This window comes from Sturnus vulgaris, chromosome 2, assembly GCF_052056855.1.
Source record: "Sturnus vulgaris isolate bStuVul1 chromosome 2, bStuVul1.hap1, whole genome shotgun sequence".
Taxonomy (NCBI): domain Eukaryota; kingdom Metazoa; phylum Chordata; class Aves; order Passeriformes; family Sturnidae; genus Sturnus; species Sturnus vulgaris.
This window is the reverse complement of record NC_142244.1, coordinates 11,542,885-12,696,317: the sequence shown is the minus strand read 5'-3', so window position 1 is coordinate 12,696,317 and position 1,153,433 is coordinate 11,542,885. Positions and strand designations below refer to the sequence as shown.

General features: G+C 37.6%; 1 protein-coding gene and 1 long non-coding RNA gene across 10 annotated transcripts; both read right to left on the bottom strand.

Moving 5' to 3' along the window:
* Positions 1–78,765: 78,765 nt before the first annotated feature.
* Positions 78,766–92,749, bottom strand: LOC148224624 (uncharacterized). The gene is made up of 3 exons (XR_015801926.1): positions 92,639–92,749; positions 90,261–90,320; positions 78,766–81,518 (listed from the first exon to the last, which is right to left on the bottom strand). It is a non-coding gene; the product is annotated as an uncharacterized LOC148224624 (long non-coding RNA).
* Positions 92,750–215,329: 122,580 nt separating this feature from the next.
* On the bottom strand, positions 215,330–1,074,415 carry ROBO2 (roundabout guidance receptor 2). Of its 9 annotated transcripts, none has more exons than XM_088157800.1 (29): positions 1,073,680–1,074,415; positions 607,034–607,360; positions 364,363–364,520; positions 362,674–362,794; positions 352,867–353,005; positions 338,476–338,603; positions 321,272–321,396; positions 316,850–317,021; positions 310,693–310,898; positions 306,558–306,639; positions 305,754–305,919; positions 303,931–304,097; positions 299,938–300,059; positions 293,200–293,431; positions 287,408–287,532; positions 284,523–284,694; positions 278,791–278,973; positions 276,772–276,798; positions 269,685–269,727; positions 268,026–268,153; positions 263,491–263,772; positions 262,996–263,121; positions 258,530–258,686; positions 252,394–252,654; positions 248,834–249,048; positions 234,629–234,799; positions 227,738–228,001; positions 223,227–223,328; positions 215,330–222,125 (listed from the first exon to the last, which is right to left on the bottom strand). In XM_088157800.1, exons 1-29 carry the CDS (start codon positions 1,073,801–1,073,803, stop codon positions 222,121–222,123), a joined length of 4,530 nt encoding a protein of 1,509 aa, XP_088013926.1. In that variant the 5' UTR covers positions 1,073,804–1,074,415; the 3' UTR covers positions 215,330–222,120. The 9 variants fall into 9 exon arrangements, with proteins under 9 accessions (XP_088013926.1, XP_088013928.1, XP_088013931.1 ...); XM_088157802.1 differs by lacking the exon at positions 1,073,680–1,074,415 and adding an exon at positions 650,978–651,860; XM_088157805.1 differs by lacking the exon at positions 227,738–228,001 and having other exon boundaries at positions 1,073,680–1,074,414.
* Between the last annotated feature and the right edge of the window lie 79,018 nt (positions 1,074,416–1,153,433).

Genomic DNA, 1,153,433 nt, shown 5'->3' with positions numbered 1-1,153,433 from the left:
ACCAAAACTTAAAAGAAAAATAACAGGTTTTGAGAAGAGACAGGAGAAGGCAAGCTGCTCAGAGTCAGGATTACATTTCCTAATTAAAGCAATTATGAACACTTAACGTTGCATTGAATGAATAATTCTCCATTTCTTACGAATCTTTCCATGCTGGCAGACAGCTTTCACAGCCACAGTGGTGCCAACCCTTGGGCAGGCTCCCACCTTACTGGAGCAGTTTGCAGGAAGGGAATCTCAGGTTCCTGTGGGAACCAGGAGTATATTTGAGGTACCTGAGGAGGTGAAAACCAGGTCACACTCACTAGGGGACAGCCAGTGTGTGTGCTGGTGTCATACAAAGCCAAGCCTGTATGCCTGGGCTGCTTGGTGTTCCATCCACCCTTCCTTCCCTTCTTCCACCCTCCTTTCTGTGCTCCTACCACTGGCTGACTTGTATGGTCCAAGAGAAAAAAAAAATTCAGGCCTTGGTTTTTAAAATGCATATATCACTTAAAATTGTAATTTTTTTTCTATGAATTTTTACAGTAGTATCAAAAAGGCAACTCATCTTCTTGAATTTGAGAAAAAGTTTGTGTTCCTAAATGGTTCAGGATTATAGTCCTCATAATGTAAACCTGATCATGAAGGAAAATTCCTAGTATCTTGAGGAATGATAATTACTAGAATGCAAATAATTCATAGTTATGAGAGCTCAAGAAAATGAAGACAGAAACAGATGAAGTCTTTTGGAAATTACCTTCCAAGTTCCTTGATGAGAGCACAGCACTAGAAACTTGCAAACATAATGTCATTAGTCTGAGATAGGTCTGTGACATCAATTATGGAAAAATATTAGCAAAAATGTGTAGGGTCAGTGATGGAGCATGCTGTGGTACTTAATTTCTTTAGAGACAAGTAACATAAATTTATGAGAGTTTGATATGGCTTAATTCAATTGTAATTTCCCCCCCCCCTTTCTTTTACTATGTAGTCTTGTCTTCATTCAGTATAGACAGAATTGGCATGATTTTACTTTTTAATGTATACCATTTTCACCTTGACAGTGATTAATTTCACACAGGAACTATCTTGGTGAGGAAAGCAAAGGTATTCTTACCCTTTTCCTTTGAACACTGAGCATGTTCTCGTTTGATGAGGTGAGGCTTCCAGATGCATGAGGTGAGGCAGGCTGTCCCCCTGCAGCCCATGGGGACTAACACTTAGAGACTGCAATTACTGTGGCAGGAACCCCTTGTTGCAGCCAGGCTGGGAAAAAGAGAAAGAGTTCATTGCAATATATAACACTTGGCCCTAAAGGACCAGGTGTGGAGACTGTGATGGGTCAGCCTTTGGAATGTGATAACTCTTGGTTTGATTTGAACGTTACGGGAATTGCTGTAGGAGGAGCCTTGTTTCCTACAGTGGAGAACAATCCTAAAGCAGTGCAAGGGCAGCAGTGACCACACCTGAGCTGGTTTGGGTGCCCAGGAACTCCATGTAACACACACCTCTCTTGTGGTGGTCCTGAGGGGCCACCAGAACAAAGGGAGCCCAAAGTCACAGACTAAATTACCCCTATGGATATTTTTTGGACACTTTTGAAGTCCATAGACTAAGGGAATGGCACGTATGATACAAAAGGATGGGAAGTGGGGAGGTGGTTAATGAGATTGTATTGAAAAGTGTAAGACCTGAGTGTGATGTAAGTGGTACAGAATAAGGGGGTGGATAATGTGCTGCTTTTGGCTGGAGTCATTTTTCTCTAGCTTGAGCCCCACCCAGTAACATCCCTGGGTACTGCTAGTATGGACTAGCTCTTCTTCCATGTGACTGATGAATACTGGCCAGTTCCAATGCTGGTTCTATTCTAGCACAGTTTACTACTGGTAGCAAATCCATAAACAAAGCAAGTTTTAAGGAATAGTTAGCAATAGGATCAAAAGATATCATGTTACTGGTCCAAACAGGTGAAAACATAATCTAATTTATCTAGTTGGAACACCAGAAATATTCTTTTTAATTATCAGCATATTTGTCTTCAGAAAACAAAAAAAAAAAGTGGTGAATATGGTGAATATGGCCTTGATATCCCCTTTTGCCCTCAGTTTCTGAAGCTGCCCCAAGTAGGTTAAAGTGCTCTCATGTGTGAGAGGAAATGGATGACAAATAATAACAGCTATAGGAAACTGAAGACAAAAGAGGCAAAAAAAAGGAGTTTTATTGTCCAACAGTCCTTGAATTTCTGACTCTATGTAATGGCACTGGAAAAGATAAGCAAGCTATAGAGGCATCTGCATCAGGATACTGGAATTAAAATGCTATTGTTTGGAATACAAGCTCCTGGCCAGGCTTCAGTTTGCTCACCTTATTTGGTTTTAGTGACTTTTTCTAGCAAAGAGTAGTGCCCTGCTGAAAGTACAGAGCACGACATCGAGTATAATTCAAAGTGATGGGAAGAAGATGTTCTTTATGGGATATAATAAATAACAGGACTATGCCTGGCTGTATCGTGGATAGTTATATTTATAATCCAGTAGATGTCCCTGACATGTATCTTTGTGGGGTATTTTTTTATGGAGGAAACAATTCTTTACCTAAATGGAAATTATTCTTACTGGAAAAGACTGAAGGGAAAATATAAATGAAGTTTCCTTTCTTATTCTTCATTAGATAAAACATATTTAGGTGATTATTTCTAAGCTCAAAAGGAGATTCATAAGATTTTAAGCTCCCGAGGAAAGTCGTTAAGTACATTGTTTAACATGAAGCGTGTGAGTTGCATTTTGAATTCTCTAGGTTTACCTGAAGTTGTATATTTATTTAAGTGCATGTCTGGACTGGGACCAAAGCTCTGTGGAGAAGGATTTGTAACTTTCTGTTGTTGCTTTTACTGCAATGCAAACAGTAAGTAGTAGTCATTATTGTGCTGTTTCACAGTCATTATCAAAATTATACTTTATGTAACTTGTTGACTGCTTTGGGTAAAAAAGCATCTTTTTGGTGCTTTAGATTATATAGATTTGTCTTGTTCTTTCAAGGTTCTGAAGCAACGTTAATAAACCATTTCCTTGCATTTTTTTCTCTTTTGGTCTTAATAAGCATCTTGGAAGTAGCAATTAGCAGGACAACTAAAAGGGCAGAGATCAAGCAGTGGAAATTAGCAATGGCAAATACAAACAAAGGGACTTAAAAATAACTGTTAACCTCAAAATTTAAGATCTGATAAGGATTGGGCTTTCCTCCATCCCTGTAAATGGCATTGCCTCACATAACACATCTGATTTATACAGTGCTGTATGGTAGCATGAAATGTCCAACTAAAGTTTGTTATCCAATGCTTGAAATTAAAAAAACAACAACAAAAAAGTCTATTAAGTAAGAAGCTCTGATTTTTGTCTCAGTTTTCTAACACAGAAAGTGTGTTTGCCTAGCATGACACATTAGCAGTATTTCACATGTCCAGGACTGATTAGCCATGCAGTACCTGCTCCATAGGATTGATCCAACACAGACAGACTAACCTACAAGAGGTTCACTCCAGGACCCCCTAATCAAATCTAGGGCTCATATTCATGCAGTCTGCATCAGCTCTGAGCTGCACTCACAGTGGGACTTCTGCATTTCAGAGCCAGTTCACACACCTATGATGCCTAGGATCCAGTGTGAGCTACCATCTTTCAAAGAAATTGATTTTAAAATGATTAGCCGAAGGGGCTAATTTACCATTGAATAACAATACCAACAAGTTAACTCCCAGTGTTTCCATAGTAAACCCACTACAGCCCTGTCCCACAATTACTTACCAACAGCTCAGTGCTTATTCTGTTTCCCTAGGGAAAGTCTTGGTGTAAAAAGGAGCAATATATTTGACAATAACTAATTATTGTCAATTAATAAAACAATTGGCAATTAAAACTAACATGGTAACAATTTTGCATGGCTGATCCTTCATAAGCAAGTGTGGTGCAAGAAGGCATTCCATCTTATGTGCCCCCATGGGTGAGAGACGCAATTATAGCAGCAGATATTTTTTGGAAAGGGGAAATTTCATTTGATTGGATGAAAATTTGGAGTATGTACTTGTCTAAATAAAGCACAAAGGAAGGCACTCCAACTAGCTTGAATATGGAAGAGAAGCAAGTTTTTGCCTGGACTGTGTACCTCGAAAAAATACGGAGGTGAGAACCACGGGATAAAATTGTGAGCTGCTGACAGCCTTAAAAATTGCCCTAATTGAGAATGAGACTGTGAGGCACATCTAACTCTTGCTAGGACCTTGAAAGGACTGATACTCAATCTTCTAATTCCATATTATGGAGAAAACCTGCAGTGTTTGTGACCTTGCAAAATCAGTTTGAGCCCAGCTGACTTTTAAAGCCTTAAATCAAGATCCTGCCAGAATGAGATGATTCTTGTAAGAATGATAACCCACAGATACAGCAAAATGAAATCTAGTTGGCTCTCAAAATGACTTGGACAAACTCTGGCAATGGAAATGTCAATCACATGGCCTCCTGCCAAGGTTAAATCTCAACTTCCCTGTGATTCAACAGTCTGGACACTTTGGCAATTGTTTCCAGCAGAAATACTATAGAAAAGCAAGAAATTTCTGTTAACAGCTGGTGCGAGATGACTTTAAATAGGCTTTTAAGCTTTACTTGGGAAGTATTAGAGAAAGGGGAGAAAGTTGTTGTTTTGGACAGCAACTGATCTCCAGACATATGGGCCCAAAATGCTTCTCTGTTTGCTTATGTATTTGAAATGTAGAGCCAAGTCAGATGCAGTCTAGCTGCATCTCCCAGCTAGAGCTGGGAGACAAACACTTTAAAGTGAATCTGTTCCTTCAGAATTCCAGGTAAATTCTCTTTTTCAAATTCTTATCACAAATTCCAAATATCACCTTTTGCTCACTGTCATTTTATTCCATAATTCCTCATTGCTCATAAATTAGACATGCCAATTTTCAAAATGTGAAAACACGAGAACTTGTAGTGAATTGCAAGGAGAGTATTTCCATTGCTGCTGACCCCAAGTCACAGAACCACAGAATGGGTCAGGTTGGAAGGGACAACAGTGGGTCAAGGGGTCCAACCTCCCTTGCTCAAGCAGGTGTCCTTGTGACATCACTTCTAAGTGTCAATCAATTATATGCTTCCTTCCTCGTCTTCCTGGCCATAGCTGGAAAGCTATAACTAGAAGCACCTCTCACTTAAATTAAATGAAATTACAGCACAGAAAAAGTTTTTGGCTGGACTCCAAACTTAATTTTATTGTAACATGAATTTGTCTTTGTTACACATAAAAGCAGCGAGGAACATAGGACTCATTTCCAGTCCTTGGCACCTAGTTTTAAATCACTTATTTATCTTTATGAAATGTGAAGGGTGGGTAAGAGAAGTAAGAAATATGTTTACTGGGAACTTTGGAGTTCCAATTTCAGAGGTGGATTTGGTACTAGATATGTTTCAACACTTAGTCGGGAATAAATTTCCCATGGTGAGAAAAACTGTCAACACAGGTGGTCCAGGCTGATGTTCTCTTCCCTAGCAGATCTTCACAGAGCTAGTCACATTTACCTTAATATCCTGTAATTCCTAAGTGCAGAGAGGTTCATTAGCTCCTAACAAGGGTTTTTGCTTTCACCAGCTGGGCTCCTCTCACCACTACAGATCCAGGTTCCCCACCATGTCCCACTCTTTGTCTCTTCCCTGCCACCTCTACTTCTGTACCATACACCCTTTAATCTTTACAGTACTCATACAAATGGAGTGCTTAAATTATTTGAGCCTTTCTTTGGTAAAGACTGGCCAGTGTGAGCCTTTATTGTCCCCTCCCACACCTCAGCCATGAGTGTCATAGAGGCAACACCTTCCTAAAAATGTTCTTCTCTCCCATTTCCTTCCTCCCCTGTAATTTCATGCTGCTGCCCTGTAGAGTGTATTTCCCAGGGAATGCTTTTAAACCTTTCACTGTTTCCCTTAAACTTCTTTCTAAATCTGTTCTAAGCAGATCAAATCTGATAGATAGCTGATGTTACAGAAAGAACTCTGCTGGAGTTTTCTGAGAGGCAGAATGTAGTACAGATCTGTACAAAAATAGAAAATTCTGTAAGGCAGTTCCACTGGGTTCAGAATAATATTTTCTGTAAAGTCTTTATGAGTATCTGTACAAAGAATTCAGGTGGGCCATTTGATCTGGGATAAGAAGTAACAGGGACTGTATGGATCAGTGAATTTTTTTCCTTTAGGAATGCTTGATTGAGATCTTTCCTCGAAACACTGTGTTTTGTTTCTCTGGGTACCTATACACAGTTGTGTTTGATGTTTTCCTGTAATCACAGAAAAGATGGCTTTTAAATTTGTTTTCCAGGATTTGGAATATGTGCTGTGTGTTCTGGGATAAAGAACAAGTGCATAAAGTTATTGATATGCCTCAAAACCGAGCCTTTCTGTTTTGAGGAGCATACTTCCACCACTCTTATGGAATCAGAGTTATATCTGCTTTCTCAGGCTAATTCTTTGTTTGACAAGATTCATGCAAACCCTTGTTCTGGTTGGGTTATGTTTGAAAAAGCTACCAAACGTGTAAAAAGTGAAGAGGAAGAAAATAAAAAAATAAAAATACCCCCATGTTCAAGAGTACATTACAGATAGGAAAAAACAAACAAAGTCCTCTTTGGGTGAATCCTAGAAAAAAGATTGTGTATCCATCCTAGATTAAAAAATCCTAGAAAAAAACCCCACTAGGTTTTATTATATATATATGTGTATATATATGTATGTCCCCTCTGGTTCTAAAGAGCAAAGAAAGCTAACACAGTTCCTCCACCTACCATCAGAACTCCTCTCTTTACAGGGGAGAGCATTTTCATCATTAAAACAGAGAATTTAGTAATTCTTCTGTATCTAAAGATAATTAAACTGATCATAATATGAGGATGTATTAACATATTGCCAAAAGTCTTCATAGAAATTACACAAGGTTGGAAAGCACCTCAACCAGCTTTTATGGAGGAAAAAAACAGGTTTCAAAGCAGTGTTTGCTTCCTTATCTGTTGTCAGACATTCTGTACAATATACAAATTAAACTGAATTATTTGAGCTATTATTATTTATATTCTGTACAATATGCATGCTAAATTATGCTGGTTGTGTTATTCCCTGCTTTAGGTGCCAGTGGGGAGTTAAGTCAGGATGGCCAACTTGGAACTTTAGAGTTTTTTTAGTTGTTCTTAGTAAGGATTTCACATGGCTAAAAATGATTGCCTGTCTCAGACTGGGTTATAAATTGTGTCTCTTTTTAAGGAGAACAAGTACACAGAAACCCTTTCCTCTTTGCCTTGCACAACATTGTGAGACAGGAACATGATGGCTGTCATTGTACATTGTCTCTGCCTCTCCCTTCAGGGAATAAAATATTGAGAGCAGGATAGGAGATGCAAAGAGCAGACATGATCTCCAAAGCATTGCTTAACTTCATTCCAAATGTAGGTGCTCTACATTTTCATATGTGTTGGGTTTTCTGGTTGAAAAATACACTTTTAAAACTATGGAATCAAAATCTTACTATTAAATTTTGGCTGGCAATTTTCTGTGCCCTTTCTGAATTAACTCTGATGTGCTTAATGAAAATATGATTGCAACAGTTACTGAAACATATAATTTTTCAAACACTAGCTATTTCAGTAAATTAAAAATATTGATCATACGTCAGTTTCAAAAAAGAGGAACAAAAACCAAAAGTGAACATGACTTTAATTTCAAATGCTTTGAAATAAAAAAAAAAAATTGTATTTTTTTTTTAGCACCAGTTCTAAATACTCAAAGCAGTGAAACACTTATTAACACCCCCGGGAATATTCCCTGTAGTTGAATCAATCTTATTCTCAAGTGCTTTCCTGAGATTCAGTGCAAATTATCTTTATTTAAATATCTTTCCATACCTCCCACATGTCTTTAATGTGCTTTTGAAGTGTTTGTCATGAAGCTTTAGATACAACCATTACTAGGTCTCTTTTCCAATGATAGAAAACATCTTCCATCTAAATCCAATCATCCATTAGACCGTGCCTAATGTTGGATCTGTTTGCTTTGGAGTAGACTTTAAAAGGAAAATATGGATTGAGTGAGTGGAAACAATGAGTGAAATTCTGTACAAAAAATATATTCCTTATTTTTTGTTCGTGAAAATTTGGAGAGAAATTTTTTTGTATGCTCCTGGGTCAGTGCTTTCAGATAAAGCTCCAGCTGGGGATGATGATAAAGTACTGTGAACACCTATCAATTACATAAACTGTTTTATTAAAAGCCAGGTAAATCTCTGTTTTGATGGAGTCTTAAATCTAAGTAATGTTTAAAGCTTGAAGTACTTTATATCCAGGCTGGAACTAATCCAATATAATGATGAAGAATTCTTTATCTTGGAGTGTTGAGAACACTTTAAAAAACAGTCTGATAGAGTTGCAAATTCAGGAAGCTAAGTTACTGTCTGTGCCAATGAAAATGAGCTCCTAGATGAAATTGTAACCAAAAATTTTTTTTTTTAGAGCAGAAATATGGGGAACAGATGAGGATTATGATTATTTTCTCACTGAGAATGAACATTTCTGGAATGATCAAATCTACAGTCCACTCCTGAAGGAAACAGTTAAATTCTGGAAAAGTTAAAAAAATAATTAAAAAGAAGTTAAATAAAGTGGATTGTTCTGAGATATTCTGCATGGTCCATTTAGTTTAGACATTTAATCTCATCTCCATTTTTTAGTGGGATTTGTTAAAAAAAAAAGATCCCAAGACTGAAAGCTATAAAAAGAACCAACTGGACATTGAATTTGACTGTGGATGTAATTTTTTTCACTTGGAATACCACCTGTTGTTTGAGATTTCCTAATAATTTACATCCTAAATTTAAGGGACATAACACTGTTCTCACTCCCTATTCAGGTGAAAGTAGAAATTTATGCAGTTCTCTGTATTGATTCACAGTTAGGTGTGATCCCAGATCTTTAATTAGAAAGCTTTAGAGATGTAATACTGTGGAGAGCCAACATAATACTAAACAAAGTTTTTGTGTTTGCCATATTTTAAAATAACAGAAAAGTGGAAAATAGAATGGAAAACAGAAGCTCAGTGTTCTTCCCTATCCAGCTTTATTTAATATGACATTTGTCACAGCAGGGCAATTTTTTACCCTTCAACTTTCCATAGGAGTGGGTTGTGGTATTTTTCAAACTTTCTCTCTCTCTGTCTCTATCCATCCCCCTCTTCCTTTTATTCTCTTATTAATGATTCACTACTTATTTGTGCTCCATACTCTCAGCAGAAAAATGTGCCTTTAGCATTTTCAGAATGGTTGCAACAAAAGTGTTCAAAGGGATGTGAGTAAATAATAGTTCACAGCCACAAGTGAGGCTACATTTAAGATTCAAACACTGGAGTGTATCATTCTGATATCAAAGATATGGAGAAATATTTATATATATACATATAAAGAGATATACTGTGATGCACTTACAGCTTGTTTTCAGATGTACATCAGCTACTTTAGGAAATCAAAATGTAGTGGCTGCTCAAAAGAAGAGTGAAAAGTCTCCATACCATTCATATTACATATGAAGCAAACGCCATTATGAAAAGTTCATTAATATGTAAATTACAACATTTTGATTAGCACTTGCAGACCCCTTTTGTTAAGAAAAGAGATGGAAGGAGCTAACCAGATTGCAATAATTTACATAATAACTCAGTGGTGGCAATGCCACCAAGAAGAGAACCTGAGGAAGGCTATTATGACTTTTTTCACAGCTTAACACAGTATTAAAACCAATTATACAAAAGAAGGACAATATTTTTCTTTAAACTGAAAAACTCTTTCATAGAGTAGTGAGATATATTAGTCTGGAGTTTATTTTTAAATAATAGGGTATGCATTTGCTAAACAAGGGAATACAAAAATTTTGTGTCATTGTACAGTGGTCTGTAGCCAAAATAGCTTTTGTAACTTGTTCCCCTACAGTTGTTTTTACTGTGTGTTAGATCCTAGTTAGCTTTATCTTTTATCATTTTGGAAAACAATAGGAATTTTTCCATAGACTTCAAAAGCCTTCAAAAGGATTTATTTCTGTACTCTCAGTTTTCAACCTGGAATATATCAGCAGGACATGTGAATCTCACTCAGATTATCAAATCAAAGCATCATAACTGTACAATATGGCATTTGAATTTCTAAATTCAGATAATGCATCCAAAGATGCCTTTCTCTGTCAACACCTATGGGTGGGTTTTATAGGTCCACTAAACTATGAGTTCCTTAAGCAATATAAGGAATCTAATACATTATAGCTTTGCTTATTCCCTATACTTTAAATATTCAGAGCAGTAAGTTAATGAAGCCTCTATTTAAGTACAATATTGTGTTTTTTCTATTGTTGGTCTTTTGAAGGATGTTTCTATATTTGGACACCTTAAGGGGAGCTCAGTAGCAGTTGTGTTTGCTCAGCTCTTTGGGTCACTGATTGTCAAGAGACGGTGGAGCACTTACAGCTGGCTTACAACAACGTGGCTTTTTTCAGTGGTAACCCAGAAAATGGTGTGTAACAGAAAGAAGAGAGAGAAAATCATGGGGATTCTGAGGACTTTCATATACTTGCCAAAGTTCAGAGACCTCAGGGCAAAACAGGAAAAAGAAAAGAAAAGAAGAGAGTTGAAAAGCAAAGTTCAACAGCTCTGTTTGGTGCTACTTGAAAGTGTATTACAGGCATCATACTAGATTTGTCAGGAAAAATAACTGTGATCTTTCAAAATTAGTGAGCTAGGTGTCACATACTGTTTGTCACAGGTCCATAAGGACTTTTTTTTGTCCCAGCTGACTTCTACAGAAAGGGTTTCATTATGATGTAACCAAAGCAAATATTGGTCCAAGAGTTAAGACTAACAATACAGCTTTTTGCATTAAAAGGATATTCGGTTACATTGGGAAAAGAGTTCCTATGAAGCAGGGTGCCCACAGAGAACTTCAGAATAGGAACAGATCAACCTGCAGAGATTTTTTTTTTATTATTTGGCTTTGTTAAAACTTTAAAACATTTATAGAGATTTTTAATGTTTTAGAATCCATTGTAAAAAGCACGAAACTTTGTCAAACATTGTAAAGGTATTATTCAGGATACAGTTAAAAAAAATTACCCAGCATAACTGGTCATGCTTATATGAAGGACTGGGCTTTCAGCTGGTGATAATCAGCCTTGTCACATTGAATTCAGTAACCTTACACTAGTGTTGTAGGCATCAGCAGGAAGAAGTTTATCATGGAAGCACAAACGTAGTTCCAACTAATCGCAGATTTTTTTTAATTGATGGGAGAAGACTAATTTAAAACAGATAAATATATTAACAAGTATCTATATAAGGCATATAGAATGCATGTGAGACAGTACACATGAAACAATGACCTAAAAAAATTCCTAAATGCAATTACTAGGTATTATTGACCCTTTAAGGCCAGTAAATTTTGACTTGTTTTTTGAATCATTACTGTTTATGACATGAACTCCTAACCAGATTAATCTTTTGCATGGATAACACTATGGCCTTTCGATTTTTAAATACATTAACAAGCATCTATTATTTTGGGGGCATTTTTAGCCCCCTTAAGAGATATGAGCTCTTGTATAATAAGCAAGTCTTAATAATTGGCCTTAGATCATTTTGTTCACAGAAAAACCAGCAGCAAATCCCCTTTTGTGCCTCCTTGAAAACAAGAGTTCCTAAGCAGATGAACAGCAGAGGGCAAGCAGTGGTTGGTGACATGACAAGCTTGGTACCCTGCCTTGCTTTCCTAGGTTGGAGGTGACCAGACTCTTTAAATGTCTGGCCCAGGTTCTCTGGTTTGCCTGAACTGTGCATTGTGCAGGCTCAGAAGGGAAAATTTGACATTTCTGTTATCTTTCTGCTTCTTCTTTTGGGACTTGCCAGTTAAATCTTTGCCACAAAATATTTAACCTCAAGCTTGTCTGTTTCACAACCAACACCCCATAGCTGCTGAGGCCATTCCAGTATCAAGAGACCAGGAGCTCCAGCATGCAGGAGACCAAACAACATCCTTTTTTCAGCTGCATTTTCATGTTGGCAGAGTGGATGCTTTAGGAGTTATTGTGCTATTGTACATGCAAAAAAGGTAAGACTCTAATGAGGTTGTGAGATGAATCAGACTTGCTGTCCATATTGCCAGAGTTGCTGCTTCATGATAGCATAAACAGCTCCCCCAGACATTTTTGGTCAAAATCCTCTTCCTCTTTTAACTGCTTCCTCTTTACTTGTTGAAGTCTGTGTTCAATCACTGTTTTAAAGAATTGTAGCTTCTTCCCACTCACCAAGAGCAGGAAATGGCAGCACACCTCCCTGTATCCTCATGGAAGTCTCAGAAACATGCTATTCCAGTGACACTGATAGCCTGTATCCTAAAGGGCCAAACCTTTTCCTGATGGAAGAATAGCACATTTCATTGCTAATCTGAGCAATCCACCCACCTTATGACTGCAGTCACGAACACAATGACTAGTAAAGTGATATGTCACATTCAAGAAGATGAAGTCCATTTGATTGAAGATGTGTCACAAGTGTGTCTCTTTATTAATATTTTAGAGAAACCTGGCTAGTCCTGAAGGATGGCACATGGAATGATCCCAGACTCACACCTATGACACAGATTTCTGTATCTCACTCATAGGCTCCCCTGGCCTGTCATATAATCTGTGTATAAAACTTACCTGTTCCGTCCTTTTCTTATATCCATGCTAATTCTCAGGATGTACCTTCACATGGGATGCCTGTGGTATTTCAGATTCCAGCGGCACTGTTCTAAAATTCTCTGCAATAAGCTGAGCTGATACATCCTCCCCTGAGTGACCACTAGCACTCTTGCATTTATGAATGCCTCCTCCACCACCAGTTCTGGGGTGTTTTGAAGCAGGAGTTTCATAACCCTGCAAAGCATTCTCTGATCCTGAGGTGTTTTTGCTGTTTCAAAGAATTTTTATAGTTGATACATCCTGAAGTGAGCTAGAGATGACAACCTTGGCATTTGTGTTCTGATAAGGTGACACTTCAGGTTGTGCCTGTGGCAGGATGTGCCAAGAGAATTTGTGAGGATACAGGACTTGTTAGAGGCATAGGACAGCTCTCTGCAAGAACACAAAAACCTGGTGCACACCTGTCTGTATGTCTGAGCAGTGCCTGGGCTGATCCAGCCATGGATCAGCCATGCCTGGGTTTTATCTGGTGAGAGGAATTTACCTGTTTTTCTCCAGAAGGGATCCGGCAGGCATGAAAGTGGTTGATCAGAGCAAGAAGGCACTGAAATAAAACAAAGAGTCATCTGAATTAAGAGTCACAATTCCACTGATGTATGCACTAGATGTGATCCAGGGGGATTTATTAGGGACATGAAGATGGTACAAATGCAGTGAGAATGAGTAAGGTAAATGTGCTTAGCCATCTCTTAATCTCTAATTTCATGAACTCTATATAATTATTTTCACTAAAAAAATACATTGTAATCTCAGCAATGAAAGTCCTGAATTTCAGACAACTTTATTTTCCATTACTGACACATTCCACTGTTTCCCCTTTGCCTCTTCACCCCCCAGTACTGATACGGCAAACAAGATATAGTGAGAGGGTCTTAAATATTTCTCTGTCCGTGTAGGAAATTAACTTTGGTCCTCTACTTCTATTGTGAAACTTGAAAAAGCCTATCTATATTAATTGTATGGTTGTTCCATATACAAATATAATGCTGATTATGCTATTGCAGTGTTATTTTCAAGATCTCAGCCATTGTACCATTCACTGTTTTCAAATATAGAGTGGTGCTCATGAGAAAAAAAATTGTGGTGAACAACACTCAAAAATACATTCATGTGTGTGAAGAAACTTAAGGTAATAACTGTGGCCTTGGACACACAGGCAATCATTCACATAGACTACAAAGCAATCATTTTGTCCAAGAAGAGAGAAAAATAGGTTGGAGCAACATTTTGTTCCTAAAAATCCTGCAATCAGTTAATCAATTTGCAGTAACTATCTGATTTATTTGTATAATAACATGACTGACAATTTACAGTCTTTCTCAATAAATTTCAAAGCCATGATTTGCTGCAGCCATAAGCCATTTATTTTATAAAGATGACCTTTAATCTCTTTGATGATTGATTAATCAGTATATCATAAGCAGAGTTGTGAGAGGTGAAGAAAGATTTGCTTGATGATGACCAATCCTAAAGAAGTCTGCAGGTATATCCAGCACACAGGGAGCTTCATTAAAGACAGCAGAGGAGCACAAAGAAAACAACAATATTTCTTAATATTAGTTCATTAGAAAAACACAATGATAAAAATAATCCTCCACTTGTAAAGAGTTAGCCTGTTGTTTTACAACACACCCTAAATAAGAGGAAGGTAGGTAATTAACCCCTGAGCAGAGGAGAGAATGGACTGTAGCTGTGACTTCAACACTCTCTTAACCTTCCCCACCCTGGGGTGCTGAGTAAGGGCTTTATCCTATTTGGTAAACATTGTTTTCAGCTCTTCTACCTAAGGACTAGAGAGAGAGGGAGACTACCAGAGCTTCTCCCACTTTCTTTTCCTCCTCTTCTGCTTCCTAGCTATGCATTGGGAAGAGTGAATAACAGGTAAGTGTTGTTTATCCTCCTGACTGTTTAGCCAAGTCTACAGGATTATCCCCCTGTCTCTGGAGATGTGTTTTCATGACATGGCTTCAGCTGATGTAATTGGCTGTGCGCTCTGAAAAGGAGTTCCTCCCTTCCTTGTGTCCATCTCTTCCCTGTCAGGCTCATGCTCCTGCTGTTTCTCTTTAGCACGTTTGGGATTCAGGTGAACTAGCAATAACTCTTTCCTAAAGGAGAGGGGAATACTCAACAGCTCTTGTATCTCAAGATTGAGTGAATGTCAGATCCAGTCCAAGGGAGGTGTGTGGTGTGGGTGGGTATTAAAAGTCCTTTCCATGGAGGTAAGCATTCAGGTGGTTCTGTGGCAGGTCTGAAACTAAGCCTACAGAGCCTCTAAACTGCTGTTACTGTGGGTCCTTTCCTCCTTGGTTGTAGTCCCCTTGTCTCTTTTGTGCCTGTGGTCACACAATCAGCTGTGTCAGCATGGTGACATGGGTGCCCATGGCTAACTCTTGTCCTAATACAGAGAACAAGACAGGAAGAAGCAAAAGACGCTGGAGAGGTGTGTGTTTATTTTACAGATTTAAACTTTAATTTTTAAAAAAAGTGTGGTTTGGGTTGTTTTGGTCAAAACTCAGTTGCTTACTTCCAAACAGTGTATTATAGGTTTGTTCATAAAGCACTGCTAAAAATTAAATAAAAATACCTACCCCTGGGTTATCAAGTGATTTGTAGAGCTGCATATGACTGTACCAGAAGAGATAAATGAGGAACCAGGACCATAGCTATTAAAGTGAGTGATAGCTGAGGACAGGATGGCAATAGATGGGGAGTAGGTCTATGAAGTTATTCCAGGCACTCTCCCATTCCTGGCTTGCATTTTTTTTAATCTTATGAATCATGCAAGTGGCAGATTTGATAATTCTTCCACCCCTTAGCACTGTCTGTGCAGGCATAGTCTCTTAGAAACAGCAGAGTAGTAAGTCATCCTAGAAAGGAGGGAGAAGGAGTGCAAGCTGCTGAGCTAGGAAAGGGACAGCTGGAGTAAGGGCTCATTCCCTGAGGGAAAGCTGGGCACAGAGGGCTAGTGAAACCCAAAACTTGACCTGCCCCATGCTCTCCTCTCCTTCAAAAAGCCCAGCAGGCCATTTAAATCTCTGCAATACCAGCAGTAAGTCTGTAGGCTGGCTGACCATTTTTCTTTCCAATCTTATTTTTTGATATTCAGCCTTCATATAGGTTGTGTTAATATTGCTGACACAATCTTCTCAGATCCTTCTGCATTTTCAGAGACCTATTTAGTAGTATTTGAGTCTTTGGTAAATGGCTCTCTGCAGCTTTGTGCAAGCATGTCCCAGTGAGCAGTTCTACTGAGTGATTCACTGGATTCTCTGTTAGAAGCTAAATGAAGTGACAGTGTCCTTTTTTTTCTCATGATTTTCACTTAGACGTTTCAAATCTGATTATTTCACTAGTATATATTGCCCAGGGGAATCATAAGTATCTCTTACAGGGTTTTGGATTAAAAGGGAATGCAAAACTTTGGTTAAAAGTCACAGATGGTATGATTGTTATGAATAGTAATGTTGTTTTATTTATTTTCCAAAAACATCCTCTACAATAGATGTGTGCTATTTTGCAATTTACATGTGCTAGAAGACTGAATTGGATCTGGAAAAAAACTGAATCTCAAGTTTTGGGTTGACAAAGTTCAATATCTGAAATCCAGAATACAAGCAGGGCTGGCCTGAAATACAGTGATTTTTGCAACTCCACCTCCTCTCCAGCAGAGTGTATGTTTCCAACATATAATTAACTCTGGATTTTGCCTCGTTAAGCCTTTATTTTTAGTGGAAAGAAATAATATTATTGTCAGTCCCATCAAACAGACACTACCATAGGCTCAACAATGCCATGGAGCAAAGCATTAAGAGACGAAACTATTGCTTTATTTTGGGTCTTAGGAGGAGGAGGAGGAGGAGGAAAGTCATTGGGATTTTTTTTTGCATATATTAAGTTGACTGGAAGAACATTTCAACAGGAATGCCAAGCCAGCCAAAAGGCCTAGCCTATAACCTCTAATCTTACAGAGCTGAACTCTATTATTTGCCATAAAAATTAGATGTTACCGAGTTCTAACAGATGTCTTCAGCAGACGGGTTTTTATTATTGCAGAAGTTTAGGTAAATGGAAACTGAGCCCCAAATTTTATTTTTTGGATTATGGGACTACTGTGCTTTGTGGCTGAGGCTGGCATTTTAAACATGAGTTATAAAAGCTTTTAGACACCACACTAATTGATGTCTCAGCAGTTCTACTGAATCACAATAAGAGCATAGGCAGCCATGACAAAAAAAAAAAAAAAAAAATGTTGCAATAACCAGTTACCCAGCAAACAGGCTCATTTTTTGCACAATGACTGACACTAGTTAGTGGGTCCATGTTGTGCATCTCCATGGAAGTATTTTAATTAACTGTTCTGAGGAAGCAAGGAAGGGGGTTAGAGGAAAATCTTCCTGAAGATCTGTAATAAAAACCATCTGGAAGATGCATGATGGGATATGAAACAGCTTTATGAATATGCCCTAGTACAGGTGTTCGAATAAAAACAAGAGGGATTAAGACAATCTCTATATTTGTGTTTTTCTTCAACTGAATAAAGGTCAGAAACCAGAAGAAACCTTGTTTTGACAAAGCCATTTAAGCTAGGATATTGCATTAGCATGAAACCGCCGTCTTCAGCTTGAAATGTCTAATATAAATCTGAATATATCTATCTTCTGCAGCATGTGAGTACAGTTCCCTGTGCCTCTAGCACTGGATTAGAGACCCTGGCTTCAACAGTGCAGTGATATTCTTTTTCCAATTTAACAATACTATTCAAAGGCACTAGACAGTAAAATGAACTTAATAATTTCAATAATATTCCCCTCTCCCTGAAGGTACAAGGGGAATAGAGTCTTAGATATATGGATCGTGTTTGCTTTATGAACTTTTCAGGAAAGAGTTTGCTGTTTCTTCCTACTTTGCCTTAGGGCGTGCTATTTCTATGATGGGAGAGGTAAAGGCATAATTAAAGAAAGGAGGGTCTTTTTGGTGTTCTGCTTTCCGAGTGTGCTCCAGTGTGACAGCAGTGGGAGCAAGATGTCTGGACTTTGTGAGCTCTGAGTGGTACTGTGAATGTTGTTGAAAATCAGCTTTTCATTATTTTAGAATTATTTCTGCTACATTCATAAGCAATTTTAAATTGCAAGACAGATTGTAAAATATGATGCTTTATATAGCACGTACTTCCCTCAGTAGTGTTTGAAAATAGAATAAAATAATAAAATAATTCCATTAAAAAAATCTTGGTTTTACTTTCAAAAACCTGCTACTATGGAGGTCAATAAAGCAAGTTACTGAGGTTATTTTTGAAGTAAATCAACACGAATGAGGTAGAGACATTGCCCTAGGGAAGCAATCCTATCTTTTCCTCTGTAGTAGACCAATCAAGGGTGTAGTCACTGCTTGTGAACCTCTTATGTTACTCTGGTAGTGTAATTAAAATCATCATTTTGCACCTTGACACAATTAATTGTTGTTTTTAATTGCTATGGTAGATAGAACAGAAAAATAATGTATTTTCCATCCTCAATTATCTTCACTAAGCGAGCACTTTATGCAGAAGGATATACCACTTCTGTACTGCTTTAGGAAAGTGTACCTCCTACTTTTAAATTGAAAAGCATTTCTGACTTGGAAGAGGTTGTAAAGGATGTGTTTATCAGAGACCATATTTCAGTGTGCTTAAAATGGCTTTAGGAAATATTTATTCTCTGAGCAGTTTATGAGCGATGGCTTTGTAAATACGTAGTAGATGCAATCTGCCTTATTTCTATGTGCCTTGTACCTGGTACCATACACTCACTGCTGGTGCTTTTTTAAATAGACTTGACCCATAAATCCATGACCTGAAGAAACCATGGTATGAAAAATGTACTCCTGAAGACTTCCATGTTTTTGGATTTTTCTCCCCAGCTTTATTTGTTATCCTCATGAAAGATTTTTTCCTGTCCTTTTGAAATAACCCATTCATTAAAGGATGTGATTTGATTTATGTGAGCATTGTATTATTTTTTTTCCCAAAGAGGAAAGAATTTTGCAAAACTGTGGCATGTTTGCAGAGTACACACATTTCATGGCAGGGTAGAAAGTGGGGCAAGGCAAATGCATTTTGTTAACTTTGGGATACAAGGGGAAACACAGATTGTGTCTTGCCTTTGCCATCTGGAGCATGACAGAAGGAACCAGGAACATTGCTACTCTTGTGGAGAGCATCAGTATTTAGAAACTTGCATTTTCTTGACTATAAACTTCCTGATTGCACAGGGAGCTGTCCACTGACGAGTGCAGAAGGAAGTCGAAGTTGGCTCACAGTGAATGAAGGAGATCTGTGTCAAAGCCTTTGGCTATGAGCAATTGATGATTTCTGAAAAAAAGGGTTCATCAGCTCCAGGATGTGTCGCCCTGTTGACAGTCAAAATCTTTGCCCTGTTTTTTCTGAATGTGTTATCTAAAGGAGACAATGGAAAGGAGACATATCAGCTCAGCTCCATCCAGAGGGAGCACTCTGCTGCCACGCCTTCCCATTTTATTTCGGTGGGAATGATGAACAATGAGCAGGGCAGAGAATGAAAGGTAACACAAAGGTTTCGAGGTGCTGCTGAGCACTGCAGTTAGAGCATTTTGGTGTCCAAAGAGCTGAACTGTGGTCACAGACAGTGGGGAAACTGAGGCAGTAAAAGAGAGCAGGTAGGTGACTACAGCAAGGAGCTTGGGGGTGCTAGAGGCTTCAAGGGCTGTGGGGGAGGATACACAAATACTGGTGGACAAGCACTGTATTCAATGACATATTTTAAACCCTTGTTTTGATTAATCATTTAAAATTAAGTAACAGCAGTCCTTTAGCCATCAGCTGAAGTATGGTTTTTACATACAATTATTTCTGCAGTCATATAATTAGTAGTTCAACAGTGCAGATATACAAAGAGGAAGAGTGAAAGTTGAACATGCAGCCCTGAATTTGTCATTTTCTGACTTTTCAGTCCTTGACTTAGTAACCTGAATGCTTATCTTTTAAGGTGAGTTTCACTGGGAATATGCTTAAATTTTCTGTTTCATGACCTAATTCCTTTGTTCTGAAGATTCAGTGCTGAGGTAAACTGTCAGAGCCCTGACAGCTGGCACCACAACAGAAATACTGGTGTTTTTTTAAGCTTCTCTCATAGATTAACTCCTCAAAGAGCTTGCACACTTGAGTGGCAGACCCTTCCAGATTCCACTTCATCATAGTCAACACTTTGACTTTTGCTGAGGAGAGACTGCTCAGGATTCATTTGTTCTCTGCTGCGTTTCTAATGCATAAAGCTGATTTTCTAGCCAATTCTTTCTGGAAATTGAAAGTATTGTACCCTGTCCAGTGTGGCTCCCGGGGTAGGAATAGGAGCAAGGCAGCTGAAGATTTTGGTAGCTCTGAAGCCTGTTTTTGTAAGTTTAACATAAATTGCTTTAAGATGATTGATGAACTGCTTTTTCCATACCAGGGCTAGTGGGAGGGAAGAAAAATTTTAGCTGTGCAGTATTTGTATGTATGTACTTATGAAGTATATAACACACTCTCAACTACTGCATGTTGTCCTATGGCAGCTTTCCTACCTGCCTCTCAAACTGAGCATTTTGGGTGTGAATAGGTGCAAAAATGCATGATGAACAATGTAATCCCAAAAACTGAACAATGTAATCCTAAAAAATGAACGATAGGAGTTCCCACCTCAGAAAATGTGGGGTACCATGGTAAATGTGCATTTCAGTGTAACACACTGGTAGTAATAAGTTTGAGCCATATAAGATACCTTATTACTGCACTAGAGAAATAGCTCTTTGATCTTTTTACTTCTAAATTTTCCCTTTGTCCACAAGCTTTTTTCTCACCCTTTCAACCCAGCTAATGCTCTAACCAGGAATGAATACATTACTCTGCTGAAATTTGAACAGAAGGCTAATTCCTAATCAAAATAGGCACTAATTTCTTTCAGTGCAAATTACCATCATTCATTGCAAATTTGCTCTCCTTGAACTATGCCAACATGTTGTACAAATTTCAGCACTTGGAGCCAGCTTCTTATATACATCAAATCAAATAATATACTATTGGCTTTTTATTATTTCTGTTACATACTTGCATGAAAAAGAAATAGTGTCAAAGACAATGAATAAATATTGTTACTGCTACTGGTATGATGAAAAGAAATATTTAAACTTTAGTTGGGTTTTTATACCAATAGCAGATTTTTCTTTTTCTTTTCTTTTATTTTCTTTTTTTTTTTTTTTTTTTTTTTTTAAGGAAATCCACCTGAAAATGCTGAGAAACTGAATAGCGTGACACATTGTTTATCTCTTTGTTGCTGAAACAGATAATCCATTGGGAATACAGAGCTTTCAGGAAAAAGATACTGCTGAGGTACCAGTGGAGATCTTTATTCCAAAACCCAGTGGGTATTATTTTACAAGCATTGCAAAGATGGCATTTGATATTTTGAAAAAAGACACAGTGATCAGCCATACTGGGAAACTGGGCCTCCCAGTTGGTGTACTTATCTGTTTTAAATAGCTTTTGTGGTCTTTTAGGTGTCATCACATGTATGCCTACACATACACTACATCTTCAAACACCTCTTCCCAGATACAATAGTATTTTATAGCACCATCTGTCCAAAGCATGGATTTAATAGATTTATAATAATGCCATCAGGCAAATAGCTCTGCAAATTGTGAATAGGGTTAAAATATACACAAAAGATACAAACATTAAACACAGCAATTATGGTTTTCCTTTTGGTCTTGAAATGTGTCTGGATACAACTCCTTTCCTCCAGTGCTGAGTTATAATGCATATCTCTATGCAAACAGGATTTGGAACATTTTGTTAATAATTGCTTTTGTTCTTTCGTTTGCTGTTTTTTTCTTTCAAGATAAAAATCTCTAGTCTAATATACTGTTCCTTACATGTGAAAAACATTGATTATAGTGTAAATGAAATAATTGAAAATACAAAATGTGTGAAATCTAATTACCTGCTGCTGAAATGTCTGCTCCAAATAGTCTAGCACTGGGGCTGTTTTATTCATGGGACTTACTTTTTAGGAGGAAGAAACTGCAAAAAGTGAGGAACAATATATTCCAGAAATTAAAGAAATCTTGGAATGAGATACCTAAAACTGAACTTCTGCTCTGCTTATTTTCCAGTGTCTTAAAATTAGTAAAATATTTTCCAGTAAGAAGTTCATGCAAGGCCTTTGATTTGTTTGCTTTTTAGTCTTGGCTTCGGAAAGCTCCCAAAGAAATTATGTAACATGTACACAGTTACCTGAAAATGTGGGAGATGGTCCTTATTGTAAAAGAAGAAGGTGGTGGGATATTTCCTAAATCCTAGGCAAATCACGAAAAGGCAAGACTGTATTTCACTTGACAATAAGATGATCTTAAATGCTATAATTAAAAACAAGAGAGTTACTTTCATTAAATAGTGAACCCCCATTGTGCCGATTATCCTCATGTTTTGCATAATGCCTGCGAATCTATAATGCTTAAAGATACAAGATGAAACACACTGTAAAGACAGTGTGGAAAAAAATACCACCTACCCCATAACCATTAATTGAGGGGGTTTTTTTTTACTGTGTTATAAGCTTTCTAGGTAACTGATAGGAAACTTCTGTTCACCTATACTAAGGGTGAATATTTACGTTAAGAGAACAAAAGGTTTTCACAAGCAATTTTCTTAGCCACAGAAAAAGATTTTGCAGGGGGGAGGAATTAGATTTATTATATTTATTTTTTCTGGTTTGGTAATACCTTTTTGTTGTTGAGGTGGTTTTTTTTGAGGTTGGGTTGTTTGGGTTTTTTTCCCAGTATGGGCCAGCCACACTGTCACAACCTCGTTGTGTAAACACAGAGCAACAATGAGAGATGGGGGAGGTACCAGCAGAGGTGGGCTCTTGGCAATGTGCAGTGGTTTCACTGGTGTGGCAGTGCCTGAAGGGGCCCAGAGATGTCTCATCTGTGTCTCATCTGATGTGTTGTGCTGCAACTTGCTCAGCCCTAAACAGCCCAGGGATGATTACAGCTGGAACTTGCTCAGGAAACAGCCAGCAAGGAAAGGAGTCTTCAGGTCAGGCAAGAGGAGCAATAGTGCAGAAATGTATTTAGATAGTATTTTAGGTGCTGAAGCCATTTCCAGCAGTGCCTGCTGTAACAAACACCACGGCAGCATCCTTCCCTGTGCACCCAGGGAGCTGCAGATTTCCCTCCCATCCCAAAGGAGAGGCAGAGTGGAGGCTCTGGGGCCGGAGAGGGGAAGCTGTGACCTGGCTCCCAGCTGTCACGTTTGTGTCCTGCGCTGCCAGCACGCTGTCTGCTCTCATGTCTGATAAGATGTGCTCCCTTCCCTTGGCTTCTGCTGCTCGTAGGCCCGTGGCCAGCTTGTCTTCCAGTAAATTGTGGGATAAATCTTCCCATCATCCCTGCCGTTGCCTCGCACTCTCCAGTCATTTCTTATTTTTAGGCATATGTGCTTTTGGCTAATCTGTGCTGCCTGAGGCACGAGCCTTTTGTGTTCCTTTTCACTGTAATCAAAAAGAGCCTGAGCAGAGAAGATGCCAAAAGACATCAGTTTCCCTTGTAGGCAGTGTAAGCTGAGTGTGTTCATTGACTCTAAAGATGTTTAACACACTCCTAAAATGAAGCCCTGAATACCTATTTATCCAAACTCAGTGCCTGCAGTGCAAAGGGCTGCATTTCATTTTTATAGAGGATTAATACTATATTTTAAAATTAATTTCCTCCAGCAGCAGTGAATTTTGAGGCTGTAAGGAATGCACTATGTCCTAGAATCAAGATCACTATGTTGACTGATCAAGACGAGCTCCATAGAACTGCAGGCAGCCTAAAGCAGTCCTATCAACAGAATTAATTCCTTAAGAAAACTTCAGGAAACAATTGTAGGAGCCTTTTTGTTTTCACTCCTGGATTTTATTATTTGGGGGTTTTCTTAATAGTGTCTTTCACACATCCTTTCCTCCTTCTTTGCTTCTTACTGGACAGCATCAGTAGTGCTAACCCGGGGTTGTCAATGTTTTGGGGCATACCAATATTTAAATTCATTTTAGAGGAAAGGAAGGTAATGAAATAGTTTCCATTTAGTGGCTACAGTCTGTGTACAGAGCTATGAGAGCAGAGGGGTGTTTGCCTGTGTGCATCTGTATATGTGTGCATGAGAAAGCTCATAAATAATAGCAACTTCTTGTACAGAATGTTTTGCATGTGAGTATGTTGTTGGAAATTTCTGTATGTATTTCTCATTGTAATGTGATAATAAGAGCTTTAGAATAGTAGCAATGCAACTTCTGGGTACTAGAATACAGTACCATGCTGCAACTACACAACAGCAGTGTTGCAGTATATGCCAAAATATCTTCCTCAAGGAATCTCATTTTAGTTCTCTGAGTATCTAAATAAATTATGAAAAATATAAAATACAATTCATGAAGTACATAAGAGAAGTGCCTACAAAGCATGGCAGATCTCAAGGAAATGTTGATGTTTTTAGTTCTGTCATCCATCACCATAATGAGTGCCAAAACTCTTTTGAAAATTAGCTGTCTGTGATTAGGCAGGTTTCAGAGTGCAGGTTGTTTCTGTATCTGATTCTGAAATATATTAATATGAATGTTATGCTAATTTGTCTACTTTTGACCTCGAGCTTATCTCAAAGATTCAAGAGGATATTGCCTCATTAAGTATCTCACTCGCAAAGTGAAGCTACCTTCACCTTCTCACTTCATTAGACGGAATCGTTACTTTTTTCTTTTGGGGAAGAGTGAATAAACAAGAGTCCTTCAAGATGTATTGCTTATTTCTACCTCAAGTATAGTTATCTTGTGCATACATAATAGAGGTATTAAAATTAGTATTCAGCTCTAATTCTCTCCAGTCTAGCTGATAGTGTTTTGATGAGTTTTGGAGTTTCTGCTCTGTCTGGGAATTTTAGTGATGAGGTAAGGGAGACAGACAGCAGCTTGGTTTTCATAAGCTGAGTTGACCTTGCAGGACATAGAGGCATGAAATGTTTATTGTGAAACGGAATAAATGTTCCTAATAGGCAATGAGTATGCATAAAGGAAAACAAAAACACAGACACCTTTATAAATATACCAGACTGACCAGGAATTCATATTATTGCATTTCTCTAGGACAAAATCATCCCTCTCAAAATGTATGAGTCACATTTATTTTTAATATTGTAATTTTGATTTCTGCCTTTTCCTGACATTGCAGCATTGCAGAGAGGATATTCCCCTTCCCTCACTCCTACCCAATCAGTGGGACAGTTTAGCTAGATTGTCCTCCCTCCCTAAAATCTTCCCTCCCTCTTCTTACCTGCCCTCACCTACAACTTGGATAGGGTTGAAAAGTGGAATTTGCATCCATACAATGATCTAAATTGCATAAAATTAGAGTGCCTTGAAACCAGTCATTCGACTTTGAACCTTCCAATATTTTTTTTATTTAAAACCTAGAAAATGCTAGAGTAATACAAAATATTTTACATATCCTCACTGTCTTTTTTTAACTCTTCTCTGAGTCTTATATTTGTTTGTAAATTTAATTTAAAAAAAAATAGGCCAGAAAGCTCTTTCATCATTTTACCACTATCACTAAAAATAAAGTGTACAAGCAACCTCTCTAATTACTTCTTTGTCTTTTCAGCCCCATTGTAGGTCTGTTCAACTATTGCAGAAGCAGACTGACTCCTCTCTTTGACTTCCAATATCCTAAATGATCCCTCAGTCTTTCTCAAGGAAACTCTCTCTAGCACTGGGGATGCCCCCTAATTTTGATTTACTTCTGGCAACCGCAGAAATCCAGAGACTGAAAGTGCAGCCCTGTTCCCTAAACTCTGTAATGATTGCTTATATCATTTGATTTAGCCCACTGAAGGGCCCAAAGAAGATTAAAATGCTTCCTTCTGCCGAGCTGAGATATACTGCTTTGCTGAAATATGTCCCTGACCTCTTCTGCTGATCTGTAATATGGAGGCTAATAGCCCTTACAAGTGTTATCCTACTTAGGGGGACTGCAAAGGCTGTACTTTTTCCTATGTTCCAAGCGTTTTGGTGTGTCTTTTTTTTTCTTTCCCCTTCCTTTTAATCTCAGTAAAACACCTTCATGCAGTCTCCTGAGGGAGACACATCCCTCTGTTCAAATCCCAGCATGTATGGCTTCATCTTTCCCTTCTTCCAGAAGTGCAGCTGGCATTTCTGTAGGAATGACTCACAGACCTGCCTTCAGCCAGGTGATGTCCTCAGCTTACAGAAATGTCCTGCTGCTACTCAAGGAGAGGTGAGACCTTCCTGAAAGCCAACTTGTCCTTCTGGGGCAGTTCCAGAGATCTTCAGGAGCAAAACACTGCCCAAGGGTTTAAAATTCACTTGGATATGTCCATATATTCATTTGAACCAGACTGAATACTTGCTGTTTCCAGTCCTGTACTGCTCAAACGTCTTGGGGGTGTGCGCCTCATTCCCAGAGTAACACAGATTTCCAATCAGTACTTAAAATATTGTATTTAGTCCTGTAATTACTAAAGAAAAATTCAGTCACTGGGTGATCTGTGTGAACCACAGTGAAAGTGTGTTGCCCTGCTTTACAAGGCTGTAAAGCTACTATAGAGAAAAGCTAATATTTTCTAATTCTGTAAAACTTGGCCTTTATTCTAGGAAGGAACCGAGGTAGTGTAGCAAAGTAAATGGTTGAAGGTCATTGAATAAATGATAAATATCATGCCATATAGAGAGCAGCATAACCCCCTGATGGAACTGGAGCAGTGCTTATCTATGCACACTGCAGTGATGCTGTTTATTTTTGGGATAAAAACCAAATTACTTGTATATCCTCTTGGCTATCCCTTCCTTCATACCCTCCCATATTTCTCATGGCTTTTATTGCACAGGACAACAATGATGAGAGATAAGAGTATACAAATCTTATTTGGGCCACTGGAAAGTATTTGCATGCTTTATTTTTTCCTTAGTTACTATGTGTTGAGATAATGTAGAGCAGAAATGCAAATATTTTCTCAAATTATTAATTTTCGAAGAAAAATAACCAAGCATCAAACAAAACCAGAACAAAACACAGTAAGTAGCAGTATAAAAGCCAAGGCTCAGTCCTGGCTTGGCAGCAGTCAGTTAGTGTTTCAGTCTCAGATATTCCAGTGGAATCTGCCTGTGCAGCCAGGGGTGATATTTGCTAAGAAGTCAGTCAGATGTCAGCTTCAGCTTCTTAAAATTGCTCCATGTGCTGCTGAGAATGATGGCAAAATCCTATTCTCTGTTCTATTATTTACAGTTCACAAATATTTCTGCTGTCTTAATGATCTGTCCTCTATATAATATTTGTGTTGTCATATTCTGGAATTCAAATTTTTGAACGATGCATCAATTAATTAGATGCTAATTTCAGGGGATTGAGAGGGGCAGAGGTGGTGATTGATGGAGGGAGTCACTAGTGTTTCTCTTAAAAAAGTAACAATGCCTGGTACTTGTTACCCTCCTATTTCCTATTGATGCTTTGCAATATGTTCTTAGGAGCAGACGTTATTTACTATAGAAACTTAAATGTCTTTATTGACAAATAGCAGGAGACAGACCCTCAGGAAGAGCAGCTTCATTAGTATGCAGCTTATACTATTTTTCAAGAATATGTTTGAGCCTTTACACTTTTTTTTTGAACACTAAAATGCTGATAGTAAATGACAGTGGGAATAAGTGCAGCTGGCAGGATAAAACCAATGGTTTAAAAAGCCTCAATCTGTTTTCCTGATCTGTTTTCACCATGTGTGACACAGTCTTAAAAGCTATACATTTTTTAAATCATGGATGCAGTATTTATAGTTGTGATTTTTATATTTCCTTTTGCCAAGGAAGGGCAAAGAACTTAATTTTATATCACACAATTTACAAGCAAGGTATCACAAAGTTCTTTTCCAAAGAGCTGCTACTGGGTGAGGACAGAAGCTGTGGGAACGTGACTGTAATAGTAACTGCTTCATTTTAAACCCCCAGCTTCTTTTTTAAGAGCCTCATTTTGTGTAGACATTTTATTGACACAAAATGTCAGAAGGGAAAGAGAATGCAAAGAGTGCCTGAAGGGTTTTCTTCCACCTGTGTGAGCAGTTACCACTCCTGTGCTCAGCAAGGAGCAGGAATTCCTTCCCCTTTCTCCTTTGGGAGAATTCCCACTGGCCAAGGACAGCAGAGGTGTTCCCAGGGAGCCCTGCACAGTTCCCTGTGGCACACTCTGCTTTTCCCAGGTGGAATTCCCCCTTCCTCAGAGTGCTGATGAGGTTACAGCTCACAGCCCATGGCTAACTTTGCATCACTGCATTCACCTATCCAACACAGCATTTATTTTCCCTCTTCAAATTCTTGAGAACCTCCTGGCCTCTGTCTCCCCTATGAAGGAGATGATGAATAAGGACAAGTTGCTGTTAGGGCTCTTTCTGGCTGTGTAAAATCACAGAGAAATGAAAAAAATCAGGTTATTAGGAATTAATAATTCTCCATTAATGGGGCCAGTGGGCTACTCTCCCTGAGCAGCTACTTTAACATCTTTCAGACCAGTTCCTGTTCCTCTGGCTGGCAGCCAAATGAAAGCAAAGTCTTGCTTGCAGTCTCTTCTCATGGATTTGTAGTAAATGAGAGAAGATATCACCCCAGCACATGGAAACAAATCACCTTGTCTCTCCTTATTAATTCCCAAAGTAGTTTACTTCTTTCTGGAGGCTACTTAGTACCCTCTCACTCCTTCTTTCCTGATGTTCTCAGAGCTGCTTGCCTTCCTCTCCTGCATCTGTAACTCTCCTAAATGCATTACAATAACAGCCATTTACATCAAAATTGGCATCTAATCCCTGTGATAATCCAAGAATTAAGCAGTGCAAAGAGACGAAAAACAGGTAACATTGGCGTAATTTTGGAACACTATTACGTATTTATTTCTAAAAGACACATATGATGCATGAGCCTATCTACACATGGGGGAAAGGTTTTTAGCATACAAGATCATGTAGTAGCTTTGTCCAGTGCCTTAGCTTGAATAGATGATCATAAAACAGAAAAACACAAGACTGCTGTTCCAAAACTAAAGTAAAATAGTAAAAAACCCCAGGATCCTATTTAGTTATTTTATATTTATAGGTTATGAGATAAAAATGTTTTCATATATAGTGTTTATATCACCAAAGGTCTGACATACTACCTGTTAAAATTAATGACAGATTGGCCACTGAGCTTTGGGCTATCTATTAAGCCTGTGGGAATTGTGCCATTACTGCTAATATCAAAGTTGACAATTTTGAAAGCAAGTAACATGATATTTTAGCATAATTTATTAAAATTATGGTGAACTATATGACAAGACCTGTAAATACATCTACAGTAAAAAAAAAATCAAGACTGCTTGGCATGCAACTTTAGTATGGAATTAAATAGATGGTATTAAAGTCTGTAGCATTTATTTATTTATCTTTTCTTCTTTTAAATTTTTTTTTCACTGACTGGGAGAAGTCAGTGAATTATGAGAAGGTTTCAGTTCAAACATAGGTTTATATTTACAAGAGAGAGGATGGTCACAGTCCTGGTTTGGTCACTGATATTTTATCAATCTGATATATTGAAGTTGGAACACAGTCACTTATGGATGTAACAGTAAGATGTATCAGCTATATTAATATATTTAGGTTCACATTTACTCTTATTGATATTATGTCAGCATAATCTAATAATCTAATGACAGAAAAAGCAATTGTGTCTTAATTTTGCGATTTTCACCGGACAATCATTCTGTTTGATCTTAAACTGATACCTGGGCTTTGAAATGTTTTTATAAATTTATACAGAATTTAACATTGTGACCATCTGGGAGAAATACAAAACTGTATTGAAATGTCCCTCTTTCTATGTGAAGATAAACAAACTCCTTTGTTTTGGCACATAGTTTGTCCACTTCCATGTGAACATATTTGTCTTTTCTTTGATAATGACAAAAATTTCGTGACCCAAAACAGTGCTTCCTCAAAACAACAGCAACAATGAATGAGAACTTATGGAAAAGCAATAACACAAATTCGTGTCTGGTTTCAAACTAATGTTTTTTCCTCCTTCTCTGATAATGGCTAAATATGTTCCTCTACCTTTACTGCAATGTCACTTCTGGCTGTGTATACATTTGTGTCAGGTAGGCACAAATGGTATTTCTGACTCATTTAGATCTTCACATGGCAGACAGATAGATGACAGAATTTCCTAGAGCAAACTGATACAATATAAATGAGTTCATTTAGGAGTTACCATCCTCTTCTGTTACTGATTTGTGATGTTCCATCTGCTAATAATGTATTTGTTTAGAGCAAGTTTTTCCATTCATCTTTAGCCTATTAGTGGGTTTGGAGAATTTTTGGCATGTGGTCAGTTATTCCAGAGGTCTCATGGCAACAGCTGGAACACGGGAAAATCTGTGCAGCCTAGAGATGGTTTCCAGACATTTTGTTTCTGTCTCATATATTGAAGTGGAAAATATCTTTCTTTGTGGTCAGTCATGAGAATGTTTTTGACATCCACTACTTTGTGAGTATGAAAGGACACAATAATCTGGGTAATGATGAATACCAAGTGTTTTTCAAAGACTGGCACTCTGCCTCAACAACACATCTACCAAGACCAGGCTTTTTAATATTAAGAAAATAACAGTCTATTTATAGGGTACAGAGATCTTGGGCTTTCTGAGGGTAAATCTTGCCATTCTAAGATGAATGAACACAAATGAACAGGGAGCCCTACAAACACAGAACTGTTGTGGGTACATTACATCTTCGATGCTCATGGCATTTGATGTAGCTACTCAAATCAGTGCAAATGGGAGAAGAACTCTGTGTTGGGAGTTTTACTTCGTCCTTAGGGCTAGAATCCTACATTTTTTCTTTCACTTTTTGGCTAAGAGGAGTTCTGAACTTCCTACATTCAGTCATCAGTGCAGCTCAGATGACTCTGCTATCCAAAAGTCTGTATTTTTGAAATAGAAAACCATAGTTTATTAATCTCCGCTTAAATTGAATTGACTCATGATCACCGCATTCAAGGTTATTTTCTGCAATCAACTTTCCTTTTCTATCCTTGCCACTTACCAAAACCTCATCTAAAAATAGCACAGAATCATTTCTTGCTGACTCAGGAGCTATTTGGTGGTCTGTTTACTACTACATCCTGAAATACCTGCACTTTATAATTGTACTTAGCATTAATTAGTCAGTCCATACTACTTGCTCTATTTCTTTTACTTCCACATTTTACTTTCTAGGGCATATAAACTTTGACATTTGTATTACAATTAAGCTATTCAGGATTAAATTTTGTATTTTTTTCTTTTAAATTATGTGTAAAACCAAGGTTTGATGGCTGATGCTTATTAGTGACTGTAATTTCTGGACAGATTTAGAGACTCAGAACTTTCTCTCTAGAAGTCTAAACTTGATGCTGTATTGTCCAGAAATTATAATCATGAAAAAGATATCCTCAGAAACCGTCAAGCCCAGCAAAAATCCAATGTTGGCTAATGTTAACCAGTTAAAACCAAATCCTAGAGAGCTTGATTGTAGTTCTGTTTCTTTAGTATCTGCTTTTCCATCTCAAAATGATATTTCATTTCTCTGTTTCATTTACACCATGCACAAACAGCTCAGATGTTTCCCACTGTCCAACCAACTTCTGTCCTCCTGCTCACTGATACTCCCATCTCCATTGCTGAAAATCTGTTTACCTGTTATTTCTCTTTTGTGTAATAAACCCAGATGGAGATTTACCTGGCTTTTCTTCCTGACCTTCTCTCACTACTACTTTGTTTCTTTTTTGTCATTTAAACCTCATTAAATGCTATTTAGAGGGCTAATCTCTTTTTTTATTTGTCACTCGGCATTTGTGCCAAGGTGTGTTTGTTGGCATTTCAGATGGAGAGCTGGACTCTTGGGACACACATTTTTTAATGAGCAGCCTGCTTGATTAGATGGTAAACACATAGTGAAAATCAATCACTTAAATGCATTTATAGATCAATCTTATTAAGATTATTTTTTATTTGCTCCAGGCATGTTCACTTTTTATTTCCGCTTCCAACCAATTCCAATCAGTTCAATCCAGTTCTAATGAGCTCTCCCTGGCTCAAACCAGATAAAACCAGTTTAAACAGGATCAAACTGGATCAGAGAGGATATAACCAGATCCCACCAGTTCAAACCTGATCCAAGCAATTCCAAACTGGTTAAAACTGAATCCAATCCCAATCAAACCAGATCAAACCGATCAAACCAGTTCCAACCAGTTCAAACTGAATTTGACTGGTTCATCTTGTTCAAACTGAATCCAACCGGTTTAAAGGCTGAAATCCTGATTTTTAGAATACAAATTGGGATGTGGGGGGAAAATGGGGTGAATTTGAGGGGATTGGGACAAATTTTAGTGACTTTAGGGTATTTGAGTGGCTTTTCATGGGATTTGGAGATATTTGGGGGACATTTGGGGAGTGGGTTGTAATATTCATGATTTAGGTAAATTATGTGTAGATTTGTTGTGAATTTGAGGGCATCTTAGGTGAACCTGGGGAGAAATTTGGGAAATTTTCACATATTTTTAATCATTTTTGGGATATTTTTGGTGGATCTGGGTAAATTTTGCATTACTCCTGTTGATTTTAGGCGGATTTGCTGGTATTTTGAGTGGATTTTGATGGAATTCAGGATTTTGTAGGAAGTTGGAGTGAGTTGGGGGGTTTTTATTTGAATTTGGGGGTATTTAAGATTGATTTAGGGGAAATTGTGTGATTCTTCAAGCACTTTGTCTACATTTGGGGTGATTTTGGGGCATTTTGGTAGGAATTTTATGGGATTCTTGGGATATTTTGGGATATTTTTGCGAGAGTTTATGTGAATTCACATGGATGTTGGAAGATTTTCGATGTATTTTTTGCCTATGTGGGTGCATTTTGGTGGGACTTTAGAGTATTTTGGAGGAATTTTGTTATGTTTGATGGAATGTTGGGGAAATTTGGGGATATTTTAGTGTGGATTTGCATGGATTTGGTGGCTTTTCGGATATTTTGATGGGATTTTGAGGACTTTTCGGCTATTTTTATGTGATTTTGGGACCATTCCGATGGAACTTTAGGCTATTTTGATGGAATTTTCTGGAATTTTGTGAACTGTAGCCCCCATTGATGCATACCTGGCCCATACCATTGCAGCTGCTGCTCTGATTTTTCACCTTACCTCTAATTTACAGCAGAAAATGGGTAAAGCTGCAATTAGAAAGTGAAGCGAGTTGTGCTTTTCTCAGGTTGAGTTGGGGTTTTCAGCAGATGTTTCCCCATTCTATTGGAACTGAAGAGCAATAAAGCCCTGCAGTGGTTCCTGTTCACCACCTTTAAAAACCCCAGCCTTTCACCCAGGCTGAGGTTACAAACACAAGGAACGCCAAAGGATGTTTTACTCCCAGAGCTGTCAGCCACAGCATCCTGCCTTATCCATTCTCCTGCCATAGTTACAGTCCTGGTTTGTGTCCAGTGGGAGGAAATGTAGTCAAATCCAAATCCTTGTTAGCAGTATAGAAAGATCACCCAGGTAGACCTGCTGGCTGGAGAGCCAGCTCTCCAGACACTGAGCATATGCTGCTCAGAGATGTATCCCACACTGGGAAGAGGGAGTAGGTTTGGAAATGTGAGAAGAGCAAATCTGTCTTTACAGATCCCACAGCAAGCCATGCTGGAATGCTGAGCTGACCTTTTCAAACCTGATTTTTTTTCCCCCATCTCCTGCTTTCCAAGCCCAGCTACATCCAGAGAGGGACATTCATCATCCTTGACCATCAATACTGCAGGAGGGGAAGCAGAAAGCACTCCTGGTCTCATCTCCACTTCCATTTGTCATGACAGAAATGATAGGAAAGCAGAGCTGTCCATAACAATCCAGCTTCTTCCTAAAGGTGTACATCACTAGCAGTGATTTTACAGCTGCTGGATCAAAGGCAAGAGAGCATGACTGCTGCTTTCCTGAGATTCCTGAGGAAATGTCAGGTAAACTTATGGATGGGACATGCCCCAGAGCATCCTCACCCTGCAGCACAGAGCCCACCATGGCACCCTTGGAGAGGGATCCCCTCAGGAACCTCGCTGGGGGCTGCTGGAGAGTGCAGCAATGTTCCCCAGGATGAGGGAGGTTAATTACTGCGATCAAAAATATCCAGAGGGGAAAACGTTACACCAGACATTACCAATTAACCCATGAATCTAAACATGACAATTGCTGCAATTAATACAATCCTACACTTGCACTAATTACCAGTCTGTGTGAGGAGGCTGGAAGGGAGGGAGAAGGCAGCTTGCAGTCCTGCTGGAGCAGCAGATCCCAGTCCCAGCTGGGGTTGCAACGGGGGGTCCCACCCAGAGCTGTGCCAACATGAGAGTGTCAGAGGTGACCAGAGGGTTGAGGGGGTCTCTTGCATTCAAACCACACCAGGATGTTCAGGTCCTTCCACAAAACTTGTTAAATCTTCAAATCTTCAAATCTTTCAGTAAACCAAACCTGCTCACGGTGGCATTGTGGTGTGTCCCCAGCTAGGTGTGAATAAACTGCTCTGCAGCACTGCCATCACACAGATTGAGACTGGGAGAGGAGCTGATCCCATCCCCAGCCTCATCCCCCTCATTCAGGGGGCTGCAGAGCCCACTGTAACCATGCCAAGGGAGTTGGGGGAAGATATAAAGAGAAAAATGACAGAGGAATTTAAATCACAAAGGTTTGTTGGTAGTTGTAACTGAGCTTGGTCAAAGCACTATAGTCAGATGTAGCATGTGAGCAATGTGTCCAGACAGAACATTCAAACAACAAGGCTGAATATTTACTTTGTGCTCAGTGTTAAGGATAAATGTGTTCTCTGCTGTCAGCCTGTCTTGTGTTGTGAAATCAAATCAGTGCCCAGTATTCCCAACATGCCTAAATACAGAATGATTTTCAAACACTCTCACACACAGAGATTTAATTCTTTACTTTTCTGCTTCTGTGGATTATCTTATTTGTCTGGGACAGGAGATTGCATACCAGTAATGGGACATACAGCCTAGTAAAAATGGGCTTAATCCATAAACAGACCTTTGTCCTGGAGCTCCTGATTTAAAGGTATGTATGTGTATGTATTCTTCCTGTAGGTAAGGAAGGCTCATGTGACTTCATTCCATATGTCTGTAAATATGAATATAACTATGTAAAAATCTTTTCTCCTCTGATTTCCTTCTACAGCAGGGTGGCCCACTTAGTGGATGATGGGAAGGTGGTGGATATTGTCTAGCTGGACCTTTGTAAAGTCTTTGACATTGTTTCCCACAGATTTTTCCTGTTCACTCACCTATGCACAACTTTACCATAACTTTTTCTTTTGGGAGATGACACCATGCTTCTAGTCCTGGGAAATTAGGCCCGGGATATTTTACCAGCTCTCATGGATAAAAAGCCCCAAACTAGCCAACCAACAAACAAACAAAATCCCAGAAAAAGCACCATAGAGATACAGACTGAATTTCAGATTTTTTCCTGTGTCAACCTGTTTGCTTCCTTCACCTTAAATTCTGGAGAATCTTTCCAAAACAGTTTTGTGAACCCATATGTTTGATAAAGACTGTCACACCAGCTCAACTGCCTTATCAGACACCAGATTCTACACTGGAAGTGTGAATGCCCCACTGAAAAGAAAAAAACCTGACAGATTGGGGAAGATTCAGAAATAAAACAAGAAGACACAGGAAGGTGAGCTTCTTAAATTTTACTACTTATTTTTCTTGCTTGCAGATTTAAAGACATATGACTGAGCTATCACAGTGGCATGGAGGAGATATAATGAACCATGAATTGTGCTGTCTGACTCAGCTCTCCAGTGCTTCCAAGCAACAAAAGCCTCCAAACAAAACAAGTTGCTTTTGTTCTTTTGGTTATGATTTAACTCAGGGAATGTGACTTCACATTCATCTGTACCGAAAAGAAACAAGGGACAGTGGACTCCTCTGTTTTAAAACTTCAAAATATGCTTATGAAATGAGACTGGCCCATAGTATTATTCTAAATACAAGAATATTTTAAGTCACGCTGTATTTGTTTTGGAGCTGTGTCTTCTACACCCCTCTTGAAACAGGTTGATTTGGTCCCCAGGTAGAAAATCTCCAGAGATTCCATTTAATGATACTTTGGCAAGGTATTCTTCCAGTATGTGGTGGGACTTCCAAAACCAGTTAATTTTTTTCTGTATTTAATACCCTTCAACCACTGTGTCTTATAATAATTTATTCACTTTTCCTTTGAATTCAGCTGAACCTTAAGCACCCATAGCACCCTGGAAAAAGCTGCTGCAATGCTTGCCCACATTGTATGAGCACCATGTCCCTTTACACTGCTTTGAATCTGTTACCTCCCAAGTTTCTTTGTTGTCTCCCCATCCTTGTACTACAAGGGACAGTAAGAAATCAATCTTTATTAATCCAGTCCATGGAACCACTGTGGTAATGCTCTCTTCCTACTGGCTTTTCAAATATAATTTCATCCTGCTTTGTAACATGTACCACTGTTCATGCTAATATACTGATTTTTCTTCTCTCTCTCCACCTCCACTAGTAAGCCCTGCTCTGAGCAAGGGTATATGACACAGAAAAATGGGTGGGCTTCAAAACTCTTTTGGTGCTCTATTTTGGGTGGCAATTCACTTTTTCTATGTCAAAGATAACCATATTTTATCATGTGTCGCTATTAGATGCATTCTTGCATGTATATACACATATTTAAAACATTTCTGTGGGGACTGTGTCCACAAGAGTTTAAATAGATTGTCTCCCCATTAGGATTTTTGGGGGATTGTAACAGCAGTGTTGTTTTAAAGCAAGTACTGATTGTCTCCTTATGCTGCATTTTGGTCCACATTTCAGAAAGTTTTCATAAATCATTTTATAAGCATTTAATCAAGTTTCTTGGTTATTTTGGTTTTTTAAGTAATATGAATTTTTTTACTGCTTATTTGAAACTATAATATAGTCTTACTTATATAGATAGTGACAGAGTAAGTTTCCATTGTCTGTTTTGTTTCAAATGTCATTTCTCCCAGTTGTAGAACACTGTAGTTTCACTGCTTTGGTGATTATTAGGTTAGTTTGTAGAAAACAAAATCTGTTTTAGAAAAAAGAATTACTACAGGAAGCTAAATTCATGGATTATAATGTTATCAGTGAAAAAATATTAACAACCTCTAACTGTAATACATAGAAATCTCAGAGGGATAAATGATACACCTTTTATTGATTCTTTTACTGTATCTCTTTATTTCTGAAAGTATAAATGGCTAACCATTTAAAGATAAAGTATGAATTTGAGATAAGGGCACTGAAGGGAAGGATATATACATGGAGCTTAGTTATAAAGACAAAATTCCACATTGTCATCTCGCTAATCATGCTTTGTCAAAACATTGTTTTGCCAGTGAATAGTGCCTTAGGTCCCTGACTTGTTCTTACAAGTGATCATTGCTGTGATAATGCACAAGTACATAACCTATTTATTGCTGAAATCGCTGGCTTGAAGTGTTACAAGGCTCCACAGAAATGTCTGCACAAGTTTGTCATTACTGATGGCCATGTTCCTTCCTTACAGATGGACTTGGTGTGACTTTTGGTCATGAGGATTGTTGGTTTGGCAGAGGAGTTCTCCAAGTCCCTTTGGAAGCTGTTTCCTTGTGTTCTGCTGTTTTGCACATCTCCCTCATTTCCAAGTATGCTCAAGATACAATGTAGGTTCAAGGACTGCTCGTTCATTAACCTCTGCTTAGAGTTTCAGGAGATAAATTCATGTGGATTCTTCTGGAGCCAATGACAGATTTCTGCTGATGTTTTTGTTTACAATAATTCTGAGGCTAACTGCAGATAAGGAGAATAATGACTGTATTGCAGTTTTAAAAAATAACGAAATGAAAAAAATTAAAAACCACAAACTTTTGAGGGTTTTGTAAAATAAGTTCAATTTCCTGTGGGTTTCCAGGTTGGAGATTCATCTAAACTGTATGTATTGATATATAATACACAGTTCCCACTATGGGAAATAAGCAGAAAAATATTACGACTTCTGGGTTTTTTTAAACCTTTTTTTTCCAGTAACAATTTAAAATTCTAGCACTTGCACTATTTAATTCCTTTCTTCTGTGCTTAAAATTTTATCTCCCTCGTATTTTCAGCTATTCCTGATTTTGTATAAGCACAACATAAATCAATGTGCTTATATAGAAAAATAAATAATAGCATTTTATCCTAAATGAAAGGAAAGGAAAACACAAAGCAACAATAGCTGAAGATGCATGTTCTTTCAACACATTCTTTGTTGCAACTTCATTAAATGCAGTCAAGTATCAAAAGGAAAATAGCATGAACTTTTTATCAAGAGCTTTAACAAAATCCTCAGAAGACATGAAACAACAAATGATGGAACTGAAATCCAATAAGTGAGCATTTGACTTTTGAATTAGTTATTCCAAGATGAAAGGCTAAACACATTAAGTAAAAACTACGCTGGTCAGGAATAGAAAATACCAAAAGGAGTCTTAAGCATCCATAACAGTTTAGACTATGAGCCATAAATCTTTATAAGTCTTTGCATTCACAGCATATACAAACTCTAGGCCCAGAGCCTGTTCCCTCTTCTCTCTGTGCTCTTGGGGAGTGAGGTTACCAGAACTTTTGGTGAAATTCACAGTGATTTTTTAAGGACTCTCTTTACCACTCCCAACATGTGCACTCACACACTTTTCCATGGATTCTCCCAGCCTCCCACACCTGCCCTTCTGCTTTTAGGCCAGCACCTTGCCCACTTGCAGAAAAGCATGATGGAGCATGCCAGGAAAGAATGGAAGGCAAAGCTTTTTCTATTTTATAATGCATGTTTCAGCTGCTGCCATCACTAGTAGTTTGCTGGCACATTTTGTTTTAGCTGTAAGGTTCAGTTCAAAACTGAGCTTAGGTAGTTCCAAAAATGTGACTCATTTCCCTTCCAAGACCAGCCAAGAACAAAGATGTGGAAGATGAATACAAATATAGAAGGAGTGGGGAGAGAGAAAGAGGAAATCAGAGGTTTGTATAGGAGGGGGAAGATGAGTGGATGTAACCTCCTGTTTCAGTAAACACTCTGGCTCTGCCCTGGGGTTGAATTTGAGAATGAGGTTTAAAATTTAGCATCTGTTAAAGCATTTTAAAGCAAATGAATGAGTGAGATCGAATTTATAACCCATCTTTTCTACTGGAATAAGTTTATGCATTTTTGATTTCTTGCAGATGAAGAAGAAAGTCCTAAGGGTAAAAATTTAAGCTTCAGAAATATGCAGGGTTTAATACTTGCAATAATAAGCCTTTTTCCTGAAGGATCTGAAATAGATGCATTTAACTTACTAGAAAGTAATTGCAGGCTTCAATAATATAACAAACACCCTTTTTATTTAGCTCATGCAGTATTTTTGCTTGACTTTTTCAGTATTAATAGTTACACAGTGGAAAGGATTTGTAGAAAATGCAGTTTGTTTTTGAAAACTTGACTAATAGCAAACAATCTCTTATTGGAGCAAATTCTCCTATGCTGAAAACATAGGAAAAATATCAAAACTATTTACTAGCAGAAGAAAGTCTTCTCTTTTTACAAGATTTTTAGCTTTCTCTTCGAAGATCAGGCTTCTCTACTAAATACTTTGGCTTTCTTTGAGAAGGGTGGAAAAGTTTATTATATGTTTGCTGTCTCCTGCTCTTCTGTTTGCAATAAAGCTTCACTAATGAGCAACCATGTTCTCCATCCAGTGCTGCTAATGAGTCTTTCGATGTGCAGTGACTGAAAGTCCCTCCTTCAGAAGCACAGCCCATAAAGTGTCACTTGGAGCAAGACTATACCCAAAGGGAGAGTAAATAAGGGTCTGTGTTTTATCTTCAGCCTCAAAACATAGCCGTGTTTGATTAATGCATGTGGTAAAACTGAGACTGAAACTAAGGGAATGGCTGGTGTCAATATTAAAACAAAAGCGTGGTTTTATGGATTGAAGGCATTACTCCAAGCTACCAGGAGTTTTGTAGCAGAGTAAGTTGGCTTGCAAAAAAATGAGAAAGGATAATTGGGGTTATATTTCTAGTCTCTGCACCTGGATAATTTAATCTTCTAATACCCTTATTTTCAGTGCAAAAGTATCTACTGATTTTAAAAAGTATTATCACCTTTTCTTTGTCACCTGACAAAAATATTTGGGCTTAATTATGATCTAGGGAATTTAAACAAACAGAATACTTGGCTATTTTTATTTTTGTTTATGGCCCTATAGGCTGTATATACAGTGAATAAATCAAAAGCTCTGCAACTAAACTACAAATTTTAAAGTGAGATTTAGTATACTATCTTTTTTAAAAAGTCATGCTACTTAATTGGGTAGTTCTGTATGTCCTGTGGTTCTTAAAAAGGGAGATTAATCAGATTGTTTCCTGTGTTAAATATGTCCTTAACTGGTTGCTATGACAATTGTCTTCCATTTTCTTCCTTCCTTGTAGGTTTATCTCTTTTTGATTTTGTAAAGGGAGTTTGCCAAGGTAACAATTAAGAAGTTCCTCCTTTTTTTCCCCTACTTCAAGGACTTTGTATTTTGAAAAAGAACATTAAAATATTATATTCAAAGCCTTACATTTCCAGTGTGTCGATTCTCATTCTGCCATTTCAGCTTTAATGAAATAGACAGGATTTTAGTTTTTACGATGACATATGCAATAGTTCTTCCCTTAAGATAAACTAAATGTTTTTGTTGTCATCAATTAAACCTCTAATGACTATAAAAATATTTTTAATAGGAATTTACTGTGGAAAATACCACATATACAGAGCCTACAGTGCCTGTGCTGGATAGTTTAAGTGACAGCTGCCCAGTAGGATTTTCAGTGATGTGATTATGCAGAGAATCTTTGAGAAATCTATTTTAAAAAGTGTTTCACAAAAAGAATGCTGTAAGGAAGGAAGAATAAAGCTTGGCTTTGCTAAGCCAGATTTACTTGTTTCTTGTTCTCAGATGTTCGAAGTGTGTATATATTAAGAGTTGAAGTTTTAATTTGATTTCTCTGAAAGTTATTGAACCAATTTACCTAAATAATTTTGTAGGCATCTTTTTGAAGCTTTTAAGAGAAGGGTAAAAGCAAGAAGAGGTTTAGTCTGTGTCCTTTCTTGTGTAAGTAGTGTCAGATTCACAATTCTGAAGAATGATAAAAAAATAGTTTTTAACAATTCCTTCACCCTTTCTGTTTATAAATCTCAGCTGCGCATTTGTATCATTCTGCTATTCTTTTCTTTTTATATTTCACATAGTCTTTTAAACTCTGAATAGCTGTTCTTTGTTCTGGAAATCTTTACTGTTTTTCTTTGTGATCTTTATCTGACCTTCCTTAGTATCTTCACCTTCATATTCAACTTCTGGCAGACAGCTAAGAACTATCGAAAAAAGAAGTAAATAAATGTCATTAAACATCCAATACAAATTAATTGGGAAATATGTCTTGAACATTAAAATATTCTTACATTTATGTTACAAGTTTCACTTCAGCTCTGTAGTGTCTGGTTAATTTGCTACATTTTCTTGGATTCATTTCCTCATTTGCCTGAGAAATACTTAGGATAAGGACATAAGAATAGTCATACTGTGTAATACTTCAGTTCAATGAGGTAACATTTGACACTGGACATTACATGTGAATTGAAGGGTGTAGTAATTACATTATATGCAGAATTTCTTCTCAAACTCTGAAAGTTTGTGGCTGAAGTACTACCTGTCTCAGAGGCTATTTCTTTTCATATAAGGTGAGAGAATTTCTTTCTCTCAAGAATTTAACCTGTAGGAGGCATCTGAATTTTCAACATTCACATCATCCTGTAAGTCCCATGTCTTAATGGGGATTATTTGTTTTGCCTTTTGCACGTAGTATCTACTTTCCTAGTTCTTATGTAGGAAGATATAATGCTTTCTTCAGAATTCTATTAATGCCACTCATGATTTTATTGATTGCATCTTATATTGTTTTTAATTTTTCAAATTAAATTCCTTTCACATCCCTTTTTTGCTCCTACCTGAATCTCCATCACGTTACTCTTTCCAGGCTACAGATGATCAGACCTTTACATAATTTCTAATGGTGTCTGTATTACAGACTTACACAGTTATGCTGTCTTTTCTATTTGTTTGGGGTTTTTTTACCACACACTGGCAAGCATTCAGTTAAGAATTGCTATCCCTCCAAGTTCCCATTCCCAAATCGTAATAGGCATCTTAGAACTGAACATTTCATATATCAAATTAGAATTATTTTTGTGCAACACTTTGCATTTACCTGTCTGGAATATCAACTGCCATTATTATTGGCTGCTTTCTCATTTGGTTCACTCAGTCTTGATCTGTCTGACCATCCTTAACAATTTGGTATCATCAGCAAATTTTTCTCATGGCCTTTTCCCAGATCACCTATGAATATGCTGGAAAGCAAAAGAATAGAACCCTGTGGACTTTTCCTATGCTATGAAAACTTCCCATTTTCTTACCATATTCCTTTCTTTTGAACAATTCATTATTTATGGAAGAGCTTTTTCTCTTATTTCGTGATTGTATATTTTCCTTTAGAGCCAATGGTGAGAGCTTTTCTGAGAGCCATGAAGACTAGCATTAACAAGACCTCTTTTATCCATATGCTTTTCACTCCTTCAAAAAATCCAACAATCTGTGAGTCTGGACTTCCCCTTCAGAGGGTGTGTTGATTTTTCTTTCCTGTTTGTGCAGCAGTCCATCTGTTCCTTGATAATGCTTCTACTCCTTTTCCTGGTGGATTTATCGACTTGAAGTTTCATAGATGTCAGATCCTCAAATCCTTTTGATATTTGGCCACATCCCAGTAACCCAATGGGGATGCAAAGAAATTATACAATACTATTAGTAGCAAGGATATTTTATTCTTAAAATTCCACCTAAAATGCTGCCTAAGTATCATAAGAACCTGACAATTTGCTGCTGTTCATTTAGTGTATTTAGCCCACAAGCTATTCTGTCTGCACTTTGATTGGATTCAGAGCTTCTACTGAGAAAGACTAGAGTGAGATCCAAATTCCAAAATTTATAATAAAAAAACAAAATTCAGGGAAAAAAAAAATCTTTCTGCTCCTACCTTATATTTTGCCAGTTCTGGCCCCCAGACATTCTCCACAGATTTCTGATATGATATGTTTTAGGCAAGGATCTAATGTTTTTGTGATGATATGAAGGCACTGATGATCTAGGTGCTGTTAAAGTAGCATCAATTTAATCTAATATCTCTCTCATTATAAGAGATAATATAACATCTTTATAAGAGATAATTAATATAATATCTTTTTCATTATAAAAAGTCTTTTACTAGCAGTTTGTCTGACATAAAAAAAAGATAAGGCTTTCAGATTTTTGTGAGATCATACACATTAGTGCAAAACAAAAAAAAGGAATGCTTCTCTGTGTTCATATTCTAGTAGTTAATCTGTTGATGAATGGAGTGTCAACAATGCTGTGGGTCTCTTTCTCAGATATGCAGGGGAAAGTTGCATCGCAGTTACTCATTTTGTGTTCATATTGTTCTTCATTGTGTTTTTCTGCCCAGGCAGTTGTTCCCAAACCTTTGGTAAACCCAAGAGAAACTTGGATTCCCCCCTCTCAGTGAAGAAGAATACATTAAGTTTATTTTCAGCATGTTTTGGCACACCTTTTGAGTTACACATCCTACAAGTCCTGAAACGGTGTCTTGCCAATTTTCCCACATAACCATGACCTGCAGAGGCTCTCTGGATTTTACAATTTGCTACCATGGTGGGTGGTTCTTATCCTACCTTCCTAGGCTGGGTGAGCCCCATGAGGGAGCTCCTGTTTGGAACCAGAGCAAAATAACACCAATGGACCAATGAGTTGTACATTTTTCCATGAATACAGGTAATTTTGCCACGCTGGAAACTGCAACACAGATTTACAAAATCATGACTTAGGTTCAAAAAGAGTTTTAAAGATTATCTAGTCCAACCTGCTCTCTTGAGAGGTCAAGTTAAGAAAGAATAGATTTGATTCTTTTATTGATACTTTAATATATAAGCAAAGAATATATTTTAGGAATACAGTGTCTTGCCTATATCATACAATTGTCTTATTTTTCTGCTTCTAAGAAAGGCTAGATTTTCTCACAGCTGCTTTTTGTAATTGTAAGGCACAGACTTTAGAGAACTGTTTTATTTTTCCTTTGCTGCAGTTAAATTACTCAAATTGACACCTTTCAGAATCTATTTCTCCTATTTGAGTGTCCTATGGTAGTTCTTTGTTTCGTGTGTGAGCATTAGCCCAGATTTACTGTAGACATTTTAACAAAGAGTAGGCAGCTGTAGCTGTGCCTTTCTAATGCCAAACAATCTCTGTCAGCATGCCTGTTCTTCCTGTATAGATTATTTTAGTTTGTGTTTGGTTTTCTGTGGAGCCACAAGGGATATAACACTGCCCCACCTGCAACGTCTAAACCCTTACATAGTCGAGTTTCTCAATGTGCCTGTAGAAAACCAAAACATGCAAATCCCATATTGGAAGACTAGCACAAATAAGGCTGGTTTCCACAGCAGAGCTTTGAACAATTCTAAGTATTCCTGTCATGTTGCATTTTACATAACATTGCCATTATACACGGAATTCATTTAGACATCTCAGAGGTGAACATAATGGATGTCATGATGAGGAATTAGAAACCATTAGGAATGCTTGCTGGCCCTAGTGAGATCAGAAATACAAAGAATCAATTAATAGCTCTGCCAGTCAGTCTATCGTGCAGAACTCAGTAAGGGAGATAAAGCATTTTTGTCCAGGTAACAATCACATCTCCGGGATGGCCTGATAAGAATTCTGTTTACAAGTTTCTTCTTAAATGAACTGTATGTTTCACATGCTTGCTTTCTCATTACTTTACTAATTCAATTAAAAAACAAACAAACAAGCAAAAAAAAAAAAATCTCAAACCAAAACAAAAAAAAAGAAACTACTAAAAAAAAAATCAAAACCACACATAACCCTCTCCTCAAAAATTCAAATTTTCTTCTGAAGCTAGGTTTCCCCAGTCTGCATATGGCTTCTGGTGAGTTGGTGGGTTTTTGCTTTTGCTGAGGCTCAGGCTTCTCTTGGGACCTGAGGCCATGTGGGAAGAAGGAGCAGGACTTCTGATTTTCTATAATTTGCTCTGCTAAATCTGGAGTTCTCACGATTTGTGAATCACAGCTCTGTAAATAGATGGAAATTTTGCTTGCAGGAGAGGTAGCAGCTCCTGCCCCTGCTCTGCTTGAAGGCAAGTGGGATCACAGAGCTGGGAAATAACTTCCTGCAGAGCCAAGTCAGCAGCCAGAAGGTACCAGGAGCCTGCTTTTCTGGGGAAAATAGGATTCTAGCCCCTGCAGGGAGCAGGATGTTTAGCTGAGTGCTGAGGTCAGCAGGAGCTGAAAAACAGAAGCAGGTCCTTTTTAGAGAGATGAGAGGCTGCAATCACAGCTGACTCCCAGGAGAGGCCCTTCCAAAGCACCTGTATGATGGCACCTACAGCCCCATTCCCCAAATGAGTGGTGGCACTGTGAAGTAAAAAAACTCCAATTCAAATCCTAGAAAAGGTAGTATCCACATAATGGCTTCCTAAAAATACCTTGTGCTCTGTATTCTGCTTCACACCCTGCTGCTTGTTTAAAATGAAAGGCAAGTTAATGATAAACCATGAAAAGGAAGTTAAGTGGTGTGAGAGATTTACATTTCCAAAGTAAATGGTGACTTTTTTATACACCTAGGAACCTCCTCAAAGTATTCCATACAGCATTTAAAAGGAGTTAGGTCTGCACGTAGATATTAAAATGGCTGTGCTACCCTCTCTCCCTTCCTTTGGCCATGCATAAGTATTTGCACAGTTGAAAAGCATCTTGAATTGATATCCAGAAGCTTGACATCTGTGATGGTCTCTGGTTTAGGTAGATTGTCCTTCCAAATCAGTTTCTCAGAAGGGCAAGATGCATCTGCAAATCTTGCCATGGTATTGAAAGCTGTCAGTACAAAAAGCTGAGCTGTGAAGCAGAGACTGTTCACAGGATGGATTTTTTTTTTTTTTTTGTTGGTTTGTTTGTTTGTTTAATTTGATATATTGAATTGAATAGAGCTCAGAATGGTGCCCTTATAAATCATGCCAAGGGACCAGTTCCCCCAGCTGCTGGCAGGTGACCCCTAATGCTGGTGCAGTGGGTAAGCTGGTCCATTCCTGATGCTGCAGAAACTCTGCCCACTGATGTGAACATCACTGGTAAGTCATTTTGTATAATAGAATGTAATTTTGGAATTAATCAGGAAGGTAAATTTAGCTTTAAGATGGAAAAAAACATATTGCCTTAAATGTATAGATTTTTTTTAGAGTGGGATATAAAAAATGTAGGCCAGTATGCCTTGCAAATATTGGTACAATTCCTCTATAGAACCTTTCATAGCAGTCTTTATTAAGGAACTTTATCAATTTTTTTACATTGGATGGAAATTTTCATCATTATCACTTAGAAGAATTCATAAACATTCATAGCAATCAATAGGAAAACTCATTTCAATTCCCATTCTTTGGTAAATGGTCACTTGCTAGTGCAGAAAAGGGAAATATTTATTTTAATCTTGTTTGTTGGCTTTCAAATAATCACCCTGGTAATATCTGAAGGTGACTCTCAAATCTTTATATAATATTAGCAGTGGATTTTGTATGTTCTTTTGGTGGTTAATCTTGAGGATCTATATGAAAGCACCAATAGCTATTCTCCAGCCTTTTACTGAAAACTTTTTTCCTCCTTTTTACTGTAGGTATGAAAGATTGACCTAAATAACTCCTTCATGGGAGACTGTAGAATGTGGGACATGCAGTGCCCATTGCAGCATTTCTTAGGTATTTTGAGCTGAATCAAATAAACCTCAAAGACCAGAATAATCAGAGATGCTCTCAGCCCAAATAACAAAATGGAAATGAACTCTAGCAACATGATCAAATGTCTTGCCAAAACCATTATAATAAGAAATACTTTTGCTTTGAATGACATATTTCATTCTAAAATACTTTCACTTAGAATATTCCAGCTCTGAGTATCCTAGATTCCACCTTAAAGCTTTCGTTTTATCTCTCTCTATGTAGGTTAGAGAGTGAACAGCACTTGGATCAGAAGTCTCATTGTGCATATTAATCTGAGGGGGATATTTTCACTGCTCATACATGAGTTTTGAGGCAATGATTTGAAAAGGCATGGGATTTTTCTTGTGTCCTCTATGGGCAGTTAGTATAATTGTCATGAATTTGGCCAGGTGTAGCTAAATAATGTCTCAGGCAAAGAACTAAGAGCAAAGCTTTTTACACAATAATTTCCTGGGTGAGGTTCAACAAAATGAAAACTCATCAGAAACCCTGCTGGGATTCCATCAGCAAGCATTTATTTGCAGTTGCTGGTACACCTGCTTACACAGTAATAATACACCAGTGAGTTAAGTCACTATGCCAATGCAAATTAGCTTTATTTTGGATCAAACACTAGATTTTAAAACATACAATGATATAAAAGAAAAACATCTTCTGTAATGCCACTAGATGCATGCAGGAGACTGGTGGGACTCAAGAAACCATCCCTGCCCGCCCCCCTCCCCCAAACCTGTACATTTATTCTGGCCTTTTCTATTGCTGCTGTTTTGAATACTGATATATCCCATAAGAGTACCTAGTCTATTTATAGGATGTATCTGGAACATATGTTTTCCTCCTCTGCTATAACTAGATTTTCTTTAGCCAGAGCCTTGCCATCTGTGATATTTTTTTTTCAAAGTTAGACCTGTATTTCAGTCTGGGGAGAAATTGTTCAAAGTGGCCTTCTCTATTTATTTAATAGTATCTCTCCTTACCCTCAGATGGACTGTGATTTTCACATGAGCAGTATGTCCTGGGTGTGCTTGTGTGTTTGGTGATGCAATTGTTAATCTTAGAAAGGGATCTGACCTCAACAATAATTTCTGATTTCTGGTGTTTGAACCCTAACTACTTTAAAAAATCCTCAGAACAAAATAGGACCTAATTAAAACATAATAAAAACTTATTTTGTGTACTGGAATTATCAAGGTATCATGGGAGATTCAGCTGCCAAAATCTCACTGAAATTCATCCTCCCTTCCAGTCCTTTGAAAATCTCAACCCGTGCCAACAAGCACTCAGAGATCACAATGAGGTGAGGGATTTTGAACCTGAATAGAATAGCAAGAATTCAGATGTCAAGCTATGTAACAACAATAGAGATCTAAATTTTATCCTGTATTTCAGTCTTCAGCACGTTTCAAATTTATTCAAACATTCTTTTCCCTTAAGTGCTTTTCCTTTGTTTCCAGGAACTAAGCACAGATCTACCCTGGATTCTGCCAGCACAGCTATTTCAGTCAGGAGTGTGAAGGCAAAGCTGTGGTGACAGAAGAGCAAGCAAGACACTTGTTCTGGCACTGAGGCCCCTGGCATCTTGTGTGAGCACACACGGAGGGTAACAAATGCTCAGGAAGCATCCAGCTCACACAGAGCTCAGTCAGGGTGAGAAAAGCCCTTTTTGCAGAGGGAGGTGGGTGCCCGTGCATTAGGACCCTGTCGTGCATCCCCACGAGTCTGTGGGGTAAAATCATGGAACTCTGTCATCACCCCCAGATTTTGAAGCCCATGTTTTCTGCTCCACAGACACCAGCTCGTTCCAGAATTGCTCTTGAAGGAATCCAGGTTTGTTCTGGTGACATGTTGAATCACTCTTTGTGAGCACTTCTTTGCTGGATAATACAGATGAGGCTGTCAGGTTTTACCCTTCTCAAGCTCCAGTACCATCCTTGCAGACTCTAAGCTCAGGTATTTCATTTTTTTCTCATGAAAGTATTGTGCATTACTTGTTAAAAAAAAACAACAAAAAACCCAAACCAAACCAAACCAGAACAAAAAAACACCAAAAAATCCCTAAGACAATGAAAAATCCCAACTTGACCTTGCTTTAGCAGGGGTTTAATTAGCTGATTTCAAGAGGTCCCTTCCATTCCCAACTGTTCTTCAATTCTATGCCAATCTCTCCCTACCCATGTATAAAGGTGTATAACAGGACAATAAAACTGCTCTTCTATCCACTCTGGAATGCTTTTTCTATTGATGGCAGGACTAGTGTAGGGTTAGGCACAGTATGGATTTGAAGGCAATATAAGCATTGGATGCAGAGTGATACTGGCTCTCTGACTTCAGGAGAAGTGCAGAGACATTCACCTCCCATTTTCCCTTGTGGTGCTCCTCAAGCTGTGACAGCTTGTCACTATTCATTTCTACTTTGTAAAGGTAAAGCTTTCAGAGGCTGAGGATGTTGTTTGTGTACTGCTTTTACTAGGAAACTACAATTGGCCTCAGTGCTGATTACTCTCATCAAAGAATGTCAGATCTGGACCTTAATTTATAGTCAAAATCTGCCCACAGAAAAATAAGTTGTCCGTAGCTAAATAAATAGAAGGGTTTGCAGTGTATGTGCAGACAGATTTTTTTTTTTTTTTTTTTTTTTGTGGCACAGGGCTGCCTGTGTCATCAGGAAACCAAGTGAACCACAGGCCAATTTGTGCTTTGAGCCAGTTTCATTTTATGCTGTTGTCAGAGAGTTCTTGATTCCATGGTAAAACCATTATCATTGCCTCATGGCAATGATGCACTGTAATAATTTCTTCTTGCTGGGGCTTTAAGCTTCCCTTATTTGGCAGATTGTGGTACAGTTTTCCCACTGCACACCAAGATATCAAATACCAAGTACTGACCCAGGGTAGGATCACTTGCAGTCAGCAGGTTGGACCCCGTGTTAAATCTGGCAAGCCAAAATAATCATTTTGAAGAAACTGGAAATCCTTTGGTTGGGTCAAATTCTTCAAGGAAGCAGCTGCTTGGCTTTCATCCTGCCTTTCCCCTGAGAGCATTACTCAAGCAACAGGAATATTTTTAGCTTAGGAGACACACGTTCATAAACACTTTGACAATAAGAAGCAAACATTGTTCCAAAATGTCTTTGACTGTATTGGTGGTCTCCAGATTAATTTTTCTGGGCTTTTTTGTTTCCCATGGAAGGCATGAATGACCCATAGAGAAAGTATCCATAAAAGGTGAGCTTCTGAGGATGATTGTGGCTCCTTTGTGCTGTCTCATTAAACCTGTTTGGCAAAACTCCTGCATGATCTGTTTCTTTGTTCTTGCTTTTTATTGTACACATTTTCAATATTCACTAAAACCTTATTGCCATAACTGATAAATAGCTGGTTTAAGTTAAACATTTGTATTCGACTCATTAAATAAATTAGTAAACATAGTAAATTCATTAGATTTCATTGTATTTGGAGATGTTAGCTATAGAAAAACATCAGCACTCACATGCTGCTTTTCCATTAATGAAGGGACCTAAGGATGAGTTGGTGAGATTGGCAGCTGGGTCTAAGCTTTTTGGCGGTGGTCACCAACTGTTATAAAATAGCCAGCTTGGTGAAAATAAAAAAAAATCTTTTTCATGCTCATTGTTCAAATATGAGTGGAACAGTTCATCCCAGCATTGTTTGCAAAGAGTAGGAGTGACAGAAAAATTACTGCCACAGCTGGAAAGCCAAAGGCAGAATGGACAAAGGGTGAGTGAGTCCCTCCCAAGTAAGAAGCAAAGAGAAAATCTGCTTGGAAATCCTACATCTCCACTGACTAGAGACATACTTTGCTGTAGATGATAAGCTGAGCTGAATTTGTTTACAGTTACATCCTTTACACAAATCTGATAATGTTAACAAGGAATTTTTACAGGTATGTTTAGGTTAATATTGGTTATATTTACAATAGCTGTGCTTGCCATCAAATAAGTGAGGTCCCTGTCTTAATGTAAAACACTTGGCTAGAACCAAGGCTTGACAAACCAAACTAAACAGTGGCAAAAAAAAAAAAAAAAAAAAAAAAAAGATAAACCAACAAAACAACAACCCCCCTGCTGCAACTACTCCCCCAGAAATACCAGATAGAGCTACCTGTGGGTGTGTCTGGGTTTTTTCATACATTGTTATGCCTGTATGGTCAGAATTTAAGATGCAGGGTAAAATCAAGCCAGGATCATTGTCATCTGGATGAATGGAACAAAACTCTTCTCTCACTGAACCCCTACACTGATCTCAGTGTGAAGATTTGTTGACTGACAGATTGCCAGATCCAAAAATGAGACTTATGTGAAGGATCACAATTGTAGGTTCGTGAGGTGAAGTACTTAAGGAGTCAGAGAGCAGCAACCAATGTAAACTCATGTTTTAAAACTACAGGGAAATTAGAAATCAGATCATCTTGATCTCAAAATCAGGCACACTTTGCTAATAGGATCTGTAGGGTTGTGACCACATTAAGGAGCCAGACACAAAATATCTTTAATCCAAAAGAAATATTTTCATGCTTCTGATCCAGATCTTGGCAATATGATTTGCAGAATAGGATTTAGCTTTAGATTTGAACTAAAAAGCTCTGTATATTTGAAATACTAAGTGAGGTTTTGTTATGTTTTCTCTATTTAATCTGCTTTCTGCTCAGCAAATTGCTTGTCTGAAAGAGAATCCAAGGTGTGTGGATTTTAATGTGTTGATGAACAGAACATATAAAAGTCTATCATAGCCACCTGAAAAGAAATGTGCATCAAGTACAGTAACATTGAATGTGTTAAATAGGACATGAGCTAGATGATGCTAATAGCTAATTTTTAGAATCTTATAGGCAATGAAATAGTAAAAAACAAACAAACCAACTCAAACTATCATACAGTTCTACTGCACATGTTCTGCTGATAAATGACCTTTGCATATAATACTTCCAAATTATTTCATGATAATACCATTCCTCCTATGTTTTACCCTTCTGAAAAAGTTTTCTTTCCTTCACAAAAGATTATTTAGCATTAGACAAGAAAGAAACAATTGAAATAATTCATTCGTTCATGTGTGTGAAAGTGCAACAGTAAAAGTGGCAAATTATCCACAGGATGACACAAAATAGATGACATTCAAACATTTTTTTTCTGAGATGTTGCATTGTCTTCAAAGCAGAAATATTGAAAACATATATTTAGAGTGAATAAATTTCAGAATGCTATCCAGAGAGAAATAACCCCTAGGTGATCTGATTTTTATAAAATACATAAATAGTTTCTGAGAATTAGTTGTAGAAACAATATGTCTTATTCCTCTGTTTCCCTTATGTAATAACCTTGTGGTCCTGAGGGATGACAAGAAAAAATAGTTTCATTTACTAGGGCTTGAATTTTAGTGGTTTTAAATCTATAATTTTGTGACTATTTTCTATTTGTAATTTTTGTCAGAGACAGCAAGAAAATGTCTAGTGATGTAGTTGGTTCTATACATCTTTCCATGGTTGTTTGTGTTTTGCTATTCATTCTCAATATTTCCTTCCATAAATAATTGATATTGTAATATTTACATATTGAAATCTGTAGTAATTTTTTCCTGAGCAAGTGATCAAGTCTATGCTTAGGAATAAAAAATGCTTAGGAATAAAAAACTCTGGATATATATGTTGACAGTGGCTATAGATACAAGTCTCATCATCCCTTACAAAGACTATAAAACAACTAACCTTGTATACAGACCTTACAAGAAAGGCATTTTCTGCAAGAATTCTGGTGATTTAATTCTTATTTTCTTCAAAAATGCAAGATCAGGTTCTGGGAAGCAATAATTTAAACATTCACTACTATTTCTGCATATACCTATTGTTCATCCAAATCCAATGTTTAGATGTTGCAGAACATTTTTAATGTATTAGTGTTGTTAATCTAATTTCATAAGCCACAGAAGTATTTAGCCTGGAAGGAAGGGAAAGGTGGTTTAAATCTATTTGCTCAACATATGATGCTTGATGGATGTTAGCTTGTACTTACTGAGGAAACTGCATCTACAAAGGGAAGTGATGCCATGCTTGGGAACTTGGAAATAGCAATAAGAACAGGGGATTTAGATCTTTGTAAACTAGGAATAGAAATTTAAATTAACTATTCTGCAACTGAATAAATTACAATTTTTGAATTTCCCATTGTATTTTACTGTTTAACAATCCTTTTTTGTAATACACTACTCAGACACAGAAGAGTATTTTAAAGAAATTTTAATAATATGTAGCTCATATTCCTTTTTTTTTTTCTTTTTTTTTTTTTTTTGGTGTCAAATAACCAGATATCATTTTTTCAGTGCTTTAGTAAGCATTCAACATATCCCTGTGTGGAGAATATTTTATTGTTTAGAGCTATAATGCTATTAGATTTTAGTGAAATATTAGCTACGAGTAAGGAGTGGAGGGAACCTCATTTAATATATATATCCCAGGAATCACTTTTTATGGTTTTATATATAAAGAATCCAAGAGAACCTCAGCATAACCTCCACAAAGAAAACTCTTATTGTTATGTTTCATCATTGAGAAATGTTTATGGGTCCCATAAGATTTAACTCACATGTTTAAATAATTTGTGTAACCTTTTGGCCATGTAATTTATTTGATTTATCTGAAATGATTGTAGACAAGAAATTTCACCAGCTCTGCTTTGTTTGAGAGTCTTTTCATAAAGCAGTGGAAAGAAAATAGTTATCAAATTATATTAGGCTTGAAACTATTGTAGCAGCCCCCACAAAAGCTAGGCAAATTATGGTGTTTTCTCCTAATTTCATCCATATTATGTGTTAGGCCTAAATGCTTGTTATAATTTGATATGAAGAGACTGAGAGAGGATTTGCCAGCAAAAAAAAAAAAAAAAAAAAAAAAAGCACATATTTTCTTTGAGTGAAGGAAATTTGCAACAGCACCTGCATGAATCCACAAGGAGATCCCAGCAAAACTCCTTTGGGAGCCCCCATGTCACGGACAGGCACAGATGCATCCATGTGCTCTCTCAAGTTTGGGGACTGCAGTCTATTTCTCAACATGTTTTTTTTTTTTGCACAAATTGATCCAGGTAAGGCTTTTTTCCCTTTATGTTTAAATTAAATGCTTCGGCATTAATATCCAGCCCTGTTACAGTTTGATTAATATCAGTAGTGCCCTATACATGTACTAATCAAGCATGAATGTAGTTAGCAAGCTCTTGTATGCACCTCTGAATATAGTCTGAAAAGTTCCCTTTCTCTGTGCTGTCACTTGAGGTGCCTGGGTATATTTTGGGTAAGGCATTGGCTGCAGTACCTCCTGTAGGAACATTTTTTTTTCTCTTCAGGTGCATATGCACAAAACAGCAGAGCAGAGGAATTATGTAGCAAGTAACTGCAGAGCCAGCAAAATCTGACTGTCTCTGTCCTCAACCAGCTCCTTGGAGTTTTTTACTGACATGAGAGTACAGAAGGCACTGATTAAAGGATTGCCTAGCATTAATGAAATGTCTTAAACAAGCTGGAGAGACATCTTCCAAAAAGCAGCCCTAAATTCTGACCCTTCTTGTCATGCCATCGAGGGAGTTTGCACAGTGAAGAAATTAACTTTTCTGTTCAAAGGAGCACACACAAACCAAGGGTGGTCCCAGTCACAGTTCCTTTAGGATTTCCTAAAAAGTGTAAGAAAAGTGAGGACATTGTTGAAACAAAAGAATTTGGATATGATTGTTTTCAAAACCTGGTACAAAGCAGAAGCAATCTCAGCGAAGTCAGAGGAGTTATTTTGATATTAAATAAGTGTGAAGAGGACTGAAGGCAGAGCTGTCAAATTAGTTCTCTTTAGTCTCATAGTGATAAAAGCTCACGACTACTCATTATGCTTTGAAGAAAGACATTCCTAGTGAATTTATTAGTGTAAAGCAGGTGCTTCAATCTGTGATCTTTCCTCAGCAAACATTTTTTGCTAAAATTCCTGGAGGACTCACAATGGAAAGATTTCATCCTGGTAATAATGTACTTATGTACCTGGCAACAATGGTTATTTTGGATTGTTAAGAGTTTATGAGGATTAACAGGACAAATGCTTCCAAAGAAGCCAGCATAGTTCAGCCATGGCAAATCAAATTCTTTTGCCTCTTTTAAGATGAATTATCACAAATAGGAGAATATTAGGTGGTGGTACTAAACTTGGATGCTACTTTTGATTTTCTTTTACCCATAAGCACATTTTTTGCCTTGAAAACGTATCCAACTGTGTGCTCTAGTACTGCTTACATTTCCTCCCCATCTTTTAGCACAGTCTTTCTTTGGTGGCTCTGCACATAATAGAGAGTTCCTACTCTGATGTAGGGCACAGAAGCAGTGAAAACTCTCCTACGTACAGGACATTTAAATTCTGCAGTGATGCTGTAGGAGAGAATAACTCATGGGGCTGTGAACAGTTAGTAAAAATAGAGCAAATCTTGATATCCTCTCCTTTTGATTGGCAAAATACCACAGAGTTTCAGTATACAGGAGAGGAAGTAAACTTTACTTCAGCTGAACTTAGAGGACAGCAGATTTCTGTTCCTTGGTCTGCTCAGCTTTACCTTCTTATCTGAATTGTGTCTACACAGATCTACATAGATCTGTTGAAAGTGAAGCTTGGTAACTAAACCATGAGTTCAAACTTGATTCGTCTTTGGTGCATCTGTTTCGTGGTAAGTGTTTTGATGAGTGGGAATGGGAAATGTTAACACCTTGTAAGATGATTTGCTATGTGAGAAAACTGCACTTCACAGCAAGATAAATAGCAACCCATCCAACTTTGCAACTGCCAGAGAAGTCTCCCAATAGCCTGGAGAGCAGAGAGGGTAGGTTGAACTCCAGTGTGCCTAAAAATAAGGCAGGAGAGCTGACGATTTGTCACAATGCCTGTGGATTACCAAAAGTTTCATTCATGGCCAAAAAGCCTTCGGGACCGAAGTGGTTATAGTTCTCTCTTAGAAGTACCTGTCAAAGACACTGAAGTCTATTTATCTTTTACTACAGTGTAGGAACATCTTGAATTGTCATATTCCACCTGTTCTCACAACCACAATGTTTCCCACTAATCAAAAACCATCAGATTTGTAGCCTCGAGGCACGATCAAGGTGTCAAATAGAATTTGATTTTTACCACTTTATATTCCTCTGAAGTGCAGATGACTCTGACTTGGCAGCAATATTCCATACAGAGGCAAATTCTCAGGACTCCCAGGTACAATAAGTGGTCCTCATCAGAGAGTTCATGCAATACATCTGGAGGAACATTGAGGCAGTAAGCCCAGAAAGATTGCAATCACAATATGTATTTGATGTGAGAAGACAAGGAGATACAAAGCATATTTAAGATAACAAAGGGCAGTTACATTCAGGATAAAATAGCCTTTATTAATGTTGTTGTGTTTTGATAATCAAATATGTCCTTTAAAGTAGTACAGGCTCTTGTTCAGCTGTCTGTAAATTTTATTTTGAAAATTCAGTAAAGCCTCAAGCTCAGTCAACTCAATAAGCCACCTGACAAAGATCCAAGAGTTTTGTGGCTTTGACTGTTGAAAGAGAGAGGGGATCTCTTCTGACAATCTGCAGAAAACACCTAGGCTGTGATACAGGACACAGTCTTTAACTCCTAGGAGTCTTCAAAAACCAAAGACGAGGTGTTGCCTCCAAATTCATTGACTGCAGCTATTTCAAAGTAATTAGACATTCACAAAATTCTCTTTTAAGGTTTTTGACAACTTTAATTATTAAAGCAAATTTTGATGAAAATTACTGTTGTTGAATCTTTTGTGCTTTCCACCTACTTCATAGCTCTCATAAAACCTGCAATTTGAAATTTTGAAAATCCCCTGCAGTTCCCTGTCGATCACCAGTATGTTTGCAAAAAATAATTTCTGATAATAATGTATTTACTGTAGTTGATCTTACTACTGCCTGTATTCCAATTCATTAATTATTCCTTTTTCTTGACACCTAATTTCTGGTGGTTAAAATTTCATAGGAAGTGTTATTATCAGCATATTGCATTTGTTCTCTTGTTTGATATTTGTTGGTGCCATTTTCTGCCTCTTTCACGAGAATACCCGAGGTGGTATTTTGCTTCAGTTACTTGTTCATTTTTGAGCGACCTAAATGTTTAATCTTTACAGAAGAAAAAGAAATGTCTTCAAACAGCTTAATTGATAGTATAAGTGTATCTCAATAACCCTTATTCCTGTCCCTAGCATTTTGCCTGAATGTGTATTTTTGGCTATGTGCAGCAATTGAATTCCTGCTTTCATCAGAGTTTTCCAGTACGAAGTGTCTAGATGTTAATGATAGAGCACTACAGGAATCTTTCTTCCAGAAGGTATAGCCCTCAAACAGCTTTGAATCATACATTTTAATCTTTCTGGGTTCAGGTGGTCAGCAGGCTATCTATTTCAGCCCCCATGCTTCATTATCTGAACATTAGAGTAGTGCTGGAAAAAGGTAGACCCCCAATGAATCTTATGAAAATATTGTGGTGTTCAAATGCATTATACTATTGGTATTAATAAGATAAAAAATTAGACAGTACAAAGCATGCAATGACATTTTTCAATTCACAAAAAAAGAAGCTTTCTTCAGAATATATCTAAAGGAAAATATGACAGCAGGGAAATAGATCTAAAGAGAGGTTTTTTTAAGCTTGTGAACCAAAGAATGATGGTAAAGAATGTAGAGTCTAGGTTAAAATACATAGGTGAAATAGCTGCATATTTCACATAAACAGAAGAAAAGTCTGCATCAAGGTTGCCAAATTGTTATGGTTTTAAATGGAGATGGTCTTCTAAATGAAATTCCAGCATGTTATAGAAGTGCAAAAGAATCAAAGAATAATTGAAGTATTTCTATTTATGAAAGTACATAGCATTTCACCCTCTTTAAAAAAGGCTGAAACCCTCTTTACTGGGAGGGATCATATTGCAACAAAGAAAAAAATGGTCAGAGAACTCAAGTCAGAAAATGGGACTACACACTATAAGAAGAAATTGATTCTGTTTAGCACAGTGCATATAATGCAAAAGAGAGGAAAATATGCATGGTTAATATAGTTTAAATAATGAGTTTCTGGATATTTGTGTTAGCTAGCAGTACTAGGCAGGGTGGTGTATAATTTCTTTTTTCTGTTGAAGGCAGAGTGGCCCTGCCCCCCTGTACTGGGAACAGGGTCACTGCTGAAACTGAGACCTTCCCCATCCAGGCAAAAAGGCCAGTTCTTTAGTGTGTGTTTTGACTTGTAAATCCTACTGTTAAAGGCAAGTCATGGAACACAAAGGCAAAATCTTTAGCATATTAGCAAACAGACACTGTTTCGATGGCAGTAGGCAATAGCACCAAGATCTGTGTCACCAGATTTCTTGTATTCTTCTGTAAGACCAAGGGTGATGAAAATGTTTTCTTATGGATTGCTCTAACACAGGAAGGTCTGTGCTTTGATCACTAAAACTTGTATTTCTTCACAATGCCTCTCTAACATTGAAAGCCTGCCTATTGAAGCCACTGGGGCATTCTTTGAGAAACGTGTAAGCAATATTAAGAGAAGTTGATTGCTGTCAACAAGAGTTGTGAAAGCAGCATAAGGTTCTTTTTGGTTATCTATAACAGTAAATCATGCCTGACTTCAAGCAATGAGGAGACTTCACCTAACCAGCATTTGTCCTTATACCAAATATCTATTAAGAGTTTTTCAAAACACTTAAATCACTTTGGAGGCAAAAACATATATGTAAATTTCAAAGCAGTTGAGGCATATTTATAAATAATATATTTTCAGCGATATGATTTGGTATTAAAACTCTGCTGTTTTTATCTGAAAAAGACACCAGCACTGCAGAAAAGCCAATACTCTCCAATTATACATGAGGATAATATTTTACGTATTGCAATTCTCATTTCAATCTCTTGCTTGTCTTTTCTGATCCATATCCTAGGAGAAAAGACAAACAGCACAGAAAAAGACAAAGAGCACAGAAGTTACCAGAAAGAACCTTAAACAAACCTCAGGCCCCTAATTTTACTGTTCATATGTAGGTACTCTTTACTTGAATGGTGCAGTGAAGAAAATAATTCATGTGATAAAGTAGGGGAATATTTTATGATGTGCTAATAGGACTGATTCAGACAAAAAATTGTACCAAATGGTACAGTTGCTCATATTTTAATATCCTTGGGGAGAGTTTTACCAAAACATCTTAGTCCACTGTGTTACTACAAAATCTGACTAGCACGGTGAGGCCCTGCAAATAAGTTATCACAACTCCTTTCCACTTCAGAGTCTACAACAAGTACACAGACTTCTACATATCACCCACTCACTGGGCTAGAGACTGGACAAAAAATCACTATTGGCATTAGAAATTGATTTTTTTTTCTGGGTATTTGTTGAGTGGTAACATGGGAATAGCTGCTAATCCCGCTGCTGTGCTGAGTTGGGAGTAAAACAGGAATGGCCTTGATCAACATAAGTAATATTTTGCTGTACTTAGTACATTACAATACAGAAGTAGAGAGTCAGAAGACAGGGATATAAGGGAGATAAATCTGTCCTATTCGTGGGTCATAGAAAAGAAAATTCTCATGTAAAAAAGATGGTTATTATTACTGTAGTTGGAGAAAGAGAGCTGTTCTCTAACTTAGAAGCTGTTAAGAAACAGCCTTAGAAATGGTTAGTACGGAAACTGATTGTTTTCCTTCTTGCCATCTAGTTCTGGGGAAATAATTATTTTTCTGAATTTTCTTTTTATAATGGCTAAACTAAATACTTTTCACCTAAGAAACAACTAGCTGTCATTATATGTAATTCTTCTCAGCAGTTAAGCTGCAGTGTCACAAACCTTTTTTTAAATTGGAATATGTTGTTAAAGCATGGCTTAACAAAGTTCAGTGGTGATATTGCCATTACTGTACTGCACAATTGTTTGAACAAGACAAAAACCAAAATTAGACTAAGACAAAATCATAGTGCACTACAATACAAGGTTACTAATTATATTGGTCACTTACCAAAGTTTTGCTGTTGGTAAAAGGTCTCTCTCCTCAAGGAGAGCCTTGAGAGGTGTCCAAGCTCAAGGGGAGATCACTGGTGCAGCCAGGCACTATGAGAGGGCACTAGCAGGGAGAACTCGAAGCAGGCTTGCTTAGACTGTCATAATTATGGAATAAAGTGCTTGGCTAGTAGTCAGATTACATGGGGTGGAAAAGGTATGAGCGAGACTCCTTGTATCCACAAGTTTCTTTGTTCCTTGATCAATGAGCCTGGGAAAAGCCGCCCGCTGTTTGTGTGCTAATCGCGTGATCCCGTTCCAAGCTCATCTGCACTGATGCTCCCTGTGTCACTCTGCTCCTCAGAGGGTTTTCAGACAACAGATTGGAGCTGGAGAAGTTCTTGGCCTGCTTACAGCTCAGCCCTGTGCCTCCTTTGGAGCTTGTACCAAGCTGCTCCTAGTTTGGTTGAGGAGTTGAGTGTATCCACCACAGGGGATAATATTTAACTGGTTGAGCCAAAGGACAGAAGCATCAGTAGGATGGGACATAATTTATCCTTCTGGATTGCATATTCAGACCCAAAAGGTATGGCATGAAATATTATAAACACAAAGAAAGCTGGTCATAAGTTAGAACACATTGGGTTTTGTTGCCCCTTCTCAAGTGTGGTAACAGAAGGAAGGGATAAAAGAGTTTTAACACTGATATTATATAAAATAAATGCTCTATATGTCAAGTATGAAGTTGTAACAAAAAATGTTTAGATTTCGGTGACTTGGTAAAAAAACTTTATTTTGATTTACTCCCAGACAGCTTTCAATCTGTCTGTGAACAATGAACCCATAGTATTAATAGGACACTACACAATGTGTTTTCCTCTTTATAACAGTGTGAAAGAATACAGAAGCATTTGGGGGAAAAAAATGAACTTAAGTTTTGAGTGCTTTATCTGGCTGCACTCCAAAACAAATGGAGCACATGGAGGGCAGTTACTCTGGGGTGCTGAGAATATCTGTCAGGCTTGGAGTACTGAATGGTCTTTGTTCACCTCTTAGAAGAAATAGTGCAGAGAGATTACATAGGGTATGTAGGATATATTACTATGTTATGTGTGCATGTTCACTGCTGGTTGTTCCAGGAGCACATTAAAAAGTGAGAAAAGCAGAAGGTGACATTATCTTATTTTCCACTGAATGTTTCTAAATTAAGTCAGCATTTCCTGGGGTACAAATTGGTGGTCATACATTTTTGAAGTTCCCACCTGTTCCAATTCTGTCTGAAGCTGATTGTGAAGCTGATGCATACAAAAACATGAAGTAACATCTGGGACTTCCACGGTGGAAGAAGAAAAATTAATATATTAGCCCAATATTCATGTTTTCCATATCACTAAAGTTAAAATTTCAGTGTTACGGATTCTGAGGCTGGAAAAGGTTAGTGGGCTTTAAATGAAAATTTTCTACAAAGAGAATGAGACATTGTTCCTGACACCTCTATGACTTTTAGTCATTTTTCTAGTTGACTGCAGAGATCCCACAATGAGTCCTACTGCTGGTCTTCTGCTGTGGGCCCGAGTCTTACACTTTTTTTGTTTTTCTCTTCCTTGATTTTTGTTTTTCACCTCAGTGTTAGCCAAGGGTGATAGGCTGAAGCCAGTAAAATGGGGTTGTGCCAGTGTAGCAGCCCGTGTGTCATATATTGCTGTTCCTGCTCAATAAAATGTATGTGCTTTGCTCTCTCTTTTAATGGCTTGTCCATTAGAATGGCTTTAATATTCTTCAGGGGTCTTATTTGAGACAGTTTTAAAAATCCAAATACGAGAAAATGTATTCCCTCCTTGATCTGCTTTAATGGAAGTTGTGCCTAGGGATGAGAGGACAATAGATCTTCCTGTGTCTGAGTGAGATTGCTTCTTTGGAGATTCAGAAAGGTGATTTGTCTTTAAAATGATGTTGTTTAAAACTGCTTTGTTTATTTCTTAGATGCAGCAAACCAGAGCTTCCGGCTACATAAAAGTAACCAGAATCTCACAAAAATACTCAGGTACTTGGAAATTATTTCTAGGAATCTTGGAATATGGGATTTGCAGGTTTATGGTATGTGCAAAAAGAAAATCTTAGAGGTGTAAAGTAAGCCAGGCACAAAGATCTTCTGTCTACTTTCAAGTGTTTATTTCCTGTGTCCTTGTGTCCTTCTAACATCTGGCAACGAAATAAATTCTTAAGATTGAAATGCAGCACCAGGGCTTAATTTTCCAGAGTGAATGTAGTTTAAGTGAGTTGCTGTAAATGCACTGGAATGAACAGCAAGAAAACATAAAAATTAAGTAACTACTTACTAGGATGGATATGCTCCCATGCTCTCTTTGCAATAAAGTATCAAGCTTAGAAACCATCTTTTACTGCGGTAGCTTATGTATTCCTAGGAGGACTTGTTGTGTTTCGTTGTTTGGGATTTTTTAATGTCTGGAGTATTCAGAGGTGTTCAAGCCTCCCTTTTTGTTGTTTATTCTTTGCTCATTTGCTCCCCTGTACTGGGCACTGGTAAGGCAGCACCTTGAATCCCTTGTTTTATTCTGGGCTCCTCAGGAAAAACTTTGAAGTGAGGGATGACATGGAGATCCAGAGGAGGGGAATGGAGCAGGAGAAGGGTCTGGAGCACAAATCCTGCGAGGGGCATCTTGAGCCTGGAGAAAAGGAAGCTCAAGGGAAAATTTACTGTTCTCTACAACCCCCTGAAAGGAGGATGGAACCAGGTGGGGATTGGTCTCTTCTCCCAGTCATAGGACAAGAGGGAATCGCCTCAGGTTGTGCCAGGGGAGATTTAGGTCAGATTCAATGGAAAATTGCTTCATAGAAAGGGTTGTCAAGCACTGGAAGAGTCTGGCCAGGGAAGTGGTGGAGTCACCGTCCTTGGAGGTATCCAGAAGAGGTGTAGATGTGGCATGGGGACATGGTTTAGTGTTGGACTTGGCACTGTTACACTTATGCTGGACTCGATGATCTTACAGGTCTTTTCCAACCTAAATGATTCTATGATTCCATACTTAACAAACATTCATTTTTCCGAGGAGTGCCTGATTGATTCCCTGAATATTGAACATTGTATCCTGTCAGGGGTACTCAAAGGGGACTGTAAGATTTCTCAAATAGTGATTCAGTTAAAATACTGATTCTTAAACTCTCAGTTGTTATTGCTTCCTGCTCTGAGAAGGAAATAACTTTTTCTAGTAGTAGGAATGCAATTGGCTACAGCTCCCAGTATCATGGGGTACACACCAGTAACTGCCCTGAATAAGATGTGGTGCAGATGCATCAAAGAGTAAGCAGAACAAATGATACTGTTAAATAGATAAAATATTTCCTATGGTGAAAGAACCAGTTCCATGTCAGTAAAACACTGGTATATACCAGCTTTGGTGGCCTTCCTTATAAGATATTCTGTATTAAACAAGTAATTTTTTTAATCAAAGAGAATGTAAAAAACAAAATTGAAAACTATTTACTTCACCAGCCACCTGCTTCCAAGAAATGTATTCACTATAATAGTTTAGTGTAGTTCCCTCACAATACAGGATTGTTGCACACATTTTTTTCTACCTAAAATGTTAAGTTCCAATTTCAGTTCTGTTGGCCTCTCCAATTTTCAATGCTTACTTTTTTATATATTATTGTTATTCTATAACCTCTAGGGTGCAGTTAGTTTTATTCTCCAGATACCTTATCTCTAGTCATTCCCCAGCCTAACCATTGTACATAAAACTTTTTTTTCAGACCACTTCCCCCGAGATGTAAAAATATTGTTTATAAAAAGAGCAGGGGGAGAACATAAGGTCTATCATTGTATAAATAATTTCAGCCATGACATGGAAAATATTTTTAAAAGGAAGACATACCAATAACTGAATATATTAGGGGGAAAAAAGGTCTTTCCAATAGGAAGCTTTTAAAACTGAAGTTGAGGGGGCAATGCTCCTGCAGCCCCTTTTAGTAGCTAGTATAGAATATCCCATTTCACATGCATGAAATCTACTGTTCATTGACCACATAATGGCTTTCATGATGGAAAAGTCAGGATGCAGATTCCAGCCTCCCTGAAACGAGAATCACAGAGCCCTCTCTGTGTCTTTTCTCCATAAACTGGTGCAGGCAGGGCTTGCATAGCTGCAAACTGAGACGTCAGATGGAAGCTGACATTTCCCTCTCACACAAGTCTGTGCAAATGCTAAGGCCCATGGCACAGTGCTTCCCAAGCAGGTGGTACAAGGATGCCAGTAGGAGCACATCCCAAAGGCATTTCTGCAGCATGGAATAACTCACTCAACCTGCTGGAGGTTTCTAAATGAAAGATGAAGACATTCTGTTTTGGACAGCTGTTGCCACAGATTCCTATTTTGGGGTTTGTTCCATTCCATTTTAACCATTTATCAATATGGTCTGTATCATTTACATAGCTGATGGCTTTGGGAAAAAAAAAAAAGAAAAACCCAAACTAAATTCTTCCAGTCAGCATCATTTTTCTACTAAAAAAGAATGCTCAGAGAATGATAAATTGCACCTCTTTTTCTTCTACTTCTTGGTTTCCTTTGAGAACAGCAAGTGATTACTATATAACAGAATTCTAGCTTTAAAGTCACAGTTTCAAAGCGTTTCTGCTAACTCACATCTTTTTCTCCTGCTATATTATTTCAGGTCTGTAGGTAGCTCTGTTTACTAAGTGCAGTGCAGTCCAGTGAAACATTATGCTGTACTAAACTAAACTTTTCTTGTCAAAAGCCAATTTATTCATAACACTTCACTATGAACTGCATTTACAGCTGAGTATTGTAAGCCATTTTCCAAGCAATAACAAAAATTTACTACCACTTTTTTTCTTTTTTTTTTAAGCCATATTTTTTCCACCTTAATACTGGTACCCTTTTTCCTGAAGGATACTTAATAGCTTTAATTATGCCTATTGTTTACTGAGGAAACAGCAGCATGACACTTAAAAAGCCCCTTTGCCTTATAGTTAAAGGACAAAGTTCATGCAGTTGATGAAGGAGTCTCTGCATGCAGGTGTGAAACTTCAGTGCAGCTATTACTCTGTTTTTACAGCTGTTGATCTTTCACACCTCTCAAGCAGACCATGCTGTGCAGGAATTGATATGTAGAAAATAACTGGGCACCATGATCAAGTATCACTACCCTCATAATTCTTCTACAGCATTTCAGGATGGTGTTTATGTTTTCTTTCCACTTGTTTTAGATTAGGTACAAAAGGAATGAAATTCAGGTGAAAAAGAGTTTTAGTGCCTGCTTTATATACAGTTATGGTTTGGTTGTTATTTTTGTTGCTTGGGGTTTTTTTCTCTTTTTAATTTTGCTTATTATTATTCCAGTTGTGTAATTTTTGTTTCTAAGAAGATGACATTCAGGTAATGATATAAGAATATTTTACTCAAACCTTGATGAAGACACTTGAAAATTCCAGAAGAGAAACCTCTTTGATATAATTAATTCGAAATCTTTACATAGGCCTGATGAACATTGTGACAATTCTAAGAATGAGATATTAGCAGCTCTGTTGCCTATTTGATAGAGACTTTTCTCATTTAAATGGTTCATTGCATCATTTTGGGGTGCTGCTAAGGCCAAATATAGAATCTTCAAGGCACCAAAGGACATTTCCATCAGAAATAGGGATGTCTGATGAGTCAAAAGGGACTAGAAAAAAAACAAATGTGGAACCAGATAATTTTTAAATATGACATTGGAAAGGAAAAAGAGCCGTGAGCAGGTTTCCAAACCAGACAAAGAGGTACTGAAAGAAGGGGAGGGTGGCCCAAAAGTGACTGTGAAGCTCCCAGCCTCTGCAGTCTCTGGGGGACAACAGGCCAGCAGCTGGCACAGACCCTGTGAGGTGACTTCCATGACCTGGGTTAAAAACTGACATGAATCTTAGTCCTGGAATTAAAGCTGTTTCTCCAGAAGCTGAGGCTCCTTTCTCATGGCTCGAGCCATTCAAAAGTCACTGCAGAAATGAGGACAGTGTTTATTTTCTGTAATATATTACCAATAATAAGCTGCAGTTCATAAGAAGGCATAGTAGCATCTCTGGTGTAAATGATTATCAGGCAATTGGGTGCATTCTAAAATTAGGCCCTAATGCTGCCAGATCTGATCTCTCTCTCTGGCTTTGGGATGTTATAAACATAATTCATAGATGTTGTAATTTTCACAGAGGGAAATAGGACACAGCTGTACATCATCACCCTGAACTCTCAGAACACTTAAGTATATACATGCCATTAAAAACACATTTTTCAGCAAATCACAAGGAAAATATTCCCTGAACCTACTTTTCTCTTATAAAATTGAATCAAATTAATAATGTAAGTAGTTCAATTTTTGTATTATTACTTGTCCATTTTATTTTAAATGAAGAATTAATTTTTCTTAGGGTACCCTTAAAGAAAGAAAGTTATTATCATAGATAAAATGGAATTTGCCTGCTCTTTCCAACAACAAGAAGTCTGGGTTTGATAATTTCATTGTTATTCGTGCCATAATATTTTATGTGGCTTTCTAAACTATGCAATCTTGGATATGGAAGTATCTCTACCCTAGGGGTGGTGGGCTGGTAGCAGAGGTTGAAATAAAACTTAAATCTTTTTCTCTTTCTGTAATGCACACTATTCATGCTTCATGAAACTGTGCTGTTTGACACTTCTCCAGATAAATGCAGCATCCTGATGATGTGTCATGCTTCATTATGTTAGCAAGTTCTGTTCCTTAGAGTTAATCCAAAGGCCAGTGGAATTTTCTCACGTCTTTTTATGCAAGTTTCTTTGCTGAAGGAATATCTTTTATATCCCTCTGAAATTGCTTCTAAGAGCAATTCTGTAAGTGATGAAGAGCATGATAAGGTCAGAGCTGTGGGATGCAGCAAGAAGGTGGCCTGGTTCCCCAGTTGTTTACACAGGTGCTCTGTTAATGTGATCCTGTTGTCCTTGGGGGCCTGGTGTCCCCCTTGGGACGAGCCTGGTTTTCAGTTGTGCCACCAAAGGAGAACTCCCCAGCTGGTCTCTGCAACTGTGAGCCGTGTAGAAGGATTGCATGGATGCAGCTCCAGAGTAGAAGCAGCAACGCAGCAGAAAAAAAGGATAAAGTAGTACAATTATGCATGTTCTGGTACAGGAATATTATTTTATAGCTTTAGGACCATAAGAATGTATTCAAACATCGAGCTGGTTGTTACTTTGGGGCTTTAGAACATTGCAAGTTCCCAGTAAGGAAGTTGGGGTTGTATATGTCACTGATGTTCATGCATGTACTTTCCTTATTCCACTTAGTATTTACAGCGCATGTTTTCCCTTGAGCTATTGCTGGAACCAAAATCCATCTTTAATCAGATATAAAAAAACCTACCAATACAATTTTTATGTGAGAAAGGCTAGCTTCTGTTCTTCTGAAAGTTAAGAGGTGTTTCATTCTGTATAAATCAAATCTATGTCATCTCAGAAGTCCCATTGGACTTCTGATCTCTTCTCATATTTTAGCAAAAAGCCAAATGAGGTCACCCTCTACTCTGACATCACTCTTTCCTCTTCCTGCAGAAACTACAGCAGAAGTACAATTGCTGTGTGAGAGGAATTATCCCTCAATATACCTGTGGATGCTGTGAAGGACAAAAAAATCTTTCTTTGCACCAAAGCCAGAACACCACAGAATGATAGAATGACTTGTGTTGGCAGGGACCCTAAAGACCATTTAGTTCCAACCCCACTGCCATGGACTAAACCAGGCTATCCAGGCCCCCATCTTGAACATCTTGGTCTTGAACACTTCAACCTATCTCAGAATCATTTGTTTTTTCCTGTAAACCTAACGAGTACAAATTTCCTTTTTTATGAAAGCACTATTTTATTTCTTTTATCTTTAAAATTCTTTTTAATAAGAAGTCTTTTCTATTTACATCCTCTGATCATCTGAGTTAAATCCTCAATTCTACTTGGCTAATAAGACTAGGTGAGGCCTAATAAATCATTAGCTTAGACTGAGACTGAAAATCTGAATAGCAACAAGTATTTGGAGAGAATTGCCAATTTAATTTGCCATTCAGTCTCACAGCCTTGCCCCAAGCATTGGCCAGGAGGGGATTTTTCCAAGGTTCCCTGCAGTTCAACAAACATTGGAAATTATTTTTCTATCAATCTCAAAAAGGGAAATGGACTTTTCTTCTAAAAGGGAACTAAAATACATATTGCCTTTCTAGTTCACTTGTTTAATGACGACAAAACTAGCTACATAAAAAAAAAAAACATGCTGAATGTTGGAATTTGTTATTTCTGAATTTTGTCAAATATTAGAGCTCTGGATATAGCAGCTACCTGCTGCTCCAGAACAGCAGAGGGAGCACAAAACACTTTGTTTTCTTTTAATTTCTTGGTGTTGGTGAGATTAACTTAAAAATGACAGTCACAAAGGTTGTTAGAAATCATAGGTCTTCATCAAGTTATATATTTTTCTAATTGTCTGATCAGAACTGTTGCTGATGGTATCTCTCATCTCCCAGAAAATCACACACAACTTGCAAGTAATGCTTGTTTTCATCAGGAAATCTGTCTAATCTCTTTATATTGGGCTTGACTTTTATTTTTCAGCTGAACTTTAGATACCACTTCTTTTCATCACTACCCAAAGGTCCAAATAAGTGGCAAAATAGTCCGAATTATGTTCAATTTTATACTTCAGAATAGACTACCTTGGCTGATGTAATTCAGGGGCAAGTTAGCATCACAATCTTGTCAATTCCATTTTTATATCTTTTCTGTGCTATGCAGCTATGTGTGTGTTCTGAAGCTCTTGAAATATCTTCTTCCAGCTTCACTGCCTGAGGCCACAAGTGTGCAGAGCAGTTCTGTCTCCCAAAGAATGTCAAACATAATGAAAAAATGAACTTGCAAAAGAGCTGATTTTTGTATGCCTTCCTGCTAGTTTCTTCTGCCTGCTCTTTTTGCTTTCCCCTTGTTCCCCTAGGTTTTATTTTCTGCTTTTGGAACTGTATCCAAAGCTTCCTCAGAATGAATTGCTTTTAAAAAGCTTCCTCATAATGAGGCTTGTCACACAAATGAATGGAGCATTGCTGAACGCCCACAATGTGGCACAGGCTGACTCAACCTTTCGATGCTCGCTCTCAGAATTAGCATTCTTGCCCAACAATGGTTTTCATCCCTTCTCTTTCTGCTGCTGAAGATTGTGACCTGATATATTCAAGAAATCACACTCACAGAAATAAATGGAAAGTATGAGGATTAAAGTGAAGGTTAACCTCACAGAACAGGAGAACTTTAAAGTCAGGCTATCTTCCTCAGCCATTGGACCTAAGTATTTTAGGGAGAGAAGCAGAGAGTGAGTGATCTCGAATTCAGTGCCAAAGGTGAAGGCAGCTTTCCTCACAATGGGCAAAGCCTGTGTGCTTTAAGGGTAACTTCAATCAAACTGCTCCATGGCTGAGGCAAACAGGGTTGGGCCACAGCTGCACACCCTTCTGCTTCACCACGGAGGGCAGGAGTGCTCAGCATCACCTGAACTACTTTAGACCTCTGAGCACCCAAATCCTGAAGGAGAAACAGAGGTGAAATACCTGCTTTGAGCTGGTGGATGCTGGGAGAGCATAGGCTGGGCTTGAAAGACTTTCTGTCAATTCATTGAAGACATTAGAAGTAAATAGAATAAAAGAGAGCAGCCTCACTGCTGGAGTCCTGAGAGCTGAACAGTTCTTGCTGGAGCTCACACCCAAATTACTGGTGCTGAGCAGCCCTAGGTGCTCTGTGTGCCCTGGAGTGCAGTGAATCTTACAGGCTCTGGACAGTTTTTGAGGGCAGTCTTCTTTACAAAGGGGACACAGTGAAGAAGAATAAAGAGTGAAAATTTATCTGAAATCCTGAATTTCCATTTTGCATGTAATCTTAACCTTCTAAAGAAAGGAAAGAGACAAAGGGAGGAGGGGAACGGAAAGGGAAAATTATCAAGACTCCAGCTCAGCATTGCTACTGAAATGGAATGGAAATTTAGAATTTTTTTTTTTTTTTTAATTATCACAATAACTTTTCTATTTAAACCATTAGACCTTGTATGTTACTCCCCATCCTGATCTGGCAAACTTGCTCTTAGGCTTTCAGCCAGCTATCACAAGTGCTAGGAGAGGAGTTGTAGCCCCATCTCAACTAGGAGTCTCTGACTAATTATATGGGATGTATGACATCCTCTGTCATTGCTACACAAGATCTTTTCATGTTTTGGCTTCTTCTTAATATTTTGCAAAAGCAAGCAGTCTAGAGGCAGCTGTATATGGCAGACAACATCACATTTCTTCCATGAAGTTTTAGTCCCAGTTTGCACTGGTGACCTTGCACAATCTTTGAAAACCTCCACTGCCTCACTGATTAAGCTGATGGACTGATGGTTTTCTGCTTTCTATGCAAAAAATGCATAACACCTTGCTTGATTAGAGATACAATTGCACAGAATTATTAGCATCATGGAGTAGAAATTATGAAAGTGCAATTTATGATCATCTGGCTCCCAGACTACTGCACTTTATTAAAACAAGAGAATATTTTGGGGAAGAAAAATAGGATGCAGGAGCAGGGTAGCTGATGATCTCATATTCAATTCCACTTTAGGCAAAAACAAAGCATGCAAAATTTAGCCCAGAATGATTAACATTCCTGGGGTTATAAACTATACTGAAAACCAAATGCTATGAAGGAAATTATTAGACTACCTTAATTAAAAACATCACTACCAGCTCTCCACATAATAAATGCACTTGATCTGAGTGAAAGAAAATGAAGTTAATGGTGAATAAACATTTGAAATAAAAGGAAGATTTTACAACCTAATGCTGGGGGAGGTCTTCATTCCTCTCTGTAGCCCCTGCAGCCCCATTTTGGCCAGTGATGGTGGATAATCAAGAAACCACTGACTTTGGGAAAGATATATATATATATATATATGCACCCACCCTGTTACACAGAGGAAGAAGTAAAGCAGAAATTCCCATTATCTCTAAGTTAGATGAGGAAGGAGAGGGACAGAAGGGGCAGAAAGGCTGGACTCCCTGCCAGCTGGAGGAGGCAGATGAGAGGCTGGGCAGGGAAGGGAGCTGACCTGGCACCTGTGTTTGGGAAGGAGCCAAGCCTGGCTGCAGCAGTGAGCAGGAGCCCAACAGGGAGCACCAGGCAGGTGTAGCCTTAGACAGGTCCAGGCTGGCTGAAGCAGAGGTCAGGCTGAACAAATTTGATTACCTTCTTCTGAGAAGGGACAATGACAGCTGACAGGAGTGCCACAGCAGACATAATCTCCTTGGACTTCAAGAAGCCTTTTGCAGTGTCGTGGTTTTGAAGGCTGGGTTTTAAAACTGGTATTGCTGGCCAGATTTTACTAGTTAAATCAGCATCAGAGTGAAGCAGGGATGTTGAAAGCTCATGTAGATTTCATGCTAATCACCTTGGCAGTGACCCTTTAAAATCAAGAATAGTTTTAAAATAGATTTTATACTGCTTGCAGCTGTAAGTTACCTTACTTAAGCAGAGGAGGTTGACTTTATTCAGAGAGATGAGCTTGATAGCTTTAATTAATTCTTAATAAAAGAAAAATAAAACAGATGAAAGCAGCCAGCTCAAGAATTTAGAAGCAAGCCAAGAATTTCATACTTAGGGTCTGGGTCTTGTAAGCACAAGCATCAGAGTAAATTTATTTCCATATGTGAAAATCAATGATCTTTGTCATTGTAATTAAAACTGTACTTAAAAGTGTGACTATTTTCATTGTGGGATGTTTTGCCTGCCTGTTTCAGCAAGAGTTATACCACCACTGGTAGACACTGGGAAAGTCTCAGGCTGCACATAGATTATAAAGGGACAGTGGCTTTGTTCTCTTATCAAGGTTTGGACTGCCCAAGCACATCCTGTGTCAGGACAGCATCTGGCAGCTGTTTCCATAGAATCATCAAATCACCAACACCACTGGAAAGGGAGCATTGAAGGTCTTTTAGTCAAAATCCCAGCACAAGACCATTGTGGGATGAGGTCAGTTCTGTCTTAGTCCAGTCTTTAGTACAAGGGCTGTGAAAAACTAATTTGCAGATTTGACAGCCTCCCTGTGCAATGTGTTTCCATGCTGCACTACCCTCACAGCTTTGCTGTTATTGCTTTGGTTTGAGTTTGATTTTTTTTTTATTATTATTATTTACCTATAGTACTTGTTGTCCAGGGATCCCTGAAAATTAATTCAAAGGAGGGAAACCTTTACAAAAAAACAAGACCCATCTTCTATTGTTCTCCACCTCAGAAGTATGTTAAGGCTGGATTGTCAGCACTGAATAGAAGTTGTTGCCTTTTGTTGATTTCATCCAGCCTATTAATATTGTTGGTGGGCTTTTCTTGGTTGGGTTGGTTTTTTATGTTGTTCCTACTTAATTAGTACAGTGCATTGTCTTGGGGCTATTTGAGGATGAAAAACAAGACTTTAATGATAAAATACAGGAAAAAAAGACAGGCTACTCTTGTCAGTGTCAGCAAATAAATAGCATTAATCTGTCTTCATTACTGCCATGCATGGTGTAACACAAGAGCCCAGCAGGTGGGAAGACGTATAATATCTTTTAACTACTCCATGAGTGCTAAGAATTGAGCTGAAACTTAAACTGTAAATTTTTCTTTGATCAGCAAAGAATTATGACAGCCATTTTGTCTCCAGAAGCCTTCTGAAATCTTTCCATTAGGATACCGAGGGAGTGCAGAATGCCTGACCTGACCTGTTGTCACCAGTTCTCAATGGGAGGTTACTGCCATTTGTGCCTTTGGAAACTCTGCCCTGTCTGCACTGTGGAGTGGGATGCTCATTCCAGCTGGAGTTACATCTCTTCCCTGCTATACTATTTAAAAATATGATGTTTTAATTAGCAAGTAGTTATGTTTTAGAGTGCTTCTGAACGTGTCATATCCTTAAAGGTTTTCAGCAAATGGATGTTTGGTTCCCCCCTTCCCCACCTAAAAAATGAGTTACCCAAGTAATCTGTGCCAAGTGTTTTTGAGAATAAAGGTTGAACACACACAAATAGATTATGTGGAAGTGTAAATCAGAACTGTGCAATTCACTTCAGTGACTAACATTATCTGAAGATCCGGACTATTAATTATTGGAAGCCTACCTTTTTAAAAGCAGTTTTTTAGTCACTGTGACATCTAACCATCTGGCTCCAGTTTCCCTCAGTACATACTTTCAGGCATGAATACTGGGAAGCTTTGTTAAATATGCAGATTACCCAGGCAATATGCAAGGGGTGGTGATAGACAAAGCTTTGTTTGCACAGCTCATTTCTTTGCAAAGTTGTCTTAGTTAAACTTTATATACCAATCAGTAATGGATTTGATTTGCTGGTGTCTTTACCATGGCTTTTGCTACAGTTGAAGATTTTAACTGATGGGACAAGGGAAAGAATATCCTGGCTGTTGTGATCATCTGCCAGTCTCACTCTAGAGGAAACAGGAGAGATTGTTTTTGGAGTGCTTAACAGCTTGACCCCTTTTGACAGTTTATTGCTCTGGCACATCTCTGTAACACATAGGTGTGATCTGTTTTGGAAAGAATAATGGCTATTAAAGCACTAACCCAACAAAGTGTACATCATGGCCTATTTGGAAGTCTCTTGTTGCAGAGTGCACGTGTTGGCGTGGCCTCTCTCAGGCTGTGTGTGCTCACAGATCACAGCTCTGGCACCGCTGGGCATCTCATTCCCTGAGCAGATGCTTTGGCCCCCACAGCTGCCATTGCTCCACCTCATAAGGAGGTTGAATCAGCATCCTCACCCTGCAGAGCTGATATTCCAGAGTATCATCACCAAGGCAAAAGCAGAAGCTCTGGACCCACAGAGATCTCAGTTACCTCTAACAGGCTGCTTGCCAGGGTCAGCAGAGCTCCTCAGCCCCAGCCTGAGATTCATAACATGCTCTTTCAAAGAGCTCCTACACAGGGACTGTAATTTTCTTTGCTGCCACAGAACTGCCTCGTTTATAAAATAAGATCTAGTGTTTGAACACAGAGTTCCATTCTCCCGAGGATATGATTTTACCCAGCACAATATTTCCTGAGGCAACAAAGTTATTGACTGCAATACTTTACGTTGCTGCAGAAAGGAAGCCTCTGTAAAATAACCTTTAATTGTCACCCTGCTTTGTCTTTTTTGTGTCTTCGGGTATGCATTTAGAAGGGGCTACAGGATACAGAAGAACCTCGAGGAGCTTTGCAACCAGTCCACTACTTTTTCCTTTGTTCCTGCAGAGATTTTTCCTTTCATCAGGTGTGGAGACAATCTGTGGTCCTGGAAAAGGATATGTGCTTCTCCATCTCTACAGTCCCAAGACACTGTCTTCCCTCCCCCAAAGCAGGGCTCTTGCCATCTGACATCCCTGTAGCAGAAAATGCCCTAAAGTTTCTCTGCTATCTCAGCTGTGAGGATGTCACCACTCTCGTTGATAAAGCCTGAAGTCAACTCGCTTAGCATGATTAAGAGTTAAAGGGGTTGATTTTTAAATGTTGCTAATTAAAAATAAAAAGAAGGTATCTGCAAAGCTTTTCCTATAACCTCAGTTTTGTAATGTCTGTGATATCCAGTTAGTCTTAACTACCTCATTGAGGCTGACAGTATAAAAAGGGCTAATTTTAAACTCTTTAAGACTGTTAGAAAAAGCATTTCCTATTGCCATTGTGATTTTTCTCTCACCCCCATGTAAAACAGTTATTGAGTTTCTGTAGCTTATATTCTTACCTATGTATTATTAATTCAGTGAAAGAGAGGTAGCTTAGAGTGAAGAGAAATACCTCACATCCTGTTAAGACCCTCTTCACCCCAAAACCTGTGACACTGTTGAAAAATCTCTTGATGTGTGCAGCTGAATTCCCAACTCAGCATGTGCACCTAACAAAACCCATCATCAGCCAATTGGAAGTCTGATTTTTTGAGGACCATTGAACACTGAACATTTCAGGGAGCTGCAATTACAGAAACAATTGTGTTAAATAACTTTGGACTGATGGTGTGTGAACATCAGCCCTCCCAACTTCCCCTTTCTTGTTTTGGTTGGAATCTGACAGTACACAGGGTCATGATAGGAATACTTTAGGGAGTGTTGATATGCTTCAGGAACTCTGTCATTTCTTCATCTATCTGTGATTTATGCCCGTGTTTTATGACTCCATAGGTTGAATAGCCTCATATTTGCAGTTCTATTTGATGTTGAGAAGAAAAAGGGCAGGGTGCGTTTTAATGGAGGTGAAGCATCTTAAACTCCCCTCACATAATTCCAATTCCACTTTCAGTCATAGCAGTACAAGTCAGGAGGCACAGCATGTTTCACATTTCTGTAGTGCTGGACATATGCCAAATAAGAAGCAGTTTACCTAAGACAAATAGCAGACTGTATTAGAAATTCTGCATTTGTTTATTAGCTATGTGAATTGTTTATTTTGCATTTTTATTTGGTACAGTGGAAAGTGATAATGTTTGTATTATAGGGAGACCAGAGTTTTCTATTGCTCCTTAGGAGTCCCATAAAACATGTGAACAACATTCAGTTTTTGTTGTGAACCTGGTCAGCTGATGACTGATGCCAGTGCACGGGTTGTGTTCTCATGGGTTGTGCTGACCACTGTCACAGGAGTGCTCAAGGCCACCTCACCCAGTTTTTTGGAGTCTTCCAAAACCTGGGCTAGTGGAAGGTGTCCCTGTCCATGGCAGGTGGGCTGGAATGAGATGGTTTTTACTGTCCTCTGCAACCTAAAATATTCCATGATTCTATGATATTTTATGCATGTCTTGTTCTTGTCTCTTCCGCACTCTGGATCAATTTCTACACGTGATCCTGGTGTACGTTTTTAACATATGATGGCTCTTCAAATGCCTGTACTCAGGCATTAAGGGGACTCAGCTGTCACACTTAAATTCACAGATGAGCCTCTACATGGTACAGCTGAGCACACTTGAGTGAGGCCAAAAAGCTGCCAGTGGCTTGGTTGCCTTGCCATGCTTACAGGTAGCTCATCCCAGTTGTCTACCCAAGTGAAAATATAATGCAAACATTGCCTAAACCCTGCAAGCAGCCAGGTGATCCCTGATTTAGAACTGCAAACTTGCTACCTGCAGTGAGCACAGAACAGGCTTGAAATATTTGATATGTAATAGAAATATTAACTGTAATGATTAAAACAAGCTATGTAAGAATAAGGTAATGCAGTAGCTTAACAGGCACTTCTCCAATCCTGCCCAAGTACAGGTGGAAATGCAGACTAAATTGTGCAAACCAAACTTCCACAAAATAATACATAAATGGTGATGTATTGTGACAAGGTAATTAACAAAGTAGAAAGACGAACACCTGTCTCCTGCATATGGATTGGCAGGTACAACCAAGACTTGGAGTGCATGAGGGTTTATGGAGAAGTTTGCAGAATATTCTCTGCATAAAACCTCTCCCCAGTCCTATTTCTAAAACTGGACCTTTTCCCACTGCTGTTCTAAAAAGATGAAGGATGAACTGATTGAGGAGAACAAGGTAGTTTCTTGTATGCCTATTTGGCAGAGCAGAGAATTTATATGCTGATCACAGAGTGGAAATTATTATGATTTAAAGTTAAGATGTCTAGAAGTGAGAATTGGAAGGCCCACAGGGAAAACAGTGAAGGAATGTGAAAAGAGAGGCTGTCATTCTAACAAGAAATACATAGCTAATAAATATATAAATAAATAAATAATAACATCTATTACATTTGGATATGTTCTATTGTCAATTGTTAGAAGACCTAAAACCAACACGTGATAGAAGAGATATTCTATGTTGGTTTGGTTTTATTTTTCCATCTTTGATACTGCAGAGATAAATGCTTATTTAAAAGACAGAGATTTTAAGAAATTGCTGTCAAATTTGTTTGTAATTATATCCAGACATTTGAATAGAAAACAGAAAACATCTTTCTCCCTTTTTGACAATGGCAATATGTCTTTCATATGTGCAGAGAGTAGAAGTGAACTAGTGGTGAATCAAAGATTAAATTTTAAAATTAACAGTAGCACTTGTAAGGCCTTTGGAAGAAATAGCATAATAGAACAGTAATTTCTTGGGCTGAACTTCTCATGCTTGAATGTTATTGCATCCTTTGAAAAACTCAAATGAGAAAGATCTGAAATTATAGAACTTTTAAAGCCTGGCAAATAATTTAAATAGTGTCCAAATAATTTAAATAGTGTCCACAACAGATAATAACTTTGTCACACTTCTGCTGATCCTTTTCTCTTAAGTTCTCAGGTGCAACATGAGAGAAGGGAGGAGATTTTCTCAGGAACATCAGAAAATTCTCTCTGGCAATACCAGCACTCCTGCTTTAGTTCATCTTCAGTTCACACTTGAACAACACCAAGGTGAGCTTGGGAGAAAACTTTCTATCTCTGCTCACTATAAATAAGGTTTCAAAGGTTTATTGTTCTTAAAGGGATGGGATCAAGTGGTTGAGTGCACTGGTAACAAAATGGAAAACTTTTCTAAATGTAAGCAGTTTAAGCTGTGAAATTCATCATCCGTTTAAATCCTTCCTTTCTTCTCCCCCATACAGAACTAGATGCGTGGCCAACTGAGCTGCATGTGGCTGTGCACAGGATTTCCAGTGCTGGGCTATAGGTCCAGCCACATGCATATTGCTGCTTGGTATAACCACTGGAATATTTCCAGAGTAGGATTAACCCTGACTCTCAGTGAAAATAGATGCCTGCAAAGAACACAAAGAACAATGGGGCATTGGGCAGTACAAACCTATTTGTTTTCAAGTAGGTCATAGATAGATTTTTTATTTTCATGGTAGAAGAGCACAGGAATATGGACCATCTAGGTGCTAGTTGCTACGGTAACCATAAAATCACATCCTCCAAAACCTTTCTATTTAATTATATACATCACTGACTAGCTAGTGGAGTAAATGTCTTTTTTTTTTTTCTCTTCAAAACTCCAGATTGAAAAGGAAAAAAGGCATGCTCATTGCAGTTAACCTTTTCTTTGTCACTGATATTTTTGGGAAGAGAATTTTTTCCTTCTTACAAGGCATTTTTAGCTGATGTTCCATCCAGTTTTATTGACATCATAAATTGTTGTATTGGACTGTAGTGCTACACAGTTAAGGGTTAGAGGTTTGTCATTGTTTCTGTGTATTTATAGCCTAATTCTCCAGACTTCTCCTTGATATACATGATTTGTTTCCAACCTCATGCTATTGGGGCTATATTTCACCTGTGGAAATACCTGCATTTGGTTGAAATCCATATCTGCTTGAAGACTACATGAAAAACATCCCCTGTGTACAGAAAACTTTACATTTTGCCAAACAAAACAAAGCCAAGATATTGAAATAAAAACTAAGATTGTGCAATGTCTTAGATGGACTTTCTGAACTGCTTTTGTGCACCAGGATGAATGGGCATTAAAAGCCTGTAAACAAGTAATTCAGATGCTTCTTCTATTCCTAGGGTACCTTCTTTATAAAACAGCAATAACTATAGGTAACTTTAATACCTAGGGGAAAAAAAAGAGAAATATTTTATTCCATTTCCTTGCTTCTGTAGATTTTATGACATATCCCTTTAAATGTTAGCAGAAGAGATACATATTTCGCTATCCTGGAAACAGAAATAATAATTTTCCTACTCTTTTAAAAATATATGCAATGTGTAGATTTAATTTTTCTTTTCCCTTTTTCAGTATTTTTTCTTGACAATATGTTGATTAAAAAAAGTAATGAGGAATACTCTCCACATACGTATTAGACAGTCATGTTTAATTCATACAATTCTTTGTTCATTCTTCTGATACTGCATTGCCACACCTTACCAAAAGGAATATTTTTATATAAATATGAATATTTCCATCAGTAAAAAAAAAATCAGGTCCCACACAAATTTGTTTCATGAAGTCACGCTACACCTAATTTTGGGGGTTTTCCAGGCAAGAGGTCACATGCTAATAATTAAGTTTATTAGCTACACTGGTTTCACAAGGCAATCAAAATTGCACATTGCAAGTCATTATTACCATTTTGATAAGTCAGCAATAGAACTGGAAGGCTTGTTAGGATGATTCAAAAAGGCAAACTCTGAAATCAACACACAGAATCCCTAAACAACAGTAACCTTTAGCCAGGTAATGAATAAATACACTGAGCTCACTGTGTGAGCTTTACAGAGAGGTTTACACCCAAAATGAATAATATGTTTAAGTCCAATTAATAATATTCTTTCTATTGGAAAAATTAATTCCGTATAAGTATAATTAAAAAAATAATCAAGTCAGAAAGTTTAAAGCTCCAGTGTTAGTAATATAACAAGAGAAATTTATCAAAATTAATACCAATGAGTTTATTTACTGCCAGAAATTAGCCAGTTGCTATGATTAACTGTTTCTCTTTCTAATGATTAAATAAATTATATTTAAAAATGATAAGTGTTCTGAAATGTCTGCTTTTAGAATTTGATGAGCATTTTATGAATATATGAATTTGTGGCAGACAGATGGATGGTTCTAAGCACTTCTCAGTCCAGCATCATGTTTTGAGCTGCAGATGCCAATGGCAACAGTTGTACATCTATTATGAAATTTGGACAACCTTCAATTTTGGTTTTCTTTATTATCCTACTTCAAAACCAAGGGAAATTCTTGAATAATTTGGGAAGATACCTCCTCTATATGTATGGAATTAAAATTATTTTAATCTTCTATAATGGCTTAACAACTTGGTGGAGATATGTCTTTTCCCCTTTTTGAAACACCTGTCATTAGTCCGCGTACAACTGATTGACACTCGTGGATCAAATTGCATTTAAGGCTGATATACATAAACAGTCTATCCATGTTTCTCTGGAATTACTGTCATCCTTCCACCGTGTTTCTGGGTCCTAAGGTTCAGGCATTGGTTCAGGGCAAGAGAGAAGGATTACAGAGAGAATCAGCATCACAATCCTGTTTTTGGGAGGAATGTCGGTGTAGGTTTCCTTCCTCCTCACATTTGTGTCTGGCTGGGGAAATTTTATGTGTTTTATGTGATCTTTGCCCTGTTAAATCTTCAGTGGTTCACATTTCCACATTGCTGTGTGTAGTACATTTAGCTTTTATGTTGGAGACATGGTCATTATCTTCTTTGTTATCCTTAAAGCTATCTTTACCCTGCTCCCATGGTGGCATTCCTTTAATTAGGGTTAACTGACCATTGGTGACATGTTTATAGCCCTGTGGCCCCTGGTGTCATCCTGTGCCCATGGTTTCAACACCCCTGCAATCACTCCCTGTCAGTATTCCTTTTTTTTTTGTTTTGTTTTATTCTAAAGTCGTAATCAGCTCATTCTGCACTGAGTACCTGCTCGATATTACCCCATGCAGCTGCTCACAAGCTGAAACAAAGTAGGTAATACTGATAATATGATCACATAATTATTGTTCCTGCTAGGCAAGACTAACATGGCTCCAGCTAGGCCAAAAGAAGTCCAGACAGAGCCTGATGGGTGCTGAGTTGTGTCATTGTCCTAGCACAAATCCTATTACAAACAGCACGGTACAGGACAACAAGGCTACAGACTGCCCTAACCCCAAAGCCCTCACTTCAAGGATCCATGCAAGTCTGAATGAAGTGCCTACTTGTTAGTTAGCAGGGAAACATCTATAATACAGAGCACAGAGTCAAGTATCCTGTTTACTTTCTGCTCTGAAGTGTGGAATACAGTTATAAAGAAGTAGGGCAACAAAAGACATTGCTCTGGCCACATTTACCAAGATTTATCTTAAACACTCCAGTTTCTCATGCTCCTTTGTTAGTTTCTCTCAGTTGTCCCTAGTCTGGCACACTAGAGAGAGCTCTTAGATCTGAATGTTTTCTACTTGAACAGCTAATGGTTAGGAGGCCATTTGGAACAGTTTTTTCTTTGGCCCACAATCAAAGGACCTGTTTTTTTTTTTTCTCTCTTATTTACCTACTCATCATTTTCCTGTGTGAGAGCAGTGAGACATTACACGGTGCCAAGAGGATTATGTAATCGCTTTCCCCCATCCTCCCTAACTTTACTTGATTAACATTTTTATTGCATATCTTAATTAGTAGATTCCTAGCTTTAGGCTTCAGGCTGCTTTCCTCTCCTGACAGCCTCCGTCGCATGCATTGATTTAATTTTAAAACTTCTGTAACATGAGAAATTTTAATGGTTTTAAATATTTGGTTTGTTACAAGCTTGCATATAGAGTGCTATAATAACACATTGAAAATTATTTGAGAATTTGCTTCTGAGAAGGAACAGCTTCTTCCTTTACATTCTATTAGATTTCAGGCAACTCATTTATATGAGAAAAAATTAGAATAAAAATTGGATAGTCTTAATGTGAAGGGTTTAGAAACAGCTTTTTTCATTGAGACATTAGAGACACATTCTTGTAAAGATAAAAGGAAACGGAGGGTAAGATTGATCCCAGTTGTAAATGTAGATGCTTCTTTGTGTGGGCCACTTGAGGAATTGATCCAGTAAGCAGTGTCCGAACAATTCAAAATCTGCAGAAAGCAGAAAGCAAAGCTGAGATGAGCATAGTTTCATCTTTTTACCCATCACTTCACTGATTATAGAACTTACTTGTAAAATTATATTGCAGTTGCTTCGGCTCATTTTTTCTACACTGGATGGTGTTTTCTGATCACCATATTGCAATATATTCTGATTCAATATATTCTTGCAATCTGTCTTGCTGAATCCTTTGAACATTTTATAAAAAACTTAACTATCTTTGATGGGACAGAAATTTGAATTGTACCATGACAACAATTCTATTAATATATTAGCTTTCATTCTTGCATTGTCTCCTTTTTGTCTCTCAATATTTCATGACTTGGAGGACAGAACAACTTCAAAAGGATTGTATTTCCTATTTCCTTTTTAAATGTACAGAAAATGTACAGAATTCTTCACACTTGTACTGTTTAGTGAACTTAAAAGTTTATTTTCATGTGTTTTCCCTTTCTAAAGATAGTTGAGGAAGCATCATTTGCTTCCTACAAAGGCATAGAGCAAAATTACATTCTGTGATCTGTAGGTGTGTGTGAGAGAAACCCCTTGTGTCTCCTGTTCCTTTCTATGCTACAAATCAGTCAGCCATAAATATATTTATCCCCAAATCACTTTGAGTAACTTCTTATATTCATAGGCCTTTAAAGAATTCTGGGACTCTGCATATCTTTGATCCTAGAGACAACTTCTCCTTTGCAAAGTTTTCTGGCTTGTTTTACATGTAAATTATCCCACAGGATGGAATGAGACCAAATACTGCATTGACCAAAATATGAGGTGATGAGTATAATTGGGGCTTTATTTATTATGTGACTTGGCAGGAAGATATGTGAATCATCTACACAGGCCTATAAAACCATGCAAGAAAATGAGCCTTCTAGCTGGATTTTGTGCCTGAATTTAATTGTCCATGTATTGATTCTCCTGTCCTGTCCTGTCCTCTCCTCTCCTCTCCTCTCCTCTCCTCCTCTCCTGGTGTACAGATGTTTGTAGGTGATTGAAGGGAGGAAGACCTGGGGGCACTTGCATGTAAGCATTTTTCAGTCCATCCATCCATCTATCCATCCATCCATCCACCCACCCATCCATTCATCATCCATCCATCCATCCATCCATCCATCCATCCACCCCCTCTGTGCATGGAAGCTTGTAACACCAACACATTTCTCCAGAGCCCAGTTCCTGTGTTATGCAGCAGAATGGCAAGGAATGGGCTTGCAAATCACTGAAGGTTCCATTTTCCATTTGTATTTCTGGATCTATCTGGTAAAGGCTAGCAGTCTTACTTTCCCCTTTGGGACATGCTTGTGCTGAGCCCAGTTGCATATCAGGTCATTTGGTCTGTGGATTTATTGTGCTAGGATGTCAGAATTAGGATTTTGGTCCCTTGGTTCACATTTTGAATTGAACTGTTTCCATTTCTTTGGATTCATCCTTGCTGGCCTGTCTAGATACCTTCAGCATGTGGCAAGGGAAATATAATTCTATGTAGAACCAGAGGGAAGAATGTAGTGATTGCAAATAATTACAAAAGAACCATTTCCATAAATTGCAATTTACTTAGTCAGCTAATTCCACATATCATGATAGCTTCAGGAGAGGAAGTATCTGCAGTCTCTTGTTCGTGGATGACAGGGAATCAAAAACACTGCTTTTTATACTGATTTTGGATCATGAAAAGTGCAAAATTCCTTTGTGTATGTATTTTTTGTATGAGCTCAGAAACACAAATTCAATAGATTCTGCAGAAACATTATGTTGGAAAATAATGTATTCACGGGATTAGTAATATCAAATATTAGTTCTGTGTAAAAAAAAACCTGCAATAAATTATTCAATGAAATCTCTTTTCTCTGCATGTAGTTTATGACAACACTGACTTGCAAAAACTGTTTGGCTATTCAGAGTAAATCTATCTTTTCAGTGTGCTTAAATATTCTGTATTCACCTGTATCTGCTACTTCTTCTGAATTCCTTGATTTAACAAATGTCATTTGTGAACCTTCTTTGTAATAATAATATTGTACACACTATAACTGATATAACTATACTGGTAAAAGTAGTGATACAGTTACAATTCTATGAAAATGCCATGTTTTTCTATTAAATCACAAAACGTGTATTAAAATGTAACAGACCTCTTAGGTTTACTAAATTAGAAAGGAAACAACTGAAAATCTAGCCCAACTTAAACACAGATTTTATTGCAGACTCTACACACAGCACTTGAGGCTGAGAGAAGATTTCTAATGCACTGCACAATTTTAGTCCCAACAGAGAGTCTAAAAATAAAACTGTCGAAATATCTTAGTGCCTCCCACAAAGAGCTGCAGATATTTTAGTAGCAGGGCTCAGAGTAAAGGCATTCAGGCCTGATCCCTAACCCAGTGATGACAATTAGATTTAACATGTTACTTTGATTGCACTTTGTGCTTGAAAGTATGTGGAAATACCAGTACAGCTCATCAGTATTTCTACTGGGAAAGGACAAAGAAGATAGAGAAGGAAGTGAGGTAGGGAGGGAGAACTACAATTATTGTCTTTGCACAAAGAATTCTGAAACTGCCTGTAAAAAAATCATTGCTGGGAGATTGAGTAAAATTATGAATTTTGAAAGCAGAGAACAGTGACTATATTTTATCTTCTCTTATTTCAGAAGGATAAAATATAAAGCAGAAAAGTCCATTCAAAGTCATGTGAAATTGAACCAACTATGATATTTCACATTTTTATTATTGAAATTATATAGAAAGAGACACCACTCTGCAGTACCCTGAACTCCAAGAAATCTGGATAAGAGGTTTTTAGACACTGATCAGTGAGAACTGGGAAGTCACTTCTCCTACAACAATATACAATGGAATTATTTGGCAAAAGAAGTGAGGTTGTTTTGAACCTTCACAGTAAAAAAAAAGGGAGTGAAGGAAAAAAAATTGAATTTGATATCCAGATTAATAATATAAATATTTAGTGCACAATTTCATGAGGTGTACTGAGGTCTGATCAGCTCGTGGTTATTTGATGAGAACTGGATCCAATAAAATGTTTATATACCTTAAAGTTCAGGAAGAAAGGCAGAACACTTCCTCCTTTTTATTTTAAATCTGTTCTTGCATAAGTGAAAAATTCTTAGATCAAGAGAAAGAATAGAAAACAACTCTTGGTTTACTAGAGCAAACAAAGAGCAAGAGGAACTTTCTCTTAACAGCTTTCATGAGGATAAAAGGGATCATCCCCTTTCTTTGTCCTTTAGCCCAGCAGGATTATCCATTGAGCAGTATGTGACCACCTGTCCATAGGTATATCTAAGAACACTTCCAGAAATCCATTCCATCAGGTCTGGAAAAGAAAATAAATGACTGACAGAATTACAAAGGCTGATAATACTTCACACTTTGAGTGGCACACTTAAAAGTAAATTGTCTTCTTAACATTTGAAAATAGTGGTAGATTATTAGGTGCTACTTCATCTGATGGAAAGCATCACAGTATGTCTCCAGTCCTTAGTGAGACATATTAGAAAAAGAGCCATGGTAAGAACCTCAGAAATTAGAACATGTCTGTTCCTACAAACATAATTTTCCTTAAGGCAGACTGGCAAACGTCTCTGGATTCACTGATCTTGCCAGTTAAAAAATTACAGTAATAGTCTGAATGTCTGTATCCCAGCTTTTAAATTTGTTATTAATTAAACATTTTCCAAGTATTTTGCTCATATAAGCCAGTAATTTTTCCACTTTCAAACTTAAACTGAAAGAGAAAGCTCTCCACATAAATTACATCATCTGGAATCTGTCTTCTAATATTCAGCCTTTGCTTCTATATTTCCCTGAAAAGGGTTGTCACCTACACTGTAAATCCTTTTTAAGCCAAATCACTAAGTTCACTGAATGCACATAACTGCAATTAACTGCAGCCTGCTGGCTCAAAAGCAATTTGGTCTTTCATTAATTACTCAGGTAAACATAGAAAATGCTCTTTTAGCTTGCCTGAATTCACAGAACAAACAACCTCCCTCACCCCAACTTTGATGATCCAACACAATCTTGTCTTTTGATGCTTATCACTTGGTTGTTCAATAAAATGTAATTAAAAACAAAAGCAACATCTCCCTATCACCAACCCTGAGTTGCAGTTAATTGTCAGGCTTTCCAACTTACTCTCACAGTGCAAAGCTTATTGCACTTTAGGTCACAAGACTATTTGTCTAATCTCTTTCCTTGTGGATTGACTCTCCAGAGTCTCACAATGGGATTTCTGCAGGTGAAACTCAGCTACAGCTGCCAGGAAGTTTTTTTCCTCTTGGTCTTATACTGAACATATGCAAAATTGAAAAGATTATGCATGTTTTTATTCAAAGGCTTAAAGAAAACCTTCTAGAAATCCAGTATAATTTATGATGCTTAGCAAGCCATTTGGTTGATTCATTCTGCCCTTCAAGGAAAAAAAAAAAAAGGAAAAACTTAAATTATTACTTTTTATCTTAATTTAAGGTTATTTAAATTTCCTGTAGAAGAAGAAGAGGGGTGGAGGATTATCAAGTATAAATATATAAAAATCCACTAACCAGTGGATGATAACTCAAGCATCCAGTGTGATCCTGCCAAGAAGCCAATCTCAAGCTACCAAGGGCTTCGAAAACTAAATTGAGCAATGATATGGGCATGCAAGAAGTAATTATAAAAATTAATGGACTGTTATTCATCTAGGTTTTTTTTTTAATGTTAATGAACAAATTAGTCTTGCATGTGAGTGTAGCACATCTGTTTGTGCCTACATACAGAGAAACACATCCACATGTCACACAAGCTGGCTCGACTGCACTTTGCAGGACATATTTGTATACATTTTATCACCGTTTCTGTAAACAGCAGCTTCTTTCAGTATGTTCCATGCTCTCTGCCTAGGTCTTAATGGAAGTGTTAATTAGGAGCCCAGTAGGGAAACAATTTATGCTTCTAAACATGTCTTGTGTATGGAGTTTGAGTAATGAGAAAAAACAGGCTGGAACATTCGTATGAACAGATACTAATTATGGTTTCTGAGTGTAACATGCTCACTGCTTTTGCCAATTCTGAGCACAGCACAGAATTATGAAAAAGACCAATGACAAGAGATTTTAAATAATTAAATAATCAAAAAAGGAGCCACAATTTTTCATGAAAGTAGTTTTGTACGTTTAGCTGAAAGAATGATGGTTTGCTATCATGAAACCTCATTCTGCAATGTCTTTGATTTGCTTCGTGTTCAGGATCTACTGACGTCTCTCTAGACTCACCCTGATGAAACTCTGAGGTACCTGTGCCAGGATTTTACCTGATCACATTATGCCTCATATGTAGTTTGCATGTAGCCAAAAGCATCCTTCCACTGCCAAAAATCAGGTTCAGAAGTTCTCAGCAAAAATTCCTGCTCTGTCCTGGAAATAACTGAGAATCTATCTGGTCGACAGGATAGATTTTCATATGATTCGCTATAGAACACACATTGACGTGTTTGTAGTGATGGATAATTAACTTTGTAAACGAAAGCAAAACAAATTTGGTGAATAATAATGTCAGAATCCCAGAAGGGAGAGAAAAAAGGAACAGTACGGAAAATATAAGGGGAAATATTAGTAATACAAATGACATAAAGGACAGTAGAAAATAAAAGGCACTAACATGTGGCTTCTTATTGCTTTCAAAAGGACAGAATAAATACCAAGGCTAATGTAGAGTATAGCTTGATTATTTACCACCTGGTTTCATTTCTTTTTTTACTGGAGCTCACTGTATTTCATATATCACACACAGCTGGAGTGGAACAGTAAGTATATAATTTTCTTCTGCTTAAGTGCAGTGTTCACTATAAATTGAAAACTTTCATCTTGCCTTAACTTTCCATACAGCCAGGCAAAGTGATCAACTGTTCAATCATCCAGGAGTACAGTGAGTTCCTTCAGAATTATATTTTCTTTTTAGATGTCTAGTGCCTGTAAACTGCTTTTATGGAGTGGGGTGATACATGTTTTTCCCTCTTTCCTCAGACCTGTAGTCAAATACATGATTATTTACAACTAGAAATAACACAGATTACCTTTAATTTTTGCTATGATTCTTTATTTTTGTAGGGTATAGTTGGCACCATCAGAAACCTCTAGCTAAAAATGAAATGAAATTTAAGATATAGATGCAGTATTTGGATATTTAAATGCATACAAACATATGCATATATAATGAATGAACACTATAGTATTGTAAATTACACGATACACTATTCTGCTTAGGTACAGCAGTTATATTTTTCTAATTTGCTCACTGTCCTGTTAATATGGATGCCAACAGTGAAACCATTGGTCAGATTTAGACATAGATAAAAATTATTCTAAGGCCCATTAAGGAGTTTTTTGTCTTGCTTGGAAGGAAGCTGGATGAGTTTAAAACTTAAAATATTGCATATGGAACTCCCAGGAGGCCCTTGAAGGGCAAGACACAAATAAAATGAGGTTAGGGTTCCTGGAATACTTGATTTCAATACGTCAAAGGGAGGTCCAGAAAATAAATTTTAAAATGGAGGGCAATGAAAGTAGAATTTCAGAGTTAAAGCCCGAAAAAACAGCAATCCTTGCTTGGAGCCACATCTAATGTAATTTCCTACTGAGGGTACCGTTTGCCAGTTTGGGAGAATTCCCATATCCTACTATGCATAAGTGCTCATGGTCTTTAAAGTATTCCCTTTCCTTTTCCAACGGTGATGAAAGACAGCCAGCAGATGACAGAAGCAGGTGGACACTGTCAACAGTAGATACTAAAGCTGTGTGGTTTGAAGAAAAAGAGAGGCAGAAGATGGATGGATAAAACAGAAAGATATGGGCATTAAATGAAAGAAAAGATAAAACCCCAGGACAAACACAGGAAAAGAAGTAGATCATAAAATGTTGAATGCCACAGAAGCAAAAAGAATTAATATCTTCTCCATTGGTCCATCTTTCCAGCTTCTGGACTTAGAGCTGTCACATCTAAAATTTTAATTTTTTGTGAATGATTAAAATACAGAAATTCATCTCACCCACTGTTGACATTGATAAGGTAGAAGGCTACATCAGCAGTAGTCACCTGTTTCCCTGCTAGTGAAGAGAAATGTGCATTTTTAAGGCATTATTCATCTGAACTATTTTAGGCATTTACATCAGCAGGAGACAAATTGTGGCATGGAATTGCCTGCTTTTCTCCATTGCCTGCACCTTTCTCACATTACTGCTTCATGCACAAGCAGCTACAACAGATCAGATTACTTAGCTCTTTAGTACTTTTGCATTTAAAATGCTTGGTGGCTTGTAATAGTTGATTGTGAGTAGCTGAGGGTTTTGGCTCTCTGTCAGCATTTCTCAAAGTTGTTTTAGTCACAGGCTATTTTTTGTTCTTCCATTCTCTGGGCAAAATGAAGCACTAACAATAAAGGTATGTTTCAGGTACACCAAAGCATTTTACACACTCTGAAGAAAACTCTTTGGTTTTATCAACTCTTTAAAATATTATTATGGCACCTCTAAAATATTTTAAAAATCGAAGCTTTTTAAAATTGAGACATTCTACTGTCTTTTGAAACGTCTTCTTTGTTCTTTGAAACTGTATGGCAAATTTGACTTAATTTTGGCTGGACTTAAAAAGTATTTTTGGCTAGTGAAAGATCCGTGGAGAAAAAAAAAAAAAGATGACCAGCTCTAATAGCCAGATTAATCACGCCTTTTTTTTTTTTTTTTTTTCCCAAGCTTGATCTCTTTTTTTGCAAAGCTCTCGGTTGTAAGTCTGTGAAATGACTGCTTGCCCTTGCTGTGAGTCGTGGCCAAGTGCTGTGCACCAATTTGCCTGTGCAGGGGCTGGCAGCCAGGCTGGCTGCAGAATGTCTGTGTGCAGGAGCCCAGAGCCCTGCTAGGCAGGGTGCTAATTGCAGGCTGGCAGAGGCCAGGAGGACTGGGACGAGGATGGGGGTGTTCAGTGCTGGCAAAAAAGCAGATTTAGGGAGTTAATTAGAAGTAGCAATGAGCCATCCCCTCGTCTCCTGTACTTGCAGTACAGTTTGGACTGTTGCTGGGATGTGTGATGCCTGTAGTTTGCAGGTGGTTGGAAGGAAAGCCTGAACTTAGAAGGGAGCAAATACTGTGCTGGGGCAATGGCAGTGGGGTGGGGAACAGGAGGAACCTGTGGGAGTGCAGTGGGAATCCCAGACTGGGGTCCAGGCACACAGCAAGGAGGAAACGCACTCAGTGTTAACCCAGGCAGAAAGACACTCCAGTAGGACAGAATTTAGACAAAGATAAATACATAGAAGTGACTTGTCTCCACTAGCAGCTGACTGCTCTGAAAAACTAAGCATCTTTATTAAGAGATACAGTACTGAGTATTTCTTTCTATTTATTCTAATGCAATTATTCTTTGGGAAGTCACTTCTATTTCTATTCCTTTGCAAACAGGGCTGAGATGCCATTCTTTTGCCCATATTTTTGCCTCTAACTGTCTGCCAGGTAAATTCCATAATGACTCATTCTTTGTGTTGAGTCTTGGGTTTCCCCAGTTTTGCTGGCACTCAGGTGTTATTAGCATAATGTATTTTTAGTGAGCTCTGTCAGCAGAGCACTGTATGGCTAATCAAGCACTCATTGGGGATAAATGGTAGACTTAATATTCTTATCAGGCTACTGGGGCTTGGAAGTTACCGACCCTTGTTCCACTTATATCAAAGCCACTTACAATGTTACCAGCTTGTAGCAAATTCATTTTCTGTTCGTGTCTGGTTGCTTATGATGGTGCCTAGGAACAGAAAACAGAAAATGGGAAAAGGAAAGGAATGAAGGCCCCTGTTGCCCGAGGCTTTAATGCGATTGCAAGATATTGATCACATGGGATATTTCAGCCTAATCCTCACAGTTTCATAGGCTTTGCAAAAATTGTTTCTCATAAGCACATTCTCAATTACATTTCATTCTTACTGATTCAGAAACACTATTCTTTAAGAGGATCTATTTAATAACAGTAGTAGCTGCCAATTAAACTAGGGATTTTATTAATTTTCTCTAGTGTTTAATCTTGTCTGCTGTTTTTGTGAAAGCTGGATAGTCGAGGTCAAGGTAATGCCATGGATCAAACCCAGGAGCTGCTTCCCTCTGGTGCTCTGCCTTTTTCCTAGGAAACATCAAGACTGATTGAAAGGGCAGTGAGATCTGTTCAAGCACTGAAATTGACTGTGTGCTGCCCACTGTGTCCTGCTACATTTTCCCATTTATGTGAGTTTCCCCAGACCTGACATGGTTTCCCCATTTCTGCCATTTCTGCTTCACCTCTGGCTGGGCTCCTGGAGCACAGCAGAAGGGCTCCTGAAACCCTGCCTGCACCTGCAAAGGAAAGGTGGTGTCACTAGCCAAATCACCTTTACTGGTCTGTGTGTTGGGCACTAGATTTGGCATCAGATTTCTTTTTTCTCTGATAAGAGAAATCACATCCAAAGGCAAAGCAAGTAACTTTTTTTCATGCTAAAATGAAGAATACTAAAGGAAGGAATTACGCAGGCTGACACATACACAAAGATCACTGAAAAAGAAAATTCACTTGGGACAGCTACTAGAAATAGTATAAAATGGGAAAAACAAGTGCATCACTTATTCTATAACTTTGATTTTATTTCTTTGGACAAAAGGAACCATAATTTTCAACTCTTTTGAGATCTTAGGCCAACTAGATGTTTAGAATTCTTCTGTGGCAGATCCAGAACGTTTGCTGCCTTTCTGGATGGGATAAGTGTTTGTGCATCTGTGTGCATGAGTCTCTGTGCATTTCTGGTCGTTCACATGTGTGCATGTGTGTGTTCCTTCATCTATGACTCTGCATGTCTGCCCAGGTTTGTGCATGTATCTCTCTGTGTTTTCCACATCTTGGGCTCCCTCCCTGCAGCTACTTGTGCTGGATACCAGCAGCACACATCGACAATCTCTGCTAATGTCTTGCCACCTACCTGCCACAATATGATTTTGCTGTTTTCCAAAGTCAATCTTTAAGTTTTTCTGAGCTCTAGTGAAATTTAAACCAGTACATTTTGCAGAGAAAATGGTAATAGGAACAAATATTTCAGATGTGTCGTGATGAGGATTTTTTTGTGATACCTTTCTAAAATGAGTTAATTGATCACCAGGTGACTTCAGGTAGTTAACACGACAACCTGCTTAAAGGCTAGAGGACAAGACACACATTTCTGCTGCAGACTCTAGGTGTTTCTGCTTTGTCCTAAGCAAATCTAATATTAAAAAACTGGCAAAGTTACAAATATTGATTGTGTTTCTGGTGAATGTAAGTTTGACTCTCCTAAAGAGAAGTCGTTCCTTTGAAGGATGGGGGAAGCACAGCAGTTATTGTCCAGTTAGCTTTTATCCAGCACTATTTGCTACTGTTAGTTATACAGTAATCAAATAAATGTCCTAGTGCTTTAAAGATAAGGATATTTCAGGAGAAATCCTAAAGATTTCTGAGAGTTAAAGAGACAAAAATTACATACTTGTAAAATATTCTGTCTTAGAAGCATTACTTCATTTGATCTTTGTCTCAGTTTATGTTAGTGAAACAATTTCTATATCACTTTAAATCTGATTTTATCTTGGAAGCAAACAAAACTAAATGAAACTCAGTTAAAATTAATATTTTAAGTTAGCAGTAAATACTTGATGAGATATATCAAAGCCACAGTAAAGTTATTTAATTTCTTTAGATCAATCTTTTTGAAAGATCTCCACCAGACAAACTAGCAAAACTGTTCTAAACTACTCTGAGCAAGTTACCACAGGATAAACAAGTTACAGATTCAGTGACTTTGAAATAACTGTGCATGCTACTATCCAAAGCAAATAAATCAGGTAACTTACCCCTCAGATTTTTTTGTAGGGTAAATATTTGCAAACAGAAAACTAGAGAAATTTCAATGGAGTAGCTAGCACATCATAAACGCCTAGTCTAGCTTACTGCACAGTAACTAGTATCTTGAACTAATCAGAAAATTTCATTTTTTATTTTAACACTCATTGGTTTTCCCAGTACTGCAGTCAGTATAGAATGTTTTGTTTTGATACAAGGAGTGAACTGACCTCACCTCTTCTCTTCTCTTCTCTTCTCTTCTCTTCTCTTCTCTTCTCTTCTCTTCTCTTCTCTTCTCTTCTCTCTTCTCTCTTCTCTCTTCTCTTCCCTTTGAGTCTGTGCTGCTGATATACATATAGGAAGAGAGATTCATAGTATAGGTTCAAGAATCATGATCTCAGGAAGTTAAAAATATTTAGAATAGTTATGGTGTTGTTTGGCTATTCTCTTTCGTCAGTGTTGATCTTTTAGAAGCAGTAATATTTCTCAGAAACAGGAACACTTTTCCTTTATTGATTATGTGACATTTGGGGAACAAAGAAAATATATTCTTACAATTGTATCATGCCTTCCATCCAAATGATTCCTTGTTTTTTCACCAGTATTTTACTGCGTGACGGTACAAACATATACAGAAGCAGTTGCCTAAGGTAAAGGCCAGAAATAAACTCAGACATTTATACCTCCTTTTCAATAGACTGCAGCTTTGCATTTGTTGTTGAAGCCCCTGTGGCTCCTGTTGACCACACAGGCAGCAGCTGCCCCTCTGGGCTTATAAAACCACTGCTCTCCACTCCTGACTGTAATCCTGTGGCTGCTTGCAGAATCGTGGAGGACTCATCAAACATATTGAAAAAAATAAAATGCTTTAGTATGCTGGAAAAGTGGGTGTTGGCTGCCAGTTGCCCTTGCATGAGATTGCTGGCCTCTGCCTATAGAGGGGAATTCCATCCCAGAGCCTGGTACCAGCAGGACCAGCCTCCACCCTCTTGCACACCTTGGCACAAGACATTATTCCCCCTCCACATCCTGGGCTGCCAGTCCCCCCCAGGGATCAACTGTACCTGCAGCTATGATGGGATTTCTTATCTTCAAAGCACTGCAACATCCTAAATTTATTTGTAGAGGTAGACGCTTTAGTTGACTTAGTCACATCAAGTATATTTGCCAGAGGTTTATTGTTCCTGTTCATGGCAGGTGAAGCATTCAGAACCTAGCTAAAAGTAATTATCTTTCATCTTTCAAGCATTCATTATAAGTCTGTTTCTAAATCATTCTTACCTTTCTTCCTAAAGTGTGTTGCATTAAATTTTTTACCCAGTCTTTCCCCTAAGATAGTATTAAAAGCAAATGAAAGATACTTCCTGATATTTAAAATGCAAAACATATAAAATGTGAAACAACTGGGTTTAGCTTATAATTTTTGGTATACGACAATTTTTCTACAAAGACTGCATATGATGATTTAAGACTGCAGATTGGGTAAATAGCTGCTTGGGCTAGAGCCTTTCTTCATTTTCAGGGAGTTCCATTTATTTCTCATTTGCATATATCACTTCAGGAAGATATCCTGAAATTCCCATGCAAGGAGAAACATGTTATTTTTTCATAAGCATGCGAAAATGGAACAACAAGGCCACCTGAACACATGCATTAGGTCTTTCCCTGTCATCCCCTAAACAGTAGTTTTCAGGAAAATGATGCTATTTTACAGGTTGCACACAAAGAAATATCTTCCAGAATGGTTGTCATCTTCTATTTTCAACAATACAAGTGATGTTACCAACTTGTTTTCTGGAGGGTATTTTACAAGGACAGGCAATTTTGCTATTTTCCTTAAACGACTGGGAGATAGCCTTTGTGATAATCTCCTGGAGAAGAGATTATACAACCACTCCTGCTATTTTTAGCTATTAAAAATGATGGTGAAATATTATTGTTTCAATAAGGGTCACACTGCACGAAGATAGAAGGATTTGGGTTGAAATATTTTCCAGTGAGGTAATGTGACTATTGAAAGCAGAAGGTTTGGGCATATGTGTGCTCAAACATGTATATGCTTGCAGAGTGGAAGGAACATGGAGAAAACAATGAGAAGATTAAAGCAGTCAAGAAAAAAAGAAAAAAAAAGGCAAGATTTGGGAATTTATATTTGTTCATAGACTCCACCTCTGGAAAAGGGGTTGGGTTTTTTGGTGTTTTTTAATAGGGCCACTTTAGCATTTTTTATTTTTAACATTACATTTTATGTATAATAAAACAACAAAAGCACTGCAAGCTTGCTCTGTAATTTGAGCCATGTTAAATCGTTGGTGTAGAATGTGTGACAATTTTTGGTTCAGAGAATAGATTTTAATGAACTCTTCTACCTGCAAATCATCTAACAAAAAATATTCTTCATTCAAAATGAGTGGAAAGTTGATAGGAGAGAGTTTGTATGTCTTGTGTATGATAAAAGGATTGAATTCCAACTTTAGCTTGAACATAAAGCTTCAACTGGCACCTCCACAATGCATGTCCTAAATTCTGTTTGATGTGTATATCAATGTCCTTCAAATACCACAAGTTAAGAAAACCACTGCAAGCTGCCAGGTTTTAAAATTGCCTAGTGCTGGCTGACTGATTAAAGCTACCTTGTCTCTCTGCTGCAATCATTTATGCTATTTAAAACTTAGTCCCTTTTTCACTCCCTGTTTTCAGTGCTATTGTCCATCTATCCTGTTTGACTGGGAAATAATCAACATGAGAAATTCCTTTCATGGCGGATAGGTGGGTTTTTTCCAACTATTGCTGTGAGTATCAAGAAGATTTGGCAGTGGATTTTTTTTGTGCTTGAAAAGACAACGTATACAGCTCTATTAATATATTTTATAGGTGTCAATTCTTGTTGCTGTTAGCCAGACTTTATGTTCGGTAATTGGAATATTTAAATAGAAGCAAAACATTTAAACAGTAAACAAAGGATTATAAAGAACCAAGTTGTAATCAAATGGAATATTAGGCAGAATGTAGGGCCAGTTGTACAACTGTAACTGATGAAAAATATTATTTCCTATATGGAAATAAAAGGTTGTAAATAAACATTTATGCATATATATATATACATATATATAAGTATAAACCAGGACAATATTGCATATGAACATTTTCATTTAATAGGCAGTTTGAGATTTTGACACTTATGTGGGAGGTTGAAAAGTGCATTGTCACAAATATTGCCCCCTTCTCAAACACCAGACTAGGCGTCAAATGTGGCCACATCTTGCATCTCTTAGGAGCCATCCCTCCAATTACAGCCTTGCTGACTTAATAAAACATGTAGCTTTATAATTGGCCTAAGGAAATGCTTCTAAGCTTTTCATATTATGCTATTGGCTAGAAAGTTGTCAAAAGACTTTGTAAAATAGAGAAGTTCATCTGCTGTGCTAGCAGCTGAAGCTGTTCCATCTCCCTTGCCTGGTTCTGTAAAATGAGACTGATGATTGTGGTAAAATAAAGCTTTGAGTCAGCTGCTCCAGCATTCACATCCTATTGTTTGTGTACATAAATATATGTAAATATAAAATTTTAAAAAATCCAAAAAAACCCCCAATAGTTGGGTTTTTTTATTTATTTGGTTTTATAAAGTCACCATTAATAATATATAAACCCCAGATCTTCCAGTCTTAGGAAAAAAATGTGTGTTTAACCTTACTTACATGAAGTATTACATATCAAAACCGATGATAAAGATCATTATGAAATAACAATGAGCCTCCAAAGACGTGCAGGAGATTAATTGCAATCTCCACAACAACTCCTCGATGAAGGAAGTTCATTTTAAACTTACCTTCTGCGAACTTTTCGTGTACTCAAACACATGAACTTCGAGGGAAAAGGCGTGAGATGAGGTTAACAAGTGAGGGAGTGAAAGTGGCCCATGAATGAATGGGCCTGTATGTTAGGAGAAGGTTACTCACAATACAGAAAATGTTAAAAAGCTGTCTGAAGTCCAAAGAAATGTTTCTTTGGCTCTTTGCAACTGATGAAAAAGACACGAAAGCCACAAACTTGATATGCAGCAACAGTAGAATGCATCTCTAAATATATGAAAGGCACTGGGCTGAAACTGGACAAAGCCTTTCAAAAGTCTCACCTTTCAGTTTATTCCCAAGGGGATTGCTGTTTCAGAAACTGAAAGATACTTTTCCATATTAAAAAGCCTTTTTTTAACTAGCGTCTTAGTTTATTGTTGACTCATTCATGTGGCACCCAATAGAGCAACTGAATTTTATTTGGAAAACCACTTAGGGCTTAACAGTTTTGGCAGTATAACTTTCCTCTGGCTTTGGGAGATTTTTCTACAGCTTTTTGCCATGTAAATGTGCCCACTGAGTGATTCAGTGAGAAATTTCCATGAGAATGCACCCTGACAGCAAGAGCCACAGCTATGTCCCAGCATACACTTTCACACAGGATGGGCTGAAAAGCTTTCTGGGAATCACTAAGCAAATGCACTATGCAAAATGATTATTTAAACCTTTTCCTTTCTGCATTCCATTTTCAAGGTGAGCATTTGTTTCTAAGTATACCTTGTCAGTTTTAGCCACCAGTGGTTTGGAGCCATTTTCCCACTGATCCCGTCTTGATTGATACACACTTAGGGCTTTTCCCACATCGAACTTCAATGACATTTTCTCTACTGCTCATGATTGTCATACTTTGTTCTTAAACAGTAGGAAGTCTGTGATTTTATTTCCTCCAAGATAGCAGCCTTTCTATCATTTATGTCTAGGTCTGAAAAGTTTCTTTCACACTGTCTGGTACTTAATAGAGACCTATTTCTTCTACTTGATTAATTTTGCCATGCTTTAAAGAAGCTAAATGCTGTTCAAATCTTATGTATTTTGAGAGTATATGTATTTTTAGAGTTAGTTTCAGTTTCGCTTTCTTCTTGATGCCTGGTGTTCTAGTTTTATCTCACTGAATAGAAATACTTACATGAGTAACGTTTTCATAGGTGGGAGTTTTGGATGCTGACTCTTTTGGGAACAGGTGGCCTTGGATATAATTGTGTGAGGAGGAGCTGGAAGAACTGACAGACTGACCTGGCTGAGAATTACTGCATGCTGGAGAGAGAACCGAATATTTTATTTAGGGTCAGAATGGATTGTCTGGAATGGGATAGAGAATTTTTTTTTAATCAACTGATTAAGACAAAGTGGTTTTGTTAAGAATCCTTTGAATAGTAAATTTGGGGTTTGGGCTAGCAGAGTTTGGAGGTGAATGACAGCTTTATTTTGCATTCCATGATTAGGAGGAAATAAGTGGCATTGACTGGGCAACAATTTGTTGGCTATGGCACATAAAGTTATGATGAAACAAAATTTGTTTGTTTTGCATGGGAATGGTTTGCTAGATGGAAACAATCATTATAAACTCAAAAGCCAGGTATTTCAGGGGGTTTTCAGGTAAAGATAAATAAGGCAAACAAATCTGGTTTTTTTTTCTGACTGCAGAATAGTTCATATTGCTATTTGTTCTTCTAGAAAACTGTACTTTTTCTGCCATTCCTGATGGTTTTCCTGCTGTTTTTTTCACTGTCAGAACTACTTAGTCAAACCTGTACAAAGGTTTGGCCTGTATTTTATGTAACATGGCTACTGATGTAATTCTACACTTGTATATGTGTTAAAATACATCAAATGCAAACAATATGTTAAAAACACATGCCTAACCTACTTAAGACTGAGAAGTTAACAGTAACACTTTGGAATGCCAGAGAACATTCTGCAGTATGAGAAGGAGAGAACCTTCTCCAGCTTTATAATATTCCTTTCAATATCATTCAGGCATAAGCCAAAGGTGCCTGTCTATTCTCAGATCAGGATTGAGATAGATTTGGTTCAAGTGTTTCTCTATTCAACCATTTTTACACATCATTCATGTAAATCTTAAAATGTTTTCAGCCAAGCATGAATGTTCTCTTTGTTATTGTTGCTGAAATCACTGCAGCAATGTTCAATAAAGTAATGCCTGCCTGAAAGTCACTTGAAGTGTTTTCACTTAACCTTGTAGGAGCCACAGCTTAAATCCCATATGTATGAATTTCAAATTTGAACTCCAGGGTCTGAGAATACTCACTTTGAATGCTTCTTCAGTCCTTTATAGAAGTGGAGTTAGCATTTGGACTCAAGTGCAGAAATTAAACTCCATGTGCAGTTCAGGCATATTTAGATCCTTTGTTTTTTTTATTTGGTTAATATCCACTTCTCACCACACTAACTTACAATTCTAATTTGTCACCTAATTTGATTTCGAGAAATTGTTTCCACAAACGTAATTATTAGTCGAGTGACACATTTACACTGATCAAAGTATCTGTCAAAATGTGTTGTTGTGATGACAGTAAGGCCAGAGAGCTTTGTGAGACAAAATTAGATATTTTATGGTGTTTTTGAGAGTGGTCACAAAGGCACCCTGTGACATTGTATATTTGTTTTGTGGGTTTTGGTTTTGGTTGGTTGGTTTGGTTTTTGGGTTGGATTTTTTGTTTGTTTGTTTTAGTTTTCTTTGGGTTTTTGTTTAGGGGTTTTGGGTTTTTTGTTGTTGTTTGTTTTTTTTGTTTTTTGGTTTTTTTTAAAATTTGTTCTTTTTGGTTTTTTGGGGTTTTTTTTGAGAGGAAATAAAACCACCCTGTGCTGCCAGGCATAAAACACATAACACAGACTGGTGGAAACTTTGTCTAAAGCAAATCATTCTGCTGCTGAGCTTTAAGTCTCAGAAAGTGGCCACTGTTAGAGAGGGGTTCCCTGGGACCCCAGAGGGGCCACTGATATGTCAGTTAATTTCTTATTCTGAGTATTAGTTGTACAGTTAAGGAGAAAGACCCTGATTTATGTTTGCTTCAAATATTAAAAAAAAAAATAGAGACTATCTGATACTTTGTTCTGAAGAACTTTTTTCCAATAGTTGTTGCCAAACCACACAACTAATAAATAACAAAGGAAAAGAAACATTTTGTTAATGAAAAGCTGTGCTGCAAAATGTCACTAAAATGATGCCTCAGCAATGATAGATTTTGTAGTACCATGTCCAAGGACATAAATTTTGCTTTCAGCATTTGCAGATGATTTGGAAGCTCTCATTTCCATTGTGAGTTTAGTATTCTGACTGTTGTCACTTCTGTTTGATTGTTGCTGTTTTGTTATTTAAAAGAAGTCTTTAAAATTAGCTTTATTTCAGCTGTGTTTTGCTGTAAGTGAAATATTCTTCTCTTGTGAGCATACTGACAATGGACCATTTTTGGGTTTTTTTAATAACAGAATCTGGATTTCTGTGTATTGTCAGAGCAGTGGGATGCTGAGAGCACTACTAGGACAGAACAGATTCAAAAGAATTTAATGAAACTTTAAACGGAAAAAAAATTTGCCAGTTGGATTTTGAAGTTTGGTTCTTCTACCCTTCCTGGATTTTTCAATCATTTTCTTTGCAACATTTATTTTGTTTAATACTGTCCCTAGGTGGTAAATCAGCTTGTCTTCCTGCCCTCTGCATTCTCTTCCAGTGAACATTTGGCTTCAAACCAATCCTCATCTCCAGTAGTAAATTACCCAATTTCGTCAATTTGCCTATGGGCACCCTTTATTTTTTTTTTCTTTTCCTTTTGTCTAATGAGTCCCAAATAAAAAAATTTAGTTCCTTCTGTAACTGATGCCTGTGGCAGCACATTCCTACCCCTGTGATTTTCAGCCCAGTAAATGAAGCCTAGTTTGATGATTTTCTTCATAAAACCAAATTTTTTAGCAGAAACTGATATTTCTGATTTTCTGTTGCTCCAACCAGAGGTATTTGCATAATCAAAATTTACTTCGGTTAGCTCTTACAATAATAAATTCAAAATGTATTTTTTTCCTAATTGGAAGGGGCAATAAATTTCTAATATCACATGGAATGTTTAAGAGGAATAACAGTGCACATTTTAAGAGACAATTTTTTAATGACTATTAAATTCATAGTTACTCAATGGTTTGTGAGATTGTATAGACCAGTCATAAATTCATTAAGTAAATCTACTAGGTTAATAAGTCATAAACCTAAGTGTAGTTCTTAGAGGTATTTCATTGTGCTGCTGTCTCAGGATCACAGAGTGGGTCAGGTTGGAAGGGATCACAATTGGTCATTGGGTTCCACTCCCTGCTCAGGCAGGATCATCCCAGAGCACGTGGCACAGGATTGTGTCCAGATGTTCTGGAATATTTCCAATGAGGGAGACTCCAGACCCTCTCTGAGTGATCTGTTCCAGTGCTCAGCCACTGCACAGTGAATTTCTTCCTCATGGGCAGGTGGAATTTCCTGTGTATCCACTTCTGCCCATTGCCTCTTTTCTTATTAATTGGTACATATAGTCTTCCTCTATGAAAAAAAATTACTCCAATTAAATCTCTGCTGAGACTATTTTGTGAAACCTTAACATGTTAAAGAATACTGGATGTTCTTTATTTTGCAGCTTGAGTACTGTTTCCTGAGTATGGTGGATGTGCCATGGGAAATTCACTGTACTAAAGGGTAGAAAAGGAAGAAGGTGAGGGTAGCTTGGTATGTACGTGAATGGAGTTTTTTACAGCTAAGGATCAAATCCACAAAAGAGCTCAGGGAGAGGTTTATAGTGGGGAAGAAAACAATGAGAACATTTGAAAGAGAGCAGAGTTATTATGTTCAGATCCCTCAGACCATATCCCTCTCCAGGGAAGTAGCAGGTGGACCTTCTCACCTATTTTGTGTCTACCCTTTCCATCCTTTATGTCGTTTCTGCTTCAATAGTATCTGGAGACCTTCGGATTAAGTTGCAGTCACACTCTGCTGGCTTTAGATGAGCCACTGAAGAACTTTTTCCTCGTAAACCTTGGCCTTGTAAAGCAGAGTGTTTGCCCAGACTCCTTGGAGGTGCAGATCTCAGTGATTTTAATGGAGCTGCTAGCCTAGAGAAACGGGCTTCAGGCACTGTACAGGGGATCTGAAAGGTGGAGAGAAAGGACTGGGAGAAGTACAGCAGAAAAAAAAGCAAAACAACTTTATATAATGCAGGGTATGTCTTTGTAACTGTCTAAAAATAACAGCAGAAGTAATTACAAAAGTAACAGCAACTTATAGAGACAAACCTGAAAAATCTTCAGGCTAGAAATCTCGGAAGTGATAACTTTGTTTCCCTCGCATTCCTTTAAAATAAGAACAAGGCAGCACTTCTTGGCTATTCATACTGGGAGATCTTGTACCATCTGATGGCTATTATATAATTCAAACAACATTGCATTGTATGGGAGAGTAAGAGATCATTGTATATATTCGAGTTTAACTTTATATGACTCAAACAGCTTTCAGCAAAAGGAGCAGAATCTGTAAAGACAGATTCCATGCCAGAAAGAGAGTAAGCAAATAAACCAGTACCAGAACACAATGATTCATATAACCATGTTGCATCTTCACCCAAACTAAAAGAGCTACAGAGGAAAAAAGCCGAGGAAAGACAACCCTCATAAAAAATAAGAGCAGCAATATGAAAACAGGCTGAAAAAAATGAAGCATTCTTTAAAATTAACTGCAGCACAGATATGTATACAAAGGGTAGAAGAGATGTGACACATGGGCTTTTAAGAAATAGACAAGGAGTAACAAATGTGCAGTGTTTTGCCCTCAACAAATTAATTTGTCAGGAGCTTGAAGAGTTCTTGTTTGATGGGGGTTTTTTTGTTGCTTTTGTTTTTTTCTTTTGGAAAGAAGGTTGTTTTCACAGAATATACTATGTGTTCATAACAAGCCATTTAAATCAATGTTAGACATTGTCTTTAGGCAATTATTTTCTCTGCTATTTGTCAAAGGTAAGAAGTAAATTCCAAGCAGTTTTGAACTGCTATTTTGTTGTAATTATCTTTCCCTTTTAAAAAGATGCTGTGATTTATGATGCAAAATGAGTGCTTCAGGGTTACTTTCTGGCATTCATTATGTCAAAGAAAGAAACAATTAAAACCCAGGTATATAATAGAGTGGTGGATGCAAGAGTGTGTAGCACAGCCTGAAATTAATTTGAAAACTGAAGATTTATTAAATGCACTTTGTGTACTTGATGGCAGCATTAGATCTATTGGCTTCCATCTGAGCCCAATGTCTGCCTCTGCTAAAAAATTTAAACTTTGCCCACACTGTTTGAACAGTCTTGTAAGAGAGTGTGTGCCTGTGAGCAGAGTCTCTGTGCACACGTGCAGGTATGTGTGCTCTGCAAGCAAGGGATCAGGTTCCCAGGATTCAGGAAAGTTAATGGTGCTCCACTAAATGTGGCTCAGGGGGAACAACATTAATATTGTTGTCCAGATATGTGCAAAAATGCGTAGCAACAAGAGATATCTTAAAGGTAGTAATTGAATCTGCTCTTAGGGTTATGTTTTCTGAGTTTCTCTGTTTGGAAGGAACCAGCTGTGTGACTTCCATTAATATCCCATAAGAGTTTTCACAGCTTCTTTCTACTGCTACCATAAATCCCACTGGAAACACTTTAACTGTACCTGTCATCAGCATCTTAGCCTATAATATCCATACTAGTTTGTTTTCCCACTTGACATATCTTCTCTGGAATTCCTGGTACATGGAACCACTGTACAGTGCAGTCTTACAAAAAATTAAGGAGGCCATAAATTTACTTTAATTGCCTTTACTTGAATATTAGAATATTCACCAATTTGGATCTTGAGGGCATGAAATTAGTAATGAAATTAGTTTATTTAAAAGAAAAGTTTTATTTTAAAATAAGGTTTGTTGTGGAATTTTGTTTGTTAGTTTTGTTAAGAGATGAGAACAATGAATAGCTTGAAAACTACCTTCTTCTGAAATATTCTACATGTTAGGAGCATGAGGAACATTCACAAAGATTAGCTTTAGTCATTAAGGGACTAAACTCTAATTTGCAATAGACCTTCTAGAGACAGGTGGGAATAAATAAAAGCAAACCCTGTTTTGACTGAAGGAGAGGATTATCTCTCTCTTTTGCACTCTCACTCTCTTTTTCCTGCCATACAGAATACAGAGTTATCTTAGGAAGATCTTGTCTCCAAAAACGTAATCAATTATTTATGGAAGATGACTTTGCCTCAAGAGGTAGAGCAATGACTTCTGAATCTGACTGTGTCATTTTATTATTCTGTTTTGATCTAACATCACTGAGAGTATGGGTTGTGATGATCTGTTGATGATGGTCTACATTCTGTACTGTAGCTTAACCTTCTAAATTTCTGTGATTTAGGAGAGAAACTTATAGTTTAAATGTGCCAGTCAAAAATAGCACAATACTTTTCTGCTGGCAAATATCCTGAAGATGTTTTGGATATTTTGGAAAGCAGTCAAAAGAAAGTACACATGCATTTCAAACATCATCATGATTTCCTTCTCCAACAAGTCATCACTCAACTAATTTTGTGCACTTCTGTACATCTTATCATTAATTTTTGATGGGTACAGTTGGTAGCCTGCATATTTCTGTACACTTGAATCCGTTCCTAATCAGTATAAATTCACTGATTATACAAGCTGCATTTCACAAACTCCAGGACAGCTTGGGGAGCTGATGACATCAAAATGAAGCAAAGCATTTCCTTTTGATGTCAGCTGTCCTGCTACAGCTTGTTGGGGTGGTGTTCTGTGCTTGTCTAAGCTGGACTCCTTTCTGTCCAAGTTCTAGTGTTCTCTGATTTTCCTTGTTTAAAAGAGTAGCAGCAGTAGAGTGATCCCAGAAGTCACACTGGTGCACAGTGCACTCCATATTCTAAGCTCAAGTAAGGATATTACTTTTTTAATTCTAATAAATTTGGGTGAGATTTTTGTCTTACCTTGTCAGCATGTTTGATACAAGAAAAGGACTGCTAAATTCAATTATATCAGACTTCCATATTGGTAATATATTGGAGTTTGTATCTGCTTTTAAAGCACTGAGTGCAGGCAAAATAACTCACATCCCTTTCCTCAATTAATATTTGATGGAATGATTTCCTTATTTTGATCTTTGGTTAAGGGATACTATATTTCATGTAGATAGAATTGCATAGTGAAGAGATTCTTTTCATTGTAATTCAGGTCAGTAATGTGTTGGAGGTTTTTTTTACATTGTGTGACCAAGAATCTGAAGAGAGGAAGCTGCCATTCATCAGGCAGCACAGCTTTTCTTTCTATTGTTGGAACTCACCAAGCACAATTTATGTGTTTGAAATTAATGTTTGTACTAGATATCAACCAAAAGGTAGAAGGCAATAAACCAGGAAAAAGCATTTTGACATTATACAAATTCTAAATATTTTTCTCTTCCTGTGCTATTTAAGCTTAAAAGACCAAGCTCCCTTTATAAACATTTTGTTGAGCACATTCTGTATGAGAATATCAGCCATATAGCTGGAGGATATACAAATGGTTAGTGAGCCCTATTGCTCTATTCCCTGTTCTTGTAATTTTCTTGGTTTTTTGTCCACATTTCAGCGATCTTCCAATATTTGCAGTCCCTATGGAATGTGTCGAGGTGAGTGTATTAATTCTACTTTTGTTCATACCCCTCTCTTGCCTCTACTCTTCTTTGAGTAACAGAGCACCAATTCAAGCAGCCCTTCATCCTTGTGCATATCCGTCTGTGACTCAGCCAGCACTTCAAAAACCCTTTAACTTTCCATTTTTTTTCTAGCTAAAGATAGATTTTGCTCTATGTTGCTCCACCTTGCTCTTTTCATAGCCTATTACACTTAGACTTCAGCTTGAGGGTTTGTCTTTCTCGTGTTTTGTGCCACAGATCATAAATGCCCAAATTGATACAGACACCAGATCCTGGTTGAGAATGGCTTCCTACAGATTTGAATCTCTTTTTTCAATGTATTGGTCAAGAAAACAATTTGAACAAATAAACTTAATTCTATTTTGTTTTGTAAGACATGAACCTCTTCTTTCGTGAAAATAATTGTATCTAAACTTTACCATCTCACACCACTAGAAAATTTCATAGGAAGATAGTCTCTGGGGTTCCCTCTTACTAAAAATTTCTTCCAAATAGAGACTTATGAGTCAAATTTTAGAAAATATGAAAGTATGGAAGCCCTTAGCACAGAAAGTTTGTTTTTTATTTATTTGGAAATAATTTTAATGTTTATGGTTGGAGATATAGATGATAATTCAAGTTGAAAATGGAAGTTGAAATCTATCCATGTTTATGCAACAATGAAAACTAAGCTTGGGTGTTATTTTCCAGTGGTGGAACCTTTCTACACAAATGAGATTTCCCTCTGAGGTTGTATCTGTATGAGTCTTAAATGAACATCCTTCCCTCACTTTTCTTAACAGATAAGTAGTACTAGTTCAGACTGGTAACATTTTATTGCATATCACAAATGGGAACTGGGAAAAAAAAAGGTGAATGCTATTCACTGAAATAATATTTACTTTGTCAGTTTGAATAACATCTGCACTTGCTGCTTCAATCTTTCTTCCAGTATTTGACCTCCATTTCCTCTCCTATCTCTACTGATTATGAGTTATTATTTAAGCTTTAAACACAAAAGTCTATTACTGGTTTTGACCTTGGTCATTCGTGTATCTTCTATATCAAGGTCTCGGACTTACCTGTCCTCTCATAAATTAAACTGGATTTCATATTTATCAGGCAGTCAGAAATACAGCTACAGCACAACTGGCTCTTGACTTTTGACAGACATTAAATAATCCATGATGAAAAAGGCAAAGTATTTACAGAAAAGACAACATAAAATATGTTCAATTATAGGAGGTTTCTGGTTTTCCACATTTACCTTCTGGATACCTTCCTAAGGATTTGATGCAGGCTCTCTTGAACCACAAGAATATGTCACTTTTACAGAAGCAAAATTCTAGTGAAAATACACAAACAGCCAGCTAATCCTCAAAATTCAGGATCAGCTCTGTGCTATTGGAAGTAGACTTTGCTGATGTTGATATTTCTGGACTTGGAAGTGCATTGCCAGAAAGCAGGCATCAGCCTTGGAGTTAAGGTAAAAACTGTAATTATTGTATCAACTGGATTGGTCATGGAGCTACATGGCCCGAGGGCACACGGAAAAAGGGAATGGGCCTGAGAAGTTGTCTAAAAATGTTTTCCTTGATATATGACAGAAGTTTGTAGAGTTGGTAGCTTCTCAGGACAGCAGATAGCTGTTCTGCTCTGCTTGCAATGTGCAAATAATGTACTCATTAAGGCTTATCCTGAAAAATCACCTATCTTTTTTTTTTGAAGTTTCCTACAACGGGCTTGTAATGTTCGTATGAATGATTGAAAGTCATCTTTTGAGCATGCTAATGTGGTTTCATACATTAAATTGTCTCTTAATAGCAGTAAAACCGTGTTTTCTCTCATTCAGGGTTTATACATTTACTTTAATAATTATAAGAGCAGGCCATTTCCTAGATAATTGCAAACATTCACAATTCACATTCAAGTTTATGCATAAGGATGTTATAGGTACTGTAAATTTCATGCTTTATGAAAGGTTCAGTCTGATAGATATCTTTTATGCACAGCCATTGATTGATGTGCCAGAGACTAATAAATTTTGTCTGAAGACTTTCACTGCAATCTAATTCCCATTCATTTGCATAAAACTTCATTTTCTGAGCAGTGTGAGAGTGCAAGCATTTCTCAGTAGCATTAAACTGACCTAAATCTGATATGGAGAGATTCCTCCTGGAAGATGACAGGGCAGAGCTATATAAGCACCACTGATAGTACTGAGAAGACTCAGGCAACTGATTTTGTAGGTAACACAACACCACCCACAGAGTGAGGTATAACTTGTCTATACTAAAATTAGAGAATTCTTCTATTCTTAATCTCTGAATTCTGATGCTATTTCCAGCTGTAAAGGTGTGTTGTGGTATTGTTTATGAAGTAATTGGATGCTAAGCTAATGATCAGATCTGAAAAACTACAATGAAGCAGTTAACATTTCTGATTTCCAAAAAGGATTTGTCAGAGTACAGTAAATAAATCCTAGAGACAGGTATTGGGCAGTAATGATAAAAGAGATCTTGAATAATTGCTCATTATGTGAATGCTGTGACAAACAGAACTCATCGAGGAAAAAGGAAAATTTGGCCATACAATTTAGACTGTGCCATATAATTTATGTCAAAATATCAGAAATATTCACCAGAATTTTTTATTAATTATTACTTTCTAGGCTTTAAATGCTTCATACTAAGACCTTAATAATGCGTTAAAACTGTTTTTATTGCAATTGCTCATGGAGGGGGGGAATTGAAAAAAGTATCTTTCAGAAACCTAGTTTTAGGTCAGTTTGACTAGGCTGAGTCCTGCAATCAACAAAAAGATAGAATTAACAAATGAGAGAATCCTCTAAAAGTTATTTCACCACATTTTTATTAGGCTTAGGATACTTTAGCAGGTAAAATCTCATGTGACTCTACTGAATGTGCTCAGAGAGTACATGTAGAGAGATTATTAATTTTATTAGATTTTTTTCTTCTCTGGAAACAACCCAGCAACATCTACCATGGTCCAAAATACTTATTAATACAGAAAACCTCCAGAGAGAATAGCAAGAATCATATAAGAACTCAATATTTATGATTATAATAGTATGCAAATTATTATCTGAGTTATTAGAAGTTAAAAGTTGGTATAAAAAGTGATGGAAACTAAATTACTTTAAAAGGAAGATGCTTATAACTTACTTATGACTCATTCTGCAAATAGTACCTTTGATAAATATATGAACAACGAATGGTTAAATTGTCATTGAAATACAAGCATTCTTTAGGGTAGGCCCATATCTTGGCAGAGAAGCTACTGTCTAAATACTGGCAAATATCTATTTCTTACTTTCATTTGTTGAGGTTTTATTCTTTCTTTTTTCTCCCAATCCTTGCATATAACATTCTTATAATTTGAATATTTAAGTTGTCAAATTAAGGAAGAAAGTTAAAAAATAAGGCCTCTGCTTATGTTTATGGAATGTTATCAGGCTACAACTGGGCAGGTTTTGGGCAACTACTGTAATTTCAGTGTGAGGATCAATTCACCTTTGTCCATTGTCATGATGAACAGGACTTTAGTTAATCTTAATGTAGTAGTTTTATTAAAGGAAACTATCTTAAATTATCTGAAATAATCATTCATGTTCATCCCACTGCAGTTTAATTTGTAACTTCACTTGGTTCTGTTCATACAATGGCTGAAGCTTTAGCTCATTTTCTTTGCTGGTGTGATTTTTATCTGTAACAAGCAGCCACCTCTCACCTTTCTAGACTGCACTGATTTATGTATATTCCTGCCCCTCTAGTTCTGAATGAGAGCTAGTTTCCTAGTAAAGAAGATTGTCTCTGCCTTGTCCTTCCTAAAAACATTTTGGCTAGTATTCTGGGGGGATTTTTTTCCCATTACAACCATACAACCCTTCTCACTGGCTTTCAGCATAGCAAGTTAGAACAGGTCACCTCTCTACAAGGAGAATTTCCAGTTCTTTGTGCTTATTACCTTGATGTTTAGAACCAACAAATAAGTAATTAATTTCCTTGTTCTTTTCCACCTCTATATAACCCCCATGTATCACCTTGAGTCTGACACATATTTGTCTCCCCTCCCCCACCATAGTTAGCAGGTGATGTTTAAGAATAAAAATAGGAAATGTAGGACTGAAACCATCATACAAAGCATAACTTGTGGCAGGAATGGACCATGTGATTACTGCAATGAATTTGAAGGATAAACCCATGAGAATAAATCCTTTTTCTGTGCTTTTTTTTTTTTTTTGCCAGGCCCACATTTTCCTTGCAGGCTGAAGAATAGGGAAGAAAAATGGTGGTGGTCTATTCACCAGTTTCACCAGAGGAAATATTACAGCTCTGGTTCCTCGGGCTCTCAGGTGCCCTGAGCACCAGTGATACATGAGCAGTGACACTGTGGTCACTATAAATGCCCTACACAGTCACTCTCATGGTGAAATCTGGCCCAGGGTTCAGACACCACTGAGATATTCTGTTCTTTGTTGGAGGAATATGTTATGGGCACGATTTCACGTCATTTGTTTAGAGTCTGACCCTGTTTTCCTGCATTGGAAAGTAATTGTGAATACGGTAAAGAAATAGGCAAGGTGGCAGCACCTCCTCTGGTGCCAGGTGAAAAAGGACCTGGAGATCCAAAGGAAACATCAGAAATATATGGAGGAGCTCAAAATAAAAAAAAAAAAAACCAAACCCAAACAAAAAAAACAAAACAAAACAAAACAAACAAACAAACAAAAAAACCAAAAACAAAACAAAACAAAAAAAACAAAGAAGAAACCCACCTGGTATCATTTTCTAGAGAAAAAAAGGCTCCATTTAACACACTGCTTATAAACAGAACATTACTTTATAACAAAAATACCTGCTTGAAAGCTGAGTAGGAAAGTGCTGTCTCCAATCTACACCTAGGACAGGGAAAGGTGACAATAGTTGTAAGAGATCACAGTGTGTGTGACAGGAGGAGTCTTGCTTTCCTTTGATAGACTATCCTAAGCTATTAAAAAAAGGAGCCCCAGGAATTCAGTCATCTGATGGAAAAGGATACCAGAAATCCTTACTTTAAACCAGATAACACAGCTCAAATGTCACATGTGGAAGCCTTGCAGTGAAGTGCTCTGAAATGAGATGAAGGCCAGGATAGTTAATAGGAACTATTCAACAAGTGTATTTATGAGAATCATAAATAACTCACAAACAGGGAGGAGGGAGTGAAATTAACCCAATCAGCAACTCATTATGAATTATTTGCTCACTCTTAAAGGAGAATAACAAGCACCAGGGTCTCCTCCAGTCTCAACAGCAAGGTGAGGTGCAGTCAATCACATAGACAGCCTGGGGAACAGGAGCTGTAACAAGAGCAGGCTCTGTCACAGACCTATTGCAGCCTGGGTTCCTTCTGTGGGACATAAATACCCTGAAAAAGGGGGGAGAAAGGAAGCAAAAAAGGAAAGGGGAAACAAACAAACTAGTAAGTAAAATTCAAAGTCAGACCAAAGTGCCCATGGAATTATTTTCAAATATTAAGGAGTTTTCTTTAATGAATTTCCCCCTGATATTCTAGTTCAGTGTCCTTTAACTTCATGAGTTCCATAAGGGAATGCTCAGTCTAAATGCCATTTTGCCTCTTGCTTTTTGGACAGCTGGGGTCAAATTCTTCCAAAATAAATTTTCGGTAGGAAGGTGTTATTTGCTGCATATCATATGACAAGTTCTATAAATGTGGTGACAAACTTTTGTTGATATCCAGTTCTGTAGAAATCATTGTCTTGCCCAGTTTATTCAGTAGAGCTAAAATCAAGTCTATAGTCAGTTGATTTGGAAGTTAACCCTCAGCATTGTCTATTCACTAGAGGCCAATGATACTGACACTCAAGAAAGCTACTAAGCTGATTTTTAAAAAATCCAACAAATGAAAATATTGGAAGTTGATGAGGACCTTATTTTTTTCTATTTTTCTCCTTACATTAACATAATTAAAAATATTTTCTTCAGTTAGAGGCAGCTTCTGAAGGAAATTCCAGTCTTGATATAAAATCAGCAGGAGGTAGAGTGTTCTCCACTTTCACTGCTAATTTTCATTAATTTTTACCTTTCCAGCTAAAAATATATATCGTATTTTTTTATTTTCAGTTTCAGCTTTCAGTCATCAATTCCTTCTACATTTCTTTTTTTTTTTTCCTGCAGTAGATTAAAGAATCCTTTGTTCCCTGGTGTTTTTTCCCTATGCATATGGTTATAAACCATTATCAAATCACCTTTCAATCTTTCTTTTTATAAGCTTAACAAAATGAGTGCTTTAAATTTCTCACTGTAAGTCATTACATCTCCAGCCATTAAATACTTTTTATGGCTCTTTTTAACACCTCCACCAACATCCTTTTAAAGTACAGAGGCCAGAGCAGCACAGAGCATTGCAATAACAAGCAGACAGGGGTTAGCTCACCTCCCTCTCCTCCTGTGTTTATACACCCATGGATGGCATTAACCCTTTTCCCACAGCTGTGCAAAAACCCTTTTGGAGTCATATATCTACTGTGACCCCTAAATTCCTTTCAGAGTCACTGTTTTCTGAGGCAAACTGCTCCATTCTCTAGGTTTCACTTGTACTTCTCAGTCTGTTATCTGACATTTGGTGAGACAGAATGAAACACGTTTTGATTGAAGGGTACCCATTTGCCAAGTAAAGTAGCTCCTGCAGTCTTTTTTTTTTTTTTTTTTACCATGCCATCAGCCCTCACCTCTTCTACAAGATTATCAAAAGCGATTTTTTTTTATGCACTTCCATAAAAGTTGCGGCAAATGTTTTCAAAGTTTCCTGCTAAGTTTCTTCTTAAATCTCAGGCAATTCAAGCAGGGAGAGATTGGCACCACAGGCTGAGAGTGAGCTTTGTTTCAGTCCTATGCAAGTTATCTACTTACAAATGCCTCCCAACACATCCCCTGTGCATCTCTGCTTTCCACACAGCTAAATGAAGGAAGAAAGAACAATGCTGGTAGAGAAAAAGAGGTGTGGAGAAGTCAGTGGGCTTGCTCACAATTCTGCTCAAAATTGAGGAATGGAATTCCCATTTCTGTGTCTTATTATTTGTACTTCTTTGCTAACCAGCCATAACCTGTCTAGAATTTTTGCCTTTTTCTCTGTGTTTTCCCTTCTCCTCAGACATGAGAAAAAAAAATAAAAGAAAGAAAATAAATTTGCTTCAGTTTGCTCCATCTGTCTGGCTTTCTAAAGAGAATATGTTACCTGAGTAAGAATTTACAGTAAGTAGTAGTTATATGCTTAAATTCTGGAAGTTGCTTTGAGTAGACTATAGTTACTCCTTCTGCCTTTAAAGGACATATTTTTGTGTTGCCTTTAAGGAGAATTTGGATGCATTTGCTACTGGTCATTTTTTGATAGATTTTTGTGTGTTTTGAGTTTTCTGGTCCACAGAAAAATAGACTGGGTTGAACATGAAGCCATCAGGAGTTGTATGGCTATCCAATTGTTGCCTGTTCCAGCACCAGCAGTGTTCTCAAAAATAAAGACAATGAGTGCAAAGTTTGTGAGATGGAACATCTGACTTGGAGCCAGGTCTGCTCCAGGGAGATTTATGGACAAAAAGTAGAAAAATTCCTGGGGAGGATGAATCATTCAAGGCCAGGAAAGAGGTAGGTCAACCTCTGAGAGGAGGTCTTAGGGGAAGAAAGGCAGATCTGTCTAAATGATGGTGCAGATATCCCAATGGGATTAGAGTGCCAGGCTCAGAAACAAAGAGGCTAAGATTAGATTTGGTGCTTATGGTCTCCCCTCCAGTATCGAGTTCATTAAAGCTGCAGGAACTGATTCAGTGTGTGGAGGTTTCCTGACCTCGAGGTCACACAATAAGCTTGTTTCATAAGGCATACACACTTTCCAGCTCTGCTTTCTCATTCACTTTCCCTCTTGCTCTCCCCTTCCCCACGCTCTTTGTAGCCTCCAGTCTCAGACTTTCCCTCTGGGACCTTGATCACATCTCACTGTGCTCACGTCTCAGGTTTTGTCCCATCAGCAGCAGCCTTGCAGGCCCACACTCTTCTCCCCTTGCTCCCTTTAAATCACAGCTCTTTCCACACAGGACTGCCATTTCCATCACTGTCTCTCCCTGTTTGACCCTGGCATCCTTCCTCTCCTCCTACTGCTAGACTTTATCTTCCCTGTATTTGGATCTGGGAGGTTTCCTTGAGTCCTTACCAGGATGTCACAGAGATCACCAGAACAGACTCTCAGATTTCAGACATCTGCTGCACCAGGGATGACTGAAGTGTCTGAGAGGACAATCCAAAGACATTCTTACCCCCAGCAGGAGCACTGCCAGTGTAGATGGTAATTTTGGGAATATGTAACTGTTAAAGCATTTTAAAAATCCCTGCCAAGAAGGCACAGTGATTTCCCAAAGAAGTATCAGGTTTGAATATACTTTTACAGGTAAGGGAAATCTCTGATAAAGGCCACTTGATCTTTCTATCTAGCTTCTAATTCCAAATGATGAGAATGCTAGGGTTTTAAAAACAATCTATTTTCTTTTTATAAAAAATTCCCCAACCTGTAGCTTTAGAGCATCTTTGCTTTTCTTTGTGCAGAAAAGGTACGAAAAAGTTTTCTTAAAGGAGTGATAAGATCAGTTTGCCTAACTTGATTTGACTTTAAAGTAACAATTTTGAAACAAGGCAAAAAATAAAGTCAATATGTCAGGATAAAATGAGTCACATCTTTTATTCTATATAGCCTCCAATGTTACTAGCTGTTCGAAATTTTGCAGGAAACCAGAATTAACACATTGGGCTGCTGAAGAAAAAAGAAACCCAGCACACAAATCAATGGTATTTTCAATAGCATCTGCGAATGCTGAGAAATCACAGCTCCATGGCATCCTCCCTAACCCTGTGGTGTGACTTTTTTCTAGTGGTGTCTCAGAGGGTCAGTGACTCAAATTTCCTGCAGCAAATGGACTTTTCTTAGTGCTCCTCTACCTAAACATTGACAGGTCCAAGGCCTGTTCGGTTATTGATACATTATTTTAACTTCCAAATCTTTATCTATCTCATGTAGCAATTCCCCATTTAATGGAGCCTGGTTTTTGTCCTCCTGGATTTATCATTGTTCTGTAACAGTGTTTTAACTGCATTTCTAATAAGTTAAATCATATCTTGCAAATACAATTTATATTGATCTAGAATTCAATTTTTCTTAATTTGTTTTCTGATAGTATTGTATGAAAACATTTGCAGAAGCAATTTACTATGTATTACAAAAGGATGTGGTATCAAGTCTGATATTTCTTTTGTTGAATAGATAAATATCTATTTTATTCTCTTAAATTATCCTAACAATAAAAAAAATCTATATTACAAAGGAGCTTTAAAGAATTAGTTGTGGATATCATTCTTTCTGTAGTTATGACAATCCTTCTCAATCTAGTTATTTATTGATAGATAAGCATTAGTTTTAAATATTTAGAGGCTTGATTTCCCTGTTCTGATTTTTTACTCGGATTGCTTAAGAAATTATGCCTAAACTTCATTGTATAGCAAGTGATACAACATATAAACCCTATGAAATCTCAATCCTAAATCTTTGCATCAGGCTAGCCATGGAACAAGCAGTAAATTCATAATAAATATATTGATTTCAAAGTGTGTGTTTTGGGCTGGAAACATGGAAAAACATTGTTTGGCCTATTGATTTCTGCCAATTATTTGAATATGCCTATGTGTGATCATTACACAAAACTTGTAGTTCAACATAAAGTTTGTCAAGGTTGAGTCCACAGCTGCTATAAAGCATTAGAGTCTAGGAGTCTCCCAAGCACTAAGTGTACTTTAAAGTCACCATTTAAGAAATGCTAGAGAGGGAAATGAGGAAAATCAGGTGTATTTTCTAAAGTTCACTTAGATAATCAAACAGCCTAAGAGCAAATGGAAACATCACAGGTGTAGCTTGGTCTATGGTATAATCTGCCAGAGATCTATGGTAGACCATTAATCTAAATTTATTAAATTGTGTCCATGGATGTGAACCAAGAGATTGTGAGGGTAAAGAATATCCCCAACTTGTCACCTTGGAGGGCAGTTTGAAAACTGAGGCACTTCCTATGTTGTTTGCCAAAACAAAATTTAAGTCAATAATAAGCCTATAAATACCATCGATTTTTCTCTTATCACTAACAAATACTTAAATTGATATATTTTCTGTAGCCAAATCTACCTCTGAACAGTCAGTAAGTAGAATATATGCAGACTACATAAAAGTATTTTTTCAAAATTCTGTGACATAGTTGTTCTGAGAGTCCAAATTCTCAGTATTCAGTTACAATTTTGATTTCCCTTCAACTGCAGCATATATGCAACATAGCCCTCACTATTTTATTTTGATGAGCACAAATACAATGCCATGTGTAGGACCAGAAAGGTCTTTTGTGAATTAAAATTTGGAAAGTAATGAAAAAGTATTCTGAAAAAGGAGTACCGATTACTGTATCTTCTAATCAAACTTCTGTAGTCCAGAATTTCAGAGGTTTATTCCAGTAAACCAGCAAAGGTGTCTAAAATTTGTTTCTCCTGCGATTTAACTGCATCACATTTCCTCTATGGCTAGAGAAGTCTGACGGCCAGCAGATTTTTCAACACTCTTACAAATACCAGAAACTGAGGCTGTCAAATCTTGTGAGTCAATATCTTCTACCAGTGTTTCCTGACAAATCCTAAAATGCACCTGGCTGCCCCTGGCCCATGGGAGCATTCCAGCTTTTAGGGATCGTTGGAACAACACAAGTTCCTTGTGCTCATAACATCATCTTGGGGTTTTTCAGTGAAATATTAAGGGCCAGAATTCTCACCATTTCTATGGCAACTTAGGACATCCTTAGACAAAATTAACTGCCAGGTTTCCTGTCAAGTTTGACTCTTCAGCAACTGTGCAGCTGGGGTGGTGAGAAGTTGCCAGATTGCAGGAAATAATTATAGTAAAATTTCACAAAAATGCAAATATGTAAACCAAAGCTAATTAAAATAGAGACACGATCATAGTAATTGACCTTTACAGTACTCGTACAGTATGGACTTCAAAATGGGAAAATAAGTGCAACCAGGTGATGGTGATGAAACAGCAAATATAATTCCATGGTAACCCTCCCTTTTTCTTCATCTCATTTTTGTTCTGTCTAAACATATAACAGACTTTGTGCTTCAAGGGTCCTTACAGAGAATTAAAGCACAAATTCCTCATTGTAGGTCTTTTTGCCATCTGGGGGTTTTTTGTGGGTTTTTTTGGTGAGATGTTGTTTGAGTTTTCTGGAGGGGGGGGAAGAGAGGCGGTTTTCATTTTTTAAATAGTTGTTGGGGTTTTTTTTAGCAGATTAAAGAGAAAATTAGCACCTAAATTCTTCCACAAACAATTGTAAAAGCTGTGATCTTGCTTCAACTCCAGTTTTTTCTTTCACCTATCCATTAAACAATCCTGTCCAGGCTGCTGTGCTTCCTTCCTTGCAGGAGCTCAGTAAGGCAGCTGAAATCAATCTGCATCCTGTTGTGGTTATTTAGAGAGTTAAAGTGACTCACACAGTGGTCTGTAAATGGCAAAAGTTGACTGGCAGGACTGTACAGCCTCAGGGGGTGGTGGAGAAGGACCTGGCAGCAAACCACGAGATCACATCTGCTCAATCACCAGGGTTTGCACAAAGAGCCTTTTTTGACAAAGTGACTGCAGAAAGAACTCCACAGCCAGCACCTTTGCTTTTCAGCTAAAAGTTGTGTGGTCTTTTTTAGGAAGAATGTAGCAGTGCTCCAGAAACAATCGGGGCTTAACAAAGGAGCTCCTACCCAGGTTTTGACCCCTGGAGATCCCTGTATTGTGTCCTGAAAATTAAGTGGGTCATGTAAGAATTTGCAATGCTTAACAGCAAAGTGGTCCTGCTCATCCTACAGTGGGGGTAGAAAAAGAGCAAAATATTAAGTTCCAGGATGTGACACTTCAAGACAAGATGACTGTCCCTCACATTTCTCCTCTTAATGCACGAGGGTAGTGGAAAGAGTTTGCTGTGAAGAACTTCTCCAGTAAAGGAGTGAAAGGTTTCAGTGAGAAAAAAATGCTGTCTTGAAAGAGGAATGCTCTAAATACCTTAATAATGGGTGATAAAATCTCAGAATGAAATGATACATTCTCTAGCTAGCAGTGTTATTTAGTAAGGATCAAAAAAAAGGAAGAAAAGCAGAACCAAAAAAAAAAAAAAAAAAAAAAATAAGTATTGTGACTTGTCCAGAAAACCATACTGAATGAACTTTTTTATTAGTTCATCTGTCTTTTCAAGTGATATTTGGTAGTTAAGTGAATGGTGGGAGACACAAGGTCTACAAGGAAAGACTTAGAAAACAATGAAAGGAGGAACAAAGCTGCTAAAACACCCCTTAGTTACAGATTAAGATTCATTTCCAGTCGCAGGGTCTGCCTTAAGCAATGCTTCCAAAATATGGCCACAAAACATAAAACCTTAAATGAGCTAACAGGTGGGGAAGGAGTATATCTTTTATTATTACTTTAATGTGTGGGCAATAAATTCATATCTTTAAATTTTAGCATTGCATAGCTTAGTCAATGCCTTTGGAATGACCTGCATTGTAAAGCTCCTGTGGATTAACAGTGCTCAGGAGTCTAAAGTATAATTTCTGAAGTACTGGCTGGATTCACATATCTTTCTTTAAAGTCATAATCAGGTAAATTTGGTCTGAATCATCTGTTTACACATGTAGTCTCTGGACTCCTGGCTTTTGTATGAAAAAACCCACCATAATTTTAAATAAACACCATCTCTGTTTTTTTCCTCCTTGCACAGAGGATTAGACTAATAGAAAGTTTATCTTATTTAAATCAACAAGCTTTTGTACATTATTTTAATCAGAATAGTCATCAAAGCACTACCATAAGTTTCTGCAGCCTGATTTCTGACACGTAGATATTAAGAATTCATGTTTATTTAATTGCAGAGAAAAGAATGTTTTGCCATTTTTCTCTAGGAAAGCAAGAACCAACACTGAAATGCTACAGGCTGTAAATTTGATAAGATGTCTTGTACTGCAATTTTTTATTTATCCTCGTGGGACTCTTTGAGCTTTCCCAGATCTACCTTTTACCACAGAATTGCCTGATGTTCTTCATCAGCTTTTAAAACTAGAATTGTTACAAATGAGAGCTTACAGTGGCAGCCCTGGTTTATTTTATGTGATGCTGCCACATAATAATTGTATTACATAAGTTTGGCAGCATTTCACAGCTGCACTAAGTCATGTTAATGGGAGGTATCCAGTTCCTAATGTTGAAAACTGCTTCTACACAGAAGCTGATTGAATAGGTTTGCTCTCTAGCAAAGGCTCACTCATTTATTTCAGTTTTTAAAGGGAGGCCTGACATTATCCAATTTGTATGTCTGATGAAAAGTTTCATTAAATGGTGGATAAAGTGGTGTGGGATGAAATCTGACTGTTCACAAAGGAAAAAAAACAAATGGAATTTTCTTTATACATTATTTTTTCTAACCAAGAGACCAGAAAGAAGAGCCTTCTTAAGTTACAAATTTAAAGTACTTTCAGGTTTATTTGATACCTCTGAGACTCCACCAAATTTTCTTAATCACACAAGCTTGTCTCCAAGCAGTTATGTAAAGCTCAGATGAAGCCAGAATGGTTAAGCTGAGGTTTTAATGAAGAGCTCAGACACTTGAGGATGGAGGTTGTGCAGTTTGTAGTGTCCAGGGTGGTGCAGCTTGCAGCTGGGGCCAAGTGTGCCCGTGGGATTGGGCACATCCTTCCTGCTGCTGCCTGCAGAGCAGCCCCTGCCTCACCTCTCTGCCAGCACCTTTTCTTCCTTTCATTCCCACAAAGATGCTGATCCTTCCCCAGTTCACAGAAACACAGGCACCTACCTGCTCCTCCTGGCCCCCTGTACTCCTTCAAGCACCTTTCCATCCATCCATCCATCCATCCATCCATCCATCCATCCATCCATCCATCCATCCCTCCCTGTCCCTGCACCATGGTGGCAAGCTGCCTCACCCCTCTTCCATCAGCCACTCTCTGTTTTGCTTGTCCTTGTGCCAGCAGATGCTCCTGCTGCCCAGCTGCGCCCAGCATGGATCCTGCCTGTGTGTGCATCCGGAGGGAGCACAGGGAAAGCTCTGCACCTGCTCTTCTTCCTGCCTCACAGAAGGCAGTGGCCACGTGGAGCAACTTGTAGACCATTTTTGACCTCTGGGTGTCATTTTATTCTTCAGTGGAGGGTGGGGATGACACCATCACCATTTCAAACCCTAAGTGACTCAGTTTGTGATGTGCTGAGCTCCAGAGGCAAACCTGGAGGAAACACAGTGTTACTGCTCAGTCCTGCCTGGGCTCACCACATAGCTCCAGTGAGTCACAGGTGTCTGCATTTCTGCATGAAGACAAGGGAATCTCAGGTTTTGATTCACTCTCAAGCTTATAAAAAACCATAAACTATGCATGTGGATGGCTCTGGGAAGATGTGGCAGACACAGACTTGAGAACTTGATTAAACATACTGAGTGCAAACCTCATCATAATGATTAATTCATTTCATGGGACCAGATCACCTGGTACTGGTAGAAGGGAAAAATAACAGATCTCAGACAACCTTAAGTATTTAAAATAATAATAAAGAAAATTAATTCAAAGTTATTAATCTATTACAAACCCAGTAATGCAAGTGCTTACTTTGTTTTCACTTTCCCAAAGCTGTGCCTTTCTTAAACTGAAAGAGTCAGCAAGCCTCTGCTGCATTCCCAGGTCTGGAGCCCACATACATTCCAGAGCATCCTCCAGGGTAGATTATAGACAAGTCTGAGGGGGCCTCACTTGTGACACAGAAATTTTGCCAGCTTTCATGGTTTTGTGTCAAACACAGTTCAGGGGCTGTGGGACAGGCAGGAGGAGAACAGTAGGCACAGCACTCCTTCCTGAAAAAGCTTCTCCTTGCTCCTTAGGGAGCATGAGTCTTCAGCCAAGGGATCAGGGCACTGAAAGATGAAACACAGGGTACAGTCTTTGCCTGAAGCAGTAACAATGAATGTTATTAGATAAAATACGTCCTTGGAATAGGAATGGAAATCCAAGCCTTCACTCTTTCCATGAAAATATTTAAACTTTCATGATGGATTGGACTTTAAAACAATCCTTGAACTCAGTGACCACTTCCTAGCATACCCTGCTTTAGCACACTGTATTTTGTAGCTCCTATTTTAAGAAGAAAAGTAATTTTCCTGAGAACTTCCTTTGAAACACTTGGCTTTATGTTGCCATAGATTCTTTGCAAAACTGCCTGTAGTGGTAACAAGGCTATGCAAGGTCCCATGCATCAGTCAGTCTTAGAGCATTTTATTAACAGTGCAGGAGAGACACAAGTGTCATTTCAAAAGGCATTTCCTGTTCTAGTAAAACAAAATATCCAAGTATGGAAAGTGCTATATGAAGCAGACAACATCTTACAGCTACACAGAAAAATGAAAATGAAATCTGTGTAACTATGATCAAAGAGAAAAATGCTTGCTAGGTTATGGCCCTCAGTCCAGGATCAGGTTGAGAAAGGGAAGCTCATATGTCCAATACCTTTTTATAAGAAATAAAGATTACACAAATATAACAACTTTTAACACACCAGAATATTCTCAAGGTTGAATTAAAATGTAGTTCACCTTTCAGCATTGTAGAAAAGACACTGTTAAAATAAGTGGTGCTAATTTAGTGCAAGGGGGAGATGACCTGATTGACAGCAATGGGGAATATTGTTCAGAAAACAGTACTAGAAAGGCAAATTTGCCTACGTTGTCATCATCAATTCACCTTACCTAGAAAGAGCTATCACGGAGGTAATTACTGCGTCAAACCTCCTCGTATTTTTTATCTTTTTTTGGTCACATGGCTTCTGCCTCACTGAGTTTTAGATTGATATTGTCGGGCTCGTTACATCTAGTCCAGCAGGCAGGCATCGAATCACACTGGCCAGAATACTCTGGGGAGCTGACAGATCCCAGAGCAAATCCTGGCGTGTTTCTTGCTCTCAGAAGAGTGAGACTCATCAGTGCATGGCCAGAGGTGCAGCACAGCAGCAAAGCAGTTGGTGAGGACAGACATGCCGTGCCTGTGCCATGCCCATATCCATGCCCATGTCCATGGCTGTGTCCATGCTCATGCCCTGCCTGCATCCTGCTCATGCATGCAGCTGTTCAGGCCAGCTCAGCCCTGCTCCAGAGCAGGATTGGGGACTGCCTTGGTTTGAAAGACAGGTGTCTGTTACCCCTTTGGGTAGAGGAGTGCAATTTTCCTCCAAAGGTACAATAATGATGTGGAAAGATCCAGTTTTCCTCTGGAATCCAGTGGAAAAAGGCTGCCCTGATGTTCCAAATCTCAGATTTAATCTAGGTAGGAAATGCCTGGCTCCCTCCCCTGGCTAGAGCATCTCCCAATGGGATGATGTAATTTTATCAGTCATGCAGTGGGACTCAAAGTCCCAATAACAGAAGATATCTTCCTGGAGAAAGGATGAGTTATGGAAAAGACAAAGAACACTGCCCCACCTGGTTTCAACAGATGGTGATAGAATACATACTTTTGGTCACATCCTGTATTGCAACCTGAGACAGGTGCTCTGAGCCCGCAAAGGAACCTGGATTGGGTACTCTGAGCCAATGCCACCATGTGATCCATGGCACACTACATTGGGGTGATCCCTAAATTTGGTCCCTAAAAGGCATGCTCCTGCTGCAAGCTGGAAGGCTGGCTGTCCTGGCTCCTCCTCACTCCTTCAGCTACAGGTTCCCTTGGCTGGAATCAACTGCAGGTGCAAAAACACCACAGGAGCCAAATCCAGAAAAACCAGCTTAGCTGTAAGGTTTGATTTAAATATTTCCTTTGAATTTGTGCTGGGTGCAGGTGTCAAGGAGGGGTCTCTGTGACCCTGGGCTGGAGCTGCTCCATGCCCAACACAGCTGATTCCAGACAACTCCAACTGAGCCAGTGTGGCAGCCACGTATAGGAGAAGGGGCTGAAATGCCAAATGGAGACAGATAACTGAAAGGGTCAGAAACAGAAGAGGTGAGGCCAGAGGAGCAGCAGGAGGAGGAAGAGGAGGAGAAGGTTCTACCTGATCCCAGACAAGTCACCCACTTCCACCCATGCAGATGGCCATTCCCAAGGGAGCTGCCACCCTGGAGAACCCATGCTGGAGCAGGGAAAGATGTGAGAAGGAGAAAACCCCGGAGAGAAACAGCTGATTTTGGACTGTGACCCCCCTGGCCTACCTGCACTGCTCAGGTGGTGGAGTCTGGGGATAACATATGAAGCTGACCCTGGGAAAAGGAGGGGAAGTGTGGTTTTCAAATTTGTATATATATAATTTTTGTTTACTAGTACCTGCATCAGCAATTAAATACTTATTTTAATTGGCAATAAATTCTGTGATTTGTGTCTCTCCACAAAGGTAATTGATGTTCCTGTCTTTATCTGAACACAAGAACTATCTTATTCTATTTTTTCCCCTATTTTCTTCCCCTCATCCCACTGAGTGAGGTGAGTAACTGAGCAGCTGGATGGGATTTTGGCTGTCAGCCAAAGCTAACCCACCACAGATATATTTTATTTTAAACAAAAATTACGCTAAAATACCTATTTTCTTTTTTTTTTTTTTGGGGGGGGCATTTGCAAATATTCAAATAGTTCCAGCTAAAAGAAGACTACACTTACTTTGGGATATTTTGCATTTGAATAAAAGCATTCCCAAAATGTTGACCCTGATGGATAAAAGAGAAAGTACTTCAAAGACATCAAGTGAAATTAAGTTACTGAAAATGTTTTGTTAAGCTTTGGATGAGCCCCTTGGGGAAATTTCTAAGCAGAGTTTCTGATGCCTCCATGTTCTCTACAGGTTAAAAGAAAATTTAGAATTGAATTTAATGCTCTTTGAACCTAAAATCAATACAAACGCAGAATAACACAGCGGTGAAAAAGTGATTTTAATTTAAAACAGAAAGCAGAATGCATCCCTGGTCATTTTAGATTTAGAAAAATTAATTAACTTTGACACAAGTACAAGTGAGCTGGCTCATTGCATGTCTTCCGAAGTCCAAGACAATCTTCTTAACAATCTGCTTAGTATAATTGGAGTAAATGGAGAAATACATTTGAAAATGTCAGAATTGCAATCGATATAATTGACCAGAAAGGGGTAACAGCTTTGTTACTCCCTTATGCAGCCAATGAAATGCTCTATTTTAATGAGACTATCCCAGAGAGGTTTAAATTTAAAATTATAAGGAATATGTTCAGCAGCCTGCAGAAGGTGAGATGGAATCCCATTCAATTTCTGGAGTTCTTACTGCAGACAGAAGTTTTGATGATAGACTTTGAAAAAAATAAGGTTCTTGTCCCAGTGAGACATTAACTGATCTCAATTACTTTAGAGCTAATCAGTGTTAAGGATGCTGAAAGTTAATAGTTTTTGCTGGAGTACCATGGCTTATCTACATTTCCTTGATACTTGAAAAAAAATTTTTGCATGTTCTTTGTACTGAAGATTAACCTTGTAAATATTCATGCTTAGATGAGGAATGGAAATACAGGATGAAGACACATGAAGAGCTCTGACAGTCATGTAGTGAGTTTGAATATAGATTAGAAGAACACTGTCTCAAAGTGAAAACTAAAGTTTAAAAATCCACCATTCCATCATATTTTTTTCTTTTTTTTTAATCAGATCTTGCTTTTATTTTGAATAGCTCTCATTAATAATTTCAGTTTCAGAAGCAACCCTTATGCTCCAAGTAAAATTTCAATTGTTAACTATTAAGGTGGTCTTCTTAAGCCATATTTGTCATGAACTGTATTGGTTTCTTCAACTGAAAATGTGCTACCTTTTGACAATGAACGAGCTAAAAACTCAAAATGAAAATAAAATTGTCCAGTACCACAAAAACAAAAAAGTCTGTCATATGAATATCCTTTGGTTCTTTACATATAAGCTGTTTGTCAGTGTTTGGTGTTCTTCTAGTTGTTGCTGTTCCTGTTAGAAGGTAATAGTATTACAATAATCATGATTATTTTACAAAAACACAGTAATCCCCAGTCTCACCAGAGCTGACATTGTTTGTCCTTGTTAGGTTGGCTATTTTAGGGGTTCTTTAGCAGTAGGTTTTCAACAGCACAGTATCCAGAAAGATTTTTGTTTTCATTACAGCAAGTGATGCTCACCTGTTGTAGCTGTCTGCATCTGCTGTGTCTGTGCACTCCGAGATTATCACTGGAAAGAGAACTGCTTCATGTGTGTGTCACAGCTGGAGGACAGTCCATGTGTTCACAACCTCAGCAAGATTTTATCAGACTGACAGAGAAGTGAAATAAAACTTCACTGAGAAGTGAAATAAAACTAATTTCAATGCCTATTTTGCCTATGTGGAGAATGTGATTAAGCACAAACATAATTCTCCCCAAAAGCCCAGATATTAATGAAATTAGGACACAGTTTATGACTAAAGATAATGAAATAGGTATACTGATCTGATACTGAGGCATTTGAGTGTTTTCCCTCTATAATATATATGGGGACAAATTTTGAAGGCTTTATTCAGTGCTTAGATGAAACGATGAAAGCTAGAAACTGCTTCTCTGGAAAGGAAGTAAAGCAAAACCCACAAAAACCTCTACATAAGGGTGTCCCTTCATGCCAGGTGTGTGCAGAAGCAAAATGATGGGTGGGTAGAGAACAATTTTGTGGAGACATTACAGCTTGCATTGAAATGTCTTAGAACTGAAAACAAAATGCCTTAATTTGCTCCTCCTCCTGCCTTGTTATATTTCCATAGCTACCTTCACACTGAAAAATATGTGGGATCCCTTCCCTTCCCTTCCCTTCCCTTCCCTTCCCTTCCCTTCCCTTCCCTTCCCTTCCCTTCCCTTCCCTTCCCTTCCCTTCCCTTCCCTTCCCTTCCCTTCCCTTCCCTTCCCTTCCCTTCCCTTCCCTTCCCTTCCCTTCCCATTTAAAAAACTTCTAAAAACTTTTCGGAATTTTGTAACATTTTCAGTTTCGATATCATCCACCTCTTCTTTGATCCCACAAGATCACTTTATCAGTCTCACTGTTTAATCCTTCTCCCCAAGTCTGCTTCAGTATCAGAGACTTTCCTGAACTTTGTACAAATTTAGAAAGCTCTTGAAGACTGTAAAGGTAGGAAAAACTATAAAGGTATGGGTACAAGGAATTAAAGCTTAAAATAGGATTTCTGAAGTGGAGGTCTGCTAAATTAGTGATCTTTGATCAGTTATTAGCTTGAGTTCAGGAAGGAAATTCATAAAGTTTTGAAATACTGGGTACAAGAAATGGATGTTTGAAATATATGTAGCTGTTGAAACTTTTAAAAGTATAATCCACAGATTAATTTAGAGCATGCCCAATGTCCCTAGTGGCAGTGATGACATTTTAATCTTTGGCAAAATTAAAGAAGTATGCAGGCAAACTTTTGAGATATTTGACTGACTACCCGGCAGCTATTAATCTAACATTTCACAATGCCAGCTGAAATTGAATGAAATAACACTGTCTTTTTCCCCCAGAAAATTTTACAGAAATAGACATAAAAATAACAGAAAACTCCAAAGAAGTTCACCATTTGTATTGCAAAATTTCTTTGCATGCAGCCCAACATTCTGTGGGAAAGTTATCTGATGAGCTGAGGTGGAGCCTCCTTATTCTAAGCCAGGAAAATCACCAAAGTGTGATTTCCTTTTGTAAATCTGTTTCCTCACGTACCTTACCCCACAGCTGAACCTGCTATAGACTTCTATTTGTGATCACTTATACATTTTACCAGACTTTTTCCCACTGGTTGTAGGATATAAATTACTGTCTGCCTCTGGGTTCAGAATAAGTAAAATATCATGTGTGAACAGCAATTCTTAATGATGACCAGATGTCAGGATCTTAAACTCTGACATCTTTCTTAAGACAATCTTTGTATACTGACTGACTCAAACATCATTTCCCTCCATAACTTTGGTCAAACCACTTGTGGCAAGAACCCCACCATAAAACCCAAACAAACAAAACTCCCCTATGCATTAATTTTATCTGCAGATAAAATTAGGCAATCTAGAGTTTGAATTTCCAAAACTTCTTAAGTCCTCATGGAAGCTAGAGGAAAAAGTAAACCTTCTGTGCTTTTTATAATCATGCCATAAATACTTGAATTTGGTAACTGACCATCTTAGGTGGAAAAATGGATTGTTGAAGAGAAGTACAGGAAGACAGCCAGGTAGTATCCAAAGAACCAAAGAAACAATCCATATTTTATGCTGATTCTGTCCCCTTCTTACAGAAAAACCTCCAAAAAGCCAGAAGGGAACTGGGCAGAAGGGAGCTGGGCATATGAGTAAAGAGACCATATTTCTGCAAGATAAAGATTGTTTAGATGGACAGACTACAAAACTGTTCACTTCTACAAGCAAACACAGAGTTGTTCACCTGAAGGAATCAGGCAGACTTGAGAGGAAATTCTTTTCTGTAACCTGTTTGAAGTGATTCTCTTTGGAAATAGTTCCCAGGATGATGCCTTAACTTTCAGCTTTCATATTTTTCCAGATTCTGCACTGCATTAGTATGTATCTCTGAACTTCATATAAATTGTTAGCAAGTTCTCTTCACAGTTTAGTTGGACAAAAGAATCCTTTTCCAGCCTGAGAACCAAGGACACTGGGGCAGCTTCAGGCCCAAAAAGAGCAAACAACAGCAAACTGAGGAGAGCAATCTGGGAGGATGGGACTGCATAACCTGAGGCTGTAATGGGACAATTAACCCCAATAGGTAAATGGACTAAAACTTATAAAAGTGTGAAAACTCGTGACTTGGAGTCCATCTTGGGTGTAGCCTCAGCTGGGCTCTTGTACTGCCTAAGGTGTATCCTTTGAAGGCCTTTTAATAAACACCTACTTTATTTCTTTAACACTGTCTAGCCTCTGTTCTAGGCAGCTTCTTAAGGCATCAAGGAAAAGAAAACAGTTCATCCATCTAGAAAAAAAATTGCCCCAAAAGAAGGGACGACCCCTCAGTTTTCAAGCAAAAAGTGTATTTGGGTTGCACAGAGAGAACTAGATAAGATAATCTGACCACTGTGCCTGCTTCAAGATAGACATTTCACAAAAGAAAGCTGGTCAGCCCTAGGGCCTGAGCCAGGCTGTCCTGCAGAGAGAGGTAACAAAGTGCATTCAGGTGTGACTCTGTGTGCTAGATGTTCATGGTTAAGCATGGTGGATAGTGTGTGCCACTAAACCCAATATGGTATTTCCATGACTTCTATTCCTTTCCTTTCAGCCCTGCATTTTTATTGAAGACAAGCATCTCTGAAGGCATAGGTGAACTTAAAATTGTTTGCCACATAACAAAAGATCCGTGAAAACTCCTGAGCCTGCCCCTCTGATCTTGATTCCAAGAAATAAGTGGCATCATTATTATGTACTGTCACTCATCATAAACAGAGAATGCTTTTAGATGAAAATAGATGCCTTTTTTGCATAGTGAAGGACCAGCAGTATTTCTTATTGGTTTTGTATTGATTTACACATACAAAGTTCTATATCCTTAATAGAAGCAATTATATCCTATTAAGGTATTTTACTCCTGGAACCAAAATGTTACCAGTTCAAATCCTGCTTAACATTTATACTCAATGTTATATAACTGCTCTGAAGCTTTTTATTTTCGTGTAGGAGTCTAATTTTATCCTTCTCAATATATGTGTTGACACTATTATTTATAGCTAAACTAAAATTCCTAATAATAAAAGCCAGTGATCATAGCAAAGCTTGTGGTTAATAGTTGCCCAGCCTGCTAGAACTGTGGTCTGTTATGTTCATCATGCAATGGAATAATGTCATCAATAGGAAGCTCTTTCCCATATAAAAAATTAATTATTTAAGCACTATGGAATTGTTATTGAAGATCTTTTATAGTGCCATGTGTAACATAAAGATACTCTTTTGAAAATAATTTAAGTAAAAAGTAACTCTCACCCTGAAACAAATTGTTCAAGAGGATTTAGTAAATAAAAGATTATTCATGAAAAAAAGGTCCATTTCAAATTGCTCAGGTTTGGCTATTTTCTTGAAACACGGAGTCTTGTTTGGAAAGGCTTATATATTTATCTTCAGACAGTGAAATCTATAACAAAGAAACTAAGAAAAATCAATAAAACAAAAATACAAATTCTTGCAAATAAGCCATCCAATTTCCAGTCACAGAAGATTTAGAAAGTCAAGCTGTTGTCCTCTCAGGTGTCTGAAACATGGTATTTGTTGCAAGGTGTTAAACATCCTCTGCATTAAAAGCCATTGGAAAGGATCTTCAAAACTGCAAGGAAGATGCCACCACTAGAAAAGTAGAGGTTTGAAGGACTGATAATTCCAGAACAATGTCTATGGTTTCCTCTGCTGAAAGAAGCAACTCCTATTTGCAGAATATCATGAAGTTATATACCATTCAGTTAAAGCTGTATAGGAAGTACCAAAATATGTGATAAAATACCTAACAAGGGAGGTAATCATCAGAACACAATCAACCCTGAAACCTCCAGTGTTGCACTTCCATAGTGCTTTCGATCCCACAAGTATCAGATGTGCATCATGAATGACCCAACAGAAAGGATGGGACTTGAATTCCACCATGAGCTTGAGGAAAAAATGATGGAAAGTTGTGTAAGCAGTGGCTGGAGAGTCAACTTTTTGACTGGGAGATTCTGGTCAAGAATAGTCTAATCAAGAACCTGATTAACACTGCTGTTAATTAAGAAAGCTAAATTAATCATCTTTATCATCTTTCGATTTTTTATTCCAATATCCTCTTCATATAGAAAACGTGAATAGATTTTGGGGGAAACATAATACAACTGCATTTGTGCCAAAGGACATGACAGACACTAAATGGATTCCTTTGGGTTGAGACTTCAAAGTAGCTCCTGAAAGAAATGTAGTCCAGCTAAGTCTAAATATAGAATTGTAGCTCTGACCTTTAGATGTGAATTTCTATGCTTTTATTTTAGACTTAACATTCTTGCAAGGGTAGAGCAGGTTGGATTTGTTTCAGGGGTCAAAAATCAGCAAAAAAGTTAATATCTGGCAATCAAAAAGAGAAGCCAATCAACCCGACACAAAATTAAAAAATAAATAATGGTGACCAGAAAACATCTAGGATTATAGACAAGGGATATGTGTGCATGAGATCAGAGAACTGTAGGTAGCCCAGGATAATAGGTTTATGTCTTGTCAGCAAGTTGCTTTCAGGTTATATGAAATTCCCATATGATTCTGATGGAAGCATTGTTCCACCTGATTTACAATCCTGGATGAGATAAAGGTAAAACTATACTCTGTGGAGAAGGAATAAAAATCTGATAATCATTGTTCACTGTGATTTTTACCATGCTGGTGTTTTCTCTCAAGCAGGAGAAGCTAAAATTAGGGTTATTCATATTAAGGTCATATACTTCTCTTCCGTTACAGGCCTTATAATAATAGCAACTCATGGACAAAAAAAATCCCAATTTCATGGGAAATTGAATAATTGTAATCACTTAGTTTTTTTGAAAGAGTTCTTAATATCATTTATATAGGAACTCTGCATAGAGCCCCTATTTTGTAAATGGCTCTATGCAAAGGAATGCACATTCAGCTGATCAGGGAGGAGATGCAAAGATTAATTTATTTAAATTTCAGAACTGGGGGGGAAAAGCTCCTATTTCTCACATCTGCACCGCTGCCTCTTCTGCACTATTTTTAAAGGTAAGTTGAAATAGGGTTACAAGAACTGTTTCTAGGAAGCCAAACAAAAAGCTACCAGGGTTTCATCCAGTGTGGAGACTTCATGACCACAATTTAAAAAAACCAAACTAGCAGTTTTAAACATATCAAGTGATTACTTGTTTTAGTAGAGGCTTTACAGACTTCACAGAAGGTGCAGATTTGTTATAGTGCTGTTTTTTCTTTCAGAGTGAAGGAATTTCAGACTAATCTCTTAATATAGAAACTCTCTAGAAATTGCTTTATATCAGTTATGTTCCCTTTGTCTGTTAAGTGCAAACAAATACCCAGATCTATTATTCTCCTGTGATTTCAGTTGTGTTCTTTGAAATGACATGCCAACAGTGTGAGTGACATATCCATCCTCTGGTAATTTGTCATTGATAGATTATTCTTTAATTAAAGTTTCAAATGGATTTTCTTGTACTTGGGAAAAGCAGCTTTACAGTTTTATCTGGAGGGATAAGGTAAAAGTGTGGCTCTATAAATAAATGTCATTTCACAGAAAGATATATAAATACATATTTTTAATATATTGCAGTCATATAAATATTTGTAATACCTTCATCTTTCTTAAATACATAGAGAGTAATTTTAACCCCAAAATTTAAACAGTTTCCTAGACTAAAAATACTGATGCAAATCAATATATGTTTCAGTAGACTGGTGTTGGTGCATGTCTGTTCAACATACTGCTATCAGATCCCATGACTTGTAATGTTAATAACAAAATCAATCAAATGCCACAAAAGTGAATTGAAAGACTCCTATGGCCAAATTTGAAAATAGAATTAAGAACCACAAAACTGATTAGCACTGCATAACCTTGAGACCACTTGAACTCCACCAAGGCTGTAATTTTTTATTTAGAGAGAGACTCATCAAAGTATTTTTAGACTATGACAGGGTCAAACTCATCACAAAACAAAGTGGAAGACACACTTGTTTAAAAGATGGAGGCAGTAAGAGGTATAAGGCCATGATTTACATCTCCCTAACATAATAGAATTTGAACTCATCTCTCTCAAAACAAATGAGCAAACAAACAATTCTCCAAAACTCTCAAAGAAAGAAATAAAAAACAGTAGAACAAAGGGAGGGATACAGGTATTTTTCAAAATAAGGGGCTGGGTGACCTAAGAACCAAGACCATGTTGACTTTTTTGAGCTCTGCATTTTCCCAGACATCCCAGCCAAGCACTTCTTAACAAAGGAACATTTTTCCAGTGAATTCATTTTAAGTAGCAGCTAGTTTTCTTTCTGGCTTTTTTTTTCCTTGCCTGTCGCAAGGTGATGAGTTGGGAGTGAAAGAACTGGCAGATTTTCTCTTCACAGACAGGTGTGATTTAGGGGTATTATTTCTATTTTCAGTATACTGTGAATCACACAGATTTGGAGTGCAAGGTTTGCACAAAATGTAATAAGTCAAAGTCTTAATAAATATTTACATCTCTAGTGCAAAACTAAATAAACTCTAGGTCCAGAGTACTGTACCCTTTCATTAAAAAAATGTAAACTAGCCCCCACAGGACATGTCAGCTTCTCATACATCATATGAAACCCAACACAAACATTCAGGAGCAGTAGTATGCTTTGCAATATTTATTAAACTTGTTCCTTTATCCTCCCTCCTTATGATTCTTCTAATAATGTATTATATGGCAAAAGATTATATGGGTTTGTGTTGGCTTTTTTAATGAAAAGGTTACAAAATATATGCCATGGAGACATGAGAAAATTACAGTTTTTAGGAGAGGGTATGGAACCTATAATGCAACACAACATAATTGGGGTGCAAGTAACCTTTCTTACTGATTTCTGTCAAAATCCTAATTCCTATCTTGTTTCTTTCCAGCTTCCTTAGGCAATTTTGTTCTGCACAGAAAGTGTTACATTTGTCAAAGGTTAATAAATAAATAGTGGTTAATAAATAACTATAGCATACTTGTAGTTATCAATAAGTTATTCAACATTTAATAATGAAATATTTATTAAAACATATGTTCATCTTCTCCTAACATTTTAATTAAAGTCTGATTTAGAAATAATCCCCAAGAAATTACCTATTCCCATTTATGAGGTAGTCTTAACTCTCTAAGGTGTTTATGATTTCCAGAATTCTGCAACCATGCTCACTCTGTTTAGGATATCAAAAACATATTAAACCCATATTCTTTTGTATTTTTTTCCTGGTTTCATTTGTCTGCTCACACTTCTCCTTTTCACCATCCTTTTCTGAACATTCATTGTGCTTCTTCAGCCAAAGACCCCACTTTAATTTATACTCACTGCCTTATCCACAAGTCATTCCATTCTGGTGAGACTATATCTTTTTTGCTGCAGACAGAAAAAAAAAAAACATTAAAAGGCGGGGGGGGGGTGGTGGGGGGTGGTAAAGGAAGAAAATTAAAAATGTGTTTTATATTATTGGACTGTTGCCAGCAGCACAAAATAGCTTATAACCTGGCCTGGTAGCAGTCTGAAAAGGGTAAGTTAGCTTCAAGCACAGTCTTCACATTAGAAATAGGTATGAAGACAAATTTATATTCATAAAACACACAAGATCATGCTCAAGATGTTTTAAATCTTTTTCTTTAACCAGGGAGCAGCAATGCTTAAGTTACCCTTTTCTTCACGAAATGTGTAATGGTGCTCTTTTAAGACATGCTGCATTGTAATTACTGCTTTGCTACTGCAGTGTACTTCAGGGAATTGTAACTCACTGAACAAAGGTATCTTGCTTTTAGTTGCTGAACAGGCAATTAGCTTTCCCCAAAATGGCATTTTCATATCCCAGCAGCCCCATGAAGCAAGAAAAAAAGTCTATACATCATATCTTGAGCTCTCTCCTGTTTCATAGACTCCGAGGTTCCTTTCACACATGCTGCTGATCTGCGTTTGTCAGTGAAAAATCAGAATAACAAAGCAACATTCCACTCCCTCTTGTCACTTGTCATATCATTCCACCAAAGGAAATTTGTGCTGATCAGCTGTAGCAATTTGGGAGTATTCAGCCTATGTGCCTCCTCTTCCCTATCTTTTACAAGGAGGTTGTGTGTGCTTGGGGAGAATTGATCCTGAGTCCTAGCATTGGATCCTGTAGGTCCCCAAACTTTCATAATTTTGAGGGAAGCTTCCCTCATGAGCATTGCTCCTACAAGGGTTTCCTGTAACATCAGTGGAGTTTCACCCCCAAGAAAAAAGAACATTATAGATTTGTCATCCCTGAATAAAGCTGAAACTCAGAAAGAAGATTTATTCTGACAAAGTAATGGTTAAATCCAAGGGAAAATATTACAAAACCAAAAATAGTGCAAAAACATTCTCAAACCTTGTCACCTCTCCCTGCTGTCTCCTAAGATTTCTTGATGGTATGTTTTGGGAGGGAAAAAAGTCCTCCACACCTGACTCCTACCTTTTAAAACTGACCTTTAAAATGAACATAGGAAGCTGGTGGCATAGCTTTCTTCAGCCCATCTGCTTTGCTTCAGGGAGCATCTATGTATTCTTTTCCTTTTATCTACCATAAAATTTCCCCTCCTAGCCTTCCTTTCTCAGCATCCTTTGCTTCATTTTTTTCATGAAAAATGGATCTAAAAATGTAAAAGTACTAATCCTCCTTCCTTGTTCTTCAGGATTGGTATCCAAGACACGAAATGCAGTTCTAGCGAAGAGGATCCTTTATTTTTGTGAAGGGTTTACAGTCCCCTAGCTTTCCTCAGTCTCACATTCTTCATATTTATAGTGACTTTCATACTGAGTTCAGTCTTTTCCAGAACTCTCACTAAGGAAGGAATAGGATCATCTCCTATATAAGTATCCTCAGGATTGTCTTGACTTGCCCACACCATGGACTAGGAATTTAGGGTCAGCTTTGGCTCATTGACCTTAAGCAGAGCCTAGGCCACAGCTGTGCCCATGGAGCCTTCTGATAGAAAAAGAAAAAAAAGCAAAGCTTTGTACTGTGGAATATTTCAGAGTTCTTAAATAAGTATTCTCCTTGTTGTAAGGGAGAATTTTGTTAGTGAGAATTATCAGTCACTCCCTAGGGATGTGGTGGACTACCCATGGCTGGAGGTCTTCAAGGTGTGACTGGACAGGACTTGATAATCTGATTTGGGCTCCTTTTCCTATGAGAGATTGGACAAGAAGATCTTTCAAGGTCCCTCCCAGCCCTCCCTCTTCTATGATTCCATGATTCCATAGGAGTCTGTGAGTAGCAGGTCTCTATGAGCTTGCAAAGGGAGAGGCTTTAAGGATTTTGCTTCCCAGTTTGGAACATCTACAGTTGTGCAGTAGAAGAGGAAATATATAACAGCTATCATATTACCTAAATTGTCCAAACTAAATATTAAAGTGTTCATCCTCACAAAATAGACATCTTGACCATATTTATATCCAAAAATAAATTGTTTAGTCCCTCAGCTAACCTTTTTCAGTTCAACAGGTGAGCTAGTTCCCTTTTATTATACTAATGCCATTTAACTTTGTTTTTCACTCTTTTTGATCTTTAATATTCTCTATGGGACATTCTTGCACACATGCCTCTATTTTAAGTTCAATGTAATCCATTAGGTTTCATATTTATTCAGTTAGTTTTCAACTTGCTACATCAGAATACCCGTTATTCTCACTCCCTACAAAGCCAGATGTGTATGACAGATCATTCCCTATCAGTGACACAGACCCAACTGAAGCAATTCCTACAATTTCCCCACAAATTCATACCAGTATAATTACTCAAGGCAAGTAAAGAAGCATTATTTGAGATCAGCTTCCTGAATTAAGAGGAAAATAATTTTTTTAAAAATAGGAATTATTCCAAGGAATATTTCAAGGGAAAATTGTGATCCTGTCTAACAAAACTAATTGTGCCACACTGACAGAAATTTATTGTGTGTAGCTATTCCAGTGTGCTGCCACAGATTTCTGGGAGGCTTGGACAACAGCAGGCAATTGCCATCAAGAAAGCAGCAGCTCCTCTTAGGCTCTCTGCAAAGTGCTGATGTGTCCACAGACTTGGTGAACAAAAAACTTGCTTTCTGTACAACTGAAGCAAGCTGTGTCAACAAGACAGAGTTTGAATTATTACATGCTGCTGTTACATCCATAGAAGCAGAAGAAGGGAGTAGATGATTATGGCACAGAGCTTGTGGTTAGGGAGGGAGTAATAGTAGCTCTTCAGCATTAGTTGTTGATGGAAAACATCTGCTTCCTTTCCCACCCCCATGAAACAGGCACTTGGGAAATGTTCCCGGATGGTATCTCTCTGATCTGGGTCATTCCTCTACTTGGAATTCTTATGCAACATTTGGATCCACTGAGAAATCATTAAATATCAGACTGGAGAGCAGATAAGGGATCTGCTGCCTGCATTCCTGCATGGTGTCTGACGTGTGGCACATGGCCTCTAAGTGTATGGAAAGTGATGCCAGCCCCTGCTGCTGCAGCAGGGGCACAAGAGGCCCTTTATACTTCCCTGGGGCAGGAGTGGGGAAAATCCAAATTCCCAGACTGGTTCCATCAAAACCCAGCCCAAGCTGATAATATTAATCTTCAGCTGCAGCCCACTGAGCTCAGAGGTTAACTAGCCCTACATCATGAGAGGAGGGACAGGAATGTCACACATGGTTCTGGGCAGGGGCTTTATTTTCTACTGATTACAAATATCCCTTTTTTTTTTTCTTTCCCAGGCACATGCTTTCTTTTCAGGACTAAAGCTTTTCCATGCTCTTCAAGATAAACCACAAAGTATCATCATGCAAAAAATGTAAGGAATGTGATGCAAAGGAGTGGTGGTTTTGCTTAGCCACCATGTTTTCAAAGTTTGTTACCAGCACATTTAATCCACCATAAAATAAAAAAAAATAATCATCCAGGTTGTGAAATAGTGACTGAAAGAAAATAAGGATATTAGAGGCAAGGCAATTTTTCATTTTGAATCAAAATTTAACCAAAAGGGTGGCAGGATTGATTTCATGGTCTCATGAAGCAGTGCCTGCATAGGAAGAAATGAGGGCTTTCCATCTAAAGAATTTCTGATTTCAGAAAGTGTGAATACAGAACGGTTCCCTAGTCAGTATATTAATCATTCAGAGTCTGAAGGGAGCTGTATTTGTATATATAAACTATATATGAACATACACATATAGAGAGAGTATATACTCTTACAGATAGGAACATTACTGAGTCTTACAGATAAGCATGAAGGAAGATAACAAGCCTTTCTTTTATATTCCTTAATGATAGACATACAGGATTTTTTTTTATTGTGTGAGTTTATATGTAATTAGTAGATAAGTGAGGTGAGGGAGATAAGAGTTTTATTTCAAGGTGCCTTTATTTTATGTGTGTAGAATGTATCAGTGTTAAAACGTCTGTATATAATTGAGCATTTTGTTCACATTGTGTGTATGTCAGATTGGTTACTGTAATTGTGTTCAAGTCTCAAAGCAACTTGGTTTAAAACCTATAAGGACTGTAGTAAAATAAAGCAGGAAAGCAAGTCTTAAAAGTTTCCCCACACATTTCTGGACTATGATAAAGCATCTCTTCATAGCTAAAGCATCCAACCATTATGCTTCATAAATCCAAATCTGTATTACTCACATTTATTTACAATATTTTGGGAGAAACCTGGCACCGTACCAGAAATACAGTTTAAAAAGCAATAAATGTCAGAGAAAAAAATCCCTTCTGTCATCAAGTGATAAAAGAAGAGTTTGCTAAATATATGGTGATGAATTAAAATATTACTAGTAAGACAGAGCCTATACATAATCTTGGAAGAGAAATTCTGGAGATGAAGAGATACTGTAGCACAAGCTAGCTGTTCTGTTAATAACAAAATAAAACACTACAATGAGCGATCTGCTTGCTCTAAATGGAGAAAATTGGAAATTCTCATACTGTATTTATTTACTTTAAAAGGACATGATTTCTTTCATTTATCTTTAAGCATTTAGGAATATTAATTAAAATGTCTAAAGAAGGCATCGGGGGAGATGGATTTGAAGTAGCAGGTTCTGAGTCTTATTCTGCTCCTTGGTCTGTGACAAATCAGTTTAAAAACCCTGATTTGGCTTCCCTGATACACAGAATGGGATAACAAAGCCAAGAAATTGTTCCCCTAAATACAAGCTCATCTCTCTTGATTCAGTGGGACTGTTGCTCACTTCTGTTGTTCACTAAGGTCTAAAACCACAACAGCCTTCTGGGGGAAAACCCCAAGAAAACGACAAAGCTCAAAGATGGGATTCCAAAAACTCCTAAACCCTATTCCTGAAGTGTTGGTAGTGGAAAAGCAACGAAGAGCAAAACTGCATTGAGTGCTTGTGTCCCACCATAACAAGGTTTGCTGATGTGTGGCAGAAAACGCTTTTGCCCAACAGCATAGCAACAGAACCTTTATCCATGATCCTGGACACTTGGATTAAAAGTTCTCCACCCACTTATTTGAATACTTTCCTACCATTTAAATATGTTTTTCATCAGCGGCACAAAGGTGTCAGCATGCCATTACTACTGTTATACTGACCCATTATTTTAGAATACATAAACCCCAGGCCCTGTACTTTGTCTTTGAAAGCTTAGGGGAAAAATCAGAAAAATGTGGATAAATACACTCAACAGCCAGCCACAGGACCTCCTCCTGAACATGCTGGCAACCTCAAGTAAGAATGCTGTCAGATTTTACAAGCCCTGTTTTGATGTGACCTGGCTCAGGAGATCACATGTGAGGCAGTGCCCCTGCTGAAATTGTTTCAGTGTGCATGAAATAATTGAATCCTCACAAGACAGAATAAGAGATCATTTAAAAAGTGCAGAGAGATGATAAAGAAGTAGTCAAGACTGGTGTTCCAATGTGTACTAAAACAGAGTGGCTAGCAAACACTTGCAGGAATGTTTTATGGCCCAATAGGTTAGATACACATTTGATGGTGCTAAAACATGTGTTCCTGTATTCCCTTAATTTAGAACAAATGCTTTTATTTTTAGGTTGACAAGGAAAGCCATCTCTTCATCTGTGTTTTATCAGGAAGAGTTGGATTTAAACACTCAGTATTTAGGCCACCAATGAACATTTCAGTCTCTAAGGTTCACCCCTGTGCCATCTACAAGTTAAATGAACAAATTATGCAGGACAAAAGAATTGTTAGTTTGTTAGCCTAAGATGGCAGGAGTATGAACTCCTACAGGACCATGCCTGATATTATTGATTCCAATGAATAAAAGGACTTACTGCCATAAGTACCTACAAATCAGGAAGGTTTTCCAATTCTTTTCTTATGTAAACAGTTTCTGCTGCTGTCACAAAGATATTATTGGTGGACAAAAGGAAAAAAATCTGTGTGGTAATGAATGTCAAGCTGGTTTTCATAAGCTATCACACTCCATTAAGATGAAGGATAGGCTGAAAAAATATACACCCCCACAAGGTAATATAAATGCCCATAGCCAACAGGATCAAAAATTTGGCAGCTTTTACACTGACATTTCTGATATCATAGAGAAGGCTGCTTTGACAGGCATTGCCAAAGCCCTGTCTTATGGCAAGAGCAATAGGACAAGGAACTTGGACTTTTTTCAGACACGAAAAAGCCATTTCTTTTTCCTAGAGGTGTTACAGAAAGCTGTTAGAGAACATTTGTTACTTTAGCACAATGAAGACCTGAAGGATAATCCAAAAAGCAGACAGGGGTTTGGAAAAATATCCTAGATTGCATAATTTCATCAAGGTAACCATCAGAGAGCTACTTAAAAAGTCAAAATGGAAAATTATGGCTTTTACCTTATGAAGTGATTCAACACCTCTAGTGTTCATAGGAACAGGGTTGGGTGGACAGAGGAAGTTATAAAAGTCAAACCTAAATTATATATGTAAATCTTTAAAAGAAAATATTATATACAATTTTGGGGGGAAAAACATTACTGTTAGAGATTTTTTTTTTCCAGCACCTAAATGCTGAAAAAAAATGTAGCCTTTTTAAACAAGGAAGTAACATTCAAACAGTAAAAAAAAAAAAAAGGATTTATGACTGTTGATGTTTATTCTTCTTTTCTTCTAACAGATCATTAACTCATAACACATTTCTGAGTCTGCCTTGGTCTACAAAGATACAAAGACCATGGGAATATTTGAAAAGACCTCCTTCAAACTCTGATGGACTCTTGTCTTTTCTTACCTAATTTCCTTAAATTCTCCAAAATACTGTGGCATTATTCCCCCTTTTTTCCCAGCAGTGTAAGGGAGAGTCCAACCACAAGTGAATGTGAGGGAAAGGGCTTGTGACATCAATTTCAGTGAATTTCTACACCTTCGAATGAGAGCATCACACAGTTGGGTATCAGAGCACTCTGAATATTAAATTAGCACTACTGAAAGACAGCTACACACTGCAAGGATGTCTTTAAAGAGAAAAGCACTTTTCTGATCTTTCCTTTTTCATCTGTATAGCAAAACTTCCATTAGAAAGGATTCTTTCATTTTATTGGCTTCACTATGCAATGTTTGAATACAAAAAGTTTTTATGGGTTTATAAAAAACCTTGAGGTTATACAAAACAAACAAACAAACAAACAAACAAACAAACAAAACAATCCCCTCACACACACCTCTCTTTAAAGTACATAAATATAGATACATATAGGTGCTTGTGTATCCTGAAGGCCTTCCAGTCAGAGAAGTGTAGCTGAGATTATTTCTTTAACTCCATTTACTTGGCATCAGTTATGTATACTTTCAATGTTGTCTTCAGAGAGGAAGATTTGGTTTTGTTTGCCTCTTTAAATTGAAAAATCCATTTCTATTTTCCTTCTGGGAAAGATGGCTGGAGAGCATTAATCTTTGAGCAGAGATAAATTATAGGAGAAGTAATAAAAACAAACAAAATAGTAAATTGTGTAGAGTATACATCAAGACTTCTTTTCACCTTTTCTCCTTACATAGAGAAGGCACAGCTAGTGAAAATGGAATTGAAATAGTGAAATTATTGCTTTGGTTAGAAAAGGTGACTAAGCCTTGTTCCTATACAACTTCCTATTGCAAGTTTTTTTAATCCATTCTCTGAAGCAATTGTTTCTGGACACTTTTCCATACAGGACATCAGGCTCCATAAACCTGTTGGTTTGCACCAACTTTTGATTTTTGTTGGTCTTTTCTAAACCAGCTGATGTAGGTTTTGTTCCTATGAGGTCATGCACACAACATTTTCTCCTTAATCTACCTAAATTTCCCTCTGCTGCCCTTGAGCAGACTTACATTCTTCTAGGCAAGTTCTATGGCACAGTTAATGCCATACATTAAGATAATTTTAAGTGTTTGGATAGAGTCGCACTTACCTATTATCAGAGACTCATTGCATTTTATCAGATCTTTGGCAGAACTTGAAAAAAATGCTAAATTACTACGAGAAAGCTTTTGCTTCTTGTGATCTGAAGATCGATAGCAAATTAAAAAAAAAAAGGCTATGCCTGTGCTGGAGTTGTAATTTAATGTATTGCTAACATCTGCTTCCTTTGCATGACTAGGCACACTCACATTTTTATTTGTTCTGTATTACCAAAATGTTCAGTTCTTTGTATGAACAATGTGTTACTGTCACATTTAATATAGAAATCTTGCATGAAAGAGCTGTCACATACGTAGGTTTAATGCTTCCAGCTTCCATTCCTTCCTCTGAAGGGCTATGAACCCACTCCTCATGCCTTGCAGGTGAAGGTTTGAATCAGTAAATGACAGACATATGTGAGAGCAGATGCTCTCATGCCCTCTTCTTGTGATTGTTCCATTTTAATGTTAAATATAATATTAATATTCCATATTCAGTAGAGCAGAAGGAGGTGAACAAGCACCTGAACAGAAATGTGACCCATGTTCACTCCTAGGGTACTTGCCTAGAAAAAAAGGACGTGCTCTTGCTCTTCCTGCTACAATCCATACTTAAAATGCTTAAATTTGTGCTGGCATTTCAAGAGGAGCCCAGACTTCTTAGCAAACACTCTCATAACAAGGCACAAGCTGTGCTTCATCTCTAGTCCACACCACACAGAACTGTTTCAGCAGGAAGGATGAGGACTGAAGAGTACAATAAAGACCAGGGTTTAAAGTCTTATGTGGAATAATTAATTAAACATATCCAAGAAGAAAGGAAAGATTCAAACATCTAAACCTTTTACTAGTGGAAGCATATACTAATGGCTAATCCACAGAGGAAATGAGGTTCAGAAGAGGAAGAGATTTATTTTTTTCTTGCTTTGCACAAACACAGTATAAAAGTATCTTCTAAGGATGAGCCTCAGCTGGTGAGGGAAGTGAGGACAACTCAGTGTTTCAATTCCACTGGGCATTAAATCAGGGTAAGAAGTCAGATAGATTACATGTCTCAAGAGTCCTTGAGTAGAGCTCCATGAAAATTAGTGACCTCCTGATGCTAAGGATGCAGCTGAGTGGGGGTCATTTGACTATCTAAACTTTACTTTAGGTAATGATAGTTTTAGGCACTTAAGATGAGCAAGGGCCTGCTGACAAAGGGCAGAGCCATGTTTATGTCACCATGCTTCAAGCTGGGCCAGCACAATGCTCTGGGCTCTCAGCTCCAGCCCTGCCCCAGGCTGCTCCCACTGCCCACAGGGTGCTTTAGTGCCAGATGTTTTCCAACAGCATGGATATGCAATTCCCAGCTTGGTGTCAGCTCCAGCTCCATCTCAGCAGACATCAGAGAGCCTGAGAGGTTTTATGGATCTGGTCCAAGTCACAAGAGCATAGAGATTGGTCATGATACTTCAGCCTGATATTGCAGGTGACAAAAAAAAGCAACTTAGCCATCCCAAAAGCTTAAAAGTTGTTGAAAATATGAACAGAAGCTGTAATTATGAGTTCAAACCTCAAAAAATAATTGCATAAAATAAAAAAGACACAAACTCTGTGTTTTCCCCCATTTGCTCTGTTTGTCAGCTTGTGACTGAGCTCTCCAGCACCAAAAATGTGGGCATTACCCTGCAGATGAGTCAGTTGATCTGGAGGTCAACATAAAGTCAAACATGCCTTTCAAAGGCTCCTTCACTAACCTCTCTAGACTGCCTACAGCCTTAACTTGTGTACAAAACAAGTGATCAGCACAGCAACAAATCCTTAAAGTAAATGGAGGAGTAGCACTGTACATTTAATATATGTCTAGACAATAGCCATAGTGTTAGTTTCTGAATTACAGCATAACAAACAGGGGCATATTCAGGTTAATTAGTAATAAAGTTGAACTATTAAAGCGGATCTCAGTTAATTCATTGGTTTTCAAAGTATTTTAGGCTAGATGGATTCTAGCCAAGGCTCCAAGCTTATGAAACAGTGATTCATGGCTAATAAGGGCAAATGCCCTAGAGATACGAATATTTGTTACCCCAACATGCTGACCTTTTCCCAAAGAGGCAGAAATTTAATTATCTCCTTTGAAAAGCACAATTATAGAAAAAGTCAAAACCTGATTTATATTCAGTTTCTGCATTTTTCACAGATAAATAAGTAGTGAAAAAGAAAAACTGAAAGAACATTTGAAAAGAGCCAGAACCAAAAGTAATATATGTGTGCTAGTGTATTTTAGGGGACTGAAGAAGACTTCTTCTGCTGCTAGCTTTGTCAGCTCTTTCAATTTTGGCTCACTTTAGGTCATAACCCATATGACAGAAACCTTTTTTTACAACAAAGTCAAAACTCAGAAAACTGCCTCTCTCTGTGTCTCAGCTCTGGTTGGGTTTATTCACTCCACTGGCAAAGTAAATAACTGGTCAGAGGGGTCGGTGACAGATCCCCAGTGGCAGAGACCAGAATGTAGCTGCCAGCCCCAGTTTCACCACCAGAAGCTTCCAGCACATTCCTGCATTGGCATGCCTTTCATGGGCTGCTGCTTCAACTCTGAGTGCAAATGCCACATGAAAAGGGGCTGTGGTCAAAAAATTAAATTCTGAGAAGGTTTACTCAAGGATGTATTTGTCATCTGCTTTATTGTATGGGGAATTTTCTGCATTAATTTTCTTTCTTGTACCAAGATTCCCCCAACAGCTAAAATCATGACACTGTGTAAATGTACAGATTAAGTCAGCAGTTGTCCACGGTTAAGCCATCTACATTAAAACATAAACAAAAAAGCCTTCTTAATGATAAATGGCAAAAAAGCTGAATGCAGATTAGCTGACACACTTTCATCAAGTATTATTCTTTTACAGTGATCTCAGCTCTGATCTACTGTACTCATGCAGGATCCCTGGGGAATCTATCTCCTGTAAGATCGTATCCTAATTTGCTCAGGTAATATTTTTAGCAATTTGATGTCTTCCTGCCCCCTTTCCCACCAGTAAAATAAATCATATTGTGGTCATTAAGCAAACCCATTCATCCAGTTCCATTTGCTATAATTCTGCCTGCTACTGTGTAGCCTGGGGCTATTGATCAAGCATAGCATTCCCATCCAAGAGTGTGTATGTGAGCATGTGTTTAATTAGAAACTTAATTTATTGCAATGACAGCATGGAAACTTTTAAACACAGGAATTTGCAGCCCTATTTTCAGCTCTTAAAAACATACACGCCTTGTTTGATTGCAGACCGCTTATTTCATTTATACCAAAAAATATTTCCATGACTAAAATTAAATACGAAAATGTTTCATTCATCTACTTTTCATACATTCCCTTTAAGAGTTTATAAGCCTTCCAAAGGTAGAAACAAACGTTTTTTGAAAAAGTGTATGTCTTTGCTACATTACAGAACCACAGAACCACTGTGGGACTGGGAGGCACCTCCAAAATCCTGCTCAGAGCAAGATCACCCATAGAGGTTGCTGAGGACCATGTCTAGTTGGCTTCTTATTATCTCCAAGGATGGAGATTCCATAGCCTCTGTGGCAACCTGTGACACAGCCCAGCCACCACCCTCACAAAATAAAATGTTTTCTGCTGGCTACGTGTGATTTGTTGTATTTCAGTTAATGCCTGTTGCCTCCTGACCTGTTAGTAGGAGACACTGAGAAGAGTCTGACTCTGCCTTCTTTATTTCCCCAACTAGGTTTTTATATACATTTTATATAAATATATATATATATAAAATCAATATAAATTGGTAAAACCCCTGCTGAAGTCAAGATAAACAGCACCCATCACTTCATTATGAAAGGCTCTCAGGTTGGTAAGTCATGGTTCCCCTCCATGAATCCATGCTGGCTACTCCAAATCACCTTGTTTGGAAGTGATTTCTGAAAGACTGAAGTGAGGCTGAGTGGCTTGTTGTTCCCTGAACCCTCCTTCTTGAAGATAGAGGTGACATTTGCTTTCTTCCAGGTCTCAGAAGTCTTATTAATTAGCACAGCCTTTCACAGCTGATGGAGGGAGAACTGGCAGTGACATGGGACAGCTCCCTCCTGGCTGTATCCCATCAGGTTCCAGGGATTTGTGTATGTCCAGGTTGATTAGATGTTCCCTTATCAGGAACCTCCAACAAGGGTAAGTCTGCCTTGCTCCAGACTTTTCCTCAGGTCTCAGGAGCCTGGATTCCAGTAATCAAAACTTGTCAGTGAAGATCAAGGTGAAGAAGGCACTGAGAACCTCACTATCTTACATGTGTCTTGTCAGCAGGTCCCCTGTGCAGTTTTAGCAACAGATCCACATTTTTCGTGGTCTTTCTTTTAATGTTGAATTGCCTGTAGACACCCTTTCTGTGGCCATTCAGATCAGATCCAACTCCTGGTGAGCTCCAGCTGTCCCAGCCCTGTCTCTGCACACCTGGTGTCTCTATATTCACCTCAGGTCACCTGCCTCACACACCTTTTATGTTTGAGTTATGTCAGGATCTTGTCTGCTATCCAGGATTCTTGCCACTTTTGCAAGGCATGAAGGGGTCCAAAGGAGGGGTGTGCCCTGCTGACAGCACCATTTCAGAGCAGCAGCATGTTGCCATTTTCTGCCTGAGGCACTGAAGGCTGTCACAACCATTTATTTGGGGCACTATAAGCCACATAACTATTATTTTCCCCCATAGGAATCCACCTCCTGGTGACTGTGAAGCCAGAGCCTGCTGTGGGGACCTCTCCTGTGAGGACACAGAGGCTCCCAGCTCTGTGATGGAGGTCACCATCCCTCCCTGGTGGCCACAGCCCCGCTGGCTGTGCTGCAGGGAAGGCTCCAGCCTGGGAGGGGGATGCAGCCAGGGCAGGCTCAGGTCACTGCCTGCTGATCACCTGCAGCACACACATGAGCTGAATGACAGAGTGAGCAAAAGCACCAGTGAAGCAGACAAATGTGATAAAAGATGCTGTGAGGGCAGCTTGAATGATTCTGTGAAGAGCACTGGCTTGTCATCAGGGTACTAAAACCCTGGAAAATTCACATTAGAGGGTGCAGTATTTTCCTCATTTCTTGGTCGTAACGTAGCAATCCCAAGGTCTATTGCACAGCTAAAACTTAGATTACAATAGGGAAATTGAGCTTTCATAATTTTCATCTGGAACATCAGAATAAAACACCTCCCTCACGACTTTTCAAATGAGAACTTTCTCTGTCTCTCTCTCATTCCTTCCAATTGTAAAGACCTTACCCATTGCCTGTATTTCCTACCTATTTCCTTCTAAATTTACAATTTTCCCTAATTTTTTGATATTCAATATGAACGTGCCTACAGCTCACTCCTCTCTTACAAGGCTGCAGCTAAAGTTCTTCTAGTAAGATTAAAGGAAAATCCCTCCTAGGTATGATTTGATTTGAGCATTAGCAAGATGTCTGCCAAGATATTAGAGATAATTACAATATCCAATATAGTACACACTCTTCTAATATACTATTTTATTTATTTATTTATTTCCAATATAGACCGTGTTTCATTAGCTAATACTTCATTTCCAGCAACCATAAGGGGCTTTCAATGAAGTTGGCTAAGAAAAAAAGTAGAGATAACCTCAAGATCCATTGTCTTCTCAAGTAGAACACTCCTGGTCACAGAAGCTGGAGAAGAGGGAGGAAGAGCTTGTGCTCCTATCAGGAATACCTTTCAACTCTATTTTGGAAATAAATAGGAATTGTACTACTTCCTCCATATCCCACATTTTGTCTCTGGACACATTCTGCAGGATGCTTGAAAAGAGAAAAAAAAAATCAAGAAAGAGGCTGACAGAAAATTTTTCTGTTCTGTTCCACTTTATGTTCAGTACCAGTAAAGAAACTTAGATGTGGCAAAGAAATGAGAAGGGCCTGTGTTCTCTGCTACAGTTTGACAATTTTATTTGTCATCTTCCCTGTAAAATCCATATTTTTAGATGTTTAACGTGTTTTTTTTAATCACAGGAAGGAGACAAAAAGACTCATGCAAAACTGTCAAGCACTAAAGAGATTATGCTCAATGTCCTTCCAGTAGTTTGATATTACATTCCAAGTGCTGAGTGGGGTTGAGAATTTTTAAGAACATATTAGAAAATACATAGACCTCTAATGTTTCCTCTCTTGTGTTCCCAGCAATAATTGGATCAACTTCTCCCTTTTTGGGGGGGAGAAAGCTATCTTTCTCACCTGAAACACTGTTTCCCAGTTTTCATCTCCAGATGTGTAAGAAGCCCAATTCTCAGAGTTGCCCAGAGGTGCACATCCCTGCCTGGGACAGGCACAGTGGGGCTGCAATGCTTTAAAGAATCAGTCCTTCCCTATGGTGGTTTGTGGTTTTATAAGGAAGAGAGAGACTCAAAAGTAATGTTGTAACCAAGGACTCTAGCTTATGGAAAAGGTTAAATTTATCGTGCATTTTTCTATTTTATTATTCATTTTACTTCTTTTTCTTGCCTCATCCTCCACTCACTGAAGGCAGCTATATCAAATGGATTTTTCACCCCCTGGTTGTCCCTCCAGAGCAGGCAGCAGAACCTAATTTTTCTATCTCGTTCTTAAAATACTCTTTTACACACTTCCTCTGTTTCTTCTCACAACATTAGAGCTGTACCAAAGTTTTTGATTCCGTGAGGTTTTTACTTCTCTGTTGTTACTTGCAATTAACTTAACAACTTATCACTCATCCACAGAGGCTTTAAATAATTTATATTTTAGGTTTTGCTTTGCAGTATTTCCTCCCAATCCTTTTGCAAATTATTCCCTTTTTTTGTCCTCAAGAGTTCTTTGCTCATAAACACTGCCAATCTATTTTACTTAATACATTTCTGATTGTATTAAATTGGAACATTTACATGTTAATACACCTGTATTTGTATCCAAAATCCACCCCTAATGATCATGGTACTTACCATATCCATTTTACTTAATAAAATTCAGTCTGAAGTTTTTCCTTGCTGAGTTGCCTGTAACACATACTGATATAAAAATGAGTTCTACATGAAACTCTAGTCCTCCTTATTAATGATTGAATAAATTATACAAATTAAAATTCCCTAGATATCACTGCAGTCACTAATCTAATGCTCTCAGCCATTTCTGAGTGTGCTTCCCTACCCTGAACCACAGGTGGTAAACACTTTTTCCTTCCCCCTCAATACTCCAATTTAAACTGAGTCCAAATTTCCACATTCCCCTTCATTTTTAATAATCCTTATCACAAGCTGAAAGGAGTTATTAACTCACAGTGCCACCTTTCCCAATTTTCCTTACAAAATATTCTGATTACAAAATTACAAAAAATTTTGATGCAGAGGGTGTCCTCTGAATTCCTAATCTAGTCATGACAGCACACACTACACAAATAAGAATTGACATAGCATTACCCTAAGTTCTGTAAATAGTATTAATAAAAGTAAAAGAAATATTTACAACTGTTGTCAATAGAAAGACTACTGAGACCTTTTACAGAATTTATGTGCCCATATGTTTTTTCTATGAACTGATTTAAAGTTAATATTTTAAAGTTCTTGTTGTTTTAATAAAAAATATGACAACCAAACTTGTCTTTCTCCAGAACCAACAGGGCAAAGATCTTAGGCTTCAGAAGAGGAGCTTCTTCTAAAATTTTATTTAAGACTCCTAATCTCTGTAGCAGATTCATTTATATATACACAATAAAGGGACTATAAAATGGAATAAAAACGCTGGCAAGCTGCTGCCATGCTGGAGACTCATTCCCTTTGTATCTTCACACTGTCATGAAAATTGCTTTTGCTGCTTCTCCTCTCTCTTCCTTGCCCCTCTGTTTTTCCCATATCCTTGTGAGGGTGGACTGGGTGAATGAGAAACAACACTTTGCTGATTGCTTGTTCATGCACAGCTATGGACAGACGAGTTATTCAAAGTTTCCCTGGGTTAGGAGTATTAGTACTTACTTATCTCAGTATCTCTCACCCAACAGTTGTCTTGTAGAACATGAACTTGTAGAACTGAAAAAAAACTTGGAAAAGCTCTGTCTTTCCATCTAGTTAAAACTGACCCATGGGTTCAGATGTTAATGGGAAACAGAAGGAGCAGAGACACAGGACAGCATGCAAAAATAAACTTCCTTTTTTAGCAGCCCAGGCTAAAAACTAGGAAAGTGAATTATGTCTGTCCAATCTACATTTCAAAGGGTGCTTTAAAGGGTACACCACGCCCAGGAAGCCAGTTTTTCACATTCCTGCTCTAAATTTAGTAGTGTCAAAGAAAATCATGGGTGTGTTCTTATTACTTGGCTGCCAGAGAGAAGGACTTCCTTACTGCTTCTCTCATATACCATAGTCCAGAAATCTCTATTTCTTTGTGCTATATATTGAACAATATGACCACTGCTCATGCATCAGTACTCGTGGAGCTTAAAAGATAGATTAAAAATAAGTATCAAAATCAGGCATTTCTTCTCCTCATTCATGAAAAGTGAATTTCATTTCCTTGGAAAATATCATAACACTAGTCTGGACAGTGGATTTTAAAAAGAAGTTTTCTGCCTGTTCGAGGATGACTTGAAATTTCAGGGTGCACAAATGAGAAATCAGTATCTGGAGAGCATCACTTCTCAGATCTATGCCTTACATCAGTAAGCAAGGCACTTGGAAGCCTGGGAAAAAACCACAAGTTTGCCTCAGTCTAATATTGCACTGAGTGGCATAAGAATGTGATTCTTCCTCTCAGCCTCCCCTTCCTCTCTTATTCTACTAAAGGGGAAAATGCACAGAGTAAAGGTACCTTGCATTTTTTTCCCAGAACAAATTAAAACAGTTCTTTATTATCTTTCCTGTGCCAGAGTAGATATTTGACAAGAGGCCTCTCAACTAATATTTCTTCCTTTACTACATGCTATTTCACCTTTTCTTTCAAGGCTTTATTTGGGACATTAGTAAGTCTTCTACTTTATTTTAAGGATGGGAAAGTCCAGAAATATGATTAGAGAAATGGTCTGGGACAAGAATACACACAGTTTCTGTACCCTGTGCTCATTATCAGGCCCTGGTTGCCATCCATTTTTTCTATGTCCTCTCCTCTTCAGCATCTTTTCAGATTTGCTTTCTTCTGGCTCCTCTTTTTCCATTGACTTAAAGTACACCAGTGTTTTATAATGATAAATCAAATTATCTTTTCTCTCTTTTCCCCGCTAAGATTCATTTGACTGATGTACACTCATAACTTTATATATATTTCTTTTTTCTCATTCATTTTTAAGCCAGAAGGATTTTATTCTGAAGTGTTTTCTGTAGCTGCAGGACTTAAAACTCTTTTTTCTCTGTAAAATAAATGCTGACATTTTATCACAGTCATAGGCCTTCAGCTAATTAGAACTTTAAGAGAAACAAAACTGTTGCAAAACTTGTGGTAAAATCAAGTTAGCAGCATGACAGTTCCTGGTGTCCATGTGCTAAAAGGGAGACAAGGAAAAAAGAAAACCACATCAGAAAAATACAGAAATGGGCCAAGTAAGTCCCATTCTCTTGGACTGGTGTGTTAGCAGCATCCCTCCTGTGAACAGCTCTCTAACATGCACATGGTTCTTGGCTGACAGCACATTTTCCTGCTCAGAGACGATGAATTTGTATTAATATATTCATTGTATATTTTTGTCTCAGAAAAAATACACACCCACATATTTACGTGCTATCATTTTTTCATTGGGCAAAAAAACATATTGTTTGAACTTACAGGAATGACCAGTGGTAATAAATCATAGCATGAAATACATTTGATATGTCACTTTTGTCAGTAAGCCATGGGGGAAAGGGAAAAAAAATTACCTCATGCATATGTTTTAGGGACATTTTGTTCCTGTTTCTCATTGTCTCACTTTTCCTGATTCCAGTCAGAAACTCAGCAAACAAGGACTGACTTGTTTAGCACCTTCCAAATGTGCTGAAATGAGTTTAGGCACAGCCCACACAGAATGCTATTTCTGTTTACTGAAGTCCAAATCTCCTCTACGACTGAGGATCGTGGATCAAAGATCAGCCAGCAGGCAACAGATATTTCATTTCCAAATCTTGTATGCAGAAGAAGACCAAAAAAATTTGTCATTTTACCAGGCTTTCCACAAAATAAGTGTAAGCAGGTGGGTTTTATATAAAACACATATAAGGATCATAAAATGGGCTCAATCGAACAGCAGAATATATTAATCAATAAACTGTGACAACAGATTTTGACAGCAAGGTGACTATCCACTTTTCATAAGGCTTATTTTGTAGAATATTGTTTCAATTCAGGTCCACATTAACTGTTTTCTCTTAGATTACACCATTAAAAATACTATTTCCCTTTAATAGGTTATCTAAAATGCTTTTAAGATGTGTTTATGGCATATCTGATGATATAATGAAGTTCATTTAGCTCCTATAAATATTCTTAAAGGGGTGTTTTCAGCAGGTCATTCTTCTTCCACACCAGGCCATGCAGTGATATATGATGCCATTAGTAGGCCATCCTCAGCCCAGTTTCTCCAGCAGACGTATATATTTTTAATTATTCTTTCTTTGTCACAGAGAGGGACATTTTACTGGTTGCTGTACTGAAAGTGGCAGGCAGTTGATGAAGTGCTCCGTGGACCTGTCTTTCCACTCATCAATTCCTTGCAGGTGTACAATTTTGCTTTTAAACACTATAATTCTATGTCAGAGAAGATGTATACAAGCTTAGGGGGTCTATTCAATAAGCCATAAATTCTGAGGGGAATTCTTTATATTACTCAAAGTTGGGGTGCCTTTGCTGTTTTCAGCTCAACATAGTTCTTGTTTTCACATTCATCTAGAAGCTCATAGTCAAAATTAAAAAAAAAGGAAAGGAAAGGAAAGGAAAGGAAAGGAAAGGAAAGGAAAGGAAAGGAAAGGAAAGGAAAGGAAAGGAAAGGAAAGGAAAGGAAAGGAAAGGAAAGGAAAGGAAAGGAAAGGAAAGGAAAGGAAAGGAAAGGAAAGGAAAGGAAAGGAAAGGAAAGGAAAGGAAAGGAAAGGAAAGGAAAGGAAAGGAAAGGAAAGGAAAGGAAAGGAAAGGAAAGGAAACTCAGAGTCAGAACTCCAGGCTTTATTTATTTCTTTGTAATAAAATTTATATTCTCTCCAATTCTGCACATGCACAATTCTTACCTAGGATGGCAACCTTTGTGCCCCATTTGCTTTCTGTCTCTTTATCCTAGTAGGGTCAGAATAAATGTTATATTACTTTGTGAATGCCAGAGAGGAAAGTATTCTTGAGGCAAAAATTATGCATATGCAAAGGAGAATTAAGAAAATAAAGACCAAGTGGAGTTTTCCTGGATCCTAGGGAACTCACCCAAATTGACAACAGACAGGCTTGAAACTCCTAAGTTCTTAAAAAAAAAAAAAGGTACAAGCTCAGTATCAGGTACTAGTTAAGATTTTTTGTGATTTATGCTTCCTCTTTATGCACCTGATACTAAAAGGATGTGATCAGCTGGAAGGTGCTAAGGACTCTTGTCTGGGAACAGCAAGAAATGTACACACCCATTTCAAATTCAGCTCCCTGTCTTGACAGATGATTTCATATATTTGCTCTTTAGGCTGAATTCTCTCTCAAAGATATGACTATGGCTCAAAATTAGTTTCATTGTTGGTTTGGATCCATTTCTATACTGCCCAACAGACAGTGAAACAAGCTGTAACAGAGGTGGTAGAGCCATGTTAATGCAGAGCTCTGCTAAGGTGAGTGCCTCTAAGCCAAGTTCTTCCATAAAGACTAGCATAAAGACAACAGAAATGGAAAATATTTATGCATGGGATTTATTACATATATTAACCACTTTTTCATCAAAATTCTGTGACTCTCAGGTTAATCCCTGCAACTATAGCTTGCTCATATGGCTCTTTTTTCTTTTCCATTTTACCTATTACAGAGCAGTTAGTGCCTAGGCATTTTTCCACTGGAAGAGATTATCAATATAATCACAGTAATCTCTCAAACTCTTTTCCCACAAATTAAAGTTGTGTTCTATAGTGTCTCTCCTAAAATACACAGCATTTTTTACTCCGTGCTTGGCTTTATTTTCTCTCTTTTCTCTGTGTCTTCTCTAGCTTTATAATATCTTGCCCCTGTTAGATCAAACCTATGGTAGATAACCAAGCTAATATTTTTTCAGAGATAAGGCTCAGTCCTCCAAGTCAATATTTCAGCACTCTCAAATACCTCTCAAAAACATTGAGGTGAAATAAAAATCTTTTTAATTGATCTAATCCACTGATTTATTTTGTGTAAATTTCCTCTATCAGTAAAACATGTTAATACATGCAATAGGCATTTAAAGTGGCAAGGCAAATTTTAAAAAGAGAGGACAGACTAGACTCTCTGAACAAACCTAGTGATTTATAGGTCCTGATATTTTTCAGTAATGTCACTGCTAAAATGTTTTGAGGTTAAAACTGAATTATATCAGGTAAAACCTTAATGAAATTTTAGTGTAGGAGCTGAGTTTTACACTAGCCCAAATTCTGGAAATGTGTCTTCAAGTAGGAAACTAAAGCACCTAAACTAGGAGGGTCCTTGTTCCGTTCACAGAGAAACAGAAAATCAGCCCACCTAAAATCCCAGTTTGCACCTGGCATCTCCTAAACTTAAAAGTGGGTAAATTTATATCATGGAAAGCAAAATATCATGCAAAATTCTTGGTCCCCATTCACAAAGACTGACTACCCCTGGCTACCCAAGATGGACCACGTTTCTCTTGGCTAAAAGGTTAATGTCCACACTGAATGTTGGAGCATCCTCTGTGCTTTAAAACTAAATCGAACCCCAAACCACCAAAACAATAACAAAAAAAACCCTAGTAACAAACCAGAACCAAAGTAAACCAACAGCTCCTTTCATTCCCCCTGCACCAAAAAGTAAAACCAAACCCGAAAAACACAAAAAGGATTAAAGAGCAAACATGAACACCTGTACTCTGATCTCTCCATGCTTCATACTTTTCTCGCTCCCTTAGTTTGCTTTAACCCTCACTAACAAACAGCCCAGATCACACCATATTCTTGATTACTTTAGACTGTTACTTTCAGACATAGGGCTTGATCTCTGGTCCTTCTTTAAAATTTAGCAGGTTACTTTTACTTGATTTAGTCTGGGTGAATTCATACCTATGGATTGAATATTGATAATAAAATGGCTTCAGTTCTTCAAGTGATATTTACTATAGACCACAGGTTCACACACCAAAAAAATCTGCTTTCTTTTGTTGTACAAATGTCTACAGTGAAGCAGCAATTAATGAAAAAACAGTAAAATTGTTCTGTTTAATTATTTTATAAAGCAAGTATTTTGCATTTACAACTACAGTTTATGACTACATTATTTGTAAACTTTCTCATTGGGTGTGATGTCTCAGAAAAGCAACGAAACCTTATAATATAAGCCCATTGTTATCTCAAAATACAGGTAAAAGTATATATACACACTTTTTTCTTTGACATAAAATGTCAAAGAGGTCTTGCTGCCAGTAAAGAGCAATTTATTGCAGTATGTGGGTAAACATATTGCAATCAAATATTTATCAGTGAAGAATTTACTTTTCCTTAGCTTAGTCCTGATATGTCAAATGCCATACTGGGAGAGAAAGGTAAAATATAACCCACACATATTTTAACTAGCTTAAAATACCTCTGCTTGTTTTTTCCCTCAGAAAAAGTAGAGAGCCACAACTGGGCATGGCAGAAACATGAACTCTGTGGAGACTAGTCTCTCTATTAACTTTCAAAAATCAGTTGAAATAGAACAGTTTAACATAACTAAAGGATTTTTCAGGCAGACAACTAAGCTGCAGTGAAAGCCATTGAAGTTCAAGCTTCTAAAAGCCTTAAACATTTTTTTTAAGTTACCTTATGCTCTTAAAAATCACAGAGTAATTTTGGAAATTACAGCCAAAAGAAATATTCTCATCTTCTATTATGTTTTTTCAGAAAGTGCAGCAGGAGATACCAGCATATTCTTTGTGATATGTTACAAAATAAGAATTAGCAAAGTAAAGATACAAGCCATAGCCATATCTATTGAAATGCACGTAAAGTATGAAATATCTATACAGTGTGGTGAGATACTTGTATTACCTGTTTAATTGTTTAACACAGCAATACACTGCACCCATTAAACACAGAAATTGTGTGCTAATAATCCAGTAGGGAGAGCTAGAGTGTAATACTTTTGCCAAGCACTTAATGCCAAGGATTCAGACTGCATAATCAATTTGAGAAGACATTCTATTATGATATACATTTCTGAAGGACCTCTCCAAAATGCCTAAACTCTCTTATTTACATTTTGACTTGTGTTGGTTGCCTCAAGGAAAGAAACTAATATTTCCTCCCTCCAATATGAGGGAGATTTGCAGCTTTTCAGAGAAACACAAATGTGTCCTTCCACAGCCTGTTGTCCCTCCTCTATTGAAATAATCTGCCACAACCCAAAGGCTATGACACCCTGGATTCAATATCATCTCCAGAACAATGACAACAGTAACTGTCAGCTAAGTCAGTTCCCCAGTACCCCTTGGTATGTAGTCCTATTTGTCTAGCATTGAACTTCACAATAAAAACTGAATTTGGTCCAACCACTGTGCATCTATTGCTTGGCTATTATTGTAAATCAGTCTTAATCATTATGTTCCTACAGGGGTTTATGTCAGGAGACTTGTACAGATTTGTACTCTCCAATAAATAGAATGTTATCTGAAATTTGATGAAACCAAGATATATTGTATAAAAACATACTAGTTCATGACTTGTCCTTATTTGGATGAGTTTTGTGTCCCTCTGTATTTAATACAGCTATAAAGATCACAATTCTGCATGACATAGAGAGATAGATAGATAGATAGATAGATAGATAGATAGATAGATATACCTGTACAAAGAATAAGAATGTACAGGCCAGGATTCTCCAGCCTAGGGCAGTGTTATTCCCCTTCCTGCTTTCTCCCCTCTCCATGTGATTGAACACCATATGGCTGCAGCGTGTTAGCACATCTCCCAAATCTTTTCAGCTCTTCTTGCACACTTATTTAAGAAATATGGCTCAGTTATAGCTAGAAGACCTGCTTCATGAAGCAAACTATTTTCCCTGAGTTCTTGGAAATGCCAGTTGGACCCAGTTATGGTGTAAAGCAGAAATGCATGTGCAGAACTGCATTACTCAGAGTGCTGAGAGGCAGGACACAGACACTACACAAAGGAAATGTCCTACAAATGTCTTGGCTCCAAGTGATTGCTGAGCAGCCTGCACTCGTAACAGCAGGAAAATTACTGAGTAGAGAGTGAAACAATTAAAAGCTGTACTGGGTTTGGCATATTCCTGAGACACAGAGGGCAACCAAACAAATCCAATAATGCTGCACTCTACATTTGTCAACACTAAAAATATCTACTCACAAAAGTTATTTCTGTTCAATATTAGTCAGTCCTAAGGCACACAGTTATTATCAGATTTTTTACAGAAAAAATCGTTGTATAGCCATTTGGCCAGTTATGAACATCATGTAGTAGTTGCTCAGAAGGTAGAGTGATGTTTATCCAGAAAGTGTATTTATCTAGGAAGATATCCAGAAGGTAAAGAAAGAACACATGGGTCTGCTAACATTTGTAAAAAATGATCAATAGTCAGAGATCAAATCTTGCAAAGCTGAGTTGTGTTTGACAAGTGTTATAATGTGATGGAAGGAAAACATTAAAGGGTAATTTGAAAAATGAGGATTATAATTAAACATGCCTTCTATCTGAAATATTTTGACAGTAAAAAACTACACTGTCCACAGGTACCACCAGTCTTTCTGCCATATCATTTTCTGTCTACAAAAAATATAAACAAACCCTCCTTTAACTTAAAAAAAAAAATAAAAAAATCTGAAAGCCAAGTAAAAACAAAATTTTGAAAAATGATTTGCATTAAGGATGCGGTTTTTCCAGGCAGAAATAGTTGCAATGTATGGTGATGTACAGATGGCTCTGAGCACCACTACTATTGATTCCAGGGTAGAAATGGTGTTCGAGTAACAAAGCACTTGTCGAATAGAATATACACATGAAATTGGACACAAGTTTATATTTTTCACTGGAAAGTAACAAGACAGAGCCAGTGTAACAGTCAGTGTCCCCTGCTAAACCCCTTGCCCAAGAGAAATCAGAGAAAAGCACGACTGCCCTGTTAGAAAATGATGCCAGAGTGATTCAGGGCTGACTGAAACAGCAGAGATGAAACACCCTCTTTAATCCATGACTCTGAGAGCTGCTATTGCTTGGGGAAGGCTGAGCTGCCTGTGCAGTGGGGAGAGATGGCAACTGCAGCTGTGCTGTCATAACAAGGTTAACCCGCAGTCAGGGGAAGTTGTCAATCTAAATGGAGACATATTGTGGAGGGACCAGGCTGGGCTTTCCCAGCCTCCCCCAGGGAGGGATACCACGGGAGCTGAGTCATTCCTGCCCAAGGAGGCCTTAGTGAGACAATTGCCTCCTTGGCTGAGCCAACTGGAGGGGCTCGTGTCCATTTGGGCTGATAAAATTGCAACTAATGGGTTTATCCTTTCGCGGCAGCAGCAGCAGCGCTGCTGAAATTTTGGAGGATAGCAACAGATTATCACAAGAGGATTATGCTTGTTAATTGATATTTCTGGTACATTTGACTGGAAAATGAAGGCATCAGGATGTGGATGCTGAGCTGTCTCTGTAAAGAGATGGTTGAAATTGGGGCTTTTGCTATGGCACAGCCGCTCATGGGTGAGAAGTTTCTCAGCCTCATGTAAAACAAACTACTTGGGGGTGAAGAACACCAAAACTGCCAAAGTTCCTTGGTACCCTGAGGACTGTGACTGTGAAGGGGTTTGGTAGCCCCCATCTGTCTCCTACCCCTTCCTCCACACCTCCAGTCCTGTTGGTAACACCCAAGTGCAAGTAAAGGTAATAAACATCCCTCTCTCTCTTTCCCTCTCTGTAATATTTGCCTTAGCACCTTTCATCCAAAATGAATAATATACCTTTGCTGATGTTTCTTTGGAAATTATGTAGCTTCAAGAGATCACATAGGAAATCAGACCAGCTTTAACCTGTAATGAAACCTGGTTAAAATTTATGCTGTTCTTCACTTTTATTATTTATTACATCCTTGCCAGAGTATATTGATTTTGTGCCAACCTCTGTTCTTGTCACAGTTTTTGTCACACAAATGAGCTTCCAGAAATATAATGCCTATATTTTATGAAATACAGTCCTATGCCATTTCAGGATGACCTTTTCAGTATTCTGCATTCTGGTGGGTTGGCTGTTTGTGAGGCAGGTGCGTATTTCCATCTACACCTTACCCCCTGAACGCTTATGTTTTAAAAGTAATTTAAAGAGAGGTTGCTATATCAATTTCTTTTGTTTGTATTGGCATGCAGAATTGATAAACTCCTTTCTGAAAAAGTGGTGAACTCTGGACAGCTGACTTTTCATTGTACATGCCTCCATGCAGTCTCCACGTAGGAATAAAGTTTTAACTATAGCATTAATTTTAGTATTAGGATATGTGAAACCCATGGGACTGTTTTGCTTTTGCTTCCAAGCCATGCTAAACGTACATTTGAAACAGCATTATGAAGCACACTAATGAGACAGCAGTTTATCCAAAGAAGTGTCCCTCAGCTATAAGTGACTGACCAAGAAGGAGCAGAGGCCCCACAAACAGACACACAGATTTACAGAGCCATCACAGTGTCACCCAGAGAATGGTGGAGCATACACAAGATGCAGAGAGGAATCTAGATGTTTTGCCCTACAGAACAGGGCAGGATGAGTCCTTTTAGTGTCTGCATCTGTAGGAAGAAGGGAAATCATAAATAGCAGTTTATGGTCATTCCTTGTTGACTTTTCTGACAGTAGCATAAGAAACAGGCACAAAAAAAATCCCCATTTTATTTAAAAAGCATACCTGGTTCTCAGCTCTTTCCCCTTTTTTTTTCAGCATGATAATAGTTCCTTGCAGGATTCACAAATGCATCTGCTCCAGTTGATCACTGCTATTCCACAGATCATGGGAGCTGCTGACTCTTGATTTCTCTTATGAGAAAGCATAAGGGAATGTGGTATTTTAGTATGTGGTATTTTCCCCAGTACACAATAATTTACTTTTGCACTGAATATTTTAGAACACACAACAAAAGGGCTGTGAAATTATGTATCTTCACAAGACAATCCAGTGGGTAAGCTATTTAATCAGAATTCAGGAAGCTGAGAATTTTTGCTAGTCCCTGTTATGTCTCTGGTAGTCCTCTGAGCCCATGCTCTGAGCCTCTGCTGCCATAGCAGCTCTTTCCATCCATCTATCCTGGCCAGCAGTTCCCAGAAGCACAAGCTCAGAGGGAGCTGACAGCCAGCCAGACCCCAACACAGCAGTGTAAGGGTAGTGACAATGGCTCATCTGTGAGACATCATCTAGTTCCTGTGTGCCATGGAGAGAGTTTGTGCATGCACAGGAAATTCAGGACATCTCTGCCTTGCTGCACACGCTTTTGTCACCTGTGTAGAGTGTGCTGAAGTCCTGACACATCCTGAGCACTTCAGATTCCCAGTGCTCACGCACTTTTTGTGTGCATTTGTTTCTGCCTGGAAAATGTATGAGCTGGGAGAATCTCAAGGATGTGCAGTGGAAAAGCAATCCTAACAGAATTTTGCCAGCTTAAGTCTCTGCTGTGTGTATGCACAGAGGGTGGGCAACTTGGGCATAGTGGGGCATTGCTTCAAAACATAGGGACTCCTGAAAGCACAAAAATAAACCTTTTATCTGGGGGAAGGAGTGGGAATAAAGAAGTGGTGTTTTTCCTATCAGGTTCAGAAGGAAAGCTGAGCAGGGCTATAATATAATAATAGTGATATAGCTGCTAATATAGAGCACCTGTGGAGCTGCATCACCCACCAGCAGCTACAAATCATCACAGCACTCTTCACTGCTCAGGTGGGTGCCCTTTGTGCAGCACCATGCCATACCACCACTGCTTTGTGCTGAACATCAGAATCCTGCTGCTTCTCCTGGGGACTCTCTGCCTCTCATTAAGGCAAGCAGAGACCCCCACAGAAATAATCCAGGCACTGCAGAACAGGACAGCTTGAGCTGATCTGCACTACCTTGCTGGAACTAGAAGTTTCTCTTGGTTGTGAGTTCATCTCATTGCACCTTTTACAGAGCAGGGTGTTGCAGATCAGCCTATTCATAGTTTTCAGGGAAAAAAATTGCTTTTGATAACTTATTTGGGATATAAAACAGCAGATAGAGCAGCCAAACTAATGAGGCATTTACACCTCATGTATTCTCATGCTGAAATTATTAAAGAGCCTAAACTGCAGTGCAGTCAGGGAAAGGCCTTCCTACCCTGCCCGCACAGCTACTTGAAAGAATTAAGTCAGAAAAAAACAGTCTTCTCCAGCAAACAAGCAAAATTTTAAATAACATGTACTTTGGTCCCTGAATATGTAGTTAAACCTCTGAGCAGTTAGTTATCTTCACATAGTTCAAAGCCATTACTGTGAAAAATTCAAGGAAACATGAGCAAAAAAAGGAAAATGTAAATACATGTGAGGCAAAACCTTTCCTGCAGAGAACGAGAACCCAGAAAAGCTTAAGATCAAACAGTTTAAGGAAATATATTACCATTTCAGATTTGTAAGGGTTTTCTTAGGAGGATTAAACACCTCCTTTAGAAAAAGTTCATCTTAAAAGCTGTCACTTCTCATTCACATTGCCCTAGAGGTTTACTAGAGGTCCAGACAGCATTGCAAGTCAGAATTTTATTCAGCATTTCCAAGTCAGTCTAATAAAATTCAGGCAAGCCTAAATGAATGTTTGGGAAAGACAAGTTTTGTTGAAAAACATTCCCAAGCTGTATAAACAAGGACAGCCAAGCAGCAGGAGCAGGGTGTGGGATGTGGAAATGCTGTAATAAATGTAAGCAAGGCACTGTGAGTAACAAGGCACAGCTATGCTGCAATCACCAGCATGGGTACTACCTAGAGGAAACATTTCCAAAATGTTGTAGCTATGTTAAAGCAGTAACATTTCACTGATGTAAACACATCAGGGCTGATCTATCCCAGCTGAGCACCTGGCTCTTGAGCCCTCTTCAGATCTGCCACTGGAGGCAAAACAACAGCCAGGCAGAACTGGACATCACACCAGGCACAAGCAAATAGAAATTACAGTCTGCAAACTGCACAACACGCTGCGACTACACGAGCCAATTGAGCACTTACTCTTTCCCAGTGAGGACAATGAGCCATGGCCCTGGAAACATGGAAAGGCTTCACCTGGAAAAGCCGAGCTCAGCTGCAGCCCCGAGGGGTCCCAGGGCCACCAGCCAATACACCAGAGTCCTGGTGCCCACTTCAGCTGGGGAAGTGGAAGCTGTGGCACCGTCCAGAGGGTGAGAGGAGCTGGGTCAGGCCGAGCTCACCAAAGCTCTGGTGGGTGTGTGAAACAAAGGGTGCCACACAGCCAACATTTCCAAACACGGGCGTGCAGTGAATTGGCTGATGGCACCCCGTCCCAGTTGTTTTCTCGTGCCAAATTGCATTAAAAAGAGCTAAAAGACATTAAACAGATCCTAATATGAAGCTGCCTTGAAACAATGGCTGGAGTTGTCCCAGAGATGCTGTGTGAATATGGGAATCACTCCATGTGATCCTGATCCATCCACAAAACAATATCCTTAGTAAACTGTTCAAGCCAGCTGTGTGAAAGGCAAAAGAGGCAATGCTTAAGCCAGTAAAATGACTCTGGGTTCCTCCAGGGGTCTTCCCTAGTCCCACCTCAGTGGCACAGCAGCAAGACTCAGGGTCTGAGCCCCTCTCCTCCCTGCATGTTCCCCTCTTCATCCCAGATCAGCTTTCCCTTTTATCCAGAAGCCCAGTGCCTATCTTTGACTGCTAAGAAAAGTCAGTTTCTGCTCACTCTTGAGAATTTTTTAGGAGTTGTAAACTAGTGCTGAAATTGTTGCTATTCATATTGAAGACAGTTGCTGGATGGAAAGAGGCAGACCAAAGGTGTGTCCCCAGTGCTATAACATTCATTTGTTCTGTTTGTATTCAAGCTAAAATAATCTAAGCTGTATTTTTCCCTCTAGGCTGTTCTTTTTGTTCCTGGGAATCAAGGATGTTAAAATCTAACCTCAGCTCCCCATATTTAAAATGGCTAAATAAGGGCCATCCTTGCTGGGGGAAGGGGCAGTGAAATGGAGACATTAAAGATGGAGCCAGAAGCTATATCAGAAAACCCAGTGGAGTTTCTGTCAGCAGCATAGATCAAAAGAAATATCTGCATGCTCTAAACACACCTATATGTTTTAGGAGAGGGGAAAAAAACCATGAAAAACATCTACTGTTATATTCTCCCTGTCTAGACATTAAGTATAACAGAGAAGCACAATGTGTTCATTTACCTGAACACTTCCTCATAAAAGCAGTTCTACTCTCACTTCTTCCAGCTGAGCATTATCAGAGTGCTTTCTTTCTATTTATGGCTCAAAATGTTGATTTTATTCTGTATTCAGAAAAAAAGACTCAAACAAGAAATTCCAGTCAATACTTAAATACTTCTGTCACAAAGGAGTCCTGTCAGAATTTCATATAAGCAAATATGAAAATTTGAATCAGTGGCAGATCTAAAATAATAATAAATAATATTTAACATATATAACAAATGTTCCTCCTTTTTTCTTTTTTCACGCACTGGCAAGATTGTCCCTTTACTTGGCATCCCATTGGCCCAAATTCCAGACAGGGGATGTGAAGACAATGTAGTTACTCACACCGTCTTTTTAGATGTGGATAAAAACATTATTTTCCTGAATTCTTGCAGGAACTTCCAGCTAAGACAACAGAAGTTCACGCAAGAGGGCACCCCAAGTTCCCCAGTCCTCCTCTGTGTTTTTGGCCACACCTGCAATCAGAAGTGGCATAACAACCCCTTTATTTTGGTACTGAAGATGATGGTGACAATTTCTACCACACAGCCATTCCCGGGCAAAAGAGACATACCATAGATGACAAGAGAGATGCCAGGTTTAAAAAATTTTAAGGTATTCATAGCTCCCCAGATTATGGCTTATGGGTCCTAAACTCTGCATTGAGTTCTAGTCTTGGGAGGATGAAAGTTCACAATTTTAAAGTTTTTCAGAACAGTCTGGGAGAGCTGGTAAAGTTGCTTTAAAAAAAAAAAAAAGACAGAGAAATAAGGAAAAAGAAGTAAAAAAATGTTTTGCATGTTTCAAAGAGTAACCTGACCCCAGGGGTTGACACTGTAAGAGGAAAATGAGTGTCACAGGACAACTTAGGGTAAAGCATGTAAGAACATAGAGACCATAAATCCAATCCAAAAAGAGCAATAATTGAGTACTGAGTATGGAGCTGGAACATTGAGGGAAATCTCTGAAAACAAAGAAATAAAGCTAAAGAGCTCTTGTTTCCCCCAATCCTTTTGTTCACCCAAGCAAAATTATTTCCAGAAGAAAAAGACTAACTATGATGATGTTCCCTCTGTTTTGAAAGTGATTATTCTATAGGGATCAGTATCTTACTTTTCCTTATTTTTGTCAAAACTTTTTCCTTCTTCATGTGGATTTCAAATGAAGCACATTAGAATTGCTAATAACATTTCTTACTTAGCTAAAGAATATGTCAGGTCAATTCAGCAACAGAATGAGTCCAAGAACAGCAGAGCTGGAACAGAAATAGATGTAATTATTCTGTTTTCAGCAAAAAGTATATTTGCAAGATCCTGCAAAGAAATGAATATTCAAAACAAACACATTGTAGGGGGAAAAAAAAACCCAAGAAACAAAACAAAACCAAAGAAACAAACAAAAACCAAACTACCTTTATTAAGAAAGAAAGGAAATACAGAGCCAGTAATTACTGTAAAACAACAAATTTCTTTTCTGACATCAAGGAACAAGGTTAGAAAATGGAAGTATCAGCCTCTGACACTGAAAGGGAAATGTGATGAGTGACATGAACTGTGTTTCATGGCACCTTATACCACCAAATCCACCCCAAAACACCATGAAAACAGTCTGGTGACTGTTCAGTGGGGAGTGAGAAATTACTTCAGGGATTTCTGTCTGGAAATTGCACCCATGAAGTCACCTTAACAAAATAAGTTCTAAATAATTTGGTTTAAATATTTTTTGCTTAATATGAGAAATTAGTTGATGGCATATAATTTGGTCTACCATATACAGGTGGGTGATTAATACACACTGATGGCCAGTGTGTGAAATTCTCCATCATTTTGCATTCTAACCCCACAAGCACCTGCCATGTCTCCAATGGTAGGCATCATAGTGCATCTATCCTAGAACCTCCACAGGTAGGAGAGGCACTGTCTCATTTTACCAGCTTCTCTTTCAGTAGTCAGCAACAGGCATGACACTCATCACAAAAGCAGATGCACTTGATTTTATTCAGTGGGGCAATACTCTATCCCTATACATGGCCCTGGAGCTATAAACCACAGAGGTACCAGGTCACATTCTGTGGGTCTGAGTATATCTATAACATTCCTTGGCTGGAGCAAATATGGTGAATTTTATTCTATCAACCAGAGGGAATTTGAGTAGAGGTGTAAAATATGACAGCTGGAAAAAAAGGTTTTACTCACCTAAAGATCTTAATCTTATAGCAGAATTTTACAAACCCTCTACTTCATACACATAGTTTTTACTGATATTCTAGCAAAGAAGAAACTATCCCATTTTATATGGCATAACTACACCAAAGAAGAACTATGTTCATTTTATAAGCTGTACAAAGCCCCAGAGAGCTTTACTTCCTTCTACAAAGAAGAAAGTAAATTCTCAGGTAAATATGCCAGCACTTGGTGTGCACAGATGCACAGATGATTCCTCCCACATTACACCAAAGCTTCAGCAGAGGTGTGATTGAGTCATGGCCACCAGGACCCAGTTCCTCAGCCTCATCCTCCAGCAAAACAGACCTTAAGGAGCAAAGAAAGTGATTTTTGATCAAGTCTTTGCCAGATGGATCTAAGGTTAAATCACCTCTGATAGAGGCAAGCCCCCTGTACTGTCTCCCTCAAAAAGGTTAGCTGAAAGCTGATGGACTTACAATACAGTTCTCTGAGCATATTTTGAAATGGATATTCTAACTAAGTTTACCAAATGCAGAGCAAATTCGTTTTACTTTGAAACACTAAAAAGGATATTTCATTGTTCTCTGAATCAATGGTGGCATTAAGACTCATTGGTAATTGTCAAAGAGATCATAGGAGCATCTTTGACTGTTTCATTAACTAAACCAACAAAGCTTGCTCAAATTTATTTTTACACAATTTCTATGACAAGAATATGAAAAACAAAGTGTTTCTGTTATTAAATTGCAGTTTCATTATTCCTTTGTTCTATAATTTCAGACATGCACTGAACATCAAGAAACAATCTGAGGAGTAACTGGGATATCAAACCTAGTGTGGCCTTGCTAGAAGTAAAAGTCCTCACCTTAATACCCAAATCTTACAGTGCTCTTTGTAGCTCTGTCCCTTGGATCCTCATAAGCAATTTAATTGGGATAAACTTAATTCAAATTGAAAAAAATCCCTTTAAGGCATTGAAAAATTTTGAAGGGTAAGAAGTACTTTTCACTTCTCCTGCCAGGGAGATGACAAGGTAGAGAGAGGGGTGTGAAGCCAGAAGTTTGGAGTGAAAGGGCAGGGATATTGTAAGGCTCCAGAAGGAAGAGACATTCGGGAATACTCAGGAATAGAAGTGAAAATCATCTCCTAATCATCTCCTTTGTTTTCAGCGGTCCTATTTAAACAGGATACACTGCTGAGATTTTGGGCTCTGGTTTAGTTTATGAGTTAAATTTAAGACTTAATTTTAAGTGCCAAGATATGACCTAGATTGAGGGCAAAGTTTCATGTTTTAATAATTTGTAGTCTTTAAAATTAAAACCAAGAGCCTCTCTTGGATTTTATTTTATCTGAATGGGAAGAAGATCATGCTTGTAACAGTAAATTGGACTTAACACCTATACAGCATTATTTTATGGTTTACTGGACATTTATTTCAGTGAAGTCTGCATCTGCATTACATTAAAGTTGAAAAGAAAGACACAAACAAAACTCAAATTCAGACCCAAGCAACAGTCGAGTCAGCTATGGAGTTGCTATAACTGCATTTGTATTGATTAAATTTACATTCTGGAAATAATGAAACTACTTCTGCTGCATTTACCTTATCATGATCCTAAGCAAGGCAGAATCATTATGCAAAAGGAAACAGGAATACAAAAAAAGCAGGTTCAGGGAGAGAAAATAAACAAACACACAGCCCAAACACACAAAAAAACTCTTGCTCTTTTCCTCTCTCCCTCCCCAAAGCTACATAATTTACTCCCAGTCCATAAGGTCCTTAGTTCCAGTGATTGGGATGATGGATGGCTCTACTTCAGCTGCAGCAAGAGAAGATACAGCAATGCATCACTCTGCAGGAAAAAACAATAGAGCAAACAAAGCAGCAGGACAATGTGGTGGGCAGGAAAGCCAGGGGAATTCTCTGCTGGTGGAAAAACAGACAGCCCTGCACTGCAGAGTGTAAAGCACGGCGTGGGGGGGTTGCACTCCTTGTGGCCATGCTTGTTGAAACCTGATTAAGTGGGCTGACCAACAGGAGGGAAAGATCTTTTCTGCTTGAGTTCTGCTGTTTTTACAGGAGTAAAGGCTATAGTAGTTGTGCCACAGCCTAATTTCTGCCAGTGTTTGCAGTTTAAAATATTTGAAAGTGAGTTGGGTCAGTTCACAGCTAATCTCTATGAAAGTTAGGTAACTCTGAAATTTACCTGTGAAATTCTAGAGCAATTGATTAAAACATTTATGTTTTAATCTAAGTCAGTGTTCAAACTCAAATCCAATAAATCAACAATGCTGTGCTAAAGCTATCATAGTTCCTAACATAAAACTCAGGAACTAATGTAGTAAAAAAAAAGAAATGCTACTATTAAATATTACATATTTTTGGCAAGAAGCAAAAGCACAAGTGGAGGCCTGAGGAAATTCTGAAAGCTTAGGTGAAATGCTTAAAACAATAAGACACATCCAAAAAATATTCATTATTTATGTATGTTTTCAGCACATAATGCAGTAATAGTGAATTAATTACAGCTTGTAATTTAGATGATTCAGACAGAATAGAAGGAGATAAATATAACCATAAACAAATAAATTTACATAATACACAGCACAAAATTTCAAGGGCACTTTCTAATGCCTGAAGGGGGTAGAAAATACTGAATTTCTTTGTTTGAATGAAATACTGCAATAGGACATTTCTACACTTCTTATGGGAAATCAAGTTCATCATCCAGAGAAACTCAGGGAATTCTAATGATTTTTCATTGCTAAGCATGTTAATACTGCTCACTGCTCGAGATTTCTCTCATTTTCCATGGTAAAACCTATTGAATAGCATGTAATTTTGCTGAACTTTAAACAATGAAATGGAGTTTTTCCCATTCTAGTTGGGAAAACTCTCCACCTCTACCATTTCTACAGCAAGATAGGCAATATTTCACCCACCTGAAAAACTCAGTGAACATTCTTTGAACAGCAATGATACCTGCAGTTTTTTAGAACAGTTTTATGACAGCTAGAATGGGGTCTACTGATTACTGGATTTCTCTGTTTACTGGATTTCTCTTTTGTTTTTCTTCTGCAATTCAAAAGCAATTTACACAAATAAATAACTTTTGTAAACACAAGTATGACTTGAGTTAACTAAAATACCTTGAAAGTTGAGCCTTGCAGAGCAGAAACAAAGCTCTCATAGGACAGTTCCTGTTCTGGGAATGCATCACCCACTTCCCTGTAAACCCTGTGCAAGGGAGATAGAGAGAATTTCATGTTCAGGGTGGAGAGGAATGCTCTGCCCAGGATGTGCATGCCCTGCCTGTACATGCTCTGGGCAAGATGTGGGACCTTGTTCAGCCAGACGCTTCTTCTTGGAGATGGAACTGATTGAGAAAAATGTTTGAGCCCTACAGTTGCAACTGAATCAATGTTTTTCTTGATTTAACATCCAAAATAGCATTAAGTACTCTAAAAAGCCAGTCATACATGTGAAGTTGAACCCCAAAGTGCATGTACACTCTCTGTGAGCCAGCTCCCAACATCCCTCAGTGGCTGCCCAGGCAAGATACATTCATTAATGTCTCTAAAACACTTAAACATTAGATTGGGGATAAGAGAGAGAAAAACCCATCAGGAATTAATAATTTTTGCTTTGGAGCAGAGTTTTAATGGACTGCAGTTAAGTAAAGCCTATGACCTTGTATTGACCATGTAAGATGAAAGAAAATATTGAATCAGTAAGGGAGTGCTGTTAATTTTGTACTCTGAATAAAGAAAGGATCCTATGGACATAATCTACATGTTCAAATAATTACAGATTAGTATATTACTAACTACATAGCAGAGGGACCAAGTCACAATCTTGGCTTTTTTTGTTTCCTGACTTCTGAACAATGAATCTGACAAGGTTTTTATGCTTTTGCATGTATTCAAGATGAACATCAACATGAATAGTCAGAATTCCAGAGAAATTAAAGTTCTGTAGAATTGAAATTCGTCTTCCAGTTGGAACCTACTCATCTTGCATTTTTTAAATCCCCAAATCAGAATATTTATTTGCTGAATTGATCTGAAATAGTGCTTTTAAAATCTGATCATTAAGCCTCCTATTACACTTCTCTTCTGGTGAATTATCACATTTTGAAAAAGTCAAAACCTCGTCTCTGTAACGATGAAAATAGATGTTAGAACATTATTACTAGGGTTGTAAAATCAAGCAATCATAACAAAAAAATTAAAGGATTTGTCTTCAGCTGATGCCTCATCCCCTCCCCCTATCATCTATTTGCCATAATCAAATCAGGATAATTGATCCATTCTCTGCAATAGATTGGACTATCTGTAAAATGACAATTCTTCTAGCAAAGACTGTCCATGTTCTGACTGCCATGTGCAAGCCTGGTCATGCCATTCCAAAGTTTACATTTTAGTGAAAGGCAAAGCACTGGGAAGGAGCAGAAAGAATGACTGTCATGCTTTCTTTTCCATAGGGGAACTGAGGTCAGCTATAACTTCACAGTTTAAAAATTAGATAAATGAAAGAACATGCATGAGATAATAAAATATAAACCAAAACAACTATAATACAGTAATAAAATATAATCAAACAACCACCACAAAATCATGAATGGCTTGGAGAAAGTAAAGAAGTAAACATTAATGTTTGTAATATAAGACTGAGAAGGAAGTCAGTGCAAGAAAGTACTACTCATGCTATAATTAGATGATGTTACTCATGGCAGTAACATTTTTCAAATCTGCTTAGAATATGAATGAGTAAAGAAGAAATGAGATAAAATGAAGGAAATCTCCATGAGTATCTATGAAACACAGTGATCTAACTGAACTTCTGGTTCATCAAATCACAAACTACAGTTTACTTGCAAATGAATGACCAATTCCAGACTTTGGAGACTATAATGGAGAAGAAATTACCCTATGTTTTCTATTTCTTAAGATCTCAAAGATCTCATCATTTGACCCTGTCAGAGGCCAGATACTGGGTTGAAAACACCTTTAGTCTGCTCCTAACTGCTATACTTACTATGCCATAATCCTGGAGAAAAGTTTTAATTTTAATATGCTATCAGCTGAACTGGTTCCTGAATGAGACAAAGAATGCATTCACTTGAATGTTATAACAACATTTTCCCTAACTAAGAAAAAATATCTGCTGTATTCATTAATACCGTGAGGGTTTTTTTAATTGGTTGCATGGTTGTTGTTGGTTTTTTAATTTCAATATGCAGTATTTCCGTTTCATGCATGAAAGGCAGTAGTTTTTTTTCTTCATGGCCAAAAAAATCTCATGTTACTTGTGATATGAAAGGTCTAGCAGATACAGGGTGGAATGAAACTCTTTGAATACGAGTCATGCCTACTTTACTAGGGGATTGAAGGAGGTCAGCTTGGCTCCATCCTTCCTTTCTTTTACTTTCCAATCCGTTTATGGGTTTTCAGGGGATAGTTTTGATGACGAGCTGTGGAACCAAGTGTGGTCAGAGATGTCTCAGAGTCAGAAGTGCAGGCTGCTGCTCTCCCCTGCTCCCCTTCCTCCCAGCACCTGCCTCACCTGGCGGCTGTGCGCCGTCACCGAGCTCAGCATCCCTCTGTCCTGCTCTGGCTTTTATTTTAATTCCTCCAAAGAGCTAATTCCAGCTCTGCCAGAGAGCTCTGACACTGGGCAGCACTCTGCACGCTCTCGAATCCCACATTAGGCTTAATGTGCTCTGAGAGGTGTTGGGCACCTGACACAGCTCCGGGAGAGGAGGGAAGGAAAGAGCGAATCGAGTCATTAGCAGGATTCTGAACCCAGCAGAAACTAAAGCCTCACACACTCCAGCTGTTCTCTGCTGTCACTGTGATTATTAACTTCATGATAACAATAAGTTTGTAAGCAAATTTGTGACTCAGCTGGGGAAAAGATTGGAACAGACTACATTTTTATTCTCTCTCATTAAACACTTCAAATACAACTGAGAGGAATTTTAATATTTAAAAAGTGAGATTCTAAAGCTATTTACTTCTGGGCAGCTTATCCTAAAACCATCTCAGCTTGGTTTTGCTCCCATGCCTCTCTAATAAGCAAATATATGCTCACAGTTAACTCTATAAATCTTTGCTATTTAGTGAATATGGAAATAATTTAAGCTTCTGAAGTATTTCCATTTAAAGCTTCTCTCCTCTACTCCACCCTGGCCTTGTTCTTCTTCCCACTGCATTATTTTTAAGATAAGCAGAAGTCCTTTCTTGATATTCATCATAAAAATACAGGTTTTCTCCTTTTCCAGAAGATATGCCACTACTAATTTGGCCAAAAACCATCACCATGTGTCAGGCTATTCAAGTCAAGAGAACCCTACTGCGGCTGCAGGTCATGTTGTTGTTTTACTGTGCATGGCTTTTGTTTTGTTTCAGCTCCACCACAGAAATCCTCCTTTTTTTTATTTTTTTTTTTTCTTCCCAGCACAAGCAGCCAGCTTTGTGAGCTGGGACAGGACAAGAAAGCAGGAAGAAGCACTTCTTCAAGAAGGGATCTGTTCCCTGGTCTGTGGAAGGACACTGGAGGAAGGTAGCAGTGAGACTAAAAGGTTGATGTAAGCAAGAAAAAAGAGTTCAGGGGGTAGAGGTTCCTGGAATTAACAAAACCCCTCAGTATCTTGAGGCAACATACGCAGTGAGGTGGTGAAAAGATACAAATATGTCACAATAACAAAACTATTAATATAAGTCTATTGCTAGTTTTTGATTGAATAGCTTTGTTTCACCAGTGAAATTATTTTATTTATTAAGGATAAAAGTATTTCCAGTAAAGCCTCATTGAGCTTACTAAGCATATTTTTGTTTATTTTGCTTCTTTCAACACAACAAGTTAGGGAAAAGAAGAAACATTCTCACTACCTTTATTAAGGCTGAGATTATATTGAGAATAATCCCTTAATTATCCTCACCTAGTATAGTCACTATTTAAAAATCCCATTGAATAGTTAAAGAAGAAATCTCTTTACAGTTGCTAATTAAACACTAATAGCAGATAAAGCTTACTGGAAGAGTACAACACTGTTTTCAACTGTATTTCCTCTTTGAATATCATACATATTTTCTCCAACATTTGGCTAGGCAGGTGGCCAGCAGGCACTGTCAAGATAATTTATGTCTCTTGTTTATTTGAATAATTAAAGTAACAACAGCACTGGAACCCTGCAATTTTTGCAAAACCCCAGCTTGCACAACAATTTCCCATTCCTTCTACTCTTGTCCTCTTCTCCACAAAAGAAATCCCGTGCAGGAAAAGAAGGCTCCTAATGAATCAGTAAGATCCGAGAAAGCAGATCTTTGTGAAAGGAGCAGATTTCTGTGCAGTTTACCAACAAGAGAAGAAAACTCCAGTAGCAACTTATGAACCTCCTGCCCCGTGGGTCAAACCTCGCACTCCCACCTCAGTCCCCTCTTTCTCCAGGGAGCTCCAAGGACATCCAGCTTCTCCCAGCCCTGCTGCTCGTGTGCTGCAGGCACCATTTGGTGACTGACCAGCACTGCATGCTTGGTGTGTGTGAGCAGCTCCAGCTCTCCTGTTTCTGAAGGACACAGGAGCTAATGCAAAGACTGTAACCTCGAATTTTCACCAAGAAATGGAAACCAGAACCAAGGGGCTCTGAATCTCACTTCAACTCTCATCCCATCATCACAGCTTCTCTGTGGCTGCACTTGCTCACCTGGAAGTGAAGGAGCAGAGAGAGATCTGGATTGATTCCTGTGACCAGCTAAATCTGAAGTATGCCACTAATTTTGGTCAAAAAATTTGGTTAGGTTAAGAAGCCTGACATCACTGACCACAGGACTACACTCTTGATAAGTCTCTACACATTTTCGTTGTTGTTACCTTTCTTGTCTAAAGAGCCCACATTTCCCCCAGTTTCAGGATATTTTTGTGAGATTCCTGTGGTATGTGGATATCTCGTTGTGCTGCAGCAATGTGGCTGGCCTTGCAATGCAACACAGCTGCATTTGATGGGTGTTTTTATAGCCCTCTTTTACCTTTTCAAAACTGTCAGGTGATTGTAAAAGATGAGAAAACAAAGTGATCTCACTGAAAGCCTTTTTTTTTTTTTTTTAATGTCTGTGAAATAATTAGGAGCCCCAAGTCCTGTACTCCCAAGCCAGGGGCAAAGTCTGAAGAAACATAAATTATATAAATTGCTTTGCAGATCAGCACATTAGCTAAAAGAGAACTGTTTTTTCCTGCTAGGCAGAATTATTTTGCACCAGTATGGGGGAACCAAACCTTTGCCACACTAATCCTCAATAGTGGTGGGTGGCATTATAATCCTGGTATTATTGTTTATGTTCTCTGATGAGTAATGTCCAGGACTCTGAGCTTTAGAGCAGCGAGTTCCTTTAGTTAGTAAAAGATTTTAGATTGTCGTGTTCACAGAGTTTCTCCTGGTATGTTTTTTACCTCCATACACATATCTTCCTATGAGTTTAAAAAAAAAAAATCAGAAAAACAGCTAATCAACAGATAGTAGTTAATGTGATACTTCTAACATGACCACTCATTCACTTTCTCCAATAAAAAAATAAAGGATATGCAGAGAAGGGCTCCCATCTATGGAGTAATGCTAGTTAGTCACTCCATTTCAAGAGAGAGAATATTCTGCCTGTGTTACCTGCTGATTCATCACATGACTGAATATTTTTCTCTTTTTAAAAGGCAATATTTTGAGACCATACATCTATTTCTTTGGGGAAGTCCAAAGCAAAATCAGATGTCAGACATACATAAATGAGATGCTAAACTATGGTAAGCATATCTGACAGTTCAAAATACATTATTTCTTTGCTGTCTGTCTCAGTGAATTTCTGAAAGAGAAAATAATATTACCTCCTTTATTGCAAATTGTATTATGAGACGGAATAGCTTTGTTCTATAGCCCTGGTAATCTTCTTGTATTTCTACTACTAGAAAAATTGCTTTTAGTCTGGGACATTTATTGACTTGAATTCTACTTCTTTCAACATATCAGTCCAGTAACAAAAAGCTTTTATTTTGGTCGGCTTCTGTTTTTGGAAGAGTGTTTGCAGCCACGTTGCAAACCCTGCCACCATGTCTCTAAGTTTACAACTGAGTGTAACAGTCTTGGTCCTAAAATGACCTTTGCTTTAAGAAAATGTATTCATTAAACTTCTCAGCTAGATTTTTCTTCTTAAAAAAATAAACAAAATTTAAAAACAACCAAAACAACAACTCACCAAATAAAAAAATGAAAGGATTGAAAAGCATGCTGTTCAGACAATTGGAATGACATTTCTGCAACTATTTCTGGTTTTAGTATTCTGCTTATTTTCTTATTGAGCTTCTTATTCTTCTGCTTTCTTATTCTTATTCTATTTTTTCTTAGGTTTTGGTATTTATCTTATGGCTCTAGAAAACCTATCGTTTACAAAGTGCTGTTCATTATCAACTATTATTTCGAAAAAATTACAAGGCCACTTATTCCTTACAGAGCTGCTGCAATTCAAAGTTGTTTGCATACATGTTGAATGTTCATGCTCATATTTATTGATAAATATATATAAATTCATAGAGGCAAAAAGTCTCCAGTGTACAAGAGGAATTTAAAAATACATATGATTACAAAAAAAAACCCCTTAAAATTAATTTTTAAAGGAAATAAATTCCTTTAAACTGAGGTTCTGGCATGGTAATCTATTTGATTCAAATAAGGAATTTATCTCAAATGTGAGCCATTCTCTAGTTTGGTTAGAGGCAGGCCAAGCACCCCGTGTGAGTTCAGGACCCCGTGTGCTGATTTCCTCTTAGCAAGCAGCAATTACAAGGATTAGGGGCTGAGGCTCAGCTCGGTGGAGATGAGAGGTGTTTAGCCATTTCCCTGGCACTGCTTTGGGGCACACAGACAGGTTCCCATGGGCCCTGAGCAGTGGAGCCTCTTCCACCAGCAGGCACCAGAGCAGCTCCTTTTGCTGCAGCTCCAAATGTCACATACCACAGGTGATGCTCATTACGGCAGCTACCGGCATATAAAGGGGAGCACGGATTATTGCTGATGGGGGAGTGCCAAAGGTTAGTGAAAAGCTGGATTGTCTGCTGGACCAGGGTAGATAAGAACACAAAAGGGCACAGAAATGGATTTGAATACAGCCACTTATCAGTGTGCCTTTTAAACTACATTATGCTCTGTATAATGGTGTGCTGTTAGCACTAAAATTGGGAGTCTCCTTTTATGAGCGTACTAATTTATTAACATCAATTTGTGTCACCATTTTAGCATCTCCTCTACTTCCCTGAGCCAAGGAGTAAGACACCAAGTCAGCTAAATTCAGACAGAATTCAAGTGGCTCTAGTTCTTTTCAAACAACTATTGCTTTCTGCTGATGTAGCTCTCTGTTGGCTGCTGTATTGTTTTCTCCACAATAAAAGCAAAGAAGCACACATAAAACAAAGATGTTTATGATTTGGAATAAATTGTAGCTTTACTATTCTTTATTACTGGAGACCATCCAATTATTATGCAAAAGAATAAAACAAAAGGGATCATTTATATACCATACTGTTAAATTTTATATTGAGTGATATGATAAAATAGCCAACTGGGACAATGGGTGGGGAATGGGAGGAATGCCAGATTTTATTTATGTTGTGTTTATGGTTAGCTATGTTTATCCTTTTTTGTCAGTTAAAGGAACATTAAATAGAATTATCTGGGATTTATGGTAAGTAATAAAGCAGACTTTTTTTTTTTCCATGAATGCTCAATTAGATTAAAGTATACAGTCACAAGAGCAAATATGCACCTATTTATGATTCCTTTCCTGAGGCCATCCTCATGTTCCTCTCCCAAGACTGCAAGAATCTGAAAGACTTTGGACAAAACACTGCATGTGTTTACTGCAGCACATATGTAAGCATAATGCAAGACTAATAGGACTGAAACATGGAATTCAGGGATCATGAATGAGAATGGAAAGGATACCAAAAAAATGTTAGAAAAACTCTTAAAGAAAAAAAGCACCAAGTGAAAATTTCTGGAGAAAACCATCACTCTGGTATATACTGACATTTTGCTCAGAAAGGGATCTGTCATCTAAAATCAGGGGGAAGATTTACATCTGTTTTCCTGGAACATGATATCCCTCAAAACTCTTTTAGAATGTGAAGATGCCATTTCAAACCACACCTGGTGTCCTTTTTTCTTACCTTAGGGTTTTGTCCTATTTAAGACAACACCTTTGTGAAACAAGGGAAAAGTAAGCAGGGTCAAGCTTCATGTTTTTCAACAAGGTTAAACCTGCAGTTCAAGTTTGGGGATTTAGTATTTGCTGTTGTATATGCTTGTATACGAGATAAATAAAAAAAAGACCAGTTGTTTGAATCAATTCATCTCAAAACATTCTGTGAGGCTTAAATTCTGGCTCAGTCTATTGATTGCCATTTTTTGATTAGCTGATAAAGTCTGGCTATTGCTGTCAAAAAAAGAAAAAAAAATCCAATCCATTAAGATAATTTTGTGCTGCCTTACGTGCTGTCTTTCAACATAATTTTTCACTGATCTGAACTTATTGCACAAGGACTTTGCCACACATCAGGCAGGTAGAACAGTGATGCTTCTCAGCTCCAACCCTCCAAAAGGAGTTATAGCTGGGAAAATGCCAGACCTCCTGGGACCTAAGCAAGACAGGTAACTGATGGTGCCAAGGCCAGCAGCTCTGAAACCTGCTGTTTCTCCTCTCTTTAATCCACAGCAGAACATCATTCCTGCTGTACTAATAGCAAGGACTATATTATCAACATGCTGTACTTCCAAACAGACTCTTCTCAGTCACAAAAAATGCAGACTTTTAGGATTCTGCTTCAATTTCATACCACAACAAATTATAAAGGTGCAAACCTCTCTGCTGTTTAATTCCTTAATTTTCCATGGCTTTTTTTCTCCATCCTATATGTCTTAACAGGGATGTGCAATCAAGGAGCTATTGTTCAAAATTTTATTATTCATACGTGAAATAGCTGAAACAATAAGGTGGGTTTTAAAAATCATCTTGTTCGCTCACTTTGTTGAAACTTATCTGGCAATCCCTATTGCTTCAGATTTTCTCAGTTTGTATTTATTAGTGAAACGTTCTTTTATGATGGCCTAGGATGTAAGTCATTGCAAGAAAAGAATTTTTATTTACCTAGCACAGAAAGGAAATATTTATTACATACATACACAAGTGCTACACATTTCTATTACTCATTAGTGACATAACCCTATGTGCTTTCATTTTTTATCAGTGCAGAAATACCTTTGATGTTTGTGAGACAAGGAGGGCTGTGGCCTTCCCATTCCATCCAGAGCCAAGGTGACTGACAGAAATCTGCATGCAGAGTGGTCAAGTGCAAAATTCTCAGACAAATCCAGCACCAGAAACTGGTCTGTGATCCACAGCAATCACTTGTTCCAACAGCTTTTCTATGTTGAAGGTACATAAACCTCCAGTGTCTTCCCTCAGCTGTACACACAGAATCACAGAATCATTTTGTTGGAAAAGAATTCCAAGATGATTGAGTCTGACCTTTAATCACCACATTGTCAACCAGGCTAAGGCACTGAGTGCCCCATCCAGTCATTTCTTGAACACCTTTGGAGATGGTGACTCCACCACCTCCTTCAGGAGCCTGTTCCACTGCTTTTCAACCCTTTCTTGAAGAAATTTTTCCTGATGTCTGATCTGAACCTCTCCTGGCACAACTTGAGGCCATTTCCTCATCCTGTGGTTTGTTACCTGGTAGAAGAGGCTGAATCCCCCCTGACAGAAGGGTGGAGCCAGGGGGGATTCAGCCTCTTCTGCCAGGCAATAGGGGTCCCCTTGAGCCTCATTTTCTCCAGAATAAACACCCCCAGCTCCCTCAGCTGCTCCTTACCAGACTTGTGTTCCACACCCTTCAACAGCTCTGTTCTCTTCTCTGGACACATTTTTCTGGCAGTGAGGAGTCCAAAACTCCAGCACAGGGGACAGTCACTGCCCTGGTCCTGCTGCCACACCATGGCTGATACAGGCCAGGTGCCATTGGCCCTCTTGGCCACCTGGGCACAGCTGGGCTCATGTTCAGCTGCTGTGATCAGCACCTCCAGCTCCTTTTCCACTGGGCAGTTTTCCAGCCACTCTTCCCTAAGTCTGTAATGCTGCCTGGGGTTGTTGTAATTCCAGTGCAGGACCCAGCATTTATCCATGTTGAACCTTATACCATTGGCCTTAGTCCATCAATGCAGCATGTCCAGATCCCTCTGTAGAGCTGTCCTACCCTCCAGCAGAACAACATTCCCACTCAGTGCTGCCTCTGAACTTTGTGAAGGGTAAACTCAATCCCCTCATCCCTATCATCAATAAAGGCATTGAACACGCCTGGCCCTGACACTGTCACCCTTGGGGAACCTTAGTTTATCCCACAAACTACTCAAAAAGAAACAGAAAATACCAGATAAAATTTAAGCAGTAACTACCCAACATCCCTTTGCATCTGAAGTATGCACCTCTGCTCTGAGTGCTGCCTCAGCAAACAGCACCAGGGCTGTCACCCCAGCAGGACTGTGTCCCTCCCTGCCAGGATGCAGAGCTGTGCCATTCAGGATGCAGAGGGATTCCATTAGGGGGGCAGAGAGATTCCTGCTGGAGCAGCCACCTTTGCTACAGGGCTCCTGCACAGCACAGCACTCTCCTGTTCAAAGCATCTCCACGGGACCTTCCCTGCTGCTCCTCTGAACCAGCAGCTGTGATGCTGGGGCTCACACCAGGCTCTTTCAGGCACCTGTATTGTTTGGCTGAGAGACAGACACCTCTCCAATGGTGACAATAAATAAAACACAGAGCAAACACGTTGTTTCCTGACCCTGATGATTCCTGTGAATCGTGTAAAGCATGTGCCTCAAATAGCTTCATTCCTGGTGCAAAATGCCCTCCTTCCCCAGACTGAAAGTACTTGATGGCTTCCCAGATCTTACTTGTTTGGCCACTGAGGAAAAAAAACCAACAAAAAAAACAAGATAAACAGTGAGAAAAAGGTGGAAAATTGGTCAGCAAAGAGTATTATGGGCAGTCAGTAAACTAACCCTCTCTCCCTCAGCAGTGATTAGTCTGTCTGCTACAAATCCTTACAGTAACGGTGCTTTAGCTAAAGAACAATAACCTGCACAAAACTTATTTGTAGCTTAGGCAGTTTAACTAGAAGTTTAAGCCATCAGTAAAGCCTCTTTTAAGTTTTAATTTAATTTAATCTTCTCCTCGGGGCATGGTGTATGCACAGGAAGAAACTGTTATTATATTTTTCATGAGGGGGAAAAAATAAATAAAATTTGGTGAGACTGATGGGATGTGGAGCAGTGCTGAGGTGGGGGCTGGGGGCAGCTGAGTAGTTCAGATGCCTTCAGGTGAACCCTGGAGAGAAAGTGACTTTTCAGCTGATGGCACCAGAGATTGTGGATGAATGGAGGCTGATCATGAAAGCCAGATATCAAAAGAGAGATCAGAGCAAGCTATTAAAATGTACATTTATATTGCTAAATATTTTTAGGGCTGCTGAGTTGAGACAGCTAGCAAACAGCACATCATGGAGAACATTGATTGAAAAGCTCACTGGGTTGGGAAAGAATTTTTCATTTCATAACTCATTTGCTGTAACCATTCCAAAAAGTCAGCAGATTTTTAAAATTAATGAGAGTCATTCTGTGATGAAGTCTGGCTTGATGGCCACTTCCTTCCCTGGGTTTTCTCGGGAGAACTGAACCTCATCCTTTTGTGCCATTAAAATTTTTCGGTCAGTAATGCTAATTTGTTTGGCATGTATACAGCATGAGAAATTATCCTGTTTATAGAATCCCATACAGATATGATGCTTTCCAGAGATTTTAAGTCCAACTCGAAAGAGCTTTTTCTAAACAGCTGATACAATGTATTGAGTAAACAGTGGAGCAGAAGGATTGTCATTATAAATTGCAACTACATTTTTTTCAATTGTGGAGACTTGGAAGTCTAGTGTTTTCTAAATTAATACAGTGTTACTTATTTAATTATGTCCTGGTAGCTATTTAAGTTTTCAAACAAAGGATAAAAAATCCCTTGCCATATTCCACTTCTAGTGTGGAAAACAGACACTAGATTAAAAAAAATCAACATGTCTGTTACTCAGAATGGGCATTTTCATTGCTCTCCATTGATCACTCTCCAGCACCAATTTTAATTTCTCAATAAGATACCTCAGCATACATAATAGTGAAGCTAAAGCTACTATAATAAATACCTGCCATCTTTTTGACCTACTATAAACCAAAAAATCCCATTTTCTTAGTGTATAACCAATCATTAATTGATATTAGAAAATTTTAGTACTCTAGATAAGTTTTTTCTTCTATAAATTGCAGGCATTTGTTTCAAAATGAAAACTAGCAGGACTTATTCTCAGTAGTGACTTGCTCATTGCAGATAGAAATGTCACATGAGTATAGGCCTTCTGCCCATTGAAAGTTTGCCTTATAGTAAGATCCAGAAAAAACCTCCAGGACATTACATATAAGGCTGTGAAAGTCTAACAAATACAAATTAACACCTAAAATTTGCCAGTTTGTTGGAAATAATCTAGTTGCTAATATTCTACAGAGAACCAGCAAGGGCTGTGAGGACCAGCCTGCCATGTGCAGCCTGAGCTGTTGTCCTGTAGAAGTTATTTTCTCTCTGTTGCCTGTAAGAAAAGCCCAGATGACAACACTGCAGATGATATAAGTCAGGTGAAATAAATACCATCCCTAGCTGCTTGTGCATCAGATGCAATCTCAGCTATACACTGCATTGTCACTGAAATTGCTGCTGTCCATAACCCCACGAGGGCTGGAGATGTCATTTTCCTTGTGTTTATTACATTTATTACATTATGTTAACAATAATAATGTATATTATGTCATCCTGCTACTGTTTGTCTTGCCTTTCTCTTCTTGCACTTCAAACACCAGGAAAAATAGTGTGCTGATCTGATCAACTAATTTGCATATGCATTTTACTTTGGAAATTATCTCACTATTCCAGAGCTTTAACCAGTCTGGACCACTATCCTATAGCAGTCACAGCAACTGTGTTGTTTTGTCAAATGAAAGAGCTTTTTTTCAACTTTTATGTTTGTGTCTCTTACTGAAACAAATGTAATTATGAAGAAAATAAATTTCCATGGCCATCATTCAGAGTTGTAGTTTAATTCCTAATGGTTTAATATAAGTTTTATTTCCCAATATTTATTCTGAGTGAAATGTAAATGTAAACAAAAATAGAAGCTTTTAAGACAATTTAATCCACAAACTTTCTGTTCACAAAAATGAAGTCTTTCCAATCCTCTTTGTCAACAGCCTCTTTTATATTTACATATTGCACAATCAGGAATCTGAAATTTAAAATCTTTTCTTTAGAAAGAAAACTTAAAAGAGGATATACCCAAGGGCAATCGACTAAGGCCAAAATCAGCAAACCTTTTTAATGTATTTCTATTTACCTCTGCCTCATATGGTTTTCTTTTTGAAGAATCAGAAAAAATTATATATCAAGGAGAATCAGAAAAATATGGTTATGGAAATACAAGGAAAGACAACAGAAGGGTGGGAGTGAGAATCTGGTAAGCCCAGAGACAAAGAACTTGCAGATTTGGGCCAAACAGGATCCTTGGGGTGGGCAGGAGAAACAGCTGCATAAAGCTGATTGTAAGATTGCTGGCACGTGTATTTTTCTGTCATAGTGTATTTTCTGTATTTTTCTTGTCACAGTGCAGGTGCTCCTCTTACCTCAGCTCAGCCTCCCTCTGTCCCACTTTCCCTGTGCTGCCAGAGTGTCCAGGCTATTCTCATTCCTCAGAAAAGAGGTGCAGGACAGGAAAAGCTAGAGAGAGAAAAAAAACCCTCAAAAACTGTATGAAGGCAGCAAGAAAATGCTACTGCACTCCTTCCACAAGTCCCTGATGCTCTTCTGGTGCCAAGCATGGACTGATATTTCCCTTTATCTCAGAGCCCTCTGCTACTCCACAGTGCCTGTGGCTCACCCTCGCTCCTGGTTGTTGTATCATCTGCTGCCATTTCAACACCATTTGATTATTTAATTGTCATCTTTAATGGGGGAATTCTGCCTGCAGATCTCACTGCAAAGTTGCTTGGATGGGAACACAGCAAATTTTTCTCGGTTTGCAAACACATGAGCCGTTCTGATTAGGATCCAGATCAGATCCAGTTCACTTCATCTCTTTGGGATCCAGTTCTCCTCATTCCAGGTGCTATCCAGTTTCCTCCCTATGACACGAGGGACTCTGAGTGCTTGTGACCTTCCCCTGCTGCCCTGCATCTGTTCTCTGGGAGTGAGCACTGTATTTTTAGGCAGTGAGGACACTCCCCACAAACACCACCTCATGCTGAAACCTGCAGCGTTCAGGAGCATCCATGAGAGTTCTGTGGCTCCTCCTGACTCTTCTCTTCTGCTCATGGCCTTGTGTCTGCCTCTGCTCCCACTCCAGGTCACCTCACTGTCCCCCAGCCAGTCTCTGCCAGACACGCTCCCCCTGGACCCCCCTCTCCTCTCCAGACTGCCTTTTTTATGGAAAGTGGCTTCCCCACACATTGCTCCCAAAGTTGCTGCTCATTCTTCTCCCTACCAGCCTGTCTCCAGACAGAGCCTAATCCCCCACGCTTTGTCTGCACATGGGCTGCAAACTCTTCATATATGGTGCTGCTGCTGCTGTCACGTATTTGCTCAGGCCTATAAGCCATTGCTTTATAAAGGACCAAAATCATTGCCCTGCCTTCAGAACTATTAGTCTATTCAGGTACCAATTCAGATGCTATTTAAATGACAATTAGGTTCACAGAATATGGCTTCCAAGTATTTTAATTTGATTAAGAATCAATCCTTCTTAATTACTTTTACAAATAATTCCCATTTTCCAGCTGGAAACAGAGATAAGCTTGTGTGTATATATATTTTGCTCTGAGATTGAAAAAAAAATGAAGGTTCTATAATTATGTATCTGATAAACTGGACAAAAGAGAGATGACAACTTTTAAAGAATTTAAAAGCAGATCTGATTCCAGTAATAATCCCTAAAAAAACCCCACTAATCACTTCAGCAGAAAATAATCTGTGAAGAGTAAAGCAAATTAAGTGCACGTCAGAGCAAGGGAGAAGTTGTATAATCTGGGGAATAGATAAGTGATTACCCAGTGAGATGACTGGGTTAAAAAAAATCAGAAAAGGCTCTAAATTCACAGCAGGTGTCAAAACCCAAAGACGACCTTATGATAAGTTTTATTGTTTTACAATAAAGATATACACATGGTTAGTTTAATGGTATTGGTGAGAGAGTCCCTAACATGCTAAAACCAGGAAACTGAAATCAATTTTATTTTAAAATCTTTATACTAATTAAAAGACAGTAATTTAAAAAATTACAAGAAACATTAAAGTATTATAGTGCATGTTCAAGTTTTTGCCCTTCACACTCCCAAATGTGATATTAAATAATTTTGTGGAGGAGCTATATAAGGAACAACAGATAAAAATGTATTAAATTTTAACCATGGACAAAAACTAAGCCAAGTATTGCTGATTTTTCCAGGTCTCTGGTAGAAATAGCTGGAGCAGCTACAGTGTCACACAAAGAACAGCTGTGGTACTGTACAAAAGAAAGAATAGGACAGGGAGTGACTGCAACCAAATGTATCATAGAAAAATTATATCTCTGAGGGTCTCTTTTCCTATTGACTAAAAATGATAAACAATTCTTTAAAGAAATCATAAGCTATAAAAAAAATATATGTGAGACACGTTTCTTTCTAGTTTGATCACTCTGAAGTATAAATAGAGCACATCTTGTAGCTGTGTATAAACATATTTCTTGCTTATATTTTTTTTTTTTTATTTGATGAAATTTCTCCTGGAATTACAGGCAACATATTCCCATGCCTCATGCACAATAACCTGGTATACCTAGGAATAGAGATGGAGTCCAGGTCTCACCTGGCTCTAAGGTGGAGATCTTTTGGCAGACAAAACACACAGCTAAATAATCTCCATTAAAAACCAAGTACCTGCTGCAACTCTCTGCTTAAATGCATCATGAACAAATCTCTGAAAAAAGACACTAGCTAAAGCTCATGACCTTCTGGCTCCCAGAAAGAAGAAATGCCACGGGCTCCTGGCTGTTTCCACACCTTCCATCCTGTACATCTCACTTCACTGCCAGTCTCTTCTCTGGCTCCCTCAGGGTGGTGCCAGTGCTTGACTGGTCAAGACAGAGGCAGAATTAAATAAGCCATGTTTGTGGAGAAGAGAGAATCAAGATGCCATATCTGTATTTGCTCTGTGACCAAGCAAGCACAGAGAATCTTACCACAAAGCTCTGAACTGTGGATCCCTTCCACACTTACTATTACAACAAGCCAGACTTCTGAGATCTTTACTTTTCCTTTACTTCGGCTGGGATTGGATATTGTAAGTTTTGCTAGGATTTAAATTGTCTGCAAGTATTTAAAATTCAGTGTCAAATTTGGCAGCTAAAATAAAAATCAGAATAAATAAAAGTTAACATTTGTACTGACAATGCAAACACACATTTTCTTTTTAACAGTTCAACCATACAGCCTATGTAGCAAAACACTTCCTAAATCTCATTGGGATGAACAGGGCTTAAGTATATGCACCTAAAGTGTATATATATATATATTTGTTGGTTAATATTAACCTAGACTGAGGTAAGTATTGGGTTTTAACCAATAACTCGGCATCAAACATACACAAGGCACAAAATGAATCTTGAGTTCTTTAACAATTCAGCATCCAGCCCAAGTGATGTAAAAACTTCAAGATCTTTCCAAATGTGTACACCATCCAGTTCCAGAGGCAGTCAGAATAAGATCCAGGTGAACTAAGATACCCCTCTTCATGCTAATTTTGACTAGAGGTGCATTCTGGACAGACAAACTGGAAGGCACATCTCACAGCCCAGCACTCCCTAAAGCACCTGCCCCAAGAATTACAGAATCACAGAATGGTTTGGGTTGGAAGAGACCTTAAATATCACCTCGTTCCAGCCCCTCAATTAGATTCAGTTGTAGACACCCATTGTACATGCACAGCCCTGTCTGTCTCCACTGGTGACAGATAACAACTTCTATCACAACACTTGTGGATGATGCATCTCCTCTGCTGGGTGGAAGAAGAGATTTTCAACGTTTCTGAAAAGGAAAAAAAAAATATTTGGAGATCTTAAAGAGCTCAGAAACAGGTATATCCTAATTTTTAAAATGGAAACGACAACATATTGAATAAAACATCTCTGTATAATTTATGATTATTTAAAGGGACATAGGAGCCAAATTTGAACTGTTTTGGTTGGGTTTTTTTTCCCTAAACAAGTCCTGACAGTGCACAAAAACTGAAGTTAAGACACATGACCATACACATGTACATATGTACACAACACTCAGTACTTAAAATATAAAAATATTTTCAGACATATTTGCATGTTGGTCATTTTGCTATATGGTAGATATGTTTGCTTACAGATTCTGCACTATTCACTAAGGCAACAAAAGCAAAAAATTAGTTCGTCAAGTCAGTCACTGAATGAAAGTGTGAGCATATAATTTCATTTTTTTCTCTTTTCTCCAGCTGGTTTCAGCACACTGAGAGAGTTTCACGTGTTCCTTGGACTCCTAAAATGGCTTCAATATAACCTGACACAGACAATTTCAGTCTAACAATAAAGGAAATCAAAATACATAATGCAGAATCATTCAGAGCTGCTGGGATTTTAAATCCCATGCCCTTTGAGGAACTTTCAAAATAAATGAAATGTTTTATTAATTCTAACAGCTTAATATACAGAACTAATAGAGGTGTAGTCCATTCATCATAAAAATCTTTGTCTTCTCCCATAATGCATTAATTTCTTTATACAGACAGATTGCATGGCTATGTTTGTATGACACTTTTTCCCACTCAGATCAATTCTAAGACCTCTGAACTAAAGAAAATCATCTTTCTAAATGGAATACTAATTTTAGCTAAGCTGCTTTTGAAGATGATGCTCTTTTAAAAAAAGCCAAAGCTCCATACAAAAGGTAGGGAGAAGAGGGAGAGTGTAGCTGATGAAATGCAAATGAGGCTTTTCTCAGACAGCTGGCTGCTTTGGGATGACATGTGTGATGAATGGCTCTTAAAACATGAGCAGGCATCAAGCTCCAATTCAGTGTCAGACTGGCAAAAACAGCAGCATTACTGGATGCTTCCTTTAATTAATGCAACACTTCTGCATTAGTCCGGACACTGCCGATAAACGGGGAAGAACTGATATCAGTGGTAATATCAGGAATCTTTCAACCTTGAAGCTGGGATGCATTAGCCAAAAGCTGCGGTATCGTCAAAGGTTTAATTGTATTTGTAATGTACCAGTGCACCATGACAAAAACGGGAGATAGTGTAGGCAGGACAGAGTAAGCCAGTGATAAATGAGTGTGAGTGAGCGATTATAAAGCAGGGAGGAGTGTGGAAACAAGACAATAGACAGCGGAGAGGAAGGGGCAGGAATGGGGGCTTATGATAGCAACAGCTACTCTAATGTGAAAAGCAGGTAACGAGAGAAACCTGGTTACAGTTTTGAGAAGGGCTACAAGCACAAAGCAGTTTAACATCAATCTTTCCTCCTAAATAGGTTTCATTGACGAAAATGAGATTTACCACTGCACCTACTTCTGGCAGGACTTCATGGAGAAGGCTTCGTGAGCCAGTTATCTACTGCAAAGCATCACAGCTCACTAAATCAAACACACAGCACAAAGTTTTCTACTAATTGCATACCAAAGTAATAGGACACACACACTGTTCATCCATTGTGCTGAATTTTATGTTTTCTGCCACAGCATACCATAAAACTCCCATGCAATTTTTATTCTGTCACGTAGTCAGCAAGTGTATGTAATAATAGCAATAACAGCTTTCTCGAGATTATTTGAAAATAAAGACTGATCTTCCACTGAAAGTACCAGAGCACACAACAAGGCCACACAGCATTCATATGCAAGGTGTTCCTGTTTTGTGATTGCCATCAGCTGCAAACATTTCTGAAGGCACCATCTCCCTAGCAAGTAGGCTAAGGCACATAATTAAGATTAACAACAAGTTCTGGTGACGTTCTTGAAAATGGTCTATGCTTAGTGCTTCTGAGAAAGGTGAAGTATTCCCGTAATGTGCTCAAAGTGATTTGCTGTTTCTTGATGACACCTTTATTCATGTGGTGGCCTTTTGAAACCATTCCAGTTGTTCTCTCCTATTTTCCTACACACAAGAGAGGTATTTATTGTGTGTGCCAGGTGTTTATTCTGTAGTTTCAAAACTGGTTTTTTTTTTCCTTTTCATCAAACTTTGTTTTACGAAGCCAAAAAAGAAAAAAAAAGGATCTGTTGCTTTTAAAATGAACACCAAGATGAATTATTGTCAATGTGTAATTTCAAGCATTAGGAGAGAGTAAGGGAAGAGAGAGACATTGGAGAAAGAAAAATTTTCAGGCATCAAGAACAGATGTTAAAAATATATAATACGACATAGAGAGGGCTTCTTTGACCACAATATAGAAAAAAATTAAATAGTGTTTTAATGTATGCTTTCCTTATTCTATTAGATCACAGGTGAGAGAGAGTTTATCAATTAAGAAACTATGAATATAAATATATTCTTCCTTGAACTGAGGCTGAAGACATTTAAAAATCCTTATAAATTATTTTTCAAGTATACCACCCTTTCTCAAATATAAAGGAACTGTAGAAAAAAAATGCAATATAAATATTTAAGTGGTTCTCTTCACTCAACTTCTAAATTGTTTTTTTTTATTAAAATATTTCTGAATTGTTATGCACAGGTATGTTTTAATAGTTATAGAATGTCAGAATGGAAGGTAAACTAGCCAGTGTTGTGGCATGAAAGTTCTACCCAGGAGAGAAGGGCATTATAATGTTTTATAAGTGGTTTTGTTTCTTCCTTTTTTGTTAAATCTTTTAAGTCTGGTTTTAAATTCTGTGTCCTACGTACCACCACAGGTACCATGGTTTCAAAATACCTCTTTAGCTCCAGAAAGTTAATTGGAAACCAGTTTAGTACTGATTAGAAGGGGAGTTAAACAGAGAAAATGGTTAAAGGCATTGGGATCAAAGCAATTTTTTTTGCTAAGAAATTCCTAAATAAGTTTAAGAATACAAAAAGCCAAAACCCAATGAACCATACAAAAAGAACCCCAAAATCCCAAACCCACAGGTTTCATAAATTGCCAGATTTTACAGAGATGGACCTTACTATCCATATTTTCAGACTAATAACCTCTCATAGAAATAGAACTGAAAATGGTGGTATCAGTTTCCCTTGTGCCTGTTTATTTCCAAGGCCCAGTACCTATCCCAACAGGCTTATAATCCTGGATATAAAGAGCCCTGTCACATCAGAAATTCCCCCTTGACGTAAGCAAGGCATCAGTCTACTTGTTTTCACAATTTTGCAGGAGAAAACTCCATTATAATACATTGAATGAACTCCAGTGTTCCTGGAATCTTTCACCTAGTCATGAAACGGTGAAAGTACAAAGGCAGTCATGACCTAGCTTGTCTCAAAATTGACAGTCAGTGCTTACTGTAATGTGCATCTATTCAGGAGGTCCATTTTCATTCTTAACTCCTCAATTTCCTGTAGTATACTTTAGCTCCTATATTATTTACGAAGTACTTTACCACAGGATAGAAAGGCTGTGATCCAACCATTTTCTTCATCTTACCACGGGGAAGACCATTTACTGTCCCTTTTCCTCCCTCCCTCACCTCATATTTAATGTACAGGACGAAGCATTCATTTGTACTAAATGAGAGATGCCATCAGATGTGAAGGGTGCATGTTCAGCCAGGATTGGATAATGATATGCTTACTCATGCTTACTACATTAGGAAGTTTTAATAGGGCTACACGAGGATCAGGTGCTAATCGCTGGAACAGCATCAGATTGCAGTCCATAATTTGGCTCACTCCTTCTGCAGAGCAGCTATTCAGTGCTGATGGCTGAATTGTATCCTTCTCTGAAAATCCAGGAAGGCAAAATAAGAATAGGAAGGGAATTTAAAAGGTCCCTGACAGTATGGTTGCATGTCCAGAGCAAGGCCATCAGGTAATTGTGCCTGCACTCAGCAGTGGCTGGGGTGCTGGCTGTGCACATAGCTCCTAACAAAGCCCCATTGTCCTCCCCTCCCATAGGATTTTATTTGGACAGCATTTTCCACTAATGGATGCTGGTCATGAACAAACAGCTATAAATCACTTTGGCCAAGTTAACCCAAAGACATGTGCCAAATTCTAGTGTCAAACTGTCTAACACGCATTTCCTAATAAATAGAAATGTTTTTTTTAACAGAAAGAAAACAACCAGCAACATGGGTTGGGGATGGAATCATCCAAGTGCCAGGACAGACCCAGATGGCTCTGGATTTCCTGGTGCAGCCAACCCCAAGCAGTATGGAGGGACACATGCCTTTGCTGTTCTGCTAAAACAAGAAGTGAGATCAAGCACAAAAACTTTGATGAAAGAGAAATATCCTAAAGATGGAGTGTTTATAGCAAAGATTCTGATGTAGTGATTACAGGCAGAAAAAAACAGACCTATATGTATAAAATATGTGTTTTATATAATAAATACTTTTAGGACTGTGCTTTCATTTTTGCCCAATCCCCTAGTTCCCTGAGATCTAATGATAGGATGTAAAGGTCTTCTTTATAATCCAGTTATATGACCAATAATATTGAATACTGACAAGAGGCCAGGAGTCTAGCTTAAGTAAGTTTGTAAGAATGTATAAATCTTATAATTGTGGGCTGAAATCATTTTGGGGCAGAAGTTTTGTGGAAAAGTTTCCAAGATTATTTAATAGCAGATGCTTGAAAACACAGACCTTCCTGTATATTTAAGAATTGTAAGCCAGGCACCAAATCAAAAAGCTGGCCCTGTTTTCCTTGCACTACTGCCTAACACAAGATAAAATGCAAAAGGAATGTAGTGGTTTTTTAGTTCACAACAGTTACAACTTTTATACATTTTATGTTTCAGACACTGCAGATTTTGGAATCATTATAAATGGAGCCTGCACCTGGGTGGGTGATGACACTTAGATCAAGTCACATTTCAGTTGGACGTTCATCATGAAAGTTTTTCATTAAAAACTTTCATGAAAGCTATAAAGCTTTTCAACAGAAAGGAGACAGAGAGAAGTATAACTGTATAGTTTAAACTGCTTTAAAAAGAAATATAGTAATTGATAAATCTTTTGGAGCAGATGGTCTTCTAGCTGATTTAAGAGGTACGGGGTCCCTGGGAGCAATTGCTCCTGGAACATCAACAACTAATTCACATTTTTCACATGTTCCAAATTCTGCATTCTCCGGAATGCTGCTAATTGTTTTACTTCAGCTCTGTTCTCAAGAGAAACCTAAATAATTTCATTTCACTCAGAAGTTTATTCATAATCACTGGAACAACTGAATTTGGTATCTGAAACTACATTTTCTATGGTCTGCTTATTGACCATTTTACATGCTTGGGTAATCACATCGAAATTATTTTGAGGGAAATCAGAGAAATGAGCCACGGTTGAATCGCTTGTGTAATGCACAGATGATTTCATGCTACCCCTGCCTCCCCAGAAGAAATTAGTCCGAGCAGATATGAGGTGTGTGCTGCAAAAGGTGCCGTGAGTCAGAGTACACACATGGAAATCAAAAACCCTGGGAGTTGGCCTATGGCTAGGCATTGCATGCTTTATTGACATTTTTATTTAGATAATAAGCTCTTTTTAGACAGTGCCATGTGTTCATACTGTGCTTTCCACAGTGTCGTCTTTAAATCAGATCTCTGGATGCAAAGTATGTGCAAATACAAAAGATCATAAAAAGTACAAATATAAAAGACACACAACATTAGTGATATTGTTATAAAAATTAATTGCAATTTTTGCTTTCTTCATGGCTTGAGAATATCCTGCACTAAGATTTGGGCCTAAAATCCATTTACATTTTTGTGATAGGAGAGTACCAAAAAATCACTTTTTTTTACTACAGGAGCAGATTAATCAAACTAAAAGAGATGTGGAAATCAAGACTCAAATAGACATTTCCTTTGTTTTGAGCACTTAGTCTAATCTCTCCTTGGCAAAGAAGGGGCATGACCCAAGAGCAATCCAATAGAAAATAGGCAGTCTACTTGGTTTAGTCAATGAACTACCTTTACCCTTCTAAGAGAATACTTATTGCCAAGATTGCTGTTGTTATTTTCATTTTACAAATCTATTTTGACAAGACATTACCTGACAGACACAGCACTTGAAAAAAAAAGTAATAAATTCATAAGTCATCTTTATCATGATAGTTTCATAACTTGCTTGGTATAAAAAACCCATGGTGTTCTCACAGTACTACTCCATCAATTTTAAGACTAATCCATCTGCATTGTACATCACTGCATTATATGCATCATTACACTGTAACTGGAAAAAGGAAGATTAAGGTGTGATAAGGCCTAAACATCTTCATAACAATTTCAGGTTTGTGGATATTTAAGATGCAACTGTCAATTGCAACACATATTCACTTTAAATAATAGTGATGCGCAATGCACAATGACTCACCCAAAAAACAAAATGTTTAAATTTTGGTCAACTTTTAGCAAATGTCTTCCTCATTGCATGACTGAAATAAATTCTTTTTTCCCATCAATTAAGAGAGAAGCACCATTCCAAAGAGAAATTGCCTTTGCTTCCAAATAATCAATTGTTCAGGAAAAGTTGGACAGGGGTATTTTTTGTGGTACGGTATCTGACAACTGGCTTAGACTGGGAAAATCCTGGTCAAGATGTTCACTCAGTCTTTCAGTAACCTTCAAAAGCTCCAAAACATTTGTCCTCAACTATTCCTTCATTTTCCCTTGCTCAGGGTGAAGCTGTACTGCTGGGGTACATCCACCTTAATTAACTACTTAGCTCAGTTATTGTGACCATCTAGTAAGATGGATGAATGTTATACATCACCTTACAATCATCAGTTGTTCACCCCATTAGAGAAGAGCAGAAGAATTTAGACAAATGATTTATTAATTAAAAACAAAAACAAAAACAAAACAAAACTATATAATCCACACAAAAAAACCCCAAAACAAAACAGGTTCAGCTGACCTGAAAAATAGTGGCAAAACTGGGCCAAATCCATAAAAATGTTTCTACTGGATTTCTTTCTCTCACACACAGATACACATTCACATTCCCTATGAAAGCCAGAAGGCCTGGGACTCAGTTTTATCAGTGCTGTGGCTGGGACAATTGTGGAGGAGCTGGAAGGCACCAAAGTTTATTTTGCTCTTCTGCTTAGACCCATATGTGTTGCTCTTGGTAGGTCCAGGCCACCAGGCTCCATCATCTCTCAAAATATCCCCTGCTTACAGCTTTCCTACATGGTGTGGGGTGATAACCTATTTACTGGGGCCCAATGAATTTGGATGTCCTACCTTTTAATAACCTCAGTTCTAGGCTGATCAAACTTCCTGCAGCTTTGTCACTGCACCTGTAGCCATGTCTTTACCTCTGCTTGTTAACATTAATTAAAGATTCCCCAAAGAGGACCAATATATTTGCTCTGAGGAAGGATTTGGTTGATCCAGAAAATGTTAAGGGAGAGAGTTCTAAGAGAAAAATGTTCCCACTGATGAGAGAAAAACACTTTTTCTGTTCAAAATCTTCACATCTCAGGTCAGGGGATAAAACAGTATGTCACTGTGCTTTCCTGTGCCTTACTGACTTGTTCTAGTGAGCAAAAATGCAGGTGATCCCTGGCAGAGCACCACTGAGAACACTTCCCATGCATGCTATTCCCTTGAACGACAGGTAGATTGGATTCTGATTCAAACTAATTTGTTCACTGGTAATGAGCTGTGATATCATCACCTAAATATAGAAATAGGTATTCAGTGAAGGCTTTAATAAATGCAGGAGTGGAAAAGAGTGTCTCTTTCCTAGCCATAGTCCTTTTGAGAAACTAGAAGTCTAATAATGGGAGTTGTTTCTTCTAATGCTTATAATGAGATAATATTAATAGCTTTCAATCAAATTACCTGCCAGATGCTGAATACCCACTAACTTGCATCCCATACTCATTTTTATTCATTCTTTTTTTCAGTAAGAAATTTTGCAAATTGGTATTTAAGGACTGTGTTCCTGAAATAAAACTAGCAGATCCTATTTAGACTGTCATCGCTAAAAAGCAGCAAATTCTCAGATGTTGTTCATGGGACAAGAAAGAACTTCAGTTATTTTGACAAAGAATTAAAACTCTACAAAATGCTGTTCTATTGGGGGATCATAACAGAATCTTCCAGTAATTTCCCAGAAGTATGAACATTGTTCTCTGTGCTATAAAAATAACTGTAAATGTTCACTGTCTTCCTTTCACTGTCTGTGAACCTTTTTTTTTTTTTTTTTGCAAAATGTTTGTAAAGCTCTACAGTATCATTTGACAAGCTTGGGCAGGTCTGACTGCATAGGCTATTAGGGACTGGAAGTGAGACATAAGAAGTTATGTTGATGGTGCTGGACTATTGGCAACGAAGAATGACAAAAATAAATTAATTGTCTTTCATGGCACATCTTTTTTTCTTCAGCTGTGTCCCAAATAATCCCAAATGCCCTTACCACCAAAGGCCAGTATTTGAAGCATACATGGATTTCACGGAATTATGAAAGTTACAAAAATGTTGTCAGGTACTTATATGGTTTCCTTGGTAAGAATGGACACAAGCATGTAGCCTAGTCTTTGGAAACACTTTCTGAAGTTGTCTAAATCTTTAAACTGACTTGTCATTCTGTCTCTTACAGTTCCACAACTTAGAAGAAACAGACTTACTGACCAAACAACTCACTTCTTCTTCTATCAGAAGATCTTTGCCCTATAAGACCTATAAACATTTTTTAGTCACACTTTCTCCTTTTCATTTTGATGTTGCTTACTAATTTAACAAGAATCACAGATTAAGTAACTTTTATGTGGTTTTATTTAGAAAATGTAGAGGAGTTCCTATCATTGATAGGAGCTGCTCTCCCAAAATATCACGGTTTATGGTATGTTTAAGAGAAAACAAGGAGATAAAAAGAGTCCAACTGTAATAACAATGTTGACCATGCAGCTGCCTCAGAGTCCCAATTTGGTCAGCTTGTTATTCACCAAATCCTATTCCCTCCACTTTCCAAATATTTCCTTCACATGTCCTTCATCATCCCTGCTTTATGAAGGGACAAAGAAACAAACAAAACCCAACCAAACATCTGGGCAGTTTTCTATGTACATTTAAAAATTGAGGCATTTTCTAATTCCCCAATAAAACTGGGTAAACCACACTGAGCAAAACTTGACATTTGTGGTGAATAATGACTCTTTGATCAAAATGAAAAGGTGATAACAAAAAAAAACCACCTAAGGGCTTTATATCATTTCCACTCAAGGGACTGAAGTCCAGAATATATGAATGTGAAAAACACTGTTATTCGTTTTTGCATAAAACCTTCATATTTACAATCTCAGGATTCCCTTTTATTCTTCATGTTTGCTATAGACTTAATTTTGTAAGTCAAATTCTGGCATAATTGAATTGGTTTTGAGAGGAGAAAATTCCTCAGCAAGATTCCTTCCCTAATTTTTAGCACACAATAAGACTTTTCCCTGGATGAAGAGACTTTATATTGGAAGAGAAAAAAGCTTTGCACAGTCTTCAAGCCTTATACACTGTCACCTAGACTGTGGCACTGCATTCTGTTCTTACACTCCCTGTGTACCAACAGAGCCTGTTGTGTAATATTGTACAAGTTTGTATTTCCATATATATAGGCACTCAGATCCATTTGGACAAAAGCCCTTTGTCTGTGGAGAATACTCATGATTTCGAAGTATGGCCATCTGTTCTGAGATTTTAAAACTAAGGCTGCGTGACAATAAGTGGTTTTTCTCACAATAGAAATGCTATACAATGCTTATTGCTTATTGTACGTTGGCTACTGTAGAAGTTGTGGCTGAATTGTGGTTTTATTTCGTAGGAAAGTTGTGGGGGAAGATGCCTGTTACACAGTCAGTGTAAGAACAAATGATGCAGGTATTTGGGGAGTGTAAATGCTCCTCCAAACCAAGAAACCACTGATGACATTCTGGCTGTGCAGTAGTTGCCTACCCAGCAGAAGCCTACATAGATGTCAAAAGGTTTGCTTTATTTCTTGTCAAAACAATTATCATTACTCCCCTCCTCCCTTCCATATACATACCCATATGCCTTTTTGCTGGGTTGGCTTTTTTCTGGACAGCTGCATGGTGAATTAACACAGACCTGGTGTATGGACACCATGCCACTCTAGTGTTCCATAATCTCCTTCTCCCAGGTGGTATTAATCATTAGCCAGTTGCATTGAATAACAAAGGAAAATCCATAAAGGATTAATCACAGAATTTAAGTTTGGGGTTGATTTCTGAGTAAGTTGTAATCTACAGCGAAAATGCTTCATCCAAAGAAAATTGGCAATGTCTTTTTTTTTCTTTTTTTTTTCTTTTTTTAATTAAATGTGGAAGTAAAAGGCCATGAAGAATAAGAATATTTCCTAGCTTCATCACCAAATCATTCTTTTCTGGTCAGGATGAAATCTTTTATCTGTCAAGCTCTCTGAAGCTCCAGTTTGCATCTGTCTGCACTCTGTGCATTGCACTAAAAGAAAAAAGGAAGCTTGCACATGTAAGGTATTTGTCATTATCTCCATTTAACTTTATCTTGTAGTTGTACTAAATGAGCAAGGGTTGGAAAATGAACTAACATAGCTTATTTCTTAACAGAAAAATATGCCAAATTTTGCATCTACAAACACTTCCTTTTTCATACCAAATAAAAACAAGGATTTAGCTCATCATTTGTAGAAGCTGCTACTATAGTCAGAGGATCAGACTTGATGTAAGAAAAAAAACGGCATTTTTCTCCACATTATTTTCAGCTGACTGAGCAATGGAGTCTCTTGGCCCAGCACATGCAGAGAGAAACCATTTTGAAGCACATTATGTGAGATTTCACAAACCATCTAAGTCACAGAGGCAAAGGTAGGAATTATCATGCCTCACTTTTAAGTGCTATCATTCAGCAGAAAAGTTCTTCACAAATTATTACTAAAATTATGTAATGATTAATTAATTATTTTTTCAAATTTCAAAACCAGCCACTGTGGTGGGTGCATCAGTAGAATAAATTTTTGTCATCTGATTAGTCCATTCTAATCAAAAAAGCACTTTAGTATAAGGCTGATAGGAAGGCTTTGCTCACCTCAACTAGAAGAAGTAGCACATATATCATGCATAAAGTGAAGGAACATGGACTTAAACACAGACAGGCCTCAGTAGCATAAAATCTCACTGATCCAAATCAGGTTTTCCATGTCACAAAATCAGATCACAAAATTAGAGCTTGATTTTGTAAGTGGACAAAAATGTGCCATTTTATGCAAGCTTTTAGATTGTAAAAAAACTCACCCAAACCAACAAAGCAACCAAAAACCCCCAAACAAAGCACAAAAGACATTGACCCTGTGTGCTTCATGCAGGTACACATGTATTTTTAAATATTGCATATAAATGCAATCAGTATTACATCTACTGGCAGAAATGTGTCTATTAAAGCCATCCACCAACAGAACTTCAGCAAAGTTGGATGATGAATTGCAAGCAGCTGCATCTGTACTGCACAGTCAGGATTTTATAATAAGCCTGTAAGTAATGTTTCTCTGCATAATTTTCTTACTCAGCTGAAAAAGAAGGTCTTTCTTGGGAAAACCTCAAGATTATGCTCCACAGGGAATTAAAAGAGATTTGGGCATCTAAAGTTATCAATTAGATGCCTGATCTATATCCTCAAAAACTATCCCAAGCCCTAATGACACTCTACAGCCATGCAACCCAAACTTTCCAGCAGAACAATCCCCTACATAGCTTGATACGAGGCAGCAGCCTCACATCACACCTTGGCCATATGGCCTGGTGGTCAGGACATGTACAGGTGCTTAAACGTAAATTCAGTAAACACAGAATCTGACAGACGTCAGAGCAGCTCCAACAAAAGGTAATGAGTGTGGAACCCCAGCCTAGCCCACAGAGTGCTAATTAGGGCACTCCCCTGGGAGGTTTCAGCTCAAATCCTCTCAGATAAACGATGCTGAACAGCATCCTGAGTGTCCTTATCAGCCAGGGACCATACAAAAAGAGCACCCACACCAGTGTTTCACAATCCTAATTCCTCACTGTTTTTGTTTTTTTTCCACCCAACCTCTGTGGGATGTTTCAAGGGGAGAAGGGGAAGAAAAGGCTGTGCATTAATTATGTCCTACCCAAGAGCAGTATTTCCCATTAAATTCTGTAGGTGACTGACTCACTGTCCTGCATTTTTACAGCACACAAAGCTCCTCATGAGCAATATATGAAGTCTATGCACTGCTTTGATATTCTGCAAGACTCTTCCATATTTAACTATGATAACATTCTAATTCTCTTTTAATAGCTTATTTTTCCCCCAAATATGTCTCAGTTGTTCATTTGGCCATATTTCAGGCAAACTGAATATATCCAGAGAGTCATCAGAGTATCACAGTATTTTAGACTGTTTAAACACTTTGAAATGTACATTACAAAATAATTGTTCAGGGCAATATTAACACTAAAATTATGTAAAGAGAGAGTTTTTATTTTCTATGTGATATTTATGTGAAAAAGTTAAGTGTCAGGGAGAAAATAAAAAGCAAGTGAAACATACTAAGACATTCACTATCCCAGGTGCTCTTTTGGCAGGAGAATTTGTGCAGCTCCAAGTAAGCCACAAATGTTCTTTCTCTATGCTTTGCAGTAGGTATTGCTCCACGACAAACTCTGCAGTCATCATTCCTGGGTGAGGATCTGATGGACAGAAGAAACCTGAAAGTGTCCCTCATGTCCACTTTTGTTTCAGAAGGAAACATTAATTTGTTCCAATTGCTAATGCTGCTTATTTGATTTGTAAGAGAGGTCTGATCTAGCATTTCTTCTGGATACACTGCACTGTGGAGTGTCCTTTCATCATTCAGTCACTATTTCCACCTTGGTTTATGGGTCTATTTGCACATGTGGCTGTGCAGTCTCACCAGAACTGAGACTAGGAGCACAAAGCCATTTTCTATACTGACTAGAGGGGAAACTTGCTATGCAAGCAGCATCCAGAGCAATCCATTAGTCATTGAGGTACACCTGCAACCCAATTAAGGGTACAATGTTCTGTGTTCCAGGAGGTTTCTGTGTTATTATAGCTGCTTTATATTTTCGGCTTCCCTATTAATCCTAAATGGTATAAGTCTGTTTTTCAACTGGGAAACTGATAAATTATTTTAAATAATGCTTTGCCCAGGTTCTAAAGGTTCTACCTGTGGTTTTAGACTTAAATTCTTTGGCTGGTAAAATAAAGCAGATATGCAAGTCACAGAGGTAGCTATGAAAATTCACTGCTGCATTAATTGCTAAATAGTCACAGAAAACTAACAGCACTTGAGCTCCTCTTTCTGAAAGTCACCCTGAACAGAAATTCTGTTATTCTGTTTATTGGTTTCACACGAGTGCAGCATCCCACCACACACCAGTGCCCCTGTCTATTTCTGAAATGAAACCCCCCCTGATAAAATACCTTTGGGTACCAGGAACAACACTCTTCTCTTTATTACTGCCACAGCCACCTCTGTCTTGCCCAGTGGCTGAAATCACTGAGTGCCCTTCCAGAAGGGTGGGCCAGCACTGCCACTGGCAGAGCAGTTCTCCACACATGCCCAGACAGGAGGGATGCCTCTTCCAGGCAGCCAAGCAGAGCTGCTTCATGGTTGTGATGCTGAAGAAGTGCCCAATGGAACATACCAGACTGTGCATACATAACAGAATGCACTTGGTTTGCAAATCAGCAACAGATTTTGCAGATATCGAGGTCTGAGTTTACAACAACAAATAGCTCTCATTTAAACTTTTTCTCCTCAGAGACATTTGTGGATATAAATAACACCAATCTCACCTGCCACCTGCCACACCACTGCATTTTACCTCTGTGAACTCAGCTAAATATCACACACCTGATGTGGTAGCCACACTGGTTGCCACCAGTCTCGTCTTTCAGAGCCCTCCTCCAGCAAACAGCAGCATGAGGAATCTGCAGTGCAGCCACTCCAGAGGAATGGACCCATGGGTAAGATTTGACTCTTACATAGCCTTTCACTACACTTTTATTAATCAAGTTGCATAAGGGAAAATTCCTGTTGCCAGGAAGTCAACAAAAGTTGTATCAGATGCAAAAGACTGGAAGAAATGCATTGCATGTTTTCATATTTTAAGATGTCTGGATATTCTAATTTTTTCACTTTCATGTCACTGCTTATCTTTGCAGTCAAACTAAAGAAGAGTATTTTGCTGACAAAACGGTTTCAAAGACTGTGATAACAGCCTAAGCTCTTCTCTCCTTCTCTTCCAGGTGGTTGCCCTGGTTTCATGTGGTGCACTGTGCTGCTGTTGTATTTGTCCAGCAGGGCAGCTTCAAATGCTTAATGCTTTCAGTGTGTTAGTCAATTCTTTCTTTGTTTCACTACACACATAGATACAATGCCAGGGAAATGGAAATTTAAACTAGTCACAGGATTTCTGAAAAATAGATGACATAAAAGTCACTCACCATAGTAAATCATATCCTGACATCTTAATGTCTTGCAGTAATGAGAAAATTCAAAGTTATTTCTAGTGACAATTGATCATACTACTACAGTTTTCATGGGAAACATTAGATAAAATGGGAAAGTGTCATGTCTATCTGCTGAGAAAATACCTCTAAAGCAAGTTTAGCAGAAGACACTCTAAGTCAATTGATTTAACCTTTTAATGAGATAAAATTAAGTCAGTTTTGATCCTAAAATTGCACTGTTTATGTTCCTTGGACTTCTGAAAACATTTAGCTTAAAACCAAAACCTTACAGTCTATGATGGCCACTGTGGACAGCTATAACAGGACCAGGCCAGCCAGGGAATCTGTGGGGTAAATATAGAGAGAGATGGGAACAGTGGAGTTGCCAAAAAACAAAGAACTTTTAATGTAAAAAGAACAAATGCAGAAGCCACATGGTACAAGTATAACAAACTGGTTAACATGTTAGTTCCCATGAGAACTAAACTCTTCTTTCTATTTTCTGATGTAAAGGATGTCCTTTCTTCTAGCTGGGTATCTCCCAGAGTTTGAAGCTGAAGCTCTCTGCATCTGCAAGTGAAGCCAGCCCCCTGTCCGCCTTAGTTTCCACAGTCTATTTTCCTCCTTTATTTGCAGTTTTCCTTTACCTGGGTATGCCAACATGAAAGAAAAATGGTACAGAAAGCAGCCACAAACAAAGGAAAACTTCACACTGCAGTGCTCTTGCTGCTGAGGACAAAAGAAAGATGTCATGAACAAAGAAAGGAATCAGCACCCTGAATTGTTTTTCATATACTTTTCATGCAGCTTATACTTTTCATCTGAAAAGCTCAGTGGTGTCTTTAACAGTGTTGTTAACATCTTTCATGAAATTAAGATTTTCAGACTGACAGTGCTCTTTCCTAAGGCACATCAACTGGAGAAGACGAGCAGCACAAAAGGAGGTAGAACTGTGCCAGAATCTGAAGGCAGGGTGTCAAGAGTATGGAGCCAGGCTCTGCTTGGTGCCAGGCAAGGGGCAGGAACTGGTGCCCAGGAAGTTCCACCTGAACATAAGGAAGAACTTCTTTCCTGTGCAGCGACCAAGCACTGGAACAGGTTGTCCAGAAATGGAGTCTCCCTCACTGGAAATATTCAAGAACCATTGGTCACAATCCTGTGCAATGAGCTCTAGGACAATCCTGCTTGAGCAGGGAAGTTGGACAGGGCTCCCTTCCAGCCTCGCCCATTCTGGGATTGAGTGGAGTCAGTGAATATTGTACTTCCTGCTGTGGGGCAGTGAGGAAGAAGACAAACCCATGAGGTTTGGTCAGACAGTGTGTCTGTGGTCTGTGGCTGGAGTAACTGCAAAGCAAACCCATGGAGGCAGCACCACTGCCAGCCACCCATGCCCCCTCCCCAGCCACCATCCACTCTCAAGCACTTCTGTGGCTCTTGCCAAGACTTTAGTTTCTACTCCCTCCTGGCAGCTCTCATTCTGGCATTCCCATTGCAGTGCTACAGCAGGGAGAGAGAGACTAATGAAGGGTTTCATGGGGGATTGAATGCATAGCTGAAATTTATTACTGTTATCATATTTTCCTATGGCAGTCACCAGACAGGGCCTGGGGCCACTGTGATATAATCTGAACAGGCATAAAGGAAAAGTTGGCCAGGGACCCCCTGTGGAAAATACAGTTTTGATTAAGAGTGTTTAATACTTAAATCATATTTAGAGGCAGGAAAATTAGGTTTAAATCAGAAAGTCTTGAACATACTGAAGCAAAGTTAAAAGCAGAATTCCCACTGCAAAATTGAAATCTCATGTGAGATGGATTTCAGATGTCAGACAAGACAGTAGAGCAGAAAAGCATATCTTTAAAAACATTTTGAGAGAAAAAAAAAGTATTTTTGTAAAGCAGGTTAGATAAAGAGCAAACCTGAAGACCTGTATTAATTTATCTGTAGGACTCAATGCAAAATCTTAAACCCCTTGATTCAGTAAATCATATTGAATCATATTAAATTGAAACTTTCATTGTTTTTTTAAATTTTATTAACACTCACTACATGTATCTGTGCTTTGTTCTTCACAATCTATGATCTTGCTTTTGCTGAAACTACAGGAAAATAAAATTCCAAACTTGTGCTTTGTGGCACTCACTTTGATAAGTATAAAAATGTCCGTGCCATAAGAAATGTATCACTATTATGACTTCGCCAAGAGAAAAAAACATTTTAATGGGAAAGCCTTTCATCTAGAGCCACCCTGAAACTGTGATATTTGCATCACAATCTTGAACCACAGCCTAGTTTCTGTAAACATTGTGACTAACTACGTCAGGCACCAATTCTAACAGAGTTTACGAGACACTTGTGTGTTTCTGGGTATATTTGTGGGCAGAGCCACTTAAATCCCAGAGAGCCTTCTCTTTACTGAGCTTTAGAGGGTGACACACCCCACCAGATAGAGCACTTATGGTTTGAGAACAAAGAAACCAGGCTGCTGCTGTGGGCTCAGGGCATCATAAATGCTCAGAAGGTCATCAGGTTGTGCTTGGATGGTTAGGCCATGCTGAAGGCCATCCTATTGTTTCTATCCCCTCTGCAGCCAGCATGTCTGCCCTTCTGACTGCAGACCTTACAGTAGCTCTTCCATCTGGCAATCCACAAAAACAGAATATGGTTTGTCAGGCCCGGATTCACTGGAGCAATTTTCACTCTTGCAGATCTTCCCACTCAAACCATCAGAGCTATTCTTGTGACTGAAGGTCACACTAAGAGATTGAGGCAACAGAATTCTTTTAATATCTGACTTTTAGAAGGCACTCAGAACACTCTGAGGTCACTGCTAAAATAATGTTTGCAAGGCAGCTATTGCATGTAGGAGGGATTAACAAAAACAGTGGAGGAAATAAACACACAGAAGGGAAGACAAAAGTAAGCTTTTCCTAAGGCACAACTAGAACTACACAAAGGCAATGCCTTGAACTTGAATCCTTGTTAATTAAGTGCATTCTAAGTGATATAATTGGCTGGCTGCTAATCAGAAAAGAGTAAATGGTAGTTGCCAAGGTTTGTTGTTTTAATGGAAAAAGACTGTAAAGAGATTTCAAATGGTGGCACACTACACAGTCTCTTTGTACAGAGTTGCTTTGTGAACATCTTGTAAACGATAGCAACACATTTCATCTTTGAGTCAGAACACTGGGAGAAATGCCAGGCTAGCCCAAACTGATATGGGTACCTACACCACTTTCAGCAGATGTCTTCAGAGTGTAGATGCTGTTAAGATGCCTATAAGGAATGGGATGTGATGAGAATACGCGTTAGTGAACAGGAAAATGGCCCATTCCATGCATATACACATAAAACTACATAAAAAAGAATTGTTCAAAGGACTTTACTAGGATTGCTAACTGTATAAATTAACAGCCTTCCTTTTTAAATCTAGTTCAGTGCTCTCTTCCAAGCATCATTTGCTTTGTCTCCTCCCTCCCCTTGGAGGCTTACAAAACCTGGAGCTGATTCCTGTAACCCCACACTCTGTAAATCCTTTCTTCTGGTGCTTCTCCCACTCTTTGGCTTCCTCCTCCCACTTCTCTGCCCACTCATGGACATCTCAAATGCAATTTCCTTTTTTCTGCTATTGTTCTGTCAGTAGTTCCTCCTTTTGGAAAATCCAGCACTCTGTCTTTCTTCAGAAACATGTTTAGCTTGTCCCTGCTGACAGTAGCTGAGGCATCCAGCACACCCATCACCTCAGGAAGAACAAGGGGGTGGTTCTGGTCCCTCTGTCCCTGCCAGACTCTGTGGCATCTAACTTGTTGATGTTGCCTTGAGGGACTTAAGAGAAGACCAGGTGTGCCTCTACTGTGTGCAGTATTTTCAAAAATGTAGAAGATATGTGCTACAAACCTCTCTAGAGAAAGTTTGGATGTTTTTTGAGGAGGTTGAAAAAAGCAGCATTGATGACAAAATATCACCCTTACTGTCACATGCATAGTGACCCTCATACTTTTGGAGGTAGAGGTGATGAGATTTCCTTTTTTTTTGCAGTAGAGAGAAACCCACTTTTTCTGTGCCCTCTTTTCTTGAAACAGCACAAGACTTTTGCTGTACTCCCACCATCTATCATCACTTGTAGCATGCTATGACCTCCCAGCACAGATCACTCTCACCTGTACTGCAGGATCAAGTGCCTTAGCTGGAAAAGCAGCTGCCACTCTGGCCTGTGAGAAAGGCAAACACTGGAACTGCTGAGAATAACTGTGAGGAGCCAGGAGCAGTTAAATTCAGCTGTAATTATTCCTCACCTCCAAAAGACTGTGGCAATTCTTTCCAGGAGACTCCCGTGAAGGGCCATGAGGAAGGTCTGCAGTGGGAAAGATGCTCTCCTTCCCCCCATCCTTATTAAGGCTTTGGTACCTCTCAGGGATAAGCAAGGCTGCTGCAAGTCTCCTGGTGAGGCAGCAGGACTGGCTCTGTAGATGTCTCCTTCTCAGTTACTTGGCAGGTTGAAATTTCCCTAAGGAGTCCAAGAAAAATAAGTTGAAATGAAGTGCTATAAATGTGAAACAGCGTGGAGTTTTCTCAGGTAAAGACAGGGCATTATGTATAGCCAGGGGGCTTTCTTCCTCCCAGATTTCAAAGGTCTCCTGTGCACAAAAGCAGTAGCAAACTGCTGAAAGAAAGGTTACATGCATTTAAAATGTAGGCTTAGGGAACTTTGCTATAGGAATTATTCCTGGCTCCCACTAAGATTCTAAATATACTATTCTTTGTGTGTGAATTTTACATATGTTCTTGTTAAAAGAAAGGTCACACTGTGAGTTTGTTATATTTTTACATTTCTGGATGTAGTGGATTCCAGAGATGTAAATTTTCTCTTCAAAATACTACCAACTATCACCATTTTTTGCCTGAAGAAACAGCATCTTTGGCTGTTTCCAGCTGATAGCTACAGATCAGTGCTGTTTGAACATCATTTAATCTACTGAGAGAGCTCTAAGTGAGCAGAGTTGATGGTTTTGTGGAGTTCTAGTTGTCTGCTCCAGCTGAAAGCTAGTTGTCTGCTTCACTGGAGATATAAGCTGAAACAGCTGATCAAGAATGAGATCTTATTTGAATAGTTAAACACTGGCTTCATCTGAGCATTAACTAATTTGCATGGCAAAATTCCAATTTACCATCTATCACTTAAATGACAGCTTGTGAAACAGTAGTTCAGTGTACTTCACTTGCAGTGTTAGATTTCTATTCAAATCAGGAGAGGAAACATATGTGGAGTGTGTGTGTTGGGGCAGTCATTGTGAAACACACACACAACGCATACTTAACACCAAAAGCTTCAGATAGGAAATGCAGAATATAAATATGGAAACTATTCCATTAAAAAAACTCCAAGAAACAACACAACAAACAACTAACTGTTTGAGTTTAACAGGAAAAAAAAGTTTAAACCTTCTCTTAATCCATAGGACCAGAGGCATTTGGAAAATATAAATTCGTTTCCATGAGCATAATAGCAGCATTCCTCTGACTTGCTCCTTAGAAACTACGAATGTGCCATACACATACACAAAAAAAAAGGGAGGTCTACCCATTTTTTATGGAAAAAAAGCCCTGTGCTTGTTCGTTGGTTTGGGGTAGCTAAAGCACCCAGGAACAGAAGAAGTTATTAGGGGTAATCCAAAATCTGCTGTTATGTCTTGTCACGCTGCTGTCACCCAGGTGCTTTGGGCTCAGAAACTGGATGAGATCTCCTGTCTGAAAACATTATCTGCTTGGGGAGTATATGTATCCATTACAAAGCCAGCATGGTTTAAGTCTGTAAATTGACAGCTTAAAATAGGAGCAATTTTGGGGAACGGGAGCAACAGTGACCAAAGCACTGTTGCATTCAGACTATTATTGCAGAGCCAGACACCCCTCTGAGGTTACTCAGAGCCTTATTACTGCAGAGCCTGGACACCCTTGGGGGCCTCCTCACAGCCAGGAGGGTAAAACAACCTCCCATCTGTCACTAGAAATTCAGAAAAAAGATGCATTTTGACTTCGGGGAGGTTTAAAATTGCTGGTTTTTTGCTGTGGGGATAATCTAAATATATTGCTACTCTGTTCCGTATCAGGGTCAAGCAATATAAACAAAATTCCCTCTGAAACAAGCACACTTTCTCACCAGAGTCCCAAGTGCTTCTGCTGCCCTGCAGGTCCCATGGCTCCCATGAAGCACCTCAGTTCTGGGCTATGAAGACATCCATGGAACAGCATGATTCTCATTGCATTTCAGACACTGTAAACTCAAGGAGAAACCTGCAGAAAATAACCAGGTTTCAGCACTGTGGAGAGAAGCACGGGAAGCTGAGTGGAGTGGTCAGTGGGAGGCTGGTGCAGAGCAGCACAAATACAACCCTGCTGCATCATTGGCCCTGAGGACAGGGAATTGCTGCTCCTGGATTCAGTTCCCAGTGATGACGTGCCCAGTGCAGATGCTCAGCACAAGCCACTTTTACACCAAGGTAGCATATCCCCTCTTTTGTATGCAAGTCACAAGCATGAGCCTCCCAAGAGCCTTTTCTGGGTAGAAATAAATGCAGCCTTTCCCTAAACCAGATCCCAAGCATTACAGCAATTCTTCTTTGGTTACCCTTGTAGAGGTGATTCTACAGCACCAGCAGATGCTCAGAATCCTATAGGAAGTGGAAGAAAACCCACTTTTTTTCTTGAAAAGCCAAACAAGGTTGAAACTCTGGCTCAGATTTCTATGTAAGAAACCAGAGAGCTTCTGCTCTGAGAAGAACCACAGGTTTTTTACAAACACACTGTGTGGGACCCATGCTCATGGGGGAACTTGCCCTCACACTCACTCTTGGCCTGAGCAGAGCAACCCAGCAGTCCCTGCCCCAGGATGATGGGTTAGCCAGGGCAGGATAAACCAGCTCCTCCTGCCTGTGGGAAACAGAAATGTATAGAACTCTCAGAAAACGGTGTGGAAGCAAATCTCAGGATGGAGAAATACAAGAATGCTGAAGATGCAAGGACAAGAAACAATAGGGCTATGAGCAGTATAGAGATAAGCCTCAGGAAATTATGTTAAGCAAGACAGTAGAAATATATAAGCTTAATAATGAAGCTTTATCCATTGTTTTAAGCTATTACAAGCGAGCATTGTTCAAAGCAAGATCTACATGTAGCTTTATAATTGGCCTAAGCAAATGCTTGTCATCTTTCAATACTATGCTATTGGCTAGAAAGTTGTTAAAAGACTTTGTAACAAAGAGAACTTAGTCTGCTGTTGTTAGCAGCTGAAGCTGTTCCATCTCCCTTGCCTGGTTCTTTAAAATGAGACTGATGATTGTGATAAAATAAAGTTTTGAGACAGCTGCCCCAGCAGTCCTGTCCTGTTGTTTGTGTATATATGTGTACATATTAGGAAAAAAAGTTACAGATACTCCAACACCTGCCCTACAATCCTTAGAGGTGGTGAACTGCTCTTGCTGCTGCTTCTATTCCACTCTGGCCCAATGGCCATGGCTGTGAAAAAACCCTGTGCCATTGGCTTCCTCAGGGGCTGCAGGAATTACAGGGCAGTGGGACTCCTTCCCCTGGTGTTCAGCTTCCTGAGGGAGCTAGTCTTTAAGCTCTCAAGTGTGTGTGTTGTTTTTTTGGTTTTTTTTAATGGTACCAGGCATAAATAACAGATGATGGGTGCAAGCAATGCCTTTAATTTCATGGGGTCTAAATGCCTGTGACATACACTGGTGAAACAGGGCTCTTTGTATTCCATATGGGAGAATTCCAGGAACTTGTTGCCATGTTTATACATTCTATGGTGCCACTGATCTTTTTAAGGCTTTGGATCAAAAAGCCTTTTAGCTGTTTTCATCAAACACTTAAAAACTTACTTCTGCACAAAAACCTAACCTGGAATTACAGATGCAAGTAACAATCCAAGTTATGTGTTGCCAGAAAACACACGATGATCACCTTTTTCCCATTTCAAAGAATCACAGAAGGGTTTGGGTTGGAAGGGACCTTAAAGACCATCCAGTTCCAATTCCCCTGCCATGGTCAAGGCACTTTCCACCAGACCAGGTCACTCAGAGCCCCATCCAACCTGGCCTTGAGCACTTCCAGCAATGGAGCATCCACAACTCCTATGGGCAACCCCTTCCTGTGACTCCCAGTAGAGAAATTTTTCCTAATATTACATATTTCATACTCAAAATGCTGAATTTGGCATAATGTTTTGGTTTTTTTTAATGTGTGAATCCTCCTTACCCCATTCACTCAGGCAGATCATTATGAGGAGCTGTGCAAGTGTCTTGTGCCAGAACCACTGCAGTAGGAAAATTCTGCCCTCTGTGTGTGTGTGTGTGTGTGTTTGTGCTGGAATGTGTCTGGTTCCAGTAAGGCATATATTAAAAAAATTAAAAACATGTGGGCGAAAAGTCAGTTCTTAAAGTCTGTGGTCACATTTCAATCTTTTCATTCTTGCGAGACACATTTGGAAGAGGAAATTAAGAAACCAAAACCAAATACACAGAGATGAGGGAAAAATGAGCTTAGATGTAAACACATGACCCTCAAAGAGCAGATGGAAAAAACGCAGCAGCCCTGTATTTGCCTCTGAATTTAACCATCACTTATGATTAAACAGGTAATCACAAAACCACACAAAAAGTGTGCCCTGTTGACACTCTCTTAATGCACCAGGAAGACGCTGGTGTTCTGTGGGCTGTTTGCTTACAAAGAGGAGCTGCTGGCTCTCTCCTCTTTTCCCAGAGGAGATGGGCATCTTGCCAGTGTTTCATTTGCAAGTGCCATTGTTCACCTAGGGCTTTAGCAAAAAAGCTTTTGCTTATTTATTACTAATCCTAGCCTAAGTAATGATCTCTTTAAATCCTTTTACATTTTAAAACAGATTTATCAGACTATGACACCAAACATAATGTTTCCCCAAACCCCTGGCATTTATTTTTTCATTTAATAGGTAATTCTGTAATTCACACATCCATGGATCGCTTTAGTGGTTCATGAAACCTGCTTCAAGGAGCATTATTTTGTCAAAATATAAATTTTACTCAGTTTGTGTGAGGGCTCTTTTCAACCTGTTTTTGTTAGTTATAATCTTGACAGCAGAGCAACAGAGAGCAACAATTTTTGTTGCATACTTTATCTGTGAATCTTTGTAAAATGCTAGTGTATTCATATATAATACTGTTCAGATTTCTATTAGATAGAATGCATGTTTTTGATAAGTAATAAAGTATTTTTAGTAATATAATACTCCTTTATCTTCATGATTTGGTATAAATTCATGGTATAACCTTGACCAAAATCAGTTTGAGGTATCCAGTTTAACCTGATCCCATCCATTATTGGTAAATGATGCTGTGACTATCAGCTGGCTACTTCTGTAACTCTGCCAGATTTCCATATAGTGCTGCCAGTCTGTAATCTACTCTGTGAAACAATTCACCTGCCTTTTCACTAGTTTGGTGTCAATAGAAAACACTTGCCCAGCAATTTGAAATACACACATTTGAAATACTGGACTTTTCAGAAGGGTTGGAATAAGGCAATTGATGTAACAACAAATACCAGCAACAAATCCATCCAATCTTCAAGTTCAGCAGTGCAGCTCTCAAGAAAACAAACGGTCAAAAAAATCCCATTATCTACTTATATAAAAAGTTTTAGCAGATTATTTAAATTACTCATGGAAATTAAGATTTACTTGTGAAATCTCTGTGTTCCCAGCCAGCAGTGCCAGAGGACAAGAGCACCTCAGAAACTGTCAATGCAATTTTGTGGTTCCAGTCTATACAGAAACCATTATCTCATGCTAAGAAAGGGAAAATGACAACACAGCATCTCTATACTGTGATTGATTTTGTTTATCTTTTTACCAATGAGGCTTACTTTTCAGCATCCAAGCAGCAAAAATCAGAAGATGAAACATTTCCATAACTTACACCAATTGGCACAAACCCCACAGGATCTGGAAGGGGAGGCAGTGGGAGTGGAGAAGAAATATCTGGCACATTGGACAAAGTGAAGGAGATCCAGCTTCCTTGTTTCCAACACCATGATAGCCTCTCACTCCCCCCTAAAACCAATAGACTGAACCATACTGGTAAAGTATATTATCTTAGCAAAAATTCACTTCCTTTTCAATTACATTTAATTTCCACTTCATCTCTCCCTTATATTTATTCCACAAACAAGCCATTGTGTTATTAATGATTCAGAGTTCCCCAAATCCATAGGTTTTATGGATTTTATGTCAAAGTGGACTCATAATATTTTAATGAGGAAAAAGAATACTATTTTACTGTACTCACGTCTTACACTGCCCAGCCAATAGACCTGTAAGCAATTCTAAATCTTTCTGTAACAGCACCATGGAGATTGCAAAAAAGAAATAGGCATTACCAGCATGCTCTGCCCCTCAGCCCTCAAAAAGATTGATGTTTTCCTGCAAGACCCTTTCTAAGAACTGGTATGTTTGTAGCAAATTGTTAATTCTTATGGTTGTATATTTACATACAAGGTGTAAGAAAATCCTTTAAGGTTTTGTAGCAAGCAGAAATCAGGTAGATGATAAAACAGGGCTATCAGTCACATTAGCAGTTAAGTGAATTTGATTCTCCTCATTTTTCTGAAGACATCTAGTTTCTCTGTGCATGCTCGGAGATTTAGCTATTCACATATTAGAATGACATATTTAAAGTAGTGGATTTCACATTAGCAATGCAGATGGAGGAATGAATAATCTTGGAATATTAGATGGTGGGAAGGCTGGTGTTGGAGAGTAGGATGAGAGTTGGAAATCCTAGATAAAGCAGAGAAGAAGGTTAGTAGAGGGCAGGCAGAATGGTAAAAGCAAAACCATAAAATTAGAAAAAGAAGGCAAAACTGCCATAGAAGAGAAGACTGGAAGATGTAATAAAGAGTCTGGGGGAAAGCTAAAGTGAATAGATAGAGATTGGCAGCTGGCAGAAACATTAAAATGTTCAGAAAGCAGCATTTCAGTGACACTAATTAATAAGAAGTGTGTTATTATGGACAAAGTTGATGCCATTTTCTCACAGAATAGCTTGCTGGGGCTGTGGGCCCCAGCCCTCCAGTTGTGCCAATCACTTGCTGGTAGATTAAGATACCAAAATGCCTCCTTGTACCATTCAGGTTAAGCTCTATTGTACACACACAGGCACGTGAACAGAAAAGTGCTGCAATGGCTGCTTGGGAGATAAGGAATTTGTATAAAGGAAAGGGTAAGACTGGTAAGGGGGACAGAAGGGATAAAGAAAAAATCTCGGGAAAAAAAGAGAAGACGTTCAAGAGACATCAGTCTTGAAATTAGCAGCTCATTAATTCTCATCTTATTTTCAGTCTCCGTGGAGATTTACCATATGTGACAGCTACTCAGTCTCAGAGTCCGATTAGAAGAGTTTTCCAACCACCAGCAGCCTGAAGTGCCACCCAAAAGCCTCACAATTTTCAGCAGTTTGATGAGCTGGTTCCCCTTTACCAGCCACGTCTGGCACACTCAGTTACAACTGGCCTGCGTTTTTCTCATATCAGTGCTGACAGATGAGCCTGATTATCAGCTGAGATCCACCTTGCTCCTGCTCCTTTGGACAACAAAGATAGCAACTGAACTGAAAGAAAATTCCAGGAAAAGTAATTGAAGAGAAGTTAAAAATTTAAATAGATTTTCCTGGAAATTTGCCTACAAAGCCTGTTGTTTACATATCCCCCTCCATACAGAAGTTTGAGAGCATATCCCAGGCTGCCTGCTGCTAATGTGTGAGCCCCTGCCCTGGCCAGGTTTCTCACAAAGCTCCTGGATGCTCTAGGCCAAGATCAATTTGTCAGTGCCAGGTTGTATGATGATTTATGACTACAGCCGAGTGAGGATGCTGGCCATGTTCTGTCTCTCCCTAACTAGCTGTGTTGAACTCAAGCCATCCCAAATCCCTTACGGGCTATGGGGATGAATGCTCAGAGAGGCTGAAGCTGTTTGTTGAATTTCCAGGTATAACTTTTGTACTTGAAGGAAAATTTTGGAAGAGAAAATGTGAAACTGTTGAAAGCTGCATTGCACTTTGTAAATACAATATATCACAAAGGGAGATAGGCTTGTCTAGGAGATGTGAAAAAGCTTCTCAAAAATCAGAATTTTTCACATCATACAAGTTACCCAAGGAAGGAGCATCTGAACATGTATACCAGACATACCTGTAAAAGTGGCAACAGGTATCTTAACAGGTACATAGGTGCAGGCAACCTGTAAATTAGTCTTCTGTGGGTGAACATTAGTCTCTGATCTTCCTTAAGCAAACAGCAAAGGAGTAGAGGGGGATCAAAGAACAAAATCATATCTTAAAAAAAGGAAAACTGAGGATAAGAAAATTAAGAATACTGAAGCCAGAATACGTTAAAGTGCTACAGTCCAGAGTGTAAGAAATAATAAATTTAAGAACAGTGGTGTGAAAAATGAATTACATGAGGAAGGAATGTCCAGGTGCCTTGTATGAGCAGGATGAGATAGACATTGCACTCTGAGCAAACCTCACTTATTGTTTGGGACTGTTGTAGGTAAAATGCTGCTAAAAGTGTATAAAAGGATAAGGATCAGATCCTTCCTGGCAGTGAATTAATGCCTGGCTCAAATTATTTTTCTGAAGGAAAACTGTATTTGTTTTTCTGAATAAGAAATTCCATTCTGAAGAGATGTGAAAATTGACAAAAATTCAAGTTCTATAAAGAGAACCATAACAGCTTCTTAATAGCAGCACTGGCCAATCGTTATTGTTTTTGGTTTCCTTTTTCAGTGCAGCCATCCAGGAGTGCTTTATCAGCAGGATTGTGCTGATAATTGGCTATACCTCAAGTAAGATCAACTTGAGTCTATTGCAGGGAAGTAGAAGACAAAATAAAGAGGAACAGAAGAAAAAAACTTATTAACATTTCCTCAATAACACAGAATCCACTAGCAGGTCAAAGTTGTAACAATTCCATTTCAGAATAAAAAAAAATCAATGCTAAAGAAGGATGAAACAACAGCTACCATGGCTGCTTCAGGTGTTATGATACCATTATAGCACAATAACCTTATTATTCATGGTAGTTGTTCTTTGCTTGTCTTGAGCACCTTTGACAAGTGTTCCTGAATCTTTGCACAGACCAAACCTCAAATTAAATCTGATAAATACAGAAAGTGTCTTGGGCTAACTTGACCTTCCTTTGCAGTTGTATATTATGGAACTGTTCATTACCTACTCTTTTTTGTGCCCAACATGACTCATGTTCCCTGTAGATTGTGTTTATTGAGAGCTGATAGTTACAAGTGCTGATATTTGGCAGGTTTTATGTACTTGGAAATGAAAATAAAAAGAATCTGACAAAGACATTTTAAATAACATGAGAGAACCTCCCTAAACCTGTACACTGTATAAATGCAGAGGGTAATTTAGTTGCTCTATTTTCAGGGGCTCTCTGTGGTGCTCAATTCCCATTGTATGAGTGCTACTAGATGTGCAAGCACATAGCTGCAGATATAATGTCAAAGTCATCCACATTACAACAAGGTTTCAGATGCTCCATAATGAAGGCTTCATCAGAGAGTGAAAATTATTGGCTCCCCTGTTGATGACTTCTACAAAAATCGTAAAAGTAGAAAGTTTGCCAGCTGGATCCATCTTCCTGTGCACAGTCATTTATGAAGCTTTGAAATTTTTAACCATTGGCAACAATGCTATATAGTTGAATAAACTCCAAGAATATCTGTTCGATGACAAACAATGGTCTGCTAAATAGAGACACGCTGTCCTGACAGCCCCAGCTTCAGCTATATGGCATGATAAGTGCCAGCAAAAGCAGAGAAGACATTCTGTAGCATCATAAAACTGCTTCCAAAAATGAGCACCCTGCAGCTATTAGAAACTGCGTGAGAACCACCAAATGTCAGCCTCATGCTCAACAACATTCAGTTTAATAAACAGATTTAAGAAAGTGAACAGCATAAGATGCTTCAAAACACCCTTAAGACTACAATGAAAATATTGAGTAGTAGAGGGAAAAAAGCATCTATTTGCCATTAAAAAAAAAAAAAAAGAGAGAGAATTTTGTGTCTCTTTTTTGTTCCCTGGGACCAATTAAGAGCATTCTGTCATTATTATTGTCAGCACTAGGAACAGTTTACAAACAATAATCAATTCACTGACACATCCTAATATTGATAGTCAGAGGCCTTCACTGAGAAGAGACCCATATTGTTTTGGTTTTTAACATAAGGGTTTTTCTTCTGAAATTTTCTTTTCTGAGCAAATATTTAAATTCATCTAAATCTAAAGAAAGAGAATGGCCTGTAGGCAAAAGAAGAATTTCTGTGTACTAGATCCATAAAGTGCTAAAGAACTGTCTAGGAAAATAAAAAAGAATTTTTTTTTTCCTGAAAACTGTTGTTGAAATACTGCACGTCGTTTTGTTCTCCTTTCAATTTCCTTTTCTTCTCCTTGCCCTCCTCTCCCATGGCTGCTCTAGCTCTGAGTGTCACCAGTGAGGTGCAAGGGCAGGCACAAAAACATTCCTGCCAAATAAATATTTTCTGTTTTACGACATGTGTTCACTAAAGGGCACTGAGTTTACCTGGATTTTGATTTTTGGGTTTTTTTGGTTTGTTTTTTTTTTCTCCCAATAGTGCTGCTACTGCGAGAAAGTTTCTTCACCCAGAAAACTCTACCAGAAATATTATCAAATACTGTAATTCTGTGATCCAATTAATTAAGAAAAAAGTAGTTGTACAAGTCCTGAAAGGTTTCACTTTCAGCTAGAGTACAAGGGTACTTACCAGATTTCAGAAGTCTAGTACTTTTACTGTTAAGTTTCAATTAACTAATTACCATCAGTTTCTATAAAAATCACGCCTCCTAAATCCTTCCACGAAATCAGAAATATATCAGCAAACAAAAGCTGAAATTCATGTCTGTTCTCTTTTATGGGTCTGGAGGAGACTGCAAAGTATATGAAAATATGGAAAGGGTTATTCTTTTAATATTCTTAATGATAAGTGTTTGTGAAAACACTTGGGTTATAGGTAACCCTCAAAAGGTCTAAAGGAACCTATGAACTATGACAGAAAGGAATTCAAAGCCCAATGTTTGGAAACTGATTTTTAATATACCCAAACATTAATGTAGAGAAAATCAGAATGAGTTTGAATGTCCCAGGGCTGCAAAGTGCACAGAGGAGTCCTTTGATGGGCAAAAATCTGCTCATACATGACAGAAACTAATCCTTCATCTCGATTAGAGGAAAGACTAAAATTTTCCCACAGATTGCACCAGAGCCATGATATTCTTGCAGGTCATCAGCGTTCAGAGTGACTTACAGTTCCAGCCGTTTCAAGGTGCATTTCTGTGTTCGTGCTGACGCAGGGAATCACGCGTGGCACAGCAGACACGGGATGCCACACACGGCCAAAATCCTTCTGCAACTGTGATCATTCCCCTGGATTTCTCAGGCTCTGAATGCAGGGCTGAGCCGCTCAAATCACGACTCATCAGTCAGTGGCTCTCCCTTAGTTACAAATGCTCTAAAGGCACCCAGTGACCTAGTTTAAACTTAAACCTCATATTCCACATAGAGTGAACTTTTATACATCCCTGAGTGTGATGTGGCTAAGACAGCTTTCTGGGCAAAGGAGGACAAAAATAGAAAAGCCTCATTATATGCCTAACAACAAGGTAGAAAATATGCAGATGAAGTTTATGCCTGGTGGGAAAAGAGAAGTAAGAAGGGGGTGGGTAGACTGAAGGTAGTTTGAAGCCTGTGACACCAGAGTAAATACAAACTATTTATTTATCAGTGTCTGCAATTCAATGGGAGATTTGAGGGACTGGGAAAGGAATGGCAGAGGTTTATTTTAAATACAAACTGGATTGGGTGACTGTCATTTTAAGACTGGGAGCAGGGGAGACAGGTCTGTAGTAGCTTGGGAGACGAAAACGTTTCAGGCAATTGGTGATTAATTGTAAGCTGCTATGCCACATCTCTTTCTATTAAACCTTAGATAGCCAAATCTGTTTCCTAATTGTTTTTGTGTTTCTCAGTCCTTTGTCTTGCATAGGAGTAGGCAATTTCTGTGCCATCAATATCTCATTAAAGTGCCTTGGATGTGAAATGCCTTGTTTTGTTTTTAATTTTGTTTTCCAGGCTTTTTTCTACATTTTATGACACGGCATTTTTTGTTTGCTCGTTGCGGTCCATTTATTTTCTGGCATTCTCTTTCCCCAGGTTATAGCTTTATTTGTTTCTCTGCCTGTTGGCACTCGAGGTGTATGTAAATTATTGTTACATGCTTCACCATCACCACCTATTGCTCTTCATTTCCCCTAATGACAGTCCCCATCTGAATGCTGGTGCCTGCTCAGGTTGTACATGTGTAGAAAATAACTTCAACTCATCCGTGAGGTCCTTTTTTAATTTTTCTTATTTTTCTTTTCACCCTCTTTCCTGTTGCTCTTTGCCTCAGACTTGTATTCATGAGGTGAGGAGTAGAGCTGCATGCTTTGTGCCTAGGGCAAAATCCTTCTGCCACTCATGCAAGTAGAAGCTTAGAGGAAAAAGGAAGGGCATTCACACAAATAGCTAATCAAAGGGTTTTTAATGATACTCATTAGGAAAGAAATTCATTAACAAGCCAGCACAGAACATTCCCTGAAGGGAGAGTGATGTCACTGGTCACATCAAAGTCCCCACCTGACTAACACCTTTATTGCTGTTCATAGTAAGGCCAAGTTAGCAGCAAAATCAGTCGCATTCAGTTCCTGCCAAGCAAAAAGTCATCAAAGCATGGTCATGGAAACTGGATCAATTCTGGTTTACTAATAAAAATGGCTTTTCAACTTTTCACAGCATGTACAGTTTAGCACTCACCACTGATGCTTTTGAATTCATACAGTTTTTCATTTCCTACCCTCCATTCTTTCTCCTGCTCCTTCTCTCTCTGTTATTTGGGTACCTCTGACCATGCCCACAGTGTTGCCCATGGCAGTGGTGTAGTCCTGCAGCACCACAAACCTCAGCTGGATGGATGCCAGTGCCCCTTTTCCAACAGAAGTCTGCCGAAGGCAACCTCATGGCAAGGTTCAGTGGGGAGCCTCACTGAACTGTGGGCAGATCCTTCACCCAGACAAAGCACCAGTGCAGGCCTGCCAGAGCTTCCCCCACTGCCCAGGGTAGATGCAACCTCTGAGCATCAGGGCTATTTCCAACCAGCAGGCGTAAAACTGCCTTTTATTTTTATGCTCACACCATTACTTACCTATAAAAGGGACTCTATTTTTCTGCCAACTCATTCCTAGAGATTAGTATCGGTATCTTGGGATGCTCATTTGCTCTGTAAAAATTAGGTTTTTAAATAGACTGGAGCAGAAATCTCACTTTTATTGTGCTGCCCTGATACAGTAGAGCTCAGTTATTAGAACAAATTGTAGCAAGCAGCTTCCTGGTTGTTATACTCACATAATTACTACGGGCTGCTACATGAAACCCTGCTTCACTCTTATGCTTAGAGGCAAGATCTCCATTTTGCAAGGACAGAGCAAGTTCTATTATGCATTTTACTGCCAAAGGAGGTCAATTAACTTTAATTGGTTCTAATTAGCACTTGCTCAAGCTGTTATATTCTTTACCTGCATCCGAGTGGCTCTCCAAGTGCTGCACAATGGATTCCTGCTTTTGAACACAAAGGAGAATTACTAATGGCATCCTTGAAGGCAAAAGATGCACTGATCAGCATAAATGGGGAACAAATATCAGCACAAATAGTAGCAGGCCTTTTTAGAGAAAAGAACCCACAAACATTTTGTGCCCATCTGGCTTTGATCAATTGAACTGAATGCAACTGTGCACCTTGTTGCTTAAAGTCAGAACAATGTAAGTACACAAATGTCATTATTCTCTACCATAACTTCTTTACAGATGAAAGATAAGTACTGGAAAATGCAGGGGGTGGGGTGTGCAGGGACAGTGTTGCAGCTCTGAAAAAAACCAAATGGATCATTTCGATGGTAGCCAAAACAAAGTACCAAGAAAAAGAAAAAAAAAAAAAGTCAAACATACATCTGAAATGCTGTTTTCTAGGATTTTTGAGCATTGTTTTAAAAGTTTTGTGTTCAAGTGAAAGGTTTCAGTTTTAGCGGTTTTTTTATTTTTGTTTGGTTGTTTTTTTTCCGTTCTGCTAAAGCAAGAGGGACAACCTCACTTGCCTAGATGTCAGCATAAGCCATGTGAGTCCTCAGGATGTGGTGAGAATTCAGCAGTGAACTCAGGACTGCCTACCACAGACTGAGTAAGGAGCCATATACCAGAAGAGATGCTGCAATGCTGAGCTCTGCTCTAGCAACTTGTTTTCTGCTCAGGTCTTCCTGGGTGTAGCCACACAGTTAAAGTCCTGCTAAAGAGGAATCCAGTTCTCACACTAGCTGTGGAATTCAGAGCTACTTCTCCCCAAATAACCAGTCCACTGTGCACGAAGGCACGACCCTACATCTCCTGTGGGTTCCACGAGGTATCTGTGAGTTGTACTTGTTAATTTGGGTGGAGGAGTGTTGGCAGGAAAGAGCTCAGTACTCCAGAGAAGTGGGGAACAAGCTAGACACAGCAGAGCAGATGTTTGGTGCCACTGCTCTCCTGTGCCCCTGGTCCCCCTGAACTAATAAAGCATTTATCCACATATTCAGCCATTCAGTGCATGCACAGCACCTCCATGGCTCTTCTGCTCTTGCAGCCCCCAGTGCCAGACACCCCAGATCCAGGGACCAGCATCAGCACTGAGTGCACAGACCACAACAGGAGAGCATTGAGAAACAACTGGGGAGGGCAGTCCCAAAATGTGAGACGTGCCTGAATAAGTGAGCTCAAGTGGTGCCACAGGCACTGAACACCTTCCCTGCCCTGAAAACTCCATCCTTGGAGAAAGTGACCTTCCTCTTCATGCTGCCTGGGGCCCACTGAAACCCACTGAGCCTAAAGCCATAAGGGTTTCCCTGCTGGAGACTTCCTGGGCTCTGAGCAGCCAGGGATGGGGTCTCGTACAACCCCGAGCATTCTCCACTCCCACCAGCTTGGATTAACCACATATTTAAAACAAAGCACCAGATTTAGTGTCCCGAGGATCTAGGCCTCCTATTGACTTTGGGTAATTTGTTTTGGTATGAAACCCAAAAGCAATGAAGTTCGTACATATTATTGTACTGTTCAAAATTGCATGTGAAACTGTGGCGGACTTGGCTATTTCTAAACCAGTATGCATTCCTTATTTTAGTATTACTTTTTCCCTTTTTCCTACTACTTGAATGTGCCTCCTAAATGAATTGTCCTCTGCCCACATGGTTTTCAAAAACAATTTATATTTTAGTTAACGTGTTCCAGATAGATGGAACACAAAACATATGTTAAAAAATTAAAAATTAAATTAAAAAATCCTCCCTCAGTAAACAAGTACCCCCCAATCTTTACAAAAGAAAGCCAACTTTTTTCTTTCTAGTTCCCCTGCTAAAACTTCACAAGGCCATTAACCATAAAAAACCCCCAAGCTGCATAAATTGTAGACAAGCCAAAGGAGCTGCCTGTAATTTTTTCTTTTTTAAATAAAAGTTCCTGCCAAAATCTCCCCCAACCCTATTCCCTTTCCTCTTTCAGTTGTGAGGACTCTTTCTCAGCCTCACTACACACCTCTTCTCATGGCTGGCAATGCATGGGCTGAGGCAAGCATAAACCAGCATATAATTATTTCAAACAGTCATGTCTTCCTTTTGCACTGGTGTGCAGTTGCATTAATATGCTTAAAAACATTTCATGCACCTTATCTTTAGTACTTTTCCCAGGGAATGGTTTTTTTGTTGCATTTCAGGTGACAACCAAAAGGTATTCTAAAGGTTTGCTGACTTGGATATGTACTTGAGAAATAAAAAAATTAAAAAATAAAAAAAAAAAAAGAAAGAGAAATATCAGAAAAAAGGAAATGCCTGTTCCTTGCATCACTGAAAAGGCTGCCCATACAGCAATACACCACTGAAGCACATGGAACAATTCATTATTTGGTCCTCCTGCATTTAAAATTGAGCATGTATTCAGTGCAAAGATCGAGCAAGATTGACCTAGCACCTATCACACATTTTGGGGTGTTCTGTACTGGGTTGGCAGTAGCTCCACCAGTACCACACCCCAGGTCTGAGGCTTCAGACCAGCTTTTACCCATCCACTGCTCTGTGGGCTTCGGGCAGAGCCAGCTGTGCCCCTGCAATGCTTCCCCCACGCTGAGAGAACACAGCTACGAGCAGAATATTCACTGGAATAGCTGTATCAGTGTAATTACAGTGGTACAACTGCTCCAGTGGAGACAGGACATTAAACAGAAACCCCTAGGACAGGAAATGTTTACCACTGGCTCGTAGCTTAGTTCAAAAAACAGTGTATAAAATGTTCCTTGTCACCTGTAAGTGGACAGTGATGATTATAGCTCAGTCTATGTTATTATTGCCTGGTTTTCCCTGTGAGTTTTCACATATTGACTCCTTACTCAAGGTCTTTTAACATAGATTTGAAATGTGAATATGTTTTATTTTTTCCCCAGTAAATATACAATACACACTTCAACAGTACTATTAACCAACTTCTTATGCCAATTAAACTTTGCTGCACTAACAATACCAATGAAACACATTAAGAGGTCATACTTTTTCGTGAACAAACTGTAGCCAATAAACAGTTTTTTAAAAAAAACAAATTAAAAAACAATTCTAAGTGCTGCCACAACATCCCTTTTCTTTAAACACATTATTCACAATAAATGTTTTCATTTTTTTAAAAAAAGAAGAATACTTCTTTTAAAATAGTAAATTAAATGGCATTTTAAAAAATATGTACTGTGGTTCATTGGAAGTACACTGTATAGAAAAGAGAGAGAGAAAAAAAAGAAGAGACATCACCTGTAAGATAATGGAGACACTTTGCCATACACAACAACACCTTATGTAATATTGTAAGCAAATTATTAATGAACAAAAATGTACAGAAGCAGATGGACAAGTTAGTGAATATCATGGTACTGAACAGCTTTAATACTGACACACATTTACTTTCCAGTGGAAGAGATAAAACACATATTTGAAAGTAATTGGAATGGCTTTATCAACCTCTAATGATACTGAATTTTGAATAGAACAGAGTGAGTAAGGTGTTCCACCAAAGCTCAGCACAAGCTTTTCAATTAAACAGGGAAAAAACAACTATTGGTGACGGAGTTAAACATTTTCCAGAGAATTAAATTTGAATTGTACTCTGAATAGTCTTCTCTTCATATGGTAATACCAAAATAAAAACCATGCATATGTAATTATGCTGCATTCTTAATCTTGCTTGAACATTTTTGCACATTTTTAAGTTATGTTTTTAACTATAGTGTTTTAACAAGCAGGAAAATGGCATATACTCATTACACATATGTCAATAATTTCATACTTTTTCCCTCAACTTTTTTTTTGCTTTTAACTTGCTAAATAACACATCTTGACCTTAAGGGAATTAACTAGTATTTTCCAATATTCAATAGTGCTGAGTTATAGTTGATGGCTGTAGTGTTTTATCTTATCATGGAACAAGTTAATGAAATGAAAAGCAACACAGATTTAGCATCGTAATTTACTTTTCTAAAATTCTGCCATGACAAAAAGTGTTCTTAATACTGGTGAGCTCCAAGGCAAAATATAAAACAACATAGACTGGTTATATGAAAAGGGTATTCAATGGAAACTTGTGCTCATGGTCAGATAACTAACAGAAATAAGCTGTAAGATGCAATATTTAAATTAAGCATCAAAGTAATGGGTGGGTTAGCCACACACGATATTCTAAGAAAAGCTTGAGAATTTACTCTTTGAAATTTGAAAGGTAAAGAAGACTTGGACAAAGTCATGGAAATTAATGAAGAGACAGGATGCTGTCATTAATGTCCACTTACAGAGTCTGGTTTATTCAAAAAGTGTAAAAATGTGTTGTTATTTCCTCATCATAGTGGAGTTTGAAGCCACTCACTAAAACACAGGTCAAATATTTTCTTTGCTTATATCCGATTTTTTTGCATGTATTGTATTGCCAGAAATATACTTAATGCAAACCAAAAATAATTTGACCATTGCTTTCCTTCCAAACACTAAATATTTTACTACAAATTTAGTGGATCCAACTTCAGGTATGGCTCAGAAAGGGTTGTGTAGACTGCATCAAAACAAATAATGTCATGAATTTCAGTGGTGCAGCTTTATCCTCTATCATACTGTACATGTATTAGAAAGATGAAATAAGATACTTTGACATTTCAATTTTTTGGAAGCAGCCTGTATATGTCTTAATAATAAATTGCATTCTTATCTTCTTGCTAGGTATTCCTTGTGTTTATATGGTTTGTTTCTCCTGGAAAATCTCTGTCCTATATTTTGGGCTGGAGAAATTAACGGTAATAATTCTTTTAAAACTGCAAAATAAAAACAGCTTTAGTGAAACACCTTAAGTTCTTTTGTTTGTAGCAAGGTTTGCTTTTCTTCCCCTTAACTTAGTGGCATGGGATGGCTAAAAGCAGATACTAAGGGTATCATTCTAGTGAAAGGGTCTAGGCCATCTCATGCTACTTTTAGTTTTCATTTTCATTCTTTAATCTCACTTCCAACTTCTGACCCCTTCTTATATAGGAAGAGCAACTATGTTGCTTGCTTTTAAAAGGTTTAAATCTGTCTCTAATGTCTTCACTGACATCAGTTTTGCCTGTCACTTTCCCATTTCTACACCCCAATGGAAAACCACCTAACATACTCCTTTACATCCAGCGTTATCCAAAGTAGTTTACAGGACGTAAACCGTCTTCACACATTCAGTCTCTTTTTTCTTCATGTCATGAGGAGTAGAGTTTTGTGCTTATCACCAAATAAAATTGCAGTGCAAACTTTAAACATAAAAGTTACACAATTAAAAGTTAATATATGGCACCACAGCCTATTAATTCACATATAGTACAACAGACCAGTAAAAACAGACATGAATATGAACATAGCTAAAAAGAAGGTGAGCTTGCATAGCAATGCAACAAAAGAAATTATATACAGAAGGAAATCCTTTTAATCTTGGAGGGTGATTTTTTTTTTCTTTCTTTTTTTATATACTCCTGACAAGGAATAGTTTAAGGTGGATGGTGTATTAAAGAGAAGAACACAAGTAAAGTATCTGTGGGATATGTGTGGCTGTGTGTCTTTACATTGCATTTACAGTTCTTTTAATAGTACATAAATAAAGAAAATGTTCATTGCACTGTTTAGTGTCATCACTTCCATGAGTTCAGACCTGATGGTCCATCAGAGCAGCTTGCAATGTGTCTTCTCAACTACTCTATAGAGAGAAACAAAAGAAAGAGAAAGAGGTTGTAATAAGGAGAAAAAACACACAAAATAAAGCCTATGGCAATATTACTGCAGCACAGGATGAATATTCAATAGATTGTGAGAACGGGGTTAATTGCTTCTAAGATGAAAAGCGAGGGATGCTAAAATTTAGCACTTACCAACACCATATTTGAGACTGCACGTTTCAGGGCCCGTGGGTCACCATTAGCTCTCTTACAGCTACAGGGCACTAAGTGCCAGGAGGTGCTGAGGGTTTGGCTGCAGCAGGAAGATGCAGACATGCCAACAGCTCCACTGCTATTATTACCATTAATAAGTTTATTAAACACACCAGTATGCCCGAGCATGCTGGGGTTTTGATGTACTTTCCCAAACAACAGAGTCAAGCCTTTGGGCAGCTGGTACAGCCAGCACATACATAGCATCAACACGGTTTTATACAAAGTTTAACAGATATTGTGCGATAACAGAAAACAAATTTGGAAAGCAATTTCCCTGTCCTGGGATGCTGAGGAAAAAAGTGGAGATATAAAACTGAAAAACTGGGCTATACAATCAAAAAAAGAGGACCTCCATCTAAGAGAATACTTCTCATCAAGCAACAGGAAATTAAGGAGAAGGGTGAGGAAATCTGTTATCAGCATTTCCAAGAGAAGCACTTTACACTTTGCCAAAAAAATTCTAAGTTGCTAGAATTCCTTCTCAATTTTCCCCATGCCTCACTAGCATTACACACTGAGAGATGCACCACATAGATAACTTTGGCATGGCTTACACAGATTTGAACTGGTCCAAAGCAAGGAACAGAAGGACGACATTTGTTTGCCATCACAAGCAAAACACCTCAGAAGGCAAAAGGATCTGGATAAAGCTTAACCTTATTATCACACACAACTTCCTACTCCCTTCACAACAGATTTAGAATTTTTTTTTTCTTAAAAGAAACCCTCTATTTGAGAGTTTTAGCTGGAGCTAGGGGTAAACTTACATAATTCACCAGTAAACTGTCCTTGACTGTTTGCTCCCACATAGCCTATCTCAAGGAGGTCACTGGCATTGTGTTGGTGACCTCCTCGCAAGACTTCACCTTTTCTAGGTCCAGTTGATCCTTTTGAAGAAGATGTTCCTGAAGAGCTGTGGCCACCAGGGGATGGGAAGTTGGGTTTACTATATGGTACGAGTGCCTCTTCTAGAAAAGCAAAACAGAGCAAAATAAATACCAATAAAGTCCTAGAAGTAGGAATAAACAAGCAATTCATTTATGCACATCATATTCATTCATGCCTGTCTTTCGTCTTGCTTTATAGCATAACAATTTTACCTAAGAAAATACACAACTGAGAGTTGTATCTCAAGGACAGAGAAGCCAGTATGAATTTAAATCTTGCTTCCTTGTGAACTCCTAAGTCAGTTTGTATTAATTATAAAAAATCTAGATTCATTATGAATAAGAGATCATGAATCATAGATACTTTAATAAAAATAGGCGAACACACAATTTCCAAAACAATGAAGCTATGATTAGATTTTTGCTTCAAGCCTACATAAATGTGGTTTTTCCTTTTCTTTAGCTTAAATTATGTCAACATCACCTCAATGAGTTTAGATAAAGAACTACAATATCAACTAATTGAATTAGCTTCCAGCAACTCAGTAATTTCTAATGGTGCAAAGTACACTGACAATTTTTTTTAACTGGTATTGAATAACATTGGAAAATATTATATTATACATTGCACTTGTAATATTTGGGGTGGATAAATAATCCTGTGGCTTGTTTCATGTTCCATTATGAGCAAAAGGCTTACTTTTGCTCACTTGGATTCTATTTCTGTGAAGACCTCTAGTATTGAACTGCTTTCAAGAGCAGGATTAATGGCAATAAGGCATAAGACTGTATGTCTTCATATAGCATGAAGTAAAACAAGGCATCACTTCTGATTAGAGTTTCCTGGAGATATTGTTGCAATAATCCAAATCTAAGAAGCATAACAGAAGCACTGATTTAACACTGAAATAGAAGCACTCTTTTATTTCTTTGCTGTGTATGATCCACTTTTGCCAGCTCAGAAGCTGAAGAAAGAGATCTTGCTAAATATAGATTTATTCAAGACAGAATATTAGTATACATGCCCAACCTCAAACACAACTTTGTCCCTTCCGAAATCAGTGGGATTTCTACTGCTTGAATCTTGCTTTTTTTCAAAGTGAATTTAGGCCAAAAGGGTTCTCTTTATTTTGGTTTTCCAATTGTCTTCACTCTTAAACAACCTTTCGAGGAGAAATGGACTTCCTTTGATGGAGGGCAGGAACACAGAAGGAAAAGTAGGTGGGGATGGTTGGAAAGAAAGAGGACAAAGAAAGCTTGAAGCCTTTGCAAAGACTGGAGCAGAGGCATAATTAACTCAGACAAGTGCTAAACGAGAACAAATTTGTGGAAGAAGCTCAGGATTTCAGGATTTTATTATTTGCCACAAGACAGTAGGATGTGGGGACTCCCCACATGAGATGCTGTTGAACTGAGCCTTTTTTTAAGGTAAATCTGTTGCAGAAGAGGGCAGGCAGCTGACTTCTTTCCCTGCCAAAGTATTTCCCTCTGGTCCTGCCCTAGGGACCAGAATATTTGTGCTGTAGGAAGTAAGGCATTATCAGTGTTTTGTGCTATGACTGTGTGCTGTCCTTGCTGAAATAAAAAGAAATGCTTGAAAGAAACAGTCTCTCCTAAATTATGTTACTTGTTTTTTGAATATCAAGACCTAATAATAGAGTCAGATGCAAACCCGGTTTCCAAAAGCTGGCTAAAACATGGAACAGTTTGCATTAAGGCAGTAATAAAGCAAGTGGCATAAATCACTTTAGCAGAAAGCTGGATATATTTTTAAAGGAAGAAAACAAAAGTCACTAGCATTGCAAAAGAGTTGGAAGATGATATATATAGTCAATTGATTTGTTTTTCTAGCTTGTGGACTCAGGATAAGGCCTCCTTCGGGTTCAATGAAATATTGAGGAAAAACTACCATGAATAAATATGAAGTGCATTATCATTATAGAGCATATGGTATGTTAAATTATCTGTTGTGGCCTCAGAAATAAACATAATCCATAAAATAAAGAATTGTGACATAAAATAAAAGCTAGGTTTTACACAACATTCTAGCACATGAGAAGTAGGCAAAAGTCTCCAGTCCGGAGAATGGGCTCACATTTATTAAACTCTCCAAACAATGCCCCATGTCCAGACCTGCAAAGAATACAGGGAGGCTTTGCTGGTGCCTTTCTGTTTGAAATATGGAGCCATTAATTTGAAGATATAATTCTAGCCCCTGTGAAATCAGGATATGTGTGTGTAACAATGTTTCTATACCTCAGAAAGTAACCAAAAGGCTTTTCCTGTTATCAAAACTATTGTAACCTGATCTAGCATCACTTTCATCAGAGGGGGAGCTGAGAATGTCATGTTTGATGTGCTTTAACTCCAGTTCTACAAAGAAGCCACTGCCAGGAACTCAGTGATCTTGTTTATACTGAAAGCAACCAGTGGAAACAGAGATCCCAGACTTAGGTATTTTTATTCTATTCAACTTCAAACTAAAGGTATTCCTTTCAAAATTTCACTCACAGCTTGGTAACATCTGAATGAAACCTCCTAAGTTGCAAATTATCTATTTTCTGGAAGCTGATAGCTAATAATAGCTCTTTTTTGGAAATGTATTGAAAACTGGGACAGAATGGATTTCCAAAGACCTATACCATTAATAAAGGGCAAGGGAAGAAGCACAGTTAATATTATTAAACCACCCAAATTTAGTGATATAAACCAGCATCACACACAGGAGTAGCCTTTTTCAAATCTACCAGAGACAAGAATGCAGAACAAGAAAGTTGCAGTACAAGAGTCTGGAATGACAATGCAGACAGAGAGATATGAAGCCCTGGCCCATCTTGTGCACAAACTTTATGAACTCCTCACACCAGGATAAACTCATAACATCTCCTAGAGGCATTCTTTTTTTATGCATAAAGGATATGCACTTGCTCTTGGCATCCTGAATTTGACAAGAACAGGATACCTGTAACCACTTCAGTGTAGGGCACTGGAAGTGTCAAGATCAAGTTCTCTTTATGTGTGGCCAGATAAATGCATGCCCTGCAGGATGGGAATTTTACTACTGTATAAGCTCTGCATCACAGAATAAATGACAAATTCTATTTGTACACCTGTGAGGCAGAGGAAAAAGAAGGGACTTCTTTCTAAGCAGGTCAGAGAAGTATCCTTAATAATAATTTCCAATGGACTGAGAAGTGCAGGTTGCATTTGGGCTATTTTCTATGTTTGTACATCTTCTAAATTGCAATTAAAATTGCCATTTCACCAAGCAGCATGAATTTCACACGCTATTTTTAAACTGTGACTTCACATTGTGATTTCAGAACATGAACAGCCACTCACTTGTTTATGCAGCCAACATATTAGAGGGTTTTAACAGTACCATTATTGTTATATTCTAAAATATGGATTGTATTTAAAATATTTACATTTTAAATACAGGTAGCAGTATTTTCCCTAGGAGGACTTTATTCAGTAAATCCCGTCCCCATGACATATTTGTCTGCACACTACTATTCTTTTTTTAATATTAGCGTGTTAGATTAATACAGAACTTTAAGAGTGAATAAAATCAAGAAAAAAATGGATTTTAAGAGTACCTCTAGTGTGACTGTGGGAGCTACATACACCTAAGTGAAGAAATAGTGTAACCCTACAAAAGACTTCACACACAGTATTATTTTTTGTTTAAATCTTATTTGTCCTCTTGTATCACTCTAATCAGCACTGCACTGGGGTGAGGTGATTATTGGGTTAAAGAAAACACTCTAGGATGAAACAGAAGCTTTTACTTGAGGTCAGGCTGCAAGAGGGTAAGGCCATGAATATTGTAGAAACACAACTCCAGCCCAGCATCGCCTCCTGTGCACATTTGTGCAGACCTGAAATCCATTTAGGTGCTAAAGTCAACTTGGGGCAAGGTGCAGGTCCTGTATGAAGGTGAAAACCTGCGTTGTCATCTTGCTGGGCTTAAGAGATGAATGCTACTTTGTCATATCCTTGAATAAAGAGAAGAAAGGGTTTTTAATACAGCTGAAAGGAATGTCAGTAGCTCAGAAGGATCAGGATCAGCCTTCTTGCAGATATGTGAAAACTGCTGCCAACTTGGAAGCAGGTTGAAAGAACTGGAAAATACGACCCTATATGTATAAATAAATACATACATCTAACAAAAGATATTGTAGAAATCTCTCTCCTTCCCTGCTAGCCTGAAACTGTTCCTATTTTCTCCATCCCTATGCTTGAGAACATTATTAATTTCCAAAACACTGCAAAGAGCGCACCGAGTCAGGTGCTAATGAGATTTCATTGCTGCAGGAGGGAAGACAGCTGGATCACAAGCCCTCGTTTCATTTTCCTTATTCTCCAGCCTGAGCCTCTCCAGTGCTCCCCCAGAGAGGTGTGAGGTGACCCTAGAGCCCTGCCAGGCACAGAACCCCTCAGCAGAGGGGTGCAGCAGCCTCGCCTCGGCCGGTGCAGCGCGCACACACCTGATCCGAAGGCTTGTTTGTGTTGGGCTTTCCTGAAATCCTCTTGGCGGTCTGTAGAGCTTATCCACTCCTGGGCTTGCCGCTGCCACTCTAGTGATGTCCTAGCGGGCCGGTCCAGGGAGCTCTTTGTGTCATCTACGTTGGCTGCTGCGTGCTGCCTCTCCAGAGAGCTCCCCTTCCTCTCGGCAGAGCCTCCGCGCTGGCCGGGCACTATGGGCTGCCTTAAACCCTGACCAGGGGGTGGGTCGGGTGGTGGTGGAAGATCTAAAAAACGTGAATAACATTCAGGTGAACTGGGTTTTTTATCTTTTTTTTTTGTTGTTGTTGGTTTTTTTAATTGAAACAGAAGGTCTGTTTTCGATGCTGAAAGAAATGTACCTTGCAAATGGTACGAGCAGCTAAACAGTTCGATTTTAAAAGGAGGAAATTTCATGTTAATCAGAAAAGGGTTTTGACTTCCACTAGCTCTTTATTCTGGTTGCTCTGTTTCTACCTCTTTCTAACTTCCATAAAAATCCCTAGACTCTGATCCCTAACTTACACTTCCAGCCATAGGACTTATTTTCTGTGGAGTGTACTCCAGCTGTTTTTCTTACTAAAAGCAAGGAATTAAGAAACGCTCTGGAAAACTGACCTTTGTCAGTTGACAATTTCCCTCCACCATACTGGGGCTTGCTTCATCCTGTTTTTGGGCTACACTTTCAGCTCGAGGTGTAAATTCAAAATCTAATATAGAACTTCATCAAAGTGAATAAAATGCCCCAAATATTGGGAAAAATTATGAAACCTACTGTCATTGGAAAAGCATCAGTACATCTCTGACCAATGTGTTTAAATGGAACCACCAAACAATGGCTGAGCATTTTAGTCAACGAAATGAAGAGCTAGACTATTCAGAGACTAGAGGATGACCATTGTTAAGTTTAGCAGTCTTTCAAATATAACCAATTAAATCACAATTTCAGATAACAGAGAGACACTTGCCTAGTCTCTAACAACTTCTGTCCTTTTTTTGACTTCTGTCCTTTTTTTGACTTGTCCAAGTTTTTGACTTGGACTACTAAGATGCTTGTAGAATTGAAGGTCAACCTTCTAAACACATTTGTGGGGGCAAAAGCTCACTTTTTTATTAGTCCAGGACCCAAGGTAATTATAGACTCAGGATAATTCTAATTCTAAATGCAACTTTTTCATGTTAACTATATGATAGACTCACAATAGTCCAGATTATTTAAAAGAAAAAAAATCAGAAAATGAAAGCACCTTTACTATCATAAAGAAAATTCTTCCATATCATATACCCATTTTAGACAAGGAACACTTCTTGGTAATTCTATTTTGGGGTAATGGATAGCCCAAATAAATCTCTGCAGCCACATCAACTTCACAAAAACCTATGTTAGCTTATGATAGATTTCAGTCTGACCTGTTTTCTAGTCCTTTCTATGTTACTGTGTTGGGAAGGTTTATCAAGGAATTGAACTTGGCTCAGAGTAACAGGGATGGAAAAGTAAACTTCTGTTTTGCCTGCAGGGAAGTCAGATGTTTATAACTCCAGTGCAACTGAAATTCATTTTATAAATTGGTCAGGAGGCCTTTGGAGGGAGTTTATTTCAAAGTCTCTAATCCAGCTTTATATAATGCTTTATATAATGCTACAGAGAATTTTTTCATGTCCTTGCTGTTAGAGGTGATACTTATACCTCACATATGGAGCAGAAATGCTTCCAAAGTCACTGAGATGTCATTCCAGTTAATACTGTCTTGTACAGATAAATGAGGATGTGCAGGCTATTTGTGTTTGCAAGAGAAAAAAAGTTGTATCCAGTGATGCTCCTGCCCCTTTGCTCACAGCTGAAGTGCTATGCCCCAGATTAAGATAAGCACCCTCTGGCAAGAGCAGCCTTTTAATAATCTGTCAGTGAGCCTGGTGCCTGCTTTATGTTCAGCACTAATTTATTTGAGAAATTTTTCGTTATGAATATAGATGCGACCTTTCATGACAATGACTACACTTGAGTTACTGGAGGTGGAAGCAGGAGGGTATGGGAGCTTGCCAATGTTAAAATTGCTTTATAGTGCTGGCTTCCAAAATGGCATTTCTTATAATTGATTTTATTGCGATCATAACCAGTTAATGTACAGAACCACAACACTGGCATCTGCTTATGCAATCTGAAATAGAGATTACTGAAGTTGTGATTTACAAGCACTTTGTGGAGATGCATTGAATCCAATAAACACAGGCATAACATGACATTGGACTATGCAATTTCCCAGATACAATATTTACCATTCAATATAAGCAAAATTTTCAAGTGGTAGCATAGAAAAAAAATTAGTTAAAATTATTGCAGTATTAAACTTTAAACAGACTACCCTACTTCAGAAATTGCTGTCTAATAGTTGTTATTAATTAGATACTTAAAAGGAAAGAAGGCTTGTACTTAAACTATACTGCATGTTCTAGAGCTGGCTGCAACTCCTGGAATTACTGTAGAGTTATGGCGTTGATCTACTTTTAACCTGATTATTGCTTTTATCCATCCACAAAACAAGCATAAAGACTGACTTATGCATAGAAGTGAAATGAAACACCATGTTCACAAATTTCCCTGGGTGCTTTCAACCTATGGATGAGTTGAAGAGAAAAATAAAATTTATCTTGTAATGAAGCTTCACAGAATTCTAGAAGAACTACAGGTACTTCGGAATTAACATCAACTGGCTCTGGCCTGAGTACAAATTTACTGAACTGTGTTACATGTGTCAGAGAAGATCTGTAAGAACAGTTACTAATTGTAGCCAAACAGCACCTGACTAAACTGTTTGTTTTTTCACCTCCTTACTCAGGTTGACAGCCACAGCAACACCTACCTGTCCTTTTTAATAAAAGATGCTGGAAAAGAGCTTCATTTGGAAATGTGGCTTTTGATTTGCCCTACAATTTACAACCTGCATTGTAAATCTTGTGCCTTAGTAAATAACTAAATATTTTCTGCTCTCTTGCCTGGGTTGATAGAAAGAACCCATGTATCTGGTGGAGTCATGAATTTCTTCCTCCAACACCACTGAGATTAGTCTGGCCTTGCCTTGGCTTTCCTACCCCTGCTAAAGGGACAACAGATGTCAGCTGAGTTAGAAGTCTCAGATCCTCACAGGAAGACTTATTACCACATAAAGGCAATTATGTCAATCATTCCATCATGTCAATCCCTTCAGAGAAGTTCTGAATTTAGAAATGTAGGGACTTCAGTGGGATTTTCAGTGAGGATACACAGAGTGGTAACACTGATTCACACTACTTCCATCTAAATCCCATTTATTGTCCAGGTGGTAGGGAAAATACCTGAAAGCCTGCACTGAGCTAGGAACTTTCTAGGTCAGTAGGATGTCACCAGACTTTCATTTTGAAGCCTTTAATGGCAGGATTATCAAACCTGCAAGGCAATTCATAAGTGCATTGGTGGGGAGGTGATGGTCTTATTGATTTAGTAATGGAGAGATTGTGATTGAGGAGCTGTAGGACATCAGAGTGCCTGATAAGGGGGAGATGGATATTCAGTCTGGGATTACTCCAGCCCTTCTTTAGAAGACAGAGCATTAGCTAAATGATTCAAGCACCAGCCAAGGTTTGGCACAGCCTCTAATTATTAACTGGAAAAAGCAGCAAGTTAAGGAACCTACAACTACAGGGACACACCTTTCTACCTGTGTCAGTGATTTCTTCTCCTAGGGGTGATAATTAATGTGACATTTAATAAGCCTCTGAAACACTTTCTAGCATCATAAGGTAAGTATTTTCTCGACATTAAAAGTTATTTTTAATACATAGTATCAAAGTAGGAAGTTAGTAGCAAGGCATGGTAACAAGTCCTCCAATTCTCCTTTTCAAACATTAAGCATATTTCCTTTCTACCTCCTTTTTGGCTTTTTTTTGCATGTTGTGCTAAGCTCAGGAAGGGCTTTTAACTTCAGTCACAGAGTTACCATGCTGCAAACTATATGACAGAATCCACTGTTTTGCAATTCATGACTACATTGTTTCTAGGAAAACAAATTATTCCTTGAGTACTAACACTAAATCCCTCCTGTTTGTTTTTTTTTTTTTTTTTGGTTTTTTTTTGTGTGTGTGTGTTTTTTTTTTTTGTTGTTGTTGTTGGTTTTGTTGGTTTTTTGTTTGTTTTGTTTTTTGGTTTTTTGGGTTTTTTTGTTTGTTTGTTTTGGTTTTTTTTGTTGTTTTTTTAAATGGTGGACTGTGAGCTCGGAATGAAAGTTTTGGCCATCTGAGGGATTCATAACATATTCTTCCTCTGTGGATTAGCTGATGTCTCCACAGTCTTTCAGGATGTGGAAGTGAAAAAAAAGGTTGTACAGCAAGACAAATATGAAAACTCCATCTAGAGTCTGTCTCTAGAGGCTTCTGACCTGCAGCTGAAGGAAATGAAGAAGCAGGGTTTTAGGGGATTTGTGTGGATTGCTGTCAAAACTAAGCATGAAGTTGAACCCTCAAATGCTTACACGGTCTGAGATGTGTGTGCTATGTGTTAAATATTACAGTTTCTTAGGTCTTTTGCACTGTCCCACATGGTTACAGTTAACAAGGAGGAAGCATTCAGGATGTGTATGGGAATGGGCAGAGAAAGCTGGAGCTTTCTTGGTCAATGAAAATTGAAAATGACAGACATCCGGTATGTGATGAGACAAACACAGGATACCAGGACTCATCCAACTGGGGAATTTGAAAACAACTGGCAAACCGAGTCTATTCTCACAAGACAAATCCAAGAGGAAGCAGTTATAAGGGAATGGACTGGAGACATCAGAAAAACCGGAGAAAATGTACAGTGATGCTTTTCACAGAAATCGGGATGGCCCAGGGCTGAATGGACTGGCCTGGATTAGGGCTTGGAATCGCTAGACTTATCTGAGGCTCTCCTACTAGCTCTTTCTAGCTATAGCTTAAGCATGGTGGTATTTATTGTCTGTCTTTGTAAAGCTCACTGCAATATTCCACAGAAAGCACCTAGTTAGCATGTTTAATTTCTGCAGACCAGAGATTCCTAAATTCAATTGTTTACATACATGCAGGTGGCAGCAGCAACTTTTATCTTCCTTAATTGACAAATGATCTTTAGCAAATTTAACTATGACTCAGACTTGACATTACACTTTAATGACTCATATTCAGTAGGAGTTGAAGCGGAAAACTGTACCATTTGTGTTTGTTTATTTGTTCCTGTGTTAATACAGGATGGGAACTGTTCCTCTATTGCTCCAGGACATTATAAATTTTTTGCAACATATAGCAAGGACTTTAACTAGGTTTATAAAAGACAAATATTAATCTAATGGCATCCGAAAGCTGTTATGGTTATTGCCTATGTCTGAGAGGTTGAAGGAAATAGTATATCACTGGTATTCTGATTTAAATATATGAAAGAAACTCCAGTGAGTTTAGTGTTTTATAAAGGATAAATAAAAGGCCAGAAAGAGTTTTCTCCTTCAAAGTGAATCTTAAAATTGGATCTCTTTCACTAATTTAGAGCAATGCTAAATTTTATGATGGAGTCACTCTGTGAGGAGCCCCACTTCCATCTGTCTCATGGCCTGAACTGGATCCCCATTAATTTTCTGGCACCCACACTATTGTAAAACACTTCTGTAGCACAAGGAAAACAATTCTGTAGCAGCACTTCTGTCTGCAATTCTGTGCAGAAGCAGAAGGATTAGTGTCCACCATACTGAGTGCACTATAAACTCACATGGACACAGAATTTGTGGCCTAAGATGCTCACAGTTCAGAGTGACAGGATATGGCACTCAGAAGAGTTAACAAAACATGTTCAGCAAGAGTATGGCCAGCACTACAAGTGCCATCCATAATTTTCCAGTTACTGTTCTCATAGACAAATCTATTCCATGGCTCTGTGTAATAAGAGAGGCCTCTGTAATATATCCACAAGGGGAGGGAATTAATGTTTAAAGGAACTAGGATCCATAGGAGCGGAATGTAAGCTACTTCAAGCTGTTTCTACAAATAATATCACAGTGAGAATGAGACAGAATGAGCCATAGAGCAGGAGATGTAACAATAACCCCTTTGGTGAACACTGATCATTTCAACACCTACAGATTCAAGGCCAGGGGTCAGAAGAAACGAGGGGAAGATAGTCAGCTGGCCACCTTCCTATCCAGTCTTCCTCAAAAACTAACAGGCACTAACTGTGTCTTTTGCCAGACTCAAGAAGGGTAGACAAGGTAAATGGAAGACAGAGCTGATCTTAATTATTAGAAGAGCAGAACAGACATTCGAACTGAACTGAAATTTCCAGATGGGAAGTAGTTGTAAGAGAGAAGTGGAGATGTAAAAGAGGGAGACACAGTCACTGAGGTCAGTGGATGTCAGGACTGAAGCAGCACAGACAAGAGGTGAGGCAGAATCATGGGAAAACATGGCACATGTTGCTGTAGCTGTTGGGTGTCTGTCAAAGCCAGCACAAACCAAACAAGTCCTGCGGGAGCAGCTCTCTGCTTTTCCTTAGGAATTCATGACGTAGAGCTACTGCTAGTGGTGGCTACTTTCATAAAATGTAAACTCACTCACAGGCCATTTTTCAATGTCAACTCATATGCAACACAGTTATTTTGGGGTAAGATTTATATCGAGATCTGAGAAACCCTAAGAGATGATGATATATTCAGAGCAGAAAAGGGGAAAGGCTCCTCAAACATCCACCCGAGCCCCACAACACTGCTCACCCGGCAACCTGGGCACCCCAGCTCCACCAGAGCAGTGACTGACTGTAACCTACACTCCTGAAGAGATGGCTCTGCCTTCTGCTGCTGTGCACACCTGCCTGCTGCAGGCTGTGCTCCCCCAGCACTCACCGTCCGTGATTCCCTCCCGGCGATGAGGCAAAGGGGGCTGCTCCAAACGTCCGCCCTTGTGTTTCTTCGTGGGCCTCGGCCTCTGACCCTGGTTGGCAGCTGCACTGGTGTTGCTGTCAGTGGAAAAAGGACTGCCTGGCCGAGGTCTCTGAGAGGAAGAATATGCTTTGCCTAAAGAAGAAGAAAAAAAAAAAACCCAAAACAAAACAGAGAGAGAAACCAGATGAAAAAATGTTATCGCTCTATTAATGTCTGCTCCAAAACAATAAATCAGGTCTAATTCTCAGAGGCAGGCAAGTGTCCCCTCAAAGTACCAATAACAACTGCTTTAAGACACACCACAAAAAGAGAAACTTGGCATTCTTTTGCCTTTAACTTTTATAATTAAAATTATTCCATCTGTTGTGATAAAACTACTGTATGTCATGCAACTCCTACCTGCTCTGTGTACTGAACAGATGTGTCATAACAACTCCTCAGCCTTGAACAGGGAAGGAAAACAGTTCTGCAATCATATCAAATTTATCTCCTCCTGCCTTCCACTTTCATGTTTTCTGAGCCAGATTCTCATTTTAGGGGCTCCCATATGCACTGTATATCTGGAGTAACTCCAGCGAGATAAACATAACTGATTTTGCAAGCTATGTAGCATTGTAGCACTGCATATTTAAGGGCTCTCTTTTCTCAAGAAATAAAAAATGGGGTTATATTTAAATGCTAAAATTTTCCAGTTAATTTTTAGCACTTTTATTTGTTAAAAAGTATATATTCTGACCTCAGATTTATTGATTTATTTATATATTTTTTTAATATCTGTTGTGTATATATATATATACACACTATTCAAGCTATATGATTTCTCTTAAAGAAATATCTTTGATGCTGTTCTATAGAGCAGATGATTAAAAGCCTTGGAATTTAAAGAGCACAGTTCATTTACTACATTCACTTCCTCTTATTATGATATTTTTATTCTGTTAACTAGACTTAATATTTAATGATAACTGATGAGAACTAAAAATCACCATCTTTGACTTTCTTTTGTTCATGTATATGTCGTTTCTGCAAAATTTTGGAGATGTTAACATCTTAATTCAGAATTGGTAATTAAAGTTCTTACATATTTTAATGCTATCTGCAGTGAAAAAATGCATAAGCCAGTCCAAAATTCTGCTCTTTCAGTGCTGCTCTAGGCCCAAATAATGTAAGATATTATAGAAAGTGGCAAAATGGATTATTACAATTTTTCTGGTCAACTGGACCCATGATAGGAAGGAGGTCTTTTTATCCTCTGGTTAACTTAAGCCATGGTCTGCCCTGCAATGAGTTATGTTTTCTAGTAAAACCTTTTAACAGGTGTGCTTACTTCCACCATGCTGTCACATACAACCTGATCTAGAAAAGCCTAATGGGGAGTAATATGCAGCTCAGCATCCTGTTGGAAACATTCTCAGTGCTAAGAGGGCAAAGGGAAAAAGTAACCATAATCTCTCTAACATGTTACTTCACATTAATACATACATGTTAGGGTAATATTTCACTATTTGACTTCAGAGATTTCGTGACTGTCTCTGGCTTGATCTTCTGCCTTCTGATTGTTGTGCACCCTGGGGAGGGCACTGCTCTCAGGCAGGCTTGTCCTCAGCTGCACATCTCTGCCAGCTATCAGACATTCCCTAACCCTCCTCTACAAAAACATAAACAAAAAAGCAAAAAAAAAACCCCAAAAAACCAAAAAGAAAAACCCCAAAAAACCAGCAACAACCAACCAACCAAACAAAATAGCCCAATTTAATTTATATGGTCTGAAAACAATGCCTTTGCTAACCTAGCTCATTTTTAACTGAAATTGGGTTACAGAGCACCTACCCAAGTAGCTAATTCTGGAGCTGGGAGAAAGCAAGGACTAAGCATTGGGGACATTAACCTCTATAGCTGGCACACCTGCAGCCAGACAAAGACAAGTGATCAAGCCCTTGTTTCGTGGATAAGGATAACACAGCAGATGAACACAGGCAAAATATTAAAATTTCATTTAAAAATAAAAATAAGAAAAAGACTCCTAATACAAAGAAATTCGGATGTGAGTCTGAAATTCCATCCCAGCTCACGGCACGCTGCACAGATGTTTTGCAAAAATAAACTCACAACATGCAAGTGCAACTAGTGAGTGCAGGATGCAGATTCTTCACACTTATTCTTTTGACTAAAGAAATATGATTATTCATTCAGAATGCTGGTTTAAAAAGAAATAGAACCAAACATTCTCTTTTATCGCTTTACGAAAATGAGGGAAAATAAATAGCACTGACCTAAATCATACATGGGGCAATCACAAATGATGTGCAGACTCCCACAGCACATTTTTCAATGCACTTAACAACTGATTACACCATCTTGTATTTGTATGCAGCCCTTCCAGTAAGTACTGCTGAGCAGTGTCAGACTTTCTGCAGCAGATTTAGTGTGTTTAAGTGGAGACAAGGATGAATCCACTAATTCTTGATTTAATTTCCCAAGAGTGTTAAAAAGGAAAGCTGTTTGAACTTCATGGCAAATCACATGATGGCTTCTGGAAACTGGAATCAAAGTGTCTGGCAGGGAGAGACACATTGCATCTGGATTCACCAGTGCCTCTCACGCTTGGCAATCAAACATTCCCACATGAGGCTATCAAGCTGGACATCTCCTTTAGTATCTACTGCTGAGAGCATTTCACAGCTGCTCTAAATGGGTGAAAATAACTGTCCAGACTGCAGATGAATACAGAGTCAGGACCATCAGGCTCCCTCCAGAGCAATGAGCAGGGTAACACTGCTGTTTCTGCACTGCCAGACACCGTGCTGCACTCTGGGGGCTGCAGGGCTGTAACGGGGATGTCTGACCACGCCACCCTGCCCTGCCAGGTGACACATCCTAATGGCACTGCAGCGAGCAGGGGCAGCGCTTCCATTCGCTGAGGTTTCTGTGAGGAAAAGAAGGGAGGGCTGTTTGTTTGCATGTGGGCTTTCATTTTATTTCCATTTTGCCTGTTGGGTCATTAAGAGAGTAAGAGGGTAATAATCATAAAGTCTCTACCACAACTGCTGGATCCTTTTTTGTACCCTATGTTCTAATGGTCTGTCTGAGGAATTACACACATCCTCACTTTAAGTGCATTTGTGACCTAATCAAGATAGGAAAATACTGACAAGAGGGCTCTCATCCTTTTCTTGTAGTTTCCATTCGCATAGCTACAATAAAAAAAAATCATATTTATTCTAAGGTTATTTACTTCTGTTAGGAGCGTGTTTGTGGTGGAAATTGCACTTCTCAAAGGTTTGATGTAAGTGACCGTAATTTTGCATTAACTTTAACTGGAGCAAACACCACCAGAAAAAAAAAAAAAAGGAAAATATTTGCTCCTTTCATTCAGAACCTGTGAGACTCTTCAGTATATTTTAAGTTATAACTTGCCCAGATGTATCCATACTAGATAAATTAAGGCCATACTAGGTAAGTTAAGGTGTACATGAGTTTTCTTGTTTTGCTTTGCTTTCTTTTTTTTCCTTTTTTTTTTTTAGTGATAAGACACATTTACTCTGCTTTCCATTAATAGAAGGAAACAACTGAGGGCTTCAGCTGTGGTGAAAAAATCTTTGAAGGATGACTCTGTCTGACCAAAGCCAGTGGTAAAAGTCACAGTGATCTGAAAAAAGCTGGATTTTAGGACTTTGCCACCAACTCTTTCCTTTATTCCTAATGTTCCTAAAAGGCAGTCCTTGCCATGAAGTGATTGCATGCAGAAAGCCTACAGTTTTCATCCCCAACATGTGAGATTTTTTATTAAATGCATACATTGTACTAAAGGAGAGACTTCATACCAGACTAATAGTCTAAAAAATTTAAATGATAAGAATATTATGGGAGGGACCTGTTATCCAGAATTAGCTGAGGAGGCATAACAAAAAATATGACCCAAGTTCATACTCTGCTATTAGATTCGTGGACTTAAATAATTAGTTATTGTTGCTATTTTGACAAGACTAAGGAAATGCAAATGTATCGTTTTTTTACAAGAATAAAGATAATATTTTTTTATATTTTTAATATAAATAAAACATATGGAGCTTTAAAAATAAGAACTAAAGTATATTTAGTTTTGATTAATTAATTTCAGAAGATTGGCTGTTTTCAAATATATCCACTTTACCTGTGTTACATTTTACTTGGCAGATTCAGTTGGCATAACCAAAATTAAATGTTATCAAAATATATTAACTTTTGAATTAAGGATTTTTAAAATCAGCTATTAATTAAGCTTTAAACAGTTTGTATTGTTAACAATCAAAGCACACCAATTCACCCCATGCTCAGCAAAACTCCACAGAAAAACACACTTTTGCAAGATGAAATGCAACAGAAGAGCAGGGATGGAGATAATAGTTTAAAAGTGATGTTCATCACTGGAAAAGTGAATGATTGTGAGGAGAATTTTCAGAAACAGAAATCATCAAAGGCTGCAAGGCAGAATTAGTAATCTCTTCAGTTAAATATTAAATGAGGATATCCAGAGCAGAGTCAGCACTGAGGGGAACCGCAGCAGACCAAAGGTGCATATTAAAAGCTTGTGCTATTCACTACTTCAAATCGCTAAAAATGAAACATAATGTGAGGTTTCATCTAAAAAACACCGATAAAAGCATCTCCATCCACCTTACCCCATGCACGTTAGACAAGTGTGAGACACAGTTTCGCTGAGAGAACGATAGGCAGAGACACCCTTCATGCAGAGAGCATCAACTTTGAGTCTACAAACCTGTTCTTGTCAGGCTGGTTCCATCCAGCCTAAACCCAGCTTTATCTGCTGCTGCAACCAGTGCTTGTGCAAAAGTGCCGCTGGTAAAGATGGAGTCATCTGAGGAGCTACCTACACTAGATCTATGACTAGAAAAGTTACGGTCCTCATCAGACGCAGAACCCCATCCATTTACCATTGAACCTAAAAACAAATGTAGGGGGCTAGTGAGTGGTGCACGTTTGATACTCTTTGTCCACCTAAAGTTTAAAGACCCGCTTAATACGTCCTTTCTCAACAGGAAAACCAAAATTCATTTGAAAGAGCTTGGCACAAAAGAGCAATATTAATCTAAAGCTTAAAGACCCACTAATTGTGTCCTTTCACAACACAAACCCCAAAATTTATCTGACAGTTTGGTACAACAGAACACTATCAGAGCTAGTTAGGATCTCATTTGTGGCTTGCCCCATGAAGCTTTGCTCCTGTAAACAAAATAATACATATTCTCTACAAATGCAAAGGCTCCACAGTAAATTCTTTTGAAAACTAATGTTTGGTTTTTTTCCTGTGATTGAATTGATTGTGGCTGGTTTTGGTGTTTTTGTTTTACTTGACTTGTTGCAAATCAGTGTCTAGTTTGATATTTGCCAAACCAAGTCTTAATTTTGGACTGCATATATGTAAGTCTCAGTAGATATGGCTAAAGTCAGACCTGGGCTTCAAGAGCTGTTCAGAACAAGACTGGCACCATGTAATTTTGTCAATTAAAACCTTAAAATAAATCAGCAGTTGTAATGGCCTAAAAATAGCTGATGTAAAGTAATTCACTCTAGTAGATTAAAGTAAGGGCTTTAAAAGGTTAGAAATATTTAAGATTCAAGAGCAGAGCTAACATATACTCAGATTTAACACTGAGTCAGTTGCTAGACCAGTGTTGGCCCAATGGTACCTTCTAACTATGGATTAGCACTACTACAGAAGAAGAAGGTGATAACAACATAATAAAAATGCAGTCAGAAAACCAGATACTAGAAAAACCACATGAAAGAAATATAGAAATCTTGACATAACTAAAATATAAAGAGCAAATTAGAGAAGGAAGGATAAATCTTATTTGCTTTTTTGCTTATATTTTCTTTTATTTTTTCTGAAGCATGAATCAAGCATCAATCAGCTACCCATCAATTTCAAAAGCTATTGCTCAGGTCAATTTTTTTTTTCAAAGTACTGCAATTCTGTTTCTTTCAAGGTTTCAGATGGAGATGGTGGCTTTCTGTACTTCTAAAATGTCCCAGGGTCATTCTGCATGGTGCAATGGAGCAGGAGGCAAAGGGAAGACCCAGCAGCAAATATTTTACTTCAGGAGCAGGGCAATCCTGCTAAATGAGCTACCAAACCCAGGTGAGGTGCAGAGCTACCAGAGTGCTTTTGGGACCTGAGCTGCTGCATGGCATTGCATGGTGCTGTGTGGACAGCATTGATATAGTAGAGGCACCATACCCACCTCAAAATACCTGAAATGTGCTTTTAACCAACAGGTATATGTTAAAAAAAGCCCAGTGAACCTGTGAGAATGGCCCTGACTTTACTCAGTTAGCAAAGCTGAATTTCTGTAAATTCACATAAAATGTGTAGCACTACGGTAGCCTTTTTAAAATCCATGTCCAAGAAAGCATTGCTGTGTTTAAAATTGTTAAGTAGTAAATCAATAGTGACCTGCCTATTGGTTAATTGATAGGCTAATTAACTAATGGTGGTGTCAAATATTAAAAATGTCCTGCAAAAATAGGTCATGAGTACAATAAATGAATCCTGGAATTCAGGAGCATGCTGCACCACAAAGCCCAAGAACAATGGATTATTTTGTGATGCTGCAGTGACCAAACCTTTTAATGTCAGAGAAGTGGCAGGCTATAATAACAAAAACCCATGCACCCCTCAGATACAAGAAAAGAAACCAAAGAGGTCTGTGGAGGTCTGACAGGCAGAAAGTGTGTTAAGTGCAACAGAGAGTGACAGAGTTTGATTCTACTTGCCAAAAGCACACACAAAACTGTTATTTTCCAAACAGACTCGACCTGATGCAGACAGATGTGAGGGAGCCCAGATAACAGCAAGGGAAGACTAAAACTGAATTTCCTCTGAGAAGATATTTTCTGAACTAACAATCAAAGAGTGATAGGACATCATAGAGAGTGGAGAGCAAAGAGGCTTAGCAGCAGTTACTGATGATGTATGAAAAGAGATACTACAGATAAAACACTTAATGAAGATGTAAGAAAATGAAATTGAGGACATTTTCAAACAATCACTTATAGACACATTCCACAAAATATGTGAGCACAAGCTGAAGTATAAAATGTAACTAGAGCTACACATATCAAAGGATGATACTTAAATGCTAAAAATTTAACACGTGTGCCACTAATTTCAGGGCCCAAGGGTTTTGTGTCATATATTCTATCATCTATGTAGAGACATACAAAACCATATACAGAGCATTTTTTGTTTTCAGTGTCATGGTCCATGAGACTATGGATGTTTTAAAAGTACTTTTAATTTCTATTTGCTCACATTGTTTTGTCCATTTGCTAACCACAGCTGTTACAAAACATACAATACACATGTTAATTTGAGTGAGACACTTTCAGGGTATATGTAGTAGCTGTTTTTCATTTACTTTGTTAATCAGTCAAAAAAATATCTCATTTTAGGTATGAAATATACTGAAAATCTGCAAAAGGACATTGTGTGTGAATACAGCTATTGTTCTACATACTCATAGACATGCCAGTTTTTCTATTAGCATTAGTATTAGCAAGTACTAGCAAGGATAGGAATAGTGTGCTCTGGCTATGGGTCACTCCTCCAGCAACTGTTCTAGGAGGGACCTGTCATTCTGGAAGCATAGCTCTGTTCCTGCAGGGACATGGGTTTTACTGAGATGTCATGACCCCACCTGGAGTTCTGCATCGATTTCTGGGCTCCCTGGCACAAGGCAGACACGGACCTGTTCAAGTCTGTCCAAAGAAGAGCCACAACAATAATTAGTGTTGGAACCCCTCTCTGTGAAGCCAGGATGGGACAGCTGGGATTGTTCTCTGCAGCCTGGAGAAGAGAGGGCTCCGAGGGGATCCTCCTGCAGCATTTCAATATCTAAAGTGGAGTCATTACAAAGATAGAAAGAGGCTTTCTGGTAAGGCCTGCAGTGACAGGACAAGAAGCAATATTTTCAAACTGAGCGAAGTTTTAGATTATATATAAAGAAGGAATTCTTTATCATGAGGGTGGTAAGGCACTGGCACAGGTTGCCCAGAAAAGCTGTGGATGTCCCAATGCTGGAAGTGCTCAAGGCCAGGCTGGATGGGGCTTTGAGCAACCTGGTCTTGCAGAAAAGTGTCCCTGTCCATGGTAGTGGGTTTGGAACAAGATGACCTTTAAAAGTCCCTCCTAGTCCAAACCACTCTATGTTACTTCTGGTTGCTGAAAGCAACTTTTTATACAGAAACTTCTTCTAGGTGCTGAAGTCAGCAAAACATGCTGAAACCTACAGCTGTGTGTCACCAGGAGCTAAAGGCAAAATCTCTACATTATTTCTACTGATTCCTGAGCTATTCAGTTTCCCTGCATAAAAAATTTCTTTTCCCCAGCAAAAGCTGCAGCAGGAAATCCCGTTTTGCTCTGACCTGCAGAGGTGTAGACATTGCCCAGTAGGCATGGGAGTGCTGGAGCCCAGCCTGGGCACCTCAGGCCACCCCGCAGCTGTGTGAACACAGCACACGTGGTGACTGCTTGTTTAAAGCGGTCTTGCTTTCCAAATCAGATGCACATTTGCTTTTCTCTGAATAAAGGCAGAATAAGAGATGCTGACGTTCCTTTCAGATCAACTGTGCATTTTGAAATGGGATGAAACAGGCTTTTAGTGTCTCCTTTACATGCAGCTCACTATGTGTTTTCCAAGAGCACATTTGAGTTTTTACGCTTTCTGGCAACTGTAAATTTTACTCTTGCTGACAGCAGCAGTAAATGCTTTATGCAGAACAAAATCAGCCCTGTGAAAAGTTGAACTCTGTTTCCTTGTTCCATAAAATATCTCTTGGTGCTAATGCAAACAGAAAGCTTCTTTGCTATCATGGAAAGGTGAGGGAAACAGAGGTGCCAGTTTCCAGTAGACTGCATGCTACTGCTTTTAAGGGCATTTTGCTGGCAATAAAAATGCTATTTTTCTTTGTAAAGTGTACTGTTGCTTTTCTTAAAAATACTAATAAAAAAAGTCTAATGCACCTGTGAAATAAAGCTGCTCACAACAAACCTGGTACTTCTGAGAATTCCATTAGATACTTTTCTGCATCTACCAACCTCTAAGTGCTTACTTCTTGTGTTTTCCTTTACAAGACCATCCAGCACATATTCATATTAAACCCCTGCTCCTCTGCAGTTTTTTAATGGAACAGGGATAGACTGCCTAGGTTTCTGAAGTGTGGGTGACATCCTTGGGGACTGACGCTGCTTCAGCTGAAATCAGTTACAGAATTCTTTTAGCCTTTGTCCAGGAGAAAGATATTATCCTCTCTTGGATATGTCTGACCACTGTCATGATTACACAGCAAGAATGCCCACTGATTTTGGTGGAAGTGACACAATAGAAAGGGCAATAGTCATTGTACCATCAAAATAAGGAAGAGTAATATAAGTGTTTGAATGCAGAATCTAAATATGATCACACTTCCAGAAACTAGACTTTGTTTTTTACTTTCCTGCACCATAAATGCCCATATATTTAAATGTATACACCTGGAATAAACTTGTAAGTTGTAAATGTTTTATTTTTGGGCAGAAAACACTAAAAAAAGGGAGGAAGAAAAAACCATAGGTAGATATTCAGCACTTCACAGGTCTGATGATAATTAATGACCTTCATAAACATCTAATGAAAAATGAATTTATGTCACTTAGCCAAATTTATTTCTGTTTGCATTCTATCCTTCTAGATTTTTTGGTTTCCATATTGCTGAAAGGCACAAAAAAATCTCAAATTTATTCAAGCTGTTAGAAAAGAAATGCACATAGAACATTAAGTAGTTGCTCAAATGTTGCTGAGCAGTAAAACACTATGATAAAGTGGCAACTTGCTGTGTCTCTATTACTTCTTCAGCACTAAAATTAATTTATGATCAGTCATCAATTCATTTACATGTCATTTTATGCTAAATCTATCGTTGCTGATGAATGCATATCCCTAGATCCATTAAGCTAGAGTAAAGTCTGTGCTTTATAATATGACCCTGCTAATTGTTGCATTACCATTTTTATGAGATACAAAAAGTAGCAGTTTCCTATTTTCTGAGCACATATTTAATCCATGAATCACATTCTTCCTATTAAATGCAATCTGTCTATCTGCTTATAAAATAGAATCCTTTGCAATAGGTATCCCTAAGCAAATCAATACAAATATTGAGCCCTGCCATGGTAAAATATGGTTCATGAAAATGATATTGTGCAGTTTTTGAGAATTATTCCATTTGTGTTCAGACACAGTGAAGGAACATCTTTTTTCCATATAGACAGTGATTAGTGAGTCTTTTAATCAAGACCAAAACATGTCAAATAAGGGATATTCTTCCTTGCTGAGCTACACAATCTACAAAGATTTTTATAATTTAGATCTATATAACTCTATTGAAAAAAAAATTGCTACCCATTTGTTGAGGCACTGTTTACAAGAATATCTCGCTGTTTATATCAGTTTCTATCAGTTAGGTAGCTCTAATTTCTATGCTAGTTAATGAGTCAAAGTCTTCCCTCAGTCAAAATGCACCAGGACTGAAGATACAACAGCTCTCACTACCAACTTCACTGGTGCTGCAGGAGGAGGAGGAGATAAGGAGAGGGCAAAGAAAACCCCCAAACCATAACAATTTGACCTGAAAAAACCTAGGCTTGCTCTTAGTGATTTCAGTGAGAAGCAAATTACTTTCTTCTACAGTCATCATATGCAATTAATTAAGTCTATTAAAGTAGAATAATGCAACGGACTCTTTGTGGCCATTCATGTCATAACTCTGCACAGCAATTCATTATAAAGGCAAACATTAAACATAAGAGAAAGAAAAAAGCATATTTCAATGTGTCTCTGAAAGCAAAAAATAACCCTAAATGAATTAAAAGTCAAATGAGAAAAAAAATTTTACCAGTGTTTTTAGACTCCTTCTTTCTATTTTTTTAAGCAGATTCAGTAACTCAATATCCTAACAAACCATACTGGGAATAAAGCAAAACCTTGTCTTTAATTTCATATTTCTTCCCACAAATGTGCTAATCTAAACCTTCCTCTTTGAGTTCTCTTTGTGATATCTGGAGAATGTTAAAATACAGTTCCTGTGCACTCCTCCTTTCTTTTCACTTTATTATACACATCAACATTATGTCTCTGCCACCTGCAAAGAGAAAAGCTTAATAGTGCAGATTAAATCCTTGTCTGAATCTTCAGTTAGCTGTGACTAAAACTCAAGGGCCTGGAAGACAACTTGACTTTTAAACAGTTTAAAGGAGCAGCACTGTGGTGTCAGAGGGATTCAGTAGTTTGTGCTTTGGCTCACGCAGTGCCAGTACTTCCCCTGGGAGAATCCCACATTTGGCACTGCAAGAAATCCTTGTTCTCAGCTCAGCCATGAAGAACAAAGCCCCATTTCAGTCCAGGAGTGGGTATCTCTGAGGCATTGCTGAGACTTGCTAACACTACAGGGTGAGGAACCTCGCCCTGCTCCCTCCACAGCAACTCTGTTTGCAGGAACTCTGGACCAAGGGATGTCAATTTAGATTTCTCACAAGCACTGAACTCCTAGGGCACTTCAGAATGAACAGAAATATTGCTTCATCTGGGTCAGCTGTTCTCATTTGCCTCCATTTCTAAATATGTTTAGAGAAGTGAAAACATGGTCTATAAATTCCTAGAAAGATGCTGGCTGAAGCCACCGAGGGCTCTGCAAAGAAGCAGCTTATATATTCTCAGCACAAGAAAGAACAATTTAGTTGTTCTACAGTATTTTAAAAGCAATCAGATTGAAGAATGAGAAACAGCTTGGGAACAACTGAAGCAATTTGCTGTACACTCCTTAACACCATAAAACACAGCCTAGAAGAGTTAACAGAAACAGATGAACAAAAATTAAAATTCTCTTCTGAAAAACAAAATTTGCTCAAGTATAATAGGCAATTTCTTTCCACCCTTAGGAAAAAACTAAGCTAAATACAAACTATTCAAAAATCAAGGTTTTACCCATATATTGACTGAGGAAAACAGAAATAGTTTAATTGTTTGGAGATTTTGCCATCTTACAGACCTTTTTGGCTAACACTCTGGGTGTACTTCTGTCAGACTATCATTCCTTAATTAAGTCAGTCTAAATGTTGGCTAGGTGCTATAGGGGCAGTTTATAATTTTGTTTCCCTTCTAGCTACACATTCCCTTCCTGCAGTGCCAGCACACATCTTGCCATGCAGTGAACCAGAGCAAGGAACAGATACAGCTAGTAATTAAACAAGTAAAAGCAAAAGAAAATCCTTAATTTTCAGCTGCATGAGGCCACATGAAGTTAGTGGTGCTGATGAGAGGAAGTGTATTTAGATCACCTTAAGTATACTCCCAGTCTACAATATCAAATTCTGCCCAATTTCTTTCAAAAATATCAAGAAGTCTTTAACACTTCAGCAATTAGACATTTAACACTCCAAAAATTAAACAAGATTTTAAAATATTATAAAAAGTTTGAAGGTTATTCATAAAAGTATAGATTTTAATAAGCACTAAAATTTCAACTTGGAGAAGGAATATAATTCCTTATTTGCTTTAGGGAGGGTAGTTCAAACTTTACCAAGAGGTGAAGATGCAAATGTGGAAACATTCATTTTCTGATTTACAGATACATAAGCATTGCCATATTAATATATACCAAATGAAAAATGTATACCAACCTATTTTTAAAAAAATTTATTTCTTGCTGTTCTACCAGTGCAAAACTCTTAGTGAATTGCTAACAGTAAGGCTTCTGAGCCATTCGTGAGATATGCAAAAATATGCAGAATTATAGCCTGAAGGAGATTACACTAGAAATTCAAGCAAAGTGAGTTAACATACTCATGCACTAAAAAGTTAACCTCCTCAATTCAAGGATTTTAACTCTATGGCCTTCAGTTGCATCTGGATTTCAACTGCAGCAGCAGAGATACAATTCTTAAATCTTAATTAGATTGGCAAGCAGTCTGGCTCTAGGGTGAAGGAAAACCTGGAAGGTGGGATTAAGCTACACACTATTTCATTCAATGAGGGCAAGGAAGAAAATGATAGTGTTGATGCTCCATCACTGGCATATTCCTGCAGTGTTTTCAGAATAGCAATCTTTAAGTATGAGTGCAAAGGCCTTGGAATTGCAGAGGTGCAGACAAAGAAAGAATTCAGTGGTGCTATGGTAGGAAGTTGTTCTGAACAAGTCTCCCTTAAGGTAAAACCAGCAATCAGAGTTTGCCTGCTGAGATCAAAATCTGAAGCAGCACCCACTGTGACATTGGGGATATTTGGGTCTCCAGCACACCTTCATGTGATGGACACAGTACATTATATAGAGGCCCTGGTTCAACCTAAAGAGAACTACATCGATGCTTACAAAAAGTACATGACAACCATATAAAATCTGTGTTTTTAAACAACAAAGTCTTTCACTGCCTACATTTCACCAACAGCAATTTAATTCATTCAGATTCTGTGCATTAGTTTATTGCCACAGGCCTTTCTATGTCCCCTTTGATGATGATGTAGCTTTCCAAGGCATGCAAAGGACAGGAAGAAGTGAGGGAAGGAGGGTCAGAATTATTAAACAGATTTTTCTAAAAGGAAACAATTACTAAATTCAGCAATACAAAGTATGTTCTAAATACACATTTTCCTACATAAATGTTGCATTTACTCTAGAAATAAATGTTGTGGTGATCTAGCTACACTTACTCTGAAGTCTTTAACTTCCTTGTGTTCATCTGGGAAACCATTTGCCCAGCAGAATATCTAAAAGTGCTTTAAGATAGCATTTTTATGCTGCTCCTGATTTATGAAATATATATTGCTAAGCTGAGGTCTTCCCCCTCCTTTTTATGCAACTGCCTTGCTTCTCTAGTAGAATGAACCTTTCATGAAAGCTAGGATATAACTGAATTTTCTTTCAAGTCTTTAAAGCTTTTTAAAATTCATGAATTTCCTTATCATTTTGCAGCAAAGCAAAGTATTTCCAAATCCTTCTTAAACTTTAGTGTTTAGTATTAACATTTTAAATGTTACAGAAACCGAGTGGAATAAATTTTCATTTAGCAAGTGTCCAAATGGTGATGTATCTTACTGGTAGTAACAAGCTGGTGTCACTGTGTTTGGTTACCTGTCACAGAGCTGTCTAGATTGTCCATACTGGAGCCTGGAGTATGCTCTAGACCTCTTAGTGGCCTACTGATTTCTACAGTTTCTTCTTCAAGATCATCCTCATCATCATCGTCATCTGGAACATCTGTTTCCAAATCTGAAATAAGGTTTCCAGATACGTATCCTAGGGGAGGAACTGGAGCCTGAGGAGGTTGTGTATTGCTTTGGATGTGCCTACACAAACAAACAGGAAAAGTTATCAGAATGGATGAGACTCTGCAGCCCCAGGTCAATAAAACACAAGCCTTTCAACAAGTCCTGAAGTAGATTTACAAAATGTGCTCGGTTAGGCCAAAATCAGGAAAAGTCAGTCCAGTTATTCACCACAGCTTCTAATACCAAAGTGCCTGCACACTTTCCAGTCTTAAATAAAAAGGATAAAGATGAAATCCTCTAGGATGGGGAAGGTCAGGGTTGTCTTCCCACAGACTAAGAACAATAGATACAGAGGCTACATAAATCAGGTAGGAAAGCCGTGGAAAAACACAATTCTGAATCCCAGCCTAGCATGTAAGTATCTCACCCAATATTCCCCCTTGCAAATCACACACTGAACCAAAGTTAAATCTCACTCTTTCCGCTTAAACAGATGCAGTGCCTGAAGCAAAAATCACCCTAAAGAGGAGGAAATGGCCAGTAGGACAGAAGAAATTTTCAAGTCCAATTAACGCATCATCAGCGAGGCTTTTTCATTTTGCTTTATTCCAAGAAGTTTAATTGATTTAATTGCAGCAGCATTAGGGCATGCATGTGTGAAATTACTGCATGCAGCAATCACATAAAAAGAAAAAAAAAAAGAAAAAAGAAGACAAAAAGCCACCCACAGGATAGCTAAATGGCCAAAGGCAAGCATGGGATTCAGAGTTTGATTTGCCTGGTCTCTGAGAGAAAAGAACACCATCAGCTTTCAGAGCAGCATTCCTCACAGCACAACAGGTACACAGCAAGCTGTGCCAGGGGAGCCAGGCACGACTAGCCTTGGCACAAGAGCATGTACCATGCTTGAAACTGCTAACTTGGGAATCCTTGGGTGTCTCTACATGAGGTGCCATGACCTGATTTGAATCGGCAGCACTCTGGATGGGATCCAGGATTCTGCTGGTCTCTTGCTTGGACATCAGTAAAACTGAAGAAATTACAATTGTCACCTGTTTGGCTCCCAGCTATAATACATTTTCAGTGGAAATTTTGTGCTGAATTATTGCCCACATCCTACATGAATGAATTCTCTTTATTCAATGAGTTGTTTTGTTTTTTTCAATAATTCATAATGTAAATCTATCAGATATGAGAAAGTCATGGTAAATGTTATATACCACTTTCTCCACCTCATTGTAGGTTTTAACTTATTGCTTATTCTGAATCTAATTTCCAGAACAAGTGCTTCCTTTCTGACACACAACCCCCTTCTGATTAACAGTTATTGAACACTTTTCTGCCTGGACACCAGGTTTTTAATGTTCTACGCAGTGTTCAAAACACTGGGGCACTAAAGGGCACCACCATCCAACTAACCCTCAATAAACAGTGTGATTAGCTCCTAATCAAGCAAAATGCTTAAGTATATGTTTAATGTTAAGCTTGTGATAGAACAATTGAAGTCAATTTCTCATGTACTCATAGTTAAGCATATACTTAAGTGATTTGCTGGATCAAGGCCATAATGATTATGTACTTTTCCAGTAATCTCTAATGGGCTCTTTCTTAAATTCCTAGTTGGCTGATCTCTGTATTTCTCAGTTGCTACTCCCACAGTAACCTAAATGACAAGCCTCATTTTGCTGTTCAGTTTTCCCGTCTCTACAATGGACAGGTTAACTCTGTGAAAAGAAGACTAATAAATACTCCTTCCCAGTCAAAACAAGGAGGGCTTTCTACTACCTTTGATTAGCATGATACAAATCCCGCCAAACAACAAAAGTATGTTAAAAAATTCCATTAAAATAATTTAAAATTATTTTATAAAAATAAATTTTTTAAAAAATTATTTGTCTGCAAAAATCTCCCTCAGCATTTAGCTCAATACCCAAAAGGTATGAAGAAAGGTTATGTCCTTGTTTGTTTTGTTTTGTTTTTTCAGTTTCAGGCTCAATTACTGTGACCTTACACAAGAGCGACATTAAAATCTGTATAATCCTAAGCACATTATGAAAGTTCCCAATCAATTTTCATTTCTCCAAAAAGGGATCAAGACCTTTCCTGCCAGCTGCACGAGGCTTTGGTGCAGCGTCCTGCTCCATTTACCCATGCCTGGACTGGTCAGGAGGTTTGGAGGGCGTAGGAAGGGTAACAGCTGCACGGTGCAGCAGCCACTGCCTGTGCTGGCAGGGTGTGCATCTGTGTGCTGGCTCAGAAGCCAGTACCTTCAACAGGCCAGGTCTAGCTGCTGCCTGGGATTTGGGGCTGTCCCACAGGCAGGCTGGGCTCGGTGCTTGGCAGTGTGTTGCTGCAGAGGGACCGAGGTACCCTGTTGATTGAGTGCAGATTGCAGACAAGCCCCGAGGCTTTCACGGCGTCCAGGGAAAACAGCTGGCTTTGGTTTGGCATTGCCTGCCTACCTGCCTGATGTATTTATGGGAGCTCAAGCTGAATAACTTGGTGGCTTTATTTAGCAGGGAAGAAAGGCTGCTCCTCTGCTGGCAGCGTGCCATTCAGTAACCAGCTCCGCTCTGCTCCGCCGAGAGTCGCGGGCTTTGTCTGGGTAGCAGAGTTTGAAAGGACAACTGCTGCTCAGGGAGCATCCAGGAAGCAACTGACCTTCACCACATCCCCAGCCTGGTGTGGCTGACAAGTTCTTTTTCAGTCCCTGAAGATACTGCTTCTGTTTGTTATGCAGGGGAAATGTTACTGTGGTATTTGCTTGCTCTTCCTTTAAATAGGCATAAAGCACTCTGAAACACTAGATACATCCTGTAAATACTAACAACTTGCTTTCTGCTGTTTTTGGGTTTTTCCTATGAGTCATAAATTCTCATAGTAGGTCAAAGTACAAGAGATGCAAATACTTCAGTCTCATGTGACTCAGTGTAAAAGCTGCTACATTGCTATTTCAATTATAATATTATAATTATATTATATTCAATTATAATTATGTTTAATCAGGAATTCAGAATCTTTATTATTTTTGAAAATCCTAAAAAATTCCTGTCTTCTGCTGGCTTGAAAAGAGAGGACTCTCACTGTATAAATGCTGCCAAGAGGTGGGTATTAACTACTTAGCTGAACATGTGCAAAATTTTGGAGAAATACTGTTTTTACATGTTTTTAGACAAAATTTAGCATATTACCAGGTATTATGATTTAAAAAGCACATAAGGATGGGTAAGACCTTCCAACTGTGTTGGAAGTAGTTCTGCTACTATTTCCAATAGAGTTCTGCTATTTCTTCTTCCATTTTACTTCTTTGGAAACATAATGGAAATGCTGCTGAACACAGTTATTATTTATGTCAAAAAGAAATTATCATTATTTCTTTTTTTTTTTTCCCCCTGATCAGAGGTGGCCCCTTCAAACATTTACCATGTCTGCTTTGCTATATCAAACTGGTAAGCCCTTGTTAACTCATCAAGGTGAGCTTGAAGCATTGGCTGCATCTCCTCTCGTGGGGAAGGCGTGAGGGTTGCAGTCGACTGTTGCCCAAAGGAGATGGCAGGAGATGAAGCTACTCCCCGGACAGGAGGTGTGGGGACACGATCATCATCTTCTTCAAGCTCATCCTCCATGCCCTGATGCAGGTAGGTCTGAACCGGCAAAGGTGGACACCAACCATCACTGTCATATCTAAAATAAAAACCAAATAAACTTAGTGTATGTCAAAACTTATCTCTGCTGCACAATAGGGGGTTAGAGGGTATACAAGATTTCTGCTACAGTTGGAAACCTTTCACACAGTGTGAGTTCTAAAATTTAATGAAAATAGGGTAATAATTGCTTAGATTGTCCTTACTGAGTCAGTTTAATTTTTCCCACAACAGCTAAGCAACTTGAACAAGATATGCAACAGAAAAATTACTGGCCCATTATCACATTCGTTAATGGTGATTAGATAATGTTACACCACAATCAACAACAAAAATGAACTAGCTCACTTCCAAGATCATTAATGTAGGAGAATGAATATTGACCTGGACATGAAAATAGCAGCATTCTTAAAAGGTAGAGCAAGTTTTATGTAGTAGCACTTACGCACTTATTTCACAGAATCCCAGAGAAAGCTGAGTTGAAAGGGATCCACAAAGATTACCAAGACCTGCACAGCACCATCCCCAAGAGTCACACTATGAACCCAAGAGCATTATCCATTTACTTCTATAAATTTACCATTTGTTTCTGGTTTGGAGCTTAAATAAAAAGCCACATTTTCCTCATAAATTCTGGTCTTCCCAGCCTGCACATGGGCATCTCCTGTGATGTGCAATATATCCATGTCACAGCAGCACTGACCCCAAGCATATGCTGTGTCACAGCACCAGCTGATAAGGTACATTAGCACAAATGTTGACAGCTCTGCCAGCACCCCACCTCCTAACCAATCTGTACTGGGACTTACCTAGACAGCATTACATTTCTGAACACTTTCAACACACCTGCCCAAAGTAAATGGAAAGATTAAACCACTAGGAGCATTCTTGAATACCAAATTCTTCTCTCTTCAGACATAAGAGGTGTCCTGGTAGAGTTTGTGGTTTTTGTTGCCTTATATCAAAGGTGTAAGGGGTGGTGCTAGAAACAAAAGCTTTGTATTTTATTACCACTTCTTATGCAAGTTTTTCCAGCAAGTCATTTCTTTTCAGTCTCTGTACTCATCAGAGGACCTTTGAATTCAGTGTTGTATTATAGTATCATCCTGGGATGCTGTCCCTAAGAGACTCTGGCATCATTCCAGGTGGATAGGCATTAGTGACTGTGGTCATTCCCTGTGCATTATCTCCCCAGAGTAATTCCCTAATCTGAACAGAACTTCAGTTGTATGCAGCTTTGCTGACAATCACACCACTCAAATCTCAGCTGTCTACTTTTCCATCTTCAAAACAACCAGTCAGGCATCAGTCCCTTGAGCATCAGCACACATTTCTTCTTAACTCCTGGTGTATTCCAAAACAACTCAGGATACACAGCTGGTTTGTTTTTTTCGGGCTTTTTTTCTTCCCTTTTCTTTTTAAAAAGCAACCAGACAACCACAAGCACAGCTCCTTCACTGTCAAACCATCACACACTCTAAAGGCCATTTCCCAAGCATCATCCAAGTCACTTTATCTTCTTTCCACCTTCAAGGACTGCTGACAAGGTCCTTTTTTCTGCAATGCAGGCAGGCAATGCATTGTGCTATACAGTTAATTTTTCAAACCAGCTTAAAAATACTCCTTTAAAGCTTCTGATTTGGAAGGAAGGATTTACCAATTTCCCAGAGAAAAATGAATTACTGTCAATTTTCTCAAGTGTGAAGCCAGGTCATAAAAAGGCTGGGAACACTGAGATAGAGAAGTTGCAAAACCTGTATTATGAACAGAACATTTACTTTCAGCAAAAAACAAAGCTTCCTTAAATTAACTAAACTACTGTTTCCTTATTCAGAAGTCTGCAGTCTGTATTTAAATGCACAGATTCAGGACAGCTAAAGCAATCTGACTTAATCATCCAAAAGTCCATGGAAGATATATCTGGTAATTAATACTAGTATAAATTTAAATCTCTATATATGTAGATAAAACCATAAATAGAGACACAAACACACATGAGCACAGAAGTGAAAAAACAGGCTGCTTCTCAACATCTGGCCTCTATGAGAGGTTGAGTGATTGATCATTACCATTTTCATAACACAGAGATTTAAGAAAATGCTACATGATGCAGACTGATCCTTAGCAAACAATTAAGATATGGCCAGCTGTAATTTGTCTTTCCAAACAATCTTTACTCAGGATATTTGCAACTAAGGCTGAAGGGACCATCCTAAATCATGCTGCTAAAAATGTGCAGTGCAACAGTTCTCTCGCTTCCTTTTGCTCTCTCAACCTCATGCTTTGCTATAATGGGTTCTTCTTTAAAAGGGACAGGGGAAAAAGACACTCCCTGGTGACTTTTCAGTGATGAATAAAAGTGCTTTGGATGTGCTCGCCTTCTGACCCTGCTCTCTTCAAATCCCCAAATGTTCAGCTTCATAGCAGAAAGGTATTTTAGTAAAGAGGTTTCTTGGTGAAAAGTTTCTGCACAAGTACCGTATATTAACCCAAATTTTGTTTGAAATGGAAAGCAGCCTAAGCCTGAAATTCAGGACATTGACATTCAAGATTTCAGGTACAAGAACCTTTGTCTTCTTAATGTAAGGCGGCTGAAAAGCTATAAGCCCTAACCTTTATTTTAGCGAAAACCAAAATAAAACAAAATTCCCCCAAATCTACCAGACTATACAGTAATTAAATGTCACATAAGTGATACAGTTATAGAAACATCTGGTACCAACACAGTGACTGTTGGCCACATCCATGTCCTTTTTCATTTTCTGAGTAAATACAATGTGGTGAAAATACAACTTTTTTCAAGTACACTTATTGAAATCTAAGTGCCTTAACTTCATTAGCGACCTCTGACTGTAATTTCATTATAATCAAGACCCTAATAAGTTCTGGTTAACAAACATGAGCCTTTATTTTTCTAGTAAGTTTTATTGCATTGTCAGCACTTCTAGAGTAATCTTTTAGTATTAAAAAGCCTGATTCATTTCACTAATAGGTTTGTTCCTTCAAAATATAAAATAAAGGTGATAGATATAGGGTACATTCTGTAGAAACTGGAGCTCACCAGAAAGGACTTTGGAAGTAAAAGGTACTATTTCCTTTACTTTTCCTAAAGACAGACAACAAGTATCAAATATATTGACATTCAGCAGCTAATATTCCATTCTGAGGTATAATCGATAGCAAGAAATAGAAATAACTAAATAACAATATGCTGCCTTTACTGGGTTGGCTCAAGATCATGCATATTATTGGTAAAAAATCAAAATAAAAGATAATGAGTAAGAAACAAGCATTTCTTTACTGTCAAGTTTACATAAAATCAAGCAAAATCATTTTCTCTGCAAAGGGTGGGAAAGGGAGCAGGTCAGCTACTATAGGAAAAGAGAAACTTAATTGGCACAAACAGGCTCTTTGCTGAGGTTAAACAGGAATCTAAAAGATCCCCAAAGCTACCATATTATATACCAGGGCTAGTTGGAGCAAGATATTCACTTTTCCTTCTGCAGTTTATGGAAAAATGGAGGCACACACCGACCCTAGTGCCTCTGGGAAGAAGATGGTACAGAAAACTGAGTGTATTTTTTCTGTGACAGGTTAAGTCAGGTGTTTTGGGTTTTTCTAATATCACTTGCTATTGTGGATTATCTTTTGCAACTTAGAAGTCTACTAGCGCTTATAAGGCCACTAGTACTAATCTCTAGTAAGCAAAATTAGGCGACAATTTTTATGAGTTTTTTGGTGATAATCATGCCAATGAATCTCACATTTGAATTTAATTGTTATAAGAAGACACACAGAAAAACAAGTTTCTGTTTAGACGCCGGCCTCCTTGTTTTATTGCTCTAAACATTTATATTTTGTATCATATTGTGAGAATTTCATTAAAGTGTTCAGTTTTTCTGACTGAAAGCTCATTTTTCAGTTGTAATTCATAATATAATTACATTTGCATGTAACTAATTCTAAAATTAAAACACTCTGAACTTGTCACAGGTAGAGTCAATCAAAACAAACGAAGAAGAAGAGAGTTTTAAAAATGTGGCACTTTTTTAACCCAGTATGTCCATGTTAAAGGCAACATTAAGGACTGTAGTCTATGATTCTTTCCCTTTTAGCGTGTTGAAAACCATAGAAACAAGATCAACCCCTAAATACAGAAGGACCATTAGTACTGGAAGCATCCTGAGAAAGTATGGGCATGGCAGATTCAGTCTTCATCAAAGGTGGTTGCAAATTACTGGAGCTCCAGACTGAGACTCTAAGTCCAACCTTCACATTTTTTCTGTGTTTGGTAAAATACATATCACAAGGTCTTGCTACCACCACTAATGAGACATTACAAAAACCAGAGAAGAGTAATTCAAAACATAATCAGAGGAAAAGCTAAGTCTGAATGGTTGTGAACCTGGAGGCTGGTGATTACCTTCTCCTTAAATAACCAATGTTGTCTTGGTGACCAACATCATTCCTTCCAGCTAAATCACAGATGCTTTATGCAACTGAGGAGTCAAGCCCTGTGTCACAAGGGATTCTCTAGAAGGTATTTCCATTTACCTTTAATGCTATTTCATTGTTCTGAAGAAAATCCAAGTGGTTTGCCTTCTATTGTATAATTGTTTTAGTGAAATGGCTGCACATGTGTTTTAAGGATATAAACTGATAAAGACAAAATTATTATATGGTGAAACAATTTTAAATTTATTTTAGCTTCTTATAACAGAATACAGAAGACAATAATTATATGAACTTTTTGCCTTGAGATTTAAACAACACTCACAATCAGTAAGGTTATTCATTTTCCATCACTTTGAAATTCTAACTCTAATACAGCCTGAATGGGCCTTAATTTTAAAAAGAACTTCACTGACTAACACAGTAATTTATTGCTCATTTTAAGAGTCAAAGGAGTTGGTATAAACTGAAATAATATGGAATTTTTCTAACTTTAATTATGAAAGTAGTAATGATCAATTCACATTTACAATTGAGATAACAATTGGAATATTTTTATTCAGTAAAGCTATTACAATGTATTCTTAAAAATGTTTCATCCTTAGGAAATATTGATTAATCCATGTATTGAAACAAACAGAAATTTGTCCCTGATAGAACAATTATTCTCAAAGGCTCCAACAGAGCTACCCACAGTAAATTATGTTTTCATATACTCTGATTTACCGCTAGAGTTTGATAACCTGGTATATCACATAATAACACTTTATAAAAAGCATTTCATAATTGTTGTCTGTGTAGGAAATGTCTCTTTCCTCTCATTTAGTGCTTCTTGTGTGATTTTGTGTCCTTGAGAACAAGTTTGAGCTATGCAAAATTATGTGGAAGGTTCCAGAAACTTGAAAGTTGTTTGAGTAATAACAAAAAAAGCCTATAATTAGCATGCCTTCCTCAAGTGTGAAATTTCTTCTAAAAGCCGATGAGAAGATTATTATCCATTGGTAGATCTTCAAAAATTAATCCAATTTGGTGGGGATTTTTTTTTGTCCTGTGGGCTCTAATATTTTTAAACATCAAAGCAGAGAAAAAATACACAGAGCCAGATTATGTCATCCTTACTCATTGTGAGTCCCATCAGCTGCATGCAATCCCAGAATTCAATTAAGCTACCTGTGAAGTGAGATACTTCTCAGCATGAGAAAGCATTGAAGCCCTACATGATGATGAAGCAAGGTCACTTTTGTTTCCATCTTCAGTCACTATCCAGAGGAGCTGTTCAAATATTCCTCCTCCATAGCCTCGAATAAGTCTACAGGATAAGGTGTTCTCTCTTTCTTTTTTTTTTCAAACAAAACAGAATAATATTTTCACTTAGCAAAATTAACAAAAAAAAAAAATAGAAAAGGACTCATTTCTGCAAATCACAGATTTTTCTTCAAAAGAAAAAGAAAAAAAAAATTTACCCTGCTTCTTGCTGATCCACCCCATAGTGCTCCAGCTCTGTGCCTGGAAGTGGCTGCACAGGAGGGGGTGGGAGAGGGACACTGGCCCAGGTTGAACCATTGTTTTTCTGGGGCTTGGCAGTGTTTTTGTTTTTCTTCTTTTTCCCTCCTTTGCCACCTGCAAATAAAAAAAAAAAATTAGAGCTATAATGTGGAAAAAAAAAGCCAGCTATTTACATTTCTTTGACAGAGTTCTGATTCCAGAGCATATGCCACAAAAAATAAGACTTATTTATATCTCAGCAGAATCAGCATCAACGTGCTAATGATGTGAACGAGGTTATAAGTAATAATAGAATGGTATGGGAAAATATTCCCAATATTTACTGAAAATCACTTCTTTTTAAACCTCTGTACCACAGTAGTGCATAAACAAGGAAAGACAGGTTTTCAGGTTTTCCTGTATAAGAAACATGTTTCCTGATTTATTCATGTGCACTTTATAACTTCTTGAATTCTGTCTTAGATAAAATTATCATAAAACAGCAAATTATTTCAAATGTCGGAATCCAGCATGGTTATAACACAGTTTTGTATAATCACTTTCTGTGGAAAGAAGTTAAGGGTACCATGCAAAAACATTGTCATTGAAGTCAAGAACTTTCAAGACAAGAGTAAATCGTCAAAACAAAAGAAACAGGGTTTTGCTGATAGGAATTTCCTAATTTCTGGGGGTTTTTTTTAAAGAGTAGGAAGTCATGTGCAACGTTTTAGGACTGACTGTTTCACAGGATTCATATATCTTGTGTCACTATGGAGAAGAGGTTCTATTTCTGATCTACAGCTCTAATGGATGAGGTAGAAATGAAGTGAGTAACAGATTTTGGTTAAACCCTCTGCTCTTCTCTTATTGTCCTTGCATCCACTTCTCCAGCTGAGACACTTCTATTTGTGGGAGAGTGATCTTACAGAGAAAGCTCTCATCCCACTTGCTTTGCTTCTTTCATTTAGCCCTGACTTCTTTTTCCTGTCAGGAATTAATTCAGAGGAAGAATAGCACAACATTTTGAATCCCTTGACTGCTTGGGGACCCATCTATTTTTTGGGGTTTCATTGTGGCTTTCAAACTCTTTGTTGGGTGGAAAAATAGTTTGTCAGATGCCTTTTCAGTGGGGTACCCTGAGTGGGAGTGCTCTCACTCATCCCTGGCCTGCTGTAGAAAGCACAGTCTAATCAATCTCGTCCACTGACATCTCTTGATGATTTATAAAGATCAGCCAAAAAACTTCACATGTAAAAATGAATCAATGAATCAAGAAAACCACAACTGACTGGCCAGGGAGGGTGGCACAATGTGCACTGGCTAGGACTGCCCTCTTTGCCATGGCTCTAACTTCAGGCAGAGAGAAACAAGGAAAGAGGTGCAATTCTAGCAATAGAGACAAGCTCCTATCATGGGATTTTTTTTTGTCTGTGAGATGGTGGCTTTCTTCTGTTACCTCCAAACGTCAGCTGGATGAAAACAGGAATAAATAGAGAAGGAAGAAAAAGGTGATTCTATGACTCAGAAGTAGCCAAGACTTCTCTTTTTACCTCCTGTTGTGCCTGCTAGAGACAGGCAACAGGCCCAGTAATGTTTCTAATTGACCTGGCTGGAAGCACTTTGCTTTCCACTACTGAATTCCAGACCAGAGCTCTTCCTTCCTTGCTTTGGAGTATTTATGGTAAGTCCAGCCAAGATCCTGCCATTCCCTATGTGTGAACTGAGCTGATATTACTTCTATTAGGATGGAAAACGGGCTCTTCCTTCCATTTGTAGCCTAGCAGAGAGGGCAGCTTTCTTGAAAAGGGAAAGAACATTTCCACCAGTGAAAAGAAACCCTAGTGACAATGGAGGTAGAGGAACAAATACATGAACCTTCTGGAGGGAAAATGAAGCTTTCAAAACACAGGTAAGGCAAAAAGAGTGGAGTTAGAAATAGGATCACTGAACAGTGCAAAGGTAGTACGTTAATTTTAATTTGGACATGGGGAAATTTTTTAAAAGTCAGCAGGGGTAGGAGTCAACAAGAACTAAGGCAGGAGGAACTGCTTTAGGAGAAAAGCACATGCATGTGTTTTTGTGTTGCAGGAGGATTTAAACGAGGAATACACAGAGAAAGGAAATGCAAAGAACAACTTCACCTTAGAGATTAGTTGAGGTGGAGAGGAAGATTTTGGAAGTAGCATCTTGATAATCTTAGGAGACTGGTAAAATGTGGGCTGGACATGTGGGGTGCTAGTATGGGAGTCACTTGAATTTCGGGAGCTCCCAAGAGAGAAATTAGAGATAGTGGAGATATTAGAAGGAGTGAAGCAGAGAGACAAGGGACTTGTTTAGATGAAGAAATGAGAGACAAGAACTCCAAGGTTATTGCTGGTAGGGAAAGCAGCCTACGCAGTACAGTTGGGCAGGAAATTTCTGTCCCCATGGGCAGAGTTACTCCAGTGTCAGACTGGTGAGACAGACACTGAACACATAAAGCCTGATTTGTGTTTGAAAACTGATGCACTAAAGCCTTGTTTCCCCATAGCAACGATGCTTGATGCTTCAATGTCTCCTCACACTGAAATTCAATTATATTGTTTAAATCTCTAGGTGAATCGGGTGCTGGAGAAAGGATTTGCCAGTTGGGCTGCTGATCCTAGTACAGACATAATCTGTGCAAACTATAGCTACAAAATTTCCCTGCCTCATAAAGCAGTTGAGGTTTTAGCTGTTTTCCATTCCACAGTGGGATAGGAATTCTCATGACATTCATGTAAGAGAGACAGAAACTTATTCAGAATAATAAGTAGTACTTAAAGTACTAACCAAGGAAGTCAGAGAACAAATCCCTGCTCACCCTGACGGGGACTACGTAATCAAAGCTGGTCTCTGACTCCAATGATGCTCTAATTATCTGACTATTTGAAGGTCTCCCCCAATTTCTTGTGTATTACAGACATAATTACCCTGTATCACAGGCATAATTAGTGGGCAAGGGAGAGCAAAATACTGACTCTGCAGTCCAATAATCTGACACTCATGTGAGCACTGAGGTGTCCAGTTGTGAGCTGCCTTAGTCACAACAAGAGTGTCCTGATCATAGAAAGATGGACTATATTCAAAAGTTTCCTAGTGTCATCAGAAAAATCACTTCTGACTGAGAAACAGAATATGTTGCATTTGAAATATGTGATCAAAGCCCAGCTTTTGATCAACGGGCATTTTCCCGTGACGCTTCCTATTTTCTGAGAAAATTCTTAGGCAGCCTTAGCTGTCAACATATCTAAAGTGTGATACAGCCCTCTGATACCTGACATATATGTACCTCAGCACATCAATTTCTGCATTTTCATGCAGCCTGGGGAGCAAGCTGATTTCCAAAGGTAGTTGTCAATATATCTCACATGTAAGGAACAAGAACCTTTCTTGAAGTATTTAATGAACTCAGCTTCCAGATACCTCTCTGACAATGCCATAAGCCTATTTTTTAGTCTCAGCCAAATCAGCTGGTGTTCCCCCTTGAGAACACAAGACTTGCAAACACATTTGGGTATTTGAGTCATGGGTCAATGATTATAGGCTTCTTATCTCTAGATTCAGTTTGAATAATCATTTAAATTGACATCAAGAAGCCTTTTCTAAGTTTGGTCTGTTACTGGGAGGACTGCTCCAGCTTAAACTGGAAACTCAAAAGGCTGTGGAAATATTCTGAGTATCAAAAGTTCTGTCAGTGCTCTCATATTTCAGCTAGGTGAAATCACAGATTTTCATCTTAATTGCTGCCTTTTCAGTTTTTGTCTTGACAAAAAAAAAAAAAAGCTATACATAACACAAGCAACAAGTAAGCAAAATTTAAAAAAAAAGGTGTGTTCAGGTATAATACACAACCACATATACTATGATCATTTTCATCTGATGAAAATGCATCATGTTTCCAACAGAACATGCAGCACACACATAAAATTTACATCCTGTTTGTATGCAGATTTGGCACAATTTGTTGAAACTCCAGTCATCTTTCAGGGCCCTACAACTATTTCCAAGCTGCTTCACTGAGGAACAGCATTTAGAAACAGCTCATGGGAGTGGGGGATGTGTTAACAACTCAGTAAAAAAAATTATGTCCTCATGAAGTTCAGTGTGGGGAGACCTATAAACTGAGGGTGGATGCAGAAATACATTTGCTCCATTGTTGGTGCCTGGGAAAGGATGTGACAAGGCGAGGCTGGCAGCTGTGCTGACAAGCACCACGTGGAAGGACTCTCCAGTTATCTCCAAGTAGGTCCTGCAAAAGGCTTTTTTGTTTCAGTAGAGTCTCCCAGGTGGCATTGTTTGCTGATGGGCAGGAACTCTCATGGTTATCCTCAAGTGGTGCCTGGGAGGTCTTCTGCCTCCCTGGCGAGCCGCTCGCCAACACCCCTCCGTCCCTCGCTCCCCTACGCACGGCGATGGAACCAACCTGAGAGGCTGCCACTCCTTTCGGAGCTGTTGTGGGAGCTGGTGGTGCTGAAATCCTGTGACTGGTTGTGTGGCAATCTATTAGCCAGTCCCTCAGCCACCCGGTAGTCAGGGATGTAAAGCAAGGCTAAGGGTTAAACGGCAGAGGTCACAGTGGCATCGTGGGATTAGTCGACAGCACAAGCACATGCGACACATGCAGTTAGCAAGTCAAGGGCAGATGGGGTGGGGTGGCAGGTTTTAACTTGGTTATTTTTAAAGGTACACCTACCCTAGCCTAATGGAAGGTGGATGGCTTGGTGAGTAGCACAGGACAAAGAGCATTAAAAGCACAGTGCAATGTATTTTGTGATCAGGTGAGGTTCAGCATGCATGCAAGCATTAGTTCAGGTCAACACGAACAGTGTCTCACAGAGCTAAAAAGAATTTTCTAATTCATGCACAGATGATACAGTACACAAAGCCAAGGGCTCTGGAAAATAAGAGCTGTAATTACCATTGTTGCCTTTGCCTTGGTCTGGGAGAGAGTAACCAAATCCCATGAGGTCATTTTTTTGCTGAATTGAGCTTTTCCACTGCGGATCTGGTAAATCGACAGCCAGCTCGTGGATGCTGTTGGAATGCAGGATCTGAGTGGTGGCATATGGCGTAGCCTGAGTTATTTGGCTGGAGCTGTTGTAGCTGGTTTTGGTGGTGAAGTCAATGCTGCTGTAAATGGCTCCATCAGAAAGCATGGTAGCAGTTTTATCTCCTTGCCCTGGCACTGGTGGCAGCACATCTGTGGAACGAAACAAATCATTGATTCACGGGAAGCCTGGAAGTACCAAGGTTTAAGCTGAGAAATAAACGTGTCATTTTGCACGTTTGCATTTCAGCTGAGACAGGCCCATGAGCCAACGGAGGGAAGATGATGTACAACCATCGCCAAGCTATCAGCAGCTGTGACAGGCCTACCACTTGTCCTTCACGTCTCGCTGCCTAAAACCATCTTATTTTTTTTTTCCTCATACCTTCAACTGTGAAAGTGAAGTTTGGAATATTTCTCTACTGAAGAATGTTTTCAATTGTTCACTCTATGTCAGAACCAATGAAACTGTCTGGGCTTCAGGGAAATGATGGAAGGAGAGAATTTACAAGTAACAGAGGGAACTTGCCCAGCAAATATGTAGAAAAACTCTCAAAGTAATTTTTTAAGGGCATCACCTTGATTTCCTTGAAACTTTTTGCATCAGCTTATCTAATTTTCCTTTTGACATTAGCCAGTACATTTCTTCTTTTCAACAAAAGTAAAACCTGACAAAAACAAGCTGTTCCTGATACATGAAAGAAAATCTGATATTCTGAAGGGATTTAGGTGATCAGTCCCTCAAAATGTCGAAGTGATGTTGATAATGGAGAACAACTTGTTCAAAAACTCCAGTACGTTTACCTGAAAACCATTACAGCATATTTAACTAAGTATCTGCTGAATTTCCTCCATATTTTGAATCCTATCCCATACTGCAATTTGTATCTTTAATCAGTTAGATTGGCAGTCTCTCTCCTTACTAAACATTGAAGTGACCTTTGCTGGTGGAATACTAGATCTAGAAACTGAGACTAGTGAAGTGTGAAGAATCTAATGATGACTGGCATGATGTCTCAAGGAGAACCACAGCTCAGCAGATAACCCTCCTTCCTGCTCTCTCAGAGGTCAATATATCAAATGGTATTATTTTTACAATTTATTTAGAGTCTAAAAATTTGAATCAACTCCAGAATACACTTCTTTAAAAATCCTTCATTTAATATGCCATTTTCTTTCTACAGCCAGATGGCAGATACAGGTTCCAACTGATAGATCATACTTGAGATAATGCATACTCCTATAAGTGAGGATGTTCAGATCCCATTCCAGGGACCACAGCCATTTTTACGTACCTTAAGCCCCAGAAAAAAAAATATTCTTGCACCTAGTCAAGGGTTTGAGATAATTCCAAACTCAGATGTGGGTTTTGTGCAACCTCAGGAAATACATTTGTTCTCTCATTGTCTCAAATACTTATCCAGCAATGAGATGTGACACCATGGTCTCCTCACACTGATTCGGTATTTTTTGCTTGTATTGTTTTTTTTGAGGTTTAGTTTTTTTTCCCCCTGGGATTAACATTTAGATCACAGAACTATTTTCTTTTGCATTCAGGTGTGCTACAGTGAACATTTTGACATGGACCCTAAGAACATCTTCAGTCTCAGGGCAGCAAGATAGTATTAACAATAAATATGGCAATAGCAAATGCTCAGCAGAGACACTGCAGAAAGAGAGATTAAATTTGGGTCTATCAGCATGATCTGGTTTTGCATACAGCAGTGAAATGGGCACAATCAAGTATTCAAAAAATCTTAATTGTATTAACTTATATCTGCAGATAAATTGCAAGTGCAAAAAAATTACAATTAATGCAAACTACAGCCTATATTTCAAAATTATGTTGTTACTATGTGCACATATGCAATGTGCTTTCCAGGGGCAGTACACAAACAAAAATGCATCTATGTGCAAATAGAGCATGAGATGTGAGAGACAAGTGCAGTCTTATCTTTCTTGCATTTCATCCACAATATGAACATTTCTCCTTTCCACAATTGGTGTCGTCAAAGTATAATGGCTTGAAGCTTAGTAAACAAATTCTGTTGTTGATGTATAAAGTGAAGTAAATCCAGCTCAACCTGTCTGTGTTGGATTTGAAGACTCAAGGAAGTAAAAACTAGCAAAATGCTCATCTCTGAAGTACTCAGACATACATCTGCCTTTTAGAGCATATTTCTGGCAACTGAAGAGGTATCATCTCTGTACAGTCATTTTAAAATTAAGAACTATTCATGTGCACACACTTGAAAGGGAAGTTGCATAGCTGCCCACCAGCCAAGGACTTTCAGTCCTTCTTACTGATAAGCTGAGGCTCTCCAGACATTCTGGAAATTTTCAGTACAAGCACGAATTACTTTTTTGACCTCAGTGAGATGTATACATTTAAGCATCAAAAAGCTATTAAGCAGAGATTTTACAAAGTGCCACAGTCACCTAGTAAAAGTCAAGTATGATTTTCCCAGCAAGTTGTCATAGCAAAGACACCACACTGTACATTTCAGACCAAACATGAAGACGCATTTCCCACTGGAGACTTTCCCCAAAACTCTCCAAAATCCAACTTTCATTTGTAACTCTTGAGGATGATGAAATAGTGCAGAAATACTTGTGCAGGGAAGCTCTTCCTTGCTGCCTTGGAGATGCAATGCCATTTTGTGGCCTTACATGACTCCAAGCCCAACCAGTGCTTCCCACTCCAAGCCTTGCTCTCAAATGCCTATCTAGGACAGTGGATCTCATTCCTAAGGGAAATTTTAGGACTGCCTGCCTCAGCTTCTGTGTTTCCAGGGTGACTGATGCCACCTTACTCTTTTTAAAATTCTTACAGAACTTTTATGTTATCACAGACCTTTTAACCAGTAAAAGAGGCCCAAGTTCTATCTATATATTTAATATTTCATCTCTACATGTTAAAATACTCCTAATCCATCTTTAATGCAGAAAAATCTAATCTCAGCTGCTGAAACACATAGGGATAAGTGATCCCAAAACACCCAGAATAAAAGTTTTAGCTCAATCATAAAGATCACGGGTGGAATTAAGCTGCTGAATTTCAAAACTTAACTATTGTATCTCTTGCATGAATTTGGACTTACGCCTCATACACATCGAGGCCAAAAATTTTTAAAAATGCTTCCAATTCCAGTCGTGTAGAGCCAAAAGAAAATGGTAATTTTTCTGTATTATGTGAGCTTAAGAAAAGATGGAAAAGTACTGAAGGGTTTTATTTTCCAGATACTCACAACAAAGAAGCTGGCAGAAATTCAGTTGTCTTGTAAATATTATCAAAAGTTTTGCTTACTTTTAAATATTTTTGACAAGAACTTTACAACATTTTTATACAGAATATAAATCTAGTGTGTTTTGTTGTAATTTTAAGTCACAGTACTTAAACCACAGGCAAGAGGTTTTTATGGGGATGTATAACAGGATGTATATAGCAGGAGGGATGGTCTTCAGAAGCAGATTCTGGTAGAATCCAAAACAGAATTCTTTTCATATTTACCAGTTTGATGGTTTTATAGATTTTTCTTGCATTTTAATGCATCTTTGATGTATAGGTTATCTGGATTTTTATCTATGTCTTAAAAATATTTATATACTCATTTACATTGGCAAGTCTTCTGACCAGCATGTAGAACTAGCTCTGTTATCACAGAAAACAAGGGAGTAACAGAGAGATGTGAATATTACTATGACTTTTAAAAATCCCAATCTTACATGTTAAAATTCCTATTTGATTTAAATATTTGAAAGGAAATAATCCCTCCAAAGATTCGTCATTGTAACAATACACCTTTACCTCATTTCTCCCAAAGGTGCTCTCAATTCAAAATGGAAACAAACTCCTAAAAGATTGAAATAGTTCTCTTTTATGTATCTTTTCCCCTAATGAAAAAGAAAGTTGCTTAAGACGTTTGAGGTTTTCTTCACAGATTATTGTTGAGACTGAGAGCAGGCCCTCAGCAGGAAGAGGATAGGTAAGGTGACAGCAACAAAGTTCTCTTGTCCTGCTGAAGGAGCATCTTTCCTGCATCTCCAGAGCTCTCCTCTGCTCTTATGGACATCCTCCATCCCTGGCTATACTGCTCTGCATGGCACATTGCTCATCTCCACACAAAAGGGAATGAGGTTGAGACACAAATACATTTCTCTTGATATCAAAAGCAGGCCCTGTCTCACCACTGCAGGGCAAATTACAAACTAGACTTACGTTTTAAAGAAGTAAAAAGAGATAAACTGAAAAAAAAAAATTAAAGTCAATTTTCAATCAAATATAGAAAGAAAGAAACACACAGAAAGAACTATAATGATAAAAATATTAAACAGTATTCATCATAGATGCTAACTAATGGAAGCCTATTTTACAATATCAGGTGACTTAATAAAATAAAACCTACCTCCACGACCAAAATTCCCAAGATCATTGGGTCCACTAGTGCTGTTATTTACTGGCAGACTTGTGGCAGGCCAAGAGTCTGCAAGCCAAGGATAACTGGGGTCACTGGCATTCAACAGACCTGGTCGACTGAAGCAGAATAAGAAAAAGAGATATACACACAAATATATATATATATATAAAATCACAGTATCTGTGAGATAAGTATTGATGGAAGAGGGCATATTACTGTTTAGGAGACTTTAATTTATTTCAAATTACATTTGTATACCCTTTGAAGATTTAAAGACCTTGAGCAGTTAATTAAGGTTATATACAAATCAACTTTGTCAGTAGAACTGGGACTAGGCATCCGTAGTGACTCTGCCAGAATCCAAATGAACTCTGTTGTCTGTGTGAAACAGGAGTCAGGCAGCACCATCACGGGATCCTACGCCAGGGCTGAATGATAAATTACCACCTCAAGGGAGCCATCACTCAAACTGATTGCTCCATATCAGCCATTTCCAGGACTTTGGGCTACTATTTCTTCCTTCCCTTGCATCCCAAATGCACGCCTGTCATCTGCAGGCTGGTAACTCTTTCTTTGAGCACTCTTGGATGGTTTAGAGGCAAACAGGTTTGAGGAGGATTAATGGAAAGTCCACAGCTATCTGTGTATGCCACTACTGCATGGCTTTTATAGCCCTGTAACTCCCAGCTTTGAGAGCAGCCTTAAAAGGGAGCATGGGGAAAGAGAAGGCACACTCAGGCCTTAAGGCACCGTGTGTCTCTCTCATCCCAGGATCAACAGAAATTTAGCAAAGCACGTGGATTGTTTGTATTTGTGTTCAGCAGAGGAAACAAATCATTTGCTGCAGACACCCTTTTCCCCTGAATGAAAACAAAAAGCTGTCTGCAGTTCTGTGGCTTTCCTGGGTTATTAAAGCACTCATGAAGTTGGAGCAACATCTCCCATCATTGAACATTACAGACCCCTGCCTGGAAGAGTCCCTAAGAGGAACATGGGTTTCCATGGAAACAGCAATAAGACGATCCAGCCGCATTCTTGCCACATCCACTTGCTCTCATTAGGCCTAATCTCTTTTTGCTAAAATATTGATTAAACAGGAGATTGGAAGTTATTACCAGGGCCTAATTACAATCTCCATATTGGCAAAGGGAAAATAGATGAGGATATATGGGCCCGTTATCAGCTTTTATCAATTTCAATTGAGTAGCCAAAGTTGTGGAATCCAGTCCTATCAATCTACAGCCTATTCATCATCCATGAATCATTTATTTTGTGATCGATTAAGTGTAATTGTTCACTCACAGCAATTTAGGGGGAGCCAATAAGGAGTCTTAAACAACAGCAACTTCATTTGCTAATGTCTAATTAATGCAATAAACATCCCAGTAACAAATGAACACATTCTTTGTGATATTTACTACTCATTTCTTCCAGGACATCTGGGAGATATGAAACATCTGGGCTTGCTTCTTGCAAAGTGCACAGAAGATAGGTCATTAAACCTTGTGGTAAGCTACTTAACTCCTCCTAGGGCTATCAGTCTTCCCAACGATGGGCTACGACCCAAGTACATCACCTATAGCATATTTCAGATCCCTTATTTTAAAAATAAACACAGTGGAAAGACCTTTATACAAAGAAACATACCTTCCATTGCTCATTAGTCCTCCATCTCCTCTTTGGAAGGTGACTGTGTTTTGGTTGGAAAAAACAAAACAAACGTACACACACACGCACACACATATAAGACAGGGAAAAATCAATTAGTAATAATTAGAAGTAACAATTTAAACTGCTCAGTGTCCAAGGTCAGAGGTCTCTTGGCATCATCCCATAATAAAGTACAGAAATGACAAGTAGAGGCTCAAGCACATTGGGACTACAGTTCATTTAGGATTTCACTGCACATTACTGATTGACACCATGTTACTGATTGCTCTGTATCTTGCAAGGCAAAGCAGCCACCTGGTCAAAAGGCCTGAATTCACCACAGGCCCCTTCATATGACTTTGCATTGCAAGTCTGAGCCATGTGATGAAATTGTTTTCTTGGCATGCTTCTGCTTCAGTACATAATGACATTGCACCAGTGAGTTAATAACATCATGTCGTAATGCAGTAATATAATGTCACCACACAAATATGTCATTTCCCAGGACAAACACAAAGAGGTGGCAGCTCTATTACAGCTGAAGGGATGGAAAAAAAGCATCCAGCTGCACCTTTTCCATTAGAAGTACAGTTTAAGAACTAGCACTCACACATTAATGCACACATGCCAGTGTCACCAGGAAGAGAAAGTGTTTCCAGTCTTCCATCCACGGGGGATGCCAAGGACATAATCAGAGGGAGACAATCGTTTTTATGTCTCCATTCATGGATGTTTGACAAAAAACAGCCCCTCCCTTATCTATCTTATTAACAGGATTACATTTCAGGGCAATATATGCAAACCCACACAACTGGTGAGATGCTAATTGACAACATTTGATCTTTCTGAAACACTGAAAAAATATTTTGAATCAAGGCCAACAGACTACTCTGGTTCTCAGTGGCAATATCCCATTATTTATTGTCAGGCATAGATAAGGCAGACTATTAAATTATACCAATGTCCTGGACACCTGCACCCTTACAGGCCCCTGACTGGATGAGAGTTTGAATTTCAGTGAGGAATGGAAGAGTTTGTGACCAGTTTAATATAAAATAAAATAGTATTTCTTTCAGAAATACTATTTACCTTTGTAAGACAGGTGCTCCCATCATTAAATAATAGCTCCCAGAGCATTTGCAAGATTTTCCAAGTATTAGTCCAAACTACACTAACTCAGGATTAGGATTTCTATTATACACTACTCTAATCAGACAAAATTACTACTGCCCATAGAAATTCTATGTTCATTAAAAAAATAAGCAATTACATAAAGCCACTGGGAAAACTCTTCGAGTACCTTATAGAATCCTTGTTTCTTTATTAACTCCTAGGGTAATTTCACAGTGTACATTCAGCAAAGGGGACAAAACTGGCCCCTCTGGAAGCTCTGCTGGAAGAATAGTAGGGTGATTAATTACCCTTCACTGCACAGCAGACTAATACCAATATCAGAAAATCACTGCAGTCATATGTCACATCAAAATGGTTAATAGCTGAATTTTGAAAGGGTGTAATCAAACCAATTAATGAAAAGAAAATCAAAATGCAAGTATGGAAAGTACTAAATAAAGGTCTGCTTTGAAAAACAAGACGTGGTAAAACATTGTGGGTAATTAATTTTAGAGGCAATGCTACTTTCATTCACGTGGTATCTAACAGGCTGTCAAATGACTACCACTCATTGCTTAAAAGTGAATAATCTGAAGTGCTGTGCATATCATATGTCATTATGCAAAGTGTGGGTACTGCCTGGCTTTGTTTCCAAGTATCTTGGTCAATAGGACATTAGATGCTGTTTCCTTTCTCCTCCTCTCCTCCAAATTTAATACTTGATTTCTCCAACTTTCTACATTTATCAAAGTGACAAGAAATAAGGAAAACAAGAAACAAAGGCTCGTTTGATAACAACCTTTGTAAATAAAGTTTATAGATCTAAGGGAATTGCAGTAAAACATATTTTCTGAAAACTGCTTGGATTAATGCTCTTGTTTAGACTGTCATCTACCAGAAATTATTTTGAAGTAATTTTGTTGCCACTCGTATAGCATGTACAGGTGTGTGAGTTTTTAAATGTCTATGTGATACAAATTTTAAAAAACCCCAACCATATTTGTTGCCTACCAAATGTTTATATTCCTGTGTACCTTTATAAAGCAAAGCTGAAACTGAGGAGCTAGCAGGAGATTTCAGTAATGTTTGCCTGACACATTTTGTTTTCTGTGTAGGCAGGTAGGGGAAAACTCCCAGGCATGCCATGAGAACTGCATTAAGAAGACACAGAAACCTCTTTGCTAGAGCCATTAATTGCTGCAGGTTGGCTGTGGCATAGGAGATTGTTGAGAAAAAAACAAGGATCAGAGAATCTTCTCCTATTTCTTCCGTGTTTCCTGGTGGTAGGAACTGTTTTCCGTTTTGGTTTTTTTTAAATTTCCTGTGTTCAATCATCTTACACCCCCCCAATATGTGCATCATCTTTAGAAGAAAGGTTCAGTTTGCAGTGACATTGATTTTCCTAGGGAAGACTGAGTCTGGTTCATGTGATGTGTATGGAGCGAGGAAGGAAAACAAGTTAGTTTTTTTTACCCTTCACTCTGTATACTAATGTATGCATGGTTATAATCTCAATGAGAAAATAAACTAGAAAACATTTTATTTATTTAACGTGCTTGGTGTAAAAGGCTTTGGAATATCAACTAAGCATGCCAAAATTCCTCTTGAAGTGTGGCCATGTCACTGGAATGCTACAGAACGCCCTTCATATTCCTGATGCCATCCATAACTGGGCTACCTGAGGCTGGATAGAGAAGGTGCCTTTCTTTTAGCATCAGTGTTGTGAAAGGCAAGACAGCTAACAACAGAAGATATGGTCAGGCTGCCAGAAAAAGCACTATGTTTATCATTCCTGCCATACATTTTGTCAGCATTTTTTCCTGCAGTTTGATTTCTGCAATTACAAAACAAGTCTAAACGCCTGAATAGGAGCGTACTTAATGCAATGCAGGCTTGTAGATGTCACTGTAAAAATAAAACACACAGACAGCTGGCTTTATTCATCCTGTCTCCACTTCAAAAAGAAGCAGAGCAATTTCAAGGGGCAATGTAAGAGGAGGAAGGGAAGGATGTCCCTATCACTGACCCACGCATCTTCCTTGCTTTTTATCACCAAGGAAGCAAAAAAGCTCTTTCAGCAGTCTTTGCATCTGATACATGTTCTTAGAAAGGCTGAAGACCTGCAGGGATGAGATTGGTTTTCAAAAGAAGATGAAAAAATAGCCTCTGCATAGAGAGATTTTGAAGGAATCCCCACCAGCTCATACTTCAAGGACTGCAAAAATGCAGAAATATAATCCAAAGTGCATTTTAAATGCATAAATATTTCAGAAAATTATATTGTATATATTTGTATTAAAAACAGCATATGTTAAGGAGCTTTTCACATGCTTTTTATTCAATATATAAGGAGGTACCAAAACCATTTACTAATATTATCTGACAAGGTTAAACTTAATCTTCATGCCTGCTAGAACTGGAAAAATATGAATGTATAGTAAGTCGACATTCTGAGGCAAGGAAGCTTTAGAAAGCTTTAGAAAGCTTTCTGTATGCCTATCTCTAGTAGGCCACATTTTTCTACTGCAAATGAAAACTTTAATGTTGCCAGCCAAGTCTCATTCCTTTTACTGATAAGCTGTTCCTCAAATATGAATGTAGATTAATCCTCTTTTAATAAGCATTAACTCAGAACAGATAATCAGCACATAAAAATTCCATCAAATCTTCTGTCTACCTTTGGATGATTCTGTCATATAGTTTATCCTCATTTAACAGTTTCAGGAGTTGCACATAAAATGTGTAATGTTCCATGATTCCCTATCTATTTTTAATTTGTTTTCTATTTACTGAGTTTCATAAAATCTTTAATCCCAAGGAGCACTAGTCACTAAATAAGCTTATCTACTCATAAATTAAAATACATATTTGCTTTTTTTGCATGACTGATGACATGAAAACTAGACACTTGAAAACACCTGAATATTCTGGTGAGTGGGTACTGGCACAACAAGTTTGAGGGCACAGGAAAGGTAAGTAGATAAATGAAATTTCTCTTTTTTCCCTACAACCATGTCTTTTCACAGAAATCTGAAAAAAGAATTACAACTTCCAGTATAAAATAAACAGATTCTGTTCTGTTACTGCAATGCAGTATTGAAATAATCCATCTCTTACACAATCAGTGGTCAGATATCTCTTTTGTGCCATGTATCTTTGTATCATGGAAGCCTATGGTGCATGTTTATATCCAGGCAACCTGAGTAGAGGGTAAACATAAATAAAACCCCCAAAACAAACAAACAAAAACCCAACCAAAAAACACCAAACAAACCTCAAACAGTGCAGCACTACTTCGGCTTTCACACAAACTCACAAAAGTGAGACCAATCCATCCTTTACATCCCAGGAGAGATCGTTGAAAAGGGACAGCAGGTGTGCTTAGTGTCCCTGTGCCAGATTTGGTTTTGCTGAGAGTATGTCATGGTCACAAAAATGCAAAGTCCTTGTACAGCTGCAGATGATGACACTACTACTACTTACCAACAGTAATCTAACAAACATATTAGCTAAATTTTATGTTTTGTGGCACTGACATTACTGAGAATCAAGGCCTGGCAAGTCATGGTGGAAAGGGAAGTGGAAGAACATTGATGTACAGAATTGTGGCTCAGTAACTACTGGAGTCAGTACAACTGAAAATAACTAAAAAGATTGATCTGTGATTATCAATGTCACTTTATGCCCATCTGAGCCATTGATCAGTACTTACAAAAATGTGCACAAAGACAGAAATCTAAAAGTATTTAACTCGATCAGTTATTCTTCCCTGACACAAATCATTACAAACTGCCTGACATTTGCTGTATGCTCTTCTCCCACCTATGTAACAGTGGTTTAGTCACAAAGAAGAAATTGTACATCTTTGGAGCCTAATAACAGAATACAAATAACAAGTGGTCCAAGTGAATGACCCATAATCTGCAAATGACCCAAAAGAACATTTTTAGCAAGTACTTATAAAACTGCATGGATTTGGAATTTTAAACAACTATTTTTAGTGTTCTGTGTTCTACACACAGGAAAATACAGATGAAGAAATATAAAACAAAAATTAAATCAAAATATATTCACATCAGAAATAACAGGATTTTTTTCTGAGTGTGAAATAAAGTAAGTAGATGATTGTTATACTAATAGATTCAATTCTCTACCACACAGCTAAACCTGTATGTTCTGCAACTCTCTGAAGGAAGAATTTAAAGCAGATGTCAGAACAAAAACTGTGTACCTTCTAAAATCTGAGTATATTAGGATAAATTAATCTTTAGTAAAACTTCGTTGACAGCTGTCTCTGAGGAGAAGCTGAAAGCTACATACCACTGTCTAAATAATTGTATCTAAACCCAAACTGTTTATGAATTGCAACTTTGAAGGGAACAACATACAGTTGTGAGTGTCAAACCTCCACAAGCATAGCTATGTATTTCTAAATGATATTATCAAGGGCAAATATTAGACAATTAACAAAATTTGTTTTGGAACTCTGGGTCTAATGGTAAGAATGCACTATGTTCTGTCATAAGGAAAATACTTTTTTAAATTAAAAAAAAATTTTTGGACTCAACTATTGGAGGACTTAGGTTCTCAATTCCTCTTAAAGTTATTATAAGCCAGGAAATAGAATAGTTCCACAAAGTCCACAAGATGTCAAAACTGCTTTTAAAAAAGAACATTTTTGGCAGTACTTCTGATATATCCCAATTGCCCAGCACATGTGGATCAACAGCAAGAAATCATGCTCAGACCCTGAGGCTCCAGCACAATCCTGTGTCATGCCAATGCATGCTACAAACACAACAGTGAAAATGCACCACAGTTCAAGACAGCTGGCAGTGGCATAGTCATAGGAACCATATGCAAAGATGTATTATTAAATTTTGGAAAAAGCCCTATGTTGTGTCTCAAAGAAAAGGCAATAAAGTATTTAGGGTGGGATGTGTTGTGCCATAACTTACAGTAACCTGACCAAATGTGCCTGGAAGCTAAGGGAGCAATCCTGAGTCCCCAGAGCTTGTCCACAAGGACATTTCTCCTCTTTCCTGCAAAGGTGAACACAAGCTGTGGCTGAAGAACAAGCAATAGAGAGAAAGCAGCTACTGAGTATGACAGGGCAGCTCTGGTAAAGGCAAAGGGGGCCAAATTACACCCAAAAAACTCGACAGACTTCTGCTGGAAAATGTCGAGATTTATCAGGTTTTAACACTTTAACACACAACAATTTTATTTGATTTCTACATCTCGAGATTAAGTAGGAGAGCAGAAGCTAATTGTTTGTATTAATTATTACTATTTATTGTATACTCTATTTACTGACTATCCACATGTTGAAGAAAGTGCTTGCAACCTGATGTTTCAGCCACTCTTTGTTTATCCTTCACATATTTTTACGATAATAGCCTACTGTATGCTTTTTAAAGGTAAGAAAAATAGGACACCAGCTCTGAGCTGGATAGTAAGAAAAAAAACCTAAATGTGTCAATTTCAAAACCTTGTAAAGTCAATGAATGCATCAGTTAGTGACTGGACTGCGTGAAGGTCTGAACACCTCATGGTAAGTCAAACATATACTTAAATGAGAGTTAAAGTAGAAGAAAGTTCCATTTCTCCACTTAGATCTGCTAAACTGATCTTTAAAATCAAAATTCAGTTACATATGAATAATGCTTGTTTATGTTACGTTAGTTCAAGCATTTGGTCCTGAAAATTACTTTCAAAACTGCATTTCAGAGAGTTGGATGAGTTAAGTATGCAGATTTATACTGTCAGAGACATTAATGGTGGTAGATTTTACTTTTCCCTGGAATCAGGAGAAGAATGAATGCTACATTTTTATCACAGATAGGCAGCCAGAGTATTTCTCCTTGTACTTGGTTTTCATTCTTCATATCTCACATGTTCATAGACACTTTGATAGCTAATGCTTGAAATTATGTGTTGGTGAGGTAAGAGACAGACTAATGGACAGTACCTGCAGGGGTGAAGGTGAAGGACTGAACTGCAAAACAAGAAAGCAAACACATTGTGAGTTACACACCCTGACAACAAGCACTAATTGCAGGGCACGAGTTTCCTCTGGAAATCACTCAGTTGGGGTTGAATACCATAAGCAGGACATAACAGCTGAGCTTAAAGCACCAACCAGCCAGCAGCCAATGAGAAATGATGGTTGGAAAGACGAGCAGTGAATTGTGACGGTCACATTTGAAGACTCTGTGCAGACATGCTGTTCTCCAAGTTGTAAACATTAGGATGAACTTTGAAGCATGATCTGTTATCTACTTTCCTTGCTGAAAGCATACACAGTTTCATGATGCAATCAATGTTCACATCACACTTAGATGCAGCAAACGCCATGAGAAGGAATGAGTTGCACGAGACACGCTGTTTACAATTGTTTACAGCTATTTCAAGTTATAACAGACTGCTCTCAATTGTCCCTCACCCCAGTATGCCAACTCACTCACGACTAATAGTTCTCCTTTTTAAAAAAATTCTAGTCTCAGCTTGTGTCCAAAGCTTTAGGTAGGACTACTTCCTAAGAGAAATAACAGCACAGCTGTCCCTAGTATGAAAAACTCTTGGGATCTAGAATGATATTTCATGTCAGCACATGTATAAGTGTGTGAGATATATATTAATTTCTCAGTTAAAACCACCCCACCTCTCAGGGAGTGAAAGTTAATGTTATTAAAGGAAAGGAAAAAGAACACCTTGGCACAAAGCACAACCCATGAATGAGAGAGATCATGTGGTGACACAAAGTGAGGTTCCACCAAAACCAAGAAGGTCCAAAAGCCACGGGTCTCACCTTCCTCTCTTTCCACTGCTCATCTGATGTCTTCTTGTCCTTTCACTAAGCCAGTACAAAACAAATCCAGCAGGAAGGATTGGAAACCAACACAGAATAGTTTCCTGGTGGTTTAGTGAGCCCAGTCAGGACACTGAGTAGTCTGACTATGGCTGAGCTAAATTGGGAACGGTTTGGATGTGGCTGTAGGTTTTTGGCAAGTTGTTGCTCAGCCATTTAGGGAACCTGAGTCCTTTGTTTCCCACTTTATAACTTCTAAGTAGAAGGACACTTGTGTAACTTTAATGTGATATAATATCAAGATTAAATATGTTCTGTCCTCAACTGGGCAAATGTTTTCTCCTTTTAAGTGTTAATAAGAACTACAAGAGAACCTACTGCAATATTTGAAGAATTGTTTTTTTTGTGTGCTAAATTAGGCTTCAGAGTAACCCATTTTATGACAGTTCACCTGATTTCCCAAAAATTCATAAGAATCTTGAAAACAGAATAATACATAAAACAAAGTTTGGGGAAAGATGAAAATATTTTCATTTAGCAAGTGTATTTAATTTTCCAAATGCAGTTTTCAAAAACTAATTTATAACTGGAACAAACAACTAAAGAGAACATTCGAAGATGTTCTGCCTCCAAGGCAAAACTATTTATGGCATCTGCCTTAGGTAAATTTTGACCACACTCCTCTGTCTAATACATCACTCTTCCAGCTGCAGGTATGAAGTCACTGATTAGGTACCTTCATTTATTTGCCATGCACATGGCTTCAGAGACATGGAAATGCACAGCAATGAAGAAGAAGACAAAAACTTTTTAACTTTCCTTGGAAAGGTCTAATTTAACTCATATTTGAACATATAAGCAATGCTGCACTGCCAACAGAGTGCCTTCTGAGCAAGGGGCAAGAGAAACAGTTAATCCTCTTTTTACTTTTTTAATGCTAGATGTGCTGGAGATGCAAAAATACTGCTTTATGATAATGATGGAATGTGGTACTGAGCGATGCATTTAAAGCTTCTCATACACCAGCAATTTCACAGCATTCAGAATTTAAAACAAGCATACAGAAGTCACCCAGGACGCTTCTGCTGTAAGTTCAATGTGGTTTCTAGGTAGGTTTAGCAGCCCCTGTTCTTTTTATGATAGCACCTGCTGAGATGGCACTAAGGTCACTGCTCTTACCAGCATAATTGCTGAGCCCCTTCCTCTTCTTTCTTCGCCAGTACAGCCAGATGCTGAAACCCATGAGAATGACCCAACATGCACCACCAATGCCAGCTATGAAGGCAGGCTGCTTGACCACATCAGTGATTTGCTCAGTTATGCTGTTGTTATTTTCGGTGATGACAACTTCGTTACGACCTCCTGCACAAGAGAAATTGAACAGAATGTGGTTATTGTGGATTCCGTAACACACAGGGGAACCAGCACTACAAATTAAAAGTTTTCAAAAAATAGTAATGGATCTCAAAAGAATTACCACATTAGAAGAACTTTAAGAAATAGCAATGCACACCACAATCTCAGTGTTTCTAGAGTAAATCCATGGCCATTTGACAGATATAGATTTGCAAAGACAGACCTACAGCAAACTCCCAAGTAATCTAACAGATGCCAACCAAAAGCTTTTTTATTTAACTATATACATATTTGTTAGTCTGTTTTTCCATAATTGTAGACAGAATACAATAATGAGAAAATGGATCACAGGAAACTAATGAAAAAATAAATCAAGAAATAGCTTTTTCCAAACAAGTAATCCAAATAAAATTATGCTACAAGATCAGCAGAAGGCCAAAAATTCTTAACTCAACTCAACCTTGAATGCTAGCTTACAAATTTGAAATAAATAATAAAATAAATGCACTTTCCATTAGGCAAGGATGCATTTTCCAGCAATTACTTCAAGGGGAAAACAGTTCATAAAAATTCTAAGTGTAGCATCTTTGACACAAAGCAGAAAATCACACAGTTAACTGTAAACACTAAACAATCACAGCAACAGATGCTATTTTTTTCAACTAGAATATGCATACAAATTCTTAACATCAACCTGCAAGACATAATTATTACTCGGAATACCGATTAAAGTGACATGCATCAAAAAATTAATATATAGGATCTTAAATTGCATATTACAGTAGAAAACGGTAAATTCCAGTAGATGCTCCCATTACTTTTTATCCCTCTTTCTCTAAAAAGGAACTTTTCTAAAAGTAAAAGCTTGGCATTTAGCTTAAAAACAAATGCTCATAAAAATCTGAATGGAAATCTAGGAAATGCTAAAGCATATAGTTCTAGGGCCAGCACTTTCAAATTGTCAAAAATAGTTTTAAAATTAGGAAATGCAGAACATATTTTTCTAAAAAAACCCCCAAATTTTATTCTATATAAATTTTATATAAACTGTCCACATCTGCAGTTTTGAAATTTGTGAAAGATTATCCATCATTTCTGGAAAAAACATTTGTATAGCTCAATCCTTGAAATGTTTATGCAATATTACCAGATGCCTGTATGCACGCTGAAAAGCTGCAAGACTAGCTACTCTATTGTGACAAAGAAGATGCAAACAATATGATTCTCAATTATGAGAGTCTATCTCACACATAAAGGTAGTTGAGCATTGCAATAAAACACTGAAATGGTCACTCAGAGGAAATTATTTAAAGTATTGTATCATTACGCCATGCTGTGAAAATGTACATGTTCCTTTTCTGTAATTCAGCAATGGTTAGATTTATTTATTCCAATAGAGGAGCTTGCTGGTTCCAGCCTAAAGCCAGCACTCAGGGTCTCTGGCTGAAGCAGATCTGAGAAGTCTGACACTTCCAGTCCCATTTCCATGGACACCTCTTTGCAGGTGACCCAGAGTTCACACAGCCACGTCTCATAAAAGGAGATCTTTGAGCAGGTCCCTCTGGGATTGCCCTTGCCCAAGATGCAGCTTCAGGCCCTCAGAGGTGCTCAGAGCTGGGCTGGGTTAATCAGGAAGAAATGCAGTGCCCTGCATGCCATTGCCATCACACTGCTGATGACCCCGGTGAGTTTACTGGGCTTCCTCTCTTTCAGCACCACGTCAATATTTTGTACTGATGACTGCCTGCTTTGCAATCAGACTGTGGAAGCTGAGCTAGAGCTTGGCTTGCTTTCAGTCCTTCTGGGCAAGGAACAAAACAGGCTCCCACCAAAGATGCTGCCAGATGCACAAAAAGTGCACCAGTCTATACATGCCATGCTGGGAAGCTTTACTGGGATCAGGCTCTGGGAGCTGCAGCTGTCCTTTGCCATAGTTGCATCTTTTGTCTTGCCACTGACAAAGGCCCAATGGCTTCCAAGCCTGATTCAGTATGTGAGAATGAAACTGAGTGAGCAGCTGTGGCAAGGAAAGAAAGCAGGCAGTAGTGGCTGCTTTATCTGATTTTCCATGTTTTTTTCTGCCCATGAACTAATCCATAGGTGCACCCCAGTGCTGAAAGAGGAAGGGTTGACAGTAAAACTAATAGAAAGGGGCTCTCTGTGGCATGCTCTTCCAGACACAAAATCGATTTCCTAGTAGAAATCAGCATGGGAGTTGGAGTTGCTCTAATTACCATTAACTTGCAGTTAATTTCTGTGCCCTTTGGAGGAGAGGCCAAAGCAGCAGGACAGTGAGGAAACAGGTAGTCTTGGCACTGCTTCAGACACAGCCATGCTACCAAGGAGAAGAGCAGGCAGGGAAGTGTTTTGGAGAGACCAGCTTTGGGAGTGGATACTCCTGGATTCAAGAATGAATTCTTTTCACTAAAGCCTCCAAAAACATCTGAGGATCCTGTCTTCTCTAAGACCAGAAAACAGTCTTTTAAAAATGGAGGACGTGAGAGCAAACTGCAAAGAACCTGGGGAAAGGTTTCAGTAGACTGTACGCTCTGCCTGTCTTCTAGCAGAAGATACACTCTGTCTCCAAATTACCTTCTAAAGTTTGCAAGTCTGGCTGTTTGCTCTTACCCTTCTGTGCCTAGCAATTACAACTGCAAAAGTAATAATTCATTTAAATGTCAAAATAACATATGCTTTGTGAATTTGGTGATGGAAAAATAAATGGAGACAGATGAATGTTACTCACTGACTTTTGATAGAATTAATATAATTGTTGGGGGTTGGGGAAACAAACAGCATTAGTCTTGTACTTCTTTATATAATATTTAAGCAGAAGCAATAAATATGTCATCCAAGGTACCAGTGTACTATTTCATATACTGCAGGTGGTTTTGTAACAATGCTGTCAGTTCAACTAATTAGAACATAGACAAGGGAAGTGTGCGACCTGTAACGCTCCATTGTTCCTGAAGACAAAAACATAATGAAATATAATGTCTTCCTCCCATTGGAGAGTAATGAAGAACAAAACTAATTTGTCGGACCAAAAATTAATTAGACACATCAGATTCGATTGTACCTATTACTGTGAAAGTTTGCAGCTGTTCCTCATATTATTATGCCAATGATGGAATGTAAGAGGGACCAGGCCAACTGATGAAGAGAAATAATAGCTACAGCATTAACCAGCATTGCCCTTATCTCCAATTTTACTTCTGGTTTTCCCAGTGAATGTTTTTTAGAATATCATTAGTGAACATAAAATTTTTATTCTTGATTGTCTTTGAGTCTTTCATAAAATTTTTCAACATCCTGCTTCAAGTATGGGCACAAGATTCCTGTAACAGTAAGACAATTTCTAACTAAAGGAATAATAGATTTCCTACTGCTTCCTATTCTCCTGGTTTTGCTTTCTGGATTGTCACAGTCTGTTATCTAAAATTACTCTGGGAGGTCAGTAGTCGATTAACCACCATGAAAACCAGTTATTTTCAGAAACTCCTCCGAAATATTTTTAGAAGAATGAATCCTGTATTTAAAAATAATATCTCTTTTTATGCACTCTACTTTGTATTTCATGACTATTAAAAGTTTTTACTGCTTAGAACCACATTTTAACTCTCCTGCACCACTGAAATGTTTTCTCCATAATTCAGTATTTCTGGAGTTGTTCATTCTGTTTGTGAGTTGTTAAATGGTATAGATAAACACCAGACCATATAGAACTCAATTATAATATAATAATAATGCTTTCTCATTCATTATGATGTTTTGAAGTTTATTCATTAGCTCATTTTAAATCCATGTCGTTAGTTTTTTTTAAATTTACTTAAATTATTTTCATATTTTATGATTTTGATTCCTGTTCAAACATTGAATGATGCCAACTCAAGTTTTTCAGGAATGCTATTCACTTAAACACTGTTATATTTATCAAGCCAATTTATAGTCTGAGAAATAACTGCTAGCAATTCATAATCAAAAGCAAAATTGGATCTAAAGAAAAGGGAGATACACACCAATATAACACAATAAACAAATATATAACCAATAAACATCCAGTTTAGGCTCCCAAAAAAGAAACAGAAATTACAACAGAAACAAACGCAAACAGAAACTACTCTCCATTACTTTTCATACAAATGACTCTCAAATGTGCAAAGGTGTCACCAGATAAACTTGTAGAAGCAGACATTCTGGGATAATTTAAGGATTACAGACAAATAGCACTAAGAACTCTAGGAATCATCCAGCAAAGATCTTTGGTGCAAGTATAAGTGACAACACATTAAGTGACACAAGGCTACCCACGTACTTAAAATGCTTATTGTGCTTTGCTGGAGTAAGTGCAGTATATTTCCTGCCTAGTTAGATGGCCCCCTTAGGTAAGTAAGGCAAAAAAAAAAAAGTTTATTGCATTTTCAAAAATCAATTTTTTGTTTTCACTTCTAGATATCTTTTTTTCCCCCTCTCTTCCTTGGTGTTTCCATGCCTGCCTTTTCTAAACCAAGTGCTACCTTCACTTTCACATTTGTATTTCTGTCTCCAGTGAGACTTCAAAGCTGAAGTAGCCTAGCTTCTGTTTTGATGAATGGGGAACCTGAATATCAGCAAACATTTAAGCAATGCTTATGGGATGTCCTTTTCTAAGGGTCTACAAATAATAGACTAGTCCATGTTTGGGACAGTGTATTGACAACATTTTCTAGAAAGAAAGTATTTAGTAACAATGGAAGTCCCCTCAAAAAACAAACAAACAAAAGTCCATTTAAGTAATAACTAAGTTATTAGTTATACAGATAAAGGCAACAAAATTCCTGTATTGTGCACTCAAAAGAGGTGCTGCTTTGCCCAGCTCATTTCAGGTTTGCTAAACATAACTACTTGTAGTCTTCCATATTTTTCCTGGCTTTATATTTTATACTCGGGAAAAATTTCAGAAGAGACAAAACCTGTGTTTCCCTCAGGTCAGGAAATTAATTCTGCATGGAGGCCACTACCAAGAAATAAGTATTTCAAAGGCTGGCATGATAATGCTACCTTTGCTGTCTAATTGGTCTAGAGACCACTTTTTCTTTAACAGAGGAGACTTGTCTTGGGATACCTGAGAAAAACTGACTTCAGACATTCACAAAACAATACCAGTGGAAACTTTAGGCACCAGTGGAATGAGTAAGGCAATATTCCAGCCATCTTAACAAGGGACATCAGACTGTTTGTCCCACACATCTGTCAACCTGCAGAAGTGGTAAATTCATTTCAAAAACCCCTAAAACATTAAATCACTTTCACTAGGCCATCTGCATTTTCTCATATGTCTTGGGAATATACTTCCCTTCTTTGTCTCCAAGAACTCTGCAGTAAAAGAAGACAAAACATCATCAGGCAGCAGGATGTAAAAACTAACTAACCAGCTCTAGTCAAATCCCAACTTTTGTTCCACAGATTTTTATGCTTCCAGTAATGATGTATGAGAGCATTTCTGAGAGTAAAACAAACAAACAAACAAACAAAAACCAGGCAAAACAAAGCAACAGAACAGACAAATAACTTACCAATTATTATGGGTTGTGGGTCACTTTTTACTCCCACACCTGCACTGGTGCTTGCAGCAACTTCCACACGGTACTGGATACCTGGATATAGGCCACCTATTACTACAGACCGAATGGCTGCATCTACTGTTTTGTTGATATGAAATCGAGTCTCATTACCTAGGCACCAGATCTGGGACAAAAGTTGATGTGTTAAAATAGATGCAATTCTTCACACTCACACAGTCGTGTACAGATATGACATATCATGGAATTTCATGGCAATCACTTAATTAGGACTTCCTGACAACCTTATTGTCCAGGAATAGCTGAAATTGGGATGATTTAGCTCAGCAAGGTATCCCAGATTAGCACAGGACCAAACCAACTGCAAAGACTGCTTGTAAATACCTCTCTGGACTCTGACTCTCCATGGAGTGCAGATTCTGTGCTTACACTTTTTAGAAGCACAGACCAGATCATCCAAGTAGAAAAGAGGTGTTATACCTTAATTAAATCTTGTTTATCAAACCTTTTGCTAAAAAAACCCACATTTTTCCTTCTAAATTTCCTGCTGAATAGCAAAAGTATACCAAATAATATGAGCAGAGGTTGAAATACTTAAAGCACTAATGAGTAAACAATTGTCAAAATTCTTTTCAACTTCCTTTCATTGCACAAGAGGGGTATTTAAAAATTTCTGTAATGGAATAAGCACAGACTCACATTTACCACTGTCTTTGTGATTATTTACATTGTTTAGGAATTCAGACATCAGTTTCTCACTCAAATATTATCTAATAAAACAGAAAATCCACCCTATAATCATAACTGGCATTTTGTGATGAGAAGAGTCTATGAGTTCAGAGTGTTATGTCTCCCTATTGCAATTTTTATAGGATTCCCCAAAGAGGTTTCAAAACTAACTTCTAGGTTTCCTCAATTAATGCTACCTGCAAATACTAAAGAAAGCATTTACTACCAAACAAGAAAATCAATGCATAAATATTCCACATGTACACTTACATGACAATAACAGCAGAAGAAAACATTATTGGTGGAACCACTATCAATGACAAACTAATGCATCTAAGCAATAACAATATCTTTACACTTACTTTTGACCCTGCTCAGTGTTTTACCACTCCTTATCTTTTTTTTCTGTGAAATGCTAAGAAAGATTTGAAGAGGAAAAAAATTCTCTTGCTTTCCTAAACCTAAGGCGATCCTATTTGCCTGCCAGAATGCATTAAGGTGAGTAACTATTGCATTCATTTCTTCACACCTGTCTGTCCTGGTCTTAGATTACAACAGCTAGGAGATACCCCTAATTAAAAGCACTTAATTCGTGAATGAATATACAGGCATTCTGATGCTTGAAGTGGAATCAACAGATCTGCTTTCAATTTGTTAGAAAATGCACTGTGGAACTTCAGCAATTATTTTATACTCAAGTTAATATCAGACTCTGCACCATTCACTGTAGCCAGTTCACCACTCAGGCAGCCACCTAATTTAACACAGGAGGGCTGTTATAGGTAGTGACTCCAGCTGGTTTTATACACGGCCCAGAGGCCTGAGCACTCACCTGGAACATGGCTTTTATTAGCCATCAGCCCACTTTGTTTCATATCTACAAGTTTTGTGGTTTAGGAGCATGCTTTACTCGTTTGCCTATAGGCCCTGGATGGTTTATATTGATTTATACTGGAGTCAGGATCAAGATTAATTAAGCCAAGGGATAATTATTAATTGATATGAAAATTAGATCAATAAAATACTGGGATTAATAAATCTTGATATTGACTAAAAGCAAAACAAAAGAAGTGCTATGCTAAACATAAACATTGTGAGCATTTACTGCATCCCTCTGACCAAGTGAAAAGCTGGAAAGGTTGAACCATTATCTGATTTAGAAGCCAAGTGCTTTCTCCCTTCATGCTGTGTTCCCTCAAGATACAGCAGGAGAAAAAAAATCCTTTTATGTGAAATAAGTGGCAGTCACCACCCATTCTTTTTGGGACTGTCAAGAAAGCTGTCCTGATCCATTTCAATTAATCATTTCACACTTGGTGTATATAGGCCAGCCACAGCAAGGTTAATTTACCAAACTGTGCTCCATGCTGTGACAAGGCTAAACCTCACCCAGTCATTTTCTCCACCTGAATAACAGACTGCATTTATTTTAATGTTGTGAAAATATCCTTGTGCAAAAGAGATCTTAGTATGAAATTACAGAGTACACCAACATTTAATGTATAAGGAGTGGATATTTTGAGCCATCATAGTGACAAAAAGGAAGAAAATACAACCAATGCAAGTAACTCTCACATAGCAAACTTTGGATATACTAGCTGTGTTCAACCTGTTTTTCAGAGCAAACAACCTGGCACTTTAAGTTGTAAAGCTTGACAGATATAGTACTTGGAAGAAGTCTTAAATTCTCCCAGAGCCACAGTCCTTGACTTTGACCTTGGAGTGTGAGGATTAGCATTTTTGCAGAGGAAATAAGAAGCAACTTTCCTGCCACCTTTGCTGCCAGATTGAAGGTACTCCAAGACAGGAACTTCCTGTCTTTAGAGTGCAAAAGACCCTTACAAAAAATAGAAAGATACTCCCTCTTCTCCCATAGCAGGGAAAAGCTAGAAGGATAAGAACTGTAAACTGGCTAGAAATTACAGCTCTCTTTCATATCAATCTCATGGTGTTTTTGCTTTTTAATATAACAGTAGTAGTAATAATAATAATAACGAAATCCATAAGCAGTCAGTCCTCTTTTGCCAAATAATTATATGGGCAGCTGTAAATGCTGTCAGAATCTAAATCCATAAACAGTGCTATTGTTCTGTAATTCAAGCAGGCTGTTTCCCTAAACACACAGCCCTCCCATCAGACACCGTGTGTACCTTGTACTCCTGGATGACTCCATTTTGGTGATCTGGAGGGGGAGGATCCCAGGAGATGCTGATGCTTGTGCTGTTGTGACTTCCAACTGTCAGGACAGTGACAGACTGAGGAGGAGCACTTGGAGCTACACCAAGGAGAGGGAGCAAACAGAAGCAAGGCATTAATCCATTTGCTACAGTGAGGATTTTGCTGAAGCAGTACAAGAGCAAGCAGACAGTATAGAAAACTCACACTCCCTGCAGGCCTAGGGATGCATTTTTGTCAGGCACTGAAAATGTTGAAAAATGCCTTTCTGAAGAGATGCATAGGGCTGAATGACAATGTGGAATTTGTGGCAATGGAGAATCAATACAAATCACTCCTCATTTATTTATATTTAGCATTTCTTAATTTTGCACTGGAACTGTTCTCACGTTTGCCTTTGCTTTCCATAATATGCATGAATAACTATGGATATATTAACTAAATCACATGTGAGGCTGTTTCACCTGGCCTGTAAACTGTTTTGGTTCTTCTATTTTTACATGGTCTAATAATGATGTGAGTAGCCAACATTCAATGGCACTTTTTTGTTTCCTCTCCAGGAAGACAATACCAGGTTTAAACACTTGCAACTCCGAACTGGAAAAGGGTTAAAATGTTCATGGCTTTACATCAAATACCAGTGAATAGAGCAGGTGCTAAGTTAGGTCACATATATACTTATGGCCTTTTCTGCCCCTAGGCAAATTGCTTTCTTTTCAGAGCCCTGTTCAGTTCAACCATTCACAGCTGTTTGGCTGGTCACTGCACACCAAGGCCAATTCTACAAGACAACTGCTTGCCAGCCACACTTGTTGTCTAGAAGCATGAAATAAAAACGAAAATAAAATCATAGCTATTAGTGACCAGAGCTATGCTGACAAAGCCCCTCTTGCAGCTACACAAGCAGCAAGGTGCTTCTCTTGGCTCAGAACACGCTGCTTGAGAAGTGGTGCAGGAACTCTGCTATGGAAAAGTCTCCTCTATGAGCATCTGCTATATCCATGGTGGGCTCTCCCAGTATGGCTGTGGCTGCTGTGGCAGAGGACTCTCAATACGGCTCTGCTCAGCCACCTAAAACTTCTTGGAGCCCCCCCTCATCCTTCCCTTGCTCCCAGGCAAGTGTTGAAACTACACCACAGTGGTGAGCTAGGCCACCGAGGTCGACTGTATTTTATTAAGGTATAGTCCCTGGAGGGAAAAGCTGATGGATAGCAGCTGCTTGGAACTGGTCCTAGAATTTATTTATTCCATCTCTCCCAGTCCATCTACCCAGTCTTCAACAAAACTAATAGAAAGAGGCCAAAAAAGTGTGAACTAATAAAGCAAGCATAAAGTGATACCTCTCCAGGACAATTTTCCAGTTCACAGGAGCCTGTTGATTAGACATCTTCTGTTCTAGGGAGGTGTCCTTGTGTTTAACAAATACTTATGGAATTTTTCTTCCTCATATTTTTCATCACTTTTAATCTGATTTTAAAACATTTCATATGAAATACGAAAGCTGATTTTGAAAACTTATGGTAGAGACATCATACGAGAACCTAAAATATTTATCACTCTGCTGCCCCAACTTCAAACCTAGATAACAACGTGGTTTGGGGCATCTCACATCATGTGTCAAGGCTCCCTGACTCTAGCCCCCTGGTCAGAGTGACTTCTTCACTGCTAAACGTTATGGCAACAGAACTATAGTCTTATCTTTAATAGATATCCCTGAGTCCATGCCCATCCTTGGACCATGATTCTCAGAAAAGCCAAGAGCCCCTGGCATCTTTATATTGAGGTCTGGCAGGTTTAAACAAATAAGCACAGCTACAGATACCAGCAGTGTTCAAGTCTCCTCAGCCAATTCAGATATTCCTGTTGTTCTCCACAGCCTCTTTGAGGCTGGCTGTGTTCCCACGTCAGAAGCTCCTCAGCACTTGACTTGGCACAGGCTCATGGAGCCGAGCTCAAATCTTTACCCTGATAAACCTGAAAAATTGGAGTGCTCTGCTGCAAGTATCCCACAACTTCAAACTAGGGTATCAGAGGTGAGGACAAGGAAACATATGAGATGACAGCAGAAAAAAAATATTTTAGACAAAAAATGAACCACATATTACAGTCCTGGGAGTCTTCACATTTCGACAACTACATTTTCAGATGCAAAGCTAACAGTGCTTGGTAGAGTCCTTGTGACCTTGCCTGATGCAGAGAAACAGTGAACTGGAGGGGAGAAATGGAGCTGTATTGTGGACAATCTGACTCTTAGCCAGCTCGAGTGAAGCATGGAAAGGTAGCCTTGGGCTACTCCTTGCAAACGTGCAAAGCATAAAATTGGTGAAATAAATAGTTGCATTGTGTGTTTTATGGCAAGTGAAATAATTTGCCACACAGTGAAAAAATTAGCATTTTAAAAGTCTTCAAGTTATTCCGTAACAACAAAACCATGAATAAATATATGTGTGTGATATTAATTAGAATATTTTATGTGAAAATAATAATCATAAAAATGGCAAAGCTTAACACTGCATAACTCACTTTTGGCTTTAAGTACAATGGAAAAACTTGCTCAAACATATTTACTTTCATTACTGAAACAAAAAGGGCATTCAGAAATATAATGTCTTATATAAACATACCTGGAGGGATAGGGGAGTGTGAATGCAAAAGAAATGTAAAATGAATACCACACTCTAAAATTAAAAAAAAAACCCATACTGCATTCGTCTTTTCACTTAAATGGCACGACTTTTTGAGTTAATATTCTACCAGCGTGTGTTGGTGTTTTTGAGGTTTTTTGAGGACATAGGATAAATTTGAAGCAAAATTAAAATTGCAGCTAATGAATGCAGCTGTGGAAATATCATTTTAAGATCTGCACTAAAGTGAGAAGAAACAGAGAGCAGCTGATAAAAGCTACGGAAGACTTCTCTTCCTGTCATATTTTTGTGGTGACAAACAAGACGCGGGACAAGTACTACTCCACAATGTTATTCCAAAGGAGATTTAACAGTGGATGTAACTGAAAAAAAAAATCTGTCTCTAGAGAAAGTATGAAAGAAATACTGAAAATTATAAAATTAAATCTTTGATTTAGCTCCCATTGTATACGTGTACATATATTTGTATTTACCACTTCAGCTTCCTCTCTCTGATGATATCACTCTGTGAGTTGGCACCGTGATATAAATTAAGCCACTTGTCTGACACTGCTGCAGTTATTAAATAGATCACATTGAAAAATAACATTTTTAAAACCGTTTTCTCATTTCCCTTGCTGCTGGCTTGTGGAGAACACCTTGCCTGCTTCTTGACAGGTCAATTATTCCAGTGCTCAGCTTCTTCTTACAGATATGAAAGAACCCAAATCGCTGCTCATCTTTTCCAGACGCAGCCAAACAGAATTCCATTTGTTACCTTCACAAGGCCAAAGAGGCAGGAGATGGATGGATACTGAACTGTGACAAATGTCTGATCTAGAGGAAAAGCCTAACAGCAGCAGAATTGATTTTTAGAAGTAGGCCTTAGAAGTAACATTGCATGTAAAATCCAATCCAGCAGAAATTTGCCACTACCTTTTAGCTGTACTTTGCCTTTACCAGGATATTTCCTTTGATGTCATAAAAATACTTCCAACACTCGTATCACTTTTCCAAATTATTTTCTAAAAATAGTATAGCTGACATTTTTTAAAAGTCAAGTCTAAAAAAGGCTCATTTTCAAAATGGAATCACAGGCAACACAGCACCTTTAAATAGACTGCCATCTTTCTTCAGTGGAAGAGGAACAAACCACTGTCATTAAACATTTAGTTGATACTATTTTTAAAATACATGAACACCAATATAATTACAAAGATAATATGAGGAATTAAAGGAAGTATCTGTAGAACTGCATCTACTAAATGTCTTAATTTTCTCATGGAAGTACCTAATTTTATCACCCAAGGAAGAGGATGAATTTTTTTACAGGAGCTGACATTTTTCTGGTGATAATATTATGGGTCCTATGCTGACATTTTTTGGGAGAATATATTGTAAACAGACTCCTTGAAAGTTATATTAATCTACAAAGCATATCCTAGGCTGTGAGTTATACATATCTGCAGGCAGGATTTTTTTTTTTTTTTAAATCTTCGCTATTTGGAAAGCTATTCCACATGAACAAAGTGTCCTTTAAGGTAGGAAATTACCTGACATGCTGGGAGCTAAGGTTTATAAAAGAGAATATCATTCCTCAAGTATTTTATAGAAACAGACAGGAGGTCTAAGTCCTTCTCTCTTTTTCAGTAGTTCTTAATTTACCTTTAGCAAGAGACAGTTTAGATGCACTAAACAAACATCAAAGATCAACTGAAATTGAAAAAGAGGAAAATCTGCCAGTGAGAGGACAAAATCGCACATTTTAAACCCAGAGAAGAAAATTCACCTGTATAAATCTTATTAAAACTTTCTTTTCTATTAAAAAAAATCTTTGTTCAGAGTGCTGCAAACATATTCTTCACCAACTGATTTAGGCTTTATAGTTTGAAAAATAGTTTGGTTTTATGGGAACCATAAAATCCCATATTAAATCAGACTTGGAAAAACAGCCTTCCTGCACACTCTTCCTCATGTTGCAGGACAGTGAGTTTCCTCATCGATAAAGTGCAAAGTATGACCAAGTTATCTCCAGTTTTACTTACATGTTTGGTAATAATCATAACAAATCAAAGAGAAAAGTGAGTAATAAGCAAGTCAGTTCTAGAATTAAAGAGTACTTGGCAATCAGCACTAAATTAAACCTCAGGAGACTACTGTAAATGATTAAGATGCACTTCCAATAGGAAGGAAAGAGTGCACTCAAAACTCATTGAAACGATATGAACATTTTAAAATTTCACCAGTGTTTCTTTCTCTTGCTAAAAAAAAAAAATTAAAATTTAAAAACATCAGTGACACAGAGGGAAGATGAACCCTCACTGTTAGGACCATCTTACTCATAGAGGAGAGATTCTCCAGGCAAACACTGCATTACATAGGTAGAAAGGTGGGTTTCTAACAGCAAATTATTAACATTACTTACATCTCACCCCAGTGTCTTTACTTTTCAACAAAAACCCAGCAGCCCTGGAGTGCACATGCTTTAGCACAACTATATACAAGGCTATATGCTATAGAAATAAAAGCTCGAGCATTTCAGAAGTATAAACTGTTCATTCTGTCTGAATCCTGACTGTTTCAGAGAGGCTTGAAAGGTGCTCAGGGGAATCCTCTGCAGTACTGAACAGGGCAGTTTCATGAACACTGTGCTAACAGAAACTGTGAAGTGGTGTGCCCTTGAGACTGGAGTTTCTCCAGACTAGTTAAATATATGTCCTTCACTACTCCTCGTTTCGCAGCCAACTATCCATCTACATTATTACCCATTCAGAAAGATGTGCTTAGTATCAAACACTCACCTGTGAGAGCTTGCATTTATTTTGTTTCAAAATGCAGACCAAAGTCTTTTATTGCAGCAGCAGTGATTACTGCTGAAAGACTGCAGTGCACGTTTTTGGAATGTCCAAAAGGACACCTGTACCTTAGAAGGATGTATCAGCTGGAAGGATGTAAGACCAGTACAGTGCTTTCTCAGGGGATATTTACAGCACAAAGCTGACTATTATATCACATTCTAATGTCATCTCAGTGGGTAACAAACAGAAATCATGTGGAGGAAATGGAGATGAACACATGCATACACAGAATAACCTCCACTGTCAGCTGTGAAAGCTCATTGCTTTTCTGCCCCTTTCACCAACCTTCCTCCGTGGTGCGAGCAGACTTGGATTCACTGTCCATCCCTTGGAATTCATTGAAATAAGGGCGAACCTTAATTTCATAAGTGACGCCCTTTTTCAGGCTGACCAGGACGGCGCTGCGCTCCGTGGGGACTTTGACCTCCAGGTTCTGCCACACAGCTGGGGCAGGCAGGCCAGAGGTTTGGCGATACAGGACTCGGTAGCCCTGGATAAACTGGGACTGGCGGTCCACCTAGAAATGACAATAAATAATAAATACGTCAATAAACACAGTAAACACACAAAAACCCCAACTGTGCAAAAACAAAACTGTCTGCCTTCATCAAAAAGAGAAAATCCAGTTATGATGCTGAATTTAAAAATCTAACTGCCTTCTCTTAAGTCACTGTTTATTAATTGTCTACAAAGAGTATTTGTCTCACATTACTGGTTATAGAATATTTTTTTCTGATTTGCTTTCTCCAGCTCTATATATCATGACAAATACCACCTTAAATCATAAAAAAGGCCCCCATCCCTGCAATAAATAATGAAAAGAAAACTTTGGCATAAGGCTTGCTGCATGTAAACTTACTAAGCACATCTTGGCTACTGATGTGCTGAAATAGGAGAAGAAAAGAAAAACAAATTCTTTTCAGAAAAGGACAAGTCTTTGAAGCTACCCTACTTGCTTACAATTAGTCCATTACTTGGCTCACAGCTCATGAAATGCACAGCAAATTAAAATAAACATAAGACAGATGCAGAGAAAACAACTTCCAAAGACATGTGCTGTTTCTTGTGTTCACAGCCTGAGCAGCCCCTTTGCATCCTGGGGTTGTGATGCTCTCAGGCCATCAGATGGAGATGGAATGTTGGTTTTGGTTTATATTTTACTTTTTGCTAGGCAAGCAGAATTCAAGATTGGACCATGGAAATTTTTAAGTTCCATGGAAAGACCAAGGAATAATTTTATCCTACAAATAGGATTTTTATTTGAAGAAAAACTTTATATGTGTTTTATCTCGGAGAGGTTGCATGCATCTATTTATCTTCAAAAAAAAAAACCCAAAAACCAAGGCATCATAATTCTTGCACAAATTTTTCCTGGAAAAAAACACCAAAAAACCAAATCTGATTTGATTGCTAAAAGTAAACCAAGCCCAGCTGCTTCTCTAGCTGCCAAATAAGGAGCAAAGAAAGTGAAGCACAAATAACAAGACTATACAGCTGGCTGTTTGGTAATTCTGTGTTCTAACTAAGATTCAACAAGTGGGATATTTCTTATGTTCTTGTCAATTTGCCTGCTCAAAGATATTCTAGAATTAGAGAAACATTTGTTTGACTTCTCTTAAGAATAAATGAATTTAAGGCTGAAAACACAAACCATGCTCTATTACGCTCCACCTATAATCTTGTTACAGTTTATTGAGGCATTCAGAGGGGACACAGATTCTTAGACATTAAAAAGCAAGGCAAGCAAGAAGAAAGCTTTATTTATGAAAGCAAGGCAGAAATGTCTTTCATCAAAACTGTCACTGTTAAAAACCTTGCAACATATGTTACAACAACATTAAGCTTGCATTTTATAAACTTCTCTGCATTCACTTTAAGTGAATTTATGCACTGAAAGAGGGATATAACTCACAATAATAGCTTGTTAATACCGAAAGAATCAAGCTGTGTTTTTAAGAAGAACATTAAGCAGCTGTTTCCAGATGAAGGGAGTCTGTAAATCAGAGTAAACTGTTTTTATCCATGTTTGACTTTGATTAACTAAATGTTTTATGGATATAAAGACTTTATAAACCTCACGTTTACTACAATATTCAGCAAAAATAATGCTTTCATCCACTTTGTAATACACACTTTTAACCTAAATTACAATATAAGGTTATGATGTTTAATAATCAAACACTGAGTTTGATTCTTGTCTTACTGCTGAGTTAAGACACTACACTGAAAGATGACCTAACTTTGTCAGAACTTTCCATTTTGTCTTTGCTCTATTTCTATTTTCTACTGACTGCTGCCTAGTGGAGAAAACTGAAAATTCAGAATTGACTTGACTAAACAGTAGCATTGTGTTGCTACAACACCGTATGGAAAGTATATTCTACAGCATGGCACAAACATAAACCCACCCCCCAACTCACTGAGAAGAGCTGGATAATATCTAAAGAATACCAATTTTCAGTTCATCATACTTTTGTATCTACTGCCACACACATCTTTTCCTCCCCGACTTCTAAAATCTTAACTTGAAAGACTAAACAATAGAAGGAATATGAAAGCAGAATGCAGTAGTACCACAAGGCTGTCACATTTATGGGTGCTATAAACTACCTTGATTTGGGGCTCGCTTGAGTTTCACAGAGTTTTCAATTAGTAGCTTGATTACAGCAGGGCAGAGTGATCTGCCCAAATACCAGATTACTGACAGTGATTTCATCATTCAGAGTCTGGGAGGGTACTGACAAAAGAAAATATTATGCATTTTTAATGTTTTCTATAAACATCCAGTCACATTCAGTATCAAGGAGAGGATACAAAGCTATCTCTCATGCCCAATTTAAGCTAGTCTGAATGAACAGGGCCTTCTGTTGGGAAACTACTTGGAGGGCACTTTATTTACTGAGAAAAGTGGATTTTTTTGTTTTGTTCAGAGTTTTAAATCTAATAAAAAATTACTCTTGGATAATTACATGGATTAACAAGAAATATTTGTGAGGGGTAGGACAGGTATATTTCACATGTACATACACACACATGTGCATGCATATGTGTATGTCTATCTATAGTTGTACACATGGTCATATATAACACAAAGTGACTGTGACTTTACAATTTTCTCCGTTTCTGTGGTAGTGATGTATCACGCCACGAGCAGACTACTAAAAATATCCTTATATGCTTAGCATTAAGGACATTAATTCAGCTATGCAACTCCAAGTTTGGCACACATTCACACATAGGCAGAGCTGCAGAAACATGCACTCTGGCTTGATGAAAGGATAAAGAATGTAAATGGTTGCCACTTCCTTACACAAATTACTCAGCGTTACTTCAGCAACTGCAGGAATTCTCTGTGTTGAATATTGGCATCAGAGAATATTTCTAGTCGGTCATATCAACTCCAAAGATCTGCAACAGTTGCTGATATAAAGACACACTTGCTCCCTCAAAGGACAAGGCAGAACACACAGATGCTCCTTTAAGACTGCAGGAGAGGGCAGTTCCTGGGGAGCTGGTGCTCAGCACTGACCTAATGCAACCTACAAGCAGAATTGGTCCTGTGTGCTCCTGCTCACCCCCTTTTATGCTGAGTCCATGGTGCAGGAGTCATCTACAAAACCATTTCTGCAGAACAGGAAGCTCATTTTCCCTGCACATGCCACAGCTGAACACCAGACGGGTTCAATGGCTGTTAGGTTGTTAAAATGATGGCAAGAAACTCATAATGCAGCTTATGCTGCAGAAATAAGCTCCTTTCAGGCAAACCTGCTAATCTGCACCCTAAATACATTTTGCAATATGCTCTGTAGCATGCAAGTTTCTATCCCAAAATATCCTAAGAAATCCTCTGCTCCCCCAGCAATACCCACAGCAATTCTCCAGCTGGGCAGAGTAGCTTGCACGCTATCCTGAGCTCCCTGGCATGGACTCACAGGAGTCTCTGGAAATTCAAACTGCACTAGCATTTATGTGTCCTACAGGAACAAGGGAAATGGAGATGAGAATCTGGAAGACTCTCCAAAGGACTTGACTCCTGAAGCTTCCAGTGAAGTACATTCATTTAAAATCTACATCAAATTAAAGAGCACAGGTAAACAAATTATCCTACTGCCTGGTAGTCTCCTAGAAAGCAGTGAGGACTTCAAAGCAGCAATTCTTTTGCCATGCTGAAGAACTGATTTTTTTATTTCTTCTTGTGCCACAGGGCTTCTTTATAATGCCGGGGAACATTTCATATTTGGTCACTAATGAAACTTTCAGTTTAATGCCCACTGAGCCTAGAAGTGCTGATCCATAGCTGAGGTCAGCTAAAAAAAGCTCTTGGAGTACAGAATATGCTCTTTCAATGTGAAATGTTTTAATAAAAGTAAAAATAAATCATGTCCAGGGCTTAAAATTAGCTATTTGATAACAGTGGGTGTATCTGCCTCCGTAAGTCTCATCAGCAATAACTACCTCTGCACCTCACCTCTCTATGTGTAAAGTTAGGATAATGACACATTTTTATCATTGTGATGTTAAATTCAGTATTATTTGTGAAGCACATGAATGTTACGGTTGAGAGCATGACAGATAAGCAAGCATGTGAGACAAAATAATAATTTTTTATTCAATGCAAGGTTTCAATGGTATGAATTTAATAAGACCTGGCACCACACAGAGAATAAAGAAGATAAAAAGAAATGTTTAATAGCTCCATGAAGAAGAGATCCTCTATGTGACCAGATAATTACAGCTATATTTTAATATCTATACAGAAGAGGAATAAATTTAAGTGGCAATGAAAACCTAACTTTTGACATTCCTCTTCTTATTTTTTAACACTGACATTGTAAGTCTGACCTTCCTTTCAAAATATGTGTGTATATGTATGTGCATATTTTAAAATTTCAACACAGTCACAGGGAACTATTTCTGAAAATTTAAACTAAAATTTGAAAAAAAATAAAGAGAAAACAAAACCAAAACAATCTCATAAAGGAGAGAAGAAAGTGGTGTTAATTTGCTGTGAGTCAGGATTCCAGAAAGTCAGTAACCAAGGACATTCCTTTGCTTTCACCCTTGGAACTGCATAAAGCCAACACAAAGAGTCTTATGATTCTCATGGCACTTTTGTCCTTTTGTATGATAGCTACACTATCTATCCATTTCATGTTAATAGTGTGGACTTTATTCTCTGGATAGAGTGGGTTTTTTTCCTGGAGACTATGGTTAATTAATTGGTTTTGTTCTGGTTGCTGGATAGTTTCTAATTAGCTGCTTCAGAGATCTTTCTTTGTGTCTTTCTTCCCCTGGGCAATTCCAAAATGCCTCTACAGAGGTCTCTGTGCTTGTCAGGTGGCACAGGGTCACTGCTTTGAGGGATCTTCCCAATAAGCTGGTATCCATAGCATTTCCAACAATTTGTCTTTACATTACCATTTCTTCACTTATTGTTCAGTAGGGGCGCCAGGAAATTCTTTTAGAGGAATTTATATCACACACATGCATATGCACACACAAATGAATATACATATATATATAAATAAATAAATGAAATTTAATTACATTGGTTGCATGGTATAAACTGAATTCTGTTTGTACTGGAGCTTCCTTTTGCAGTATATGCTAAAGCAAGAGCCAGCTTATGAATCTGTATTTCTGATAGATGTCATACCCAAAAGAAGACATGGATATGATCCAGGTTTACAATTATTCTCTGGTAGCATCCAAAGTTTCTACATCTGATCCATCTGCTTGGACAAAAGGGTTTCCCACAAAGGTTAGTCAGCCTGTTCTGGAGGAATTGTAGCTGAAACATGCAGCATTTTAAGAAAGCCAAGCTGCATGTTGACATCATTGATGGCAAAATGCAGTGACACATACTGTAAATAATCTTCCATGAAAGACAAATTTGTGGGTTTCTCTATTTATTCTAATCTGTACACTGACCACTGAAATATGAGTTGTGCAAAAACAACAAGTAATCCTTATAATACACAATCTATCACCACACTTCTTATCTCCTCTTGTGTAATCCTCTGCACAGATTAAGCTCTTAGCAATATTACACATAGAAGAAAAACCCTGAGTTTCGTGAATGCCCCCTTAGCAGAATTCTTCCTACAGAACACAACTGTTTTGATGTTATGCAGGGCAGTTTTTCTCTCACTCTTCCACTCATGGCTCTCCTTCCTCTGGGCAGATGCCCCAAGAACAAAGCACCCTTTTCTGGTGTGCAGCACCCTGGGAATTCTCTCCTACTCTTACAAATCCTTCCCATCAAGCCTCAGGAAGGGAAACAGGGCAATTTGAAAGCCAAGTACTATATTAGAAATTCTACCCAGTAGTTTGACCCCTCAAATAGAAATGTTGTTAAGCACTGCCCAAAAGACTCTGGTCTTCTCTAATGAAAGGATATCCACTCATTGTGGGTAAGGCTTGTGCTGGAAAACCAGATCATACACAGTGTGTCAGGCACTAGAACCCCGTGCTTCTGACTTAACTAAAAGTGCTCTGTAGGAAAGATATTTTTGATTTCTGGGTCACTAAATAATAGGGTATTGTCAGAGGTCACTACGACTTAAAGCAGAATGTACTTTTTCACACAGCAATTTCTTGTTGATATTTAACTTTGATTATTTCTTGAAATGTAGTGTAATGAATCCACAGATCCATTATCCTTCAAGCACACTCATTTTTATAATGTTTTTCTAGTCAGATAGCTAACTTGCTTCATGCAGAAGACTGAAGACATTGAATCTGCTTGACTTGAAAAGGACTATTTCATTGCCACACATATCTATATATATATCCATATCTATCAATATCTATATGCCTATCTATATCTACACCTACATCTAGATCTAGGTATAGATATATACATATATATACACACACAAACATTACTGTATGTTGGATTGCCAGAGCACTCACATTGGGGTCAGGACTGGATCTTTTCTGAGTGGTAAAACACTGAAGGGATAAACAGGCAAAATAGGCAGAGTGAAAGTACTGTTAAGGTAACAACAGCAGAAGCTTTACCGTCCAGGTGACTTGCACAGTCGTGGGTGTCAGCACAACAGGATTGTGCAGCCGTACAATGACATCTCCCAGCTCTTTCTGGACTTGCCTGTGATCCACACCTTGTGCTGGGGGGCTGATATCTGCCAGGCACACATATGAAAGTGTTACTTTAACGAGAAGAGCTATGTATGGCATCAATAAAATTTACTGAGTAGCCTAATGACCTGATTTTGAACATCTTTTACAGCGTGGTTTTTTAAAAAATACAGCACTAAGGGTGAAACACAAACAAATATCAAATAATGCAAAGAAACCATCCACCTCTAGCCACTTAGGAAATCATGGAATATAAATATGTTCAAAGGAGTATTCTGACTAGATGGCAAAGTTTTCTCAGCTCTGGTAAATGATGAGAGAGATGCAATGTTCTCTAGTTCCAAAGTACTCAGATAATAATAATGCTGCACAGATGTCTGGAACCAAATTTGTTAGTATAATTGAAGAAAATGAACAGTGTTTTTTTATTTTGCTAGAGCACACATGACATTAAGTCATTATATGTTTCCAAACTTTCACTAAGCTTCCTCTCCCCACATGCCATGCACACAAGAAACCAAATACTAAAAATAGCATTTTCCCCTGCAAAGCAAATTTTCTCTTAACAGACATAGCTAATGAAATCTAGTGCAAACATGAAAAAAAGAAGATTTAATTTAGGAAGCCAAACTGATTCTCATCTAGTAAAAGGCCAACAAAAACAATCTACCACAAAAATTTTCTCTTCAAGATTATGTGCCCTTCAAAGTGTGTGGGTAAATTGCTTCTTCTAGTTAAAATCTGATTATAGAGATATTAAAAAAAGGACTGATAAACGATGGTCATGCCTGTCTAGGCATCTCTGAATTCTGCTTGATTTTCCCTTAGGATTCAATAGTCAATGACAGTTCCTCATTTTTTGGATCAACATCATGTCCTTGTGAAAAAGATACATACATAAGAGATTTTTTTCCTTTCTGATGGACTCAGATATGGGAATAGGCATAATATGTTTTCTTTTTATCTTCTAAATGCTATTTGAAAGAAATAACAGTTGTCTTAAGAATGAAACCTTTAAATATAACAACTTTAATCATATATCCCCAGATATTGAAAGAAAGTAGTTTCTGATGATCAGTAATTCACATTCATAATTCTGGATTGTTATGGGTTCTGAGTTAGCAGTAAACAGTATTGACACAGGCTTCTATTGATATCCAAGTTAAAATGACTCCATGGATCTCCAAAGGGAATATAATCCAAATATGAACATCAGTGAAGGTGGTTGTCTAGCAAATAATGTTTATTTGAAGCAGCCAAGAAACAGAGATATCATAAAATAAAACTGCAATTCAGACTGGTCTAGAGGATGATCATTTATGCTTCTATCCACAAAAAGCCATGATTGTTGGTACAATAAACCTGCAGTTATCCATGGCTACATTTTAGGTTACGTTATGCTGTGGTATACAGTCAACAAAGTACCTGTGTATTCTCTCAGAGGAAAAGACATTTCCACAAAGTAATTTGTGTGAACAACATTTCATCATTTTAATGGCACATATGTCCAGAAGTAACAGAATAACATGGACTAATAACAGTAAGAAGTGAATGTCAAGATGTACATGTGGAATTCAGTTTTCTGGTATGTACACTTGAAAACATGTGTAATGCTCCCAGTGAAAAGTCTAGGAAGCTCCTGGTGGAAAAGCAGCTGATCTGCCTCTAAGGGTATGATTAAATATTGGAATAATGGAATCATGATTCAAACAAAACTGGTGCAAGAAGCTACATCCTGACCACAACTAAATTGGTTAGATATTTTCTCTAATGCCTCTTTTATCAGTTTTCAGTGAATTTATTATTATTTGTTATTATTTAGATATCAGGGATAGGAATATATATAGTTTTTTGGAAGATTTTTTTTAGTAAATGGTTTCATCTATTAATAATCCAACAAGAAATCAACTCCTTCATTAGAGTAGTTACTGATTTGTCTGTCCTTTTTTCACATAATGCATATAAGGTAAACCTTTTGAAAGCACCTGAATATCTATTTGCAGTTCACTGGTAAAAATGTTCTTGAAATCTTATTACTTGTATTTGCTATAGTGAACACCAGGACATTAAATGTACAGCTATTAAAGTTACCAAAGACACCTGTTGCAAATTATTATTATACAGCAGTGCTATAGCCGCTTTGTTATTTCTCCATGGCCACTGTGAATAGGCTTTCCACCGTGTGTCAGCTTCTTCTGTGAGCCTGAATTAAATTCAGGCATAATTAGAAATCACATCAAAACATTATGTTAATTTTCAATTGATTTTATGATTTAATTCTATTAAACTGCAGGCTTGCAAAGAAGCTATAAATCCTGTACATGTCTCAGTGTGCTTGAGTGCTAAACAGCTTCTGGAAATGGAAGCAGCAACACATGCTGGAGCTAATTAAAAGACATGTTTTTACTGAAATCAAATTGCTTGTCACTATGTCAGATAAAAAGTCTATACTTGACACTCAAATGCCAAACAAAGTTGGGGTTTTTTTTTACCTAGGTGATAAGCTATGCAGACTAAAATGCTGTTGCGATGAAAAGCATGAGTCACCCTATAATAATGGGAAAATAAGAAAGAAGGAAGCTTGTGATACTCCATGGATAGTCAGGCCATGAAAGCCCTGCAGAACTCACTCTTCAGCTTTTGAGAAGGCAGTTCTGTTTTCCCTCTTCCAGCCATAATTACTATTTTGAGGGTGCAACTATTCAGGACAGATTTATCCAGGACTAGTCTGAGATGAGGGAGGCTAGATGCTTATGTGATAAAGAAATACCACCCTACTCTTGTTTATCTCTTTCCATCCAGTAAAGGACCCAAACAACTTACAACACACATCCTAGAGATTGACTCAGGATGTGCTCTCCATGGGCACCTTCAGCTCTTCAGAGACAGAAGTCTCTGAATAACAATAAACAGAGAGAGAGGATTTAATTTTAAATTAACTGTGACAGGAGCTATTACTTTGGATTTGAAAAAATATGATTCCAAAGGATTTCTGTATTATGACGTGTTTAATGCAGAACTGCACTCTTGAATTAAGTATTCAAGCAATGTCTTGTCAAAGCCAAAAAAAAAAAAAAAATCCATGCTGTGAAGGGAAATCTGTTTGTGGTAATTATATTCAGTTAGAGCTTGATGCAAAGTGAACAGACTTCAGTAGCAATGGAGCATCACAGCTACCAATCCTACCACCACCTTACAAATGAGGGATTCCACTTCAGCCCTCTCTCTTAGTTTATGCAATGGATTAATACAAAGAATTCAAAAATGTAGGTATATATATATAGAAGGCCCATAATTTTCTCAGAATAACTTCTATATATTCTTAGCATGCAGATGCCTTAATTTACATGAATTCTTAGCCTAAACATTGGCTCAACACATGTTGTGTACTTCTTTTGAGTAAAACTAATTCTAAAAACAGTGTCCTGCCTGTTATAAACACTTGTTAGTATAGTAGGGATAAATATATAGTAGTATATACTACTAATACTATATACTATACTTCTAGTATAATAAGTATATACAAGTATATTTGTTAGTATAGTAGGGATAGTATATCCCTACTGATGGAGAGGAAGAAAAGACATGGAGAGGAAAGAGGAGAGGAGGGTACTCAGAGTGCTTTTCAGAAAAGCTTGGGTAACTCACATTGCTTTCAATAGAAACCAGGGACAATTCAAGTCTAAGTGAACTGCAAACCAAAAGCTCTGCACTGTACAAAGGATTAAGGATGCAACCTTTCTCTCCCAAGCCCCACACTGACACAGCAAACATTGGGCTACTTTCATCTTTATTGGCTAAGCTCAAGTCAGGATTCCTTCAGTGAGTGTGTAAAGCAGAACGGCCAGACTGACCTATGGCCAATGCACAGCTCCTTCTTCCCATTTCAGCTCCAGCCTTGGAAGTGGCCCTTACCTTGGGTCCGGACAGGGTCTGACATGGGGCTGGGGTCGCTCAGGCCCTGTGAGTTGATGGCTCTGACCATGAACAGGTAGATGGTGTTGGGGCGCAGGCCCCTCACGGTGTACAGGGTGCTCTTCACGTGGTTGGCCACTGTCTGCCAGCTGTTGCTCACAGACTGACTGCAACGAGAACAGTGTGGAAGGTTATAAACTAATATAGGAGAAAAATAAAGATGTGAAAGGACATATTTTGTAACCTTGGATCCATTCTAAGTGCAGAAAAAAGTAGTAAAAACGGGGTGAAATTAAAAATATTTGTTTCAGTTAGCTCATTGAGATGGGCTAAAAACCTTAATGCAGCTGTCAAAGGTATTTCTCTTTGCAATAAAAGTAAAACTTTTTGCTGTTTTTCTAAAATACCTGCAAAAGGAAAGAGTAGAAAGCTGTAAAGTAAATTTGAATGATAAGCAGGCTACTCTTGAACAAAAGCCTTAGAAAGGAAAGTTCTCTCTTGAAAGAATAATTTTCTACACTGCTAAGTAAACTACGTCAATAAACTGTCATTGGAAGAAAAGTATTCTTGAACTAAATTCACACTCAAAGTTAAAGAAAGAAGAAAAAATGCTTTGAAATGGAGGAAAGTATATGAATATTTTTTCTGTCACTGCATTTTCAATTCACCATTATTATAATTAGATTACAATCCACCATACGAAAAGATTTCAAATATGATTGTTAAAATAGCTTTTAATGAAAATGTCTGGCTTTTTAAAAAGTTATTTATGGGATCCCATTAAAGCTTATCTAGGGTGAAACATCTGAGTTTAAAGAGAAAATTTTATTTTACTATGCTTTGCTGTATTGCATTGATAAAAAAAATCTTTAAATATATTAAAAGGAAAAAGTAAATGGAATGTTAACAGGTTTATGTTGTTTGAATTGCTTTATTCATACAGTGCATAAAGAGTAAATTCTAGAAAAGAGTAAGTTCTAGAATAAAACCAACAAACTGCAAATATCGTACTGCCCTTTACACATATTACATTTGAGATAAAATTTGCATGCATATGATTATGAAAAATCCTTGCATTAATTTTAACTTAGAGATGAACTGAAGTATTTGTCCTTTTTTTAATATCTGGAACACATTTAGGAAGGTGCAGATTTTTAAGCTGAAATGTGTTCTAGAGATCTGTGTCAGAGTATGGCCCGTGCTCAAACAGATTTGCTGAATTGTAGCCCAGGATGTCTTTCATACCACACATTAATTTCTGCTGTGTGGAGGGGAGCACCTGGATTCTTTACAGCTTCAGGCTGCAGCATAAAATCCTGAATTATCAATACTGGTCTTTTCAGTTAGAAGTTTTCATCTATCTAAAACACTAAAATATAGAAATTTAAAGCACTTTGACTCCTTAATAGTTACTGCTTGAACAAGAGCAGGAATTAAAGTTTGCAGAGAAGCTTCAGGATTACTCATTTTTTTTCCATATTATCTGTACTATGATAGCCAAGAACCTGCAGCATTCCCATAGGAGACTCTCACCAATCATCAATGTAAAGGGAAAAGTGACAAATAATTACTGTATTGTTCTGTTATATTTCTGTTGACATGAAGAAATACTTAGATGTCCTTCAATTAATCACTTAGACAAAAGTGATAAATTACAAAAAAATCAATGTAAAGAATATGAATCAATGCCTTCTATGCAGTTGAGTCATTTAATGAGCTTCTAATGATATATGCAGAGTCCAAAAGAACACCACAAAACCCTGCTACCAGGGTTTAAGCAAAATTAGAAAGAAAGGAGCTTAGAAGTGGTATAATTCACATACCTAAAAGCCTCAATGATATATGCACTAGCTGGTAGGCTTCCAGGGGTCCCTGGCTGCCAGGACAGGGTGACACTGTTCTTGGTAACATCAGTGACCTGAGGTTTGGATGGTGGCCCAGGGAGGTCATTTATATCATAATTTTTACTGACTGTTGCTCCACCGGATTCTGTGAAGGGCAAATACAAAACAATTAGTTTTTATCCTTGGTTATATAATTTGATCAAAGCAGAAGATTAAAATGAGAAACATGGCAAACATCTGCAAAATCAGCATAATGGATGTTCTTAATCTAAAAAGAACTAAGTCAACAATTGCATTACTACCATGTGTTTTTGGATGAAGAGCTATCAGTCTTTAAGAAATAAAATGCAAAACTCAAAAGTTTATATATAAATATATTTTTAAAAAAGAAAAGAAAGAATAAGAAAAAAGCCCAGCTTGCTGAAATGTACATAAAATACTAAAAAACTCCACTGCTGAGAAAGTTCCTGTATCCAAATCAACTGCTTGTGCAGAGCACTATGAGCTTTCTTGCCTAAGACAATTACTGGATAAATCCATATTTTATTAATACTCCTGTTAGAAGAATTAAAGCAAACTGCAGTCACTGACACAAATATGAACATGGTTGTGATGTCAATGGGCATTACAAGACAACAGCAATGAAACGCAAGGTGTGTGAAGGAACACAAAACTCCTCCATGTCAAGCCCAGAAGTTCTAGAATTATTTGACTCAGACTGCTTGTCATAAGGTCTACACTTTGCTGGTGTGACAAGTGGAACACATCCCTGGCATCTCTTACCTGTCACCTCCAGCACTGCACTCCAGGATGTCTCCCCACTGGAACTTGTAGCAACGCAAGTGTAAGTCCCAGTATCAGACAGCTGGACATAAAAGGGGCATAAGGGCAGAGTTAACAACCTTTTAGAATCAGCTGAGTTTACTCTTATTTTCTTTTTCTAAATGCTCCTTGCTAAGAAGGACTTAGCCTACATTTCACACCAGACTAGAAGGCACCAGACATTTTCAAACAATCATTTAATGGTGGCTTGCCCTTAGAGAACTATAATAAGATTACTTGCTTCTAATACTTGACTAATTCAAATTTTCGTATTGTTAATGGTACGAGTACTGTAAATGCTCCAGAATGAAGCACTGACAGTGTAGCGTTTGTATTGGTTATAACAAATGCTGGTGAAATCAGGTAACAATATAACAACAATTAACCTCTTAGACAGTAAAATCACAGCATTCATTATCCCATGAGGACCCAGAGGTCCTGTTTCCAGTGCCAGGAAGGACGTTGCATCACCTTAGACTCTTGTGACAGATGAAGTAATTTCAAAACACCCCACATACAAATGCTGCTGAAGCTTAAGAGCGGCTCTCTCTACATAGACATTCCTTCAAGCAATTTCAAAACAGCAGCATTAAATTAGATCCTACACCATGCTTACCTTTCTTCCATTTCAGATGGGATTTTATTTCAGGTTTGCAAGGCCCTTTGGTAGCAAAAAAAATTGCATTTGTATAAAACTATTGTGATTCCCTTGTCAGTTCAAATATTTTAAATTTATTTGGGGAAACTGCTTTGAATTAGAATGCCAATATTAATTTCATCACTGTATAAACTGTTTTCCTAGAAAATTTGCCAAGGGTTTTCCTATTTCCTGCTTAAATTTAAAATACAGATTTCTGAGGCAGGAACAAGTGAAGACTACAGGGATGGAAGAAAAATGGTAACTTTACAAAGCACAAAATATGCCTCTCCTTCCATGAAGCATAAAGCATGGTAATCTGGAGCTGGAAGGAGAAAAGGGAGAGTGCTGACTCTAGTGGTTAAGAATAATTTTATTCACCATCACATGAGTTGATGTAAAAAGAACTGCATCCAAGAAGGTTTATTGGACTTTAAGGAATTGTAATGGGTTTTCTGTTAAATGCAGATTGGCACGGCAGCATATGTCCTTACATGTCACTCTTCAGGACGAATGTCATGGCAAAAAAGTGAGATGTTCTTTAGATTACCTGTAAATATATACTTTAATTGATTTTTAGCTTTGTCAAGTAGGAATTTTGTTGCTATTTTCCTTCAGACACACTGAGACTCCAGTGTACCATTCTTAGGGGAGGAAGCAACTCATTAATGCCAGCTCAATTTTCTGAATGAGCATAACTTGCATTTCAGGAGATGGTTATTTGTGTGAAATACAAGCAATAATGAAAACCCCTCTGACAATGGCTCAAAGACTCAAAATAAAGCTGCTACTGAAATGAGAAAGACTCTTAAAAGGAGAGATTTTCCAGAGGAGAGAGCCTTATAACATTCCGAAGCAGTGTTTTATTTCGCTTCCTCGGAGATTTTATTAAATATATAATTCTTCATTATGTGATAATGGGGAATATTTCTCAAGGCTATGGTTCTCAACTTCATTTGTGTACTACTGTGACAGATGGTGCACGGCATACTCAATGAGGTATGTGGAGAACAAAACAGAGTAACTTGCAGAAGGCAAACAACATACAAAGCAAGCTGGAGGTACACTGCTTCTTGCAAGCTATGGCAAATTATCTAACTTCCAGGTTGCAGATGGATTAGATACAGATTTAGTGTGCTGGTAATTCAATTATTTATACTTTTTTTTGTACTATGGGAAAAAAAACCCAACAAAACAACAGGAGAGGTGAATAGAAAAATCTTCACTATTCAATAAAATAAAGTTTTGTTCCTTAATTAATGCAGGTGTCTAATTCTGGTGTGGCACATTTCTACAAAAGAAGGAGTTTTCCATCAGTGTCAGCCTGTCTGAAGGGGTGTTGAATGAGTGACACATGTGAGTTTTCAGTTGTCTTCCTCAGAGCAACTGGGAGATTGGCTGATAGAAAAATCTCTATGTTCACGTTATGACTGTGGCCCATGCGACTGTTGCAGCTCATGAATCATTTGATTGTGCTGTCACAGAAATAGCAGAAAAGGATCAGAGAATGGTTTGTGCTGGAAGGGACCTTAAGGATCCTCTCATTCCAACCTCCCCTGCCATGGTTGCTCAAAGTTCCATCCAACTAAACCAGATTTCTCAGAGTCCCATCCAACCTGGCCTTGAACAGGGATGGGGTATTCACAAATTCTCTGGGAAACCTGTTCCACTGCCTCACCACCCTCACAGAGAAGATTTCTTCCTGATACCTAATCTAAATCTATCCTCAGCCAGAAGGCTGAGGACATGTGAGTGGCAATTATTAATTTATTTTGGACTTGGGGATGGAAATAAACTTGGACATTTTTGAGGTCCTTATTTTCTTTAGCAAGTGGTGCTAGTCCTTGTTTAGGTAAACCTGAGAGAAAAGTTAAACATTCCTCATTTAAATCCATGTTTAATTCATAAAATTTGCTAGGCACAGTTGTGTTTATGGTTCTGTGGTTTTGTTCTTAGTGAAACAAGCAGGGCACATTACTGCTGTAGAGGCGTTTCTAAAAATTACCTTTCTGAGCCTTTAAGGAAAATTGGTTACTAGCGAATAAGCCACTTAAGGATCAATAAAAGCCTCATGTCTTTCAGAACCATACTCACTACTAATTCTGTTTTCTTCTCCTCTTGCAAGCAATTTTATTTTCCTTTAGTTTACAGCCACAGCCTCTAACAGTGAGATTAATGCGCTGGCACGATTCAGAACCAATTTCATTGTTTGCATAGCAGCATGCAGACAGGTATCCCAAGAGCTTCTGCCTCGTGGACACTCCACAGAAGCCCATCATCAATGCCTGAAAGTTTGTTTGAAATCACTAAGCTTCCACCTTTAATTGCTGCTTTCTAACACGACTGGGGAATCTTGACTATTCAAGCGCACTCTTTAATCCAGCTCAACAGGAAAAATGCATTAACCTTCATGGCCTAAACCTGCCTTCAGCCCAGGGAGGAACGACAAATTGTTTACTCAAGGCAAGCTAGCATAAATTTTTTAATAAATTCTATTTTCTTCCAAGGAAGTTCACAATTCATCTGTGTTCACTATGATGAGACAGTATCAGAAAACAAAACTGCTCTTTATTTCTTGCCTTTAGTACTATGTTTATTGACATTTTTTTGGATGGCAAAATTAAGTGCAGACATTTCTGTTGACTAAATTAAATGGCTTCTGAAATTATCTTCAAGTTCTTGACAAGTAAGTATATTTATTATTTTTCCATACGCATGCTTGTCCAAATACACACAAACACACGTGTTTATCTTTGAACAGGGAAAAATTAAAAGCCAAAAAACAGATTAGTGATGCAATACTTACCAAAAACATATGACATCATTCTATTTGAAGTATTATAGAATATTGTATTATCTCATGTGCAAAAATGTAAATATTAAAATAGGTATTTAATTTTTAATAGAAATCCCTCTGCTTATGACTGCATGTATGCTACAGTATTAGCTGTCTTTTCCCATTTGCAGTCTGGTGGAACATTTCCAGGAAGCATAACACTGGAATAAATCAGCCAGCTTGGGACTGACGAGTTGTTGATGGAGAAAGCACATGGTCAAACCCTGATGAGCTCCAGATCACGTGCTAGCACAAGTACTTGGAAAATTATGGTCAGGTGTTGCCAAGGAACTGCTCTAAGTTTTGACAGAGAGGCCAATGGCTTCAGGGTAAGACCAGCTGAAAAGATAAGGAAGGACTGTTCTTTTATATTTCTACCTACCCCCAACTCACGTGTTCTATTGCAACATACATACAATTTTAAATATCAATTCTGTTTTTAGGGAATTCTCATGGAAATAGCTGAAGTCAGTTCTGCTCCTCTTCCCTACACAACGGCAAAGAATGGATAACGACTTGGTGAGAACTGCACAGTAGAAAAGACAAGTTAATTTTGAAGAGAACTGGAATGTGGCAGGAGCTCCAGAGGGGCCGTGCAGAACCCGTGTGCCTCGCTTACTCACCCGCAGAGCTTTGATCTGCAGCGTGCCCTGGTCCTGGATGGATGTGCGAGGGTCCCGGCCCAGGAAGGTGAACCCTTCCTTGAGCCAGCTGATGACGGGGAGGGGGTCACCGGTGGCCTTGCACTTGAGCAGAGCTGTGCCATCCACGGCCAGGGTCTGGTTGACGGGGCCCTGGAGGATGATGGGCGGAGGCCGATCTGTCAAGACTAAAAGAGTGGCACAGGCATTGGCATCCACACCTCTAACCATGCTCTGCGGCTGCTGTGAGCCCTGCTCCACTATGCAGGGTAAGTTTTAAGAAGCTGCTTGAAGTCAGCATCTAAGAGGCTAAAAACATTATTTTTGGAGGAGCCACAGATAGAGGTTATCACTTAGTTGGCATATTTGAAAAGCGTTTCAGTAAGAGTTTTATTTCCCCACTGCAAGATAACACGTAGATAGAAAAATATCTGTTATCAAAGATCATCAGGCTCATTTGGTTAACATAGGATGAAAATGAAGACCTCGATTCAGAGAATTGAAGGGCATCACTCTTTTCTTCCAATTTAGGAAAGCACTTAAAACACACTTTTGATGTCACGTCAAAACATGTTTAACTGCTTACCCAATTTATGGTCTAAAAAAGAAAATCTCTTAAGAGTGAAATACTACAGCTCTTCTAGCCTGGGTACCAGGTACATCCCCCATTCCTACCCTATTCACAAGTTTTCACCAGCAAAAATATCTAACAATTATACAAAACATTTTCATAATCTGAGGGATCTGACTGTACTGCTCTTTCCAGCAGAGAAAAGCTCAAACTTAATCACATCGTTTAACAGCTAACTTATCAAATCATTTCTTCACCTATTAAAGCCATGAACTCCTATTTTTTTCCCTGATAATTTACATCTACATGCATCCAATACTGAATAAAGGACCCTGCAACCAGTGAGAGAGTGCATGGCTGCATATAAGCCTCATTCTGTGACCAGTGGGATATCTTGAAGATGAGGTAAAATGCTGATGTTCATTTTTCTTGAAAGATTTTATCCCAAATAATTCTGTTGCTGAGCCATCTGTTAAACAACAAAATATAACCTTTGTTTCTGAAGAATGTGTTTATACAAACTGAATGTGAAATATGTGAATATATAATAGAACTGAAAATTATTTTTCCTTTTAATGTACTTTTATATATTGACTAGCCACAGTGCTGCTGTCTTAAATTTTGAACAACTGAATAATTATGTGTTTGGTATTAAATATTGTAGCAGGCAGGATTAATTTCTAAACTGGTGTAAGTTAGCCTGCCTCTGCTGATGTCAATTGAGTTTGAATCATTTATTCTAGCTGAAAATCTGTTTATTATAGTCCATACACAATACCTGACTCTAACAATGAAGTGAAAACAAATTATTATGAAGCACTATGGCTTCAGTTGTATTTGAGCACTTGGAGATGCTAACCTCTGGAACCTTTAACAGATCAAAGTGCTGTCATCATGTTATTTAATAAATAAAACATATCAGGGATATGTTAGTGGCACATTTTATGCCTAAAATAATTGTTTCTGAAATTTTAATGTTGCAAAAATACTACCTACCTTTTTTTGCTTAACAAGATTCACAAGGATCAGAATCATTACTATTGTAAGAATCACACCTTAGAGTGTGAGCTCATCACATTCATTGAAATTGAAACTGAAAATAGAGAGCCAATACCTATTTTGAACTGAAAAGGGAAGGCCAATGCAGATTATTTCTTAACACCAGAATGTGAAAGCTATTTTGGAAATTCTGCAATATCACCCAATGAACTTAAGAGATAGGACAGGAAACCCCATATAACAAGAAAAATGTAATGCATTTTCTTCTTGATACAAAACATTTAATCTCATGAAGGTTCCTTATTACTACATAGTCCAGCCACTTGGCAAAATAAAAGTTGGTCTCAGCTCACATATACTATCAGGTAACTGCAGCATGAGTATGTTGAAATTTAAACTTTGTTGTGCAAGTTATCCTTTAGATTTAATGTAAACCAGCAAATCTCATTATTTTAGGCAGTTAAAAATTAAGGAAGAGCAACTGTTTAAGTTGCTAGCTATTCCACTGCAGTTATTTGCTTCATCTAAGTGTTTTTCATATGTGTAGCAATGTAGGTATCTTCAAAACCTACTGCATTACAGATATTGTTCTTTGGCATGTAATTAGATTTTTTTTACAGCCCAAATGAGGAGCTCTTAATCCTTTAAATAGCTCTGATCAATAGTGTAATTGAAAGCCTCTTGGCCAGAAGGAATCTTCATTTTCAAGGGTGTTATGGGTGAAAGACCACTACAGGTTTCCATGACACTAAGGGCTAAAGGTTAAATGAACACTTAAGAGTTTCCACTGATCTGTGAACGGCTGTATTGTCTTCACAACTATGACTTGTAAATCTCCTCTAAAACATGTGTATGCTTGCATTCCTACTACTTAGGTCCTCATTAGTAAGAATCCAAAACTTGGTTAGAGTTTAAAATGATATATATATGAGAAGCATTATTAAGAACAGAGGGCTAGTGAAAAATAGCCACAAAATGGTGTGGGGCTTGTTAGTTGCTTTTAAAACATTTTAATTACTTTGTTTCTTTTTATTTATATAATTTTCTCCTAGCTGGAAACTTCTATATCTGTTTCACAAAAACATTCTGTGTGCCTACAAACATATTTGCAAGGCAAAACAGAAGTTGATTTCAAAATTACTTGAATTTTAAAAATGGTTTTGAAACTGTTTGCCAATATCTATACATCTGCATATTCTGGTAACTGAAAAAAATTCCTTTTGTGTTAAAATGCATCTTAATTTTTGAAGAGGTTATAGGAAAAGAACAAATTATATTTGTTAATGAACAGTTTATTCACCACAAATGCAGTTTGGATCAACTGAAACCATATTTAAATTTGGGGGATATGTGGTCAAATTACAATGGAAATTAAAATACGAGAAAGATGAAATGAAGTCTTCACTTTGGCACTTCCAGGATCAAAATTTAAAAAAAATTTCTTGGTGTAATAACGGGTAAAATCAGACTTAAGTAAGGAAATTCACATGATGAGCACTCATGATAGGGCAGGGTTCTCTGAAAAGTGGACAAACAGAGACCAATCCCTTGTCTGTCTTTTTTTTTCACAGAAGAGCTTCACAGGAGCTGTGAAGCTGTTCTGAGTTTCTCCTGTTTGAAACTGTCACACTTGCTATAAAATATGTAATATACTTTGGATGAGGGCTAAGAATCATGGTGGTCAGATTTGTAGACAAATAAACTGTAAGAACATTTATTAATCAATTTCAATAGCTATTGAGGTGAAATTAAGATCTCCAAACTATTCTGTGCATGATCGACAAATGCTAACAAAATACAAATTGGAAACTATTCCTTTTACGTTGAGCATAAATAGAGATGGAAGCACTTGGTTTATTTGCATGATCTGTCATTTTAAGATTGTGAACTGCATATTCATTTCTTGGGTTTGAAAGGATTGCTAAGATTCTTCAACTTTTAAAATGATTTTGCCTTTCCAGATGTGCATTAGACAGTGAATTACATGATAGCCTTTCAAGAAAATACAAGATTTGAATTTCAAATATGCTGAAGGCTCTTAGCACAGTCCATAATCAGCAAAATTATCACTCAACTCAGCACATTTCATCACAGCTAGTAATCTCTTCTCATGTGAACACTTGAGTTAAAAATATTTCCAGTAAAGACTTGTAAGTGCAAAAATGTAACAACTGAAACACTGCTATATATGGTATAATTAAGCACTTGTTTTTCTGCACATGACATGTTTTCATTCTGTATTGGAACTTCAATTGGATCTAAATTACTCTGGATCAAACAAAAATGTGTTCAAAATGAAAAAGATGGCTCGCCACTATTATTAAATCATTAACCAAACAGAAAAATTCTGGGCTAGGAAGTAAAACTGAAATAACCAGCCAAAAACTAGAACACTAATGCTTAAGCATAAAGCTAGCATGCACAGTATTTATCTTTTATTATATTCTTAAAACTATTAAATTAGATTTCCCTACTGATAAAAGTCATTAGCTCTCATAACTTCTGCTCAGCATCAACCAAAACAGATTATTTTGACATTTATGGCTAACTTCCTAACTAAAAGCAATTAAAAAAATATCTGTGATCTAATGCTACATTTATTCACATAATCTCAGCTTCACAATGTTGTTTTGGCACTTTTCTTCTGACCTCACCTGCCCTTTGACTCCAGGATGAAATGGTATTTCTATAAAGCAATCTTGTATTATTTCATAATGATCATGCTGACAGTGGGTTCTGGAAAGCATTTGAGGAAGGCAGGCCCTGCACTCCTTAACCAGCAGAGCCACCAGCTGATGCTCTCTGGAGCTATGTGGAATGCATGCTGCCTTTAATCAGAATTAACTGGAGATGAGCTGGTGTTTCAGCTGGGACACTTCCCCTTGGCTTGCTAAACAAACTAATGAAAATTCCAAAGAGATCAATTAGGATTTATTTTTTTCCCCACACAAGAAATAGATAAAGGTGGACCAAAGCCCTTGGCTGTCAAAAGGAAGAATTTCTCATCACTAGCATCCTTGAACCTGATTTGATCCACTCAGCGCCTGTTGCTGTAAATCTGTGCAGCATCAGCAGGTGTGACCATTTAATAGCTCAATGTCCTCACAGTCAATGTTTGTGTGTTCTTTTTATTCCAATCACAGTCATGGCCCTGAATCAGGCAGCACTATGGACAGATATTAAAAAATATTGCCTTTCCTTTCCTTTTAAATGACCTTTTAATCTACATTTAAATTTGAATTGAATGAAAATGCATCATTTTGTCATAGACCATGACAGAAAGGACTTAAAGAGATTGCATAGCAAAGCCAAGTGTTTAGTCTCCAGAAACTGCAGAAAAGCAATGTGCTTGAAGACATGCAAGGATAAGGCAGAAATTATTTCCTCTTGTCATAAAAATATAGGCAGCTTTTGGAAAACAAAGAAGAGGCATCAAATTAATGCTCAAACCTTTATAACACGAGCCTGAACCTCTCTAACTGTCACTTGTGATGAATAAGCTCTTGTGAAAAGGCAGATTATTCAAAATTAGACATCTTTTCAAACTTTCATGGTGCAGGCAGGTCTCTAAGGGAACAGTAAAAGTAGACCTCTGCATATAACAACAGTTTTAATGGCAAAAATTCATCAAAGTCTGTCAGGAGATATTTAATGTGTCAGTTAAGATAAGGAATAATGATGCTGGGGAATGCCACTGTCCCTGAGTATAAGAGGGATTCTCTTGTTTTCTTCACTAACATTAAAGGATGCAAACTGCCTTCTAACCACAATAGGATGAAGAGGGATATCAACAGGATTCCTGATATATGAAGAGGATTCATGTTTGTAGACGGGAAACCTCAAAGCAGGATGAATTTCAAACCCAATAATTTGAAATGAAAAGCACCAAGACAGACCATGTAATTATTTTCCGTTCCTGAAAACTCTTCTCTACCTATGGATTTCCATTACTTTTTTCACACCTACGCCTACTGAGGCATTCTTAGAACACAGGTAGGTGCTTGAGGTAGGTGCCTCATTCATAGAGGGACTAATGGGCTACATGTTGTAGGCATTCTAAACCTACAGTACTCCACCACTTTCAGAGCAACTGTGTTGATTTAACTGTGCTAAGAACACATCTGAGCTAAGAACACATCTGAGCCATCTACTTGTCTAAGATAGGACTGAAGACTGGTGGGAATAGAGATACATTTTTTTGCACCCCAGTTCACTGCTTTAATCACAAACCTATTAATTCTCCACAGTTTCTTTTTTTTATTTTTTTTTTTGTAGTCCTATCTTAGCTTTAGCAAACCAAACAGCTTCATTTCTCACCAAACCTATTCTAAGCCAGTTTGTCCCTTTTTTCCATTGTTAACAAACCTCCAGAAAGCAAGCAAGAGGCAAACTAGACTTTGATACCTTTTTTACTCCATAAACACATACAGAGATATTTTCTCACTTTATCTCCTATAGAAAATTGTCCATTCACTTGTACGATTTATGTGATCTCATATGCCTTTATTTACACTGCTTTTAAAGTACTTTTGACAGGAGAAAAAACAATAGGAATTTCTAGCAGCTCACCATCAGTAACCTCCAGCTGAGCCTTTGCTAAAATGCTTCCAGCAACCGTCAGTGCTTGACAAATGTAGTAGCCTGCATCAGACCTCTGGATGTTGGTAATGGTGAGGTCCCCAGTTGGTGACACGGAGTATCTGCTGTTGGGCTGCAGAGGCTGGTTTGGGAAGAGTAGGTTCTGCAAAGACAATTCATCTCACATCAATTCAAAGCACAAAAGCACCACTTTTCCTTCAGCTACAGAGACAATGATTTTTCCTTAAAAGTACTATAAATAATCGAGGAGAAAAAGTAAGTGCAGTTCTGACTTTATGAACACATAGAGCTGCTTTCCCTGCCTTGGGCAACTCACAGTCTAAATTAGAAACAGCCTTTTGACAGCTCACAGTGATGTGTTCTGACTGGGGTGTAGGCGAGGAGACATTTTCCAACAATCACACTCGAGCGATTTATATTTGTGACACATTCGTCTTCATCCTGAATGCAATTGTAATAATATACTCAGCTATCAAACCAGAAGGACATAACACTACAGCAAACACTAGAAAACTAGCACTGAATCCTGGAGACTTAGATCAGAGCACTGTTGTTTGGCTGTGAAAATGTTCTGAGAAAAGAAGAAAGTAAGCACTTAAGTAAAACTGGGAGGAAGACAGGAGCATGTCATAAAGTAGGAGAAGCTGGCAGATCATGAGAGTTTAAAGGAGAAGTAAAAGGAAATTAAAACTGTGATAAAGGAGAAATGCAGCATAGAGCCTGGAGGGTGAAGAGAAGGGGTATTAATCTGATGTGGAAATCATCAGAGAGAAAAAAATAATTTCATGTAGGATAAGATATCAGTTAGCACAAAACAGAGAGATTAGTTTTTGCCTTTGGGCTGGATTGGAGAAAAGAGAGACGTCAATAATAATAACTGGAATGGCTCTAGTAGTCATTGCATATGATGAGGGACTGAATGAATCAATACTACAGAGTCGAAAAGGTTTTAGTGGTGAGAGCTGTGTTTTCAAGGAAAAAGTTGTACCCTCTGGCATAGCTTTTGTGAATAAATAAGAACAGGAAAAGGAAGGCAACGTGAAGAGAAAGGTCAGCAGCATTGCCCAATGAGACAGAAAAGTGAACAGCTTAAACAATAATTAAACAACTGTAATTCCAGTAAAATAGGGTCTGGATTTTATGTCAACTCAACAAGACTCTATGAAAAATACAGTTGTTTGCATCAGGAATACCCCAAAACACTGCTACCATGCTGTGACAAGCTTTCTGTCATTACTGCAGCTCTTTCTAGATCTGCTATGCTTTCTAATGATGACTCTAAAAAGAAAAAAGAAAAAAAAAAAAAAAAAGAAAAAAAAGAAGAAAAATCTAAAAAAAAAAAAAAAAAAAAGAAAAAGAGAAAGAAAAATAAAATTTGAAAGTGCCGAGAAGGGTATTAAACAAATTTTCTGCAGATCTGTTTCTTCTGAAATAGGCCTTGATGGTTTACAAAAATTATTTGGAACTGATAAGCAACAAACTGCTTAAGAAACAAGTAAGAATTCAAATAAGAAACAAATTATATTTTTAAGCGAAACTCATGCCTTTATCTCTATGGTTTTGGCAGCAAAAGGAAAGAGATATGCTTTAAATAAGATCCAACATGCCAAGAATCCTTATAATTGTATTAACCTACTGGGTTACTCATCACACTAGGCTTTTCTTTTACTGCCTTTCAATAGCAATGTTTAAGAAATTTATAACAGCAAATTTTTCCTCAAAAATCAATATTCACCCAGTAAACATGCCAGATAACAGCAAAAAAAAAGAGCATTAAAATTCTGAAACAATTTCAGAACACGGAACTAAACAGGTCTCAATTAATTGCCCTGTTTTCTGAACTGTCCTGAAACTTACAGAATAACTTCTGCCTGGCACAAGATACCTGGATGAGGGTATTAAAACTTAAGTAAATATTACGAGAAAGAGGAGAAATTTGACATGGCTGATCTTGATTTATCATATGTAAAGTGTAAAAAGTAGCTGAATGTAAAAGACAGTGCAAGGATTAAGCTCCTAATTCTTAAGAGAAAGAGTCCAGAATCCTCTTTATCACTTCATTAGAAAGGGGAATCAGTCCTTGCTTTTATCTTCAGTATGGGCTTCGCTGTTCTAGAAAGGTACCATGTCCCAGTGAATATTCCACACATCACCAGTCTCATAACTCCTCCCTTCAAAGACCAGATAACTATGAACTGTAACTTTTCCTAACTTACAGTACCACTCCTTTTTAAACGCTTTTCACAATTTCACAGGTTTTAATTAGCTGTGGGGTTGCTCATCTGGGCACAATGGTGGCATGCTGGGTTGCAAACAGAGGGACCAGAGCCATCCCTGATACAGTACCACTGAATTTATCTCAAGGAAGAATTTAATCCACGGAGTCAAAAGGTTAAACTCGCCCTGCCCTCGCACATGTCATCGGCGAGCGGCTGTTGGTCTCTGGGGAAAAGGCTACCAAGCACAAAGGACCAGCTGTTTATACACAAGCTGGCACAAAAAATTAGTCAGGAGGGAACAGCTCCCCTCCCTTCCAGCTGGTTGTGCTCAAAAACGCAGGATTGAGAAATGGATTCACAACCAGAAATGCCCTGCAATTACTGGAGTGGGATAACATGACTATATAACATTACATTGAACACTGCAAGTGGTGCTGCATACAGTTCCCCTAAAAGCAAAAACAGCTTTGTAGAGACAAGCAACAATTTATAGCTGGGAGGCAAAGGTGAAAAGTCCTGTAATTTGGCAGAAATTCCACTCTCCGCTGCTATGATGATATACATTATGTGGAAACTCACTCTGTGGCATCTCACTGCAAAATCTGCCAAGTTATACATTGAGATGGCAACCCCAACCTGTGTTACTTCATTGATGATCAATTAAGATTAACATGAGAATGCTGTAAACCACACTGAGCTATGTTTCAAGGTTTGATTATAAACCATGCAAGTATCAATTTTTATGTTGCATTTATTTGCCAAAAAAGACTATTCTAACCCTCAGGGATCTGATTCTCAATATGGTAATTAATTTTCCAGGTTTGTAATTAAGCAGCTTCAACATAGTACAATCAGTAGGTAATAACTTTCAATTAAAGACACAAGATGCATTTTCACCTTAAAATGTTTTTACCCTTGAAGTGATACCAATGGAAGAGGATAAAATAGAGTATTAACACTTTTCAATTACGCTAAATGACTTTAATCCTGAAAATGATGTCCTACTTTAATTAGAAGCTCTTCTCTTTATTACAGCATGATGGATGTCCACTTTATTAGATTCAAGTGTGACACTATAAGCTCACTTTACATAAACATTACCATGTTATTAAAATGCTCTACAAGGAAGGGGTTTGAAATGTTTGCTAGCACATCAGTACTTCCTACTTGAATTTCAGTATGCTATTCTACCTTCCCCTTGGAAAAACTGTAACCTTAGTGAGACACAATACCGTGTTTTTCCAGGATGTGATCCTTGGAGGCTAGATCTAAATTTCTCTAAATATTACACTGAGATACACACTGAAGGTTAAGCTTGCACTCAGACAATAAAATAATCACACCCATAAAGTAATAATGTTATGTCTTTGTAAGCCACCAAGACAGCAGAGCACAAAATGCTGTCAGCCTGGTCCTGTCATTCTGAACTCAGTTTTCTGATCTCCTCAGAAGATGAAGCAGAAGCAGGTGGGGCAGAGCAGGAGATCTGTGGTTCAGCTCTTATTTCATGTTTTACCTGAGCTGGTACACACAATGTCTCCAGTAAAGAAATGTTCTGGCATCACATTCACATAAGCTATAGAAGTTAGTGTGGACTGATGGCAGTGCCAATTGCTGCCTCACAAATTTTGCCTTCAAAGATGATCAGGTAAATATTTCCAAAGACAAATCTGGAAATTTCTTGAGACAATTTTACTGAAGAAAGCATCTGTGTGTTCAAAACCTGTATCTGTATGCCCTATGAGAAAATGCCAATGCAAATCAGCTTGCTGGATGCATTCTGCTTGATCATGTCTAGACAGGTTGTGAACTGTAATTACTGGCTCTGATTAGTTCAAAATTGAGTCATACCTTTTTTTTTTAATCTACTGTGCCTGTCTCAACCACCTGTTTGTTGGGGGCTTCAGAACAAAAAGCCTTTAACATATATACTGTTTCTTTCTACTCATCTATACAGTGCTTAGCACAGGTTTCAGTAACTGAAATGGCCCTTGTGTTCTTCAAAATATTAAAAAACAAGTGACACAAATTTCAGTAGGGAATAATGATAGCTATAAAAGACGAATTTCTATGAAAGATGAAAACTGTGAAAGATAATGTAAATAATTTTCCCTAAAATTTAACAATATAACTAAGAAAGACTTGAAAGACTTACAGGGTGCTTGCAACTTACCTGACTTCCTTCTTTTTGCCAGAAAACAGCTGGCTGGGGATTTCCTTTAGTTTCACAAGGAAAAGTCACAGTTCGACCCTGGGCTACAATCTGGTCTCGTGGTCTCACCACAAACTGTGGGGGAGCTACAAGGTAAGGAAAACCATGGTGTAAGTTCAGGATATTTTGCAAGGGAGAGAAAGGGAATATTGAAGGAAAAAGACAACATTATGGAGATTTGTTTTATGTCAGAGGACATGACACCAGAAACATTCATTAGTATAGACAGAATTAATATATAAACAGAAACAACAACAGCGACAAAGAGAGCAGCAATATATGTATGTGACATCCCCAGTTATAAAAAAAAAATTAAAAAAGGAAAGAAACATTACAACCATACATGCTAGAGTCAATTCTGATGACATTAAATGCTAAAGAGCAGGAGTCAGGTGTTTATATTGCTGACTCTGGATGTATTCTACCTTTGCTCTGGAAAGGTACCAGCACCCTCAGATCCTCTCACACTTCACAGAGCTATCAGGCATTGATTGCAAGGTACGAATTAGGATAAACAGACTGCCTTTCTCAATCTGCCCCTCTGGACTTTTAAAAATGATTGAGAAAGGAGAGAAAGGTCTGGATGACAGCAAAAGAACCCAAGTTCAAGAGCTCCCTCACTCTGCTTACAAGAGGCATGGTAAAGAATGGTGAGGGGAGGAGGACTCACTCTAGAAAGAATGGTTGCTAAAAGAACACAAACTTGGTAATACCAGGTAAATTCAGGTTTCAGCTAGTTTAAAGAGAAGAGAGAAGCAAAAGTTGAAGAACTGATGGAGAGAGATGAGTGGTGAGTAAGAAGGAATAGGTATTTCAGGAGGTAAGGAAGACACAAGGTAAAGAAAAAAGGAGACTGGGGTTAAAACAAGAAAGAAGAAACAGGCCTGGCTATGTTTTCAATGTTTTCAAGTAACTGGCATTAACAGTGTTCAGTCATAGGGGACCAGGAAGTGGAGTCCGAAGTGAACAATTTCTAAGAGAGGGCTTAGTTTGACTTCTCTGTAGGGTAATGGTGGAGAATAGAGTCAATGACTGGGAATGTGAAGGCAGAGAAAAGAAGCTAATGAATAGAGAGTGGGGAAGAAGTGTTAGAGGATTTGAGATAAAAAACTTGAAATCAGTAACCATGTTGAGCATGATGAAGAAGTAAAGCAAATGATTTTTCTATGCGGGACATGCAAACCCTCCACTCTTGGTTCATCACTGGAATTCACTCAAAGGGGATTTGTACTCTTCTGCATATTTAAAAAATGCAAGCAGCATCTCCAAATATTCTTATGAAAGGACTTGCTAACTTTTGGGGCAAACTAAAGAAGGGAAAAAAAAGTAAAAAAGAAACTCAAACTGCTCACCCCACCCTTGTTTTCTTCTATTCCACTATTGGTTTTGTGGGAGTGCAAAGGGATGGTTTAGGAACACTAAGCTTTCAGGTAAACAGAATTTAAGTGTTTTAGAAAACCGTATTTTCAGCATTATAATTACAAACTATTTAATTAGGCACGAAGAGCAATCAAGACCCAGCTTCCGATTACACCTGCTGACAGCAGACACAAACCTGCTAACTGCATAGAAATGTGAGCAGACCCGATTCTCTTGAAACACACTTTGCAGCTATCTCATGAGGTACTTCCCAAGGCTTTACAGATCAGCAGGAGTCTAAAGAGTATCAGTTGAGTAGTGTGGGCACTCTTAAAACAGGAACTGCAAAGCACTTAATAAACATTCATCAGTTTAGAAAGTAGAGGGTATTTTCCTCTGCCTCACTCTCCTAAAGAGAGGTTTGGGCCTTTCTGGAGAGAAATGTTCACCTCTTCCTCCACCTTAGGAGGTGTTAATCTTATGACCAGGAAGGACTTAATCTTATGACCACGGTGAGGTGTCCTCTTGCTGCCTACGGCCACGTGTTTTGAGGTTTCTATAATGTGGTGCTAAACATACTCTAGGAACTGAACTCATGCTATACCACTCCTCAAGTCTTGCAGTGAGCTACTTGGCTTTCCCTCACCTTTTTACACCCAGCATATCCACCTGCAACCCCCACATTGCCAGGAAATGACAGTGTAGTAATCAGTACAGTGCTGTGGGTGGCCTCAGACCGCAATCTTCCTATATGGTGCCTAAAAACCTGATGCCAGGAGACCATCCCAGAGATCTATCCGAAGCAGGATGGATGGCTAAATTAATTTCTCAGGCTTGCCTACTGCCCTGGGGGGTTCACAGACTGCTCTCAGACAGCTCAACAGAAGCAAGAAGGGCATGGTATATCCATGAGCCTGTCCTTCAAAACATGTAACTGAGTAAATGCAAGGTAGGCAAGGTTAAAGGTTCATCTGGAACACTCTCACACACACAGGTCTCTGCTGTAGATCAGTAATTCAGAGCACTAAGCAGATAAAACACAACTGAATTTGTCACTGTAGCAGACCTTCTAAGGATCAAATTAAGGTAATTACCAGACCTTCCAAGGATAAAATTAAGATAATTTGGTAGTCCAGGAACAATGAGAAATACACACCCTGGTTTCTACCTAGTTTCCAGTTTTTGACCAGTCCCTAATTTTCAATATCTCTCACTTTCCTAAAAGCAGAAAAAAGTTCTTCTTTTTTTTTTTTTTTTCCCCAATAGGATCAGAAAAATAAATCTGTAGCTCTGACATGGATTGACCCTGTTGCTCTATCTTCTCCCTGCCACACACCAAGTCCTCTCCACCATTTGACCATACTATATGAGTAGGTATCTGGCCTCACAGTTACTAGGTCAGGCTTTCTAAAGACTCCAGCAAACAATCATGTATAGTTATACAACAATTTATTTTCTAGCTTTGCTCTGCAGCCTTAATTACTAGAAATTCACTATAAAAATAAATGAATCAGAGCTTTTACTCACATTAAACTGAGCACAAAACCAGTTTCTTCAGCCAAACTTTAGCACCATAATTTTAAAGGACATGAAAAACATAATTTTTGAAAAATAAAACTTTGCAGGCATTTTTTAAAAAATTATTCAAAGATGGAGTTATACAATGAAGGAAATCTTCATTTTGTCATAGTTTGTTGCTCTATTCAGCTATAGCTCTGTTCACAGACAGCCTCTGATAAAAATACCCCTTTTTACTGCATTTAAACAATGTTTTCACAGTATTATTTTATCTGTCAATTTCTAGTTGAACTTGAAAACTGAAAGTAACAGTCAATAATTGCAGGAGCAATTCTTGGTCAAATGTAACTACCCAAACACTGTGGCTGTCATTACCCTCAGAGAATGCAGCATGACCCTGCTCAGAGACAGTAAGGCTTCTTTGACAGAACAAGCACTTGGGTTCTTCAATTTTCTTAAAAGAGAGCTCATTATGTTCACATATGGATGCTGTTTATAAAGACAGACAAATATTATTACTTCCATTCTGCAGAAGGGTTAAGTGAGATCATGACTTGCTCAAAGTGCAGCTTCAGTGGAACACTGGGCAAAATTTACTCAAGCCATTATTGCTGCTCTCAAAGTAGGTGAATTTCTAAAACATTCTGAAAAATGTACAGTTAGAGAAGTAACAGCAGGCTTGATATGCTTCAGCTGTTAAAGTTACGTGGTACTTTAATGCTTAATTCAAGTTAAACATTAAGACCATTAAAAGAATCTGTTGAAAAAAACAGCAGCAAACTGAGTGTTGTACCTATCAGATTATTACTTTCTGCTATTTCAGATGTAACACAAACTGGATTGGAAGAAGCAGAGTGGAAAACCCCTTGCTTAACTGACATCTGAAAGTCAAAGACAGTGGCTCTGAAATGAAATATATTGCTTGGATTCCGGTAGACTAGCCAAAAATATGGGGAAAAAAAAGAATAATAAAGATTACAGACCTAATATACTTCTACTGAAACGTCTTTTTTTTTTTTTTTAAAGAAATTTAAATAGTACACAGTAAATTAGATTTGATTTTTGGCAAATTATGCTTTGATACTGCATTCAGCAAGCACTGGCTTCAATCAATGTCACACTAGAGCTCTGTTATGCTAATAGATGATATGGAAATCAGATGGTTGAACATGAATAGAAAGCACAGGCCATGTACGAGGGGGCTTTGAGATGAGGGGATGGGGGGACCCTAAGGTTAATCACATCATGTTCAGAACTGTTTTTACAGCACAGAACAGTATGTGACTGCAGGAATTAAAATGGAGATAGAAAAGCATGAGCAGTAGTGAGCATTAGTTATGTTGTTCAAAATGGGAAGAGTGCATTCTGTTGCACTCTTTTAGGATGTTGGTTGTTTATGCATGACTGAATGGATCTCTTATGCTGTTAATAAATATATATAAAGGTAGCCCCTGCTCCATTGTTAAAGAGCTTTTAAAAATACAAAAAACAACAAAACAAAAACCCCAACATAAAAAAAATAAAAAAAACCCAAAAAAATCCTGAATATAATTTCAAAGGGATTTCTCAGCTCTACTCCAATCTTCATAGTTAGCAGAATCTCTAATCTGATAGGATGGATTTCATGCATTTCTTCTTAGTACTGCTGATGAATACTAAAGGTTACACTGAGTAAACAGGAGCTGATAAAGGTGCTGATGCAGAGAAGCTTGACTGAGACAGAGTTCACCCCTTGTAGGTGAACTCTGGTCATCTGATAAGAAATGTGGCAGAAGACTCAGAAGGGGAGGGGAAATTTAATACATAAAAACGTGAATTCATAGCAAAAAAGTAGATTGATCCTTCATCAAGTACCAGCAACATTTTTTTCCAGTTTTCTCAGCTGATCTTGTGATTTGAAGTTGACATGGAATTCAATGACACTACGGGAATTTCATTATCACAACTCGCTCACGGTACCTTCCCCAGACCAGATGTCCTTGGGTCCATACATTATATTGGTGATTTTAATTAAAAATAGATTTGTAGCAAGATTTTTTGTAGATTTTTTCCCAAGATTTCTACTGCAACAGTCAGGATCAATGAATTACAGCAAACTGTATGAAGTTCAACAAGGCCAAGTGCTTGGTCCTGTACTTGAGTCACAACCACCCCAGGCAGTGCCACAGGCTTGGGGAAGAGTGGCTGGAAATCTTCCCATCGTGAAAGGACCTGGGGGTGCTGGTCAGCAGTGGCTGAACATGAGCCAGCTGTGCCCAGGTGGCCAAGAATGGCAGTGGCACCTGGCCTGTATCAGCAGTGGTGTGGCAGCAGGACCAGGACAGTGACTGTCCCCTGCACTCAGCACTGCTGAGGCCACACCTCAAGTCCTGTGTTCAGATTTGGGCTCCTCACTGCCAGAAGGACATTGAAGTGCTGGAGGATGTAGACTGGGTTTTAGAAAAAAAATTTCTTCACCAAAAAGACTGTCAAGCATCGGAGCAGCCTGTCCAGGGAGGTGGTGGAATCACTATCCCTGGAAGTATTTAAAAGATCTTAAAGGTCTTTTCAAACTGATTCTATGATTCTACCAGGGAATATGAGAATTTATTCAAACCTTAATAAAGCTGGTAGAAATTCTCCTATTGGCTTATGTGGACTTTGGATCAAATCCATTTAAAAAAAAAAAAGTATTACAGGAAATGAGTGACAGCAACAGATTTCAAGGGCTTAAATTACAGATTTGACAACCTTTAATTACAACTAATTTCAGTTGATAGTGAACTGCACATGAAATTCATCATGGAGATTACTTAGGCAAGGTAAAGTGATAAAGATGAGGGCTTCATTTTAAACTGGAATTGTTTATCATCCACCAATATATTTCTATGACTGGTTCAAAGTGAGCAAGGGGAAAGATACTGACTGATAAATATTTTAAGCAAAATTCAGATAATGGTAGGGGAAAAGGCTCTGAGGAACAAGTAGAAACACACTGTCTGGTAAAATAGCAAGACTGTAATACTCAGTTCTGCTTCCAGCAGGGAAGAGACAGCAAGAAAACCTAAGATTTCCACCCACAGTCTTTTTCAGCATTGTACATCTGCAGAAATCAATTAATTTCATTTGAACAATCCAGGTTACACCCAGTACAATACTCAGTAGCTCTCTCCGGAGCTAAGAGAGTGAGCTGGGTGACAAGATAACGTTGCCTTCCTCAAATTGCTTTTTTGACTTTGGAATACCCATCAAATCTTCTTTTGCAAAGACTTGGAGCTAGTATCTCAGTGCTCCTCTCAAATCCTCACTGCAGTGACAATATTCATGTGGCACCCTCAGCTGCCTTTGATGCACATGGATATTTTAAGAGATCAAACTCAATTCCACACTTACAAGTACAAATCAAGACTTGCCTCTAAGACATTTACACAGAGGAAAGGAGAAGCCTGCAGAGCTCCATGTAAAGTAATAGGTATTTTCAAAAAGGAGGTAACCCTTGACACCATCTATGGGATAGAACTACTTATCTGTAGGATTGCTTTGCTGGTTCCTGATACCAGCTTAGATGACAATTGAAGGCAGAAGAGGAACTCTTTAAAGAAAAAAAATTATCCTCTACCTTTCTGTGTCATTAGTTAAATTTGTCTGGCAGATACTGGAATTTTAGATGATTTTGTGATACAAATGCAAAATAACACTGTAAGATCCTATTTACACACCTTGTAATGATGTTTAGCATGAGCTGCCAAGAAGTGCAGATATGAAAGTCCAGAAATTTTGAAAGATCTTTTGTAAGGCTACTATTGCTGATGGAGTAAATAGAGGAAAGCAAAATAGGTGCAGCCTCAAACTCCAGAAACTTATGTTGATTCAGCAGTTCTTCCCTCAACATTTCAGATTTCTTAATGGGTATTGAAAGTGATGTGTGGTTGTTAGGACACAAAGTTATTAGTGCATTATTAGCTGTGACTAATGATAAATCAAGGGTGTAGCCTCTGACACAGGAGCTATTACAGAAGATGGAGAGGATGACTGCTTAGGCCTATTACTAATTCAGATCTTTCTTATCAGAGATAAACTAATGGAAGCTAAGGATAATAATTCTCTTTAAAGAGAAAAGACATCTCAATCTTATGGTGTGCTCCAATGATTAGGTGTGCTCACACACAGGGAAGGCAGTAACTTTTTAGCACTTGAGTTACAACTGAGTTACCTGGAAAATTAGTTTCCTCTCTTATTCTGCCATTTCCTAGGCTGTATGAGTGCAACAGCCTTTGAAACAAATGCATAAATCTCATCTGGTAGATGAGTTTTGTTTTGGTGTGGTTTTTTTTAACTATGTACTCTTGCTTGTCCATTTAGAGTGTTCTCTGTCTTTCATGATTTCTTCTTCAGGTGAATAGCTGTGCCACAAAAATGAAGAATGGGTTGTGGGGATAACAAGTAATTTATGAAGTGCTTCACTACAACCATTATATTATTTAAAAATCACATGTGTGGAGGGGGTAAAGAAGGTGCTTGGTTTGGAACCTCCTGGAAAGCAGCTTCCCATAACCTAGGGAAGCAAGGATAATTCATAGCTTGGATACCACCTTTAACATTGACGCTGCTTCAAAATCAGTTCTCACATGTCCTGAAACAACTGGTCAAATACACAAAAGCAGAAGCAAATAGCACAAGCGGGGAGAACTTTTGGCAGGTTAAACTAAAGGAAACACTGGGGAAGAAGAATCAGAGCAAGAGGTAGAGAGCAGGTGGAATTAATACCAGGACCAGTTCCCCTGTAAGTGTCCTTCACACTGCCGCCGTCACATGGAAACTGAGAAATCCCTTTTGTTTTGGTTTGTTGCTGTTCTCAGATGAACCATGTGTAAACACAACATTGTGAAAAGAGCACACTTTGATAATTTGAGAATGTTAAACCTTCTTTCATACTAATTGTTCTAATTTTCAATTTAAATTCAGGTTCTGAATTTCACATATAACAACATTTTTATCCTTCAGTTGCTCTGACACACTGAAGCAGATAATCTTAAAGCATAGAATCAGAAGCATTTTTCCTTCTTTTCAAGAGGTGAAAGAAGTCTAGAGAATCAATAAATAAAAACTGCTAACGATCCTATATATTTTGACACACAGAATTTTTCTTTTATCCCTGGATGACCCAAAAGAACGGAGTGAGATAAATCTGCATGGTGGAAAAGAAGATTAGTTCTTCATTTTTCCCTAGGACTAATGTCAATAAAAAAATACACTGAGAATAATTATTTTGAAAAAATTCCAGTCTGCCTCCTACATAGACAAAAACAAAGGCATCTACTTTTTACTCCTCCATCCCATTTTCCAGTGCTCTGACTTCAGCCCTGGGCTCCTCCTCCTCTTTGTTTTACAGTGCATTTAAATATTTAGTTTAATTTCAGTCTTAATTTCATCCCAGCATTAGAATGTAGCCTGTTCTCATTTAGTCGAACATCCCTATTTTATTATACCTTGTCCAATTACCTCTTTTAAGCAGCCCTGGAATTTTGCAGAGGCTGCTGAAAAAAACAGTCTAGGAAGTTGTGCACTTAGTTTTGATGCACATAAAGAAAGGGAGCACTGTTTCTGCCTGCCCAATAACTTCCATTAATCAGGTCTTTCTCTACTTTAAACAGAGAAAATTTTGCAATTTTTTGCTTTTTCCCAAGTGCCTGAGATTCAGGATATACCTTTTGCTCAGATCACACAGAAAAGATGTGCTCTTCTAAAAACTTAACACTGTAGCCTGCTTGATTATGTAAACTATACTCTTGTGCTGCTCTTACCTTCTGTGAGTTTACCAAACAAAACAAATTATGTCACTAAAAAGATGTGAAATATGCCTTGATTCCTTTTTTCAGGGGACATGGCAGGATGGTTTGTTGGCAATATGTTTAAAAAGGAAAAGCACAGCCCTTGCTGACACAGTAGGATTTCATCAAATAATGAGTGTAATCTGGTTAACTCCTTCAAAAAGACATGAATTCACACGCTGAAGAGAAGAGCTAAGAAGATGATGAGAAAAGTAAAGCTCCCAGACAGGCTCAGAGGCTACATCTATAGTGAGAAAGGTGACAAATTCCTGGTTTGTTTACCCTTGAGAACAAATAAGGCGGAGAGGAGACACTCTGCTCAATTTGGGACACTGTTATACGAAGAGAGAAAAAGGAGAGAGGAAGAAAAATGACTATTTATTCTGACTGACAATGTTAACATTCAAGGAATAGGGCACACAGTAGTTTTGCTGCTGAGTAACACTGAGATCACCTCCAAGCTGTAAATTGGCTGGCAGCAAGAGAGCAAAGACAGAGAAGGGAAAAGCGATCAGATTAATGTATTGATTTCCACGTTCCTCTTGAAGGAAAGGTAACCAATTACTCCTTTTACTGAAAGGAAGGGAAAAGCTCGGGGAGAGCAACACATCAACAGACCTTTTTCACACACTAATCTTCAAAGACTTATGGATATACTCTGAACTCAGAAGCCAATGAAATAGGAAAAGCATGATTTGAGAAACTTTGAAAGTTAAAAAATGAAAGTTATGTATTAAACTCCTTAAAACTTCCCCAAGCTAGAGCTCAGCAATTTAAAAAAACAACTTTAAAATAAAGGGGCTCTTGATCACTTCCTGCACTACAGTGACTAAATTTAAGGCAAAATAGACATGCTAAGGACTTCAAGATTTTTAGAGTGGCACTTATAGGCTATGAAAAATCATAGCAACTCAGCTTCATATTTTTATCTCTTATTGTTATGCAAAGCAATCTAAATTTCATTCCACAGCCACCTTTTACCTTTAAATCTGAAGAATTTGCTGACTTTTTTTTTTTAAATGCTGTCTTACTCTTCCATTTAACAATTCCAAAAAGCTCAATGTCCACTGTTGTCCTTACCCTCTCCTGAAAATTTCTGTAAGTGGTACCAAACAGGCAAGATAGCACATTTTGATATAAATTTGAGATTTCTGCCACTGAAAGATGGCATTGTAGCACCAAACATGATCTCATCTCTCCCATCACACACCAATCCACATTACTGATATTTATAAATCCTCAGTGTCTCAAGTGAAGGTGATATGTTAATGAACGTAATAAAAATAAATGCATTCATTGTATATAGAGTTTTCCTGCAAGAGTCAGAACAAAGAAGAATGAGAATTCTTTCTCACTTAGCAAACTGAACCATCTGAACAATGTCACAAAACCTAATACAACTTCCTATAAAATACAGCCCTTTCTATTGTTTTTCATGCTGCACCACTCTTAACAGACCATTAAGTTATGCCAGACTGATATATGCCATGAAAACTTCCCAGTGCAGATTGAAATGTATCATACAGTCATATTGCACTTAAATACCAATAGACTGCATTTAATTATCAGGAAATTTGGAAAATTCGTGGCAGGTGTCTTAGCTGTCTGTGTCTTCACCATCATGACAGGGAAGTTCAGTTTTGTACTTGCTCTCCCTTTAGTCCCTTAGCTAAGTTCAAATACTCCACTTCTCTCTTGGTGGCAAAAGTATCCAGGTATTTTCTGCAAGTCTCTTTTTCTTTGGGAAGATGGGCCACAGCACATGACAAAAAACTAAGTAAACTTGACTTACTGCAAAGCAACTGACATGCAAAGAACTGTATTTTCACTTGGACTTAGTTGAAATGAATTTGCAAACTGAGTATTACTCTGTCATCTGAATGACTTTTTGTATTATTAATAAAAACATAACTGGGATATCAGACAGATCTTCATAGATCTTCCATTTGAAGGTGCTCTATCTCAAAGTAGTACAACAACTGCCTTTTAAAAGAGGGTCAGTGTTACTGAAACTTTTGGGCTCTTCCCAACTATTGTGCTTATTTCAGCAGCTATGCTCCTGCCCAACTGCCATAAGAAATACAGCAAAATGCAAAAAAGAGAAAATTTGAACTTGCTCAACTGGAAAATCTACCTAATGAGTGAAATAGCTATAGAAATGGTCTAAATAAGGATAAATATCTTGTTTCCTAAATCCATCTGTTGTAAATCCTGTCAGAAATCTTTTCAAAAGGTTATAAATAATCTATTTTAGAAACAGGCAACACATTTATTCCTAGCAGCAAATTCAAACATGATGAGTAATTTGGCATAGAGCTTTTAAATTCACCAGCTGCCACCCACCTCGGGCAGCACCATATCTCATTTTATATGTGTAGTATGAACCATTTGTTAATAAGTGCTTGAACCCAAGATAGTCATAGGTAATCCCACTCCTGAATTTTCCACTCAAGCTGAAATTAAAATAAAATAACCCACCTAACAAAGTATAAATATTTGAAACAGGCAAAAAATTGACTAGAAAATGAAAATTAATCTATTTGCAACAAGAAATACAAATCTAAAGCATTAAAAATACATTTCTCTATTCTTCATTGGAAAAAAAAAGTTCAGTCTTGTTTAAAATCTAATAAAGACAAAACATGTCTGCTTTGAATTGGAGACAGTGATGGAAGACAGAAGTACCTAGATAATTCTCTGGTGTTATGAAAGAATATAAACTTTTAAGTGCTCCCCTGCACTTTAACATATACATAAATATACAAATATACGTCTGTTAAAATGTCATCCTCCTAGAAAGCTGTGAGTTAATTACATGAAGTAGTGTTTTCTTTAGCTTCCTTTAGGTAAGGAGAGGTATTTTTGCTCTGCATTCCAGTTAACTTCCTGAGCAAAAATATGCTACAAGATTTGACTCACTGTTCTTGTTAAACAACAATTTTAACAGAAGACTACTTGGGATTCTTGGTGGAGAGAGAAGTTACTTTGGTTTGTCTTACCAGACTAAATTTTCAAAAAACCAGGATAGGTAGCCACCTTCTTTTTCTAGTCTTGAATGAAACAGAGTTATGAACTGCAGAAATTAGCTTTAGTTCAGGTACTTAAGCAAAAAGCCCAATACAGGTACGCACTATCACTGTCATTCTACAGGTACAGGATGAGATAAGTGACTGACTCTGATCTGCTTAAACACAGCAATCCCCACATGCACTTGTATAGGAGTTCTACATCAAACAATCCTTTCTTAAGTCACAAAGACTATCACTAAATTAAATAATTTGATAAAGACCATATAGTAATTATTTCAGGATCAACCATTCTACTTTCAGTTTCCTGAATAAATTCTGTAGAAGAAGAAATTTCTTTGTCACAGTTGTTCTCTTTCAACAAAATAAAATTGCCTAGGCAGGGAATACGTGGAATTGAACACTGCATGATCATACAATCATATACCTGGACACAAAATAACTTGAGACCAAGACCTGCTATATAAGCTTTGGAGATGGAATCAGGGATGACTCAATGGCCTGAAAAATCTTAAAAACGAATGAGTGCTGTGAAATGAGACACTATCAACACTGCTGAAACCTATCATTTTCTTGTGAATTTCCAGTCATTTATTTTATGTAGTTTTCACAGATCTTGAAACAGTCTCCACTTTATGACTTTTTTTTCCTTGCCTCTTAAAAGAGTCAGAAAAGTGAAAAAAAAAATCTACAAGCAAAGTACTTTTAATCTTGTGGCATTTCTTAGTGAATGAAGAAGCACACTAAATTCACACCACATTTTCTAAGCAAAGGAAAATCTTCTCCCGAGTTTACTGCAGTTTTACACTTCTGCAACACCTGGGAATGAATTACTAGAGAACCAGCCTAATGCCAAAATAATACAGTAGTGATTTGGGTTTAAAGCTTGCTATCAAAATCCCAAATGAAGAAGAGTGAATTTCTATTCTGCAGAGGGAATTCTCCAGGTGGGGATAAGCCATGCTGTGACTGTGGATCTATTTGGCTTGGTTCCATGGATGTTAGTTCAAGCAAGTTAATAAGAGGGGCTCACCCTAGTTCTGGAAACAGAGGCCTAACCTGGATTTCATCTTTAAATTACTCCAATCTTTCTTCCACCAAAATTAGAACAGTGAAGAGCGGAGATGAATTAAAACTCTCAAACTTTAGTCGAATACATATCTAACAAAAGCTTTGACTAAGTAAATAAAGACCAATCCCCTCATCAGCCTCCATAAACAACAGTACTGACTTTTTACACTAATAAAAAAAAAAAAAAAAAATCAGGGTAACCATATTATTATTCTAAAAGATACATTTAAATACAAACTACAAATATCAGAGGAGCAATGCAGCTCATTAAACTAAATCCATGTAGGCACAGAGTAAATATTCATGAAAGAAAATTGAATCGTACGTTCAGAGTATTTCTGAACACCAGAAGTGAATTTCAGCTACTGACAGTTGCAAATTTTCCATGATCCTCAGTAAGATTTTTATGCATTTACAGAATTTCAAAGGCACAGGAAATAATGAATTTTTCAGTGTGGGAATTTAAAACCTAGAGGTTGTCTTCCTTAGGACTTGTTTTTCAAAACAGCCTGCATCCTATACAGTGCACTCCAAACTGCACTCCAAGATGACCCAAGGGCAGAAATCAGTGATGAACTTCCTCAGCAAGCACAGAAATCTACTCCATCCCCTCTCCATTTCAGGACTTCTTCAGTTCAGAACTCTTTGGACAGAACAAGAAAAGACAGGACATGCAAAGCCTGTGCTTTTACTGCTGTGCAGGAAAAGCAAGATGAGCTGATTGTTTAGGGCCTGGGAGAAGCTCACCAAACTCAACACAATCCTTTCTGTTGATTTTAGTGGCTTTTCCACCAGGCCAAAAACAGATAAAACATCGCAATGAGTGATTGTGGCTCGGTATCAGCACACCCACCCCGTTTCACTGATCAGTACTTGTTGGTGATTTGGCAAATGTGTTTGTACATGACACAGCAGGAAATACAACATTTGGAAATAGCACTTTGTCAGACAAAACCGCTTGCCTGGTGTTAGACAGTAACAAGTATTAAGCGCTGGCTGCTCATTCCAGCCAGTGAAATGCTGTTGCAAATGAAAGATGAAGCATTGCATGAAGCCATGCTAAAATGGATAGAAGGATGGTTACTTACCAACGGGGCGAGCTGTTGACATTACAATGATGTAGTGAGAACATAAAAAGGAAATTAAAAAAAGAAAAGAATATCTGTCAGAATGCATGACGTGTAATGTAACTTTCCACTATGGATACTACCATGATTGCTAACCCCTCAAATGGCAGTCTAAGTCAAATGTTCACTGCTGTTATTGTTTAGTCACGTGCCACTATCATCCCATTTACTTGAGCATAGCATCTGAACAAGCTGACTGGAACCATTCTCTGAGAAACATTTTTATTATCTTCACATGCCATCATCAAGTATCATTGTTAATGCCTGATAAAAGAAAAATTGCATTGCATTAGCACAGACTTTTAGATCCCAATGAACACATCATTTTAAGCCTCACACTGCCTAATGTCATGCAAGGCATTTGCTTTCTGAGTCAAATACCAACTGAATTTTAAGCATGACCAGTCAGTACAGCAGTAAGGGCTACAGAAAGCCCAGGACAGTTTTTCTCATCCAATAATGGGCATGAAAGCTTACAGCACAGTGCTTTTTCATCACTGACAGTGCTGATGAAAATATAACAAATAGGCTGAAATGGCCACAGGGGCTTCAACCCAGAATTTCCCAAATCACTGCTTAGGTAACTTCAACTTGCTAAAAAATTGCTGTTAAGGGATTGACAGGTTAATACTGTTTCAGGCTGATATAGAGATTGAAAGTTGCTGCTGCAACAGGTGATTTCTTGGTTATAGCAACATCCCTTCATTATACTTGTGCTGGGGAAGAGAGCTGTCAGTCCCTCTGCTAATAAAATATAGACCTCTCTTTCAGAAGAGCTGAAAATTTGGACATAAAATTGACTCCAGGTTGCATCTGTGTAGGCAAAGCTTCCCTTATTTTATCAGCAGCAATAATTACACATTTCTGAGCAACAGCACAATTCTTTTTTTTCTTTTTTTTTTTTTTTTTTAATTTTTAAGAAGATTACCAGGCCTGTGTGCTTATGTGCAGGCTAGGGTCAAATGTAAGACATGCAAATTCAGAGATAACAGAGCTTGCAAGGGCCTTCTTAGCTCTCAGCCTTTGCATGGCTCTGTCCCCATTTCATTTAACTGTGTCTAGTCTGCTGCCATCCTCACCCATCATCTATTGGAACACTTTTTGACTTCCAGTACTCTGGACATATTCCTTCTTCTGCAGAAAGATGGGGTGTAAGAGTGATACGCATCTTTCCAAGAGAGAACATGGAGTCTGGGTCACAGAACTCAGATTCTCTTGTTGTTTGTGACAGTGTAATGCAACTTTCATGACTGCATTCCCATCCTCTGGTTTAAGAAGATGGAGCTGTGAATGAGGGAGATAAGGGTTACATGGTTTTTGGCAGGTGTGCAGATGGAACTACATGATACCTGCAAGGTCCAAGATAAGATCAAGGTAAATTTTGAAATGCTTAGTGGTTTTGCTCCTTTACAAGACACGGTAAAACCAGTGTCAGACAACAATGTTAATTAAAAATTCAGAATTAAGGCTTTCTTTAATTAGGAAGCCCATTGTTCATTATCCCTTTAAAGTCAAAGGGAAATTTCCTAGTCCTTTGTTTTCATAAAATTCGGAGTAATAGCTTTCTCCAATGCATTGCTTGTTTTTTCTCATTTTCTGTCATATCTTGAACACGTAGTATGTTCCTAATGTCATGGCTTCCTTTGTATTGAATAAACACTATATATTTGACTGTAAATTACAAACCCAGGGGAAAAATACACAAGATAATGAAAACATGCTTTTACTGGGGGAAAATAGATTAAATTACAAATTTCCTTGTGTTTTTTTCCCTTTAATTTCATTGGGTTCAAGCTTCGGTGATTTCAAAGGATTTTTTTGCTGGGTTCTAGCTACTGTTTACATTACAAGTCAGGGTAGCAAATCCTAAAGGCTTGCTCCAGTAATGTACACAGTGGACACAGTTCTAGGAGTGTTTAAAGGCCAGGGAATTGGCTACCAGAATTACTGGACATTGTAACCCTGTCTGTGACAAAGAACAGAGTAAGACTGTTTCTGGGAGTTTGCTGTGGTGACTAATTTTCCCACATTACAAAAGAGAAGAGTAATCTCTTACACACCTATGTCTTCAACTTAAAATGGGAAGAGCCATATTGTCACTTACAGTCTAAAGTGAACACGGAGTTAATATTTCAAAAGATTATCACAAAGCTCTCTTTTCTTTGTTACATATCAACATCTCTCTGTCCACAAAGCCACTCTGGCTTTTTTTTTTTTTTTTTTTTTCTTTGAATTCAGCAAATTAAACTGAACTGTGTCCATGCATTAAATGGATGGAAATGGAAGCTGGCCTCTTGGGTCAGTTGACCCCAGTTCTAATAAAGCAATCCATTGAGACTTTGAACATTTGATTTAATGTGTATGAAAAGAGGAGGACAGATAAAGCTAAAAATGTTTTTATTAACCTTTCCCAGCTCTACTGAAAACCGTCAGCATGCACCACTAAACTGTGAAATAGTGTCTGCATGATATCCATTGTGCCAAATTGCTGCTTCTCTTTTGGAATGAGGTAATAACTATTATATTCTATTTACTCAAATAGAAATACTAGCTTACAAACTTTTTCTCTCCCCATAATCTTTAGCATGTCTATATCTACTGTCACAAAAGCTTTTTTGGCAGCTCATTATTCCACCAGCCTTAAAACCTCCTTACCAAATCAAAGACCAGCACATAACTGTGAGTGGATACTAGAGACCACAAATATTTTAGGAGAGAATAATTAGTCTTTACCTTGTAATGCTTAAAAAATTTAATTAGGATTTTATCTTTCCTTTGGCTATGGTTTATTTTTTGGATAAAGGGTAGTGGTAGAGAGCTTAATTATGGCAGAGCTAATCTCATAATAATATTATCTGTATTATGTTTGTCATTAATAAATATAGTTGCTCTACTCCTTATACTTCTTAGAGAAAGAAACGTGACTAATAGCCTGAACTGATGGCTCACATATTAATGCCTATTCTCCCAGTTACGTAGTGCTTGCTTATGCATATATGCATCTCCTCTTCAATAAAACACCTCAGGGCAGGACTTTAACTGCAGGGGGATCCTATCCCACCGAAATAAATTAAAATTTTCCATGAGATATCAACAGGACCAGGATTTCACCTGCGCTGTAAATCAGTGCAGCAGCAGCCACCATTGCAAAGGGCGCGTGGAAGGCAAACAGTGGCAGGGAAGGATGTGGCCCATCTCATCAGAAAGCAATTATCCATGTAGGACACAGGCCCTGCCTCTGTGGGAGCACTCACCTCGCACGGTGAGCGTAGCAGAGGCTTCCACCTTGCCCACGCGATTCTCAGCGATGCAGGTGTAGGTGCCTTCATCCGTGCTCATGGCTTTCTTAATGCGCAGCGTGTAGTCGTCTTTGATGTCATACCTGGGGCACAGCAAAAGAATGAAAACTCTTTTTGTGGGCAACAGGAATGGACAAAAACTATCACCTGGAAAATGCCAGTCTGAATCTATCTTGGAGCCAACTTTGGAAGATAAATTATTATCCAGCATTAGATAATTCCACGAAGCATTAATCTCCATGACATTTTTATTGCACTCTGCATTAGTTAGAAACTTTACATAAAATTAGTATTGCTATGTTCAGTATTAGGGCTTTATTAGTAATATCATTCACTTTGTCCTTGATCTAGAGGAATAAGATAAAATTAAGGTATCAGACATCAGTTATCAATACATGACAGGTCAGGTTTATCATGCCTTTAACTATGTGAGCTACATGTTTTACCTTTTGCTGATTTGGAAATTTCCTTTTATATACATTTTCCCCTACAGCAGCAATCCCTTAGAGAATGATGAGCATGGATCTCACACTACTCAATTGCAAACAATAAAAAATATACTCTAGCACTGGAAGGTGACATTTATTGAAGAGGCACATTAAAGAAGATTTATCAATTTCACAGGAATACAACAAAATGATTCAATAAGGGTGGACAATGACATTTTCTCTTTCTTAAAAGAAATTAGAAACAATTCAATTGTGCTTTGTCCATTTCTTTGCTTCTACTTGTTGAAATAATTCTAAAACTATGAGGATGTATAAAACTTAATTAATGCAACACACTCCAATATGTAGTGAGCATTTATTCTCAAGGCATTTAGATTGATTATACCCAGAAAAATATTTTCAGTTAAATTGTTCTTATCCTGCAGAAGTCATGCTTAACAAAGTATTTTAGGCTCTGATCCAAAGCTCATTAAAGTTAATAGGAGACGTCATGTTGTATAAAATGTCTTTGGTTCCAAAATCAGGAAAACTCTGGTTATCAGCAATAGATACTTTACCCTTTAAATATTATTTTGTTAAATTATTTTCAACAATATTTCTTCTTGATATAATACATTAAAGTCACCTTGAATCTAGACTTGGCTTCCGATTTACATGTATCAGTGAAACAGGAACACAAAACTAAAGATATCTGGACTTCAGGAGGTGTCAGTACTATTTCTCACTTTATACACAGTCATGACATAATTTTAGAAGGACGCATTTACTTTGTTTTTGTTAAGCAGTAAAGACCTTATAGAGTTGTATAGGAAACACACTGAAATCATATGGAAGAGCACCCTTAAATGTTTGGATGAATAAGGATGCAATGCAACAAATCAGAGGAATGTCTTCAGGCTCTATGAGCATTTTTAGATCCTTTGGCAATGTGAAAGATAACTTTTTTGGTGTACATAATGTACATTGCTATTGGTTCATTCAGTATAGGTTTGTAGAGGTAGCACTGTGTGCTAACAGACTTCAAAGCATCCTAACTCAAAGATCACATATGGTGAAATATTTAAATTTCTGTTAGGTCTAACTAAAGCTCACAACATTAATTAGAGCATTCCTAGAAATTCCAAGAACAAAGAGCAGCCAAGACATTCTTTCACACTCACTGCAATAAAACTTCTTCCTATATTCAGTAGATTCTATCAATTAGCAAGAAATAATTTAATAAAGATGAATTTGAGGCTAACCATTCTGTTAGAGTTAACATAAACACATATAGCGCCCATTTCCTCAGGAGTTACACTTAATTGTATGTATACGCAGTACCTCAGATTTAACTGATGAATAAGAAATATGCCAAGGGGAAGAATAAGCAAGTAGATGCCATGGCAAACTTTAGAAACTTGTAGGGAAATTTTTTTTGCCAGCATAGTGCCATTGGTAGTGGTGAGGGGGGCAGGTAGTTATGATGTTAGAGAACTTAATACGCACTTTCTGGAGAACTAGACATCTATTACAACTACATTCAATAGCCTCATGCAGCTTAAGAACATTTCTTCTAGACTGCTCACAAATTATGTCATTTTGCATGCTGTGCTGTGTTAGTCAATGGCAAATAAAAATCACTGTTTTCATAAGACAGAAAAGGCAAATTGTCCCCCTTAAAAATCTCAAGAATATGCCAACATTATCCCACAACGATGGAGCAGCTATTTGTCTTTGGTGACTGCAGAGTTGCAGACAAGAGCAAATGCTTATTTTCTTGATGTGAGGCCAGCTCTAGGAGACTGAAAATATAAATTCGTATTAAGCTCCTGTATGATGAGAAAACTAAGATCAGTTGTAATATAAATATGAATTGGATACTGGAATTAGGCCTATAAAGCTGGGCAACAATTAGCCATCTATGCAATTGATTTTTTTTTTCCCCCATACAACAGATAACATCCCTGTGTTTCACTTACTGCTGCTGAGAGCAAAACAGACAGGCAGCAGGACTGTATGTGAGTGAGGGATGGTATGTATCTGAGTGAGGATGTATCTGAGCTGGGATGCAGGCAGGCTGGGACAGGGAGCTCCAGCTGACTCACCCTGCTTCCTGTCACGGATGTGCTGGTGCCGGCATGCCAGCCAGCTGCCTGGGAGGCTGTGGCAGCCTTTATCCCTGCACCTGCCAGTCATGCACATTGTGCCAAGGCTGCTGGGCGCAGGAGCCAGCTGCATGGCATGCCAGGACGCAGGGTGGTGGGAACAGCCACCAGCTCCCACTTGGGTCACCAAACGGAGGGTGGCGTAAACATGCCACTGGCGTGGTCCAGTTAACAATCACTTCGAGGACAGGTTCGGCTCTCCCAGTCTGCTCCTCCAACAGGCCATACTTTTGGCCCACCCTGACAGAAGGTGCAATCCAGCCATTGGATTCATATATGGATGGACCTGTGGGGCATCAGAACCATCTGCTGTCCTGCAGTACTGATATGCTGCCCATTAGTCATCTGTTCCACCCCCACTGTCCCCACAGTTCAGTGAAGAGCTTTGGCACATGAAGCAGACAGGAAGGAGAAAGGAGGAAAACTGGCTTTTAGCCTGACCCACAGCAGCACAAACAACATAACAAGGAATGAAGACTGAAAATCTTGAATTTCTCAAGCATCCACCTGCCCAGCCTTGAGCAGTGCCTTGTCTCCTCTCTGTCCTAGATCCTCTAATCCCCATAGCAAGACGTTTTCACCTCACTTTCTGTGGAAGTTCACTCTCATCTGGATTAGTGTTCCTGAACACTTGGGAATGAGGATCAGGGTTCTCTGTGCTAATACCAATCACAGAGACCTTTTACCAGGCTCCTGGATTGACAATGGAATGACAGAAAACTAGGGTGCAGTGGTTAAATTGCTCCTTAACGTTGCCAGTACATGAAGAAGGCTATGTCTTCAAAATATGTGCAGTGTCAAGAAACAACTTGTGACATATTGCCCAAATATTGCTGACTCCTAGCCAATTAATGCAACATTGAGGTAAAACCACATGGTGTCAGACATCAGTTTCACATGTTTATGGACATCTAATTGATTTTAACTACTTCTCTTTGTTAAACATTCGGAGGTGCTTAACCTTTCGGCTCAGCTTAGACTTCAGCTGTCAGACTGAGCTGGGAGAGGTCTCTTGAACAGCCAGTCAGTCTGTGCCAGATATAAACCAGCCACTTTTGGGCACCATATTACATAATTTCTATTCTACAAGAAATAGAGCAGGTCTGCCTTTAATTAAGCAAAAAGGAAGGGGCTGGCAGGGGACTGGCAAGGAAAAAAGAAAGAGAGAAACAAGAGGCACATGAGAAAACACTGCTGGTGAGGAAATTCTAATAGAAATTGGGTGATTTTGAGTGAAATCTGGCAGTCTCTGGCACATGTGAATGCATTCATTGTTGCTAGTTCTGATTAATGACAGTTGTACAATAGTGTGCTGACAGTCACTGCCATACAGACACAAATTTTTTTTTGATATGAAACACTGCTGAAAATGCAACCCAATCAGATTTGGCCCCTGAACAACATGTGCTATCATCACTGTACTGTGAATTGAGATTGATTGGTAACCAGCTGTGACAAAGTGGGAAAAAGAGCCTTGTCTTTTTCAAGAAAAGAAAAGAAGAAAAATAAAAAAACAAATTGTGTCAAAACCATTACCATCTGCTCAGCCAAACAGCAAATAAAACAAAACACATTAACTGTTTTTAAGTATCACAAATTAATGTACTGAGGTTGAATTCATGTGTTAACTTAAGCATCTAAGAATAAACTTGAATTGAACTGGTTTTGTCACAGTTGGATTTTTTTTCTTCACATTTGGAAGTTTATCTGTTCATACACAGCCATCAATCTTCCTCATGATTATCAAATAAAAAATTGAGAAAAATTTGCTGAATTTAGATGTATTTAGCAATGGTTTTTTTTGGTTTTGTTGCATTTGATACAAATTTTCCACAGTGTTTTGCAGAACCTCTAGTTTCCATATTTTCAAAAATGTGCTTGCAGCTATGCATAAAGAAAAATGCACCTCTTTTGTATTTAACATGCACAGATAGCAAAAATGCAGCTGCAGCTGGAGTCATTACATTCCTAAATATCCAAGTAGGCCTAACTGTTAATACAAGGATGTACTTGCTTTAGCAGTCTATTTTAAACTTCACAGAATATACTGCTGAACTCAACAAATCCAACTCAAAGTCTTATTTCTTGCTAAGGGGATATTGCAAGAGGAAAAAGTCACGTCTAAACTGTTAAAGACTGATGCCACTGGCCTCAAAAAAATTGGATCAATTTATACAAAGTATATATTTTCATCTAAAACATTATTTGAAATAAAAAACGTTAAATAAAAAAATTAGAATCTTTGTATGCACACATTGTAGGCTTGCCTTTTCTTTTTTTTTTTTTTTTTTTTTTTTTAGAGATGGCACAAAAATGACTTTGCTCTATTTTCTTTTGCCTGCCTGCCAGACTATTTTGCAGAACACGCACAAAGCTTCAAGACTGCTCACAACATCGATGATTAGGGAGCCCAAATAGAGAGATGCTACTGGCCAAAACCAGGGTAAACAGGAGGTAGTTAAGGAGGCTTAAGCTTCTGTCTCCACTTCTGTTTTGTGGTGCTGGCACTTCAGCTCCCAGCATAGTGCCACAGCTTTTCACTGGCTCCTGCTCTCCCTGTGCCAGATGGAGGGAGCCAGAGGGAAGCTGCAGTGAGATGGGAAGTGTGAGCTGTTACCTGCTTCAGGCTTGTATGATCCAGCAGCAGAAGGGAGAGCCTCCATGCCCACTGGCAATGCATATCTGGCATAAGTTGAGTTTTTTTCACTTCCATTCCATGCACTGATAAGTGGAAGTAGAAAGAAGCCCAAACCTACATGGGTAACAGCTTTCTGGGGGAAATATATAGGAGTGTTGTGTTTTCTTTCTCTAGCAAAGCCTGAATCAGCAACAGCTAGGGATATATTTGTGTGCATTGATCTCAAATTACTTTGTTGTGCCCCTGAAATCAAAAGCTGATTTTTGCTGGGTGGCTCTAAGACACTGCTTACAGCCATGATAAATTGAGCTACCGGGGAGCTATCTCCAAGGTGCTGACAGGATGGCTACTCCTCACATCTACATGTCCAGACACTCATTTATTTTTTGGCTCTGCCATTCATGCCAGAAAAAGGTAGAAGACAATGTTATATTACTTTGAATTTCCTTGTGTGATGTGTATTTGCAAGCTGTCATATAAAAGGGTTTCTATATTCCATATTTCCTTATTCCACACAACAAACCAGGAAAAGAGCTGTGTGACACAGGCTCCTATTCAGTATCAGGATTTTTCTTCAATTATGCTGACACAGGTTCTGCTTTAGTCCAAAACCTCATATGGATTGTGATCAGCAGATTATTTCTATCTGTTAGAGTAGACACTCTCCATTGCAGTAACATAAACCAGAAGCCCACACTTCACCTTGTTTTAAAACAAGGCATTCAATAACATGGTCTAAATCTCATAAAATATGTGTACAGCTGTTACAGTTACTGGGCCAACACTGGGAAACCATACCTGTGTCCAATGAAATAGTGTTTTCCAAATAATCTAGAAGCATTACACTCCACAGCACTGCTCTTACATGCAAACAAACAGGTGTGACTGCACATAAAAATGTGTAGTCTTACAAAATCAGGAGCCAGGTGCTCAGAAGAGAACCAAGAAAGAAAATTGAGACTGGTTTTTGATTCTCTTTGAAATAATTAGGAAACAAATAGAAGTTAAGAACAAAACATATGTCTGGGAATCAATGACTCAATAAATGCTATCTAAACTTATGCAGGTTCCAACCTTCACCTCTACATCTCTGTTTACACATACAAGTGTACTCATAGGGAATTACCACATGATCATTATCCAAAATGGGCTTCTGATTTGATTTTAGTTCCAGACAGAGCTCCACATTTCAGAAACTGGAGCGTTGGTGGAAGTATGATCTAAGAGATCTTGTAATCACTTGGCATGGAGACCTATCCTCCCATCACCAAGAGTAGTCCTTTGCCTCACAGATGAGACACATTTGTCAAGCACTTGGGGAGATTTATATTATTAATGCCTATGACATAAATTCATCCTTCAGAAAAGTACCCTTCATGCTCAGAGTTATCTGGTTTCATCCATTTCTGCTTTTGAAAAATTGAAATGTTACTGCAAGGACTGGAACAAAGTAAGATGATCTGAGCCCAGACTGGCATCGTGCACCCAACTAAACTTGGCTTGATGCATTTTTTTAACATGAGCATGCAGATCATGAGTAGTTTGAAATAAACTGAATTTGTGTTTGCCTGTTTATTATTATTTGCCTAAAGCACATAAAAAATTACTATAAACTTTTAAAGAAATGAAATATTTCCTAATCTGTATTTTGAATCAGAAACCAACCTTGAAGTGGTAATTAAAGATGAAGTCATGTTAACGTTGTAATGAAAGTGCCTTCAGTGCTGCAGTTGAGCCAGAAGTCATATTCTTAAAAAGTACATTTTGCTAGTTAAGCAATTATCAACATAGAACTTACTGATAGAAACTTGAAATAATTTTTAGGCATAAAACTTTACCATTAAAGTGTTTCCACTGACAGTGTAAGTTAATTTGTTTTTAACTCAGATGACAAGTTTTGTATGCCATGAAGAGATGGAATGTGTTAAAGGAGAAGAAATCCCTGCAGGCCAGATATTCCAGTAGCATCAGTGGTTAGAACTCTTGAATCTTACTCCCACTTGAATATAACTAACAGCTTCCTCCTCCCTGTTTTCCTGAGGCTTTCATGGAAAAAACATGCACAGTTAAAAATCTTTACTTTTTAATTCTATTATTTTAATGGTTTTAATAAACTGATAATAGAAAGAAGGCTACCTTAATATTCTAAAATTTATAAATACAGTATACAAACCATGTGATTACTAAGCTTTTACTCAGTATACTTTGCTTTTTTTGGATACTAAGGAAATTTTTAAGCACTAGTAGGAGAATTTTGAATGAATTTCTACATTAAATTTCACTGTATCTCCTTCCTGCAAGACTATTTTTTTACTGCAGCCTTCTGTGAGTGGAAAATTCAGATAAACTGATGTTTGAGATAAACCCTACTACAACTGGCATTAAATTTTGTATCTGAACTCTTCTAGTAACTCCATTAATTCTCTGAAATTTAACTATTTTAGGCTGCAGAATAAGAAAGAATAAAAAGAAATAAGAACATTCTCCTGTGACAATACTGTTTCTAGTGCACGGCCAGTGATCACTTCATAGATCACCAATAGTTCACACAGCATAAAGAGAAAACATGCAGGCGGGAGTGCTAGTTGACACAATTCCTTTATGGCTGCTGTCCATGGAGTTGTAAAGCTATTTTTCCAATCTTGACCCTTATGTAAGCGACTGGAGAGTATTTTCATGAATCTCAAAAAAGACTGGCTGAAACAATAGCTCTTCTTCAGCTCTGTGGTGAGAACTGACACTTAACATGAAGCCAATTTAAATGTCAACGTTATTAACTGTTTCTCTGCTGATCAGTCGAGCAAAGACACACATCTACCACTTTTGCTCACAGCATTTAATATTTCAGACAAATGGAATGGCAGGCAACTCCTGGGTTAGACTAAAAACCTCTGGGGTAACTGAGGGACAATGCAATTATAGGACTTTATTCAATGTCAAGTTTTGAGGGATTTAAAATGTAAAAAAATGCTCTCATTTGCACATTCACTTGGGCATGTACTCCTCATACAACTGTAAGGAATATGTTTCCACTTGCAGAGGAGGAAGGGATTAGTGACAGGCAAAACAGGAATCAGAGAAAAGGGATACTCAACCAAAAGTGCTACAAGACGGGCACCCCACCATCACTGGGGTACATCATCTTGATGCTATATACAGAAAGAATTAACCAACTCCTGCATCCATTTTACCTCCCACCACCTCTGTATCTCTAAATGGTATCTCTGATTTTACAGAAGTTTTCTCAAGTGGTTCAATGCAACAGCAGAAAGGATGCTTATGCTGCAATTGGCTGAGATCTGCCAGCGTTCGCTTGTGCACCACAGACCCTGCAAGTTACAGAGCAGCTCTCTCTGTGCCAGACATCTACAAAAACCTCCTCTGCAAACCTCCTCTCCTGCCTCCACATGTATGTAAGAATACAAATACCATATTAAACCTCTTTTCTTTCACTGTCTCTTTTTGACAAGCTATTAAGAACATCCAATCTTCTCCCCTATGCTTCTCATAAAGGGACTAATCTCTCCTTAATGCTTTAGCTTAAGAAAAGAAGAGATGGGCATGTAAATCATACAGGATATAACCAGAGATGACAAATAGTACATGTGATATAGCTGATATGAAAAAACATCCTTTTCCCCTGACCCTTTATTTAAAGCAGTTAATTGTTATTAATTGCAATAGAAATTTGCTGATGTAACCAAAGATGATATTCACTACACTACTAAAACACACTCTTTACTCTAATTAATTTTCAATACACATTAGACTGCATTTTGTTACAATCTGCACAGATATTAACTTGAACAAAGCACATAGGGCTGTAGTGTTATTAACTCATATTTCATTGAAAGGTCATTCTCCCCTTGGTTGTATCTAGAGGGGGCTGGAGTTAAATACCTCAATATACTATCCACAGAATATAAATGGAATTAAGGAGCACCACTGTTTATTCTTAAAAATTACTGTCTCTCTTGCTTACAGAGCCTTATCTTGCAGTCATGATGTGGTGGGTATGTGCAAGGTGCCCACCAAAGCTCTCATGAGAGAGCAACAGCTCTGCAGACATCAAGGTCAGTGAAGAAGGAGGGGAGGAGGAACTCCAGGCACGGGAGCAAACTCCTCTCCCTGTGGAGAATGCAGAGACAAGGTGTGATGGATAGACCACAGCCCTCTTTCTCTGTCTAGGAATAAGGTGGGGGGAGGATGTTTTTAAGATTTGGTTCTATTTCTCATTATTCTATTCTGGGTGGATTAATAATAAATGGAACTAATTTCTCTCCAGGTTGAGTCTGTTTTGCCCATGACACTAACTGATGAGTGATCTCTCCCCATTCTTATTTTGACCCATGAGCCTTTCATTGTATTTTCTGCCCCCTGTTCAGCTGGGAAGGAATAACAGAAGGGCTTTGGGGGACACTTGACATCCAGCCAGGGTCAACCCATCACAGTGGAGCAATACAAATGCAAAACTTCTCAGGCTATCAGGCTCTTTCTGGCTCTCCCCTTGAAAAATCCAGCTTTTCTTAGTTCATTAGGTTTGCTGTCAGTTGTGTTTAAATCCATTTCAAAGATTCGCATCTGGAAGACAGTTAAGATAGTTTTAAAATGTCGTGTTATACTCTTAGGTTTGGGCTCACAAGAAGCCATGGAGGAAAGCAGTGAAATTAGATGTGTGTTTTTTCATTAAACTCTATCAGAAGTGTGACAGACAGCATTTCTGCCCAGACTACGCATATATATATAAAAAAAGCGGCCAGTTTTAAAAACATAGCAAAACTAACACCTACACAGGCTTGTGCTGTTGCAGCTAGCACGTATCTTAGAATACACTAACTCCATGTTTTACGAATACTTATTTCCAAATAATTTTTAATGACTGCTCCTAATCTCCAGCAAATAAGAAAGCTTACTGTGCTCTTTGTGATACTGCTCGGTTTCATGTAATAACCTACAATCTCTTAACACTTAGCAATATACCTTGTGTAAACTACACACCACTTTCCTTCTGAAGCATCACTCTTGGTTTTTCTGCCCACACTCCCATTGTGTGGGTGGCACATAAAACAAATACTTCTTCCTGCTGGTGCAGTTGCCACTTTTCATCTCTAGTACAATATCCATCTAATCAGACAGTGCCTGTAAATGCAACTTAAAAGAGCAGGTTGTAATTTCATTAAAGATGTATTTACTGAGCTAAAACAGCTGTTCTGGGCTGGAATATAAAAAAAGGCCTATGTGATTGCTACTCAGTCATTTTTAAGGCAACTGAAAAATGCATTTGCTGAGCTAACCTCACTCTCCCGAAGAGCTGGCACTGCTAACTTCTTCTGTATAAAAGGTTTAAACAGTTATTATAGTGTGTCATAAATTTTGACTTGTAATTGAAAATCTCTTCACTTCCTAAAAAAAAAAAGTACTTATTACTTGCTATATAATTACAGACCGTGCAGCTGCTCTCCTCAGCTTCGCTAGAAAATTTGAAGACATGAAACACTGCACAAACCTTATTCAAATGTTATTAAATTGCTAGTCATAGATCTGCCACTCTCATACTGTAGGCTCTCAAATAATGTCATTTTCTTCCTATTACCAGGACTAAAATGTAGATGAATGAAAAGTTGATCCAGGCCACATTGAGTTCCCTACCACACAAGAGACCATCATGTCCTTGGAAGGAAAGTATAATCTTTATTTCTGCTGAGCAGACATCAAAGGGAAAGATACCTGACCATGTGTCTGGAAAAAAGTTTCAATGCATAAAGACAAATTTTATTTAATTTTCAGTAGGTCTTAATCATTATGCATGGCCACAATTGCCTGAGTCACTTTGACACAATCTTTGTGCCATTTCCTTGTGTCACATAGTGAGAAAAAACTCTATTCATGGAATAGTGAACCTCATGTTGCAGCCAAAGTCATAGGACTAGTGACCTCACAACATTCTGTTCACCTCCAATAGTTTGACATGAGTCATACTTGATTAACTATTCCTCACCCTTTGTGTACTGGGGAGGCTGTGGTGCGAGGCTGAATTTTTAGAGCAATTAAAATAAAATATACATCATGTGCCTCTACCTTTGATTCACAATGCATTTCAGTCTTGGGTCACTGATTTGAAGTGGACAGCTTCAGGAAAAAGGCTTTACATACCCTAGACTTCACACTGTGTTTTGATTCTCCCTGTTGGTGCAGTGTCAACATTTAGATCAACAAGATATTAATTTTCTGGGACCAATTTAGGCTCTGACTAGAATTTTAAACACTAAAGAATAGAAATAATTCTTTAGCACAGTGGTGCAAAAGAAGTATGAAAACAGTTATCTTACATTACTCTCACTACTGTTTTCACCTAGTATTTATAATTTTTTTAATTCCTGCTCAGTCATACACAAAGGAGCTCCATGATATAGATCACAGTCTGAAATCTCAAGTCAGGTCTCCAGGATGTTGTATAAGTAACTTCTTTTGACCACTAGTGAGACCAATGATTCCAAAGCATTTTAAGAACTGCTACTTAAAGAAGCACTTTAAGGTTTTAAATTCAAAATACAGACTATCATAGTTGGTTTAGATCAACAGTTCAAAACAACAGAAATTGCACCGTCAGAATAAACTGTCTATTCTCAGATTTGAAGCATTGCTATTTATATACTCCTGGGCAATTACATAGACAATTTGACAAATAGTCAAATTATTTTTTTTATAGAGTCATGTTTTCAAACATAATAATTTCTTTAGAAGTTGGGTTTTTTTCTCATTTAGTCCAATTGCAACTGGAGATGCTTATAGTCCATCAGAGACCTTTATAATTAGCACTTTAACAGCCTGAAATTATTTTCCAATTATTACTCAACACACCAATTGGTGCAGCAATACTGTTCACATTTGTCACCAAAAATCACTGGGATTACTTTTCTCCTTGCTTTCACATGGGTCACTAAAAAAAACTAAAACAAACAAGACAAACAAGACTAAAACTAAAACAAAAACAGACAAGGATTTCTGAAAGACTATGGATCCATTATCACTGATTCTGGCATTCACCAGAAGCAAATTACAGAAACAAAATGCATAGAAAAAATTCAGTTTGTCCGACTTTGCTGTCACTGAACTAGACACTTTTGAAAGCTGAATCAACAATAGACACATTTAAAAATCTGCAGTAATTATTGAAACAGGTATCTACTGTCATTGTGTTGCAATCTAGGGTTGAAGCCAAAATGAAATTATTGGAAAAATGAAAACAGACAGATGTGCAAAGAACTTAGTTAGCTGTAGAAACAGGAAATTTATATTGAAAGTTATATGACAAATAGCTCAGAGATCTGCTCAGAAGTATTTATGCATGTAGGAAGAATAACAAAGGGAAATCCTTGAGGGCTTTATATTTCACTGTAGATGTTAAAACACTTAAAATACAGGAGCTCAGAAGCTGAAAGATAATTTGTCTTTTATCTAAAAAAAATCCCTCAATTACACCAAGGAGGAATCATTTTGACATTCTTTCCTAATTTATAAAATTTTGGTATTATAATTTTCTTCTCCATTCATTCAGACTATACCTGGGCAAATTTCTTTGCTGGTATTAAAAAAATCCAGAAAAAACCCAATAGCTTTTCTTTTAGAGGTTTCAGTTTATCTTCCTTGATTAAGCATCAAGCAGCATGGTTTGGAAGTGTCCACTTTTTGGACATGAAGATATGCTCACATATCGTGCTATATAAATAAAAAAAAATATAGAATGGAAAGCATACAATGCCAATTATCAGAGGCATTTGAAGTGCAGATGTTGGAGAAAAAGAAGGGATACAGTCACTAAAAATATCTAATAAAAATGCAATCTAACCAAAGACACTGTGGGTTCATCATCTATTACTTCTGCTTATGAGACCTAGAAGCAGACATGATTTAAAACAACAGAAGTAGCACAAAAGCAAGAATAAATCACAGAAACACAATGTATTGTACTGTGGACCACTCTATAATACACAGTTGAAGAGCAAGCAAAGAGAAAAATCCATCCTGACATCCGAACTCTTCTCATGAAAATAATATTTTGTGCATTACATTCATACACATCTGTCACTATAATAAGCAAAACAGCTATGCCACTTTTTAAATTTAATTGCAAGAAGATTTTTTTTTACAAGCACATGTATATATACACATATGTATCTAATATACATAAAAATGTTTTTTCTAGATTAAATACTTTTCCATTAGTATATTCAACTGATGGAAAATATCAGCTCTTGGGGTGAGGGGGGAAGGAGGCACTATTTGTGACTACAGCTAAAATTAAAATTGTGGAAAAAAACCATCAGGACTTCTAGTGCCAGAAGGACTTGTTGGGTTGTGGAGACCTGGGTTCTGATTTCTGCTCCCAGAGCTATTTCCATGTTGAGATTTTTTTAATGAAATAATGATTCAGCATCAAAACAAAAAAGAGTTCCAGAAAATGAAGACCAAACACTGCTCTGTTAGTTGAAAGGAGCCAAACTAATTTAAAACCCTTTTGCAGGAGAGACTCCCTTCTCCTGCTCACTAAAATTTTCTCCTTGTTTGTTCCAGACTAAATTAATCTTTCTTGAACACAGGGGGCCTGTTCCAGATTTAAAACTCTGCTTTACACTTCTGCTAGTCTGGCTTTTTGTTTCCTCAAGAGGAAGGTTTCTCTCCAAGACTTAATAGACACAAACTGAGGAGCCAGCAAAGCCCACTATGTTCTGCTTGTAATTCACCTTGCCAGTGCAACAGAGCAACTTTCCTGCCAAGTTTTCTCCCTCTTGGCATCAGCACATCATTCTGAGGGGTACTATCACTATTACAGTCCTAAAACATCTTTACTGTCTCCAGTAAATTCACTGAATACCCATGTGCTCACAACACCTACACATCACTTTTCTTTCCCCCACTGGAATCCACTACCTGGACAATTCACCCAGGCTCAGTTTCCCTGCACAGCCGCCTCTGGAACAAGATTTGTGTGCCAAAAGAGCAGCAATGTGGGAAATAAATCTTGGACACAATGTCAAAGAACAAACTCTTAGTAGTAGGGATGGATTCCAGCATTGTGCAACAACTGAAATCTGAAAGTGAACGTGGCTCTCACCTTCCTCTCGGTAAGTCTGCATCATCTTTCTTCCACCGGACTGTGGGCGTGGGATCCCCCTGCACCTGGCACCGGAAATCCACGGCCTCCTCCTCCAGCACCACTTGGTTAATCGGTCGCCTGAGAAACGTGGGCCGCTCTTGAAAGAGACATTAAAATTCCACAGTGAGTCACAGGGCTGAAACGAACACTTTTTGACTTTTCAGCATCTTGTTGCTTAGCCATCCATCAAACAGAAAGGAGGCTGAGCTCCACAAATTCAGACAAGTGGAACTGATGATGTGCATAAAGAGCCAGCAAGAGGGCTGCCAGGCTGGAGAGGCATGTCCCATCCCACCCTCCAGCAAGAGCCACCAGAAGGCAGCCTGTGCCAGGACTGACCAGCCACCTGCCAGGCAGTGGAGAGGCTCTGAGGCCGTGCCCTTCCCTGCAAAAGCTGTGGCTCTGCAGCGCTGCACATCCAGAGCCTGAGCTGGGAGCTCCTGCTGCAGCAGTGTAGGAGCTGCCAATGCAGTCAGCCTGCCTTTGGCAGTGATCAATATCTTGATGCTTCAGAGGAAAATTTAAACTCCTTGTTACGCACCTCAGGCAATTGTGAAGTGTCGTGCACAGGACAGAGCATCCCTGATCACCACTGCCAACTTCACCATGGAAAACCAAATTAAGGTCTGAATAATAACTTCTGTTTACCCTTGTTACGTTAGGCTGCACAGCTACAAATAGTATTAATCACCATAATGCTGTACAGGCCTGCTTAAAATCCAGATGCAGAGCCACAATCTGATCTCAGTTATACTGGTACAAAATCCAAGTACCGGTAATTTCATTTGAAAGGATGTCACTGGGGATAGTTTTCAAGTTGCCTTTGGACAGCACAAATTTTTTTCTGTCCTCTCAGCCATACCACACTTTTATTGTCATAAATTATTTATGCTAGTCAAACCATTATAAGACTGGGTTTATATGAAACAGTATTTCCACTCAAGACAGGGATTTATCATGAAGACATTTAAAACTGGTTACACACTATGTTTCACATTTCACTCTCAGCAAGTTAAGGGATATGATGTCACTTTAAAAAATTACTCAGAATTCACGCAGATGCAAGCAATACCAGATTCTGACTCGGGCAGTTTGTCTTGGTATCTACAGAGCTAATTTTATACGTTTGTTATGCATGATTATTATATGGAATTAATTTTAAAAAAAGTTAAAAGAACATTACTAAGGTTGAAAAATCAAGCAGTCCACACTTACTGACAGAATTAAGGCTGCCTGCATGTCTTTTAATCACTTCCTTTCTGTTTATGGTGCCTTATGGGACTGGTTGCAATTATATGATCATGTACTATTTTTACCCCAAATATCTCCAGATTGTTGGTATTCATTTAATGAGCAGGTGTTTAATAATTTGCTGTAGTTGTACAGTTTAGAAGGTGGCCCTTGTCTTATTACTCAAGCTGCACTTCAAAGCCAGAATTATTAATTTCCTCGTGACCTCTATTACACCTATCTTAATGCTTTATAATCACCTCACATTTTCATAGCTCCTCTCTGAGGTGAGATAGAGATCTTAGAAAGGAAGGTAAAATGTATCTGCTAAATTTTGATGTTCAACCTGAGCCATAAAACTGATAACTTTTTTTTTTGAGGGGTTGGGGGGGCTGGGTGGAAATGAAGTTTTAATTTTGTGTGTTCAAAGCTCAGCTTCCATTAATTCAACTGCAGACAAAAAAAAGTGTTTGCCACTTCTACAAATCAGAATATCAGTCAGAAAATGAAGAACACAAAACCACCTGTTAGTAATTATGCAAATGAGTGACAGCATCACACAGGAATTCCTTATTAGCAGGGAAACCTATTGGCAGGGGAAAACATAGTTTGTCAGCAGAAGAATAGACATGCTTAAGAATCTATAGCACTTTTCCAGATGACAGAGATAAAAGCATGTCTAACAGGCAAAGATTCTTCTCTTCAAGCCATGGCTTTTGTCCTATTCCTATTCCTGCCCAGGATATGCAGATTCCAGCAATGTTTGGGCAAGTAAATTCATTTCTAGCTTCTCTGCTTATATTGAAATCTTTATAATTTCCCATTTCAAGTCTATGTACAAGCCATATCCAGCTGCTGACTGTTTCCTTAGTCATTTTATCTTTTTTTTAGTCCAGAAATATCACTTTTCACACCTGGAACCCAGCAAGTTCACAAGTCCAATTCCCCTTCCAACTATCCATGCCTCTTCCCTTTGTACCTCACAGCAAATGGACTCTTCTCCACTGTTTGGTCTACACTTGAACTGGAGCTCCTTTTCCCCATGTCACCCAAATACAGCCCATCCACAAATTTAACACAAGAAAAACCAGCTGAAGTACCCAAGGGGACCCTCCCAGGAGAGTGACAGCAGAAACAACACAGTGCAGACACAGGAAAATGCATTCATAGGTTCTCTGGTGTATGAATGGATGACTCTATTACTTTTTTTTTTTTTCTGGCAGATGCATATTTGGCTAAATTTAGTGACAATCCTCTGGAAAAATAAACAAGAAAAAAGTACATCTCTGGCATAGTGCAGCTATTCCCAACATATTTTAGGTACCTGATATTCAGTATGAGGCACCTGCACTTCTAAGAACAAAAAACTTCCTCCATTCCTCTCATTCCTGCCCATTTCATTCCAATTATCCCCTTTACCTCCAAGCTACAAGAACTTCAACGTTCTTAGAGAAGAGTGAATTATTTTGTTAATTTAATTTAATTTTGTCAACTCGAATCAGTTTTCCAGTTAGGCATGAAAAACTTTGGATAAAGTAATTTTAATTTGATAAACTTATTAAAACTGGACAAAGGAAAAAAAAAACAATCCTAATCCTAAGCAATGTACTTGGTCCATCTGTAACTATGTGAATCTGGACCAGAATATTTTAATGACACTTTATGCAAGTTTTCAACAGCATATTTTTCACCATTTCTTTCCTAAGAAGAGCTTAGACCAACTTCTCAGCTCATACACAGCTCTCAGTTCATACACAATACTCTCTTCATTTCAGCATTTGTTTTTCAAGGCATGACCCTAAACTAAGAAATTCAGATCCAGATCAGCACTCTAATTGATGATTCAGAGGCCCTGGTTCATCCCCACTGAATTTAAACAACTCTGTGTGTGTCTGTACACTGACTTCATCTGCATACAAAAATCATTTTAGACCAGGCTTAAAAAAGCTGCGTGTAAACAGCTAAGAGATTAGAATGAGCATGATTTTGCTTATGATTTTGCTACTTGTGGCTGTAAATTCTCCTATCCAAGAGACGAGAAAATAAATTCCTGTCTCATTTTGAGGAGAACCCAGTTGAGGAGAAAGTAAATGGCCCTGAGGTCATTAGATAAATCACTGGATTCCACATCAAGGCAATTTAGGAGAATATACACGTTTGTTTCATATCAGCTTCTAAAACTGTATTTTCAAAAACATTTAAGAAGTTGCTAGAAAATTAATAGCTATGTAAGAACAGAGCCCAGTCAGCGAGGCCATGCAAATACCAACAACTGCTGCTTCCGTTTTTCCATCATCTCTGCATTTTGCACAGCGGGAATCAGGAAAGAACAAGTTATCTCTTATGTTGTTTCCTGTATTTGTATCACTCAGAAAACCCCTTCAATATGTCCAATAGCTAATTATACAGCTATAAAGTGATCAGAGTGAATGCCATTGCCAATGCAATTAACATTCTTTATGTGAGATTAACTGGATTTGAGTCACCTGCATAACTTGCTTATAATGTTAATCTCTCAGGAGACAAAGTGCTGCTTGCCCAAGCATGCTAAATAAAGAAGGTTTCTTTGCACAGCCAGGTCAAATTTAGTTTCAGAGCTAATCTTGGGGGAAAAAAAATATTTTTCATATTTTTTCTTTTGAAATGGTTTGCCCATAAATACAGCCTTGCAGTATAATTAAATATTGTTACTCTGTCAACAGCATCCAGAGCACAATATATTTGAGAACAAGAAAGGGTGATAAATTAAAATCATAGGCATATATAAAAATTTTAATATACCTATTTTATAAGCTTTCACTGAGTAAATAAAGTACCTACTTCCCAGACTTTCTCTGATGAATATTAAAAAATCTTTGAAGAGAACTATAAAATAGGTCATGGTTATATGTCATGTCAACCAGTCATGCTATTACTAGGGTGACCTTTATAACTTCAGAATAAACTTTGCTTGCAGTTATAAAAGAGGATTGTTAATGCAATCTGGACACACACCTACAATCTATTGCAGTGCTTGAGGTATTTGCTGCAAGGAAACCTACAGATCTGAGCCAGAAACAGCAAAAAGCTTTCCTTGCTTTGGGTGCTGACACAAGTTAACCTCAGAACTCAATTTTTCCCATATTTAACAATTGGTCTGAGTATCACAGTCTATTAGAGAGACTCAGATGACCTTCAGATGTATTACTGCCCTTTCCCTGTTCCTCAAAAAGTTAGACAGCTCTATATGGGGCCTCAATCTAATTAAAATGATTCTAACTACCTTAATATATTTTCTCTGCTGAGGGAACTGCTAGAGTGAAGGATTTGATGGTCCTCATAATGTAGAGCCTCAATCTGATTTAGAATTGTTCTTGTTTTCTCTGTCTTTGCTGGATAGAAGACATAACTTTTCTAAAATGTTTTTGTGTTCTAAAAAGAGTATTAAAACACAAATTAAAAGGCTTTGGGGAGGGATTTAATAGCAAATACTTACATTTAAATGCTTTTTGCACTTTAGCATTCTGATTCAAAGGGGAAAAAAAGAAAGCATTAGACGGTTGGAAGTAAGTTTCCCTTCAGAATGCCATCAATAGCATAGATATTTCATTAAATGCAACGTGATCTGGAGGAAGTAAAGCTCTCTGCCAAAAAAAGAGCATGTGGAAGAAGACAGGATATTACAATCTCACTAAATTTACCTATGTTGGCCAAATAAATAAAAATAGAATTGCAAAAGACAGTGGTTTTATATTTATAGACATTCTTCTACTGCATCTTTTTAGGCACTTTTTTTCATTTGAGAAATAAGCACTTGTATAGACATCATAAACTCCTACACCCTAAGCAGCACCCAAAGTGTGATGAGTTGCACAGTAAAGGAAGGCATGGAACACCAATAAGAGGCAAATGCAGTAAAATGAATGTTATCAGTTGCTAGTGGTTTTCTCCTTTTACCTACATCTACAATCATGTTAATTATCGGTTTTACTGACTATTACATACAGGCTTTGGGGACCAAATGTGATTTTTTTCAGAGCTGTATTGTTGTTCTGTAACAACTTCTTGGTATCTGTGAATAACAAATACTGTAAAGCTAAACTGGCTTTTTGCAAAGTGCCACAAGTAAACTGCAAGTGGAAAATACAGGGATTTGAAGAAAACCAGGAGGAGATTTGATCTGAAGGAAAAAACACACAGTGCTGATTTCTCTGTCTTGACCTATGAATGTATACTTGGTTTTGGTAGATTTTTCCACGACTGGGAAAGCTTTTCAGGATACAATGGGTCAAGACTCTGTTAAGGCCGTCCACATAGGCAGAGCTCAAGAAAGTAAAATGGGGCACAATGTCTTCATTAAAGGGATTTTGGGGATTTTTTTTTATCTTCTAACGCCATGTCATCATAGTATGCTTTTTCTGAAACTAGGGCTTCTCTTTCAGCCTGACAATATCTACAGAACATCAAACAAAAATACTTCCTCAAGCATCAGACAAAAATACCTCTTCATCCCGCAGGACCTTATTAGCTGAAAAAAGGTTTCAGATACCAAAGATAAAATCAAGGATTAATCCAAACAATCTTTAATATGTCCAAATTGACATATCTTTTAATGATATTTTTGTACTCTTCTTACTTATGCTTTATATTCTTTTGAGGCTCTTCTAAATATATCTTTTTCCACTGCTTGATGCCAGCCTCTTGAAGCTGACATACTAAGGCTTTCATTGATTTCACTGAGCTTTAGAATCAATATACAAGATATACCTTTGTACATTCTCTTCAAACATGCCATTTTAAGTGCAAAGGGAAATAAAAGAACATGAAACAGTTAAAATAACTTGAAAACTTAGAACATTGAAGCAGCATGACAAAATGATAAAGGTTATCTTATGGAGTAATGTCTTCTCAATTTAATTTCTGGCTCCATATTATGTATTTACAAACAAAGCTTTCTTACAAATTGGAATTAAACAGTTTCTGTTTTGCATCTTGCTTTAATTCTGTTCAGCCAAGGGCTATGAGCCCAAACACAAGCAATGCAGCCTAATTTGTATCACTTACACTTCGGAAATTGGTCTTTCGAATAGTGTGCACACAATAATCAAGTCCCATGCTGCCTCTTTTTGTGAGCATTACAACTGAAGTTATTAACTTCCTTTAAAGTGCAACTTAAGACTGTGACAGACCCTGTCTTTCTGCTTTACTCCAAGATTACACCTTGGAGCCTCATAAAGGCAAAAATTAGAAGTAATGCTTGAAGAAGAAGACTAACAAAATGTAGTGCATCTTCGTCACTATTCAAAACACAGTTTTGGATAGCACTGCTTATATGATTTTTATGGTATTTTACTGTGAAAGCTTGCCAGTTTTCTGCTAATAGAAGAATCGTGACTTGGGAACCAAACTAATGCAAACTGCATTGACACTACCAGTATATTGTTAAGAGTGCCTAAATGCTGAAAACAATGTTTCCTATGTGGATAAGCTTGGGGAAAAAAAAGTGAAAGTTTCTCTATGCATTATTCATAACTATTTCTCAGTAAAGGTTATTCAATGGATATTAGCCTAGTGGACATATTCTGCACATGGGAAAATTTTATTTTCTCCCCCTACTGCTTTGCAAAGTTCTCATGGCCCATTTTATTTTATTTTATTGTTTTTAAACTGAAGAAAAGTGTAATCTTTCAGGCTAGGCTTCCATGCTGCTCCCCTTGGGCCACCAGTTCCCACCACACTGACTAAGTTTTTCCAGAGGCAATGCCTCAAGCTAAATTTACTGTACAGGGAGCCAGAGATCTGTCACGAGTCATATGCAGAAGTTAACTTCAGGTATTACAGAAAAACTTGCAAAGCCAAAAGTAACAAGTAGATGGTTTCTGGAAAGGTTCGAGAGCTAGTAAGAAACTTTTCCTACATAATGTGTTTGCTAAGGCTCCCTTCACACTGTTTGGAGTATTGTTATTTAGGAAGGGAAAGAAGACATGACTGATCAGCTAATTAATATACATTCCTTTTCAGAACCAGCACTAGCTATAGGTTTGCCAGTTGCATATTAAAATTCTCTAAAATTTCCCACTCAAGATCTCTTTATTTTTATTGTGGAGTCCATTTTCAAATATGTTCAAAGCAGTTAAAGTTTGGCACATGAATTGCACGTAAGTATTCCTAGTATATTTTTCATCAACATTTGTAGTATTCTCATGTTCCTCAGACATGTGAGTCACATTAGAGGAAGGCTGTGGACCCAACATACGATCCTGGTGTTTTTGCCTGTGTTCAGTGAAGCCAGTTTGAACACACAGAGCCAATCTGACGTTTCCCAGAGTTGCTGGATTTATTGGATTTGTGCTTAGAGTGATTGGACTGTCCAGTAGAAACATTGCTTCCTGGAAACACCATGGATAAGGCTCTCCAGTCACTGTACACATCCCTGCCCACACACGGGCTGCTGCCTGGAGCCCAGGAATGGAATATAACTGTTGGGAAGCATGGGCAAGTGTCCTCCTTATGGAGAGGACCAGGACTACCCTGGACACGATGTTACAGTGAGCTCAGTGCACCAACACAAAGCTTCAGGGCCAGGAGGCAGCCAGGAAAGGGGCACAGGACAGCAAAACCATCTTGTGAGACAGCAGGTCACAACCTGAGCACCTGCTTCCTGCATGCTATTCTTGCAGAGCAAAAAGGAAGTTGGGCAGGTATCTGTGAATACCCAGATAGAAGGGGAAATGTAGATAGGAAGACACCGCAGTAGGGAATTTGAAATACAATTTTCTTTAGGTAGTCTAACACAATTAAGAAAGATTAAAATATCTAATTTCATTTATTGCTGATTTTGTTTGGTATTCACCAAATAGTTTTAGATTGTATTTTGCAAGTTGATTGCTATGATTATACCCTGTAAAAATCAGAATATTGTAATTGGCTATGTATTATTTTACATATCAAGACAAACCTAATATGTTTCATAGCTCTGCAGGATATGAAATTACATGTACATTTCATCTTTCATTCCTACAGTTCAATGCTTTTTAACAAATTATTTTCTTAAGGATTTCTTAAGGCTTTGTAGTTTAGGACTGCAATCTGCTTGCTATCCACAGGGAGTATTACCAGAGATTAGCAGTACTTAAACTGATGAAGGAGATATGTCATGTCTCTTTTGCATCTGTATAAAACTACAACTCTTACAGATTGGCTGAAAAGGTAATAATAATTTGAGAGAGACCCTTTCTCTGGGTTTTTGGGTTTTTTTGCAAGGTGTAATAGTTCTGTCTTTAAAATGAATCCACAACAAACCAGTTGGAGTGGAAACCCTTTCAGCCTTGAAAAGCTGGAAAGCAGCATATGCTCAAAAATTCATGGATCTTGTCTAGTAAAAATCTTTCTCTGTCTTTTGTGAATCACAGAATATATATATTCTTTTTAAGTGGAAAAACAAATTTTGAATTGCAAACACAGAGATAGCAATATGCATGACTGGGTTTTCCAGTGCACCATATTAGGCAGAAGGTGAAAAAATCCGGAGCATCTGCTCCACAAAGAACCTGAGGATTTCTATTAAAAGTCTGGAGTTACAAAGAGTCTTGTTTGCAATTTCAGTACTGCATAAAACATATCAAAGAGGTGTAGCAGGAGGGAAGATTAACACTATTTCTCTCTCTTTTGTCAGCATAAATACATTTTCCTTAACTGTGAGGGTTTTTTTCCTTATTAATCTTCCTTTGTTTGCTCAGAATCTCTTGACTAATTCCTACAAACCCACGACCGTAGGATATGCCACAGCATGATTTTGTGGCTTTGCTTCTCATCCAGTTGTTAGCAGGATGAATCCAGCTCTAGGTTGGGTTATTACTCTGTTCTTGGTCTGGACCCTAACCAAGGGACAAGTGCTCCTAACAACCAACTTCTTGCTTTGCCCATCAAGTCTAGAAGCTCTTTCACACAGGAAGCTTATTAATTTTTAATTCATTCAGCAGCACCAAAAGTCTAAATGCTGTCCTGGCTTACAGAAGGAAAAGGTGTTGCAGGTCCTCTTAAAAATGAATGCCAAAAGTTATCTCTATATATTCAAAAAAATTATTTTGGAATTCTCTCCATTGATGTTTTACTGATCAAGTGAGTTTTTTTGTGCTTTCCTACAAAGGTTTGATTTTACAACCCCTTGGGAATATGGAATTATTTAAATAGGCAATCCTGGTCTAAATCTCTGGCAAGCAGGCATTGTCAACTGTATTAGAAGTAGCTTGATTACATTTGCCCATTCTGTGAGTGAGAGCATTGTCCTGCAATAACATCTCTGCTTATGCACATCACTGTGGACCTCCAATCAGACTGAAACTATATGCTTAGAAGGAAAATGTTGAGCCATGGCTCCACCATAATAAACTGCAGCTTTTAAAACCTGGTCTCCTTCTGAAGCTGTGAAATGCATCTTGAGCAGTATTGCTGTGTTTTGTTAACCCTGCTTTATCTCGTGTTTTGATGAGCCACCCAGAATAATTCAGCCTACAGCATTTGTAGGGAAAAAGCAGTAACAGCAGGAGTGTTTACCAAAGACAGTCAGCTCTGCAGGGTCACTGTCACGCTCCCCCACCATGTTGGTCCCCACACAGATGTACATTCCTGCATCACTTTTTCTGGTGTTGGAGATCATCAGCTTCCCACCACGGATCTGTTACAAAAGAAGGAACATATTTTTAACTTCAGGTAAACGAAATACATCAGAAAAAGTGCTACCTTCTCAGGTGACAAGTTCTTAACTTTTGTTCTTAAATATATGTATAGTTTTAAAATTATATACTTAAATATTTAAATATCTTTAAGCTGTTCTAGAATACATTTTCATCCCACTGACTAATTTAAATTTAAAACTAATTTCAACTGCTTTTGATTTTGTTCCTTTGGCTTTCATTAGATTCTTTACATTTCAAAGATTGCATTTCTTGCTGCCTCTTGGCAGCACAGAGTACTTTTATTTCTTGCATGGTGATATGTAAAGCACTCTTGACATCTCTCTGAAAAAAAAAGGCAGTTTGACTTAGTTTTGTTTAGTTAATTTTATTTTACTGGTGCCTGAACAGTCTCCTTGATCACTAATAAAGACGGATTTTCTCTTTTTGTTAAGGCAAGCAGACTGAATCTGGCCCAAACTGGGAATTCACCTGACACAACATTTTCTTGGCTAGAAAGGGTGCTTACAGAGTGAAAGAGCAGGCTATTTGAAAGAAATGAAGTAAAAATGTGTGGCTTGAGAAGTCACAGTGTCAAAGGTTAGACAATGGGGTGCTCCAGAATAAGCTGGGAATTTAACCAAAGAAACTTGAGAGCCAGGGAATGATAGCCAGTTCTCTGCAACTCTTTGCTCTTATACTCTTGAGTAGACCCTAGCACAGACAGCCTCGTCCACAAATAGCAACAGCTCAGATTCTTTGGCTTGGAATAATTCCTTAGTTAATTGCTTCCAGAGCCACTAACAAGCTTCCTGATAGTACTTCCATGTTGAATAAGGTCAGTACTGAATCATTCCATATAACATAGAACTTTATTGGAGAAATATTAATGGTGAAAAGCTAAACATTTTAAAGAATTAGGAAAGAAACATGTTCTCAACCCCTTAATTTATCCCATTTGCTTGCACAGACCATGATTTATCTCTAATCACTTGGTAAGTTAAATATTTCCGCTGGATCCTTTTTCATTCAGTACAAGAAATGAATGGCCACAGAATTCAACCAGTGTTAACTCATTTGCTCAATATTTATTCCTTTCAGGAATCGTAATTCTTTAGAGCATGACTTCAGCCTTCATTTAGAGACATCCAAATTACCACAACTATAACATTACTGATATCATTTTAAGATGTTGAGTTTTTTCACAGGGATTATTTGTACACCTCACAGATTTGATTGAACACTTCTCTGATATTCTCAGTTCTCCAAACTTAGAAAAGGCAAAACCAAACTGGACAAAGACATCCACTAAGTCCTTCATCTAACTGAACACCTTCTATGACTGAATCTCCAGCTCTAATGGTGGACCTCCATTACACTGGATTTACAAACCAACCCTCCAAAAAGCTCAAGCTGGAGAGCCAGACTAGGAGCAATAAACAGCTCAGAGAGGCAAACTGCCAAGAATAACATCAAATCCATGAGAAAGGCTATAAAGCTGTGTAAGTTCTGCTGCACTCTGCTGTGGGCTATGTGCCTACAGACAAAATGCCACCTGAGCTGTACTCACACTGATCCGCTCCTCTCTGTCGTCAATCCTGACTTTATCTTTCTTCCAGTAGATGGTGGGCTCGGGGTGCCCTCGAGGGGGCTGGCACTCCAGGATTGCAGGCTCTCCAGCTGCCACCACCACATCTGTAGGGTTTTGGCGGAAGTCATCCCGTAGCACTAAAGCGACAAATGAAGGAAAGAGGGGAAAAAAATTAATAGAAGTGATGATGTTGTAAGGGGGGGGGGGGGGGGAAACCGTAGAAACACATACTATTAAACAAACAAGTCTCAATCATTATTAGATGATCACTTTGCTTCTTATATTGATTGTAAAAGATCTCAAAAATGAAGCTGGACAGACATGCCCTTCTGTCCAGTGGAGGCAGACTGGGCATTGCTCTGTATTTAAGTAACAAAGATGTGTAGCACCCATTACTCCTCTTAACCTTGACAGGATCACTTTCCATCATTACAAAAGCACTGCAGGTTGGATGTTGAGTTCTTTTCATGACAGAAAACAACCTGTTGAATATCTGCCTTGTGTGGGTCTCCAATTGCAGCACAAGCTCAGTAAAAAAGGGACAGAACTAATACTGAATTGCAGAGTTACGCTTTGGCTAAGGACATTGCCATTATCGCTGTTATTATTGTATTTCTGGCACATATATGCTAAAATGATCATCAGTTCTGAAGGGTGTCAGAGAAATAAAACTGATAGTAATGTACTTCCAACATATTTATTTCTTCCTTCTGCATTTTTAGTTCTAATATTTTTGCCACCTTGACCAGCCCTATCTCATCAAAAAGAAAGAGCATTTAAATCACCCAGCTGTTTGAGAACTAAATTAGGCAACACAGGGTGGCTTCTTATGTAAATCACGCTTCTGTAAAGGATTAGGTCCAACTAGCTGGCTTCAGTATGTTAGAATGATATCCACTTCATCCTTATTCTTGTATGTGTGTCCTAGTCTCTAGGTTAATTGACATTTTTATAAACATAAAACTGAAAATAGCTCTAGATGAGCTACTGAAATAGAATTTAGGGCATTGCCCCTCCTTGAATTTCAGCTACGCATGGCTTTCATTACAGCTTTAAAACAGTTCTCGCCCTTAATGGAACCAGGGCCCTCTGAGAAATTAGAAAACACTGTATCCTAGTGAAGGGGCAAGTCAGGAAGAGTTCAGCAGAAATTGCTCAGTCTCATTTCACAAGCAGAGATAATTTACTGCTTTCAATGTTAATAAAACATGCCCCATTTTAACATTTGGAACTGAATATTCTTCTCTTCTGTAATAAGCCAGAAGAAAAATATGATTAATACATACAAGAATTGGTCTCTGAATAGTCTGAGGTGAGTGGGCTGTATATATCTGGCACTCCAAATGACATGGAGGTAACTTTTATTGTTCTCCATTTTGGGATACACAGGTAGATCCCAGAGGAAGGAGGGAATTAATTGGAAGTTAATTCCTTTTCTAACACACACACACACACACACAAAAGAAGTGACTATTTAAGTCTCGCTCTTGAAGCATAAAATAAAAGTGACAGGAGGCAGCTGGCAACAAATGCAGCTCTGGCAAGAACCCGTAGTCTTTGTAGGTGACACACCCAACAGACAACAAAATACTCAATCCCTAAATATTTCTGAATAATACAATTCTTCTGATTCACAATAATCAAAGTGGCAGAAATGGAATTTATACAGCTTCAAGATCAAGTGGAAGAAATAACTTATGCAATGCAGAGCACAGAATTAGTATGATGAAGATAATGGGCTGCTGACTATTGGCAGTACAACACTTTGCAAAGCCAAGAAAGTCAATATCATAGGAATGTCAGGGAAAGAACCAGAAAAAAAGTCTTACAAAATCATGGGTTTTTTTTTCGGAAAGCAGCTTCATATGTTTCTGTGATCCCCATGATGAAAAAGTACTTCTAAGCAATGCTATGCCCACATTTGTATAAATGGCAAATAGATAAAAAATAACTTCTGCTATTCTTATTACTACACACAAAATAAATATTATTTTTTATTGACTTGATTGTACTTGTAATTACAGAACTTCAGTGCAAATCCTTTAGTGGAAAATCCCCAGAAAATCAGCAGATCTCACCACATAATGGCTTTATATTCCTGACTCCTAACTTCCTGGCAGCAATATTAAGGAAAGCATTTTCCTTGAACATTTCACACTGCTGTATGAACCTGACAAACACAGTTTCTTGGAGTGATATACAGCAAATTACATTAACTTTCTCTGAATCATCCCAGCAACTGTGTAAGGTTCCAATCAGCCTCAGAATATGAGGCTAAGAGGTGATTTGATTTTATCACATTCCTTTACCTAAAGTCTCACTGCAAAACTGGCTTGAATAGAAGACAAAATTGATGCTACAGGCTTTGTTTAATCTTCCCCTGTACCTCAGCACATATGTGAATCTTGAATAGACATATCTCACCATTTCCATCTAAAGCATTCTGTGTTTTGGAGGGGAAAAAAAAGGTTGGAGAAAAAAAGAAATAGGGAAAAAATAAAGCAGTGACAGAAAAGCAAAGATAAGAGAAAAATGCACGAACTAGAAATTAAAGTGAGAAAATAACTTGGAGAGGAAGAAGGGGAACACTAACTTTAGGGAGACAAAAAAGAAAAAGCCAGGTAAAAGAAGGGAAAAAAAAAAACAAGGTAAAGAGCAAAGGGCACAGGCTGCCATTCCTGTGATTGAGTATTTTAATACAATCTAACAACAATGAAATAAAGCACAGACATTAATCTGATCAGCCCAGAACATCCTCACCCCAAGAGAGAGGGAGCAGGGAAGAGGAGGGCAGAGCATGAGCTGGTGAGTTTGGCTGTCCTCCTGGAGTAGCACAGGAAGCCACAGAAGGAAGCACCATCAACTGGAAGTTGAGTTCACACATATTAGCACACTAAATGGAAAAGTTGCAGCACAGCTTAGTGCACTCACCACATCTAATGGTACAATCATCTGTGAAAACAGAAAAATGATTGAGAGCTGCAGAATATTCCTCAGCCAATTATCTGCAATTGCTGGGTACTTCTGAGTAACTATTAGCGTGCCTGAGCAGACCACCCTCTCCATGCACAGGCAGAAGGCTTTTGTTCACTTGAGAAGCCAGCCATCCTCGGGGCCCTTTTGGCATGGCACAAATACTAATGTTTTAAAAATTCAACAGAAGCAGCAATATGCTACCACCAGCTTCCTCACCCTGTGTTCTTGCTTTGCTTTGTTCCAATTTTACACAGCTCTCTTGGTGCTTGCATGGCTGTTTCCTGATATTTTTGGTCGTTACTTTATATTCTTTACTGCAAGGGTGGCATGCCCCATCCCTGGAAGTGTTCAAGGCCAGTCTGGGTGCACCTCTGAGCAACCTGCTCTAGGAAAGGTGTCCCTGCCCATGGGATGCGAGGTGATCTTTAAGTCCCTTCCAAGCCAACCCCTTCTGTGGTTTTATGACCAAACAAGGGGTGCCAAAGGAAGGTGGCCCCTACATTCATGCCAGCCCTGGGACTGCAGCACAGCCCTACCCCAGGGGCTGCTCCCCTACCAGCCCAGCAGCACAGACACCCTCACGTTTAAAAAGGCAGAGCCTTCCAAGGGCAAAAGCTTCCAGATGGCCGAGCCTCCCTGTCTGGAAAGGCACCGAGGGACTGGAGAGCTGCGAAGAGCAGCTAAAGCGCACACGCGGCCTACAATGGCGCTGCGGACAAAAGTTAATTAAAGTTTGATCGGCCTCTTTGTGGCTCAAACGAGAGAGAGTCTGCGAGCAGTCACGGCAGGCTTTAAGGCAGCAAAGGCCATTTCCAGGTAGCCAGGAGTGTAACCAGGGATAGGGAGCACATCCAGCACCGGGATAAACACGTGGAGCCGGCACCTGCCAGAGAGAGGGATGAGAGGGAAAGGAGCAAAAAAGGAGCCCCCGTTCCCTAGGCAGCTGCTAACAGCACCTGCCAGCTTAGGCCCAAATCCAGGCCTCGGTCAAACCGATGCTCATAAACTCAGGGAATTACATGGAAACTGAATTAATTTCCTCGGCTGAGGTTCCAGCAATTTGTTTAAAGGAAGTGGAGATAAAGCCACGATGTTTATAGGGTAGGAGGGAAGGTGGCGGGGTCAAAATTATTCTAGGCTAGATATCCATGCCTTAATCCTTCTTTCCAGCTTTCAGACCCTTAGAAAGAAAACATTTTTATAGGATTTACATTTACATGATGATTACAAATAACCATCTGTCTGCTTCCACTTTTTCAATCTGGTCCATGTCCCACGAGCCCCCAGCCTGTGGTCAGAGCAGCTAAGCTGGAAGGAAGAAGTGGATGCCCGTCAGGAGGCTTTGGGATAATTGCATTCTTCTCCCACCAGCGCTTGTCTCTCTACCTCCTCCCCCTCTGTGTGCATGGTGAACATCTGAAATTACCGGGGACAGGAGGGAGGGAAAGAGCATCTCTGTTGCCTTTTTCAATGAATTATAATGTCTTAAAACATAGCTACATCTGTTGTGCTGACTAGAGGGTATAAAGAGATATCAAGTAAATATTAATGTATTTCTGTAACTTGGGTCCCAGAGCAGTTCATCTTCCCCCTCCTGTTCTGTTTTGTGCTTATCTCAGGATAATATTATTCCCATATGAAGATTTTACACAGCCACATCAGTGGTGGTTTGGTCACCTGCCACACCACAGGTAGGTCTCCCCTGATCCAAGGTACTTCCCCACAGGCATTTTCCTAAATCCTTTTCTCTCTGCCACCGCTTTGGCACCTCCCTCCTCTGATACATACTGATGTGAACAATCGACATAAGTTACTAAGTCAAATAACTGCCCAGATGTCATGCAGCGGACAGATTAAAGGATTATTATACTTTAGGTAGCATATGGTGCAGGGAGGTATTTTAGATCTTGACTAATGTGTATGAACTGCTGAAATGGTCCCTGAGCAAGCCAGCACTACCTGCTGAAACAGGGTGACAGAAAAAAAACCCAAGGGCTCACAGACAACTTCCCTTGTGAAGAAGAATATGCTTTGTTTGAAGAGGCTGCTGCCTGACCTCTTTGTTTCAGCAACTGTGTCTGCCTCAATTTGTAAGGAAAGTAGTAACAAAAACACACAACCTTGGCAATAATCCTAGGCAAGACTCTCAGGGAGTTCTTGAGCTCCCTCTGCACGTGCAGAGGAAAAAGCAGCCAGGCAAATGCTGCTACCTTTAAAAAAATATTATAAGGAGCACTTTTTCCTCCTATTTTTCTCATCCTTTGCCTATCTCCTGATACTACCTAGCAGACAAGAATGTTAGTTAATATACCATGACTCAAATATGTTCAGTAAAATGGAGCCCCAAGTCCATGAGAATAATTTTCAGAGGTGTTAGGATATTTTTAAAGAGTCTAATAGCTTCAGCAATGTTTGATTAGTAGGGTACCTAGAAATCGAAGTAATGATCAGCATGGAGATAGCTGCATCAAGAAACAAAAGGAGGATCTTCTTCCTTGCCAATTCAGCAATTTTTTTTGGCTTCATCCCTTTCTCTCACTCAGTATTTCATGTGCTTCTGAACTTAGCAACTTACCCAGTCCTAACAGCTCAAGGTAGCTTGCCCTTTATTCTCAGGCATCAGTGAAGACAAAAATGTGGAGAAAACCCTGACACATCCTCTAAAACTTTTAACTGCTCATATGCAGAGATATAAACATACAAAAAATCATTATGAACATTAATGTCTAAATGTAAAAGTGCTGTTTCTAAAGAAAGAATATATTAAACCAGGTGAACAGAGAATTAGTGTTGAGGTGGGTGAAGTGATAGTGACAAGTAAGGAAACATTCCAAACGGAGGCAGTGGGAGATAACTGGCTTTTTGTCTTTCCTCTAAATTGCAGTCTGAGGTGTACCCCAACTAGCAGACTGTACAAAGGTCAGGAAAGAAAACAGACCTTTTCCTTTCTTATTTACAGCACTCACCGCCAGGAGTCAGACTGAAATCTTTCTAGGCCAGTTAAGGGCACTGCCGACCTATTTTCCCTTTTGCACAATTACACAGGTATACAAGTGATAGCTACTGCAGGCTTTAGTTTATGATTTCTTTCTGATTTTTTAAAGGCTGCTATTTGGGTTGAATTAAGCATATGCAATACAGCCTGTACGTACTTACTGAAAAATTGTATAATCTCCTTGCCTTTCTTGTGATTCATTGTGATCACTTGAATGCAATCTGACATCTCCGTAATTTTTTCTTCTGAAAGATTTTATGTGACTCCCAAATAGCATGAAGAGCGGAGAATTTTCTAATTTAGAACATAACATATTTATGTTTAAGCCTCCTGATTGAAAACGAAGTTCTATCACCTGTCTTCCTTGCAATGAATCCCCAATAACCTTCTCTCTTTTTTAAACTCCCACCTCCTTCCACCAGCAGATTCTGAATGCTGCAGTTAACAGTCAGCAATCTCATTACCCATCTGCTATAAATCTTCAAAAGCATCACTGTGTTTTGACAGTAAAGAAAGGCAAAGGGAAGCAATAAGCATAACCAAGTATTCTTTATGAATGCAAATATCCTGAAGACCACATTTAAGTAATTTCAGAAATCTAAAGCTATACAACGTAACACGTTGAAAAATTTTCTCTAGGATACAGAGCAGATTTCTTTTTTCTTATTCTTAAAGCATAATCAGTCTTGATGAATGCACTGCACAGATTGCTAATGTGAACAAGAGACACATTACTAGGAGTTTTATTTCACTGAAACTGAAAGCCCAACTACTTACTTAAAGTTCAGAGACTTTCTAGAAGAACCAATACCATAATTATAGACAACAAACTTTTAAAAAGTGCATAGTCTGCTCTAAGTCTTCAAATTTAATAAGGATCAGACATTTAGCAGTTTAACTCAGATCTGAAGATAGCTTTTACATGATCTTCACTTTTAATGGTCTACATATTCATGGGCATTACATAATTAAATAAATGTAAGTAATTACTTAAGTGAATAAATTACTTACTTATTTTTTAACCAACTAATGTGAATATCAGATATGGAAGCAAATATAGCTTATAGGAAACACCACATGAAAATTGAACTGACACTTTTTCTGTCACTTTTATGCCAAAATGTCTTCTTTTCAGCAGGAATATGGGACAAGTTACATTAAAAGCACTGAAGACTCTTCAAATCCTATCAACTATGCCTCCCTCCCAACAATGCAGTAGAGAGGACTGTGTTTAGGAAAAGTGGAAATCCCCCACAATTTTTACTGTTATAAAAGGATAGTTTTGACTTTGCCTGTTTGCCTTTAGTTGCCAACCAACCAAAGAAAAAAGAAACTTAAAAGAATTATAAACATATTTCAAAAATTTCAAAAGCAACATCATCCAAAAAACCTCAGATGTAACTGATATACAAACAAAATTCTGGTGGGAGTTTTTCACCATGTGGTTGAGAAGAGCACATAAGAAATTGCACTGTACCTTTTGACTCTGTGTGTACAGCAGAGAGATTCTCCAGAAAGTGCAGATTTAATTAGTGAGGTTCAGAAACTACAGTCTGTTAACATGCAGTTTTGCTATTCTGAGTATGGAAGTTGCACTGCCAGGCACCTGCAGCACTGTGCTCATCCTAATGAAGGCTACCTAGAGTTTAACATAACACTGAGCAATTGCATTTTTTGTGTTTCCCAACTGAAGCTGATTCTCCTACAACCACTTTAAACCCATCAGCGCTCTGGGCTTCCAGTTCAAGCCCAGCCAAAACACTTAAAATGTACATGTGCCCTCGGTAAAACAAAGGAATAAGAGCAGCTGAGAATCATGAAAATGAATACAAATGAATGAATATTTCTTGTATGAGAAATATAGAATGTTACATGCTTCATTTAGCCAATATAATACAGACTGCAATCTCAGAGCTCCACTGAAGTGTGAATAGCCTCTAATAAACTTCTTGTGTACACATGCACAACACATACACAACAGCTGGGATGCTTTCCTGTCTTGGCAGGGGGCACTGCCACATTACTGCTATACTTCAGACACATTAGGCAAAGCATCAAACAAAATAGGCCATTGCCTAACATAAGAAACATCTTCCATCCATCCTCCATTTCTCCATGCCCAACCATGGTCTCTATCTGTTAATTATAAGCTAAAACTAATCTATTCTTTATTTGTGAACAGGATTTTTTTTTTTTTTTTTTGATGCTGCTCTCTTCAGAAGTCAGGACTGGAAATGACATATTTGAACAGACATAGCAAGACATGTATTCCTCAATAAACTTTTGTAACCCCATCACGAGGGGACTGTGCAGCCACACTTCATCAGACATGAAGCTGAGATATGTTCACAGCTGGTACACAAAACCAGTGGGAGCTGCCTGCTGCTTCTCAAATACCTGCCTTCCCATCCTGCAAACTGTCTCCATGTCAATGGGCCATTTTGGGGTGCTTGCCAGATGCCATTTCAACAGGCTCCATAAGCCTGGCTGGCCTCACGTGCTCTGTCCCACAAACAGGAATGTCACGGCACACGGGCTCAGCAGCAGCATCTCCTCCTGGACCTGACTTTCAGTCATCAACCTCCTGAAAGGCTCAATGGTTTCCACTTTTTATAGAATTTGTCCCAGCAAATACAGAATGGAAACTGGGAAAGCATAAAATCTGCTCACATGGTTGTTACTGAGGCATGTCCAGCACATTCAGGCACCCCCTCTAAAAGAATTTACAACAAAGCCCCACCTCCTAAAATTCCTCTATCACTTGTGTTTGCATATTATTTTAATTCAATATTATTTTGATAATATTCAATAAATTCAAGAAGTAGGAATACATGGTCTAGAGAAATTGTTCTTTAGAACATCTATTCTGTCATCTCTTAACAATAAAAACTTCTTCCAATGTTAAGGTCGTTTTTCAAGTTTTGTCATTGGATTCCTCCTTCAAAAAAGGAATTTCAAATTCTTTCAAATTTAACAATGTACAAAAAAAAGGTTGGAGAAGATATTTTCTGTATTATCTTGACAAATGCAAAATAATTTATCTCCCACTTGTTATGGTATCATTCTGCAGAATAAATTTAAGTTTCCAGAGTTCTAAAAGCAGAAGGAGCAATGTGATACTTTGCTATATTAAAGTGCTGTTAGGATGAAGTAGTTTGAATCCTGTCAACATATTACCAACTAGGAAGTAATCCACAAACATCTAGATAAAACAATAGTTCTCTATGGTCTAAACATGAAAAGAAAGCCTCAATTTTGAGATGTTATACAAAACAAAGAAGAAACTAGTGTAATTTGCCAGTAACCTTTTGCAGTTTTGATCTATTCGAATAGCACAAAGAATTACTTCTATATAATATAAAATATAACTCTCCCACTTATTTTCAAAAGTAAAAGAGAACATAAGAGTCCACATTGCCATCATTATCATTCACTATATGATGCGAGAGGAAAGGAAAAGAAAAAGCTAAAGAAGCAGGAGCGAAGACCAACCATAATAGCCTGAAGCAACAATTTTGAAAGGGGAGCTAAGCACCCAGAGAGAGACGAGAAACTGGATGTCCAGCTCCAGCCTCCAGTCACACTGTGCTGTGCCTGAGACTCCAAATGACCTTCAGCCGAGGGGTTAGAGCCAGACTCACTGTTGAAAATACACTAGCATAATGTTGGGGATTGCAGTAAATGTGAAACAATTTTCTTTCTTTTTTTAACTACTACCACTGTCCCGGAGTGCTATTTCATGTAAAACAAGTTTTATATAATGAAAAGAAATGAGTACAAGAAACTAGAATAATAAAATAAAGTCCCCACATGCCACATGTCCTTCTAAACCCTTGCTGCTGAATATTCCTCTGGTAGTTCAGTACAAGAGAAAATCAGGGTAACTACAGATCTGCTGACTCCTTCAAAATAAGAGAAAACTGACAGAGCACAACACAACTATGTGCCCTACGATAGAAAAGCAGCAATCTGAGATGTGCCTGTGAAACAGCCTTTAAGTCACTCAACAGCTGGAACAGCCCTTCCTAAGAAGGGCTCACATTCCTCTGAAGGGCCTGAAAGACCTCTGTTAATCCCATATTAGAACACAAAATCCATTTTACAATCTTTCCTCTTCCTCTTACCTCCCTTCCAACTGCAAGTGTAACAAAGACTCTGCTCCAGCTCAGGCAACATTCCATAACTAAATGTTAAACAGGTTTAAACAGAAACCTCTCAGCACATTTAAGTCATTCTTAGCACAGAATTTAACTAGACACACAGTACCTGTGTCTGTAGTTTCCACAAACCAGTTAATCTGTCTACATTTATATACATACTGTCATTCTTTGATTGCACTGGAAAGCAAGAGGCTATACCAACTAGATAAAATATTAAAGCACCATATGACAGACAAAGCACAATATTGAAATAGGCAGAGTAGATTATTAGACTCGACAGAATTGGATAGAGGGATTTTTAGCCTCCACTACAGTATTCACCTGGGATAGATTTTAGGTCAAGTACTACAAACATTTCCTTCCATGCCAATTAGAAAAAAAAAGGAAAAAAAAAAAGGCAGCAACTCCTGTTGCTGAGGATCTTTAACCCAGATCACTCTACTGACCCAGTTCACAGCCCAGATTCATAAACAACTGGGAGAATGACAAGCTATTACAAGCAGAGGGAATAAGTGGCCAGGAGAGAATAGTACTACTTAAAGCAGATTTTCCAGCAAGGAGAATGTGTTGTTAAACTGTGCAGTATGTTTCCCCATATTTAGACTAAGGAATTTGGAATAAGGAATATATAAAATGCAATAGCTCATATAACCAGTGCACACTGTGGGATTTTTCTGAGACCAGGAGAACTGGAAACATTCTGTAGTTCACTTGCACAGCTTCAATTAAGGCAAATTGAATTAAATTCTCCCTTGAGGAGGACCTCTGTAGCTCTGCTCCTCCTTTTCTGAACAATTCCAGATGTAGGTGTGGAACATTTTCAGTTTCTCTCTGAAGAATTCCACATGCCTGGCTGTGCTCACATTCATACAAAGAGGTGAGCTTTTGGGGGAGAAGACATGGGGCACTAAACAGTGCTCAGTCAATAATTGGTACATGTCTGATTTCATAACTTAATTCTGTTCACAGGGGCTTCCTTCCTTCCTTAAGAACAGACAGGTCTGCTGGAAGCAACTCAGTGGAGATGGAAACACTTCTGCTGCTGAACAAATGGAATCTAGTACAGCCAGCAGCACTTTGTTTTCTTTCTCTCACATCCAGAATTTATTACCTGATTAATGGTTCTTCTTTGCTCTTCCTTTTACTTATTCAATCCAAAGTACTAATGAGGCTTTTCAAATGTCCCCAGTACCCTGACTTCTGTTGCAAGGAATCCTCCTTCCAGTGAGGGTCTGCAGGCTCACCTTAACATTTTGAAGCTCAGAGACCAGAACTGCTGCTCTCGGGACACTTATTTTGGTCTGGCTCAAGCAGGAGTCACAGAACTCCTGTAGGTCGAATTGCTGGCCACAGTTCCTGATTTTTCTTCCTTAAGGAGACATCTGCTAGAATGTTCTTTCCCCCTCAAGATCAGGGTTTAGGAGATCAGCTCCATTTTACTGAAACTCATGAAATCTTTCAACACCCACAGAGGCTTCCCTCACTCCACTAAAAGGCTGTGAAATGAAATTATTCATTTATTTTTAAATAACAGATCACAGAGCTATCCTATGAACAAGAGCCTATACTAAATCAGCACGACTAATACTTTGCTTAAGATTTTACGATTTTTCTCGTTCTTTTCTAATCAAATATCCGGGGGTACTGAGCTACAATCCAACCCTCCCTCCTTTATCAAATGGTTAAACAGAAATGCCAACTTTGGCAAAGCAGTAAACTTAATGCATAGCTGAAATTACTGACCACTTTAAATCCACGTCATGTAGGATCTCAACAACACCTGAATGTACATTTGAATTTAAATGCAGGCTGTGTAGAGCTGTTATGTGGGAATTTTCCTGTGATTTCTGGGCATCCAGGAGCCTGGACTGCAGATATTCATCACTGTTACAGTGGGCATGTCAGGAGCAATGGTAGTTTGGATTCAAATCCCTATCAGTCCTTTTTAAAATAATAAATCCAAGACATTTATTCAGAACTTGTCTTCAGATCCTACTGGCAATGGTAAATCCATTAAACTTTGCTTTCACTGTTCATGATGTTTATAAAAATAGTAGATGGAATTACAAACCAGCAATACAAAGCTTGCTATTTTTTCTCCTCAGATGTAATAATGAACTGGATAAGAACAAAGTTGACCCAGGGATTTCAATACAGAAACTTTCATTGGCAGCCTGAGCAGCAGTGTGCAAACCCATGTTTTTATGTCAATATAATAATGGCACTTCTCTGCCTATTAATAAGTATAGATCTACTGCTGAATTCATGGTTGAAGTGACATCATAAAATGAGTTATATTTCTTCTTAAACTATATAATTAACTCTTAATGAACCCTTTCCTTTTCCCAGTAAATTCAATTTTATCTAATCCTTGGGTTTATGGTAATGTTGAGCTCATTAAAATGTTACTTAAAACTCATTAAAATGCACACTGAGAGGTAACAGCTTCATTGCAGTAATATGTTGTAAAAGAAAAAAGAATGCTTTATTATCATTTAATTGTTTCCAAAACTGAATACATTTGCATAGTGATGAGGTTCACAGGATATTTTCAGTAGTGCTCAATAATTAAGCAGCTCAGTAATTAAAAATGCATTTTCTAAAAATAATTTTATGCTCCTGCTTACTCCCTGTTGTTTTTATCAATTGGGAGAAGTGTTCATGTTGATACAGTTTACAGAACTGAGAAACAGTGATACCTGAATTGACAGTAAAAAAAAAAAAATAACAGTTAAAGCCCTAGGTAAATTCCTGTTTCAAAATAATAAGGTAAAATTGCCACTAATATATATTAGAAGTCAGACTCCCTAAGTCATATAATATCCCTCCAATCACTTTTTCAACACCAGGGACAATCAGGAATTAGGCAGGGGCCTTTCAGTTGCAAAGCCTTATTCTCATTTTCATAATTTATTGCTACCATAGGTTTGCACATGATAGAATCCCCAAGCAGAGGACTTCCCTGGACTTGACCAGTAATAAAATTCTGGCCAAAAGTGTGCCTCAGGAATATAATTTGCCTGTACTGTAATGGTAGGTATTATTATGGTTAGGTATGTGGTTCATAGATTCATACTAATCATGAAAGTCCAATCATATTTATCTTAACTTTCTATTGAAATAAATTGCTGTGCTAGTTTAGAGAAATTCTATGTGGTAATTCAGAGTAACTAGTAAAAATGTAGTGACAACACAGTCAAAATCTAGGGACAGAAGTTACATCTTCTCAATAATCTTAACACTAAGAGTGTCTGGGGTCCATTATTTACCATGTGACATTAAGGTAGAAGATATTTTGCTAGCTTTCATTTTAAGTCCTGAAGAAGAGTTGATAGAAAAGCTTGCCAGGTTACACAGTCCAGACTGTTGGATGGGAAAAACAGAACGTGGAAGCCTTGAGTCATTCAAGGAACTGTTTAATGCACCACCATTTAAGATGTCTTGAAGTATTAATTTAATGCCAATCACTGTTCTTTTCTACGGCTTTCAAATATTAATTCTACTTCTATAAAATAGATACTCTTGTTTTAATGTACAGATATCACAATGCACTCAATATGGATTTTTCTGACTTGTGAAAGTTGATTAGCATGCTAAAGACACAATTAAACTTAAATACAGATGCAGCACGTTAGACATGTTAGTGTAGGGAGAACAAAAGAGAAAAGTGGTTTGTGAGCTTTCAATCTCTATGCCATTAATAAGGAATAACAGACTAGAACAAAAATAATCTAAAGAAAAAGAAAAAAAGAAGTGAAGTATTAACCAGATTTAGAAATTTCAACAGCTGAAATTCTTGTATGTAATAGGGCAGCATTTCTATGGTACCATGCTGGAATGAACAAAATGAAAACCAGTTATCTGTTTTACCATAGATTTCCTGGGTGAGTCTGGACAATTAACTGATCTCAGATCCCAGATGCAGATGGATGATCAGACTTCTTTGGCTCCTTTTGCTGATTATTTAAATAGATCTGTCTTGTCAATCTTTACAATCTCCTCTATGCACCTTCTACAGTTCCTCATACAGTGGTCCAAATGACAATTCTATAATGCCTAACTTAAGAAAATTTATAAAAAGAAATCCAGGGCACTTGCAGTGAGATATCAGTATGTGGAATGGAAATTGTTGTTTAATTCAATAAGTCAGGTCATATTTCTTAATTTTGCTTTTGATACTCCTTGATAAATCTAACTTTTCTGATGGAGATTACTATTTCTACACTAATTTACATCTCATGTTTGCAGTTGTTTCAAAAGAAAACAAATAACATGTCTTTTTAGAGGAGTAAACAATCTCTCATTTTATCTTTATTGCACACACTAGCAGATATGTTAAGTCATTTCTCCCAAACACTCAGCAAGATGGAAATAAATAATTCTGAAAATAAGTAACTGGCATAATAAGAATTAATGCTGAAAACCGTCTCCATTATATTCTCTTCTATTAAAGTAAAAATAAATGATATACCATAAATACAAACCAGAAGATAGCTGGTGCACTGAGGGGGAAAAAAAAAAGAAAAAAAAAGAAATTACATATTACATTTAGTAGTTTTTCTCAGCATAAGCACTGTGTAAACTGAAAAATCAGCAACAAAGGTTGTTTAAAAAATAAAAAAGGTAAAAAAATATACTAAAGCCTCAGTTTTCAGTTGCTATAGATGGAGGGACAACTGGAGAGCAGAAATATGTAGGTATAACTGACATTAATGCAAGATTTGTAAAATCATGGCTTCACATATTCAAACCTCACAAGCAGAAACTCTTTCATTAATTTTATGAAAGTAACCATTTTGTTTCAGAGCCAATACAATAATTTCAAAAAGAGGAAAACAGAGAAAGGTAACTACCAGATACAAACAGTGTTCTGTACTGTCTCATGATATGATATGGTGGTCATTTAAAGACATCAGATCTCTCTGTTAAAACACATAAATGTATTATGAATTCTTCTACAGTGCTTCCTTGCTGGGGTTGTGCTGCGTGTTGCTATTTCCAAACACATGATGACTTTTAGCTAATGAAGTGATCTCAAAAGGACCACTGAACACCTTATGGGTCATATAACAAAAATGGAAGACTTGAATGAGGATTTAGAAGTTTTGTTTCCACTTTTTCTCCATATCAAGACTAAAGACACCAGAGTCATACAACCTCCATGCTGATGAAAAACATTTACTCAAAAACATTGAAGCCCTTCTATTGCCTGTTTGGAATTAATCACAACGATGGTTACTAGAGTGGATCTGTATATCCTGACACAGTTCAAGACTCAGATTTTTACTGTCTGTACTCAAAGCAAAATATTTGACAAAGAAAGCTGAACTGTATGCTCCCACATACTGTTGGGAAATCTATAAAGTAAAGGGAAAAAAGGAGGAGAGGAGAGGAGAGGAGAGGAGAGGAGAGGAGAGGAGAGGAGAGGAGAGGAGAGGAGAGGAGAGGAGAGGAGAGGAGAGGAGAGGAGAGGAGAGGAGAGGAGAGGAGAGGAGAGGAGAGGAGAGGAGAGGAGAGGAGAGGAGAGGAGAGGAGAGGAGAGGAGAGGAGAGGAGAGGAGAGGAGAGGAGAGGAGAGGAGAGGAGAGGAGAGGAGAGGAGAGGAGAGGAGAGGAGAGGAGAGGAGAGGAGAGGAGAGGAGAGGAGAGGAGAGGAGAGGAGAGCCCCCTCCAAAAAAAGCCAAACCCAAACCACAGAAGGAATCACAAACTGGATCTCTTGCTATGAAAAACAAAACAGGTTTTGTTTTTCATTAGGAAAACAAAACATTTCTGTTTTCCTAATATTTGATGCAATAGTGAAAAAACGAGGTTCATTGGTGAGTAACAATAAATCACCCTCAGGTTCTAAAACACATGCACAAGTATGAACTGTGTTTTAAATTTTTTAATTACCACAGCTTCTGTGTACCTTAGTCTGAATTTTACATTTCTTTTATGAAATATCAATTCTTCCACCTCAGTACTTAACTGTCAGAGGTTTTTAGCATCACCACTGAAAACAGTCTGCTCAAGGCCACACACCAGCCTCACTGGTGTCCTCCACAGCAATACACTCTTTCACAGCTGCTAGAGACTTTTACATGAACACAAGGGCATTCAGAGCCCATTCTCCTTAATTCTTTAAAGTTCTTTATATTCCTGAATATTTAGAAGTTCTCAAGCTTCCCGAACTACACAGTACTAAAAATTTCTGTAGAAGGGAGGGTTTCCTCAATTCAGCCCAAATTATGACTAGAGGGGCTGCCTGTGATCAGAGGATGCTCTGAAAATGCCCAAGATTTCTTTTAATTTTTGAAATACTGATTTGATTTCCCTTGTCTTTGTTTGTATAGATTTCTTCTGCTGAGATTTGTACTTATTGCTTTCAGACTGTAAGATGGCATATCTGCCAAAGATTTTAGAAACCATTTTCGAAATAGGGGAAAAAAATAGAGAAAGGGAAGGAACAGAATCTAATGAATGGGGGAGCGGAGGGAGAAAGCTAGTCTGGGTATTTTCCCATTTCTTATTTAAAATACTAAAAATCACCTGTTCCAACTCCCCATTCTCCACCCCCTAATGAGAGTTGTTAGTAAAAAGAAGGAGCCCAGCCCACCCCCTGACGTCTTTAATTGACTTCCTAGCGAGTGTTATCAAGAGGCACTGAAGCAGTGCTAATGGTGCCTGCAGATTGCTCACACATGGCATGGCTGGCATTCCTTGGACCTTAAAAGGGCTAATAGGAGAGTGTAATCTCCACTCAGCATGGAAGCAAAGACCAAGAGTGATCTGGAAAACACAAGTAATTAGAAAGTATTCTTCCCCCAGATGGAAGGGAGGTGGGAAATGAAGATAAAGCTGGTACCCAACCATGGAATCTTCTATTATGGAATTTCTAAGCACAACAGAGCATTATTTCAAAGCGTGTGACAGTCAATACTGAAAGGAATGAGCCCATCTCACATACAAATGGGAGCTTCTAGTTTTTACCTGTGACTGGACACTTCACAGAGAGTTATACAATGAGAGTTATAAAGAGAGGGAGCTTTTAAGAGTTTTTTTTTTTATCAACATTTCCCCAATAACTTCAGTAAGACCTTTGAACATCATATTTTTTTTTACAAACTTTGGCAACCTTTGAAAATCTAAAATGTTTTTCATACTTGTGACTCTGAAGCACTTCATAAACTCTGACTAGCCTCACTGGCGACTAAGAGGAATGAAGAAATATTCAAGTGTTGCTTCACTAAAATAAAATCGTACAAATCATATTTAAAGCATTCAGAAATACTACCTGGGAGTCTAAAACAGGCATTGCAATGCTGCTAATTCAGGCTGCAGTGGGAAATTTGATGATTAGTGAAAGAAACCTACAAAATGTCCTTACAATAATTTTTACTATGCAACAGGCATATTTTTATCCTCTAGGCATTCTTAAAATATGCTTGATAATTAAAGCACTTTAAAAACAAAATTTCAAAAATATTTTCAAGGAAGATTAGGAAAAATAGAAAAGCAGCTGTGATTTCAACTTTTGAAATCTTCTGGAAAATCTATATAGTAAAAATGGAACTTTTGATTATATAATAATATACTTTTGATTGCCTTACTGTGAAGGTAGTGATTCATGAATGTTAAAGAGTGGATCTAAATAAAAAGGCAGGATGCTGTCACAGATATATTTTTAAACATTTACCCAAAAAAAAAAAAAAAAAAAAAAAAAAAAAAAAAAAAAAAAAAAGTCAAGTAAAGCACCATAAATGTGACCTTTATGAAAAAGAGACAAAAGACATTGTGGGCATGATGTCTTCATTTAGGTGTGGAGTAGCTGATAGCTACAGAAACACACATTGATAAAGCTGGACCTCCCTGATGGAAAACACTGCCCCTGCCTTATTTGAATTGTTGGACATTGTTAATGAAACAGGGAGAATGGTGGAGATCTGGTAGATATAACTTACTTGGCTTGACAAAAGCCTGTGATAAGATTCTTGACAAGAAACTATTACGGAAAATAAATAACCACAGGGTAAGAGGTAAATTTTTGTTCTGGATTAAAAATTAGCTAAGTGAGAGGAAACAAAGAGTAGTAATTAATGGATGCTTCTCCAAGTTGAGAGAAGTTAAGAGCTGGGTACCTTAGGGATCTGAAACAGGACAGGTGTTCAATACATACAATTAATGAGTTCAAAATGAAAATACACTGAAAGTAAAAGCAAAGCAGAGAACAACTCAAAACTGTACTCCAAAGGATAAATATTGCAGACATCCAAGGATCTCAGGATCCATACAAGGATCCACTGAATTTGAGATACAATACTGAAACAGCAGGTGATATTTAATTTTATACAAAGATGAAGGTATATACATTTGGGAGGGTTACTGAAGGTCACCTATGTGCTCCAAATACATTTGGAATAACAATCTAAGTGGAGATAAAGGGGTGAAAAAGTCAAGAAAGATAAAAGCAATGAACTGCAGCAATATGACTTGCAGTCAATTTAGATTATTTCTGAACTCCAAAATAGTATTTTACAATTGACACACACAATTTCAATTGTTTTTTTTTGTTCAAATACTTCTGCAATTTCCCAGCCTAATCACTATATTAAAATGAGAACTTTTCACAGCATTTTATTTTCAATAAATACAGTTCAACCAGCTGTGTTCATCCCTTTGTCTAGCAGTGCCAAAAGTGCCATACAATTATCAACATCTGTTAGAAGTGCTTTCCAAATTTGATTCCAAAAACATGTACTTCTGTCTCCTGCCTTGAATCCAAATATAGAAAGAATAAAAAGCAGCACAAACAAAGAATCTATCAAATACCAGCTGCAATTGCAGGGCACAGCTACAGAGACACATTAAAACTGAGTGTGATCCACCCCATGTATTTACATCAGTCTAATGCAGCAGGCCCAGGCAACTCACAGTCAAGATAAACGACCTGAGTTTTAGCACTCACTAGCAGCCCTGGAGTATCTGCCAGGAATCCTGGGAGAGTTCACATCATGTTGCCACCATCAACTAATGCCTTTGTCATGCAGACATACTCAAAGAGGACAGCTGGACTGAGGCTGCTTGTTTAAAAATCAGTGTAGACAGTTAATGAAGTTAGAGTACCAAATGCGCAGAACATCCAACTGGCAATGCTAATAACTTTTTTGATTAACATTTCAATTTTATGGCTACTTGGAGTGATGACCAAAGATTAATCTGAGCAGATTTTCATCTACCCTTCTCCCAAAATACATTACTAAATGTTCACTCATTTAAAAATGGCACTACACTATTCTTCAAACCCATAATATATGCATAATTTCTCCATTGCACCTCTCTACAGTCATACAAATAATCCTGACAGTACACCTACCCATCCAGTAATCTCAAAATAAGAGTTTGGAAAGACTGAGTTAGATTGGCAGCATTGATTAGATGTGGTCATGCAAAAAACCTGCTTGTTTTAAGTGGCCAAGGAAGGTATATAAAAGCAGAGCTCTTCCTAAAACAAGACTGACAATGCTCTCCAGGTGTCTCCTCAACATGGAGCATTGAAGTAAGATTAGATTTTAAATATATGTAAAAAAAATATTTCTATTTAGTTTAGTTTCTATTTAGTTTTCCAAAGAAAGCTCCCCCTTCAGAAATTATACATCCAGTTATATATGTTTCTGTAAAAATGACAATTCATCAGTTCTCCATCCATTTAGGCTATCCTAATTGCCTCTGGTAGCTCAGTGCTCACATACACTGCCTTCCCACTGATGACACAACTGCTGACACAACTCCATGCTCCAACCTTCACTGCAGGCTAACCCTACTACTCTTCTGCTCTCTATTAAATCTGTGCATCCAAAATTCCAGTGAAGTGGGTCTCACCCTCACCCTCCATCACTTTGGCTCATCTGTTTATTCCAGGTCAGACTGCTCTGGCAGTGCTGTGTCATCTCCACTTGCTGCTGCCTATGGAGAAGGGTGGACATGCTCAGGAAAAGGCAGCCACAGGGCAGAGATCCAGGTTTGGATCTACTTCGCTCTTGTCCTGTGCCCCCGAGGGCTCAGAGTGGATGCTGCTCTGTTCATGCAGGTGGCACAAAGAGGTAGGGGAGAATGGGGAAGGAGAACAGAGAGAGAACTGGGTGAGAAGGGAAGCAAAGGAGGCAGAGGTAGACTCTTCAAGATGGTATGATCTTCAACCTTTCTTGAAAAGGCTGATTTAATGAGCTAGTGACAATGTGGAAGTGGAGAAAATCAATCCTGCTTTCGTCTAGGTTCACATGTGAACACAGTGGGAACAGTATCTGCTGCCCTGGGGTGATCCATTTACACAAGAAGGAAGAATCAACGTGGATGTTTGTACAGAATATTTCCAATTAGCTTAACACATCTTCCTAGTATTTTTTTCTTAATGTTTTATAAAAGTATTGAAATGAAATATTTAAATACCATTTTTTTTCTTCTATAGTTTAGCAAATACTGGTTTTGAATTTTCCAATGAAGCTTGAAATGAATATTTTTTCTTTCTGATATTTAACTGTTTCAGTTGAATGAATGGCTCTGAGTATGTTATTTTTTAATTGTATATTATTTCTGGTCACTTTAAAGAAACGGTAATTTTTTGTAATTTACTTTTCTTTCGCAAGGGCCTTTGACCACAGACTACAGATTGTCTCTCATACTTTCTGAGAATTAAATTCTATCTCCATATTTAGGATAATCATTCATATATCATAATATCCACTTTGCCCTTGAAGAAATCTCCAGGGAAAAACAGAAATACCAGAAAATGAAAAGATAGAAAGCCGGTGTAGATTTTTGGGGTAGGAAACACCTGCTTTAACATTTACCAAAACTTGACATATAGAGGAAAAGCCCCTTAGCTTTGCATCAAGATTTATTTTCATCTACCTGTTTATTTAATTAAACACTTTGTTGTAAAAAAATAGCTTTCTGCATGATGAGCTAGTACTGTAGAATTCAATGTGAGAAGCATTCAGCCTCTACTTCTGAGAAGTCATAAACAGTAAAAATTACTTTTTAAAAAAATCTCCACCATAATTAAAAGTTACAAACTCATTAATTTTAGAATTTCATTTCAAGCTTCTTGTCACTACCTAAAAGATTTTAAGCCTGCCTAAAAAGGTAGGCTGAGATGCTTTGTATTAAGCAGCTGAGTCAGCAATTACTATGCTCACAAAATATGACAGAACAATTGATTACTGCCTCTTTTTTTTTGTGCCTTCCAGATAACTGTTTTCCTTTGAAGTCAGAGGCCAAGAGATAAAACATCTGTTATCCTCCAAAGCACTCTTTTTGACTGAGGGTGTTCCCATGACCAAGGAAACAGTGGTGTAATTACTATTTTGTTCCTCATAATTAGAAAATTGTTGAATAGATGATGCAAGTATAGAAAAGCTTCTTAGCTTGTACAGATATGCAGAAGTATATTTGATTTATTCACTTTTGTGCTCATTTTGCAGCAGTGAGGTAAAACCAATCAAACATAAACTGGTGTGTGCTGATGTTAACACTGGAAGGTGTTGTCCAACTAAGTAAACTAATGCACAGTGGACTAACAGCACTTAATTTATCAGAGAAAGCACACAATTTTCCTTTTACTAAAGTGAAATACAATAGTGTTGTACCAAAAGCAGAGGAACAATCCTTTATAAAAGGAACACAAGTTCAAAGGAGAACAGGGCACAGGAGCTTTGTGTGTGTGCTTTGTTCTGTTATGTGATGTTCTGCATATTAGGTCACATGTGACATGAGGTTTTGTTGTATATGGAGAAAAAGTGTAATTTCTATTGCACAAAAGAACGTGAAAACCTGTCTTCTCTAGTCATCAATGCACACAAAAAGAGAGCATTAGAGACACAGAACAAACGGGGAGGAAAAAAAAAAAGATGGTTGACTAAACACATCCAGAGAAAGATTAAAAATTTATTCTTTGCCAACTGTCACCCCACTAAGGGATTTGAGATGTTCGAGTTTTCTCCATCTGTATAAAAGATGCTCCCCTGCACCCAGGTCACAACTCCTGAGACACTGAGTCTGTAGGTGTATGTGGTGCATCTTATAATCAGGCCTGTCAGCCTCCTGAGAAAGCTACATATTAAATAAATATGGATTCTCTTTCTTCCTTTCTCTTTCTTTTCCCCTTCTTCTCAGCATTCAATTCTCCCTGGAGATGCTAGGGAGGATGGAAGGAAGCCGTGTGCAAACTGCTACAGTGCTCCCTTCGTTTCATCCCTTCACCTTGTAACTTGAGCACAGCTGGCTGGATGTGCAGACACGTAATGGGGGCCAGAAAACTCTGCTAGGAAGTGCTCCCGTCCCCACTTTGACCTGCATTATCCCTGTGATTGAGACAACAGGAGCACAGGACAGTGCAGGAATGGAAAATGATCAAAACTGGGAGTGAGGAAGGTGAGGACTGATAGAATTGGCAGGTTCAGTTGCTGAGCAAGTGCACGTCCTGTGCATTCCAGTGACTTTTTTTGAACAGCAAGGCTGTGTTTGGAGAAGGGGCAAGGCACCTGTGTGGGGATAAAAGGCATACCAAAGGTACAGCAGAACCTCCACAACTGCTACTCCAAGGACCAGACTTCTTACCCAGAACATGTAACTATAGACACTGTCTTGCTAACAAGAGAACTATATCAACCTTCCTTTTTCACCTAAGTCCTACATTTCCTTTAAAGAAAATTCATTTCTTTACAAGATCTTAATATTGGACTTTTTGTGTGTACTCACATACAGCAGCAGACCTAAATTTACCCTGTGTATAGTTTTACCTACTCTGGAAAATTTGTAAAGACTTGCCATTAAAGAAAAATTTTGGAAACACTTATTGTAGGATCTTTTCAAGAGATATTCAACAGAAATGCTTTTCATCCAGTTATATTTTCTTCAAGTTCATAATTCATTCTCACCCTTCAAGGACATAAATCTTTTGCAAGATTATTATTTTGCCCCACTCCTCTTCCTTCTTCCCAGTTCTTTAATATATATGTTAAACATTTCTGGAACTAGTATGCAACTCAAGACAATTTATTTTTTATTTTGTCATTGTGATGAAAAATAATTCTTTCTATTCTTATTTCCTAGTTTTGTTTTGTTTTGGTTTTTTCCCTAATTTATAATCCAGGACAGTATTTTTTCTTTACCATGCATATTTTTAAAGCCTGACACAAAATTTAAATTAAAAATTTTCCCCTGCCACTTAATAGTAAATTAGAGATACAGGGCTCTCCTCAAGAAAAGTAATGACTATGTTGTCATTTACAGATTCTTCTTTGGATTTTATCTTTTGTTTACTCTTAAATTTACTTTGTTAGTATTGAGTTAAGGACTGCTGCTACCCAAGACTGTTCCAAAAACTATATTACTGACAGTCACAGGATCTCACATTTTCTTCTAAACACTCCAGTTGTCCTAAAATGCTGCAGGTGCATGACAGAACATACTCCAGATATTCCAGGGCATGGCAGCACTTCAGAAAGCTTTCCAAATTCTGAAACTCATCCGTTTTGTTTTTTTTTTTCCTCAGCTCTCACCTTAATATCCCACTTGCAGCTTGCACCTGAAATCTGTTCCTGTATGTAAACTAGAAGTGCTGGCACATATACATGGTGAGTCATTCAGAAACCATAATCACATCATAATTAGAACACAGTTATCTTCTTATAACTTTAATGACAGTCATACTAGTCAAATTCCATGTAATATTTAAGTAAAATATGTACTAAACAGGTAAAGGTTTAATGCATATTTGAATCAGTAACATACCTACCGTGGCAGGCATAAAGTAGCCACTGTTTTTCTTCCATTTTCACTATATACTGTGGGAAAATTGGCATATAAAACAGTTTCCACTGAAAATAAGCCCTTTAAATTAAAGGACTCCTTTGAGATTTGCTGTTTAAACTGTTGTGCATCCACAAAGAGGAGTGGAAGAAGGAAATCTAGAATTGCAGCGAACCACTACTTAGACAATAACACTTTGGCAGACGAGCCCCTCCAGATTTTGTGTTGCTCTAAGACACAAACTGATTTATTAGACATCCTAGAAGACAGCATGACATTGAAGAAGAAAAAAAATGGAAAAGAATGTAAGCAAGCTTTACAAAAATATTGAAAATATTGAAAAAAGAGTAATTTTCCTCAATTGGAAAAGAAAAGAAACCCTCCCACATACCTGTTAGCAGTAACAACCAAGAAAAATAAACTTAATGGCTTAAAAACCATTGAGCAGAAGAGAAACAAGAAAATAGAGCAGTTACAGAAGTATTTTGAGGACTTCAAAATTCAGCTAGACATATCTCTGAGTAACTTTGAGCAGCAGGCTGGACTAGAGACCTCTGAAAGTCCTGTAAAGCCTCAGTTATGCTGTGATTTTCTGTTGAAGAACTGACTTACATGAGAACAGACAAATCAGAATAATCACATATAATGAACTTCTAGGAGAATAATATATGTCATAACAATCCATAGTTACTTCACAGGAATAAACATTCTGTGTGGACACTGACATCCCAGAGTCTTTAGGACAAGAAGAGAATGCATGGATGAAAAATGGAGGAACAAGGCCAGCCTGAACACTTCCAGTCATTCCCACAGTGGCATCCTCCGAATGCAGAAGGAATTGATCCCTCCACACTTTACACTGGAAGCTCTATATTCCTTAGTGCCCCTAATAAACACATTGGGAATTCTTTTGTTTGGGTAGCTATGAAACAGCCACCTCTACAGCAGGTAAAGTGAAGAGGAGAAGAGGAGGAAGGACTGATTAAAAAAGAAGTTTCCTGTGCTTAACTGGGAAATCTGCTTAAACGGGATGTCTCCCAGGGAACTAATTTAAACCCGATGATACTTAATAGCTATGATTGGTGCTTAGTAAGTAGGGTAATTATGTTTAATGGGGATGCCTTAAGGCAATTGAGTGGCACTTAAGTCTTTTGTATGTCTCAATCTCATGGTACTTCTATCCATTTTCTCTTCCATAACAGCTATAAATGCAGAAGAAATATATCCACCACCACCTGTTCCTCTGAGTTTGTCCCTTCTGTGCTAAATGCAGGGTCAACCACACGAGGCAAGTATTTGTTGTCTCCTCTGCTCCTATCACTGCATGAGCCACAGCACCTAGCCAAAATATTGGCTTCTCTTATCATTACAGACTTATCTAATAACATGATGCTTCATACTGCCTCACTGAAGCTAATGGAAATTTTCCAGAGGCAGAATCAGATTCAAGCTGAGTTCAGCTCAACCCCCTCCCAGCAACGCTGTGCTCTGCAGCAGGACTTCCTTTCAGCAAAATGGAACAGGAATATTCCACAGTTCTTTAAAAAAAAAAAAAAAAAATCTTCAGAAATGTAATAAGGACGTGAAAATACTGGACATTTTTCTCCTGCATTTAAATTAACTATAGCTCTTGCTTTATTATATGAGGTGGTCTTTAAGACATAATGTGGAATGCTTTTTCTAATACATGATCTATAACTATGCTTGTAAAAATAAAAGTAAGGTGGAAAAAAAGCTACTTAAACTAAGACTTATATCAAGGGGGGGGAAGTCACAGATTGCCCATAAATAAGTTTATGTTAGAGAACTAGAAAGTCCCTTACTAATACAGCTACCAGATCTTCCAATGACTTTCTAAAAAGCATAGTGGAGGCACAAAACAGATTTTCAGATTTTCATTTAGCAACTTTGTGAAAGAGATGATATAGTGTCATGTTCAGAATAGCTGGAGAATAGATGTGATCAGAATGTGGGTCTCAATCCTATTTTCCTAAAATCATGTCCAATACAAGGTTGAAGACATCAGACAAAGCAAAATAAACCGTCTTTAATACAACTTAGTGACACCAGTCAAGGAAAACCAACAGCATCCTTTTAATACTGAATTATTTCTAGATTACCAGCAGTCTTATTTTTCTTGTCCATTAGTCTAGCTAGTCAATGGAACACAAAATCCCACCATTTTTTTCACAGCAATGACTTGATATAAATAAATTGAAATGTTGCAAGCTAAGCACATGGATGGTGTACTAAACACTTGCAACCACAGGGTTGGCATTTGAAATTTAATACAACAAAAAAAGAAGTTGCAAAGCTGTTAATGTTAAAAGGTACCAGCAAAGTGGTTTTATGAGGCTTCTCACCGAGCTGTGATAGACATGTGATTAAACCACAATTTTAATAAAAGTTACAGACCTACCATTAAAGAGAATTAAAAAAATAAAACCACACGTATTTTACAATTTTCAATATACCTTTGCCAGATGGATAAAATATCCAATTTTCCTCTCCAAACCTGAACTGTAGAAAGACCAGTTCCCAACTGGGGGGTAAAACTACTCTTTATAAATCCACTTGAAGACCATACCTTGAGTCTACATAGACAAAGTTCCTAGTCAGTACATTATTTTTCTTATTATATATATATCAGTAATTGTAACATATGCATATTCTGTATAAAATGTGTCTCTCTAAAATATCAGTAAGAGTCTGCAGATACCATCTGTAACTGTATTCAGTTCTCATTGATTACAACACTCCAAAGGGCTGGATTTTGTAAGGATCTCCCAGCTTCCCACTGTGCCATGCCTTAGAATCAAACATCCTTTTGGCAAAGTTATTATGCTTTTAAAGAACCATTAAAAAAAAGAATTCTATTTTGAAATACTCTAAAATCCACAGCTGTACTTCATCCTGAAACCATAAAAGACTAGCTTAGCACTAGTCTATTCTCATAGCTCCTATGGAAACCTGCATAGGTTTGTACAAAAGAAATCACTCAAATGATGAGAATTCTAATACTGGATTGTTCAATTTATCCAAAGCAATATTCCAGAGTAAACTGGTTAAGTCAAAACACAGTCAGTCCATTTTTGGATAGGGACTGGTAAAACTGGTTACTGTTGCTGTCAGCTAGTAAGACTAGCAATTAACATTAATGATGGTATCATTACCAGTATCCTCTCAACAGCAAAGCCTGGGTAACTTAAACTGTTTAACACCTCCGAGTTGACTCTTACTGCTTTTCTGTATGAGAAACTTAGACTCAGTAAAAGACTAAATCACTTGACCATGGTTGTGCATCATGTGAGTGGCAGAGCCATTCCCAGAGCCTAAACCCAACTCTCCTATTCCACCTTCTCTACTGTTTTTCTCCAATATCCTTTAAATGTACCAAGCAGCCTCAATACTCAGCTTTTAGTCATGTTCAGAAATGTTTTAACAATTTAACATGGTGGTTCTGTTAAGTCCTGAATTAAAATCAAAATTCAGAATGCTAAAGAAAAAATATACTTGAATCAATCCTTATAGGGGCATCTGTCTAATATTTTTTACTTTACTGTTCATACCCTTCTTTTCCATGCTTGTAAAATTTTTGGGTCACATGTTAGATTTTAAAAAATTGAAATGTGAATGAGGAGTGAAAATTTAGGTGAGAGAAGCTGCAACATAAATTTTAGATATAAAACTTACTGTTTCTGCGTTTGAGGTTTTGTGGGTTTTTCTTTTGTTTATTTATTTTAACATACAGTTCATCGGTAATGACTACAAGAAACAAAACTAGCAGTTCCTTGGAGCAGATAGTGCAGAGGAGAATGGTATCAGACAGAGCTGGATTTGAATGCTGCTTCCTCCATCCTCTGTTGTTAAAAAAAAGCACATCTAGAGCTACCAAGAAGCATCTATCAGTTTAAAAAATGGTGTGCCCTCAGAAAAGTTCAAAGCATGCTGAAAACATTGTTGACAACTATAAATATATGTGGAATTGCCAATATGAAGACACTTTCCTTAAACCTGCAAAGTATTAGATAAAATTTTGGGGAAGAGTTCTGTATATAAACACTGTCCATATCCTCCCCTAATGCACTTGAATTTATGTTGTGTTAATCTGTGAGAGGGAAGGGATTAGAGAAGAAAAACATTCACAAAATTTGGTGAAACTCTTTCCTGCACTTAAGTCAGAGGTAAATTACATTATATTGATTGACTCTCAGCTCCACTGTGAGTTATGGACAGTCAACAAGTAAGTCACAGGTTCTGCTGAATGACATTTTAATTTCTTTAGAAGACAAACAAGCTTGTAAATGCCCCAATATCTGACTTGTTTCGTGGTCAATGTCCCCCAAAATATAAACTACAACATGGGCAAAAACATATCATGAAAAGATAAAATAGATCTACCACCCACTAAAGCTCTTTCCCCACCATTTCCTTCAAAACACAGAGGAGTGCTACTGCATAAGGAATCAATACTCTAAAGATAAAGAAAGGTCCTCAGTTACAGCAAACAGCTAGAGTTTACTAAATAGTGCTATGTGTGTTCTTATTTGTAACTCTTCTGGCACTTTCAGCTACACTGCAGTCAAATAGTATATGAACAAAAAGCAATATAAACATCATTCCTAAGCTAAAATGCATGTGATGAGCTCATGATGTACATGCAGCAAGATGGTCTGTGCTAACAGAGGACAACAATAATTTTTAGAGCATACATGAAAGGCTTCCACTACTAGGCCAGTCTCCAGTGACAACAGTGACAACCTCACTGGTTGCACTGCCTATTAAAAATCAATACAAAATTGATACAAAAGCTCCAAACCAGGCATAAATTAAACAGCCTTGTTCTTTAAGGTAGAAAAATCTACATTCAGTGCAGTAAATACAGCTTTGTGCACAAAGACTTAATACAGCCAGACCTGCAAAAAATACCAGTGTGATCCAAGAAAGTACATGACATCTGACTGGCTTGTTTACACAGCCTCATTTCCCCAAACTATTTTGCTTCATTTACTACTCTTTGTCACTATGTGAGTGTTTGGGGGATTTCAAAAGGACTCATTCTGTTCTAACAGATGTCAAAGAAGAGGTACATTGGTTTTAATACCTATTTGGGGACATATGAGAATAGGTTTTTTGCTGTGTAAAAAGTCCAAAGCAGTCATCCAGCAAGACCTGTTTCCATTCTTTCCCATGTTTATATCCTCCTAAATTTTTGCAGAGTTATTGAATCACTGTTGTTTACTAAAGCACTGCTGCTCATGTATTATTTTCTGAAAGCACTTCATTGTGGCAGTGTTAGTCAGATTGCAAGAGTGAAACTGTCACAACTTTATATCCACAACTCTGGACAAGCAAAGCCATTTGTCAAGAGCAACCATGTCTGTTTCTGGAGTGAAACACACTAAAAAAGTGAAACTCATATGCACATACATGACTTTCCACCTCAAACATTAAAAAAAAGCTCAACTAGAAAGTCACTGTTATAATGAACCAAAAAGTTCAAACTCTTAGAAAGTCAGAACTAGCGTAGCTTTTTAGGGCAAATTCTTAAATGAATTAGTAAGTAACATATCCCACTGCTACAGAAACACATTCTACAATGTGTACATTACATATTCTTGAGAAGCTCTCACCTTCTATTTTTTCCCAAAGAAATGTGGAAACAGCTTAAATTTCTAGGCCACAAGCTAAAATTTCCCTTAGATGTAAGAACAACAACAAAAAAAATCACAATGAATTTTATAAGCACATAGAGTGCATGTAAGAGATTAATTTGTTTCCAGTTTGGGCTATTACCTAACTATATTATATATTACATCCTCCCTCACAGCCCTTTACAAGAGAAAGCACAAGCCATGAAAACATGCAGTCTGCCAGTTCTATGTCACCACAGGACGGTTGGGTTTTTTTTTTCTGGTTTTTTTTTTTTTTATTATTTTTAGCTTTTACTCACACTTTTTTTTTGCTCGTCTTCCCAAGAGATTCTTTAGCACATAATGCTGCTGAGAAATAGCTAGTGGCCTACTCTCAGACAAGGCACAGACACAAAATCAATACAGATTTTTCTCACAATTAGCAAATAATTCAGTGATCTCTTTTTGGTCTTCAGAAAGAAAGGTTATGGCATCTTTCAGTTGAGGCAAAGAACGTCTGGACCTACTTTAATAAGAAGCTTATTGCAACAGCTTGACAAATTCAAGACACACCTCCAAAAAAACAACACTTTGGGGTAACTGAGATACAGATTATGCTAAGTCCTACTCAGTAATTCTATAACCTATGCAGATGTTATACTCTTCAGATGGCATCCTCACTTTTTTGTTATTCAAAAACTGTCCTGATCTTGCAGATTTTATCTGTTCCTTGGAAGTATAATAGCAAGCAAGAATAAAGCAGTGGTTACTCCAGCTGGTGAAGGAAAGTCTGTGAAAGGCCTTCAGCAAACCTTTTACAAGGGCAGTGTTTCTGCTGTGTTCACTGAACCATTAGGTCTTATTTGCACTCACTAAATCTTTCCAGTGTTTCAGTGTCTGCATGCAGAAATGGAAAGGGGCAAGACTGGATGTGAGCAGTCATCATAAGCAGCATGGTATGTAAGATTATCCAAAAATCAAATTATGTGGGGTTCCTCTTAATGTGAGGATGAAAATAGTAATTGCTTAACTGGTGTCCTTGGCAAGAAGCAGCCCAGCTACTGACAGAATTTAAGGTGATTAGGAATTCAGCATCCTGTAGAAGGGAACAGGACACTATGTTCCCTTAAAACCTTTTTTAACCGAGCTATAAAGTTCTAAACATCATTATGGAGCTGAAGTGGGGAGGAGGAGGAAGAAGGTCAAATTGCAGGCCATACTTCTTTCTTTGAAATGTTGTCTGAGAATTATGGCACTGGCATAAAATGCTACATTTCCTTTGCACGTTACCATTTCATCTTCAGAATTTGTTATGCGACTCATATTTGTACTCCACTTCTCATTTCTTTTATAACAAATTATTCTGTGCCTTTTTATGATCTTGTAGGAAGTCAAGGTTGAATCAAAGCCATTGTGACTGCCAAAGTGCATGTATAAAATTATACCACTAAGCGTTAACCTTGCTTTGTAGGCTCACTTACACTGTTCAATTAAAAGCTATCTTTAGTATTGAAGCAAAGTACTTTATAGTTTTTCAGCTAAAAGTCACCTTTAGTATTTAGGCAAAGCCACTTTTATGGTAATTCACACTTGCATTCTCAAAAAACTCTTCAGCCTAAAATGGCTGTACAGTGACCTTGTTCCATCCAAAGTTTGAAAAGAACACAGAAGAATTGGTAAGTGACATTTTACATGTATTTACTTAGCCCATTTAGTAAATGTGGGAAAAGGTAAAAATCAATACATTAAAAAAACCCTCCCAAATCCCCACGGAAATTATATAAATATTATACATATGGGCATGTGTGCCTGTGTGTGATTGTATATCTGTGTGTATCTGTATATTTTTAAATGCAAATTTTGTAAGTATATGACATTATTCTTTTCTCTCTCAAAATGCCAGTGAAGCCATCAGGGACTGCCTATTTTTCACATGAAGGCTAAAATCACATGTTAATTGACATATCTACACCTCCAAAATATTCTCTTAACTATTTAAAAAAATACCCAACCAAGCCAATAGAAATTGGAAACAGGAATGGGTGTGTTCCTGCTTTCTTCTGAACCCTCAGATAAGGAGGATAAAACTGAGCTTCTCCAAAATAAGCTTTGAAATGCTCATAAACAGGGAAAACTCTACAGACCTGCATATCCCAAAGATTTATGCACGTTTAACTATATTCATTGTCAGTAATCCCACTGAAGGCAATAGGAATACTCACAGTGCACACAGCCACATAGACAGGAAAGACTTCAGCCTCAGGGGCTGGTATTGCAATAGTTACCTTGCTGGGGTAATACCCTGAGGATCTGACTCTGTAAAGGCTGTCCAGTTGTTTAACTCCTTCTCAGTGACTTCTCTAGAGAATAGTTACCACTCATAACTCTCCTCAGTGGGAAAACCACTGGCCTACCTCTTACTTTTGACCATGAAATACTTCCATTGATGTTTTGTTCCCGTTAAATTAACATCCTGAATAACTCCTTGAAACAGCTGAACAATAAGCCTCAGCATACAGAAACGAGCAGTACTGGATGATGGAGAAGAGAAACAGAGGTAATGATGAGGTAGGAAAACAAGATACTGTGTGTCTAATACAATATGGGATTTTCATTTACAGAGTAATAGGGATGGTATTAAGACTAAATCACCAGAGTGTCAGAATGTGCATAGTGATGATAAAAGATTATGTGCTTTATACATGACTGATGATGACACATTTAGAAAATATCTGGAAGGGAAAAGACAAAGTGATGTCTCATGCAACTTATGAAACTGCAACATTTACAACATGTCACCCTCAAATTAGTGCACAACAGGAAAAAAATGACCCCTTCAGTATCAATGCCCTCAGCTCTTCTGTTACAATGGCCTTGACAAGAAACCCATTTATTTTCTCCAAAGAAATTGTTCCCAGGTGGTTGTTAGGCACAGTGGAGGCTTGACTCCTTAGACCTGGGCTGGATTAGACAGCCCAGATGAGATAAAACAGAAAACAATGATGTGTGTTTGTCTTACACCTCAGAAAGGTTATGTATGTTCTCTGGGAAAGGTTTACTTAATTTAATTTGCATTGTAGGGATTTTGAATCCCAAGACCGTGGCAGAAGTTAGAAATTATGCCAAGATTGAAAATATTTTCTTAATACTGTAGTGTGAATCTCTCATAGGAAGAGCAAACTAATTAAAAAGTTATAACAAAACAAACATTTTAATACAAGACACAGCATATAGTAATTCTCCATGCAGAAATAAAGCTTAGCTGCTCCTTGGCTTCCACTAAAGAGATCTATTTCAGCTCTATCTTGGAAAGCATAATTTGGAAAAGATTCACCTGTATCTACTGCTGTTCTTAAAGATTTTCTTCATTAAATGGCTACATAAAGAAACATATAATTCCTTAAACAAACTCATTTTGCATTGCACACATTCATTTTACTTACAAGTCAGTAATTAACTTAGAATAGGAGCTTCTTTTCAATGTAACATTTTGCAAAAGGAGGTATAGTATTTTGATACGTAAGACTGTATAGAGCAGGAGCTTAGAGGAGTCTAGATATAAGTCACCAAATACATCCTCATGACACATCTAAATAAATGTTTGAATACTTTGCACTGTTAACTAGCATCTTTTAAACTCACCCAACTAAGGGAGATGTAGAAGCTTACTTTTAGGTAAGAAGCTGTGAAAACCTTTTATCAACATTGCTATTTTCTCTTATGTAAGATAAGGTCCAGGTCTCTATGTAGAAGTGTCATACTATATTAGCAACCTGTCTGCTGAAAATGCTTTTTAGGCTAGTATAAAATAAAGTAAAAGATCTAGTTGTCCTCTCTGCCTGGAAATGCACTGTACTGGCCAAATGCACTGCATTGATTGTACAGCTCCCACTGAAGTTGCACAAATTAACTTGTACCAACAGACTTGCATTTGAGAGAGACTTCAGCAACAGTTCTAGTCTCTCAGCAGCAGGTGAGAAAGTCAATTCTTGCATCAGTGTCCTTTCCCAAGACACCTGTGACATACCAAAACCCTTTATCACATCCTGCCATCTAACAGAGTCAGCTGCTTTGGGAGGCAGATAAAGTTCCCAGGCAGTTACAGTGATAAGAGCAGCTCTGTCTGCTGAAACTCTAGAAAGAAAGGTAATTGCTTGTTAATGATTTACAAGGTTTGGCTAATTTGTCATTATTAAAGTAAATGGTTCTCAGCCAGCTGTAGACAGTGTAAGATATTCTTCTTCATTTACACTTAAAGGATGCACCATTCCTAAATGTCTTTTTCTACCCAAACCACTCGACAACATTCCCTGAGGGAGTAACAGCAATAGCCAGAGTAAAGCCGCAAGAACACTTTTTTTTTTTTCTTGCAACATTTATCATATAAGCTGAAAAATTACATCAGGATAATATGAGGGCTTGGAAATTTGTTTACTATCTTACAGTTTCAGCAGGAGGCTGTTTGGAGTAACTGATCCCACATCGTCTAATTTCCATCCTCTCAAAAGGACGATTAATTCTGCGGATTTCTGTGCAGACACTGGACTCCTCCTCTCTTTCTTTAGCATAGAATACATCTTTTCAATCTGGCATTTACTCTCAAAATGTAAACACTGTGACAATTTTTCTACCTCTGTCAAATTTCACTGAAATTATGAGAATCAAAGAGCAAGAAGGTCAGTAAGCAGACAGACACAGTGACTAACACTGAACACACAAACCTCATTTTCCATAAGAAATTATCAAAACACTCATCTAATAATTGTATTTTTTTAATACATTGGTCAACTATGAAAAGATATTAAATACAAAAAAAGACATAAACTTCAGTAGAACATTACCTCATTTTACATACAGAGGACACCTTTAGTATGCTGAAGATTATCAAACTGATATATCAATAATGTTGATATTTATCAATAAGAAATCCTCCTAGCAAGGACTATGGAATTATTAGGAAATATGTTCTGTTTCCTGAGCCAGCATGAGTTAGCTTTGGTCCACTCACGCTTTCCATATGAAAGTAGCTGCTTAGGAAAATTTGGTATTTTGAATTTGAGTTCTCAAAAGTGCTCAGAAACCTTCACAGGTGCACAGAAGTTCAAGAGCTACAAAAACATCAGTGAGGCTTAAAGCTGTGTCAGAGTGTGTCACTAGGTCATGCTCATCCAACATTTATCACTTAGCACCTCCAGAGCACATTCACAGTGAAGTCAAGCTCCTCTTCCTTCTTTCTCTTACAGTCTTAGAAATATTTCTATGAATCTTAAAGGCAGAAAACTCCAGAAGTGCTTTCACCTCACAGGAAGAGACACAAATGTTATTTTAAATAGATGTCTGTTATGTTATATAGCATAGATCAGATTTTTTGAGCTCTCACTCAAAACCAAAATTAAAAATGCAGCACTCCCATTTTTGTGCTATCTAGTCAACTTTTCTTTATCTCAGCAGATTAAAACCTGGAAGTAATAAAGTCTCCCTGTGAATAAAGTGAGACTATGAACTCCTAAGAGAGTGATGTTCAGGAGGGTCAGCACCTTGCAAAATGGAATTTAGTTAATGTCATTCATGACTGCAGCAAAATGAAAGAGGAAATTACTAATGGAAAAACAGAAATTTTGACTGTGATGTTTTAAATCAAAACCTTAATTATTATGAAAACTTCCCAGTAACTTGCAATACTGAACACTTAATGTGCCAGTTTCACTAATCATTTAACTCAGTATGTAAAAATCCAAACCCCTGGGGAGACAGATTTTGAAATGATCATTTCAGACAGTGTGTACCTCTAATGAATGCATTATTTGGGATATTTCCAACATGGTTAATAAGGTAATGTTCATAAAAGACTAAAAGGAATGGTATTTCTAGCCTACCTTAAATGCTTGGACAAATTGTGATGAACACCGTGCATACAAATGACAAAGGATTAATCATACAAAAAAATTGAAATTCTCTGTTATATTCCAAAGGCAAATAGAGTACATCAGTAAAACAAAGAATAGGTACCATGCCTGACTTTTCATAGGCAGTGAACTTCAAAACTGACCGACGGTCAAAGCAGTGATTTCAACACCCTTGTCTCCTTTTCTGAAAACTTTGCAGGACTTTCAAAGAGTAAGAACTGATTTTGCAATTATGACTAGGCTGAAAAACTCAATCCAAAATAACGTAATGTCTCTTTGAAGGACTAACCTATTTATTCCATATCTATTTCTTTAAGACAAAGGTAGAACACATTCTAGGAACAGGTTTGGGTTTTTTTCCAGAAATGTATGCATTATATTAAGCAATTTTTAATTTAGATAGATTGCCACTTTAAAATTTAAACATTCTCTTTACATTGTCTTGACACACCACACCTGACCACCCTAAAGACCTGAAGTCCCCAGGGTATTCTATTGTGAATAATTCACATTATGAACGATTTTATTCTTAAAAGCAGTTGTACTAAATGCTGGTGTAGAACATATTCCATAAAAAACTATCTTGTCCCAAAAGGCAGAAACGAGGGATTGAGGTAAAAGATGCAGATATTGTTTCCCTTGCTGCAAAGCCACTCAGAACCAAACCAGCTGATCCGCTTTGAAGAGATACAGTGACTACGCATCTATAACTCTAAACTGTGCTAAATCTGATTCCTTAGAGGGGAGGCCAAAGTGGCACTGTGGTGAATTGTTCCTCTGTGATTATGTCAGAAGAACATGCACCCTCAACCTTTTATCATTCAGTGCTAGGCAATTAGCTACAAAATACGGTAAAACCTAAGGAAATCATAGCAGTGATGAAATGATTATTGTGGATTAGAAAGCTCTGGAAGAAATTTTTTTTTTTTTTTTTTTGAATGACACCTATTCAGCAGCTCTTAAAACAAGGCAGCAGTGCAGATTAAACATTAATTTTTAGGATTAAGTCCTACATTATAATACTTGTGTAGAACAGACATTCCCTCATCGTAAAAGTTAAATTTCTAAAGCAGAACGAGGAAGGATTTAGAAGGCATGAAAGCTGTAAGGGATTAATCATATTATAGTAGTGTTTCTCCTTATTTAAAATATAAAGCCCTTCGTCTCAGAGGACATTGAGGACACAAGAAATCCGTGAATGAATAACACATTGTGGTAGAAGTACACTTCAGGGCTGTTGTCGAATTAAACCAGAACATACCTACTTACTTCTTCAGTGTGCAGAGCTGAAACGTAACAGAATTAGAATCTCTGTGCATTGCAAAACAGAAATTACAACCATCGAAATAAAGGGCTGAAGATTGAAGGGATTAAGGATTTTTGAATATCTGAATGTTCTATTATGTTGGATAAAGACTAACATCTCGCAGAAGTGTAGCTTCCACTTTATACAAACATGAAGAGCTGTAAACAGATAATTATTTCAAACTTGCAGGACTTTTTGCAATCAGCACATTACTGAGTAGACATTGAATCCCCCTTAAATCTCTTAAGAGAGGAACTAAAGCTAATTGTAAAATAGAGTATGTTCTTCCTCTCTAACAAGAGAAAACCTGTTACTGGTGGATTCCTTTACAAATGCCAATCAGGACTACTTTATGATATGTTCATTTCATTGTCTCCAATAATCTGGGACACCCTGTTCTTTTGCTGACCTTTGATGACCCTGTCTCATTCTTCTGGTCTATACCACACATCTCCATTGATCTGTAGACAAAGCACTGCCAGATAGAATCAATACATCATTCCTTCAGCAACAAGACTGGCTTTTGCTCAGTTTACTTTCATTTTTTTTAACAGATCAATAGTGCTAAACTGATGTATTTTAAATTGGGGTGTAATTAGTACCTGTCTGCAGGCCTGTTAACAAGCTGCTAAAATATTATGCAGACTTTTTTAGTTAAACTGAACAGTTCAAATTCTCTTCAGTTGTAAGTAGGTGGCTATTTTAAAGAAATACAGAGGACAATAGACTCCATAAAAATCATGCCCCCACTCGTTACACAGAAACTTTTCACCCTGGTTTGATAATGATTAGGCACAATGATTAAAACAAAGCACATCATAAAATTAAATCATCAAACCTGAATGTCACCAGTGACTACAGCTAAAACTCTCCCTTCCTTCTATTTAAGTTAATTTTTGAGTAACAATTTTATACTAAAATTTCATTATATTGCTAAGCCTATATTGCCATCCAGTGCAAAATTTTAATTGCAATACACTAATTCTGACTCGGTAAAAGTAAAATTAAGATGATCTATCACTACAGACATTTATAACAAAGCAGATTTGCTAAAATCTATAAGCATCACTACATCAGGGACATTGAAGATGTTGAGCAGTATTAGTGTGTTTTTGAAAAAGAATAACAGAAAAGCAGCAAAACTTAAGTTTCCTTGCTGGACTATCACATTTCCAGATCAAGTTCCTCATTGAAAAACAGAGACTGCAGCACCAAAAACCCTTTGCAACAGCTCTCGGTTACGAGTGTTGTGTTCAAAACCTTTAGGCCTGTTGATGAACTTTTACTCAGGCAAAACCTGGTGTCAAGGAGAAAGACATGCTATGTATTACTCTCTGTTGCTTCTTCTCTTCCACCCTGGCTTGTCTCTTTTTTTGTATTTCCCTCTCTCACCTGGCCAAAGCTTTTCTGCTGACTGCTTCCCTGGTGTCCTGTTCCTATGCTTACCCAAGAACTTTAAACATCCCCTGAGACCTCTCATTTCCTTACCTCTGACTGTGTTATTCCCCACTGCGTTATTCCTTATTCCTTTAATAAGTCCATGGAATTGCTCTCTGGAAACCACTGGTTTGAGGAACTCAACTCAAAATACTTTATGGAGAGAGGCCAGGCTCAGCAGCACCACCGGAACAGACTCAAATCAAAATGCTCATTCCCCAGAAGCAGATTACACCACACCATCAGTCACTGCTGAAATTCCAAAGTAAACTCATATATTCTGGTTTAATGTGAGTGCACACCTGATCCCAGAGATGTCTTAAATGGGTTATCTGTCCTTTTCTACCACTCATTGGATATGAACTCATCTCCCAGTATCACATTAATTCAGGTCCCAAGCCCACAGTGTTTACTGAAGTCTAGGAACGGCTGCTTAAGAGGCACAGGTAATGTAGTAAAATGCTAATCTCTGAGTCCTGTAATTACACCAGCCTCTTCACTCACACTGAAAGCATAACTCTTCAATAACTGAAAAAGCCATAAGCAGAGCAGTGGGCATAAATTGAAGGGGAAAGTGCAAAGGTGCCTCTTTCCGTCAGATAATGGGCATACACGAGAGAGTTGAGCACTAATTTTTCATTTAGGTTCAACTACACAAACTCCAAGTGACCAGCATCTCACATCACCAGTATTCCTACGGGCTTGGTGGGAAAGCAGCCGTGTGCCTGTGCTGCACACGCTGGGGAGAGGCTGCTGGAGGAAGTGACAGATGTCTGAAGGTGAGCAGGCAGCAGCACAGGTCCCGCTGTGCCCGTGATGCTCAGGATGGCATCTGCTGCTCTCACACAGATGGCCAGGGCCAGCAGCCCTGGGAGCAGCAGGGCTCCGAGTCCTGTCCCTGCACGGAGCCTCAGGGCTGTGGCCGTGCCCACACCTGGAGATCCTCAGGAACAGCTCCATGACCAGGAGCAGCGGCTGCCCTGGGAGCCAGGTGTCAGCCCAAGGAGCCAGGACATCGCTCTTACCCACACTGATATGCTGAGTTTGAAATTCAAAGCCATTTGTTCAATTTATTCTTCTTTATCAAGAAGGTTCTTTCTCCTGATGCTCCCAAAGCTCTCACTCCAGGGCTGGGAGAGTGCCCAAGCTCCATCAGCACAGGAGCTGCAGGATTTTGGTTTGGGGCTGTTCATGTCTGGGAGATTTTGTGGGGTACAAGGGTGTGCAGACTCACTGCCATTTCAAAGGATCTTGGCTGTGCAAGCTCCAGGAGGGATAAAGCAAGATGATACTTAGGGAAAGGTCAGCAGAACTAGTGAAAGTGCATTTGATTGAGTACACGGTTCTAGAAAATAATTGAAAATTTTGAGTATTCTGCCAAGTCTTTTCCACTCTGAAACCTTATAAATTTGAGTTTACCTTTATTTGTTTCAACGTACTTCTACATCTAAAAATTATTAATTAAAAAAATCTCTTCTAAAACTCTCTAAATCCTCTGATTAAAATATATTGGGTTTTCAAATTCCTTTTTTGTTTTTTCACAGCATTAGTAAAAATGACATTTCTCAGTTACTCTTCCTCTTGTTTTGTTATAGGCAGTCTATCACTCCAATAATAGATCAAATACAGACAATCTGCTTTTTCCATTCAGTGTTATGCTTTGAAAGTTCCATGCATCAGTGGAAATGGCACCATTGGTGATATCTCGAATCTTTTCATTGTGGAAGGGAAAAAAAAACAAAAGTAAATCTGACATAAGACTACAACCCTATGCATCTGTGCATTAATTATTTTGTATCTCTGTCAGAAGCATTCATCTCTACACAATAATCTGAGATCTATTTTCCTTTAATTTTCTAACTACTTTCTGTCAGAAATTGCAAAAGATAATTTAACAGTTTGATTTTTACTTCAATTTAGATTTGGAAATAACAGTCATGCAATAAGATTCTTAAACATGCCACATATGAAATGCTCTTGGTTCCATTTAATCCTGCAAGGGAACTACTTTTCACACTGCAAGAGAACTTGAAAGACATTGAACTAGATGCCTGTGAAAGCTGTTAATTTTTAATTCTTTCTTGTGAAAATGACAAGGAATGTAGGAGCACACACCCACAATGTGGGTGTGAAGTCCCAGGTTCAAAGAGAGGCAAGGCAGCACAGTACAACAACTCTTCCATTTCATTCTAAATCCAAAAACCGTGGCTCTCTGAATATAAGAATGCTTATTTCCTGTATAACGCCATCTTTTCTCATCCTCTCTGTGTCTAACCAACATTCAGTCTCACTTGTCAACAAAAGGAAAATCTGAACTGCATGTGCTACTTTGTGCATTACACAGCACAAATCTCCTGTGAAGCATTAACTCTAATCCAGTCAAATTCATCATGTATTTCTAGCAAAATACAAATTCATGGCTCCACCACTGTCTGCTGTCCTATGATACTTCTTGCATCCTCCTCTACCTTTATCTGTCACCCTGCTCCCTTGGGAGGAACCATGCCATGCCCATGGGGTGGCTTTTCATGGAGCAAGAATCTCCAGGAGAAATACAGTCTGAGACAAGGGCAGCTGCACACAGCCCTCTCTCCCTCACAGCAGTGTTTGGTGGCAAGTGGGTAATTGATATGTTCTTCCTACTCTTCCTCCCCTCTCTGCAGTCCCTCTACATTTCTTTCCCTGTATTTAATGCCACTAAGTCCACAATAGTCAGGTACAGAGCTGCCTAAATAACCACAAGGTGGTTTTGGCCAACCACAGGCAATGAAATAGCACAGCACAATAATCTAATTTGCCTTATGGAGTATTTGAGGCAGATTGTGTATCTTCCCTGTCCTCAGCAGGAATGAGCATACAGCCATTGAGCTTGGTTTAATAAAGGACATGAGTAACAGAGCTCATGTATGCATGCTTCGTACTCTGTCTTCACCATTTCTCCTTTTTACTATGTTTATGCCTCCTGGAGGGACCTCTAATATTATCAAACTGAAAAAAAATTCAAGCTTCTGTCCATTAAAAGCAAATCCAAAATTAAATTTCAAAAAGTCAAGAGAAAAAGCCAATACATATTTTCTCCTTAACCCTTGCAGATTAAATCTTCCTCCTTTATGTGCTGGTCTCATATTAGTCTGTACAGATGTGTGTTATGAGACTAGTCCACGTAACACTGAATAACAATAATTCTTGAGAAATATAAGTCACAAACAACAACAAAAAATAATAGTTTAAGCAACTCATATTGTTTTTATAATTCTATAAACTATCTAATGGAGTTAAAGGTGGTAAAAAAGTTGTCTGCTCAAATATAAACACTGATCACCCAAAAAATGATAAAATCCAGAACTCATAGTTCAGGTTTGTTAACCAGAGAAAGCAAATTAATTTTTGCCTATTAAAATGATGAATTTGGTGCAGTACAGATGTATTGGGGAAAAGGATTTCACGTTCTGTGTTCAAACTGAAAACTTACACAGATATAAACTGGCTGATTGATTCAGGTGAAATGAGTCAACACAACACCAGATGCAGAGACTGTGAGTGTGACAGTCGGGGAGCAAATGTTTTATGGATCCAGAACCCTGCTGTGCTTTTTTGTCTATTCTTCTTTCTGCCAATACTCACCATCCAGCTTTTATCTGCAGGAAATGTCCACGGTTTCAGCCTGGGGTAGCTGCTTTCCCTCACGTGCAGCCAACCATCAACAAGCAACATTTCCTCCTGCTGGGAGGATGCTGCATGCAACATATTTCATGACTGCCAGCAATGGGGGTTCATTAATCAGCCTTTAGGAGGTGCTGAAACAGGCATGGAAGGGACACAAAATAAAAAGAATAGCAGGAAATCTGAAAATTTAGAGTAATCCAAGGTCTTCTCCCCAGCAAGTAATCTCAGTAGGTTTGGTTTAATGCATCAGTTAAAGCTCAAATACCTCAGTGTTATTTCCAGGGTTAGACTTCAAATGAAGCTTTTAGCAACTCTGCTCAGGAATCAGGCGTCCAAAGATGCTTTCTCCCTTCAAATTGTGCTTGGAAGAAACTATTCAGGACCTGAGACAATGCCAAAGTGACACTCCAAAATTATTATCAAAAATAAATCATCACAAATTGCTAACAAAATCATTACTACCTAGTTACTAAAAAGAACATAACTCCAGGTATTGCAGAACTGAAAGCTTTCTGTGGTAGGGCTGAGAAATACTGGTTGAAACACCGACCTGTTTTATTGTCTGTCCATGATGACAGTGATTGCCCAGGATAGGCAGGATGAGAACAGGCTCTGTTACCTTCAAATACATGTGTTAGCAGTACAGCTTAATCATTCACTCCCTGAGCATTCATACATTCATTCTCTTTTCTCTCAAATTTATGATTCTGGTGCATTCAAAATCATATATGACTTTTTTTTTTTTTAAACATCACTGATGCATCCAGTCCACCAAGTAAATACTCCCATCCTCACTGACCAATTAAGAAGCATATATAAATTTAATAAAACTACACTTTCTTTTGTCTACCATTTTTAAGGTTAAGTAGCACAAGATTAATTTCATATATTAGCAGAAATTATGAGTAAGAGCAAAGCCAGAACCTTAATTAGAGAGAATATAAACATAAGATTCTCATATCAGCTATAACTCAGCATAGCTTAATTATGCTCCTTTTTTATATTTTCATCAGGCATTAATAAAATCCCTGTCATAGTACAGATACATATATGGCTCTGAAAATTAAAGCATCTTCAGATAATCAAGACTATGAGAGACACTGAAAAAGAAACAAGATAAGTTGCTCTGGGAATTACCACTCTTTCGTTTACTTTCCCAGCAGACACGAAGGAAATGCTCTACCTGGCTGGGGAAACCTGCCCAGCTGGAAAGGACCTGGCGGTGCTGTTTGACAGTGGCTGAACACGAGCCAGCTGTGGCCAAAAAAACAGTGGCACCTGGCTGGGTCAGTGTGGCAGCAGGACCATAGCAGTGATTGTCCCCCCTGTATTTGTCACTGCTGAGGTCACACCTCAAATCCTCTGTTCAGTTCTGGGCCCCTCCCTGCAGGAAGGACCTTGGTGCTGGACTTGATCTAAAAGGTCTTTTCCTACCTAAAGGATTTTATAATCCAGTGATCTGGAAAAAACAATTTTGCTGTCCATCCAGATTCACAAACTGGTATGGGCATTTTGTCAGGAGCACTGCGAGCCATTTTTCATCGACAACACCAAAGAACATTGATATCCTCCAATACCTGGTAAGTATACAATATTACTAATATGTTTTATCTTTTTGTGCATAACAAGAGGATGTGGGTAGACTGTGAATGAAGAACTGTGGACGTTTACTTGTTTCTACCAGCTCACCTGCTAACTGGGCACTGGAAAGGTTTATGTACCAGTGTTTCAGGATTCCTATTAATAAAGTAGGAAAAAAGACACTAACTTCTTGAAAAGTGTTTGAAAGGTCACTGTTTGGGAATGAATATATATATTCTCTTACAGCATTTCCATAATACAATTGGAAGGAGTACCTTGTTAAAGAAATGCACAGACTTTGATAACAATTCCATCTGCATAGCAACCAACTGTACTTTTATTCTGAAAATGTAACATTCTTGTTAATTTTATTAAAGATAGATTAAAATATTCTTAAACAGTGTTCCTAATGTACAATGCAGCTGGCTGGATTGAAGGAGACCACTTTTTTTCTGTATAACAATTGCTAATAATGAATAATCCTCTCCTTTGCTTCCTGCAGCTCATCTTTCTAGGGGGTTTGTTTTGCTGAAGGCTGGTGGTGAGAAAGAGGTGGAGCACTCACGGTGAGGAATAATAAAGGCAACACACAGCAAATTTCTGACTAATTAAGTGATATCTCCACAGGAGCACTGGCTATACAAGAGGAATGCTTGAACAGAAGAGTAAACAAGATACATTTTCCTTCAAATTAACAACAAGAATTCCTCTTTACTACCACTTAGGTGCCAGACATAATTCCACCTACTGATGTTCCATATGAGACTATTATTTCTGAGACTAAATAAAGGGTGATCAAAACTGGCCATACAAAGCAGAAAGAAAAGCTGGTTTTGTTGCAAAAAGGAGGCCTGTTTTCTGCTCATGAAAAACTATTCAGAGTAAGAATATTAACATCTGCAAATCTCAGATAATGTCACCCCCCCCAAGAATTACACGTAGGTCTAACTTGGATACCTTAACTAATTCAGGAAATGAAAGCCTACCTCCCTGTTTCTTCTTATTCGTTCTATGGAGCCTCCTGAGATCTTCACAGAACTGGCGACTACATCAGGGTTCAGAAAAAGTTTGTGCATCCTTGTGTTCCAGCAAGACGACAGATCCTACTTGCTGAAGGCTTCATTTTGCAACGACCTTGAGGCTGAATTGCAATTAAGCAGAAAACCTGAAGTGAAAGACTACCTAAGTAGTCTGCCTTCTCCTCATCTTATTTTGATATAAAAAATAAAAGTTACCACAAATAGTATGGCCAAGTTTGAGAGTAACTCTACTTACAGAAAAAGCTGCGATTCACTTGATGTATCCATCTCTAACAGTTGTTCTCAGAGCAATTAATTCTTTTATTACTCCATGCATATTCAATGATAACTACAAAAAGGGATGTGAATTTAGATGCTGTCTTTTATTCTGGAAGCAGGGCAAGAACTTCCAATTTAAATATGTATGCACACAATGAGGCCAGTGTAGGACTTCCCACAGAAACAGAAGCCTTCTGTTGTTATTTGTTATGGTAGCACCCTTTCACAATTTTACACGGGCTTCCATAAAGCCTTTTTGTACTTGATATCTCAATTTTTAATATTAAAGTACTCCACTGCTCTGCATGGGTATCAGAGTCCCTAGAGATTACAGAAAATCGGAAACAGTATTACAGCTCTGTGCTAGCAAGTTAAGCAGTTGGCACTTTTATAAACACACAGTGTAAAGTACATTTACCACGGACTTCAGATTTTTGGGGAATGAATTGCTACACCAAGCAGACATAACCTAATCTGTAGAAAAAAAAAAAAAATCACATCCACTATTCTTTGTGTAGCTAGCAACCATATCATTAGCACAATCACCAGTTTACTATCATTGCATATACAAAAAAAAAAAAAAAAAAAAAGAAAAAACAAAAAAAACTCCCACCCCACAATAAAATCATCTGCCCAACAACTACTGTGGCACTACCAGCAAATAAAAATAGTGACTATCACTAGTAGTTTAAACAAAATAAATTAATTCTATCACATTTATATCAATAACTCCCTGAAGAACAAATCTCACTCTAAGTGTAAAGACTCAAAAGCTGGTATTTTCACACTAGGATAACACAGGGACAGGACAGTACCTCCAGCAACTCTCAGAGAAATATAACAAAAATAATTTCAGGCTACCAGATGGAACTGCTGCATGCTGAAGCTGAGTCTTTTCCTTTTTTGCTTAAACTTTTCTTGACACAATGGATCTGAATTATGATTTATTCTCATAACACTTTCCCACACCCTACTAATGAAACACATCCCAAGCCTCATATATGTAATATTAACAAAACACTAAAACACTGGGAGCTGTAAAGGGGGAAGCAGTCTGGATCAATGCAAGTGCATGAACATTTTCAGATGCCACTTGAAAGTATTAACAACTCGCAATCATTTGCTGATGATACGTCGATTCATTCCCTGTCGAAAATTACTGGCCATAAATCAGGCAAACATTTACAGGAATCTGCAAATGAAACAGCTAAATCCATGATGACAGAGAGCCTCATAAAAGCAGCCCATTTATTCCCTCTGAGCACTCATCCCCACCAGAGGGATCAATAGCAAACCTCATACAATATACTTCTAAATGTCATGCTGCAAATCCTCTTTGCATTTATGCAGACGGAAAAGACCCTCCTCCAGTTTTAGAAGCTGAAATCAAGTAAAAAGCATAATAAATGTCTAAAACCCAGTAAATCTAAGGGACAACCTTTTATTCTTAGGCCTATGATTTTTAACGCCTATTCTTAAAAACCATAAGGATTGTAACTCTCAGAAAGAGAAAGACTGGTACTAGAGAAAAACAAACAAAAAAAGGATGCTGAGGAATTAAGGAAATGCATTTATGCACTGTCTGGCAATTAAAAAAGCCCAGCAGGCAGGAAAGTGATATCAAATTGAACGTTGACAGTCTCAGTTTCCCTGGATTCTGAAAACTGAGGAAGGTAGTATTAAGAACAAAACAAACAAGTTGTAAATACAGAGCCTAAGAGGGGCAGCTCTTTGGCTCACTAAAACACTCTGTCAGACACTTGAAACTATGGCAGAGTCGAGCAAACTACTATTCCTGGAAAGGCAGGGATGAGTGACCAAAGTGTAATCATCAACACCTATGTCAGTTTTACAATTAACAAAATGCATATACACTGAGAGCAAAATAATCCTTTCCTAAATTCTGAATGTTACATTTTGACTACCTCTTCTGATATATATATATATATTTTTTTTTTTTTTTGGAGTTGCATGGAATCAAGCCCATTGAACACGACTCCAGTAGAGGTCTGAATTCCTCCCTGGCATAAGATACCAGTCAGAAGCAGTGGATCAGATTCAGGAAGTACAAAAGGAACACGGGTCATTGGTTGGCAATGTATTCATACTAACTTGCAGCTAATTAGAAAAACTAAGCCATTTTATTTGATACACGATCAAGATCATACAGCAAAGCTAAAAATTTTAAAGCCTAATAAAATGCCTTCTGGGATGAATACTTACTTTATTATTGGCTAAAATAAATCTGTTGTATTTCCTATTAAAAAGGTGAGACTTTCTGTGTAGTTATATATATTTAATGAGCAGTTAAACCCATTCTTTCAATAATAAAATAGTCTTGAGCATCTGAAATATTCCTTATGCAAAGAGAAAATGTATCCTGAAGGACAGAAATCAGACATAACTCAGCAGGGCATCTTTACTGCTTCATGAAGGCCAAACTGTTTCTAAGGAAAAGCATGTTTTTTTTTCTGAGGCAAACAAAGCCATGTTGAGGCAGCTCTTCCAGGTACCACCATACATCTTTTAATTTATATCACACTGGCATGTCTGTGCACGAACTCATCTTCCATGAGTGTGCATCCCTCTTCTGTGTTGACAAATGCAATGCATTAAAAGGAAAAAAAGAAGCTTCACACAAGCAGTTGGAAACAAGTGTAGAGTACAAATTTAATCCCCCTAATCCCTTGTCAATTACAAGGAATGTCCTAGAGTAAAGTTGTATCAACAGTGCAGTTTCCAAACCCATAGAAAATAAATGAAGCCATCCTTTCCCTTTTTCCACTTGGACCGTATTCACTGTAGGTCCCTTAAAGGATTAGGAACACTGTCTGCAATAAACATGGGCATCAATTTTTAAAATCTGCTCTGAAAATGGCAACATTTCACAAGCTGTGAAAATGCTTTGGTTTAGGGCATGGCCTGAGAGGCAGTAGGCCAGCAGGATAGCACTGGGATTAGCCCTAATTACCTCATGTTTCACCTTAATTAACTACTGATACAGAAGGTAAACTCTGCAGGATCTGTGGCGAGACCTTAGGCCAGTAGGCAAGATATCTAAGCCGTCATTGTTTACACACGATAATCTCTCTTTTGAATTTGCTTTAATTGCTCAAAAAGATTAGCTGAAGGATATGCATTATGTATTGATTAGCAATGCTAAATAGATACTGTACAGTTTTTGTGTGTGCTCCACAAATACAGCCTAGCAGTTTTAGAGGCACATTCTTTATCAGCCCATTGTCAAAGCATCAACATTTAACTTTGGTTATGACAACATCAATCACGAAGGAGAAGAAGAAAAGCCCCAGCCTTTGGTAACATGAATGGAGGGAGAAAAATACAAAAAAAAAAAAAAAAAGGATTCTTGCTCAGTTCTAGAGATACCATTGTGCTCGGTAATCCCCTCCCACATGCATCCCTGCTCAAATTGGGAACAGAGGGGGGGCAGCAATAAAGCAGACACAATATAATATCTATTTTAAAAATAGCTCACAAGGTTGCCTTGTGTCTTGCCCCATTCACTCGTCATTACTCAGACTCTGCTTTCTTTTTTGTTTTATCAGCTCTCATCTGCTCTTGGCAGCCTTGAAAATTACTGGGCAGTCAGATTTTGTACAAATATAATCATAATGTGATTACAGAATCTGCATAAAATCTAACACTCAAACCAAGGAAGAAAATTCTCTGCCATGTCCATTGCTCTGTCTGCTGGCAGAGAAACCAATTAAAAAATGCATCTTTTCAGTTGTTCTGTGCTTTATTAATAAAAGCAAAACAAAATGAGTTTTCAAAGTTCCTCTGACCTGAAGCTCTTTGAAAAATTAGGAATATGTTTCTTAGGAAGGTAACTTTGATTTAATGTAAGACATAAACTGATCAAAACAAAACTTGGCAACAAATTATAGTGCAGCATAAAGGAATAGTAAATATTTATGTCAAAACTCTGGAATTTTAAATCAAATGCATCCACTGAGGCCTTAATTCATCTTTAAAGTTCAAGACCCAAGATCCTTTCTGTACTGCAAGTGTCACTTAAAATTACAAAATAAAGCTTTTAATGTAAGAATTTAACGTAACTTTAAGGGAAGAAGGGCATTAAATAAAAAAAAAAAAAAATCAAGTTTCTGTGGAACTACTTTTGTCACGGCCATTTTTCTACACAGCATTTTACAATATCTGCATCCTTAACTAACATCCAAGGTTGTCCTAGCTTCTTAAGAGACATCCCAGAGAGTTTTCCTAATTCCTAAACACACTTTTTTATTTGCTGCTTCGTTTAAGGCTTACTGTGGCAAGGAAATGCACAGTGCTGGTTTGAAAATGCTCACAGACCACTTGCTACTCATTGGAGGTGGCTGAAGAACTGAGAACTTTCCCTGGGATCTCACTTTCTCTGCACGGATGAAAAGCTGCCACTGAGGTCAGGACTGTGTAATTTCACTGGTGACTGGTGCCTATTCCAGATCACTGCTTCGTTTCACTTGAGGTGTCATCTCATGCTCTGAGTAAAAATTTGTAACTGCCTACTTGACCGATAAGGTTTTGGAAAACTTTCAAGTTTTTTTTTTAAAAAAAAAAAAAAAAAAAAAAAAAAAAGGATCTATAATAGAAGTTTGTCAAAGGCTGTTTAACAAACAACTTCACTTTTGCAGAAGGCTAATACTGAGATAAAGGCTGCAAACCATTGCTTTTACTTGTTGGTTTTGAAAATATATTTAAGGTGTAATTGCTCTGAGGGACTTTCCAGACTTCAGAAATATTTGTGTTTGGTGGTCAGAGATAAAAGCAGATGGCAAAAAAAGCTGAATCTATTCATACAGTGTCCTACTGAACTTGATTTTATAACCAAACCACCAATAAGTCTTAAAAAAATTTAATGTTGTGAGACATGCACTGAATGGAAGTAAAGTCCTTGTTTTTCTATTGTAAATTAACACAGCAGAAGGTTTTGCTTTCCCCAAATAACAACCTCAAGATATTTTCAACCTATGTTAAAAGCACCATACATATCTCTCCAAATTACTGCATTTTCCCTCTCTGCTTCGATTTGTTTTCTCGTGTGTTAAAAAATTTAACAATTTTTCAGATCCTGCAAACCTGAATGTAAGTATCCTATTCTGTGTAAAAGGACAGAAGGTTTTAGCTTGTGCATATATGTTTATGCACAGCCTAATCAGGCCTTTATGATGGTCTGCTCTCTGAATATTTATTATTTGGCTAATTACTGAGCTTAATTATAATCTACTTTTAACTCATTAAAAACTTGTTTGAAAATGCTGAAGCAGTTTCGCCAGCAAGCAGGAAAAACTGAGGACCTTTTCAAATAAAGCAGCCTTTCTTTTTTTTTTTTTTTTTTTTGAAATAGATCTTGACAGTGAATTGATTACTTACATACCTATAAGGTGAAACCTTGCCTTCACTGGATTTAGAGAAGCCGGGCTTTCTTCCAGCGACCTATATAGCTGGGTTATTTATCTTCTTAGAGAATATTTGGCCTGCAGTTATCTGATATCAAGCTGTGATCTCATCAGCTCTCACACACTCAGCAGGGAGGGGCTAAGAAAATACTTCAATGTGAAATCTCTCAAAGCACCCCGAGGGCACTGCAGCTATGGAAGGCGGTGTTTGAGCTGCTCAGTGCTTTCCTTTGGCAAGAAGAGTGACCCAGTGCCACACAATGATGCCCATATGCCACCGGAGGGTCATTTGTAAAAATGAAAGACAAACTAGTGATCTCACTATGTGCGTTTGGAGAAATAAGGTGTTTCCTAAATTGAACACACCGGCACTTTTTGTGTTCTTGCAGAGAATTGAGGTAACTGCTCTGGCAGAAACCTCTTTGCAGTTCTAATATTTTCTAAGACAAGCATAGCTGTGCATTTCGTGGGTCAACTACTATTTGCAAAATGTGGTATTTGTAAGAAAATAAAATGTTTTATAATTCAGCGTATGCATAAACCAACACAAAGACCATATCTTTAAAATTCAATAATATTTTCAGATAGACCAAGGGGATTGTTAATAATTTTTTTCCTACTGTCACCCTATGCTCTGCTTTACTATTTGAGTGAAAATACTTGAATATAGGGCAAGGAAAAGAAAAATAATCAAACAAGCCCTCAACTATTTAAATTGCTGTGTTACTAAAAACTGTCTGGCTGTTTTACAGAAAGCTGACTGATAAGCTGCCTGCCTGGGTTTCTCAGTCACCTGGAAACAAGTGGAACATTTGTAAAATACCTACCAGTTCTCAATGGAACATTTTTAATGAATCCAAGATCTTCACATAGCACAATGACATTTGGAAAGGATCAGTTCGGAGTTAAAAAACAAAATGAGGAAATTCACAGAGAGAAAAAAAGTGATTTTCATTAGCCAAAGGATAGAAATTCACCTTTAAGTATGAAATTTGGAATAACTTTGGCACGAGTTAGATTCTCTATGCTGTACAGTCAGAGACACGGATATGTACAGGGTATGCACATTAATAGATCCAGAGAAATTAAGACCTGACTTTTATCAGGACACACGTGAAGAAACAGTCAGAACCAAAATACCAAATTCCAATAGCAAATTAAATCAAGCCATTGAAAATTTGAATGCCTTTTATAAACCTCTAGTGAATTCAAATGAAGGTTTTATGGTTTATTTTATTCCTGCTGAAGTCAATGGCAGAACTCTACATACAACCTTCATTGTGTCTTTCAGTTTTCGGTATTCTGGTCTCACTTTGATAGGTGGCACTTTGTTATTTAATGACAGAAAATTAGGAGAAAAAATGAGTTGAAATAGCAGTAAGACAGAGGTATCCTTCCAGGTGTTCTCATTTTTAATTTATTTTTTTTTTTTCTAAAATGAGCTAATTTTGTACAAATAATGTGTTTTGAAAGACCTGGATAAAAACAATATTGGCAAGATGGGGCAGATACTGTGCATTTTGTTACTTTGCCTTCAATCTTTACAAGTGTTCTTACTTTGCCAGTATCTTGGCTTGTAAGGAAAGCATAATTTGTGTATCTGTTGGAAACACAAATTACTTCTCTATGCACAATTAGGCTTGTTCCTCCACCACAGTATGTTTACCCGACACACCATTGGAAATACATTTTCTCTGTGGCACTAAGTGGTCCAAGGCATCCAAGCATGGATTTTTCATCACCTCACTGGCCACAGGGCTCTTCTCATCTATAGTAAGAGCTGGAGAAGAAGTTTAAATAGGTCCAAGGAAATATTTAGGTGGTAGGAGAATACTAACTATAGAGTTATATACTAACTAGCATATAACTAGACTGAATTATTCCAGCCAGTTCTTCCTTATTTACATTAAATTAGGTTTAGGGAAGTCAGATCTTGTATTTCCTTTTCTGTGGATAGCAGATGTAATATTTAAGTATGTGTCACTTGCACAAATAACTTATGTCTGTTGGAATTTTGTTTTCCTGGCTGTTAACAGATGTGAAACCTGCACTGCTGAGATTATAAAAAACTTGAAATGTGTATGCAATAATGGATTATTGGATAATGGACATAATTTGAAGCAGGCAATATCCAGCCAATACTATAGATATGTATGGCTTCAAATTGGTTTCTGGAGTAAAAAATCCCCTAATATTACTGACTGGGTAATACTACTACCACTATCTATATATATTTATAAATATAAGTGGATGGAGCAAGAGAAATGGAAATCTAAGTCCTGCTGATCAATTTTATTTATATAACTTTATAACAATTAAATCCACACATCCTGAAGACCAAAACAGGTTTACTTTTATGTTGCTAAACCACCCGAACTTGGTGACTAAGTTAAGAATTAATACAACCATTTTGCTGCTGCTTCTATGCTAGAAATACTTTGTAAAACGTTGTCTTTCTAATGCCTAAATTATTACACAAGCAATTTTAAATGCCTCTCCATTAACAGCTTTACTTATTCAACAATTAAAGACTTTTTTTTGTCTAATTTCTTTAACAGCAAATTCAAAGGAAAGTCACAGAAATCCTAAATTCTTCAAACATTTGGCTTGGTCCCTTGGGATATAAGAAATAATGCAAACAGTGAGTTTTTCCTAGAAATACAAGTGAAAAAAAAATACCAATTTTAATAGTGAAGAACCTATTGTAGGGGATATAATCTAAAATAAGTAGGCATAAGGGTGAAAAAACATCTAAACCACATTAATAGACAAAAAGTTAGATATATGTTTGAAGAAATGTCAATAGAAAGTCTAAAGCAGTTTGTGTTACACCAAGATGTGTCAAGAAGCAAATATCGATGGTTATAAATCTTCTTTGTACTCTTGTGCCAGGACACTACTAACAAACCTACGTTATTTTCTTAACTATTTTTAGGGAAAACCCATATTGTTAAACTTGATAACCTTGATCAATAAGACATCCAGTATTACTTGAGACCTATAAAATAATTATAAAAAGATATTTTAAATCCTGATTTAGAAGCTGCAAATAGAAATAAAGCTCTAAATATATGCTGTAAAAGAAAAGCTCAACTGTTCATTATAATGCATGTTTAAACAGTAATTACATTTAATATAACATAACTAAGGGTAACAGGGGATAGAAAAAAAAGGAAAGGAAAAAAGAGTCTCAAGAGGAAGAAAGAAGACCGATCAAAATTCCTGACAGGAAGATACATTAGACCAGTCTCTCAAGGGATGTAGTAGAAACCCTGGCCCTGAAACTTTTAAGAGCAGAACGGACAAATCACTAGAAAATACACAATAGGGAACAATCTTTCACAGGTAATGAGATGGGGAGCAAACCAACAGAGGTTTTCCAGTTCTGCCCTGACTTCCCAGCATTGATTCCATACCACTTAGTGTTGCCCCCAGAAACTGATCTAAACCATTGCTAAGTTAGGAATGATGGAGAGGGGGTGGGGACAGATATAAAAAAATATTGAAGTCGCATGCATGGCAGTGCTTATCTACACAGAGATTAGCTGCGTTTTGCATCCGTGGCAAGATTCTACCTGCACATCTCTCCGTGGAGACAGCATTTTCATCTTTGGTCAATAATGTCTTCCTAGAGATCAATACAGGTCAGATGCCCATGTGTTTATGAGAGTTATCAGTTTCTGATGCAGGCACTCCTGAGCGATTGCTGACTCATGTCAGAGGGACCAGGCTGCCAAAAAGTCTCTCACAGGCTCTCCTAATGCAGCATCCCACGGACAAACCAATGCTTAAAGAACACAGCCAAGGCTGTGAGAAGAGTTTAGATTAAAAACACATTAAACTGACAGAAAACAAGCCCACGCTCTTTTTTTGGCAGCTCTGATATGGACGGTCCTATAACGCCGTAGCTGGTGGCAAGACAAAGACTTCACGCTACATAGAAATGTAACTCCAGAGTCCAGAATTGCCTCAAGAGAGTATTGGCAGACTTTACCAGTAATTAGCCATGAAACACACGTGAATGGAACAAATTTGAAGCCCATAAAACAGAGAACAGATGTTGTTCAAAAACGGCAGCAGGAAACTCACTGTAGTTTGAAATGTTGCCTTCATCTGCTCTTTGCAAAGGAACTCTAAGTTTTCTTTGGTGATAGAATCTAATCAAAGCAAATTCAGACTCCTCTCAGCTCAAATACTCCATGCTACAGTATAGTCTTTTCAAAATTGCTCTTCCAGTTCATGCAGAAGCTTATCATGAACAAGGCTATGGACAAAAACTGCTAAAAACTATTCAGTTCTAATTGCATCTACAGGTGAACTGCATTATCATCTCATTTGCTTTTGGGATGGATGCCAGGATAATTATAAAATAATTTAAGGCCAGCATCATTTATAGAATGTTTCCATAGAAATTTTCCCTTGGTAGTTAGGCATCTCTTTTGTCTGAATAGTTAAACACTGTATTTCCTCTTCCAAAATGTCTAATAAAATTAGCCTGCAGAAAATATACAAAAATACTTTCTTTTAGCTAACTATCACTATGTCAGAAATGACCAAGTTCAAATTTGTGTATCCCTGAACAACCTATGCAATTAACATTAATGCTATGAAAAAAAAAATATAACACATAAAAAACATGAACTTTCTTTCAAGCTGTATACAAATAACTGAGTTATGATTTTTCTCATTTACAATTTCCAGGCTACATTTAGGTGAATATGATTAACATATAAACCTGTTTCTTGTTTTCATCCCTTTAAAGCTTGATGGTTGAGACCTGCCATCATTATGTTGAACTAATTGCTAATTATTCATAGGACAGAAAAGAAAATCCTCATCATTTAGCTCCCACAGCATTGCAACATGGCTTTGACCAGAAAAGCACCTCCATTTCCCTTGTTTGCCTCACGACATGAAATGAAGTTGGCAAGATGAAGACAAATGGCACAATTGCCTACTGCTGATTGGCTAAAGTATTTTGTATATGCTGGAAGATTCAGGACATCCATCCTAATAGGCATTGGACAGAACACTTCAGCAAGTGTGACTGTGCAGGACAGCAATCTGTCCCTCGTGGGGTCAAAGGCTGAGGTCAACAGGACAGGATGGCCACGTTATTATCTGACATATGGGTTGTCTTCTGTGCACTCTGTGTGACACATGGCGTGTGGGGAACTCTTGAGATAGATATCAAAATCTGGAGCTCAATATGCTGAGAGAGCTGTGTAAGAGAGCAAAGAGTTACTTAGAGCATAATTAAGTGCCTGTGTGGTAAAATAACTGATGTGAACACAATAAGAGAGAGAATTAGTAACACCAGAATCGAGGTTTGATACCAGTATAAACAAAGGGTGGACAATTGACAAAAGAAGAAAAAAAACACAATTAGTAGCACTTCCTATGAATTTACAAAGCTTACCTTTAATAAAAAATACATTAAAATCAGACTACAGACAGACAAGCCTAAATAATTTTGGTGTCCTTTGGAATTTCTAAATGATATTATAATTAAACTCCTTTCAGTTGCTCTACAATAAAAAAAAAAAATTAAAACGCTGGTATAAATCTGAAAACACTAATTCACACTTGTTGGCTCTAAGTTCCCCAGTTTTGTACAGGTAACTAAAGGTACCATGGTGTCCAAAATGTTTAAGTTTGAATCATTTTAGAAGCCATTCACGTGGGAACTTACCTACACAGCAATGAGGATATAAATGTAACTAACCTCAAATGAAGACTTGAAAAACAAATATACATACAGGAACAAAATGGGTTTTGTCAGTTTATGAGAAAGATTCCTTATACTAATCAAATAATTGGGTTAAAAATAGGATGCTTGAACTTTTCCCACTGATATGGAAAGTCAGTCTTGGTAAGTATTACTGAAACAATGCTGAACATTCTGGTTATGTGAGTTAGGTAAGAAAATTCTCTCTACTAACCAGCACTTCACTGTCAATGTGCACATTCCAAAATCATCTAACTGCTGCTAAAGTTACAGAATTTGTTTGAAAATTATGTATAAAAGTACCATACATGACAAAGATAATAATCAATAAAACTTTGTTTTTTCTATGCCTTTGAGTTCACATTTTCAAGCTTTTCTTCAAAGCTTTGGGCATTTGGATTTTGTGCGTGTTTCTTTTTTTTCTAAAGACTTAGCATTAAAAAACAAAAGGTAATCAAACTGCTTTAGAGGCCGTAAATTCAATACTCTACTAATTGCCCTAATAGACAAACATTAAACTAGTTTCTTAGTGTAAGCTAGTAAAGAGATGAAACAGATATTTAAACAAATGCAAAGACTGTCATAAATACCTTTTCTTCAAAGATTTGAAGAAGTAATAAAAAAAATCTTCTGTTTCTTCACAGTAGCAATAATTTCTGGAGTATTTCTGGAATGTTAATTAATCAACTGGGCTAACTTGCTACCGTGCAATTTGTTGAATGCAAAATGAAAGGACAAGTGTGAGAGATGTTCAGAGGCAAAAAAAGTTCTTTTGAAAAGTTGGTCAAAATCTTGCTGGAGCAAACATGAAATTGCCCTAACTTGAATCTCAGCAGACTGTTCCTGCTTGGGGAACGCTGTCTTTAACTTCTCCATTTCTAAAATTGCTGAAGAGCTTCTTCAGCTTCACCTGGTCTTATTTCTGATGTTTCACAGAGCACATGCAGCTTCATACATCCTTCTTGTATTTAAAGTGAACAGCGCTGAACTCAATTAATGAAACAAAAATATTCTTTTTATCCTGCCATGAAATGCCATCTCTATTATAAAAACATTGCTACTTCACTTCCGAAGACATGAAATATTTTATTAAGAAATTAAAAATCCTAATACTTCATGGAGCAACAAACATTTTTGGTTCAAAGTCTATTTAAAGAGCTTTTACCATCCATGCAAAGTACCATCGTGGTCATTTACCACTAGTCACTCTCTAAATGCCAAAGAAAAAAAAAAAAAAGAGATAATTGATGGCAAGAGGCCTATAGCGAATTTTCCCTTACTGGTGACAAAGGCTAAGGGTAGAGCTGTCACAGTGTGATTTTTCCTGTAAGATCTGGAGAAGGATGTCTGTTCCTCCAACCCTCCTGTCTCTGACAACTCATCACAGGGAGCAGGTTCCCCGGGGGCCACGGCAGCATCTGGCTCTTCAGCTCTCTGGTGGCAGCTGCAATCATTTTCAGGATAATCTCCTAAAGGCGGCGTCTTTATTCAGCTACAGATGTCTTCATCTTACATCCTGTTGGATTCCTCAGGCCTAACACTGCCTCTCTATTCTGGTTTTACCCCTTTGGGTCACTTTTGCAGTCATTGCCTCACTTGAAAGGTACTGACAAGCATTCAAAAGATGTGCTAAGGAAGATTTTATTTTTTTTTTTAAGACATTCATCTGTTGGTTTCCAGTTTCTTTTCGAAGATATAAATGAAACCTTGAAAAACCATATAAAGATCCAACGCTTAAGTGGACTCCCAAGTACAAAGCAATAGCAGAAATTTTCTGTTTTGTAAAGTGCTCCCTCTTGTTTGTTTTCTATTTGGCACAACAATTTAATTGATTTCTCTGGCGTCTCTCTTGATACAGTGAACAAAGGTTCTGTACAGAGTCAGATAGATTATTTACGAGGAACCCCAGTGGCAGGAAAGGAGAATATTTCATATTTCATGTAGTAATATATAGCTAACATTAATCATTTTTTCAAAAGTTACTTATTTCTGATCTCTTCCACATGCACCACTGTAGATTCAGTCTTGCATATTTAGAGGTGATTGGGAAGGAAATCATAGATCAAAACTAGCTTTCCTAGGGACACAAATGCAATAATCTCCTAATCCAGGCCATATTGACACCTGCATGAAAGCCTGCTTTAGCATACAAAAAGCTGAAAAGTTTTATATACTAAACATACTAAAAGAAACCAGATATTACCAGTTTCAAACTGGCTGCCTTATAATGAATGTCTTATCTTATTGATAAACACCAAAATGACTGTATTTAGCAAAAGAAAGATTGAAAAGTAACAGGTCTTTTGTGTTGTCTAAAAAACAACATTATGGTTGAAAGTAGGTTTTATTTTTTTTCTTTTGTCTTAGATATCAGATGAAAGGGATTTATTACATGTACATATTTTGGATTGTTTTGCTGATGGTTTCCTTACAATAAAACTATTTTTTAATACCACCTTTTTTTCCCCAGACAGCTTAAAGATACACCTCTCATTAGCAGTCCTCCTCCTTCCTTCTTTGCTGGTTGCAAGCCATCAAAAACCAATCAATTTTCTCCCAGCCAATGCATGTTTCAATTTCACTAAATTGATTTCACCACCTTAAAGGAAAACTTGGGCTTAATTTAAAAGTCCACATTGAGTGACATTCAGCAACCAATACTATTTGTTATTAAAAACAAATATTAGTTCCACAATATTCTTTTAAGTTTGTTTTAAAAAAGGACAGCTGATATTATTTTGATGCTGTCTTTGTAAATAGAGACACCTTTTGAAGATTGTTATTATTGTTACTATTATTATTATTATTTTTGACTAGGGCTTGCATCCGTCACCCTTCTTTAAGTGACATTTTTACCCCGTTATTATCCCTAATATATTCCACTGAGGGTTTTCTCTCCCTGCAAAGAGGGGGAGGAGATCAGCCAAAGGCATACCCCCAACAACTCTGCCTTCTAAGCCTGCTCACTAGTCAGAAGTGGGTCAAATGGTCCTCACATGAAAGCATCTAACAAGGTCCCAGAGGAGGCTTCCCTTTAGTGGCAGCACTGAAAAACACTATTTCTCTTCAGAGAAGATGGATTCCATCTTCCTGTGCACGGCTGAGGGACTGATACTTGCCACTTTGAACTACTTATATTCATGGATGCTTTCTGAAATGCTTATATCATTTTGGGAATTAAGTCCTCAAGACCAGAGATGCTGAGCAGTTGAAAACGGTCTGTTCAAACGCTAAAAAATTATGGAAAAAAAATGGAGTAAAGCTCAGAAGTTTGGCACTGATTTCCAGAATAGCATTGAGGACAACTTCAAAATACATATTTTTAAATTAATAAATTGTGAAGATTTTTAGCCTCTGTGTTTGCTCAGTTTTATGCACATACCACAGCCCTGCCTCCTCTTCTTTTAAAACTGCTTTAGCTCAAATTCAGAGCTCATAGAAGAGACTTCATATGGTAACACAACATGAGGGAGTCTGAAGAGAAACAAAACTAAACTGATAAAGGAGTAAAACAAATTATTTTACTCCTGTAGGGTGGATGTGTGCCAGGTTTTAGTAACTAGGGTCATAAATAAAGAAAAAGGAGGATCAAATCAATTAAAGAAATAAACTGAGACAAAATTGCATCAAACTACTGATCTGCAGCTGAGCCAGAGGCTTAAGTGAAAAGAGTTCTTCACACAAAAGGGACAGTCTGACACTAATCACAGGATAAACCTCACACACACATGCATTAACACAGCACACCAGTCCTGCATTATTTTATGCACTTTTATGTGCTAGAACACTCACATGTTTGCTTATTAGTTACAACACTTCCTCATCTCAGTAGCAAAGCTTGCTGCACCACAAGTCTGCCTTCATCATTGTGCAGTCACATAAATTGTGTAGATTAAACTGAGCAATAACCTCTTGAAGATTTTCTTTTTTTTTTATTTTATTCTATTTTTACTTATTTTCCTCATCACAAAATTACACCTTTCAAATATGTGTTTGCATATGAGAAAATGGAAAAAGCTAAAAGAAAAGGTCATGGAAGGAAAAAAACCAGGAGGTGTTCTCCTCCCCACCTTCCCCCACGCACTTTAAATCCCATGAAATGAATGTTTAGCTCAAGGATTTGCTGTTCATCTCAGTGCCCCTCAAGCCTGAGGCAGGATTAGGCCAGACTTGTGTTTGAACAACTGGAGAAAATCAATGGATTTCTCCTTATTAATAATTAAAAGACTTTCAAGTGATTAAAACTGTGTACAAAATGTATGAATTATTGTAACTGGAAGTGCACATATGCAAGAGGCACTCTGAAAAAAGTGACAAACTAAACGAAAAGAGCAATTTTCAGGCTTTACTGTACTATTCAGAGGAGAAATAAACCATTTAGCATAGTGCTAATTAGGTATTTACATGTAGCTACGCAAATACTTTACATGAACTTGAATTGAAAGCTTAACTAACTCCTAGGTGATGCTGCAACATGCAGAATAATTGAAAGCTGAAATACATTCTCTAAACAGCTTATTTTTGATAGCCTCTTCTCTCATTAAACAGAACATGGAAAGCATAAGAGAGGAACATTACAATTTGATGACTTATTGGAAATTTTTTAATAGTAGTAGCCATCAGATATATGTTGAAGCAACTATTTTTTTCTTTCTCCCCCTATAAGTACAATAACCAATGCAACAATAGCCAATGTTTTTGCATTGTCAGTCTTGTCTATTCAGACACTATTAGAACACAGCAGAATGTGCCATGACATCTGAGAGCTATGCTAAAACTTAAAATAAACATTCAGCTTTATCACTGAAATAGGCAGCTGCCCTACTTGCTGACTCAATAAGCAAGGTTTGGAACAGTAACTTTGAAAGGGCAAATATCCTGGTTTGATTTAATTTTTACTTCATTTATACTTTTACAGTGACTACCTGTAAAAAGGACTATCCATAAGAGGGACTTCTGCTGTGCCATTCAGTTTGGCCTTCTTTGTATCATAGGATAGGAAAAAACCCTCCTGTACTTCCTAGACTTACAAATGTTCCTTAAAATATTTCAGCCATTGAAGCATTCTAACTGTGTTACAGATAGACAAACGGCAGAAAGCTTGAGTATATGTGGGCACTTGAAAAGTAAACTTATTAGTTGAAAAGCATCTTGATGAGACCATGAAAACAAACAAATGTTCACACAGCCAAGGGAACCAGAAGCTTCCCTTTTGCTGTCAGAAAAATTCCTCTCAAACCCCAAGCATGAGAACAAGACACGAATTCAGCCCTGAGAGGTTTCTCTGTAGCCTTTGAGAATACATTTTCACTGTGCATCATGCACACAACTGGCATAAAACACGTGGAAAGAACAACAGACTGGAAGTGAGAAGTATGGACTTCATACGTGTACACCATAATATATATATGTACACTCTATATAAATATAAAATACACACATTTATGCAACTATAGCTCAACTAAAAAAGCTGGAGCTGTTGCCACAATTTACCTTACAAATTTGTGTCTGCTCTGCCACCAAGTTTCCATCCAGCCAGCTTTGTGCCATAAGATCTCTCCCATATAAATCACCCTGATATAGGGAGTCAAATGATGCCATCAAGCAGGGGATCAAAAAAGATCCCAAAGGATCTGCCAAAAGGAGGACAAAGCTCTCCTGGAGCAGGAAGCCCTGTTCCAAGCTCTGCTCCAGCCCTCTCCCCGTGCCAGCTGAACCAGCAGTTTCTCTGCCTGTATCTCATTAGATCAGGATGTTTGAGCAGCTGCTTGAAGAGATTTAAAAAAAACCCCGTAATTTTGGCTTGATAATATCCACATCTACTTCCCACGTCAGCATCCCACACTGCTCTGAACAAAACCTAGCCTTGCTGCACTGAGGTCAGGCTTAGCCCTTCTGCTCTTCTTCACCAGAAAGCCGCACTTGTCACTCATCTTTCTGGCAAGAGTTAACGAGCCACTCCTGCCATAATGAATCAGCAGGAACCAGTGAGCATCTCCACAGAGGAGTGTAACAATTGCTAACAAGACAGATCTACAGAAGAAACCTTTGCCCTGATATATGGTGGATTTTTTATTTATTATTCCAATTTAATTTGGAGTGCACAGATGACAAGAATCTAGGAAAATGGAAAGACTTGGGAGTCTTTATATCCCTTGGGAATTTTTTTTCCTCTTGTATACATCACTGGTGTATTTTTAGCTGTACTATATCACCTTAAAAAAGCAACATAGAGAGATTTGTGTATTTGAATTAAAGCTAAACTAAAGGCATAGAAATTTCCTGTCGCAAGATTCTGCTTTCCTCCATTTCCCTGCCAATCCCAACAGCATTTTTCAAATCCCTTCTCACTATGCACACTACCTACTTCTCCTACCTTCCCCAAAGTATTACCATCTAGCCCATAATTACCCATCTGGAATTATAAAAACAATTGTGGCGTAGGGAAAATTCCATCGAAGAGACAGTCAAGTGAAATTAAAGTTGGCAATTCACAGAATATGTGTAGAAATTATATCTGAGATGCTGTAAAACTACTTCTCACTTGAAAAAAAAAAAAAAAAAGGAAATTGGAAAATTAGTATGGAGGAAATGAAACGCATCACTGAGGGATTTGACTGTGAGAAAGCCCAAGGTAATGACAAATGCAGGCAAGTTCCTGAGGTAGTGGACTTTAAACCTGCAAGGCATAATTCTGCCAACAGCAGCTCTTTGGCAGCTCTCTAAACATGGTACTGTCAATCCACGTGCACTTCCCAAGGCTTTAATGGAGACCTAAAACTGCTAAATCCCCTTTCAATTTAAGAGTTACTTTTCAAGAATTTTACTCCTTCATGAAGAGTTTTACAGTTTCCATTTAGTGCACTGAGAGAGGTTTTCCTGATTTACAGTCAATTTACTGTAAAGGGCTAGCTGTAAAAGGACATAAACTGAAGAGCTGTGATAATGTCCCAGCTCAAACTGGAATTTGGCATTTATGCTCAACACAGTAAGAAAGATAATCCATAGGCAAGCATCTTTCACAAAACTAAATGGAACCTGGTTTTCCTCCCATAGTTTTGAAAAAAAGTCCTGTTTATTTTTTATCAAATATAAACCATAAGGATAGCCTGTGCTGGAGACAGTTAACACTGTTGTTTTGAATTGGTTTACCTTACCGCTGCCTTCAGTTGCTGGTTACCAGAAAATAATATAATTTTAGGAAACAGAATGAACATTCAGCACATACTGAGAGCTGCTGAACAATTACACTTGATCTTCAAAAGTATTAAAACATTTGAGTAGTGGAGGCTAATTCTTGTTCTTAGAGGGTGTCCAAACATACAGTAGGTAATTATAAACAGTAGAAACCTGACCCTACTGAACTAAATAACTGAACTTCCACTGACTCCAACAGGGTTGAATTTTACCCACTGCAAGTGAACAACACATCTTATTCCTTTAAACTTTCCATGTTTAAAAAGGCTCTACCAACCTGTAAAGAGTAAGAAAAAGTGAATATAAATATTTAACAATGTTTTAACAATATGTCATTGTAGTTATCCTTTTCCTGTTCTGGTGTCTTTCTTATTGTTCTTTAAGAACCTAGATTTACCTGAAAAACCCCGGCTCTTGCAGATTTTGCTTCAGCTTTGCTTTCCTTTGCTTCAGTGCAAATCAGGATTGATTCTAGTGAAGAATTGCAGAATTTTTGTTTTCACTTCGTAGCCAAGTTGCTGCTTGGGCAAGATTTAGTGCAAAACGTATGACCTTAATCATACAATTATTTGTCCTTTTCTTTAGCAGCAAAACCCTTCATCTGACAAAACCTGTGGCTGCTACTCTGGAGATTTCCAAAAGCACACCAGCAGATTGGTGCATGCCCTTCAGACGCTTCCCTGCAGAGTGCTGGGTCATAGTAAAGGCATTTATGCCTTGATTTTAACAGCAAGTACAGACTTATCCTGGTGAAGGGTCTGCAACGAGGCTCACAAGATAAAGAAACCAACCTTTCTCAGAAATGATGGGAATAAATTCAGGGAATACTGGAACAACTTAACTACACTGTCCCATAAGTGCTTTCACAAAGGGAGCTGAACAGGAAAAAGTGAGAAGAACACCATCCATAGATCCATTCAGATTTGAGATCCCTTATATACCATATGGCTGCAGCAGGCTGCAAAGGCAGTGAGAGCAGCATCCAAAACACATCAGGAAGGAGCTGCCAGGACCTGGTGGCCAGGCTGAGCCCCCTGCTGCCTCTGGCCAGGCCAGCCTGCAGGTGCCAGTCCCTTCAATGCCACAGTAGCCCTGGCACTGCTGCCACAAGCCCAGCCCTGGCATGAATGGGACAGCAAAAGGGAACATTAATTTCTGTCTTTGTAAATCTCTGCTTGCTCCTACAACCAGACCTTATGCCAAAAGGGAGCCAACAGTAGGCCTGGCAATCTGCTGTGACTGAAGATTAAAAGGATTTTGGAAATAAGTGCATAATATAGAATTCTGACCACTTCAGGCCATCCTGACACTAAAGTACCAAAAATCTCCCCTTCAGCTCAACAGCTACAGGGCTTGTGCCACAAGTGCTGCTTCCCCTGATGCCTGCTTTCACTGCTCCCACACTTGTGCCAGCACAATAATTTGTGGGACCACACCATGCCACAGCTCAGGAAACCTGATCTTACAAATCTTCTCTTGTATCCTTCCTAAAAAAGATGCTGAGTGTCTGCAAGGTGGAACTGAACTGTGGTTCCACGTGGGGCCATGACCACGTCTGCCAGCACACCTGACAGAGACAGTGTGCCATAGCCTGGCAAGGAACGGTGGATGCATCAGTATTTTCAGGGGGTACTGCTGCCAAACATGGAAACTGACTCATAATTACAGGCTGCCCAGCATAGCCTGTCCATATTTCATGACAAATTGCTTTTGTCATAGCTCTTTCTCTAGTAGCACCACCCCAAACTGCAATTTGACTGTTCTTCCAGAAGTGCAATCTCTACTCTCTAGGCCTACAGTTACAGACTCTAATAATCTCTTCCTTACACTCTGGTCTCCTGTGTTCTTTTATTTGCTATGTTTTATCCTCCTTTTAAATTTTACATGAACATTTTAAATGAAATAAGCAGAGCAATTACATTTAAGCACAGAAACTATGTCATGCTTTACCACTCCATAACAATCAAGCAATGGTAGTACCTCAACTTTGCAACTCACAAGGGAACACTTGAAACACATGAGTCTTAAAACAAAAACTTTCCAGTAATTACAATTGAAGATGGTGTGTCAAAAAAAAAAAAAAAAAAAACAACAAAAAAAGTATTGGCATTAGAGTACACAGACTTTTCTGTGCTCAGATTCAAAACCTGGCTCCACTAAAAAAAAGTGGCACAAGTTCTGCCTTAAACACGACCATGTTTCATCTTCATGCATGGCAAGAGAGCAGGTCCTGGTAGCCTGGATGCTGCACTGCAGAAACTCCAGACAAGTTGAGGGAAAGGTTAGGAGAGGTGGGTTTGGAAAGAAGCTATCTAAAAAATCAATGATGTGGAAACAGAAGTTTTGGAAATATATTCTTTATATAAAGTGGCTGTACAGCTGCTTTCCCTCTGATGTTATCTCAGTGCACTCACTACAAGAACACTTCTGGGTTGTTTTTTTTTTTTTGTGTTTGTTGTTTTGTTGTTGTTGTTTTTGTTTTTCTTTAAAAAGATTTCACTTTAAGCAGTCACAAGTCCAAGTCTGTGATTATGTAGCTGTGGGTGTTGTAGATGCTGTAGTACTTGCCTCAAGGGAATGACAAATGTCAGTAAGATGAAAAAATATGAAAAAATAGACCCAGTGTGAAATCAAAGGAATACAGGAAGTTTAGAAGGTGTTATTTAAGAGCTCCTCATGCAGAGTTGCTCAACTGAAAACAGCTATGCAATATCCTCAGAAGATCTAAGTGAGACACAAGAGACTAAAAATCTGATAATGGCTTTAAGGGTTGGCAGAGCACCCTGGAATACTTTAAACCTCCTATAGATTCCATGGAAACAGGAAATATAAGGACACCGTCTTAAGCATTTTAAAAGTCTGATTTATGAAGAATTCAGGAGAAAACACCGGTGTCTTGTTAGGGAAAAAAAATTACCCTGTGATCTCAGAGTCTTTGAGTTGAAGGGAAAAAAGGGGCATCAAAAGACCAGGGTTTATCACACTTGCCATTTGGGACTGTGCTAATCAGCAGAGGGAAACAGAAGCACATTCATCTTTGCACAGACTCGCCACTGAAATAATCTCTGCAACACCCACTGCTCTGATAAAAAGGACACTTTAGCCTAACAAAGCTTTAAGGCCAAGCAGTACATGAAAACAAAGCACGGTTATTTCTGTTACTTCTTTAGTTGCCCCAAAATCCCCATCTGCTGTTTTTCTTTATCATTTTTTTCTTTCAACCCTTGGTTCCTTTGTGTTCCTTTATTTTTCAGTTCCTCAATTTTATGCATTACTGAAACCTTATTTTCTCTTTACTTCTGCAGCTCTGATCACTTAAACGATACCTCTTCCTCTTCTGAAAGAACCCAAACATCTCAATCCTGACATATATAATTAGCTGTTTTCCCCTGAAGTGATACATTCAAGAAAAATTATGTCTTATAGCTGTAATTTCATGACAGATTCAAGGACACATTCAAATCAGGACTTTACTTCACTCACACTGAAAATCTAATCTCAGAAATTATTTATTTAACTATACTGAATATTATGATAAAATGGCACAGAACCCGAAGACCACCCCTAAAATGGGGGGTGGGGAGGAAGGTCCAAATTTGGTAAAGAAAGCTTCTCGCAAAAAGAATGCAAAAAAGCAAACATATGTAGTTCATCTGAGTTAGACAACAACCCCAAATTTAATTTTCCTTGGTATTGCCAAAATGCAAACTTTCCCATTCGCTTCTGCCTGCTAATCAGGGCACTAAAGTGAGCTATAAAGCCCTGTGCTAAACATTGCAAAGTTTTGAAAACATGCAAATTTTGATAAATCCTATTATTTGCTCACAACAATTATAGCTATTTTAATTAAATTACATTTTCATTTGCAATTATCCAGGAGTTGCAAATTATTCAGAATAGTTTCTTTAAAAAAAAAACCAAAACAAAAAACAACCCAACAAAACAAAAAGCCAACCCCCCCAAAAAAGCTCAAAAACAAACAAACAAACAGCAAAAACAAACAAAAACCCACCAAAAAAACCAACCAAACAAACAAAAAAAAACCCCACCGCTGTTCTAGACAAAGTGCTGGAAATGTTGTCACACAGAACTAAGATGATCACACTTTTCACCTTGTTGATTCAATTGCAGTATATTTGGGGCTTTAATTCAAAGAAGTAAAAATGAATGTAGTATATATATATATAGGAAAGAAGAGACTATACACATCACTTTTTAACATGTTTGGTGGTCCACGGCAGACCCATGCACAGGTGACCTGTCCAGGACCTCTTTGTGTGTGACATGGACTGGCACCTGCCAAGACATTGCACAAATGAACTGCAAAATTCTCTGATCACACAAAGCTGCCAGGGTTTCCAGGCAAGGCTTCACAGCTGTTTCTGCATGCACAACCCACGAGTGGGACAAGATCACACTTTTACAGTCCATCCTTCCACCCAGAGATTCAAGGTTGAATTCATGTCAGCTGCCACGAGTGGAAATTAATCTGGAACCAAAAATGAATCAAACTCTAAAGTTTATTTGCAGCTGGGTTTTCTTATGGAAAAAATAATCTCCATACCAAAGTTAATTATCTGTATATCCACTTCACTATATGCTGATGGCCTTAAGCACCATCCTCAGCTAGGGAAGCTGAATCAGGAAAACCTGGGTAGCATTCTAGGGAAGACTTCAGCAGGTTCTGAGAAGCTGTGAACATTACCAGAGCAGGGCTGGGAGCAGGCAGAGCTGGCAGGTGAACTGCTGGGTGTCTCAGAGGGAGCTGGCACAGATGGGAGCACACCCTGCCCCGTGTGCGACTGCAGTCGGTGCTGGTCAGTGGCACAGTGACAAAACTGGGTTAAACAGGGCTCTGATCTGATCTCTTCTGACAGCCACCACCATCTTAAGAACGAGTGTTAAAGGAACAGCATCAAATCCAAAATGTAATTTTTTTGAAAAAGCTATCCTTCCTAAAGTAATAGGAGGAGGAAGTATCAAAAACCCTCACCCTAAGCATATTAAAACTTATCACCATACAAAATCAAAACCAGCACAAGCACCTAAGAGAACACTTTTTATTTAAAGTCATTATTACTTTGTAAATATGATTCTTTAAAGCTTTTATTCAAAATAAACTGTATTTGATAGTGACAAAATCACTCTACAACTTTTACATTAGCACTATGCTACTGCAGGTTTTTGTATTACCTAGTTTTGTTTTCTACCTGAGAGCATGCTCTGCTACTCATCTCACTAAATAACTGAATAAATACCTAATACTTGCATTTTTACTGCCAAATTATGGCAACGTGAATGGTAAAAGACTAGTGGGAGAAGCATGTTGTGTTAAAAGTGAAATCTCTTTGTTTCTGTTTTGAAGAAGGATATGCAAACATGAATCATACCTCTTGCTTCTGCTACAGTAACTCAATATCCTCTGCTTGGTTAAATAACAGACACTTGGCACATACAAAATTGACATTCTTGCCAAGAACTGAAATTTGCAGCAACTCTGAGCTCTGTTGAAACCCCACTGTTGATACTTAAGTTGTACACAGCACTCCACCAGGATCAGCTGCAACATGTTAAATGAGTATTCAGCATCAGAATGACTATTTAAATCTCTCTCCATCTCTGAAACATTTATACTAAAGCTGAAAAAGAGTTTTGAAAAGATGTTCAGGAGAACAGAAGGTTCTTTATGCATCGTATAGCATTAAAAAATACCAGACAAGTATACAGAAATGCCAGAACCTGTGTGTGTCCTGAAAGTTTGGCTAATAGTTGCATCAACACCAAACCAATTCAGGTGGTGCTCCAGAAAAGTAGTGCTCCAGAAAAAGGTGAAAAGTCAGAGGCACTACAAGCATTTCTTAAAATAAAAATTAAAAAACCCATTTGTCTTGTACTTTTTAATCAACCTATCTCAACCTAACTGAAATATATGAACACTGTCTAGACATCTAGCCCTATCTCTGTCAAGTTGCTACAGGAGTCCACACAGTTGGCAGCAGTTTCTTCCTGAGTGCTACAGAATCTGACTTGTGAATTCCTATTCCTATTGCTTTGAGAAGGAGCAAAACAGCCCTCGGTGTAACTTATTGAGCACTCAGATACCTCCTTGCTCTGGTTTAGCTAGAACAGAACTGACAGAAATGACTTTAAGATCCCTTTTTACATATCGATTCACTGTCAGTAAAAACATCTGTAGCCTCTTCAGCAGAGCTCAGTTCCTGCATGTATGGGGCAATTTACTTATTTCTATACTTCTACTGCAAACATTTTCCTGATTTGCCTTTCTTTACAGCTCCAAGTTGTTCAGAGCTGCCTGCACTGAGCAGGGCTGCCTGCAGCAGTCATGTACTGCACACTGGGCACAGCAGTGATGTTGTGCCCATTTAGAGGCACAACCAGCATTGCCTTGACTTTGAGTTAGGAACTATACACACAAAGACAAAAGTAGGATTAATGTACCATTTGGGGCAGCTACTAATTGGAGAGGGGAAACCTACTCTACAGAATCACAGAATCATTAGGTTGGAAGAGACCTCCAAGATCATTAATTCCAACCCATGCCCTAACACCTCAACTAAACCATGGCACCGAGTGCCATAGCCAGTCTTTTTATAAACACATCCAGGGATGGTGACTCCACCACCTCCCCGCACAAATCATTCCAATACTTTATCACCTTTTCTGTAAAAAACATTTTCCTAACATCCAACTTATATTTCCCTTAATTCTTCCTGTTGTCCTGATTATCACACTTTATGATTTACCCTAGAATGCCATTAATCTTTTGTTAGGAGAAATCATGACTGTAGCCTTTTCATTGCAGATGAAGGATGTTGAAGGGCAATATATAGGTTGATAATGCTCCTCTTGTTTCTCAGCTCCTTGTTTCCCAGCTAGGTAGATTAAGAGTAGTGGTGTGTTGGAGCAACTCCAGTTAAAAGAATAAATATTTCCTATGATTTTTTTTTTTTTTTAATTCATATGCCTACAATTATCTGTCTTATATTAAAGACCGTGCAACATCAGTAAAAGAACAGTTGGACTTGACTTTGTAACTTTTAAAAAAAGGAAATGACAAGTTAGGGTTTACTTTCCTATGACTTCTTTGCCACCCCTGTCAAAAGAATAAGATTGGCATATGATTCCCTAAGATATGGGCGCCTTGTACCATTCTAGACACCTGGGTGTACCTAAGATATCTGCACAGGGCTGGCAGATATGATTTAAGGGAAATCTACTCCTAGATAACTGAAAGTTGTGGAAGAGAGGAATATGTGATGGCTACTAAACCAGAATGCTATCAATGAATATTAGCCTATTGCTGAGGTGACAGAATAAGATGTTCAAGTCAGCTGATGGGATCCAGCACAAAATGTAGACAGCTAAAAGTTGAGGGCAACATGCAAGACCAGTGTCCTAGCCAATAAAGATCCAGTCAATACAGCACTAGCCCTCCTGGAGAGGAGGCTTGCCCAGTGCCTGGGGGGGGTCCAGCTGGCCAGGAGTCACCTCTGCTTCCTCCCTGCCTGCCCATTTATCCCTGCAGTGGCACTGCTCAAAGCTGTAATTTCTGCAGCTTACTGCATCAAAACACGCATCTCTGATACTCCTTTTCTCCAGGCGTAGCTGAACAGGAGGGATACAATTCATTTGCAGAATGCCCTTTATAATGCCCTGCAATTTTGCTCTTAAAACTGTCAGTAAAGAAAGTAACTGTCACTGTTTAATAACCATTAAACTATAGCTCTAATTAAGAATTCCGTAATCTAGTTATAAAGTTCCATAATGATGATGTCTCACATGACTATAATTTCTGTTGCAAGAGAAGCAATTTCTATAATATGTAAGTCTAAAACAAAGAATTAAAGAAATAAGTCAGTAGTTTGCATGTGTTTACTTAAAAATAAAAAATTGTAAAAGAGCATTGGAAAGGTTTAATTAAGAGTTTGCTGTGTTCATGTCTTTCATCTTCTAATTAAGACAAATGTGTGGATTATTATTTTTTCCACTGAAAAAGTCCTAGGCTTATTATATACTGTACTTTAATGATGCACTTACTCCACTGAAATGCCATATCTGACTCATGATTTAGATACTGTGCAGTAACTAAATAGAATTACTGCAGAAAAATCTCAAGTGCATTTTAAGCATCAAGGAGGTGTAACAACCTTTCTTAATTAATCCAGTTTAGACATATATATGGTATTTGTCCAGGACACTAACAGAAACTTGGAGAGCTTTCACCTCTTTTCAAAAAAAATTTGTCAGTTGAACTATGGAAAATCTAGAGATACGCCTTGCTTTTCTTCTAATCTTTGAAGAAAACTAAGTCCAGACTTCCTTCTCTACCATTTCTTTCCCTTCTTTTCTCAGAACACTATCACAAATCAGGAACTCATGCAAGATGTGTGGTTTTTTGGGGGGATTTTTTGGGTTTTTTTGAAAGGCTCTTTCCTTCAGGGGATAATAAATATCCGCTTAGCTGGCTAAAAAAAAAAAAAAAAAAAAAAAGTAGCTGAAGTGTCCTTAAAGCAAAATCTACAATGCCAGGAAAGAAGGAAGTGGTATAATAGTAAAATGCTCTCTCCCGTTTAGAAATTTTAAATTAACTTTTGAAAAACAGTTAGAATTATTGCCTAAATGTTGTACCTTGTTTTCCTCACTTCTAAACCCTAAAAGGACAGGCTAAAAGATAAGACTGGTCACATACACGAGGCTTGAAAAATAAGGAGTTAAGGAGGGCTTGATTCTTTCCTTTCCTGCCATTGTGATATTAATGAGCATTTTCAACTGTGAAAAGTGACTGTAAAATGGTTATAGGGTGCCATTGTCTTTTTCTTGTGCATTTTACTGAGACAAATTAATCTGAAGCAAAACCAAGAATTCAGACCAAGCAAAGAATATCACTCTTTAGAGCAGCATGTAATGAGTATCCTAAAGAAAAGCAAATTACAGCTGCTGCCCTTACAATAATGATTAAATCAGACCAAGAACTGGCTAAAGTCTATATATTCAGCTTTAAAGACTCCATCCCTAGTTTTGTTTCTGTCGGCTTCAGGTTATATTTTTAACTTATTCATAACCAATTGAAGTTAGAAGCTTTCACTGACAAAAAGACAGAATCAGAAGCACTTAACTGAGACTATGATTTTGCAATTCTCACAAGTGTGTCCTCAGCTAAGATTGCCTTAAGCAACTGGCCTCAGGGAAACTGACCTACCAGCATATATTTTAGTGGAGTTTAATGAGATTTGGATGATGCTCCAAAAATAAGGAGTGGAATTTGTAGTCCTTGAGAGATGGCAATAATATGTTTCTGTAATTCTGTAAATCCACAGCCAATACACCTTTCAAAATGTTTACAGAAGAGGGTGCTCCAACTGTAAAATACTATCCCAGTAACCTCATCTTAAAAATGCATGACACTAAACCCCCATGCAAGTTATTTCTAACAACATATAAGAAAAGAAATAAAACTAGAAAGGATATGTAGGAAAGTAAAGGGAAAACACTGCAAGGGAAAGACAAAAAAGCAGGAATTGTCTATAAAGGTGTTCATTTTTTCTCAGAATTAAACTATTATTTTCACATTTTAGATAGATCAGTACTGAATTATGTCCAATTACATGATTTTACACAAAGTAGGCCAAGTCAAGAAGAACATAGCCCTGTCAAATAAACTGCAGCCTTAATGTTCTGTGCTCTTGATGTAATCTGTGCTGGATTCTGGTTAAATTTGCATGGACCTATTAGAAATAGTTTGGGTACAGAAAGAAAAATCTCAAGAGTACTTTTTTCTGGCACAGACAGTGGGATTGAGTGCACCCTCAGCAAATTTGTCAAAACCACCAAGCTGTGTGGTGTGATCAATACTCTGTGGGGAAGGGATGCCATCCAAAGGGGCCTGGACAGGCTGGACAGGTGGGTCTGTGCTTTCCTCATGAATCTCTGTTGGAGAGAGTCCAGAGGAGTAACAAAGATGCTCAGAGGGCTGGAGCACCTCTGCTATGAAGACAAACAGAAAGTAGGGGTTGTTCAGCCTGGAAAAGAGAAGGCAGATCTAGCAGCCTTCTGGGACCTTCAGGTACTAAGGATCTACAAAGGGGATCTACCAAAGGGACCCACAAAGATCTGGAGAAGGACTTTTTCCATGGGCATGTAATATAGGGCAAGAAGGAATGACTTTAAACTTAAGGATGGTAGGTTTAGATTGGATATTAGGAAGAAATTGTTCAGAAATTGTGAGGGTGGTGAGGTCATGGAACACATTTCCTAGAGAAGCTGTGCATGACTCATCCCTGGAAGTGCTCAAGGAAACATTGGATGGGGCTTTAAGCAACCTGATCTAGTAGATGTCCCTGTCCAAGTCTGGTGAGAGAGGACTAGATGATTTTTAAGGTCTCTTCCAACTCAAAGACTTCTATGACATTCATATGACCCTTTAATCCACGTACACACAAGAAGCATTCTACTATAATGATTTAATAGTCTTATTAACAAATTACTGTGGAGAAAATACAACAGAAAATACAACAGTTAACACATGTATCAAGGCTCTTCCGTGTTGCAACTTATTAATAAGATTATCATTCAGCTTTACAGGTAAGAAGCATTTTTTCCCTCTCTATCCCTGCTCTCAGAAAAATCCTGCAGAGATATACACATACACAGAAATACACAGTAGATGTATCATAAGAGCTGTCAAGCACTGGTGAACTCTGGAAGTCCAAGGGTTAACTGGAATGCAGCATTCCTTTGAGAGGATAAAAAAGAATAAAGTTCTGGAAGCCAGAGGTAATATTTCAACCTCAGATTTTATTAGACTCTCTTTCATTCCTAAGCATTGTACGTCCCATAGAACTGGAGAAATTACTGTCTCCAGTTCTCAAAGACTGAAATCCTTCATCTTTCTCATAATCCCTTATAGGAAACACAAAATCACTTTCAACATCTCCATAACACCTTTAATTTTTCCTGTTGAATGTTCTTTTTATTGCTCACCTCAGAAAGGTGCCAAAGTCTCAGTTATTACTTATTAGTCCATACCAGTTTATTACTTCCTTTAAGAATATGGTGCTTCTATTCTCCAATTATTTGCTTTGCACACTACTATATACATATCAGCCCATCACTCCTTTCAAAAAGGGTTTGGAGGAGGAGCTGAAAGAGATGTGTGACACAGGATCACATCAGTCCAAGAGCCTATATATGCACCTAATTTGGTATAATCAAATTGAATGCAAATGTCAAGTTCTCCTTAAAAAAAAAACAAAAAAAAAACAAACCACAAAAAACCAAAACCCAGTGAGATGAAAACATGCATTTAAATCACTGATTATATTCTCAGTAACTTCTGTGAAATTTTTAATGGGAAAAATACTGAGTGGAAGGATGATGTTAATATAAGAGTTCGTTTCCCACTGAATGAAAGAAAAAAAAAAGAAAACATATAAGTTAATGGTTTTACAGGGGAAAATTAGCAATAAAATACATTATTTTATGGAATAATAAATTCCATAGAAATCCCCTGTTGGCTAGAGCCACCAGACCCATGGATCCCTATGTTAGTTCAGAAATGCAGATTTTCCCGCATTTTAAACAGTGGAGGGCAGCAGAAAAAAAAACAAACCGGAACAGCCCCAAGAGGCAAAAAGTGCACAAACAGAGCAGAACTGTGTTGTCCTTCCATGCTACAGCCTCTACTGCTGAGCACTGTAATGCCTAGAAATGCTACAAAGAAAACAGCTCATCATATTAACTCCTCTCTCCCCAATACTTAAACAGAAGAATATCCCAAACCCAAATGGTGATCAGGGTTTTGGGTTTGTTTTGTTCATTTTTTGGGTTTTTTTGTTTTTTTTTTAAGTTTAAATTTATTATCTTGGTATACTTCTGTGTGCCTTATGTAACCACTGGTTTCCCTCCATACCAACCTCACTGTCACCAAAGAAATCAAACTACTTATTCTTCAGGAGGCAGACACAAACTCATTTCCTGCTATTTCTGTTTTCTAGCTTTTTGAAACAGGCTTTGTGCTTTAAGTCTCTATCTTGCACCATAATATAACTATTCTAAAAAAAAAAAAAAAAAAAAAAGGATGTGTAAAAGTATTTCTCTTTCAAATTCATATCCTTAGTCAAAAGTTTCCAGATCTTTTTTTTCATTCCCTGTTCATTTTCCTTGAACAGAATGAAAGCTGCAGACGAAGAATAGACTGAAATTCAGATTCTGTTTATACATTTTGTGACAGCCCAATATTCCTTGCCATTAAGTAGTCTTCCTATGTAGATGCTTCAAGTCTTTCCTAAATTTCACCTTACCTAACATCGAAAAATATAGTTTGATTTCTCTTCTGAAAGAAAATATTTCAGAAAAGGCAGGTTCCATTCCTTTACTTTCCATTCCTGACAACTTTAACCAGACACTTAAGCCCACTGTAACAGCTCATGCTTAATAAAATATCTGAGCTTGAATTCACTTGCTTTTAAAAACTTGCACAGTTGAAAAGAAACGGAATGAAAAGCAATACAGAGAGAGTAAAGCAACAGCAACATCTGCATCTTCAAGTCTATTTTAGAGAAACATAAGTTAGTAGCCTTAGTTTTAATGGCAGCGAGCTGCTTTATGTTGATGGCCTGCTGTTACTGATCCTGGGAGCATAATGAAGAGCATTAAGTGTTTAAACATAGATGTCAATAAAATACACAGCAAATAATGGCTGATAGTGGGGGTTTGCAGAGATCTGCTATGCTGATACAACTCGTAATAGCCCATTAATGAGGAATGGAGCAGAGGAAATTCTGATAGGAGGGATTGATCAAAGTAATTCATACAGCCTCCCTATTTCTGACGAAGGGCTTTTCTAAATGAAGACATTATAGCCCAGAAGACTCGGCTGTGAATTTACAGCACACTGGTGACTCCCCACAGACTCCAGGCTTGCACATGCTACACTCAGGCTGGTGACACTGAGTAAGCTTCCCCACGTTTGGAATTGCCACACGTTTGGAATTGCAGGAGAGCTAGAGGCAGATACTGTGTGGGTTAGTTGAAATGCTATAAATGCCAGTACAGCTTATTGCAAACCAATATTGCCTTAATTAGAAATTGAAGTCTGTACAGCTCTTGTGACAGCTCTTTCCTATGATGAGCACAGACGTGTACAGAGACAGGATTGGAGGAAAACGGTGGGAGAGTATCTTTATGTAGGTGCACACATGTATCAAACCCTGAAAACTAATCCATTATTTATTTCTCTTTCTATTACTCTCGCTGTCCAGGTAACAATGATGCATTTAAAGTGCTGATGCAGATGAAATCCCTCATATTAAGCACTGGGTCTCAGCATCATAGCTTCTCACCTGAGGACAGGAAAAGTTCTTCACTGTCTTCAAAAGCTGCAACATTGCTCAAACTTTTCAAAATGTGATGCTTATCATTGAAGGGTGTAATTATATGTTCCTCACTGAATTTTCATGGTATTAATCACACGTGCCTCTGGGAAAAAAATCACTGAAGACTGCTGCAGGAAGCCAATGGGTTTCAATGCATTTCCTCATAACTATTTTGGCTTCTCATAAATGATTTATTAAGACTTCAGGTACCAAGCAGCAAACAGCCAGCCTGCTCAGTAGTCAACTATCTAAAATGCTATTCAGAAGACAAAATAAAATGGAAAAGGAGAGAGAGGGGACAGCTGTAAGGTAAAAACAACAGGTGATCTCTCGGTATTCAGTGGCATATGAGTCTTAATGTTTCAGGGTCTCTCTGCAACACATCCCTGATGTAAAGTGTAACACACTTTGCTGCTAAAGCAAACATAAATATGTGCACACACACACATCTATACGTATATACAGTGAATTACAGAATTGCCAGTGTGTAAGACCACATTCACTACACCTTCAAGCCACGGGAAAGGAGACAAATAACCAGGAAGAAATGGCATCTCATCTAAAGTTTAATGACACAGGAATCAAAAGGCAGCACATGAATACTATCAGCTCATAAGCTCTGCTCCAGCCACAGTTGCTATGGGATTGAACTGCTGGGTCTTGACATGAGCTAGAATGCACTATGAAGGAAAAGATGGAAATTACCAGACTACTCCTACTTAAAGCAGCAGTAGTAATAAGACTAACAATAAATCCTTTAATTTGTTTTGTGTGCTGAATGGAAGGAAACAGGAGGAATACAGAAGGTAAAAAACGTCTTTTTGAAAAGAATCATGTCAATAAACATCAAACATCTTGAACATTTTCCAAGCTTTCCTCAGGAAGATTTAACTGGCTCCACAAATTCTCTCCAAACACAATTAGTCCTGACAGCACTTCTGACTTGCTGTCCCTGACTATTTAACCAATTTCTCAAGACTAAGAGAAACACTCCTCTTGTGCCATTGGAAAGATAAATAATCTATTCATACCCTTCTTGACATACGAATTCTACTTTTCCTCCAATTTTCTAGTTCTCTCTTATTTATTACATTTTCAGAATGATGGCTCCAAAGACCACAATGAACACATAAAGGTTCTCCTTGCAAATTTATGTTGCAGTGTAACTTCCCTTTTGAATAGATTTCATATTTCAGTTCTGTTTTATGTACATTCATGTGCATTTAAGTATAACCTCATTTTCTTTGCCTAACCATTACTCACAATCCTACATTTTCTGCAAAAGCAGATCTTAAATATGATTCCAAGATGTAGAAAGATAATGACACTTTCTTATTCTTGTTAACCTTTTCTCTATTTACACATATAATTTGCTATGTTGATAGGAATTATAGCAAATTTTGGAAACTACATTATTTAATATATAATGCTCACTGAGCATTCTGAACTCCAATGAAAGCCACTGATTTATCCTGAAATACTCATCACAATTTGCCATAACAACTTGTGAAATCATCTTGCTCAAAACCCACTAAGACTTAGTCTGACTCCTTTATCCTCTGTAATTAGTCTTTCAGAACTACTAGACTCAAAAGAAGACCACATCAATTCTCTCTTGCTGTCTCTCTTTTTGAGCCACCAGTTCAGCAAACCTTGTGGTGAGGGTAGAACTTGCAGCTCAAGATCTGGAACGTGTACTGCATTATAAAAAACGAGAACATGCAAAAAATTCAAAATAGCAAACTCAGAAATATCTCTATAATGTTTTGGGATGAAACCACGGATTTTTCTAATTCAACTTTTAAATTTAATTTTCTAATTTCAGGGTTTTTTTTAAATACACAGTGTGAAGAAGATATTCAAAATGCACACAAAGAGGGTTTTCTAAAGTTGTTTACTTTCCTTTTTCAGTACCATCCAAAAGTACAATACCCAAGACAATATGGCTGAGCATCTTTTAAATAGAAACTAAGCGGCAACTTAATGCAAAAAAATCTGAAGTGTGGAAAACAGTCTGGTTTTGTTTGCTAAGTGGCCTCACACTAAGCTTTTGATCCAGGTGTTGTGGGAATGGAACTGACACATAGTACACTTCCAAGATTGTAATGATGCCCAGAGCTTTCATTTTCTTTTACGCTCTGACAATGGGAAACATGGTCTCCTTATGTACGACATAAAATCTAATAAAGAAGCCAGCTGTTCCTTCTCTGGTGAACCCTGCAACTCCAGACTGAATACAGGTTTTCTGAGAAAAAAATGTGGAGTAATTGCACTGTACCTGGGTGAGTACAATACACTCGACTCTTTTTATTGTCTACATATATCAAGTACACAGAAAAAAAATTGCAGAGTGGACAGGTATAAACCAGCAAAATAATCACCTGGTTAACAGCTAGCAGGTTTTACACAGTTTCTTAGCTTTCCCTCTAAGTATCCTACAGTATATCCATTCCTTCCCAACAGCTCTCAAACATCTACTGCAATAATGCAAACTGACATATCTGTTCTGCCAAATGGTGGCTGCCTACTGAAACAGCCAAAGCAAATAATATTGTACAGTAAGTGTGCTAATTGAGAGACCCTCCAACATCACAGGCCAAGTTTTGCTCTTGGCAACAGCAGCAAGCACTGATACTTGTGAGACCACAACCTCAGGACTGCTTCATTTTCCCATCTTCCTTCTTGCTAAGAAATTCAAGAGATTGCTACAATATCTGGATTGCAGAGAAATGTTTTCTAAAGGCAGAAATGTTGTTCTAAGTGCCATCACAGGGACATATCCACACCCCATGTTTGGAGAACAAATGAGGGAACCATCAGGGCTATTCCTCCTGTATTTAAATTGCAATCCTGGATCCCAGCTAACAAGGGGCAGTAACAGTGAAGAAATGTCAAAGAAATACAGTTTTAACAATCAGTTAAGTTCAGTTTTAACTTAGCACACACATGCTCTTCCAGTGCATGCCAGGGTCCTCTCCCAGTCTTTCTTGCCTGGGCACAGTCAGGTGCCCTGAGATGGCAAGGATAGGATAGAGCCTGGGCTTGAGGGTGAGGATTCCTGTTCAGGTTCAAATACCAGATGGATAGCCCCAACACTCCTTCCCTGCCTTTACAAGAGCCAAAATAAAATTACACAAATACACAGAAACTCCATATTTAGAGAAAGAAAAAAAAAAGCATTGCCAGATCTGTAGGCGCTGTAACACTAATTACCATACTTTAGAAATTTCCATTGGTTGGCTTGAAGTGCAGCATTATTATTTTTAATCTATAAAGTCTCATCCTACAGATGTTAGAATGTTAGAAGAGGGACCCCAAGAATTTTCTCGACCTGTAGTAATCTTAGTGGGCGTCTACATGCTCAGGTAGAGCAATTAGCTGTTATCTATATGGTCAGATTTCCTATACTGTAAATAACAGTCAGTAGACACTGACAATATGGTATCCAGTGGATATTCACCCACTGGACAGAGTGATCTCAGAAAACAGTTTTTCACATCCTTGTACTCTGCTTTGCTGCCCCTTCCCAATCATTTTCCTCATCAAGAGTTTCCTAGCTCAGTATACACAAACACCACTGATATTGAAAAAAAACACAGTTATTTAGTGAATAGGGAAGTTATTCTCAAATACTTCCTTTTCCACTGTAACTCTTTCTTCATGTTTATTCAGAAAGATTAAATAGATTCTATAATGCAAGTAGTTGAGCAGATGCTAAGTTTATCCTAATACTGAGGCCAAAATATGGCAAGATACATGTTCCCTTGGGCAAAGGAAGAATCAGGCTTATCCCAATCTTTATCAGCCCAGTTTGCTGTTTGATGGACTCAATATTAAACATGTTTTTATTCTTTCTTTGGAAATTAACTAAGATTCTTTTACATTCTAAATTTTAAATAAATATTTTTTCAGCAAAAGTACTGAAGTAACTGGGGATCATTCACTTACCTATTGAAGTTACAGCAAATCCAAGCCATATGCACAGCAGTTCAATTATCCATGTTAGGTATCCATCACCACGTGGAAAGGACATGAAGGAGAAGAAAGAAAAAAAGAAAACAGTAAGCTATCTTTCCTCTTTTCACAAATGCAAAAAGCATTAAAACAAACCTATAAATAACAATCAGTGTTAGCCTCTGCCATGGAATATATTCATTTAAGCAGGTACTTGCTAATGCTGTTTTTTTCCTGTTCCATCCATTACAGCAAGTGGGTTGTTAAAGTAGCTGTTAAAAGAAAACGTTGAATGGTACTTACACTACACATAAACAAAATTCAAACAACCCTGTTATGCTTGATAGCAGGCTACAGTCAAACAGTTTCACAGCATTTTTGCAAATGACTTGAATACACTCTTTATCTGAATATCAGCAGGCATAAGGCCAAGATTGAAATTATGGAATGAGAAGGAAATTGAACAATTCAGATATGTTTATGGAAAGCTCACAAATCAGGGAATCTCATTTGGCACCAAATGAAGCTGTTATTCATGAAGTGCAGCTACAAAAAGGAAAGCTGTTCTCTGCTAGAAAGTGTAGCCACAGTAGTACAAGCAAAAGGAAACAGTTTCTCAGTAGAAAAAATAAAAGTTGACATTCTTGGGATGTCCTGTGCAGGCCCAGGAGCTGGACTTGATGATTCTGATGGGTCCCTTCCAACTCAGCATGTTCTGTGATTCTATGATTGCCATAAAAATTTGGCAATAACCACTGGACCATGAGCATGACCATGAGTATCTATGACCACCATGCCAGCTGAAATCTAACCAAGAAATTATACTGGCACACTTTTTCCTTCAACAACATTTCTTAGATATGGTGTGATGATCCCAACCAACAAACCTCATCTCAGAGTTAAATAAATGCATGAATTCCACATCACACCTGCAGACACTGATTTGCAAAGAGCATCTCTTCATAGGAACTTCTAAGAACACTTGCTGGGCTACTTGAAAGCTACAGTGACTACACCAGTTTCCATAGTTGGATTCTGATGCATTCCAAGGTGTGGTCTGCTCTTCAGATTTGTCAAATTAGATTTTGTCTTGTAGATCAACATGCTAAAAAGCCATTTAATATGGTTTACATAAGTTAGCACTAGAACCCTAAAATTTTGAATGAACTTTGTTACCTATCAAATAGCTGACTTTATCAGCCTGTATATGAAAGAGAAAGCACTTTGCTTTGTTATCATTCTTCCTGCAATAAGTGTTTTTTAAAAGATAAACATCAGCATTGAATATATTTTTTTTTAATTGATTCATGCAAGTCAAAATTTATTTACAAGACTGGAGGAAAAAATATTGGAAAGTGAGAAGGAAGATTATGTGAGTTTATTCTGCATTAAAGATGGACCTTAAAACAACACCTGTGATAAAAGGTACTTCACTTCTCAAAGATTCCTTTTACCTGAGAGTGTTTTAGCTCCTTTGCAGCTTATGTATTTCAAACACTCAGCCTACCCAGAGGCCTCTAAGCTGAGATGTGTGGTGATCTCTTTAGATGTGTCACACAGATATAGGCTGCTTCAATTCATTTAATTGGGGAGATCAAGGGAGAGCCCTTGTATTCATATTGCTCCATTGTTTGTGTGCAGTTCAGTCTTTGCTATCATGAAGAATACAAACAAAAGGCATTATTAAGTGAAATGTGCTTTGCTCTTCCATGCCTAATGTGCCAAATATGAGCCTTGAAGCTGAGAGGTCAACCCTCTGGAAGCATCAGGAAAAGAGAATTTCCTTCAGTAATCTCATCATTCAGGCATAGTACCAAAGTAGGGATGGGGAAACCAATATTCTATTGATTTATTAACTGTGGACTTTTCTATTCTATTCTAATGTATGCACATCATGATTCATCAATGTATATACTCACGTGTTTTACAAAAAGCAAAGAATCACTATGAGCATGCTGATGCTCAGAAAACAGTTTGAATAAACTTCCTTCTCTTAAAAATAAAATAAACAAGCCAAAGAAATAAAACATTCTTTCATAGTGGGCTTCTTTTAAAAACACAAAAATAAAAAGACAACAATGACATAAATTGGAAAATAATATAGCTACAAAACAACAAAAAAATCCCAACACTTTAATATGAAAACACTTATCTCCCACAAAAAGTCTTAACATTCCATGTCTCCCATGGTTTGAGTGATATTTCTAATTATTCTATGAATTCCTGTAACATGCTAACAAGAATAAAATAAATCAACCTTTCCCCTAGAAACCTTTAGCAGCATTTTTCCCCTCTCTCTTCCCATAATGGTTACAAATACGAAAAAAAGCACCACATTTTGTGGACTTTTGAATTTTTGGCAGTCCTAGACCACCCGTTCCTTGGTTTGTGTAAAAAGCCACAGCTGAAGTCAGTGGTGAAGCTTCAGCTTCCCTCGAGTCATGTGCATGACATTGAAAATATTTGTTATGGAAATTATTCTGCCTATCACAGCCCAGATATTCAGGAAACTGTGGCTGCTTTCCTGAGGAGTAGAAGATATTTGAAACCACCTCCTTGCTGGCTATTGTGTGCACATTTAAAGTGCAGTAAAGGGCATTCATTGCTTAAGAACACTGCATTTGTACATGCATTTCTCTGATAACCTTATAATACCTCAGTGAGGATTAAGCAGCAGGGAGAGATGCACAGAGAAACCAATGGTGCTGTCATTGTTTCCCAGGGAAAAATTACATTATCTTTTCTGGTTTTTGACAGAAAATTACTGACTTAAACATTTTTGCAAGTTTATCTGCTTTCGAGGGGGTCATTCAGAGGTCTCTACTGTTCTCTCTCATATTCTCATGACAGTTGACTGAACCCTTGATCTTTGACCTGGACAGAAATTAACCCTCCACATTCCACCTTCCACACAGAGACATTAATATTCCTAATAATGAGAGGTTATTAAAATCTTAAAAGCTCAGTGGAGCATTTCAAGGACAGTGGAATTAGATTTCAGCAAATACCTACAGATTTATTGCATAATGCAAACCATTTGATTTGATGGATATATGCTCCAAGTCTACAGTTCAGCTAGCCTTTGCTGACTGGAAAAAAGTCATTTGACTAATTTGACTTGATCTGTGAACAAGAGAAAATCCTTGTTATGGACACATGCAGCTATACATTATTCCTCTCACTCCTTTCTATCTTTACCTTTGGAAAGAATATTATTCCTTAAGCAAATTTAAAATACAGCATTGAAAGATGAGATTCCCCAAATGCTATGCCAGGCACAGGGATACATGGTAAAAAGGCACAACTGAGGTTCCTAATTCACTAGATCAACCTCAAAGTTATTGCATCACTTTCTGTTCCTTTATACACTCAAGCCTTTAATTTTTGGAACAGTCCTTCTACTAGCCTGTAGCTGGCCAACTTTTCTAGTTCACTCAGCTGAAATTCCCTGTTTGGTCCATGATAAGAAGTCTACCTATCTATTTTCCATGATTAAAAAGATTATCAGGAACAAGAGGAATTACACTAACAGATCAAACTGACACCTGAGTGAAAAAAAAAAATAAACTGAAGTAAAATTAAAATAAAAATACTATATAAAATAAAAATTATCATGGAAAGAGAAAATGGGAAAAAGAATCAGGATCCTCTAGAACTTAAATCTATGAGACCAGAAGAATCAGCAAATATACTTATGGAGGGAACAAGCAAAACTTGTTGCCATAATTATTTTGAGACCCTATCATTGTGCCATCTGAGCCAAAAGTGGAGCAATAAACTGTAATAAACCACACCAAATTACCACTTTTGATTGCTACTTGCTGAAATGGGCTTTGATACAGGATCCCATCTCCCATTGAGAAAATCTGTACTCCCTTACAGAACTTGGAGAAATGCAGCTGGTGCAATACATGGAGTTTATGATTGTTATTATTTTTAATGATTGCTCAGCTTGCCTGAAGATGCTGACAAAATTGTCAGGTTGCCATTAAAGTATGAGATAAATGATACTGCATATCAGTTCAACATAAATATAAATGTTTTCATTCTTTCCTTCCTTCCCTTCTCATACACTTATAGTTTCCATAAGCAAATTAAAACACATGCATGGCTATGCTAGCACTCTTCACAACTAACTCCTCATGAATGCGTTTATGATATACATTTATTGCATGCTTTTACATTCTGTATTTATGTGAAATCCCAGCTCCCACCTCCCTGGCATGGGCAGAGTCTGCCACAGAGCTGTTGCCACAATATCAGACTTTGCAAAAGATGGAAACTCTCAGAACTGAAATATGCTCAATATATCCACCAGTATTCTCCATAAGCCTGCCAAAATGTTCTGGTTTAACAGCTGCACCAGGGTTAAAGAAGAAAGCAGTGCTTCTTCCATTTTCTTTCCAGAGGTGCCAGGACACAGTGGAGCAAAAAGCAGCTCCTGAAGAAGAGCATAAACCCAGTGGCAGCTGCCAGCTACTGAAACTGTTGTGACACTGAACATTACCAGGGGTTGCAGCCAAATATACTGACTGAACAGGACAAAATATTTACTATTAACAATTGCTGTAGGGGTAATCACACAAAATTCCCAACACAACACTCGGTTTGCCGTGTCAGTCCTAATTAATCCATCACATATTAAGTCGGAATAACAAAAGTAGAAGAGCAACCAGGATTTGCAAAACCATTATGGAGACCATAATTCCAAGCAGAAATCATCTCATTTACTGTGATCATCTCTGGGAGTCAATGGCTTTGGTAAAGGTAAATTAGAAACTTTGAAAGAAAACAGTATTACCAGTAAGAGTGCACTTTTTTTGTTAAATTGTTTTATAATTTAATTAAGGATAGTTTTTTATATTTTTTATACATTATACAACATTCATGTTTAGGACAGCAGAATATTTATACCTGCCTAATTAAAAATTACATATACCTAACAGCTGTGAAAGTTACCAGAGGTACATTTTGATACCTATTTTATACCTTTACTAACACAAATAAGTTTTGGCCAATAGTCAATGACTGTATTGAATGGATTCTACATTAATCTCAGTTCTAGTGATTAAGTGTCACCATTGTGACTGAGTCAGAAAAAACTGGAAAATCCTCCTCCAATACTTGCCTACTGCCATCTTCAGTTCCTGATCACACCAAGACCAGAAGAACAATTTAGGTTTCCTTTTCTACTCATCACCAAGAATGACAAAATTCTTTAGAACAGACACTGGCAAGTTGCTATAATAGAAAGTCCAAGTGGGAGGCAACTGAAACTGTATGTAAAGTAACAAGATACAAAAGAATTTTAAAATATCAGGACTATCCAAATAGTTTTTGAACATATCACACAACATAGCATGTGTGATATGGACTCAAATGTGATCACAAGAGTTCATTTACTTAATATATTTTAGAAGATTTGAAATACAGTTTGCTGTACTTCTGTTAAAACTGTATCTACAGATAATCCAAATAGAGTATCCTGTGATGATTCATGTATAGAAAATTATGTGTGCTTGTATAAACACACACTTGCACATATATTTCAGCTGGAGTCCCATTTCTTCATTACAGAGACAATAAAAACACTTTCCTTTTCAAAGACAGACACACAAATGACATGACAGAGAAGCAAGTCCTGAGGAAAGGCAGGCTAGCTGAGAATAGAACAGCACCCTCCCAAAGCACCTGGGATCCTTGTCCCCTGAGCAAGCAAATATGCCAAGTTCAAGATCTTTGTCTGTACTCTCCAGGCATTCAACCTGAGGGCTGAGTGCATCTAGGGCTAATTGGAGCTCCAAGCTAGGATCACTGCATAAGTGACACTGTGGCTTTCTAATACATAAATAAATAAATATGTATGTATGATATACAGGCAATTTGAAAACACTAAGATATTGTAAAGATCCGAAACTACAAAATATAGGGTATAAATAGGAATAAAACAAACAAACAAACAAACAAATAATATCAGTAATAAAATAATACTTTACTAAAATGAACTTCTAGTGTTAGGTTACTACCCGTTTATTATCACATAGCTGACATTATTCTCCTTAATAAAGCCTTTTTTTCCTACCTTCAGGGAAAATAATATACAGTAACCCTTTACTTCTGTTTGCTAGAACTCGGAGGCCATATAAACCACATCCAGGAACATACCCCAGCTTTATTGTTCTTTGTTCTACGAACTGTGTGTCCTCAAAATGTCATCAGCGATAAACTGTAAAAGGCATCACACCAAGTCATTAAAAGACACTCCCTAAGGCAAGAGGCCACAAACTGAAATTGCCCACTACCTCATTTACACATTTGGCCCACCTAGATACAGCAGCTTCGCAGCCTTTTTATTAAATACATATTTCCATACATTACGAGTGAATTTAATTCCTGGCTGGCTGAGAACAGTGGAGGAAATGATGTTTATTTAATCCTGGGTTAGACTTCCCAGTGATGACTGAGTGATCTCCCTCGGATATGATGGGTGGGTGGCTCCTGCTGAGCCCTGGGGCTGTCACCTGTCACCTGTGGAGCCCGGAGCTGAGTGACAGCCACCCCACCCCCTGTGACAGTGACAGTGATGCTCAGACATCCCTGCCTTGGCCATTTTCTCCTCCATCCCAAAGAGATGGCGTGCTGTCTGCTGAGAACTCACTGCTGCACAAGGCAGGTAATCAAACAAAATCACCGCCGAACTACAAAGAGCCTGGCAAACAAAGGGCAGCTTCTACCCAGTAACCTGAAATCTGGTTTTCTCCAGAGGGAATTAGGATAAGATCCATCAGAAACATCAGAGCTACAGAAGGCTGCAAAAACAAAGTAGAGAGAAAAAAAAAAAAAAACAGTAATACTTGAACAATATCAAGTCCTCTTTTTTAATACAAATTCTCATTTTAAAATGAGTTTAGTTTTGTGTTGGGTTTTTTTCTGTTTTTTTGTTGTTGTTGACTATGTTTATATCTCTAAACCAACTTTAAAAGTTCAAACCACCTTCAGGTTACCAAATCAATTGAAAACTAATTATGGAATAGCTAAAGTTTTCAATGCCAAGCCAATTTCCAAAGAAATGAGTTGGAGTTCCAGGTATGGGAACATCACCTGGCATTGTTATTTCTTACAACAAGCCCATATAGAAAAGCTAGTGCTGTCTCAGGGCTCAACATACTCTCTGATCCAAAGCAAGTAATATCTCTAATTTTCATACTTCAAATGCACACAAACATTTCACAGGAGAATGTACTTGCTACTGAAAACTCAATCAATATGAGATCTGATGTTGCTTGATAAAGCACTGGTGTTTTCTGTTTGAATTTATATTACACTGTACTTTGTTTTTCTGAAGTCTTTGGACATTAATCACCAAGTTATCAATGTTGTGAACCTCAGTGTTAAAAATTACTTCTACGTTTCTGAAGACAACTACTCTTACAATATAATTCCTTTCCTTCATTGTTTCTTTCGTTGTTGGGGTTTTGTTTGTTTGTTTTTTGTTTGTTTTTTTTTAATGCATAAGCTTAACTAGTCCTACACAACTTGGCCAAAAATTAAAAAAATGCAGATTAAATATAGATCATGACACAGGGATGATATGTGGAAGGTGATCTCTGAAGAGATTTCAGTAGCAAGATTGTCTGTCATAATTCCTTTCATCAGTGCAGGTAAATCTAATTATATACATCAGCTAATGTCCTAATCCAAAAAACCTACTTTTTGACTCTAGAAAAGAGAGGAAAAGACTGTCTTTAACTGACTCTTGACAAGAGCAGTATCTTACTTTTTCTTCCTAACACCTTTTCCTAAGAAGTTCCCAGGTACAGGTTTGGGATAATGTTACCAACACGTTAAATCTATCAAAAAGAAGAAGTAATCACAGTTACAGCTGCATTTAAAAATGTTCTTCAAATGAAACAGGTCAATGGAATAGGATAGTCAACAACAGCACAAAACAAAACATCCAGAAAAAGGAGCATTTCTGATTATTTCAGTCTCACTTCATTTGTGTGGTTCATCTACTAAACAAAGTTGGCATTGAGACCCTAGTGCTAGAAAAGTTATAATCCTTATTTACAAAATATTTCTGTGATCTAAAAAATATGATTATTGTCATTTTGCTAGAAGAACAAAATACAAATACTATGGTCACAGTTTAAATGTGAATCATCCTTCATACTGCAACATTCCTTTCTCTAAAATTAATAACTAGATCATACATAAATGAACATGTATCAGTTACACAGACTTTTCAATTTGCCTGCTTCTCTGGCAGGATTTTTTGACCTTAGGTAACTCACTGTTTATGGTATGAGTATGTTTGACAGTATTTTGTAGGGTCTCTACCAAAAGGGTTTTCAAACCCAAAAAGTTTCCTTTAGGAACAGCTATGAAAATGTACACATGCCATGAGTGTTTGCAACATATTTTTCTTTTCATTGATTTTTTTTTTCATCATTATACACAAGTTAAGAGAAGAAGGGCTAAGTGTCTGTCCAACTTTTCCCTCACAACCACCCACAGAGATACCTCTTGCCCCAGTTACCAGCTGGAAATAACATGATATCTGCAGCTTCCAGAGAAAGATTAGGCTTAGAAATTCTGGAGAGATCTGTCAGGTTCTGTTTCACTGGAAGTTGATTCTTAAGTAAAACCATCAGAAATAACATGCTTTAGGGGATAAAATTTTCGATTTCCTAACCTAACCCTGCAAAAGTAAATGATAAAGATTTTGTTGACTTCAGCAGAGTCAAAGTTTGAGAATATGAAGTGACTTCTGCAAAACCTTCGAAGTGATGTCATCCAAAACGAGAGAAGGGAGATAGGAGTACAAGGCATCCCGTGTCAGCCCTTTAATAATACAAAAAGCTGTCACGCCTATCACAGGTAGAGAACAGAGACATTTCCTCATGATCAGCATGGCAGAAATCGAAATTGAGCATCCCAATGTGACATTGAGGAAAACACTATTTATGCCTAAAGCAAAAAAAAACCCAAAAAACAAACCTGTTGAGGACCATTTTATTCAGGTGAAAATATGGTTTATGTAATCCTGCCAAGGTCACTAATGCACAGACTGTGCTAATGCTGAACTGCTGCCACGAAAGTTAAAGCTGCCCAAGGGCTTCTGCTACTTATACAATTACTAAAAGATTTCAAAGAAATATGAAGAAAAATACAAGTAGAACATGACAGTCTGTACTGTTCACTACTCTCCTACAGACTTCTCCTTCCCCCTTTAGGATATCCTCAGCATGTGGTATTGTCCCTGATGCGTTTCCATGAATGTGCCCTAATATCCTGGAGGGAAATGAAAGAGCCCTATCATGCCGCTTTTTCATTTAAATTAGAGAAAATTCTGTATCCTGAATGATCAGAATAGTGTCCTTAATATGTAGAGCAATGAACTAGCTGCCAGTGAAGGCAAGATTCCTGATTTCATGGACCAATGGTCTAATCTACTAAGGCAAATTCTTCTTCCTACATATGACGACTGTGAGCTTTAGCCATAACATTCAAAACAATGAGATCATGAAAATTCATTTTTGAGAGACAGATGGATGATATCCATTATTAATGGAGCCCCAAAGAGAACCTTTCCCTAAACAATGCATGTAGAGCCTTTATCAAGATCTGTCAGGCAAAAAAAAACTTAACACAATAAAAATGATAATAAAAAAAGTTCAGTTTTACAAGGATAGATATTACAGGTAAATGCATGTAATATTACAGTCCACTTATTGACAACAATTCAATGAGCAGTTACCTAGTGACATTCAATAGCTTCACCTAATTAAACTCCCACAACTGCAACTCTCTTTTCATAAATTACATTAAAAATATTGTGGTGATGGGAGAGGTCCTTTCCTTTGAATTTCATACTATCAAAACAAAATGCCACCTTAAAAAGCCAAGACAGTGATATAACTACATCTCAGTACAGACACTTGCACAAAACAATTATCTTCCAGAAGCCCAACTATAACCAGAGGAAGAAGAACAGGGCTGGGACAGGCTGGTTGAAGCCCTAAAGTTGGGTTACATATGGTACTTCATCAGAGGGCAACACAAAACCATTAAAAAGAAAAGAAAGCCAACCACTCTGTCCCCCAGTCAAATTGACTGTGTTCATGCATCCCATGGGACTAAGAACAGTACCAGACTTCTCCCACAAACTGAAGGGCTCTCAGCTTGGACATAGCACTGTAATTTTTCCAGATGCGTTATGTGAAAACACAAGTGACTTCTCAGCCTCATCTTCCTGCAGTCTTGAAATGATAACGTCCAACTTGATAGATTGACTTCTGTCCTCAAGCTGAGAAAACTGACTGTGACTCTATCTCTCAAGAAAGTAACAATCACTATTCCTGGTTTTTATTCTTTCCAGAATATCTAGACTACATGAAGAGATTGACACAAAAAAAAGAAGAAATTTTTCTAAGGTAACCTTATTTCCTTAAGACTCTGAAGGTGTTTCTGCTTGTTATAGATGAATGGTCTATGTGTGTAGGGTTAATTCTTTGCCTAAAAATGCACTAAATTCAGCATGCCTAGGCCAAGAATAGACAATTCTTAGACAATCTGGTAACTGATTACACACACAAAAAAAGTAAAGTGCGTTTTGCTACTAAAACAAGCAAGACTTTTTTCAAAACCCAAAGACAATTATGTAGTTACATGGATATTTGCTTCCTGTCCAGAAAAGTGCTGTCCTTTCTCTTTTGCCTGCCCATTCCTATTCTCAGTTCCCTCAGTATTTCATCTCCTGCTCCATCCATCTATTCATCTGACCTATGATAATCTTACTGGTAAATTCCAATGTAAAAGTGTTAATGTCTTTGTAACAGTGACCACTGTCAGTCAAATGTGGATAGTCCTGGTAACTCCAAGTGACAAGTAATCCCTTTCTGTAATGGCTCTAAAATATACCAAAGACAAATACAGAGAACTGGTACTGTTTTTTAAGTAAAAAGGAGAGAAATAGTTTAAAACAGCCATTCCCTTTCCTTTCTCACAACTAGTTCAGCTGTGTTATGGGAATTATTATCCAGTTTACACCAGTGAGACAGCAAAGGTACTTCTTTTCAAAGAATCTTTTTCCATCTCTTGATTCATTCTTTCTACCTCTTGCATTTGTCTCAAAACCATGAAAAGTTTTGTACTGAGTCAGAGCTGACTTCAAGTTAAGACAAAATTGTCAGGAATAATGAACATTTCCTATGACTGAATCCTGAAGTCAGGTTTGCTCAAGTGGCTACAACTGCTCTACTTCTTCAATCTTCCCTCATTAGTGAAATAAAGTCTGGCCTCAGTTCTGACTCTTCCCTTTCCTGTTGTAAAAGGAGCTTGGTATCAAGTCAAGTCTCAACATCTCCTTCCCTGCCTGGAAAAAATTTAATTTTCCTTACATGGCATGAGACTGGAGCCATCTCTGTTCTAGGGTATGATCTGCAGGCAAACAAGTCCAGTAGGACAGCCCCAGATTCAAAACCAAGTGTCCCTTTAGTTACAACTGAAGGTGGTAGTAATTCACAAGTTATATTTGGACACATAGTGCACTTAACACATAACTGGAACCCTCAAATATACACAAGATTGCTAAAAGCATTGTTCTCAGGCACATCATTGTCCCTTCACTTTCAGTTACAATTTTTAAAGTTAATCCCTTGTTTCTCCTTTGTTGGTGAACAACAGCAATATGTACCAGAACTTGCCTCATCAGTAATGCATTTGTTTTCCTTCTGTAAGAAGGCTGAGGTAGGTGGCACTTGGCCAAGATATTTATGATCTCCCACACGTGCAAGTTGTCCCAGACTCAGCAACCACCTCTCTGCTCTAAGTCTGGGGACTGAGCTGAGCTAACACAACATAGGAACTGCCAGCTGGACACGTGCCAAGGATCTTTCCAATTGCTTCAAATTTTAGCTTATAATTTTTCCCCAATGCATGGCAAAGAAGCCCTTGATAGAGACAAAGTGGAGATCGTGTTTCAGATCTCAATCACAGATATTTTTGCCAAAGCAGAATAATTAATAAAAAAATAAAAAATGTATAATATAAATATATAAATGCACATAATATACATTTGTATATATAATATAAACACATTTGTAATAATATACAAGGTATATATAAATAAATATATCAAAATATATATATATTATATATAAATGCATATCTATATTTATATAATACAAATAGGTATTTACATTTATATATATATATATATAATATGCATATCTATCTACATACAATTACCAGAATGGCTTTGCTTTTTATTCAGCACTCAGAACCCTAAATGTGTTGAAAACAGCTCATACTGTCACCTTGTTTCTCCTTTCACAGTTTCATGCCACCTTAGTCCATGTCACATCCCTGGTTTTAAGAACTGCAGTATAACAGGAGTAGATCTGTAGAATAAAGGGCCTGGCACCAAGAATGTAACATGCACATCATCCGTGGTTTTGGTAGAGCCATTTTAGACTAGACTTAGCCCACTACCAAACTACCATATACAGGCTTAGATACTACATGCAGGCTTAAAAAAAAAAGGGACATGAATTCATTAAAAAAAAAAAAAAAAAAAAAAGTAACAATAATCTTATAACTTTTAAGAAGACCAGAAGGAAGCAATTACTTCATGGTTTTTAAGGACAGAACTCCACTGATCATTCAGCCAAGAATGAATTTGGTCCATGTTCGTTTGGTTCTTAATAAAGCATTTCATGTTTCCAAACATTTTAATTCTGAACCTGTCCTCCACAGTGAACAGTAGAGGACAGCAATCACATCACTTTCCACTGTAGCCTCATGGCTAGCACATGACCAATACACAACCAGATCAGCTGTGGATTCTGGAAAATAAGGCCCTTTCCAAAAATTCAAAGACAAAATTAAAAAAAAAAACAGGTATTGTAATACCTACAGAAGTTGTATCTCTCAACATTTAGGTCCCCTTAAATAATACATTTGAGGAAAAGAATTTAAATATAAGCAAATAACAACCTCTGTACCCTTAACTGAAAATACTTTACTGGAAAAAGCTGTCAACATTACAACATTCACAACACCAGCTGCACTTCCAAGGCCTCAGCTCCAAAATCTTGGCTGCCATTCTGCTGGGACTTGGAAAAAGTGCAAAGTGTTAAGCATGAGGCCGGGCAGTGGGGCTTGGAGAGTCTGAGCATGAGGCCGGGCTTGGGCTTTGTCTAACCAAAGCATTATACAGCTGAAAGTGAAGCAATCCTATTTCCCATGCTTTACATATTATTACCCTTCCTCTGCAGGTCACCACTCAATGCATCTCTGCTTCCATCAGAAGTATCTGCTTCCACCTCTAACACAGAAATATTCATGCTATTGCACATTTTGAAGAAGTCTAAACTGTACAATTCCATGCTGTACGACTACTAAAATTTACACGAAAATTCAGTTCTAAATAAAAAATAGAAAAAAATTCTAATGGGATCTAGTAAGTGAAACAAGTAGTGGGCCTAATGTATCACATGGGAGATGCTGCTGGAATTAGCCTGTGTTGAGTTAGTTCATGTCCCCAAAGAATTGTGTTTGAGCTTTTTGAAGCTGCTCACTCAGAGGGATTATCTCATTCAATCTGCTTTAATCACAACTAAATGCTTTCAATTGCTATATACTGGGACAGAATTAGAGAATCAGAAGCTCCCAAAATCCATGTGATGGGCTTAGGGCAGTGGGATAGAAAAAACAGAAACACTGTCAAGACTGAAAAAAAAAAAAATCTTTTTTGTTACTCCATAATTGAAGCTTACATGTTTGATTCACTATATGGTAATGGGGTTACACCAGAATAAATCTAAGAAAATAAAGTGGGACGTAGGTAAAGCAACTGATACAGCTTTGGGGGTTGGAATGCTGTATGCTTCATAAATATTCACTGTGAGCATAACAGCCATATTATCTTCAAGAGTCTCATCTCAACACAAAATTTTCAAGAAGGCCGTTAGCAAATATAGATGTAATTGTGATTACATGTACAACAAACGAATGTTACCATTATCAAATTTACCATATGAAAAGTTCAGTGGGAACACAATGAAAATTGCAGTGCAGTATTTTCCTAGAAAACCTGCTGGGTAGTAACAGCAGCAGTTCTACCACAATATTAAAAAACTGAATCATCCACATGGATTTCAGAGTGCATGCACAGATGGGCCACAGTCACATTTTCTGCCCATGTAAGTGTATGCACACCATTCCGTTGTCAATTTTCTCCCAATTGAAGGGTTCAACAATTTGACTGTTTGCTTATTGCTGTCAATGGATTCATACTTTACTCATGATTTAGAGCTATCAAATAATTTTATGCTGACATCAGTTGCCTCCCTGACAGCTCTAAAATACGAAATAACAAGCAGTTGGTGTCAGCACTCTTAAATCAAGCCCAAGGGCCCCCATGGCACCACACTATGGCAGCTTGTTACCGCTAAGCAAATGTCAGTCCAGTCAATGCGTGTAGGAGGTTGTCAACTCCCTGGTTGCATCTGCCCTAATAACTAGTCCTCTATAAGGTGAAATTCACAAAGCTACCACGGCATCACCTGGAACCCAAGGTGACAGAGGCTGGCACAGATAGCACAGCTTTCCAAGCCCAAGGAATAGTTGCCAGCCTGCCAAATTGGGCTCTGTGGCTGTGCTTTAGAGAGGCTATTATTCTGCTGCTTTTGCTAGAAAGTGTAGAGAATAGACAGTCATTAACATGCAGGGATACGCTGGTTTTTAATCCTCACTTTCTATATTCCAGTGTTAACAGCAGGCCACTTTTATCACTGCAATCTAGCCAGGGGCGTAGCTAGGAATTTGGAAAGTATACACACACATTGGCCTCCCTGTTGGTCCCCTGCCCTCACCATTCCCATAATCTCCCAAGGTAGACATACCATTACACATATCCCCATCACTAGCACAGCAGGTGCTATTAGACGGGGGATCTAGCAGCATGTTCATAAAAGGCCTGGCAAAGAACAAAAAAACCCCATTGCCCTCCATGAAATTAAAATTGTATGCTGTGGCGTGCACAGCACATGCCTGCTTCCACTTGAATAAGTTTTGATGCAATGCAAAACAAATCCAAAAGTCTAACAAAGAAAAAAGGAGCCAGATTTGAGTTCAGTCGTATTACAGCAAAATTTCAGTTTTCAAAATTCTAGTACATGGAGAAAGGCTTAAAGACTCTAGGAAGTATAACAGTTCTTTTTATTTAGCTTGAAAAAGGGGTTACATCTGCAGCAGAAGACAGGATTTGCTTTATAATTAAGTATATGACAATACCTTTTGCAACTTCATTTAAAATAAAGCCAGTAACTCACTGAGTCCCTGGATTATACCAAGTAGGAAAAGGACAAATGGAGACCAAGGTATCTTCCAAGAGATATGTATAATTTAGTATTTGCAATTAATTTACCTTATTTTTTGTAGTTTGTTTACATGTAATATTCACTTTTAAGAATTTATGATTATCTGCCATAGCACTCACTGTAAACTGATCAAAATCATTTGTGTTTAGGTGATCACTCCCTAAAAACCACAAAAGACCATAAAAGCAGGCTTTATTTCCCAACTAAGAAAAAAGTACACTAAGACAGAGCACTGACCCTGAAATGGCAGAAATATTCCCATTTTTTCCAAGGTCCTCTCCAGGATGCACTGCAGCTCGCTATTAGAGTTAATCCGATAATACTCCAGCAGCAATGGAGGACGTGCAAGCTGCTCCCCTCAACAGTGAATTTCACAAATACACAGAAAAATCCAGTTTAGGCTGCCCCATGTCTGAGTCCAGTGATGATGGGCAGCTAAGGAGGAGAGGGATCAAAGGGACAACGCTTTGAAGGCAAAAGGCACAGGGGTTTCAAGAGGCAATTAATCTTTGTAAAGACACAGAGAAGAGGAGGAAGATGCCTGTCACCTCAGCAAGACTGGAGACAATACAGTGTTCCTTGTGTGACATTTTTATTTCGAATAAAGAAAAAGAAATCTGGCCTTTAGGACTGGACAAACAAAAGAGCAACAAATGGGATTGAGTTTAAAATGATACATGACACAAACATTTGTAACACGGTATTGTAATGTTTCTACATTGTCCTGGTATGTCCTAGTAGTTTTTTCAACATGTATTGGAATTTACAGAAATATTAGCAGGTGCCATTCTCATGCTAAGTCCTGGGATTTTGTGCTCTCTACAGGGTCTTGAGAAAAATCTCCCACACTGTGACTGACTTAAAGAGCTGAAGTTTACCTTACCGTCCAGGAGAAAAAAGAAAGGACATAAATAACATAGCTTAATATCTCTTCTATTTCTTCTCTTTTTCCCCCATCATCTCAAAATTCTTTTTTTTCTCTTCATTTTCTTCCTTTTTTCCCAGCTGAAAATTTCTCTGAGTTTTGCTTTTCTTCTTTAAGCAAAAGAGTTGTCTTTTTGGTTTTTTTTCACAGATTTAATGACAGTGATATGCCATTCCTATTTGTACTGGACAAATATGGAGGATATATTGATTATACAAATTAGGAGAATATTGCTGTAAGTAATTTTGGCCCTTTACAAGCCAGAATTAAAAAACTACTTTTCTCCATCAGAGCATGTCTAATTAAAAATAAGTCCAGGAAGCAGCCAAAGAATGTTTTAGCTCAACTGTAACATGCTTTTCTACAAAGCTATGTCTTAAGGCTTCAATACTCTTAATGCATTACCTTTTACAAGAAGGAAAAAGAAATCCAGTGGTAAAAAAGGAAAATATAATTGCTTTCTATTTGACAAAGGGAAGCATGAGAGTTTGTTCTTACAAGTAGTCTGAAGTGCTGCATAAGTAACTACTGTAATTTGTGTCTCTCCAGGGACAAATGCATGGGAATCCAACATCAGCACTGAAATAGGAGGAAAGAAGGCAAGAGAAGGACAGAGACAGAGTGAGTAGCAGTGTCCCAGAGCAATTCTGCTCCTCTACCATCTGTCACAATCACCACCAGTCCCAAAAGACCTGGTTTAGAAAGGCCACTACGACTAATGAGCACTGCAGAAAGGTGGAATCCTGAATCAAGCTACATATAAACATCAAAAAGCCAAATAAACCAGGCAAAGCTCTTAATAAACCCCCAATACAGCATGACAAAGGTCTATCACTATTGGTCCCAGTGGTAGCTTGTTGGAGCTCACACTAAACCCTTAAGAGAAACACATGTAGTTAAGGAGAAAGACTCTCATCCTGGGGTTTGATTAGTTCTGCTTTTATTTTTTTTTTTTATTTAACACTTTATTTTGTTCTTTTGATGAATAAAGTATGCTATAGCCTGTAGCACTGAAAATAAAACCCCAAACCACAGAATGTAGCAACAGAAATCATACTTTTTTTATTGCCTGCAATACTAATTTATCTAGTCAGTATTTTAAGATTTTTTAAAGATAAATTACAGCATTTCTGACTTCAGAATATTAACTCATGGATTTATTTTTTTCCTTTGCTTTTAAGAAGAAAAATGACAAGTATCAGGCAGCTGGTATGCTCTCTTTTTGAGATTATACTAAGAAAAGCTGAAATGCTATTTTTGGACCACTATCAAAAGGTTATGGAAATTAGAATAATTATCAAAACAGAACATGATGCTTGATTCTTAATACAGGAATACTTGGTTCAGCTTAAATATGGAAAGAGAATATTGCCTGAGATCGCTCTCTTTTCTTTCAGGAACTACTTTATTTTCTGCTATGATGAACATCTGTAACTATGAAAATCTGATCTAAAGTCCACCAAATGTGATAGAAAGGCTTGAACAGACTTTGCCTTATCCAGTCATCACTGGATTTATTATTGCAATCCTCACATTCCTAGGTTAGAAGGAACTTCAAGTGAATGATACTTTTTTATCTCAAGAACTGCAATTCAGGCTTCCTTTCCTGGTGTTCTTGTCCACAACTTTGAGATTAAATTATTTAATTGCAATACATTCCTGAGAAACTTAATTTACCTCATTCAGACCTTCCTACCAATGAGAGGCTTTCAGGCCTCAGAGGGCACACATTTCCAAGAAGGAAGCAACTGAAAACAAAACATCATCACAGAAGAAGAGATCTGAATTCCAGCCAGAGCAAGGTTCTGGACACAAGCTCTGCTTTGGGAGCTCTTAGTACCAAAGGCCCATGAAAAGCCACTAAGGTATTTGTGTGGTGGACTGCAACTTGAAGTCAACAGACGACCAGCAGAAAAATAAAAATTCGACAGAAATGGAAAGGAAGAAGGAAATCTTGCATTTTAAATACTGACGGAAGGATTAAGCCAATATAATTTCAAAGCTGTATCTTTCTCTGCTTATTGTTCCATATATATATATATATATATGTGTGTGTGTGTGTGTGTGTATATATAATGTCTAATGAAAGTATATGGCAGTCATGCATTTGTTCCTGGACCCTCCTCCTGCTCAAGTGGCTCCCATCTCATTCCAAGTCAGCAAGTCACACACAGCAATGCCATTCTGACTGGCATTAATGTAAGCTCAGGGTAAAGAGAGAAGCAGTTCCATGGTGTATGGGGAAACCCTGCAGAAATCTGCCAGCTTCTGCCAGCTGAAAAAGTGAGAAGCTCCAGGAATGGTGTGCATGAGCCACAGAACACAGGGCCAGGAGAAGCCAAAAGGCTGGCTCTGGGGAACAGCACCACCTTTCTCCCCTACCTGTCTTGTGCTTCCCACAGGAATTCTACTTGCAAAGCAGCAGAACAGTAAACCCCCCACCTAGCAAACAATTTTATAAATACTATATCTATATATCATCTATATGTGTACGCATATGTACATGTTACATATATATGTATGCACATAAACACATTTAACCACAGAAAACGTTATTGTTGCTGCTATTATTATATTTAGAATAGTAGTAGATATTGAAGCAATTTTAAGGACCTGGGAAATTTTTTTGCCTCTATAATACAAATCCAGAAAATGTTTGCCTTTAAGAAATTCCTACTGATTTTTTCATTCACCTTTCACTCTAAATAATCTGTAACAATTCCTTTGCTTAGATGAAGAAATGTGTTTTGTAACACATATCAAGTTAAAAAAAAACAAAAAAAACCAAAAAAAAACCCAACCAAACAAAAAAAACAAAACAAAACACAAACAATAACCCTTCATTTCTATTCTTTACATTTTTCAGCTGAATTTTAACGCCTGAAGAAGAAACTAAGATTTTATCTTAACATAGGGTATCACATAGACAGACACAGAGCAGCTTCTCCCTTCTCTCTGTCCTAGTTTTCTATCCCCAAAAGCTTACTGCTTAAATGTCATAACCCTGAAGACTATTGTGAGATGAAATGCTCCATATCCTCTGACAGATTCACATGTCTGGAGAGACCCCAGCTAAACATGTAGATTTAAAATCAGAATTAAGTTCTGACATAGTTGCAAAGCATACAGGCAGTGGGAGACAAATTCATGCCTCCACTCCTGATAAAAGAAGACATAAATATAAATCTCTGTATTTCTTCTAATGTATCTTCAATATTGGGTTCCAAAATAGAATATGCAAAATAAGCATGCAAGTAGATTCAAATTTGAATGTTGTCCAATAAAAGTTCCATAAATTCACTCAAATAATTCCTTGGCAACTAAGTGAATGCACCCAAGGGAATAAAGTCAGCAAGCAGTCTAACCTATCATGTGACCATTTTACTGTAAAAACTAGTGCAGTTTCCTTACATGAACACTTGGTTTTGCAATTCTGTAATGATTCAGATCTGATGCCTGGCTTTTACAGTTTACTTGGCAAGTCACCAAGATGTATGTTGGTACCTTTTACTACCCAAATAAAATTTGCCATCTCAGACTTCCATCCTAGTCCAAGGTGCCAAAAGCACCTTAGCAGGAGCAACACCTATCCTAAACATATATATGCCTGAAAATTTTAAAATATCTGTTAAACAGGTTCTTTCTTATAATTTAATGAATAACTGCAATAATAACTGAAACCACTAACTTAGTAATAAATGTGTATTTAACCCTAATAATAATAACAATAAGAACCTGAATACTGATAATCCCTAAAATTCCACAGAAGAGATGTGATACACGTGGCAAATATGCTGTCCTTCCCTGACTTTGAAAAGATCACTTTGCAGTTATCTTTAGAAGCAGTTTAGCATACATAATGGTTGCTTCAACATTCCACTCTTCTCTTTTGAAATTCAGTCAGCATTTTGGCCAGTTAACACACATAAAATTCACAGTGCCATTTAAAGAAACCTCCTATTCTTCCACTGGACTCTATACATAAAAATTACAGATGGTTATTTAAATGGGAAAGCACTTCACAGTGGATTGAAATGGAGACCTGATCTTGCCCAGTAATAAGTGGTTGTGGAGTTTAGGTATTATGATCCCATGTTAGTCACTTTTTCAACTTAAAATTTTTCCACTCCACTAAATACGAAGAAGAAATGTTCTTCCTTTCCTGTTTGTTCGATGGGCAAAGGATGGTATGTACTACTTGTGAAAAGATATTACTGTGAGTTTGATGTGGTGTCAAACCAACAGTCACAAACAAACGCCTTCTTCAGGGACAGTATTTTACATTCCTTCTGTTCAAGAAAAAACAGTTTCATACTGGCTGATGTACTCACAAGTCTGTTCCAACAAAGACTTACGTCTATGTGCAAAGCTTTCTATCAAGGGAAATCATTATTTTCCATACAACTGAGTTCTGGGTATTGTTCTTTGTTTCCTAGTATGAAATTAAAATCTGCAGGACTTTCTGCTATGATTGCCCAGCAGTAATTGCTCACTCAAGGAGAGAAAATATGGTGTCTAAACAAAACATAGTGATTTATTTACAAAAACAGCTCTCCTATTCCTGCTCAACCCAGCACCTTAATGAGCAATTGTACTCCTTTCTTTACAACTCCTCTGTCAGCACCACCTCAGAGATGTCACGCACATCACGACTTCCGAATTTCTGGCTCGGAATGCTTGGATGAGCTCTCCTCTCAAGTTGGTCTGTGCTGCTACTTTTTTCTTTTTTTTTTTTTTTTTCCCTGACAACCTGCTGAGACATGGGCAAGCACTTCATCATTATAAACCATGAAGTATTTCACTACTGCTTTCCTAGAGCTGGGAGGAGGACGCAGAGCATCCTGCAGTGCTGTGCAGCCTCACTATCTTGCTGCCTAATTCTTCTCTTTACCCTTGACCTACACAATTCACAACTGCTTTATAAATTTTCAGGAGCTAAAGCTCTGTTGACATTATTGCTCACTGCCTATAGTTTAAAGGCATATTTTGAAAGCTCGGCGTCCAAAAGAAGCTTGTAAATGCTAAAAAGGCATCTATTTTATTTTTTGTCCAAAGCTGAATTTTCATATAAAAGAGTTTATGCAGTAAAACTGCCTGATCCTGCCCTCATAATACACACAACCTATGTCTAAAGTGAGAAGCCATGACCATTTCCCAGACATAGTTTAGGTGGTCAAGTATTATAGTTAAGCTTTCTATGAATTTTACCTTCTTTCAGCTAAAGGAAGCCAGAGTTTTTATGGCTTTCCTTCACCCTGCTGTTTTTCTTTGCCAGTAAGGCCTAGTTAAAATCCCGTGGTTATGTATAAAAGAAGAACAGAACCCTGTAACAGACCCCATCACTTGGCTGTGCCAAAAGTTGGATTTCTTTCTTCCACTTTCTTTATCAATTCAAGCACATACTCTACTTTATAGGAGTTTTGTCTTGGGCTCATTAGACAAATGTGATATTTTGCTATCTTGCCCTACTCTTGACAAGAGAAAAGATTTCAAGGAAACTCTTTCATAACAGTTTGACATTTTTCAAATGCATTCATGAATAATTTATAATTAGAACATATTTTATATTTACGGGTTTAGATTGTGTTGTATTAAAATATATTTAACATATGCATGAATGCCATTAGGTTGCATCATGGGACCTAATTTTTTCAGCTTGAAAACATAGTGATACCATCAATGCATTGACACAAACAGTGAATGAGGTAATTATGAGAGTTTACTGGAACTTTCCAAAAGTAACTCCGCCAAGATTGCAAGAAGATTTGAAGCCCCCTTCATGTGCTGAGCAAATTTAGGGCAGAAAAACAGAACACATGGGGAGCTATGTAAAGCAACTGAAATCTGATGGGCTTAGCAGCTGTGAAACTCAGATTTGCCTGTTATTACTTCCTTGGTTCCAGAGAGGAATGTACTACTATGAAGAAGAAATTAACTGTTCTTGGAATCTTACACTTTGAGTAGTGAAAAAAAATAAATGCATGCATCCAAAAGACCACATTGCTTCTGATTTTGAAGATTTTTCATATTTTGGTGTATTTCACATGCAGGACTACCACTGATGCATTCCTCTGAATTTATCTGTAAAGCCCTGTGTGCTGGAGTCAAGCATATGGGGAGAAATGCTGAGTGCAGGTAACAGCTGAAACACAGCAACTTAACTAATCACTGTTGATCTGCTGACAGTGTTTAACTGTGTTCCTCATCATCCTGCCCTCTCCCCAGCAGAAATCATGCTTTCTTCTTGCCTCTTACAACCTTCCAAGCTTTTTCTGCAAGCTTCAATTTGATACAGATACATGAAAAGCAGCACAGAAAGAGGTACAGAGGCAGAAATGAGGAAAGAAACAACAAATGAGGCACTGGCATTTATAGAAGCGGAAGACAAGCAAGCAGGGGAATGAAAGCTAAAGATACCATTTTCAAAGTTATTTTGGCACCCATTTTCCCCTGATGGAAGGGTTTTACAAACTTAAGTCCCAGTGGTCAGATGTTCAGAGCCAGGATCTAAGTTAGAGATGCACAAGGCAGGCACTGAAAGCAAAAGTGGGAAGATGGAGGTGTTTCATGTTAGGGGTGCTAGAAAGTCAGTGGATGAAATTGCAAAGAAGGTCAACATGCTAACCTGGCAGTCATCTTTTCTGACAGCCTGGAAATGAAAATATGAGCTTTAAGTAGGGGCAGAGAACATAAGCAATTAGGACACGAGAAGTGTATGACTTAACTTGTCCATTTATTCTCTTTATCTTATAAGTGTATTTTACTTCCAGCTCCTCCAGGCTAATTAATCTCTCCTTCTTGGCAAAAAGCACTATTAATAGTCGCAGACTATAGTTAGTTATATAGTTATATAACTAATAGTTATCAGATCCCTCTTAGTTATCACTTCATCAAAGTTTTCAAATTCAACATCCTTAGTAAATTGGACCCTTTCAGCCCTTTAATTTGTTCTAATTTTAGCTGAGCTCTCTTCAATGTCAGTAATTTTCTCGATTTTTTTTTTTTTCCCCGCTCCATAGTCACTCTAAACCCAAGGTTTTCTCTGGGCCATTGTGAAATGTTTCTAGTACATATGTAACTAAAAAGCCCATCAGGCTTCTTTGTACTCCTTTCTCATGTTCACAATTCCCACATAATTCTAAAGCCTAAGTTGAACTAAAAGCTGCACACAAAAATGCCAGTGGAAGTTCCATATATATATTTACATCTCTACCTGATAATGTCAGTGCAGAAGACAATACATTGACTCTTAATGATTAGTTCTTCAAATTTCATTTGAAATCTGAAAGTTGTCCTTGTACTTTGCTTATCTCACCTCACCATTCATGACAAGAGCTTTCCTAAACCAGTTGAGATGATCTGGTAATAGCTGTGTGATTCCACTCCAGTCAGAGTTTTGTGATCTCTTTCAGTGGAATCAGGGTCTGACCATAATTTTTTGGGGATTTTTTTTATATGAGCTAAAAGACTATATTAGTAATGTTAAAAAATATCCCTTGATTCAGCACAGATATATAGATAAAAACAAGCACAAAAATGCATTTCAAAAAGAACAGGAAAAAAAAACAACATTAAAATTTAGCTTTATTTGCAGAAGTGGGTGCTAAGTAAAAATGTCAAGCAATGAACGTTACCATTCTTCACAGAAGAATCTAAGCCTTGCATCAATGACTAACCATACAGAGTTACCTAACTACAATATTTGAAGTCCTTTCCAGCCAAAAGGGATTGACAAATCCAATTAAAAACAAAGGAAAAGCTGACAAGCAAATTCCTCTTTATTGTTTCTGTTGTGGCAGTACCCAAGAGTTTCAACTGGTGTCAGGATCCAGTGTTATGCAAACAGCTACAAATGACTCAGATTAAGTGTTCATTTAAAACTGCAAGGTACCAGGAAACAGGTTTTTTTTACCCTGTTTTTTATAGTTTAGACACCGTTGCACCTTTGTCCATATCCAAGCACTCGAACCTGACTGCTCTACTTTTTCTTTCTCTCACAGAAAAATTCAAGAGAATCCCTCTTCCACTTATCCAAACAAAAACCATAGCAGAAAAATATCAGATAGCTTCCAATTTAGCGACACTATCTAAAATGCAACAAAGTCCTTCATGCCATGTTCTTGTTTCTAATTTCATTATTTTTTCCTTCCAGTGGAATTGCTCACAAATGTTCTCCCAAGAGGGCTCAGGAAATCTCTGCACAGTCTGCATCACCACCACCGAGATAACCCTGCTGCTCAATCCCTTAATTTGGGAGAGTGATTTGATGTTTCTCACAAGTTTATGTGGGAATATAAAAGAAGGATAGATTATCAAGGGTTGTTTGTTTTGTGGTTTTTAAATACTGTTTGCATTAATTATTCTTTTTTTTTTCTATCAATATGCAACTTTTCACTATACATGGTTGCTCTGTAATAAATAAAAACCTAAGAATTCTCCTCACTTAAAATCAGCATGAACTAGTTTTACAAGTCAGGTGGTTTTTGCTCTTTTCCAAGAGAAAAATTCATAAGAGATCTCTTGGTCTGAGAATAGTTAAACCATTTATTCAGTGCTTTCCCTTGAAACAAGAAGATGCTTAAGTGCAAAGCTGGGAAAATACATCCACTTATAAGTTGGTAAATGTAAACAATACTAATAAAAGTCCATCTCTATGAGAAGTATTTCCCTTTATTCTTCAAACATAATATCTCACATGGGGGCTCTATTTTGTTAAAAACAGTTACAATCGGCCTGATTTCCAATGGTTCAACAGGATCCTGAGGATCAGGATTCCTGGGCTCCTCCCCATGCTCTGCCACAAGACACGATCAGCACTTTCCCACTTCATCTTGCTACCTCAGTCTGTAGAGCTGAGATCTTATTTACAAGAGAAAAAACTTCATGTGGGGATATTTACAATGTGCTTTGGAATACTCAGACAAAAAGTGCTACACAAGTGCAAAAATATCATCACGATTCAACTAGTTATGTCCTCTGAACCCCAGGAAAATGAAGCAGGCAATTTTTACTTAGCAAGGAATTATGAAAATGTGTTTCCATGTTTGTGCCACTAGAATTAGACATCAATGGAGCAGGGTCAAATAGAGCATTCTTGTGGTTCTAACTTACGTTCATCTTGCCAGTTTACGTTTTCATATCAAGTTCTAACAAGAATTAAGTACATGGATTTTTCCCCTTGCATTGACACCTTGGATAATGTAAAACGTTTTGTTCATAAAGAAAGCGTACTTCTCCCCACAAGTCTGAAATGTTAGTTCAAAAACCTGAAACACTTTTAGTAACTATTGTAGGAAAACATGATGATTGATCATCGATGGGAAAGATCAATTGTTACTATTCTTTAAATTAATTATTACTCTTTCTTGCTTCTACGGGCAATGTGGTGATTTTTTCTTGTTTCTTTCAAGATTGCTCCTTTCTCACGTAGGGACTTTGCCCACTGCAACAGGAAGATTCTCAAACTTCCAGTGACAAATGAAGACAGCAGACACACTGATTTTGGAACAAGTCAACTCTGCTTTTCATACAGAGATTCATCAGTAAGATTTCTCCAAATGTTTTAATTTAATCTTGACACATACAGATATACTACCTGTGTGAATCCAGGTATTAAATTGAATGCTTTAGGGCTAAGACAAAAGGAAAAAAAAATCTTCATTAGCTGATTATCAAAGATTAAAACCTCCTACCCCAAACTCCAGTGAATGCCATCATTCTTCACAAGTTCCAATGCACTACTGTACATGGAGCCAGTCAAAGATTAGAAACTAGAAATATTAGATTTTACAGATTTATACAAATAAATGAAAAACTCCATTCACTGTGGAAATGGGTGTGATTTGTCCATGTGTAAAGCAAGTCTAGAGAAATCATTATTATTTTAGAGAAATTGAAACAAGAGGCCTCAGAACAAGAAAGGAGAAAAAAAATAAAAGGTTTCCTTTAAAATATCCAGATCACACAAAACAGCTTCTGCTCCATATTGCAATGGATCCTAGGTGGGCAAAAAATTGAAGTAAGAATGCTTTGTATTGTGTAATTTAGGAACCCTGCTGGAAGCCATATAGTAACTAGGCACAAACCAGCCAGTACTTAATAAGTTTCAATTTTAATTCTAATTGGGAAGCAAAATATGATGCCAGGGTAGCTAATACTGAAACTGCTGCCTGAAATTATGTCTGGCTATAAAATACAATTAAACATACTGCCCCACAGAAGTCCCTGTTAAGCTATAAAAAAATACCCAGGGGGTATAAAATGAAAAACTTTTTTTTTTTTGGCTCCCCTTGGTTCTGTTTTAAAAATCAGCTACAATAAAACCTTCATATAATTTACTGAACTAGAGATAAAAGTACCTAAGTTTCTGTATTTAAACAGTCCTACTCTTTAGAGTGTATTGAGAAAGCACATATTGTGTTTAAAACATATCACTCTAATTTCACAGTAATTAAGGATGCCCTTTTCAACACATAACCTACAAATATGGTCAGTTTAAAAGAAAAATCTTCAAATTCTCACTATCTGATTTACACACAATATCACAATGTTTTGTGATAATAAAAGATACATTTTCTAATACAAATAAAGTGAAAATGTGTGGGTTTTTTTCAGTCTGAGGACCATAAAACACTTATTAAAGAGAAAAACAGGTTATCTGGCTATGGTGGCCTCTGTAAGATGCAGTAGATGCAACAGAATAAAATAGAAATTTCAGTGATATAAAATCATCCTCTTTCTTGATAGTATAATAACCTTCTAAATCATGTTTGACATTTGTAAGCTGAGTGAGCTGGCAACCCTGTAAAATCTATGTGGTAATACATGTAGTAAACCCTTTCTGGAGCAGTAATCTCATTGCTTTGTCTAATGGTTCTCACTTCATGTGGCCTACTTGTCCCCAAGAGACTTATTTGACTCTGCCTTTCCTGAGCCACTGGTTGCTAATGTTCCTTATTATGAGGAAAGTGCCCAAAGGCAAGGGCCACTCTGCTAGTGGTACAACCACCAGCAGCCTTCTGCTGAGGCCTTTTTATTCACCCCTTCCTAAAAAAAAAAAAAAGCCCCATAAAATATGCACATGTGTTATAAAGGGATTGCTTTGTGTCTCAAGAAAAAAAAAAAAAGGAAAAAAAGAATATGACAGTGCTCTCTACACTGCTCCAATTGCTAATCTGACAAGCTCCATCTGGTAGGCAGACCTTTTATCTTTTCATCACTCTAAATCTCTGAAGGAAAGTGGACACTAGTGGCATATGTGCATTGTTGGTTCCTGTGCTTAATGAGGTACACAATTTATGGGTCTAACTGGAGAAACGTTATTTAAAACTTGGATAAGGAAGGAGTGGGAGGGGATATTTTTTCCCTTCTTTCAGCAATCATTCACCTGGATAAATATTGCATCATAAGGAAGACCAAACTGTATTGTAAAACCTCATTTAATTAATACATCTATACTTGAATTATCAAAAGAGCCTAAAGCAGATTTACCTAAATGTTTTATTGGCACTGACCCAACTACCTTACATAGCTGACCATTTCATACATTTATTAACTGTTCTGTGAACTGGGGAGGCTTTTTTATTTTTAAATTTAGCTTGAAATCTCATACTGAATGGCATCTCAAGAAGTTTGTAAGATATAGTGCTGTAAAATCTGAGATGCACTCAAGGTGAGATGGTTATATTACTCTCTACCTAGACAGCAGTTCAATTAAATTCAAATGAGGTTTTCTTCATTTGGGGCAAGATTTAAACACATGTTCCTGCTACACTAAACTGCAGATAGTGTGTGATATCTTTCAGATTTAGTATTTTGATACCTAAACGAAATTTCTTTCAGACTGTCAACCATTTGTTTTTTTGTTTGTTTTTTTTTTGAATGTACCAATATCAGAATATTCTATGATACTGTGAAAGTCAATTTTCTATATATAATTGCTATCACAACTGGATGAACATTTCCTATATGCCCTAGTCCTACACTTTACAGATAGATGCTTGAGTGGAAAGCATACCTGAATGCTTTTGACCGTCCACACTTAAAATATATTAAATATTTTGCGTTTAAGAGCTAAAACGGCATTTCTGAAGCTACCTTTTTTTAAAGTGTTGCAAAACACACCAACAAAACACACACTCTGAAAACACCATGTAGCCTAATCTCCAGCAAGTTTCAATTATTATTGTGCTCCAAGCACAGAAAGGAGTTTCAGTTTTTGGTAAATGAAGCTGCTCAATGCTGAGATCTGGCTCCAGTCTGTTATATGGAAATAGGAACAAGCTGGTGCCCACACCAGTTCTCTAACAGGATTGAGAGGAGACTTCCTTTCTGATAAAGTTTTAACTTCAAGAACATTTTTCACTCAGAATGAATGATACTCATTGCATGACTTTTTTCCTTCCATGAAAACTTCCCTTCTCTGCATCCTATGACACCTGTTGCATTCATCATCGCTTTTAGACAAAGAATCTCATAAAATTAATATTCTCAATTGCAAAGACAGTATTGGTTAAGTATTGTCTCCACTACTAAGCAGCAATGCCCAGTGCATATACTCTTGGAGGAACTCCAGTAAAATCCCAAACCCTGTGCAATTACCAGCTGGATTGCACAGGACTGTTCTCTAAAAATGAAAATTTTATCCTGTAGGTTGGTTTCTACAGTCCTCCCTGAAGAAAAGTCCTTAGTAGCCACACAAGGGCTCTGGTGAGCTCTCTCCTCCCAGAGCTCACACATTTCAGGTCTCTCATCTTACTTCTCTAAAGGCTGGGGAAATCTCCTCTCTGCAGTCACACACCAAAAGAAAAAGGAGGCTTTAAGTGCTCACTGAACACAGAAGGAATTGGCTTCTTGATATTATCCTCTTAATTCTTCCCTTCTCAATACTACTCCCCCTTCCATTTTCATTTTCTCCCTCCTACCCTACATTTTGCTCTCCACTGTTCTTTCTTCCCCTGCTCTCTCATTTTCTCTGCTTATCCTCACCTTCATCTCTATTGTCTACCTTGCAGTCTTTGTTACCACTGTGCTTACTCCCTCCTTCTCCAGCTGCCTCCTGTGCACAGGCAATTCTTGAATTTTCTGCACCCATCCACTTAATTATTTTAAATTATTTAAATTCTCTTCTCTCGGTTGTCACTGTGTTGTTTTCCCTCAAACACTTTGTGTTTTTTCATTTCTTACTTTTTTTTTTCCTCTGCAAATAGTTTGTGGAATTCCCAAACTATCTGAAGTTGGTCATTTCTCATACAAAGCACGTAATATCAGTTTCCCAGGAAAAAAAAAAAAAAATATATATATATATATGTAAAGGAGTTAGATGTTGATGTTAATGTCACTTTCAGGTTAGGGAAACAACTAAGAGCTTACAGCCATTGCCTAGATTCATTATTCCCAGAAATTATGGAGAATCTGGAAAGGTCATTGATAAACATAAAGGACATGTCTCAAAGCACCTCAGGGCTCATGAGAGGACCACAAGATCAGGTAACACAGCTAGCACAGCACAGTCATATGATACAAGGCAAAGCTCATCTTTCGCTAGAAATCATGATCCCTTAACCTCCTACTAGCATTAAATCAAAAGATTTTCATTTTCCCAGAAGAGAGTTGCTGATGTTTCTGCTGCCCAAGACTTGGGATGCGTTGCCATTGCTCTCTGCCTCCAAACATCAAATCACAGCTCCAGAAACACAAAACACCCCAGTCGCAGCCTGGATTTTGGAATATGTATGAGCTCTCTGCTCCAAATTGTGAGCCTTGGTAGTGACTGTCACGAGGACTTCCAGGTATCCATGCTTCCAGGTTTGTTTTTTCAGCCACAGAAGCTGCTAACTTCTGATATGCAAGCTAGCTGTGCAGGAGAGATCCCTCAGGGAATCTCCTGAAGAGAAACTGTTCCACTAGAACATTCCAAAGTAACTCTATTTCCAGTTTAAGGAGGGAAGTCAGAGAGATGGAAAAGGAAAGAAAGTTGTCATCACTTGCATCCTACACTTCCTCCATTACTATTCCAGGACAGGAGATGCATTGAAGCATTTCTTCTCATCCCTAATTACACACACAGTAAACTACTTGGGGTTTCATACGTCAGAAATACTGCACTTGGAGTGATCCACAGTCCTTCCACTGCAGGTGTTTCTAAGGATAACCATCCCCATCCTCTGGTTGTTTCTCATACATTATTCATTCTACTGTCCTTTGCCAGAGACCTGGCACTTAGCAACTGAACGAAAAGTAAAATAAAGACAGGTAACTTCCACATTGACATATTTGTCTCTAATGCAAACATGAATAATGAAGAAGGGCAGTACATGAGGCAAATAAGATTCTAATATAATGGGTCTTTTGTTCTCTGTCAGGACCATCCATTATCTTTTGCCTTTGCAGGAACTCAAATGAAAATGTGTTTTCAAGACCTAATGTATTCAATTTGATACCGGCCATAAAACTGGCAAACTATCTGTCATGAGCAACAGGCAGCACATAACCCTGCCTGGGAAATGCTTCACACATCTGAGAGCTTCTGCCCCTGGATATCAGCACAATTGTCACCATCTGACTGTGCCATGGCTGAGTCACACCACCTGTCCCTTCCTTGGGCTCTGGCCACAGCAAACATGTCTTGGCAGGGAGAAAAAACCAAAACAATTGTAAAATGTTTACAAAAACACAGTTCTATCTCATTAAATGTATAAAAACATAATACTGGAGAACAAATGATTCAAATTTTGTCCATCTACCTGCTCTGTTCATTCATCTAATTTTCATCCCCCAAGCCTTTAACACTGTCTTCCTTCCAGACCTTTACAAGCTGTAAAAGTGTTATGTTTCCAAGGATTCATTAGAGAAGAACTGCAGCATGGTCTGGCCATAGCTCACTGGGACAGTTTTATGATTCCCAAGGTCCCAATTCCAAACTGGAAGTAACAAGTCCCAAAACAGGAAAATCAGTTTCTCTTTGACTAGAGACAAAGCATTTAGTTTACCAGCACTTTTCTTGTAGTCTGAAGAGGAGATCAGAGAGTCTATGACTTGGAAATCTTGCTTAGCTCACACCAGGCCCTAAACAAACCTAATCATATATGGAATCACATACATAGGATTCAGTCTGACCATTATAACTTGGCTTTGTAGATTGAAATGAAACAAATTATGGGCATGACTAAGTTCAAGATGATTCTTTTAGCCTTCCTGTGCATGTACTGCTGTTCTTTTCCAGGAGCTCCTGACAAAGTCATGTCCTGCTCATCCCCAGTGCAGGAAAAGAGAAGATCACATCCTCCTCAAATGCATTTTGTACAATTCTACTGCAGCTAGCAGTTTCTCAGCTGATTATCCACCCAGGCCATCAGGCCTGTGGCTGTCACATGGTCAAACAAGGAAAACAGCACAACAGAATGTTAATTAGTACAGCATAAGCACCCTCATAATGGACTCTAATTGCTTGTTAGTGGCAGTTGCCATAAGGCACAAGATCTACACCAGTTCTTGCACTTGTGGCTGTGACTACAGGTATTGCCAAAGCTAAACACAGGCCCAAATTAGACAGTGTTTATTAACATTAACAGTTTATCACATGTAATTGTACGTGTTAGCCTTAATATTTAGTGCTCTTATCTTTCTGAGCATCACTTGAAAAAAAAAACAAAATCTTCACAATTCTCCTGATTTTATGGACATTTGAACTGTCACCCACAATACTGAGAAACAATTTCACGCCTGACCAGGTTTTTAGCAACACACTTGATCACAGTATTATAAAGGAAAAAAATACGTAGGAAAAACAAACCAAAGTTTGTTCTAAGTACTGAAACAAACTCAATTCAGCAGATGCTAGTGGTTAGTTACAAAATGTAGCCAAACACCAAAATAGTAACAGTACTTTTAATCTCATTCTGGTAAAATGTTGAGATGACAATATCTTTCCTCAAAACTTAACATTCTTGCAAGCAAGCCTTTGAAATAAATGCCAAATTAAAAGATCAGACATTGCTGAAGCAGATTCCATTACATTTAGGATATCACCCAGACTCTTCTAAACAGTGAATATAAATTCTGCTGTACAACATCACAGTCTGAGGTGATCTGAGGAGGAAAATGGATTATGATGTGCAAAGGATGGAGAGACACATCAAAGCACTCAGTTACCACATCTGAACTGCAGTCATCTTTTAGGATGACACTCCAAAGTACTGACAGGATAGTGAAATCTGGGCAAGTTGATATCTGAAAGACTGCAAATCCCTCTTTCTGAAGAGGAAAATAACACACTTTGCCACCCCCATGCCCTGCATTCTGTGCCTTCCAACACTTCCAATCACATCTGCATCACAAAAGGATTTTGTTGGTGTTTAGAATCTCAGCTTTCTTGCAACTGCATAAAGGCATGCTTTAATGTGTGTTATTATTTCAGGCACTAAGGATCAAGGGGTAATAAAAGTGCTATCCTATTTAGATTCTTTGTAGCTGGTATTTAAAAAACACACATCACCTTAAAACCTACTCTGACCTACACTGAGTAATACTGATGAAACCCAGCCAAATGCAGATGACAGATTTTACACATTAGAAAAAAAAAATCAAATACTCAATGATAATATCTCTATCATTTTTCACATAAAGAAAGAGCAAAGATAGCAATAGCTCAACAAAGCTTATTTTAGCTTCATCCTCAAGAAAAAAAGGAGGAAAAACAGTAAGGGAGGCTGCAGGTTCTAGAAGAGAGTTGTAAAACAGCAAATATTTCCCATTTAAGTAGAAATGCAATATTTTACTACAGTTACCATTCCACCTAGTGTCCTAGAAGGATGAGTGCTCATGCTAGAAAAAAGGAATCACATCTGAGGGTATAGTTATGTCAGAGGTTGACATGGCCAGAATATGGCTAAACACCAGGTACAAACACTTTGTTGTAAATCTACAGTCTAACAGTCCCACCAGGCTCTCTGGATTGCTCTGGACAGTGACGTTCTACAAACACTTCTGCATTTCATTTAAAAAATGGTTTCTTGTCTTTTTCACTTGTAGATGCTTCATTTTCTTTCCCAGTGAGGGTGCAAACACTTGCTTAGCCAATGTTAACCTAATGAAATCAACTTGCTTTATTTCTGCTTTTAAAGGTCTCTTTAAGCTACCACATTTTTATTCCTTATTTCATTTTCCTCTCTCACCACTCAAAGAGAGCTATAAAATGTAAAACAATGAATAAACCTCAAACAAACAAAACAAAGACGTTTTCTCTGACATTTCCTACACTGTTTTTTACATTCACTACCAGTACTTAACATACTATTTCTTCTTCTTTGGTATTCTTATTCTTTGGTATTGAAAGAAGAAGAAAAAAAAAAAAAAAAAAAAGAAAAAGAGGCAGCATTGTTCAAATACTCATCACTGAAGACTTCAGTAAATATTTAGTCTATTATGCTTAGCTTTCCACGCACGAAGGTCAAATGAAATCACTTGGAAGGACACAGTGAAATCATACATTTAAAACTTTGGAGAACTCAAATCTGACACAACACGGCTGTATTTCCATTTTCCTCATCTTTGAATCTTTGTCTTTCATTTTTCTCTTTCTTCCTAAAGCAAGTAAGTGACTCAGTCTGTAGACTAAATTGCCCTGTTATCTGCAGACACATCAATCCTTTTACATCTGAATGTTCTTTCCCAAAGTGGAGATCTAGATGAGAATACCACTACCTGATTGCAAAAAAAAAAAAAAAGACTGATTGATGTTCCTAAAGAATCTCACACTAAATATTAATAAAGATTTAAATTTAAGTGCTGGGTCTTTTATGACCCTTCTCCACTGTTTCTTCTTCCCTTGATATCCATTTCCAAATGTTCCTAGCATCTGCACATATATTAAAAGTTTTATTAGGTTTTCCCTAATTTCCTTTTCAACATTTTAGTCTTTCTAATAGATTTACATATTTTTTTGCTTTTTTTCACATTTGTATATTTTAAGAAAGAAACTTACTTCTGCTTTCTTTTAATTGAAGTTGAGATATTCAATCACTCTCCATCTGCAATGAAAGGTAACTTTCCTTGCAATCAACATCTAATCAGGCTTCAGAATTAGATTTTTTTTTTTTAACTGAGAATGTGCATCTCAGTTTTTCTCTCAAAAGAGCTCATCTAGTAAGCAGTATAAATGATACCAAAATAGATTTAAAAATTAGCCGAGTTTTGCTGTTTATAATGGTTTTAGGAAATGGAGATGATGAAAGTGAAATTTACACTACGAGGGGCTCCAAAAGTAACTTAATAGCAAGTTTCTGATATAACCCATGTTTAGCCATGGAAAGAAGTTTTGATGAGTTGATCTATTCTAGAAGAAACAGAACACGTAGCAATGCCAGCACTCACAAGAGGCTGACAGTTTTACTATTTTTCATTTGCTTTGTCCCTGATATCTGATATTTTAGTTCTGAGCAGTAACATCTACCCACCACATAGCAACACTTCTGCTGTTGGCATGATTGGACTGAGGATGTCAAACACAACTCTGCAGCACATTTACTCTGGTCCAAGACTCCTGTTTCCTGGGTCCTTTGATAGGCAGCACTTTATTAATCATAAAACCACTTACTGAGGCAGAGATTAGCATCCTTTCTGTTGAAAAGACAATACAAAGGTCCTTGTAAAACTGCTAGTGTACATTATTTTCTTGTCGATGCTCATACTGTATCCTGTTGTCTCAGTCTAGCCAGTTTACTCAAGAGGAATAATTCTGCACCTCTACGAGCCCCAGACCCATACAGCCAAATTAAAAAAAAAAAACAACACCGACCTGCCCTCACTTATAAGACATGAATTATACACAAGAGATATAAATCTTATGACACAAAGATTGTTTCAAATCTATTCCACATGAAATACATAATCTCTGAACCCCACTCCCATAGACAAAGATATGCTTTCACAATTATATGAGATACAAGCAAAAAAGAGCAGTGACATTTTTGCTTTAATTTTAATTTAATTTTGCTTCAATGACTTAGAAAGCAGTTTATTTTTAAAACATTCTCAAAATCTTTGATGGCATATTCATCAATCCATCTGCTTCACTGCAAATTCTTTGAAGTGCAGGTGGCTTGTAACGTCATGCTACAGCAATTAATGAAGTTCTTAATCTCTCTTGCTCTTTCACACACTTTTGAATGGTTAAAAAGGGTTATCATCTTGAATTTCCCATCCAAACAGCATTCACAGATATTTTCATATTTCTTTCATTAAATACACACATTAAGTGTTTTAATACAAAGCTGCTGAATGTAATCCAACTACGTCTTAGAATGGTCAGGATGACAGTTCAAAAAATAATTAAAAAAAATGTAGATGCTGCTTTACCCCACAAATTAAAAAATGAATTTAAAAAATCAAACAACAACAAAACACATTACCCTTACCATGTAACAGACAAACTACAAAAGTTCCTGAAAGAACCCTCTCTCAGCTGGAATTAGACCTAACTCTTTCTTGCAGGCTTTATGCAGCTAATAAGGATTCTCCAGCAGCTCAAATGACACGTATTTCTTCAAAACCAAGTTCAGAGTTCTGCCACAGTGATGTTCCTAGAAGATAACAGTCCAAAAACTGTGAAACCTTTGTGGCTGTGAATATATTGAATGGGTAATTCTACACATTAATCCTGACATTAATTGACCAGCAGGTTTGGGGTTTTTAAATATAAGTTGGAGCATCTTATCACAATCAAAAGTAAATTTTGTAACTCATAGGAGAGGTCAAGAATAGCTGAAAGGTTTTGGAAGCTTCTGACTGGCTGCATTTTTGCTCTGTGCAATGAGTAGTCCACTGTGAAACTACTGTTCTTGATTTGGTGGTGGGGAGGGGAAGGATGAAAAGAATAGCATCCCTGCATTCTTCCCACTCTCAATTCTACACTAACTCCACTTTTAAAAAAACTGGAAATCCCTTGGTGGCCTGGAGCAAACCAGCAAATGGGAAAATGCCCTTTAGTGTGACAGTTGTGCAATCCAAACTCTAGACAGATGGACTTTAAGTGTCTAAATTACAGAGAATAAACCTGCTGTTCATGGTTGCCTCACAGCATCAGCACATTTTAAATTTTAAAATTTTCTTTCACTGCTTCAGTCTTTTGGTTCTAGTGGCTTTGGATACAGAAGAGGACCTCTGTGAACAAAACTGCAATGTCTAAACCCATCCTTGAACCAAATTGGAAAAACATAACTGACAAATGCAGGACACTGAAATCAACAAAGGTATTCTCAAATGTGGGTCAGGGTTTACAAGGCAATGTTTCCACACTGATAATGACCCACAGGTAGAATTCAGTTAAATTGATAGGCACTCCAGGAAGTTTTAGGCAGACGGGTTGAATATATGCTCTTTACATTCTACATTTCTTTCCCACAACTCAAGTCACCTTTCAGCAGACTCAAAGTCTACAACCAAATAGTGAAAACGTGCCAGAGACAGTGAATTTTTTTAGTTTGAAGAACTTTTTTTTTTATCTAAAGAAAATTCGATTTACAAAACTGAATCTCAGTATTAATTTCTTGCATAACCATAGCAATCTCTTTCTCATGCTTGTGGAATCTGATTTACAATTTAGTCAAGAATGAAGTACCAATTTTGTCAGTGTTTGAGTTATTGGATTAAGAATAAGTAATTTAATCATAGTGCATCTTGATTTACAGGAAATGTGGGCATACATGTTATGGTCCAACCAGAAAACAGAGCCACATACTACCCTTTGCTATGCATGTATTATGTTATTATAAGAATATGAAGTATTGTATGTTGGATATAAGTTGGATATAGTGATTTTGCATATTAAGTATCTGGTTTATAAACTTACACTTAATCATGCATACCCTGTTTGAACTCCAATTTTTTTATGAAGACTAGATGATAATGAAGAAAAAATTGAAGGTAAAACTAACAAAACATGACCACAACACCAGTGTGGTAATTTGTCACAGGGAGAGTGGAAAAAAAGAAAGAAAACAAGTCCAGAAAACAAACACTTTACAGATAAAATAATTTCAGATGGTTCATAATACTCCTAACAATAAAATCCAATTTTCTTTTCATGGTAATGAATCTTTTGATGCTCTTTATTTGACTTATCCAACTCTTCCCTCCCTCACCCCCGCTTAAATATTTCTTGTCTTCTTCTGGCATGGGTTTATATATTACCTTTTAAAAGAAGAATTATTTTTCATGTGACAAAAGAATATACCGTGTGTTTTGTAACCACCAATATGAAATACTTAAGTACTTTAGTACATACCAATTAGTCAGATGTGCTGCTTCCTGATTTAGCATTGTCTCCTTTCCAAATCCAATATTATTGTATATTAAACTTCCTATTTCATCCTTTGGTTTGTTTTACAGTTCAGCAAAGTCCCATTCTACTGAAAGAGAGCTTTTCCTTTCCATTGCCTTTTTTTCTTCAGCTGTCCTTGAGGTTACTCTCACAAAAAATCCTGACCCCTGTGATTTCAGGAAGGCTCAGAATGACAGAGCCAGATTTCAAATCAGGAGCAGTACAGCCTCTATGGAGTGCAGTGCTGATTGCTGCTGCTCCAAGAAATTATGTCATAACACATCTGCACACCAAAACTGCTTCTGTTAACCCATCACACAACTCAGCTGACACCAATTTTGGGTATTTCCATCAGAATCCAAATCAGCGTTTTTCTAAAGCCTTTTGGTAGTTCTCCAAGTACTCCCAAAGGATTTCACTTCATTCTTATCAGCCTGTTCTGAGCACAGGTTTATTTTTTTCTTTTTTTTTTCATACCTTTTTTTTTTCAGTTGCAGAGTTTTATTGCATGTTTTTAGCTTATTCAGTTCTCCACATTTTTATTTCCTGAGCAATTGCATATTCTATGACTCACTATGAGAAGCAAGTATGCACAAGAATGGCTCTACCAAACAAATAAACATGGAATCATAGGATGGTTTGGGTTGGAAGGAACCTTAAAAACCATAACTAGCCCCTTGCCATAGGCAAGAACACTTCCCCTAGACCAGGTTGCTCAGATGTCCATCCAGCCTGGCCTTGAAATCTGCCATGGATGGAGCATCCACAGCTTCTCTGGGCAACCTGATCCCTGTGCCTCTCCACCTGCAAAAGGTATCCAATTAATTTTTGCAACATTTTGACCAGCATTGATAGGGCTTTTTAATTATTTTCTTAAATTAAATTACTTATTGTAATAGTTCAGATCAATATTTTCTCCAAATGTTAAAGCTCAAAACAGGAGGAGCCAGTAAATGTCCATTTCTTCAAAATCAAGGTGGAAATGCCATACCTTAAAAGTTCATCCACTTACAAGTAAAATCTGTGTTTTGATCTTTGGGCTTTATCATATACTCTCCAAACAATAAAATACGAGGATAGAATTAACCAAACCTGCACAGAACTGGCAACTTTGTTTGGTATCAGTAAGAACTTGGAGTGGGGAAAAAAAAAACCAAATTGTTTTCTCTTAGAGAACAAAAGACACCAAAATTGGATGGAATCTATGTTTTACCTCTTTTCATTTAATTATATATTGGTATAATCTAAGTTCTTTGCACTACACAAGAACTCTGTATTTAATAACAGTTTACATCTGATCAATTATATAAGGGATGGAGAAACATCTCAAGTTTTTTATGCATCAAGCTACAGATTTCCTGTAGCAGTGACAGTGCCTTTCAAATTGAACACAGCACCTTTATTTCATTAGTTTCTCTACCAAACACTAACAACTTCTTAAAGAGTCAAAAGCAAAAGGCTCAATCATAAATCACTATGAAGTTTCTAATAGTTACAGAAAGACATGATGCTTCACTTCTCTCCTCTTGGGCTGATTTTTACACATTTCTTCAGTAACTAAAGACTGGCAGTCTGCATACATCCCCCTAAGAAAATCCCAATAAACCCAAAAAAAGGTGTGCCTCTTCCTAGAAGACCAAAAAGAGCATGCTCCGTCACAAACACACAAACAGTTTCAGGAGCAACAAAAAGTAGCTATTGAACTATGTTTTTCTTTCCCAAATGCTTCTCTTTATTTCCAGGACCAGACTGGCACTAGGTCTTTCCCACTAACAATCCATCTTCCCAGAGGCCATGAAACACAGTGCCCTGATTCAGCCCCAGCATACTCATGATCCCTCTACTGCCATGGCTTCCTAGCAGGAGCTGTCCAACCTACTCCTAGATTTGTCAAGCTCCAAATCACTTGACAGCAACAAAACATTTTTTTTCAGACCTTTTACATATGTCTTTGTGTCTCAAAATGGAATTAGTGGAGTGCTGTTAAATAGTTTTTGACTATTGGTAGCTGTTCACAAAAATGAAAGCTTCAATGGTTGGCTTTCCACTGAAACCATGCAACTTATCCAGTTAAAACAACTTATCAGTTATTCCTTATTATGTTTTAAGGAAGTTAAAAATACATTCTTATTCTGTGGACTGGACAATATATATTCAAACACAAAATTAAACCAGTTAAACTAAAAAGGTGAGCAAGAGAATTATGTAGTCTTAATAAATTCACATTTTTCACAGAATGACTGTATAGCTCAACTTCAACAGTTTACACAGTTTTGCCTAGCTTAGCATAAAAACGTTTTTATCTCTTCATTATAAAGACTTCCTAATATGCATTTGCTGAAGCCTGGGAAAATCCACACAGATGGTCTGAAATTACTGTCTCTAAAATAAAATATATTGCTGGCAGAAATAAAATAATTTTGAGGGAAAAAAGTAAAATGTAGTTTCTCAAAGAATCCTAAGACACACATTTATTCAACACAAATTTGCACTTTTGCCATCTTCACTGCAAGAGCTATTATCACACTTGTACTCATGAAACAGAGAAGACAATTTATTTGGAAAGAGGTAAAAGATTTTACAGTTATATGCACTGTAAAATTGGCTCACATTAAGGCATAATGTGGCTCCCATTAAAAATTTGCCATTTACCACGTGTTATGACATAATTGGTATTCATGATACCATGATATTTCTCTTTTTTTAGGATAGCAGATGATATATTTGATGTAATTGGGTAGTTTTGTTACTGAAGAGCAACCACTGTACATTTCTTTATTTAGAATAAGGAACTACTTGCAATTTTCAGAGAAGAAATGATAAATTGGGTGCAGAGCATTAGGAACCTGTTATTAAAGAGCACATTCAGCAAGAGTATGTTGCAATTTGGAAGGAGAGTCAGAAAGGAATATGCAGAATTACAAAGCCACAATAGGTGTGTTATTTGATTTTAAATTCACGTGACTGATGAAAAATTCAAAATCAATGCTCCTCTTAGACACAGATGCCCTCCTGCTTTCCCTAATGCTACTCTTCTCTTTCAGTCCCTTCCAGGAAGCCTGCTTTAATTTAGCTCCTTTGATCCAGACCTGCAGTGGGATCTCCACAAGCCTCCTGAATGGAATGATGCTGTGATAGTTAGTGAATCAATTGCCATTTTCTGATTCTGCTTTCTCAGCTGAACCACCATCCAAAGGGGCTGCTTTTTCCTCCATCAAGCTGTTTTAGCTTTCTTCTGAGCTGCTAAAGTATATCTTATTTCCCCCAGTTCAGTACAATTTCAGACACCGTGTCATTGCTTTCTCTGCTCAATAAAGATTAATTTGATGGCTGAGTTACAAGAACCACGGGCTTCCAGGGAGGAACCATTTATATAAGTTACACTTTTGGTTAATTGTGAAGTATGAAGTTTTGAATGTTAAGTGGCAGTCAGGTGCTTACAACGTGAACAGCACAGAGAAACTTGAGCATAACACTGAGGATGCACCTCCCGAACAGCAAACAAAACATGAGACATGCCGCTGAATTCAGAGGTGCAATTGGCAGGGATTGCTTTCTGCTGAACACCCTCTGCAAGGTAACTTCTGGGATTTTGTTGAAGAAGGCTAATTTTTTGCTTTCACTAGTAATCCCTTGGTTAGTAAAAACCTTTGTACTTCATTAGTATCAACACAAAAATACCATTGCCTGTGGATATCCTGTTGGTTTGTTTGGCTTTTTTTTTAATATTTTCTTTTTCTTTGCAGCACCACAAAAATAAAACAGAATTCCCTTTCCAGAGCCCATTTAGAAACAAATATCTTCAGTTGAAATGAAAGCTTTACTTTTAGGGCTACACTAGCATGGTAATTGCAAAATTCTGTTTTAACTTCACAATTCCCATATAAAATCCAGACATGGAGAAAAGAGCGATTCTATGCAACACGATAGTCAGCTCATTTTGAATGGAAATTAAATCAGAAATACCCACAGAGAAGTTTATTCTTCTGAGATTTCCAACATAATATCAAAACAAAATGGTTATGGATATGTGCTTAGGTAAGCAAACACACTTGGAAACTGATGACTGAGTATCTTGAAACTTTTTTTTTGTTTGGTAAATTAAAAAGGATTATTTTAAGGGCAGCAAGCAAATTGTCAACAATGAAACGACTTATTGAATCACATAACTATACACAAACTGCACAGCCATTCTTAATGCAGGGATTTAGAAGTTTTTAATCTTTCAGTAAACATGGTCTATCAACTGCTTACACAGAGAAGCAGAGGGCAGGGATTCCATACTCTTAATTCTTATATGAGAATAATATATTCTTATTCCCCTGTCTGAAAAACTGGCAGGTGAATTTGTCTGTGCCTCAGTTTATCTCTATTACAAAGTGGATTTATAACAAACCTAGATGTGCACTCTTTTTTCATTCCGAGAGAGAACATACACAAACTCAGTGTCATTTCAGCACCTTAGAGCAAAACTTTCACAACTTCCTCAAGGTCACTTAAAGCAAAATATCCAGAATGGCTCCATCTTCTATCAGCCAAGTCATAAGGCAAACAACAACACCAGCGAGGGAATGTTCTGTTTCATTTTATTGTGAGGTTGTATGTTGCCTCTAGCTATGACTTTCAAATCATTTTACAGGTCATTCTTTTGAGGTCTTGAAAAGACAGCACAATAAAAATAATTGCAGAACCACAACTGATATCTTCACGTCTTTTCCCAAAGCACAGATCATCTGGATACCAACCCAACAGAAACACTAAGCTGTTTTCCTACTTTTCCTTTCATCATTTCTACACATTAGCAAAGACAGAGTCTCTTGTTCTTTATCGTACACTTTAATCCTCTGAAGAAAAATTAATAATATTCTGGAGGAGGCAAAAACCTACCTCTTATCAACAGTTGTTCTTCCTTTTTTCCCCCCATCCTCAGAATTTGTTTGAAAGTATTTATGATAACTAACTTAATAATGCAGAACAGTTTGCAGAAATGGAACATTTTCACGCTGAATGAAATCATAGTTACCTACTCCTTCTCCTATATCAGTGCTATAATTAATAAAAAAAAAAAAGGTCACAGAAAACAATACTGTAGCATTGTATTACATTATCTAATAAAGGCATTCAGAAGGCAAAACAGATGCCCCCCAAACCTGGGTAGAAGATTGCATGAATATATTCATTCTATGAAGAATCAATGAGAAAACTGTACTGCAAAGTAATAGGGAAAACCACATTTCTGCTCTAACATTATCCTATATCCCTGAGCTTCTACTACTTGATATAGAAACCACGCACATCCATGAAACAGCTTTTGACATAAAGATAATGAATTTGCTACTCTGCTTTCCTATTGTACTAGTTTCCACTCTTTATTAAAGCCATCAGATTTTTGCAGGAACACTAAAATAGGCCAACAAAAAAACTGGAAGATAATGGGTGGATTTCTGGGGCGAACAGACTGACTAAGAATAGCCTAAATCAAGCAGTGATTTAGTCGTAGGGTGTTCCTTTGTTTGCTTTACACAACTCTGTTATTCCCTTAGTTCTTCATCTGCTTCTTATAAATACTCTTCTGGGTAATGCCTGACACATTAATTTCTGTCTAGGGATAAGGCTCTGTTTTGAAACCCACACACAAACAAATACACACAGGACTCTTCTTTTATATTTCACCCAAGAAAAATATACTGGGAAGTGACTTAATCATGAACAAAAACAAACTTCTCCATATTTATACTGTCACAAGCATGGCAGCATTGATGAGGACAGCAGTAGGTGGTTTATATGCTAGCAGTATTTTAACCAAATAGCAAGTTGTAGCACAAGTTAAAGTACATGCAGCAACAAATAACAACTTTGCAGAACCTGCTCAGTTCCCCTGAGCTTCCTCTATTCCACTGAGATGGCTCTGGTTGTTGCAAATAAAATTGAAGATTAAAACTGCTGTTCTAATCAACAAAAGGGGACTCTGATATCAGAGAAAAAGATGATGATGATGGGTCTCAGTCATATTCTTGAAGAAAATGGCAAGAAGGATCAGGTTGTGTGCATTGAATTAAAATAAAGCTTAAATACAAAAGTATTAATACAATCAACCCTAGTGCCCTAGCAGTGGCCATATTAGTGGCACCCCATTAAGTGCACTTAATAGCTCATGAGTCAGCAAATACAGCACAGGTGATGGCCCTGGTAATTTGTCCATAATGTGAAGATATCTTTTCAGGAAGAAACCATGGGGTATCATTACTGCAGTTAGAATAACCCCAAACAATCATCACTATCTCTCAGTAAAGGCAGTAAATACATGTTTTTTCCTAGCTTACTTTGCCAACACAGAAGTCTTATTTTCATTATGTGTATCTCAAGTATACTAAATTGTGTACTAAATTTCATGGCAGGAGAGAAAACACGCTACGATAAAGTGCTTCATGTTATAATGGTAAAATACTCTGATTTATTTGGTATTACTTAGCTATTCTGCCTGTATCATAAACAAAGATTATGATATAATAAATTAATCTTGAAGGAAGTAGTTGAAATTTACTATTAGTGTCTTTAGAGCCTTTGGCCACAATGAAAATGCATCTGAAATATATAGAGAACTAAGCTGTCCTTTTTTCGTTATTTATGTGTATCAACTTTCTCTTCAACACCAATTCAATTACTCTGTCTTCAAGATAAAAGCTTACCATGAATAAACTATAATGGTAAATGAAGAACAACAAAAATAAATCACAGTTTTCCAAGACTCAGATCTTTTTACTATTCTTGGTTTACTAGTTTGACAAAAAAAACTACTTTTGTACAGTAGATTTCTATTCTGACTGAAAAAGTCCCTTAAAACAAAAGGATCTGGTGCAGCTTTTATGATCTGTCTTCTACAGCTCCAAAATCTGTTCACATAGTCCCTTTCCCTTAAAACTCATAAAATTTGATGATAGCTACATCAGCTTTTAGACAGGATGATTTAGACACTTATGATGGCATCAGTGAAATAACTCTAAATCTAAAACCACATAACTGAATATTCCCTTATATGACTTTTTTTTTTTCCTCAATTATTCAGCTGATCTGATTGTAAGAGTAGTTTAAGCTGCAGGATAGAGCAGCTTGACCCATTCTCCTTTACCTTCTCCAAAGACAAATAAACCACAACAAAATCTAAAACTCTTAAGTGAAGCTTTATTGTATCAGGCAACAACAAACTTTTACTTCTATCAGACTGTGTTTTAAGATATTCCTAGCAGGAAGCCGAATTTCTAGATCTACACTTTGTTATGTCAGAATTACGTGGGGATTTTTTGTTCATTGGTATGTCTGCTTAGGAGATGAGAAAAAACTTGATAAAACTCACATTAAAAACTGAGGCAGTCCCAAGAACAGCAAATTGCTCAGGATTATACAGTATACTGGGGTATAAGTAGGAAGAGAATTCAAAATTTCCAGTGCCCTCTGTGTAAATGACTTTTTTATCATTATTAATTTTTTGTCCTCCTCAGATCAGTACAAGTGGCACAATTCCAGGCTGTGGTCTAAATGACTGATGTGTCACAATTCAAACGCTGCATACAACACCCAAGCTGGAAAAGCTGGGCACTAGCTACTGAAAACCACCTTGAACTGGAATTTGTTTCATCTTTTCTGCTCCCTTAATCTACGTTCACCTGGGAAGAGTATGCAACAAACATATCTAGTCTCAATAAAGGTTCTAAAGATAAAATAATTTTTTTAAGTAATTATTTTCAACCGGTATTTCTAATGCCCAGCTCAAAGCTCAGAAAACTGAGCAGTTGCTAGAACTGTGGTTGACAGGAAAGATAATCTGTTACTGCCTCTCAAAACCCCAAACTCATCAAGGACAGCACATTTCACTGCATGTAGCACGGCAGTGATAATATCCAAACTGACACCTGGAACTCACCAGGGTAATGGCTTTCAGCAGTGTGCCTGCTCACTAACACAATTTCTTCCAGGCAGCTTTCTACAGCTTCTTTTATGATCAGTGGGAACAAATGTCTTTCTCTACCTCCTAATATTTCACATCAGCCAGTTCCAGACTTTTGGTGACACTCACATTTTTCAGAAATACTACTGTAATATGATAGACAATCAATCTGCATGGTACCAGAACACTTCCCCACAGGTTTGTCAGATTGTCTTAGCTGTAAAACATTAAATAATTTCTTTATATTGTTCTGCTTTTCTCTTTCGAATGGGGTCTGTCTGATTTGAGTGGGGATACTTGGGAAACAAAGCCCACTCAATCTGAACCTTAGTGTCCACTACAGAAAGAGAACTGGCTGCAATATAGAATTACACCTGGGATAATGGAGTTGAAATGCAGACAAAATTCTGACCAAAGCTCAATAAAATACACATTAAATTATAGGCTGGCTCAACTAATTCAGAGCATATACTGAAACCCATATACAGCCCTTATATGGGGACTAATGCATGCAGGAAATTTTAAAATGAGGCTTTCAACTGCTTCTGGTATTCTAGACACTGGTAAAGACCTCTGCCCTTGTAAATCCCACTGCCATCAATGTTTTCAATATCATCACTTTAATTGTGAAATAATAACCTCAGGAGGGAATGCTTATCACTGGCTTCTGGTTACATGGAATACTTCAAGCCTGAAAACTTGTAATAAAATGATGGTGCAGAGGCTACAGCACAGAAATAGGATCCATATGAATAAAGCAGGCAAGCCTATGGGCCTAAATACACGTGACTGAAAACAACAATGTGCGTGATTAATGCGCATGATTTGTGCTGAAATAACCTCGTTCTTTGACTACATCACATCACAAACTGCTAAGGAAGCAGTTCTAAGAGTTATGAATTTGTTCATTTGTATCAGCTTGCCATGAGCTCCTTTTTTCATACCGTAATAACTAGCTCAGATGCACTGAGAAACTCCAAATTGCTCTGGTATTTTTTTCCATTTTCTCACTCCACGTAATATGCAAAAAAAAAAAAAAAAAAAGCAGCACCTATACACAGACTCTAAACTACAGAACAACGACTACCTAAATGAACTACAGATTTCTACAGATTTTATACATTTTCTAAGAATAAAAGTATATAATAACTGAGCACTGTCACAGGTTTTAATCACACAAAATCCCATTACCAGTAAGTTTTGTCAGAACAAATTTGAGAGAATAATTAAAATTTTCTTGCACTAAACTACTATACAAAGCTACACCACAGTAAAAGAAATTTCTAAAAATAGTGTAGAATGCCTCAGCTCTCTCTAGAAAAGTCACAGTCTTGTAGCCAATGCTAAAACATTTGCCCAGATAAGCCACCACCTCACACCACTTTGTGGAGAAAGAGGAATAGTCATTGTTTACCTGGAATGGCTTTCTTCCTCAGATTTTTTTTTTTTAATCTAATGAAAAATGTCAGCCTTTCCAATTTCAAGTCAGCTTTTTAAAGCTGAATCCCTGCACCTACATTACCAGGTGTTATCAGTACTCTTCTCACACAGCCTTTACCACTGTTTCTTGCTTTGTGTAGCTCGTTCAGCTTCTTATATAAAAAAGGTTTAATGGCAGTAAGTGATTGTCTTACAGGGCTACTTTGCTGCACAGGAGCCTCCAGCTCCTACTGCAGCCACCAGTGCAGAATCCCATGCCAGCCCAGCTGTGCAGAAACTTGCAGCACTGTGCACTTTAAAGAGAGTGCATGAAATTAATTGCAGCTGTAATTTTACATGAACACATTAATGTATAAATACAGGGGTTTCTATGAGACAAAACTTTTGATCCATTTTACAAGATTATGGAGAGATTGTCAATGGGGATAACTGTCTGCCAAACCTCTGTGCAACTGAAGACATGCCTAGGTCATGGAGAACTTGCTGTTAATTCTGTTAGAATACAAGAAGAGTAGCAGACAAGGTAAGACATTAAGTACATGAGGTACTTTACTGCGTTTCACTTGTGGTATTTGAGAAATACAACAGGAATTTTTGCAACCCACGTGCATTTAGAGCACAGCTCTCAATAATGTCACGCACACATTAAAGTTAGAGAATGCTCCAACTGAATTTGGTTTATGCACACAATGACAAGCCTGCAGGTGGTCCTATTTTATGGTGTCCTGGTCCTTGATAACTAGGCTAGGTCATGTATTATTTATTTCAACGAGTGTGAAAAATGCAATGCAAAATGATGTGCTCTTTTGTATGCAAAGGGTTAAGTTATGGCCTTCGTGAGCCATTAGTTGGAGATTTATTGGGGGAGTTAGGAAGTCTATAGTTCAATATGTGGTGATTGAACAAGGACCATAGGTGCAGAGACAGAGAGAGGAAAAGAACTCAGTCAAATGATGCCTCTGGGGCTTTGCAACATATGGCCCATCAGTCAAGGGTCAAGCCCCCTCACAAATTGCATGCACTTTACATAGCCATCTGCATCAATAAATTACTAGTCTTCTGAAGCACAAGCACTAATGCAGGAGCTGAAGGGACCACCCCACTTACAAAGAAACTTTATTATCATTATTAATGTTCACTTTATCCACGTACACTGGCCTACCTCCTTCTGACAATGGGATTTCGTTGCAGGCAGGTGTAATATCAAGGTGTACTAACAAACACACCTCAGCTTGTTCTGCCTGCCTTATTTCCTTCCCAAGCACATACAATCTCCTACCAGGATGAGACAGAGCAAGTCATAAAATGAAAACATGTGAGTTTCAGAAGTGGGCTTTGACAGTCTTATTTTTCTGTGTGTGTATTTATACAAATGCCCAATCCTGCATTGTCAGCTGATGATGTTGGCACTGCTGCCTGCAGAAGGACCTTGCCAATTCCACCTTTTACACTTCCATGCACATCACAGCCCAACTTTGGATCTGTTAACATATCTAAAGAATGGAATGACACCGACATCAGACTTTTAGGTGTCATCAGCTGTAAAAAAAGAGCTTGTTTTGAATCCAAAATTATCCTGTTGCTGTTGACATGCCACTTCCTCAACTACCTAGAGGTCAAAAGGCAATTAAGATTAACTATCTAACAGGCTTATGTCTACCTCATTCCTAAACCAGACTATGTTTAAAATCAGTGTTGCACTTCCTCAGGTTTACTAATTTGATTCAGTTTTCATGAATCTCATTGGATCAAATTTTAACATGCTGTTGTATTTTTAATTTTTTTCAGATTACTTTATTTCCTATCAGTACCAAGAGAGATGGATAGCATCACTGAGCAGAGAGGTATTAACTTTCTCATCTTTTATCTAACCACATTAGATAAGCAAAGCTTTTAATAACCCCTTCTTGGTCAACTACATGCAAATTGTATTTTCAGATTCTCCCAAGCAGCTTTCTACAGGACAAAACATTCTCCATGTTATCTAGTATTAATCACCATTAATCAAGAATGCTAAAGACTGGATGAACCTACAAAAAACTTCTGTGGGCAGTTTGAGACTGTATTGAACCAACGTTAATAATAAGCAAAATACTTAATTTTCCTACAGGATACTCCTTAATTAAAAAGAAAATTAAATTACTTCAACAGGTAACCAAATAAAGCAGAAAAACAAACACTTCATAATACAACTACTCAAAAGCCACACTTTCAAAAGTTGTTCTGCTGCAAGTATTTTTTTATGTCCTTTCTTTGTTATAGTCTCTGTCTTGGAGGCAGAAGACAATGAAAAGGTAAGTGCACTATCCTCATGCAGTGGTTTTCAGCATTCTTTAATTTACAGACATTTAGCTTTTCCCTGTGAAATGCTCCTGCCAACCTCTCCTTTACCAAATATATGACTGAAAAGAGATTTAACTTTCTTAGCTTACTTAAAAGTCACATGACACTGCTGCTATATTCCATACAAAGTCTTAGAAAAACAAGCAGTATAATTTTAATGTTCATTTTAACTGCAGAAGTGTGATAGTGTCCCACATCATTAAAAAATGGAAGGCTTTTATTTAACCCTCCCTAGCTAAAGCAGAAAATATGAGTATGTGGTAGTATTTCTAAATGGAAATGAACTTCATCTCCACCAGAAGGGTGACAATGAGGAGCCAGAAGACAGATATTTAGATCTTTTATTGCCTTCAAGCAACTAGACAAAATGCTTATTTTTTTTTTAGTGGAAGACCTGGCATGTTGAAAAACTTGCTAATGTCTTTCAAGGTCCAATCATAAAACCATAAAGAACTTGGGCCAATGACTTCAAACAAGAGAGAAGTGAGGTGATGAGCGAGCATCTGAAGCATCACGTGTAAGTCTCCTTTTGTTAGGATTATGGATGTAAATTCTAATTTCTTAATGACCCTGTCTATAGATAGAGACATATACAAGCACATACACAAAAAGTGCTTTCTGGATGATTTTACATCCTCCATAGGGTTTTCTCTTTAAGTCCCAAACAAAGGTACTCTAGAAGGCTGAAGCAGACATGAAAAGGTCATCTTTTTTGCTGTCATTCCTACTTATGCAAGTCTTGTTTCCATGGCAGAGCTGCTCTGTACATTACAAAAGTTAGTTAATGTACCTGTAAAAGGTGTTCAATGACATATTTTTTCCAGCTAGACATACTGTACAAAATTGCAGCACTGAAAACTACCACAAAGGTCAGCCTCACTGCATTATATTTCAGTAGGGCTGAGTCGAATCCAGTCAGACAAACAGTATTTCACTGAATATCAGTAAACTCTTTGCAAATCTTACACATTCAGAAGATGAAGTCTGCAATGTGTTCTTTGGCATCTGAGCAACATAAAGGAGCTGCTACACTTTACAGGGTTTCCTACAGATGAGGTAATATGTACTTTTTACTTATTACCTTTTTTTTTTGTATATGTGGTTGCCAAGTTCCAAAAGGAAGCACTTCACTTCAAGGTTTCACTTAAGCTACGTTGCTGTAGAGACTAAAACAAGTCTGATGATCCAGTTCCCTTTACTCATTACTTGAGAAAACAAACAGGTTTGACATAGTGTTCTTTTTCCTTCAGTCAAGGATCCTTTTGAAAAAGGAACACCTTCAGAGTATGTCAAAGATTTTTAAAAAATCTTTTGAAATCTGAAATTCAAAGGCTTCAGGAAAAATCTTAGTCATTAGGACTTGGGCGCCTTGTAATACATCAGACTTTCCAGTTCCTTGTACAGGAAATGATAAAATAATTCCAACTTAGAGAAGGGAGACAGTAAAAGAAACCCGTACACAGTAGCTTCCTAAAACATGACCCAGACAGTTTGTCTGAGGATGGGAGAGCAACTCAGCTTCAGCCTTTGCCCTCTCTTTTGAGCGTGAAGATAACTTCAGATATTTTAATTATGCTCTCAGACTGTCAATAGGAGGATTTGAACCAAAATACTGGATCAGCTCACACTTCAAAAATATATTCACAAGTTTTTAACTAAAACATTTCCTCATGCTTTACTGTGGTTCATAGAGGATTACCAGTTTGTTCCTTAGCTGAGCCTGTTTTCACATCCTCTTAGATAATGAGCAAGCCCTGGCTCTACACCCATTATATTAGAGAGGATGATCTTGAATGCTGTGCTGAACTAAGTAGCACAACCAGCACTGCATGGGAGGGAACAGAGCAGAATGAAAATGAACAGAGAAAGGGGGGAAAAAGCAATAACAATAAACAAGCGAACCACTAAAAGGCGATTGAGAAAATAAAAATAAATTAATCATCCAGAAGGCACAAAGTTGCTGTGCTCCTTTGTAATTTTTTTGCCTCCACGTGGCAGGAGAGGGCTGTCTGGGTCCAGCTCCCAGCTGTCCACATCCCAGCCCCACCAGCACAGCTGCTGCTAATTGGCACCCCCGGCCCCACCTGTGGATTGAATGGCCCTGTAGGGTTTGCAGAATGAGGTGACCTCCTCCTCACCCCGAGGAGTGTCCTGCAGCTCCGGCTGGGACAGCCCTGCCCGGCTGCTCCCTGTGCCCACAAAGCCTCTGTCCGCATCCCTGTGAGAAGGGGATTTTGCTTTCCTGTCACTGATGCTCAGGGCAGGGTCCAAGCAGGACCCAGGCTCCACTCACAACCAGATTTGGTATTTTTTTTATACAGCAGCATAAACTTTCCAAGAGGGCCTGGGTCTGCATAGCTTGCTGACACATAACTTCGTGTTAACTCATGTTACACAGGCAGCCTTCCAGGGCTCTAAAAGAGATCGCTCCTCTGAGACAAGTCCTCAATCACTTTTAATTGTCAAATTGGTCCAACCCTCCCAGTTATGTATTTTACTGACAGAGTACACTTGCGCTATAACACTGAGTTTTTGGGCATTTTACAATTCCAAGCCCCTTTAATTTTGAAGCAATTTATGTACATTACAACTACATCCTCCAACACAGTACAGGAAAAAAAAAGAGAAAACTATTCAAACTACAGGAAATCCACTATACCTTTGCTGTTTGTTCTTGCATTTTTTTAAAGAAACTTAACCATGATCAAACTGATGAGTATTTAGTTTTATCATATTAGAAGAAAGTTTTTATACGCAACTTTTCATAACAACCCAGTACACCTTTATTCTTCTGACCTAACACTTGCTGCTAAGGAAACACTGCCACCCGTTCTGGGAAAAGATTCAGAGATACTATCAAATCATAAAGAGATAAAATAATACAATTATGCGAAGTGCTTTGAGACAAGAAGATAGTAACTTTATTTCTCACCTATAAATGATCTTCAGAGCAAAACATCTAGAGCAGACAATGTTTATGTAATATCTAACATACTCAGTGGCATTCCCAAATTTCAAGACCAACTGTTCTGTTTCTTTCAAATCAAGCATAAATGCAGTTAAATCACTCTCACTTAAGTGATTCAACACAAAAAGCATCAAAGGTGACAAGAAACTGTCTTAAACTGGCCCAGCAAACATCCCATGGGCTGCTCCCCTGGGCACCAAAGCCAGAAGTGAAGACATCTAAGACACAAAAAAAGAAAATGTCTAGATGGCACAGCTGGAAAAATGTGTTCCTGACACCTGCACCTGGATTTTGCAGCCACCACCAGCTGTTATTCCACATGTGTCCATAAGTGCTGGCTCTGGAAGGTCAGAGGCAGTGGTCAAACAAGAGTCTCTTTGGCACTCAAAAGAGCGATACCAAAGCTAAGCACAAAATAACAGATTTCCATGAATAGAGTGCTGCCCAGTTTGTTCACATTAGATACATATATTCTCCTACTCGCTTTCAACCTCAGGATCCTATTTTTGAAGGGTAAAAGTCTTTATTTCTAAGAACAAGTACCATTGGAGGGGAGAAATTAAAAAAAAAAATTACACTTATAGTTTTGTATGTGCTTACAAAGCAAGAAGTCACACCCTCTAGTTTTTTTAAATAAATTACAAGAGTATTCTAGTTTTGCCTGCCCATACCTCGGCATCTGCTAGCACGTAGGCTAGTGATCCCTTTTCAGTTTGAAATATACAATTTTTTCTCAAGTATTGTGACTTTCATCTACATCATAATGGAAAATGTATGGCAGAGAGAAAAGTCCACACATAAAATGACTTGAACAGGCGACAGCCACACTTTAGAGCTGCTTAACAACAGAACTCTGGTATGCAAAGACAAAGGGGAATAAACCAAAGATTCAGTCTTTTTGATGTGATCAAGCATCATGGGTCTTTATAGATAAAAACATGCTCACAACCCATCTGTGTCTAAGTGTATATTTGTACTTGCTATGCACAACAGCAGAAATTTATCTCACAAAATATCTGCAGACCTCAAGAGCTGCAAATTTGGCTCATTCTTTTTAAAGACGAAATATACTTGGATACTCTCAATGTCGACCAAGGATATTTTCAGTTTTTTCGCCACCTTCCATTTTCCTCTCTTATAATCCAGAATCTACAGTCATCTTTGCTAGTGTGTGCAAAGCAGACCAAATGAGGCAACAGAAAAAGGAAGAAAATTACACAGATGTTTATAGTTACAAATAACGGTTTCAAAAATTTTTTATAGAATGACAGAAAAACACGGAACCAATCACCAGATCATGTTCCATATCTGAAATTACACTTCCACTGCAAGAGTAAATGATTGTAAATTGACTTGAACTTCCATTTGGCACTTTACATTAAGTGCTGCTTCACAGGAATTTAAAAAAAGTAATTAAAAAAAATTTTAAAAATATCACAAAATAGAAATTAAAAATTCAGTGGTGGCCACAGCAGTTACTGGGAAAGCTCAGGTTCCTGGAGATTGCAGTCTACTCTCACTATGATACTACATTTTCTTTTATGACTAAAACTAGACATTACTGAAACCTCCCATTTAAAAAAAAATCCAACTCAAAAAGAAATTTGAAGAGTGTCCAATGAGTTCAGCTAATAGACTTCAAAAAGCTGGTGTCCTGTTGTGCAGACAGAAATACCTGCAGCTTCCAGCACATCCTCTCATTCCAGTGCAATCACTCCTACAGTGCTCAGGAAACTGGAGTCATACCTTAGTGGACCCTGTCTTCTCAGTGGATTACATTTATTCCTTCTTGCAATATCTCCATTATTGCTGCCCAGCTCTGGACAATTATGCAATACATCTAATCTGTGAAAACCCAGTGTGAGCTTTAAGATGAAGAATCAGAAGCTGAACAGAGGTTTTGTTTATGAAACAAGGCAAATAAGAGAGGCAAGTAAACTTTCTTATACCAAAGAAGATGAGACCTCTTTTTATTTCAGGTGATTTGTTATCCCTTTTAGTGTCTGAAATTGTCAGCTTTCTAAAACTCAGTAAAGCTTATTTCCTATTTTCCCTAGTTGAGTAGTGTATTTACTTTTTTCTTACAAATTTAAGTAGCATAAGGATACTATTACTTAAATGCTATGACATTATAAATAGATAACATTTTGAGGCTTTTTTATTTAGATGTAAATCACTGGCATGCCAGAAAAAGCTGGAAATTTGATTAACTAGAAAAAGCTCCTCATTAGGTGTTGCAGAACATGGTACTTCAAAAAGGACAGACTAGTTTTGGAATTCTACTGAGTAACATATGAATGCAGCAGAACCTCACAGGACAGTGATTTCATATGGTGTATAGTATAAGAAGTGACAAAACTTCTAAATTGTATACACATGCCTCATATCTACAAGGTGTTCACCCTGATGCATTTAAAAGAGGTGTAACACTGTGCTGACACAACTAAGTTAATAACACTACTCTTCTTCCTGAGCACATCAGGATTTTAATGGAAAAGGCATGAACTTTTTGAGGCACTACAAAAATCTCTTTGTAATATTTTTATTCCTTAACTTCAATCCTAATGTAGAAAATGCAGCTGGGATTTGTTGGAGCATCCCTTGTTCATGGCAAAAAAAGGCCATGAACTACTAATATGAGAGGTTACACCCTTGTATCAATCACAATTCTGAGTCCAGGGAGTCTAATCTGGAAATATTTCTGTTAAGTACCAGTGCAACCTTAGCTTCCCTGTGTAAATGCCAATTAGTTTATCTTGTCTAATATTTGTCTTTTCAGGGACTTTCCATTTACTTCCTATCCACTTATTGAAAGGGAAAAGTAGTGGTTTGATTTGTAGATCAATAAAGTTACACAACTGGAATTAAAAAAAACAAATGGAACTGTGGGAGAAAAAAAAAAGAAAGAAAAAGAAAAGGATACATGTCACTAGAACTGCTATCCATAAAGAATTACATCTTTCAGCACTTAGAGAAAAGAAAACAAGCAAATTGTTGGCAGCAGTGTCTGATAAGTGCATCTGGTTAGTCTGCCTGCTTCACCCAGAGAGACATCGCATTTCAGCGAGAACATTACATTTCTTACACAGCTTTCCTAGCATCTAGAGCAGCTTTTATTTATTCAGTGCACTCCTCCTAGTACTACTGCCATAGTACCACTATGTAGCTAATTATCTCTGCTAACAATCACCTGTCCTTTTGCATCCTAAGGGGAAAAAGGAGGGAATCAAAAAGTACTTACTCGTTGAAGCCAAACTGCTGCTTTTTGCATAAGCCAATACACACAAGACAGATCTTTCTGCTGTGTCCAAACACAAACTAACATTCATCTACACAAACTAACATTCATCTACACAAACTAACATTCATCTACATGCTTCCAAATCCAAATGGTCTGGATGCTTCATCCCACAGATTGTCATGAGCAGTCATGCCAAACTTTAAAGCCTACATCATTTCTTTGCTGTTCTTGTAAAATCTTGTTTCTTGTGCAGTTCTTTTACCCCATGCAAGTTTTTTCCCCTGTGTAGTGGAGAGCTGCACAAAGAATTGTTCTGGACCCTACTGCTCCATTCAAGGGCACTCTGTCCCTTCTCCTTTGATTGCCTTTGGACTAAAGGGGACTTTTTCTGCCTCTCTTTATGCATTTTTCTATGCTCAGACACCGTTATAATGCCCTACCAGGTGAAGGATACAAAACCTTAGTAGCAGACCTAATAGTTTGTTGATTTTTTGTTGCAGAAACACCAGGTTTTAAGCTACCCAAGATTTCTTTCAAAGTTCAAGATCATAAAAGGTACATGGTTTAAAAGGAAAGGAAACATTCTTCACTTCGACAGCTGAAAATGCTGAAAAAATAGACACAGACAAACAGATAGCCCTGGCATGACGAAAATAGTTTTAAAACCCTTCATATATTTTATATGATTGCAACACCATTGGTCCAACTATCATAAAATCATTAGTTCTTGCATTAACCTGCTGATGACCATAGAAGGATTTCTCCTAACTCACACATGCTCTCTTCTGATCAAAGGAAAATGTATTCCTCCTATTTCTCTGTCCCTTTCTTCTCCTCAGAATCCCTGTTCTTTTGAAGATCTGGTCTCAGCCAGCTGCTGGTAGTGTATACTCACAGAGAAAATAAGCAAGGAAATGAAAATGAGGGAGAGGGGGGAGAGGGAGAAGAAGAGGAAGGGATCCACTTCAACATTTTTTTCCTTCAGGACAGTAATTTTTCTCTTGCTCTTACTCTTAACTGCAGAACTCTAGGGATGCACCTAACCTAACTTTCTGCTTCTACAAGAATTAAATTATTAGAGAAGTCTGGCTGAAATGAACAGCAATTAATTCTGATTTTGTCAAAAAGGCTTAGGATGTCCAGGACCAACAACTATTTTCCCAAGGTGGGAGGAAAAAGGCAAGAAACCATTCCACCAGCAGAGGTGGTTTTGGTTTGGTTTTTTTTTGGTTTTTTTTTTCTTTTAAATGAAATACCTAGGCAAACAAGACATACCCTAGAGATTAAAAAAAATCTTATGGCTTTAAAGATGCTTCCCTGTAAAGAACATTCATACCAATGTGCTGCAAACCTGAAACAATCAGAGCCTTGAGAGGTGGATGAGTAAGTGAAGAGGAAACAGCTGAAAATGAGCAACAACAACAAAAAGTCTAAGGTTTGCTTAGGGTTTACACTAATATTTAAATTACGGTTCCTGTTGTGACAGTCATCTACTATTATGCTAAATTTTCATACTGACAGACTCCTGTTTAGGCCCTGCAGACCTTTATGTGGGAAAACAAGAAACAAAAAAGCAAGCAAAAAAAAAAAAAAAAAAAAACCACATTTCCACGAGGATCCAGCCACGGGTTAATTTGCTCTTAGAAGAGAAAGAGCCTGTCTCTGAAGGCTGAGCAGCACAACCATCTGCTCAGGTTGGGAGCGAGCTGGCTGAGCTCAGCAGCAGGCAGACTCACGCTTATTTAACTCTGCCTGCACCGGGGACAGAGGTGACAGGAGCACCAACACCTGGGCAGGGAAAAATCACCACTTGAGAAGGGCAGGGGGAAGGAAGGGTTAGAAACTAAATATCTCCCAAGGAGATACTGCATTTGAGCAGTATGAGCCTTATGCCATCTCCCAGCTATCCAGCTCTTTCCACAGGCTGGTTTTGATGCCACGGGTTTTAGCTTTTATATTTTTCAGAATCTCTGCTGCTTAGTGTGTAACTCTGAAACTTCATATTGGGTGTTAGTAAGATCTCTTCACAGGGTAGTCAGACAAAACAGTTCCTTTCCAGGTAGAGAATCAAGGATGACTGGTACCCAAAAAGCATAAACAATGGTGAGGGAAAGGGGGCAAGAAGAGGGCTGAGATTTCATAGCCTGGGGCTGTGGTTGGATAATTGACCCCAATATGTAGATGAACCAAAACTTATAAAAGTGTAAAATCTCGTGATCAGGATCCATCTTGGATTTGGTTTGGGTGTAGCCCTGGCCAGGCTCTTGCACTGCCCAAAGTGCATCCTTTCAATAAACACCTATTTTATCCCTTTTGCTCTGTTCCAGGTAAGCTGTTCCAGGCAACAGTTCCCAGGGAGCCATGCCAGACGGGACAGGGAGATGGGATGGCAGCCAGGGGCTGACCAAGGAGCCCTGCTCAGAAAAGCCACCCTGGCTCAGGTGACCTCTGAAGGATCAGACAGGTACATATGGAAGTGATACATGCACAGGGCACTTGCCTGAGGTGAAAATGCACTCAAAACAGTCCTTTTTCCAAAGGTCACAAAATTACTTCTTTCAGGACTGCCACGAAGTGAGTATTGCTTTTCTCCCTCTCTCCCTAGCACATGACTCTCAAGCCAGGTATAGGCTATCATCAGGTCTTCACCAAATGATTTGCTGAGCCAAATACACTTGTAAATATTCATGTAAATAAACCAGACAATAAAGAAGTATTGCTGTGTAACAGAAGGATGGAGAAACGCTGCAGAATATCAGAGAACTAACACACTTCCCCCCTCCAGAAGGTTGAGAAATCTGTTTGAAAACTCCTTATAAATTCTCTGTAAAAATGCTGCTAAGAATTTTATAGTCTGTTTCTAAATAATAAACCTCTCCAATCACTATAAAACACAAGTGATTACTTAAAAAAAAAAAAAAAAGTCTTAATACTTTATATAGAATGTTTGTAATCTAAAATCATCTGATTTGATGAAATGGCTAATCAAATCATCTCCAGAGACATTAATGGGTAACTCACCTGGTTTGCATTAAGCTGCCATTAAGTATTTTGATGATCAGCAGCAAAATGCTAAGCAATCTGACTGATCTGTTTTCTCAATGCAGTTTTTCCTTCAGCTGCTCTGCTCAGCTATCATGTCCCCAATTATCTGAGGTGATATCATCATATGCCATGATAGAGTAAATCTGGCCTTAGTAGGCTTCATGCTGCACCTGCAATGCTCTGTGTATGTTACTTTAGCTACAGGCTGAGGGAAGCATCACCTCTTCTAGTTAGCTATATAAACTTGGCACCAACCCCCTTATCATGTGCTGCAATAAATTCAGGAGAACTTGTGCTCAGTCTTGATACAGAATAAATAGTCACTGCAAAATAACCTGGCTTAACAGAGATGAGTATAAATGAACACTGAGCCACAAATCCCTCTTACTGTGTTTTATTAAATTTCTCCTCTTTTACCAAGATTGTCAGTGGCAGTGCCACCACCTGCCAGGGTGCACTTGAAGGGGCTTGAAAAGCTATGGTAAGTCTACTTGTCCCTCCCAGGTCACCTGAAAGTCATTCTGAAGTGGAGAAGGATACATACAGATCTGACACATCTAAGAACAGGAAAAGGCGCTAGATAAAATGCCAAATAGAATTGAGGGATTCTGCTTCTTAAGGAATCTGAGTTAACTTCTTAGATTTTTTTTTTCCTAATGTTTAGCTAATGAGAAATAAATTAACCAAGGTGAAAGAATGTTATCATAAATATTGAAAAAAAATACTTTGGTGAATATTTTTTTTCTCTCTCATTGGATTCAAGAGGTTGATGGAATGGTTGATGATCATTTAGAGAATGCCACCAGCAGACTGCACTGCACAAAGGCTGCTGAGCCTGCTGCCATCCAACCACTGAGCCACTGAGGTGCATTTGCTTATTACTTTGAAGAGCTAGTAATCATCACATAGACATAGATCTTTGGAGATTTAAGCTAAGTGAGTCAGTGTGTTAATTATATGCTAAGGGAGTACACACAAGAAATGGAAAGTAGTAGTTTATTGCTTTCCCAAGTTTCTCAGGTAATTAGAACAGCTTCTGGAGGTACATGGCACTGTACCAGAATCTATCATCACAATGGGCTTCACTGTAAAATGCACGGAATTAATTTTTTAATGAAAATCCTCTACTGAGTGTCAGAGCCAAATTCACCTGATAAATGTCACTGAGCAACGTCATTACTGGCTCATCAACAGAGGATGTTTAAAGCAGATGGTAGAGCAGTGCATCTTCAGCACTACAGCCTGTTAATATCAGCCACCTCCCATAAAAAAATTAAAATTGGCCCCCTGTCAGTCAAACATGACAGTACTTTGGATTTCTCCCTCATGATATTCTTTAGCCTTGAGGCAGATATGACAGGCGCCTTATTAAATTCCAAAAATAAAATGTAGCACAAGAAGGCAGTGCATTCCAATGAGACAGCAGACTTGTTAAAATGCAACATGCATATAACTTACTTCATTTCATTTCAGCTATCATCAGTTTCATCTTTTAAAAAACCCAAATAGCAACTTTAGAAACGTGGTGTTTGTTGTATATAAATTAAAACAACATGTCATGCCTTATACTTCAAAGTCGTTAAAAGCCTTTATAGGCGTTGCACAGATATTTTGGTTATTTTTATGAAAATAAAAGCTGGGATTCCTATTCACTGTTCTATGTTCAGTGCATCATTATCGATCCCAGCCTGTACAGAAGGCATGGAAACTGATGATGCTGTTAAACAGGAGCATCACTAAATCAGGAAAACTTGTGCACAACCACGAGGACTGGCCTATATGTATCATGTTCTCCAACTCATTAGAACAGCAAATGAAAACTAATCTTATCTAAAAACCTTTTAAGGTGAATGGAAAGACAGCTGAGAAAGCACAGCTTCCCACACTAAAATTCAGGTTGGTTTAAAATGCCCTAATGCAAGGTGGAATCCTGGGTGTTGTGAAATCAATCAGATTTGGCCTTCAAGGCCAGTATACATACATTTCTTAACAGCACATGAGACCATAAAAATTTATCCTATCCTCTCGTGTACATGTTCACAATAAACATGTGAGCAGTGGGACAATTCCACGAGAAATTTGGCATCTTTTCAAGTACCCAAACTCATGCACCTGTTGAAATTTTGTAGGATTCAAGGTGAGGCTGGTTTTGTTTCCTTCCCAGGGCTTATTAAAGGCTATCTCATTCTCTGAAAATCTCCAAAGAAAGATCATGCATGCCTAACTAAACCTCCTGCACTGATATTTTCTGTATCTCAGTATTCCACATCCTTCAAACACACACACAAATACATTATATTCATGCCAAAGTCACATCTTGCTTCTTCTTTTCAAAACTGTGGACAAATGGATGACTGTAATGAACACAGTCTCTGTTCTAGCTTGTGCCACACTTCATTTTTAAAGTCAAGTAAGGTTTAGGTGGTCATGAACTTACTGACATGATACTCTCTATTCATCCCTAGGCTTTTGTATGTATTGTACAAATAGCTTCTTCATGTCTGTGATACACTATACCCCCATTTTTCCACTGCTTTGCCTCCTAAACATAAACTTCTATGGCTTTGCAAAATACATGCCAAAAATCTTCTTTCACTTTTGAAATAAAACGAGACTGATTTAAAACAAATGCTTTCATTTTGACAACACATTTGCACAAACAAACTGTGTAAATGTTGATGTGGCAATAACAGAGCAAGACAACTGAGTGCTGCACTTCTCAGGAGCTGCCCCCAAAATGTCAGCAATTGCAACTCTTGCCAAGACGCTCTGCAAATGAAACAAGAATGGGTTCATCTTTTGCAGAACAAGTCCTTCATGTCTGCTCTATATGTACAGTAGTTGGTTTCAAATGCTGACTGTATTCTCAGCTGAATCCTATTTTAGGAAATGTAACCAAAGTGTTGCATGATGCATAAAATGACATTTTCTACTGCCAAAAGCATGCTCTAGAAGCAAAACAGAGCGGTAGGAAGGGGAAAGAGAATCTATTCCCACAAGGCCTCAATGTTTTTATCTCTAACTGCCAAACACATGACACCTCACTGCTACTTCAAAGCATTTCCTGTATGATGCTACTCCTATTTTTCTCCTGAAGCAAAATGACACTTCCTCCAAATTCTACTTAACCTGTGTGTTTTAACACCTTGAAAGGCTGTGCCAAGACATAAGGCAAAACATTCTCCATCACTATATGTGTGTATATATATACACACAGGTATGTATTATCTCATAGAATCACAGAAAAATTTGTGTTGTAAGGCCCTGTGGAGGTGACCTGGCGAGAGCCTTTTCCCAAAGCAGTGATAGCTTCAAAGTAGGACTCATTTTGCTCACCATCTTTCCCAGATGGATTTTGACTAACCCAGGAATGGCTATTCCAACATCCCTCTGGGCATCCATGTCCATGCCACAAATCACACTTCTCACCATGAAGGATTTTTTCCCTTATCTAGCTGAAACATTCCTTGCTGCAACCTATGGCCATTGCCTCCAGCCATTCTGCTGCACACCTCAAAGGAGTGGGACTGCCTTATGTTTATAACATTAAGCAAAACAGCTCAACAAATTACTCACTAGCATATCACAGTGTTTTGCAGAATATCTGTTTATCATAAGATCTCCTCATAATAATGGAAAGTAACTTAATGGCTTTAGAGGAATGCACCTGTACTTAAAAACAGAGTTCCAACCTGCATTCAGGTCAGAGCAAATAATTAAATGGACAGCTTCTTCCCAACACTACTTTTACATGGCTGCTAATATTAATACTGGAGCTAAAAGAAGCCTTAGATAAAAATTACACATTAAATTTTTCCTACACAAATGTGAATGATACCACAATTTTGTGATGAGGCTAAAAAGAGTTTCGAAGGACTCAATGGATGAGGTTGAAGGATCATCTGCAAAGGAACTAGGGGGGAATCTGACTGATCTAAAATGCTCTGTTTTGTTGGTATCTGGTACTTCAAGCTGAAAAATCACCTACAGTTGCCTTGCAACTAAAGCAGTCTTCCAGCACACCAAGGCAAAAGCAGCTTGTCATTTGGGAGCCTAAACAATACAGCTTTTCCTTCAGAAAATCATTCATATTCCTTTGTACTCCATAAATCTTTTGAGCTGTCTATTGAACAATCCTTCTGCAATTCTGTTCTGCCTTCATAACACTTTGGTTTCCAGTAACATTAAAGATTTTTGTTTGTTTCCCAGCATTAAAGTACCTGGTTTTAATTAGCTGTCACACCAGCATTGTCTTCACATGCTTTTATGCACCCACATCACACTGCCTTATGATTTCTCTTCTAACATAGGTAACGATAAGTAGGATAGATTTCCATAATGGAGAAAGAAAAGAAAGGCACAACTCTGACATAAACTGTCACCAAAAACATCATTTGACATTCACCATTTTCAGGAGAAAAGAATAAAAGCTAAAATCATTAAGGGTCCTGTGTGAGTACAAGCAAAAGAACATTTTAAATGTAAGGGCAGGTTGCTACTGTGGGACTGACACACTAACGAGATGCTGTAACTTCAGCGTGAAACCAGCAGTACCAACAGTGTTAAAGCTCTGACTGTACTCAAAAGCACAATCACCATGGTCCTGAAAAGACAGATTTGTGAGCTGAGAGATCAGCTTGGGAAGAGCTTCTCAGATCCTTTTTCTCCTCCGTAGGTTACAACGTTTAAAAATAACACAGGAGCTGCGTGTAACATTTGTCTGCTTGATCTTTGAAAAAGATACAGAAAATCCTCCAACAGAACCTGATGTCTATATCTGTGTTGATGGGACCATTTTTTTTACACCCACCAGGAAGAGGAGACAGAAATGCCCATTTCATGAATGGCACAGAGAAGGAGATTTATGACAAATTCATGTCAAAGACAAGAACTGAAATTAGATCTCTTGAAAATACTCCAGTATTCTAACCTCAAGATCCTTATTCTTCTCTAAATGGATTCTCCAACTATTAAACCTCCCAGCAGCTAACTGGATTACCACATCAGCAATCAATCACATTTATAAGGTATAAAATTTATTTGGAAACTTGATGGCTGACTTCAATCTAGAGGGACAAGATCAAATTAAAATTCCTACTACATTGTGTGGAGCACTGTATTTGGGTTTTTGTAGGGAGAAATTGGCAAATTGCTTTTGATTTCTTGTTTTGACATGTTACTTGGCATATTAATAAAATAGAAACATTGTGCTGCTTAAAGTCATGATCTCATTTTCTCCAAATTTATCTTGATGCATGTTTGAGAAGAAAATAGGCTACTCTTGTTCACTTACTAATTTTAATATTTTTTTTCTTACTTGAATAGAATTTACTGCAATAATCCACCAGACCTAAACCACTACTAAGACAATCTTATCATACCCATTTCTCATTCTAATTTGTAATCTCAAATGTCACCATGGGTTAATATTGCTGTTCAGTTTCATAACTCACAAGAGTTACATGTAATTAACTACAAGCTTGCTCAAGATGAGGATGCTGATATCTCAACTGCACATCACAAGCAAATATGAATAAGCAATGAGAAATTAAGCAGAAGGGCATACTGGGGAGCTACTACCATTTGGAAAACCAGGCATTTGAATAGAACTAACTGATGTTTCATAGCTGCTCAGTAGAAGTTCAGCAGCTGGTAAGACCAACTTCTGTGCCCACAGAGTTCCTAGGAGTAAAGGTGAGGGCTGCCCTGGCCAGGAAACTGCTGTACAAGAACAAGATTTAGGTACCTAAGTAGCTTACATTAACAATACCAAGCTTTAGCATACTGTAAAATACTTTCATTCTCACATGAGGACAAAAAAAAAAGATTCCACGTTCAAGAGCAACTGCTGTGGGTGTTTCTGGGTCTATTAACTTTTTCTTGGTTTTGTTAAAGAGGCATCATGCAAAACAGATAAAATTTTCAGCCCTGTAAAAAACATGCAATGCCTAAGAGGTTTAAATCTCCAAACAGGCCATTACATCTTGCCTGAGACAGAAAAGGTAGGACAACATGAGTAGATGGATCATGCAGAGGGGGCTTTTTCCTGAAATAGTGAAAACACTGCAAGGACACAAGCAGAAGATCCCGTGAGATTAATAAAAATAATAGTCTATGCTTCCACTCTACAGTTTTTGCTGGTGAGCACAGAAGTTAGAGAGATCCTAGGCTGCACTCTGGCCATCCCCAGAAGGCAACAGAAGTGCTCAGACCTTGTGGTACCTATATCATCAGGCAAGTCTTCCTTCGTACTGAAAATACTAAAAGGAAGAAATCTCCTTGCATCTTTCAGCTACTGTTTGCAGTCCTGGGTAAGAACATGCTATAGCCCTTCCTCTTTTAATTCCAGTAAAGGATAAGGCAAATACTTTGAAAGAAAACTTATCCTACCACTATTAAATATTGACAGAATTTTACATGAAATGTACGCCCGGGTGAACCAGTAAAACGAACACAAAACCCCCCGCTTTTAACTATGTAGGAAGCTATAATAAATCATCTTAAAGGTAGAAACAAGCAAACAACCTAATACCTTGAAAATATTCCCCCTCTCTTAAATAACATTAGCATTCATCACACAGTAACTCAGGGACAGCTGACCACAGAAGTGCGAAGTGTCCACCTCTGATCACACAACATCTCTTCCTTGTTTCCCAGGAGTGTCAATGTCATATAAAATACTTGCTAAAACCTCATTATGAGCTTTGAGGAAATATTAACATTATATCAGAAAGCATTTTTCTGAAGTTATAGGAAAAAAGAAGTTCCTTCATATTTACTTCATGAAATACAGAAGTTGATGTCTTCAGCAATCTTAGTTTGTGTAATTAAATTTAATCAAACTATAACATAATTCTTTAAGAACAAAATTGAAAGAAGTGTTCTATTTTTTTCCTATTTTTGTCTTCAATTCTAAACCATTCACATACTTATTGAATGGACACAGTGTCATTTTTTAACTACTGAAGCAAAAAACCTCCAAACCCAACGTTATTTAAAAAGTTACAACATGGGTTCATGAAATATAAGAACCTTTCTACAAAGTTATGTAACCTGTACTATTAAAATCTCTGAACAAAACTTGAGCAAGATGAAACACCTAAAAACTGGGACAAACTGCCTTTATAGCAATGCTGGTTTTACACAGCTAAGCATTTGGGGAGCCTGTTCAAAGCATTCTCAATTTACAGCACTCTAGTTTACAAGAAAGGTGTAGTCAGTGCTCGTAAGAACTGAATCTCTATCATATTATGTGCACACTGTCCATAGACTGTGCACCTTTTGAAATAAGTTCATCTCAGGAAAGATGTTTCACATCCAAAGCACTCAGGCCGCCATAAAAACATGAGAGAGAGAAAAAAAAAAGAAATAAAGATAGTAAAAAATGCAATGAAAATACAATACAGAAATGACACTCATCCTGCCTATTTCCATGTCACATCATATTCTTCTTGGAAGAAATATGTTCTTAACTGGGTAAGATAAACCCTATTTATGTGCATTGTTCATTTCAGGCAAAACCCATAAGAAAAATGAGTCCTATATATTTAGTTTGACTGACTCACATTTTTTATGGCTTTTAGTCATAAACAAATACACATCCTGCAGTGTTTGTTCAAGAAAGAAGGATCTCCCTGCCAGCAAACTGGGTCTTGTTCTTCATTACTACCTGGGCTACCAGCCTGCTTTCTACCATGGTCCTAATTTCCTTTCATCATGATCAGCCCCAAGGGTTCCTGAGATGGCAACACTGACACAACCCTTGATGGCAGAAGGGGAAGGAGAGGGTCGAGGTTTGATTCCATCTGGCAACATCAGCTGTTGCTTCCCAATGAATTCTGATATGGTACCCAAATGAAGGACGAATGCTTTTCAAAGTAAGCACAGACAAAGCAATATTAAATATTTAATTTCCTGAGGCAAAGGGCAGGGTCCCAGAGCTCTTGGAAGCTAATGGACCTCAAGCCACATAAGATGGTTTTAAGTAATAAATACCCATGCAGAATCTACAGCAAATTCAAAAGTTTAATTAGGGAAAGATAGTTTACTGAGAAATTCTATGCATGTGCAGACATTTGAGACTATATGAAATTTAAAAAAAAAAAAAAAAAAAAAAAAAATCAGTCCTAATTCTCCCCTGATACAGACCTCCTTTTGTCTCTCATGTCAGGGTGGATTAACAGTTAGCACTAAGCTTACAGGAGCGATTTCAGCACACTGGAACATTATGCCATTGCTATTCATTTCAAATAGGAGTAAAGATTGTACATACACTTCACTATCTTAAGAAAGTCAATGACAGACAGTTTTATTCAAGAGCCTCCACAGGAACAGTGAAGAGAGAACTTCAGTTTTCAATTAGCTTCAGACTGGTGGCCATTTCCCTATTTTCTCCTGTTTAACCTGTGCACACATACACATCTTTATTTTCTCCTTTTTCTCATCAAAGAAATTAGTAATCAAGGTGAATGTTTGGGGGCACTGTTAGCCTAGCACAACACCAACATTCATCAGGGCTCTGGGTAAACCCATGATGTGCTTTGCACAGTGCTAATACCAGCTTTGGAATTTCAATTCAGATTTGAAGAGTTTTGTCAGGTCACATCTCTGAATGAAACTGGATGCTCAAGGTATTTATATGGGTGACCTGACAGCAAGAGTCAAGCTCTGTGATACAAAGGGCTGGTAGAATCTCTCCCAACACACACAAAGTGTAAATTCTGAGAACAAAACAGAGCTCTGTTCAGATGCACTTTCCATAAACAAAACCATAAGAGCAAACTGAATACTTTCAGCCAATCCTAAATTTTCACCTCACCCCTGCCCTTATTTCCCACTTTTCCTTAAAAAGCCATCTGGATGAAACCTTTTGATTCAGAGATATCACCACAGTGTTTAAGGGTAAGGAGAAGCCCTAAGACATCTTGCCTTCACTGCCCAGTAGAAACAGCAGAGCTGAGAAAGCACCTCACTGTCTCCAGATTAATCATGTGTGATATTCAGAAACTGAAGGCAGATGCTACTTTTATCCAGCTGAGGATTGCTGGGGTAACCATTATTTATCATGTTTTGATATTTATACTTTACCCAATAATTATTTTCCTGTTATGGCAGGTGCTAACTTATCATTTTCCATATGGCCAGAAAGGTGTTAGACCTTCCCTAATTATACATAAAGCTATATTAATGGCCTCTGAGCAACAACATCATCTGTGATGCTGAAAAAAAAAAGGCCTTTGAAGTCTCCCCTCCCACAGCAGGGGCATAAATAGAAACTTAAAATAAACAAGTTTCTGTGCACTAAAATACCGAAAATTTCTTTAGAGAGAGTGAAAATGATCATGGTTCCTGGTTCACAGAACTGATATTATTTGTGTATTCTATGATTATAAAGCTTATATGTTTGTCCCAGCCATATCAGACATTCTACTTAAACCTACTGCCCACTTTACAAAACTTTCTTCTCTTCTACAACAGCACATCCAGAATGGTAGATCTCTGTATTCTTGTAACAACAAAGACAATACTACAGCTGGCCCATAACATCAATGTCTGGTCATCATTTACATCAGAAGAAGAAATAATGAAGCATAAATATTAAGATGACTGCAGACCTTTTGGTATACAAACAAAAAGGACACACTCTTTCTGCTGAGAAAGAGGAAGTCTGTTTGCACTTCTGTATAATGCCTTGACAAGAAGACCTTTTCAGGCCTTTTCTACCTCCCTCTCCATTTGTTCCTTGCAGGCTTTGTCCTGTGATCACAGTCTTTACTGCCAGAGTCCAGACAGGTATTTTTCCAAATCCCATTAACTCTTCTTAGTAAGTCTGAGAACACAACATCACCAACATCCCCCACCTCCACCAGGAACCAGCACACCAGTGACCCATGTGCTGATCCTGATTGTCTAGATACTGGAAATGAGGGGAGGGGCTGCATGATGGGAACCACTGGAATTCACAGGCATTTGTTTTAAATCATCCTTGGGCAACAACTGCCTGGTAGACTGGAAACTGATTGCTCTGCTAAAAGGATGATCCAGTTTCTAAGAGTAACTGTTGTAAGATAATGGGCAAAATGCAGTGCAGGTAGTGTGCTCTTATACTAGTACCCAACTCCACCAGATACAGCAGCTGTCATTAAGGTTTTCAGCCAAAGAAAAACGTGTTTGACAATAAAAGAAAATAATTTTCTTTTTTTTTTCTCCTTTTCCTGCAGGCTGCTCCTACTAAAAATTATTCAGTTACTCTGTGTGCAATGTCGGTCATGGCATTTGCTAACATCTGACTAAGAACTCTGCACTGTGCTGTATTTTGGAAATTGTTCTGGAATTGCCTTGATTGTTTTCCTTGCCAAAAGATTTAAAATGCTCTCCATACCGGGATTTAGGAGATTATTATTTCAGCATGTTCACCTGCTACCTGCAAGAGAGGTCAAGATTTTCTTGACAGCAACAGTAACCCAGGCAAACAGGAATCAGATGCTTGGTGTCACAGGAATGGAGACAGGTCATGTCTTCTTCCATGGATGGGAGGGCCAAGTATTCAGGGTCTCTTTCACTTCCTGAGTGGATGCAGATGTAGGAGAAGGAGATAAGGAGAGCTACAGCTTTTCTGCAAATTGAAGCTGTCTTTTGGGTCACCAGCTGATTGGCAGAGGAACCAAGTCAGCTCTTCTGACTTAAAGAAACCATCAAGGCAAAAATTATTTCCCCAAAGCCTAATTATTTCCAAAAACCTAATCCCAACTGCTATTGCTAGATTCAGCTTTACCATTTGACCAGCCCTTTTGTCATCACTTACCTCTGACTTTGAATCACTAGACCTAGAGAAACTTCACCAGGTCCCACACAGTCACATCAGTGCATGACTTTTTCTTATTTAGAACAATAAAAAATGAGATTGCTTTTCCAAGAACTGAGAATGAACAAGGTCATAGAAATACTGAATAGTTTTCATTATTAAGTTCTTCTTTAGATGTTACCTTTGAGCCCAAGTAAATTACCAAATTTACAGAGAAAATTGTATTTTATAAGGCATACTGCAGCAATAATAACTCCCTTTCTCTCTTTCAAAACATTTTCCATGGCAGTTTTGAAATACATGTTTTTAAACATATTTTCTATTCAGAATTAAAGTTTTGGTTTTTGGGTGGGTTTTTTTGTTTTTTTTTTTTATTTTTTTGGTTGGTTGGTTGGTTTGGGTTTCTTGTTTGTTTGTTTAAGTACTCATGCACAATGTAATGAGATATAGATTTCTGGGCACCTTTGTGTAACAGAGACCCCACAGTCAAAGCCCCTGTAGTGAACTGAAGCACCAAGTACTCCCAGCACAAGATCACATTCAAGCTGCAATGCAACTGAGCAAAAGTTGCATAATTGCACTTTAATAAGATGTTCATAAAACAGATACTGATGCATTCCCTCCTTCCCACCAGTACTCTACCCCAACATCCCTCCAGATGTGTACATTTATTCCACTACAGCAGCAAATATACATCTAGATTGCATCCATTTAGCTGCAATGAAAGCAGCTTCCCTGCTGAATATGATGTTTTGCTAGGCATAAAGTGCATTTCAGCATTTGCATATGTAATTTCAACCTATGCACAGTGCTATGGGAAAAGCCAGCTGTGTCTTTGGGCAGTCCTAGCTGTTCCATGTTAAAAAACTGCAGGTCCTGGAAGTTCACATCAGGATTTAAATCAGAAGGGGAGTTTTTCCATTGCACCAGAACTCCTGCTTCTTTCCATTTTTTTTTTTTTTTCCACTGGACATACCCAGTTTGGCCAGCCATGGCCTTGGTCAAGTACTGAGCAGAAACAACGCAGAGACATGTAAGCCTGTTCTGTAATGATCTTTATGCTTTTCTTTTCCCAGTAGTTCTTCCTCTTCTGCATATGACCATTCTTCTAACCCAGAAATACAATAATATGAATTTATATCTGGTAGGGAAAATAAAGTAGTATTCAAGTATTTAAAAAATCTGTTAGGATTTGCCTTAAAGAGTCCCAGAGAAATGTAAACTAATATAAAATTCATACACCCCAATATGCTCCTTTCAGCTTTGTACAGTCCCATGCATCCAATTCTATCTCTAATAACCTTTTAATATCATTTCCTCCTCTGCCTTCAGCAAGCTCTATAGCATTCACCTTTGTCCTCAGAGAAATCTAGGTTAACATTACATTTGTGTAGCAGGTTCTACATTTTTTATTTTATTGGAAAAGCAGTCTAGCATGAAAGAGTGAAGGCACAACCTTAGAATTACCTGAACCAGTGGAGAGAGATACTTCCAATCACCAGGGGAAAATCACTTAATACAGTTCAGTCCTCTTATGAGACAATCTATTTGCCAGACAAAGCAATTATTTCATTTGGATAGTCTCTGAATTGCACTATGAACCTCGAGGCTGAAGGGAGGTTAAACATACACGTATTTTCTTGAATATCAGGTAGCAAGTAACCCACAATGTTTGTAAATTATTTATTTTTTTAATAAGAAAAAAACAACATAAATATGCAACACAGATTTTTTTTAAAAAGTTGTCCTATACATTAAAAAAAAAAAATCATATCATGCTTAACAAAATGACAGAAAATTAACCTGAAACCCTAACATACTTTTTCCACAGTATGAAGCCTCTGGCAGGCTGATATATTCCTCTTTGCCTAAATTTGTCCCAGTCCTAAGAAGATATATCAAAAGCCATTTACACTTATATGTGTATTTAAAAGTACAGCTATAATGGTACCTGTAGACCTCTATTTTTTCTTTGCAAAGCACAATATCTAAAGCCATGCATGTTTCTCTTTGCTTTAGAAATAATACACCAGTGAATTTATGTTTCACCTGCTTGTTTCAGAGAACTGAAAGGCTAAATTTCTTCAGAGATGAGAAATAAATCAGTCTTCATGCTAGCTCAGCTCTATGTCCCTCACAGGTGTAACAAAAGTGCTTAGGTAATTCTCAGAGGTTTCTGTAAACATCCTACATGTCAACCTGAATTACACACACACTTTCAGAACAAATTCAAACAAACTTCTAAGGCTGAAAGAATTGTTACTGCAGTTCTGGAAACTCTGGTATGAACACTAGACACTGCAAAACTTGAGATAAGATGCTCACTACCTGCTTCCCAAGTCACAAAAAATTTTCATCCATTGCTTATGCCTCTTCACCAGATGTTTTACAAACATATCAGCTCAGCTCTTGCACAGGGAGCTACCCCAGAATCAATGCTGACAGAAAGAACAGCACTGCTTTAAACTGATCTGCTACAGATACAAACAGCTTCTTGTTATGGATTTATGCACTTCAGTGCACAAGTGTGTGCAGAGAGGTGGTCATTCACAGAAACAGCTTAGGACACAATGGAAGCAAATATAGTCTGTAAAACAAAAAAAAGGCTCAACACCAGTCCCAGTACTTCTATTCCATGAAATAAAATAGACTACAAGTTGTTTAGAACTCCAAACTCTGCAGACTGCATTGCTTGTTCTGTTTCCTGTGGAACCCCTCACATCATTTTAGTATACTGGAAACACAGAAGCAAGTACAAATGTAAGTAAAACTGAAATGACAGCCGTAGTTTCAGCTCCTTTTGAATTTATCCCATAAAAATTAATTAGCTGAAGTAAGCAAATCCCACTAAAGACAGTATTACTCCCAGCAGAGGAATGCTCCAGAGGCACAGAACTCCACTGCATCCCTTGTCTGAGTGCTGCCATGGGAGAATCAGGATACAAGTGTGCTGCCTGTGAATTCAGGGCATAGATGCATCCAGGTCACTAATGCCTGGGTGAATCCTTGCAGGCAGTCCCTGGTGACAACAGAGCCCTTCTGCAGCCCCTGGGGGAGAGGAAAAAGATGACTCTCTGATGGATGACAGGGTCTGTGCCAAGCTGCAAGCATGGGCACAGCCTTCATGGGGCACAGCTCATCAAGAACTGGCAGCCTGTTGGATTGCTCCCTGCCCCTGCTCCCTCACGAGGAAAAGAGAGGTTACAGGCTTTAGGGTGGAAGGGGTGGGTGGGGATAATTAAGATGTGCCCCAGTACAAATTCAGTAATGGGTATTATATATATATATATATATATATATATATATATATATATGTATGTATATATTATGTGTATAATACACAAATACATACAGACACTACTTTTCAGTTCAAAATGAACTTTCCTTTTACAGTCCTGTGGTGCAGCTTTCTCCTTGTAATTATGGGCTTATAAATACAAGCATCCACCCAATCTTACCTGTAGCATGGTGAACATCATGCTGCAATAATGAAATGGGCACAACATAAAGACTTATCTGGATATTACAATTCTAGCTGTATACACTTAGCCTGCAATAAGGGATTGAATTTAAATGTTTATAGCTTTCCAAACACTATTATGCGCTTGCAAATGTTAATTCCGTTTCAATGAAAGAGTCAATTTTTTTAACAATATAGAATGCATTTTAATACACTATTACGCACAATAGGCCGACAGTGAATGGACTCATAATTGATTTAGAAGCATGTTCTACCACCCTGCTACCTCTATCTCTTTAGTAAATCACTTTTTAATCAGGCTAGTCTAAGCTGACCCATACAGAGCTTTATTTAATTTATTATGGAATTTATATATAAGGTTGACTAGTAATGCATGGCTACAGCAGCATTAAACAAATTGTACAGTGAATAACAAAGAGGGAAAAGAGAACAGGAATTCAAATAGCCTAAGCATATTGCTGAGGTTAAGACAGGTTCCAAATGAGCAATGTTATTCAAATGTTTAAGAACGGGAAAGATGAAAAGGGCTCTGACACCATTATGGTTTGAACAAAAAAAAAAAAAAAAGGCTGGGTTTGAGTCAATTATTAAAGAAAAGATAAGAAAGAGAAAAATCTCACAAAATGCATTCGCTTGCTCTCATTCCTCCTAATGTAAAGGAGGATAATTATAATAAAACAAGAAATAGAGCTCTAATAATCACTCCAAAGCTTTCTTTTCCTGTGTGCCTACAAACTTTATTGAAAATAAAAACAAGGAGAAGGCACTAAATTAATGCTGCAGTTAGGTTTTTTTTGTTACCCAGTAAGTGTAGGATAAAGCCTAGAAAAGATTCAGAATAGGGCCAACCAATCTATAGTCAGCATTTCATAAATTATTTGCAGAACACTTTAACTGACAATGTCCAAACATGCACACATTTAGAATACACATGCATGCACATACATTTAATTGCCTAGTAACACAAATATTATTTTCCCCATTAAAAAAAAAAAAAAAAAAAAACTTAAGATCTCCAATCTTTTCCTTGGTGGAGATGGGAAGCATCTGCTTGGGCAGCAGTTTGTGCATGACCTACTAATGAACAGGAAGAGCCACTGCTGCCATTGCTGCCACATTCATGCACACACTTTCCCCTTCCTTTGGGAAGCTCGCTGTTCACAAGCAGGATTCAGCAAGAAAAAGAACCTCTTCTCCTAAAAGTTGCAACTCCTGATGTAAAAGCAATCTCAACCTTCCCCCCCCACACCCCCTGATATGTAAAAACAATGCAGTGAAGACCTAAGGAAAATGAACACAGAATATGGACAAAAGAAGTCCCTTCTGACAATGAAGAGCACCTGCCCCACAAGCTAGATGGCTCAGAAGACCTGTATTAGGATGGGAGCATTTCCTCAGTGACCACTGGCTTGAAACCACCTCGAGGTCATTATCGAGTTGCCATCAGTCACAAATGGCTTGGTAGTCAACTTGAAATAAGCCGGTCCTCTCGGCCCAAGGTCCACATCATAAATTGGCAACACTGAGAGAATCTTGGCAGGGAGGTCAAGGATTGAATGGGCACAGAGGCTCATCTCTAAAGGTGATCTGTCTAGGTCAGGGTTCAGACCTATTTGTGAGAGAAGCATGCCTTGCCATTGTCTCCTGCTGTACAACTGCAGAAAAATACAGGAATTCATCTTCAAGTGCTGTCACAACCCAGCACCTTTCACAAGGATTAAGGGCCCATTAAAAAAATGCATTCATCTGCAGCAAGACAGGCCTGTACCTTTTAAATCACACCTGCCGTTACAGCAATACTTTACATTGTAAAGTTCAGAACAAACAAAAAACAAAACAACTATAGTCAATTTGATTTCAGCCTCAGAAAACCGAATTGCAAAGCCTATATACAATTCTGAGTTTTACCATATTCTGCAAGCCGTCTTACTGCCATAAGTGTGGCAGAGAAATCCATAAACATATCAAGACTAGTCAAGGCCAATTCACAATAGTCAAGATCAATACCTCAAAATACTTGCAGAGACTGATTTCAGAAGACCCTTTAGAAACCACTTTCCACTTTAGCTTGTCCACAAGGCAAAAAAAAAAAAAAAAAAAAAAAAAAGAGACAAACCTAAGGACATGATTCATTTTGACACAGGCTGTAATTTCCACTGAAAGGAGTATGTTAACATGGCAGGTGAACTGCCATGACTTGACTATAAACCCAAAGTCTGTTTTCCTTGAAATACCAACTGTGTGCAATGCACACAATCCCAAGAAGCTTCTCTGTTACACAGGAAGCAATTCAATCACTAAATTCCCTTTACCTGTCTGATAGAGGAGTGGCCACTTGCCACATGCTTGCAGACCCTCTTGGCTGGGGAGAAAGTATGAACACTGAAGTGCTGCTCTGATTATCACTGTTAAAATGACTTCCAGGGTGATGCAAGCTTGCTTCCTTCAAGACTAAAAGCCAAATTACAACTACAGAGATTTCAGGCTCCTTCAGCCCTTCAGAAGGTCAGGAAGGGGGACAGGTACTGCATTCATAGTATGCTTTACACAACTTGCAGAAAAAGGCTTGTAGCTTGCCAAGTTACCTCATTACATTCCTTTATCCCTAAGACCAAGATTGTGTTTTAAAAGATGAATGTCATATCCTGTTTAGGGCTGAAGGAATAAAATGTATGAATAAATGAAGCTACCTGTTACAAATATTACATCCTCTATAATCTTTACATTTCTAAAGATTTGAATGTATAAGAAAAGCAACATAGCCATTGTAGCTGCAAGGATAAGTAACTACTCCAGTTCTCTACACTACACAAAAGAGAAGGTCAGTAATATGTTACACTTAATGCTATTTTGACAGGGTGGATTACCTAAACAACAGTTCATGCGTATTTAAACAGAAATAACAGAGTTGTCAGGGATCTGCAGCTTTAAGTGCCCAAAACACCAGATGTCTGCAGTGCAATAAACCTTCATATTCAGAAAAGAAAATAAATTGGGACTCAACTGTCTTATCGCCGAGATCAGTGTCAATTCTACAACAGATTAATCTTTGATCATACTATGCTTGAGCTCTGCAAAACCCAGCTAAAGAAAGACATTAAAAAAATTAAACAAGAGGAACATCAATGATCATAGGAAAAAAAATGCTAATGAACTATATTATGGAAATAGGTGAACTATCCATGTTAGTTTTTTTTTTTTTCTTAAAAAGTAAATAAATTCTCCAAACTGCTTCAACAAAGCCTAAGCCACATACAATTGACATGCAGGAGGAAAACACACAGGGACCAAGGCTCTCAGCAGAACAGACATAATACAGACACTAACTGTATGATCCTAGTCACATGAATCCCTCCAGACCTAATCCAGGATTCTGTTAATCCCCTCACCCCCACTGTCCCAGAGAATGTTAGAAGAGAAAAGCAGATCCAGGTGGGCTCTCCCACTTTCCCCAGCTTACAGCAATGCAATCGATGTTTCTACAGCATCTGCAGGAACAACTTTACTGCTACTGTGGCAACAACCTGCAGATATCTATCAAGGACCAAGATCCTTCATGCAAAACGCTACTCACAGATGAAATCTACAGCTCACACTCACTCCAACTTTACATTTACTAAGACATGACATCTCTGAAGAGTGCAACCCCTTAATACTACCCCTGGTAGCAAAATTCTGATGGGAGACATGCCATTTAGGAGCCAGAGATCGGAAAAGACCCAGACACCCTGAATGAAGAAACCTTGGGCAAACATACCTTTCATTTTGGGTATAAAAGTTCAGCATTTCATACCAGGGTGGCAGTAGATATAAAAATAGATAAAACCCAAAGAATGTGACTGAAACACCCCAAAATATGGCTTGTAAAAAGTCTGCCCTTGTTCCCCTTCTATCAAACCAGAAGCATAGGTAGGCTGCTGTTCTGAATGTGACTCGAGACATTTATTAATCAAAATATGCTAAGAACTTCCTCATCACTGAGTTGCAGAGTTATTTATACTTCAACTGGATTATGCCCCTTAGCCATTTAGAATAAAAATGCTGCTGTTTAAACAAGTATTCTCATTATAGATGTAATAAAACTCTGAAGCACTATTGAAAGTTATGCAATAATTTGTCTCTTAGTAAAGATGAATGGCAAAGTTGGGTGCCCAGGACTTAAAATTCATTAATGTCTTAATAGTGAAACAGATATTAATCTCTCTTCATTAGCTCACCAAAATGAACCCATGCAAGTTAGAAAATGTTCTGAGACATTATTCGATTTCAAATGAATATGCCTCAAGTATTGCTCTTCCAAAAAGCCATTATAAACAACACAGAAAGGGGAAAATCATTTGAAAAATTACTTTGACATTGTCCTTTAATCATGCATTGTGCTCAGGAAATTATTCTAATGCATCTCTTACATGACTAAATGGTTGCAGTATATAAATAGCATACTCTCCAGAATGCCATGCAGAATATCTGATGATATAATGCATTACACAGGAACCAAATTATATTTAAAAGAGCATGATGATGGAGTAAGATGTTTTAAAAACATAATATCGGTAAAGAAAAACAAAAATACCATAGGGTTAGGATATTCTCTGTAGTGTTAAAATACTACCCCATTATGTAATGATTACATTAAAAATATCTCTATCATTTTATTGTTGTTTAATAATTCAAATGGGTTTCTTTTTTCTACTGATTCAGCTTTCACTGTAATGTTTGAAGGGAATATAATGAAAATTTTCATCCATGATCAGAATTGTAATCATCTTCTGGAAATTAAATAATGGAAAATTTTGAAAGGTATAAGAATGTACCCTATTTTCAAGTTCCCTAAGCACAACCACTTGAACAGATTCTATTTCTGTATGCAATAAAATAATATAGAAGTAAATAATTTTCTAAAATAAATTAAAAATAAAAAATGGAATTTCATGACCACTAAATAATACTCATTCTTTCTTCTTACTAGGCTGTATGAGATCAAACAAGAGATAATGTCCTCCAGGATGTGGATTGCAAAGAGTCTGTCATGAGGGGAATTTCAGGTGGAGGAGTGTCAGCTTCCATGAGCATTTTGGAGCTGAAGAAATTCTAACTTCTGCTCTTGATATGAAATGTAAAAAAATAATCATTAGAAAATAACAATGTGCATATTAGGTACTGCTCACACCATTATTATACAATAGGAATTGGTTGTACAACACAGACCAGAATGACAAAATAACCGAATTCATTTATTTTCTTGGCTTGCTACTGCATGGCTTCTCAGTTCCCCAGTTCTCATTCAAAACTAAATATTTTATTATTTATCTAATGTATCAGGCACTAACCACAAACCTCCCAAGTGTAAGAGGAAGACTCAAATGACTGTCCCAGACCAGGAGGGGAAGAAAAGTGTCCCACCATGGCATCACTAGGTCACAGAATTGCTTCTTGATGACTTTGCTGCCAAACTTCAGGCATGCTACAACAGGAAAAAATGAGCTGGCTTTTTAATCCTGGTATTTCTTCTCAATGTTGTTTCAAACTTCTCTATAGTGCTAAAATTACGTAGTGGCAAGCACAGCAGGTGTTTATTTTTAAATGTAGCAGCAATTCCAGAAGACTGAAGATACTGACATAGGGCAAGGAACAAAACTGAGGTCTGCACCACTCACAAGCCAACATAAGATTGATGGCCCATTTAAACCCAAATTATAAGTAGCTTCAGCCATTAATATTAATTAGGTCAAGACTAATAGGCTCTCATGAGTGGACTGTTTAGCAGGTCAGAGGCAATGAAAAGGTGGTAAACAATTTACTGCATAATGAAGTTTGCAGGCACATGACACACGTCTCTACCACTGTAACAATGTACTTCACTCAAAGGCAGATTGTTAAAAGCTGGCCAGACTACTTGCCTACTCAGATAATGTGTGAAACGCCAAAATCTATTTTAAATAAAATGTTTTCACTAAAAACGCTCCAAATTCCATCCAGGGAACACTTTGAGTGTGTCTGAGAACACAAGGCTGGGGGTTTTGTGGCAGGAGGAACTGGGGAGTATCCATTAGTGGCCATGTCTTTTCACATCCCTCCAGGCAGAACACTCCAGCTCCTCCTGCAAAGTGCACCCTCAAAGCAAGAAAGGACACTCATAGCTCACCCTTCACATTCACTGCTTGATTGGTCATTAGTTACCACATTAGATGTTCCCTGGGCAGTACAATCTGTAACATGGACTTGCATCCAATTAAGGAGATCACTTATTGCACAAAGATCAAGTTCAATGTTGTCCTAATTGGATGGCAATGCACTCTGATCAGCAAAAATACAAAACAGAAACGTAAAGAGCAGTCATACAAAGAGCACGTGGACTTCATTTGTGACAAATATCTTAACACAAGTATGCAGGAATTTGATGTGCATTAAAAATAATTTTATTACTTTATTCTCTTAAGTGGAGTCCATTTAAATACCTCATTTAATAAATTTCATCACAGAACATTTGCACTTGTCTGAACATAACAGTATTTAGAAAAGTGCTCTACATTTATATTCCTTTTGTTATTTGTAAAAGACAATTTGTTAAAGACAATACAGGCTCCTTCCATTAACTAAATTTCTGCCCTTGTGCTATGTTAAGAAACTCTCCCTGTTGCCACTATTAAATTCAAAACCGTGCAGGAGGATTGCCCAATGCTTCCCTACCACTTAAGTTCCACTTGAAATCTCAAAATAGCATTCAAGTGGAAGGAAAGTACAGCAGAGGCCAAGGGTGGGCTCTTTCCAGAGGAATCAATTTCAACCATTGGCAAGAATAACAGGGCAAGTGTCTAACAGTATGGTTCATATTGGGAGTCTTTATTATTTTTAATTTACCTGTGATTTCGAATTTTTTACATCAGGATCCCCCACCTGCTATTCGCCCCTTTTTCTCAAAGGGCATAGTTTTCCAGAAATACTGGTCATCTCCCTTTGTAAAGCAAGTGCTTTAGAGATGCCTCAATTCCGACAGGAAAGAACTGAGATTCCTCAAAAAAAACCTGGACAATTCTGAAAGTCTTGCTTGCACGGTTTGACTTCAAGCTGATTTTATTTTTTCATTTTTTATAATGTACTAATTCTAAAGGAAATCTTTATTTTATTGTTGCCTATACAAAACCGACTGAATCCTCCCTCTGACCCCGTGCCATGACTTGCCTGCCTCCAAGTTACCTATCAGTGCTTGGCACGGATCAAGGGCAGGAAGGATGTGAAGGTGCAGGTGTTGGTCCTCAGGCTCACATGCACAAACTGAATTCCCTAAAACATGATACGTTTGAGTCAACTGAATAATGCAAAGAGACAAAACAGTTTTGAAAAGCTAATCTTTAGCAGAAAAGCAGTGGGAAAGGACAGTAACAGGAAGATTAAATGTGTAGATCTGAGCATTGCAAGATGCTGAGGCTCTCTGTGTCTTTAGAGTTTCCAAGCACGTGTGTCAGTAACCAAAGCCACAATGTAAGAACAATCATTCAAAAAAGGCAACTTGTACAGCCCTGGTGTGCTCCTGCTCGCTATGAAAACAGGCCAGAGAGCACGGGGAATCCTCTCACCAGGTGGTGGGAACTGTACTCCCTCCCCACCTCAGGGGTTTGTGTGCCAGCGCTCTGCACTTACAGCTGCACGACGTGCTGTTCATCACACAGCCTGAACATGCCACTGCTGCACGAAAATCTCAATAAAATTTCCTCTCCAGCCCCAATGTTTTGGCTCAGCAGCCACACTATATGCCTACTGAAAAGCTGCAAGTATGTATTGACCTTCCACACTTCACAGCCATGCCAAGACACACATGAGCTGTACGAGATGCACGGCCTGAGCTCTGTGGTCATGCAAAGACACAACCTGAAAGATAACAGTTTTGACACAACCAATATCTATCTACTGAACATCTGAAACATAACTAAAATATCTGTTGTAAAATACCTGACAAAATGGAAGGTGATGAGACCCTATCACTCAGTCCACTAGGAATCACTGCTATCCATTATCAGCTTTTGATGTTCTACCGGAAACACACCAAAATAGATTAAAACACAACAAATTTGCATGACATATTAACATGTTATGTACAAATAGCACTTCTTAAAACCCAAGCATCAGCATGTTGATGATATGGAGGGGGGGAGGAATCACAATTTTTTTTTCTCCTGTTTCTTAGGTACTAAATTAGGTAGGTCCCTGAAAAGCAGCTTTCTGAGAAAATCTATCAGTTCCAAATATCATAGAATGTGATATGTACGTACAGCCAGAGGGAAGTCTGCCATTTCCTCTGGAGTCACAGAGCATCTTTCTGTCTGCCCCTGACAGACAGGAAAAATGCTTCCTCTAATCATGCAGATTATGAAGCTGGTTTACGACCACATGAGGCAATAACTGCTGGCATGAGGTCCTGGCACATCCCCACTTCCAAGAGCATTGATCTGACTAATTATGCTACCTAGATGCTACATTTTCTCTTCTGAATAGATAGTTGCAGTTGGATGCTGTGGCTGATGTGTCCTCAATACTTCACAACACTTGTAATAGGGCTCAATGAATGCTGTTATTTCCCACAGGCAAAATGTACACGACAAAAGCTATAGCCTCTCTCTTCTACAGGAAAAAAAAGTAACTTTTTAACCACAGAATATTGATATTTTAGAAGAAAAGAATGCAAAATAAATTCTCTGTAATATCCAACACTTCTGCTGCATTGAACAGCATTTAAGGATTACTTCTGCAGCTGTTCTTTTATCCTTTCCTGCCAACGGCTCTGTGAGCCAAAAGACAGAATTGTGAACAGCTTACACCTCTCCATACAGCTCCAATTTCCTTATTCTAGAGGCCCTGACTGTGTCACAGTTCCCTGAGAAATTTCAATCAAATTGAGTTACCCTATCAAAGACAGTTCATTTTACCTCAGACATAGCTAAAGAATCACCAGCATGAGGAGACGTGAAAATAGAAAGCTTGTGAAGGAAGAGATGCCACGGAGCAATTTGGGAAACAGACTCTGACACAGCCTCTAAGTGTCACTGGGGAGCTGTGAAATCACACCTCAACTCCTCAGCAGCAGAATGGTCCACCAGCACCACAAAAGAGACTCGGATGCTTTATGTAAGCACATGAGTATCCTTAGTGTTTGTACCATCTCCTTTTATCCATGCAAAACAAGTAACAAGTGCAAAACACTGCAGAGAGTCTAAGGAGAACCTGCTGCATGTCACAGAACTGGAAAGAAGGCAGGAAAGATGAGGCTTGCTTAAGGAGATTATAATATAAATCATGTATCATTTAACCCAATTTAACTTCCAAATCTAATCTAAACATGCTCCGAACAAACACAGCATTGTGACACACCGCAGTCATCCAGCTCCTTGTTGTTTCAAGCAGCAACATGTACAAAGTAACTCAATACAAGCTCCAAACAGCAAAATATTCGATCACATACTTATCTTGAAGCGTATCAGAATGCAATCTGATCTTGTATTTTTCTTTGCTCACAGCGCCAGTTTCCAAAGTTACACCTTGTCCCAGCAATGTCCTCCTGTCACCTGTTCTGCTATTTTCTAGCTTCCCCAGTTTTTCCAGTGGAGCTGTTTGGGGACATGATTGAGGCTGTGCTTTGATCGGCTGGAACAGTCCAGCAGCAAAGCAATCAACCATCCCACCCCCACGTTCTGCTCTCTCAGCCATCAGCAACAGGGGATTTTTGAAGCAGCTTTCCCACTAAGCACACAGCACAGTCTCCATGTACAATGATTGCACTTTCCCACCTACAAAATGGTAATGTCCTCCTAAGGGAAGTATTTTGGGTTTTCTCCTTAAGGGTTGTATTAACTGAGATTACAGACAGTATCTCACCCATTTCATTATAAACATGCCACTCTCACTCTGAAATTAGCCTTGAAGTATTTGTTGTCACAAGGTCACTGGTATTTTGATAAACTTCCCTTTCATTACATACACAGTCAATCACCCTTTGCATACGTAATGCAGGGCACATAAAACCTGCCACAAGCATCAGGACAGGTTGGTCTTGAGGGTCCCTTATTTATAACTTCCTAAAGCCTGACTCCTTTAAGACAGGCTTAGCTCTGCTTATCTGATCGAGGAGCAGGGCTGCAGACTTTGTTCAGTGAATGAGCTCACTCCTTCCCAAGCAGCAACTGAAATTAAGTCTAATACATGCAGTGTATCCCCAAACACTCAACAAAAGATTGTTTCACTTCATTTTACACTGCAAAAGGATTATTACACATCAGTTATTTTACATTGTCTCTTTGCATTAAAACACTATGAAGAAAACCTATTTCTAAACCAGTTTTAGAAGGGAAATCTCTCCTCAAAGTATTTTTCTTAAAGACATTAAGGGCAAATACACATAAATAAGACTTTTCCTCCCTTCCCAGCCCTATATAACCTCCTCTGAAGGTTCACTAGAAAATAAGCTACAAACCATCCAGTACACTACTTCTGCTCTAGTAAGATGGACATGTAATCAAAAGAAGCAAATTGGTATAAACTACTATAAGATAGAAGTGCTCTATACTGCAGAAAATGCATTTATTCCAGTTCACTATATGCAGTCAAAACTGGAGGGAAAATCCAGATGATCAGTAATTTCACAGTTGGCTGCCTTCTCTCCTCTTTGATATTATTTGTAAAATCTTTCCTTGGCCTCTAAATGTGTGAGCAAAGTAATAATTCATTCATTTACTTATGGGTAGGAGAAATTAAAATAGCTCACCTTATTGAAGATGCTGAATAGACAAGAAATAATTATAACATTCTCTGAACCAAATTACCAAGATGTCTTAAATTATCTTAAAAAAATACTCAACCATCTATAATGCTAGAACAATATAAACAAGAAACAAAACCTAAGAGTGTGTTTTGAGAAATCTAATACTGAAGTACATGAATATTCTTTGTTCTGGACAGTATCTAGGTTTGACAGGAAAATTAAATGAAATCTTGGAAAATCTGGGGAAGTGTTTATATAGTTTATCAGAGCATCTGTTATGCAAACAAATATTTGCATAAAAGATAGGTCTGGTATTCCAAACGAAAATGTATGGCTGACATTGATATCTAACACCCAGTTATTTTCACCGTTTTCATCGTGAAGTTCCCTGAATAGCTACGACAAAATTAAACGATCCAAAGAAGTTGAGAAGAAACACTTTTACTTTTAAAAGCACGAACAGTCCATAAGTCATTGAACTATGTTGCCCTTCCTTGGGCAAAGTCCATAATTGTGGCAAAGCCTCCACAGAGGGCATTTTCACCCTCTACCCTTTCAGGTGTGGGAAGGCAGTTCCCACAGGTAAAGGCGCTGAAACTTATGGGTAGGCAGGAATAGTTGGCGTCCTAGATGAGTTCAGTGGGAGCTGGCTGGCTAAGTCCATCTTACCCTTACAAAACTGTGACCCTTAGGGTGCCTCTATATTCATGTTGTGCTTTAGAGCAGGAGGGCATTTGTGAAGCAAATTCCCTGCCGGCTCCTCCCCAGCATGCCCTGATTCCAGTCACAAAGCCGGTTTGGAGCTCCTCAATTAGCTTGCTTTCAATGAGATTGTTTGAGGCTAAGAAAGTCTGCAGCAGGGAATTTCCTCTCACCCCTCAGTTCCAAACAACAGCTGTCCCTTTTTTTGGGGTTGTTTTTGTTTTTTTTTTTTTAGGAAACCAGCCCTGTTTTTTTTGTGTTGGAGTTTTTTTAGGTTTGTTTTTTTTTTTCTAGAGGGGGGTGGTAGGGATGCTTTTTGTTGTTTGGATTCTTTTTTTAGTAGACCACTTCATCAATGCATTATGCTGAAATGAATGGCCAAGACCAGCACTCTCAGCAATTCTTCCCAACATAAAGTGGTTACTCCTGTAGCATAAACAGCTTTCTAAGAAAACATGACCTGGAAGTTGAACTTGCTTACAAGAGGACTAAATCAATGCTCAAAAAGAGCAACAGCTTCACATTCTGAAAAGTTGCCACTAGGCATCATTTGCACATCTTGTAATAAAAACGAAGTAGAATGCTGTGTGATGTATTTACGAACCTTTTACTGTGGGCAAGGCATTTCACAACAAGAGAGCTTTACAAGCTACCAATTCAGCATTCTGGCTTTCTCCAACATGCACTCTCAGTAGGAGAAGCCCAGAAAACAATCCCAGGCGGGGAGGGGGCCCCCCCAGCAATGCAGACTCTTGGAAAGCCTCCTGCCAACAATGGATACACTCTTGAAAAGGGATTTCTCTCTCTTGAAATGGGCAGTGTTAATTTCCTCCAAGGGGAACCTCTAGGGAACTTTTAGAAGGGGGACTCAGTGAGCTGAAGAAGAAGAACCACAGGGGACAATCTGCTTACAAACACATTAACTCGGTAATTTCTATAATTTCTGTAAAATCTGTAATTTCACTTGGGGCTATGATTTATACAGATCTTCAGCCTTTGCTTCTCAGCTGGACTCATTCCATACAAGCAAATTAGAACTATTCAAAGACAAACACTGAATTAGGCATCAAGTCGGGCATATGTGTTACTTTTAAACAAAAGAAATTAAGCCTTTAGATAAATAGATAAATAAGTAGCTAAATAGAAGAAAAGACACGCAGATGATTTCGATAGGCAGACAAAGATTGCTGCAGAGGGAATTCTTTCCTCTTTGTAGCAGGATCATTTACTCTGATCTTGACTTGACAGGATGGGTGTTATATTACGGTTCCAAATTCACCTCGCTTTTGGGCTTTTTATTCTCACCAACCAACCAGGAGGAAAAAAAAAAAAAAAAAAAAAAGGCAAAAAGAGGTAGAAGAACTTCTCCTAACAGCATTTGACTCAGCAATAGCTATGATAATAAAAAAATCATCACATTCCTATACAAAGGCCTGCAAGTGCCTGGAGGGATCTGCCCACATGTCTGCAGCTTCCCGATTAGTGCCCTAGAGCAATCCAAGAAGCTGCCAGCAAAGGCTCTAACTATATTTGATTAGTCTCAGGCCTTCATTTCTAGCGAGTCATCACCCTCTTAACAGCAGATGATGCCCTCTAGTTGGAATCAATGTGAGTGACCAGCTCACAATAGGCCGGATTAATGATGAAAAATGTGTAGTCAGCCTGGAGGGCTGTGGACATTCATCACGCACCGGCTCTTGCCAAGGGCTGGGCTCATCGGGACACCCACGCCGCTGCCTTGGAGCGGGCGCTGCCGCTGGGACCCGGCTTAATGAGCCTGGGCTGAGACTAGAGCCGCGGTGCCGCGGCTCAGGCGTTTCCATCAAAGCCGGGCTCAAACACAGGCGGCATTGCCCTCCCTGCCTGTCACCTGTCCTGCACACAGTGCAGCAGCCGCACGCTCAATCTTCCCAAACTCAGCCTCAAGTCGCGCTGGAAAGCGAAGAGTTTCTTAGACAAGCTGCGTTGCAAATTTTCTCTTTGCTAATCCATCCAAGGGAAGCAACTTTTTGACAGGCGAGCGAAGCCTCATTACAATTTCATCAACATAATGAAAGGTGGGCAAGTAGATTTTGTGCCTGGCTCATAAATATTCATGTCGATTTTACATACCAGAGGAGCAGTATCTCATTAAAGCAGCGGAACCTGCATCATACATTATAAACATCTTCCTCTAAACTTCCGATGTCATGAAGGGCTGTGGCATAACTCACATTAAAATAGAGATGCACCAGCCACTATGTGAATACTACCTCAAAAGTTATCCCTCCAGTTGTCATCAGAAGGGTGATGAGATTTGTGAACATGGCAAACAAACTGCAGAGGTGCTGGCAAAATGTGGATTTTTGTAAACAGCAGCACAGGGGAAATGAAGCCCTGCCAAAATATATACATCAGAAGCTTCTGCTAGAGACCAAATAACCATAGAATGAATTAAAGAAAAAATTAAGTCATAGACCTGAAATCAAGCATGGGGTGGATAAGAAAATTTCTAGTAAGTAAAAAAAAAAAAAATACTTAATCATGTGGTTAAAACGCTTTTCTGTTGAGGCCTGATACCTCTCTATCCATTCTGTATTGATCTATTTTCACAATCTTCAAAGAATGTCCTGTCAAGAAAAAGGAATTAACAAAATGGACTTGTTAGCACATCTAACAAGCTTGCTCAAGGTTCACCTCATTTTTACAAGGAAATGACATCTTTGTTCTTCATTAACAAATTGTAAATGCAACCACACTGGATTTTTTAATTTTTTTTTTAATTGTGACTTTAAGGGATCATATAGCCTTGGAAAAACAAAGCAAGGCTTCCTTATGAAGAATTTACTATCCGTTCAATCAGTTTTCAGTGTTTGACAAGAAAACACATTTTATCTCAACTGACTTTTTCATTAAAAAAAAGTATACTTAAAAATTATACTCAAGTCCATTAAATATGAAATCTCTGTAATCTTACTTTCCATAGCAATCAGATCCGATGAAGAGCTTTGGTTTGGCAAATGTCCTAAAGACCCTACAAAAACAGCTATTATGTTTTGAAGGTTTTAAGAAGATCTCTTCATATTTAATGAAGTTATTTGCTCTGCCATACTACGAGAGATTCAGCAAATTCCTAAATCATAAATTAAGGTTCAAATTGCTAATCAGGCTTATTAAGAAAAAAAATACTTGCAAGATTAGTAGCATTATTAAATTACAAAAGAGCTTGTTCAACCTAACAGCATCAAAATCTTTAATAGCTACCTTAAACCTCCTGTACTATTCTCAGCAGTCTTTCTTCTGACAGCCATTCCCAACGAAAAAAAAAAAAAAAACAAAAAAAACCAAAAACAAGGAAGGAGGCATGCCCATTGTTTTGGTTTTAATTGCAGCCTCACCTCATGCCAAACAAGGAGCAACATCCCAGGATGCTACAATAGGATCAGACCTGGGATCAGATTGGGCTCTCATAGGTCTCCCCTCCCAGCACAGCCACACATTGATGTGCAAATACAAGAAGGGTCTCGTGTGATCCCACCTCACCACAAAAAACACACGGAGTGAAAACACTCCGGTAGATTTCAATACATTAGAATGTCATTCCTTACAAAGTGATCCATCATCTCCCATCCAGCAGCCCTGATAAATGGTCTTTTTTATTTGGCTCAGTGTACACTTTAAAATGAAGAATAATTATCTGCAAAATAGGTGCAGCCATTAATTTTGCACGTAACATATAATACTTTAAAATCATTATTTCGTAAAAAAGGGAAACAAATTTCCTGCAAAATTAAATCAATCACCTATTTTTTTCTCACCTTTGTTCATTGTTAATTTCATACCTAAAAGTTGTTCTCAGATAAGCCTTACACAACACATTTTGCTAAGTTTGCTAAATTTATGTTACTTGGGAAAATTCCCAAACCTTTCATTCAACTCATTGCTAGGGGCATTAGGACCATCTCCATTTGAGCAAAGATCTTAGTCATGTCCACAGCTGTGCTTTGAATCATCAAGTCATCTTTCAAAGAGGAAAAGGTAATTTACTGTCTTTGTTTAGCACATTTTATCAGCCACTTTTGTTAGTATCACATTGGAAGAAATTGAAAGATTAACAGGAACAAGGATTCTTAAAAGAAAGTTTGCTTGGTTGTTTTATTTATGATTGCTAGCCAGAAAAGGAAACTGTCATTTTCTGGATCTTCTTAGCTTTATCTGAATATGTGGAATTGTGAGAAACAGACAAATGTCCTATGTTTCCATGACTGGGCTTTATAAATTGTCTTTATTCCCTGCATCAGTTGTTTTCGTCCACATTTTCTTATTTTTCTTTGCCATGTAGTTTACTCTGTATTCACGCCTATCAAAAATTAAAACCTACAAAGCACTGACAATCCTTGATTTTACTGAGAATGAGACCAGGATGGGGAGATGGCAGTGGTGGGGTTGTGTATTAGCCTTTCATGTCTGGAGGCCAACATTCCTGCATGTCTGAGGTCACCAGTTAACAGATTTGTGATTTCCCCTTAATCCCTAGTGGACATTTAGAGGTATCATGAACCAACTCTACAATTAGCAATTTCTGCTCAAGTTGAGACCCAGAAATGAAACATGGTGGTTTGTAAGTCAGGGTAAAAGTTCATGAGACATTCTGCAGTAGTTTATATGCTTTTTCTTCATATAAACTTGTTATGTTTGTTAAATACATTTGTAAGGAAAAAGGAACTAATAAGCTTTCTCAAAAAACACCTTTTCCCAAGGTGTGAAATTAAATTCCAACTCTCTTTCTTTCTCCAGAAATCCACATAATTTTTCCCAAGGACTATTGGATGAAATTTTCATTGATAGTACTGATCAGTATATGTTTGGGTTTTTTGGTTTTGCCTTTTTTTTTCTTTTTTTTTTTTTGGTTGGGTTTTTTTATTGTTTTATGGATTGTTCTAAGGAGCAAGTGCCATGCCCAATGCTGAAGACAGGGCAACTGCAGATGAAAGATAAAAAGTACAATTTAGCTTTATGGCAAAGTACAGTGGATCTGATAAAAAACTGCCTTTTGATTTTGGCTATTACAATTTCCTCTAGCTAAGTTCGTTTCACTGTAAACGTGATTATTTCTTCTCAGCAAAGGAACCCTTTTGTCAGCACTCTCATCCCCTGGTCAAAAGGAAACAAGTTTGGGTTTATGGTTATTTTCCTCCCCAGTAAAACTCCAAAGTATATTAGGGATTAGTAGCACTAGGTAAAGAGCATCCTTAATGAACATTTCTACAAGAAAAAAAAACCTGCTAAGTCTTGAACCCAAAATGAAAAGCATCAAGGCCTTGGATAAAAGAACAGCGGGGAAGAGACCTGAGAAAGAACAAACCTGGTTGTGTAGTTTCTCTTCACAAATGGACAAGACTAACTCCTAACATTTCAACAGAGCCTCTGCCTGCGACACAGCCAGGCTCAACTACAAGATTCAGGATGTCCAGGACAGACAAAATCTGAACATACAAGTCAGTTCTCTTAAGAGACCTGAAAATGAGTTGTGGCCACAGAACTAGACAGGAGATGCTGAAAGAACAACAGAGCAGTCAGGGAAAGCCTATGCTTTTCCCAGGATGAAAGGCAATGCTTTCTGTGATACTAAAGAAATAATAATCTTATCTGGTTTAGCACATTGGACTGTGAATCCAGATGTGTCCCACACTGTTGTTTTTGTTCTAATTCTTTCTTTTCCCTCTTTTTTTATTTCTTCATACACATTCTAATTATCAAGGTTACAATGTTATGAACAATGTTCATAAACAAGAACACTGTGCTTTCTAGGAAGGAATTCTGAAGGTTACCTAAAGTAACCCTGCACCTTACCTGTATTTGTTCCCAGCATCTCACTCACACCTAACGAAGGAGGTGAGGGATAAGCACAATAGTTACACAGCTCTATAAAGAATATCTCCTTGGCTTCCAACTTGAAATGGAATCTTCAATCAGAGCTTCATATTACTTCTTTACTGCCCTTCACAAATGAAGGGAAGCATTTCTATAATTAACTTTACCCCGGAGCAGGCAAGGAAGAGCTGTCCTCATTCACAATGGGAGCTATGAGAGCTTTTTGTTTTAGGAGATCAATATATCTGAGGAATGAAGGATTCCTGTTTTTACAGTAAATACCATCCAACTCTAGTCGGTGGGCAGGACCACCTTACTGCTTTCAGATACTTTTCAGGAGGATGGATACTCCGGGAAAGGTGGTATAATGGAATAATTTGCTTGGTGTCTGTGGTATGTTCCCCTTCCTCAACTTATCCCTACTGCACCTAACTTGTGTCTATGTAACTGCCAGGAAAGGACAAAAGTAGGAATTGTCCAGCAATCTTTTCCTCTGTCTCCCTTTCCCACGATGCCTTCCCTTCTAGGTTTCAGGCAGGGCAAAGTCCAAATGCACATCTGGCAATGACATTCTTTCTTTCTATTCAGATTTGTACCCCTTGAGGATGGGCTTGTGTGCTATAGCAAACGTGGCAGTGCACCCCTGCTGCACTCTGAGCAGAAATTATGACAGTCTGCCTGAGAAGTAGATAGAATTCTCTCCCTCCCACTCCCCAGATGAATTGTGAGATAAAAGCTTAAAGAAAAAAAAGAGGCTAGTAGGTCAGGTTTTGTGTACTCTGCTTTCAAAATGATTATCCTTGTCTTAAGAAATTTCTGGTTGAATAAGCTACAAATCACAGCTCTTTAAGGGAACATTGTATGGCTGGGTAGTCACGCTCCTTAACGTGTTACTTCACCTGCTGCAAATGAAACATAAAGTAGCTTTCAAAGCTGCACAATGACATACATCTTCAGTTTCTAGGATGCTTCATTCCATTTCAAGTTCATCATAAAAGTGTGTTTGCATTCAATTACTAACCTTTTGCATTCATACTACTGCTATAGAAAAATGTAAAGTGTTTTCTATAATACAAAAAGAGGATAACAGCTTGGACCTCATTTATGCAAGTTTTGTATTATATGGTCTGATTTAGTTATAAAACTATTTTGAAAAGATTGTGGGGAACAGTTGGTGAAATTGGTTGAACCAATTATAACTTCAATCCCATATTGTTATATTCAAAACACACAAAGTTCACCAGTGCTTGAAAACACATTGTACTTGGAAAACTATTAACTTTACTACAGATAAGTAAGTAAATCAAGAAATGGAGAAGCAAAACACTGAAAAATTCATGCTGCACAGAAAAATTTTGCTTTTTCTTATGACAGTTATTAGCCTTCTGAAACAATTTGCACATCCAAGAAGAAATAATAATGACAAGCAGCCCTGAAGCCTTGTAGTGAGAGAAGAAAACAGCCTGTGAGCAACCTTTTTCCATGTGTAAGGTCACTTGCTAATCTAATAGCAAAGATCTTGGAATTACATCTTGGAATCACTTGCACCAACAGTAATACTAGTACCTCTTGTTGCTGTTGGTTTAAGGGAGCTAGAAAAAATAATATTTTTTATGGGGGGGGGGGGGGAAGAGACAATGTCCACAGCTGAAGCAGATTTTAAAACATATGAAAACTAGAAAAGGCAAAGCCCAAGGCTTGCAATACAGCCACGTTTCCCTTTTCACAGCTCCTCAAGAAACTAATAACAAGAATTATGTGGGAAAAGTATTTATTTTTTAGAAAAATATCGTGTTGATAAGATCAATTATGTGAAAAGCCCTTTTGCAATGGGACCCCACGTCTGCCAGGGCTTTGAAGTACTGCCTGCATTTGTTATGTTTTTTCCTTACAGAAAGCTCCCTGAAAATACCAAGAGGGCTTACAAAACCAAAGTCCAATTTGCATTGAGTCTGCTACCAGAACAAACAATTTTTAAAACCCAGCAAAACTTGGATGACTAAAAGAGCAGGCTAGGCATAAACTGAGGTTTCAAACAATGCTTCCTATTAACTGTGTCTCCAAGAGCAGGTCATTTTCATCAGACTTGCTTAACATTGCCACGAACAGCCAGGACAAAGCAAACGAGGAAACTCCTGCCACACCACTCACTCGCCAGCTATTAAATGTCATCATATCTGTCACAGCTTTGTTCAGAAGGATTTGGATTTTAGCCCAAGAGTCCTCACAGAAGGTGTGAGAGCAGCAGGTCCTGACCACACACTTGAGAGCCCAAAGAGGGTGGCAGAGTAGGCAGGAAAGGTGCTGCCAGTTCTATCATTTTTAGTCTGTTGCCTCTACCTGCACAACCTCAGCCTGGGAAAAATAAAGGTAAGGGCACTTGTGGCTAAGTTGTCTTTTAAGAAGTCCTGGATCAGCAAAGCAGGAAGTTTTACATCACATCAGGCACCACCATATTAGATCAAAAACAACTAAATAAGAAATCCAAACTCCACTGGCAAAAAATCCTACACACTTCACAGGGAACAAGATTTTGCCTAGAGACAAAAATTACTAAAAGTACTACAATTACTATTATAAAAAATAAACACTATCAACTTTTTATGGGCAAAGATTATAAAATCAGTCAGCAACATGCAGAGTGCAGGGCAAGAAATGTCTGGTACTGCTACCTGTGACATCTTGAATATCCAGACAGATGAACTGTATCTTTTTTTTTTTTCTTCCCTTAACTGAAGTATCAAAAGGTATGATAAATAAGCTTAGTTAAGAGTTTAAAAGCTCCTGTGGACACACCTAAATCACTCTGAACAAAGTTTATTTGGACTTGACAGAAATAATTACATATAAATTAATCTAAATCTATACAGGACAACTAAACCTCAGAGGATCCACACTGAGATGCACCATTTTATATTAAAATCACTGAGAAATTTTATGAGTAAACAAAGTAATTGTTTTAAATAATTTTAAATTTCTATAGTCTGGTATCATCTTATACTATATAAAACATCTGCAATCTTTTATTGTAGTTTAGGACAAGTAATCTAGTCCACAATTTTACCAAACTCTTGTATTCTAAATATACCATTATCTTCATTTTGACCTCATTTAAGTCATTCAAAACCTACAATATTGTTATTCTTTGTTTTTCATTGAAACAAAGTTCTTTGTTATTATTTTAAATTCTACAAACCTCTTCTCTAATGAAGAATTACAGACTCCTTCAAGACTAAATTCTGCAGCAATGTACTACCATGCACAGAGCAGCCCTTTTCTTCCCAGGTAAACCAAGTCAATGATGCAATTTCATCTTCATCACTATATTGCCTCACATTTGGGCATGTTCACACATAGGCACGATTCAGAACATATTCTGTAATTCCAACATGTCATTTTGCATATCAAAGAAAATTATATTACACATTATTGATCAGGAGAAGTCAGAATTAGCTGATAAGCTTAGTACAAAATGCACAAAATTGTAAAAGTCGTCATTTGCAGGTCATATTCTCACACATACTTTAAACCATTAATGTGCTCCTAACTTCACACTCATGAGACACTACCTTAGTGCACTCTAAACAAAACAAATCATTATATAAACCTCTTTAACAAAGCAGTGCCCTGGAGGAATTAAGGAAAAAATAACTCCTAGAAACACTGTACAATTGCACAGTTCCAGTCTTATGATTTAGCACTGTAACCAACATTATAAACATCTCTGATAGCATTTTTATACTCTTTCACATGAAACATCCCACAATAGTGAAGATGATGATGACAGGGGTCATTTTTACCCTTCTGTATCTAAAGGCTGATACAGAGTTGTGTCATTGAACAAGTTCAGTATTTACTGACAAAAATATTTCGGGTTAATACACTATAAAATCTGATGGATAATAAAACAAATATGCCATCTGGTATGAATAATGCAAACTCATCACCAAAAATAATATAGGGTGTATACAGAACAAGAAGCTATCTTCAGTGAACATGCTGCTTCCACACTTCACTAGATTTAGAGTGGTCATTGATGGGTGCTTTTTTGGGGTTTTTTTTAGCCCTTTCAGGAAATTAAAATCCTCATGCTTTCCAAGCACTGAAAGAAAGCTAAATTACTTGCTGATTTTAGATTTTGCAAAGCAGGCTGATGTAAGCTGTGCAGGAAGTTAAAAATACACACTTGACAATTAATGCCATTGTCTCTTGAGAGGCAGGTGTGTTGTCCAGTGATATGAATGCCTCTAGAGTAATTATTCTTTACACCTTAACGAACAGGATGGTAATTACATATAGGCATTTTGGGCACAGGGTTGTTCAGCGAGATTTAATACAGCTCACTATCACAAGTCTGCAAAAAGTAGCCTTCCAGACCAGCAGTTACCCTTAGATCACAAGTTAAGCCACAGTCATAAAGGATTAAAAGAAAATTGACAGGATCTCTGCTAGAGATTGCATAGCCAATAATGCTTACTACACTGCAACGTTTATTCTATATAACTAGGAGATTTTAGTAAGGTTTCTTGCAGAATTACTTGCTGAAGGTAACTAATCCTACTGGTCTTTATTTACGTAGACACTACTGAAAAAAACCCCAAATAAGACAAAAAACCACCTCTCTCACAGTTTCAGAGCTACTGCTTTACATGGCAGAGGGCAAAGTGAGGAAAGTGTGAAGGCTGTAATTTCTGGTACCACTGCCAACCCAGCCCAGTCTGCAAGCTGCTGGTTTTGCAACCCAAGAGTCTCAAATACAGATGTGCATCCTTTCCCCCAAGAACAGCACAGCTGCACACAGCCCAGCATCACCTGAGTTCTTTCCTCAGCTGTGGTTTTCCTCATGGCCATCATCTCTGGAGGACTGAGGAGGTTTCCCACAGGAAACCCCACTGCTCTGTGGCTGGTTCTGTTCAGCTCCTGCCTCCGGGGCCACTCTGCCCTGGGCTTTGGTCCCAGCTCCCACGGTTTTAAGCAAGACCAAGTTTGCATGGGAGTCCTCCAAGGTAAACACAGGTGTGCCAGGAAGAGGTTTCGTGGTTCAAAGCTGACACTATTCCCTCTTGGGGACAGATTAAAAGCAGGACATTTCTTTTCCCCGTGAACTTCAATAGAGCCCTGAACCCGAGCCAATGTGGTGTTCTCCACCTCAGGGCTGGAGTGAGACAGCACTGCACTGCTACGAGCCCTAGGGGTTTTGCTAAAGTCCTCCTGTTGTTGTAGGATCCAAATTCCAATTTATCTAATGACCATCTGCTTTCCTAAGAAAGGCTCTCCTATAGGTTCAATTTATTGAGTGCACATATTTACTTCCTGTGTGATGTTGGTGCTATTAAAGTTATCTTTCACTCTGAAGACATACAACTTCATTGTGAAAGACAGTTGAAGTTTCTTGCAGGAAATAAAAGCAGGACACTGACCAGAGCACAAAACCAAAAGCAGAATAAGTACACTAGGGTTTAAAATATTTATGAGAAAAAACAAGCTTTGATCCATTTCAAGAAAAAGATGAATATTTCTTGCAGTAATGCAATTCCTCCTCCTTCCTATAGGCCCTACCCTGATACATTTCATCAAAAGTGCATGTAATTAATGCTTAGACATTCAAGCATAAACTTTTTACAAGCCTGAACTGTCATAAAGCATGCAAAATGACCCATTTGATAAAATGAAAAATCCTATACCAGCAAAATCCAACCAGCCGGAAGCCAAAGCTTCATCTAAAGTGATGTTTCAGTCTGGGACTTTTGAGCCTCAAGAAAATCCAACAGTCCATCACACATCACTCATGTTGGCAGTGGCCTGAAAAGGTTAACAAAGACCAGTCATCCCTGCCCACCCTTAGTGCCACTCTTGGTGTTGACAATGTTCTTAGAGCGTACTACAGCAAACGCTCCCTTACTTTCCTCCCTAGACCACTGGGGGTTGTGAATTCAGGTCTGTGTATCATTTATTCATGAGAAATCTCAGCCTGGGCAGGCTCCCCACCCCCTATGCTGTGTCACATCTCTCCACAAACACTCTCCTTACACATTTATTGCCTAGAAGCTTGCCTCCAAATTCTGTGCCATATTACATGCACTGAGCAGAGATTTCCATGGACTTTCAGGACTTTTGTCCAGGGCCTGCCTGTTTCCAGAGGACGATCACAGCACAACTAAGTTTCTCGTACACCAGATAAAATCTGGAGAGACGTACTGTTTTGATTCTCCCCTTAAATCTATTTTGATAAATTATTCAGTGCTCAAGTACTGTTCTGGCTTAATTAATTTAATTAAATCATTACACTGAACAGCTATAAGAGCCTGAATACATCTGCATGAGTTTAATATCCCCTACACTAGCTCGGGGATATTCTGTTCTGAGAAAAACATTGCCCTCCAGCAAAAGGAAGAACAGTATCACTTAATCTCAGCAGCAGCATGGTGGTGCTGGTTTAGTCTGTGGTTCCTCTCGTGTATTGCTGTGCATAAGCCCTCTCTTAATTAGAGCCAACCATCAACTGAAATAAGCATATACAACCCACCCACCCAGCTCCCAGGAACATTAGAGGTGATATCCAAACTATGATGAACCTCTACAGTAAATGGGAAAATTAAATGCACTTTCTCCCAGGAGCCTCATCTCTGGGTGGGCTTTGTCAGGGCCAGGTTGCAGTTTATACTCTCTTATGCAATGGACACAGAAATACAGGGAATTTAACCCTACAAGAATGTTTTTGCCTTCACATCAGGATATATTCCCCCAAGTAGATAACATAAAGCCAGTGTGTATTTCCTTAAATTGATGTCCTTTCTTTTCCCCACAAAACATTCCTTTTACTCCATCACCATCTCCAGCACAATTCAGGACTTTTGTTCACATGTTTCTGGGCTTCAAAATATGTCCTTTCCAGCTTTCCACATCTGATGACTGATCAACAACCTAAAGAAACCTCCTACTTTAAACCCATGCATTTTGTTCTTTGCATTCTGCCCTACTCTGCAGGTTCTGGGAGCCTCTCCTGGTTTATGTATCTCTTTGAAAGTAACTCTGGAAACCCCTTACTAGTCACAATTAACACGAAACATGAAAGCAAGCATCATCCTCCATGAAACATGACTTTCACTGTGTTAGAATGGTTCCAGCACATAAAAAAGTGACAGACCAAAGGCTTATGTGATACACAGACTTCTTTTTTCAAGTTTCAGATAAATATAGATAAAGTCATTACAAAGTTATGCCAATGGACTGGACAGAATGTGATTGTGTTCCCATGCTGAAAGGACTGGAGCATTTCTGAAGGCAGACAGAGGCTATCAGCAGATTTACAGCAGGGCTGGAGAAACTGACCTCCTTGTGAGTGACCTCGCTGGATGGACAGGGCAGTCTAAGCCTGAACAGAACCCTTGGAGCAGCTGTGTTATATTACAAATACTTTCTAATCCAGACTGACTTCAGCTAAAGCAGTAACAAACACAAATCCCATCATGCTAAACAACATGTGCAATTAGAATTCACAGGTTGTACAGAGGTTGCTCAACTTTCCTATGGAAGAGGATCCCAATTAATTTTCATCCAACACGAGTTACAAAATGGGAAAAAGAAGCTCCTCATATGCCTAATGATAAGGGAGGATATCTTTTGGGAGACCGGCTGACTGACTGAAACTGGTAAGACTCCTGAACAGATGTTACTTGACCTCTTCTGCAGGATTTAAACCACAGCTAGGGTTAGTGATAATTCAGGGAACTGTTTTCGTTTTGTGGTATGACTCTTTCCTACCGTAATTATTTAATGTTTGCATATTTCATTGCACAGAGGATCCAAGTCACCACTGGAGAGGAAAAGCACATGTTAGGAATGCATGAAAAGCTGAGGAGTGAAAAACCTCATATCCCCAATCTCCTAAACTAACTTAACTTCTGCACCAAATCTCTTGGCTGCATTTTTTCCTGTGGCCAAAATTTCTCATTTAGGCACGTGAATGAATCAATTTCTCAGAAACAGAACTATGCTGGAATCTCACAAATGCATTCCTGAAGGATGTTTAAAGATGACTTCAGTTCCTGCTCTCTCTCCTCTCCTGTATTTTTTCCTTTCTCATTTGCTGCTTACACTTAAAGCTGTATTTCAGCTACACATTATTAGCCTGCAGTCCCGATGCAAGGCAAATCACACATCTCCTGTACCTGCTCAGCAACTTTCTAGACACAACAACAAAAATGAATTCAAATTAATTCACCGCATGAATAAATCTAAAAATCAAACAGCGTTGATAAAGCACTATTGATAAGAAATCCGTCAGAAATCCGTCAAAGCAAAGAGAAGGAGAGGAGGAGGCTGGCAAAAGAGCTCTGCAAACCGCTTGCCCCTGGCAACTGTGGACTGCCAGCAGTGAGGCTATACAAGTGAATAGATGTCCCTTTCCATCTAGAGCACACTGAAGAATTGGGACTGCTGTAATTTGGAAAAAGTATACTTTGATTTAGTCACCAGGTAAACATCACACATACCTTGAAGGGAAAGAAAGAAAAAAAAAAAAAAGTCACTCATCAAAGGTTTAAGAGGTTGCCGGGAGCTACAGCTTACAGAGTGAACAATCCTTATCAAGTTGCAGCTTTGAACTGGGTTACTGCTAAAACAAAGCTCGACTGCTGGAAAGCCATCAGAGAGTTACCCTTTTGTGGTGCTGCATCCTCCTTACAAGTGGCTTTCTAGTAAACATAAGATTAAATGTTCGCTCTAGATCTCATCAACACTAAACACAAGGCTGAAATGCCCGTGGCTCACTTCCAGGCGGCAAATTAGGGAGTAATCGGTGGTGTAACTCCAAACAAGGCTTGATGCTTTTATCGACTGCATCACCATCTCATGCAAAACCTAATGTTCAGTCAATAGCTCTCGTTGGAGGGGAGCCACTAACTCAGTGTTCCTGTCAGTATCCCTTATCTCATTACAAATGGGCTGCAGTCAGAACAGCTCTATCTCCTCAGCACAGTCCTCAGCTGCAACTTTCAGCAGGGGCTGACCTACACAGGCTGCTGTTCTGCAGCTGTCTGAGCCTGCTCCTTCGAAATATTCCCCTTCTACTACTCCTGCTATTTTTGTGCAAAACATACAGTCATTCAAAACCACCACTTCAGTAATGGCAAGGGAAAATTACAGTTTCAAAACCTCTGGAAACATCCAGTTTGGATGGACAGTTCATAGAAATTATAAGCAAAGATCTCGTTTGCAGAAGCTGAAATAGGGAAAATTAGCAAGGTATACATTTTGGTTTGCTTTGTAACTGCATGGTATATATGGTATGGGTAAAGCCAATCACACAAAACTGCCATATATAAAATGCCACACACTTTTAGCTGTCTCCCAGCCACAAAAGCATGTCTCATATTGCATAGATAAATGTGATTTCAAATAAAGATAAGATTCAAAGGTGAAAAAAAAAAATGTATCACAGCCTTGAGCAATCCTTTAATTGTTGTTTGATATTCCCCATAGATAGAAGCTATTGCCCTGTTTTAGGGGAAGGTCTGTCCTTAAACTAAGTGTAGGAAAACAGGAATCAGAGTGGATGTGACAAAGTCTCTATAAGCACAAAGCTGTTTAAAACAACCTTTTGTCTTTTTTTTTTTTTTTTTTTTTTCCCTTTCCTTTTTGTTTTCCCACTACTGGAATCCATTTCCCTCAACTGAGAAGATAACACAGAACTGCCCCACAAAGACTGGCACTTAGGTCTCTCTTCTTTCAACAAACAGGAGTTGCAAATTCCTTTCAAAACAGAAAGAGAAGCAAACGTGTTTACAAAAGTGAGATGAGTAACTTAACCCAGCTTGAGCCCAGAGAGCTCAGCATTTGGAGTTCTCACATGGAAGACAGGAGCCCTCTGTTTGCAGTGCCTCTGACTTGGTTATTTCCCCTCAGCACAGGAATGATTCAAAAGTCCCTAATGTACAGGGCAAAGACCAAAAACTAGTGATGAAGCTCAGTCTTCTATGAGGAAGCCAAGCAGCCAAAAATTTCCTAAGTGTTAAAGATACCTTGAAGGTTTTAACTGTGAGTTTTACTGTTTAATCAGCTTTGAGAATAAAAATGTAATTCAGAGACTAACAAGCTTTACTGATCTTTTTCTATACGTAATGGTACAGGTACAAAGGAAACTGCTCATATTAGAGCATTGTAGTGAAGAAGCAGACACAACAGGGATAAAACAGGAGAAGAAAAAGTATGATGAGTCTTTTAAAATCAATATGAGTATTTTCCACTAATCCTACTGGAGCTTATGAAAACTCACTGCAGGAAAATTAAAATCATAGTGAATCATCAGAGGATCCAAAACTACTGAGTTTGTTGTCCAGTGCCATATTTTGCAATATGTATAATTATACCATGTTACTGGCTCATCAGGAAAAAAAACCACAAAAATAAATTTTAAAAAGACACCAGAATTAATTTGGAAAATTCCATACCATCTCTGCCTTTTTTAACATAACTGAAGCCTAGAGATAAGTCAGTGAAAAGGCTAAGTAGAAATAACTACCTAAATATTATGAACTACCATTTTAATAAAGAAAGCAAGCAGTACTGGCTGTGGAGATTTCCTAATAAACTCAGTTAACCCGGGAAGTGAAGTTCATTTTCTGAATTATGATTTCAATCCAGGCCAAAGATATAGTGGCCTCTCTTCTCTTAAAGCTGACCAGAAACAAAGGCAGAAGAATATAGACTTTGATTAACCAATTCAGAAAGCACAATAGACTCCATCTCTGCCTTTCCCCAATATTTGTGTGCTGTCAGATTAGTTCTTCAGGTAATGTAACATTCCCCTCAGATGCATTCCGGGCCATTATAGTTGTAACAGGAATAAGAAGGAAGAAAGATAACAAATTTAGCAACCTTCAACTCATCAGGAGGACATTTACTTACAAACAAAGGATGAGAAGCAAGAAAAGAGCAAAGAGAAAGCATAGAGGCAAGGGCAGATACAGAGCCCTAGATTCCAGAACTGGTATTAGCCACAGTTGGGCTGAAGAGAGTTTATGTGCTCAGTCATCCTCACAGCGAGATAACTGTGGGAAACCACCACTTAAAGTGAGCGTGAAATATTTTACAATACTGATAGCAAAGTAACTGTATAACTATTGTTTTCTACTTTAATGGCTATGACTTCACATCAGCCCAGTTTCCCTGTTACTTGGATATCTAAGATTTAAGAAATATTGTTCACTATCATAATTCTCTCGTTTACCCACAAAATTGCTGAAAAAAAGATGTTTTCTGCACGATGAAGTCTAATGCAGTCCTTTGTCCTCTACTGATTACAGAGTGAAAAATTATAATTATGTAATCAGAATAGAGGAGTGACAAAGTCAAAGCCCGAGATTTATATAAGGTCTGAAATAAAGGAACTCACATTTAAACTACCTTTTTACCTGATATATACAAGCTAGTGATCCTGAGACACTGAAACCAGTGAAAAGTACCTTGAGAGCCAGACACACATATTTTTGGGTGGCTAAGCAAAACATTCCTTCCATCAGGCTCAGTGCAAATACACCAAGGTTAATCCTATTTTGCTGCATAATGCATGTACTGTTTTCATTATGCTGTACATATATATATAAAAAAAAAATCTCGCTTTTCCATTTAGTGACAAATTTCTAATCTGCAAAGCATTTGTAAAGGAAAAGGCTATGGGCACTCAGATTTCTCTGACATAAACCTCTATTAAACTTGGCTAATCAACGGAACAATAGAAAACCTAAAGGCCATTTTCCTAAACCTAACCAAGTCAGTCAGGAATACTTGGCATGTTATCTACATATGAATACACTGCTCTGTTATGTTGAGTATACGGGTTTGTAGAAAGCTAAGGACAAAGCTGCTTCAGTAAATTTAAGAAGGATTTCAAAATTCAGTTAAAAAAGACTGAAACATTCATTCCATTTAGCATCTAAACCACTACTAATTAAACAAAAACAACAAAAACCCAGGAAAAGTTTATCTCCAAATTCTTTTAAAACTACACATGCTAAACAAAGAGGCTTTTCAGTCCACTGATGTCTGTTCTACCACAATATAAATTTTAAATAAAAGAGCATCGTAATGAGTACATCTTGTAATTATTTTACTTGATTTTTTTTTTTTGTGAAAAATAATCTGGCGCTAAAAAATTAAAAAAGAAAAAAAAGTAAAGTAAACATGATTCTCTTCTTTTGATATCAATGTGCAATATCACTATGTTAGGAAATAAAATGTTTGATTTCCCTGGATGGATAGAGCGAAACTCAAGTCCTCCCCAAAGACAAAATGCCAGAGAGCCCAAAATACCTCTGTCATGAATCTTCTGGCCACTCATCTGCAAACTTATCTTTTCAGGATCAGTTTTCTGACAGTTAGCTGATGAGTAACTTCTTACACACATTCTGCAGCCTTGGCTATTTCTGCCCAAATTATTTATTAGCACCCACACACTGTGAAGGAAAGCAACTTTATAACAAAACAGCATTATGAAAATCATTGGAGGCACCATTTCACTCCAAAGCAATTCTACCATTCTTACAGCACTACTTGTACTTCACAGGTGTCCTGTGTTTCAAACAAGTACTGAAGGCTGGTTTCACAATTGGAGGCTCTGTTAAATTCAGAAAATTCAAATCTGAAGGGTCAACATTAATTTTGGAATCATACTGCTGACTAAAAATGAACAGTATGTTATTATATTATAAATGACTGTTGAGATTTGCTGTGATCACAAGAGATAAGGAAAAGCATCTAGATTTGAGAATAATTCCTCTCGCTTTCACTCTCTGTGGGTTTTCTTTTCTATACACAGGCAGATTAAAAAACTGAAAGAACTTCTGTGACCTAGAAAAAATGGCAAGAGAACTAATGGCAAGTATATTATTAAACAACAGTTAACTTAAAAAAAAAAAAAAAACAACAAAAAAAACCCCAACAAACCCAGAACAAACAAAAGGCACCTTTGAGCAGCTCTCCCAGATGATGTAGATGGAAAAATATTTTATTGAATTTTTGTTGCCTTGTTTCTAAACCCCTCAAGTTTACTCTTACTATATATATGCATAGATGAGAAACCTTTCATGCTCATGAAGCCTCTATTTTCAATTTTCAAGAGAATTAGAACTGTAGGAAGAAAAGCTTTCTCCTGCTGAGACACTGACCTGCAGCACCAATTCCAGCAGTAGTAAAATGATGCCTCCTAACACATAAGATGGGTTACAATATGAATGTTTTAGAGACAGAGATGATCTTTGGCTAGTTACATAATGGAGGAAGATTTTTTTTTTTTTTTTTTATAAATAAATTTTAAAAAACCGCCAACAATCCTGTAGAAAACTGTCTTGTTCCTTTTCGAGCTAAAAAAGGAAAATCATGCACATGACTGCCAAGGAAAAAAAAACTCCTTTGTGAAACTGGAATAATGGCAGGGAGGGGCACTTTTAAGCCAAAGTTGCAACAGGTAATATGCATCTGCAACGAGCAAGCAATAAACAAGTAACCAGTAATCTTTCTTTTGAAATCGATTATTTTTGTGAGAAAGTAGCATGTCAGACACAATAGCTTACCTTTAAGCTGTTTTCCTCAAGTCCTGCTAATGAACTGAACACGTGTTAATTCAAAATTAGCCATCTAAAGGATTTCAGGAGTCAAGGAAAGCATGAGATGAACAGTAACACAGATGACCTTAGAAACCAAAGGTGTTCCTTTGAGAACCTGCAAACTCATTTGTAGGAGCTATACTGTGCTGAATGAGTGAAGATGAAAATGAAATGTTCTGATTACTTCAAAAACTCGCAACTGTATATGAAATCTACCTTAGAAAAAAATGCATTCAAGAAAGAAAGGTGCAGCTCTGTTTTTCCAGCAGTGTTTCGTAGCACCTGAAGGCTAAGAGCAGGCTACCAGATCATATGAGAGACTAAACAACTGATGTACAATTTGTAAGGATGACAATATTGCCTGTCAGTTAAGAAGAAAAGTGTTACAAGCCCTATTTCAGTTTGGCAAATCTTACAGAATCCCTACATATCTTACTTTTCAAATTACTTACAAGCTTAAACCAAAACTCATTAAGACTAATTATTTTGAGACACGAATTGCCCAGCTTTCAGTAGTTTGACCATCTAAAGATTCCCTAGACTATTTAGTAATTCTAGAATGAGGCTCAAATTAAGCACCCACAAATGGCAGTTATGAAACTGCCATTATTTTCAGTTCTGTTTACAAGTATGGCCATTAAAGCACACACCCAACCTTTAATAAAATTGCCTGGATAATAACAGAGTAGCATTCCCCCACCGTTTTGAGAACAACACTTATTTACACTGTAAATGCTGTAAAAAAACCTCTACTTAATGTTGCAGAAATTAATATTTAAGAAACACTGTCAATCAGAAATCTGAACTTTCACCTGAAGATGTATTGAGATCATTAAGTCTGAACAAATGCATGCCTTGAATAATTTGGTAATAATAGGGCATTCTGTACCTTGTCTATAAAATCATCTTTTTTTTTTCTGTATCACATCTAACTGCAATAATGCTGCAGATCCAATTGATGTGAAAGAAAGACTGCACAATGCTACCATTTTGAAAACAGAAACTGCTGGTAGTCTCATGTCTTCTGTCTTCTTTTACTTTAACCTTGGAAGCCTCTTGAAAGCACAGCACAAAAGCTTTCCGAACTGCTAACAGTCATTTCCACACGGCTCAGTCTACAATGTCAGTTTACTCTGTCTTGTTATCTGACATCTCCACTCTATTCAGGGTTCATCAAACACAGCCACTCTCCTGATTAATGGCTAATTTATTATTTGCCTTGCAAATGTTTATCTGCTGGGAGATGAAGTAAATATACTTCAGCTCTGACAAGCACCATGACCACTCTCTCCCTGCCTGATGGAATGGTCAGTTGATGGTGTCCCAGAGGAGTCGTGCCCTGCCTTAGGTTTCCCAGACAGCCCTCTGAAAGGCAAAGTATCTATTTTTAATGAGCACAGTGCAAAATCAATTAGCTGGTGGCTTAGAAAAGAAGAAATTAATAATCATACTTATTTGGTGTTTTCATGAGACCCATCAAAAATAAACGTCCGTATTAATTGTATGCATTGGTGTTTTTATGCAGGATGATGAACCATTTGCTTAAAATAAAAATATAAAATAAGTACAGATATTGCTACATCATAGTCTTTCACTGCGCCAACCTGAAAAACGCCATAATGTAGCCAAAAAAAAGCACTCAAGGAAAATATAATTTCAGGGGAAAAAAACCCCAGAAAAACAAAAGATAAGTGTATGATGTAATTCTCTAATGCCATTCAGCTGGGTGACAGCCAACTTCATATGTCATATTGTATCTCTGCTGCACCAGGCAATTCTAAGTGCAAGTTGTTATGAGTTTTTGTATCTGGAAACTAACAGGTCACAAATCATGCCCTCTGCTTGTAGAGATTTTTCTAAGCTCCCCAAATACAACCTTATCTTGGTGGGGTAGAACAGTAAATATTCAAGAGTTGAGAAAACAAAAGAAACTTGAACTTCCACGAACAGCAGTGTCCTTATATAATGCTAAAGTAGTAAGTAAGAAAAATACATGTAGCAAACAAATACACTATGCAGAAAACTGAAAAGAACCTACAAATATATAAAATGTGTAGGAAAAAAAGGAACTGAAAATAGAAAGGAACTAATGTATCAAAGTAAGTTAGTTACCACATGAAAAAGGTCAAAAAGTGAAAATAAGAGAAAAAGGGACCTAACCTGAGGAAAATTAGCATGTGTGTCCTTCACACTATACACTATCTAAAACTGTGTAAATATTTATTGTAGAAGGTAGAGAAAGTAACCAGCACTGGAATTTCAGTAGGTGTGGAAGGTGCACGAATTCCAGTAATAGGGTTGGAGTAACTCGGCCACTTTGCTTGAAAAGCATTCTGACTGTCAATTCCTCATTGCACCGATTGCTCTCTGACCATTTTTTCCCACTGATTACATGTGGAGATCATAGGTGAGAGAGGCATCGTTCACATTCTGTCAGTGTATTCATACACTGGTCTTTGGAGAGACACAACTTTGTTGAACTACTGACCACTACTTCATTTTATTCTTAACCCATGATAGGTTGGACCAGAGATATAGGCCTATGGGGGAGAATAGGATAAAACCCCTAAAACCCCGGCCTCCGTTTTCTCTCCTTTTTTCAGAGTTAGTGGCATGCAGGGAGCTGAGTGCTCTGCTCTCTCCTGTGCTTGCTGCAGGAGATCTTGGGAAGCACACCAAAGTCTCACCAGGATGTAAATTCCAGGTAAAAGTTTGAAGCAAATATAAGTGTACTGTCAAAACAATAATTGAGTTTTGAAGAGAGTACCTCTAAAACACTCTTTGAAAATGTCTGCTCAATCTAGAGCTTCTGGCAGGAGTGGCAAGAAGAGCAGTAAAGAGGAGAATACAGATGATTGCAGATAAGCCAGATGTGCTCTGTGCTGTAAATCTAACGTTTAAGTCATTTCTTGGGTCTCTTCTTTCCTAATAGCCCATTCTCACCTCAGCTTCCAGAAGCAAGAGGAAGTGACAGCTGTTAATGTAATGCACAACTGGATTCACCAGTTCTCAGCACGGAGCACTGAAATCTTAGGTTTCATCTATGATTTCACATGATCAGGTCATAATCTATTGCATAGTCATTTGTAACTATTACAAGGTATTAATTCACTTATGTACACCTACTAGAGATCTTATGTAGTGCAAAATAAGGCTTTCATGATGTAAAGTTTAGCTTAGTCTGTGTGTTCTGGCCTGGCAGGTTAAATATGTAACACAAACACAAAGTCCACATTCACAGCTGCCATCTAACTAACTGTCAGGGTAGTCTGAAGGAATTCCAACACACGACTCCTGAAAGAGCTCAGCACACACTTCAGGACATTGCTCCCCTCTCCACACGGAAGTTCTGCAGAAAAGCTCACTTATTTTTGGGGGAACCACATGGAAATACAGTCCCTTGATGCTTAATTCCCAAGTAGACTGCCAGTGACTTCTATCAACATTCAATAACTTTCCCAGAGCTAACTTCTGTGTGGACTGAGGAATACACGCTACAGTTTATGTCAGTGTCTGAGGCAGGACACTCTGGCCTTGTTATTCAGACATCATATATGTAACTAGTCCTGACAACTGCTGATTATATCTTTTAAAAAGTGCTGCTGCCTTTTTCTTTATGCCAGTTATCCTCTGGTGTATATGCCAATGCAGGCAATGTCCCATCACTGTAATTGTCACTCAACTGTCTGTCAGTGATGAGAAGGAGAGGGTGACAGCCTTGACATCCCACCAATCATCCCTCTGGAAAATTGATATCGTCCTCCCCAGTAAACAACAGCTAAAGAATCGACCAGCCTTGCCGGTACGTCCCTGAACAATCAGCTTCCATTAAGGGCAGAAGCCACACATTTATCCCCCCGTACTCCAATCAATAGTGCACTGACTTGTTCTGCCTTCAAGCATGTGGCTGCTCAAGGTCTCCATTTAGCACAGGCTACCTTTCAAACACTTTCTAAGTCTTTCAAACTTAAATGTAGGAAGCAGCTTTTGGGGTCTTTGCAACATCCTCTATTTCAATTTTAAAATATCTTACTCCCGTCAATTTCACTTATTTACTTCAGTTCACAAAAGGTTTATTTTCTCAATTATATTATTTTTTCTTTAACCATGATATACAAAATCACTGCATCTTTTTACTGCTTATCCCTTGTAGGCTTGCATTTACATATAGCCATGCTTTAGAGGAAATAGATGCATATTGTGCAAAAACTGACTTTATTTAAAATGAACTACCACGTGTATACACACTAAAAACGCTGTCTGGCAATCAGAACGGCTTGTTAAACACAAAGTCCACAAACATTTATACATCACTCAGTAACCTAAAACTGTAGACAATTAGCCTGGTAAAACAGAAAAATTATCATAAGCTGGCACATAAAATCTCTCAAGGTGAGAAAATCAGTTATTCACAACTCATGGAATGAATCTTCTGTGATGAAAATCCTGAACACAGAGGAATAAAATACTGATGTGAAAGCTCACTTCATAACTCAGAAAGAAATTAAAAATCTAAAAGTAGATTAATACTTCACTTTACTGTTTGGCATGAAGAGCTAAGGTAGCAGCTGTTACTGTTTTGCTCAAACTCTTCTATACACAATCACACAGCCTAGAAATCACCTGGGGCTAGCACAGTATCAAATCTCCTACACAAAGCACTGTCCACTCACTACCTTAACATCCCCAAGGCCCTCCATTTCTACCTTTGTAACTTGGCTGTCCCTTGTAACCTGGTGACTTTTCATCAGCTCACACCCCCAGGATACTGAGCCAGTGCTGCTCGTACTACCCCAAATATTCTTCTACTCACAGCCCTGCACCAGCAGATTCTGACCACTGCCAGAACAGTGGGTTCTGTGACACAGACTGGTAGATATGCCTGGATCACTCTTTGCTTCTTGGCTTTTAGCCTGCAAGTTCAGGCAAAGGGATCTTCACCAAAAAACTGACTGGGGAAACCTCCTGGTGCATTGCAGAGACCACTCATCTAAGAATATACTTTATTACTTTTCACAGGCAACCACTAGGAAAAAGATCTTCTTTTTGCCCTCAGTTTATTGGATTTTTTTTTTTTTTTCTGGTGGGGGTGGGGAATTGTTTATTTTTTCCCCAAGATAACTTTAAAGTTTTCAGATGCCATCAATTCCAGACTCTACTAACACAGCTTTGTGCAACATCATCTGATCATGTGCCTAAACACCCTTTGTGAACCACCACCAGCTACTGATAGAAGATAAAATCACAGCTGTTGGTAACCAACACAGAAATAAAATTCTGAAATTTTATTATTCTGCACGGAGAAGAATTTTAATTTCCAAATTGTAATCATGATCACAACATCGTGTCTCCAGATAAAATGTTACTATAAAACTATGTCAGTCATTTATGCAATGGGAGAACTTAGTGGTTATTTGTAGTCCTAAGACCCTCCACCATTATTTCAGCTTGGGAACAACTAAATTTTTCATAGATATCAATAAACACAAAAAGCTGCATATTCTGCCTGCAACAGCTTTTGGTCTTCAAAAGATGCATACTGACATTAATACTTACATTGTTAAATTCAATTTTTAAGGAAATTTAAGGTTTACCAATGGGTTTCCTTTGTTTGGGGGTCTAGACAGTACTGGTGTAATGTGTTAACCATTAGGGAGTTCACTGTCCCCTTCAGTTTGCTAAATGGACACAATCAATACCTTAATGGGAATGTTTGGAAGCATCCATAGGCAGACCAAATTGGCACATTACAACACTTTTCCTAGCCTGTGCATTAAGTTCATTAACTTTTCTAATTTGAATTACAAATTTCATTTCTCTGATCAAGATGAAGACATGGGTCTCATTTACAAGATCAGATTTTTGCTGTGTTAATGTTTTACATGGAACGATAAAGTTAATGCAGCGAAGAGACATCATGTCACCCCTATTGGTAGACAATTATAGATAAGGTTCCAAATTCCAATAATCCTGATGGAAAGCACACAGGAACTTCCATAGAAGAATGACAAAAATATTAAGCAGAGAGGCCAAAAGGCTAATCAACCCTCTCAGAAACATATCCATGCTTGCCACAACAAGAGCACACTCTACAAAACCAAAATGTGTTATTTAATTTAATTTCCTGTAATTTAATGGACAAACACAGTCCCATTCTCCTTTGCATTGATCATTAAACTGCTAATTAAAATCTTTCAGAAAGGTTTAAAGTTTAAGTGAAACACTTCTCTAGTTTTACGATACTGTACTTAGAGTTAATAAAGCATTGGAAGGGAATTTTGTCTTACTAAAACGTCCAACTTCATCAGTTCAGATAAAATATAGGGTTTTGAACCATGCACAGCACACTTCTTCCAGGAAAGTTTAAAACAGTCTTTTGAAAATGTTTTAAGATATTAGAGTTAAGAATCAAAATAATCGAACTTGTATGTTTTTCACCTCAAATTCAGTTATTAAAGAAATAAGCCTAGGCAAACTCTATGCATACTATCATTTATGAATTCAGGAATTATTAAAAGAAGAGCAAGTATTAAACCACCACAAAGAGTTTCTCAGTGACTTAGAAATAACGACATAAGTGACATCCAGGTACTTGGAGTTACGTTTTAGGTTTTCCTTCAGAGGCAGAAAATACAAAATGCTGTAAAATTCCAGCATTCACTTCCCACCTGAGCAAGTGTACATGTTCCTTCTCGTGACCATGCCATAATAAAATGGCATTCAATTACACTGAATTAATGGCAGCTGCAACAGTTACCTCCCCAAAATTCCTCAATAATTCCCTAACTCTTTCAATACTGCCACTGAGGCTACAATTCCATCATTACTGATAGCAGATGCATGTTCCTGCTCACAGTTGCTCCTGATCAGCACAGACACACAGGCAGATTGCTGCAAACTCCACTACAGCACATAATATGAAGTCAGAGCTGGCCATGTGGGAAGACTGACAGCATGGCAGAGTGCCTGCTGCTGTCATGTTCACCTATCAAAAATGTTTGGAGGAATTGGAATTAGCAGCATAAATTTATAACTAACCTGCACTTTTATGTCATGTGGCACTGGGATTTTTGAAGCAATAAGAGGATGCTCTTACATTCAAATTCGTAGCTCTCTTCTTCTTGGTGCCTTGTAAATCCAAAGACCACGTGTAAAACCTGTTTCCCAGGCATCAGTGGAGAATCTGTCAGTGCATTCTTCTGAAGTTAAGCACTGTGAATTTCAGGCAGCCTATGATGAGGCCTGATATGAAGTCGATCCTTTTTCACATGTCCATGTATATAAAAGGTCTGTCACAACCTAGTCTAATGTCAGTAACTACCAAATACTGTATATGGCAGTATCACAGAAGGATAATTTTTTTTTTTTTTTTCAGAAAAATCACACTTGACTGCTCTCTCACATTCGCTTTCATAATCAAGGGTGCTAATTTTGAATTTAATTTTAATTTCAAAGTAGCTAGACTGGCCCCATTTAAATTCAAAGCAAGAGGTATTTAAGATCATCTCCTCTTGTGACTAATAAACTTTGGCTCCCTCACCACAGATGCATAGAGGCAAAGGGGGAGAGACAAATGTCAGTGGAAATTAATGTACATGGGACTGCATACTGTTCAAAATCAGAATTTCAGTAGGGATAAATGACCTTTGTTAAGTGATTATAGATTTTTTTTTTTTAATAAATGGCATTATAAAATACAGAGCATAGGGCGTTTTACTGCAATATAACTTCACTGTTACACTTTGTCTGTTTTAAGCTAGAGGTTTAATAAGTAATGAAAATCCACTGCTTGAGACTTCAGCTGTTTTTATTATATTTTCTGACTAGTGGGAATGGTTAATTCTCACTCATATAATATTCATGGGGGTTTGATTTTTAATGGGAACCTGCATTTACAGGCTTTTGAGCAGGTTCTTCATTCCTTCGTAGACAGAGAAAAACCTCTGGATGCCTTTAAAACACCTACAGTGAAAGAAACATATAAGAGAAATAAAGGGCATGGGGACAAGGATTAAAAGGATATTCACTGTAAATTTGAGTAGTTACCCACCTATAACATTACCAGTGTTTTCCTACCCAGTTACAGATATGCACACATACTTAAGGAGGGCTGCTTAGGTAAGTGGTTTGTTTTACAAATGGAACAATACAAGATACCAGACATACCCTGGCATTGAAGTTATAAGTAGAATGATAAGTAGAATGATGTAGAAGTAACATTTCCACTCTGCCTTTCCAAATCCTTTTTCTTTTCATGGCAGATACACTAAAAATGATCACCTTCACTACCCAAAGTCTAAATTAATTCAATTCTGAAAATACTTACAGGTATAATATAATGAAAAATCTTTTGCACTAAAATAAATTACTGAGAATCCTTAATAATACTTGTTCTATGCACTAGCAATTTACCTGAGTTATAAGGAAAAACACATGAGCATTTTTTCTGGCCCACTTGAGCCTTTAAAACAGAGTTTAGGGCCAGGACTGGACAATAACCCACCTATCTTTTTGCAGAAAAAGATCCAAGCTTACTCTGGGAAAAAGAGAAAAATACTGACTGTTAAATCATCCTCAAGTCATCAGATACCTGTGTTATGTCAATTGAGATCACAGGGAGGTAAGCCATGAAATGGTGTAACTAATGTAACTAATAAACAATGTAAAACTGCATTCATAAACCTAACATATTTGATAAATGAGCTGTAATAGCATTGCTTGTCGATTGTGTCTGTAATTCAGTTGTTTTACATTGCTCCATTAGCAAATGAAGCATTATAAAATTATGCTGGGTTTGCATTTTCACACATAGAATGACTCTGTGATATGGATCTAAATATCCAATTCAAAATACATTATTATTATTGGAAATATTATTACCATCATGTGTTGTGTTCAAGATTTTTTTTTTCTCAAATCCTAAATAAACAGCTCAAAGCCTCTGGGACCTTCACATCCTAGACAGTCCTTTCTAAATCCAGCCTCCTTCAAAGACCACAAGCTATGGTGCTGAAGTAGACTTGCAATTACCAGACTTCCCCAGTCCAGAGTACTCTTTTACTTGTGTAATCTGTTAAACATTCAATCATATAAGATGCTTTAATAATATTTTGCATGGCCATATTTCTTTGTGGAACTGAGAAATCCATAAATTTCATCAGCTGCTAAGGAAAGTATATGCTGTGATTTCAGCCCAGAGAATTGTTCTAACTCACACTTTTTAGTGTTTCCAACACACTACTTCTGTCCAACTACATCATAAATACCTGCCAAGAGTATTCATTTCACATTTCTGAAGATTAATTCTTCTCTACACATTCATTTCTTAGAATTTCTGCCCTTGCTGCCCCTTGAATGGGAATATTGGAAGATTTACTCTGGGAGAAGAAGTCTTACACAGAATTCTCATGGATTTATGTTGATGAACTACACATCACATACAAGCTGGAGTTGCAGTTAGTAAAACAAAGGATCCCATGTTTCACTTTCAATGTACATCTGCCACTCTCCAACCAGAAAGTCACTTTTTCTGCATCCTGCCATCACCTACCCAGCAGCCCCAAACTTCCTCTGTATTACCTGTTTCTCTCACCACTGGATAAACTGCTGATGCCTTTACTTTGACCATTTTTCTCCTGAAGGCAATGCTAAAGATGTCTAGTGAGGTCAGAAATAAGAGTATACTGGATTGTGGTTTCTCATGCTCACAGACACATCCATTAATTCTGTTCATGAACTGATAGATCATTATCTTATATCTGGTGATATTTTCCAGCCCACTACTCATGCTAGAAGGATACTCCAGAGCAGAACACTGCTGGGAATTTCAATCAAAACATCATAGAAAACTACCAGCAAGTTTTTAATGAAAGCAGTTACTAAATCCACACTGAAAAGAATACCCCAGTTTCCTGTATTTCTCTAACTGATGTGTAAATGAGCTCTCAGGTGGAGAAGAATGGAAAAAATCCTGATCACACCTTACCATACATGAATGAAAAATTACTTAATCAATGAAAAATTACTTACCCTGCAGTGACACTTTCTGAGTAAGGTCTACTCTGTGTGTGGGGATCTACAAGTGTTGGTACATACAAATATAATACGCATGGAAATTATGATTACACACATATGTGTGTATAATTATTTTTTAAAACTAATTAATAATGGTCTTATGTTGGTTATACTCATATGCTAATTTATACATCCCTGGAGAGAAATAATCCTGCTGAATACTATAATCTTTGTCACAGGAATAGTTCAACTACTGTGCTTTCCAAACTATCCTGAACAGAGGGGTTTTTTTGTTTTGTATTTGTTTTGTTTTGGGTTTTTTTGTTTTTTTTTTCATTTCTCCTGTGATTTGGCTGAAGAAAATAGTTGGATAGTGTGGAAAATTGTGTCATCCAACTGATCTTTTGGTCAGGTGGGCTGAAAGTTTGGAATATGAAGCAACAAAGCAATCACAAAAATGTCTACTGCATACTATTACCATTATGCCAATTAAATTACTATTAAACCGTATTTGGGAGCTTTTTATCCTTTAAGACCACACAAAGGCAGCTCTCTAGAACAACTTCTGTGAGGGTTAGCTCCTATGGACAAAAAAAATTTCTCTTCTTTTGAATCCCATTTCTGCCTTTCCTCCCAGCAGACCCAGAAGAACACATTGCACCTGGAAGAACTTGTTAGAATCTCTTGAACTCAGGGAATAAAAGCAGATTTTAATACAAAATTAAACTACATCCCAAGTGGTGAGTACAGATTGCTAATTTCTCTTTATCAAAACCTCACACAAGCTGGGGTGTACAACTTGCATGTAAAAGACAATATTTGCCCTCTTTTCTCTAGGCAGAGGAGGAGGAACCTTTGTTGGAAATAGGTGATGTGTAAGGGCCCTTCCAACCCAAACCATTCTATATAGTCCCTGGGCATTAGCCTATTAATTCAGGCACCCAAAGCTAGACTGTGTGAAATTTTGGTAGTATTTCCCTTTAGAAAATCTGCCCAGCTCCCATAACACTGGTCAACATCTACTTCCCAAAAGAGAAGCTTCTTATGTGTCAAGATTTTTACTTGGCTTTCCTTATGCATGTCTTTCCCCTCCCCCTTCTCTAAAAATTTCACATCAGATCCTAAACTGTCAAAATCCCACAAGAATTAAAACTAATCCTCAGATATTTTAAGACTTAAAGCCACACACCACTTTCCCATGTTAGCAATGAAAAGACATCCAATATCTTGATTTACATCCAGGTCACATTGTGCCAGCAAGAAATGCCTACAACTTCTTGAAAACTCATGGTTTGTCAGTGTCAATACCCTTCTGAAACAGAAACATTTATTTTATTAGCACTAAACAATGTCAGGTCATGCATTTGCATGCTATAGGTGATAGGAAGTGCTATATGAGTAAATTAGATTTTCATCAGTTTTGAGTTTTATTAAACCAATTTTTCTTCCTTCTTAGAATGACTGTAATTTGACAAAATGACAGAATTTAAGAGCAAGAGAAAAGGCTGCATTAATGGCACTTTCAAGGAATGCAAAACTTCCACAGTAGAAAGAATATAAATGTATGGTTTTGCTTTTCTCATCCATTAATTCAATAATATCCCTATTTTCTAAGTCCTGCTCTCGAAAAGAAGCCATACAGCTTGCAAAATACCAAGCACATATCTGGACAAACCTACCCAAAATCTCGGACAGTATCAAAGCTGGACATGAATACAGCACTACACTGTCCAGTGCATTGTTGCAAGTTCTTTATTCCCAATCTGATAGTGCATGCATGAACTGCCCCTGTTTGATGAATCACGGAGGAAAATGGGATCTGACAACAGCCCCTCTTTCAGCAGCTGTGTACTATGACAGCACCAATAGAAAAACACATCATTGGTTCTAAAATGCCACATTTTTGCCATTTACATTGAGTAAGACATGAAACTCCTTCAGGGGAGCGGCACTATGTTATCATTAAGGCCTGTTGACACTATGGAGGGTGTGCTTTGAACTCTGTTCTGTCATCCCTCTTAATCTGCAACTAATCACATTCCGCTCTGAGGAGAGGGAAGGGCCTTCTGCACATTGGCAGCATTGCCAGTGATGAAATATTGCACCCTTTAAAATCTCATTTGCAGATTGGTTTCATTACCACCCACAACTGGCTGGGATCCATGAGGGAACACACCTGCTCTCATTAGGGCTGTGTGATGTCTGCTGTTAGCACTATTTCCATGCAAATAGGGGGACAGGGAGATGAAAACTCCGGGAAGTGTCTTTATCTTTCTGCTGATTGGCTTTCCTACCTTCATTTGGGATGTAACACATGCACAATCTGTTGATTACTCTAAGAGGTTTCTGATGGACTTTACTGACAGTTTCACAGGAATGGACTTTTACTGCAGCTTTGGCTTCCCTTTTCCATCATGCAGCATTTCTAATCATCATCTAATGCACATATTTGTCATTTTCTACTGCAAATGAGTCCCTTAGGCTAAGCAGTCTTTAAAATGTACTGGCTGAGAAAGTGAATTTCAAACTAAGAGTATTTAGCATTAAAGAGAACAATTATTTTTTCCTATGGAATTTTTGGGTATTTAGCATTGTGGATCCATAATATCAAATAGGGATGGTTGTTTTGTGCAATTATAGAACAGCTTGGGTTGGAAGGGATCTTAAAAATCACCTAGTTCCAATCCCCTTGCCATGGGCAGAGACACTTTCCACTTGATCATGTATGTGTGTGTGTCAGCCAAAAAATCCCTAATTTAGAGCTGCTTTTGTGTTTTAATATTTAATCCACTTGGCAAAATCAGGAATAGCATGAATGTTAAGATGTAAATTACCTCCCCTCTCAGAACTAAAATGGTTCCTTTTCTATATTACCTCAATAACTGAAAGAATGTATTTATTAATTCAGCTAAAGAAGCTTGCTGTAGTTGTTTTCAGTCTATTAGGCATGAAGATAAACCAAATAAAATGTTGTTAAGTCTAGACAGAAGTATCTATTTAGGTTAAATTACCTTTGAAACTACTTTAAGTTAAATTAACAAACCGTTGCTATATATTTAAGACCACTATGAATCCATATAAACCAACAGGACAAAGGGGAAAGAAAAGAATCACTATTAGAAAGTCAACTTCTTTGTTACCTTGAGTTAAATTTTCTACAAGTGTTAGTTAATCCTTAAAAAGGTTTAAGATTATTCTCTAATTGAATTAAGATTCAACCGAGTTTTGCTTACAATTTGCCTGTATTTGTTTTTTCATTAAAATGAAATAAAAAGCTAAAATACAGCATCACTACTGAAACTCTTGCAGATTTCCTGGGAATGTCAACCACTTAGCTGCAGTAAAAACCCATGAAGAAAACTACTTTTCATATTAAACCACTGTGACAGAATAGAATGAGATTAGACTCAGCCCAGAAACAAAAATTAAAAATCCACCTTCTCTGCCTCTTTCAAGAAAAGATGGAAATTATAGAAATTCTCAGTGGGTATTCAAGTGTCACCACTTTAACCAGCTCAGCCCTTGGATAAAAAAATGCACTTTACTGGATCCAAACATAGCCTGGCTTTCAGTACAACAGCAGAAGGATTAAGAGTGAGTCAACACATTATTTACAATATAGAGCTGCAGAGAACCGAGGCTCTGAAAGAGGTGTTGCTAAACATACAAGGATATGGCATTTATTTCCAACATCTGTTCTCTTAGCAATGCTCTTGACTTGTCCATAAACTCTTCTAAGGCCCCGACACTGAAGTTCATATGACATTTAAATCACAAGCAACTTTTTAAAAAGTTAACTTTTCACATAGGAAACACTCATACTCCTTAATTAACTCTTATCCAAGGCAGGTAACACTGATATTTTAGCCAGAATCACCCTTTAATTGCAAGCAATGAACTGGAATGTTGTGGGTGTAGACAGGTTATAGCAATGTCATACTACTTCATCTGTGCTTATTGCAAGGGTCACTTTTAAAACATATTTCTGTTAAAGCATTTAAGCAACAATTAATAAGTCAGAAAATAATACAGCAGATAGTTTTATGAGAACTCAGAGGAACATTTTTATCTAAGTATACACAATTCTGAGATTATTTTGTTGGTTTTGGCTTATGAAGTGTTTTTAAGAGAATATTAAAACTTACTGTCTCCACTAAAATAGATGAAAACGAGTCTACAAAACCATCAGAATATAAGATGTTGCAGTGGACTTGGATGAATGTCAGTATTATCTGTGTTTGGGTTTTTTCTTTGCTTCTTTAAGAAGATGAGTCTCTGTAGCCACTTGCCATAATAAAGGAGAAGGACTTAGTGCCTACAAGAATATTCCATACCCAACCTAGTGTGGTAAGAAATGGGCCAAGTATGAAATGGCAGTTTTGGATACATTCTGGTTCCTTCCCTTGCTCCTTTGCTAGGCTTCAGGCAGTCCCTATACAGTGGATTACAGAGCACCTTTTCTTCCCCAATTCCCCTTCTTTTATAGTCGGCCTGACTAGGAAAACCACACTCCTCAGCCCTCTGCATTTAAACCAGACCCTTTTAAGAGCTCAAAGGCCTTAGTACTCAACCTCCATTTTTAACAAAGTTCCCCTATTTCCCTCCCCTAAGCTGCTTTAAAAACCCTGCCTCTAGAGTGAGCACGGCATGTGTGTTAATTCTTTTTCAGGCAGGAAATGAAGCAGTTTTAGGCTTAGGGTTGTAAAATGCAACTCTCTTTCCAAGAGAAGTAAAACAGACAGTCTCATTCACACTTTTGCCCTTTACAAGTCACACAATCTTCAATCACTTATACATCTTGCACTCATCGCTTCTGTGAAATATAAACAGATGGGTTCTAAATGATTTTTCACAGAAATAGAACTTTCATTCTCAGATGACTACCTGCAATATATCCTTTAGAATGCTGCTCCTGAGAGTTTAAGAGAAAAAGGGCTCAATATATCTATCCCCACATACTTTTTCTTATTCCAAATCTCCCTCAAAATCAACTGCTTTCTTTAACTCCAAATTAGGCTCTCTCCAGTGTCATCTGAACAGTCCCTCCTGTCTGTAACAAGGTTTTTTAAAATTATATCGATATAAACACTCTAAAATAATACCACAAATTTTATTGTAGTACATATCGTAGAATACAATATTTTATGCAAAATACTGAATAAGGTTTATAATGTTTTCTTAAGTTTTATATTTATCCCACTATCTAAACAGTACTTGTAATACAACAATTAAGTGTGGATGTTTTGAAGGTAATAATTACTGTAAGATTTAAAAGAAGTGAGGAATATAATAACAGTAAAGACTAGAGAGCACACTTTTCATTAGTGCTCTGTTTTTTTAGCAGTACACAAGAGGTTATGATTCTTGTAGGTATAACAGACCTGTAGGTATTGCCACAACATAAACAAAGCAACTTAAGGTTGATATCAAAAAGAAGATTTATTGCATGTCAACACCAACAATTTCTTGGCAGAGCACATTCCTGCAACCACTACCAACAGCAGCCTGAAGAAAAACTCTGATATAATTATTCTGTTGGGTTTCACTTGATATTTGGACATCTTATTTTGGTATCTAAACAATCACATCCATAAATTCTTGCTAACCCAGACTTGATTTCGTCACCCATGGAGAAGCTGAGACTTCAGTGTTGGCAGTTCCCAGAATATTCCCTGTTTGCCAATAGGCTAAGTAAGAGACAGAGCTGCCCAGCACTGCCACACTAATGACTACAGTCATTAGAGTGACCACCAAGGGATGATTAACAGCAAAAGCATTGGGAAGCAGAAGAAGATTCAAAGAACTGAATGAAAATGCAAAGATGACTGGGAAGGAGACAAAAAAAGGCCCTACAGTAATACCTGCTGCCATTCTCTGGCATTTGAAAGACTTAACAGGGAAGTTGATGAATCCATGACATTTATTGGACTCAACAAATGGTAAGCTGTGAATAAGCAGCAGGTGGAAAACTGTGATGAACCAGCACTAAACCTTTGATTAGATCTAGAAATAATTTGCAGTGCATTTCAGAATGTCACTCTTCCCACCTCCCTGTGATACAGTTCATCCATAAAATACTTATTATTACTTTATCTGCTTTTAATAACCTAAGTCACATTTAGCATTACAGCATCATTTGTGTCTCCATCCCTCAGGACACACTGGGCACTTTTTTATGCTAAGAGACTCCTCTCTGAGTGCCTTTTTGTACATTCCTGCCTAAGGACGGGGTTTTATCAAGCCCCATGTTAAATTTACTGCCAAATGCAGGTCTCATTCATCCCAGTCTTAGTTGAATTTCTCTGCCCTGCAGTCTCCAGTTTCTCAGTTCCACATCCTTCCCTGTACTGGACCACTGCAAGCACTTGTGTAAGCTGTTTGGAACTGGCCTGGGGAGTAATCCAGTTTAAAAGAGATCTGGACAAACTTCTAAATTTGGCTAAACACACACGTGCACTTAACCACTACAGAAGATTTTTTTTAACCTAGATTAGATCCCTCATCTGGAGGAACTCTCTGACTATACAACCCCTCCTGACAGGAGAAGGGTTGACTGGGGAGACCTGACAAGGAACAAGAAGAGACAAGCTGAGACATCTTTGGCTGTTTATGCTGGCTTACATATTTGGGAAAAATAAGGTTTAAATCTCTTCATACTAAAATATTTTAGAAGATATAAAATTTTACATATCACTAAGATTTTCCACTAAGATTTTCAAAATTAGCACAATTGCACCAGCGTGGCTCACCCCAGTGACTATCAGATTCTAACTTCCATCTGTCCCCTAACATTCATCTAACATCCTAAATCCTCCCTGTCGGAACTAATCTCACTTGTTATTATTATTTTAATCAATATGTTAAGATTTTTGAGGCAAATTCTAATAGTGGCTCCATAATAGGAGTACATTTGGTATGAGGGCATGGAATTATGAAGCAAGACATAGATAACATTTACACAACATTAGTGCTGAACCAGTAACAACTCATTAAATTTATACCATCTGCCTCCCCCCAAATAGCATAGACCTCTCATCTTAGACTCTGAATACAGATCTAGTAATAATAAAGGCTAAACCATAGCCTTGAGGCAGCTCATCTACAAACACTCAGGAATAATGCACTTAGTGTGTCATCCTCCTGGAGAATGCTTCAAAAGTCTGGGAAAGTTTTCCACGTGAAGCGGAAAACATCCTCCCCTCCTTCTGCAGCACAGTATAGCACAGTGTCAAAATTGCAGCAAAGGGAGGGAGAACAGATTGTGGAATAAAAAAGACACATGGCAGAGTTATTCCAAGTGCTAGATGGGTTCAGTGAAAGTGGCTGCGAGTTCCACAAATCTGAGGGTTAATACCTTACTAGGAACTTTGCTGAGACCCATAGGGTTCATGCTCCATGTCCAGCTCCTCCAAGTCTTTTACACGTGGAACTCAGAACCAAGGCATCAGCATTTACATCTCGATAAAGCACTAACTGCTGACAAAATTTATCAAAAAAAAGAGCAAATGGCGATAACTAATGATATTCATAAACAAAGTACATCTTCACCAGTCTGAAAAACTGTAACAGCTGTGTATGGGTAAGTTGCAGATAGACCTGACAGGATGGTTAGAAAGCAGGAGGGGGATGTGTGTATAAGAACCGGCAAGAAAAGTTACTTAGCAGTAAGAAGTGTGTGAACCAGCCCTGTGAGCACAGAGGTGCAAAAAGAGAGGAAAAAGCAAATTCATAGTCAAGGAAACTGTTAAAATTCTGAGAAATTCTCCATACCTGAAATGATATGCTCTGATCAAAGTACCCTGAATTACAGCCCCTTCATCGTTTCACCTGAATGTCTTATACTTGGCATTATAACTTCCATACATACTTCTAGCTGTGTATGTAGCACAAAATTATGGAAGATCATGTTTCCCACGGGTTCCAATAAATTAAAATTTAGAGTTACTGTGAAGAGAATAGTATATACCTTCCTAATAGGGTATTGCACAGATTTGTATCAGGGGCAATAAAAAAAAGTCAAAACTGGTAAAAATAAAATATAAATTAAAATCTTTGTGCTAGCACAGGAAAAAGAACAGAACAAAGGTTAAAAATAATGGCCTATATTGATGCTGAAGGATGTTACTCCCAACAATACAGTTGCAGGATATGATGTTTATGTCAAGACCAAAGAGCTGTCCTGTTATTGTCAGCTAAGAGGAACCTTCATCCTTTGTCTCGCACAAGTGATCTGAATCTGACCACGTAGAAACATCTTCATCTGAGTACATATCTTTCAAGTGTGAGTGCCTACAAAAAGCTTACTTCAACATTTGATAAGTTAATATCACCTTCCCCTTCCATAAGATCTTGCACTGACATTAACTATACTATTTTTCCTACGTTATCTTAATTTGAATTTTTGCATTTGAAACCACATGTGAAAGTAAATACATCTCCACAGCATCCTAAATCAGATCCCTAAAGGGATCTCTATATTAGCATACCTCCCTTCCAAGACTCTAATTACTGTGAGACCAGACTTTTCATTTGTATAAACATGATGTATTCAAACCTTAGAACATGATATTAATAATGTTAAGATCCATAAAAAAGCAGCTGACACTGAGAGAAATAACAGTAAAAACCATGACAGAAAAGACATTTGGACAAAATGCTTCAAACTCTGGCTTGCAGTGAAGTTCTTGTTCCCACTAAAACTGCTGATATTACTGACTTCCACTATTTTTGGATATGTAAGTCCATCAGATCTGGCAAGCCCATGACAGGCTATATAGCCCAAACTGGGAGTCCCATCAGAACAAGCAGAGAAGGTTCAGGATCCAGAACAGTCAGCTGTTGCTAACCAGCAAGTTCACCGCACTCCAGTAAGCTCCTTAGCCTTTCTGAAGCCACCAGAGTCATGGCAGGAATCTTGTGTTCCTTTCCAGAAGTTGTGCTTTCTTGCTTTCTCTCATTTTATTTTTCAAGAATCTAATTTTATTTATTTATTTGCAGGAAATACCCTGGCAGCATTTGCTGCTTTATTTTAAGGATAAAATCCACCAAGTACAAATAGATATAACAGTTGGACCAGCATTGTCATCTTGTGAGGTACACATGCCTCAATGGTCTTAAAATTCTAATTTTAATCCCAATAAAGACTCAGTCACTTGAAAGTGCCATTTGGAATTTAAATATACAAAATAGTCATATAAAATAATTTTTAGTGCTTGAAATACCCATCATATGGGACAGAAAAATAATCTGGATACTCCTCAACGAGACATAATTTGGAAAGCCAGTCAAGCAGAAATCTCCTCTGTGGTCAACATCCCTCCTCCTGAAATATTAATCTATTCCCTACTGAGACAGGCAGACAATATCCTGGTAGGCAACATGGTAAGGACAGCAATTAAGAGTGACTTTACTTAAAACAATCAAACTCTTAAGCAGAGATAATTTTATTCATACAGAGTTTATTCTGGTGCAATCTACTCCATATATTTTATTTTATACTCTTTCACTATTTAGTTTACTGAATGAGACAGCAACATGAGGCTGTGAGGTTCTTCAGATAGTTTTCCTGGATTCCAGACCTATCAATCATTGGTGATGTTAGTGGTCTTTTCCAACCTAAGAAATTCTGTGATCCCCAGGTCCACAAGAGCTAACTCTGGGGTCACAGGCATGAACCTATAGAAATTACCTTGGTCTCTTCTCCCAGAGAGGCTGCACACTATCCATAAGGGTGTACATTAACTGTATGCACACTATAACTCAAAAAAAGCAGTTAATATTTAGTGTCCATGTGATGCTGGGAAAAGTTAATGTCTTCATCTTACCGATTGGTTACTGAAGCACAAAAAGGGTACAGAAGCCTTGCTCAAGGTCAGGGGAATAGCCAGGGAACTGGAATTGTGGCCATTTCAAATTCAGATCTAGCCAGAGTGAAACAAGACAGACCTTGATGAAGACACTGAGAAAACCTAAGCATTTGCAGATTTAGAAAGAGTGTTTATTTACACCCTGATGTTCCCAACAGGCCTGCGCTGAGCATCAGACACAGAAAAAAAATAACCTATGCTTGTTTACGTGATTTTAATTAAAATAAATGCAACAAATGTTCCTCTTTTGACTTAGTCTCTCCAGCAAATCACTTATAATAGTTCAGATCACCTTTTTAAACATTCTAAACATTATTTTCAAAGAAACCGTGAACAGGGATAAAAAAAAATCCACAGAACAAATGTATACAGACACATTGCTGTAATCAGGTTGTTGTGCCATTAGCTACCCTTGTTAAAATGTTAATGAGTAGCTTGCCATAGGCTTGCTGAATTGCAGTTTATTTCTGAACAGGTCAGCATTTTACAGTCCCTACCCCTCTGACCCTGTTTTAAAGTACTTTGTTCAATAGTTAAAACTCCCTTAATGAATGCTGCTTCTTTCAAGTGAAATAGGATCACAGAGCATGCTGCACAAGGGCACATTTGAAAATGTCACCACTGGAAACAAAACAAATGGGGTTTTATTAACTGGGTATTAAAATTAAGATGTTAAGGATCAGTTTATTCACACTCTCACACAAAGATATCAAAAGTAGCCATATCCCAAATGCCCAATTAGTTTTAAGATTTCAACGATTAACCTTTAGAGAGAATTCCCTCTATAGCAGAGTTTGGAAATATGTCTTATTTTGCAACCAAGTGTTACTAGAAAGATATTCCCATGCCCCTGCTCGCACTCTCCCCACAGCATTTAAGGGTAGTAAGTTCCAGATGTGGCCTTGAATGTTATTGAGGTACACAGTGAGAGGTGCATCTGAATAACAAAATTATGATAATACAATTTGATTATAGAGGGGAGAAATAAAAATAATACTGAAATAAAATTATCTGGGCAGCTCTAACTGGGAGTTACCATGATTTGGTAGCATATGCTTATAAAGCATAACTTAAAAAAATAAAAAATCGTGTTAAACTGATCAGTATTTCTCAGTGTGTTTTCTTTGCAGGTAATTTCTTTTCTTCAAGGTCCATTCCTGCTGTTATTTATTTTTGTTGCAGTGTTTCACAATGGGTTGCATCCTCGCATGAATAAAATCTGCTCCCATTCAACCTGTACATCTTTCTCAGTCTGAGAAGACACTGAAAGAGCCAAAAACATCTTCCAAAAGAGAAATACTTCTAAAATTATGTGTACGCATTAACAGCACACACCTCAGCCTTTTCTTTTTCTGCTAATATTGCATAGAGTAAGGACAAGCCACAAATTTTCGTGGATCCCATTCAAACAAGCCTCAGTTATTTCTGAATTCTTCTCTAAGAAGAAAACTCAAAAATATTAAGCATAAGTTACTTCCCATCACCCACACGATCTTCTAAGCTACCTCTTTCATATACATGTGCATATATATTCAGAGGTACAGGTTTACACATAGAAACAGAATGTTAACTTATTTTTTCCTTCTTTCCTATATTTCAATCTTCTAAATTTTCTTTTGTTCTCAATGCAAATGGTCATTGGTTCATCTTCTTTCACCCAGGACGGTTATGTCACATCACTTGACTAATATGCATGCATTTGCCACTAAAAGACATTTTAACTGAGAGCTGTCACATCCGTCATCTCCACTCGGGCTGGTTAAAATTTTTATCTGCCTTCTTGAATTAATTTCAGCTTGCCTGAGCCCAGCAGGGGACTTTAGAGTGGTTTAGTTAAATTCTTCATTTTGAAAAAGCATTTTAGAGTCCTTCTATTTAGATTTCCCTCTTGCATCTAATTTTTGTTTCACATTACTGAAACAATGAGGTAATTATACATCCAGTGAAGGGGGAGAAAAAAAAAAAGCAGACAGATGAGAGAGAGAAAAGAAATTATCCAATTTTGACATTTTCCTGGAAAAGCATTTTCCTCTTGCTTTTCTGCTTTTTATGTGGTTCCCTGTTATTTCACAAATTATCTGTAACCATAGTTAGAAGTGATTAAGCTAAAAAGAAAATATGCAAAATGTAAAGAAAAAAAGATTCAGAGAAGAGAACACTAATTGACAGCCAAAACAGGAGAATGGAAAAGATAAACTAGAAATGAAATATTCTGTCATCAAAATATTTTATACAGCTCATGTCTGTGACAAAGCTGGATGTAACCAAGCCAGTAATCTATTCTTAAAGCATTACTTCCAAAGTATGTTTTCCAGGCAGCAAGGACATGTGTTAGTAGGTAAGGAGGTTCAAGCTGTGAATTGAATGAGAGGGATGTTAAGAAACTGAGTAATGTTAGTAACGGACCTAAATCTATTGAGAGAAGTAGAAAACAACAGGAACCTGTGGGAATACATCCCCATGACTGGTACTTGACTCTCGACAAATATGCCGCTGATCATCAATGCATTGCTGTATGTCCTGCACATATTCATAAACGCTAAAAATCTCACAGGAAAAGTCATCCACCATGGCACAATGGCTAATCTGAAACAAATACTAATGTCGGCATAAAAAAATGTTTCTAAGACCTGTATAATTCACAGGACTCCCAAACACCTTATTCGCTTCTTTGGCTCCTTTATGATCTTATGCTCTTGGGATAACAAACCTGCATATATAATGTAGCTAAACAGGTGAAATCCATCTACAAATATAGATGTGATAGTTTAAACAACTTTCCAAAATCAAACTGACACACAAATTTCAAGTGCCAAAGAGAGGGAAGTGAGCTTACTATCATTTAAAAATCTTGAAGGAAAACCCCAAAACATGCCGAATTCATTAATCAGCACCCATAGAAGAGTCTCATGGGAATTATTTTATCCCTTAACTTGAAATTTCCATCTGTAGCTGCTGAAGTTGAAATTTCCTTTGCAATTTTACATCTAAGTAGAGGAACAGATAAGACAGGGATATAGTGACTCCACTACTCTGAAGCTTACTGAACTTAACTCTGTTCAGAATAGTAGAAACTCATGGATGTATTCATAGTCAAACTATCAGCAACAGGTCCCAGGCCTTTGCAGCCCTGGCAGGGGTGCCCCAGAGCACAAACCCATGGCTCTCTGAGGCATATGTTCAGAAAAAACTGCAGAGAAGGCAAAAGCTACCTCTTGAAATTTTAAACCTGCCAGGATTTAAACAGGGTATAAACTCCCAAAGGCAAGTACGTGGTTTTGTACCTAGTGGTTCCACTGGGAAGGAGTCACAATATGGGTAAATTCCCATTACTCCCCTGGAATTCAAAAGGGGTTCTATACCCATGCCTTTCGAGTTATTGCATTGCTGTTCCTTAGGTACACAATCAATCTGATCAAAACAGTGTCAAAGAAAAAAAACAATCTACTGAAAGGCAGCTCATTACAATACATGGGTTAACATGAGGAATGAAGAATATTTCTAGTAAAGGCTAATTGAAAAAAAAAATCTAAATATGTTTGTGCTCAAGAAAGACAGGCAGTTAAAAAAATCTTAATATTTTTAAGCTTAGTGGCCTTAAAACTTACCAGTCTAACCATCTGAAAACTTTACAGCTATCATTATAAATTCTTATTTAAATGGCAGTAAAACTCATTGCTGACATGAAATTAGTCATGCAAGGGCCTGCAGATGTACATCCTTCTGCCCAAGCACTCTGAATGCAAAGTCCAAAAGTTTTCATTTGTTCTGGCTGTGTGGGGCAGAGAGACACAACAGCTCCAAGACTTGTGCAACACAAGAGGTGGAGCCTTCCCAGAATTTATTACATGTATTCAATTGCAAATGCTGGTCTACTTACTACAGGACTGACCATGTTTTATCTACCATAGATGAATGTGCAAAATAGACCTCAGGAATGTGTCTTGTTCTTTCTTTTTATTTCCCCTTTTGTCAGATTGTCAGTCCCAACAGCTGTATGGGACAACAGACTAGAGGTGAAACTTTGGAAGAAGCTCATTAGAAGCACTGGCTCATTTGTACCAGGAGAAAAGCACAGAACTTCTCTGATACAGTAATGAATTATATAATATAAATCCACTGTAATATGTTAAAATACTTACTGAAATTACATTTCATAGCATGAAAATTTTACCTTATGGAAAGGTTTTACAGGAACACTTGAAGCACAATATGAATTTAATAACAGGAGTTCATTTTTAAAATCTCATTTAAGACCCTTCTCCACATAAAAGAAGCCAGCATTCTTATTGCAGAGGAACATAAAACTTTCCACCATCTTAAATTTTTGTTGGTTTTCATCAAGATGTAAAGATAGCCCTAAAAAAGGAGAGGGAGGAAGGAAAGATCAGCGTAACACTTGTAATTAGGTGTGTATTTGGCAGAAAATTCCATTGACAAGGCAAGAAAGATTTATAGTAGCTATAAGTTCACAAAACTTGGCAACCTATTTCATTAACTCTCCTGTAATTCTGTGTATGAAAGCATCTGTTGACTTAGAGTTTCAATATTCCAAGATTTTCCTTGGATCCTTTGATAATCCAAACCTCATTTTCAAATGCAACAATCACATAGGGTCATGTTCTCAAAGGTATTCAGATGATTAATCTCCTATCTCCTTCTGAAGGACTACATATAAAAGACCCAAGCCTTGGGAATTTAAAACCAGTTGGAATTAAGAAAGCCTATATATCAATAGAAAATGCATCATTTGGGAACCAAAATTGTTGAAGCATTTTCAGAATGGCAGCAAAGATTCCTTGACATATCCATACAGTATAAGGCTAGACATTGGTTAATACAGCTAATATTGTGTTATTAGGGAGCCTTATCCCACAGCACTTTGTTATTTAGCTCTAGAATGGGGATTACATTCCTATCCCTTGCAAAGAATCACCCTCAATAAAGCCACATCATGATTAAGAATACCCAAATTAGACATTATCTATATAGAGTGCTTTGAGGCAAAGTGTGATTTCCAAAGCACAGCCCCAAGCAAGAAGGAAAGAAACACATGGAAGAACCAAAAAAACTGGACATGAGTGAAGATATCAAATATCTCTGAGACTAGAGGACAAAAATCAATTTTCACTGGGCAGGTACAAACAAGAAATCAAGAATGTGGCCCTGCATCTACTTTTTATTGGGTTGACCTGGAGTAAACTTCTCCATGTACCTCACTCAAAACACTGAAAAGACAAGAAATATACAGCAGCATGTGGAATCTATTTTCCTATGCTTCTTCTCCCACACAGTCATATTGGAGATTCAATATGAAAAATGTCTATCAAAAAAAATTAAAAATACTTTGATGGACAAGGTTAAATGTGGCTCCTATGCATAGTAGGGAAAAATCAGAGGACGCTTCTCTGTAACAATTGTAAACATATGCCTACAAGACCCAGTAGACTGGATAGATTAAATTTGTTAGCTGATACCAGGGTGGATTCTGTCATCCTTACTTATGCTGAATAGCACTTTTATCAGTTTTTATTCTAAGTAAGGTTCTGTTCAGGAAAAGTACAGACTCCCCCCATAGCCCACAAAGGAGGCAATCTTTTTGCATCAAAGATCAAAGCCAAGAATGAAAACAAATAGAAAAATGCCTTTCACGTGCCATGATCAACTGTCCACATCTGTGAAAATTCCCAACCTGATAAGACACTGGTGGACTCTGCCAACCCCAGCTCTGCCTCCACAGCATCACTGTGCCTTGGCTCCTCCAAAGCAGCCTAATGAAAAGCGCCTGGCGGTGACTTCTCTCCCTGCCTCCCTTCCCTCCCCCTTTTCCTTGCCTCTCTGTCAGCTCTTTGGATTCAAACGTGCCCAGCTCATGCATAAGCAAACAGGTGCAAGGCAGGGCTCTGCCAAAAGCCCAGGCAAGCACGAGGTACACGTGTAGCTCGCTGATTGTGGCATGCTACTGATAGAAGGCGACAAGGCCAGACAATAGGTGGGGTCAGTAGGTGGCTCTTTGATTTCCCTGGCTCTCCACACAACAGCAGCATGGGAGTTTGCCTGTGGGGGACGAACATTGCCTTTCCATGGAAAACATGAGAGCACTGGGGCTACAGAACCAACAAGCGTCTGGAATGGCGAACTTTGTTTCTTATCAGGAAAATTGCTAATGCAAATGAAGATGCACTCACTCATCAGCCTCATCTGCTTAGGAGGAGATAACTAAATGTGAAAACTTCATAATAAAACAAATAGCTCTGTGTGTATTATGAGTTTCCCACATAAAATGAGATACTTCAGCAACCCAAATGTAAAAATGGACTCTTTTGTATTAGAAGGCGATTCCAACTACCCCCTTACCACACCAACACATGCCATGACTCCTTTTACATTCTTCTTGGATTGTTTTTGGGTTTTCTTTTCATCTTACTAGATGTGGTGTTCAGACACTACAAACAACTTCAACAAACATTGCAGATTCTGCTGTCTCAGAAGTACTGATTGTGTTTCAATGCTCTTGGTCAGTGAGCCAACATTACCTTCATCTCAAAGCACATGCCCACTTCCAGAGGTTTTTTTTTTTTATATTAAGATGACAAGTTCATTAGGATTTAAAAAACAAAGCAACCAAGCAAGACAATTGGTTTGGTATGGTAACAAGGAAAACTGAATGGAATGCCTGAAATAAATAACTACAGAAACTGTGCCAAGCCTACCAGCTTAAATGCCACAACACCAATTCACTAATAATTCAAAACAGCAAGAATCACTATTTTTGCTTTTTTTATTGCACACCTGCTTGTTTTTCATCTAACCTTTTAATTAGCCACATAGTCAGAAAGGAACAGCCATTTTAACTCATTGCTCTGAATCACTATGAAGTAGTTACCAAATTTTACATGGCATCATAGCACATATTCCAGTTATAGTCTAAAACATCAGTTTAAGAACTGCAGAGATGCAGAGTTGAACTATCTGGGTAGAATAGGACATTCCTTGACTACTGCACTCTGTTATGCCAAAGCATTCACTCTCCAAAACTGTGAAAACCTGGATCACTTAATTAAAGTATTCAAAACTTTAAAACACAAAATAAACACCTCTATCTCACATGACAGAAACACCCCATATATTCGTATATGACATAATACAAAAGCACCCAGATCCTCCATGTCCCAAATCTTCTGTGTACCTGAGAATGAGATGTTAAATTCTTTGGTGCTGCTTAATTTATGAAAATCAAGTATATAAGATCTTAAATGCTGAATCTCATTTAACCTTAACTAATCATACTTGACAATTCCACTTTGAGAAAGTGTAACACTTGTTCACATGTTGAACAGTTCTTACCTCACCTGTAACATGAGCCCTAAATTACCTGCCACATGGCCTGAAATGGCATGGAGACATTATTAAAACACACACCTGGTGGGGCTGCTGCTGGCTCTAGGAATGTTTTCAGCCCTATGTCTCTCACACGCAGTTTGTCTCAGCTGAATTCTGAAGTGCAGAATTCTGAAGTCAAATTTGGACTGATTAATGGACATTTGTGCTGGCAAGTTTTGCTAACAGCGGGAACTCCTCCATATTTCAACCTTTCTCTAAAACACTGGTACAAGACTAACCAAAACATGGCCTTTCACTTGGAAAACTTATCTGCCAAACTTCAGCTGTCAAACTATTACAGCAAATTGTATTTAATTTTCTATCTGCCTTTAGGTATCTCCATGAGGCACACTATTAAGATTTAAACAACAGCTATGCCCTGTAAACTTCAACTTTCTTACTAAGACCTATTTTCTAAATGTTTCAAGATAGATTAGGGTAAAACAAAACAAACTATCAGGAGGTAGAGACAGCTCATTTTATCAGCATGCTCCAATAAACCCAGGCATTAATAAATAATTACATCCCTCTCTCACAAGTATCACCAGTACCAGGGGATTTGATTTAAATATGTTTGTCATAAGATTAAGCATCAAAATACAAAATCAGTTTTTATTTCCCATATGGCTAAATTTACAAACTTAAATAAAACTACAAATCCCTGTTTACAACTCCAGTAACCTCTATGATACTCAGTTACTCAGAATCCTATTTACATTCATAATATCTTTCTCCCTTCACCACCATTTTACTTCAAAGGCTAAAGCTAATGACCAGTTGAATTCTCCACTTTGGAGGCTGAATAACAATGGCTTACACAAAGCCTTAAAAACAGGTTATTCATAGTTATCATTACTACAATGATAAATATTCCTCCTTCAGTTGGGTGATCTCGTATTTCATATAGCAAAGGAAGAATTTCACCTAAATTAAAAAGTGACTTGAAACTCAGTATTTTTGTCATAATGAAAAAAACTGTACTAAGAACAATAGTCACAACAGCCCTTTATCTGTGTATGTATAAAGCATGAAAAGTCAATATATAAATTGTTATGTTGCTTTTTTACCGTCAAGTGTTCTCCACAAAAATTATGTAGAAATAATAATACAGATGTAGAAAGACATCTAAAATAGAGACCACATTTCATCTTGAAATAAAAGGTGTCTCAACACAGGAAGCACCTGGCTCTTCTGGATAATTGGTAATGTAACCAAACCATAAAACTTTTATTGAAGTGAACTTTCAATATGATTTTACAATTTTTTTTCCAGTTTTCATTTCCAATGCATTTTTACATTATCTTAAGTGTCTAAGCACATACGTAGAACAAGTTCCATAACCCAACTTCATACTTATCTTATTTTCAAGGGGAAAAAAAAAAAAGTACATGCAGAGTCAAGTTGATTAATTTTAGTTTCAATTTGCAATTTAATCCTACTCTGGATGAAGATCACTTTTGTAAAAGTAGTTTAATTGGAGCAGAAAGCCAGCAGAAGCAGCAAGCAGAACCAAGCTATTAGCAAGCAGTTAAATGAGAACAACAAATATATGACTCCCCTACCACACGAGGGGACAGTATCACTGAGATGTGCAGTGCTCAGCAGGCTCTCCTTAGTGTCTCCTGAAACTTTCCCTGCTGTGTTATTTCATAGCATGCATAATCAGTAAACACTGAATATGGGAGAAATATGGCACCACCGGTGTTACTCACGGGATTTTACCCAAGGATGCAGCAGAAATGAACAATCACTCAGCAAGCCTGCTTGGCCTGCCTCTAATTTATCATGGCTTACATCTCATGCCTGCCAGCAGAGCTGAATTCATATGTTATTGTCCCAAACCTGTCACTTTCTGGACTGCTTTTTAATCTTCCTCCTAGAATTACATTCGGAAAGGTCACTGCTATCCAATTAGAACCTTATCAAAGATGCACATGCAGGCTGGATTCACGCTTATCGAGAATGGGTCATAAATCCAGAAACTGCACATCACACACTACCATTACCATAATGAATAACTCCCATGGAAAAAAGTGTCAAAAAATGCTTGTGTATTGCCAGGCAAGTGCCTGACTGTATTTCTTTATAATCTAGAGCAAGTGAATGAGTGAAGGGTTATTTATAATTACAGGAAGGATGGAAATCAAAGACCATGAAATTCAGGAACACCTTGAATTTTATACAAAACCTGATATTGCATGTATTTCTACAAACACAGACTTCCCTGCCTTTTTTCCTTAAGTCTTCAAATGTGTGTTTTCAAGATGATTTGTGAGGATGACTATCATTAATATACCAACATCTATTGCTTTTTCTTTTATCTCAATGTCTTTGGAATGTATGAAGAATCATATGTGTAGTCTTTTATCAATTAATTTAATCGAGCTCAGAGCTTGAGGAATTTGCTTTCAGTCTTCTGATTCAGGGACATCAATCCATAAATATAACCCATACATATGTCCATACATTTCTACTATTGACCTTTGTAAAATAAGTTTTTTTTCCATATGTCACCAATATCTTGAGAAATACTGTAGTGTAGGAACCAGTTGAAAACGTAATTATTTAGTAAATACAGCCTAGGAATATTAAGAGTGAAAGGCATTAAACACAAAATAAAGTTTTACATTGCCTGTGCTTCCAAGATTTCACTCAGTTCTCTTTTTCAACGAAGTGCATTTTCAGTGCTGTCCATTCCAGAAGCAGGAAAGCAGCACATCCTTGTCACTAAAAGCTCCACTTGGTTCAATAATCACCTGGAAACACCAAACATTTTCAGTCCCTCACATTTGTTTACAGGGATTATACTGATTTACAAACAGGATCAAAGCAATTCTCTCAAGAGGATAAGCAGATGAAAGAACTGAGTGGATTTAAGAACTCCTGTAAGAACCATTTGCTCTTTCTCCCACCACGCTGCCAACTGCATTGGTCAATACCTGGGAGAGGTCCAAGTAGGGGAAGAGGAATATGGAATAGAGTTTGAGTTTTAGGTATGCATTTTATCTAACAGCATGAAAGCAAAGATCCCTAAGGAATTGTCTTAACTGGGGCATTTGCACTCTTAAGAGAATGACAAATGCACTACAAGTACATGTTTAATTTCCTAGATATTAATGTTCATTCCTGGAACTTAAGCTGGGGAAATATTTCAAAACATAGCATATATTGCTGACAAAGGAAACGTATCTGAAGCACTCCTCCTTTCCTAATTCTCTTCTGTTTTGTTCCATCTGCCCACAAGGAAGTGAAGATGTGCCTATTTTTTTTTTTTTTTTCTTAATTAAATGTCTACAAGTATAACACCTGTAAGTTTATTTACTCACATAAGAGGCTGTCAGAATCTGCCTTGATTGGAAAGCAATTCAACTTAGTTCATATTATAAAAAAATACAGACAGAAAAGAGTGATTTGAGAAAGGCTGCTGCTCTGATCCAACTTTAAGTTGGTAAGAAAACTGTAAAGATTTTTAAACTCACCACAGCAAAAATAATGCCTAAGAATGCTTTGCCCTGCAGTTGCACATGGAGACTATTCAGCTACAGATTTTTGTATTTGTATTATATTGGTGATTTGCTATGCAGCAATAATTTAAAATGAAATATAAAACCTGGTTTAAAAGAGGGGAAAAAAAATCATAAAACTCACACTAACCAGAGCACTCAAGGGCTCAAACAATTCAACCCACAGTAACATGACTGCCTCATATGGAAATCTGATGGACAGTCATCTGTAAGAGTGCCAGGGTTCTCAGCCTAAGCATTCAAATGTAACTTCTCTGGGACAGACATGGTCTTTTTGTTATGCCTTGACATTGTTTATAACATTGGGAAGCCATTTCTCTAGGCCTCAGTGCAGAATAAATTATAGTTAATACTAACAAAATCCAACTTTTAAGAGAGAGTAATGGATCTCCTTATTGGCAATCGTAACAGGAGGTCACAAATTACAGGGCATGGAGCAAGAATTCCCCAATCCTACCCAGAGATGTCTTCTCCAGGTCAAGGTTAGGGTGTACTGGAAGCACCACAGTATTTTATTTTTTTTTTTGTCAACAACATCCTGCTCCTGTGATAAATTAAGGACTCAAGGCTGCAGGTCACTTTTAAACCTTTCATCAGTTATAAATTCGCCTTAATAACAAGCAGAACTCTGTTAGCAAATGCAGTGACTTACCGTAATAAGGATGGTTGTACCATTTTTCCAGAATATCTGTCAGCTTATTTTATAATAGCAGGTATTTACAGAGCACTTTACTAACATAAACTAATTAATTATATGCTTAAATGTTTGTATTCAAAATTCTAATGAGGTTGTAAGTATCATGAGCGATCATCAAATGCCCACTGAGACTTCTATGCTTGACTTACAGTATCAGATGACCTCATAGAAAGCAGCCAGCAAATCCAAAAGGATCTTTGTTTATTTGCATCACCCAATTATGTTCTTCCACCATTCCTTCAACTCCTCTGTGTAATGCTGTTGGGCATATGACTAATTTCAATTGCAACATTTCTTACATTGGACTGAAGAGTGCATCAATACTCTGAACTCATTTTTCAAAAGGGTGTAACTCAAGCATAGTGTCTTGCTTAGGACCATCAAGCAGTAAAGAAATGCTCAACCTTGATTCAAATCAGACTCAAGACTACAAAAACAAACAAAGCCACAAACCTAAAATAAACCACAGAACCTCCTCTAAGAGTCAAGGATATTCTAGAGTTACTGCTTTTGTAATCTATACTGATTATAATTGTTAGCATTCATATGTTGGAAATTGTTTCCTGACATAAATACAACTTTTTACAAAAGAAGCTTTCCAGGGGTACAAAACTGAAGGCATTCACTACTCTTTAGCACACCCTGGAACTCTGGGGATTAGAGTACTCTCTCTCTCAAAGTTAAGTTAGTGCCTCCTGGCTCTTTCTCCCATGACACTTACACTATTGTCCTCCCAGTAGAAATACCAAGAGGAGAGGGAGGAACGCTAACTTTGGATACTCATTCTAGCTGGGGAAAAATTGTCAGTGAACCTGCTATACTCTGCAATATAAAACAACATAAATTCTTGAGAGAGCAACTGAAAACCAATTTTATCAAAATACACTGGAACTTTCACTCTGAGATAAATCTTGTGTTTTCACTAACGTTTTTATGAAAAAATTAAGCAGGGTATTGGTAATACAATCATCTCTGTTATCAGGTGCTGTTAACCCTGCATTATTACAGAAATTATAGCAAGTAAATAATCTTCTCTTCATATCAGAAACCTCAAAGTTTCAAACAAGGATGAGAAGGAGAGAAATACACTAAACGCATAAAGATTGTAATTCATAAAAAGTAAATGACAGCTGAGGTCATACAGATTTCTTAGATGGAAAACAGTTTGGCCCAGGGACATTCTGTGTCCTCTAAGTGTTGCTCAGAGATTCAGCCAAGGACAGAACAAGAGCCCCCTCTGTTACTCTAACCTTGGGTTTCCCAGAGCCCTAAGTGCATTCCAATATCTCCAAATTGCACAAGCCAAAACAATGTCCAGAGGATCTGAAAGAGAACATTTTCTAGCTTTAAAGAGAATGAAGCGTGCATAAGAAAGTTTTATTCAAATAGGTCATTTTAGGGTCAAAATAGGAATTTGATTATAAAGACTTCTTTTGTCAGCATCCATTGCTGCTAAAATAACGAAACAAGCACAAACTGATAGATAAAGTCATAAGAAGGAAGTTGCTTATGAATTTCCATCTGTTATTACTTGGGTAATGTTGTCACAGCAGATTATTCCACTTTCTCGTCCACAACAACCAGGTTCTATATGAATTTAAGGCAGTTTCATCAAGTAAACAGCACTGGTACTGTTCAGTGTCTCTCACAGCATAAACAGCGTGCACACTCAAAAGCAACACCAACAGGGAACACCTTTTCAACCAAACCTGCACCACACAGACAAAAATGCTTTTACAAAAGAGAAATCCAAGTGTCAAATAATCCAGAATAAAAGCTCTAAACCTGCTGCTCAGAAGGAGGCTGACTATATCACATCTCACTGTATTATGATCAACACATTCACAGAAAAGAGGTTATACACTCAGTGAAGCATCTGACCACATGATATTTGCATTAGGAAATTAGCATCCCACAAATTAAACTTGGCACGTACTAAGTGGATTTGAAACAGGTAATTGATAAATCCAGAGAAAGAGATATCACCGGGGAATCACCAAAGAAAAAGCAAGTTCCTAGTGGAGTCATGATGGTATTGGTTCACACCCTCAAAACAATTCAATACCTGCCAGTAATCGAGAAGAAAATATAAGGTCATTACTAATCCAATTTTCAGACAACACACATTGCTGGATAATGAAGTGGCAAGCAATCTATACAAATAAACATTGCTTTGTAAACTGGGCACAGTTCAAGATTTATGGTAAGATCATATTTCCAAACAAACAAAAAACCCTCACAATAACAGAATAGAATATTATATCGTAGAAGAAAAGGAAAATAACCCAGGGAGCAACAACTCCTGATTTAACAAAGCAGATAAAAATTACTGAAATGATAACTGGATATATGAAAATAGCAGTACTGTTTACCCAGTGAGCAACTGCCAATGATTAGGGTACTCCTGTGACATTTTGCCCAATATTATTGTCCACGTTTTTAAAGTACACTAAAAAGCCCCACAGTTTTCAAATTATTTGTGTGTCCTTTTTGTGAAGTTTGAAAATCCCAATCTATAATTTGATACGCAAAAACACTGAAGATGCTAAAACTAAGGTGGTAAATATTTGTGCAAGCTGCACTTTTCCAAGGCTTCTTCCTTCGGGTGACATTCTCATTCTAGGATTTCAGTATTTCATCGCTAGAAGTTGGGACTAGGAAAATTCAAATTGCAAGCTAAGTTAATGGATTGAGGGTTTGGGGGGAGAGGGTTTCTTTCGGTGTAAATGAAGCACACTCGCCAACGTATTCTGAAACCTGAAAAAAATTTAATCACTCTATCTTACTTCCCTCAAAACTGCCTCTGGATCCAAAGATTCTGGATTTTCAGGCACTCCAAAACCATCAGACTGCCATCTAATCAGTGCTTGAAAGCTGTACTTATGAGACAGCACCTGGTGATGTGAATTCCATTTTACAGGCATTCCACACAGCTATGCAGGGAAAGTAAATGTCAACTGCATGAAACAGCTGCAATATTTAAGACATATGACTTCTAAGAAATACCTCAGAATGTGGTGTGGGCAGCAAAACGTTTTTCTCCGCAGAATATTCAGGTTGTATAATTTAAAAAGAAACGTGATCTGAAGTCCAACAGGAACAGAACAACTGAAATTCATAAACGTTTTACCTTTGGGTCATCTCAATATTAAAACATCCTAAAGGAGATGTGATTTCCCTCACCTGAAATCTTTACAGAGGCATTTCAATATTTATTCAAAACAACATATAACAAATTCAGGCCCTAAAAAAAAGTGTGTATTTTTCCAGCCACACATTATTGATTCTGCTAAAGAAGTTGTGGTTTGGGTTATGCAGAATGTCAAACTACATTATTTTGAAAACGCTGACTTAATTTATTCAAATTATATAATTCAACACCAAAATGGCAATTCAATTCCCTTTCTCAGCAAGAATGTAATTAAATAGTTTTGAAAATAAAGCTTCTTAAGTAGACACCCACATATAGGGTACACAATAGTTCTGGAAAAATAGTAATAATTATTAAAAAGCATGCTATGTTCTAACTCATACTGAAATTTTGAGAGAGAAATATAGATTTAAAAGAGTTGAAATCATGTGACTGGCCCATTTCTTTCCAAAGCTCACCGGCTATGCTGTCTACAGCTTGAAGAGATCCAGAGGGAAAGCTGTCTAGGCATAGGCTGCTACTCCCATGGTGGAGAAATGATTCCCATACAGTTATAATGTCTTGTTTTGTCATTTGACTGCACTCATGATAAATTAAACATATATAAACAAATATTTACGTGTCTTTATGTGACCATTCCAAAAGCTCTCCTGAACAGAACTGAAACTCGGCCAATTCTCCTCTCTGCTCCTATTTTCCCACCCCAAAATTTAAATTAGTTCAAGTAAATTAAGCTTTCCAATAAATTGTGGAAACCAAACAAATACATAACATCATAAAAATACGTTTCCACCAGTATCCTGTGATTGAAGAAATCTCAGTATTGCTTTACTTTTGAAAGTTGAGAACTGCCTTTCCCCCCTCTCCCACCTGCTGTGTTAAGTGTTAGTTAACTTCTAAGTTATGGTCAGTATGCTACCACCATACCACTACGAATTGCAAGTTGCTCTTCTAGTCACAACTGCAAATGATTGTCCCATCATTTCCTGCTTTTGAGGCTGTCAGTAGAGCTGTCAAAAGTCTGGGATTGCTGTGTGAGACCCTCACAACCGTCTTCTCCTCTGATCTATGGGACACCTCAATTCCACAGCTGTCACAGTGCTGACACCAGCTCCAGTTAATGACACCTGTGTCATCTCTCTGGCTCGCTTACCTGCCGACCCCACAAACAAATGCAGGCTAGAAGGGAATATAGGGAAGTGAGCAGCAGATACCTTATTCATCATAATCACTATGATACACAGTAGAAGAAAATCAATTCCTCTTAATCGAATAGAGTGACTTATTAAGGGTTATAAGTCCTGACTGGAGAGCTGTACTGATTGGATTATGCTGGGAGAGAAATTAGCAATGAGCTCTTGAACTCCCTTTCCTTTTGTCTTCTGGCTCAGAGTTGCTATTAAATGATTATCTTATGAGAATCTTAGTAAGCAAGTCATGCTCTGATCGGGGAGAGCAGCAGGAAGAAGGGGACTGAAAAGGTTCCTGAAGTGTTGACAGACAGTGACGTGAACAAACAAAATATGCCCATCGTAGCATTTCTGACTCTTGATTGAAAGAGCACAGCAATGGTACCTGAGACAAACACTTGAGACTTCCCAGAACAACCCTCCCTCAATTCAGTACTGCCTCAGCCACTTGACAGATTGATACGGAATTGCTTTGGTTGTGACATACTGCAACTGGAAATTAAAACTGTCTCAAAATCCAGTTTACAACAAATTTTTCCTCATTTAGGATTTTTTTTTTCCAGATTGTATAATTGGTGAATCAAACATAAGTCTTGACAAATGCTACTTAAGAGATCAGGAGTCAAAGGAAAGATAGGATGGAGCTGGAAAATAAACATTTAAGATGACAACTGGCAAAAAAAAAAAAAAAAAAAAAAAAAAGAGTTTCCCATTAAAATAGCAGATGGTTATCCTGCATTTGGAGTCTACTGCTGACTTTTAGGTATTAGAATAAGATCTAACAAACCTTAATAGGAAACCTGAGACTAGGGAGTTTGTGTGTTTAAGCTGGAAAAAAAGATGCTGTCCTAGTTCTGGGCAGGACAGAGCTCATTGCTTCTACAGCAGTCAGGTGCAGTGGTGCCCACCTGTAGCCCCTGCTGCTCAGAGGCCGAGCCCACTGGATTGCTCGAGCCCAGGAATTCTGGGCTGCTGGGCACTGGGCTAAGCAGGCATGGCCACTCCTGAATGTCATTTAACACCACCTCACCTCAATGCCAGGGGCCTGGGCAAAGGGACTCTCTCACTTCCCAGAAGAATGTTTTTCACCACTGAGCTTGGTGAGTGCTTTGCATGTAAATCACCCTCTTTGTATGCTTTTGTTAGCACTGTTTTTTGCTGTTACTGTTTGTTTTCTTATCTCGATGCTGTTTCCAGTTCTTACCTTACCAATTCATTTTTACCTTTGTGTCTCCAATTCTCATTCCCATCCCCAGAGCAGGAAGGGGTGGGGGAAGCAAGTGAGCAGTGTTTTGTTTGGGAGAATCTCTTCTGGGGCACTGAACTGAGGAGTACTACTCCTAAATGTATATAAATGATGCTTCCTTTGACTTTTCAAAGTGAGACTCTCTAGAATTAACGGAAGTTCTGTGCCAGAAAGCTCCAGGATCACCATGACCACTACAGATGGAATGAAGATGCACCATAGCTTCTATGACCAACAACAGGCCAGGCCATCCATGGTCCATTCCTACAGCAAAATTCTGGGGAAGCAAATGATAGAGTCCATGCACATCAGCTAGTGATCTGCTTCACTCATCAGCCTTCCTGACACATTACGACCAAAGTATTTAAATGAGTCCAGCTATTTATTTCACATTATTGCAATTCTAGGCTTCACTACAAATTCCAAAGGGGAAAAGCTTCGGGAAATATAAAATTTCATTACTGCAGTTCTTAAAACAGTCTGTCTGGAGTTTTAAGTTTTGTGCAATGATCATATTCAAGCGGAATAAAAGTTAACTGAAAAGAAATGACAAGTTCTGGATCTTCTTTTGCTCCCATACCACAATAGTCTGTACCTAACATTAGTACTCCCAGACAGCAGAAAACCAGTAATAGTATTTTCCACGAAGCTGTACTGGTAGCTTTAATCACAATGATTTTGCTACTTACAATTAAAGAAATAAGGATTCAGAGATTAAAAAAAGGAAAAAAAGTTCTGCCAATTCACAAAATATCCTTACATTTGTCCCCTAGGAACCCCAGAAACAGCAGTAATATCGGTGTGATGAATTATATTTATCATGCACCTTTGACCACCTCAACAGCTCTCTGCATGCTAATCCATCACTTTGGGAATTATTCAACCATTTCAGGCCCCTGAGCTTCAAATGACGGCCATTAGAACAAAGTTTAAATTGCTGGGAATAGCTTGTTCACCAGGGATTAAGCACAAGTAACACTGATGAAATCTTCAGGGTATGTAACTGCTTAGGAACTCATAGTCTGGTAGTTCAATCCTGTAAAAAGTGATGTCTTGAATGGAGTTTGATAGAAAAGTGGAAGGGAAGTATCTAGTCCTAAGTATCTAGGTACTTCAATCTGCTCCAAAACCCTTCCTTAGGAAGGATTTGGCAAGAGGTATTCAAAGGATCCTGGCTCATAAAAAACTCATGTTTAGAAAGGGGAAAAGTTTCTGCCTTGTTTCCTTCCTTTGATTTCTCCATCACAGCACTCACAAGAAACCATCCTGAAGGCAGAGCCAAACTTGGTTCTTCAGATGAAGTCATCACAAACTCAGTAAAGTGACAGACAACAGAAACTACTCTTACTTTGGAAAAAAAGAGTAGGCAGTGTTAGGATGACAATAATAATTATCTGGAACATAACAGATACATATGTACCACACACATACAGAAAATCTTACAAAAGTGTACCAATACAGACGAACACTTTTACAATTCTTCCTCTTTAATATTTCCTATTATTTTAATACACTTACTAGTTAATATGAACAGAAAATTAAACACCATTGCAATTTGTCAAAGAACTCCCTACCCTACGTAAACACAAAATTTAATAAGCCATTCCTTGATCATATTTACAGTTCACTCTCTGTTTTTAGATGTTACAGTAAATTAGTGTTTCCTCCTATTGCATTACAGAGTTTGTTGAATGAATGCCAGCAATCATACCATTCTGTAAGGAATTAGTGTACTTTTTCTGCAAGGTTGGAGCCATAAGAATCATTTAAATCTCAATACAAAACCAGTTCTGTCAATATACTTCCCTTTGACAGCTGCAATGACTATATCTATATTGATTATAACGTCATACATAACATAAATTTACATATTACAGAAAAAGTTCTGTATTAGTCTGAATGGCCAAGACCAGAACTCACCAATAAGCTGGAACCTGGACCATCTTATTGTTTTATTGTGCCAAATTCTCCAAGTGCACTGAAGTCAGGAGCAAGAATTGATTTACAATACACATTATTACGGTATTATTCAAAAACTTGGTACATTTTATTCCTGATTATACAAAACTGTATCCTTGTCACCAATTAATCCTATGCAAAATTGAACTAATTCTTGCTTGTAGAATAATTTGAAGGGTGTAGCTATAAGAATATATCTATTAAAGAAAGTAAGAAAACAATGTCCAATTTTTAGATACTAAATTTAGGAAAGTGTACCAGACTAGCAACTAGCCTCTTTCTCTTTGTGGCATCTATGAAACTATTATTTGACTCCAGTAAATCTAAGTTCCCCCTCAACTAAAACTACACAGGTATACATGAATAAAGGCCCCGCTTTTACAGTTTTCAAGGCTATGTTCATATAGGAAGTATATTTTCATAAAGCTTGTTCATCAAATCCAAAAGAATAAACTCCTTAATAGCATTTCTGTTATTAACTGAATTAAGACTTTTTCCTGACATGAGACATTAAACACAGAATGAATGGAAAAAAAATATATTGAAAAGAGTGTTTCAATTGAATTTCTTCTAAATCCATCTGCAAAATTGAGTTACAAATTAAAACTTAGGTAAACAAAGACCTGCCAGTCATTTTGGCACTTTCTTTGGGCCAACTTATCTGAGACAGCTGCAAAACTACATTTAAGGGTCATATATTTTCCTTCAAATCAGCTTCCAAATGCATCTCAGAGAATGGGCCATGACAATGGTTTAAAGCTTTACTCCCCTCTGCAGCTACAAGTCATCACAATGCTGACTCTAATCAGGTTACTCTGCATCTGTCTGCCACAAATAACCTAGTAACAACTAAATGGATTGCCATAAATCTTTCAATTAGAATTTATAACTTTATTAGCACAATATTTTTGAACTGATTGCATTACTTTGAAGAGCAGCTTTCATTTATTTTGTCATTTGGGGGTCAAATGTGTACAATGGCTGGAAGCTGAATACACAATAAGAAGCCTTACTTCAGCTTCACGGTGGTCTCCAGAATGTCCCTTCTCCAGAGACTACAGCCAATTTTTTTTAAAGGAACACTTTGTTTGCTGTGCAGAAGTTGAACCACTTGGCTGAATGTGACCAAGTTTCTTCATGACACACAGGGTCACACTGTCAGTTTTATGGCCCTGATAAGGCTTCATGAGAGTAATTTGCCATTGGGCAAATTTTCAAAGGACTGTATGTCCTTTTTTTTTTATTTTGTTTAGAGCTGTTGAAATCTATGCCAAGGATCATATCTCTACACAAGAGATGAGGATCAAGTGATGCTCAGTGATCCTAACAAATGTGGCTTAATTCATCAGCATCTTGAGGTAGGAGGAAAAAGGGCAAAAGATATTAGTTTAAAATTAGTTTAAAAAAATTAAGTAGTTATTTCACTACTGTAAGTATTTACTGGTGTAAGTACTCTGTATTTTCTTTGCTGAACTACAACAATTCAAAACAGCATATATTATGGTTAAGAAGAGGAAATAAATTAAGCAGTTGACTTAGATGAATATAGGTCAGCATTTTGACAACACTGCTATAAAACACAAATGCATTTATGTTAAATACATAGCCACACATGCACCCCAAAAAATCAAGGTAAGCTTAATTGCATTTTTGTTTTAAGGGATTAACTTCTACAAATTTTAGACAAAACAGACAAAATTTGAAATTTGGAGAAAAATCTAACTTCAAAATTCAAGAATGAAACTATATTGGGGTAACTGAAGCTAAAGCCACTTTCCCATCTGAAGACTGAAAAAGATCAGGAATTTCAGTGGAAAAGGGAACCTCAATAAGATGAAGGCTCAGAAATAGCCATACATTCCTTTGTGTTTTGTTAATTATTACATAGGAGTTTGCAGAGTTGTTAACATACATTAGATTCTCTGGCAAGATCTAAGCATAATTTATCAGGTTTAACTGGCTGCTTAGGTGAAACTGTGAGTATAGACACAAATAACAGGTCATTCAGTGCTGTTTATAGCTTGAGATGTAAGTGAAAGGTGCAAAACAGGTGAAAAGTGCATATACAGAGGCATCATGTCTACAAGGTGCTTCAGATCATACTTAGATGCTACAGAAAAAAGCATTTAAGTAGCCCACTTGCTAGAAAGAGACATTGGTTTCAATTTTATTTCTTCCTTGCAACACCAGAAAATTTTGCACTAAGAAAAAAACAACATTGCTAAGTAAATTGTTATAGAAAGGAACAGATATATTACAAAGCTGCCCCTGCCACACCCAAATTAAGAACAGATTTACCTAAGACTGTAATATAAGAAGTGAACTTGCCCTACTGTTCTGCTTAGACTATTCAAATGGCTTGCAGCCTAAGATTTGACATCCAAACATTCTCAAGCACCCCAGAAAATGAGTCAAGACTTAATATTTCTATGAGCAACATGGATCTGGCATCACAGGATTCATGAGTGCCTCTCAAACATGCATGGCAACCAAAAGCCACTAAGAGCCAGAAATGGAAACTCAGAGACAAGATCACCCTCCTTCCTGCTTCCACACACCTCTAACCTCTAACTGACCTTTCACCCAAAAGAAAATTTGTTCAAGATAACACAGGAATCTTGAACTAGCTCATTTCTTAGATGCTATGGAAGGAAGTGTCAGTTGGTAGAAATCACACTGCATCAGTTTTCAAACACATGTGCCATAATGAGCCAGAATAACTTCTGGTTTATGTTTATGCACCTTTCTTCTGTTATGAAGTTTAGAAAAGAGCCTTTAAAAATGTTTAAAAGTGCAAAAAATAAATCTTACTAATAAAAACGTGTAGAAGCAAGGCAATTATCTTCCACACTACAACACTCTTAAATCTCTAAAGAAAATAAGAAAATATACTTATTATAATAAATGTTCATATATTTTCTAAAAACGACAATTTATTGTAGTAAAACTGCTCTGCTGTTCAAAAGCATCTCCATAGAGATTCTTAAGGAAACAGAGTGGTTAAATTCCTTAAAAAAAAACTGGATAAAATAGATAGAATAGGCTTGTTTTTTCATAAAACTTCTCATAGTTTACATTTAAGGAGACATGCCTTGATTCTCCATTCCTGGATCCTCTTCAGATTTAATTACATTCACAGACCCAGCATTTCTGAGTGCACAATTCCCTGTGGCTCCTGGCTGGCCACCACCAAGGTGTCCACATTTGTCTGTGTTGCCTATATAGAATACAGGCAGTGCAGGCTCAGCCCAGACTCCGAGGCTATAATAGGGAGTAGAGTTAGGAAAAAGGAAATATAGGCCACTTGTGTTCAACTTTAAACCTGTCCAGACATGGTTTGTGGCATTATTTCACCAGACCATTGTGCTGTCAGGATAAGAGATTACAAGAATTTCTTTTGAATTTACTTTAAGGCTTGCAGTGTTGATAAAACACAGTATACTGAGCAAAAACTTGAGTTAGACCATAAAGTTTTCACACTCTTGGCATAAATTTGAGGTGTCTTTGTTTTTTCTTCTCTGAATCTGATAATGTAAGCACTGCATCTGCTTTTAGGAAGCCTTCTGAATTTTCTTCTCAGTTAGGAAAATACAATAATGCACCGAGCTATTAGAGCAATGAGCATCATCCGCCTCAATAAATGTTATACATCATTCTCTTTCAAAAAATACAATTCTTAAGCCCACCTAAGGCCACCTAGAAACTTGCTCAAAACAAACTTTACAAATTCATAAAGATGTAAAAAATATTTTCAATACAATGAACATGTTCAGTTTTAAGAAAATCAGATTGAACTTACATAACTAATTTCCCTCCTGGTTAAACTCCCTTTTTATTTAAAACTAGAAGTTATCAGTTATGACTATATGTTTTAAAAAGCTTATTTTTAACTCAAGACCATACTGCTGTAAAAGCAAGAAGTACTTAGTGTACCTAAAACCTCATTAGATTGATCAGTATTATCCTTAACCACTGAAATGGAAAACTAAGAATATTAATATGGCAGCTTTGACATCACAACAATTGATGCAAATTCTAGGGTCTAACTTGATAATTCCTGCATGCTTCCCCCAGTGAAAGAGCAGAACTATTGTCATATTCTGAGCATATGTGCAGTTTAACCTTACTTCGTTTTTGTAACGGGGAATTGTGACAAAGAACTGGAATTCATTTTCTAAAATAACACATCCTATGTGTCAATAAAAAGAAACAAGAGAAGTCACAAGAATAAATGAGGCTGATTATAAGTCAGAGATCTCAAAAGGATATTATCAACTCTAAAGCAAGTCAAATGTCAAACTTGGGTTAAAAGTCATTTCAAGTACTGCATATATTCTTCCACACTTTGGGATAATCCCCTCTAGATTAATGCCTTCTTATCATTTTTTCCCCTCTCAGTTTATTCAAAATACTTATGAAAAGAAAAATCAAGCAAGCAGTAAAAGCCAAGGTGCTCTGGCAGTAAGAAAATAAGTAGCCATAGCAGGTGAAATCTCTCAGGGCTAAAAGAGCAACTTGTGTACAAAGCTATGCCTGTGGATGAACGCTGATCAGCTCTTGTATCAACAGAAGCACAGTGCCCCATAGGTACCAGAATTATTGAGACATTTCACACCAGCAGCACACTGAGCTCACAAACTCTTTTGGGATAAAGAGGTATTGCCCAACAGTTTGTAGAAAAAGGGTCATAACATCCAAAATCTGCAGAGGGATGGACTGAAACCATAGCACTTTCTCTTCTATTCTAATAAAAATCTGGAATGAATATTAGCCAAAAGGAGAAAGTGAAAATGTATACTAGTAGGTATTTTATACAACGTACATGGCAAATTGAGTAAAATGAAAAAAAAGTTTCTACAGTTTTTTAATACAAAATTTTAACTCAAGTTTATTTTCATAGCGACAATATTTTTAATCTCATGAAAAAGCTTTAGCTCTTGAAACAAGATCCATTCATTGGTTAACTGATACAAGCACTGAATTTAAGGCCTGATTTTTACTTCAATACTCGTAATAAAGCTGTAGTTTAATTCTCTGGGAAAAAAAAAAAATCAATCAATTTACCTCCTCTCAAAGCATCTTTTCCCCTTGGCTGAACATGACATTAAAGGTTTCAAATGTCATACTTGTAAACTGTGTGGAATTAAAAGATGTCTCTATGGAACTGCTATATTAAATGGATCTTAAAGTTGTTTATGATTGAAAAGAATGATAGGAATTAGGTACTTGACAAACCTAAAAAGTAAAAAAGGAAAAGAAACAGGCTCTTAAGCATTCCAGAAACAAAACTCACTAGATAAAGAACTGTAAAAATTAAGGATTACAACTCCCTGAACCTTAAACATTAAGCCCACTACAAGTGCAAAACATTAACAATTTACTTCCATCAAGACATTTGTTAGAAGCTGGCATAATACCAACATAAAAGCTTTTTTATACTTCAGTTGATGAAAGCAACATTTCCTTCCAAACTCTCTCATCACATTTCATGATGTCCAATAGATTATAGATTAAAAGTCATATTTGCTCAAATCTATACATAGTCAACACCCATTCTGGCTCCGTTGTCTAGACCACTTTGTACCTTGAAGAATAAAGAAAACAAATAAACTTGAAACATCTTCACTGTGTTAGATTTCACTTCACTACTGCAACAAGCATTATTCTCATCTTTGATGTCAACAACCCAAAAGAGTATTAGATAAATTTGCTTCACTCTCAACATCAGAATCCTATTGGCAAGTGCCATGGAAAAGGAAAAAAACAGAAGAAAAAACCCCAAAAAAAAAAAAAAAAAAAAACCAAAGCATGTTTGATACTTTTTCTTTAGGTATTTTTTCTCCTGTTAATTTTCCTAAACATTAGGATGCAGGGTTCATTTGACTTGTTTTTGAAGCAAATCCTGCCCATTACTCCCTCTATGCATCTTTTATAGTATAAATGTGCATTTGATATTTGGGCTAAGAAGCTGCTACTATTTCTATTATTTATGAACAATGTTTTAACTTCCTTTACTAAAATTCTTACCATAAGATTGAAATCACTTGGACATTTTCATCTGCTTTAAATCAAGCAGGAAGGATGGGATTTTGTACCTCACTTTCTCACATCAAGATTTTTCCTTGTAGGTACTCACAAATTTTTGAAAATAAAAATGTTAGCATAGCAGCACCAACAACTCAGTGATCCATAAATAAATATTTTGTAACCTGGAAAACAGTAGTGTGCCACCTCCAACTGGGCTTGATCCAGGACTGGACTCCATAAAAATCCCCCTAATCATAGATAGGCTGTCAAACAACAATAATGGGATTTACCGTGTAACAGGGATGAAATTATTAGCTCTCTAAAAAGATATCTGCTTTGATATGAATTTGCCAGTTTTAGACTTCAAAACAATCACTGCATATTTTCTGTCTTATAAAGCCAAATCTTCTTTCCTTCTGAAAAGCACCTTTTATTTCTTGAAATGCTCCAAGAAAAGACAAGTATCAGTGCATTACAGCTTTGAAATTTACTGTGTTTGCCACTTTAGGCATCAGCCCAAGAACACTCTTCAGTAGTTTTTTTAATAAGTGTGTTTATCACCAAAAGAGATGATGCCCTTCTAATTCCTATGACATCTGTCCTATCAATCCTGAGCACAACACTGCCAGTTCCTAGGCCCATGATCACACAGGTAGCCGAGCATGTTACTGCTCAGGCAAATGTGTTATGAATTCTCAGATGATGAACTATGGTAAGGCTGGATGTCAGAGGTGATGAAACTGATAATCCATCAGTAATTTTCTAACCACCCCAACATCTCTGACCCATTGAACTAAATAAATGTATTTAATCACTGACTAGTCAACAGATCAGATGGTGCCACAGAGTGAAATGAGTGTCTTGACAAAGGGAAGACAGGCACTACCTAAACCACTGCCACCACAAGCATATCTTATCTCAGCCACTTATCCACAGACACAGATTGAACCTTAAACCATACTATAAAACTTTTGTTTACTACAAAATACAAAACTTACCTCATAAGATTATCCATAAGAAAATAATTCTGGCAGCACATTCCAGACTCTTTTCTTGTAAACATATTAGGTTAAAACCACAAAAAAATCCCCAACTCTCCAGTCACTTCTGATGACTCATAGCCCAAATATCACAATACCAGCAAAGGATGTTGCTTCCATAGAAGGCTTTTCAGCACCTTTCTGGATGATGTGTTCTACCTCTGGTCTGACTGCTGCCAGCTTCGTGACTAAGAAGAATGGCAGGACAAATCTCATACCCTTCACAGAAGTCTTAAGCAAACTTTCCTTGGCACTCAAAAACCTGATTGCGCTCAAAGTGGTACTTTCCCCAGGTGTTCCTATGGCAAAAACAACATGCCTGCCCAGCGCTGGGTTATTAATGTCTCATTCTCCTGATGTTCTGTGCTGGCAGCCATGACAGAAGGCTTTGAACTTGTTTATTCACACTTGTTTAATCCTGTCTCCACACAGCACATCACAGCCTGTGGGGCTTGGAAGATGGATGAGTGAAACCAAGGCCACGAGGGGGTCAGGGTCAGGGTTGTCACTGAATCTCAATAACTCCATCACTCACTGTAGCGGGCACTTCAAAGGTCACCTCAACCAAGGAGTTTGGGATAGATGTGGAAAAACAGCTGGCACAAGCATACACATATTCCCTGCAGTTGATGCTACACATGGAAGCAAGTATAAATCCTTACTTTCACTATGCCTTCAGCTAGTTTTAGTCTACTTGGTTGTAAAAAGAAGAAAAAAAAGTTTAAAAGTTTCTTTAAAAATAGCTAGTTGGTATCAAGCAATAGCACACAGGCAAAAGAAAGAACAACTAAAAATCAGAAAATAAATATGCCAGTTTAAAATTTCTGCTGTAACTAAGGGAAAGGAGCAAAAAGAGCACATGATGTTGCAGCCTGGCTCTAGTACACAGTGACAGTGGAGGGCAATACATTTCATCCCACTCGTATTGTGCACACTGCATGCCTGGCAAAGAAGCTTCTTTGAAGCACAAACTCCTACTCTGTCCATTATACAGAAATTCTAATGTGAATCAATGATAAATCCTTATTTTTAAAAGCTTTATGTTTAGAATATATGTTTTTCATATACATACATATTTCATGCATATATATTCATAGATATAAAATTATATATCTAAAACAGGTTAAATAGCTGTATACTGCTCAGATCCTAAACAATACTGACAATATTCAGTATAATATGAGAACTTTCATTCCTAGAACGTTAGCAAATAATTATGTTGTTCACATCTATATTGCACAGTATATCCTGTTTGTTCACCTGTTCTGTTTGCCACTGGCAAGAACTTCATCACACAATATACAAAACTGTTCCTTTCTTATAGCTCTGAACTTGTCCTTTGTACATCCACCCCATAATAAACCACTCTGCAAAAGTGAACTTATTTCCAAGAGAGATGGAAATTAATATTATTACCTATCTCTAAGCATATGTGCAGCATTGCAATTAAAGCATAAATTTGATCCAACCAAGATCTCATTTGTTCAGAATGAAAGTGTATAATGAGAAAAGTGACATATAAACTTCGATCTGCACATATGCACACAGTGTATTTATGATAGCCAGTCAAAATATTTTGATGAATAGCAAAACTAGCAGGTGAATTATATAAAGAATAGTCAAAGACAAGCTTTTATTTCAGAAAGAGAAAACAAGTCCTTACAATCTGACCAAGCTATTTGGGAAGAAAACCCAGATAAAAAAGAAAAACAGTAACAGGGCTCTATCCCAGTCTCTCCAAAAAATGAAAAAGCATAGGCTTCAATGTAGACATCACTTAGACTAATGACACTGGCAGAAACAGAAGAAATTCTACAATAATTTCCAGATGCAATTTTTATGCCTTACTTTTTTCTTGGAGGTGATTAGGGTTTTGCTTTTGTTTTTTCTTCAAATGGTTGGTTTGCTTTTTGAAGCATTTTTGTACGATATCCATTTCTTAAAGACAAAGGAAATCTTTTTGTTAGGATTGCTACAAGTTCTTTCCCTATGGCCCATTTTCTGAAAACTTTATTAAGTGCTCCCAAGGGGGAGGGTGGGAGCAAGGGAGTCTTATTTCCACAATTTTCAATAAGACTGATACAATAAAAGTTTATATAACACATATAAAAATCCATTAAGAAGTCCAAAATTTGCAGTAACTGAAACATTCAGGATCAAATGGAAACACAACCTTAATAAAAGCATGAAGAAAGTCACCTGGCTTTTTATAGTAGGAAAAGAAAGGCAAATAAAGTGATGAATATCCCTCATATTTTTAAGATATCATACTACCAATCAAAATATTTGGCTTCTGCCTGTGGTTCTGCAATCAACACGATACATAGCTTCGAACAGATGGCTCTGAATCTCAAAGAAAACATGACTGATGTTCAGTATTGCCACCACTGACTTTCAGACAGGCATCTGTAGGAGAGAAATTTACACGTCTGAAGCAGGTAATTAAGTTGCTTCTACAGTAAAATAAGAATTGTATCTATGGTAAGGGAGGGACCAGGAGCTCTAAGGCACAAATCTTTAGCATCCAGAGTAGCTTCAATCGGTTTTCCCAGCTGAGTGTCCAGACTGCAGGCTACTTAACTCTTCCTCCAACAATCTGAATGAATAACATTTAATCAACCCAAGAATTAGATGACTTGAGGTAAATGTGACTTCTAGTTGCTGATTAAGTTTGAAGCATAAAAAAAAATATAAAAACAAGAAGACAAGAGTTAGAAATTATGTAGGTGGAACACAAAAGCAAATACTTTCTCAAAATTATTTTAATGTTTTTGCCCTTTACTCTTTAGTAACCAAGATGCTTTGCTAAAAGGAAAACCCATCCTAACAAACCTTGAAAAGTTTTAACTTTCCAGTTCGCTTCAATAACCCCAAATCTACACCCAGACTGTGCTTCCCTATGGGCTTTGTTATCAACTTAATTTTAAAACATTCTAAATACACTATACTTAAGAGAAAAGCAAGGTGCACAAAAAACAAAGCAAGTTTGACTCTATGCAAGAATCTTTTTCATAAAGACAATCTTTCAGTAAAGAGAACACACATCTCAGTGGCTAAGGCAGTGTTTCACCCAGATTTCAACTGCTCCAGGTTTTCCACTACCTGTGCTTTTTTTTTTGGATCCCAGCCAAGAAGAACAATTGTATTTGTCCAGAATCCATGAGGTGAACAAGCTTAAGAAAGTGCTCAAACTTCAAGCACACAAGCTTAAACACCTTGTGTGTTCTCTAAATCAGTGGTTTTTTACTCTCAAAGGCACTAGGACGGACCAACTGGTGAGACCCAGGGGGTCATTATGCCACTGCTTCCCATGTGAAATAAAAGACATGCTATATAACTACATCAACAGTGCTGCTCTGGAGAAAACACTGGAATTCTTACATTCTAAACACACCCAAAGTTACATTTGGCATTCATCACTGCTAAAATACAAAAAGATTGCTATAATCCCATAAGACTGACAGATAATAGGGCAGTCAGCAGATAGGGAATTTTTGTATACATTAAGACCTGAAAAATAATTCCATGTTTAGCCAGTGTAATTTCTTTTGCAAGATTGTTGCTCAATTTATCCCCTTTAAGAAGAAGATATTTTTCCTCAGGTTCTCACGTATTGTTTGTTTTGCCATTACAACAGAAAGAAACTACTTCCTTCCCACAAGCAATGCTTCTATGTCTCAGCCTTGCTGGGTTGGTAATCTCTTCATAGGCTGACAGAAACTTGTTTCCTTCTCATTTATTTCATCAAATGATTTTGCATGTGAAGTGAGCAACAGGCAGGTTTGAGTCCAATTAGTAGAAGAAAAGTCCTCCAGCAAGATGCAGGTGGTTTAAGGAACTGCCAATTTCAAACACCAAGGCCAACATCTATTTTGGCATACAAGATTAGGCAATGAACCCAGCAGGACCCAACAGGAGGATCATTAGATGAGAAGAATGGGATGACACTGGAAATTAGTATAGGAGACACTAATTAAAGTGGAATAACAGCGAGTACAAGGCCATATTCTTTCAAACCCATGACAAGGAAGTGGATGGCACAATAGAGCTCATCTGTTACAAATTACAGAGAGAGACAGATCTGTGTCTGATTAGTGTAGAATGACTATGAGTTAACAAATGCTTATAAGAAAGTCAAACATGATCACAGGACTGCTGGATCAGAGAACAGTCAAGATAGTCATTAACATTAGTTCATCATGCACAGCATGCAAGTCTTGAAATATTACATGCAATCTACCCACTCATGTCTCAGAAAACATGTGCAGCCTAGAACAGGTGATGAATGACTACTAGGATCAAGCAAATATTTTCCAAGAAAACTCATGAGTTTTTCTTGTTTAACTTAGCAATAGTGGAGATGAGAAGTGAAACCACAGTGGTCTGTAAATACAAAGGAGAGAAAACAACTACAGAAATCTACAAACTACTAAAACTACAAAATCAGATCATAGAATCATAGAATAGTTTGAGTAGAAATTAACCTTGTCAATGTCATCTAGTCCAATCCCCCCTGCAATGAGCAGGGACATCTTCAACTAGACCAGGCTGCTCAGAGCTCCAGTCATCCTGACCTTGAACCTAATATTCTCAGCCTTTCCTCCCAGGAGAGGTGCGCCAAAATCACAAGAACTAGCATAAGTCAAGCACATTTGTTTACATTGGAAACATGATTTTTTTTCCTCACCAATAGAATAAGTTCCAAGAGAAGCTTTCAACAGAAACAGAAAGGAGGAAGCTTGGGCATGAGGGGAAGGCAATCAAACTGCTTTTCAGACTGCAGCTTGAAATGTTTCTGAATGAAATTACGAAGTACAGCTGTGCAGAATACAGGAACTCAGTGATCCAGGACTCCCATCTCTTTAGAACTCTACATCCCTTTGTACAGTGGCAAACAGATCTACAAGAAAGCAGAAAGTGACTGTGCACGCCTCCCTTCTCCATCACAATGAAGCCATTTACCCAGTATCAGTACACATCCACATCACTGCCACTTGAAAAATTCAAGCAAGAAGAGGGGAATAAAACCACTACTTCATTTCCCACATATATTGCACATATTAGAAACTTATATGAAATATAAAATCTTTGGGAACTTTTGAAGTATCACCAAAGCCTTGATAAAATTTTAGAAATTTTAGTCCTCTTAAGAGCAAGAGCAAGGGAATTTCATGTTTGAACGAAGATTAGGGGAAGGAAGAAGGTTAAAGGTTTGGAGTCTTCAAAAAATAGACTGATTATGAGAATAAAAATCTATATCTATATATACAGAGAGAGAGAGATTGCGTATACGTAAAACTGTGACCAATCGCATCCTGATAATTACTGTTAATTACTACAGTAATGAATCTTGTTAGAATTGAGATCATGAAAAATTTGCAAAGGCATAGCCTGAGCATTGCATAAAATTAGTACTTTTTTAAGCCTGACATTGCAGAATAATACAACATGAATGGAGCATATGCTTATTGGTTCCTGAGCAAAAAGAACAGACTTGTAAAAATTCCATGTTATCCTGTTCTCCTTCATTTCCCATATGAACTAAAAATCAGAGAAATGTCAGCCAAAAAAAATTAAAAAAAAACCAGCACATGATGATGCATCCACTAACAGATCAATCAGGAGCTGATTTCTTTCAAGGTTTCTGTGAATTCATCAATTGTTCCTTAGCTGTCAACATTCTCTCAGGTAGAGCACTCACAGTAAACAGCACATCTGATTTAAAAAAAAAAAAATCAAATCAGAGTTAAGGGGAAGAAAGAGGCTGATAAAAATCAAGAGAGGAATGGGCAATAAATTATTAGAAGCAGAATCAGATCAACTGCAAATACCCACTAAAAATGTAACACAAAGTTCTCTCCTAGGTGGGGAAAAAGGGTAGGTCCTGAGCAGAAGAATTCAAGGCATAAATAAGATATCCTGCAAAAAGCTTTTCTAATAATTTCTGGCTGTGAGAACTATTTCTACTGCAGGGATGCTGGGGATGATACTGGACCGTGTGAACACAGCACATGAGAGCATGTTGCAGACACTTATTAACCTGGTCTCAAGGATTATTTCACATAGTGAAAACACCTTCAAGCTGCTAAGGAAATTTTTCACTAGGCACACATAACCAACTGAGTTTAAGTGCTCACAACAAAAACTCCTCTGGCACCTGAGCCTGCTTATTTTGTGTGAGCAACTGTATCTGTCATTGTGTAGCGTCCACTGTGCTGTGAATGTCTACCAAAAAAAAATTCTTGTAAGAAAACCATAGGGTGAAAAGAACAAGAAAAAAGAGAACAAAAACAAGGCCTGAAGAAACCTACAGGCATTATATAGCTTTATATTATGTGTGATCGAATTTTAAATATCTTTGGGTTTACTTGAAATGTAAGAAGTCCTTAGCTCTTTTAGCCTTGAAATCTGCACGTCCAGGTGGAGTTCAAAAGGTAAGAAATGAAGATGTAACAATGTGATGACTTTTCTAAATCCTAATGGATGATGGTGGGAAGTACTGCTTCTGCCCACACAGAAGGTATAAATGCTGAAGTAAAACAGCTTGTGAGAAATGTGTTACCAAAAGAATTTAGGTTATCCTGATGAAGAACACCTCTCATAAAAAATCTAGTTCATTCTGGCTACTGGTACAAAAAAATCACGCTCTCTCAAAATACGTAGGTTTCTTGTGTCAGGTGAATTCAGAAGAAATAAAAACACTTAACTAAAAGCTAGATTAATGAAGTAAATAGTCAGAACTATTTTTTTTTTTTTTTGCTCAAAAGAAACTTTGCAATAAGATATCAAGCCAGGTTTTGGTTTATCTGATCTGTCTTCAGCCATTTATATTTAGTAATCTCTTTAATTTCCAAAAGTGACTGAGAATTACTGCCCTATACAGAAATGCCATTTTATGTAATGTTTTCAAATAATGGTGTTTCCACTGGCTTCATCCTAATCCACAAAAATTGCTTATTACAAGCTTCCAAAGTACAGAGAAGTTTTAAGATATTCACACCATTTTACGAAATCTACCTTTTCCCAGATTATGTAATCAGATACAATTTTATTTGTTCTCTTCTGCAAGGGGAATTTAATTTTCCTTAAGCATGCTGTGATAATAACTATGATTTGTTAAATTTCTTTTTAGAGAATAGGCATGATGAGAAAAAGCATGATGCTTTTCAGTGTCCTGATATTGCTTATAGAGCAGACCACAGTCTCCAGCATTCCAATTTCTATAATAATTACTCTGTTGTGATGAGAGCAGAAGAGTGCCAACTCAGATAGAAAGCCTTTCATACTCTGTTTAGAAGGATGAGGGTGAGAGAAATATAAGTAGCAGGACATGTTCTACACATATGAAAGTAAACTCAAAGCAAATCACACTTTAAAATTACAAGTAACCAAATTAATAATGTGTTACCATCATACATTAAACACAAACTAGATGGAAAAAATCATCCACCCATTTTACAGTCACATACACTGTGCTTTTTCATTCTATCTCATAGGAAATTATTAACTCCATTATTATGAACATATTGCAGCCTTTTGCACATGCTCCAGCAAATAGCCATTAGCATTATGATGCAAAGGTGATTGCATAGCATATATTTTATATCTCTCAGCCTTTATTCACTGAACATTTCAATGTATCTGGTTTATTTGTAAAATTACTGTCTCCTGTGTTTAAGATCTGGCTCAGGCATGCTTTACAGAACACCTATGACTTCACACTAAACTCAGCATACTACTATAACCCCTCTTGTTACAGATAAAAACATAATTCACTGTTGACTCTAACACAAACTGGATCATTATGTTTAGAGAGTGTTCCAAAGCCTGCTATCCAAGCAATCTGTGGCATATAAATAATGCAAGACCTCTTCTTTCTCCAAATTACTTCAGTTCAAGCAGAGACTCAGAAAGATGGAAGCCCAAATTTATACTGCCATTACAAAATTCAATCTATTTCTGGTTCTCCAATTGAATTATGACTCAGAGGCTTCCACTATTTTCTGCACCAACCCACATGCTCCCAGTCTTTGCCAACCCATGCAGAAAAGAATCCTATTTGTGAATATTCCTGAGCTTTATTATTAGTATATTATTTGGCAGCAAATCCCAACTAATCTGAAAAGCTTCATGTTTTCTTTTAAAGGAAAGTAAGGTAGAAAATGGATCTTATTCCCCCTCCCCCCTGACCTCTGAACCACAACCTCCTTGCCACTAAAGCGTTCAACACCTCATTTAATCTCTCCTCGCTGCATTGGCACAGCGCTGCAAAAGGAAAAGGGAAAAAAAATAATCTGGGGACTTCATCAATTTTTCATGAATTTTCATTTAGGCCAAAGCCCCCTGTAACAGTGGTCGATAGATCAAGCTGCTGTCACATATTTAACACCTGGAGCTACAGCTGCTCTCCCTGGGGGCTGCGGCTGACTCCGGCTGGATCAGAGGCACTCCCAGCCAGTGTGGGGACCCCACGCTCCTTGCCCTGCTCACATTGGTGCCCCGGTGCTCCCAGCTGAAATCCCAGCCACGCTCACTCCTGCAAATGTGCTTCCTGATATTCCCAATGGAAAACTCCACCTCGGAGCTTCGATCGTCTCGACCGGTGCCCTGCGAGGAAAGCGTGCTTTTATTTTATGACTTCTGGTGTTAGAACACGAAAGCAGTTTGGTGAGAGATCAAACTACTTCAAGCCTACTTCCCTTTCTAAATTCTCCCAAGAAAATCTGAACATCAACAAACGTCTAATAACGCCAACCCTTGTTCAAGTGCAATTAAATAATTCTAATGGACAAAAATCAAAAGAAAGATCTTTTACTACTTTGAATACAATTCTTCATAGAGTTTTAAGACTAGGTCATCTGCTTTTAATGATTTAACCATAAAAACACTACATGAGAATTTGCCACGTGCTATTTAGAAGACTTGTTTGACTGGCAGCATTAGCATTATTTTTTCCTTCTGAGGAAGTGCCTACTGAAGAATTAATCTGCATGAAACACACCATTAATTAATGCATTAAAACAATTAAATAGAGTAAGCCATATCAACCTTAAACTGTGCCTTCAAATAGTAACTTTGTCTTCTGGAATGAAGACATTCTAAATTAAAGGCAAAAATATTCTAAAAGTACATTCAGTTATATGAATGCTATTTTTTTTTTAAGTAACTTCCCAAATCAGAATTCTTCACAGTTTTACTGGCATGGATGAATTTTTCTGACAAATTATACATCAATATAAAAATACCTGCCCTGGACTATATGCATGTGCTCTGAAGAGGCATGGATTTAGAAGCACATCTTACATGCTTTAGAGGGGCTGATACCTAAATCCATCATGTTTGGGAAAGATGTCAACTGGTACTCAAAAAGAGCTTAGGGATTTCAGCAACTTGAAAAAAACTCACTCTAAAAAGAAAAAAAAAAAGTAAAAATCAAGGAGCAAAACAATTGTGGGAAAGATGGTTTGAACCACTCTGGGCCCCAGTTGAATTTAACTTCTGTCTTTACACACAAATATGGGTACATCAGAAGACTTTCAATCCCACTGCTTTTGTGGCAGGTGGCCATGGAGGGGGCAAAAAATAAAAAGAAATAAAAGGAAAATGAACCATAATTAACAACGTTTATTATATGAATGTGTAAGCACAAACATATATAACATATATACAAACTCAAATATTTCTTCATAAATCACTCAAAAGTTGCAAGAACACATTATTAGCAACTGCCAATTTAATAAGCAAAGTAAAACAGTTACAAGTTTCCTACTCTAAAACAGCACACTCAAGCATTTTAAACCTGTGAAAACCAGCAGTTTGCCCCTCATGGTACTGTTTGAGGCCACCTACAGTCAGATAACAATCCAGAGCCCTGCTGTCAGCAAAGGAAAACTGTCCTTTTTTTTTCTGGTGATGAAAACAGCTTGGCTTGGTGTGGAAAGAAGAGTTTTCAACACCATGACAGAGAGCACGAGTCAGACTGGATCATGTGCAGCCCCACGGACAGGGCTCCAGCATCCAGGCAACTCAACAGTTTTCCAGCAGGAGTTGAGGACAGGTGAATGGGCACTCACTGCTGACAACAGCCTGTCACCAGCAATTCATTTCCCAAGTGTGTAAACAGGCTCCTACAGACCTGCCCATCTTCTTCAGCCCAGAAATGCTGACAGTAGAAAAACAAGTAAGAGACTCCAACTGTTCCCTGAAAGCCACTTGAAAATATAATTTACAATCAAAATTATCTCAAATCTAAGCAAAACCTGTAGTTTTACTATCATCTTCCAAAGGATGCCTTTGATACACACCAAGCACTGGCATATGCTTTGTGCATCTTTAAAAATCACAGCAGAATTTCTAAAATTAAGTAAACAAGCAACATATGCATTATTTACATTTTTCTTCTTTGATGAAGACCCCTCTGTAATAGCAGCCACGGTACTGCTCAAGGAAAGATTGAAGTGTTTCACTTGCTTAGACTACTAAAACCTTTGATTGGGGGATTCAGGCAGTTAAACTTCAAAGCTATGAAAACAGTAAAAGCACAATGTTATCACAAAAACTCTGGCCATGGTTTCAGATCTCAGTTTCACATTCACATTGCTCCTGCCCTAAAGTACCTGTCAAAGGAGAACAGCTTTATTATTTTTAAAGCTTTCTACTGTCTCCCATACGAGTCATACCTCATCTGCGACCAGCTACAAGTGGTAAAACAAACTCCAGAGACTGGAGATGGTGTAACAAGAGTCTCACAGTAGTCAGTGAAGTAGGGATCAGTGAAAACTGACAAGATACAGAGCGCACGTAAATTTCAAAATAATCAGTCACTTCAATTTGATGACTCAAGGTACAACTGGAATAATCCTTCCAACTTCAACAGGAGATCCCGAATCTCGACAGGATAAAATACTTCAAGTACTTAGGTCACTCTCTTAGGATTTCTCAACAGTTAAAACACACTGTACAAAAACACAAATAATCCAGTAAATTTACCTCTTAATACTCACCCAGATTTCAGCCTTCCTTAAACCGGTTTCTCCTCAATTCCCAAATAACAATCAAAACTGAAGCTTTCTGTGATGTATTTACTGGCACATTTACTTATGCTTTCATAGTATGCCAAAACTGTTTTCATTTTTTGTTTGACACAGTTTTGAATCTAGGTTACAACAGGTTAAATGTAGTGAACAAGTCTGTTCCACTTGGCTTATTCTACCATTTAACTATTTTTTAAAATGGCATTTTCTGCAATTTCTGAGAAAACAGAAGCCTCAAGATCACACCATATTACCTATGAAAGTCTGAAGACTGAATTAGGAACAAAGATTTCTCTTTTATGCTTCCTCCCTTTAAACATACCATCTACTCTGGACTTAAATCCATTCTTTATCAACTAAGGAATATAAATTTGTTCTAAAGCCCTGCTTCAAACACATTTTAGGAAAACCACTGTCAGATGAAGAGCTATGGGTGAAAATCTCAAGCCCAACAAGAAGAGAACACTCACAAATCTATTAAAATACAATTATATGCAAATATGCACATTCTGAATAAAAAGATCAGTGTTGATTCAACCCATATAACTAAGCAGCAAAAAATCCATGTGCCACTAGTTATATTTTATGCCTGATGAGCTTGTTTTCTGTGAATATAATGAATGTATCTGCTAACTCTACAGAAAGCAGACTACTCATGCCAGGTGGGCTCTGTTAGAGCCCTGTTGACTTCTCTGTTAAGACAAAGAGAATCGATAGAGACCAAGACTGTTCTGGATGATATGAGAAATGGCCAACAATTTCACTTGCCATTCACATAATGAATGAGGCCTGGGTCAAGTTTATGATCGAGGAGCATATATTGAGGTTTCCAGCAGTACAGAGCATGAGTCACCAAGATGCTGTCTGCTTCTGTTGAGGTAACAGATGATGAGATAAAGAGAAACAGACAGTGCACCTTAGATTAAATGATAGGTATTTTTCCACATTAGTTCCAGTATAACCAACTCTAGACATCATTTAAAAATTAAATTATTCTTCAGAGGAAGATTATCCTTTGTCCATGTTTGTGCCAATCATGATTATACTCTGGCTAGAACCTCATTTCAGCATAAATCACTTATTCTGTATGGTCACTGCTACTGAACAAACACATGTGAAAATGCCTCAACTAAGAGCAGCAGCTAATGACAAAATGCAGTACTTATCCCCATTTGTCATCTCCCAGGATGCTGGCTGTGTGCAAGTGCTGGGCGACAGCATAAATGCCACTAGGAAGTTTTACAGAACACTAAACAAACAGAACTACTCACATGCCACTTCCAGAGATGCATTACGACTCACAGCTTCTCCAAGGTAGTTCCTTGCTACACAAACGTAGCTGCCCTCGTCGGGTTTACTCCTGCGCCCGTGCACGATGCGTAAGAAAAATAAAGATCCGCTGGGCAGCAGCATCCGGTGGGAGCGCGGGTCATCCTTGTCCGTCTCCACCCGCTCACCATCCTTGTACCACTCGATGGTGGGGGTCGGCCTTCCCTCTGCCTTGCAGTTCAGAGTAGTTGGCTCTCCTTTGGACACTATCACATCTGAAGGATGCTCAACAATCCGTGGTGGAAAGTCCTCTTGGCGGAGACGGGATCCTAAAGGAAAGAACAGTGGGAAGAGAACAATTTATTTGTGTTTTAGGCATTACAAAGAGCTCTTACAAATTACTCCTTTAACATTACAAAAACTTTTCAGAAAGACCAAAAAAACTCCATACAGCATCTTTGTCTGATATCAGAGACTGTATCAGGCGCTCCCCTTCCTAAAAACCTGAGATGGACTAACAGAGCTAACTCTCTGCAGTATTATCAAACCCATACCAGATGTGGACTGTGCTTAGAGGAAGATCTCTTACACACACATGTATGGCAATTTTTTATTTTAATATAATCTCCCTATTTACAGTCACTTCTAGATCACTATGTGCTTCCAGATTCCCTTCATAGCTACTGCTTTTTCATCCTTTCATCTTCCAGATTCAATACGAGGATATCCAAAAATCATGCTATCTTATCACCCCCATTAGTTAACAGCTCTTGGCAATTTAACACGTGCATTTGGAATCTCTTTTCCACAAACAGTCCCAGTATGGAAAGAGAAGGAGAAAAAAGAAAGCTAAAAGGGAAATCTCAAATGTCAGCTCACTTCAGAAATTTTCAGTTTCATGATTGCATGTATACACACACACGATTCAATATAGGCAGAGAATCATAGAATGGCCTGGGTTGGAAGGGACTTTAAAGCTCATCTCATTCCAACTCGCTACCATGGGCAGGGACACCTTCCACTACACCAAATTGCTCAGAGCCCCATCCAATCTGGCCTCTAACACTTCCTTCCAAAGTAATAGTACAGACACTCTCCACTCCTGCACATCTAATTAGACTACATGACCTCAGAAAAATATTTCTGCAACAGTAACAGCAGTTTCTGCCTTTCTATCGGGTCTCAAAAATAGTCTTTTCTAGCACGGATCCTGAAAATCCTTTGAGAAGAGCTGCCACGCTGCAACAACTGGTCTGCATTTCTTAAACACAAGGTACATCAGCTTCTGCAGGTTAGGGAAACATTTGTCTCAATTTTCTGATCAGCAGTTTTGCTGAGTCGTAGAAAAGCAATTTAACATCAATGTCTTAATTATATTCTAGGCACTACATACTTTAAAATATTTTCAATGCCTCATTTACTGCAAAAGTTATGAGAAAAGGCATAAGGATCCATTCAACAGAGTGAATCCACCTTTGGACTTCTGTTTTACTAACACTCAGGTCATTAAACTAAGGCTTGCCACTGCAGTTAAGTGTTACATTGCTGTTGCACAAATTGGCTCTTTCAGTGGCTTCCAAATTCTATTACCAGAACAGCAAAGAAATCCATAATCTGCAATGCCTGTACATGAAAAAACCCTGTAATCTATAGCTAAGCACAGGTAAATTTATGGGATATTTTGAAAAGATAGATTTTATTCTCACCTCTACAGACAAAAAAAGAAAAATCTAATAGGAGAATCTCCAGCTAAAAATAACCCTAGTCCATGACCCCATACACAGCATCAAAAAAGACTGAAATCACCATTAACGTAAAAGATAAACATCTACAGCACATGGGACTAAAAAGCCAACTTCATACTCTGATTAGAAACATTTATAATACTCCAGACACAAGTCTACTAACCAAATTCATTGCTTATTCTCAAAAACCTTGCTAGTTGTGTTTAGAAATTTCTATTAACAGTATCAGGAAGAAAAGGAAAGCTGAGGTTTCTGCAACACGAGAGGGACTAAAGGCAGAGAACAGATACAACTGAGTTTTGATAAATGGTTAACACAGGGTAACAAAATTAGTAGCAAGAAATGCAAAACGCAAATCCAAAATATTAGTTTTCTTGTACACAAAGGTTTGTTGACAGTGTTCAGAACTCCCAGAAGTATATCCTACACAGACTTATAGGCCATGTTTAAAGATGTGCAAAAAGCTTTCTCCCATAAAAAGTTTACGCTTGTACCTTATACAACCCCATTAAAAACCCCTCCTCAGGTCACAATAGGGCTGATTCTTCCTCTTCAGTACTGATGTTTATCATAAAACTAATGCTTACTCCACTCTATCCTAATTAAGCAATTTGTGCCCTACAGAGGGTTGAGATGTGAGCAGCAGGGACCACGCCACTGTGCGAGGAGAAAGGCTCAGGAGGGGTTTCAAGGGGGGATTAGATCACACATTCCTGTGATGGCTGGGTGCACCTTCAGCTATCCAGGTACAAGGAAGTCCCCTCATCATGCATCTAGAGGAGGGGGAAGCAAAACACACAAAACATCATTCACAGACCACTCCAAACTCCCTCCTTCCAAAGTGAACTGGGCACCAACAGGCATTCCCAAAGGTTATGCTGATTTAGAAATAACAAAGGAAAGCAGAAACTTGGCTCCACTGCCTGTCTCTAGACACTATCTGCATATCAGAAAGAGGCAGATGCAAGTGGTGTTTAATTGTAGTTTTGATTCTCTCACTGTGGTCCCCTCCAGTTCCCTTACAAATACCACCTCATTCAGAAGGAACAGAAATTCTGCTAACCCCATGAACTTTCTGGGCAGAAGATACTTTTACTGCAGAGCAAGATGCAACCATGATGTTAAACAGGTAGCTGTGGTGTATGCCGTGCTACCCATACAGCTTCCTTTTCCATTCCTCACCCCAGGATTTCCATCTGGTGCAGACACAGAGCATATGAGCAACCCCTGTGTTTAGGAGCCCTTAAGCCTTTACTAGGATAGACTGCAACGATTTCACTTAAGCTTTTACATGCTAGTGGGCAAAGCCAAAATTCCTACAATATTAGAACTGTTGGAGCTATTCCACGGTGCCTCATCATCCTCACAGTCAAGAATTTCTTCCTAATATCTAATCTAAACCTATTTCCAGTTTAAATCAGTCTCCCTTATCATGTCACTTCAGGTCCTTCTAAAATATATCTCTCTCCATCTTTCCTGTGGGTTCCCTTCAGGTACTGGAAGGCCACAGTTAGGTTACCTCAAAACCTTCTCGTCCCCAGGCTGAACAATCCCAGTTCTCTCAGCAGAGCTGCTCCATCCCTCTGATGCCCTCGGTGCCTGCTCTGGGCTGGCTCCAGCAGGTCCCTGTCCTTGCTGTGCTGGAGCCCAGAGCTGGATGCAGCCCTGCAGGTGGGGTCTGAGCAGAGTGGGGCAGAGGGGCAGAATCCCCTCCCTGCCCTGCTGCCCACGGGGCTCTGGATGCAGCCCAGCACATGTTTGGTTTTCCAGGCTGCCAGCGCTCACGGCCAGCTCACATCCAGCTTAATGGTGTGCTGTGGCATGTTTATGTGTGATTGAATTAATCTTCACTTGAGACTGAACATGGAGTTATCAACTTACATTGCCTAAGATACTGCAATACAATGTTTTATCACTCTAACAAACACAGCTTTCATTTTCAGATACCAGAGCCTGCTAACTACTAATTGCTGACCTGATAAATGCTGACTGACGGGAAACACTGCCGTTCTCATAATAACTGGTGACATTATAGATTTGTTATAAACTGTCACTTCATAAGTAAAGAACATTTACATTCACAGCTACCTTTTTGTGAATCATTTCTTCAGCAGTCACTGCTAATGTCCTTGGAAGACAGGACACTGAATAGGGGAACTCCAGTCTCAGTGGAAACAAGCAAGAAGAGACTGCTGGGGACACATTTTGTCACAAAAAAGCAGAAGGCAGCTCCAGTTATTTATGTGCTGTCCCTGTCCAGCAAATGTATTGAAATATATTCATCAACTCTTCTTACACTCTTCTTCCCGTCTTATGAATTTAAATACTTATATATTCCTAATCAAAGCAGGGAAACAAAGTAAGAAAAGTTACAAACGTTGCAAAACATTCTGCTCTTCTACTCCCCTAGTTTAACTTAATTCAGATGTGTTGGACAAGACATTCCCTGAGAATCACCTCTAAGACTGCTCCTTTGGGAGGTAATTAATTCATTTTGACCACTTCAACATCAGAGTGCCAACTAAGTCAGGGTGTCTTCCTCAACTACCACCGGGCCTCACAGATTTGTTTTTCCATGCTCAGACTTCCTCACAATGTACAGTAGAGTTACAGCAACACTGATAGCATATCAGCAGAAGGCCTATTATTTTCATTTTTGCCTGGCTGATCCTACAGTCAAATAACCTTAAAAAATTAATTAGATGCAAGAATTTTTATTAATAAATGAAGTTGATTTGCTGTAGACACACAGATGCAAGCAGGGAAGGAGACTAAAGCAAAGAGTCAATACTCTATTCTTTTTTACTGCATTTCCTCAGAGTCACTATGCAATCCGTATCCTAAGAGGAATCACAGAATGGCCTGGGTCCCTAAATCATCTAATTCCAAACCCCCTGACATGACTTGACAAGGTTGCTCAGAGCTCTGTCCAACCTTCCAGGGATGGGGCATCCACAACTTCTTCTGGGTAACCTGTTCCACTGCCTCACCACCTTCACAGTTAAGAATTTCTTCCTAATATCTAATCCAAACCCACTCTCTGTCAGTTTGAAGCTATTCCCCCTTGTCCTGTCACTCCATGCTCCTGTAAAAAGTCTGTCCATCTTTCTTGCAGGCTCCCTTCAGGTGGGAAGGCCTGGAAGGCTTTAATTAGGTAATGTGCTCTCTCTGTAACATACACAAATCATCACAGAAAAAGGCATTTGGAAACCCACTTTCTAGTCCTCCTAGTCCATTATCTTTCAAATTTCTAGGAAGAGACTGTCATTTATTGTATTTCACATTCCTCCAGTTTTCATTTACTTCACATAAAGATCAAATGTTGATTTAATCTATTAAGCTTATTCTCTAAATAACCAGCTACAAAGCTAATGGTCAGTCATACCAGAAAAGAAATGGTACAAACTAAATTTCACTCATTTCTCAAATCAACAAAACATTCGTAGCTACTGGGTCAGTGGTGGGTAAGAGACAGACTGGAAATTGTACTGTAACCACTGAACAAATGTAAAGAAAAAGCAATACTGTGTTAGTTTATGTGTTAACACTCTGAGATGGTATTTCACAATACAGATTTCTGAACTGCCTTCAAGAACCTCCTCAAAATTCTCTTCCCTCTCTGACATTATCAGCACCTGTCATTGCTTGTTACCATCTGACATGCCATTTATTTTTATCTCTAACTCTTTTCCAACTTTTACCTACCTGACTTCCTACATATAGAAAAGCTCTTCCTCAGCTGATCTCCAAGACTGCTACTCTTTTTATATCATTGCTGAAGGTTCTCATTTTTATTCCCTGAACATTGCAAACACATAGCTTTAATATACTTGGATAAAAACAGAAAGCTGGGACTAGATTTCAATAATAGGATCAACATACAATTAACATTATGGATACCAGAGATCATCCCCACTACAGAGCTGCCACCTACTCTCCAATCTAACTTACTGTTCGAATGCTACTGCTGTGAAAGGTCTGCTCAAAATGGGATGTGATGTTTTACATTGTGTCATATACTTTAAATATTTCCAGTTCAAAAGTTCTAACAAGACATGCTAAACAGGTGTATTGTACATTAAGTTCAGAAAGAAAGTATTGTCAACAAGAGCAACAGAAGTTGTTGCAACAATGGAACTGGAAAGACAAACTCGCAATGTATCAGAGAGTCACAAGATCCTTTAGGTTGGAAAAGACATCCAGGATAATCAAGTCCAACCTTTTACCAGCCACCACCCTGTCAACAAGATCATGGTGCCACATCCAATCATTGCTTGAATATCTCTAGGGCTGGTGACTTCACCAGCTCCCTGGGCAGCCCAGTCCACTGTTTAAGAACCCTTGCTGCAAAGAAATGTCTCCTGCTGTCCAGCCTGAACCTCCTCTGGCACAGACTGTGTCCCCTTCTCCTGTTTCTAGTTGTCTGGGAGAAGAGACTTGACTCCCAGCTGGCTGCACCCTCCTTTCAGGGAGTTGTAGAGATTCATAAAGTCACTCCTGAGCTTCCTTTTCTCCAGGCTAAACACCCCCAGCTCCCTCACAGCTGCTCCTCATATGAGTTATTAGTTGTTTCATGCCTCTGATAGCATTTTGAATGCATTCCCTCCAAGAGTTTGCCAACAACACATGTTCTCCCTGAGACAGTGCAAAAGGACTGTTTATCAAGAAGACAAACAGCAAAACTGTGATAGGAAAAAATAAATCTCCTACAATAGAAAGCTATAGATGCAAGAAGAAAAGGCCCTGTGTACATTTGATTCTACAGAGAAGGCAGCTCTAAAGTTATATTTCATGCCAAAGAACCTTCTTTTATGCTAGAATCTTGGTTTATTTTCACCGCAACAATTAAGAAAAAATGAAACTGAATGATATTAAAATCCCAATTAAAAGAGTAATGTGCCTTAAACAGATGGACAACTACAGAAATGTCTGCAGAATCTCTTCTGGCTCCATCAGATCTGCCACATGGCCAGGCTCCAGCCCTTTTTTTGACTTATGCAGACTCTACAAAGACAATCCCACAGCTACTTAGTTAAATCTACTGAAGGACAGTCACTGTTCATTTTCCCACTTCGTATGCCTCGTTTCGTAAGAGAAGTACTTATCACAAACACTTATTGCACACTTGTTTGATATAACAAGCCTGTTGCTTTCACCACCCTTTTCGGCACAGAACTGACTGAAGGCAAGCAGAGATCTCAAGTAGAGATCCACTCAGTCACATCTTAGTTCAAACAAAAGATAACGTGGAAAAAAAAAAGTCAAGCAAATGACAAAACTGAACTGGAATACAGGCTGATGCACTGGCACCAGGCTGATTATTCAATATGCATTCCTCTAGGCAAAGTGACATGACAAGGACAACATTTTGAAAATTTAGACTTTACAGTCTCTTCCCCCTCCTCTGAGATTCGGCAAATGGGAAAAGACTCCAGTGATACAACTGTTCCCAAGGTAAGGTTTTTTGTTCAAAGCTATGTCAGCTATGACAAGGTCCTCTGAAAGCTTTTCCTTGAGTAAATTAATCCATTAAACAACATATCCTAACTTCCCCAGGACATGTGCCTGCAGATAAGTCACCTTTCCTAGAGAGTGTGTCTGCCAAGAGGGAGAGCAGGAAATGCTGACAAGAGAGATCAATAACTGTCATTAAAAGCATTGACCAAATCTTACTGGAAGGTTGATTTCATTAAGTTTCTCTTGTATTAAACTGTGACTTTGCTAAACAAGGTGTAATCAGCTTTGCTATTAAAGAAACACTGCAAAACTCTTTTTTTTTTTTTTTTAATGTGGGCAATAATCCAGTGCTACAGTATAAGCACCCTATTCCTTACATAAAATTATTTCAGGGGAAGCATTCCAAAATTATCATAACTGCTTAATGCAATTTTACTCTAATTCATTTTTCTTCAATTGGTTTCTCATCACATACGAGCATTCAAATGTCACATTTCAATTTTTTTGCAGTCTTGCCACACCTCAAAATGAATTTCCAGCACACTGCCTGGGATGGAATATCATGTTAAGGATGCAGTTAAGAGAGCAGGAGTGACCACAATTGCCCTGAAAACTGGAATATAGATTCACAGGCAAATGATTAATCTTTTTTCCTCAGGTGAAAAGTGATGTTATAAATACAAGTCACTGCTTCAATGAGAAAGTTACATCGATTTGTTTATTGCAAAGCAGTATGGTTTAGAGTTCAAGTCAAGAAATAAAATATCTACCGGAGCTATGCTCCCTGGAAGAAGATAACAGACAATTATTTGCTTAATAACACACCAACACACACACATATAAAATCAGCAAACGCAAACCACCTTCACTTGGAGGTTCTGTCTCAAAAAAGCTCTAGGTTTCAAAACTAGAATAGCTGCTCCAGTTCAAGTGTGGGTTTCATTAATATTCACTGACTCCAAATAATGAGATTATAAAATGAAGAAGACTAAGAAGTGAAGACAGGGAGAGAAGAGGTACACTTCCAGCTATGAAAGGCAAAAAGGACAATGTTTATGTGTATGTGTGCATATAGACCTCTGTATTGACATGTTGTGTGTAAATACATACCACATCTATATTTACACAACATACATACACACATACCTGCAAGTGCTAGGTGACCCCCAGAGGTCCCTTCTAACCCAAATTATTCTATGATATATACACAGCATATAACAAAAGCATCAAAGACCAAGAAAAAAAACCAAAAACATCTCTCTTTTAATCCAGAAGAACTCAAGCACAACAGCTCTTCCCTCTTCTTTCCAAATCACTCTGGAATTTAACAAAGCAAAGCATCAGTTTAGGCCTGACTCTAAAAACATCTTTCAGCTCTTTTTCAGGTCAAGGATGGAAGGTAAAAAACGCAGTCATGGTTTACAGACAGCACAGTGATTTATTTTACAAGGGGCATGTTATCATAGCACTGGGGAACTGGCAATGGCTCTGTATCAGTCAGGCAAAGGGAAACTTTGCTGCTTCCCTGATACCACTGGAGAAACCCATGGCTCATTAGAAGCAAGTAAACTTTGCTTTTGCATAGAAGGGTTGATAACCACAGGCTCTCTAAAGTCTAAAGCTTTCTTTTGATAAATGATAATGACCATCCAAGGCAACATTAAAAGATACATTTAAAAGCTTTAAAAATGAGCAATGAGAAAAACACATCCATTTTAACAGTGCTGAGCTAAAACAACAGCTGTAAAAAAGTTTTTAAACGACAACCAGGTCCAGATCCCTTCAAGAGCCATAGTCAAATAATTCTCAGATGAAAATAAAATTGCTACAACCTGTGAAATCAGACTACATTTGTAAATAAATTCACCCATCTGAAGCAGTCTTAAAATAATATTTTGAGGAAGGAGGGATTTCTACTATAAGCACAGCAGGAATTTTAACTTTGATGTTCTGAATTTTATCCTGCACTCAGTGTTTTCTCTGCTGACACTGGCCACAAGGACTCGCTGAACCACGCCGGTTGTAAATGCCTAATGAATTATAAGTACACAATACCAATACTGGACTTAAAACTTGACCCAAACATCCTAAAGAAATCTTTTTTTCAAGTTCCAAGTAACTGTCGCCGACTAATATTAATTTTGCAGCAAACCTCTCAAATTTAAAGTAGCGTGACAAACTTCAAAAACTCATTGTAACATCTTAATTAGAAATTTACAAATTACATCTTTGTCATTTGTCAAAGACTCTGGAAGCTTCAACTAGTTTGGAAAACTTTTTCCAAATATCGATGGATGAAAATATAGATCAAGCTCTGTGAAGAACAATTCTAATCCTACTTTTTCTAACCCCATATTAAGTAAAGAAGCTCAAGAGTAAATATGCTCAAAAGTGGAAGGCTTTTGGAATTAGCATGAACTTCTGCACAAGCTGTATCTCTCCTACCTATGTCAACAAAAAAGAATTAGGTGAACAAGCACAGAAACTCCAATACTTAGAGGTACGTTTATAATTGCCTCTTCACTTTTTGCTGGCTGGAATTTTAAAAACTCATTCAGTCACACAATGCTTGAAAATAAACAACTTCTACAGAAAATTCAGTCACATGCTATTTCTGCCTATATAGGTTTATAAACATCTCATATATCCCAAACACAAAAGATCACAATTTTCATATTGGTTCTTTACAGCATGCATTTGTCTTTATATATTTACAAGTATGATTTGGGTTTTTTGTTTGGTTGATTTTCCCATGTTTATAAAGTAAATATTTTACTGCAAATACTGCACTTTTTTTGTCTGATCACCAAAATGTCACTTGCTTTTCAATGACTATCACACTGATGCCTGAAGGTCCTGTTATTGACTGTCCTTGTATGAAGAATTCTCACCACTAATGATGAGAAATTTCACACAAAATGCAAATTTATGCACAAATATCTAAGTGTCCTAACTCTAGTTTCTGATGTATTTATAGCACAATTATATATACTTTTATTTATATAAATATAAATAATGTGAGAGAGCATCTTCTGCTAAGAGAATATTTGAAGCTCCTCTGCCCCAACATCCTCTCTCATGTGTGCATCTTCCCAGAAAAACAAAAATCAAAACACCACTTTTCCTTGTCCCTTTCCTTTTTTGTTTGCATTCCATGCGTTTCACAATTCCTTACTTACCTCATCATGCGTATTTTCAGGTAATTTTTCTGCCTTGTTACCAAAATACCTTTAGCTATTAAAATTACTATTTTTTAAAATCCTAAACAGTTCATCAATTCCATTTACAAGGTAAATCTTTTCTTCTTTTCTCTTTTCATTCTTCTGTTCAGAATCCATCCAGTTATCTGTCCCATTAGATAACAAAAGACAATTCTGCAACTTCTGCAGCCAAAATGGGATTTAATGTCCTTGGGCCTGGTGACAGAACACAAACACTCCAGTATTTGTGCCAACTTACGGATTTTTGTTTTTAAGCAGCCCTCAGTGATTTTTATGTCACCTTTTTTGTTCCACATATTTACACCCAAAGCTGGCACAAATTAGAAAAGTCTTTCCTAGTACTTCAGGCTGAAGGCATAGATGCAGTGAGAAGTTTTATTGGCCATTGCTGTTGTGGTGGAAGAATCTTGCCTTTCAAGAATATGCATTTCACAAGATTTTTCTGCAGCATTATTTTACCCTTGCTATATTAAAAAGAGGGAGATTTTTCAAAACAGTAAAGTTACAGACACTGATTCAGGAACCTCTGGTGTTTATCTGGTTTTTATGAGATCTCTGTTGATTCCACTAATGGAGCATGGATTACTGATGAACAACCACCTTTCAGATCTGTGGAATGGCAAAGGGACTGCTGTGACCTTCTGAGAGCTTCTTTCCAGCATATAATTTATTTGCTCCATATTTTTCTAGACCAAACAGCACTACATAGAAGCACAGAAATAAGAGTGTCCAGCAGCACAATAGGCAAAACAAACAAACTCCCAGGCAGTTCTCAAACTATTTACTGTAAGCAAGAAAATTTGTGAAAATAGCAGTAGAGGAAGTAAATTCCACCTTTTCAGCTGTAACCTTAGACTGCTAAATCACTATATTTAGTAAATATAACAAATGCTGTCTAGACAAACTTAGGAAATAAAATTCCATCTTTAAACAGTGGTAGGTTGGCCCCAAATGACAGCCAAATCCAGCTGCTCACTCACCACCCTCTCCCATGGGATGGGGAGAAAGTAAAACGAAAGCAAGAACCTTGTAATAATAGCAACTAAAAGAAAAGGAAAAAGCTGTGGATACAAGCAAAGCAAGAAAAGAGGAATTCATTGACTACTCATCAGCAAACAGATGTCCAGGCACTTCCTGGCAAGCATGGCCTCAGCATGCAGGACTGTTGCTTGAGAACACAAATGCCATAACCATCAATGTCCCTCCTTTATCTTCCTTTCCATGAGTTTTTATTGCTGAGCATGTGATGACATATGGCACAGAATATCCCTTCGATCATCTTGATTCAGCTGTCCCAGCTCTGCTCCATTCCAACCTCTTGCCAGCCTATGCCTACCACACTCTCTGCCTTAGAGGTACAAATCATAAGTTTTTCAGGAGACAGGATCTTTTTTTTAATGACTTATTTTCAACAGATTAAAAAAAACCCTAAAACATGATAAAAGAACATTTTCTTCTGCAAAACTAGTTGGTAGTGAATCTATTTCCTCCAGAACAGATAAGCATAATGTGAGACATCCTTATAGATGCCTTTATCATTTTAGGTTCCAGAAACTGAGCAGTAGCATGGTTTTATATGTAATATTTGCCTGATTAATAACTAAAGAACTCCAGCTACAGTCAGCTTTCTAAGTGAAGTAGAATCAAAGCTTCCTCACCATGAAGGAAAACAAATATATACGGGAAAATATAAGGAAAAGTTTAATATTGACACTACAATGGTGCTCACGTGGAGACTAGCATCTGCCAGTGTCTGCACTTTGTGTGAATATCATAACACAGGCCTTCTGCATCACATCTCTGTGTGCACCTGGGGAAGGAAAGAGTGAAAATGTCCTCTTGACTTTTGCTAAGCGTCCTTGCATTATTTCATGGTCATTTCCAGAAGACTGTGGCTAGAAAAAGAATTTAACTCCACTCCTTCACAATCCAGGTATATTTGTTGGCTATTTTACAGGCATTATTTTCCATTTGTGTTTTTTCCCATTCAGAGAAAAAAACTCAAGTTATAATTTTGAGTCAACTTGCAGAGTATAAAACACCCCAAATATTTATCTTCTAGAGTAAGATAAATGTGCTTAAAATCCAGCAGTTCTGTCATTAGAGAGTTTTGCACACCTGAGGACATGCCCTACATCAGGTGTTTCAAGTACAGCACTTTTCTTCCACACACACTTCTCTACCGAAGATATTACAGGTGCACACACCCAAATACTTTTAGTTTTCTCCCACTATTAATGTCATAGCTGAAGTTTGGTCATTAGCCACAATGCTATGCGACTATATGAAATAAGATATATTGTACCTTTTTAAATGTGTGATAAGGAGGCCTTTTAGTGGAAGCTAGCTGTAGAGATCAAAGCAGGACTTCAAAAACTATGCTGCTGGATTTTTGAACACCAGTTTATTGCAAAATAAAGCCCAATAAATTTTATTTAGGCCAAAAGCAGCAGCAAGCTTGAGGAAAATGACACAGGTCTAGTGCAACAGTCAACTGTAACTAGCTCGGCTAAAGAGAGATTTCCATTTCTTGGCGCAGCAACAAATCCTCAAGCAGAGAGAGGCTATAGGGGTGAGATTTTTTTCTCTGTAAGTAACTTAATGAATGAAGTACTAATTAACATTATGGCATTGATAAATGGAGAGAGAGATTAGGGATGTACTCGATATTCAGGCCTTCCCAGATGGACCGTCAAAGCCACATTAATTCCTATCTCATTGGAGCATCTGCTTCTCCCATAATCCATTGCCCCTTGGTACAAACAACACAAACTGTTGTGACTCAATTCGATTTATATCAATCTAATTTCTTTTAATCCAATTTGTATTCCAATCTACTACCTTCTAATCACTTAAATCTTCAGCCTCCATCTGGTAAATTTTCTCTCAAAATTAACCGAGCAGATGCCTCTGCAATTGTCTTCCACAGTCAGGCTAATCATGCCCTGGCAGTGGCCTACAGAGCTCGCTGAATAGGTACGTGACTTACAGCATTGCCCTTCTTATTACAAGCATGGCGATGCAGGAAGGCCATTTTGTCTGTCATTAATTGGTTAATTTGCATAACACTTCCAGGGAAAGAAGCCTGGGAAACAAAAGCCAAGAGGGGAAGGCTTCAAGAAGGCAGCATGACATGCTCCTCATTAGTCACATGGCCATTACACTTTGAACCATCTATTGTTTGAGGTAACAAACCCCAAAATGCATTACAGCTAAATACATAACAAACAACTACACACAATTTTGGCACTGCTGCAACTGAATATGCAGAGAACACAGGGGCTGTCCAAACAAAATTCCAAGACAAGTGCAGGACGCTGGGAAAATTAGAAAGCACATTGTTTTGCCAAAACTTCCAGTCTCCTCTCAAGTAAATTAACTTTCATAATGCTACAACAACACATGCAAACGAAGCCAAACTCACTGGCTACAAAAACCTTCCCAGGACAGTATGTGCCACAGGTTACCCAATACATCATAAGTTGGAGGAGTAAAAGGATGAAGCTAACCTTCTCAGCTAAGGATAGGTAAAATTCTGAGCCCTATGCAAAACACAGAAAGAAGTGCCACTGTTTTAAAACTGGATGAAGCGTTTTAAAGACTCTTTAGACACTAAGAACACAATGTTGATCTTTTCCCTTGATCAGTGCTACCACATCTCCAAAATGTTGACAGTATGTTCAACAAAAAGTGGATTTCATCATTCGGGTGTCCACATGGCCATGGACTGACAAAGTTAGGAAGTTTTTTCAAGTCTGTTAATCAGAGCCCAGGGAGAACAGAGAGGAAAACATTCAATGTGGTGTTTGTGTTCCCCAAGCAATGTTAAGAAATAAAAGTGATGAAAACACAACAGGCACTTAATAAATACTAAAGGAAGCATAAGAAAGAACAAGCTGGGCCAGTGGAGGAGGAACAAGAGTAAATTCTATCACACATAAGCAGCAACCAAAGGAGCAAAGAAAACTTTCACTCATCTCAATCTTTCACATCTACACCTGAACAAGATGTTTCACTTCCAGCTAATAGGTACCTAGTAAATTTTTTATAACCCAGAGACAGCCAACAGTATAAATACAATGGATCCAAGCCAGAAGATGCTGAAGAAGTAAAGAGAGGGTGTGCTTGGTTAAGGAGGGGGTGGAGTGGGCAGTCTTTCTTCCCCTCCCACAAGCTGTCAAGTCCTTCTGTGCACACCCCCTCCCTCATCCCTGCTAAAAACCTTCCTCTCGCTGCCTGCCATGACAGGTGGTCCAGATTTTCACTTAGAAAATCTGGCCACCCTATGTTTGCAACACCTCCCTGCTTAGTATCATCTGTGAATTTAATTAGCATGCAGTTTACCCACTCGTTCAGATTATTAACGAAGATGTTAAACAAGACGCAATCCAAATAAAAAATCCCTGTGGCAAACCAGTTGATGCCTTTCTTTACATCAGTTTATTGCAATCTATTGTAACCCTTTATTTACAGATGTCAACAAATGATTCATCTACATGATAGCATGGACAACCAAGCAAATTTGCCTTTTGTTTCCCCAGCTAATAGGCTGTGATACACTATATAGAGTAGAATTATTTATAATACTTCCCACTTCCATAACCCTGTGTCTCATCTACTACACATACTACTTCATCACACTAAGATAAGTAGCCACTTGCTTCTCCTGGTTCATCTGCCACTCCTCATCTATGCGCACACAATCAGCATTAAATGATGGTCAGGAAAAATCACACCCTTTGTGATCATTTCTAGTGTCAATCTAAAACCAGTTCATGGAAATCTGACAGAGAAAGACAATCATTAGAAAAAGCAAGATTGTTAAATACATTTAATCTTTGCCAGTTTCATAAATTGGATTTGAAAGTAAAGTTTAGCAGCAGTGGAAACTATGCAAGGAACATGTAAAGCAAAAATAAAATTAATTTTTATTTATGGAAAGGAATGCAAGAGTACTACTCTGAGTCAGTAACTTCAATAAGGGCATTATTACAGTTTTACTCATCAGATGAGCAAAACTACAATGTAGTGTCTGGGTAATGACATTTAGGTTTTGAAATTAGAGTAAATGTAACAGCATTTCACCCATAAAGCAAATCACATTTGGGAAAAAGACAAACAAGAATGGCAAAGAGAACCCTCTATACAACTGAAGGCTTACAAGTTGAGAAAACTTCACAGAACATACCACTGATTTGCACACAAATATATATATTACAGACATATATACAGCTTTGTTCATAAAACAAACCCACTTGTAGCTTAAAATATTAAGCAGAGTCCTCTCTCCCTTGCAAAAGTACTATGATACAAGAAACAAGTGAACATTTGAACATCCAAAGCCAAATGCAAATTCTCTCTAAAGCAGGTGGCCACACATACCAGAGTCACAAAAGCTCTCTCTGAGCTTATCTATGGAGTCCTTGTTTTTCTTACAGACCTCACTGCTTGGAGGAAGTGGGGATGCCCCATCCATGGAAGTGCTCAAATCCAGGTTGGATGAACTTCTGAGCGGCCTTGTCTGATGGAAAGTGGCCCTGTCCATGGCAGGGACGTTGGAACTGGATGACCTTTAGTGCCCCTTCCCACACAAACCATTCTATGATTCTTCTTCCAACCCAAAGCAGTCTGTGATTTTTTTTCTGCTGAGTAATCATAAAAAATTGCTTCAAAGCAGTTGCAGTAAACTTAATTAAAATATTAGAGCCTCTCTATGCATGTTACAAAGAGAAAACAGGAGAGAGCTCTGCCCCTTCCATGGCAACTTCCAATTGTCAGCATAAAGCAAGACATTCTGATCTTCCCAGATAATACCACGTTACAAGTGGAGAAAATAATACAAGAAGCACAACAGGTTTCCAACGCTATCTTGTGACAGAATGTAAATAGCCTAAGCAGAAACTAAAGTTCCTAAGTCTATAAATTCAGTTTATGCTGAACTAAAAATGAAACTCTCAAGCAGGCCTGCAACCTCCTCTTACTGACCAGCCACACTCCTTAGCAGCTCCTAAACAAAACACTCCATTACCATGTTATTACCACACTGTACTTCTACGAACATAATTTAAACACAATTTACTTTAAAGACATATTTCAAGCAATATAGTACTAAATAGAAACCTAGCAGAAGGGAGAACACATAACACTGGAAAATGCTTCGAAAACTACTAAAACAGTAATTTTTGCATGCTAATGTAATTCTCAAGTCAGTTTGCCCACAGATATAAACTTAATACTCATGTCTGCAGAAGAACCTAATTTTACATAGCCTGTCTCAAGAGACCTAATGCAGTCTATAATGAGTGAAGCACTAACAGAAATCATTTTCTTTCATCTTGCTTAAACAAGGTAAACTGACTTTTCAGAACTTATTTTTAGAACTCAGGTGTGTATGCTTGTTTCAGTTTACAAATAAAGCATACATAACTTCCTTTGAGTGGAAGTTATCACACCTTTACACACATTGTGGTTTACCACGAACAGGAAAAACCCCAGACACTGTCGCCTTGGCCATATTATGAGAATCTTCCACTCTTCATAACAGACACCACTAGACAATAAGCCAGCTCAACCTGAAGATATTGCAGATATTCACCAAAAAAAAGAAGAGCCACTGTGTGGCTCTTAAAAGGAATCAAAGAACCTAAAAAGCACCAGTGCCACATCTGCTGCCTCCTCTACACCAAAGAAACAGTTGGTGCTAATGCACGATTAGGAGCTGAGAGGAATGCAACAAAAGTGTATGCAGGTGGCAGAGGTCACTGAGGGATAGTATAAAGGAAAGAGAGGGTCAAGTTATTATCTGGAATGCATCCACAGGGCACAGCCATCTTTTAAATCAGTTTTTATAATAGCCATCCCTATATTGATTTAATAATATCTTTATGCTACGGATTTACTGAGCGCACCATGAAGAACTACATCAAAGAACAAGTTGTGAAACCAGGGCTTGTTTCTTTTCCTTACGCAGGGCAAGGAGAATGTTCTACTTTGAAAGCCTCAATTTGATCTATTTTTATGTTTTATTAGCCTTGTTTCCTAAGAAAAGGCAAAAATCTGTCATCCAAACATCATCAAGTCTCTCAATTACAAGTCTTCAGGTAAAATAACACAAACATCACAAAAAATAAATTTGACTCTTAAATCGAAGTGACCAATACACCCCTGTGTATGTGGCACCTAAAATATTGGGTCTTTTACCTTTAAGCCCATATTATCATATACATAAAGGTGAAATGGAATGGAGAGAGAACATCCACTTAGAAGTATGGTTGCATCACACTGGGGAATACAACACTTGGGAGTATCAGGCCCATAAAGACAAGTTTTCAAGACTAAGTAGGCACTGTAAATTATACAGACATGATAGATAAAATACTCAGACACTCTTGTAAAAACATAGAGAAAACCAGCTTAAGGTTAATGCTTTACTTAAAGGAAGGCAAGTGCAGGCAATAGGGAACCATTCCCTAGTCAAGCCTCTTAGGCACTTCAAAAGCAGTTGAAACAAACCTGTTCCTGGCCTATCAGTAATTGCCACTGACTGCTTGTTCCACCACTTGCCTCCCTCCTCCAAAACGAGAGGAGTAAGAGCAATAGTTCAAAGAGGCAGAAACAAACAATAAGGGTCACTTTAGGTCCTAAGGTCATGCTTTATGTTTCGGGGTAGGGCAACCCTAAGTAAAACAGTTACAACTTCCCAGTGACCCTGGAAAGGAAGGTACTTAATATTCATGTTGACAGAAAAAAAAAAAGAAAGGATTAATCATGAAAAATTAGCATTTTCATTGAGGAGCTTGGTTGAGTCTTATGTTTTACTTTAAGAGAAAGACAACAGCTTCACACCAGCACTTTACATCTCTCATTTATCGAAACATTGCAGCTTGCTCCTAACTGTCATTAAGTGATGAATAATGAAAGACCCCTTCATTTCTACCTCAGATTAATAATGCAGCCTGCTCGATCTTTCCATGCCTGAATGTGTGCTCTGAACATTTTTTTTTAGATTTTATTAATTTTTAATTTATGTGGAGCAAAGAAAACTGTTTAATTAGATTTCAATTCTATTGGGAAAAAATGGTCTCAATTGACAGGGCATCACCTAAGTATTTTCACCTCACAGCTTTAAAGTGCCACCGTGCACTATCATTTCTCAAATTGTGTCACATCTGTGCTAATTTCAAGCCATCTCTTATATCACACAAATAAACAATTTAAAAAAATCATCCCCCCAGTTACCTAACACGGAGAAAAATGGTGTAACAATTAATTGAAACAAGTACAAGATGTAGACTCTATAATTACTATCACAAAGTAAAATACAAAACATTGCACAAGTAATATAATAATGTCTCTCAAAATAATCAGGCCAAGCCAAAACAATGCTTTTTGAAAAGGTTATGAAGAAAGAAAAGGTCTCTTGGGAAGAGATTGTAAATCTCCATCTTCCTCCAAATATGTCAATTATATAACAAAACAACGTATAGCAATTACAGTACAACACAACTTCGTCCTCAGTATTAAATGCCTAAATCATTGGCCCTAAAATGTTGCAAAATGGATTTTTGTGCATGTAACCAACTGAGGATGAAATCGGCATGTTTTCTTTTACTATTAAGCATCTTGATCCATCACCTGCAGACTGATCTCTAGCTTTCTTCAGTTGACTTTACAATTACTTAGATGGCAGGTACTTCCCATTATTGTACCTGAAAGAAGGTTCCACACTGGATAACATCATGTACATAATGCCAGTGTTCACATCCAGTTGGGTCACATTCCATACTCTTCTCAAAGATTTGTAATCACTACAGCTCTACATTTTCACTATGCATTTCCTTATTGTGTTACCTCCAACTTTAAATTTCAAGGTTTAGGTAAATTACTTGCAATGTTACATCATAATTTTTGTAAGACAAAGACACATTTAAAATTTTATCCCTCATCTAAATAATTTTGGTTGAAAAAAGGATGAAGTGTGTAAAAAATGAGTAGAAACCTTTCAAAATAGCGGCAGCTCTCCTGATTGTTTGCCTCCTCTGGCATATTCTCTTATAAAGCTTCTTCCAAGTTTTCACTAATCTCTTACCACCTTTGAGTTGTCTCTACTTTGCTGGCAGAGTTTTAAATCACGACACCTAGAACTACACATATGAAAAAGCTCAATCCCCCCATGTGCAGAAAACTGGCACAAACCTTCCATTCCACTGAAGTTTCAGCTTCACTCTGTTCTCTTGCAAAGCTGATATAATAGCTTGTCATTCCCAAAAATGCTCTTCTAAGCCACATCACTGATCTCCCATGTTGATCCTTGTTACATATGATTTGACTATTGATTTTTTTTTTTTTAATTACAACCCATTTTCTTCCTTAACTCTATTACAAAATTCCTGAAATCCTTTTGTATATTGATAACTCTGTAACTTCCCTCTCTTCAGATCCGAGAGCCCAAATCAAAATTTTCTTGCTTATTTAGTTTAAAATTTTCCATTTAACATTATCTTTACTAAGAACATTTTCATCCAGACTAAATTCACACATATCTACCATTAGTCTTTGCTTTCCCTTGCTGCTGCTCCCTAAAGGAAGGGGTGTTATCACAGCCTGCAGAATGTGCTCTTTCAAAGTAAAACTGATAACTGGTGATTTTCAAAGGCTACATTAAAATGTAATAAAACAAGTAGCATTGTGCCCCAAAATTGAACACGTGATTCTCTTCCTAGCAAAGCACAAGGCAAGATGCGTTTGCTGAGCAACATGAACTGGATCTTCACTCTTCTGCTGTTTTAAAAAGTGGAACTTCCTTGACCACCATATATATCACTTTTCTTTAAAGTTCTCCCTTGGAAGTATTTTCAGACTTAAACTGACATTAAATACTATTTTCATTAATCTTACTGGTGTTCAAGAAGATAGCTGGATGTTTCCTCACAGAAAAAGTGCAGAAATAGAATAGTACCAAATGTTAATGTTTGTGGCACAGCACAATACACATAGATTTGCTATCCTATGGATCAAAGGAACAAGAAATTCTGTCACTTTGAGACAGGATATCATATCTTAGGACAGCTAAACACAGTGGGAGCTACAAAACAGCACTCTCTATTCTGTCACCCTTTTGTTTCTCCCTGTGGATGACAACACATCTATTTGCTTGGATTCTATGCTCATAAACTCTTTCCAAGCCACATTCATTTTGTGAGGGTGCAGATACCGCTCCAGCAGCCATGTGTGCTCCTGAACACACGAGCTACGAGTTCAACTCCACACTCTACCATCATTATGATACCCGGCAGATATTTTTCACTCACTTCAATTGTTCTATTTTTGAAATGCAGATGTGGCCACAACTCCTTTGTGAAGCATTTTGAGATGCACTGATGGAAATCCCACAGAACAAATATCATTGTCAGCCTACCAAGGTGTCTCCCTGACCTATGCCCTGAACGCACAGATGGCTTACAATAGTGTGTGACCAATGTCACTGTCCTCCTGCTATGCCACTGAGCAGTCAGAGGCAAGACATACCTGCAACTTCCTGATCTGCTCTCTTTGAGTTTTACCCTCTGTCCTCCTGAAATGTCAGGGAGCTCCAGGTTTCTAGGACCATTGAGGGGAAATTTCGGTTTGCCAAGCTGATTTCTCTAATTTTACTTTAGTCATAAAACAACACCATTTTATAGTTTTAAACGAATTTTATACACATCACATGTTAATTCCCAGAGTACTAGTTTTTAATACTATAATAACCAATTTATATTCTTGGAAATGCAAAAGGCCCATTTAACAACTATATCTATTCATTATTTTTTTACATCATATATGCACATATATAGAGAGGCACAAAAATTCATTGCTGGATTAGCAATATTTTTTCCCTAAAATGCCAGAAGAAAAACAACTAACTTGCTTCAAAGTATTAAGACATTTTAAGTCTGGAAGAATATTGATGCAGCAGATGTAAGCTGATTGACAAATTAAGATCTATGATGTTTAGAGCAGAGTTTATATAAAAAAAATAAACCTAGCATTCAATCAGGATCTGCACATTACATCCCCCAGTCTAGAGCGATAATGGCCCAATTCTTATCACACAGAATAAGCAAAATGCTGACAGTATCAACAGTTATTTTATTTACTTATACAGTTACTCTGGAAATAATCGCTGTTTTCTTACACTTGAATAAATTTATCAGTTTCACAACTGATTTCAATTCTCTTTGATTTCTCTTTGCATTTGATGTTGGTGAAAAACTAACAAAAATTGAGAAGCTTTCCACACTTGGTCAGAGAAGCCAAACTTCAGACAAGTTAAGACTTTGCTATATGTTGCAAACAAGTGCAGAACTTTCCATATCGAAGGACTTATGGGGACTCTGTAATTTGTATTTGCTTACAGGACTGTACATTTGTCTTCCTGTCACCTTTATCAAAACAGTCAAATATTCCTTTACTGACTACATCCTGTTTCTCAAACAAAACCAAAAAATAGCCATCTAATTACATTTCAAGCATTTTTAATATTAAATAAGTTGAGAAAAAAAGCTACAAATAGAATCTGGTGTCATGTGAGATGACCCCTCAAAGACAAGCCTAGCAAACACTAAGCACTGAAAGACTTCTGTCCTGAATAGGGCTTCCTCCAGCACTCTTCCTCATAGCAGAGTGCAAGTCCTAGCACAGTCTCCCAGAGTCTCAGAAGCTGTAACCCATCTGTGTACTTTGCAGTCTGCTTTCATCCATTCTTTTAAAACTTCCATGATGTTCTACCTACCCCATGGAAGTTTAAGACCAGCACTGCCCAACTATTGAAACCCTTCTTAATAGTAAAATTAAGATAATAATTTGAGAGAATGTTACAGCCAATAGAAAGGCAGATACAATTTGAAATGCATTTTAGATAGGATGCTGTTTTTCACCAAAACTTAAGATTGGGTTTTGATCAAAATAGATCATCACCAATTCTTACCCTAGATAATAAAGGTAACAAAGGAAGGTTCACACCAAGAGTCACATCATGACCTGCACTTAACACAGGATGGTCTCACAGAGCACTCTCTCCCCACAGTGCACACATGTGCTCCCTCAGCAGCTCTGCAGCTCCCAGGCTATTCCCCCACATCAGTATCAAGCTTTTGCTTTGAAGCTTGTTCAGTTGGTGAGTTATTCTCACTCAAAAAGCTTGGAGTGATTTTTCTAACTTTGATAAAAATGACTCACTTCCTTAAGAGATTTGTGCATCTGAGATGAGACCTTATTAGTAGGCATAAGAGGTATGTAAAGCCTCTCCCAGAGCCCACTCCATTAGTACTAATCAATATTAATTTAAAATTGCATAAAGGCAGCTTTTCAACTAAAAATTATTTCATCCTCTCTCCCCCTACCCTGCTCCCCAACAAAAAAATCCCACAGCTTTCATTATATTTGAGATACCAGGACACTGAGTCTGTGTTCAAAAGTAATTTACAGATAATCTTCATATCCAGAATATCTTACCAAGTAGAGATGATATTATCCAGAACAGCTTGGTGAACCTTCCCTTTCACTTCTTACCTTGAAAGCATGTGGAATAAACTGCTTTTGAGAATCAACACACTAGGACTAGAAAAATGTAATTGCTATAATGGTATGGAACAAGTGGGAACAACTGACATCGCTCAGGGTGAGTTTCAAACACCTTCCCTCCCTGATTGCCTCAAGGAATTTCAGCTGCTGCTGCACCTACAAGATCAATGCTGCTAATTGTGAGGAAAATTATTCAGGACAGCACAGAGCCTCCTATTAATGATGCCTGCCAGTAGAAAGTCAGTTTATCAGCTATGCTAAAGGTCAACATCAATATCAAATGCAACAACTTCAAATGATTTTATCACTGACTTTTTAGAGAAAATCACTATGGTGGTGCAATAAACTTCAGAACTGGCTGCACTTTAAAACCATTTCGGTTCCCTGCTCATCAGGTGCCCTGCTTATGTTTGTAGGTTAATATTACTTCATTTGACAATAGCACGGAAAAAAAAACCAAAAACAAAACATGCCTCTAGTGATTCTTCAAATTCTGACAGTATTCTTTAATGACACTGGGCAAAAGAACTGATGTAGGGACAAAAATCAGCTTATAGTACAGGAAATGGTTTGCTGGAACACTTCTGTTCCTTCAAATTAGAAAAACCTCAAAAAGCAAAGAGCAAATAAGTGGTGGATTTTAAAAAACCCCAAACCCAAACAACTGACTACATTTACAGAAGTTAACCACAAAGACAGCACCTCAGGAAGTCAATAAGCCACAAACACTTAGAAGCTGGGAAGATTCAAAGTGCTTGTCCTATTTTTTTTATTTTCCAAAATGCATTGTTTGTCTAAAATGAGACAAAAACCAAGGTTCTTTTCTGGTGTGACTCAAGCCACACACCAATGATTTTGAAAAAAAACATATCTAGCAATGGCTGAGAACTTCCATTAAGCTGAAATAATAACAATAATTTACAAAACACAAAATCCATAGTAATAATCTATAAAATAACTTACATACAACGTATATGGGAAAGTGTGTAAGACCAGCATTAACAACTTGCAATACCAAAGTAACTTAATATACTGGATAATTTAAATAAACTTCTTTTTGAAGGACTCACTCATAATAGCTTACACAGCTTTACAGAACATACTCTGGTTTCCCAGAGCAATAGTTTTACCCTTCCTTATTTAAAAACCGCTTATTAAATGACTGTGCATTTTATACTGCATCTCTTTAAAACAGAATTCCTTGTTACAAGCAGCATTTTTATTTTTTCCTACAAGTAAAACAGAGCACATATATCACAACAGATCATTTATTAATTGCAATTCTATACTTGCATGTGCACAGACATACATTAAAACAAGTAACAAAACCAGTGTATTTCAAAGAGCACAAAAGTAACCTCATCCTGTATTAGCCAAAATCTGGTCTAAAATATCTTAGAATCTGATTCAACCCTTTGCAACAAAGATGCATATGAAATAAAGTTCTAGGAGGGTTGTCTCTGTACAGATCCTGCAGCTGATACGGTTAAAATGCAAGGGAAGGAATCCGAGGCAAAAAGTCACATTTCTTAACTTTTTGATGCCTACTTAATCTCAGCCTACAAATTCAGCGTGTTCCAACAAGATCACAAATCCTCCAGGAAAAAAAACTCATAAAGGGGGCTACCTACCCATCTGCACCTCCTGCCCTTCCCAAATAATGACAACACAATTCAGCACTCAGAGACAGACTAACCATGAAAACAGTTGTCCCCACATCTTCCTAGATATCAGTGGAGAACCTCTTTGCTCCTGCTTGGGCTTTGATTTCTTGTTCCCTTTTTAAACCTTGATCATGCTCACCTGGCCACTAGCTACAAAGCTAACAGGTCGTTTACAGAATAGAAGCAAAACAGGGGTATTCAATTAAAGGTTTGGTTTTTTTGCAAACTAATGCCAGAGGAGATTAAAATAACCTGCATCAGCCTTTGAAAATAAATTATATACTGGCTCAAGTAGTGGGATCTAGTCCTAAGCATATGAAAATGAATTATCAGAGGAACAAAAACTGCACAGGGTGCCATCACAGCCTACAGTTGGACTGCCACATCTCTGTGTCCATAGACTGCACCTTACTGAGTGCCAGCTACTGTGAAACTACTACAAAAGCATGGCCACACCACAGGAGAATAAGATCCAATTACATTTATACAATAAACTAAATTTATAAGCAGAATGAAAGGGAAAAAAAGGCATTTTGGACAACTAGATAGAATAATTTCTGGATCAACAATTCACTTTCCTTTCCTTCTGTGTGTCTAAGTGCAATGTCTTCATTAGTAAATCCTCTGTGTAAGGTTAATCCCTTTCAGCTACTTAAGGCTTAGAACAGCTCAAATCTCTCATTCCTGCCATTAAGTTCCATACATGATACAGCAAAAGACTAAATGAGATGCCTATTTTATTAAAACTGCACACCTAAGGAATTTTACCACAAATTTTGATCCATCTCCTATCCTTAAAAATCACAGTAACTAAGCACCGTGAGTATTATGATAAGATAGTTCATTCCATGTTTTGGAGGAGATTTTGATAACTGAAGAAAAGTGCTTTGTTTTCTTTTTTCTTCCCACTCCTCTCTCCCCCCAGCGTGTTCACCCAGACACCAGTTATTGAAATAATAGGTGCACTTGGAAACACATGTTAAATATGACCAAATATGTAGCCCAGACTTTACTGATTTAGGACATCTATTCTAACTTATTTTACATAATCCAGCTATGGACACATATGAGGCAGTTTTTCTGATTCCTTTACAATTGTGTATCTCTATATTTTATAAACATTAACTGAACAGTACTATGTAAAGTAATTTTCAAATTTTTCATATAAAGAGACATCTGACAAGCTAGAAATGTTTTGCAGATCTTTTTTTAATTTTTTTTTAATGTACAAAAAAAATTTGATTTGTGTTCTACTTTCTAAAAGGAACATAAGCAAATCTGCACTAGAAAAATACTGTAATATTCCATTACTTTTAGAAAATTGTTCCCTCACTAGCTCAGAGATGTATATAAATGTATGCAGTTTGACAATATTCTATTCTGAAGTTGCTTCTCTTCCTGGAAACACAAGACAACAAGCAGAACTTAGTGCACATCCACTATTTGTCTGGAAGTTTTTCCCCAATCCCTGTACTATATAAATATATTTTGCAATCCTTTTCTCATCTAAACCTAAATATTTTGGGAAAAGATATCCTCCAAGTATGCAAAGACAACACTTAGCACACTGACCTGGAACACTGCCTTGGATAAAAACACACAGAGTATTGGCCAAAATGCGGATGCAGCTTCCTTCACTGCCTCCAACACCTCCCATCTCACTTGGGGTTAAAAAGGAGACCCTGAGTAGAAGCTGTGTATTTGATCCTTCACTCCTCCAGATCATCTGACAGCTGAGAGAGTGAGGTACAGGACTTTGTAGCTTCAAAGGTTCAGCCCAGAAGATATCAGAGCAAGAGCACGAAAACAACAAAAACTCTTCAGCCAAGAGCACTATGATACAAATTGCTTTTCCATTGGAGGAGGAATCACAGAATCATTTGGGTTGACAAATCCTTTTTAGATCGAGTCTAATAATAAGCCCAGCGTTGTCAAGTCAACCATTACACCATGTCCCTAAATGCCAAATCTACACATAATAGATTTATAGAATGGTTTGATTTGAAGGAACCTTAAACACCATCATGTTCCAACCCTCTTGTCATGGACAGGGAAATTTTCTACTAGTCCAGCTTGCTCAGAGAGCCCCATCCAGCCTGGCCTTGAACACTTCCAGGCATGGGGCACCCATAGCTTCTCTGGGCATCCTGTGTCAGTGCTTCACTAATAACAGAAAAGAGGATGAATTGCAATTCCTACAGAACCTTGAAGGAAAACAGGAAAGGAAAGCCACATGCTTTCCTTCACTGGAGTTCAACCTAATCCTTAGTAAATAACAATATATTCTACATTAATTTATCCTTCTCTCCACATGCCCATCTTTCATAAAGTTGAAGACCACCACTGAAGGCTCTCTGTCATGAGCAAATGATGAGTTAGGCAATTTTAACATCTCTGAGCATCTGGATTCCTACTAGATGGGAGAAAATACGGTCAAGTCTCCTACTGATTTACTTTCTTTACACCAAAAGGTTTTTGGGGTTTTTTTTACTTTATTTAAAATAACAGCTATAGCACTTAAAACATTTCTGACAAATCTGTCAGCTAGGGATTATTAAGAGAGGCAGGAGCAGATTTCCTTCACAGACCCAACAACAACATTTACCCTGACCTACAGGGAACACCTTCCTAAGCAATAAGAAATAGTCCACTCTCAATGACAACTCAGTCCTAAGAGGACACCAATTATGCCAAGTTTGCACAAACAGATGTACGGCAGTTTTGTAATATGGACTACTTTACACCAGGGACAAAGCTAAAACCATTTATCTCAATTAACTTAGGATCTAAGGATTAATTTAAGCTGTTGCCTTAAAGGTGAAAGGCCACCACTTGATCCAACTATCCACTCATACCTCTTATTTACAATAAATATAAATCTCACTCCTTCATTTTTAAAATTGTATCTTTCCGATTCCATTTTTATCCTCAAAACTCTGTGCCTTCTATGTCTTGTACAAAATAAAAAGGTTAGTGCCATTTTTTCAGTGACTGAGTTTCAACAATCCTATTATGGTTTGAAAAGATGGCCAATTGCCCTAAAATAACAGAATCTAATCAATAGGAGGCATGACGATAATTGAAGTTCCTTAAATTAGGAGATCACTTCTAGCTTACAAATAACACTAGTAAGTGACATCAGATTTCCACTCACCCAAGTGCTGCTTGAATTGAAAAGCATTTTCAAACACACACGAACACAATAGAATGAAACAGTAAAGGAAGGAGCATAGAAAAGTGAAAGAAAGAATTCCTCAGAAAATTATTCCCACAGACAAGAGCTGTCTGTAATATAAAGGTTCATAAATCCACCCAAATTCTTTTGACCAAGATCTAGTAATCAAGAAGACTGAAAAGGAGACAGTGTGGCACATCCTGTGTGACACAGCCACCAGAAACTCCCTCCACTGCAGAAGTGGACAATTGCCTTCTTCACCTATGGCAATCCTCACACCACACAAGAGCTGGTGCATTTCGTTACCTATCAATCCTTGTACAAAGCAAATGAATGTGACAAGGTATGGCTAGAGGAGTGTTGGCCTATGAAATCCAAGATATGACACCAATATAAGGCCCTTATAAAACAACTTAATTAGAACTACCAGTATTTTATAATTGGGGACCAGCAGTTCACGGAGTATGTGGAGTTAAGACACCAAGTAGTTACCTAGATCTCTATTTTCAGAGGCCTCTCAATGAACAGAGCACGAGCAGAGCAAAGATGTAACTGCTTTTATTTGTATTTATTTTTTTATTGTAACTGTTTTAACTGCTGGTTTTGAGATACAACAGTGATCCTTCTTTTAGCACTTTATGTTTTAACATTATGTGAATGTCCAGCTAGTGAACAGACTATAATCACGCACCTAGACACGAGCCCAGTTTTGATACAACTGTCAAGATTTGCACCCTCTCATTTTCAATATAAAACCAGATAAATATTCAGTGAATTTTAATTTTATATTGTCCAAGTGACTAGTTTATCTATGGTCCAAAAGATTCTTTGCCTTGGTTATGTAATAGCTTTCAGAACTGCAGTTGAGATTTATAATACATAAACTCTATGCCATTCACTATAAGTTTTTAACAAAATCCAAGGTCCGTTATTTGCAGGCATGAAAATCTCTCAGTATTTTTTGAAGGGATTTTGAAACCTAATCCCTGTCTGAAGAGATTGTGGATTTTTTGGTCTGTGTTTTCACTTGGATCTCTAGATGTGAAATTGTATCTTACACTATAAGATTTGTGTTGGAGATAAATCAGTAAATAAATAACTTCTTTCCTTGAAAGGAGAAGCTTTATATACCTAGTTCTACATAGGTTGAGATGAAACTTAACTTTGCAGAGGGATTTTTTTCATTAATCCTTCCTGCTGTGTAGTTTGGAGGTATTCTCCAGTTTCTATGGCAAAGCTAATTGGATTGCTCCCACCACCTGGAAGATTACAAATAAAGATAAATATAGATGGTAAGGTATACTGCAAATCTCTGCTTATACAAACAGAAGTTCAAACTCTCTAGAAAAACATTCAGCAACTCTACCGCTCACCATTTACTACTTTTATTAATATTTTTTAATATAATAACATATATATGTACAGAAATTAATATTTTAATATAATAACTTTATTATATAATAAAGGAATCTCACTAAGTCTCAATATTCTGAATTGTCATCTCTCTCACCTCCAGAGTGTCTCACCGATGTGGTCAACAAGTGCCAGGTGTCAGGAACACCATGCTTTAACAATATTTCCCTAAAATTCTGAGTATTTGGTTTGTCAAAGAGACAGCCATGGTGCCAGACAGCCAGGTCTACAGCCATTGTCCACCTCATTTTATCAAGGGAAGGATTCTGAAGCACAGGTTATCAATTCTCCCCCATGAGCAAGAAGGAGACCAAGAGCCAGTGACATCTACATTACATTAGGTATATATTACATGAACACTCAAACACTTTAGTGGACTGATCTGTCTTATTCTTGCCATATTTACTGGCAGTGAGTAAAGCTTCCAAAAATCCTTACAAAGCAAAAGCTCTTCCATTATTGGAAAAATAAAACAAAACCAGCAAGACTTACTTTTAAAGATGTTACTGAAACTACAGCAGTGTTTTTGCTGATTTTTATTTAGAAAGAAGCAAAAGAAGGTCTGTAAGACTATTTATTTTTCTATTATGTTTGTTTTACTTTGTTGCTTTTTGAAACTGCTACTATGATTTTTATCCTTCCCCCCCCCCCCCCGGGATATGTCTTTTTTCACTAAAAAACTCATAGTATAAGCACTTGCAAAAGTGCTTACAAACGCTCTACAAAATCCCTTTCTTGAAAACGTGAAAAAAAAATCTTTAGTCATTTGAACTCACAATTTATCTACTTGTCCCAATGGTCAGATGCTATTAACAAATATTTTAACAAGGACATTCATAATTTTCCTCAAAATGAACTAAGTAAATATCCTCCAAGCAATTTTAAGGTCTGTTAACAATAGCTGCATTTGCCATTTAAAGCAAAAATAAATGCAAGTGAAAGTAATAAGCAATATCTATTTATAGCTCTCCAAGACAGCTGCACAAAGAATATAACATGCAATAGAATAATTTTCTGATTTATTTATTTGGCTTATAACATTCAGTTAGGTTTTATTTATATCATATGCATATGCAACCAATTCATACCAATTTATAAGAAAGTTTATATATAGGAAAGTAAATTGTGATCTGAAAAGTCTTCTGCCACAGCACAGAATATTAAAGAATCTATTTTTCTCTCCAGGTACCCAGTGTACAGGCTGAGCAATTTCTTCACTGAAAGGGCTGATAAACACTGAAATGGGCTGCTGAGGAAAGAGGTGGAATGACTGCTCCTAAAAGTGTTCAAGAAATGACTGGAGATGGCACTGAGTGCTATGGTTTAGTTGACAAGGTGGTGATCAGTTAAAGGTTGGACTTGTTGACCTTGGAGATCTTTTCCAAACTTAATGATTCTATTCCCTTTAAAAGTCTGATAATTCCTGTATTCAGGAGAATTATAACTTATAATAATATAATTATTCACTAGAGTTATAACTCCTCATCCAAAGAGTAACGTAATTTATTTCACCCTCATCTCTGTTTTGGGAATATCAAGCAGTCTAGTAAGACACCTGGAAACAAATGCTAAGAAGCATGAAAGGAATTTGTTGTCAAATAATGCCCCTGACTTTCTAATTTGAAAATTTATTACAAATTGGTTTTAAAATAGATTTTTGGCTGCTCTAATTGTAAAAATTTTAGTCCTGAGGACAGATGAAGCTAAAGGTGGTTACCATAAGTCAACAGCCAGCCTCTATTTGAAGATTAAATAAATGGAGCTTTCATGGTGTTACAGACTTCTTCCTTAAGCTGCTGACTGCACCGCTTACTTAATCTGTTGTACATCATTGTCTTGGTTTCCCACTGGTTTTCTAATGGAGCACAGGTGAAGCTTCTGGTATCTGTTAACCTCCTGATTATAACTTTATATTTAGTTCTAAGTCACTCTCTTAAGCTTTGTATAATCATTTGAAAAAAAAAAAAAAAAACCCCAAAAAAACCAACAAAACAAAACTAAACCAACAAACAAAACTTCCTTCTCAGCATTAACCTCCCACATTGCCAACCACAATAAAACAAAAACTGTGGCCTCACTGATGCTGATGACAAAATTCCCGGCATCTTCTGCTGAGTCAGGATTTCATTAACAATGCACTTACAAAAAGTTAAATTTGTTCTTCAATAAAATTGGAAACAACTCTGAATTAAAAACAAAACAAACAAACTTTCACCCAGAAATATTGCATCCAGCTTACCTAGTAAATTAAGAGAATTCTCTCACAAGGTACTTCGTATAGTACATATTTAGTACTTACTGCATTATCATAGAAACAGAGAATATTCTGACTTAGAAGGGACGACAAGGATCATCAAAGTCCATAATATTTTACTTTCCTATATATAATGCCAATTTATTAAAAAGGTTATATATAAGAAAGTAAACTATGCACAGGACAGTCCCACAAATCCCACCGTGTATCTGAGAACATTGTCCAAAAGCTTCTTGAGCTCTGTCAGGCTGGTGCTGTGACCACTGCCCTGGGAAGTTTGTTCCAGTATCCACCCTCTGGGGGAAGAACCCTTCCCTGATATCCAGCCTAAACCTCCCCTGACACAGCTTCAGGCCATTCCCTCGGGTCCTGACACTGGTCACAGAGATCAATGTCTGCCCCTTCACTTCCCACATGAGGAATACTGCAATGAGGCTTCCTCTCAACCTCCTCTTCTCTTACACACATATATCATGTATAGATTGTACAGACATAACAGAAATCAAGTCCTCAAATAATATCAATTATTTCAAGAGTAGTATCAGCACAGTAATTTCCTCGAATGTTGTTACTAATCAGTTTGTGCCTACTCAGTATCTCTTACCTTTTAATATTTTCTTTTTCCTTACAACTTTGTAGAATATTAAAAAAAAACAGCCATTGATACTTAAAGTTTATTATCCTTCTGTGTGTCAGTATTTCATAAATGGAGAAAGTTCAACCATTTGCAAGAACAGGAAATTTAACAAATCATGCATAAACATAGTTATCTATAGTTCTCACTAGTCTGAAAGGGACAATTCAGCATGACAGAGGAGAAACTTGTATGTTTCAAAACTAAACGCAAGACTTAAGACACAGTTTCGTTTTCAGGAAAGTACCTCTTTCCAACTTCACACAAAATTTGGCTTGCACACATGAATTTTGTAAGTTTATTTTAATTTATTTTAATTTCCTCGATGCACTAGTTAAGCATGGCAGAAAATTATGCCTCAACAGAACTTGATCTATGCAGAGCATTCACAAAGTAATGCTGCCAAAGGACAAAGTTTCTTATAATAGTCCTTTCCTCACCAACACTGCCTTCCCCCCCTCCAACCCTTGCTGTCCTTTAAGTCTTCATATTCAACCAACATGGTTAGGAAACAGCAGCCAAAGGAGAATGAACAGAATAGAAAAGGAGATGGAAAATAAACTAAAGCAATTGACAAGAAAACTACATAGAACAAACTCTTCAACTATGAAATATAAGGAGGCAAGTGACATGAATAAACCACAGAAGATGGAACAGGGAATGAAGGTCTGTAAACACAAGAGCACATTTTTCTCTCTGGCCTCGAATACATCCAGAAGTTTCAACTCCACTGGTTTTTTTTGTAGTGAGCTAAGGCATTTCTAGGAGATATGCTAGGAAATAGACTTAGAAGGAGGGGAGAAAGAAAGTGTAAGAAATGGTCATAGATTTGTCTCATATGAAAGGAAAAGTGTATGCAAACCTGCCTTCTTGTTTTTCCACTTCAATATCACAGCTATAAACTGCTCCTTATTTAAATAGTTGTAGGCTACTTAATCTGAAAGAAGCTTATTCTACAAAGGCATTGGGCTCTGGGGAACAGATGAGATCTCTGGAGAATGGTCCTTCCTTCAGCGTGTTGAGTTGCATGAATAAGCAAATGAAACAGCAAAGACATTCAGCTAAATGTCACCATTTACAAGAGGTTTCCTCTAATTTCAGACAAGCCCACAGCTACCACTTCCTTCCTGACTCCTTCCCTAGCATATTTAGACTCCCAGAGGCACATACCTTAGGGCTGAGGGGAAGGACAGGCGTTGCTCAATGCTTCACCGCAGCAGTGCCTGCTCCCCCCCCCCAGCCCCTGTCCCAAACCAGCAGTGCTGAATCTCCCTCTACCTCTTTTCTCCTTCGCAATTCAGTGTGGCAGGACTGCCGAGTAACAGCAAGGAAAATTATTACTAGAAGGCATATTTAATGGTCTGCAATTCTTCCATTCTCATCCTCCTGGACCTCAAAAGTTGTCTTGTTTTGGAGTCAGACTAGCAGATGAAGCAGCAGCAGAAACAGTTCAAGTAACCCTACTTCCTCATCCATGAACAACTGCACACCTCTCTCACCATCAGCTGTGTTCTTGAAGACCAAATCTCACTATTCCTTCTGCCATGGAGTTCCTAAGAGGTACTGGGCACATCCTTTATATTAACATATTAACAGCTAATCCAAATTCATTAACCAATATCCACGTGTAGCAACAAAACCGTGTCTGTTTCCCCATGCAGGTCTCAGCAGGAAAAAGGACTCAGCAGGAAGAAAGACAACAGTGCTTTGGGGAGGGTAGCACTGAAGAATGACTGAGGCAACATCTGCTGCAATTTATGGAGGGAAAATTCTTGGTCTCAGCACTTGCAGCTTTCATGGAAGAAACTGAAAACTCAGCTGTACTTTGGATGGTATTTAAACTACTCTTAGAGTCTGCGTGGATCAGGAAGGAAAATAAAAAAACAACCACACACAAAAGAACCACACACACTCCCACCCCCATTAGCAGGCTGTAAGATAGAGTCAGTTCCCTGTAATTTAACTTACAACTCTTCTATCATCATTTTTCCCCAGGGGCAAATTCAGCCCTGACCTAAACAGACACAAATTCCATTAAATTACACTGGGACTCAATCCAGTACTGCCAGGTCACCCAATAGCCTTGAAAATATGGGTGAAACCTATTTTGTCCCTATGGGAATAACAAATCGTTACAAGTTGCTGCACTATTTTTCCAAGTACATCATCATTGAATTTCTCTATTATCTGCATGTCACTAAACTGAGTCAACACAACGTTTTAAATGGGTAATGAGACCCTTGGCTACTCACTACTTACTCCTGGTAAGGAATGATACAGGGCCCTGTTCTGTCCATAGGCAGCCAGCTGTTTCCATAGACCAAATCACAGATCTCTGCAGCCACATGTTCAGTTTCCTCATTCACAGGACTCACACATGACCTCTTCAGCAATCATTCTTGAGAGATATAATTATTGCTTTAAGACTGCTCTCCAGGCTAAGTTTCATTAAGCACTTGAGGAAAGAATATATTGTCTATACATTCATCCTGCAATCAATTTCAAGTGAAATCTGCCGTAACTCTCATGATTTTGATAGTCTATTAATATAGACAATATTGCCAAATCATTTATTCCTGTTACATCATCATATACAACCATTTCTACCAGCCAAGGTTTAAAAGTAGCCAATGACATTTGGATAAGGCCACTTTTAGATCATTGTAGGAGGTGATGGCCAAGTGATTCTTGCCACAACAAATGATTATTTGAAAAAGTGTGATTTAAAAAGTGAATAAAGGAGTTCACAAACTAGAACAAGAGTACCACATTAATAATCCTTTCTGGTTTTAACACACTTAATGCAGCATTGCTACTTGAATGCTTCAAGAACACTGAATATTCTGCTGTTTGAAATAGTTTGTAAACAACTTCAATATCTTGCATTAAAACTGGCAGGAGCACTATGAAGACTTTTTGCACGCTTTTCTAGCTCTAGCAAAAACCAGAAGGTATCAATCACCCAGGTTTAACAGCAGCTGACTGAGGCCATTCATTGAGTCGTGCATTGCTACCACTGTGGCCTCATGAATAAGTCTCAAAGTCTCTCCCTCCTTTTTTTGTTCCTCTGAGTGGACTCTTAACAGCATAATTTATTTTTCTTTCCTTTTTTTTTTTCTTTTTTTTTTTTTTTTTTTTTTTTACTTTCTGAATGGTTTTGAGAGATCAGCTGGAAAGAAACACTGTTAGTAAAAACAAAAGTTTGCAAAGAAAAAGTGGAAACAAAGTGGACATATTAGAGACAAGCTGTGATTCATGGCCTACACTGTGCTTTGCCCCTCTCTTTACCTCAATACACTTTTCAGTTTTACTGCTGGATAAGAGCAGGGCAGACCATTGCACTTCTCCTAGCAACCAAAAATCACTTAGGGGAAAAAAAGGCATGTTGTCTGCTGAAAGGGGTAACAGAGATATTTGGGGTCATACAAAGACAGACATATGTTCTTTTGCATTTCATTCTAAACTGAGCAGTTGTCAAAAAAGAGTCAGTAAATAATAACAATAATAAGCAGATCTGCTTTACACTGATTCATATTTAATTAAATATCTGTTTGCCTACTTGTCACATTTCATTTTCCTTTAATTCAGTGCTTTAATGGTTCCTGCTGCTATTTAGAGTTTTGCTTTCAGGGACATAAATTCTATCCCTTACAGTTTCTAAAGTCCTTTTCTATACTTAAATTGAAACACATTTCGAATGATCTCTCCACACAGTTGTTTTACATTGTTTTAATCTAGATCTACACAAAGAGAAAACTATTCTTAGGGATTTAAATGCAACAGCACTAAAAGACCATTTTATCATAGCATCCTCCTATTCTAAATGCTGAGATTTTACCCCATAGATAGGATTTACATGTTACTAAGCACATTGTCTGATGTCATTTGGTAAAGAGCACACTTCACAGTTTAAGATGATGAAACAAGTTCAAGCAGAAAAAAAAAACCAAAAAAGATAGAATCTTGTAATTCAGGCATACATCTGAATAGCCAAGTCACACTGACTAGCTTAAAATCAAAGCATTATAATCTAAAATCCAGTTTGGTGACAGAACAGATGCATAGATCAAGGATAAAATGCAGCCTGCAGTATTTCTGATAGTTAATTTTTTTCCACTTGAAAGTTCTTTGTTTAACAGCTGTTGCCTTGACATAAACCAACCATTTTAGTTATTCCATTGAATTCTTCTTACACATCATAAGAACATACATACAAAAGGTCCCAGCCAATTTATCACAACACTTCTGCAGTGCATCAGGTTAAAGCCAGCACAGACCTTGGTTCACTGCATCAAACTACAAATTAGCATTTTCTTGAAGCCACTACAAACAAAACTGGACTAAAACAATTTAACAGAAAAGCTTATTCACTTCATGAATAAGTGATATACAAATGACATAGCAATGATAAAAGCCTAAACATACTGAGTATGAAACAACCCTGAAGTGTTCAGGGACCAGCACTTTCCTGGTAAGCATGACAGAGGTGCTTTGCTTCCCTGTTCAGCCTCTACACTATCTAACCCAGTTCCACTGCTGGGTGTCTCCATCAAGCCACGGACCTGGAATCAGGCTACTATTCCACTCTTTATCCCAGCTTACATTGTAATTTCTCTCTCCAGAAAACTGTCAGAGCAGGGCAGTACTACTGTACACACTGCAACAATAAGCATCTCCAGGTCTCAAAGGTGATATAATATACTCTGCTAAGTGAGAAGGAGGATGCACATACAGATCTTTTTCCTGCAGGCTTCTACTATGGAGTGACCATCACAAAGAGATCAAGTTCTCTAGGGAAAGGCAACCCATGTGAAGAAAACATACTTTTCCAACTAGCTTGGTCCAACAGCTTTGGTATGCCATTTGAATTTTTAGTAATACTGAAAGAAATTACCTTGTCTCTTCAGGATAAAGCAAACTGTTAAAACTGGCCATTCCATTTGCCAGGATGAAGTCATCTGGGCTACAGGACATATGGACCTTGAAGACTGCACAGAATGACAGCCTGAGAATCCATGATTATAGGGTTCCTCCAGCACTGAATACTTTTCACAACTGGTTTTTAACTCTTGACATTTTCACAGCAGTAAAAACAGTACCTCTAGTACCCTGGCATGAACTGTCCCTCCATTCACTATGAATGAGGAACAAGTTGACTGATGTTAGTTACCTGCCATTTTGGTTTCAAAAGGTTAAATTTTTTCCACTCAGTTTCTCTTGTAATCAATGACAAGTGATTAATACGAGTGAACCACAGCTTGCTGTGTTTTACAACTTGCTGCTGGCCATTAATTCTTTACTTGTTTGTCCAATCTGCATTTATGACAAGCACATCACAGAGATGCTCTTCTTTCCTTGGCACACTGCACTGAAGCTATAGAGGCAATGCCTAAATACAAACGAAAAGACCATATGCTGCAGCAGACAGGGTGGCACAACCATCTAGGTAGTCTCTAATGAGTGAGACCATACTGAGCTCCTGGCATCCCCACTCGTCCTACCAGTTCGTTTCCATATATCAGACCAAATAAACTGTTCTCCAAACTAATCTGAGGAAAAGAGATGAGAGAAAGTAAAAGCAAGATATAACAAAGTACAAAGTAGCACAATGACAGGTCCTTCGCTGTCATCAGACTGAAGAATTCTGCTGGAATTTAAGTGGTATGAATGAAGATTCACTGACAAAGGTAATTCTGCAAGCAAACTCCATGTATCATTAAGGATGCTCAAAACCAAGCTTGGAATAGCATCTTGTGCATTAAGCAACTGAAAATGATGAGGAATGAATCCAAAGACATTTTGTGTTCTTCCAGTCATCACTTGGGGAGGTAGACCAGAAGGAGTATCCCCACAACCACGACAAATAGTAGCACTGGAAGTCTGCAATAGCACCTGCATGCACACAATCTCGATGGGTTACAAAATACACACTGGATTCACTAGATAAGGGTGACCTTCAGTTATCAGCAAGCCAGAGACATGACGGTTCCTGGTAGAAACAGCAATGCAAACAAGCAACAAAGAATAATGTTTGCCAACCTATCTAGTGCATTAGCAGTAAGTTCTCTCACAACCCAATTAAACAGATGTATTAACTCAGGGGTATGCAGATAATAACTATTATTCAGTTAGTTTACAGAAAAAAAATTCCTCAGGAAAAAAAAAATCGAAAATGATAAGGGGAGAGTGGTGAAGAGCTTGAAGTTCAATGCACATACACAAGATACTTCTGCCAGAACAACGTTTAGATGAATATCCTCACTTCATATTTGTCTAGAATCCAGGGATGAATCTAAGTAACCCTTGACCATCAGAGCACAGCAGCTCAATATAAGTATCAGCAGGTTATTACATGGGGACTACTGGTTAGTTTGTCCATTGTTGCTCATCTATTTATTGATGAAGGCTATTATTTTAATAAAATTAAGAGAACATCTTGGATCTCGTCCATGGCAGCAATGCCAAGATAAGCTGCAGAGGTGGAATTCAAAAGCCATTTTTTACTTCATGAACTTTTGGCTTGAAAAACGAACGCATATCTTTACATACAGACATAGCACAAGAATCAGCTTTTTTGTTACTGCTCTAGTAAAGACAGCATTGTAGAAAGGAGTGAGCAGAACTAGGGCATCAATATGCACTTGTAATCTCTAGTATTTTTGTCGTTGTTGTAGTGTTGCATGTAACAAGAAGCCAGCTTCATCTTGTGGCAAGATTACAATGACAATAAGCCAAGATTAACATTGCCAGCTTTCTCAGTGTTCTGTGAACTCAACAGCAAAACTCACAGATTCAGTGGTGCAGAATCAGGACCTAAATTAATAGGCCTTATTTAATTATTCACTATAACAACAGAAGTTATTAACCATGGGTGATTAACAGTTATTTTATTAAGGAAAAGGTCTAAGGTGAGGATAACACTACACTCAATCTTGTTTCTGAACTTATAGTTTCAACTGTTCAATTGTTGTCCACAATTCATAATAGAAGTCAGGTGTGAGAGTAAAGATGGTGATACCAAAATATGCATCTGCAAATCTTTATTTGCACACAAATATTTCACATTCAAAGATCTCATAACTAACAGTCCACATGACTATCCTGCATAAAAGGATACATTCTCTCAACATTCTCTCTGAAATAGTGATTTGGGATCAGATCCCAATCCACAAGTATTTTTGAACATACAAGGCATGTGTACTGTCAAGTATAACTGCAAGAAACCTCTTGTAACAACAACAAGGTATTGTAAAAATTCAGCAGTTACATGTAAGAAATGTCTGTTCAGTCAGAACCAAAAACCCATTTAATTTATTTATTTATTTGGCAAGAACAAACGCTTTCTTCTGCCTTCTTCTTGCAAAATAAAGAGATTTTTATAGAAATGTAGAAAAGCACACCAGTAAGGGAGCCTCTTGGCAAGAAACAGCATCAATATGATCACTAAGTATCCTCCCCAAGGTTGGTGTGAGAGGTGTGAGCCAGATGGCAGCCATGGGAAGAGCAAGCTCTGCCATGCCAGCTGAGATAACAGATAAAACCTGACAGCAGCGTCCTCTTAGGTGGCTGAAACAGAATGCACAGAACCTGTTAGCAATCTATTTAGCCCAGATCAATATTTGAATAGCAATTCAAGGGTAACAAATGGCTAAAAAGCCATTGCATACTCTTCAGTAATTTCCACTAAATGGTTCAGCAGCAGACAGAGCACGTTTCAAATTCAGGGCTATGAGCCCACATAGCACTGCTAGGGAAAAGCGACCCCTGCAAATGGAGTTGACTGGACAGACCAGCCAAAGCCTCCTTTTCCTCTCATCACACTTTTTGGCACGTCTCCTTGATACTTTTTATGCATCCTTAAAAATGTATTTTAATTCTTTTGTCTACTTTTAAGGTTGTATATCTTCAGCCTGCATTGCTAAAACTCAATTTCCCTGAGAAACATCAATCTCATCATTCCAGACAGTTTCTAATGGAAGGATTATTGTAGTCAGTGCAAATCACATAAAGGCCTAATTTCAACTTTTCAGAAAGATTTGTGGAGTATCAGACTTTTTGCAGAGCTCCAAATTAGCAAAGACACAAACCAAAGTACCTGGATTATCACACTACTTTTCAAGCAAATCCATCTCTGGAACTACAATGACAGGGCTCCCTCACTGCTTATCTTCCACACATAAAAACATATTGTTGTGATAGAGACTTAGAAGACAGGAAGTCAAAGCAAAATCTTAAGACTAACTCAGCAAAACCTGTCATTTTAGGCATAAACTCATCCTCACTCAGTAAAGTTTTAAAACCCATGATTAACTTGGAACAAGTGTTTAAATTCTTATGCAAGGCTCTGGCTAAGAGATGGAAGCACTTAAATGCTCTGCAGAATTGGGTCTTATGGAAGAACAAGGTAAAAGAAACAAAACTGCAAACTCTCCAGAATTTTACTCTTCAGGCATTAAAATGCACACATTCCACAGAAGCAAAGGTTATCCATCAACAGCAAAACTCACATGAGAGATCAAGACCCTGTCAGCTCAAATACTCACTGGAAGAATATACTTCATCTTTATATGTAAGCCATGTTCTCCAACAGGCAACAGGGACCTACACAAGGCCAGATGTGTAGCTCATGAAGAAATAAAATAAATTAAAAATAAAAAAGTAAAATAAATACAGAATGCTTCAGCCACCACACCATTTCAGATGCATACTTTTCATTAAGAAGTGCTTTTGAAATATATTAATATGGTGATAAAATGTTGGTTTTACAGAATTATTCTCATATATCTTTAACACCTTCTCCCATTCAAAAGCATCACACTTGCAGTTTTCAAGGGACTAAAAGCCAGCCCTGACATAAAAGGTTGTCATTTTCATTGAAAGTATTTATGAGTCCTACCAGGCCAGGGTCTGCCCCACCAATACCTGTGCTCACATGAGTTGCTTCCTTTTCTGTTAATATTTGTTCTTTTAAACTTAATTAATTATCAGAAGAAGGATAACAAAACACAGAAGAATGAAAGAACAATCAATTGAAAACTATTAAAAATACACATGTAATCAGCTCTTTTAACTCCAATTGCTGGTGACTTACTTTATGATGCGAACTCTGTCTAGTGAAGTGTTTTGTTGTTTGTTTGGGGGAGTTCTCTGTGTGTTTTGGTATTTGGATTTTTTGTGTTTGATTTTTTCTTTGTTTGCTTTGTGTCAAGAACAATAAGCAAGACTGATAGCTAAAGAAAAAAAAAGAATTGAAGTTATTCACTCATCTGAGTTCAAGAACTTGGGCAGGGTTACAGGAAAATCAAAAGCACAATAATAAATATCTACATACGTGTATGTAGCACATGTTTTCTGCCACTTTCATTGAGCTGTGTAATTTTCAGGTCTTCTAAAACTATGGACAGCAAAAATAACTTTAGAAGAAAAAGATTATCATTTTGATCTATATCACTTTCCAATCACTAAATAAAACTAAACTCAGAGGGAAAAGGATGGTTAACATGCCTCAAATGCTACAGTCTATGTCTGGACCTCTTGCCAAGAGAAAAAACAAAAGCACCCAGCTAAGCCTAACAACAAAACCCTCTCAATCCCAGAAATGCACTAAGAGGTAACTTTCAAACATAGAAAACAAACCAAGGACCTATTAAACAAGAAGTCAGTTGGGTTTTGCCTTTTATTCCTAAACTAAAGCATCACAAATGGTGCTGATGTTGATAGAGATCTTTTCAAAGCAACTAGTGGTATATGTCAGCCTAAGATGTGATCGTAATTACTATGCTTCTAAAGAGACAAAAGCACTGTGTGCCAAGCTTGCCTGCCAGTATTTCTTCAAAGCTACTTGTTAGTCATTTCGACAATAACAGCTTATATCTACTTGGTCATGATGTGCTATCCACAAAGATCTTTATTTATTTATTTCAGAGAGTTGTTAATGCAGGCAAACTTGACAGTCTCTCCAATACCTTCCCACAAAACGGGAGTATCACATATATTCCGGGAGCTTCTTGGCCATTTTTTCTAATGGTCCAGCTCTAATTACCTGCACTGCCCCACCCTCACAAGCTTAACCAGAACAAACCTTCTACATGTGTTCCCCATGACAAAACTCGAATAAATTATGTCGTGCTCCTGTCGTTCCAGCAAGCTGGTTAATTGCATTTGTTTCATATATCTCCAAACAGACTGGTACTTTAATTACATTCTGTAACACTAAGCTCCTCTGATTCACTCTGTCACTTCCACTGAGCACTTTAATTGTATTCCTTCTAGCTACATACAATTTTAAACACTTACTAATAATTACATTTCTATAACCTGATGTTTGCAGTTTGTACACAAAGATACCTCCAATATCGGTGGTCTTAAGGATCTTTTGTTACACCAAGAAAAACAGGGCAAAACATAAAATCCCTTCAAAACTATGACTGCACTGACAGACATAAATGTTCTATTAAATCATTTTACAGGGTAAAACTTCTTCTGTTTAGTTTAGCACGTGCATACATTATGTAGAAATTTTCTTATCGACTGACCAAACCTGAGATTAAATTGCAGAGCATATCATGCTCCCAAGATAGAACTGCACTTGAATCTGTCCCTCTTCTACTTTGTCTCTTTTCTTGCTAGGGGGTGGTGGAGAAACACCCAAAGCAGCCTGTGACTGCAAACAATAAACCCAGAGCCTTTGCCTCGGGACTGATACAGCAAATGCTGTGAACCGCTTCATGGAACAAAGTTTGCTGTGACACACAGGCAGGAACATCCAGGGTGCCAGACACAGCATTCACCTCAAGCCTAAAGGACTGTTTAGCGCAGCAAATACCCAGTGGTAGCCGGGCTGGCGAGCATTAGGGGCCAGCACACCCTCTGTAGAGCTGGATGCTCGCTCCCAGTCGTGTGCTTGAGCTGCTCTGGTGCATCCACGGCCTGCGCAGCAGCACAGCGCCCACCCCTACTCTGAAAGGCACTTTACCCTTGCACTCGAGTTCTCGCCCTGCTAAACCGTACTTCCCCAAGATGATAATTTACAGCTCCCCATCTAGTACTTAAACTCGAAACCGCAAGAAACGTTGCAGAGCACACCCTAAGGAGGGGGGGCTGGGGGGAGGCGGTGTTCATAAGGAAACCCACCCTCTCCCCAGACGTCGCTAAGCTTCACGCAAAGCCTCCCCCCGGGAAGCTCGGGATGAGGACAGCGCTGGCGGGGAGACGCTGCGGGCCCACCTGCCCGGCTCGGCGGAGCCGGGCGGAGGCGGAGCGGGGTGGTCGGGGCCGCGCTGCCGCCGCCCCGCGCTCCCAGCCCGCCTCCTTCCCTCCCTTCCCGCCGCTCGCCAGCGCCGAAACAGGCGCTGGGGGACTCTGGAAATCCGCCAGTCCGCCTCACCTGGAGCACAGGCAGGGCTAACCTATTTATTTCATCAGCTGGCTCTCCCGGTGGAAAGTTTAACAATAGAAGGTGGCAAAGTAATACCAGCTACAACAACGCTCTGCTTCTCCTTTCCCCTTCCCGCTCCCCACCCCCAAATAAAAGATTTATCACGGTAGTTTTTTACTCTTTGCTCGCCACATCAAGCTGACATGATTCCATTCATAAGCTGCTTTTCCATTAAGTTAGGAGACGGGAAAGGCTGCTTATTGGAAACATATATTCTCCCTCTTCCGATCCCTCCCTCCCCAAATACCATTTTTATACCAGGAACAAACTTAGGGCTCTGTAGCGTTAAAGCTTATAATGCTATCCATGTGCTGTCCCAAATCAAATTCAGATGAAGGGGATTTCTGCACAGAAATGACATATCTAAAATAAGCGAACTTACCATAGACTTGAAAAAATGCAAATCCGAAGAGCAGGAGTGGCGTCAGCAGACCCATTTTGACATATTAAAAACAATTCCGATAGCTTGCGAGACCAATTCCACAGAGATTTTAAAAAACGGGAGGGGAAAAAAGGAAAGAAAAAAAAAAAAAAGAGAGAAAAAAGAAAAAAGTATCCAAAGCCAGTAAGAGGTAGGTCCAAAAGTTTTCAGTTTCCTAGCAGCTACTTAATGTGGAAAGGGAAATCTTCAATTCAAAAGCTGGAGATGCAAAGGTCTTGAATGTGACACTTTTAGATCCATACAGATTAGAGAAGCAGCGAGTGAGCTCCGAAGGCTTCTGCTTTGCACACACGCTCCTTCCTAAATTCCCACCAATCCAGCCCAAGCAGGGGAATTATTCAAGTGTGTCTAAGACTCTCTTTAGGATCCATGGCAATCCAAAAGCAAGCTCTTTCTTCGGAAGACAAGGAGAGACTCTGAGAAAGGACCTGATTCCTAGAAAGTGCTCTGCAAACTTCCCGGCACTTTGCAGGAAAACCATTGGTTTGGTTCGGCTATTTTGCCTTCCTCTCGCCCTCCCCCTACCCCTTTCTCTCTCCCTTTCTCTCCCCAAATCAGTTCAAGCTGCAGAGTTTCTCACTTAACTTCCATAATAGGAACGCCCAGGCAATGTGCTACACGGGAGGGGAACGGCTCGCATTCTCAGCATCCCCCTCAAAAGAAAAATAACAGTAATAATAATAAAAAATATAGATATAAAGCCGTGTCCCCTACACCTCCCTCCTCAGTGGCAGCGGAGCGGGAACTGTTGGAGGGCAGGACCCCGGCGCGGTGCCGCGGCTGCTGCCGTGCGGTGGCGGCGGGGGCTGCGCGGAGTTCGGGGCTCTCCCGCCGCCGCGGCTCTCCCGGGCGGCCCCGGACTCCGCCGCTCCTCTCCTCGCTCCGCTCCTCTCTCCCCTCCTCTCCCTCCGCCTCCGCCTCCCACCGCCGCGGACACACCGGCTGGCAGGGAGAGGGAGGAGAATGAGCGCGGCTCCCGCGGCTGCCTGGGGAAGGGAGGCTGCGGGGTGTGGACTAAACCACTGCGCTCCACACCCACGCGTCCCTCTCTCTTTCTCTCTTTCTCTCTCTCTCTCTTTCTCTCTCTCTCTCCTCCCGGGCTAGGGAGATGGGGACGGCGGTGCCAGCAGGCAGCCGCAGGGCTGGGAATCAGGATCGCTGCCTCCCCTCTACAGTTGGGTGTAGGTAGGATTTACATGATAGCTCCTCACCGCTTCCTCTTTAATGGGCAGCTAATTTTTCGGTAAGTGATTTCATGGAACTGTTCTCTAGTTATTCATTTCCCCTCTCGCGCGCGCACGCACGCAGGCGCTCGGGAGTGAGACCCTCGAAAGGATATTCCCCAGGGATTTCTCTGCTGGCCCGCTCAGTGGAAAAGGAAGGGAATGTGGCAAATGAAATAAAACACAAAACAAAAGATCGCACGTGTCCCACAGAGCCGGCGGGCTCCGCCGACACCCAGGAGCCTCCAGCCTCCCTTGGGCCCCTTGGATGCCGCGCAGCTCCCGCCAGAGGGAAAGTTTCGAGGTCCCCGGAGGAGGCAGTGACGGAGACGGGAGAACGAGCCGCCTCGCCCCTCAGGAACCGGGAAAACAGCCCCTCTCCCGCAGATACTCGGAACAAACCCCGAAGCACCGCAGCAGAAAGAGGGAGGGACACGAGGGAAGGAGCCACGAGGAGGAAAGCGGGATGTACGCGGCTCCCGGTGCCGGAGCGGGGCAGACCCCGAGACGAGGCACAGATATCCCGGGAGGGGACTGAGACAGCCCGTGAGAGCGACAAAGATACCCAGTGAGGGGTCACAGCCAGCCCGCGATGGGGGCACAGACGCCCCTAAGGGGTCACACATACCCCGGGGATCACAGACTCCCCTAAGGGGGCACAGACACCCCGGGGATCACAGATATCCCTAAGGGGTCACAGGCACCCCGAGGGGCACAGACACCCCATTAGAGGGGCACCCGGTGAAGGGTCACAGACACCCCGTTAAGGAAGAGCAGACGCCCCTTTAAAGGGTCGCACACACGCGACCCCGTTCAGTGCTCACAGAAGCCCCGTTCAGGGGTCACACGCACGCCTGGGGGGGGCACATCCACCCCGCGATGGGGGACACAGATTTCCCGTTCAGGGGTCACACACACACGCCTGGGGGGCACATACACCCTGCGTGGGTGACACAGATGCCCCGCTCGGGGGTCACACACGCCGGGCCGTCCCCGTTGTCCGCGGCCCGGCGGCAGCCCCTCACGGTGAAGCCCGAGCGCCCCCTACTGGCGGGCGGCGGGCAGGGCCGCCCCCCGCGCCCGGCTCTGCCTCTGTGGCCGCGGCTTTGGGGTCCCGAAGGTTTTATCTCGCCTTGCTTTCTTCCTTCCCCCCTCCCACCTTTATTTTGAGATTTATTCATTTAATAACTTCTTCACGTAAAGGATCCCAACCGTATCTCTGCATAATGTACACTGCCCGCGCATACTCCCATAAAATGGTCTGCAAGTTAATTCTTCCTTAATTCTTGTGTGCAGTCAGTGACAGCTATTTTACCGTTGCCAAACGTTACAGTGTCAGGGTTTTTTTAAGTGTCTGAGATGATTACAGCTATCTCATACAAAGCCAGGTAACAACTCCAAAGCCTCTTGATGCAAATCAGGAATGGTGTTCCCCTATACTCACAAAATGCCCTGCAGATAAATACCATAGAATCACAGAATGGTTTGGGGTGGAAGAGACTTTACAGGTTGTCTAGTTCTGAACTCCCTGCCATGGGCAGGGACGCTTTCCACTGGACCAGGTTTCTCAGAGCTCATCCAGCCTGACCTTGAACACTTCCAGGGATGGGGCATCCACAGCTTCTCTGGGAAACTTCCAGAGTAAAGAATTTTTTCCTAATGTCTAATATAAATCTATTCTCTGTCACTTTGAAACTATCATGCTCATGCCAAAAGTCCCTCCTCTCCATCTTTCCTGTGGGCTCCCTTCAGGTACTGCAGGGTCCCAATTAGGTCACCCCAGAGCCTTCTCTTTTTCAGGCAGAATAACCCCGATTCTCTCAGCCTTTCTTCTTATCGGCCTGCTCCATCCCTCTGATCGGTTTGGTGCCTCCTCTGGCCTGGCTCCAACAGCTCCATGTCCTCCCTGTGCTGGGAGCTCAGAGCTGGATGCAGCTCTGCAGGTAGGAGCTCACCAAAGCAGAGGAGAGGGGCAGAATCCACTCCCTCCCATGCCGGTCATATACTATTACACCTGAAGATTACCTCATGAAGAAAGCTGTAAGTAAGGCTAATTAGGCTAAAGTGGTCAAAAAGTTGTTGTCATTGTGCTTGTGAATTGTCTAAACAAAAGGACTATAATTACCCAATGCCAGCCTGTATAACATACATGAAATATTAAAGAATATTTCCTTTTGTTGTGGACATTTCAAATATAATGGTGTTAGTGAAAATGCTGAGTTGTTTAAAGCAAAGTTTTAAACTGTAAATAGCTTAACAGATCTTTTCCTGCTTCTCAAATAAATTTAAGATAAATTTAATAATAGCTGATGTAGGCCAGAACACTTTGTAGATACATAGTGTTCAAAACCCTAAGGTACAAAGGTACCCATAGAAGAGTATAATGACTCATACAAACCTTCCCAGTGAAATCAGTGGATTATCCATTATAGCTGCTATTTTATTCATTCACTTCCAGAGAACACCACTTTTCAACTATTAAACACTGCAAAACTTTGAAGTTTCAGCCAGATTTAACCAAGCCTTCTCATGCACAGATTTTGCTCATGTGCGTATCACTGATTTTTTTTTTTCCTTTGAGAAGATTCAGCAGTTCCCCAAAATAATATAAAAGGTCTTCCAAAGATGTTCAGGGTCAGTACAGCAGAGGTGCAAATGTGGCATGGTTTACAAGCACAGTACAAGTCACACACAGATCAGAGTCACTGGCCTGTGAGCAGGGTTTGCTGGGAACAGTGTGTGCTTCCATTCTGAGATGCGATCCAGATACTGGAATAAAAAACCATATGCTTGTCTCTCTGGTCTTTCAATAACCTCCAGTGAACACGGCCAACAGGACAGATGTTCTCTGCTTGAATAGCAAAGTCTGTACAGAGGAACTGAATGTGCCAACTATTTGTTTGGCCATGAGCAATATGCCACCTGATTAAATACTTGTGTGAGCAGGATGAGGAAAAGACGTGTCAGGAGTGGTGTGCATAAAGCTTCAGTTCAAAGGGTGTTGTTGAGGGGGAACTTAAGAACAGGGAAATGGTACAGTAAGACTGCACTAATTCATACTCAAGTCAGTCATCAAATGAGGCAGGACTAATTTGGTAAAGAAGCAGTGAGATTGGATGTGTCAGTGCTACAAGCAAAGGTTTCATTGCTTTCCCAGTCTGATATTTCATATCGTTGATTCATAGACCTACATATCTGCATTAAAATATATATTTAGTGTATGAAAGATTGGATCCAGTGTTAAAAGAACCAGTGTTCTAGGCATAGCTTTCTCTTCTCTTCTCTTCTCTTCTCTTCTCTTCTCTTCTCTTCTCTTCTCTTCTCTTCTCTTCTCTTCTCTTCTCTTCTCTTCTCTTCTCTTCTCTTCTCTTCTCTCTCTTCCATTCACAGCATTTTTCTTCTAAACAAACATTATCTTTTCTGGTCTTACTTGTGTATATAAAATACTAATTTTCTGGTTGCCATAAAACCCTCTTGTTATCCTCTCAAAAAATAAGGGTTTAAGTTGAGGTGGGTCATATAGAATTTTTTGTGGATACCAGAGCTATTCACCCAGGCAATTACTGAAAGTGAACAGAAATCTAATATTAAAAAATGAACATGTGATGAGCGTGTAATTTAAATGTAGGCAACTAAGTTAAGTTAGGAGACTGGTCCTTCTCGACCCTGGAGTACAGTAAAAGGCAGATCCAGCGGATAATTCGGAACATGTAATGTTAGGCACATCAGAAACACAAAAAGAGAGAGGAAGAAAAATGACACAGTGAGCACGGACCTTCCCAGAGAACAGACTTTTGTCTTCCTCTGTGCTTTTCTGTTCCAGGTCACTGGTTTCTGATGCCATCTGACTATTGAATACATGATGAGAGAACAGAATTTATAGATTTTAATCCTTATAAATGCTGAAGCATGATTATTATTCCTGCTACAATCAATAGGGTCTTCCACAAGAATATTGGTCATGAGAGGTAAATCAGTAACTGGGTCCAGGAAAAGAAGGCATGTTAGTAGAAATACTGTAAGTACTGTGGCCAGATCTATCTCATAAAGCCCCCTGAAAAGTAGTTTTCCTGCTGTCCCTGGATGCTATAACTATGATAATTCAGATTAATCTGCTTTTCTAAAACCACCCTTGTGGATTAAAAAAAAAAAAAAAATTTAGAAAAAAAAGGTGGTAGAAGCATTTGCTTCTTGCTTCTTTCTCTGTCTCGCAGGTGTCTCTTGCAGCACAGAGTGTCACCTTCTGCTACAACTTTAAAAATTCCTGAGTTGTGGCATCTGACTTGAGAGTTTTTCTCTGGAAATACCAATCAAGCAACACTAAGAACCCTATTTTGAAATAACCTTACTTTGCCAGACTGAGTTAGTATGTCTGCACTATTTTTAGTTACTAGTACAGCTACAGTGCTTACCACAATTATAATAACGATCTACACCATTGGTAAGATAAATATTTGGCAATTTAAATTATTGCACGTTTTTCATATACATCATATGCTCAATTTAGGGTTTGCATCCACAGCTCATTAAATGTGCAAAAACTGGTAAAAGAAAGATGGTACAGTTTCTTGACAATCATTAGAACAGCCTCACCTAAAATAAGAGCTATTTGATTATTTTAGAGTGAGATTCAGAGCAGGTAATAAGCACAAATATTTAGCTGCAATGTGGGAGGGTTCTGGTCAAGTGTCAGGAAACGGGATTTTCAAACAGGTGCCCAAGGGGACTGTGGAATGACTGTCCCTGGAGATATTCAGAGATTAATTGGACTATTTCCTAGACATTGAAGGTGAACCTGCTTTGAGTTGGACAAGAGAATTTCCAGGGGTCCCTTCTAACCCACATTTTTCCATGGTTCCATGATTCTGTGACTGGCAATACTGACAAAGCTGCAATCATGCAAGTGTCCTTTGTTTGACACTGAACACCAAGGTTTCTTAATAGAGAATTATGTACTCAAGTGTTCAGTAGCACTCACTTCTATTATAAATTACATAAATCTGCACGTACAAACTATAAATAGAAGAATTGCTTGATTTTCCTCAAAGTTAAGCCTGTTGCAATAATAGGAGCCTTTGCTGAGGGACTGCTATGCAGACTGAACAGTGAACATTACAGGAGTAGAAAAGCATTCCTTGCTCTCTTGTGATTGGAAACATTTTCCTTTGGAACTGTAGTATTTTGAATTAATAGTCTTTCTGCCAAGTGCAGTAAGTTGCACATCAGGCTTATGGCTGTCTCCACTCTAGACTGCAACATGAATTCATTATTTGCAACAGGTCACATTGCCTCCCCTCCAGTCTTTCCTCTGACTACATCTAGATGGCCTTCCCCCATGTCAGGAATTTCCTCTTAGCCACTAATATTTTCATATTTGCATGTCTTAGAACATCTCCTCTTTTTAAGAGCTGTGAGTGTGCTTGTCTCCTACATCAGGAACTTCTCTTCCTTCTCTTACATCCAGAACTCTGGGTAAGTAACTCATTTCTTTGTCTAATGAATTAAAAGTCAATTGCTTAATAAAATGAAGGCACCAATTATGGAATAAAGAGCTAATCTATGTAAACAAGAACATCAAAGATATATTCTATCAACTAGAAATAAAATAAGACTCCAGGAGTAATTTAGTGTATTCATTTTAATTAAAAGATAACAAAAATACACTCTGCCCTAGTTGACATGAAAAACCAAAACCATTCCTTAAGTGACAAGGTAAACTTAATTTCCAAAGACAGTCGGGCTTTCTAGGGGCCATAAGGTGGTCTTTGTGTCATTCCAAAACAGAATGAGTGTTTAAAATTAATAACTGTAAGGTGATAAAATCTTACCCTGTCTACAGGAGAGATGGAAAAGTGAAGTTCTCTCTAGAAAGATGTATTTTTTCATAGTGTGATCATATAGATTCACGTGAAATTAAGTGTAGCTACTGCACTCTGACTTCCACGGATCAGAAAATCAGGCTGTACTTCAACACATTTGTAATTGTACACAATGATATACAAATAAATCTTAAACTGAGCTCCATATTCCTACATAATTATATTAGAAATAGCATGTTATGCTCTCTTATTAAGTGACATATGTCACACTTTCCATAACAAGTGCTTATTGACAGCCAACTACATTAGCCAACAATATTTACACTTTAATTACAGCTTTTAAAATGGAAATATGTAACTATAATATGTACATAAGTTAACAGTTGGGTTTGATATCTTAGAGGTCTTTTCCAACCTTAAAAATTCTGTGATTTTATTATATGATATGTTAACAGGGCCAAAATTCATAAAAGTAGATCCCTGTGTAAATGTCCATTATATGGATACCCATTTGTAGATGGGCAAATATTGTTATAATAGGCAGTGTTTAATTTAATAATGTAGGAAACAAGATTTATTATGTCATTAACAAGTCAATTTACTTGGAAATTCTAATAGACACATCCAGTATTGTTGTTCAATCTTGAATGGCTTTTGAATTTCGCTGGATTTCATTGTGATTGTTCTGTAGAAGACAGACTTAGCGTGTTCTCTTTTTTACCTCTGACGTCCAAAGTGTCATCGGTGCAGATAGGTTATGCTTAACATAATTTCTGCTTTATTACAGTCCTCAACTGTAATCGTATATTATTCAAAGCAAGGACCAGTTGTGGTACCAGAGAGCTTCTGATTTATGAAGATGTCAGCTCCCAAGAATCTGGCCCATCATTGTGGTGGCACCCCTAACAGCATTAGAGGGTCGTGCTTGTGTCTACCAGTGGATTTGTAATGTTCTCAGCAGGCTTTGATTCTTTTTTTGCAATATGGTGCTGTCAACACTGTTCTCATCAGTTATACATATCAGTGGATTATTAACAATATTTGTCAGACTTCTATATTAGTTTTGTCCCACAACAGCCTTGCCTCACTTCAGCAATAGAATTACATTTTACCTTGTCTCAAGAAATGCTTTTAAATTAGAATTGATGTTTCAGTCGTATGATTTTTCACTGCTGATGTAATTTCGTTTTCTATCTAAATTTTTATGTGAGTATATGACTTATTTTTTAGAAGTGTGATCCTATTAAAGACAGCTGAAATACAGAGTTCCCGCAGCAGAATTTGGGCTAATACCTCTCCCATGCATGGCAGACTAGAAGAGTAGTCAAAACTCGTATAAATTTCAAAAGTAAATTGAAAAGAAACATAAAACAAGAAAGAACTTGAAGCCTCAGAGCAAGACTTCTCCTTAAAGTGTATACATTTAATCAAAATGTCGAATACAGACAATGTAAACACCAAGTATCTTATAGAATCACTAGAGGAGCTATCATCTTTTGTATATTTTGCAGCTAAAGCCATTATAGGATTTGATTGCTTAAATTGTATATAAAATCACCAAACTTTTACCAGGAAAAGTACGTGGGAATGTTTTCCTCTATGTTGCATATCCCATTATACTGGGAGCAGCTGTGCCAGTGCACAGCCCCTTTAAAACCAATAAAACTGAACATGCAGAGGGGCCAGCTCAGAACACAGAAGCAGAAGCCAATGATTCATCTGAACGTCTCTCTGAAACCCAAAATAGCAGTTACCTCAAAGCTGCTTGCTGCCACAGTGAGGAAGACTCACATTTAAAGCACACTGCTCACACAGCAAAAAAAAAAGTTGTTTTTTTTTTTCCTTTTTTCTATTCATTGTACAGCTTGCAATGCTGGACTGATAGTGGAATTTAGCACATTTCAATCTCAGGCACCAGTTCAAACTTGCCCACGGTGATGGTGACCAAAAGTTATTGCTTGATTCCCACTTAAATTATTTTAGAGTCAGCTCCTTGTAGACAAGAGAAACACATTGTAAGCTTATCTTACCCAGACAATCAGCAATAGCTCAGCCTTCTAGGACAACCTAGAGAAGAATAGGGCATTTCGCACTGCCACGGCCCAGAAGGTTCTTATCTCGAGAATGAAGAAAGGATTGGGTTTCAACAGCATCTACCACAATGAGATCCTGTTACCAGGACTGTGTATCTATGAACTTCTGTCATATAAACAGTAATTAAATCCTGCCCCATTACCTGCTGAAAGATCTTCTAAAAGAAATGTCTTCCACGATTCTGGCAAAAAGTTACATAAAAAATTTACTTTTAATCATTTCCCAAGGGGAAAAACAAACAAAAAAACCCCAATGTGCTCTTTAATCTGTAAGTGGCATATCTATTAAAATGTCAGATTTAAAGTGTATGAGGCAATAAGAGAAGCCACAAGATTATTTTTAAGTAAAAAAGGGTAAATACCGTTACACATGAAATTAATATTTTTTTAAATAGTGCTTATAGATATGTAGGTGGCATCAAATAATGAAAAAATGTGTAGGATTTATTATTTTGCTATTTAAAAGCAACAGTCCAACCTGAAGAATAGAATGAAGGAGATAATTCTCATCTAATTTTGCCCAGAATTTACTTCGAAAGCTTTTCCAAATGCTTACAGGACTTGAATTCTCATATAACAAAAATCACTGTAAGTCTTTTCCAGTATCCTTTGGAAGAAGTAGCACAGCTGATCTCAAATAATTTAAATAATACAACAGACCACCTGGGAAATTTTTCCTCTGGGAATTGTAGAGAATCTTTCAAGCAACCTCTATTTCAAAGAAAATTGGCTTAAAATCTGATATTCTTTTACTGTTGACTACCTTCTTTAGTGCTTCGGCAGGCATAGGATAGAGCTGGTTATGTAATCACAAGTAGTACTGGCATAGAAATCTGAGAACCACTTTTTTCTTTTTTTCCCTCCACAAATCCATTTTTCCCTTTCATCAGAAGCTGTAGTGATAGGACAAGGGCGAATGGCTTCAAGCAGAAAGAGAGCAGGTTTACGTTAGATATTAGGAAAGAAATTATTTACTGTGAGAGTAAATAATGAGGCACTGGAACAGGTTTCCCAGAGAACTTGTAGATGCCCTATCCCTGTTCAAGGTGGGATGGAAATCTGAGCAACCTGGTCTAGTGGAAGGTGTCCCTTCCAACCCAAACCATTCTATGATTCTGTGATTCTACTTAATTTTCTCAACACATGACCTGGAAGTTGGTCAGTGATTCCATGTATGCTCTGGTAGAAGTCTGAATCTATTAAGTTACAAATGAACATAAATCCACATTGCCCAAATGAAATGCACAACATCTTCTAAGTCAAGAAAGAGCTTGAATCTTAGACATCAATAATTTGCAGTGTCTACCCTTAAAGTACTTAACATGAAAATACAAAGGATTATATTTCTAAAACGTTGTGAAGGCCAGAACATATCAGTGATCAGCATATTTGCAGAAAAGTCTACAGTTGCTTAAGTCATGTCTTGGACAATCAATATGTAGAAAACTGATATAAGCCTTCTATAACACCAATACAGCAAAAAGAAGGGAGCTGATTTCTGATACACACCGAGATGTCTCTTCCACCAGAAATAAGATTATAGTTGCAAGAGTGCCATAAGAAGGCTACAGCATCTGAAGCACTAAATCCTGGATTTGTAGGCAGTGACTTAATCCAAAAACTGCCAAGTGAAATCACAGTGGTGGACCAAACAATTGAGGAAAATACTCCTTATAAGAGTGTCAAAATGAGCAAAAAAATGAGTGCTGAGTGACAGCAAGTAAACGTGGAGAACCCCTGGCATCTTATGTAGATGTCTTGAAACATCTTAAAATACATTGGAAATTTTGGATTTGAATTCTTTAAGTCCCTAGAAATCAAAGCTGTAATAATTAATAACTACCTTTCATAAACAAGGCAAATAGTAGATGATAGATGGTTCTTTTATATAGGAAAAGTGTCCCTTATTACATTTTCAAAACTCTTGCTTACTATTAACGTTTTAGATCTACATCATATTTAAGATGCTTAAATCAAACTGCTTAATATTCTAGACTGACAGGCTCATTAAGCTGAACAGTAGGATTGCTGTCATATGCACTTCAGGCACTGACAGTAGGAAATTTTCTATTTTTAATTCCAAATGTTTAAAGGGAAAGTTTTATCATTAGAACTGTAACTGTACTTCTTTTATTTGAGAGGCATTACTGTGTGTTCAGCATCTCAGCTTTATTTTGGTGGTCTCTTACATTCTGAACTATTTAAGCAAAAGAGTAGTGACAGCAACAGCTTTGGTATAGTAGTTACCCTTTTTTTTTTTAATCCATTCATAATCTCTAGTAATCTCTGCCTGTCAATATTAAAGAATCATCTACTGCAGCTGTAGATGGTCAGATTGATACCACTGTTTATTAAGTCCCATTTGGTCTATATCATTTTAATGCATTAAAAATACCTACCAAATTTTATTCAACGTTAAGAGCAAAACAATTTTGCAGAAAAAATGTTTCTCCGAGGCCAAGTTTATCAGAATTATATAGAGATGCTTCACAGTGCTGTAAGGAATTGTGTGGAAGCCTCATTAGTGCTGCAAGTCAGTGTGAGTTCCGTTTCTAGCTGTTAGTTTCTTTTGAAGGTTCTTAATGAGTACCTATCTAAACATCTTTATTCTGTCCCTGCATAGAAACTTCCCTCATCAAGATCATCCTTGATCTGGAGATCTAGAAAATAAATCAAAGACTTTTTAAAGTGAGTTTGGAGTGCTAAGTACTCTTCTTTCAAATCAAATAAAAAGTGCAAGTACAAATCTTTTGAGTAGTACAATACCTGGTATTGAATAGGAATTAACACAGGATTCCTCAAGCAGCATGGCTAGGCTGGGTCAGAAGCTGTATTTTGTGTTCACTGGTGAAGAAAGCAAAGACAAAGGCCAGGAGACAGGGAATAAAATTGTAATGGATAAAAACTGACATGAGCAGGAGCAGAAAAGCAATTCCAGGAGAAAAGCAGGAGCACAAAGGTAACTTAGCAGACATCTGAGGAAAGAAATTACTTCTAATGCTACTTTTTTTTTTGTTACTTTCAGAGAAAAGAAATCTCATATAGTCTTTGAAGAAGTCAGGAAGGACTGAACCTGCTTCAGTGTCACTGCCTTAAAAAAAAAAAAAAAAGCCAAAAAATACATGTAGAGAAATTCAGCTATTGGCCACACATTGTTCTTTCATATTTTCAATAAGGCAAGAAAAGAATATGGATTTTACCAAGTATTTTTTTAGAATATTAGATCTCTACTCCTAAGTTACAACAGCAGCTGATAAAACCATTCTGTTTTCTTCTGCAGTGTTCTCAGGAAGTATCATTATAAAGTCTGTTCAAATAGTCTATTTGTAGATCAGTACCTTCACCATTTTTTCCCAATTATATAGAAGCCAAAATTGTAATATGAATAGAACCTAAATCTCACTGCCATATTAAATCTCAGTGCCATGACAACATGTTCTTGTTCCTAGAACTGAGCTGGGTTTTTTTCTGTATCTTTCTCCCTTTCATTGTTGAGATCCAGTGAGAGGAAGAGTTCAGCTGAATGATTCTCCTGCTTTGGAGGTTTGACCATATGGTTTGCTGAGACTACTAAGGAACTTCAAGATAAAATATCCTAATACTTTTCTATTCTTGTCGAAACTTGTTTCCTTTAATATTGCATCTTAAAAGGGTAGTGATGCCATTTTTATTCATGCATACACAATTTTGTGTTTGTACTCCTGTGTATCAAATCACTCCTGTGATTTGGGGATGTTGCTGCCATTTCTCTTATGATCAGGTTTCCCAACTGGGACTCATAGCCACACCCAATTCTTTTAGGTTCATTGAACTTTTTTTTGCAACAAAATCAGTCTAAAGTTCATCTAATTGGTGATTTGGATTTGTTTTTTTAAGACATAGAGGCTGTAAAATAAAAAAAGTTTCTGTTAAAAAAATCCATTGGCAATCTCAATATTGTTCTTTCTACTTATATTGGCTCTTTTTCCTCAGTGTAACGTTGCATACTGGAGGCATTTCCTCTTAAAGTTAAAAGTGAGGTCACTGAAACCACTGTGATAAGATATTCTTTCTATCTGAAATTAGATACGTCTGTCTTATCTCTGTGTTTGATTAATTCCACTGCAATAGAGTAATCTCTTTTTTTCATATAAGCTCCTTTCAGCTTCATTTAACTCTTTCCTTTTTTAGTTTATAGAAAAGATCTGTATTTTTAAAGAATAATCAAAACAAAGCAAGACTTTAATGGGACATCTACACACCAGAAGAAAAATTTCCGATTTTACTCTTGAAGAAGGGTGGCTACCTGGTAGACCAGTTTTAATTTTCCTTCCTGCTCTGCTCAAGGTGAAAACCACTAACTAAAATATGCCTATGTTATTTGATAATCACAGAATCATAGAATGGCCTGGATTGAATGGGACTTTAAAGATCATCTAATTCCAAGCCCCCTGCCTAGGCAGGGACACCTTCCACTAGACCAGGTTGATCAAAGTTCCATCCAGCCTGGCTTTGAGCAGGGATGAGGCATCCACAGCTTCTCTGGGCAACCTGTACCAGGGCCTCACCACCCTCACAGGGAAGAATTTCTGTCTAACATCTAATCTAAAGCTTCCTTTGTTCATATTGAAGCCATTCCTCCTTGTCCTGTACCTCCAGACCCTTGTAAATAGTTTATCTTTCCTGTAGGCTCCCTTCAGGTACTGAAAGGCAGCAATTAGGTCACCCCAGAGCTTTCTCTTTTCTAGGCTGAGCAATCCTAATTCTCCCAGCCTTTGCTCACAGCAGAGCTGCTCCATCCCTCTGATGCCCTCGGTGCCTGCTCTGGGCTGGCTCCAGCAGGTCCCTGTCCTTGCTGTGCTGGAGCCCAGAGCTGGATGCAGCCCTGCAGGTGGGGTCTGAGCAGAGCGGGGCAGAGGGGCAGAATCCCCTCCCTGCCCTGCTGCCCACGGGGCTCTGGATGCAGCCCAGCACTCGGGGGGTTCTGGGCTCCCAGAGCACACAGCTGGGGCATGTCCAGCCTCTCACCCACCAGCACCCCCAAATCCTTCTCCAGGGCTGCTCTGGATCTGCTCATCCCCAGCCTGGATTGGTACCAAGGGTTGCTCTAACCCAGGTGTAGCACCTTGCACTTGTCCCTGCTAGGTCCTAAAAGAAGTCAAGCATTTACTTTTAACAGATACAAACTCCAGCATCACTAGATATGATTCATCTTGTTTTCAACAAGAAGCAACTACCTTGAGATAAGTAAGCACAATAACTCTTGGCTAGGATAGTTTGTATAAAGCAAAGCCCTCATTCTATGTTAACAAAATACAATAAAACATAAAACTTTAACCAAACTGCAGATAGCAACCCTAAAATATATCTCCAAACTTCTTATACTCCCATTTCATATTAAAAGGAAGATACATCATTGTTAAGCCATGTGTTATATCTTACAGAATGGCATGGGAAAGTCTATTGACTAATATGAATTAAAATACAGTCATCATGGACTCATAGAATTACAGAATATCCTGAGTTGGAAAGGCCTGCAAGGAACATCAATGTGCAACTCCTGGCCTCACACAGGACAGCCCCAAGAGTCCCACCGTGTGCCCAAAAGCATTGCCCAATCACTTCTTGAGCTCTGTCAGGCTTGGTGCTGTGACCACTGCCTTGGGGAGCCTGTTCCAGTGCCCAGCCACCCTCTGGAGGAAGAACCTTTTCCTGATAGCCAACATTAACCTCCCCTGACACACCTTCAAGTTGTTTCCTCAGGTCCTGTCACTGGACACGAGAGAGAAATCTGTCTGATGAGAAAGCTCTAGGCTGCAATGAGGTCTCCCCTAAGTCGTGAGGTAATGATAAAGGTTTGAACACAAAGCATTTTCCTTCTTGCACCGTTACTCTCATTGAATTTAAATGATTCCAAGTAATACTTTTAAATAAAACTTAAAATCTGCTTAAGAACTCCTAGCCTAGTCTAAACGCATGAGACAAGTCTGCTTAGCAAGAAGGAGAAGTTGTGGGGAAATTGTGACTTGGGATTCCAATTTTTGAATAGTACCCTCTAACTTCAGCACGTTTTGTTCTCTATAATATGTAAACATGAACAATCCAGCTAAAAATAGGTCTTACACTTCATAAATATATTATAATCTGACTATGGGACGGACCTGAAAAACAAAATTTGCATAGTCTGGCTTTGATTCATGGATAGAAGGAAAACTTTAATATTTAATGATCCTACAGCAACCTCTGAGAGGTTCCAAGGAGACTGTGGATGAAAATGGAGTGTACTGTTAATATATCACTCACAGACAATGAAGAGATGTAATCTCTAATATATTGTAATTTTCAGGGTTTGCATCTTATAAATTTGAGACAAACATACAAAGGTCCCCACATTAGAAATTAGTTACACATCATTACTGGTGGTGTTATACTCTCACTCTCTGCATACATATACCCATTTAAACACCTCATTTAAGTAGAATTAACCATGGCTGAGCTAAAAAGCACATGGCTATGGTAAAATAAGAGTCACACCTTTCAAATTGATTTTGGATTTCCTGATTAATTTCTTTTAAAAGTTATTTGCTCAATGCCTTCATGGTCAGCTGAACTCGAAGGGGAAAAAAGGGCACACCTTGGCTGTTTTCTGCCACATACTTAAAAAGTCTTTTATTTTTCTGGTATAGTATTATGACCAACTTTCTAAAAAAGCTACCCTGCTAAAAATAAAGTGAAATTAAAATACTAACCCACTGAAAGCAAAAAGAATGTTTTATCTGCATAGTTTTAACTACCCCAAAGCTCCCCTTTCTGTCTTTAGCCGCCCCAGGCTGTCAACTAGTTCATACAAAGAAGTGAGCAGTGAAAATGATATTTTTAAGAAAGCGATGGTGATATTGACTGATTTCATTAGAGGTGCACTTAATACTTTTTTTTCCTACTGCTTGTTCTTTACTCTGTACTTTCTGAGAACCCTGCAAAAAAGATGTTCTGTATGACATGAAAAATAAGGTATAATATTCAACAAATATATAAGAACTCACAAGTGTTGTTCCAAAGGATTGTTGTTGCCACATAATGTAGTAAATTCTTGTCATTATCCTAGATACTGGCCTTAATTAATTTAATTTAACATTTGTGGGCTAATTAGTTTCTATTTCAGGATAGTTCTCAGAGCCTATGGACACTCACCCTTCATCATTCCCCTAAATGGGGTTAGAAGACTGTGCACAAAGTCAAGTTCTTCACAGCAAGTAGTTACTCTGTCACCCTAGAAAGAGTTTTCCTTTCCTATACGAAGACTGCTGCTCTAAAGAGCAGCATCAATTTTTTTTTTTTTTTTTCATAGCCACACATGATTTCTTAAGGGCAAAAACTTCCTTAGTGTGGAGAAATAGCTCTGTATCTACTAGGAATCAGTATGGTGCAGTCTCTGCTTGGAGCGATAAATTAAATGAATGTAGACAACAACAAACTCATTTCTTTGTTGAAAGTGAATGCTAGTGACATTTATCCTGCACTTCATGATAAATTCATTTAAAAGACCAAAATGCTGAGGGGAAAATCCTGCATTTTAGGAAATTGTCACAAACTGTCCTTTACTTTCTCAGTTACAAACTGCTGAGAGTAGCAGCAATACATATTTAAATTGTTCTTTAAATCCTTGTGTCTATCTGTTATATGTCTAAAAAGGTTTTCATAAAAGTCTCCTGGGTTGCATTTTCAAACTGAAGAACAGTTAACAGTTCGTGATATACGAATAACTGGTTTTGCAAAAAAAATAGATTGGAGAAGATATGTATTAATTCACAATGCAATGGTCTCATGCTCAGGGCTATTCATCTAAGAGTCTGTTTCTATTTAGAATTCTTTTGTCACTTTGAGGATGTTACATGTTATGAGGGAGCTGATCTACTTCCTTACCACTACTGCTAGTGGTACTCCCTCCTCTTTCCCAGGCTTTTGTCTTCCCTGAACACAATCCTGATCACACAGTCCCCAGGTTTCCTCATCTAGCTAAGGCATGTGTTTTCAGTCTGGATATTTTTTTTTTTTTTTGCCAATTTAGCATTGCTGAATACATGCCTGCCCATGGAAAGCTCTGAATCAGTTCCTTGTTCTGCTTTGCTTGTGTGTGTGGCTTTTGCTCTCCTCGTTAAACTTTCTTTATCTCAACCCAAGAGTTTCCTCACTTTTACTCTTCCAATTCTCTCCTGGATCCTGATGGTGATGGAGTGAGTGAGAAGCTGTGTGGGACTCAGTTGCTGGCTGGAGTTAAGCCACGACAAGCTCTTAAGCTTGAGCTTAATTTCACATTACCTTATCCAACCTGAGCCTACCCTCCACAAGACAATGAGCTGATTAACATCTTGTTCCTACAGAGAACAGTCTAGCAACATTTCTTACCCCTTCCCAGCACTTAATTCCTCATCATTTCTCCCTTTCCTTCTAGCTACACAGCCTTCCTTCCTCCCCTTGACTGAAAAAAATCTAAGTCCCTGAAATCAGAAGGGAGAAAATAAAAAGCAAGTAACTTTTGTTTCTTTATGGTTGGGTAATTTTCTGTGATTTTAGTGAATTAAGCAGGCTTGCAAATTGTCAATAAAATTAGCAGCAAAAGGAAAGGGAAGATGGATTAGGATTTCTAGCCAAAGCTGCCCTGTAGAGCTGTCACCCACACTCAAACCAGTTTCAGCTTTACCCCATCCTTATCCTGCTTTCTCCCTTCACTGGAATCAGTGTTTCTGTCTATGCACCATAAACAACCGATGAAACAATTGTTTTCCCTTGTGGGGCTTTTTGGTTTGTTGAGTTGGGTTTTTCAGATTTGGGGTCTTTTCCCCTTTGCTTTAACTCAGATAAGCCTTTTCTTTAACTGTATATTATGAGGAAGAACATTTTTTTTTCCCCTCTACTTTCCATGTTATTCAATAAATGCAATGAACATGCATAATCTCCATCTTTGCTCTCAGTCAGAAACGTAAAGGGTTTTATGAATTTCCTTTTTGTTACCTTTTTAATACTCTCCCAGGTTTAGAAGTATATAACAAGTTGTATATATTGTGGTTTAATTTTATAACTGGCATTTTTCCAAATTTTTCAGGTTTGAGAAAGATAGAGAACAGGAAAAAAAAAGTATTAAAATTAAATAAGCTAGAGGATTTCTAGGATCATCCATTCTGCTGGGTTCCGTATAAAAGGCAATGATAGGAGGGGAAAAAAGAATTTAAAAAAAAAAAAAAAGGTGTCTATATTTACATGATAATCTTATACTTAGATTTTATATTATAAATATGAATTCTCAAAAAAGTATATGTGCATGGAAGAAAATCAAACAGCTCTTATTACCTGTAGATGTTTTGAAGAACAGATGAGTTTTGGCATTTAGAGGAGGGAATCAATTTCACCTAGCTCTGTGATCTGTTTAGTGGATAACAGTGTTTCTTTGGAGGAGGAAAAAAAAACCCATTGAACTAATAGTGAAACACAGTTTAGCAGGAATGTGGGTTTAGATCTATGACAATACTGAGCTCCAAAGTAGGGTCTTTGAAATCCTGGGAAAACAAGGAACAGCTTTGCCAGTGTTCTTGTAGTTTATCAGAATGACCTGAAATTCTTCTGCCGAGGTTCTAAGAAATCTACTCCTCAGCTAATAAATACCTCTTGCCTTGCCGTGCCAGCTCCTGTCCTTTTCAGATGCCATTGTGCTTCATTTTTCCTAGACTCTAGCTGAGTTTGTTACTTTATGTGTCTGAAAGCACTTCTGCATTAAAATTACTTAAAGAACTATTTTCTAAAATGTTATATTTACTTGAGAAGCTACTTTAAATATACCAGTGGGATAATTAGCACAATTTTCAAATGCTAGTCTTTATTTTGAGGGCAGAAACTCTAAGAAACAACACACCAACCCAAAGTTGCTTATTAAGTATGGCCTGGCAAGTTTACTCATCCACCTTTCTTTTGAAGAAATGGACCCTCTCTCATAAGGCATTTTGCAGTTTTTGATGGGTAGAACATTGTTCCTTAGAAGTTTTGTAAGCTGAATGAACAGGCAGTCCTTTTTACTGCACAAATCACCCCCCCCCCAAAAAAAAAAAAAAACAACAAAAAACCTGAGGAAATCTGAGCTCATACTCCTGTATAAAGGCTGAGTTTATAGTGCCTGCCATGGTGGAGGTAACAGGTAATTCTTTGTTGGCAATGTATGTAACCTCTTGTGGGAGATAAGAGGTTTGTTGACCACTTGAAAAATTATGTGAGATACAAACAGCAAATAGCAATGGTCTGTGTTCTGGAAGTTGTTTGGATTGCTTTATTGGCATATTTTCAGAAGTGCCACAAGTCTCCTGTTGCAGGTTTGCCCAGTGTAATGGGAGTACAGAGAGTGTGACCCTGAACACTGGCAAGTCCTGGCTGCAGAACAGTCTCTTGCCTCTGTGGAGAGTATCAGAGGTCAGTCCTGATTCTTTAATGAATTCCCAGAACTGGCATGGCATATGACTAACTGTCCATCTAAAAACAAAACAGAGAACTTTAAAGAAGTTAGTCCTAGATGTCTGCTAAGAGAATAAAAACCACAATTGTGTTCTACTTTTAAATAGATGAGTTTATCAACTTTTTCTGTTGTTATTTCACCTATGCATTTATAGATATATTTCAATAAAAGCTGAGTTTTTAGTATCATTGCTGTGAATTACAGTACTGAGTATTATAAAGCCACCAAGTGCAGCATGACAAGTCAAAACAAACTGTTTACATCTGACGCCTAATAAGCTATTTATTTACTTATTCAGAAAGCAATAGTAGGTATAGACCACTTGATACAGTTGGCTGCACCATGTATGGTATCAAGATGGTGTTAAAAACATCCAAAACACAGAAAGGATATATTTCCATTTTTCTCACAGTATTAAAAAAGAAAAGTCAAAGCAAAGACATGAGATTGCTTTAATTAGGTTGATTTCTGAATACAAAAATAGTTTGTGTTTTATCTCCAAACTCCATACAGCTTTTTGAAATAAAAGAGCTGTAGTTTTTGGGTAATAACACTACATATGGTTAACTACATATGCAAGGCTGGAAGCTGAGAGCTGGGATATGGAAGTAAAGTGAGAGGAAAACGAGTGAGATGTCAGCTACACGCTCAGTGGCTTTTCAGGCAGTGTGTTTGGATGAACAGAACAATGCTATCATACACAGAGTTATTATTTGTTACATGACACCAAGGCCTGGATTCAGGCAATTGTTTACTATTGCAGTCTGTCCTGTGTAATACACTTTCAGAAGAGGAGTTACTGCTAATATGTGGCAGTATATTTGAGGGGTCTGGTGAAAAGTCTGGATTTAATTTGTTGGGCACTATTGCATGCCTGGTGTGTATATCTGCTTATTGTTGACTTGTACCAACAGCTTTGCCAGGACTTATTCTGTACCTGTGCTCTTTAACACCCTCCCTCTCAGTGAACTTGTTGGCTTCAACGCCAATTACTAGATTTTAATGAGATTTCTTTCACTATCAAGATGCTATCAGATATGCTAATACTTTTGATCATTTCAGGTCTTCGTCAAAACCATGCTATCAGTACTACTGTACTGTAACCAAACAAATTAAACAATTAAAAATGTTTTTGCATTAAAAATGTCCAGTTATGTGTTAGGACATTTTCATTTTAATTATCTTGTTATATCATTTTTCATTATGTACTACCTAATAACATAATACTTCACATATATGATGCCTGAGGTGGTCCATGTGATCAATTCTTATATTTAAAAAAACCCCAGTTAAACTGGCATATCACAGCATTGCACAAGGAGGAAATTACAGAGGAGTTGAGATTTTTTTTCTATGTGTGACCTGAGAATCACACATTATTGGCATGATCACTCATAGAGATTATGGATGCTTGTAAAGATACAGAAGCAAAGATGAGAGCACTTTTTCACCTCATGTAGGATCAGTAGAGTTCTGCATCAAGGTTTAGCTTCTGCATTCCTAACTAGGAATGATTCAGTGGAGATTTGCCAAATAGTTTGGTTAGAGAGTAATTTAGAAAACTTGAACGCAACAATTTTTAAAAATACATCAATATTACTATCCATTTTTAAATCTTTGCACATAGGAGCTGAGGAAAAGTTGTGGTATCCTTCTACTCCGTTTGTTAAAAAGTCAGTCTCAAACACTCAGCTGTTACCCAAAAGTATGTTATTCCCCACTATCTAGAACTCAGATTGAATGTTCTTCTATGAGACATTGCATCAGATCAGAAAAAAAAGTAATCATAGAAATTGTCTGTAGAGATTATTGAAGGATGCATAATATCTGATTCATTACAGGAAATCAGAATAGACAATGTTATTTGGGCTTCAGTCTTTGTGGTTTTGGAAGTGTCCCTTTAGCTAAAAGGATATTTGAACTGTGTTATTCCACTTGACAAAGGAAGTTTTAATTAGATACATCAGGTGCTTAGAATATAATTTGATTGCAAATACGTGCATTCTCATGTCTGTATCCTGCTGTATCTCATGAAAAGTCTGAGGGAAAGCAGCAGATCTGCTATGGGATAAATCTCAACCACTGTGATCTTGCCTCCTTTATTGGTTGCATATGCTCTCAGTTATCCTAAGCCTGTAGCAGAGCTCTCTGAATGGAGATGCATAAGGACAAAATGGAAGTTGCATGATTACACAGGCAGCTCCCCTTTTTCTCTGGACTGGAAAACTTATTTTCTTTTTTTGTAGCCTTTTTGGGGACAGCTATGTTGCTTGTATACTTTAGGTGGACTTCTTAGAAGTAGAAAAAAAGCATGTTCATTCATATAAAGCTATTTACTCTTACTGAACAGCAACAAAAATTGTAATACCTTGTATCATATGCAGACAATGAGGTAAAATCTGTCTCTATCACAAACACAGGGTTCTACAGATGCAGGTATTTGTAGTTAAGTATTCACTATTTTACACATAAAATAAAAGAAATTGTATTATACGTCAATTATCTGTCTTTGGTTTTATTCCTCTCTGTTTGTTGTCTCCTTTCTCATTACAAATTTTTGGGGAGTTTTGTAGTTATTATTATTTCAATTACTAAACTGTTCTTAACTCACAGATTTAATTTTCTTTCTGATTCTCCTCCCCATTCCACTCCTGTTGGGGGTCAGGAGTGAGTGAAAAGCTGCAAGATTCTTAGTTTCTGATTGAGGTTATAACATGACAAGTGTCATGTCTGCAAATAAAATGACTTTTTATTCCTTTTTAACTACATCAAGTCAAATCAAATTTGAACTGGACAGCCAAAATAAATTCTTTCAACTGAGACATAACATATATTTATATATATAGGGGTCTACTGTCAGCTATATTTGATGCTATTCTAAAAATTGTTGAAGACACTACCAGGCAAAGAATGTTGGAAGAGGGAGTCATCAAGACAAGTTCACAGGAACAGGAGAAAGAAAGAGATTGTCTGGTCAACAATTTCCATATCACATTTCTGATGAAGAGAGAAAGTAAAAGATCACATTGTGGAATTTATTTGCTTCTTGTGTTAATTGTTGAGCTGTTTTCATATATTTCACTACATTTATAAAAAAACTCCAGAAATATCACAGTAATTAGTTCAGTCCATTAATTCACTTCTTTGTCAATACGTACCTATGATACACTTTTAAAAACTGTGTTTCAAAGTCTAATTCCCTTACTCAATCTAAATACCACATTTAAACGTGAGTAAAATTAGAGGAATCTGGCAGTAACAGATATACCAGACCCTATTTGATACGAGATTAAATGGTGCTTATGTCTTAACTCTATTTTGTACTAAAAAGATCTATAATCATCACATTTGTTTATCCGTATCCTGGGAATGTCTTTTCACTTGTTCCATTTGTGATGCACTGTACTGAGAAACAGTGTATTTCATCCACACCTCTAGAATTATGTTTATGATCAGAAATTGCTTTTAGATTCTGGGAGAAAAAAGTGTTCTTGAAGGCTTTCATTGAGTTGCTGGATTGTTTCAGTGAGTTCAGTAGGTCATGAATCATGTGAACTTGTCTGCCACAATTTGCAATTCTTTTATTTAAGATCAGAATTCCACTGTGGTTTGAAACACATTCATTGTAATGATCACAAAACTATTTTTAATATTTATGGAATGGTACTGCAGATCCCACTATAAATTCAGAGCATATGTTTACCAGTGACAAGAAACAGAGGCATGCGCTAAATTTTATGAACTGTTAATGAGTCAATAAATTGACTGCTTTGCAGCCAGAACCCTGTTACTACTGACATTGTCCAACATTCCAATCTGGATTTCTTATGGAGAAAGAAGTTCTGTTCCAAATTTTGGTTCTATTTCTTTCCTTTTTTTATATTCATACATGAGTCTTGTGTTTTAAGAAGAAATACACAGTTGAATGAGAACCCCAAGGTATGTTTATTGTAGAAATAGGAAATTATGGGAATATGTCTATTCAGCATCACTTATTTAATATCACAATCACATCGCATAATCCTCTTCATAAACTTCACAAGCTCCATTTTAGATGTAGTTGGATTGTAAGACAGTCTCCAAAATTTCAGAGCTCTAATGCTTAGGGACATTCCTCCTTTATTCCCAGCCATATAAAAATACACATGAGCTCTGCCAATATTTAAAGACCTTAAACAGCTCTTTACCCTTTTTTTTAGTTTTTCCCCTGACCCTTCGTTCCTTGGTACTTCTCACTCCTGTTTGCTGTTTATCCAGCTCCTCATCTATCCACAAGTTTTTTGTCCACTAACTCTGAATTTCTCTAATTAAGCATTTTAAATCTGACATTCATTAATTCCGTTATAACCAAATTTCCATCTCCTCAAATAAAGCCAGGATTCTTTTAGGTACCAGTAGGGTGTGCACAGCTAGAGGCACATAAGGCCTGGAAATAAAGTTATATACAAATAGACCAAATGGGATGACAGAACTGTGTGAGGAAATTTGAGATGACAAAGTGCTACTGTAATATTCTGTTTATTAATGCTTTTCTATATCTGCTATAAACAGAATAATTGCTTTAATTTTGTTTCTAAAATTCAACCAGTTACAAACTATACTAGCAGTAGTGTTGCTTATTCCTCTGGCAGTAGGAGCCAAGTGGAAAACCTAAAACAGCTCTTCATTTTTACTTGGATTATTTTGTGTTCTGTTCCTTTCAGGCCTCATTTTCCTGCAGTCCATCCACTGCATTCTTGAATGCATCTAAAGCATTATTCTAGCACTGCTGCATGCTTGTCAGAGAATTTATCACTGTCCCATTGCAACATTTGTCATTAAGATGCTTGACCAAGGAGCTAATCTTTTCATTGCCATTTAAATCCACCAGTCAGAAAGATATTTCCAATATGTTCCTAATTAATTGCATCATATACTTTTATGTTAGCTCCACACTAAAGGCATGTTAGCCAGCATATTCCTTATGATCCACTTGTGTGACTTACAGTGAAGTGTCACTGAATACAATGACATTTTTTATAGTGTAACTGGATTAAATCTAATATGCAGAACATACATGGTGCAAACGCACAGGAAAATATGGACTTCTCAATCTAAAAAGAATATTCTACTCTAAGAGAGAAAGTACAACTGGGAAAATGGAAGAGTAGGAAGACAGCCATCCAGAAAACCATGTTTCTAGGAAAGGTAAGTTTTTTAGTTTATAATAGAAAATATCAACACTCACTTATCTGCACAAACCTATTTACCTCACCTCTGCTATGGCAAGAAGATAGTACAGTATTTTTTCTTACCACTTTATAAGTGTAAGCTGCCCAGCTTACAGTCATAGAAATTTTCAAACCTACCTTAATGTATTGGAGTGGAGTGATAGGAAATTATTTTGATCTGTCATACTAGGATATCAGAGAGGCCTACATTAAGTAAAAATAAACACTATTTAAGTATGAAACAGGAAGATTAAACATTTTCTTCGTTCTGGATCAAAGAGATAATAGAGAATTGTACAAACTAAAGAACTGTGAAGACACCAAAACTGACAGAAATGTGTCAAATGAGGTGATGAAAGAGTGCATGACCTTCTGGGGCAGAAATTTACTGTTGAAACAATCTGCAGCTGATAAACAAGCAGCACCTCACAGAAAGATCATGCCAGTAGTTCAAATTATTCTACTGGCATTTACTTTTGTATAAACTGAACAATTAAATGGCAACAGCTTGGGATGCTACGATTCAATGAGAAATGATTTACATCACTTTCACAGTCATATGCCAAGGCCATCTGCATATCCGGGCTGGCCACAAAACTGCCTGAGTTAAAGTCATGACTCATATCCCTAAATCTACTGGGCCAGCGGTTGTCTTTTAATTACAAGGGGGGGGGAAAAATTCCCTCTTGCTCCTAAGAGCTTTGTTTAAATGAAGGGACTATTTATGTCCAAAGTACAGACTAAAAAAAGAGGAGTAGCCAATATAATTAATAACATTTTACTTATTCACTATTTTATCCAGCTTTTCCTTCTTATTCTGATCAGGGAAGGGCATCTGTACACATACCTTATGCATTACATTAATCAACATCTCCATAGCAAGCACGAGCCAACATGAGCCACCTGATCTAGTGAAAGATTCCCTTGCCCATGGCAGAGGAGTTGCACTAGATGATCTTTGAAGATGCCTTCCAACTCAGACCTTTCTATGATATTTTAAAAATTCAGTCCTTAATACATTTGCTGAACAGACTAGGGTTCCTCCAGGGCAGAGACACACTATCCAAGACAAGAAAAACTGTAGATGGACAGAATAGACTACTCAGGTTTTTGTTATGGGAGTGGCTTGCAATTTAAAGCAGTTAAATAGGTAGATTTTTAAGTCACCATTCACAAAATATTGGCACTCCTTTGTGAAAACTCCATAGGAGCCTTATGGCAGCAGGTGTTCATGCACCATTGCTAGAGTTTCAGTATCTCTTACATTAGAGGGAAAAACCTTTTTTTTAGACTGCAACAAATGACCATGCACCAGTCTTCTAAGAGTTAAACATCTAAATTCCTTTTAATATGTGGTATTGGATATTAAAATCTATTAAAAATTTGCACTTCTGAGCAGCAAATTGTTGGTTATAAGTCTCAAATAACATAGTCGCATATAACATTTCTCAAATAAAAGTGACATCTATTTGGTGGTCATGCCTATTGAGGTTTCTTTTCTTAAGAAGGTGCTAAACTTACTTTCTTCGAAATCTGTTAATTGTGATATCTTATGGTGAATCTTATTTTATAGAAGTGCTAACTGCCTAATAAAAAACTGACCACTTAACATTAGTCTTTTACTAAAAGTACAGGCGAAGCCAGAAAGATGACAGATTTCATGATTCCTCACTTAGATTTTATTTATTTGCAGTCAGAATTGGCAGAAAAGTAAAAGGTAGTGCTCTGCTGGAGAGGAGACAGTCTGTAATAAATACTACAAAGCTGTGCTTTGAGGACACTGGTGAATACATTTCTCCTGAGGGTTAAAATTAGCATCCATGGTGGCAAACACCAAGTGTAATCCTGTCCCCACTGACATCAAAGGAAGCTTTTCTCTTAATTTCAGTAGAGCCAGAATTTCTTCTGATGAGTCCTGCAGCAATGGCAGGAGAATATTTCCTACTGAGCAAGTAAGACAATAATTTGAGCAGTAAAATGGATTTGCACTCATTGTATTTATCTCTTCCTAATGCTTTTAGTTCATTGAAAAGGCTTAGGCCACACTTTACCCTGCTAAACTTAAGAAAAAAATTGTGAATGATGGTAATGGAAAAGTAATTTATTTTCAGATTTCGATTGCAATGATAGCTTTGGTAAAAATTCCACAAATACCATTCTATATGCATCCTGTCCATCTCCTCTTACCACACAAATGAAAAGATTATGTAAGAGCTTCTGTTTAATCTCCTCCACTCTCTGTTAAACATTCCAGAAAAAGAAGCCATTTTTCTTGAAACAAGGAGGTTATTGACCCAGATGGCATAAACCTCACATCTACAATGTCAACAGAAAAAATTACTGCTGAAGACTTGAAAGTACTATTTGCCCATGTAAATTCAAAGGCATGGCCCCTTTTTATCTGTATGTTTTTCATGTTCACTGTTATGTGAAAGTCCGATTAAAAGCTTTTCAAAATAACCTGAGTGTGTAATTAGGGGGCACACAACTCCCATCCAGAGGTTAATATCCTCACAAACATGCAAAGTACAAATCTAGCAGAGAACCAATCTGTTTCATAATTCAGCTGCAGTGTCTCTCCTCTGCATTTAAAGGCTTACAGTGTTTCACAGAATGATACACTCATTGTTGGTTTATCAACTTAGAGCGTGAGTACTAGTTGAGATATTCATGTTATACATACTAATAGGCTAGTATTAATATTAATAAGCTGCCATGTTCATTTTCATCTGGATTTGAAGACTAATATTTCACCCAAAAGTTAAGGTTGGTTTTTTTTTCTCTCCCTTTTTCTCCCTCGCCCTGTGCCATGATGTAAAAATATGTTTGTATACAGTACACTTCAGGAAGTCATAAGGCAAATGATCATTCTAAAAAATTATTAGACATTAAGAAATTATAGAAGTGGTGGGTTTGAATTCTGTGGAAAAAAAATTGGAGGAAAAACACTTTTCCTGAAAAGATTCACAAAGGGAAATACCAAATATCATAGGATCTGAATAAACTATGCATATTCATAGATAAAGACAATATTGGAGCAAGCAATTCTTTATTACTTTTTAACTGAAAAAATAAAGATGAAAAGCTCCATCAAAAATGTCTGCAGTCATGAAATGGCAACATTAAATAAATCTAAGTTCTGGCTGAAAGGAATAGATCTGTAGCTTTGATAGCTGCATTTATATCCAAAAGATGTAGGGACTTAAACCTCTACTCAAGATGTAGTCATGAATACTCATTTTACAAATACAGACAAAGGTTAGTGTGAAAAATAAAATTCACCCAATGACCTGTACTGAACCATGAAAGATGGGACTGTGGCTTCAGATCATTTGGCATCAGATCATTTTATGTCATTTAGCTGCCTCTGCACTTTTCTGTACTTCCTTTTCTATCACCCTGATCACAATATTTGTGTGTTTATAGAAGGTTTCTATTTATTTTATTCTGTAATTTATTCTTACTATCTCACACAATTCTCTGCTTAAAACATCAAAGCTTTTAAAAAAACAATAAAATTCTGTACACACTAAAACGAGAGTACAACATATCCCACAGAGGAAGATGTAACAATAATCAAAGGCCAAGATGTAAAGTTGTATTTTAAAAGTTGTATTTAAAAAAACAGAAAGGTAAATGGGAAGGAGAAATGCTGAGCTTGCTTCATAGAAGCCAGAGGAAAATGATGTTGGTGTAAGTATTTTCTGAACCATTATTTCTCCTCAATAACTTTCCAGATTAAGTAGTTTATGTTAGTTTCTCTTTTTTCCTTTTTTTTATGGGTTTTTTTTTTTTTTTTTGAGGGGTGGGTGTTTCTTTATATCCTTGTTATTTATTTTAAATTTTATTAGTGATTGGCATGCAATTATGAGAAAGAGAAAGAAATGCCAATGGGTGATGCACATCTTGAACTAAGAGGTGCTGAGTTCAGTTAGCAATAATAAATAATATGCTATTTCAGTAAGAAGATATGGCAGAGCAGACAACTAATTCTGCCAGAGAGATCAAAACCCTTCCATCATGTTTATTCTGCTTTGTCTTTCCCAAACAGAGGTATCGAGTTTTACATTATGCTGATAGAGTAGGAGACACTCTGTTAGAAGTGGGTTTTCTGGGAGAGCATCCAGGACTTGAAAGTGAGCCGGTGGATCAGAGAGCACTCACTCCCTGGGCAATGCAGGAGGTGAGCTGCTGCAGCTGATTGCACAGCTCCTGCCTTATCAGCCACAGCTAGGACTGGAGCAAGAGCCCAGTGAGAGAGGTAGTGTGTTATTAAAACCTCTGTCTCAAAAAAAAATGGGAGCAATCAAGAAAATGTACACTTGACAGTGGGATTCAAGTTGAGCTTTGGAGTCTCTCCTGTGGGAGAAAGGGTGTAAAAGGTGCTCCCCTCTGCCTTAACTTGTACAAAATATCCTTCCCCGTTGTTTAAAGCAGTGATAAGATATTGATAGGGAAATATCAATGCAGGCACATGAATGAAGACTTTGTTGTGCCACTGATAAGGAAGCAAATGACAAGGAAAAAGTGAAGATCCGCCTGGAGGCAAGAAAGTCATATCATAACTAATGAAATAGTTCAATCAAGAGGAAAAGGCAGACAAAACCTGGCTCCCTTCATGCCCTTTGTCCTGTTGCTCTGGGTACAGGAGCAATGTTTATCAACAGGAATAGTATACATAATTCTATGAACACATGTTCTTCATAAGTGGCAAAGATCTCTAGAGGACAGTGCATTAAATTGTGGATATTATCTATCCAAACCAAAAATCAGAAAAGCATGAAATTAGTAATTGACTCAATTTACCTCATTTATTAGCAGCCTAGACCTCTGTTTGAATTAATATTGCCCAATGGAATTTCAAGTGGTAGTGACATGGCGTAGCATGACACAAATTAACGCCTGTTCCCCCTACTGTACTGCAAACCACCCATATCTCCAATTAGGTTTGTTCTAATCTAATCTGCATGGTTTCATCACTCTCATTGACAATAAAATATGACTGTCTCGCCCTTCCTTCTCTGATGCCAGACTTGTTTTACCAAGCAGCTGATTTTCCTAATAGCATTTGCATATAGGGCACTGATTGCATTCTCCTTCTGACTGCCGTAGACTTGGTTGCTGTGGGCTGCACTGTAGAGCACATCCAGTCACAATTAAAATTGACATTTTGTACACAAGGTACAGTAATGGCCTGAACAGACATCTGACTGCAACACTGCCCATCATTTTACAACATAAATGACACAATTTAATGCTTCTTACTTATCTACTCTTTTCCCAACCAATAGTGGCGTTTGCCATTTTTCTTCAAAACTAACTTGAAATGGAAGTGTTTTGGTTCTTAGGATGAATTAACCTTGACAATGCACTAGATACCCAAAAAGCATTTTGATTGCTGATTGTACACGGGGCCTGATCCACAGGAGAAATAAAGCAGACTTTCTGTTGATACTGAAGGGGATTTAGGTCCCTAGAAATGTCCAAACACCAGTGTCATTGTATCCATATTACATGCAGTATTTTAAAATAAATTATTAAAAAGGTTGAAATAAAGTGAAGCAAGGCTTTTTTTTTTTTTTTTTTTTTTTTTTACTTTAGAAAAAATGATTGTAATAGCAATTGTGACCTTAGCATTGGGAATTTCCTGGGGATTTAATATCCAGCCAGGGGGTAATGGCCCTTGTCTTTGCCTCAGGCCATCAGCTCTCCCAGCTGGTTATTAATCCCTAGAAAATGTTCTGTATGCCAATTATTAATGTCTCAAGTTTTATGTAGGCAAATTCTTGCTTTATTCCACAATTTTTAAGAAAATAGAAGTAAAGACTCAAAATTATGTGAAGTGCAACATTAAAAAAAAATAGTTGCAAAATAGATTTTTATATTGCTAAATAAACTCACAATATTTTATGTTTAAACTGAATTAACTCATGGGGGCTCTATTTAATCCAAACAACTTTTGATCAGGCTCTATAAATACTTCTGTGACTATAGAATTTATTATGTCATAAGTGACATTTCTTGCATACAGATATCATACAATGGTGATTACCAGCTTAATTTGTTTCTTTCAGAATTCAGTGCTTTTTCTTTTGTTCTTCCCCAACAGTAAATTTTGATAATAATCTTATCCTCAGAATGAAGAAACCCAGCAGCAAGACTATCATACCTATGACTACATAAACCATTTTTTCACCTTTGAGAGCATGAGTTTGGATCACAGTTCTAAAACAGGAAATACAGGTGAATTTCATGTACCCGTTCTGAATCAGATTTAAGCCTTGCTATATGGAGAAAAAAAATCTTTGGAGAGGATCATAGGTTATTGATTGAACTGCTTTACATTAACATGAAAAGGTTCTAGCAGCACAGGAAGAAAGTAGTAAAAAAGAAAAAAAGTGTATTTTTATGTGATAAAATGATATTTCCATCTTGTACAGCTTCAAAATAAGTTGATCTATGATTGCAATTGATTACTTGCTTATTTTGTTATAAAATTGAAGATGATTGGCAAAAAAAAAGGAGTCATACCTTTACATTTTATTTTTTATAATGTAATACCTGAGGGTTTTATAGCATCAGTTGCATTTCCTATCTCCAGAATATTTACTGTGTACGTTTTATAATTAAGCAATGAGATGAGACAAGCAATACACTTCTGCAAGATTACAACATGCCTCTGGCGGTGTTATATGGGACAAGGTCATATCTAGAATTACTTTAATCACCCAAGTATAATAATTGCTTGGAAATACACTCCCTGCAGTGTCTTATTGCTAATAGAATTATAGCTGAGTCACACAATGCGAGCTATAGTTAAGCCTGCATAAGTAATTCTAATGTAAAGACTTATTTTTTCAGCTGCTTGGGACTTTCAAGCATTGGCCTTTTAGTCTTACCCTTGACTGGTAGAAGCTTTGTGGTGTTGAAATGCTCAAGGCCACCTCACAGAATTCATTTTTATTGATAATTGTGCCCATTATTTGGAAAAAAAATTAATTAAATTTAGTTGAGGAACATTTGCGATGGCTTGATAAAGAAAAAAAGGGCAAAACAGTAAGTCTAAACCACTTGACCCCCAAAGCTAAGGAGAATTATTGAGCATCAGAGAGACTTCCCCAAATTTCCATTTCCTCTTTCTACAGCCTAAGTCACCCTGCTGCTGAGATCCAGCCAAAAGTGCCTTTTATTGCTGCAGTCCGGCCAAAGTTGTCCAAGTGTAACTGAAGAGTCAGGTCCCCAAATGGAAAGAGCCCAGGAGAAAGTACCAGCAAAATAAAGACACTGGCATTGTGAAAACTTGGCTTACATTTCTGGAAAAAAACAGGTTACATCTGCTTAACAGTGATGCACAAACTCCCTACAAGCTAAGAGCAGCAGCTTTTCAGATTTGGATAACTCAAGCCTGAAGAAGTGTTGCTGAGGTTTGGAAAAGTATCTGAAGATGAACACCCATGCACAGGTATGAGAAAATGAATCTTTTTTAGGGCTTAAGACAATAACTGCTTAGAAGAGTTGTAGTGACATTTCTGATCATGAAGAACCAGAATAGGTTAAGCCTACAGTACTAAGTGACCAAGACTGGATGACAATTAAAATCCCATGTTAAAGAAAGGATAAATTATAAAAGCTAATCTGGCCATCCACAAACAAACAAAACCAACAAAAAATACCACCCTAACCAAAAAAAGTATCTCTTTTTCTAAACAACAAATATGTACTATAATAAAACTAATATTGTCTGATCAAAATAAAACTAATTATGTGACACGTGGCATGTCAGTTATGATTGCAGCAGAGGAAAACCATGGCATCTTAGCTAAGTAATAGCCTACTTGTTTTCATGCATTTTGCCTTAAAATTGTGTTTCACCAAGGATGAGGAGATCCTGGACTATGAGCAGGTCAAAAACCAGCCAAGTAACAGATACTCAGTGGCAATTCCAGCACCAGCAGCACTGTGTGGCCCAGGGATGCTCTTAGGAGAAAGTGTGGAGATTACCAGTGAATAAAGGTTTTGGATTTTTTTTCTTTTTACCAAAAGCTCCTGTTTATAACTTCATTATCTATGACTTCCTTTTGAAGAAGCTCCTATGAGGTGAGAAAGAGGCCAGTATTATATTTTATTGTCTAGCTAATCTTTAAGTCATAATCTTAATGCTCCAGCTATTCTTGTCAGGTAGAATTATTATTGCTCCTACTTTAACTTCAAAGGGTTTTTTTTTTTAATATGCCTGTAATGAAGGGAACATAGTCATATACTTGGAAATTTTACATGTCAAAATCTATTATATTTTACATTTTCTCAGGAAACAATTAGATTCAAGACACTGGGCTGGCTGAATACAGATAACCTGCACTTCTGTAGCATTATATATATTTGAGAACATTTCCTGAGGTATTTATATCATGTGAGTTCTTGTGCCTGTATTCCATTCTGTGAGCAAGGAACTATTATTATCCCTATTTTGCAGGTAGGGATATAGGAGAGTTTATGATTTGATCAACAGGAAGTAATCAAATTTAGGCCTCCTAATTCCCAACAGCTATTCTTTTCCCCATTCATTCAGCTTCATTTAATATTGCTTAAAGGTGTTCCTGGGATAGATAGAAGATGTGAGTATGGAGGACAGAAAAGCAATTTTATATTTACCAGCAGGAGTTAAAGTTCATCTGGAAACTTTTTTGAAATCAGATATTTAGGGATAGATCATGAACTTGGAGAAAAATGATAGGAATGATCATGAATCTGGAAGACATGTCAAGATGGAAAAGGTGTGAGATTGTTTACTGCTGAGGAAAGAGGAATAACAGCTGCCACAGTAATCGTGTATGAAATAATGATGACACATAAAGTTTCTCACACGGTAGCACGAGAATATAAAGCAAAACAAAAACTGTTTTTTCATAAAGACATTATCTGACTGAAGAACTGATTACTGCTGACATCAGGAATACAAGTTTCAGAGGCATCTCTACAGAAAATATTTTGTTATGATAAATATTCGTAATAAATTGTGGAAATAAATTACACTTCTGGGTTTAAAGCAACCTTTAAGTATAAGCGATCAGTGTCAGATTATCCTACACAAGCCATCTGTTAGGTTATTATAATCTTCCTTAAAAGCGTTTTACATAGGGTATTGCCAGAAGAGAAGGAGCTTGGACCTGAGCCAGCATTCTTATTCCTACACTCTCGTGCAGAATCTGTCTGAAGAAGCGAGGCCATCGTTTCCTACCATGCACCCTGAGAGAACACAACCACACGTTTCTGGGAGAGATTAAATTCCTGGAAAGATACCGTGTTCCTAAAATAATAACAGAAAGGAGAAGCCCCATTTGCAAAAGTAAACAGAACCATCTATAAGGATGGATCTGTAAGGATCACATTAGAAAAGGTCACCATTTGAGCAATGCAAACTTATTTTAAAGGGAATTGATAAGTAGAAGAAATATGATCTATCCCACCTGAAAATAAAAATTCATCCATTCTTCGTTCTCTTTCCTTATACCTTAGCACAGCACAGAAATACTGGTATTTATGTTTGTCAATATCTAAAGGTATAATCTCGAACTTTTCACAGAAATTTCCTTAGAATGAAAGAAATTAAATTTTGCTCAAACCTATGTAAGCACGCCAGTCACAGCAGCAGGGATTGCTGCTTCTCATGGGTTTAAATTATTTAAAGAAATAAATAAAAGTCAGAGAGAGGCAACAGGGTGAAACCTCAGATGGACACATCAGCAATTTGATTTTTATTTTTTTCCATGGATCAGAAATATTGTTTAAATATTACTTCACTGTTCTTCAACATACACCACTATATGTTATCTAGCATAGCCTCACATAGGAATGACCACATTTAGGTATGATCACAAACCTTTATAGGACAACAAGGGATGATCATAAACCAAAATAATCCCTGGGAGTGGCATAGCATAAAAAGCAGTCCTGAGTGATCTGAAGGATATACTGCTACTTTAAGATCATCCACTACAAGCTTGATTCTCTCTTTTTGTAGGTAACAGATTCTTTTATGCCACCGTTTCAAGCTGAAAAATAAAAGGAAGTATAGAATGTAATTCTGTAAAGCCTCTGCTGCTATGTTAAGTCCTCAGAACTACAGTCTTCAAACACAGGCAAGAAAATGCCATATGCTAAGGGGCTTTGCAAGTGGTGATTTAAGATGACTGCTTCAGAAAAAAGTGTTCATGTCTAATAGCCATCACCTTCACTTTGTTGTGGTTATCTGTCCCATTCACTTCATTCCATAAGCTTTATTCCATTCCATTCATCTGCCTGAGAAAATAACCAGCAGAAAGATGCCAAAGCATGCAGATGATTCAAAATTATTCCTCATGGTCAAAAATTATTAAAAAAAACAACTCTGAAGGGTTCAGAAAGATCTAATTCATTTAGGGAGTGATGGTTAAAATAGCAATTACAATTCATTATCAATAAATATGAAGGCTAATAAAAAATCAAAAAACAAACATACAAAATGCTGGATTTGATTTAGCTGTTACCCATAGCAGTCAGGATGGCAAACAGATTGTTGGGAGTTATTGGGAAAGGAGTCTGGGTATAAACAGAGATGTATTAAACTGCTTGTAGATCTTTGGTGTGCCCACACTGTAATTACTGTATGCAGTTCTGGCTATGCTGTCTGAAAAAATCATATGGTCCAAGTAATAAAAACATAGAAGGCTGACAAGTGTGAGCAGGGGGTGCAGAACAAGTTCTGCAAAGAGAAAAGACTTGATAGTCTCCAGTGAATAAAGGGGCAACTGGAAGGGTACTTTAAATTAAGGAAAAGGAAATCCTAAAAGGTGTGAAGCTGAACAGTCAAGAAACATTTTTCACAATGCAAAAATTGAATCCAGCTTAAAAAATTAGATAATAGTTTTAAAGCAAATGAAAGAAAACAATTTTTTTTGCACAGCAATATCAAACCAATGGCCTTACATTATTCAAAATGCAAAAAAAAATACAGCACACTTAACATGAATTAATCAAGAAGAGATCAACTAATGGCTCTTAAACACGAGCATCCAGATTATGATCTAAAGCAGGAAGTTCTGATACTGCTGGACTGGGAGGGTGTGCTAGCAAAAGACAGGAGCATGACTTAATTTTAAAGTCTCTCTGGAAGTACTTTGATTAGTTACTGCAAAGACAGAACACTGGGCTAAACAAGTCTGCTCACTCAGAAAGGAGATGGACCAAATGCCACATTCTTATTTTCTTAATATTTAATGCCTGAACAAGCACAATTCTAAGTTAATATTGCTGTCATATTTAAAATAATTATTTATTTTATTGTCCACATGAATTGTTATAAAATATTAGTTTTGCCTGTTTCCAAATGAGTTGTATATAATTCATGATAGCACCCAAAAACCACTTCTATGTACCCAAAATTGGGGTGGGCTTGATTGTTTATTTGCTAAAATTACTCATCTCAAAATTATGGGGTCTTTACACCACATTGAGGTAAGAAGCATTCTTCTAAATTAGGATATAGTTCCTGGCTTCCAAATTGTTTTTTTTATTCACCTTTGCTTCTCTCTAAGGCTGTTTCCAGCTTCTCTTCCTTAAAGCTTTCAGGGAATTGTTTCCAGTGAAAATCTCTCCCGTGCCACAGGACTCTCTATCCCACACTGTGGTTATTTAAAGCATGCACAAGGTTGTCAGGGCAATGGAGGCTGAACTGACATGCCTGGAGTTGGCAGATACATTCTAGGCACCCCTACACTCTTCTACCACTTAATTTAAACTGTGTTCAAAGTGGGCATGATCCCTGCAGGACAATCCAAGTGTGCCACATTCCATGGGAATTTTTCATTCCCTGGCCAAGCAGAACATTACCACATCCAGCTAGTGAATTGTGTGTACAGCAAAATGTTGACCAAACTCCAGAAAATTAATTATAAGTAACTTAGATTGGGGAGGAACAGACACAGGGAGAGGTATAGACATATCAGGGCTTATTCCCATGGGATTTTTTGAAAGGAATCAGACAACAACTTCAGAGGCAGAACATTGAAAACTAGCATGGAAAATTAAGACCACTAAAATATTTTGAGCTCGAGAATAGAAATTACAAAATATTTCTTAAATTCATTTGCAACGTGTTTCTTGGATTTCAGGTGGCACAAGAAACACGAAGTCATTTGGTACTTGTGAAATGAGGCCTATAGAATACAGTCTGCCTGAAAATTGCAAATTCATGTTATTCTTTTATAAATGCTCCATAGAAAGCAGAGAGTTTGGAAGTTAAAGGGAAATTACAGTGGTCTGAGGATACATACAACTGAATAATTATGAACTCCACTGAAAATTATTCCATTGAAAACCAATTAACAGCCTTGTCTATACATCTCTTTCAAAAGCCTACTAGTAGAAATGTCTCTTTTGGTATTGATTTCCATTGACTCTCATACACTTGCCTGCCATGTAACCTATTTAAGTAAATGATTTTTTTTTCTTTCCCAGGCTCTACTTTTGAACAATATTGAAGTGTTAAAACATAGCAGCATTGTCTATTAAACCAAAATACCCCATTAATAACATAGAATACTGCACCTCTATATAAAACAGGAAAAAAGTGTGTGCATTTCCATGTAGTTTTACACACATTATTTTTCCTGAGTGTAGTTGAACAGCTCTCTGCCATCCACCTGGGATACACTAATCATGAGAAGAAAATTCTCAATATGCACATACCTACATATCCAAACACAGCAAGACAAAGAAACAACCCTACCTGTAGAATTAAGGTATTTTTAAAAGTAAAAAGCAAGAGCAAAGACATGGACTTTTAAATAAAAAAATTATACATAAAAAACTCTACTTTTTCCCCCAATAATTCCAATATTATGTTTCTGAAGAAAACGTGCTGAATTTTCACTCCGTAAATCTTATCTGTAAGGTGCCCAGATATCAACTCTTTTTTCCCCTCCTGTCTTTAAATAAGTAACACCTCTTTTTAAATCCTTCAAAAGACCCACAGGGCACATTTGAAGCTGCTTTTCAATCTCTTAATTAAAACCTCAGCATGGTAATTGCAAGTGTTAGAATGGTAAGGATGGAAGGGCTGCTGTTGGGAGCGATGGTTACTGGGGCAGCCCTGGAAGCACTGCTCTTCCCAAAAGAAAGGGATGCACTGCCAGGAGACTGGCACATCACCTCCCTGCCATGGCTGCTGCTTTGACACCTATCTCAGGAACTAAACTGTAGAAAACAAAAAGAAAACATAATGATCACTGCCCCGGGTGTGATACAATTAGGTATCATGCACATGGTCTTTCAAAGAGAGCAGGAAAACACGAATCTTTCCTGCTAAGAGAGAAGGCTTTTCCAAAGAGCTCTTTTGTTTTTATTTTGTTACCCAGAGCAGCTGCTAAAGCAAAGGCAAGCTTTGAAGAGTATTGCATATATTTAGAGATTATGATATCATAAAGGGAAAGAGTTTTAAAGTTGATGAAAAGAAAGGACAGAATTTTTATCCATATTGCCCCAAATCTTTTCTGTTTGAATTTTTTCATTCAGACTCTTGGCATACACTTAGAAGAGAGATCTGTGGGCTTGTTGCCAGAGCTTTTATGTGCAGAATCAAGGTCTCTTGGATTTTCAAAAGAGGACAAAATAGCTAAACTGTTCCTGTTAGTTGCAAAATACATACAATGTGCCAAGCTGACAAGTGCTTTTGCTTCATCTGGGTTTGCAGTGACAACTTCTAGAGAAAACAGCAAAACAATCTTATTCCACATCCACTGTGGAATCCACTGAGCTAATCAGGGAAAGCCTTTGTGAGAGAGAAAATCCTCAAAAAATACCCTCCAAGAGAAGAAAAAAAAAAAAAAAAAGCTGTTGAATATCAGTTTGCTTAGATAATAAAGAATATACAATAGTGAGCTAAGCCATGGAAAAGGGCACAGGCAGAGGAACCTGAGTACATCGGAGCTGCCAGTGCGTGGCTAAACTGTAGCTCTTCAATAAAATGCCAGTTCAGCCTGGGAATGGAACATCAGTGTGGGAAGCAACTTGTGAACACTTCTGGTGCTGCTGCTTGGCTTCTGAGATAGGTGCAGTCTTATCCCACCTACTACAAGACGAATCTTTGCACGTGAAAAGAGAGAAAGGAAGAAAAGAAAATGTATTTTGCCATAAATATCCTGTCCGTTTAGCATCTACTGTGACTATGGCTTGCCCCTCTCTGGTCCTTCTCCACATGCTTTCAGAATATATCAGGCAATTTCCACTGATACTTCAGATTTTCCCAAATGACCTCAACTGATTAATTATTGTCCAGCCCTGACAAACTTGTCTTCTTCCATAAGGAATGTGTCTGCTGGGAAAGGTGCTACTCTATCAAATGGTAAATAACAGAAAGATGTGAGAGGATTTGATACCCTCTGGCTAACCCCCTAATTATCTGAGCGAATATTTGGTCTGTACATAACAAAGCAGGCACTGTTCCTTGAACCACTGTAGAAACTTTGCTCCTACACATTGGGTCATTCATTCCCAGCATTTTTCAGACTGTGATTAATTTCAGAAGTGAAAATGCAGATGTTTGTCCAGCCAAATATTTGTGTGCACTTAATGTCGCATCGCATTACATAGAAACCCTTACCCTAATTAAACTGAGGCATGAGCAATGTCTGGACACACTTGAAGGAAGGGGTATAAGGTTAGTTTACACAAGTGCTGAGTAATCCAGTTTATGTGGAACAAGATACTCCATTCTTCTATAAAAGATCTAACTGGAACTGCTAAGGTATTTTTGAGCACCCATCTTGCTTCTTGCTTTCCCCCAGTGTCTGTTGTCTTTTCTTTGCTGTTTGTAACCATTGGAAGAAGGTGATAATAAAGCCCTGGAGAAATTAACTAAGTAGACACCCCCTAAAACACCATAGAAAAAAAAAGATAAAAGATTGACTTTACAAAGTCAGAGGAATCCTAGTGGACTCAATTTGAATGAAATCACAAAAGCTTGCTGATTAATATGCTTAACAGTCTTTATAAAACATTATAAATCTGCTGAATACCTCCAATGTATAGATTATAAATATATTAGTTCAAGAAGCTACCACAAGAGGATTTCTGAAGTTAGAAAGCTGTGAAGAATTTTCTATATTTATTCATAAAGCTTTAATTTTTTATGCTGATAAACAAGCGTCCAAAAATATTCTGAATCACTTACAGCAATTGTCTGCCTTTCAAATGTGAAATACAGGATAAACCCTTCTTTGCAAAATGCAAAATAAAAAGAGGTAAAAAATATGAGCAGTTTTCACTTTCCTATATACAAAATTTAAGAACCATATTTATTGCATTAGCTATGCATCTGCTCCACATAGACCCAATATCGACTTGCTTCCTCGAAGGAAGAGTGACTGCCAGTTTGAATTTAGTTCTCCTGGTTTGATCAGGTGGGTTTAAGCGAGCTAAAATGACAACTGAACATTTAGCTACTGCACAGAGCCCTGCTGTTGTCATATTTCCAGAGAGAACAGGAGAGAGCTGGTGCTGGCTGCAGTTGTCCTGATCGTGTTTGCATCCAGCAAATGTTATCACCCAGCTTTCAGTCCTCTGGAGTGCACCAACAGCTCCAAATCTTCTAATATGAATTTATTCCAGCTCTTAAGACTGATGGCAGATTAGGAAACACAGGCTGGGCAGTGAGTGCTGTGATTTCTTAGAGCTTCATTTACCACTAATGCAAATCACATTGGTTTGTTCATATCTTTAGTGCTCCTTCTGCTAACAGAGAATATTTCCAAGACTGCCAAGCTTGTATTTCTATAACCTCCTGAAAAATATATTACCTAAATGCCAACTACCATTCCAAAAGGTGTATGTGGTCAAATCTAGGATGTATTTTTAAGAATCTGTATTTTCATAGAGGTTTAAAAACTAAAGATAGGAAAACCATCCTTAGCTGCCAAGGATTGTCATAAAGGAACCAAATTCAGCATTCAGAACATTAAATTTTAAGAACATTGTGAATCACTTTTAAAACACATAGAGACTAGAAGAAGCGTTCTGTAATCTTCTTCAGCATAAGGAAAGGATAAACAAAGTTTTATCATAAAATACTTATTTTAAACAATTCTGAAGCATCAGATTTTTTGGTTACACATTATGAGAACCAGCTGGCAATAAACACCAGAGAAGTGTCCAGTGGAGAAGTGGACAACTACAGGAGCTACATAAAATCCAAACTTACTGAGAACACCACAGAAGAATAAAGAAATGCTCTCCTAGAAGACCTGTAGCTAAAGAGCTAAAAAGATCAGAAAATCCAGTCTGAAACACAAACAGTGCTAACACCCAAGCAATCATCAAATTACTTACACACTTTACTTTTACTGATTTTAAAATGTGGAGGAAACACAACAGAAAAAGTGCTTATCATCTCTCTAGGGAAATTTTATGCTTGGATTTTCAATGTGTACAGACAAAAAATGTGTTGTGGTTCAAAAGAGTACTCAGCATTTAAATGTGATTGCACTGCAGGCTTAAATTAGTGAACTTGTGTTCTGTTGTCTTTCATAAAAGTGCAATTAGTTATGCTATTTGACCCTTCCTGTGCCTGAAATTCTAGCTGACCTTGCCTGCCATGACAGTGAGGTTCTAAGGGAGAAGAGAGGTCAAAGTTTTGCATAAATGCAGTAAGAGATTACTTCAAAAATAAACTCAACATGTATGTGTTTGTACTATGAATTGTTTGAAAATTAGGGGATGGATCTGATTTTTATTTATGTGTGTATCAGAGTGAAACAGGATGGAGTCTCAACTTAGATTCTGTTTTTTCCTTCAGACTGATGGCAGAGTATGTGTCCTCAGCTTTCATCTCCTATGTTTCTGGGTTTACTCAAGTGTAATCTGTGAGAAGAGCACCAATTATAGGTAAATATATCCAGATCTCACTGTCTTTGCCTTCTGCCCCCTCCAAGGAGGAGTTGCTTGGTTTGGGAGGACAGCTGATGAGAGCCTAGAGAGGCACATCGTGCCCAGGTGCCTGAGGAATGTTTAAATAAGGGGGTCAGAAATCCCATGTGTCTCAGAAGGTAAAGCACTGCCAAGCCCCCACTAAACCATGTCCCTCAGTGCACATCCACATCAACATCTTTTAAACACCTCCAGGGAGGGTGACTCCAGCACGCCACTTCCCTCAGCAGCCTATTCTAACACTTGATAACACTTTCTGCAAAGAAATATTTCTAAATCTCCAACCTAAACCTCTCCTTATGCAACTTGAGGCCATTTCCTCTTGTCCTATTGCTTGTTACCTGGGAGAAGAGACTGATTCCCCCCTGGCTGAAACCTCCTGTCAGGGAATTGTGGAGAGTGATAAGCTCTCTCCTGAACCTCCTTTTCTCCAGGCTGAACACCCCTCAGCTGCTCCTCATCACACCTGTGCTCCAGACCTTCCCAAGCTCTGTTCCCTTCTCTGGACTTGTGTTCCAGCCCCTCAATGCCTTTCTTGTAATGAGGGGCTCACAACTGAACACAGGATTCAAATTGAGCGCAGGGGAATGATCACATCCCTAGTCCTTCTGGCCACACTTTTTCTGACACTTAAGTATTGCTAGAATAATTCTAGATATGCTTTTACTCTCCATCAAGCTATTTTTGTCAGACCAAACTAAAGTGTTTATTTTCAAACAGCAAACATTCAGCATCAGCAAAATCTCTTAAGAGTAAGCACTAATTAAGTAAATCTTACTGCTTTTCAGTTCTTCTAAGAAATACAAACAATAAAGTATTCAGACTCTGGCTGAAAAACATGTGATGTAGGCTTTAGTAGGTTTTTTTTGGATAGCAATTGATTTTGTTATTATATTTAAAGAAATACTCATCATCTAGTCAAATTTTAGTGATACCATGGTGGCATGGACAGCTTCTCTGTAGAAATCCTAGCTGAAAATTTCTGTCTTCAGTAGTATGTTCTATGTCAGTTCAATATAATTCAAGATACATCAAACTACTAGCAGAGGCAAAAACATGAAGATTTGAGATAGTAGGATTGAACTATGACACCAAGATTAAAAGGGATAAGAACAAAAATTGTGAGAAAGAACCAGATGAGATCAGAAATTATATTTTCCTAGTAAGTTAAACACTTATTTTCCATTTACCTTGCAAAGTAGCAGTTGTGCATCCATATACCTACTATATACCATTTTTATGTTTATATACTTATATATCTATATCTGTGTTTACATGTGGGAGTTTTTACCCAAGGGAAAACTATGATTCAAACACTGCAGGCAGAGCAGGTATTGAGAGTTTGTCTTCCCTAAAACTGAAACAGAGGTTTGGCAGAGCTCACTGGAACCTGAGAGCCTTCTGTGACCAAGACTTATTATTCTGATATCCTCCACAGGCATTTCTTTTCTTTTTCTAACATATCATGATGACAGCCACTGCTACTTGTACAAATAATATAGAACAACACAGAGCAGTATTTCCATTTTTACCAAGCCCTGGATAAATGACTCCTTGGGTTAAAGCCTGGCCTCCCTCAACATACAAGTGTAGAAATAATTCTGCAAAGTTGCAAGGAAAAAGTAGAAATTAGCTCCCCAAACTCTACAACACTTTTGAAATCCTAAAGATAAACCTAAAATAAATCATTTAATCATTTCTTAGATAAATATTTAGATGAGAAGTATTCTGTATATAACAAGCATATAAAAACAGTAACAAGCTAAAACTTTAAAAGCTAAGCAAAACAAAATTGCTTAACTTTTGTTTTCTCTCTGTAGAAACCTGAAAATTGTATTATAGTGGAAATTTTGAACGGAAAAGATGTTACTGGTTTTAATACTATCATGTTTGAACTATCTTTTGGGTTGCAATAGCAAGCTGTTAGTTATTTCCTAGAAAAGGAACTGTATCCTCATGCCTGAGGCTAAACAGCACAACTTAAGAAGTCAGAACAACTCAGAGCACTGAGAACCTTCCAGATTTTCATAATGCAGTTTTCTCAAGCAGGAATCATCTGTTCCTTGAAGTTTGGTTCTGACAACAGGAGGCACTACCTCACAATGCCATTGTGAGGCATATAAACATTTCAGTTTTCATTTCAGCTGCATCTTGAGGCTGCCTTGGTTTTAATTTTGAATTCCTTGTTCATTCCAATGCTCAAAAATGTTAATAATGAAGAGGAAAATATCCAGGAAATGGAAGACTGAGCTGTGAAACCCTGGTCATGCAAGAGAAAGCAAGCAAGCAGATACCTCCACCTACTCCTTAACTTATGTGGATGTGGCATGAGTCCAGGAACCCTTTGATTCCAGGAAATGGGGCCTTTATTGTTGCTGGACTATTAGTGATATCAAATCAGCTACAACATTTATTTTCATATGATAAGTTCCTTTTTTTTTTTTCCTAATTGAAGAATCATCAGACTGTCTCAGCTGTCCTTTTAAAACAGTGGAGATGAATCAGCAAGATTCAAATCACAGTTGTGTGTCCATTCAACACAAGAGGCATCTGAACCATGTTCCTGCAGCTTTACTGTGTTTTTCTTTAGCTAAAACATAAGATGTGTTTTATGACCCGGCCTAACTGGCAGAAAAACAGCTTCCTCTCTGTATCAGGTAATCAAACTGTATCACCTTTCCTATTTAGGCACACCTTACGTCTCCAGTTGTTATAATATTAAAATATTGAATGTACACATAGCTGAGCTGCCAAGCTGTGCTGTAGCCATTTTAAGAATTTACAGGAAAAGCATTAAACAGCTTCCATGAGGATTGCTTGTACATTTACACTTAAGGTTCTGAAATATCACTTGGTAAGTCCAGTATTACAAACAGAGTTTTATATCCCTGCTGATGGCAAAACAAGAGGAAAGATAATCCACATGACAGTCAGAAACTGTGGGATATAGGAAACGACCAGGCAGTGCATTTGGAGGGCAGTGAACTGCCAAGCATCACACCAGGAGTCATGATATGCTCAACAGGGTGCAAAATAATTTGAGATAATCTTTCTAGGAAGGATATTATACACATCATGTATTATTATTTATCGTCTTCTGGACAGCAGTGGCTGACCCAAGGCCGTCAGAAGAACATTTGCCTGAGAACTAGGAAGTAAAAATATGAAATAAAACTGGCACAAAAACACTGGTAGTCAGAAGAAAATAAAGCACGTTCTCCACAAAAGGGATTCAGTTATCCTGAAATATTGACCTCAGCTTCAGAGATCTCATCAGATTTATTCTTTGCTTTATTTCTTCTGCCTCTAAATCAAAAGTTGTAATGCTGAAATTTGTAGAGTGCAGCACCTCAGGTGTAGCCACAAATCCACATTTAGTTACTTGGTAAAAAATAACTCAATTGGGAGTGGTGTTACACTCATTCAAAAGTCCTCTTTTCTTCCATCCTTACATTAAAGGACTTGATTCTTGACTTCTTGATTTTTAATGATCAAATCTTGATATTCAATTATGTCTCATTTCTTTGGGTCAAACTTACCAATGACAAATGCAAGAGCAACTACAGTATAAAATCAGAACTTCAGAGGCCAGAGGGAATTTAACTGAGGAAACTGTAGATTAACCTTCTTTTTCACACATATTCCTCAGACAAAATTGAGTCTCTTTCTAGATTTAATTTGAAACTTACAGTGTTTGGGTTTTGGAGGTGTTTTTTGTGTGTTTTTGTTGGTAGTTGATTGGGGTTTAAGTTATTCATTGTTCACAGTCCCTAGAGGTTAGGATTCATGAAGTATGAGACCACAAAAGTTAATCAAGGACCCAGACTCTAAAGCTATTGGAAAGAAATAGAAAAAGAGCTCGACTAGAAACACATTTCTTTCATGGTTCAAGATGTAGCCAGTATTTTATGTGTGGTTTATAGTTCATGTACTTGCTTATGCCAACATCAAAAAGGCCATTTCTGATTCAAAGAACACTGAGGTAAAGTCTAAAGAGCAAAGTTTCCAAGCAGTTAGCTTCTGCTGCATGAGCATCAGCATAAAAGTAAAAGGAATAAAAAGAAAAAAAAAAAAAAAAAAAAAAAAAAAAGAAAGAAAAATACAGATAAAGTATTCTTAATGCATCCAGGGTCAAAAGGAAGTGCTTATTCACATAACACGTAATTAAATTGTGGAACTCACGGCCACAGGATGTTGCGAAGGCCAAAAGGATAAATGAGTTAAAAAAATAATTAGGCAAATGATTAGAAAAAAAAATCCATTAAGGGCCATTAAGCACAAAGATGTGCATGCAGCCTCTGGCTCAGAAAAACTCAGTGCCACAGATTGTCTCAAAATGAGAGAATATACTAAGAAAACGCTCAGTGTTTAGCCTTTTATGAAACTCTTTTCCTAAGCACTTTACTGACTACCCCCCAAGGAGGAGAGTGACTATATAACTTAACTAGTACAGCTGTTCTTATCTCAAGATGCACTAGCTGGGTATGCATAGTAACCCCAGCAGCAAAAATGTCCTCTCACACGCTAAATTTTTAGTACCTGAATAATATTAACTTTTTTATTATTTTACAGGGCAAGACTTATGACTTATTTTTAGTGTGCAATTTGCATGTAAGAATATTAAAGAAAATATATTGTACATGTAGACAGGGAAGAAGTTAATTGCACCATGATACAGATGTTGCTACAAAATTAGATATTCTGCACCCAACATAAGTCAAAATTTCTGTCAGAATGGCAGTACGAGGTCAGTGTAACAGATTTCTTCTACAAATGTGTGCTCTTTATATCTGTATGTGTGTCAGTATGACTGCATGTGCAGAGACAAAAAGGGATTTATGTACACATATATGCATATAAAACGCACAAGTCTTGACAATAACATACTAAAATACCTTTTGTTTGGAATGAAAAATCTTTTTAGCATCCTATAATCACACTGCACATTAATTGAGTATGTAAATGTCAGTGGCCAGATTGGTGAGGTATATGGTATTGAGATTGCAATTAATTTTCTATCATCCAATTTTACTCAGAAAAGCCAGATCTGTGAGGTGTTGTGTGCTCTTTTGTTTTGAGCCAAGGAATATCAGAGAAGGATTCTGGGCACTTGGCTTATTCAGCTTTCTTCTCAGCATCTTTTTCTGGGTACTTTCAGAGGCAGAAGCCTGACTGTGTAATCTAACCTGATATTTCCATCCTTCCATTATCTGTGCAGTAAAGATTTACATGTCTTACTGCCCACCACACATCTACATTAATGTAACCATCCCTCCTTGCTCATAGTCCTCCTGATTACAGAGCTTCCATTTGCTCTTCTATTATTAAAATTTTAGTCTGTGGTTCAGTGGATATTCAGGTTGGAGCCCCATTTTGCAATGCACTGTGAAATCATGGCTGCTCCCTGAGAGTGCTTACGTTTGACAAAACGTGACAGATGGATCAGGCAGGCATATGAGATGTGAGGCTGGTAGTGAAAAAGGCTAATGGAGTCTCTGCAGTTGTTAAATGAACCAAATACTCTGCTTTGAGCTTTGATGGCAGTGTATAAGCAAACCTGAATATTTTAAATGGTAGGAATCTAGTCAAGTGCTGCACAACACCAACCTGCTTAACACCATTTAGATTATTTTTTTTTTATTTCAGTTCTTGGGATGGACTTAAGCTGAGTTGAACACATTAAGTCCTTCACTTTTGACTAAAAAAAAAATCTACAGAAAAGAAAATAATGCTACATAGACTAAGGAGCAAAAGTGTTCTTACCCTAATCAGCCATAAAAGTTTTGGTACAATCGTCTTTGGATCAAATTTAAAAGAGGATGAATCCCTTCTGTGCTGAAAATCCACATCTCCAATTAAAACCCAAAGCTTCTATTGGTAGTGAATGCCATCACCACTGCTGCATGAGGACAGCTTGTGTATTGCTAAGCATCTTCAAATGGACCCCAAAATTCTGTCACATTGCATTTCACAGATGATAAATTCACTTACATATGACAATAAATCTGTAGTAATTTGGTTAGCCTTATTAGCAGCTACTGATTAAAATGAAAAAAAAAACCCCAGAACCAACCCACAAACAATTCAAAGCACTCAAAATCACAGGAATTTGTTCTTCTCCTGAGATTTTACATCTGTAACTTATCTTACTGTTGAATGATAAACATGCTTTGAGTGTGGGAACAAAGATGGCATGTTTTCAATTAATTCCATATAAATTATAATATTAAATTAATCATAATTTGTGGCACCAAAGATAGATGGATATTATATTAAACAGTTTATTGTTGACTTTTTCCCCCCCCTTGCAACTCAGTAACACTAGAGATGTAGCTGTAATCACAGCTGGTGGCCTGTTTAGCAATCCAACAAAAAGGGAGGATGTAGATGCACTAACTTTGCTCACTTCTTTTAAGATCATGTTAATCTCAGAAGTCTCACTGCCTCTCAGCAGACTGCATATGGCATAAAAAAAAAAAACCTTCAAATTTTTTCAAACCAGTACTCAAGCTTCAAAAGTCTTAAATACCTGAACCAGGTATCTCTTATTCCATTAAGAGATATTAACTATTTATCAAGCGTTGGCATATGAGATAAGGAAAATAGAAAACAAGATTTCTATTATGAAAACATAAACCCCTATGAAATTACTATCATTTTAGTAAGAAGAAAAATAATTAAAATATATTGAAACCTTTTCAGTTGGCATACAGCCACACAAAGTTGCTAAAAAAATCTTGGAAGTAAACCAGATCCAAAATGCATCAGAACTAGATACAAATCTAAAGCTTACTCCATTTTAGCATAGGGTAGTTTGGTGTAACAACGTCCCAGTGATACAGGTAATTCTCATTTAATATGTTTCAAAAAATTTAATAATTTTACCTCAGTACTGGCTTTCAGTGTAGAAAAATTACATCTCCACTTCTGAATTTTCCACTATTAAATCCCATTAAAATATAGCTTAAATTTCATATGAGAGCTTGTTTATTTAAAAAATGTTATCTTGAGTACAAACCCTTACATTTGCATTTTAATATAAGGTCTTTTTGAATTGCTTAGTACTATCTTTGAGTGCACCAAAACATTTTTAAGCATATTGGTTTTCAGTTTACTTTTAGTTGAATAAAAATCTAGGGCAAAATATGGTTAATTCTAGTGGAACCATTCACTGGAAAGCAGAGAAATTGCAGGCAGACAGAGCATGCCCAAATAAAAAAGTAATATAGTTTTTAATTTCATTAATTCCCTTGAGGATAGAGCATTTAAATGACCTAGATAGGCTAGAAATGGAGGTCTAAAATATTTTATTGATTTACTTGTATTTATAGATCAATTGTATACAAGTTCTTTGTTCAGTGATTGCTTCACTGAAACAAGTAAATGTTGGGTTTTTTCGACCTGGGTGCCCATCTTCGAATTAAATTGAATACACATTTAATTCATTCATATCTCTTAAAATACTTTTTTGATTCATAGATACAATTGGATTTTATCTGACACTGAATTGCTTCGGGTACAACAGTTCAAGAATGGAGGTGACTAAGGAGTGTTTGGTTCAAAGAATATACCAACAACAGAATGCTTTAGCTCAGATTTTGTAGTGAAATATATGATTCTTATGCTACCTCTTAATAAGTTGAGAGGCAAAAGTGAGAAGGATGTTTTAACACCCTGGCTTCATTCAAGAACTGTGGAAAACAGGCAGCATGTTTCAAATTCATCACAGTGTAACAGAAACTAATGGTGAAATACACAGGTGACTCCATTGTCTCATCATTTCTTCTCTAAGATTCAATTCCCATTATTCACAGGATTTGTACTCCTTGCCTACTCCAGCTCTCACTGAGTTTTATGGAAATTTTAAGCATACAGGAATGTAGGCTCAAACTTTCAACTTAAAATGAACCTTGTAATAAAACTCTCAGTAATTTCTAATTGCCTCAATTTGAATCCAAAAGTTTTGTTTTGGAAGTTTGGTTGTGTTCATGTGTATCATTCAAACAAGGAACATAATCACTGACCACCAACTATTCATCAAGGTTCCAGCTTTTCTGTGCATCAAAAATAAGCCACAACATGAAAGTCTCAAAACTCAGGCAAAGCCAAGGACCTGGTGTGTGGTTTTTTCATAAACCAGAAATAGAATCCAGATTCATAAACCTTTTGGTAAATTGTGGCCAAGTTTTGAGTGAATTTTGGAAAATTATAGTTTTTAATGAAAAATCCATGCAAATAATTATTTTGACATTCTCATCTTTCGAACATTCTTAAAATGCTTACCTTGAAATAAAATTCACTGAACATATTACATTAATTTGGAAATACATATATACACATACACTTGGCAGATACCCTGCATAGTGTTTCAACAGTGAAATGTGTAAAAGATTGAGGGCTTTTTTCAGACCAAGACTAAGAATAATAATGTTTAGGGAAGAGAAAAAACATTTTAGCTTTGTTTTTTGTATCATAAATAATTAAATTGTTCCAGTTGGACGGGAGTAGTCTATTATTAAAAATATTTTGGACATTTTCAGTCTGCTTGCATGGACTAGGAGTTTTCCTAAAGGGACTAGAAAATGCATTCTTGCAGCTGAACCTATATGGGAACCTCTTTTCTCAGAAAAAGAATTAGGTTACAAATTTTTTATCGGTCCACCTGGGGATGAAATTCAGAACCATGAAACCTAGTGTTGATGTACTTCCATTCAAGTAGAGGAACAACTTGGGCATGGGCCTTCCACCCCCAGGAAAAGGCTGTGTTGCTGATTATATCTTTGTCTCAGTGTTTTAGAGGGAAATTTTTCCACTTAAAATTTCTTGCTTCTGATGAGTTCCCATTAAAACCAAAGGGACGACAATATAATAATTGCTGAAAAGATTTTATGTAGCTGTTTAATGGATAATGGCAGCAAATTGTTAGTCAGTAAAATGTAAATCCCAAGTTCAAGTACTTACAATTTGAAAATCTTACTGAATTCAAACAACTGAAACTAGTAAAAATCCCTAAACAAATTCAGTACCCCAAATTACTTCAGATTAAGTAACAGTAATATTTTCCAGTAATAGTTCTGATATGTATATTCTCTCTCAGATAAACTCTCCACAGTAGATAGTAAGAAATACACATGCACTTTAAGAGGAATAGTCTTGAATTTCTTTCTCACAAAAAAAAGCTATTTCATTTTCCAGTGCATTTGTACTTGTCTTGTACCTCCTTATATTAGATGATTATATATGTACGTGGGCCTGAATATGTTGTTTGTTTTCGCTTCTGTGCAGCTCACACAAAGAGTGGCACTGCTGATACTCAATGAACCAGCCACTAAATTTGTCCTCCACAATGAGCCTGAGATCAATAACTAATTTTGAAAACTGATTAGTTTGCAGCAGGGAAGTAGACACAGTCCGAATCTTGCCAGAGGATATAATCAGCTAGTAAATAGCAATATTAGTGCTGTAGGTAATAGGCTGGGAACAGCAGAGGAAAGGAGTCTGGCCCAGCTCTCAAAAATAAAGGGCTTGACATGAAGGCCCATTCAAATTCTCTTGGTTGTTTTTTTGGTCATATGACTTAAACTCTTTTTTTTCCCCTTCCTCCTTCTTTTGGTGGTGGAGTAAAGCTTATTTTTATCATATTCCCTGCCTGGAGACTAAAGAGTGTTTGTAATGCATCCTAATAAAGCTTCCAAGTGCAGCCTTGGGTGATTATTAAAGAGCTACAGACATTTTTACAGATCTTTGCTGGTTGTGAACTCCAGATGTTTCCAATATGAGAAATGTTATGTTCTAACAGTTAATGTTGTATCACCAGCCATTCAGAAGATGTATCTTCTTATTATAGCTGGAATGTTGCTATGGTGATAATTGTAAAACTGTGACCTAGAAGGAAGAAAACAAATGCATTTGGCACAAAAGAGGATAGGTAGTGTATCAATTAGGCCAATGAATGGGAAGATAACAAAAAGGTGGTAGGAAATTAAAAAATTATGCACGAATCTTGGATACCATATGATATACTCTATAATTAGCACTTTTATTTTCATGTGGAATGCATCCTCAGTTACCTTTGGGGACAGACAGCACCCTGTCTACATCCAAAATTACAGTGCTTTGCCTATTTCACAATGCCCATCCATAAAAAACATCCCTATGAACGACTTGCTCACATAATCGTTTTTATAATTAATTAATGTTTTGGATCTAGTGTTTTGGTACTGAAGACAGAAGAAGACTGTGTCAGCAGATACAATAAACTGTAGGTTTTGAGCTATCAAACCCTAAGGATCAGAGCAGAAATAGACTTCATGCAAGCCTGGCCATGGATTATTTGGGGAACAGTTTATTCTTAGGATCACCACAACTCTGCATTTCTGCTGAGTCTAGCAGGGGAAAATCAGCTCAGAGGAGTCACACAGTCCCTGGGGCTCAAACCACAGAAAGACCCGAGTTCTCTGCCACCTCTGCCAGCCATTTGCTCGTCACCTTGAGCTAGTTTCCCTCTGTCTGCTCATCCATTTCATCATTTGCTCGATGGGAACCCTTTTTACAAAGAGCTTTTTCAGATCAATGGATGAAACATGCTCTTAATTTCTAAGCTCATAAGCAGACGCATATGTGGAAAAACAGCAACTCGCATTACGAGGGTAATGATCAAACATCCCATCTTCAGTCAACTGCTATTGCTGCTGCAAACTGCAAATGTTTTCCAGCTCACAAGCAAAGAAAATTTCTGGTATGTGCTAAAGACATCACCATTACCATTCATCCCAATCAGCTTGATTAGACTAAAAACAAACAACAGGAAACCATCTATCTGTATGCACATCAACCCTGTTTCAGGAGCCCTTGCCACTGAAACAGAGTGAAGCCCTGCCACTTGTCCTTAAATGTATATCCTCCATAGTTCTTTCCAACACATCAAGAGAGGAATGAAACAGAGTAGATTACATTTCTTATTAAATTTATGTGTTATAACAGCCAGCAGCATGCTTGGAAATAAATCACAGAACAAAGGACAAAATTACAGAAAGAAATGGCTCGCTGTAAATCTCACGATGTTTTCAGATGGAAACTGAATGTCTTTCTGCAAGTTATGCATCAGTCAAAACACTGTTGAGATAAAGGCTTTCAAGTGATATTTTCAAGCCATATTAGTCGTCCTGTAGCTCTGCACTTCACTCAGACTGGAAAGTAGCCAACAAGCATGGCTTGAAATCTGTTAGTTTATGTCTTGAGGGATTTTTTCCAGCTGTATTAAAGAATTAAGAGCGAGCTCCCCAACTCTCACTGCACTGCCTGCATGCTGATCTGGGGCAGGAAAAGAAACAGAGGCATGGTGAGGTAAAGGGATTAATCCAAGGTCAGATTGAAAGTTAAACGTAGGATTTAGACATAGATGCTTGCTGCTTGATTATGTTGAAGTCAGAGAAAACAGTGAAGCACTTTTATTTTAACTTCAAAGAAATACAACTGTTTTGCACATGGAAGGGCAACAGCATGGTATTGGGGAAGGTTTTACATCAAGGCAAACCACAACTATGACTCAGACCAGAAAAATCTCACATTAAAGTTCTCCTAAACTTTATTTCTCCACACATATATACCTGGTTAACTAGGTTTTGAGTGAGGAATAATAATAAAAAAAAATAAGGGAAAGAAATAGAAAATTCCAGCTGAAAAGGTAAAAAAAAACCAAAACAAAATCAAGCATAAGTGGAACAAACAGAAGCTTACATGGCCTAAAATTTGAATAAGACTGTAGTTTTTCCCTTTTTATAATTTTTTCCTTCTTCTTACTAGCTGAGCCAGGGCTAGTGACAGGCACAAAGAGAAACTGTATGAGGGAGACAAAGGTCAAGATAATGGTATTACTGTACTAGTGCAAAGAGAGCTTGACTAGATGGCAAAAACTAAAGGTCACTTAAAAATGTGTTTTTCATTTTCTCTATGGAAAATCTAGAGAAATGTAAAGAATTCACTGGAACTATAAGCCAAGGAGATTAGTTTGATTTTTTTCATGATAATGAAGAACTACCCAAGAATATTCTTGTTTGGCTATATCAGGCTAAAACATTCTAGTGTTTTAAAACCAAAACAACTACACCACAAAACATTTATGTTCAAGCAGTCTCTAATAGAATGAAGGCAAACCTCTTCAATACATATATAGATTCAAACCTACTTACCTTGCTCCTCTAGGTCTGTCCCTCTCTCCTCACAGCTGTTAGTGAAGGTACCTTGTGCTGGCTTTACACCTGCACACAATGACCAGCCCTTTCCTTCTGCACCTGGGTCTGCTGAGAGGGCAGGGGTGAAATAACTCTCATGTGTGTAACTAGCCAGAGAGTAAAACTCACAGAATTCAAAATTCAACGGATAAATCTGAAGAAATTAAAGTGAGTAACAACCTGCCAGTACAGCTCCACTGGACAGGATTTGTGAGCTCTAGAATATTGCCAGCATGCAATGGATGCTTCCTTTAGGTACTGCCATTTTCCAATTTCATTCAATAGAAAACCTCCTTTAACATTCTTTTTGACATCCTTAAATTTCCCATCAGGCCAACCTTAACAGATGCCTCAGTTCCCCAAAGGAAAAAAAAACAACCCACCCCCACCAACAACAAAAACCAACCAACCAAATAAACAAGCAAAAACAAGAAAACAATACATAACCAGGACAGTGCACTAAAACTCTTGGGTTTGTGGAGGGCAGTGGTGGTGAGGACCTGCTGGAAGCCAATACCCTAACCTTATCTGGTTTTGTGATGTCTCAGGAGAGCAGTGAGTTCTAGCTCTGTCTAGGGAGAAATGAGTTATTTATCTGCTAACAGAGCAAAGAATAAAAAGAGAGACTAGACAGCTAAAAAAGACAATAATGACCTGTTTCAAGACTACCTTCATTTCCCTCTTGAAATATTTGATATTTGCTATATCATGGAATAGCAAATGTACCCCTGTGGTGCTACAGCCAGATGTGCTGCCTATGTATTATTTCACATTTGTGAGGAAATATCTTCACTGTCATGCAAAAAAAAAAATTACTATATTAAAATAATTTCTATAGTTACAATAAAAGCATGCAGATAGAATGACTGTTGTAATGAATGAATTATTGCTATGAAGTTTTGTCTCTCAGAACAGGGTTCATCTAAGAAAATTCAGCCTCTCAGCCTTGCAAGCCTATGCATTGCTTTTCTGGTTTGGTAACTCCCTTTCTTCCTCTTTTCCTTCCAGTGCCTCTGGGTATTTACCATACATGACAAAGTGACAGTCCAATCAATAGTTGGGTCACAGGTTTGCTTCTCAGGCCCCTTCAAGTCACTAGCTATGACTCAGCAATAGCTTTTTCCACATTTCTTGGGAGACTGAAGACCAGAATCATGGCAAAATTCAAAAATCAATGGCCAAAATTCTTATGGTGTGTTTTACTCCAGTAGACCCTTAAACATTTTCATGCAGGAGGAAAAAGTACTTGAGAATAAGAACCGTGTACCCAGGCAGCCTACAGGGACTGATGCTCCACAGAGTGTGCAAGCAGCAAAAACGTTCCTCAGTGTATCAAACTGTGAGACTCCTGAATAGAAATTATTCATGTCATGATTATGGTGGGACAGAGCAGGAAGAAAGAGAAGCAGAATAAAATAGACGAAAAGGAGAACAAAGGCACAGAGTGAGGAAAACCAGAGGAGAAAAATGGGAGAAAAAAGAACTGTTAGGCACACAAACTAGCTAAGTGTAAGAGAAAGAATGAGAAAATCTTGTCATGCTGTGGTTAAAACAAAATATAAAAGGGAAATGTGATGCTTAAACATGCAGTAATCTCCTTTTATCCAGTGTATAGGAAACAGTCAACCAATTAAGGTGCACTAGAATATTTTACCTATTTTACACTTGAGAAGGCAGAAACAGTGGGCTTGTATAACTTGTCCAGGTCACATATTAAGTCAGCAATGATCCAGACATGGCTCTCTGACCTGCCTCCATGAAATACTTCTTCTCCAGGGGAAGTAAACGACATGTTTTCACTCCAACTTTTCCACTACATGCAGCACTTAGGGGCCTGTGAGGAACCATAAATCTCAGCAGTTCCTCGTTTAAAGTTTTTCTTGCAATGAGATTAAACCAGTTTGCAAATAGAGCAGCTGCCCTCGGTTTCACGGTCAGGAAAGCCCCTCCACATCTCACTTTTTCTGTGGTTTGACATTCAGTGCACGCTGCTTCAGGTCTTTGGCACTGAGGAACTGGTGCAAAGGGTGAAGTGAACACATTTCCCAGCCTTGCCTTTGGAACAAGCTAGGTGCAGCACAAAACTTCTGCAATTACTAGAGGCCAACGTAGTATCGAATGCCCAATAAACACACAAATTAGCTTCCTCTCAAGGTCCATCCACTCATTCTTTGATTTTTATCAGTTAATTAAATGGCTTGTCAGAAGAGTGTAAGGTGTTCAATCCACACGTGTGCTGTGTGTTATGGACTTTCAGAAATTACTGATGCACGGTCTAGGCAGGATTGACAATTGTTATTAAACATCGGCTGGCAGAGGCAAATTGCACCCATTTTAGTCAACTAGTAATGACTTGTAAAACTGGTAAAAACCATAGGAGGAAAACAATATGCCACCACACAAATTAAAAGAGCAAGAGTGTCCTGATTTAAGAACACTGGGTCGCATTTGCTGATGAACTCGGCAGAGAAACAAAACCTTGTGATCACTGACAGAGAACACTTTGGTATGTATGTGGTCTATGACATATGGCATATGATAGATGGTGTAGAAATCCTTACTATCTGAAAATTGAGGGTACACTGTTTGCAGCTAGAACTTGGAAATGAGCTAAATCTAAGTACCAGTGAGTTCTTTAAGATGTCACATTACATACTTGACACAGAACAAACTGACCACAACAAAGGAGCAATCCTATATTTGACCTTCTAGCCCCCAAATGTCAATGTCTTACAGAAAATTTATATTCCATCTGACAGAACTGGGTAACCTTGACCCAGAGGAATAAGAGATATTGGATTAGGTAGGCATATGAGTACCCTTCTGCTTTCTTTGAGAGCTTACAAATGACTGAAGGGGAAAATAAGTGGTTTTCTGAAGCTGCACAGTCGGATTCTTTCACTTGCTAAGGCTGCTTCATGCTAATGTCAGTGAGCAGCACACGCTGTGCACAAGGATTCTATGGTTTCCTTAAGTTTTCCATAATGCCTTTTCCTGCCAGTGAAACCAGATCCTGCACTGTTTGGTCTTGAGTGAATTATTTGACCATGATTTGTGTGCAACTTAAACACAGACTGAAAACTACACATACCACTGGAATTGTGGATGGCCCAGGGATTAAGCCAGTGGACTCGACTTACTGGATATTTTGGAATGCAATGGGAATGCAGATGTGCTGCTGGGCACTGTAATGGTATGAATAAATTTTATCCTGTAAAGGTGTACATTTTAACTGCATAAGTGTGTCCCAACCCCAAATCAAAGTTGAGGACAAATATCTCAAAACTTCCAGCATAGTTTATTACTGTATCCTTCCTGAGGTTTTCTGAAGTGACAAGAGACTTAAGCAACAAATGAATATCAACACATTAGTAAAGTCCTTTTACACACTAGTATGTTTTTTGTTTTTTTTTTTAAAAACCCCAACCCTACATGCTGCACTCTTATAGAATGTTTCTTGCTCCTTTCTTTCAGAATATATGAAGTTTTGGTAAAGGCAGGAAGCTTGCTGCTTGCTGACAGACATGGCAGTAAGTAATAGTGAGAATTAAAAGGACAAGATGATTGACGTTTCTAAGTGTAAACACAGATGTTTTCCAACCAGAGAGTGGTGCTTCTTGCTGGAGGTGCTGATAAAGCTTCTGCCACATACAGAGACGAGTGGTGTGCAATGTCAACTTGAGATAAGGAGGTTAAACATTGTGCAGTGGAATCCCCTGCATATGGACCCTGTGGCAGCAAAGTGAATTTTGCAGTAGACCTTGCTGACTTCCTGGTGACTAAATAGCAGAAAATAGCATTAATAAGTTATTGACAGAATATGTAAAAAAAAAAAAAAAAAGAAAAAACAAAACCAGCCTAAAGCCATGCTTACCATTTACATCTAAATTTCTGCCTCTGTTGAGAAGAGTTTGTATATGGGATTTACTCTTTAGTGCAGAGTAGCAGAGGGAAAAATTACTATTACTTTGGTCTTCTGGTCTTTACATAGACAGATTTAAAAAAAAAGAGAGAAAAGTTTCTGACAAATCTGTGGTTCTGTCAGTGAACTAAAACCAACTTCATCTATAGAGGAAACTGCTATTTTCTGTCCTTTTTGTACACCAGTAATTGGTAATTGGGATGCATCTACTTCAATCACCAGCTGCTATGCCAAAACCAACTCACCACTTCTTGTGAGATGCAGTAATAGGAGACAGGAAGACATGACCTCTGCTACAGCCCTACACTAAAAGGACCTTGTAGATAAGACACTTTCTGGCCATCAACTCACACCTGGGGCCACCAACACACACCTTCTGGCCACCAACTCACCCCTGGGGTCTCCCTCCTTCATGTGCTCCTGGGAATCTACCAGAAGAGACTGTATGTATGAACAGCACCTACTCAGAAATAAGTCTTGTCTATCAGGGACCGAGGAAGTTTAGGTGCTGGCCATGGCCACTGCTGTGGAATCTACTTTGCACCTGGAAGAGACATTTTTCTTGGGCATTTAAACAGCACACACCTTCAGATTCTTTCCCTTAAATTATCAGAATGCAGCCTTACAACAAACTTGAAAATGCATGGTGGATGCAAATAATAATTGCCTTCAGGAAAAACCAGAAACATTTTAAGTGTGGCATGAGTGCAGACCTTAGAGTTTGAATATTAAATACTGTATATTGTTATAGTTGAAATTTTATCATGGGTCTTCTATATGCAAATTTCCATTCGCTCTTCTACCTAAAATTTTCATCTTTTTAAGGATTATTTAATCAATTTGCATGTAAACAAACATACAGACTATATAAAAGAGCTACAATTACAAAAGTGGGCTGTGGAGTTACTTAGACAAGTTTAAGTCTTAAGGATCTTAACAATCACTCATAGTTTCACTCGAAATGTTTTCTTTACAGTGGGAATCCTTCTTTTACAAAAAAAAGCAAACCCAAACCAAACTGAACAAACAAAACCAACCAAACAAAGCAAATCAACCTAGTGTCAATTCACATTGATTCATACATCAGCTTATCTAACTTACAGAGCCTCTGGTCTTCCATCTATTAATTCCTGAATAGTGTGGCTTTCTTTGTGAGAGTTTAAGTAGTAGTGTACCCTGTTATAAGCAGAATGTGTGCAAGATTTTCCTAAAGACGGTAGGAGTAGAAAAGTCAAAGATTTCTGCTCCCTGGTGGTTTTTTGTTTTCCCTCACCATCTGAATTTGAATTGCAACAGTTTCAGCATGAGCACATTTTTGTTGTTTTCAGATTTCCACATGAATTTCAAGGCTAATGTCCATTGCAATCACACAGCAGTTAGCTGTTAACTATCTAGGTCAATTTCTTTTTGAAAACTTCGAATTTAGACTCAAATATCCAGAAAATACCTGTTTCTTGTCAGTCCAACCTCAAAATGCTATCCTCCTTGCTTCTAGTTTCACTTTTTTCGTTCCATATGTTGCCTAATCTAGAGCAGATGAAGCAGCTGACCGAAAAAATTCAGATATAAACATCATTTTAACCAAGAGTCTTCCACAGTGAAAATTCATAGCATTTTGGTGATTCGTATAAACATACCAAGGGCTGACTTGCTGGAGAAAACCACATTAACCTACCTCTTTGTCTTGAAAAGAATGTTAGTTCCCATGTCTTAATAAAAGAATGTGGTAGTGATTGGTGAGGGGTGGAGGAGGGTGAGTTTCCCTATTTTATGATAGTAGTCTGATGATGATTCACGTTTTACCAGGACAGGGTGATAGGAATTGTTTCACTTTCTGAGCATCCTTTCTGATCCTTGCTTGCCTGCATGAGCGTTTCTGTGCCTGCCACTATTTAATGTTAAGAATAAAAAGATGTGGTAGTAGGAAGAAATTGTGGGATTTTGCATCACTTGTGTAGCCATCCAGCCATAGTAAGGGGAGCAGGTGGAATGTTGTAGCATTCTCTCCTTTAGGTTCAGTTCCCCAGATAGATCCAAGCCAGTGCAGAGACACAGCAACAAGCACAAAATATGATTAAACCAAAAAAATGAATATTCTCTTCTTTTGCTCTACGTTTCCACAGAGCCATAATGCAATCCTCATCCTAAGGGGAATCACAGAATGGACTGGGTTGAAAAGGATCTTAAAGATCATCTACACCCAGCCCCCTACTAGACCAGGTTGCTCCATCCAGCCTGGCCTGAACACTCCCAGGGATGGGGAATCCACAGCTTCTCTGGGAATTTTTTTCCAGTGCCTCACCAACCTCACAGTAAATAATGTCTTCCTAACACCTCTTGTCTTTCAGTTTAAAAATGTTTCTTCTTGTTCCCTCTGGGGTTATGTAGAAATTCCATATATAAAAATATTAATTTACAAAGATAAAACCACTGGATTTATGGCATTATCAACAAAACACAAGACAAGACAAAACAAACAAAAAAACCTGCCATTAGCCATTACTGTCATTGACTATTTTTTAGGTACAAATATTTTTCCTGACTATTGTCATGACTTTCTAGGGTACCCATCATGTGCACATGCCTTCTTTACCTCGTGGAGATAAAAAGTCCTTGTGAGTAAAGAATTTAAGCACCAATGAAACTGCAAATGGAAGGATGAAGAGTAGAGAAGAATCTAACAAGTAGGCTTGTCATTCTTTCAAAGTGTTTGTAACAGGAAAAAGATAATATGTAATAAATTTTGCTTTCCAGTTACTTATTCAGTGTAAATTTTAGGAGTATTTCAAGTCATGAAAGTTATATTCAACACAGAGGACACAAGCAAAACTGCAGGTATTAGGATGTACTGCTCTGGTTCATGCTCACTTTTTAACCTAAGTGCAGCCTGAAGTGAGTTTAGATTTTGCAATATTTTATAGATTCTTATAACAGATATGACTGAATTCATTACTTTCTAAGTTGCCCTCAAGCAAATGAGCTCCTTTCAGTCCCACACTTGTCTGAGGGCCAACAATGACACTGACTTAAAACAGCACCTTCTCTTTATGTACTGGAAACAAAATGCTTCAAGACACAATTTACCACCCTATGATCCTCTGCTTTTCACTTGGGGATATTTTTATCCTGTTTCTTTCCTGAGTATGTTCCTAAGGTTAAATTTGGAACCTGTGAAAATAAATAGTTTTAGTAGAAATATTCTAATCTCAAATATAGTAGTACAATTGAAACTGCTGTAATTCAGTAATATTTTTGGGATAACACTAGCTTGTAGATCTGTGTAACTCTGGCACTTAATGATTTCTGATGTCTGGAAGGTATTAGACTGTGGTTGTAATAATCTCTATAATTGTAGCAGTTCATGCTAGCTAGAGTGCACATCTATTCTTCATCTGTCCTTAAACTAATTTGTTCTATGTATGAATATATCACAGTCATCAATTTAAAGTGCCATCCTTTGGCTATGCAGGTGATTAAGGAGTATACATTATGTATGAGGCAAACACACCAAACTTATACAAATGCTTTTTAGGAGTGTGCCAAATAGCTACTTTCTGTAAGAGTTTGTAAGTTATTATTCTAATAGAAACACAAGTCACAGCTACAGCTAACCAGCAATCAATTACTTCTTTCCATACTTAATGCCTCGGATGATGAGAGTTATGCTGTGGCTTTGTGCTGAATTCTAAAAATATATTTTAAAAACAAAACAAGCAAACAAAACAAAAAACTCAAACAGAACAAAAAGAACCCCACACTCACCCCCCTCACCCCTCAAAGAAAAAGAAAAACCAACCTTGGAAAGCAGATTCAAATAATAAATTTGCCCACTCACTGCTGTCCATAAAGTTTTCATTGCAATTAGTGCAGTGCTGGGGTCTTAAAATTCTTCTTTTTCTGGAAGACTAATTTTGCTCTACAGTACAGCCAGGAGCATCTATTAGAACATCTAGCAAAAGTATTTCTCTGGTCATAGGTCTGATAAAGAAACAGAGAAACACGGAGGCTGTGATTTGTTGTAGGACATGAGTCCAGTCTGTGGTCTCAAGGGTGTGCTTGGAAAAAACATTCCAGAGGAGACTGAGGACTGTGGAGAAGGCCAAGTGGCACTGGGCAGAGGGCTCACAGTGTTAATCTGTACCAGGAGGGTGGCTCAGATAGCAACATTTGATTACTAGCTCAGCCATATCTTATCATTGACAGGAAATCAAATACTTTCCTCAGTTATATTCCCAGAGGATGGGCAGACAACACCAGAGAAACATACAAACAGCACAGAAATCTGTCCTCTGAGGAGCCAGAGTACAACAGGAATTTAAAAATAATGCCTTATTTTCAGTCTTTGCTTGGCCCTTGAAATTTTACATTTGATGTTGCCAAAGCTTCCTTTGTTCTGGATCAGATTTGTGTTCACTTGCAAGATCCACTCCCTCTTCCTGACTGATTATGGAGATGAGCAACCAGATCTACCTATGGAGCACTTATCCCATGAAACTGAGAAATAAAACTGCTTTCCTCACCATGTCTCCGAGCTGTGCATGCTCAGAGTCACTGAAAAGAAAGATGCTCAGAGAAGATAAAGTGAACCATTTCCTGCCAGTACAAGAGGAGCATCTCTTTGGGGACAACATCTCCTGGAGTGATTATGTGCCAATCACTTCATTCCCACAGTTAGGTACAAAGAGAAAAACCCAGCCCTCGGTAAATTACAAAGCTTGACAGCACAGAATTCATTGTGCATCTAGAAGCTGTTAAAAGGAAGAGAGAAATATAAGAGATGAATGCATTTACATGGGAAGGGGAGGTAGTCCATGGGATGAGACAAGCACACCCCTTACTCCTACAGGCAGGTAGTGTATATTTTATTTTTTCAATGTTTTGCAACCATGCTCAACAAACACTCACAGAAAGCCATTAATAATGCTCTATGACTGTGACTGAGATTTTTAAAAAGCCAAACCAGATGTTACTATGAAAACCCGTTATGTGTCAAGAGTCAGTTGCCAAAATATATAAACTTTGTGTTTTTCACAGCAAAAACACACTTTGCCATATACCTCTGTGTAGGATAATATGGTAATGAGTCACACAGATTTCATGTATACTTGCCTTCATATATTGGCATATATATAGTGTTCATTTCTTCTAGTGTTACTCCATAATTACACTGGATATTTGTGTTGTTGTTGTGTTTTTTTTCTTCAGAGGCCAGAAAGAAAGAGAGGAAGAGAGGAAGGAAGGAAGAGAGGAAGGAAGGAAGGAAGGAAGGAAGGAAGGAAGGAAGGAAGGAAGGAAGGAAGGAAGGAAGGAAGGAAGGAAGGAAGGAAGGAAGGAAGGAAGGAAGGAAGGAAGGAAGGAAGGAAGGAAGGAAGGAAGGAAGGAAGGAAGGAAGGAAGGAAGGAAGGAAGGAAGGAAGGAAGGAAGGAAGGAAGGAAGGAAGGAAGGAAGGAAGGAAGGAAGGAAGGAAGGAAGGAAGGAAGGAAGGAAGGAAGGAAGGAAGGAAGGAAGGAAGGAAGGAAGGAGAAAGAAAGGGAAGGAAGGAGAAAGAAGAAAGAAAGAAAGAAAGAAAGAAAGAAAGAAAGAAAGAAAGAAAGAAAGAAAGAAAGAAAGAAAGAAAGAAAGAAAGAAAGAAAGAAAGAAAGAAAGAAAGAAAGAAAGAAAGAAAGAAAGAAAGAAAGAAAGAAAGAAAGAAAGAAAGAAAGAAAGAAAGAAAAGAAAAACCTAATAAATATCTACTGATTAGACTATTTTAATCTATTTTATCATGTAACAATCATTACTGAAATGCTAATTCTTCGAGTCTCTTGCTCAATGGGATGGTCATTACATATTTAACATCAGGAGATATAGAGAACCAGGAGTCTGGGAAAACAAGTAGGAAACACAATCATTTCACTTTCTTTTGCACAGGTGCCAGGTTCCCCCTGCAGAATAGGAAACAGCAAAGAAGTTAGCATACATGGTGCTAACAGTGAAGTTATTTGAAGAGTGAAGGAGATCTTTTTCACCCTAGAAAAACAGTGAAACAGAAGTGGAAGATTCTCATGCTTTACTTAATGCAATTGGTTCATACAAACTTAGTTAATAACAAGCTAGAGAACTTGCCCAAGTATTTCTCTTAGATAAAAGGAGGCCATAAGTTTTTACTGACAAGCTCTGGCTGAAATGGGAGATAAATTGGGGTATTTTCAGACATCATGCTTTTCTGACAAGAGACCTGATGTTTTATTAGAAATTTGGATTAAGTTCCCTGGCTCAGATTTCTTAGGATTCATTTTGCTTTAACAGAGGTGATATCAGGTCTGATTCAAAAGAGCATAAGAGGACATATTAAAAGTCTATTCAGATTATTTTCTTCAGCCTTCCCCATCCCAGCCATTTTCATAATTTGCTAATCTGGAGACAGAGACTGCATATCAAAGGAAGGCTGCAGGCAATAATAAAGGCTGCAAATATTTGCTGTTTCAGTAGTTACTGTTTTGATATCTGAAATAGAGGACAACTGTCATTATTAACAAACAGTAGAAGAAATTATACGAATAAAGAAAAAAGAGAAATAAATAGACAAATTTTGGTCTTTGAGAGGTAAATCTGTGTATAAATGCTGAGCAGAGAAATTCTCCAAATATGAAATGCAGCATCCTGCAAATCTAACATTAGAATCAGATGCTCACTTTCCTGCTTGAGAAATATTTGTTACAAATTATTTGTGATACAGTCAAAACACAGTACAATATTTAGTAAAATACTTTTTTCTCTATACCTATGATCTTATTAAGAGTGCCACACCTATTCTGAAATACAGAAAGGCCAAACCATCCACTGCTTTCTCTATCTTCCTTTCCTGCAGTAATATCAGATACCAAGAAGTAGTAAAAATTTAGTCCAGAACTGATGTGCTTTTCATCAATATATGATTAAATAACCCAATGCATCCCCCATAAAAAAACAAAACCAAAAAACCAAAAAAAAATCAAAAAAACCCAATCAAACAAAAATCACAACAAAAAACCCAAACAACAACAAAAAAACTACAAATAAACAAACAACAAAAAAAAAGACCACCAAAAACCAAACCAAACCAAACCAAAACCAGCCAGCCATCCAACCAACAAATATTTTAAAGCTGAGGGATTAACACAAAGCTTAGATAAAACCTCAGGTATTTCCAAATCTTTAAATGTAATCCCGAGTCTGAGCAAAGACTTGTTTGAGCAAACACTTATAGGACTGAAAATAGCCTCTATTATTCCACTGTGGAATAGACTGCTATGATTTGTTTTCAGTGTTCATGTGGGATGCATTTGGTTTGGAAAGAGGTCCCTCAAGCTGAAAGATATGTTTCCTGATGTCATGATACTGTTAATGTGCCATAAAAATGATTTAGCAGTTGGGATCAATGTACTGCATTCTAACAAGCCAATAAAATAGCCCCTACGGTATCCCATCCTTATTATAGGGTCCTATTAAGAAAATAGAAAAAGAATTTGTTCATATATAAACTATTTGGATTCTCTATACAAGAAAGATATAATTCAACAGGAGTAGCACATTTTAACAGGCTGGAAAAGAGCAATGTGGTGCCACAGCCCGTGGAGTTTTGAGTTAGATATCAGCACAGAGTTTTTCAGTCTACATGAAGCCTGGATGTGAATAGATGAGATGATTTTCTGGGTGGACAACAGATTTTTTGTTTTTATCTGCAGAAAGGTTAAAAACTAAAGAAAACAGAAGAAGCCTACACATGCAATAATGGGAGGAATTCAGAGAGTAAAAAGTATAATTTAAGAATATTTGAGAGCAAAATCTAGTTCTAACAGGATAGATTAATAAGAAATAATTCAAAATATCCAGTGAATTGTTAGTATATAAGAGCATTAATGCCTTTTCTGCAAAACCTTACTTGTAAGATATTTTCAAAGACTTTATTTTAATAAAGGAAATGCTTAATGTTCTACTGTTCAGTAACAGCTCTTCCTTGCCTACTCAGGTCAGTTATTTTCAATACTCTAGCATCATGCTTTTCAGAAGCTCACTTCTTTCCAAAGAGATAAGGGGCTTATTTTAGATGCTAGAGTAGATTAAGACACCAGATACAGTCTCAGGTTTCAGAAACTTGCTGCTACACACACAGGTCTAGTGCCTTCCCTTTGTCCTTGCCATTTTCCAGCCCCTGGAATAATAGTAGTGACAGGTAACCTGCAAAATAAAACGGAGGTGTGAATTCAGTCACACCTATGTGGGTGCTAATCCCTGGCATCCCTGGACAGGCTGCTGTTTCTTTATTATCAAGTTTGAGATTTGGCCTAGAAGCAAAATCAGCTAAGAAGGTTAAATGAAGCAATTCTGGGTGCATCTTAACTGCATGCACTTTAAAAATGTAGCACACGTGGCAATTTCTCACCCCAATATCAGAAAAATGTTTTTCAGGAACTTCATTTTCAACCTGTTAACCTAAGCAACTGGGAATTGCAATAGTATCCAGAGTCTTCAAAAAGGAATGTGAAAGGATGAAAAATAACCATGGAAATAATTAACTTGCAGAAAATTAAAGAATAGAAAATGTATTATATAAAGACATGGTAAAAAATTTAAAATGTTTATTGAGTTTCCATGGCAAAGTTTTTGTAGATGGAGCAAGAGCTACAGGAGGAAGAAGCATCAGAGACAATACATGCACAAAACTGGGAGTGAAGTTGAGCTTGGGAAGAAGGGAGGGAAAGGTTTTAACCTTTAGTTTATTTCTCATTATCTTACTGTGATTTGATTGGCGATAAATTAATTTTGCCCCAAGTAAAGTCTTTTTACCTGTGACAGGTGAGTGATCTCTCCTCGTCCTTACCTCCATCCACAATTCATTGTATTTTCTCTTCCCTGTCCACCTGAGAAGGGGAGAGTTTTGGTGGACATCTGGTGTCCAGCCATGGTCAACAACTCTCCTCCTTCCACCTCCAAAAGTGTAATAACTGTTCTAATTTTTAACGTATGATAGTTTCATTTTGCTAAGAAAATAATTTCTTATATGGCTTCTAATGTTGCCTACAGGACATTTTCTTTTAAATTAACTATATATTTTAATTGTGGATATGCATAGACACAGTTTAGTCTTTCATTTGATCATTTATCTGTTTTATGTGTCTGAAAAATTATAGGTTGAAAAATGGAAAAAGCTTACACTGATTATAAAACCCAACCACCTGCTCAGTCAAAATTTAGTGACTTCTCATGTTGTAGTTGCTGTGAAAACATACCCTTATTCCTAAGAAAATCATGTCTGGAACAAAGGAAATATCATTTTTCTTAGAGTTCCTTATCAAACATCTGTAACACATACATGGTCAGCTTCCAAAGGGATTAAATCAATGCTATTGAAATTTGCATACAGGTTATTCACACTTTTCCACTGGAAATATGTATGATAATACATTTTTATCTGTAAAGTAATTTTACCCCTGAAGCTTTTTTTTCATCCTGGGTTGGATTTTTTTGTTTGTTTGTTTTGTTTTAATAACTAGTTGGTTTTTTTAAAAACAAGTTTTTGAGTTTTAGTTTTCTGGGAGTTAATGATGTCTGAGAGGTGAATATTTACTGTCTGTGAGGAGTCACCAGTCTGCCACCAGCTCTCTTTTCAAAATGAAAATCCGAACCTACTGAAAATTGAATAAAATGTTAGGAAACCTGGGTGCCTAGGAAGCTTCCATTAGTCTCTTCCAGTTTCTCCCCCACCAGCACAGTGCAGAACGGAAACATGGAAAAACCATTGTCACAGCACTCTGAAGGGCTCCTATTTCCCTGGCTCCCAGAAGATTACTTATAGAAAGAATATACCAGAACTGTAATACAATAAACTATAATGTGAAACAACTGTAAGCTCTTGAAGACTTTTAATACAGATGACACACTGGTCTTTTAAAGAATGAAACCATAATTTATACAAGAAGCTGTCAGATACATGGGACCCAAATGGCATTTGAGCACACAGCTTGCTTGCTTACTTGTAGGGATATCAATCAATTTATTAAGAATTAATCTGCACCCCAGTGTTCTCCTAAAACTGCCTAATGTCTTGGCAAGCTACTTGAAAGGGTTCAGTGAGAATTTATAAGGGCAGCTTGGAAACAGGATTTTTTTTTTTCTTGCTCAACAAAGGGGATACTGTTTCCCCTCTGAACATATCTCTGTTATAGTTTAACACAGTAATGGATAGGTTTGCCAAAAATCACAGTTTTTAATGGCCTTCAGCGAAACAGTAGATTTGTCTTTGCCTTCATACTGTGTCCTGCATTTATGCTGTTAGAATGGCTCTTAATCTGCCTGGAAGTATCAAATGCTCTTGGCCTTGAGAACACAAACTTGTGCACACACTAAAAAGTACAGTTTGTAGAGTAACCACATTTTCCATGCATGCAGAAGAGTAAGCAGGACTTAAACTAAAGCATCTAATTCGGAGTACTTTCCAGCTCTTGACATAAAAATGGCAAGAAGGCCTGGGCAAATTTAAAATGTGGTGTTCATATTGCCTATATAAATTGTGCTAAAATGGCTTGAATGATGTCACTCGAGCAGCAAATCCAAGCTACAGATATTTTTGAACTCTGAGAACACTTCATGCTTGGCACTGACCAGGTATGTAGGGTGTGTGAGGCTGCACACAAAACTATCTTATGGCTATCTCAAGCCATTTGTAAACAATGCATGTTTTTACCTACAAATAGCAGAAAGTGATATCACACACGTTATGCAAAGTTATTGCATCTTTCTGGTTCCTGGCTTTCAAACATTTCACTTTGACAAAAGCAGTCAATGAAACCTCAAAGGGATGTGTGGAAAACATGAACCCTTACTTGTTCGGCCTTAAGTTCAAGGAAAAAATAAACAGATAATGGTTATCAATGGTCTGTCAGTTCTCAGAACTGACTTTTTTTCTTTTCAGAGATAATGCCTGTGTGTGCACACACAGACACACATCTCTGTTTTGGAGCATTACATGAATTGCCTTAATAGAAACAGCTTATTTTAGACTACACTCATGAGAAAGCTGTTTGGTACATGAATTTTTTCTCCATTTTGTGAAAATCTCAGAGTTTGGCCATTTGCTCAACCAGTTTTATTGTTTTTCACTCCAATGGCAACATCCTCTAACCAATCAAATGGAAAATATGGACTTACATTTTTGGAAAAACCTTCCATTGTTAAAAAATTCTCTCTTCCCTCCTAGAATTCATCACCCAGGTGGGTGGGTGGGTAGGCTATTGCCTCCAGAAGGATTATTTCCAAGGCTAGGGACCTATCCTTTGCAGCAGGATTTTCGGGGCCATGCCAAAATTTCTGTAAAGGAACATTGTTTTATATCCATGTTTATATTTTAAAAATGGAACATATTTTACCTTATCCATTTAAGTCCTACAGCTGCCATTTTACTGAAATAATTACAGCATTCAACATGTTTGAATGCTAAACAAAGAAAATGCACTTTACAATTACTGATATTTGTAGGAGAAAACAAATTGACTGCTTAGTGGCATAACGCTAGACAGATAAATTGACCTCTTATAAAACAAACCTGCCCCTGTTTCTGACTAATGAAATAAGGCCACAATAACTGTTAAATCCTATCTAACATTTGATTTTAATGTCAAAGACATCAGATTTGCTTTTTCTTTTGAGTGTGTTTCAACCAGAATATTTTTTGTGCAACAGCTCTTATGTCTTCTCAATTCAAGAGCAAGCAAAGAATTGTGAGGATGAAGCTGTGCCCTTGAAGAGAAGTGCACACTCTCTATTCCCTTTTTCTTCTACCTTATTAATTCAGAACTTTGCATGAACAAAGTGGCAGTAATTAGCCTTGACATGGACCAGTGCCAGGCTTTTCTATCAAGTTTCTTTCCTGTTTATGTTTGAATTACTCCAGGGCTGCCTCTGTGCGCCCTTTGGTCTCAACAAATGTGTTTTTTTCCCCTTACTCTCATGGTACAAAGAATGTAATCTTAGTTGACTGGAGCCTGCTGAACATCACATTATTTCTTTGACTCAGTTTAAGATTCACAAGCTGGAGTGGACAAAAATTATTTTGCCAAATAAAGGCTGCAACACTAAGAAGATAAGCTCTCCAGAGAAGATTTATTTTGCTTGAAACATTTTTGCTCGGTGCTGCTCTAAAATTTTGCCTAGAAAAATCAGTAAAATTTTGTCTAAAAGAATCAGTACAGACAGGGGTTGGATGTGAGGCTTCCAGTTAGTGGTTCTCCCCTGCAAATTTGACATATAATGGATGTCTAATCCTGAATGAAAACCACAGTCCCCCAGGTCTACTGTCCTATTTCCACCTCCTACCATATGCTCATGACTAGACATGGGCTGGTCTCATGAGAGCTTTACCTGTTTTACTATAATCAAAACCTGCTATGATTACACATCTAATTAAAAAAAAAGAGGAGGGGCTCAGAACATTTGATTCAGGAAGAATATGGAGTTAGTTTAGAGAAGGAAGTTATTAACTTTTGGATCTGCAATGACCCAGTGCCCATTTGAGTTGTTATTTGCTTTCCCCCAGTGATCAAAAATTATGATCATAATATTAAAAACCCACAAGGAAATGAAACAATAAGCATTATTTTAAATCGTAAAAACTGCAGGTGAACTTATTTTCATAAGCAGCTATCACAAAATACTTCAAGTTAAGTGTCATACACAAAGGTTGAAAGAAATCCTTCTCTAGAAAAGGATCTCATTCGTAGGGATTAAGATGGCAATAACAGGAAAGACTTCAGGAAACAAAAATACTAATTTTTTAGCTTACTTCTAAACATAACCTCAAAAAAGAATTATGAAACCTATCAGGTTATCAGTATTTACATGCAATGTACAAAAAAAATATTTGTCCAAATATCAGCTTTTTACAAGACAGAACTGACTTTAAATTTTAAAATTGTTTCAGAACTGTGTAAAAATGGTTAGTTATCCTGAAATGTTTTTAGTGTTACCAACCCCCAGATCTCCTTGAAATGTAATTGAAAACTTTTAATTCTTGTTTTGGGGGATTTGGCTGGCCAACATCATGACATCTAACTTTGGAAGCACTTCCCTAAAATACTTCTAAAATTGGATTCTGGCCTAAAAATCAAACCAAAAAGTTAAGCCATGGATAAAGGAATAATGTGTGTAACACTGTTTCAATAACTCTTTATACTTATTGGGTTGTAAATAATCTTAAATCTCAACAAAGGCTTGAAACATGACATCAATATGAGCATATATTTATACCTAAGGGATGTTTTAGTGCAACTACAAGCTTTTGGTGCAGCAGTGGTCTCATCTTTATTTCATTCCTGATGTAGTTGACTGAAATTTAGTTGTGGGACACAGAAAGGGCAGGAGTTGAGACATCCTGCAACTCATCTGGTTAGTTATGTTCCTAAACACGTTTTGATTGGATGACCTAATTGAGGATTGAACTGAAGTCCCCTGGCTTCTGTCTCAGTACTGTCATAGGTGACTTAATGGGTCAACAGCTTGGTCTGAGCTGTCTATTCCCTGAGCAGACATAATTTTTCTCTGTCTAATTCCTCCAGCCTCCAGCTATTTACATAGGATCCTATAGATTTTTTTTGTGTATGAACTCCAAAACTATCCCTCAGCTATCATTCTGTTTGTAAGGTTCACTGCTCTCAAACTGTTCAATACAAAGGCTGTTCTGGAGAACATTATGTGTGGAGTTCTCTATACATACAAATGCATTCACTGCACAGATATTTCCAGTATCAGGAAAACCTAATTTGAGCATTTTCCTAGCCATATGGGAAACAATTTTCCTTTTTAGATAACTGGTTATGGCTAACTGAATTTTAAGCACGAATTTCAAATCAAAGATTGTGAAGGTTAAAGGACTAATAATAATAATGAAACATAATAAGAAATTATCTTTCCAAGCTGAGACATCCAGAGGCTAGATCTTCCTATTACCAGGATACAATTGTCAGACTTTGTAAGAACAGATTCAAGACAGAATGAGCCTGATGATTACACGTTAGTTATTATTATTACTCTCTATTATTATTTTAAATATTGTAGTGTATTGTGGTTTTAGTGGAAGGTAATGTGCCTTGGGAATGGAGCCTCTCTGAAACTCATTAGAAATTAAATATATAGAATGCAAGTGTGAGAGATAAAATTGTTTTTCTGCCTGCCAGTATAAATGGAATGGACAGGGATGGAATACTGGGATGGTCTCAGTTCAGTCTATGCAGGAACATCTCCACTTCCTGCCAAGGATAATAAAATGTAGCCTCATACACAAGCACATACACCAAGAAAGCAAATGCAAAACTGAGGAAGAGGAGCTGACTAGAATTCAAATTTTGACTTGGAAAAGATGGAGAATGTCTGTACTAGTTTTTTACCTTTGGGATCTTGGCATGAATCCAGTCAGAGGTTCTAATTAAAATGAGTTTGATGGTCTCAGCCTAGTTCCTAATTGATAGCAGTTCACACTACAAAACACATAAGAATTCATTAGAATGCTCATCTGGCAAGTTCTGCTCAGAGGGAGCAAGAAGAGGTAACTAAAATGGATTCCAGCAACTATCCTGCATTTTAGGTAGCATGGTCCTTTCTGGGCAGTCAAAAAAGTGTCATCAATAGGGCATAAGGGACCAAAAATCAAAGCATTCCTCTAGAATTAACTCAGATGTAGAATTGTAAATGTACTTCCTAGTCATTTATTTTAAGACTCAAAGCATGGATATAGAAATTATGACATGTTCCAAAAGAAATCTGCACAGTATTTCTTGGCATTAAATTGTATGTCTTGTTGTCAAAATATGTCACTTCCAAGAGAATTTTCTACTTACACTTTGCTAAAAACATTTTATTGAAACTAACAAGAAATATAACTTTTTTTCCCATCCAGAAGGGTAATTTGGTGTTTTGTGTTGAGGTGGTCACTGAATAATAAATAGCAAAATATTCACGTTGTACTAAATACACTGATGAGAAAAGGTATTTGCAAATTCTAATGCCAGCAGAGAGATTTTGTAACTAATATATAGTGACCCACACCATTCATCACTTGGGGAAAAAAAACCAAACCAATATTTATATTTGGGGTTGTTTTCCTGACCTAATCAGCTCTTTTTCTAAGCCTCTTGAAACTTTGGGGTGCTTGCTCAAGGTGGCATGCTCTGTCTTTAAAGAATCTTGTCACTGCTAATGACTCACAAAGTACTAAAGATTTTGGATAGATCAAAAGAGAACGTCTACCTATATGTGGAACATTTTGCCTTATCTTCAGCAGACCCATAGCATCCATTTATTTTCTTTTGAGGGAGCCTTATCTAATCTTCCTGGGGGAGCAATGAGAATGGCGTCATTGGCCTCAATGGCTTCCAAATAACAGACTAAAAACCAAGGTTTAAGTTTAGTTTTCAGTTTAGATGAAGATTATACCCAGGTCCCTTGCTGTGATTCAGCATTTTTTGGCTTACAGAGCTAATGAGCCTTGTCTATAAATGAATAGATCTTCCAGAAAAGGGCACCAGAACAAGAGCCCAGCAGATATGCCATAATAATCTGAATGTGAGTGATGCTGATAACACAGAGACAAAATACACAGTATGAAGATAAAAATAATAGCTCTGCTATTTTATCTTAACACTATGGCAGTATGACTTTATGTCAAGTTTCTGAAAACCCAGAAGGCCCTGGGATGGGTTTTCTGAAGCATGAACATCCCTCACTCCTCTTGATTTCTAATCAACTGCCAGAAATCATGTGCTGAATTACCAACAGTAATACAGGATATTCATTGAGGCACTGCATTTGGCCAAAAGAAAAGAAGCCATGACTTTGTGCCAGGTGCACTTTTTCTCCTTGGTGAGTGGTGCTACCTGCAGGATACAATTTTTCCAGGAACAGCACTCACTTCCTACTTGTTTCTGGACACAGTTCAAGCTGTTGACAAGGTTTCCATGTAGTCATTCATCTTGGCAAAAGGAAAAGTGCAGGGGAACATTCCTGATGCTAAAATTATTTTTCTTTTGTAGTCAAGCTAATTCTATGATGTTGGAGCTTTAAAAATAGTTTTCCCTCTACTGATTCTAATATTAAAAATAATGGATATGCAATTACCAACAAAGCAGGCTTTTGCAGGAAAATATTGCTTTTTGGGTTTTCAACCTCCCGTCTCAGCTTCAATTGATAAATTGACATTCTTCTCAGAGCTGTGTTATTCTTTACTTAGACAACAAATTCTTTGTGTTGCTTTAAAGAAAATAGTCTAAAGTATAAAATTTAAAGTGAAAATAAATCCCTTATTGTACAGATACTGCATAAAAGATACTGGATAAAAGAGAAGAGAAGAGAAGGCTCTGGGGTGACTTTATTGAAGCCTTTCACTATTTAAAGAGGGTCGATAAGAAAGATGCATGCAAACTTTTTAGGGTAGGGCTTGCTGCAATAGGACAAGAGATAATGTTTTTAAATTAAAAATGGCACATTTAGACTGGATATAAGGAAGAAATTTTTTATGATGAGGGTTGTGAGACAGTGGAATGGGTTGCCCAGAAAGGTGATGGATGCCCCATTCCGGGTAACATTCAAGGTCAGGTTGGACAGCTCTGAGTAACCTGATGTATTTGAAGGTGCCCCTGCCCTTCTATAATTGTGTGATTCTATAAATAAGCTTCATTTGGTCTTTAAAGAACACCTTATTGCCCTCTCAATGCATATGTATGAATCAGGTCTATATTTGCAAGTTTCATGCATTTTGAGAGGTAAATTGTGTCTATAAAGTACATGCCATTTAAAAATGACTTGACATTTTCAAAACATTATTTTGTCTAGCACTTGTGTTAACAAAAATAATATTTCAGTGCACTTGAATCACAAACCATCTCTATTCAGAATGTCATCTAGAGGCAAATGATAATAGAACAAACAAAATGAAGCAACATTTCTTGTATTATCCCATTGCCTGGAGCTATGCAGGGTCTATCTCCCTGTACCTGCCCCCACAACCTCCAACAGCTCCATATTTTTGCAGCATTACATTCCAACTAACATTTCTTTCTGGTTGTTCATATCTTTTTTCAAAACACTCATTCCTCGCTTGCTGATCATCACTGACTACTTTTGCCTCAGCTTTTCCCAACATATCAGTCCACAGACTGCAAGCATTTCTATGCCTGGAGTTAAATTTTTCTCTCTTCAAAAGTTTAGCATCATCCTTCCCAACAATCCCTGAGGCCGTTCAGAGACCTGTACTAAAAAAAATAGTATTATCCACTGGGTTTTTTTGTTTTTTTTTTTCCCAGGTGAGAGTTGAGTGCTCTCTACAGTCAACTGGGAGAAAAACTAGTGGGTTTCAGGTGCTAGTCCACATACATGAGTCTGAGAGTTTCCTATTTCCCATCACATGTTTTGTATCTGTTGCAAAAGTCTTGCAATAATGTTGGACTACTTCACTAGTTTCACAGCACAACAGGATGTTTGCTTCTGCAGATGAAGAATAAAGGCTAATGGTGAGATTAAATAACTTTTCTTAGAGTCCTTTGATTGGTAGATAGAGATTCTGTGTTCCAGCTCAATGAATTTCTTAGAAGACAGTAGTTTCTAAATGTATGTTTTAAAGAAATTAGAGCATTTAACTTATTTTTAATAACTGAAAGCTTACATTTATTTAAAAGTTTCACAAAATACCATTAATAAAAAACAAAAGAGCCTTTTCTTTCTCCTTTGAGTCCAGTGAACTTCTTTACCAAAAACAATCTGAATTAAGCATGATTCTATGGTTCTCTTTGGAACTGTTTTCATTTTGAGCAAAGTCAAAAGTAAGCTTTGATTTTCACATGTTGAGCAAAAGCATCCAGTCAAACAACACCTCTCAATGTAAAAAATACCCAGTACTGAAATGTGAGCCATAATCCAATCCTCACTAGCCACATACAAAGCATGAGCTGTATAAACTTTTATGTACACTTCTAAAACTGCACAGCCTCTAAATTTCTCATGAAAAGCTTTGGCTTTTTATTCCATGTTCAAAAATTAAAACAATCCCTCATCTGTAGCCATCAGTTGACTAAAATCATTAATTTAAGAGGTAGGGGTATCAAAGCTAAAAAAACCTTCCTGGCTTTACTCCCTGTGCTCTGTCTGCACGGAGATGGGGAAATCTGAAGGGGTTTGGTTTGGGTGTTTTTTTCTTTTTTTTTTTTTTCTTTTGGGGATAAGGAGACCATTTGTAGCATATGTCCTACATCTGGTAGTAGCTCACTGATAAACACGTGTAGCAGCAGGAACCCAATTATCCCTGTTGCCCTTTTTAGAATTACTATGACTTGTGCTCTTCTAGGCAGCGGAAATAACACATGAAGGAAAAAGGCACTGTTTTAAAATTTCCACAGCACATTTCCTGGCACTACTCCACAAATTACATGCAGTAACACTCTCCCAAAGAATCTTTAGCTACTTAGTGTGGTAGAGCCTGCACCACATTTCAGCTCTATACCTTACAAATATTGCATGTAATTGTCAGTGAAGAGAAAGTAATTATTGCAATTTCAAGACAAATTTAATTCTGTGCAAAAAATTATTTATTCTGAAAGGAGATATTTCTCTCTTTTTCTTTTAATTTTAGGTGCTTTTCATTTTTAGATCCTCCCTTGCATCCCTCCAAGTCCCTGATCTTGGGCTGTTTCTAGGCCCCTGAGATCACATTGCTCTGTGCTGCACATGAGCCACATCAGCATGCTCAGAAATTCAGAGCAGGAGATAGGAAGTGCTGAGGTCTTTGTCTTTCCTTGTTGTTTGTAAGACAGTATAAACAACAGCCTATTAGTATTCCAGAGACTCTGCTTCTAAGCTGGATATTTTGAAAAAAATACTTATTAAATACAGAGAAATACAAAATTGCAATATTTGTATTAAATTGTCATCAGGAATGAATTGTGTTTCTGCACACTTTCATGTAAACCATTTTTGAAGTCTCCTCACATTCAAAATGATTAATTTATTGAGATTATTTTCCAGGCTCATATATATTTATATTACTAAAAAGAATTCAAAATAATAAAACTCTATATTCCAGACATTTATTGTACAATTAGCAAGTGTTTTTTCAGTTTAATAAATATAATTTCTCTTTCTGTCATTGTGCTCTGTGTTGGATTGAGCCAAAATGAGCTATGTTACTATATTCTAGGTAAACATTGCCCCTAATGAGTATCTTACTATGACAACACCTATAGTATTTTTATGAAATGAATGTCTGTATTTACTATTGACCTTTCTGCTAAGATGGCTGAATTGTGAAAGGAGAATTAAAATTTTCCTCATTGTTAAACTGATATAAATCTGAAGGTAATAAATTTATTTCCTTGTCAGTATTTTGGCAGATTTTCTTCTGCATAACAAAAATCTAAGGAGGTAACCAGTTATAACAGTTTTTTACTGTCTGCTTCTATGTGACCTCTACAAAAAATGGGGAAGATGAGAATTGTTCTGAGAAAAAAAAATAATAATTGCCTTCATCCTTCTTTGCTCTGATCCTCCTCCCATATATCTCTACTTAGGAAGTTTGTTTCTGTTCAGTGTCTGGGGTGTTTGAGACCAAGGGAGGGATTTCTTCACATAAGGCCAGAAGGGAATGGTCCAGGCTGGTATTTGCTTTGAAAATGTAAAGCAACACAGAATCCCCTGGTCAACCTAGAGGAATGATTCCCATGTACATATACATATGTCACCATAAATACTTAGAAAGTCCCAAGTGTGGCCACAATTCACAATTGAAAATCATTCTTGGGCATATTCTTGCATATACTGGTTTTCATACTAGAGTTCCATATACGAGTCACCTCAAAGTTTGAAATGAGAAGGTAAATAAAAAAAAAAAAGAAAAGAAAAGAAAAGTATTATTATAGTTATCACATCTATTTTAAAGGTGGTGAACCCAAAGGTAGGTGTCTACCTATTGCCATGGCAATGCTAAGAAGAGCTGCTGGGGCTCCAACCTTTGGTCCAGAAGCCTACAAACACATGAGTGGCAGAAATGTGCATCCACTGGAGCTTAAACAGACCACTGGGCTCTGAGGGAATATGACAGAGCCCACACATCACTGGAAACACAGCGTGCTGTGTTCTGTCCTGTACCTACCAACCTGTACAGTCACTGCACCTGGAAAAATCTGCCACTGGGCCCTCTCTGGTGGGATGTGGCAAAAATCCCAAGTTTCATAAAAATGTTAATTCCTGTCAGATAGCTTGGATGTAGCCCGAATCTTGGCTTTTTCTCCAAGAGATCCTACTAAGGGGTTCTGTCCTGTCACTGTCCATGCTGTTGGTATTTCCATGGAATCCACATAGGTAGTTGCACCTCCATGAAACATAATCTTAGAATGGTTTAGTTTGGAAGGGGCATTGTCATCTCATTCCAGCCCTGCCATGGGCAGGGACACCTTTCACTAGTCCATGTGGCTCAGGGTCCCATCCAACGTGGCCTTGAACACTTCCAGGGATGGGGCATCCACAGCTTCTATGGGTAACCTGTGCCAGGGCCATCCTCACAGGGAACAGTTTTTTCCTAACATCTAATCTAAACTTACTCTCTTTCAGTTTAAAACCATTGCCCCTTATCCTGTCACTGTTTGGCTGTACAAAATGTCCCCCTTCCTCCTTTTTATAATCTCCCTAAGGTAGTGGAAGGCTGTAATGAGGTGTCCCCAAAACCTCTGCTCCAAGCTGAACAATATAGGGATCACAGATAATAACTGACCTCATCTCTTTTTAATCCTCTCTATTCCTTTATGTAGCAGTTTGATTGGATGCAAAGAACTTGTCAGAGGAGAAAGAAATGTCTTAATTCCTTTAAATACACTTGCATGTTCTGTATGTTCACAAAAGGTTAGACTGCCATCATGAAGCATGAAAGCACTACTGAAATACAGCAACTATACTGGAATGGTGCTACTAGGGAAAGAAATAATATTTAAATGAAATTAGACAGAGATCTCAGGCACACAGAACATAAATATTTAATTTGGAATTTCACCAAGACACTGGGGCTAACACCTTTAACTTGGCACATGCAAGATTTTTAAATGACCACAAATTTTATGAGGACCTCAGGTTTCACCTCCCCTTTAAAGAATTGGCTCCCCAGTGGAAAAGATCTGGTGAGAAGCTGATTCTTTATTAGTTCAGGTGGGAATTTGACCTTTGGTTCTTATTTCATTAACGTAACAGAATCACAACACTCATGCATAGAATTTGGTGGTAAACAAAATTTGTTCCTGAAGGCTTTACTGGGAATTCATTGCAAGAACCAATTAAGCCAAGCAAATCTTACCTATGAAGTGAATTCAAAAGCAAATGACCCAAAACTTACAGAGGCTTATTAATTTTTGCAGGAAAAATAAAATAATCTGCTCTTTTTTTTTTTTTACTGTCTTCCAGAACTTAAAAATAAAATAATAAAAGAAATCACAAAAATCTTCAAAGGGAAGAGAGTGAATTCATAGTTTGACTACAGTAAGCATCCTATATAAGTCTTTACTTAGCAATTAGAATTAATTTATAGGGTTTTTTTTTTTTTTTTTTTTTTTTTTTGTGGGAATACTGCAATTAGCAGAAGTCAGAATAAAAACAGTAGGTGCTAAAAATTCTCCCAGATACAAAAATCTTTAACACTGTGGCACACTATCAATTTAGGCACAGTGGGTTTTAGACAGATAATTAGCAAGTCTTGGCTGACCAACTTCCATACTGCTGCAATGAAGACTAAGAAAGAAATTGTTTTTCAACCAGCAATGCAACTTCTGTCAAATAAAGTTTTGCAGGCACTAATACAAGAATTTTATGTATGTTCAGTATCTCATTTGTATAGTGAAATGAGGCAAGAAGTAAGATGCATACAATTAATCTTATAGTGCATGGTCTGCAAGTGGTTTTAGGAGAAAATTCACATTTTTCTCATTAAAGCTGGTTGGGAATATATCTTCCAATTAAAGTGACTTTTTTTTTTTTTTTTTTGACTAGTGTAGATAGTTGAATATTAGAAAAAATGATCTTGAAAAGTTTCAAAAATCAGGAATGACAATATTTTCAACATGCCACATGTACATGTGTGAACATCCAGACTAGACAAGTAAATAATAAATACACATCTTCCTCTATTTATGGCCCTGATTAAAACTTGGAGCCAAGTTTTTTTCCAGCAACATGAGATAAAGCCATTTTTCTAAGGGCACTTCCAGATGGTGATTTATAAACTATAGGAAGCTTGATGTAATTTTGAAAATTCAGCTGCATCCTGGCTGATGCAGCTGTTCTGCTATGCAAAGATAACTGCAAGCACGAGTTCTAGTTAACTTCACACATAATTTTTTACATGATTATGCAACAGAGACGACATAAGAAGTAATGACCTGAACCTTATTTGCATATATTCCTAATTCCTCTGGCAGCAGTTATGTGCCATGGTGCCAGGGCACCATTACAGTCTTAGATCCTGACCAAGAACATCCAGTGCCAGGCTCAGGAGGAGCAGGAGCAGGAGGAAGAGGAGAAGTTGTCCATCACTGAACCAGACTTGGACTGCACTAAAAAGAGGCCAGAGATTGCTTTGCTCATGACTACTTCCTCTCTTCTTAGGCCACATATCCCCAAGTATCTTCTGATCTACTTTGTTTTTCTCTACCTTTGAATTCAGAAAATGGTTTTCAGAAGCTGTATAAGGTGTTCTTAAGTTAAAGCAATGGTGAAGTACTAAATAACATTTCAACACAATATTTCCTTGTTCAATAATAATTGCTCATTGTATTGAGAGGCAATGAAATATTTAAACACATTACTGAGAAGAAGTGTACAAGACCAGCCAGAAAAGAGACAGATTGATGATATATTTTCTAACATCTCAGTAAAGTTCTAAGGACTTTCTGTTGACTTCTTTTTTTTCTCAAAGTGGGGACTAGCATCTGATGAATACAAAAAGATGCTGGAGATGGGGAAGATTAGGATAAGAAAATACCACAGCAGTAAACTAATTCCAGTAGCCCAGTTTGAAAAGCATTACATATTTAATAGTTACATGTATTTTATCATTAGAGTCTAATGACCAGCTTCTCTGGCATCAGAATCTGTCTAAATTAGCCATAATGAGTGAAACTTGGGGTCAAAAGTCAGTTGAATGGGACAAGAATTGTGTTCTGTATGTGCAGAACAGGTGGCAAAACAGGGCCAGCCTCTCTCTCTAATCCTCCTTGAGATGTGATACCGATTAAGCAGATATTTTTCTAATTTCAGTGTAGCATATCTGATCCTTAAAATGAGACTTTAGCTCTTGGGGAAGTTGATGGCATATAATTTCCTCTCATTTAGACAGATTGCTGGAGAAGCATGCTAGCAATAAAGATAAGCTTTATTTATCATAATTATAGTGACTTGTTCTTTTAATTAATTTTCCAATTCACACTAATGTTTATATATTAAACAATTTACATTACTGCTTAGTGGAGGTAATATTGATATTACTCTTATTTTAAAAAAATGTGCCTTCATTTATGGTATAAACATACACAATTGTGTAGCATAATTTAGGAAACCTGCTTTGTGTGCCACAGCAGAAATTAGCTCATCAAATATGTTGTATTTGGTAGATACTAAAGGCCATTAGAAGCATCATGTCTCTTTCCCATCAGTTTATCAAATTGTTGTCTGACTGACATTTCCTGATTACACACTATCTTCTTTATGCATTTTCTTACACTTCAGTACCCGGCTCTGTCAGAAAATGACTGCATCTTTAAATTAACATCCATCCATCTTTAAATTACTTCCATTCATAACTCCTTTAAGCCAGAGCCAAATTAAATTCCAAGGAGCCTAGAAGGGGAAGAGCTTATAAGGAAAGTGAGGATTAATGTTGTCTAAATGCACATTTTCTTAATATCTCAAAGCTCCTTGCCAATCTTGTTTAGATGTTTACTGTTGTTCTGCCAAGCTGCTGACAATTGTGACTTTTAAATTGATTTCATTGTTAGAACAGCCAGATGAATGAAAATTAGATTTAGTTACTCTATAATCAGTATGACTATCAGAAATAATGGTGTCTCCTTTCCCTCAGCACATAGTTTGTACTATGCCTCAGTTTGTGATGTTTGCAGGATGGATGGGAATTGTGCTGGGAAGCAGCTATGGAGGTTGCAGGGAGAGCACCCCAGCCTTTGGTTTTTGTGGTTGTGTGTGGGGGTTTTTGTTTGGGTTTTTTTTCTTTTATTTATTTTTTTTTCCCTTTTGGTTGGTTTTTGATGCTTTCTTTGGTGAGTTGGCTGTCTCTTCTCCCTCCAAAATATGGGCTGACAAGGCTATAAATGGAGTACAAACTTATGAAAGATGAGTGATTAAAATGTCTTTTGCTCTCTCTATACAATGGATGCAGATATGTGTAGTTAATTTTTAGAAATATTCTTCTACTCTTTACAGATATCTTCCAAGTAACATCCTTCTGACTCTGTGAAATTTGCTAACCACAACAAAATTCACTTTGATATTGAACACTTCGTCTGTTTTTGATACTTTATCTTCTCTGAGTTTCTGAGAGCTACAGAGTATTCACAATATATCCTGCCCTGAAAAAAAAAATTAAATATCTTAAAATAAACTTCACTGTTATTGTGTTTTTCCCAGCCTCTCCTGCTCCTTGATCTTACAAGATGTATTTATACTTTCCATTCCACCTTCCCACTAACTAACATTGCTCCTGTTGAATTTTGTTTTTAAATTTTGAAAATTACATTAAGTTCAGGGAAACTAAAATATAATCAAAAGGTGTTTTTTTTAACAGTAGAGTCTAAGTTGTGGTAAGGACACCTGTCTGGAATAAACCTGATTAATCAGGGATCAGTCTTGATACTTTTCAAGTCCTGTCCTGAAGTATTTGGCTTGACTACCAGAGTAAAGATGCAGATATATTTATATACACACACCTATATACACTTGAGACAGCTCTTCCCTCCAGGTCTGCTTTCTCCAGTAAACTGCACTGTCAGTTTGGTCTTCATTTTCTCTTTTCTCTGAGAAATTGCCTTGTGCTCTTAATTGCAAATCCAAAATCCAATGACTTACACAGTGTCCTTAATTTCTTCTTCTATGCAAAACAGAATATTTCAGGAATTAGTATTATTCAGTTTCTGTTGGCAAATTAGCAAACAAAAAATAGTGCTCTAAAGAGGTTTTAATCATTTTTAAAGAGAATTATATTCTTCAGCTTTAAATTTTCTCTATTTCAATATTATTTCAAAGATCAGAAAAACAATCCCTCAAAAATCCAGAGTGCTAATTATATCATGAGACATAACAAACAGCTAGCAACAACAAGCAACTCTCTTCCAATATCAAAACTTAAAAATAGAAAGAATATGTACTCCTATTTTTTTAGAAACAAGGATAAATTTCCTATTGTGAAAAATATATTTTTGTTTCCACCAAAAATGAAAACTTTTCTATTTTTCACTTTTATCTTTCACAGCACTTTAAAAAATGTGGTAACAGTCATAGGTTGCTTGTGGAGTATAGAATATATTGGGGATATTTCCAGTAGGTGAAAATAACATGTTTTATTCAAGCACTTTGAGGCCCTTGGGGTGTTGTGCACAAAAATTGCGTTCTGTGTTAGCACCTGAATGAGAGGAAAAACAAAGTATAATGGAGTACTAGATTAAAAGTTTAACTAATTTTGCATCAGTATGCATCTTCTTCAAAAAAGTAATATTACCAGCATCTCATGCTACTCAGAATTTAAAGAAACAATTTCTATTTGTGTGCAGTGTGCCAGCTTCATAATCAACACCACCTTTTACTTAAAGAGTGCTCATTCACTTCTGAAACACCTTAGGCTGTCAGACTCTCATGCTCTAAAATACAGTCAAGGCTTGTGCTTTTCAGGAGGGAGAGCAGAAAAATAACCAGACCCAGTTCCTTTGTTCCTACCCAGCCTTGGTTGCAAATCAATTTTTCTCGGCCTCCAAATCTGTAATTATGGTGTCGCTTTCAGGCTGCAATAGAATACCAGGTTTACACAGCACAGGGAGAGATAAACAAGTACTCAGTGCAATTTGAAAGGTTTTGACCTTTAAAAGCTGTTAATCTACACGTGAATTATAATTAATCAATTAAAGGAGATTCAGTCTAGTACCAACATAATTAGATACAATTTTACTGCTGAATAAGCCATGATAACCCCATACAAATGAAGACAGAGTCCACTGCTCCTTACATTTTCAAATATCCCAGCTTGGCAGTTTTAGCAAAACTATGTAGGTTTCCCAAGTGGGATTTTTATGGCTTTGGAAAGCAGAAGGAAGTGTTGAACGGTAAGACTGTGTTCCAAGTTCAATACTATGGAATAGTGTTTGGAAAACTCTTCTCACTTTAGCCTACATACTGTCTTCAAATATTTCCCTGAGAAAGAAGGGAAGGAGGAAAATGGGATCCAAGGCACTGCAGGAATGGAAAGGAGTGGTTGCTGAGTGTTTTCTGAGATCTTTGAGGCCAAATTCAGGGATAAAACAGTAAACAAAACCCACATAATGTGTGTTGTATTTAACCACCACAGCTAATAGCCCTCAACCTGACTCCAATGGGAATATGCAGTGATTAGAGACACCTGCAGGTTAATAATTGGAGGCATCTAAGCACAGAGGCAATTAATATAGGAAAACTCTCCTGAGGTTGGAAAGGCAGCACTGTTTAAATAAATAAATAAATGAATATATATGCATACATAAAAGGGAATACTTTTTATTCCTCTGAATAGCCCACTTTTCTACAGGGACTAGAGACTAAGTCATCACTGAGGCATCCTTCAATATCAGTAGAAGTCTTGTCCCAGAAAATGTCTGGAATAAAGATTTTGATCTTAAAAGTGCATTAAAAGTGCTTGATTTGGATAGGTATTTTGAAATTTAGTTTTAGTCACAACTTTGAAGTTTCTATGTAGAAACTTCACATTAATTTTAAAGGCATTTTTTATGTAGCATAGGAAATAAGTCAAAATTCAGACATGGGAGAAAAGTTACTGAAGGACAGTTTTACATGCCTGAAAACACAGATCTATGAATGATCTGGAATGTATTGCTTGCTGAACTTTGTTTTTAATATATAAAGTTAACATAGTTGGCATTTTAAGAAATTGCATGTAAACCAGAAAAGATAATATTTTTTTTCCTGGACATTTTCAAGCTTTCAGGTAATATCTGTCCCCCAAGTATGTAAGATGCAACTAATACTTCACTACTCATTTTCTCTTCAAAGCCTGCTGCTAAAGTAGATGTTTCAAGGGTAAGTAGCAAAGGCTAATGTATTCCTCAGCAAAATGGAAAAATGATAAAGTGAAAAAATACATTAAAGGACATTAAAGGATAACTCTGACCATGTGACCTGGTCATTAAAAAAAAAGGCATTTGCAGAGAAAGAAATCAAAACCATGCAAGGGCATGAATTATTTATAGACACAAGGGTCTCCAGGAAACATACAAAATTTGCCCTTAAATGATTCTGTTTAAGAAATATTCTTGTTGCTTTTCCTTGACTTCTAATGAATAAATAACTTGCTTCAATCTTGCTACATTTTCCTTGGATGATTTTGGCCTGAAAGCAGACATCCAAGTTATCTAATGCTTCCTCAGTATTCTGGTCAGAAAAGCACTCTGTACTTACATTTTTTGGGTCTAAAATAATGAGAGAAACATAGTAAGAATGAAAAAATGGAGGGAGGGAGGGAGGGAGGGAGGAAGGAAGGAAGGAAGGAAGGAAGGAAGGAAGGAAGGAAGGAAGGAAGGAAGGAAGGAAGGAAGGAAGGAAGGAAGGAAGGAAGGAAGGAAGGAAGGAAGGAAGGAAGGAAGGAAGGAAGGAAGGAAGGAAGGAAGGAAGGAAGGAAGGAAGGAAGGAAGGAAGCTTCCAACTAACCCCAAAACAAACAAAACACAACCACCGATTTTCCCTACCAACCTGGGCCACTTTTCCCACCCTCTCTTGTTAGTGTAAATATGAGGAAATCTCCTTCTCATCTTTCCCTCTCCTCAGGCAGCCTTAGGGCAGCAAGGCATTTACTTCAGGCACTTCAGAAAACACCCTGCCATATACTGGCCTGTACTTTACCTTCAAACCAAGTCAGAATAAGGCATGGAACAGATGACTATTAAAAAAATGTACTTTTCCAGAGCAGTAGAAAGTACTGCCAAGTCTCCCTGGACAGCCAGGCCATGGACAGCCATATATATTTCTCTTTCTTTTTGCAAAATATGCCCCACCAGACTGTGTTCTTCTAACATCATGCATATTTCTTAAATAAGAATAAAATGAATTCAATTAGAAACATACTTTAAAACATATTGAAAATGCTGAAAGAGACTTGTTTCCAGCTTTCAGTTTAATCGTGTTAGTTTGCAGGAAACCTATCCCAGTTTTCTTGCACTAAATTTCCAGAACATTTTAGCTAACATTTAGCATAATGGCATGCTCAAATACAATCAGGACATGGCAGAAAGGCCTCTCTGAAAAGAAGGGCAAATCATTTATTTCATGTAACTAGCTCATTTTTGTTCTAGACATTGTCAGATTAAGTGGGCCACACTGAATTTAAAGGAGAAGATAAGCTATTATTACATTGTGTTCCAAAATCTTCAGAGAAATACCAGAGATAATTGCCTTTAATGTCAATTTATTAAGCAACATTCTTGTGTGACGCATCTGTATTGTGTATTCAGGAGTAGAATTTCTAATTCTAGTTGTAGTTTTTGTGTTTACAGAAAGCCAGAACTCGAGCAGCATAATTTATGCATAAATGTCCCCTAGGGTAACCATTTTCCATGTAAAAATAAGTTATAAAGAATGAGAAAAAAAGACATATGAATTCACCCAGAGACATGGGAGATGTGTAACACAAATGGCAGTTAGGGCCCATTTGTCTTCTTTCCTAAGAGTTCTCTTGGCAAAATGACTTTTCTCCACTAATTTCTTCATTGTGTTTGTTGGTAGACAATATAATTCTTATGTACAATATTTAGCAGAGAGAGAAGCAATAGTTAAAACAAAACAAAACAATTAGCTTGTTCTCTAGTCTATAAATTTTAGGGTTTATAAAGGTAAATGTAATTCTCTCTGAAATGTAGACATTACTAACAATGCAAAACACCACATACATACATATATATATATATATATATAGCTATCTAATAAAATGGATGTGAATGTATGAATGTATGAATAATATGACCCAGAAGGTAGGAATAGTGATCTTCTGAACCCAAAAATCTGAATTCTATTAGGGCCACAAGACTGGAGCAAGTTAACTGAGGCAGTGGCCTGTGTAAGTGCTCTCACGTGTCCCCATCCTGCCTATGGGATTGAAGGAGAGGAGAAGATGTGGGAACATTTGTGGGGGTGCAGTTTGTTCTCCTACCCCTCTTAGGGATGATGGATGAGTACAGACCATGGCAGAGATTATTCCACTCAATTGAGCTCTGCCATTTGGCTTTGTTTAAAAACACAAAGGAGCTGCATGATACAGATCACTCAGTGCAGTGGTCGAAGGGTGCAGGTTTCCCATCAAATGCTTCTATATGTTTATTTTCCCAAAACCTTTAGTACACAAGTTCTTTATTTCCCAGCCTCTTACAATTCTAACTTCATGAGAAGCTGAGTTACAGATGACAAGTAGAGACTAACTGGCTTGTCCAAGATGACACACATGAAGCAAGATTTCAATGAAGTATTAGTCCTTAGCCCAAGGTAGCACTGTCAGGTTAGAAATTTTTTTAATTTTGGGACAAATGTAACACATGAACATTAAAAATGTAAGAAAAATCTTATTGCTTTCTCAAAGGAAACCTCTAAGTTGTTGCTCATCTAAGTGATTTGATTGGAAATTGCTCATGGTCCTCAAGACATCTCTCTCTGATTTATTGTTTTTCATGTCACCAATGGAATATTGTTTCATACACTGTACAGTTTAGGAGTTATGTATATGCTGGGGTAACTTATGTGGCTTGAGAGATTTAAAGAAAAATGCTTTTTCAAGAATTCTCACTGTCATGGCCACCAATATTCGTTGAGTTACAGATCCATCTCCAAGATCAGTCTCCTCAGGACATTTAGCTCAGTCTGAGCCATAAAGATCTCAATGAAAAGAATGGAAAAAGTGCAGAGCCTCTGCCCTGTGAACATCAGTAAAAATCTAGGAGGAATCTACCTCTCACAAGCTTCTTCCCCATGCAATCAATAAATTAGAATATAAACACACTGAATGAGATTTTGGACAGGATGGAACATAGCAGTCCACAAACAGGGAGAAACTGAATTTTGAGAGCTACACAAAATTAGCCAAAATTCAATTAAACACCAGGTATGTGACAAAGACTATCTCTGCCTGATAGTTCACATGCCAATTTACTAAGGATTTTTTAGTACCATGCTATACACATTTGCAGATAAATCAAATCTCTCTTCCTCTCTACAAAGGATATATAGATACCTGCCTTACTGTTTTAATATGGCTTTGATTTGCTGTTCTACATCAAGTCCAGCTTCAATAAACAAACAAATTATATCATAATATCATTAAACATTTAACAACACAATTTTGATCACTTTCAATCAATATTTTTGCCAAATATTCAAAATCTGTGCAGAAATTATAACCCAGGCATTTAAAACTTGAAAGAACAGGCTATTACTCTTTATAACAGGATCTGGACATAGAGCTTTAAAAATTAAAATTTATAGACCCCTAAAAACTGATGGTGGCAAGCAAAATAACATTCAGTACAAATATCTTCCTGGATACCTTATATATTTCTCAATAAGCCAGTATCATAAGTCTCTAGAATTCTAAAGTAAATTTTATTACACATTTTCTCTTCTAACTTTGAAAACTACAGGAAGTTTTGGTAAAGTAAAAATACAACACCCTTTTGCTTCAAACCTAAACATTCTGTATCTTGGAGCTAGCCTTTAAGAACATTAAAATATTTATAAAGTGTTTTTCATCATCCTGGGAAACACAAACTTAATCTCAGCATATGTTTGAACGTTTATTAAATGACCCATCAGCAATGGATATCAGCTAGAGCTTGTAGCACTCAATGTGGGCCACAAGGTAATTTTGTCTAAGCATTTCTGGATTGCAGAATCACAGAATGTCCTGAGTTGGGAAGACCCACAAGGATCATCAAGGATCATCATCTCCTAGGACACTCCTAGATGTACAGAGCACCCCAGGAATATCCCACCATGTGCTTGAGGGCATTGTCCAAACTCTTCTTGAGCTCTGTCAGGTTTGGTGCTGTGACCACTGCCCTGGGGAGCTGTTCCAGTGCCCAACCACCCTGTGGGTGAAAAACCTTTTCCTGATATCCAACCCTTACATTTCTGTAGCCAGCTACAGGATTTGGAATATTGGAGACAAATCAAATTGAGGCCATAAAAAGTATGTGTGGATTTATGACATGAGTTTATTCTCATGTATTATTTACAAAGAGTTCTCAGAGTAGAAATGTTGATCATTTATACACTCATTAAACCAGTCAGGTGCTAATTTTTTAAGTAACCTGTTAGTCTGAACCTGCAACCTGAAGGAAAAAAGTATAAATATTCTTTTGCTTTGTGTGGTGCTGCTAAGGATGCAATGCCTACAATAAAAATATAAAACTAGTACTGCTATCTTGTTATGTCAAATAAAAGACTGAAATTCAGTTATTAAACAATTAACTTTCAAAACTTTAATATATGGCTGGGTTATGGATTTATCTTTTCATTGTTCTTATTCTCATTTATATACATTTCTAGCTTGTGACACTATTCAGTTAACTCTTAGATTTAAAATTAAGATAATTTTGAAGCAGATTTTTTTTTCATGTCCTGGTGAATTTTTTGAAAGTCAACCTATGTGTCTTAAATTCAACAAAAGTTAAAATTTTAATATAGAAATTCACCTTTCATGCACCCACCATGTCTCACCAAGAAGTTGAATTTCATGTCCAGCTTTTTGAACAAATTTCTTCCATGTATTCATTTTTCTGTAATAGATATGACCAGGCTAGAGTCCTACAGTCATTATACCTGGCTTTTCTTATGTTATACTAATTTCTTAAAAGTAAATGATTTAAAACTCTTTTCCCTCTCTTGCCATATTCCAAGATATTGTCAAATTATATTCTTTTTATACAGAACATCTGTATAATCAACTTGTATTTTGGCTTTGTGCAGATTATTTTTCAGATGAAATGAAAATATATTTGGGATTTTAAAAAAATTGTATATAAATACGGCATTATTTTATATGTTTCAGCCCTGGGAATTGTCCTGTGTTTTAGAGGAGTATATAAAATTCCTGTCAAAATACACAGATATTTCTTAGACTTTTTGGTTAATGAGTTGTTTGAAAACCATGTATTTGAGCTCTACTTTCACACATTGTGATAGAAAATGGCTGTCAGATATGTCACTACTCACAAACATTTTTACTGGGAGAGATTATCACCACTGGGATAACAAAAGCAATTCCAAGCAATATACCTGACTAAATGCAATTAAGTAAACCAGGTTAAGCACCAAGCGTTTATTGAACACCCTGTATGATCAATCTGTATAGCTAATTATAACAACAATATAATCCTCATAGACTGAAATGTTTTCAATAAAATCAAAACTAAACGTATTCTGTGAGGCAAAACTAAGATCAAATTTATCTTAGTCAACATGTGAATCTTTTATCAAGATTTGTTCTGCAGACTGTACTTTGCAGTGCCTTGATAAAATCTCTGTCATGGCTCAGACTGCACAGTGTCTCCTCCTCGTTCAGGTTTTCAGTGCTGGAAATGTTTGCTATTTGCTGAAACTCTGACCCCACTATTTCTCTTCTAATCCCATCTCTAGGTACCTCTATTTCCTAGGAAAGTCTGGTATGTCCAGTCCTCTGGACCTGCATCCATCCATTGCTGTTTTCTAAGATTAGTTTGCCTTTCTGATTTAACTTGACCTAATATTCCAAAATTATAATCTCTTAAATGTACTAAATAGAACCTTCTATGAAACAAAAGGTGTGACAGCTTGAAAAGAGAAGGAGAAGATAAGTTAAAATTTAAAGTAAGCTTGAAGTTGAATATGTAAAGAAGCCTATATAGACACACATTCTTTCTCCAGAACACAGTGCTTTGTCCAGGAGATCAAAATAAAGGAGTCAAAGAAAGCAGCATAAAGACTTGTCACTGGCTTGGCCAAATACATACAGAAAACATGAAACTGGAAAGATAATACTTTGTGGTAATCAAATGTATAATGATTATAAGAAGGTGTGTACTTTGACAAAATAATATATTGCATCAGCTTGTGGAACACACTTCCTGTCACACACCCTAACTCTAATTTGAATGGAAGTTTTTTGTATGAGAGGTAATTTATTATTAGTGTTGGTCAGAACATGTGAATGAGATGCTGGGATCTGGGTCTGGGAGGATGAGCAGACCTGCTGTGCCTCAGAGGTTGCTGGCTGAGTCCCACAGTGATGCTGGGAGTACTTGCCTAAATTGCTGCACAGGTGCAGGGCTGGAGAGTCAAGTGGTTTCACAACTTGTTTACTCTTAGGGGTATAAAACATATTTGCCACAATTCTCTGGTCCAAATTGCTTTCTAGGTCCCTGGACTTAGCCCAGTAGAGATGGTCTAATGGAGAAACTATGAATAAAATCTGACAGAAACAACCAAAGGCCCTGCTGACCTTACTGATCTTTAGATTGGACTGGGAGAGTACATCTGCTTTCATTTAACATGAGACTGAAATGTGATAAAGAGAGATATTACCTTTCACATTTTTGAAATCCAATATTATCTTTTTAGTTCTTTATTTCTTTTAACCTTTAGATCTTTTTGGTATACAGTCACTTTAGTAAAGGGTCTGCTGTAACACATATCCAGCTGAAGAAACTATTGGAAAACAGAGATCAAGAAGGGTGTCCCGGATACCATTAAAAAAAAAAATCAACATTATTTTTATTTCAGTGTTCATATTTTGTGTAGAGTAGGGGGAAGAAACAAATTACTTAGTCTATCATGCTAAGAAAAATTTCCAGTAGCATTTTAGGTTAAGCCAGGCAATCTGCAAAGAACTAATACTTAAACTCAACTCGTTGCCCCCAAGAATTTTAAGACCTCCAAGAAATTCACCTGTGAGCATCTGAGGAAAAAACCCGAAGCTCAGTTGAAGATATCTATGAAGGATTTAAACCTGAACATTGAGCTGAGAACTTTCACATCTGCTTACATACATTGTGGGGGGAATTTTATCTTGTATAAATGTCCAGCCAATAGATAAGACAGTTTTCAAGAATGTAAATAGATATTTACTGACACAAGAGGAGTAGAGATACATGAAACTAGAAAAACACAAGGGCAGATTTTATCTGAATTCCATGCTTGGATTAGAGGCTACCTTGTATCTACACATTACATGGTACCATAGCTGCAATTCAGAGCAAGTCTATCAAGATGAAAGGGGAGATAGTGAAGCACAGACTTTTTTTTCCTGGCAAATAATTTTATTGAAAGATTTTTTCTTATGATTGTTCAGCAGCAGTTTTTAATTCCTAGAGAATTCAGAGTGTTGGAGTGATGGATTAAAAGGAAGCAAAGGGAACACAGTTCACAAAGAAATAAGTTGTTAACAAGATGTTGCTCTAGCTACATAGCTGAGGTCAGTTAAGTCATCCTCTCTTGTAAAACCACTAGGAATGGCTGAGTGATTAACTCATTTGCTAAATGACTGAACTAGATCAGACTCTCAAGAAATTCGTGGGATGAAGAGTAGTTCAGATGTGCAGGTGCTACTACTCAGTGCCTGGAAATTATCCTCTCCTGGCAGCTATTTAATTCAGTCTAATTACATATGCAAAATTCTGTTACTTTTCTTATACACCACTCATTTTCCAAAGTAAACTGTTGTAAGGTTTATGCTGCATGTCTAAACCACATACCTGTTGAATAGAAATAGGTTAAACCCAGAGAGGAAATGTAGCATACAGCTCAAAGTAACTGTCTCAGAGATAAACTTCTGCAAATGCTCAAAGAAAAAAAAAATTCAGCTATTTCAAACTGATTTAAATTAAAAAATATTGATTATTACAACATAGTATTAATATTTCCATTAACTCAATGATAAAAAACCTATGGGATTTTAAATTTTCCTAAAAGCTACTGGTCAGTTTTAGATCTTATGTAGTTTAAACAACCAAAAAGTACTGCATGATACAGTAACTGTAAAAGGTCAAGTGAATGTACTCAAAGAACTGTATATGTAATTGTGCTCAAACTGTATTAGGTCATCTTTCTGACATAGTAGAGCTGTTTAAAGGAGTTTAATTTCTCATGATTTGTTTAGGTTTTTAAAGGACAATATTGTTGGCTGAACTTTTCAGCAGAGAGCTACAGTTTGAAATACTGTTTTAATTTAAAATTCACCATAGCTGCTTACCACTGAAAATCCATCTATTCAATACAAGCATTCTTAGAAGGTTGGAGTGAAACAAAGGGAAGGCCATTTTCTAATGTTCTTCGCTCAGGCATCTTAAAGTTTCTCATTGCAAAAGTGATGTTGTGTTAAAAAGGCTCTTTTCTTTTAGACTCAGATTCAAACACCACAGTTCCTAGAGTGGCCACAGTTAGAGATTTGCCAAGGTTGATTTCTGAAGATGGATAGACACCAGAGGAAAGAGAGTAAATGGTACTGCTTTCATTGCTGGGGCAAGGCAGTCCTACATGATAACATTCAAGTTGGACTTGTACAGATTCACAACCATCTCAAATTAACAGCATCAGGCAGAGAGCACATCATGAACACATCTTCCACTCACTGAAGTCTGTTTCCTCACTGGGAAAAATTTGTGCATAAACCCAGGATGTAATTAAAATCAAACCTATATTTATATGAACCTTGTTAAACATCTACAGAGTGTAATAGTGAGCTGTCTGTGCCAAATTTATAACCCTACTACTTTGGAAAGAAAATCATTGACTACTAAATGGAACAGAGTGTGGTGACTAATGGGGTTCACACTAAATCTGCACTGCTTGTTCTGGATGGCTGAAATCAAAAGAACACTTTTCACCACTTGGAGTCTGGATGTGCTTTGAAAACCCTAGACTTCCCTCTCTTTGATCCAATGAAATGAAGTGAAACATGTAGCCTCTAGGCAGTTTTTAGGTACTGAAAGATCAAATAGAGGCTATTACAGTGCAATTTGCTTGGTGAAGCCTAACAGAACGGATCTGCTCAAAACTCACCCTGTATTTTGCAGACCACATAGAAGAGGAAAAGGTAACTAAACTGAAATTATAGTACATTTCTACTCTAGATAGGGTTTGTCCCAAAATGTTGGGATGTTCTTTTTTTTTTTTAATCAAAGGAATAGATCTCTGTAAATGGTTCATCACAAAAGAATTCTGTGTTCAATCTAATCTTGTATTAGTCCATAAGTCCTGCCTTCTCTGCATGTATTCTTATGAAATAAGTATTGCTATGACTTTGAGTTGTACTCCTCTGCATGGATAATCATTCAATAAGTGTTTAGGATTCACAAACATTTTCTTGAACAAAATGGCAGAGTTCCAAAGAGCTACACAAGAGAAAAACCCTAGAAACTTACTTATACTAGTATTTCCTCATCATAGTTTGTTTGTCATGCTTAGCTTATTTTTTTACAGAAAAATGAAATTACCATAAGACTATTAATTATCCAATCAAGAGTGGCATCCCAAATTTTCATATAAGAACTTAATATAGGACAGTAGAGCTACATTTGGAATTCACTGGAATTTGGCACTCTGTACAAGTTTGAATTGGAAATTACAGTATTTTTCCCTGGTCTCCCATAGACTTTTGATTCTCTATGTATAAAAATCTGAATAGCTCTAAGAAATCAGCTTTTACAGTGTGATATATAAAGCATTAATTCAGTCCATTGTTTCTCAAAAATTTATTAATGATCAAATAATCAATACTGTTACTCTTTCGCAGGGTTAATGTGAGAGTCAACAGAACATGCTATAATGCTATAGAAAATGTTAATAACTGGGGAGATTTCTACAAGTCTCAGATTTTAACTGGGTCTATTAGAGCATAAAAGGACAGGAAGATCCAGGTTTGAGATACTCACAGGTTAATTGGAAAAACAGAGTTGATTGCTAAGACACCCTGATCCAAATTTTTCTCTGGGTGAAACTGCTTTTGTTCGTGATTATTTAAAAATAAAATTCCATCCCACTGATGGCTAAAAAACCAATTTAACAAAAAGCAAAACAAAACCAATTAAAAAAACCCAAGAAAAACCAAACAAAGAAAAAACTTACAACATACTCACTAACAAAAACCAGTCTTATTTTACTAAGATAACACACACCTCCAATTGCCTTGAAAAACTGTATGAAACTACACAAAGATCATATCCCTCCTAAAATACCACCTTCCACCACAATACCTCACAGAAATCCTCCTGCAGAGAATAACTTTGTCACCAGTAAATAGTGTTTAGTTGGGGTCAAATTACATTTATTTGTAAATCCACCTTAAAACCTTAAAATCTCTATCATTCAGATAAACTTTTCCCAAATATCTTGACTTCCTTATCATTCTGGGAATTGCTGTATTAGTAGCAGCACTGAATAGCTGACTGAACAAAAGGGATTCATCAAATCAGATGCTGGTGTCAGTCTGTTTCCTCTAACCCTGTGTTTCCTGTTCCAGGTAAGTTTAATATTCCCCACTCTGGGCATGAGAAGAATTGCAGCATTTTTATTCATTCATAAACCTTTTTCTAGAAAACACGTTGCTATTCTTCATGACTGAAACCTGAAATCTAATGCATGCACATGTGCATTCCCAGTTAGGTCACACAAAACTGCTACCAAGCATTAATGCAACGTCAGCTGGATTGATTTGCCTCTTCCAGGCACTGCAAGCTTTCGAATCCCATTTTCTTGTTTCATGAAAGTAGTTTTGATTTTACAGATTTAATTTTAGATCTAATTTTCAGCGGTGCCTAACTGACCCAGTAGCTATAATTCTGTTCTTAAAACTGACTTAGCCTTCCAAACAGCTAATGAATAACATTAGTTTCATTCACCAGCTGCCAAGTTCTTCAAGATGATGAGGACCTGCCAGTGAGGCAGAAAGAAAACTTCTTAATTTATTTTTTTTAAATTTCAAGCTTATTTAGAGCTAAGTCTTTTTACTCATATTGAGATGAATTCAATAAATGATTCCCAATCCCTAAATTACCTGTGATTGATAAATTCTGACGTTTAGCCTAGGATACTTAATATTCAAGGTGTATGTCACACCTCTTTAACTAGAGCTAGCACATCCTGCAGCACAGCTGGAAGACTTCCTTGAAAAACAAAACCGTAACTTGGATTGCATCAACTTCAGAGTCAAAATACTTTTCACAGTTTTGCAATAATAACTCACAACTGAAGATCTCAGTAGGCTGCCAGCCTTTTCTAGGTAGGGTTACTATTAAAAGACTAATTTGTACCCTTCGTTAGTGATGTAAATCCCATGGCCTGGGCTACACAATGTTTCCACTGTGAGGGACTCAAACCACACTCAAACACAATTAATTCCCTACAAACTGTGCCTTTCATTCAAGGGTGTGGGAGCATTAATTTCGATCTTATCTCTCCACAGATTAATGGCAGTGCATATTTTTATGGTGATTTCACAGGACTGCTTGAAGGAAAACAGCACTAAAATATTTTTCTTGCCTACTTTTTCCAGTAACTTTGTTTTTTTGCCTAATTAAGAAAAAGTATGGGTACTTAGATTTCCAAAGACACCTACTGGAAGGTAGGTGTTCAAGTACTGATTTTTATGGGAAGCAAAAATCCAACTTCTTTAAGATTATCCCTTGACTCCTACCATAAAGTCTGATTAAGAAAAAAGTGTAAGTGGCATTAATGTGTAAACTATCCAGAGAGGAAAGAGTGAAAAAAATTATGAAAATTCCTACTTCCTTCTAAGTAAGCACGGTTTAGAGACTGCTGCTGGGCAAAGAAATAAATAAAAAAAAAAACCAAAAAGACACTTTTTTCTTGTAATATGTGACTGAACTCATAGAAAGAACACTGGCTTTAAAAAGCAAAAGCAGCATATTAGATCAGGGGCACAACAAATTTTAAGGACAAAAGAGCTACTTCCTAAATACAGCAGCCACAATATTGGTTTTTAAGGAACTATTACAAGCCCTCACTTTTTTCTGATGACTGAATATCAAAGCCAGTAGAAGTAAAAAAATACTAGTACGATAATTGAGACAAACTGAATAGAAATATTTAACTGCCTCTCCTCTTCCATGTTACAGATAAACAATCCAATAATTGGGCAAGTATTGTGACTGAACAGGAGGAGCTTTTGGCTTTAAAAGATCTCAGTTATTTGCCAAACCTAGAAAAAAAAAAGTGAGTAACAGTTTGTAGCTCCCCTTTATCTCATAGTCAGCCATTTTATTTTTAAACAATTTCAGGTATGCTTGTATTCCAAATTGTCAGTTTAAGTTTACTAATTACATTAACTTACTCAGTAGTACAATGCTGAGTATCAATCAGGATACATTAGGAAATAAGAAGCACGTCTAAGTTTGCTCTCCCTCTAGAATCAAATAAAAATGTCACAGTACTGCAGTCAGACAGTTCAGATATGAATATTCATTGGCAACTGTTTGTGACAGATTTATGAATGCTTTCACCTGCTGGTGGAAAAACATTAAGTTGCAAAATAAAGCTATTAAAGTAAGTGAAAAGAAAAAATAAAGGATATACACAGATGGATGATGATCTTGGAATTATGCAATCTTGAAAGAAAAGAATAGACTTAATTTTCATATTAAGAAAACATTTGTTTTATATATGCAGATTGTCAAGGTCTTAGCATTTAACTCTCTGTCATCACACAACGTTCACCAAACATGTGGAATGATGGGCTCAGCTATCCCATCACCACCTTGTGGCAGAAACACTTGTAATGGTAATTCTTTAAGGATTTTGACTGCTATTTTCCTAAACTCTCTTAACAAAAGAGGAAATCTCCATTAAGAGAAGAGCATTTTGTCGCCCAGGATAAAAGTCTTGATTACAAATATTGTAATAATAAAAATGCATAGCACTGCTAGAGTGCTTTCAGCCTGAGGATCTGAAATTGCTTTTAATAAATTAAGTCTTGAGATTTTTAAGAGGAAAGCATTAGCCCCACTTTAGAGATAGTGAAAATGATGAACACAGAGGATAACTGATGAGTACAATTTAAAAATAAAGCATAACACACAGGTTAGAGTCAAATAAACTAGTTCAGTATTTTATTGATGGACTAAATAATTTCTGTAAGTTAAAGCACTTTTAAAAATGATTTGTGCTAGAGAAGCATCATGATCTGAAGCTTGTTAAAAGCTATGTAAAAGAAGTATGGGCTTGTTTTACCATTTGTGTCATAGGAGACTTTGTTCTTTGCATTTCTTTTTTAAAATTGTAAATTTGACTCCACATGCCTCATTTCATTTTTTTTTATTGCAAATGCAAGTGAAATATACCAAAATTCAGATTATTTTAATAAGCTGGTGGAGGTGGTTTAACAAGTGTTTGTATCAATACCTATAAATACCAGGCCAATTGGAGTGGATTTGTGTGATACTACCTGACACAGCTTCACAAAGATAAAATCAAAAGAAACAAAGTAGAAGAGATAAGGGATCATAAAACAGTTCTTAATGGAGGAACAAAGAACAAGCTTCTAAATGGGGAAGAACCAGGCCCTGCTGCAGTGGCCAGGTTTAATTATTAATTTTCTTTCTATTTCATCCCTGCAATAGAAAGAAATGTAATAATTAGAGATTAATAATTAGAAATAATTGGAAATAGTTTAATCAAAAAGGTAATTTGGGTGGGTATCTTAACAAAAATTGTATCTGAGACTGCCACAGAAACAGGGACCAATAGTGAAACAGGGATGACAAGAATTCAAGATTCAAAAAGGAATGTTCAAACTTTCCTGAGAATAAATTTTTAGAAAAGCTTTTTTCTTACTGCAAAGATTTATCTGTATCTGTGTGTGAAAGGAAAGACTGCATTGGCTTTCACAAACTTATATTATTAACATGTTTTAGTAGCTTGCCTGCCTTCTGTTCTCTGGTTAGAAAAAAACCACCCAAAGCTGTCAAAGAGAGTGAGGCCAGGCAAGTTAACCTGCCTGGCTAGCAGAGAAGGATGCTGAAGAACAGTTCCTTTTGCCCTGAGTGATCTATTTAACCTCCTGGAAGAAAAATATGACATTTGCTGGAAAGATGTGCTGAGAGGAGCTAAAAAGGGACCAAAATGTGCTGCCCAGCTTTTAAAGTGTGGAAATTACATGTGATCTTGATTAGTGTTCAGACAAAGCAAATGGGGTGCAATCCTAAATTAATCTCTGCTTTTTTTGATAATCAGGAATCTGACCTGTATCCTAAGTGGAACCTGCCACAAGTTTGTGTTTGTTTGTTTGTTTTTTTTCCTAATCCCTTTTTGAGCCCATGTATTCAGCATCAACAACATCTTCCAGAAATAATTTCCATATTTTAAGTTTCAGAAGTTAAAAAACCCTAAAAAACAACAACAACAAAAAAAACCCCCACTTCCTTCTGGTTTAAATAAGCTACTCAGTTATTTAACCAGGTGTCAGCAAGATGTTATGAGCATGACCAACTCATCACTCCATACTTTTTCCATACTGATCTTCCAAGCTGCCTGCTAGGAGGGATCCCCTTGCTCTCAGGTGGCTTCCCCCTGAACTCAGAGGGGCTCAGTATGGCCCTATTAATCCACGAACATACAGTACTTTACAAGATTTTTAAACTACAGAAAGTACAGACATACTTCTAAAACTACATTTTGTATTCTGACAAAGCCAGATAGAGTGCCTGTATTTATATTTTCTTCAGCTACAAAACTAGAAAATACAGAAGAGCTTGACTACCTGAACTCAGTCAAATAGTGGCAAAGGACTTAAAGCCTGGATGACCTTTCTTATGTCATTTGCCATTCCTTAATTTTATGTAAATATTTAATTAAATCTTACTGCAATATTATGAGAAATTCACTGAGTTTGCTTTTGCAAGGAAAACCAAAATGAAACCAAAGAAGTTGCAAAATCCTTTGAGAGATTAATTGGGAAAGGAAAATTAGGGTGTTTTTTTGGTTTTAATTTTATTTCTTTAGGTGCATTAACAAATTGCTGTGGTGGAATTCTATCTTATCCATTTTCTCCACACTTGTTTCCTGCAGACAATATGAAGATATGCTTTTAAAAAGCAGAAACAAAAATAAAAACACTTGCTCCCTCTCTAATTAGGAATTACTGTACATATTGCTTTATACCAAAGAAGTAAAGGAACACCATAGTACCTAAGATGTAAACTTATTCAGGGTGTGAGAAATGCATTCTTAATGCATTCTAAACTCTCTTAATAGTATGCCAGCTCTAAAACGTCTTCACAGACTGCATGAACATTACTTATTAAAAAAAAAAAAATTATGAATGATTGTTTTGCTATATTCTATGCTTTTCAGTTGAGATTTCTCCTTTTCACTCATTTCTGCTGTCATGAAACCTGTTTTCCATTTTATTGAATTCAATTTGACTATATACTCCAATCCACTATAATTGAAAACATTTAGTTCCAGATGTTGTCATTTTTTCCCCTCACAACAAAAAGCAGTTGTGGTAAATGCCTTCATGTTCATATTTTGTTTCTCCAAATTAACATGCTAATGTCTTCTTTCTTCTTTCATGTTAATTTGAAGAAAGACAAAGGGATATGCTTAATCCAGGTCATGATCTTATATTCTGTCTTTGGATTTTTAGTCAAATAATCAAGAAAACATTGTAGAAGGGGTTTTTTCTTATTATTATTTTCTTGGTTTCTTAAAGAAATTTTAAGCTTTGTGTGAGTAAAATAGAGGCAAATCTTTTAGATGGCTTGAAAATGACAAAGAAATATCAGTTCTGGAAAATAAAGAAAAAAAGATTTCCTTGGCTTTCATGACCAAAATTTAAATGCAAAGGCCTGTTCTGCATTCACCTTGTGGTTTTACAGTAGTCAGTGTGCTGCCTTTGTTATTATGCTTTGACACAGAATGAGCACTAGTTTTCTACAATTTTTAAATTATATTCTGAGGGAAACCTCAGAGATTTCTCCCATTTCATTCATGGAAAAAAAGATTTTGGTAACCTGATCTGATTGTTGAATCTCTCAGTCATAACCAGGTACCTATTATATACCTTCTTATCTTCTTAGCAATAACTTGACCCACTTTTTTTTTACTGTAATGTTTTCATTCTTGTGACTCCCATGTGAGAACTGTAAGCACTGTTATATCTTCATTTTGTGAAAAGGAAACAGACTGAATTCTGGTCCCATTATAATCACTGGCAATATTTTCATTGACTTTAGGTTCTTGTTCTAATTATCTTTCCCATTATTATTCAAGACTGTCAAAAAGCCAGAAATTAAACTCCATTCTCGCATATCCCAGTGTATCCCTGACTGTCTCTATTAAAAAAAATTAAATAAAAAATGATCTGTAGAATAATTTCTCACTGTATTACATCTAGTTAGAGACCAGAGCTTATCAAAATAGACAATAGCTTTTAGCATTAACTGTGTTCTGTGTAAGTCGTAGTGTAGAACTATGTACATGTTTAGGCCATTTTTTTAATAGCTAAATGAGCTTCAAAAAAATGTCTCATTAACAAGACCATTTTTTTCTTTTACCTCGTCTGCCTTTTCCCAAAATACACCAAACATCCACTTGACAGATTTAAAAAAGGATCAGGATACCATTCCTGGCCTATTTTTCCTAGCCAAAACACTCTCATGCAGAGCCATGTGGGTAATGTGTTACTGCAGAGCAATATGGTGTGTAGCTGGATGTATGCTGAGTGTGCTCATTTTCTAACCAGGCTATGTGATAGCAGCCCTGACACATCTCATTAAAGGTTTATTTGCCATACCATTCACAGTCTTGATGATTTTCAGATGTGTCTTGCTATAGATGGATATATGAATTTAAAAAATATGCTTGAGACAGTGCTGATTCAAGATATGATATATTATTCACATCTCCCAAGTAAATTAGTTGTCTAGTGATAAACAGCATTACAGACAAACAAACAATCCCACATTCATTTCTATTACTTAGAACTATTTTGGTACAACAGTTACTGTCAGGAATTTCAAAGTTAATATTCTCATCCTTTTCAACAGCAGTTCCCAAAGAAATAGCTTCCATTGTTCAGTGAGCTATTATCTAAATATCTATATCAAAGTTTTACACCAGGTCCCTTGTTTCTTTTCACCATGATATGTGATAAAAATATTCCCCAGTAACAGCCAGCCTGACTGCTTGGCCTTACACACACACATACACACACAAGGTACATGAAGGCAGAAATTGGACTACAGAGCCCATCAACTGTGAAGGACTACTCTGAAGTCTTAGCCCAAATATTCCTTAACCCTATTCCTGCTTTGTGGCAGCTGAGGGGGAATGGATGGACACGATGCTCTTTTTCATAAGCATATAGTCACCTTCCACAGGAAAGGGGCAGAATATGGAGTAAAGGAAATCACCCACATTTCAATGCTTTGCACTGGAGAAGTGATTGCTAAAAAGGGAGAAGGCAATGGGTTCAGGTGAAATCTGCTAAATATTTCAGCAAAGAAATCCAATTGGGAATTGGCCTTTATAAAGAAAAATTGATATTGACAATAGTTGTCCAATGTGCTGTTGAAAATGAGCAAGGCTATTTTCATTGAATTAAGACTGAGGAAAAACAGTAAACAAAACAGAACAGAATCTTTGGCAACTTAAGCACACAGAAGTGTTGGGTATGAGTTCATCATTCTCCTGAACCAAGGCCCACAGAACCCAACTGAGCTGCTTCTGAATAAGGTTCCATGGCCCCCATAAACCTCTGTTACTCAGTAGCCATGCAATCTATTTATTTATATATATACTGGAAAATATTTATCACTTATGAAGTTTTCAAATCTGCAACTTATTTCCCACTTTTCCATTCATATCTTTGGGAAAAATATTTCAGCATTCTTTTGCTTCATGCCTGTGGTTACTGCACTGCAAAGAGAGAGAAAAGACAGCAACACATGGACCTTTTTTGGGGAAAAAAGGCCAACATTATTGTACAGACAGCCCGTATTTACAGTGTGTTACGTGCAGCTAGGACAGGACAGTAGTTCATTGGACAATTGAGAAAAACATCTTTGGGACAGTACCTTAGGATGTATCCCACGGGAAAGACACCAGGGGTTAATCTTTATTATGAATTCCACTTTGTTTTTCACCATGTTATCACCCTGGGAGACTTCCCCCCTAACTGAAACTGTAGTCAGCTTGTCAGCCTGGGAATGGACCTGAGAGTCAGGAGAAATCCAGGCCTGAAAAGAATTTCTAAGCTGTAATTCCCTAGTTCTCTAAATGTGTGTGTCCACACATGCCCTTTTCCAAGCCCAAAAATGACAACCTTGGGCTCAAAAGTAAAACTAACTCTAAGCCACATATCCTACCATTTCCATAATAAAAATCCTAGAGAAACTTGCCTGTGTCCTTCTATTGACAATAATGATTCCATTGCATGAGTTATCAATTCCTCCATCATGCATAGCCATAGGGATAGAGAGATCAAAGGACAGATTAAAAATATTCTTCTTGACCTGACTGAGGGGGATAAGATGTAAAATGGGAGGTCAAGCTTGAGGTTGTTCAGAGAGTGACAGAGATCTTATTTTAAGGACAAGAGTAGAAATCAAATGATGTAATTTTATTTTTGCAGGGCCTTTAGAGGTGCGAGTATCAAGAGACTTTTGTTGCTACATTTCAGTTAATGCTCACGTGTATGGAATAGAAATTAAAACAGAGTTACTGTGTCAGCTTCTACTTCACATCCTAAAACTGAGTCGGCTCATTTCTGTGAGGACAGGCTCACAAAATATCAGAAAAGCTTTGCATTTAAAGTGAATCTAGAACTGCCAAAAGGTACTTGCTGGTTAGTTGTGAGAATGGATCTCTTCTGGCCACAAAACAGAGGCTCTAGAGACAGCAGCTTCCTCATGCTGATATACTGATAGGTTGAATCTTCCATGGATGAACAATTACAAAGAAAAAGATCAATTATCATAGTCATTTACAGTCCTGACCTAGTTTGAACTTGAGTTTGTGCAATGGGTATGTGGAAACTGAAATTTTCTGCTCAGGTGAACATGAAAGCTTCTTGAACTGAAGGTTCTTTCTTTCACTCTCCCTTCTCCAGGTTATGATCCAACACCTCAACAGGACCTGAGAGTGGTCCAGGTAGCAGGGATTTCTTATTCCAGTGGTAAAACTACAGCCATAATTTCTGCCTAAACTTCCTGATTTAACAAGTATAATATACAACTTAATGGGAAACAATCTTCTACTTGAAAAGACTTATTTTAAAAATAGCTCTTGTCTCAAAGAATATTATACTTTTAGCTGAATTTGGATAAGTAACCTAGGTGTGCACACCATTCTCCAGCATTTTAACTACTTCTAAAAGAGGGATTATCATCCAATCTTAATTAAAAACTATTTAAAAACCTAATACTGGTAAAAGTATGATGGCCAGAAAACTATTTTATATGTTTGAGATTTAGAAATTGTCTCCTACCCTAAGATCATTTAAGCAATGATTACTATATTACATATAGAGCAAGCATGGTATTTAAATCTGAAACAGCAACTTTTTCTTACTGGAGTATAAAAATGACATAAGAAAGCTCTAATTTCAATGGGCTGAAACATCTCCATTCTTTCCTGTCTATTCTGGACATTTCTGTGCTTTCTTTCATCCAGACCATGCCAAGCCACTGCACATTATGCTTGGGAGGCAGGAAGAAACAACAGCTGGACTTTACCTCCTTAAGGAAAATATTGCTGCTGCTGGGCATTTGTTTTTTTCTATCACATCAAATATTTATATTGGTTCAACATAGCTGGACATCAAGGGAGACTGATGCTGCCTGACTGTTTCATATTTGTCACTCATGTTCCTTTGATATATCTTGACTTTTGGCCTAATTTCATCCTTGTACTGTTCTTCATTTACTGTCTGTGTGCATCTAAAAGTAAATCTGGAGCATCTTGAGGTCATTAAGGAATGTAAATCACAAAGAAAAATTTGCATAATGTATGTCAGTATGTATCTGGCATGCCCTCATGGCAAGAGGCTTTAAAAACTCTAACACTACCCACACTTTCTTCGAGTTTACTATTAAAAGTCAAAGCACATTACAGTCTTACAAGTTTCTATGGTTGTATAGCTTTCAGAAAGTTAATAATGTATTTTATTAGTAATAAAACAGATCCATACATTAACAATCAAATTTATATCAGGGCTAATTTTAGGATTTTTTACCTTATGAAGTGATGCCACAGCAATAGATAAAAAAATTAATCAGTTTGTATCTTTGCTCAGTAAAATAACTGCATTAACCACTTTCTCACAGAATACATTATGGTTAAAGAAAATTAGTAAAGAACAGTCACTGAATTATGAGAACAGACTGACCACATTCATTCTATCCAGCTATAGAAGTTGATTCTGATTTTCTTTGTTTCCATGAGAAACATAGAAGAAAATTTGTCTTCCTATTTTCTGAAAACAAAAGCAAACTTACCTTCCTTCCAACTCTCCTCCCCAATTTCATTTATTCACAAAAAGAGTGCCTTAGCATCCTGTCCTTAAAGGCTTTTATTTACTATATATATTTATAAAATAAAAAAAATATATATTTTTTTCTCCACAAGAAATCTACATTTTAAATTGAATTTATTTCGAAAGGAAGAAAATTTTCTTGCAAGTTCAGAGCAACCTGAAAAGAATCAGAACAGGGAAAAGGAACAGTTATTTGTGCTGAATGATGACCTATTTAATTACAGAAAAGAAAAATATTACAGTGAAGGGAAGAACACATGCAGAGATATGTTGGTCATCAAGGAAAGTATTTGCAGATGTAGGTAAAGTTGGGGAATATAAAACATAGAGCAAAAGGCTCCAGGGAAATTGTTCTAAATGAACATGTTCAGTGTCACTCTTATTTCTACAACAGTTAATCAGTGAACAATAAATATAAAAGGGGTGGAGAAGCATTATTCTCTTCCCAAGGGTAGTGAAAACATTGAGTATGATGCTATATATGCCTAGAAATTCCTAAAATATCTACAGACAAGAGGAAACTGTCCTTTTGTGCATTCTCCACAAACCAGATGAATAAGCCTGATATTAAAATTTTATATTTTTCTTTACAGACATATAGTTCGTGCTAGTCTGTTTGGGATGAATATTTAATCATGTACTGAGGAAGAAATAAAGCAAATATTCATTATCAGCTTTTAAAATGAAGTATTTTCCCTTTTTCTTTAAAGATACTTCATTGCCAGTAACTTTCTTGTCAGAGGTGAAAGAATTTTAATCACATAGGCAAATTCAGCCCCTATACAAAATCAGTATGAAATCTTTTGAGACTGTTGTCAGTCCAAATATTTATCTGTTAGGCAAATGACCCCATCATTTTCTCGAGTCAGAAATACCACACAGCAATGTTTCAGTGCTTGTTTGGAGGCACATGAGAGAAAATGTTAAAATGCATATTTGGTCAAGAGCAACATATAATGAGGCAACCAAGTAGGTGTGAGTACTTGCAGAGATGATCATAATGAATATATTTCTATATAAGGAGGAACTGTTGCAAGTCAAGTGCATTGCTGGCACTCAAAATGCCCAAGGTCTACTCTTGCCTCTGATACAATCTCCTTTTCTTGTGGTTTCTATTCTGGGAAATGGAGAAGGCTGCAGAAATCCCCTATCTGTGATAAGTCTAGCAGAGCACTGCTTGCATCTGTATGGAGTATTAGCCAACAACAATACAGTTTGAATGCATCTCTGCTCTGTTCCCCTCAGCCTTAAGTAATAAACTAAAATACATATTAAAAAGTTTTTTTAAAGAGAGTAGCATCCCATTTTTGAATCAGCAAAGATATTCCATTGTACTACTGTTCACAAAATATATGAAGCTGTAATATCATATATGCAAAATGAAACCTTTTCTTTGATGTAAAATCATTATGTGTCTTGCATTATATACATATCTTGCCTTCAATTGTGAAGTAATAAAGTAAATTAAGTCCTTATAGTGATAACAAAAGACTAGAGAATGATCATTACACTAATAAAGAGTAACATTCTGGAGAGGTGCTGTAAGGAGCTGTGGGATTGATTGGACAAGTTCGTTTTAAGGGCTACAGAGTCTGTGCAGAACCTTTTTTGAGAGGGAGGTGGCCAGACCCGGTGGTGACATATTAGAAAAGTCAAGGGTCACACCAACAAGCTGTTCAGAACAATAGCAGCCTTGATGCACCATGGCTCTCTCAGCTGCTGCCAGGGGATTAAGTTGAAGGATTCAAGAGATAATCCACATACAGAAGCAGAACTGATGTCTGTAGTCCAAGAATAACATTATTATATACATAAATAGTCGCAGTGTAACTGAGCTTGCTGCCAAAGGGATCATATTGCTATAAGGGTGATGGATTTGAACTTCTGCTTTGTTACCTTAACACACCAAATTCTCAGCTTCCTATTTCTCAAAAAAAGTCATTTTGGTTTGTCAAACAGTGTTCTGTCTGCATCAGTTCTTTAAATTTATGACATGCACCAGCTGTGCTCAAGGTAGTCTCTGTGACACCTCAGCATGCAGGTGTTTCTCCCTGAACCACGGGCTGCAGGTGCTGATTAGGAAAAGGCTTTCAAGCTCCTACAAATGCACATCACCTTTGCTTGAGTCTGATCCTGTCTTCAACGCACACAGCATTAATCCTTGAGCTACTGACATGATTTACATGAGCAAAAACTGTGAGACTCTCTCTCCTTCAAACTGGATCCTAACTGCTGCTGCTGCTGCTGAGTGCACGAACACAGGAGAAGGGATACAAAACTAAGATGTAGGGAGAGGGTCAAAGACTGCTTACATTTGTTCAAAGAATTGGCTGGAGATATTTAGGCTGCAGAAGGTAGGAGTTAGTACCTCTACTGGGCTTTTTAAATAACTAACTGTATTTTTGACTGACCATGGGGAGCATATGCCTGCCCAAACTCCACCTGAAAACCTAAGGCTGTCATTTTCCAATGAATAGTTCTTTGCAGAGGCATATCCTGCACATATAAACATGAAGGCCTCTATAGAATAAATATATTTCTATACCTACAGAGCCTCTTGAGGGGATCAGTAGATGGGGCTCAGGACACCATGAAGCTGTAGCAGGGCTACTTGGACCCAATGAGACCTGTACTGAAAATAATAGAATAGTTTGGGGTGGAAGGGACCTTAGAGATAATTTGGTTCCAAGCCCCCTTCACATCTTTCACTAGACCAGATTGCTCAGAGCCCCATCCAGTCTGGCCTTGAACACTTGAAGGGATGGGGCACCCACAGCTTCCCTGGGTAACCTGTTACAGTGCCTTACCACTTTCAGAATAAAGAATTTCTTCTTAATATCCAATCGAAATCTCTTCTGTTTCAGTTTAGAGCCATTCACCCTTGAATTATCACTACATGCTCTTGTAAAAACTCCATCTCCAGCTCTTGTGTAACACCAGTTTAGGTACTGGAAGGCCTCAATAAGCTCACCCCACAAGCACCAGCCCTGGCCAACCCCAATGCCCACACAGGGTACAAGTGTTGGAGGATCAATGAAAAGCTGCTGTTGGGAAGGATGGTTGAGGAGGCCTCCTGGGATGGTCCCTTTGGGCACATTGCAAGGGATAATGCTGGATAACTGCTTCCAGAGGTTCTGGTAGCATATGTTGCTATAATTTCCTACTCCTGGTAGTGAGTAAAGTGAAAAAACAGCTTTGGAAATGCTGGCCTTTTCCAGAAGGTTTCCACTAGGGTCAATCTAAATTGTATGAATAAATACCCACCTTAATCTCTAAAAATATGCAGTTTCTTGGGTGTTAAAGAAAAATATTTAGCATTGCGAAGGGTAAAGGCTGTGGCAATAAATATCTGAATAAATGCAATCATATGGAAATACCAGTATAGAGCTTTCAAAACAAAACCAGCAGCTGTAGATGCAGATTTGCATTTAGAACTTACACCCTACCGTGGATGTGCCAAACTAACAAACTGGAGTTGTTTAGGAAGCACAAAGAATCCCCTCAGGTGCCTGCAAGCTTCTTCCACATCATCCTTGCCCCCAGCTCTGCCTTGGCTGTGTGCTGGGATGCATCCCCCAAGTGAGATGAGGCTGGTGGGCAGAGAATTCACTGCTGCTGTCACTAATTGCAGTGAGGGGATGTGCAGCAATTAGCTGCCTCTGCTTTGGCTGCACTTTGATGGTGTGGCTGTTTTGATCTTACCCATCCTCATTCTTTTCTATCAGATGCTGAAGTTGTATACCTTTGAGCTGTGCAGGACACCACTGGGCAAAGAATGCTCAGTATCTCTTTTTTTTTTTTTTTTTTTCTTCTCTGTAATCTCTCCATGAACCGGCCTTGGCAATATTCTTTTTGTTTGTGCAAAGATACAGGCACAAGAAGTATGTTAATTAGCTTGGAATATGAATATGAATTTTGTACTGTGGCATTGTTAAGCTTTTTCACACCTAATAAAAAGCACTAAATTAGTATAAAATAAAAGAGGATTAATAGAAATAGGCATTTGCCACAACTCATTTTTATCTGCTGTTTCCAAATTTGTGCATTTTTGAATGGCAAAGAGGCCTATTAACACTTCCAAATTTTGTCCCAACTTCCACATATTGTGATATGATCAGCATCATTAAGCATTATTTTTTGCTTTTCAATAACTGGAGTTACTTCACTGCAGTGACTCTAATTCTCAAAGACAAGCAGTCAGATACAGTGAAAATTCATATTATTGTAGCACTATTACCTTCATGTAGATTTTCAAAAAGAGCAACAAAACATATTGCTATTATCATTCAAGAAACATATATGATGTCATTCCTAAAGGGTAAAGAACTGAATTTAAAACTGTGCAGGGCTGAGACTTGTCAGACATACCTCATACAGTAGTTACATTTAAAAATTCTATTTCTGGTGTTAAAATGGCAGCATCTATTTCTGAGCTCAAGGCATTGTAAAAATAGATAACATTTGGAGAAAAGGAGAAGGTCTGCCTGGAAACAGGAAAGGTACTCTTAGGGATTGAAAGTTAAATCTGAGTCTGGATGAAGCAAAAAAGTTATTTCATATTTTAGAGAGAAAATGCTGTTGCTCAGCCTTTCTCAGGTTTATTTGACTGTGACTCAAGCATACAATTAGATACTGTGTGCACAAATTGTCTCTATGCCATGAATAGAACTTTCATATACTAACTTAAACTTTTATTTACATTTTTGTATTATGCATTTAGTGATGTGCTTCGACTGGAGAACCATTCTCAAATGCAATCATTTTCATTTCATGTGAGCAATCAATTTGATTAGTTGACTGAAGAATTTAATGATAGTTCCTATGAAATCCAATCAAAACAAAGCAGAGTGTCCCAGAGATTGAGATAACACAGATGAAGGACAAGAAATGATTTTCTGAATAGGAACAATAGGAGAGAGGATGTGTGTCCTTCATATGGAAAGTACATGCTGCTTGTATGTTCTTTTATATCTTATAACAAAGAAAGGCAGAGATTCTAAAATGGGATCATGAGAATAATTTTTAAATGGTATTCATAAAAAAAAGAAAAAAAAATAAAACAGTGTTACAGCATCTCAAATCACAAAGCCTGTACCATTTATAGGAATAGCAGAATTGTCTTCATAGCAGATTTAATTACTGACTGTTGGACAAAAATCATTCAGAGATCCTGAAAACATCCTGACAAGGAAAAGTTAAGGAAAAGATGTAATTTTTGAAGCACTGGGGTACTTACACTAATAGATAAAAGTTCAATAAATATTTTTGGGACTTTAAAGCATTACACACTTGGAAGGAGCCACTTAAATTTAAACTATGACAGCATTTTCTATCCAGTCATTATAATCTACCACTTTCTTTTTCTCCTTTTTGGTCTTGAAAAAAAGCGTATTGAAAGAGTCTAGAGAATAAATACACTTATTAAGTGGCCAGAATTTTATGACATATGAGCAAAAGACCCTTACAATTATTAAATGGGGGAATAAAAAGTAAAGAATTATTGTAATCTAAATGGTGTTTCCATTTTTACATCTGGGAGGAAATCCAGGTGAATTATATTTCGTATACTACAAAGGAAATGGAAAAGAGTATTTTAGGCTGGAAATAGAATTGATTGCTCTGATAGCACTATCTTACTTGTTCATACTGGACAGTATTTGGGAGCAGCTTTGTAATGTGCCTTAATCAGTCAACACTATTTAAAGTGGAATCTTTCTGAAGTGCATAGATCAAACTTGTGTTACCAGATATAAACCACTTCAGTGGCATTTCTGGCTTAAGTAATTTTTTTCTTGAATGAAGAAGAGATGTAAAATATTTGTTAATTTTTTTTTAGCAAGCACTTTTGCAAGTGAAAACTTAAAATTCTGCTTTTTACCATCTACATAGATTTCATATCAGCAGGAAGAAAAATGGCTTTAGAGAGATATAATAGTCTCTAAACAATAAATGCAAGCTAATTCCTAAGGTTCACAAAGCAGTGAGTAGTTAATGTACAGGAACAGAAAACTTATGAGAGTCAGATTAAATGAACACTAGATTAACAACACATTCATTGTGTAACCACTGAGAAACCACTCATCTGTGGTGCCAGGACTCCCTCTCTACTGCTAACCTTAACCCCATTTCACAACCATTTCATACAGACACAGATAATCGTTTGTGAAAAGAAGCAGAGGGATGTGAAGATTCCTTTTTTGTGTGCTTTCAGAATTCAGAAGTTTGGAAACACACAGACTATATTTTATACAATGTGCATTATCCAAGGCTGCACTATCATGATGCACACTTTGAATATCACCACCTTGATATCCACTACTGCATGACATACACTTTAATGCTTATTCTGCTTGGCTCAAGCATGCACCTCATTACAGAAGAACATAAAAATAATTTAAAGGCCTTATATATGGATTTTAGAAGTCTTTAAAGCTTTACAAGTTCGGATATTTCCTCCACAACAGGTGTGGCCTGGCTTTCTGGGCTAAAGCCAAGTAATACAGAAGCAATAGAATATATAAAAGATCTGTGTATTTTATGCAACATGATTTCCTCATCCTATATCCCTATGCCTCAAACAGAAATCCATCTCGAAAGAAGGACAATTTTTTTTTTTCAGTTTATGCAGAAATAATCCAATTGCTACTTACAGATTCCACTTAGCTCTAGAAAACTGGTCAAAGACAAATGAATTCAGTATTTTTTATTAGACATATGGACATATGTATTAATGACTTCATAGGTTAGAATGAATAGGATTTATTACATTTGTATCCTTTTCTGAACTTCTGAATTCAGTTTCAGTCACTGCAACATTATATAAAGGTTTTGATAGAAATCAATGGAAATACACAAAACCAACTTTATTTCAGACTCTATATTTACATCATTAGGGGCTTTCTTTAATTATTATTTTCACTGAACAGTAACATCCTAAGCTATTTTGCTGTTTGCATTAGCTTTTGAGGATCAAGGACTAATGTTTCTGGGCTCCTTAGCAGTAGATCAAATTTACCAAATTACATTGTTTTCCTAGGTTCTTGAAAGGGCTGAAAAAATCCTCATCTTATTGGAAGAATTTTCCAAGTTCACCCCAGAAGTCATTTTCACCAGGTTTTACAGCTTGAATAAGACCTTGCTGAGCAAAGCAATCTAGCTGAGGGAAAATAAACCCCTGTTCTTTTGTTCACAGGTCGAGGGCCTATTTGACTGAGCTAGGAAATGATTGACTGCATTGGCCCAGCTGAGAAGCTGAGGCACAGAATTTGTCACTGCTTCATCTGACACAGGTTTCTCCCAGTTTCACAAGATGACTACATCTGTTTCAGTAAGAACTCATTTCTTGGGTTGTGTCAAATATTCTGGCAAAGTGGTCTCAGGCAGCAGTCAAACTTTCTAAAATTCCCTCATTTCTCCCCAGGAAATGGCTTTATGTGCTTCTTTGTACATCGTAACCTGGACTTTTAATTTCTCTCCCGTTCTCCCCCTATTTAGGGGATACCTGCTCAGCTACTCCTGCTTAGGGATACCTTCTCAATATATGCAAGAGTATAAACAGAGCAAGTTTGCCTAACTAGCCAAAACTGTGGTTAATATAAGTTAGTTAAGAGAAAATTAAAGTTTTAAACTATGGAATTAACAAGGTGTATTACTAACCCTGATAAAACCAACAAGTATGTAACAAAAATGCATTTCTGGATAAAACTCTCACAGTGGAACTTGTGCTGGCACTCTGGATGCTGCTGGATAATTTAAAAAAAATTTTTTTAGAAAATCAGGAACGAAAGCCAAAACATCTTGAAATAATCCTTTTTTCAGGGTGAGAGCTAATTCCCCGGAGGTGAACATGAAAATATTTTCAGTTAATATTTATACACACAAACACATACACACACGACACGTGAAGAAAATTAGTATAATTGCAATGATCTCAGGGATGCACTAGGGATACTGAGTTAAAAACATTTCAGAAACCTCTAGAATGCAAAAACACACAGAAAATAAATAATCTGAGAAAAGGAAGTCAAAGCATATATCATTCTTATAATAAGTAATAATAAATAAGTAATAATAACAAGTAATATTACTTACAAGTAATAATAAATAAGTAATAGTAAAGACAATAAAGTATTAAACAAAAAAAAAAAGATGTCTGATGATTTTTATGTCACATTATATAAGACAAATAGCAAGAGAATGAAAAGTATTTACTATTTTATTTTATTTTATTTTTCCTATGCTTACACGCATTGAAATAGGATAAAAAGAAACCCACCAACACATATAAATCTCATGCTTATGGTAGACAGGATTAGCAGAAGTTCATACCCAAAAATACAAAATAATTTACAAAGTGTACTTTCTATTTGGGTAATCTTGTCCATTTCCCCCCCCACACACACCTTATACCAAATACTTACTACAACCTCAGTGTCTCATTTACCAATTTAGCAATTCCCAGCCCTCAAGGAGAAATGGGTTGCATAAATAATGATGAGCTGAGCTGCCACCATGAGCCTGGAAGAGATCCCTGAACCTGTGGAGGCTCAGAAAGGATCAGAACCTGGCTGCAAACAGGTCCAAGCCTTGTTGCAGCTTGTGCCACTGTCAGACTGAACCAGCAGCCAAAAACAATGAAAAAATGCACTGAAACGTGATGGCATCAGGGTGCTTTTCTTCCTTTTATGAACTTTGATTATGAAATGATGAGAACTATATAGAAATAAATAAGAAATCTTGCTCATAAGCAAGTCACTGACCATGGCAGATTTAAGCCTTTGGTGGGTTTTCTAGACCATCAACACACATATCTCCCTTGTTAAAAGAAACTGAAATGCCATAAGTTCAGAAAGGAAAAATAACTAATAACAACGTCAACAACAAAACCCACAAATTATAATTTAGCCATAAGTTCAGAAAGGAAAAATGACTAATAACAACATCAACAACAAAAACCACAAACTATAATTTAGCTTGCCCAAGAAACTTCTGATTGCCTTTCCCATTATCTGGGAAAGGTCTGATATTAGGGCACTTCCAGAGATGCTGCATTAGAAGTCTGTCAAAAATCAAACCCCACACACAGCAGGTCTGAAGCCTTGCTCTCACAAGGATGCCTTTGACCTCTGCATGAGCCAGCATCTCTTGAGGGTGGGAAGTTCTGCAGCTAAGTCAAACTAAGCTTAAGAGACACACTGGGTAGCACAGGGGTGGAAAAGGTATGAAATTGTTCGAATTGATCCACAAACACCTTTAGAGAGGGTGTTCAAGCCCTTTCATTAGATGCATTTGCTCCCCAGGTTTCAAAGAGGCGCCTGTCACAGCTGCCACCACTGCTGCGTGCAGTGGCAATGAGGCTGGAACCAGAACACAGACAAAAATAATAATTATAAAGGGAGAAAGGGAAGGAAAAGGTTCCCTTGTGACTAAATGAACAAAGCCTGAAAATTTAAGCTGTATAGCTGGAGAAAGGAGGTGAAGGGGATTGACAATATGATAATATACAGCAAAAGAAAGGCTGGCTCTTTGACATTTTCAGACAAAGAAACTCAGTTATTTTATGACTAAACATTTTAGTTTTCAAAGTAAAACTTCTGCAACACAGATAAGACAGGTACAAAGAAAATGGTGTGAAGACATAGCAGACAAGTGAACATTACCACAGATTGGCAAGAAACCTAATGAGGGACATAAAAACCTCCCCTACATTACTTCCATAAATAATTCTGGCCAGAGAAAATAGAAAAAAAATAAACTGTGAGTAAAAGCCATGTTTCTATCAGCAGTGTTAACATTCTTCTGGGCAAATATTCTTTCAGAAATAAGAAAAAAAAATGTTTCTCTTTTTGGCCTTTTTGATTACAAAATAATTCTACATACTGATAAAATGCCAATACTATATACCAGTAAGAAAAATGTTTTTCATCAAGAGTGGACTACAAACTAGTTTTCAAATATTGGAAGATTGATTAAAAACTTGAAAAAGGTTTCAAGGCATAATTTTAGGACTGGCTACTGGTCTTTGTACATATGCTTGAGCATGAACTGCAACGTGAAAAAACATAGGGAGAATGTGAATTCCTGTGTAGTTTTTGTTTGTGTGTTTCTTTTGCTTGAGAAAGACCCCTCAAATAACTGTAAATACAAATCCATAGTCAGAGAGAAGTCCAAGTGAGAGTGACATCAACTGAGTGGCATAAAAGCTGTTCTGACTGGACTAAGAATAACCAGCTCAACATTTATGATGCCTTTGGATGAGGATATCCCACCATTTCCTACTGTAACACATTAAGGCTCTGGGATCAGGAATAGAAAGATGAAGAAAGAAGAATGAAGAGGAAAGAGTTCAGTTTTCAGTGCTAACTGCTTTCATTCCTTCCCCTGTGCACTTGCTGAAGATACATTTACACAGCTCTGCAATAAGACTCTTGTGCTTGTTTGTATCTTATCTGAAAAACATGCAGTTCCACACACAAATTTACTTCTAGTTTGAATACATAGGATGATCTGATTCCAGCAATGCTGCTTTCCTCCTCTGTAAACTAGTGCTGTGTGTAAGTTCATATCCATTCTCATGTCCAGTCTCAAGTTCTGCTTGAGCCATGAGCCCTAGTGGACTCTCACTACTGTTGGGTTTTTGCTGGGTGCTAGATTTTGAGGTTCTATAAAAATGACTGGCAAAGTGGGCGAAGCAGTAAATTGGCAATACAAGATTGCACTGGAGTACAGCTATAATGCTGTTTGCCTGTAAAAGAGGAAAGTTGCTGCTGGATTTCCCTGCTGCTCAGTTTCACCAATTAAAAAAAAATCAATTATTTCTTTGGCCAGAGCAAAAACAATCACTCAAAGGAGAAAAGGTTTTTTGAGCAATATCAAATACAACATCAGTAGAATGACACTGAAGGATGGATCACCTTTCAGAGGCATGTGAGAGAATGACATGGCTGCACCAATTGCCCATATTAATGAAAGTGGTGGGGTGTCATTCCTACTGCTCACTGAATCTCTCAAGTGTACAGGGCCATGATTACTCCAATGCATTAAAACCAGAATAGATTCAGGTCTCAGTTTTCTTTGCTCAGTTTCTTGGTTTAGATGCACATCTTATAACTGAGGTTTACATGTTTATTAATTTCACCTGAATGTTTACAAAAAGGCACTTTGTAAAAGGCACTATTGCAATAAATCATGCTATTCAAATAAAGTACTTTAAACACTCCTGATTAAAAATCTCCAAACTTATCTGGAGATTACATGCTCTACACCATGATGTTGTTATTCCCTATCTGGTATCATAATATTTTTCAAATCCATGAGAATGAAGGAGAGACAACAGAAGGCCTGTTGTGAGGCACTCGCTGAGTTTAGGACTTGGTAAGAAATCTTGGTAGAAATAAATTATATTGTTAGCAAACAGATACTTGGATCAAAGAATCTTAGTCACCATAGGTTATATCCTTTAATTTTAAAATTATTTTAGTACCCGAATTTAAAAGAAAAAACTGAAAATTCTGTTGAATGATTTTGTATAAATAATTCCTACAGCTGGATACGAAATCATCTTTGAAACAATAACGTAACATTTTATTTTTAGTTAATGACATAACCTGAGAAAGAGATTGCCTGCACTAGTAAAAAGATGACCTGCAAAATATGAAAAGAAATAAAGTGAGCAACAGCCAACAGGTATTTGTCAAGAATAGATTTCATCAAACACAATCAGTTTTCCTTTTAGGACTCCATAATACGTTTTGCTTGGGGAAAAAGCAGAAAATGCCATATGCCTGGAGTTTAGTAAAGGAATATCTGACATGCCCATCTTGTAAACAAGTTACAAAGTGTATCTAGAGGAAACCGCTGTGAAACAGCTGCACAGCGAAACAATGGAACTAGAAAGAAAATGAAAACTAGAGCAGCTTTCTGGTAAACATCTACTCAAGTCAATGATTGTCAAGGTTTCACTTTAAATTAGAAAGAAACATTATCAATCTGGGCTTCTTTTTTTACCCAATCTCTCATAGTTTGATATTTCACAGAAGACCAGAAGGATAGAAAGGAAAACTGGCTTTAAATTTGCATCAGGCTGCAAGAGGTTAACACACTCTTGATTTGCTAAAACAAACCAGGTTTAAAATTCAAGAGGATGTTTATACTGCTTTTTAAATTTACAGCAGACAATATAAGAAGCAGTGGAGTTAAACTGAAGTGTGGTGAATTTAAGGTAGGTGAAACGTCTAAGGCAGGAAAACCTTTCTAATTGAAAGAAGAGTAAGCATTGGAATAAATTTCCTGGAGAAGTTTTAAAGAGTGGTTCGGACAAACAGCCGTGACTGTTTTGAGTCAAGGGATGGACTAGCAACCTCCTTACTTCTGAGGTCCTCTTTTCTATAAATCCTAAAATATAACCCCATAAATATTACTTCAAAATAGCCTTTGCATTATAGTAATAGAAATGATCTAAAAACAAGAAATGAAAATGCTTCCTACTCGATGAAATATTTGAGTTTGATTCAGATAAAAGGGAAAGAAATGCCACTATCTTTCATTCTGTTATATCCAATAAGAAAACTGAATTGTTTTGAAGATAATCTGCAAGGGTACATGGTTAATAACACAAACATATGTCATCTGCTCATAACAGTGATCTTTACTGAAGTTTCTTGCTCTGTTATGCCAGGAATCATTTGATTTGCAGAATACATAGCAACAATAAATTTGGACTGAATTCTCTGCACGTCCTGCATTTGATTGTCAAACAATTTACTTCTCTGACAAGAACTTTCCGGAGTTTGCTGCAGAGAGAAATTATTTTCTGCTTGCAGATATTAATTGGCATTTAGTATCACATGGGAAAAAAAATATGTTGTAAGTTTTGTCAAAAAATGCTCCTGGGCTGAAATTTCAGTATTTGATTTACATATAATAATCAATGTGGATTACTTTCTTTTTCCCCAATGTATCCGTACATTAATCGAAGTATGCCAATCCACTTATTGGCACACACTACAGTCCTCTGCATTATGTTACTCCTGATAGGAAATGTGTATTTATGTTGTCTACTATCAATATGAATCAACATAGACTTAGAGAAATTCATGAAATGCTTAAAAAAAAAAGAAAAAAGAAAAAAACTCCCTTTTACCAGAATTTCACAGGAACCGGTGAACATGCAACTCCATTTAAAATTATAAAACTAGTTAAGAATTTCTGTGTTTCTCCCCAGCCTGGAAATAGACCATAGAACTCTGTGATGCAGAATATTTGAGGCAAGATATAAATATTTATAAAACTGTGTTTGGATACCAAGTTCCCATTGCATAGTACTCGTAGTACAAATGTAGAGTTTCAATTAAATTTTGTGTTCTAAGTCTTAGGCCAGCCTCTAGTAAACAGAGAAAGAGACCAAACAGATCTCTCACCTGCTTGCTGTGACAATCTCACATATTCCTCTGGACTGTGTAATGGTGTTACTGACTCTGCCAAGCCCAGAGCTGACCAGAATCAATGGTCCTGGTGACCAGAGCCACATCTGGCCTTGGATGGAGCTCCTGGGCAGAAACATTGGTCCAAGAGCAGGCAGGGACTCCATGGGCTCAATAAATCCACAGCAGCAAAAGGAAAGTTATTTAAGCTGAAATCCTTGGTCTTGGAAGTCTAATCAAACCTGATATGTAATACTGCAAGTTTAAACTATTAGGCTGTTCATTTCTTGACATTTCTTGGCTTGTTTTCTTAACCTCCCTCTGCTGCCATTAAAGGTATGCTAGCTGTAAAAGAGAGGTGAGCACACCCAATTAGCTCACAGCAGGTTTGTAAAACATTATATCCTTCAAAAGGCTAACTGAAAACCCAAAGTAAAACCAAAATAATTGTCTTCCTAGTAAATATATAGTTTCTTATTCCAAACCCAGTGGGAAGAAGAACTGACTTCTGATAGAGAAAATTTACTCCTGAACTGTGTTGCTCTCTTCTTTAATTTATTTGAAATTTATGAAGAGCCATCCCATATGGGTGCAGGTTGCCCTGTCTTTGGGGTCATTTCAACACCCCTTTCATACAGCCTTGCAGGAAATTAAGAAAATCTAAAGAGAGTGGAACACATTTCAAAAAAGGTACAATAATGAATCCTGTTTCTTTTTCAGCATCATGAGTACTGTAACTCAAAAGAATTGTGACAGGAGAAATCAATAATTCATCAACAGCTGAAAGTGGCACATAGTGAAAAGGGCATATGCACATAAAAGTGGAAATTTGTGTGCTCATAAAGAAATTCTGAAAGGTAGATGGGTGGACTGCTGATAAAATTACTTTAGTAACAACAACTAAAGCAGATCTTTGATAACTTCTCTGTAATACATCCCTTAAATTCTGATTAATTTATTACTTTTATTACACTGATAACAATGCATGTAGATTACTGTGGATATTCAGGCCCTTTAGAGAAAGAACTATACGTGATAATTAAGATTGATCTTGAGAGAATTAAAAATCTACAAAACAGAGTTTGCAAAGCATTGTGTTGTTAGAAACTAAGACTTCACAGTGAACAGAAGAGGAATTATTTTTGTATTCAGAGAGACATGACTCTAGACAAATTCACACTCCTAAAAATTCAACAAGATATTTCACAATCATCCATATGGTCTTTGTGCTAATGTCACTTCACAAGCTGGCTTATAGATCTCTTATGATTATTAAAATGTGTTACTAAGCTCGTGAAATTGTGAAGACAAAAAGATCAGTTACTGAACTCGGTGCACTATGAAGGCACATTTTAATTCCTTACCCTAACTTTCTGATTCTCAACTTTGTCATGTAACTTAAGCAAGCAAAAGATGCTACCTTACAGTTTGAAAAAAATAAGATTGTGCCACATGGGACAAGCTTTGTGTGGCCTCCTTCAATAAGGAAAACAGCCTTTCAAGTGTTCATTGAACCAGGGAAGCAGCAGGAATAAAAGGGGCCAAAAGAAAACCAGCAGGGAAAGTGTTAAAAATAGGAAAGAAATAGAGCACTTTCAGCTAGGGAATGAAATTGAGCTTATGGCATGGCCATTCCAGTGATTGAAAACATCAGGAGGCAAACCACACACTACCCACAGGCCTAACCAGGACTGAGAGTTTACTCTCTGAAACAAGAGTTCTGCTTCTCCCATCACAGGAATCCCATCTCAGGGGTGAGAGGAAAAGTCTGTGCTCAAGCACAGCCCTAGGGATTAATGCAGCAACCTGCAAGGTTCAAGGGGATGGGACAATGTCTGTCACCTTGCAGCAGCTGCTGCAAGCAGCAACAAGCACAGCACCAGTACAGACACTTTTTGTATTGTTAGTCCTAACAAGGATAACAGGGTGCTATTAAATTTGTTGCATATTTCCTAGATAATTAGTGCACTGAGATAGTTTAGTTATGCAATTTCCAAATGGAAATGCTGCTTTTACATGGGATAAGATTGTGTGTTCTTTGAGGACATTTACTGATAACTTGCTCCAAAGCAAGACTCAGATGGTCAGGCTGCCATGCACGACAGTAAAAGTATGATTCACTCATACACTGAATTTCTCCAACTAGGGCTATCTTTTAAGCCTCTAGAACACTGCCCAATAGAGACTAATTAATATAGGATGCAAGTATTCTGTGTGTTATATAAAATAATATTTTTTTTTGTTCTGTACAATGAATGTTCACAATTATGATGCTGAAAGATTTGAGTCAATCAAAATGAGCACAGCTCCACACGAGGGAAGCCAGTCTCCTAAGAGGACGTGTGCCAATGCAAGAGAGAGGGCAGAAGTGGATGAAGGAGGCAAGAAAACCCTGTCAACATCAGACATAAGCATCCTGGAGAATATTTCCAGCACCCAACACACCAGATTTGTCTTTTCACTGGAGCAGTAGCTAGAAAACCAGAAAAAACACTCCTAGCTAGAGGAAAGCATTCTGCAGCTACATGAGGTATGCTTTTTTTAGAGCCAATCCTTGTTTCCTGGAATATGCAGCCATTCTCCCCATCAGCATCACCAGCTGTTATCTTAGTGATGTTTTACAATATAACTGTGTGCAATGCTGACAGTCTAATTGCACCATGCTTGCATCCTGAGTGATGGAGGTGGAGGAGAGATGCACTTAAAAATATGGTCACACACTATTCTATGGTTTTCAAAATCCTTATTTCTCTTTGCTTCAAACAGAAAACAACAACACAACAAAATTGAGGCAATGTATGAGAGAATCTGAGAAGGAGACAAGAAGTTTCAAAGGGTTTTAGACACAAGTGTTTTACAGATGTTCAGCAAATAAAACCACAAAGTCTAATCAAACAAACATTTTCAAGCAGTTTATAGTCATGGGAAGAAAGTGGAAGGAGATGGGAATTCTAGCTTTGATCATGAAGCTAGTATCAAGGAAACAGCTATTTTCAATTTATATTTGAAAAGTGTTGTTTAGTGGATGTACCACCAGCCTTCAAGGCCTCCATCCTTTGTGCAAAGGCAGGCTGTTGTGCACTCAGATAGAGGAGATCAGAGGAGATCATCCTGGAACTCAAAATTAAGTGCTTAGTTGACTTCTGTTTCAGTAGTATCTTAAAACCCAAGTAACATAGTTGAAGTTCTTGAGCTCAACATCTGAATCATCTAAATATACTGTCACACATTTACACAAAATTCTTATATCTAAGTAGTGCAGTGAGTTTGTAAATGCATTTTTGTTAAATCAAAAGGCTGCTCACACAACCTAAAAATGCACATGAATTGATGCTGAGCTGAAGCCTCCCAAGAGAATTGTAGACATTTGGGATCTATAGAAACAAGAGTCTCCTGTCCTTTTCTCACAGAGAGCCTAAGCAGGTCTGCAGTGATAGCTGTATCTTCCATTACCCTAAAACTTGGAAAAATATTAGATTTTTTACTGCAAGTAATTGTGGGTTATATGTAGCTAAGCAGACTATAAATAATTTGCTCCTTTGTAAGTAGCCATGTAACAAGGCCTTTTGATATTTTCTAATAAATAACAGGCATTTTCAAACTGTCATCTAAAAAGGTTGTGTGAATTCTTTATTCTGCTGATGCTAACAAGTGCAAAAACTGAGTTTCTTTTTGCTTAGAATGCAATGACATTCATCTTTATTTCCTTATTTTTGATATCAGAGTGGGTAATCTCAAACATGAACAAATGATATTCAATTTATCTTTCTTATGCTAAAGAACACAGAGTGGAAAGTTTTGCAGCAAAATTACACTAGTTCATAAAGCAGAATTCAAGAGATGGGAATTGATTTAAATATCTGTTCTGTAAGTTTGTGAGATTTCTTTTTCAGTTTAGAGAAAAGCCAAATTTAGTGCTAGCTTAGGAAATATTCTATGCATATAAGTCATAACTATGCAGCTGATCAGTAAGAGAATCCTGAATGGAAAGGTGAACAAGAGTTCACACATCAAGTTTTTGCACACTAAGCAGAAATAATTTCAGAAGAATATTATCTCTGACTGAGGTTGTTTTGCATCCCTTTTCTAACACTTTTCTTCTTAATGCCACACGTGCAGCCTAGAGAGTGGAATCAGCTCTGGGACTCTAAATTGCTGCTTCAAATGCTGGAAAATACTGAAAAGAGCTCTGTGATTGCTTATGCCTAGAGGGATATTTTAGTTTTCCTTGTCTAATCAACTTTTCTGGCTTCTTAGTGCACATAAGTTGTTTTTTTTTTACTCTGATAGTTTGCAAGAATATTAACAAGAGGACAGGAATGTATAGCAGAAGTTCTTTGTAAGACGAGAAGAAATAAATTATCTTAACTTACATAGTTTGAGGAACACACGGTTGAAATGCAGGCCATATGCATAGTGATTATTTATAGGCATACAAATTATATTCAAAAAAGAGCCAGATGGCTTTAGCAACACATCTGCTGTCTTCAAGGCAGAACTTCTGAAGCAAACTTGGGACATTAACTCCTATTATAGAGCAGTCAAGAACCAGTAGGGCTACATTTGCTTTGTAGTCTGTAAGAGTTGTATCCTCCTACACAGAAGTTGAATTTAATCTGAAGTCAGCATCAAAGACAGGCTGCAATATTTTGCATTTTAACAGGGTTATCATGCTGTTACTAACTAAATGCAAGGCTGGGAAGGTAGGTCACCACTTAGGCAGAAGCCAGCCCTCACACATGCTAAGATAAGTGATGGTTACATAAATCTTTATGTCAGCTAGCAATTCTGTATATTTTCTGCTAATCTTCAGCAAAATCACCATCCCTGAAAATCATTGAAAATCTCATTCACACTACACATTATAATGTTATTTGTCTTTTTTCCTTAAGAGAAGTTTCTCATTTAAGATAGTACTGAGAGATGATTGAAAGGCATCTTACACATAAACATCAGAACCATGTGAGTATAAAATACTGATTTATATTAACGAGGGCAGGGCGGGGGTGAAGTCAGACATCCATTAACTACATGCAAAATATGCACTGGAATATGAGAAGACTAATTGTGAAAGAGCCTTGGGAGCCTGTGCTCCATGATTTCTAATCTCTACCTGGATAGGCACAACTTGTCACAAGGGCTTGAGTTTGCACCTACTGCCTCCTGTAGCACTGTGTGCTGCTCTGAGTAGTATTATTTCTCATTTTCATTAATAATCATCTATTTAGAAACTTTAGCAGGAATAGAACTAATTTCTTCCCTTCTTTAGCCTCCTTTTTATAAAAAGCAGCCTTAAAAAAGCCAACAGAACATCTTCATCAAAAAAAAGCTGAATTTGTCTTTTCTGCTAGAATGGATTCATTCCTTAGAGTGCAGCTTTGCCCAAGGCACTTTTGGATCCTCTTTTTCTGGCAGCACAGATAAAACTGGAAGCTTGATCCACTGCACCACATGGATGTCCCAGTGCTGGCAGCTTCTATCCCATGCCTTGCTGGAAGGAGGAAGGACAATCTCTCTGGGATCTGGTGCTGCTCACACTTCCCAGCTGGGCATTGGAGGGCAGATGGCTGCAGTGGGAGTTGTGCATCCCCTGTGACCATGTGCCAGGAGAGAATCCACTGCATCTGCAGCTCTCTCCCAGGATAGATAACTCCAGCAGGACCCTGCTTTACTGGCCTCTTGCCCAGCCTGCGTTCTGGATACTCCTCTATCAGCAGGGCAGCAAAAGGCCCGAAAGGTTGTTAATCTGGAATACACAGCAGGACCATACTGCTCCTTTGTTCAGGGCAAATTTAGCTCTCCTTAACAAATGCACTGCAAATAAAATTCTAATTCCAAGTAGTAGCAGATAAACTAAAGCATATACAGATACTTTTCCAAGTTCAAAAGTTTTCCTAAAATCTGAAACTTCTAGATACCAATGTATTCACTTACCTCCCTTAAGAAAGGTACTACTCCTGATATTTATGGCTATTCTCTTCCCCAGATTTTCAAAAGCTTCTGAAATTAATTTTATATCATATAAAAATAAAACATTACCCTCTCTTTCCTTACATATGTCCTTTAATTTTGTTAGGCTGTCTAATTTCATCGAAGCTCCCAATCATCCCAAATAAGCTATTAAGAAGTTGCTAGAAGAGGGAGTGAGTCTGACACCTTTGAAATGCTAATTGAATTCCTTATCTGCAAAACCAATATTTGTGTTGTACAGCTCAATGATGGAGGAGAAAAATAATCCATAAGCCTGATGAAATGATAAAATACATTTGTTTAACTAAGTCATTAAAATTAAACAGTGCTTATTCTAGGTTCTTATTTCAATTCGCAAGAGCTATGAAAAAAAACACAAAACAAATGCTAGAGATCAGAGGTCTCTGAAAAAACTCCACTGCATTGCCCTTTCAGTTGAACAAAATCAACCCAAAACTTAGGTATTCAACTCTCATGTGCATCTTATTCTCAACAGTGATATCACCAACATGACTAGGACTATACAGAGTGAGTTACCCTGGCAGAACTTTGTCCTTTAAATATTTTGCTATCATCTTTACCATTAAAATGCTCTGTCACACACACATACACACACAGAGTGTTTTCTTCCTGCTATTGTTGGCAAGGGAAAGGCATTTTTGCATCACTGATGACAGCAATTCTGAAAGCTAATAGAAGTTGCAGAACTACTGATGTTTCCATGTAGTGCATGTCATGCCCCTTTCTCTATGAACTGGAGGAAGGAAACCTCTCTGCTGTTCCTGGCTGTTGCTACAGCTTCAGCTTGCAATGGTAATTGGGGAAGGGATTAACTCTGGTTATACATTAGACTGCTTTGCCTTTGGGAGACTATGGAAACGTGCCAGAAGGAGTGATTCCTCAGAATAACAGTTGTGCTTATCTCTAGACCTGCTTCCATCAAGAGAACGTGCCAAGCCTCTTCATCCCTCTGGGAGAGGAGTTTCCATAGAGCTGATGCTTCGTTTTTTACATGTAAAGACTAGGTGTCAATGGAATTGGCTTCTTCCACCAGCCATGAAAGCAAAGATGAGAATGCTGGGATTAGGTTGTTTTAAATCAGTGGAAGCACAGGCCAGAATTGCAGCTTTATAAAGCCATTAGCAGGAGTTAGCAGTGCTTGTTCTATTCTTCTTAATATAAGCACCATCATAAATCACATGTGCTCAGGCATTCCTTCACTTCCTCCCAGCTGTGTGTGCAAGAAGGAAAACTGGCACTGGAGAGGGTTCATTCCCAATGAACCCTGACCCTCTGAAACTGCCTGCTCTAGGTAAGGTCTTGCTGGTTAGGGCAAACCACTGTTCTATGCAATTTAGGTATATTCAAACCAATTTCCACCTATGGTGAGCTCCCAACGATGAATTGAAAAGTAAAAACAATGTGCTCATTAGGACGAGAACTACAAGAAAGGTAATTTCCTCACAAAATTACTAAGTGTTATATTTGGATGGCATTATACATATTTGGGGAAGAAATGAAGATGGCTTGGATACTTACTAGGCTTCCTGCTCGAGAAATACCTAATAAATCATGTGAGAGATTATTTTCCTGAGAAAATATTGTATTAACTAGAAGTCAGTGGAAAATCTTGCTGCTAAAGCCATCTGTTTCCCTCCCTCATGCTCACAGAAACTCCACATGCGTGTGTCTGCATGAAAAGAGGAGAATGGATTAGATACAGATAAGTATTTGGAACTAGAGGATTGATTGAGTTGAAATTAATTTTAGATGCAGTGAGATGGTGTCAGCCAGGACCAGATCTTTGCAAGTCACACAGTGAACAGCACCATGTGTGGAAGAACATGAGTGAATTTTTCTCTTGACCTTAGGCTAAGGTTAGCAAATTCCTGAACAATGATTTAAATCACTTAAAAGATTTCTAACCATAGGTAAATTCAAAATATGCAGTCAAATTTTGTAATTATCACTGTCAAAACATGAAGTATACGGACCAGCAAAATACTTACTTCTGGGGCTCTGTATTAATTGTAAAATTAAATTATAAAACTGATTGCAGAATGCTGTAATTAAGACTGTTTTAAACTAAGGCTTTAGATAGGCGTGAATAATACATAGAATCACCTGTATCTATGCAAAGCCTTAAAATACTGATGCACCGACACATCTGTGGCCATAATCACGAAAAGATTAAATTATAGGAATTTTAACACAAAAAATGTAAATTTACCATATGGCAACAAGTCACACTGTATGTGGGTTATTTTTTTGGACACAAATGTAGCTATTCCTTGGAAACATTAATTACATAATCATTTAATTAATTAGGTGGAAGATTAGAAAATGGGAGAAAGGTAGAAATATAAGCTGTTTTCCTGTTGCTCCTGTCCAATTGTTATGAGAACTGAAAATTTTTAGCACAAAACTCTCTTGAAGTAAGAAGTAGCCTGGTGTATTATGACTAAAATTATCTTGAAATCTTGTGCTGTAGTCAGTCTGGTCACAGAAGAGTGGATAGGTGTACATAAATAGTCACAATAAAATTAAAATCCATTACAAACTCAGGATATTTCATTTTCAAATGGAGATACCAACCTATAGTCCTTGCAAGGGGCAAAGGGAGCATCCTGTCATTTTAGGACAGGTGTTTGCTGAGAGCTGCTGAGCTTCAGGAGTTACTCCAGCTCAGAGGAAAGTTCTCAAATTGATGTCTGCAGTTGGCTCAAGTCCCCAGGTGAAATTTAGGTGTTGCAAATGTGCTTATTCCCAAAGTACTCAAAGAAGTAGCACGAACCCCTGCTAGGCAAAACCACAGATATGTAACCCCACTTGACTTCAGGTCAAATCAAACAGGGTCAAGGGCAATATTTTGGCTGTTGGTGTAATTGGAATAAGATGGGTTACAGATGTGAGGGAGTTCAGGGAGAAGCAAAGAGAGGGAGGCTGAAGCAGAAGCTCTTTGGTTCCCTCCCAGAGATGACACTGATTGCCCAAGGGAGTTTTTCTACCTCCTGCTGATCATCTACCAGTCCTCTCCTACCCTGTATAAACTGGAGAATTATCTCTGTACCCATGGAGAAGCATATTTCATCTATTATCTTCCTATTGTTTAGTTTGAGCACTAACACACTTAGTGTACTGTGTTAAGAATAGGCTTAATATTTTACATTCTCTTATATATTTCTGTTTCTAATGTTGTGAAATGTGTTACACATTTTAAAACATTAAATATTACGAAATAGAGCATGTTTTGCTCAGGAAAATTTCATTATTAAAATAACCACCAGGTTCAAGCAGATGTCACAGAACTGTAACTGCCTGAAGTCTAACTTCTAGTTTTGTTTAACCTCTACAATGCTGTTCAAGAATCACAATCATATAAAATCTAATTAAATCATTCCAGAAGGAATAATATTGCAGGCAGAGTTCAAGATAGAGAGCAAGAATAATAATACTGAGCATAATTTGTCTTTTCTAAAGACAGATTAAAGATCAGTAGTAACTGTTCAGTGATAAGAAACTGTAGTTAAACTCATTTACAATACAGATCTCCACTGAATACAAGCTATCGTGCATAATAAGTTTACTATCCTTTCATAAATATGTGAAGCTGATATAATGTTGTGACAGTTTTATGCTTTCTTTCAGTTCTCTTTAATAGCAGACATAAAAAAGACCCCATCAATTTTAATAAGTTTTGGAGAAGGTCCAAAGTGAGTAGAAGAAAAAGTAATGGTGAGGTTCTTGGGAAAGATAAAGGAATTAAATAAAGCTAAAAAATTGGTCTAAAATAAGTTAAAAAGTAAAAAATCAGCCTGAAGTTAATACTGAAGCTAAACAAAACCCCCAAGTGAGTCTTGCAACAAGTTTTTATGCTGGAAGGCTGGAGGAATAGGAAAGTCAAATGCATCTACAAATCATAAACCTGACCAATTATCTGTTACAAGTCCACAACATGTAGATTTTTTTTTTATTTCCATCAAAATTAGTTACACATCCTTTACCATCCCACACTGTAAGACAGTTGGACTTATTTTGTCTGTCAGTTGGGGAGCCAAGTTTAAACCCTCAGATCTCACTGTCTTCCAGTATGGAAAGCTAACCATTAATACCACACATTGTTATTATTTCCTTCTTTTCTTCACAATGAATGCAGGGTTAACCTCTATAAATGATTTGATTATCTCCAACATCAAATCTGAAGCTAATAATTTATAGTATTTTTCCAAAAGATTTCTATTAACAAGCAGAGCACAAGGCACATTTCTCATGCACAGTTCTCTTCAAGAAGCTTTTAATTCAATAGGAGTCCTGTGAGAGAAAAATTATGGGAAAAAACACTGTTTAGGAGCTCTTCAGGGAATAGTCACAATATAAGCCAGTCTCCAGGTACTTCAGGTTGCCCTCCCCTGAATATACTGTCAAGGCAGAGTACTCTTGTCTTTTATTTTTCCTACAGTTGTTTAAATGTAGCTGAACAAACCTGATAAAATTAATAATGGAGTCCAGATGCATTACTGCTGCTTTCTGCTATTATAAAGTGCCCTTCAGCCTTTAAGGCTTTATAGTGTTCTGGACTCATCCATCTCACTTTGTGAGGAGATAACTTGCAAAAAGAAAAAATAACACCACCACCCCCCGCCCGCTTTGACAGTTCTGTATCTGCCCAGAAGGCTTTTGAACTTCCATAATCACACATACACACAAAAAAAATCACACCCAGAGAAACTGCAGCATTCTCAGCACATATCTGCAAACTCTGCATGCCATTGGTGCCCACCTTCCACTTTGCCAAAATGTCCCATGAAACAGGGATGGAAAAGCTCTCACAAATGTTCCCTCCCTTCTTGTGCCACAACAGGCAACTGTAGATCGATGGGATTTTTACTAGAAATTCCCTCCTCTCCTATACAAAATTCTTGGATTTGGTTATATTTATTTTGGTTATCCTGAGTACCAGAATGCTGATTTCCTTGAGTTTGAGGCAGATTTTCATTGAAGGATGGGGCACTATTTCCAAATATCTTGCTTATCATACCTTTGCTGGAATATAATGGAACATGGAATTCCACCATGATGAAAAGACAATTATTTGCTGGCAGCACAGCTACAAGTCCATTCTGTAAAGGATAGTGTGTCTCTTGGTTTGTAAAGCAGGCAAGCAGACCAGCCCTAGAATTTAGGCTCAGATAATGGTCCTTCCAAGGAAATACTCCGAGGGCAAAAAGAAGGGCTTGGGGCAGGCAGGAAGGAAAAATGAAAGGGATCAGAATCACTGAAAGCAGAGCAAAACACCAGAGCTTATTTAAAACTCTCAGCTGATTTTTAAAAGCTCCTAGCTCCTTAGTCCCTCTATTGCTCCCAACTTATGAGAAATACAAGGAATTGAAAATAGTTTAATGTATTTTACGAAAACATCCCAAATTTTTTCCACTCTAAGGTGGGCTAGAAATCATCTAGTAGTTCCAGAAGATTTCAAGAAGAAATTACCAACACAAAGCATCACTGGAGGAGAACAGAGATCTATACCTTGATTCCAAATGGATTAAAAAAAAAAAAAATAAAAACCTGTACAGATCTCTATATCCATGGAGGAAAGGAGACTTAACATCTGCATTCCTTTTAAATCAAAGCTGACATTTTCAGGGCAATGATTTTACAAAGAAACATCAAATGAAGGCGGAGGGAAGTAATCATAGACCTTGCTCAAAAAAGCAAAAGAGAAAAGGAATTATTTTTGTAGTTGCAGTCACTAAGAGAACTCATTAACTTATATAATTTAATTGTACCCAGCTGAAATGGTAAATATCATGATAGATTTTTTTCTTATGGGTCATTACTTTTGTGGTTAAGTGATTACAAAGAGATATATGAAGCCTGTGGTGGTATTTAGCTTTTAAATATTGAATTTCTTTGCACCTCTAATGCAAAGTGGAAAAAGCTGATGCAGATTGGTTTTTTGGCTTTCAATACAATGCAGTTAAAGTACCCCTTGCAGATATTTCCCAGACACAATTCTGCAACATGAGTATCTAATAAATATGTTTTCCTAGAGGACTTATAGCCCACTGAGCACCATTTTTTTTTTTTGTTTTTCTTAACAGATTGTAAAATTCTTCTGCAAGAGGAGTGGTAGGTAATTTTGACTACAGAGGACAAAATATAATGCTGGATACAAAGAAGGACAAGATGAGAACAAAAACAAGAGCTTATATTGGTAGAGCTCTTGCTGCCATAGTCCCTGTTTTAATTGAATATTTATCAAAATCAAAGAGTAATACTCAACTGATCTTTATTCATCTGCCCTCTGAGACACCACACTGCTAAAAGCAGTTCCAGCTACATGGCATCTGCAGCTACAGCTGAGCAAATGCAGCCCTGGCCATGCTGCAATAAAGGTTCATTATAAGATGTATTATTGAAGAATATACATTTCAATATAGAGAAAATAGTAAAATTGTACAGAAGAAAATGTGCTTTTCTAGTGTTAGATCAGGATGCAATGCCGAAGTGGTAACATTGAAAATTTAACAAATCCTGCTACATATGATTTGCCTTTTTTTTTTTTTTTTTTTTTTTTTAAGCTGTTATGGTGCATTGAATTTCTGAAAAAATCTAAACTTCTGTGGGAGAAAGAAGGCAGCAATCAGCTGAACTGTAGCTCCCATCATTTCCCAGAGAGCTAACTCCAAAATATTTTTTTCTTCAAAAACTGTGATGCTATTTTCAATAGTGCATGTTCAATTCCTGAAAACACTATCTAGGCGATGAATCCTAGAAGCATGGCAATGTAATTAAAAGAAGCAACAAAAGAAAACCCAAAAACCCCTAACAAACAAACAAAAATAAACCCCAAATTCTCAGCTTGTCCTTAACAAAAAATAGATAGTCCTTAACAAAAAATTTCTACTTCTAATGTTAGTGAGAATTGTACTAAGGGGGAATTAATTCAAATTCAAAGAAAATAGGTTTGTGTTAGATATTAGGAAGAAATTCTTTACCAGAAGGGTAAGGTGAGGCACTGCAGGTTTCCCAGAGAGGCTGTGGATGCCCCATCCCTGGAAGTGTTCAAGGCCAGGTTGGATGGGGCTCTGAGCAACCTGGGATAGTGGAAAGTGTTCCTGCCCATGTCAGGGGGTTGGAACTAAATGATCTCTGAGTTTCCTTCTGACCCAAACCATTCTATAACTCATTACCACTTGCACAAACTACTCAGCCCAGCAAGAGCTGCTGCTCACAAAGCAGCTTTTGTGGAAGCAGCTTGGATCAGTTTGTGAAACAAAGATGAGATCTTATCTCTTATAACAAGCTGTATGACAAAACCATCAAAGTTAATTTGTAATGAGTGTCCTCCACAGCAATTTGTTTGAGCCTGCACTTCCAGCTGCTGGACAAAGTCAATGGAAATTCAGGACTTTGTTCCTGACACAACAGTGGCTGCTAGATTTACAGAACTAAAATGAGAATCTCTGAGGAACAAGTCATCCCTCACTCTATTTCCAGCCTCTTTTCACAGAATGATTTGGAAGAGTCTTATGGATACTCAACAGTGCCAATAAAGACTTTCTCTCACACTTGGTACATCCAGTCCAGTGAAAGCTTGTGCCTGTCAAGCTGTTTCTTCTAAAAACACATCATTTAAGTATTCTCTCTCTCACTTCCTCAATCTGGTATTTCTTTTCTTAGAACCTGGTATTTTACTAGATATTCTCCTGCTTCTCTAGCTTCTTCTGCTTCACAGAGGTAGTTTAGAAATTTATCATGTTTGTTTTGGCTTGTTTGGGTGTTATTTTTTGTTTTGTTTTGTTGGTTTTTGTTGGCTTTTAATTTTATTTTCTTTTTAATATTTTGTTGATATTTGCCATTCTTTCACTAGCAGATATTTACATATGTAACTACACATCTTCCCTTATCTCAAAATCTTACAAAAGTTTTAATTCATTGTGGGCTTTTCTAACACCTCCACCGAGTTGCAAATTATATTGCAGCCAGTTGAAACAAAAGAAGGGAGTTAAAGCCAAGGCTATTCTCTTGCTGCAGTATCACATTCCACCATCAAGAGGATATGAAGTGTTTTATGTTCCTTGATCTTGTCAACGCTCTTGGGTTGAGATAGGAGGTTAAAGGGAGGTGACAAGGTTAAATGATTTGACTAACATCCCAAACAAGGCTCAATGTGATTATGAGCCTGCCTCAGCTTTCTAATAACATATGTAATGAGGGAGAATTGGAGGCTTCCCACACCAACAGCTCATGCAGAAGTGATTTGTTTCTCTCTGCACCCTGACCACAATAGGCATCCATATATTTCTTTTAAGAATATTGTCATGGCCCACTAAATTACCCCTGGGCAGTGCTATCAGTGGTGTTCCACTTTGCCCCTTCATTTCTTTCTGTGACATTACTCTGCACAAGGGTTACCAGAAAGACAGATGAAGTAGGAGTAGATGGGTCTCTAAGGGGTGATATATAGTAGGTACATAATAGAAAAAAGCGAGGATGGTGTTGTAACGGGAATTTTCATTTCTTTCTCCTCATTTCCAGAAGAAATTCCAGACATTAGAAATTTATTGTGCCATGTTTATCAGGTTTATATTTTTTTAGACTCCAACTTCTTTTCGGGGAACTTGACTCCTAATGGCCCTATACTTTTTTTCCTCCTCCATTTTATTTTCCCTTTCTCAATGGCAAATCAAAATTCTCAGTGGAGGAGAGAAATCCTGATAAATACTCTCATCATTGTATCGAATAGTATTTTTATTGACATCAAAGTCAGACAACGAAAAGCATGCAAAAAATTGTTCAGGAGCATAATTTGTGAATGGTACACTTTGACTACCAGAAAAAGCAGCCAGGATGTTGGAGAAATGTCTGGCAGCTTTTAATGTGGGTGTAAAAGTTGTCATGGGAAGTTGTTTTCAACCTGATGGATTTAATAGTTCCTCAGAGCCATCATGGTCTATCACCTCTATGAGTATTAAGGGACTCCTAAATCCATGGATAGATAATTTGGCTGCCACACTTGTACCATAAATCCACATCCTTAAAGCCTTCATTAAATTTGTACAGACCATTTCTTAAGTGCAATTAACTGTGAGTTCCTTAAGAAAAGAAGTTGATTTGTTTCCATCTCCCATAGACCCCATTATTTTCCATCATCCTTGTGGAAATGAGAATATATCTCCTGCAACTTGTTTAAAAGCATATCCAGTTGCTGGGAATTGGAAATAGTTTATAACTTTTGCACTCCACATGTAACTCTACAGTGTACCAAACAGAGAAAATTTCCCCAGCTAGGTCCTAGTTTTGTTGAGCTGGGCAAGGTTTATGAAATACTGACATAGCTGTTGGACCTATCAGTTTGTGGACAAGCTTGCCCCATTGATTTATTAAATTTTGCACTGGATTAATTTGTTTCAACTGTGACAGCATAATCAATCCACTTTATCCACCATTATCCACTGAGCAGCCAAGCTAAAATTTACAATACACTGTTAAAAATAATGGAAATCTGCGCATTTTGATTCATCACATTCTATCATGAAATGGTTAGCAGACCACTCAAAAATCATTCCAAAATCATTATTTCTAAAAGTTACTGAATAATCCCTTGAAAAATATTACTAAATTTCTACTTGGCAATAAAATTTCTGAAGTAAAGCTACCATATCAGTTAATACCCAACGATGTAACTTTTCAACTAGTTTAAACCTGCACACAACACAAATTCATGATTGAAACAGCTCTAACAAGATATTCATTGCTTTATAATATGAACCAGTGTTTTCAAGAAAACATTATTTGCACAAATACTTTTCATTAAAGTGATATAAACTTGCATAACTTGCAATACCTAATGAAATGAACTTAGATACTCTAAATTGTCACTGCTTGGGAAACACTGTGCACCTTCAGAATCAAGTACTTACACAGCATGTACAACTATCTCATGTTGGTTTTGTGAAAGGAAGTTAATTTGACTGCATGAATAAAATAACTTACTTTCTTAATTAGACATTTTAATCAGAGATCCATTAGCTAATCAGAGCTAATCAGTGTTTCATCAAGACTGTAAATAGGCAACGTGGGATAAGATGGTCAGGACTCACAGGCTTGCATGCATAATTGGAAGCTGAGGACATACTTTTTGAAGATTTATCATTGAAGAAGGACCTAAAAAATCATTTTGACACATAGAAAAAAAATTGAACATAAGAGAAGTTATTCCTCCTCACCAGCAGCTCATTACTGTAATTTTGAAAAATGTATGTGAGAGAGAAAATTAAGATTCTTTTCATATTAATGCCTGGCCAGCTAAAATTGAGCTTTAGAATTCAAACTAACGTGGCATTGGGAGGTCAGTCAGCAATATTACACTGGCATTTATGCTTAATCTGGATTTTTAACGTTCAGGCCCTGACTGAATCTCTGCAAATGCCAACAGAGCATTCCTGATATGCTTTTCAAAGCTGGGCTTTCAGTCACTGCCTCCTCAGATTTCTTATCTAAGGTGATGGTGACTATTTTAAAGAAATTACTAAAATCAAAAGTAAATCTAGGCTAATAATAAGAAAATTTCCTAGTATGCTTATAGATAGCCAGATGAAATATTTACAACTACTTTTGCACCAAAGTATATATTTTTCACAAGGAACACCTTAATAACTGAGACATTAACTGTAGTATTAACTGTGTAGTGGTCTGGCAAGCACAGTTCACTCCTCCTCTGATACCTTAGGCTATCCAGGAAAAAAAGAGAGCATAAAAATTAGGCAATCAACCATATGTAAGAAAACTCCTATGACTGTTTGATGTGCAACTATCTCTTAGAAACTCACCTAAAATCTGGATTTGTTAATTTCACTTTTTTTTTTTTGCTTATTTAAATTTAAAATATAAAATTTAAAATTGATGCCAGAAACAAATCAAATAGGATAAAAATTTTCAGAAAACTGAAACTTCTTTGTATAAGAAAGGGAAAAGCCAGCCAGGTCAATCTGCTCCCCAGCATGGGACAAACTGAGCAATGCTTTTACTGAGTTTCCAGGCTACTGGGGATCACAAGAAATTCTATAATGCAGAAGGTGGAATTTAATTCTTTTCCTCACCACCAAAGTACTGTTGCATTAGAAAAAAATGTTGGCATTTAATACTCAAGTTAGTATTTGCAAACTAAAACAAATCTAGTTACTTCAACAAGATGCCATATGGTCTGTGAATTTGCACTGTGCCAAGCTGGAAGAGTATTTTTTTTATTTCAATGGATGCCAAAAAACTATACTGAGTAGCTCAATGACTGTATGGTTGAAACCCTTCACAGAAGAAAGGATTCACCAGATGAAATTAAGGGAAGACAAAGGAAGTTAAAAGGAAGGGGAAATGGGAGATTGTCCCAGCAGAAAGTCCTCGTTAGTTAGACCTCTGACAGTGAAAGGAAATGATCTTGCCTAAGTCTGGCTTAAGCTGCCCCTGAACACCAGGGAAAGGGGTACAGAAGAACAGGGCTGAGCTTCCTTGGTACTCCATAGGCAAGTGCCTTCCTCTACCACAGCGTTTTTCTCACCCTTGGAATTGTTGGGTACAGGTAACCAAGTGTGTGACATTGATTCTAAGCAGATATTGGGAATTTTCTACATTGCTTGGGATGGTGGGAGCAGCACCTATTTCCTGTGTTACATAACACAGATATGATATAAATAACAAAACAGTAAAACCCCAAGCCCACACCAAACAAAACCCACAAACTGCTTGTGCTCTACCCTCTCATTCTCAGAATTTTCACCCTTAAAATGAGTATGGTAATTTCTGACAATCCTAAATCCTTTTTCTTTAGATCATACCTAGAATCTTACAGAGCTTTACTGAGAGGTAAGGCACAGTATTACCAAAAAGCATTTCAACACTACAGACTTATTATGTACTGCACTGGAAGCCAGAGAGAATACCAAAAAAATTATTCAAACAGCAACAAGGAGGCTGACAGAGGGAGGGAATGACAAGGAAAATTGAGGTCTGAGTTTAAAGGCTCATTGAATTTTCCTCAGCAAACAACATTAAACGTTTTGTTGGGTTTGTTTTTTCTTTTTAGTGATATGAGCAGTTTTTCCAGTAGGAACTACATAAACTACTGCTTCATTTAATCTAACACAGCCAAAAAGGGCTTTAAGAGGACAACGGTGAATCAGATTTAAACTAATGGCCTAGATAAATCTTACTAATCACTGGAGCCACCCAGTTTCAGCAGTCTCACTGAGAAGAAGCTGCTTGCCCTCTTGTCTGACAATCTTCCTGGACAGCTGGAAAGTGTCAAGCTTTATCTTCAAGTCTCAAAAAGTGCAGAGCATGTTTGTATTTACTGGACATCAGTGTAGCTGTTAATGAGAATCTGTGGCCTTCTTCTGTGAAGAAATCCCTGAAACTGCTCCTAGTCTCCTTTCCTGAGGTATGAGAAATGTTTGCTTCCTTAAAGATAAGGTGGGAAAATATATAATGCAATGAATGGGGGAAAATCTCCTATTTCAATCTATTCAGGTAGATTTTGCTGGTTCATCTGAGAGTGACACAAAAGTAATCCAGATTTGATAGGTTTTCATAACCAAAGCACATGAAACATAAGTATGCAGAGAAGAGAAGGTAAATTAACTGCAAAACCAAATGTAAGGAAATAAAATTCTTCCAAAGGCACTGTTTTCCCAGTGAAAATAGATAGATCAGTAATTTCATATAAGAAATGCTGTTTTGTCTTCCAGCTCCAGCAGTACCTAACAAATGGGGAAATGCAGCATTCACATGAAGAGAACATGTTTGATCCTCAAAGGTGATCAAATTAAGGCCTGGCTAAGAGGATTTTTAGGATGAACAACACTAAGTACCTCACACCGATTATCCATTGTTCTTCCATCTGCTAATGGCCAAGGGAATATGCACTTCTCTAATGACTGTGGACCCAGTCAATCTAATCCATGTACTTATCCTCTCTGTACTTGTGCACTGCATTATAGCACATGAGAAGATGAAAGGAGACTTAGAAACAGCTCGAGTTTGTTCCACCCCATTACTTAGAAGCACACAGCCTTCCTATCTCACCACCTGATGACAGCAGACACTATATTGCCTCCCCAGTAAGAACTAAATCAATAGAGGCTCACTAGAGCTGGCCCATTCTGCCTTCAGGATCCTCTCTGACTGAGATACACGCGCCCTAAGCTGCAATCCCCAGAAATAAAATAACAATAAATAACCCGAGATGTAGGAACAAGATGCAGAAATTCCTTGGCAGCAGGGACTGCTGCAAGCCCCACTGGTATTTATGGTTCCAAGCCCACAAAAGCCTGGGCATATTCCAGCATCTCTGTTTCGGTAGGACTCCTCTGGGCTCAGGGGGAGTGCCATTATGCAATCAATTTCATGGCTGGAATCTCAATACATATAATTTAAGCAAAATAAAATAAAATTGATGGGTCACCAGGTCATTTGGAAAGAATGCTTTTCTGACAATCAGTGCAGCCTGCCTTTTCTTTGCTACTATAATCTTCACCCCGTAAATAAAAGGAGTTGGAGTAATTATCTGTGTTTGTATTTTATTATGTATGGTCCTGAGTTAAAAGTGAGTTCTCTTCTTGGGTTATCATAAAATATTACAGCAGCGTCTGGTTTTGCTATTACAGTAAAATATCTTATCATATTTGTTCTTAGTCCTTGATTTCATGGGTTTTAAACTAAAAACGAAACAAGGTTAGAAGTTAGCAAACCAAACCATTGCCTAAGAGAAATATTTTATTTTCAGCTAAGCTGATAACATATGATTTTCCCATTTACATATTCAGCCCTCTTGTATATGCATTTATAGATATGTAGATGAGATAGACCCTTTTTGCCCAGACTCCTTTTGTCATGTTATTTTTGGAAGACTGGTTTGCTTTTTGAAAACCAACTGGAAGTGAGATTAGTTTAAAGCATATTAGCTAGTTTCAAACGAAAAATAAACAAAGGCAGAAGGAAGAGATATCAAGGATGTTTTAACAAAAGTACTCTCAAGATATTTTACCCAACACATCCATTTATCTGTGGCTTTCAAACTCCATAAAATCTCAGATTTTTAAAAATTACAGATTTTAACATCCAAGTCTTAAAAAACTCCTGTTCAAATATGAAAAAAGATTATTTCAAAGAAAAGTTCAAGAACAAACCACACTGCCAAGTTCGCTGTATGTTATTATGCAGCACCTAATATTCATGTCATTGTTTTCTAAATAACATGAGGTAACTTCATGTGTTGCCCACTAGCTTAATATCACACATTCCAGGACATTTTAGCAGTAATTCATTTCAAGTGTGCTTCCCTCACCTTGCAAAGAAATACCTCATCAGAGGAATCCATTTTTAAAGAATCCAATTTAAGAACAATACGTTGAGATTAGGCCAAACGTCTCTCATGAATAATGCAATCGAGATCAGAATTTTACATAAATGATGCCAAATAATAGACATGTGAAATAGGTAAGTATTTTTATATCTAGTAAGAGAAGATCAGATAATAAAAAACTGTCTCCCTGTTTTTTGGTGTAATACCTGCTTCTCCTATCGGAGAACACTTGCTCCAAATTATAATAACAGTTTAATATTTCAACATTGAATTCTTACCCACCTACAGTTTAAGGAGGTAAAAATAAATTCTATTTCTTTAACTGACAGCAAAAGGTCTGACCAGACTGAAGCCCAGATTCAACATCATTCCAAGTAAAGAGAATGGCCTTCCAATCTCAGCCCCCTCAGACCCAAAAGCTGCCTCAGTGCATTCAGTTCTCATTTTCCACAGGAATGGGGAATGAAATGGCAAATATTCTTGGCAATGCAGCCTGACCACTAATTCAATTCTGAGAAACAAACTGTGAAACGTTCCAGCTAAGCCAGGACCATTAACTAGAATCTATCTAGCTCAGTTTCATTTCTGTGAAAGGCCAAGGCTGACATTGCTATTGTCTTTATTTTCTCTCCCCTGCTTGGGTATATTTGGTCTGAACTGAGAAACAATTCATACAAAGCAACGATGATTGAGTAGAGAACAATTTCTAGGTTTTTCTGAGCTCCTCAATCCTGGATTAATTATATCCTCAAAAGACTACAAACAAAACAATCAGCTAGGATAAAACTACTTTCAGAAGGCTGAATGTTCAGGCCTCAAGAAAGGGATTGTCCAAGCAAACTTGGACAGTGTATTACATATCAATAATCACCAAAGGCAGCAGTGAAAGCAGCATCAGCAGGAACTAAGGGAACAGTTTAAAATACACATTTTATAACCTTTTGCAATCTAACTATTTTAATTATTCAATAAGAATTCAAAGTGGGAGGTTAATAAAATTTGTCAGTAGGTGTTCTTATCAATGAGCAGAGCTGTGAAGCCTGCATGATGGTCTATCAATAAACCAAGAGGGCTGAAATATTTCATTAAATTGTAAGAAGAAATGTATGTATTTCAATCCAAAATACTTGTATACAGTAGGCTGATTTCAAGGGCAAACACAGTTGGGGCTGAAAACATTACAAGTGAGAACTAATTTTCAGCAGAAGCCTGTGGTGTAAAGAGAGCCAAAAGTAGAAATTAATCAGTTTTCATGGCAGATAAAAGGTGTCTTCCCAGTCTTCACTAGAGAAATGAGCTAGAAGTCCCAAAAAACTGGTTTTATTGGCCCAACAGCATACCTCCCACATAAAGGAAATTAATTTTGCAATGCATTTTGATCTCACTTACTTGTGTATGCTTACACATTTGTCACTCTGATAAAAATTCTTGCAATATGATATAATTTATGGGAATGTACATATCAAGCTTGTAGATAAGAGAGTTTTAATTCAAAGAGTATTCAGGGGCCAAAGGCATTTCAGTACAAATTCAAGATGCTTATTAAGTTACTAGTATTGCTCAATGGAAGAGCCAATGCATTTTTTTTTTAATTTCATCTTTTTTTCTCACTATTTTGTTATGTATATGTTGTATACACCATTTTGTAAATGTGATTGCCACCTTGTATAGGGATTTACTTCAATTTTTTTTTTTTAATTAGTATTTCAAATTAGAAATAATCTGAAAGTTGAATTCAAGGGTTTGAAGTCAGGATAGAGAAAACAGTAAAGACTCATGAGTTTTACTTTTTTTAAAGTAAAAAAGAGATTCATGTGCTTTTGGACTTCATATTATGTTATATTAATAATATTCCATTATTAAACCATGATTTGAACATATTTGAAGAAGAGACTTGAAGTGTATCCATTTTACTTTGCTCTCAGGAACCAAATACAGTATTAAACAGTGCACTGAGACTTCTCATTATTTATTCCTAGAAATGAGAAGAGGAAAGAAATTTCCTGAAAACATCCAAGAAACAAAGCTGAAATTAGTACTGAGAGAAGGAGCAAAAACATTATTGTTCTCTCACCCCTCCCACTTGTTAGGTTTTTTTGGGTTTTTTTAGGGCTGCTCTTGCTTGTGCCTGCAACTAAGAGTTAACATATATGCCATGAGAGAGCTATATGAAAATATTGCATTAGGATGACATTTCAGATTGCTGTACAGCTCTTCTAAAATGATTAAAGCTAATTCTAAGAAATCAGAGTAATAGCTGCTATTAAAAACCAAACTCAACTCCTGGGCTTCCTGGAAAGTTTGACATGACAGATATCTGCAAGACATTAATAATACAGAATAGAAATTAAGAGACCTTGGATCTGTTCCTGGCTGTGATATAAATTATTTGTGTTCTCTTGGGAGCAGGACTAAACTTCTGTGTATTGGGGCAGACCTACATGGAAGGATCCAGACTTCTCTGAAAGCCTGAGCAAAGCAAATGTCTAAATCTGTTACCTGCTAAAGTAGGTGTACACTGGCTCCTCAGCCATAAAAATGAGGAAAAGCACTTGCTTCCATGTAACCCATAAAATCTTCCAAAAACATATGCTTATCACTCTATTCAGGCTGCTGAGGATATGCACTCCCGTGAATGCTGCAGCAGGGCTTTCCTTTAAAGAGCTCACTGCTCCAGTCTGGGAAGAAAGCCAAACCTGGAGTAAATATGAACAGTTCAGTGCTGAAAACCAACTCATGAGAGAAGTGGAGGAGTGGCTGCCTGCAGCCATCCTTGCAAGCCCAAAAATTGTTGATTGGCCATCACAGACATTGCCAAGAACACAGGAATAGAGCAGGGCAGTTTCCAAAACAACACATGGATGCATGAATTTTTGCCCCCTGCTGAAATGATTATTGCTTGCACATTACAGTCATTCTACTTTTTCTTATTTGGGGATGTTTATACAGGAGGTAAAGGCCCAGAGTGCTAATTTTAAGGAAACCCTTTCCTAGGAAAATATAATAAAGTTTCATCGAAATTGTTAAAGCAAAAAAACCCAACCCTTGTACCACTTGCTGAAATAATTTTTTTTGCTTTCCTCTAAGCATTATCCTAAAATCAACAGCATTTTAACAGATGCATTAGCATTGGATTAGCTCCTCTAAGTGTTTCCTTCCAAGCAGCCTCTCCTCCCATCTTTTGATAACCTTATTACTTATTTTGAGTGTGTGGTTTTCGCAAATTTCTGCGCCAAGACATGGTTATAACAGAGAAACAACTTTACAGATGGATGTTGCTAGAATAATGGCTGCAGCACAAGTTCTGTTTCATTGTGAATGTGACCTAATTTGAGGCAAATTTCTGGTTTATCTTCAGAGAAGATAGAAACCTCATTCTATCTCAGTTCTTGCACCATGACTGTTCTCTGGTGGATGCAGCATGAAATGGTTACAGTAGAGAACCAGACAAATTTTGTTCTATATTTCAGGTTATTTCAGCCTTGCCTACGTATTAGAAATTGAGAATGAATTTTGAGTCATGAATACACATTACAAACTGTTTTACACCACCTACCTGTCCTTTCTATATGCAACCACTTACAAGGAGCATTCCTTCAGCAAACTTTTAAAAATTTTTATAAGCATTCCAGTAAAAACACGCATATGACCCATTCCCTGGAAAAGGACTCAAATGTATCCCAAAGGTATGTAGGTTTAACAAACCACTCCTCCTATTAAGCCATCTTTTTTAACCTCCCCAGCAGAATACCAGGGGAACAGCTTCAATCCCTAAATCCTGGTTCATTCTATCCCCGTTATCACGGTGGATAGCGAGGACACAGCTTTTCTAACTGTGCAAAGATTTTAAATATGAAATACAAAGTTAGCAGAGATCCAATGGCTCCAATCTGGAAAATAAGATAAGCTCAGTTTCTAAAACAGTCAAAATCACAATAAACAATTTCCTAGAGGCATGACAACAACTGAAATCCCCAGAGTCGTTATCTTCTTGTGGATACATTTGGACTACGCAGGAAGTTATTGGCTGATGAAAGAAATTCCTCTGTGAAATTATATAGCCTCTGCATTGCAGGAAGTTGTCAGCATTATCAAATTGCTTACTCTGACATGAATAATAAATCTACAATTCCACAAAACAGTTCAGTAATGTCACTTATATTTTTCTGAGTTTTATGAGGAACACATTCTCTCTTAGTTTGTGTTGTGGTGTAAAATACTCCATTTCTAAGTTCTGCTATTAAAAAACCCCAAGAGTTCTCGTTAATGTGTTGAAAGTTGTATTATAAGCAAGGAAATCAGCCAACAGACAGATTGCACGATCTATTTCCTCTGAAAACAGGAAACATTATCCCTATTATGGACATAATTTTGGGATTAGGACTCTACCTAACCAGTGTGGTGTGCTGGGGGCACAGCCACCCACAACTCTTCCCTTAAGGGGGTCTCAGTCTTCCCCATGACAAAGGAATCCATGGGAATCCAGCATTCCATCCATTAAAAGAAGAACTCATACTGAGTCTTGGGAGCTGTACTAAGCTGGCTAGTTTTATTTTAGTCTATTTTTCACATAAGAAACACTTCCATAAAGTTTGTCAAGAAACAGATTGCAAACATGCAAATTAAATCTACCAAATTTCTTGAAGAGCACAGAGAAAGAATGAACCGATTCTATGGTCCTGACTACTTTCTTCATTTTTACAAAATGTGAATTTAACCACAGGAATTTGTAAAACATTTGTGAAAAGAATCATTCTTTATTTGAAAGTTCCACCAAATGGGGAAACAGTGAGAAGACATTAGGTAGCAAAAATCATTTACTCTGTGTATCTACTTGCAATCTCACTAAAAAAAACCCAACCGAACCAAAAGCAAACCCTCCTCAGGGACTGATTTTGTGTACATATGCCCTCTGTAAAGGCAGGATTTATATCTCATTACACCATTAAGAAGGTTTTCTGAGATTAAAGGAAGATAATCAGCTTTTCATTTTCTCTTGAAAACAGAAGTCAGGTTTAAAAGCCATATTGACAATGAACGAGACACTCATTCATAAGTAATATAATAAATAACACAGGTAAGGCAGAAGGGAGGTGGTGGCCACACACCTCTATCACTTTACTGTTGGAAAATCTGAAAAAAGCATATTTTACCCATACTATCTTCCACGCACTTTAATTCAAGAACTACAGAAACAGAAATTGCTGGTGAGTTTTTATATTATGATTTCTGCATCCTTTATTTACTTCCTGTAAAACTATTGCCAGTTTCTTTCAAGCTCCAAATTATTTCAAAATGTGGCAGTCCCATTCAGAAAGTGATGTTTCATTTCAAGAGCTCCACATGTGTACAAGCTCACACAAGCTTAGTGGATCCAGCCTTGAATCCATTTTTCAAAGTGACACACAAAAGGATCACGTATGGTTCATATGGAAAATGACTGAAAGGCTTTAAGGGCATTAACTTCCCAGAATTCTGGTAAGAAGCAACATTTTCTAAAGATAGTTGCAAGATTCTCACAGTTACATCCCCTTTCCCCTCCTATTAGCCATGACTAGTGTCCAACAGTATTTTTAGAGAGTTATGTGGAAGTACAGGCTGCTCCTAGACCCTGTTCTCTTCTCCATCACAAACTCCCGCTAAATTCTCAGTATTTTGGGATTTTATTCAGAAAAACAGCAAAAAAGCTATCATATCACCCAGATTTATCAGACTCCTAATTCACTATGACAATATTTGTATTACATATGTAAAAGAAACAGAACTAAATCTGACATTATGAGGGAAAAAAGAAAGATAGCATTCTTTTGCTTATGCTACATCCTGCAAATAGAATTCTGCCTGCACTGGGCTGTTCAGTTCTGGAGACAGCATTTTAAAACTAAATCCCAGAAGAGCTCCCTGGGTTGAAATTAATTGTAGGTATTCTTTGTGCTAGATATAATAGATTTTTTTGTACATTACCATCACTTGTTTTTAACCACTAACAGACACTGACTTCTTAATCCTGATAGTTTTTATTTATATTAAATTTAGAAACTCCCAGTGTTAGCTAAGCTGGATCTCCTTTCAGCCTTTGAAGGGTAATTTGAACAATCATTGAGAGACTAAATGATTGCAAAAGAGACACACCAAAAGTGGAGAAAAAAATGTTTAAAATTGATTAACATCAGAAATCTTCTGTGTAAATTACTGAGTGATGTAGTTTGCTACTCTTTAAGTTAAGTTGCCATCCTGTGCCTTGAAACCCCCTTCAAAAAGAAAACCACATGCTGAGCAGAAACATAGTTAGCCAAAACACTGGATTTTTTTTTTTTTTGGGGGGGGGGTGGGGGGTGCAGAAGAGAGGGGAGGGAAGTAAATGTGTATACTGCATAGTAATTCTGGGGGGAGCTGTATTCTTTCTTTAAACTGTGGTATGGTAATTTACTTGCCCATCTGTAAACAAATATCAAAGAACAGGCGAGACAAAGAAACTGAAAAACTCGATTTTATCTGACGAGTCTGGCTAGTCTTTGAATTAGCAGCCTAATTTATCTGCTAATTCCACTTCTTAATCAAAAAGCTGTCTCGAAGTAAGACATTAGCATATATCATCAGTTTGTCAGCTGGAGAACAAAATAGTAAACCTTTTTTCTCTCATATTGCCAATGTTAACTGAGCATATAAATCAGAAAATATTTTATCATGTTCAGGAATACAAGAGAAAAAATGCAATACAGAACAGAGTAAATAACTGAATTCTTGTAGTCACAAGAGAAAAAACTATGTTCTGTTCAAAGCAAGGTTTTTACTGCTCATATTTAAAAATAGTACGTTTTGAGAGAAGGAGGTATTTTTACATTTTAAACATATAATAATTTTAAATCTGAAAAATACCATAATTAGTGCTGCTTTCTTTATTAGCCATGGTGAGGAACTTGATGGAATGAGTCTAGATTTCCCAAGCTGCTCCAGTTACATCAAAAAGAGGCACCAAATTCTACAACTGCCCTATTTTTTGTTACTTAAAAAAGAACAACAACAACTAGTAATATCTGTGTTCATCACAGTTTCAAGTTGGATTCAGGAACTGTGAGATGGCCTCTTTGGATGCTCTGCATTATTTATTTGGAAGCCAAGAACAAATCACTCATCTAGGCAAGAGCAGATAATAGAGAGCAATAATGTGTTACTAGATATCCATCATGTTTTAGCACTGCTTTTAGTACCTTAGACACTGACACTTGTTGGCCCATCTTCAATGTTTTAATCTCAACATGAATGTACTGGAAAATGAAAGAAACTGAAGTGGGCTCTCTTATGATTTTATTGTCACCAAGAACATTGATTAAGTGGCCAGGTGAGGGGCTGCTCTGGCACATCCTGTGAAACCAGCTGCAGGTTTTCCAGGAGCACAAAACAGCTGCTCTTATCATCCCACCTTATATAACATTCTGGTGCTTGGAAGAGCTAAGCCAGGAAAAAAACCCCGACTTTAACACAGAAGTTGCTATTAATGAAAAATGTTCACTTTGTCCAAATATATCATGCAATTTCAGTTAATCCTCAGAACTTCAAGCATGTTCTCATTTCTCAAGTCATTTCTCCATCTCAACATCTGTCTCAAAAAGGAAAATTGTTTCAAGGTTTTCTGTCTCCATGCTGCTCCTTAAAGGCTGAAGCAACTACAAAGAAGTATTTGCAAGATATAAATGGCATCAGCAGGGAAAATGAGACTCTCCTCCCAGGACTTATTCAAATTGGCTTCCTTGAATGGATGTTAACTATTGGGGATACTCTCGAAATAGTATTATAGTCAAAAAAGCTTATGGTCACAGAGTTCAGCTCTAATTTTCCTTACAGCATCTACTCTTAACAGCAAGATTCCACACACAGTAGATTTCCCCACACTCAGATATATGCTTGAAATTTAGATAACAGCTTGATTCGAGGTTTACTAAAAAAGTCATGAATAGTCAGGTTAATTTTCAACATCAAAAACTGAAAGGTGTTTCTGATAAATTAATCAAAAAGTTCCTATATGCAGACCAGGTTTTTAAAACTAATATAGCTCCTGCAGGGATTAATGGTTAGAGGTCTTATCTCAAAATTATTTCTAATAGCCTTGGTTAACAATTATTGCACTCTGTAAGATCTCCTAAGAAGTCAGCAGTCTTTTGATAGCAGATGGCAAGTCACATAATGAATCTGCAGAGATTTTTCAGATTCTTTATGTAGTAACCACAATGTCCTTTGTACAGTGTGTCATTTCATACTCCTTGTAACTTAAATCAGTTAAACACACATTAGAGTTGTGGACACATTGCTCAATATTTATTGTTATATATGCTACAAATTTCCTTTAGAAGTCCCAGTGCCACACTAACTTATCTTGTAGTTTAAAAAAAAGAGAAAAAACCAACTCATTTGCCATGCATTTTTCCATTTGTAAGGCTGCAAATGTTTAATTACAACAGAAAAGATGAGGGGCTGACCCACCTTGAACAAAACAAGCAACTTTCTGAATTAAACATTCTGGAAATTTTAGCAGCTGCTTATGTATTGTGAACATGGTATCAATGTAAACAAACAAAAAAAACCCCTCAGAGTTCCAAGAAAGGTTTTGTTTTGGGTAGGTAATGGGTAGAAAATTCTAATTGAACCCGATTGCAATCTAACACTCTAATGTTGAAATACACAGACTCAATCTATCTTTCATTCTTCTCTTCTTTTTACTATATGTATTTACTTATGTTTATGCAGGTGCTCTTTTAAGAAATTTTACTTCAAATTAATAAAGAAAAGGAAAAAACCCCACTTCTCATTGCCTACACAAACTATTTAGAACTTTTATACTTTACTACCACTCTTCTCAACTACTTCATAGCTTCCATATAGACTAACTTTAAAAAATCACAGTCTGTAATTATTCCTTTATTTGCAGTGCTGCCTAGAACTGTCACATCAGCAACAGTAAAGCCAAGCATATTATGAAAATGATTTTTCAGTTTAACCATTACATTTTAAAGTTTGACTTTTATCAATCTAGAACATCACAGATGACCTTTCATTTAATAGAAAGAAAAGAACATGAAAAACATCTTACTTGCCTCCTAACAACAAAAGTTTATTTAATTTCTTTCTCTCCTGCCTTCCTACAAGAAAGCAGAAAATTATTACCAGCATAGAGCTGTAGGAATTGTTCTATCATGACAACATGGGCTCTGTTTGACTTAAGGATCATCAATAATTGAGTTTTGGGAGTATTGAGACCCTCAGCAGAGCTCATTTAATTTTAAATATTCCTATTGCAAAATAGCATGGGGAATCTTTCATTAATCTTTTTTGCTCTACCTTCTTTGTGATGGGAATCTCCCAGCTGCATGGATTTTAATCTGTAGCCTTAAAAAAAAAAAAAAAAAAATCCACTACATTCTTTTAACAGGAGTATTAATGAGATGCAACTATAAATATCCTAATGACTTTGTCCAAAGTCAGAAGATACAAGGCAAATTATTAGTGGCTATTCCCTGAAGGAATGGATGACATGTTAGTTTACTACAGCATGGACAGTTCTATTTCCATGTTAGCCACCTATCAATATTATTGTATCCCTCTGAGGCATTACACAGCATTGTGTGCTTCTGAAAGTGGGACTTTACTTTGGGTGTTTATGTTTACATAATTTATTTTTTATTCAGAAATAATTTAAAAAAAAGCTTATTTACAAATGCAACCGTCCAATGCCAGCCTGGGTGACACATGGGGAGGCAGCCAGGGGATGCTCCCATTCCTCAGACTCCTCAGGCTGGGCAGCTCCAGAAAGGAAGACATCTCTCTCTTCCTAGCACTGAAACAGTTAATTTGGGCTGGAAATGGCAGAGCTCAGGGAGGGAAACGGTGTCTCCTGTGCTGCTGTTTCCAAAATCCCAGGGAGAGAGAAGTTATTTGTACAAAGATAAAAATGTAGTTATCAAAACAGCCCAGCTAACATTCTTTTTGTGCCCTCTACAGCAAAATTAGTGTAGAAATGAGGTGCCTGTTCCTGAGTGGATCAGTGGACCTGCCCACTGTTCCCAAATTCATTCCTGTCTCTGGGTGTTGTCCCTCCATGTCTCAATCAAGGATTGCTTAGGCTTGGCTGTGTTGAGCCTATGGACAGTATCAAACATTTTTTTTGTGGGTAACATAGGATCAAACATTTGCAAGTCTTCAGTACAACTGATACAATGGTTTCTGCAAGAGGGATCAATGACTTTTATCAATACTATTTCTACAAAATGTTAATGATATGAATGACATTAAGTCAAATTGATCTAAACACAAATAAGCATTTGCTATTAATATATCGAGTATATTCAGGGCATATTGCTGCTACCATAAAGGAAAAAGATCAATTCAAGCATTGCCAAATAAGTTGCTAACAATCAAATTAACAGATAAAAACCAGATAAGCATGTGTAAGATTTCCTTTATGAGCTGGTTTGCGTTGATGAAATTCCATGCTGAAACATATTTAATCCTACTTTTTCAAAATTTAATAAATTAATTGAACAATTATAGGAAGATAAATTGAAAAAGCCCAAACAAATAACATAGTAGCAAGTGAATAAGTTTTTCCCTGTCCTGCTTTAGTAGTTTTTTGCATTACTTCTCCCAGACTGATTTCAGCGTGAACGTGACTATTGTTATATGGCAACAGCTCAAGGCCCTCAAAAAATTTTCTCAATCTATTTTTCTAAAATCAACATCCAAGATGTTCTAAAGGCATGGCAAGTTTCCAGCAGGAAGGAACAATATTTTTTAAACAGGTACAGTCACTCCACAGTTGTTCCTTGTTGGATGCTTTTGCTCATCACTTAGAAAGCTTACAAACAGTTAAAAAAGGGATGTGAAATGTAGATTTGTGTCTGCTGCATGCTCCAAAAATGGAGCTGGGACATTCATACATTAAGTTGGTCCTGTGACTAAAAGTAGGAGTCAGGAGATCTTAGAGCTGCTCTTGCAAGAAACAAACCTTGAGCTACAGTGAAGCGTCTCAAATGCTTTTTCCATGAGATCACGAAGGTAACCTGACAGATGATCTGCTTAATGCTCAAAATGAACTCCAGCATTTTCAAATCAAATAGTCCATAAGGCTGACAAAGCACTATCATCACAAGGCATTATAAAGTCATCGTTGTTACTGCTGTACCACAAGATCTCAATAATGAAAAAATAAAGATCTCATTTTATTATGCTAAAATAAACACTGAAACAAAGTAAATGGCAACTAGCATGCAATAGTGCATAATTTATCCACAGTTACACTAGGGTTATTATTACATTACCAAAGAGTCTGAAAAAGCACCCACTACAAACATGACATCTGCTGTAATCCAGTCAGAATTTCATATTCAAAAGTATCATTTGGGGAGCATGCAAAAAAGTAAATTAATTTTGAATACATAAATATTCCTAGAAAATGCTGTTATTTCACATGCTACCTCTGTTTTCCTAGGCTTATGTATAGAATTGTGACACTACACATTCAATATTTTTGCTGCAGAAGTACACTACATTAGCATAACCAATCTCAAGCTAAGGAAAAACCCCAAAACACCAAAATTATTTTTTAAAAATGGAAGAAAAGCATACCACGGGGAAAGAATAAAAAGCAGAAGACATATTACTATGGTCTGAATAATGTCACATTCCATTATTGATTAAAATGATTTTACCATGACATTTCATTCATCAGATTCCATTTCTCATTACACACAAACCCTTAATATTTATCAAGCTTACACAAGGCTTTTCTTCTCATCAAGCAATGCATTTCCTCTCTCCCCTTTAAAACTAGGTTATATTATGTTGAAGGGTCTACACTGTCTTTGAACTCTCTCCTTCTCACACTTGACCTCACTACCATCACTTTTTATCTCATTATAGTGAATGTTATTAAGTATTTATGTCTAACAAGGTGATTTCAATGGTTCATCCTTTTTAAACAATCCTGTGATCATTTTCTGTTAGCAGGAAATAAAGACATTTCATTAAATCAAGATCTATCTGTTACCACTCAGATTAATATTCTTTCTAGTCAGGACATTTAAGACCTTCACCATATACAATTGCAATGCATTTTTGATGGTTAAAGATGGAATTGTCCAATCCTCAGACATCCAGCACACACATTCATTTCAAAGAGTGATTTTAGATTTTTACAGAATGCAGGCTCAACACATTCATTAAAGGAACAGATTAACCCTAGAATGCATTATACTGTTAATATAGATGCCCAGGGAAAACAAAGAAAGCTACAGATGCAAAAGAAGTTTGCTCTAGATTAAATAAGTTTTTGTAATCACCCTTTAAAAATGTACGACATTGACATACATTCCATATTAATGCTTATTATTTCTGGAAAAATATGTCAAACTAATTGAAAAAGAGATTACCCTGGCAAAAAGTGGTGGTATGTAAAAGGTAATTCTGTGTTCTGTATTAGTAAACCTTCCCCAAAAATTCATAGTGAAAGCATGCACAATACAAGTAAAAGCATGTAAAACTTCAGCTCTGATATATTGCAGCTCATGAAAAAGCTCATAGTCATTTCATTACCTTTTTGACCAAATATCATAGGATTAGCAATAAAACCATTTCACCTTATGGAGGTCATCTAGAAGACAAAGTACCACCTACTCTTAATACTAAATACAGTCCTGCTTTATCTCCACATTATTATACACATTACTGGACTTTATCACTACAAAACAGTCGTGTTTACAGAACTTCATCAAAAAACCTTCACTTTTTCTTTTCCTAAATAGACTGACAGGCTTATGATCCTCTCAATCTTAATCCTTAAAGCAATTCACAGCTGGGAAATACTCCAATCAAACAATATACTGACAAGTAAAAAATCTATTGACCAAAGCAAAACAAACAACAGCATCGCTACCCCCTCAAACCAAATAAAAATACACCCAAATTTCCCAAATTTCATCTGTATTATTTCAATGATTAACAAAATCTGAATTTTCATAAACACCTTTTTCTTTTATAAACAATCTATTCTGTTTCAGAATTTAAAAATGAAATTTCTTCTAATATTTGTCCAGCTGTGGCAAAGAACAAAGCCAAGTTAAAATATTTATGATTTTTTATAAACGGAATTTAAAAAAATTGTGTACTTATATATTTTACTGTGTTTGAGATTGAGAAATTAATATTTGACCAATATCAGAAATTGTCATCACAATAAGCCATTTTAGACTTTGGCTTCAGGAGCACAAAACAATTAAAATGGCTTAAACATTTCCCATTTAGGCTGAACCTTAAATTCTAAGTTTCAGTGCAGCTGGCCATTTTCTAAGGTTTCCTCCCCAAAAATTCATAACTGGAGAATGACGAAGTAGAATACAACATACAGCAAGCACATGGCATGTAAGCACATGTAAAAGATATAGCACAAGAATTTGACACTAACAGCTACATTACTTCCACTCCCAAGAACTAAAACAATCACTTGTAGGAAACTGGCCACAGTAAAGCAGAGGTCGATAAAAGCAATCATGCCAGCTAAATTGTAGCTGAAGTCAGTGGCACAATTATTTTTATTTTTAAAGCAGTGACATACCAGTGAAAACATTCCACTGAAGATGAAGAGTCTGGGAAGTATCTATAAAGCAGATCCATCTGGAAGAGCAGCTGAAATAGTGAACAGAATGAATTTCCCACTTTTAGGTGTCTTGCATAATTTCTTAACCTTTGCCCTTAGATTTCAACAGATCTCTTCAGTCTAAGGCTTTCAGTATTTAACTACCAGCCCTAGATAAATACCTGAAAAAAGGGGCTCAGTTGTCTGAGCCTCCTTAGACCCTACTTAGATAAACAAAAACGAGCCATTTTCCCCATGTACGGTACTTCTGCTCTGCTTAATCTTTACCTTTCTCTTTGGCTGTCTTTTAGATTTCATCTGTTGATATTGCACTTTCTGCCTTCAAAATAGAAATTATTTGTGTGTTGGTGCATATTTATGAGAAACAGCAATGTGTAAGAACTCAAGCTGTGAGGAAGTCTTTACCCTGAGATCCCTGTGGTCCCTCAAAACTCTCCTCAGCTGTTGCAAACCCACAGGAGACCTATTTGTTTATGGAAGTATGCCAGGTGTTTCTCTTTCATAAATATTTAATTAATCAATCTTGTGAGGAGAAAATGCAGCCTGCACAACACTCCTGGTAATGAATATGTGTTAGCTGTCTCGATTTTTTCCCCTTAGAAGCTGATTAGTTATGTCATTTGTAAAAGAAAGCAGATCCATTGTATTTCAAGCAGGGAAGCAGAGCCCAGTTTTGGGGGAGAAGTTTGTACCAAATAAGACGTAGACAAAGGGGAATAGGAAAAACTCTAGCTGTTCTGCTGGCTGAAAGGGGATGCCACAGGCCAGTGGATTTGAAATTATGTTCTTTCATTTTATCATGATGAAGAATCAGTTCATGGGGATGTACAAAACCTGCTCACCCGGGTATATCAGGTCACTTTACTGAGTCCTGCTATTATGGTCAGCCAGCCCCTCCTGAGATCTGAGACCCTGTCCCCTCCTTTCACCCATGAGAACCCATGGATCACATCTCAGTGGGTGTAAGCAGCACTAAACATGGGCTCATTTGTAAAGAAAAATAAAAGTATATCTGAGGGAATAATGGACACTCTGTTTGGCAATTAGATCTCAGTAAGTATAGATTAACAAAAACTTTTAATGTCTTTATATTTTCTAGAAGTACAATTTCAATCATATGGTTAGGAATATAATACCCCGATGTAGGAAGAAAAAGATACCACCAGACCACAATTTCGAAGACCTAAGATTGATGCCTGACTCTGCATGGTAAAAATCTACTTAAAATGGCAACAAAGAACTCGCTCTGTCACACATCTGCTATGCTCAGGGTTTGCCTGGGGTTGGGCAGAACTAAATTAAAGCTGAATAAATGTGCCCAAGCTTTAGCTACACACAAGATTGAAAAATATGAAATAGTCAAAAGGGAATTTAAGGTCTGGTCAATGATAAACAAAGCAGTGATTATTACAAAGAGAAAGAAATCTCAAATGGTGTTTACTTTGTGTTTTACACTGTTCTTTGGGCCTACTTTCTTCCTGGGTAGCACAGAATAGTTTTTTATAGATGATAAATATGAAACTAAAAATATAAGATATATAATTCTTTTGTTAAGGGAAGGTGTGTAGATGGCACTTTAACAGTCCTTGGCAGTGCTCAGCACTGGCATCAGGGGTTTGGTACTTTTCTTTATTCAGCAATATCACACAGTCATCGTGTCTTACATTGGGGCTAAAACACAAAAATGACAGCTGAAAACACAGTCACATAGTCAGTGTCACTGGGGCCAGGCTTTTACTTGTACAGATTGTTACTTTGGAATTAATTAGAAAGGGAAAAAAAAACCACAAAGAAACAAACAATGCATTTTGGATTTTGCAAAAAGAGGTATTTTAGCTGATCATTTAATAAGGCCATATTTTTGTACCTCTTCTCACAAGAATTAGGATAATAGTGACAAAAAAAGCTCTAAACTAAGGAAATTTTAACTCCTGTACTTAGATATTTACTCATAAGTACAAGGTTTGCATTGATGATAGTTAACATTATTTAACCATTCTTAATATTTTAAGATCTTTGGTGTGGAATGAACTACCACTGTCTGGAAGCAATATATTTCAGCCTTGCTGCATGTTTTGCAGACATGGCTTAACATACAGTATTAATCTGGCTCATGCTTAGGCTATCCTACTTGTAAATACTTGAATCCAAGATCTTCTTGGTTCTGGACAGTTGCACAAAATTTACCTCAGTTCAGGCTGGGGTTTCTCCTCACAACTTTTCAGTTACATGAGAAGAGTAAATTTTTTTGATTTTAATTTAAACATGACAAGTCAGTCTATGACATTTGGGAGTTCAACACTCATCCCTACAATAGTAGATTTCTCCTTTTCTGGATTCCTTGGTTTTACACACATCATTCTTCTCCCCTTCTTTGTTTTCTTGGCACATCACCCCTTCTAAATTGTAAATGAAAGAATACACATTTCTTCCCATTTTCTCTCCACTCAGAGCCCACAAAAAGTAAACATTAGAGCCAAAGTTGTACACAATGAAAACACAATGTCAGTGATCTAAAATACATCTAATTTTAAACAATGAGATATGACAATAAAACTACTATTCCATAATTCCCTTCTGCTTTATAGAGTCAGAGTCAGTGTATGGCACAAAAAATCTGACTTATATGACACAGATACAAATTAAAAAGACACAGTTGGCACTTTAAAGCACACTGTTCATTTAGCTGATTTCAGTGTTTCCTCAAGTGATTATTTAAAGGACCATTGAATACAAAATGATGGTGGCAGAATAATATGAAGTAGTATTAAAAGCTTACAACTGGTGACATCTTTAACTTGAGACACTTGACTGTACAAAATATCTCACTTTTCCCATAAACGTTTCTTGCACCTACATAATGCAAATAGAAACGCAAAATAAACCCCACAAAAATACCTTGTGGATTATCTGTACAAGCCCTTTTTCATTTAAAAGTGTGTTTCATGTTTACACCCCTGTACTTCACACAAAACATAAACAAATTTAATTTGTGGAGAGAAACTGGTTTACAATTATGAAAGGAGAAATCATAACTGAGATAGCATGTTAAAAAATAAAAAGAAAAAGGCAGCCCCATGAAAATGACAGTATGTAGAGCTTTATGGCATTGATATTATCTAAACTGATGGGTTCTCTTTAGGTTATCATATTTCTAAGGTTTTGTGAGACATATTGGTTGAGACATTCTTGAAGAACTGCCCAGAAACCTGAAACTTCCTTATTGTTTATGTACCTACGCTGCAAAACACCATTCTTCACTCCATTCCTGCCCCTGCATCTCTTCCAGAATATATTTGGAGTATAGTTTAGGCTAAACACAAAGGCTGACAGGCTTTTCCAGTGGCAGACAAAGCAGTACTTAGCAGTAAGTGAATTCACAGACAAAAAGGGTACCTGTAGTGCTACAAACCTTCTAAGGCATTGTCAGTCTTACCAGCAAACCACGGGCATGTTTAGGTTCATGTCTGACCACGTTAATTTGAAGGAGTCACTTAAGAATAGGAAAGGTTATTTGATGACATACAGGATCAGTTTCCTTGTTATTCTCTCTTTTACTTTATGCATCTTGACCTTTTCCAGCTATCCCAAGAGGAAACTAATGTAATCTCAAAGAAACATTCATTGTATTGGTATATCATTGCTCTGTAGCTGAACTGCACAAGGATTCAGTTACCATATTTATGTGGCTGAGGTTTCTTAAGGGAACTTCTGTGGCTCAATATGACTTTTGCAGACATTTGTTAGTATTGTTAACAGAAATACAGCCTGGGAATACTATATTAAAATATCAATTCCTTCTCAGAAAAGAATCAGATAAATATCTGTCCAACATTACTACAGCAATAATTATAATCTCAAAAGGTGTAGTTGTATTATCTAGCTCCCCAGTGGATAAACTGCAAGGTCAGTTTTAGAGAGAAAATTTATCTGCTACTGGAAAATAACACAGTACTAGTCTTGATGCAGTGTGCCCTACCATTCTTATGCAATTGAGGTTTTGTTTCCACTTTTGCCACTTCAGATAAAATTAACATTTGACAAAGAAAAACACCATCATTTCCAGAGATGACATGCAGTTAAAAATATATATGAAAAACAGGACAGATTGGGAAGGTGATTGTAAAAAATAGTGATAAGCACAGCAATGCATCCTACACACACACACAGAGAATCCCTCAAGGAAACAACAAACAAATAACAGCAAAAAGAAAGGAGGTAGATATATAATGAAATATTATACAGATCTCTCATAAATCCCCTGGTAGATCACACAGCCAGTGGTACCCCAGCTCCAGAAAGTCATGTAGCACCATTCATGAGAACAAAACATTCATGAACATACATTCAGCAAATCTACTTTTCATTAGCAGCAGTAAAGAGTGATCCTGGTGATGCAGAGTCAGTCTTGGTGGTTCACTCACTTCAGCCAAGAGCCTGAGAAAGTTACTGCACCTCCCTGCTTGTCCTGCCTATATCCCAGTGGGGTTTGCTGGGACCTCCAGGCTTCATTCTAGCTCTAGCTGTTACTCTTACAGAAAGGCAGAAAAAATTTAATAATCAGTGAAAATGCTGGAGGGAACCTGACAGGGAGAAAACTGGCTCCCTGGCAGTCATGGTGTGTTGGTGACATTCTCCAGCTCATAACAGATCAAGTATTCCAAGGAAAGAGCCTTCTCCCTGCCAGAGCACTCTTGATCCCTTATTTCCTCAGGACACCAACAAACACTTCCACTATACCTCCTCTTCACCAGAGGTCTATCCACCGCCCAGATGCTTTTCTTACAGAAATGTAAGTTTGTAAGATACATTTTTGACCACACTGATAGATATGAAGACACCGAGTTCCAAAAAATATATTTCTTTGAAATTTTTCTCCTGTTAAATGGGACTGGCATTGCAAACTAACAGAGCCTGGACGTGGATAGAGAGAAAAGACTGCATTCTGGCAGTCTTGCACAGCTCATGCAAGATTCTTTGCTTAGAAAGAGGCTTAACAGTATTTAGAGAAAGGACAGGAAGGGTAACACAAAGTTTGGTACAGACAAGGCCCAGAAGGATCAGTGGTTTCTTAGTGGAAAGCTCATGCCAGGCAGAACTGAGTGAAGAAATCAGACAAAGCCTTGTCTTTCCTGGAGTCACAACAGGGTAATCTGTCCCCTGGATTAATTTTTCATCCACTATCATTAGAGAGCTCAGCACCTATAATCTGGCCAGTGTCAGCAGCAGGTCACTAATGCTGGCTGCTCATTAGGGCAAATTCTGCAACTTGTGCTTGCACAATCGATAGTGCATCAGAACTCACTTTAAATCTGTTTCTGTGATTGTCAATATCGTACTTCCTGCAATATAGTGTGAGGGACCACAACAGAAACCATGGCATTCATAGTTTGGGGGGAAAGGCAAACCTATGGCAAATTGCATATCTACACTAATGGACCTTACCTGATTCACACCAACCCATTACTTTATGTCACCCTATGCTCAATCTAACCAAAAAGAAATTCTTCCATACTGGGGGAGTACAGAAAGTGGTAAAAATTGAAGAAATGCAGTATTGAGTGCCACAATACAAGAAAGATATAGAGCTATCAGAGAGTATCCAAGGGAGGGCTACAAAGAGGATGAAGGGACTTGAGGGAAAGCATATGAGGCATGGCTGAGGGCACTTGGTCTGTTCAGCCTGGAGAAGAGGAGACTGAGGGGAGACCTCATTTTGGTCTTCAACACCATCAGGAGGGGAAATGGAGAGGCAGGCACTGATCTCTTCTCTCTGTGACCAGTGACAGGACCTGAGGGAATGACCCGAAGCTGTGTTGTGGAAAGTTAGGGCTGGGTATTATTAAATGATTCTTCCCCCAGAGAGTGGCTGGGCACTGCAACAGCTCCCCAGCAAAGTGGTCACAGCACCAAACCTGACAGAGCTCAAGAAGAGTTTGGAAAACACCATCAAGCACATGGTGGGTTTCTTGGGGTGTCCTATACAGGGCCTGGAATTGGACTTTGATGATCCATGTGGTCCTTTTCAACTCAGGATAATCAATGATATCTTAATTTTCCTCTGAAACAGACACCACCAAAAAAAGTCCCATCATATACATAAAATGTGGTGTAAAAGAACAATAATGAGCTGTACACTGGTCTACACTGTCATTGCTCTTCATAACTATCAAAAACCTTATGCTCTAAAATGATTGGTTTCAGAATCAATTCAACCTATTCTCAAATAAGCTTTTCTTTCTAACTGGAACATCGAAAATTTATTTCATTTTATCAGGAAAAGTTGACTTGTGTTTTTCCCAGAAGTTGATCAAATCTGAATGGTTCACTTTCCTGGTACACTAAGAACATTTAAACGAGGCTATAGTAAGAAAGCTAACACAAATAGTTATAGAATGGATATTTTTTGAATCTTTGTGAAAGATTAATGATAGTTATAAAAAGCAAAGCTTACTGATCTGTTATATGACAGACAGCAGCAAATAAAAAAGCAGATTCAGGACTATTAACAAGTATAATTATATTCAGTCATTCCTTTTAAAATTGCTTAAAGCTCAGCTGGATTTAATATTTCCTTCAATCAACAACATGCAGGATGTGCGGAAGAATAAATTATGATTAAAATACAGACAATATGAAGCAAGGAGATGTAGACCATTAATTTAATTCATGACATTTTCAACACCACTTTTATGAAAGTCATGGATTTTATTCAAATGGACTTTATAGAGCTTTTGAAGTAAGCAGTCTTTGAAGTTCCTCCTTTATTTGTTGTTACACTTATCATGAAATGTCAAAGAAAAATGGTTTATTACTATCAGAGGTGCTTTATTACTCATTTTAGAGGGATTATCAAAATGAGAATCTCCATCTAAGGACAGATTTATCAGGTCATAAATTTTGCACATTATTTTGATAATAAAAATTGGCATTGTAATTATCCATTTCCCCCAGATACTTCCTCTGGAGGAATAAAAGCTGACAAAAACTATACCACCTTATGAAAGTTTGACTCAGCCTACACTCATTTTTCCTGCATAATGAGGCAGGAAAATAAATTGTTAAATATTAATCGTTAAAAATAAAGCTTGATATTCATATATTCAGTATCTATGAACTAGTCTCTGTAATGAGTTTCAGTAAATGTAAAGAAAATGTTTGAATTCTTGAATAAAGATTTTTCTTACTAATTATCATTATTAGGTGGGTTTTGAATTGTTTTTAGAGTATGACAGCTATGTGTCAATAAGGGTTGATCATAAAAATTAAAAAACAAAATCTAGATAATTGTATCTTTCAGCAAAAATGATTCATTTCTAGAATAGCTTGAGAGAGGAAATATGGGAAGGAAAGAAGATATCACTATTCATTTCTCACTTTTGCATCAGTATCAAATGACAGGGTTGTAGAATTTTATGCATTTCTGTCCGAGGTTGATATATTGTTACTAGGACAGAAAAATAAGGAAGATGCGCATGAACTCGCCCAGCTTTCTCATTTAGGATTTGAATTCTGAAGCACTTACTACCCTAAAAAAATACCTTTTAAGTGGAATTCTGCTTCTGAAAAAGTCTTTCGCCATTCTTGGGTAGGAGAGTTTCAGAAGTGAGAAACAAGGGCATAGCTTAAAATTTCTTGAAGAAGTAAGGCTTTTGTACTTGAAATCTCAAAGCATTCAGAAAGCCAGGTCTGTTGAGTCCTGTCAAAATTTTGAGTCTCAATCCTTAGAAAACTTTGTGTGCAAGAAGAAAAAAATATCATGGTCTTCTCAGTCTTCGACCCTTCAAGATATTTCTTTAAATAACGGCTCATTGAAAAACTGCTTATATCAGTCAGGTGGTTTATAAAGATCTGCCAGTGATTTCAGTTATTCAAATAAAAACTACATTGCATAAACCAGTTTGAGAAAGTAGATATTTCACTCTCCTACACCAAATGGATGCCAGTCATTGTGAACAATAGATCTGTTGCCTGTTTTGGCTCTAAATAAAAGAAACACTGGGGAGTTGTTTCTAATTAGGACATCATATATTAAATGCATTGCTGAAAGTCAGTCTTGCAGATTTACAAGGCCTTTCATATAGAGAATGATGATAAAGGTGCAGAAAAGTATGTGTTACAGTAAAGCCAGTCCAGAGTACTTTTTAAATGGCCAGAAATTAAACTCCTTTGTAGGAAAATATTCTGTCTAGATTTACCCTGGCATTAAAAAAGTCACAGTGAAATCAACAGAAATATTTTTGCCATGGAGTTCTGCAGGGATAAAGCCCACCAAGTTGCCTTAATTAGATGTTTGAAAACAAGCACAAGGATGTATGAGTGAGTGTATATGTGTTTTGTGTTGTGAAACTCAGATCTTGATTTGAATCAGTGCTTTGATCTCCTTTGTTTCAGATGGTTCATCACAAAGTAATAGGAAAATCTGAGCAGAGATTCTCCAAACAAGGCTGGGTATGCAATTTGGGTCCAAATCTATAACCTGCTTTATGTTTAGTGCTGATTTTCAGACAAACAGTTCTCTTCTCGCCACTGCCTGAAATTTCTCTGGGGACGGGAAATAGGAAGAAAAGCAAACATCCCAAATGTAAAGTCACAAAGCCCTCAACAGACTTCCAGTTGAAACTTTAGCAAGCATGTTGTTGGCAAACATTTACTTTTAGCAATATGCAAAAGTGTTAGGTTTTGGTATATGGATTCTGAAACTAAAAATTGACCTGAAATGTGAGCAAATGGAATTTTAGATCATGTTTGTTATCCACTAAATAATTCATTGTTCCATTTTACACATGCAGCCTTTAATTAACTTGCTGACTCAGACTCATGATACTACTAATCTATTCATTTCCCCAAACCCACTGAAAAGTATAAAACATGTGTGGGCACAAGCAAAAGACTGGGAGATTATTAAGGAGGAATTTTTAATCAGAAAACCTCAGACAGCTGGATCCTCTTCTCCCAGCTATGAAGACCAGATTGAGGACTGATTGATAACACCTGTTAACTACTGTCTTTTTCCTGAAGCTGTTGAGTCATAAGCCTGTACAACTAATTTTTCCTGAAATACTGGTCACAATAGCACAAACCAGCTAATAATAATTCTGAGTAAAGTTTTAAAGCAGCTGCATGTACCAAGCACCCAATTTCTCCCTGACTAGAAAATATATTTAGTAAAATAGCCTTCAATGACAAGCAGAACTTGGATAGTTTATACTAATATATACATGTGTGTGTTTATATAAATAAATACATCTGAAGAGGATGTATGCTTGTTACAAACCAATTCTCTTTTCTTAGAACATTTAATTACTAAATGTTCTATTTAGTTTTTACAGATGCCTTTGTACTTTCTTCTTCAGGGAAGAACAGATTTTTTCACCAATGAAACATGAAACAAAGGGCTTTCAATAGCATCTAACTATAAAGCATCATATTAATATGATACACTAAATGAAATATTTGGAATTAAAAAAAAGAACAGCAGAATTCCAGTAGCTAATAATTTTCCTTTTCTCTGTTTCAGATAAGGTAGTTCATTTTGCTTGAGGACCTCTTTTCACCATATTACACAGTCCTAAATTTCACTCCAGCCTGTGTTGCCTTGGCAGGGCTTTTAAAAGAAATGTATCAATAACTGTTTTCTGTGGATGAACACCATAGGAGTGAGAGACAGATGTAATTCCTACATTCCTCTCCCTTGATCCTAGTCTACATAATTAAGTATCAGACTAGCTAATCCCTTAGGTCCGTTCATTATTCCAGTCTATTTAATACCAGCATATCAGTCTGGGATAGGTTACAGTGCTCTTACAGGCCTTAAAATGTGTAAAGGTTAAAAGATTTACAAGGTAACTCAAGTTGTGACCTCCTTCCTGGGGGAAAGGAAGAGGCATTAAAGGAAGGATAATTCAGAGGAATGTGACTTAAGTGCAGCACTAGAGCTATAACCCCTCAAATTATTTAAACCTTTGTCTTTTACCACAGTCCCTGCTGGGTGAAATCTCCAGTTGGCCTAGAAGACTTAATCACCTCTGGCTGGATGAGTATTAGCAGTTCATTTGCATAAGTACTTGTCATTATCATTAAGTGTGTTTGCTTTCAGATATATTTAAGTCCACATTAACTCCTTCTTGCTTGACATTAGGATCTCTCAAATTGGCAGTGGCTGCATTGTATTTCCTCTGAACCAGTCTCCTACTTAAGACATATCTAGGACAGCTGTGTTCTTTAAATGCTCATCAAAGGGAAACGATTCCATCTACTGCATGAAAAATTTAAGACACATAATTTCTGTACAAAGTCAAGACGTGGTCACAGAGAAATGAAAATACAGGCTCTAAAGCATAAAACAAAAAAAGTGTAGTAAACGGGGTAGAGTGACCCAGTTGCCAGGACCCCTCCCCCTAGGGTTCAGAAATCTGTAGTTGTAATCATAGCTCTACACAGATCACTGCAACAGGAAAATTTTTAAGTATCTGCAAGTCAGTGTAAAGCCAAACCCTAGGGTTAAGCATCCAGTGACTGTGTAAGAGATGCAGATTTACCAGGGACACTCAGGAAGCTTACATTCCTCTTCCATACATTCTGAGAAAAACAGCTGGAAATACTTGCTTCTGTTCATTGCATTGGTTGCATACACTCCATTATCGAAAACATTTTTTAAAAATTCCTTACTGTGAGTGAGGCACTGGCAAAGGTTTCCCATAGAAGCTGTGGTTGCCCCATCCCTGGAAGTGTTCAAGGCCAGGTTGGATGGGGCTGTGAAAAGCTTGGGAAAGTGGAAGGTGTCCCTGAGCATGGCAAGAGGGTTGGAACAAAATCACCTTTAAGGTCCCTTCCAGCCCAGTCCATTCTTTGGTTCTGTGGACACTGTGAGGAGGTGACATCTCAGGAAGAAGAATCAAAGAGATCTCAGTAGAATCACAGTGCTGCTGTTTGGACTGGCAATCCCACCCTTCCTCAAAGTCTGAGCAACTCTGTGGTAATCCTGAGCATGGACCTTTCCAAGGATCTCTCTACTATTCTCCCAGAACACGAACATTTTGGACTTTCTAAGACAGACAACTACCTCTGTGAGATGAGGGCACTGAAGCCTAGGGAATGCAAAATGCTTCACAAGACAGGCAGAGACATTATGCTGATTATGGTAAATAACCAAGAAGAGAAACCTGCCTCTAAGGCTTACTTTATGAACTTCTAGACATTTTAAATTGGTGGAAACAGAAGCAAACTTGAGATCTAGTATGAAGTGCCGAACCTCTGATGAACATGAAAAATCCAATAAGCTAAAGAATCACATCTCTTTCACTTGGTCTCCTTCAGGGCATATGAGTCCTGAGAGACTGTTTTTCTACCTAATTTTGGAGAGCATCCATCTTGAAAAACTTATTACTCTGAAGAGAGCATATTCTCAGAATGAGACAAAAGTTTTTTTTAAAAGTAAAACCAAACTTTTGTGTTCCACTGCTTAGGAAAGCAGCATAACAATTAAGCTACAGACATAAAAGTTAAGGACTATGTAACAGTGGCTTTACTCTAAAAGCATTTTAACATAGTTTTAAAACAAATAAAATTAAAAATTACTTAAAATAAATATCTTATAAACTTTTTTTTTTTTTAAGAGACTTCCTTCATCCGACATGTTCCAGAAATGTTCAGAGTTTACAGACCGGATGGGTATTTAGATATAAGTCTGTGTAGTTTCTGACTTAGTTTTGGAGAAACAGAGACTGGGTCAGTTCTAAGCCTGCCACAGCACATTTAACTTATTAACTGACAAGAACTTAAAAGAAACTTAAAAGAGAGCTTCTCTGGAAGATTAGACAGCTCTAAACATTTCGTCTCAACATCTAAGCAGGTTTTTTTGACCATAATTTTTACTTCTGATGTCAGATCCCCAAATCATGTTTCCAAAATAACTGTTCACATCTCCCTGCTCTCCTTTGACAATGAACAGATTAATGCAGAGTCTGTTCTTCTAATGTACACAAAGTAATATTTCACAACATTTCCTCATACCTCTTTAAGTCAGTGGTAAAAATATTCCTTACTTATTCTTGAAAACCTGGGTTACAAAACCCCCTTCTGCTGCAGTGACAAAACATGTGGTAATGACAGCCTCAGGCTTCCCCATGTCAAAGTTAGGTTACAAACATCTTGAAAACCTTTCTTGCATTTTCATAGCATGAGACTTTAAGCAAAAAGACTAATATAGTCTGCTGCTATATCAAACTAACATATTATATATTCAGGTCACATTAATAATTAATTTCTTACATATGGCATAAAATACACATTTTTACATCTATTATTTTTCTTGAGAATAACATGTGTGAACTGTATTTCACATATAGCTTTATTTATATTTGTGGTAAGCTACGTATAAACACATGTTTATGCACTCAGAATGGATGTTTTTAATAAAAGTTAGTCACAGTCAGGATTCTTAACTCATTGTTTTCTACAATCTCACTATTAGAAGTCTTTCAGGAAAAGAGGAATCAAGTCCCTTAATTATCTGTTGTTTTATTTTTTTAATATCTCCTGTGCCGAAACACTCATAACAGAAACTTAAGTTGGAGGGCAAAGGAAAACAGACTTGTTTAGAAATCTTAAATGGGTAAAGTAAACAAAGTGAATATCATTTGGTAGAAATCCATGAAATAGAATGATAATTTTTGGAGGAGTTTTATCAGTGTCTTGGGTGCAACATAGTTTAGCAAGTTTTCATATTTGTTTCCAAAATGGTTGTGTACAATCCTCACCTCATGCAATATTTTCCTACAAGCAGAAAGCCTGAATTGCTGCTTACGTTAATGTGCACCAGGTCATGCCTGCTTTCAACAATTCATATTAAATCCATGTTATCTCTGCATGTACTTGTGATAAGCTTGTAGACCTGTAAACAACATTCATCAGTATATTCACAGCTGAAATTAATTTTGCATCTTTTCCACTAACCCTCTCATTCAAGGGTCTTGTAGAAATAATTTCCTGATAACGTCAAAATGTCACTCATATTTCCCAAATTTTAATGTCAGGCACAGTCAGTCACCTCACTTCCTGAAAATATCACAAAATACATTTTTAAAGCAAACAGGATCGAACACTTATAAATCTAGCAATGATGAAAAATAACACTAGGACAGAAAAATAACCAACTTTGGCAACTGAGGTACCATGAATATTTCTGCTTCCATTCCTGTTCACAACACAAACAGACCTCTGAACTGAAGCCTATGAAATACTGACATAAGAACAGAACCTTCTGAAGCATTTCCTACTTAGGGATCACAAGCCATTTTTCTTTTGAACATTTGTTTCTGAATCTCTGAGAATGAACAAAGTATGATAGCATAGCATGTCTACCATTCTCAATATGCTCTAAACTAGTCAAATGCATCAAATATAACTGTAAATGTGTGATACATAAAGATTTCCCATTACAAATGGTTCCTTTTCTATTTTAAAATAGAACTACTGTAAATATGAGAGCATGTTTGTCAAACAAAAGTCTATCTGAAAGACAGCACTATATTTGGAACTGTGACATTCTGAATGGGAGGTAATTTTTATTTTTTCATAATTTAATTTATTTTATAGTTAAGAGATTTGGTCCTAGTACTAGTACAGAAATTCCCATATGGGAGCCAGGCACTTTTCATGATAGAACAAGAATTGTCTCAATTTCCTGCAGATGAGATTGATAAAAGACAGTGGTAACATTAAAAAATATACATCATTACAAGTATGTTTTTCTTCAAGTCAATAGCACCTCAGCCTACAGCTCATTATACACAAGTAAACAGTCTAAAACACAAAACAGAAGACAGTGGAATATTGCAATACATTTTTTGCCTTATCTCTGTAGTCATTAGGCTAAGTGTCTTGGAAAGGAAAACTATGAAGTGTATTAATTACCAATAGGTTTCTCCCCAGAATGTTTATGCACTGCAGTCTCTTCACATGTTAAGCTCTTCAGGATAGTAATTTAAAAAAAAAAAGCTATTTTCTAGATGACAATACTAAAATAAAAAAAAAAAACAACAAAGCACCATTAAGTAAATGGGTTTTTACCTAATGGCAGTTAATTCCAGTCATTAGGTAAACTATATTAATGCATATCACTCCTTATGTCAATAATTTAATATTCCCCAAAATAATTTACACAAACACAGATAAGGATTTAAGAAAATAGAAAGAGGAATTAATCTAATGCTCTCTGAGTCAATAAAGGAGTCCTGTGAAGGCAGTTCCAGTTTCTACTCATGAAACACAAGGGAGATGGGCTGGGGTAGTCGTGCATGGATTTCCAGAGGGAAAAGGAAGCATTAGGTTTCCATAATTGGAATCACCAAGAGCCACAAATCATAGTGACAACTGCCAAATTTATGAATTAGGACCTGGAATTATGTCTCCCAAAGTTGGATCTTGCTGCCATTAAATATAAAATTTAAACTCCTAACTACTGATGATATGTGCCATTAGATATCACATTTAGATTAATCAATGGTAATGACCTACATGGTCAGCTGAGGGTGTTTGTTCTGGAGGAAAGAAGGCTCAGGAGAGACCTCATTGCTTTCTACAACTCCCTGAAAGGAGAGTCTGGTGGGGACTGGGCTCTTCTCCTAGGTCAAGAGCTATCAAAGGAGAGGAAATGGCCTCAAACTGCAACAGAGGATATTTGGAATGGATATCACAAAAAAAAATTCTACATGGAAAATATTGTAAAGCTGGTCCAATGAAGAGGCTGCCCAGGCGAGTGGAGTCACCATTCCTGAAGGCATTTAAAATGGATGCAGGTGTGACACTGAGTGACATAGTTTAGTGCTGAACTTGGTAGCACTGGGTTTATGATTGGACTCAATCTTAGAAGTATTGCTCAGTCTGAAAGGTCTTATGATACCATTCTGATCTTCATTCTATTCTAATCTAAGGGAAGAGATCATCTCAATTTCTACAAATACCGATTTCTTCTCTTTAATATCTTTCCAAATACTCAAGCTTAAACTGAAACTTTGGTAGATTTTATTGAGAGTCCCTTGAGAAAATGGTATGCACCGATAAATAATATCAGTTTGCAAATTTTTTCATTTTGACTCACATCAAAATATTGTAAATGACCACACCAGGAAAACACTACTAAATACTTGTACTTTTCTTTTCTACCTCAAAACTTTTGCAAAGGTGTGCAGTTCCTTGGGTTTCTTTAATTAAAAGGCTCTATTAATCATACTAACATATAACCCTCACTTTGCCAGACTCCTGAGTTTCAACAATTAGGTTTAATTGTTTTTCAACAATGTACCCTTAAGAATGCATTAACGTACAAATAAATTTTCTTATACAGCAGGAACTTTTCCATTGCAATGTCAGTAGTTTTTTTAAATTATTCTTTTAAAGTAATTTAATAGTCAGTGCAACCATAAGGTCACTTTTCATCCCTTAATTTTATGTCTTAGCATAATATTTAAGTATAAAATAGAGAATTATTGTTGCCCAAGCATGATCTAAATGTCTGTTTATTCTTATTCTTTTTTTTTAAACAGCTTTCTTTTCTTTGTCTTCCATCTTTAGGCAAGTTCCAAATAATGCATGTCTTGGTAACCTGTCAGGTTCTCCATCCAGTAATTAAAGTTTTGGCTTTTAAAGTAACAGAACGTGCTGTGCAGAGTCAACACAGAGTGCAACACTCAGCTTTTAACACAAAAGGGAATGGCACCATATTGATCATAAAAGGTGGTTCTTTCACTCCTTTTTACTGGTGGAAAAAAACCACAACACAACATTAAATTGTCTTCTGACCTACTTTTGACTTTCCCTGTGAAACTCGTAAATGAAAGAAGACTTAATTTCTCTGATGCAAACCAGACATTGTGATGTTTGAATCAGAGGGACTGGAAGAATAAATACAGGTGTGTATTAAAATTCAGAGAAACGTCCTTGTCTGGGAGCCTACATCTTCCACTTTCTTAGTGCTACATCTTGCACTCAGCTCTGAATGTCAGATTTTCCACAGCACAATGACACTTCAAAGCAGCACTTGTCTTTGCTCAAGTAATGTGATGGCAGAATTAAAGGGATGATCCACAATCTGGTGTAAACTAGAGCTCATTAAAAATAAGAACATTCTCCATAAATTTAAGGTGAAAAGATATCTTTTATCAGGCTTTAAAATTTGCATTAGCTGTGCAGGAAGGCAGCATCTGAGCTGTTAAGCAAGATGGCAGCTGTTTGGACATGCATGATAATGTTCTCTGACCTTGCTTCTACGAACACATGTGGGACCATGTGTACGGCCGTGCCTCAATCTCATGGCAATATTGAGAAAATGGCCCCACAAAAACTGGAAATCGTCACAAGTGGTGGTGGTAGACAACTTAAAATTGCATCCAAGGTGATTGCCTCTAAGAGAACTGATTAAAGAAAACACAAAGGGAAAAGAAAATCTTGTAATTCGGAGCAAGGCACAGCGCCTGTGGTTCAAGATGAATTTATTGAAGCAATACTCTGAAATACTCCAGCTACTGCTATCCTTAAAGAAGTGAGCAAGCAAAATATTCATGATCATATATTAAAATTTAAAGATTTTGAAGGACATAAGATTAAGCAATCTTGTTAAAACTAAGTTGAAAAGAGCTAATTAGACAAGACCCTTGTAAAGAGCATGGCATCTATTTGAAAACAGCACATTATGGGTTCAAGATGCACTAGTTATTAACCACTAAAATCAGTCTATGAAAACCCATCACAAAAAATCAAACCCAAAATTCTAACCCAGAGAAAAACCTAGAATGACCAAACACAGTGCCTAGTAAAAGTAAAGCATGCTTCTGGATTTAGAGCTTAGAAATCAAAAGCAAGGAAAACAAAGAATGAATAGTATGGGGCAAGTTAGATTTCAAATCAAAGGCAGACCAAAAAGGTCTTGAGAAATAATCTGCTCAACTCATAAAAATGCCTATAAAAGCCTGTTCTAATACATTAGGAGCAGTAAGCTGACAAGGACCTGTAAGGTTGAGAGATGACATAAAAAAATTAGATAACTGCTTCAACATGGAAAAAAATCAGATATATTTTCACAATTGCATCTTTCTTAATATAAGAAAATTTGAATAAATGGTCTCAAACAGAAGTGACAATAAAAGCAGGTTTTAGATAAAATGGAAAACAAAATAACTATAGACTCAATGGTGCTTATTGATTATTTCTAAGGGAACTTTAAAATACAGTTTTATAGCTCCTGTGTGATGCTTTTCACCACTTGTAAAATCACAGGCTCACACAGAAGGGCTGAGTGATGAAAGCACCTCTGGAGATCATTTAGTGATCCGTGTCAAAAGGCTCAGTAAAGTTCAAATAGACAACATCCACTGCTCTGCCCTCATCCCCTAAGCCAGCTGCCTCAGTGTGGAGAGCTGTCAGGATGGGGAGGCATCAACTCTCACTGGTGGCTCCCATTCCTTGAGCCTTAAGAAGGGTCCTGTGGTCACTAGAACCAAATCACTGCTGTCAACTTCAGCTGCCCATTAGGTGTTGACCTGGAATGCCCATCCACTCCCCTCCTCAAGGCTTCCCCTCAGGGACAGGGTGGAAGATCCAACCCCCAGCTCTCTGCCCTACACCCCAAACTGATCACAGCTGACATGCCTTGGGTCTTCCCTGGCTGTGGGGGAACCATCCAAGGGCTGGATGAACCTCAGCCTTCTCTCCACCATGTGCAGGCTCTGAGCTCCCCACAGGCAGCAATCCTTCCTGGGCAGCAGCTCGGCTTGGCAGGCAGGGCCCTCCATCCTCTGCCTCAGGGAGTCTCCCTGTGATGCTCCATGCCTTCTCCCAGTGCTGCTCTGTGGCACAGGTTCTTGGCTGGATGCAGGTCCTGGTGCCTCCTCTGCATCTCAGGTGCTGATCTCATCTTCCTTCTGTGCCCAAAGCCCTCCAGCCTTCACTGCCAGGGTTGGATCCCTCCTTCACAGCCTCATAAGAACAAAACCTGCCTGTTACCCCTTGGGTATCCCTGGGGACTGAAACTCTGCTCTCTGGGGTCTCAGAGAAGCCCCATCTATCTCCTGGTCACCTGCAGTGTTGTGCCCCTCTTCCACAGCCCCTCTGCCTATTCCCTGTGCCAGAGTCAAGAAGAATGGGGAAGTAAGAGCAGGTCTGGAGCAGGGCTTTAGCAATGCCTGAACATTGTTCATGTCCTAACTTCCACATCAGGGAGATCAATAAAAAGCATTGGAAAAGATTACACTTACTGGATGAAAAGATAAACTTAATATGTTAGGGACACAATAACCAGCAGCTTTTATGGAAGGAAATAAATCTCTAAAAATCTACTAGAATTCTTTGGGGAAAGTAACTGTGAATAGATGAGTGTGATGAGGGCAGTATGGAGCGCATGGATTTCCACATCACTTTTGACAAAGTCTCTCACTAAAAATTCCTCTAGAAAATAAGCTACAGAAGAGACAAGAGGCATGACCAGGTCATGAACTAATAGAGGTTTAAGAACAAGAAACAAAATAGCCAGTATTTACTGTGAGGATAAGTTCACTACCTAAGAGCCCTATAGAGCTGTTATATAAATGCATCTTAATGTTCAGTATGTTCATAAATCTATAAAGAAAAGTAGATATAGAGACGAACAAACTGGTTCTTATTAAAGGTAGATTGAAACTGAAATGGACTATCAAAAGTCACAAAATATTCTCATGATACTGGATACCTAAGTAATATATTTGCAAATGTAATAGAAATGTGCACAGAAAACACCAAGTTTCCACCTCCCAAAAAAGAAGTTTTGAATATCCTGTGGATATTTGGCCATACTTATCAATTAAGTTTAATTTAAATTAAATTAAATCATCAATTTAATTTAATATCAATCAATATAATTTAATTTTCAGCTGCAGTCTGAAGGAGAGTTAATATCAGGAGAATAGAGTACAAATAAAGAACAATACAAAGTTCATACCAATGGATAAATCTCTTAAACATGACTTTTGAATGCTGCATGTTGCTCTGGTAGCTCAATTAAGGGAAAAAAAAGGATACAGAACTAATACAAGAAATAGAAAGAAGAGCTAAATCAAAAGATAAAAAAGTTAAAAAGTTTAAATATTTTAACACTTTTTGGAAAGAAATAACTCCGGGGGAAAGACATATCTGGTTCTACTGTCATAATTTCAAAGAAACTGATAAAATTTCTATGATGAGTAAATATGAAAGATTTTATCTTCCTCAAAATGCAAAAACTAGCAGCATCAAATTCAGTTATCACAGAGCTATTTAGAAAAGAGTAAGTACAGTTTGTTTTCTTTTTTTTTTTTTTTTTTTTTTTTGCCACGGGTAATTAAGCTGTGGAACCTTTTAGCACAGAATGTATATGTTATAAACTGAGTGTGTTCTAAAGCAAGGAATTCACAGAAAGGTTTGTGAATTATATAAAACACAAAGATGGATACCTCAGCTTCAAATATGAACCTCTGTTTCAGAAATGGCTGTAGCTTCCAAAATCAGAAGATTATGGCACAGGAAAAATCATTCTGTTTTTATACTCTTTCCCTAATCATCTGCTAATGGCCATATGCAAAACAGAAGGCCAGAATATCTGCATCTTCAGCTGGAGCCAGGATAGCTGCTCGTGTTTTCTTTAAAATTAGGAATGAAATATTTCCTTACAGTTTGAAATCCTTGGTCATTCCAAAGTTGTCACTGAGATAGTTCATTGTGAATTAGTTTGACGAATGAAGAGAATAGAGTTTAACAACATTTCTATGGGTAACAAGCACATTTTTAGGTATTTCTAAAGAAGAAAAACCCTACTTTTAATTAGTAGCAGCAGGAGAATTTAGACGTAAATTGCAGTCCATTTCTATTCTTTTTCCTAAAGAAGAAGTGGGAATTTAAAAAGCCAAACAATTGATTTTTCTGATCTACACTTCTATTTGAAAACTACGAAACTCTCCTGGCAGCTTTCCATCCGTCATTGCATTCCTAATTATCAAGGTGAACATTTAAATTTGATTTATCTACTCTTTACCTTTAAAACAGCATTTTCTCCCTGGATTTCAGCTAAACACAGCTGGAAACTCTAGATAAACGCAGCCATTTCTGATGGAGACCAAAGTGTCTCTCAGATGTTCCCTCAAATGTGCTAAAAAAGCTACAAACTGAGTCACTTCCACAGTAATGGGATTAGAAATAGCCTGCAGGGAAGCATGTGCCAAATGGTGCCAGCTAGCAAGGATTATAACAAAAAACTGTGACATTATAAAAATACCTCAGAGTGATGCTCTGGGTGGTGGAATTGTGACTTGTCAGCTCAAAAGGATGTGCCTCATTAAAATGACGGGGGGAATGCCAGAGCAGCGATTCGTGCAGAAACACGATCCTCCTGATAGGTCAGTTGCTAATTTTTTTCAGAAACCTTGTCACTTGACCATTAAATTCATAAATGTCAATTTGAGCAAAAAAACCAACAACAACAACAAAAAAGCAAAATGAAAAAAAATGGTGAGAGGGCACAATGGGGCAAAGAAGGGAGGGAGGGAATGGGAGAGAATGTTGGGGAGGGATGAAGATTTAAAAGTTCGGGGTTTCTTAAAATTTCAGCTGCAAGGCAAAAAAAAACCTACACAGCAATATAACACAAACACTAAGGGCAAGCATGCTTTTTAACCCTGTATTATGGAAAATATTTGAAGACAAAGTGTTCAGATTAGCTCTTAGGTTTCCACAGAATTTCAAAGGAGATGAAAGCCCTTGTCTGATGAAGATTTAGAGGGTGGTCAGCATTTCTGAATTGTCTGTTTGGCACATAAAGCCAGAGAACACTTCTTAGTTCACTGTTCCCCTAAGCCACCTTACCCATGAATTAAAGCTATGTAAGAGTGTGACTCCCTCTTCAGAAATGTTTGTAGCTTGTAAAATGGCATTACTCCTACAACTTAAACCATATGGGGCACTAAGGCTTTGAAATCTGAAAATTGTTCAGGCGTCAAATACTGCCTGGAAAAATACTTGACACAATCCTCCCCTGTGGAAAGGGAAAATTTACCAGCAGCTCCAGTAGCACAGCCTTTGGATAAGCAGCTGCTCTTTTCCCACCTGGAAGAAAGCAGATTAGGTACTAATAGGATGAGGTTGTCCCTTATCAGACTCATATCTACATAGAAGCACTCAGCTCTGAAGTACCTGGGTCCAATCCTCTCCATCCTTGGACAGGAGAAAGGCTGAAGAAAAAGAATATTTTCACTTCAGCAAACTCTTTTCCTTCCTAAAAAAAAAGGGAGGCTGTATCCTGGTGCTGTCAACGGTATCACATAACGTGAGAAAGAGGAAAGAAGAGACAAAAAAAAAAAGGGCAAGGATCCTAGCTCAAGAATCCTAGCTCACACCTATGTGCTTTGTGATATTCCTCTTACATTTACATTCAAATTTCTCATATAGGATGACCAGTGTTCTTTTCTCACACGTCACCATCCTTCATTTCCTGAACTAAAAAAAAGGAATGACGCTAATTTTTTTTCTCTTCAGCTATAAAAGTACTTTGGAACAAAATCTTCAGAGAATCCCAGAATCAGATAATCAGTTAAATCATCTAGTCCAGCCTCCCTGCTCAAGCATGGTCACCCAGAAGCAGTGGCCCAGAACCATATCCAGGTGGGTTTTGAACATCTCCAAGGCTGAAGTGTCCACAAACTCTCTGGGTGAGCTGTGCCAGGGCTCTGTCAGCCTCACAGAGTTGCAGCATTTTCTGGTGTTTAGAAGGGACCTCCTGCGTTTCAGCATGTGCTCATTGCCTCAGTGATCCTGGGAACCACTGAAAACAACCTGAGTCTGTCCACTCTGCACCCTCTTTTTGGGAATTTTAACACATTTATAAGCTCCCTCCGGGTCTCCTCTGCTCCAGGCTGAACAGTCCCAGCCCCTCTCAGCTTTTCTTCCTGCATCAGAGGCTCCAGCCTGCCTCCTGAGACTTTTTGTGGCTTTTCCCTGAACTCACTCCACTATATCCACATCTGTCTCGTGCTGGGGAGCCCAGCACTGGTCCCAGCACTCCAGATGCGTCTCACCAGGGCTGAGTAGAGAAGGATCACACCCCTCCCCAGCTTGCTGGCAATATTTTTCCTAATGCCATCCAGCATACCATTAGCCTGCTTTTTGGCAAGGGCACATTGCTCACTCGTGTCCTGTTTTGCAGTTTTCATCAGTAACAATATCGGCCAGCTCAGATTTTTTCAATCCTTATTGTCCTTGATTCAAATGAAACTTAAACCAAAAGTGATTGAATGTAGAGTCAAAATGTAAACTAAGTCTCTAAGATCCTAACAAGAAAACAACGTGGAACCTAAGCTGAGGTTAACAGGCAGCTAAGTATAAATTAACAGAATTCATTTTCCATTCCTCGACTACAGTTTGAACCTGCCAATGTCTTTTGATTTGTTTTTTAAATATTTAAATATTAAAGTTCTGGTTAATGTATGTTACAGCATTAGCTTTTTTAATTTATTTTTCAGAGTTTTCTTTCCTTTAGTTAATCTTACCAGAAAAGCCCAATTAATAGCTCTGGAAATTAAAAAAAACCAAACTTTTGAGTGAATAAATTTTTCAAAATACTATATATGTTGACATATAGACCATACACTATATTTAAAAAAAACCCAAAAAACAAAAAACAAACAAAAAAAACCCCTAAACAACAGTTCCTTTGTAAAAAAGCTCTTTGGTATTATTGTTTGTTTACATCAAAGTTTCAGTTCAGTGTAAATAACATGGAATACTGTCTGCCAGCAAGTAAGTGCCCTAAAATTAAAATAAGGTCCTGCTCCTTTAGCTGCAGAAACACATGGGATACTCTACATGCAACTGAACTGCTGTGCAGTGGAGTTCCTCCAGAGAACATCCTCAGTGAACACTGTGTTAAAGGCAGCCAACTGCATTAGTGCTCTGCTCCCATTCATTTCAAAGTCATCTGTTCCTTAATGCACTTTGTCTAAATATTTCATGAAATAGATGTCAGGCATCTTAACTGGCTTTAGTTCTCCCTGTTGTCCTGTGATTAAATACTTCCTCGGTAAACTCCAAGGGGAAATAAGGCTTTAAATTTACAATTGAGATAAAGAAATATACTTTGAGTGTGAATCACTTGCCACTCTTCCATTTAGGTGCTTCAAGGCATATCCTGTGCATTATTAGGTAGGAAATTCAGAGCACTGACTGACTTCAGCAGCTATGGCAGTTTTATCAGTCTCCCATGAAGGATGGCAAACAGTAATTCACAAGCATTTTATTTTGAAATATTCATGGTCTTTAGTAATGCCTATCTAGACCTTCTCATCCTCAGGCTGCAAAGCATCTAAAAAATTCTGTCTTATTTTTACATAATAAATACAAAGAAGTGGGTTTAATATTTTTAACTTCATTGGTATAAAAGGAGTAAAAATCCTTGAAGAAGTTGTGATTGGCTCTGCAGATTTAGCAACAAGGTGGGGAATGGATGATGAGAAGCACCCTACACTGATTCCTGCATTTGCTTCCCTTATTTGCCAATATTTAAGGTCATCTAATTTTCCACATCAGAATATAGTAATACCCCAAATTATTTCTTAGTTCCACCTGACCTCTAGTCTTTCTGACTTTTGAGTCACCAAAAGTAAGTTACATTATGGTGGATCCTTTCCAAAATCAGGAGCAAATAAGAGGAAAAGCATTTAGAGGTCAGATGTGTCCTGTAACAGTACATTTAATATCCGTAGTTATCCCAAGGTCCTAAGTATTTCTTATCTGGCCATTCCTACTTCAGTGTTTGTACAGCAGCAAACACAACCCATCATAACTCTTGTCTTGGCCATAGTACACTCAACTTTGTCAGTGAGTAACATTTTGAAAGCAATTCCCACTGATCTTTTGAAAAACATACTGAACTCCCTGATATGGTGGACAGCACCAACAATATTACATTATAGAGCTCCTCTAAAGGCATGAATTTTAAGATATGTACGTGCTAGAAGCAAGACTCTCTCAACTGAGTGCTCAAGCAGGCAGTTATTTCTCTGCTGCAAAACAGCAGGACAGTTTTTTTTGTCTTTTGGGTCAAGCTTAAGTGGAAAGAAATGCTAGGTTTTAAGCTTTGCCATATTTGTGTCTTGCTAGGTCTATGAAAAGGAAATAATAATGTTATTGTAATGAAGGTAATGAAAACTCACAGGCATCAATTCCAGAAGTGCCAGTGCAGGGCACCAGAGGATGTTTGGTGTGTTGGAATCACTGAACATGCTGTGGTTTGAGGGTCTGGCCCCTTTCTCTGCTGTTGAACAGGTTGCTGAACTCCTGAAAGTTGAGTGCTCAGGATGAGTGCTCAGGAAATTATATTACCAGAGTGCTGTAAAGGTCAAGGTAATACTATATTCCATTTTTCTTTTCTCCACATTGAATGATGGATTAAGAACTTCATTCTCTTAATAAATTATATGAAAAGGAAAAAAATACATGCCAGGCTAGATACTCCCTGATCTAAAAATGGCAATACTTCAGTTTCCTGCTGTGAAGCCAGAGCACCATACAGCACTTGATGAGGCAGTCCTACATATCTGTTATGATAAAATACAAAAATAATTGTACAACTACTCCTTTGACTTGGAAAATCTTTTCTTTGATCTATAATTCCAATTCAATTTATAAAATCTGGTTACACTTATTCCACATATAAATGTATTTCACATATAAAATGTGATCAGTAGTTTTAATTAGGACTGTATAAAATTCTGAGGCATGGATATTTATCAGATAAATTGTCAAACTATTACTCCTAAGCAACATTCAGAATCCCACTAATAGCCAGCAAGTTGGTGCATACAGGTATAGAAAGGCACATAAACCAAGGATGTAGTGGGCTGTAACTGTGAAATACTGCTGCTTGTTTCTGCCTCACAGATTTTAGATTAGCCCTTGCTGTCTAGAAGCACTGTTAAATAAAAATGCAACATGAAGTACTAAGGATTGAATTCTTATTTTAAAAATTTGTCCTGTATGTTAAATAATACATCATCTCATCTCTCCTCTCGCTTTAATCTTTTAGCTATTATTCTATCTCTGCTTGCACATTGTGGTGGTAGTTAAAGACTTCCTGAAATTTATATATATATGTGTGTGTGTGTGTGTGTTTATATATTCATAGACTAATTGAGGATACAATCGCTATAATGTGAAATTAATAGAAATTTCACTATGACTTTCAGGATCTGTGAACACAATAGTTCCTCTGGCACAGCCAGTTTCTTCAGCTGCCAATAATAATAATAATCATCATCATCATCCTAGAACCTCAACCGGGTTTTCTACAAATACAGGACACATACCCAGCTCCCATAACACCACTGGCTTCTCAAACACCCCTCTTGCCATACTTCTCAAATGTAATTTGAAGAAGTCCCCCTCCTGCTCTCCCTGGCTAACCCTGCAGTGGTGGCAGTACAATCAGAGTTAGGGATTAGCATCATTTCTGGTACAACCTCTGCCCAAAGCCTGAGTGCCCTTTCCCTGCTATAAACACCTTTCAGATAGGGAGTCAGGCCAGAGATCTGAAAATATCCTTGGGGAAATCTAGCACGTATCATCTTGTCCACAGTAAAGTGAGAAGGTTATTCAGCTGTTACTGTAGTCCTGAATCTGCTAAACTGCTCTTGGCATAGAGAATCATATTAAGTTCATTCAGTCTGAAAGATTTCACGGATAATGGAGAGATCAACTCAATTTTTAAAATGGGGAACTCTAACCATATTTGAAATTGATAAATGGACATATCTAAATAGCAATCACTGGCTACAAACATGCTGGGTTTTCTCCCTCCCAGACCAGGGATTTTGAGCTTTAAAAATGCATTGTTTAAAAGAACCTTGGTGTAAAAATATTTTCATGTCTAGCTTAAACTGTTCATCAGAAATGTCACAAGCCCTGGTCGTGAGTAATCAAAAATGGGTATAGAGATGGTGAACACTGCGCTCTTCTTTTTTCTCTTGAGTACAGAGCACCAAAGGAAAAATGTAAAAAATCTCTAGGTTTCAGGGTTTCATTTTAATTTTGCTATAACCTTAGCAAGCAGAGCTCTACTACCATTAGAGAAAATTTTCAGATCCCAGATGAGAAGAGCATGGCAGGAATGTGAGGTCTTGGAGACTCTGCCATTCACAGCCTCTCTATTGACTCCTGAGAAACTTCTTCACAAAGTTTAGAATTCATACACTATTTCATATGATGTTTGACAGGTTTCACCCTCTTGCCTGATCATGTAAATCACCTTGATCTGACAAGCCTTAGTTATATACAATTAAAACAGCCCCAGTGGAGCTGCTGTTTTTTCATGCTATACCTATGCAAATCCAAGATTTACCTAATAATTATTGCAATCTATAAATCGGATAATATTGCTCTGTATTTGGGTATCCTTATTTTTTAACTTGCAGGATGAAGTTATACAAAAGTTTCTCTGATGTCAAGCTCTATTATTCTTGGCAATAATTGAAAAAAAACTTAGGATTTTCAAATCTGTGGAGTGGGATTTTAAAAGGGTTGCAAAGACAATTTCTCATGCTATGCAGAAAATAAACCAGCAAAGCATATAATCTTGCAGGTCAGAGGAAAACATATTCTTTATCTGGTCATTGATATTGATTAACTCTGTAACAGTCATAAAGCATTTCAGGAAACCACATAAAAAAGTAATACCATTCATACACCTTCTGAGACAGTTATATTCACCAGAAAAAGTACTATGTACATATTTAAACAATTCATATCAAGACTAAAAAACACCAAAACCAGCAACAAATATTCTTGTTTTAGACTCTGTTTCCTATCAATTCCTGAATACTACCAAATCAAAAACTTATGCCAAGGGATTGGAGTTTCTCCTTTTGTGTTTTCTCCTCACACACTCATGGCCTATAACTTGGTTTAATATTACACTCTAAATTTCACCCTGGTTAAACTTGGATTATGCAAAAGCAACACATGGGTTTCCTCTAAGTGAAAAGGTCACTAGACCACGTAGCTATGCTTTTTTTCTCCTTAACAATAGTGTCATGCTCTTCTTTTTAATGAAAACACTTTTGAAAGGAAAGAAAAAAGCAACAAGGCAACTCAAAAAGATGGATGACATTTTTTAGTGAAGACAATTTTGTCATGTTTCTAATACCAAGCAACACAAATAAAATACTTTAGATATTTTCTTCCTGTTTTCGCCAAGCTTTGTGTTTCACAAGGCAAAACTTCATACCTGCAATTATTCCTGGTAATTTTACTTATCCTTTTACAAGCCTTACTTGTTTTCTCTGTGGATGCTCTGTCAATGCACGTATTCATGTGAGGTTTCCTGTTTTGACATGTTATAAACAAATTTATAACATGCTAAGCCTGCACTGTGAAGTTTCTGATATTATCTACAGAAGTGCTATTGTTGAGTTGCAGCAAAAGCCTTGTCAAAAAGTCATTAAAAGCACTGGCCATGCACTACAAATAGCAGTAAAGAACTCCTGATTTAGTTTCAACACAAACATGTTCTTCTAGCCTCTAAATTGTCACTTGACAACTAATCATATTGTGTCCTGAGGACTATATTTAATTAGAGGACAGAGACACAAGAGCATTTGCAATGTATGCATCTAGGCATTATGTCAGTAGCCATTTTTCCTACTTTACACTGTTCACAATCCTGACAACATCACTTCCTAATGTGCTAATTAGAGCAGGGTAAGAAAAATTATTTGCCTGGCCTGGCGTACAAAATAATTTATGAAACTCATCAAATAGTCAACATATTTTTGGAAAATAAACTACTAAAATGAAGCTGTGTATAAAGCAAGATACAATGGAACTTATTTAAAACAATTTATTTAAAATATTAATAGAGTGAAAATGATCCAGCTAGATAGTCTGATTATACAGTCTCTACTTCTTGCACATTTCTTAATTTTGAAAAATCGGCAATTATTGTAAAGTATTTGAGAGAGATGAATGTTTGTTTCTTCTGGGTTTTACATTACCTGAATCAATACTCTGTGGAACCAAAAGATTTATTTACATCAGCTGAGAATATGTTCCATAAGATAAAAATTTGCATCTAGGAATTTGTCTAGCATGATAAATTGCCTGACAACAACCGTTCAACATTTCTAGCTTTCTAAATTGAATTGTACACATATATATATGACTATATATGTAGTATAGAGTCAGCAGAGCAGTTCAGAGTTCCTGAAATATTATAAAACACCAGATTTTACTTCCTATCTATCATCCTGATTCAATGGCTATTTAATTCTAATATGGTCCAATGTATCTCTGTATTAAGTACCAGCCCTGCTAGAGTTAGTCAGAAATCACAGGGAATCTGCACTAATGAATATCCATCTTCAGGGATCCCTCTGAAAAGTCTCAATGCTTTATAATTTAAATTCTACTGTTATAAGCAAAAATGGGTACCCTGCTCAGCTAAATGATTGCACTGTGGCAAATGTAAGGCAGCTCACTGATCCAAACAGGAAAAGCTAAAGCTTAACTTTGTACTATACATGGAAACCTAATAACAGCTTTCATTTTTTTAGAGAACTGACTTCTAGGATATGAGTGAGGAAAGGAGAAAAAGATTTCTGGCAAAAAGAGCAGCATGGTCACAGTTCTGGCTAAGAAGCAAGGTACTTTGATACTCCCAAGACAGCTACTGAAGTTACGAGATCATTGCCCTGGCTTTAATTCATCCTCATTAGGGACTCATAATTTCTTCTGTGGATGCCAGGCAGGCTCCTTGTGGGGGTGCTGCTGTTTGGAGTGTGAGGATGAGGTGATGCTCATGGCTGGTCATTCCTCAGCAAGGACAGGGCACAGGGCAGTGGCTGCTCCTGGCTCGCCACTGCCTCACTGCCCACTCATACCAGGGTGGGCTCCTCAACCAGAATTCTTTGCTTAAACCTCCCTTGAAACGTGTAGCAGAAATAAGTCTGTTGCTCACCAGAGAGAGGCTTTACTTAGATTACTTCACAATCCTCTGATTTTATTTCTAATTTATTTCTTATTTGTTTTTAATTGTTGGCAGGTTTATTAGCCTTAATCTGCTCGATTTATCTCCCATGGCCTCCTTGAATGGCAATTTACAGCATTTCACTTCCACTAGTAGAATCTCCAGAAAGAAATCTGATTTTATTTTACTGTTTGCATAAATATGGACTTCAGGGAGATGGCTTTGGTATTTGTATCAAATCATTCAATTATTCACAAACTAAAAACTTGCTGTTTCTAGGGACTGCCTGTTGAAGAAAAAACTCTTTCACTCATCTTCTTATTTTTAAAACTTTTTTTTTAAACTTTTTTTGTCTTTTTGCATAAAGGACTTTCAAAGTGTTACTCCAAAAAGGCTTATTCCAAATAAATTCCCTTAGAAAGATAAAATACAGACCCTTTTGGGTTGCTACAAGATAGAAAAAAATCTCAGCATCCATTTTTAATTCTTCTCATCACCAATCATCTCAGTGCAGGCAGAGAATAAAGGAATATACAAACCAATCAAAAAACCCTATACATGTGTGTATGACAAACTTTAACTAAAGTTTCTGAAAACGAAATTTACTACTTGTAATTTATGCTCATAACTTAAACTATGACAGTTAAAGTACCCTTAGAGATTTGCTTCAAAAAACACAAGACAGAAGACAACAAACCAGCGAGAACTATGCTAATCAAATGAAGAGGATATTTAAGAATAAATAATTCAAAAGGGGTTAGGCAGATGCAGGAAGGTTGAGCATTATGATGTTTCTGTTGAGCTGGTATCACACAGCTCTGTGTATCATAAAACATAAGAGATATAAAAGACCAAGGAAATCGAGACTTACCTGCATGTACTATTTATGACTAATGATGAGCACTAAGAAAAAAAAAAATGAAATGCATTTGATGACTTTTCAGTTCTATGTCTATGTACTTTATGGAAAATTAGGAAACAGAAATTTCTGGCAAAGGAGGAAATTATGAGGAAGCATTTAATAGAATACAGGAAAAACTTTATTTACTAGAACACTTCAATTATTAGGGAACTGCAAGGACAAAGAAATGAAAAAATCAACCATGATCCTATACTGTGAAAACATACATGGAATTCTTAAGTTTTGATGCTGTGGTTCAAATGTGTCTGCTCTGTTATCCAGGTCTCAAAACAAAAATTTGAAAGTACAAAGTAGTTTCTATTGAAAATAGAAACTAAGCCCCCAGTTTTTCAAACTACAAAGTCTACAGAGCTGTATGGTAACAAAAATTACTAATAAAATTTATAAAAACCACTTCATGAAGGCTCAAGAAGCCAGTCACAAACTCCAGTGCTGGGAGCCTCAACCTCAGTGTTTTATATTTCATAGTGTCATCACACCCAAATTCATAAACACTTTGAAGTAAAGACAGTTTCTTCAAACTTATGAAATCTATTAATTTTAATCCACCTTCTCCATATACACACAGCTTTTACTTTACACTGAAATACCATATTTTCTTGTCAGTGGAAATTATAGATAACCTGGGCTTAAATTAGGAATATCTAGTTGTACTAGTTCTCAGTTGATCTTATCCAATGACTAGGAAAAGCTGAGATATGATTTCACACATGAAGATGAAATCTGTTGGAAACCCAAACCTGAATTTTCTGTACAGAATAGGAAAACACCTGTAATAGTCCTCTTCTGAAATTGTCAAAACAACGTGACTTAATCTGTACAGCATAGGTAAATATTTCTTTTTTTTTTTCCCTTAATACATCGAAAATAGGTAAGATTAAGGCAACCTTGTAGTTTGAGAAAAAAAAAATAGTTACAGATAACTAGACAGAGATGAAGGTAAAATGACAGTTTTAAGGAGAAGAAAACAACTCGGATAAGGCAGATACACCCAGGTATTTGGCATGTTCTCATATGAACTGTGTGTTCTAGCACTGTGTTTCTGAGGAGAAATAAAGGGACAGGAGAATATTTGTAGAATGTGGGGGAAAAAATTTCTAGAGAAGGTTTGAGTATTCCTGGTTGTGATAAAATAAAGCAGACAGGGGTTCTGTTGGTTTCACTTCCTCAAGACAAAGAGAAGAAACAGTTTTCAAAATGACCTAGCAAGACCTGTACTAAAGATATAAAGAGAATAACCAAAAATTTTTCAGATGACATTTTAAATAAAACCTGATTAAATAACAAAACCTGAAATTATAATTACAGGTACTACAGCTGGATACATGACATGGAGGGATGTTTACCTCAAGGAGGACATTCCTTATTGTGGCATAATAACAAATTACACAGAAACAATGAAAATGACAAGAATGGTCTAAGCTAGGCAGAAGGAACAAGATCTCAGGCTGCTGCTTCCTCCTCCTCCAGACTTTTTGAATGAAGGTATGGAAAGCACAGCAATAATCTTCTCCTTACTCTGTTTATGTGCACATGGACCACCTCGGTCTGCAGCACCAGATTTCAAGAGTGTTCTGGAAGACCTGCCCAAGCCTTTTGCCCAGAGGATGCTCAGCAGAAAAAACCACCTGTATTAAATACATGTATCTTTATTCTACACAGCTGTTAAACTTAATTCTCAGTGAGCTTCTGATGATCATATCCAAACCAGCATTGCTCAAGCTTTAGCTTGTCAAAGGCAGTTTTCCCCCATGGCACAAACTAGGATAACACAACAGTGATGTATTTGCAATCAGTGCCAAGCCTTAACCAGACTTCAGCCACTTGTTTCACAGCATGTAACACAGTCAAATCATTGCATAACATTTCTGAAATTTTCATTTTCTAATTATTTAAGTATGCTTGCTTGAATTTCACAAAACAAATTGCCTGCGGGAGATACTTTAGGAAAGCTTAGTTTAAGCAGTTAAGCCTTAGATATGTAAATGCAATTAAAAACAGGAGGAGAGAACCGCTCCATTAGTGGCCTTCCAGAGAAGATTCCAGTAACTGTGAAATTTGTTTGTACTGCAACAGACTGATTTTTAAATCACAGACTCACATGGAATGGCTGATGAAGAGGGCACACCTGGAGATCAGCTACAGCAGGTCGCTCAGAGCTGTGGCCAGTTGGGTTTTGAATGTCCCCAAGGATGGAGATTCCAACAATTTTCCTCTTGCCCTGTCCCTGGGCATCAGAGAGAAGAGTCTGGCTCTGTCTCCTCTGTTCCCTGACATAGGTACATCACAGACACTATGTCAGCATATGAGGCAGCAGAAGATTCAAGCTGTATCAAGAGGATCAGGTATTACAGAAAAGAAATATTTGTGAGGGTGGAAGACACCGGGACCGGTGTCTGGAGCAGGCACAGAGTCTCCATTCACAGTGAACATGGCCTTAGCAACCTGGCCTTGGCCTGCTTTGAGCAGGGATCCTGTCCCTCCTCATTTATTCTGTGATTCTCAATCCATTCTAAGAACAGGAAGCATGAGTTTTGTTAAGGGATCTTCCCGGTGTGACCATTCAGGAGACTGTCTGGCAGCCATAATCCCAAAGTCCCAGTCTGTCACTGCTGGGACTGAGCCACAGGGCTGGCTCCAGTGACCTGGCAGGTCCCCTCTGGACTCCCTGCACACCCCAATCATAATCAGACCAGGATTCCTCACTAGCCTGATCTCCATGGCAGAGTCTCAGATGTCTGGTTTCAAAGACCCCCTAGACTTTTATCCCTTCACAGTCCAAGTGCACCACTCTTGCTCTTCCTCCCAAGCCATCATGTCCTGCCATGTGTCTCAGTGTCCCTCACCTGGCTGTGCCACAGCTCCCTGTGCCCTTTGCTGTGCACAGGGTGCCATTCACAGCCTCTTGTCTCCCACCCAGAGCTGAACCTGCAGCTCCATCTGCAGCTGCACCCCGAGCTCCCTGCACTGAATGTGCTCCTCATCAACTTTAGAGCACATTCCTGAATATGCCAAGTGGCAAGAATAAGTGAAATTTGTTTTCTAACATTTCATTTAAGCATCTGAATTAGCAAGTTCTGCTGCTTCTGTATTATCATGTTATGATTTAGATTGCACTGTTTTGTCAAAATGTTCTGTTGTCCAGACTTTCTGCCTACTAGATTTGGGGACTACCTTAAAGCTGCAAGAGCTAATAGTTTATCTGGTGTTCTCGTCTTAGTTTTTCCTTTAAAAAATTTTTTTTCCCTCCGATTTTATTTTAAACTAATGATGACAATGTTTTTGATGATATGTTCCTGATGATACCTTCATTCCCCAGGTGGCCATTTCAGCCATGCAAACAATTTTAACTAGACTAATTTATCACAGGATAACAAAATCTCCTATCCTAGGCTTCTCATTTTGTGTGACTGGGCTCCTTTTCTAAAGTTGTTTCTCAAGCTCAAAATACATGACTGTTCCAGTGAATCAGAACTGTCTCTATTTTAATGTTTTGACAAGCTATTTTATTGTTACTGTCATACATGTCTCATGTAATTATAAGATCATTTCAAAACAAGGCTATTTATTTACTGATTATTTCATTCTTGAGTGTCATTGTCGATTTCTGTAATTTATTGCGTTATGTATGTTTCTGTTACTTATATGGGCTTCAAAATATCTGGGGGCAGGAAGAACTTTTTTGTGTAAATAATATTGTGCATTTATTCTAACTCATTATAAATGATGATACAATACTTTGTTGCAGAGCTTAAGGCAAATTTCCAAGAATGGCTCATTGACTAAAATCTGACAGCAGCAATGAAACCTAGTCATCAAATTGGAATATAAAGTATTAACCCGTGTTCCAAAGGAAAAAATGGTATAACTAATAGTGAAAAGCAGAACTCTGCTGTATACAGACATGAATCAACACAGACCATCACTGTATCTGAATTCTCATGATAATTTTACCCACTTGTGGCATTCAATCTATTGTGTTCTGCTTAGGAGGAAATGCAGTGAGCTCTGCAATTCCATGAAGAACAGGGAAGAAAGGGCAGTTGTGTGAGAAATCCTCATTCCTGTCTCTCAACTCTGTAAATGTTATTGCATTATTCCAGCCACTAACTAGGAACAATATTTGTTTTAGACAAGCCCACTATCCTAACTCTGCCTGTGATGCAGAAACAGGACAGAATCATCCCTCTGACTCCTTCTAGTTCCCCTGACTGCCAACAAAAGCAGACCATGGGGCAGATAGGATGGCTGGTTAGTCAAAGAAAGACAAGAAAGAGGGAGTTAGAGATCCACTGCACACCCTCATGTTTTCCTGCCTAAGTAACCCAGCATTAACCCTTTAATCTTTACTAAGCATTTTTCTCTGGTTTTCTCTAAGCAAACAAGTTACAGCAATGAGTATTTCCACTGCAATTTGAAAACGTCTGGATGTCTGACTCAGACAAATTTCAGAGAGGAATAAGAATTCCAGGAGATAGCCATTAAAATGAGCAGCGGGTTAGAGGCAATATCAAAAAAAGGCAAGGAAACTTCAGCCCTCATTTACAAACAAAGATGAATCTCTTTGTTTGTAAAACAAGTTTTCACATTCCTCAAAAAAAACCAAAACAAAACAAACTAAAAACAACAAACCATGGTAGTACCTGTAGGGCAATATTCATAATTCATAATGAGCTAAGAATACTGAATACTATTAGTGACCTCTAATACTCACCACTCATGATAAGCAGCTCATGTCTAAGAACTTTATCTGTCTTTTGAAGCCATTCTATGTACCATTTGGAAAGATTTTTCTCTGGGGTATCAGATTTTGACTAATGTGAAGGGATAGAGAGTAAATTTAATATCTGAGAAGAACCATGTGTACAGAATAGAACATGCTCAACCTTATTCTCTTATTGAAATTCTCCAGCATTTGCATGTGAATGGAGAGAAGATATGACTTTGGTGAATAGATTGTATGGTAAATAATAACATGCATTTTATTACACAACCATCTTTGAGGATCCTGAAGCAATTTTAAAGCATCTTGAGATGCTTGTCAACATATTACTATACAAAAAAGGACTAGAAATTAATGTTGACCCACTGATATCCTGCTGTTCTCTCTTAGTTTCTTAATTCCATGTTTCTGCAAAGCATTATTGTTATATTATTTCGTGTACTTCAGTGTTTCAACTCTTAAATTTATGTAAGGCCCTACTCAGCTTAGTAATAGTAAGTCTGGGCTATAGAAATTAAATATTAAATCATTCTGATCTGATTGAAGACCAACAGACTTCTTCGGGATTTGCTGAACTGGGAATTTGTACTAGAAGAAGCTGATCAGAGATAGAAGTGTGTGAGCCCCCAGGTAAATACAGTGTGGTGGCAGGAAAACCTGATAGAATAAAATCAGAAACAATCAAACAGCTATCTTGAAGCAAACAGGATGAAGAGTGTTAGGAGCACCTGTATATCTGCCAGAGGTGGAGGGGAAGTGGTGGTGAATGCAATTAACACACGTGAAAAAAGGGATGTTCTGAAAAAAGCCAAGACTAACTTTCTCAGTTCTGTGGGTATGAGAGTCAAACTGGTTGCAACTGTACTGGAAGAAAAACCCCAACAACAACAACCACAAAAAAAAAAAAAAAAAAAAAAAAAAAAAAGCCTAATGCAAATGTCTAAAAGCTGTTTGTAAGCCTGAGCCTGAGAACCATGTGTTAAAGTATCACTATGAATTTGTAACTTTATTATGAATAAAAGATACAATGAGAAAATGAGATTACTCCTTTAAAATATATTGAAGTGCAAGGAATTACATCTCGTGCATTCTGCGAGACACTTTTTGGTTACTTCATTTATTTATTTTTGCTAGTTCACGTTATCCCCCTTCCTCCTTGGCTATCTGGGGACCTGTTCAGGTTTCACATTGAAGGATCAATTCACACAGCAATGAAATACCACTGCCTCTTGGGGGGAGGATGACATCTGTTAAATAGCACCCCGCAACACTACACAACAGTTTATAGCATCAAATGCAGAACAATTATGAATTTAATTAGAATCAGAGTGGGATTTTAATGAGAAAAAATGCAATTATGCATGATGAAAATATAGGGCTAAGCTCCTTTATACTCACCCTGAGTTCCCTTACTACCCAAGTATTTCCAAGGATTTTACTATCAGCATGGGGGTATGACCTGCCCCATAGCAGTTAAGGACCTAACCTGTCATTTACCAGAAAATAACTGTGTTCTCTTTGTGCTACCAGCATGTTACAGACATTAACAAGCTTCACACTCAAACACCATCAACTTGAGCAGATCTTTCACACTTTTCCCCTCTCTGATATTACATATACCTATTCCTCACATGTTTAGTTGAATGGGCTACATCTCATCAGCAAAATGGCTCCATGGATTTGGATATAAAATGATAAATTGTGTTTGCTGGAACCTAACTAATACTCTAAAACGCCATAGATCAGCCAGATCTCTGAGTGCCTGTGACACAGGTCTACAGGAGGGAGAGGTTTAATGCCTGTACACAAAATAATAATAATTAGCTGTAGGAGAGGGAAATAAATTAATTTTATTTTCTCCTATAGTGCTGTAGGTGATTGCCTGTATAACTGCTTGTGAATAACTATGAATCACCGTAATATTATGACAATTGTTTTTTAAAGTTGACAACAGAGAAATAATGGTATTGCCATATTGATAAATATTACTTTATCTAATTGCAAGTTGGCATTAAAATCTAATTGGAAACAGTTTGAACCAAGATATAAGAAGGACTTTTATGTGTGACTGAGAAACTTTTTTTATCAAGCATTATAAAAGCACATAAAAGAGGAAAGGTCTATCTTAATTTAATGGCATAGGAAACCTCTGTCCTACAAGATGTTAAGGATGTTAAGTCTTGCATAACCTGAGCTACCTTCCTTCTTCAGAAATGCACCTTCAATGTATTGGTCAGAGTTGTCATAGATTCCATGTTAAAATTAATACTTGGAAAAAGTCATAAAATATAAAAAAATTAATAAAGACAGCTGTTTATCACTGCAATATTTGCCTGTCAGTGAGCAAAAGTGAAATTTGCATAATGATATCCACAGCTTTCTCTATGATGTTAAGCTTTTCAGTTTTTCTTTCTGAGGCTATAGGAAGATTTGTCTGGAATAATATTTGCTTGTTTTTCTTAAATTTATTTTGGTTATGATCAAGGGGTAAATTCAATATTATCACCCCCTTATAAAGGCCTGTCTTGAAAAACTCATGTAAAAATGTTAAACAATAAAAAGGACTATAGATAATGTCAACTTGTTCAACTACAGTTTGTTTTGGTCCTTGTTGTGATAACAAAAAATATAAACAAATGTAGATTGTCTTTTTACATTTCAACAAACAGTTGTGGAGTTATTTCATCATGTTACAAGAATCTGATCACACTTGACTGAGTCCTCTGGATTTAAGTTAAATTTTCTGTCTAGTATCATATAAAAACAAATACATGCCCAAGAAATCTGATATTAGGGTATATATGTTTTATGAAAAAGGAAATAAAATGTGCAAGGCAGTCTCTTTTAGCTCTTAGGGGAAGCTGGACCTTGCAGTGGTGTAGCTGCTTTGCTGGCGTACCTGCCAACCTAAATTTTATTTCCTTCCTGATGTTTCCCAAAATAGTATCTCTTAGAGCAAATGAATCTAGCTTCCTCTCCTCCACCTAGATATAAGGATATATTGAGATATAAAATACTCATCCTATCTTACAGAAAAGCTAGTAATGCCATGACCCAATCCAGCACAAGCAAAACTATAATATATCCATTTCTGATGTTGAATAAAGCAGACTTTACCTAGCTGCTGTGCTTTTCTTACACGTAAAGATACAGATAAATTCTTCCTGAGTTAATAATATTTTTTGTGGATCACTGAATCTGACACGGCAAAAAGAAATCCAGAAACCTACATGCTCTTTTTCTGAAAGGGAGTAAAACTCAACCACATTCTAAAAAAATTAGCACCAAGTAGCTTCTGGGAAAAGATGAATTAATGTTAGATCAGTCTAGCAACCTGTAGATATTAATTGTCTGTATTAACTTATCCATATGGTTTCAGTTTTTGTCCTGTCAATGTGTAAGCTGGGATGGATAAAATAAGATCATTCAAAGCACTCCTTACTTTATATATGTTATCAAGCAAAAAAATTTTTTTTTTTTTTGAGTAAAAATTCTCCAAGCCCCACATTGCTCTTTTGAATTTCTGGAAGATACCCAGCATAATTTCCTCTTCCTATCCAAGAGGAGCAGGAGCAGCACCTCCACAATGCCCTTACCAAAATGTCACCTCCTGAGACTTCCAGGACAATTTTACAGAAGCAGTAAATCCAGAAAATAGTGCTGTCTGATGAACCTCAGGTGTATACAAGCTTTCAAGACTCATTCATCACTGGTTTCAAAGGATCCTTGCCTGGAGAGAGCAGAGGCAAGGCAGTCAGCCTTAAAAACCAATGGAGAACTATCTGTAATACTGACAAAATGCTCCTTGGGACACTCTAGGGAAGCAACCAGTACATAATGACAGTGAGTTAAGGGCGAAGAAAAGGAGGGGAAAAATGTCTTTAGAGGAGAAAACAACTACAGCAATTCCAAATGTGCAAAGCCCTTCTTTTGGTGATAAGGAAAAAAGTGATAAAAGAAACTGTGTGCTATATGTTGGCAAGCTCCCTAAAGTCACTAGCTCCTCAACGTTCAATTACTATGCTTATTCTTAGTGCCAGATAGCACTCATCTGAAAAGAAAGGCTAAGGAAAAACAAAAGGAAAGAATTTTGGCAGTAAGACACTCTCCAAATGTGAGAATTGCAGCTAAGAAAATGAAGCACTTGGATTAAGCTTTTTCATTAAGGCCTCTGTCATTGCATTCGAAGTGAAATCAAAGTCAGAAGATTAGTTATGGGTCAGCAAGAAGGAAGGAAAGGAGGTGGGAGTACAGTTTTGTGCCAAGAACATTTTTAAATGCATGATCCTCTTTCTAAGAACATGGGTTATTAACAAAAGGCAAAGAAAGGCACGGCTTAAACAACATAATGATTTTAGACAAAATCCTACAAACACAGATAATTATATACTTGATTTAGTTCTTGAAGCTGCAATTTTAGTAGTTTTATTATTCTAAAGTACAATACATCATCAGATACTTTCCACAGTATAGTCATTTAATGCCTCCAAATTATAGTCTGCAAGCCAGAACTGGGGATTTGGTCTAAGTAACAGAGTGGTAACTGCAGGAAATGTTGTGATGGATGTCAAATCTTACAAGATTCACTTTGCTGAACTAGAGTGCACCAAGAGAGATGTTGTTACAGTTCTAAAAGTTTAATCTGTCCACCTCCTACAGCTTGGATGTGAACAACCTTTTGAATTTTATGATATTAATAGGATTGATTTTTTTCCCTCCTCCTTTTGCTTTCCTCCCTTTCTCTTCTCTTTCTTTTCTTTAACAAAGCCTGGGTACCAGCTGGATGGCAGGTTATTTTCTTTGAAGTGGAGTTGGCCAAAGATTCAATAAAGACCTGGTGGAATGTTTTAATCAGCAGAGCTTGGGTCTCCAGTTACAGAGGGGGCAATATTTATTATTCTACTTATAGCTCAGCATCCTTTATCAGGAATTTCTCACTACCTCGTGCTAGTCTTAAAGTTAGTATTTGGCTGCAGGCTGAATCAAGCCCACGTGTCAGTCTCCCTAAATAATGCACAACCCATGTATGATCAACCATGAAATGTCACCATGTCTTTAAGAGACAAAGGTTTACTTGACAGAGAACAAGTTTCCTTTAAAGAGGGCCAAGGACAGAGACAGGAGCTACTGCACGCTCAGCCAGGTGCAACAAGACCTTTAGAGAAAAGGTAATGAACCAACAAGATTTCTCTTACACAAAAGAAATCTCTCACATAGAAATCATAAATGAACACAAACTCATAAATAGAAAGCTTCTCTCAAAAGTATGAAGGGCATCTGATGACAAAAAGAATGCAGGAAGGAGGAGTTTGCTCTTGCCAGAAGCAGGAGGCTGCAATACCTGATCAGGAGATTTCTGCAAGCCCACAAGGATGTAAGTATGCTTCACTTCTTCCTCTTTCATAAAAATTGGCAACAATTTTAAAAGGTTTATAGCTCAAATGCAGAAACAGAATTCTTCCACATCCACCCCAAAACTCCCACCAAATTGTTGAATCCAGCAAAGTGGTAGTTAAACAAAGATGTTGAATGAGAAACCTGGAAAGGGAAGATGAAGAAAACTGCTCTGGAAAGAGAAAAAAAAAATCCCAGTTCTTATATCCTAAGTAGAGGCAAACAGCTTGAGTCCCTTCTGCTCACTGCAGTAGGAATGTCACACCAAGCACTAATGACTGCTCTGCACTACAAGAGAATGTCTCTGGGATGTGGCATTTTAAGTGTCAACTACGGCACTGCAGACATTCAGGCTTTGCCCTCAAAATATAAAATTACTGCTACAAGTACTGTATTTGAAATGTTCCCTGTGAAGAAAAATGAAAGGCAACTATTTACATCTGTGACTTTTCACCTGCTAATATCCCATCATATAATTTGCTTTCTCATCATTGTCTTGTGCTGAAGCCACGAGGAGCTTATAGATGAGATCGTGATGGAGCAGGCACACTGCAAAAAGGCTACAGCCTATGGAAAACCCATCCAAGATTGCAGGAAGAATGAGAAATGAGAAGTGGACAGAGGGAAATCACTGCCCACTGCCTGGACTGCTTGTAGGCTCAGTGGAGGGGCTGAGAGTAATCTGTTGAGCAAGGCTGAGAAGCAATGAAGTAGATACTAGAAAGGAAGAAAAAGAGTCTAGAGTGGCTGTAAATGTGGGAGGAAATGTTTGTCTCCTTTGTTTCCCAATACTGAAGCAGGTAATAAAATATTTATGCTAATTGGAAAAAACGATTAAGTTAAATTCTCCAACTCAAATTGGACTTCAATTCTCCCTATTCCATTTCTCCCATGGACTGGTTGCATGAGTGCTTATCACTAGCTGAGGCAAATCCACCCTGAATGTCAGCCAAAGACCTGTGCTGTGGCCCCAAATACGAGCTGGCTGCCTCATCCTTTAGTTGAGCTCAAATGCTTCCATCACCCTGGTAAGGAGGCACCTGAACTGCTCCAGCAACTTGCCCTTATATGAGGAGAAAACAGTAACATATTTAAGAATAAGGGAAGTTTTCACAAGTAAATCTTTGCTGTATTAATTCAATACCATTAATTTCAACAATCCTCTTATACTACTCAAAATCAAAATCCCAGTTAACTTGTTCTTTTTCCTTTTGCTGTCATTGCAAGAGATTTTGTTTGAATATTGTGGCTTTTTCACTCCAGTCAAGCATTTCATTTGGTTTTATCCTGCTGAAAAGCTAAACTCCTGTATTTCTACAGACTGAGCACTGCAAGGCTGCAAAGTGGAATTTGAGCAGAGATAAACAGGAAGACCAGAAGTAAGCAGGGTTCAAACCATAGCCACCTTCAAAAGCTAGTAAATATGGGGAGGGGGGGAAATGTGTCTGTGACTTCAGCCTAGCTTGAAAGCCAGCAAATTTTAGAAAGGAGAATGTTAGAAAGAAAGAGCCTTGGGTAAGCGTGAGCCAAACAAAGAAATCAAAGTAATAACAACTCATTTTAGTTTTGGGACTGGGTATCACTGATGGTTCTTTCAGATTCTTTGCCAGAGTCTACAAACTCCCAAAGGGGCAGTCTCTAGGCAAAAAGAATAAACTCTTCCTCTTGTGTTGCTGGGGAGAAACTCCGGGAAAACATATTCATTCATATTTTAAAAGCAGGACTTTGTTCAGTGAAAACAAGAGAAATGACAACAGCCATTTTCAGAATATGTGCCACATTCTGACAGATCAAGTTATCCAGACAAATATTATTACTATTTAAATGCTTTCTGGAATTTCTTATTCACCAGTCACACTAAAATTTTACTGTCTTGAATTTCCAATTTTTTTATTTTAGTACGTGATCACACTGTAGAGGTTCAAGAAATAATATTTTTTACATTCCTATTTGGTGTTCTGCTCTTATGACATTAAATAATCTTAGCATGTACAGCTAGCTCACATCAAATGGAGCCAGTTCCACTGGGACTGGGACACCAGTAGTCCAACAAAAAATAAATGATGCTTCTTCACCAACCCAACCCCAATTCCTCATTGCTCAGAACAAAGGAATTAATTAATGATGACCCAGTAGGGGTCTGTTGGGTGCTGAAATACCCTTTAAAAAAAAAAAAAATTCAGCATTTTGTTCCACTGAGTGATGGAAGCACTTGTCTCAACCAAACTACACCCCACAAACCAAGTCTTTTATTTGCCATTTTTTCAAATTTGAGAAAGCAGAGACATAAATACCTATCCCTCAACACTAAGCCTACTACGCTCCACAAAGCATAACAGAGCGAAATTTCAAGAATGAAATAAAAAGGGCAAAGCTGGCTCAGACCAATTCCATTGCACTGTTAGAGGAGAATTCCCAAATTTTCAGAGGACTGTGTGGGAAGCTGCTTTTAAAACCAGTTCAACACTGTCCAAGTTCACAACATGTAAATTAGTTCCTTTTGCAGCTTTAGCACCATTAAGTGTTTTTCATAACATTTAGGTGACATCTGCATTTTTCAGCCTAAAAGCAAAAAATCTACACCCCAACACTAATCTCACAGACTAAGAGCAAGTGAGGACTAAGAGCTCAATCTGCTTGACACAGCAAGGAAAAAAAAAATTATCAAAACAGCTCGGATTACAGTCCATAAAGTTTTCTAAACTAAGAAACTGTATTTGAACTGTATTACTAATCACATCTACTTTTATTAAATTTGACATCTTGTAGGCACTGGAGGCAGTGGTATGTGAAGTTTTAAAATCTGCTCAGAGAATGTCTGATGGGGGAAGTAACACTCCAAAAACCAAGGAATTTTAGCTTAATTTATGCAGCAGTAATTTAACTGAACTCAGCTATCAAACCTTCATTTTTGCATAAAACTTTCATGTTACTAAGTTCTGTGGTTTTTTATTTTCAAGGATAGCATATAAAAATATATAAAATCATACTTTGAAAAGTTCTCTCTTTATTTTATTCAAAAGTGAAAGGAAATTCTACTGAGATGCCACAGATATCTGTCCTGGATGTGGATTTATGTTCTACTTTTCATTACAGTTGAGCAATTTCTGGATATCCCTAGGTCACAAGCACTCTGGATAAATGAAATCAATAAGGGGCAATTCAACAATAGCAAAAGCATGAAATTCGTAGGAAAGACAAAGTTAAGTGCACAAATACAAAAAGACTAAAGTGGGAACAGGGAAAAAAGTCTGGACAAACGGCAGATCCATTAGGAACCCCCAGTGCAATGTCTGGGGAGGAGGGGGAGCAGTTCTATTAGGTCACATTGATAGCAGTGATTTGGGCAACATGCTGAGGTGGTGATCCCACTGGTGAGACCTCAGCAAGAGAACTGTGTGAGTTTCTAGCATTTCCTCAGGAAAGCTGGAAAAAGTCAGTCCAGAGAACAGCAAGAATGATAAATTGTTTAGAAAACACGACGCACATAAAGGATGAAAGATTGAGGTTGTTTAGTCTAGGAAATAGTATATTTAGAGGAAGAGGAAAGCAGTTCTGAAACAGCTAAAATTATTTCCCATATGGACAAGGAGAAAGTTAGGAAGCAATTGACTTGATCTGCACATGGGTAAGAGAACTCACTCTTTAGCTGTAAAAGACAACTATGTCCAGGAAACAGTTGTCTAGAAAGGGTTTTGAGACTCTTTCAAGAGTTTAGGACCAAAAGTCAGTGTTGATATCAAGATACAAGATATACCAGCGTTGCCACTGACTGGTCTCCTTGACCACTGAATTGCTGAACTCTGAATATCTAGCATTGCTTTTCCTTAATTCTCTAATGAATGGCTGTATTTTTTTGCACTTCTCTCACTCATTTTTTTGTTGAGAAGGTGAAAACATGATCTGATTAGCAGGAATGGGTATTCCTGAATGCTGGCTTCCAAGTTTGCACTAAGTTTGGAGAGGATGGAGATGCTGTTTCAGAATCCAACCCCAAGCTTTGTCACCCAGCACAAAAGCAAAGCTGTTCCACTCTCCTGCTTACAGCTGCAAGCAAGACCCAAATTCAGCCCTCTCAACACTAAGTAATTGGCTGTGAATTCAAATGAGGAAGTGGCTTGCTCACAAGGGTCTGATTCTGGCAAAACCACCTTCCTGCTTCTCCAGATTTATTTTTTTTAATTACAAGGGGTTTTTTTGTGTTTTTTTTTTTTCCTGGGGGAAATTCGTAAAAAAGACACTGAATTATGTAAAGACCTCCTGGAAATGTTTAACTACAAATCATAAAACCCAAAATAGGAAAAACAAAAGGAATAAAACCCCTCCAACAAAATACAAAGCATGTGCTGGGATTCAGGTGTGATTTTCTTTCTTTACAAACATAAAAATGTTGCTGGCATGTGAATGCACAAATCATAGGTAAATTGCTGTTAATAATGAAATGCTCTGCAAAAGTACAATGGTTCCACTAAATGTCAGAACACATCTGCTCTAATTAAAAATTAACCATATCATTAAAGTTATATTACTGGTTAATTTCTGAAAATGTTTAATTATTAGAGAGTTATCCCTCCAGCTTCCAGGGAAGAATTAGAAATATTGCACTTCTGTTCTAAATCTTCCTCTGCCAAGCACTTTCAAGTTTTAAGAGGCATCTATTTTAAGGGATTTGAGTGATATAAGGGCTTTGATTATTACATTATAAAGTCAATAAACCTTGTGTCATGGCAGATTTTACCCACTCCTTGGAATTGTCTTGAAATAGATTCTTTTTTCTCCCATTTCCATGGGAGCTGAGACTGAGGGAAGGATGCCACTTGTGACAGCAGCAAATCTGGCCCAGAGCCTTTCTCGAGAAGAGCCTTGTCTTTGGCTTCATCCTCCTCCACATCGTGTGTCAGCTCTGGCACCAGCTCAGTGTGACAAGCAATTTTTAAGTGAGAAATTATTAACACAGCCAGCCTAACCTGAATTTAGCCTTATCACCTGCTCTTAGCTGCTTTCAGATTTAAGTTACATGAGGTTTCAGTTTGTTGTAACTGCTTGTAGTTTAACTAGAGTGATTCTCAAATCTGCAAGGGCCAAAGCAAGAAGCATTAGAGCAAGAACTTACTGGTGTCTCTCTGAGCTCTGCTGTCTGATTTCCCATGAACATTTCTCTAATAGATCTCCAATCCACAACGTGGAGGTTTTTTTTTCCAAAAGACTTCCATATCAGCAGATGCAATATGATCATTGTACAGAGTCAGAGCAACCTTAATCCAAGTCAATCAAGCCCTTTTACAGCCAGCCAGATATTATAATAAAATTTTACTTGGCTATCTGTACAAATACATTCAAGCAGTTAATTGCCTAATTTAATGCACATAGTAAACAGACATTACTTGCAACTGACAGCACCAGGTGGACTGAAAATTTCTCATTCAAACCAGACATACAGCATGAAACTAAAATACAGAAATCAACGTAATAGCAGAGATAGTGCAGAGGAAAAAATATATCTTAATTATGGGGTGTCCACTTTCTGTAACAGATTGTCCTCCTAATTCACCCCATCTTAATCAACCTGCCAACTTGCTTGGGAAACAAACCAGCAGCTGCACACCCAGAGCTCTGCTTATCAGGCTTACATGCATCCTTGTTTGCATGTTGTAGTTATCCCATGGTTCACTCTGGTGTTAGGGTTTGCACTGGAGGAATATAAAAAATCCTCATTGCCTGGAAAAAAAATATCCTGTCTGCTGTCGAGAATGACTGCAGCCTCAGGTCAAAGGAATAGGGTTTGTTATAAACAACATCCAATCCAGTTATGCTGCTGGTATTGTCCTGGCTGGGACGTTGCATTTTGAGGTACAGAGGAAATAGAAAAAATCAGGTCCTATGGTTGTGCATGGAGGAGAAGGTAACAGCTCCTTCTGAGCATCACCAAAATGTGCTGGGAGACTGAGACATGCATGTCAATATGGGGGACCAGTAAAACAGCACCCACAAGGAAACCATGGGTAGGGATAACAGGGATAACCCTTAGCTAAGAAAAGAACAGAATCTATTTACTATGAAGACTTTAGAAACAGATACTACCTGGAAACAGAGATAAACCACCATGACCTGAAAGATTTTTAAAGACTCGGAACTCAGCTCAGTCCAACCCACAGAAGTAGCTCAGCAAATGTTTAAATTCAAGGATAGAAGTTGGACTTCTGCCATAAATCTCATACATCTGTTAGTGAGGGGGAAAAAAAAAGTGTTGGTTAACTTGAAATAATAAGCCTATATTTACATGAGCTCACCTAGAAAACAAGATTACCTCAAGATTAGAGACTTAAACATCCTCTGAGATACAGTTGGAAAACAAACTTTCATTTGGCCTTGTTAAAAGTGAATTGCATGTTTTGCCAGACCTCCTATGAAGATGTTTTGGTTTAGGATACTTTAGAGGTGGCTTTATGAAATCTACTCTCCTTTATTTGTCTTAGATTTTGAAAAACACAGTTAGCTTTCTTTACAGCAAATGAAATTATAAGTACTTGAAGAAAAAAAAGCAAAATCAATTAATTTTCAAAAATAATTACAATAAAATAAAAAGTTCTTAATAAAAAAATCAATGACCAAATATTCCTTGAAGTATTACATGCAGCTAAAATAATAGATTTTTAAGGCATAAAATTAAAGCTTCATTATCTGAGAGTCATTCACACGTTTGACAGACTTTTCTAATTTAATGGAGATAAATACAAGTTTTGAAGAAAAAGTCTCTGATATTCTCAAGTTCATAATCAATAAAACTTCTGTTAAAAGTTACTCTGGTGCTTGGGTCCAACTTTTCAGAACTTAACTGAGTACTCTGCTGGAAGAAGTGAGATGCTTGGGCACTTTCTGGACAATTTTGAGTAGGAAAAAACAGGTGACATGGGGAGTGAATTAAAAATCTTTAGTAAAGATCCCCTTGGAGGACATAGGTTGGCCACATGGCACAAGTTGAGGATGTAAAATGGGTACAGCGAACTATGGGTACAGAACTATGCTGGGAGAACAATGCCCATGAAGAAAAGGGCTTCTAAAAGTGAAAAAAAAAAAAAAAAAAAAAAGAAGCAGACATTGATTTCAATGGAAAAAGTGAAGAGAACGTAAAGGGAAAGAAGGGCAGGGCAACAATTTTGACTGGATTTGTCAACTATTTTGGAGACAGAGGAAAAATCGAAATGGCTCGATTCGTACAAAGCTGATAAGGTGGAAAAGTGAAATCCTTTATCTAGATGAGGACTTCTGCTCTAAAATAAGAGTATTTAAGTTTGTACAGGAGAGTAGAGAATGAGGTCAGCTTGGCATGTTCAGTAGCAATCTGTCTCGTAGGCAGACACTGCAGTTTGGAAAAAGCTATTCTGAACCTACTTTACTTTAAAACTCAACTTTAATCCCCTTGTTTCTAAGGCAAGACCCAAACTGTCTTATTTCACTTCTAATCCAAACCCCAGAGCTGTTGAGCCACTATAAAGAGTTCTAGAGAAAGGCTAATTTGTATTCAGGTTTTCCTGCATACCTGCCAACGTGGTTATAAAACATTCACATGCGCATACACACATGTACAGATACCCACTGTTTATACACAGGCATATGGGCTCTGGGTCTGTGCAGCTGTGCACACACACACACATCTCTCAGGAATACTGTATGTCCTTAAAAATGCCTGTGCAGTTTGGCTTTTTAGTTCCTTAGCTACCCTAAAAGCTATTTTTTCCTTATTTAAAATTTTGCTTGGGATGTAAGTCCACTATATAAAGTGAAGTGTTACTATAAAGTGATCATTTGGGAATTTTTATCTGTCTTTTGATGATGTTTTTCTTTGCACTATTTGATTAACTTGCAATTTTATTTGATATGAAAATAAATATTTGCCTAAACCTGAAAAAAACCAAAACCTTATTTTATAATTAAATCCGTCATATATTCTGTACATTTTCTTCACAAGAGCAGTGATTTGCTGGAAATCACTAGCCTAAAAGGGATCCCATATCAGGCCAAAAATAGAGCATACATGATACCTGCCTTGGTTGATAGCTAAAAGTTGGGTTCTAGAGGTTAAATATTGCTTGGCATGCCCTTGATGGGAAGGAAGAAACAAAAAGAAGCAGCAAAAATATTCTATTTGTTCTCTTCATATGATATTGCATTTCCAGACTAGAAATTATGGGGAAAAACACTGGTTTTACTGAATATATGATTTAACTGTAGGCAATATTAATGAAATAGAGCAAAATACTTTGAGGAGTTTTTTGCTTCTTTCTTTGGGATAAAGGGGAAAAATGCTATTTGAGCAGAATCAATGTGTTAAAGATGGCTTCCATGTATAGTCCTCCCCTCTGATGTGCTGGGATACACTTAAGAGAAAATGTAAGTGCTTTTCTAGTTAAAACAACTCTGTCCTCTGTAAATTTAACAAAGGCTTCCTTCAGTAATATAAATAATGATAAAAATAATGGAGTTGCCAATGCTGACTTGGTTCAATATGTGGGACAAGTATCCCCTTAGGTAAAGGCAGTAAGCCTTCTGAAGTCAGCTATTACATTATTAATCCTATCACTCCTGAAATGCTTTATTCCATTTATTACCTGTGTCAGCATGCAGCCCACCTTCACACCTCAAACTGGGGATCCAGCATCAGGCATTTCCTAATGGTGTTTAAGTGCAAGGGATTTAGTTTGCTTTACTTAGCCTGTCAGTCTTCTACACGATTTGCTATCCTCAGCTGCTGAAAGCCCTTCCATATGGCTTGGAGAATAAAATGTTATCTTTGTACTTCCCAATATGCCACTTGAGAATATCTTGGTTTAAAGTTGTAACTTCTGAATAAGTTTGGGGGTTTTTTTGTTTTGTTTTTTTTAAAGAAGGCTGACTTTCTGTAAAAGTTCTCTTTTTCTGGGACAACATCTCCCCTTGCCTGTTGAGGATATAGCACCAAACTGAGACTAAATACAGCCTGAGAAAGGGTAATTTGTTTCCAAATTTTCCATCTAGTTTTCTTTTTCTGATACAGGCCTAGGGGCATTTCTTTGCTAAACCTTAAGGCAAGCAGGTGTTTTGCATTAAGCAGGAGTTTGGATAGGGTTGTGTGACTCTTTCTAGCTAGTAATTAACAGGAACAAATCCATTCCTTTTGGGCAAGATTTAATAGGTGAGCCACTCCATGGAGCATCTGCTTCCAGTCCCGTGACAGAAAAAAGGCTGAGAGAATTTAGTTTCCTCATCCTAGAAAAAAGAAGGCTTAGGAATGACCTAATTGTGGCTTCCAGCACCTGAAGGGAGCCCACAAGAAAGATGGAGAGAGATTATTTACAAGGGCCTGGAGGGACAGGACAAGGGGAAATGGCTTCAAACTGACAGAGAGTGGGTTTAGATTAGAGATTAAGAAAAAATACTGCGAAAGTGGTGAGGTACTGGCACAGGTTGCCCAGAGGAGTTGTGGATGCCTCATCCCTGGAAGTGTTCAGGGCCAGGTTAGATGGGCTTCTGAGCAACTTGGACTAGTGGCCTCTGGCAGGGGGGGGTTGGAATGAAATTATCTTTGGGGTCTTTTCCAACTCGAACCTTTCTGTGAAACATTGCTCGATTCTCCTCCATGCAGCTCTCTTCCTGAGAGAAAGGACAAGTGTTTCAGGCCAGTGAGGTTATCCCTGATCTCCTTCCTTGTGATAACATGGATGGATCACCACCCAATGGGTATGGTGGAGTTTTTGATACAGTTGTTATGCCAGGGAATCACCGTGAGCAGGAGCTGCCACGAGTGCATCCGCCCTCTTCCTTTGTTCTGCTTAACTCCAGGCTCACCACATGGTATATTTTAGAAACTGTACTTCAGTGGAAATCACAAATGGGTGGCAAATGACAGTAATTATTTTGTGGTAATCATTAAATTCTTAGCCATAAAGGAAGTGGTGAGACAATGAGATGTTTTCAAAGAAAGTATGTAGATGCACAGTCCTGTGAAACATGCAGAAAGGAATGTTCAGCCAAAAAACAGTGTTAGGTTTAATAAACTCATGTATGATTTGCAGGCAAAACTTCTGCTCCCTAAATGTGCAAGAACAGAATGTCTACAGACATTATCTGGCTTCAAAACATGATAGGTTTAAGACAATGCCAGCAGGGACTGTGCTTATCATGTTTTTTGGGGTTTTTTTGCAGAAAGTTACTAGCCCTAATATGCATCCTATGTAGGTTTGAAGCAGAAGATGAATTTGGTCAAAATGAGGCTTTCTCAAATCTGTTACAGTGGCCAAAACCCTGAAATTAAAGTGGGTTTGCAACTATTTCATTTGGCACTCAAGGTGGAATATTTTATTACAATTATGTTTCAAGTTTTAAAAAACTTAAGATATGCTAATGGAGACATTCAAGATGACAAAAGTTTCAATTGTGAAATCTGCTCTTTCTTTGAAAACTACTTACAGTAAAGCAATATTTGGTTTCTCCTGATGTGGTTTTAGATAGTTCGTAGCAACTGCTAAATTAAACATCAATAATCCTTAAGGAGCCTCTCTTAGTCACATTTTTTTAATCAAGGTTTCCAATGTGAGCTTAAGGTCCATTTGCTCCCAGAATATAATGAGAATTGTACAAATCTCATGCATTTCCAGGCAGAGTTCAACACAGGGGTTTCATTTATGTTTGTTTAAGCTACATTTTAGATGTTTCATATGAAAGTTTTGATTCCAACAAAAGCGATAGAAGAAATATGGGACTGCAAGCCAATGGATTTTTAGTTGTAGCTTTCAGAAAAACAAACAAAGAAAACCTCATGAAACACTTCTCAAGCTAAAAAAGTCACCATATTTTAAAATCACATATTTTATAATGTTTTCGACCAAAACGGCAGAAAAGCAAATGCAGACTATCACGGAAAATGTAAAACAGTTAATGTTTTAAGCAGAATATCCCTATCAGATGATGATTCATTAGGGTTGGCTAAGTGAAGGAGGTTATCAATAATTTGATACCTCATATCCACTATCCTAATCATTATTGTCAGAAAGTCTATTAGAGACCATAGGTCATGGATCTAAAATTAAGTATGCCACAAAAAAAGTATTGAGCAAGGGAAAAGGACAGACATTCTTATAGATTAAGATTCACACTGAAATGCATTGTATCAATTAGTTTTGCTAAATTATTATTTGAAATAATAAAGCTACAGTCTCCAGTGAAACATTTCTCATTTAAAATGAACTGGAGGTAGAAGCTGAAATATTACAACACATGAATATAAGTTGTAATATAAAACCACAACTCTGACTGGTTTTTTATTCTGCTGCACGTGGATGTGCCTTCAAAATGCATTTCTACTACAGATCATGCTAGAGTACTCAACAAAGTAATAAGATACACTGTTGGGCTCTTTTTCTCTTGAAGCATTCTATTATTTGGACAACTCCACTCACTTTTCTCAGTATTCTGCTAAATGAGAAGTACATAGGTCCCTGTGCTCATACACCTCCCTTAATCCAAAACACACAACATAAACTAGGTTAAAGCCAAAACGAAAGTATTACCATTTTCTTTTAAACAAAATTGAACATAGAAACAATACAAGTAGGATATCTTTTTGGTGTCTATTAATAATGAGATGGTGAGGAAAAGAAAATCATGTTTAATTCCAGTCTAAAAAAAAAGATATCACCTTCGTCATCTTTATATTTCAACCATTAACCTATATCACTTAAAAGTCCCCTTAGACTGGGACTCAAACTCATAGCATATCGTTTTCCACAAGCTGAACCCACAGAGGACAACATTTTCTATCAGTGCTGCTATGACAGCTTTTTTACTGGCATTGCCCATAGTTTCCTTTTGGCTCATCCCTCCTCTCGACTGTTCTCCTGTTTCCTGATTTCAACATTCAGGAAGAGATCTGAGCCCTCCTCCCATTCACCAGTGGCTCCTTTGGAAAAGCCTGGATGATGCCTGTCCAGAGAGAACAAGGACACTAATCCAGGCTTGGCCAGGCTGTGACCAGTGTGCCCTTTCTGAGGCTGAGGGACCAGCTGGGGAGGTGACACTGCACCAACCTGGCATTTTCACATGGCAGCCCTGAGCTTCTACATAAACACATACAGATTACAGATGTCACACAGGCTCATGGCTGGCATTAAGGACAGCAGCTGCTGTCTGAGTGCAGCCACGAGCTAATTCAGTCTTTGAAGGGAACTGTGACAAGTTTCAATCAAAGAGGAGGCTAAACCACAAAAATTCAAATAAGATCTAGCGTATTGCAGCATACAATGCTGTCCAAAGTGTCATAGCTCTCTGGTTTTCTGTTTGGTGAAAGAAAATAGCCCAAGTGCCTGCCAAACCCCAGCAGCAAAGGTGGGTGGGAATTGTGGGTGCAGGAGCAGAAGCAGCACAGGGAGAGTCAAGCACATGCTGAAGAAAGAGCTGGAGAAGTTGAACTAATGGGAAAACCAGCTTTTTCCCTTTGAGTAACAGTGATGAAATCAAGTCTCTGTGACTAGACTCACATCTTGGGGGCTGACACATCTCCAGCTTGTGTGACTCTATTGGAGTCAGATGCCACAGTTCAGGCAGCTATTGCTATCACCATTTGCCAAAGGAATGACAGGCTCTGAGATCAGGAAATGTCCATTTGAGCCCCACAGAGTCAGTTCTGCAGAGGTCTGGGTGCTACCAGGTGGTGATGGCAGGAGCTGAACTCCACAGACACTGTGGATCTGGGATGTGCTACAAACCCACAGGGCACAGCGTTCAGCTGAGGCTGGACCTACACGTGGAAATTATGCACTGTTGAACAGTTTTTGTCTCCTACTAATGAGATTTATAAGCACTTTAGAAACTAGGCCGGTTTTTGCTTTTTCCTCCCTCAAAGGTTTATATTCTTCAACAGGATGGTTGCCTCCAGCACTGATTCAGGAATGCCAGCTGTAATTAAAGACTTGGAAAAAACAATACATTTAATGGCTTATTCAGGCTGACAAGTGTTGTCCTACCTTGGGAATGTCTATGAGCCTAGTAGGTGTAGCTTTCCATTTGGATTTCCTTGCTGCATCATTTGATATTAGCTTTCTTCTTGCAGGTTTTTGAGACCTATGTTTAAGATAAGCACTTGGTAATGTTGCAGTGAAATCATAATAAAATGTCACACTAATTTATTCACAGGGAATATTTTGCCAGCTTCTTGTATTAATTCCCCTCAAAGCTAATTTAGGTGCTTGTTTTCTGTGTATTCCACATCTGTCTGTATTAATAATTGTGCAAGTGTCTGAACAAATTAAGACATTTTACAGCATTTAAACATCCCAAAGATCTTACATTTTCTGTGAAAGTGGAGAGGTTGTACTATAATGTATGGACACTTTCCCATTAATCTCTGAATTGTTTTGGCAGCTACTGCCTGAAAGCAGCAGCTACCTGGCAAGGACAGGATATCTGTCAGGCCATGAAGGGTGCCTGCATTCACTGGAGAGATAAATGGGAAAGCTGAAATAGAGTTAAGCCCAGAGAAGGAAGCTCGTCCTCAGACAGCCTTGCCAAGCCTGTTTCATTATAGCTTATAGCTTTCATTGTGGCTTAGCAAATACTGTTAAGTATTCTGTCAAAGTAAACTTACTTTTCCAGACAAGTAGCTCTGCAAAGCCCTAAGGTGCCACTGCTAATACTTGAACTTGTTTACAGTAGTGTTTTTTTGGATAAAGCATACAGGTACTATAATAAAAAGTCTGAGATGTCTTAAAATGTGTTTTCTAATCCAAAACATCTAGGAAAGATTTAATTTTTTTTAACCTTTTCTGTCCAGCTGTAATAAAAAGAGAGATTATTTCTTAGGGTCTGTCATTTATAAAGACATTTCTTTCCATGTACTTTGAGGGCAGAAAAGTATGCATCTTTCAAGTTCCTATGGTTGTCATAATGTTACTCTATAGAATCTTAATTCATACTCATCACTGGGGATGCATATCATGGAAAGCCTTTCTGCAACTTAGCTGCAAATTGTAATGTCTAGAACACATAATTATGGTGTTTAAGGTTCTTTGAGAAGAAAAACCAAAAAACAAAATGAGAAGACTGACTTAGAGATATAATTTTGTGTGCCTACTTATTTTAAATATGCTTTTAGGTTCTTACCTAGTCACTTAAAATATGCTCTATTCATTAACTAACTCTTGTTCAAGCCAGAAGATCCAATCAACCATAGCATAATTAGGAAAAAAGTAATCGGTTGAAATAAAGAATCTTAAAACTTAAAAGGAAATTTAAGAAGTATTTTACAGAGAAAGGAGAAAAATTAAAACAGAAACGATGACTGTTTAAAGTCATGTATTATAAATTTAAAAAAAATAAAATTTGATGTTAAATAAGGAAACTTTCCAACTTCATTACACTTTTGCTAAAAACTGACTTAAAGAAGGTACAGTTATATTTCAACAGAAGATGACATAGCACTTACAAAACTTCAAGATGTCTTGTGTCATTCTGGATAGATTTATTTAGTCCTGATTGGAACTAAGGAAGCAGGTTTTATATTGTTTTTTGCTAATCATATAATAATGATTTATAGCCAAGTGAAAATAAGACCACAGGTTCTACATAGGAGTCTTTGCTGCTGTGCAAATTTACAGTGGTGTTTTTCCAATCATAGCTAACCAGGCTCTAAATATAATATAATACACTGAGAACAGCTGCTTTAAGAGACTCTTTCCCATACTCGTGTATTTACAATCCATATGCTCAAGTGGATTTCACATAATAACTGTATTAATGGACTTAGTTACTAAACATTTGTGGATCATGTAACTGTTATGTCATTATATGCTAAATGAAGCTTAGTTGTAAGCCTCAGATCTTTAATCCAAGATCAACTCTTCCAGCTCCACGGAGGTGTTATTTGCATTATTTTCCATTTGGATCAGCCTGTGATCTGACTACAGAGTTAACAAGCCTTTGCCCTTAGTTTTTCTCCCCCCTCACTTCCAAGCGATTTTGGACACTTTTTTTTCAGACACCACAAGACAGTAAAATTTTTGCTTCTTATTGCACATTCAACAGCAATATCTACTTATAGGCAGGCCCAGCAGTGCCTTTTCCCTAACACAGGTTTGCAACAGTAATGTGGCCTTTTGAACTGATGAAGAAGCAGAGAAGGAACTAGTTAACCTAAGAGACCTCTTTCACCTCTAATTTCTATGGGAAAAAAAAGTACAAAAAGTTCACTGACCTCATTTGCTATGTTTGCTGTCAAATAATGATCCTGTTATGAGGTTATTGAAGAAAATATTGAGATGCATTGCAATTATGCTCATAAAATTATCCAATAAGCTCATTGCATTTACAAGTTCTATAGAACTGTGTACTGTATGGAAACATTTGTATTTAAACTGTTAATTCAAGAGGGCTTTATGAACATACTGAGTGCTTTGAACTCCATTACAAAAATCATTCTCATTATGAGCCATGTAGTAACCTCAGACCTACCAAAATCAAGCACATGATCTTACCCAAAGTGATCATAAACAAAAGTATAGAATACCAAAAAAAAGAACCCTATAAGATCAAACAATGATCCTCAAAAGAAAAATAAAATAGCAATCATTGAATTGCATCCCATGAGAGGAAATTGGGCCAAAATTGATCTGGATAGCCAAATTTATTATTACATGAAGTGAATGTACAATGAAATTTGATTAGAGCAAGTGTGCCATCGTTCCCTTTTGCAAGATTGAGCACAGAACAGCACAGCCTTGATGAAAGGAATCGATAGCATTGAAAGCAAAATTGGAGGGCTGTCAAATCATCTTAATTCCTATTTTCTGAATGAGTGCAGTGAGATTGCTTGATGCACATGCTAATAACCAAATTAGTGTGCTTTTGACTCAGTACAGATTAAGCCTCTATAAAACTTAAATAACATTGTTAAAAGGAAGAAAAAAATCCCTCAAACCCACATGGAGCTGAGATGCCACAAAAGACAAGTTGCACTTTGAAATTATAATTAACAGAGCTGCATTTCTCTCAATTTTAGACATGAGGATATGTAAACTGCAACTTCATATCTGTTAATAGACCAGTGTTGACCAGCAATCTTCCTTCTCCCATGAGTGGAAATATAATCTATTCAACAGGCACACACACATCTGCACAACACACATAGCAAGAATCGACCTGTGAGGCTCTTTGAAATCCATCACTCAGAAGGGCATAATACTGAATTTCTTTAAGATATTTCTCATTAAATTTCCTCAGAAAAGTTTGAGGGTGTTTTCAAGCTCAGCTAAAGCCATCCTAAATCTGAATTGCCTCCAAATTCTGCCTCCCCACGTCCCCCCTCACATTTCTTCTCAACCTCCTTTATGCAAAGCAAGGCAGCTGTTGATGTGGCCAGGAGACAAGGAGGCAAGGTGACAAGGAGGTAAAGATGGTGTGGCTGTGTGTCACCCACCACACCTAGGGAAAAATTCAAGGCACACTCATAAATCTACAGATTTTTAGCATCAACCTGAGTTCTGTTTTGATTGTATTTGTATTTCTTTTAACAGCTTTCCAGTGCCTCCCCTAGCAGATGTTCCTCTTGACACCCTGTGCATGCAGGACCCTCCTGAAGATCAGCCTGGGGAAGCTCAGAAGTACAGAGTGCCTCAGCAGCTACAGATTAATGATCTTCAAACTTTCCTCCAACCTTTTTAAAGGCACATTTGAAATTATATGTTTCCCTTTCCATCTTTGACTAGTGCTATATTTTCACAAAAACAAGCTTTAAGAAATATATTCTTTAAGTATTAAAAAAAGAATCTGTGGTTGCAGCACAGAGAAGAGTCAGGGCAAAATCTGAGAAAGAGCATCTCAGCAGGGAGTCTCTGCATCTCTGCTTGCCTTAGAACATGAACCTCAGAACTGTCACCCAGCACCAACACTGCATTATCCCCCAGCCTTAAACAAACAAATAAATCCCACTGTTAAAAGGGCACAGCAGTAAAGGGGGATTTTTAGGTACTCTGCTAATATAACTAGTAAAAAGTTTGCAGATAAACTAATGGTTGAGGACAACGACTCAACCTAATTCAGGACTTTCATAACAGCTGGATTCAGGAATATGATTAAGCAAAATCATACTCTACACTCAAGCCAGATCTTGAAGAATGTGAGGCCAAAAGTAATTTTATTACTCTATCATAAATATCTAATACAGAAAAAATCATATTGCACTTAGCAAGTAGGTTAAAAACAGAAGAAATTTTATAATAGTCTATAAGACAGTAAAAGGACATTTTATGTACAGTTGCAGAAGACAATAAGGACTCTCGATTCTCCTTTTTTTCTCAGAAAAATTACTGGTGAGTTATATTCAAATCTAAGATGCTTAACTGCATGTGTTTTGTACTTTTTGCTATTCCCTTTACTGTGTTTTTTGTTTTGTTTTTTTATCTATCTTAGGGAAAACACACTGATGGACTTAAACATACAATAAATATCTCCTAATTAGGACACTGCCTCTTGTAGAATTGAAAGAAATCAAACCTATCTGCTAATTCTACCCATATGACAGAGGAGTAAGGCAAGAGCACTAAGCATAACAGATTTTCTCATGCTGAATCCAGTAAATCAACAGATTATATTGTAATTAATGAAACAATGCTGCTGCACTGCAAACCTGGAAAGTTATAAAAACCATATGGAGCACCTTCAGCTTTAACATTTAGATTTGGCTGCAAGCATCATGTCCTTGATGGTTATTGTGAGCCAGGCACTTATTTTTAATCTTTGGTCTCTCTGTAATAATAGACTGCTGAGAATGGATAATGATATGGAGCATTAGCTTAAAAGTCTGTCAGCTGACTGAATATGGTGTTTGGATTCTTAGGCTGTCAGGAAGTAAAACAAGGTATTTATTATTTATTTTAAAATAAGACATGGAAGCAAGCAGCTTGACATTTATTGCATTTAAAATACAGCAATGCACTTGTGACCTGTTCAGCTGCCTCCACGTGGGCATCTAGTGAGAATACCAACTTGTCAACTATCATGAGCTCAGGATGAACTTTTTACTCTTTTTCATATGTACAGGAAAATTATCCTGTATAGCGCTAGGCACTTGCATTCCCACTCATACAATTCCTTTTATAATAATGTTATTAAATTGGTGGTGATACACATATAAAGCTGCACCAAAATAAATTCTGCATTTCACTTGCAGTTTGTACAGAAGCAGATATTTCTTTGTCTCGTTGCTTGGTGCCAATGCAGTGCAAATTGCTCCTTAAAGACTCAGGGTGATGACAATCTAAATATGAACCATTAGAAACCATCATTGGTGACACAGGCTCTGTGAGTATATGAAAAAGTTCTAACCAGCTCCCAAATCACCAGCATCTGGGGTTTCACTGTCTTCTCATGGATGAAGCAAATTGATCCAGAACTTACACAAATTAGCTGAGAAAACACTTTTTATACCACAATAGGAAAAAGCAAAACAAACCAAAACCTGGCATAATTAAAAAAGTTCCTCAGGTAAAGATCTTTAATAACCAAATTTTCCCAGAGGTTCATCTTAAATCTGCTAGAAAGCTCATGTGACAAGAAGATGGTACTTTACCTGCTGGTCATATCAAACATACCTGGTGAGCTAATTAAAATACAGCATCTCTACTTGGATACTGTCATTATTGAAGAACTATGGACACTACTTTTACAAAACAGCTGAGCTCCCTATATCACAATTTCAAGTGCAAGAGTTTGTCATGATAATTAACTGACATCTGTTAGGCTTCTGTGTCATTTATTAATATGATTTGTAATTTAATGTGTCTATTATCAGTAGAAGAACATTTTTACCATGAAATCGTACAAGTATTTAGATGTATGAGCAGACAACTTCTAACTAAAATGATGTTCTTTTGCTCCCTTAAGTTCAGTTAGAGCTACTTTTGCCAGTATTGTCATTAATTGCATTAGACCCATGAAGTCATTCAGTATCTTCATCAATTTAATTATAAAGTACTTCTCTAAACTCTACTTTTGAGCATTTCTCAATGAAAGTGATGGGTGGAGCAGTTTCTTTTGTGCAAAGTCAAATTTTAATTTTGCAATTAAACGTTCAACTAGATCAATGCTTGCATCTCCTGCAAGAGCTGAAGTGAAGGGCTGCCTTTTAGTAACCACAGGTGGTACAGAAGAGATGCACCCTAATTGTATGCATGTTTGCTGCAGCAGACTGATACTGGTGCCTGCAGAAGCAGTGATGTTCACAATATAGGTCTCAACATGTGCAAGGCATTAATATCCATACTTGCCTATCAGCAATGGCAAACAGAAATGTTTCCTCTTACCAGCTCATTAGATATAGCTTGGGCCCAGTGAAGGAAAATCACTGAAAGATTGAAAATAAAAGATTTAACAGAGGCTCTAGAAGCCTTGTCCAAATCAGTGGTATTTGTCTGTTCTACTGGCAAGTCAGAAATAGAAATACTATAAATTTTTGCAAGCTCACTGTGTTCTCATCCACAGGCAAAACAAGGTACTCTGGGAAAATAACTTCAGGTTGCAGTTGTTTACACAGAACACTGTTAAAGCCCCAAGGAAAAGGTTCATTTTCCTCGGGTAGCTTGGAAGAGAATCTCAGTGAAGCTTGCAGTGATTTGCAGCATGCCATGTTCTATGATGGCAGAGATGCAGGTGCACCTCATGGCCTTGTGTTTGTAATGTTATACTTTTTCTGTGGTACAAACCATGTTTGTGCTTACATAGCTTCAGCAATGCCCACAGTGCCCTGATTTTTCTCCCTTTTCCCTAAAAAAGTGGAATGGCTCAGTACAGTTTTACTAGCTGTGGTGATAAGCTTCTGTAATGCTATACCTGACTGAAGCAGAAATTCCTCTCTGAGGATGGATGAAATTGTTTCATCTGACTTCTGATGCCTCATAATTTTTTCAGCTGTACTTTGAAACTTACATATGACAACTTATTTTTTTAAAGCAGCTACTTATTCTTTTGTTAATTTGCAGGTTTTGTAGTCACTTAACCTGTTTTGCTATAGAGACAAAACTGTTTACATTTGGCTGCATTTTTCTTAGCCTCCCCTCAAATTTCTGAGCTGGGAACAAGGCTCTGCCTTGTATATCACTGTGGAGAATTATATCAAACTAGTGTTCATTTGTAGAGTCTCTTCTTCTCTTATAATACTCATTAATTTTGGGTTTATAATTAAAAAAACCTCCACATTTATTCACAAAGTTACATAATACACCTTAGGTTTACTCAATGTTTAGAAAAATATGCAGAGAAGCCCAGGGTTAGAAGAAACACCCTCAATTCCAGTCAAGTGCACACAGATAGGAAACAAGCACTCAGAGTATTTAATGACAGAGGAGCAGGAAGGGCAGAGCATGGCAGCAGCTACATGTGCAGCAAAAGCAATTCCCAGATCAGGATTTCTGATTCTCTCTTTCTTACAGTACATTCAAGCAGCACTTTCAGTTTTCCAGAGCCAATCAGACTCTAATGCATATTGTGTGTAAGCAACTGGAGTTTGCATTTCTAAGTGTCAGGCAAAAACCAAAGTCAGCACTCTGAATTTCAGGAAAGAAAACTTCCAACTCTTCAAAGTGTTAGAAAGTAGGATCCCCTGGGAAACATCCTTCAGGGACTGCAGAGCAGAACAGAGCTAGCAAAATTTTAAGGCATTTTCCATAGAGTGCAAGACCTCTCAATCCCCTGGTGTAAGAAATCAGGAATGGAAGACAAGAGACTGGCATAGATGAGTCAAGATCTGCTGGTCAAGCTAAAGGGCAAAAAGGAAGTGCACAGGCAGTGGAAGCAGGAACACCACAGGAAGAGTATAGGGGCACAGCCCAGTTGTGTAAGGAAAGGCAAAGTACAGATGGAGCTGAATTTAGCAAAAGATGCCAAGGGTAATAAAATAGATTTCTATAGGAGTGTGAGCCAGAAAGGGAAGGTCAGAGAAGGTGTAGTACTCCTCGGATGAGGAAGGCTGGCAAACTGGTAAATACATACAAGGAGAAAACAGTTATTCAACTATTTTTTTCCCCTCAATCTTCACTGTCAACTCCTATTTTAAAAATACCATTCAGAGGAAGTCCCCATTGACTAGAAAAAGAAAAATGTTGCACCCATTTTTAAAAAAGGGTTTAAAAGGAAGATCCTGGCAACTACTGCTTTTTCAGCCTTACCTCCATGCCTGAGAAGACTGTGGAACAAATCCTATTAGAAGCTGTGCTGAAGCACATAGAGGTCAAGGACGTAATTCAAGACAGTTTTACAGGACAATTTTTACCATGGGCAAGTCCCACCTGACCAATCCAGTGGCCTCCTATGATGTCTGCCTCAGTGGACAAGGGAAGAGCTATGAATGTCATTTATCTGTACTTCTATAAAGCCTTTGACACAGTCCTCCACATCATCTGAATTGGACAGACATGGATTTGATGGATAAACTGTTCAGTGGATGAGGAATTGGTTGGATTATTGCATCCAGAAGGTGTGGACCATGGCTTGATGTTCTAGATGGAGATGGATGACAACTGGTCCCAGTACTCTTTAGTATCTTATTCAGTGACACAGACAGTGGGATGAAGGGCCCTCAGCAAGATGACAAGAAGCTGAGCAGTGCAGTTGACACCACAGGGATGAGATGCCATCCAAGGGATATGGAGGTGCCCATGGAACCTCACGAAGTTCAGTAAGGCCAAGTCAACGTGCTGCCCCTGGTACAGGGCAATCCCAAGCACAAACACAGTTTGGGAAGAGAATGGATTGAGAGAAACTCTGAGGAAAAAGGCTTGGAGTGTTGGCTGACAAGAAGCTCAATGAACTTGCATCCCAGAAAACCAGCCATGTCCTGGGATTCATCCAAAGAAAGGTGTCCAGCATGTTGTAGGAGGTTGCAATAACAATAAGCCAGAACACTGATAGGAAACAAGTCATAAAGGCTACTTTTATAGTTTTAATATTTCAATAGGATGAGGTGATAATCAAAACCCCACAAAGTAAGTATTTATGAGAAAATACAAAAGATGTACAGTTTTGAAAGGTCTGCAGATCAAAAATTTTTATTATTTCATTTTCTACTATTTATCTGTTCCTCAAATCACTCTTCCCCCCACCACCCAGAAAAGCTTTAAGAAGTGCCAGTTTTCTGCTGTCACTAAGTCTGTCCACCTATCTGTGCACTGAAACAAGTCTTTATTAACCAAATATAGGTTTATCCTGGTAAAAAATTTAATCTAAGTGATCCATGGAATTCTCAGCATGAAGAGAAAAGATATCAAATCAGTGCACATTTTTCATTGTTCCAGTCAGCACTTTGGATTACTTTCATCACCACACCTGTCTGATGTCTTGTGAAGCTCTGCTCCATCACTGGAGTTTATTGTCACTCAGAGTTTATGTAGGTATTACAGTGACAATACTCGAAGTTAAATATCACTTACATTGTCATTCTAAGAGACAGCAAATAAAATGGCTGGGTGGAGTTAAAAGGCCCAGACTCAAAACAAACAGAAACTATCCTGATCTTCTTTTGTACTCGTTCTTCAGTAGCATGCTCCTGAAATAATGTAAATCATTAAATGAGACTCCTGATATTTATATCCATAAATATTATTCTCTGAGGTTGCTTTGTTTCATCAACAGGACACAGGGACAGTCCAACTGCTCTTCTTTGGTAATTTTGTTAAAGATTTGAATTGCACAAAGTACACTGGCAAAAGAAATCTAATTTGAAGCAACTGAAGAAATGGATTTGGCTTTCATGGTCAAGATCTAACTTCATGAACTGAGAGCACTAAAAATATCATGCTGTGGTTTTAATTTTTGCAGTTATTTAAGGTAGATATTATGGAAATCTTGACAGACATTGTAATTCCATTATCTACAGTCTCATATGTGTGAGCCAGCTGCCTTGCTATTTAGGTTCAGCTTACATAACTAAGAAAACAGCTATTCACCAATGATAATATTTATTTTCACTGTTCTTTTTCCTTGTATTTATCATCATAATATTATTTTTCTTTTCTGCCTGCTCTTAACCTCTGTGGTTGCACTTGGGATTTTAAAGTAAGGGATGCATTAGGACAAAGATTGGGTTTATATGTAGTGAGTTTGGGTAATAATAAATCCTCCAGATTAATAATGCTGTGATGCAGTTTCAGTAGATATTTTCTGTGGTTTTCCTGTACTAGCCAAGTCAAACTAAGATTAGGCAATGTTAAGAAAAACAAGGGGTCTTTCTCTCAACTGGCATCCTCACCTAAAGTAGTTCATAACTTAATGCTACTGTTAATTGGTGAACATTCTAAAATATGTCAGGACAAGTTTAAATAGGAGGCATTAATTGGGATTTGTCCCATATGGGAGTCATCTTGGGCCTGCATAAACAGAGAGATGAATGAAAAGGCTTTGCTCCTGTTCGAAACGTGACCTCTCTGGGCTTATTTGGGCTCCTGATATAACAGGCACTGAAACAGCTAATTAGCTTGGCACTGATTCAGACAGCTGGATTAGAGTCAGTGATAAAATGCAGCAGAAGGCACCTTTTGGCACAGGTCCCTGTAACTCATCCCGCCAGCCTGGAAATCCAGTGGAGTAGAGGGGTCCTCCAGGCTGGGGTTGGAGGCTCCTTCTGAGTCCAGAGAAACCAAGCCATTTGTCAAAGCCACACTGAGCTGTACATGCTTATACTGCAAGAACAGAGCAATATATCTACCATAAATCAGCCCCAGCACCGGGCCAAGCTACTGTAAGTTCCTCCCCTGTGAGCAAATACTCTGCCACCCTTTGTAGAAGAGAGAGAGAGTTTCACAGACTCAAAGCTGCAGTACAACCCATGGGCATAGTCACCACTCGTGTCCTTTTAACAAGGAGATCTCACCAGCCACGCTTACTTTACACCAGGGAGCATGAATTTTGTATCGATGTGCTTTAAACTACTTGGGAAATACACTTAACATTGTATGCTCCTGAAGTGATATGGGTTTCCAGCATGACAGGGAAATGTTTCAAAACAATGGGAATACAATTCCTGGGGAATGCAGTTCTTGGGTAACACACCGGGGTAAGATGTCTCTACATCAGATAAGAATAAATAACAGCAATAATCAGAAAATGATTTGGGGATTAAAAGAAAATTTTCAATGACCATCATCTCTGCTGACTCCACTGTTGTGTGCTACCTCACAGGGACAAAATTTGAGAGAGTATTTGTTGAACAATGGTTTAACTACAGCAAGCCATTCAGCTAAGCAGCAGTTACTTCTGTATTTTACTAGATTTTTATTAATTTAAAACTTATGGATGTAATTGGAGAAATATGATACAGTACTGACACAGTGGGAAGGATCTTATTCAGTTATTCCATATGACTGAGTCTGCTCTGACATTCTCATGTTCACATATTCTAATATATTCTAATAAAGCCTTAGTAACCTTCTATTCCTGTTCTCTCTTTTATACCCTTCCCACTCTACATACTCCTTTGAAAAATAATATTAGTATGAGATAATATATTTGCACATTCTGTGCATACAAATAGCAAGAACGTTGAGGAATGTATTCCTACAGCAAGGAACATGGGTTTTAACCTAACTTAGCTATTATATGGTCCCTGAAATATATGAAGAGATTTAAAACATTCATCTTGGAGTTCAGCTATGGCAGGCTCACATCGTTTCCCATCCGCATTACATTCCCTATGATGTGAAGGGATTCATGGAGCCTTCTTTTCCACTCTCATTACAATCTTTGTCACTAGGAATGAAGTATCCAAATTTTAATGCCTCATATATTTTGTCAGCTGTAGTGGTGTGCTATACTACTCTGACCTTTTTGATTGGCTTGCCATTTCAGTTCTCCCTATTTACAGCTTCATTAACCTGTGGGGGAGAGATGGACTGGCTACCAATCAAGGGACAGTCTATTGAAAAGGTCAGTGTAGTCCAGCATATTTACAGTCCCTTCACAAACCAAGTTTGTGCAAGCTGTAGATGTAGAATTCCCCATTTGGGACAGCAAAGTAGCAGCAGTGGGAAAAAATGAAGTGACATGAATTCAGCCCAAACGCCAGACATTAGGAAAATGAGAGGAAACAGAAAAGAAGTCCCCAACTCAATTCCAAAGAAACACCACATTTGTTAACTCACAGTTCTTAACAGAAAACATTTGATCTCAACTGGATGACACTGCCCAGATAACTGAAACCTACAATTATTACTATTTTGAATTTGTTTTGAAGTGAACTCTAAGAAACATACTGTCTGTTGAATGTAATCCTGGGAAGCAAGAATAAAAACTGAGCAAGGTCTTTTGCACAGAGAGCTTTTTATACAGGAAATATCTGAAGTTTGCCAACATTCTTTGCTATAGACTTCACTAAACATCATCTTCCATATGAGAAAACATTAGTAATAGTTATGTAATTAGTGCCATTTTAAGATAATTCAAAACTGATTCATAAAACAAACTTCTATTTAGACCACAAAGAGATAGGACAAAACTTAGACTAAACACAGGGTTTGATAGAGGGGGCACTGTGCTATAGGAAGCTCTGTCTTTCAGATAAGAGTAAAAACTAAACTAATGACCACTTATGATCAGTGAGGTTGTTTAGGCATGTTAATCTGATTGACCTGGCCAGACTCCAGCTTCTGTAATTACAGGCCTCTCAGAATACCTAATTTTCCCTAAATGTAATTGTTTTGTGGTGGCAGTGAGGCAAAGGAAAAGACTCTCCTTTCCTAAGTACCTGAGCATTCCTACGTGATGCAGAACTGAATTTCTGGGGTGAAAACACAAGAAAATAATTTTACATGTGAAGGTTTGCACTGCCTGTGAAATTACCTGGGAAAGTAAGATACTGTGAAGAAATTTTAAAAAGCAACATTTCCCCCTCAATCATCACAATGAATAAATAATGCCAGCTCCAACTAATATTTAATCTGTCTTTGTTGCAAGACAGTACTTCTCTTCGGAATTAGAAACAAACTGATTCATTAAAGAAATGGATGAATTGGGCATTAAATAATCTGTTTTGGTCCATAAGGATGCCACTGTGTAAGGTTTTATTTCTCCTACCCATTTTAAACCTTTCAGCATACCTTCAGTCACATCACCTCCCCACAATCATTATTAGTACATGTCCAGGGGCTGCTGTAAATTTGCTTCTTTATCAGTTATTCTTTATTTAAAGTAGCACTTGGGAAACAACTAATTACTTGTGTTAATGCTTCAGTTTCTAAGCAAGAGAAAATTTTAAGCTCAAAAAAAAAAAAAAAACCAAACAAAATTGAGGTAGCTAAAAAGTGTCAGAACGGTAAATTACAAATAGAGCATGAATTAAGTCAAGCATTAATTACATCACGAAAAGTTATACATGTTCTGCACTGCCCTTTGTAGCTACACTTGGAGCATGGACATGTGATCTCATGCTTCCTAAGGAGCCAGTGAGAGAATTCCAATATTTATTTTTCTCTTTAACACTTTGAGAATATTAAGGTCCCATTCATTTTGATATGGTTTAATATCATTCTACGATAGTGATTTTCTGTTTTTCTCAGGGACACCAACCCACCCTTTCATAAGGTATTTTCATATTTATTGACTGTAAGAGACCATGCATGACATGCAAGAAGAAGAGCACAAAGGACAGTGAGACTACCAATACAAACTATAAATAAACAAAATCTGAGATTTGTGACATATCCCTTTGCACACACCCAAACACAAGGATTTGAACAAAAATCTTCTCATTGCATGACTTGTCTTCAATGTGTTAGTCACATAAAATGATTTTAAGAAGTGTTATACTAAATGGTCACTTTATTTATGACAAATTAAAGCTGTAAAATCAATTAGATCCTATTGCTAATCAGAGGAATCTGCTCCAAAGAAATACTCTGACATATTGGTAACTTGGTAATGTGTTGAATTTCTGTAGGCCAGTAATTTTTCTTGGCTTGCTCTACATAAACATCCAATAGCAAAAGGAAAAAAAAAAGTAAATCAACACAGTTTTATTGAAGTCTGTGTTGATTTAAGCCATCTGAAGTTCTGGCTCAGTACAGAGATTATTTGTTATTACAAGCAAAGCACACGTAAAATCTAGGATATTTTATCTTTAGAGGCTTGGCTGGAAATGTTGTTCTTGGGTGCATGAAGAAAACTGAAGACAAACATTTTGAACATGAAAAAAAAAATTGCTCAGATTTAGTGACCTCTGAAGAAAAAACCTGATTGATTTAGTCAACTTAATTCTACCCCCATGGTTTTGTGTTGTTGCTTATAACATGTGCTCTCGTGTATTATAAAAAAGACAAATCCTTGCTTAATTAATTTTATAATATATTAGTACAATAGTTACTATTTCTTTAATTCCCTTAATCATTATCTTCATTGAGTCCTAGAAATGGTTTGGGTGCATGAGAAACTCCTGAACCAATCCAGCTGTCCAGACTCCAACTAGCAGTCAGTGGACTCACAAGAAAAAAAACCCAAAAACCCAAACAACCCAAACCAAATCAAACCAACAGGACTTGCAATTGTTACGAAAGACAAAGAGTCAGTAATTTTATTTTTAATTGGATATTGCCATCTGTAAGAAAAGGCAGATCACAGCCTACAATCTGAACTACAGAAGATGAGGTTCATGTCCATACACAGGTTAGCTTCACACATGGACCTGAACTTGCCTTCCCCAACACAGGCACCTGCAACTCTTTCATTATCCATCCTCTTCTCTACACAATCCCTTGGAGAGGCCAAATGCTAAATACTGCAGCTAAATCTCTTATGAAATGAACTGCAATGTAGACAAATGCCAGCTCCTGAGGAGAGTGCCATAGCCTGTGCTGCTTCTGAGGACATCAGGGAACATAAGAGAGAAAGAGGTACTAAGTTACCTCAGAAAAGCAATTATTGGTACTGTTTGTTCCTTCAGATGAAACACTGCTTCTACCTGAAGACAGCTTCTGATCTTTCTGAAGAATTTCAAATAGTCTATGCATAACCAGCTGCTGAGGATAAAAAAATTTCTTCCTAGCTAATACAGGTATCTGAGAGAAGTTGTGAAGCATGGCTTTCATTAAACCATTTTACTGATTTAAAATGAAACTTCCTTCATGTTTTATGAGCATCCCAAAAGCAATGCCAGGAACGCTTTTCACTCAGTGGTCCATGAATAAATGCAAATGAACACAGGCATTCAGGTTTCAAAGTTGGGGAGAAGAGCATACAGAAGCCATTACCATTTAAATGATTTTTTTTTTCTATACATACATGGACATGAGAGGTTAATTAAAAATGCACTATTAAAGCTGACTTTATAAGAAGCAGTCATTTAGCCCTTTGAATCAGGCCAGACCTTAAAAGCCATTTCACTTTCTTAATTGTAGTTCTCCATCACTAATACTTTTCCAAAATGATAAGCCTTCATTCAGTTTTCAAACACCTAGATAGATCACTACCTCTTGATTATTTTTTCTGTTGAGGTGAATAAATAAAGTAAGGTCTACTAAAGCTATCAACAGGATATCAGACAAAAATGAGCTTTCAAAGTAAAAAATCTATTTAAGTTTAGGCAACACTCCCCCATCTCACTTATTAAAAGAACAAAGGTTTCCTTTAAGTACATCAAAAAGAAGGTAAACCTAAACCCCTTAAAAATGAGGTACAAAAGGTATACAGAGTGACTGGGGGGATGAAAGGTTGGGTAGATCTCAGATGACGTGAGGTGTGCCTACAAAAGCAAGCAGGGCTGTCAGCAGGAAGAATTCAGGGAACAAAGAGGTTGATACCCCAAATTGAGCACCATAATAGTATTTTACTGTGATAAGCTCTAGTGTGGCCCTGTGGACCAGGGGACCCCTGAAAGGAGCCCAGTCCATGTGCTCTAAGGCTGCTTTGCAAAGTAAAGTGCTGAGGGAATGGGGAGGAGTTTTGCATTCAGGAGGAAGCCTCTGCTGTGAGCTAAAATGGTTTTACACAGCACTGTATCCTGGATTGCAAATGGAAGAGAAATAGCAGATGTTCATCTCTCCTCTGCAGCGATGACAGAGTTTGTTTACAGGTTTCTCAAAAAGTCATTGCCACGTTCTTTCAATCGCAATTTTGTATATTTAGTTGACATAATGCTTACAAAATGCAATTTAGACATATCTCACAGCAGAACGCTGAACTACTGCTTTTTCCCCCCGTGAAGGGTTGCGTGTGACCCGAGCACAGCCGTTCAATAGGTGAACTTTTCAGAGACATTAGTGTCACTTAGAGAAACATCAGACATTTTGGGGTCGTTTCCATACAGCCCACTGCCAAGTAGAATGCTGTGGGAATATTTCTTAACTGAAACATTTCACCAGTTCATTTCTTGGAGAAGGATTTTATTTGAAGGAAGGAAACACTGCCACTGCTTAAACGGTTTGTCTCTAGGCCAAGGAATGATCTCTGTGCTGAGTGGGCACAGCACTTTACAGGCTTGATGATTAAATGATAATGGCAGCATTTCAACAAAAGCAACGTTAGCTGCTTATAGCAAAAGCAGAAGTGGAGATCATGCTAGAGATTCCTAAAAGATGAAAAGCATTTTGCTCCTACTTCGTCTCCATCTAAGAGATGAATTGAGAAAGCACTTGGCCTCTGTATCTTCCCACTTGTATGTTAATTTTTGTCTGCATTTCTTACTGATTTTGCTGTTTCTTGATCATTTTATACATATAGCCTGAGAAGGGGCAGATATATTTTGAGATTTGCTAAAAGGTAGATTTCTCCAGCATTAATAACAACATGCCTAAAGCAGCCAAGACATTGTCAGAGAGAATTTTTACATCAAAATATTGCAAAAAGCACATCTCTGAAGGAATTCACTGTGTGATCACATTATAGCTGCAGTTTCTATTGTATTTCTCTTTACATTTGTATGTCCACTTGAACCTGAATATTGAATCAAGTTTTAGAGAAATAACACAATAAATATCTGCATGAAACAGCACAAATGTTGCACATGAAAAGCAGCATAAATATGCATCCCTAGCATTTGCAAATTCACTCAAGTTCTGTCACAAGATGGAATGGTGCTTATAACACCCAAAATCATAAAGAAAATAAAGGGTCGTTAACTTGATGCTAAAGTGCAATTCATTTAATTTTATATATTTTTAAGGTTTAAAAAGCAGGGTATTTTTAATGCTATATAACACAGCATTAAATAATGCTATAAATATATAAAATTTCAATCTGAGGCTACCCAAGAAAAAAATAGAGATTTTTAAAGAATTGGGAAGACAGAAGCCAAGGGAAAGAAAGGCAGAAGCCAAGAGAATGGAAAAATCTCTCCAGTTATGCCACTCTCCAAGGACAAAAAAAAGTCTAATTGTGAGACATTTACCATCACTTCCTTGACAGCCAGGAAAATGCACTCAAGCAAAGAAGCAAACACAGAAGTGAGCAGTAGAACTCACTTTCATACTAATATTAATAGTGTCTAGGAATAAATTCAATTGCAACAACAAATTTCTCTACCCCTGGTTAGATAAAAAATAATATGCTGAGATCTAGGCATCATACAAAACTTTATGAATGGCAAAGAAATAAAGATAATCATGTGAGAATTAATAGATGTCCCCAGCGATTCTTTATAAAGGCAAATTATGACTGAACTACTTGTTTATGTGCAGTTTGTGATTTTACAATGCAAACAAATGTGAACTTATAGAAAAAAGATTATGATGGAGCAATAAACTGACAAGGAGATTTTTTTTTCCACTGTGCTCATGCTGTATACAACAGGGAGATATTACATGCCCAGATTACATAGTTATTTCTAGTGCCTCCTGCCCCACCAAGTGGACTAATAGTGTTATTTTTTTATCATAAATTTGTATATTTTCTTTTCAGGGCTAAATGAAGTATATGTTCCCATAGCAACAAAAGCTAATTCTTTACAAATTTAAGTCTGAGCCTTTAGCACTGAATTCCATGGAAGCTTACTTTCATATGGATCCTCGAAATGTGCTATTATTCTGGCAGTTTTAATCTGCAAAGCTCAAAGACAGAGGGGGGTGGGAAGTCAGTAATCTATACATGGCATAATATTCACATCTCTAAATGCACCATAAAATTTGTTAATCCTTCACCCTGAAAATCTGTCATACCGCCAAAAAATCTGTTTAACATGTCTGCTGCTGCTTTATACAAAATTTTTGTTCCAAAACAACAATTGTCATTAGACAGTTTCCAGTTTCCTCACAGAGAGCCTTGGAAAATGTGATACTCTGTGAGTTCCAGCTTTCTAAGAGGGACAGTTATTAGGCAAACTCAGTTTAAATAAGCAAATAAATACTCTTGCAGCACATGAAATTAATAGGATCAGAGAAGACTTCCAAGGACAACAACAAGAATAAACCAAATGTCAACTCATGTTCTAAAAGCTTAAGGAAAAACTTACTACACTATGTCTGGGATAAAGAAAGTTCATTTAATCAATAATCATAACCATTAATTCATGTCTCCTGAAAAAAAGCACATTCCACATCACCTCCACCCCTCCCAAAAGCAAGTTTGATTTCTTTCCCATTGTAGCTGAAAGTGTCCCTTCACCCTTCTCATGGGAAAGCCACCCCATGAGGTTTCTCCTCTCCAAATCTTGCTTTCATTTCAAGTTTTGAGAGACTAGGTAACCTCTCTAATACAAGCTGCTGAATGCTTAGCTGCATTTACACCGTTCTCTTATAAATTTTTAAAATAGCTCACAAAAGAGCTGAAGCATATGCTCAAAATTTATTCTAAACCAACACAATTCAGAGAAGAATTTCTCTTTGTAGAAGATGAAGGTTAAACCATACTAAGTTCCAATTGTTTGGCTACGGGGGTGGGGTGTCATTAAACTTCCATCACTAAGCAATTTTTACTAAATTCATAACAGATCAAATCCTCCCATTTCCCTCTTGTATTAGAGTGAGGTTTTTTTTCTATACAGCAGTGTAACACAGCATTTGTATTAAAATTTCATGATTTCTCAGAAAAAGCCTCTCCTACCATTTAGATTGTAATGCCCATCCACTCCAGGGACACCTCAAATCACTACACTTCTGTCTAATGACCTCTGTTCATTGATATTTGAAATATTATTGACACTACAAAGAAACCAAATACTTGGGAAATTGTATGGCCAAACAACTATTCAAATAGAAGATTAAATAATTTGCCAAATTTTCTGATAAATGTGAGTACAGTTAACGACTCTGAATAACTGGAAATTGACTTGTTAATGACCAGCAACCTGGAAATTGATTTATTTTATTTTTGTTGCGACTTGTCTCCAATTTTGCTTAGTTTGGCCCAACCAAGGAAGGAACAGATCTGGGAACAACACAAAACCTTCAGGATAGCAGTGATATGCTGATAGTTGTACCTCCATGCAACCAAGAAAAGATAAAATAACCCAGTCCACAGGAGAAAAACACTAACATGCTCCGTGTAATTCTCTAAAATTGGAAAAATTGTTCTTTATTAGAAGGAAGAGTAGGAGCATAGCTTAGTCAGCACAAAATAAGGAACAGAACTGAAGTTACTGAACTGCAGCCCAAGTGATTACTGTCCTTTATAAGGTGCTGAGACTTTCCACAGCCACAGGAAAGCAGTATATCAAAAATTGTGTTTATTGTAGTTCTATAGAAGCAAAACATTTCACTTTAAGATGTTTATATGTCACATATCTCATCCCTTAAAACAAACAGTGACTCAAGACTCACCCTATGAAAAATTATGACAGATGTTTAGATAACAAAAATACTAATTTGATATTTGTTATTCGTTCCTGCTCTACCTTAATATATGAATGTTTGCATCTTCCTCATTATAAGAATACTGCATTGAAGTGACAGCTGCTAAAAACATACATCACTCATGCCCGTGGTTTGAAACATTAGGAAGGATGGGCACAGTTCTGGTCTCAAACATCTCAATAAATCCCACCATTAATCTCATAGCAAGGCTCTAATGTTTTTTTATAAGGTATTACTCCATGTATGCTTGCATTCCAAAGACCAATATGGGAATATATGCGACATAAGCCTGGAAGACACCCAGGGTTATTTGAATTTTAAAATTCATCACTAAGTCAGGCTTACAGAATTATGCAATGACACCAGGAATGGCCATTGCAAAGCATCAGCTGCTTTAGCTCATGCTACTATAATCTTTTTTGCATATCACAGGGCAGCAAATCCTGAAATAGGGGCTGTTATATACTGGAAGCACTTCTGAATGCTGGCAATGTTTTAAGACCTTAAAATCAGTATAATCCAAACTATTTCCCTGGTTACAGGGAAATTTCAACTCCTCTATGCTGATTAAACTTTCCAGACAAACCATATAGAATCACAGATATATTCCTCTAAAGCCTTTTATATTTTTACTCCCTTTCTAACATTCACTCCTGAATTATGCATTTAAACTGAACTCAGAAACTCTTTAAATATCTCATCATCTTTTATTTAGAGACAGCTTAACATGAAAAGTCCTGTTAGAAGGATTTGTTTTACATTTTTAAAGAGCAATATTTCCTTTACAGCCAAGCCTTAAGTGGTCTTACTTAAAAGCAGTATTAGCTCCTTTCAGGAGTTTTTATTGGATTTGCACTAGTGGTAGTAAAAGCTATTTCTAAGTGTCTAAATCAGTAGCAATATGCTTTGTTCATCTGTGTTTGCCCCGATGTTAATATTTCTTCAAGCTAAAAAACAGAAAATAACCCCCTCAAGCCCCCAGCAAGGCACATAAACATTTATTTCTGTATCTGATGTTTCCAGAGATGATCAATATGGCAATTTCCTACCAACCCAGAAGGCTAATTACCACTCATTTCCAGAGACTGACAAGGCACAAGTATTAAAGTGTTCTGAAAATAAGTCACAGAGACTCATTAAAAAGCCCTAGAACACGATTCTTTGCCTTTTCCTTGGGAAAATAGGCATCTCATTATGGTTTATATGAAGAAGTTGGGTGGTAGCACCAGTGGAATTCAAGTGGCTGTAGTGAAAAAGCAGTGACTCTGGATGGAAAGGGATGTTAGACCATTGTGAATAAATTTTGAGTTGTGTATTTGTAGCTGAATTCTCTTAGGTTGGAATGAATAGTTCCATAGCAGATTCCTGTGGCAGGGCAGGTGTCTCTCCAATGCACATATTCAGGATACCCTTCTTACTCTTAACTACTTGTTAAGAGTTACAGTTTACCCATGAGACTATTTCTTAGTGCTTCATAAGCATGAATAAAAATAAAATTGTTCATTCCTTTTGCAGTAAAATCATACTGAATGCACATGTTCAGCACATCCTCCTTTCAAATCAGATGGCCTGTACAAATCTGCAGGTTTTTAAGATAAATGTCTGCTACGTGTGACTATATGTGCTAGAAATACCCCATCATCCAACATGCAACAGCAAATTTTTCTGGTCTTTGTTGCAGCTGCCTTAAGTGAAAGGGTTGTCCTCTGGCAGCAATTGTTTAGCACTTGGTTAAATGTCTGTTAGTTATCTCACTCTTAAAATAAAAAGATGAGTGCTCTGATGGAAGAAAAAAGCGTCTTACAGAAGGCGTTTGGCCAGGGACAGGTGAGGAGGAGGTAGGCAAGGCAAAGAAAAGGAATAAAATCAGATTATGTTTGGGAAGGAAAGAAATCAAAGATTTTAATATGCCATTAAAACAAAAAAAAAGTGAAAAATAACCAACGCAAAACCTGATTGAATCCATGAGTTTTTGGCATCGTGTTGTGAATTGCCAAGGAATAAGTTTTTTAGATTTTCCTTGAGGATCACCAACAAGAGATAAAAGGTGAATTAGCAGAGACATTCACCACTGGCAGCTGAGCACTTCAGTGCATCTTAGATTCCTGGAGAGCTGCTTCTGGCACACAGGTTTTCTTTGTGTCATATGTTTAGCTATTCAGGCAAATGATCTGCTAGATTAAGTGTGCTACTGGCTCTTACAGTGCACCCACAGATGCTGATTGCTCTGCTATAAGGAATATTTGCTGCAGTGGTACTGGAGAGGTGTTGGCAGGTTCAGAGAGTGCCCAGGCACAGCCCAAATCCACTGGGTCTGTTTTAGGAATCAAGCTAAAAATCAAATTTCCAGAAAAAGAATATTGTTTCTCAGGTGTGTAATCCATTAGGAAAAAAGAAAAAAAAAGACAAAAAAAACCAAGGACAAGATTTGCCAACAAAAGTAAGGTGATCTCTGGTTTGAGATTAGCACTCAGGGTCTTTCAGAGAAAAGATTTGAAAAATTGGCAGGAGAAAAGTTTGAAGCAAAGCTCACGGGGACTGCAGGAAAAGAACACTTTCAGAAATTTTCTCACAAGAGTATTAAAACAAGTTTTCCATATCCATCCTAATTTATTCCAGCATAGATCCTTGTTCTATCTGGCATCTCAGAGGCTCCTTGATGTAGTGAGAACAACCCACATAAATAAGATGGAAGTTTCATGTAACATTAGCTTTTTAAGACAGCATTACTGCTGTCAAAACATGTATTTATTAGAAATGGATAAGTGGAAAGGAAATCCTCCTATTCTACTCATTTTATCCATCTCATAATTTCCAATTAAATGGAGCCTGTATCTCAATTGCTCTGGCTTTTGGAATTAAAGAACTGCAACTCCTATGATAAGCTCTTCCCTCGTCTCAAAATCCAAACCATTTAATTTGCTTAATATACTTAAGTTTGCAATAGCCAAATTGTAATTTAAAAAATAGTAATGTGGCTCTCTCTTTTTTTTAATGGTGTGATCTGAAAATCAGCGTATATTGGTGATTTTTTAAAAACTGCTAGAAGCCTTTAATGTTAGTCTTGTATATAATTTAAAGACTCCACAAGCATGTAAAGTGGCTAGGTTTGTTATGTGGTATAACTATTTTCTATATCACAGGATAGATTTTGCTAAAAAAACAGAGTCCACTCTTTGAAAAACACTGTATTTTAAATACACAGAGATAGCTGAAGGGAAGAGTGTGAGATCAGCAGGTGTTACAGACATTCTTCTGCCCTGTTATCAAGGCAATGCCACCCTCCACATCTTCGTGTCAAGCAGGTTAAAAAGCAAATATCTCAAAATAGCTCCATCCTCACTAAGTGACCCAAAATCACCTTCAAACAGATTTCTTTTTGTAAGATTATCATAAGTTAAACTTCCTGGAGAGCTTTTAAAAATGTACTCTCAGCAACTTCAACAACTTCCTTTGAAAGACCAGCCTATGTAAGGCACTTGATTTCAAAGGATTTACATTTAAATATACATCTATGAGAGCTGAAAAATAGATGCCTAGCCCAACATATAAGATGATTTTACTACTTTTTTTTTTTTCAACTGGAAAATCTTGATGAATAAACCTGACTTGAAATTGCCAATACCTTTGAAATCAAAACTGGAAAGAGTTCTGTAGTAAGATTTTTGAAAATCACCATATAAATGTGAATGGCATGATCATGAGACAAAGTGGAATCCTAAATATTCTGAGTGACAGTGGTCTTACTAATTAATAAGTGTGACTCCTTCAAACTATCAAAGTGAGAATCTAATTTCATAAAATACCAAATTATCAAAGTGAGTAACTGGTACTTAGAGGGAATTTAAGGGTTTCTGAAGGATACACTACGTAACAGCCTGAAAAAAGAAAAACAGGAAAAATATGTAAATTTTCCTTAGAGCTGTTTTAGAATAGCATTCATCTGTTGAAGAACATGCCCTATTATAAGTAACAATTTTTGCTTTTTCTAGAAAAGGGCTGAACAGAATTAAAAATCTCCAAACTTATTAAAAAACACAAACAAACCCATGCAATGTGAGGGTCCCAGCACAAAAAGAAAACCACACTGGCTCTATACTACTAATTAGAAGTGCAAGAGCTTTGTGTTTTCCAGTGAGGCAGGATAAGCACGTTTTACAGCCAAGAGTGTACAGAGCTCCAATCCCTGCACCCCTCCAGGTCTGTACTGCCCTGCAGTCCTTAGAAGCTTTAGGGGCAGTTTAGAGAGCATTTTGGAGCTACTTAGCATTTTTTTTTTGTGGTGATAAATTTGAAATTATAAAATTACAAACTGCCAATCACCTCCACAAAGATGAACAGAAGCCAACAAGCTAAATGACTCTGAATGAAACCATTGGGCACATCCATTTGCCACATCCATTTGCAGCCAGACCTTCAGTCCCAACACAGCAGAACACAGCCTAAGGCATGAGGTTGACTGCAGTAGAGCCTTCCAAATCCTTACAGTCATATTCCTTTGGGGGCCAGGAGGTATTTTACTATACAGTGATACACACCATCGACACCAGTTAGTCTGATTGTGTCTCAGTGGCACACTGAGAAGCACTTTAAAACACTCTCCCCAAGCCACTGGTCTTCAGGCCAAAGGGAAATGGGGAGCATGGTCAGTACAGACATCTACTGAATTCTGGGGAAACTTTCCCATTCAACTTCCTGGAAAACAAGTTATTCCAAAAAGGAAACCACGTTAAACTGGTTTGAAGACACTTTTAAAACTAATAGAAAAAGAAATTTCTTAAAGAGAGTGCAATCCATGTGATAGCTTTCCAGTAATTAAAAAAAAAAAAAGAAAAAATGCCTATGTGTGCATAAGTGAGTACAAAGTATGAAAATTTAAGCCAATAATACCTATGGAAAAGTAAAGCTCAGCACCAGTACTGTCATAATTCCTGAGACTATGAATTGCTGTTCAGAACAAGTTGTCTAGGCTAACCCAAGCCCCATCTGGTCAGGATGACTGGATTCTAGCTTAAATTATTCCCAGCTGGCATCTGATCATCCACTGTGTCCAGAGAGAGAACCTGCACATTGCTGCTTCTCAGCACACCAGGTGAGGATGTGGCCACCAGCCCCACAGACCCCATGCCACTGGACCCCCATGGCTACCTTGGGTAAGCAGCAAGGCTCTCCCCATGCCAGTTAATAAGGTTTATGTAATAAATACAAAATAGCTGTGGATTAATTTATTCTCAGACTAAATCTGATTGCTTGAAATACTCTTCTGCACTTTCCTAGTCTTCACTGCTGTGGTTTAACCCCAGCCAGCAGCCAAGCCCCACACAGCCACTGGCTCACTCCCCCCACCAGAGGGATGAGGGAGAAAATCAGAAGGCTAAAATAACTCATGGGTTGAGATCAAGACAGTTTAACAGGGAAAGTAAAAGCCATGCACATGCAAGCAAAGCAGAACAAAGGATCCATTCACTGCTTCCCATGGGCAGGCACAACACGATTTGGGAAGACAAATGGTATCACTGCAAATGTCCCTCCCTTCCTCTGTCTTCCTCCCACTTTATACAAGGAGCCTGATGCCATATGGTCTGGAATATCCCTTTGGTTAGTTGAGGTCACCTGTCCTGGCTGTCTTCTCCCAAACTCCCATAGAGCATGGCAGTACAAAAAGCAGAGAAGAACTTGGCTCTGTGCAAGCCCTGCTCATCATTAACTAAAAAATCTCTATATTATCAGCCCTGTGTCCTGCACAAATCCAAAACATAGCCCCATACAAGCCACTGAGAAGAAAATAAATTCTACTCCAGCCAAAAATCAGCTGGAGAAAAAACACCCTCCCCAAAAAAAAAAGCAAACCAAAAACATCAAAGCAAGGAGAGAAAGAAAGAAAGAGAGAGAGAGGAGAGAAAGAAAAATATTCTGCCACCTTGTCCACTTCTTGTGTGTAAGCAATGCTATGAAATGTAAATTATTTTACAGCTATCATCATGTTGAATAGTGCTGGGTTTGCACTCAAAATACAACAGCTACAAGTGAAGTGAATTGATCCTTTTTTTGTGCTCTGTAGTAAAAGTCTCCATAAACAATAATAAAAATACAGAGCCTTTTCCTAAGCCTACGGTAAGAAGAAGAAAATATCAGTAAACTTTTTACTGTCAGTAAAAGTCTGAACAATTAGTGATATCAATTTATTCCTGTAATTTAGCAGAACAACAACAAAATCACCTTATTAACCATACTGCTTCCTAGTAAAAAAAAGACATTGTTTCAAACCATACATTTAAAATGTTTAACACACTTTTGGCAAGCATATGGGTTATGATTGTCAAACATATGCTGTAAATTCATAGGCAGAGGCAGGGCAAATCATTTGACCTTCTTGTGGCTCAGACAATCCAGCTGTAAAATTAGATGAAAGCAGAACTGAAAAACAGATGCTGCTGCATCCAATTTGAACTTTCTTGAGCAAAGAGCATCTTAAGAGAGCAGAATTAATGTCTTATATGAGCTGCAATATTTTATTTGATGCTTATCAGCACAATCCGTAAATTAAAATAAAAACCTGGAAAACTTTGCAAGCCTCTTGCATCTATTACATTGAATTTCCAAATCTACCAATTATTTACGTGTTTCCAAAGACAGGCAGTAGCTACCTAGAGAACTGAGCCTAGTGGGCCTTTGGCAAGGAAGGTTTGCCTGGAGTGAGTTGTGAACCACAGTCTAAACCATCTGTCACATCCACTCTGGACCCACAAGAGCTCAGAGGGGCATCCAGAGGGAAGGCCAGGCCAAAGCACCTGACACATGCATGGGTTTAGCTCATTTTCTAGGCAGTCAGCCACCCCAGAAGCTCCACCTGGAATCTGAAATTCTTCTTTCCTCTTACCAAGTCATAGGGAAATCTACGTTTTGCTCATATCTGGGTTGCCAGATTCTGCTGGGCTCCGGTGTTGGCAGCTGATAAGAGTGTGCTGCAATGTCCTATCCAGACAGCTCTCCTTCCCTGGTAGGAGGAATCCATACCTATGCTTCCACTGCAGCTGTGCAATCACAGCTGGTAGAGCTCCTAAAAAGCTTAAAACCACAGTTTGCTCCCAGGCTGGAAGGCAGAACCTCAGGAGGCACAGTTGCAGACGCCCATGGGGGAATACGAGTTGCCACCTTGCTGGTTTGGGACTTCGCAAGTTTATATTGGAAAAATATTTCTAAATCCTAAAGGAAATTGAAAAAAAGAAAAAAAAAAAAAAAACCCACACCATCAGAATGCACATTGTATAAGTCGAGTTTGCTTACTTGTGTTTGAACTTGGAAATAAACACTACTCCTACAGGCAAATAGGAGTAATGTCTGAATTTGCACCTTGTCTGTTGACCTCACTTTTTGGAGCTGGGAAAAGTATTTGGATTATTTTCAAGAACATCATCTGGAAAAAGAAAAAAAAAAACCCAAAACTCTAAGTTTCACCTAAGAAAGAATGAAATTAATGTGTTGCATGTTTTTTTTTCCCTATACTTTTCCATCTCTTGACTACATAAAGTGCTCAATGAATTCAGCCAGAAGTTGAAACCATGTTTGCTTCACCCCCTTTTCCACACCAGAAAATACTCCCTGCTCAGCAAATACCTTCCCCTACTGGAAACCAAGCAACCATAAACCAGGTTCTGATGTTGCTGCAGCTATTTTAAATCCTTCAGTACCAACGGGTCCTCACTGATGACTCTGGGTCTAGGACATAATAATGTAATTAAGCACAACAGAGCCAGAACACTAAAACAAGTTTTAATTTTTTTTAAGTAATGCTGTCCAACTGTTCCAACAGGTGTAGTTTTCATTACAAATAATAAGGAAATGCTAATAACTCCCATATTATATTTTTGATGACAGCAAAGAAAATGAATTCTTTCCAAATATATTAACCCTCTTTTTGCCCTACAGTAATAAACTTGATGGAAATACATTTCTCTTATAAACACTTCCTCATGCCTTTAGAGCTGTTTATGAGGAAGGAGTTATTACATCAATTATCCTGTAATTTCCAAATTCAAATCATGTAGCAATATCCAGTATCACATCCTAAGGGCACATGATATTTTCCTATAGAGATTTTTTTATTGTTTCAAAAACAGACCCTTTATTTTTAAAAAATTTGCATAAGCTCTTGTCATTTTATCTAATTTGGTTCTTTCATGGAGCCAATCCATCACTTGGTTACTAAGATAGCTTTTGCAACTGAATGCTGATTTGCCAGAGAATTTATGTATATTTTATATCTTCTTGAAAACAGCTTAAAGAATAGTGTGAATTCCCTGGAAAGCAAGCTGTAGAGAGATGAAGCCAAAGTCAGTGTTAATAAATGTCACAGTTTAATAAAAAAATAAAATAAAGGGAGAAAATTACAAGCTGTATAACTAAGAAATTCCACTAGAAGGGCAAGGAACACATCACACTTCACCAATGAGACAAAATGATCTTTGTTCTTGGCTGTTTAGATTACATAAACTGTCACAAACCAACTTTATCTACTTCAGTGTATAAAAAAATAATCTGTTTGGATAAAATATGATCCAACACTGGGTATACAAAGATACCTTCTGGTGAACGAACAAACAAAAGGATGGCATTACTTGTTTTGCAAAGGCAGCAGGAAGTTCATAGAGGATTAAACCACACCATGAGCATTTTGGATAGTTAATATTTCTATGTTTCTAGGTATCTGTGAATTTTAATTAAACATGAATGTTTCTGTCAAATGGCAAAGAACTTCATTTGATATTCCAAGCCAGTACTAAACTCTTAAACATGAGGTTGAATGCCTCAAGTAATTCAAGAGTTCTCTAAGTAGAGGACAACAGAATTTCATTTGCATGTAACAATATTTTCGTAGTGGGGACAGCTCATTCAAATGAGAGGGAGATAAGAGCAACGACATTCTACTTCACATGATATAGAACTGCCTCTTCCTGGGGACAATTTTGAATTCTCTGTTCCAGCTCAGCTATTTCAGCCTTGGTATCTCAGTTCAAATATTTATCCAGACACCACTTGTCTGCATAAGAGCAGTTTCTGAGGACCTACTCAAAGCCCTTCTCCAGAAGTTTTACCCTTCCTATGAAAACAGTTTAAAGTCCATGATAGGTCCCACAGTTAAGTCATCTTTTTGGAGGACATCTGGTAGCTGAGAAGCTGAACAAAAAAAGAGGTCTGCCATGGCAAAAGAGGGCTGAGCTTCACTGAGCACATGTCCCTAAGGAATCGAGGGGAGAGTTTGCCTGCATGATTCTCCCCATGGGACATTTCCAAAGAGCTTATGTGCAAGGCAGGGAATGCCACTTGCACTTGTGTCTTCTGGGGAAGGGGAGATGGCAGGTTAAAAACAGATGAAGTGAATAAAGAGCAATATCCTCCTAAAAGTTTTAGGGTTTTCCTTCTTCTCCTTATGGCTGCAATCTGTTTGTACTCAAAGCCTTATACCCAGTTGTAAGGCTGTGCCTGAGAAACTGATGTGGAACAGGTCAAGGGCCCTTGGGTTCAGCTGCATCTTGGCTGTTGGTTTATCCACAAAAACAGCAAAATCCATGCTGATAAAAAAACCTCCAAAACTATTTAAAGACAGATTTTAAGACTCTAAGGCTGCCATGCTGAATGGATTATTGGATAATGTTTATTAGGAAGCAGTGGTCATCTACAGAAAATGTGTTCAAGTATCCCTTTCTGCCAGAGAAGGCTGAAATGGGTGACAGAGCACTTCCATACTGGCAGTGATATAGGTTTGCAGCATGATGGGTGTGGGTATCCAGTGATGCATGGAAGAAAACCAGGAAAAATCTTTACTGTCAGTGCTATTTTGGTGAGAAACATGAAGTGATTTGGTGAAAGCATTTTTTCTTCGTGAAAATGTTAGCCAATGAGCACCAAAAAACCCCAGAAACAAAAGTAACTTTCCCCAAATCAGGAAGATATCCAAGAATGTAGATGGCTTAGGAATGCAAGTTTGATACAGATTTCATAGTCAAAGTCAGGGACCTTCAACAGGCCTTGGATATCCATATGAGAGGAGAACATACAGGAAAAGATGAAGAATAAGGAAAACCTCAGAGGAAAAGTTTCTCATATTGTGTACATGGTTCCATTAGGAGCCTCTAGAAAACTTCCAGGTGAGGGACAGAGAGCATTGAAACACTTCACTTCCACATAACCAGCCAAGTGCTTTACCATATCCAAAGCTCTTTAGTGTCCCTGCTAACTATTTACAGAACTTGTAAATTAATAGTCATTCAGAAAATTAATCTCAGAATATGATGCTGTGCAATAATGAAATCTTTTTTCCTATAATTTGGTAGTGTACAATATTGCAATAATCTTTTCAGCCACCAAATCAAAAGGAAAAAGAAGCAGACTGACTTTAATGGCTAACAGTTCACATTGTTTTGGGTCACCTTTTACAATGAAGGCGTGAGAAAAAAAATAAAAACGTCCAAAGATCTTTATCTAACTGATGGTTGATTTCCAATGATATGAATAATTAATAAAATAATTTTAAGAAAAATCAGTATAGGTTCAGAAAGTAAATGCAGATCAAAGCTGTCCTACATTAATAACATATTGAGCTACATAATATTCCTGAACTGAGTGAGGTTTTTGTCAGGAAGACAAGTTAATTGGTATTCTGACCTTTCACTTTCAGTGTTGACCTGAAGCTAGCAGGAAGGACAGTTGTTCTGGAAGGAAGTGTCTGACAAGATGTTTAAAGTTTTATTGTCTCAAACAGTCTTTTACACTCTTAGCCAAATAGCCTGCAACAGAACTAAGCCTGTCTGTGAGTATTGAGTGCACTGTGGCAATGTCAAGGACTTCTTTCATTTTTTTTTTTTTCTTCAATTTGGCTGATGTTTGTTTTCCTGAGACCTGTCTGATCTCTCTGGAAACTGTTCCATTTATCCAGCCACGACAAAGTTCAGAGCCCGTGCACACAGGAGGGGTGGCAATCAGTCAGCAGAGCAGAGTTCTGTGCCCAATCGATACCCCGGGTACGCACCGACAGGCAGGATGAGCATCACCTCCCTCTCCCCCATCCCCCAGCCAATGTGCTTGCAAAATGTGCACTCCAGAGATGGAAATGTTATCACAGCACAGGTCAGTAAACTATTGATGGGACTAAGCTATGTCTACTGATGTACAGGGAATGATGTGTGGCAGTTTGATCTAGCAAGGGGACGATTTGGTATGCCAAACACAGCTCCCTGCTCGGTGTTGTCTTTTTGGTTCTCTTTACAATGCTTCAATGTCAAAGCTTCAGCAGACACGGGATCATATTGTAGGGATGTCTACAGCACAGGTTAAAAAAAAACAAACCACAAAACCAAAAAAGAGAACTTTTTTGTAAATCGAAATGTTCAAAAAAATTAACTTCTAGTTAATCACGCCTTAAAGTGTCAGAGCCTTCATACAGCTCTAACTTGATCTTGTTCACAAATGATGACTTGCAATGACTAGATAGTCAAGTTTACTAATGTTCTAATTATGTCAGTGCAAATTAGATATACAGCAGTTTAAATTGCTTTGATAATGCCTGTAGGGTAACTACTAGCAATGAGAGAAATATCAGGTTAGACATCTGGGTCACAGCGTGTCAACCTTTCCTTACAAAGTTGACTTTTTCTTCTGATTTTAGTTTTGCCATAAGTTTTAGATCCTAAGTTTAATTTGTTTAGAGGAGGAAAAAAAAATCAGAACCATTAGGAGCAATTTTATAGTATAGCATTATGTAATGTATAACTTAATAATGTTTTCCCATGCACACACGTGTCTGGTTCTCTTTTCCTGTGTCCTGTGTAGTGCTCGGCTGTGGATAGAAACTGCAGATTTCCAGAGTCCACCACATCATTGCATGCTTGTAAGAAGAGCCCTTCCTCTCCTAACACAGGGACCAAGGGCTAGTTAAAATGGAAGATTATATTCTTGACAGAGAAAGCAAAAGTTATTCTGAAGTATTTCTGAGCAACTGGCCAGCTCTGGATATTTCCTGCATGCTAAAGAATAATGAAACAGGGGCAGCCACGGGACAAACTGTATCACATAGGTATTGTAAAGCACACCCACCATATGCCACAAGGAATTCTATTCCTTCCAAAACCCTCTCTTCAGGGCAAAGTGACTTAACCATCCTTGTCCTCAGCTGACTTATTGCAAATGGTACAGTCTGGAGTTGTAAAATATAGGCTCTCTCCAGTGTACTTTTCTTACATTTATGAACACGTGTTTGTAGGCATGTGTGCATGCATATGCATATACCTGTAGTCACACTGCATGCAAGCGTTTTTTACTATATTTGTGATAAATGCTAGAGAAAAAAAAAAATCACTTTATTACTTTTGACATCACATTCCCACTGGTTAATGAAACTCAGCCTCTGAGACTCATTCACCTGCCTTGGCACAAAATTGAACCAGGTTCAATTTTCAAAAAGAGGTTTCTGGGGCGAGGATTTCAGTCTGTGTAAAACCCCACACTATTATTGTTACTAGATCTGCTAATGACAAGACAGCAGCAGATGGTATTCTCCAGGCAGATGCAAGAGAGCTATACCTCCTCAGCTAATAGAACATAAGCCAACTTGAAACCAGAAGTCCTGTGAAAATATAAGTGCAATCCTGAGCCTGAAATAATAAGCCTTCTGGATATTCAGCATACATCTATTTTGGCTGTGCTGGGATTGTCACACAGCTTTTATAGTGTCCTGCCACTTCATCTGTGGCCAGAGAAGAGGCTGTGCCTGCTGCAGTCTCCCATATGGATATGGATGATAAAACTGTTTAGCTACAACCATGATGACAAACCAGCACTAGGATGTCATGCTACACATTGCTGACACTCCCTTGACACACATTCTCCCTCTGCCAACCAGTTGCACCCAAAAAATACCCAGGGAAAATCTGAGGGACTGTCATGGATCAAGAGCCACTCTCAGCAGGCAGAAGAGACCAAGCCATTCTGTCTGGGGAGAAAGGGGACAAGGGAGAAAAGGAGGGAAAAGTAGCCACATGGAAAAAGCTGTGCTGTACCTTTTATCTGCAGAGACAGATGACAAGATTTCCTCCATCTATTTGCTATAAAAGACAGACCCTATGAAGTCTACCTCCTAGACACCGAAAGAATTCGGAGAGAAATTATGAAGAATATAAACGACTGTTTTCTTCCTTATAAATACAATATTTGAAGCAGTTATTCAAATGAACACTCATATAATTATGCCACAGAAAATAAATAAGTAGCAGATATGTGAGAAAATTATAGGGCCTAGCCATTATTCTGCTCCTGGATTCAATGTAACTTATTTTGATGGACTGAGATGTTCTTTATATACAGTTGAAACCCTGTAAAAATGAAGTAAAACAAAACTAGATGTAAAGAGATAAGTCAGGCCATATAGCTGTTGTGATGTGCATTCTTTAAGCCAAACTGTCTATACTTTTGAGATGTAGTTAATGGTTTTTAGTGATATTTCTGTTTATCCTGTATTTTTCTTTTTTTCCTTCATCTGCCCACCTTCCTCAATTTTTTTATTTCCTTTTAGAATTACTATAGGAAAACCAAAGTAATCTTGTTCTTCTTGGAGGGTGGGCCAGGTGATCTTTAAAGGTCCCTCCCAACCCAAACTCCTCTATGATTCTATGTCTCAGCTACTCTCCCGTATAAGACAAGGTTTATAAAATGACCCATTGAGAAAGAAACACTGAATAGGTTTATTGGCTTTGAACAGATGGCTGCAAGGGCCATCATGGAAAACATTTAAATGCTCAAAAAGGTATTGATTAAATGTAAACTAGATGGGCCTCAAGTGTTGAGATAGCCCAGACTCATGTTTTAGGGAACGTGGAAGAGGTAAATCCAGTCAGAATACAGATACCTCATGGAAAAAGTGGGAAACATTAAACTCAATTCAAGTAGCAGTAGGCAGAAATAACTTATGTATTATGGTAAATTTGCAGACTCATTGAAATTTAATCAGAGTAATTTTATTTATTGCCAGACACCATCCTGTGAAACCTATTGCTGTGATCCAGAACGTAAATTCTCCTCCACATGCAGTGAACTAACAACTGCATGAGCCTACACAGTGTAAAGAAAATTGTGCAGATGTACTTTTGCAAAGAAGTGCTGAAGATTATGGTGGAAAGTAGAGAAGTGTCCTTTCTGTGGTTCAGAGGGGTTCTTTACAATTATGTTCTTTCTGTTCTCAAATTTCACCCCAGACTCCTTCCTCCCTACCTCACCAGACTGTGTAAAGCTCTTCCTTGATGTGAGTGCTTCATATATGAGGTAGCTTACATTTGGGAATAAGTATGTGTCTTTCCCTCAGAGCAGATGCAAATTCTCTCTCAATTTTACTACTTACTTTCATTAAAAAAAAAAAAAACCAAAACAACAAAACAAGAAAACAATCCCCTCCAGTAATTAAAAAAACAACTAAGAAGGAGCCTGTTATCAAAATAATTCCTAAGAAGCTCACAGAGGGAGATTTGTTTAGATATCCTGATAGGGAGTAAAGAACAAGTTTTTATGGAGGAGGAGCTAAATTAGAAAGGCAAAAAATAACTAGAAGAAAACAAACAAACTGGAAAGCAAAACCAAACATCCCCTGCACATGTTGCAAAACCTATTTGAGGGAGAAGAAAAAAAGAATGGCAAGTTTCAGTCTCTGTATTTGCTCCTGGATCAAAAATAATCTGAAGACAGTTTAAAAATTAATTATGCTGGAACTGGATCTTGGATCCATCTACTATACAATGACTGTATTTTGTTAAATGGATAAGGGAATGCCTGTGATAAACAAGGTACTTTATCAATATATCATCTCTGTCTTGATATGCTTCCTTAGATAACTGCAAAGTAGACCTAGGCAGTGAGGTTACCTCCACAGTGAAATTCCTTGAGGAATTACAGGAAAGGGCGGTGGAGGAGAGAGGGAAACAACCACAAAAATAAACAGTCAGAGCTCCATAATCAATATGCTAAAAGGAGTTCTGAACTTGATGTGACTGCCCAACACTCAGTGCAAAGCAACTATGATTGCTAAGAAGATTTCATTGCCATTTTTAGGGGCTAAGTGGCACAAATTCACATCTTGGATAGGAATCACCTCAAAATAATTTCAGTAACCATTTGGTATGACACTGCTCTTTGCCTCTGGTTCCACACCAGGGTCCTGCACATGCCTGCAAAAACCAGGGTACAATTTATACACTTGCCATTTGTGCAGGGCATGACTGTCATAAAAAATGCATAAATACCTTCTGGGGTGAGATTTCTTGGTGGTTATTGCATAAGAGAGACATATTTAAATGCACACTTTAATCTATATGGTTTTAATCCAGAAATGCTGGAAGTCAGTCCAAGACGAATTCCATATTTTGCAGACCCTTGCATTTAACTAAAATTTTGCCCAGTTGAGTGATTTTAGGATGCTAATCCCAGCCAGGCCATCATACTACTCGTTCCCTGCCTTTCTTTTGTAATTATTGGGGAAGTGTTAAAAAAAATAAAAAAAGAAAAAAAGAAAACAGAATGAAGGCACTTCAACCCCCCTAACACATCATGATTAAATGAATGTTGAAGATTTTGTTCTTCAAGAGGAAGGAAGAAGTCACTGTGCAGAGTATCTGGTCTTCTGTTTACTTAGTGCAGTGGAGAGGTAAACAGAAAACTAAAAAGAAAAGAAATAAAATAAATAAATAAATAAATAAAATAAAAATTCCTGAAATTTTCAATGCCTCACAGGCTGAGGATTTGCAATTTTTGGAGTGAATGTGATATAGGAAGGCACTGTAGCCTGTACAAGATCCCAAAAAACAACTTTACTCCAAGGAATTTACTGCCCATCCAGGGTGCTGCTTTCTGACTGTACATGGACTGCTCCTGTGTCAGAAAGTAGAGTGCCTTCTATAATTAACAGATAACTCTTAGTTGATAGCATGCCAAGAAAATAATAACTTTGCTACAGCAAAATGTAAAACTCTGTCAAAAGGAGGCATCTATCTGTTTCCACAAGTCCCATGGTGATTAGTTTGGCCCTAATTAACAGCAGCTTTCTAAAGTGAGAGATAATTGCTGGCACACATAACATAGATTTCAATAGCTAAAATGAGCAATAACGAATATTCACTTTGAAACTTGCCTGACAGAATGCTTAGACTACAAAAAGTTAAAGTAGTACCTTGACTACAGCTGATAAATGAGATTCCTTTACTGTCCTCCACTTTCCATCAGTATTTCAGCACTATCACTTTTAATGCTTCAGGTCTGGAGCTTTGTCTCTTAAAGTCAGAGATTTATGGCAAGTAAGAAATGCCCATATTAAAAAGGTAAGAGGAGGTTCAGATTATATCCTTTTCTGACCATTATAATTAATAGCTGGATCTTCAGTTGTAACTAATTGAATGGAGGTCAGTGTGTTGCCATGGTAATGTCCTAGCCAAGCAATTTTACCCATTTTCCAGTCTACTGCCCCTTTGCATAACCGCAAGTTATAAAATGTTTTAATTGCAAGATTTGCAAATGATGCAACATCTGGGCTGCAGATTTCCATATAAAGGAAGAAGATTAATGGGAATATTAACATATCTGTGCAAACCCTTGAAGTGCTGAATATAATTACTGAACACCAGCATTTTCACTGATCATCTGTGTGACATGTTGGAAATCCATATAACTAAGAAAGAAAATTGCAGATGTGTATTTTCCTTCCTCTATGCCACTAGTAATTAGAAGAAGTGTCATTCTATTGCTGCCATGGAATAATGGAGAAATGTCTTTAGTCACTTCACCAGAACAACAGTATAACTTCTTTACTCATGCTGTTGTTTCATTTGATTAGATTTGAAAACAAGTCATGTTAGTGAATCTCAAATTCTGCTTAATGATTTTGAACTCCTTATTCCAAAAACACACCAACAAATAGCAAGCAAACAGCCTTCCACTTTCTGTATAAAAAATATTTTTAAAAAAAGTAAGTAACATCTAATTAATCAAAATCAAATTATTCCCCTAAAAACGACCCCAACATGTGGGATCCTAACATCACTCAAGAATCACACAGTAGTTGCATGAGAATAAGATTTTTTTAAGAAAAAAAAAAAGGGACTATTTGCATACACAAGCAAAAAAAAATAAATTTGAATATACAGTTAGTGTATCTATATCCCGATGGACTGAAGAAAGGACAAACTGGTTATTCTTCAGAATGGCAGAAAAGCCAAGAGCTCTCTTGCCAAGACAGCTACAGATTCTGTTCCTTCACAAAAGCAGAAGAAAATTATTTCTCCTTTTCTCAGAATGCAACAGAGTGGTCATGTAAAAGGCACAGGTGGCTTCCAAAATCATGTCAAAGAGTCAAAGACACTGGCATTTAGAAGTCTCATCTAACTTTCCCCATTCTTCTTCGGCTACTGAAGGACTCTGCAAAATTTTCAAGAGGAATCAGGTGATTTAGGATTACAATTTCCATGATTAGAAAAGGTTTAGATGATGAAGCAATTCTAATTTAGTTTCCTAAACAATTATAGTGCCTAATTTATTCAATAGTCAATTAAAACAGTATAAAATTCAAGCCTCAGTCCTGCAACCAGCTTCAATTTCTGGGTACTATGAACTCAGCTCTATTTAAAACATAATCTGGGGATTTGTGCTGAAATGCAAAATTTCTTGTCTGTACATTTGTGATGGGATCTACCATGTCCATTGGAAATATTTTTCCATGTTTTCTGACACTAAAACCATGGGGCTAAGAGCAATATTTCTACCCAATTTAAAGATTAGGGCTTTTAAAATATTTTCCACTCATATCACTTTGCATAAATGTCTTCTAATACCACCTCATTAGAATGCAAGAACTAGTCATTTACACGGATGTAAATTTAGAATCACTTCTGAAAACTTTGAGGAGGCCTCAGATTTGCTAAGGTAACATGAGCTCCTCTTGTCTTGGTGCAAGGTCTCTGTGAGGGACATAGAATCACTCTGTTCCACACATCTGCAAAACAGCCCCCATTCCTGACTAGAGAAACCTCTTTGAAATACTTCCTTGACAAAAATTACAGGATATTGTAAATCACATTTTGCCTAGATTTTCAAAAGGAATAACTCAAAAACTTCTGGACCCTACAGAATAATGAAAGAATTTTAAGATTTCCGACATGCCCACTGATGTAGATCTTAGTGATGCCTTTTGAAGATTTGCCTGATTTCACAATGTGGTGGATTGACTCTGGCTGGATGCCAGCTGTTCACCAAGTCCTGCACGTTCCCTCCTCAGCTGGACAGGGGAGAGAAAATATAACCAAAGGGTTGAGGACTGGGACAATGACAGGGGGACATTACATCAACCTTGGTAACACAGCCAAAATATAATCTTCAGAATCAGATGATGTTTATGTGACCAAGTACAAAATTCAGAGCGAGAATTTAGATGAAAATCATGAGGAACAAAAAAAATTCAATATCAAGTTAACAAAGAGGAATGAAAATTAAGAATGCAATATCAATTAAACTAACAAAGAGGAATGGAAATTATAAAAAAAAGCTAGAAAAAAAATAGCTAAAATAATTGCCAAAAGATTTAGAAGATGGATAATGTGATGCAAAGGATCCTGTATGTGTTATGCTCACATCATGATGGGCTCTGCAGTCATGAAAAGACCCATGGTGGAAGAAACTTATGCCTGTGAGCAGCCTTGGCATAATCAACACATTTTTTTGAACTAAAGTCTATTATCTCACTAGTGAGTTGTGCAATTCAACACAAAGCCTAAATGCTGCTGCTGCAAGTATATTATATGACTATTATTTATAAGGTATTTCTAGAGACAAGTGCTTTTAATTCTCCGTAAAAAAAACCAGGCCAAGATGTGTTTATATATGTCCCAAAAACCACAAACCCCACTTTGAATATGACCAGATAAGACATTTCCTCTTCCACCTCAAAGAGCCAGCCTGGATAGGTCCCAGCACATGGGACCAATGTGGCAGATGAAAAAAACCACCACCAACAAAAGAAACCAAAGTCTGAGGCGTGGTTTTTTTTCACTGTGCATCTCTGTGGGTGGTAAAAGAATATATTGCTTCTTACACAGAACTCAAAAATATAGACCATAATTATCTTAATGATTTATTATTTCACTAGACTTTTAAATCAGAAACTCAAAGCCTACTCAGAAGGTAAGACTCCAGATCTCATCCTGATGTGCCCACAGTAAAAATAGAATCTAACTGAAAACTTGATAGCCTGAGGATTTTCTACCTACCTCCACCTCAATGTGAGGATTTTGGCAAGTTCCCTATCTTATTAATTATCAAGTCAGAAATCATTATGGGATCTAATGAACTGTTTATAACCAAAAGGGTTCCAGAATTAACACATTTAATTATTGATGTACCAAAAGAAGGGGAAGCTCTGGGAAAAGAGTGGCTTAAATAGCACCCTTCAATAGCTTCCTCTTTGAAAAACTTTCTCTGCTCACCAAAAATAAAGGTTAAATGTTATCTTTATTTGAATAAAATATAGGTTGTTTCACCTGTTTCAGTATAATAAAAGAACTAATATGGGACAACAGGGTAGGAAATGTGGAAACTACATATGCATGACACTGATGAGCTATAAAGATGTTTTACTACTCAAGCTTTTGGGTTTCTCACAATGTTTTTGAAAATGTTTTAAAATTGCATATCATAAATGAATCCTAATTTTATGCTCTAAATATTTTCTGGGTAGGATTATCTTTCATAGATGATTTTTTCATGTTCTCTTACAAATTTTTATTAGAGGAATAATTACAAGAAAAGGAGAGTGATTAATAAAGTATCACTATTCTCCCACTGGCATTTCTGGCCTCATCAAAAGTGTCATTTTTTGCATAATAGATTGACTCACACTTCAAGTGTGAAGCAACACTTGAAATTATCCATGCACATACTGATACATGTCCATATGTTTTTCCATCATTCCTCAAACAATAAGCCAAGGGCAAAATTCTGGTCTAGGAAACCTTCTAGAGTAATTCTTACATGTGTATTTTCCAACAAATGTTCCACATCATTGAATGCCACTAGATAATCAGCAGCATACAAAGAATATCCCCAAACCACACTTGCCAGCATACTGTAACATTTTTTAAAAGTGCATGAGGTGTAGCAAAAATACAAGAAAGTTAATAATTTTTCTCCCTATGCTATTCAGATTACAGATTTTTTAGGATGTATTAAGAACTGGTGGTTATGCACTTCACACTACTTAGCATCAATTGAAAGTGACAAGATAAAGAAATCCAAGAGAAAGAAAGGCTAAAATCATCTACCCCATCACCTACTACAGCAAATTCAGAGAAGCAGTAGAAGCTTTAGACTCTATTGGGAATGGAAAATAATTTTGTGTATTTTTATTTTGCTAATACCAAGCTTGCCAGATACATAATAGGCAAGGTGTGATATTTAACGATTTAGCAGTAAACATATCAAAAAGTCAATTCTAACATTCATTTACCAAAGGAACAGCCAGTAGTAGAAAATAATGAAAAATATACTCAAAACATATTTTACCTTAAAGCAGGCTATTTCAAGAGAACAGAAACAAAATTAAAATTAAATATTAAATTAAAATTTCAGAACCTAGCACATACATCAGCATCCTGTGGATTAATTGGGAAAATTCATTTACTCTTAGGAGACCCCACAATAGATTATAATGCTTCCTTCACCCTATTTCTCAGAATTACACCATCTCCATATCCTCTGCCTTCCCTTTTCCCCTCCTAATACCTACAACAGGCCCAGCACCTTCTCAGAGCTGCAGCAATGAGACAGGCCACAGGAAAAGTTTAAAGATATTCTGAAGGGTCACCTTCTCCCTTTCACATACTGCCTTAATTAGGTTCAGGTTCTGCCATGCTTCCTCTGATGACTTCATTCTCTAGGGCACTCATCCCAGAAAATTCAAATTTCACCTGTGCTGGCATAAAGCAGCATTTGCTTCATATTCTGCAGAGTTGTGTATTGTGTAGGAGAAAAGTTGCTGCAGGTGCCAGTTGTCCTTTAGTTTAAAAAGGAGTCACTGCAACGTTAGAAAAAAAATATCTGGCATTTTTTTGAGGGGAGGTCAGCAGTCAGAGGGACATGAAGTGAGAAGGAATCAAAAACTACAAAAGGAAATAGATGAGCAAAAAAAATCTGTATCTGAAAAAACTGTCTAAAGCAAGAATGATAATTCAGGAGAATTTTTTATTTCTTTCAGCCATTCCATTCCAGTTCAATTATTTCTCAAGGAAAGAACCAGCTGCCACCAAAGAGCATAGAATTACAGACTGGTTTGGGTTTGAAGAGACCTTGAAGATCACCCAGTTCCAATTCCTCTGGCATGGGCAGGGACACCTTCCCCTGTCCTAGGCTGCACAAAGCCCCATCCAACCTGGCCTTGAACACTTCCAAGGATGGGGCATCCACAGTTTCTCTGGGAAACATGTGCCAGTGCCTACACTGCCACAGTAAATAATTTTTTCCTAAAACCTAATTTAAATTAGGCAAAATGTTTGTATCTAGCAGCTGAAAAATTCACAACTGTTCTCACACATGAGTATCTTCTCTGGTGTGTGGTCGTGAATGTTAATGGATAAAAAAGAAACAATAAAAAAAAAAAGAGAAAGATATAATAAAATACCCATAAGGCTTTTGCAGTCACACCAGGATGGGCAGCAGCAATATCTTCCGAATCACTGAGTGAAGAAAATGATGAAATCTTTCTGGAAAATGTTAGCTTCTTAAATGTAAGACTGACTATATCTCATCTGAATAGTCATTTACGGGAAAACTGTCAGCCTTGATTCAAGATTTTCCAGAAGCTTACTGAGAACAGGTCATGAAAAATAAAAGCATTCAAGCATTCAAAAAAAAAAAAAAAACCAAAAAAAAACAAAAAAAAAAAAACACAAAAGGAACTGGAAAACAAATGTCATGCTTCCAACAAGGCCACTTATTATTCTGCTGAGGACTATGTAAAAGCAAAGTACATACTTGAAATGTCAGAATATTCAAGTTTCTGTGCATCACTAGGTAGCAAAGAACATTAGCCTTATACACTGAAGCTACTCTATATCTAGTATATATTAGTCACTTTCTTATAGGAAAAAAAAAAACCACTCAACAAACAGTTCAAGAAATGAGATGATACAGATCTTACTGTTACAGCTAAGAAATACCTAATGAGCTCCTACTTTTGACCACAAAATATTGGCCTTTCCACAACACAAGTCATTCACAATGATGCTAAACTCATGTTTGAACTCAATGATCTTAGAGGCATTTTCCAACCTTAATGATTATATGAGAATATATACCTTTACAAAAGCATACAATTCCTATTCTGGGTACAATTGCCTGTTTTAGAACCCTTTTGGGTTGGTTGGTTTTCACAACTCATGAAAAATTTTTCCTGGATTTTCAGAAAAAACCACCAAACACCCAACAAATTCACCTGACAATTATACTTTTACTAGCATTTACACATTTACTAGAAATTCCCTGTATTTTAAGCTGGTGGAACTAAGATAATTTTTCAAACTCTTCAATTTTTTTACTAAATTGGTAGGAGACAGGCTATATGCTTGCCTAGATTATCCTGTCTCAGTCTCATATTCTAAAATTGTATTTATTTTGGCTAAGATGGCAGACCTACAAGGAAAACACAGCACGTGTACTTGGTCTAGAACAACTATTTACTAGTCTAAGCTTTATTTAAAAATCAATGGAGGCACTTTAGAGGGGGCAAGTGCATTGATTTTTGCCCTTGAAGGTGCCTATTTATCCTTCTTGAGTAGAAAGGAACTTTAAGTAACTTGCTCAGAAAGACAGGTTGTAGACTTGTAAAATTAAGAGGAATCCCACCCAAGGCACTTAGAAGCAGTCAGCTCTACCATATACTGTTTTCTATTCCACAGTGTATATAAAAGTTTGGTCATGCTCCTTTCCCTAAAGGTAGAGTGCAAAATTAGTTTGTTTTAAATCCCTAGTGAGACTCCTATTACAAGTAATTAAAGTTCAAGTCACAATCTCATAAATGATAATGAACTTTGAAGGAAGAAGAAAATTAAATAATATTGGGAATGCAATAATCAGACTGCTTGTAAAATTTATGACATGGAAAAGAAAAAACCCCAACAACATAGCATGGCATCAAGGGGTTGAAAATTTTAAGCAACCCTAATTTTCATAGATGGAAAGCTGTTTTTTTTTAATTCTCACATCATGCAGCATCAAACTAGCAGAACAAAGAAATTTGACCCCAACATATTGGCTACACCTGGACAGTTCAATGCAGTAGCCCCTCACAACAAATTATTTCTTTATTATTAAAAAATGTCTAGGGTAGAAACTCTTATTTTAAAAACATTCCAAATTGGGAGTTTCCTTTTTTTCCCCCTGGTTTGGTGGTTGCTTTGCTATGTTTCTAATGATTACTCAGAAGTACTACTGCCAAATGGGAGACCACTGGGTTTACACTTAGTTGAACATAATTCTGCACTTGAGTGCAGTAATGTATTATGCTTTACACTGCCAAGAACACATTCTAAAAACATTATCTTCAGCTAGAGGTTGTTTAGTCCTTTTTTGAATAAGAATTTGTTCTTGAAAGGGGTCTTAGTGCCTTTCATTGGATGCAATTATTGTTGATAACTTCCTCCTCTCTTTCTCAAACATAATTTTTAGCTACTGTTACTTGACAGTTTATCTGTATACTTCTCTTCCAGTGCAGATGAAACATTTCAATTTTAATATATTTTAAATTCCATTAAGAGGTCCATTTGAGATAGTGGAACACTGTTTTTTTTTTCTCTTCGCCTTGTATTATTCAAAAGTTACCGAGAGAGAAAATATTATTCTTAAGTTCTGTTCTTTTCCTTGCTCACAGACTTAGAATTTAGTCACACAGAGACTTCAAATAAATATTTCTCTCCACAACAGGCACCCAGATTTGACTCTAGCCGTTCTATTACGGCTCAGCAGACTTGCTCATTTCACACCTGGAGGCAACTGATGGAACAACTCCATGGCAAAAAGCTCCATTAGTTCTTACAGTTAAAGTTTATTGAACAGACTTAGGATCACCAAGAATCAGCTTCCAAACTGAAAATAAGTAAACTTAAAATCGTTGCTTACCATCTATTTCCTAACCTTGGTAAAAGAAAGCTGCAACTTCTATGGTAAAGTTAAACAGTTTTATTGAACTTAAGGAAAAAGAACAGAGGAATTTTGTTGTTAGCTAAAGGAAAAGTGAACTGTGTCATATGTAGGTTTTAATATTTAATGAATCTATATGGCTGCAATCCATTATGTGACAATTTAATTATATGACAAAAAAGTTTGATAAATAATATTGTGGTAGGGCATCTAATTCATTATTTAACAAAAAAATCAATACTTTCATAAATCATACTCCTACATACACATAGTCAAACACACACAAGTTTTTCAAGAAGGCAAAAATCCACACACCATAGACCATTCATTTTCTGCACAGGACAAGTTCAAATTGAAGTTTAATCAGGCCTAGATGGGAGTGAACTTTATTTATTTTTTAAAAAAACTTGTAGATCAAAAATGGTTGCTGCTGTTTTTCCTCTGATAGCTTCCCCAAAGTGCTGTATAGCTAGAAGGACTATCTTTTGTATTTAACAGACAAAGATGAAATGCCAGTTTTCACTCTTAATCACACAAAACTGCTGTTTGAGTCAATGGGATCACTGGGGCGAGCAGCCAGGCAGGCAAAGGGTCCTCAGGATGAGTGCTCAAGTTCAGACACAACATCACAATCAATTACAGGCAACAAAGGAAGTCCTCCTGAAGGGAGGACCATGGTAATGATCTGCAGTAAAGGAGTCTTTTTTTCCTCCACAAACCATTCAGATAAAAGCAATGTCAGGGGAGTCACCCCTGTGGAAAAGCAAAATTCCACCAGGAGAAAACAAAGAGAAGGAGGATGTCAGGCAGGCAGAGCTGAAGGGGGACACCAGGCATGAGGAAAGGGACAAGCAGACGTGCACTCCCAAATCCTGCATTCAGGAACCAAGAGCAGGGGGAGTGACTGAAGGGAGTGTGTGAAAGGAAACTGGGGATGAGGCACAGGAAGAAGGATTGGCAATCAGCAGCTCTCTGAGATCACTGTCTCTGGTTCACATAATTAATTATTAGGAACAAATGCTTCCTTCTCCAGAAATTCTGTCTCCCCACCCTTCTATATGACTTGTGTTCATATTGGTTTGTCATTTGTTTGACAGTTTACAACTCAAAGTCTCAGTGCTTTCAAGTTATGGAAAATAACCTTAATTTGGTTCATCAAAAGGATAGATTTAATATTTTGGCCCAATTCTGCTCTACTTGCAGGCCATCTTTGAACTTGAATATCAATCATTTATACTCTGGTGTTTTCACAAAATTTGTTTCTTAAAAAAATATTTGAAAAAATGAACACTCACGTTGTACAGACTACTATTTATGACAAGTATACTTATCACACAATTTAGGGCTGACTAGTTTGATGCTAATGCACTGAAATTTTTGTTTCACTCTGACAGCATTATCATTTTAACAACTATTTGTCACAGCGCTTTTGTTGCCTTCTGATTTTTTTAGCAAATGTAGTTTTATTTTGTACTTGACGTATGGAGTTAATTCTCCCCTCCTGAAATTATACAATTATTTTTTCATTATGTTGCATCTCGGCTTTTGCTGCCTGGGATGCTGTTCTCTGTCAACGGCTGTTTTTTTTAGTGGAGGTTTGAGGAATTCGTGTGGGTCCATGTAAAAACTCTCCTTTCCTGGGCTACTCTGAAGAAACTATTCATGGTATAAATACAAATATATACGGATATATACACTCACATGCATCTAAACAAGCCAAGTTCCAAATACCAGAAGAGGGAAAAAATAGCATTCATCATTCTTTGCTTCATTAATTCCAAATGTGAAATTTTCTATCATTACTCTTCTGGAAACTGAACACCTAAACCCTTCAGTTTACCTAATTTTATTTCCCAAATATTTAAAATGATTCAGATTCTAGACCTAGGTTTTTGGTTCAATAGTGTGTCCTGTTTTTATCTGAGTACTACATGTTTTCATTTTTCTCTTGAATTCTGTGTTAAAACTTAGAACATTGTAAATAACAGAACAGAGAAACCATTGGAAGCTTACTGCAGTGAAACATTTGCTTCATTAAGCATACTCCTGACTTTTCAAAATCAGTGTTTGTAACCAGTTTGCTTTGATTATTTCTTTCTTTATTCATTACCTAATCTTGATCAGCCAAATTGAATGGTTCCTAGTATGTGCCTTCTCTACAGTTTAATTAGAAAAGACAAAATTATTCAGAGACAAAAGTGGTAGAAAGTTTTTCATGAAACTGTATCTTATACCTGTAATCATAGCTTTAATCTCTTTTCCATTAAAAAAAAAGACATAGGGAAGCTATGCTTACTTATAATCAACAAATAATCTTATGTGTGTGGTATGCCAAGATGAGTTCTGTTCTGCTTCTTCTCCAATCTCATGAATAATACAAGATATTCATATTCTCAAAAAGTTAAAGTTCACTGAAGTATAAAACGCAAAAAATTAAAGTATGGTTTTGCAGTATTTATATAGCTTTAGAAAATATTATCTTGAATTTCATATTAAGAGACATATTGTATGAAGTTACACACTCCATTTGTAACATCCCCACATATTCATTGCATCTATGTAGCTGGATCTGCTTCCAGAACTTATTTCACACTGGTAGAAGCCATTTCCTTTTGCACCTCATCTTGCTCAAAGTAATTATCAACCATCACCTGAACACTCATCTGCATATGCAGTAGGACACTGAAAATTGGATTAATTAGCACCTGGATAACAAGGACGAATTCTCACCCTAGACCAATGGCACAGCTGCACTGCATTCCTTAAGAGGGACAGCAGCACTGTTCCTGTCATCCAAGTGTTAGAAGTTGATAAGGGAAGAGGAATGATAAAAATTGTCAAGACTGCTTGACTAGTTAGTGAATGGCATTACTAAAGGCACCAGAATTTTTTGTTAGGACAAGAATGAAAACATTTTTCAACCATAGAACACCTGAAAGGAAAAGACAAGGCCAACACCTGTGTTTTCCCATGCACCTCTAGTACTAATTGCATAAAGTACATTTCAGAGGTAATAAATTGGTACGTGACCCAGGACACGTATTTATTGTAAAAAAACAAAATCTGAAAAACATTAGATGCACTGTCAGACATTCCAGGAAGTGAAAACGCAAATTCAAATTCTTGAGTCTCTTTCCCAGGGAAGAAATTGATCTGACCACATAAGCTTTGCCAGTAAATCAATATTCTTAATACCAAAAATATTTACTGAATTGAGCCCAATGAGTCACTAGATTTTTGTACTTACTTACTGCTGAAGGGGAGTTGAGCCTGATCTGATTGCTAATCCCACAGACATACATAAAAACTCAAGGCACAAAGGCTTAAATAAGATTCAGGTGAAAATCACAGGTGATAACCAGGAGGGTGTGCCCAGAGCTCTGTCAGGTTAAGGGAAACTCTCCTGTAAGTGGTACAAACCCATCCTAAAGGTATGGGTGGTCTGTGAAAAAAAGAGTGCTTCTTTAAGAAACCTTCCATGATTATTATCTGTTGTATGTACCTTCCCTTTCTCTATAGGGATTTGGTTGGGTCCAACTGTTATCTCAGGTATGAATAATCCGAGATAATGATGCATTATACTCAATACAGAAAGATCCAGAAGTTATTAGTGTCTGATGAAGACTGTTATTAAAAGCACATTAAGCAAAATGGAAGCTAGAAATAAAATATCCAAGTCCCTCCAGTGTATTTGAAGGGTGCTTCACTAATTGAGAACAACTTCAGAAATAAGTGTGTGTCTGTGGGGTGTCCCTTAAATGCTAAGCTCTGTCAAAAGAGACTTAATTCTCTGAGAGAGAGAATCTGATTGAGCAGCATGAGAGGAATCAGCGTGTCCTTGCATTGGAAGGCAACCAAGTGCAGAGCCTCAAAGCTTATCCCAAGTGTTGATGCCTTTTCCACCCAATGCCACAGATAATTGGAGCATACAACAAATGTTTTTAACTGTTTCTGCATGTTGCATTTCTAGATGACTTAGTCCCATTAGCACATTTTTGACTGATTTCTATAGAAATATAAAAAAGAAACCTGATTTTTGTATTGCAACTCTTTGCAACTTATTGATAACTTTTGAAAATTTTGTCTTTGTTAGTTCAAAGTTATTTACCAAACCCCTTGGCTACCCATTCGTTCAGAGAGTGATAATTGAGGATTTTCGAAGAAGCTGATCAAAAAGAGACCATATTTCACGTACCCCATCAAACAGAGTTTTGTGGAAAACATTCAATTTGTATGCTTAGCATGTGAATATTCATTTATATTCTGAATGGACACTCTGGGTGCATTTAATTATTTTCTAGAGTAAATATTTATTTTGCTTAATTTGGATAAAAGATCTAGTTGGAAAACTTTGTTTCTATTCATCAGCTTTTGAAGACAATCTCTGGTTCTAAATACACTGCAAATTTAGCAAGAATATTCAGTTGTGTGGCGATGAACTGCTACCAAGATGCAATATAGTGGTGTCTCCATCTTCAGACACTGTAGAAGTAAAGAATATATCAGTACTGAACACAAAAATAAAAACGGCATAATAATAAAATATTACTGCTGTTCAAAGGCAGTAACTCCAAACCATAGCTCATGTTTGATACTTCATTTAGGTTGGTCCTCAGCAATTCTGTATCAAAGAAGTAGTAATAAAATTATATTAGACTTGCTTCTGTTTCTTTTTAGACTGGGAATTTAGATCTACTTTCCAACAGTAAATGCTTTATTATCTCTTCTATTACTTGTCCCTTAGTGCCTTGCTCTTAATTCTTCAACATGCTTTGCCATAAGGCAGAGATGGGAAGTACCACATGGAAATATTATTTGTGTCAAAAAAATGTACCAGTGATGAAATAAAATATAAAGCTAATTAAAATTTTTCTTATGAAGATAAGACATTTTATTTAGTAATTTCTTTTAGACTGTTGCAGCATGATTAGAAATGAAGGAAGCAACAGTGTTTCAATTAACTTCCCTGAAATTGCAAAGGACACTGGATATTTAATTTGGGCTTTAAGTCTTCTTTGTGTGCCTGACAAGCTGGCCAATATGAAGGTCTTTCATGAAAATTACTGTATGTATCAAAGTTTTAAATTATTCATATGACGAAATGAAATGATCAACAAAACCACTGGATAATTAATGAAGTTGTCATCTTGACAAGACTAATAATAAGCTTCTCCTTGGTAAATAATCAGCAATTCCTCTGCTATAATCACAAAAGCAATTCTACTGTATGTTTAGGAGCTCATAGAATAGAAATATCAAACCTTAAAAGCAATTGGTTGAGTTTTGCCAATAGCTCAATGATTTTACATGATTTCATATAATTGGTTACTAAATCAGTAGGTAGCTGCTACACATGTGAATTTACCAAGGAAAATCAGACATGGTGCAATGGACATGGAAAATAATTATTTCCCTGGTAATATTTTTAGGAGACATATTAAGAAGAAGGAACAGCAGTAATAAGATGTGTATACCTACTAAATCTAGTACCACTGTAATATGTGGAATGATCTGTGGATTTCTTATTCTTTAATTAAAGATTCTGTTAGTTTAATCATACAGCACTGCAGTAATAATGCTGTGCTGGATAGATGAAGACAAAGAACATTAACATAAGGCTACAGCAAGTCAGATACTGCAACACAGCTCTGTCAAGCCCCATCTATACTGCTGGATCTCAGGCTCCTCCAAACCCCATCTGTACTTCTGACAACAATGTCCTAAATTTTCTTCACATCTTTTATAGAACAGGCCATGAAAAGCATTTTACACCTGTGGGGAGAGTCCTGACAGTCTTTGTGTAAAGACTCCATCTCCTTATCTGCACCTGGGATGAGGAGAAGTGGCTGGAAAACATCTGGTGAAGGTCCAAGGATGTAGAACACCCTGTCTTTCATACTTTGCCTTCTTTAGTGACTTTTTACTTTGCTCATATTCATAAAGTAATACCACAGTATCATTAGTGTTTCTGCTTTTCTAGCACTCTATGCAGAATGTACACCTGGGTGAGTTCATCTCTTTACATTGCAGTAAGAACCATCTCTCTGAAAAACTTAAGCTCTCATTCCATTTTGTCAAAGCACAGAATCTGTAGACCTCAACACTGCTTATTACACCATTCCCACCTGCAAATTCTAAGTTGGACTGGGCCATGTGTACAGGGAGCACTGTGCATTTCTCTTCGTCTTTGAAAAAATAAAAGAAATGAAAAATGGTCCCAGTGCTCTATTAGTTTGCTGTGGGCACATATTTTCACACAAAATCTGGATACTATAAACCCTCTGGGCATTGGCATTTCCATTTTGGTAATGAAGGCATTTGGTTGTTATAGGAAACAAACAAAAACCAAAAAATGCAACCTTTTTTCTTTTTTTGAAGATTAGTTGTTAAAAATGCAGCTTTATGTCTTTCTCATTGATGAAAGTCACATCACGATTTTAAGTCCTTATACTAAACCACTTAGGATGAAATTAAAACTGCAGAATCTACACTGCAATCACTACAGGGGACACTCCAGACGCTCTCTGTGCTGTCCCAGGAACATCTGCTACTTTCTTCTGGGTAAAAATATGTTGTTTGTAACTTCTCTTCTGTCTACCCAGAGGCAGTGAAGGTTTTCCATTCCTTTTTAACTCTTATGTGGCAAGTTTTGTGTCCTTTTCCAGTCCCCACCAAGAGCTACCCCATGCTGCTCTCACTAATTGTGTGAACATTTCCAGACCCCTCTGCTCTCAATGTGTTTTGTCGATGCTCTGCACAGCCAAATACAAAGCAGACTTTTTCAATATTCACACAGAACATTCATAGCTTGTTACGACAAGGGAAATCCCAAACCCTTTCTGAAGGAAAATCAGCTTCCAACCAATAGTGGCTCCAACAAGGGAGACAAGGGACAGGGAGGCTGCTGCACACATGTACCAGGTGCCAAGTTCCAGTGCTTTGGGAACAGGGCTGGGAGCAGAGATGCATTTAGCTTCCTACCTGGGAAGCTGCCATGAGCAGATTAGCAGCTATGATCCCACTGCACTGGGAACAACTAACTAATGCAGAAATTTTGTCTCCGCTTTGTGGAAAGAATCCTGTTCCTCAGATCATCAGCTCAATTTCTATTCTCACTACCACATTCCAAAGCAATAAAGATTTCATTTTTGTAAGTATACTAAAAATACTGTAGGGTACATGCATTTATGATGCTCATTCTTCTGAAATCGAAATATGCAAACACAGTATAATGCATTTTGAGGGAAGGTAAAGCCTTGATGTGTCACACCTTCTTTGGGGGTGTCAGGCCATCTAGTTGTAGTGGAGAAACAGTTAAACAATTTTTGCTTGGGCATTTCTGTAAGTTTATTTGTGAAAACATATTCCAAGCATGTATGCTAAACATGGTAACTTGGCATTGCATTGGCAAATCTGGTTCCATATCATTTGGATCCCAGATTTCACAGCATCTTACGCTCCACTCTCACAAAAAGCCAAAGGCAGTGTTTTTGTCAAGTGAGAAGGAGTGATATTCTGGGGAAGAAGGCAGCAGAGAATGCATAGCTGGCTGATTTTATTTGGAAGTAGATTGCAGGGATTAGGGTGTGGGGTTTGATTTTTTACTAAGTGATGAGGGCTAACAAAACCCACCATTTCAAGTTTTCTTTATTTCTTACACAAAATAATAGTTTCCTGATTGCCATGAAACAGCACACTAAAGTGTGAAATACTGTAGCAGCTGTGGTGGTGGCAACACATGTCATTTCTGTGCATAGGCTGAGATTTTTCTCATGAGACTCTTAAATAGATGCAATGAAGCATTCAATACACACAGTTAATATCTAACAGTAATTCCTGCATGTGTTTGTGTGCTATACTGGCAATATCTCGAATGACTGCCAGCTTTTACAAATAAAAGGTAGGTATGGCAATATCCTGCTAGGATTGAAATATATCCCAATCAAAACAGAAGGACTGATTTTTTTTTTTTCTATGGTCTTTGTTTGGCATTCCTTATGGAGAAAGTAATTAATACAATGAGGCAGGAGGAGGACTGTCTCGTGGGATGCACAATCCTTTTGTAACTTGATTCAATTATTTTTTCCTAGCTATAATTCTTCAGTGAATGCTCCACCTTCTCTTACTTGTGTTTTTATTAACTTTAAAAAAAATAAGGAAAAGAAAATATATAAGAAAGAATGAAGTAAAATGACAATGACACTGTCAGTGTAAACTTCATGCTGAAAATTCATCCTTCTGTGCATTAAGTGAATTCCTGCTGGAAAAGGGCAGCTGATCCTAGACATTATTCAGCAAGCTCCATTTGTATGTTCTTTCACTGGAACACATGCTAGTGAGATGGATGATTAAAATCTTATAAACCCTGGAGCTCTCCCCAGACTCAAACTCTGCTTTTGTTCTGGGGCTTTCAGAGCATTTCAGAACTAAATCAAAACAGTTGTGGCAGAAAAGAATGGAAACTAAACCGTGTGCTGATTGCCACCTCTTTTAAAAGAAATGAAAGAGAGGATGCAGGGTGAATACAGGGCTCAGAGCTCACCTAAAATCTTGAGGAGTTGCCATGTCACAGACCTCAGGATGTGGCTCTAGGATCACATGTTTTTACCACTTTTTAGGAATCTAAGGCAACCTCTTATCTTTGCCAAACTGATCTCTGATTTTAAAAAATCGTGTACAGCATCTAAGCTGATACATAATTGAAACCTTTACCCCTTAAATTTCTCTACTCAGAGAATTTGCTGTCTACTGTCTATTTCATGCTACAGTTCCAGTGGTCCCACTTGAGCCAATAATCTATTTGACTTTTAAAACAGTTAGAAAATTATTACTGGTTTGACTTTATATGTGTCACCATATATTTCAATCTACTTTGCAGCTAGTACTAAATATTATATTTCATTGTCTTAAATAATTCAATAGTAGTATTCTCTTGTGATTTTTTTGTCATGCCTTTTTTTGGGGTTTTTGGGGGCTTTTTTTGAGAAAGTATTGAATCTTTTTAGTTTAAAAACCCCCAGAAAACCTCTAAGATACTTTTCCTGTACCAAAGGGCATACAAGTAACTGCTAAATCTAAAAATAATGTTCTGCAATGGGAATGAACTGTCATTTTTCTGATTTAATTTTATAAAAATCCACATAATAGGAATGTTTATAATGTTGAATTGGCACCAGTCCATTCACCACAAAGGATACAGACACCTTGATCACACTTTTATTACCCTCTGTAGCTTTGTGTATTTCATGTGAGTGAAAAAAAATCAGATTTTGATATCAAACAACCAAGTGTGTGTGGTCATACTCCAGAAAACAGTAGCTAAGTGTTTTAATAAGCTGCTTTAATATTCAGCATTAATCTTTGGAACTGGGCCCACACAACATAATCTCGTGTGTCTGCTTTGTGAACCTCCAAAATCAGGAATGCTCTGAGCAAAGTGATATGCAAGGCTGGTTTGGGCTGCAAGTCTTAAGCATTCCTTGGTAATATCTCAATGAATATTTTTTTTGTTGTTGTTTCTGTAGCCACACTTATTTAATAAAAAATGCACTTTTATTATCTAGCATGTCTGGAAACCATCTGTGAATTGATGGGGTCTATTGAAAAAAAAAAAAAAGAGAGAGAAAACTGAGCTGTCTATGAAAGCCCATTTTGAAAAACCATAAAAACAATAGGCCAAAGTTTGGTTCTCTCTGATTTTTTGATCTTGAAAAGCCTCATTGGTTTCAGTGGAGCTACACTGATTTTCATCTGCTACGTATCCATTCCTTAGCATATGCAAAACTTCTGTTATTTGTCTGCATTTCTCTCTTGTAAAACTGAAACAGATTAAAATAAAATCCAAACCAAAGACATCCTCCCAAAGCCACTGAAATTGCAATTATTGCTTTACCTTAAATCTGTTTATCTTTAAAATATAATTTTTACTTTTAAGTTTTAAAATATGGTTGGATTTGTATAACTATATATCTGCCTAGAATGTTGTTTTCATATTTTACTGTTTTTTGCAGGTGAATCTCAGTTAGGAAAGGGAACTCACTAAAGTCTGGAATTTTACCTATTCAGTTTTGGGGGTTTAGTGGGCAGCTGCAAAATATAATAATGTTCTTTCTTGGCACTTCAGTCTTGGAAGAAAATAAAACATTTCAATGTAAGGATGCCAAAGCATACATCACAACCAAAACTGATAGTGATTTTGTAATCATTCTGTCTATTTTATTGGCACGCTACATTTCTGAGGGGCTTGTGACGAATGCAACCCAATGACAAACTGGCTCTGTCTATGAAAAATCAATTATTTTGATTGGATTTTTAAAAGTCATTTCAATACTTACCAATTGCACATCACTTACAAGGCTTGAAACGCACCAGAGCACAGCATTTCCCACTTAGCAAGCCAGGAAAAAAAAATTTAGGCATTGTAGAAAAGTATTTCACTGCATTTTCAAGCACAGTTTTCAGGTGGAAGAAAGAGCATCTCTGATCTGGTTCACAGCCATCCTTCCTGAAAGGTCCTTCCCTGAGCATCCACATCACCCAGAGCTCACATGAGCTCCCAAATCAGTCATAATTCTGCATACAGATGCATAGGTGTTAATTTCCCTGTCAGCTGCCCCATTGATCAATCATTCATAGACATTTTTCACTGGCATACACCAGACATGACTCATCTAAGTTTTTTGCAAGAACAAGATCAAGGTGTAAATAGTTTGCAGTGCGATACATTTCAGTTTTGATTCAGTTTTGATTTTAAGACTAAAGGTAAGCTGAGTCCACATAAAAAATAGGAGAGGGCAAATGAAGGTCAGGTTCTGAAATACCCAGTCTAAGTATATATAAGAAATGAAACAGATGTCATTGACAGTATTTGACAGTCAATAAAGGATTAGCATTCAGGTTCTTCAATTCGCTGTCTCCAGCTCTTAGATATTAGTGCAATAAATCTTGCAAGTATTAAAATATATGCAAATGGGGCCTTATTTTTTTCTTAGGTATTGAACCCTTGAAGTTCACATTTTCAAGTTCACTATAATCATTTCAAGAAGGCAGTTACTGAAAGAAGAGATTTTCATACTGCTACAAGCCCTTAGAGACTTAATAAAAAGGCCAAGGCACTGGAAGACTCATGACAGAACTGCTGGAACCTGACTTCTGCAGAAAACTTGCAGAACAAAGTCCAGTCCCCTGTTATTGCAGGTGGCCATTGCATATAATCTGTTTAAAAGTAGGATTAATCTCCATCTTAAAACTAATTAACTTTTTTGCCCTCGTGAATCCCAGTGGGAGACTATTTTCCAACATCTTATGACTGCCACTTAAAAACTTCTTTATTTTCAACATACACTTATATGCAACCATTTTCTACCTACCAACTTCTCCAGTGATATTTTTCCTGAGCTCTTTTCCCACTTTCCCCATTTTCTGTTTCCTGTTGAGTTATAGAGAGCAACTGTAAAGACTCCTTTTTCAAATTTTTCACATTTTGTCTAAGACAATGTTTTCATCTTCTCCTCTTACAGTGTTTGTGATCTCTAGTTACTGTAGTAGCTTTATTTTGCAGGTCTCCTAGTCTAAGTTTTCTGAACCTGGGTGAAGAGGACTGCGCACTCTGTTCCAGTGAGAGCCCATCAGTACCCTGCACGATTTCAGGAATATTTTCTCTATTAGTAACATGATAAATAGTCACATCCTAGAGTCTTATTCTCAGGGCTACATCATTTTGGTAGTTCAAATATCCTGGTGATGCTCAGAGGAACCAAAAACTTCCTTTCCTCAGATATTTCCTTCTTATCACAGATCATGAAGGTTTTTCTGTGTAATAACTTTGTCAACAGGAAAACTTGCCAGTACATTCTTATTTTTAATACTGAAAATATTAAATAATGCTGATCCTAACTCCTGAAGAATCCTGCTAATGAATATATGATTTTTCTAATTTACCCATTATTATTTGGCTTTCATTCAGTTTCCAACTGCTTTACAGTCACTCTGCTAAACTCCTGTCCTCTCATGCTTCACTAATTACTTCATATCAAATGCTTTAGTGAATCCAAATAAAGCATGCACTAGAACTCCATTTATAAAATCATTTTGTATAACACATTTATACAACTTTTACAATCTTTTCCCCTTAATGTTTTTTCTTTCATATATTTTAATCTCTATTTGTTCCAGAACCTTAACTACACTGATATGCAACCAGCAGGTCTGATTGCTTTCATGTCTCTCCTGTTGAGGCCTTGGTTCTTCACGGTTCATCTGCTTGCAGAAGTTAATTTCCTTCATTTTTCAAACTTTGTCTCTCTGAAAATATTTATCCTTCCATTTAATTTTGGCTGAATGAAATAGACTGCTCAATTAGATATCACTGTGGCAACAATTATAGAAAGTAAAATATTTTAAAAATAAAACCTATAGAACTGATTGATAATTTAAGTGAAGAAATCTGTTGCCTGCCACTTGCAAGCTTAACTGTATTACTATTTCTTTTAATAGTAGCAGGATACAACGTATTTCAGGAAATTCAAGATATTTTACTGATGAATTGGAGTTAAATGTTTCCCAATATTTATCTGGTTAATAACACTACAAATGATTCATATCTATATTCATATCTATATTCAGATCTGTCCTCTCAGAAACCAAAAACGTTCCTGCCATTGTGCTTCCCCAAAGCAGTCTTGATCTTAAAATGCTTCTATTTTATCCATCCTTCCCACTACTCCACAGTCAATAATGATGTAGGTTTTTTTACTCAAACACATTTCTTTGTTTCTGTCATCCTTAAGAGCACATGAAACTTTATTTTCCCTAAAGAGAACTCTACCATGCAACACTCTGGGGCAAATCTGACTTTTTCTGACCATCAGAGCTGAAATCTCTTCTTGGAACAAACACAACCCAGCTAAACTCCATGCTCACCATGTGAGGACCAGACAACAACTAAAAAAGTGCAGAGAGAAAGACAAGCCTCCATTCCCAGCAGATCCCAGCCACAAGTTCTCTCACAATACTGACACAGCACTCCTTCAACACAAAGTTGACCTCACTCTTCAGATCCCATCAGAAACTCTGCATCCCAGATTCAAGTTTTGGCCTTTTGTTTTTAGGTTTTGATCAGAACATGATGATAAGTTTTTCTGATTCATTTTTCTAGAGGAAATAGGCAAAGAACTACAACTCTCTGTTTTATTACCCAGCTATTGATCTAGTAAATTTACTACTTTATCTCTTACACTCATTTTCTCTTCTTGCATCCTAAACTAGATGCAGAGATTATGCAGACACTATTGAATTCCTCCTCTCATTTCTTAAATTAAAGATGCTCTTATCAATATCTCAGAATTTGGCAGTATTGCTGTCTTTAGACATCCATCAGAAATTTTCAGTTTAATCAGAGATTAAGAGAATTATCTTGTAAAAGAATATAGTGCCATTGGGATTTACCAGTGAGAATTAATTATATAAAAATTATTTCAAATGACAGTGGGAGTCCTAAACTTTATATTCCTATGTTGAAAAAAAAACATAGTTACACCAAAATATTATGTTCCAAAAAACTCTTAAGTGAATAAAAGGAAATATCAATCTCATAAATATGTTAAAAACAAATTTTCAGGGGAAAATATATTAAGAGTGACCATGTCTGAAAGTTACATTTCGAATGACCTCTGGAGAATGTGTGCTGCTCAAAACAGAGTTAAGTACATGTCATCTAGCAAATGGAACCATTACAGAGAGACATTACACATACAGTGACACAGAAACATATTGGTTGCTAATTCCACATCCCTTTTTATAGCTCCAGAGGTGAGAGGAGGTGAGAGGATCTCCTGTGCAGAGTTAAATGTGCCTCATCTTTTCTGAGTGCAGCAAGGACCTCTCATTTTCCATATGGATGTGGGAATGGCTTCCACAAAGACATCTCCATTCCTTGTACCCAGCTTTTCACTGACCTTCTCAGGGGTGCCTTAGCAGCACTAATGTGGGTGGCAGAAATGCATTCTGCCAAGCATCTTCCAAGGAAGGAAAAGTGACCTGTTCCAGGACTGTATCATTTAACTTTGCCTATGTTTCTGTGCCTCAATATTTGCTCAGTGGGTGCCTAGTGACACCCTTTGCTGTGCAGTTAATATGACCTTATCTTAATCTGCTGTGGAAGGGAAATGCACTCCTATTCTTGAGCGTCTTGGAAAACACAAATGCATGCACTAAAATTTCCCTATAATTATGCAGCTGTGATGGAAAATGGAAAGAAAGCCTGGACTTTGTTGCTGAAAACCGTTTGCTTGATATATTCAGAAAATAAACAGTGGCTCCACAGACCACAGTACTCCCAAGAAGTAAAACCATAGTCAAGAATAAATAATTGCATATTAGTGGAGATTTTCCCTCAGTAGAGTTGTCTTCACATTTCCTCTGGTCACTGCAGTATTTGGAGTGGGTGTGAAGATCACCTAAGCTTGTCTGTTTTCACAGCCTCTTGCTCATCCCAGCACACCCACCACATCCTGATTGTGAACTGGTTCTCAATTTTGACACTCTAAAGGGGAGCAGAAATGTCACATTATCCATAAGAATGACTGAGACATTCGTGGTTCAACTTGCATTCCAGAGGATCCTTGTTAAAGGAGGAAGGCATTTATTCAGTCCCATTCACTATTCATGTATACTACAAAGTGGCTAAAGTAATGATGTTATAAATATTATGCTCATGTATACAGGCCATGTTATAGAGGGAGGCCATTTTAAGCCATTGGATGCAAAACAGAAGAAAAGAAAACAAAATATTTCAATTGATGTTGTATTATTGTAAAATTAAGATGGAATTATTAAAAAGGGTTGGCCTGATCATTTTATGGATAGATTTTGTTCTACTTTCCTGAATGCTAATTCTAAAATAATATATTTGTTACAGACTATTTCTAGTCACATACTTAATTAGAGTACCAATTAAAGTCTGCTCTGGAAAACGCTGTGGAAAATGCACCCTCTACTGGCTCCTGAAAACATGCTATAGAATAGAAGTTTGGAACTTTTCTAAACTATCTTCCCAGAAAATATGCCTGGAAGCAGAAAATTAATGACTTCACTTACAAAAGCATTGTTCCTTGTAAAAGAGCAGCTAATGATGTTTTGCAAACTCGAATTTATGAAAAGACACAAGCCAGAAGAATGTATTTTAGGAACACAAAGTATACTGTTTTAATGAAGTACAGCATATTGGTGCAAAATAATACCTTACACATATTTAATTGTGAATACAGCATAATGAGAATGGCCATGAAACCAGATTGGTAAGAGAAACGCTTCCTGTATCTCTGATAGACAAAAAATTTATCTTTGATTCAGTAACCCTGCAGAGAGGAGGAGAGGATTATATAGCCAAAGGAGAAAACTAAGTGTGTTTGGAGCAAATCAAACAATCACTGATTTTGATTCCTAAATATAGATGCATGACCTTTCAACACTGTCCTATTTCAGCAGGAAAACACAATTTCTACAGGTAGTACAGATCTATCCAGCAGATAGTAGTACAGTGTTCTTCCCAGCCTATTGTAAGTTGGGATAACAGCTAATTTCATTCCCTGATGGCATAAAGAGGAGAGCCAGGTGTATCCATTGCACAGTGTAACAGATTTTTTTCTGCAGCAGTAGGTTCACATGTTCACTGCCTGCCTATTTTCCACCACAGTGCAGGCACCTTTTGAAATCCAAGGGAAATGTGTAGCCACCTGAGGCATTTCCCTCTCCAGTTGGTCACCTTGGCACAGAGGGGACAGCTCTGAACCCTTTGCAACCAAGCAGCAATGCTGCTTAAAGAAATACTGCAACTCCAGTGGGAGTTTTATTTTTCAAAGAGCCCCGGGGCTTATCCTGAAGCAACTCCTTCTTAGCAACTCGTGGCTAAGAAAGGATGACAAGAGGAATCCCTGAGACATGAGTAACCCCTGCTGAAACACTGGCAGACTGACTGATGTCACTCTGGAGAGCTGTCACATTACGAGTGTACCCTCCTCAATGGGCTGTGCAGCTGAAGATGCTGTCTAATGATGTGTTACCACCTAATGATAATGGTCTTCATGGAGCTTCTCTTTAATGATCTGTGTTACTTTATAATGATAATGGTCTTCTTGGAGACAGACTATAACTTTAATCTCACAACCCCACTGAGGAGGTTATACTCAAAGCATTACAACTCCTGTCCATGACCTCAGTGAGCAGCCTGCTCATCTGTGGGCAGTCATCAGAAAGAGCCTTCAAACAGAAAAGATAAAATTCAAGTGAAAAGACACAAGCCTTCCTCAATTATAGGGAAAATATTCCTCAAAAATATTAATATTTATATACTTAGAGAATATTTATCTATTTTAAATGTTACATATATTTATATATATATATATATATATACACATATATATAAAATAATCTCATTTTCCTCCACTAGGTTTGCTCCTTCTACCTCAAAAAGTACTTTAGGAATCTCAAATTTCTTTTTACAGAATCTGCATGCTATGATTTTCAGCTGGGAGATGAGGGCAAATTGATATGAGCATCACTGGAAGCTTAATATTTTGTTTGTTGGAAAATCATGGAGTGACACAAGAAATCTTTTGTGCTGATTCCTCTCCTCCATTGCTCAGTGAACATTTTGGCCAGATGTGGAGGGAGGATCAATAGTTCCAAGTACTTTTTGTAGATTCCTAATCTCAAAAAGAACAAAATAATTGTAATTAGCAGAACTTTTAGGCAGTATGATAATAAGAGAGATTGCATTGTCCACAAAGACTTCCAAGTGTGTTTAATTTGACAATGCATGTCCTATCATTATCTTTTAAATAAAGAAAAAAAAAAAGATAAATCCAGCTCAACCCCTCTCTCCTCTCCCCCCAACCTACAAAAAACCCCCCAAAAACCAAAATACAAACCCAACATTCAAGTCACAACAGTTAATTAGATAGAAGAAAAAGCCTGACAATTGAGCTTTTTCTAAAATCCAGCATCAGGACTGAGACTGAAATCTACCCATTTTGCCTACACTCAAATTTGTATCTTCTAATGTTTGTAGGTGTCTTCCCTAAAACATCAAACTGAACAATTATGATAGTATCTGAAAGATTGTTTCACAGCATTTCTGTACCAACCACATGCAAGAAAAACCCCCTGGACAATGTACTTAAAATAAATGACCTGAAGTCAATAAGAAATGACCTTAATTCCTGTGCCTGACACATATCTGAAATAGTGTGGTCATCTAATCATGCATTATTTCAGTTCCATGATAACATTTCTCTAACAAGAATATTCTGATGACTCCTTCAATATGCATAAGTGTCAATGGAAATTATACAGGTAATCTAATAGATCCCAAGTTCAGCCAAGACAGTATTAAAATGTGGACATGCTTTTCATATTTTAAATACCTTATCTGCTTATTCAGAGTAAACAGCATATCTAATTATTAAAAAACATGTAGTTTTCCCTTTTTACTCTACAGGAAATATACTACAATATATTTTCATATGAGAAAAGAAAATACTCGTCTCCCTTGAAAATAGATACTGTAGTATACTTTTAAAAAGAAATTAAAAATATAAACACTGGAAACCAATAAAATAGGCAAAGATTCAATCACTGGCCTAGGCACAATTTTTGAAAGAATTTTTCAAGCTAAACCAAAATAATTGGGCATCAGTGAACATCTGTTCCATATTCAGTGTAAGTCCTCAGTTTACTCAAATAAAATTAATTTCACTTAAATTTTGACTCACATGCCAAAGACAACTACACCTGAGCTAGTCATCAATGTCAACTCCAGCCTTACTTTTATTTTTCTTTCTTTTTGTCTGTTTAGTCTTTCTATATCTAAAACACAGTCTTTAGCATAATCTAACAATTTTAATATAGCAACTGTGTCAGAAAACAAAACAAAAAAAAACCACAAAAAACCCCAGAGATTCTCACTCTTTTTAAAATTAATGTTTGACTCGTGACAAATTCACTTGAATTCAATTTCTTTCCTGTTGATACATAAGATCAAGTGAGAGGCTAAAATGCTCTGTGTACAGGATGATATAACCAGATACAGCCTTAAGACTGCCTCAAGACTGCAGATATGATTTTCAGAAAAGCAATAGTAATATCTGTAAACTGATATAATTCAATCAAGAACTATTGATAAAGAATTGCATATAATTTAATTTTTCCTTATTCTCTCTCTGGGTTTTAACAACATGATTTCAATGACGATGCCAAGAATGAAACCTGATCATTTTGCATAGCTGATAACAATGAAATACCAGCAGAGTTTAATAAACCCAGTGTAATTAATTCCAAAACTTCATCATTTCTACAACAGAGAAAGTTTAACTTAGACACCTACTACAAATAAAATCTATCTTAATTATACTTTTCCTCTGCTTTTGGTCTATCTTTTGTATCATCACATCACATCACATCACTCTATCAGAGATATTTTCCAACATTCACTGAAAACTATTCAGGAACTGCTCTAAAGAGGATTTTATTATCCAGATAACTTATTTTCTAAAATTTTAAAAAGATGCCATAGTAAGTGGTAAAACATCGAGTTTCTTAACTGCATCTTAATTTTAAAGAACCAACTGTTGTGATCAAATGGCAACTAATTTTGATAGATTTTGGAGATTTTAAGAGACACTATAAGCAGTTCTGCATAAAATATGTCAAACTTCTTGCACATCAAAATGAGCCTTTGCTGCTGTAAGCAAATAACTTCTAAAATTGGAATTGCTAGAGTAAGAATTTTATGTCTTCTGCTGTTGCCTCCTAGTACCTATTTTATTGCACATCACCAGAGGGAGCTATATTTTGCAAGATTTTAGTACTGCTTTGATGCTCTGAAACATAATTGGTGTCCCAAAATACTTCCAGTGTTTCTTGAGCAGAACACAGGATCGGTCTCATTCTCCACTGGGCCCGAGTCAAGATGTGATTTAGGATATAAATGCTGCACTGGTATCTCACAGCTTTGAGCAAATATCCCTACATCAGTGCTGAGAGTTATAAAAATGAGTGAAAAAAATACTGCTTAAATAATGCCTTTTTCCAGGGAGGTGAGAATTAGCTTTTCCAGTGGGCAATCTGAGTCAGGGAGAGGTTTTTGGCTTTTCATGGATTTTGATGCCCAGGGGAGGTGGAGGGGAGTGTGTGACCATTTGCTCTCACTGCTTGCCCACTTCTAGAGAAAGAGCTGCTGGCCAGGGCTGCTGCAGGAAGGCCAAGAAGCTTTATTTCCTTCTGCTTTCACAGTCCTGATTCTCATATGAAGGTCAGCAGCTGATGCTCCCCATCCCTGGAGAAGGACAGAATGAGGTAAGCACTTCCATAAACCCCCTGGAGGTAATGTAGTCACAGCAAGGGGGTGGTAGGGAGAGAAATCCTCTTTTCTTCAGGATTGATCTGCTTCCTCTTCCTACCCTGTGAATAACTCAGCTCTCACATTTCATACAGCGAGTCAGGAGTACAAGAGGATTTTCCAGTAAATCACTGCTTTGCCCTCCTGACACTTTGGGACAAACAACCTTCTGCTGCAAGAGAGGCAGAGGAACAGCACTGAGCTGGGAAAGCTAAGGCAGATTAGGCACAGTGGACAGGAAAGGTAGGATAGAATTGGTTGTTTGCCAGCACATAAGCCTAGATGATATCTGTGATAAACTTTTATTTTTACAGGCCACCAGGGCTGATGGAAATACATGTTTAATTAAGCTAAAACTCATACACTGGTTACATATAAGCTATCTATGTTAAAACTAACCAAAAAATTTAATAAAGTTCTGTCGTGTATATTAATTTCTATACATTCAACCAAGTGTATTGCTTCATCATTTTTTTTCTTTTTTTTGGTAAGGAATGTCATTACTCATTTTTCCTCCTTATTTTTATATATTGGTTTAGATTTTGGTGCAATAAATACAGCTCATGTCAAAATATTTCCACACAGTAAAGTCTTTAAAATATCACTGTCCAGACCCTGAGGTCAATAAGCATCTAGATAATACTGTTCAAGGATTTGGTCTATTATTTGGTTGGTTCCCAACCTAAATAATTTTTTCTCAAGTGTCAGACAGCACCCCCATCCCTTTTTTTTTTACATTCACATATCCCCTCCTGGGTTAGTACAAACCCACTCACATTATTAGTGACTAGGAATTATTTCTTTCTACATAGGTTTGTGACATGTTTGTTTAACTTCAAGTTTGATTAGATCCCATTAAAAGTTGAGAGGAAACAATAAATTCTCTCACATGACTCTCTACTGAGCTTAAGCATCACTACACAAACATGGAGAGAAGTTACTCCCAAATACAGGAACTGACCCTTGCCTCACAGTGGCTAAAAACTGCTTTTCCTCTTTTTTTTCTTCTATATGTGCTATGAAGTTACTCTTGATATTTATATTTCACATCATATGACTGGGAGGAATAAAACATATGCAACTTGCCAGAAATCAGCACAAATACACTAACATAAAATTGGCACAGACCACTGGAAAATCAAATCCCATGAACAGGCATGACTTGTCATATGAATAGACTAGAAACAGGTTCCAAGGTATATAAACAGCTTCAACTACAGAACCACAGAATCATTTAGCTTGGAAAAGACCTTTAAGACCATCAAGTCTAATCATTAATCCAGCACTACAAAATCCACCACTAAACCATATTCATCAGTTCCACATCTACATGTCCAAATATTGCAGCCTTTTGGGGCTGAGGAAAGGCAAAGCTGTTGCAGCCCCTTTGCAGTACCTGTATAAGAACACCAAAGAGTAGCATCTTAAAACTTTGGCCACCAGGACAGTTCTGAAGGGTCATCAAAATTTACATTCTCCCTTCCAGTCTCCTCTCAATAAAGACTGTGGAAGACAGGACTACAAGCAAAATGCTGCATTTGCACATGTTCCCAATTATTTAAAAAAATATAAAAGTTACTGGAGGAACTGTAGGTTATGGCAAATACAATGTTGTCTCCACAAACCCTTACCTTTTCAGAAAGATGAACTCTACAGCAGGTAATACTTAGGCACCATATTCAGTATCTTCAAGTCAGATTTGTCCGTGGAGTAGGAGTAATGTTCCAAATCCTATATTCATGGTTACATAATGTTACCAACACTTCTGCCCTATCCCGAGGTCTTCAGCGAGCCATGAGCTATCCTGGACTGACAAACGCATGCTAAAATAGAGCAGGGCAGAAACTCTTAACTCAGAAAATTAGCAATAATTTTCCTCAAAGCCCTTTGAGAAAACTTTAAAATTTTAAGCTAAAATTTCCAGTTCCACAAATACAAAGACCTTTTTCCTCACAGATGGAAAGAATTAAACCAAGGAAATCAAACTAAGTCAATAATTAAAGCAGCATTAGCAGTAAATTGACAGTTTGTTCAGTAATGAAAACCATCAATTGCCAAATGTAATGAAATGCATTATTAAAATCATAATGAGGGTGTAAATACATAATGCTGCATAAAGATACAATCTGAAGGAGTTACCCAGTGTAGGAAATAATTAACCAAGAATAACAGCAGCAATACAAAACAACTGGGACCTACCATGGGTTTTGGATCAGAGGGAAAGGGAACACCTGCTGAACTTTCTCTGTGTACTGTTCCTGTGAATGCAGGAAGATGTGCCTTTTTGGGATAGCTTGCAGGGAAGTGGGCAATCTAGCCACTGCAGGCACAGAGTAAAGACTAAACACCTAACTCAAGTTAACCAAGGCCAAGAAGGAAATTTTTTCCCAGCTGTCCTTTGTGCTATAAACCACAATGCCTTCCACCCTATCAGAATCCCCAGATTTAGGAATTCCTTTTGGTTCAGGGGACTAACATTTTCCCTACTGAGGAGGTATCAGGCAGAAGGTAGATGTGCTCTTCTTCCATTAATCAGAGCCCTTTAAAATACACATTCCCCTTCCTTTCCCACCTCCCCCCCCCCAATTCCCACTAATTCATTGCAACAAAAAGCTATCAAATTAAGGTGGATCATTGAGCAGAGCTGCAGAAAATGCTACAACCATGATTATGCTAAAGGTCTGTGTCCTTTGCACTTCTCTGCACAGGAGTGGTTCTGGAAAGCAGCTATGAGGAAAGAAGTGGTGTTGGAGGCAGCATGACAGTCTCATTTGGATAGACCAACTAAATCAGGCAGCAGTGTTTATCAGCTAACATGAAGAGTCAGCCTGAAGTTAAAATAAAGACGAGGAAAAAAGAAGACAGAAATCTGAGATGAACTTCTGAAGCGGATGAGAAATGCTGTGTAGAGGAATGAAAGAAAAAGAGAGGAAAAGCAAAAATCTAAAAGAGGGAATCATGGAATCATAGAATGGCCTGGGTTGGAAAGGTTCCAACTCCCCTGCCATGGGCAGGGACACCTTCCACTAGACCAGGTTGCTCAGATGCTGAATTTAATGTCATAAAGGTAGTAAGATTTTAAAAACCTTTTGCTGGAATCTGTATTTATGCAAATTGAGACTTACAAAAAGGGTAACAAAGACATAATCAAGAACACAGCTCTGTTAAGAAGCATGTTTTCATTAGTGAGATAGGACACAACCCAGTTATACTCATCTGTTTACCTAAGGATGGTCTAGTAAAGCAAGTTTTGGAAACCAACACTGGAAAATGAAAAAAGAAAGAATCACATTCAATCTAGGTAAGCAACTTCTCACTGAACACCAAAGGGTAGTTAAGATCCTACAGCTAAGATCAGCCTGAAGCCCACTCAGAAATAAGAGGTGGGAAGGACTGAGAAGGGTAAAAATGCTTAAAATATATGCTACTTGAAATAGGAATAGGTGGACAGTTTTATTCCTACTTGGATAACCCTGACAGCAACTGCGCCGCCCATGGAAATTCAGATCCACATCTCTACAAATGTGCTGCCCTACTAATTTCCTTACCACAACCACCTCTGCCTCAGTAATTTTCATCCCAAGAGACAAGGCAAAGGTTCAGTATATGAAGATATGCTCGAATACGTGTTGCTGCACTGGCAACTTGCCCACCACAGAGAAGATATGAATAATCTGTGACAATAAAGGGGTAATATTATGTCCTTTGAAAGGGGCATCTTTCAAAAATGCTTCATATTATTTATGACCAAATATAAAAAAGCCACTAGTTAATACAGTTAATAAACCATGACAAGTTTGCTTTAAATGAGTGGGATATCTAAATCCAACATTATTTATTAGGCAATATGATTTTTTCTTGGTATTTATCCATCAAACATGGCACTCATTGCACATGCATTATGCAAAGTGTCAAATTAAAGTATTGCTTATAAAAATAAACATTAGTTACTGAAGTGATCCAAATGTTTGATTAAAATGTTATTTAGGGAAGCTAATAAATATCTTTAATAAATCTTTTTAACAGAGGCGGGAAAGCATGTAAGAAAAATTTTTGGGGTCTCACCTCCTTGTTATTCTTTTCTTCAAGCAAACAATGAGATAGAGAATTAAAATGTAAAGAAAAACCCATCTCATGAGGGCTAATAAACCAAAGACCACATTAGCTATTGTGGCATCTCTCTTACAACGAGGAAAAGAACATAGTAACAACCAAAAGGACCTGTGCAGCAATTAGAGAGCAGGAAGTCATGAATAGGGAACGGAGTCTCTCTTTGGTTTCATTCCACACCATTATTTGACTTGCATTTTTCAGCTGGAGCAGGCTCAGTCTCCATAAATGCCCACTCATTAGGCACTGAGACCTGAAAAATGCTGAGAATGATTCATCCCCACAGGATTCAGCCAGGAATAAAGACAGCCAGTGGCCCCATGACTTTTCAGGGAGAGAGCAGGATTGAGCCTTTGAAACAGATGTTGGAGAAAGAGGCAAATTACTGCATATTCATAGCAGAGAGTTTATCTTCCAAAGTTTGGCACTGTGGTACATGTGTTAATTTGGCTTTTGCAGCTAGCATTCTTTAAATATCTCTATATATTTATCTACATTATATATATATATAATTATCTGTCTATATATATTTTATATAGTATATATATTATCTTTAAATATTTAAATATGTATTCTTTAAAGTATTCTTTAAAACTTAAAGCTGACTTGATCACCTTGGACAGGGTGATGGGGGGAGGGAGAAAAAAAAAAAAGAAAGAATATCCTGTTCCTGTGTTCTTAAAATTTTGGGTGCAATTTCTCTTCACACTGGGACAAGGAGAAGGAATTTCTCCTATGGCATTAAGCTTTCAGAGATATGAATTGAAGTATAAATAATAAACTGAAATGAAATGTGTAACTGCAGATATAAGCTGAGGAATGTACCCAGTGAACTTACTGCATACAAACCATTTGCTACCATGATTATTAAATATATGTGGCTCTATTGGAAAACAACAAAAGCACTAAGACTGGGAAATTGTGCAGTCTCTGAGCCAGGATGAAATGCTTTTCTTTGAAGTTATATCAGTTATAGAAATAGTAAATTGTTACTTCATTCAGTAAAAAAAATTACAAAATTTTATGGCAGTGAGAGGATTTTTGTTCACTAAATTCAACTTTTTTTTTTTTTTTTTAATTTGGAAAAATAAAATGGTATCAATGAACAAGCAAAAAGTTACCCCAACAGAAGAAAAAGGCAATATTCCATTGCCAGAAGGGTTACAAATATGCTCCTTTAAAATAACCAAGTAACAGAGTGCAGAGTGCAAGTAACCAGTGCAGAGCTAAATGTGCAAAGCATCAACAGTAGAAACCAGTTTTGGGATTGTTTCTGAGTCAGCTGGCAAACTGCTGACTAGCAGAATGTGATCCAGTATTGCAGCAGGCAAATATGGGCTAGCTTAAACTTTTAGAAGTACTTGCACAACTGGATTTTAAATTTCTACCCTTTTGATGTGGTTCCTGTGCAACCACATAAATTGAAAAAGCAAATAAAGTAACCCTTCTTCATATGCAGGCCTTCTGTAAGCCTTTGAAATTACTTGAAGGATGCAGTAGTAGAGTACAAACATACTTGGATACAAGGTAAGCAAGAGGTATAATAAGTATTTCTGGCCCAATATCTCAAATTCCATAACAACATCTGGTCTACACAAGATTACCTGTTTATTGTGTCTTTAGATTAAGTAATTGGTTCTTAGGCTGAAAATATAAATAGCCTTTGATTTCTTGGCATTTATCCTGCTTTAAACATGATCAGGGAGTAGTTAATGGAGTTACACATTTCATACTGATAAAAAGCCATATCAAAAAAACCCAGAACACATTGAAAGACTCAATGGCTATGGTTATTTGAAACAGAGCACATTGATTTAGCCACAGTTCTCATTAAAATTAGCTGCAGGCAGACCCCTAAAAATCACTGCATATTATAGGAAAATCACTGTAAGTCACTCAGGCACAGCAAGGTACTACAATCAAATAGCTATTCCCCACACCCCTCACTAAAGAAAAACCAAATATTCTTTTGAAAATTTGAAAAAAGGGTAGGTGCATTCCACTGTAACTCGATTTTAGTGAAGCTCTGTGAACTTACAACATTTGAAGCCCTTTGCCAAAATGATGAGCTTCCTTTCCAGAAAGACATGAGCAAGTGTGCAAGGTTATGAAAATATTAATAAAACGCAAGTCAAATGAAATTTGATAAAGATTACTGAAAGCAATATTGTTTACAGAAACCAAATGACAGAAAGCTCTGCTTTACTATCACTATTCCAGCAATGAAAACCTGATTCTGTCTTAAATATTTCTCAGGGATTATCTCAAATCCCTGTTTTCTTGCATAAGCCTGCCATGAAATCTCTGCTCCTCCATTTTACCATAATTTATTAAATCTAATGCAATGCATAACACTTTTATATTATCAGACTTCATATTTAAGAAAGCTATGAGCAGTGCAGGAAACTGGGTTGATAATGCAAATATTACACAGAGCAGAAAGAAAAGAGCAGAAATTACTTCCATTCTACCCCATAGGTTTACTACTTTGTCAATAGGTTCTGCTCAGAAAATTTTCCAAAATTTTCACTAATCGCACCATGGTCTTATAAGTAATTTTTGTTTCACTTTCTATGAAAATCTTAGAGAAGATCAAAGTGGGAAAACTAAAAAGGGAGGTTCTAACACCACAATAAACCAGGAATACAGTTAACAATTCAGAAGTTGCATTTGACACTTTTACTGATGGTTGCCTCAACTCAAATTTGGTAAAATTAACTGATTTTATCTGAAGAGAGATTTTCTACAGATAATACCACAGAATGAATTTGTATTTGTTTATTATAATTAAAGCTAAGCTTAAAAAATAAAACAAAAGGCCAAACAAAGGTCAGCAATATTTATTAATAGCAAATAATTTGCAAATAACAGCAAACATTCAATAGTAGCAAATTATTGAAAAAAAATTCCTTATATCCTGGTAGTAGCCATACATAACCTATCTCTTAACTGTAGTTATGGCCCTACAAGTCACTCCTTTTCTAATTTTAGAGTACTTTTCAGACTTTTTCTGAACAAACTAAAACCCAGTCACAATATTTTCCCCACTAAAGATTGCCCATGAAACCACTGGTCCAAAATGACACTTGGCTGTTTAGGGTAGAGACAGCACAGAGCTGGGAGGATGTTACTAAACTGCATGTGGCTTCATTTTACATATGATTTTAAATACTTCCTTTCTAGATGGAAAATTGAGACCTGGCAGTCTCCTATGCTGAAGTGATGTGGAAAGGTGTGAAAAGCTCTCACGTCCTCAAAATGTTTTTTCAGTGTGGGAGAAAAATATTTTCTCATCTACTTTAGTGTTCAGCGTGAGGGCTGTCTGAGAAGCTCAGTGCACATGAGTTGAACTCTGGCAAGACCTTGGCTGCTCCAAGCTTAGTTTCCTTGCAGGAAAAAAAAAACCTTTCCTCTCTCATTTATCAAACCATTGACCTAAGTGGGATCTGTTCAATCTTCTACAAGGCAGTGCTTGACAAGAATCTGATTCTCTGGACCCGTTCCCTCTTGGCACCAAAATGGTTTTATGATATCCTGGCAATACACATTGGCTCGAAATCCATTTTGACTCACTGTGGGAACTTCCTCTTCAGAAAATCCTCAGATGACTTTTGAATTGGTCCCTTAGTCCCATCCAGCATGCCAACACCATGGTCATACTGGGATTTCTAAATCATATTAATTTATATATTTCCAAATTCTACCAACACCAGCCTATATCAGGACTATAATTGCCATTGTCTTCCACTATTGCTGTACTCATTTCTGTAATTAGATTTATATTTTATTAAGCACATCATTCTCAATTGGAGATTCTATCCAATTTCTTTTGTTCAGACAACCTGGTTCATATTCTAGTCCATATCCATAGTTGAAGAGGGAAAGTGTATTCCTGGAAAATGTAGGTTTATCTTTTCAGCAGGTGACCTGACCTTTTTGAACTACCAAAAAAACCTGTATTTCAGTGGTCTATTTAGAATAAGCCCTTCCAGTGCATAATACATTACAGAAATGTAGGAAAATATTCCAAGCCTACCTGCCTTACTATTTATTGTTATTGATATATGAAAAATGTAGCAGTTCAAATTTCAGGGTCTCATATAATTTTTTTACCTCAAAATCACATTCTACCCTCTAGATGTCTTACTAATCCGTTTATATTTTTACCCCTGGCATTTGCTTATTGGTAAACCTACTGCTAGATTTTTTAAGATTTAAAATTGCGGATCTATGCAGTAAGTAAAAAACAAACATTGAGGTAGCAGCTATGGAAAATATAATTTGGGTATTTTCTATCATCTTTAAAAACAAAAACAAACAAACAAAAAACAAAAAGCAAATCCTAAATGTGCCTTAAGATGATAAACTTTATATCACATTTTGAACATGACTTTGCATTATTATTCCTCATTCTGATTGTCAATCTGGTGAGACTGTTTCATTATTTTTTTTACAGTGCTGCTTCAGGGTATTCAGACTTCATGCTTAATTGCTGGCTACCACTTAAAACACCTTTACAAAGGTAACTCTGGAAAGACCCCCCAGGGTCTATAGGAATCTGCATTCCATCTCACCTTCGACCTTTAGAGGGCAGTGCTCCCTTTGGATACCCACAGATATTCCAGGAGGGCACGATGCTCCCATTACCTGAGAGAGGTAAAACTTGGAAGTGACGAAATCGGTTCCAAAGGACAAGACAATTTCTTGCTTTGCTGACATGGGGAAGGGAACCCATTCATCATGTGCCACACACTGGGTGAACCCTTCACATTTTGAAGGGCAGCAGGGACTTGAGGTCTCGTCAGTTTGGCTTTGACAATGACACTCCTGTGGCTACTGAGGGGAGAATACCTACAGTGGAAAGGGTAGAGGGAAGTAGTAATAAAAATGAAATGCATCAAACTCCTTCTCCAGTTCAGTCTCATTCTCGTGCAGATATTCAAACATGATCAAGGCCAGCACAGCTTCTATCTGAGCTATCAGCATAACTTGAAGAATCAATACTGTTTACAGCTGTTTTTCCACAGTGTTAAGGAAACTTCCCAGTGTGACCATTCACGAGGCTCTCTGGCAGCCACACTGCCAATGTCACAGACTGTCACTGCTGGGACTGTCACCCCTTCACAGGTTCAGCTCCAGTGGCTGGCAGGTCCCTGCTGGACTCCCTGCACACCCACTCACAGTCAGAGCAGCTTTCCTCACCATCCCGATCCCAGGATTTCCATAGCAGAGTCTCAGATGTTTTATTCCATAAAGTCACTTATCCACAGTGCAGTAACACACAAACAGGCCAAGCTGGCGCCTGCAAGAGGGACTCTGAACAAAGGATTTTAATCTCTCAAAGTCCAAGCATGCCAAAGTCTCTCTCCTTCTCCCCAGCCATCAGCTCCTGCCATGTGTCAGTGTCCCTCACCTGGCTGTGCCATAGCTCCCTGTGCCCTTTGCTGTGCAAAAGCTGGCAGTTCACAGCCTCTTGTCTCAAGTTCTCACCCAAAACTCAATCTGCAGCTCTACTGAGTGTATTTCCCAAGAGTAAGAATGTACAGATTTCCTAAAGCCTCCCTCAGAGTGCTATGAAGGACAACAGTGTGGGGTGAGAATCTGAAAAATATCAAGAATTCATCTCATGAAAGACCCACATTCTCCTTTAAGATACAGCTTACACACAAACACTAAGAGTAAACTCTTCGTGCTATTTTCTAGAAGGAAAGAAAAAAACCCAAACACAAAAAAGAAGGCTCAGGGCTCTGATCCATGTGCCCAAACACCTGTTGGGATGAGTAAAGAAGAGGCAGCCAGGACATTGTCCGTGGAGCCCAGTGACAGGACAACAGGCAATGGGCACAAATGGGAATACAGGAACTCCATGTCCAGCATCCTACCCTGCACAGAGTCCTAATAAGCCAAACATCACCCCACTGGGGCTCCTTCATCTCCATCCCATGCCCAGGGCCTGAAGCCTGGGGAGGGTCAGCCTGTGGCCAGTGCTGGTCATCACTCTTGTCCCATCCTGACCACACCAGGGTTACAGGACAGGGATGGTCAGGGAGGGAGGGGGCTGTACTGAACCCGAGAACCATCTTTCTTGAAGGCACTACCTCATCACAGTCTCCATCATTTTAGCATGTTTGAACAGGGTTTTATTCCCTGCTCAAGTTATGCTTAAAAAGGTTTTAAGTGCATCTTTAGACACAACAGATGAATGTCACAAAGCTTCTGCTTGTCCTTGTGCTTCTTCCTGACACCAGGAGCACACAAAATCCTGGTTGTGAAGAGTTCAGCTAAAGGGTCTTCACATGTAGGATCTGGTTGACATCTTGGATTTGACATCATGGCATGTGTTGCAGAGCTTTACTTATAAATGATATTGCTGGACGCTGTAGTAAATTTAGATATGATTTTCAACAGGATTCAGACAAAACTATGGCCTTTCTCCCAGTAGTAGCTAATTAGCACACAAATCTGTCCCTTTTCCTGTCACTCACACGAACTATACGAAATAATTTAGAGGCATAACAAGGGGTCACAAACTTTGCTGCTAAAATGCTTTTTTGACAGCTCTCTTTGCCCAGAGACATCAAGGTTGTGTGCATGACATTTTGTGCCTGGTGATCCAGGCTTGGGAAGGTCAACAGGGTCTGTTTTGTGGGTGTCAGTATCTGAGAAGGTCATCCAAACTCTCTTCATATTCCCTGGGACAAACAGGCCTGTCTGGAGAGTCTGTTCTGGCAGAGAAGGAACCATACCAGCGAGCAGTCAGCTACTTTGTGAAATAAAAGGGACTGATCCCCTCTTCTGACTATAAAAACAGCAGAGAATAGTTTCAACAGAAAATATATAAGGTACTATGTTTTTTTTACAATTTTATACTATTTTTTAAATATTGGATATGGACCAGTAAATTAAAATTCACCAGTAAGAATGGCAAGATGTGAGAAACTAGACCTAGAACACTTCTGAAAAACATTCATAAGGTACTAGTCATTAGCTGTCATCACTTGTAGCCCATGAACTGCATTTATACTTTCCAAGGTTAGGACCACAGGATAACTTGGAGTGGAAGACATTTCAGGAAGTCTTGTCCAAACTCCTCTTCAGAGAAGGATGTTAGCACTGCCACAAAATGCAATGCTTTGTCCAGATTGCTTAGTAGGTAAGCATTATCCTGACCCTACTTGCTTGATGTGGCATCATGACCTTGGTCCTAAATGCATTTGTACCATGATTGCTTTCACATTTGGCTCGAGTCTTTACTTTTTACACATCCTTTGAATGTACTTCCTTGGATTTGTGTGTGATCTCTTGATTTAAATCAACAGTCATCAAAGGAAAACTATAACTTAAGGCAAAAAAAGTGTTTTGAAGTAATGAAAAAGTTATACTAACATTTAACTTGATAAGTAGCTGCTAGACATGACCTAGTCACAGAAATTCACATATAAAATCAAAATGCATTTTTAATGAAAATCTGTTCTACTGATTAAGTGCAAATAATTTACTTCTATGAGAAGCACAAGTTTTAGATCTATGAGAATATAAGCATTACATTTTTAAATTTTATTTTTAAAATTCTTTAGGTTTAGGGTTTTAGTTCAAAATAAGATAAAGTGAGGCACATTCCTCATGCACATTCACTTGTACTCATTGACAGACATTACAAACAATCCATTTATTCATTAGAGAGTGCCAAAAATAACTCAGCAGTTTCTGTTTTGCTTCTATTCATAGATTTCCCCATTTCATGTTAATCACTTCTTTCAGCACTTGGCACCTTGCAAAAAAATTCAGAACATCTTGAGTTATTAGTTGTTTACTGCATTCACAAAATAGAAATGAAAACATAGTACTAATAGCACTTCGTAGCAAGTCCCATGTAATGAGATTGGGGCATTTGAATCTTCTGTAATGTACCCTGCCATTTTGATTAATATCATGAATGGCAAAGTAATTTCAAGCACAGAGATGCATATTCAGATATGTGAAGACAATGGTTATTTTAAGCATTTCCTGTTTAAATGTAGAATAGGAAAGTCTTAATTATTATTCTAAATTATCATAATAATAGTTGAATTTTGCTTTTCTACTGTACCTCTTGATTAAGCCTCAAAGGTGTATGCATTTGTACATTTTTAAGGTTCCATTCCATTATTAAATGACTGACATTTCAATAAAAGGCTTAAATTAAACCATAGCAAAAATTGGAGCAGAAATGGTAACACTGACTTCTGCAATAAATCCTGTCCCTAGGGCCTTTTTGAAGAGTGATGTAGTTATTGTCTCCTAAATTGTTTATTGAAGAGGTTTTACAGTAATGCAACAAATGAAATCCCATAGATAGCATTCTATTTCCCACAAATACTGAAAAACTGATATGAAAACTTCCAGTGTTATAGTTTATGGTGATTTTGTCCTGAATAAACTCATAAACACTTTATTCTGCCATTCAGTTTATATGTTGCTGCCTCACATTTGGATGGATGGTTGACAGCAGCAATGTATAAATTATGCATGCCAATTTACTGAACACCATTAAACCCAAAGAGTATGGGTAATTTCAATAATTATACATATAAATAGTATTATTAGCTCTGTCAAACTCAGTACCTGGATAGCATGTCAGTATATAATATCTACTAGGGATTCAAAAGGTTCAGGATTTTGCATGAGGTTGGTGACTGGAGAGGTTCCAGCTACCATTTCCACACAACTCATTCCTATAATATGCAACTAGACACCACTCTTAGGATGCAGAAAAGCTTTGGATCAGTGTTGGCTGATCTGTCCACATCTTTGCTGCAGTATTAGAAAGAAGAAGATAAGAATTGAAAAATATAATTACTTTTGGTAAATACTGCACTGGGAGAGTTTAAATTACTGTCACTAAAGAACTGAAGAATCTTTTCCTCTGTATTGATGGAACTTTCAGGTACCTGTTAAATCCCAAAGCTCCTCTCAAGTGATGTGTCTGGAAATTGTTGCTTTCCACTCAGAGAGGAAAACTTCCACTCTATTGTTGTTTACTAGACTCCCTTCAGTGCTGCCTACAGGCCCCACTATCACAGATGCTGTGCAAACACATAAAGAGCAACAGCCACAGAAAACTACTTTAAATGGACAAGGAAGACGGAGGATTGGACAAACACGTGCCACATTTCTGTTTTCATCAATTATTTCAGTGCCTGGTATGCTTTAGATGCACTGTACAGACAAGTCGGTGTCAGCCTATGCACGTGGAATTCTAAATTTGTCAGGAATTTCCAAGTGGAAGTCTTACAGAGACTGCTGCTAAACAACCTGACACCTATTTTCAAAATCAGAAGTCTCAACAGAAGAGGTAGAAACAGCAGGTGTGCCCAATTATTGTTTTAATTTTAAAACTTAACCCAGATACAGAGAGATTAAGTGATTTTTTTGTTCAGTGTATCAGTGTGACCACTGGAAATAATGGTGCAAAAGAGATTTAATGTGAGCAACATTATGATTATTAATCTTAGAGTTAAAAAATGTACATCCTCTGAAGTCATAATGTTTGAGCAGTGTTCTACACATCCTGATTGCATATTTACATAAAATGCTTGTACCCCCACAGAATTCTGATTTGGCCTTACAATAACCTTTAGAATTCCATTAAAGCATTTTCTTTACATAGTTCACTACAGAAACAACATACTTTTGACCTTTATTTTTTTTTTCCATTGCTACCAATGAGTTCCATCTAGAGTCATTTTAAAACAATTTGTAGGCAACAAAAATAATTTATATTAAATAATGTAGATTATTAGGCATGGAAAAGGAAGGAAAATGTATCGTATGGAAAGCAACATAAAACATAGTCTGTAAAGGGATGGTAAACGTAATGGCCATGCCTTACAAAACAGCAACCAAGGGGGAAGAAACTCTTCAGAATTTACAGACTACCAGCAACTCTTCCTCCAGTAGGAAAGTACCAGGGAAGCACAGGAAACTTTCTTTTTGGTCCCCTGAGTTTATAGAACACCCTTTTAGAAAAGCAGAGAGGATTCCTTATATTGTGTGACCCTGAAGGGTAAGGATGTTAGTTGGTGAAACAGGTTCACTTCTTTTTCCTTTTTGCCAGCAGCCCTCTGGAGTGTCTGTGCAGAATTGCCTGAATTGTTTGGTTATCCCATGCATTGGATACCAGCAAGCTTCTCCAACAGCCCACTGTAATCTCTCTCTGCTGCTTAAGCAGACAGTAAAATATCTCATCCACACTTTTCTGGTCTCCCCCTGCTTTTTTTCTTTTATTATTTTTTTTTTGTGATTATGTTTGTGATTACTAACCCCCAGGCTAGGTTACACTGTCAGAGAGGATCTGTTAATGAATTAAAACAACCCAAATGTTGCCACGTGCTGTCATCTGATAGCAATCACTCATCATTACTGCCACCAAATGCCTTCAGCACTCACACCAGCACACAGCTGAAGCAGATCAGCTGAGCCCTGCAGCCACCAGAACCACACTGAATTACACCAGCTCCAGATTTGGCCCTTCTTTCCAGAGCTTGGCCTGTGTGTCATGTGGCATCTTCTGACAGACTGTAAGCAGCCTTGCAGAGCCATCTCCTTTAGCAGAAGTAATTTAAAGCTCCTGCATTTTAAGGATCTCTTTGCAATGTGCTGAAGGGCCCGTCCCTCAGAGCCATTCTCCCAAAGCTGTGCCCTCTCTATCCTGCCCAGGAATACATTCAAACTCTGCACTAACCAATAATTATTAGTGTTTATCTTATTTTTTCCTCTACCTTCAGTCAGAGTTGGGATTGAAGCATGAAAGACGAAGTTTTGTGTTCAGATTCCGTTGTTTATTAATTCTTACTGTAGTACAGTGAGTGCTTACAGCACTTCTAGCTAACAAGCTAAAAATGACAAAATGGATCTGCATCTTGTTTGTTACAAGGTCTTTTAAAGGTAAACAGTCCAGTTAAAAGCTAACACTTATATTATTTATACTTTTGACCCAATGACCAAACACCCATGATCCACACTGCAGCATTTTCTTTTAACAAAAAATTATTACCTAAAACAGGAAGAAGGAACAAGAAGTGAGAAGAAACCAATGCCCAAAACCTCCATCTTGTCCCATACCCATTACTATATTCTAAAACCCCAAATTCCAAACCCTGCATCATGTGATATTACATGCTCCTATTCAAACTACACACCAGTGATTCCAACTCCATCACTCAAATTTGGAAGCCTTCTCCAAGGCCTCAAGTCAAAAGCAGTGTTCTTTTGGGGATCAAAAAGCACAGAAAGCTCAAAACTCTCAGGCTTCAGTGTTCCTACAAATAATGACCTTTCAAAGGTAGTGATACAACCAAGAAACACTCCTGTCTCTAGTTCTGTTGTATGGAGATTATTATTTCGAACTGCCAAACTGAAAACAGACCTGATGGAATCACCACCTGAAAGGGCTCTTGACTGGTGATGAGCTGGTTGTGCTCATCAACCACAGAGACACAAACCACTCTGGAGCATCCAAGGAAGTGCAGAATCATGCCCAGGCTTTGTGTAAATCATGGGACAAATTAAAGTGACCAGTCAGACTGTCGCTTGTTCATTGAAAGTCATGAAGGAGTGATTGTTTTATTGCCCTACACTTTTCTGGCTGTATAAAATTTTTACTCGAGTACTCCCATAGTCCAGATCACAGCAGCAGCCTTACCTCTTGCTGATTGTACAACAGGAATATATTTTCAGCCTGTTCTTATGTCTTAAGACTTTTCTTCTGTATAGGAAAAATAATCGTACTTCTTCCCTCTATGCCCAATTAATTTAGCAGGAACATCACCACCAGGAGCAGTCAGAAGCAAAAGCTGAATCCATAGAGCTGACAGACTGCTCTCCACCCCCTAGTAGATGATTACTGGCATGGTTGTGGGTCTCTGCCTATGCTGCCCCTCCACAGCAGGAAGATTTCTGAGTGTTGTTTTCTGTTGAAAACATAGTCCAATAATTCCACGTGCAAGAGTCTGCCTGCAAACTCTCCTGCTGGACAGCATAACCACCAGAGCCCACCAAGGCTGCAGGTAACAAAATGGGGGAGAATATTCAGGGAGTTGTAAAGTTTTTACTGCGTTATTTGCCAATTTTTCACAAGTTTTACATTTTTTGGTATTATTTTACATTTTTTTGATAAAAAATTCATGCTTTAGAATAGTCCTTTCTGAAAACTTAGAAGAAAAATTTAAGCTTGCATGGACACAATATTCAGCATGCCAATTTTTCACTTTGTTCTGTGACTAGTCCCACAAAAAATAACACACCCAAATGTTTGTGACCATGTGGAAGTGCTCAAAGTAAAAAATCCCTGGACTATTTTCCTGAAATGCTTTGACTTCAGTGACTCTCACTGTTGCTTGTGCTTCCTCTTGTGTGATGGGCACTTTGGAAAGAAGCTCCACTGACTACTGAAATCTACTGCATTATATCAACTCTTGGAGATAGAAGCTGCAAGAGAAACAAGTCTAAAGTGGCATTTTGGGAGGGCAGGGAATAACTCTGTCTCTGAGTACCTATTTTTCCAGGGAACTTTGGCTAAGTAAATATTTCTTCAGATAACTGGTAATCAGTGAAGAAGGAACAGGTAAACTCAAATCCCTCCCAGTAAACAAAATTAATGCTTACATGAATTATTTTTAACTTCTATTACTTTATGCATGCAACAGGTAGAATTTGGGAAGGAAAGAGCACAAACATCACTATTATTCCCACTTTTCACTTGTGAAGGTATGGGGACAAAGAAGAACAGGCAGCAAATATCTCATTTAGAAAGACAGAAGAAACTGTAAAAAGTCAGACTTAGTAAATAGAAAGGGGAAATAATAGGGAAAGAAATATTTGCAAATTTTAAGAGAATAAAAATCAAATTTAAAGCTATAAGATATTGTCTGGTATTGTGATGTTAACAAACATTCTGGAATATTGCAGGAGGACACTTCAGACATGTACTGAACACACCTAATTTCCATAGGAAGTAAAGAGACACAACCAGATTCTAATCCCAAAGATGCAGCCAGAAGTTATTCTGGGTAAGCAGTGCATAGAGACTGGACCCTGTGATTATAAAACATGGATACTTCACTTGGTTTGAACGACTTTCACTTGCCTGGTAGCTCTCAGAAGCACAAAATCCTAAGAAAACTTAGTATTGAAGTTCCACTTAATTTGTGAAAGTAAATTGGAATTTACATTATTGATTAAAATCGCTTCATTTATGTACTAAATTAAAATCCAGTAGAGTAAAACTGATATTTTCCTTCCTGTGTCAATTTTTCACTATTGGTTATGAATTTTTAGTCTGAGCCTAGTCTGAACAAAGTCAGCTGAACCCCACTGGAACTAGACCCACTCTGAACTAAATCTTTTTCTTGTTTTACTGGCAATTAATCAACAATTATTTTATGTAGATCCAAAGAACTCTGAGAAGATAAGAGAAGGTAAGCCAAAGGAAAACAAAAGACATGCCTGAGTAATTTGTCTAATGAAATTATCATTATCCCAGAAGGGAATAAAAGGAGCTTTTCTCACTGAAAATCCAAGATGCTTTTCTAGCAAAATATGAACTAATTCAAAACATTTGGATGATAAGAGAGCTCCTAAATATTCTGACTTTGAATCTAGGTCTGTACCCAAAGTAGTCCTGAGACATCCATTTAGACTTGGACTGACCATCAATAAATTGGAAAGCTCTTCAGGATAAGCACTGTGTTCAGATCTGAATAAGAGTTACTCTGACTTTAGGGCTGCAGGTGAATTGGAGTTCATTTAGCATACAAAACTGCTTAATCCAAGAGATTTATTTAGGATCCATTTGAATTATGCCTTCTATAAAATCAGAGAAATGATCAGAACCTAAACAGTAAACACATAGGAAAGTTTCTCACACACAAATTCCACAAAAAGCTAGAAAACCACAGTATATTTAGAGCATCATACATGACCAGGAAGAAGGGAACACAAAAAGCTAAGAGGAAAGACCTGAATTATGCCTATCTCACAATCTCATTAAACAGAAAGTTATCCTCATATCTTGTTTGCTCTATTCCATTATGTTTTCTTTGCTGTTACCAGTGCTGGCCTTCCCAGGGTCTATCAACCTGTTGGCACCTTGCACAAACTTGCTGTGCCTCCTTTTATGATCCACCTTTCAAATATATTACCATCTGCCTGAGTTAATTTCCCCTTCATCAAGAAGACATTTCTAAAAATGCTCAGTTTCTTGTAGCCCTAAATTAGTCTTCCTTTGCTCTTGGAGAAATAAGTGGCATCTATACATTCCTGAACATCTGGAAGTACCTCACTGTGCATGAACATGTCATAAACAGGAGAGTGAATCATCACAGCAGCCATCACGATGTTAAGGTGCTCTTCTTCCTGTTCCACTCTTTACTTACTGTGTAGACACAACAGAATAAAAACAGATTGACATGAATTCTGACTACATGTCAATGGTTGTTTTTCCTTTATCCCCTGCTCATAACCCCTACAGGCTGTAGTCTCCTGCTTGTCTCTACATTAACAATTAGGACACTGTTTTGACCTTTTTGTTTCCAAAGAAGATGAAAAAAAGTAAAACAAAGCAAGTTAAATCTTATTTAAAATATAAGCAGTGACTGCAGTGGAAGAGGAAGCCAAACAGGGCTGGAGCCCTGGTGATGCACGAAAAGACAAAACTGTCTAACAACACACCAAAACTAACTCCATGTGCAATAACCTCATGGAACAAAACCTGACCCACATCTTTGAAGAAAGCTGAGTGGGAGTTTACATGTACTCATTCTTCATGCATCCAGGAAAGAGTGCTCATGGAGAAAACAAGAGGCCAATTGAACCAGCATTAAACAAAGGGGATGAGCCCTGTGTGACTGCAGGAAAGTCAGGGGTTAAAGCTGCCTCAGATAGCCAGAGGCTCCACAGCTGCTTCGAGTGTCTAATTGTCAGCATCTTCTCTCACATCCAGATTTATTGAGGAAAGCAGGGAGAATGCACCTTTTTCCTCTGGGAAAAAAAAAGCATGCACGTCTTGTGCTTGTGTGTGTGTACACACCCATATAAACAAACACAGATGCATGCAGGGGGTGGCCTTGCGTGTAAAGCAGACAGACAGTTTTACCCCCTTAATGGATCTGTGCCTGACTGGTGTTTCTGCATTGGTTTCTTTCATTTTTACAACCAGGATAATAGCTGGCAGCCAGCATATCTCAAAAGGCTGTTATGTTGACAGTTACTCTCTGCACAGAAATGTGAAAGACTAGGATGTGAAAGACTTGCTACACTTGTCAATAAATGGGCTGGATTAGATTTAACTTTTTACAAATTTATTTATATTACTGAATATTGTTCCCCAAAGCATTTTTAAACACCTCTGACTGGGATATTTGCATACTCAATTTACTTTATTGAGGTCCAATATGTTTTCTGGTACACACTCATGAGAAAGCAGCTAAACAAAATACATTAGAACCAATATAACACCACCAATTATGTCAGTCTTGGGAAAAGCAATAAGGTAAACTCCCTTTGCAAAGTATATTTAAGTGGCAGAGCCATGTAAAGGTCCTGCTATGGATTCCTCAGCTGCCTTCTGCAGATTTACACGTTGGAGTTACTTTTCACTGTGCTCTCTGCTATCCTTTGCATGGCACTTGTGGAAAGAAGGTAAGAAAATGAACCCTTTTTTTAAAAAAAAAACAACTAGTTTCAGAGTAGGTTCATTTTCTCCCCGATTTTAGATGTAAGCCACTACTCAAATAGTGTTTGCACTTCAAGATCAGCAGAGGGAAAATAAAAAGCTCACAAAAGGATAGAGTGAGAAAATGCCCTCAGCAACAGGAAAGACTAATATAAACACTTGTTATAATTTTGCAATTGGGGCCAAAATTGACCTGAGAGAATACTTTTAAACTGCCTCTGAACTGTTGGAGCACAGTTCACTTGATTTAGAAAAGAAATTGAATCCCAAATGACACAAAACCTGCTATGGATGTTTATATCTTGAAAAAGGGGAAGCTTTTTCCTGCAGGGCTTGAATCAGTGTTACTAATTCCCTTCCTCCCATACATCCAGCTGCCATAGCAAGCAACATGTGGCAGCTTTGTCTCCCACCCAAAAAAGCACTCTCAATAAAAACTGCAGTTGAGATCTCTGTGCAAGTAAGACCCCTTCACCTTCAGGAAAGCAAGGTTTGCTGCTCTTTCTTTTAGGGAAACCAAGGCTTCTTCTTAGCTGAAAAAGGAAGGGAAAGCTTCAAAAATGTACTTAATATGCAAAAAATTAAAGATAGAAAATACTTATTAGATCATTTAGCTCACTCATTTTCCAGTGCAGGATATTCTCTACGGTCATGTAGCAGTGATTTCATTGAATTTACCCACTTAGTCTCACTAGTCAGAGCTTATCATTCCAGGGAGTCCTGCACTGTCAGGAAAAATTGTTCCCTCAGTCATCTTTATCAAGTGCTATCCAGAACAGACACAGATAAGGGTTGAAGCACTGTGGCACTACACAATAGTGTAACAAAAACAAGGAAGATGTTTCTGATTTTTGAATTGAGCTTTTAACATGACATAAAAACCTCCCCAGACCATCCAAAGGCAGACACAAGATGTCTGGCTTAGCACACAGCCTGCTGTAGTCAGTGGTCAGGTTGGATAATCTGCAATTTAACTGAAACTGTAAAATGAGAAGGAAGGAAAAATGAACAAAAGAAGGATTAAGGAAATAATATTTGCTGTTCACTTTCAAGGTCTCTTTCATGGTCTGAGGGAGGAGCTTCCCATAAACCTCTTGATTGCTTCATTAAAATTCTCCCTTATAATTCTCTCTGAAAACAGCATGGCCACTGAAAAAACTGCCTATCATAATGACAAATATTATGCCATTTTCCCCCTTCATTTCCTCTTTAATTACTTCCTTTATTTATTGAGATTCCTCTTCTTTCAACCCTACTATGGCCACCCTTTGATTATGTTTTTGTGCAAATCCCTAGAAGTGATGTTCAGGTTACTGACTAGAGTGTCTAAAATGCACAGTGGTACAATATTACTCTCCAATAACGTGTCATTGTCCCCCAAAAGCATTACTAATTTTCAAGTTTTCCTCAGCATGATGAACAAACTCAGATACATTTCAAAACCAAAAACATGGTGGAATTTCAGTGCTTTTAAAAATCTTTGCATCACAAGAAGGAACTTTCAGTTGTGTACACCAAGCAAAATGTGGCTTTTCTAGGATTAGATCTTCATCCCCATTATGATCTTGGTGAGGTCTTGACATCACATTTCCATCAAGTTTCAAAGATTACTATGAAGCCTCCAAACTGAACTGCCTACCAAAGTCCACTGCACTAAAAGCATTTTTTCCATGAATAATGTGTTTCCTTACACAAGTAAGTTAAATGTTAAAATAAATTTATCGCCTTAAGTAGTTCTATTACACAGAAAAAATACCCAATCAACCAATAAATAAGCAGATCTTGGCATCTCAATAACTTTCCTTGTAGGAGTCCTGCAAGCAAAAACTGACACTAAATACGATTTGAGTGGCCATGTTGTTACTAAAAATCTAGTTTTCAAATAGTTTAGGACAATGCTGAAGAATTTCCAGCCAATTAAGGAAGTGTGACTTTAGCCCCCAGAAAACAGCCTTTAGTTTGGTGCAGGTAAGGCACAGCTGGGGCCATCACAGGCAGATGTTTCTTTCCAGGAAGGGCACATGCTTTAGTGACACATGCAGCAATTCAAGTCTGGAGAGGACTCTTTGCCCTCTCCAAATAAGACAAAAAGAGTTTTCCTCTTAAATGCAAAAAAGTTGGATATTTCTCAGGGAAAACAGAGTTTGGAATACTGTTTCGTGACTGCATACAGATGTAATCTTGTAGTAAATTTACAATATGTTAGGAACTCCGTTATGAATTTGATGATTTATCTCTAACTTAAAGTATTAATTGTTTTTCTTGCTTCTGGTTGCATACTGTTATGAGATTTAAATTAATCCATGTATTTTTTTCCACTTAGATGGAATAGACTTAATTAATTTTGCAGATCAGATATTACAACTGAGTTACATAAGGGGAGAAGCCTGTACAACATCAATCTCAATAAAAGAAACAAACACGAAGGACAAACATCTCATCACTTTGCTGACAAACCCTCCTCTCTGCTTCTAATCTTCAGTGAAAACCTGAACAGTATAAAAATTGCTTTAGGGTTTCACAAGGCTCATAGTAAAATATCACATGGCACTATGGTAAAACTGATTTATCTTGACCTCTCCTTTCATTCCAACAAACCTCCAGTACATATCCATATTTATACTGCATGCTTTCAGGAGCAAGTGGCAGAGATGCTAAAATTAGATTAAAACTGATATTTCAATTACATTTCAAGATTATATGTGATCACATTCTTGACTCTTTGGGCTATTAACTTGCATTAACAGATTTATAGCACTGATAGATTATTCTTTCAATCAAATACCATTTTATGTACATCAAATCTGAAGCAAGAACTGTATCCTTCATAAGAGAAGAGCAAGAGAAGAGCAAGTTCTATAGCATCAGTATGAGTACAAAGTAACTAATGAATATGTTTATCCATACCTTTCACAAGCAACTAGGTTTGTATGTCTCCTGATAATAGAAATTTTATTTGGTTCTCCTCTGGGGTTCATTCTCAAGAGGAAATGGCAGGCATCAGTTCTGTTGCCTGGGATATCCCTGGCCCCTTGGGATAGGGGGGTCCTGGGGTCCAGCTCCCCACACAATATGCCCTGCACCTCTGCTCCAGTTAAAAACAAAGACCAGAAATAGCAAATAATTCATACAGAACTGAACAAACTGAGTGCAGACATTTACTACCACTCTCAGGGAAAGCCCCAAACGTTCAGCATGACCCTGTGCTTCTTCCTCACCCTCTTAGAGCTCCTGAGACCTGTGGTTTCCACATGCACTGCCTGCAGGCATTGAGCAGATTTTCAACAGACCCAGAAGCTCCATCCCTCCTCCTGAAGCAATCCTGAAGGAATGTTATGAGCCCCTTGCTCTAGAAAAGAGTGACATGAAAAGCATCCACAGGGAAGTGGAGACAGGAGGGGCTACAGGCATCGAATTACTCACTCCACAGAACAGAAAGTACATGAACATCAGGGAAACAAAAGTGGAATCCAATAATCCACTGTCAAAACGGCAGAGGAGTAAGCGGGGCTCAGATGATTTTGTATCAGTTTATGTAGGCAGCTAGGCAACCTAGAAATACCCAGAAAGCACAAAGGGAATGGGAGTGCTACAAATTGGCACATAGTCTCAAGATATACTCACAGTAACTTTTACACAGAGAGAAGCTCCCTAAGATAATTGCAGGCACCACATTGTCTGCTTGCTTCTTGCTCTGTGTTAGAGACAAAAAAGAATTTCAGAGCAGTATAAATGCTCTTATGAACGATTGCAAATAATTTCTTCGAAGTCCTACTCTCACACTTAGAGACAAAGAGACCTGAGCTTTTATTCACTGAAGCATGTTTTCTACAGCAATTGACTCAGGATTACTCAATTTTTTCCTAAATATATCTAAATATAAATATAAATAAAACATTAGGAAAAATAGCACATTCACTCATTCTTTAACATCACAACGATAGCTAGGCTGCTATCATCCAATGATCTCCATTTACTTGATTTTCATGGATTCAGGAAAGAGTGTAAATGAAACATTTGAAGCATACAACAGGCTCTGTTTTAGTTTTGCCTATACATCTTTAGCTTGCAGTCACACCAGTGACCTAGGAAAGACCATGGGAGAAAATCACAGAAGAAACAAAATGCAGCTGGATTGGAGATTTTAAAAAGAGCTTAAAATCTTTAATTAAAAGGAAGTTCTTGAAAGCATGTGTGCTCTCTTGTCTTTGGAAGCTCAGGGTAGAAGCCATACTTGAAAAAAAAATCCCTAAACAAATTTAAACAATAGCTAAGAGACAACCTGGATGTTTTCAGGTCAGATTAAAATTATACTTTTTCCTCAGTGCTTTGCTCCCAGTAACAAGTATGCATGCATTTAAGTTTGCACAGAGAACAGTGATTTTGAAAGTATTTGTACAACTCGGTCCTTATCAGGTCCCACTTTCAAATCACTTCCAAGCACTCTCTGGCATGTAACAGGCAATTATTACAACTCAAAATTGCTCTAGTTTGAAAAAAAATACAAGATTAAGACCACAAAATTAATAAGCATTTTGTTCAACAGCATGAATAGCTTTTCTACCATCACTGCAAATGTTCTACTATGAAAACAGAGCAGGAGAACACAAATCAATCCTTCTGCCAAAGTCGTGCCTAACAGAGAGGGCTGCCTTGAGAAGGGAAACATGACAGATTTTTCCTCATCTCCTGCCAGGAGATGCTTCCTGAAGATTTAATAACATCTGCACAATGAGAAAGAAGGATCAGGCCTGCTTTCCAGTTCCTTAAACCCCAAAATCACTGGTCCTCCACAGCATTACTTCAACATCACTCACCATGGCTGACTGGTCTCACGTGAAGTCGGCCCTGTGAGACCTGTTTAATTTTTTATCCCTCTCAGCAGCAGAGCATTAATGGGTGGCAGGTTTTGGGGAGCAGAATCCTGTTTGCACACATTAAGGATGACAAGGGGTAGGATGCTGTAATTGTCCCAGCACAATGCATTTCATAAATTCCACCCACTAAACATTGCAGTACTGGGCAGCTCCAGAGCTGTTTGTTGTGTAGTCGAGCTTTGCAAGCTCATAGGGCTACAAAGATACATAAATTTTATTAGAAAAAGAGATTATATGTAGGACCATGACACCACTTTATAAGCTATTCTATTTAGACTTGAAGTGATAAAATACATCAGTGTCATGTATTCCATTTCCATTGTGTAGCAATTTTTTTGTCTCTCTCCCCTTATATCCTTACTCTCTAATCTGTACAAATCCTATTGAATTCTTCCAGTGTCATTTGGATTGCTTGATCTGAAACTCATTTTATGACATAAGCAAATTTATATTCTGCTTTTCATCCCATCTTATGAGTCACTTGTAAGAAATTATTGTGGCCCTAAAACTAACCCTTGCAGTTCAGCCATTAGCGTTTTCTCATATTAGGTTGTTTCATTAATTTTTGCCAAGGACCTTTTCTCTGTCTCCTTTTTTTCACTTTAATCATAAAATGGCTTCACTGCATCTTCCTTTTAAGCACCACGGAGGATTCATTGGGAAAACACAAATACTTTTACCTGCAAACTCTGAAATACAATTGAAATTAAAAATAGCTTTTTCATCTGGGAATACTGACAGTCTCACATTTTACAGCTTTTCCATCCCAAATAATTTTAAGTGCATCAAAAATATTACAGCCAATTGTTGCAAAGCTGACAGATGATGCAAAATTACTTATCAAGGTTAAAAAAAATTCAGCCATCTTTAAAAAACATCTTAATTTAGGCAGAATTTATTTGGAACAGCATGGATTTCATGCAGTTTAATCATTGCACCTCCCCTACGCAGTCTTGAAGCTTTATTGTCAGCTCCCTCTTTTTGCACTTAACAGCAAATGAACATTTCTAACTTTAGTATTTTAGAATATGACACAGAGCTCTCACTCTAAATCTTTTTACTGACACTTGGTAAGCCTTTGTTGGCCACAAAAATCCGTCAGACTTAGGCATTTTCATGTGTTGGACTGATGGCAATGAAAGCAGTATTTGAACAGTTATGAATACAATAGGAGCTTAGAAAATTAGACCACTTCCCATGCTGGGTTCTAGGACAGAGGGAAAATTATCAGAGATGGAAAGAGTATGCATTGACAGGACAAAGGGGAATTGCTTCAAACTGAGAGTAAGTTTAGACTGGATATTCGGAAGAAATTCTTCAGTTTAAGGATGGTGAGGCACTGGCACAGGTTTCCCAGAGAAACTTTGGATGTCCCATCCCTGGAAGTGTTCAAGGCCAGGCTGGATGGGGCTCTGAACAACCTGGGATAGTGGAAGGTGTCCCTGCCCATGGCAGGGGAACAAGACATCTTTAAGGTCCCTTCCAACCAAAACAATTCTATGATTCTGTGAAAAGGTAGAGTATTTGTAGCTGTCCACAGGTACTTGGATGACATGAGACTGGTTGGTTATCCCACAGTTATAAGTACTATAACAGGGAAACCCCCAAACTCTTCCCTGGACACTGAGGACTGCTCACCCAATCATATTTTACTTTTGTGGCTGACTTCTTTGTTTCACCCCATATGGCCAAAATAATGAAAAAAAAAAAAAAAAAAAAAAGGCATTCTTAGGGAAGCTTCCATCCAGGCTTGTTCCTCTCAATTCCCCAGGATTTTCAGGTTAGTTTTATGCTTCCCCAAACAAGGCTAAATGACCTACCAATAGTCTACCTCAATGCCACCACTCCTGTGCAGATGCCTTCTCTTCACCAGGTTCAGTTCCAAACTATTGGTAAGGTCCTGTGCCAGCTGTGTCCTTGTGGAACAGGAATATGTGGCTCCCTGGTATGTGTGCACACATATTGTCCATGCTACACCTTTAATGTTACATTAAAACTGAGACAGCTGATGACAATTTAGCGAGAATTGCTTTAATGAAGTTAGTACAGAAGTAAACACATGCTTCTAGGCACAACAGAGACATCTAAATTAAATGGAAATGGATGAGATTAGCATGTTAACAAAAAAAAAAAAGGTGAAATATACATTTAATATTTTTCTATCCTATTTAGTGTAGTCAAAGAAGATCTCAGCCCCCAGACACAACACACACAACATTTCAAAAACCATTCTGTTAACAGTTGTGCTTATCTGGCATTCCTTCTCCTTCTTATCTCTCAAAGAGAAAGATTCTCCAGAAACAAGCAGCTGATGGGCTGCTGTTTGTGTAGAGCACTATTCTGTGCTGGATGGACACTGACCTGCCAGACCCTTTGAGAATGCTGGAGCTGAATTTGAGAGGCTCCAACTGGCAGCACAGCAAGGCAAATCCCTTCCTGAAAACAGCTGGGATATTACCAAGTGAGACAGCAATACCCTCAGAGCCTTGGAGGACAGTGTTTCCAGCACAGGTGTATTTTTCCTGCCTTACAGCTCCATGGAAATCAACAGTGTTACACTGAACATGACTAAGCTATCTTGGTGGGATGCCTTTTCAGCTTCTTTTAATGCATACAGAGAGAAATTTTGTTAGGCAATGGTAATAATAAGATGAAATTGTCATGTCTGATTGAACATCAGCATGTAGTTACAAAGGTGCACCTACTTTGACCTCAGCTGTCATGTTGCACATGGTACTCTTTATGAAAAATTGCCTTCAATCTTTTTTTTTTCTCTCTCTCCTTCTGTTTTTTCTCCTTCCTGCTGTGGAGTGTTTTTTATTCATTACTGGTGGCAAGCTTGTCCTCATTTTATTTTTTTTTCCTCCTGCTGAGGTGCAGTAAAATAAATTAGTTTAATACATTTTATAAAGGTAGTTGGTTTAATTCTCCCTTTGGTACATCTGATGACACAACTACTTTAATAAATCGGTATTAAGATAGTTTGGTTTAAATGTTCTGTGATTTTCTACCTGCTGTGGAAGATGCCAAGTACTTTAGTCAAACATTTTCAGAAGTGCTGGAATCAATTTCTTTTCCACTCATATTTCTGCCCTGAAGATATACATTTGGCACACTAAGGATTTATTTCTTGAAAATATGAAGCAGCAGTGTAGCCTGGTTGGTTTGATTGCTTTGATTCGAAACTGTTCAGAGCTTAGAAATAAATTTCAGCTGGGAAATACAGTCATTCTCTCAGAAACAGAGCTTTTCATTTCAGAATAGCTATATCTAGGTTTAGTTATGATTTTTGTAAGGGTTTTGCTGTTTTTACTTGTTGGAATGTTATATACATCAAGAGCAGTAAAAGCCTGACACAAAGAAGTATACAGAACTCCATGTCCTGTTTCAATGGGGATTTACATGCTTAGAGTAGAAAAGCAAGGAATTCAGGCCTGAAAGCTTTCCAGATGCTCAGGCAAAATCTCTTGGTCAAGCAGCTGCATGTGACTCATGCTCAGTCACCACTCAGAAATAGCCAGAGCAAGCAATGCTTCCAGTCAGTCACAGGGCAATTAACAAAACAGGTAGAAGAAGTCAGATACCAATCTGGGATAAATAGTGGCAGCTTCTTGACTCTAATGTGGCTATGAAAAATTAACTTCCATGGGTATTTGTCCTGCAGAGAGAAGCAAGGGTACCATGAGTATCCCCACAGAAATTAATGACCTTTTTAAGGTAACATAGGAGAAGTATTTTTAAAATACTGTAAGAAGATCAGAGAAAAAGATAAAGCTATGGTCTTGTTGAATAGTTTTACCTGGAGTCTTTAAATTTGTGTACATTCAGAATAAAATACACAAAGGCTGTCTGCTTCCTTTTGACTAAACAGGAACGTGCTCTGTGTCACTTAATGGCCTCATTACAGTTCTTTCTGTGGTGGAAATAAAGCCATTCATGTGGAAACACAGGTAGTATGGGAGCTGAGGTATATAATATTTATGCCCAGGCTGATCTACAGACAAGATGCCCCAATGATAAGCTAACAGATGTTGGCAGACTGCACCCATGCTCCACCAGCATTTAAAATTCAAAATCTGTGACAAAGGAATCCAGGAAGAACTGTAACCAAACAAAGGAAAAGGAGATCTAGAAGAAAACAAAAACCAAAACGAATAAAACCCTAAAAGACCAAAAAAGACCACAAAACCCACAAGAAAAAGAAATCCATTTCACTTCTGTCACTTTTTTCTCATATTGTAGGATAATGTAAAATATCAGATGAGACTATGAACCAAAAGTCTAATAGACAAACCCTGGAATAAAAACTTTCCTGAGAAAACAATAGGAAAAAGTTTAATCATGTGTCTTAGAATAAAGATTCATCAAGTTATTCTTTGTTTGGATCCCATTCCAACCATCAAGTCTAAGACACTTGAATACATTTACAGCTGGATGATAACTACTTAGAGATCCAAACCATAAATTAATTAGGATGCAGTCTGAGGTACAAGGCCTAGCAGCAATTAACTGCATCACCAGAGTTCAGTTGTCCTGTTTCTGTCAACATCACTTTTTTTTTTCTGTAAATAATGATGCAATTATTCAAAACATGCAAAATCATGATGAAATACTCAAAACTAGCTAGTGATATATATTATTCACATACAGGCATGCAAACATTATGGGCTGATTCCAAGTGTAGTCTAAACTCTATTTAATGATTTTATGACAGCCATGTTTATTTATAAGAAATAAATAATGCCAGCTGTGTGTGTGCAAACATACAAATGTCATATTCTTAAGCACTTGTTTTAAATTCTGTAGGAAAAAGATATCCCATCCAAAATGATTTAGTAGAGAATAATGACTTACTTTAATAATGACAGTTACTTTAGTTTCTTTCAGAGAAATAGAAGGTATTTCTTTCCTGAACATGATTTCTCTTCCCTGCTAACAATCTCCTGAGACATTTCTCTCCTGCCAGTACCAAAAAGTCATAAAGTTGAAAAGTACATTCCAGATTTTTCTATGCCATCTGTCACACAGCCCCTGTTCTTGGCCTTCCCTCAGTGTCATGACAAATGTGTAGCACTGATATTTTATAAGAAGCTGAACACCCACGCTGTGCTGTCAATATTTTTAATCTCTTTGGCTTGCCAAGAGTGAGCATTTGGCCCATCACTGCTGCCATCTTCACTGGGGACATCCCTGAGCATCCCCAGTGGGATTCTCCTGGGATGGGCAGGAGTTGGTTCAGTCTCTTGTAGGATGGTCTGGCACAGACTGCTGTGACTTCAAAACCCCATGGCATTTGTGTACAGGGAAGAGATTTGAAAACTGTTAACATAAACAGGGGAGGATAAGTGCCATTATACTCAATTAATAGCGGATAAATATAATTTGTTATCATTACGTCTAACTCTGTCTAACAAAAACATGTCAACAAAGCAGATGAGAATTTTTAGCAGCAACACATGCTGTCTCCATCTCGAATTTTATCTCCGATGTTTCAACTCTTCACCTCGTTCCCATTTCATTCTCCCCTCTACCACTGTTGTGCAGTAAGGGAAAATAAATTGCTTTCTGGCTTCTAGAGGTGACCAAAAAAAGCTTCTGAGGCATGTAATTAATATAATCTATTAATGGCACAAAAAGAGCACCAAAGATGAGTTCTGGCTTCCCTCAAAGCAGTCAGATTGTCAGTAGTTCCTAAGAGCAATGGAAAGGTAAAAATTCCCATGCAACAAATTCCATCCAGCTTCACCAGGTGCTCACCACTTTCCCAGATGAAACAAATAGATGTCAGTCAGAAATTTAGCATTTGTGATAATGCTTACATTGGAAGAATAGCTATGATAATGTCCAGTTAGGGGGGAAAATACACTAAAATCTCAGTGTACAAAGCAATTATTTTCTCGTTACATTACTTTTCAAATCCCTCTATTTTTCAGCTGTTTTTTCCATAAATTATCCTGTTTCTCTGAATTAGAATTAGCTTATCCCTGGGCTTTAGCTATGACTCAATGGCTGGGCTGAAGTGTAGTTTTTAAAACACATAAGCAGTATGAACAATTTTAATAGAAAGGTCATCTGGGAAACTGACATCTAGGGTACCTTCTTCTGAAGATCAGACAGCTCAGTTTTCCTTTTGTGAATTCAGCAAAAAGGGTTGATTATGTTTTTCTAATCTGTTCTTTTCTCTAAAGACAGTCAAGCTTTTTTTAGATTAGCGTTTCAACACAGAGCAAAATTACCTTAGTGAACAACAGAAAATATGCAAATTAATTTGTATTAGGAAAGCTTTTGACACCATAGTAATTAGTTTCTTCTTTTTTTTTCTAATGTGCAAGTGCACAACCAAATCTAGTCTTATTCACTCCAGATTTTAAAAATAAGGTGCTTTAAGTGGCACATATGACAGTTTGCTGTTATTCACTCTCCATTCTCTATTCTGTCATTTCTGCTAGCATCACAGAGGAAAGAAAATAAATTGAAATTAATAGCATTTTTAGATATTTCAAAACACTATTTTGCTCAGTTTTTATCTTTAGTAGAGGTTGAACCAGAAAAATATAAAGGAATCTAAACCACAAAGTTTACCATTCATTCATTTTATTTAAGATTCCAAGGTCACAGTTAGCTTATGACAACCAAGGAAACTAATATAAACATACTTATAAATTCAGGTCCAGTTTCAGATATAGGTCATATTGTGGCGTCAGTTTGTGCAAATATTTATAGCACAACATCTTTTTAATGGAAGAAAACAACTAACTTTATCATCTGCCTTCTCAATGCACTGGAAATAATTACATAAAATACATCGATGTCCCTCGGAGAACACTAGAAATTAATTCTAGTGGGTTTTGTGCACACTTCAGGGGTATTTTGAGCACAGATTAGTGACCATTTACTTAAGTACCATTTGTGGGGGATGCACAAAGATAACATCTAAACCAGCAATCTTATGATTGCTCATAAAGTGCATAGATATACAAATAAAGAAACATAATGCATAAGGCAAGGCAATTTGTTGGGTTTTATCAGCATCTAGTTTTGTTATTCATTACACCAATGAATATATCTTTTATTTTTTCAGTCTCTTCTCCTGGCAGGATTACTGTTCAGCAAGAAGAAGCTCATCAAGTCTCCAAGGAAGGCTGTCAGACAAGATAAGATATTTTCAGTCTTCTTATGCAGTAATCACCTTCCCAATTCCTCACTGTTTCTGACACAGAAAATATTTACTCAGATAAGGTTTGCTACTGCAGAGGCAGTAAAAGAGCTCACAAAAAGTTACTGGCTTTCTCAGCACAGTAACTCTACAATGTAAATGTTCATCTTTTATTCATTCGTTTTTAAACAACCTCATCCACAACTCCATAATTTCTCTACTTGGGTGTTTCCTATCTACCTGTGCATTTGCATTTTCCCTTGGATTATAACTGAAGTAAGGCCCTTGACTGTGACAGGGTTGCACAGGTTATAAATCAGAGGCTGGTGTAATTTGTGGATTTGCTTCCTTCCAGTGTAGCTAAGGCTGCTTAACCCAGGCAGGCACATCCCTACATTTCCCTTCCTTCAGTCTCTGTCTGCCCCAGGCAGAAACAAACCGAAGATGAATTCCCTGTTTAACATACAGAGATAGGGAAATTTGCTGCTAATTACAGTGGTTAGAATTCCTAATGGGTAGGAGGGGGGGGGTCTCCTGAGACCACCCCATTCCACAGGCAATTCCCTTAGGTTGTTAAGTTTTCCTGCTCTTTTTCAGAAAATTTCTTAACAAAATTACTAGCAGCCTTTATCAAGCTGATATTGTAATTACTTTTGGGAAACAAATGGTATCTGAGGAAAAAGAAAACCACACTTCCATGCTTAATTTAGTAATGGGAAATTTAGAGAGAGAGAGAGCTCTTAATAAATTCTCATCTCTTTTACAAATGGGATGAAATAGGCCACTAAAAGCTTCATTTGGGAGGTTAATATTAACAAGCAGAACTATGACCTTAAAAAAGTAAAAAAAAAAAAAAAGCCTTTAGTCTACAAGTCCTGAAAGAGTTTGACCATTCACAGGAACCTGGGGAAGAAGATATGCTCAACTGTCCTTCCGACATTTCACTGCATCACCATCCTTTCCCCCTCTTTGTAGAAGTAAAAGACTTCTCCTCTGTTCTTGTAGATGCTCCCATTCTGTCTGAAAAGCTCTTACACATGATGAATAAAAAACCCCAGCCTGAACTCCTGCCCTAACCTTGCCCTCTCTTCTCATGTATACGGTAGTGAGCGTGAGGAATTAATTCTTTGTTTTCTTATAAGCCTGGACAACACTTAATGAGGAAAATTGCAAGAATTGAGCCTACAAGCAAGAAAGGCAGGATCCCACTACAAAGCATAGCGGAAGAGTTCTATCTGCCCACACATCCTTGGAGTAGAAACCTTACAGATCTTCCCTTTCCTTCCTTCACCTTTGAAAAGATACATATCCTTTGATTGACAAAATCTGTAATCATTTCCATAACCTCCACCCCTCAATACTTAATGCAGAAGCTATCAGAGACTTGTATCCTTAGAATCTTGTTATTATTCCAGTTTGAACTTCAAACTCCTGAGTAGCTGTGCACATCACGGTCATAGATTAAGTACATGAAAAATGCAGACTTCTTACAAGGAGATGTTGCACTCTGTGAGCTTAATGAAGGACATTTTTTTGTTTGAGAGTGGGTCTGAGCAGAGCACTAATTCTCCTCCCACTGACAATAATACTCTGTTTCACATCTCTTTAGCTGAACACAGTCCAGCACTGAGAGTTTTTAAAAAAACCCATTTACAGGTTAATTCTGGAGGCTCAAACACAACAATTTTGTGAAGCTGTGTTCTATGAGACTACAGTCACATCACCCATGCAAACTTAACCACCCTAAAATCAGCTGAAGCTGCAAGGTCTCATTTGAAAAAGATGATGCTAAGCGCCAAATGCCAATTCCTAATCCTTCCTGGCACATATTTAAAATTCTGACCTCATTAGAGCTATGCTGATTCACAACAGCTGGGGCACTGGCACTTGCTGGTTTTTAAGAGATACACAGGGAGGTCTCTGGTAACAACAACTGCATTGCACTGGTTGTGACAAAATTAAAGTGGGACCACATATGAGCTCTGGGAAAGTATTGACCTTACATTTGCAAGTTCATAATGCTATAAAATGCTTTAAAATGTGCCAGGATGACACTTAATGTGCAAATATGACAAAATTTTCCAAAGATCCTTAATGGACCTAAGGTACAAACAAGCAATTAAAGAGAACTTTTGACAACGTAAATTACCAGCAAGAAACTGTCCCATTTTAGGGATTTGTTGTATTCAGAGAAAAATGTTCCTTTGTGTTATAAAACAACTGTTAACCTTTAAAAATGTGGTTTTTGTTAACACAGAAGGATAACAAGTCTTAATTTAGTAGGTTGTTACATAAGTATAAACAAAAAAATAGTCAAAGCATTTGCATAGAAAGTCTGAGGGTAAAATCCTGCACTTAGATATCTATACTGAAAAAAAAAGCATTTGTTCATAGACAGACTGTATGTAGGGCAGCAAAGTGGAACATAGCAAATTGAACTGCAGGAGAGAGAGTGGTTTTAAGATCTATTGTCAACATATACTGTAACTCTAAATAGTGACAGGTGAATTTCTGGAAGCTTGGTTGGAATATGCAGTAAATCTAAAAGTCAGAGATAGTAACACATTTCCTGATGTCTTTTGTCTGCCCAAGGGGTTGAAATTCTTGTACTGTTTCCTTTTCTGCTTAATCTGGAGACTGATGATTCATTAACAGTCTTCTAACCACTAATTTTTTATAAAATACATATTCTCTGTATGCAGCTGGAAGTATAGAAACATTAACAATAGGGATTTTTTTTCTTTTTTTGCATTAAAAATGTTGGGCTCATGTTCTTATTCGCTAAATGTTTCAATGATAAAACTGTTATTGCCTTTGACTATCGGATAATATCTTTCAATCTCTTCAAATTTTGTCTTTAGACATTTTCTGAAATGCCTTTTGTATAAATGAAATTAGCATCCTAAGGTGTCTACCCTTGCTTTAAGAGATGAGATTATGTTTTTAAAATAATTTGTAATTTTTAATCAAAAATACTTTGGGTGTGATATATCATTTTAGTACTCAGGGTTTTACACCACTATGTCATCATAGCCATTGAAAATTATTAGAGTAACATCATCATGGCAAACTATTCTGAAAGTATTTTCCATTTCAAAAAATCATATTAAACTTAAAAGTGCTTAAAAATCCTGCTTTACTTTCTATGTTATTATAATATTGTCAGAATGAACAACTTGGAAATGAAGGAAATGAACATAAAGAAGCCTCTGTGCATTGTTTAGTTCTAGTGTAGAGGTATGAATTCAGTAATACCTATCACCACATAAGGAATCCAGTGTTTAAGAGTCCTGCTTATTGAGTATTTATCAAACTTGTTGGTAGAAATAAGGAAGTGAGGCTGGTTTACATGAGTGGAATGCTGTAGAATTCATGTAGCACCCAAAATGGCTTGCACATGATTTTTTGGTTGTTTCCAGCTACTTCAAATACTACACCATTGTTTACCAATGAAGAAGAGCTTGGATCCATGCCCTTACCACTTGCCTGCAGAGGAATTGGATTCTGTGTGGGTAGGTGGATAAAGAGGCCAAAAGTCATTCCCCTGTTTGGCAGGCAGAGCAGAAGTTGTTTCAGATTCGTCAGGAATAACTGCTTTGCTTTGAGGAAACCAAAATATCCTCATCTCTGAAGATGGCCATTGTATATTTTATTTATTTATAGTTAAACCCTAATAGTAATATCAATCTGAGTGAAGAACTGAGTATTAAGTCTCCTGACACAGGTGGTGAGTGAATGGAATGCAACAGAGGCATGAAGAAACTTCTCAATTTGTCTTTCTTTTTCTAGTCTACTTACCTCCTGTATAGCTTGTAAATATTTTATGGCTTACTCAAATGGGAGCAGATCTGCTCAGCTGACTCAAAGCTTTTGCAGTGATACAAGTTTATAATCCACTATTTCCAACTGAAATACTCTCTTATATTCAGTTGTGTTCCATTTGCTGAGCATGGTTCTGGGTACTGAGCTGCTGAAGTTTCTGCCCTTCCAGTGATCACACAACCATATCCTTGTCCCTCCCAGGTGATTATTTTTTGAAAATTCAAGACCAGAATATTTCCTGTGAACAGAGGGCAGTAAAAGCATAGCACTGCAGCTACCATGACAAACAAATCCATTTTCATGAACTACTGCTATTGCTAGCTAGGGCTCAAAGACCTGCTGTCATGATTACTTATCACCCATCATGAGAGGATAATATCAATCTCTAATTAGTTTTGACACTCTCCGAGGGATGAAAGGTGTTATCTAAATCACAAATTTATTCCACCTTAAAAGTAGAAGTGAGAGTTCTCTAAGTCAGTGTTCAAGCAAATGAAGTATGAGCTACTCTTTATTATCCTCAGTATGTTCAAAAATCCTCTTCTTTTTACTTATGAATTTTCTGTATAGCATCATCCTGTATAGAATACCATTAGCATGCTTAAAACCACATCACATAACAAAGACATAAAATTATCTGGAAAGTAATCTGGCATTCAGAGTAGTTTCCCAATTAACTTCTATTTTATTGGAAATAAGAAAATTGCAGATATAAAATCCAAACACTACTCATAGCAATAATCACAAGAGAGGAATGTGAATGAAAGGTTAATAAGCTGTACTTGAATTTGCTTTAGAGTGTGTTCTAGATGTAATTTAGGAGACCAAATTTAGGAGCTTTCATTGTCTATGCAGTCACCAGTGAGAGAAAAGTGCCTCCAAGTGACATCACACAGCACCCTGCAGACTATAAAGCATCCCCCTGTAGATGACAAAGCTATCCCATTTCACCAGTGATAGTGCTAAAGACTCTATTAATCATAGCCCTTTGTCCACATTTGTGAGAGTCAACTGTTATTAAGTAATACATTACAATTAATATTTTGACTATGCCATGTTTCTATGTGTTAATTATTGTCCTTAAGGAGTCCCTAGAAAATATTTTTATCTTTCTCCTTACTGTAATACTATATACTAAAATACCTGTGGCTGAGCTGAGAAAAGAATCCAGAGGCACCTGAGACAAATAAGATGCTTCTCCTCGACTTTGATGGCAGAGGGATCATCCGTCCTACATGACTTTGCAAATATTCAGTGTAAGGATTTATTATAAAATCTGATCAAATTATGTTCATGCTAAAATCTTATTCCAGTTCATTAGAAAATACTTCTTATTATGTTAAAATATAATAACTTATGGTTTTTTTTCATTTTTCAAATAGGTGAGTGTTTTAGTCACCAGTGGTAGATTTTACCAGACAAACAGTCAGATACAAGTAGCAGTAAATCAAAGACATCTGTTTCATGTGTTCTTCAGGCACTTTATACACTGAGAAATGGAGAAAAGGTGATTGATTTCCAGAATAAGAAATGCTATTAAGGAGATTCTGATCTTCATCATGTGACTTATTTTGCATGACATTAAAACAAATAATCCAATCACACTGGAGCTGTAACAGCAATCATGTGATGTCCATCACAGTAGATGTGAGGTTCCTATTCCCATAGCAACATCTGTAGCACTCACGCTAATCACTTTAAATTAACCTTGATATGAAAAAATGCCCTAGGGATAATGCTGTTGTTGTGGTAGTTCACATGAGTAGCACGATTTTCTAATAAAACTTCAGAGCAAAAATAAGGGTGATAATGAGATGTCCTGTTAGGACATTTTTTTTAATAAGCTTTAGTTAAAGCAATACATTAATACCAGCATCAGGATAATTATGAATATCATAGATAACGAGCTGTCTTATTGATTACTGCCCTTTCATAACTCACTGTGGTTAATTTAAGAGTGTGCACACACAAACCAAACAACTTAAAGGCACAAACCTGACATGGTATCTGAAAACATAACTTTATATTTTAATACTTCACCTCTTCTTAAATGAGAATAAAATAAGACCAAATGTGTCTTTTGGTAAGATCCACTCATTGCATGTACTAAGGTACGAGCCTGTGGGACTTTAGCACCACACAAGAAATCTTCAGATTTTGAGCTGAGCTTCTCTGGTGGGAAGTTGTCAGATTGGAAGAGCAGAGCAAGAACAGACACTTCCACACAGTGCTCGTTACTCCTTGAGTTGAAGACTTTCAAACTTCACAGAAAATTTTATAATGAGAAGTCTTTGCACACGTGGACATATCCTTACACGAGAAGTATTTGAAGAGCCAGCTGGAATACGCAGATGTGAATATATGGCAAAGGTACCCATAGCAGAAATACAGTAAGGCTCCTGGAGACAACTGAGAAGTGAAATTGAAGTTGAAAATGCTCAAACCAGAACTGTTTTGAGCGCTAAAATTCATGGTATGCAGAGAAGCTGAAGGCAATAAGGTCCCCCAGCATGCTGGCCACCCTGTGCTAGGGATGGTGGTGTGGAAAGGATCCTGAGAGGCACTTCAGCCAGCCCTAGAGATCCTGGAGAAGGAGCCTACCTGGAGGCACCCCTGGGCAGCCCCACTACAAAACAAGGCCTTTCCCCGACCCCAGCCCAGCTTCTGGGCTGCCTTCCCTGCTTTTAGTTCTTTCCTGCCTTATAGTTAAATGTTAGTGTTTATTTTATATGCATTTTTTTGCTACTACATCAAGGTTACGGGTCTGTATTTCACAGTGGCTTTTAAATATGATGCTGTGGTATCCTACTGCCTTCTTTTATGGTGACTAGTTTTAATTAGAGAAGGAAGTATGCAGCATTATTAGTCTACCAGAATAATGGTTATACTGTTTTCCATGAGAAAATATAGATACTTTGAACACCAGCTAGCTGTTAGGTTAACAAGAGAATGCAATATAAGGTGGGTGCCTATAACAATTACAGCAATCCAATGTAAAAATTTTTCTTTTCAGTTCTTCTTCCATATCACTAGCCTTGAAGCAAGCAAGGCTATTTAATGACTTCTCTTTTCTACCCCAGTAATTCCATCCTGTGGAATTAAAATTGATTTTCTTTTAGCTCATGAAGATCCAGTGTTGGCTGTCTTTTCCCTGATGCAAAGCCAAGGGAACGCTGTGGAGCCTGTCCCTAAACTTTAGTGGACATAGAGTCAACACATAAATATGCACTAGTGACAATGACAGAAAACGGGGACAGCAGTATTTTGACTCTCAGCAGGGAATCTCAGCTAAGAAAGCAGTGCCAAAGGCTTTTCATAGTCAAGCTATTGAGAAAGCAAGAGACTCAGTGTGAGCTGGAGTTTCTTGTTGTTAACGAACCATCTCTATAGCCTAAAACACAAACTTCAGTGGTGAAATTGCACCATCAGCAGCAGTGCCCGGGAGCTGCTGCCTGACTAAACCTGAACTGCCAGCCAGAGCCTCATCCTGCCTTCCTCCTGCTGTGCCAGATGACTTCTGATTCAGCTGGAACCCTCACTGCCCAGCTGCAGTGACAAAACTAAAAACTCAACATTTCCTCTGCTCCCAATCTCCCTGGGTCATACAGGGAGTCTCAAGAAACCGAGTTCTCCACCAGTAAAGCAGCAACACCAGAGAGTAAGGGGATTTTCATTCATAAATACCTCAGGTAGGAATCTTTTGTGTATCAAAGCGGTTGTGGGGTGAGATTTTGAACCACCATAAAGAAATCAGAAAGTCTCCCACATTTCCTTCACTACTTGAAGCATTGACATGCAGAGCTGATAACAACTGTGTCAGATGTGGATTTTTTCAGTTAAAATTACGAGACCCTTTTTTATTTCCCAAAAAGCTCCAAATTTTCTGGACTGAAATTTTGATAAGGTTTTGCTGTTTTCGTGTACACAAAAGAAATCGCATTTTTTCACTTAGATTCCATTCCCTGGGCATGAAAAATTAAAAAAAAAAAAAAAAAATTGCGTTCATCTGGCTTATCTTCCATTTTCTAGGGAAAAAAAAGTCCAAATACTTTTTTATATCTACTAGAATAATTACAAATCCTAAAGGAAAATTTTCCAAAGTTCAATTTTTAAGCCTTAATACATACAAATAAAAGATTATATAGTTGATATATAAAACCAAGCTCTGAAGTTTAACTTGTAAGCTCCTTGGAGCCAAGAACTGATCACATTTATCTGTAAAGCAACAGACATATTTCCGAGTTTTCTATGAACAGCAAAGTAGCAGTGGGATCTTTTTGAGGACTTAACAAGGATGGATTTGTTTTGTTAGATTTCTTCTCTATCAGCTTAAGACAAATGAAAGCTAGAAAAACTCAGTTGCTTCCAGATAACAAAGTTCAAGTTCGCACAACAACACACACACATTTAAATAAAATGTTTTTTGAAAATAAAACCAGTTTTCTGTTTGTTTGCTTAAAATGGTTCCTATGATTTGAACCCCTTCTTCCTGCATGTGGAGACCAACACCAATCGTACAGAAGACTGTGGCAAAAAGAATAACTGTCTTATTTGGCAAAATTAAAATTATATGGATGTTGATATGGTTTCCAAGTGCAAATACACCAAATTCTTGTTGTTAAGGTATATGATCTTTTTGTACCATTTAAAATTCCCTGAGCATACAAAGCAGTTGTCTTTCCCTCCTTTTCATTACCTGCAACACACTTTCTCTGATAGATGACCTTTTAAAAATATTGATAATGCCACCATCGCTATTGTGACCTGCCAGAGGGACTGTGTAATTTGACAAGAATGAGAGATTTGCCCTGACTGACAAAGTAAATAAATTTTGTGAGGAGAACGTGACTGTGTGTTTACTTTGGCTTCAGGCAGACTCTTGCATTTCAAGTGAGTGCTGCATGAAGCAGAACTCAGGAGTTTTGGTGGAATTCTTATTGGTGAGTCCTTCCCGAGACTGTTGCATCCTGGAAAATATGTCTGTGCCCCAAACAAATGCTAATGAATTATTAAACGAAAATAAATTTTGGAAAATCCATCTCTAAGTTGTATGCATATTCTGAGTGAGTCTGATACTGGAACTGTTTTTTTTTTCCTGTGTGGTCAGTGAACTGCTGTGAAGCCATAATTTATAAAGCATTAATGTTTGCAAAAGATGATCTCTAGGACAAAATATATGCATTGTTGGCAGTAGAGTGAGAAAAAGGACAGGTAGGTAAAAAATGTAGGACAGGAGTAAATGCAGGTGAAAAAATAGGACAGGAAACCATAAAGAGCAATTTTACACTGATGTAACTGATGACAAAAATTTACCAGTCAGGTTTCCTTTCATGCTTTTGTTCTGATTCTCTTACCACCATGAAACTAAATTGTTGATCTTGATACAGATGAAATGGATGGGAAAAAAAATCTGTCAGGAGTATCCAGCAACAAAAGTAGATAATTTGTCAAGACAGCACAATTTTCAATAAATACACACAACAGAAGATAAATCTCAGAAGCTTTTATATACAGGTAATCATTTCAAATTAAGTGCATTTTACAAACCTTTTCCTAAAATGGGACTAACTCTTACTGACAGAGTAGGAGTTTCAGACCATTAGAGTAAGAGAGATGAAATAAAAAGGAATAGCCTCACTCTAAGTCCATCTTTACAAATAACAGCCAAATCATTCCTACACTCTGCTGCTTCTTGCAGCATCAGCTGTGCACCACCCAAGGCTGATCTCTCAGAGAGATGAGGCTTTCTCAGATAATATGTGCTAATAAAACCATTCAATGTTACACTCAGGCACTAGACAATCTGGTTAAGATTTGATTCCTAGATCAAACAAATTGATATTGCATGGCAATTATTTATGCTTTGTTCTGAACTCTACATGGTGCATAATAATCACATATGCTCTTGCTCAGTATCTTGTCACTTAAGTCATCAAAAGGGTGGGTCAGAAAGACTAAAGCTAGAGCTGAAAATATATTTGTCTGTGTCACCTTCACACCATATGTGTAATTTTACTATTATTTATTCCACTTTTCTAGTTCTTGCTAAAATGCTTTCTGCAGATGCTGTCAGAAGAAGAGCACAGATCCTTATGCTCCTCAGGCTCTTCTACCATCAAGAACCAACAGCAGTTACTAAGTACATGCCAAAATGTTCATTTTATTCCTAATGGTAGCCCCAGCACATGTGTTTCTTTAGCTTCACTTTTCTACAGATGCAGTGATCAAAAGAGAATCTCAGTGTCTAAGACTAATGTAGGAAATAAACCAGGGAGGCAGATGATGAGATAATCAAAAGGACAAATAACTAGGTCTCCAAAATGCTTGAATTGTTTCCCTTTGATATGCCAGTGAGGCTATATGGGGTGGTTCAGAAATTTACAGGCCATTTGTAAAAGAATAAACTTCACTTTTGAATTGCTATTCAGAAAAAAAAATTTATGCATCAAATCCTCTTTTATCACACTGGATAATTAAACCTCCAAAATATTTTCTATGGTTTTTTGGTGGTCTGACTTTGACTGAATGTCAGGTACCCACCAAGCCTCTCTATCACTCCCCTCCTCAGAAGGGCAGTGTTTCTCCTAGAGGAAAACAATGTGGATTATAAAAAAACTCATGGGTCAACATAAAGGCAGCTTATTAAAGCAAAATCAAAATTCATGTACGAAAGCAAAGGAAAACAAAATAATTAATTTTCAAACAGAATCAGACAAGGCATATGAAACCCCTGTTGCTTTTGAGTACTTAATATCACTATATTTACCTGTATAATTTAGGTTCTAGGTGCTTTTATAAACATACATTCTCTCTGACTCTGGGAATTATTTTTTTTTAGATTTGTGTAATTGAAGAATAATCTGTGAAGCAATGTTTTTGAGATTATTGTCAGAAAAGAAGCAGTACAACACAACGACCTGGTAGAGTCCATTCATCTCTAAACAACCTCTACTAAATGTATATACATGTATATGAATTTGAAGGCAAAATGGGAAGGGTTAATATGGTTTCCTACGTGTTCAGGACCTCTGTATTTAAAAAGAAAAAAAAAAAAGAATCAGCCTTAGACTTGGATAAACTGTGTTTTTTATTTTCCACCAATATTAACATTCAGCCATTGTAAGAATATTTGAGAGAATGAAAACTCAATTCTCATTAGAATTCCATTTCATGCAGTAACAGAGCAATGAAAAATAAGTAGCATATTTTTTGGAAAGCATTTTCAAAAGGATTCAGCAGTTCAGGAGACTTCATGTCACTTCAGGACAAGGCTGCTTGGTCAAACCTTAGAAAAATACCTCACACCACCTTTTTTTACCTTCTCCCAGCAACACACAGGGAGTGGAATCCTGGCCCTATATAATGCTGTGGGGACTTTGCTACTGACTTCATCTGAGATAAAATGATTTTTATCACAGTCCATTGTTGCTCATTATGGAAATGAGACAAATATGAAGAAACTCCAGTTATTCTACTTATTCACAGCTCTCTTCAAGAGAGACAGAAAATCAGGGCAAAAAGAATTGGAGACTGAATGGAATTATTTAAGAAATCAGAAGTGCAACCTTTTATCCTACTTATTATTCCTTTTTGGTTGCTTTATCGTTTGGTTTTTATGGTGTTGTTGTTTGACACAAAGGGAAAAAATATAGACAGAAATTCTTGAATGGTTGATTTGGGGTCTGTTTTACACCTGGCCCATTAACAAACAGGGACTGCAGGTAGACTCATTGTCTAAATAGAATTTTCACAATATAGGATGTGATGAGAAGAATAATGAAGAGGAATATTTTACTTTTTTACTATTTTACTATATTTTACTATTTTATGTGAGTAATATTTTACTATTGTTTGTTTGCAAAAAAAACCTCTTGGACACTCTTCTTGCCCTTGTTCAGTATGACAGAGCTGCCTGCCCAGGAGAAGGCATCCAGTAAAGTAAATAAAGAAGGGATTCCCACAGGTCAAGATGTGTGGACAACCTCACTGACACAGGCTGGTGTTCTCTAGGGAGCCCAGAAATGCAGCCCTGTGGAGCTCATCAGGCAGAAACAGGAGGTGTGAGGTGGCATTAACACCAGAGAGCATTCTACAAGATAGGCAACATTTGATTTTATAAGGGCTGGAGTTACATCTGAAAACTATGGAGACTTCTAGCAACTGCCAGCAGAGGAAAGCAGTGACACTGCTGCAAAGCTGGGCCTTTTCAACACCCTTTTTTTTAAAAAAAAGTACAAAGTAATCAACAGATTGGCTCCTAGTATCTTAAACCCATTTCAGATCAGCTGAAGCCCAACACTTTTTCTCCCAAAAAGTGGGTTGAGTTGGACTGAGTAATTTTTACACCTTATCTACAATATATCCCATCCTGAATGTTTGCTTACTCAGGTTTTTATTGCAACACCATGTGAACTGCAGTTCTGAGGTATCATCTTCCTATTTGTCTAAAACAGCTAAAAAAAAAAGAATTGCAAAGTGAATGTCATGTAGGCTTACTTTCATCCTTTATCTCAGATATAACTGGACTTTCCTGGATTTCTCCTACAGAAGAAGTGGCTAAGGCTAGAAATTTCTCTCTTATACTCCCAAGTTGGGGCAAAAAGACCGAACAGAAAAGTTGTTTGTTGTTTTGGGGTGTTTTTTTGTGTTTTTTTTTTTTTAATTAGAAGTTCATAAGACTTGCATGTCACAATCAGTTTAGTACCACTGACTAAACATCCACAATTTGGTGCTCATATGTTTCTTTATATGTTGGGCTCTTTGATCAAATGACATCTATGCTGCATCATCTTAAAACAGATTAATTTCCCTCATTCAAAGGACAGATGTAGCAGAGCCAGGAACCTTATGCAGAATCATATGGATTTGAGTGTAGCTCACTGGAGACACTCTGGCACCCCCAAAAAGGTACAAATTGAAACTATTCAGACAGAACTTTTAACTTTGGTTCAAAGAAAAGAAAACAAAATAATCATATCAAAATTGACATTTTTCCATAGAAATTATCAACTTTAAAAGCAAACCACAGATCCCTAGTGGGAAAACACAACTTCTGATTAGCTTTACTAATTACTAGTGGCTCAATAAATAAAACTGTAAATATTATATCTTGATTTAGCTTAATAAATAAAACAGTAAAATACTATGTCTTAATTTTGCTTCACTAAAATTATATATAACTGCATCCTAGCAGATACATGTGCTACTGACATTCTACTGAACTTTTATGCAGCCCTAGTTTCTAGTAGAACTATAGAACAAAGTTTATTGTTGAGGTTTATATCCTAGAGATGAATTGTTATTACAATAAAAGGGATTCCTATTTCTTCTCTTTGAGGAAGCACAGATTCACATGGCTGTGATTAAAAATTATCGATTAGCTTTTTTTTTTTTTTACTAGTTTCTAACTTATGTTTGAGAAGTGACTAGGAAATACCCAAGAAAAAACAGCAAAAATAAATTACCACCTACACTAGTAGTGTGGCTACTTTTAGATTTGTATCAGATGAACTACAAATCTCTATAAGACTGTAAAAGTATGAAAGTATCAAACAGATCTTAGTGGTTTGTTTTATTTATTTAGGGCATGAACTCTGTAAATGCCAAAGGAAAATGACCCTTGGTCTATCTATCCCAAGGTATTAACTCTGGGAACATACCTTACTGGACTATACCCAGTAAAATGATGGAATATTTTACCAGACAGAGTCACAGAGGGTCTGGTAACAAATTAGGTGTTCCCTTTTTGTATAATTTTTATTCCTTTTTTTTTTTTTTTTTTTTTTAATTTTCCCTGTGACTCTACATGTCCATTACCTATGCTCTTATTAGGATGATGACATTTTGTCATTCATGTTACACTGTGGTTTTCCTGCTTCTTAGCTTCAGAGTACCAGCTCCACATTTGCCTTCTGGCCGTGGCCCTAAATGCCTGCTGCAGATCCAGGGAATATCTGTATTGCAATAATGCTCTTGCTCTTCCTCTTTTTGTCCATTTCCCCAAGGACTTACCTAAGGAATAATCAACAAGTGAGTTAAAACAACCTTTAGGCTGTCTTAAAGTAATCTGATGAAACAGTGGAATACATTCTAAAAATAAGTACATATAATGCTGGTAGAAATGTATTTTTGTATGTTTAGTAGGAACAACAGTTTAAAAAAATCTGGAGAGGAAATCCTACTTTTTTCTCCCTCTTTCCAATGGCAGCAGGGCAGTAGGACAAGCACATGATTTTGCTCATCTCTGTGCATCCTTTGGACCAAACAAGAATTTTCAGTGAAACAAAAAACAAAATGTCCTTGCTCCTGCCGTGCATGACAGAGGGAAGCCTCAAGTAAAGTCAGCAGAGGGCTCTGCATTGCTTCAGTAGAGGTCACATGCAAGATGGTCCACACCAACACTTTAAAAAAACCTGTCACTGTATTAAGTTTATTTTCTATGCGTATACATATCTATGTAGGGAGGAAGAAGAGAGATATTCAAAATTATGAGTAAAGCCAATGATTTTGGATGCTGACTTCATTTTGCCTTAATATTAGCTTAAAAAAAAGCTTCAATGTTAAAAATGCTACAAGCCTAGCAGATTTTACTGATTTTTAGACATTCTTTAAGCTACAGGAAATAACTCAGGGGTGTATTACTAGACTTCCAGTTGTGAAAATCCTTTCCATGACAATTGTATTTGGGTTTCTAAAGTTTGTTGCCCAGATTTTCAAAGACGCTAAACACTAAACTCCAAGGTCTGTTCACCTTGGAGACAGAGGGTGAAGTCAGAATCAGCATTTATATGCCTAGAAATGGACAGCAATTTAAATTAAATGTAGGTAGCAACTGGAAAAGTGTTGTATCACAAACATGAAAAAGACTCTAGGGATGCCATTAGCTGAATTGACCTCTTGTGTGCATAATTGGCACTAAGGCCAAAAAAACTAACAACTGTACCTTTGGAAATTCAATTTAGTAAGGACAATAGATGATGGTTTTGTTATGAACTTTTGATTATTATGAAAACACTGATTGCATGGCCTGTTTCCTTAGAAACTAACCAAAAGGTGACACATTCTGTTGACTTTCTATTATACATTCATAACATCATCCCTCAATTCTATGTCATAAAGAATTTATGTAGGACATTAATCATGCAAAACCATTAAATTGTTATCTCATTTCAGTGATAATTGTTTACTGCTATAAATGGCTCATGTTTTGTTCCAACGGTTGGACTGTGACTAAAATGTATCCTCAGAGCAGTGTTGGCAAAGAAGATTAACTTCTTCAGAGAAAAAGAGTTATGAAAGTAAGGGAGCATTTTATGACTTTGTATGAGATAATATGACTTGTAAAAACTTGGTAATTCAATCACCAAGTGGACCAAATGAAGCAGTGGCAATAAGAAATCTGACCTGCTCACAGCTATGGGCATCTGATCAAGAGTTCTAGGCAAAGGGTTTTGCAAAATCCTCATGTTAATAAAGCACCTGGCCCCTTTCCCAAAATATAATGAAGAGAGTGTAACTTTTTTTTTCCTTTTTATAATTGCTTAAAACAACGTCACCTGAATGTAATAAAAATGAATTATGAAATAGACGTGCAATTATAAAGAAAACACAGACTGAAAACTAAAAGTCAAGCATTTAAAGAAAGGAATGTTCATGAAAAAACAGCAAACGTGCTGCATAACTCAGCTAATCAGTTATGCTGTGCAACACAATGATTTGTCACCTGCTTTTACATTTCCCTATTGACTCCTGTGCAGAATAAGAATGGGATCAATTTAAAACAGTCCTTTATTCCCATGGGTGCCATCACTAATGCTGCTGTCTGTTACTGCTTTCTAAATGGAACCCAATGATATATTTTTCTGTAGCAAAGTGTCTACTTTATGAGCATAATAAATAGCAATGGCCCTTTAATGACAACTTTAGCTTTGGCCGTTATAGTACATTTTAAATGCTTAAAAACACTAATGGGAGCTATCCAGTGTTAATTATACTTAAGATATGAGTGCTGTACACAAGAACTACTGCAACATTAAGTAAAACACTTCTGTTAATCCTAATTATAGCCTGTATAGAAGAGATAAGAGAAATCAAGTGCTCCTTTACAGCAAGTTCCTAAAATTGCAGAGACAGGAAGGACAAATTGGCTGGAAAAGCACTGGAAGCACCTTCCAGCCTAGGACTTGATCCTTATTTACACCATTTATATAAGCAGCTGCTTGCACAAGTTCTGCTGCTCTGGACTTTCCCTGTCATCAAGCCTGCACAGGGCTAATCTGTGCCCTGCTGGAGCCAGCTGGTCTCTGTATAAACATGAATTAACACATCCATTAATCTGAAGAAACAGGCTTCAGACTTCAAAGAAACAGGGGTGAAGGGCAGGCTGAACAGACCAGGCTACAGTCACCTTGACTAACTCTGTTTAACTCAGGTGCCTGGATTCAGAGAGAAGTTGCTGGGCTAGGTTTCCAGGGGTGATGCAGAATTTCCTGCAGCAGTATCCACGCCTATTTATCTCCACAGAAGAAATCTAAGAAGACTATGCTTCACTTTAGACAACTCAATAAAATGCCTAAAACTGGGTAAGGGATTAATTGAGCCTAACATCTCACAAAAAATAGTGCTCACATCTTAGGTGGGTGTTTAAACACAGAGAACCTCTCACTGATTGACTTACAAAAGTCAGGGGCTGCATATTTTGACTTTTTGAAGCATTTTAGCAGGGGCAGAGAGGGAGAAGAAATCAGAAAAACTCTCAAAAATGCAAGTTAAATTAATTCAGATAAAGTCCATAAATGCTTCAGACTTGAGCTCCAGTCCTAATGTTCAAATTACAATGTCTGTATGATACCACTGGTCTTTGCCTGTCTCTGTTTATGGCAAATGATATAGCCATACAGAGAAAATCATAAAACCTCTCAGAAGGTCATGGGCATCTAACAGAAATAATAGAAACACACAGAAAAGGAATATGTTCAATCAAAGAAGATTGTAATGGATTGTTTTTTAATTCCACAAAGTTCAGTTTGATGATTTAGTGCTTTAATGCACTTATTTCCAGACAGTTGAGGACTGAGTTGACATCAGAAAGAGCATAACAGACACAGAGAAACTTATCCTTAAAGTACTCTGTGACTTCAGCTACTTTATTAATTTGCAAATTAGACAGGAGAAAAAGTGACAAGAGACTTCAGCATACTAATGAATTCCTGACTGGGACACTAGCAAAACCTAACCTGTCCACCCTCTTTATCACTCAAATATAATTTTTGTAAACTCCATTTCTGTTCAAACTTTTGGTAACAACAGTTCTATCTTGTTTACTATGTCCATATTCAGCACTTAGAGTTATTTTCAAGATGACAGTCCCTGTTAGTCTTCTTGTTTTACAAAAGGTCCCTGAATTTATGAGCAGCTCAGCCATCGGGATGACTTGGGACTTTGGTTTCAAATTTAAAAGAGCAAATATAACATAATCTTCTGAAAGCAACTGTGTTGCTTGAAGCTAGGTCAGTCAGGTTTTTATGGCTACAACTAAATGCTTTATCTACAAGTTTGCCAGCACTTGCTTGAAGGTAAATTACTGAAGAAGTCTTAAATTTAACTTCAAATAATCATGCACTAAAAACAAATTTAAAAAGCAATAAAAATTTGTCTGCAACTGATGGTATCTAATTACTGTGGAGATAGATTGTGGTTTCCTGTTTTGTAGGTGTTTATTTCTCCTGCTGTTCCCACTCTGCCACTTCAGAACGATGGGAATGTCTCCAACATGATGGTTTTTAAGGGAAATACAGGCAGAACCTGAGAGAACAATGGTCTAAGAGAATGTGCTGAGGTAACACCTGGCAGGTTCAAAGCTGCAGGACACAAATGCAGCCAGAGAATCATGACAGAGCAGTGAAACAATGTGCAACAGGAAAGCAGCAGCTCTGAGGAGGGCAAAGAGACACACGTTATTGTTCTCAACCTCGATGATGCCAATCACCATCCTGACCTGGGTAAAGCACTGGAAATCTTACAAGGGATGTGCTACTGTTTTCATGTAAAGCTTTGAGTACAGTTTAAATGAGCTTGTTCGAGACAGAAAGTGCTAAAGCAAGTTATTATTCTATGTAATAATAATAATAATAATAATAATAATAAAGTTCCAATCTCTTGCAAAGATTGCTTGCATCAGCTTTGATTTAAAACTGAAAAGCATTGCATCTGTTTAGCATCTTGCAGATTTCTTCACACTGAGCATTCAAAAGAAATGTCCTTTGAAGAATCCTTATCAGCTCAAACATCAGTCTTTCATAAACTTCAAAACTGTAAAAGCTGTTCTTCCTTTGCCATCTTTATGATCTATTTTTTAAATATACTAACTTCCTCTTCAGATAATAAGATTTTCTTTTAGAGGTTGAGTTACAGCACAGAAGAAGGTGAAACTCTTTTGACCTCTGAAATTTGATATTTCACACTGCTTTCATAAAATGTCAGAAATCATCCTCATAATTTCTAATCCATCGAGGACTATTTTTGCAAAGCCTTTTTGACATGCAGTTTGTTACTGGTCTAGTAATTTCTTTGGTACTATTTCTACAAGACTGTCAATATTTATTTCGCCACGGTTAGGTAATTCTTCTTATAAATATGGAAAATATATGTCCATTCCCTAAACTGACATTGACAATCCATAACATTTAAATAGAATTAGCATCACCAATTTTCAGTGTAGCCTGCTGCAGAATGCACAGGATTCAGGATGATTAGCATATGAAGCTACTCTTGCTATTTCGCTCCTCTGTTTATATTAGAACTCATTACTGTGCCATCATATTTCAGAAGTAGTGATGCAGAATTTGGATTAGACAACGATTCAGGAATGAGCCAGCCAGAAAATTACCTGTGGGGACTCACAGACCTTTCTATAATGTCTGCCCACCTGGGCATCGTTCCAAGTAACTGCATTTTCATGTCACTCAAGGGTGCTGCCTGCAGGTTGGAGTGCCAGCTGATCTGTATTGCTAATGGTACAAATTCTTTCATTCATAAGAGACAGAATGCATCCCAACAGAATCAAAGGAACCAAGGGAGCAGGGGCAGTCCCAGCCTCCACCTATATGCTTGCCTAGCTCAACAGGGCTGTGTTACCAAACAAAGTCTGGGCTTGCTGCACCCTGGTGTCCAGGGCCCCTAGATTTATCCCCTTATCTACAGGAGTTAGTGGGTGCCAACAGTGCAACATACCAAAACATGGAGTGCCTTCAGAAGTTTTAGATCTAAGACAGAAATTCTTTATGATGAGGGTGATGGGACACTGGCACAGGTTGCCCAGAGAAACTGTGGGGGCCACATGGCTGGAAGTGTTCGTGGCCAGGTTGGATGAAGTTCTGAATAACGGGGTCTAGTGGAAGGTGTCCCTGTCTACAGCAGGGGGGCTGGAACAAGATGACTTTTAAAGGTCCTTACAAGCCAAACCATTCTTTGATTCTAAGTTACAGCTGCTGGACTGCAGGGTCAGCAGTTATTTGCCACATGGTGGATGTGCACAAGGACACAATCAGCTTCTGGGTATAATCCTCAGTTAGGAGGCTCCTGCTACCCAAGGTCTTTCTTGTTCCATTCTCAGTCTAGGGTTGTAATTATTCATCCTTTCAGCTGTGTCTAACCGTTTGCAGTGCTGAATAATGAATATCTCTACTCTAACTTGCACATACACAGTCTTCTGTCTACTGCTTTTTCAGACTAAGATCACAGAAACAGGGGTCATTACAAGTTTAGTGGAGTAAAGAAGGGTCCCAATTATTCCTAACTTCTGTTTTCAGTTTGCTTTGTTTGATAGCATGGCTGAGAAACAGTAACACGTAGGAGCTTACTTAACAATAAGTCATTGAAACAGGCAGAAATATAATAGTTATCTCCACCACTGCATGATTTTGGTGTCACTATCCTGGGGAAAAAAATTCCACTTTATTTTGTCCTACCTCATATACTTATTACAGAACAACATTAGAGTCTTGGCAACACTTATTCCCATGCACAAGTAGTAAAGTTCTACTGCTAGCACATTTCAAGCATGCCCTTCCCAAAGAAGCCATTTCTTTTGAAATACATAAGAAATTATCTCAAATTGTATATAAGCAATTCAATTATGTTGGCCAATTTCAGGCACAGCATCTCTTTTCTAGGATAACTCCTCTGCTGGAATGGTGGAGCATTTATATTTTGGGATGGAGTAGCTGAAGGGATGCTGAAGGGACACTACAGGTCAATAGAGGACTTCACTCTTCAGTGCCATCAGTCTTGCAAGGACAGCATTTACTTTACAATTTCATGAAAATAATAGACTGAGACATCTTTTGTCTGGTAAAACTTCTGTGAGAAAAGCATAATAATACCTATGAAGTATTCAGTGCTCTCAGTGTCTTCATCTGCCTGAGCCAACAGCAGTTTCTGACACTGAGCTCTACACAAGAATTTCATTGCATCTTGGGATACTCATTCTGCACAAATAAATCTCAGGCTAAAGTCTTCCCCAAACACACAGAGCATCACTTATCCCCCTCATCTTCTCCTGACCAGTGACACTCTTCTGTTCAGTATATGCTTTTTTGAAATATCAGAGAAGTCAGTTTGAGAATTTGTACATTATATTTGAATGAAAATCCTAGAAGGAATTATAACGTGGCAGTCAAACGTTCAACTGAGTGACCACCTCTCTCTCTCTCCATTTCAGACCTAGATTTTATTCTAAGTTGTGTCATTTTTTCATGCCTAGGATGCACATAATTTTAATGGAATGTTATTAGTGAATAAGGTTTTTTGTTAATATAGATTACCTCAGAGTCAATGACATCACTGTTTTTTTAAGAGCCATGAAATAAAGGAAAAAGCTATCTCCCTTAATCATATGGCTACTGGCAAAGGCAATAGCAAATAAAAAAAGTAAATAATTTATTTTAAAATTTGCTTTATTTATAATAAACAACCCCCCTCAGAAGGGCTCATGTTAAGGGACATTTTAAATATCTGCTTTTTATTTTAGGATATTGTAGATCACTATAGACTTTCTCTTTTGGTCATCAGAGAAACGTGACAGAGAGCCTCCTGTCCTGCAACACAGTGCCAAGACAAAAGTGTGAAGCCCATATTTTTGTGGGTTTATACTTTTCCAGCCAGTAGGTTTCCTGACAAGTTTGGTTTTTTGTGTTTAATATTAATTGGTACAGAAGTTTTGGCATTTCTGACTATGAAAGGCAATTTTTCTTTTGTGGCCTAACCTTGAACACCTTTGAAGCACTGTATATCAAAATACTACTGTGTCTACACAAATTTGGATCCCAAAATATGGCAGATGAAGACAGCATTCTGGACCCAAGGCACAAAATTTCATAACACATAATGTTCATATTTAATTTTTTAAAATAAAGAAGAAAAGCATTACTTGTACGTGTAACAAGAATATTACAGGCAGGAGTAGCACATATTTCACATGTGTACAATACACTATTGTTAATGCATAGAGTGTATGCTTGACTGTGATGTGAATACTTGAGTAATAGTTTATCAAATCATGCATTAAGGTTTTTGCTAAACCTTTAAAATGATTGATTACTACACTTTTGAAATATACTACATTCAAAATTTTGAAACTATTAGAAGTAGGACTGCAAATTAAATTCACAAAAAGAAATCAATGAGGAATATTCTCATATATGTGAAATCAATCAAAATGACCACTTTTTCAATGTTGTAAGGGGAAAAAAAAAAAGTATTGATTTATCATTCCAAACTATCATAACCATAAATCAGGATCAAAGAATAGCTGATACTGGATGGGATCTATGAAGGTCATCTCATCCAAACACTGCTATCCTCTCCTCAAGCAGGGCCACCTACAGCCCAGGACCTTGTCCAGGTGGCTTTCCAATATCTCCAAGGATGGAGCCACCACAGCCTGTCTAGACAACCCATGCCAGTTCTTGGTCACAGTGAAGAAATGTTTCTTTGTGCTCAGAAGGAACCTCCTGAGTTTTTAGTTTGTGCCACTGGCTCTGGTCCTGTCACTGGACAGATCCTGGCTCCATGCCCTTTCCACATTCCCTTCATATATTTATACACATGAACAGGTTCTACCCTGATTCTGATTCATCTCCATTCCAGGCTGAGCAGTCCCAGCTCTCAGCCTTTCCTCACAGGAGGGAGATACTTCAGTCCTTAAATCCGTGCCTATGGAAAGCATGGCATCCTTGCCTATTCAAATTTCCATCTGGATTACATGGGACTGGCTGATTGACAAATTTGTTTACAAGGATGAAACTGTAATAAAGTCATTCTTTACAAACTAGTTGGACCTGCTCCTTCTTTCTCAAAAAGATCATTGCAAGGCCTGATGATTTACTGTAATTTCTATTCATTTAAATGGAAATTGCTAGGGTGTTTTTTTCTCTCTTTTTATAGTTTTAAAAGTGGAATGTGGACAGCCTTGTGTCTGAGACAGATCAGAAGCCCAAACTTTTCAAAGCTCTCATATTGTCCAATGCACTTTCTCTGTTCCAGCTAAGCTGATTGAATTTTTCTCTGTTGGCACCAGTTTATATGAGGAAATACCCTGTGTCCAAAGAGCAACACCAGCTTTCAAAGATTTGCTCAATTACCCTTTCAACACTCTTAAATATGTGATATTTGTATTTTATAACAAAGATTATAGATGATAAGCTTGAACTGTTATGCTGCTTATTCATTCAGAGCTACATAGTTAATGAATTTCCTTTTCTGTCTAGTCCCATCATGTGTCCCCCAAGAGAACTGAATGTTTAATTCCATGGCAGGTAATTATTTATTGCTTGCTGTATGTTTGTTGTGGTTTTGGTTCTGGTTTTCTTCTGTTTTGTTATATTTTGCAATGTTGAAAATCCTGACAATCCCCTGAGCCATGGAGAGCCTCAAGGCTAAAGCTGATAAATGGATGTACCACAAGAACAAACTACTCTGAATTTTGGTTATGAGGAACACTTGAGACAGAAGATATTGGTCTTAATGAAATGCTCATAAATATAATTAAATACAGACAGCCTTTTCAGGAAAATGAAAATAAGCATTTAACACACATCTATATATTTTCTTTTTTTATATTGTAACATCCTTTTTCCTCCCTAGGGTGTTTTTTGCTGAAGCTGTGTTGAAATAGCCACACTGGTAAATTGAATAGAATCGAGGCGTTTCTGTGATAGGGAGGATATTTAACATGGCAAGGCTTTTCCTTGTTTTATAGTTTTAACAGGCTCCTGCTCACCAAAGCAGAGCAAGTTAAAATGAAGAGGCTGTATTGCCACTGGGCAGCATATCTGACCTCTGAAGGTGCTAGGAGAGTAGAGCTGTCCCCAGTCTGTGTTCTGGGAAATCCTTTCCAAAATCCAGATTTAGACCACATCTTCCAAAGCTTTGCTGATCCACTTAAATTCCTTAGTGATCTTTCACTTTAAAATCATGAATGGTATTTTTGGTCCTAAGTGATTAAGAAACATTTGAAAATTAAATGGAAACCCTGCATTTTTATTTTTTTTTCATACAGTGGATTAATTTTTCCCTTTATTTTTAATTTCATGTGCAAGAGGAAAATCACGTTTTTTGCTTCCTATTTCAGGTCACCTCTGGGAAGTAGGCTCTTGGGCAGATTAGCCAACTATTGAATTAAGTTAGATTTCACATATAATGTTTATTTCTATGTATCAGACATGACTACAAAAGTAATTGCATATCATAGGCTCCCCAGGGGAATAGTCATGGTCCCAGGTCTGGCACAGTTCAAAAAGTGTTTGGGCAATGCTCTCAAGAGCGTGGTGGGGTTCTTGGGGTGTCCTGTGCAGGGCCAGGAGCTGGACTTTCACAATCCTTGTGGCTCCCTTCCCACTCAGAATACTCTAGGATTCTATATTTTCCTATAGCAAAACAGTCTTTAATCTATGCAGAGAAAGAAGCTTAGCCAAAGGCATTTGTTTTCAAAACAGCTTTTGTAAAGCTTATCTATGTGGGCACAGAGCCAAGGCAGTAAAACACATTGTGACTGCCAGACCGTGCAAACAGCACTGCAGTCATTCTTACATTCCAACAGTCCTGTTTGCTCCATGAACTCTGCTAAAAAATTGCTGTTATGGTGGAGAATGGATGGATGGATGGATGGATGGATGGATGGATGGATGGATGGATGGATGGATGGATGGATGGATGGATAATAAGTCTGTAGATGGATAGCTAGTGGCTAATGGATAATACTCATCAGTAATGGAGCTTAGACAGCATTTTAATAAATCCATAGTATGCAGAACCTGCCCCTTCCTGAAAGAAGAGAAGAAAACAAAGCAGTGGCACATTGTCATAAGTCTGTTGAGGTGGAACTGAATGGAATGGTAGAACAGTCATGCACTAGGCAGACTATGACAGGTTACAGACAGTTGATAGAATGAAATTTTAAATAAAGGAGCAACCTTGTTCCACTGTATCCTGCAATTAAAGCCATTAGGCAAAGGAAAGACCATTTTGATTTCCACCTTTATGATTCTGGAATGTATCTCTTCATTGTGCTGATAAAATGTGTTATATATTTCACCGTGACAAAATATAATTGATGTCATGAGCAGTTTTAAATTATTGCTTGTATAATGTATGCTTTCAGCAGAAGTGTATATATTATTGTAAAATTTCTGAAACTTGTTCGAAATTACTATGAAAAGCACCAGAGTGGAAGAAAAGATTTGTCAATGACAGGACCAGTTATTTGAAAGATTTTAACTTTCAAGTCAATTTCACAATACTTTCAGCTCCCATCTTCTTTTTCTTAGGGGGAAGGGGAGTAAAAGGGATAAGGGAAGAGAAATACCCATTAAATTTATGAAACTAGATAGAAGCAGCAAAAAGCAGAATGTTATATGTAATAGCAATAAAAATTTAGAAGCGTGTAATTTCATGAAAACAGCATCTGTAAAAAAGAGTAAGATGTAGAGAAGATTTTCATCACCAATACCAACATAAAAAAAATCAAGCCTCTTCCAAACTAATTAGACTGTGTTATCTTTTACATTCATAGACGTGTCTGGCAATGACACATTATGGCTCAGGCTTAAGCACTGGATCATTAACTGAGCAGAAATGTTACATGCATTTGTGTATACAAGATTAAATGCTATACATTCCTACAATGTTCCATATTCTATTATATCATTTTAGCCACTCTTTTATCTCTCTGTCACTTTCAATGAGCTGTAAATTTGATAGCATGTTTACAGATATTTTTCTTCCACTGACTAAACTATCAAAAGCCTGTGTGATGATTGTATAATTTCCTTGGCCCCTTAGGATTAGAATGTGCACTGTGCAATGCTCTAAAATACATTTGTATGGAATGCCTACTCAACATATTCTACACAGCTCTTTGGTATCCCTTAGGAAGATATCCCCACACCTTCCAGACTGGTTGCTCTTGACTGCAACAGATTAAAAAGAGAAATCCATCGATCCCACATGAAACAATATTTCAGAATAGGCTGAACTGTAAAAGTACATAAGGGGAAAGAGGTAAAAAAGAGAAAATGAAAAAGCTTTTCCTAAAAGCTCCTAAATGCTCTAAGAAGTGAAGGAGGCATTTTAGAGATGATTTCCTGCATATTTTATCCAGAGTCATCACCAGAGTAGATCTCACAATCTTATGATTTAATAGCTGTAATAGTAGACAATAGTACTACATAATACTGGTTTTCAGCTTAATAGAAGGAAAGAAACATAGACTATACAATATTCTACAAAATCAAATGACAAATATTTACAAAACACAGAATGGAAGGATGTTTTGCTGACTCCTGAGCAACTCAGAAATGCAAAGCAACACCAAACAGCTACACACAGAGCCAATGATTTCCTGTGAGACTGTTCTACTGAGCAACCTGGTCTAGTGCAAGGTGTCCCTGCCCATAGCAGAGGGTTGGAACTAGATGATTTTTAAGGTCCCCTTCAATCCAAGCTATTCTATGATTTTATGGAGATTCTATTACCAAGACTTTTTCACTTTGTCCCAGGATACCCCGTGGTGATGATACCAAACACGTCGAGGTTCAGTGCCATCACACCTCAGTGCCTCTACAATAAAGAACAGTAATCCCAAATGAAGAATAAAATTATTATCCCAGGTCTCAAAAAAGCTACTTCCTAGCCCAGCCAAAACAATTAGAGCCTTGAGAGTGCGAATCACCATTTTCAGACACTATTACAGGAAACAAAGTACTTTTCTGCACAGATCACCTCTCTTCCCACTAGTGACAGATTACAGGACCAACCACAGCAATTCATTATCTGGAAAACAGATAACAAAAGGGTATTTAAAGCACTTTAAGCTGTCTTTTTAATAAAATTTAAAGCTGGGAATTAAAGAATCAGAATTATACCACTAGGCAGATTCACAGACCACCAGAGAAGTCTCCAGAGGACACAGAGTTCGCCCTTGTTCTGGCAAAAAGCAAGATAGAAGAGAATTTAGTGACCACTGGAAAGATTTAAAAGCTGAATTTATCCTACCATGTGCACTGCAGAAGAATTACAAATCTGTGAAACACTAGGGAGAACAGCAGAAAATCATATCTGTCAAATACAGGTTCAGTAAGTTAATAATAGGACAGGTACTATTTAAAGGGAAAATGTCTACATTTTAATATTTTCATGTCTACCAAAATATAAAGCTGTTTAATCACATTTAAATTAGCTACAGAAACAAACCTGATTGCTGCCTGCACATACAATTAACTCTATCCAAGCTTCAGTTTCCCTTTCAGTGATTAAAATGCAATATAGAGGTATGTCTGTGCACATTTAAGACAGCTTCCTAACCTATTCCCTCTGCTTAAAAAAACATACCATTTATTCCTTTTGCAACATTTTGAAAAAAAATTTTTAATTTTGAAAGAGACTTGTTAGAATTATTGAATCATTGGCTCTTTATTATAATCCATATACTTTATGAGTTAACACCAGACAAACAACAAAATAGAAATTGTTAAAATCTTATCCACCTAATAGTGTTTTCCCAGATCTTACATTCACTGGATGACCTGATTCAGACCTTGTTTTGTTTTGTTTTTTGATACTAAAACATGTCAAAAGGAATCCTACAGTCAAACAGATATATAGAATAAAACTAATGAAAATATTGTAGACCAGATTTTTGGCATGTTAGACAATGTAACCGGAATACTTATGGCATCTGCAAATGTTCTCAAGACCATAAAATGAAGAAAAATAGCTGTTTAATGCATATTTTTTTAATATCCCTGTAGACCAGGTACTTCTGAAGATTTTGAGTATTAAATTATGAAAAGACACATAAACAATTAATCTCATTAAGAATTCTTTGCTGATGAGGAAATTTAATTTTCATCCCCTTAGATTCAAGATGCAACATCAGGGAGAGAAAAAAGTAGTGAATTTAAAGGACGTGTTTTCTGCCTCACATTAAGTATTTCGAAATATCAGCTAGCCGTGAAAGACAAGGTACATTTATTTTGTATCACTGCATTTCTCTGGAATTATGAGAGATATGGAGAAATTATGAAGGGGAAAAAAAAGGAACAGTTGGCTCTGAAAGTGCAGACAGAATTAGGAGAAACACAGGATTTCTGGTTGTTTAACTCTTTCAAAAGTTGATTAACAAGAGTTGGAACCCAGAAGCCTGGGAGTTTTGAACTTTCTGTGCTTTCTGACACTGATCCCCAGGGGAATACTGCTTTTGACTTGAGGTCTTGGAAAAGGCTTCCAAATTTGAGTGATGGAGTTAAAGTTACAGGTGTGTAGTTAGAATAGAAGTGTGTAATTTCACATGGTGAAGGGTTTCAGTTTGGGGTTTTTAGAATACAGTAATAGGTATGGAACAAGATGGAGGTTCTTGGGCATTATCTCTTTCTTCTTTCTTCATGCTTTCAAGTAGTAGTTTTTTGGTTGGATAGTTAGTGCTGCACTGTGGGTCACAGGTGTTTGGTTATTAGGTCAAAAGTATAAATAATATAGGTGCTAATTCTCTGTTGGACTGTTTAGCTTTAAAAGACCTTATAGATTCTAGATTCGCCTCCATTTTGCTCGCTTTTAACTGGTAGCTAAAAGTGTTGCGAAACTCTCTGTACTATAATTTAATAAACAACCAAGCCCAAACACAAGAAAATTAATCTCCTTCATATTTTTTACCCTGACTCTGAGTGAAAGCAAAAAAAAAAAAAAAAAAAACAACAAAAAACCACTGATTAAGTGGTACAACTAACCCATTACAAATAAGGACTAAAAGGACTTTAATTGATTCCAGAGGTAGTACTGATAAGAAAGACAATCCAGTCTTGTTTTCTGTGACATAATTATGTTAATACATAATCTTTCAGACCCCTTGTAACCCGTTGGTGTCCAAAATACAAGACCTCCAAGGCACAGGCCAGCTGCTGGAAGCTTGTCTCTGCCACGGTGGGGTACCTTCAGGTACAAAGGAAGGCTTTGTTTCAGCACCTGGAGTTGCTTTTCCCAGCAGCATTCCCTGCATGGGAAGTCCTGGCTGGACTTGGTGAAACACTGCATGGCCTGAAGGTGCCTCAGTCCCTTGTCCTTTGTGCCAGACATTGAAGGATGGAGGTTCCATGTGTGGCAGGGCTGGCATCTGCCACTGGGGAATGGATGTCACAACGGGAGAAGGCTGGCACTGAGACCACAGCAGGTGACAGAGACAGGCAGGGACACAGGGATGAGAAGCAGGGTCAGGAGAGGGAATCTCACACAGGTGCCAGTTTGAGCAAGAGCTGTTCCAATCCTGAACAAATCCTGAGCTGGGTTCTTCAACATAGACACGGCCCTGCTGCCACAGTTTTTTGTGCTGGATCTGAGTGGCCACATCATACATGCTCAGCCTGTGTCTCGATCTGTCTTTCTCACACTGCACATGAAGGGTCTTGGAAATATTCCTTGCAATGTAATACATTATATTTTGAAGAGCATGGCTGATTTTCCATTGCCTTGTGTTACCTATGATTAAGTATGTTTAAAAGACTCCTGAATCAAGCATTTTAGAGAGAGAAGTCTTAAAAGCTTAAAAGACTATAAAAGCTTGGGAAATGATAGAAAAATCAATCCAAATGATAGAGAATTCCTGGCTTGGGAATGTAAACCATAAAGAACTCAACTGTGAAGAGATCTATGTTTGTCCAAGGGAGGGCAGGCTGCTGTGTGAGCCACAAGCCTATTTCTGTACTCCAAAGGGAACTTGAACCAAAGTAAAGTTTGGAGTGTCCCAATTTTAGCTAAAGAAGTGAGGACTCAAAAGTAAATACTTTGTCTAGATTTATCCAAGTAAATAGGTTCATGGATTTCTCACTACATTCATAATTCATTGGGATTTTACCATTGTCATCAGTTCATTTTAAATGCTCTTGCCATCTTTGAAGGACCAGCCAAACAAAATCCTCTTAACCAAGAAGACAGCTGCTGTTAAATATACTTTCTAGACTAGCTAAGTGAAACTATCTTTTTTTTTTCCTGTATAAACTATTATTTCCTATAACAACTTTCCTCAATTTACTCCTAGGGTTTTGGGGTTGGGAAATTTGCCAAATTTTAAAGCAGATATTAGGCATAGGGTAGATTTCTGAGCTACAGATCTGATGTACTGCTGCACTTTGCAAAAAAAAAAGTTCTGATATTTCTGACGTACACACAGCAAGGCTGCACCTTTCACAAAGTTTGCAGATTCAACACTCAGCTCTAATGACTACCAGCCTTTATTCCTAGATGACAACACAGTACCTCCAGTTTCTGCTGTCATAAAATGCTGAGTAATCTCAATATATATTTTCTGATTTACATATTCACAACAGTGCATCTAATCGTACTTTGATTAAAACCACGAGTGCAGCACAGAAGCCAGGCTGTTCTGATTTCTACCAGACACAAATCTCTTTATAATACACTACAATAATATCAATATAATCCTGAATAGCAATGAACTGGCAAAAATCATGGAGAGAAGTTTGCAAACACCAGAGCTTTATGACTTTATTTCTATACAACAATCAAATTATTTTTTCCCAAACAAGAAAAAGGCACAAAATGACAAGAACTATTATTCCATAAAGTGCAACTTCTTATCTAAAGCAGTAGTCACTCAAGGTGTTTAAATGTAATTGACATGGAACAATTATAAATTGCTATTTTCTCAAATCAAGGCAGTTAGTGTTTAAAGGCCATCCTCACTAGAAATTGCACCCTGTCTATTACCTGTAACAGCCTTTCCAAGACCTAGACAAGTTATGAGTGCAGACCTATAAAAAAAGACATATAACTTCTGTACTGTGAGGAGATAAAATAAGAAATTAAATTCCTTCTAGCTGGCAAATGTTTAAAACAGGTAAAGGAAGAAAGTGCTTTAGCCTTTATTTCACTGGACTTCAGTGACTATTTTTGTGTGGTGCCAAGAAGGAGGAATTTGATCCTTTCATCTTTCATCCAACATATTTATTTCTGATGCTACTAGCACGGTGGTATCCATGCAGATTTTAAATCACATTTCATCATGTACATTCCCCACTAAAAATATTAGCATTCAAGGACATTGCATGCCTTTGAAAGAGCTTATTTGAAATTTGCACAAAGGATTTTCCAAAGAAGACTCCTAGTTAGAATTAAATTCAAGTATTTGGGCCTGATTCACAGTTTCCTGTGGATTATTTAAAGTAACATTTTTGTGCACTGCTGAATCTGTGTATGTGGGCCTTTGTGTAAATGACAATCAGCCTCATATTTTGTCTAATGATGTTTTTATTACACATTGCCTTCTGACATTGTACATTTCTATACTGAACAAAGAGGCTTCCTGCTTTTTGCTTTTAATCCAGTGCATGAAGCCATACGTGAAGGCATGAAAACTGTTCATGAAAAATTAAACAACTGCAGCTTTTTATGACAAATAACATGTTACAGCTGAAAGGCAGGTACGTGGCATGACTTTTGCTTCACTGACATGCATTTCCAGTGCCATATGCTGCAGACAGTTGCAGAACATGCTGCTTTCTTTCAGGACATTACCTTGTTTTGACGGCAAACGTGACTTGACAGATGCCTCAGCAGAGGAATTGCATGATATCTGACCTCTTTGTGATGTGTCATTTCTAGAAAACCTTGGTGCAGGTGCTCCATCACGGGACACATAACAGAGATACACACCAGAGAATGACATGATTCAAAACCTTTTATCTGGTTTCTGACTCTCCTGCATTATATTTATTTTAGAGCAGTCAACTACTAGTCTTTGTAAAATGAGATTCCAAATCTCAGGATATAATGTTTAGGACTGCATTATACTAAAGATTTGTATCTATTCTACTCTGGGAATATTCTCTTAGGTTTGTTTTTGGTTGCCTAATGATTTAATTCAGTCAAAGCTGAGGTTGAGTCTCAATTACTATGCTTCAGACAGAGATGGATAATTTTAAGCACCTTCAAAGGTCACTTCATCCTGGAGCTGTTCAAGGACCTGTCTGCCTGCTGTAAACAAATGCAGTGAAAAGCATTCCACACCTCCAAACACCACAGTACGAGGGAAAGAGCAGTATTACAGTGAACTATGACCACACACCTTAACCCAGGCTTAAGTGGTGGTGATAAGGATAATTAAACACACACTTTAGACTACACCTCTGCTATTCACACCCTGAAGCAGATTGTTTCTTCTCTGGGGGACATCTTTGCCCTTCTTGAAATCAAATTACACAGCTATGAAGAAGTTCAGGGCTAAAAGAATAAACTCACTTTTGTTGTCAGCTCAGTACACACTGGCCTAATTTCTGTTAACATCATGTATAAATTCAAGGCATTGAAAAAAGCATAATTACAGGTTTCGTTTTACCATGGAAAATAGATAATTATGGGTAATTCGTGGCTCAATTAAGTTGCAGGATAATTGGAACTCAAAGTATGAAACACTGCCTGGAGATTATGGGATAATCTGAAAGGAATTTACACAATTTATTCTAGTGCACTCAATTTGCAGGTTATTTGCTATGCATATGCTTTGATCAAAGATAAAAATCTTCAAGAAAGTGTGGCACACCTTTGACACATTTAGAAACAGAGATAGAGGAAAACGGTCCAAGAAATAATAGTTCTTCCATGATTTTGAGGCCCCAACCTATTTCTTTAATCTACAAATGTGTTAGATTAAGTGCATCATCTCAACTGTAAAAGTGTTCCTGACAAAAGTATATAAAAAAAAGGATTTGCTGACTTAAAGCAGGCCTTATGAAGTTTCAAGTTGAGGAAGCCCACCCTACCTTTCCCTAGATACGATGGGACATATGAGGAAATGGAACCATGGGTTGGTAGTTGGCATGTCCCTGGAACATTTACCAGGGCTTCCAGAGCTGGCCTTACAGAGAGACAGACATTTCAGCTCTGGAGCAGAAATATCAGAGAAGAAGATGCACGCAGATTTAGCCTACAAAAAATACCTACATGAGCACTGAAACGAGTCATAAAAAAGGAGCATTAGTCAAGCCTGTCCTGAGGGTTTAAGCTAAATTGTTTAGAAATGGCTCTTATGTTAACAAAACAGAAAAGTGATTACTTCCAGCCTTTGAAAATATGAGATAAGGAGCTAAAAAAGGAAAAAGAAAAGGCAGAAACTCCAATGGCTTTGCTGAAGACAGTCTGCAGAAAATACAGATTAGAAAAAAGACAATATGCTTTTCTCTGCCCACAATCTTATTCGTGCAAATCAAATCCTGTGAGTATGGCCTGCATTCACTCCTTTTGATAAACAATTTTGATTCTTATACAGAATAGTTGAAGTAAAAGCTCTCAAGCTTTTTGCTAAAAAGGTGTTTATGATAGAGTGAGGGGTTACTATTGTTACTAAGGAGAAAAACTTTTAAAATGCAAGCTTGTCATATCAGTGTTATTACTATCATTTGTTTTTTAAAGAAAGGTTAGACCTGTGTACATTTCATTCTGGATAGTCCAGTTGAACATACGTTCACCTGTCTACCAGAGATGGAAATTACTCTGTGGGAATGGCTGCCTGGCAAAATGGCTTAGACACCACAAGGTAAGAAAGGCCAGACAGTGTAAGGAGTGTGAGAGACTTCAACACCCAGAATTTCTAGCATGTACAGTGTGGGGAGCCCTTAACTTGGTGTGAGTGTGCTGAGAGCTTTTGGGGATTAACTACAAGAAAGGATGCTTAGAAATTTCTAGGCATTACTTAACATTGCCTGAACATTTAATATTGCAGTGCACTGGCTGGATTGGTGATATTGATAGAGTTTCATGACTGCTGGTTAAATACATGTCATTAATAAGTCAATAAACTGCTGTGGTACTAATCTGATTAAAAGGATGTAACTGAGCAGTTTTAGCCTGTGGTGCTATTCGCATGTTACCCAGAAATTGAACAGCATCTCATGAAACTCTTAGGATCTGGGACAAGACTCTTTGTATCCTTTCACCAGTAGAATATCCATAGTGTGACTGTTCCAGGCCAGGTGGTAATATCTATGCTCATTTTGGCTGGGTACAGTTAATTTTCTCCACAGCAGCTGTGCTTAGGGTTTGTGCTGATAACACAGGGATCTTTTTGTTATCACTGGGCAGAGTTTTCACAGAGCCAAGATCTTTTCTGCCTTTCACACCACCCCAACAGCAAGTTAGACTGGAGGTGCACAAGGAATTGGGAGGGGACACAGCTGGAACAGCTGAGCCCAGATGACCACAGGGATATAATAGCTAAAGAGAGTTAAACCAGGGAGGGAGAGGAGCAATTTCTCATCAGGTGGCCTCAGGAATTGGACCATCATGTTTTTGCAGCCATGTTTAACTTACCAGTATAAACAGAGCCCCACTATTAAGAGAGAAAAAGCTTTAACAGCATTAAGATAAACTTTTAGATCAAGAATTTTTGCCCCTCATTCTTGGAGGCAATCAAGAGCTAAATATAATTTTCACCTCTCTGACAGGGAATTACAAATCTCTCCAAGTGCAGAAAATTGTGTTGCATGGGGCTGCTCTTGGTCTCCCACACAGATGGAAAACCCCAAAGGATCTGGTGAAAGAACAGCCTGCAGACTGTGGAACCAATCCCAGAAGGAAACTTGTTATATTTAATTAGCCTCATGGTCGTATTGAGAGAATTAACATTATTTTAATAAATTGCCATTGTACTCAAGCTGTTTTAAAATGATAGTGTGCAGCACCCTAAGTTCTGAGAAGAGACCTTCAATAGAGAAGACTCATTAACAACACTGTTCTAGAAGCACAGTGGCCTTTAATTATAAAAACCACATGCAGTCTTCTGACAGTTTGCTATACACATGATAAACCAAGGACTCACATTTTTCTTTTTCAGCCCAAATTTCAAGGCAGCTTTTGCTGGCACACATGGTAAGCACACTGTGTGTTCAGAACTGTTAATGTCTCCATTAAAATGACAACATACATCACCTGTGATGTCCTGGTCCCTAGGGTACCCACTAGGCTCTTTTCAATTCCCTCTGTGTATGAAAATTAAAAGTTGATAAAAGCAGGTTTTCAAGTTTCCATAAAGATGAAAGAAATCTAAGCAGGGAACACTGGGGTTAATAAAAGACCTCCTACTTTTACTCTGGAACTCACCAAAATAAATGGTTATTGCTTCAGTGTAGCAAATGGCACTGTTATGGAGTATTTATGCAGTTTCCTGCAACACACAGAATTTCTTGATAGAAATTAACTTCACAAACTGATCTATGTTGCTCATACATTACTGCAGGATTTCAGAGGAAGCAATATTTCACAAGTCTGTATGATATTAATAAATTTTTGTTTTCTATCCTTTCTTATTGCGTTTTCTTTTTTCCCCTTATACAAAACAAGAAGAAATAGAACTGCCTGAAATAAGCTAAAATCATCATCCAGGAGATCCAAGAGACAGTTGTGTGACAGCTGTGTGATGGAGCAGCTTGTACATCACATAGAAATGTGTTGTTGACAGTGCCAGCACCTCTGCCACAGCACTTGTGTGAATAATGCTGCAGAGCTCCCTTTTGTGCCTTACCCAAGGGGGGAAAAATAAAAGGAGGTGTTTGGGGCAGAACATCTGTAATCATCTGCAGCAAATACTGCCCCCTCAAGCCAGCTGTGCCACCCAGACACTCCTGACAGTGCTATTTTTTAGCACTAACAGTGCTATTTTTTGACAGCAAAATGTTCTGCATGGTTGTGCATGTGGGTGACAAGCAGAGTCATTTGTGCTCCTGCTTGCCAGTAAGTTTTGATTTCACCCCTGACACCCCACAGTAAGGTGTGCACTGCCAATCTGAACTCAGCTGGGGGAGATTGGATTCAAAGACTGCAGCAGTTTGGCCTGTGCTAAATACAGAAGAGAAAGAAAGGCACCTTTGGCTAAGGTATGCTTTGCCCATTTTTATTTTCTTGTACAAAATCTGAGGTGAACTAGAATATTCTAGTCACTCACTTCTCTCAAGTCCTTAGCAATTATTATCTACCATGACTTTGGCACTATGAACTGAAGTAAAGACCTGAGGGAGAATTTAGGGAAAAATATATTTTGGTGTATATATATTTTCCATACAACAACTTAGTTTCATTTTGAGAAAGGCAGTTGTCTCCAGGCTTCTACAAAGTGATTCCAGGCACCATCTGAGTGTGCTGAGGCCAGGGCATAGGACAGACCATTAAGGGGAAAAAAAAAAAAAATCAGGGACAGATAAACAAACAGGGAATTGGTGTCATTCAAAGAACAATTTCTTTTTCTCCGGAAGAGCTTGTTGGCAAAAACCTCACGTACACAGCACTTTCCTGCCCATCTCTGAGACAGGTAACAGCAGTAATCTGATATCTCTGTCAGAGTAACTGCTGAAAACATCTTAAATGCCCCGATGACAGTTCAGGCTGGCTTTCAGGTATCTCCTAAGATAGACATGAATGCTTTTTGTTGCCTCTCTCAGCTAATTTTTCCCATAAAGTCATCACTCCTGCAGCCTTGTGATATTTAAAAGCTTGCAAATTAGCTGAATGCTTGGCGATTTGTACATCACATTGCACACGTGTTTTCCCAGCACTGTTGCAAAGACAATTGTTTATCTCACACCACATCAGGGAAATCAGGAGAGAGCTCCTGCTTGGCCCAGGAGGAAAACTCAGTCCCTCACACCTCACCACACCAACAGCTCGGATCTCTGGTACCAAGCACTGGGGTGCCACCAACCCAGAGCCTGCTGCCCCCAGGCAGCTGGGGACCACTGCCTTCCTCAGTGATCACACCTTTCCTTTCCAGGAAAAATCACACTGACCTTCTCTTGGATCCGGTTTTCAAGTTTCCAAAAAGCAAAGCACATATAATTAAACACCTTTATATTTCAACAAACAAACAAATAACAACAACAACAACAACAACAACAACAAAAAAAAAAAAAAAGAAAAAAAAAGAAAAAAAAAGAAAAAATTGAAAAAGCATGGCACTCAGCCTTCAGTGTCTCATGATTACAGGTACATTGAACGGAAAGAATCTTTTTAATAGAGACCGCTTTCTTTTTGCTGTCGGCCTTAAGTGTCTTCACTTTGAGTAAAGCCCAAACCTTCAACAGCAATTACTGGATTATTCTGCTGGTGTCATTTAAAAAAAAAAAAAGAAAAAAAACAAAAAGAGAATGGCATATTTTTTGGCTACATGTTTTACAATATAAAAACCCTAGAAATTCCTGTAAACAAATATAATGCAGTGCTTTTTTCCATGAAAAGGTATTCAATGCTAGGATAATTTCTATCCTAATGACTTTTGATGGGTTATTTTTGTTTTCATCATGCCATTAATAAAAAGTGATAACTCTTTAGCTCTAATTAGACCACTATCATAGAGTCCATTAATAATTCAATACCCCCTTTATCTATTCCCTTCCCCTTCAGAGCTCTTCAATCAGGGCTTATGCAGCAGGTTGCATTTGCTCTGAAAATCCATTAGCCTTCTGCCTCACTTGTGGGCTTTCCAAGGGACATAAATGGATAGACACATAATTTTATTTATTTATTTGTGTGCTTCTGCTTTTAGGCTAGATGTAAAACAATGGTGGTAGTGGTGGGGAGTGGGAAGAAGGGGTGCATAATAATCTCTGGTGTCACAGCCTTACAGCTTAATTTGTCATCTTATTTTTCCACATGCAAGATTCTGACAGCATTGATCACCTGAATCTGTTAAACAATTTTTTCATGAGGCTGACACACTGCCCCAGTGCTTGCATCTATCAACATCTGCCTGATTTATTGGCTTAATAACTGAAAATCATTTGGTAGCCCAGCTCTATTTTGCCTGAACACTGACCTGCGACCTTAATTTGCTGCCTTTTGAGTTTCTTTGTTCTCCCATAACAGGTAGCTCACTAATCAGCAGAAACAGCTTTATAAACTTAGATAAATATTTAACTGAGATCTAGAAATATGAATGTTTAAATTATTCTTCTTGGAAAAGTAAAAATAACTCAGACTAAACAGAACTACTGATATAAAAGGCATGCTTGCAGAAAGGATGAGATTTGGCACACTTTTAATATTTCATGTCTTTCTCTGTTCCTATTTCAAAATATTGACAAACAGCTGTTATGAATTTCTGAAATAAAAAGAACACTTCTCTCACTGCTAAGTCTTCATAACAAAATCCAGAAAGTAAACACACTGATGTTTTTTTTTTCTTTGAGGTACCAGAGATAAGACTAATTGCAATAAGGGGTGACAATTAGAATTGGTAATCTCACATTATAGCAAAAGTTTAGTAGTTTTGCACAGCAAAAACCTAATTTAGAGCATATCCTTACATTTTATGGTTTAATTAAAACCATCAAAAGTACTTTACTGTAGGAATATTTCCAACCTTCCCAGGTCTCCACCCACTGATAAGCATGCACACAAAACAGCAAACTTTTAAAATACATTATTTAAGACTTGCTTTGAAACTTTATATGAACACAAAACACATTCACCAATTTTTTTTAGTCAAACAACATATTGGTATTCTGGATCCCTTAGACATGCCTATGAAACTGCTGTATCTAATGTTGAGATGTGACTTGCCAGTCAGAAATTTTACACAGCAAGTGTAAACCAGCAGATTTCTTCAATCATTAGGAAAATGATGACTAGTGCTTGGCAGTCCTTGAAAAAGTATCCTGTTGAGGATGGCCTGAGAAGGTGATTTATGGGGTGGGGATGAATGAGTAGAATAAACACCCTGGACCTGCTTACTTTCAGACCTGTTTCTTCCCATCTCCTATTTCCCTGCCCCCTGAGCCACACTCAGAGTGGGGCACAGCACAAATCAGAGCTAAAAGATAAAGCAGGGAGTCAACACTCTTCATTAGCAATAGGAAAGAGGAGCTTTTTCCCCGTGCCAGTTTAGCAGAGTGGCAGAACCCTTCTTTTTGTGACAGAAGACTTAAGAGAACTTGCACAAGTCCATGGGAGTTGGGTATTTCCAGGAAAGTTGTTTTATTGGGAGGAAAGACAGATATGCAGTTTTAAAGAGGAGAACCATATTCACAATACCAGTGCAAGAATCAAGGAATAAGTCACCTATAGGACCACAAAGACTATGTGGCAAATTTAGCTCTCCAATGTCTAGGTAACCTTTGAAATAACTGTAAAACTAAGAGGAAAAGTCATCTTTAATTTCAAGACGACCAAATTCTTGTAAATCAGCCAGAAAAAAAAATAGGTTTTTACACATGTTTTTGTCTCAATAAAATTTTTCCTCCAACTTCAGAGATCTTAAATGAGGCAAAATTGCAATTGGCTCAATTATTCCTGCAAACTGGGATTTACATAGCTTCTGTCTTAAAGCATACCTACATATAATTCAAAGGTTTGATGAGCTTGACAACAATATCTGCTATTTTTCAATATATTGAACATCTTTCCATCACTGTATTCAGTGCTTCAATTTTTATTTAATTTTGATTATAAAAATATAAGAAGGAAATTACAAAGCCTAGCCTGTGCAGATTATCAAAGCAAACAATAATCCTTTTGCATGTGGGTTAGTACTACAGCCAGCAGACCTGAACACACTTTTCATCCCCATGGAAGGCTGGCTGGCCCACAGGTCAGGGCTCAAACCCAGGCAGTCATTTGTTACAGTACTTAAAGGGGAAAAGAAACACACTTCTAACAATGACATCTTCAGAATTCTTCCTATAGCTAATTTCTGCAATGTACAAGTATCATGTTTGGGGTCTGTTGTCAGTCAAATTAAGAGCATGTCATCTAGACTGCAAAAATAAGGGAAAGCAGCTTGATTTGCTTCTTTTAGTGTATGTCAATTGTGAGCATAATACTTGAAGGTTAATAGTGTGACAATGATGGACCAAACCATGCAAAGAATATATTTCTAACAATGGACAATTTCCCTGTGAAATGGATTGGAAAGAATGTGATAGTGTACAGAAGACTATATTAAAATTATGGCCCTTCAATCTCATGAAGAGTGGAAACGTTACTTGCTCAAAGGCACCATTAAAATTAGAAACATCTATCTATACATTGCCTTGAAAACTGCTGTGGACCTCTGCACACACACTCATGTGGATATTATTCTGTTTGAGAGCTATAGCTCACTTGTAGGCTCTGATTAGACAAGAACCCATACGAAGAAGAAGATTCTGAACTCTTGCACTGAAAATGTTGCAGTACTTCAAGCACAGCTCATAAACAACAGTGACAACAAAGCCTGTGCCCAATAAGTTTCCCTGTAAGATTGTCTTGCTTAATAAAAATGCTATAAGCCAATGAAACTTCTAATACCTAAATGAAAAAATATTGCTGTAAGATAATCTTAATTGAGATCTCAACCTCTGCACAGTTTTTCTGTACTTAATGGAATCGGAAATATTTTAAGATCAATTAGCAAATACAAAAAGTATTTTGCTCCCTTAAGGCTAACATTTTCTGCAAAAAAGTCCAGGTATTTTCGAGAAGCTTCAAGGAACCTTAGCGTGGCAATGTTGTAAGAAACCTTGTAGGTTTGTCTATTCCAGTGCATCTGCACTTTCATATGAGCTCTCCACATATGTAACTGAGAAATGACAGAAGCTTTGTCCTCCTCCTGAATATGTAATTACATCTTTCTAAATATATCAAAACGAAATTAGGCTCTCCAAATGCAGAGGCTTCCTCAGGGTAACATGTTGTCTAATTTCTACAACAAAACACCATTCTATCAGCTGGCTGATAAACTCTTACAACATTACATCTTTAAGGACTCTGCTCCCCATATTATGGAAATTGAGGTGAAGGTTCGAACTTGAATGCATGAGTCAAACAGGATCTAAGAGTCTTTTACTAGAAAATCAAGATTTTTGACTATCAACCAAATGCCAAGACAAACTAGCATCGTTATTTACTAGAAAGTGCATTAAGCTGTTGGTCTTAGGAGAAAAGAAACCCACATTACTCAAAATATTCCACTGCAGAAGTACACGTTTTTAAGCAGGGATATTTGTGGGTAGCTGCAAAGAGAATCATTGCTGCTGCTGGACACAGAAGCAGGAGTAAATTCCAAAAAGACATGCAGGATTCTACAATTCTAGTTCAACATTTCCTAGGACATATTATTAATCATCTGAAAGTGGCCCAAAGGCCAATTGAGTGCTAATACTGACTGAGAAATCAATTGAGGAAACATTCAGAGGAATTTTAGATTTTAAAATGAAATGTAATAAAAAAAACCCCAAACCGCTTCAAAGCTGTAACACAAACCTAGGAACTTCATCTGGGGTTTCACAAAAGAAAATATCCCATAATGTTGTAAAAACGGTATTAACAGATAGGTAGCAGGAGCTTTTTTCTTCCTTGATTTTTTTTGGGTCATCAGCGGAAATTGAGGCAGACTGTGACATTAAAAGTTCAAAGGAGTCCAAACACAGCGCCCAGAGCTCAGAGTCCCATCAGCTCCATTCCCCTCAGGCACCTACCATGGAGAGATGACAGAAGTGCTTTTGTCATCAGGTGCTTAAGGGAACTTGAGTAAAACCTCATCTTGTGCTGTAAATGGGTTCTTCAAGGGGTGCCTACACTTACTGGCTTTGCCAAACATACAGATCATCAAAAGTGCTTACAAAGAGAAGGATGGCTGTGCTTTGCAAGGTTAGCAGAGACAAAGTATTCCAAGTGCTACGGGGAAAAGAAGGTGGGGAGAGAATGCAGCAACACTGAGAAGATCAGCCAGAGAGCAGTTTAGAATAAATATATAAAACTTAAAGAGAAACATGAACTGTATGTGAAAAGAGGAAATATTGATGAATAATTTAAGGAGGAGAGAACTGTGATCAGAGCAATGCAGTTGATAATGATGTCAACATTTTGGATGTGCAGAAAGTGAGAATGTTTGAAGTAGTGAAGATGAAATTAAAATGTACTGTAAAAAGTGCTGAGATTTCAGCAGCAAAGATATAAAAGAATAAGCGAGAGGGAAAATGACAGGAGGTTGTGATAAAATAAGCAGCACAATCTGAGGTTTTAGCTGAAGCTACGAGTGAACAATAGCCATGAGACTACTTAGCTTGAGTTCATTACTGATTTTGCACTCAGAAAGGATCCATTTTTACTTAAACAAAAACTGTGTAGTTTTCAGTATAAAAAGGAGCCATGAAGTATCCATAACTAGTTTTCAGAGACCAGAAGGAAGAAAATGGATCTTTTGTGTATTGACACCTGTGGGCTGGATCACTTATGGATTACAGTGATCCTAGGGCAATGCATATCATACTTTGTTTCCTTTGCTTCCTTCCAAGTAAAACCTAACATTTTTGGTGGCTTAGCCCACATTTGATAGCAATAACATGAAGACTTTCTAAAACACTCCATTAGGTAAGCCCAAAGGCCAATACATAAAAGAACTGATGTTCCCAAACCATTCAATGTGCTTAGGTCGTTTACAAATGATGTGCAAAGCACAGCACAAGTGATATAAAATCAGTGAGTGCTGTGCCCTCGGCACAGACCCTTCCCTGTCTTCCTCCCCAGGCACCTCCAGGAATAAACTGAGAAGCAATAAAAGCAAAGCCTTTTTTGAGCTTCTATAGATTGAGGCAGATATTTTCATCTTTTTTTTTTTTTTTTAAAACAATTGTTTTTAATGTATGAAATACAATAGATTTAATTAATTCCTTTCTCCATCTCCAAAATGGAAACTTACATAACATAATAATCTGTATAACCATATTTTATTGCACATGCATTGTCTTACTGAGAGACTTTTCTTTTCCTACTCTAGCATATGTAATTCCCTTTACAGTCTGCCTAGGAAAATTCCTCCTTTCTAGAAGTTACTGTCCATGTATCTGGGGAATGGAAAACCAGACACAAAGACATGTTGCAGAGACAATGAAAATGTAGGCTTTTCTGAGGGTTTCAGAAGAGACCACATAAGCTTTTTGCAACCTAAAAAGCTACTAAAAGTTACAGGAATGAAAGTAAAGCTGAAGGAAAGTATTTTCTCTGAAAGCAAACAGGAAGCAGGGAGAAAAATTTTTGCTAAATCTCAAATTTTAATTTATTCTGTTTCACCCAGATCTGAATTTCTGTGCTTGAAAAAAAACCACAGGTTTATTTTCTTTTAAAATAAAATCTTAGCAAGAGTTTTAAAAAAGCTCCTTGAGTGTTTTTGGAATGCTTCTGTTAGGAAAAATATACAGGTGAGTCCACCTGACAGCCTTGTCAGAGAATCCCAGCTTTTGGCAGCAAAAAGAAGTGATGCAGTCCAAGGCAGCAGATTTGCAGGGCAGTGCTGACAGCTGGGCATGGTAAGACTGGCTCCAGCCTGGTCACACAAACCGAGTGCCCCCAGTCACTGGAGCAATCAGGGGTGCTCCAGGACTGCACCATCCAGCTCATTTCCATCCAAAGGAATGCTAGTTTGCCTGCCCTGGAGACAACTGCACAATGCAAATAAAACACTGGCAAATCACATACCAGAAAAAGAAAATTCAGACATATAAGTTCCAAGTGCTTTAGATTTGTAATTAGCAAGGGAAAAAAAAAATTCCTACAGAAGCCCACCAAATAACATCCAGTTTTGAATGCATTTAATCATTGCACATCTTGGAAATAAGATTGCAGCATTTCCATCACCTATAACTTTTAGAGAAGAAACTCTCAAAGACCATCAGGAGAAAGAATAATGTCAAATCTTTATAAGTAACATAAGATTGTCAATTAGTGCTGATTATTCTGCTGTTCACATGTGATAGGAAACAAGGCAAACATCCAGAATGGGCGTTGATCAGCACTGATGCAAAGTCCATCCTATCTCATTGCTTAAATAATTCATTTTCAGCTTTCAAAATGAGGTGAAGTGACAAACTAGACCCATTTCTTGCCATGCTCTATTTAGTTCATCACAAATTTTTACCAGTTAGAATAGTCCACAAGGCTGGGATGGAAAAAGCACTTTAAAAAAACCTTTCAGTATTCCCACAGAAGTCTCACAGTGAATGCAAACAGATCACAGACTAAATCAAAACCTTTGGAGAGCCAAATTTGTTTTATGTATTATGTGATGCTTGTAAAGATGAAAGTTAATTTATGTGATGCAGCATCTGAGGTTACTAATTAGATGCCAGATAAAGTTGGATTGATAAACATGGCAAAGGCTGACCTCTGAATATTCCTTTTCTGGTGTAAATAAACAAACTTTCAAGCACATCAACTTCCCTCTGAGCCAAGGAAACAGATCAGAGAGCCAAAGTAAGATGGTTATGCCTTACAGTATCTGGCAAACCTAATACATTTCATATAAAGTCAGTTTGTAAGAGAGAGCAATATTACAGCAAGTTTTAGAGGTGTGTTACAAGACATATATTCACTTGACTACTTTATATTTCTTTATAAAAAAATCTAAAAAACCCTGACATAATGCACACACCTCTCTGATTATTTGATCTCCTTTTTGAATTATGTATTTTCCCTGAGTAATTTAAGTTTATGTCTTCAATGGGGCATAATTAAATTGGGACCTGGATTATCTTGCACTGCTTGCAAGAAATTAGCATTGGGTTTCTTCACCTTCTCTCATCTGCTCACATGATTTGACATGCTCTTGTATTGGCTGAAACAATAAATAAAACACTGTATGTGAGTATTAGTACAACACCAGAAGTCCTTCAATTTTGACTAAGTTTTGACATTTCTTCTCTCTTTGGTTCAGTAAGTACCACTTAAAATTGGAATATTTCCATTGGAAGGGTAGTTGCTGAGTTGCATCAATGGAGACAACTGTTTCTATTTTGAAACTTGCTTTTACATGATTGTCCTACACATGTTTATCATAGGAGAAAAAAATGAAGCCAAACCAAACAATTCTGGCAGCCACTGAGGATACATTTGAACTGACAAGGAGTGGCAGCTGTGGTTTATTGTCCCTTGTTTAAGCCCACTGAGGAATCTGTAGCTCCCCACTAGCACTGCCACAGTCAAGGTCAAGGAGCTCAGATCTAAAGTTGTTCTTGTGCTGGCACTGTAGTGGTAGTTGTACTCAATTACAATATTGAACTTATGTTGAAATCCTACAGAAACTGCATGTCTTGGAGCTCTGAAGAACATACCCTGTTTCACACCTTCAGACCACCTAATACTATATACTTCCTCTACAAAAATATTAAGAACATATACCACTACTGACAATTTTCTAGAAGTTTTCTATATTTTTCTAGAAGCATTCCTTTTTATTTCAGTCACTTACACCTTTGACCTGATATTTGCTAGACCAAAAAACATGGTTAATTTTGCATCCACTGCTAGAGGGATTTGGGGTTTTCTTCTTATTTTGGGGGGAGGGGAGATGCTGTTTTATTATTTAAAAAAAAAAATGTGATTAATTTATTAAAAGAAAAAAACCAACATACTTCTGACAACAAACATTCAACTTTTCTAATTTGAATTAATAGCTACCTTACACTCATTTTTGAGAAATGTTTATCTTGAAAAATTTAAGCATTTCTTTCCAGTAATTTGTAATTGGCATTATATGTATAGTGAGAGAGATTTTTCCTCTTCAGTACATGGGCAAAAACACTCAAGAATATGGTTTTGTTCAGAGAAAATTTGTCTCCTCAATGAAAGGTTATATAGGTTTATTTATAGTCTGAAAACATACTTTTAACACGTGGATAATGAAAATCACTTAATTAGAAAGGGGAATCGAAATCCAACCTGTGATTGCCAACTTTAACCAATTTTAATTTTGAGAGTCAAATAACAGGCCCCATATGACAGGGCTGTTCAACAGACCTAGACAACCTCACATTCACCACCAGCCTAGAAAAAACTAACACAAACACTCTGCAACTGTGGAAGACAGCTACATAATGCTGAATCAAAACTTCACAAAAACCTGTGGAATTGGAATGGGGAACCATAAGAAAGCAGAAATTTGGTTGGTTTTGGGTATTTTTGTAGTTGTAGCTATTGATGGCTACAATTCTAATGCCTCGTACCATGAACAGATTTATAAAACATATAGAGTGATCATTCCAAGAAAAGCTTTGTAAAATTTCTTGGATTAGTAAAGTCTGTCTGGCAGCCTCACCTATAAAGTGCATAATGAACAATAATGTCAGTCATCCATTAGACCAATAACCACTGGCACAATATACTTCACACGTCCATTATATGCATGGAAACACAAATCTCAGTGGATTTACAAAGGCACAAAGCTGAGCTATGAAATTGTCTCCCTTTTCCTCCTCTATGCAACTATTAGTGGCTATGTTCTTTTTTTCTTCTGCCTTCACTCAGAGTCAGTTTTGAAACATGAGATAGGATTTTCATGTTCAGACTCAATAGTTTATTAATTCTTATCTATAGTACAGTGGGTTTTGCAGTACTTCTAGCTAACAAGCTAAAAGCAACAAAATGGAGCTCTATCTTTCTCATTACAAGCTTTTTTAAGGTTTAACTATCCAACTGAAAACTAACATTTATATTATTTATGCTTTTGACCTAATGACCAAACACCTGTGACCCACAGTGCAGTACCTTCTATCTAAACAAAAGCTATGACCTAAAACTAAGAAGAAGAAAGAACGAAAAGGAAGAAGAGTCACTGACCAAGAACCATACTCATTGTCCCATACTCATTACTGTATTCTAAAACTCTAAATTCCAAACCTTTCACCATGTGATATGACACACTTCCATTCAAACTACACACCAGTGAGTTTAACTCCATCTCTTAAATTTGGAAGCCTTCTCCAAGTCCTCAAGTCAAAAGCAGTGTTTTTCTGGGGATCAGTGCCAGAAAGGTCAAAACTCCCAGGCTTCAGGGTTCCAACACACACCATCCCTGACTTTTTAAATATATTTACTTAATAAATGATGCAGGCTGAAGTTTTTATCTTCAACAAATGTCATGGAAGAATTGGCTACCAGTGCTAGAGAGCAGAGTGTGGCATCCTGTCCAGCTCCCAGTCACCAAAGGGCTTCCTACAGCAGCACCAAATTTCAAATAATATCCTGGCAGCACCATCCACACTCCCCTTCAGAGGGAGCTCTGCGAGTCACCAAATGTAATTATCCAAAGTTGCTCATTAAGATTCAGGCAGGGGTTATAATTTCTTAATCTCATGTCATTATTACCATCAGCTAGTCTCTCTAACATGAAATTTCCTCTCCTTTCTCGTGTTTTCACTCTTCAGGCGGGTGCTGGCTGTTATCAAGCCTTGTCACATCTGGGCCAAAATGTGTCTGTCTAAAGGCTCTTTGAACCTTTGTCTTTCAAAGGAATCCCATTAGCTCTGCCACCAGCCACACTGCTGTGATCTTACAGTTTGTCAATAACTTTTTGATAACAAGTTGTAGTGCTAAGACATTTGAACTTGGATACTGCCCACAAGCTCTTGGAAAAACAGAAAAAATGGAAAAAGGCAGTAGGAGCAGCAGGATTCCTTCCTTCAGCCCAAGCAGCCAGCACTACTCATTAGAAGGGAAGGCAGTGGATTAATGAGAATAAGAAAGACATTTCAGGGATTAAGAAGTCTTTGCATGAAAGTAAACCAGTATTTCAGAGCCACTTGGGAGCTTTTTCCCAGAAAGAGAACCTGGCCTAAAGCTTCCAGTCAAATGGCAGTACATAACAACATATGTTACTATAACACTGCATATTCCTGTACTTTTACCTTCATTAAAAGCATTGCTGGAACATTCCTACTTTCTTTTTTTTCCCCCTAAATATTTTAAAAAGGCAAACTCAGAAACCCAGCTAAATAATGGAACAATCCAACATCACCTGAAATGCCTCAGTGCTCTTCCTGTACACTTTGAGGCTCCCAGGACAGAGGAGAAATCCCTTTCCCTGCACCTGGTTCCCCTGACGTGGCACAGACTAGCCAGGACCAGTGAAGCAATTTGTTTTCCTCCTGGCTCTGCAACCAGCCACCCTCAATGAAGAGCAGCCACCATATCCTGCACACCAAGAAAACAGATGCTATCTGCTACATACACCATAAATCTTCCTTGGATTGCTTGCACCACTTAGGATAATTAATTCAAAACCAGTCAGGATAATTATTTTAAAATCGGTGATTTCTAAATAATTGTTTTAGAATCACACAAATGAATTCCCACCTTCAGCAGACATAAAATTTTGGGATCTGTGAATACATTCAAATGTTTTTATATCAACCATTTTCAGGTTTTCTTAATTATGTAAGAGGTGTTTCCTCTGAAAAAATTATTAATTTTAGCAACCTCTTTTCTCCCCATACATGGTAACTGATATTTTTTACTTCATCAGAATACTTTATTCAAAAGAGGATACAACCTAAAAAACCTACCAGAGAGGTAGCTCTGCTTTATGCACAGAGTAAAATAGAAACACATGCATTATGCTTGAAAAACTTGCAGTCTTTCACAATTCCTTGCTCTCCCCTAAACATAAGGAAATATGATGCACAAAGGAGTTGACTTGGTTAATTTATATAGATACGTGGATGTTTCCTTTTTAAAGGATGATGCATGAGCTGCAGAAGTCATCCAGCACAAAGCACAGTACACTTCCTAGTAATATATCCCAGCACATCACTGGAAAAAAAGCTTTGAACTTCATTGTCTTGGATACCTGAGGATGATGAAAACAAGAAAAGAATCAGTGAGGCAGTGATGAATGCTAAGTTTCTAATCCCAAATTGAATGGTCATTACTGCTGGTGCAATCCCCACTTCCACATCCCACCTCTTCTACAGCAGTCATCCATTAACCCATATTCTCAAGTCCAAGACAACATCCTGTGTTTCAAGCTGTGTCCATCTTTTCTAGCAATATTACAGGTGAATCTATGGCTAAGTCAGACACAAACTCATTACTTGTTGGCTTTCTGAGAGCATTTGAATATGTATATCGAAATAAGATTATCCTATTCATTTAAAAAACACGTTACTTTGTTATCTTTGTACAACAGTTCAGATGTTACACTGAATAATTTCCTTTCAAGACAGTTAGTGTGGCAAGTTTACAAAATGGTTTTACATTCAGGTTCCATTTTTTCCTGTATTTTTTTTGAAGCACAAAATCTACTTTCTATATCCTAGTACCACAGCCTTTAGCTAAATGCACGTGGATGTATAATGTTGAGTAATTCATGCTCCTAGAGAGTGGTCACGCACAAACTTCTCAAAATAAGCAGCATTTTCAATAATATTTACTGAACAACTGTGCAGAAACCAGAAATATGAATTTTTCAAAGTTGCAATTATAGTATTTCTCCTGTGTATCACAAACGGTCTGGAAGACTTTTTTTTTTAGATGAGGGAAGTATTTGTTATGAACTCAAAACATAGCATCTGAATTAAAGGTCTCCAATTTTCTTGGGTGGTATTGGCTCATAATGTTGCCTTGAAAGAGCAAATTGCACATGGCACTAAATGAGGAAAACCCCTTGAATGAGGCCTGTGGTTTCATTTCAGGCTTGCTAGCTTACTCTGTTACATCTCATTGGAAACACTGCTACACTAAACATTCTTTAGGGGAGATGTTCGATGTTTTATTCTGCACAGCATTGGAATGGACTAAATACACAATTAAACTACTAATAAAACTGCATTTTGCAATTATGAAACATCTTTAATTGCTATACCAAAAACAACGGCTATAAAATAAAATACATGAAGGATTTAAAGTGAAATTTGGCCTTCTTTGTCAAATATCAGAAGTTTGTTCTTAGGATTTACTCATTAAAAAGTTATGCATCATTTACAGTTTCTTGCTTTTGTATGACTCACGAGGCAGAGCAGCATCATGCTCATACCATGAGCTTTTGCTGTCCATTAAAAAAGCCCTCTCACCCCATGAGTAAGTGGCTTCACACTGTGCCCCAAGGGTTTTTAAAAACTATAAAAATAAATGTTTTGCTGGAGAAAAATATAAAAATTAAAGAAAGGAATCTAGACTCATCCAAAAGGGAGATGACACAGCTGCAATCTGTGGCCTTGCCAGCTAAGCTATTTCACACAAGTGCCAACTTACTCCAATTACACTCAATAATAACCATGTGCATCATGAGAGATTGCACACATTCATTTTCATGTTGACACCAAAATGGGAAAACTCTTGAAAACCTGGTCTAATGGGAGGTGTCCCTTCCCATGGCAGGAAGTTTGGGACTGGATAACCATTAAAATCCATTCCAACCCTTAAAGTTCTGTGATTCTGTGTTATTATTCAGAATTAGTCCAACTCTGAAGCTGCCCGTAAGATTCTGAGACATACTTCAGTTTTTCTTGAAAAAACACAAACCAATTTTTAAATATTTGATCTAGAATACTTATTTTTAAAAGAGTTTGATCTGCAGCAAATAGATCCCAAATACACACATTTTAATATGAACACAAAGACTGAATTGCTGCGTGTATAATTTGGAGCTACCACCTGTGATGCTCAATAAATAGAAATAAAGGGAAGTTATAGTTTTTTTGAGGTTGAAGAAGTAGTATTCATGGGGATAAGAGTAGCTGTTGTTAAGTGTACCTTTGTAGAAGGATATATAAGGTATGCTATTTGTTCTGTGTTTAACAAGTTCCTAGAGGTTTGGATTCTACTTTTAAGGGCACTGATACTGATATAAAAATGCAAATAGATTTTCCTTGCACACCCAAGCACATGTGCACACTACATGAAACACAATCTTCTACACTATGGAATATTTTTAAAGTGTGACATGAAGAAGACATTTCTAATTAAAGCTCTAGTAGGCATCCTGCTTTAGATTTATTCAAACATGTGATATTACTCTGGCACACCACAAGCTTGTGATATATCCTCAGGCTGTATAGAACACTGTGCCAGAAAATAGTGATTAGGAAAGCTAAGTAGTGTCCTTTAAAAAAACCAAGCAAAGAGAAACAAGATTCACAACAGACACAAAGCCTAGTGTAAAAGTAATTCAGATGTTAAATATTTTTTTTTAAATGCTGTTTCTACAACAAGTAGTTTGTGTGGTGATAAATCTGTAAGGAGTTCACTCACAAGGCACCTGCCTGTTCTCTTGGTCCTCAGACATGAAGAGGGAACTCTGAGAGTCTGAGAAAAGATTCATGTGCATATCCAAACCTACAGTAGTCATCTCATCAAACACCTTGACCTCTAAAGGACGATGATTAAAAACACCAACACATGAGTAATAGGCTTAATAGGATGCTGTGGTTTTCATTCCTTGGGGACTTTGGATTTAGGGATCTGCAGAAATAATTAGGAAAATCATTCCTATTGCCATGAGAACAAATGAGCTACCAAGGAGCCAACATTTAAAAATCCACAAGCTGGAAAAATATCAGACAACTTTGCTCTTGGTAAAATTACTTGCTTAAGAAAATGTAGGTTGAACTACATTTTAGAGTTGCTTACAATCAATATGAGCTACATAATATATTTTGCTCAGAAAATAGTTACCAAAGTTTGAGTTGAGCGAGATTATGTGTTTTCACAGCAAGTATTGGCCTAAAGTAAATATATTCAATAACTTGAGAGAAGCCAGATTTAGCAAGTTATGTATGGAAAAACTCAGTATTTACAGATAAGCAAAATATCTGACAGCAGGTAAAGTAATTTTACGTGGCAGATTACATTCATGTGTGGAAATGTAAACTTCTAATTTATCAAACAGCAGGAAAGACATGGTATTTTATTGGATTTCTGTTCCAGTTTCCATTCCATATGATGGTTTAATTTGTCTGACTCATAACTGTAAATTCTTATAGTACCAAAAGAACCAATGTTAATATTCAGAAAGCTTCTTTTCATTTTGTGTGTCTTCTACAATACCTGGAAACACAATTGAAATCATAGCAGAAACTGTGCACCACCTTGGTTTATATGTTATGTCATTATTATATCAGTAATTAACAGTGTGTTTGTAATATACTCCCTTAGAAATGCTTCCCAAGAGCTATGGCTACCAATGGTCTTTGTTCACTGATGATGTGCAGAAGGAAAGAATTCTATGTTTCTTCCACTGGGAACCCCCCCCAAGGGCCAGAATCAAGCAACCACAACAACATGGTGAGAGTCTGTGGTTTCTCAAATTCATCCCAGTTGGATTTCAAGGAGAAAAACGTACAGAAAATCTATAGAAAAATAATAGAGTCAAACTCTTAATTCTGAAAACTATATATATAGTTATATTACAGCTTCACTGCTCTTGCTTTAAGGTGTAAGAGTTGCTTACATACTCAAGATTTGTGTCACTGAAATGGTGCCTGGCTTGTGAAGCATGGAATAACTTCTACAGAAAATTCACAAGTTCAGTCCCAGACAGATGGAAATGTGGCTTTAAACTGCAGCATTCATTAAAGCAAAAGGAAGGATTGTGGATTGCTGTTCTGTTGCTTGATTTGGTTTTCTTTTTTGGGGGTGGTAATTTTTGTGTGTTTTGGGTTTTGGTTTTGTAAGTTTTTGCATGTGTATATGAAAAAGGGTCTGATTCAGTATTAAATAACTAGTTTGTGCAGGGCTTTTTTACCCTTTAACCAGGCTCGATTTTTGAGAATAACTGACAAATGTGGAAATGGGATCAGAATGAGAACTCAATAGTGTCCCTCTAACCGGGCAGGTGGAAGAGAAAGACAAGGAAACAACAAGGGAGAAAAGTGCCTGAAATCAAAGCAAAACAGGGAATTTCAAAAGACCAGAAATGCAGGACACTGGAGGTGAAAAGCCAGAGACACCCACTTGTTATAACTATTATGATCCATGAAAGATGAAAATATAATTTCTATACATTTTCTGGGGTTTCAAGTCTCTCCTGGAAATACGTGTTGGATCAGTGGACTTGAAGGACAGAAACAGCTCTCTCTGTGCTCCACAGGTATCTGCAACTCTCCAAATGAGTTATTTGCTTCTTCATTAAACATCCAAGACCACCCCTTGTTCTGAAGGCCTTTTTAAGCAAGATTGTAAAATTATCAGTTTGCTTACAGTCTACTGTAATATAAATTAATATCTTAGCAATCAAGAGTGCCTAAGTTTCAAAGTTTGCTTTGTATTTACTTCAAATAAAAAGTTTCAGTAAACTTTTAAATGTATTACCTTTCATGCTTCAAATAAGTCCTTTCTTCTACACTTCAGTGATAGAAACTGCTAAATAAAATACCTGAGGAATCAACCACTCAGCTCTGTCTTCTCTAAGATTGTCATATTTACTTGCATTTACAAATAATGTTAAAGTGGAATCTGTGATTTAAAGAGCTTAGCAATTTTTAACATTTCTCCTTAAGATAAATCATCAGCTGATTTTAGAGTTTTTGAAATCTAGGGAGAGTTTTGACATTCATTAGGAATAGAATGGGTCACTTGAGCTTTATGTTTACCTCTATCTCTTGAATGCTCTTTAGTTTAATGGTGTTTTGGAATATGTTTGAAAACCAGTGCTCAAAAGCCATGTACAGCATTAAAGCACTAGGAAATTAGAACAATTTTATTCCTATTTGTGGACACAAAACCATAAATACCAGTGCACAGGGGGCAGGCCTTTCAAAATACAAAGTGTAAACAAGATAACTAAAGGAAAATTAGTGTTCTTAGGTATAATCCCATTTGTGTGTGTGTGCTATAGAAACATGTACTTAGAACTCATTTACCTAAAGTATCTCAGAAATTGCAGGGAATTACAAACAGTTTTGGATAGATGTGTTTATGCTCCTTAATATAGGACCCAAAAACCTTATGAGGGCAATTAAAGCAACACTCGTAAACACCCAGTTCTAATAGCTGTAGGGTTTTTTTACCCTCCCCACGTTAAAGACAATATTTGATTTTGTTTTCAGAGGTGTTTACATTTCTATCAGGCATGGGCAGCTCGCATGTTTTCGGTTTATCTGCCACACTGCAGTATGCAGACTCTGTGCCCGCATTCTCCTGCTCTTACCATGGACACTTCTGGCACCCCACAAATGTGGGATGGGAGTTGTTTACCTGGGAGATTCAGAAAATGTTTTAGCATGGACCCAACACATTGAGGATGCTGTGCTGAACTGATATTCAGTGTGAAGTCTATGGAGGAAAACATGGATCTGAAGTGACCCTGGTGCAGAAATAATATAAAACAATGTTCCCTACTCATTGGAAATGTACCATTTTCCCAAGTTTTAATGATAAGTGTTCTATGCAGCTGGACACAGCTATAGTTCAGCTGATCTCTGTATTGAAAGTGTGCACATGGATGTGTTATTGTCTTTCAGGGCAGGGAGATTTCAGCTAGCTTAGTGTGGGTGTTTTTTGGGGGAATGAAAAGCAATGAGTCATTAGAGCATCTGGACTATGAAGTGTCAGCAACAGCATCACTAAACACTATAGATATATCACAGAATCATAAAATGGTTTGGGCTGGAAGAGACCTTAAAGATCACCTCATTCCAACCCCCTGCCATGGACAGGGACACCTTGCACCAGACCAGGGTACTCAGAGCTCCATCCAACCTGACCTTGAAAAATTCCAGGGATGAGGCAGCCACAGCTTCTCTGGGAAACCTGTGCCAGGGCCTCACCACCCTCACAGTAAGGATTTTTTTCCTAATATCTAATCTAAACCTTCTCTCAGTTTGAATCCATTCCCTCTTGTCCTGTCACTACATGCCCTTGTAAAACCCCTCTCCACTTTTCTAGGTCTACAATCACAGTATATTTAGAAGCTATGTTATTTCAAGCTTATCTCTTGTGGATGTTCGTAGGACAGCACCTACCTTCTATTAAACATTAAATTATTTATAATATTGCCCTTACTGAGAGCATTGAGAGTCAGAGCCAGGGTATGAGTATTGCAGTGCTTGGGTTCAACCTGGCTGTCTTAACCCACGTTCTACACAGCTCCAGCCTGCAGTGTGCTGACTTCTACCAGTTATTCCCTTTTGACTGCTTTCAGCCTGCCTTTTTATTCTGCAAAGAACATTACTCCTCATCACAGTACTCTGCCTTACCTTACAAAGATTCTTATTTATTTATCATTGTATACAACAGCATTAAGCCTCAAAATTTCCACAGCAACAGAACAATAGCATCATTTGGGAAATAAAGAAGATGGGGGAAAAATCTGCAGTGATTCTCTCAGCACACAAAAATAGCAAAAATATTCAAGTTTTGGTACATAGTGACTGCCTAAAGTCTAATATGTGAACTTCATAAGTCTACAGCTATTCAGTGTCAGAATTATCTTGTGTGAATTCTCAGCGTGCTATTGAGAAATTAATTACAGATTATTAGCTTGACTACGATTTTTAATTATACACATACTTAATATAATTGCATTTACATTCATATCAATCTAATCAACACTGATTTACAGGAAAAATGGTGATTTCAGAATCCAGATTGAAATAAATGTCCATGGAATTCCATCTATACTGAGCTTTTCCTTTTGGGTCATCCAGTTGAGGTATGTGAACAGAGGAACTTGTTTTTCTAGTTAATTGTCACTGGGGATACAGACATCTAGTATCTTGAAAAACTGCCTTTCAGATAAGATTGAGAACAAAATGAAAAAGAAACAATAAAGATTTTGCTGCACTTCTGAAAATAAAACTAACAAACATCAAGTGAAAGGATAATCCTGTCCTCCCCACAAGCCCCTGTCCTTGTGTCTTGCAGCATTTTCATGGCCTGTAAACTGTTGCTATGTAGATAATGTCAGTGTAAGATATACATTGCCTTACAAAATTATTAAAAAAAAAATAACCCTGCAGGAAAAATGCAAAAAAAGTTATTTTATAATGTTCCAAAGGCTTGGTCATTTTGCAGCAGTTGCCATTCAACAGTGTGAGGCTTAGTTTTGCTCAAATGGGTTGGTGGTAAAGGAGTACATTAAAACACTTGCAGTCCTCATCTATGCCTTTATCATGGATTATCTCACAATTGTGTTATCATTTGAGTGAAACCCACAAACACATTTGCCATGTTAGATATGCCACATATGGTTTGAAAAAGTATAGTATTTGAACTTCCTATGTTATAATGTGCTGTTAATATTGCCCAAGGGGAAAAAAATATGAATCAGAATTATGTATGGACACAGTAACCTTTAAAATGTTCAAGTACTCATGCTGACAGACAGTTTAATACCTACTGACATCTAGGCTTGAGCCCATGAAATCCTAACAGCAAAAGATTTGCAACATTCAGGGTCCAAGTGAAACCTCTTTACGTTATTTGGTGACTCTTGAGACCTGGAACAGGGGAACTTTGAAAATATTTCCTGTTTATAAGAGAAACAAATTGTTGCTGCTGAAAGTGAGCCAATCTTCTTTTGTTTTGTTTTGTTTTAATCTTATTGTCGTACTCCCTCAACTAAAAAGATTTAGTAGCATTTTACAGATAAATCCTCTGAGGTCAAATCTGGTCTACCAAAACAAGGTGGTATCATTTTTAAGTGGTTATTCCTAGTACATAAAAATTCAGGGTTTATCACCACTTAAGTACTCAGGAAGGACACTGTCAATAATAATCCTGAAAATACTTGTGTTTAAAGATCTAATGATCTATATAAAAGAATATATCCAGAAACATTATTTCATATTATCTAAACAAAATCTTGTTTTAAGGAGGATCACGAGCTACTCAGAGGACACTGAGAAGAGGACAAACCCTTTCCCACACATTTTTCCACACATCCCTGGGAAGAGAAGTCTCCATTATACAGAAGCAAGGCTTCTGATGAAAGGGATGCCTCACCATATCTGACAGGGGAAAATTTCCCACTGGCCCCAGGTTTTCTTCAAATCAATCTAATGACCCCTCAAACCAGGGGATGAAGGGACCCTTTACACCCTCAAGGGATAGTCCTCTCTACATCAAAATCCAGGAAATTCTTACAGAATGCAGACTTCCTAACGTATTTAAGCCAAATGAAATGAAAGTGGTTCGTTTTTTATCACTGAAATAGTGACTGGAATATTTTTAGCTGTAGTGAGATTCCATACTAATAACCAATTATTTTTCTATCAATAGATAACAACCCTTCTTTGGGCAGAACTTTTGATTTTCTATCCAAATAATTCTTTAGAAAATATCTTCTTCTGTTAATTGTCTTCTGTAACATGTTTCAGCATTCTGGACTTAATAAAATCATTAATGTTAGGTTAATGAAAGAGGGAATTATTCTATTTGGAAGAATACACTGGATTTTAGAAGAACGATCTAATTTAGATATTTTAATGAATACTTTTGGCAGTGTTCCTAACTATTCAAATATGAAAATTTGTGTGTTCATTTTCTAAAGCCTACCAGGTACGAGTGTACAACACACAACAGTAACACACTCTTGTTTATTGTTCCTTTATACATTATAAATATTTAAATTACGTAAAATCAATAATATAGATCTACTTCAAAAGGAGCACATTGAAAAGATTCTCAGTAACGACCTGTCTTGATTTTGCAAAGAAAACAACAAACCAACACATTTAGCAAGTTACAGTGGCACAAGTTCCCTTCCAAAAGAAAGTCCAGGTAAATATATGTCAATCCACTCATGTTTATCTCTCCACATCATATCCATAAATTGAAAATATGTCGTTGCAATCTGAAAAACTTAGAAAAAGCCATGTACTTTAACGTGATCTGATTTTTTAATTGTGTCAGAAAAACTACTCTAAGAAGTTACTCAATAATGCCTTGCTAAATAGTTCTAGGTATAGTTTTCTCTTGGTTTTCAGGGTTATATTGATAAATCAAAGCACACTGCAAGTCGAAGCAGAATGTGGAAGGCCATATATTTCCATCTCACACAACAGTATGAAAACTTCTTGCAGCAGAAACAAAATTATAGCCCTTAACTAGCTCAGAGACTTGTAACTCTCATTGTTGCCAAGAGAACAAAATGCAGACACATGTAGTCACCCTCACTTGAATGAGGACAACTTTATACTTGCTCTGTACCTTAAAATAATAAAAACTTATCTGAAAAAAGTATATAATGTGATCAACCCAGAACCATTAAAATAGATTGCACCAAAAGCTATTGTCATCCAAACTTAAAATTATTTCTATCTCTACTACAGACCATTTAGGTAAATCTTTTTTTTTTTTTTCACACAGCAAATATTCAAAGAACACATTTGACATATTTATAGCCTTCCCTCTGCTTTGTAAATCTGGTCCTTCATCTTCCTTAGCTGCACTAATGGTAGACTGATAGTCTGATCACAGTCCATCTCAGGTTTCTCTTCTCTCTAGTTGCTCCATCTCAAGTTGTCATTTTCCAATTCATGGTCTTCTCAGTACATGAACTTAATCACTTTATTACCATTATTGTTACTCACATAGCACTCACCAGTGTGACATTTTATTGACAAGGAAGTAAGGATTAAATTTTCAACACTGACAATCCCAGTGGATAGAACAGAAATGAAAATGAGAGAAGCATGTGCATCTCATGTAGGTATTTTCTTTGATCTCAGTGTCCTTTATCAGGATGCTTGAGGGTTTTTTTTCCATATAAATGAAATGTAGTCAGAGGAGGAAGAACAAAACACTGATACTATTTCATGCCTGCCACTGCATGCTGTGCAAGCATATGAAAAACACTACAATGTGTTTGGACCACCAGATGTATTTTAAAAGAGTTGCTCATTGCTCAGTCAAGTTCCCATTCCAGCTGTGCACCAGGGGAAATCAGGGGGCTGGCGATTTGGAATGGCTACTTCGAGTCACCTCCACAAAAAATGACCTCTGGAAATTAATCAGCAATACCTGTTTCCCACAACAAAGTCTGTCCTGCACTCTGGAGACGTATTTCTTGCCATTGTCATAAGCATTGCTTCCTGCCTTCATACAAACAATGGCTGAATGTGCTCTCCAGCCAAATGGCAGAAGGGAACTAAAAGGAATTTTAGAGCCTGGTTCTGGAAAACCTCTTTGGAAGGGTAGATGGAATTAATTATTCATTTATAAATATATACATGACCATGTGTGTATGCAAATGTGTAAACATACAAGTACATACCAAATATATTTTATTTACAGAATATAAATTATTTATATTGTGTTCTATGTGAAATGGGCTTCCAAAAGCTGTTCCAAGTGCAGCCAACAGTTATTTTAAAAGGCCACAACACAGCATCAGTTGATCATATCCTCTGTAAATTGTTTATGTACCTTTAGTAACCACAAAGCCATTTCTACGTGTGTTTACATACAGCATATATACATGTATATAAATATATATAACACAACTTCAAATGCAAATATACACAGCAATGCTGTATATATTTGGGCAATGATGATGCTAAGAGTTTATCAGTTGCACCTATAATAAATATACAGTATTTGCACTTCTCTGCCAAACTTTTTATGAGGTATATATTGATTATTGAGCTTTACCACAGCTAGTATAAATATCTATGGCAACCAGCCAGTTTTAAAGGGCTTTTCTGATATATATTATTGAACCAACTACTCTTTCTGCACTTTGTGTTAATAAGTGCAAATAAGAATTCCCCTGTGTGTGCAAATGCTGTACCTCTGGCAAATTGGTGTGGGAATGACAGGCAGAAAGAATGAGTCTGGAGCTGGAAAAGGCAAGAGCAGGCATGAGTAGCAGGATGACTGATGGCAGGTGGGTGGGCATGCAGCTTTAATGTAGGAACAAAGTAGGGAAGGATATGCAGGGGAGAGGACCTTGTAAGATGGTCACAGTCCCAGGACACTTCTTAGCTTCCTGTGCTAGCAGCTCCCTTTTGTCAAGCATAAACTTTTACTCTAGACAGTCTCAAAAACAGATCCATCTTCTTATTAGTCTGGTATGTGTGCCAACCACTCCTTGGTCTGCAACAATTCTGAGCTTAAGCCACAACATACTGCCATAATATTTTAAAATTAAGACTACTTTTTCAGTCCACATCATTTAACAACATTATTGTTATAGTTACCTGGAAATGGACATGAAAACGAAGAGGCTGAAACTTCCAGTGCAACCACTATGCCTTAATTCAATTTCCCACCCTGTCCCTTTGTGAAATGCAGCTGGCATAAAGAAAGGAATTTCACTGACACAGAGGGAGCCATTCCTTTCTCAGCTTCCACTGAATCTTTGCCTCTAATTAAGCATACCTGTCAGTGATCTCAAGGAAATCTCCACAAGTCATCAGTCAAATCTGATCTGTGATAAACAAGAAAATTATGCCACAGAGATTTAAATTCACAACAAAAGCTGCTCTGTAGCTGACTGATATTTCCCTGTGAGCCCATTCCTGCTCGGGCCTCTCAGCTCCCCTTGCACTCACAGATCACTCAGACACTTGTGAAACCTTCATTTGACTGCCCCATGTGATTGCACACATCTTGCAATTATTCCTGTGTATGTCACTTTTCTATAGGAGAATTACTGTCCCTCTCCACATTTCGGTATTCAAATGCAAGTTCAGCACTCTGATGAGACCTCATGTGAGGCATACCCCAGTTACCTATCACGCTGTTGCATTTTTTAATTTCATATGAGTGCTTTGGAAATTATTTCACATGAAGTCATGCCATTTACTACCAAACGTGGGGCCAGTGACTGAGAGGATGCAGAAATACATTTCAACTTGAGAATCAAACAGTTTCATTTGTGTAGCATTCCCAGGCTACACAACCTGAGAAATTTGAATCAGGAGATTAAGAGCAAGGCTTGGGAGCTCAACAGAACACCATGAATATTTCTCATTATCATTCCAAGATGAAGAAATTTGTCTGGGAGTTTCCAAACAAGAAAGTTCATGTTTTTTTTTCCAGTACACTGATGGGTGCATTGGCAGGGACAGATTTTCAGCTGACGTTTTGGGAGCACAGGGAAGTGGTTGTGCCTCATCCATTTGTGGCCAGGTAAAAGATAAGCCAAGATTATGTTTAAACTCTCAAAACACCATCTGAACAGCCAGTGGAATTCCTGGTCATTTAGAGGCAGTTGAACTTTGATTGCTCAGAAAAGACCTTGGCAAAGGAGAAAAAGAGTGAGCTGAACTCTCCATCATCCCTCCAATGAAAGCACACAATGAGAGAGCTTGAAAAGAGGAACTGTATGGAAAGACAAAGCCAGAAAGAACAGCTGTATTTTTTCAGGGTTTCTCTAGAAAGGAAGTTGATATTTGTAGATGGCTGAAAATGAAACACCACTTCCTAGAGTGGGCAAAATGCCACACTAACAGATGGCAGAAGTGCAGGCATGCAAGAGAACAAGTTTATGAATTGATGCATGGCATGCTTTCCTGTCCAGGAATGTTGAAACAACAGCTTTTGGAGAACTATTTCAACTCCTAAATTTACAGAACATGTCATTATCAGCCTAGCTTCAAGCTTGCTTCAAATGGATATAGATGTTGTTTCTTTAAAGACATTTTTGCTTTCAGTTATTTTGATGACCACTCAAACATTTTATATATTAATGTTTATTTGAATGAAAGAGAAGTTGTGCTTTGCCGTTATATTAATATTTTTAGCATTTATTATTTTAAGGTATCTATGTCTAAACACCATACATTAGGCTATTATACAGGGTTATTTTACATGTGTATCAATGAATTTACACTGATTTCTAAGACATTTTGGATCTCTTTGCTTATTTAAAACCCATCATATTCTATCTATTTATGCTTGGCTATAACCTGTTGCTGTATACTCTTGAAAAACGTAAGGGGAAAAATCAAGAGGCGACTTTTTTGTCTCCTACCCAGTATACCTTCATTAAGACAACCATTCCATCAGTTCACTCTTTATTAAAGTATGAATCAAACTGTATTTTTTTTCATATTTGAGATATGGAATATGTTGGAAAAGCATCTTTAGTACACTGCTTTACTGGTCTGCAGCCTTAAAATCTTGCTAGACAGGTGTTTTATTGCATTGATATAACAGTATTTCTGCTCAAAAAAAAGGGAAAAAAATAAAAACATTAAAAATTCTCTGAAACCTGTTTCCACTCTTCTGAAAAGCCTTTACAGCATCTCCACTGTGGAGTGTGCTTGAGTTCAGCTGAACAGGCACTATTTCTTATGAACATTGCTTAACTTACTGAAGGACTATATGTACATGAAGACGGACATTACTGCTTTAAGTTAAATAATCTTCTACATTTTTTAACCACACAATTATTCTGGAACAGGCTCTGCACTGGAACAGGCTCCTCTAGGAAGTGGTCAGAGCACCAAGCCTGAGAGAGCTCAGGAAGTGTTTGGACAGTGGTCTAAAGCACATGATGGGATTTTTGGGGTGTTCTGAGTAGGGCCAGGAGCTGGACCTTGATGGTCCTTATGGGTCCCTTCCAAGTCCGGATGCCCTAAAAATTACAAAGGCTGAAGATCAGCCTCAGCTCTAGGATAAGCAATACTGAAGGCAATGTGATCCTACAACGACACAGAGAGAAATACAAAGGCTGGAGCTGAGAAAATCGAGCTCAGTTGTCTCAAAGACTGGAGGTGACTTCTAAGTCCTGACTCATTAACATTTTAAGGGGAATAGAAGAGAAAGAATAGTATAGAAAGGAGCACTGCTTTCTTCTGATCAAAAGATGAAATAAAGTTACATTTTCTCTCGAGGATTATGTTGAAAAATGCCACCTACATGCCAGTTTAAAATTCAGTTTTAAGTTATCACAGTCCATGTACTTGAGGAGTAAGTACAGACATTAGGGAAAACAGAGGTATTTAAGGACGAAACAAACACAAAATGTCAGTGCAATCCCTGGTGTGTATTCAGTGAAATAAGAAAATAAAAGAGTCAGATGCTCTTCTGCTTCTATCTAGCTCATACCAGTCAAAGACATGGCACAGGTAACGTTCCCACTCACCACAATGACAAACCAAGGCAAAAGTAACTCTGAAAGCACCTAGAGGACTGCTGAGCAAAGGACTTCAGAGGAACTTTTCACTTGACTTTCAAATCAGAATTGGAAAATAATCTTCAGTAGTTACTTTTAAGAAGGTCTAGTTGTTTCTAATAGCATAAATACGTAAATAATCACCTGAAGGTACAAAAAGGCTGGACATAAGCTATTCATAAGAGGATTACAGTTTTAGTTAGATAACTGACACCACAAAAATTGTTGTTTAGAGCCTTTTCAAATCTCTTGATACTTCACAGAAAAACATGAGGGGTAAAAAACCATGACTGGTTAACCACTCACCTCAATAACCCAAACCTGTCTTTTTGTTACCTGGCAGAGCAAGGAGCAATGATACAACTAGGAAGTGCATGGAGAGATGGCCAGAGAGGGGCTACTGACTTATGACATCCTGCAAGTCTTTTGGAAATACCTTAAGTTAAATAGTTACTCTAAGAGGTAGCATAGTTGAGTATTTCTTCATACCTATTGGAGAAGATAAAGAAAAGTAAAACAATTATGAAGATATAGCAAAGATACTTGAAAACAGATTTAATTAGTGGTTGGGATACAGGAAAGTCAGCTGGAATACATAGGTAGAGCTTTCAATTAGCAATGGTCCTTTGGATTAAAAAGAAAGATTCTTTGCATCACAGTGGGTGAGGTGACAACCACAGGTGCAGAACTGGTCCAGGGGTAATTTTTGTCCCTGAAGTCTTTTTACATCTTGTGGCCTAGTTGCCTCCAGCTGGCAGGCTCTGTGTAACCAGGGCTGGCATGTGATCTTCAAACCAGTAATGATGATGGCTAACAACTCATGTCAATTTATGATGCTATTATTTGAGCCTACAAAATTTAGGATGCAGCTTCAATAACTCCTCCTAGCAATTTTTTAAATTCCTCTTTGAGCTTCTTGGACAGTCAACCAACCGCTGATATCCTTTAACTTCCTCTCCATGCTACTGCTACCATAGCAGGTAAGATTATTGATCTCAAGCTACCTCAAGATTTCCTCTGCAAAATTAATCTTCATGCTCACTTTGCAACAGGTCTTTCATCACTGTGCTCCAGCCACATTAATAATGAATGAATCCATTATGATCAATGGCTCGACAATGAATATCAAATGACTTCTCCATTATTAAGATCATTACAGGACACTAGAGGTAACTGTTCAGTGCCATTCACAGCAGTTGAGCTGTATGATCTCCTTCTCCTTAAATAGGATTTCTATGACTAAAAGACCCCAAATCATGCTGAATATTTAACCTGAGGTTCAGTGATTTTACACTTCATATAATAAAACATCATGAATCAATAGGGCAGTAATATGTATCAGTGTCTCTTTGAGCAATTTAATATAATCTTGCTGTGTACACAGTGCCTATCAGCAGCAGCAAAACGTGTTCTCTGAAGATCTGCAGCATGGATATTAATTGTACCAAATCTAACCAGAAACTAGCAACTGAACAGAACCACTCCAGTGCTGTCTTTAAAAAGCTGCTCCTTTTAACTATGCTTTTGTTTATTTTCACCCACTTTCACAGTAAATAATGCAACTGATTAAGAAATGAACACAAAACATTAATCATAGTGCTTAACTAGATATTTCCTAAAGGTCACCCCACTTTGAAAGACGGAGCTTTCCCATATTCTGCCCGTGATTAATGGTCCATTTCCCGTCTCTCCCGTGCACCCTTGGATCCCCATGCTGCAATTCTCCCTTGCTCCTGGCTCTCTGGAGTGGCGTGCCTGTCAAAGTGACATGAGAAATGACTGCATAACCTTTGCTGACATTCAGCAGTTCCCAGTCTTTCAGTTTTTGCTCGGCATGGGTCTCCAAGAACTCTGCTTTAGGTTTACAGCTTCCCAGGCAGAATTTGCAGTGACAGAAGAGAAATGATTGCTCTAGATTACATTGCCAACTGAGCTTTGACAAATGTTGCACAGCTAAAAGATCTTGCCCAAGACAAATAGGTATCAGTGAATACTGTGGCTAGTTCTCACTCATGCAATCTCAATTCCAAATCTGTGCTCAAGAATAAGCTTTGGTAACAGCACAGCAAAGGAATATATAGAGGGGAGGAAGATTTGATGGGGAAGCATGATAGAAGGATTGACCATAGCAAGGCTGAAAACAACCTAGTGTCTAGATTTGAGTCCCAAATGTGGTGGTTTAAATGCTGTTTCTGAACAGACCCCTGTGTGGAATGGGGCTACTGCAGCTCAGACACCTGGGTCTCCACCTACCCATGCATGTGCAATTTGTTCCTGAAATAGGTACACTGGAAAAGAGAAGCAGTTTTCTTTCCTTGTTAATAGATTTGAGGAGAAGATAAACACAAAAATATCACCCCTCAAATTTACATTGTTTTACATCTCATTATGAACTACAAATATTTTGCAATTCAGAAAGTCCACCAAGAGAGATCCCAAGGGCTGAGTCAGGTGAGTTCCTAGGTCTCCACACCAGATACCAGCTCACAGGAAAAAGGGATCTTTGTTTCTCCAGGAAACAACCAACTGCTTCTCATGGGAAATATTTCTTTTTTTTTCCCCAGACATTGGTGACTATTCTTGTAAGAAAGAAAAGAGAAATGTCAGAAATTTCTCTGATTCCTTCCAACCATACAGAAAGATATGGCAAACTCAAAATGCAGCCCATAATAATCTTGTACTCATAATGGTGGTTACTTACATGGAATAGAGCTCTTTTGATGCAAATTAACTAATTGACTAGGGTAGAGATGATGCCATTAGCAATAATTTGTTCATCAACCTCTGATACCTAATGGGGGTCACACAGGGTAAGTTCCTTGTCTTCCTCTTTTCAGGGAAAGACACATTTCTCTTAAACCCCAATCATCTGTCTCTGCATTTATATGCTGAAAAACATAAGCATAATTACTAAATTTTTTTCTCATTGTTATAACAAATTCTATCACTCTTGGAGGGGAAAAAAGCAACCAAATGCACCAAAAACCTCTAGACAATTACTGTGGTCTGTCTCTGGGAACATAGTTTCTGGTTGGCAAAACACCTCACTGGTGCACAGCAAACATCTTAATAAGTTTGAGAGCAGCTATTTAAAGGAGAATTTAAAATGGAGATTTATCTGTATTTTCTCGTTTTTTCTTTAATAAAGTATTGCATGCCAGGGCATCTCTCTGTGAGTAGCTTGGCAGACTTTACTGAAGTAAAGTCCATTACTTTCCATTGGTGCAAAGATATTGCCAAAGAGAATGAATGCCTCGGATTAGGGATATATTGAGTGACAATTTACTACACCTGCAATGTCAGCCTCATAATTTAAGTAGGAATGTGGAGAAGGAGAATCAAGACCTGTACTTCATATTAGGTTTGAACAGAGAATAATTTAGAAGAGTTAGCCACCATTGCTATGTATGTGGAGGCCTTAATTTCAAGTCATTTAAAGTGACACCAGACCACAGAGGTTGAATCTTGCAATCAATCTACATTTTAACCATTCCACCAAAGATAAAATTTGTTCCACAAAGGAGGTGATCATGACATTTATACTTTAAAAATACCCACTAGGGAATTGGTCATGACTTATGTAAAGAGGATTTAGACAAACACACAAGTGTTTCCCATTTCTCATTTCTACAGGCTAAGTTCTGAGAAATACTGAATATTTTGGACCACTCAGATGTTACAAGTGCTCGGCATTATTAGTGCCCTTACATGTGTTCTGTCATGAAAAGTGACAGTAAACAATATCTAAAAGGACAATACAGAAGCTTGTACTGATAATATTTCACGGTGGGATACAACAAATTTATGTAGTTACTGCTGAGATTAGTACATGGACTAGGAGCAATTTGTTTTCCAATATAATTGGTCACATTCAGAATATTTGTGAATAAAAATTAATCCTAATTGGAGCTACGTGTTAAAAACAACCAAAGAAAGAATCCTCCTAAACATAAAATATCCATTTTTGACATAATTTTTCTAAAGATAATGTCTTGAATTTCAGAATTCAGTTCCACCAGCAAGGTTTAAGCACACAGGATTATGACTTAGAATCAGGGCCCAGGAAAAACACACATCAACAATATCAATATTTATAACTTGAATGGTCTAAAAATTTCTCTAACAAAGACATTTTCAAGAGAAAATAAAACTTCTTATATGGGCATTGCAAATGCATTCCAGAAACTGCAACATTAACTGCATGGAGCAAAATTTTTATTTCATAGCAATAAAGAAGTTAAAAATGGGAAATTTTTGAATATACAATGATTAAAGTCTGTGTGCTGTTGCTGTAATACCTTTATCGTCTATACATGGCCAGTTTAATTTCTAACTTAATTTTTGCCACCAAGAGATATTTTTAGTAAAATTGTTGTAGCATATTAAAAAAAAAAAATATTCTAAATAAAGATTTCATGGATCAACTCTTGCATGCTGTTTATATGTAAGTTTCCTACATTTTGCATTGCTGAATAATTGAGAACATTAGTTCCCAAACCATGAAAAATTCATTTTATCATGATGTATTATTAATCAATTTAATTTACAGTGATCTGAAGAGTCCCACTTTCCATTATGGTGCTTGAAGATACATTTAGACAGTAGCTTGGTCTGTATTATACCACTATGTAACTCTTTCTCATCTGATAAGCTTCTCAAAGTGGGTCATACTCCACAAGCATAATAATGGATAAAATGGATAAAAGAGAACCAGTTGACATAATTTATTTGGACTTCCCAATCCTTTTGAAAAAAGTGTCACATAGAAAACCACTGAAAATTTAAGTAGCTGGAGAACAGAGCAAATTATTTGAAATTATCAAAAGCTGCTTAGCAGACAGAAAGGAAAGCATTGCATTTAAAAAATGTTTAATATATGAAGATATTTTACTACTGCCATTTAGAAGAAACACTATTTTACTATTTAAAGCTATTTTTATTTTCACTACTTAAACATATTATATTTCATCAAGTTTCAGGTGGTCTTTTAAGGTTTGCTACAATTTTACTATAAGATAATCACATAAATCAGTTTGAAAAAGAAAAGCTCTTACTCTTGTTTAGAATTTATTTGTCTGGGATTAAAAGAATGCCTTAATTCACTACAGCTTCATGGACATTTCTCTCCACTTTAATGCAAATTGAAAAGGGAAATATGAATGATATGCAAACTCTCATCACTTGGATTTGTTCTTTGATATTTTGTGAAAAGTCACTGGCTATTGAAGTCTCTGCTTATATAAAAGTTAACAATTATATCTCCTGGCCATAAATATAAATAATTAAAATACAAGCTAATAATTGATAACTGCTGATGAACAATAGAAACATTTAGAGAAACTACAAAGCCTTATCAAGAAGAGGATTATTAGAAACATCTGGTAAACCTCAAATGCTAAAAAAGTCACAGAGAAAAAACTGTGTTTGGAGGTAGAAGCCTGAAACCCTCATTCACTTAGAGGAGTTTAACATAGTTGGGAAGGAAAGTGAAGTATCTTTGAGCTGGTGAGCACAAGGACAGGGGCTGATAAATAGGAATTTGAAAAAGTTGCATAAAAATCCATGTTGTGAACACCAGAGACAATACTACAGGATGCCACCAGCAGGTGAAGTTTCACTGGAGCAAAGCATGATCCTGGCAATGCCTCATTCAGACAGAGAATGTCTGAGAGCAGGCAATGAAAATAGTCCAGGGCATGCATGAACTCTCCTACAAGGAATAAACTACCAAGCTGAGATAACTTTGCATAGAAAGGAGTTACATCTAAAGTGTAGAGGCAAAATACAAAGACATTAAATAATAAATAGCAGGGAAAGAACATGGATTGCTGATCCACATTGGATTTGTGGCAGAAAATTATTTTTTCTTTTTATAGGAGATTTTAATGTTGGAAACTAAGGACAATAAAAAACCCGAATTAATTTGTGTAGACAAATAGAATAACACATCCTGCTGCCCCTAGAAGTAAGAAGGGCAATATAAAAAAAAAAAAAATTCACAGCCTTAAAATATTTATACAAATAGGCTGAAAAAAATTTCAGTGAAAAGCTGACAATTAGGCAAAACAACCGCATGAGTGAAATTAGGAAGGAATTTCAAACAGAAGTGTCTGGAAGGTTACTAAGAAATGCTGTCAGGCTGGAGGGGAGAGGGTGTGCCTGTGCCAGGGACAAGCCCTGCTGCACCTGGAGCTGGCACCACACTCAGGTGGCTGGGGAGGCTTCAGGCTGAGCTAGAAGGACCAGCAAGTGAACAGGGAGGGGGCAGCACTCTGAGGAGGTTTTATTTAAAAAACAAGAGGGCTACAAGCCAGAAACCTACCCTTTAATGCAGCCCCTCCTCCATTCAAAGATGGCTTCATCACAAATTTGTACCGGCTTAAAAATAAAACGCTGGCATCAAACACACATCTTGTCACATCTTCCCTCCTAACAGAAATAACTGCAGACCCTAATCTTTCTCTAGATGCTTTTTTTTAAAAAAAGAAGAACAACATATGGCTTAAAAATATGTGTTATAGATGGGAAAGCGGGAGTAGGCTAAGCGACTTGTGAAAGCAAAATATCAGCACTCCCTGGTTATCCCCAGGGGATGCTCCCAAGGTTTATCCTCATTTTCAGGAACCTTAGGGACCTCAGACTCGGCAAGGGATGGTCATCACTCTCATGTGCTCACTGAGAGACAAAACACACCAATACTGCTTCCAGCCTTCCAGTACCTGAAAGGAACCTACAAAGAAGCTGGAGAAGGACTTTTGGCAAGGGCATGCAGGGACAGGACAAGTACTAAAGGCTTTAAACTGGAAGAGGGGAGGTTTATATCAAACGTTACAAAGACACTTCACTGTGAGGGTGGTGAAACACTGGAACAAGCTGCTGGAGAAGTGGTAGAAGCCTCATTCCTGGTAACATTCAAGGTCAAGTTGGACAGGGCTCTGAGCAACCTGATCTACTTGAAGATGTCCAGAAGGGTTGGACTAGATGACCTTTAAAAGCCTCTTCCAACTTGAAATATTCTATAATTCTGTGATTTGATGAGAATAGCAGACTTCAGCCTTACAGGAAGCATCAAAGGCTCGTGGTTATAAAACAAACAAAAATCAAATATACTTTCCAGGATGTGTACATTCATAGCATTGTATCCCCTCATAGAAGGAAATCGTTTGAAGGGCAGTTCTATGCAAGGCAGAATGGAATTATCTCATTGCCTGTTCTGGATCTTTGTGCACAGGTTTGTTTGCCTTCTGTAGCAGTAAAGTACTTAGGATTAAAATAAAATCCTGCATTGGGTAAAAACGTTACAAACTCAGTCAAATTATTTGCACAAGCACCTCAGGTATACAAGACCATCTCTAAAAATCATTACATGACACCTTGAAGTTGTTTGCAAAGGTACACCACTTCCCTGGATTAGATAAAACTGATACTTGTGCTGCTTCAAGCCACAATATTCAGATCTATTGGAGGACTCCACTAGTCTCTTCTTCTGTTATTGTTTGGTAGAAATGTAACCAATAATATCATGATTTAAAAGTTTATTTCTATAACAGCAAGAAAAAGTTATCTATTATTGACATACTGAAAAATCTCTGGCAAAAGTTCGTCACTTTCACCAAGAAACACAGGGATGTCTAATGATGCATATTAAGCCTCTGCTTCTCAGGATTCCCACAACTTATATACTACCAAATTATGCAAAAAGCTACTGGAGCATTTCAATTATACTGCTATAACTCCTACCACAATAGATAACTACAGATATATTCATTTTGGGAGAAATAAAGCTTCCCTTTCTCCAAAAGAAACCCATGAATTTAATTGTGAAAGCAGAAGACAAATTAATTCCTCATAATTGCCAAGAAACTGTTAGATTATAACATTATGTCCATTTCGTATCTTTACTTCACTATGAAGTGAAATAAGCATGATTCCTAATTAATCCCTGTGTTTCATTTGCTATTAAACATACACAATCAAGAATGGTTGTAATGATTGTCCAGGACTACCCACAGATGACCTTGAAAACTTCTACGTCCAAAAATGTTTGCTAACCCAATAGAATGAGACATATTTTCAGCAGTACCATAGCACAACTACAATTTAGAGGTGATTCTGGGGTTATGAGCTCAAAAAATACTGGCATTACATGGAAGATTTTTTTATTTTTTTTTAATTCAGTTATATCTTTTCTGCTTGAAGGCAAAAAGTTTTCAGCCCTTGGTGAAATCCTTCATGGTGAAAAAATCCTGTGTTGAAGTTAAATTACTTAGCAAAGATGCTCCACCTTACCTGCCTCTGTAACTTTGTAAATCCTTAGGTTATTTAGAAAACAAGAAAGGCAAAATTGAGGCAGAGCTTGTCATTCTTGCTCCTTATCCTGGAAACACAAGCAGTAAGAACTATGATGTGTTAATCCTATACCTAAAATCACAGAAATGTCTAAATTTCCAAAGTTGTGGTATCCTAGTAAAGGATGCAGCTGTTTTTACCTTCTCTCCCTCAAACACTGCTACCAAGCTCTACCATAAAAGTATAATATAATATAATAAAAAGGAATATTAAAATAGGCTGTAGTGGCAAAGACAAATACCCGGATCACTCAGCACTTTCTTTTGGGAAAGCAGCCTGCAATAAGTGCCCACAAGAAGAGACCATAGCCATATTTATATCCCCCAAGCCACAGTCCTCTGTGCACCTGCCAAGGCAGCACAAGGATGGCTGGCTCAACAGCAGCTCACACTCTCGGGAAGGAAGAGAGGGACACGTGAACTTCTTCACTCCCACCAGCACAGCCATAGAGAGCCACAGAATCACTAAGGTTTCAGAAGAGCAGTGAGATCATAGAGTCCCACCTTTGTCTGATCTCCACCTTGCCAACCAGACCATGGCTCTGAGTTCTACATCCAGTTGTTTCTTCAGCATCTCCAGGGATGGTAACTCTGCCACTGGCCTGGGAACTCCATTCCAATGTTTAACAGCCTTTTCTGTGAAAAAATTCCTCCCCATGTCCAGCCTGTCCCTCCTCTTTTGCAGCTTGAGCCTTTGCCCTCTTGCTGATTGCCTGGGAATAGAGGCTGACCCCCACCTGGCTACAGCAGCCACTGCACATTGTCTTTATTGCCCCAATAAAATCTATCAGTTGACAGGGAACTGGAGCTACCACATCCCATAGCATGTGGCACACAAGATTTGCCTACTACAGTTTCAGGGCTCCAGCCTTTGCACCAGCTTTCCTAAGAGTTGTTTTATTTCCCTGCAAAAGACAGGTACAGAAGCTCCCTTTCCTCCTAAGTTGTGAGCCACCAGTATCACTTGCAGCATTGTTTCCCACATTTCCACTTTCAGCAGGCAAATGTGAAAGTGGGGAATTCATTTTTTCAAGATCACCCTTCCTCTCCATCACTCTGGAAGGAAATTTGCATGTCACATAACGTATGTGAGCATGCTATATGCCACACACTTCGCTGAATAGTGTTGGCATAGACCAGTTTTATGTGCTTAAAGTAACAGGGAACAACCCCAAATTATAATCCCTAGATCTAATAAAGCCCACGAGGCTGGCATTAGCACTGGCTGCATTACTAGCTGCAAACTTTCAGACAAAAGCTGAATGCTCAAAGTACCACAATCCCCCTCCTCTCATGGGAAATGTACCTGGTGCCAGTCACTCACAAGAGATGCAGTCAGTGACTCAGAAAACTCCCAATAAAATATTCTTTCCGTGTTCCACACCAACATCTATCATTGTCAACTCTGTATAATACAGAGAGCTATATATTTTATTTTTCAGCTTAAAAAAAGCACAGTGATTCCCAGGCTTTCAGTTGTACAGGATGAAACACCTTGAAAAATTATGTCACTAGCATGTTTCAAAATTTAAAAAAGAAATTAATAATGTGCTACTAAGTAGGCTGGTGTCAACCATCCTCTAGTCTTGAAAGTCACCCAACTTAGATTAGACATCTTTAGACATTATTGTGGTATAAGATAATCTTTTCCAAATTCTGAGAAATTCACTAGTCTCACTAATAAAATATTTTAAGAACATAGCAGAATGAACATATTCATCCTTGACATTTTTACTACCAAAAGCCAAGTGATTTAAGACACAATCTGAGCTATCAGCAGGTGGTTCTATTTGAAATCAAACTGGAAGAGGAGATGCTATTATTTTATACACAAATCTCTATTATGACACTTCCTCCCATCTTCAAATCACTGTATTTTGTTCTGTTTTCCTCTACAGAGGAAAATAAATTACTTCTATTACTTTGCAGAACAATGGGAGTGGGATGAAGGTCTCCCCAAAACAGGGAAGAAAAGCAGAATACTTGCTATGCAGCTATCCCTTTAAAGGCTGTGAAATGCTAAAATAATTGTTCAGAAAGCTTGAACACGTTTTATATCAAACTAAACTTCTTTCTCAAGGATAAAAAGGTTTTTCATAAGGGATTTAAAGGAGAGAAAGATATCCTCTGCAACGGAATCAGCTTTAAAATATCTGTAGCAGAGGGGAAAAAAAACTGGTGCATTTGAGTAGACAATTGCTGAGGATAAGGAAGAGCATCCTTCAAGTGTTTCCCAAACAAAGTCTGCAGCTGAGCACAGAGCAAAATGTTTACATTGGGCATACTAGGAAGCACCCTGTGGAGCACAGAACTGATGAGTGAGCAAACACCTCAAGACAATCACCTGAGATAGGTGAGAAGGAGACTAGTTTGGATTTGTTGTTTGTTTTTTTTTTTTTCTCCAACCAATTCATCATTTGGTTTTTGGTCTCCCCTAGTCTATAGTGTTCAAAAGAAAGTCAAGAAACCTCAAAGGTGGAAGCCCTTTGTCACAACAGCTCTACAATTTCTGTCAACTTCCTCACTTCTTCCCTGTAGCAAAGATAAAATGAAGTACAATTGCTTTTCAATCTTTGAACAGAGTTGTTTACTGTAGGATGAAAGAAAAATAAATGGCGAGCCAGACTCTAGCCCAATTTAGCTTTGCAAGAAGCAAGTATAAAACTAATTGAAATCACTGATCTATATATATTTTAAGTCAGTGGGGAAGAAAATGTAATACATAAACCACAGGGTTTGTAATTTATTAGAGAGAACTCACCACTTCCAAGTGAGGTCTATATATAGAAATTTTTATTGGCCACAGTACATTTTACTTGCAGTCATCATTTTAATTGTTTTGATGTTTAAGATTTAGCCTGATGCAATAAGCTCAGTTTGGGGGATATTTTGAAAGCTTCTTCACAGATTTTAGCTGGAATACATTTTATGGATGCAACTGTAAGTAAAAGACTAATATTTTTCAGGGTGAGTCCATTTTTAATGCAATTTTATCTACTGACTTGCACACACACTGACAAAGCTTTATGTATAAATGATGTGATCCTTCAACACCACCATTAGAGTGAATGACTGATGCAGTTTTAGCTGGGCAGGGATGTGGGAGGTTTGATGTACAGCTGTTGTTTTGTGTTCCTTCCTGTCTCTGCCCCCAGACTCCTGGCCAAACTCTACGGGTTTAGCAGAGACTGGGATACAAAAGGAGGAGTAGTTTTGGTGGAATGATCACACACTGTTTCATCTATCTGCATCATAGTGAGAGAACAGGGCCTGATGCAGAGCTGTGGTACAAGGGTAGCTATTGCCCTGTGCAACACAAAAAAGCAATTGCCAGCACAGCCATCTGGCAGGCTCTAAAATAATTCATACTCTGGCTCTTCCAAGTCCTCCCCAGCTGGAAATGGAGGTGCCTACAACTACCAGAGGCATAATGCAAGGAATGAAGCTCTGTGCATATCACTATTGAGCAATTAATTTATCTATCCCTCCTCAGGCTACCAGGATGTCCAGTGGGAGCTTATACATTTTCACTTATTATGGAAAAGGTAACCGTAGTTCTAGGACTTTGACCTCAAAGTGATTTCTGTAGGTAATTCTTCTGCCCTCGGGTCTTCTCTAGAGAGGGAGATTCATCTCTGTAAAAGTTGAATTATAGTGTTTGGATGAAATCCGTTTTCCAAAAAAAAAACCCAAAAAAACGAGGAAGAAGAAAAAGAAGGAAAATTTCCATTTCCTTCCAGATGATCTAGAGGCACTTATTTAAAACCAAAGCCCTCTCTCAAGAAAATCTGTGCTGAAAAGGCACCATGTCAAACTGCAAATGGCATATCTGAGCTGCTGAGGGCCTGACACATCTGCTACAGAGATCTCCCCACACAGCCCCAGATCTCCACAGAATTTGCTTAAGCACATTTTCGAATCTAGCTCAGCACTGCAGGCAGCTGAGCCTATTTGGGAGCCCAGTTTGGCAGAGGCTGGCTGCTCATTCTGCAGCCCTGCAGGGGATGAGCAGCGTGTCTGCTCTTCTGCAGAGGGCAGGGAGAGCAGGGGGCTGACACACCCAGGTTTGCTACCCAGCCAGAGCCCTCCCTGGCACAGCTCTGGGGCCCTGCTCAAGCACAAGTGCAGGGAATTAAACCAAAGGCTCAACACTCCTGACAGCCACATTTCACATTGCTCAACTAATAGTCAACATTTTCCAAAGCCATAGAAATAGAGCTGGATTCAAATTTCTATAATTAGGCACTGAGTAACTCCTATGCACAATATAACAAACTATCCCAACGTACCAAAATTGAAGGTTTTTATTGGGTTCCCCCTAGTTGTGTAGAAATTTCCATATATATAAAATGAATATACCACCAAAACTATTAAAGTAATCTAAATTGTTTATTTTCTATAGTCACAAATCTAAAAATTAAGAAAAAAAAGAAAACCACTTTAAATCTCAATGATGCAGGTTTGGTCAGTAAAAAGAGCAGACACTTCAAGATAGAGTTTCCCATTGCTCTTTGAGAATACTTTTTCCTACCCTGTGGCACTCCATCTGCTCATCTAAATGTGCGTTTTCATGATTAGTAAAACGAACACAACAAAGTCTATGCATGCATCAGACTTCAAACCCCTCCATTTCTAATCATCTGGTGAAGTTATTATGTATTTGTCAGCGTTTACTTAATAATGTATTAATTGCTGGCCTTCCTAAGTTAACCTCCTCCCCACACGAAAGACAGAGGGAAGTTCTGAGTGCTGATTATGACCCCAGTAAAACCCAACTGAGAGCATTAAAACAAGCCATGCTTGACTAAGTCCAAATTCAAGCTTTCAAAAGCTGTGTCTTTCCACACTGTCTGCAGAGAAGTTGAGGCATAATTTTATTTAGATCAGTTTAGTCTTCCAGTCACATCGTTTCTGTCACTATTAGATCCTTGACTATAACAGCATTAAACAGCTTCTTAGCACGTAATTTCCTTTCAATGCCTTGGAAAAATAAAGTCTGTCATAATATACTCCTGCACTCCAAAAATCTATAGCATTAAAAGTAAAAATAAAAGCCTTATAAACATAGCACAGTAAAACAGAATTCTCAGGTCATGAATAGTGAGTGACATTAGTAGTTCTACCTTAAAAAAATTGGCAATTTTACTGCTAAGAAATACTGTGCAGTCTTCTAAACTCATCACTTTTAAGTTTTGAAACATTACAAAGGAATTAAACTGGATTAAGTTAAATCAATATTCTCCTAATAAGAATGCTTTGTAGTTTTAAATTTCTAAGCTTTACATATTTCAGTAGTTCATGTTAAATGGATATTTGACATTTTGCCAGAGAAAGTTTCATTAAATCACTAGTAGGAAAATCATGATTATCTCATATTACCTCAGTGAAATGATATAATGTGTCTGGTGCTTTTAAAGATGAGACAGACAAATGGGAGAAAAGTTTTCATCACACCAAAAATCAACTGCAGATATTTACAGCTCCTTTAAAATAGAATTTCTCAAACACAGCTTATTTGTTTCTACTTTATTTTGCTTTATCAGTAAATCATTACCATATTTTTTTTTACTTTTGCATTGAATTTTTGACCCAGCTCAGTATTGCACTAATTGTGTTGCCAGTGAACTTCAAAGGGCAGCATAAAGACCTCTTTCCAAAAGCCTAATTTAAATTATTGTTGACACCTCATTCCATCACCTGAAGCTGCCCCTTGTTTTTGCTGTAAGAGATACAGGGCACAGGGCTGGAAACCATCTTGTCTCTGAGCTCCAGCAGCCCCATGCACAGGGAAGTGTTGCTACCAAGAAAACAAGGAGCAAAATTCCTGCCTTGCCAATCCCAAGGGAAGCTGGAGCAGCTGAGGACAGCAAAGACTGAAGTGGGTATCCCTCCAGCATAACCACAGGCCAAACATTCTGTCTCCCTGTCCCAGCTCAATAAAACATCACAGCCACCGACAGCATGAAAGGGTTGATGTGAGGATAAACACAGTGAGGATGCACAAAAATTTATACAAAGCTCCTGCAGTTCCTCTGTGTATAAATAAAGAAAATTAGTGGCTTCTCGTACACCACACTGCAAGTTCCTTCTGAAAGTGCAAAAAAATTATTGCATTTTTCTGTATTTTTGTAATGGGCAGATAACAGCCATGCGTTCCCTTGCAGGTAGTTGTGAAATAAAGTCATTCCATGAAAATTAATATTAGACAAATTTGTAGATATTAAAAGAAAAATAACTGTAAACGTCATAAAATTGGTTTCCATGGGAAAAACATCGTTCATAGTTTCATTAACCTATGTGCAGGACATAATGAATATCCTACATCCATTAGAAATTAATGATATTCTGAAATACAAATCTTAATCATGAATAAGTGAGCTACAGAAATATACAGAAATATACAATAGTTTTTGCTTTTTAAAAAAATAATGTTTGACAAGATATTTGGAATCATGACGGAGAGAAACAAAAACATTTGGGTTAGTTTTTTTGGCTGGTTGGGGTTTTTTTGGTTCTTGTTTGGTTTTTGGTTGGTTGGTTGGTTTTTGTTGATTTTTTCAAACACAAAATTCTGGAGAAAACATGAAGTGAACTACATAATCAACTGCTCAAGAGCAAGTCCATGGAGCTGGTAGAAACATGTTCTGTGTGTTCTGCCAGGAAACTCAAACAATTCAGGTTTGCTTTCCTTCCTGTCTTTAGGGACACTGTGTGGCATTTCCCAACAGGAAGCATTTTTCAAAATTAGTCAGAAATTCTTCAACAAGCTGACACACCTACACAACCCAGAGAGGTCCATTTCCAGTCTGCAGCAAAACATTCCTGACTGTGTACTTATGGCACCACTAAAGGCCACTTTGCTAATCAAGAGCTGTGTGAAATTCTGCTAATGGACATGGACTCTAATGATATCCTCAAAAGATATAATATTGCTGTTGTTTTCAAACATCTAAATCACTTTATAGTGTCATATGCACTTAGGAGTAATGAAAGTTGGAGAATACCTCAGCTTTTAAGAACAAAAGGATTGAAAGCTGACAGGTCCAGTGACTTAAGAATGTAGATAAGCTTTATTTTAAAGAAATTTACTGTTGCATTTTCACTACCAACGATTTTTTAGACTACTAACTGAAGCACCATGATAATGTTGTGCTAAACACATCACAAAGAGCCATTAATATTGTCAGAACACTTTATTTCTGGTATTTCTCACAGCTTTTTCTGTTTTTGAATTGAGAATGCTGCAAGAAAATTCAGAGTAAAAAAATTCTAAAAATGCCAGCAAGGTTTTCATGGTTCTTATGCTCAGTTAATTTATATACAGGCATGTTTTTTACACTTTTAATGAGAAAAGGAGAGAGAGAGACTGAAATGATCATCAATGTATAATAGTTAAAAAATGTATTTTCAACCTTATTAATACACATACTCAATCACTCTTCCAAACAATAAGATTTGTACAGGTGTCTAAACAGGGTTACTAATAAGCCAGTCAAGATTATTATTCACCCTTGCTGTGCAAAAAAAATGATCTTGTAAGCCACAGAGCTGCAAAAAAACTTGACACAATACAAAACCTGAGATCCTCGGGAGACTGTTATCCAAATAATCTTACTCTGGAGAAAGCCTGTGCAATAATGTAGCTTGGAGGGGTGACATCAATTTTCTAACAAGTAATTAGGATTTGCATTATTAATGCAACGGATATTCTTGCAAATTATGTCTAAATATATGCAGATTTGAAAAAAAAAAAAAAAAAAGAAAACCCACGACATTTAATGACAGTGCTGTCATTTTTAAGTCTTTCTAATAAAACTATAGATAAGAGCAATGCTGAGCTCACCATCTTGGTAAATTTTAATCATTAGTTCTTACATATTGAATGCAGAAGGTTGTGTAGAACTGGGGCGATTAATTTCCACCCCGTGCTCAATACAATGTATCTCTCAGATGAAGCACAATCCAGTCCATTAAAAACCAAAGTGTGCTGAAATCACTTCTGGAACGTCATCTGCCTCACCATGTTATGGGTCTAAACAAATTAGGAATGGTTCATGTCACTCTCAGTCAATACTGAACGAAAGCAGAGCTTACCCACCTTCCACTCAGTCTGGCATTTCCCCACTTTGACCTGCTTATGTCAGGTACCAAATTGCTGAGTTAAAAAAAAAAAAAACCAAAAAACCACACTCTTAGATCTACCAGTGGTACTGAAAAGGGCCCAAACATGGGAAACTCCACGCTTGTTTTTGGTGAAAGGGAATCTTTTGAATGGTTGGAAAATGTAGTTCCCCTCCCACCTCCCAATTTATCTCATCTCTCACAAAGAGACATGATAAATTTTTTTAGGATTTTCATGGACACAAATACGGTGCACAATGGGTTTGCCATCCACTGGAAAGTGAAATGAAAGAAGCTTAAATCACCAGAATTTTATTTTATTATATGCTCTGTCCCTCAAAACTGAATAAAAGTGAGCAAAGAAAGGCAATGTTCTAGGTAACTGTTTCAGCATGCAAGGGATTTTAAAATTTATGTAAATTTTTGAATTCAATTGATAGGATAAAGCCCCTGGAAAGCCTACTTAGAGAACATAAAAATCATACAGCTTTTTGCTTCTCTAAAGACCAGTTTAACTGGTTGCTGAGCTTGAAAGAAGAACCCCGGGCAAATGGCCTTGAATCTTCACAGCTACACAATGGCTGAGCATGCACAGATGTGTGTGGGTAATTAGCTTGTTTCTTTGGTAATCAAATGGAACATGGTGGTCCATCTTAGCCATTTTCTAGACCACTGACCATCCTCCCTCCAGACAGACAAGCTCTCCCCTGAGGTGCAAGGATCCAAAGTAAGCAGGTGGCCTTTCCAGGCAGCAGCCACTCTGTGCAATGAAGTATTTGCTATAAAATAAGAGAAGTACCACAAAAACTTAAGTGTCACTAGGAATTCTTTAGACAAAGAACAATTTGAAGCATAGGGGACAATTTCTTTCAACCTTTAAACCCATGCGAAACGAGAGCAGATTTTGCCAGCACCTTCTTAGTCTCCTGATACAATCTAAGTACATCGATTTTAATACAAATATATAGTGACAGAGATGAAAGGAAGAGGAGATTAATGACCAGACTTCCCCCTGAAAAAATGCTCTAACGTCTCTATTTGTACATGTCTTCAGAGCCTTCAAATCAGAAAGTGCCCGGACTTAAAAAATAATTTATTACTTTGGTAAATAAGATTAATACAAAGAAAAGCAAAGAGATATTGGCTTATATTTTATCTACAGTAACATAAAATGAAGAAGCAAAAGCAACTACACTGGATGTATGGCGCAGATAGTATAAAACATCACAGTAATAAAAAATATCTTAATAAATAAGTTGCCTGTGATACAATCTTTCTGAAGTAATATTAAGATTCATTTCTAAGCACAAAAATACCCCATTTTATCACTGTTGGAAGAAAATGTCATTGGAAGCTACACTATTTGATACATGCCCAGTTAATCATTTTATTTGTGAGTTGAATGAAACTTGGGGAAGAAAAGACAATGGAAATGTCACGATTGAAAAAGCACTTTTGATCCCCACCTCTTTATCTCAAAGCTAGTAAGAATTTGCATCTTTTATCATAGAAGTCTTATCAGGTCTCACTGCCACTACTTTCTACAGAGGACAGAAAACTTCCTTCTTGCTAACACAATTAATCAAGTCCCAAAGGATCATGATCCCCAGCTTGGAAATTCCATCTTTGGCTAGTTCCCAGTAATGAACAGAATGGTTGTGGCCACAAGCATATTTATTATCCACAGTAACACCCAAGTTGCACTAACTGACTTCACTGCACCCATTTTTGTTTGTTTTTGCAGGAGCAAAGACCCTTTTAGTTGGATAGTTAAAAATAGTTTATACAAAGAAATAATGTTTTAGTATATGAAATATCATTTTATATGAGATGGAATAATATGCTTCATGTTGCAACGGCAAAAACCAGAGCAGCTTTTGTGTTTGCCTAGACCTTCCTCTGATGAGAAATAAATGTAGCAAATGAAGAAAAATACTGACTGGCAGCAACTGGCTAGTAATTGGATTGAGAGAGAAGTATCCTTAGCACTCTAATGCACCTCTGTTTCTGCCATACCATGGGCACAGGTGCAGGTACCATGCTAGCCTGGCAATGTATCAGCAATACCATGAGGTAAAATAGAGAAGAAACTCCACTCCAGGCCCAAACAGACATCACACACTTCATAACTTGGAACACCTCTCTGGTTTCCCACAAAATTAACACCCACCATCCTTCACTAAATTCTTTTTGGAAAAGTACTGCATTTGTATCAATTAATCCCATCAGAAAAAATTCACATTGCTGAGCACCATTATGCAACACATCTATGTACAGCAACTTACTCCAAATACTTGAGGAGTTTGTGTTACAGAAGAACCTCAGACACTTTTGGGCACTTTTCTTACTTTTAGAAGGAGTGTTAAGCACTTTTTTCAGCAGTCTGAAGGCTTTTATCTAATGAGGGCACCCACTGAAGAAATAGTTTCACCTTAGGCAGAAGAGCTCTGTCATGAACAAACATAGTGCATTATAAAAAGGATGTTTTCCCTGGCCATGTCACAATGACAGTCACATCAGACACATCAGAAACCTAAGCAGAAAGTCATTAAATAAATGCTGTCTCTCTGAAAAGATCACACGTTTCATACAAAGCTCTCCAGCCCTCCAACAACCTCCCAAAGTACAGCAGACCATACCAGAGTAAGAAGTACAAAACCTGACTATTCTCTTCACCATCTCTCTTGTGTCTCCTTCCTGCTCTTCCCATCCCCTCCAAGCTGAGCCTGAGAAACCCAAAGATCCTGCAGAGGTTCCTTGCACTGCTGAGCTGAAAGAGCACCACTGGGCTCTTCAAACCTTGTTTTTCACCCTGCAGGTGAAATTTTAAAAAAACACACCCCACACATCTCTATATGAGAACAAACTAAAGATCCAAGGTGGGTTTAGTTGGATGGCACAGGCATATGGAGAGCCCCATTTGGACATTCACACATTAATTGCAGCCTTGGTTCAACCTCACACCCATTTTATAGCACACAACTCCTCCCTCTTGGACCTTTCAGCTCTGGTCCCACAGAAAAGTTTGCAAAACCCTAACTCTTCCAGGCACTATGAATTCAAGAGGGTGCATTGCAATTTTTGACACAACCTACTCTCAAAAAATTCCAGAATACCTCAGGGAAAAGCAATTACCTTTCTTTTTGTAATGAAGGTTTCCATGCTTTGCACGTATCCTGCAGCTAACATCCTTCTCTATTCTGCATCTTGCAACTTTCCTTTAAGACCTCTCAAGTGACTGATGCAATCTGTGATTGGAACAACTTTTCCCCACCTTTTAGAAACTTGCTCATGTTACAAAGGTGAAAAAAATCCTAGTCAGAGATCTGGTCAGCACCTTTTTTTTTTTTTTTAACATTTGTGAGATTTAAAGAAATTTCTTGCTTTTAGGCAAAAATATAAAATTTATGCTTGCTGCCTTGCACTGAAAAATAAATATTGATCTGCTGAATGGAGTACATGTATCTTTAATTCTAGTGTCTGTACACCCTCAACTACTTTATTATGATTGAACGAAACTCTTACATTTAGAGATTTCTTCTTCATCAATTATATATCATACACTTTATATTTGCTTGCCTTTTCAGTCCTTTCAGTCTGGAAGTATGTTCTGCCATCATGATGCTCCCTGAGGATTTGCACATGTGGTTTTCCCCAGGCTGAGCAGGGTCTAACGTACTCCCTGTAAATCAGGGAGCAGATACCAATTTCCTGAGTAGCAAACAAAGTACTGTGCACTGATCAGGTAGCTTTCCAGAAAACAAAATAAGGAGCTATCTGCTGAACTGGGAGGTGGGTTGTTTATTTTGCTTTTTTATGTTTTATTAACCCTGTACTTTATTTTACCTGACTTTAACAGTCTTGACTGGTAAAATGGAAAACATTTTTTTACTTTGAATACCTTCCTCTTGAATGCATCTGAATGTAAGGCTACATGCACTAAATAGAGAAAGCATGTATGTGGATTTATGAAAAATACATTTTAACCACTTTACAGCCAGATCAGTGGTGTTCTGTGTCTTAAAACTGGTGCTCATCTGCCATTCAGCCTTGACTGGCTCATCACGTGTTTGAATCTGCCAGGTCTGCTGTGGTCAATACTACCATGAAATGTAAGTTTAAATCCCTGTCTCTTCTGGGAACAGCCCAAAGGAAAAAATCCTTCAAGCTCTGAAAAATCATTTTCTCCATGCACAATGTATGCAGAGAGTACACGAAACATAGTTTAGGGATAAGTTAATCTCATTTATGAAACCTCTATTTTAGCAATATTCTTATAATGGAATACTACTTTCTTGGTATGTTCTGTCTGGAATCATTATTTCACTAAATGTGGCTAACTCACGTTATTACAAATGCACTCAGTTAATTCCTACCCTCTGTTTCCTCCAACAACTTAGATTTCAAACACTGTGCTTTTCCAGAGTAAACATACTGACAAATGACCAAAACATCATTAACTCAGAAAATTCTTGGACTCACAGATAAACAAAAAAAGTGAAAAAAACCCTACAAAATTAATTTTTTACATCAGAATTTCAATTTCAACTCCAATTAGTTAGCATGTCGTAGTAATTTACATGTAGTGATTTGTATTTTAAATTATATTATAACTTAGGTGCTGTGAGATTTCACAAAAGCAGAAAAAGCATTGTGCAGCCAGTGTTTTCATACATGGTTTTCATAGAAGTGATGTCTAAATCACGATAAATTGTAGATTGTGATGGGGTGTTCACCACAGCACAGAGGAACATGGTTTCACAGAGCAACTTTTCAGTGTTCTGATAAGGGAAAAGAATTTTCTTTTCCAGTGAGGATTGGTTAAATTGGAGTAACACCATCTTAGATAGATTTGGTGCAGGATTTAGCTCTCTGCTGCCTTTGACATGAGCTGTATTTTTTCTCCCAGTAGGAAAAATGTGGTAGCAACAGTTCCCTTTGCATGGCTCTAGCAGCAGGTCCACAAAAGCCTGTGGACTTGGCCTTAGCCATGAATTTATTGAAGTATGCTGTGCCCACTGGGCACCTCTTGCTCTGCAGGGTTCAATAAAGATGCAGGGAACAGCCCTTCAGTACCTGCCTCAGAGGCTGCTCCAGTGCAATAGAGTGGCCAAGGCTACTTAAAACAGCTCTGCTCAGGTCAATAAAACAACTTAGTTATTAAAAGTAATGGTCTTCAAAGGTGGGACACATTTTATGCTGTGGTTGTACACACACAAGGAGGGGGAGACTCAAGGGAATTACTTGTGGTGATTAATCCAAGCTGAACCCACGCTTTCAGAGGTTGGTGGTTGAGGAGGAGGGAGCAGTTCTGATTTCTTTATTGCATTAGTGAGAGAAAGAAAATGGGTCTCCCATGGATTTGGGAGACTGCACAGAGAATTCCCACATAGTTTTGACCAAATCATTTATGAGCTAATTACAGAATTAAGTAGTCTTTTTGAGTCCTGTCAAAATTGGATCTTCAGTGCTGTGTCCCTCAAATCCTCCCCTATAAAACAGCACTTTGTGTACACCTGTATCAATAAATTGTCTGTATTAGAAGTGCATTGACAGATCAACATCATTCATGTTAAGGCTTCCATGTGCACACCACATTTGGGGAGTTTGTACCCAGAGTAACTCTAATCTAGAAGTCTAGAAAATATCACCTATGCAAATTCAGCTACCTAAATTTAGGTGGTTATTTGTACTTTTAGCTATGAGAAGTGAGCTGGCATTTCAGACTGAAAAATCACTTGCAGATGCAGTAAATAGCTGCAAGTCCTCAGGTGCTCAGGAATGTGATCAATCCCTGAACAAGGATTTAAGTGCTTAACTTCAAACACGCCAAAATTTAAAATGCTCACCTAAAACTTGAAAGGAAATAGAATCAAAATAACACAGGGTTTGATAAAGACATACATATATAGAAGGCAGTCATCTCACCTAGAAGACTCATTTGCTGATGAAAGCAGAGCTCCAAACAGAAATTCTGGTTGAGCAAAGGTACTTTAAGGTCACACCCGATCTGTTCTGTGCTGGTACTTTGCTTTAACTTTCCTGGGTACAGAACAGCCAAATAGCTGATAGGAGGAAATCAGCAAGATTATAAGCTTCTAAAATTTAAATTAGTACTAGACCTTTCTCCTGGGAACAGTAGGTTGAACTGAGGTAAAAGATAATATCTTGTAGTTTAAAAGCTAAAAAGAAAATATAGTGAGATTTGAAGTTATATGATGCTGTACTACACTGATAAGCCTTCAGGAATTAGCACAAATCAAATACAAGCAGAAATGTTATTCAACTCCCCATGGAGCTATTAATGTAGGATTAGTGGAGATAGACAGGAACACTTCTTATCCATCTTTCATGCAAAATGCCAAAATAAATATGACTAAACTTCTTACACAAACAGTTTTTTCACGTGCTTCTTCAGAGAGTAATAATGACCAAGCCTCCCCAAGATCTTTTCCCAGTTAAAACAACTAATAAATCTTTTAAGGAGCAGAAAGCACTAATTTTTACTACTGAAAGAACCCGTGAATATGGACTAAGGTAGAGTTATTTAGCTTGAGAACTTCTGGTGTGTGCATACATAACATAAATAGTCATATCTGTGTCCCCTAAAATCTTCTACATTCATGGCCAATAAAGAATGAATATCTCTGCTGGTTTTAAAAGAAATGATGAGTTGTTGTTTGGGTTTTTTTTGGTGAAAAATCAGGCTTTTCCTCCAAATCCTAATTTCATTGAATCATAAATCTTGGGGAACATTTTCATATTTATAGCACTTCTCATTAAAATTTAGCTTTTTAAAATAGAAGTGGAACTGTCTGACTTATTATAGATAAACAAAATATCAAAGAAACAAAAACTTTATATAATGACATTTTTCATGCATCTTCTGCTGTAAACATTCTGAGTTATCCTTTTCTTTTTTTGAGTGATTTTAGTGAAGGTTTCATTGGATATAACTCTTATCAGCATTAGATACCACCGATTTCAAGACACAACTATACTTCTACATTTCTAAATTACCAGCATAATTGAAATCACCTTTTAAATCTGGAATGAAATATTAAAGCAAAATTACACAATTCCTGAAGCATTAAAAATTATTAAAAATTAAAAGACAGTAATTACAAGATAGTTTCATTTTCAGATTCAGTTTTCTGCTGTAAATGCAAATGTCTGTCCAAGATTTTTTTCTTTTGTTTGGAACACTTGTAAATTCTATGTGCCTAATGTGTCACATTAGCTCTCCATATGATTAATTTACTTTATGTATATCTCTCTACTGTATGTTCTTTCCATCTTCCATGAATGATCTTGGCTCCTTCACTCATTTGTATGATGACACTTATTCCAGGCTCATTGTTCTACCTCTGCTGCATTTCTAGCTGTAACATAAATAAAAGCAAAAGCAGCTTTAAAATAAAATCTACTCAATTCAGGGGTGAAAGCTTGCAGAAACTCATCAGCTGGCAGATTCTAACACATGTGTGGTCAAAAAATAAATACCAGTGGTAAATCTGTACATTTTGATATCTCCAGGAAGGTGTGCACATACAAATTCTACCTTGAAGATGATATATGAGTAAATTATAGACACGCTGAGTCACATAATTCAAATTTGGATAAACGTTTGTGCATCCTAGTGGGATTCTTTGCTAACAATAAACACAGATCCTAACTCAAATCCCACTAATGTGAATATAAACATTTCACTTTGCTGATCTGTTCCCTGCTGTAGTCAAGGAGAACAAAATTCATTGTAAAAATAAAATAAAAAGAACTTTAAAAAATGCTTTCAAAAAAAGCAACAGAATGAGAAGAGAGGGGATTACAAAAACAAAATTAACTTGTTCTCTTACAAAAATAAATTATTCTCTTTAGTTCATTATCCCTCTTAGGCTGTGCCAAATTTCCCCAGATAGCATTCAACAGTCATTTGATACATTTGATGCTTAACTCACTCCTCATGTCTGCAGCACTCCAGCTCTGAAAGCAATACTTGTCAGAAATAAACTTAATTGTTACAGCACCAGTATTAATAGTAAGAGGGAAAAATGCTTCAAGGAAGGAAACTTCTGCACTTGAAACCACTCATGTGTCTGTTTGATTAACAGGAAGTTACTGAGGATTGCTGTGAAGATTCCCTTCCCCACAGTTCTTATCTATTTAAAGGATAAACGCATAGCAACGTGCCTTAAAGATTTTTCTCCTTTATAGAGAAGCATTTCTGAGAATGTTCTATGATAACTATTTGTTTGCTGTCTTGCAAGAAATGGAAAGACCAACCTGGCATTCACAACTGGGTGGTTTACCTAATGTTCAAAACTTCATTACAGATTGTTCTGCCCACTGAGCTATCCATTCTATGCCCTGCAATGTATATGTGCTACACCAAACATACCTCTGGAAAACCTCCTAGAAAGCTCACAAAAAATTTCTGCAGTAATTCCTGATCTGAAAACATATACAGTGCTGCACCAATATGAATTTTTCTTTTGTGTTCTGGAGATTATTTAAATTTCATCACCTCTATTTCCTTTCTTTTTTTTTTTTTTTTTTTGTAGTCTTGCCTATATTGAGGATTTGTATACACACAGAGGTAACTAATCACCTCTCATTGTTGCACACATTTTAGCTACTAGGTTAAAACATTGAAAAGAGAAATAAAAAGAGAAGGACAAAACCAGAAAGAACAAATATACCAACTGTTTTTAAATCTGATAGGATGTGGAATAGTTTCTGCTACTACAATTTTCAGAACAGTCATATAATGCTCTATTTCTAAACTGTAACAAACACTTCCAAAGTTAGAACAAGATTTTGCCTGGAGCCACACAGTCTCTTCCATAGAGCTGAAGTCCTGCAAGGTCTACAACACAAAATAATAAATAAATAAATAAATAAAATCCACAGCTGGAAATGAGATTCCCAGGTGAGGGCTGGTCCATATCTACAGGAGAGTGAAGTTGAGACAGCTGCACCTTTCTCTGCTGCCTTGTCTGCACTGTCCCTAACACAATCCCATTGCACTCATAAAAGTATCCTCAATAATTACATTTTCTCTGAGCCAGCTTACACCAACCTTGGCAGCTTTCAAATAAAATAAACCCAAATAAAAAATAAACAGATAGAAAACCTGCTTTAGGATTAGCTTTTAGCATCAGATAATGCTTGGGATGGCTTCACCTGACTTTTTCCTGAAATAATACCTGCACTGTATGTCAGCTTCATCTAAGGATAGAAGGAAAAACAAATGGTGTTCACAAACTGTGAAATGAACAATGATGAACAAACCTGTCAGAGCACAGCTACTATGTACCCATCATACTCAACATCTTAAAGAATAATAAAGTTCACTGATAAGAAAGAATATATTGAATATTTCAATATCCAAGCCTGTAAGTTTCCCTCTTTTATATACTTCCTTTATCATGACTTATTTTCTAAGTCCTTTTGTTTTGCTTTTTTTTATCCTCCTTTAGTTTTTAAGTCTAAATTGTGGCTTTTTTTTGTTACCACATGCCTTTCCTTAGATTCCCCCAGAAATTTGATTCCAAACTTTGAAGTTGAAATGCAAAGGTAGCAGTTGGATATTTCAATTTCTCCCAATTCCAGAAATTAAGGAGTGCAGCATTTAATGGTTTCCTAAGATACATACCAACTCACATTTCTTAAACCATAAATTTTTCCAGATTTTTCTGTCCCCCTCCATATTTTATCATTGTCCACATGCATCTGTATTGCTGCACTTTAAATAAATACACCTCTAATCTAATACACAGGGCTCTTATGGCACACACTCAGCTCAACAAAACTGCAGACACAAGGAGAACTTTTAATATTCAAGGGAGCAGAACCCACAATGTTTCCCAGGAGTAGAAAGGCCTGCAATTTACTAGCTATTACTTCCTACATAAATGCTGAAATATTTAGGGTTGGGAGGTGGTATTTGGCACCACTATAATACTCAAGGAAGATTAGACACAGATGAATTCCAAATGATGAAGAACTAATCAAAACGTGAACATCAGAAACTTGCAGACTTCCCATATGTATTTCACAACTTTTTTAACAGATGGAAACCAACTATAAACGGTTACGGCAGGAGGGGGAGGCATTTTGAATTTTGATGCAGAAAAATGAAATGGAAATATATCAAACCATATGATTTCATTTTGTTGCTTCCATGTTTTGCATATTTCCCATTTTTATAAACAAGACACTGCAAGCATTTGTTTTTGCTGTTTGGAAAGGGAGTGGAAGGAATTTTCAATTTTGGAGTGAATTGTTTTTTAAATACTTGTACACTCGTTCTTTGCTTGTAGAAGAAAATAATTCTGGCCTGTTACTGCTGAACTATACATGATTATTTTCAGCATCATAGAGTTGTTACATTACCCAAACTCACAAAAATATAAGTAGAAAAAGAACTGAGGAAAACTGTATTTATACGTAAAATAATAGGGCATTAACAACTGATTTCTTTCAAACTTTAGCCAAATGTTTCAGCGACGAATTTGAAATTTTGGGAGGCAAGATTCGAATGTTAGACTTTTCTACTGTTTATGTAGTATAGCTTTTTAAATTCATATCACCAGTGTTTCTATATCACATATGGGTATGCAGTATAAATATTTTAGATAAATTTTTTAGATACTATTCCTAGAATAGTAGGAAAAATAACCTATAGGCTAATGAATAGCCTATAGGCTCCATTAAAATAAAAACAAAAATATGAGAAGTTATAACCAATATTTAAGCCACTTAGAATAATATTTTATTGCTTAGCATGAAACAAAGAAACATTAAAAAGCTACTCCACAGCAACACTCTTGGGGACTACCTAGAAGGTTGATGTATGTGGTGCATGGCTTGGGAAGGCTTCTGCCTCCTCCTCAGCCTCTCCCTCATCACTGTTTCAGCACAAGAGCACATTTCACAAGAGCATTTTCCCTTGGAGGACTACAGACAGCCTCGTCTTCTCAATAATCTTATTTTTCTTCTGCTGTCTTGTGAGTACTTCAGCAGAGATGAGAGGCACTGCTGCTCCCCTCCTGCATGGTGTGGTACCTCACCAAGGCAGACAGACATCCCTGTGAATTCCCACCTGACACACAAAGCAGCAGAAACAGTGGGGATCCCAGACAACCACGGACGTGATATAATTAGTGCTGCCTGTAAAGATTTCATTTGCTCGCCTCACTATCACCTCAGCCAGTACAGCCTGCAGTTGGAATCCCCCTTTTCCTGGCTATTCCAGTGCTTTACTCATCCCACAAGCTGTCATTCATTAGCTGAACCATTCCGTGAATAGGATGCTCTCTGATATCGAGTGATGGATCACACTGGAGGCTGTATCATAGCATGACCAAAGGGAGTGCCAGATTCTCTAGGAAACTCTGCTTGGTGCTTGGCAAACAGTAATTCTTGAAATCCTGACACTCAGCTAATAAAATATTTTCCTTTTATATATGAAAGTGTCAAAGTTTTGAATTGAGTGATCATAGAAGGCTCTGCTATCTGAGCATGTTCATAATATTATTTCTCTGAGCAGAAGAGGGAGGAAGAAAGGATGATCTCTGTGCCTTGCGTTTCTGAGCACACCTTGCACTGCAAATGCAACCAAAGCCACACACAGTGTAGGAAAATAGATCTTTTAATTATTATATATGTACAACATTGGATTTCAACTCAGCTCCTGAGCGTTTTGTTTTGAAACTTAAATATAGTTCAGAAGCTAGTGTTCTTCTGCTTGTTATCCAATAATTGTCCCCAACATTCCCATTAATGTTTGTGTATCTTTATGTGCACCCATATCCAGATGTACACCTAGGTACAAAGGAAAAAGGGAACAATAGTGTGTGGTGTTGTACATCAGACAAAGTAATAAGGCAGGAGGTTTTAAAAAACAGCTCCCAGGAAGGAAAGGAGAAGAGAGTTTATGAGATGTAGAAGAGTAATTTATTGTTCTTGAGCCTGGGCTGGTGGCTACACATACATGAAGAAAATTTGTCATTGAGGAGATTCCAGGAGATGCCCTACAGTAGGGAGATAACCTGTGGTTGGTGGTTAAACCTGGACTAGGGGATGGAGGTATCCAAGCTGACTGGGGCTGAGACCAAGGATTGTCTTCTGCAGAACCTGAAATGAAAGCTCAATGGGAAATGATGAAAATCCTCTACTGTTAGCACCAAAAGAGGAGGAGAAGCAGAACAAAACCTAGAAATCAATTTTGCAATTTGTTATTATGCAGGTTATTTTTCATAAGAAGTTTTAAAATAAATCTTTCATGATCAGCAGGTACTAAAAAACTGCCAGCGTTAATAAAGGACATTATTACGCACTGACAACCAAAGCACTTGAAATAAATCTATAGACCATGATAAAACATTTTAAATTATAACAACTTAATCTTTCGTTTGTAGCTTCATATAATCTAAAGTGGACAGAAGTTGAACAGAAAACAGACCATGAAAACAGAAAAAACCCTGACCCAATAGTTACATCTGCCATAAATAGCAAATATGGGCAGACAGAAACTCTTCTGAAAGAATGGAATTAGGAAGAAGACAACATTTTATCTATTGTCAGGAATAATGATTGCAGTCTCCACGCTTTCATAAAAATTATTTATTAGTGTCAGATGGCTGTATCTCATTTCATTCCTGATTTACAAAGCAGACTGGTATCTGTGGGCAGATAGGAGAGGAAGAAGAGGATGATTCAAGTCATAGTTTCTTTGGCTTTTAGAGAAAACAAAAAAAAAGTTCTGAGATGCTTGATCTTGTCAGTGAGTCTGTAATTAACACTTGCCCAAATATGAGATTAGCATGCATTTTCATCTCTTTTCAGAACATGTAAACCACTTTATACAAAGCAGATTGGGTGACTCCATTATTTTCATCGTGTCCTTAAAATAACACCTTTGCTTTTCAGTGCATTTCCTCTCTCTTCATCTTACAGCAGCTGTGTACAGCCAATAATGCCTGACACAGTTGAAAAGCTGGGGGTGGATTGTTGAGTTTTTTTGAACATCTAAATTCTTGTTTTCTGACAAGCCTGCTAATCCCAAGTGCTGTTTTTAGATACCAAAATTACATGTTAAAGAACAGATTCAGGATTTCCTTTTCAAACCCCCGTAAAGAGAAGATTGCACACCAAAAGAGAAAGAAAGAGGGGGGAAAAAAGAAGGTAATTTTCATACTGCTTAGTGTTACTTCATGCATCTCTACATTTCAAGGATGAGAGAAATTTTAAGGGTCTCTGGCCAAAACACCATGCACTGGTTTTTCTCCTGCACCTTGAACAAAGTGGCAGGCAGCCACGGAAATCTTCCAGCCCTGTCAGTGCAAAACACCACCAGGCTCAGGGATGCTCAGCCATTCTGGGATCAGAAAAAAATTGTCACTCAGATGAAAGGGGACCTGTGTTATCTGCACCCTCCTACACTCAAAATTCCATCAACTTCAAGAGAAGCTCTTTGTTATCAGTGCAGAATCTTCGCACAAAAGGTTTGGATGACAGTGGATTAGGGAGGATGAGCAGGTGCAATAAAGAATTATGAGACACTATGCCAATTTATCTTTCTATTCATGATTTTCCTCTATTTCAAACTTTTATACGAGCAGAAAAGCAAGGAAAATAAAGGGGATTATTTTCACCCAAAATAAAAGGCCTTGAGAATATGAAAAAGTAGAAAAAAAGCCAAAGACATGCTAGCAACCCCTATTACAATGGTTTTAGGCACCATGAACTCCAGACTCAAGAAGAAGAAGCAAACTGACAGACACAAAACACTGCAGAAATGAAACTTGGAGTGAGATTTATCACAGAATGTTATGATGTTCTTGAGAAGTCCAATGCCCAAACCTGATAATTCTCACCCTGAGCTTCGTGCTCTACCTGAATATTCAGGTGGATTTCAAATAATTGAAATATCTGCCCATACTAATAAGCATAGTAAGGTTTTTAAAAATTGCAGTAGAGCTTTACTTCACCTAGGCTTAGATATCAGAGGTGGACAGGCATTTTGGGTTGCTGTTCTTCTACCTGTTTTGTCAAATGTGTAAAAAATGCCTACTGCTTCCTAATGAGTGGAAAAGGGACTCCAGGGTTAAGAGTTAGGGTGTTGACATTTCTGCTGGAGGCACTAAAGGTAGGAAAGATAAATCTAATCTCACATGTCAAAAGTTTGGTGTGTAAATTTGTGTTTACAAATAAAGAGGATGGATTGCAGTATGAAACAAGTTAGGTGATGTGCCTTTAACTAAGAGCAGAAGTGTTTTTCTCCATTAGAGAAGAATGAAGAGATGTAGTCTTTTATTAACATTTCTAGATTGCATTCAGCAACTGTAATCTTTTGAATAAATGTGAACTCAAACCTATTCTTTTATTTCACCAAGATTTTTACCTAAGATATTTGACACTACACACAACAGAAAACAATGCAGCTGAAAAATACATGCAGATGGAAATAACCAATATATTTGGCCCCGGAATGAAGATTTTCTCAATGAATTAATATGGTACACTAGAAAGTTTTTAAAAGTGGCATAAAACAATTCTCAAAGCTTTAAGAAATCATTTAGACTATGCAGCATCTTGAAGTGGATAGCCCAGTCAAGTACGGAATGGCATTGGGAAAACTGTTTAGACAAATATTAAAAGTTAAGGAATTTTATACAATCACTGACTACACATGGTTTAGAATAAAGACATTAACATTTCTTAAATTAGAAATCAATTGCAGAAATTTCAGAGAAAAATCACAGACCATAGTGGAAATTGCAATATTTGAAAAATTTTGAAGCTTTCAAAGGTCCCTCATACAGAGAGTCATCTTTTGATGACTTTTGAAATGGTCTTTTTTGGACCTCTGTGTTTTCCTTGCAGAAGCACACCACAGAAATAGGAGTCAAAGTCATTGTTTTAAGTTTTTCTTCAATAAACAACTTGTCTCCTTATTGGATTAAGGGAATTAATTTGGCCCATAAACTTACAATCCCATCTCTGGAGTTACTCCTATAGATAAAATTCATACAAGCAAACTACTTGCAGCTTGCAGCAGGCTTCTTCAGATATTTCTTCAGAATCTGCAAGTATATGGTTTATGAAATACATGCTGGCTTCAATTTCTTCCAGGCAACACTTTTTTTTCTTTAATAATTTTTTTTCTTTTGAAGGATAGATTGACGTGGGGTGATTAAGAAGAATCAGGTATTCATGTTCTGAGCAACTATCATGAAACATAGGAGCAAGCACAAGAATTCACAGCTTTGCAATCAAGAACATCATCCAAATCTGGCTGTGTCATTTCTTTGTAGATAACACTGATTTTCTTCAAATTCTTGTCTCAGTCTCTGTTATACCATCTCTATTGCAAGACATTTCAAAAATCTGTATTAGAACTAAAACAATACTAAGCAGTTATGAGAAGGATGAAACTGGAAAGGAAAGGTCACCATAAATTATATTTATAAATACATTCTTAAATTTAAGAAAAGGAGGAAAAGTGGAGTGACAAAAAAATGTAAGAAGTTAGTCTAATTGTTAGCAAAGAACAAACTTTAAGGAACCTCAGAAAACAGAACAAGTTTAGAAAAGCAGGAAAAGACAAATATAAATTGATAGGAGTAAAGATAAAGTTAAAAAAAATTAAAAATATGCATTCAACTTTGTGTTCTATTTTTCACATGAGACTATCTGGCATTATTCTTCACAGAAGAGAGTTCTGCATATTCCAGATACGTAAACAAAAGGTTTATTATTTACAAAAAAATTACTTTCCAAGTTGTTTTATACTTTTTCCAGTAAGCCTTCTTTCTGTCCAGTTTTGATCAAAAGTAAACAGCACTGATTACCAAAATTGCACTACAGAGCTTTGTAAATGAGCCAGTAAATACTGCAGAGCACACCTCAGCAAAATGCTAAAAATGTTGGAGTTGCAGTATCAAGTTGAAACCTTTTTACTTGTAAGGATGAGATTCCATTACTTCATTTTATGTAGAGTAGCACTTTAATGAAGGAAATAATCCATCTGACCCCAGCAGGATTCACAGCTGTGTTTTGTGTGAAGGGATTTAGAATCTGATCCATTAAGAAACCTGCACCTAAAGACATCATGGGAATATCTGAGCATTCAGATCGTGTGTGTCCACCCAAAGCATAACAAAAGCACGTTCTTTGTAACAATAAAAATGCACCTAAATCATTTAACCAGAACCTAATTATCATTTTATCGCATATCTTACCTTTCCATTTCCTGCAGAGCTTATCAATGTTAACAAGACACCACTGACTTTTGTCCAGCTAAACTTTTGTTATTGGAAATGACCAAGGCGAGGTGGCAAGCGCTGAGACCTGAGCATTTCCTTAAGTCTAAATTAAACGCTGATATTGCTGCCTCTAAGGCACACAGAATTGAGCTGCATCTTTCTCCCCTGAGCAGGTTCAGTGGGACAATGCTCTCAGCTGAGTGGGCTGTGCATGGGCTGAGCACCATCCCAGAACCACTCTCGGAGTTTTACACAGATAATTACACTGCATAATCCCTCCCCTCAATGTTCTGTGCTGCCACAGCTTCACCTGCATGCTGTTTGAGCAGTTTGCTTTGCAGCAACGTGCAACTGGGCTCTAGATGAGCCAGCTGAGGTGAAAAAGCAGCAGAAATGCAGCAGTAGTTGCTCACCCATGTGAAAATGCAGGCTTGCTCCACAGAAACCACCTCAGCAACAGCAATAACAGCCAAATGAGGTCACATAAACAACTTTGTGAAATCTACAGAAAGGTACTCTAAGATTAACTTTTTTGTTTTTTAAAATTTGCTTTCATCCACTAGTCCAAGAAACTTGAAATGCTATTGTTTAAGTAAGAAGTTGCAATTATTTTTCAACAAATGAGCATATATTTTCAGCTAGCAATAGTTATTCTCTCACTACCTAAAATGTAAATCACTCTATGGGAAATTTAAGATGTGTCTGTATAGAAATATATTCAGTCTTGTACACACAATAATTTTGTAAAAATAAATCACCATAAATCGAAATATAAACTCTCTTTATACAATGATTTCTATTGATATTTCTACAAGACATTATTTTCCTCTAATCAATGATTAATAAAAAGTAGTAAAGTGGTGGACTCATAAAGAGAATTTTTTTAAGACTTTATATTGCATGCAGCTGAATTTTTCAAGACAGAAAAAATCCACTTTGTTCTTTAACTTGTTACTGATATTGCAAGTTGAAGGAGTTAATCTTATTTCACGCAAGCCACAAACTTATTAATGGAACTAGAAATTTAAAGCACATCATTATCATTAATCATCAAGCACTAGATCTATGAAATCATTTTTATACACATGAGTGAGATTAAACAGGCAACAATCTGTTTTATTATTTAATTTTTTTTCAGAAAAAATAAAATTCCGTATTATAGGGACAGGTCATTCACACAAGCTAAAGGATGCAAACCATGCCCTGACCATCCTGTGGTAAATGTACCAGTGTTGCATTTTTTTGGCTCCCTCAAGGAGTCAGAGTCTATCCAGCTCAGGACAGAGACTTGCTTTATTGTGAAGCAAGACAGATCCAACTGCAAAAATGTAACAATCAATACATCCTTTTTGGAAAACTGAAGGATTGATTGGGGGTGGGGGGGGGGGAATAGGATAAGAGCAGGTGCTCCAGCAAAGGTCCTGGGGTGATGCCACAACAAAATCTGGAATGGAAGACCCCAGAGCAGTCCCCAGAAAGCTCTCTGGAAAGTGCACATTCTTTTGCTGTCACTCAGCATTTTGGAAGTAGGACTGCTGCAGATTTAATTATTATTTAGTTACAAGTAGCAGGCACAGACCACAAAGGTTCTAAGGATGCTGATATTTTAACCTTTCACTTGAAGATCTTCCATCCCAAACCAAACTTACATCTGCTACAAATTATGTAAAACTCATCACAGTGTTCAGAAAGGAGAAAAATTCTCTCTCCAACCTGCACCATTTCTGCACAGTTCCAAGAAGAGAACTACTGCCTCTGTCCTGTACACATGAACACTGAAAGGCAGACAGAATCACAAGGACCCTCACATACACTGTTTACCTGCTCTTATGACCAAGGGAAGGCTGCATCCCACATGGCCAGAGAATCTTGGCTCTAATTCCAGCCCCTATCTGGAGCTTCAGAGGATAAAATGTTTATGCACAATACCACTGATATCTCACGTTTTTTTCATCTAACTCTCATGCTTTGAAATAGAAACCTGAAAAGGGCTGGTAACCATCAGAGGGAATTTTAACCTTTTCTTACTCTATTTTTTTATCAGATTAAAATGTTTAATTCCCATTGAGTTTCACATTATTTCCAGCTGCACCATTTTTCATTAATATCATACTTCCCATTACTATTGTGCTCTGCAAAACTGAACCTAAAACCAATAAACAAAGCTTTCACTTCATCTTCTTTGATGCCAGCCTTCTAATCTTACAGTAGCAAGACAGGACATAGTAAGCAGAGCTGTAGAATAACTACATCGATCTATGAGCGAAAAAAAATCCTGCTGATGTGGACTAAGTCAATCTCTCTGCAGGAAAAACTTACACAGAGAGACCCCAAGAGATCATAAATTTACAGCCTGGCTTAAAATTATGGAATTTATAATAGACTTGCCATTTATTTAGCGAGAGGACTTTTAAGGAAACTGCTCAGCTGGATTGCTTTTCCATTACTGAAGCATAACCATCAACTGTGAAAACAAATAAACCCTATATTAACTACCATAATACAGAGATTGAAAATAATCAGGCAGATCACAAACTGCACATTAGACTATTAATATAAAAAGCTATCTCAGATTTCTATACTTACTCAGATTGGTAGGTGCTCTTTTAAAGCTTAGAATGAGGGAGTGTTCTGGAAAGTTTCCTATTGAATGCCTCTTGATTTAAGGAAGCACGATTATATATGGAGCAAACTGACAAAATCTTGTTATTTAAGGCATCAAAATCCTTCAGGGCTTGTTCCAGATCTGGATAATGTCCTTGACTGTAGCGTGTGTGGCAGAATCAAATAAGGTATAAATATATATATAAAAGATATTTAATGAAGTAATATGTTATTCCATAGTAAAACAATGTAAAAACAAAGCTACTTAAAGAAAATAAGTCCTGGCTCAGTTGATTGATTAACTAGAGGCTGGTTTCTTGCTCTGAAAACCTATGCTGAAGTTGACACAATTTCTCCAGATCAATGATATGTAGGTAGAACAGTAAAAAAAACAATAAAAAAGCCAGACTGTCAGTTTTTAGAGGACTAAATACAGGGCAAGGAAGATTTTTGCTTGATGTATAACACCTGTATGTGATGGTTTTTATTTATATTAAGCATTCTTATATTATTAAAACTTCAGCTGAAAATTATCTTTACCAGACACACCAACTGTTTTTAACTAGCCTGAGAAATGTTTCAAAACTTAAGGCTATTGGATTCAAGTTCTGTAACATCACAGAATCTTAAAATCTCCTGGTTTGGAAAGGATCTTAAAGATCATCTCCTTCCAACACTCCTGTTGTGGGCAGGGACACCTTCTACAAAAATCAAGTTGCTCAAAGCCCCATCTAATGTGGCCTTGAACCCTTCCAGGGATGGGGCATCCCCAGCCCAGCACTCGGGGGGTTCTGGGCTCCCAGAGCACACAGCTGGGGCATGTCCAGCCTCTCACCCACCAGCACCCCCAAATCCTTCTCCAGGGCTGCTCTGGATCTGCTCATCCCCAGCCCGGGTTGGTACCAGGGGTTACCCTGACACAGGTGCAGTACCTTGGACTTGGCTTTGTTAAACTGCTAATTTGGATTGATAAACCTTAGCATAAGAAGTCAGGTAAACTGGACCACTTCCAAATAATACATGAATATATTATATTTTTACTCTCTCGCTAACTACCCTGAGGAGTGTTGTTGCACTTTTAAAAGTTAAGAAATTACACAACCTTTCAATAACCCGTAGGAAATATCCACATATAAATTAATCTAGTTGCATCAGTATATAAAAAATATTTAACAATTTGCTTAGCAAATTCTTTCCTATCTGTAAATGTGAAGTACCTAGAGTATCACAACCCCCTCCTTCCCCCCCCAAAAAAAAAGCTTCAACAACAAATTTGTAAGTAGTGGTAAATATTTGCAGAAAATTGTTTTGGAATACTGTTGTTGTTCTTTATAATTTAATTTTTTTTTCCTAAAGTAACAAAAAATACGGATCTGATAGTACAGCTTGCTTTCAGGCAGGAAATTTTTTGCTTAAGTGAACACAGTAGTCTTGTACTTCGGTATAAGGTCATCCACTCTTCAACGAAAGTACACTCCTGTTTCTCCTTTCATTAGAAACACTTTCAGCTTATCCTACCACATGGATTTGCAATAACTGTGCTTCCTTCCTTGCTGGAAGAGGTAACTGCTGTGTGTAGACATTCCTTTACATAGTAAAAGTATACTAAGACATATTAACTCTTCAGGAATCATGCCAAAATATGAACCTCTGGACTCCAACAGTTTGTATGCTATGTTAGAATAGTTTAAAACACTGTACTGTAAATTTTAGCGATTTCCACTAAAAATACCAAAAGCTGTGAGTTAAGATATTTAGGCTGAGCGAAGATGTAGAAAGGGATCTAAAGCTCACAGTGGGTCTAATTTTCCAGTTAGCAAGCACACAACTGGATGCACTTCTAGGCCAGTGATATCCCAGTTCACAATGAAAATTTCAAATTAAATAATATTTGCCCTAACTGCAAGGCTCGATTCTGAATACATCTGATTCTGCCCACCATGAGAAAAAAGGCCAGAGGGAATCTCACCCTGCAAGGACCTCAAGTCTCCATCCTACTCCAGCTCTTCTCTGGAGGAAAGCCTGCTCTCCATACCTCTTTATTCTCTCCAGCAAGGCTTCAAGAGAGATAGAGCACCCTCTGGATCTGAAGCTACATTAGGGTCAAATAGGGCCAGCTCACTAGAAGCAGGGATTGAAAATCTCAGTTCCTCTGTAATTTGTCTGACCAAGTCTGCCCAAGAGCAGCTCTGCTCTCTAATCTGTCTCCTCATCCATCTCTCGGCCACACTGCTCCTTCCCCCCTCCAAAATTCAACCAAGCTGAAGCCCCAGCCTGTATCACCCTCCTGCCCTCAGAAACCTTTTGGTAACATAGTCCTGATTCCCACCATCCAAGATCACCTAAGCCAGCAGTCCAGCGGGCAGCACCCTTGAGATCCAGTTTGATGCATCCCAGCTGGGGAAGGAGAGGCAGAAATGAAGCAAGACAGTGCCTGGAGACCACTCCTGCCTTCTCCAGCTTCCACAGCCTGTAAATCAATTTGCTGTTTCACTTGCAGTCGAACTATACTAGGAAATTTATCATCCCAATCCCCCACAAAGAAAAATATGTCTCCTAAAAAAGCACTGATTTAGTAACTAATTCTGCCCTCTTATGTTCTTGTATATTTTATAGGTTACAAATTTAATCTTTCTTTTTTTCAACCAAGACTAAAGATCCTTGTTACAAATGATAGATGGGACAATCCTCAGTCCACTAATTTCTCTTGAATTCTTTTGAAAGGCTATGAAATATATATTTCTTATTCTTCTTTAACTACATGAATTAAGACTTCAGTGTTGTACATTGTCACTGAAAACCTTTTGAGGGTCTGGCATCCTTTATCTCTATTATTCACTGAATAGATCTTTTAAAAATAAAAAATTATGCAAAGCTACTAAAGGAACAGTCTATAGCCCTTTTTATTTATCTGAGAACCAAATACTTTCTGACTATCCAAAGTACTTTCCCCATTGTTTGGTATCAATCCCTAGCACAGCTGATACTCGAGGCAGAGATTTTCAAAACGCTGCCTCAGGGATTTAAATGAGGATTATTTTTCTAAGTCTTCATTTTTTCTTTCAACGAGCACCCTCAGCCTCCACCACCATCTATTTTCCATTTCACATTAACAGATTAGATTTCAAATTCCCTCTGGACAAAAAGATACTGCATCTCAATTCAGACTGTCAAAGTTTTAGAGCCACAGAAGTTAGGAGGAAGCAATGCAGCTGCTAACTAGCAATTACACCCAACCCCTGCCACGTACTTTGATAAGAAGGATCTTTTCTCCACTCTCTCCTCTTATCCCAGACAAATAGCAACAGGACAGAGGAAACAGCATCAAGCTGCTCCAGGGAAGGTTCAGACTGGACAGCAGGAAGAATGTCTTCACTGAAAGGGTTGCCAAGCCTTGGAAAGGGCTGTCCAGGGAGGTGCTGGAGTTACCATCCCTGGGACTGTTCAAAAAAACCCCAGCTGGATGTGGCACTCAGTGCCATGGGTCTGTTTGACAAGATTGGGGTCAATCAAAGGTTGGACTCAATGATCTTGGAGGTCTGCTCCTACCCAAATGATTCTGTGACCCTCCCATCCTTCAGTTTTCTTTGTTGAGAAAAGCACACAACCACATGCTTGATTTAAGCATAAACTCCAGCTGAGCAACAAAGCAGAGATGGTTCCTTGATTTGGTGCCCAAAGAAAATATTTGCAATATGCAGACACCTAAACATGCAGATGAAGGCAAAGTGGGATTTTGTAGGGGAGCCTGGTACTGTCTCTCTGTGATTCAGATCAATTACAATTATTCATCTATACACTTTGGAAAATTGCACCCATTTGCCACTTTGGGCACTTAAATAACTTAAGGGAAATGGACTCTTTCCAGTAATTTCAGTCATTGAAAGTACTCAGCATTAAAAGGCATTCCTTGGCTGTTATAATTCTTCCAAATGCTCTGCTAATGATTTTGGTTATGACTGTGGTCCTTGTCCAGAGAACTGGAGAGGCTGCAGCTCAGTTACCCTAGGAAAGGGATTTTCTGATCCAACTTTACTTGCCCATTTAAAACAGCCATAAAGAAAGCCTTCATTTACTTTACAGATCTAATGTAGCAGATTATTTTCTACAAATTCTAAATAACTCCAGCACTTCTCTATGTCAACCACACAACACAAACTTGTTTTAGGGCAGGGATTGCCTTTGTGGCAGGTGAGTGTGAAGGACTGATGAGCACAGAGAAGACTCAGTGTCTGCAGCACTGCTTAAAATACCCAAAATACTCACATGTCCCAAGGATAAGAAAAAGAGTTCTGGTACAGGAATGAGAAGATCCCTGCTAGAAAACCAAGCTAGGACTGTTTCAAGTTGCTGTTCTCAGTGGAATATCAGGAATTATATTGCTCTTCTTTCAGGTGCAGCTTAAGAGGAAATCACTTTGCTAATCAGCTTGGGTTTATATTTGTAATCACTGAAGCAAGCTGCTTTTTTGTCACTTTTGCCATTGCCTACTAAATATCTAAATGTGATTTACAGTCTGCTATACTGGTAGCTGTACAATATGTATAGTTTTATTTTCAGTTTGCAGAAAAAACATGATGAAATTTGTTCTGCTCTGGGTAAGCCATATTAAGGAATTACATGAAAACAATGTAATTTCAAAGCAGGGGGTTTATTGTGGTTTTGCATGTGTCTGATTTGTAGCTCTTATATTGAAAAAGGTTGTAGATTAATTATAGAAGCTATTAATTTAATGAATTAGGTGAAAACTAAAAAAAAAAAAAAATAAAATAAAATGGGTCAGAGATTTGAGAAAGGGCTGTCTTCCATGGTCAGAGAACCTTGGAGGAAAAAGAGAAAAAGATGACTCATAGGAGAAAAAAATCACGGTAGGTTGCAAATTATTCTCTTATTAGTATAACATTTACTGGCATTTCAGTCATATTTGAATTTTTCACAACTTGCCCTTGCCCTCTCTCCTAAGAATGACTGCCAGTCCTACTATTACGATCTGCTATCTCTGCAATGTGTAATTATATTTTGACACACATCCCTGATCCTTTTAATTATTATTATTTTTTCTAATTGGATGAATTTCTAATATAACCTAAAATTAATGGTTTATAACTGTGCATAGTTTGTAGATGATTGGACAACGTAGGTGATCAATAATTTTAATAATCTTGGCTAGATTTGCATGTCACTATTTTATACAATTAAATAAAAAAATGAAAGAAATGAAACCCACAAATCTCAGTCAATTACTGAAGTAGATTATCTGTTTTCAAAGAGAATGGGCCAGATGCTCAGCTAATTTAAATCAGCTCAGCTCACTGATATTTACATCAAGAATCTGCCTCAGTATTTTAAATCCCTTTATCTCCAGTATGTAAAATATATAGAGGGCTATTTGGGACAAAAATTGTTCTCATGTGATTGCTAATTACAGTGAAGGTTATAGTGGATAGCAAGGTATTCGACAGTATAGCAAGAAAGAAAATATTCTCTCATATTTTTATCATTTATGGACTGAAATAAATATTATTATACACTATCAACACTCATTTTAAGACTATTCACCATTGGGGTGAAAATTACAAGTTCATCATAGATTAATAGATTTTCAGGCATAATTTCTGAAATGTACATTTGTGGAAGACAAAACGTTAAAGAAAATACTAAAACCTTCATGGGAATGTTTAATACTTCTCCTTAAAAGCCTAATTGCTCCCTTTGGAGACATTATAATCTATTGAGTAAATACTTATTTATAGACTTTTTAATTGGTGGATTACATTAACAGATATTAGGATATATTTTGAGGGCAAGTATATTGACCTTGTGTAGTCCAATGCCACCTTATATATAGCACATTTACTGGCAGAAAATTCTATAATTCTAATTATTAGCGAAATTGATTTTTACAACTTCTGCAAGATTGAGTTCACATATATTTAAAGGAACTATTGGCAAACTGTGTCTCTTCCCTAATAAACTGTTGGGAACAGTAGCATTTCAGTCCTACTTTCAGCAGTTCCTAGCAGTCAGAAACACAGCTCTTTATCCTTTATCTCTGAGTTGAACCACAATAAAAATAATAAAAAAATCTGTATTAGCATTCAAATTCAGCCTTTTGGAGTAAGCTCAGGAGAGAGAGCTGTTATTTTAAAAGGGGACAGCAGGAGCCTGGGGTTACCATTGCAGACCCACTGCAAAACCTGCAGACAACTTCACTATTTTAAACCTGCTCATAAATGAAGAACAGATAATGACAGTAGTCAAAGCATCAAGACAGAGACAAGTTAAGAAGAATGGGCTAACATGAGCCAACAACCCAAACACCATAAACCTCAGAATGTAAATGAGAGGAACAAAGGGCACAGCCTGTGGTGGAAATACATTTTTTTTCCCCCCTCATAGTATATTTCCGTGGGGTTATGCTCCAAAGCTTTTTCTCATATGCTCCATCAACAATTTTTTGTATGGCAAGCCCCTCTACTAATTAATTGTACTTTGGTAAAGAACAACTGGGGAATTGACAATAAAGAGCCATTATAGGGAAGATCTTTTTATTACTGTGTTGTAAGAGACAGAGGCAGCACAATTTGGCAGATCACCTAATCTTTGTATTTCTCAGATCTCTGTCTATTTACTAGATAAAACTCTCTCCAGGCAAGAGAACTGTGAGATTAAATTTACTTTTGCAGAGAAGGGGAATAAAAAATTATATTGGTAGCTGCTTGGAAGGGCAGATCCCCTGTAAGTAGGACAAGCAAAAAATATCAGAGACAAGTCTGGACAGTAGGTTCCATCAAAGCTGGTAGAAAAGTTTGCAGACTGGTGTTTTTTTCCTGCCTTTCAACAAAGCTAGACTTATAAATGGCATGGTCAAACAGGTTCCACCAGCAGGTGGGAGTCAAAAATTAAAGGCCTGATTCCCAGCTTAGTTTTTCCTCTGTAGCAGCAAGCACAGGCAGTAAAGGTTATTGAACTGGATAAAAAGACAAACGTGTTGCTTCCTCCCAGACACAGTGAGTATTATGCATCACTGTCAAAAAGCCTGAATAAAAGACCTTGTCTTGGTGCATAAATCCCCTGGTGTCTATACCACTCTCATGAAATTCTTGAGTGCAAAACTTTTGTGAGAAGTTACTACATAAAATAAAAAATGATTGATTACTCAGTAACACCTGCTACTGCCAGCAATCTTAAAAATCAGCTGGGCTTGCCAATAAGGGCATCAACTGTACTTCAAAACACTTTCTGTAACTGAGAAACTGTGAAAAGAGTAGGTAAGGAAGAAGCAGGACGAGAAGGTGCAGTACCTAAGCCACTGCTCACTCCTGCAGCAGCAGCTCAGAGCAGGAGTCTTGAGAATGCTCCTGAGCTGAGTGGCTGTGTGCTCACAGACAAACCACGGTGACTCCCAAGGCCTCCTTTTCCCTTCTCATTCTGAGCACAAGGTAGAGAGCACACCAAAAATCACCAAGACAATCTTGGGGTTTCCACCTTGCCTTCCTGTTGGGCCTTAACTACTCTCAGAAAGGAAGAAGGCAGGAATGGAAGCCAGATTTTACAGCTGCTGGCCAGAAGCCAGAACAGCAGCTAATGCTGCTAAAATCTGAGCCATGGTTTGATTAGATGCTGGAAATACCGTCCCTCATTTTTTCTTCCCCTTGAGGTGAGCATATGTCATTTTTTGAGTTGCAAGACATATGAAATTATTTAGAACCTTAGATACTGTGTATACATATTTTGTACCACACACACACATATATATTTGCCATATATGTCACACCTAAGCATATGTGATCTTTTTCACAAACCAAAGTGAGAAACAAGCAGGCAATCTGTAATAAACATTTTCTACCCATGGATGGGAATAGCTTCTGTGAACTGATGGGATAATCAGTCTTACAGACAAACATTCCCAAGGCAACCACTTCTTCCACCAAGCCCATATAAGAAACTATAGAATTCAACAACTGGTTGCTTATGATGTGATAAAGATAAAGACATCCACAGAGGAAAAAGACATGTGAATATGCAGAGGCAAAAATTTCCAATTAAAATGGCAAGAGAGGGGCTAGAGGTAGATAAGATGGATCTTAAAGTGCAAACTTCATTTCCACCTATTGCTACATAATATCTGTTCATTAACTTGAGAAAGCAGCAAGTGCTGAAGTGTTTTGCCTTATGAGTTGCTGATGCCACAAGTTTCTGTTGTTTTTCTGAGTTTCATCTTGTTTTTTTCCTCTGGGTCTAGTTACATAACTTTTCAGGTTTTGATAAACACTCCTGAATGTGCTGCTTAGACGATGCTATTAACATGCGAGGAACTTCTGGAAAGAGAACATAAAAAGAGAAAGAGGATCAATTCATAGCTTCACAGTCTGTATGTTAAAAACCCCCACAATAATTTAGCACAGGTATGGATATACACCTCTAGGGGAATGAAGAGACTAACTTAAGCCATGCAGATGCTTTCCACTGTTTGATGTTGCTGCAGCTGTACAGCCTCAACCCATCATAAGCACCTTTAACTCTGTAATACTGTGCCTTTTCTTCTTTTTTCCTGTAAATGATGAGAAAAGGCACCCTCTGCATGCTTCTTTTCAAATGCCAGCACATAATTTGCGTGTTTTATACTGTCTTGCATACAAAACAAGTGAACAAAAAAAGACAATTAGGAATTGGAGAGTTTTTTTTGCATCAAGTCTGGACTGCTTGGGCAAGTCTTTGCACTGTTTTCCTTTTCCATTCTTTGCCAAATTTGTTTCTGTTTTACAAACTGTTTGATGCAACAGTCTGTTTCTTTTCATGTTATAAGGGACCAAGGACTCTTGTCTAGAGATTCACATATTTGTTATGATTCAAGTGTTATTTCTACTAGTCAAAATAATTTTTAAAAGTCACATCTCATTTTCTTGATCTACATTTTAGTGAACATGGCTATATTATATGGAAACAATTGCTTTTAAAGAATAGCCAAAATACAACAGCATGCAAATTTTAAATTAATAGGTATATAATTTTTTTTGTTCTGTTAAGAATTTAAGATTGCTTCAAGCATCTCTGTGTTACTCTGGAGTGCTGCGACCAGTTCTGGACCAGGCTCTGCTCAGGGGTGTCAGCAATGGGACAAGAGGCAAGGGGAAGGGACTGATGCCCATCAAGTTCCACTTGAACAGGAGGAAGAACTTCCTTCTGCAGTGACCAGACACTGGAACAGATCACCCAGAGAGGGTGTGGGGTCTCCCTCACTGGAGATATTCCAGAGCCATCTGGATGCAATCCTGTGCCATGTGCTCTAGGTTGATCCTGCTTGAACAGGGAGGTTGGACCAGATGACCAATTGTGATCCCTTCCAACCTGACTCATTCTGGAATTCTGTGATACTTCTAGACTTCCTAGTGGCTATTGAAACAGGAAAAACCTAAGTCACTTCAAATGATACACAGAAATGAAAATCGCTGTTTTTACAATAAAAAGTTATGAAGTATTTCTAAACTGATCAATCTGGAGTGATAGTCCTTAGGTTTTCCCCACTGTCACTTGAATTTTGGAGGAAGGACACAGACAAGACCCATGGGAACAAAACATTCCTTTTCCTACCAATCAAGAGGGAACAAAGTACACTGTTTGCTTAAGGATGATGCATTCTGCACTCTCCAGAAAGAGGCAATCCCCTGTGAATAGTGCATACATTTTTTATAGTTTTCTGAAGAATGAGTTATACTGGTATAAAACATCAGCAAAAATGCCTCCCACTGATGTGCATTCTCTGACAAGTCCAGTCGGTACACCAAAGTTTCCTCCTCATCCCTCAGTGCTTATTTCTGATATTTTTCAGGTATTCTGTTTGCAAAACCGAAAAAAGAAGCAAATAGGAGAGCTGGATTAGAAAAGGCAACAAACTTTTAAACGTAGCACTTAACATTCCACTGCTTGCAGTTGAGCTTTGTGCTGTTTCCAGCAGGCACTGCTGAAAGGGTCTGAGCACTCAGGCGTGCAGCTGGCCCCATCGCAGGTGATAGAGCTGCTTCAACATGATAAATTCTTCTGAAGGCAAGTATAAAAAAGCTTTGATTCATATACACTGAAACTTGTTATAAGTAATGAATGATTTAGATGGAACACATTTAGCACTGTCTCAGAACGAACATTTATTACAAACATACCACAACATCTAAAGCAGTGGCAGATAGCACACCATCAATCAGAGCAGACCACCAAAACAAATTGTGCCTCATAAACTACTTTAATATGTCACACAGCTTCCAAATATACATCACTGATCCATTTGTTACAAAGCCTAGACTACTTTTTCACTGACAAGTCAATGACATTTGGTATTTTCATTTATGTGCGATATCACAATGAATCTAAGGACTCCATTCACCCAAAATTAGGTTCCTGCCAGCACTGGCCTCTAATGCTCCTCAGGCTTGCACAGTTCTGCACACATGGATCTTGGTAATGATGCCTGTCTACAAAGACCCATTTGCCAGTGTACTTTGTCTGTATACTTTAGCAGCATCTTGCTAACTATTTCAAGTCCTCAAGCTGCAGTTCCCTCTATACCCATGCAAAATTTATGGCCCATACTGATAAGAGTAGGCAGCAGCACAGTAGCAGTTTTAAAGGGCATATGTTACATGCTGGAGAACAGATTTTTCAACTAAATTTGAGGAAGTGATTGAGGAAGGTGTATCTACTTTTCTCTTTCAATATCAGCAGAAATACCTATAAAATATTTCTGCCACAGAACAGCAAAAATTAACTCATTATATCTTTGGTCTGACAGCCTGCACAGGCTTAAAGCTTCTGCATTTATATCTAAGGTCTGTACTAAAGCATAGCTAATATAAAAAAAAAAAAAAAGTTTCTTTTCCAGTGTGAGGATTAATCAAAGAGTGTAAACCACCAAAAATGAGCACTTCATCCTCCATCTCAATACATTTCTATAAGTATAAATGACAAGTTATGCTTCAGAAAAATGCCCGAGTGCTGGAAATGCAAATTTAAGAACACAAATTTCACCCAATTTTTAAGAAACCTATGTCTGAAAAAAATTGTGCTGAGTGGAGGATTAAGAAGTTAAGAGTCTTGTTGTTTATTAGGTTTTGCAAAAATCTGTAGCACATTTCCTAGTCAAACATCTCATCCTGTCTCTCAGAAAGGACTGGAAAGCTTACAGTTCACATAAAGTTTGGTGTAAACAGTCTTAAGGGATTTCCAACTGCATCCCATAAATTCAGATCGCTGGGATAATGAGCTACGTGGTCTGATTTCTCGCCAGTGTGCACTAAATACTTTTGTGCTACTCTGCAAACTGCTGCTGCATCAGACAGAGGACACATCTGGGGCAACACAAGCTGGGCAGGACATGCAGCACCAGCAGAGGCTGCCCAGGGCTGTGAGTGAGCAAGCAAAGCTCTGCCAGGTCAGGACCAGTGCTGTGGTGCAACCTACTGCACACGATTTCCAACTCACATGTTTCCCAATAAATTCTCCATTTTACATTTTAAACACAATTCTTCACACATTCTTTACCTGATGCTTCTCCTGAACTGAACGTTGTGACTGTCTGAAGTTTGAAGGAAGTTTGCATTTTTATCAGATATTTTTTAGTTGTTTGAAACTCAGTGTTACCCCATCTCATTTATTTTTAAGTATCAAATATTACTATTTAAGCCCTATAATGTGTCATTGATCTGCACGTTAAGCATCCACTGAAATCAATAGCCTGTTCAGTGTAAAAAAATCAATGGTATGGTATGGTATAATCCAAAATAAGTATTCTACACACAAAATTCTGTGATGCCACCTTGATTTCAGTCTTTCATGTATGGCTACTCAAGCCAAATATTTATTAATATTATACTTGTACAAAGAAGACAACAACTGATAAAATTAATTGCAAGTGCAGTGGCATTAGTGGTGTGAGTCATGTAATTAGTCAAAACACTTCTAACACTTCTAGAGGATAAAATAGGAATAAATAAGAAAAGACAAGCCATTATGATTTTCCTATGTGATAATAGTTCTTTATATTTATGCCAAAGCCAACAGAAATTATTAACTAGCTGACACCTATTATGAAGGCTGAATAATTCTGTGTCATGTTGAGATCCAAGAGAACATTGATCTGCAATATGACAAGTCATCATGAAAATTTTCAGTTGTAAAATCTGAAAGAACCATAAATGGACAAAGAGACAAAGAATGTATCTGTTTAGGTTTCTGTTTCTGTGCTGTCACTGCCAGCTTTGTGGACTGAAAGCATCCCCAGTGGGTATCCCCAGCAATTCTGTTTTCACAAGGGGTTTCATGAGCAGCTCGGAGCTGCTCTGCAGACAGAGGAAGTACACACAGCCCTGGTTCAAAAGGAACATAATATGTCATGACTTAATAGTGTTTGATTTCTCCCCAGTGGTTTTCAAGGCTAGAGAATTGACCTCCTTCCTCCCTTGGTGCTTGACTGTTGACATCTCCATGTTCTTTCTCGATTAACCAAACTTCATCCTCCACTTTATTCCTTAAGCCTGGTTTTTCGAAGAGTGCTCTTGTTGCTTAAGAAAAGGAAGAAAAAAGAATTGGACAAGGCAGCTATGTAGAACACTTAGTGAGATAGGGGGCTAAAATCCCACACCAGGCTTGGCAGCTGTGATAATGATGTATAATTTAATTGAAGCTATACTGTGAGCCTCAAAAGGACTTCAGACCTTTTCCCATGTTTATATATTATTCAGGCTAATGGCAACCCTGAAATAGAAAAAGCTTCTTATCTCTTAAAACTTTTATTGCAGTGAGTTCAAAATGCACAAAGCTGAGTGCTGGTCTGTCTGCTTTAATGCAAAGTGAAAGGAGGCTGTTTCCAGTGCTCTTTTGCATCTCTGTCTTGGCAAAAAGACAGATGGGATTGGATGCCTTAGAAACCAGGGATGCCATGGGATGCATGGAATTTAAAGGTTTGAATTATTTCTATACTTAAAATATGTTGTCTATGTCTGGCCATTATTTGTTTTCACTTTTTTTTTCAGCACAAGTTCATAGAAAAAAATATAAATCCCATTAGACAAGAAAAAAATCTATAGCAATCAATACAAATGGCAACTCCTTTGCATTTTGTGCAAGTTAAATGACAGATCTTGCTGCACATTTAATGCTGTTACAAAAGCCTGTGTCTACAGGGTTTTTGAAAACTAACATGATAATTTACGGAAGGATGACAAGTGGCTTATTAGCAGTTGTGTTGTCTGGTGCATATTCATCCTGTAGACCAAGCAGCAAAAAAGGATCACTCTTCAAGCTGGTCTTCAGTCTATGCTCAACTTACATGTACAGGAGAATAGAGGAATAAATCAGGAATCTTCACAGAAAGGTTTTTTGCTTCTAGCCATTGTTTATACCATAATGCAAAATTGGAACTCAACATAATATGATACAACTGCACGTGCCCACATAAAAAATAATACACATATAATTAAATAACATAACCCCAAATCACATCTGTGGAAGACAGTGGCCACAGAAAGCCAGTAAGGAATTCTTCAAATTATTTTCCTTTCAGAATGCAGAGCAAACTTTCCCCCTGTGGTGACTGTCTATAGGTATTCTGGTGATCGATGAATCACCAGCTCATCTCGTGATCTTTCCCAATGCACAGAGACAATGTAAGTGCCATTAAACATATCAGTCACTGCTGAATTTCTGCTGAGGAGATTATGAACAGATACATTCAGAGCTAGCGACTGCCCCTGCCATGAATCAAAAATGTGTACTGCTAAACTGATTTAGGGCCTCAAACTACATTATCTGTAAAATGAAATTACCATGTTCTTTGTTTGGAAAGGGAATTGAAAAGACCAATATAGATCAAGTAAATTTACATGCATAATACATTACATTATCCTGTGTTCTCAACACATCTCACTTTCTCTACATGAGGTGCACTTTTTGAGAGCACATGCAAGCTTTTGTAACATAGCTTTTGTTTAAACAAGGCTTTAGGCAAGTTTATGAAGCTGCTATAAATGCCAGAGAATTCATAAAAGACAACACATCTTCTGCAATTTGAATGGTACAAAAACTCTTACCAATTACTGTGTGCCTTTCAGATTAAAGAGCAAGAATATACCATCAAAGGGCACCAGAAAGGAAATGAGTCAAGATACTGAGCCATGTTTTCCCAAGAATTTTAGTTAACCAAAAGCAGATTATCACGAACAAAAATGTATCTACACGTTCCTCATGATCTGTTGTATTGTCTCTAACTCTCTCTATAAGAATAACTCAAGGTAACATTTCTTATTAGTGGTTTTTCTATATAAATACAGCGAAAAAGCTATTAAAACAGATTGAAAGAAATTAATGACTCTCTGATAAATAACCTCTGTAGATAACCACGTGTAAAAGGTCTTCTAAAAATGAGAAAACAATTGACAAGAAGAAGAAACTGTGCACTAAATGTGAAGATCAAAGGAGCTGGGAAAAATCCTAACCAACATACACATAAAACTGCCAGTCACTGGTGCCCAGGAGCTGAAATGCAGAACGACCTCTTAAGACAGCTCAAAGAATGATATTCTAATAATGTTGGATTTTAAAATATATCTTATGCGTGGCTGCCACAGAAAAATTGAAGTGAGACCATGTTAAACAGAGAATTTATCCTCCTCACAGTAATAGAGCCAATGCATTAACAAGTTAATTAGGAAAAAAAAAGAAAAAAAGGAAGTAGAAACAGTAGATGGTCCTCCTAAAACACTGAGAAATTGAAATTAAGTTTTATGTCATTATTATCCAAGAGGATTTTATCTCAAAGTACCAAAAACTGAGACTTTGCCTTGATATATGGCAGAGTGTTTCTGTCTCTACATACTGCACCAGGAGGCCCCACCATGCACTTTAGAAAATTTCCTTCACAACTCTACTACAATTCCATTCTTGAACTCCCACAGTCTTGGTCTTTAAAATATATTTTTTCTTCAAAACAGTATTCAACAGTATGAAGGAATTTACTAAAAGCTGTTTTCTTCAGTTCTCTTCCTATTTCCCTTCTGCTAATCTTCAACACTCAAAAGCAGAAGATTGCAACTTTAAAAATAAAAATGGAAATAAAAATTCAGCAAAGCATAGAGTCTTTCTTCTTATTTCCACGGTGACTACCAACAGCTAGAACATTAACCAGATTTCAAGACTGTCACTTTTTTAAAGCAGAAGCCAAAAAGTCTAGCAGTGGGAAAAAAAAACAAAATTGCAAAGTTGAAAACCGACTTTTGTCCAGATTTTTAATGAACTTTTTATCCTTCACTATGCTTTGTAGCCTTAAACTATTTTAAGTACGTATTTATGCTTATTGTTATCAAACATGTATTATTAATCTAGTTTTTATTGAAATGTATACATAAATTGAAAATTATTGAATTAAGAGATTCTTGATGTCAAAGCAACAGTAATTCATTAAAACATATTCTCTCTTACTATACAAACTTATCTCAAGTCCATGGATAGTCAGAAAGATAATAAATACCTCAGCCAGCCCCATTGCAGAATGATAGATAGCAAATATGGACTGTAGACAAATTCTCAAGCTTTGCCACAATCACCAGCAGTATGAAATCACCATAACTAGTGGGAACTACATCAGTGTCACAATTTTTCCTCCGTCTTCATCAGCCTCAGGACTTTTCCTTGCTCTCATCTTCAGATCAGTTCTTTCCCAACTGATTTGATCTGTTTGTAAGCAAGGACTACTCAGTAAGAACTGTCATGATTGATTATCAAATAGATGATACCCAGCTAAGACTCAAAAGCAGATTCTCCTCTCATTTGAAGTGGCATAATTTTAGAAATTTCAGTGGAATTACTCTTGCCCATATGAAAGATGCTGAGTAAATTCCAGATCCCCCCCAGACACACCCTGATTTGCAGAGCAATACTACAGTTCTTCTCAAGCAAGTACAAGAAAAAAGACCCAATCTTATATTTGCAGAAGACACTTAAGCAGGGGCATGCCTCAAGGGCTATTTCCTGTGTAATATGGCAATATTTTAAGCCAGAAGTAGCAGATCTCAACTGCTTTCCAGAGAAATGCTGAACATAGTGAGGGAAAAACACGCTCTCTTTGCTTCTTTTCTGGAGATAAAAGAAATTAAGAACACTTTCTGTGGTTTCTCAAAGTAAGCACTAATGACACTAAAATAATGATAATGGAATTCAAAGTTTCAATATGTCAGTAAGACTTAAAATATAACTAAAGAATGCTTTTTGAAATACACAACCTACGACTTGATATTGTTTTTATTTGGGTGTGTCTGCCACTGGTTTTCACTCACTTAATCCTGCAGCAGCTTTCTCTAAGATTTCTAAGGATCCTTTACCTTCAAGGGAGAAGAAAGCTAGTGGCATGTTCAAATAGCATGAAAGTTGTCTCCCACATTTTCTATAATTAAACATAGTAAAATCCTTCAATATCTCTCAAAAACACTTTCTCCAATTTTTAGGAAAAGTTTGTTGTTTTTTTCCTTTCATTTTAATTTTCCTATATCAAACTTTAAACAGATTTTTATTTCTTCTTCCAATAAGATTCTAACCAGTAATGGTAAACCATTTGCTCCTTTACTCCTGTTTACAGAGCTAAGGATCCCTTTCTTCTGTTTTTCCACTGTCATACAATGGACCTAAAAACTAGGTTAAATTACCAAGCCAGAGGCACTAATCTCAAGCAGTGTGGTAAATCTGTGACTTTTCTCTCTCTAAACTTTCCAAAATCCCCCAGTGCACTTTTAACGAACACACAAAGTCCAGCAGGTAGAAAGTTAATTGTTAACTAAAGCAGTGTGTGGTGTTAACGAGAACACTTATCCAGCCTCCTCCATGGGAAAGACAGTGAAGAATTTTCTGCTTCTTTGCACCACCATAGACCTGTCCATGCTTGGAGCCACAGCAAGAATTTTCCTGGTGAGGTCTCCTCACAGATTTCATGAGAGTGGGAACTGCAGGGTTGTGCCCAAGGCTGGAAGGCTGTGAGGGATATTGGTATTCAGAGGGTGTAGGAACCCCAGAGTTGAGAGGATTGTTACACTTAGGCATATCAAAACTGATTTTTGTGAGTGCTGAGAGTCCTTGTCACTAGGAGCTTCTGCTGAGTGATCAGCATCTCTGGAAACAAAACCGGATTTTGTCTCTCTTGTTTTTTCCATTATTTTAAGTTTGCTCATGCAAGGAAACACAGTAATGGAAGAATACTGGATTTGAGGGAAAACCTTAAAAAAACCTTAAAAACCTTTCAGAAAAATATTTTTTTTTACTTCACTTCTCTGTGCAATATAGTTCTGTTCGTAGTTCAAAAACCATGAAGTTGTTTTAGTATTTAGCTGGTGAGGCTGATACAGTCTCAAACCTAGCAGGATGAAATCAGTGCTCGGATGAGAGCTAACATGGCAAAATTCAGCAAAGAACAAGATTTTAGGATTCAAATACAAATGACTGAGAAAATAGTTTCTTTTGAAGATACTCTCGCTATTGAAGAGCAGCTCAGAAAGGAGAGCTTTACATTGTTGGTGGTTCAAGTAACATTTACCAAAACTAACTAATCTGTAAAAGCATCATACATCCCTGGCCCTCAGTTTTAAATGTGCTAAGGAAAGAAGTTTTCATGAGATTATTTAGGAATGGCTCTTGAAAGAAGTAATGTACTCTGACTATTCCTTAGATCATGCTTTGAAACAAAAAAAAATCAATAGTGCTTAACTGATGAACGATATTTTCTTTGAAAATTTGTAGAAAGGGAAAACCAAAATAACATTTTCTCAGCCATTCTGGTATGTTTCTAAGCCTGTTCATCAGTTTGAAAGTGCACATCTGATCTGTGCTCTTTCAACACTTAAAGGCAATGAACACGTGTTCATGTTATTTGTGGACAAAAGTAAAGAGTATTCTTGTGCTTGCTGGTTCTCTAATGCCAATGTATAACTGTTTGATCAACATATTTTTTAATATGATAGCAAACATTTCAAGCAATACTCCAAGCACAGGATGTGGACATAGGATTCAAAAGAAGGTGCCACCTTATTAATTTTTTTTTTTCCCAGGGTAGTCTGGAGCTGCAGGGTGAAGTTAGGTGTCAACTTGAACGACCCTAAATCAAACCATGACCACAATCTCTTCTCTTGTGGCTGCAGCTCCCTTCTGCACCAAGCTCCCCTGGGACCAGAAAGTGTGCAAAGGAAGGGATCACATCAGCTAAATGGATGCCATCAGCTGAATGGATGTCATCCTCTCTTATCTGGCCAATTCCTACCTGGATCAGCTCCTTCAAATGTGCAGGAGCACCAGGATCAGCAGAAGAGTCAGAGAGAGATCCTGCAGACAGAACTCTTGGAAGTTGAAGGAGACTGAAAAACCTGGCTCAGGCTGACACCATCTGCCAACGGATGGCAACCCCTTCTCAGTGGTGGCTGGAAACACTCTCTTGTGTCTTATTCAGCTGTTTAGTTTTGGGACAGCACTGGTCTGCTCTTAAGTAGATGTTACCCTACCCCCACATTGCTCCCCTTGTGACTGGAAAAGTCATATCATTTTCCCTCCCTTGCAACTGGGAAGAAAACTCTCACAAGCTCAATTCTCCATTGGTCCAATCTCTATTGTCTCTGCCTGTGTAAGTCTAAATACAGGCTGCCAAACTCTTATAAAGTATTTCAAATGTCTTCAAAGAGATGAAAAATAGATAAATATATATTAAATTTCTCCCAACAAAATACGTGCAGGAAGCTTCATGCATCCTCAGAGACCTTTTGAATTCAGATTTCACTCCGAAGAAAGTGGTGTAAAAGAAGGTGCAAAAACTTGTTTGTTATCATGGGACAGAGGCTAAATCTAGACTTTAAAGAAAATGGAAGACTAAATAAAACCCAGTTAATTTCACAGTCACTCTGTATCCAAATACTTTTCTCTTTCAAGAATATTCAAAGCAAAACTATTAGAACATCCTTTGGTACATCAAATCATATACTGTGTGTAGTCATATGCTTTATATACTTGCAGTCAAACTAAAACTGCAGATCCACACTTACAGTACTCAGTTTCTAAAATTAGATTTTTAGATCCTTAGCTATGCACAAGCCACCTCCTCCAATATATCGAGCTTCCTCTGAAGTTAAAAAAAATTGTGAATTTCTTACTACTCAAAATGAGGTTGCTTCTGTGAAATATAGGGAGATACTTTTAGGACCCTGAGTCTGAAACTTTTGGTCAGCATTTTATAAGCTTTTCCAATGTTAAAGAGCACAGCAGCATATCATCTCTCATGATTTAAGAAATTATGTTAGTCATACAGCATGATAATATATTAAAAAATAATTCAAGCAGTTTATCCTTGAAATTGTGTAAAATAAATTACTTAAATTAGATAAATGGCAAACTATATAAAGTGTTATGCTTAAAATCACATAAAGTAAACAGTGAATCATCCCAGCACAGCTGGCTGTGCTCTACAAGCACAGTCACAACTTGAGTTGTGCTGCAACTCAACCACCACATCAAAAACTCCACATCCAACCAGACAGCTCATGCCTCACAATTACTCACACTGAAATCCAGGCTATCTGGGTCCATGTAAATGCCTCCTATCTATTTTCATTTATTTAACATTTAAACTAGTGTTGGTGTACTACATGCACTCTAAATAATACATGTGGTGATCAATCTATGGGGAGGCTGAATCTGAGGCACACAGCTTTGTATCACCCCCACCAGTAATACCTTGCCAGAGACAATTAAGATTTCTAACACTGGTACCTTTTGCCATAAAAATGATTAAACTGCAATAGAGCTGAAATTGGAACTGAAATATAAGGCTGGATCACTTGCATAATAAACTTTGATTTAGTCATTAAAGAGATTATTGCTTCACTTCCCTGTGGAGAGTAAGGACAGGCACCACCCTCATATAGTTCTGTAGGGTGATGCCCTGTGGTTGCATTTTATTTTTATTTCTACCATTTGATCATAAGTAAATCAAATTCTGAAAATGGAGACTCTTGCAGTGAAGCACTAAAGAGATGTGAACAATCAAGGCTTTGGGGGGAAGGCATTCTTTAACCTGAATTTCCCAGCCCCGGGTCTGGTCCCCTGAAGTCTTTTCATCTCCAGTTCCTCTCCACAGTCCTAAAGGTCTTTTCCTTGCTTGGGAGGTGTTGCCAGCACTGTTAACTCTCATGCCAGGGCACTCTGGGGTGTGCACAGTCTCTCTGTGCCCCTCCTGAGGCTCAGCTCACCCCAAGGACCAGCCCAGAGTGGCTCAGTCTGCCACCCCTCAGCTGGGGTGGGTGCTGACCTGGCAGAAGGACCAGACCCTGTTGCAGAGACACCATGTGAAGAGTCAGACTCCTCAAAGCTGCCCAGCAGCCTGGATGGGCACAGTTCCCCCCACAATGGAATGCATGAGCTGTTCCCAAGATGAGTAAGGGGTTTATGTCCTCCAAGAGTGGTGGCTGTCCTAATGGTCTCTCTCTCTGAACCTGTCACACAGCTTTCCACACAGTTAGAAACAAATGGGCAGCTTGCTTCCCAGTCTACAAATTCTCCCAGATGCCACCTGCAGACACAGAATATATCCATTTGTCTAGGTTCACTCAAACCCTTTTTTGCCCCCTGTCTACCTATGACAAAGATATATGACAAAGTGAAAACACTGTTCTGAAGAATTCAGAAGGGGACAGGCATTAGCAACACCTCAAATCTACTTTCTGATTTAAGATAAACTCAAAACAATACTTAATATTATTTTCCTACTTTTTTGGTCTCCCTACTATAAATCCTTCTTAAATTTGAACCATGGTATGTTTTTTCAGCTTAAAGGAAAAAAATAAATTCCGGTTGACTTGTACTTCCAGGTTCTGCTTTTAGACTCCAGTTTATCTTGATCATCAGTTTATAAATCCCAGTTTAATGCACATTTAGAAACCACATTCCAATGAATCATTCTGAAAGGTTTTCTGGCATGCAGACTTAAAAACAGCTAGAAAAGAAAATGGTATCTTTATGTTTCTCTGGACCCACATACAGAACTCATTTCACTCCCTGACACTAACCTTGCAACTAAATCAGGAGCAGTTTTCTACCCATATTTTCATTCTTTTAGTTGTATGTGGGTGACCATTCTTCTTGTTTTTAGTGAATTCCAAGGTGGAAAACACAGGGTTTTGTCATAAATACAGAATTACACAGCAAGACCATAGAAAATGTCTTCTCAGAGCCTGTAACTTCAGCAATGAAGTTTTCATTAATTTTACCAGAAAATTTTCCAGATTCATTTACTTGTACTGATCATGACCAGGACCTACATAGACACAAGGCCTACACAGATACTAACATTTTGCAAAGATGCTTATAATTTGCAGCACTTTTGAAACCAAATGTGGTATGGAAGAACTAGAGGCTGGTCTAAATCAGCTGCTGCTATCCACCACACAGCTCACCTCAGCACAGGTAATACTGTGAGTCATCCAATGCATTTCCAGCTGCACATATCCAGCTTCACCCTTCCCCTCTGAACAGCAGAGCTGGAAGTTGGTATGCAGGTCTCTGGCTGTCTGGAATCTCTTAAAAATAAAAATAAGGATAAAAAACAACCAAAACCTCTGTTGCCATTTTGGGATGGGCTTCCCAGTGAGCTGCAGTGGAGAAGTTTCCATGCTGACCTCTCACCAAGCGACACCATGAATTCCATGTGCACACACCAACAAAAACAACTCACATCACTGAGATATAAGCAAAAGCTGATCCTTAATGGTTGATGGGAAGGGGAGGTGCACACATTCTGTTTTGGAGGTCAGAAATGCCCAGACTACAAGACCTTACAACAACTGCTTTCTGACAGATTCTGAATTTGGAGCTTCCCCCAGAAAGCAAGCATCTCTTCAAGTCCCACAGCACTCACAGTAATATCATGTATGAAACAAACCACTGGACAGCAGACATGCCGAGGTTTTTGCTGACTCAGAGCTCCCAGCAAACAAGACAAATTGCTTCTTAGGCTCCTTGAAACAGGTATCTTCCTTATGTTTTGTTTCAGCTGCAAAAATCACTTCTTAGAACAGCAAAAGCCCATATTAAGATATTTTCCTGCAGTCAAGTTCATAGGTTATTTTCTACCCATGATAAAAATTCAGCTCTTTGCCTCTGCCTGGGAGCAGGTAAGAGACCAAAGCAATCCAGCCCTCATTTACTGGATTTAATTGAAAATGGGAGAAAGGGAAAAAAGTTAACAGCATTTCTTAAATCCCAGGATCTTGACAGTGACATATAATCCTAAGTCACATACCTCTGAGAAGAGGTCATGCTGCCCAGAGTAAATAACAGCTTGTAATTTGCGACGAGGATACCCAGCAGCAGCACTGTGAGATACATGTGATAATGTGATTTACAGGACCAGGAAATAATTTTCAGATGTATGTGCTGCATTAACAATCCAGGTTAAGCGTGTGCTGCAACTTTTCCCTTGAAGGTACAGTAGGTGGAAGATTAAATGCAACAAAAGGAAATGTCGAGGGGGGAGGGAGGAGTCTCCTGCTGAGATGTTGTGATAAATTATTAAAACTTCTTTTTAATGTTGATGCTACTCTTTAACCTCAGATCACAATACTGACAGCAGAGAAAAGCTGGAAGTGCTATTAAAGCTGTGATAAACACACCATGCTGTGGCAACACTTGTAAAGGGAAAAAAAAAAAGTAAAAAAAAATCCTGGGGGTGCCTCCAATCAGCAACATCAAGAAACAACCAGGGAGAAAATATCAGACTATCTACAATCCACATTCCCTCAGTCCAAATATTTATGAGATACCATTTATGCTCACTGAGCTATATTAGATTATGAGACCTCAATAACCCATGTTTTCCATAAACAAATGTCATGCAAGGAAGCAAAACAAAGTGAACTTTATGAAAAGGCACATTTAGTGAACTGCTCACAGCACACACAGGGTAAATCTTCTCAGCAGTTTTTAACAGAAGAGGAAAATGGATTGCTGCCTTCAAAAATCATAAGTGTTTTCTCAACATAGCATCTTTTTCGATAAAGTTAATGCAATTTATCTTTATTAACACATCAACACTGACATAGCCAGTCAGCCAATTAGTGCTGCTGGCAGTGCATTTCACAACATCCACGTACTCTAAAAAAATGTCTGTCTAGTCATTTTTACCACATATAGTAACAATTCTGCACTCAAAACAGGCTTCTTGCTTTCTTTCTCTCTTCTCCAACACTGTAGCCCCCTGTGAGAGGGGTAACATCACTTCCAATAAAGCCACAAGAGTCCCAGAGGCTCCATAATGAAAAGAACAACCTCAATTCCCACAATCCAAAAAATCACTAAATTTCTAAATGACATGCATTTATTTGTATCAAAGCTCCAAACACGATTCACCTAATAGTACAATGCAAACCAAAATTCCTGCAAGAATACATACCTTACACAGAGTCAGCCAAGCAAACTAACAGGAAAACAAATTAAACTCCATGCTCTCTTTTTAGCATCCTACTGCAAGCCCACACAGCAACCTGAAATCTGAGTCACTCAAAATAGCACAGGTATTCTCCTTAGATTACTTTTAATACAGCTTTTTCATACCTTACCCAAACATCCATTACAAAACTTTTTCTTTCCACTTACCCCCCTTCCAGTGTTTGCCTTTGGTCCTGCTAAGCTTGCTCAGGGTTGGTCCAGAGAAGAGCAACATCAAAATGAAAAGAAGTTCAAGCATAGTGATTTTCCCCCGTTTCACTGATAACAACATTTCCACAAGTTTTTTTAAAAAAATAGAAAAAAGAAAAAAAAAAATTAAAATCTCACATCTTCTCCCCCACTTTATGTTTACTTAGGGAAGAGTGATTAATCATTGAAAAATTAGAGCAATGAGTAGCTTTGCTCCTCTCAGACATTGAAGTAATATTTCAATGATGTAGCCCTGAGGAAAGCCACATTTCTCACTGATCCGATTTCTCCCACACAACATGCAGCCAGCACCGCTGCTACTACAGCAGCTATAAAATAATTTCTGCTCCCCACTTTGGTTTCTGTGGGAATATATTCCTCAGCTTGCAGCGTGAGCTTGATTGAAAATGATAAATACAGTAATGCTTGTGTCCAGCAGAAAAGAGAAAAGATGTCAGGATTGTGAAAAAAGATGAGAAGCAGTTGTACTGACAGCTTTAAGCCTGACTGTCTGATCCTAATAGCTGTGCAACCAACCAAATTGCTCTTTTAAGAGTAATAAGGCTTCAGTGAAAGCTGGTGTCACTGCCACTTGGGTAGGTAGTGCAGGGCTTGAAAATCACCAAGGAACCTGCTGGAGAAAACGACTGCCACGGTCCCAGCTCCGAGCGCAGAGGGCTGAGCAGAATACAGTATGCACAGGGAGCATTTAATCTCTATTGTGTGCAGGAGATTTCCTGCTTTGCACTGTGCCACTGCTCAGGACTTCTCACTGCATTTTCTTAAGGCTTTGCTTCATATTTTAAACTGAAATGCAAGCTTCAACACACTAATTACTTGCAGCATTTCTGAATTATTGCATGGGAAGAACCCTGCGTGCTTTTTTTTTTTTTTTTTCCCTTTTTAAGTAGCAAAGAGGAAGAACAAATCTTTAGCAGTAGCAGCAATCTTTTCACTGCACAGAGCAGCTATGCATTTTCTATTTTCACACTGCCTGTCCTTAGGATCTCCAAAATCCAGGGGGTGGGAGTACAGAGTGGAGAGGGAAGGAAAGAGAAAGGGGACATTCAGTAGTGCACAGATTCTCAAAATAATAGATTGCAGTTTATTTTTTTCTTTAATAGGTGCTACTGCCACAGAAATAATAGAGCTGCTACCTACATCTCCAAATGTTTGTATTTAAGATATAAACTGACTCTGCTGATACTAGATCAGCAAACACAAGACTTTCTGTGCAAAATTTTGGATTTTCATGAAGGGCACTCTGAGAAAGACTCCTGACATCCAGACTGCTCAAACAGTCTTGAGATGCCCAGTGCTTGCTTAAGTGTGCCCAAAAGCTTGAATTAATCCACAATCTGGCATTTTGTTTCTATACAACCATGCAGTACTCAAATCAATGAGCCACAAACCTTGTGCTCTAGATTTATATAAATAAAAAATCAATGTCTTTAGAATGACAAAGCAATGATGGTCACAAATTCCCTGAAGTTATCGCATTTTCAACCATAGACATGATGCCCTTTTCAGTGCAACGTTAAAAAGATGATATTAATAAATCTAAAGCCTTGCTTATTCATCTGAATAAAAAATGATATTTTGACTGGTGGAGACAATCATGAACATCTGATATATGTTCAGAGATTTTTTTTTTAAAACAAACAACATGTAAGATCACAAACAAGGAAATACAAGGCTTTCACCATGACCATATCAATGATGAAAGATATTTTATTTTTAAGTTCTACAATATATTTATGGGCTTGTTAGAGGATGTAACATTTGCATTTAGACAGAAAACAAACACATGCTGATGTACAGTTTTTTATCCCTCTGTGCATTAATTTTTAAAAGTTATAAGACAGCCTACCAGATGCTGAGTCTGATACATCAAGGATGATGTTTATGGCTCTTAGTTGCCAAAAAATTAGGTCAGTATCTGTCACGTAGAGTCACTAAGCTGTGGCTTCTGTTAAATTTCTCCATCAAGCTATTCTTAATCACCAGTCTCATTGCTAATAATTAAAACACCATTTCTTCTATTTCTCTCCCAACTGTTACTGAAATGAGGCAGGCAGACACTCATATTTGTTTTGATTGCTAGCACCATCTGATGTGCTGAAGAACCAAAATGCTTAGGAGTTATCAGAGGCTTCATGATTTTTGCATCCAGACAATAAGGAAACCTTAAACTAAACAACTCTCAGCCCCACCCTCCTCAGGTACCATAAAGTAAATTCACTAACTTAAAAGTTTTGGATCAGAAAGCAAACACTTTCAATGTCGAAAATGTATGGCAATATCAGTCTCTCCTCAGAACTTTTGTCTTGGTCCTCTCTGCAGCCTTTTGTCACTTTTGCCTCCCACATCCTTTCTTCAGTCTCTGTTTTGCTTTCAAATCATATAATCTCCTGAAAGTTTATCATACTATCCTGTTTCTACCCCTACCCATGTAGTTTGTACCCCTACCCCGTAGTCAGCTGCTACGGGGGAAAAATGTTCCCAATGGTGACAGGTATCTTTAAAAACACCTCCTTGTTCCCTAGGAATTCCACCCGGCCTGGATACCTTGTATTCTCAGCATTAATGAAACCAGTGGCTTTTGGAAGCTATGATGAGTTTCTGTCAGCTTTCTGCCAGCTCTGACATGAGCTTCCAGCAGCTCAGCAGGATCAGGGGCTGCCTGAGTAGCAGCTCAGGTGATAGAGCAGGAGAAGGGCAGGACCACCAAGGAGCACAAGGAAAACCATCACAGGTGCTGGCCACGGCTGTGCTTGGATCAGTGTAATGCCTCAAGTGCCCAGACTTCCACTCTGATCATGGTTTTCTGCTTTATTTTACAAAAGTTAAGTTTCTGAATCAACTTAGGATTATATTACGAGTGAACAGGCAGACCTTCAAGGAAACTTAGAAAAAGTGTTGTCCCTCCTTACAAAATTTCTTTTGTTTTTTTTTTTAATGCCTTCATTTCTAGGTTCATACTCCGGAAAATTGAAATTCTTCCAGAGGAAAGATATGGTTTTAAGCAAGATTATACAAACTTCGTAGGATGAAACATCACAAAGACAAATAAAAGAAACCCAACATTTATTTTTCTTTCAAGTATCATGATTTTTTAAGTCAACATCGTGTTTTAGAGATGTAAAATGACTGATTTGTAATTCTGTTTCATGCTTTAAATGTGCAGCTATGGAAAGAGAAAGAAAAGTAACCAGTCTAAAGTCCACCTTTATGTCTGTTACGATTGCAGAAAAAAAAACTTCTCTTAAGAGAGAGCGACCAGAGGCAAAACAATCCCAGGTCAGATAAATGTCCCTGATGACTGTCAAGTTCCTTTTTTGATTCGTTTATGCTTTTCTCTACACCCATAGGTCCGAGCAATGAGTTCAAAATGTTTAATTACTTCCTCTTATTTAGTTGAAAAGTATATTTGATAAATTTATTGAGATAATTTAGGGTTTTCCTCAATAAAAAACATCCTCTTCACCTTTCCTCAAATCATGTATTTCCAAATAGCCTTCATGCAACTTACTCTGCTAAAAAAAGTAATTTCTCAGACCAAAGATTCCCTCACTCACAATTGTCCTTGCTGCCTTCACCCTAAGTATATCCAGTTCTAATTTAGTGTTTATGAGATGAAGTCAAGAGAAAAGCCTGCAGCATCCAAGATGAATTAGCAGTTGTATATTCTCTTCCTCATTCTGCTCATAAAGCCAAAGGGCAGCAGCTACGATCAAGCTGAAATTATGCTTATAAATGCCTACAACATTAATAAATACAGAGGTTCTTCTTAATTAGCAGAATTGTAGGATGTTTACTCAGAGGCAGTATACACCACCAACCTAAATACAAAGCACTAGTGAGACACTCAGGAAAAAATATGCCCAAGTTAGTTTAATCTGTAGTTGGTACAACCAGCTATCTGGTCACTCTTCCTTTCCATATTTTCCTTCTTTTTACTAATCCATGTCAGGCACAAAAGGCTGCTAGTATAAGCACTGAATTAAAACCCTCAGGCTTGAATAAATAGCAACAACAATTTCAGAGAAGCTTGAATATCAGAGCCCTGAGCAACATGGTCTTTTGGTCTGGGAAGGGTTATATTTTGGAGAGCTCTGCTGCCTTCAGACTGTAAGAGGCACAGGCAGAAGCCTTGGCTGCTTGCCTACTGACATGTTCTTGGGCCCTTTTATTTGCCATCCAGTCTCCATTTCACTGCAGGAAAGGTTATGGACTTCCTCAAGATCCTTCAGTAACTGCAAGAAATAACACTTAGATCCAACCCAGCGTTTTTCATTGTATATCCTGGCACTTTATAATTATAGAATTGTCTTAACACTTGGAGAAGCTTGGAACGATTCGCAGCCTTCATTCTTCCAACTTCAGAACACTGGACTATCAGAATTAAAAAAATAAAAAATCAGAGCTTTCAGAAATAGAAATGACTGTTTATATCGTCACGACTAAGATGAGAAGGAATGGAGACAGAAGCTGAAATGTCCATCCCCTTCGTCTAAGAAGTTACCAATATTTTAATTTTTCCTACCTCTCTCCATCATCCCAAAGATCCCAAACAGCCAGCATCTGGCAGCATGAAAATGCCCATGACTAAATGAACTTTGCAAAAAGAATATAATCAACACCAAACACTACAAGATAGAAATATCATGTCCCTCATTGAAGGCATGAACAATATTTTTTATGCTGTCTCCCTCATTATACACAGAGGCCCAAGTTGCTGTGGGCCATAATTAATTCAGTTCTTTTTAGGCATGAAAATTGTTTTGATTTTAAATACTTTCAGCTTAGGGCATTCTAAATATCTGTGGAAACCTGGGGATTTCTGTTAGCCACGGACACCAATGGAAGCAACATTTTAGGATGCTTATAATACCATGCCAAATAAATACAGAGTCTTCTTAAAACAAAAACATATTTGAAATTCCTTCCAATTCATGTGATTTCCAGGGATTAAGACACCAGTGGTTGCACAGAGCACTTCCATTGCAGGTATTGTGAAAACCATTTCTATCCCCCTTCACGAATATGACCAAGTAAGATGTGCTGACTATCACTGCATGCCAGTCCCCAAATACTGTGTTCATTTTGGGTTTTGCTGGTAATAAAGACCCACAAAAGGGTGTCTCTCTTCTTCATAACTAACTAGTAGCTTTGTTTCTTGCATAAAACAACATAAAGGCTCTATGTATAGCAATACTCTATAATAACTGCTTTAGTGCAGTAAAAGAAACACATCAATAAAACAAGGAAATCAAGTCCAAGATTCTCATTTCTATACTGAGGGTTATTGGTTTGTTGTGCTTAGAGGTCTAAGCCTTTCTGGTATTCTGCAAACTATATTATGTGAATGAAGAAGTACATGAAATTTATTTCATAGTATTCTGCACTCATCAATCAGGATTTATAGGAGGTTTACATTTAAGCATACTAGGAGTTATAATAATTCACTTTGAATTTACCACTTATTTCAGTCTCAATCACACAGAATTTCAGTTGAAAAAGTATAAATTTACTTGATGGAGCTTGTAGGCAACCAAAAACTGCTTAAATACTTGGAAAACAATGGGAAAAAGCCAACTTTTAGGTTCATCAATATTTTTAATAAAATTATTAACTTGGAAAATCTTATCCACTATATCCAACGCAAAGATTCTAAGCTGACAAGATGACGACTGACGATGCTATACTGTTACTTTGAAATGTAATTGCTAAACATGACCTATCAAAAAATGATGTCTATGTTCAAAAAAATTTTACATACAATTCAACTGCAATTTACTAATTTATATAGTGATATTTAACAATATGTAGTAATATTATTTATTTTAAAATAACACAAATTGTTAAACAAAATACACGTGCTGTTTCCCAAGGAGCTGCTTTGGTAAGAAAAATATCATATGAAGTCATAAATCACAACAGGAGGTAAAACCACTAATGAGACACTTTACTGTGTTTTGTGCTACAGACTGAAAATACATTTCTGATTTTGACAAAGGGGAAATGGAAAAAGCAAACAATTCTGGTCGAATTTACCTCTTTTCTAGTACAGAAAAACCCTACTATATGCTGTTATTGTATCCTAGTTTGCTCTATTTCCTATAAAGAAATAAAGCATTTATCCAAAATACAAAAATTATTGGCACATGATACCTGCCCAACAGGAGTGGAGAAAAGAGATTAATTGAGGCCAAAGCTAGAAAAAATGCCAAGATATATTTTCACAAACTGTAAGTAAAGCAATAGTTATACTTTGAAAATATTTAATACTTTCAACTATCATACCGATTTTTAAAAAAAATTTTTTGGCAGGCATATTTCTAAAAGCCATGATGAAGAGAGAACAAAGCTAAAAAGCTGGAAATAGCAGTCCATGCATACAGGAATCATAACCCACCTTCCATAACACTTAAAGACTCTGATTTGTCAATAAACAAATTCAGGTCATCATTTATGGGAAAATATATGTCCAACTCACATTTCATTTATAAAATAGCTCTTTTTATCTGAGAGTTTCAAATACTTGGTGTGTTTTCCAGTTTATTGACTTCTTTGGGATTATTTTAGACATATTCACTTTAAATTTCACTATTGAAACCACAAAGTACTAATCTGGTCCTCTCCTCCTGCTTCCAATGAATTTTTGAAGTGCTTTGGCAGTGCAATACCCAGCAGCCCCATTAGGAAGAATCGACTAACACCAGTCAATCAAACGTCTCCAGATATAATCAACAGAAATTAAACATGGAGGAGACAAGCTAAGTAATAGAATATTGGTATCTCCATATATAATAAAGGCATGGGAAGAAGACAAGTTCTGTTAGAAAATGGAATTATATAGAAACTGAAATTTCAGATCAGAAAGAAAGGAGGACCAAGATGCAACAGAGATTATTCAGGAAAAGACTGCCAGTGACAAGAGATACATCTGCTTCCTCTGAACATGCATTGATCCAGTTGGTTCCACGCTCGGGATGCCTCCAGTGCTGCTGAAGGTGTCACTTTTCAGGTGACTTGAAACACTGAAACTCTGACTAATTGCAGTTATTAAAGATTTTAGCTTGCTTTTCCTTTTATGATGTATTCAAGTTTCCCTGAGGCTACATTTAAGACAAAAGGTGTAGCAGTGGCTCCACAGCTCTGCCTATGACTTCTGCAGTGCTCAAGAAACTTATTAGTCAGCAGGGATTCCATGTAAAAAATCAAAAACCCCAATCATTACCAGACAAGGGTGCAATGTGTCAGTGTGAAAGCCAGGCCAAAATGCCACACTGCTCATAAACCTGCAGCTTTAAACATTGAGATTATTTTTCTGAGGAACCCCAGACTTGCAATCGATTTGCAAAAGAAGGAAGAAGGTTTGGCAGTTTTGGCTGGGTTGTTTGCACACCACATTCAAGTTAGGAATAAATTGTGTACATGGCAAAAGATAGCAACTGTGACACACCTGCTTCCACAGTAGAATCCTAGAAATCCTGATTTGGAGGAGACCCACAAGGATCATCCAAGTCCAGCTCCCAGTCCTGCGTAGGAGAATCCCAAGAACAGTGCAAATGTCTGGTGCTTTTTGAGAGGCTTGAAAAAAGAAAGCATTTTTTCTACTGCTTATTAAAATATAGCTATTATTTTCTAAACTTTCTGGATATAAAGGAAAACTAGAGAATTTCTCTAACTCTAGGCATCTGTGTCTTTGAGAGACAGCAAGTATTGTATAATCAGCATTTGTCTGAAATACTGAGATAAACACTGTAGACATGCCTGCTAAGCAGGTATCTGCTGTTGCACTTAAAATAAATGCACAATTGCAATTTATGTATTCAGACTCTGTTTACAGCAGTGCAAAACCAATTGCTGATTAAGGCTATGTTCAAGTTCTACATTCATTCTTTCTTTTTCCATTTTCATTGCAGGTGCAGATATTGAAGAATATATCTTTATCTATTTTGTAAAATAAGACCAAACCCCCTATTTTACAGTGTTCTAGCATTAAAAGATATTTGCACTTCAGTAATTATAGGCTATATCTGCCCAGCTGTGTAACAGTAGGAGACAAACCCAAACTGCCTGACAGTCCAGGGTATCTGCATATGTTGGGCCCAGTCTTTTTTTGTGGGGGAGACAGCCTATCAGGCAAGGAGCTCCTGCAGCAAGCAGTCAGACAAGGTCAAATGCTCACAGATGAAATACAGACACAGCTGCTGCAAGACACCTCACCTGCCACAACCACCACAGACAGTCCTGACTTCAGTCACTCACTCACTGATTTTATTTTTTTTTTATGTCTATTAGCATTACAGAGCTCACACTAGAGAAACAAACTGGACTGCTTTGGAATGTAGCTCATACGTCAGGTACTGCTTGATAATTACATTTCAATGCCAGGGCTGACCCCACTGCCCTATAACCAAGCCAGAGGGTGCACACACTGCAGCTGGGTATAAATGAGGGCATCATCTGGCTTACAGAAATCTTTATTAACAGTGCTGATTCACATGGCAAAAAAACTTAGCAAGGCTATAATCCTAGCCTCAGTCTGTTCAGTCTGATGTTAGCAAAAACAACTTACTATTCACGAACTGAGAAAAATTTTTATGCAAGTCCTCTTCTGAGACAAGCTTACCCCCAGCCACACCATTGTCAGAGCATCCCATGTTGGTCTGAGGCCACACTCCAAGCATGGTTTTGCAATAAAAGCATAATCTCTTCCTATGATGGCTTTTGTCATTATAGTTAACTGCCTTCCACTCTCATTCAGCACGTAAGAATGAATTTCCCTTCAAACAATTAGCATTACTAAACAACTATATAAACCTTTGACTGAAAGTAGCTTTCAAACGAGTTGTACAAAACCAGTGCCCCGATAAACAAAAAACCCAAAACAACCAAACCAAAAAACCCAAAAAACATCTAACAAAGAGGCAAAGAACTTCTGTTGCTATTAGAGGGTCGAATATGTGAAACAAAATTAGAGTTGGGTTATTCCTCTCTACCTGGATGTCCTGTGTTGCAGGCTCAGTAGAGGTGGCATTATAAGCATGACTGAATAAAACAATTTATAATAAGGGTTTTGCCTACAGCATCATAGGGATGTGTTATAGCAGCACAGTAGGAAGAAATGCGATCTTTCATTGGTTTCACTTCGGTGACCAGGGGCCAGATGACAGCAGATAATCAGCAAGGGCTGTAATTTATCATGGCACTGTAAGGCAGAGCAGCTTCCAAAGACAAGCCAGCACAGCAGCAGACCACCACCCGAGGAGGCAGAACAAGTTCTCCTCCAAGTCCCAGGTGTTCAAACAAGTGTGCATGTTTTTACACACACAGACAACGGTGTGCATGAAATCTCTGCTCTCCACACCTTGCTCAGGGTCGAGTGGGAATTTGCACACACATATATTTCACTAAGGCACCTAAATTACAGGAATAAGGCAGCACACTTCAGCAGCTTTTCCTGGCACACCAATCTTAATAAGGTCATTGCCTATATGTTTAATAGGTAATAATTCTGCTCTTTTCCTCAGCATGGAAAATTCTGCCCAGTGCAGAGCCAGGTCCTCTGGCTTCAAACAGCTCACTACAGATACAGCTAACAGGAGAAAACCATCTTCAGGTGAGGGATGCAGGGTCTTAACAGGAACAGCACCAATGGCCAAAAGCATCATTCTTGTACCTGAGAAGTGCATTTTCACTACAAGCCTACTCCTGAGTACCAGAGGCCTCTCCAATGCACTGTGCCAAGGCTAAACTCAAAGCCTGTGCATGCCAGCCACCAGAAGCAGCCCAGGCAAACACAGGTGCTGACACGAGCAGAGCTTTCACCACACACATGTCAAGGTGCACTGGAGCGATTTGGTGCTGTGAGCTGGATCCTGACATCTGTACAGGCTGCCCTTTGTCCAGTGGGATGCAAAGGATTCCCTAACTCGGCACTGGACACTGCAATACCCTGCCAGTGCACTTCTCCCTTTAAAACTGTTTTGTGTAGAGTGGTAAAAAGTCACAAGTGCTGAGTTGTGATTCTTCCAGAGTTTCTGATCAGTCAAAATCATCAGGTCCTACCTGCATGAGCATTTAATGGGAACAGCCATACAGGCAATTGATCTGATCTCAGATTTTGGCTGAGGCCAGCCCTGCTCTTCCTCTTAGAGGCTGGGCAATTTTCACCTATTTATTCTGTTTCATCAACCTTTCCTTCCCCTTTTTACTAAGAGCTCCAAATCATTGTCCTGGCTGACAGCCTTGAAAACCACAAGAAATCTGTGAAAGCAAGTGGAATACACTCACTAACTTCCATGGAATTTAAATCAATCTTAACAACCTTCAGCTTAAAACTCACAGTGTCATTTTCACTGCTAATTGTACAATTCGAAGCCCATCCTTCTGAGCTTGTATTGAAAAGAAGAGGTTTTTCTTGTCCAAGCAGAGTTAGCCTTATCAGATACAGCCCCCATAAAACTTCTCTTTATCCCTGAAATCAATCGTCACACACTTATTCCCAGCTTTGCCCACATCTACCTTTAGCAATTTAAGTCTCATTCCCTCTGTGAAACAGGCAATAAATCACATCCACTGTATTGAGTGAAAAATAAATCATAAACTTTGAAGAAACAAACAGAAGTTTGTAGAAGACTTTGAAGACATATTGCTTGCAATTTGCAAAGCAAGGGGAAATCAGATGTTGGAAAGGTGCTGGGGTCTTTGGATTCCATCAAAGGACTCCTTAAATTGGTTCCTCTAAGGTTCTTATTCTTAAAGGCATGTACAGATGTGTCCTGGGGAAGCAAAATCTATCCTTACCTATTTTCATCTTTTAAATACTGCCTCAACTTTTATTTTTTCTGACTTTTCTGCTTCTTCTCTACAAATGAAAATTAAAATTATTTCTTACTCCTTAATATACACACACCACATAAATAGTTCTCAAGTGATTTTAGCTGCTTGTGAGTTCTTTGACTTCTAAAGCTCTAAGGAAACTCTAATATGTGTAATTAATCCCCAAATGGAATATATCTGTAGGGCAGTAATTTCTTTCAAGCTTGAGTATAACTGGGCCATGCACCCCCTGCATCAAAACCCCAAAGATGAGACTTCATTTTCTTGCTTCTTTGGAACAGAAGACCATGAGAAACCCACATCAAAATATGCACATAAGAATGATTTTTCCATTGTTCTGACATTTTTTAAACAACATTCATAAATAAAAAGGGTAGTGAGACTGTTGGCTTTTCATGTCACTGCTGTGTTGCTACAGTAAATTTTTAAAGTTTGAGAAGAGACATCATATGCTTAAGCTTCGTGAAGTGCACAGACTGTTGCCATAGATTTCTTCTAATTATGTTATCTGCTCATCTATCCCTCCTACAGTGTAAGATATTTCAACATAAAAATAAGTAATTCTGAAATTAATCTATTTCTACAAAATATAAAAATACTTATTTCAAAGGATTCCATATTTTACCAAAATTGGTAATTCAAGAAGATAATTTGAAGTCAGGAATTAAACAGCAGAACATTGTCCAAAAAACCATTTTATTTCTAATCCTCACCCCTGTTTAAGAAAATTAAACAATTTTATGTTTAAGAAGAAAACACATTGTCTGTGTCTAAAACCTATTTTTACAATAAGTAGTTTTGAGTTTAAACATAGTCTTCCAAAAAAAAAAAAAAAAATTGCAACTGTTATTCTGATGGAGCCACCCTTTTAGACTGCATTTGTAAGGCTAAAGATAGAGTGACAATTATTCTAAGATTATTAAAAATTAAAAATCCACTAGAGTACTAGATTTAAAAATTCTATTTGCATTTTATCTGTCACTGAATTTGCCCTAATTGTCCACTATTGTGATAATGTCTGAGTTGAATACTGTATGTCTATATGTATGTTAGCACCCAGCAATTAGCTCAGCAATAATTATATACTATTTCTGACCTCTTTGTGCAGCTGGCAGAGGGTGGGGTTTTTTAAATACATCTTCTGCAACTTTAAGTAATTTTAAAAAGCACAAAAATAGAGTTTAAGAATGATAGGAAACAATTACTAGATTTGCCATAATTCCTTATATACTTGGAGAATTTGCATACACATTGTGACTACATGCACTAAGTCTGAATTCTAACAGATATTCCTTAATGCCTCTGTTCCTTTTATAGCTCATCGACTAATTCTTTGATTTCATAATTGATCTTAGGCTATCCATGGGGGACATTTATTTCTATCTTTTTAAAGCAACTATTTATTAAATGCATTTATATAGACAGAGTACTTAAATTTTTTTAATATTACAGTCTTTCTTCACCATAATGACATCAAATGACAGGCACCCAGTGCCACGTACTCCAAACAGTTGGCACAGGACTAAGAAAATACAGGTAACATGTCTTAGTATTGGTTGCATTGCCTTCTTCTCCCTCTGATATTTTATCAGTTTCTCAAACGAGAGATGCTACATGACTAGAGATATTTATAAATTAAGAGATGCAATTTCTCCCAAAGGTATACATATGCAAGATTTGTCAAAGTTAAATGTCAAAAAGAATTAAAGATAAGAACCTTATTCTAGCAAAATTGCAAAAACCTTTATTTTTGCATTTTTCTCTATGCAAGCCACGTGTGTCTCATTAACATTATGTTAGCAAGGTTGTAGGTCAGTTTAGAAATCCAATTGCAAATCAAGGGAAACTGCTTTCAAATGGCATCTGACTTGGCCTTCAAACCCTAATAATCTAGAGCAAATCAGATCAGTAAATTACAAGCCAAAATTAAGTTTATGATTAATACAATTCAGAAAATTAACTGCAGCAGATAACTGGACTTCATCTGGTCCATGGGCTGCTCATTAGTAGATCACAACTCGACAGAGTTTCTTGATGCAGTGCTTTTACCATGCTGTTAAACTCCCTCATGGATGGATCCTCACTGAATCTGAAGTCCAGAATCTGATTCAGGTGTTGGTTTTACACCAAGGACATGAACCTGTTCCCTTGCCCAGTTGTCAGAGCCATGGCTTGGCACAGTTAATCACAAAGCCACGGGTGGGACTCATGAAGTTGAGCTGTCAGACCACTGTAGGTGGTCTCATACTGGAGAGATTTCCATCTCTGTTCCAGTGCTCCTCATGAAGCATTAAAACCCCTTAAAACAGTTTTCCATGAGGGAGAGCATTTCTCTGTTCAAATATGAGGCAACAGTTAGGCAATCCTAGGTAAATCCCTAGGCTTCTTCTTTCTGAAGTAAGCACAAGTAAAATAAGCAGAAACCTTGGATCAATATCACTGTCAAGCAGAATTTATAGATACAATATGGCATTCTGCTAATTTGTCAGCATTGGCAATAATTCTTTACAAGACATTATTATTGTACATTGGAGCATGGACAGCACTGTAAAATGACATGGCTGAATTTTCAAAATAATTATACCACTTTTCATGGGGGGAGAAAAACCCCACCAAACACAACAAACCCACAGAAATCATATTGTAGAGAACACCACATACTAGTCTGAGATAATGATGAACAAACTCTTAAACTGTACCTATATGACTTCCAGATGCAGTCTGCTTAACCTATCTGTAAATAAAATACCATGTGGCTGCTTCAGAAAACAATAATTATGTAAGATGAATAAAAATGCAATCTGTAAGCAGATGTTTCCTGTAAGCTTGCAATAAGGTGATGGTAGAAATACTTTAATAAGCACAAATACCTTGTTAGATTTTGGCTTTTAATTCCTATCACTGTCAGAGTAGATGCCATTTTCCTCCATATGTTAACCTATCCACATCCTTATATAGCTTTTATCATCGAAGTACCTGCACAACTTTTAGTTCTGTAAGGTTTCATTCTCACAACATGTGAAAGAAGAATGGACAGTTTACAACAAGCAGCTGAGATTCAAACTGACCTAAAGACTTGGGCAGTTTGTAGCTGGGCCCATTATTTAGAGGAAGACTTTTAGAAGCCAAACCTTGCCATTAGCTGCAAAGCATTTTACCCAGAGCAATACACGGCTTTCATTTAAGGACACAGATTAACAAGTGCATGATAAACACAAATCAGACTGTCAGCTCTATAATGAACAATTTAGGAGTTAGTTTATATTCACTGTTGGAGGTGACTTGTTTTAGGATACTTGTTTTGTGACATGCTTTAGTTCAGCCCAGAGCCTGAGATAAAATGATGTTACCACCTAATCCTACACAGCAGAGTGCCCTAATTTCAGGAATACTTACAGCAGACTGCAGTGTTCAAACAATGCAAAACCTTTTAAAATGGTTAATCTAAGTCTTTGGTATCTTCACACCACAGTACATATTATCATCATTTTTTAAGTATGCAAATTGCTGTAGCAATCCTAAAGGCTTATAAGGGCCTATGTGCTGATTATTCCAATGAGTGGATTTTAAGGCAAGAAGGGACTTTTAGAATCATCCCTCACAGCACTTGTGGTTAATAGTGAGTAGATGCTCTTGTTTGAAATGCCAGCCACATGAAAAAGAATGTAACTGGTGCAGGTTCAACCGTTTCCAAGGAAATAACATAAAAATACTGATTTTAGTGGTAGTTAAGAGATTTTTCCATTTTAGAGTTTGCTTTAGTATAAATTCAAAAAATTAAGATATTAATACAGAAGGAATCAGGTTTATCATTAAAAAAAAAGAAAAAATTCTTTCCTGTGAGGGTGATGAGGCACTGGTGATGCTGTCCAGAGAAACTGTGGATGCCCCTCCCCTGGAACTGTGCAAGGCCAGGTTGGCTGGGGCTCTGTAGAAAACTGTGTTGTTGGTACTAGGCTTTTATTTCATCCACAATCTTAACTTTGGTAACCAGATGCTCATGTATAAAATTACATTTTATTGTCTTAAATTGGATATGATGGCACTTTACAGTCAAAAGGAAATTATGAGCATGGCAGAGTTGTCCCATCATGAATCATCTCTGATGTAGGTGACTATGAACCTGTGGGTTTCCTTATGTCTCTCCTCCCTAATAAATCTCTTTCCCATCACCTTTTCCAAAATAGGTGACAGAAGAAAACATGACTGCTGATGTGCCCCTAGAAAACAAAAGAGGGAAATCACAACACAGTGCTTGGACTCTTACATCTCCCTGGAGACCTTTAAATAATAGTCCACAGCTAAAATACCACAAGATGTATTTTGGAGCAGACATATACATTTTTAGATATATATATATAAAATACACCAAAGTGAATATTAAAAGGTAAGAGAAGAAAGCAGGTTTGTGGTCTCCCAAGGTTCAGGGGGATGCTGACACCATGAAGGTAGCAGCTGTCCTGCTCCATCCCTTCCAGCCCAGCAGCACTGAGGGCAATGAGCCGTGCCAGGCTCAGCTCTGCTCCCTCTTGAGCCCACCAGGGCTGTGCTCAGGGGCAGCAGCAGCAGAGAAGAACCAAATGTGACAGCACAGGGGCCACCAGAGGAGGTGCTGAGGGCAAGGTCTGGCTGCTGATCTAACCACTCGCTTGTGGCAAGAATCCCACGCAAAAAGACAAGCAGGGAATTTAAGCAAGTCAAAGCAAAGAGAAGTTTTCACCAGGTGAAATCTGGAACTCCTTAATTTCTCTGGAGTTAGATATCACTAACTGACATCACCACACCATCTGTCCCAGGAGGTATTCACTCACAGTCCAATCTGAATATACTAGTAGCAATAAATGCAGTTAATAATTAACACACCCAAGACCTAACGGTAGTGCACTTATTAAGCACTGATAACCGGTATTAAACTGAAAATATGTAATACAGGAAAGCTAAAATATCCCAAAAGCATCCCAGATATCTTGCTTCCGCAGTTAACGAAAATTTGCTGAGGTACAGCATAATTTATTTTAAACACGGATTAATTTATTTTTTTAATATGTTTTCTTCTCTATTCCTATGCATGGTGTTACTTTATGGTGCACATTTTCCTATCAAGAAGAAACTGAAGCCCTTAGATTGTTTGCAATATATATTAAATATCAGCAGGAACCATTATTATTATTTGCACTTACAACAGTAATCATAGTTTAGCAACTCAGACTGTTGCTGTATTGCACAAAGATTGAACAAAACCAGAAATAGCAAGACTCCACCCCAAACCCCTGGCAGATTTCAGCATTTGCATGAGAGGTCTAAATTAGGACCCTGGTAGCCCAAATCTCCTTTTGTAATCAATGCTGAGAGGAGGACCCTGCTGGGGCACTACTCAGATCTCCAGCAGCCTGAACTTCTCAGTGTCTTTGGGATCGTGGGGCTGCAGCTCCTGTGCTGTTTTTTAGCTCAACAGCATACTTTTCATCTTCTCTATACTTATACCAAACCTTTCTGTCTTCAAATTCCCACTAAGCTTTACAGTGATGATTTCTGACCAAAAAACGTCTTGCTGAGCATTGCCTTTCCCATGCAAGATCAACATCAGTCTGTCTTTCCCATCCATAAAAGTTTGCAGCTATTTTCTTCTATTTATTCTTCTTCTACCCTGCCAATCAAAGAATGGTCTAGGTTGGATGGGACTTTCAAGATCATCTTTTTGGGACCCCCTGCCACGGGCGGGGACACCTTCCACTATCCCAGGTTCGTCAGAGCTCCATCCAGCCTGGCCTTGAACACTTCCAGGAATTGGGCACCCACAGCTTCTCTGGTAAACCTGTGCCAGTGCCTCACCAGCCTTACAGAGAAGAATTTCTTCTGATATCCAGACTAAACCTACTGTCAATTTGAAGCCATTGCCACTTGTCCTGTCACTCCAACTACTTGCAAATAGTCTCTCTCTCCATGTCTTCTCCCTTCAGGTACTGGAAAGCACCAAGTAGGTCATCCCAGAGCCTTCTCTGTTCCAGGCTGAACAATCCCAATTCTCTCAGCCTTTCCTCACAGCAGAGCTACTTCATCCCTCTGATGCCCTCAGTGCCTCCTCTGGGCTGGCTCCCTGTCTTTGCTGGGCTGAGGACTCCAAAGCTGGCCACAACACTCCAGGTGGGGTCTCACCAGATTGGAGCAGAGGTGCAGAATCTGCTGACATTTTTGCCCACGAAGGGCTGTAACTGCATTTCCCATTGTTACTATTTCCTCCAGCAGAAAGGTGCAGCCTCCCCTCCATGTCCCCCTGCAGACACCTGGATAGGACAGAGCACTGGGAAGCCCTACAGAAGTATTGGCATTGTTCAGAGGAGTGAACACACCACGTGAGCTTATGGCTCCTAATGCTAATTAATTATGCTGTGGGTTAAGGGGGACACTGAAATAATAATGCTAAATGAGATTGGAAAGAGACTTCCTGTGTATTTAATTAGGGTAGTATCTCTCTGATTTCAAAGAGTACAACATAACTCCAGAGGACCCTTCCTGCCCTCACAAAGGTCAAATGCCATAATTTAATCTGTCATAGTAAAATAATTAATACAAATATCAATGATGAACTTCCCAACAATGGGCTAGGCACAAATTCAGCTTTATGAATAGTAGCAAAAAAATCAGTTCACGCAGCTGAATCATTCTTTTGCAAAAAATTGACTTGTCTACACTGATTCTACACAGACATTCACTAGTTTTACTTCCAGGTGAGTTGGACTATCAACTGATTTCCTTTTTTTTTTATAGTGAATAGTTTTATTCAGAAGAATAAAAAGATTCAGTTATGTACAAATCATCCCAACTTACAGACATGCAACTTTAAAATTAAACTACAAGAAGTTTTTTACATTTCATTTAACTGATTCAAAAAACAGAAGAGTTCTAACCTTGTCCCTTGACTTGTTATTTATGAACTTTTTCATTTCCTTGATTATTCTTTGAACAGACTGCCTTTAATTCCCTACCAGTGTGATTATTTGAGGATAATCACACTCTCCTAGAGTGTCATTAAAAGTATGATGAGGAAAGACTTTGTTCCAGAGAAGTGATGTTTGGTTTCTTTGAAAAAGAAGAGCAGTTCCCTTTTAAACACTTATAGCTCTTGCAGTGCAAAGTTGTTCCCATTTATTAAATGGCCACTGTCAGCCAGAAAAATCACATTATGTTCAAGAACAATCATAATTAGCATTTTCAATCAAAACGGTACAATAATAAGCACATTAACACAATAACATATTGATGTATGAAGAAGGGAAGTTCTTGCTGCCTAAGGTAATGTTTTAGTCTGAAAAGAATAATTGCCAACTACTTCAAAGTGCTACAGTGAATTAGGCTTGTTTATGGCATAATTAGAGAGGAAAAATGAAGATATGCATGTGCCAGATTTCAAATTGGCTATTTTCTACCTGCAGTGCTCAGAATTTTCGAATGCATTGTATCTTGCTATTTTCAGGCACTATATCAAGTTGCACTATATCATGTCACATCCTATTATATTAAATGACGTAACAATTCTATTGAGTTCATCCCTAGGTATTCACAATGCCAGAAATGTAAAGGAAATAAAAATGTACTCAGCGGAAGAGTTAATGAAATGAAACTTTAAAAAAAAAAATAAATAAATCTTCAGTTAACCAGTTTTCAAAGTGCAGGTTACATAATCAATTTAGTTTCTTGGTTGTTATTCTTTGATCTCATTTTCTTGTTCTATGGTTAGCATAAGAGTGATGCAGAGAGGGCCAACAGAAGGAGAGACACCCCACAAAGAAAAGCCAACAAGAACTGGAGGATTAACTACGAGATAGTTTTTGAACCACTAACTGCTGTGGTCAAGAGTGCTTTTTATAAAAATAAGATTTCTTTGACAAATGAGAGTTTTAGGTTATTGTAGGGAGAATTCTTGCTGAAATCTGTTCATGAGTCTTCGAACATCTCTCAAAATTTTCTTTTTATTTTTCTTTTATAGCAACTTTGAAGCAACTTTTTAGGCAGAAGAGATCCATATTTACCATCTACAAAATGTCCAAAGAGAGTTAATTATTTAAAGCTGCTACTTTACATAAAGCACAAATGTGATATTTCCATTAGCTTTAATTGTGAGGAGACATTAAAGAACTGCATCTCTCCCCACTAGCAAAACATTTCAAAAACAACTTTAAAAAAAAAGAAGTCTGACAGATGGAAAAAAATCTCATAAAGTGCTTATTTAAAAGTAAATGTTAGGTCAATATAATTAAGAGATTCAGCAGCAAATGCATCCTTAGCAGTTTTTTTTTAAATCAAATATCATCATTATCGGAAGAACATGCTGTTCATACATAAATAAGGAGCTTTTAATGCAACGGAAAACAGCCTTTACCATGACTACATAACTAGAGTACCCTAACATGTCATAATGTAGAAGTCTGGTTTGTTTTCAAGTTTTAGAATAGTTTTATTCTGGAGAACTTGCACTCTGTGGAGACTAAGATACACCTGGATCCCCACCCTCAACCATACAGATTATTTAAAATCTATCATTATTAAAGGGGGGATGGAAGAGTGTGTGTGTGTGTAGATATATATATATATATATATATATATATATATATGTATATAAAATTAAAAAGAGAATGCAATACCTTTTTAGAGGGGCTGGGAAACTCAGGACTGAAAGTGAAAGAAGTTAGCATGAAAATAAATACATGATTACTGAAACACTGCCACAGTCAGCAGCAGGAAAAAAAAGAAGCAGTAGTGAAGGTTCAGCAGTTCTCCAGAGCACACCCACAGCCACATTAATTTTGAAATCTTTTGAAATGCTATTCCACATTCCCATGCAATCTAGCAGCAGTTGTGAAAACATCTTTCAATCATTTATAATAGCTTTAAAATTATATAGCACCTTTCATCTAAATGGATCTGAAAACGGGCTTCTAAGCTTTATTCACTAATTTTAGAATTTATTGTGCTTAAAACAAAGAACTCCGTTAGCTAACTTATAAATAGGCTAATTATCATAATGTGACCTAACTTCTGTAAGTTGCCTAGACAGCAAAATACACAACTTTAAAGCTGCAAACCACCTGATTCTTTCCTTTATAAGAATCTGAGTTCATACACTTGCAGAAACATTAAGAAAAAGGAATGACATACAGTGAATTTTCAAATAAGGACTCATTATAGCCAATTCAAGGTTCTCTATTAAAAGGATTTTTTTTTTTTTCTGATTCACCAGAACTGCATGTTCTAAGACATGCCCAATCAGGCAGCAGCAGAAAACCAAGAGGGACTTGGATCCTTCTTGCTTTCACACCACCTCCCTACCAACTTCAGCAAGTGGAAGATCCATCATTTTCCTTTTTGACTAGTCAGAGACTGGATGAGCCCCACCTACAATCTGTCCCTGTGTTACATCCTCGTGGGAGAGCTAAGGCTTGGTTTGCCAAGGCACAAGAGGAGAGCCTTGTCCCAAGGCCCAAGTGAGATGTCCTTCCCCAGGCAGTCAGTCCCCTTGCCAGTGTCTCTCCCGAAACTGAGATTTGCTATCTTTTAAAGTATTACTGAGGGCAACACTCCAAAGGGATTATTAGCGTTAGAAACGTAGTCTTCTGTGTTCCTTACGTGGTTTTGACCATCATTACTTTTCAATTTTGCTGTATCTTTACCCCAGCCAGTCTCACTCCTCCTCCTGTAAGGTTTGTCTTCTCAGCAGGAAGCAGAACTGAAGCAGGAGCCGCTGTTTTTATCACTGGTGCTCTCCAAGCCTATCACATGCACGATTTCCATCACTAATAAACTGCATGTCTAAACAAAATCTCTTCAACAACGTCTTTCTCCTTCTCTGACAGCATCCTTCGGATCAGAGAAATGAGTTGACAAAACATGCAGTAACTAGATATGTCTGAGTAGGTCTTCACACCAGCATGGATTATTTGCTTCTCTTTTTCACAACACAAACGCTATTTTGAAGTACAAAATGTAAAATGAAGTCAATAACAGCAAAACATTCATTCCGTTAGAAATAGTGATAGGTATGCAGCTGAGCACAACTATTATATTAACTGCTAGAAGAGATTGTACAAGCTTAAATGAGTCTATTACTATAAATGCAGAATGTGCAAATTAATTTGTGTCTCAGCCAAATTAAAATACAGACTTGATTTTCTGTAAGATAAAATATTTGGCTTAATACTAAATGTTTTGAACAGTTATGTTAGTAAATAAAATTTGCTATCGAAGTAAAAAGAGCGCCTTGACCAAAGCAAGGTCTGTTAAAGATTAAAAAAAAAAAAAAAAATTAAAAAAATTTAAAGATATTCAAGGTATGTGAAGAGATGAAAAGTAATAAGATCTGAATGACTTAGTGATGGCTGTCATAAAAATCTGGCAGGGTATTCTATTTACAATATGTAATAAAACTGTCACACGCAGAATTTATAAAAGCATTTGCCCTAGAAAGCTAAATCTTTTTGCCAAGGGCAAGTTAATAACCTCTACAGTTCATTTGAATATATGGGCAAAGAGATGTTTTGACTAATAGAGCATCACAAGGTGAGCACTAGGCAATCTAATAGATATTGTGAGAATAGCATGATCCAAAGATGATGACAACCTGTTAGAATACCGCTGAAAAATCTTGTGAACTTCACAACAATTGTGCTCTGTCCTACTAAATGTGTGCTGGGCACGTGTGTGCAAATGTGTGAGCTTTACTGATTGGGGATTACACATGCAGCAATTCCATGTTAGCTGACATTAAAATAATTCCTCCTCAAATACTCAGGGAAGATGCTGACTTGTGAAGTAGCAAATTGAATGCAGAGCTACTGCTCTTAAGATTATGCAGGGCTTAGTGGTTTGAGAGATTTAAGTCACTAACAGATCATCTAAAATCCAGGATTTTTTCCCTCATAAAAATCCACACTTGTAAATTAACATATTTTTTAAATTGAAGCTGCAATAATACAACTTAATTTAACTTGGAATGGTGTCCTGCATTATAAACTATGAATCATCCAGGAAAATCCTTGGCTATAGTACAAAGCTGCATGCAGGTTCATGGGGAACAAACAACAACTCAGTCCCACCGTTTTTAGGTGTAAATCCATATTCAGCAAGATAATAATCACTGTATTAGAAAAATTCATTTGCTTCTGCCCAAGAACTAGGAACATTTTTCTGTCCTGAGCACTGTCTTGCCACAGATTACTATTTGTACCTGAGCTAGCTAATTTAAAGTTTATTTTGGATAGCTCTAAAACATGCTGCCATCACTGCTGTGACTGCAACTTAGACAGACTCCGTGACAAGTTATATTAGCTCCCCAATATATTTGCAATGGAGCTCTGATGAAAAAAAACAACAACCAGGAGAGATTCCATTAGACTTACATGACTTAAACCCCGCTGCCAGGCAGTTCTGTGCAAGACATTTGGTGCTCCTGCACAGGGGAAAGGGTCCAAATAAATGAGATGAGCTTCAGATTAGGTTTTAGCCATCTTCCCAATAGATATGTTGAGGCAGCAGCTATAAAGGCCTTCCGCCTCTGGCTGGTAGCCTATCCCCACGACACAAAGGGAATTTTCTTGTCCTGCTAATGAAATGCTGTACTTGTGTATCTGGCTGGGCAGATTTTGCTGACTATGATTCCATCCTGCAGCAATGTTATTTTACCTTAAAATTTAAAGCCCTTACCTCAGAAACCAATTTGAAAGTTCAGCTATCATATAGCTTTTATAAATGTCACTAACATATCATAGAAAAAGTCTCAAAGCCAGAATGATTCTCTGCTCCTGTAGTTCAAATTACTTGAATTATACCTTTCTTGCACTCAGGAGAGTGACTGATATCCAGGTGTCTGATGTGCATTTGATGTTGAAATTATATTAATAATCTCCCTATTTCTTTCACTCCAATCCATAGGAGAAACAATTATGGTTGATATTTTATTCTTTTGCTGTCCTAATGGAATTCCATTGCGTGCAGGATCTCAGAGAGGGGCGTCTCAAATGTATTGAAACTTTACTCTGGAAAAGTGGCAGTACATGTGGCCATTCAAATTTCCTCTACATCCAGCTTCAGCATTTCACCTACATGAATCTATAGCTGTTTTTTTCTGGGAATGTAATAGTCCAGGACAGTTAATAGGAATAGAGGAAGAGGCAATGCCTCAGAGTGATAAGGCGGTCCTAAAGAAGCCATGATTTGGCAAAAAAAGATTAAGCACCACACTTATTTGTGAAGTGATGCTGAGTGATGATTCTGTTACTATCAGGTTGTAACATATGTTCAGGTCAGCAGCATACATATTGCATCCTCAATTTCAAAATTAATTTTTTGGGAAGAAGATCAGCGCTCAATTTCTGAAAGCCAAAACTTCAGCTGTTTGAGTGAGAGAAGCTGGCCCAGGTTGCAGGGGATTAGAAGTAATGTCTGCTGTGACACGACTGCTGCCACTTCTCAGCTGCCTGCTAATGCACTGTGCCATGCACATTTAGGAAGGAGCACAGATGATGCTGGCAGCACTCTGTGATCCCTGCCCTTGCCATGTCCTTGGAATTCCACACGGCCCTCCTGAGAAAGCTGTCACTTCTCTACCCCTGGTCCCAGCCACAGCAGAGTCCCCATTCCCTCTGCAGAGTCCCAGCCTGCCCTGCCAGGTGACAGGGCTGCCCACACATCACTGCTCTACACATGTTTCTCCTTACAGCTCCCGGTACCAGCCACGAGCTGTGAGCCATCACCCTTTGGCAGCTTGTTCCTAATCAATCACCCCTCTCCAGCCAGCTTCCAACCTGCTGCTCTTGGCCTACTGCCTTTTATTCTCTCTGCTTCTTTCCTCCACCAAGCAGACTAACTGTGGTCTCAGAAAATTACCCCTATTTTTCTCTACTCAGGGCCAGCCACATGCTCTCCTCACTGGTGAGATGTTCCTGCCCTCACACACATCAGACCTATGAGTGTGGAGAAGTTTTTGTGCCTTCAGGGACACAAAAACCAGCCTGGGAACCAATACAGCAACAATAATGCACTGAATGAATCCATGTAAGAGATGACCTGAAGTGATCTAGAATGGATAAAGAATACGAAACTTTGATTTATTTTGGATTTAAAGCAACAACAATGGAGCTGTTCAACATGGGCATACCCTTTATGATCCAAACAGGACTGAGCTAAATATAATTTCACAATAAATTGGAATGAATTAGGTCAAAGATTTCTTATATCACAAAGATTCCCTAAAATGATCCAGAAACATGGCTACAATTTAATGGATATTGGGGAATTGTCTGAATTCATAGACAAGTTGCCATAGTACCCTGACATTTCAAAAAGCAGTAAAAATGCCTCACATTTTTCTCCTGCTAAATGCAATTGTGGGGACATATTGCCAAGGACTAGGAAAAACTGCTGCTGCATCAGTGTCACCCTATTCTTGTGTTAAAAGCTCAAATTGCAGTAAATTAAGAAACTGTCTCACTGTTTAAACAAAACCACAAGAAACTCTTTAAACAAACACCCCAAGAACTGCTGGACCGAATCTAAAGTTGGAATAACATGACATCAATACCCCAAAGTCACCAGAACCAATGGCCATGCTGGCTGCACCACAAGTTAATGCATGAAGAGATGCAAACTAATTGGAAAAACAACAGAAGATTGCAATGCTACATTCAGTTGCAGGAGTTTTTAGCACCTTCTTGTTCGCATTCAAACATAGTTTGTTATTTAAACTATACTGGTAAGAGAGATAAGGAAAACCACAACTTTCCTACAAGGCATTGTTATGGTGGCAGAAAGGTGTGATTGCTGCTTTCACTGGGGTCACAGTCCATAAAAAAAAAATCAAAATATGCTCTCTGTACTAAGTAAGAGAATAGCTAAGTCCAGGCTCCACATACTGTCCCTTACTTTGCAACCAGAGGGGGAGATTAGTGAGAAAAATGAGAAAAATTAGTGAGAAAAATTAAAGAAAAAAAAAAGTCTGTAGAAGCTTTTCATTTACAGGAAAAAGAGCGAGAATTGAAACCATTCATCTTAAAGGAAAAGAGATAAAACAAAAAAAAAAATGAACACTCATTTTCTAAGTTTTATACTGGTAAAACCTTTGGTTTATTCGTTTTGGTTCAAGAAAAGCAAATCTGGAATCAGGTTTGGTTCAACTTCTAGTTAAACTTTGCTTACCTTTTCAATTTATTACAGATTTGACTGAAAATATACACATAGGTACTTTTTGTCCTAATTATTGATACAAAAATGCACAAGCTGTATTTTAAAATAGCAAAAGCAACCTAAATTATATCAAATACTACCTTTTAAATTAAAGTGCCAGATTACGAACCAATAAAAGAGAAATAATAGCTTTCTAGTGCTCTGAATTTTTCTAAGTATGACAAACTAGACAGTGAAAATACTTGGAGTGGATCTGAGAGGAGACCCACTCCTAGAAAGGAGAAAAAGGATGCTCAGGAGGTCCCAACAGGAGGTTGTAGTGAGGTGGGGATCAGTCTCTACTCCCAGGTAATAGGCCACAAGACAAGGGGGAATTCTATGATTCTAAGATTCCTGTGGTGACAAGAGTGACTGGGTATGTTCATGGAGGTGACTTCATATACAGGAGTCATGATAAGAAATAACCATTTGAGGTAAAGAATGGGGAGGAGGATGCTGGGATAATTTAAATGAACCCAGACCTACAGCAACATCATCTAATGGTATCTATTAGCAGGAAACCCTGCATCAAAAGCACTTCCAAATAATTCAAATGAACCTACAACCTTTTATTAATATTAAAAAGCTCCTCTGCTTTTCCCTTTTTGGGAGTTTCTTCAGGGTCAGAATCAAAACAAACTTTGTTTATTTCTAAAGCTCAGGTAGCAAACAGGCTTCGGCAAATCTCATAAATCCCAAATGTAACACTTCAACTTTAATGCCTTTTACATTTCATATTTTCGTTCTCCTCCTGCTACTAGAGTTACTGAGTCAGAATTGCCTTTTGCTGTTTTTCTAGCATAAATAAAAAAAAAAAAAAGAAATAGCTGAAAATAAGAAGAGGAGATAGCACTGGCTATTCTAGCAGAATTGTTTGCTCTGCATTTCAAGAAGTGAAACAGGCAAATACTTTGTTTCGTGCAAAATGCAAAAGCCTTCCTTTAAGCAGGGCTGGGTACATGGATGAGTGATTCCCTCTCTTTATGCTTCTCTGACTCAGATGCTTTCCAAAGTCCAATTTCCATTTCTTAAAGTCTCCCACAAAAATTCCTGCTGGTTTTCATTGGAGCTGAGTGGTACAACAAGATTACCCTTTCCACTTGAATTTGGGACCAAGGAAATGAAATTCCAACTGGGAAGTTGGTTTGGATTTTTTTTTTTAATAACTTGATATGTGTTTCTAAAATGAAGTTTAACTCATCCTATGAAAACAAAATATAATAGAAGTCTCATAAATTATTTAATGCTGGACATATATATTGGCTCCAGGTACACAGAAAAAAAACTACAAACCCTGCCAGGCTGTGAGACGAGAGTCTAGTGGCACAATATGTTCTTGTTCATTAGTTTTCAAAAACTACATTAACCTTTTACATTCACATTATGTTGTGATTTGTCTTATTTCCCAAGATTACAAGGAGTGACACAATTGGATTTTGCCACATCTCTTGTCCACTGTTTCAAAAGTATTCAGCATCATTACGAATTAAATGACACAATAACATGGTCAGTATTTCATTTGCTGCTCCACAGCTGTTAGAAGGTGTTTCTCTGATCTCAAACATGAGAGGGGCAGCCAAATCTCACTAGTGCCTCTTGGCTGCAGGTTATTCCAACATACGTGGGTTATTATTAAAATACAAGTAAATTATCTGCCTTCCCATCACTTGGATCCAATGTATTCTTTCACTGAACGAGAACAGTCAGTAACTATTTTCAAGGATTTTTTTTTTTTTTAACCTGGATTTCAATACATTTTTTCCAAAAAATAAAACAAAATGTTTTTTGGTAAGTTCATACCAATATTTCATCTATAAATATCAGCTTATCTCTGCTAGAGAAATACAAAATGAATGTACAATGGTCATGGTATGGTCCTACCTTTGCTCTTGTGAGCTGAACCACAGTCAGAAAGTTCTAGTTTGGAACTAACAGGTGTGAGCCTGCACTTACTGAGTTGCACAGACTCAAATAGGTCAAAACTCCCCAAAATGTAAAATTTCCCAAAGTATATGAATATTTCCTAAATGCTCATGACACAAAAGTAGTAATAAGCCTGGAGAAAAGAAAGGTAAAGCAAAGGCTCCTTAGTATGCTATTAGAACAAACAGATTATTAAATTACAACTTTTGAAAGCATTTCCTGGATCCATTTCCCCATCTATTCTAAAATAAAATAAGGATATTAGAATATCTCTACAAGTATTCACATGCATAGGTACCCAGCCATCCATGGAATATTCCTTGTGGTTATCACTATAATAATGTGACATGTTGCACTAAATCAGTACTTTTGTGCTCCATCTTGCAGACTTTTCTAATATGGTGTGACAGTTCCAGCACCTCTTAAATAGCCTTCTAATCTTTTTTCACTTTGAATCACACATGAAAATTTAATTATGTTCAATTCTTCCATCAAAGTTGTCCTAATCTACTACAGCCAATAACGTGATATTGTAAAAGGAAAAACTATTAAATTTTATGAGATGAGTATTCAGGCAACCATTTTTTTTCTGTGAGATATTTAATCATTATCTTAAACTTATATAGCTATCTGACACTGAACAGAAAGCAGTCCCTTCTTGTAGAATCATGGTATTAACAAAAATGCAGAGGTTAAAATTGGAGCTGATTGTGTAATCATCCAACCTTATGAGGATTTGGTGCCACAGAAAACAGATTAGTAGGAAATTTAGAATCTGGTCTGTTTGAAAAGCTGCTTTTTATGATAGCACTTCCTCTTTAATAAACATCCTGAAGCATTTTTCTTAAATGCAGAAAATACAGAAAGGAATAGCTACAGAAGTCTTCATTTTTATTTGGAACTTAACTTTCACTTCTTAAAAGTGCAATTTCAACCAATACAGCCACTTTTAGGAAAATACAGCAATAAATTGGATTATGGAATTTTGATAACGACTTTCATATCCTGATCAAAGCCAATGTGAAGTGTTACATGACCATGATCTATAGCAGATACCAAAAAATTACATTACCAAAGATAACTGTGCACATGCACATCCTCACATAGTTATGTGTTCTTTCACATGAGCCTTTGCAGGAATTACAGCACTGATATCAGGGTCAGGGGCAGTACTGCCACATTGTCACACTCTGCTTTCCTGCAGCTAAGGACAGAACACATTTTCTCATTATGTCAGGCAAACATAAAGTGTAAAGACATCATATTTCCAGGAAATAAAAAAGGAATTTTAATTCTCTGAAACAAGTAGATTTGCATCAGTTTGCTAAGACAAGTTCTCAATCATAAAAAAATTAAAAAAAAAAAAAAAAAAAAAAAAAAGAGAAAGGAAAAAACCAAAAGCAAAAAACCTCCAATAATTCTAGGGTTTTTTTACCACACCATAGGAATTTTGGTACAACAAGAACATTGATTATGATCTGCTCTACCTTTTATTAATATGAAAAGTATGTGACATTCACTTGCCTCTCTCTCTGAAAAAAGAAGGACACTGGGTAAAGGACTCCTACTAGAGTCACCCTACACCCCATTTTTAGAAGTCTGGAGAAAGCTATTTTATACAAAATTACACTAAGAGAAACAGAGCAACGAAGTGCCAAAACAAAAACTGAAGCAAAGTCCATCAAGGAAATAAAAATTCAAGTTACTCATTTGTGTGTAAAAACAAAACCTTTTTGTGTAGTGCTAATGCTCTGATGTTTTCTTCCTTATAATAAAAGGATCTTAGCACCCCATACCAGTGATGAGAACATAATTTTCATTAGCTTTTTTAAAAAAGTTTTGCATTAACATATCAAGTGGAAAATAATTTATTTTTCTAAAAGCAGTCATAAAAGTTTTTCATATCAGAGATGATGACTAACCAAAATGCTTTAAGCACCCCTACTTAGTCACCAGGCCCTTTCAACAATATTTTATACCATTGAGAACAATTTCAAACATGTCATTCCAGAATATCAGTGATAGATTAGAATGTCAGAGCCATCTCAAATGCCAGATTTTATACATTTCCTATATCCTTCAATAATGAATTAACTTTTTGCTTAATGACTAAAAGTTTAATTAATTTACTGAAAACAGGCACAACTAACCATTCCTTTAATTAAGAAAAACCATTAAAATACACAATTACCTTTGAAAATGTTAGAAGTTTAAAAGTTATCTTATTTTATAAATGCTTATCTTTAATCAAGTTTAAGAAAAATGACATAGTATTAAGTTTAAAATGACAGAAGTTATTTCAAGATTTCTTTTATGCAATGAATGTAGTATTTTAGCTCTCCTTTCATATTTCCCAAGAGACAAATGGGTTCAATGCACCAAGAGTAATACCATTAATTAAAAGCAGGCTCTATTTACTAGCCACAAGTTTGGATGGTTTTGTTGCTTTTCTTTTTCCCAAAGTTTCTCTTTCATATGCAGGAATGAGTAGGGGGAGGATTGCAACTCACACGTAGATAAAAAATAAAAATTGAGCATGTTCACTTGGACAAAGCTGACTTCACTTTTTATGAACACATTAAAACTACTCATGAGCACCAGAGTGCCTTTCACATATTTCAATTTTCATTAGTAACTCAGATTTCATGCTCTGTAATTTGCCTCTTCCCTTTCCCAGATACCTGAATTTTTTTCTAACATGAAAAAGGGACTGGAAAAAAAAGCAAGCAAATATTCTTGTTATGTAGGCATATTAAAAACCTGAGTATTACATCCCCTACCCTGAGGCCACTGTTTACCAATTTACTGACATGTCAGAATAGGATGTAGCACTGGTTCTACTGAAGTTGTAGTGTAAACACAAGCAGGTGAAGTTGCCAAAAACTATAAACCATAAGCCTTTTCTAAGAGTATAAGCACAATAATTTTGTCCTTCTTACCACTGTGAAAAATCCTGCTATCTTCCGGTTACACTTGAGCTGCACAGCTACTGCTCTGTTAATGAGAAACAGAACTGTGTCCCCTGAAGCCTGAGAACAGCTGACAAATCCCTAAAACCTGGGGAAGGTCCAGCAGTCCATTAGACTGGTAGCTGCAGCAGCAGTAGCTGATACACCCTTTAGCACAGTGAGACACTCAACACTTCAAGAACATGAGTGAACAAACGTCATCTCAGGTCACTCCTGAATCCTGATCTGACATGAAGAGCTTGCGGGTGGTGTGAAAAATATCCTAGTTTGATAGTCCTGGTAACACTATTTTAAAAATGAAAGACTTTTTTTTTTTTTTGTGTCCAACTTTCAAGTATTCAGAGAGACATTGCCAAAAGAAATATGTCAGAAGTGTGTCAAGAATGCTACTGGTTAAAAGCATCGTGAGGGAGTAATTTATTTTTGAGAAATAAAAAAAACCTAAGTTCTTATCACTTACAGAATGTGAGATGCTTCATCTGTTAAAATATAATGTGAAAAAACAAACAAAAAAAAGAAGTCTTTTATTTGAAAATACCATTCATTAACATTCCCTGAACTGTACATACAAGCCCACTGAACTGCTGTCAAAAGTTGTCAGAAAGTACCTGGAAAATAGAGCAAAAGTGAGATTACAAAGTTAGTTATGGCTCCTTAATTATATTTAGTGTCAGTACAGTCAGGGGCTATCTACAAAACAGAAAAGAAAGTTCCCACGTTTCCAGATGAGTCAGCGTTATCAGGGCAGAGGATAAGCACTGCAGATGAATGCCCAGTTTAGCCAGGCATAGGGAAATGTATTCAGCACTGAGGAGCCTGAGTTTGGGCATTTATTCGATCAGCCTTTGATGAAAGAAAGCAATTTCTGGTGTTGGGATTTGTAAGCAAAGCACAGAGGACAAGAGAGGAGCTGCCTCTGTGGCAGCCTGCAAGAGTCAGTACACAGCTTGGATGCAGGGAACCTTTGTTTTCTCTGCACCTCAAGGGGATGCTTGTACAGAAAAAATATATAAAAGGTGATCAACTACGGCGTGAAGAATAACAAATAACCCTGTGAATCTTAAACCCGGAAAATAGACGATGAGACGTAGAGTTGATAGCAGTCAACTTAAGTCACGAATGGCAAGGAGGAGGACAGCAACTGCTGAGTTCATCTTTCAACATAACAGGAGCATTATATGAAACTACCAAAAAAAAAAAAAAAAAAAACCAAAAAAAAAAAACAACACCCCCACCAACAAAAAATTTGAAAGCCAGAGGTGGAGTTCTTCACACACTGGAGAGCTCAGCTGTACCCTGACTAGCTAACCAGTATTACTGCATTTCACACAATTTTTAAAGGTATATGAAGATGTTCTTGGAAGAAGAATACAGGTCTTTAACTCCGTGAGCTGTAGATGGATAGAGATTGTGAGAAAATTCTGTAAAAATATTGTTTTACCTGCTCTTATAGTAAAATACTAGAAGCAGGACAGTATGGTAAATGAGTCTGTACAATAATCCTAAAAATACTCAAAAATGAAACACAATAATAACTATGGATTAATTTATTCATAAGATTTATTGTTGCATAAATATTCAGCAATCTGAAATTGTGAAATGCCTCAGCATGCAAGCAGGCATTAAAAAGCTCCTAAGCTTCAGATTAGCCAAATTCTTTGACACAGCGAGGCTGCAATAAGCAGATTTCTTTTCCTATGGCAATCCTTATAATCTAGTGCAATCTCAAGTGATAGGCTCAGAGATCAACAGAAGCATCTTTTTTTTTTAATGTTTCATTAAAAGGCAAACTTTTAGAAAACAACAGCAAAACACAACTGTGCAGATGTGTAAAATTAACAGCATAAACTGAGGAACTGATTCAGCCTTTCTTTTTTGTCCTTGTAAAGCATAATGCAATGTTATAAATTTAAATCCATTTGGAGCTCTGTTTCTTTACCAAAAGATCCGTATCTGCATGAGTTCCATAGGTTACCATGCTATTTTGTTGGATTAATGACAAAAACCCCATGCATGTATAATCAGGGTAATGTGGTAGCACATTTCAGTTTCTACAGGTCATTTATAATTTATGCAATTTGTTCCCTCTTTTTTAATGGCAACATTTTTCATCCAAAGTTGTGCTTCCCTCAGCTGCAAAATGGAGAGCCATTCATTTAATGTATGCAGATGGAAAACAGAAAAAAAGGTCAGACAAATTACAGTCTTGTATTTGCAAGAAAAGTAGAATTCTACTGCCTTCCTGGAGAAAACAGTCAGATATACACCTCAAAATATTGCTTAGAACTACAACAAAAAGAGATTTGTGAAAATTTTTACCCTATTATTATGCTGAAATAACTTGAAAAATAGTGCCACTTTCTTATATGGACTCCAGTATCCATTCTACTCATTTTGCACAAATTTTGGTCTCTGAAAAGAGAAAAACAAAAATACAAAAGCCACATTCAAGGTGAAAAGCAACACAAACACCAAAATAAATTAAAGACCCAAATCACAAAATTATGTGTATTGTACAATTATGAAACATATTTTGAGGAAATATTGCATTTTAAAGACATTCTAACTAAGGAGTAATAAAAAACTTCTAAAAGGCCAAATTAACTTATGAATGACCAAATATTTTCCTGCTTTAGTTTTAAAGGCTAGTTCAGTATTACTGAAATAAACCAAATACTAGAATACTTGGTTCAATTTTTATATTTGCATCAACACAAAATACTTTAACTGATTTTATGTTCGATCTGGATATTATTAGAGGATCAATACCAGACTTTTTTATTTCTAAGAAATGTAATGGCTTTATCAGAGCTGTCAACTGGTAAATAAAATTACCTAAACACATATTAATGCATGAAAAATGTGAAGGAAGAGATAGCTGTTTCCCTAAAGCTTTTTTAAAAGGCTTTAAAAATTGTAAATGGAACCGAATCATTTCCATTTCACTAAAAAAAAAAATCCCAAAAACTCTAGTCCTAGATTTGTCCATAAATATACACAAGAGATAGACTTTTTTTTCCCCCCCTAAATAGAGCACAGCTTTTCAAAGTTGCAAAGCCAATTTTAAGTCTTCCTGTTTGACTCCTTATTCAGTGGAACACACTGGCAGGATTACAGGGCAAATCTCTGTCCTCATTTAGAGCCAAGTTTCTCAGTCACCTTGCAGAGAGCATTGTTACTAATATAGTTTTGTTATCTATTTGCAATGGATCAGCTTTCAGAAATCCAGTGGTTTGATTATGTTCAATGACCTTCTCAGAGAAAGGCATACACATGCCTTCAGTTGAAAGTCTCTCTTTTTTTTTTAATATATCCTGCTCAGTTCCAAGGAGATACAGAAACAAAGGAAAAAAAAAAAAAAAAAAAGTCATCATGGAAGAGCAGCCTTTATTAGAAAACTGACGTTTCTGCACTTTATTTTTAGAACAGACCGTATTCTTAAGTTTATGAAGTCTAACAAAAGGCTATCTCTACTGAACCTAAACTTTAAAGACAGTTAAGCAGCAGAATGAGCTAAAAACACAATAAAATCTACATATTTATTAACATAGCACTAGTGAGCACTTGTCAGCAGAACTGCTTCTGTCAAAATCTTGGATATCATACTTTTAAATTTCACTGGTTGCATTTAATGCTGAAGATTTGTGACTTTTTTGGAGTACAGCACTTAAGTGGTGGTGTATCCAATGATAAAATAACTTCATTTAAAGTTCAAAGCTGCATTTCTAGGCTCATAGAATTCTGCTAAACTAGAAGCCAAACAATATTTTCATCACAAGAAAATACCTTCTGCCAATTCCTTACCATACCTTTGAAAATATTTGATTTCCTGAAAATTTGCTAGTCATGAAAAAAATATACATATATGAGTAATTAATTAAATTCTGTTTCTGCTTTCTTCAAAATAAAAGCTTAAAATAAAATTTCCCATGTCTCAGTTGAAGGTAGTGGTACTCACCACTATTATCTCTGGTGTTCAGTCATAAAATTATGGTACAATGACAAATTCCTAAGTAGTCCTCCTGTTATATTATTTTATGAAAAAGCTTCATATTCACTGAGTTTGACTATATGTGTCTTTTTCCCATGTTTAATATATTCATTTTCCAAAGATTATGTAAGCTAAAATCTCTGGGAACTTCAGAAGGCATCTCAGCAAGCACCTCTCCTTTTTAATATTTTAAAGATGTTTCCATTGCCACGTACAGAACTTTGTTTTCTGTTTTTCTGTTAAAATTTCATGACAATATGCTTTGTTCAGAGAAGAACAAGAGTAGCTCATTCAAATAGATTGAACCCTGTCTATTATCTCTTATTCATAAATGGGGTGAGATACTGGGATTTTTTCCTATTTCCTTGCTACTATGTAGTTGTAGAACGTGGTATGGAGAACAGGGTTTTTCCTTTCAAAATAGGTATAATTGTGGGACATAAAATGGGTCTTTGAGAGAACAGGAGGTCTGTGCTGTAATGGCTGGATCTGAAGGGATCCTGCCTTTCCAGTCCTCTGAATTCAAAGGATCCACAGTCATTGACATCACTATTAGGCTGCAAGCAGATAACATATTCTGTGAAAAAGCTCATCTCTTGCAGAGTATAATGTGTGTATTCTGGACTTCAAGATAAAAAACGAGTAGCAGGCTGATGGAGGGAATGTCACAACTCATTTTCTTCGCCCAGAGCAGAACTGTTGAACTATCAGAAGGAGGAATCCTCAAGTCGAGCCTCTAATGGGCCCCATATACAGGAGTAGCTGGACAGGCAACACTGTGCCAGAGAGATCTGGAAATCTATAAAACTGAGCTGCTCTCAGCTCCTTTCTCTTCAGAAGGAGAAAAGTGGATTGGAAACAACTAAAACAAGAATAGGCAGCTGTGGAAGTCAGGGGCATCAAAGAGCAGAGCTGGGAACTCGTCCTCCTACAGAAAAGTCTCTTTGATTTCTTGAAATGGCAAAATATCTTTAATTCAACAACTAACTGATAGCATGCAAAGAAACTATGAAAATTGATCTGATATGATTGACTGATGTTTCGATCTGCTGACTGAGATCCATGGCTGATTAAATACTCATGATGCTACTTGTAGGTTGCTTTGAGCATCTTAACAATAAAATCAATTCATCATTAAATATATTAATAAGGCTACACAATTGTTAACAGGGTAAATGCCATTTGAGACAATATTACAGTAGCAAAACATGTGACTCTTCATAGCAGCAATTAAAGGACTAGGGACTTTTTAAGGGTTCGCATTTTTTACATGTTAGTTCCTGGGATTTTCAAAGTTATTTTCAAAGTAAATCCTGATTGGACCTTCAAATTGAAAAATAACATCCATTTGTCCATATACAATGTTTTCTAAATGTTTTTCAATCTCTTTTGTGAAGCATGCTTTTTTATTATATTTCATTAGGCCTCTCATCTACATTTTCCCTCACAAAATATGCTAAAATTTTATTCATTTTTGAGAGGCTTAGCATGATTTTTGCCTTCCTAGGCTTTGTATCACTTGAGAGGATGAACATGGGTATTAAACACATTGTTTGAGCTCATTGTGGATCAAACTGCATGCCCTATGCATATTGGAAATTTAGGTCACCTCACTGCCACAGGTCCCAAGGGGCCTTTGGGACAGCTGTAAAATACTGTAAAACACCATTTCCAGCACAAGCAAAGAGTCTGGAAAAAGGACTGCCAGAAAGGATGAGTGGGAAATTGCTCCACAAAGGTTGTCCTAGTAAATGCCAACACTTTTTACTGCCTCTTGCAGAAGAAGAAACACAAAGTGACCATGTTGGAAAGACAAAGATATTTCACTTTCTTGGTGCATATCCTCAGACACTTTTATCTGTAAGGGTGATTGTCAGGCTTGTACCACTAATTAGTAGTTTGTCTCAGTCTCATTTGTTTTTATTCGGATCTAGGATTATTAGAAAGGCAATTGAGGTGGATTCTCGTGTTTGGACTGGGTTGTTTACTATATCTTATTAAAATTTACAGAAAGCATAGCAGCACTTCTAGCTCCTTGCTGGAAGTGGGGAAAATGGCTCCAAGCTGAGCCTGTTTCAAGGCCTTTTAAAGCTAAACACACCAATAAAAGTTTTACACCTATATTATTTATACCTCTGACCCCTAGAGTGGCTTTATACTGACGAATCTAAAGGTAACTACCTGATTTCCGTGAAGAGGGAAGAGAAGAAGATGAACAAGAAGAAAGACACCACTCAAATTTTCCTTCTTGTCCCATAGCTACCAATATACATAAAAACCTCAAATTTAAAACCCATCACCCAATGAAAACACACATCTAACCCACTACACATTTATGATTTCTAACTTATTATTCATATTTACAAGTCTTCTCCAAGGTTTCAGGTCCAGTGCAGTGTTTTCAAAGGGGTCTGTGCCAGGAAGCACAGAAAGTTCAAAAACTTCAGTTTCCTGAGATCCAACATTTATCCAATCATCCAGTACTTTTAATAATTATTTCAGTGTTCTTCAAAGGCAAACTCCTCAGCTTTCTTGGATTTTGTATGATTGCTATGCTAATAAACACAGACATATAACCCAGGAGTTATTCTTAAGACTAAGTAGAAGAGCAGTCCAAAAGTATGATTCAAAGGAGAAAGTCAGTAAATAAAGCTGATAACATGCTGAGATCTCAGATTCACCTGCAAGGAACTAACTTTCAAGAGTTTCTATTGTCACCAGTGGGGCAGTTAAAAAAAAATCCCATACAGTTTTATAATGATTTTGAGAATTTGTCCCTAATTTTCAGTCAGCCCACCACAAGTATTATTTGTATAAAGTTCATTTACTGCATGCATGTTTATAAAATAATATAAATGAGTCAAAGGAGTGAGCGCACACATATAGTGGAGAAGTGAAATTACTTGATTACTACCATTGGCCAGCAAGGTGGCAAACTCTTCTAATGGTCATTCGTTGCTATATACATACCATTGCTACTCTGATTTTATCCATGTCAAAAATTGCCTTTTTTTCGTAAATATTTATTCATAAATATTCATACTCTGAGCTAATTAATGTGGAAATTTGAATACAGATTGTTAAACCATAAAGTTGAGCATAATATAAAAACCAGTTACTTCTTTCTAATCAGCCTCTTGTAAAAGTTTAATTAAGCCAGGGCAGTGCATCAGAGTTCCTTCCACATCAGTTCTTGGGTTTTGCTCTACTTGCCTTTTTTATGAGGAAAGAAAAAGGAGAAAGAAGATGCTCAGCAGTTCATTAATATAATTAAATTACTAACACATTTTAGTTTGAATAAGTAACCATAACTCTAATCTTTAATCTACTACACGTAACAAATGCTTTATTTTAAAATAAAGGTGAAGGAAAATTAAAACTGAAGTATTTACTTACTGTAAAAGTACAATCACTACTTTGGAAATATAGGTACTATAAAATATAACTGTCCCTGTGTTACTAAAGAGTTTTGGGGCTGGGATTTTGGGTGTTTATTTGCTTTTTTTTGGTCAATTAGGTGGGGGTGAGGGGGAGGGGGTTGTGTATTCGGTTTTTTAAGATTCATAAATTAGTTTGGACTTCAAATATTCATTGATTGTTGTAGATTTCTTATTTGTTCAGCACTGATCTTCAGAAAACACATGATACTTTTTTGTTATACTCCCCTGGGGAGACATTTCTAGTAGTTAAAATTTCACTGAAAATGGTACCTCATTATTCAGTGATTAAAGTTATGTGACATTCCAGAGTTACACAGCTGGTCACAAAAAGTAGGAGTGCTCTAACATATATATTAACTGTTTCAACATGAAAGATTTCAATGTAAAAGCTTGGTTTATATTCACCATCACATCTAAAGAATGAAAACTATACATAAATTATCATGATTTCTTGCATGTGTTTGCCAGTTAGCTAAGGAGGAATTATGATGGATAGGCATCAGTTCTTGTACTGTCATGTTTTTGTCACTTATCTTGCCAAGAATTATAAGTTTAGACAGAGAATATTTGTTTTATCTTAAAAAAATGTGTATTCAGTTACACAGAGGACAAAGTTAGGAAATTAGAGTTGTGACTGACTTTGTTTTGTTTAGTCAAACGTCTCATTAGTGTTGTTTTATTAACTAATTATAATAAAACCAAAGGACTACTTATCTAAATAAGACAAGTTGAGGTTTCTTTGGGTGACTTTAAACACATCATAACCTGAATTTATTAAATTTTTACTACTTATAATAAAAGCTCCTAGTTACTTACTAGTGGCATAGTTTTACTCTCTTTCTTGCTTTGTAGTTCTTTTGCTTCTTTTCCTGACAAAAGGTCATGATTTCAAACCAATACCTCTTGGAATCCCTCTGCCATGGCATCCTGGCAAATGATTAGCAGGGCAAATTAGCTTAGCAGTACACAAAAGATTTATGGACAGATTTCCTGGGCTGCAGTGCTGGGTTGGGATGAGACAAGGCTAATACAGCTTTATTCTGTCCCTAACTAATGCCCTGGGCCCCAGCTAAAATACAGAGTTTACAGCTTGTGATGTTCTTCTCAAAAAACAGTTTTGCTATCAAAGGAACTTGATTCAACATCTGCAAACCTGATAAGGAGGAAAGTTGGCTCTTCAATTAACTGTATTTCTGATGGAGTGAGCATCTTATTTGATCTACCTTTGGGGTCAGAACTTTTTAACAGATCGTGGAATTTGGCATAACACACTTTTTCCAACTGCATTGCAGGCGTTTCCTAGATCTGTACTTTCAGAAAAAGTCTCAAATCTTGCTTTAGCAGACATGTCATCATAACATTTGCCTCTCTTCCACACCATGAGTTACCAAAGGCAATTTTATTTTTATTGACAGATCTAAAGACAGAATGCTTGCAAAAGAAGAGGAGCTGTCAACTGCCTAATTTGACTCATCACTCATTTTGCAGTATTTTCCACTAAAGAATAAGAAACCATCAGGCATCCTGCATCACATCTTGATAGACTTAAACAAAATTTGACACCAACTTTTTATGTTTAAAAAAAAATACAAGTGTATAATTTCACCAGGACTCAAGCAAATTATTTAAAGAGAACACAAACACCACTCACAGTTGGAGATGATTTATCACATTATGTAATGTTAGGCCTTTTCATATCTGTGTAGTTACTTCATGGCTTACATTTAAGCACAGAACAGCCCCAGTGGCTTTCAGGGCACTAACCACTGTGTCTGAAGTTAAATACCTGTTCACATCTTTGAAAAACTTTGGATTAACCCATCCTGTCTTCTTTTGCAACAGAGGAGTCACTAACAAGCAATTTGTGACTTTCTGTATGTGCATAACTATCTAGATCTGCCTGGAGGGCCCAGGAACTGCTGTTTCCTCTATTAAGAAAAGTTGGAGGTTCCTTTCATTTTTTATGACTGCTCATAACTTCAGTATTTGGCATGGGATGCCTTCCAACTGCTTTTCTAAAAATGCAAATCACCTGTTAAGCACTGCATTTCAGTTTCACTTCCAGATTCAAACACAAAGCATTTCAATCATCTTTGAATTTGTTTAGCTTTCCTAAGGGTACCATGACCATTTAGAAATATAAGTCAACTTTATAATGATCAATCCTTAAATGCTGTATAATAAGCTACAGACAAAAATTTCTATTTATTTCAATTTTTTAATTGGTATATCTTTTGCCCTCATAAATATTCCAATACATGCTGAAAATGCTACAGCTCTGAAAAAAACACTTTTATAATTTTCCTTTTATCCTTAGTCCTTGAGTCATTCTATGAACCTTGAGCATGATTTCCATTTCTTTCTATTTAACATATTCTACAAAGGTATTAAAGCTTGAAATAACACAAAATAATACAATAAATATTTCTAATTATTTCATTGTGTAGTTATCAAAAAATGTTTTATCAAGTTAATTAAATATCGTGAAATGCAAACAATTATTTAGCTTCCTAAAGATAGAGGAGATAAAAAAATCTGAACTGGCTTGTTATACTAACTGAAAACAGAACATAAGAAATAAAAACGATACTTTTTTTTTTCTCAAATTCTACTTTAAGAATGAATCATAAGTCCAGTAGGGGAAAAAAATCTCATATTAATTGACCTATATTACATTTTTATAGTTGGAGCCCCAACCCACTACTTCCCCTAGCATGAAGGCAATTTATTTAAGGCAATTCATTATCTTTAAATCTGAACTAAATCCCTGTTTTATTTTATTATTAAAAAAAAAAAAAGTGCAAAACATTAGTCAAGGACTCATAAGACAACCTCACTGTAGAAACAATACATTTGGTAATATACATGGGATTATTCCAACAAGTTTAGCCCTAATACTATGAATTTTAAGATAGAGTATGGTAGCTTATTTCACTGAAGCACTCAATAAATTAAGAACATTTTTGTGTTTACACTGCCTTGATTCAACATTCTTATATACAATTTTCTGTGTCACCACTTCACTGTTTCTGAGGAAAGGGTGGAAAATAAGTTGCCCCTTCCCCCACAAGGCCAATTTTTGATGGCTAATGCAAGGGATTTACCCTAATAGAAAATGGCTAATGCAAAGCCACCTTCCTTTCTGTAGATTTAGCATGTAACCTAAGTGAACAGAATGAATATTAAACATAAAAATAAATAAAAATAAAAATCATCAATATATTTTAGGACAGGCATGCTGTGAAGCTGTCAAAATAATTATGTTAATTACTGACCATCTAATTTTTAGACCAGAGAATTCTTGTAAATACTTCTTACACATACACTGCTCAGCAACAAAGGATAATCACCGTAGTGAACTGTAAAAAATATTTTAGATGAGGGTAAAATGAGATATAGTTAAATTTCACACCCTATTTCTATTAGCATGAGTGCAGCACAGAGGTTGTTTAGGGTACTGAACTGGCTTTAGGCTTGCTTTCAATTTCTTCTCTTATAACTTCATCTTTGCCTTCCTCTCACTTTCCTGTCACTGTGTTGCAGAACTGCAGCCTTGACTCAACCAAAACACTTCAGTTTGAATGCAGAGTGACAACATTATGCCAAGGACTGGATTTAGCCTCATTCCTGCAAATTTTCAACTGTTACTCGTTTCAGGACTATCCATAATAAATCCCTAAACAGCTAAAAAGCAAATCAATACTTATTTCTGGCTCATTTGTTCTCCAATTATCAGCAAGTACTGAAGCAAAGCATAGACACTAATTAGGGAAAAAAAAAAAAAAAAGAGGGAGAGAGAGAGAGAATGCAAATAGACACAAATTCCTGAAAAGAGAGAAAGCAAGAAGAAAGCAGCAAGGGCAGCAGCCAGAGGTCACACTGCTCATGCCACCTGTGCCAAAGGAGACTGAGATCCAGCTGCCTGCTCAGCCAGCTCCATATCCCACCTGGGCTGAGGGGAAGCAGCAAGAGCAGTGGGTGGCAGAAATTAGAAATGCTTTTCTGGTTTAGGTAGTTGTGTATCCAGCATTAAGTGGAATGGCAGCCAGCATATGCATGATGCTTGTTGGACAGCACAAGAGCTAAATAGAATCTTATCTCTTGCATATTATAGTTTTTTATTCAAGAAATAATCATCCCTAAAACATCTGTTAGTAGCTTACTAACACCCACCCTGTTGTGCTCATTAGTGTGACAATAAAAGTACTGTATCAAAAACTTAGTGATCAGCATAAATATATGTCTGGCTCTGACACTAAAAAAATTATCAAAACATGAAAAACACCCCCATCTATCCCATCCTTCAGCACTCTGTCAGATTAGAAGCATGCCTGAAATTTATTTGAAGCCACAATTTATAGGGCAAACACCCTATTAAAAGGGCAGAAGGGAGGAAGGCACTTCCAGCAGGGCACACCCCATCCTTGAGCACCAAACATCAGTAGGGAAGCCCTGATTTATACCAGCTGGAAATTTGACTCAGCATGTAGTGAACTAGCCAGCTCCCTGTTGTTGCTCAACTGAAACAAAAATTCTTGGTTCATATCAACAAATGCTTTTCTTAGCATGACTCCATAAATCCTTTAAAAATGGATTTTGCTTTGATTCTGCAATGGGAAATTCCCTCTGACCTATGAAAAAGCGCATTGGCCTCTTAGATGAAGTCTTCTTGTTCTTAATAGGAAACATCAGCTGCATCACTCAACAACTGAAAGGCATTTGCTCCTGTGCACATAATCCTATTGTTCAGTGGACTAGAGGAGTAATAGATTTTCTGTGTTTCCTTCCCCTTGTATCTAACTCTTGTTGTGCCTCACAAGAAAACAACTCATTTGGAAAATAAGTACAGCATAATAATTCCCAAACCCTCTGTTTTCCTTCAGTTCTATACTTTCACTACATACGATATCTACAATATTAAATTCACATTTATCCCACTTCTTAAAGTAAAAGAAAAGAAGCAAGCATATCCCCAGAAACTATATCTAGGGTAATGAAATCCATATGCAAACTATGGAATCTGTACAATTGCACAGAGAATTTTCTAAGGACCCCTTTGGCTCTAATACATTTCAGTATGACCTCATCAACAGACTAAAGTAGCTTTTTAAGTGGAGAGGAGCTTTTTGGCTTTAAAATAATATAAACATGTCACATAATCTTTCTTTCCTTCACACACCTCACAGAACTGAGCCACGTTCACAGTGTGACTGTGTCAGCACCTCTACTGTGCATCTTTGTTTTGGTATAAATGGGAAAGGAGAGAGCTTCAGTTTCCTCCATCATACCCTGATCACAGGTTCACTTTTTGTCTGTTCTGGAAATTAAGCATGCTCCAGCTGCAAAATGCTCGTGTTCAGAGTGCTCATTTTACCCTTTTTCCACCTGAAGGAAATACACCTCAAGTGCACTCACTGTGCTCAGCTGAGGGCTGCAAGGCTCCAAGGTCAGGCACAAAGCAAATCTGCACCTTTCAGCAAACCCAACTGCTAATGCAGCCACACTCTTCATGAGCCAGTGAATGGATTAAAGTCTAATAATAATGTAAAAAAAATAGAAAATAAGTGTTAATAATAGATCAACCCTACAAATGTACAATAAGAAAATTTCTTTACTCTTATCTACATGCTCAGACATAAGGTAAAAAATATTTTCTATGTGAGTAAGCACATTGCAAATAAATACATTATAAATAACTTCTCCTGTTCCATGTTTACCAGTACTTTGGGTAGTCAGTGTTTGTTCTTCATGCAGAAGATGGATAAATGTGGGCATATTCAGGCTACTACCAGCCAGAGTTGCAACTCCATTCAAAGCTGACACACATCCCAATAAGCTCAACAGCATCCTACCCTTACAGACTGAAAATTTAGATTAGAAAGAAGCAATCCTTAGCACCTCACTGTATGGCTCTGCCTCATGTATTTATGGATAAATAACATCCTTGTCAGTACTCTGCCTCACTCTGCTCTTAAGGGAAAATACAGATGGTCACAGAAGGTAGAAAGCAATGTCACCCTGTACTCTGAAAGTGCTTCTAAAAGGAAAGTAAGGAAAGTCAAGGTTTTTTTCAATTACTCCATCCTCTCAGTCATTCAGAGCACATCAACAGGAGAAGAAAGAAAGGGGCAGAGATTTTGAAACCCACTGATCCTTTTCCCTTGCTTATTGTCCCAAAGTGGCAGAGCCCAAAAGAGAGTAAATCAGGGTGCTATTTAACATATATCTTGGAACTTGCATGCAGATGCCTCTGTCTGCTAATTAGTAAATGAATAAATGAGCAAAGAATTTTGCTTTATAGAAATTTATGTTGTTCATTCAGGCGGTGTGAGTTAATTTAAATTCTATACCTGTTCACTGAATGCTAGTTTATATGCTGAAATATAGATCATAAAAATAATAGGAAGCTCACAATGAGATCACACTACAATAGGGCCTTCTTGAATCTTTGATAAAAAGTGTAGAGAAAATTGTATGCATGTGGGAATAGCCCAACCTTGCTACATTATTTAACCACTTTTTTTTTGCACTATTATCAATGCAAAACTGGATGAAAAAAGAGGCAGGCAAACAGCACAGACCTTAAGTTCCATAGGCAATGCTATGTCATTCTATGACATTGGACATAATCCACCTTGTTTTACCTAACATTTTTGTTTTTCAGAATTTGAGAAATTTTTACAATTGTTTACTGAAACAACAAATTTGAGAACTTGAATTAGATTTAACTTTATCCAGAGGAAGTCTAGTTCAACGTTTAAGTATTCTAGCAAGGCAGCGGTGCACTGAGCCACCCAAAAAATCTGGAAGGACCATTGAACAAGAGCAAATCCCTACCTCCTCCTCTTTCACTTACTGCAATACATTTGGATCACGTTTTCTTGGTGTATATTCTCAACAAGAGATACAGAACATGGGTGCAGAACAAGCTGTGTTCCTTTAAATCTTTCTGCTGTCATCTCTCCTTGTGTTCTCTAAAGGCAAAGGTCCATAGCTAATTGTATGTAGGTGTACTTCTAGTGAATTACTTGACCCTCATCCCTACAAATTATTCTCCACTCACACATCTTTCAAAGCACTAATTCCCTTCGTACCAAAGCAAACTTCAAGTTATACCTGTTCAGCATTTAAACTTTAAAAAGTGCAATGTGAACACCTGTTTTAGTTGATAGCCATCTGTTTTCTCAAGAAATCAAAACCTTAATAACATGGAACTAACAGATGGAGAGTGAGGCCTAGACTGAGCAGGTTACTGTATGTGTCAAGATAACATAAAAAGTGATATTTTTAATGAATCATTCACATCCTCCATTATTCTCTTTTCATTTATCTGGGCAGATAACCCATCACCATTCATTTGCTCCTTAAGGGACATGCCATTCAAAGGCAATTGAAGATCTTTTAGGATTTGGCCCACACTAAATGGATAATTAACTATTGAGAATGCTGCTTGAAATAGGCAATTTCAGCAAAATCCCTGTGGCCAAATTCTAAATCTAATTGCACAAAGATTTTAGCAGAAGCACAAAATTGGGTGTGGATGTTTTTGTGTGTCAAAAAAGAAAGTCAAAGTTAAATAGTCTAATGTATCAGTACACTGCAAATGTATTTCCAAAAGAAATGTCTTCAAACCTGACAGCATCATAAGAAAATCTGCAAGCAGATGTTTTGATTTTTGATTTCTGCTTCTATAACACAAAGCTCTCTCCTGTAGAAGAAGAGTTTTGATTACCTGGACTGGAGCAGTACGTGCTGGGCACACAGGAAGGGGACAGGAGTAGCCCAAACATGGCATGGGCCAGTGGCAAGAGGAATGTGGCCAGTCCCACTGGAGTCACTGGCATCCCTTCCTTGGTATAACAGCTGAGGGACTGGGACCACATCCTCACATTTATGCAGTGTATTCCAAACAGCCAGTTTAAGTTTTCCTGTTCCCCCAGAGTAAATTCAAGTGCCTTCAGAAAAGTTGCATTTAGAAAGAAATTTGGGGAAAGTATTGATTGGCCTTTTCTGAATGCTGAGGTAAATGCTAAATAAATTGATGCAGCTGGCAGAACAGGTAGAAATCAAGGCAAAGTTGAGTAATAGGCTAAAATTGTGTTCTCTGCAGTCTTTAGAACAGTGAAACAGACCCTACAGCAAAAAATTAGGTTTTGATAGATGTTAAATTCTATAATGAGAATGAAAATGCAACTCACTCCATTAAGCTAGGTCAACTTTAAAAATTTTTTTTTAGTTTATTAAACTTCCCACAGAGTACTTAATTTACAAAATACTACATATTTCAAACTGCTTCTACTCCAAGACTCAATTAGCATTTGGGTACTTGACTGTCTACTATTGTTCTCTAGGTTCCTCTATCCAGTTAAGTCCTGCACAACACATGAAAATAACAGTTATCAGCTCAGAAAACTAGGACATAAAAAAGAACAGGAACATAATGCATGTAAACACCACTTTCAAAAACACTTTAACCAAATTGATTTTTTCCAATTTAAAAAGCCTCTAGCAAAATGACCTTCCTTGCCCCATCAATGTTTTCACTTACAAAAAAAAATCCTTAGGTAATTAGAGCATTCTAAAATAATTTGCAGTTTTTCAGTGGCATAGACATTTCTAAACTATCCATTTGGTTTTTGTTAATTTACATGCCTGCCGAATTTCACTGCATCCTAATCTGTCGGGCTTGTGGTCTACTCTTAGCCATTAACACCATTTAACAGTTGTTAAATAGCATTATCGCCTGTTGTTATCCTGATGTAGATTCAATTCCAGTGTTAATTGCTCTCAATGTGCTGCTCATAAAATCATCCCATGCCATATTCTGTGTGCTCTACTTGGAGGATATCTAGAGTGAAATGGACTGCATGGTGGTATCTCAGTAGGGAAATTCAGTTTAATGAAAAAGCCATACACTTAGGAGAGTTATGAACTGAATATTGACTTGGTCCCAATTTTGAAACGTCAAAAGAATTACAAGGCAGATTTGGGGTGGCTGTTCAGAGCAGGAGTTTTGTTTTAAGCCAACAGTGAAATTGCCCATTTATTTTTCAGTGATTTAAGTTAAGAGGTATCCACACAATGTATTCCTACAACGTTTCAAGAATTGAAAGGTTTGGACCCTGAATATGGCTAATTTTACCTTTTTTTTTTTTTTTTTATTTTTTATTTGAAAGCAAAGTTCATGCACTTACTGCTGGGTTAGAATGGTGGTGTGGTCTCCAAGTAGGTCAGTGCCCACTGCTGGAGTCCAACACCTCCTTTACCATCATGAGAAGCAGCTGCACCAGTACAACAACAAAACTTCAAGGAAGAGCAAATCTATCATGTGAACAGAAAGTAATTATTTTTCTTCATTCTACATAGCTGAACATTTGATCCTGTTCTGAGTTTTGACCAGAATGTGGGAATCAATGGTCCTTCTTTAATGTTCTCTTTCTGTTCCCTCCTCCACCTTTTTTTTTTTAACCAACTTTTCCCTCATCCTTGAGAGTCTTTAGGGGAAATTACTGCTGCCAACACACTTCCCACTGCTGCCATCAGGCAGTTTTTGATGCAGTAGGATAGAAAAGATGTGGTATGTGCCTCTAAGATCAAAAGAAGTGCTGACTGTCTCTTGAGACACAGATCTTCCAACCCAGTTCCCCTCGCCCTGGCCCTCTCCACTGCATAGTGTTGTTCCCTCCAGAAGTCAATATTGGCTACTAAAGTTAATGTGCTCCTGTAGAGCTGTTCTCTCAAATTGCTATACTCCAAATAGGGATTGAAAGTGAATTATCACAACCAATTTTTAAGGAAAATTCCCTTTTAAAGTCTCAGAGAGATATTAACAACTTCAGGTTTGTGTACTTGGCTATTACAGTAATGCAATATTTAGAAGTTTAAACATTTAGTGCTCACACCTGTGCAATTCTTGTTGATTTTCTGGGCCTTACATAGAAATCTGATGGAATTACATCAGAATCATTAAAAACACATCCCTTGATGAAACACAGAATTGAGGAGATTTTATTTTTTTAAAGAAACCATAAGGATGTTGATATACACAGAAAATCCTTACACGAAGAAATAAGTACCAAAAAGAAAGTACCAAAGTACTTTTCAAAATTAACTTTCATTTAAAATAGAAAAGCCACCACTTCCTCCTAGCATACCTTTGCCAACTTAAGAACATATGTACATCCAAAAATGAAAAACAGAAAAAGAAACTTATTCCCTTGGGAAGAATTTTGCAGTAATTCCTAAATTACTATTTAAAAAAAGGAAAAAGGAAGATTTCTGCTTTCCCCACCAATACATCCCTAGCCATCCTTTTATTTTCTACAATAAATAGATCATTCAGGCCTTATCGATGAGGTTCTGAAAATGCACCAGAAGAAAGCTGGAAGAATTTTGATTTATGACAGATATCTGCAAAAATAAAATATTCCTCAAATGTATTGGATAAACTTAATGAAAACTTCTCTTACCAGTTATTTATGAATTATTCCCAGGTCTGTATTTCTCCATTACTTTAAACAAACAAGTTTCCGGACAAGGACAACAAAGATGAGAAATTGAGCACAATAAGAAGTTTCACTTATTTGAAGTTTAATTTCCTTGAGGAAGAATAAAAATAGATTTGAGGAGCCTCACTAGGAGTGATCATCTAACGCAATAATGAGAAGGCATTCTATCAGAAGCAGAGCACTCTTCTGCCAGACTTGTAGGAGATCACTCTGCTCTGCTGGAATTCAAAGAATAGATGCAAAAATCAGGAACTGTGCAACTGCTGTGACACAAAATATTTGTCACATACACTGAGTGGCGTTAATACATCTAAATCCTAACACTGCCATCTGCATCCTTCTATTGCTAAAAACAATGTAGAAACATTATTATCCACTGTTTCCTCTCCTTGCAAAGCAAGAGCACAACCCTTACAAGCATCAATCCAGCTGTATGTCCAGGTCTATAGTTATAGCAACGTGCTATAAAAAGACATAGCAGGGAACAGTAAAAGTGAATGGCCTGGAATTTCTCATCTGTTCTCATTTTTTCAGGGTAAACCCAAGTTTTCAGTTAAACTAAAAATCTTGTTTGAAACATCTGGACATCTGTAGTTCAGAAGATACACTTAAGATGGTCTAAAATAAAATCTTGTAAAGAGAAAATTATTATCACAAATGTTTTGAAGGTAATAATCCAAATTTTTGAGTATTCTCTATTGAGAATGATACCCCAACATTTGTAAATAAGTGCATTTATATATTTATTACGCTGTTCTTGTACTCAATTTCTTGGAAAAAGCCAAAACAAAACCACTTTTGCATTCCAGAAGAGGCTATAAATGATTCTGCAGTAGAATCCATTCAAGTCTTTTGCAGCATATACACATGTATGATTTAAGAAATAGAAGGAATACTGGGCTGTTGCCATCTATAATTTTCGGTAATATCTATGTGCTATTAAAATTATGATCATCTGGAAACATCTCCTAAATAGCTACATTTACTAGACCAATAAAAAGGAGTTATAACCATAAATAAATGTCTAGCTCCATATTAAAAACATATCACTCAAAGTATCGACATATTGATTTTAAATAATTTACAGTTCCAGATAATTGCCTAGATTCCAAAGTTGCCAATAATAGCAAAGTAATGCATTTTAAAATCCTTGTATAACCAAACTGCCTATTGTTTTAGCTTCAATTCCAGCTATTAAAGTAACTGAAAAAGAATCTACACATCATTTACTGCTCCACATTGAAGGAAGAAAAGAGACTTCATTACTTTTCAGACTGGCATATCAATATTTATTTAAAGAACTTTACAGTTGTCAAGAGAGTCCTTGAAGAGGTGTCCGGAACTCAGAAACTGGAAACCTTATTGCACAGTGAATCTCTTGTTAGTCATATCCTGGGTTCCTGCAGAAATTCCACTTTCATTAGGAGAGCCCAGCAATGAGATGGGAAGCTGCAATGAGACAATGGTTTCTTACAGAAAAAACTGAAAGGAAGCAGAAGCAGCATTTGAGAGAGAAAAATTTTTCTAATTATCCTGCAGCAGTCTTTCCCATAATGATTTGTGTCTGTTATCTAAAAGCAAATAAAACCCCCCCCACCTAATAATATGACAATAGCATCTTCTCAAGTTTTATGTATCACTAAAAATAGGGAAAGCAGAGGAAACACAATTTTCTTTTTTTGTCACATGGATTTCATAGTAATATCTGTGTATCTAGCCTTCTCTGCTCCAGGCTGAACAGCCCCAGCTCCCTCAGCCTCTCCTCGTAGGACAGATGTTCCTGTTCTGCAATGATCTTTGTGGCCCTTCCCTGGGCTCACTCCAGTATCTCCCTGTCTCCTGTACTGGGAGCCCAGCACTCCAGTGCACCTCACCAGTCCTGAGAAGAGGAAAAACAGTTCCTCCCTAACCCTGCTGTCAGCACTCCTAACCAGGCTTACACCCAGATCCCCCTTCTCATTCCTCAAAACTTCCCTCTCTACTGCAGAGCCCTTCATTTTAAGATGTGCTATTTTTTATCTTGTATCACATTATTTTGTAGCAGCCTGAGCTACCTCTCTTGGAATTAAGTGTACATCAAGTTGTTATTTTACTGTTGCAGTGTCATTCTTTGGTGCATTTAGAATACATGTGTGTATTTGCTCTCATTTCCAATACATGTGTCTATTTAATCTCTATTTCCATTTGAATAAAATCATCCTTTATGTATTAACTTTCTAAAAAGAACACAGGTGCAGCCTTTTATTTTTTCTTTCTTTTTGCTATTTTTATGTGCTTTTGCTATTATTTAAACATATATATGTTCTGAGGGCTTTTAGCATTTTTGTTGCTCACTTGACATCAAACGGTACTACTGATTCCTAGTCAAGCAGCTATTTCTCACACAATTTCTTGTTCCTAACAGCAGCATTTAGTGGGGATAGTATGTTATTAAGGAAAAAAAAAAGTAACTCTCCCTTTCACTCAAGGTCTATAAATATCTCAACAAAAAGTATTCCCAACAAAATCAATGTATTGTAAAACATGCAGTCATGTTAACTTGACATTTGTAATAAATCAATTGTAAATGAAAACTAGTTCTAGTGTATTCATACCAAAATATTCCCCTGTTCTATACTGTATGTCTTCAAAGTGCTGCATAAAAAATATCATAAACCTCCATATCAGCCACCTAACAAACAACAAACTGAAGTAACTAATAGCTAATAAGAATCCAACATGGAAAATTCTGTTCAGCCTGTACATTAGTACATTTAAATACTGTAAGGACAGAATTGTTTCACTCTTCACAATAAAACAAAGACTATTACTTGAGAATCCTTGGCCACAATAATCTGTTCTTGTTGGAACATCATTCCCTTTCAGGACTCTCTAAGTATCAGTGTCAGTCTTTTTTTGGTGCAAGGTCTGTGCTAAACTCAGACAAAACCAATAGAAAAGGGACGTAATGGGAAAAGCATGAACATTTAAAAAAAGCTCAAGATTTCTCTTTCCTTTCTTCCTCCTACTTACCCACCATGTTAACAACTTTATTCTCCTTTAATCAAAACCCCAGACTGTTGCTCTTTTATTTAAAGGTTGCCATTCTAGTGTGAGGAGAATGACTGACCAATACTGTTAAATAGTCTTTGTACTGCACAGATGTGGCTCCCATTTTATAACACCTTGCTTATGAGACTGTTGGTTGTTCAATTATTACTTGAATACTCTTCCTAGTTGCATCATGAGAATTTATTGTTGGTCTATTTTCATCTACTCTAGATGATCTGTATCTTAGATGCTCCAGCTTAATTTTTTTATTCCTTTTAAACTATATTTTTAATATTAGACTGCATAGATGCCGTATGAGGTACAAAATCTTGGATCCCAGCCCCCCAAATGCCACACACCTCTCTTGCAAAGGTTTTCCATCAAGCTGAGAGTGAAAGACAGACACAAACAACATGAAGCAGAGGCACTGTCAGACACTGACAGTGCAGAGAAGTACAGACAGATAGATAACAGATCGTAGGGTACTAAGTACCCTACAATTTATTGAAGCAAATAGGGGAGAGTTGAGTGGCAAATTGCCCACGCTGTTCACAAACCAGCAGGCGACCCTGTTTGCCAGCCGTCCAAATTGCTTCTGGGCAATTTGGCACATTTCTACTATGTTGTGCTATTTCTTATGGCATGACTTGGAGTTTTGATCATTCCCCGTTGTGCAAAATCTTTCCAAACACTCGTAAAACTTCAAAGAGTGATGATAGTAACAGTGGAACACATGGAAGTCATTAGCCGATCAAACAAGCATTTAAAGTAATTTGAACTCAGACAGAAAAATAACTGTTTTCAAAAAGAATCAGAAATGCATTAAATACCAAAAGAAAACAAAAACTAAAAGCTCAACAAAACTTTCTACCACAGCTGAGAAGAGATTCCTATCTTATAAGAACAGTGCATAGGAAATTTGTGAGGAAAGTGGTATTGAGAAACAAAACCTTTGGCATACTGAAAAAGATGAATGTGAAGGAAAACACCAAAGATCCAAGGAAGATAAAAACACAGTTTCATTCTAGGATGTTGTTTCTTTTCTTCTTGATGCATGAAAGGTCACTCTCTTAAATTATGGCAAGAATTCCTGCTGAATTCCAAGTCAGGAATCCAGCAAAAAGAATTTCATAGCTGGAATAGTGCTGGACTTGCTGATATTTCTCAGCAGTAACCTGATATGCATTTTTGTTCTGAGAAATTAAAGGGAAGTGCAGTATATGAAGCAAACTCCACTATAATTTTGTGATTAATTTCTGTGCCTCATACTGCATGTGTACGCATGTTGATACCAAAATCACACACTGATTAGAGGAGCAGGTAGACAGAAAATAAACTGATGGTGCTTAATTTAAAAAAAAAAAAAAAAAATACAAAAAACCCAGCTGTCTTCAAAAGATAAAAAGCCATCTTCAAGTTGAAAATATTCAGACACAAAGCAGAGGGTATTTATAGATACTGTACTGGATGCCCAATGGAAATGCATTTCACCTGTCCAAAAAGGTTTATGAGGACGATAAGACACTATCTAAAACTCCAGGTAAGAAAGCTTTAGGAAGTAAGAAGGCTATTTTACAGAAGGTGAAGTTATGCCTAAATCAAGCAATAGAGAGGATTATAAATGTTGACAGCTTAAATGTAAACACTAGGCCAGCCCAAAGGGATTGAGAAGTAATTTGAAGAACACATGAAAATTAGTAAGCAACAATTTTTCTCAGGAAAACAGCATTGTCACAGAGGGCAAACAAATGATATTTCAAAGAAAAATAAGAGAACGAGCAGATAAAAGAGAACACAGAAAGAAAGCTGAAGGATTTTCTCATATTTGGATTATGAAGATGACTGCTTGTGCACTAAATTTTACTTTTTCTTAAAGAATGTGTTGAGGAACTCTTTGAAATTAAAATATGAGTACAAATTCTTGTAGAATATCCTGACAGGTTCTACAGTGACTAATCATTATTTGCCTAAGGTCTTTAAAAACTTGGGGATAAGATATCCAAGCTACTAACTCTATCAGGAACTTATCACATAAATTGCTTTGACGGCAAAAACGTAGCAATTTTTAATAGGTTTAGGGAAGATCCAAGAATGAGGAATGCCCTAAATAAAATAATGAAGATTGATATGATAATTAAGAAAGAACCTAAGTATCTTCTGTAAAGGGAAGTCATGCTTTCCAAATATATTTCTCTGAAGAAGTCGCTGAGCAAACAGACAAAGGAAAGTAAATTATGTATTCTATTTCCATATTTAAAAGACGTTTAATAAGGTTTCTTGCTGGCACTCACCAAGGAGCTAAGCAGCTATACAATCACAAACCAGACCCTATCTGAGCATTCTACAGGTGCACCTGTCATGTAACCCTGTGTCCATCAGGAGCTGATTCAGTGCCACAAGGCTGATATTCTTTTGTCAATAGTTTTAGTGCTTTTTTGGCAATTCCTCTGCTTATAGTGACTTGACGTTTATAATAGCTAATTATAAAAGAAAAAAAATAGATAATTATAAAATTATATGGAAATTCTCCCTTTAACAAAACTTATGCTTTTCCTTAGCACTACTCTGGCTTTACTTGCATCCCCAGCTATGCACCAATTGTCCATAATCCAAACTCAGATGTATGCAATCATGTCACTGTAGTCACTCAAGAGTTTGGGAAAAGGAAATAATATCCATTGCAAACAATAACGCAGAACAGAAAATTCCAAACCAACCAACTCAATAAAAGCAACTGGCTGAATGGCAAAAACAAAAGATATTGCAGGCAACACATGCCAAAGACATAAAATAATATTGCACTAATTAAATTAATCTGCCCTGACAAAAGTGTGGGATTGGACCTTAGGATATGACTATTACTTGCCCAGGTAAAAGTAGCTGGATAAATTTAGTGCATGGCAATATGATTTTGCCATACACCAAAAGAGTTCAGGAGGAGACCTGCTGGCTAAAGGACAATGTTAAGAATCAGCTGCTGTTTTATTTGCAAATAGAAACGGGATACTTTCAGCATAACATCCTGTCAAAATATCCACATAAAGGATGCACAGATCATCCATTTTGATTAGGAGTCACACTAGGAGGTGTTCAAGCAGTGTCATCTCTGGCAAAACATAGCCAAAGCTGCCAACCCCCCACCAAAAATTATGATATTGTCAGTTCAACACACTTCTGTTGGCAACAGCAAAACTGGATCACAGTTGGACTAGCTGCTCTTCAAAATTGGTAGGTTGGAACAGGAAATTCAATCTTTGTATCAGAGCCGAAAAAGCACACAGAGATTTCCTTTTTCCATTTAGCATTCCTAAAGTGCATTATTTTAGCACTGCCAAACTCTAAGTCTTAACATTCTAAAATTAAAACTTCCTCTTTCTTGAGCAGTTCATTGTTACACTGCTTCATTCCTTTAAGGATTTTATTAGTTCAAACCAAAACCACCTTGGTTTTAAAATTTTTATAAAGCTAGTGCAAGCTTTTTAGCGCAACATTAGGTAAGCATTACTTTCTCCTAAATTAGTGAATAAAGAAGGAGGAATTATGTTTCCATTCCTCTATGCCATGTGGGCCTTCATAATGGAAATACAGAAGGAAAAATTATGTAAGCACACATACATATAAAATATATGTGTGTATATATTTCCAGTGGAAAATCTCATTGACCATAATACAGAATGAATGATGATTTTATACGCTTTAACTACAACCAACATATTCTTTACGTCTCTAATTTAAATCAGAACATCAGCCCATAAATAAAGGGGTAAGAAGAACACTGGGTGAAAACTTGCTGAATATTCTGGTTGGTCTCTCTACTTTAAGAAGTGAGCAACTCTGGCCTAACCTATTTCTGACAGAGGCAACCATAACTTTTTCCTGAAAATCCTCCTATACTGGCAGCACTTCAACATCCTCAAACTGGTAGCAAAAAACCCCAACTGTTCCTCCTGTTTAATATGGATATTTTGAGGTTCAGTGTAAACCTACTAGACTCCTCACCCCTTGCTTAGTATTAAAAAAAAAAAAAAAGTTATTTCCTTCAACCCTCATAACCACTGAGGAGAAGGAGGAATATTTCAAGCATTACAAACTCTGTATCAGGCACCCCTCTACATCAAAGAAGACTTTGCTAGAGCACTTCCAATGGTCAGTTTTTTCAACTGGTACTTCTTAGTAGACCTCATCCCTGTCTGTCAGTGTCTGCAGGGCGAGGTGAGAGCAGGGACCAGGTTCCACTCAGTGGTGCTCAGCAATGGGCCAATGAAAAGGGACAGTAGGATAAACAAACACACAGGAATTTCCACCTGAACATGAGGAAAAGCTTCTTTCCTGGGCAATGACTAGAAATTGGAACAGATTTTCCAGAGAGGGTGTGGAGCTCCCTCACTGGAAATACCCCACAAGTTTCTGGGTGCCCTGGGATGGCCCTGCTTGAGCAGGGAGGCTGGACAAGATTTCCCTCTGTAGACCATTCCAATCTGCCCATTCTGGGACTCTGTGTTCTCTGGTTTGCACAGGTGCAGAATCTAAATCTGGCACAAGGCTGTTTCAGCTTAGAAGTATTGAAGAGAAGTGAAATTATTTCTCATGAGACACGAGCACTGCTCCTCCCTACAGTGGTGTGACATTTTTGCACATGTGGCACTGCCTGTGGGGCTGCTCCCACAGCCCATGCTTGGCAAAATCTCCTGGGTAGCAACAGCAATTAAGAAAAAGAATAGAAGGTAAATACTAAAGAGGAATCAAACACCCCAACTATGCTTGCTTTAAACCTGTACTCCTAAGGAGAAAGGGATCTATCCATCAGGTTAAAAAGTGACCAGAGCGCTGCAAAGGAACTCTTGAAATGAAGCAGTCAGATTGAGAGAAAGTAAAATGGAAGTACAAATACAGTGCCCTGTCCATTCTTATTAGGTGAATCTTATTCTGTTCTTTGATAGATCTTTTAATCATTTTTATCAAGATTATTTTAAATCCCAATCCTCTTTTATAGCACATGCAGCCACTCTGTAGCTATTCCATTTGTTCACTTAATAATAATATATCCAATCAACTACTCGAGCTGTTAGCAAAACTACTCAATAAAACCAGATCCTAAAAAGAAGCAAGCTGAATCCCAGTTGTAATTCATGCAATTTAAAATTGAAGTGTTGATAACTATTCTCTAGAAACAGTTTTATATTAATCTATTTTTCTGGGAACAGACTTTGGTGAGACAATGATTGTCAGGAATCTTCTGCCGTTTCAATGTTATAGCTACTGTCACAAACACATAACTAAATTGACAACAAGATGGATTGCTGCTATTTTCATATTCCCACTGGCCCTAAAATTCCCAGTTCGATATATGACAGACCCTAATATTTTAGGTGTTATACAAAAGTGGCAGAAAGACTAAAGAACAAAATAAAAGACTAAAAAATATAAGGAACAAAAGATGAGTACACACAGCTACAGAAAGATGTGCTATTCCTGCAGCAGGTTGTTGTCTCACTTTATGAATTATCCAACACTGCTGTGAACAGGTTGCCCAGAGGTATCCCTGGAATTGTTCAAGGCCAGGCTGGATGGAGCTCAGACCAAACTGGTCTAGTGGAAGATGTCCCTGCCCATGGCAGGGGCCTTGGAACAAAATGACACCTAAAGTCTCTTCCAACCCATTCTGTGAGTCTGTTAAGTCTGATGAAATAAAGGAGAGCACCAAATTGTCAGCCACAAAACCCAGATGTTGGAATTACTTTCACATTTACTATGAAAGCATAACATGACTAAGTATTTCATGCAACCTCATTAAAGTTTAACCACTTGTATGCTTAAACTATTGTATAATTCAGTACATTTTAAAGAACTTGTATACAACATGGATATTTTTCAGAGAATTTTCTTGGGCAAAGCTCACATACCTAGCTTTGGTCTAGGTGTTGGCTGAAAATATGGAACAGCAGCTTCAGACTGCACAATAATGCAATTATTTCTCATCTGTACCTTTTCTACCCAAAAGGAGCTAATTTGGCACCTGTTTTTACTGTTCTTTCTACAGCTGCTACTTCTCAAGATAATCAAGTGTCCATCCCCATAAAACCATTTACCTCTTTTTAGTCTTCTCTTGACATTGATGCATTTGAGAAAAGAGTGCAATGCCAGCAGACACACAACAGCACTGTGTGTGTGATTTAGTTTGTACCATGATTTCTTCATGCAGGAGTGATTAGAATAATTTCTTCATTAACAGTGTGATTAAAATCATAGCACTGTTATCTCAACACATCAAAATATGAACACTAAATTCTATAGGAAGGTAAAATTTCTTTATTTTTCTACAATGATACCTTGGATTTCTTAAGTATCAGATTTAAATAAGTTGCTAATGATGAATACTCTATTTCAAATTATTCATAATTTATGGCATAGCAGTTTATGGCATGTCTGTATATCATTATTCCAAGCATTATTCATTTCAAATAGAGAAATAAAATAAATCATATCTGTTCTTTGAGAAATGGAGGCCAGATAGGAATCCAGTAACTTCTTGGTAAATTCTGCTACTCACAGTGTCTGACAAAAGAGCAGAAAGCACCCAAAATAAAAGTAAGGAAGTTTCAGCCATAGACCTCTCACCTAAAAAACATCAACTCTGGAAAGAAGTTTTATCTACCTCCTTCTTGGGCTATGATGGTGCTTACTTAGATGACAGAACAGGTAAAGTGAGTAGCTAATCAAAAGTGAAAACAAACCTCCTCTCCTCTCCCAGGGGCAAGGAAAGGGATGCTCACAGATTTGCAGCTTGAAAAAATAACATAAGTGCATTGTTATGTGATATAAAACAGCAGTCTGAAGATATAATAAACCTGCTAATTAGTATTCACTAGGAAAAAACCTAAGATTTGTAACCATCAGATCCTGGGACATTTGTGTTGAATTCTGGTCCCTCCCTTGAAAACAAGATCTCAGTTTTTTAGTTCTGTAATGAGCTCAGGAACAGTGGCCAAAAATCTGGAAACAAGTTATTTAATATTCAGGGGTCTTTTTTCTTCCTTTAATAAATTATGACAATCATTTCATTTCCTAAAAGCAGGTACTCCTAAAAATGTACACTCAGCTTAACTACTCAGTAGTATACATAAGGAAATCATAGGATAATGCTGACATTCTTGAGAAGACTGATTACAGTTTCTCTCATTCTGGTGCTTATGTAGAAGAGTAGTTTAACAAAGAGAAAAGAAAAAAAAATCATCCAAGGTATTTTTATTAAGGATTATTTTTATTAAAGAGAAGTATTAAATCATCTCTTCTGCTACAGTAATGCACTCTTTAGACAAGTGACATTTGAAAATCCTTGCTTCATATAATTTTAAACTCAGCAAAATCACTGACTGACTAATACATTTCACAGTCCTGTTACAGTGTCTTATGGTTAACACTTTATAGAGCCCCTGACTGCTATTATCTTCACTTATATGTGTCTCTTGTATGAACTTGGCTATTCCTTTGGGCTGAACAAGTAGATCTTGACTCCTGGAAGTATTTGATATGGTTCTATTATGTTCACCCTTTGGAAAGAGTAATCCTAAAGGATTTGCTTGGCTAGAACAAACTACAAAATAGGGCCAGAAGAGATTGTCAGATAGGAAATTCAGACACTCAAAGTACCAACAAGCTAGAGGAGGTAAAAGAGCCAAGCCTACACCTTTATTAGCCAAATCAATATTTTCTTTATTTCTTACTTAACTGCAGGTCTACACACAGCATATTAAAATAATTGTTTAAGAAATCACATACTCCAAGCAGCTTTGAAGCCAGGAAGAATGAATAATACCAATATTTTCTAAGGGAAAAAAACCCTGTTTCTATGCAGATTTTGTGTGTGATCTGCTGTGATTTGTAGCTGAGGTTGCTGTGACTTCATTCCTTTTTTTACACGCTCAAATTCACACACAGAGATTTTTAATAACTTACATTTGTTCATCATGTAGACCAATTTAAGGCAGGGAGGGGGTGGGTTGAAATTCATGACACTCACACGTTCTCTGTCAGTTTTCATACCTATTTTAGTACTTTATTTGATCTTTATCAATCAGGAATCTGAAGTTGCTTCAAAGCTACAGCTTCTCAAAAAATAATAAACCAGCCATAAAGGCAAACAGAAAAATCTGTCATTGCTCAACAATGTTACACTCATACAACTGTCATCCATTTAGTTTATCTAGTAAAAACCACAGAAAGAATAATCATCTAATATAAGTTAGACTACTAAATTACAGATCCATTTATACCTGCTATACATTTAACTGAAGTAGTTAAAAAAAGATCTCTTGCAGTGGAAAACATATACCATAAAAAAAACCCACAACATGCCTGATGCAACTGCTTAACTTCATTTGAGCCATGGCATATTTCAATTATAATAAAATGCGATTAGGGCAGACAGCTGATATATTCACTAAAGAGTCTGAAGAACTCTTTGCTTTACCAGGTTCCATAAAAAATGGTCCCAGAGTCCTGTGCAGGCATGAGTGCTACAGCATCCTTGTAGAAAACTTACCTTAACCCAAATACACATACAGCCAAGAGCATTAAAAACTTAAAATTTCATTTTGCATCTGAAGACCTCGTTGTCTTTTCCCTCTGCACATGCATATGATGACATCCTCACTCATGCTCCCTCTGTACTATGAACATTCTTAGCAGTAATATAAAGACAAAGTTATACAAACTTAATTTAACCCTCTAGAAGCAGGAAGAGGAGCAAAATGCAGATTATACCTTAGATGTAATGTTTTCCTGTAAAAGGGATAAACAAAACCAAACAGAAAAATGGAAACCCAAATAACAAATAATCAATATAGGTCCAGCTTAATGAGGTCTCTGCCTCTACAGATGGGTTAAAATAGATCATACTATATAGCAGCATCTCTCCAACAAGGTATTCTGCCCCATTCACCTAAATAATTGATATTTATCAAGCTTTTTAGTTTTTTCTGTTTGGGATATAGGATAATTGCAACTCATTTTCCTTACTTAGCTATCTAATGCACAAGTTGATCCATCTTGCTGTCCCAAGCACACATTTCTCCTCTCTAGCTTAACAAAAGAAATAACTGAAAGTCCTGAACACAACTTGATAACAGTTTTTTAAAACCCCAACAGCCAGGAATACTTTATATTGTTCCTCTACTCACCTATCATATAGAATTAGTGGCATCAGCAAACCTAAGGGCAGAAGTGAACAGCCACTCCCAACACAGAAATCACAGGGTGTGACCACGAGTTACAAAGCTCTTAACAAAATCACTCAGTAACTCAAGGTCAACACATTCAAAGTTGTGCACAGTCTCATGTCTGTCAAAAATAAAGCATTTTTAGTTACTCCCACAATCACAGGGTCCCAACCACAATTCTCAAGTCAGCTGTGTAGAAGGGATGCTACACAGTGAGGCAGGAAGAAGCATATCCAGGCCAAAGGAAGACATAACCCTCACTTTGTGAGCAGCTGTACATTTCTGCAATTCCAGGCCCTGTAAGTTGTGCTATTGCCTGGTAAGACCAGATCCTCAGCTGGCCAAAGCTTTAAGTTATAGTCTTTCCAGACTGAACCAACCTAATCAAAGCCTGAAGGCTTTTAAAATAAAAACAATAAACAAGCAGTTGGTGGACTATTAATCAGGATAATTACCATTTTAAGAAGGAAGAACTCAGTAAACTAGAGAAACCATTTGTTTCTAATTTTTTTTTCCCAAATTCTAGCCAACCTCGCCTAAGACTCTGTGGTCCATACAAATCTGCCATTTCTTCTGTGGACTGAAGGGCTGCTCCTCACAACTTTCTGCACTTTATGTCCATTCACATAGGCTCCTACACTCCACTGTCCCTCTCTCCCAGGCACCAGATCAGTTACCGCCCTTCTCCCCATTGATTCAGTCAAAACATTTCTTAAACTACTAAGAGAAACTGAAATAGATAAAATAGATGCTATCCATCATCCAGTGTTGAAACATTTCAGTTTGTGGATATGCATTTCAGGAAAAGCCTTGATGTACAAACTAGTGGGGTCTTCCTGCTGAAGAGGGATTGTCTGCCTGAGCCAGCTGAGGACTACTTATCCATGTCTGGAGCAGGCTGTGAACTTTCCATGGTGTGAGAGAACAAGTTCAGGACTGCAAAAAGGCTCTGCACAACCAAATCAGGCTCTCCCACAACGAGGTTAAGCCAGTGGGAAGGGACTGCTGTCCTCAGCCTTTTGTGGCTGCTACAGGGCATGAAGAATTTTCCTTTCCTGCAATTCTTGCCTTGGCCCTTCAACTCAGGAACTTTTCTAATATAGCTCAGTTTGTTTCCAAAATCTTGCTTTATTAAGTCTCCAAGGCACTGTTATAAACCTAACAGAAATAGCACTTAGTCATGCTGCCTATTTTCCCCTCTGCTTTACCTCAGAGGTACAGACTTTCACCTGTCAAAAGTGCTGTTGAATTTGCTGCTAGCACTGTGAGGGGTCTTTTATTATTATTATCATTCTGCAAAGGCTGACTGCCTGCAGGCTGCCTAAGGGCTAGAGTGTTGGGTTGCCTGGGTTACCCTTTCTTCCAAAACACAGCTAATGCAGAAGGACATTGGGAAAGAAGTGATAAATATTTTTAGTAATATTAAAAGTGAACACCCAGGGCTCTAAGAAAATATTTTGCCTTGAGGTGCATGCAAGTACTAATGTTGGTGTTAAATACTTTACTCAAATTGGAGCAAATAGCCTTTCATGAATTGCAAATACAAGAAATTCTTGCAGGAACTTTTCTCTTATACTCCTCTTTCAAGAGCAGCAAGTGTCCATGGGGTGGACACTGATCTCCTGCTGCTGCCCTACATCCTTGGCAGTACTGTACCACATACCATGGAAACACTTCCCTGTAAATCAGAAAATTGCATGCCAAGCCCCACTGCATGCAGGGGTATTTGTGCCCACCCACTCCACCCTGCAGGATCCATAGGACTGTGTCCTGCTAGAAAACAGTTTAAGAGTCAGTCGCCTGTTAGGAACCCCACAACCACCAAGTGATTCCCTCTTCGTTTTGTATCCAATTTCAACCAATATCCAGAAGTTTCCAAATGCATTCATACATTTGGGTGGCAGTCACAACACTCTGGTCAATACATAGGTCGGTGCATAAGTTCCAATGGACAGACACATTTCACCTTGACGTGTACACACCAAATCCATCATGCAGGAAGCAAGAAGTGAAAAAGAAATGATGGTATAGTTTGGGTCTTGGCTGAGCTTTTATTCAATTTAACCTGTAAATAGACAAAACTACTTGATCAAGCATACATTAAATTAATGGACATATTCCACTCTACAGCTTTGGTTATTTTCATGCCTGCTGTTAGTAAGGCAATTTGACTGTGGGACAAAAGTTTGCCAGCTGTTTCTTTTTCTTCTCCCAAACCTTCCGTCTTTATGCTTGTGATATTAAAGTCTTTAATTATATAATTACAGATTTTTTTTTTTATTAACTGTTAACTCATTTTCCAGTGGGAATGACATTGTCTTGGAATAAATTAGAGCTGTGTAGCAATAAAAGTCATATCAACAGCATTCCTTCCTATTAAGGATTATTGCTATTCCTTAGTTGAGAATGATGATTACAAGCAAAAAGAAAACTGCAAAACTGAAAAGAAGAAATAAAAAGATTACTGCAGTTATGGCAGGTCTCAAGAACTGGATTTTTTTATTAGATACTGCTATGTAAAGTCAGCAAAGTCCCTGAAATAAATGGGGAAAAATTATCACTATTTCTTCATTTGATTTGTGGCCAAATCTTGATGTCCGGCTGCTGAATATTCTCATTAGGAAATTGCATTAATGCTACCTCACTTCTGAGTGTTTCACAATGCAAAATACACAGATGTGATCACATTTTTAGTGATTCATAGTAGTGCCCATTGGCTTTCAGTCTTATCACCTCATAGCTGACGTAAAACACCAGTAATTATTCTACTTTGACTTACAGACTTGTAAAAAATAAATAAATTTTTAAAGTCAAATATTAGAAACACCACATATAGTAGTAAAGAAAAAAAATCCAGAAAAGGATTGGAATTCCACCTTCAGAGCAGAATTTGAAAAGCAGCCTAGAAACTGAAATGAACATATGGAACTACAAAGAAAAAAAAAAACAAGAATGACAAATGGCTGCTACTTAAAGCTATTTTGTACCTCAAGTGAGGCAAAAGAAAAAATTACACACTACCTTAAAACGCTTCAGAATTCAACCACTAAAGGAAGTCTAAAGTCTTGCTTTGCCTTTTGAATACTAATATTTGCATTCCAAGTACAAGATTACTATCCTTTTCCTTGATTTTGATATTCAGTAGTACCATTCCCAGTGGAAAAGGGATGGTATCTGTATACAGGAATTTATTTTGCTTTGAGTATTAATTACCTGTTGCCACTTCATATGGACAGTACCAAGACAGAATTTTCTCCTGTTGTATGTTCAGCAAAATATATAGTACCTATATTCTGGATGTCCAGGTAAAAAAATACCTTTTTCCTTTGTAAAATTAGTACAGTCTGTGCTCCTTAGTGCCATTTTGATGTGGTGGTGCTAGAGGGTTGTAGCTGAGCTGCCCTTGAAACAGGATGATGTTTCTTGTAAATTCATCCAAGAGTCAAAGTTTTAATAGATTAATTAAACTTGTCAAACTCTTTAAAAGCATTTTTCCCCAAAGAAATTTATCACCTATGAAGTAATGAGTTAAAGTGCAATAGCTAATTACCTGCAGAACATCAGAAGTACAGAGCCTTTCACTGTAGGGTTACCCTGTTGCATTAGCCTATGAATCTGAAAAATAACCCATCATAATGTAGCAGATGCATTAAGGAGATATCTTAAAATAAGGTTCCATAATACTCCTCCAAAAAGAGTCATACTATAAGTTTTAAATTAAATGAAAATAGGCATGTTATACTATTGGAAATTTAGTTTATCTATGTTTTGTTGCCCATAAGCATCCTCCTTTGATAACCTTCAAGTTTGTCTAGGTACAGAATTGCAAATTATGTGTGCACATCTGTACTTGGTTCCAGCTTCAGATTTCTGTGAGGAACTACAAGACATTTGATTTCTGAACATATTCATTGCTACTTCTGCTTTTTACCTCTTTCTGTAACGAAAACTTGATCAATGGAAACCAAAATATAGCCAGACTACATGCTTGAGGTATGTTTCAGCTACAAAACTTTGCCTCTCACACACACAAAAAAATCACCCAAAACAAAAAAAAACCGAAACCAGAAAATCTCCAAAACTGAAAAAACTAAACTAAAGAAACTAACAAAAAAAAATAAAAATAAAAAAAAAAAAAAAAAAAAAAAATCCCAAATCAAGTGCTCTTATTGGCTGAGAAAATGCATTTAAACCAATCACACTATTTCAGTGACTGGCATAGTCCACACTGTTGTGATGTCATCATGAACACACACCTAAACTTTCCTCTCATAAAGATATTTAGGATTTTCATATGTTTAAGGCATCAATAGGTTCAAATGTAAAAGGATATAAAAAGGGCATCTAATTATTGAGTTGGTCAAAAAAATAAAATAAAAATCAAGGATTACATGCCAAGATGGCCTGTTTCTTTCCCATTAAATGTAGCATTACACAAAGTATGTTATATAGGAGTGGCATTATAAGAGCATCTGACACTTTTCATATTTTCGCTTTGACAAACTAGCATTCAAATGAAAATTAAATATATTGGAACTTTTATTAATTATATATTTGGTAACTGTGCAAAAACTGCTTTTTCTTCTCTCAGAGATATTTTAGGGATTCTCAAGCTATTCATACAACTGATACACATTTCATGTGGTCTAATAAAAAAAAAAAAGGTTCTGAAGCAGCTACTTCATTTTTCATATCTCTCTACAGTTCTGATTTCACTAGTACCAAGTTATTGCCAAGAAAAATATTAAATTTTCATACAAACTTCTGCTATTCATTGTAAAATGTACTTGTGGGAGATACACATTTCAGTTAAAATTTTACCCACTGTCCTCTGCACAAAAGAATTGTTTGAACAACACATTCTCTTAGCATTCCATTCAGATCTACTGATACTTCTTTGAGTGATATTATTAGTATCAGTTGTATTTTTCCATCCTATAAGTCTGTTCATGCTTTGTTATGTACTAACAAGTTTTTCATATTGTTTAAGCTCCAAACTATTTTTTTATGGAAAAATTCTTTAAAACTGCTTCATTATGAGGATAGATTATGCTTGTTGTCAATGGCAAGCAAAAAAAAAAAAAAAAAAAACCAAACAGGTTGTATTGCTGGGCAAGCTTAAAGTGCAGCAGGTTAAAGTATCTCTAATATCAACACTGAGGAGCCACATGCTTAACTAAAAGTGTATAAACTCATGCAATGTAATTTACTGCAAACATTGAGTTTTACTATAGGCTATACACAGCAATATTTACAACTTGTCATACAAAGCCATTTAACATGATTAGCAAAGCAGATGAAAAGTTTTCTGGCTTACTCCTTAACCAAGAAAAAAAGCAGTACTACCTAAAATCAAGCAGGAACACCAGCATTTCATGAGAAAATCACAATTGCTGCACACAACTCCAACTAGGAGAATAACGTGTTCCTTTTTCTTTTTAAACATCTTATCCAAACATCCAAGGAGACATGAGTTTCGTGCAGACAATGAGAACATAAGCCTGAAGACAAGCTACAACATAAACGTGAAGGAAAGGGAAAGCAGCAAGTATAGAACAGAAATGGTTAAAATCAAATGTACATAATCTTAAGGGACCAATGGAAGGATGATATTGGAGTGGTCTCACAGCTAAGCTCAGTAACTTAGGTGGCCACAAATGGCTGAGGCTGTAGTGTATCCCCCAGGTTTGCAATATAATAAAGTCAGCTATGAATAAACTGAGGCTTGAATTACAAACCCTTCCAAGTCAGCCATAAACATCACATTTCTCTACTTGGTGAGTAGAGAGCTCTTCCCTGCAAGAGCTACAAATTTTTTTGTATGGTATTCATCAGAAACATATGTTTAATATAGGATATCTTCTTTCTGTGTAGGTTCCTGTTATGAACGGGTATTGGTCTGGCTTTTTACAAGAAGCAGATTTAAACTGCTGTTCCAGAAACAATTCCATATATTTCTCCAGCATCTTCTACTAATGCACCTCACCTATTTTACATACACACTCTGTGACCAAGAAGAACCCCACAAACTCCAAACCTTGCTTTTAATTCAATTTTTCCCTTTCAAGCCCCAGGTCACACAGAAACTTTCAGATATAATAACTTCTTCCCTTCCTTTTCCTATAGAAATCACATCAACATACGAGTTTAGAGTAGCTGCCACACCAGATATTTCTATCATTAAGATAAACTAGAATTACACGTGTTAAGGACAATTAGGGAAGATAAAGAAGGGGGAGGGAGCAAATAATTTATCAGTCAGCTTTCTAGACACTTGTTTTATAATTGAGATCAGGCAACAGTGTCCAAAGAGGCTGAAGTAAACATGGGCTGAAATCGTGGAACATGTTGGCAATGTCATTCCTCAGGGTAGGTGTGAAAGACTCATGCATTCTGATTGTACAGAAGACCTTGAGGAGATTTGGTTTTATACAACTTCAGGTTGTTGCTAACATTTCAGAAATACCACTGGAAATAAAAAGGAAAAGAAAAACAAGGAAAGCAGGAAAATCCTATTAAAAAGCCACAAATCATCAAAAACTGCTGCTACAGTCAAAGTGCAATCAAGTTTATATCCAAGAATTAAAATCAGAGTTTACAGCAAGAAATTATGAACATTTTCTTTTACATAGAACAGCTTAGTTTTTTGTCTTTCATGATGTTTTTTCCTTCTTCCTGCTATTGAGGCAAAACAGGATCTTGGTATGCCGCTTATATGAGAACAAAATTTGAATCGAGCACACGTATATACCTTCACTCTGCTTTAATTAAATGGATTCTTTAAGTTTTTTTTTCCTTTTTCTAATCTCTTCTCAAAAAGAATGAGCAGAAGTATTTTTTTGTTGTTGTTGTTCAGTCACATCTGAAAAGTACGTGGTCATTTTTCTGCATTTGCAAAAATGTATTTCAAAGTCTGTCCTGCTTTTACCAGGCAAGAGCCTAATGGGAGAGAGAAGGAGGTCATGAAATAGTTGTGCTTTTCCACACAAGTCTACAGAGACCTGATCTGGCCTCAGCATTCAGATCTCCAAGTGCACAGAGATTCACCCTTATCAGCATTTCTTGCAGACAATCAAATTCAAATCACCTTTTGTAATTACATGATGAAATACTGTAACCTAATTTCTTCCTTTCTCTCCTCCTGCCATCACACAGAGTTGCCAGTGTGAGCACTTCCTTTATTGAGATTTTGGGAATTTTACTCATTCATAGCTCTCAAATCCCTGACTATCCTTATGGACAGGAACTGCTCCAAGCAGTATCATTTAGAATCAATTATTTAGAATCAAAAAAGCTGTGTCCAGCTGTGGAAGTTCTGCCTTTAGTCACCTACCCTTGTATTTACTTTGTGTACACATACCAGACACATCTTCACAGGGAATTTTGCAGGACACCATTTCACCATTTCCAGAAGAACCTCAAAGTTAATCTACATCTTGTGTACAATACCTGAACAGTTAATGAATCTCATTAATGTGATGAAAATTACAAGGATGATGTGTATATGCAGAAATCCTTAACATGAACAAGGACAACCAATAGAACCCAGAGAATATGCAGTAGCTGGGCTGTGCATATTTTATAACTCTATTTTATGAACCTTCTCCAAAAGATTATGCAATTATATCCACTAATATAAGTGTATTTTGCAGTTGCAGGTGTACATTGAGCAAATACACAAAGCCAATATGTCAAATTTTTTACCAAAAATAATAGCCCAAACACAAATTTTTGTGTTAGTTTTTTCAGTATGTCTAACATTTGGTTATACGAGAATCATTTTATTAAAGCCCCTACACCTAAATTTGAGTATTTAGGTCTACAAAATTCAAGATTTTTATTTAACTTTTAAAATTAATTCTAAAAACCCCCGGAGGGACTTTTTACAAGGGGATATATAGTGATAGGACAAGGGGGAAGGGCCTTAAGCTGAAGGAGGGTAGGTTTAATTCAGCTCCTAGGAAGATATTCCATGCTGTGTGGGTGGCAAGGCACTGGAAGAAGCTGCCCAGAAAAGCTGTGGATTCATTTCCCAAAGTGTTCAAGGCCAGGTTGGATGGAGCTCTGAGCAACCTGGCCTAGTGGACGGTGCCCGTGCCCATGACAGGGATTTTGGAACTAGACAAGCTTTAAGGTTCATTCTAACCCAGATCAGTCCATGATTCTACGTAAAGCAGGTTAGAAGATCCTAATTTTAATTTCTGCCTCGGTGATAACTTTCCTATGGAAACCAAGAAGCAATTTTTAAGCAGCAAGCAGATGTCACACCCATTTACTGAAACGGCTTTGTCTATCACCTGTTCTCCATGAAGCTGATGATCATGTAAGAATTACTTTGTAAAACACTTTAAACTAACAAAACCCCCTCCAGAACTACCCCTGAATAATAATAAAAGATATGCAGATTTATCCTATAACAAACATGAATACTTCTAACACCTGATTCATTATACTACCTATTAGCTGTACACTAGATTATTAATATTCTTGTGATAAACATTATAAAATATCCAATGCATATAATTTTGTAATTATTATATGATATTATAGATTATGGTTATGTAATATAGATTTCTACTTCATACAGATTTGTGAGGGTTTTCTTTGCATATGTTTGTAAATAAATGCAATCATTTACATGCCAAAAAATTAAAAGTACTTATCAAAACACACCAGTCGACAACAAAAGAGAAGAGTAAATAGCCCCAAAGTGGAAAGAAATCCTTTCTAAGAGCAGCAACTGAGTGAAGAAAATACTATTTTCTAGGTCTATCAGGATTTGTTATAATTTAAATACCTGCTCTAATACATTTTGTGTTTTGTGCTATGTTTAACAAGATTGAGTGATCACAAAATCTTTCATCTCAACTCTTTATTGGAAGTCTCATGACAAACCTCTTTCTTGCCAAAACATTGTCCCATGGTTCATGCATGATGCTAATTCTAGCTGAATGGATAAATCTGTTTACCTAGGCATAACAGGAAATGTGCTGTTCATAACTAAAGGATTTCCCAAGGAACACCTTTAGTTTTTTCCTGGACTTCCATCATTTTTCTGAACCGTTCCAGCTCTGCACCAAAAGCCTGGATTATGAAGTTCTAAGATACTCCTGACTCTTTGATAGAAGGGACAGGATTGGAAATATTGCTAGCTTTACAGTAAAGGAGTCAAAAATCAAAGAACTTTATAAAAGAGACCACGTTTTATAGGTATAATTAAAACCCAATTTTTATTTTTAAAGCTTTTCTAAATGAAGTCTAGCAGGTGGAAAGACTAGCAATTCAAGGGGACTGAGCCCAGAGAGTTTCAGGGCACGGCTGAATGATGCACTATTCAATGTGAGAATAATACAAGCCTCCCCACCTGTGGATGTGTGCCAACTCCTACACCAAGAAGCAGCATAGGTGGGAATAGTACTCCATTTTTCAGTTTCTCATGCCTGCAGAAAAGATTCTACAACTATGGCACCAGGAAGTAATTCATCACTTTTAGTGTGTCTTTAGCTAATACATCTTCTAAACAAGTTTCTACCCAAAAGCACTAATGCTCTATTGGCTGCACCCATACTTACAGTGACAAACAGGGATCTTTAGTTTCTAGGCTGGATACAAGAATTTTCCAAGTGTAGTCTCTTGCTGTTACATTCTGGTTTTTTAATTGATTTTTATGCCAATATATTTAAAGGTTCAGATTCACCATTAAGTCACAAAGGAGCAGCCACATTGAAGTCTTGGGAAAAAGCAACACTGGCAATCAGCATCAGCCAGGGAATTTGTCAGCATACTTCAACGTGGGCATCAGTTGCAGATAAATGATAGAGAAATGTCTTTCACACTCCCAATACCTGCGACACTAGGAGCTGAGCTAAGCAACTATTTTGTTCTGTGAAGTAAAAGGGTAAATACTATGCTGTGCTCTCTGAAAGTAAAATACAGGTTAGTGTAAACCCTCTTCAGCTTATCTCATCTCAGACTTTGATTCTAACACATGACTCCCTTTTTTCAGAGTTGAGCCTAAACTAATATACTGAAAAAATAGCCCAGGTCAGCATGCTCTTATCAGTGCTTTAAAAGTCAGTTCACCTACCCACTTTTTAATGAAGGCAAAGTGAATTTAAACTTGGATATCAGGCATTCAAGAAGAAATTCTTAATCCATAGTAATTGATTTATTCAGGGTGCATTTTTAGTATAGTTACCTGAAAAATGGGTTCAAGACACTGTTGGAATGTTTACTTGCTATACAAAGGGACACCACAAGAATTCAGAAAAAAAAACCAAACAAATAGTCTGATGATTTTAGCAGTCTGTTTAGGAGACAGATCCCATTCCCAGTGAGCATGCTCATTTCCAGGTTATTGCATAAAGGGCAATGACACAGCAGCTTCTCAACTCTTCTTGTGTACCTGGCTAAGACTGCTCATGTGCCAAGAATAAATTTAGTTAAAACCCAGACCATTTTACATCTACTACAGTTTACACCACATTTTCATATTCAGTCTTGATTAAATTAAAAAAAATTAATAACAACAAAACAAAAATGTAGAAATTTTTGTTGCTGTTCTTTGTGTAATTGGGGCTTTCTTGGCTGGTGGGTTTTTTTTTGTTTTGTTTTTTTTTTGTGTTTTTTTTTTTTTTGCTTTTGTGTTTGGGTTCTTTTGATTTGGGGTTTTTCTTCCCAATTACATACTAGATCTCCAAATCCATCTTCACACACCTACCAACTAGAACAAAACAAAGCCCCAAAACCAATGAAAGAAATATTTAGAAGCAGCAATATCAGAAATAGCTGTGGCTAGTGTTTTGGTCTCACTTTGGCTAAATTCTTCTCTTTTTCTGAAAAACAGGCATGGCACTAGGATGCATCCTGTTATTTTCAGCTCTTTCTGCAATTTGAACAGACCTCCTGGTATCACTCATTTGCCAGGCTATAAACCTCTAGGTTCTTTTAACATGTTTCCTGCTAACATTTTGGAGAACTCTTCAAAGTTAGTTTCTTTTCCATCCTTTACTATTATATTTTTTAATTAAATGAATTCTATTAATCAGAGCTACAAAGTGTTCTTTGAAGAGTTTTATGACCTCTTCAATCATCAAATTATGTTCTTCATTTAACAGCAAGGTTTCTTCCAATAGTCTTGCATTTTTATATTATTCTTACTGTTTAAGTGTTTGCTAAACAATGTTTGCAGCCTATGTCCTCAAATTTTCTCTCAACAAACCAATGCCTAGACTGCATCAGTTGTGCTGTACTTTTTTAGAAAACCTTTTTCCTTTTTATAGCTTGAGGACCTAGGATGGAGAAGAGTGCCCAAGGCTGAACATATGATTTTCCCTGCATCAAATCATTCATGACCCCAAACCCAAGAAGAACTTTATGGAAATCTCTGTGGTACAAGAAGCAATTCCTCTGAACACTTTGCAACAGATCATTTCCCTGGGGTCTGTTTCAGAAGGCAAACCAAAACTTTTCTCCATGTCTCTCAAAGTCACCTTGAGCAGAGCTCAAGCAGGATAACAGCATTCCCATCTATTACCTGCTGCTCCTCCACTTGTCTTTAGCCCCTGCTACCACCTGCCTCTGCCAGTATTCCACTGAGACTTTGACCCATTTTTGTTCCCTTTTCCTACACGTGGGTCTTGATTTTTAAGTCACTTGCTTAATTTTGTAAGGCACTTCCAGATACCTTTGATCTGGAAAACAGTGGTGCTTAAGGGGTTTGATATTCTTGGTTTACTTAGGGTTGAGTTTTTGTGGCTTTTTAAACTGGTTTTGTTTGGTTGGCTTTTTGTTTTCTTCGAGGTATTTTTTGGGGAGGGTTTTTTGGTGGGGTTTTGTTGTTAGTATCAATGTTCGGGTTTTCAGCAGGTTAAGAAACAAAACAGAATGACATTTCACCTGAAGCCTCAAGTCCAGAAAAGCACAACAGTTGCCTGCCATCCACATGGATCCACTTGTCTGAACAACCACCAAGACAGGCTGTTTCCATTCCTTCCTGATGCACAGGTGTTGGAATTAAAACAATCCAAGCCCCATTTCTGTGACACAGTTACCTAAAAAATTATTTCCCATTTGATTTTCAAATAAGAGTCACTTTAAGGGACAGACAGAAAAACAAAATATGGTATCTTCACCTGGCTCCATTTTAAATTTTAAATCTACAGAGAATTAAGAATGAAATTTAGATGTGAAAATATGTATCTTAGAAAACAAAAGGGTTTGTGAACTCCTGAAGACAGAAAACCCACTGAATATAAGGTATTTAAAAGCATTATTCACTTTATAAGATGACATTTCGAGGTATAATTCAAAATGTAGGGAAAGTACTAAACAGAATATGTCAAAATCAAGCTAAAACATTTAAAAACTTCAGATATATTCTTTTTATTTACTTGATCTATCTCCAAATGCCAAATGTTTGGCAAACTTAATGAAGTTTCACTATCCCTAAATTTAAAACTGAGTTTGCCCTAGAAGTCCTCACAAATTCTTCCAACTTCAAAAAAACTACTTCTATCTTTCATGAGGAGCTTTTCAAACAGGGAGGAATCTTGTACCAAGCCACTCTGGGATGAGTCAGAAGGGAGTCACCCTACACCTCTCAAATGACAACTCGTTTTTCCTTCACCAAGGCTGAAATAACACTTATCTGATGGAGCAGCATGCACCACTCTGCCTCAGTCTGTCAGGTCTGAAAGGATTACCTTCAAATATAGTTTTACATTCATTTTACATTCTGAAATACCATGGGGTTTTTTTGGCAATCAAAAGATTTCAACTTCGTTAATAGCAACTTAGATTTGAGTAATGCCTTTAATATAATTTCAGAATCACATGCTCTTACTTTATTTCGTAAGGATCTGATAAATATTACTAAATTTTAGATTTCTAAGTTACTCAGTTTCCCCAGAATACTACCTTTTTGGATGTCTTTGTCCCAGCACTCTGACACCAAGCACTTAAATGAAAAGAAACAATTGTGCTTCCTAAACCAAGTAAATCTAAATCCTGTGAGAATGAGATCATCTTCTGCACAATTCACTTGTAACGTGAAAAATGCAATAAGAATAAGCAAAATTATTTTCAAGTCAAGTTAGAACTTACTTCATATGACAGAAAGCCACCATAAATATTATTTAATGGAGCAGCAGAAAGTCTTTTCTATTTGAAGTACTAAATTATGAAAGCAAAGATCTTGGTTTAAGACAATTTAAGGGGGACACTCTAAAATTAGTTACCTACAGCTTAGTTTAACCAAACCCTTTCCACCAATAAGGAAAAGAAAACAAATATAAATAGTGAGAAGTGAAAAAATAACAAGTTACAAAAAGCCCAAAAAAGCCCCCAAAAAAGCCAAACAAGAAAAGTCCAAACCCCCCCCCCCAAAAAAAAAAAAAAAAAGACCAACCCCAAAAGAGCAACAGGCAAAACAATAAAGTAAATAATTGTTAGATCCAAAATTGTTAAATATTAACAACTCCCTGGGAAAAAAGAGAAAAATGGTGGAGTAAGAGAAGTTACTCAGTCACAGGCTAGAATTCCACTCACTCTGCCCACGGTTCCATTTTCCGCCCACAGGTTCTTGTGGAAAGAGCAACAATTTGGGGCACTGACAGATATGGAATACAACAACCTTTTGGGGTACCCAGGAGGACAAACATCCCCCAGGCCCATGTCTGCTGTGCCCCTGTGTCCATGGAGCCTGTTGTTCCCCCAAAAAGGAACCTGCTGTTCCACAGACACGGCAGAATGCGTGGCGTACTTGGCAATGAGGGTGCTGAGCGACGACACCTCGCAAATTTAGCTGTGCTGGTGAAAGATATCATCACCTTCAGCTGTCTCTTTTTTTTTTTTTTTGCCACCCTTCTGCAAGAGGTTGCTGCCCCCACAGCACAAGCCAGGGGAAGAGAGCACGCTGCTCGCCTTGCCCACGCACGGTGCAAAACCTGGAGCTGCTGCCAGCTCCCACTCGCCAGCATCCCAAACTCCAAAATCTGCACGGCAGCACAAGAGGTGCAGATCCACATCCCCTAAGAGGCTGGGGGGGTGCTGAGCTGTCCCTGTCAGCACTGCTGGGGTGGCTGTCTCTACCCTATGGATCAGCTGCCTGCTGACAACCTGCAAGGGCAAGCAAGAGGAGTTTCAACACGTCTTCCACCCGCAGACCTTCTCCGTGAAACAGTGATCAAGAACTTTCTGTTTCTGTGAACATCCTTCAGCTAAACGCTTCTTTTTCTAACTGGTCATGTCAAAAAAAAAAAAAAGGCACAATAGAGGAATTTTAAGGCTAGCAACTTTTTAGTATTCATTAGCATTTATAAGTATTTTCTTAGCACCAAATAAAGCCTAATGACATCAGAGCTAATCAAATCTGAGTTTCACTAGCTATCCTCAAAACCCCAGTAGTCTTCCTCTATTATATTAAGCTATGCAATACTGTAACTATGATATAGCACATACTACTATAACAGTCTGTACCTGGATAAAAAGAAACATCTGTAAATATATTAGAACTTTCTTTGTGTTTTTTAATGCAAACTAAAATCTAAGTTTTCCCATTGATACTTAAATTTTAAAGATCTGTCACTTTTCCTGCTCCAATAGATTTTATTAAACTGAGCAAGGTCAGTTGCTGCATGAAATATGCAATTGAGCTTCCTCTAAAATAATATTTATCACAAAAGGAAATTGTATGAAGAATTACTTACAAGATATCTTGTCAGATATGTATATGGTATTAAAGAAGCACTGTAGCATATACTTAATTAGTGACTGTTAAACAATAAACAGATTTATTCACTCCAATTTTGCAGATGGGTTTTTCAATAACTTTCCCTGTCTCCTACACACACACAAATGGTATCAACAGCAGAGCAATGACTATGAGTTAGGTGGCTACTTATTTATTGTCCTTCACTATTCACAAATGCAGTAATGGCATGGAAGCATCAAAAGGGAGTAAAACAGACTTTTCATAAATATATGATTTTTGTCTCTTTAAAAATATTCTCCCTCTCTACCTGGAAGAACAAAGTTGTAGATGAGTTTTTAATAAGACATTGTATCTAGTTGATTGGATCCTTCGAGCAGCCAAGAGACTGTAGCTGCGAGAGATTCCCCTGAAGCTCATTCTGAAATTGAAAATATTTACTAGAGAGTTGAAATAATATCATGGGACTGAGAGAGATTTATCTATTATCTCCATAAGATGCAATCCTAAGTAGACCTTTATTTATTTCATATCAGTCACGTTGCTTTATCACTGTGAGAGATGCAGAATAAACTTATTTAAAAAAAAAAAAAAAAATCTCAATCTCCCATCCACCAACTATGCTTTCAAGAAAGCAGTCTAGTGCATACATACTTATCTATCAAATTGCAAAACTGTATTGTTCTTGTCTAGCAAGTTTGAGACTAACTAGTGTCAAATTCTCATTTGGAGATGGAGGGATGGGTTACCTGCTGTTCATACAGAGATGGGACTGAGAAATGTACCACAAGTAACTAAAAGCATTCTACCACGCAGTGTGAAAACCCAGATCTGCTAATAGACAGGGAGAGGAAAGCACAACTGCCTTTTTCCAGGCTGTGATTCCTTGGCAGCCACAGGCAGGCTCCCAGCCACGACTGTGATCCTGCTTTCTGTCCCTGGCACTTATCTGTCAGGAGCTCTTTGAGTCTGCTAAGCCAAGCTACTGACACAAAACTCTAAGTTCAAGTTTGCTTTCTGCTCACTCAGTGAACTGAAATGGCTTATTCGGAGTGAAAGGACAGAGTGAAAAGAGCAGAGGCTGCATTGAAGGCCAGTGTTTATTCTTGGCTTGTGCCATTTGTGGGGTGATGGTCACAGCCTAAGCAAGCACAGCTAGCAAAGGGTGACACAGGATGAGAGGAGCCCATGGCACATGACATAATGCACTCCAACACTGCTGCTCCTCAGATACGCTTTTGCCTCAGATTTCTTGTAACATTGTCTCAATTTCTTTAAAACAAAACAAGAAAAAAAAATTTAGGTTCAAAAATTTCAGCAGCTCAACTTGCATCACAATATGAGCTTCTAATCTGATTGCTCATGGCACAGCTCAATAGATTTTTAAATAGTATGTAGGTAAGTGTAAGTAGATGGTCCAAGAGGTTACTATTAATGTATCTTGGACTCTTAATTTTCTCTCACTGTAAATGTCCTTTGCTTCCAGTACTGGTTGAAATTGTGCTAGGCATGAAGCAAACAGAAAGGAAGACCTAAAAGAAATTTGTTAAAAAGCAGAGATGTCATCCCCCTACAGGGATGATGTGCTCAACACAAGTCTCTACAGAGAGGTTACCAATAAATTCACATATATTGCATTCATAATGTATCCTTCACCTCCAGTACTAAAAGGATTACTGATCTGCAGAAAGATTATTTTGAAAACCTAAAAAAGGTTTTGCTGCTTTTGACTCCTATCACAACTTCTGTTTGCAGACGCTCAGGGTTACCCCATGGCATCCCAAACAGAAATCCCTAAAGGCTCAAAGCAAATGCATTTGTGCCATGCCTGCAATAACACATACATCCATGCTCTGCAGCCCCATGCAGCATCTCTCGTGTCCACTGCACCAAGGTCCCTGATCCCCAGCACAGGAGCACCAGCCATGCTGACCCCAGGACAGCCCCAGGCTATGCCACCCCCCAGAAGTGCTCAGGCATCTCTGGAAAAGCCTCCTATGGTTTGGTTTGGAAAGGACTTTAAAGGTCTAGTTCTGACCCCACAGTGCCAAGGGCAGGGACACCTTCCACTAGACCTGGTCATCCACAGCTACATCCAGCCCCACCTTGAACACCTCCAGGAACAGGGCCCGGACCAAAATCATGCCACGGATCATCCTGACAGTTAATAAAGTGACCAAATCAAATGCCACTTCTCAAACTATACTTAAACCATATTTTTTGCTAAGAAAGACATGTCTTGGTTCCTGCACAGTAACAGCAAGCTAAGTTTGGCAAGCTAAGTTTGTTCGGTGTTTTTTTCCTTCTTGCTTCTCCTCCTCTTAAAATTTAAGAATACTTCTCCACATTTTAGTCATCTTCAAGGCTTGACATTAAAAAGCAGAGATATCCCAGATACATACAACTAAAGAACATCCTTATTTTACTTGATAGAGTTCCCTCCACATTTCACTTGATTCATTCCAGGTAAGTACAACTTGAGGAAGGCAGGGAAAATAATAGGACTCAATCTTGTGCTTTTATCTGCAGCATAATCAAGGCTTTTATGGTACACAGGAGTGGAAAGCACTAATCTCTCACTTAAACACTGCAAGCTCCTACAGCACTCAGCAGTGAATTCAGGAGCTGATGCACTGGCTGAACTCTATTGCCAACAATTAAAAGCACACCAATAGCTACTTTCAAGTAGGTACTTTGAAGCAACACACTTGGGCCTCACAAGAATTATTGGCTTTGATTTCCTGCTAGACATGGCCATAACTCCCATGTGCATAGCAGATCTGATCCATGAAAATCTTAGAGCTGCCTTTGCTGAAGACAGAGATCAATATAAAACTAGCACTTCAGAAGATGGTTGCACTACAGATAATTGTAGAGGATAAACCAAGAGTTTCAAAGGGAATTAAATACAAGTATTTTACTAAAATGAGTACACAGAAAAGTTACCAGTGGGCTACAGGGGGAAAACCACTTGGAATTTTTAATCTTAAATATTTCCCCTCCCACTGTATTAAGACTATCATTCATGGGCTTGGAGAAGCTTCCAGTTCTTAAACAAGTTTGATATTTCTCTTTTGATACCATCAACATACTCTAGAAATGTTAATAGACTGTTTGGAAAAATAATTAAAAATTGTGGGGAAAAGTCAGGAGAGAATTAAGACTCTCAACTCCAGTACCAGGTGTCCTACCAAAAGGTATCATTTTCTTCCTGGACATGTCCAGGGAAAACTCCATACTGAAACTCAACCCTCCCCACCTCCCTCTGACTTTACTCAGCCCAACATCTTTTCCCTCATCAGGCTTATCCTTATCACCATCAATAATAATTTTCTGCACAGCAGAAGTATCACTAGGCTTGTAATCACTGCCAGGCTCCTCTGGCAGAAAAATCACTCTGACTCTAACAGCTTTAGAGAGGCTGTGACAAACATGGCAGTGATCTGTTGACAACCATTTTGAAATGTAAAGAGCTTGTTATGGACATACACTAAAAGGAAAAGCCATTTACTTTTCTGCTTTAAAAGCATTTCTTTTTAAAGAAATATTACTCCTAATTAGGTCAGTTTCTTAAAAAAAGGGCCTTCCATCTCTAGCAAAGTAGTTACAGAAAATGATGCAATGTCTTAGTAGAGTATCACCAAAAAAATGCATCTAGAATTGAATTATTTTGGCTACTGCACTGCATGATCCAGGCACTGTTTGGGTACAGGAGCCAATAAAGATTCAGGAAGGGACTGAGGAGCATCATATGGTACAACAATCACTGTTTCTTTGCATATTTCAGACAGAAGAGGCAAAATAAAGATGACTTCCATCACAGAGTTATGAGCCACTACAACATTTTTAGAGTTTGGGAAGAAACACACATCAGGCTATGAATCCTGTACATCACTTGATGTTTTGGCTTAAAACCCCCCAAAACTGACACTTCTTCCAAACCAAGTAAAAGAAAATTGCAAAGCTTTGCTGAGGCATAAGATCTTATTCTGTCCTGTATGTTCAACATTTAACATGAGCCCACACCATCAAAGCCCTTCAGTAACACCACAGGTAATTATTTCTGATTTACCACAGTAGGTAGGTCTTTGCTGAGCACAGCAGAGTGTAACTAGGTTTTGGAGAACAATCACTGGGATAGTTATGGGCTAGGCAGTGCAAAAACTGTGTAAAAACTGGGGAAGAGTCAAGTATGAAGGGTCCATCAGAGGTATAACTACAGCAAAATTCATCTGCATAGTCAAACACAAGAGAAGAAAGTCTCTTTGCATTTAAGTGTACTTTGAATAAAAGGGAATCTACTACCTTATATAACTTCTCCTCCAAATTGTTAAGAAAAAACAGATTTCCAAGTTCTCCAAACATACCCAACATTTACAATAACAGGTTTACCTAAAGATGACCTGAAGATTCTTTTAAAAAAATAAAATTACAAACTAATCTTAAACTCTATTTTCTTTAATTTCAAATATATAACTAACTCCAATCCAGACAGTTTTTTTCCTTTTCTCTTGTTTCTTCACTTGTTAAATTTTTGGTATCCCAGTGGAAATAGCATTGAACATCCAGAAACTCATTACACCACAATTAAAAAACACTTTCATTACCTATTTCTCGCCATATGTTCAAGTAATTACAATCAGTGTTAAAATCTTGTAATTATAGTTTGCAAAAAATTAACTGTATGACAGACACTTCTTTGCCTCATATTTTAGTAATGCTAGTTATTAATTATTTGCACTTTTGCAATGCCTAAAGGCCGTTTCAGTAGGAAAATACATGTAGTAAAAAGACCATGAGGGATCTCTTCTAAAAACTGGGCTGCATTTTTCTTAAATGCATCTCATCTAAGATC

What these genes read in the sequence shown, in the direction of transcription:
- ROBO2 (XM_088157800.1), bottom strand. Translation starts at nt 1,073,803, where the DNA reads ATGTTGTTATCAGTGAAACGGGGGAAAATCACTATGCTTGAACTTCTT. An exon ending in CTTCACCTTCACCCCTGCAG is followed by an intron (nt 269,728 to 276,771) that starts GTACTGTCCATT and finishes ACCAAAACACAG; the next exon opens with TCACCTTCCAAAGAGGAGAT. An exon ending in GATATAGCAAAGCAGACATG is followed by an intron (nt 249,049 to 252,393) that starts GTAAATGTTTGA and finishes TTGTTTGTGTAG; the next exon opens with GCACATCCAAAGCAATACAC.